This window comes from Lissotriton vulgaris, chromosome 2_2, assembly GCF_964263255.1.
Source record: "Lissotriton vulgaris chromosome 2_2, aLisVul1.2, whole genome shotgun sequence".
Taxonomy (NCBI): Eukaryota; Metazoa; Chordata; class Amphibia; order Caudata; family Salamandridae; genus Lissotriton; species Lissotriton vulgaris.
Window position 1 is genome coordinate 246,077,321 of NC_141688.1, and position 1,153,433 is coordinate 247,230,753.

The window sequence follows — 1,153,433 nt, forward strand, 5'->3', positions numbered from 1 at the left end:
GAGGGCCTTGTGTGCGTGGGTGAGCATCTTAAAGGTGATTCTCGCCTCGACAGGGAGCCAGTGGAGTGTGCACAGGTGCTGGGAGATGTGGCAGTGTTTTGGCAGGTTGAGGACCAGTCTTGCGGCGGCGTTCTGGATGTTCTGTAGCTTGCGGATGAGGTTTTTGTTTATTCCGGCGTAGAGTGCGTTGCCGTAGTCGAGTCTGCTGGTGACCAGGGCGTGAGTGACTGTCTTTCGGTGTTCGAGGGGGATCCATTTGAAGGTCTTACGAAGGAGGCGGAGGGTGTGGAAGCAGGAAGATGAGACAGAGTTGATCTGGCGGTCCATTTTGAGCTCAGAGTCCAGGATGATTCCCAGGTTGCGTGCGTGGTGTGTGGGGCTTGGCGGGTTTCCGAGGGCGGTGGGCCACCAGGTGTCGCTCCAGGCGTCGGGGTTTGGACCCATGATGAGTACTTCTGTTTTGTCGGTGTTTAGTTGTAGGCAGCTGTTTTTCGTCCATTTGGCGACGGCTTCCATGCCTTCTCGAAAGTTGCGTCTGGCGGTGTTGGGCTCGTTGTATAGGGAGAGGATGAGCTGGGTGTCGTCTGCGTATGACACGATGTTGAGTCCGTAGGTTCTGACGATGGGGGCAAGTGGAGCCATGTAGACGTTGAAGAGCGTCGGGCTGAGGGAGGAGCCCTGGGGGACTCCGCAGGTGGTAGGTGTGGGGTCCGAGAGGAAAGGGGGGAGTCTGACCGGCTGCGTCACCCGGAGAGGAAGGAGCAGATCCAGTCGAGGACCTTGTCCTGGATTCCTGCATCGTAGAGTCTGCATATTATGGTGCAGTGGGAGACTGTGTCGAACGCCGCTGATAGGTCGAGGAGGATGAGGGCTACTGTTTCTCCTTTGTCCAGTAAGGTGCGGATGTCGTCTGTTGCGGCGAGGAGGGCGGTTTCCGTACTGTGTTTTTTTCTGAAGCCGCATCATTAGTGTCGCAAGGAGTGCGCAGTGAAAAGTGACGCATCGCTGTTTTCACGCAGTGATGCGTCACTTTTCATAAATGAGGCCCCAGGCGTTCAGAGATGGGCTCAAGGCCTGACTGTTTGAATGAACAGACCACTACGAAGCAGCTAGCAACACCAGCACTCTGAGACCCTCCAGGGTGAATTGCAGTGCTTTATAAATCCTGATTGATTGATTAATATCAAATCAAATAAAGCTTTATTCGATTACTTACATGAAATAATCATACAAGCACATAAAAATGAAATTACATTATATTTTTACTTCATCAGAAATTTCTTAAACTCTAAATAAGAAGACAGTATAAAACCCTAAAACATCAGTTTAGTCACAGGTAGTAATCCATTCACAATGGTTTTTCTACATTTAAAACACGTTTTTTTAAAACACTATAATAGAGGCAATAACAAAATCATTCTCTTGCAATTGTTGGTACATTGTTTAAAACCAAGGGATCTTAGTATCGGAACTCCTTCTCTACACAAAATACAATTTACAAAAGAAAAATACACAAAGTGTCGACTGTGAGGATAGATCATCACACGGACATTTACTGAACAATCTGGACCAATCATTATGTTCAGGAAAGCTGATTATTCTATGTATAAGACTTAATCTAAAGCGCATTAACAGAAATCTATCATAGTCTCCTGCAATAATCCTTAAGTATGGCTGAATACTGGATGTGGTAAGGGTATGTAGGTGCACTTGAACAGTTGATTTTTTCATAATGGTACTGTTTCTGTTTGCTTCCAGTAAATGCAAACAGCTATTTTTAAGGTATTTTCTAAGTACACTAATCATGGTGTTGGGGTTTCATAATACTCTGGGTGACCATGGTTACATGTAACTTTTTTTATATAATTTAGCCACCGAATATGCTTGGCCCCATCTAACCCACAACTATAAACCATAATTTGACAAATAAGTAATGTTTCCTCATTGGCCATATCCTATGCCAGAGTAAGACTGGCTGTATTTTTATGATGTCTGCCAAATATGGCATGCCTAGTTCTTTGTGGCAAATGTGTGTGGAAGTGCTGGCAGGGACAGCCAACAGGAACGTGAGCAAAGAGCTCTCAGCGATCTGTAAGGGATTGATATAGACATGCCCCCAAACGCAAGCGCCATACGTAGCAATCGAGACACACTTTGCTTTATATATTTGTATCAATTCTGCTGGTGGCCATCTATTCAGTTTCCTGATAACAATTTTAAAGGGCTACAAGTGCCTTCATAAATAGTAGTCTCCTGGTTTTAACGGCCTGAATCCAAGTCCCCCTTGGTCTACTAAAATCCCCAGATATGAAAAGATTTTAATGCATTCAATCTTTTTTGTGTCAATATAAAAATCTCTGCTCTTATTGCTACCTGCCCCACACTTCATTATAAATGTTTTGGAGGTATTAATAGAGAGACCCAGATCACTCATGAACTTTTCAAAGCTGGAAACTACCTGCTGGAGAACAATCGTGGTACATGCCATGAGGACAGCGTCTTCTGCGTACATTAATGCGGGTATGGGGCATTTGTCCACTAGTGGTAGGCCCTGGCACTCCTTCTCTAGTACCCATCCTAAATCATTTATCTATACTACTATTATAAAGAGAGAACACAAACCTATTAGCCAGGTAAACTCAAAAAGTACTGCACCAATCACTACACCCAATACACCATTTGAAAGGGGAGATGTAGCAGAAGGACATAGGCTATAGATGTGGACACCATATACATTAAAAAAGCAAAGACGCCAAAAGTGGGAAAGTAGTCCCTTGTGGGCGTTAGTGTGGGCGTGTCAAAGAAAAGATGTGGGCGTTTAGAGGGGCGTGTCAAACAAAAGATGTGGGCGTTTACAGGGGCATGGCCCAAAGTACAAACAATAAACATATGCCAAACGATTTCACTGATTTTACTGTGCAAGGCACACACTTCACCACACACTTCAATGTGCATAGCGCGAATGCGATTTTAATGATTTCACTGTGCAAGGCACACACTTAACTGTGCATCCCGCGCATTTGCAAAGGGCCGCCTATCACTCGCCTCGATATTCGCGCATTCGTCGGCGTTACCCTTCAAACATTAACGCCTTCGTGGGATGACATCCAAAAAGGGGCGCGCCTTACATAATAATACAGTGTCACAGGGGGCAGGCTTACAAAAAGGGCTGTCTATCATTCGCGTTACTACACACAGCCCACCAATCACGACACACAATGATCAACACACACACGAGTTGCGATACAAAAATATAACAAATGTTTAACCATTTGACAAATGACAACGTTGTCACAGGGGGAGGAACGTAAACAAATAGGTGCCCATTTCTTAGACAAGAAAGCCAATCGACGGAACATGAACGAGACTTTACTCACAAGGCTCCGAATAATTACGTATGCTACGAACAAAATTTAAAACTTACACAAACACTTTCGAATTTCAAATGCTCTGCGTTATCAGTGGAACACTGCCAGTACTTGCGCCGATAAAAACAAAAAAAAACATTAGTAAAGGGATCGAAAACGTAAACAAGGAAAGCCCCTTTCACAAACAAGCAATTTCAGGCTAAAACATCTGAGCGACCACTGTAACACTGGCTGCACTTGCGGCGCAAATTACAACATTTGGGAAACAACAACATTCGCGCACAGGGGGAACACTCTCAACAAGGACAGCAAAACAAAATTAGGTGTGGCTCAATGAAAACCTGCGGATGAATTAAAAACACATTACTACGCAAACAAAAAGTAAAGGCAACACTGAACATCGGCCATCCCCGGACAACGTCGGGACGGGCTGCTAGTATACAAGGTAAAGAGGAAGGGTGCCAGGAAACAACCTTGCCTCAAACCTCTCTTTTTACTAAATAATTTTGTACACTCCCCCCTACTACGGAGCTTTCGCCTCTGAGTAAAGCTGTGCAAAAGAGTAAAAGTGACTTGTCCACGCCCATTTCCTGTAAAATCTGCCATAGCTTCTCGTGAATGACGCAGTCAAAGGCAGCGGTTAAATCTACGAGTGCTAAAAATAAACTGCCCTTTTTGGCCTCTGTGTACTTGTCTAAAAGAATGGATAGATTAAGACCCTCTTTCACCGTGCCCATTCCCTTGCGAAAACCATATTGAAGGTCGCTAATAATATTGTTATTGTTGGTCCATTCTTGTAATCTGTTTAAAATAACTCGCCCCACTATTTTGACTGGGGAATCGAGTAGTGAGATAGTCTGTTACAGACCGATTCTTCCTGTCCCATTTTTTAAATGCAGGTACCAGTTTCGACTCTGCCCAGGTTGATAGAAAACGGGTCGAGCAGCTTGCATTAATAACTTTTTCTAAAAACGGTCCCCCATAGCACCATGTTAGACTTAAAAAGATCCACAGGGATACCGTCTGGTCCTGGGGCCTTCCCTCCCATACTAAACATAATGGTCGGATTAACCTAAAAAAAAAAAACGAAGTGGATATCAGGTCTACTTGACAGTAATTCCAGCTCATCATCTAAGGCAAATTTTTCTGGTGAATCACTAGATGGGTCGTTATACAGTTTAAGTAAATGATCCACCCATTCACCCTCACTAATATCTTTCTCTATTGATGCCATGTCTTTATTGGCCAAAAAGGGTGTATTTACTGCTTTCCAGAAAGCAGTTGTGTCTCATGAATCATAAGGTGTGTGTAAAGCAACCAAGCCTCAACTTTTAGTGCCTCTTTCCTTTCTTTTAATGCGCACTTCTACTCCCTTCTGGCCTCTTTAATATCATCTTGATTTTTGTTTGAGTTAGGTAAAGTATGGTTTAGTTTGCAGTAGGCCTTAGTACATTTGGAGTCAAACCACCCTTTATTCTGTATAGCTTTATTATTGGCCGTAACAAAAAGAGCTTTTTTAATGTATTCTGATAGTACATGAAAGGCTTTTATAACGTCGTTATAGGGAATCCTCGGGGCAGGCGCGGAGGGCATCTCTACAGTTTACTGCAACCTCTCTTGTAAACTTATCAGGATTCACTTTTTACCAACGAAGAGCGCACCCGTTTAGCGTACTTATATTTTCAACGGTGTGAATTTGTCTATCTCTTGTGCTTATCGCGTAACTATGTACTATTAAACCTAGCCACAGAGGAAAGTGATCACTCAGAGGGATCGAGTGGATGACAAAGTCCTGAACTCTAGGGGAGTGTCTACTAGACAATAATATAACTTATGGGGTACACTAATCCTGGTGTCAGCAGTTTCTAAGTAGGACTAAAAGGAATTGATGAGACACAGATTTGTACTGGATGCTCCTAGACTCTCCTCCGCCACGGCTGCCAGGAAGATCCTGCATTGGCTTCCTATTAAGTCCAGGATTGTCTTTAAGACTCTTTGTTTGACCTATGAGGCGCTTGCTGGCAAAGGGGCTGATGGCGTGAAGAAATTGTTGCGCCCATATGCACCGGATAGAGTCCTCCGCTCCTCAACTAAGAGCCTGTTGGTGGTGCCTCGTGTTCGAAGAAGTAAATGGGGCGGGAGGGCGTTTTCAACAGTAGCCCCCAAGTTGTGGAATAGCCTTCCCATAGAAATTAAATCCCAACCGTCAGTCCTGAATTTTCGGAAAGCTGTTAAAACGTGGCTATTCTCAAAGGCGTACCCGTAGTGCTGGTTATCTGGTCATTCTGATTTCTTTTATGGTAGGCACCTTGATGCCTCCGGGCTTAGTAGCGCATTATAAGACTTATTTCATTTCATTTCATTTCACATAAATTGTTGGCGAATCATAGGTCCATAGTGAAAATAATTTCATTTTAAAGATCCCCACAAGTAGTATAAGGGAAATGTGGTAGGCAGGTACCTTCCTCAATCGAAATGCCACGTAACTCTTTTTCCACATGCTGACATAGGGCAGAGTTAAAATCCCCTCCCCAAATAGTAATTACTTCCTTTGTTGAAGAAGGCTGTAGATTTTGTAGGTAACAACACAGTTTCCTGAGTACCTTCTCAATCCTATTGTGGGGAATATTATTATAGAAATTTAGCAGAGCAATACTAAGTGAACTATCAACATCTATAGTGATAAATTGGAAGTACCTATTTACAGCTTTCGATACAATCTTACTTGAGTTTATAAAGTTGGACACATATGTACATAACCCCCCCATGGCTCTCTCATGATTAGAAGTGACTGCAGCAGTCTGAAAAGTTTTGTAACCATTAATGTGCATAGGCTCTACCACCCATGTTTCCTGGAGGCTAATAATATCGAATTTACCAACAAAATCAAGACATATCTGGTTGTTCACCTTGGTTTTTAAGCCTGCCACGTTCCAAAACAAAACCTGATAAGTGCCCTGCCTCTTACACCTTTTATTCATCTCCATCTTATCTCTCGTAAATGGTGTATTGGGGGCGGCATCTAGTGTTAAAGATGGAAGATGACCGCTATCTGGCTCTATATCTACATGCACGATTGGAATGTCCAAGGCTTCTCTAGTATATACTGACAGGCTGCATTTAGAGTGTTTGTTATCAACAGAGGAGCTTAATGTTTTTAACAAAATGGGTTGTCTGAGTGTGTTATTTGAGTGGAGTTCTGCCTTTTCTCTCCATCACAGCCAACCTGGTGTCTTCTAAATGCAGTCAATCCACTTCATCTAGGGTTGGGAGAATAGCAAAACAGTTGAAGCCTGGGATATAATATACAGGTCCATAACTAGATATAAGATGCCTACTAGCTGCTTTCACGTAGTTGGTATTAGCAGGCTGATAAAAGTATCCCAGAGTTACAAAATTAATGCCCACACTGAAATAGTGTGGTTGCCTGCTCTAGATAGCAAAGTTTGTGCACGCTGCGGAGTTTTAAAAGTCTGAACCACACAATCTCCATGGAGATTCTTGTGTCCTCTCCCTATCCAACTCACTCTTCTGGCCATTTTAAACTCAGAGAAGAGCCTCTCTGTTAAGCCAGCTTTTGTTCCCAACCAAAATATTGACTTATTTTACAGAGTGTCCCATGACTCGACGCCCCCAGGGGGTAGCCTAGGGACGTTGGCAAGCACTACAGTATACGGAGTAACAGGAGGAGGGAGGTCCAGAAAGTCATATAGGCCTCCTAGCTATACAGGGGTATGGATGAATTCAAGGTATTTACACCTGTGTGCGGTAGGGAGTACTCTCCCTGAATTATTTGCTACCCTGTCTGAACGCTGGTATTTTCAGAGAGAAAGTTAATATGTAGAAGCTCAGCTGATGCTGTCTTTACTACGGGATAAATAGGAGGTTGATTAAAGACCTGTGTCGCCCCAGTATTTGAGATATTACATGGTACTGTAGAAGGTGCTTGGGTATAAACCCGATCGATAACAGCATGCTCATATCTACCATCCTGTTTTTTAAGTATGAGCCAACGGAGCTTGCTGAATGTTTCCTTTATTTTCCCCTCAGTCTCTATTCTTTTTATGCATGGGGCACAAGACGAATGAATGTCAACTCGGCCCGTGAGCTCCTTAAAAGTCTGATGAAGGTATGGGATGCTTCATTTTTACGAGGGATTTTTACGAGGGATGTGGCAAGCAACATATAAATCAACAGGAGAGGGGAGGTTAAGAACACAAAAAACATTTTTTGACATTATAGTGAAACATGAGTAAGGTGGGGAAGTTGTGCCCCCTTCCTGAAGAAGGAGCTTTGCCCCCGAAACATGTCGACGCACACCTGAGGTACTGTCCATAATCACAACAGGTTTACCTCGCACTTCACTTCTTTTAATAGTACCAGCCCGCGGTCATGAATGAATTTTTTTTCAAGTACGCCCACGAGCCAGGTGCTTTTTAATTTTTTCACCTCAACCCACCACTCACATATAAAATATACCCAATCACATGCACCACATATAGTCAAAACTATAAGTGCTCCCGCGTAGTCGTAGGTCGCAGCACGCCGCATCCCATTAGAATGGTGTTAGAAGGGTGCGAAGACCCCTATGACGAAGCATGACACCAAGGGGCCTTTTGGTGTGTGAGGGGTATTTTACAAAACACTAAGTGCTCCCATACCACTGTTGCGAACACTTCCCCAATACCCAAGTAGGATTCCTTTTGTTTATGCGAGCAACATATAGCCTGTTCTCTAGTCTATATTGAATCGCACCCAGGTGGCAATGATAGATAAATGCTCATGTGAAAAAGATGGTGAGGCTCTTAAAAGCGTAGGGAACTCTATTATATTCAGGGCTTTTTGTGGACGGTTTGATTTTCTATATAGCGCAAGTCCCCCCTTTCTATATGTCACTAGACTAGAGGATAAACATTCAGGACTAGATGATATGCATAATACAGGAAAGTATGGTTTATATCCACGCACTAAAAATAGTTATATTTGCTCCTTTTATCCCTGACCTTGACCCGAATAGGAAAGAAAGTAGGATCCTCTTTTCGGCTGACAAGAGACCCCTGTGAAGGACATGAAAGCTTTGGATCGTCTGAAGCCCTAAACCGGTTGGAAATCCTTTTCCACTCCAGGTATTTCTTCCATTTTAGAAATGTACTAAAATGCATCCTGCAGTGGATAGAGGGAATTTAGCGACTGGAATTGACCCCTATGTCTCCCCCCTTGATCTTTATCCAGAACCTGGAGACGACAAAAAATCATTTGGAAACATCTGACTCTCTATTTAACCCCATGCCCGGTTGATTGATCCTATGTAAGTATCCTTACCACTACCAGGATCCATAGCTGTGATGGAGTATACACTATAACATTACCTTAATTGACAGATCTTGAATTGAATGGGCAAGGTTGGCATTCTAACACCTTGAGCCCGATGATGCTGTCCTACCTTGAGCCACCTAGGAATTAAAAATGCTCCAAGCGAAGAGTATGAAGAAATCTTGAAGGAATGTATGAATGAGTGTTGAAAAGGTAAAATGGTGATTCCTCCACCTTCTCCTAGGTCCATTCTTTCAGACCTTTGGCTTCCCGATTGTGGGGAGAAACACTTTGGGAGTGTTCATATGATATCAGAGCCATGACATATATATTTAACAGATTTAATCAAGAGAATAAACCAACTCTGTCTATAGTGTTGCTATAGGAAGTATGTATCAGAATATATAGTCACTTGACACTAAGAAATGTTTTTTATTCACAGCGTGTGTGTTCCCCTCCCTGGCTGTACCTGCTCGCCCTGACGAAGGTGCCCAATACCGAAACGCGCATTGGCGTTACCCATAAGAACGGCAATACCCTAGTCCTTGTGGACAATGGTTTTTCATCTGTCCTGCCCTCCTATTTTGCACTTACGTCCATGCAACCATAATTTTATCTCCTTGTTGCAGGCCATGCTGTACATATATGATAGAAGTGCATGAATGTATGTGAATGTGATTGATCCCCTGAGTATAGGTGTGCTTGTGAAGTCCCCAGATCTGTCCAGGAGTGTGTGGAACACTGATAATCACTGAAAATAATTTTTCTCCCCCCAAACACCATTTGAAATATCCCTTCCTGTTTTATCAATAGAATCTGTTGTATTTATATATTGAATGTATCTCAGAAATGTCAGATCCCAAAAAAATAAACAAATATATATTTTCAAAAAAAAAATGGACTGATTTAAATTTCCTTGATGTCACTGGCTCTGAAACATAACTAATGTCGCCCCTTCTATAATTGCTGAGGATCCTCTAGGGGACCTTCTGTGACATACCTTGGCAGGGTCTTGCTTTTTCTATTTATTGGTGCTTGGGTATATGTCCGGATACTAGCTTCTGGATAGGCCAAGCCAGTATGACAAGTAATGTCTGTGTTTTCAATATTTGGCTGGCAGTTGTTCATACGCCTGTTTAGTAAGTCTTCTATCCCTTAGATTTGACTTTTTTAAGTGCCTATTTGTGGGGTTTAGGGGATATCTACCTTGGCTTTAGCAGTAGTACGTCTGTTTTTTTAGCAGTGGCATCTGGGTTTCTAGAACGCTTTGTAGGTGGTCGAGAGTCGCTCTCCTGGTCACTCGCTGAAATATGGTCAGACACATTCATTATACAACCATTTGCAATTATCTTACTGCTGTGTGCTTCTTTATTGGGTGTATGTTTGTCCTCCACTACCTTATCAGTTGTTTGGTCTAAAGCTGTACCAGTTTTTATCAGGTTCATCGCTTCTTCTACACAAATAATCTGCTGTTCAATAGCCACCATAGTCCCGCTAGGTAATTCAACAGGGTCTGACGTATCCTCCCCCTACTTTTGGCTGTAATTTGGCCTAGGAGGTTATTGCTTTTCAATTACCCATCCTGCGAAGGCGAGACACAGTATTGCACTTTGGATTCTTTGAACAAACTCAGGCTATTAGCAAAACTATAACATACTAGCAGCCCGTCCCAACGTTGTCTGGGTATGAATTGCTGCCGGCCAGTAGTATATTGTTTTGTAGGATTTCGTTTTGATAGCATTTCTAATCTGTGACAGGCCTTTGAAACTCTCCGATTCACAGTGCACCGCTGATGCACTTAAGAGCACGCGTTCAGTAGTGTGTGAACTTGAGTTTCCCTACTTTATTTTTCCTTGCAATATTATATAGCGCGAACTCAACAACATGGCATGAGCACAATTTACATTACAGAAGAACACATTCATTTGTGGTAGGTACGGGGAGACAAAGCAATTTGCCTGGAATCACAGGATGTTGAGCTGATGCCGAGATTCGAACGTAGCTCTCCAGCTCTAAAGTTCGCAATTCTAGAACGTATGGCGGGAGGTCTGTCTAAAAGTGTATGTTGGTGCTGGCCATCAATGAGAGAGACCTGTGCATTTTTCAAATCGGTGGTGAAAAAATGAGTATGTTACTGTAAATGTGGGCCGCTGTGCCCCCAATGTACTTACCGGGGGAGGGTAAACACCCATTATTCCGCAACTTTCTTTCCACATACCATCACTCCGCATACTTTCATTACGAAAGTACCATGGCTCCGCAATGCCATTATAACGCATGGCATTACATTTTACATGCTTTTACCACGCATACATTCACAACGAAATTCGTTGTAAATGCATGAATGGTAAAAGCATGTTTTTTTTATGTTTGTATAAGGTAAGTATGGGTATAGGGGTATATGTTTTGGGGTACTGAGGTATATGTTTTGATGTGTTTGGGTATTTTAAGGGTTCAGATATAGTTTTGGGTTATGGGGTACAGGGGTAGTTTTAGGGTTTAGGGATAGGTATGGGTTTTGGGGTACAGGGGTATTTTTAGGGTTCAGGGCTAGGTTTGGGTTTTGGGGTATATGGGTATTTTTAGGGTTCAGGGGTAGGTTTGGGTTTTGAGGTACAGGGGTATTTTTAGGGTTCAGGGTTAGGTTTGGGTTTTGGGGTACAGGGGTATTTTAGGGTTCAGGGGTATGTTTGGGTTTTGGGGTACAGGGTTATGTTTCTGGTTCAGGGCAATGGTTAGGGTATTGGGGTACAGGGTTATTTTTAGGAGTTAGGGGTAGGTTTGGGTTTTGGGGTATTGGGGTACAGGGGTACAGGGGTATTTTAAGGGTTCAGGGCTAGGTTCGGGTTTTTGGGTACATGGGTATTATAGGGTTCGGGGTAGGTTTGGGTTTTGGGGTACAGGGGTATTTTTAGGGTTCAGAGCTAGGTTTGGGTTTTGGGGTACAGGGTATTTTTAGGGTTCAGGGGTAGGTATGGATTTTGAGTTACAGGGGTATTTATAGGGTTCAGGGCTAGGTTTGGGTTTTGGGGTACAGGGGTATTTTTAGGGTTTAGGGATAGGTTTGGGTTTTGGGGTACAGGGTATATTTAAAGGGTTAAGATGGGTTAGTGTTTAAGGGTGTTGGGGTATTTTAAGGAGTAAGGGTGGGTTATGATTATGGGGCGCAGGGGTATTTAAAGGGAGCAGGGAGGACACCCGGAGCTGGAATGTACTGAACCTGGGAAGAAAAAACAATGAAATATTGGGCACAACGCTCGCTTTTTTTTCCGTAATCCTGCGACCGCATACGCCCACGCCCCCAGCACACGCCCACAGCATACGATATGAGATATGCATGAAGGGCAGAACGTACCACATGCCCCCAGCGTTTGTCATGCCCCTAGAACACGCCCACAGCACAACGCAGACACGCCCACAATGGACTACTTTGCTGGCACGGTTCTTTTACCTTTTAAATGTATATGGTGGGCGTCTGCACAGCCTATGTCCTTCTGCTGCAACTGCCCTTTCCAACACTGTATTGGGTGTTGTGATTGGTGCTGTGGTTCCTGAGATTACCCGCCTCAAAGGTTTGGGCTCTCTCTTTATTATATTAGTATAGACATTTTGATGTCCACTTGAGGTAATCAAGCAGCCAGCCAATGGGCTAAAAAAGTAGGTTAAGTCCAGTAAACATGTGTAGTCCCATAAAATAGATACACAGAGGTTGTCCTATGTCTATAAAGGCCAATATCCCGGCCCCCAAGGTGGTGAGAAACAAAATAACAAGGAAGACTCACCCGGCTGTTGTACTGAGTCTATCTGCGGTTCGCAGCACTCCTAAAAACAGGCCAAAGAGAGTGGGTTCAGCCCAGCCTAGTCCGGTCTAGGAAGCGCCCGTCTTGGTCCAGGTGCGGCCCTCGATGCGGGATCGGCTCTGTGCTTTTATCTGGTCCACCCACCTCCACGCACCGTAGAAAAGTGCTTGGTGCAGGTCATTATGAGGGGCAGTCTACTTTTAATTGCTCTACTGTTTTTGTTGATGAAGTAAATATCATGTGCCTTATACCAAGTTTATAGTCGTCGCAAGTGGGCCTTACACTGAACAGGTAGGACATGTGCCCAAGCCATGCTAACTTCAATCACATTCAGAACAAACACCGCCTGTTCAGCAGCACTGCAAATGTCATGCACACACAGGTCAGCCATAGCCTGGAAAGCCTCTCTGTAAACTTTGTTTACACGCAGACACAATTCCAAAATGTTAGTGTGTGCGTATCACAAAGACTTGAGTTGTCCCTCAGTTCACAAAAGGTGTTGTTTACATTTAAGAGCTACTATTAATATTATCTGCTCAAAGAGTAAATGCATTGCTGTTATTGCCTTCTCTTAAAGTGAAGTGACAGAGCTGATGAGAAATACCTGGCCTCTCTTGCACTCGTCAACATTATCTGGTTAACGCTTTACAGATTGTGATGACTTCCCACTTAAACTGACTCAGTGGGACATTTCCTTTTTAGGTCTTGCCTGGGCGTGGCAGTGCAAAGCACTGCTCCGCCTCTGCGAGAGATCTTGTAAATACAAGATTTGTAAAAGGGACTCTAAGCCCCGCCCCTCTTTTCCATTGAGTAGCGTCAGCATTTATGGTAAACTCGGGCTACCCATTGGAAAAGAGGGTTTTTGGTTGACACCCTGTCCGTTTTTTGGAAGGCCCCTGTGGACACCATCTCCTACTTTGCGGCTGCAGTGAAGACTTTTCTTATCTGCTTGTTTATTTAAACAAGCAGATAAGAAAAGGCTTCAGTACAGCCGTGAAGCAGATAAGCTGTTCCTAGCACTTCCCCCTCCTCTCCCACTTGTAATTGCTCGATTACAGCACCCACCTCTGGAATTCCATCTCCAGCACAGACAAGCGTCGCCTGCGGCCTCCCAGGCCGCCCCCTCCCCTAGCCCGCTCAGCTGGTTTAAAGAAGTAATGTTTGTTCCTACACGGGAACGTGTGTGTCCGCACCACTCACAGGGTTGCATTTTTTTCGTTTGTAATCAAGCACCAGGCGGAATTTCGCTCTTTCTTTGTGGGAATTCAAGAACCTTTACTGCCACCGTTTCTCTGAGTACTCTATGCAACCTTTAGGAATTCGAGATTTTCATCAGTCTGCGTCCTAGGCTTTGTTTAAATGTTAGGTTGGTGGGAGTGGGGCCTCTGTGCCTTGCACTGTGGGGGCATGTGTGTGTGTATATTCATCAACCTTTGTATTGCCCAGCATCTGCCATCCTCTGCTGACCACCTGTGTCCTTCTCTTTTCTCCCACGCTTGGCAAAGAACAGGGGGCTACTGGGCTTTCGGTGGTTTTTTTCAGTTTAAAGTTTACAATGTTATTTTGATATTATGGAACTCAAAGTGCTCATAGGCACACACGTTTGACAAAAAAAATATCGCCACATCATCTATACTGCACTAGGGTTCACAGACATATATTAGTAGAATAACTAAGGATTAAGAGACTAAAGAGGTTGCGGGGTGAAGGCGGTGTGGGATGAAACGGTGCAGGATGATGGCAGTGCAGGATGAAACGGTGCAGGGTGAAAGATTGTGCGAGGGAAAGGAGGTGCAGGTGTAGGTGGTACGGAATGAAGAGGCGGTGCTGGATAGAAGGGGTGCAGGATGAAACAGTGTGGGGCGAAGGTAGTGCGGGATGAATCAGTTAGGGATGAAGCCGATAGGGGATGAAAACAGTGCAGAGTATAAGGTGGTGTGAGGAGAAGGTAGAGCAGGATGAAGGCAGTGGGGGTGAAGGCAATGCTGGGTGGAAGGCGGTGTGAGGTGAAGGCGGTGCAGGATGTAGGTGGTGCTGGCTGAGGTTGGTGCTTGATGAAACAGTGCGGGTCAAGGCTGTGCGGGATAAAAAGCAGTGTGAGGTAAAGGCAGTGCGCGGCAAAGGCAGTGAAGGATGAAGATTGTGCGGGGTGAAGGTGATGCGGGATGAAAAGTGGTGTGAGGTGCAGATGGTGTGGGGTGAATGAAGTGCGGGGTGAAGGCTGTGAGGGGTGAAAAATGGTGCGGGGTGAAAAATGGTTCTGAGTGAAAAACGGTGCGGGATGAAGGCGGTGTGGGGTGAAGGCGCTGCGGTCTGAAGGCTGTGCGGGATGAAGGTGTGTGTGGTGAAGGCGGTGCAGGTATAGAGAATTTCTGGGCACAGCATCTAATGAAACAGAGGCTATAATAGGGGTCCCACTGTAAAGAGAGGTACAACTTGTACTACTGAGGATATGGGACACACAGGAAGTCACGGGCTACCATAAAGCATTTCTAAATCTAGGCCTTATTGTAGCAAAGATAAAAAATGCAGTGGACAGAAATGGGGCATGAGTGGAAATGCAGTATGGACGGGTGACAAGATTTCGGGGCATGCATGGAGCTTTGTGGGAGAGGGGAAACTGTGGAGAAGGCAATGTGCGCATATACACCTTCTGGTCGTCATGGTTGAGGACTGTGAAAGATTAGTGAATTGTAGGTACTCTGCACAAGAGCAATGATCATTCTGGGTGTTGTCCATGTTATATTGTAAAACAAGCTTTGGAAATGCAATACGTCTCACATTTGCTTGTGTAAGAGCTATTTGCGTTGTAAATGGCGATGTAAATGCCAATGTTATGTTTTGATTTTTCAAACATATAAAAAAGATATTCAGATAGATTCATCATTGAAAAATGGGCTCGCAAAGGGCCAGATTCTGAGAATCTGGCCCTTTGCGAGCGCAATTTTTGCATTTGGGATTCATCATCCCAAATGCAAAAATCGGTAATTGCGAATTCGCTAAATTGCGAGGAATTGCATTTAAGGAATCTCTATTTGAGATTCCTTAAATGCAATTCATTAACCATTTTTAAATTGCGAAATCGCAATTTCGGGCCGCTATTTACCGCGAGGTCAAACCTCGTGGTAAATAGCGAAAACTTAGAAAAATGCTTTTAAATGCCTTTTTCTAAGTTGCATGTTGCACACACACATGTCCTTTGGACATGTGTGTGCGCAACACCAATGTAGATTACATTTCAGGGGTGTTACAGGGAGTCCTTTGGACACCCCTGCACCCTTGAAATCGCATCCTTATTTGCGATTAGCAAATTGCTAATCGCAAATAAGGAATAACAGGCCCATAGGAATGAATGGGGAGTTATTTCATATTTGCGATTAGCAATTTGCTAATCGCAAATAAGGAATGTGTAGGAATCGCAATTTATTTAGCGATTCCTACATGAATCCCGTTTTGCAAGTCCTTAATAGCGATTCCTTAATAATCGCTATTAAGGACTTGCAAAACGGGACAATGACGAATCTAGCTGATTGTCATTTACAATGCCAATAGCTTAAACTCTTGCAAAAACCTATTGCATTGCAAATGCTTGTTGTTTCAGTGAACGCCTTAACTGGGGAATGATATGCTTTTATATGTGCACCCCGGTGTCATTCATGAATTGATGTGACAATGGTGCTTCTTGTTGCTGTTACAATATGATCACTATGGCTGTCGCGAGCCTCGGCCTATAGGATTGCTGTAACCTGCCTCCGTGCCTTCTCCCACTCATCCTTTCACCCAGCCTCTCAGCCATTCTTCACTCATACATTCATACATGCACTCACCTAGCCTGCATTGTCACTCACTTCTTCATCCAACCACCAGTGCACTGACTCATCCCTACAAACGTTGACTCATTCTCATATTCACTCACTCATTCTTTCACCCAGCCTCTCAGCCATTCTTCACTCATACATTCATGCATGCACTCACCTAGCCTGCAATGTCACTCACTTCTACATTCAACCACCAGTGCACTGACTCATCCCTACAAACGTTGACTCATTCTCATATTCACTCACTCATCCTTTCACCCAGCCTCTCAGCCATTCTTCACTCATACATTCATGCGTGCACTCACCTAGCCTGCAATGACACTCACTTCTACATTCAACCACCAGTTCACTGACTCATCCCTACAAACGTTGACTCATTCTCATATTCTCTCACTCATCCTTTCACCCAGCCTCTCAGCCATTCTTCACTCATACATTCATGCATGCACTCACCTAGCCTGCAATGACACTCACTTCTACATTCAACCACCAGTGCACTGACTCATCCCTACAAACGTTGACTCATTCTCATATTCTCTCACTCATCCTTTCACCCAGCCTCTCAGCCATTCTTCACTCATACATTCATGCATGCACTCACCTAGCCTGCAATGACACTCACTTCTACATTCAACCACCAGTGCACTGACTCATCCCTACAAACGTTGACTCATTCTCATATTCACTCACTCATCCTTTCACCCAGCCTCCCAGCCATTCTTCACTCATACATTCATGCATGCACTCACCTAGCCTGCAATGTCACTCACTTCTTCATCCAACCATCAGTGCACTGACTCATCTTTACAAACGTTGACTCATTTTCATATTCACTACTCAGCCTCACACAAAAACTCTTTAATCAATGAACAAGTACTTTGACTATTTAAAATGGCCAAACCCAATGGAGGTGGCCATGCTTGTTTTCTCTTTCTGCCATTCAACCTGGGACACGAAGGTCGAGTGGAGGGTAATACCTGTCCTGATTAGAGAAGGTGAGTGATGTAAGCGTTCCCACAGTTTTTTGAGGTCCCTGTTGCCCGGCACTTGATTTTACCCATTATGGGCACACGTCAAGACTGCACCTTGGATGAAAGATAAGGATAACGGGAAGGGGCAAAAAGCCATCTACTCCTACTGGACCTAAGTACCACGAAGCAAACAACTTATACGAACAAAACATGGTAAAAGACTGGGACAAACAGTAATAGGGAAGAAAATCATTGCATGGGGAGCAAGGAGCCGATGTAGAAAAGCAAGTCATCCAGTCACGAGCAAAGTACAAACACAGCCCACTGTATGTGTTTGGTTGCAATGCTGCATGCGATAGACAGATAACGCTCAAAAGACCCCTATTAAAGACAGACTGAAGCTGAAAAGACCCTTATCCCTAAAAGATCTGCCTCGGATCCCTGTAGAGACTGGGGAATGCTTTGAAGATATAAAAACAAAGTCATGTGTAAGCAGCTCATCAACCCCCCCCCCCCCCCCCTCTCCCAGCAGACGCTGTACGAAGCCTCACTATACTGCTTGTAGGTCGTTCTTGCTTTGTCAATTTCCTAGGGTGTACCTACTAACGGTGCAGCAGGTGCAGTGGTGCCGGGGCTCATTTCTGCGGCCCTTCCTCCATTGCTTTCTAGCTAGCTGTGTGCGTTATATTTACACATACATAAATACGTCATGCCTTCTTTAACCGTTCATGGGCGAAACATGACTCTAGTGGTCAAGGACATGCTTTTTTGGGCAGCAAGCAGTGTCTACTGAGTGCATTTCTTTGGTAATAAATACACCCCTCTGAAGCCCACTGTTAGTGGCTATCAGAGCAGATGGGGACGCCACAAAGGGTCCTGGCTTAACACGTTGCTCTTCAAAGTTCCACTGTCAACACCATTGTGGCACTTAGTCTGGTGCAGTGACACTCTTGTTAGTCCTCTGACTGTTCAAACAAAAGCGGCGCTGCTCTTATCTTGTATGTTATTTCGTTTGTAGAGCATGACAAACACTCCGAAAGGTGTCCTGGCACTAAAACAATATATATTTTGTAGATTTATACAGAACAAACTCGACCCGAAGGTATTGTAGCACTTTATATGAGCCCCAATTACGTTACACAAAGAAACATTAATTTTTGGTAGGCACAGGGAGATTACATACTTTGCCCTGAGTCACAGGCTGTTGAGCCAAAGCGTAGAGTCGAACCTGGTTCCCCAGCTCAGAAGTCGCCAGCGCAGGCCTTAAGGCCACATTGATTCCTAACAAAAACATGGCTGCAAGCAAAACCTGGAGCACCTAAAAGTTGTTGTCACAACAGATACTTATTATCAAAAAAGGCACAATGCAAACTACTAGACGCCTAGAGCCAAGTCTCTAGAGCTTTCCTGAACTGAAGTAAAGAGGGAACTTTCCAGGGGTGATAGGAAGCTCACTACACACTTTTGCTGCGCAGCAGCAAAAAGCCTTGCCTCCTTCACGGTATCGAGTGACCCACAATACAGCCAAAAGATGTGCATCAGAGGAGGGGTTGTCACATACAACTTACATTTAGTGGCACCTTGGCCGTCAGTCATGCTTGTAAAGCATCAGCGTGCTGTGATTTCTCTGCTGCGGAAGCCGTGGTTAGTGGGGTAAGAGTATGGCATGGTGTTCACATAAAGCGATGATGCTCTAAATCAGCAGTGGTGAACATCTGCATCCTATGTTGCAGGCAGCCAACCAGACACCTGAGGACGAGCTACTTGTGGGGATTCGACCCAGACAGGTCAGGACAATATCCTATAGACGAAATTTGAACAATAACAAATTATATCATTGAGCCTTGAGTAAGCCCCAGGCTCAATACCCACAGGGGGCGAAACACGTGTCAGCTGTTTGTATATTAAGTGGTACACTTCATTAATGTTGGAATAAAGAATAATCCATTGAAATATAAAGGAACACATGAAAAACAACTAAAGGAATACACTCTTATTTTGAATCAGAGGACACTCCTAATCCATTTTCTATATCGGCCAACCAGACAATTACCTGTTTAGGTTAATGGGCAGTCCATCCCTGGTGAATGATCCAAGATATTCCTCAAGAATTCATTCAAAACAATCAAAGCTAGTAACTGTCCATCCAGACAATCACCGAAATGCACCCAACTTTGTGGCCTACAATCAACCGGTCAGTTTCTCCAAAAAACAGAACCGTAACGATTGGTGGTAGGGCAAAGCCTTCTCAGTTGCAGCAGCTGCAAGAAAATGGCACCTTCCCTCCTGCACCTAATTGCAGTCATCTTCCAGGAACACATTAATGACTTTTCTTTCTAACTATTCCTGTTAAATGTGCTTAGTCTATCTGTAAATTTAATGTTATGCACTTTTCAGCTATTGTGCGTTTTATAAATTATAGTAACAAAATACAAAGTCGGTAAATCCTTCCTTACCTGTAACAGGTTTAAATCGAGAGGCGTCTGGATTGCCGGCAGGTTACATAGGTGCTACATCTAGCAAAGAGTATAATTGCAGAAGGGGCACAAAAGTAATGGGACAATACAACTAAACAAAAGGAGAAATGCAAAACAATGTGTATGTGTGGGTGTATGGGGGTGAATTAATAAAACAAAAATTCAGCTCAAACACTGAAAAAGAGTACCAACTTTGGACCAGTGATTATAGCCTGGGCCATTAGAATTATACGGTAGGGGAGTGCCAAATTATTTGGCAGGTTTGAGAAAATTAAGCGTAATGAAAAGGCAAATTATGCGGTGTAATGCGGCACATTTTGTAATAGTATTTCTTCATCTCCGTGTAATTTTTAGGTCTTCCCTAGGCGGCGCATGCGCTGTCTCTCCGAGACATAAAGTAATCTATATGTTGAGTATAACCCCGCCTATTGGCAGCTAATATGTCATGCTGCTTGCCATTTGTTTAACGTTGGCATACCTTTTGCTAGCTTGGTTTTTACTGGCTGTTGATTGGATAGTGACTACCGGTTTAGTCCAGAAGCAGCAGCGCCTAATTTCTGTTTTCATCCGTTTTTCTGTTTGATGTGTGTTTCAGGGGAACTTTGGGGCATATTATCAAGACAGGCAATAAAATTATCCCCGCTTTATCGGCAGAAAACTGCTGATAAAGCGGCGATAATGGGCTTGATAATATACTCTAAGGAATTCCAATCGTAGCCCATATTAGACGTCTTCACATCTAACATGGGCTTCGATTGGAATTCGATAGTGCATATTATCAAGCGCATTCTCGATGCTTTAACCGCAGTTTTCTGCCGATAAAGCGGCGATAATTTAATCACCTGTCTTGATAATATGCCCCTGAGTTTTACGTTTTTGGCAGCCCAGCATGCTGGGTTGCAGTTAAAGGTTTCGTTTGTTTAACATAGATTCCTTCCTGTGCACTCTTTTTTGCATATCCCACTAATTGCCACGAGAACTAGACACATAAACAGCACTGACGTTGAAGTCAAGTGAAATACACGCTTGCTCTGGGACCACCCAATACTACAGCTGTCAGTTGTGAACTACAGCACTCCCTCTTAAAGCAGCACATTAGCATGGCTACCACCCACCCCCATTGCAAACATTCTTTGCACCTCATCTGTGTACGATCACACTGAGCACCGAGTGGCGCTGCGATGTACTTGTTTAAGTAGCAAACTGAAGTTTTGCTTCGGTAATGTAAATGTAATGTAAATGTAATTTGTACTTGTAAAGCGCACTAATGCCCCAACTGAGGTGTCCGGTCGCTGTAACGCATACCGCTGTGGAACCCTTCCTGGCTTTTCCCTGTGAAATGTCCACTCCTAGGCACCCCTGGGTGAAGCCAGGCATCGCAGCGCTGTTGGGGCCATCCGTTCATCCCAAATAGACTGCTACCTGGAATGCAGAGTTCTGTGCGGTGGGGACAGATACAGAGCTCCAGTGTGCTTTTGATATTTTGTATATTATTTCGCTGGAAACATGTTCGGTTCATGCCTGGCCCCTGGTTGCCTCCGTAAGCATGCGTGTAAAATAATTTCAAATGATGGCAGCTGTTGCATTGCTGCATCCCCCAAGCCTTGAAAATTCGCCAATCAAAATAATATCATTTTGGCAATCTTTATAATTCCTTTAAAGTGTCTGTGCTCTGCGGTCATGAGTTGCAAGCTTATGACACAACTGTATTTTTGTCTATTCATGGTTTAATCTTTATCAATTATTTTATTTAATTACACATTTTCACTTTTTTGAACATGAATTTCTTTATAACTAAATGCACATTTCATTACTATTGATAGTGTGTTCTCGTTTTTCTTTGTGGCACTTTTATAATCTGTTTTTCCCACTCTCCAGTTCGTCATTTTCTTTTTGAAGTGGTTTGTCTTTTATCAAAAGATGTTGTGGCCTCCAAGACCTCAGATTATATTTTACATATTGTTTTTATCAGTTGCCTCAGTTTTATCATTTTATCAGTTGAAACATTTTCCTTTTGTACCGTTTTTATAATGCACAAATATTTTTCCATGTGGGGAGAGTCCAGCAGGTTCTGCGTTCATTGCGGAGAACTGACGCCGCGTGCATTTTGCACAGTAACATTAAGGCTCGCCCTGCCCTGTTTTTCAGTCTCGAGGCTTGTTCTTCAAGAGGGTTAGATGATCAATGGCGCGGTTTGTTTGTGTTTGTACGTGTGGGAGGCAGATGCTCTCTGGTGGTGGGGAAGGACATCGTCTATGAATAGCAAACAGATACAATGTTTCAGAAGAGGGTCATTCACAGTATCAGCAGATCACTATGACCTTTCATACAGGAAGGAAACGTGTTCAGCGAGCACTTTGGTAAAGTCAGGGTACAGGACAGCTGAAGGATCCGTTTATTGAAATCTCTCTTTACAGCAGAGATACAGAGACCTCTCTGATGTGTAGTGAGACTATTGGAAAACAGATTTTCAGGCACCCTTCACATGAAAGTGCAATATTAACAATAAACAAGCTTTTGCAATGCAACAGGTCTCACAAGTATGCTAGTTTGAGCTATTGGCAATGTAAATGACCATGCTTTTTATTTATTGTTTTGGTTTTTTAAACCTAAATAGAAAGCATTGTCATTTACAGTGCCAATAGCTGAAACTCGTGTAAATGCGAGACCTATTGCATTGCAAATGCTTGTTACACTTGTTAAACACTAGTACATGTTTAACAACATGCTATAGAAATAAGCAGAAGAAAGATGACCAGTCAACCTTTGCAAAGGGCCGTCAACTGGACAGCAACTCGTGTCACTGTGTTTTTAATAACTTTTGAACCATATGAGCTAGAAACCACATTTTTTTGTTAAAATTAGCCGATTATGCAGCAACAGCTGGATTATACGGCAAATGCAGCACATCTATAATAATTATGCCACAATCGCTGTGGCCAGACAATAACATAATTTTGGTGTCCCTGATTATGACAAAAGTTGCACACAGGCATGGGATGTCTGGATATATGCAAATCCAGCATGCTGATACACACTAATAAATAGGAATAGCATTTCAAAATATGATACCTTTGCAGAAAAGTTGAACAAAAAAACTGAAAGTAATTTGGACAAAACATTATACACGTGTCAAACACTTCTGTTATAAAATACACAATGCACTTAGGAGAAAAGGGCATATGTAGTGTAGTGCAGCAAATTTCGCACATAGCTGCATCTAGGCAAAAGATTGTTCCTGTAGTTGTGGAAATCAGCAGTACAGATCAGTGGAGGATACCTTACCTGCCCCAAGGCAAAACGTATACATTGTTCTATTCATACTTTGGTATAACAATATGTATATTGACAAAGAAAAACAAAACCATGCAAAATAGGAGTAAGAATTTGGGAGAAATTAGGAAAAGAGACGGAAAGATATGTGAAAGGACGTGACATATTTCCCAGTTGCTTGTAATCACTGGCAGGTTTGAGCATCATGACGCAGATGCGGAATTCTTCTATGACGTCACCTCCCAATGGTTTTGTGATTTCAGTGTAATTACCTCTTCTTTGTACATTTGTACACGTGGTGTTTTTCAAACAGAAAATATACACTTTTTATGCCTCATATTTTGTTATTGATCCCAATCTTTCCAGTCGGTGTGGTGCCACAATATCATAGTCATAAGGACAAATATTGTGTCCTAATATAACCTGAAAAAATACAAAAAACGTGCCCCTTTGGATTTCATGATAGAAAATAGATACACAATAGGATTTTATTAATGTAAGATATTTAGGGAACACTATTTATGTCAATTATTCTATATACAATACTCGGACATGCAACCTTCCACTCATACCCTTGTTCTACCGGTCCCTGAAAGTGTGGGTTAGGAAGCTACAGATTCATTTGACGTTTTAACATGTTGGTGGTACTAACTGCGAAGTGTATGAGAAATCCCACTGAATGAGCGGCTAACCTCCTAATTTAAAGGTACCTGTGGAATTTATGACTGTCAGTTCTGCATGGCGCAGAATGTGCCAGAATTGTGCGCCTTCACTTGCTGCAGGGCGATGCAGTCAGCTCCGCGGCCTCTGTGTGGCCGCTCACTCAAATAGCTTTAGTCATTTAAAGGCCAGAAGAGCCTTAACGCTGAGCAGCGGTGCGCTCCATCCCGTCGCCAGGTTGCATGGAGGCAAAGCAAGCTTGGCCTGTATGTTAAGTGCATATTCAAAGGTAGATCCCATACCAGGAACTGGGGGTTAAATATTGCTTCCTGCTTATGTAAGGATCAACCAGGATGCAGCACCATAAAGGCAACATTGTGGTGATTTTGTGCGTCAGTAAGTAATTCAGTGGACCTCATTTATGAAAAGTGATGCATTGCGGCTTGAAAACAGCGATGCGTCACTTTTAATTGCGCCCTCCTTTGGGCATGCTGGATGCATCATATTTACAGTATGACGCATCATGTCGCAAGGAGTTACAGGTACGTCAGTATTTCTGACATTTCTGTATGCGCAAAAAAGATGCATTGCTGAGTGTGTCACAAAAGTGACACAACTCCATCAATGGGTCATTTCACATGGGCAAGTCCCATTTCAAATGTACCTGCTTAAGTCTTACACCTGCTGTGAGGCAGGCGTAAGATATTGACGCATCTGCGTCCTAGAAGTGGCGCACTGAAATCTCATAGATTTCACTTCATCACTTCTAGGAGGCTTACTAGCGTCAGAACGTCCACTCTGCATACATTATACCTGGCGCAGGTCTAATATGGCGCAGGGGTTTACAAAGTGACGTACCTACCTAGATGAGTCACTTTGTAAATATGATGCAACACAACGCATTTTTTACCCTGCTGGTGCGTCACAAAAAGTGACGCACCGGCGGTGCAAAAGTAACGCAAGGGCCCATAAACAAGCCCCAGAGTACCTTGTAGTGTTAACAACTGTCCAGTGCTGTATAACAATATTACTCATTAAACTACTCCTTCGTAGGTGGGACCTTTCTTAATCTCATGTTACTTTGAATGTTATTGTGCAAAACTGAGATTTTCACCATAACACATGAACGCACTATTTTTGCGATAATAAAGATATTGTCTTATCGATTCTAATGAATTGTCTGCTGTTAAAATTCCTATTAACATTACTGTTTATGGACAGCATTGAAATAAAACAAGTTTAGAATGTCTAGAAAAAAATGTCTCTTCAATACAAAAAAAGAATCTTTTCTGTAAACTTCGTATGGTCAGCAAAAGCAGCAATACAACAGGAGTACCCATCCAATCAGATATGATAGACAACTTCTTAGGATGAACGTTTTGGAGGCAGAAACATGTTTTCAATGTGGTTAATTATTAGCAAACATCAGTCTGGTAACAGCGCATTGCTTTCACATAGAACATGCCTAATTTACATGAAGATGTTGTGCGTAGGGGGAATTGCATTTCACGCGTCATTCGTGAGAAAATTGTACGCCAGACGGTTCCTTGTGTACACTGCTCATGTTAAACACATTAGTTTAACAGTTTCTTCAAGATATTTTCTATTCAAATAAGTCTCCTGCAGGTGAAATGCACACGGAAAGCGCGGAAGTGTCGGAGACGAAAAATCTGAGGTATAGTTACATTGGTAGGGGACGTGGAGTTACCTATGCGACTAACTGATTCACCCACAGTCAGGATTCTGTAGTTCACAGCCAATGCCTGTTTTTATATAGTGTTTTGAACTGCAATTCTATCATTTCTAAGGGCTGTAAATAATAACTGCTATTTAATGTTGCTTCCTTTGAGAAACTTAGAAGGGTAGAAGGTTGAGAGTGGCAAAGTTACAGGTTTCTGAACTGCACATCACTGCAGTTGTCAGCGGAGAGAGTTTAACTTTTACTGACTGCTTATATGGCCAACCGTTAATAATTCATCCATTTGTATCTGCCCTGTTTTCTGTTTTTCTAATGTATATTTGGCATGTTTTATTTTGCCTGTATTCTGAGCTTGTGCCTAAAATTAATGAAGCTAAAAAAATTGGTTATTGATAGTTTAAAATATATTTATTTATACAGAAAAATATAGAAACAAAGATTACTTAGGGCCCGATGTAGGTGGCCCAAATACCGGTCGGTAAGGGCTGGTCGGTAAGGGTGAAAGTCGGTAAATTTCACCATTACCGTCCGATATTTTGGCATTCGTGATGTAGGGAAGGATTCGGTATTAAGGAATTGGTAAATACCGATTCCTAATTGGCCGAGCAATTAAAGAATCGGTAATACCGATTCCTTACATGCAATGTAGAGAGCACATAAAAGAGTGCTTTTGGACATTAAGGAATTGGTAATTACCACCAACTTCAAGTTGGTGGTAATTATCAAATTCCTTTAAAAAAGCACTTTCTTTTTTTTAATGTGCCATTTGGCACAAATCCATGCCCTTAGGGCATGCATGTGTGCCACATGTGCACACATGCACATTTCAGGGGTGCAAAAGGGTGTCCCTTCAAATACCTCCCGGTATTAGCGATTCGCTAATACTGAATCGGTAATACCGAATGTCTTCACATTCATTCCTATGGGCTACCAAGCCCATAGGAATGCATGGGTAGGTATTTGTTATTACCGAATCTCAATTACCGATTCGGTAATTACGAATATTAAGAATTCGGCATTTTATACTGAATTCTTACCTACATCTGAAATACCGATTTCTAAATACCGAATCGGTAAAATTTGGTATTTAGAATTCGGTATTTCGCCATTACCTACATCGGGCCCTTAGTCCTGGGGTGGGAACTAGTGGCATCAACAAGGAGAGACTATATGTATTCCCTCTGGCCTCAAACTCATTATATTATTGGTACTTTTGTAACAGCTTGATAACGAGAACTTAGGAAAGCATCGGAAAATTCACTTGCATTTCATACACCCTCTGTGTAAACTAAATAGAGGGAGAGCAGTTTACTTCAAGGTGTGGCTATTTCCCTTTCATTTGAAGTCAACGCTTTGTACAGTGTCTGTAGGAAGGTGGCTACCTGACTATGGTTACCCCAGATTTTTTGCCCTGTGTTTAGCTGGTTTTCGACTTAGTTGGCCTGGTTCCCTGCTAATCAGGGCCCCAGGCTATCTGCTCTCGCTGTAAAATGGATTCCATGTACCCTAGGTGCATAACTAGATTGGCTTGGGTCACCTTATCAGCCCCTGTACAGAGCACTATAGGTGCCCAGGGCATAGGTGCATCCAAGGCCTACCAGGGGCTGCAGCATATCTTTTGCCACCCCTGGCTGGCTATCTAAATTGACACAACTGGCTGATCACTCAGCTGGGGCAAGTGGGTGTAATCACCCCTTGCTTAGATATAGTATACCTATATCTAAACCTATATCTGGACACATATATAGCCTGTAAGCCACTCCTATGGAAGGCCTCATCAATCCTGGAGGCAGAGTGCGTGGTTTTATGTGAGATGGTGCTCTGGCATGAGCTGAGCCTGTCTGCAGCTGTCGGGAACAACTCCCTAAGCTGATCCGGGATAATGCCATACCATATACTCTTAAGCGCATTATAATCCTCGCGGTTATATAGCAACTTTGGTTTGGCTTTATCAAAACATGTCGTGTAAGGTGTCATACGAATTGGAATACTACCCCCTCGCCAGTTCTGGTGACGGGGGTAGCATTCCACCCTTCTAGAGGGAGAAGACATGTTACTTTACTGAAACGCGGTTGATTTAAAATGAGCCTCAGATCCACAAAATGGATGCCCCTGCCACAGACACGGGTCTGGCCTCCTGCTGCTGACCGAAACCCGGCAGAGGAGGCCTGGACAAAGAGTTTCCTGTCACAGGGCGGTGTCAAACCACCCCAGACAGGAGATAGTGGATTGGAGTAGGGAGGTTTCAAAGAAACCAGACACTGCCTGGGGAGCACAAGGCTGCCCCTTGCAGGATCCGGCCAAACCGGTTCTGGGGCCTCCCAGCCCCTGTCCCAGCGCGGCCAGGATCAAAGGAGAGGGGTGTAACCACCCCCTTCCTGGGTCCCACCCATAGGAGGGGACCTAGCAGGATGTCCAACCCCCCAGATTCGAATAAGAGGGGGAGCAGTCCCAACGGACCTGAGATCATCCTGAAGAAACATAAGAAACGAAATCTGGACCCTTCGACTTTCTACACGACGTGAGAAGACTGAAGAATCTCCCTTGTGGTCAAGGAGTGACCACCCTGTGCAAACAGGCACCATCCAGCCCTCGACCCTTGCTTTGTTGCAGTTCCCGCCGGAACTCGAGCGACAGAGATCGACGAGATCAAGCTTGCCTGCCTTCTACCTGCCCGATCCACAGTCCCTGCAGAGCTGAGACCCGTGGAGGCGACCGGAAGCGTGGGGCACGCCATCTTGAAAAGGCCACGAGACGCTGACCGTGCGGCCCACGAGTGACCCTCGAAGCTGTACACCGGGGTTTGAGAAGCCCCAGCCCCGAGCTCCACTTGCACCAAAGCTCACCCCTCCACACTCGACGAGTGCTGCGTGGGGCCCTTCTGCTTGTGTGCGCTCGACGCGTTGGCCCGGTCACTTGCCAGCTGGCTTGTGGCCCCTGTGCCGACGAACTTTGAAATACGACTTGCTTTTCTGGTTGCTCCAGATCTGCACCAGCTCCTGTGAAAAGGAGCACCCACTCTGACCCTCCTGGTTTGAGTGATAAGCAATCTCCCGGTTCCGCGTGGATTGCTTTTGCCAAGTGCTGTTTGCTGCAATCTTGAAGCCGACGGTGCTGACGGCGAGAGCCTACGTGGGACAGATCGTGACCTGCTCCTGGACGTCGCAGATGCCCCAGAGCCCACGTGACAGCGGAGAGAAGCCTATCGACAACCGCCTGATTGCGCCCGACATTGCCTGGTTCCGTCCTGGTTCCACCCTGGTCACTGCTGAGTGACCCAGACTCTGTCCCCTCTGCTTTCAGGTACTTTTCTACTTCGATCCACCCTTGGATCGCACCGGACACTTCTGCTTCACAGCGCCTGCAGCTGCAACAGCTTCAAGCACCAAGAACCTGCGTGACAGAACCCGACGCCACTTCGACCCTGTGCACCCACGGCCTGTGGGTGAGGTAACTTTGCAACGCCGGTGTCTATACACTGGTACACACCTCTAGGGTCTGTGTCTAAAGTTTTGTGTTCCTAGGTTCAGCGGAAGTATCTTTTAATTCACTTTAACTGACTTTTACGCACCATTGACAGTGCATTGGTGCGCGCCGCACTTTCCGTGCTGCACCCGTCTCCTGTGGGCTACTCCCGACTTCTTCATTGCTTGTCCTGACTGCTCCCAGCGAATCTCTAGGCCCTAGGCCTAACCATTGTTTGATAAGTGTTACTTATACCACTTTTTTAATATATGGTCTGAGTGGCCACCCGCCCTCATCCATAAACGTGCAACTTTATATGTGTAACAGTGCTTTTGATTTAACGCTTGTGCCCCTTTCCTCATAAAGAGTACTGGGGAGTAATTTAGAAATAAATACATATATTTTTATAATATATACTTGTGTGGTGTCCTTTCATTTGATTACAGGATTGTATGTGGTAAAACAGCTCGCTTAACACGACCTCTTAAGTTAAGCCTTTAAGGCTGCTTAGTCCATGCTACCACTAGGATAGCTTGTCTAACAAGGTTGACTTACAACCAGACATCTTTGGGGTTTGTTTGGACTGATACCCAGTGGTTCCAGAATTGGAAACACTATATATCAGGCCAACTTCTCACAGTGTCAGACAGCGGGCCCTTAATTTCGGGAGGGGGTGCAGCAAAACGCAATAAACAAAAAGGCATCCAATTGCTTAAAATCAGATAAGGGAATAGTTTTAAGGCAACTTGGTCAAAAAATCGCCATAGGAATAAAGAAACTCTAAAGGCTGCATTTGCCACCCCCAAAATGGACATCGGGTACCTTTCTTGAACCTGAAATAAAAAAATAAATCTAATGTAATGTATGTGGTCTTGTAAAGCGCACTGCTGCCCTGAGGCGTCGTGGCGCTGTAGACCGCTGGGGAACCCGTCCTAGCTATCCCTGTGAGATGGCCTCTACTGGGTATCTCCAAGGTGAAACCAGGCATCCCCGGCGAAAGTGGGGGGCCATTGTAGAGATGAGGCAAGCTAATGCCCAGAGTTGCTGAGTGTGATCCCTGGTTAGAGTAGGCACCGAGGCGAGAATTATCAAGTCCGCTGACCCTGGTCCACGACCCTGCCGCATCGGGAATTGAACCCTGGTCCCGGGCCGTTCTCTGCTTCTGGATCTGCCGCCTCTAACCAGTGACAGTACAAAAAGACAATTTGCTAGCCCTCCCACTTATTTCGTCTCGCTTACAGCTCATGAGACTCACAAACAAAAGGCCAGATCAATTTGTTTGTATGGGTAATATTATTTAACCCTTTTACTCATATTTTTTATTGAAATTTATCAATTTCATGGGCAAGAAGAACACTTCATAAACACTTACAAAAACATTTACAAAAAAATACAAAAACATTTACACATATTTACACCAACTAGACACGTATCACATATACTATGCATCAACCAATAAGCAACAAACTTCTCATGCGAATGGTATTTGTCTTCTGATTACTGCCGTAGACATTTCTTGTATACCTTTTCTGGTTAACAGTGGTTCGACTAGCTCTCAAAAATCAATTATTATTTTTTTCTTCATAGAGTTGAGAAATACCATTCGCATGAGAAGTTTGTTGCTTATTGGTTGATGCATAGTATATGTGATACATGTCTAGTTGGTGTAAATATGTGTAAATGTTTTTGTATTTTTTTGTAAATGTTTTTGTAAGTGTTTATGAAGTGTTCTTCTTGCCCATAAAATTGATAAATTTCAATAAAAAATATGAGCAAAAGGGTTAAATAATATTACCCATACAAACAAATTGATCTGGCCTTTTGTTTGTGAGTCTCATGAGCTGTAAGCGAGACGAAATAAGTGGGAGGGCTAGCAAATTGTCTTTTTGTACTGTTATATTGGGTCCAGCTGCCCCCCGTCCAAGGACCAAACTCCATTCTCTTACCAGCCTCTAACCAGTGAGCCACACCACTCCACATTATCAGGACATTGTTTTACCTCAGAAGCTGGGCTGTCAGGGGCTATCATCTTTCACACTGATGTACTTCAGTGCTTGTAGTCATCCTGTTGTTCTTCTGGGAGATTCCATTCATTGCTCAAGGGAGGGGGGCAGGCAGCTCTGTTTCTGACTAATGCTACAAGCAATGGACCTAAAAGATTCTTGATTTTTGTAGTCACTACTTTTGTCTCTTCATTGCCCCTCAGATACTTGGGCTGGCTACCAGGCAACATTCCATTCTCTAGCTAGGGCTCTGATAGGCTTCAGCCCCAAGTAGCCACCTCATTCTTTTTCAAAGCACCCATTTTGTTCCCTGCAGTAGACACAGGAGGTCAACTACTTGGATAGCATTTAAGCCCCTGGGTCCCAGCAGGAGTAAGACGTCCTTCAGTTTTAGTTCACCAGCAGTCAGCCTTCCTAGGTCTAGAAACATTCTGGGGAGGTAGTGTTGAGCTGTCAGTCTTATTCTGTGCATCCTAACTTTCTTTCTCACAGAATGTCTAGCTCCTGTAATTAGCACTTCTTCACTTGGTTTACTGCAAACCCACCCAGAGTTTCTTAAACAGGATGGCTCCAACCATCTTTCATCTGGAAGCGATCTAGCACTAGCAGGGATGAGGTGCACGTCCCTCTTACAGGGCCAGAACTGAGCCTGAATGTCTAGGGTAGCTTTGAGAACTAAAGTTTGCAGTACTTAACAGACCCATTAGGTATTACTTATTCAAAGAAAGCTCTGAAAGCTGCAATTTGTTCAGCGAGCTGTTCCTGTCCCCTCATTCAGTTTCGGTTCAGAATGAGAAACCCTAATTCGAGATGGGTAATCCCTCTTGAGTGACTGCTTGTTAGCATTACAATTGCCTTTCTGTTGCCAGAGGCCAAGTGTTTCTTGCACGCCAGGCAGCTATGTGTATTTGTATTCGCAAATATAGCTGAGAGGTCAACCAGTTCAAACTGGTTTTCTTTCAGACACAGAAAGTACATTTTCTTAAAATTACTTTTCCATTTAAGTTATCATAAATTTGCATTAACCTTTGATACCATTTGTGTGGAAAAACATCTAATCCTCTCTCTTGCATTTTGCTATACTTAAATAAGTAAAAATACTTCATACAGGCTTGTTTCTGGAAAATGCAACTTTACCTACTCAGTGAAAACAACTTCTTGACAATTTTCCACTTTGAGGGAATATAATTGCCAGTTTCTAGCATACAAGATGTTCTTATTTCAAGAACCCAGTTTTGTGAGTTCATAAGGCACACTGAAGGTTTATTTTAGTCAATCATACAAATAGTTTTTTTCTACAAGACACAGGCTGTTTTCCTTTCTGCATTTTACTGAATTGCTATTAAACTCCAGCAAAATAAAAGCACAATGGGCCACGCTAAAATCATATACTTCGACATATTTTTGGATGGTGTAAATAAACATTTGAGCCCACATGTGATGTTTTACTTCTGCGCTATTAGTGTATTTCGTCTGCCCTGGTCTTATAGGAGAGTTAAATGAACTAATAAACACAAACCAACACACAGTACATGCTTTAGCGGGAAAGCACATATGTTGGTGTTCTTGATAAAAAAAACTGATTAAGTTTAATCACAAATAATGGATCGATACTTAATAAAACATTTATATAATACTATGCAAGGCCTAAGTCTTGCAAAGTATTATAGTAGAAGAACATAGTTTGTTAACAAATTAGTGAGTTCAGATTGTTAATATAATGTGTGTTTCAAGATAACTAAATATGTCTACTAAAAAACCATTAACTGTGTGGCGCACACTAGGGGGCATATGTAAAAGCCCCTATCGCCAGGGGAACTTCACTTTCTGTGATGTTTCCCTGTCGAAAGGGGCTTCTCCGCTATTTACAGGACAGCATTATCGCTGCCCTGTGAATAAGGCACCCTTTTACGCTTGCTTAGCATGAAAGGGGTGGGCAGTGGGTGTTGTGGTACTTTCAATCCCGGGAACCCCTTGAGGCAAGATGACCGTAAAGTACCTACCGGTTAGACACAAGACCAGCAGTGGCTGAAATTAAAGGTTGAAACACCAGCGCAACAGACATAGCCAATCAGCCGTCAGCAGATTGTAGCTGTCACCCATATGTATCTTTAACTGTAGTTAGCATAAACCTTATTTCCATTTCATTGGTGAAGCCGTGAGATGAGTACACAAACGGAGACATTCTGTATATTCTTGCAGTGAAGCGTCTGTTCTATTCAGAAGTTTGGAATGTACTCGCTAGTTTAGCAAAAATGACAATAACCATATATTTACCACAATGTGGAAAATGGGTCCCTCTAAATTCACTAAGGACTCGGTGCGGATCTTTCTGGTCATACAGGTTGGACAGAAGATTGTGCCCTTGGCTCGTGAAAGAGTTCCTGAGATCAGGTCCAATAGCTTAGGGTCCAATAGCTGATAGGGTCAGTCAGGTGATAGGTGTGACTCTGACACGCCCACTGGCCAGGAGGTATGGCCATTCACATGTCAGGCAAAAGTTTGTGTAGGGGAGTGCTGCAGAGAAAGAGTCGGTTACATTTCACTGGGGACCCCTCAAAACGCAGAAGGACAGGAGCAAACTCAGACACCACCCTGGCACACCTCTGAAATGTCACAGGGCTGGGACAGCTCAATCATAGGCCAGAGTTAGCCCCTAGGGCAGAGTCTGTCACATATAAGGAGTTTAACTGAAAGGCCAGTAGAGCTGGGACAAATGCTGTTACATGCCAGGCAGGCAAAGGGAAGGTCAGGTCAGAGTCAATCAAGCCTTTTTGTGAGGCCAGCTGGCGAATGTCCATCATGTGTCACGTGCCCCTGTGACACCTCAGCAGGGCTAGGATCATTATGTCTCTTTCTAGCAGGTTGACCGGTGGAAATGGGAGAATGATAACCACATATCATGTCCACTTCTGTCAAGGAGGAGAGTCATTCACTTGTCATGTGCACATCCGACAGCCAGTAGGGTCTGGAGCAGAGTCAGCCCCAAGTCAGGGGCCACATGCATTCCTGAAAGGCTTCTAAAGATATGGAAAAAATCTACTGAATACAACTCATGGCCTGCCTTTCAGTGCTGCCATGTCATAATAAGCATTACCAAATCAAATAGGTTTGCTTTTTGGCTGCAGAGGGGCACGTGCACACGTCAAATGAGTAAGATAGTCACAGGCTTCCACGTGCATACACAGAACAACAAATGTAAAGATATCTAAGCACTCATGGAAAATATAAATGAGCACTCATGAATACAGAAGTCACATTTTGCAGTGATGATGCTCATTTGGTCCCGGGTCCCTCCCTGTGCAGGAGAAGCTTGCGCAGCGGGTGTCCATGATATCTTTCTGTTGCGTGAGTGTTTGCCATTGTGGGACGTGATCTTGTGTATGTAAGGGCAAAGATGAAGACATGTGTGGCGACAGTCAGACTTGCTCTGATAATGCTCATTTTGTACATGGTCTCTCTCTCTCTGTGCAAGGGAAGCTTGTGATGGAGAAAGGTGTAGAAACAAAATGTTGTATATTCCTTGCAAAATCACACTTCCATAGCTATTACTTGAACTAATGGAGTGATATGCTTAATCAATCAACTTAGAATAAGAAATGCACCGACACGAATACACGTGGGAACTAATTTTGCCGATGTTGCAATCATAATTAACTAAGTATGTGATTCTGTCATGTCATAAACTAATTAGCAGCTTTTGAGATAACTGAATGCGGCATAAATGTGCTTATGTTTTTGTATTTTGTGGAAAAATGTGGAAATAGGTGAGTATATTATGCCTGAATGTTGCTAATCTGCTAGGTAATTACTAATAGGGAAAACCTTAGTTAGGGGGGAGGTAAACAGAAAGGTTAAAATTCTAAAATTAACGTTTGTTTGTGTTTATTTCTATGATAGTTCCCATTCTGGCCTGTGAGGCCTAAAATAAGATGGCTGACTTGTTGAACTGCAAATAGAAAATGAACTGAGCATGCACAAGCCCAAGTCCGAGTTCGAATGCGAGCTGCTGGTGCCTGGAGTCAATGCGGTTCAAGGACGACGTGGCCTGGAAGTCTAGATGGCTGTCAAAAGGATGAGCACAATGGTTCTAAACGTGAGAAAATCTTGAGAAGTCGCTAGTTGAGAACAGGACTAGGCCGGACATGGCCCACAACAATGACCCATTTAAAATCTAGCTGACGGAAGAAGAACAAATATTGTAATGATGAGGTGATGGTCATTCACCCCAAATTGTCTAATCAGAACTCAAATTTATGCTGAAAGTTACTTTTAGATAGATAGAGCTAGTGAAAAAGGTATAAATTCCTAGTTTTAGTGAAGAAAAAAATCCTTTTCGATTTCCTCCCGAGATGCTGTCTGTATGTTGATTTTTCCTGAGATGTAAGACTTTGAATAATTTTTCTATTTCTTCTGAATGAGATCTGAACTTTAGGTGAGGTTATTAGTCAGGGAAGGCAGAAGAAAGGATGCATTTTGGGAACTATCTGTCTTTTGCTAATACTTGCATTTCTAAAATCTAAATAAAATGTCTATTTCTGAATTTTCTAAAAATAAATGAAATTAACTGTTTTAAAATAAAATCCATTTCAGTTATAGTTTAGACACTCCACTATGATGCAGCAGCTCTCCTTTGAATCTCACCGATCCATGAAGTAGGGTGTAAGTGTTTTGTGAGTAACTCGCGGTGTCATGGGCCCCACTGTCGAGTATATGTATGATTTTATACTTCAGGGAAAGGTGTCGTGGTTTTTGAAATTATTCCTGGAGAACCGCTGCATCACTTGCACTGCTGATGTCCATGCTATATTTCTTTGGCTTGAGTGTGTGGCATTGTGGGACACAGTCTCTGTGTCTGTAATAGTAAAGATAAAGACACATGTAGGGAGAGTCAGACCTGCTTTGATGATGGGACTTGGCCTCTCTGTGTGCAGGGGAAGCTTGCACTACTGAGGTCTGTACTGTATTTCGTATGCGTGAATGTGTGCCATTCTGTGACACGGTCTCTGTGTATGTAAGAGTAAAGATGAAGACACATGTGGCGGCAGTCAGGCTTGCTCTGATGATGCTCATTTGGTACCTGGTTGCTCTCTCTATGCAGGGGAAGCTTGCACTTTTATTGTCAATGCGATATTTCTTTTGCGTGAGTGTGTGCCATTCTGGGAAATAATCTTGTGTACGTAAGAGTAAAGATGAAGACACATGTGGCGACAGTCAGACTTGCTCTGAATAAGCTCATTTGGTACCTGGTCTCTTTCTGTACAGGGGAAACTTGTGCTGCTAATGTGCATGCTAGATTTTGTTTGTGTGAGTGTGAGGCATTGTGGGAAACGGTCTCCATGTTTGTAAGGATAAAGAGGAAGACACATGTGGCGACAGTCAGACTTGCTCTGACGATGCTCATTTGGTATCTGGTCGCTCTCTCTGTGCAGTAGAAGCTTGCGCTGTTTATGTCCATGCGATATTTCTTTGGCTTGAGTGTGTGGCATTGTGGGACACGGTCTATGTGTATGTAAAGATGAAGACACATGTGGTGACAGGCGAGGGACCCCGGCGCGGTCAACGTAAGCAGGTCAGGCGCGACCTCGTTGGCCCCAACGTCCTCCTCTCTGGATCTCGGCGCGGTCAGCAGAAGCAGGTCGGGCGCGTCCTCGCTGGCCCCAACTTCTCTTTCTACAGGTATAGGTGGGGTTGGCAGAAGCGGACCAGGCGCGTCCTCGCTGGCCCCATTGTCAGGTTCTTTGGATGTCGGAGGGGTTGGCAGAAGCAGGACCGGCGCGTCCTCGCTGGCCCCCAGTGTTTCTTCTCATCAACGAAGGGATTCATCGTTGGTTAAACTGTCTAAAACTGGTCAAAGTCTGGGGGAGTACAGGCGGGTTCAGTCGGCTCCCCCGTCTGAGGTGTCCGTAAGGGCTGGTAAGGCCCAGGTTGGTTTCAGGAGTCCGTCAAAAGTGGTGGCCCCTCCTAGGTTGGAGGAATCTTTGGTTTTGGATTACGATGAGGAGAGCCCTGAGGAGGGCGAGATACGTGCTGAGGGTGCAAGGGGGGGGCTTTTTCACGCTTCTGATGATGTTTTGCAGGCACCGGTGGTGGTGCGTCCGAGAACTACAGTCTCCAGACCAACCCGGGAGAGCGGCCCCGCGGTGAGGGTTCCTCGGTCAGGCGACGATGTTGGACAGATGACATGGAGAGAGAGGCCGGCCCAACTGCCCTTATTGAATCCAGGTGAGCTTGCTGGCACACGGGACAAGCCGTTGATGGTTTCTGTTGGCACGGGGGGGGATCCTTCTGCAGAGGGTGTGGATCTTAAACTCCACAAGGGTCGTTATGTTAAGGATCAGGGAGTGGGCACGGGTGACGGGGGTGCGGGTTCTAAGGTGGATTCCGGGACTGTTACGGAGCCCGTGGAGGTAGGTAAGGATCCACCACAAAGCAAGGAGCTTAAAATAAAGAAATTGCCTTACATGGGCGTCACAAAACCGTTGGGCGCTCATTTAATGCTGTCCACTAAGGAGAGGATTTGGAAAGGGGAGTACGTGGAATTATTGAAGCTCTTACATAGGGAAGTTAGGTCTAAGGAGGGGTCTAAGGAGGAGGAGTACGAGTTGGCCAAGCGCCCTAAGGTTCCTCTGAATATCGAAAATTGGACTGCGGCATTTCTTATATATGCTAGCGTGTACTGTGAGAAATTCCCGGAGCGCTGTGTGGCCCTGTTTAAGTATATGGACGTGATTAGAAAGGCACAGATTACTGGCAGTGGTTATGCCTGGTCTCAGTACGATGAGGAATTCCGGGCTCGGATGGCTTGGGATCCTGAGGCGAAATGGGGGGAGTTAGATAATGACCTGTGGCAACACACTATGGGGGCATCAGCGGGTGGTAATACTGTTTTCACAGCTAGTGGTTATCCATTACCTTCACGGCCCTTTCAGGGTAAGCCCACTCGGGGAGGGGTGGGTGCAGCTGCGTCAGTTCAACCTGCCGATGGGACCTGTTGGGATTTTAACAGAGGATATTGCCCGAGAGAGTACTGCAAATTTCGACACGAATGCTCCCAATGTGGTAGAACACACCCACTGTCCAAGTGTTGGGGGCCTCGGGGTACAAGGGGCAGGCAGTGGTCACATCAGTCAGCCAATGCCCCTGCTCCTGCGCAGCAGCCTCAACCTAACAGGGGGGGGGAAAACACTTCTGGGACTGGGCCCAAGGGCTCATACGCCAGTTAATCCTTTTCACTTGGCTGTGGCTCTGAAGGGTTATGGGAATGTTGAGGCTGCTAAGTTGTTGTTGAGTGGTTTTCAGGAGGGTTTTCGTCTTGGTTACACCGGGCCGCGGTTGCGGAGGTGGTCAAAGAATCTTTTGTCAGCAAGTGAACATCCGGAGGTGGTACAAGCCAAATTGGATAAGGAATTGCATGAGGGACGGATGGCGGGTCCTTTTGATGACTGGCCCTTGGAAAATCTTATTGTCTCCCCAATTGGTGTGGTTCCTAAAAAAGAGCCTGGGCAGTTTCGTTTGATACAACATTTGTCATGGCCGGAGGGCTCATCAGTTAACGATTTCATTGATGGTGAGGCCGCTTCTGTGTCTTATTCTTCAGTGGATGTGGCCATGGCCTTGGTTGTATCTGCCGGCACTGGTGCGGCAATGGCAAAGTGTGACATCAAATCTGCATTTCGTTTATTGCCTGTACATCCTGAGGATTGGGATCTCTTGGGGATTCAATTTCAAGGCAAGTGGTATGTTGATAAGGCTCTTCCAATGGGTTGTTCCATTTCCTGTGCGCTATTTGAGACCTTTAGCACATTTCTCCAATGGTTTTTCACGGACACGTCAGGACACCAGCTTGTGACCCATTACCTAGATGATTTCTTTTTTGTAGGCGCTCCCAACTCCTCGGCATGCCGGAATGCCTTGCGTACATTTCAAACTCTGATGGAATTTTTAGGTGTGCCCTTGGCACCCGAAAAGACAATGGGCCCCTGCGCGACCATGTCCTTTTTGGGGATTGAAATTGACTCTAACATGATGGAGGCACGCTTACCGGTGGATAAAAAAGCAAAAATGTTGGACCTCTTACATGTGATGTTGAACAAGGCAAAGGTGACAGTGAGGGAAATTCAGGTACTGCTAGGCCATCTTAATTTTGCTTGTAGGGTGGTCAGGGCGGGTCGGACTTTTTGCAGGCGTTTGGGTAGAGCTCTGTCGGGTCAGTTTTTACCTCACCATCATGTCCGCTTGTCTGCAGGTGTTAAGGAAGATCTGCGGATGTGGGTAGCCTTTTTACACTCTTTCAATGGCATTCCTTTGTACAGAGAAGAGAATTGGATTTGGGACGTCCAGGTTTTTTCAGATGCTGCAGGCAGTGATGGTTTCGGTCTTTACTGGCAGGGCAGATGGTGTGCTGAACAGTGGCCTGCTGCGTGGAAGAACGGAGGCAGGAGTATTGCCTTCCTTGAGCTTTTCCCGGTGGTGGTGGCGTTGACTCTGTGGGGTCAGGAGCTGGCTCACAAAAAAGTGCTGTTTCGCATTGATAACAAGGCTGTAGTGGACGTTATCAATCGGCAGTCGGCCAGGGATGCTCACATCTTGAAGCTTTTGCGAGTCTTTGTGTTGGGGTGCTTGACGTATGACATCAGTTTTAAGGCCTTACACATTCCTGGAGTGGACAATGACATTGCGGATGCTTTGTCTCGTTCACAGTGGGAGAGATTCCATGGGCTAGCCTCGGATGCGGACAGGACGCCGACCTGCATGCCAGAACATCTGTGGACTGTAGGCGAGACAGGGTTTTGCAGTTGGTGGTAGGTTCGCTCGCACTTTCCACTAGGACAGCGTATGAATTGGCATGGAAGGAGTTTTTGGACTCTGGGGCCGACTGGCGTGCTCCGGGCTGGAGACGATCTGAAGATGTGGTACAGTTCATTCTTCGCTTGATAGACAGGGGCCTGACACGTGTGACGATTGCTGGAAAATTGGCTGGTATTGCGTTCATGGGCAAATTACTGTGGGGCTATTCTCCTTCGGCTGGGGAGGTGGGTAAGCGCATGCTGGAAGGCTGGTCTAGGGAGAGGGGTAGGGAACGTATGGTTCGCCGACCTTTGTCTTGGCAGACGTTAGCCCGAGTTTTGCAGGTTTTGTCCTCAGTTTGTTTGAATGAGTTTGAGGTTTGTCTGTTTTCTACTCTTATGGTTTGGATGTTTTTTGGGGCTTTCAGGGTTTCTGAGTTGCTGGGGTCGAAAGTTGCTCTTGGGGTGGGGTGGGAGAATGTTCGATTTTTGGAGACGGGGTTGCACGTCTGGTTGGCTCGGTCAAAAACTGATCAACACAGCAACGGGAGGGGCATTTGGCTGGAAGCTTCTTCCCCTTCTGAGACGTGTCCTTTTAGGTGGGCCAGGCGTTTGAGGGACTGTTCGGGGGCCGCCTTAGAGGGCCTTGTTTTCCGACATAGGGATGGTTCCAGGGTGACTGAGTACCAACTGCGCATGGTTTTGCGTAAAGCGCTGCGATTCTTGGGGTTGGATGAGACACAGTATGGTACGCATTCCTTCAGGATTGGAGCAGCAACAGAAGCTCATAACAGGGGTTGGTCGCAGCAGGACATTATGTCTTTAGGGCGTTGGTCCTCCAACTGTTTTAGGCGCTATGTGCGGACTGATCCTGTTGTGGCGCCTGCGGTTGATAATTTTTCTTGAATTTGATGCTGCTTTTCTTTTTCAGGTTCAGTGGCCGGCCCCCGTTCTACTGTCATGACGATCTGGATAGTGGGACATTCCTTCATTAGGCGCGCGGAAGATCAAGCTATAAGAAGCTACTTTGGTTCCACTCTTGGTTTTAATTCTCGCCTTTTTAATGTTGTGTGGAAGGGGAAGGGAGGTATGATTTGGAGGGAGCTTATCCCAGCCTTGAATTCTTGGTTGGTGGGAGGTGTTTGTCCTGACGTGTTGCTCTTGCACCTTGGGGAGAATGACCTTTGTGGAGTGAAGGGAGTGGTTTTATTGCGAGCAATGAAGAGGGATCTTTCTCTTATTCGTCAGCAATGGGCAGGTTGCCATGTTTTGTGGACAGAATTGGTCCCTAGAAGAACCAGGAGGGGTGCGATCAAGCCTAGGGCGGTTGATAAGGCGCGACGGAAGTTGAATCTGGAGGTTTCCCGTTTTTGTAGGGATTTAGGTTTCGGGCGGGTGTCCCATAAGGACATCCGGTATGACAATGTGGAATTCTTTCGCGGCGATGGTGTTCACTTATCTCGTATAGGCATGAATTTATATCTATTGGAATTGCGAGAGGTGCTCTCCAGGTGTTTGAAGATTAAAAATTTCTTAGGTTGAGGTTCTGGTTCGTTGGTTGGTTGGTCTTGGGGGGCAGAAAGAGAGGAGGGTAATTCCTTTCCCCCTCTTTTCTGGGTGGCGGAATTTGGGCGTTCTTGGTCAGCTGGGACATGAAGGTTGTTGGGTTTTGATAAAGTTGGGCTATGGCTGTAAAGTTTAAATAGTTGTTTCGTGGGGTGGTTACAAGGTTTTGGGCAATGTACGTTGTTGGTGGGTAAATTTTGCAATGTGATGTTTGGCGGTGGGTTGGGATGATATGTAAATGATTATCAGGTTTTGGTATTGTTTGAATTGTAATTATGTTGTGCTGGGTGGGGGCGGGGTTTGTGACGTGTTAGGGGCGGGCCTGACGTTTGGGGCTGTAAGGTAACATCTTATTTAGTGAGGACTAGTTTTGTTAGGCGGTTGCCAGGTTTGTATTGTTGTAAATATGCACCTGTTTCAATAAAAGCGGCCTTTTGCACACTCTCAATTTGGTTTGGTGTCTGCTCACCCCCCCTCACCCCTCCCTCCCAAGGGGGGCTTGGGGGGGGGCAGCCGACCGCAGGGAGGTCCCCACCCCCGGGCTGATTGGGAGGGGCCAGTGGGGGGGGGGTTGTGCCAGAGCGCCAGCCTTGGGCTGGTTTTGGGCTGGTTTTGGGCTCCCTCGGTTCCTACTGAGGGAGCCCAGCTATATATCCCCTTGGCTCCGCCTCCCGGCCACCATTTTAGGTTGAATGACCTGGTGGCCAGGAGCTCATAGTTTAATTGAAAATTTTCCCTCCCTCCCCCCCCCTTTTTTATCGGTTAGCGCTCTAATTCTTTCAGGTTTTTATTTATTTATCTATTTGCGTTATTTATTTATTTATATTCATAATTTTGGGTTCTTTTGTCGGAACAGGTGGATATGGGGTAACTCAGAATGTTGTTCATTGTCGCTTGGAACAGGTGCTGTGCGGAATTTGGGCGTTCTTGGTCAGCTGGGACATGAAGGTTGTTGGGTTTTGATAAAGTTGGGCTATGGCTGTAAAGTTTAAATAGTTGTTTCGTGGGGTGGTTACAAGGTTTTGGGCAATGTACGTTGTTGGTGGGTAAATTTTGCAATGTGATGTTTGGCGGTGGGTTGGGATGATATGTAAATGATTATCAGGTTTTGGTATTGTTTGAATTGTAATTATGTTGTGCTGGGTGGGGGCGGGGTTTGTGACGTGTTAGGGGCGGGCCTGACGTTTGGGGCTGTAAGGTAACATCTTATTTAGTGAGGACTAGTTTTGTTAGGCGGTTGCCAGGTTTGTATTGTTGTAAATATGCACCTGTTTCAATAAAAGCGGCCTTTTGCACACTCTCAATTTGGTTTGGTGTCTGCTCACCCCCCCTCACCCCTCCCTCCCAATCCCATCCTGTCGCAACACCATCACCAGGAAAAACTCCTAGGAAAAACGCATCCAAATCCCACGTATCTCCCCAAAGACCCCTCAGTAGGATGACCAGAATTTTAAAGCTAGAAACCGGGACATTTCAGGAAAATAGAAGAAGGACTACAGTTTTATTTCAAGCGAGCGCTGCTCAGCAGTGAAATACATAACAGGAAGCTAGAAAGTACATAAAATGCAGTTTTTAAACCCAGAAGCGTGCCTGTTAATAAAATTGCTGTCCTGAAATAACTGATAACTATCCCTGCTTTGAAAAATATAAAAAAGAACCTCCCACAGTTTTCAGTTGACCCTCTCTAAAAACCAGGACAAGAGTCACATTTCCTGAAATCTGCCCGGACAGCAGGTGAAATACCGGGACCATCCGGGCAAATCAGGGACGCCTGGTCACCCCTACCCCCCACCTCCCTCAGGCAGCGAGACAGTGACAAGAATCCAACCAGCTGACACCTCCGTCCAGCTGAAAAGTCAGCCAGCTAACACCGCAGCCAACAAGATGCCCAAGACCCACAGGAGCACCCATAATCCTGTGCTCAGCATTATGTCACCTCTAGAATAACAAGGGTGAAAATTTAAAAGCCAAATTATGTTTGTGTGTAAACGCAGCTATTCATTATACTCTCTGACCAGTCTATTAACCTGGCAGGCATTATTACGCCAGAACTCAACTGTAATAACTTATTACAGTTGACTAGTTACGTTCATTACAGGTGACTTGGTGCCTCACAAGTTTACTGTAATTAAGCTAATCAGAGACGGGGGAATACACGGATTTCTGGTTAAAATAATGCAGATTTTTTCTTAAAAGTACGTTTCTTGCATTCAAAAACCTGCAGGTGAAACAACGGGCCAATTTTAGTCATGATTTTATTCTAATTGAATTTAGGATTTTTATATATGTAGTGCTTATTTCATACAAAATAAAAGGAAAATATTGCAAAGAAGTCAAAAATATACAAATGAAAAATGCGTGACCTCGTGTTAACCGAGGTGGGCTTCGTGCTAAAGAGGAGGAGAACAAGCATCCCTCGTACCAGACGCATTATAAATAGATGAGGAACATTCTGATGTTTAGGACCGTTGAGAGAGAAGGAAAACGGGAGAACGAAAGAGAATGATGTGTAGATTTAGTATGACTATCGAAATGTTTAGGGACAGAGAGCCACAAATAAATTATGGAAAAACATACGGATGCTGAGGTTTGAGGGACAGCACACAAGAGCCCACTGGCCGCGTCCTGGCTGAACTTTCAGACCACAGAGGACAGCCGAGGACGGGCCGTGTCACGCACAGTGACTTTTAGAAGAAGGGAGGAGGGCCAGCATTAATGGGTGCTGGGTTTGCAAAAGAAATAAGTGTAGGGTTTCGGAGCCGTCAAAGGAGTCGAATGCCAGGCTCGCTGAATACCAAAAGCAGCCTTGTTTTCAGTCCTACTCGTGCCTCTTTCTTCCACCACATCTTGGGCCTCATTTATGAGGCCTTGCGTCAGTTTTGCGCTGCGGATGCGTCACTTTTTGTGACGCATCTGCGGCGTAAAACATGCGCCTTGTTGCTCCATATTTAAAAAGTGACGCATCTAGGTAGATGCGTCACTTTTTAAACCCCTGCGCCACATTATACCTGCGTCAGGTATAATGTATGCAGAGGGGGCGTTCCCCCGCAAAAAGCCTCATAATAGTGACGCAGTGAAATCTATGAGATTTCACTACGTCACTTTTAGGATGCTGTTGCGTCAAAATCTTGCGCCTGCCTCACAGCAGGCGTAAGACTGACGCAAGCCCTTTCACATGGGGCTTTCCCCATGTGAAAGGACGCATTGCTGGAGATGCGTCACTTTTGTGACACACTCCAGCAATGCGTCACTTTTGCGCTTACAGATGCGTCAGAAATACTGACGTATCTGTAAGTCCTTGCGACATGATGCGTCATACATTAAATATGACGCATCATTGGTGTCGCAAGGAGTGCGCAGTGAAAAGTGACGCATCGCTGTTTTCACGCAGCGATGCGTCACTTTTTATAAATGAGGCCCCTTGTGTTTTTACTGCAGGCTGGCTCCCTTTGTCACTTTATGTTATCTTTCTCTTTCTTTTTCTCTCTTTCTCTTTCCCTACCTACTCCTTTCACTTTCGCGTTCTCTTTATCTTCTTCTTTCTCCTTGGTTCTCCCTTTTGCTCTAGGTCAAAGTGTGATGATGAAAAATAATTCTGGGTTTCAAAAAATGACTGCCGGTGCCCACCATGTGTAACGACGGTAAAGAACGGGAATATCGTTGCAAAAATATCGACTTACCTAAATATCGCTGTAAAAATATCTACAGGAAGAAATATCGATGACAAAAATATAGTCTGACCAGAATATCGACAGACAGGTAAGTAATATCGATAACATTAATATAGTTGTAATAAATATCGTTTACAAAAACATAGTTTACAAAAATATCGTTTTTTAAATAATTATAAGTAATGTAGTGTTTTTAATGATTATTTGTAGTCAAAGTAGTATTTTTTGTAGTATTTTATTAGTTAATAATGTATTTTATGTTGAATTTAGTATTAATAGTTCTGTAGCGGGTTGTGGGTTTATAGGGGAGTAGGGTGGGAAGTAATTTAAATATAATAAAATATTAGAATAATTAATGTTTTAAATGAATATAAATAGTGTAATAAATAATAGTTAATTAATTTCAATTAGTTAATTGATTAATAATTAAGTAATTAATTATGTAAATTTGTTAATTAATTTTAGGTGTGTGTACTGGAATTTTTTAGTGAAAATGTAGTAAATTAATTACATTTTAATTGATTAATTATTTAATTAATGATTAAATAAATATTTTTTATTTTATAAATGACTAAATACATTTAGTAATATTTACCCCTACGCTATCCAACGCTTTCTCTACTGTTGCACTCCCTGGAGTGGGAATAGTAATTTTTACCCCTACGCTATCCAACGCTTTCCCTACTGTTGCACCCTCTGGAGTGGGAATAGTAATTTTTACCCCTACGCTATCCAACGCTTTCCCTACTGTTGCACCCTCTGGAGTGGGAATAGTAATTTTTACCCCTATGCTATCCAACGCTTTCCCTACTGTTGCAACCTCTGGAGTGGGAATAGTAATTTTTACCCCTATGCTATCCAACGCTTTCCCTACTGTTGCACCCTTTGGAGTGGGAATAGTAATTTTTACCCCTACGCTATCCAATGCTTTCCCTAATGTTGCACCCTCTGGAGTGGGAATAGTCATTTTTACCCCTACGCTATCCAACACTTTCCCTACTGTTGCACCCTCTGGAGTGGGAATAGTAATGTTTACTCCTACGCTATCCAACGCTTTCCCTACTGTTGCACCCCCTGAAGTGGGAATAGTAATTTTTATTCCTACACTATCCAACGCTTTCCCTACTGTTGCACCCTCTGGAGTGGGAATTGTAATTTTTACCCCTACGCTATCCAACGCTTTCCCTACTGTTGCACCCTCTGGAATAGGAATAGTAATTTTTACTCCTACGCTATCCAACGCTTTCCCTATTGTTGCACCCCCTGGAGTGGGAATAGTAATTTTTACCCCTACGCTATCCAACGCTTTCCCTACTGTTGCAACATCTGGAGTGGGAATAGTAATTTTTACCCCTATGCTATCCAACGCTTTCCCTACTGTTGCAACCTCTGGAGTGGGAATAGTAATTTTTACCCCTATGCTATCCAACGCTTTCCCTACTGTTGCAACCTCTGGAGTGGGAATAGTAATTTTTACCCCTATGCTATCCAACGCTTTCCCTACTGTTGCAACCTCTGGAGTGGGAATAGTAATTTTTACCCCTATGCTATCCAACGCTTTCCCTACTATTGCACCCTCTGGAATAGGAATAGTAATTTTTACTCCTACGCTATCCAACGCTTTCCCTACTGTTGCACCCCCTGGAGTGGGAATAGTAATTTTTACCCCTACGCTATCCAACGCTTTCCCCACTGTTGCAACCTCTGGAGTGGGAATAGTAATTTTTACCCCTATGCTATCCAACGCTTTCCCTACTGTTGCAACCTCTGGAGTGGGAATAGTAATTTTTACCCCTACGCTATCCAACGCTTTCCCTACTGTTGCACCCTCTGGAGTGGGAATAGTAATTTTTACCCCTATGCTATCCAACGCTTTCCCTACTGTTGCAACCTCTGGAGTGGGAATAGTAATTTTTACCCCTATGCTATCCAACGCTTTCCCTACTGTTGCAACCTCTGGAGTGGGAATAGTAATTTTTACCCCTATGCTATCCAACGCTTTCCCTACTGTTGCAACCTCTGGAGTGGGAATAGTAATTTTTACCCCTATGCTATCCAACGCTTTCCCTACTGTTGCAACCTCTGGAGTGGGAATAGTAATTTTTACCCCTACGCTATCCAACGCTTTCCCTACTGTTGCACCCTCTGGAGTGGGAATAGTAATTTTTACCCCTATGCTATCCAACGCTTTCCCTACTGTTGCAACCTCTGGAGTGGGAATAGTAATTTTTACCCCTATGCTATCCAACGCTTTCCCTACTGTTGCAACCTCTGGAGTGGGAATAGTAATTTTTACCCCTATGCTATCCAACGCTTTCCCTACTGTTGCAACCTTTGGATTGGGAATAGTAATTTTTACCCCTATGCTATCCAACGCTTTCCCTACTGTTGCAACCTCTGGAGTGGGAATAGTAATTTTTACCCCTACGCTATCCAACGCTTTCCCTACTGTTGCACCCTCTGGAGTGGGAATAGTAATTTTTACCCCTATGCTATCCAACGCTTTCCCTACTGTTGCAACCTCTGGAGTGGGAATAGTAATTTTTACCCCTATGCTATCCAACGCTATCCCTACTGTTGCACCCTCAGGAGTGGGAATAGTAATTTTTACACCTACGCTATCAAATGTTTTAACTAATAATATATTGTATTTTTTAATTATATGTATGTATTATTGTTGTTATATAAAGAAATGTGTTAACCCTTTTGATGCTCATGACGAGCTCAGCTCGTCATGAGGCACAGTTGAGCTGTGCTGATGACGAGCTGAGCTCGTCATGAACAATGGGGCTCATAAATAATCAGCACAGGAGGGGAAAATGCACAGCAGCCATGGTGTTAAATAAATGTATATGTACACATTTATTAAGTTTATAATGAAAAAGTGTAGTTAATTTGTTTTAAATATTTAAAAAATAAAAGTAATGTAATGTATTTTGTTAATAGTACTTATATTTATTTATTATTTAATGTAATTTTAATTAATTTAAAAAGTCGATATTTTTTACATCTATATTAATTACAACGATATTTTTGAGTAGATATTTATGTACTTACCTGTTTAAGTATAGGGTGTCGATATTTTTGTAAACGATATTTTTACAACTATATTTATGTCAGCTATATTTTTGTAATCGATATTTTAACACCCTATCATAGGTGCATTATAGTACTGCATTGATAAGTACTTAAAGTATTTTTTTGTACAACTTGTAGTCTGAACTCACATATCTGAAAGTGCTGTCATATGCGATAATGAAGAAGAAATATTATTAGTGGAATAAATATTTTGCTTGCTTGCTTGTGGAAGACAATGTGTCCATGTAGCGAAGAAGACACAGTTTTTCTAGTTTAACTTTGTACAATTCAGCTAATAAATGGGTATCAATGAGACGTAATTGCTGAATTCTGGCCCTAGAAGTCAGTGCAATGAGCACTGATCTGTGATTCTACAAACGCAGTCTGAAAGTATGGCTTTACATGCGAGGTAGTGGGAGTCGCTGGGGTGCTTCGAGGTAGCTTCTGCTCCAGAGTGTGAAGTTGCTCCAGGGTTCACTGCTGCTTCAAGGGGAGAGGATTGTGGGATTTGTTTTTCTTCTAGGTTGGGCTGGTGATAGGGGAGAAAAGGCAAACATTCTGCTGCTATCTAGAGTGGGTGCGGAGGGGTACATAGAGAGGTCAGGGGAATAGAGACATACAAGGGGCGAAAAGCGAGACAAACAAGGTGGTACGGAAATGAAAGCAAGGAGACAGACAAGAGCAAAGCTCGTGAAAGAGGCAATAGCACGGAGGGAGGCCAAAAAATCAAGACAGAAGAAAAGAGACAGACAGCGTGTCAGAGTTAGATAAAGGAATGAAGAGGGGCGACTGCAAGCATGGCAGGAGGGAGGGTACCAGTAAGCAATGAAGAGGGACAGGATCGGGCAAAAACAATCTTTTTTCCCCACAGAAGTTACCCGGAGGAGTTCTGTGCGGAGCACCAATAAACTTTGCCACTTCATTCAGCTCACCTACGTTCATAATAGTGCCAGCAGAATGTGTCTCCATGTTTCGCTCAGCAAGCACAGACACACCAGCGAGAGGAAAAACAAACAAGCGAGGAGTAATCGGAGTCTGAGCTGCTTACATTGGACTACCTATGTAATACTGAAAGCGACGTCACTGGAGGGACAGGGTGTGGCCCGGAAGCGGCAGCCGAATGCACCATGGGATATGAAAAACAGAGGGCAAGACTTTTTTGCGGTGCATATGACTGGTTTCCTGGCTTTCGCGTTCTCCTGTATTTTCAAATGATTATTACCAAAATCTACACCCATTTCTGCGACAAACTTGCGTGCTGTTCTTAACAGCCTGAATTACGGTGAGAACAAAAAAAGTTGGATTGGGGACCTTTTATGATGCTACAGCATTTAGAGAATAACCGCTCAGCAGTTTGTACACAATCAGTCAGTGCAGGACGTAAATATCAGGTTCCCTGAGAGAGTGCTTGCCATAAAACCGCAGATAGGAGTAAAGTGAAAAGACTTACTTCTCTAGATGGCTGCGCGGAGGGACAGCTGGGCTTCCTGGCTGCAAACAAATGAGGCTGCAAACTTTCACGAAAGTGAAAGCTAATAAGACAAGCGCAGCCAAGTGGCCTCAAAAGTGAAAGCAGCTGCAACAGATGGCACACTGCATGCCGCTGCTCGTAACCGCAAGTTGTAGGCCTTTTCACAAGCATGAGCGTCAGAGTGATTCCAAGAGGTCGTTTTCCTAGTGCAGCGCATGCGCGTTGCACTAGGCTCAAAATAAAAAGATCTTTAATAGGCGATGGTCGAGCATTTATACATTTAGAAACATTATAGGATGAAAACTAGAGAGAAAACAAGAATCCTGACAACAATAGGGGAGAGGATTCCAATGGTGAGGAGTTATGGAATGTTGTTAAGGTTGTTTAGAGCCTGCATCCCCTTTTAAAAATATTGGCCTAGGGTAATTGAATCCCTGGGGCCTTAAGAGACTTTGGGAGGGAATCCCCTTAAAAAAAAATCCTGCGATCTCAATAAAGTACAGCCGGATTACAGCAAATATTATTTAACTATCTTCAGACCCCTGAGTTCTGTAATAGCTGGTATAACATTTTTGTTCAAGATGTGGTCAGCCAATCATAGTGCTTTGGTCCAAGGGGAAAAAAAGCCCTGTCTGCATATAAAAAATTCGCAGATCTCTCACAAGAGTCCCTCAAACCCAGCCATCCAGAAATACAAATATTTTTTAGCCATAATTTCTCATTAACTACTGAACGGATTTACAGCAAATCACAAAAAGCAGCTTACTGAACTAAGAACTAGTTTTTTTCCCAAATCTGGTGAAATTCTGTTGCACAGTTTTTTTTGCGGTTTTACGTGGTGAAGGTTTATGGAAAATAAATGGGGAAATTTAGTTTTGGGACTCTGTATTTTTTCTCGGTTGCCCTTGATGGCACCGAAGTACTTAGCAAACCCAAAAATACTCTTCGTATGGAAACACAATCTTAGCTATATTTACCCATTGGCGACAGGTGTACATATATTCTATTTATTTATTTATTTATTTGTGTATTTTGTATAGCGTGCAGCTACCCCAACGGTGTGTCCCGGCGCTTTTACTCAGAATACTAGATCTTGTCAGAGGGAATGGTTACCAGAAGAGAAAAGTTTTGAGCGCTTTACGGAACGGCAGTTCTTCTTGAATCTTGTGAAGGTAGAACGGAAGTTTGTTCTACTGGGAAGAAACGCACGCTTGAAAAGTTCTGCCCCCAGAGCGTACTTTGTTTAATCTGGGAGTGACTAGTAATAGTTTGGAATTAGAACGAAGATTTCTAATATTACTGTAGGGACGGAGGCAAGATGAAAGTTAAGCAGAGCCACGTCCTTTTGTGGCCCGATGAGCCAGTGTCAGTGCTTTAAACTCAGCCCTTTTATGGACTGGCAGCCAATGCAGCTTACGCCGATGAGGTGTAATATGTTCACGAAGAGAAATGCCACATACTAGCAGAACAGCGGCGTTTTGGACAATTTGCAGTCTATGGCACAGGCCCGTGGGTAATCCTAGGAATAAACCATTAGCATAATCCAGGTGGGATGTGATTAGGGCCTGAACAATTGTTTTCTTGGTGTCACTGGGTAAGTAGTTGATATATTTTTTGATCATCCTGATTTTTGAGAAACAGGCAGCAGAAACTGAGTGAACCTGGCTAAGGAGGGAAAGACACGTGTCCCATCTGACACTTGTTGTGTTCGATTGGACAAGAAAGAAGCAATCCAGGTGAGTGCTGTATCCTGAATGCCCATGGTTTGGAGACGGCTAAGCAGGACAGGGTGAGAGACGGTGTCGAATGCTGCGGAAAGATCCAGCAGCACCAGCACCACCCTTGAACCCCTGCCCAGCGTCCATCGCACGGATTCGGCCATCTCTATTAGGGCCGACTCGGTACAATATCCAGATCGAAACCCGTGTTGGTAATTATGAAATAGGCCATTAGATTCAATGGAGCCGGTGAGCTGTTGATGCGCAATTTTTTGAAGAATCTCGGCCGGGGAAGAAAGTAAGGAAATTGGCCTGTAGTTAGCCTGGTTGTTGGGGTCGGCATTGACCTTCTTCAGGATGGGAACCAGAAGGGCATGTTTCCATGACTCAGGATATACACCAGTGCGCAACGAGGCATTCCAGATGCTGTTAAGATGGGGATTGAGAAATGTTGCAAGGGTTTTGTATTGCTTAGTGGGCCATAAATCGTTGGGTGACCTTGACTTACACTTGAGTAATTCTTGGAGAGACCATTCTCTAGTGACTTCCTGGAATTCTGAGAAGACTGGGGTCTGGACAAGGGGGGGCCGGTGACATTTCCCTGATGCCTTGACTATCGGTTGTTGGAAAAGAGTCATAGATTAAGGCTATTTTCTCTTCAAAGTAATCAGAGAGTCATGTACAACGAGTTTGCGACACTGGAGGTCGACGGTTGAGGGCCTGCGGGTCGGTAAAAGTTTTGACCGTGCTAAAAATCTCCCTGGTGGAGGCATGCATCTTATTGATCTTCTCCATGAGATAGCATCGTTTGTGACTTATTATCATTTTCCGGTAAACTTTTAGAGCGGCTCTGTATTTGAATTTGCTATCTGCGGAATAAGATTGTCTCCAGCACCGTTCAAGGGATTTGCAGGCAGATTTGCACTTTCAAAGTTCATCAGAATACCAAGGAGCGGCGGGGGCTGAGCAAAAGGTTTTTATAGGCCGAAGAGGGGCAATAGAATCAATAGCATACTTGTGTACACCGGAATCAACAAACATTCTGTGCATCCCTTAGTGGTTATTGACTATAATTTGCCTATGTACAGTAGCTCATTTTTTTAAGCAAGTACCATAACAGTACCACAAGCTCTAGCACTGCAGCAGAAACAACATACAAAGATTTCCAAAGCTGCAGTATAGCATCAAAACACCTGTCTGACGCTAATTAAGATAGACACATTATGGTCAACATCACAGCTGGATAAAAGAGTGTATGTTCGAGTGGGGCGTACATGTATGCATCAGAACTGGAAAATGGCAGGAAGATCAGAGCACTGGAGGAGGGGATATTGTCTGAAAGCGACAGGCTTGTAGACCATGAACCAGACAAGAATGGATGATCAATAGTGTACTCAAAAGAGACCAAGCGGCACATTTACAATGAAAGTGCGGAACGTAAGCCATTTTACTGAGTCACGTTCAAAGCACAGGGATGCAACATATTTACAAGAATATGTCGCATCTCTGTGCTTCCCCCTGTACTGGCGCACAAATTGCAGCCATGCGCGGACACAGGCACACTTACACCATGGTGCTAGGATGCCTGCGTCGTGGGGAGATTGTTTATATGTAGGAAGGGGCACCTTCCTGCACAAAAACAATCACTACAAACATTTTCCTCTTTCTATGTGTGCTGTAGAATGCAGCACGTATTGAAAGAAGAAAAAACAAGGAGAAATGAAAACATTTCTCCTCGTTGCGCCTCCCTACGCCTCCCCTGGGGAGGCGTAGCATTCACACGCATATCCAGATTTACGATTCCTCGTATATCTGGATATTGGTCTAGTTCCATTGGGTGTTGCGTGCAACACCCATAGCAACACCCATGGAACGCCCCTTTCACGCAAAGTGTTGCGTGTAAAGGGGCATATTTACAAGGACAGGAAAAGACACATAGGGTGGGTTTTCCTCTCCTTGTACATATGTAGCAGTAAGATACGCCACCTGTATATCACAAATAGTGACGTATTTGTGGCGCAGGAGGCTTGTAAATCTGCCCCTAAGGGCTTTAGTGGCTTTGAAGGCTAGCAGGATGAATTGTTCAATCAATATGAAGTTAGTCTCTATACAGAGATGTGTTGAAGGGACAGTGTGAGAGGGATCAGATGTAACACCCAAGTGGATGGAAGGACTGGTAAGGGGAAAGATCTCTGCTGAATGTGGTGAGAGCAGAAGACAAGCAAGTAAAGCATCTCACTATTTATTATACATGAATTGGGAGAATTAGGAGGTCAACAACGAAGGTGCAGTGAAATTAGAAATAGTAGAGCAGCACAATTAATTAAAAACTAAAAAACATTAGTAATGAGCTGGCAATTGGATTCGAGTCGACAAGCTATGGCGTCTGTGATCTCCCATTCTCATCACTTCAGTGCTCGTGACGCAGAAATCTGTTGTTGTAAATCGATTTACACATGCCAGGAATCCTAGGGTAGATACCTGGGCAGGCTCAAAAAGGTAAATTATTTTGAAAAACTACACTTGAAAGCAGATTTACCTTTGTGAATAAGGCCCAGTGTGCCCAGTCAAACGCTGTTGTCGCTAGTTCAACGCGGTCTTAAATTTTACATTTTATGATTTCCTAAAGAAGACTGCAGGAATTTCACGAGTTTTACTAGTCCCCTAAATTTCTGTGCCATGTAGATCTTACTGTATGCGGGGTTTAGCTGAAAGGGGATGTGTTAGAGAAAGTGACAGCTTGTTGTGCGAAAACTGGTTGGTTTGTAGAAAGCCATGTTTTCTTGGTGAGTACTGGATTTCCACTTGATGAGCAGGACTGGTTTAGGCATCTGAGGCATCCTGGCATTTCTGCCACAGCCAGATGCATCTTGGGACTTGTAGTATTGTAGTATTTGTATATTATAATTGTCCTTTTAAAAATCAGAGCATGCCACGTGATTTTGAAATAAAAAGTCCTGAGTGGCTTACAGCCTGATGCCTAACATGGCACCACTTGGCAGCTATTGAGGAGGATGTCATAATAACAGCAGTGCATTGTAATATTTTCAAGTGAACCTGGCAACTAGCCATAGAAATGTGGGTCACCAGCAAAGACACAGAAATACGATTAGTTATGCTGCTTGATAACCATTAAGATGGAATCTGTTGTATATTTTAAAGTGTGTCAAGTTACCCATGCCATGGATCACACTGTCAGCCAGTCATCACTTTTTGTCAATAGCTCTTTCCATGCTGGGATTCTTGTTTAGTACTTATAATGTTAACGAGCTCTGGCTAAGCCTGTTGTATGTCTTGCCTGTTCCAATGGTTGTAAACACCGGCTCTCAACAGTACTGTTCACATTAGTTGCCTGCACACAGTGGCATAGCAAGAGGGTGGCGGTCCGCCCTGGACGACATGAGTTTTGGGGCGGCGGCCTCCCCCTCGCTCTTACCTGCCGTCTCGGGCGGCAATCACCAGCACCTGTTCCTCAATGCGGCTAACGCAGGGACCGCCATAGGGCTAGCTTCAGCACTGCCTCCCTGCACAAATAAAGCCAGACCAATCGCTGGGAGAAAGGTGACAAGTAATGGTTGCTTTCTGTATAGATTGCATATAGGAGACAAAGAATTGAAATGACAAATGGTTTGAAGATTGAGTGCACTTATCAGATTGTAAAAAAGTACCTCAAGCATTCCAAAAGGAGCACTTCCTGGAAGGCGTAATGATACACCAAACAGCCAACAGCACGAGGTGAGACAGCTATACTACACTGGGTATAGCCAAAGCACACTACAGGTACATGTTATTGGACTGGTAACATGCATGGCGAAGGCAACTGTGTTTTTCACAGCAGCCCTAAAAATATACAAAACTGCGAATCCAGGATGGAAAGTGGAATAAAAATAGTAAAGCAAGCAAAAATTCTCTTTTTCTGAATGATTTATTCTTCATCTCCTATAAGTACTTCAATGTAGCTAATAATAATAGTATTAAACATAAAAAACTCTAATTTGCATACTCGACGGAGGCTAATAAATCTGATGGCGACAGTATCGAAAATATCAAGAAGGGGTTTACCATGCATGTTAAACTGGAACAAAACTGAATTGCACCTGGGTTCATAAGGCTTTGTGGTGAGGACATGATAGTCCTGTGTCTTAAGGCGCCCGGTGTTACAATCTCTCACAAGGTGAAATGTCCCCTCTTTTCTCTATGAAGATCCAGTAGCTTCTGGGGAGCTGTATTCTAACTGCACGGCTATTGTGACCTGAAGGGGACACAGTGATCCACGGTGGACCACTCAGTCTGTGTGCATACTTCTAACCTGTGCCCAGGCAAAACAGCGACTTTAGCAAGTTGCCATAGCAACAGTCATCACAACCCCCTCAGAATGCTGCTACGGCTTTAGAGCTTGGACCTAGAGGTCTACATCTTTATGAGATGCAAGCGCTGGTTGTGTCTGATGCAGACTGTGTCCTTGCAATCGCGAGGAGATGTTGAAAGCCATCAAACTGCTTAAAAATGTTGTCTCGCTCTTAGAGTGAGATACTGCTTTAGCAGCACAGGTGTGTAGGATTCAGAGGTCCCATAAAGTTCTGCAAAATAAAACATACAAATATTCATTTATAGATTTGGCTGAGTACAATGAGGCCCATCGATTTGGTATCGACAGAAATGCATTATATTATCTGTCCCCTTAAAATTAGGGATCACAGGGCATATTACCAACAATTAGCGATATTTATTGCTAACTAGGCTTAGCGACGATTTTTTTATCGCTAAGCATCGCCGGAAATTATCTCTGAGATAACATGCTATTAGCTACGTTTATCTCCAAAGCGATAATTTTCCGGCGATAGCAAGAATATCGCTGAGAATACAGCGATATTCACGCATTAGCGACTAAATGTTCTTATCCATGTTATCCACCTCCCATTGGATAACATGGCTAAGAACTGGTCTGGGCAGGTGTTAGTTTTTGGCGATATTCGCGCTTAGCGCAAATATTGCCATTGCTAAGCCTGCCTTGCTAATACGGGTTAGCGACGTTAGTGACTGCTTTCAGTCGCTAATGGGTTGGGAACACCCACTTTGCATGTCATTAGCGATAATTATCGCTAACATGCAAAGCAGGCCCCAAACCGCTCGCTATCGCCTACAAATGTAAATGTAAATGTACAGGAATTTATATAGCGCAAATCACCGAGCGGTTTCTAAGCGCTTGCTTAGGGAACCCGTCCTGGTATTCCCCTGTGAGATAACCCTGGCAGGGTATCCGCAAGGTGAAAGCCAGGCATCCCGCCGCGAGGGGCCGTTGTGGAGATTAAGCAAGCTATTGCCCAGAGTCACAGAGTGTGAACCTGTGAATCGAGTAGGCACCGGAGCGAGAATTGTCGAGTCCATGGACATTTTAGGACTCAAGACCCCGCCGAGCCGGAAATTGAACCCTGGTCCCGGGCTGACCTCTGCTTCCAGGTCTGCCTCCTCTAACCAGTGAACCACACTTCTCCAATTCTAACTGCTGTTAGCGACAGCTTGCTAATAGGGCGATAGAATTTTCGCAGCTTAGCGGCCGAAAACGGCCGCTAAAGCGGAGAAAATTGCCTATCGCCCCCCATGATAATATGCTCCCACGTTTCTAATGCTGTGACTTAACAGCCCAGCTGTTACCAGACAATTTTGAGAGAACCCCAGGAGAGGAGATTTGACTCCGCCAACATGCGGGTAGCCAGGAGTACATGTTTTAATTTAGTAGAAGTTGCGTGTTTCCGCAAACAAGTGCTTTCTCTCTACAAAGCAGATATCATTTTTGTTTATTTATCCATCTGACTAGGCGTTTACCTTCAGGAGCCCACACATTACATTGTATGGCTATTAAACTGTCTTACATAACTAGACAATGTATGGTATTTTTCTCTGGAAGTGTCACAAATGAAAGGAGGGCAGTGATTAACCTACTTCCATTTTAGGTCTAGCTTGACTGTGCTACTATCACCTCACATTTTAACCTACACCAAGAATATCCTAGAGTTCTTTGCCTCCACACAAATACATATCCATTCCTGAACTATCTACTTGTGATGCTTCACATTACAATACAGCATTCATTTAAAGCCAGATCTATTGGTATTGCCAATGCTAGTTATTAAAGTAGGGAACCTTTTCTGCATTATATTATCCCATCCCCATTGCAGTATTTTAGCAAAATGTTGAAAATACTAGGCTCACCCTACCTTTCTCCTTCCTTTCCTTGCTTCCTTCCTCCCTTCCTCTCTCTTTTTTACCCCATCCTTCTTTTTTCTCATTTATGCATCCTGTGATTCCCTACTCATGTCTTTCCTCATCCCGTCACTATTTTGTTGCTCCATTGCTGCATTCTTCCTTTCCTTCTTTGTTTGTGTTTCTTTCTTTTTTTGGTTTCTTTCTTAACTACCTTCCTCCTTCCTTAGAACCTTTTGCCATCCTTCCATTCTTCTTTTGTTTCCATTATCTCTTTCCTGCCGCCGTTCTATCATTATTTTTGTGACCCTTTCTTTCTTCCCTAATTCCTTGTATTCTTAATTCCTTCATTATTTTTGTTTTTTACTTTGCTGTTCTCCCATTTTACTTTTCTTGCTTATTTTGTACTCTCTATATCCATCGACTGTTTCCCTTTTTCTTGTATTTCTAATGCCTTCCCACCAAGACGTGCATCTTTTTCTTCACTTTCCTATCATCTCCATCACTTTTGATAATCTTATCCTATTTCCACTTCAAAGGTATCCTTCATTCATCCTATCTCTGTTCAAGTTCTTTCTCAAACTTATTCTTTCACCTTATACATCAACTTTTCTTGTTCACTCTTTCTGCTCCTATTCTTCTTTGCCTTACTTTTCACAACTTTTCGTGTAGTCAAAATCTTCATATTTGTGCTTCTTTTTGTCTTTTGTTTAGTTTCTCCCCGTTCTTCACATTCTCTTTAGACAGAATTTCTTTGACTCATCTTTTGAGCCTCCTCATATTTGACCACCTTTCTTTTGTGCACTTTATCTTTACCCTTTTGATCTCTTTGTTCACTTATCACTCTTGTTCTTATCTTTGTCCCTATTTTACAACCTTGCCTTGAACTCTTCATGTTCTATCTTTTGGTGTTCTTCAACTCGTATTGCTATTCCCTTGCACTCTTACATCTCTTCTCCTTTGCCCATCCTGATCTATTTCATCCCTATGTTTTCTTGCTTCACCGTCTCCTTTTTGATCCTGATTTTTATTGTCCTTCCCTGAATCTCTTTTGCACTAGACTGGAAAAAAGCCACAGGTTCCAGCTGACCGCAATGGAGCAGGGTCCGGTACAAGACTGACTTGTACCTGGTTGTATTTGTGCAGGAAAGGACACCTATCTGCACATAAACAATCATTCATGGCGTTTTGCCCTTTCTATGTGTGCTGCACAATGCAGCATTCTTAGAAGCAGCAACATCTAGGAGAAATAAAGCCATGTTAAGTCCAGGTTTTCTGTGGTCTCCATTTGGCACTGCCTCATATTTTCACTACCCTTGTAAATAAGGGGCAGCATCAAAATCAATGGGTGTTGAGGCGGAATGCACCCCACAGCCCCCATTGCCCACCCCTTTCACCCGAAGTATAGCATGAAAAGCTGTTTTTTTTACAAGGAGGCATTAAGCCAGGTACAAGGCGTAGTCAAACCACATTAAGTAGCTTAATGCTGCCTTGTTAATAAGGTGAAGCCCCTTAGGCCACAGGAATGTTGTTAAAAGTGGTGTTCCTGTGGTGATAGGAAGCTTGTAAATATGTCTCTTAGGGCCATATGTAGGGGGGCAAATTTCGGTCAGTAACGGTGAAATTCAGTAAATTTCACCGTTACCGACCGGTATTTAGGCATTTGAGATGTAGGGAGGATTCAGTATTAAGGAATTGGTAAATACCGATTCCTTAATACCGATTCCTAATTGGCCTTGCATTTAAGGAATCAGTAATACTGATTCCTTAAATGCAAAGTAAGTAGCACTTAAAACAGTGCACCTCAGCCCTAAGGAATCACTATTTACCACCAACTCTAAGTTGGTGGTAAATAGCGATTTCCTTTCAAATAGCACTTTTTCGCTTTTTGAAATGTGCCATGTTGTACACATCCATGCCCTTAGGGCATGCTTGTGTGCCACATGTGCACACATGCACATTACAGGGGTGCAACAGGGTGTCCTTTGGAAACCTTGGCACCCTTGGAATACCTCCCGGTATTACCGATTCGGTAATACCGAATCGGTAATACCGAATTTCTTCACATTTATTCCTATGGGCCTCTACGCCCATAGGAATGAATGGGTAGGTATTCGTTATTACCAAATCTCAATTTCCAATTTGCTAATAACGAATATTAACAATTCAGTAATTTTTTACTGAATTCTTACCTACTTCTGGAATACCGATTTCTAAATACCGAATTGGTCAAATTCAGTATTTAGGAATCGGTATTTTCCTGTTTCCTACATCGGGCCCTTAGTGTCTAGCAAATCCAATCTAAATATAGGATGTAACCTCCGGTGAAGTTCCCACAGTCTTCGCTGCCTGAAAACCCTAAACGATTAGCTGTTGTTCCCTGTGCTTCGAATCAAAGCACCCTGCTCTTTCCCTGACTGGAAAGATCCCGGTGCCTACAAAGGAAACGCATCAGGGCAAGGAGGAGATTCTCAGATATTTATTTAAAAACCCATAGAGCTTTAGGGGAAATGTGGCGTGAAATGACTTTCCCAGACCCCACTGCTCCAAAATATGCTGTATAATAAGTGTAACGGACAGGCTATTTTGTAAAGAATATGATATATGTAATGAGTCCATTTCCTTTCTTTTCTTTGTTTATAGTCCACTCACAAGCACTCTTTTACAGCACCCCATCACACATCACACGCCATACGTGCGTATAATGTATTTACATTGTTGATTTTCAAAAACAGAAAATATTGTACATCTAAGTGTAATTTCTTAGTGTGTGATATAAATTAATATATATATTCTTCCCTATCTTCTGAAATAATATTCACTCTCATTCTCAAGTTAGATGAGTGGGGTTATTTATTTATATAAAAGCAATCAGGATGTTAATTTATTTATTTGTATTTATTTGCTGGATCTCTCCAGTTAGACCACTGTAGTTACATATCCCAAAAACTGGATAGGCAGGAACCCGGGACAAATAAGAGATTAATATAATGTTTACCTAGAAAAACTCACTAGTACAGGAATGTGCCTTTCCTATTTATTCCAAAATGTGGCCTGCTCCTTAGAACATTTCCCGAGATTAGTTATTTCCTTGCTAACTAAAGGTAGGCTTTCTTTTTTCTCTTTTTTTATTCTGTTTATTGAAAAGACAAACAAAAGGATATCACACAAATCAGCAAATACAAATGAAACCGTCATTAAAATACATAAAATAAAATAGATGAAAAGTGTCAGCTAAAATAATTGTGGACATTACAAAAAGCATCTCAGAATGGAGCCTAGGTAAGCCTAAGTGAGGGATTGATATTTGCAAGTAATCCCGACGATGCACAATTACAATAATTCATTATCAACAGGAAATGGAGAAGTGACAGCAAAAGAAGCGCACAGCCAACCTCTGTTCTTGTTCCAGGGGTCCATATTTCCATCTATTTACCTGGGCAACCTCTACTTTCGTGCACCACTCAAAGGTGGGCTTTCTTATTTGTGGACTAGAAATTCTTTTGGAGATGGGAAAAGGCACTTCCTAGACTCTGCCTACAGAACCAATGGGCATTTGCCATTTGCTGATGATGCTGCCTAAGTGTTCTCACATGTGACAAGATGCCACAGAAAGTGGTATGTATAGGGTACAAGGACGGAGAGGATGGATCAGGGCATACCATAGGTGCCACATGGGAACGGAAGTAAACTACTAGAAGAAAGCAACCTTTGGTTCCCAAAGCTGTGTCCAAAACTCTGTAGAATGTGGATTTTTTAATCTAATTGGTTGGTACCAGGCGTGTTTTGCTGGCAAAACGCTTCATGGAGCTGAATCAATAAAACTTAAATATTTTCATATTTATTCTTCAAAATCTCCAGCACAAGATCTGACTTGCGATACTTTAAATTCCTGTCATTAATATTTTAATCCCTGTCAAGTACCTTCACTGTAGGTTCCGGTGAGCTAATCTGAGGCAGTGGCTGTGAAACCACTGTGGGCCTCAACCGTGACCTGCTCTTGCTTGCCCTGCGGATGAATCTTGTATTGTGGAAAACCCACATAAATGAACTAATGTCAGTGAAATTCAAGGCTTGCATCCTCCTCCTGTGCATCCTGGATGCTCCCTATGCTACCTAGGGCCTGATTCACAAAGGTAAGTTTAGACCTGAAGTCCAAGCTTAGACTTCAGGTCTAAAAGTAGACTTCAGGTCTAAGTTTAGCTTTCTGAATCAGGCCTGCCATGAAACATGTTCTGGTCTCCTGCTGGTATCTTGCATTGCTTTTTTTGTTGTTAAAAAGTCACACAATATTCATGCAGGCCATATTTTACGCTGTAAGTGTAATTTTGTGTCAGAAATGTACCCAATTTTGCACACATAACCTGATGGCAACCCTGGCTGCAGTGATATGAGCTTCAAGCATTTTTAAAATTCACAAATCTTCACTGCAGGCCTACTTGTCACAAACTAGAGTTTTGGAAAGTGGAGTATTAGTAGTGATAAGTAGTGACTTACCACTAGTAATAAGGCCACAAACACAATAAAAGGGTCAGTCAAGGTCTCGATATTAGTCCCTTGTGCAACCCTTGGTAGCCGTCAACGAGCAGGCAGGCGTTACATAGGAGACAGGTGTGTAAAGTATTTAAAAACAACAATACATTGAATAAGTAAGATGCAACACACAATAAAAAATCCATGTCCAATTTATAGAAATAGGTTATATTTCCATGAACAACCTGACACAAAAACAACATAAATCCAATGTAGGGTACCAGAGATTTGAATTTTAAAGGAATAAACACTTTCTATTGCTGAAAAACGTATAGTCCAAAATTAGGACATCTGGTTGCAGTTGACCGGGACAAAGTAAAACATACAGCGCGACTTCTTTTCATGCCAGATTCATGTCACGCCATTGGCTTGATTTTCTGTGAAGCCAGCATCAAATCCTGGAAGTCTGGAACTTCAGTGCTTTCAGTGGGACGAACCTGAAATCCATCCCAGTTCGCAGTTGTAGGTCGCGGACATGACTCTTGATGTTGAGTTGGTCACCTTATGGAGGTTTATACTCGGGATGGGCAGTGAATACCACTCCACTGTCTGAGCAGAGTTTTCCAAAGCGGGCGCCTTGTAATCTGTCTTAGCTTGTCATTCATTTTCTGAAGGAAAGATTAAAGACGTGCGAAGTCCTGCTGCAAATCTGTACGTTAGTTTTCTACACTGAATCGGGGGTAGAGAGACACGTCTCTGTGGACACAACTGGGAGTTCTAGTACCCACCACCATCTTTGATATCGCCAAGGCATTTTCGATGGAAACTAAACTGACATCACTCTCTAGGAGCAGTGGGGTGGTGTATTGTTCTCAAGCCTGCCACCTCCCCCTAACACTGTGGCTCCATGGTTCATTTTGACCCAACTGGGGAAGACCTCCTTCCGGCCATTCACTGAACTGCGCACCTGGGTCCGCCGAATGCTCTCCCTACTGAATCCAGGTTGTGGTTGCCCGCTTCCAAAGTAGGTGTGTGAACCTACCTCCCCCACCGGTGACACTTCTACCATGTGCCATGATGCCCATGAGGATCAGCACCCCAACTGCATGGGCATGATAATGTGAGTAACGCTTATATGTGGAGGAGGAAGCTGCACCCTGCATCTGGTGGGGTGTTGTATGAGTAAAGAAACTGTATAGCATTGTCAAGGCTTAATCATTGCAAAGATATTGAGGGGTGAATTATAGTCCTCACCTTCGCCATCATGCATGATACCATTATGAACTGGAAGGGACATTGGCGAGGCTGAGCGAAGGCCTGTGCAGTGCCATGCATGGCAAGGGCTACTCAGACACTGATTTACTTTTTGCACAAAGTAGTAGCTTCCAGGGCACAGCTTCCGTTCAAGCCATTTGTTTCTAAATGTCCTGATTGTACGTGTTTTCCATGCAGTTTTATGAAACGTATGAAACGTATGAAACGTACCATTATCACAAATGTGCATAGCAGCTCAAAACCTGTAAGTAAGATCATGTACTAGGCTGCAGTGTGCCCTCTCAGAGCATGCAGGTCTTGTTGGATCTCCGCAGGCACTGTACCTAATTCCATCATTGGTATTTTTTAGTCATAGTTGATTGGGAACGTCCGACTTTCACAAAGTTAACTTTCTTTTTTTATGTAACAGTTTTATATAGAGTGAACTCCACCCTGCTTGGTTTTCAGAGCGATGGGGTTGCTTCTTAGAACATACAACCATATACAGTTTGATTTAGCTATGCAATAATTAACAGTGCTGTACACTAGAAGCTTGGTTTGCATATCTTTTTATAGTACGTTCTACGACAGAATGGTAGTCATCGCTATTTCCATTCAAGGGCATAACTAACAATAGTGCAGTAGGTGCAGTGGCACCAGGCCTATGGGTTTGAGGGTTCCCTTACACCCATCCATTTTGGCTGTGTTCTACTTTTGGGGAGAAGGGGGGCTTTTCTTCTTTACGTTCTTTGGGAGTCATCCTTGCTACGTCCCTCTTTACACCGCAGCATCCATAGTTCCTGCCCTAAAAGGGCCGGCAAAGCCCCTACGCGTTCACTGTTACTGGCAAAAAAGGGTACCCCTGGATGAACCCAGGTTAAGGCCCTTTTGCACTATACAAAAAGCTTTCCCATTGGTCCAGAGGCAGATGACTGGGGCAACCCAACTCCAGAATGCCTCTGCTGCTGCCAAACCTGTGGAAGTGCCAAGCTTTACTCCATCGTCTCAGGTGACATCTTGCTCCAGCATTGCCCTTGGAGCGTCTATGAACTGTGTCCTCTCCACCGGTGTCCTTACTCTGGTTCTGCCTGTAAGTTCTTATGCATCTCCTGTGCGGGTATGCTAAAGGTAGATTGACATCATCCATGAACTATAAATGTATTCATCAGATGTACTTATATGGGACAGGGGCAGGCGGTGTAGTTCAGGACAATTTTTTGCCCAATTTAATAAACAGAAACGTCATTGAAAGTAAACCTGATGCAGATTCGCTAATCAGTTAAAGTACCCAGCACTGGCACATTGCAGGTACTCAAAACTTTCCAATGAATGTTGTATGGGCGGCACAAAGGGCACGCCATGGGAGTTCAGTACTCAAAAACCCTCCCACATGAGCAGATTGCCCTCTGTATTCACAACACATCTTCAACTAGGAGTGGCCGAGCAATACACAGCCCGCTCGCAGAACAAATCAGAATTCCACTGAGTTTTTCAGTAACTCCACGACCTACGCCCAGGCCTACTTTTTACTAAAAAGTTCCCAAACTTCACCAAACGTATGAGGTTTCAATGTGTCCACAACAATCCAGGGGTCTAGAATCTCTGAGGTGGACCTTGGGATATTGGGACTACAATTCCCACAATGCACCTGGCTAAATCCTTAAAAGTCCACTGTATACATGCAAAGATGGAAACCTCTTGGTGGAGATGATGCAGGTGGGCAGACCAGGTTTCCAGCAGGGCTGTCTTTCTCCTCTGTGTTTTGTCAGGCAGCAGATCTGAGTTGCTTGTTAACTCTTCCATATTTATGCTTTGTTTCTGGCCGTCAAGCAAACGGGCACCCCAACCGTTGGGATACAGGGTGCCACCCAGGTAAATGACCACTTCCACCAAAGTGTGGCATAGTCTTGTCCCAGAAAGTACTATTCTCTCAAATTGCAACATGGAGATATTCTCTCTTTGGAGGTAAGAACAGGCTAAGCTTACCCACTAGCATGGCTAAGATTACCTCCTCTTCCATCCCTCCCCTTAATCTAATTACAAGGGATCATGTGTGGCTGGGATGCCAGCATGTAGGGCTGAGCCTGTGGTATCCTAAAGTGTCATTCTCCCTTTTTGAAGACCAGTTTGGCCTTTCTCCATTGTGCCTTCTGCGTCTGTAGTTTCAGTTTTCATCCCACAGGAAACCCATTGTTTCTCTAGTAGACTCCATCACACCTCATTAAGACTGCTTGGCTCATCCTGGCAGAGGTTTGTCAATCAGGAGAGAGCAGCTGGAAGGCTGGGTTTTGGTTTACAGAAAATAAAGTTGAATAACTTCTATTCTGTGATACGTATGATAAATCCAACAGTGGCAAGTTGTTGGATTTATCATAACTAACACTATGATACCTTGAATGATATTTTCATCTCACCCCTGTCAATAATTACCCTTAAATAAAATATTCCCATGGTAGCTTATGGAGCTAATGATCTACAATGGCAAAAAATGAATTTGACCGTTTTTCCCGCACCAGGCATTATAAAGCATAGTTTATAATGTCCCTGCTTATAGTTACATGGCCCCTTACCCCATGGCACGTAAATGTCAAAATAAGGAAGATTACTACTTTGGAAGTACCTTTAATCGCAAAGTTGCATTTGCATATAATATAAATATGAAGACAGTCTTCAAAGCAGGACAAACATATTATTATTTTGGTAAGGAATTTACCTGTAAAGCAACACCACCGATCAGTGTAAGTAATAACAGCCAGTCACTCCCACCCACTCACTCAACAATAGATATCGGGCATGACCGTATGTAGTGCATTCACAACACACACAATCGCACACAGCACCATAATGTGGTGCACTGCTATCCAGCTGGTCAGTTGATAATACTCATACAGACCTGCGCCCAAGCCCTCCTCCAGCGGTCACTGACCCTGACCACTCTACACCCATGGCTGGAGATAAAGAAAACCTTCCCTCTGATATTAGGCCGATCGCGACTGGTGTCCCAGGAAAGAATGTAATAGGGTGGCACTGGACAAATGTAGGGTTGGGTCCCTACTCAAGAATTTCACCCATGGTTTGCAAAGGAATATCGGGCTGTAGGCAATAGTTGTTTATTCCACACTGTGCCTCCCGTCACCAGCCCAGCTCTGAAAGCACAGGGGATGTCACGTAGTCTCTTGACCCACTTCTGGAAACGTTCCTTAGCCTAGTCAATCACTCTCACCACCCGGCCTGGTCTGAGCAGTGCAACCTGGTAACAGGAAGTCGTCGGGCCAAGTGAGGAGACGGCAGTTGATCCACCCAGTGGCGTAGCAAGGGGAGACGGTGGGTGTGGGCCGCCCTAGGTTTCATCACTTAGGGGGCTAACAAAATGGCAAAAATATGTGTTTTAAGCACATATTTTTGCCATTTTGTCAAGCCGGGGGTGACATGAAATCACTGAGGGGTCTGACAAAATGGCAAAAATATGTGTTTAAACACATATTTTTGCCATTTTGTCAAGCCGGGGGTGACATGAAATCACTGAGGGGTCTGACAAAATGGCAAAAATATGTGTTTAAACACATATTTCTGCCATTTTGTCAAGAAATTTCACTTAACCCGGTACCACCTGACCTTGCTATGCCACTGGGTCTGCTGCACTGAGGACACGAAAGGAATATTCATTGAATGGGGGAATAAAGCGGGAAAGCCTCTCATAAGAAAGCAGCACCCTGTCAGACACATGTTGATCAAAGGTGCACACGGGCAGTACGGGCACATGAAACATGAATCCGCTCCTCTGCACTTTCCCGGAAATTAGGCACATCGTCTGGTGAGCATTGTTCTGAGTCGCATCAGACATTTCCAGTCAGAACACTCAAAGAGTTGCAGATTCCGAACCTCCCTGGAAATGAGCCACAACAACTGGTGTACCTTGTTCTGAGTATCACCTGCCAAATCCATTCACACACACAGGCGCAGTTCAGCAGTTCAGCAGTGCAGCACAAGTTAGAATGAAGCACCACCACCAAGGGTTGCAAACGTTGAATTGGACACCACACACAATGAAACTGCAGTCAACGTGTTGCGCAAGGGAGAATGCTGCAATATCAAAAAAGACACAAGGCACCAACAATTTAGAAGTACTCATCATGGGCCCGCACCCCAATGTCTGGAATGACATTTGGTGGCCCACCGCCCTCAGAAGCCCATCCACCCTCACAGACCACGCATGCAACCTTGGAATTTTCCTGGACTCCGAGCTCAAAATGGACCACCAGATCGACTCCATCTCATCCCTCCTGCTACTACACCCTTTCCCTCCTACGCAAGACCTACAAATGGATCCCCCTCAAGCAGAGAAAGACCGTCACTCAACCCTAGTCACCAGCAGACTCGACTACTGCAAAGAACTCTATGCCGGAATAAACAAAAACGACACCGCAAGCTACAAAACATCCAGAACACCAATGTGAGACTGGTCCTAAATATGCCAAGACACTGCCTCATCTTGCTGCACCTGCACAAACTCCACTGGCTCCCCATCGAGACTAGAATCATCTTCAAGATATTCACCCATGCACACAAAGCCCTCTACAACACCACACCAGCATACCTGAACAGCCAACTCAAATTCTATACACTCCAAAGAACCCTACGATCAGCCCAGCTCTCCTACGCCATGGTCCCAGCGCAAGAAAGACCAGATTAGGAGACCGCTTCTTCTTCTTCCTCGCGGCCAGAACCTGGAACCCCCCACCACTCAACTACAGACAGACAACATTATTCTCTATCTTCACGAGAAACCTCAAAACTTGTCTCTTCGATAGACCCTTCATTGATGGACTGGTACCTGCACTGCCCCTTCTTCCCAGTGCCTTGAGACCCTTGCGGGTGAGTAGTCAAACTTAAAAAACACGTGATTGACTCTGGTCTCCAGGAAAAAAAAAGACTATTTCCATGCTCACGACCACTACCAGTTGGGATACAGCATATGATGTGGACACTTAAGAAGGCACCGCTCTCCAGGAGTCGTGGGTAGATTGTGTGGGTCCCATGCAGGAGGACTTTGATACCAGAGTGTTTCCGTTTGAACCACAGATGTCTCTCCTAAATTTCAGGCCTGCCTGCCATGGGGCCATGGAATGCAGATCTTAACCTTTAGTGGGGCCATGATCTGTCTACAAGAGGCCAAGTGTCAAAACCTCTTCCTCTAATCTATCCAGCCAGACCCTCAAATGCCGGAGGTTTGTTGTTCCAGTTGCATGTCAAATGTTTATAGCTGTCTCTGAGAAATGACCTCATGTGTTCCCTTATCCTCCAGTGTGAACTGGAGTCAAGCTAAAAAGCAAAGAAAGGGCTTTACAGCAATGAAATGCCCACTTTCTAGAAGTGGCATTTCTAAGCTATTAATGACAAGTCCGCCTTTCCCACAGAAGAGGATTGGTCATTGTGAATCAAACAATAATATGAAACATTATGAGTCTGCTTCACTGTAAGCCACTATTGGATCTTACAGTAATTTCTAACAAATTTCCCATGTTAACCAATGGGATGAGCAAACCTCATAGGCAGTAAAAACACACATATGTATTCTTCACTTCCTCAGCAGGGAACACACGTGTGTACCTGCCCTGCCTTACACATACCACTTGCTACACCCCTTAAGACTTGCCCCAGGAGTGCTCTAGTGGTAGTGAATGGTCTCCTCTTAATTGGCCATTGGTGTAGAAAGGCCAACCTGAGCAGAAGTGCAAATGTGCAAACACAAGTCTGCTGTGGCAGGCTTGACACGTGTTTAAAAACCTCATAGGTGCAAGTGTGCACCCATAGGCATGCATGAGACATGTTTTAAAACATCAGGAACGCACCACTTCCTGAGATGTGTAGGAAGGCTGCCTTCACTTTCACACTGCATTTACAGTAGAAAAGTGCCCTGAGCCCAAAGGCCACAAAAAGAGAATCAGCCAAACCCATGTGTTGTCCTAGGGGAAGAGCTGACCACCTAGGTAGAGAAAAATCCAGATGGGGGATCTTCACTACCTGGGCAGGGAACACCCATGTGTACCTGCCCTGACTCTCGTCTATAACTTGCCCCACTCCTCAGGCATACCATTGGGGTGCTCTAGTGGTAGTGGACGACCCACTCAGTGTGGGCTAATGAGTAAAAAATGCTAACCCGAGCTTAAGAGAGTCTGTGCACCCACAGGCCTTCATTGGTATGTTTGATACAAGTTTGAAAGGCTATTCTAGTGGGTGGTGCAATCAGGGATGCGTCCCACCATCGGCTAGTGCAGTACCAGCCCTGTGTATGTGGTGCACCTTTTTACAGAGCATCCACAGGTACAACACCAAAACCAACCAAGTAAGCACCACTTCTTAAGATGTGTTGGAATGGTACACGTGTGTTTGCATTGCATTACAGTGGGAAAGCGCCCAGAGTCCTAAGGACAATGAAAGAGAAGCAGCAAAAACCAGGAGGAGAAAAAGCAAAACATTTATGGTAAATCCCCTAAGAAGAGTCATGTCCAAAAATGTGTTTGATTCCCCCTTGCCTTATTATACACTAGGGACTTTTACGTCTCTGTCATTTCCAATGGTATGACTACGCAAGCTGGAATCACAATTTGAGCTCAAACTCTGGTTGTACCGGTGCCTAATTTAAGCTGGTGGTTTCTGGTGCTCATCAGTGGCACTGAATTGGCAACAACGACACTTATGACAGTCTGCCACAGTCTGCCACATGTCTCATTTAGAGATTAACTAAAAAATAATTGTTTAATTACTTGATTTACATTGAAACAGAACTAATATCTGCAGCACAAGCCATTCTTATAGCTTTGGGGGGCCTGGAATAGCCTGAATTGTCAAACTTGAAGGAAGTGCGATGGTAAGTAGTCATGCTGGTACTGCCATTGCCAGCGCTGGCAGGAGCAATAGGTAACAGTGGGCTCCTGATGCGGGCCTGGGCACTTATTTATTTGGAAATAAAGGACTGGTTTGCACCCAAACAGGTTTTACCACAGCCATTGGAACGAGGACCAGAGAAGACTTCCTAAACTACTTAACACCCACCATTCAGAAACGTTATAATAGTCTCCCATTGCCAGAATCATAAGATTGTGGGTACATCTACTTTTTATTTTTTGTTTCTCAGCTTGACCCCTGTCCTCCTCCTGTTAGTGTGCAGCTGCTTAGAGTATTGTGGAAGGTTGAAAACAGTGTCTATGTCTATTCTGCCAACTCAGTCCCTCAAATGTCTCATCACTTTGTTCCTTTTTTCTGCATTTTATTAGTTTTGTCTGGCACAGCACTCGGCCACAAGCAACATATGTAGACGTCATCATACATCAATAGAGAAATGTATGGATGCTTAAGCAGAGCCAGAGGTAAGTTCGGAAAGGAACTGTGGCTTTTACATTTGTAGTGAAAAGCACAAGATTAAGGAGCCTCTGTCTCAATAGTATACATTCTCAGTCTGTGTCTTAATTTCATATTTTTTTCAAATGAATCTTTCGTTGTCATTGTGTCGAGTTCAGAATCCCAGGTACACTCTTCCATTTATGTTTGGGGGAGGGGCACCGAGGAAGCATTGGTGTCAAAGAATTGTTGAATAATGGACCTGACCACCTGCCCCTCCTGGACCCCAAATTGAAATGAATTCCTGTTAGAAGTCCGAGCTCTGCAAAATGTGGCGGTTATTAATTCGCATTATGCACGGCAAGCATTTTTTTCCCCTCGCTGATCAAATTAAATCCTTATGAAGATAATATAATTCTGCGGCCCCCTCGGAGCTCTATCAGGATGCGAGGCTGCACCCCATAGACACGGCGTCGCTCTGCACCCCACGTGCAGTCTCTGCTGTCGCGTGGCAAACGTCTATTGGTGACGCGCTCATTCCCAATGCATGAAACTAGTCTCTGCGCGTCCCCGTCATAGCAGAGCACCTGAGGACACATCATAAAAACAAAGACAAGGCGCCCTGATGTGTCTCGTGCACTGAAATTCATCTCTCTGCTGCAGAGTGTCGGTAATAAAGATCTGGGTAATTAGAAGGGGGTGGGTGCTCTTTTTAAAGACTCTTTTGATTACCTGGTAAAGCTTGTTTAATTAAAGCGATGTTCAGTTACTTCGAGAGTAATTAAGAAGAGGGGGCTTTTCATGAGACCCTAAAGGGACCAGAAATAGTGCAAAGATATTTGTGCACACAATGCTGTGGCGAATATATTTTTGCAAGCGCTATATACTTATGGCTTACCAATGACTTAGAACACTCTTCTAAGAGCTAGAGATCAGAGTGAGACGTCATTCTAGGCTTCCTTTAAGGATAAGTCAGTGGTATGTCTGGATATCTGAGGAGCGGACGCACAACCCTCTGGTGAGGGACTGATAAAAAATGAACAGCTCCCCGTCTAGTAGGACCTTATTTCCAATGATCTAGCATGAAGGAAGGCAATAGGTTTGATTGCTCGAGATATTTAATTTAAATGAATTTATATCAATTCTCGCATCTTGGAAGGTGTGCTGGTATTTCTTCATACATTCCCAAACCTTGTTTCCTCGAGGGAGCTGAGTTTTAAAAAAACTGATGCAAGCCAGAGACTCTTTCACAGTATGAAGGGAAAATAGGCAAAATCTTTCTGGGACAAGATTGTACACGCGAGGAACTAGACAATAGGGGGCGCATTTACAAGCCCCTTGCGCCACTTTTTCCGTCACTTTTAACATGGGAAAAGTGGCGCAAGGGGCTTGTAAATCTGCCCCTAGATGTTTGGCCCTAAACGTTACATACATAGCCACTTTTCAGAACATGGATGCATTACTCTTTTCTCATCCTGTAAACATGCTGGATTCAATCGGCAGCGGCCATTTTCACTCCTTAAAGTAGTTTTATGATGGCAAATGGTACATTCCCAAAGGGCCTCATTTATAAGAAATGACGCATCGCTGCGAGAAAGCAGCGATGAGTCACTTCTCAGCGCGCACTCCTTGCGACATGATTGATGCGTCATATTTGTAAAATGACGCATCATGTCGCAAGGAGTTACAGATACGTCAGTATTTCTGACGTATCTGTAGACACAAAACTGATGCATTGCTGGAGTGTGTCACAAAAGTGACGCAATTCCAACTATGTGTACTTTCACATGTGCAACTCCCATGTTGTTAGTGCCTGTGTCAGTCTTACGCCTGCCATGAAGCAGGCGTAAGATTTTGACTCATTAGTGGCCACGAAATGGCGCAGTGATATCTTATAGATTTCACTGCGTCACTTCCATGACCCTTTCTTGCGTCAAAACGCCCCCCCCTTGCATACATTATACCTGGCGCAGGTATAATGTGGCACAGGGCTTTACAAAGTGACGCATCTACCTAGATGCGTCACTTTGTAAATATGGCGCAACAAGGAGCATTTTTTGCGCCACTGGTGCGTCACAAAAAGTGACGCACCGGCGGCATAAAAATTACGCACAGCCTCATATATGAAGCCCAAATTGCGATCTTAAAGGCATAAAACCATGTAATACTTTGTAATATCAACAACATTGTTCAGGAGTGAATCATAAGCAATGGGTTGGATCAAGGCCTGGGAAGTTTGTGAAAGCCTACACGAATCCCAGGTTTTGAACATCCACTATTCCTCTCTGACCCTTTCTCACCCTGGAATTGCTCATAGATAAACATCAGTCTCGAGCTGGGGTAATTCCGGTTGCAGTTTTCCAATGGGACTGAAAGACCACCAATCATGGTTGCTGTGTCAGGGATTTTGTTTCACAGAGTAAATGTTTTCTCCACGTAGAATAAAATGAGATACGAAAAAATGCGTTTGCACAGCGCTTTTGTGTGTGCAGTCCTGCAGTGATGAAAAGCCTACACAAAAACGAGTGGCATGACCTCCCTGGGGTGTTCCAATGAAGAGGCTACTCCTGCAAGTTTTTAGAACTACTACTGGGAAGCTCTGTGAATTTGCAAAACACATGAATCTGCAACCAACTGTAGAAAACAGGCGTAAATGTATCACTTTTCTATGGCAATCGGGCATATTAACTAGAAGTTGCGATATTTATGGCAAAAAGTGCTTAGAGCGTTTATTTTAATTTCTGCCTATCACTGGATATTTTAGCTGAGAAAACATGCTATTAGCAACGTTTATCTCCACTGTGATCAAATATCCAGTGATAGTGGCAAAGTGCCTGAATATCACTGGAAATCCAGCGATATTCACGCATTAACGCCATGGTCCATTGAGGATAAAGATGAGTCAGGGTTCCAGCAGGTGTTAAATACTAGCGGTAATCGCGATTAGCGCTACTTTTTTTACCTCTTTGCCTGCGTTGGTAATAGGGGGAAGCAGTGTTAGTAACTGTTTTCAGTCTCTTCTAGTTGGGATCGGCTACCTTGCATGTCATTAGCGATGGTCATCGCTAGCATGCAAGGCGATAGGAAAACCGGCAGCTATCGCCAGAAAGCTGTCGCTAACGCCTGATAGCGACAGCTTGCTGATAGGGCGATAAAAAAATTGCTGCTTTAGCGGCAAAAAGTGCAGCTAAAGCAGCGATAAAGCCCTTGCTAATACGCCCCTCAGTTCGCTTCACACCTGTCATTGACACTGGTACATTTGTGTGCATTTCTGGGATGTCAAAGCATTTGTCCTTCCATACAAATGTCTGCATGCGCTTGTGTTCTCGTAATTTTGTACTCAGGACCTGTGAAATGTCTACAAAACCAATCTCCCGCCTTATATTTGTGACCATGGAAATTCCACCAACCATCATATCGTCTGTATTTGAAAATTACAAAAACGAAGGGGCAGATTTATCATTCTTTCACGCAGCGCAACACAGAAAGACAACTTGCTGCGCTGCGTGAAAGGGGGAGGGCAGGAATGCGCTAAATCTACCAAGGTATGGCACATTCCGGGTCACAATCTGCAGCCTGGTGCCAACGCAGGCACCCTTGCGCCACGGTGCAGGTGTGCCAGCATTACAGGCAGGATTATTTTTGTTCAGAAAGGGACACTTACCTGCTCAAAAACAATCCTTAGAAGCAAAAATATCTTTCTAATTGAGTTGCAGAACGCAGCAGAATTAGAAAGAGAAAACAATGAGGAGAAATAAAGATATTTCTCCTCGTTGCATCTCTGATGGGAAGGCGTACAATTCAGACGCATTACCAGGTTTCCCAGTGTTGGTGAATATGGGAATGTCCCAGAATTGATGATTGGATGTGTGGGAGCACCCCCACTCCTCCCATGTAACACCCCCACCGCGTATAGTATCTCAAGGCAGAAACTTGCGATCCATTGCGTTGCTCCAGATTGCCTCGCAGGCTATGCAAGGTGGCCTTGCATGGCTTGGTAAATCTTATCTAGGTTTTGCGGCGCCCTTGCGCAGTGCAAGGACGATGCAAAACTTTGATACATCTGGCACTAAATCTAAATGAGAGTTTTAACAACTAGCACAAATGCCTTTGAGCCCTGAGGGGCAAATTATCAAGCAGGGCATTAAAAATGATCCCAGTTTTAGCGTCAGAAAACTACTGCTAAAGCGGCGATGATGGGCTTGATAATATGGCCTTGTGAATTTCAATAGAAACCCATATTCTGGTGTGAACATGGGCTTTTATTGGAATTCTCCAGGGCATTTTATCAAGCCCATTATCGCCGATTTAGCGGCAGTTTTCTGCCGCTAAAACGGCGATTATTTTAACGCCCTGCTTGATAATATGCCCCCGAGTACTTTCGTGAAGAAGGTTAAGAACATGAACATGTGAATTTCCTGTGGTCGACTGCAAGATATGGCTGGGTAAAGGAGATTCTTTATTTAACCAGTCAGGGTAGAGATAAGTAGTGCCCGCAGTTGAATTGATGGGGAAATACCTAATTCTGGAGATTGAGCAGTGCTCACAGAGCAATCCTGGTTGAAGCTTTATGTTTTTCGGATAAATGGCCTGTAATCGCTGTACGCATTCACAGACGTTCAGAGGGAAGCCATGTCAAGACTGCTACGGTGTTCAAGTCATAAACTATTTGTCTTTTCTGTAACCATAACCAGGGCCGGACTGGGAATTAAAAGCAGCCCTGGTAATCTAGTCAGATCACGCGAGGCTCACGCAAGTGTAAAGCACTGCTGCTTCTGTTACTAAGCAGTCGATATTACAGCTCCTCCTGCAAAACCGGCCCCCTCCCTCCCAGCCTTTCGGGGAAACGCCCGATGCCCAGTCCGGCCAGTCCGGCCCTGACCACAACCAGGACAATTCCGCAGGGAAAATCAGTGCGAGAATTTACATTAGCCAATGCTGTCTCATGGAAAATGCTCATAATCAGCCTTATAGTTAGGACTATACTGAAAACTGTATTTTAAAGATTATTCGAGATAGTCCCTACTGCTTAATCTGTGCTAGTAGACTACAATCCTGACGGTAAAGGGGTGCTAAACTAATAGCTTTAGCTTCAATAGATTCCACAATAGTAGATTTGACATTCTAAGAAGACAAATGAATTATTGAGAATGAGTAGACCAGTGTTCTATATAACCTTGACACATACTGAGAGAAGATGTTACAAGGTGTTCAGCAGTGCCAAGTATTGTTTATATTCTCCATGTAGTCTGAGAGAGATCTTTTAAGGATCCTCTACTTATGAAGGAGAAGAGAGGTCTTCACTTTGCCGCAAGCCTGCAACAAAAATCCAGGATTTACTCATCACGGTACCTATCATTGGACTCACCAAAAATGGTATTGCTATATACTGATATGGTACAGATCATAAACATTCAAAACCACTCTGGTGTCTTCTTTACACGGGATTACACAGGGTTGAAAGGGTAGGTGCTGCTCTGGGGTACATTTGTTTTACATAAATAGAATTTTTTCATTGGGCCAATTTGAATAGAAAGCCAGGTCAAGAGCTCATCAACGCAAGGCATCAGTCCCTAAGGTAGGCCCAACCTGTCCAAAACTGTTCCGATCCTAAATCCACCCTGTAGCCAGAGCTATGACACACTGAATCAGAGTGATAAAAAACACAGTTTACCGATAGCCTGGAGAGAAGGCACTGAAAAGGTCCAGCTGGTTCATAAACTTCTGAAGAATATCATTGGGAGCAATTGCTTTCATGTTTAGCTATTGATTGGGCACTATCTGAAATTGTAATATGCTTTGAGTTTCTCTGCAACTTGGTCAAGGACAAGCTTACTTTACCCAGGTCATGAACCTCCCTTTGCGAAACTAGTCAGGTGATTCAATTCTAATTGTTCTAAAGTGCATACAGTTCTACTAAAGACATGACAACCAGTTAAATGAGATGATGATCATTTTAGGTCGTATTGTAGGCCCTATACGTTTGCACCAGAAAATGCAAGACTAGATTAGAGCCCTATGAGACCTTCATAGCTGCTAGCAACTTGAAGGACTGCTGGAAATTTTGAGAACTGATACATAATTCTTTATTCAAAGACGGCCCAAAGTAGAGATTGCCTTGGTTGGTAGTTCTGAAAGTTGGGTTGAGCATTTTAGAGATGTTTACTCACTCACATCACCAACTTGCACCAAGTTGGAGAACTAGTGGTCTCTGATATTGGAATTATAACCGAGCTGAACGAAGGTATAGAAGCCATAAGGTGTGGCATATGGTCCTGTCGGGGTTCCAGTCGCTCTTTTTAAAGATAATCACTTTTGGACACCACTTTTAATCAATATTTTGAAACTCATATCTGAGGATGGCCCACCTAAAATCTTGGTATTGCTCGGTTATAGGGTCAATATTCAAGAAAGGGGATAGAGGTAGTCCAAACTGCTACCAGCCCATTTCCTTGATTAATTCAACAGTGAAGATTATGGGCAGTGCCAGTTTGGATTGGCTAGAGGCCTGGACTCAGGATAGTAAAATAGTGTCAGATTTACAATAGGGCTTTTGGGCAGGACTAGGTACTGTGGAACAGTGCCCAAATCTACAGCTAATTGTCAGCAAATATACCATGGCTAAGTTACGGCATGTTTACCTAGTCTTTTGAACCTAAAAACCACCTCTGACCATGTAAACCATGACAAACTTTGGAGCATTATTTTGGGTTTGAGAGTGGAGGTAAATATGATTAACTTTCTCAGAGAGATACATAGGGAAGTGTCTGCAAGTGTTATGGGAATGGAGAACCCAGGAGCAATCTGGTAAATTGATGAATGGACACTGTGCCAAGAAAATATCTCTACGATGAAAAATAAGGGCACTGAGACCCAGGAATGTAGAATCCAGCTAATTCGGTTAAGTTAATGAATGGACACAGTGCCAAGAAACATGAACTAATAATTGCTACTAGGTAGAAACCAGTAGCAATGGGACAGGACTTTCCTGTAAAAATAACTGGGACAATTATATAAACAGAAAAGGATATGTATAAAAAACATATGGAGAAATGATTTGCCAAATGATGATCATACGTGCATACATAGGCAAAATGTGCTAAATAACATCATAGATTGTATTTATGTACCCAAAATACAGTTATGAAAACAGAATACCTTGTAAAAGAAATGTTTTGTACTACCAGACCCAGAATGCACTATAATATGCTGACAGGTATTACTGGTATAAAATGAAGAAATGAATGTAGCACTATTGTTTTACACGGTGACCAAGGCCTGCTGGTCGAAACGCGTAGGTGTGGAGAGAGCTTTCGATGTCAGAAGCCTTTAAAATAAAAAACCTTTGATGAAGTAATCTATCTGCGAGAGTGCGAGCGTATTCTGTTTGGTGGCTAAAAAAAAAAAATATATATATATATATATATATATATATAAATATATATATATATATATATTACCTACTGGCGATAGCCAGTAGGTATATATAGTTAGGATTGTTTTCCATAGGAAATCCGCAACATTCTATTGGGAATAACTTTGGCCCTGGTTGATGAATCTTCGCAAATTTTTCAAAGAAGATGGCTCGCTCCGCTCCGCTCCTTCCCTGAAAATTTGGGGGGGATTCGTCAAGTGGGGGCTGAGAAAAAAGGGGGATCCCAAAACGTGTTTTCCCCATGTTAATTTCCATAGGACCTTTAGACTCGGCTACAGCCCGAACGGCTGAACGGAATTACTTGAAATTTGGCAAAATGGAAGAGACTGGTTCGCAGATTACGCTTTTCTTTAAATGGTGTAAATCCGTCCAGTATTTGCTGAGAAAATTGCATTTAAATTCAATTATATATCTATAAGCGCGCACGCGTGCGCGCACTGTCCCCGCCTGCCTGCCTGAAATTGGGCCGCCGCGCTGCCCGCGGCGACCCGGAAGTGCTGCGCGGCCGGCTGGAAAATGTCCGCCCCCGCCGCGAGGGGGAAGAAGGATGATGGCGGCTGACTCTGCAGGGCTCCCGTGATGGGAGGGAGCCCTGCCATCGGCAAAAGAAGCGGCTAAGTGCCCACCTCGTTTTTGTCTCCGCCTGCCTGCCTAAAATCGGGCCGCCGCGCTGTCCACGGCGACCCGGAAGTGCTGGGGCCGGCCGGCCAATCCCAGCGCGGCCGGCTGGGAATGCCCGCCCCCGCCGCGAGGGGAGAAGAAGGAAGACGGCAGCTGACTCTGCAGGGCTCCCGTGCACGGTACCGAGGCCGGAGCTGCTGAGCCAGTGGCGGTTCGTCCAAACCCTCAGGCACGTTTACTTTTATAATTTTTTATGCTGATAAATTTGTATTCGGGTCGCGGGTGGGAGGGGGCCTCGCAGCTGATGGAGCCCTGAGATGCAGAGCCAGGCTCCTGTTCCCGAGCGCACATCAGACGGAGTCCGCTTCCTGCAGCGCTTTTCTTTGTTCTTTCTTAACTTCTTCCTGTCTCCGCGGGTCTGCTCGCTAAACGGGGGGGTCCGCGCCGGGTGGGAGGGGGCCTCGCAGCTGATGGAGCCCTGAGATGTTCCCGAGCACCCATCAGACGGGGTCTGCGCCTGTATCTGGATCTGGGGGGTCCCCGAGACACTGCTGGACCCTGGGGACAAGGGTGCGCATCGGTACCTGGCAGTGTGGGGCACGGAGCTGCTGTCGCGTGAACTTTTACCTCTGGGGAAGGTACTGAGTGGGCACATAGCTGCTGTTACATGCACTCTGACCTCTGGAAAAGGTACTTAGGGAGCACGGAGCTGCTTCCCTTTAATTCCCGGCGTGGGGTCTGTTCAGCTGCCTGGTACTGTGGGGGCACGGAGTTGCGGCTCTCAGGTATCCGTCCATGGGTCCGAGACTGTCTGTCTTCTCCTACAATGGACGTGCCTAAAATATCATCAGAAACGTGTGATCCTGAACAAACTGTGCACTTCTCTCAGTGACCCACTGCCTGCTTCTGAGAGGACCTCGGAGGTGACCGTGCGCCTGTAACACACAGCGCATCCACCCTTGCCCCCCGTATCTGCTCGCTGCCCCCCTCTTGCTTGTACCACCAGTCCTGACCCTGCGCACCGGTCCCTGTGCCTGCACCCTGCTGCTGCTTTCAGGGTTCCCAGGTCCATGAGAGGAGGTCAGCGTCCTTGCTTTCTAGGTCTCTGATCACACCCTTATTAAATCAGGACTACAAGACAATCAAAGCGATGTAAAGCAGAGCGAGCAAAATAAGAAACTGCACAGAAAAAAAGTTCAGGTAAAGAGTAGTAGGGAAGAGAGAAAGACAGAGGGATTAAGAGTAGAAAGAGAATAGTGCTATAAAGTCAAAAGAGCCTCTACAGAGCAAGAGAGGTGAGGTTTACACAGTGATAGAAAAGTGCGAGAAAAAGAGATGGAGAGCTAGTGAGATCTATAAAGAGAGAGTGTGAGAGAGATAGTTGAGGTGGAGAGGGTGAGTTGAAATGGAGAAGGTAGTCCTATGAGAGATACGTGTATATATATGAGTGAAAAAGAGAGACAGCATTAGAGGAGGTGATGATGGGAAAAAGGTGCATAGGTGGAGAAATAGCGCTAGCCAGATAGGAGTATAACACTCACCCACCATTTACTACGCACAGTCTTCCTGACATTGTGCAGGCAGTCTGATACTGCTCACCCACCACTCACACAGTCCACCATCCAGCCACCCATCCATCCAGCCTCCCATCTAGCCACCCATCCAGCCATCATACATCCATCTATTATTCATTCATTCATGCATGCATGCATCCACCCATCCATCCAGCTATCCACCCAACATGCATCCACCCATGCATCCATCCATCCACCCTGCATCCAACCATCATGCATCCACCCAGCATTCATTCATCCACCCACCCACCCATCATGCATTCACCCATCATGCATCCACCCAACAATCATTCATCCATCATACATCCACCAGCCATCCATCCATCTTCCAGCCAACAATCATGCATCCATCTAACACCCAGCCACCCTCCCACTCACCATTCATGCACCCCATCCATCCACCCACCCATCCATCCATCCTGCATCCATCCATCATTCATGCATCCATTCACCCATCTATCATGCATGCATCCATCCATGCATCCACCCAACAATCATTCATCCATCATGCATCCAACCATCGTTCATGCATCAAAAATCTGATCCCTAGGGCTGCTCAGGTGATCCCACAAGGATATTAACATATTTAAACGTTATCCGCTAATAGAATTAGCATTTTCAAAACCTTGCAAATTCACTGAAAAAACCATAGGTTTCTGGCCTTATATATATATATATATATTAGCTTTTAAAAAAACAATGAAATTCACTGAAAAAACCATAGGTTATACACTATATATAGTTAGGAATTAGCCTTTAAAAAACCAATGAAATTCACTAAAAAAACCATAGGTTTTAGGCCTTATATAGTTAGGAATTAACATATAAAAAACCATTGAAATTCCTCCTATATAGTTAGCTGGACATTTTATTGACATAAAACCCAATGAAATTCCATATATAGTTAGTTGCAATAACTATATATCGCGCACCCGCAATCCACTGCTGATGATGTCACATATTACATCATTCATGACATGGTCAGTGACATCACTGATGACATCACTGATGACATCTCAAATGACATCACTGATGATATAGCTGATGACATCTCAAATGACATCACTGATGACATCATGACACACCAATACCAGTTACTACATATGCACTCACTGATTCCTACGTCTACGCACACATTCACTCATTCACCCATACAATCACTCGTACATACAGTCACTCATTTTTACAACACTGTCATATGCACTCATACACCTATGCAGACACTCACACACTGCCACTCATCCATGGAGTTACTCACACACCTAGTCAGTCCTGTAAAGAATCAATCACACTTCAATTTCCTCATCTATATAGTTAAACACAGAACACCTTACTTTTCCAAACATATACTAACACATACTTACTCTCTTATACAATTACTGATACAAGTACACATTGATCTGCACATAGTCACTCGCCTCCCAGCCAGTTACACACACACTCAGTCTTCCATACAAATACTTGGGCAACCAATCAATAAGCTATATAGCCACTCATATAGCTACTGATCAACACATGCAGCAGCTTGCAGAACAACAGACATATTGATGCACACTTTCAGACAGTTTAGTCATTAACCCATGCATTCAGTAAGACACATTCATTCACTCGCTCAGTCAGTCACGCACCTACTAAATCCTTCATCCACACACTTATACATCCACTCATTCTTCAATATGTAAAACATATTTAAACTTTACAGAAACACACAGTCACTGGATGATGTCATCAGTGATGTCATCAGTGATGTCACTGACCATGTCATGAATGATGTAATATGTGACATCATCAGCAGTGGATTGCGGGTGCGCGATATATAGTTATTGCAACTAACTATATATGGAATTTCATTGGGTTTTATGTCAATAAAATGTCCAGCTAACTATATAGGAGGAATTTCAATGGTTTTTTATATGTTAATTCCTAACTATATAAGGCCTAAAACCTATGGTTTTTTTAGTGAATTTCATTGGTTTTTTAAAGGCTAATTCCTAACTATATATAGTGTATAACCTATGGTTTTTTCAGTGAATATATATATATATATATATAACTCATGCTCGTCTCAAAAGAACCAGCGTAGCCCGTTGTCATCAGGTATCGCCGGTCCAAAAAACGAAAGTTGACCCAGGCTGAGGTGAATAAATATTTTATTTAAATTTGCAGAATCGCCACCAGCATAACGTTTTGGCCTTCTCCGAGGCATTGATCACATGACGTTAAGGGAGGGACACAGGTTTTTTAAAGTGCAAGTGCAAAAAAATGTTAAAACATGATTGGTGGATTTCAATACATGGTAACAGACATAGTAAACAGCCTGAAAGTTCAAAACACGAAAACAGTAAATTCATCACAGAAACACAGGCATTGTTTAAGGGGAAAAGGGGGTTTCATGATTTTTTGTAAACATCAATTATTAACACCTTTAACCTGAATAAAATTAATCCTGAAATAAGAAAACCATCCAGTACTGCAATATATTGCAAACTTCGTGATAAGCTTTCATAGCGTTCCCGCTAATATTGTCAAAACCAGTGCCAGTGTATAGTCAAATGAATAAAACCCAAGTGGGTAACATAATCTAATCGTGTGGGCAGTGTGCCAGTCATCTACCAGTTAATTCTTTCTAATCATATTGGGGAAAAAATCCCCCAATTCTGACCACCAATTCCATGCTGTGCAAATATAGAAAAATGTGTGAGTGACAAGAAAGTGTGATATCAAAAACACAAAGTGTTCTATTAAAAATGAATACCCCTATTCGAAATGAACATGGGGTACATTTTCATAATTGCATATATTTTTCTTGACGACCATGGGAAAGCCGCCACAACGAGCAAGTGTGGAATTTGCAGTCTAAATAACTCAAATTGTGACATGCGTCCTAGCTTTAACAAATCCTTGCTAAAGAGATCTTCTGCATAAGAAAACAGCTACACCCCGTCAGAATATACTAGGGTTAGAGATAACGGACAATAGCTAGACAGGGGGAACATTTGCGAAGGTTAAACTAGAGGTGTGTATAGAAATCAACACTTGTGTTAAGACCCATGGGAGAACTAGTATCCAGATCGAGAATATATCTGGTTTCTAGGGCCCGTTACTTGGCCTCCCTGTTGCCTCCTCTACGCAAAGGTGGAACTGCGTCAATAGCAAAATATCTTGGAAGATGACTTTGTTTGCCATGGTGTTCCTTGAAGTGACGCGCCACCGGGTAAGAGGGGTCCTCGGTGTTTATTGCTCTGATGTGCTGGAGAATCCTTTTGTGCACCTGCAACTTGGAACTACCCACATATTGCAGGGCACACGGACACTCCAGCACATAAACTGTGTACTCTGACTTGCACGTAAGTTGTTTGGTGATTCGCTGGGGGATTTCAGAAAAGGGAGTCATGTATTGAGTTTTGTTGACGCCATGTTGGCAACCCTTACAGGATGAACACTTCTTAAAGCCCTTGATAGCTTTAAACAAAGGCGTCACTATGATCACCTCAGGGCTGGATTTAACCAATGATTCTCTCAATGAGAATGCCCTTTTATATGAAAAATTAGGCTTAGATGGCATCAAATGGCCTATGATAGGATCATTGTTGACAAGATTCCAGTTCTTAAAAACGATTTTATGTAATGCCTGGAACTGTTGGTTAACCCCTTCGCTGCGGGGGATATTCCCCCCTGTGCTGGAGGGAGGGGGGCGCACACAGCGCTCACATGCTCATGACGAGCTGAGCTCATCATGATGCACGGCGCTCCTGTACTCATGACGAGCTCAGCTCGTCACGGCCACACCCGTTCCAGTGGAACGCTCAGCACAGCAGGGGAATTATCCCCGCATGCGAGCATTCCACGGCTCATGACGAGCTCAGTTTGTCATGAGCATTCAAGGGGTTAAAAGTCAACACCAATCTAATTGGTTGATCACTGTTCGCGGTCTCCTGTCTTGTACCCTGCCGGGTTTGCAAGGCATCCTCCCTTGACATGGCATTAACCTTCCTAATTGCTGAATTGATGGTATTTAAGGAGTACCCTCTGGCTACAAATCGTGCTTTGCTGTCATCCTGTGCCTGTCTACAATGTTCCTCCGTGCTGCAAATTCGTCTGATTTGCAGCATCTCCCCGTAGGGGATGCTGCGAATCAGGTGTGCAGGATGATGGCCCCTAGCGTGGAGAACAGTGTTCCCCGCAGTTGGATTACGGAACAGTGTAGTTTGAAGTTTGCTATTTTTAATCAGGACCTGAACATCCAAGAAACACACACCCTCCTGACTCATATGGTGAGTAAATTCCAAATTAAATGCATTGATGTTCAGCTGCCTAATGAAATTCAAGGCTTCCGTTTCGGTACCGCGCCAAATTAAAAAGATATCATCAATGTAACGATACCATTGAACAATCTGTTCCGTCATGACCAGGTGGTGTGTCCCCATGAGGACCTGTCTCTCCCAGTAGCCCATATGTAGACAGGCGTAACTGGGAGAGAAACGGGCCCCCATGGCCACCCCCCTGATCTGTTGGAAATATTGGTTATTAAATTGGAAAAAAATGTTGTTCAAACAGAAGGAAGTCATTGACATCAGCATTTTGTTGTGTTCCGTAAATTGGACTGATCTATTATCCAAGTAAAATTGCAGAGCCCTTAAGCCATCACAGTGTCTGATACTGGTATAAAGTGATGAAACATCAAGTGTAATTAACCAATACCCAGTGTGCAATTCTACAGATTTCAATTGTCTTAAAAAATCACTTGAATCCTGCACGTATGACGGTAGAGCAGTAACAAAATCTTGGAGGAAAAAGTCAATGTACTTAGTGACATTTTCTAGTAGCCCATTAATAGCAGAAATAATAGGTCTGCCTGGGGGGTTATGGGAATCCTTATGTATCTTTGGAATTAAGTAGAACACCGGCATTACTGGAAACTCCTGTTTCAAAAATTTAAATTAATCAAAACTCAAGAGTCCCACACTCTTCCAACTCAAAAGCAGGCTCCGCAATTCATTTTGTGCCTGTCTTATATCAGTGAGTTCGCATCGTTTATAGCATGAGGCATCAAGTAGTTGTAAATATGCCTCTTCCAAGTATAAGGCCCGTGGCCAAAGCACAACATTGCCCCCCTTGTCGGCTTGGCGGACAATGATCGAATTATCGGCTTGTATCTTTCTCACCAGATTATTATACTTGTTGTTATGAATGCTATTTTTGCGTTTCATTTTTAGAGTTGAAACATGTAACTTCTTAATCCCTGCAATAGTAAGGTCATGAAAAATGTCAAGATTGTCATGTACAGTCAGTGGTGAAAACGTAGACCTTGGTTTAAATTTCGTCAGTCCAGGACACTGTGCCAAGAAAATATCTCTACGATGAAAACTCAAAATATTTATATAGCGCACTATATACCCAGAGGGTCTCAGGCGCTTGAAGAGGGGTGGGAAACTACTTGTCGAATATCCAAGTTTTAAGTTGCTTTCTGAATGTAAGGTAGTTCTGAGTGAGACGAAGGTGAGTGGGAAGTGAGTTCCAGGTCTTAGCTGTCAGGTAGGAGAAGGATCTACCTCCCATTGTGGTTTTGTTGATGCGAGGTATGATAGCAAGGGCTTGGTTGGAAGATCGCAGCTGGCGGGGGGGGGTGTAGAAGGAGAGTCGTGTGTTGAGGCATTCGGGTCCAAGGTCGTAAAGTGCTTTGTGAGCGTGGGTCAGGAGGCGGAAAGTAATCTTCTTATTGACGGAGAGCCAGTGGAGGTTTTTCAGGTGACCAGAGATGTGTTCTTTGCGCGCGATGTCTAGTATGAGCCTGGCTGAAGCGTTCTGGATGCGTTGGAGTTTTTTCTGGAGTTTAGCTGAGGTACCGGCGTATAGGGTGTTTCCGTAGTCCAGGCGGCTCGTGACTAGTGCGTGGGTGACCGTTTTTCTAGTTTCGGTGGGGATCCAGCGAAATGTTTTTTTGAGCATTCGAAGAATGTTGAAGCAGGATGATGAAACAGCGTTGACTTGTCTGGTCATCGAGAGTGAGGAGTCCAGGATGACGCCCAGGTTTCGTGCGTGGTTCGTCGGGATGGGTGCTTTTCCAAGGGCCTCTGGCCACCAAGAGTCATCCCAGGCGGAAGGGGAGGTGCCTAGGATGAGGACTTCTGTTTTGTCTGAGTTCAGTTTCAGACGGCTGTGCTTCATCCACTCGGCTACTTCTTTCATTCCTTCGTGTAAGTTGGTTTTGGCGGTGTTAGGGTCTTTGGTGAGTGAGAGGATCAGTTGAGTGTCGTCAGCGTAGGAGATGATGTTGAGATTGTGTTGGCGAGCGATGGCCGCAAGGGGGCTCATGTAAACGTTGAAGAGGGTGGGGCTGAGTGACGATCCTTGTGGCACGCCACAGATGACTTCAGAGTCCTCAGACTTGAATGGTGGGAGGCGGACTCTCTGGGTTCTTCCGGTGAGGAACGAGGTGATCCATTGCAATGCTTTTCCTTGGATTCCGACGTTTCTTAGGCGCTGAAGAAGGGTGTTATGACAGACTGTGTCGAAGGCAGCGGAGAGGTCGAGGAGGATGAGGGCGACTGTCTCTCCATTGTCTAGTAGAGTTCGAATGTGGTCTGTGTGAGAAGTTGGCCCGATATGCAACGTTCGCTATTCTAGCGACCGCTATGTATCGTTCCAACGACCCTTATGGTGTTTGGTTGTAAGTCAACCTATAGACCAGCTATCCTAGTAGCGTGGATACGAGCAGTCTAAGGCTAAAGACTCGAGAGGGCGCGTTAAGCCAGCTGTTTACCACACATGTACCCCTTGAACACCCAGTGAAAGGACACCACACAAGTGTTATGAAAATAAACAGTATATTTATTAAGAATCACAACAGCCCTGTTCTCTTTATGAGGACAGGGTACTAAGCACAAACCAAATCTCTTTAGCAAATACTTCAAGTGCACAGTTTAAAGACAAGTGTCCGAGGACACGGAAAGGTTAAGGCAAGTCGGAAGCGAGGGACTCGGGACCCTAGAGTAAGGAGGCTATGCAGGCACCGAAATGCCGAGTTACCTAGCCACGAGGGCTGCGGCTGCACAAGTCTTACAGGCGTCGGGGTCTTCGCTGACGAGCCAGGAGCCGGAAGAAAAGGAGTTGCTGGCCGGCGACCAGTGGTGTATAGTTCGTAGAGATTGATGAAACCTGAAAGCAGAGGGGACCAAGTTCGTACTACTAGCCAGTAGTCAGAGGGTACCAGGAGGGCACCAGTTGGCCGTCACCTCGACCAGGTGAGTGGGCGACGCTAGGCTCTGCAGTCTCACGGACCAGGAGGCGTTGTCGGCGACCACGGTGGAGGTGCGAGCTGTCCCACGACGGATGTCGCTGTCGGCGTCTTGGGTGGACCAGGAGGGTCCGGGGTGCTTCTCAAAAGATGGAAGCAGGGGCCAGTCTGGAGCAACCAGACCGGCAGTGTTGATTCTTGGTCGTCGTCACAGAAGGGCACAAGCCAGCGGCAAGTGACCAGACAACGTGCTGAGCAGCGAGCAGAAGGGCCCCACGCAGATCGTGGAGATGCTGGGAGACTGCACTTCGGTGCTGGAGCGGCTCAGGGTCGGGGTTTCTCGGACCCCAGAGCACTCACCAGAGAGTTACCTCGATGGTCGTGCTGGTTTTTAAGAGCGTGCAGGTTCTGGTGATGGCCGGTCCCTCGAGGTCTCGTCGCACCCACAGATCACAGCTGAGCTGATGACGTGGGTAGAGGTCAGAGGTGCCAGGGAAGCCGGTTCTCGTCGAGCTGGGCCGTCGGATTCCTTGAGGAAGGACTTGCAGCAAACCGCAGAGTTCTTAGATGGTGCCCGCTGATGCAGGGTGACTACTCCTTAGTCACAAGGGAGAAATCTTAAGAAGAGTCTTGAAGTCCTTTCGTAGAAAGTATTCTTGATTCAAAGATGATCTAATTTGGAAGGGTCCCCGCTCCGGCCTTTATCCTAAAGAAAGGGGTGGGTACATGACTAGGTCCTGCCCTAGGGGTGGGACCAGGAAGGGGGGTAGTTACACCCCTCTCCCCTGCCGGACTTTCCCCAGGCCAGGGCTGTCGCCCCTGGAACTGGTTCTAACCGGCAGATGCGTAGTGAGCACCGGGGTGCCACTCCGCAGTCACCTTCTCGCAAAAGCCCTACCTACCCAGAATACACAAACCCTGTCTGGGACGGTGCGAACACCGCCCTCGACAGGAAACCCTTTGTCCAAGTGCTCCTCGCTGGAAGGACTCCCAGCCGCAGGAGGTCAGACTTGTGTCTGTGGTGGCAGCATCCATTTTGTGGAGCTGAGGCTTTCGTTAACTTTAACCGGGGTTCACAGTTACGTACATGTCGTGTCCCTCTAGAAGGGCGGAATGCTAACCTCGTCGCCAGAGTTGGTGAGAGGGCAGCATCCCGATTCGTATGACACCTTACTCGACATGTCTTGATAACGCGACACCGAAGTTACCGTTATGGTACGCGTTATCATGGAACAGCCATTGGGTCTTGATTCCGCAAGCTGCAACCGGGCTCGGCTCGGGCCAGAGCTTAGTTCACACGAGCCCATGCACTCTGCCTTCAGGATTGTCAAGGCCTGCCATAGGAGTGACTGATAGGGACTCGGGTGTCCATTGGAGGGTTAGATATAGAGCTACTATATCTAAAGCAAAGGGTGATTACACGACTTCGCCCCAGCTGTCATGCAGCCAGTTGTGTCAAATTTAGGAGGCCAGCCAGGTGTGGCATAATACATGCTGCAGCCCCTGGCGGCCCTGGGTACACCTACGCCCTGAGTTACAGGGTCTGATAAGGTGGCCCAGTACCAATTGGTAAATGCACCTAGGGTACATCTCGTAATTTAGAAAGAGAACAGCCAGGCTGTGGGTCTGATTGGCAGGCCCACAGCCAGAGAAAGTCGTAAACCAGTGAAACAAAAGCAAAAAATCTGGGTGATCATAGGATTGCAGACCCTACTCTCCTACATGACCCCCCCCCAAACGTCGGAACAACTAACTAACCTTGACCAGGTAAGTCTTCTTGTTCTAAGTGGAAATATCTGGAGAGCCCATCGGCATTGCCATGATCAGTACCAGGTCTATGTTCCACTGTGAAGTCCATCCCCTGTAGGGAAATGGACCACCTAAGCAGTTTGGGGTTTTCACCCTTCATCTGATTTAGCCACAAGAGGGGCTTATGGTCGGTCTGAATCTTGAAGTGAGTGCCAAACAAGTATGGCCTCAGCTTCTTCAGGGCCCAAACCACAGCAAAGGCCTCCCTCTCAATAGCTGACCAATTCTTCTCTCTAGGGGTCAGCCGTCTGCTTATAAAAGCAATGGGCTGGTCTTGACCATCAAAATTCAGTTGAGAAAGAACAGCTCCCACACCCAACTCAGAAGCATCTGTTTGGACAATGAATGGTTTGGAGTAGTCCGGACTCTTGAGGATAGGTGCCGTGCACATGGCCTGCTTTAGGTCATCGAATGCTTTTTGACAGCTCGCTGTCCACTGAACCTTTTTTGGCATTTTCTTACTTGTCAGTTCGTTTAATGGTGTCACGATGGAACCATAGTTCCTGACAAACTTCCTGTAGTAACCAGTCAGGCCCAAGAAAGCTCGAACCTGAGTCTGGGTGGTTGGAGGAGCCCAGTCCCTGATTGACTGTATCTTGCTCTCCAGTGGCTGAACCTGACCTCCACCGACAAGGTGGCCCAGGTATACAACCTGTGTCTGCCCTATCTGGCACTTGGTGGCCTTGATAGTGAGACCTGCTGCTTGCAGTGCCTCTAACGTCTTCCGCAGGTGGACCAGGTGATCCTCCCAGGTGGAGCTAAAGACAGCAATATCGTCGAGATACGCCGCACAGAAGTCATCCAGCCCAGTAAGGACATGATTCACCAACCGTTGGAAGGTGGCAGGTGCATTTTTCAGACCAAAGGGCATCACCACGAACTGATAATGCCCACCAGGGGTTGAAAATGCTGTCTTAGGCTTGGCGTCCTCAGCTAACCTGATTTGCCAATACCCAGCTGTCAGGTCAAACGTACTTAAGTAGTTGGCTGAAGCCAGCCTATCAATAAGCTCGTCTGCCCTTGGTATTGGGTGGGCGTCAGTCTTAGTGACTGCATTGAGACCCCTGTAGTCTACGCAAAACCTCATCTCTCTCTTACCACCCTGGGTGTGAGGTTTCGGCACTAGAACTACGGGACTAGCCCAAGGGCTATCCGAGGGTTCAATGACTCCCAGCTCCAACATTTTCTGCACTTCACTTTTGATGCAGTCTCTGACGTGATCAGGCTGCCTGTAGATTTTACTCTTTACGGGCAAGCTGTCACCAGTGTCGACCTCATGGGTGCACCAATCAGTCTGACTGGGTGTCAGAGAAAACAGATGTCGGAACGACTGAAGAACCTGTTTACAGTCGCTCTGTTGATGTTCGGAGAGGCTGCCGCAAAAGACAACACCATCTACCGAGCCATCGTCAGGATTCTGAGAGAGCAGGTCGGGGAGAGGGTCACTCTCCTCCTCCTGTCCTTCATCTATGGCCATGAGCAAACTCATGTCCTTCCTGTCGACATATGCTTTTAACCTGTTGACATGAAGCACCCTGTGGGGGCTCCGGGGAGTTCCCAGGTCGACCAGGTAGGTGACCTCTCCCTTTTTCTCCAGGATGGTGTGGGGCCCGGACCATTTGTCCTTGAGTGCTGCTGGGGCCACTGGCTCCAACACCCACACCTTCTGTCCGGGCTGGTAAACAGTCAAGACAGCCTTTTGGTCATGCCAAGCTTTTTGGAGTTCTTGGCTGGCCTTAAGGTTTTCGGATGCCTTTTCCATGTATTCAGCCATCCGCGAGCGGAGACCGAGCACATAGTCCACTATGTTGGTTGCCGGCTTTTTGAGAGGTCTCTCCCATCCTTCCTTCACCAAACACAGGGGTCCTCTTACAGGATGCCCGTACAAAAGTTCAAAAGGGCTGTAGCCAACCCCCTTTTGTGGGACTTCTCTGTAGGCGAACAAGAGGCAGGGGATCAGGACGTCCCATCTACGCCGAAGCTTTTCCGGTAGTCCATGAATCATCCCTTTTAGGGTCCTGTTGAATCTCTCAACAAGCCCATTGCATTGTGGATGATAGGGTGTAGTGAATTTGTAGTTGACACCACATTCCTTCCACATAGCAGTTAAGTAGCTCGACATAAAGTTTGCACCTCTGTCAGAGACGACCTCCTTAGGAAAGCCCACCCTGGAGAACACTCCAACTAGGGCTCTTGCCACGACAGGTGCTGTAGTGGTCCTAAGGGGAATAGCTTCAGGATACCTGGTGGCATGATCCACTACCACCAGTATAAACTTGTGCCCTGATGCTGTCGGTGGTTCCATGGGACCGACGATGTCGATCCCCACCCGTTCAAAGGGCACCCCCACCACAGGCATTGGTATAAGGGGGGCCTTTGTCGTGCCACCTGACTTACCACTGGCTTGGCAAGTGACACAGGAGCGGCAAAACTCCTTGGTATCTTCGTTCATGTGAGGCCAGTGAAAGTGCGAGACAAGCCTGTCCCACGTTTTCGTCTGGCCTAAGTGACCTGCTAAGGGAATCTCGTGGGCCAAGGTAAGTAGGAAACCACGCTGAGACAAGGGGACGACCAGCCTCCTGGTCATGCCAGGCTTGGGGTCTCTTGACTCAGTGTACAGGAGTCCATCTTCCCAGTATACCTTGTGGGTACCTGTGGTGTTCCCAGCAGCCTCAGCAGCAGCCTGCTGTCTGAGGGGTTCAAGAGAAGGGCAGTCTAACTGGTCCTTCCCCAGGTCTTCCCTTGAGGGTCCCCCTGAGCCCAAGAATTCAACTTGATCAAGTTCGAACTCTCTCGGCTCAGTTTCCCTCAATTCCTGTAGGTCAGCCTCCTCTGAGACTTGATCCTCGACCTGGGGCAAGGGGGAAGGCGCAGCCTTAACCCTACTGCTCTTTTTCTTGGGAGGTGTCTGGTCCGTTGTTCCAGGATCCAGCACCTGTTCAGTGGGGCATTTCCTGACCTGTGACCTAGTCACAGCGAACACATGTGCTGGCAAACCTAACATTTCCATGTGAGTCCGGTGCTCCACTTCTGACCATTGTTACGACTCCAAATCATTGCCCAACAAACAATCCACTGGGAGGTCTGGACTAACTACAACCTTCTTTTGGCCAGTTACCCCTCCCCAGGAGAAAGCTACAATTGCCATACTGTGATTGGTAGTGACATTGCTTGCATTGGTCACCAGGAATTCTGTACCTGGCATGATCTGTCCAGGGTCCACAAAGTTAGGCGTCACCATGGTGACGCTGGCACAAGTGTCCCTATAGGCCTGAGCCATCTTTCCATTTATAAAAGGCGTCTGTCTGTATTTGCCCAAAGTATTGGGGCTTACGTCAGGGGACACGTCCACGTCCCCTGTACTGACAAGGACAGCCTGAGTGAGTGTGCCAACTAAGTTGTCACGCCCCTCAGAACCCAGGGTTAACCCTACTAAATCCTTGGGAGGCGCACTACCACTGCTGACTGTACTAGGGGGCACAGGTGCCTTAGGGGCTGCAGTGGCAGGAGTCTGCCCTCCTCCTTTCTTGGTGCACTCACTAAACCAGTGAGACTTACTTTTACAGTACTGGCACCATCGTTTGGATTGGCCTTCTTTCTTCTTTTGGGGAGCCTGACCCCCACCCTCTTTGGGTTGTTGGGGACCTGTCGAAGACTTCTGGTCATTTTGTTCCCCTTTAGAATCTTTACCCTTCTGGTCTGCTTTCTTCTGACCGCCTTGATTCTGGCCCTGGTTCTGTTTAACTCTCGTACGAACCCATTTGTCTGCCTTCTGCCCCAATTCTTGAGGAGAGGTCAGATCCGAGTCGACAAGATGCTGATGCAACAACTGGTTCTGACAATTGTTTAAAATTTGTTCTCTCATCATCAAATTATACAATCCTTTGTAATCAGTAACCTTACTGCCCAGCAACCAGCCCTCAAAAGCCTTAGTGGCACAATCGACGAAATCAGACCAATCTTGAGACTGCGTTTTCTGGGTATCCCTGAACAGCACCCTGTACTGTTCAGTGGTTAGGCCGAACCCTTCAACGAGTGTATTCTTCAAGACTTGGTAATTGTTAGCGTCCTCTACCCTTGTGGTGAGGAGCTTGTCTCTTCCTTTACCTTCAAAGGAGAGCCACAAGATAGCTGCCCACTGACTCTGGGGAACGCCTTGCACAGTGCAGGCCCTCTCCAAAGCAGTAATCCATTTGTGGATGTCGTCCCCTTGTTTAAAGGGGGGCACTATCTTCCCAAGGTGTTTCGTATCGAAACTCTTTTCCCTATTACTAGGTACATTGCTGCCACCAGTGGGGACTACCCCACTTAACTGTTGCTCTCTAGCGAAAGCAAGCTTTTCCTTGGCCAGGGCAAGTTCTTCCCTTTCGATCCGCAGATTAGCTGCGCTTCGCTTCGTACACTCTCCTCTGAGGGGACGTCATCCCTCTTTGAGAAGAGTTGTGAGAGCCGTTGGTACGAAGGGATCTGCCAGAGCCTCTTGATAGAGATCTGGCTCGTCCATTCCCCATGTTAAGCTGACCTGATAGTGGCCCCAGGGGTCCCCCAGTACCGCTATCATGTTTGCTTAAGTTGGACCTGCTTAGTCTGACGACTTCTACCTGTCCCTTATCTGCCTCGTCCCCAGAGAGATCCTCATCCTCATCCTCCTCCACATCCCCGTTCTCGGTTGCGAGGTGAATGAGGTCAGGATCGTCCCGGGTTCCCTCGAGGGGAGGCATGTTGTCTCCTTCTGGATTAGAATGGCTAAGAAGCTTCTCAGCCTTTCTGGCATCATAAGTCTCTAGGAGACCAATCAGAAAGGAGGTGGTGGGGTTAGCCCCTTGCTTAATTTTCCTAGAGGTACATACTTGTCGTAACTCATGGAAGTTAAGCGCAGTATATCTTGACGTGATGACCTGTGGAGGGTCAACTGACACAAGGGGAGACTCAGAGTTTCCTCCTTTGTCCGACATACTGTTTCTAGTGTGGTGTAAGTGATGCACCTACCTACACTATGTGTTTACCTACTTTTCCCTTGCTAAGAGTTGTAGCCAAGGTGTGCTAAGCCTTGAGGAGCTACAACAGCTGGTTCAGTAGAACTCAGAGTATTCTAAGCTTTAGTTATATGTACTAACAGTACTTGTGTGATCTTTCAACAAGATATTCTTAGGATACGTGTGGTAAAACAACAGCAAGCTCAAATCCCAACCGCTGCTCACCAATGTGAGAAGTTGGCCCGATATGCAACGTTCGCTATTCTAGCGACCGCTATGTATCGTTCCAACGACCCTTATGGTGTTTGGTTGTAAGTCAACCTATAGACCAGCTATCCTAGTAGCGTGGATACGAGCAGTCTAAGGCTAAAGACTCGAGAGGGCGCGTTAAGCCAGCTGTTTACCACACATGTACCCCTTGAACACCCAGTGAAAGGACACCACACAAGTGTTATGAAAATAAACAGTATATTTATTAAGAATCACAACAGCCCTGTTCTCTTTATGAGGACAGGGTACTAAGCACAAACCAAATCTCTTTAGCAAATACTTCAAGTGCACAGTTTAAAGACAAGTGTCCGAGGACACGGAAAGGTTAAGGCAAGTCGGAAGCGAGGGACTCGGGACCCTAGAGTAAGGAGGCTATGCAGGCACCGAAATGCCGAGTTACCTAGCCACGAGGGCTGCGGCTGCACAAGTCTTACAGGCGTCGGGGTCTTCGCTGACGAGCCAGGAGCCGGAAGAAAAGGAGTTGCTGGCCGGCGACCAGTGGTGTATAGTTCGTAGAGATTGATGAAACCTGAAAGCAGAGGGGACCAAGTTCGTACTACTAGCCAGTAGTCAGAGGGTACCAGGAGGGCACCAGTTGGCCGTCACCTCGACCAGGTGAGTGGGCGACGCTAGGCTCTGCAGTCTCACGGACCAGGAGGCGTTGTCGGCGACCACGGTGGAGGTGCGAGCTGTCCCACGACGGATGTCGCTGTCGGCGTCTTGGGTGGACCAGGAGGGTCCGGGGTGCTTCTCAAAAGATGGAAGCAGGGGCCAGTCTGGAGCAACCAGACCGGCAGTGTTGATTCTTGGTCGTCGTCACAGAAGGGCACAAGCCAGCGGCAAGTGACCAGACAACGTGCTGAGCAGCGAGCAGAAGGGCCCCACGCAGATCGTGGAGATGCTGGGAGACTGCACTTCGGTGCTGGAGCGGCTCAGGGTCGGGGTTTCTCGGACCCCAGAGCACTCACCAGAGAGTTACCTCGATGGTCGTGCTGGTTTTTAAGAGCGTGCAGGTTCTGGTGATGGCCGGTCCCTCGAGGTCTCGTCGCACCCACAGATCACAGCTGAGCTGATGACGTGGGTAGAGGTCAGAGGTGCCAGGGAAGCCGGTTCTCGTCGAGCTGGGCCGTCGGATTCCTTGAGGAAGGACTTGCAGCAAACCGCAGAGTTCTTAGATGGTGCCCGCTGATGCAGGGTGACTACTCCTTAGTCACAAGGGAGAAATCTTAAGAAGAGTCTTGAAGTCCTTTCGTAGAAAGTATTCTTGATTCAAAGATGATCTAATTTGGAAGGGTCCCCGCTCCGGCCTTTATCCTAAAGAAAGGGGTGGGTACATGACTAGGTCCTGCCCTAGGGGTGGGACCAGGAAGGGGGGTAGTTACACCCCTCTCCCCTGCCGGACTTTCCCCAGGCCAGGGCTGTCGCCCCTGGAACTGGTTCTAACCGGCAGATGCGTAGTGAGCACCGGGGTGCCACTCCGCAGTCACCTTCTCGCAAAAGCCCTACCTACCCAGAATACACAAACCCTGTCTGGGACGGTGCGAACACCGCCCTCGACAGGAAACCCTTTGTCCAAGTGCTCCTCGCTGGAAGGACTCCCAGCCGCAGGAGGTCAGACTTGTGTCTGTGGTGGCAGCATCCATTTTGTGGAGCTGAGGCTTTCGTTAACTTTAACCGGGGTTCACAGTTACGTACATGTCGTGTCCCTCTAGAAGGGCGGAATGCTAACCTCGTCGCCAGAGTTGGTGAGAGGGCAGCATCCCGATTCGTATGACACCTTACTCGACATGTCTTGATAACGCGACACCGAAGTTACCGTTATGGTACGCGTTATCATGGAACAGCCATTGGGTCTTGATTCCGCAAGCTGCAACCGGGCTCGGCTCGGGCCAGAGCTTAGTTCACACGAGCCCATGCACTCTGCCTTCAGGATTGTCAAGGCCTGCCATAGGAGTGACTGATAGGGACTCGGGTGTCCATTGGAGGGTTAGATATAGAGCTACTATATCTAAAGCAAAGGGTGATTACACGACTTCGCCCCAGCTGTCATGCAGCCAGTTGTGTCAAATTTAGGAGGCCAGCCAGGAGTGGCATAATACATGCTGCAGCCCCTGGCGGCCCTGGGTACACCTACGCCCTGAGTTACAGGGTCTGATAAGGTGGCCCAGTACCAATTGGTAAATGCACCTAGGGTACATCTCGTAATTTAGAAAGAGAACAGCCAGGCTGTGGGTCTGATTGGCAGGCCCACAGCCAGAGAAAGTCGTAAACCAGTGAAACAAAAGCAAAAAATCTGGGTGATCATAGGATTGCAGACCCTACTCTCCTACAGTCTGTTGCTGCGATAAGTGCGGTCTCAGTGCTGTGTTTGGCTCGGAAGCCGGACTGTGAAGGGTCGAGGGATTTGTTTGTTTCGAGGAAGGTGGCGAGCTGGTTGTTGACAGCTTTCTCGATGACTTTGGCCGGGAATGGAAGAAGCGAGATGGGGCGGTAGTTTTTGAGTTCGGTGGGGTCAGCTGTGGGTTTTTTCGGAAGGGCGCTGAGTTCCGCGTGTTTCCAGCTCTCCGGGAAGGTGGCGGAGTTGAGGGAGCAATTGATGACATCTCGGAGGTGTGCTGCTATGATGGAGTCTGCTTTGTTGAAGATATGGTGAAGGCATGGGTCAGTTGGGGATCCTGAGTGGATGGAGTTCATCAGGCGGATGGTGTCCTCAGAGGAGATTGGGTTCCAGTTGTTAAGGATGTTCAAGGGGGGTGAAGGTCCTGCAGCAGGTTGGGTGGGTTGGTCTCCGGGTCGGTTGTCGAAGCTGTTGTGGATGTCAGCGATTTTGTTGTGGAAGAAGGAAGCTAGAGAGTCGCAGAGGGCTTGGGAGGGGATGATGTCGTTGGAGTTGGCTGATGGGTTGGTAAATTCTTTGACGATATTGAATAATTCCTTGCTGTTGTGAGCGTTGTTATCTAGTCGGTCTTTGAATGCGGCTTTCTTGGCAGACCGGATTAGTTGGTGGTGTCTGCGGGTGGCGTTTTTGAAGGCGTCTCTGATGCTGGTGTTTGGGTCTTTTTTCCAGGTCTTCTTGAGGGATCGACAGAGTTTCTTCGATTTCTTAAGATCATCGTTGAACCAGGAGGCGATTTTGCTGCCTAGTTTGTTTTGACGTTTTTTCAGTGGTGCTAGGATGTCGGCGCTGTTGGATAGCCATTGGGTGAGGTTAATGGCTGCTTGGTCGGGGTTTGAGGAGTGGGCGGGGGGGTTTAGAAGAAGCGATGAGGAGATCTGGTCGATGGTGATTTTGTTCCAGTTTCTTCGCAGGGTGGGTTGAGGATGGTTGTGGATTGTAGTCTTATTGTAGGTAAAGTGAACGCAGCTGTGGTCCGTCCAATGAAGAGCTGTGGTGTGGCTGAATGAGACATGTTTGCTGGAGGTGAAGATGGGGTCGAGCGTATGACCTGCGATGTGGGTGGGTGTAGTGACAAGTTGTTTGAGTCCGAGGTTGGCGAGATTGTCCAGAAGGGTGGTGGCGTTGCTCTCATTGCTCTTTTCCAGGTGAAAATTGAGGTCTCCCAATAGAATGTAGTCCTCGGAGGGGAGGGCGTGTGGGGTGATAAATTCAGTGATGTCGTCACTGAATTGTGCACGGGGTCCTGGAGGCCGGTAGAGGAGGGTGCCCCTGAGTGTGGTATTGGGGTCGGTGTGGATCTGGAAGTGGAGGTGAGTTAATGAATGGACACAGTGCCAAGAAACATGAACTAATAATTGCTACTAGGTAGAAACCAGTAGCAATGGGACAGGACTTTCCTGTAAAACAACCGGGACAATGATATAAACAGAAAAGGATATGTATAAAAAACATATGGAGAAATGATTTGCCAAATGATGATCATACGTGCATACATAGGCAAAATGTGCTAAATAACATCATAGATTGTATTTATGTACCCAAAATACAGTTATGAAAACAGAATACCTTGTAAAAGAAATGTTTTGCACTACTGGACCCAGAATGCACTATAATATGCTCACAGGTATTACTGGTATAAAATGAAGAAATGAATGTAGGACTAATGTTTTACACGGTGACCAAGGCCTGCTGGTCGAAACGCGTAGGTGTGGAGAGAGCTTTCGATGTCAGAAGCCTTTAAAATAAAAAACCTGTGATGAAGTAATCTATCTGCCAGAGTGCGAGCGTATTCTGTTTGGTGGCTAAATATATATATATATATATATATATATATATATATATATATATATATATATATATATATATATATATATAGTACCTACAGGCTGCTGCAAATTAGATAGTTACTGGGATGTATGTCAGTAGTACGAATGCCATTAGGCTGAAGGCTTTATTAACGAAAGCCTTAGTTCAAAGCTGGCATTAATATGCCAGTTTCTTGACCGAAATTCATCTGCATGTCGTACATAGAATATCAAGGAATGCCCCGATTGCACCAGCATCTGCAGGTGTTGGGTGCAGGTCTGCTTTGTGGGACCGACTTCAGGACAAGCATGGTCCATGTGTCTGCCGCCGCCCAAGTGATGGAAGATGCTTGGCGCTCATGGGTCCCACTGTGTCTCCGGGATGTCGACAAATGTTTTGGGCAATCGCGCTAAACCATTACCCTTAAATCCCCTAATCTCGCATAAAGACAGGAATACTAATGATGTTGGTGTGATGCTATTTTCGTTATAAAGGCTTCATTAAAAAGGATGTTTCCCAGTTATAGTTAGGACCTAGTTTCCATAGGGAGAGCGTTTTTTGTTTTGCAAATATGTTTGCTGCTGTTTGACAAATCATCACAAAATATTCAAAACTAGTTTGCCAGTCACTTCAGCTGCTGTCTGGAAAGTTTTGGAGTGATCAGTCAAGCAGGCGCCAAGAAAAAGGTGTATTTTCCCCATTCGATTTTCCATGGGGATTGTAGACACTACTACAGCCCGTACCACTGAATGGAATGGATCACTGAAATAATATTGAGGGACAAAATATCGACATGCAAAAATATTGTGGACAAAATATTGACAGACAGAATATCGAGTTTGTATCTACAAACAGGTAAGTAAAAAAATATCGAGTACAAAATATCGTTTACAAAAATATAGTTTTAAAAAAAATCGACTTTATTAAAAACAGTGTTAAATTAAATTAATATTAAAATTTAATTACTAAAATATACTTAAAAATACTTAAATTAACTTATAATAATTAAATAATAATTGAAATTAATAAAAATAAATTTTTACAACCATATTTGTTAAAACTATATATATAGTAACATACTATAATTAAATAAGATACTATTATATTACCGTACGATAGCAAAAGTGTAAAAAATACTATTCCCACTCCAAAGAGTGCAAGCGTAGGGAAAGCATTGGATAGCGTAGGGGTTAAAATTACTATTCCCACTCCAGTGGGTGCAACAGTAGGGAAAGCGTTGGATAGCGTAGGGGTTAAAATTACTATTCCCACTCCAGTGAGTGCAACAGTAGGGGAAGTGTTGGATAGCGTAGGGGTTTAAATTACTATTCCCAATCCAGTGGGTGCAACAGTAGGAAACGCGTTGGATAGCGTAGGGGTTAAAATTTCTATTCCCACTCCAGTGAGTGCAACAGTAGGGAAAGGGTTGGATAGCGTAGGGGTTTAAATTACTATTCCCACTCCAGTAGGTGCAACAGTAGGGAAAGCGTTGGATAGCGTAGGGGTTAAAATTACTATTCCCACTCCAAAGAGTGCAACAGTAGGGAAAGCGTTGGATAGCGTAGGGGTAAAAATTATTATTCCCACTCCAGTGGGTGCAACAGTAGGGAAAGCGTTGGATAGCGTAGGGGTTAAAATTACTATTCCCACTCCAAAGAGTGCAACAGTAGGGAAAGCGTTGGATAGCGTAGGGGTAAAAATTACTATTCCCACTCCAGTGGGTGCAACAGTAGGGAAAGCGTTGGATAGCGTAGGGGTAAAAATTACTATTCCCACTCCAGTGGGTGCAACAGTAGGGAAAGCGTTGGATAGCGTAGGGGTTAAAATTACTATTCCCACTCCAGTGGGTGCAACAGTAGGGAAAGTGTTGGATAGCGTAGGGGTTAAAATTACTATTCCCACTCCAGAGAATACAACATTAGGGAAAGTAAATACTTCATAAATAATTAAAAAATGTATTATTGAATATCTATTAATAATTAATTAAAAATAAATAATATTTGTATACAATATAATAATTAATATATTACATTTATTAATTAACAATAATTATTTCTATTGATCACCTATTAATACTAATTAATACAAATATTTACAATTAATTATTTAATAATGAAGAAGTATTTAACAATTATTTGAAATTAAATAAATATAAATAAATGTAATTAAATAATTATTTATAATTTAATCACTTCCCACCCAATTCCCCTATAAACTCACAACCCGCTACAAAAATAATTTGTTAAAATTTACATAATTACCAATTAATCAATTAATAAAAATTAATTACCAATTAAAATTGAATTAATTAACTATTATAAATTAATTAACTATTAATTTAAATTTACTATCAATAAATACATTTAAATATTTAATTAATTATAATTAAAATACTTCCCACCCTTTCCCCTATAAACCCACAACCCGCTACAGAATTAAATTACGCAATAATTATAAAAACAAAAATCATTAATAAAAATTAATTATAACATAAATACAAACTACACACATATTATACCATAAAAATACACTATAAAAAATTAGATATTATTAAAAAATCGATATTTTTTACTATCTATATTTTTAACAGTCGATATTATATCACTTACCTTAAAAACGATATTTTGGTCATCTATATTCTGTCCTGTCGATATTTTGTCCAGTCTATATTTAAAAGTCGATATTTTGTCCAGTCGATATTTTGGAGTCGATATTATGTCTGTGCACCGAATGGAATTACACCAAATTTGACAGAATGCTAGATTTTGACCAGAAAGAGTGCTTTTGTAATTTGGTGTAAATCTGTTCAGTAGTTTTTGAGTTATTAATGTAAAAAGATTTATGCATATCTAGAGATGCAGATCCACCGCGGGGGACCCACGGATCATAGCTCCAACAGCAATCCTGTGACTGTCTGGCCACATTCTGATAGTCCCCATGCACCATTTGGTGCATGGGGACTCGGTTCCCAGGGGGGAAATACAATTTAAAAGTGATAAAAGGTGTCAGGTTAGAGGTACCCTGACCTCGTGGGACTGATGGAGGGTCCTGTTAGGGACCCCTCATGGGCAAGAATTTATCCCAAATTTTTTTAAGCATGCTTGGGTCCATGGATGTACTGTTACACTACATGGCAGATACATGGTTCCAGACCCGAATTGGAAAAACATAAACATGTACTCACAGACCAACACACCGACTCACATACTCACTTACACAACCATACAGCCACTCACATATCAACTCGCAGACCCACAACTCCACAAACACTCAGACCCACACATCCAGTTGCACACCTATTCATACACCCATTAACACAACCACTTATACACTCATACAACCACTCACACAACCATACAGCCACTCACACATGTACTCACAGACCCACACAACCATGCGCATTTCCACTTAAGACCCACACCTCCACTCACACACCCATTTACACACCAACACAGCCCTCACACATCCACTCACACACCTATAGGGTCACTCACTCACCCACCTACTCACAAACCCACAAAACCACTCACATTTCCATATGACCACTCACACCCCCACTCCCACACCCAATTACACACCCACATAATCACTCACACATACAGCCACTCACACACCCACTCCTACACCAACAAAACCACTCACACACCCACTCACACACCAACTCACATACCCACACAACCACTCACACACACATAGTCACTCACTCACACACACCCACAAAACCACTCACACACCCACTTACAGACCTACAAAGCAACTCACACACTCACACCCCCACTTACACATCTACTCACACACCCATACAGCCACTCCCACTCACAAACCCACAAAACCACTCACACACCTACTCACATATCCACTTACATACCCAAAGAGCCACTCACATACCAAATAGCTTTTCACACACCCACACACAGGCAGTGATAAAGTTATAGAAATTTCAATAATGCATGGTTGTATTAATTTTGTTGTTGTTTTAGTATTGAATGTGTTCTTTTAGTTGGGAACGGATCAGCAGATTCATAAAAATAATTTTTTTTAAATGAAAAACTCAGTTTCATTTATAGAAAGACTGCTTTATCTAAAAAAATAGTTTTCAAATATATAACAAGATTCAATGTGTGAAAATAATAATTATTTATTTATTTATGAACTTTTGATAATGTATATTAGTAAATTGAACATATGGGTCAAATTATGGTACAATTTATATTTAAAAAAACAGCGATTGTGAACAAAGAGATTTATAAAAATGGAGAAATTTAAAAAATGATGATGTTACAGTTAGGAAATAGAATGTAGAAAAAACCATAGAAATGTACTGAAAAAAGGTTACAGGGACATTATAGTTACAGATTTTATACAAACAAAACCATAGAAATGTAGCAGTTATAGATACAGTTAGAACACAGGTACGCTGCTCAATCCTGTTTTTCAAGCCTAATTTTGCAGAACAGTACTATCTTATAGTTATTTTTAAATAAGGGTGTTTCAGTTCATTTTACCTGTTGCCTTTTTCTGATTCTCTCCTGATTCCTTCCCTGGTTCACAGCGGTTTTACCATTTGTGTGGAAGGAAGTTGACTTTCTCTCGCCTGCTGTGAGCTACTTCTGGCAGGTCAGCGGGCTTGTTCCTGGAGGGTTCGGACTTTAAAACAAATGGTTGCTCAGATGTGCAGCAGATTGAACATAGTGCTCCTTCCTGTGTTTCAGTCCACTTTGCCAGTTACCTTTTTTTGATGCTCTCCTGATTCCTTCTTCCATCCGCTGTGCTTTTACCTTTTGAGGGGAGGGAAGTTCACTTTCTCTCTTCTGTTGTGAGCTACTACTGGCCGGGTCAGCTAGCTAGTGGCTGGAGGGGGTGGGCTTTAAAACAAATGGTTGCTCAGATGCGCAGCAGAATCACTGAGCGGGTGCGGCACTGTCTTGCCAAAGGAGCACCAAAGGCAAACCCATTGGCGTCAACCAGTGCCAGTCCGCGGCAGGCCAGGGCCAGGAATCCTGGTCCATTACAACCAGAGATCGGATTCTGTACCCCAGATACCTTAAGATCACTATGTTCGAATCGCAAAGAGAACTGTCTGGTATTAAACCCCTAGACTAGTTAAGTTTTTGCTCTTGTTGCAATTTTGCTCACTTTGCAAACCGTGTTAGTAGACAGACCCACAACGTTAGTTGAATAACCTCCCACCTATTGATGTGTACGTCAGCCCCCACAGTGATGGTCCCTTAGATAGTTTGCATTAACGCTCATTGACTAAACAGAAAAAACACCTATTTGATTTTTTAAGCAACCATAATACTGATGCCCTATTTCTTACCGAGAAGTGGCTACACACTGAGTGACTGCATGATATAATTATGGCATATCAAAACCACTCAGTCCCGATCCTTTTCTGGTAATGTACCTGTTAGAACTGGGGTCACCAATTCCGACACGGTAGCGTGGTAGGAAGGCACCCGACGGCATTGTGTAAAGAAGTGGTGCAGCACACACTCACACTGCCTCAAAAATACACACACAAAGAAGAGACACCACACCAGGCTGGTTGATGAAACAAGATTCTTTATCTACTTTTAGTTTAGGCAGGTAACACTTCTTAGGTACCAGGCTAATGTAGTCAACATCGCCTAGGCATTCCTTCACTAAAGATAACACTTCTGATATTCAGTGACATCATAGGCAATATTCCTATAAGCAGAGTCATCAATGTTACACTTCATAGGCATGAATATTACATCAAATTTTTTTCTAGCTATGGGGATCATTCAAGTAACATTTTCTAGGTATGGGGGTCATCTAGGCAACAGGCCCCACATTACCTAGGTTCACATCTAATAAAGGCAAGATTTCCTATGCGGGTGTAGTCTAAGCAGAACTGTCCCTATGCAAGGGTTAACTCAAGGGTAAAGAACATCATTAACCAGGGCAGTCCCACACTCAATTCAGGGAGAGCCCTTAATACCAATGGCAGTTCTATGCTCCAGTCAGGCCCAGCCCCTAGCAGTTCCAACAGGGGTTAAATGGGGCCTTCGTGGCCTGCTTCCAGTCTCCTGAGGTGAGGGGTGGTCACGGGGCTCCCACTCCGATCTGTTAAGGCTCCTCAGCTGAACCGCTAATCCCACTGGTGTCTCCGCCCTCCCCCAGGGGAGTTACCTTTAGGCTTTGTGTGTTCGGGGCCCACGCAGGCTCTGCAGGGCACCGGCGGCTCTCACGCTCCCCCTTCGGGCCTCCACACGATGATAGAACCGGCCAGGAGAGGTGGGGGAGCTCCCGCACTCCTCAGAGGCCCCGCGCTGAGGCCTGGTTGGGCTCCGGGCCTTCCAACTCCTTACCCGGCCCGGGAACCAGTGAGGGCACAGCTCTTGGGGGACTTGGCTGCCGCAGCCAATGGGAGCGTGGCTCACTGGGGGCGCGGCCTGTGACACGGGCGGCGCCCTGGTTGCCCCGCAATGCTCCCAAGGCGCTTATGAGTCCTAGCGCAGCCTTTGCAGCTCCCGCAGTGGCCCTCCCCTTGCATCGGGGGCCGTGGCGATGCAGAGGACTGCACGCTCTTCTCTTCTGGCTTCCCGGGCGGCGGCGGTGATCTGTGGCCGCAGCTACTCTCCCTTCAGTTATACCGGGCCGTGGCGGTGAATATGTCCACAGCGCTTCTCGGGTGCCAGGCACAGGGAGGCAGATGCCTGGTCAGCGGAGGTGACCTGGGGCCCAGGGCGTGCTCTGATATAGAATCCAACAGCAAATTCAGGTACTAGGAATTAGCAACGCCCTACCACAGCGCTTAGAGACACTTACAGGCTTTAGGCTGCCTAGCGCTTTATGATCAGGGCGCTTAGCAGTAGTTGTGAGTTCTGGGCCTGCACCGCACTCGGGGACATTAGCCGGAATCTTGTGGCATAGCGCTTAACAGACACCGTGCTCGTTACCTTGTGATCCCCAGCAGCGGCGCTCGCAGCAGACAGCCAATTCCTTCATTATAACACTTGGTTGGCACAGTGCTTATCTTGGTGGGGTTCCCAGCACTCCCCAGTCCCAGCGCTGGTGATGGAAGGCAGGTCTTAGTTGCAGGTTCTAGGGGGGAAGGATAAGGAGTTTAGTTGGCAGGCATAAGAGGCAGGATGGCCCCCTGCAGCACACTGGAGTTGGTCTACTGGGTTTCCCCCGTACTGGGCAAGGTCAGCAGGCTGGCAGAGTCCGTCAGCTATCTGGGGTACAGCAGGGCCTAAGCTCAGTCAGTCTCAGTAGTGTAGGTTCCCCCCTAGGACCAACCACCTATACTACGGCAGCGGTACCCCCAGGTCCAGTGGTGTCCCAACTGACTAGTCAGGTTTCCCTCCTTTCCCCTTATACCCATAGGTCAGGTGACCCTCCTGAAAAGGCGGCAAAGCATAATTCCTCTCTGGGTGGGAAGGTTCCAGGAGCTTCTACATGCCTGTCCATGGGACAAAAAGGCGGGACGGCAAAGATACAGTAGCAGTCTGTCCCAGCCTGCTCCTAACTACAGGTATGTTCAATGGCCACTCCCCAGTAGCAGGGGCCTGTGGCAGCCATGTTATTAGGAGAGAGCACCTGCACCTCAGCACTGTTTGGCAGTGGTAAGGCGCCCAGAGGCCTCGGACAAACAAAAAGATGGTGGCAAAAATGAGTCGCAAAGGGAAAAAAATGTGGGGAAAGACCACCCTAGGGCTGACAGGTCTAACAGTACCCAAGATATGGAACTCACTCCCGACTGACCTCAGATGCAACCCCTCCTTACCCATGCTTCAAAATTGACCTGAAACTCATTCTCCTCGAGAAATACTTAACCGTCCAACTCAACAAACCTAGATTCCAATAACCTAGCAGACCCCCTGCTTACTTGTCCTTCATGGATAGGCGGCTATTGGACTAGCTCAAACCTCTTCAGTTTACCCCCTACCCTTCACTGTATGCGTAATTAGAATTTGTTGCTTATATCCCCATGCACCCTTATGTCCTGCTATGTAATGTATGTCTAATTATGTTTGGATTTTATATTTATATATCCCTATTTCATTCTATGTAATGCAACTGTGTATGCAAATTGCTTTGATATCTCCGGGTCTAGCTAGCACTATATAAAACTTATAAAATAAATAAATAAATAAGTAATTTACCTGCCAATGTTTCCATAGTAATGAGACATAAGCAAGACCTGGTGGGTGGAGGCATTTTAGTTATTTTTAAGAAGCAGTACAACTGTAAAGTTGAAGAGTTTTTGATCTAATTGTGAAGCCTTGATCTTTTTTCTTGCTCTCACTCCCAAATGTGGGTTCTCTGGGTCTCTGATTTACTGCCCCGGGGTACATTGGCAAATTGTGCTTCTCTCTATCTGACTTATTGGCACCTCATATTTTGCAAACGGCAAACTTTGCGTTACTTAGGGACCTAAATCTTAATTGAGATGACTCAAAGAGTACTTTAAGTGCTTCTTTTATTGACGACCTAAAGGCACTTTACTTGGGACTTACTACTCATTACCCACTCATGTGGCTGGGCATCTTTTAGATCCTATTTTTTCAAATATAAAGGCCTTGAAGGCACAGCCTCCTCTTCCACTTTGTTGGTCTGACCACTGCGCTGTGCCATTTGAGGTCAAAGTCCCTTCTCTCCTGCCAACAGCTTAGCTAAAATAGCACTCAGAATCTAAGAATTGGTCTTTACTCAATATTGCAACACTGAATGAACAAACTGCTTTATACTTAACCTACCCTACAACAAAAGATCGATTTAGACCAAGATGCAATTCATCACTGGCTCACTGAGTAAGAAGGGAAGTGGTGGTAGTTGCAGTAGGAAACAGATCATGGATTTCTGAGTGTTGTGAGTGGCGGGGTTAATCAGCCATGTAAGTGAGAATGGGCAAGGTGTATGGGTGGAGTTGTGCCGGTGGGTTCCCATAGTGTGGGGGATGCTCCTTTTGCGTCAAAAGGGGATGTCGGAGGTAGTTTGGAGTAGATAAAATGGGGTCATGAGAAGAACAGGACAGTATGTGTATGTAATGGGTGGACGGTCGGGGTAGGGAGGTGGCAGTCCGGGTTGGGAGGGCAGTATCAGAGGTTTCCCAGGATTTGGGTTTGGGGTGGGATAACAGTGCAGGCTCATAGAGGTGCACTGTTAGGGAAAATAGGGGGTATATGGGTTATAGAAGTTTGTGGGAATGTTTAGGAAGGATGTTGAGTAATTAATCTAGTGTCGGTTGGCGTTTTAGGAGGAGAGGCAGGGTGGCCTCATCTTAAGGCATGGAGAAGGGAAGGAAAATGGTTGTCAATTAATAATAGACAGAAGTCATTGGACTTATTGTTTGATATGGAGATGGTTGTGGATCTGTTGAAGTGGAGGGAGGCAGGTCTCTTGTGCCTACACCCGTGTGGGGTGTTACATGATGATGACATTTAGGGCATATTTAGAATAAAATAGCACAGTGCCACAAGCTATTTTGCTGCACCAAGCAGCGTCATTTTCTAAGTGACAGCTTTACAACAATACGGCACATCCCTGAATTCACATTTGGACCAGTGCAAAAAAGCAGTCTAGTGCCAGAGCAGGCAACCTTGTACCATGGCCTCAGGGTGCCCTCTTTGCAGGGATGATTGTTGTTGTACAGGAAGGGATACCTTCCTGCAACAAAACAATCATCAATGGTGTTTTACACTTTCTATTTGTGCTGCCAAATGGAGCACACACAGAAAGAGCAAAAAACAAAGAGAAATAAAAGTATTTCTCCTTGTTGCACGACTATTTACACCACCTCTGAGGAGGTGTACATTTTTGGTGCGGCCTCAGATTTACAGATTCTTGTAATTCCAGAGCAGTGTCAAAAATCAATGGGTGTGGGGTGCAAACATCCACAGCAACACCCATTGCATGCCCCTTTGCCACAGAAAACTGCACCAAGGAGGACCATATTTACAAGGTGGCAGTAAGCCTTGCACACGCCTTGTAAATAAGGAGCGGGGCACAGCACCACTGGAGTGTTGCAAAAAGTGGCGCTCCAGTGGCAGAATGCCCTTGTAAATATGCCCCTTAGTGTCTTATGGAAGATATCAGTCCTGGATGAGGTGTTACAGAAGAAGACTATCGGGACAGTTTTGAGTGTTCCGTGCTGGCCACCGTGTTAGTCACCAAACATAGTATCTGGTAATTTTCCAGGCATTGTGTGGCAACTGAAAATAAATATTAGTTATTCCAAAAGCTAAACAATAGGACAGCAAAAGCAATGATCAAGGATGAAAAGGTGTCTAACAACTGTATTATACATGTAAAATTTTGATTTTCCTAGCCTTGGTGTTAGAAAGGCTAGATTTTATTAAAGATACGTATGCAATATTATGCTGTATTTTCTTGCTTTATTTTAACAGCAGCCAACTAAGAACTATGGGGCATATTACCAACAACTAGCGATAATTATCGCTATGTTGGCTTAGCGGCAATATTATTACCGCCGAGCTCCGCCGATTTTATCCGCAGATAAACCTTGCTATTATCATGGTTTATCTCAAAAGCGATAAAAATCTGCCGAAATGCATGAATATCGCTGAAAAGTCCGCGATATTCATGCATTACCGAGCTAATGCTCTTAGCCATGTTATCCACCTCCCATTGGATAACATGGCTAAGAACTGCTCAGGGCAGGTGTTAGCTTTTGGAGATATTCGCGCTTAGCGCAAATATTTCCAAAAGTTGGTAATAGGAGATAGCGATGTTAGCGACTGTTTCCAGTCACTAACTTCTTGGCACGCCCACTTTGCATGTCATTAGCGATAAATATCGCTGACATGCAGAGTGGGCCCCAAGATGATCGCTATCTCCTACTAGCTGTCGCTAACTGGTGTTAGCGACAGCTAAGTAATAGGACGATAAAATTATCGCCGCTTTAGCTGGAAAAATTCCCGATAAAGCGGCGATAAGACCCTTGGTAATATGCCCCTATATTTCCCAGAAGAACAATAACAAACTAAGAGGAAGCCACCCAGGAAGGTGTTGGTACTGCATGAAAAGAAACCAGGGAGGGTTAATAAAAACAGTGGTGGGATAATATTTACCTCTGTGACTTTAATAAAGTGCAGCCTTTCTAACACCAAGACAAGGAAAATCTCAATTTTATTACAAGACTAAAGGCCCTTATAACGCATGTTCAAATTATTGCAATAACAATATCAGAGACGTGTGAAATTGGTTTACAATAAAGAGGTCTAAAGTTATTTACGTTGGACCAATCTGCAGATATAGAGATGTTGTGCAAAACTAGCACCTGCCCAGAAAGCGAGAGAGGCTATGGCTCCTCTAGCTAAATGGGCACCAAAACAGTCAATGTTAATTCCAGCTAAGGACATGGTACATTTTACCCAAGGAGCTAAGGTGGTAGAGGAAACAAGTTTATGGTTTTTTTGGATAGAGATGAGTAACTGATTAGAAGAGGCCTCAAACCTGAAGTGTGAGAAACATACGTTTTTAGACAATTACCAACATATAATTCGGTTCAGAAGGAAAAAAAGGATAATGAATTGTAGATTAGTTGGTTTTGGTACGTCTGTGAACCTGAGAGGATACAACAAGCGGAGACACATGGAAAGAAGACACATCTAATGCTCTCATAAGTGAAACACGTTTCAATGAAATTAAGCATATTAACATTCTTAATTTTACAGAAGGTTGCTTGAGAGAGAGAGAGATATATTGTCATGCCATGCATAAACAATTTAAACACCAAATTGATATCCCACATTGTATTATATTTAGAAACTGGAGGTTTAACATATCTTACTCCCTTTAAAAGTCATCAAATCAAAGGATGTTCACCAATGGGTCTTCCATCCACTCAATAATATTTGGCTGAAATGGCTGACGTATAATTATTAATAGTACAATAAGCTTTGCCTGAGAAGCAAAAGAGGCTAGGAAATTAACTAATAGATTTACATCCACTGAAAAATGATCTGTATTCCTATCTATACATCAAGCAAGCCTAGACGATCTGTAGATTTTGTTAGTGCCCAAGATAGTTGAATGAGCTTGATAGCCTCTTCTGAAATTCCTGGTGTTCTACAGGATGATCCAATATCCTCTATGTGATCAGAAAAAGAGAGCCTTCTAGAATCATGTTATGCCGATGACATAGATGGTTGAGAAATAAATTGAAAACATAAGAAATCCAAATGGGGAAGTCTATAGCCATCTCCAACAGAGTTGGATACCAAGGTTGTTCTTGCCAAAACTGAGTTCTTGATACCAGAGAAGAGCGCTGTCTTTCAGTGTGCACTAGGACTGTTTTTATTAGTAATGTAATTGCAAAGTTGACTTTAGTGATAGGGGCACTTAAAAAGTTACAATCTACATTATTTTTACATATTACATATCCCCAAGGTCTTCCTGAGAAATCCCAGAGGTAGGGGGTCATGTAACTATATTCAGGACCCTTATAAAAGATGTTCTATATGCCCTGGTGATGGAGAACTTGCACATTTCAGTTTCGCCATTGTAGATGTCTACCCACTGAGGATAACATTGAAATACGTTATGAATGCATAAATATTGCTAGGAATTGAATGAATATCATTCAAAGACTAAGGAGACTGGTATTGATACATCCAAAAATATGCTATTGTTGAATTTTATCTACCTTGTATAGAGAATAAGTTACAAGTCTTTCTTGTCTGTCAGCCAAAATTAAGACTGCTGGCAGTCTTCTCTGTTTGGTCAAAGTTACGTAGAATAGCCAGGCTGCTCTGATGAAGTGATAAGTATAAATTTGTCTTGATCACTTACTCTAAGGTCATCTAAATTAAGCTGGGGCTTTAAATTATGTAATTGGGAGTTCAGATCTGCTATCTTCAGTTTTTTCCAGCTTCTTAAATAAGAGTCCTTGGGCCTACTCATAGCTTTCTTATCTGTTAGCCTGATATAAAAAGTGGTCATATAATGATCGGTCCAAATGACAGGTAATGCAGGCTCGCAAATAAGACCCTCAAAGTTTGCAAAGATCGGGTCTAATTGATGGCCCGCTGAGTGAGAGGAGCCAAAATTACATAAATGTACATTCAGGGATTCCAAGTCCGTTAGGAAATTCTGTACCAATGGGCATGTATTGTCCTCGAAGTGTAAATTCAAATCTCCTATAATCGTAAAGATGGATGCTTCTAATAGCAAGGGGGTAATGAATTCTGGGAAGGCTGCCACCCACTCTCTGGCGGCTCCGGAGGGCGATATACCAGGATTCCGGAAAAAGTGGATTGCGGAGATAAAGCACGTTTAAAAAGTCCGACTTCACAGTTAGCAAGTGATAACTCTTCCCATTTGCACGTATATTCTTTTTTAAAAATAATGCCTATGCCTCCCCCAGTATGATTTAATCTATCTCTTCTGACTAGGAGATAGTTTGATGGTAGGGCTATAGCAATATCAGGACCCGAACTGGCGTTAAGCCATGTTTCGGTTAAAAACAAAGCGTCTGGTTTAATATCCAATAAAAGATTAAATATATCCTCCTAATGTTTCGAGAGGGATCTACAGTTAATGGTAATAAATATAAATTGTCTGGTTAACTCCTTATTAATCTGAATCGTCCATTTCCTAGCTCAGGCGTTTTCGCCGGTTATTCCTAGTGCCGAATGGGAAAAGGCGAAGTAGCAGCCGTTACATCGAGGCATGCAGTGTTCCATATTTAGGAGAATGCAGTATTGAGATCCCATGGGTCTTAGGGCTAACAGCTTACTCCGTGAATATGTGACTAAAATTGCATTTGGGGCAGTGGGGGTGGCCCCTGGTCCCGGGTGGTCGTGTACGGGCGCAGACGGGCTTGCCTTAGGCGTGCCTTTGGCGCGCCGCTGGCGCGCCCTCTGCGCGAACAGCATATTGCCTGTTTATGTGTTAATTAGGCAGCCTCCCGCCCCCGACCTCTCCCCCGGAAGAATGTCCCTGTCCCGCCTTACTCCCTCCACATCAAGCGGGAAGACCCGTGGTGGACCGGGGAGCGGGCGGACCGGACTGCGGGTGACTGGAGAATCAAGGCAGCAGTGAGTACAATTTTAAAAACAACTTAAAAATAGTACGGCTACAATCAGCGTATCCTTAAAGTGCAGGCAAATTCATTCCAACTGTGCAAAGAGCAAATGTCACAATCACACCACTATTATGGCACCTGAGGAGTGAAAGATCCAGCGAGTGCTTCCTTCCTTCTCGCTTTTAACCTGATGATTGGCAGCCCTCCCGCCCCCCGACCTCTCCCCCGGAAGAATGTCCCTGTCCCGCCTTACTCCCTCCACATCAAGCAGGAAGACCCGTGGTGGACCGGGGAGCGGGCGGACTAGACTGCGGGTGACTGGAGAATCAAGGCAGCAGTGAGTACAATTTTAAAAACAACTTAAAAATAGTACGGCTAAAGTGCAGGCAAATTCATTCCAACTGTGCAAATAGCAAATGTCACAATCACACCACTATTATGGCACCTGCGGAGTGAAAGTTAAACATTATTACGGAAGGTAAGTCAATTACGCATTACATCCATGGGTGCAAGACGTGTAGAAGGGTAGGGGGATAATGTAAAAGGGCGACCGGGAGGGAGAGTGAGCGGACCATAGGCACAAGGATTAACAAAGCAGGCAGGGGGAAAGAGATTCAGGGGAAAGAGGAAAGGAATAGGGGAGGCAATCAAAAAATGAAGGAGGGAAGAGGTGGGGGAGAGGGTAGGAGACACAGCGAGGAGGCGAGGAAATCCAGGCTAGACCCAGAGGTATCAGAGCGCTTTACATGAGAATTAAGACGTGTTACAGCGTTACAATAATTACAGTTACATTACAGTAGATCCGTTGCTAAAGCATTCAATAAACATAGAAAAACAAGATGAGGAAGAAAACAATGTCTGATGTCCAGCTGGCCCCTCTGTTCACCTTTGGGGATGAGACAGGGCGTAGACCTGAAATCACCTGACCAGCGCCCTTTTCAAGATGGGTTCTGTGGCCCAACTCCTGACACGGCTCTAGAGTGGCTGATTAGCAATCTAAGGGCAGGCCCCACTGCCACCGACCTCTGGTATGGAGTCTTTATTGTAGCGTCTCGTGCATCAGCAGCAGCCGTCTTTCTGAGGCAGGCGGCGCCACCCCGGGGATAAATATTTGGGGTATGAAACAGGCTCAAAATGGGCCCCATGGACTTTCTTGTCACACGGCACACTCCACACGAAGGACGGGCGGAGGAAAGGAGTCACCCCAATGCACCACGCTAAGTCCTCAGGCAGGGGTCTAGGGCCTCAGCACCTCCTCTCTCACAGGCCTTCACAGCACACGCGGGGGATCTAGGATCTAGGTAAAAAAGAGGGTCCAGAGATTCTTTTCCTGGATGATATTGCCAATTTGTGGTAGGAGGTAGCAAACTTTAGGTACTGGACCTTGCTGTCCTCTTAATATAGGAAGTTATAAGAACAAGTGAGAGCATACTCCTCCCTAGTAAATATTAACATACTTCTGGTCTGTAAAAATTCAAAGGTCCAATCAGTTTTCGTTTTATGCTTTTATTCTTCACATTTGGATCCTGGTTTATAGATTGTCAGGCTAGAGACCTGAAAGGAAAATGAGAAAAATGTTAAACAATAACGGATCTCCTTTAATTTATGAGCGCTGTTTGCTGCTTTGCCTATTTTATCTGCTGAATTTGCCGATCTGCCCACTCGCAGTGTGTTACTGCCAGCGTGACTCTGCGGTTTAATTTATTTATATATCGCCGCTTTTGCTAATTTGCATTCTGTTGACCAGCGCGACCCTGTAGCAGTACTTGCGTTTCCCCCCCAAGCTCTCCTGCCGCCCTGACCCCTCCACCTCCATTTTGTTGTTGTTGTCGTCCCCCTTAGCCCGCCCCGCCTCCCAGCTGAAGCGCCCTCCCACAGACAACAAACAGCGCTCACACACCTAGAAGCGCCGTGACTCGCTCTACGCTTCCGAGCTGAGTGGTCGCTCCCCTGCTGCTAAGGTATCGTCTGTGCAGCGCTTTTGCTCTATTCTAGACTGGAAATAATTGCGTGTTGGAACTGCCGCTCTGCCCATTCTGTTTGCTGCTCTGCCTATTTTATCTGCTGAATTTGCCGATCTGCCCACTCGCAGTGTGTTACTGCCAGCGTGACTCTGCGGTTTAATTTATTTATATATCGCCGCTTTTGCTAATTTGCATTCTGTTGACCAGCGCGACCCTGTAGCAGTACTTGCGTTTCCCCCCCAAGCTCTCCTGCCGCCCTGACCCCTCCACCTCCATTTTGTTGTTGTTGTCGTCCCCCTTAGCCCGCCCCGCCTCCCAGCTGAAGCGCCCTCCCACAGACAACAAACAGCGCTCACACACCTAGAAGCGCCGTGACTCGCTCTACGCTTCCGAGCTGAGTGGTCGCTCCCCTGCTGCTAAGGTATCGTCTGTGCAGCGCTTTTGCTCTATTCTAGACTGGAAATAATTGCGTGTTGGAACTGCCGCTCTGCCCATTCTGTTTGCTGCTTTGCCTATTTTATCTGCTGAATTTGCCGATCTGCCCACTCGCAGTGTGTTACTGCCAGCGTGACTCTGCGGTTTAATTTATTTATATATCGCCGCTTTTGCTAATTTGCATTCTGTTGACCAGCGCGACCCTGTAGCAGTACTTGCGTTTCCCCCCCAAGCTCTCCTGCCGCCCTGACCCCTCCACCTCCATTTTGTTGTTGTTGTCGTCCCCCTTAGCCCGCCCCGCCTCCCAGCTGAAGCGCCCTCGCCCCTCCCCCTCCACCATCCATTTATGACAGGAGTTCCCGCGCGCAGCGTCCACGCGCAGCGACCGCGCCCAACCCGCGCCGAAGGTGCGCCAAAGGTAAGCCCGTCTACGCCCGTCCGCGCCTGGACCGCGCCCAGCGCCAGACCCCCTGCCCCTCGCGCTGCCCAGCCCCCCCGCGTTACCTACGATGCCGCCACCCTCCTAGCCCTTAACCCCGGTCGCGCCCCCAACTGCGTCCAAGCCGCTCCTGGTCGCACCCATGGACCGTTCTCCTGCTTCGCCTGCAAATTTAGCGGCACCGACAACATCTCCGCCACGACCACACCACAGATTCCCGACCCCAATCTCCTACAATGCATCCTTCTTAACACCCGCTCGATCCACAGACACGCCATTGACCTATGGAATCTACTAGACACCATCTCTCCAGACGTCGCCTTCCTAACGGAAACTTGGATGAACGCTTCCTCCGCCCCTGACATCGCCATCGCTATCCCTGATGACTATAAGATCACACGCAAGGACCGCACCGACCATACAGGAGGAGGAATCGCTATCGTCCATAAGAAATCCATCCGCATCTCTACCAGCTCCGACGCCAACCTCGCTAACTCCGAACACCTTCACTTCCAGATCCACATCGACCCCAAGACAACCCTTAGAGGCACCCTCCTCTACAGACCACCAGGACCCCGCGCAAAATTCAGTGAAGACATTACGGACTTCATCACTCCACACGCACTCCCCTCCAAAGACTACATCCTTCTGGGAGACCTCAACTTTCACCTTGAAAAGATCAACGACCGCAACACCGCCACCCTCTTAGACAACCTCGCCAACCTCGGACTTAAACAACTGGTCACTTCCCCCACCCACATCGCAGGTCACACACTCGACCCCATCTTCACCTCCAGCAACCATGTCTCCTTCAGCCACACTACGGATCTCCTCTGGACTGACCATAGCTGCGTTCACTTCACCTACAACAAGCCGAAACCCATCATCCACCCCCAACCAACTCTACAAAGAAACTGGAACAAAATCACCACGGATCAGATCTCCACATCGCTCCTTCGAACGTCCCCAGCCCTCTCTTCTAACGCCAACGAAGCAGCCTCAAACCTCACCCTTTGGTTATCCAACACCGCCGACACCTTAGCACCACTGAAAAAACGTCAACACAAACTTGGCAACAAGAAGGCCTCATGGTTCAACGATGATCTCAAGAAGTCCAAGAAACTGTGCCGCTCCCTTGAAAAGGCCTGGAAAAAAGACCCATCCACCAGCAACAAGGACGCCTTCAAAAGTGCCACCCGTACTCACCACCAACTGATCCGAAAAGCCAAGAAAACAGCATTCAAGGATCGACTTGACAACAACGCCCACAACAGCAAGGAACTTTTCAACATCGTCAAGGAATTTTCCAACCCCTCGGCCAACTCCAACGACATCACCCCCTCTCAAACCCTCTGCGACTCCCTAGCCTCTTTTTTCCACAACAAGATTGCTGACATCCACAACAGCTTTGACAACCAACCCGGAAGCCAACCCACCCTACCATCTGCTGACCATCTTCCCCCCGTAAACACCCTTAACGCCTGGAACCCAATCTCCACTGAGGACACCATCCGCCTGATGAATTCCATCCACTCTGGATCCCCCACGGACCCATGCCCTCACCACATCTTCAACAAAGCAGACTCCGTCATAGCACCGCACCTCCGAGACGTCATCAACTGCTCCTTCAACTCCGCTACCTTCCCAGAAGACTGGAAACCCGCTGAACTCACCGCCCTTCTGAAAAAACCAACAGCAGACCCCACCGAACTCAAAAACTACCGCCCCATCTCGCTTCTTCCATTCCCGGCCAAAGTCATCGAGAAAGCCGTCAACAACCAGCTCGCCGCCTTCCTCGAAGCCAACAAATCACTCGACCCCTCACAATCTGGCTTCCGAGCCAAACACAGCACTGAGACCGCCCTCATCGCAGCAACAGACGACATTCGAACTCTACTGGACAATGGAGACACAGTCGCCCTCATCCTCCTCGACCTCTCCGCAGCCTTCGACACAGTCTGCCACAGCACCCTTTTACAACGCCTCAGAAACATCGGAATCCAAGGAAAAGCACTGGAATGGATCACCTCATTCCTCACCGGAAGAACCCAGAGAGTCCGCCTCCCACCATTCAAGTCCGAGGCCTCTGAAATCATCTGCGGCGTACCTCAAGGATCCTCACTCAGTCCCACCCTCTTCAACGTATACATGAGCCCCCTCGCGGCCATCGCCCGCCAACACAACCTCAACATCATCTCTTACGCGGATGACACTCAACTGATCCTCTCTCTCACCAAGGACCCCAGCACCGCCAAAACTAACCTACACGAAGGAATGAAAGAAGTCGCCGAATGGATGAAACAAAGCCGTCTGAAACTGAACTCAGACAAAACAGAAGTCCTCATCTTAGGTACATCCCCCTCTGCATGGGACGACTCCTGGTGGCCGGAAGCCCTCGGAAAAGCACCCATCCCGACAGACCACGCACGGAACCTTGGCGTCATCCTGGACTCTTCACTCTCAATGAACAGACAAGTCAGCGCCGTATCCTCTTCCTGCTTCAACATTCTTCGCATGCTCAGAAAAACATTTCGCTGGATCCCCTCCGAAACAAGGAAAACAGTCACCCACGCTCTAGTCACGAGCCGACTGGACTACGGAAACACCCTCTACGCAGGTACCACCGCTAAACTCCAGAAGAAACTACAACGAATCCAAAATGCCTCAGCAAGGCTCATATTGGACATCCCACGCAACGAACACATCTCTGGTCACCTTAAAGACCTCCACTGGCTACCCGTCAATAAGAGGATCACTTTCCGACTGCTTACCCACGCACACAAATCACTCTACGACATCGGACCAGATTGCCTCAACTCTCGTCTGTCCTTCTACACCCCCTCCCGCCAACTTCGCTCTTCCAGCCAAGCCTTTGCCACTGTACCTCGCATCAACAAGACCACCATGGGAGGCAGATCCTTTTCATACCTGGCTGCCAAAACATGGAACTCACTCCCCGCTTACCTTCGCCTCACCCAGAATCACCTAGCGTTCAGAAAGCAGCTTAAAACGTGGATATTTGACAAATAATCATCCTCCCCTCCCTAAGCGCCTTGAAACCCTCTGGGTATGTAGTGCGCTATACAAATTTTATGACTTGACTTGACTTGACTTGACTGATAAGAAAACCTAAACAAAGTAGATCTTGGCAAAGATGCAAATGAGAAAGGAGAAGAAGCCTATCCTGGGCCATGATAAGAAAGTCATTTAGGTAAATCATTGGTCCTACTCCTTCTGCTCTGAGAAAGGTTACAATTGGTTTGAGAATCTTGGTGAAGCACCAAGGAGCTGTAGACAGACCGAAGGGAAGATATATTTTCTGTGAGAGGGAGGAATTTGAACATTGTGTAAAGCATCTTGAACGTCTAGTCTGACCAAGCAATCGTTTTGAAGGAGAATATATCTTAGATGGAGAATAGCTTACATTTTGAAATGATGATACACTACGAAGTTATTGAAGGTTTTAAGATTAAGGACAAGTTGAAACTTTTGTTCTTTTTCTGAACCAGGAAAATGGTGCTGAGAACCTGAGGGATTGAAAATGAGTGGCTCTATGGCTTGTTTAGAAAGAAGAGACTGATTCTCGTTGTGGATGAGGAGATTTTAATCCTGAGAAAAAAGGAGAGGATGAGGAGATAAAATTCAACTGGACTTTTGTAAAACTCTATGAGATACCCTTGAACTGATTAAATTACCCAGCTATCTGTAGAGAGAGAAAACCATACATTTAGAAATAGAGATAATCAGACTACTGCAGGAGGTAGGCCAGAATTAGAAACTCTTACCTAAGTATTGGTTTCCTTTGTTTCTATGGTCCCTGGAGAGGTAACCTCTGGATTGACAGGGAAAGTATTGTGTCTTAAATCCGGAATAGGTATCAACTGGAGATTGCTAGCTGAAGGAGCCTCTATTGGGATATTGACTCCTGGAATAATGGCCGTCAAAGCGACTCCTAACTTTGCCGGCCCAAGCAAAAACCCAAGAGGAGAACATTTTCTTTGGGGAAATTTTGGCTTGGTCAACTGGAGGAAAAACAGAGACATATTTCCCCAATTCCTTGATAAAGGAGTTGCCAAACAATAGTCTCTTCGCCAAGGAACCCTCCTCCTTAGAAGCATGAGAGACAAGTTTGTGGTCAATTTTGAGCACTAAACCTTTCCTTCTCTCCTGTGAAATATGAGGATTTGTGTTACCCAGAATATAAGTAGCCCGTTGGGCCCAATTAGAAAGAGTCTCAGGATCAATCATAGTGCCTTCCATCTTAGCTTCATCAGCTAGATCCAAATTATGGTGAGAGGACTCAACAAATTCTGCATTCTGTCCTGACAAGAGGACCAAGCTCTGTCCACACCTTTTTTGTGATCTTTACCAAATTTTGTAAAGAACATCAACAGATTAGGGTCAATGATAGGGGTGGCAGTCACGTTGTTGGGTAGGGTAGAATAGGGAGACTCAGATTTCAATTTGTTTCTAGTGGTTTTATCTAAAAGGTTGCACAAATAAGAGGGACCGTAATCTGCTACATGATCTGTAGGCTATCATTCATCAGAGTTGGGGTGGTGGATATAAGAGGGGTTAAGCGTAGGTTAATCAAGGGGATCTACATGTTCTAAAGACACTGGGCATAATGCACCACTGTCATCAAAAGAATTTTTCCACCTTTTCTACGGAGGCCCATCCATCTATATCATATGTGTCACCCAACACATCGTCATTATCAGCAGCAGTGTCTTGTAATCGGGATATGTGTAAATAGGAAGAATGGGGCTCCAACATAGAAATCTCTCATGTGGGAGGACCAACTTTACTCAAACGCCTTTCGAAGACCCAGCCAAGGTAGCTGCACCTTTCATGCACTTCACAGGGCATTCATTGGAGGAAGGAAACATTTTGAAAATGGAGGCGTCTAGATTTTTGGAAACATCCAGCATGGATAATAAAAGTCTGCTGAACAGAGTCCGAGATAAAGGATTTCAAATTGTCCTTAAAAAGTTATATATACTATCTTCAGACATTGTGGACAAACATTTAAAGAAAGAGATAAAAACGGAGGGGTCGATTCACGGAACTAATCTCAGACAAAATCCTAAACTTACTATTTTTAGTATTCACAGAAGAAATTTAGTACTAGTAAAGTTAGGATTTTGTCTTAAATTAGGATTTTGTCAAAATCCTAATTTAAAACAAAATCCTAACTATACTACTACTAAATGTCTTCTGTGAATACCATAAGTAGGTAGTTTAGGATTTTGTCTCAGATTAGTTCTGTGAATCAGCCCCAAAATAATTAACATTTGAGAAAAAATGGAAGGAAAGAGTTATATTCTGTGAAAACCAGTAATGCGCCTTTAAATTGTAAAACCTCTGTAAGGTAAGTGGAGATGAGGGAAAAGAGGGGTAGAACCCAAGGTAAAGGGGAGTTGACCAAAGAACACACTGCTTACTAACTGAGGCGAGGGGCAGAAAAATAACAGGCCACACCACAGAGCAGGGCACAGCAACAATACTGTGCTTCGGAAATAAAGACTGAAGCAGTGGAGATGCATGGTGCAGGAGTGGCTAAAAACGGGACAATAGTGGCCTGAAGGGTAGAGAGCGTATGATGCATTCTGTAACGGCAGACTAGAAAATCGTTACAGGGATGTGAGCATATTATAACCGCAATGTAGTGCAAGGCAAGAGTGCCCGAGGACAATAAAAGTGAATCTACCAAAACCAAGTAAGGGTAATACATTGCCAATAATAAACATACACAGTCATAATAAATATTGAATAAAAACACTGAATAGAATTCATAAGTAAGTATTTTGACTGCAAACAGCAAGAAAAGAGGAATTGCTGTTCTCAGTCAAGTTAGTTATCTGGTTTCTCGACATCCTATTAGATGTTCCCATTGTAATGTCATCCAGTAGTTCTGTTGTTGTTTTTTATGGGAAATGCAGTTCTTGCTTGGCAGCTGTTAAAATAAAGCACAGAAAGAATGCATAATAAGTGTCTTCAGTCTTGTAAAAAAATGTCGTCTGTCATGCGTCTTACTCAACTTTCTTCAACCACTCCTCGAAATCTTAAGACACTCATCTGCATTCTCTCCATCCCTGTATCTCGAGGTGTAAAGATGTGACCTAATAGCTAGAGCTGCCGACTTTGGCAGCTCAGAAACCAAAGTTCGATCCTACTTCGATTTCCTTTGAACCAGACAACCGCATAAACACGAGGGAGATAAGAATCCCATATTCTTACATCGGGAGGGCAACGTACAGTGCGTCTTGGGGATGCGTGGCTCTTTGTCTCTAGAACTGATAATGATATATGACTCTAAATAAAAGACAATTTATTCATTTACTGTTTTTTTGATCCAAACATTTATATAAGAATTGCAATTTACGGAAAATTACGGACTTTTTAAGCCCTGAAGAAGTCCCCTGAGGGACAAAACGTGTCGGCAGTCTTGTCCATTGTGCGTCTGGATTTTAAAGACAGTGTTTATGGATTAAAAGAACAAAGACAGCGTTTTCTACAATCAAAAATACGATCCTTTTGCTCTTTTACTTGGGAAGATATCCATCTATACTACTCAATAATTCAAACTATGGACAATAATTTCCTTCAAAAACTGTTTACTTGTGATTTTCAAGTGCAGAGCCATTTGTGTTGAATTGTTTGTGGTGGTTTGTACACCGCCTTTTTTGGGACGCATGTAGGTCACATCCCAGGCCCAGTGCACTGAGTTATTATCAAAATACTGAAGCCATGATACGTTGTAAGGACTGGTGCTGGATTTCTTTGCTCTGACCTTCAATTTTGTGCCCAGCTGTTCCCATTGTGATGTCATCCAGTAGTTCTGTTGTTGTTTTCGATGGGAAATGCAGTTCTTGCTTGGCAGCTGTTAAAATAAAGCAAGAAAAGACTGCATAGTAAGTGCCTCCAGTTTTGTGAAAAAAGGTCATCATGCATCCTACTCAACTTTCTTCAACTTTCTTCAACCACTCCTCGAAATCTTAAAACACTCATCTGCATTCTACCCATCCCAGCAGTTCCAGGTGTAAAGATGTGGCATCATGGCTAGAGCTGCCGACTTTGGAGCTGGGAAACCAAGGTTCTATCCTTGGGGTCATCTTCACATCCTGTAATTCTGGGCAAATCACTTGGCTATCAAAAAAAAAAATGAATGTGTCCTTGTGTAAAGTGCTCCAATACCTTCGGGTCGAGTTTGTGCTATATAAATCTGCAAAAAAAAAAATTACTTAGTCAACCGCACAGATCAACCGAGCTAGCAAATTCTTCTCTTGGGCAATGCAGGATAGAGTAGTAACTGTGAGAGATATAGTTAAGTGATAAATATATCAGGACTATGTACAACATGTTTATTGTTCATTGATATGCCCTTTTCATACCCCCTTTTCTTTAGAAATCTTCTTCACCCGAAGGAAGCCACCAAATAGATATTACAATCCAAATATCACATTTCAGTGTAACTCTCTCTGGCGTCAATTGATGTGCTCTGCGCTATAAAAAAACAATAATATCAAATAATTATGAATAATAAAGGTAAGAATAAAGTAAGAAAAAAGAAACAAAAAAAGCGAAAGATAGGAAAGAACGAAAATATGCTGCAGGGACTTGTTGTCGATTATAAAGCTGGTGCGTCATGATTGATCAAAACTTCTAAGCCTCTCTATCCAACTATCGAAGGGAGACAGACATATTCCGATAAATGCAGTGACGCAAGCTGCTTGTGGCATCTCTGCAAATACCGACACAAAAGTGAAAGATATCTATGTATAATGAAAGTTTGATCGATCAGGTTGATGACGGGAGTGTAGACGAAGGAGACAGCACCATGGCTGCAACTTCAGGGCAGCTTTCAGACCCTGCAGGAGCCCGGGCAATTAAAATGGCGCAGCGAGCATGGAAATGAAAAGAGGCTTCTGGATAGAATATGGCGCGGAGCTGCACAGTGTTACTGCAGGGTATTCTAGACTGACGAGTGGAAAGCAATCATCCGCACAGCCGGGGGAAGCTGCCTTTGCGACCAGAGATTAGAAAAACTGCGGAGGCTCCAGCGGCAATTCAAGCTAAACTCAGACGAGGGGCTGGCAGAATTATGGCCTTTCACAAAAGCGCCATGTGGACTTTGGATTATAGCAGAGTCGAACCTCATCCTAGTGAGTTATAGAGTTTAAGGACTAATGATGCTGGAGGTGGGCGGGGACTGGAGCAGCATGCACAGGGGGGCGTCTTCTGCAGAGAGACCTGGTGCCAGTGGTAAGTGACCCCATGAGCTGGGTCACTAAGCACTGACTTCACAGCGCTGCATGGGAGCAGCATTACTCCACTGATTATACGTCAAGGGGCCCTACTGCTGCTGCAGGAGAGTCAGCAGTCAATCGTAGAGGCAGATTATGGCAAAGAACGCATGGCTTCTAGTTCACAAGCCGGCCAAATGCATTCTTTAAACAAGTATTGACAAAGACAAGAGACTACAATGTATAAACCCAGCATGTAATTCCTACATCAACTGATTTGCAAATGTGTGTTTTTCTGATGCGACCCGATATAGTCATAGTAATATTAGCACCGTAAATTGCGCATTAATAGTCAGCGACAGATCACACAAAGAATACAATTATAATAACATAAGATTCTTATCATTTTAATTTTACGTACTCGCCCAGTTTTGTTAAAGGGGCTCAGCCAGCAGGGGTAGGAGTGGTATGTACACTTAACTGTCTCGGGCTGCCCAAGCTGTCATGCGTACTTTGCACGTTCTCCACCCTGGCTGTAATACCGCTTGGAGAACATGCCCAAGCTCCCACCCCTTCACGGGGAAGCCGAACTACAGCGCTCAGACCAATCACAGTGCTGCTATCAGCAGCGCGTGATTGACTGGGAGAGACTGTATGCCTGGATGCTACCTGTTCTGACGGAAGTCGAAGAGAAGAGAGGCAACGGCCAGGTAAGTGCGAATTTCTTTCATATTTTTTTACACCACCCCCACCCGCACCACCAGCACGCCCCCATTGCAGCCGCCAATGTTCATGTGGTCAAAAACTTGCCTGTTTAATGAGTATCAATTAGGCACGCTGCAATTTGGGGTCCTTGATAACAGATGCAAAAGCATGGATGGTTGCCTAAAAGGGACAACAGAATATATATTTTTTTAAATATCCCGGTTCCATTAAAGCAGCAGTAGGTGTTTTTAGGGATTTTTTTTCATTTGGAAACACATTAATGGAAATATGCATTCTTCTACATCACTGAATGGTCCCCCTAAGAGAGCACAATTTGTTTTCCAAAGGGGAAACTGCCCCTTTGAGACAGCATCCCAATTGCAAATCAGTTTGTACTCCCTTTGAGGTATTGATATCTTTGCAATGATTTGCAACCACAACTACAGCTGCAAACCATTCATAAAAACTATTCTTTGTGATTTACAGTTGGGAGGGTATGCCCCTTTTATGTCCCTTCCAAACTGCGTATCGGAATAAGCCTCAATATCCCATCGGCAAGTAAGAAATGTGTTTTCTGCCCCAAAAAGTGGTTTAGTATAACTTTGTGTTTGCAGCGGGTGAGTATGTGAATCTCGCGGTTTGCACTCACAGAATGGGTCAGTAAACCTACCCTATATCTGCTGTAGGGTGGTCACTACAGCCTGGATGCTGAGTAGTGCATTGATAGAGCGTTTCCACGCAAACGTACTGGTAGTTTCTCGTATATATGGGTACAAAGTTAGCACCAGGTGTTATGTTATCATGAATAGAATTATTCCATTTTAAAAATCAATTAACTCTACTGCATGACTCAAAATCAGTCAGATGTGATTGATGTAATGCAATAATGCCACATGTATAGCATTTTGGGCACTTTAGCTGAGGGCCTTGGATGATCGGCGAAGAAGTTCAATATTCAGTCTAGAAGATCTCTTTTATTTAAGTGTATAATGTCTACTTTCAACAAAGACCCCAACAAAGTTACAACTTCCTGTATCTTTTCCTACTCCCCCAGTTAATATCCCAAACATTCTACATTCTTCTGATGTCAACGTTATACCTAGTGGGGTAATCATCCCTAACTCCGCATGGGGCTATTGGGATCGGTCCTTTACTGGTTCACCTCCTACTTCCGTAACAGGGCTCAAAGAATTAAGGTTAATGAATCACTATCGCAGACCACTCTGGCTACATTAGGTGTCCCTCAGGGCTCCTCACTCGCGCCCACTCTTTCCAACCTGTTTATGGAGCCCTAACGTCATCCAACATCCACTGCCATATTTACGCTGATGATACCCAACTATACTTAAAAGTCTCCGCCCCTGAAGACATCAGCACCCTCAAACAGCGCTACAGATACCGCAGAAGTGGTCAGCATCTGATCACCTCATACTAACCACTCAAAAAAAGAATTCTCTCAAAACTACCCACCCAACCAGTCTCCTGTCATTGAAGATTGGTTGAAACACCTTACAGCACTCTACTGCATTCCTCTGGTCATTGACTTAGCAAGATCACTGAGACTAATTCTCTACAAGAACCTCAATTTGTAGAAGCACATCAATGCTTCCGCCAAAGGAGCCAACCACCAAATGAACATTCAGAAAACTAAAACCGTTCCTGCCCCACCAATGATTTCAAACATGCACTGCAAGCCATAGTGATTCCTAGGTTGGACTATGAAAGTGCTACCCTCGCTGGCTTGCCCAGATCCAAACTGGCTCAACTAAGTACCTCACACAACGCTACTGCAAGACTCATCACTGAGTCAAAAAGAAACAACCACATCATCCCTGATCTGAAACCCTTCAACTGGATACCATACTAAGCATGAATTCAGCTAAGAATTGCCTGCATGACTATTAGAGCCCTCCACTGCAAAACCCCCAGGTATCTTGCTAAAAAGCTCTTGCTCTCCGGTGCTCCAGATCCTTCAATAGCTCCAAAAACCCTTTCTTCAAACCACAGAGATTCCTCAAGAAGAACACCTACAACTGTACCATCTCTGGCTTGAGTCCAAAAATTTATAACACCTTGCCCTATGAGGTCAGGATGAATCCCTTAGCTATTTCCTTCAAGAAAGGAGTCAAAGTACTCCTTATGAACAAATTCCTTCTCTAAATTCCAGGATACCCTTTTTCCCTTAATCACGCTCTTGACTATCCTTCCGTTTACTGAAATTGCCTGTTTCTGTAGTTCTTACTTAACGCTACTTATGGCCTTTGTTGATATCCCCTCTACTCCATGAACCTGTAAAGCATTCCCTCCATTCCTGACACCAATACATTGATATTGATTGTATTACATTCACTGTGCAGCACTATTGTCAAGTCAAGATTGCACTATAAAAACTATCTGAATACACCAAATAAAAAAAATAAAAGGAGAAAATAACACATCTTCTCCCCTTAATGGTACATAAAGAATTACAAATATTTTATTGCATTATATTGATGGCAAAGAAAATCAGTAACTATCACACCAATGAACATTTACTTTGTATAATGAAGAAACTACTTGGGCACTCACTTCCATCCTTGACACACCACAGTGGCTGGTACTCTTTCCTGGAACAGAACAAATGGAGGCTCATTCATAGTTGAATGAGGGTAGTTCTTTTTCTCCATAATATACTCTTCAGTTCATGGTTCTATATCAAAAAATATCTGTTGCAAATGTGTTCCATCAGTTTAGGACCCCCAGATTTTTTGCTTTGGTACACTCATTTTATGGACCTTTATGGTGGGTGAAGCGCACTACTTGAGTCTCACTCCCACTAATGTACTGGCGAATTTGACTGTGCATGTTTACCACCAGTGTCTGCCTTTTAAGAGAAGGATGCTGCAACAAATCACGGGAAAGAGATAGTGGACTGGTTACGTGTGAACAAATGTGCACTCTTGTGTGTACACAGGTGCAGGCTGCAGGTAAAAACTATAGCTGTGCTAAATCTAGTAGCTGCACACAAGTCAACTGCCTGTGGCAGTTTTAAAACACAAATTTAACCTGTTAAGATACGCCTTTTGACAGGCCAAAATCTTTCTTATAAATTTTAATACATCACTCCTATTTAAGGAAATTGTCCATAAATCCAGGGTGAAGATATTTAAAAGTAGGACATGTAGAAATTAATGTTGAACAAGTCATTACAGTAAAATATCCCAGAAAAGAATTTCACTGTGGGAAGGCTGGCTGCTGCCATAGGGGTTCATTGGGTTCTATTGGTGCACTTGTTCAAAGCTAGATTTGGATTGGTAGCAGCAAGTAAAATACTTCTCCCTCTCTTTCGAATTGTAACGTAAAACCCAGTCTCTTTCTAGCGATGTAGCAGTAACGACGAGCGCGTGGCAAAATTTCCTACAGCTCAAGGTGTATAAAAGCACATTTTGTTAAGGCCACCATTTAACCAGTTTGGTTTAATTCTGCCACGATGTATCATTGATTGGTCTATATTGAGTCATAAGAGATTGTTCAAGGCTCCAAAAAACGCATTCATTAAGAGTTTATTGACTATTGGCTGGTAGATAGATGACTATGTCCTGTGGAGACCCTTGCATTAAAACAGTGTCGTAATATCGACACTACCTCCGTTTTGGTGGACTCTTGTGATTTGTTCCTTAAGGGATGCTATATCAAATTATGCACCTTTATGTTTATGTTTGAATATTGTAGACATCCATTGGAAATTGACCAGTTCTTTGTGTATATATGTTGTAAATAAAATCACTTTTGAGCACTGCGTTGGCTGCACTATGATCACTAATGTTTTTGCAATGTATGATCGTATTTAATGCATATCAAATCGAAATTTCTCTTTGTGTCCTGTACTTTTCAAATAAGATTTGATTTATGTTTAATATTGAAATAAGGGAATCCCTGGTAGGTGATCACAACGTTCCCAATCCTAAATGTGTTCCACTGGATAATTGTTCTTATTAATACATACTTACCCATATCCACATAGGCTTATAGGGTTGTTTTTGTACTTTTATAAACTTTTAGAAAGTTGGCATTTTCCTGCCTAAATTTTTTAGGACAATCCAGCTGCCTGGGCTAGTGCCCTGCAAGATGGTAGGAGTCCAAAGGGCCTGGGAAGGATACTACAGAGGAGAAGACTGGTGCAGGAAGACAGTGAAACTAGCTCCCTGCAGACCATACCCCTTATGATGGCATGAGGCCTACTGAAATGTCCTTGGTGGCTAGAAATCACCAGGAGTAACACAAGCCCATGATCATTGAAACTGGCCCAATTGCCCCGAAGTAATACATCTTTAAAGCTATGTGGCTATGTGTGAAGTAGTGTGGCTCACTGGTTAGAGGCGGCAGACCCGAGAGCAGAGGACGGCCCGGGACCAGGGTTCGATTCCCGGCGCGGCAGGTTTCTGGACCAGGGTCAGCGGACTTGATAATTCTCTCGCCTCGGTGCCCACTCTGATCAGCGATCACACTCGCAACTCTGGGCATTAGCTTGCCTTATCTTCACTAACGGCCCCACCAGACCGCCGGGGATGCCTGGTCTCACCCTGGAGATACCCATTAAGGGACCATCTCTCAGGGAAGCCAGGAAGGGTTTCGCAGCGGTCGAAGCGCCTTGGGACCCTACGGGTAAGTAGTGCGCTATATAAATGCCTATACATTTACATTTACATTTACATGTGGCCTTTAAACTGTTTGGTACACCAAGCAATTGGCACTCAACCTCTCTCTTGCAGATGGCTTCTGGGAAGGGCTAAACCTTGACAAAGCTAATTGGCTTGCCTTATGGTATTATTGCAGAGGTCTTCATACTTTTTCCCCTGAGGCACCCCAAACCAAAATATTTTAAAGTTGGCCCCCGCCCTTCAGAACTCTATGACAATGACTGGTGAGTTGAGTGGCGGAAATGAGCGCAGGGGGTAGGGGCTTATGAGATAATTACATGGATACATTTTCAGTAGCCCATAATCCACAATACATCTGAAACCTACAAAGAGCAAATTCAGCAAACCAAAACAGAAATTGGACAACAAATTCTGCTCCCCATAATCAGTGTGTTGTGATCACCTTGCACATCTGGCGCCAATGCAACTGCACCTGTTGCACTAGTGATAGATAGCAGCGGCCATGAGTAAAAGGATATCTCCTCTGTCTCTTTCACCTGTCTCCCATCAATGGCTAATAATCACTACAGTCTTGAAACAGGCTCTGTACCATTTGTTTTTTGGGTGTTCTATTCAGCTCAAACTCGACCCAAAGGTATTGAAGTGCTACATGATCACCAGTTACATTACTCAGGGTCAGATTACTTGTTTTGTTTTTAGGCACATGGAGATTAAGTGATTTGCCAATGGGACGTTGAGTCAACATCAGGAGCCAACATAGGCTTGAACTAATGAAGCCACTTGTAGCTCTAGGAATGTTTCTTAATATTGAGAGGTAATGTGAGGGTGTCTGAAAAGTTTCAGCGCTCTGTCCATCAACTTATTGTCTTTGCTTTGTTTGCCCTAAATTGACAGGGGTAGCCCAGACGTGGGTCCTTTGCTCACTTTGCCACTGGATTCATGCTATCCTGGCTAATGAGGGGTGTTACCCCAAAACCAGTCCCAGGATGCTTGTTTCCGGTGCAGGGAAGACCTGGCTTGGCAGTTCGGGCTGGACTGTTCCCATGAGGAACAGGGTCAACACTGATTTGCGTATAACTGGGTCTGACCTGGGATTACAAAGTGAGCAAAAGAACAATGATGGATTCAACACAGATCTAATGTGACTGGGGCAGAGTGTCTGAAAAGTTTCAGCACTCTGTCCTTCATCTTATTTTGTTTGCACTGTTAGGGTGTCACCAGTTGAGTTCCTGAGTGCATCTTTTTAACAAACTCTCATCGAAATGTTTCCAGATGTAGTCTAATTACTGTTTACTAAAATATATAGGTGAAAATGATGACTTACATATTTTCTGTGTTTTCGGTCACTGGGTTTGATGTTTTAACACTAGATATACACATGCCACTATTTCCCACTGCGTCAACTAGGATTCAGCATTGTTTTTTTCTGGTAGAACCACTGAAATTATGCTATTCTGCATCATTTTCTGCATAGTTAGGGATTTTGCTGCATTTGTCACTTTATCAGTCATCTGCTGCATAATCTGTGAATGTTAACGAACAAAATATGTTACCAGCTCAAACGGATTAAAAGTTATTAAAAATGTAGTGACATGTTGCCACGCAGTGGACAGCCCTTCGCAAAAGGTGATTAGGCACCTTTCAGTTGCGCGTTGGTGTATTTCGGGGGTAAACTGGTAATATTGAAGTGAAATCTTTGCCCAGACAGTATTCACATGTGTACAAATGGAAACATAGTGAAATACTATAATATAATGTGCCACATTAGGTCGTATTATTTGCATTTTCTTAAAACATAATTTATTTATCCCTGACGCATTACTTTGGTCCTTTTCTGCTGCATACACCTATTGGTGCTGCTTTCTGGCCACAAACAGACATTTGCTTTGATTGCAGTAGGCTACTGAGGTTTTGTAGTAAAATTGCTTAGTTTAACTTGCGTTTATTTTCCATTTGAAGTGTGCCCACGTTTTTGTATGCCTTTACCAGGAGGTTAGAAAAATAAACCTGGTACAGAATAATTTGCCCTTTTTTGCCACATCCTTGACTCTGCCACGCCAATCACTGCCCTTTCCCCAACATCCAGCCACAGGGCATCCAGAATCACTGTTTATACTCCCTGGTAAAGCCCTTCAGCTGCTGTATGTAACTCTAGATTGCCTGGAAACGCGTCAAAGGCAAGTGAATAACTTCGCTCCTCCAGGCCTTCCATTTGCAAATACTACAAGAGCCATTTGCGCCCCCCTGGGAATGCAGCCACGGACCCTCAAGGGGGCGCACCCACCTGTTTGAAGAACTCTGTATTATTGTGATCACCCTTAGATAAAATCAATAGGCTTGCCTAATATTTTGAGGTGGTGATCTTTGACAAAGCCTCTAGGCCTGTTTTTTTAAAACTGATACTCCCCTTTTTTTTGTAATGTTCTCTCAGGTATAGGTCGTGGGGGTACTATGATTTTGGGTGTCATGAGACATTAGTGGTCAAATGTGATTTCAGAATGTCACAATAGATATTTCCGTCTTCCAAATGTACATATTTGTGAATTAAGGAATAGTATTTAGTGGTATGTTTGTAATAAATAACATTTTCTTTTTTGAAGAAATAGCACTGAGTCAGTAATCATTTATTGATTGTTATTATTGCGTGATTACTAGCCCACACCCCCTCCCCATGGACTGCTCTGCTTGGCTACTCTGAGAGAATCAAGTGCTACAAAGGGATGCTTGGTACCCAGTGAGGAGACAATTGTGGACCTAATACTTAAAGAGGCCTCAGATCCTGCACTACTAATAATCCAACTTCTAACAACATCTTAATGCCTTTGGTACACTATTTCAAAGAACCCTACTAATTGCAACTATTAAACTATTCTCCTTAGGATGCTATGAGACATTCCTGTGCTACACAATTCCATGTTTCTTCAAGAATCAAGGGCCATATTTACCAATCTTTCATGCAATGGAGTGCAGCAAGTCAACTTGCAGCACTGCGTGAAAGGGAGAACGCAGCAATGAGATATATTTACAAACATATGGTGCTATCCTGCTCTCTGCCTGCACTGGTGCACAATCTGGTGCCCAGCACCAATGCAGGCAACCTTGTACCGTGGTGCAAGTGTGCCTACATTGCAAGCAGGATTATTTTTGTGCAAGAAGGGACACTTTCCATTAGAAAAACAATATTCTGAGGTTTTTTTCCTCTTTTTAAGAGTGCAGTAGAATGCATTGCAATACAGCACAATGCAAGGTAATGCGAAATGCAGTACACTTAGAAAGAAGACACAACCAGGAGAAATAAAGATATTTCTTCTCTTTGCGAGTACCCTGGGAAAGCATTGCATTTTGACGCATTACAAGGTTTAGCAGTCTTGGTAAGTCTGGGAATGTGTAAAAACCTGGTGCACGCCACACCCATGGAATGCCTTCCCAGGGCAAAAAACACACGGCAGGGCCATGCGATGCCTTGTGTTACTCCAGATTTAGTCAACAATGCAGGGTCACGCCAGGTGGCCTTGAGTTGCTTAGTAAATCTGGCTTTAGTATTGTGTTTCCTTGTCGATACCGTGTGTGATGCAACGGCAGGATTATACTATGATAAATCTGTCCCCAACTTCTTGGATGGAACAAATTGAGGACTACTATCAGTAACAATTGCCTCATTATGCCTTCTCTACAGGAGACATCATCAGGCTTTATCTCATTCACTATTCTTACTTTAGGCCATTTTTTAACAAAAAAGTGCCAGTTATACAATTACATATTTGTTTATTAGCTCTCCAAAATGGTCCACAAATATCCAAAAATGTTCTTTCCACAGAGCAACAGTAGCTTTCAAAGGTACTGTAGGAGGAGATTTGTTTACCGCATAAGACACTGCATAGAATCAATAAAATTCTTGTTGGACCTGGCCCATTTTGCAGGGTTATCCCCATACCTTTGTACCGTCTTCCTCCTGTTTTTCTGACCTTCTGTTTCTTGACTTTAGGGCTCTGAGCACTTTCACACTGCTAACCACTGCTAAAGCACATGTGCTCTCTCCATAAAATGTAATGGTAAGTGGTTTCTCCATTATTGGCATATTTGATTTACTAGTAAGTCCCTAGTACAGTGCGAGATGTGTCCCCAGGGCTGGTAAATCAGATGCTACTAGTGGCCATGCATCACTGATTGTGCCACTCACATGAGTAACCCTGCAAACATGTGTCAGGCCTGCCAATGCAGTGTCTGTGTTTTCAGTTTTAAACTGCCTTTTTAACATGTCTGGGTTAGGATGATAGTTGGGCTGTTTGTGCATTCACTATAAACAGTCACAGAAAGGGAACTGAGGTGTGCCCTGCATATCCTAATGGCCCGTCATCAGGCTGATGGTCCTTCCTGAACTAGAGTGGTGGGAGGAGTTGACACAGATACCAGAATAGGACTGAGCTTATGCTCACACAAAGTCATCTCCAGCCCCCTGTAGCGTGTCTGCAGCAAAGGCAGGGTCTTGTGCACTAACAAGACTTTCTGTTGTAGTCTGCCTACTTCAAAGGCTGAAATGGGTATAAGTACCAGACCTCTGACAGCATATTTACAGAACACTTCTGAATATAGCTGTCAGGAGGGACTGCCACTTTGCTGTTTGCTTTGGTGTGTTGGCCTGCTACTTTACTACTTCTGTCCTGTGCGTGAAGTGGACTAAGCTTTCTAGATTCTACTATTAAAGTTCTCCAGGGGTTTGAGTTGAGTTGGCCTCCTGTTGAGAAGTCTCAGGGCCATCAAAGACTTCACCTTGTCTTGCTAACAGCACTTGAGAACTACTGCTGAGGATCTTGTCTAGCCAAGTGGTGCCAAATCCAGTTTCTGGGCCCTTGGAGTCAAATAGTTTGTGCTGCAACTCAACAAAAGCCACCCTGACGCTGTCATCAATGCTGCTGGCTGCAACTGAGCCGAGGGAACTGCTGGTGAAGAGCACAATGCACTGCCCCTCCTTACACTGCAATCCCCGTTGCCAATGACAACAACTTATTGACTCTGGCGCCGTTGAGGCCGCTACATCATGAACACAATGGGCTCCCACACAAGACCTGTACTAAGGCAGGCAACACGCTGAATCAAGGACACAGTTTGCCACATATAAAGTGGAGTAACATACAGGAACCATACTCTAAAATAGAGATGGACTGCATTTCATTCTTCCGGACTCCAAAACAAATAAAGCAGCAACTGAAATTTCCATGCCAGAGGCGCGAAGGAATGCGTCTGGCATTGTTGACCCTGCCAATAATCTATGAAGGGTTAGCACCCCCAGGTTTGCAAATGGAGCTCACACGTACAGTTCCTGCCCTGAGGAAGACCTTCGCCAGAATTATCCAAACCCCATATGAAGGACGAAACAAATCGGCATAAGCACTGTTGTGGCCAGGAGACAGTCATTCCCTAGAAAAAGGAACAAACAGGAGAAGACAAAGAAAGTACTGATACCTCTATGACCATTAGATTGAACTTTGACTACAAAGTGCCTCATGGTACTTTTATGACCCTGACTCTGAGGGATATAAATTGTCCCCAGCTGATGGAAATGTGTAACTTTCTATGGTAATTATTGTTGGACACTTCTTTGCAATTAATACAAAAATTGTGTGTATATATATATATCATAAAGTTCCTTCACGTTTGCAGAATAATGTGTTGCGGGGAATATGTGTATGCACAGAGCTGTGCACCATGAAACCAGGACCTCAGCGACTTGTGGTTTACCAGAAACTCACCTGAGTACCCAGAACCCCTATCCGACTAGCATCCTTAGCTATCCGTCCTACAGCAAGCTACCAATAATTAGACAACCCAGAATATGCAACTTAGGGTACTCCCAGGAATGGTGGGAATCAAGAACACTCTTTCGTTTTTATTCTCATACCAGTCCACAACGTGAGTAATCAGAGACACGGAAAAGTTTTAAATATTTATTTTAACGACGTGCTCTAAGATGCAGTATTTTGGCTAACATAAGCAGGCACATGATTAGAAATAATACGATCAGCATTGTTACAATTCCATAAAATTCAAAGGGAGAAATCATGTTATAATGATAGTGGAAACAGGTCATATAGCGCCTTGTGAATCACCCTCCCCTGCTGGGAACTAGGTTTTATATTAATAAAAGAAGGTCTCTTAGGCTTGAATGGGGAACCCCATACCTCCAAGATCAGCAGTGGTGTGTCACATCACAGGATCAGCAAAAGGTCCCTCACTGGAAAAGGTTTTCTTCTGAGGGCCCAAATCATGAAGGTAGTGCAATATTCAAGGCACTAGAATTTCTGTTAGCTGCAGCCGTGTTTATGTTGTGTTTAGAGCATGGGCTGATCAACCTGAATAATAGCATACATTGGTATGGTGACCTTGAAGGCTTCTGCACACACTGTACAGACTAAGGTCGCAATGTAAGTCTAGGGTTGTTAAAAACAAGCCGTTCTCATGTGAGGAAAATCAAGCAGTTTAACTTAAAACAACAGTTACATGTAGTGTTGTGTGCAAAAGCAGCAAAGTGGCAAATTGGCGTTTAAACTTCTAATAAGCTTATGCTAACATAGCAATGGGTGCAAGCAGGGCCCTGTCTTCACTACACCCTCCCTTGATTAGAACACGTGTAAGAAGGGAGCCAATTAAGGAAAGCATGGGCATATTAGCAAGGGCGATATCGCTGCTTTAGCTGGACTTTTTCCCGCTAAAGCGGCGATATTTTTAACGACTTATTAGCAAGCTGTCGCTAACAGCAGATAGCGACAGCTTTTAGGCGATAGCTACAGGTTTGGGGCCCGCTTTGCATGTCAGCGCTATTTATCGCTAATGACATGCAAAGTGGGCGTACCCAAACTGTTAGTAACTGAAAACAGTCGGTAACACAGCTATCACCTATTAGCAAGGCAGGTGTAGCGATAAAAAAAATCGCAAGAATTAATGCCTGCTAAAAAGTTGACTTACCTGGATAGTCAATGGGGGTGGATTATCACATTAAGCCCCATTGGCGTTAATGCCAGAATATCGCTGGATTTCCAGCGATATTCTCATATTTCGCCACTATCGCTGAATATTTTACCACAATGGAGAAAAACGTTGCTAATAGCAGGTTTTCTCCGCTAAAATATCCAGCAATAGGCAGCGATAAAAAAAATGTGCTAAGCGCATTTAGCGATAATTATCACTACTCCTTGCTAATATGCCCCACACATTTCAAGTACGAGTGAGACACAGTCAAGTTAAAAATTTACCAAACTGGAGAATTGGAAGTAATAAGTTCGAAATAGTAAGGAAAAAGTAAAAAAATCAAGTATACTGCCCAACAAGGACATTGAAAAAACTGTAAAAAATTGTTCAAGCACAGGACGCGGTGAAGATGAACAAATGCTAAATTAATTCATCAGCGTGTAGGCATAGTATGTTGCTACCACCTCCAAAAGGAAGTCATTGTTCTCGTCTGCAAACGATTCAGCCATCCAATTTAATAAAGATAATGAACATGCATGCTCTTCAATAGTCAGAGCTTCTAACACCATCAAAGGACAACTAATGTGTACTTCCAGGTAACTTTGTGCCAGGAATTCATGGGCTGCAGTCCATATGTCCCAATTACCCAGAAACAATATTATCTAATGTGTAAATCCGGTATGAAAGCGTATTAATGCTATTATCAACGACTGCAAGCACTTTTTCAAATTAGTCTGGTCAATTGCTCTCAATCTACAAGCAGCTTCAATTTGCAACAATTTCCAAACTTAGTTGTAAATAGAGTATACTCATCTTTTGAACCTACCTTCTACAGGCCTTTAACAAATTTATTCAAATCAACATTGTCAGTCAATTTGGACAAATGAAGTTTAACTGACTCTAAAGTGGAATTTTGAGCCAATTCTGACAAAATTTGCCTACTGAATAGGTAGGAACAGAATGGGCATTATCAAAATGGGGATCCACCCTAACCTGCGTATAGCCAGGGACCAGACCCAGAAAATTATAATGGCATGAATCTGTACTTCTCTGCCATAATCACTAACCTTCAGGATCAAAAGTTGAAATTTTAAAGGAGGAATTTGTAATTAGGGACTGCAATTCATCAATGGACCTATCGGTGTGACTGTACCATGTAGTGTATTCCCCCAAATCAGGAATTGAAGGGGCATTTAATTTTTTAGATGTAGCCAATCCAAAGCAAGTAGTTTGTGAAATAGTCGAGTTAAAAAAAATATAAGGTTCGTATGAGACATAACAATGCAAAGCTTCAGTGCCTTGCACTTGCCAACTTTTAGAACTCCAAACAGATTTAAGATCAATAGTATCTTTCCACAGCTCATAGCCCCCTATAGCTGATTGATCTATAAAGGACTTCAAATACAGTATTTTAGTGTGGGTGAGTTTAACTTTGGAAGAGGACGTAGCAGTCATCTTAAAATAAAAGGTGTCAGGATTGGATTGATTAAAATCAGTAAAATAAATAAACTTTTTCACAAAAGTTATCGAGCTGCCTTCAACGGGAGCTGGACAATGTTCCCATCGATTATAATAGACCATATTTCTAAATGTATTGGCTTTATGCAGAAAATTATTGCCATAGCTGTTGTTAGCAGAATAAGTCTGCATAAATAGCCGAGTCTAAGTAGAAATCTTAAGCATCAAAAGCAACATAATATTTCAAATGAGAAAAAAGAGCTTCTACTGCTTGTACATCCCAATCGTCAGATCATATGTTTTGTTTTACAACATCTGTAGTGTAGTTACTATTTTCCCAATAGGCCCTGCACATTGAAATAACATAAACAGTAGTATGGAGGTAGAAGTGTGGATCTTCCAGGTCTCCACTGACTATGCTAAACTTAATTGGGTTTGTTACCAACTAGCTCAGAGGTCACTGGAAACTTTCTTGACTGAATAGGAAGTGATCAGCTTCTCTGGTACAGACAAGAAGGGATTCAGTTTTCCAACAACCGCAGAAACATGAGTACTTTGCTCCTTATAATAAGAGTCAATCTCTAGAGTTGTGTGAAACAATAGACAGTTATTTTACTCAGTCACTTTTGTGCAGATTACTTTCACCAAAGTGCAGAGAATAGAGAGACGGGCGTTTTCAATAAAAAGGTATTATTTATTGAACAGTCTTTCTTCTCGTACAAGAGAAATGTATTGCCACAATTGCAAGACTTGCTATTATAAAAAGTGCATACAGTAAAATGAGTATTGCAAAATAATACTGTAAAAGCATTGATATGGTTTCTTAGCCATACAATGGTTTAAAATGAATAAAACATATATACATTCATATATACATTAGGCTAACATACTCAACTGGTGCTTCTAACTAAGCCTACCCCAGTGTACCTGACCTAAGCCTAATACTTGGGAGGGGAGTAAGTAAGTAGCTTTAGTTAAGTTGGTTTTGTCAAGGTTTGCTTCAAGAATTCTCTCTAAGGGTTTAGTCAACACTATACCTCTGAAATAGAATGTTGGAGGTCTTGTATCTCCTTCCAGGGACTCGATATCCCAGGCACTCGCAAGAGTAGGCTGGAAACGCTGGAGCTGGATTTCTCGGCAGGAGAAAAGACAGCGTCTCTCTCAGCGCGTCGAGGAAGAGGAGGGGCAGCGTCCGCGGGCAGCTTGCATCTGCTGGGCTCTTCAGGGGACAGCTGTTCTGCTCCTATGTGCACCACACCATCGTTCGCTCGTTAGCAGCGATAGCAGTTGCGATAGTAGCAGCCGTTTTAGGGTCAGCTGCATCAGCGATGGTATCATCAGCATTTGCTTAAGGCAATGTTGGTAATATTTATACCTGAAAGGTGCCTGGTTTGACGTAAGTTTTTGGATATAAGACGTCAATAAAGATGTCACTAGGAAGTGATCGTCTCTCAGTGCTCATTAGAGTTCTATTACTAATCAAAACATAGCAAGCGGGGCTGTTCCCAGGTTGCTGAGTTTTTATCTTGTTGAAGAACTCGGAATGTAATCTAGGAATCTTATATAGTGGCTTCTGCTGTGTCATTTGCACTAATGAGCTGCAAAGGAAGTTGCAGAGGAAGCAATTCTGAAATGTGGCTCTGTTCGTGTGAAGCCAGAGACGAGTTTCTGAATATTGCATTTGATCGGTTATGCCAATATAGGGGTACAAAGGGATTATAGCCATATAGGGGCATAAGGTCACAGTATCGATCAGGGTCCTAGATTAGAACGCTACACCCACTCCACGAATTTATGTCCATCAATTTACTAAAACTATAGCAAAAGATGCATGTGTAACATTACCCACCCCAAAATACATATATGCATTTGAAATGGCGTAGCTGAAATACGTGTTAATTTTGGTACTGTACGTCTTTAAGCACAGAAATCATTCAAAATTATAGCATATGTAATCAATGTTCGATTTTGCGAAAAAATTACACATGAAATATCTCTGAATACAGAAAAGAAGGGCGAGATAATTTCATCACATAGAAATGCATTGCAGTAAAATGTGCTAGAGGCTGGTGTAACGTTATTATGTCTCTAGATGTATATAAAAAATAGAAGTAGAAGCTTCTGTTCTTTATGAATAGGTCTACTTTAAGCAAAGAATTTTCGTGCCAGAAAATGGTGAATATTTTTTTTAAAGTGTTCAATTCAAAAAAAATTCTTGTTGAACGTGGGAATAGAGTTCCAACGCTTTTTAGCAGTTTTTGCTGTTCAAAACTGAAGGCCGAATTCAGAGTTCATGGGAATGCTGTGTGTCGGAATGCTTCTCTAAAGTTATTGTTTCTGTTCGGGTGAGAACATCATATCAGACAGGCTCTCAAAGAATTGGTCTACAAAATCAGGTGACAGTTCGACCAAGTTTGATAGTGCTGTAACTTGGCAGGTGTGAGAATGATTGCTGTCATCAAAGTCTGCATCGGCAATGCTCACAGAAGGTCGTACCTGGGTGATGTTGCTTATATTTCTCGCTCCACTGTTACCACCTAGTCGTAGCACAGGAGTCTCAACAAATGCCGTCATCAGGATTGGTAGCCGCTGGTGACAACACAATGCGTGAGCCGTTATCGGACTTAGCAAAGTATCGATATCCATTGGTACTGCTGATGGAAGTGCAAGACAGATGTCCAACACGCACTCATCTCCGCTTCGCATACATCGAAGCACAGGTAAGATGCAGGATTGACATATCGGTCTGAATGAAAGAAACCACGTCATGTTTAGATCTCTCAGCCTGGCCAATCCAAGGACTCTAGTTATTCTGTCCCGGTAGCGGATTGCTAGGATCGTTTCATCCATCCTTGTAGGAGTCATGTCTGAGCTTTGGCTTGCCAAATCGGAGCAGGAGGGTCAAAAATAAAATGCCTGCTACAAGTCCCAAAAATAGGGGTATGCCGCCAAAGACTGAATGGACAAACTTAGGAATGATTCCCAGAATTGCTTTGAATGGTGTTAGCAATCCCGTAAAAATCGTCTTAAATATGCCTGGGATGCCTGTGGCACTAAACATGTTAAGGAGTTGGCTAAGCATTTCTGTGAAATGCACGGGGCAATTTGTTGATAAAAGGTCATGAATCTCTCTAGCCTTCCTTGCAACTAGGAGATCATACGTCTCTTTTGATGACGTGATGGGCACTGTTGTCTGCAAAAGCACAGACTTCATTCTGCTTAAAGTATCAATTCGTATAGAAGAGATATTCAAACGAGGCCAGATGGGAGTCTCAATGTCTCCAGGGCCGTTTGGAAACAATGCTTGCATACAGCATTTGACCATGGATGTTACGCTTACGAGATAGGCTTTTCGTGGCAAAAGGCCACAACATCTGTGATCCGTTATTAGAATGTAAATCCCGTTTGCAAGTTGCATAAAGAAAGGCTCTATCTGCGTTGCAGGTGTGACATGCTGGTGGCATTAAAGGTTGTTCGAATTACCTTCACAGGCTTCGTAAATTAATACCCTGGCACAAAAGTATACCGCATAGTGAACGTTTACAGTTTTCACCACTAAGAAATACATTTTTGTTGCTGTCACTGTAGCATGTGTGTGTGTATGGTAATTTCCATGTTGACTTAATGTATCCTTTACCCAATTGTTCATACTGGCCAGTAGGTATGTATTCAAGGCATTTTTTGAATTGGAAAGTTGTTATCCGAATTGTGATAATCCTGTGTATTATCCATTCAATGACAGGACTTTCTGACATTGTCAAAGGTAATCTCTCAAGTTTTTCGATGCTCAGGATTGTATAGTCTGCTCCTTTCTGTGCAATGCTGATTTGTTTATCAGTAAGTTTAAAGATGGAAAACAATGACGTTGTATGATATGAATGATATGATATGATATGATATGAATTGGCTTTCATAGAGCGCAGCTTACACTCCATGGAGCATATTGGCGCTAGTCATTACGTGTCACAGATGAGAAAGGAGGGAGAACTGCCAAAAACAAACTAGGGGAAGAGAAAAAGTATGTGAGTCGGAGAAGGGGAGTTAAATTAGATTAACGCTAGACATAGTGTGTCAGTGGCCTTGAAGATCCATGTTTTAAGGGCTTTCCGAAACAGGATCTCTGAATGGATCAGACGCATCTGGGGTGGGAGTTTATTCCAGGCTCTGGCTCCTAGCACTCCGATGGATTTTCCACCTTTTGTGGCTAGTCTGAATTTGGGGACGGCTAATAGGTTTAAATTGGATGATCTGAGTGACCTGGAGGGAGTGTATCTTCCAAACCTTTGAGACAGATATGTGGGGCCCAACTGGTGATAAGCTCTGAAAGTGATGAGTAGGATTTTGAATAGTACTCTCTTGTGGATGGGTAACCAATGTAGTATTTTAAGTGCTGAGGAGGCAGATGATTTCCTGGGTAGTCTTAGCACTAGACGGGCAGCAGAATTCTGCACCATCTGTAATTTGTGCAGTACAGCTTTGTTGGAACCTGCGTAGATGCTGTTGCAGTAATCTAGCCGGGATGTGATGAGGGCCACTGCTACCGTTTTTCTGGCTGTCAGGGGAAGGAGGTCAAAGAACCTTCTGAGGCCTCTAATAATGTTGAAGCAGGACCCTGCCACAGTACCTGCTTGTTTTTTGAAGGATAGGGCTTCATCAAATCTTATCCCGAGGTTGCGGGCCGACGTGATGGTGTTAGGTGGGACTTCGGCGTCTTTGGGCCACCAGTTGTTAGGGGAAAAAAGGTTATTCTGGCCAAAAGGGAGGATTGAATAAACGCCAAGGCACATAGCCTGAACGAAGATTCTGCAGCGTCCAGCCTAATTGTACAATAGAACGTAATTGCGACTGGCCATGCTGTAACATTAGCAAGTCTTGGTCTATTATATCTATGGCAGATGATACAATATTGTCCAACGAATATATTCTGGAGGACAGAGTCATTAACTCATTGTCCACTACAGAAAGTGATTTTTCCAAATTAATACGATCAATTTCTCGTATTTTTTCAGCTGTTTCAATTTGCGTAACTTTCCAAGCCTCGTTGTATGTAGCATAGATGCTGGCCGCTATGAAGCGTTTCTGATGCTGTTTGCGTGGTCCCATAATGAAATCGCGCAAATCAACACCATCTTTAAGTAAAGACAAGTGTTGCTTAATTTCAGCCAGTGTGGATGATCCTAGCCATTCAAGGCACAGCTTCCCTACACTGTATGTTGTTACTATCCCTGGATGTTGTCTCTGGGAGTATCTATGGTCTTGTCTGGAGTGGACATTGTTAACCCCTGTGTTTTATTCAGGAATCTATCTTGACAATTGTTTGTGTCAGTAGGCCAGATTAACCACTTTTTCCAATCAGGATGTGTTCTGTTTAAATGTAAAATTTTAGTTACGTCTATCTCAATATCTGTTGTTGCATTATCAGGTATTGGCTTTGGAATAGACGGTTTGTTTAGGTCTTTAATCTTAGCTAGGCCAAAACAAGTTGTTTGATGAATTGTTTCATTTAAAAACATATTTGTTCTGGGATCATGCAGGCTCGAAATAATGCTTCTTGGCCTTGTACCTGCCACTCTTTTGTACCTCAGATGGTTTATGTTTCAATGTTATTTTTCCAATAATCAAAACCAAATGTCATCATTTTTTCATAAAATGCTTCTGAATATATCAATTTAGTATTTGTCAGCATTGTTTTCAATCCTGTTTCATCTAACAATTTATAATAAAACGTTTCTGCATCACTGGTGTTAAACCCTGAGAAGTACTGACATTTCTCATAGAATGTTTTAGAATTGCTTTTAGGTGGTGTAGCACAATGTTCCCATTGGTTATATTTAAAAACATTTCTAGGCTGTGCAGATTTATGCAAATAATGATCACCATAGTGTGTGAAGCAGAACATCTGTTCATAACTAGACGAACCTTGTAAATAATCATGATCTGTGAATCTAGCTGACATTACTAAATCAGACATCATATTATTAATACTTTCAAAGTCCCAATCATCAGAGAATATCCTAGGTTTTACAAAGTCACTTAAGGAAAACTTGAATTGATGAGGATACTTCAGGATCTCGACCGGACCATAGATTCCATAGTCAGTTTTCTCCCATACTACCCCACCGGGTATTTGAATGGCTGTGACATTTACTGTTGACAGTTCTCTTTTCTTCACGTGGGATGATCTGTGTGGTTTGAGGACTAAGTTGATGTTCTGACTTGCTGTGTCCATTGTATTGTAATAAACGTTCCTAAAATTAAAACTAAAATTAGGCATAGTAGGAGTATAAATACCCCCGAAATAATCCAATGCTCAATTAATGGTGCATCCAGATATACTTCTTTGATTTGTTGAAAGAGTTCTGTTGCTTTTTCTTTAAAAGTCTTTTTTGTTTCTGGCATCACTTCGGGGTCGTTTTGATCCTCAGAAAAGTTGTCGAAGTTGATGAAATAGCCAGAGGCAGTTCTGTCAATTGTTGGGATTGTTCTTTCAATTTGTCTTTCGGTAGCACATTCTGATGCCACATCATTGTAGACTGGTGTTTCTTGACGAACTGTTTCAATCTGTGTTTCAAGAGGCACGAGTTCCATGGCATTATTGCATAGTCCCTCTCTGTGCACTACAGGCTGATCGAATGTGATTAGTCTTTCAGTTTGAACCTCTTGAATTGTTGCAAGTTTGGGTATTCTGTTGTATCTCGGGAGTCCACTGGGCCTACTGTTGATTATAGGCCACATGCGTGTGGTTTTACCAGGTCAATTGATACAACTCTGTTCTCCTTTTTACCAGCAAGGGGTGGTAGTACTACTGATCTTGTTCCGTTGACTGCCAAGACAGGTGCTGCTTTTCTGTAAGAAGGCCCAAATTCCTTCTTCACCGCAATTTTTTCTCTGACTAGATCCCCAATATTTGGAATCCAGACAGGCCTTGCTGGGGCTGGTGGTGCCTCATCAGTGGTAGCTGGCTGTTGCTTTAACTTTATGTTGCTTAAGGATTTTCTTGTTTCGTTCAAGTCCTGTAAAACAGCCAAACGATCTTTGATGTCAAAGTCTGTTTTCTTATCTTGTACCACTGATACCTGACTATCTAAGTCCTGAATTCGCATTCTAGTTCCGAACAATAGTTGGTATGGGCTGAAACCTTTTAGAGAATTTCTTGGCAAGTTATTTAGGCTTAACTGGACACTTATTAAATGTTTGACCTACCCATCACCCGAACCTAATACCTTTGCTGGTATAGATTGCTTTATGTCGCGTTTTTTTTCTTTCTACCACACTGTTCCCTTCGGGGTGTGACGGACAAGAATACCGCAAGCCAACGCCCATGCTGGCCATGGCCTCCTTATAAGCTCAAGAGCTAAAAGCAGGACCCTGGTCAGAATGGAACATGGAAATTGCGTATGTGCCGATAAAGATTTGCAGATCTTTTATAACCGTTCTGGCGTCAGTCGATCGCTGGGGCCACATTTTTTAAGTGGGTTTAGCCTTCATCATTAATAGGACGCTGGATGGAAGGTAGATAGCATTATGCCTACCATGGCATTAATGCGCTTGACTCATTGCTGCGATCCCTGTCGCAGTCCGGGCAGTTCTTTACATATTTGTAGTGGTGTAGGCTCATTCCTGGCCACCAGAATACTGACTGTAATTCGGTCAGAGATTCCCTCATTGCATTGTGCCTTGGACCTTCACCCATGTGTGCGTCTGCTATTAATAATTTTCTCCGGTTCATGTTTGGAATTACTCTATCCCCCACTCCAGGGATTTGAGCAAAAGGAACGGAGTTTGCATCAATTACGTATGCATAATTGAGTGGATAGTTCACGAGTAGTGCTGCACAGTCGCCTTTTACGGACGTTTTGACTGCCAGCATGGTTTCCCCGTCTATGTATTTTTCTAAACGCTTTGTTGTGGCTAAGGAAGCCGGTTTAGTTGCTTCCACTGTGGCTGTATTAGCCAATGAAATCCCTGCAACGTGAACGCCATCACGTTGATGACTCAGAGTGTGTATCACGTGAGTCTTTTGTAGTTCTTTCTGTAAAAGAGCTACCTGTTTCCAGAGCAATTTATGCTTTATTGTGGCACCTGTGTCATCTTTGTAATCATTTTCAATCCAGCTCTGCAACTTATTATTGTAAGAGTTGACGCATAAATGAGAGTCGCACACGATTAGTGTCAGGAATTCACGTTCTGCATTTTTAAGCACCATCTTTAAACATCTGATTTCAGCTCTCTGAGCCGCACAGTACTTCACTGATTCAGTTTTTGTTATTTTCGGTCTGAATTTACCGCACAGCCAACGACCTTTAACAATCGCACAGGCTGCATCGTAGGATTTGTTCTCTACGTTGAAATGCTGTACAAATCTATCTGTATAGATTATACAGGCGTACTGTGGGAGAGGCAGAAGTTCGATTGGCAGAGGATATTCTTCTTCATATTCTAAATCATTCAGTTTTTCGAATTGCGGGGCGAAATAGTATTTTACATCTTCCGCTCCTAGAGAATCTACACACTGTATCCATTTCGGATTCAGTGGCACTGTGGGTAGATTTACTGGGCTGCATAGCGCCTAGAAGGCAGATTCCGCTGTGAGGATATTAATCCTTTTACCATGTGCTAGATCTTGTTTATTCACTAATGCAGTTTCTACTGCTTTCACTGTATTTACTGTGGGACTGAATGTTTTTTCTGCTTGTGTGTACAAGTGAGATTTAATTGAAATTGGTACCTTTTCTCCCTCATTAGAGGTCAGGTACGTGAATCTGCATCTTCCTGGGATGACTCGGATTATAAGATTGCGTGTGTTGTCACGTGTATCTAATTTTGTTTTTGCTAACATGTCTGTTTGCAGTGATCTCAAAATTTCTGTGTGTTTTTGAGTCCAATTGTTTTGTTTAAAATCAGGTTTAATTAGTTCGTAGAGAGGTTTAACCCTCTCTGCGTAATTTAGAATGTAAGTTCTACCGAAATTCAGAAAACCTAGAATCGATTGTAAATTATTCCGCGTTTTTGGAGCTTGGAGTACAGCGCATTTCTCTAAGAAGTTGTCCGCTAGGCTTTTTCCTTCACTTGATAATTCGTATCCTAAAAATAATACTGTCAGATGGGCAATTCGAGACTTTTTAAAGTTGAATTTGTAACCCTCTGCGCGAACCCAAGTATAATGGTGTTCACTCTTTTCAAGTGATCATCCAAGTCGTCGTCTGTGAGATAGATATCATCTACGTAAGATAATGTCTCATCATCATATATTTGTAGTATCTCTGTTACTCTAGCTGAGAATAGTCCTGGGCTGTTCTTGAACCCCTGTGGGAGCCTACAGAAAGTTTTCTGAGACCCCATTACTGAGAAAGCGGTCAAATATCTGCTTTCTGGTGCAATGTTTTGACAAAAGAAACCATTAGATATGTCTAATGTCGTTTTATATTTTTTCCTAACTATATTATTCATTAGTGCAGCACTATGCGAATTTTGTACTGCAAATGTTTTGCAACATGCATTAAGGTGTCTGTAGTCCAAAACTAGAGGATATGAATTGTCTGGTTTGGAGACAGGAAACAAAGGATTGTTCATTTGAGAGGTGCATGTTTCAATCACCCCCTGGTATTCGAGTTGATCTAAAATCTCCCTGACTTGTTTTTTAGCTTCTTGCTTAATTGGATACTGCCTTTGTGCAGTTGGTTCACTTTTTAACTGGATTTTGTGAGGAGGAGAGTCCTCATCCCATCCTACATGATTTTTATATAATGCCGGTGCCTGGGCCACTGCCCATTTCCTTGCATAAGTATATTTTTTGTGAATCGGAATGTGATTCAAGAAGGCAGGCATAATCATTTCTTCGCCACGAGGGCACTCCCTGACAAACTCTGGGGGCCAATCTTTTTCAGCTAACAGAATGTCATAGCATTTTCAGAGTTTATCCCAAAATAGACCCCTTATTTTGCTAGTCTTATCACCCTCTATACGCAATGTTATTTCGTATATCTTATGGGGCTCGCTAACTCTGGTGTCGGCAGTTTCAACCTGAATGTATTCATTCGTGTCCACTGTCTCCAGATAACTCATCAGGATCTTGCGTGCTATACTGATTTCTGCTGCACTGTCTAGCATTGTCTGTGCCCACTCCCCGTTTTTTAACTGTGTCCTCAGTATTCTCGGCATGTTCGATTACTCTAATACTGGCTACCTTCTTTTTCGGAAATTGTAACTTTTTCCTCTGATCAGGTTTCTTGTCTTTGGACTTGGTGTGCTCTCCTGGGTCTGACCGTCCTCTTCTTTCCGATTTCTGCGAAAAAGATCGAGAGGGACGTGTATCAATACTTTGATATCTATCAGGCTTCTTCAAATTATCCCTATTTCTAAGGTTATATCTTTTCTCAGAGGGCTCCCTCTGGGGAGACTGGTGTTCTCGAGTCAGAGTTCTTTCCCTCCGTCGAGGAGACCTTCCTCTGGACTGGAAAACTTTTTCCTTGGGAGTGGATTGTTTATTTCCATCCCAGCTCTTTTTAGGAGTGTTTGAATTATTTTTAATAAATCATTTTTCTAACTCTCTATATGCTTTTGTTAATTCTCTTATGTTAACTAAGAGTTCTTCACTTGACATTTTATCAATGTCCGGATGTGGTGTGTAGCTGGCTAGAACCGGCATCGTTGCTCCTGGTCTACCTAGTGGACCGAGCCTGGTAATATGATCATTATGTTTTAGGGCGCCATCAAACCAGAGCAGGTACTCTTGGAATTTTAATGGGATTTCAATCTCCTCGAAAGGAGCGTACTCTCCCGGTGAATCCTCTATTTTATAATAGTGGAACTCATGTGTTGCAGCGTTTGCCGCTGGAAATTTTATCCATGAATATAATACCTCTGTCTGCCGATATTCGCGTACCTCTATCATGAAGACGACTGTGCCACCTTGTGTGGTCAGTCCATTGTCTATAAGTTTTGACGTTATAGATTTTCTTAAATGTGCCGGGATGATTATCGCACCCGGTTCAGTAGTCCCGTCGGGACCCTGCTGAGTCGCATTTACTGCGGCATCAGCTCTGTTGTTTTCTACTGATATTTTATAAATGCAGGTTTTGCAGAGCAGGTCTCCAAGGAGACAAAGATTAGGTGCACAATATTTTGGAACACTGTATCCTTCAACGTTGAATAAACCAGAGCTTTACATAGGAATCTCTTCCTACTGAGTTCGGGCGGATTTTAACCTTTCACCCACTCCAGACGTCTATTGGAGTATTTACGGGAGAAAGGGCTTGTGTGAAAAATGCACAACTGAGTTACTCTAACGTCTTGCGTTAGTTTATCACCTTACCAAACGTTGGGCGCCATGTAGTGTAGTTCCTATTTTCCCAATAGGCCCTGCGCATTGGAATAACATAAACAGTAGTATGGACGTAGAAGTGCGGAACTTCCAGGTCTCCACTGACTATGCTAAACTTAATTGGGTTTGTTACCAACTAGCTCAGAGGTCACTGGAAACTTTCTTGACTGAATAGGAAGTGATCAGCTTCCCTGGTACAGACAAGAAGGGATTCAGTTTTCCAACAACCGCATACACATGACAACTTTGCTCCTTAGAATAAGAGTCAATCTCTAGAGTCGTGTGAAACAATAGACAGTTATTTTACTCAGTTTTGTGCAGATTACTTTCACCAAAGTGCAGAGAATAGAGAGACGGGCGTTTTCAATAAAAAGGTATTATTTATTGAACAGTCTTTCTTCTCGTACAAGAGAAATGTATTGCCACAATTGTAAGACTTGTTATTATAAAAAGTGCGTACAGTAAAATGAGTATTGCGAAATAATACTGTAAAAGCATTGATATGGTTTCCTAGCCATACAATGGTTTAAAATGAATAAAACATATATACATTCATATATACATTAGGCCAACGTACTCAACTGGTGCTTCTAACTACGCCTACCCCAGTGTACCTGACCTAAGCCTAATACTTGGGAGGGGAGTAAGTAAGTAGCTTTAGTTAAGTTGGTTTTGCCAAGGTTTGCTTCAAGAATTCTCTCTAAGGGTTTAGTCAACACCATACCTCTGAAATAGAATGTTGGAGGTCTGGTATCTCCTACCAGGGGCTCGATATCCCAGTCACTCGCAAGAGTAGGCTGGAAATGCTGGAGCTGGATTTCTCGGCAGGAGAAAAGACAGTGTCTCTCTCAGCGCGTCGAGGAAGAGGAGGGGCAGCGTCCGCGGGCAGCTTGCATCTGCTGGGCTCTTCAGGGGACAGCTGTTCTGCTCCTATGTGCACCACGCCATCGTTCGCTCGTTAGCAGCGATAGCAGTTGCGATAGTAACAGCCGTTTTAGGGTCAGATGCATCAGCGATGGTATCATCAGCATTTGCTTAAGGCAATGTTGGTAATATTTATACCTGAAAGGTGCCTGGTTTGACGTAAGTTTTTGGATATAAGACGTCAATAAAGATGTCACTAGGAAGTGATCGTCTCTCAGTGCTCATTAGAGTTCTATTACTAATCAAAACATAGCAAGCGGGGCTGTTCCCAGGTTGCTGAGTTTTTATCTTGTTGAAGAACTCGGAATGTAATCTAGGAATCTTATATAGTGGCTTCTGCTGTGTCATTTGCACTAATGAGCTGCAAAGGAAGTTGCAGAGGAAGCAATTCTGAAATGTGGCTCTGTTCGTGTGAAGCCAGAGACGAGTTTCTGAATATTGCATTTGATCGGTTATGCCAATATAGGGGTACAAAGGGATTATAGCCATATAGGGGCATAAGGTCACAGTATCGATCAGGGTCCTAGATTAGAACGCTACACCCACTCCACGAATTTATGTCCATCAATTTACTAAAACTATAGCAAAAGATGCATGTGTAACATTACCCACCCCAAAATACATATATGCATTTGAAATGGCGTATCTGAAATACGTGGTAATTTTGGTACTGTACGTCTTTAAGCACAGAAATCATTCAAAATTATAGCATATGTAATCAATGATCGATTTTGCGAAAAAATTACACATGAAATATCTCTGAATACAGAAAAGAAGGGCGAGATAATTTCATCACATAGAAATGCATTGCAGTAAAATGTGCTAGAGGCTGGTGTAACGTTATTATGTCTCTAGATGTATATAAAAAATAGAAGTAGAAGCTTCTGTTCTTTATGAATAGGTCTACTTTAAGCAAAGAATTTTCGTGCCAGAAAATGGTGAATATTTTTTTTAAAGTGTTCAATTCAAAAAAAATTCTTGTTGAACGTGGGAATAGAGTTCCAACGCTTTTTAGCAGTTTTTGCTGTTCAAAACTGAATGCCGAATTCAGAGTTCATGGGAATGCTGTGTGTCGGAATGCTTCTCTAAAGTTATTGTTTCTGTTCGGGTGAGAACATCATATCAGACAGGCTCTCAAAGAATTGGTCTACAAAATCAGGTGACAGTTCGACCAAGTTTGATAGTGCTGTAACTTGGCAGGTGTGAGAATGATTGCTGTCATCAAAGTCTGCATCGGCAATGCTCACAGAAGGTCGTACCTGGGTGATGTTGCTTATATTTCTCGCTCCACTGTTACCACCTAGTCGTAGCACAGGAGTCTCAACAAATGCCGTCATCAGGATTGGTAGCCGCTGGTGACAACACAATGCGTGAGCCGTTATCGGACTTAGCAAAGTATCGATATCCATTGGTACTGCTGATGGAAGTGCAAGACAGATGTCCAACACGCACTCATCTCCGCTTCGCATACATCGAAGCACAGGTAAGATGCAGGATTGACATATCGGTCTGAATGAAAGAAACCACGTCATGTTTAGATCTCTCAGCCTAGCCAATCCAAGGACTCTAGTTATTCTGTCCCGGTAGCGGATTGCTAGGATCGTTTCATCCATCCTTGTAGGAGTCATGTCTGAGCTTTGGCTTGCCAAATCGGAGCAGGAGGGTCAAAAATAAAATGCCTGCTACAAGTCCCAAAAATAGGGGTATGCCGCCAAAGACTGAATGGACAAACTTAGGAATGATTCCCAGAATTGCTTTGAATGGTGTTAGCAATCCCGTAAAAATCGTCTTAAATATGCCTGGGATGCCTGTGGCACTAGACATGTTAAGGAGTTGGCTAAGCATTTCTGTGAAATGCACGGGGCAATTTGTTGATAAAAGGTCATGAATCTCTCTAGCCATCCTTGCAACTAGGAGATCATACGTCTCTTTTGATGACGTGATGGGCACTGTTGTCTGCAAAAGCACAGACTTCATTCTGCTTAAAGTATCAATTCGTATAGAAGAGATATTCAAACGAGGCCAGATGGGAGTCTCAATGTCTCCAGGGCCGTTTGGAAACAATGCTTGCATACAGCATTTGACCATGGATGTTACGCTTACGAGATAGGCTTTTCGTGGCAAAAGGCCACAACATCTGTGATCCGTTATTAGAATGTAAATCCCGTTTGCAAGTTGCATAAAGAAAGGCTCTATCTGCGTTGCAGGTGTGACATGCTGGTGGCATTAAAGGTTGTTCGAATTACCTTCACAGGCTCCGTGTAAATTAATACCCTGGCACAAAAGTATACCGCATAGTGAACGTTTACAGTTTTCACCACTAAGAAATACATTCTTGTTGCTGTCACTGTAGCATGTGTGTGTGTATGGTAATTTCCATGTTGACTTAATGTATCCTTTACCCAATTGTTCATACTGGCCAGTAGGTATGTATTCAAGGCATTTTTTGAATTGGAAAGTTGTTATCCGAATTGTGATAATCCTGTGTATTATCCATTCAATGACAGGACTTTCTGACATTGTCAAAGGTAATCTCTCAAGTTTTTCGATGCTCAGGATTGTATAGTCTGCTCCTTTCTGTGCCATGCTGATTTGTTTATCAGTAAGTTTAAAGATGGAAAACAATGACGTTGTATGATATGAATGATATGATATGATATGATATGAATTGGCTTTCATAGAGCGCAGCTTACACTCCATGGAGCATATTGGCGCTAGTCATTACGTGTCACAGATGAGAAAGGAGGGAGAACTGCCAAAAACAAACTAGGGGAAGAGAAAAAGTATGTGAGTCGGAGAAGGGGAGTTAAATTAGATTAACGCTAGACATAGTGTGTCAGTGGCCTTGAAGATCCATGTTTTAAGGGCTTTCCGAAACAGGATCTCTGAATGGATCAGACGCATCTGGGGTGGGAGTTTATTCCAGGCTCTGGCTCCTAGCACTCCGATGGATTTTCCACCTTTTGTGGCTAGTCTGAATTTGGGGACGGCTAATAGGTTTAAATTGGATGATCTGAGTGACCTGGAGGGAGTGTATCTTCCAAACCTTTGAGACAGATATGTGGGGCCCAACTGGTGATAAGCTCTGAAAGTGATGAGTAGGATTTTGAATAGTACTCTCTTGTGGATGGGTAACCAATGTAGTATTTTAAGTGCTGAGGAGGCAGATGATTTCCTGGGTAGTCTTAGCACTAGACGGGCAGCAGCATTCTGCACCATCTGTAATTTGTGCAGTACAGCTTTGTTGGAACCTGCGTAGATGCTGTTGCAGTAATCTAGCCGGGATGTGATGAGGGCCACTGCTACCGTTTTTCTGGCTGTCAGGGGAAGGAGGTCAAAGAACCTTCTGAGGCCTCTAATAATGTTGAAGCAGGACCGTGCCACAGTACCTGCTTGTTTTTTGAAGGATAGGGCTTCATCAAATCTTATCCCGAGGTTGCGGGCCGACGTGATGGTGTTAGGTGGGACTTTGGCGTCTTTGGGCCACCAGTTGTTAGGGGAAAAAAGGTTATTCTGGCCAAAAGGGAGGATTGAATAAACGCCAAGGCACATAGCCTGAACGAAGATTTTGCAGCGTCCAGCCTAATTGTACAATAGAACGTAATTGCGACTGGCCATGCTGTAACATTAGCAAGTCTTGGTCTATTATATCTATGGCAGATGATACAATATTGTCCAACGAATATATTCTGGAGGACAGAGTCATTAACTCATTGTCCACTACAGAAAGTGATTTTTCCAAATTAATACGATCAATTTCTCGTATTTTTTCAGCTGTTTCAATTTGCGTAACTTTCCAAGCCTCGTAGTATGTAGCATAGATGCTGGCCGCTATGAAGCGTTTCTGATGCTGTTTGCGTGGTCCCATAATGAAATCGCGCAAATCAGCACCATCTTTAAGTAAAGACAAGTGTTGCTTAATTTCAGCCAGTGTGGATGATCCTAGCCATTCAAGGCACAGCTTCCCTACACTGTATGTTGTTACTATCCCTGGATGTTGTCTCTGGGAGTATCTATGGTCTTGTCTGGACATTGTTAACCCCTGTGTTTTATTCAGGAATCTATCTTGACAATTGTTTGTGTCAGTAGGCCAGATTAACCACTTTTTCCAATCAGGATGTGTTCTGTTTAAATGTAAAATTTTAGTTACGTCTATCTCAATATCTGTTGTTGCATTATCAGGTATTGGCTTTGGAATAGACGGTTTGTTTAGGTCTTTAATCTTAGCTAGGCCAAGACAAGTTGTTTGATGAATTGTTTCATTTAAAAACATATTTGTTCTGGGATCATGCAGGCTCGAAATAATGCTTCTTGGCCTTGTACCTGCCACTCTTTTGTACCTCAGATGGTTTATGTTTCAATGTTATTTTTCCAATAATCAAAACCAAATGTCATCATTGTTTCATAAAATGCTTCTGAATATATCAATTTAGTATTTGTCAGCATTGTTTTCAATCCTGTTTCATCTAACAATTTATAATAAAACGTTTCTGCATCACTGGTGTTAAACCCTGAGAAGTACTGACATTTCTCATAGAATGTTTTAGAATTGCTTTTAGGTGGTGTAGCACAATGTTCCCATTGGTTATATTTAAAAACATTTCTAGGCTGTGCAGATTTATGCAAATAATGATCACCATAGTGTGTGAAGCAGAACATCTGTTCATAACTAGACGAACCTTGTAAATAATCATGATCTGTGAATCTAGCTGACATTACTAAATCAGACATCATATTATTAATACTTTCAAAGTCCCAATCATCAGAGAATATCCTAGGTTTTACAAAGTCACTCAAGGAAAACTTGAATTGGTGAGGATACTTCAGGATCTCGACCGGACCATAGATTCCATAGTCAGTTTTCTCCCATACTACCCCACCGGGTATTTGAATGGCTGTGACATTTACAGTTGACAGTTCTCTTTTCTTCACGTGGGATGATCTGTGTGGTTTGAGGACTAAGTTGATGTTCTGACTTGCTGTGTCCATTGTATTGTAAAAAACGTTCCTAAAATTAAAACTAAAATTAGGCATAGTAGGAGTATAAATACCCCCGAAATAATCCAATGCTCAATTAATGGTGCATCCAGATATACTTCTTTGATTTGTTGAAAGAGTTCTGTTGCTTTTTCTTTAAAAGTCTTTTTTGTTTCTGGCATCACTTCGGGGTCGTTTTGATCCTCAGAAAAGTTGTCGAAGTTGATGAAATAGCCAGAGGCAGTTCTGTCAATTGTTGGGATTGTTCTTTCAATTTGTCTTTCGGTAGCACATTCTGATGCCACATCATTGTAGACTGGTGTTTCTTGACGAACTGTTTCAATCTGTGTTTCAAGAGCCACGAGTTCCATGGCATTATTGCATAGTCCCTCTCTGTGCACTACAGGCTGATCGAATGTGATTAGTCTTTCAGTTTGAACCTCTTGAATTTTTGCAAGTTTGGGTATTCTGTTGTATCTCGGGAGTCCACTGGGCCTACTGTTGATTATAGGCCACATGCGTGTGGTTTTACCAGGTCAATTGATACAACTCTGTTCTCCTTTTTACCAGCAAGAGGTGGTAGTACTACTGATCTTGTTCCGTTGACTGCCAAGACAGGTGCTGCTTTTCTGTAAGAAGGCCCAAATTCCTTCTTCACCGCAATTTTTTCTCTGACTAGATCCCCAATATTTGGAATCCAGACAGGCCTTGCTGGGGCTGGTGGTGCCTCATCAGTGGTAGCTGGCTGTTGCTTTAACTTTATGTTGCTTAAGGATTTTCTTGTTTCGTTCAAGTCCTGTAAAACAGCCAAACGATCTTTGATGTCAAAGTCTGTTTTCTTATCTTGTACCACTGATACCTGACTATCTAAGTCCTGAATTCGCATTCTAGTTCCGAACAATAGTTGGTATGGGCTGAAACCTTTTAGAGAATTTCTTGGCAAGTTATTTAGGCTTAACTGGACACTTATTAAATGTTTGACCTACCCATCACCCGAACCTAATACCTTCGCTGGTATAGATTGCTTTATGTCCCGTTTTTTTTCTTTCTACCACACTGTTCCCTTCGGGGTGTGACGGACAAGAATACCGCAAGCCAACGCCCATGCTGGCCATGGCCTCCTTATAAGCTCAAGAGCTAAAAGCAGGACCCTGGTCAGAATGGAACATGGAAATTGCGTATGTGCCGATAAAGATTTGCAGATCTTTTATAACCGTTCTGGCGTCAGTCGATCGCTGGGGCCACATTTTTTAAGTGGGTTTAGCCTTCATCATTAATAGGACGCTGGATGGCAGGTAGATAGCATTATGCCTACCATGGCATTAATGTGCTTGACTCATTGCTGCGATCCCTGTCGCAGTCCGGGCAGTTCTTTACATATTTGTAGTGGTGTAGGCTCATTCCTGGCCACCAGAATACTGACTGTAATTCGGTCAGAGATTCCCTCATTGCATTGTGCCTTGGACCTTCACCCATGTGTGCGTCTGCTATTAATAATTTTCTCCGGTTCATGTTTGGAATTACTCTATCCCCCACTCCAGGGATTTGAGCAAAAGGAACGGAGTTTGCATCAATTACGTATGCATAATTGAGTGGATAGTTCACGGGTAGTGCTGCACAGTCGCCTTTTACGGACGTTTTAACTGCCAGCATGGTTTCCCCGTCTATGTATTTTTCTAAACGCTTTGTTGTGGCTACGGAAGCCGGTTTAGTTGCTTCCACTGTGGCTGTATTAGCCAATGAAATCCCTGCAACGTGAACGCCATCACGTTGATGACTCAGAGTGTGTATCACGTGAGTCTTTTGTAGTTCTTTCTGTAAAAGAGCTACCTGTTTCCAGAGCAATTTATGCTTTATTGTGGCACCTGTGTCATCTTTGTAATCATTTTCAATCCAGCTCTGCAACTTATTATTGTAAGAGTTGACGCATGAATGAGAGTCGCACACGATTAGTGTCAGGAATTCACGTTCTGCATTTTCAAGCACCATCTTTAAACATCTGATTTCAGCTCTCTGAGCCGCACAGTACTTCACTGATTCAGTTTTTGTTATTTTCGGTCTGAATTTACCGCACAGCCAACGACCTTTAACAATCGCACAGGCTGCATCGTAGGATTTGTTCTCTACGTTGAAATGCTGTACAAATCTATCTGTATAGATTATACAGGTGTACTGTGGGAGAGGCAGAAGTTCGATTGGCAGAGGATATTCTTCTTCATATTCTAAATCATTCAGTTTTTCGAATTGCGGGGCGAAATAGTATTTTACATCTTCCGCTCCTAGAGAATCTACACACTGTATCCATTTCGGATTCAGTGGCACTGTGGGTAGATTTACTGGGCTGCATAGCGCCTAGAAGGCAGATTCCGCTGTGAGGATATTAATCCTTTTACCATGTGCTAGATCTTGTTTATTCACTAATGCAGTTTCTACTGCTTTCACTGTATTTACTGTGGGACTGAATGTTTTTTCTGCTTGTGTGTACAAGTGAGATTTAATTGACATTGGTACCTTTTCTCCCTCATTAGAGGTCAGGTACGTGAATCTGCATCTTCCTGGGATGACTCGGATTATAAGATTGCGTGTGTTGTCACGTGTATCTAATTTTGTTTTTGCTAACATGTCTGTTTGCAGTGATCTCAAAATTTCTGTGTGTTTTTGAGTCCAATTGTTTTGTTTAAAATCAGGTTTAATTAGTTCGTAGAGAGGTTTAACCCTCTCTGCGTAATTTAGAATGTAAGTTCTACCGAAATTCAGAAAACCTAGAATCGATTGTAAATTATTCCGCGTTTTTGGAGCTTGGAGTACAGCGCATTTCTCTAAGAAGTTGTCCGCTAGGCTTTTTCCTTCACTTGATAATTCGTATCCTAAAAATAATACTGTCAGATGGGCAATTCGAGACTTTTTAAAGTTGAATTTGTAACCCTCTGCGCAAACCCAAGTATAATGGTGTTCACTCTTTTCAAGTGATCATCCAAGTCGTCGTCTGTGAGATAGATATCATCTACGTAAGATAATGTCTCATCATCATATATTTGTAGTATCTCTGTTACTCTAGCTGAGAATAGTCCTGGGCTGTTCTTGAACCCCTGTGGGAGCCTACAGAAAGTTTTCTGAGACCCCATTACTGAGAAAGCGGTCAAGTATCTGCTTTCTGGTGCAATGTTTTGACAAAAGAAACCATTAGATATGTCTAATGTCGTTTTATATTTTTTCCTAACTATATTATTCATTAGTGCAGCACTATGCGAATTTTGTACTGCAAATGTTTTGCAACATGCATTAAGGTGTCTGTAGTCCAAAACTAGAGGATATGAATTGTCTGGTTTGGAGACAGGAAACAAAGGATTGTTCATTTGAGAGGTGCATGTTTCAATCACCCCCTGGTATTCGAGTTGATCTAAAATCTCCCTGACTTGTTTTTTAGCTTCTTGCTTAATTGGATACTGCCTTTGTGCACTTGGTTCACTTTTTAACTGGATTTTGTGAGGAGGAGAGTCCTCATCCCATCCTACATGATTTTTATATAATGCCGGTGCCTGGGCCACTGCCCATTTCCTTGCATAAGTATATTTTTTGTGAATCGGAATGTGATTCAAGAAGGCAGGCATAATCATTTCTTCGCCACAAGGGCACTCCCTGACAAACTCTGGGGGCCAATCTTTTTCAGCTAACAGAATGTCATAGCATTTTCAGAGTTTATCCCAAAATAGACCCCTTATTTTGCTAGTCTTATCACCCTCTATACGCAATGTTATTTCGTATATCTTATGGGGCTGGCTAACTCTGGTGTCGGCAGTTTCAACCTGAATGTATTCATTCGTGTCCACTGTCTCCAGATAACTCATCAGGATCTTGCGTGCTATACTGATTTCTGCTGCACTGTCTAGCATTGTCTGTGCCCACTCCCCGTTTTTTAACTGTGTCCTCAGTATTCTCGGCATGTTCGATTACTCTAATACTGGCTACCTTCTTTTTCGGAAATTGTAACTTTTTCCTCTGATCAGGTTTCTTGTCTTTGGACTTGGTGTGCTCTCCTGGGTCTGACCGTCCTCTTCTTTCCGATTTCTGCGAAAAAGATCGAGAGGGACGTGTATCAATACTTTGATATCTATCAGGCTTCTTCAAATTATCCCTATTTCTAAGGTTATATCTTTTCTCAGAGGGCTCCCTCTGGGGAGACTGGTGTTCTCGAGTCAGAGTTCTTTCCCTCCGTCGAGGAGACCTTCCTCTGGACTGGAGAACTTTTTCCTTGGGAGTGGATTGTTTATTTCCATCCCAGCTCTTTTTAGGAGTGTTTGAATTATTTTTAATAAATCATTTTTCTAACTCTCTATATGCTTTTGTTAATTCTCTTATGTTAACTAAGAGTTCTTCACTTGACATTTTATCAATGTCCGGATGTGGTGTGTAGCTGGCTAGAACCGGCATCGTTGCTCCTGGTCTACCTAGTGGACCGAGCCTGGTAATATGATCATTATGTTTTAGGGCGCCATCAAACCAGAGCAGGTACTCTTGGAATTTTAATGGGATTTCAATCTCCTCGAAAGGAGCGTACTCTCCCGGTGAATCCCCTATTTTATAATAGTGGAACTCATGTGTTGCAGCGTTTGCCGCTGGAAATTTTATCCATGAATATAATACCTCTGTCTGCCGATATTCGCGTACCTCTATCATGAAGACGACTGTGCCACCTTGTGTGGTCAGTCCATTGTCTATAAGTTTTGACGTTATAGATTTTCTTAAATGTGCCGGGATGATTATCGCACCCGGTTCAGTAGTCCCGTCGGGACCCTGCTGAGTCGCATTTACTGCGGCATCAGCTCCGTTGTTTTCTACTGATATTTTATAAATGCAGGTTTTGCAGAGCAGGTCTCCAAGGAGTCAAAGATTAGGTGCACAATATTTTGGAACACTGTATCCTTCAACGTTGAATAAACCAGAGCTTTACATAGGAATCTCTTCCTACTGAGTTCGGGCGGATTTTAACCTTTCACCCACTCCAGACGTGTATTGGAGTATTTACGGGAGAAAGGGCTTGTGTGAAAAATGCACAACTGAATTACTCTAACGTCTTGCGTTAGTTTATCACCTTACCAAACGTTGGGCGCCATGTAGTGTAGTTCCTATTTTCCCAATAAGCCCTGCGCATTGGAATAACATAAACAGTAGTATGGACGTAGAAGTGCGGAACTTCCAGGTCTCCACTGACTATGCTAAACTTAATTGGGTTTTTTACCAACTAGCTCAGAGGTCACTGGAAACTTTCTAGACTGAATAGGAAGTGATCAGCTTCCCTGGTACAGACAAGAAGGGATTCAGTTTTCCAACAACCGCATACACATGACAACTTTGCTCCTTAGAATAAGAGTCAATCTCTAGAGTCGTGTGAAACAATAGACAGTTATTTTACTCAGTTTTGTGCAGATTACTTTCACCAAAGTGCAGAGAATAGAGAGACAGGCGTTTTCAATAAAAAGGTATTATTTATTGAACAGTCTTTCTTCTCGTACAAGAGAAATGTATTGCCACAATTGTAAGACTTGTTATTATAAAAAGTGCGTACAGTAAAATGAGTATTGCGAAATAATACTGTAAAAGCATTGATATGGTTTCCTAGCCATACAATGGTTTAAAATGAATAAAACATATATACATTCATATATACATTAGGCCAACGTACTCAACTGGTGCTTCTAACTACGCCTACCCCAGTGTACCTGACCTAAGCCTAATACTTGGGAGGGGAGTAAGTAAGTTGCTTTAGTTAAGTTGGTTTTGCCAAGGTTTGCTTCAAGAATTCTCTCTAAGGGTTTAGTCAACACCATACCTCTGAAATAGAATGTTGGAGGTCTGGTATCTCCTACCAGGGGCTCGATATCCCAGTCACTCGCAAGAGTAGGCTGGAAATGCTGGAGCTGGATTTCTCGGCAGGAGAAAAGACAGTGTCTCTCTCAGCGCGTCGAGGAAGAGGAGGGGCAGCGTCCGCGGGCAGCTTGCATCTGCTGGGCTCTTCAGGGGACAGCTGTTCTGCTCCTATGTGCACCACACCAGCGTTCGCTCGTTAGCAGCGATAGCAGTAGCGATAGTAGCAGCCGTGTTAGGGTCAGCTGCATCAGCGATGGTATCATCAGCATTTGCTTAAGGCAATGTTGGTAATATTTATACCTGAAAGGTGCCTGGTTTGACGTAAGTTTTTAGACATAATACGTCAATAAAGATGTCACTAGGAAGTGATCGTCTCTCAGTGCTCATTAGAGTTCTATTACTAATCAAAACATAGCAAGCAGGGCTTTACCAGGTTGCTGAGTTTTTATCTTGTTGAAGAAATCGGAGTGTAATCTAGGAATCTTAGATAGTGGCTTCTGCTGTGTCATTTGCACTAATGAGCTGCAAAGGAAGTTGCAGAGGAAGCGATTCTGAAATGTGGCTCTGTTCGTGTGAGGCCAGAGACGAGTTTCTGAATATTGCATTTGATCGGTTATGCCAATATAGGGGTACAAAGGGAATATAGCCGTATAGGGGCATAAGGTCACAGTATCGATCAGGGTCCTAGATTAGAACGCGACCAATCCACCATAGAAACACGCAGTACATTGGGGACATTTATAACCTATGTAGGGCCATGAATATAAAATTTGACTGCATCCCATACATCCCATCGAACACAGGCCAAGCTGTGATGTTGACAAAAGTCTGGTCCCTCTTCATGATGTGGGAAGAGGAGTAGGATGCCAAGGTTCCCTTATTAACCTAATTGTAGATCTTTCTTCAACATATTTTGCTACTGCTGTCCTCGCTGCTTCGTCAGCAAGACAGTTACCAACAGCGTGTACTCCTACGCGCTGGTGACCAAGAGTATGAATTACAAACACGAGTGGCAGACGTTCTTTAAGCTCTGCCACTCGAACCCATAGCATTTTATGTTTAATTGTGCCACCTGTGGAATCAAGATCTTCATTCTGAGTCCAAAAGAATACATTTTATTGTAAGACTGTACACAATAGTAAGAGTCACTTACAATAAGAGTAGTCACACAAGGATCAGCATACTCTAGTGCAAGCACCAGAGTTCGTAGCTCTGCCAACTGGGTGGTACAGTACCCTAATGTCTGAGTATGGATGACATCGGACTTGAACTGTCCATTCACCATGGTACCCACCACAATCATGCAGGCTGCTGATAAAGCGTGCTGTTACTCCATCGCTGGTTCCACCGTACTGTCAGTGCAAATGATACAATGGAAATCCTCCAGCGGGCGCAAAGACAAAGGAGCAAGATGAACAAATTCCTACTGCAGGTACTCCTACGTATGCAAAGAGGAGTCAGAGATAAATGTGACATACGTAGACGTCAATGATGTGGCCCATTGTATCCAACGTGGATGCAAAGCTTTTGAATTTGGTACACTGGCTTTCGTCACTGCCTCCAGGGCAGGATACGGTGTAACACCCAACATGTGTTTCCCCTGCTACAGCGCTCTCTCCTTCAGAATTGTCATCTGCACTGCAGTCAAAACTTTTTCAACAGAGAAAAATCGCATTTCAGCTGACTTGTAAGCAATAGGAACTCTGTCTCCTTCATTAAACGTCAAGTACGCGAAACCCACCGCGTCTTGCACAATTCTTATTAATAGGTTTGTGTGGTTGTCACGAGTCAGTAGGTATTTAAATTCAAAAAGATCAGTCTGCAAAGATAGCAGAATAGCCAAATGTACTGGCAGCCAGCAAGATTCGGTAAAAGTAGGTTGTATCAAGGCATATAGCGGCTTCATATGCTGTGCATAATCAGAAATATAAGTATGCCCAAAATAAAAAAAACAGCAATGATTGTAGTTTTTTCATGGTTGTAGGAGCGCGCAACTGTGCACATTTCTCCAGGCAGTGAGGTGCTCAACCTCAACCCACATAGCCCGGGAACAACACTGTGTACTCTAAAATGTGTGATTTTGCAAAGTTACAATTGCAACTGAAGTCCGTAAACATAACAATGATGCGGTCAACGCAACAACGCAACACAGATTCGGCCATAATTCGTCTGTGAGATAAATATTATCAACATACGAGCATGCATCAGGGTCGAGTCTCTCTAAAAGAGAGACAATACTAGCGGCAAAGACGCCTGGGCTATTTTGGTAGCTCATGGCCAATCTTTCAAACAGTTTTTGTTTGCCATTTGAAGTAAAGGCTGTCCATTGACTACTAAGAGAGGACATGTTATGGCTAAAAAATCCATTAGATATGTCAAGTGTGGTCTAAAACCGTTTTCTCATAGACTATTCACAAGGGCAGAACTTTGAGTATTTTGTACCACGCAGGTCTGACAATAAGAGCTCAATTGGCGGTAATCCAATACTAAGCGGTACGACCCATCAGGTTTGGTCACAGTAAAAAGAGGTCTACTCATTAGGGACACACATGTTTCAATCACACCTTGATATTCCAATTGTTCAAGGATTTCCGCAACGGGAGCTTTCGCTTCACATAGCATGGGCTATTGGGGTTGAGGCTGTGGCATTGACTGCAATGGAATCTCATGCCTGGGCGAAAGTTTGTCCTATCCACATTGAGTGCGGTACAAAGGCGGTGCAAGCACCAGAGTCCACTCTTTTGCAAAATTGTGCGTCTATTCCTTCTGCACTGTGGGAGCAAAACTGAGGAGGATTACCTCCTCCCCTCTCGGAGCGGCCAAAACTAAAGGTGTGTGTGCCTCCGCTACCAAAATGTCATAAGTTGGGGTCCGATTTTCCCCAAAAATCCCTTTTATTGTACGTTTTATGTCACCTTCAATTAAAAGGACTATATCATATAATCTATCAGGGGGAGCTACCCTAGTGTCAGCTGTCTCAACAGTAATGAACTTGTAATTTTCTGTCACCTACAGATACAGACGCAGTGCTTGCCACACTACTGTAACCTCCGCTGCGCTGTCCAGCAGCGTTAGCACCCATGTCAGGTTCCGTAGCTGTGTTCTCACTATCCGTGGCATACCTTGCTGTTAAAGGAGCAAATTTTTTTTTCTGACACTGAGGGTGTTGATGTTGAAAGTCGGCCTGTTAGCCTTTACCATTCGTCTGGCAGGGCTGCTCACGACCTTGTGGGAAATACCGACCTCTGCCACGGTCTCCTCCACCGGTTTGCGAGACCGTTGTTTCCTGCAAAGAAAGAGGAGAACGTTGATCAGGAACCTGAAACGATCAGGTGACTAAATACTTGCGTGGTCGCGCAAATCATAAGTGCACTCAGTAGACACAGATATCGGCGATGCAGGACGCGACCCTTGTTTCTTTTGCTGCTTTCCCTACTTCTTAAATTTCCAATTTTTTAGCCGTCTGAGTTTGTGGTTGAGCTGTTACCTTAGCAAAAGCCTTGACCACCCAAACGATTGCGGCCAATGGTCTTATAAGCCTCCGCAATGATTTTCGGTAACTGCCGGGATTTATCAGCCTTGGGGATATTGCGCAAGGCATTAGACACCTGAAAGCTGACCTAATTCCCCTTAACATTAGCAAGGATGAGATCGGAAACTACGTCAAACACTCCGACAAGCCTTATTCCAAATTCTGCAGCTGCCTCCGGACCGTGTTGATCCTGAACACGCTTGATCACAGAGGCCAGAACAGTCATAGACGGCATGCCGTAGAACTTTGCATAGACTGCCGCAAATACTTTACCCCATGTCTCACAATCAGTCACCACTGGTACTAAGTCATTCTGCAAACTAATTGTCAGAATCCTGTGTTTCTCAACAGAAGTCATATTAGAAAACACTGCTACCAGTTGGTTAAATTTCTCGTCAAGCCAATAAGGCATCTCGTCCTTATCTTGGGGGCACTTTCCCATTACTGAATTAACCATGACAGGACTAATTTTAATCCCGGCCGGTCCAACTGGTTGCGCTGTAGCTCCAGGTGCCCCCACCTGGATATTGCAGGAAACGTATTGCACTAAAGCCCTATAAACCCCAACAATGGAGGCATAGAGTAAACGTAGCTTAGCTATAGGGACTATCAAATAACGCTGATGCGGTGTGAACCCGGCCAAAATGGGCCAAGTGGCCCCTGGAATAGATAAGGGATATAACCAAACCGCAGATATGGTGTGGAGGAGGGTGGCATTAAACCAAACTCGATGCTGCTTGGCAGAAAGCGGAACCACCTGTGTCCGATTTGGTACAGAGTCCGCAGACACCGCCGTGGGTGTATAGATATCGTATGTACCATTATCCGCATTCACAGCAGGAAACGTAACCCAAGAGTAGAAAAGCTCAAATGAGTAAGCCGCTTCTGCACTAACCACAAAGACGACCGCCATCCCTTCAGCAGACAAGCCATACTGATGTAAGTGATTTTGGAGTGGCACGCGACTATGCTGAGCTATGTCAACGTCAGCCTTAAGGACACAGTAAGGAAATATTAATCTAAAAATCGTAGCACAAAAAGGGTAGTAACTCAAAACAGGAACCTTTTTATAAATCTCAAGCTTGAATGAACCAGTAGCACATTCGTATAGGCAGGTTAATCCGTCATTACTGTCAACCGGAAACAGGAGTGGGGGTGTCATGGACTGTTATAAGCGCTACTCGAGAGTCTTAAATATAAGACCAAGCGTTAGGTGCGCCATGTTGTGGGGATTCTGTGTATGCACAGAAATGTGTGCAGGAAACCAGGAACTCAGTGACTTGTGGTGTACCAGAAACTCACCTCAGTACCCAGAACCCCTTTCCGACTAGCATCAGTGTCTCATTAGCTCTCTGTCCTACAGCAAAGCTACCAATGATTAGACAACCCAGAACATACAACTTAAGGTACACTCAGGAATGGTGGGAATCAAGAACACTCTTTCGTTTTTATTCTCATACCAGTCCACAACGTGAGTAATCAGAGACACGGAAAAGTGTAAAATATTTATTTCAACAACGTGCTCTAAGATGCAGTATTTTGGCTAACATAAGCAGGCATATGATTAGAAATATTACGATCAGCATTGTTTTTTTTTTTTTCCTCATATTGCGATTTTATGTATTCTGGAAATGTCAAGGTTCAGCCTCTGCATTAACTGTACCAGCACTGCCCCTAAATACGAGTGTGTATGGGGAGTTTCCCAAACTAAGGATTTTGCAGAGGAGTCCCTTTTGGAACCATCACATAAATAACTTTTCTGTTTTTTCGTTTGTGGGTGAGAGATAGCCACCTTGACTACTCGATGAGTATTATACCCATCAACAGAAGTTACCATCGCTTAATCATAGGACCATCTTTCCTTCTCGGCCACTGAGTTGGAGTTAAAATTATTTTCCCATAGTGCCCAGAAGTTATTTCTATTGGTATGCTTTCCCCTCCTATCTAGTTTGTTGATTTTCAAGACTAAATTCATCCATTCCCCGAGCGTAGGGGGTACTGGGCCAACCCACTTAATACATATCTCCCTTCTTGCAAGGAGGATTAAAACAAAAACCAAGTTTTCTTGCACTTTTTTTAGCTTACCCGCTCCTATATTGCTGTCGATCCCAAAGAGTACAAAGTTTGTACTTACAGTTAGTTGCTGTTGTAGGATCGAGCTTAAGGTCTTACCCACTTCAAACCAAAACCCGTCAAGGTATGGGCACTCTTTAAAGATGTGAATGTCATCTGCCCTCTCCTCTCTGCATTTCGGGCATTTCATGATTTGGGCACCTTTAAATTTGGACACTTTTTTTGGGGTCCAATAAGCCCCATGGATCGTGAAGAGGTGATTTCTTTTTAAAGCTGCTGATTTTAATGTAGCCCAGCATTTCTCAATTGACTGCAGCCACACTCCCTCTAGGTCTGAGGTTTGTAAGTCTTTCCCCCAGATTAGCTCTGCAGTCTGGGGATCTTCATCACCTGATGTTATTAGGGCCCAGTACCATCTGGCTATCTCTTTCTTTATGGGTAGAACTTTCTGCATTTCTTTCTCCTGCTCTTCGGTATCCTTTTCATGATCTGTAAGTAAGCGATAGTATTTAAATTTGGAGATGGTAGAGTTAGTGATGGTATAAAGATCATCCCATGATATCAGAGTTGACCCACTTATGATTTGACCCCAGTACTTAATGTCGGCTGTTTTCAGAGGGTTTGCCATGCTGTCTTTTAGGCAGTCTGGGGTGCACGGGGAGTCCCATATAGGGGCCAGAGGGCTGTAGTATGGAATGTTTAAGGTCCCTCTTATCTGAATCCATAGCCTGGCCGCATCCTTCAGGTCCTTCAGTTTTATTTTCTTGAAGAATTTTGGATGGCCGAATTTATATAGGAAGTGGTCAGCTCTCTAGGTCATTGCTTTAAGATATTCTGAATAATATTGGTAAACCCTCAACAGTGGTCTCATATTCTTAAAATGAAAAGCTCTATAGTATTCACACAGGTCAGGGCTGGCTATCCCTCCGTGCTCTTTTCTTCTCCTGATTTTCTTCCATGATATTCTGGTTCCCTTGGATGCCCAGATAAAGCTCGCAAATTCTCCCTGTAGTTTTTTCAGTGAGTTCCTTTTGAATTCTAAGGGAATTGTATTAAACAGGTAGGTATACTTGGGCCTACACATTTCTAAAAATTGCAAAATTGCACTGCCACGAACAACAATAACGACAACAATAGGAGGCGTGCATTTGGAAAACATGAAATGATAACCTACCTTTTGAGTAAGAACGGACGCTGGCCGCATCAAGGCCGGGAGACGCGGGACGCTGCTGGGCTGTATCTCGGGATCTGGACTGCAGCAGCACTAGCAAGGAAGAGCCTCCGGAGCGTTGCCGGGGGACTCGGCTTCCACTTCCGGGGCGAGAGTGGCAGAGCCCGCTGGGGGTGCGCGGAACAAGCAGCACAAGTAGAGTGCTCCTTGGCCCTGGCGGAGGTGATACTTGTTTCGGCAAACACGCACAAACAACAAAATACCTCCAGTGGGGATTCAAAACAGCGGAGGCAAGCGTCTCAGTGCCGGTGCAGAAAGAAATACTTAATTGGCACAAATTTAAAGGAAAGGAATACCTCCACGCGCCGGAACGAGCAAAGCTCATGGAGGAGAGGGACACAGGCTGGCAAGAAGTCCATCGAGGAACCCTGCAAGAAAACAGCAAGTATCAACGCATGAGCAAGGTACTGGGTGGGGGGGGGGGGGGCGGAGAAGGGGTTTCCAGTGGAATTGGCATTTACACTGACACTGTCAATGAGGACATTGAGGATCCCAGAGAAGAGATTGGTAGTAGGAAGAAGAAGGTCACCGATATATCTGATACACCTTTAGCTACATACACTCTGTGGGGGCCGAAGGGGGAAGGTAGAACCTCAGGCAGAGCAGAGCAAACTTATAAGATCTTGCTATAGCCTTAAGAACAGACAGTATCTCAAGAAGGACTACAACCCCCTGCACTCAAGGGCATCACACCGAAGAAGTCCGGTAAAAAGCCCGAGAAGGTACGTCCTACACCTAAGTCCAGAGCAGAGAAGGTAAGCCCAGAGGGAAGGGACAGTAAATGAGTAAAGATCACTCCCTCATTAAGAACCTTTTTAAAGTTCAACACTTCACACAAAACGGCAGTGACCCATCCAGTAAGAAAAAGGGAGAACAGCCGTCCCCACAGGAATCAAGGGGCACCCTTTTCACGGCCTCAGGACCGCAATTCTTAAACCTAAAGACTCAAGACAGGGGGAAATACCTTGTGAACTTCGAAGGTATAGACATGGCAGATATGGCAGGAGTAGACCGCACAGGAGAAGCACACCCATCGAGCAGTGAGGGGAACTTAGTAGAAGAAGCAGAAATAACCATAACTGGTTCCGAGCTTCAGGTTAACCCTACAGAGAGATTCCTGGAGAGAATACTAAGTGAAATGAGAGACAAATTTGCGATCTCAGAGGCCAACCAAGTTAGAATTCAAGATGCATGCGATGCATTGGACTGCAAGCTAAATGCGCTTGGTGACAGAGTGACAGCAGTGGAAGAGGAGGTGGGAGCCCTTAGTAAGAAGGTAGATGTCAACCAAAGAGAGATTAGATCCTTAAGACAAGAGGGCAAAAACATGAGTGAGAAACTCTAGTCACTGAAAAACCAGGCAAGAAAAACCAATATAAGAATTTTGAATGTCCCGGAGAATCAAGAAGGGGGCGATGTCAAAAAAGTTGTAGTAACACTTCTCGCAGAACACTTCCCATGGGCAAGTAAGGAACTGCTCGAAGAGGACATACAAAGGGTTCACCTAGACCCATTCGGAAAAGCCAAAGAAAGGAAAACACCCAGGGAAATGCTTGTCAATTTTAACACTTATACGTTGAAGGAAAGAATTCTTGGTGAAGCACTAAAAAAGGGAATCTTCAGTAAGGACAACTGGTCCTTCAGGATCGGATCAGATATGTCCAAAGCCTCGCAAGACAGACAATGGGAACTGGGACAATTCATTGATGAGCTAAAGTCTCTCGGGGCTATAGTACAAATGAAGTTCCCTCCATCACTCAGAATCATGTGGAGGAATAAAATGCGCAACATAAGAGACCCTGAGGAGGTTAAAGAATTTCTTGAGCTGCTCCAAGACAACGTCAGGTCTTAAAACCCCATGAACCTCTAGAAAATGAGATTACGGAAAAGGCAGGAAAGAGCAAAGTATAGGCGCAAAATAGAAAATATAAGAGTTAAGGAGCCTGAAAAGGGCAAGGAGAATAGCCCTAAGAAAAGAAGAAGGAGGCTTCCCCAGAGAGGGTAAACAAGATGTACATAAAGTAAAAACAAAATATATGAAACAGAACACGGGTGGGGAGCAAATTAGGGAAAAAAAAACAAAAAAATCCTCTATAATTCAGATAAATTGGGAAATCAAGGTTTCGGCCAGTAAAATCATGATGACTGCCATTATACAGTATACAATTTAAGTAATAGATGGGGTCAAACAGTAGAGTGTTCAATATACTCTCATGGAACGTAAATGGACTCAGGATGAAAAACAGAAGAAACAGGATTCTAGAGTATTTAAAGACATCAGACAGTGAGGTCATTATATTACAAGAAACGCACCTCCTGAAAAAAGAATGGAGCCAAATAATGAAAAATCTAGGGTGGGTGGATATATATGTATGCACGAATCAGGAATGTAACGTAAAAGAGATAGCTATAATCTTCAAGAAAACTCTTAAAATCAAGCTTGAATACTCCAAAGTAGACAGTAAAGGTAGATGGGCAATAGTTAGGGCAAGAATTGGAAATAACCTCTATACAATAGTAGGTTACTATGGTCCGAACACAGACGACTCGGGGCCTCTACAAAAGTTGTACACCCATCTGTTGTCAGCTACCTCCCCAATAATACTAGGAGGTGATTTCAATATAATTATGGACCCTAGAGTAGACAGATCACCCCCGGGAAGAAAAACAAATCTCCCAAAAATGAGAGAGTGGCTTGGAAATTATAGGAGGGACCTAGACCTACTGGATATCTGGGAAATGAAAGGGGATAAAAGACAACCTTTCACCCTACATAATAAGAAACTTCGACATAGGTCAAGAATTGATTATTTTTTAATTAATAGAAGCCTCACAGAAGATGTAACAAACCTGGAACACCTTCCAGATCACCTGTCAGATCATTCTGCAGTCCGGCTTACGTTGCAAAGGACGAAAATTAAAACACAAAGTAGACTAACAAACGAACGGGCTATTCTGCTGGACCAGCATTGCATACAGGAGCTCAGGTCAGAAACAGATCACTTTTTTGAAAATAACAGGGTAGGTACAACAAGACAAATTACCTGGGATACCTATAAGGCAGTCATCAGGGGGAAACTACTAGGCCAAGGGGCATTTAGATCAAAGACAATAAAACACAAGATAAGGGATTTGGAAAATTCTATAAACCTTCTGAACGCACAAATACTGGTTGAACAAATAACAAACAAAAGGGAAGAGATGGAGAAAGAAAGACAAAGACAAAAAGAATGCCTTGCTGACATCCTTGAAGACAGAGTAAGGACGTAGTGGGAAGCGAGCAAACTAGCAAACCACGAATATGGGGAAGGCTGTGGGAAACTACTGGCCTGGAAACTAAAGTCAGACCTAGCAAGGAATAAGGTATTAAGTATACAACAAGACAGCCAACCAACACCATCATCAGAGGAAACAATAATCAGGCAGGAATTTTCAAAATTCTTCGCTGAGTTATACTCCGAAGATGTTAACCCATCTGAAGAACAAATAGAAGGTTACTTGAATACTCTACCCACCCTAGCCCTAACAGAGGAAGAGAAAAAAGACTTAAATGAAGAACTTTCCAGAGAAGAAGTAGAAGAAGCAATAAAAGGATTGAAAAAAGGGAAAGCCGCGGGTCCGGGCGCTCTTCCAAATGAGCTATACATGGCGCTTAGAGAAACTCTGTCACCACAAATCACAGACTTACTCAATCTGGTCAATAAAAAACACGAAAAGATCCCTGACTCTTGGAATGACGCCATCATAACCATAATCCTAAAACCTGGAAAGAAGCCCACAAGATATGAATCATACCGGCCAATATCATTACTCAACTGTGACTATAAGTTCTGCACAAAAATCTTGGCAAAAAGGCTGGGGAGAGTGATGAACCAGCTGGTTCATATTGACCAGAAAGGCTTCATCAGAGGAAGACAACTTCAGGACCTGACCCACGAGCTATTTGGGGCAATAGACGTTGCTACTTCCGAAAAAACCCCTCTCACAATACTCAACTTTGATGCCGCAAAGGCGTTTGACCGGGTTAACTGGGTTTTTCTAAATAGGGTAATGAGAAGAAATAACCTGGGGGGATCTTTATTACGCATGGTGAAAGAGATTTATAAGACTCACAGATCCAAGATTCTGGTGAATGGGGATCTTACGAATAACATAAGTATAGAAAGAGGCACTTGGCAAGGTTGCCCCCTCTCGCCATTACTTTTCAACTTGTACATTGAGCCATTGGCAAACTTCCTAAGGGAAAACGAAAAAATACTACCATTCATATACCAGGGGTGGTCTAAAAAAGTTGCTCTGTATGCTGATGACTTAATGCTTTTCACAAATGACTACCAGTCCTCCATACCCGAAATTAAAATTACCCTAGAGATTTTTGGGAAAGTCTCAGGTTATCTGGTTAATCACTCCAAAACCGAGATTATGACTTGGAATACAAATCTCACCAATCCCAGTATCAAGAAGGAGATAAAATATTTAGGAATCACATTAGTCCACGACCTGGAGAAAATCCCGCAGATAAATCTAAACAGAGTGGCAGGCGAAGTAAGAAAACTTTTAAAGGTCTGGACTAGCCTCCCCTTAAGCTTCCTAGGTAGATCAAACATCATAAAAATGTCTATCTTACCCAAGTATACCTACCTGTTTAATCAGTTATATAGTGCCTTGTGAACCACCCTCCTCTGCTAGGAACTAGGTTTTATAATAATAATAGAATGTCTCTTAAGCTTGAATGGGGAACCCCATACCTCAAATATCAGCAGTGGTGTGTGACATCACAGGATCAGCAAAAGGTCTCTCACTGGACAAGGCTTTCTTCCAAGTGCCCAAATCATAAATACAGTGCAATATTAAGGGCAGTAGAATTTCAGTTAGCTGCATCTCTGTTCATGTTGTGTCTTGAGCGTGAGCCGATCAACCTGAATACCAGCATACATTGTTATGGGAACCTTGAAGGCTTCTGCTCACACTATACAGACTTAGGTTGCGATGTAAGTCTAGGGATGTTAAAAACAAGCCCTACTCATGTGAAGAAAATCAAGCAGTTTAACGAACAACAACAGTTACATGTAGTGTCATGTGCAAAAACAGCAAAGTGGCAAAATGGTGTTTAAACTTCTAATAAGCTTATGCTAACATAGCAATGTGTGCAAGCAGGGCCCTGTCTACACTACAAATGCACTCTCAGGACACACATCAAATTGTGGCTTTAATCTTAATGAAGAGTTAGGAATATATTTGCATGTAGCTTGAGTTGCTCTTAGCTCCTTTCTAACCCCCTTTTGCTTCTAGGAAATGCAATAATGTTTAGTACATTTGTTTTTAATCACTGTGCAAATATAATGCTATCAAGCATATCGGGGTTTAACCTAGCTTTTACCCCCTTTTTTTCACTGTAGGAGGAAAGGAAGGGACCTACACTACTTCGGTAGTTCACATTCATGGGCACCCTTTTGTTCCAAGACCGACCGCAGAGACTGAATACTGTCCAACTAGAGAATCACCAATTTACCTGCCTAGATAACCAGATTCTGCCTTGAAAAAGCCTGAGGCCAATAGGACACTAGGGCGAAACACGTGTCAGCTGTCTTTTTCATATATGGAACAACACTTTGTAAGCCCCTGCGCCACATTATTCCTACGTCAGGTGTAATGTATGCAAAAGGGACGTATTGACGCAAGTAAGGGTCGTAGAGGTGACACAGTGAATAAACTGGGGGCCTCATTTATGAAAAGTGATGCATCGCTGCGTGAAAACAGCGATGCGTCACTTTTCAGTGCGCACTCCTTACGACATTCCTGATAAGTCATATTTAATGTATGACGAATCATGTCGCAAGGAGTTACAGATACGTCAGTATTTCTGACGTATCTTTAAGCGCTAAAGGGACGCATTGCTGGAGTGTATCACAAAAGTAACGCAACTCCAGTAATGCGTCCTTTCACATGGGGAAAGCCCCATGTGAAAGGGCTTGCTACAGTCTTACGCCTGCTGTGAGTCAGGCGCAAGATTTTGACGCAACAGTGTCCTAAAAGTGATGCAGTGAAATCTCAGAGATTTGACTGCGTCACTATTACGAGGCTTTTTGCGGGGGAACGCCCCCTCTGCATACATTATACCTGACGCAGGTATAATGTGGCGCAGGGGTTTAAAAAGTGACCCATCTACCTAGATGCGTCACTTTTTAAATATGGCGCAACGAGGCGCATTTTTTACACCACTGGTGCGTCACAAAAAGTGACGCACCGGCGGCGCAAAACTGTCGCAAGGCCTTCATAAATAAGACCCTGGATTTTCCCCATGCTTCGCTCCCCGGTCTGCTTCCCGGTGCGCGTACCGGGCGCTCCCCCCGCGCAAATCGAATTTTTTTTTTAAATGCCCCGCGGGACCCTATTTTAGCCATCACATCAAACCTAAGGGGTCGGGGGGGTCTACCCTGCCCCCTTATAGTCATTTCCCCCTTTTTTTAATGCCACCTCTTGTGTCTCGATTCTACCGAGACACTAGATGGCGGCCGCTCCGGACTGTTTCGAATGTTTACAGACACCCGTGAGCCAATCAGCTTTCCATGCGCAAGTAGTGTAGCACGCCCGGTTCGCTCCCCGGTGCGCGTACCGGGGCGCGCCTGTAGATAGACTGGAGCACATATCTTGAGACATAGCAAAGGCACATCGGGCTACCAGTCCCTACAATTTTGCCAAGTTTGATGTAAATCCATTCAGCCGTTCGGGCTAAAAGTGAGGTCGACCGCCCTATGGAAATTAACATGGGGAAAACGCGTTATGGGACCCCCCTTTTATCTCGGCCCCCGGTTGACGCATCACCCCAAAACTTTCAGGGAAGGACCGGAGCTGGACGAGGCCATTCTGAGGAAATTTTCAGGCAGATTCGTAAACCGGCGCCAAAGTTATTCCAAATAGAATTTTGAGATTTAACATTGAAAAAAATCCTAACTATAACAACCTACTGGTGACTGCAAAAATACATAGGTTTCAGCCACGTTATAGTTAGGAATTAGCTTCTAAAAAAACTTAGAAATTTACTGAAAAAAACATAGGTTTCAGCCACGTTATTGTTAGGAATTAGTATTTAAAAAAAACCTTGGAAATTCAATAAAAAAGCCATAGGTTTCCTACATGTTAGAGTTAGCTGGACATTTCACTCACACAAAACCATTGAAATTCCCTCGTTATAGTTAGTTCAGCTAACTATAACTCGCGCGCCCGATATGCACTGCTGATGACATCACGTATTACATCACTCATGACATAGTCAGTAACATCACTCATGACATCGCTGATGACATCTCAGATGACATTACTGATGACATCACTGATGACATCATCCTATGGATTTTTTCAGTGAATTTCAAAGGTTTTGTAAATGATCATTTTTAAATGTATTGTTATATTTTTTTATACAGATTTACTACATTATTTTAAATTATTTATTTTTAGATATTTTATTTTTTGAATTATAATACATATTTTTTAAATAAATTGAAAAATAAATGTTTTTAAAAATATTGAAATTGTAATATATATATCTTTAAAAATATTTTTTAATTTATATATATTTTATATAGCAGTCAATGATATCCTATGGAAGGAAATTCAAGTTACTGTAACTACGATTAGAATTACTTTTCAGGAGCAGTAGTGGGCTGAAAGATGCAGCACCGAGGTCTCGCCTGATAACAGGTGAGTAAATCAGAATTCGTAGTTCGGCTGATTTTAGAGGAATTTTTTAAAGTTCCAAAACTCCACACTTGGAAAAATTTCCAAGTGAAACCAGTCAATGTTAACCTATGGGTGGAAATTCAAGTTACTGTAAGTATGGTTAGAATTACTTTTCAGGATCAGTAGTGTGCTCAAAGATGCAGCACTGACATCTCTTGTGATAACAGGTGAGTAAATCAGAAATCAGGAATATTTTGCTTAATAGTGAGGGATGGAGGCGGGGCCTGAGGTAACATGTGTGCAAACACGCCCTATGGCACGTTTTAGGCTGGGGAATTAATTCATCTTCAATCACGAGGTCGCCTGTGAGCCAACTAGCACACCAGGTACCTCCAGTATGCTATCATAATTACTTTGCCCCGGGGCGTGGCGGTCCCGCTGGGGCAGTGTTAGGGAATTGGGCCCCCCACACATTTTTGCATTATGCCCCCGGGATTTGATCCCCCGGGTGCTAATTTGAAAAAAGCAGACCATTTTTTATTTTCACGGGGTACGCGTACCTACGCCTACCCCGCGATTAAAAAAACTATATATATATATTTGGCCTTGGGGGGTCCTTGTGGAACCCCCTGAGCAGGCCTAGGGGGTCAGGGTGTCTGTACTCTGCCGGCTTTTTGCGTTCTGCATGTTTGTTTTTCTGCTTTCGAGGCACAAGATAGCTGCCAACACTTTCTCATTTGGAGTGTTGACAGCCAATTAGCATTCAGCTAATTCAGCTTGTGCTCGGGAAGGTACGCGTACTGTAAGCTTATGGTAAGCGCCTCAAGATATATCTAAGATTTTACTTTTGATTTTCTCAGGAACTGCTGAACGGATTTACACCATTTGACAAAAAGGATGATCTGCAAACCGAACTCTACCTTTTTGCCAAATTAGGTGTAATTCCGTTCAGCCTTTTTCTTTTTTTAAATTGCGGGATACGCGTAGGTACGTGCATCCCGTTTAAAAACAAAAAAAACCAAAGCTGATTTTTTGTTAATTTTTTGGCATTTTTATTTATTTTAATGGGGGGCCGAGACGGGCCCCCAGCCCAGGGGACTGCCACCCCCATGGGCTTGCACGTTATATATGCGGGGGGCTCACATCCCCCCCGCTGCCATAGGGACCGGCTACCCCCTGGGCTTCTTTTTTTTATGATAATGGGGGACCCAGAGGGACTCACAAGCTCCGGGGACCGCCCCCCCAGGCTTTATTATTATGTATGCGGGGGCTCACGACCCCCCCACAGCCCAGGGGACCTCCACCCCGGGGTTTCTTTCTTTTAAAATAAATTTTTTTAAAAATCTATGTGGGGGGTCAAGTACCCCCATACGCCCTGGGGACTGCCACATCCCCAGGGCACTAATATTTAAAATAGGGGGGTCCGTGATGGACCCCCCACCATCCCCCGGGGCTTTTAACTGGTAGGAGGGGGGGTCGCGCAGCCCCTCTCCCGGAGCCCCTGATGGCCCTGGGGACCGCCACCCTCCCAGGGGCGGCTCCTGTAGTGTCCTGCAGGGTGCCTACCCCAGGGCACTACTGTTTGCTATGGTAGGGTGGGAGCCGTGAATAGCAAACTACTTTGGTTTTTGAAAGAGAGAGCAGGAAACCTGATCTCTCTTTCAAAAAACGAAACGGATTGCTTTTCTGCATGGGGAGCAGCATGTTAGCTGCTCCTCATGCAGAGAAGCAATGCCGGCTCCCACAGGAACGGAGAGGGCAAGCCCCGGGGATGGGGTCACCGGGGCAGGAGGGGGGCCAGGCGGTCCCCCTCTACCATTAAAGATTTAAAAAATATATATTGGCAGGCCCCGGGGGATGGGGTACACGGGGCCTTAAGTGGGCATAGCAGGGGGGTTATGCAGCCCACTCCACAAAAATAATATAAAAGTTGACCATGCCCCGGGGGATTGGGTCCCCGGGGCAAAAATTGGCCAAGGGAGGGGGCCATTCGGCTTCCTTCCGGTAAAAAGGGTCAGGGTCTCATTACAACTTTCTGCAATGCAGCCCCCTGGTGCATACTAGAGGTTCCTGGTGGGCTAGTTGGCCCCCAGGGACCCCCATTATGCAAAGGGAATTAATTCCTCCTCTGCAAATGCGCCAGGGGGCTGCATTGCAGAGAGGTGTAAAAAGGTGCGTGGCCTCATTACACCTTTCTGCAACGCAGCCTCCTGGCACATACTAGAGGTTCCTGGTGGGCTAGTTGGCCCCCAGGGACCCCCAGTATGCAAGGAGAATTAGTAAACCCTCTGCAAACGCGCCCAGAGGCTGTGTTGCAGAGAGTTGTAATGAGGCCACACCCCTTTTTACACCTCTCTGCAGCGCCGCCCCCTGGCGCATACTGGAGGTTCCTGGTGGGCTAGTTAGCCCCCAGGGACCCCCAGTATGCAAGGGAATTTAACCCCCCACTTAGAACACGCTATGGGGCGTGTTTGCACAGTGGTGAAGGCAGGGGGCAGGGCTTGAGGTGATATGAGTGCAAACATGCCCTGAGGCGCTTTTTAAGTTGAGGAATTAATTCCTCTTCAATCTAGAGGTCCCCTGGGGACCAACTAGTCCAACAGGTACCACCACTAAGCGCCATGGAGCTGCGTTGCAGAGTGTTGTAAAAAGGGGGTGTGCCCTCTGAACACCTCTCTGCAACAGAGATCCCTGGCGCATACTGGAGGTACCTGGTGGGCTAGTTTTCTCACAGGGGACCTCAGGATTGCAGAGGAATTCATTCCCCAACCTAAAATGCACCACAGGGCTTGTTTGCACACATGTCAACACAGGCCCCGCCCTGTTCCTTCACTATTGAGCAAAATATTCCTCTAAAGCAGCCGAACTACGAATTCCAATTTACTCACCTGTTATCAGGAGATACCTCAGTGCTGCATCTTTCAGCCCACTACTGATCCTAAAAAGTGATTCTAACCATACTTACAGTAACTTGAATTTCCTTCCATAGGCTAACATTGGCTGGTTTCACTTGGAAATACTTCTTAGTATTGATTTTGGTACTTTGAAAAATTCCTCTAAAATCAGCCAAACTACGAATTCCGATTTACTCACCTGTTATCAGCAGAGACCTCAGTGCTGCATCTTTCATTCCACTACTGATCCTGAAAAGTAATACTAATCGTAGTTACAGTAACTTGAATTTCCTTCCATAGGCTAAAATTGACTGCTTTCACTTGGAAATTCTTCTAAGTGTGGATTTTTGGAACTTTAATATATTCTAAGTATGGGTGAAATTTGCAAATTCGCGTTCCGCGAATTCGCGCGAAATCGAATTCGCAATCCACAAAATCCACGAATTCGTGCGAATTTGGTGATTTTAGTTTTTTTTGCTTGTTCGCGGGGTTTTTTGCATGTTCGCGGGGTTTTTTACGTGTTTGGGGGACTTTTTGCGTGTTCACGGGCTGCTTGCATTACCCATGCGGTTGTGTATGGGCACAGCTCCCTCTGTTTCACCACTGCCACCCTCTGATTCAACACTGCCACCCTCTGGTTCACCCCTGCCACCCTCTGGTTCACCCCTGCCACCCTCTGGTTCACGACTGCCACCCTCTTGTACATCACTGCCACCCTCTGGTTCATCACATCACCCTCTGGTTCATCCCTGCCACCCTTTGGTTCAGCACTGTCACTCTCTGGTTCAACACTGCCACCCTCTGGTTCACGACTGCCACCCTCTGGTTCATCACAGCACCTCTTGTTCACCCCTGCCACCCTCTGGTACAGCACTATCACCCTCTGGTTCACCACTGCCACCCACTGGTTCACGACTGCCACCCTCTGGTTCATCACAGCACCTCTGGTTCACCACTGCCACCCTCTGGTTAACCACTGTCACCCTCTGGTTCAGCACTGCCACCCTCTGGTTCACCACTGCCACCCTCTGGTTCACCCCAGCCACCCTCTGGTTCACCACTCTCACCCTCTGGTTCATCACAGCACCCTCTGGTTCACCCCGCCACCCTCTGCTACAGCACTGTCACCCTCTGGTTCACCACTGCCACCCTCTGGCTCATGACTGCCACCCTCTGGTTCATCACAGCACCTCTGGTTCACCACCGCCACCCACTGGTTAACCACTGTCACCCTCTGGTTCAGCACTGCCACCCTCTGGTTCACCACTGTGACACTCTGGTTCACCACTGCCACCCTCTGGTTCACCCATGCCACCCTCTGGTTCACCACTGCCACCCTCTGGTTCACCCCTGCCACCATCTGGTTCATCACTGCCACCCTCTGGTTCACCCCTGCCACCCTCTGGTTCAGCACTGCCACCCTCTGGTTCAGAACTGTCACCCTCTGGTTCACCCCTGCCAACCACTGGTTCATCACTGTCACCCTCTGGTTCATCACTGCCACCCTCTGGTTCACCACTTCCACCCTCTACCGAGACCTTTTGTGACGCAGCGGCAGCACAAACGATGTGCCATGGTGCTGGGTATTGACAACGTGATGCATCTGAGAGATGCGTCACGTTGTAAAGCCCTGCGCCATCAGGAGGCGTTCCGGCACAGGGGAGGGCGTTCCTGCGCAGGAACGCCTCCTTAAAGTGGCTGAGTGAAATCTACAAGAATTCACTCAGTCACTTTTAGGCCAATGCTGCGTCAAAACCCTGCGCCTGCTTGAAGCAGGTGCAAGGCTTGATGCAGCATTGGGGAGATAGGGCCCCCATGAGCATTGCTGGAGCTGCTTCGCAAGCTCGACGCAGCTCCAGCAATATGCTGCTTTTACGGCACAGATGCGTGACACATCTGTGCCGTTTTTGCCACATGGTGCGCCGCATTGTAAATGCGGCGCATCATGGGTGGAGGAGCTGCGGCGCACAATAACTGGCGCATCCCTGGGGATGCGCCAGTTATTGTAAATCTGTCCCTATACATTTAGCCAACGAGGGAGCACTTACTGATTAGATAGTAGAAAGTACTCCAGTTGAGTAGAGGTATTGCACAAAAAGGTGGCAACTTCGTGGACAAACACGCAGGGCGGGATTCATTCTGCCCCCTGTTAGACTCGTTTTTTGTGCCCTTCTGCCCTCTGTTAGACTCGTTTTTCCTTTGTTTTTCTGCCCTTCTGCCCTCTGTTAGACTCGTTTTCCCTTCTTTTTCTGCCCTCTGTTAGACTCGTTTTTTGTGCCCTTCTGCCACTGTTATTCCCTTGTTTTTGTGCCCTTCTGCCCTCTGTTAGACTCGTTTTTTGTTCTCTTCTGCCCTGTGTTAGACTCGTTTTTGTGCCTTTCTGCCCCGTTAGACTAGTATTTTGTGCCCTTCTGCCCTCTGTTAGACTCGTTTTTCCCTTGTTTTTCTGCCCTTCTGTCCTCTGTTAGACTGGTTTTTTGTGCCCTTCTGCCCTCTGTTACACTTGTTTTTCCCTTGTTTTTCTGCCCTTATGCCCTTTGTTGGACTTCTTTTTGTGCCTTTCTGCCCTCTGTATCACCACATCATCACTTAGCGCTACCCCAGCATCACTCAGCACAACCACATTATCACTCAGCACCACCACATTATCACTCAGCACCACCACACCACCACTCAGTGCCACTACAGCATCACTCAGCGCCACTACAGCATCACTCAGTGCCACCACATTATCACTCAGAACCACCACATTATCACTCAGCACCACCACACACCACTCAACACCACTACAGCACCAGTCAGCGCCACCACAGCATCACTCAGCACCACCACAGCACCAATCAGCACCACCACAGCACCAGTCAGCGCCACCACAGCATCACTCAGCACCACCACAGCACCACTCAGCGCCACCACAGCATCACTCAGCGTCGCCACAGCATCACTCAGTGCCACCACATTATCACTCAGAACCACCACATTATCACCCAGCACCACCACACACCACTCAGTACCACCACAGCATCACTCAGCACCACCACAGCATCACTCAGCACCACCACAGCACCAATCAGCACCCCCACAGCATCACTCAGTGTCACCACATTATCACTCAGTACCACCACATTATCACTCAGCACCACCACACACCACTCAGTACCACCACATCATCACTCAGCACCACCACAGCACCAATCAGCACCACCACAGCACAAGTCAGCGACACCACAGCATCACTCAGCACCACCACAGCATCACACAGCACCACCACATTATCACCCAGCACCACCACAGCACCACTCAGCACCACCACAGCATCACTCAGCATCACCACAGCATTACTCAGCACCACTACAGCACCACTCAGCGCCACCCCAGCATCAATCTGCGCAACCATTCAAATATGTTCTCTCATTGTTTCAAACTTTATTACAAATGTCACAAAAAGATGTTTATATTTCACTTCTGTTCTTGGATTTTCGTCAGAATAAAATACACTGAACATAATCTTCACAAAAGCTATTTATTTAAAAAAACTTAAAAGCCATTGTAATTTTGAATATCAATACAGCTAAGTCACGTAAATACAAAACATGTTGCATTATAAATGCTATAGGTGTCACATTTGCGAAAGTTATTACTATTGGCATTGTAAATGACAAAGCTATTAATTTAGCTATTTTCAAAACCAACACATAAATATAAAAAATTGTCATTTACAAGACAAATAGCTCAAACTTTCCTAATGCGAGACATATTGCAATGCAAATGCTTGTTTTTATATCTGTCAGTGCTTCCTATTGAGGTTTAATTTTCGTGACAGGTGCCTCATTGCCTACTTGTAACTATTCTCTGACCCTGCTTCAAGGGTCAGAGCAGGGTCAGAGAATAGTTGCAAGTAGGCAAGGAGGCGCCAGGAAGCGCTTACAGGCTTACAGCAGCAGCTGCCCAAGTTAAAGTTAATTTCTTTGTAACCCTTTTTGTAAAAGGTTACAAAAAATTTGCTTCAACTTTTGCACCTGCTGCTGTAACCCTGTAAGAGCTTGGCTGAAAATTCGTCCCCGCTGATTTGCGGATTTTATTGCGATTTCGCGAGATTCGCGGATCTCGAAATCGCGGAAAATCCGCAAATTCCGCGAGCGGAACAAATTTTCAGCCCATGCTTAAAATATTCCTCTAAAATCAGTCGAACTAAGAAATCCGATTTACTCACCTGTTATCAGGAGAGACCTCAGTGCTGCATCTTTCAGCTGACTACTGTTCCTGAAAAATAATTTTAACCGTACTTACCAGTAACTTGAATTTCCTTCTATAGGATATCATTGCCTGCTACATGAAATATATATAAATTAAAAAAATAGAAAATGGAAAAATTAAATATTACATTTTCAATATTTTAAAAACATTTTTTTCAATTTATATTAACCCCTTCCATGCTGATGACGAACCCCAGCCGTCATGCACTACGGTGCTCGTGTGCTGATGACGGCTGGGGTTCGTCACGGCCCGCCCCTGTTCGTGTTGTTTACAGCACACCAGTGGAATCGCGGCCGCATGGAAGGGGTTAAAAATATGTAATGTAATCTAAAAAATAAAATATCTAAAAATAAATACTTTAAACAATGCATTAAATCAGTATAAAAAATATAACAATCAATACATTTAAAAATTATCATTTACAAAACCTTTGAAATTCACTGAAAAAAAACATTGGTTTCAGCCACATTATAGTTAGGAATTAGCATTTAAACAAATCTTAGAAATTCACTGAAAAAACCAAAGGTTTCACACATGTTATAGTCAGCTGGACATTTCAATCATACAAAACCATTGAAATTCCCCCATTATAGTTAGTTATTCACTGAAAAAACCATAGGTTTCACACATGTTATAGTTAGCTGGACATTTCACTCATACAAAACCATTGAAATTCCCCCATTATAGTTAGTTCAGCTAACTATAACTTGCGCGCCCGCAATGCATTGCTGATGACGTCACATATTACATCACACATGACATGGTCAGTGACATAACTCATGCCATCACTGATGACATCTCAAATGACATCACTGATGACGTCATCCAGTGAATGTGTTTTTTATTTTAAAATAATTTTTTTAAATATATGTATATCTAAAGGTCGATATAATATAACACACAATCAAAAATAGAAACAAAAATGTTAAAAAAAATTAAGATACCAATATCAGTGTTCTCATCCGTGATGTTATTTGAGAGGTCATTAGTGATGTCATGTCACTGATGACACCATCCTTGTGATAGAGTGACTGACCTCCTTTCACTGTAAAGTAACTCTTGAAACACATATTCAAGAATAGAAACTAACATTTTCAAAAAAATGGAGATACCTATACCAGTTACAACAACCAATTCAGTAATTCCACCATTTATATACACATGCACTCATTCACCAACAGTTCTATATAGTCATTCATACATATACTCACTCATCATATGTAGTGAGACACCTATACATCCGTTAACACACCGACAGACTTCCAAAAGTTGCTCACACACATACTCACACATGCAAATAAACTATTGAACATCCATTTTTTTGCATGTACAGCTATACACACACTACCACCTTACTTCTAAGGAAACTTACACATACTTACTCTCTTAAACAATCACTTATAGAAACACATACTTATTAAAACAAGAACTCTTTCAATCTCTCACTCTCACATATACTCACTTATATACATCAATACTCACATATACTAGATTAAAATATATGTAGTTACTGATAAAGACACTAGTAAGATAGTCATTCACTTACTAACACATACATATACACACTCATTCACCCATACAGTCCGGCACATATGCTGTCTTCAAAACACATACAAACAGTGAGTCAGTCATTGATGCATCTTTGTGCTAAGTAACACCCCCACCAAACCAAACAGACAATTATAAAGATACTAAAAAAAATATGATAACCCATATACACACACATGTAGCTACTCACCAACCAATGCAGCCACTTATACACAAAGTGAAACACTGATACAAACATTTAAATATTTAAACAATACTCGCTAATATATGTATTCACTATGATACACTTAATAAGCCAGTTAACCAATCAATTTTTTTTTCAAAAAAGCATCCATTAAGACACTTATTGAAACATTTATTCTTCCATCGACCTTTACATATACATATATAAAACATGTTTATTTTTCAGAAAGACACACATTCACTGGATGGTGTCATCAGTGATGTCATGAGTGATGTAACTGACCATGTCATGAGTGATGTAATATGTGATGCCATCAGTAGTGCATTACACGCGCAAGTTATAGTGAGTCCAACTAACTATAACGTGGGAATTTCAATGGTTTTATGTCAGTAAAATTTCCAGTTAACTATAACTGGTGTGAAACCTATGGTTTTTTCAGTGAATTTAATAGGTTTTTTAAATGCTAATTCCTAACTATAACTAGTGTGAAACCTATGGTTTTTTCAGTGAATATATATATATATATATATATATATATATATATATATATATATATATATATATATATATATATATATATATATATATATATATATTGGATACTTATGAATGTAAAGTTATTGAGGCCGATTCAAAAAGGTAATCTGAGCCAAAAGTCTAACTTTCCAACTTTTGGTATTCACAGAAGTCATTAATGAATTTTGGTATTCACCAAAGTCATTTTCGACTCCTATCTTTACGTCCACACTTGTGGCAGAATTTCCACACCCGGGACGGAATTTCTGGACCCGGGCCAGATTCTCAGTAATTGGGCTGGATGATCATGGTCTTCAATGCTAAACACCTGTGCAAGTTCTTACCATCCCCCACCATGCTCCAGCTAAAACACTGCAGCCCAACAGTCAATCCCAGCCCTACAGCACATATAAAATTAGAGCTGACACACACAAATCTTCCAACAAATCGCTGAATGTGTTTGTTGCTCGCCCCTTGCCATGCAGCATGAAAACTTAAGGAGGAGGAGGAGGAGAGTGGCAAGGATATTTAGACAAAGTATTAACCTATTTGGGATGCCCAGCCAAGATGTCAGGGCCCAATACCGTTTCCCTCCAGATGTCATCTTGGAGATGGTATGTGAGTGGGGGCAGGAACTTGACTCTGAACTGTTGCTCGCATGCCATCCCAGCCTATCTCAAGATACTTTCTTCTCTCCATTTCTTCACTACGGGGTCATTCCAAAGGGTCTCCAGTGACCTTGTGGACATTTCTCAGGCAAGCCATTCGAGGTGCTTGCATTAGGTACTGAGCTGCATCAATACAAGAGTCCACCTTTCACATTCAAATGCCCCATACACTTGACAGAAGACAAAGAGCAGCTAGGGATTTCTATCTCATTTCCCACTTCCCACATGTGCTGGGTGCCCTTGATTGTACCCATGTGGCTCTACAGCCACCCCATCGCATTGCACACATCTTCTGCAACAGACACCAATGGCATTCCATCAATGTGCAGGCTGTCTGTGATGCCAGTGGTAGATTCATTGATATGCAAGCATTGTTTCCAGGCAGTACCCATGACAGCTTTGTTTTCTGCATGTCAGCTCTTTACCAGTGGATGGCTGCAGGATAATTTGGCAACATGTGGCTACTGGGTAAGTACCAAGCACAAAACATGTGGAATATGTATAAATAAAATATATGAATGCCATCTCACGTTAACAACCATTGTACAATACAAATCATCATGCCACATACATGTCCTCAACTGACACTGCTTGTAACAAAGTATAGATATGTTCTGTTCAAATTTAAGTGGACAATGTAACCTATTGCTCTATCTACCTTCCTCATGTGATGCTGGGTATGTACTCTCCCCTCAACTCCTCACACCATACAGACATGCAACCACTGTCCTTTAAAGTAGGTACAATAGGGCACACATACAAACTCGAGCGGTCATAGTGCGCACTTTTGGTCTACTGCAGCCGTCATTCAGATGTCTTGACCGTACAGGGTGTGTGCTGATGTACTACCCTGCAGTGGTGCACAAGATCATATTAGTCTGTTGTGTTTTGCACAACATAGCTTTAAGTCATGGCTTTAATTCATGGCTTACCCATACCTCTTGTACCTCAGCTGGCTCTGAATCGGGGCAACCAGGCAATTGCACATAACAAAGTCCATGATCAGCTGGTTGCCACTTGTATCACCTGAGCAAACTTTTATGTTAATGATAAAATATGGTTTGCAGTCTGTAATCAATGATGAAAGTTGGATAATTTCGACTCAGTCCAAGATTTTTTCCTGAGACTACTCTGCTAGCCACACTAAATGTATGTAACCCACAGCTGTTGATAGGAGTCATACCACTGCCCATGCATCAGATCATGTGCAAATTTCAGCAATCAATGTTGTTGATCTCCCTAAGGAACCCATTGACTCAGAGGATTAGATGTATGTGCATATGAGAGACCTCCCAGGATCTTTTGAGAACGGGTGTCTGAATCACAAAGGGGCCTAACTATTGCATCGTGGAGTATTTGCCCCCAACAGATTCGAATCTCCCACAACTGAGGGGCCCCCAACATAAGTGTTGATGATCTTGGTGAATCAGGCACTATGTATCTGGGATACACAGCACTGCTTCCCCTGAATTTACTGTAACACAACATTCAACTCTTGAGTAAAGTACAAATTATGGACCGCATGTACCGTAATGCAAAGGAGCAAACTCTCCTGTGATGTGATGAGGTGTCTGACCACCCCCTTGTCCCAGGCCAAACATTATTTAACGGTCTGTTCTAGATTTAGTTTCATGTGTCTGATGTTCTCTTACTGTGTCATTTTAGGGGTCTCCGCTACAGGATGGCAGAGGATATGATCTGTGATGGAGTATGACTCAGAATGAATAGTAAATGGCTGTCAGCAACTTCCTGTGAGGTATTACTTGCCTAAAACTTCCTGTATGTAATTTACTGTATGAAAGAATGGGTTCTGGTCCGTTTCCAACATATCCGGCAAGAATGCGTACTCTCCGTATCCTGAGCTTAGGCCTCGTATGCATAGCCGATGCGCCGCAATGGAGAGTACACATTCATATGGCCAGGGACTGCCGGAAGACCCCCACCCTTCCGTTAACCAACATTATTAACCAGGACATGAGAGGGATTTCTTTGGAGGCGGGGGGTCATACAACCCCCCTGCCGTGTTTATTAAAAAATACAAATAAATCAAAAATTAAGACCTCCCCGGTTACCCCCTTATGCCCTATTAACCACGCTCTTCTGTCCAAGTGTGCATGCACAGAGGGCCGCCTACCGTGAGGGTACTTCCGCCCCCCCCCGGGTACCTCTGTACGCTCTATAAACTCTATTAAAGGGGGCCCTTGCAACTCTGCGCTGTTTACTGGTGTCATTGTGTACGTGCGGGGTGGCCAACCAGCCTAGAGAAAGCGTGACTCTCCCCTCCCCCGCACACATGAAGCCAACAGGCTGTAACTGCGCCAGGAGTCCTAGGAAAGACCACTTGTCCCTCCCTTTGCGTGACCCCATTTGAGAATGGCGCCGCCCCCTAAGGACCTTGAAGTAACTGCTCACCAATAATGACCTAACCGCCTGACCAAGGAATAGCAATAAATACGACGATTGATGACCTGTAAATGGGAGAAAGTTCTAACGAACTCTTGTCATCCCTAAACATTTGTAACAAAATGTGAAAACCTTCATAACACACAATAACAGTCATCTGCTTCTGGGGATGGTGGGCGGAGAAAAGAATGACAGCCTCCTAGAGGCTAGTAGGGCAGGCTGTCATGCGCAGGAGTGAAAGAGGCAGACTCTCACGCTCCACGGCCTTTTAACCCCTCATCTGCCAGGTCAGATCTAACCTGCCTGGCCTTTGTTCCCTAGTGACCCGGAAGTGACTCAATCACTTCCGGGTCATCAGGAGACCTGGGGTGCAATACAGGCTGAGATGACCCTGTCGCGTCATGGTGACGAGATGGGGGAGCGCCCCAAAAGCCAGTGGGAGTAGCGGGTGGGGACCGGTGCGCCCCGCCATAACTGTGGCGGGGCCGATGTCAGCCCCGCCTTTCCCTGACGGAAGTTGCAGAAACGGACCGGAACCCATTCTTTTATTCATACAGGAAATGACATTCAGGAAGTGGTAGACAGGAAATACATCACAGGAAGTGGTTGACAGCCATTTTCTGTTCAATCTGGGTCATCCCATCCCACAGATCAGATCCTCTGCCATCCTGCTGCTCAGTACAACACAGGTACCCCCAGCAAGGCAGAGGGATATGCGGAGAAAGCACCCTCTTTCACTGAAAGAGAATTAGACATTCTAGCAGAGGGGATGATATCAAATTTTCCTCAGATGTATGGGGGTCCTGAGGACCAGTTGAACAATTCAACGTATACCAGACTATCTGCCACCATTGGTGAGCACTGCAGTGCACTGGGTGTCATACCCGGAAGGCCAGGGCATGCCGCCAAGCGCTGGGAGGACCAAAAACGCCGGCAGAGGAGATATTGAACCATTCCTTCCAGTGCCATGTGCAACTGCCCTGCCTAATGCCACTGTACAAGAAGGTCCTACGGGCAGCCTGGCCGACCCTCCATGCTCAGCTGGAGCAGCATGAGCAGTGGATAGCTGGTAAGTGCATTTACTACAATATGTGCCTGAAAGTATGATATGAGGGAAGACAGAGCTGTACCATTTGTATGTCCCATGCCTATATAAACCCATTCTGTGTAAATGCGTCTGATGCGTCTGATGCGAGAGGAAAATGCAAGAGCCATGGCCATCCTTACTGCTGGTGTCACTTCCTTGGGTGCAGCCATGTTGTGTGTCCTAGTCCAACGTCCCTCCAACACCACCCTCAATGTTTCCCTCTGTATGTTTCCCCACACTGTTTCCCTCATACTCCTCGTGTAGCCAAACCCCGTATGGTGCCTGGGCCTGCACCCGCCAGCCAGGTACCAGCTTCAGATTCTGAGGATCTGGACTTTGTGTAGCTAGAGGATGACCAGAAGGACAGTTGACCTGTTGGACTCTGATATTGTTTTAGACACTTACTTACCTTGCCCCTTGTATATAGCCTGGTGTCCCTGATGCTTCCTGGTGTGTTTCATTTATGTTGCCCCCCTCCAAGTTCCCTAGTCCGTTCTGTGTAAAGAACATTATTTGTTTTCCTTTCTCCTTCCCAAACAGACTGTTATTTGTTTTTCTTCTCAAAAATATTTGATTTAAATAAACTTATATTTTGATTCATATTTTCCCTATCTTGTTTAACTTCATTGTGAATGTCTTGTTCAAAGTATGAACATATATCTTGTGATTTATTATTTGCTCTGCACATGATAGCTTTTTGCACTGATGGGGTTACACCTTTATATTTGTCACTCACACACATTCATCCTCATAGATCTAGGACACTACAAGGGTAAACATTTGCCCATCAGTCCATAATACACAAGTTAGTCTTGACTTGTGAGTAGATTTGGACTTTATTTACACATATTCACGCTAGAAGATGTATTTGAGATGTGATCAAGAGGGATCATGCTTACAACTTCGCAAATTTGTAGGTGAGGATCGCTGTGAGTGAGAATGTTTGAGTTGTTAGCCAAGGTGAAGCTTGGTGTGGTGCCTCTATGTCTATACAGGGGGAAGGTCATGGACAGGGTCTGATGGTTTTAACATCTTTGTGACTCCATTGGCGGTACTGGCGGAGTCTTTTGGAGCCCAGATCATATCATACGCTGATTACACCCAGCTTCTCCTCACCGGTAAAAAGGGTGTTGAGTTTGACGGAAGAGCATCCGTGGCTGCCTTGGGGCTGTCTTCGACTGGTTTCAGCGAAGCAGCCTCAAGTGCAACCCTGATAAATCGGAGGTGCTCTTCTTTGGTTGTCAGGCAGACCCGCCTTGGCAGGACTGGTGGCCGGTGAATATGTTTCCTCCGTCATCTTCCTCCTCGGTGGCTAAAAATCTCGGGGTTAAAATTGATAACAATCTATCATTGAAGTCCCAGATAACAGGCCTTACCGGCACATGCTTCGGTCTCCTGAAAATGTTGCGAAAGTTCCTCCCTTTGCTTCCTTTGGTCCATAGGAGGCTGACGGTACAGGCCTTAATTTGTTCCAGGCTTGACTATTCTAACGTTCTTTATTTGGGTCTTCCGGACTACCTTCTGCAAAAACTTCAAGTGGTCCAAAACTCTGCGGCGAGGGCCATTTTTGGCCTTCCCCAACATGCTAGATCATCGGAGCTGTTACTCTCCCTTCACTGGCTTCCTGTCAGGAAGCGGATTGTCTTCAAGGCACTTACATTGGCCCACAAGGCACTCCATGCGTTTGGGGCCAACTACATTCAGAAACGGCTTACTTTTTATAAGCCTACAAGATCCCTTAGATCTGAATCCCTTGGTCTGGCAACTGTCCCAATCATTAGAAAAGCTAGGATAGGTGGCTGCTCTTTTAAACATCTTGCTCCCAAGTTGTGGAACTCCCTCCCCTTGGAACTCCGTTGCACTCCAAATCTGTTGGCCTTTAGAAAGGGTCTGAAAACTTGGCTCTATAGTCAATAACTGGTCTGTTTCTTGTTTCTTATATTCTCTGTTTTCAGCTATGGGTCAGAAAGCGCGGGACACTCCTTGGAGTAGCTGAGCGCTATATAAGACACCCATAACATAACATAACATAACAGAGGGGATGATATCAAATTTTCCTCAACTGTATGGGGGTCCTGAGGACCAGTTGAACAATTCAACGTATGCCAGACTATGTGCCACCATTGGTGAGCGCTGCAGTGCACTGGGTGTCATACCCGGAAGGCCAGGGCATGCTGCCAAGCGCTGGGAGGACCAAAAACGCTGGCAGAGGAGATATTGCACCATTCCTCCCAGTGCCATGTGCAACTGCCCTGCCTAATGCCACTGCACAGGAAGGTCCTACGGGCAGCCTGGCCGACCCTCCATGCTCAGCTGGAGCAGCATGAACAGTGGATAGCTGGTAAGTGCATTTATTACAATATGTGCCTGAAAGTATTGTTGTAAATTAGCATAAATGGGTTAGCGTTAGCAGAAGCCATTTCGCATTTAGAAGTTATCTTACCCGTTTTTTAGAAGCCATTTTAGTTTCTGGAGGCCATCTTGGCTACCATGTGCTGCCATGTGCTCACTTTGTGCATTGTCCTACCTTCCTTTTAACTGCACTTGAAGTCTGCCTAGTAACAGGATATATTTAGCCTCCTCCACTTCCACGCATGCTCAGAAATGCCTGGTAGAGTCTGCATCTGTTACTGATTAAGTTTTACATAGGAATGTGTTCACTACGTTCTGAAACTGTTAGCTCCTCCCACTTGGTTCCATATGTCCTTAAATGGTATTCTTTGTGTGCTTGCAGGAGCTAAGACTGCCCCCTTTTATGTATGCTTACTGTGTAAGTCTGAAATGTATATAAGGCATCAGCCTTCTGACTTCCTCAGACTGCCTCATTCATTTGCCATGGCTTTTGGGCGACGCAGCCTCACCTCACATGAGTGTAATAAACTGTCCTTTGATATTTCAGAGTTCTGTGCCAGCCTCTTATTGCTTTTAAAGGACTCCAAGGTTTTTGAATTCCAGAATTGGCACCCCAGATGGGACTCATCAGAGAGGTGACAATCTGGAGGGGTGATCAACTTGCCAGGAGGCAGAAAACTGCTGAGCAGCATGGGACTGGGTTCTGCAAGAAGGTAGCTGTGCACGGCGTGCCTCTGGTGATTCCTTGTGTCTGCAGCTCGTGTGTGTTTTCTGCCTCTCCTGATCTTTGGTCCTCCCAAGGATGTCACCCTCCTGACTGAGAACACTTTTGGCGTGAGTATTAAAATGTAACATAAAAAGATAGACTGTTAGATAAGACCTGGCAGTTAGAATTTGGACAGCTTATGTTTGGTAAAAGTAATTTTGCGGCGCCTGTTCTAAGTTTTGAATGCCTTTGTAACGCTTACTGTGGCATATTTTGAATTTGAGATAGACTTGTCTACTTTGAACTACGTTTGATCTTCGAAGAATATGATATGAATATGATTTGATGTGATTTGATTTGATATGTATGTGTTGCAACTCATATAGGCAGGTAATGCGAGGATATTTCCTCCACCTTTGATAGTAGTGTATACGCTGCACTATTTTTTGGCATGCCTGTTGTCCTTGGTTAAGCTCACATGTTAAAATGTGTTGCTTTTGTGAACGGTACCATAATGTGATTTGAAGTAAATGAGCCGGCTTCCCTTAGAAGGGATACCTAAATAGGTTTAGGTGTGAAAACATATTTCTTCCTTGGTGATATTGTATCCTCAGGGAATTAAATATGGCCATAATACATGTAAGGATCCTTTTGTTCTGTGCACTTTTATGAATGGGGAATGCAGAGCGATTCTTTGGTGCTCTGCCAGTTAAAACTTGTGAATTGAAACATCATTGCCAAACATTCCTTGTAAATATGACGTACAACTAGCATTTACAAATTGGTTTGGTTTACGATTTGTTTGTGGCTTGTTTTTTGTTTCAGTCCTATGTATTGGTCTGTGGGTTCAATGTGTGTTTAAATGTGGGGTTTCTGTTCTTGTTAGTGTAATTTCTGCTTGTGAATAGCGTTGGCGCGAATTTATGAAACACACGCCTTAAGCGCCGTATTGTGTGTCCTGTATGTTTGAAATACTTCTGTTTCTGTGTGAAATGAGCTCAATGCGTGAATGTGGATTTCTTGATGTTTTCAGTATGTTAAGGAAAATGTTGCATTAATTGATATTAGGTGAAAATTAAATAAGAATGCAGTAATTTGTCATGTTACCTGCAAAAATCGCTATATGTTGCTTTTTAAATTATAGACTAAACAAAGGCACATATGTGCAAACTGTTGAAATGCTTAAATTAGATAAAGTTAAAATTTACATTTACTGGGAATATGAAAGGCCTGAAAATTAAATTGTGGGTTCTGTGGGGAAAAACGAATTTGAAGCCTTCCTTTACTTACATGCATTTTCATACATGTAAAATGTTAAAGTTTCAGCTACAAGTGAATTTTTGCTAAGTTTAAATGTATTTTGTGGCACACAGGTTTCTAAAAATGTCTGTTTCCTGAAAGCTCTAGGGTCAGCTTCGTGCAGGTCATTTCCTGCCTTCCTGCCTTGAGACCGGCAGATGGTGTTTTTTTTACAGGCCATAAAACATTGGAATGTTGATTCAGCCAGAGATTAGAAGGTAGTTTAACACGGGCTGAATTTAGCAACTCAGAATAAGTGTTTTAAAGGGTTACAAAAGTAAGTTGCATTATTTTGTATCACAGGAAGGCATTTCAATTGGGGTTTTTGATCATTTCCTAAAAGGAGTAAAACAAGTAAAAAGAAATAGGGGTATATTTCTGGGTTTGTGGCTCAAATGTTCTCTTTTAAATTCTGGCGCGAAAATATGTCTTGTTCTCACTTAGGCTTTTTGCGCATAGGCTCATACATGATTACATCTACACTGTTAGGCAAAAGATGCAGTTTGGTTTTTAAATGCGGTTTTAGTAATTCAGAATGGGTTTGAAAAAAATAAACAATAAATAAATTATTAAACATGAAAAAATTATTTGAAAAAAAATATGTGTTTTTCAAAATCGTTTTTAGATATTTAGAAAGCTTAATACTCATACTATGACCTCCTAAAATTAAAACTTGATTAAATTAATGTGTGACTGACTAATTAGGATATTTACATGTTAGGGTTTTACTTGACGCAGGCGTAAAGGCTCATTTTTCTAAGGCATTACATGCCTATGCCTCATGTTTGCTCCTTGCAACATGTAAAGCACATTCTAAGGATGATTAATATGTAATGCAAGTGTAGGATTTTCAATTTTAAGTGCCCCAAACTCAAAAGTCGAAAATAGGTTAAACTGGACCTTTTAAAAAGCATTCTAGTCATTTACCATAGCCTTGCAGTGTTTCTGGCTTTCAGAGAATGCATGTTTGTATCTATTACAAAACGTGTGGGTTGTTATTATTTGAGGTTGTTCTTCATAGCTCAGTGAGCTACTGTGCCCGGTGTAGAGGTTTATGTTTAATATCAGGATTGATAATTCAAATTTCGGCAGGGCCTACTCTGTCTTTTATCTTTGTGGAGCTGATAACTGAGTGCAATTGTATAGGCTGGTAGCAAACATTTAAGATAATGCTGGTATGCTATGTTGTTATGTTCTGCAAATTGTTCACAGTAAATGTTTTACTAAATGCATTTTATTCCTGAAAGAAGTCATTTATATAACATGTGTTTTTCAACAGGGTTGATCTTGTAGCTTAGAATGAGTGGGGAATGGTTTCTGGTCTTGTAAGTTTAAGGGAGGAAATAGGATATAGGGCCCACACGGTAGGCCTGGCAGAATTTGACCTTAAGGTCAGTGAGACGGGGGTTTAGGAGTAAGTAAGTGAACAGATGGAGCAAGGACTGCTTGGTGAAAAAGCTTCTCTGATTAGCAGAATTTCAAGCTTGCACATTAGATGGGTTACATGAAGGTTTTTGTTTTTGAGTAGTGCATTCTTGACCAGCCCTAAAGAAAGAAAAAAAGCAGGCCCTCAGGGGCTTTGGAGAGGGGGGGGACCATGTGGGGCTCGCAGGCTCCCAGGGCTGTGAAGGGGCGCAGGCTCCCAGGGCCATGAGGGGCCGCAGGCTCTCAGGGCCTTGAGGGCAGGGGGTCTGAAGGGGCCACATGGAAAGGCTGGTGCAAGGAATGCAGTGTGTCTGTGAAAAAGTTTTACAGTCACTATGAAAGCGGGTTAGCATGTTTTACAATGAGGATGGTTGGTTAACAGTTGAGATTTACTCTGTTATGCGCTATGTTAGTAGTATCTTGCAAAGAGATGGGTTTTATTATGACTTCTTTGAAATGAAATGTTTGTGTGTTTTTTTCATGATTTTGCATTTTTCCCTTATGAATGGTTCTTGCTCATCCTATGGGTCACAAACGGCACTGTAAGTTGTATTTGCCAGTTTTGATAACCAGCAACTGGTGATAACCTGGCAAAAAGCGGGGTGTGAGTAAAATGAAAGCGTAATTTTGATGTAATTTTTGATTTTGACAAATTAAGCTGGCCTGGATTCTGGGTTTTGGGTTGCATGCATGCACGCGTTTCTGCTTGATTACAAGTACCATTGTGCTTTGTTTATGCTTTTTGTGCCTACTATATATGCATGTATATTTGATGATAGCGTAATGACATGTTGTTTTGTTTTATTAGCTGCTTTTTGATATTATTACAAATTTGCCTGTGTTGTGAAGAGACATGTATGACGGTATGTGTCGCTTTACACCACGTGGTTAATATTCTCGTTTATACTAAATTTCACAGATATGATATTTGCATACTGTGATCACAAAAATACATTCGCCTCACCAGTGGATGTTAAAATTTGACCATAATAGTATTGAAGTAAAATAAAAGAGATATACAGGAAGCCACAATACAGATACTGCCCTTCTCCCTTAAGGAACAGGCAGGCCTAGATTTATATACATATCCTTGATTGGACCTAAGGATGCAATTATAGATTCGTGGCTCTTGTTAAAAGGTGACCTAACTTTTTCATTTTTTCTACATTTTCATTTTTTCCCTTTAAGGAGGAACTGGACAATTAACTGAGATTACTGTCTATGGTGTAGCGCTTCTCCCCAGATGTTGCATTGTGTCCAGACTGCAGAGATGTAATAGGAACAACAACATTATGCATAATTCCCTTTAGTATGACCTGACCAGACTGTTTCTTTCTCTTTAGACTTTTTCTTTAGGCCTATATTAAATGTAATGCCCATTCTAATTAGGTTCTCAGTTCTTTCAGCTTCTGTTTTAATGTTTGATGGACCACATGTGTTCTAATAATGGAAACATTAGGAGTTTGTACTCTTGTTTTTTCTCTGTTTTCACATTTTTGATAAATTAGCCATTGTCTGAATGTCCCTGACCATCTCTTATGTGATTTCGTTTTTGAAATGTTTTAGGTGAGGGATTTAGGAACACTTAGATTTTCTCATTTAGGAAAATGTTTACCCATTAGATGATGCCCCTATATGTAAGGACTTCCACTCAGATAAAATGTTTATGTAATTGCCTACCCCTAGATGATAGAAGACATGCTCTCATATGGAAACACAATTGAAGAGGCTAGAGTCATTGTTTTGCCCTCTATGAGAATGATAGTGTATTTTAGATTATGATAGTCTCATGGTGTATGACCCCTCTCTTGAACATTGTAGGGTAACTGATTGCAATCCCCTTGTTAAATATTGAATTGTTTTTGTACAACAATTGAAGGAAACTAACAATTGTGTCATATCTTCTACATTGATAGGTTCTGCAGGATTCTCCAGAGTCAAAGGGAGAGTGACACCTGCAGAACGAATGACAAAGATGAATTCGAATTCCTATCCTTGACAGCCATAGATAAAAGCAGGAAGTTTTGGTCTATAGTCCCAGCACCCAGTAAGGAATCTGCACGCCATCAATGGTATACCCTAGTTCTTTGTTCACACTACTGCCCAGCGTTCCACGACAGAAGAAAAGGAGTCCCTTTGGTTTTGCAACAGAATTTGAATTGGAAAAAAAAAGCGCAAAAAGGTACCTGTTATGTACTGGCAACCTCTGACAGTGTACAGCCCCTTGAGCCCTTGGCCTAAGTTTTGGCCTGAAGCCCTTGAGTCCTTTGGTCTGTGTCTTGGCCTGAGCCTTGGTCTAAGTAGGCCACACCGTTCCCTTTTTCACCTTTGCTCCGACGAAAAAGAAATGAAATGGAGAATTCGAGATTGGCGAGAGGCACTATCTTATGGTGCCCATGAACGAGCAGCTTGAGCGTCCTCTGACACCGAACAAGGAGTGTTGGAGTTTGAAAGTGCTGCTGATTTGCTAAAGGAGTTTCCTTGACAGTGCTTGGATCTGCACGAGATGCTTTGTGCCCTTGATCACGAAGAGCACGTCATTTGTAGTGTCTGCCGTAGTGTCTGCCGCAGATGAGAGACACTGGTGCACTGCCCTTATGACATGGAGACTTTTGACTGAACTATGAGTGTTTGCCAAAAGGGGCACTCCAACGGATGCTGAGATACATTTCTATGGAAGGCCTGAAATGATGAGGCCCTTGCAGCGATGGATGAAGAGATTCGATGAGCAATAATAGTCCGCCAGAGGGACTTGGAATTGGACTCTGGGCATAAGTTGTGGTTATAAAAGTGATTCCTTAAAGGTTAAAAATACTGGGTGTTGTGGAATTAATTTTTATTGTCTTGCCTGCAATATTCTAGAGTAGTGTTCTGTTTAGGTTAGGTAGAATAAAAGTTCATTCTCTGTGGAATAGTATCTCTACCCAACTTGAGAGCATTGAAGGATTGCATTGATACTGTTTTATATGAGTATATAGTGTTTTCTGAAAGATTTTAGGATTTGCTATTGCTTAGGGTTGTGAAAATGCTAATTTTTCTGTAATAGTGGTCATTATTTCTTCCTACTGTTTGTATGTATGCTTATGACCTAATGTCCCGTTCTTTAGTATTCCTGGTCATACCCTTGCTGAAATGTTTAGAATGGAAATGGTTATCCAGCAATGAATTAGAAAATTGACGAAATTATGTTCAAATTAATGAGCACCTGTTTTCCATGTTCCTACTGAGTAATACGAATGTCTTCAGCAAACGCTAAAAGGGCCATCTGTTGTAAATTAGCATAAATGGGTTAGCGTTAGCAGAAGCCATTTCGCATTTAGAAGTTATCTTACCCGTTTTTTAGAAGCCATTTTAGTTTCTGGAGGCCATCTTGGCTACCATGTGCTGCCATGTGCTCACTTTGTGCATTGTCCTACCTTCCTTTTAACTGCACTTGAAGTCTGCCTAGTAACAGGATATATTTAGCCTCCTCCACTTCCACGCATGCTCAGAAATGCCTGGTAGAGTCTGCATCTGTTACTGATTAAGTTTTACATAGGAATGTGTTCACTACGTTCTGAAACTGTTAGCTCCTCCCACTTGGTTCCATATGTCCTTAAATGGTATTCTTTGTGTGCTTGCAGGAGCTAAGACTGCCCCCTTTTATGTATGCTTACTGTGTAAGTCTGAAATGTATATAAGGCATCAGCCTTCTGACTTCCTCAGACTGCCTCATTCATTTGCCATGGCTTTTGGGCGACGCAGCCTCACCTCACATGAGTGTAATAAACTGTCCTTTGATATTTCAGAGTTCTGTGCCAGCCTCTTATTGCTTTTAAAGGACTCCAAGGTTTTTGAATTCCAGAGTATGATATGAGGGAAGACAGAGGTATACCATTGTATGTCCCATGCCTATATTTACCCATTCTGTGTAAATGCGTCTGATACGTCTGATGCGAGAGGAAAATGCAAGAGCCATGGCCATCCTTACTGCTGGTGTCACTTCCTTGGGTGCAGCCATGTTGTCTGTCTTAGTCCAACGTCCCTCCAACACCACTCTCAATGTTACCCTCTGTATGTTTCCCCACACTGTTTCCCTCATACTCCTCGTGTAGCCAAACCCCGTATGGTGCCTGGGCCTGCACCCGCCAGCCAGGTACCAGCTTCAGATTCTGAGGATCTGGACTTTGTGGAGCTAGAGGATGACCAGAAGGACAGTTGACCTGTTGGACTCTGATATTGTTTTAGACACTTACTTACCTTGCCCCTTGTATATAGCCTGGTGTCCCTGATGCTTCCTGATGTGTTTCATTTATGTTGCCCCCCTCCAAGTTCCCTAGTCCGTTCTGTGTAAAGAACATTATTTGTTTTCCTTTCTCCCTCCCAAACAGACTGTTATTTGTTTTTCTTCTCAAAAATATTTGATTTAAATAAACTTATATTTTGATTCATATTTTCCCTATCTTGTGAATGTCTTGTTCAAAGTATGAACATATATCTTGTGATTTATTATTTGCTCTGCACATGATAGCTTTTTGCACTGATGGGGTTACACCTTTATATTTGTCACTCACACACATTCATCCTCATAGATCTAGGACACTACAAGGGTAAACATTTGCCCATCAGCCCATAATACACAAGTTAGTCTTGACTTGTGAGGAGATTTAGACTTTATTTACACATATTCACGCTAGAAGATGTATTTGAGATGTGATCAAGAGGGATCATGCTTGCAACTTCGCAAATTTGTAGGTGAGGATCACTGTGAGTGAGTATGTTTGAGTTGTTAGCCAAGGTGAAGCTTGGTGTGGTGCCTCTATGTCCATACAGGGGGTAGGTCATGGACAGGTTCTGATGGTGTCTGTACAGTTGGTGGTGGTGCCTGGATAGGGGCTGGTGATGGCTGTGCAGGTGGGGGGAGTGCCTGGACAGGGGGTGGTGGTAGATGTGCAGGTGGGGGGAATGCCTGGGCAGGGGCAGTGGTGGGTGTGTGCTCTTGCTGTGATCTTGTGCAGTTTGTGGTACAGGTGTGTGGGTGTGATGTACTGCAGGCAGATGTGATGTCTCCCATCCCTGCGTTGACCTTGAAGGTAGACTTTGGACTAGTTTCAGCATGCCTTCCACCATCTTCATGGCCAAGGCATGGTGTCTTACACTCTCTTCCCTTTGGATGGATATAATGTTGTTGATATTCTTGGACATGTTTGCCAAGATCTATCCATCCTGGCCAACACCTGGGTCAATCTCTCCACCACCTTAGGGATTTGCTACATGTCCTGCTGGGCGTCAGACATGTCTGACAGGGTAGCTCCTATGGCACGAATGTCCTGCCTCAGATCAGCCTGCTGCTGGAAGACGTCCTCCTCCACTGGCTACCTTGGCCATCTGCTGGCCCTCTCTGCAGGGGACAGCCATGGATGAGACCACCAGGTTCACCAACAAGGGGAGGGTGGCAGGTGGTAGTCTCTGCACACCTGCACCACAACAGGGTTGGTACCTCCCTCAGATGGTGGAGATAACGCCTGGGTGGTGCTGTATAGGGAGGAGTGTGTAGGGGAGCCACCACCTCTGTCCAGGATGTGATGGCTGTGAAGCAGTGATGTCTGTGTTGGGGCGTGTGTGAGGTATGGCTTGTTAGCTCTATGCTGAGGACAGGCAATCTTGGGTTTTGGAGGAGGATGCACTTTGTTGGGTGGAGGGTGTGTGGCCTTGTCAAGTTTGTCCAATGTGATAAATGTTCTGGCCAGGGCATCTAAATACTCATCCTCTGTGAGGAGGGTCAGATAGTCTCCCTCATCCTCACATTCAGCAGCCTCCTCAGGTACTTTATCCTCCTCCTCTTGGGCAGTACTTTGCTGCTAGCAAAAGAAGTGGATTCTCCACTTTGATTGTCCGTCGCCCCCCACTGGTGAAAGGTCCATCCTCTTCTTTGTAATCATCACCTGTAAAATAGAGGTTGCAACAGGATAAGTAATTGACCAAGTATAAGATGTGGTGCAACAAAAGGATTGATTCTACCGTACTTTGCATCAACAGATGAAGCACATGTGACCTGGTTTGGGTACACCTACACGTAACAGCTGACACCATAGAAATGAGGTATTAAATAGAGATATACAATGCACAAGCATACTCACCAGCTCCAGCCACATCTTTGTTTCCCTTGTGATCCCCCCTTATGTCAACTGCTGAACCTTTCTCCTCATAGGTGTAGCTGAGGAAGCGGTCCCCAATCCAGCAGCTGGAGAGGGAAGTGACAGCGTACTCAATTATCTGCATTACTAATTTACAAACAGGCACGTGTGACATTCACATTTATCAATTGGTATGTATGTTACTTTGGAAACACCAACTGCAGATACTATTCATAAGGGGATTTTCCTCTTTGTAATGATTTTGGAATCCGTAATAGGGAAACACTTCATGGCACACTTACCTGATAGACAGATGCGAGTGGGTACACATCTGCAGCCAGGATGTCTTGCATACCCCGGGATGGTGTTGTCCAATGCACTGATTGGCTCCTGTCAGCAACTGTTATGACCGGTGAAAACAAGAATCATTGAACACCGGAGCAACTTTCGTTGCAAAAAAACGCATACGAAGATGTGCAAACATTTTGTGGAACAAAACCATGACGAAGACTCCCTTAAGTGGGTGGTACTTGAAGCCAGCCCAAACTGCCCAAGTAATGCCCTGTTCCGGAAGGAACAAAGATGGATCCATCGATTGTCCACAGACAAACGGGGCCTCAACGAGGATATCCCATGGCACTCGCTGTAAGAGACCTGCCGCCCACCCCCTTTCTGTTCTAACACATGAAGCACTGGCCCTACACACGGACCATACACGTGACCTTTTCCCATCTGTGTCACTCGAACACAAGTCCCAGTTGCCACTGTCACACTTGATACGTCGCTAAGTCACATTCTAAGCAACGTGTCCCACGTGTTTTTGAGCAATCTATCACCTTTGTCCCCATACGACTAAAATGCACTGCACTGTGGCCCCCATGCACATCTAGCACCATACATACTAGTTGACCTACCCAAGATGGCCGCCGTATTGAGCTCCTCAACCACGTGACCGCATTGTAGTACGAGTAACTACACACGCCCACCAAATGGGTCACGTAACATCATAATAAATCTGGCATCTAGCCATTTACTTTGTCCGTACCATAATAGTCCTATATGTAAATATTAATTTTTATTCGCGATGGGTGCATTGTGCCATCACGATGTTTGCATTGTGCCAAGCGTGATATAACGCCACTCCAAGATGGCCGCCCCAATATGCGCCTCGATCACGTGACTTTACCGAGAGGGCGGAGACGCGCCAGCTCGCTGATCGGGTTAACGCGCTTTAAATTCCCCCGCCGCCGAGCTCCCACATCTACTCGAGCTCGGCGGTGAAGGGTAGGTCACACTACACGGACACGGAAGGATAGAGGTAAGCCCTACGAGACTAGGATTTGACCATGGGTGACATCGGGGCAGCTCCATGCTGCTTGCAAATACCATGCATTAACTCCAACCGATTTCCAATCCCTGGCACTTTGTTGTTTGTTTTTTGTTACACCTAGCATACTCCTTGGGCTCTCCCCCGATGTCTAGTCCCGCCGACCCCTCATGTGGCAGGTAGTCCTCGACCTTTAGGTGAGTGGGCCATGTGTGCTAGTCGATTATTGTACCATGTTGAGACACAGTGTGTGCTTTGGTTTGTTTCTAGATGCACGTCTTTATAAAGGGTGTGACAGTTAACATACCTGCTCGCTCTCCCAACACTAGAGCAGCCAAACCCTCAGAAAATGCTGCAATAAGAACCAATAATTTTAAAAGGCTGTAAGTTCATTCTGAAAAATTGGTTTTAATTCTAATCATTGTTTTTAGCCCACATTTCTTCACCTCCCTCCTCACAGACTCAATAGCTACTGTGTGTGCTTGTCACTGTGCACTTTACACACAAACTTGGTTGCAAAGCATGCTTGCTCGCAATGTAGAGGCATGCTTTATTATTATATAAATATTCTGGCATTTGACTGCAACTACCAACATGCATAAAACGACAATTAATATGTTTTCCTTTTTTCTCCCTAAATGTCTAGGCATAGGAGTTCCCACAGAGGTAACACAAGACACACGTGACACTTGCATGTGTGCCACTGCACTCTTACACGGTCCTGATGAATCGCGGGTGAATAGACCCATAGCGTGAAACATGTCGACCCCCATCACCTTTAGCCTCAACTAGGGTCACTTGACCTAACCTGCTGACTACCTAGTGAGCCTAACCCCCTTTTAACTGTAACCAGGGGACCCCCAGAATAAATAGAATTCAGGTACCCCTTGCTACATTTTAATACCCCACACACCACCACTTCTAGTCCAGTCCACACACCCCCACCTCACCAAAAGGCAGTTGGAAAAAGATCTCCGCTAAAGAGCCCCTCTTTGAGGTGAGCCCGTCGGGGATTGCACCGCCTCCCCGACGAGGAGCAACTGCCGATGATGAAGCATGACATCCTTCGGGGTGTGTGAGGCCATTCCATCCAACAAAATGGATGCCCCAGGATGTTACTCTAACATCCGCGGTCATGCCAGATAACATACTTCCTACACTCCCCATTAGGAACAGTACAGCGATCCCTCTTGTTTCCTCAGTGCTTAACACGGACACAGCTGCTACTGGACCTTCCTCCCATACCCCCCCTGGGAGGTAAACAGTGTCCGTTGATCTATTGATCACCTCTCCTACTCCCTCCTTTCTGATAGAGCAACTGTTATGAGACATACATTGCCATATTTAAGTACACATGATGATAGCTATGTGCTAATATTTTTGTGTCATTCTCAATGACCATTGATTCCTAGCCATTGTGCAGCATATTTACCTTCTGAACTTACATGTGGGCTCATGGTCACCAGCAGCATTTGCCAGCTGTTACATCCACACAGCACTGACATCTACGAGATGACACATCAACAAACGTGTATGAGAAGATAACTGATTATTGAAGGAAGGAGATAAATATTCTGGACGACTCCCCCTCACTAGGATTACACATTGTTATGACTAGCATGCATCATGAGTATAATGTTGTCTGTTGACAAGTCTGCCTTTCGTTGCCATTATCCATTTACAACATCATGATAGAACTTAGCTGACAATGAATGATGTCTTGTACAGCACACATCTTAACCTCATACACTATCCTCTCACCTATATATGAGAATACGGTAGAAGAGGAGGTAATCTGAATTCAACATTTGACTAGGATCCCACATTGTGAGAAAGTGTAGAAACTTGGATAGTTGCCGCCTACATTGGATTTGTGTAGTGCTTTTCAGCCACCAGATATGAATATTTCACATCCTCAACATCCCCCTTAGCAGCCCATACACCCATCCCAAAAGAACACAACTGGCATCAAGCGACCCTCGTTCACACCAATATCAATACATTTTGTCCATTGTGATTTTGCTAGAGCGTTTTTATATCATTGAATTACAATCCAGATGTGGCTACTCCACAACTTATGACACAATATAGTATTTGTTGTACAATATGCACTTACTTGCCATATATATAGTGTCATCCTTTCACTAGCTACCATGGTGTGATATGGTATGTGGTTAAATGGCATATGTAGGCATATTGTGATGAGGGATAACAGTGATGTAGGACACATACAGCATATTGCTGACATTAAAGCCAAATTTCATGAACATTCAGGTACATCATTCTTGGGTTTACTTACCAGGGTCCTGCATCTGCCCAGTGTGTGGTTCCTAACCAGATGTCACAGCCAATCTCGTCGCAGATGTCACTGGGGTACTGGAATCTGGGATGACATAATAGGACCTACAATGATAGGTGTGTCTGCCACTCAACATTACAGCCACTGCATGTGATCCACTCAATTTTAGACACAAAAGATAATCACAAGCAGTGTGTGTCCTACTGTTGCCAAGTGTGTTGCACTCAATATCATCAGTGATCCCACCCTCAATTTTAATGGCCCCATTGGCTAGAAGCAACAACTATTACATTTAGACCACAATAACCCCAAAAGGATGTTCCACTATATTGTTTTGTTTATGGCCCAATATCATGCCATCCGATGTTAACAAATATAACCAGCTGGGTTGGCTGGACAATTTCATGTATTGAAAAAACAATATATGTTAGATACTGGACGCATACTCCTGACAACTGAATATCACTTCTTGTTCATCATTGTTATATTTGTTAACATTGGATTTCCAGACTTTGGGACGGAAACAAAACAACATAGTGGACGCCTCTATTTGACTTGTGGCACCCGATTACAGAGTTGAGTTCATAGTACTGGAAATGTTGATGGAATTCTTGTAATGTGCCCGAATCACAAAGGAATACTAAGGCAAAATATCTTACATTTCGACGTTTTTGCTAAACGTAAATGTCCTAAATGAATACCAAAAGTGATAATGGTAGACTCTGGTTACCTTTGAGAATCGGGCCCTATATGTGTCTTTGATGTCAGCTGTAATGTATGCATTTTGACCCTCTCTTGACCAGTTTGACCTACAAGTTTGTGAGGGGGGTATGCCTTGCACTGGATGATGTTGTTTCCTCCCAGCAGTTGCAGGGACCGCTGCTACTTTGGTAGACTGTACTATGACTGAATGTGTCAATCGGGGAGAACAAAGAAAAGACACCAAATCAAAAATTGTAAAAGTACAACTTGACAGAACTTTCTTCAGTGCTTCTACATGCTAACAGTAAGGCCAAGTGCAGCCGTGCCCGGTGCATGTAGGAGCAGTAGGGCATTGGGGGGGGGGGGGGGGGGCATGGCGGAGCAGGCCAGGAAGTAGACAGATGACGGAATAGGGAAAATAAATGTCTTGAAATAAGCATTCACTTGGTGATGTGGCAAGCACAAGGTAAGTTGTTTTGTTTGTTAATTTTGTTTTATTTTCCCTATTACGTTATTACGTTGTCTGTTGATTTCCCCTGTCCCGCTCTACCCCCCCTGATGTTACTGACTGCTCCGGCCCGCTAAGTGGAAGGGGCACTTTGTCAATTGCTCCTTAACAGTGTTAGGTATATACGGCAGCAGTACTTGGCCCATGTTTTCGATAATGGGAATGGTATTTGCAATTTCTAACTGAAAGAATATTGGGACTTGTGGTGCATCATACGGAAGGAGACACATGAGCCTCTGACTCACTAAACTTTCTATACATAATTTGGACAACTTCCTTAATCATAATTGGGTGCAACTCAGACAGTCATTTTATATACTTGTTCTCGTCATCACATTTACCTGGTGCCACTTTGCGGCCATCACTCACAGGCAGCCCATGGAGCATGTAGAGGTGGATTGTATTGAGGACATCTTCCTCAAGAATGGTGAAATGGAGGCAGGGCGTGGATTATGCATAGGGCTTCTTTTTTATGGTATTTATTTTTTGGGCATTTCCTTCTGTATTTATCCATCTTTATTCATTTTTTGTCAATTTAATCTGTATTTATCCATATTTATTTTGGGTGTTGTAAATAATATAGCTGAAAGTAGTACATTTCCAACTTTATTTAGCTGATAAATTAATGCTCTCAGTTGAATGCCTGATGGGATTTAATGATACCAACACCCACAGACTAGAACTCAATAAACTTATATGAAAACGTAGACATTTTAGTATCTACCATGGGCATATCTCCTGCTGTTTAAACCTCATTACAAAAATATCTTTCTTTTTTAATTCCTTTACCTCTCAATCTACGCAGCTATTGGCCTGGTAGTCAGTTAGAATCGCTTTAAAACAACAGAATGTCCTTTTATATCCATATTTAAAATTAAATACAGGCATGAAAAGGAATGTTTTTATGTCTGTATTTATATGTGAAAATATGTGAAAACGGAAAACAGGGAGCCTTAAGTATATACCAGGGAGAATTCTGGCCATCTCAATCCTGGCATTCTTCTCCTTCAACGCCTCTTTTCGTCCTACCACTTGTTCTTTATGTTATAGACAGTCAGCACATCCTCCCCTAATACTATGACTACAGTGGCTAAATGCTGCCATAGAGATGTCTACAGTGTGCCACTGGTCCAGTAAGGGGGAAAACCATGGAGCTGTTTGTGGTGCCTCAAAGTGAACTCCAAGATCATTAGACATTTATAAAGTGCAACAATTGCCCAAAGGGCATCATGGCTCTAGTGGCAGAACTGCCAGAGTCACCAAAGCAAAAGGAAGGAAAATATTAGCAAGGGGAGGTGAAGAGTCAAGTTTTTAGCTGTGTTCTAAAACTAACCGGGTTTGACTTCTGAATCAACACTGCAGAGCTGAGATCTTGCAGCCTGATCATCGATGTTGCCTCAACAAAGCTCCACAGTAAGGAACCTGGGTACCACATCTGTCACTGTAACCTCACCTTCCCTGTAGCAGTAAGGTACCAACGATTCATCACCCCTGCCGGCAATAAGCACCCTACGCATCATCTTCCCAGCAGCAGTAAGAAACCGACGCATCACCCGCCTCCGCACAGCCCATTTTCCCCCATGTTTTGCTTTGTCTTTGTTTTTCTCAGCATCCTCAAGATACTGTACTGGGGTCTGCCCAACTCCATAACTAGCACTCGTTCCACTGAGGTCGGACTGTCTTTTTGGAGTCGTCGACATTGACCATTACCGCTGTATAGGATAAAGATCTTAAGCCATCTATTCAGTTTGGCTGCCAAAATGCAGCACGCATTGCATTGCCTTCAATGGCAATGCGTGCACGTTGGCAATTCCCTTGCTAGAGAGAGCTTTGACATATGGTACCTGCTCGCTCCCACAAGGGAATCTAGCGCAGGCCCCCTTCTCCATTTCCCTCCCCCTGCTGCCTCCTCCTCTCCTCGTCAGTGCGAGGTATACTCTTGTCTTTTTTGGATCCATTTCACAGGGTAGCAACTGAATGAAAGAAGGAAAGAGTGGCAGTGTGTGTTCTTCTGGTATCTGGTTTCTAATTTCTTCTGTTCGGTTACTCTCTGCCATATATCTGTCAGGCACCCACTCTAAAATTCAAATCACAACATGTGATACTAGCAGTTTAGGCTGGATTATCTCATTATGTCTTTGACCTAGACTGACCTAGATATATATTTGGTGCCTGCATATCATAAATAGCTAGTAATGGCATAACCAAGGGAAAAAAACAATATTATTATTATTATTATTATTATATCTAATTTTGTAAAGCGCTCAGCTACCCGAAGGTTTCCCGGCGCTAAGAGAACAGAAGTAAGAGGGCAGACGGAAGTTAAGGAATCGATTACAGAGAAAACAGCCAGGTTTTCACATCTTTGCGGAATTTGATATAGGATGTTTCAGACCGCAGAGGGATGGGAAGCGAATTCCAGAGCGCAGGTGCCAGGTGGGAGAACGAGCGTCCGCCGACTCTGGCACGCTTAAAGCGAGGAACAGAGAATCTACAGTGAGTGGAAGACCTAAGGGTGCGGGAGGGACAGTATTGTTGGACTAAGGTGGAGAGATAGTGGGGGGCTTTTCCAGCTTTGATACAGTGCATGAAGCAAAGTGCTTTAAATTTGGTCCTAGATTCTATGCGCAGCCAGTGAAGGCTACGCAGGGAAGAAGCAACAGAGGTTGTTCTCGGTAGGTTACAAAGTAGACGGGCAGCCATGTTCTGGACTACCTGAAACTTCCGGGTGACCTCCTTACAGGCACCCAGAAGGAGTACATTACCGTAGTCCAGCCGCGATGTCACTAGGGCCTGGACCACTGACTTCTGGGTATCTGGAGGCAACATCTATGTGATCTTCCTCAGCCACCTGATGATGGTGGTACATGTGGCCGAGACCTTGACCACATGTTGTCTCATGGATAACTGATTATCAAAGAGGACCCCCAGATTACGTGCTGAAGTTGCTGGGACCGGTAAAGGTCCCATTTGCTGAGGCCAATGTTGCGGGCCCCAGAGAGCGGAATCCGGCCCAAACAGAAGAAGCTCTGTTTTATCGCCGTTCAGTTTTAGCTTGTTAGTCCGCATCCAGTTGGCGATGTCAGTGAGTCCAGAACAGAGAGAAGAAGAAGGGGAGTGTTGATTGGAAGAGAGAGAGAAAATAATCTGGGTGTCATCAGCATAAGAAAAAATAGAAAGTCCCGCTTGTTCAGCAAGAGAGGCAAGAGGTCTAACATAAAGATTAAAAAATAAAGGACTAAGAATAGAACCCTGAGGAACACCATACGGGGAGTTGTGAACAGTGGACACAGAAGAGGGGGAGAAAACCTGGAAAGTGCGATGAGAAAGAAAATCAGAGATCCAGGCAAGGGCGGAGCCGCAGATACCAGCAGACTTCAAGGCAGACAAAAGGATACTGTGGGAGACGGTGTCAAAAGCGGCACTCAAATCCAAAAGGATGAGTGCCACTGTCTCCCCTTTGTCTACCTGGCGCCTGACTGTCTCCGAGACTCCCAGAAGGGTGGACTCAGTGAAAATCTTCTCAAAGTCAAATTAGCAGTTGTTCAGGATTGATTTCAAACACTGCCATCCATCGCTTGTTTTGCCACTTTTGAAATACAACACAACCTGTACAAAATTAGTGTCTCAACTTCATTTAATTATGATTATAATAAACTGGTTGGATCGATCCTCCAGGGCCACTTCTAATAGTGGAAAACTCAGATATTTTATTCAGAACAGCAGAGCTGTTCCAGAACCATACACAGCTGTCGCCAGACAATTATTTGCAATCACCTGGAGACGGGCCTTGTCTCTGCCCACATGTTGGGGGGTACCGAGAGTACATGTTTTGATTGGGCAGATAATGTGTGCTTCTACAACAAGCATTGGCACTGCATAGGAAAAAGACCTTAACCCCTTCCTTGCTGATGACGGCCCCCAGCCGTCATGCATCATGGTGGGCGTGTGCTGCTGACGGCTGGGGGCCGTAATGAATCCGCCCACTCTTTAACGCGGCCTCACAGGCGCAGAATCGCGCCCGCGCCCAAGGGGTTAAGCCATCGATTCAGTTTGGCTACCAAAAATGTGCACGCATTGCATTGCTTCAATGGCAATGCATGCACGTTTGGCGATTCCCTTGCGGGAGCGAGCTTTGACATATGGTTCCTGCTCCTTCCTGCTAGGGAATCCGGCGCAGGCCCCCTCCTCTCTTCCCCTCCCCCTGCTGCCTCCTCCTCTCCTTGTCTCTCTTATCTTTTTTGAATCCATTTCACAGGGAAGCAACTAAATGAAAGAAGGAAAGAGTGGCAGTGTGTGTTCTACTGGTATCTGGTTTCTAGTTTCTTCTGTTCGGTTACTCTCAGCTATATATCTGTCAGGCACCCACTTTAAAATGCAAATCAGAACATGTGCTACTAGCAGTTTAGGCTGGATTACCTCATTATGTCTTGGACCTAGACTGATCTAGAAATATATTTGGGGCCTGCATATAATAAATAGCTAGTAATGGCATAACCGAGGAAAAAAACCACAATACAGTGAAAATCTTCTCAAAGTCAAATTAGCAGCGTTCAGGTTTGATTTCAAACACTACCATCCATCACTTGTTTTGCTATTCTTTAAATACAACACAACCTACACAAAATCGGTATCTCAACTTCATTTAATTATGATAAAATAATCTGGTAGGATCAATCCTCCAGAGCCACACATTAATAATGGAAAACTCATATATTTTATTCAGAAAGACAGAGCTGTTCCAGAACTATACGTAGCTGTCACCAGACAATTATTTGCAATCACCTGCAGAGGGGCCTTGTCTCCGCCAACATGTTGGGGGGTACAGAGAATGCATGTTTTGATTGTGCAGATAATGTGTGCTTCTACAACAAGCATTGGCATAGCCAATAGGTCTTGCCTTTGGGACCTGATAAGTGTTTAGCCATGCAACAGTTGATGCTGTTACACCATGAATATTGTGCTGGATAACTAAACACATATAAGGTCCCAAACTCGAGACCTATTGGCTATGCCAATGCTTGTTGAATTTCTAAATGCTATACATGAGGTAATCTTTCAAAAGTGATATCTTGACTTGTCTATGTTGAATGTTTGTCATTTTATCTTGTTTTATTCAGATACATATTGACTATTTTAGTAAACTCATGTGGAGCCCTCTTGTAGTGATTGCAGTGGATTAGTGTGTGTGTGTGTGTGTGTGTGTACAAATACTTTACACATTGCTTCTGGGATAAGCCTGACTGCTCTGTTGCAAGATATCAAGGGGGCAAGGGTTATTTTAGGTGTATAGCTTAATGACCAACGGCCCGATTCACAGAATCGCACTTACTACTTCTGGCATTCACAGAATGAACTTACTACTTTTGGTATTCACAGAAGTTAGGAGACAAACAAACAGAGTAGGAGACAAACTTAAGACAGACTTAAGACAGACTTAAAACAGAAGTAAGACAAACTTAAGACAGACTTAAGACAGACTTAAGACAAACTTAAGACAAAATCCTAACTTCTGTGAATACCAAAAGTAGTAAGTTAATTCTGTGAATACCAAAAGTAGTAAATGCATTCTGTGAATGCGAAAAGTACTAAGTGCATTCTGTGAATACCAAAATAGTAGTAAGTTTAGGATTGAGTCTTTAGTTCATTCTGTAAATCGGGCCCCAAGACTAGAGTGGTGGGTCCTGACTTGCTACGGTGCATAACCTAGTCAACCAGAAACCCAATTTTTAACAAGTACAGTTTGAGTGCTGCATAAAAACCTTTCACACTGCCTCTTAGTTAAATCTACCAGGCTACCAGAGGGTTAAGCACATGTTTATTGAGTGACTTTTATTTTTTATTCCAACCATGACTGTGTTTATTACTCGAGCAGGGGTCTCACCCCTCACAACTAATAACCCAGGGGCATATTTACAAGGGCTTTATCTCCACTTTTTTGGCTTACAAAGCCAAAAAAACGGAGATAAAACCAGCACCCTATTAACACAACGGTGCTAACATGCAGAATCGCATGTTAGCACCCGTTTTCCCAATGCCTCCCTTTGCATCTCCAAAGAGATACAAAGTGGGCGTTACTGGGCATATCCCAGATGGACTACCTTGCAAATATCGCTGATGTTCACATCGCAATATTTACAAGGCAGCCCACATGATTTTAGAAAACATTCGATTTTGGCGAAAACTGCAGTTTTTTCCAAAATCTAACGTCTGCTAAAATCCTGATTTAGCCATCCCTAACATAGCTTATGCTGAAACGACCCTGTGGGTCGTATCATCAATGTTATCGCCCTTTTGCAGGGAACATCGCTGGAAAACCAGCGAAGTTCCCAGCAAAAGGGAGATTACTTTGCTATCTCTGGAATGTTTATCGTCCTGGAGTAACGCGTTGTTAATTATGCGCTAACAGGGCGATAAATACCAGAGATAGCCTGCGATAATATAATTATCACTTAGGGGGTCATTAGGATGGTGGACGGACCTGCGTCCGTCCAACACCCCCGAGGAAGAGGGACCGTCCGCATGGGTAGCGGCGGTCCCTCCATGCAAATTAGGATGTGACCGCCACCCTGGCGGTCACATCCTGTTCCTTTAACCTTACGGCGGGTGCTGCTTGAAGCAGCACCCGCCGCAATTTTAAAAATGCATGTTTTAACATTTACATGCACAAAGCGGCAGGCACCGCGCGGTGCCTGCCGCTTTGTGTATGTAAATGCTGGGGGGTACCATAGGTACCCCCATGTGCACCCCCCACCCCCTGACACCCTGGGGGCCCGCAACAGGCCCCCAAACACCAAAGACCACATGCTATTCCACAGCGGAAAATCCGCCGTGGAAAAGCATGTTCCAGCATTAATCCTAATATGGCTGGCGGTGTCTGATAGACACCGCCACCATATTAGAGCTTTTCCGACGCGTGACGCGAAGTCCGCAGATGACCCCCCTGCCATCCTAATCTGGCGGGGGGTCTTTGCAATCACCGCAGCGGTGAATCCACATCCTCCGGGCCGGCGCAATCCTAATCGGCCCCTAAGCACGGCCAGCAATGATTATCGCTGGCTGTTGTTAATATGCACATCAATTTCTTACAGCTGTACATCCTGAATTTAGTAGAAAATTTGGAGGCAATATAAAGGCTGTGAAACTGCTACCTCTAGACAAAATAATTAATTAATATAATAAAAGTCACCACTGTAATTTATGAGAAATTGGAATTATAGATAAACAATTGACTAACCCTAAAATTAGACAGAATAAGCCTGATAGTAATTCTTGTAGACATTTTCTGATGTTAAAATGGTTAGTTCTATTGACGTTCTACTTCAGTGTCGTTTTCCTAGAACAACAGTTCTATTTTCATATTTATTACTAAACCCTTCTTCCTTTTTTGCTGCTGCAGCTCCAAAGAATCAGGGACGATAAATCTGTACTGCATGTTTTTTAGCACAGTATAAATTCCACGTTCTGCTTATGAGGAATCCTTTGAAGGTGTTCAGCACATTTCTCTTAGTCACACTAATGCGTGGATCAATTTTGAACACTGTTTCAAACAACTCTCTTTTCCTCAGCACTATTTGGCTAAAATGTACAAAAGTTGTACGTCGGGTTTGCATGACTGTTTTTGATGCAAACCTCATGCAAATCTTTTTGGAAATGTACATACCTATGCAAATTGCATAGGTATGTAATGCAATTGCAGTCACCCATGCTTTCTGATGCAAAATCCTATCTGCTAACATTAGTGACCAGGGGCTTGCACTAAAAATAATGCTGCTGGATTGTGGGCATTTAAAGCAGACATTTCTTTCATTTCTCCTTTCTCTAACGACTTTGCAGGTATGCTGCACTGTACAGCACATATACATAGTAGGACAAGTTTTACAACTTGCCTAGTCATCGTATTCTGTACTAGAAAAGTACTAACCTATGCTAGACTCACGCACACACCTTGCGATATGGTGTAAATGTGTGTATTTGGTGCTTGGCTGCAAAATTCTGCACTGGCGCTATGGTGAGGGCAGGAGAGGAGAGTGCTATATATCTCTAGATATGGCTCTCTCCTGCTCTCTGCTGATCATGCAACGCAGCACAAAACAGAATATTTGAGTGCTGGGCTGCGTTGTCTGGCATCTTTGTCAATCTGTCCATCATTGTGATTATACTTCTCACGCTGAACCGTGCATATCGCCAATTAACAGGGTCTCATACCCATGCTTCTTTGATGGAAATACATAGTATATTCCTCTTTAACCCCTTGCGTGCTCATGGCGGCTGATAGCCGTCACGTGTCACGGTGTGCGGAGGACGGCCCCCGGCCGTCCGTATCCCGCCCACTTATTTAAAACCCCACACAGCATGAAAATACGCGATGCATGACAAGGGTTAGAGCATGTGGCTCACTCCTTCACTCTGGCAGCAACTGGTGCTTACCTTTAGTAAACAACTGTCTTGAGCTCTTCTTGTATGGTGTTTCAACACACACTCATCACCTGTATTCAGTCTTGGAGTTCTCTTTTTATTTGGATAAATAAAGTACACTTCCAGCGATGACCCCAGCAAATGAACAGCCTCCAGCATCTCTTTTGATTCCTCCAGTTCATATCCTAACATTCTACTTTCTTCTGATGTTAACATTGATATAATAATCACTAGGAGGACCAAATACTCATCTAAATTCAACACCTCCATCAGACAATACAATAATACAGAATATGCTAAGTGCTTTGCTGAAGATAGTGAAATCAATAATATCTCATTAGGATTGGTTTGACAACGCAGTTGTCTGTAAGACCTATTGTTTCTAAAGAAAGAGTGGACTTTGGATCCGCCCAGCAGAGTATTACCTCTCAACACATACTATTAGCTATTTCATGTGTCCTTCCAGCTTCTAGGGAGTTGTTAGAAATTGGGTTTCTGGTTGGTAGAGGTATGCACCCTGTCCAAGCAGGAGCCACAATCCTAGTCAAGGTAAATTAGATACACACCATAAATTAACTGGTGCTCACCATCTGGTAGCTTAACACAGAGCAGTCAGGCTTAGCTTGAGTGGCTATGTGTAAACTAGTTGTGCAACACATCAAACGGTAACACAATGAAAACAGCATGGAAAGACTCCACATTAGTTTAGATAAATAGATTATGATTTTATAAATAAAACATCCCAAAACAACAAAAATCCAATAAAAAGTATTCAAGAAATTTATCTTTAAAGATAAAATGCAAAAATAGTGCTTAGAAGCTGTAAGCACCTAAAGAGTGAATTGGTTACGCTGAGCCAGGACAAAGTCAAGGGTCCAGGCCAACCACAATAGAGCACTGTCTGGATAACGGACCCACGGAACCCCGGTGAGCAAAAGTACCTTAATTCTGGTTGCAAATAAACTGATGAGGGATGCAACCTAGTAATACGCTGTTGTCAATCCCTCAGTCGAAGAGATGCACTAGTTTTCTCCACGTGATAATGATGTTGCGCCGATTCCGAAGATGAAGTGGAGGTTCCGAGATGCCCTTGTTCCGAAGGGGATGCACCGGGTTTCTCAACGCATTCAAAGGGATGCATTGATCATACTTCTGCAGTAGCAGAAATTATGATGAGTCAGTTCCGATGGCGATGCGCTGGTTCGAAGTGCAATGGGCCACTTCTGTTCCTGCAACGGTGACGATGCATCAATTCTACTCTCGTAGTAGAGGATGTGCGAATTATGCTGGAGCATCCACATGGGTCCGCTTCCACTGAACCAGGCACAGGAATAGGATGGAAGACTTTGATGTCCCTGATTCTTCTAAGAGCAGAAGGCTGGTAGGTTAGCCCTTGACGTCATTCGCGGTCAAGAGATGAAGGTCCAGTGAGAGAGATCAGCAGGCAGCAAGGCAGCACAGTAAGCCATTAGTCTACAGGAGCAGAAAACCAACAGAGTGGCAGTCCTTAGCAGAGCCGTTCTTCTTCATGGCAAGTTAGTTTCAGGTATACAGCTCCAGAAGTTTACTGAGTTGGTAGGATCATCGGTCCAGTACTTATACCCAGTTGTGCCTTTGAAGTGGGGGTGACTTCAAAGAAGGGTCTTTGTAGTGCACAGTGGTCCTTTCTTCCTGCCCTGGCTCCAGACTCGCTGCAGTTGTAGCCCTTTGTGTGTCGACAAAACCCAGACTCTTTAGCTGTAGGTATGAGGCTATGCCCAGATATTCCCTTCCAGGAAGATGCATGAAGTCACACCCAACATTTCTGTGGGTGTGGCTGTCTAGAGGGAATACACAAAGTGAACTGTCACACAGCCCAGCCAGTGATTGGATACAGGCAGCAGACACCAAATGGCTAAGACCAGAACAAAGCATAACTTTCTAAAATTGGCATTTTCAAAATAGTAATGACAAATCCAACTTTACCATTAAAGAGGATTTATCATTACCATTGCATAGGTACCAATCATGTCAACTCTACCTTCTTTCAGTTAGGAATTCCAGCTTATAGAGGAAATGCTTTTGGGGCAAGATGGCTGCCGTGGCGAGGGCTGTGTGAGCAGCTAAACTCTCTGCTCTGAGTGCCTGGGAGAAAGACTGTTTGAATCCTGCATTTCAGCCTGCACGAACCGCAGTAACAACCGATTCTACTACTGGTTACCACCTGGGGAACTTATCCGAGCTACGGCGAGTGGTTTCTGTACTAATTCAGCATCAATCTCAAACAAGGAGGAAATGGCATATATTGGGTGCCAAACTGGTTCATAGAGCCTCCCAACGCTTCCTCCCTTAAAACCTGTACTGAAAAGGATTTTTTTCCCGGAGGCAGGCTCACCTGTTACCTGTTAAGTGCACCTGGTCTGCGGCTCTGGGTCCGTGAATGTTGGCCGATTTACTGCTCCGTTGTGGCGCTTCCCAGTAATAGTGCTCAGTTATCGGAGCTCTGTGTTGCGAGGTCAAGGAGGTTCTTGCAAAAAAATGCAGCCAAAGGTACTAGCGAAAGCCTCTACTCGCAGCAACAAGACAAAGGCTGTTGAAGTTGGAAGCGCTGAGAGCGCCGAATATACTCAAGGTGAGAGAGATACAGCTTGTACGGGACTAAATGCCGATATTACTGCTGTCAATGGCACGGGGAGAGGGAGCAAATTATCTAGGAGTTATGCTATGACCCTGGGCAGTTTGAAGCAGGGGACTCTCACTTTACCGGCTTTATTCAAGAAACAATCTGTAAAAAAAAGAAATGCGATTCAAGCAGAGTTAACTAAGCAAGGAAAGAGTTCTACTGTGGTGATGCAAGACACTGGGACTGGTGATATAGCTAACTCTGCCTTAAGGGGATCGATACTCGGACATAGTGGCATTGTGGGAGATGGAGTTTCTAAAGTTTTACATCAATACCTGGTTGCGAATAATAATCCCGATATACTGATCCAAGAACCTAGTGCACCAATGTTATTGGGGGCTACGTCGGTATCAGAACCGTTAGAGTTTCCAGGGATGCAAGAATCAGTGGAGTACTTTTTCTCTCTATCCGACCCCTCGTCGGACGAAAGCACGAATGTTAGTAAGGAATGGGTTGAATATAGTGAAGGAAGCAGCTCAGTCGAGGGGGAGTACGAGGGGCTGAGTCCTTGTTCAGTTTCGCCAAACACAAGTGTGTCCACGGTTAAAAGGCAAAGAAAAAGAGGCCCACAACGCATTACCCTTAAGGATACTGAACTAAGCTCAGAAGTACATGAAGTGGCTAGTATAAGGAAATTATAGCTAGCAAAGGTGACAACGGAACTTATTAATAAAAATACCTCTCTATATGTGAAATATTTAAATATATTTAAAGAGGACCCTTTTACAATGTGTACATATAGAAACATTCTTCTCATGATAAATGTATTTATTTATTTTTTGTATAATTCATAAGTTATTGAATATTACAGAAATTCAATTGTGCATATAGGATTCAAAGATAAACATTTCAGAAAAAATAATTAAATTAAACAGCCAACATAAGTATATACAGATCCAGAAGATAGACGAAACGTTGATTCAGGCAGTGCGGCAGATATCTACTAGAAGTGGCTAACCTGGAACCATTGGATGGAGCGGGATTAACTATAACTGTAACTGGAACTGAACGTGGGGAGAGTGAGAATACCTCTAAGAACCCCACAGAGATTACCTTAACTACTATTTACAACACCATGATGACCCATCGTGCGGAAAATATAACTGAGAATCAGCGTACTCAGGCAACATGCTCCAAAGTGAAAAATGCTGTTCGGAGAGCAATTAAATTCTGTACTGAAACGGCTGAAACGGCTGACAGAGTCACAGAAGCCGAGGCGAGGATTATGGCGTTGGAGGAAGAGACAATGGCTCAAAGCACAAACTTGAGAATGTTAAAGCTCATTAGGATAATATTGCATATAAACTATCAGGTCTGGAGAACCAGGTGCGCAGAAATAATTTACGCTTTCTTGGGATACCCGAGAAAAAAGAGGGGGCCGATGCAAGAAAGGTTAATATTGAGCTATTAACTGAAGCATTCCCTGAACGAATATCTTGGGATTGGTCCAAAGAGATATAAAGAGCACACCGATTTCCGTTTTTTGTAAGGAAACCTTGTCAGGGGGAAGAAGAATATCCCAGGGCAATATTAGTCTGTTTCAATAATTTTCTTGCTAGAGGAGAAATGTATATGTTAGCTAGACCTGACAAAAAAGCAGTGGCCAAGAACTGTTCGTTTTTCGTAAGACCAGACTTTTGTCAGGCCACAGTGTCTCAGCGCTGGCACCCGCGCCAGTTGATACCTGAGTTTCAAAAGAAGGGAGCCACTGTATTTCAGCAGAATCAGAAATTAACTATTCCGCCACAGTGCTAAGGGGCGGGGGGGAAATGAGGCGGGCGGGCGCATGCTGGTGACGGAACCGCTCCGTCACCAGCGTCGGTTGCCCTGTGCTTATGACGGAGCGGTTCCGTCATTGCCCCGCCCGCTCAATAGAATGCTCAGTGCAGGCGCGGAATTCGCACCGCGCAGGAGCGTCGGACGGACCATGACGGAACTGCTCCGTCATCAGCACAGCGCCACCGCGGCTGATGACGGAGCGGTTCCGTCATTAGCAGGGGAGGGGTTAAAGCCAAGGAATACCTAGAATCCTTATGAGCTATAGAGTGTTTAGATGACTATATGATTACAAGGGATCTTGGCTTAGTAATTCTTTCTCGCCGCCAGCATAGTTGCATAGTTGAATATTGGTAGAGCTAATACTATTCTGATGTTTTTTTTCTCTTTATAACATGGCTCTTTCTTTCAGGTTCCCGGAGGCGGGTGGACACGGCACACCATACTTTACAGGAACTGGTAGTTCATGTGCCTCATGTCTTGGGGAGGGGGGAGGGGGGTTGGTCATTGGGTAGGGGTTGGGGGTTTTGGTGGGGGTTTAAGGCAGTGGCAGTTGTTATGGCTCACACAGAAAGGCAGATCTACTCATTATGTTTATCCAGTTTAAATTCAGTTAGAGAAGTAACAATTTTGTTATGTTTGGGGTCAGTTTTGTGCTGCAATGGATAAAAAGATTAAATTATGTACGCTGAATATCAACGGTTTGAATGATACAAAAAAATAGGGATCTTATGCAAATTAATTCAGTTATTATGAGTCGATATTCTGTGTCTACAAGAGACTCACATCTCTTGGGATAAACGAAATGTTCTAAGAAGTTAGGGTCTCGAACTTTCCGTTTGTTCAAGGCAGTCCGGGGTCAAAAGAGGAATTGCTATATTTATGAAACAAGGAGCTGGAAAGTGTGTTAGAACGCTAGCGGGCAAATGGGAGAGATGGGGATTAGCTGAAATAATTGTGGAGGGCAAAAAGCTGACAGTTTGTTGTTTATATGGCCCGAACTTGGACGACAACGAGGTGTTTTATTTGGTTAATCTAGAAATAGCTGCCTGGTGTCAACCTATAATCCTTTGTGGAGATTTGAATATTCATATTGATTCTGATTGTAATATCAGGGCCATTGGGAATTATAAAGGTCGTAAGATCAAGACCTATAGAGCTCTAAGGGAACTAGCATTAGGAAACGGGCTGTTTGATGTTTGGAACAAATTACAACATACTGACCCTGGTTATACTTTTTTTTCGATTCCACACCGAAAGTTTGTTCAACTAGATTATTTTTTTATTTCCTCATTTTTTATGAAGAATGCGAAAGTCGAAGTTTTGCTGCAATTGGTCTCAGACCATAATCCTGTTATATTGGAAGTATTGCTGCCCTCCCATAGTGTTAATCTAAACAATCAATGGTCGTTCCAAAGGAGTCTGCTGTTGGATGAACACTATCTTTTACATATGGCTAAAATCATCCAAGATTTCTTCTCCCGTAATAACGGGACAGCCTCAGTTCAAACCGTGTGGGATACTTTTAAATTAGTTGTAAGAGGGGAAACTATTAGTTATTCTAACTTTCAACAGAAGAAAATACAAGAGGAATTTAAGAATAAACTTGACAATGTGAGGAAGGCAGAGTTAAAACTTGTGGCTCATATTAAAAATGGCCAGGGTATTGATGAACGCAGCATTCCTTAACAACCAAACGGGCTGTTTCATACTCGTATTTAGCTGACCAGGTTGCTGTTAAATATAAGCTACATAAGGCGGAATGTTATGAACTAAACGAGCAAACAGGTAAAATCGTAGCTCAAAGGTTAAGGCAAAAGGCAGCTCTGAATGACATAACTAAAGTTGTTGATCTAGAAGGAGTTACTCAAGAATCTACAGCTGGGATACTTAACAAATGGCTTTTAAAAATTACTATACAATAAGCCTAATAAAGGAGACAGCGAAGTGAGGGATCCAACTGATTATTTGGAAAATATTGACAACACTGTGATTACCAAAGCAGATACTGCAGTATTAGCCGCTTTTATCACTTGGGATGAGATAGAGACAGCAATTTTAGATCTAGCTTCGGGTAAAGCGATGGGGCCAGATAAAATCCCTTTGGAATTTTATCGTGCTTTCCGTAATATCCTTAAACCCGAGCTGCTCGAAGATCTTTCAGCATGTTTTTCAAGGACACCGCCTATTTCTTGGTCTTTGGCTACCATAGTAGTATTTAAGAAGAAAGGAAAAGATGGCACTGAATTAGGATCCTACAGGCCGATATCTCTTATAACATCAGACAGCATTAATATTTTCAAAAATATTAGCTAATAGACTAAATGACATAATGCCGGCTTTGGTCTCTAAGATTCAACACAGTTTTATTAAAAAAAGGGATACTACGGATCATATTAGATGGATTATCACTCTGTTGGATTGGCGCAGGCCACAGGATCCCCGGTTGGCGTTGTCCTGTTGGATGCCGAAAAAGTTTCCGACAGGTTCGACTGGGGGTTCCTTTGGTCTGTGCTGGTATGGAAGGGATTCCCTAAAGAATACATTCATGCTGTCCAGGCATTATACACCAATCCTAAAGTTGCAATCAGGTTAGCTACGGACACGTCTGAATTTTTTTTCGATTACAAGGGATACAAGGCAAGGGTGCCCTTGTTCCCCCTTGTTGTTCATGCTGTATATAAAGCCCTACCTGAATAGATTAATAAAAGAAAATGAAATCCCCCCGGTAATACTACATTAAATAGAATATAAAGTCTTTGCATACGCGGACGACGTTGCGATCGTCACCTCCAACGTCGGGTCGTCTTTGCCTAAAATCATCGTACTTGCTCAAGAGTTTGGTGAGTTATCTGGATACAAGTTAAATATCTCGAAGACTTAGTTAATTCACTCAGCTGAAGGGAAACCAGAAGTTGTAGTATTCACACATACAGCTTCATATCTCGGTGTGACAATTTCTGCCAAAGTGGAGGACATTGTAAGGCTTAATTCAGACCCTTTATTATTTTGTGTTAACAGGACCCTTGAGCGATTGAATAATTTACATTTGTCTTTATATGGCCGCACCAATGCAATCAAAATGATCATATTTCCTAAATTTCTTTACTTATTTCGCACCATATCGTTATTGTTCCCCTCTGTTTTCTTTAACAAATTGGATAGAATTATCTCAAGGTTCTTATGGGGCTATCGTAGAGCTAGAAGATCTCTCAAATGGTGTACCTTACCAAAATTGAAAGGAGGATGGGGGTTCCGAATTTCCGATTATACTATTGGGCAGTTTCATTAAGATTAATGGGTATTTTAATTTTTTTAGATTTTAGTCTGGATAAAGCATTTATGCCTTCAATCTATGAGATGCTGTTGGGAACAGAAGTCCGACAATGTTTGCTTATGTTGATAGAGCCGAGTTATTATAAAAAAACAAAGTTCAAAGTCATGATATCGGCCTCACAAGTTTGGAAACAATTTAAATAAGCAATTCAGTTTCTGTATAAACTTGAATTATTTAACACGATTTTTTAAGAATCCTTTGCTTCCCGAAATTTTTAGAGATCCCATTATGCAGAGATGGAATGATCTCAAAATATGTTCATTTGGAGACTTGTATCAGGATGAACAATTTGTATCATATTTTTATTTACAGTGTAAATACAACCTGACAAGAAGAGATTTCTTTAAATATCTTCAAATTCAGAGTTTTCTTGAGATTAATAAATACTAGCTCTATGAGTAAAATAGATGTATTAGAAAGCTGTAGGAAAAAAAATAGAATTGGTGTGATATACCAAATGATGTAAAATAGAATGCAAGACAATTTAGATGTGTATATAGAGAAATGGCAAAGAAATCTCGGTATTGAAAAGGTTGATATATCCAGGTCCTTAGAAATGGCTAGTAAGGTTATATTCAATGGGTCTCTTAAAAGCTAGCATTTTATGGCAATTTTTGATTTGTAATATACACCGTTAGAACTGATGAAATGGAAGGCTAAGAAAAGTATCAATTGTAGTCGCTGTGGATATTCAGCAGCTGACTCTATCCATATGTTTTTTAGTTGTCCGAATTTAATACAAATTATTATAGATATACAAGGCATTTTGAATAGTATTTTAGAGTCATCATGTGTACTGTCACCAGAATTAGTCATATTTGGAATTAAACTGATCACATTAGTCATAAAACTACTGAAGAAGAAGGCTTTCTATTTATAGCCATGTCCGTATATAGATATTGTATAACTTCACGCTGGCTAGACTTCGATCCCCCGGTCTTTTATTTTTGGCAATCCAAATTGATAGGTATTTATCAGCTTGAGAATGCGGTATATAAACTTAAGGGCCGGAGAAAAAGAAGCATTTGGCCAAAAACTATGGTTACCGATTAGTAATTGGATTTAATCTGCCTGCTGTGTATTTACTTTAACCTTTCTGTTAATTGGATGACGTACATTTATTATGTATGTATATTTTATTTATTCTCTGAGACGTATTATTTTGTTTTGTTAGAAAAGTATATTCTATATGTGTATTTTCTGTATCATGCAACTAAAAATTAATAAAATAAAAAAGGAATTCCAGCTTATTAAATATATTAAGGAATCCCCAATATTAATCTATGAAGGATAGGTCACATAGTAGTGAAAAACTAATTTGGGAGTTTATCACTATCAAGGCATGTAAAACTTGAAAGCACATTTCTTACCTTTTGAGTATACAGCACCCTGCCCTATGGGCTACCTTGTGACTTATATATAATAATATAGCAGTATAAGGCTTGGCAAGAGGTTTTAAATGCCAAGTCAACATGACAGTCTAAACTGTACACAGAGGGCCAGCAGTGGCAGACCTGAAACATGTTTAATGGCTATTTGAGTGAGTGGCACAAACAGTGCTACAGTCCCATTAGTTAAAAAAATTGAGGGGATTTGGACCCACAGGACAAGGGATAGACAGGGCCATTAAATTCTAAAGCAACCAGGAATAAGCCTATACCTCGGATTTTTAAGCTTAAACAATTTTTAGTTTAGCTTAAAGGATTAACACTTTTTATATCGATTAATACGGTATATTTATTCATATCTTTTACTTTATATTTCAAATTTTCTTAAACATCAATACATGGAGTACAAAAACATTGTGACTTCAAAGCTGCATTCAAGACCGATTCACATAAAAATATGAAACAGATCGTGCTCAACAATACATTATCAAAAGGGTAACTTGTGCTTTACCATAAACAGTGTCACAAAACAAATTAAATAACAATTATGAATAACCAGTATTCCAAAATAAGCCATATGGACAACAACAATTTCTAGCTTATTGCCCTAAAACTAGTTTTCTAATAGGTATCCTACTTTATTTCGAACGAAAAGTCAATCTTAATGTATTATTTTTAAAGAAATATTCAGTCCTTATTCTCAAAGTGGGATTGAACCAGCACTCCTCAACATTTGGAGAATATGTGGGGCAAGCCCGCCTGCGCCGTCTGCGCCTGGACCGCGACCAGCACCAGGACCCCTGGACCCGCGCACCCCATCGCACCAGACCCAGACTCAACTACGACGCCGACTCCCTCCACAATCTCAAAACCGGCCGAGACCAACGCTGCATCCAGGCCAACCCGAAACTCACCCACGGATCCTTCTCCTGCCGCAGCTGCAATTTCACCTGCGACAGAACCACCAAACCATCGAGGACCAGACCCAACCACCTCCGCTGCATACTTCTCAAAACCCGCTCCGCACGCAGACACACCATCGTACTCTGGGACCTGCTCAACACCACTGCCCCGGACGTAGCCTTGCGGACCGAAACGTGGTGGAACGACTCCTCTGCACCAGACATCGCCATTGCCATTCCAGACGGCTACAAGATCACCCGGAGAGACTGTGCCAACGGCATCGTAGGAGAAATTGCTATCATCCACAAGTTCACCCTCAAGGTCACCATCCACGCAGATGACACCCTCAACACCGCCGAACACATGCACTTCCGGATCCACACTGAGCCCAACACCACCCTCAGAGGAACGCTCATCTACAGACCCCCCGGACCCCGGGCCCAGTTTAGTGACTCCATCGCTGACCTCGCCAGCACCCACGCACTCGCCTCCACGGACTACATCCTCCTCGGGGATCTAAACTTCCACCTCGAGAACAACAACGACGCCAACTCCACCACGCTGATCGACAACCTCGCCAACCTCAGCCTCAGACAACTCGTCATGACACCCACCCACACCGCGGGCCACACGCTAGACGCCGTCTTCTCCACAAGCACCCACTTCACCTTCGACCACACCATCGAACCCCAGCAAGAGAGCCACCTGGTTCACCGACGAGCTCCTGGCCTCCAAGAGTACATGCCGGAAACTGGATGACAAATGGCTCCACGATCGTACACTGGACACCACGCAGCCCACAAGGATGCCACCCGCAGACACCACCACCTCATCAGATCAACCAAGAGGTCCTCCTTCAAAGATCGCCTGGATAACAATGCACACGACAGCAAAGAGCTCTTCCGCATCGTTAAAGAACCTTCCAACCCCGGCGCCTACGCCAACGACATCCCACCCTCACAGGAACTCTGCGACTCCCTGGCCATCTTCTTCTACCGCAAGATCGCTGACATCAACCACAGCTTCAACACCACGACCAACCAGACCTCGCCAGACTTCACCCCTACTCCGTACACCAATAGCACCACCCGCCTGACCTTCTGGTCCAGCGTCAGCGACGATGAGATGAGCAAGGTCATGAACTCCATCCATTCAGGCGCTCCGACAGACCCGTGCCCACACCACATATTCAACAAGGCAGACCCAGCCATCGCACCCCAACTACGGAAGTTCATCAACATCTCCTTCGAACCAGCGACATTCACGCAAAGCTGGAAGCGGGCCGTAATCAACGCCCTCCTGAAAAAGCCCAAGGCGGATCCCAACGACCTCAAAAACTTCAGACCCATCTCCCTGCTCCCGTTCCCGACGAAGGTCATCGAGAAAATCGTTAACATACAACTGACCCACCACCTCGAAGACAACAACATCCTGGACCCATCCCAATCCATATTCAGACGAAACCACAGCACCGAAACAGCCCTCATCGCCGCCACAGACAACATCAGGCGCCAACTAGAGAACAGCGAGACATCAACCCTCATCCTCTTGGACCTATCGGCTGCCTTACGACACGGTCTGCCAAACACTCTAAAAACACTCCTCCAAGAAGCCGGTATCCAAGAGAAGGCCCTCGACTGTACCACATCCTTCCTCTCTGGCAGATCCCAGAGCGTCCGCCTCCCACCTTTTCGATCCGAAGCAACCAGCATCTTCTGCAGTGTCCCCCAGCGCTCCTCCCTCAGCCCGACGCTGTTCAACATCTACAAGGCCCCCCTCGCACAAGTGGCCCGCCACCAGAACCTCAACATCATCACCTATGCCCACGACACTCAGCTCATCCTCTCCCTCACCAAGGACCCACACACCGCCAAAACCAACATCCACAACGGAATGAAGGCGATCACCGACTGGATGAGGAGCAGCTGTCTGAAATTGAACTCAGACAAGGCGAAGGTCCTCATCCTTGGACCCAAACCCACTGCCTGGGACAACTCCTGGTGGCCGACTACTCTGGGAACAGCACCGACACCCACTGACCACGCACGCTTCCTAGGATTCATCCTCGACTCCATGTCCAAGCAGGTCAATGCTGTCTCCTCCTTCTGCTACAACACCCTCCGCATGCTCCACAGGATCTACAAGTGGATTCCGACCGAAACAAGAAGATCGTGGCACAGGCCCTCGTCAGCAGCAGACTGGACTATGGCAACGCACTCTATGCCAGAATCCTAGCCAAACACCTACAACGACTACAGCGCATCCGAAATGCCTTTGCCCGACTGATCATCAACGTCCCTCTCCGGAGCCACATCACCCCCCCACCTAAGAGACCTACACTGGCTCCCTGTCGACAAGAGGATCACCTTCAAACTCCTCACCCACGCTCACAAAGCACTCAACAACGCCGGGCCTGCCTACCTGAACAGCAGACTCAGCTTCCACACCCCCACCCGCTAGCTCCACTCCGCCAGTCTCGTCCTCGCAGCTGTCCCCCGCATCCAACGAACGACCTCGGGCGGCAGATCCTTCTCCTACCTCGCCACCAAGACCTGGAACATCCTCCCTACCCACATATGGCAGACCCAAGACCTTCTCGCCTTCAGAAGACTCCTTAAGACCTTTCTCTTCGAGCAGTAGGAGCATTCCCCCCCTCCCCTCAGCGCCTTGGGACCCTTACGGGTAAGTAGTGCACTTTACAAGTACGCTGATTGATTGATTGATTCCTCCCGTCCATCTGTAACCAGCAAAATGGTGACCTCAGAGCTCCCGAAGTGTGGTATGAGATGGTTGATATGAAGCACAGTCCACCTCCCTGACGGTCTTTATGCTGCATGATGATGGGTGGTGTTGAGTGCAAAAAAATGATGGATTTAGGCCCAGATCTCTGTACTGGGGTAAACGTATGACATTGTTCTGCATTCTGTCCATCAACTGTGGTTTTTGCATTTGTCACCCCGAGTGGGATGGGTATGCTCAGACGTGAGTCCCATGCTCTCCACACCACTGGATTCAAGCAAGCCGGGCTGAAGACGGCTGGAATGCCAGAAACCGGTCCTCGGAAGCTTGTTTCCGGTCCAGGGAAGGCATGGCTTGGCAGTTCGGGCTGGACTGTTCCCAAGAGGCACAGGGTCAGACTGATTTGCTTATGGCCATGTCTGAACTGGGGTGGTATTGAGTGCAAAGAATATGATGGATTTAGGCCCAGATCTCTGTACTGGGGTGAATGTATGACATTGTTCTGCATTCTGTCCATCAACTGTGGTTTTTGCATGATGATTTACAGCATTTTGAGAAATGCCCCTTCCTGCCGCAATTCTTATAAATTGTCTTTCAGCCGGACACTCGTTGTGATTTTGTCATTTGACCTCTATTGCCACACTGAAACCAAACATCAATGTGTACCCACTCTGGTAATCAATCAATCAGGTTGCATTTGTAGAGCACAACTTGTCAGCAGAGAGGGTATCCAGGTTCTCGCTGCATGTTTCAGTCTAAGAGCCAGGTCTTGAGCCCTTCCTGAAGTCATTCAATGAGAGCGTGGTGCGGAGGAAGAAGGTGCTCCAGGCTTTAGCAGCGAGATGGAAGAAGGAGCTTCCTCTGGCGTGGCGTAAGCATGGAATCTGTAAGAGGGTGAGATGTGCGTATTTCACGGAGAGTTCGCTGTTGAGGATGATGCCGAGGTTCCGGGCATGATGTTTCGGTGTGGGGTGGTTCAGAGTTCTGATGGCCACCAGGAGTCATTACAAAGGGTGTTGTGATTGCCAAAGATCAGGACTTCAGTCTTGTCAGAGTTGAGCTTCAGGCAGTTGTCCTCCTTCCAGGCTGAGACGTTCTTCATACAGTTGTTGAAGTTGGTCTTAGTCAAGGTGGTGTAGGCTGAGAGAGTGAGGACAAGCTGGGTGTCATCAGCGTATGAGATGATGTTGATGCTGAGCAATCTGAGGGATCTGGCGATGTATGAAAGTAAAGTCATGTAGATGTTGAAGAGGTTTGAGCTGAGGGATGAGCTTTGGTGGAATGCTGCAAATGACTTTTTTGGCTTGTGATGTGAAGGGTGGGAGACGGACTCTCTGGGTGCATTTTATGAGAAAGGATGCCATTGATCTGAGCACATCATTTGTGATACCAATCTGGTGTAGGCTGTCTTGGTGCTTTGGTCGATTCTAAAGCCTGTTTGGGAGGGGTCCAGTAGGTTTTTTTCTCTCAAGGTGTATGGTGAGTTGGAGGTTTATGGCCTTCTCCAGGACTTTGGCGGGGAGCCGGAGCAGTGAGTTGGAACATTAGTTTTGGAGTTTGCTAGGGTATGCCGAGGGTTCTTAAAGAGGGGTCTGACCTCAGCATGTTTCCAGGTGTCGAGGTATTGTGGATGGTGGTGAGTTAGTGGCTGTTCTCGTATCTTCCGTGGTTGTAGAGTCGGCGGGGCAGGGGTCGGTGGGTGGTCCTGGCTGGATGGAGTTAATAGAGCGGTTGTGTGCAGTGTGCTGAGTTGTTTCCTTGCAGTGAAATGAAGGTCATCTGGGGTGGTCAGTCGGAGGCTGAGGAGGTTGGTGTGTTGGGGAACAAACATTTTGTAGATGGTTACTATCTTGTTGTGGAAGTGGTGGGCAAGGGCGTTGCACAGTTCTTGTGGAGAGGGGTTGGTGTATTCGGTGGCTGACGGGCAGGCGAACTCTCTGACGATGGTTAAGAGTTCCTAGGCATGGTTGGCACTGGTCTCGATCTGGTGGGTCAGGGGTTCCGTTTTTGGGCTTTGATCTGTTGATGGTAGTCGTTGAGGGCTGATTTGAATGTGACTCGGTCGATGTGGTTCCTGCTGGTGCACCATCTTCTTTCCAGTTGTTTGCCCCTGTGTTTTACCATACTGAGTTCAGGGGTGTACCAGCTGACTTGTTTAGAGGGTCAGTGTGTTTTAGCTGGTTTGGTCAGTGTGACTCCTTCGGCGGCACTGGTGATTCACTCGAAGTTCTGTACTGCCTGATCCAGGTTGATTTTATCTTTGGTCTGTGTGGTGCTGAGGGCTTCGGTCCATTGTTCCTGGTTGACCTTGGACCAGCTGCGGAAGGGGATGCTATGTCTGTTGGGGCGGTGAGAGCTTGTGAGGCAGGCGTCACATACAGTGTGATCAAATACTTTACTTTGCAACATCCTTGTACAACTTATAAAGGTCATGTGCGGGAATTGACAGACTGATGCCTGATCCCAGGTTGACCTAACCGTGATCGAGCTTGATGACAAGCCTTGCAGCAAATCCCCATGATGTGACCATCCCGGGAGCAGAGCTAAAACAGAAAGGCTACTAGTATGCCACCCTTCATTTCTGCCCATCCCAAAACCCACATCAGAGTCCTTTTCAGGAGTTTCAAATTGACCAAAGATGCATATGTTTGTTCGTCATATTTATTATTTTAGTCTTTATTGACTGCACCTTTAACATTCCTTAACTTAAGGGGTTTGACATATAAATAATTGCAACTATGAGGAGACAAGGGAGGGGGACGATCAGAGTGGATCGATAGGGCTTGCTATACAGCCTCCAGGCTTTTAAACCCCACACTCCCTGACTCGTGCCTTCCCATAAATGAACGAGGGTATGCAAAGACCCCTGACTCTCACAGGAGCCCCTACATATGGCAGCAAACAATAGGTGTAGAGAGGGTGAGAGCTTCTGGAGAGCTGTTTCCCAGTCAATGGATATGAAAGAGAAGCTGTGTGTAGGATCTCTCTTGTGGACGTTTAAAACCCTTTCCATGTTCTAATGTGGAGGGCCATCACAATGGTAGGGTAGAGGAGGTAGTATGCCCCAGGTCTGTGATCTTTCAGGGCCCCATGCTGATGGAAGGATGGATAGCTAAATGAAAGAGGGATGGAGAGAGAAAGGGAGCATGGATGACTGAACGGGTGAATGGGTGGATGGATGAGTGACTGGGTGGATGAATGAGTAAGTGAAAGGATGGCTGGATGGGTGAAAGGGTAGATGGCTGGACAGATGAGTGAATGGATGGATGAGTGGAAGAGTGGATGGATGAGTGCACGGATGGATAAGGTGAAAGGATGATTGGAGGGATAGATGATTGAAAGGGTGAATGTGTGGAAGGATGAGTGACTGGGTGGATGAATGAGTAAGTGAAAGAATGGCTGGATAGTTGAAAGGGTAGATGGCTGGATGGTTGAGTGAAAGAGTGGATGGATGAGTGTACGGATGGATAGGGTGAAAGGATGGATGGAGGGATGGATGAGTGAAAGGGTGGATGGAGGGATAGATCAATGGAATGATGGATGGATGGAAGGATAGATGATGGATAGGTTTGCAAATGGTTGAAAATTGATATGGATGGGCACCCAGATGGAAGGACAGAGTGAATGGTGAAAGACTGAATGATGGATGAAAGAATGATTACACTTTGTAACCCCCATCATCTTAAGTACATTTCCTATAGATTGACATTCACATTTATATGAGTCATTGTTTCTATATAATATATGTGTGATGTAACTCGGTCCGACACCCTGTCCTTCTTACTTGGGATGAATAGCACTATGAAAGAAATTAAATAAACATGAGAGAGGGTCTATGTGAAGAGGAGGGTCACCATTGGAGGGTGGTAGCAAGGCCAGACTGGCCGGACCGGGCATCGGGCGTTTCCCTGGGAGGCTGGAAAGAGCCGGGGCACCTCCTAGGAGGTAGCTGTTGGCGCTCTAAAAATCACAGTATTATTATTATAATTATAGGTGGTGGTGGGGGGGGGGGTTTGTTAACGCAAAAATACTTGCACATTTATTCAAAGCTGCGCGCATACTGAAAAACCATGAAGTGCACAATTATCTCAACCTTAAATATACTTTTTTTCACTTGTACTTAAGTGGTTGTTTATTTACTTACTTAAAAACTATGGCGCAACCTCTTCTGATGTGTCTGTAAAACGTTACTTTTGTCCTGAATTTTGACCTCCTGTCCGGAATTTTTGTCCTGAATTTTGACAGTTTGTCCTGAATTTTTACACTCACCGTCCTGAATTTGCACCCATACCAGTTGGTCCCCCTAAGTACATCCAATGTGTGCGTATCACAGTGACATAACCAATGATGCGCATGTTTTCGTAAGAAGGCCTTTCAACGTTTCTACCGACCTTGCGATGTGATGAACCACAAAGTTCCTATTACCAAAAATGTGCGCGCTTCACAGTGATGCACCACGCTCCCAAAGATGCAGACGTCTTTATATAAAGTGGGTGCGTACCAGAGAGAGATACGCCTTTCAAGGGGATGATAACCAATGAGAGTGTGTCACCGTGACACGCCATGAAGCCACTGACGCACACTCTATTATGTAAGAAATCAGTGTATCCAAGTAATAATACTCCCAATGAGATACACAGTTGAAATGAAATAATGCGTCCCAAAATTCACTTATTGTACGAAAGTAGCCCAATTCAAAATGGCTCCACCACGTCCTAGTGATGCATGTGCTCATGTCAGACGTGCCTGGCACACGCTTTAATAGTGAGTGCAAAAGATGGCTGGAATGTCCAGTAGCAAGAAAATGCACACCTAACAGCCGCAAGCACGAAACTAGGCTGAATGACGAGGACGACCCAACGGGGGCGTTCAGGATTAGGGCGGCACTGAAAGGGTGGGCACCGGACGAGGTCAGGAGCCCTGATAAGAGAGCTGGAATAGAGTTCCCTGCCCTGAAGTGCATGGTGGACACAGTGCCTGCTGTGGCTAACTCGGCATTTGAGGCTCAACTCTTTGCAACAGCCTTCTGCCTGGCCTTCTTCGGAGCCTTTCGGACCAGCGAGTTGGTGGTGAGGTCTAAAAATGATAGGTCTGGGAGAGCACTGGACATGTTAGACGTGTGTGCCAGGGATTCACTGGTTCTGTGGCTGCGCAAATCTAAAACTGATCAGGCCGGGAAAGGAGTGGCCATAACATTGCATGCGTTCGAGGACCCCAGATACTGCCCGGTAACCTTGGTAAGGGAATACCTAAAAATCAGACCCCTGCTGGCGGGCCCCTTCCTGATCCACGCGGACGGCATGCCATTGACAAAATTTCAATTTGAACGAGTAATGGAGAGGGTTTTGGCAAAGGCAGGCTTGTCAGTTGCCGGGGAAGGCAAGACATTTTCCAGTCATTCTTTTAGAATAGGGGCAGCTACTGCAGCTTATAGGGCGGGGCTGGGTGAAGAAGGGGTCAAAAGAGTGGGGAGATGGTCGTCCTCCTGTTATCATAGATATGTCCGCCCGTGAATAAGAATATGGCACAATGGAGATGAGCTATTTGCGTGTTTATGTAACGCCACATTGGTATGGCTATTACTGTTGATTTTCGTTTGCAGTGCAGGGTGTTCTGAATAAAGGGGATGAGCCATTTGCGTGTTCTATGCAATGCCAATTCTGGATCGCTTTTACCGTCTGAATTTTCGTTTGCTGTGCAGTGTGTTTTGAATAAAACAATAATGCCAACGGTGTCTTTTCTTGCAGTTGACTGTTGCGTGTGGGTGATGGGCCATTCGTATGTTACCAGACTCGAACAGTGGGCGTCATACAGGAAGTGGGAGTTGGCCTTTGCAAGGACACGAATAGTGTGGATGGGCTCACCGGGAATGAGATGGGGTCAGCTGAGGCGCAGACTGGACCAATGTGTGTCAGCCCGTGGGGGGCCTCCCAACATCCTCGTGATACACCTGGGTGGGAATGATCTGGTGACAATGGGGAGGCGAGCATTAGTGGATGCCATGCAGCGGGATGTCACCGCGATAACTAACGAACTGGGGCTACTGAATTTGTATGGTCAGAGATTGTCCCCCGCAGGACCTGGAGGGGAGCGCGGTCACCCCTTGCCATCGAGCAAGGCAGGAGGAGGGTGAACAGGGCCATGCAAAAATTCATGGAGAAGAGGGGCCTGGGGTTTATTAGGCACGTGCTGATACAGGACAGGACAGTGGGCTACTATGAAAGAGATGGGGTTCACTTGTCTGGGATTGGGATGGATGTTTTTCTCCTTGACTTACAGGAAGCTCTGGTGCCTATGATCGGAGGGTGCCAGGTAAAAAGGTGGCTAGGTGGTGGGGGGCTCTGTCATCGACGGGGGCCTCCTCCAGAGCTGTGGCGGAGTACAGGGTGGAAGCAGATGGACAGTAAGGGTACCTCTGCGGCAGAAGGAGACAGTCAAAACCTCTGCCTGGCACAGTAGGGGTGCCTGAGCCAAGAACCTGGAGCCGAGGGGGTTCCAGGAAACAGCGTCGGCGCCCCGTTAGTCCTTCGGGCGGTCGGGGGGCCTGAACCGACCGGGGGTGTGCCTCATCGCTCCGCCCTGACAGGGGGGGCGGGAGTAAACGAAATAAAGTATTAACGTATTGCACCCTCAAGAGCATCGACTTACCGTGCAAGATGGCTAATTAGGCATGCGGGTCAGCGAGGGGCTGCCGCATTGGATCGCCTGTAAGATGACCCACCTTATCTGCTACTTGTTATGCAAAATAAACCTGCACCACCGTTTTCCACAATTATGTCTCATGAGTCTCCTTGGTATGTAAGTGTATGGGGCGCAAGGTGGAGCGAGCGCTGGCGGTGTGGGCACTATGCCGCTGGCCGCGCGACGCGAAGGGGAGATAACGCGAGACAGCGTCTTAGTGCCACATGCCGCGCGAGTAAAACGATAGCGCGCCGGCCCGGGTGCCGCCCCCTTTATGAACGGCCAATGAATGGTGAGCTTGAAGAGCGGGAGGCAGACCCACGGGCCTTTATCTAGAACAGCTTGGCTTTGCTCGGTCTTTTCTCGCCGCGTTTCCTGACTGCTCTGCGCTGTTCCCACCCTGGCCCTGACCCAGCAGCGGAGCAGCAGGCGAGTGTGAACAACTAATGGTCTGTTTTGTGTTGCAGGCGGAGTCACAGGGCGATCTGGAAGCAGATGGACAGTAAGGGTACCTCTGCGGCAGAAGGAGACAGTTAATACCTCTGCCTGGCACAGTAGGGGTGCCTGAGCCAAGAACCTGGAGCCGAGGGGGTTCCAGGAAACAGCGTCGGCGCCCCGTTAGTCCTTCGGGCGGTCGGGGGGCCTGAACCGACCGGGGGTGTGCCTCATCGCTCCGCCCTGACAGGGGGGGCGGGAGTAAACGAAATAAATTATTAACATATTGCACCGTCAAGAGCATCGACTTACCGTGCAAGATGGCTAATTAGGCATGCGGGTCAGCGAGGGGCTGCCGCATTGGATCGCCTGTAAGATGACCCACCTTATCTGCTACTTGTTATGCAAAATAAACCTGCACCACCGTTTTCCACAATTATGTCTCATGAGTCTCCTTGGTATGTAAGTGTATGGGGCGCAAGGTGGAGCGAGCGCTGGCGGTGTGGGCACTATCAGTGTATCCAAGTAATAATACTCCAAATGAGATACACAGTTGAAATGAAATAATACGTCCCAAAATTCGCTTATTGTACGAAAGTAGCCCAATTCAAAATGGCTGCACCACGTCCTAGTGATGCATGTGCTCACGTCAGACGTGCCTGGCACACGCTTTAATAGTGAGTGCAAAAGATGGCTGGAATGTCCAGTAGCAAGAAAATGCACACCTAACAGTCGCATACAATTCAATCCTCTACATTCTAGTGATGACTGATGACGTGTTGGTTACAGACAACAAGTCACCACTTAATTACGAAACACTTTAGCTGCACAGTGGCCTAAAATGCAGAATACCACAATGCTCCCACAGCATTCTGAAGCAGCACAGCGCCTGGATTAGCAGTTGCTAGATGCGACAACCCAGATGTGACAAACGCAGTGGACGACAACCCACATGCGACGACCGCAGTGGCCCTAGGTTAGAGCTGCCACACAACAGTTTATCATTCCTACATCAGCTATTGGACGCTACAAGAGGGATTGCCACCGACACTGGGTATTAATAACACCTCGTCTGACACTCTCTGTTCGAATCGCGCGAAGATAAATGTTAAAAATATCAGACAATTTCTGGTTCATTAAAACACTCTGCGCTCCCTCAAAAAGCCTGTTCTCTGCTGACATCTCCTCTTCACATTAGCGCCATGACGCCACCATGAATACGAGTGCTTTCTGAAAGAAAGAAATAAATATGAAATCCAACTGCAATTGACTTTGGGTTGTATTTTGTAACGTGCGCAGTTTGCTTCACCTCTGTACTATTTGTTACAGGCGACCCCTGTTCCATCCTGGAGCTCATGATGTCACTCCGATTCCAGAGAAGTAGTGAGAACTGGCAGCCTCCAGGGCCGGGCTTGTATGAAGCTTCATCCTGCTCATGGGAAATCCATACATCACTTATGGCAGGCAGTCTTGATCTCAGATCAAATCCTTTTCAAGGAGGCCTTTGCTGCAAGCATCAGATTCCCACATCTGAAATCAGTTCACAACTTAAAGTGCAAACCACGTAAGCTGCCCTTCGGAAACATACCGAGCAGAGCTCGTGAATTATAACTGAGGATCTCTCAATGTATATAAGATTAACGTTAAAGGGCATGATTCTAGGGGGCATTGACAGGACGGTTTAGACCAAAGGCACTTCGATGTGGGGGGGTGAAGAGCATTGGAGAGTTGTGTAGCAGACTATATTGAAAGGGCCGACCTCTAGTCAGGCTCCACCTCAATGCTTAATTTGTAAAGTCATTACTGCCGGGGCCCTCATCAGGAGGCCACTTCCACTTGCACCACCCATTGCCTTCGCCGGGGTTGCCAATTACAGAAAAAACATAACTTCACATTACTACAAGTGTGGAAGTTTTGACTATTCCAGGTCCCCAGAACTATGGCTTTGGCAGCAGGTATGAGTCATGTATTTACATTTATATGCATTTGCTGGTTGGTACTAATTGTGTCATACTGTCAATAATGTTCAAAGATCTTAATTACCCGTTGTTTTGTGAACCGTGCACGTGTTACACCTTATAACCCATAACAACATTAAAGCGCGTGTTACACTAACCTTAAATGCTTCACTTACACTTTCAACACTGTGAGAAGGAAAAAAGGAACTTTCAGTAAGTTTCTCACTTGATCAAAGTATGGCGCGTATAAACACACGATGTTAAAAAGCCTAAGGCTTTTTAACATCACGCGCTTTAATGTTGTTATGGGTTATAAGGTGTAACACGTGCACGGTTCACAAAACAACGGGTACTTAACATCTTTGAACATTATTGACAGTATGACACAATTAGTACCAACCAGCAAATGTATATAAATGTAAATACATATGATTTAGCTCCAGGTGGAGCGTATGTGACAATGGATCCCAGTACTTAATAAGATGCATTATATTTTCAGAAAAGTTATCCCCTGATGAGGAGCGGAATGCTTGAAATGAATTGGGACTTAATAAAATGATGTAAAATATATCATGAATGAAATATGAAACATATTGATTGAAAAACTCGCTCCAGAGTAAAATTTTGAAAATGAAAATAAAATTTACAAACAAGGATTTGAACTCATGGAGTAAAAATTGAATGAAAGAGAATGGAGTGCAAGGAAGGAGTGTGTCCTACGTATACAGAGCACACATGTCAAGATTGTTTATGCATACCCTAAGAGCTCAGTAGGGTACCGACCTATGCACCAACGACACATATGAAAATATCGTATTTGAAATTTACAACCAGTTGAACTACGAGTGCATTACCACACCCCAGACATTGAGACATTTTCTTGCTTAACCATATTATGGACCTCTGCTAGGTTCTGTATTGACTGTCTGTTTTTGAAATTACAGGAGCTGGGGGTTTGCATTCACTAAAGACAGCAACGGGGGGCGGCGGTGGGGAGTGTGAAGTGTGTCCTGTCTTTCCTGGATGCCTCAGAGCTGAGCTGAATAGACCTGGGCTGAATTCAGAGTTCTGGGATGAGTTCTCCTTGCACCTTAATAGCCCCTGTATCCTGTGCATAATGCTGTCTCCATCTTCTGCCAAGAAGCTGGACCAGAGAGGACAGAACTGGTTTGGACGGTATACATCCTTTACCACGCGGATTTTACTACGCGTGGCCTTTACAACGTGTCCATTACAACGCAAGTCGTTACCACGACTTGCGCTGGAGGGCGCTAAAGGATTAAAAATAGTAAATTTACTATCCCAACACCTTCCCTAGGGTCCACGGGGACTGGTGTTAGAATAGTAAATTATACTATTCGAAATCCGCGCCCTCAACGCAAGTCGTGGTAACGACTTGCATTGTAAGGGACGCGGTGTAAAGGGATGCGTTGTGACGGTACGCGTTGTACCGTCATACATCCGGTTTGGACTGAGCAGAGAGACTTTCTGAGACAAGAGATCAAAGGCAATTGTGGTATATATATTAGGGCCCAGCCTTAATACTTGGGCTGCATTTAGAATAGTGGGATGAGTTTTCCTTGCACCTATATAGGCCAGGTCCCCCTGTGCACAATGCTGTCGCCACCTCCTGTCAAGAAGCTAGACCAGAGAGAACTGGTTTTGACTGAGCTGAGAGACTTTTTGCCACAAGAGAACAAAGGAAAATGTGGTTTAAATATTGGGGGCCAGACCCCAGACATTTAGAATACTTCTAGACTCAAGAGGACCCTCTGCCAAGTAGTAGAGCTGGAGAAGCTGTAATGAGTAGTGCTTCCCCATTGCTGTGTGGTGGCTTTGTTGGTCTGGCCTGCAGTGGCTGTTTGTAAATGTAAATGTAAATGTATAGGCATTTATATAGCGCACTACTTACCCGTAGGGTCCCAAGGCGCTTCGACCGCTGCGAAACCCTTCCTGGCTTCCCTGAGAGATGGTCCCTTAATGGGTATCTCCAGGGTGAGACCAGGCATCCCCGGTAGTCTGGTGGGGCCGTTAGTGAAGATGAGGCAAGCTAATGCCCAGAGTTGCCGAGTGTGATTGCTGATCAGAGTGGGCACCGAGGCGAGAGAATTATCGAGTCCGCTGACCCTGGTCCAGAAACCTGCCACGCCGGGAATCGAACCCTGGTCCCGGGCCGTCCTCTGCTCTCGGGTCTGCCGCCTCTAACCAGTGAGCCACACTACTTCACTAGCTGCCAAGGAAGCTTCACTTCACTGTTTCTGCCAAGGAGAGGACATTGGGTTTCTTGCTGACAGAGGTATGCACCCTGTCCAAGCAGGAACCTCAATCCTAGTCGGGGTAATTCAGATACACACCATAAATTAACCTGTGCTCTCCATCTGGTAGCTAGCACAGAGCAGTCAGGCTTAACTTAAGAGGCAATATATAAAGTATTTGTGCTACACATCAAACTTTCACCCAGCGAAAACGCCACAAAAGGATTCTATGTTAGTTTGGAAAAATAGACTATGATTTTATACATTAAAAAAGACCAAAACAATAAAAACCTAATATGTAGATGTCAAGAAATGAATCTTTAAAGACTAAATGCCAAAATAGCGCTTTGAAGGAGTAAGCGCCCAAAGAGTTAATTGGTCGGGCTGAACCTTGACAAAGTCATAAATTCAGGCCAACCGTGATGTAGTGAGGGCGGATACAGGCACAAGGCGCTGGAGGGCGCTAAAGGATTAAAAATAGTAAATTTACTATCCCAACACCTTCCCTAGGGTCCACGGGGACTGGTGTTAGAATAGTAAATTATACTATTCGAAATCCGCGCCCTCAACGCAAGTCGTGGTAACGACTTGCGTTGTAAGGGACGCGGTGTAAAGGGATGCGTTGTGACGGTACGCGTTGTACCGTCATACATCCGGTTTGGACTGAGCAGAGAGACTTTCTGAGACAAGAGATCAAAGGCAATTGTGGTATATATATTAGGGTCCAGCCTTAATACTTGGGCTGCATTTAGAATAGTGGGATGAGTTTTCCTTGCACCTATATTGGCCAGGTCCCCCTGTGCACAATGCTGTCGCCACCTCCTGTCAAGAAGCTAGACCAGAGAGAACTGGTTTCGACTGAGCTGAGAGACTTTTTGCCACAAGAGAACAAAGGAAAATGTGGTTTAAATATTGGGGGCCAGACCCCAGACATTTAGAATACTTCTAGACTCAAGAGGACACTCTGCCAAGTAGTAGAGCTGGAGAAGCTGTAATTAGTAGTGCTTCCCCATTGCTGTGTGGTGGCTTTGTTGGTCTGGCCTGCAGTGGCTGTTTGTAAATGTAAATGTATAGGCATTTATATAGCGCACTACTTACCCGTAGGGTCCCAAGGCGCTTCAACCGCTGCGAAACCCTTCCTGGCTTCCCTGAGAGATGGTCCCTTAATGGGTATCTCCAGGGTGAGACCAGGCATCCCCGGCAGTCTGGTGGGGCCGTTAGTGAAGATGAGGCAAGCTAATGCCCAGAGTTGCCGAGTGTGATTGCTGATCAGAGTGGGCACCGAGGCGAGAGAATTATCGAGTCCGCTGACCCTGGTCCAGAAACCTGCCGCGCTGGGAATCGAACCCTGGTCCCGGGCCGTCCTCTGCTCTCGGGTCTGCCGCCTCTAACCAGTGAGCCACACTACTTCACTAGCTGCCAAGGAAGCTTCACTTCACTGTTTCTGCCAAGGAGAGGACATTGGGTTTCTTGCTGACAGAGGTATGCACCCTGTCCAAGCAGGAACCTCAATCCTAGTCGGGGTAATTCAGATACACACCATAAATTAACCTGTGCTCTCCATCTGGTAGCTAGCGCAGAGCAGTCAGGCTTAACTTAAGAGGCAATATATAAAGTATTTGTGCTACACATCAAACTTTCACCCAGCGAAAACGCCACAAAAGGATTCTATGTTAGTTTGGAAAAATAGACTATGATTTTATACATTAAAAAAGACCAAAACAATAAAAACCTAATATGTAGATGTCAAGAAATGAATCTTTAAAGACTAAATGCCAAAATAGCGCTTTGAAGGAGTAAGCGCCCAAAGAGTTAATTGGTCGGGCTGAACCTTGACAAAGTCATAAATTCAGGCCAACCGTGATGTAGTGAGGGCGGATACAGGCACAAGGCGCTGGAGGGCGCTAAAGGATTAAAAATAGTAAATTTACTATCCCAACACCTTCCCTAGGGTCCACGGGGACTGGTGTTAGAATAGTAAATTATACTATTCGAAATCCGCGCCCTCAACGCAAGTCGTGGTAACGACTTGCGTTGTAAGGGACGCGGTGTAAAGGGATGCGTTGTGACGGTACGCGTTGTACCGTCATACATCCGGTTTGGACTGAGCAGAGAGACTTTCTGAGACAAGAGATCAAAGGCAATTGTGGTATATATATTAGGGTCCAGCCTTAATACTTGGGCTGCATTTAGAATAGTGGGATGAGTTTTCCTTGCACCTATATTGGCCAGGTCCCCCTGTGCACAATGCTGTCGCCACCTCCTGTCAAGAAGCTAGACCAGAGAGAACTGGTTTCGACTGAGCTGAGAGACTTTTTGCCACAAGAGAACAAAGGAAAATGTGGTTTAAATATTGGGGGCCAGACCCCAGACATTTAGAATACTTCTAGACTCAAGAGGACCCTCTGCCAAGTAGTAGAGCTGGAGAAGCTGTAATGAGTAGTGCTTCCCCATTGCTGTGTGGTGGCTTTGTTGGTCTGGCCTGCAGTGGCTGTTTGTAAATGTAAATGTATAGGCATTTATATAGCGCACTACTTACCCGTAGGGTCCAAAGGCGCTTCAACCGCTGCGAAACCCTTCCTGGCTTCCCTGAGAGATGGTCCCTTAATGGGTATCTCCAGGGTGAGACCAGGCATCCCCGGCGGTCTGGTGGGGCCGTTAGTGAAGATGAGGCAAGCTAATGCCCAGAGTTGCCGAGTGTGATTGCTGATCAGAGTGGGCACCGAGGCGAGAGAATTATCGAGTCCGCTGACCCTGGTCCAGAAACCTGCCGCGCCGGGAATCGAACCCTGGTCCCGGGCCGTCCTCTGCTCTCGGGTCTGCCGCCTCTAACCAGTGAGCCACACTACTTCACTAGCTGCCAAGGAAGCTTCACTTCACTGTTTCTGCCAAGGAGAGGACATTGGGTTTCTTGCTGACAGAGGTATGCACCCTGTCCAAGCAGGAACCTCAATCCTAGTCGGGGTAATTCAGATACACACCATAAATTAACCTGTGCTCTCCATCTGGTAGCTAGCACAGAGCAGTCAGGCTTAACTTAAGAGGCAATATATAAAGTATTTGTGCTACACATCAAACTTTCACCCAGCGAAAACGCCACAAAAGGATTCTATGTTAGTTTGGAAAAATAGACTATGATTTTATACATTAAAAAAGACCAAAACAATAAAAACCTAATATGTAGATGTCAAGAAATGAATCTTTAAAGACTAAATGCCAAAATAGCGCTTTGAAGGAGTAAGCGCCCAAAGAGTTAATTGGTCGGGCTGAACCTTGACAAAGTCATAAATTCAGGCCAACCGTGATGTAGTGAGGGCGGATACAGGCACAAAGCCCCACTAAGCAAATATACATTAATCCTGGATGCAAATACGAGATGAGAGATGCAGCCTAGAGATACATCATTGTCGATCCTTCAGTCGATGAGATGTGCTGGTTTTGTCCACGTATCAATTGCATTGCAGCGGTTACAAAGAAGAAGCACCGGTTCTGAGAGACGCTGGTTCCGAAGCCGATGTGCTGGTTTTCTACATGCAGTCTAAGGGGCGCATCAATCTACCTTCACCAGTGGCAGTGATGACGATGCAGTGGTTCCAATGGGAAAATAACACCCGCTCCTCCGATACTCCCCTCCAATGTGGGGTGCCTCAGGGCTCCTCCCTGAGCCCCACATTATTTAACATCTATATGTCCACATTGGAGGAGGTCGTCATCCCGTTCGGAGTGAGCATTGTCAGTTATGCGGATGACACACAGCTAGTTGTCTCCCTCTCCCACCCTAGTCAACAGCCAGCGGATCTATTCAACTGCTTAACACAGATCCAAGGGTGGATGAATAACTCAGCCTTAAAGCTGAATGGTTCGAAAACTGACATTCTCCTTCTGGGTCAGAAAGGATGCACCTTCCCTCTGAACACCTGGCCACCCTGTCTGGGCCCCCCCCCCTGCTCCCAAACAGGAAGTAAAAAGCCTGGGAGTATGGATTGAAACAGATCTCTCTTTTACTAAACAGGCCAAGAGAGTAGCAGGCACATGCTTCGGCCTACTTAAAGCGATGAGAAAGATTCTGCCCCTCCTTCCACCCACATCGCAAAGACTTCTCATTCAAGGCCTCATTCTGTCCAGGCTTGACTATAGCAATGCTATATACCTGGGCGCACCCGAAGCAACCTTAAATAAACTGCAGAAAATCCAAAATGCTGCCGCCCGGATCCTCACACATACTCCTGCCAGAGCTTCAGCCAAACCTGCTCTGAAGCTCCTTCACTGGCTTCCAGTGAGAGAACGAATAACATTCAAAGCCTTAAGCTTGGCTCATAGGCTAGTGCAGAATCAGGGCCCCCCCATTCTGAGGAAATTCATACAACCCTATAAAGCCCCTAGATCTCTCCGATCGGACAGGGAGTCCCTCATCATCGTGCCCAGGTTCAAAAAAGCCCGCACAGGTGGAAGACGTTTCTCGATCCACACAGCGCGCCTATGGAACGCTCTTCCTCGAGACCTGAGGAAAGAATCAAACTATTTACGATTCAGGAAACGACTCAAAACCCACTTGTTTCCTTAAAACTGCTTTTAATCTCTTCTTTTTTTTGCTCTGTTTAAAATTGCTTCTGTCTAAAATTGCTGTACCCCCCTCCCCCCCCCCCCCCCCCCCCCTCTCACTGGTTAGGGTTTTGTTTCAGCGCTGGGATACCTACGGGTGACTACGCGCTCTATAAAAAATTTTAATAATAATAATAATAATAATGATGATGCACTGGTTCAGAGTGCGATGTGCCGGTTCTGTTCCTGTAACAGCGGTGATGCATCAATTCTGCTCTCGTAGCAGAGGACACATCAGTTTTGTTGGAGCAAGTACCTGGTTCCTCTTCCATTGAACCAGACACAGGAACAGGATGGAAGAATTAGATGTCCCTGAGTCTACCACGAGCAGGAGGCTGGTCAGCTAAACCTTGGAGTCACTTTGGGTCAAGGGATGAAGGCCTAGTGAGAGAGAGCAGCATGCAGCAGGGCAGCACAGTAAGGCAGCAGTCTAGCAGAGCAGCAGTCCTTAGCACAGCAGTTCTTCTTTGTGGCAAATTTGGTTTGAGGTTTTCAGGTCCAGAAGTGTACTGAGTTGGTGGGGTCAGAGGTCAAGTTCTTATACGCAGTTGTACTTTTGAAGTGGAGGTGACTTCAAAGAAGGGTCTCTGAAGTTCACAGATGTCCTTTCTTCCTGCCCTGGCTCTAGGCTCACTACAGGGGGTTTGCAGCCCTTTGTGTGTGGACAGGACACAGCCTTTTCAGGTGTAAGTGTGAGGCTGTGCCCAGCTCCTTCCTCCCTTTCTCCCAGGAAGATGCATAAAGTCACACCCCACCTTCCTTTGTGTGTGGTTGTCTGCACAATGTCAACTGTTACCCACCCAAGCCAGTGATCCTAACTTACTTCAGCGGACAGACGGTACCATGGCCCCTATGCCCAAACCCTCTTTACTGATTTGCTTCATTACGCAGAGCAATACCCGCTTGGACCCGACATTGAAATTTCCTAGAGTGTTCCTTGTCCTTGGCTGAGCTGCGTCCGGCCTCCCTAGGGCTGTCACCATCCTTCCCAGAAATATTGTCCTGATGAAGACCCGTTGTGACCACCAACCGGGGCACATTTACGGTTAGAACATTGACGCTTGTCCAAGGCCCAGACCTACCAAGACTCCACATAACGAAAGAAAGGAGTCGCTGGTGTGAAAACATTATCTGGCCTATCCCCCACCTGTATATAGAAACCGTAACCACCCTGTATTTACAGTACACTTGTAGAGCACTGAGCACTTCTGTCACATAATCACCCCATATCCATGTAATCATTTGATGTTGACAGCTTCTGTTTACTGTGATTATCTATGAATGAATCAATTCTGATCAAAAGAAACAGTACAAAGCATTTATATTTCTGTTTCAATTTCTTCAAAGAGAAGTGTTTTTTAGCCCACAGGCATGATCTATAGGTTGCTTCCGTTTTTTTTAATGCTTGATGAGCAGCATTAAGTAACGTACTTTCTACCCGACAGAACCACTTGTTGTTTAAGTGATAAGAGACAGGCAGCAGACACCAAATGGCTACGAGCAGGAATGTGCCTAACTTTCTAAAAGTTTTATGAAAAATGGAATTACCTGGCCTCCAATACACAATACTGTTTTATTCAGCATATTTTAGATACAATGTATTTAGTTATTATACCTTACTTTATCAATTGTAATATATTTAAATAATCTTCAAACAACATCTTTTTTCTTTAATGCATTCAAAGGATACATATTTCACTGTTCAGATAGTTACTTTCTGAAAAATTTAATATGTATCCCTTGAATGCATTAAAGAAAAATGATGTTGTTTGAAGATTATTTAAATATATTACGAATGATAAAGTAAAGTATAATACCTGAATGTATTGTACCTAAATCTGCTGAATATAAAAGCAGTATTGTGAACTGGAGGCCAGGAAATTTCCTTTTTTATAAATCTATTACGTCCTACAAGGCCCCCGTAATGGACGTGACCCCTTTGTTTTGAAGCTAATTTTCTAAAAGTGGCCTTTTCAGAATAGTAATGACACATCCATCTTTACCATTAAAGTGGTTTTATCATTGCCATTGCATATGTACTAAACATGTCAACTCTATCTTCTACTAATTAAGAATTATAGCTTATTACATATAATAAGGAACCTCCAATGTTTACCTATGAGGAGTAGGCATCTCAGTACTGAAAAGCAAATTTGGGAGTTTATCACTACCAGGATATGCAAAACTAAAAAGCACATGTCCTATCTTTTGATTACACAGAACCCTGTCCTATGGGCTCCTTAAGGCCTACCTTAGGGGAGACTTATATGTAATAATAGGGGAGTGTGAGGCTTGGCAAGAGGTTTTAAATGCCAAGTCTATATGGCAGTGTAAACTGCACACACAGGGCCTGCAGAGGCAAGCCTGAGGCATGTTTAATGGCTACTTGAGTGGGTGTTCCAGCAGTAATGCAGTCCCACTAGTATATATGTATGTATATATATTATTTATAAAGTGCAACTATCACTCCGCAGGAGTGTCTTGGTGCAATAGAAAAACAGTGTGCCCAGATTGATGCTGCTATCCCAACTATGGGTAAAGTTAATAAGGGACAAGCAGAGCAAATCCGTGGCTCCAAAGATCCGGGTTTTTTCAATGACTCTCTGAAGCAGGGTTCTGAGTGACTAAAACAGAATGACAAGGGAAAGTATTCCATGCTTTTACCTTAAGAACAGCTACTGATCTCCCACCCTTTCTTTTACATCTAAACAGTGTGGATTTTAGAAGATTTGCTGATGGAGAACCGTGCGTCAGACATTCTGCGTTCAAACACTCATCCTCATTGAGTGCAAAAGAAGCCTGGACTGTGAAGGAGAAGGAGCATGTGCACTTAACAGCCCCTGCAATTTAAAAGGTAACAAAAGGGATTATATTGATAGCAGTTTCTCACATAAAAATGATTGTCATTTCTTTGTTGTGAAGTCCCACTAGTCTGTCAAACACCTCCTCATTACCATTGTTTGCGCTTGGGTCTCACCATCTTATCCATAACACAGTTCTTGCCGGTTGTCGCTAGTGACACGTCAGAAGGCTCGCTATGGTTTGTGGAAGAGTCGCTCGTCTCCACTGTTAAGACCTGCCCACCTGTAACATAAATACTTCCTGTCATCTTGCCTTGACCCTTTGTACTATTCCTGAACATTCATTTCAATATCATACTTGGAAGAATATTTCTTCTTTGTATTCTCAGAATCCTTAGATACAATATGCACTTCATTTTTCTTGTACAAATGTTTCTGAATGCTCTGTGTACTTTGCAATGTCAATAGCAGCACTTAAAAACCTGTCAGATGATATACAAGTCTTTCTTGAATTTCATTATTATTTGCTCTCATTAAAATTCAATCCCTTAGTACTTGTTAATAGAAAATGTGTTAAAAATCACAATGACTGCCAAGGATCTTAAAACCGAGACAAACTTGTCAATAGATTCCTCTGAATGTTGTGTCCTTGAATAAAATATGAATCTCTCCATAACAGATTTGGTTTTCTTACCATATCTCAAGGTCAATTATTTGGATGCATGTTGATAAACATTAGTGCCCCCTAGATTAATAAGAGGAGGTACGTTTTTAAATTCTTTTAACTCCCATTCCTCCTAAACAGTGCTTTAAAAAAGATAGTTTTCTTTAAGGTACATATTCCTTTCCCCTCTAATACTGCAACATATGCTAAAAATACAGGTACCCATATGTCACAGTTAATAGGTGGTTCCCCTGGCACAGCAAGGAAGGCTGGAGGTGGCACATTTCCAGACATGTTATAAATAAATAAGATGAGAAAAACCTGTAAACTAAAATTGGTTATTGAAAAATAACAAAAGTAGTCACTGTTGTCTAAAAGATGAAAGTACTTCAGATGTGTATATCACCGTGAGGACATACACACTTGTTATATAGGAATAAACAATGGTTCCTGTGAGTTAATAAACTGTATAATTATGACACAGAAGCACAATCGCAATATAGAGGGGTTAGTAATGGCAGGGGGCGAAGAAACCACTAACACAATATATTCAGTGTATCATATTGTATAGATTTTCAAACAAAAATAAATATATACATTAGGCCTGGGCGGTAAATTCCGTTCCGCAAGCGGAATTTGGGTAATTTCGCGTTCCGCGGAGAACGCAAAATTGCCAAAAATTCTGCATTCCACGACTTCACGAAATGTTTTGCTTGTTCGCGTTCTCAAAATGCGTGTTCGTGAGATATTTCCCCCCGCACGCAAACAGCAATTGCGAACAGGAAAAAGCATCACGAACAAGCAATTCCACGTGTTCGTGGAATTTCTGCGTGTTCGCAGAGATTTTTTACCGTTTCGTGGAGATTTGCGTACCGAGATTACGCAAATTTTGCCCACCCCTAATATAAATTGTTGTAAATCAAAAAAACATTTGTGCATTGTGTCCCAAGAGAAAACGGGAACCACATTTATACAAGTTGACCATTATCAAAACGACTTTATGTGAACAGCAACTATATATAGTGATACGCGCTGGGAAATGGTTAGCTTCTTCTGTTTGTCAACAGCGTTTTGACCCTCTAATCAATGTGGGTTCTCTTCAGGGCTATTGATGAAGGGGCATCTGAAAATATAACTGTGCAGCCTCGTGAAAATGTAGTGTCACACGTGAAGAATAAAGGAAAAGCGGTTACTCACATGAGGACCCATCCGGGTACTCAATGTGAGGGAAGGCTGCCAATTCGATATTTTAGGTCGGCCAGGGAGGCTCTATGAATATAACGCTACAGCCTTAGTGGTGGGAAATCCGTTTGTAGGTGATCAGTGGCAATGAACTGGGTGTTTCAGGAAAGTTGATGGGGACCGCGTCTGTAATCTGCAAAGCCACCACAGTCAGCTTTGATGGGTACAATAACTTGTGGCATAAATTCCAAAGTAGTTGGAATTGGTATAGATACTTCAGTAGAAGGTGCAGTGTGATACTTAGCTGACTGATGCAGACACAGCGTCCACAGGACTGCTCCTCAGGGACATACGCAATGCCAAATCAACTTCAGGAACAAAAACAGGAACCATTCCATGAGCAAACGGACCAATAGTGAACCCATCCGTTTCCTCCACAGTTGTAAAATGCTCCAATCCAAGCGAAGAGATGGGAACCAATACAACCATTCTGGTTCCTACACAGCTAACAGACACAAATGCAGAAATGAGAATAGAAGCGACCAATCTGGTGCAGCAGAAGACGAAAATGAAAATGTAAAAAAATAAATCTTCACACGCATAACATCGCCCACTCGCTGCCAGTGTAGTAAATCCGCAATATGGAATAAAACTCCAGGTAACAGTGAGTGGCTTGAAAGGCGATCTTTATTCTGGGTCACAAGAATGTAACATCACGTCGAAGGTCCCAGCACAGAATGCTGGTAACCGACGGTCACACAGCATATATACCCGCAAGCCTTTCAAACCCCGCAAGATATCGCGGCTCTCCCCAGAGCCAGCCGTTCCCCACAGTGCCACATACAAAACATACCCATCCCCTGGCAACGCCGCTAACACAATGGGACCGACACGAATAACACGAGTGGCATAATATGCTGCTCATGTCACACTCATAGCAAGAGCAAACTACAAAGACAGGCAGCGCTATTCAAAAGGCACACCTACATAAGATATGCACACTCGCATGTAATAGGTCTCGCCATCTTATCCATCAAAACAGTTCTTGCCGTTGTCGCTAGTAACACGTCAGAAGGCTCGCTATGCCTTTCTGAGGGGGGCCGATAACATCACCGCAAATCACCACTCAGAGAATAACACTGCCAGAGGGGGAATTTGAGCAGCCCTAGACGCCCACCTGGAACGATAATCCCCCCCCTCTTCTTTTTCTCCTTCTTTCTCTTTCTCTTTCTTTCTCCACAGTCAAGCAGCGTCTGTAATACTGCCAAGAATTTTCTTTCGACATTGCATTGCATTATACTGTAAATTTATTTTCAATAAAATACTTTGAAATAGAAAAAAAAAAAAGAAGGCTCGCTATGGTACGTAGAGGAGTCGCTCGTCACCACTGTTAAGATTCAAATGTAGAGATCAGACAGTGCTAGATAAAGGAGCAAAATATTCTTAATTGAGTCCAAGTAATACAGAAACCCCTTTGACAGCAGCAGCTCTGCCTGCGTGCTCTCTCTATCTGCTTCTTATACAAATATATCCTCTACATTCTAGTGATGATATATTGGTAACAGATAAACACATCATCATCACTAAGTTACAGAACACTTGAGCTGCACATGGTTACAGTGGCATAAAATACAGAATACCACAATGCCCCTACGCCATTCTGAAGCAGTGCAGTGGCTGGAGTAGTAATATCTCTCAGACGTGACAACCGCAGAGATCCTAGGTTGGGCAGACCCTACAGGATTTTGCGGTTTGCAAAACAAATCTCGTAATCTGAGGTTTTGTAAAAAGGCTGCTATTTTTATAAAACTGTCAGCGAAATTTGGAAAATGTGATTATTTTTTTTTGATGAGTCTGGCAAATAGCTGTGAAAACACAACAGGTATTTTCACCTCTCAAATCCCAACTTTTGAGAAACATCTAATGATATCCACAATATTAGTAGTTTTTGTTTGTGTGATAATGTTTCATCACCAACCCTATGTGCTGTTGTAGTGATGGAGCGGTAATTTCTTCTGGTAATTTCTCAATGCAAAACCCTCATGCTACCTCTAATTTACCGCTCAAACAAGTTGTCCTTTGTGTGGTCACCGGCTCTGAATTGTCTGAAATATAGATTTTATGTTTCCAGTAGGATGTATAGAGCAGTCTTTGCACTTTCCATGAAGGACTTTTTTATTTAATGAGATTTGAGAGCTGCTGTATTTTTTATTGACCCTACCATACTGATCTTTGTTACAATATATTAACATTAAATATACTTTTATACCTTGTTTACAAAACAAATGTTCATTCTCCCATGGGCTTTTAGTTTTATTTAGCCCACAGGGAAGCAGCTTCTTAGTTTGAAACAGTGACAGACATGTCTATGAATAGTCAATTTCTACATTTTGCATATCATTAAAGTTTAATTTACATGCCTGACACAGATAAAATACAGAAGGTATCAGTGGGAAAAAACTCGCCAAGTAGGGAAATATATTTAGAAATGTAACCTGTCGGATTAATGTGTGCACCACATTCATAAAGTTTTTTTTTTAATGGTAGTTGTGTCCAACAGACACAAACTTAAATGCATTTATACACCCGTACCCACTCTTACGCGTGCACACACTAATTTAAAGAAAAACATTTGTGAACAGTTCCTTACACCTGTCAAGAGTATTGTGAGACATATCTAAATCAATGAGATTTGGTTTAATTGACGCACCCAGGCTGTTTGTGTCTCTCTCTCGCTCTACCTCATACCCAGACACACGTACTGGGCTACAATATACAGTCCTTTTGTGCACCCAGAAACATAGACTGTAAAAACGGCACTCTCTTCACTAGGAACCTGTAAAAAGAAAGGGAGTTTTGAGAGACTAGGCACATAGACAGACTTTGGACATAATTCTATTTGGACCATGTACTTGTAGCGGTAGACAGAGAAGTCTAATGCTGTACTACCTGGGCCAAGCATTGTGTCGTACTCAAACAATACATTATTTGTTTGCATGGCTGGTGAAGGCAGGAACAAAGTCTATGAAAGCTTTATTATTTGTCTCATATGTAGTTATCAATTCATTTCCATGGTTTATGAAGTACCCATCTGGCACATATTGCGGATCTCCACAGCAAAATAGACAAAAAGTTGGAGATTTTGTATCTTTGATTTTAAATGTGATACCTATAATTTTGACTTGGGGCTTAGTGTAGGCAAAGAAACGGATATAAATGCTCATCAAGCGGACACACATACTTTATAAAATATATATCAAGCAATTTTGTGTTAGGTTCCATATTGCTTGCTTTGCAGCTCACTTTTCTGCAGATCTTTCAGTGCACTCCTCTAGTGCTTTTGCTCTGTGGTTGATGGTGTGCCTTATAAAGATACTTCCAAGCCGCACCCCCTCTGAAGGCTGTCATGACAGACGAATGCGGGCAGTACGGTTCTAGGAGGTTTTAGCCAGTCCTGAGTGGTAGCTGGTAAGAAATACAGTTCCCTCCCAAGAGGTTTGGACTGGAGCTGTGCTTCCGTAGAGCTCAAGACACTTTAAACATGCCTATTTCAAAGTGGAATACTCTGCTACAACAGTTTACATTGATTTCAGGCTGAAAATGAACGATTATGTGTAAAATAAAGTGGGTGGTCTTGTTAGAGCCACCACACATCAGTTTATCAGCTTAACATCAGCTATAGGACCCTACAGGAGGGACTGCCACCGACACCAGGTATTAATAACACGTCTTCTGTCAGATATGCACCACTCTATGTTTAACAAAGAATTATGTGAAAACGCTTTGTGCAGTGCACAAGGCCCAACAAGATCTTGGGCCAGTTCTGTTAGACAATTGTTTAAAGTCTGACCATTTCTTGTTATTAAGGCACTCTGCGCTCCCTCGAAAAGCCTGTTCTCTGCTGTTATCCCCTATTCAGGGAAACATCCTTTACGACATAACTTTTACCACGCAGTGCCAGGTTTTTCAACGCAAGTCATTACAACGACTTGCGCTGGGGGGCGCTCTAGGATAGGTAATAGTTTAATTTACTAACACCTTCCCTACTATCCACGGGGACTGGAGTTCGAATAGTAAATTAAACAATTCACTTTCCAGCACCCCCAAACGCAAGTCCTTGTAACGAATTGCGTTGAAAAGCCTGCGTTTTAAAGGCGTGCGTGGTAAAAGCATGCGTTGTAACAACGTACATCCCCCTATACACATAGCGCCAAGAGGCCACAATGAATACGAGTGCTTTCTAAAATAAGTATATAAATCAGGGCACAAGTCGGGGGTCCACGCGGGTGGAAGGCGTCCCCCCTACTTCTTTCATAGGGTGGATGCCGTCCACCCTGCCAAGGAGTTGGGCCCCACTAAAAAAGATGCTGAATTTTTCCTGATGTAATTTCCAAACACCGGGAAACATTCAGCAGCGCCTGCACGTTGTTGTCTGCTTTCGACCACAACAACGTGCAGGCGGGACAGGGCTCTCTTATTTCTGACTCCTGCTGGGATACTCGGCCATAACAAAGGCTGAGTCCCAGGGGTCATCAGGTCTCCTTTTCTTTCCTGGCTGGCAGCAGTCAGGAGCCTTACACCTGATGCAAATGTAGCAGAGTCGAAACAAAGGCTTGCCCCTTGTTAGCACTTCCCACATACTTAGGAGAGGCAGCTTTTCACTTTGTTCAGGCTCTGTTTAGGAGATTTGCATGCACTGTTAGAACGTCATATGTGTTGATCTTTCCCAGTATTTGCACAAAATAAATTGCATTTATATACGCTTATTACCCTTGAGGAGGCGTTGTAATAATTTAAATAACACTATTTCTTTTAAAGCACTATGGGCCATATGTATCAAGCCTTTTTCGATTCGCAAAGGCCGGAATTCAGCGAATTCCGGCCTTTGCGAATCGCAAAAGGCTGTTTTGCATTTTTTGATACGTATTAAAAAATCGCATCATAAGGAATTGCATAAATTTGCGATTCCTTATTTTGCTATAGCATTTAAGGAATCGCAATTTTGCTATTCCTTAAATGCTATGTATGAAGCATTTTTCTATAGCGAATTAAGCTTAAGAAATAGCAATTTACCACCAACTTTCAATTGGTGGTAATTTGCGATTTCTTGTAAAAATGCACAAATTGGCATTTTTTAATGTGACATGTGACGCACATGCATGCCCATAGGGCATGTATGTACGCCATATGCACACACATGCTGATTTCAGGGGTGCAGCAGGGTGTCCTTGAGACACCCCAGCTCCCTTGAAATCAATATCATTTTGCGATTAGCAAATTGCGAATCCCAAAATGAAATGCATTTCACAATCATTCCTATAGGCCTCCTGGCCCATAGGAATGAATGGGAAATTATTATATTATTTCCAAATTCGCAACTTGGAATTTGCAAATAAGGAAGATTAAGGAATTGCAAAAAAAATGTGATTTTTTACATACATACCGTTTTGCAATTTCTAAATAGCGATTCCTTAAAAATCTCTATTTAGAAATCGCAAAACGGAACTATGATACATATGGCCCTATGGCTATAAAAAGCTTATGCTGACAAAAGGTAACATTGCTTTATATGTAGCGTACAAAAGTGGGAATCTTCTGCCTAAGTCAGAAGGGTTTGCAAGTATACTTGAAATGTGCTCAAATGTACTCATGATACACCTGCTAAGCATATATGTGAGGGCTTAAGATCTGATATCACTTCTTGTGATGCCAGTTCCTGTGATGTCACACGCTGTGATGTCATGCGCCGTGATGTGACACACTTCAATGCCAAGCACTGCGATGCCACTTGCATACTGATTTACTGGGTTTGTCCCCCCACTTCTATTTTTAGGACTTGTGCCCTGATATAAATATGAAATCCAACAATTGTCTACGACAGACTTTGGGTTGCATTTTGTAACGTGCTCTTTGGGCTTGACCTCTGAACGAACTCTCTGTTACAGGCGACCCCTGTTCCTTCCTGGAGCTCATGACGTCACTCCGATTCCAGAGAAGTAGTGAGAACTGGCTGCCTCCAGGGCCGGGCTTGTATGAAGCTTCATCCTGCTCATGGGAAATCCATACATCACTTATGGCAGGCAGTCTTGATCTCAGATCAAATCCTTTTCAAGGAGGCCTTTGCTGCAAGCATCAGATTCCCACATCTGAAATCAGTTCACAACTTAAAGTGCAAACCACGTAAGCTGCCCTTCAGAAACATACCGAGCAGTGCTCATGAATTATAAATGAGGATCTCAAAATATATATAAAGGTTGACGTTAAAGGGCATGATTCTAGGAGGCATTTACTAGAAGGTCCAGACCGAAGGCACTTCTGGGTGTGGGGGGGGGGGTGAGAACACTGGATAGTTGTAAAACTGACTATAGTGACAGCGCTGGCCAGTAGCCAGGCTTTTCTCCTTTGTTACCAGAGTGTCTGTGTATGCCTGAAAGCAAGCACACCTGTGCTTGAATTCCTTCATTGGCAAGTTTCTTTTCTCATTCCTGTTATTTGTGTGCATATATTTATCATTGTGCATCTACATGTTTCTGTACCTGTCTATGTACCCGTGTTTTGTATGTTAGCATTCTATTTATATGTCTGTTGATGTGTTTTTGCCTGTTTGTTGTGTAAGTGTGTGTGTGTGCACAGTAGTTTGCATTTATGAGTGTGTATGTGTGAATATTAGTAATGCTTACGTCTAAGCATGCACCTGGCTCCAGGCTTTTGTGCAGGTCTCTGTATCTGTTTGTATTTTTGTTTTCATTTGCGTGAGGAAGTCACTTCTAAAATAGGAATGGCGAATAATAAAATAACCATAAATATTCCAGAATTGAAATCGTGAATAGAAAAATTAAAGACTGGGTCATGCTTTAGGTACCGGTTGGGCAAGGCTGAAACAACAAAGGAAAGGGCTATTGTGGCCCAAGTCCTGCACTTTTCAGGGGCCCACACTCCTTCAAGAAAGTTAATTCATAGATTATTAAAGCAAACCCTTGAACATTATTTATAATGCAGCAACTTACACACTGATATCATTAGATTGCTTTTTGGAAAGATGAGGTTCCCAGGAATCATTAAAAGTAGAAGTTTGGGCGTGGCTAGCGCCCGATGAAGATGGCAGCGTCTCCGTGACCCCCTTCAAGACGGAGGAGAAACCGGGAGGTTTTTGTGATTCAATCCGAAACGGAATTCCCTCAAACTGAAGGAACAGCCGTTGGTACCTCCAAAGATGACGTGGATGTAAGCTTCATGAGAAAGTCCGCAGGTTTAATGTCACCGCGTTCAATTACGCGGATGACATTCAACTGGTTTTTACTATCGATTCCTCTGACGAATCTATCACCACTTTCCAAAATACGCTCTGCTTCATCAGTAATTGGATGAGCTCAAACCACCTAAAGCTCAACCCCGACAAGACCGAGCTGGTTTTTGTCGGGGGACCCTCCAATCCCTGGCACCCCTCTTTCTGGCCTGCAAGCCTAGGCAGTTCTCCCTGCCCTGTCAATTCAGCCAAAAGCCTGGGAGTCGTCATTAGCAGTGACCTCTCTATGACGCCCCAGATAAGCGCAGTAGTATCCTCAAGCCACTTCCAACTCAGGAAAATACGTAAAATCTCCCGCCTACTTACTACTGAGGCCCTTACTTTGGCCCTGCTTGCGTTAGTCATGTCTAGGCTTGACTACAGAAATGCACTGTATGTAGGCATTCCTGCTTACCAACTCAAGAGACTTCAGTTGATCCAAAATCAGGCCGCTCGCTTCATTTATCACCAACCCAGAGATCAACATGTTCGCCCCCTTTTAAAAAGTCTCCATTGGCTCCCGGTATCTGCCCGCTGTAAATTCAAGCTTGGCTGCATTATCTCCAAATCTCTTGCAGGTCACATCCCCCTTTTTATTTCCTCCCTTCTTCACCCATATGTTCCTCCTCGCACTCTTCGGTCATCTCAGATGGCCTTGTTATCAGTTCCCAGATTCAAGAGGAAGAAACATGGTGGCCTCAGGTTCTCATTCTTAGCCCCTTCCTTCTGGAATTCCCTACCCCTTCCTCTTAGGCTGTCTTCTCCTTACTCCAGGTTCAGATCCTCTCTTAAAACCTTCCTCTTCACTGAGTCTTACAATTAGTTGCTATCTCACGTTTCTCTTCCCTGCTCCCTCAGCAAAGCGCCAAGAAACCTAATGGTGTTAGTCGCGCTTAATAAATTTATTTAACATAACATAACATAACACAGTTTTTACAGACTAGGCTTCACTAATCTTCCTGTGATGGAGATGGGGCCCGCCATTTTGTATTCTGTATCGGAGCGGTGAGGAAAATTACGTCTCATCAATAACTTGCCTCACGCTTGTCTTCTGTCTTCAGACACAGCATATCTACTTCATTGTTCACAAAGCACAGACTTTTTGTGAATATTACAGAAGAAATAGATACTCCTGTAATTCAATGCACATTTTATACCCTATTGGAGCGGTGATGAAAACGATATTGCCTAAATAACTTAGCCCACGTTTATCTTCAGATACGGCGTATTTTTACTCACCGCTTGCATGGTACAATTTGATTGTGAATAATACAGAGGTAATAGGTAACACCATTTTACCCTCTTTCCTCAAGACATTTCTGACAATCTGCAACTCGCTGCACATTTACCTACTGCTTAGGCTACGACTTATAAGACCATCTTTCACATTCTGAGGTGAATTTCTTCTTGCACATACATGAAATGTGGGACTCTGTGGTATAGTCACCTCTTGCTTTATTTCCTGAGGAACATTATCCTTCTTTCTGCTTAACACACCGCAAAGCAGCATTTTTCCTCAGGTTTTTTTTTTGCTCTTTTCCCCCAAACGTATGTACTTTCTGTGACTTTTATGACTTCTCTTTTTGGATCATAATACTATATTTTGACTGAGCCTCATCCAACGAATTGCACTAAGCTACCACTGGATAGGCTCAACACTTTTAATGAGGTGAATACTGCTTAAACAAGACTACTTTCTTGAAATTCTATGCAACTTTTAAAGCATTCATATCTGTCATAATGTTGTGTGGGCAGACTGAAGAAAGCACAATCGGTGCTGGGTTCCACCTGTCGCACTTTCATTATTTGTTCAAAGTTGCACACTCCTCCCATTCAAATGGAAGAATCTGCGACCCCATCTCCCAAATTGGCTTCTTCATCCTTTACATCCTCCTTAAGTGTTTCTTCTGCAGCTAATAAAGCAACATCCAAAAGACTGAAAAAAGAGCCTCCTTCCCCACCAAAGCAAGCCTCTTCTGTATCCATGGTTCTGCTCTTAGAGGAAATCCGAGCTCTGCGCCCATTTGTAGAAGAAACAAATTCTTAATTGCAACTCTTGATGGAAAATTGGTCAAAAATGGAAGAACAAATCTCCAACATAGAACACAATGTGGAAGCTATGGGCCCATCCATAGCCAAAGTTGAAACTGTCCATTCACAGATCACTGCCTTACAGAAGCAGGCTGAAAACCTTTAAAATAGTACCAGTAAAATAATCTTTGTATTTATGGTCTACCGGAGGGTTCTGAAGGTACGGACGGTATCACTTTGTTCAAGACATTCTTGCCAACAGTCTTACATCTGCCTGAGGATACCCCTCTCAATATGCAATGTGTGCATCAATTAGGTCATTAGGTTCTCAGCATTCATCGACCTTTGGTGTGAGGAATCCGAGAGGAATTACATTATATTTCCTTGAATGCACAGATCTATCAGCGGTTGGATCAAACAAGAGTATCTCCTGTATGGATCCCTGCTCTACTTCCCTCAAGACTATGCGAAAAGTACAGCAGACAGGTGTTAAAGAGTTCTTAGCATTGAGACCTGCCCTTCGATCAATTGGAACTAGGTGTTGGTTATTTCATGCATGACCCTTTAGAGTCATTCAACAATAAAACTGTTACGTACGAAGATCCAGTGAAGCTACACAGTTTTCTCAATGCGTACTGCCTGGAAAAAATGGATATCTGCAGCGCACGCTTCAAATGACTCTATCTTAGAATCGTTGTTTGATCTTTTCCCTTTTCTTGACTCTATATGTTTACTATAAGCTTTTCGTTTAAGCATTAGCATATTATACTCAGTCACTTGCCTTGCAGTATCTTAACCCTTATTCTTTTTCAGGTTACGTCTCTCTAGTTTCTATTTTAAGGTTTTAAGGATTGTTTTTGTTAAGCAATGTTTTTTTGATGAGTATTAACATATCTTTTCTTTACAGGTCCCTTTACAGGTTCCCATTCCCGTTTGTTTGATGTATCCGTCTACCTTGTCATTTCCTCCTAGAATCTCCTAACCGGACCCTGCGGAGTCTGGACGTGTCATCCTACCATGTGGCCTCCTCCCTCCCCTTTCATTACATGTTTTGGATTTTATGTAGGTATAGTCTTTCTTTTGCTATGGATTCTCATTCTATGCAGTCTCTACTGTTCAATTATTTTGTCTCTTCTCTCTAAATATATCTTCTATCTTGTTTTCTTTTATCATCTCTACCTTCCTTTCTTCCTCTATCTTTTCACTTCAATTTACATAGATTTGTTACTTCATATCTCCGTCCTTTATATAAAAATGCTCGACTGGTTTTACGGGTCGCTATTATTCTTGTTCTGTACATCCCATTTGTTCGTACTTAATGTAAAATTGTTCGAAAGGTTCTACTGATTGATGTTATCTTTGAATACTTACTTATAATATATATACTAAAGTTTTTACAGTCCTTATTTTTGTATTTATTATTTGTTTTATATGATGTACATACACTCATAAAATGTTCTTTCATAATGTTTAACTTTGTACTTTCCTATATTTTCTATTTGGAAATATTTTTTGTAATTCATGGTTCAATTGAACTTTTACTTTATCAGATTTATAAATGTTCCTAAAAGTCATCACTTGGAATGTCAGAGGCTTAATTTCCCCTATTAACCCCTTCCCTGCTCATGACGAGCTCAGCTCGTCATGCAGTACACTGGTCGTGTACTCATGACGAGCTGAGCTCGTCATGAACAATGAGAATCAAGAGAGGTCAGCATCCAGGACGATAAGCTGTAGCATTCAAGGTGTTAAACAACAGAGAGTCCTTTTCCACTTAGCTAAAATGGATGTTCATATAGCAATGTTACAGGAGACACATCTTATTGAAAGCAAATCGCTAAAACTAAAGAGGAATTGGGTTGGTGAAATCTTTTTCTCACCAGGTGATGGTAAAATAAATCGTGTCATAAACTTATATCATTAGGCACTTAATGTCAAACTCCTCTCACAAGACTCTGACAATGAAGGTAGATGGGTATTTACCAATCTCTTGATAGGGAAATCCCACATATCCTTACTTAACATTTATGTGCCAACCCCAAAAACGCAGTTATTGGCGGATATTTTTATCCTTTAACCCACTCCAGACGTCTATTGGAGTATTTTATGGGAAAAAGGGGTCTTTGTGAAAAGCACGACTGAGTTACTCCGGAATCTAGCGTTAAATTAGTGCCTTACCAAAAGTTGGGCACCATGTAGTGTAGTTCCTATATTCCCAATAGGCTCTGCGATTTGGAATAATATATCCTATAGATTATACTTAGGACTGAGGTCGACTAGGTCTCTATCGAATATATTAAACTTAATTGTGAGTGCCAGCTAGCTCAGAGGTCACTAGAAACTTTCTCGAATAAACAAGAAGGGATTCGTTTCTGACAACTGCATAAACATGGCAACTTTGTTTCCCCACGAATAAACTGTACTTCAGAGTCGTGGAAACAATCAACCGATATTTTACTCAGTAAATCGTGCATGCTTCGTTTTACCAGAGGTGCCGAGAAAATAGGTAGAGGGGCGTTTTCAATAAAATAATTTATTGAACAGTCTTCTTCCTCAAGCATAAGTAATGTTCTGCTACAATTGTAAAACTGGTTTCAAAATATAATGCATACAGTAAAAGAGTAGAATAAAATAATACTGTAAGAGCATTGTATGGTTCCTAAACCATAAATAAATACATACATAAATAACAGAGGCTAGAAGTACTTAACTGGTGCTTCTAAGATACGCCTACCCCGATGCACCTAACCTAAGCTTAGTACGAGAGAAGAATTAAGTGAGGTGTAGAAGAAATATTTATTTATTTATTTATTTATTTGCAACATTTATAAAGTGCACTGTTACCAGCCGGTGTCCTGGCGCTGATTTACCAATCCGAAGACTTATTGCCTAAAGAACCGTGTTTTCAGGAGCTTCCGAAAGGACATTAGATCTGGTGCCTGTCTGAGGTCCGCTGGCAAGGCATTCCAAGCCTTTGCTGCTCCCAAGGAAAAGATTCTGCCTCCCCATCGAGCTTTCTTAATTCTTGGGACCACTATCAGCCCCTGATCGGTTGACCTAAGGGATCTAGCAGGTTTGTACAACCGAAAGTACTGGGTCATGCACTGAGGGCCCAACCCTTTAAGTGCCTTAAAGACTATGTATAATGCTTTGAATTCAGTCCACTTACGCACAGGCAACCAGTGTAATTTCACCAGCTCTTGGGCGACAGAGGCAAATTTGGGAGTACCAGTGATCAAGCGGGCCTCTGCATTTTGCAGAACTTGTAATTTATTGAGCAGCCCCCGTTGAGCATTGAGCAGTAGGCCGTTGCAATAATCCTGCTGGGACAGGATTAATCCCGACACCACTGTTTTCCTGTACTCATCTGGAAGAAAGGGCAGAATCTTGCGTAATGTCTTTAGAACAAAAAAGGTGGCTGAGGACAGCAAATTTACTTGAGGCCTAAAGGACAGTTTATGGTCCATCAGAATCCCAAGGTTCTTGACCTTGGCAACAGGTGAGGGAGGGACGCCTAACTCTTCCGGCCACCAACTTGGGGACCAGAAATTCTCTCTAGTTCCAAAGAGGAGAACTTCGGTCTTAGCCTAGTTCAGTTTTAGGCAGTTCCCTGCCATCCAGTCGCTGACTGCAAGCATGCAATCTTTAAACCTGCTGGCCGTGCCTTCCTCTCCCCCCGGTAGCGGCGACACCACAATATGCTCGTCGTTTGCATACAATGTTAAATTAAAACCGTAGGATCTAATGACTGGTGCTAGGGTGGAAACATACACATTAAAAAGAGTCGGACTCAGAGATGAGCCCTGGGGAACCCCACACGGGAGAACGAACGGACTTGATTCTTGATTATCCAAGGCCACCACCTGACTCCTGTTGGAAAGGAAATATAGTATTCTTTTGCCAAGAATCGGTCTTTTCTTTTAGGGTTTAATCAGCTCCGTACCTTGGTAAGAATGTAGAAGGTCTGGCTCAGGACTCGATTTCCCAACAACCCGCAATGGTAGCTTGGAAACACTGGAGCTGGATTTCCCGGCAAGAGAAAAGACAGCGTCTCTCTCAGTGCGTCTGCTGGAGGGTTGGTTTCCTTCGGCACTTGCCATAGCAGGATGCGTTGGGCAAGTAGATAGTGGAAATGCTCCAAACCACTGTGTGTTTGCTAAGGCAAGTTTGGGCATACTTATATCTTGAAGTTGCTGAGTTTGACGTAAAGTTGGACATAATAACGTCATAAAAGAGTCTTAGTTCTTTGAAAACTCCATGAGTTCTTGGACAAGTCAGTTCTCGAGCAAGGGGCAGTCCCTGGCTGCTGAAGCTGAGTTTTCCAAGAAATCGTTTTAGATTTTCGGAACTAGTGGAAGTATCCCTGCCGTATTTGGACTGCATGAGCTAAGGCCAAATATGGTTATGATTTCTATGTCTATATGAGGATATGGTGTTTTATACCTATATAAGGGCATGAATCGGGAAAATAACAATAGGGTCCTAACATGGTACACAGCAATTCCTCCTACAAAATCCCACAGAAAACCTCATTTTCGCAGGTGACTGCAACCAAGTAATGGATCCCTTCCTTGATCGTAATTCAAAGGTTTCCTTTATCCCAAACAAATCCCATAAAGCTTTTTTACGAACCATAGAACAGAGAAATCTGATTGATGCCTGGAGACTTTGCAATCCAACTTTAAGAGAATACTCTTTTTTTTCTCCACCACATCAGACACTATCCCGAATTGATCATATCTTCATCACACGTAATGTCTCCGGATCTTTGCTCTCAGCAGATATAGGGCCCATCCTCATTTCTGATGGCATTTCAAGAACTTCCTACTTCTTGATCCCAACTGTAATGCCTCTTTTACTACTTTTGTTTATGAATTCTTTCAAAAAAATCAAACTGGAGAGCTTCCATTTTCTACAACCTGGGATGCCTTTAAGCTACCGCCAAAGAATTCATCATGAGGTACTCATCCAATAAACGAAAATCTTTTGAAATAATTTACAATACCCTTCCCACTAAAAGCAAATCATTAGAACACACATTTTATATCTTTAAAACAAAGACCTGTTTGGAAGATGTTATAAATGCAAAGATTGCTTTTAATAAATCCTCAACTGAGAGCGCTTCTTTATTTTTATTGAAGACGAGCGCAAAATACTGTGCTGGTCAAAATAAATCGGGAAAATTATTAGCCAATTATATTAAGATTAAGCAAAACAGGCTTCACATTTATTCCATTATAGATCATAATCAAACACCAAAGTATAAAGATTCCAAAAGTCTTCATAAATTTGTCCATTTCTACGAATCCCTCTAAACACCAGAAACCATATCTTCGGATGCAGCTATTCTTCAATACTTTTCCACTATCCAGAAACATAATAATCCCTTTCCTCATATGGATACTTTGGAATCTGCCATTACACAAGATGTATTAAATGCGGCACTTAGGACTCACAAAAAGGATAAAGCCCCAGGTCCCGATGGTTTTACAGTGGAATTTTTCTTATACTTCACCCAATTACTTATTTCACACTTACACTCTCTCATCTCCTCTTTCACTTCCTCTTGCAATTCATCAGGTTCCTTTCTAGAGGCATTCATATGTTTAATACCGAAAGAGGGCAAGGACTCTAGATATTGCAAAAATTATAGACCCATCTCGTTAGTTAATGTGGGTTATAAGATTTCTTTGGAAAGCACAAGCAATATGGTTAGAACCGTTTCTTCCTTCACTGCTCGGCAAGGAGCAATCAGGCTTTGTTACAAGATTGAAGCATCACAGATAATACAAGATTGTTCTTCAGCATGTACTCTAGTATGTCCCAACACTCAGATTCACAAGCAGCAATTGCCCTTGATGCGGAGAAAGCCTTCGATAGAGTCTCATGGCCATATATTTTCCAGGCTCTTAAATGGTTTGGCTTTGGCCCAAAAATGATATCCCTGAGTGCTTTATTATATTCTGAGCCTAAAGCTGCCATTACTGCCAATGGTCTTGTATCTCCTTATTTCACTCTTCACAGAGGTGTACGGCAAGTCTTTCCTTTAGCTCCTTTTCTTTTTAATCTAGCATTAGCATCTTTTCTTTCTTGTTTGCGACAGAATCAATACATCACAGGTTTTTGGTCCGAATCCCAATACATAAAATTAGAAGCCTATGCTGACGATATTTTAGTCTTCCTCTCTAATACACAATCCTCCCTCCCTGCTTTTCTAAAAGAGGTCGACGCCTATGGTTTAGTATCAGGGTATAAATTAAATACAGACAAGTGTGAGATCATGCCCTTTACTAAATATACGTTTAAGGAAGATTTTCAGATCTTCAATTTTACATGGAACTCCAAAACATATAAAATATCTTAGCCTTTGTTTCTCTTCTCCATAGCCACATCTTTTTCTCCCAACTTAGACAAATGTATAGATATACTCACTGCAAGGTGGCATCCACTTCATCCTTCCTGGTGGGGTCATTTAGACACCAATAAAATGATGCTCACCCCTATAGTTCTCTATATCATTTCCAATATACCATTACCTAGTCCAACCAAACACTTTCATAAGATTAATTCTTTATTGACAACATTGTTATGGAAAAATAAGAAACCAAGGATGGCATTACAAAAACTAACAAGACCAAAATCGGAAGGAGGCGTTAATTTTTCCCACTTTTCCAATTATCATAAAGCATTTCAACTGAAGCAGTGATCACATTGGCTATCTGACCGTACATCTAACAGACCATTGTGGGTCAACCTTGAAGCTTCATTTATAGAACCATTCTCATTTCAAGAAAATTTTTCTTTTACTCGCAAGCCTCAAAACAGCCTCACACCTGTAATCAAACCTAAATTACTGCAGGCCACTCTTCCACAAATCCCACATGATCTTTACACTTTTATTAACTCTACAATTTGGCACAACAATCGGGTATTAATCAAAAATGAACCGATATATTGGAAAACTTGGAGAAACGAAGGCCAAATATGACCAAGGCATACCCGTCCACTTTTCGTAAGCACAGAAGTTGTACCATTTTACCGACTTCCTTAAAACACAAATTGTTGACCTTGTAAATTGCGAAATCCGATGCATATGCTCAACTTTCACATACACCCTCTTAACCTTCCACTTCTCACTACACTTGGAACAGCTTTCTCTGATTACATCCAAAGGCCTCTACTATTTACTCTCGCTTAACACAACTACCCATGAACAGAGATAAGTCTAAAATAGAACTCTCTTGGGAGACTGACCTGGGAGTTGTTTGGCCCAGTTCTTTTTGGAACAAAATATGGCTAAAAATAAAATCCTCTAGAGCAGCAAACACTACTCAGACTATTTTTTTCATCTATAACAAACTGCTTTTTACTCCAGTGCATCTTCATAGGATACATGCCAAAACTCCTAGTACATGTTGGTCATGCTTTCAGGATTCTGCTGACCTGAATCACATGCTATTTTACATGCCCGAATGTTTTCAAGTTTTTGGAACAGGCTTATCTCAAATTACTCCTATTTTTAAAACCAAAACTCCCCTATCCATCATTAATATTTTCTTAGGTAGTTTGTCTCCTGCTTGGCAGTACAGTCACTATCGAGCCCAAATCCCCGATCTATTACTAGCTGTTGCTTTTCAGCAGATATCAAAGAATTGTAAAGACATCACCAAAATATCGTTCCTCGCCTGGTGGTATGCTGTCTGAAATAATCATACATTATTCATGACTCTTGTTCATCCAATTTCACTTGCCACAAAACGATTGCATCTATGGGCCTCTGTCACACACTTTTTAGACGATAGTGCAAAAAAATCTTTTACTCCCCAGCCTTCAATCCAAGAAGTTGCTAAGCCTCCTTGACTTCCTTTATTTCATACTAGAATTGTTTAATATCCTACCTTAACATTATGTATATGGTATCATATAGAGATAAAATTACAGTTTCCTTTTTTTCTTTATCACTGTTTAATATGAACCAGATTTTATCCGCCTTTCGCTTTATTTAGCTTCCAATATGTTTTTCTTATCCATTCCAATGTAACTATATATTATTAATACCCTTCATTTATCTATTTATTTATTTATTTACCTATCCTTTAATTGCTTATATGTACGAGGTAATGCTGATTAACTGGTTTTCTTCAATAAACTTATTTTTGGTACATAAAAAAAAGTAGAAGTTTATTCAGCAAGTACAAATGACCCCTGATTAGACTAATACCCCAGCCGCTGTGTGCTCCAACCTTCCAAGACTCTCACTCCAGATTTCAGGGCAGAAACATACTGGTGCCAGAGGACAGCAATACCATTTTAGGGAGGATACTCATAACATACATGTTAATGCCAGTAATGTTATAACAGGCTATAGATGCTTGAGCTCCTGTGCTATCTCTTTCACTGGTGAGCAGATGTGTTTATACTTCGAATTAAGTGCTCATAACACCTGGTAACAATTAGAGTAGCACTCAGTGGGCTCCTCATCAAGTTTTTGACCCAAGCACTACAAATATGTTTCACAGGCCTTGTATGTGAGCAGAAGCTACTCATAGATACCACTTGACATTGGTACTTGTCAGTTTATGTAAACTAAACTGTGTGCTCTGTCACTAATAAGGTCCTTTCAACTTGGTCCCCTTAAGTCCTAGGGGCTCAGTTATGAAAAGTGACGCATTGCTGCTTGAAAACAGCGATGCGTCCCTTTTCATTGCGCCCTCCTTGCTACATGCTGGATGCGTCATATTTAGAGTATGATGCATCAGGTCGCAAGGAGTTACAGATATGTCAGAATTTTTGACGTATCTGTAGGTGCAAAAATTATGTTTTGCTGGAGTGTGTCATGATAGTGATGCTACTCCATCAATGGATCATTTCACATGGGCAAGTCTCATTTCAAATGTGCCTGCGTCAGTCTTGCACCTTCTGTGAGGCAGGCATAAGATATTGATGTATTTGCATCCGTCTAGTGGCACAGTGAAATCTCACAAATTTCACTGTATCACATCTATGAAGATTTGTTGTGAGCTCTGAGTGAATTTTCCTGATTCATGCCCTTATATAGGTACAATTCACATTGCCCTTATATAGGCATAGAAATCCATCCATTATTTAGACATAGCCCATGCAGACCAAATACAGGCATGGCTACTTCCACCCGCACCAAACGTCACAACGATTTCTTGTAGTTCTTGCTCGAATATTGTCCAAGAACTCTTGTACTTTGCAAAGAACAACTATTCCCTACGGTTTCTTTCCTGATGTTATTATGCCCGACTTTACGTCAAGCTCTGGCATTCCTAAACACCTTCAATGTATAAATATACCTTCACTTGCTATAGCAAACTAGGGTGGTTCAGAGCAGTTCCACTATCTACTTGCCCGACGCAGCTCGCTACATCAAGTGCCGAAGGCAGCCGACCCTCCAGCTGAAGCACTGATCAATAGGCTGCCTTTCTCTCACCAAGAATCCATCTCTGATGTTTCCAAGCTCCCCTTGCGGGCTGTTGGGAAATCGTGTCCTGAGACAGAGATGCCAGACCTCCTTCATTCTAAACTAAGGTATGGAGCTGATAAGAACCTAGAGAAACCTTTGGTAGATTCTTGGCAAAAGCAACTAAACCTATGCTACGTAAAACTTACTTCTTCCCGCATACTAGACTTAGTTTAGACTTAGGTTAGGTACATTGGGGTAGGCGTATTTAGAAGCACCAGTTGAGTATTTTTAGTCAATGGGATTTATGTATGTATTTTTATATGGCTTAGAAACCATACAATGCTTTTACAGTATTATTTTATAAGACTATTCTCGCTGTATGCATTATACTTTGCAGTCTGCTTAAATATTGTAGCAGTTCACTTCTCTTGTATGAGAAAGAAGACTGTTCAATAAACCTTTTTTTTTAAAAAGCCTGTCTCTCTATTTCTTTACAAACTCTGTTGAAACGAAGCATGCACGATTGACTGAGTGAAATACTTATCTATTGTTTCCGCGACTCTAGAGATATATTTCTTATTCTTGGGAAACAAAGTTGTCATGTTTATGCTGTTGTAAGAAACGAATCGCTTCTTGTGAATTTGAGAAAGTTTCTAGTGACCTCTGAGCTAGCTGGCACTCCCTATTAAGTTTAGTATATTCGATAGAGACCTAGTTGACCTCAGTCCTACATCTAATATATAGGATATATTATTCTAATGCACAGAACATATTGGGAATATAGGAACTACAATATATGGCGCCCAATGTTTGGTAAGGTACTAATTTAACGCTAGATACTGAAGTAACTCAGTCGTGCTTTTCTCAGTGACCCCTTTTTTCCGTAATACTCCAATAGACGTGTGGAGTGTGTAAAGGGATAAAATATCCGCCATAGCTGAGTAGGACAAAAATCCTATGTATTAATTTCTGGTTTGTTCAACATTGTAGGACATATTGTTCCAAAATATTGTGCACCTTATATTTGTTTCCTTGAAACTTGCTCTGCAAACTTTCATTAAACAAAAATGGCCGACGATGATAATACCAACTACAGGCAACAAGGCCATACAAGCTTTAAACTTACAGGTCTCCAAGAGACCGACGAGGATGCTATAATCATCCCAGCACCTTTAAGAAAAGCCATCACTATGAAACTTATAAGAAATGGCCTATCAGCAAGAGATGGTAGTGTAGTTTCTGTAATTGAGGCACACAAATGTCATCAGACAAAGATATTCTATTCATGGATAATCTTCTCTGAAGCAAATCCAATATCAATAGTGTTTAACTTCTACAAAGAAGATGAAGCTCCAGAGGAATACATTCCTTTCGAGGATGTTGAAATTCCACTAACATACCAAGAGCATGTGCTCTGGTTTAAAGGCGCCCTAAAACATACACATCACATTGCCAGGCTTGGTCCACTAGGTAGACCAGGAGAAACACAGCTAGCTTTAGCTAACTACACCCCTGACCCAGACATTGAAGCAATGTCAGACGATGAATTACTAAATAATATACAGAATTGCGTAGAATTATATAGTTAAAGGTCTTTATTAAAAACACTCATACTCCTCAGTAAAAGAAGTGGGAGAATACTAAACAAACTTCTAAAGAGAAGCGTTCTCAATCCCGAGGAAGGTCTCCTCAAAAGGACCCCTCTGAAAAGAGGTACAACCTCAGCAATCGGGATAATTTGAGAAAACCTAATAAATATCAAGTTACTTATCTACGTTCCTCTCGTACCTTTCAGACTTCCTCACAGAAATTGGAAAGAAGAATAAGATCAGAACAAAAAGTCCGAAGACAATTAACACGTTCCAAAAAATTAGAAAAATCAAATCCACCAAAAATAAGGTAGCAGGTATAAAAATCAGACATGCGAGGATCTTGAGGACACAACTCAAGAACGGGGAATGAGCTCAGACGATGTTGGACAGCGCAGCAGATATTACCATAGCTCGCAAGAACTTGTAGGATCATCTGGAGACATTCAACTTGAATGAGTACATCAACTTTGAAACTGCAGATAACAGGGTTACCGACCCACATAAGTTATATGAAGTAATACTCAGGATGGAGGGGGACAAAACTTGAAATATAAGAGCACTCTTTTGGGAGAAGTTCTCTAAGGGTTATGACATAATTTTAGCTGAACAAGACTGGCCACCTGAATTCGTCACGGAGTGCTCACATGGCGAAGACATCATTATGCCAGCTATCTCCAATCATATTCCAATTCAAAAAAATATACCTAAGCCAGGAAATGAGCAGTAGCCCAGGCTCCTGCATTATATAAAAATCATGTAGGATGGGATGAGGATTCTCCTCAACATAAAATCCTGTTAAAAAATCAACCTTCTGCACCAAGGCAGTATCCAGTTAAGCAAGAAGCTAAAAAACAGGTCAGGGAGATATTAGATCAACTTGAATACCAAGCGGGGATTGAAACATGCACCTCGTCCATCAAAAATCCTTTGTTTCCTGTCTCCAAACCAGACAATACATATTGTCTAATTTTGGATTACAGACATTTAAACTCTTGTTGCAAAACCTTTGTGGTACAAAATGCACACAGTGAAGCACTAATGAATAACATTGTGCGTAAAAAATACAAAACCACATTATATATTTCTAACGGTTTCTTCTGTTAAAACATTGCACATGAAAGTAGGTATTTGACTGATTTCTCAATTATGGGGATACAGGGTTAATTCTGTCGTCTCCCCCAGGGATTCAAGAATAGTCCAGGGTTATTTTCAGCCAGAGTAACAGAGTTTCTAAAAACCTATGATGATGAGGCATTATCATATGTCGATGACATCTATCTAACAGACGATGACTTGGATAGGCGCTTGAACAGGGTGAACACCATAATATTAAGATTCACCTCTGAAATGTACAAATTCAATTAAAAAATTTTTTGAATTGCCCACCTTAATGTTCTTTTCCTAGGATACGAGTTATCAAGTGAAGGCAACAGCCTGGTAGCAAACTTTCTAGAGAAATGTGCACTGCTCTAACTTCTAAAAACGCTGAAAAACTTAGTCGATTCTAGGTTCCCTGAATTTCTGAAGAACTTACATCCTAAATTACACAGAAAGGGTTATACCTCTCTACGAATTAATCAAACCAGATTTCAAACAAATTAATTGTATTCAAAAACAAACATACATTTTGCGTTCAGTCCAAATGGACATGTTGGCAACAAAACATTTGCAAACACATGTAAATAAATATGCAACTTAGTGATCTGAATCATTCCAGGAAGTTGTGTATTCACGTACTTAACCTTTAATGAAGGGGAAAAGGTACCAATAGCTAATAAATCACACTTGTACACACAAACAGCAATGACATTCACTTCTACAGAGAAAATTCTGACAGCGGTTCAAACTGCAGAAGCAAAAGAGAAAGCCCTCGTACAGGGTCAGCGCATAATGGTCGTTACTCCTGTACCTGCCTTATAGGCAGTGGCGAAAGGAAGCATTCTGAATGCAAAGGCTACACATCCGAGATGGATACAATGTGATAATTCTCTCGCTGCAACAGACTTTGATTACGTTTTTGACCCTTATTTGAAAACATAAGAATTTCTACAATATGAACATAATTGTCCTCTGCCTACTGAGATTCTGCCTCTACAGCAGTATGAATGTATAATTTATACTGACGGATCAGCACAGACCGCTATTGGGGGTAAACAAGCTCATAGTGCAGCATGCACGATCGTTAAAGGTCGCGGGTAAGATGGAAATTTCTGACCGATGGTCACTAAAACTCAATCTCTAGGAGACTGTACAGCTCAGCAAGCTGAACTGCAAGCATTCAATAATGGCGCTTGAAAATATTGATCGCAAATTCCCCACACTCATAGTATGCGATTCATATTATTGCGTTCAATCTTACAATGAATACTCGCAGAACTGGTTTGAAAACGGTTTCAAAGATACAAAAGGTGGCACAATCAAGCATAAGTTGCTTTGGGAACCAGTTGTTCAGTTGCAACAAGAACTACAAAACACTAATGTGATACATACACTGAGTCATCAACGTGATGCCGTTCACGTTGCAGGGAATTCATTGGCTGATGAAGCTGCGAAGGCAGCTATGCAAACGGCTTCCATAGCTGCAATCACTCGTTCAAAAATAAATATAGACAGCAAAATAATGCAAGCTGTCAATGTTTCTAGCATAGATTGTGGTAAAACATTACCAAAAGGCTTTCCACTCAAATACTATTACATAACTGATGCAAATAATGTTCAGTTTGCTTGAATCCCTGGAGTGGGGATAGAGTAATTCAGAACATGGAACATAGATTAGGACTAATCTTAGCAACACATGAAGGGCTTGCCTGTGCACATGCAGATATTTCCGTCACAGTGTCATCATTAAAACAGCAATACTGGTGTCCGCGCATGAGGAAACAGACCAGAAACAATGTTCTGGAATGTGAAATCTGCCAAAAGTGAAAGCCTCTACAGTGAAACGTCCTGCGCAGACACCCCTATTGATTTCAGACTAACAATTTGCTTGCGTTTACCTGGATCACTGCGGTCCCTTGCAGAGGGATGGTAGCTATAAATATATCATGGTCGCAGTGGATTGGTGCTCAAGATTCATTTGATGGTGGCCTCAGCACTCGGCTGACGCCCAAACTGTTATAAATGATTTGAGAGTCTTTATGGCACAAACGCAGTCGGCACGCTACATTCTGTCCAGGGTCCTGCGTTTAGCTCTCGAGTGTACAAAGAGGCCATGGCCAACATGGGCGTTGCATTGCAGTATTGTAGTTCATTCCATCCTGAATGAAATTCGGTATTGGAGAGAAAAAAACGGGACATAAAGTAATCTATAACAGCTAGGGTACTAGGATCGGATGACGGGTGGGCAAACATCTAATAAGTGTCCAAAGTAGTATTAACAATCTGCCAAGAAGTTCTCTAAGGAGTATCACTCTATATGAAATCCTTTTTGGAACTAGAATGATTGTGCAGGACCTCGATTGTCACACTTCAGTGGTGGAACAAAAACCCTTTGGTATCAAAGATCATTTGACTGTTTTGTAGGATTAAAATTAAATAAGATCCAGACAAAGTAATGTCCTAGAGAAGCCAACAACCACTGAAGAGAAACCATCTGTCAAAGCAAGACCTATCTGGATTTCAAAAATTGGGGATCTGGTCAGAGAAAAGATCGCGTACAAGAAGGAATTTGGGCCTTCTTACAGACAACCAGTACTTGTCCTAGCCATCCACGGACACGGATCGAGAACAGTGTTACTGCCGCCCCTTGCTGGAAGAAAGGAGAGCAGGTTTGTGTCTGTTGACCTGGTCAAACCACATCAAGTGGCCGATCATAAGTAGTAGGCTAAGTGGACTCCAAAGATGTAGCAAATGCCCGTATCTGGCTACTATCCAAGAGGTTCAAACTGAGAGACTTATCACCTTTGAAGAATCTGCAGTGCGAAAAGAAGGACTATGCACCAAAGCCATGGAACTTGTACATCTTGAGACCTAAATAACAGTTCGTCAAGAAACGCCTGTCTACAATGAAATAGCAACTGACTATACAAATGTAACAAGTGATCAAGTGGTTCCAGCGATTGCACCAAATCCTGATGCAATCCCTACAATCGACATAACTGCCTGTGGCGATTTCATTAACTTTGATACGTTTTCTGAGGATTCCAGTGAACCTGAAACAACTCCAGCGAAAATAACTTTTAAGGAACAAGCGACAGAACCTTTTCAGCAATTTCAAAAAGACTTAACTGATTTCACCATGGATTGAACTTTGGATTGTGTTGGGTGTACTTTTACTTCTAATATGGTTGACTCTTGCATTTTCTTTGGGAATGCTGATAAATGGAAGACATGTTAAAAAGGACACAGCAAGTAAGGACATCAACTTACTCCTCAAACCACACAAATTCATCTCATCGTGAACAAAGAGACTTTTCATCAGTGAACATCACAGCTATTCCTATACCAGGTGGTATAGCTTGGGACAGAACTGAATATGACATTCTTGGTCTGGCGGTGCTGTTGAAGATTCCATACCAATTGAAGATTTCCTAGAGTGACTTTGTTTAATCTAGTACCTTTTCTGATGATTGGGACTTCAAGACTGTTAATAATATGATGTGATGTCAGATTTAGTAATGTCTGCATAGTTTACAAATCATGAATACTTAGAAGGTTCATCAGATTATGAACAAATGTATTGTTATAAGCACTATGGTCATCATTTCTTGCATAAATCTGCAAATCCTAGAAATGTATTTACTTATAACCAATGGGAACATTGTACTACGCCACCAAAGGGTAGCTCAAAAACATTTTTGGGCAAATTTCCATATTTTTCAGGGTAGAATGTTTCAAATCCAGAATCATTTTACTTTAAAAATGTTAATAGGACAGGAATGAAAAGTATGTTGATGAATACAAAGCAAATTTACTCAGCTGCCTTTTATGCTCAGCTGTCTACATTAGGTATTGACTTTTGGAAAGACACAATTGAGACAAAAACTGTCTGGGGCACAAAAGACTAGCAAGTGCAGGGATTAGAAGCTTTATTCAGAGCATGCATCATCCCAGAGCAAATAATGTTATTGAATGAGGCTGTTCAAGAGACATCTTGTCTTGGGTTAGCCAAGATAAAGGATTTAAATAAACCGTCCATACCTACACCAACACCTGATAGCAGTAACACTTCAGAGGGGGAGGTCGACGTGCATACTACTTTGCTTCACAACAGAACAGATCCTGAATAGAAAAAATGGTTTATCTGGCCCACAGACACAAGCAAAAGTCAAGATAGATTCCTGAATAAAATACAAGGGTTCAAATACACTAGGCCAGATCCAAGATATGTTCAAAGACAGCATCCAGTTATGGTAACATCATACAGTGTAGGGAAACGGTGCCTTGAGTGGCTACACAAGTCTACACTGAAGCAAGTAAAACAACACTTATCTTTACTAAAAAATAACGCTGGCCTTAGGGACTTCTTACAAGGACCAAAGAAGCTGCGTCATAAACGTTTTATATACGCCGGTATCTATGCTCTTTACAATGAAGCGTGGAAGATTACGCAAGCAGAGACTGCAGAACGAATACGAGAAATTGATCATATTAATTTAGAGAAATCTCTCTCTGTAGTTGACAACGGGTGAACGACTCTGTCAGCCAGAATATATTCTTTGGACAGCATAGTATCCTCTGCCATAGACATAATGGAACATGACTTGGTCATGTTGCAACATGGTCAGTCGCAATTGCGTTCTATAATGCTATTACGACTTGCGTTGGAGGGCGCTGGACTGAGGAGTAGTATCATTTACTATTCCAACTCAAGTCTACATACAGTAGGGAAGGTGTTGGATAGTAAATTATACTATTCCTTGTCCTAGAGCGCCATCCAGCACAAGTCGTTGTAACGACTTGCGTTCTGAAAACCGCCATGTAATGGCATTGCAATGTAACAACCGCATTGTAAAAAATGTTTCCCGATAATACATGGTACAATCACTCTGCCTGTTACAATTTTCCAATTTCAGTATTGCTTAGAACGTATACCAGCAGGCTTATATGAAAGGTTGGGTAAGGAATACATAAAGACATCCTGGGAATTACCTTATACACACAGATGTTGGAGTGGGGGAAAAGAAGTGTTTCTTAGTGGCAATAATTGTGAAAATGTATGTATGTGGTCTTGTAAAACGCACTGCTGCCCTGAGGCGTCGTGGCGCTGTAGACCGCTGGGGAACCCGTCCTGGCTATCCCTGTGAGATGGTCCCTACTGGGTATCTGCAAGGTAAACCAGGCATCCCCGGAGAATGTGGGTGGCCGTTGTAGAGATGAGGCAAGCTAATGCCCAGAGTTGCCGATTGTGATCTCTGGTTATCTTAGGCACCTAGGCGAGAATTATTGAGTCCGCTGACCCTGGTCCACGACCCTGACGCATCGGGATTGAACCCTGGTCCCGGGCCGTTCTCTGCTTCCAGGTCTGCCGCCTCTAACCAGTGAGCCTCACCACTCCAAAATGCACTAAGTGGTTCTTTCCTATGTCAGGGTTTAAACTTACACGTTTCCTGTGATTGTTCTTCTAACAATGTATCCTGCCAACTGCAAGGTTCACCAGCTGCAGTGATTTATCCAATTTTTAGGCAGCTTTCTAATGGTAGTTACATTATGTTGAATGATCACAGCTGCTGTGACATGTTGCCAGATTTAGCCTATCTTGTAACTGTGTCAGCCAGGGTCACTTGCTGTATGCAAGTATTGTATCCAAAAACTAAGACAGACCGGGAGTCGCCGTTATGGTCTTCACTGAACATCTCTTCTATACGAATTGATAGTTTGAGCAGAATGAAAGCCATTCTTTTACAAAAAACTGTGCCATTGACCTCGGCCAAAGAAACATATGATCTGCAAGTCGCAAGGACTTCTGCGGAGATACACACTACCCTGTACATTTCTCAGAAATTTTAGGTTGTATCTTAAACATTTCTGATACGAGTGGTATTGAACATGTATTTAAGATGATTTTTTCGGGACTGTTAGCACCCTTAGAAGCAGTCCTAGGAATTTTTCCAAACTTTGTGCATTCTGTGTTTGGTGGACTGCCTTTCATTTTTGGTACTCGCAGCAGGGATACTATTTTTGCTATAGCAAACTAGGGTGGTTCGGAGCAGTTTGACTATCTACTTGCCCGACGTAGCTTGCTACAGCAAGTGCCGAAGGCAGCCGACCCTCCAGCTGGTGCATAGATCAAGAGGCTGCCTTTCTCTCGCCGAGAATCCAGCTCCGGTGTTTCCAAGCTCCCCTTGCGGGGATTTGGGAAATCGAGTCCTGAGACAGAGATACCAGACCTCCTTCATTCTAAACCAAGGTATGAAGCTGATTAGAACCTAGAGAAACCTTTGGTAGATTCTTGGCAAAAACAACTAAACCTATGCTACACAAAACGTAATTCTTCCCGCGTTCTAGACTTAGGTTAGGTACATTGGGGTAGGCGTATTTAGAAGCACCAGTTGAGTATTTTTAGTCAATGTTATTTATGTTTGTATTTTTATATGGCTTACAAACCATACTATGCTTTTACAGTATTATTTTATAATACTATTCTCGCTGTATGCAGCATACTTTGCAGTCTACTTAACGATTGTAGCAGTCCACTGCTCTTGTATGAGAACGAAGAATGTTCAATAAACCTTTTTATTGAAAACACTTGTCTCTCTATTTCTCTACAAACTCTGTTAAAACGAAGCATGCACGATTGACTGAGTGAAATACTTATCTATTGTTTCCGAGACTCTGGAGATATATTTCTTATTTTTGGGAACAAAGTTGTCATATTTATGTGGTTGTCAGAAACTAATCCCTTCTTGTGAATTTGTGAAAGTATCTAGTGACCTCTGAGCTAGCTGGCACTCACTTTTAAGTTTAGAATATTCAATTGAGACCTAGTCAACGTCAGTCCTACGTCTAATCTATAGGATATATTATTCCAATGCGCAGAGCCTATTGGGAATATAGGGACTACACCACAGCTTACTTGGGTCGGAAAGCCCACCCTGCAAACATTATACCTGGTGCACCTATATTGTGGTGCAGGGGTTTCCAAAGTGTTGCATATAACTAGATGTCCCACTTTTTAAAAATGATGCAACATTGCACATTTTTCACACCGCTGGTGCATCACAAAAAGTGACGCACCAGCAGTGCAAAAGTGACGGAAGGGCTCATAAATAAGCCCCTAGGTTTGGCGCTACATTTTCTTTGCTCAATCTGCTTACCATTAGTATTAGTCTGGCAGAGCACCATGAGAGTACTCTTCTAAATGGGAGCTTTCAGGTGATTAAACATTCACTTATTCTCCTCCTAGAAATACCTTCCTAAAACATATCAGAATATTCTAAAGAATTGGGGTCAGATTTACAAGCCCCATACATCACTTTTACGATGTCATAGCGTCACTTTTGTTACGCAATGGCGTCATAAAAAATGTGGCAAATTTACAACGTGACGCCTCTAGGGTCACGTTGTAAAGGCCTGCATGACATTATACCTGTGTCAGGAAGAATGTATGCAGGGTAGGTGTTCCCACACAAGAAAGCATCGTAAAAGTGGCGCAGTAAAATCCACAAGATTTAATTGCGTAATTTTTAGGATGCCACTGTGTCAAAACCTTATAACTGCTTGCAGCAGGCGCAAGGAGTGACGCAGTTAATTGGATAAAGGTCACAACATGCATTGCTGGAGTTGTGTGACTTTTCCACCAACAGATGCATTAGAATTTCTGACGCACCTCTCAATACTTGCCCCATAGTGGGCCGTATTGTAAATACGGGGCATCTATGGTGGCACAAGGGTTTTCCATTCATGCGCAGGGAAAATGACGCATCTATATAGATGCATTAGTTTCTTGTAAATCTGTCACGTAGAATCTTAGATATGTAATCAGAAAAAGAACTAGACTGATCACAAAGATACATAAAATGTTGGAAGTTAATAAGTCTCATAATTCCTCAACCAGGACGCTATGTTTTTTTACCCTTATGACTTGTGCACATCCTCCTGCTTCTCCCTTCTTCTGCACCTTGCCCACCTCATGTGAATATACACATTCAACTTTACATACACCACTGTTCAATTATCAACCCGATCATCAAGAACAGACAGCACAGTTTTTCATTTCAAACATTTCTCCACCTGGCAATGTCACAACATGTGAACCTACTCTAACCATTTGCAATGACGACTAAATATGGCCAAATATTACTACACCTTTTGTCCCATATACCTAATCACTCACCTTAAAATGACCACTACAACCTACTCTTTACCAATCTTTTCTATGACCACTTTGACAATGCATATAGTCACAGCCTTCACCTTTCTTTGAGTACTGAGCAAAAGTCTCTTCCATGCTTCATGCTAATTAGGAATATAATGATAAACCTTTCACCAATTGTCCGGCACAATTTACATTTATTGTTTCTACACCATTGTTATAATATGCGGTCCGTAGTTTGCAGTTGCATGTACCCTGTTCAAGTAGGGTTCCTTCTTTCTAGTTAGGGTAACGGAGTTACAGACGCAAGATAACCTCTGCTCAACCGCTTGGAAGCTTGGCATGAGCAGTCAGGCTTATCTCAGAGGTAATGTTTAAAGCATTTGTATGAAACAACCACAGTAACATAGAGAAAACACTACAAATGGGCACCACACAGTTTAGAAAAATAACCACTCTTTATCTAAACCAAACTACATCAAAACAACAAATATCCAACATACATAAATCAAGATATCACTTTTAGGATGATTTACTGTAAAGATATAAGCTCTTAGATAACAATAGCTCCAATTGGAGCTTTCTTTACGTCATGACAGGTACGAATCCACAGTTTGCCGCTGACTACCAGGTGAGCAGGCTGGCCACAGAGTCACACGGAGCCCAAGTTACAGTACATTTGAAAATGATGAAGTCAAAAAATGCCGCACAGAGGTGAGACGTCAATAGAATGTGGCGGCTTAGGTTCCATACTGACTGAGAAGGTGAGTCTTAGAGTCCTTGTTGTACAGGGGAGGTAAGGTGGCATTAGCGTGAGGCATAAATTCCTAACTATGCTACGGTGTTGATGAGTTCAGGAAGTTATACACGTCAGTTATCGACACTGTAATTATGCACTGGAGAATCTGGCCTCAACAGGCGTTGGTGCAAAGCAATGGGGTCAGATAGGTTGGGGCTGCGGTACAGGTTGGGCGGTGTGCTGTGCACTCCACAAGTGGTGCCCTCAGCTCTGATGCAGGCAGCTGCCACTATGTCGACGTTGGAGTTGGTAAGGTTAATCGCATAGGCAACACCAGGGCTGCAGTGCGAGTCAGGCGGTATGTCATGCACTTCACGACTGGTGCCCTTCATGTTGTTTTTCTTGTGTTTCAGCACCAGGAACTGAAATTTGGATCACTTGGCATTCTGGAATCCCAGCAGAGAAGTTCAGGTGCTGCAGATTAAGTCTTTGATGGGCCTGAGAATTCCAAAGACCATGGAGAAACCTGGCAAGCAAGATTAAAAGAGCAAAATCCAGTTCTTTTTACTGCCCACAGAAAGAAGCAGCAACTGCAGGCCAACGCAGCAAAGCAACACAACAAAGGGGCAGTATTCCTGACAGCTCTTCTTCTTAACACAGTCCTAAGTCCATAAGTGTTCTAAAAATGTGGGATTACAAATGCAAAACGTATACCACTTTCTGCCTTTCAAGTACGCATACTACAAAGGCTAGATCCTGTATTACCCTGTCCTGGCTTCAGACACACAACAGTGTGGTGGAAACAGCATTGAAAGAGGACACTCATAACGCTATTCAGGTGTTAATGACAACTCCTCCAAACCACTCTAGCTCAGGAAGACCCATCAGCCTGGTGATGGGCCATCAGGATATGCAGGGCCACCTCTGCTCCCTGCCCTGCCCAACTGCCAGTCTAAACCAGATGTGGATTCCACAGGCAGGCAGAGACACAAGATGGCAAAGCAGGAAAATGCCCACTTTCTAAAAGTAAACATTTCTGGAACCAATAGTGTAGACACAGTATCTTTGGCACCAGCGTATGGGAAAACACAGCTGTATTGTTGCAAATATGGTGCTTTCCTGTGTTTTTTAAATGAAGCAGTGTGGTGCTGCAAAATTTGTTACGGTGCCATATCCTTGTAGATATGCCCCTAAGATACTGATGGGCGAGAGTGGAATCTGCCACTTGACCCTATCCTTGATAAACCGGGTAGACCAGATACCAAGCAGTCAAAAGACATATTAATTTTAGATAGCATAATCGAAGACAGTGCTCTAATAAAACACTAGAGACTACTACATCCATGCAAAAGAAATTACACTTTCACCTCATGTACTCATGGCGCACAATCCTGAATACACTACTTTATTATCGCAGCTATGAAACCATGTAATTTAGTAACAACTTCTATAATGCCAAATAACATATCATATCACAATTTAATCAAATTAGATCTACATCTTTCTTGTAAGAAATTGGGTTAAGGGTACTACTCAAGCAGCAACCACATCCTTGTCAGGGTGAAGTCAAAAGAAAACCCCCAAATTTACCTGTGCTCCACCCTTTGGTAGTTTGGCACAGAGCAGTCAGGCTTCACTTAGAGGCAATGTGTAAAGTACTAATGCAGCACTATAAACAGTAATAAAGTCAAAATACCCCACAAGAAAAATCCCACACCAATGCAGAAAAATTGAGTAAATTTTAATACATGAACCAAAACTGAAATTACAAAACTGCAATCAGTAGAACTGGAGATATATACGTTTAAAGATTTCAGTGATATTAGTGCCAAAAAGCAGAACTGTGGTTATCTGACTGTGCCGGGCAAGGATGAAGTCACAAGTTCCGGCTGCTCGATAGAACACTGGTCAGCTACAAGGGTCTGTAAATGTAAATGAATTGCGACTTATATAGCGCATGTATCACCTGAAGGCATCAAGGCGCTTGCCTTGGGAACCCGTCCTGGCTTTTTCCCTGTGAGATAACCCCTACTGGGCATCCCCAAGGTGAAAGCCAGGCATCCCGCAGCGGGTGGGCCGCCGTAGTGGAGATTAAGCAAGCTATTGCCCAGAGTTGCAGCGTGGGACCCCATGATTAGAGTAGGCACCGAGGCGAGAATTATCGAGTCCACGGACATTTTTGGGCTCAGGACCCTGCCGCGTCTGGAATTGAACCCTGGTCCCAGGCCAGACATCTGCATCAGGGTCTGCCGCTCTAATCAGTGAACCACACTCCTCCTCGCTGAACACAGTACCGTAATACTGGTTGCGAAGAGATGCAGAGTTCCGTATCAAGGATGCGTTGTGTTAAGCAGAGGCAATGCAAGGTCAGGATGTGGATATGCCTCATGCTGCTGTGGTTCCAGGGAGCTGTGAAGTGCAATGTCCTTTTGTGGTGATGCTTCGCACAGCAGCATTTCCAAAGGGCTGCGTGGGGGGAGGTAAGGTCCTTCCTTGGAAACGTGTTGTGCAGCGGCAGTACCCATAGGCTGTGAAGGCAATGCAGAGTCCTTAATTCGGGGATACCCATGCAGCAGGTGTTGCGTTGGTTCCAAGGAGATGTGTTGAGCAGCAAAGGCAATGTACCAGTTCTGCAAGAGATTTGCTGTAGAGGGGATGCATGAATTCTGTTGGATCTACAGATGGGCTGGCAGGGCACCTTCAGGCAGACTTCCAAAGGTCCAGGGCTAGGGTGGCACCACTTGGGAGGGCAGGACTCACACATGGCAACATTCAGTTTCTGGGTTCAAGGTTATTGGAAGCCTGTTATGTCCCTGAGGCGTCTCAGCAGGAGGCCTGCAAACTAGCCCTTGGAGTCATTCTGGGGTGCAGTGTTTAGAGATACGGGTTCAGGCCTTCTTCCCTAGGCAAGAGGGCAGCATAGTAGCAGGTCAGCATGGCAGGCCAGCAGTCCTTCAGGACAGCCGTCCAGAAGATTGGCAGTTCTTACAGCAGCAAAGCAGTCCTTTCTCTTGGCAGAGTCCTAAGGTCCAGAACTGTACTTTATCTGGGCTAAAAAAAAGACCAATGACACCCCTTTGTGGGAGTGCTCAGGCACTGTGGTGTGCAAGTGTGGTAGATGAAGGCTCTTCCCCCTCGTAAACTCGTAGCCCATTCTGCTGACAATTAGCTGCCCTTTGTCTCACTGTCTGGGAGCAAAACACAAAGTCCAACTGCCAACTTACACTAGTCATGTAAAACAGGAACTGGCTGCAGGCACCAATTGGTTAGTACAAGAAAATACCAATTTTCTAAAATGTTATATTCAGAATTCTTATTAAAAATCTGACTTTTTTTTACCATTAAAGAGGGCTTTTAAGTACAATTCTTTGGACACCAAACTCAACCTGTCTACCTGATCCCCATTGGAAAATACAGACTATCAAATTTATAGGAGAGGTAGGCCTTGCAGTAGTGAAAAACGATTTTAGGAGTTTTTTTCTACCAGGACGTATAAATCTTATTAACTGCACCCAGTCCTCTGGGCTGTTGCAGGCCTACCATATGGCTGACTAACATGTATTAAAGGAAGGGTTGAGCCTGGCAAAAGGTTTATTTTGCCAGGACAAATTATAGTTTTAAAACTGCACACACGTGTGCAATGGCAGACCAGATACATGCTTAATGGGCTGCTTAAAGTGATAGCACTATCAGTACTGCAAGCCCACTAATAGCATTTAATTTACAGGCCATGGGCACATGTAGTGTCACTTTATTAAGGTAAATTAAATAAAGCAACTGGGTGTAAGCCAATTCCACCATCTTTAAAGACGACAGCACAAGCACTTTAGTACTGGTTAGCAGTGGTAAAGTGTGCAGAGTCCTAGACTCAGTAAAAACAAAGTCATCAATGCAGGAGGGTTGAAGGCAAAATGTTAGGGAAGAACCACGCCATGAGTGCCATCTCTAGCATTACTTTATAGAACCCACCTGCTTGCTACGAATGGATATGAATATTGCCAGGTACAGACACCTCAAAGATAAGAATCGATTACTTTCCTATTTACTGATCTTTATTTAGATGAAAACGAAGATACAATATCATCAGCAAAAGTGCTCTGGGCTGCTGTGAAAGTGTATCTTGATGGGAGAATCAGCGATTTTTAAAAGGCGCCATGAACAAGAAAACACAGATTAGATGTATTTACTCAACAACTTACAAAGGCCTATAATTCATCACCAACACAGACATTACTTAGAAAACATATCAAGGCAAATCATTACTTGAATTTTCTGTCCACTCTCAGACTGAAGTGATTCTTTTTACGCTTAAGCAACACCATTATGGAAAAGGCTAGAAAACTAGTAAGATTCTTGCAGCCCAATTGTAGCAAGCCGGCTCTTAAGAAAAAAAAGAGAATGTACTATCAACAGACCCACAAGATATCCTGTAGGAATTCACTACAATCTATAAACACTTATACAAAGCAGAGGAGTCTACTGGACACCTTAAGGAAAGCAAGTTTATGGGAACGTTAGATCTATGCCATCTGCTCCTCTAGGGATTGATTTCATGCTCGAGGAGATTGCGAAAGCAATGGTTGCAAGGCAACTAGCAACTGCTAGTATTCCCTTTGTTAGGAGAAGTCTTCCTGGAAGCCCCTAGCACTCAAGGCCTTCTAGACAAATTCAACAGGACCCATAATTTCAAAACCACCAATGCCTGCAAGAGACCCATTGCAATGTATAAATTGTAGGCCAACATCTCTCATCAACGCTGATGTAAATATACTGAGGAAGGTTCTAGATAATAAGTTGAAGCATTTCATTTGGCCATTGATCTACCTCCTGAGGTAGGGTTTGAGCCAGGATGATTACGGGAAAGTACCTACAGGTACTCTCCTACTTACAATAGTAGATTAATGATGATAAGTCTGAATAAGTCTTGATATTGCTGGATTCCAAAAACAAATTTGACTGAGTGGAATGAGCATACCTGTTTCGAGTAATGGAAAAATGATTCTGACATTGACAAGGTCCTCTAGCTATATACCACCCGTAGAGCCTAAGCGAACTGCAGCAATGTACCTTGTCATGAGAAGAGGTACCAGACAATGTTGCACTCTCTTGCCTTAGAAATTTCCTGACCGCAATTAAACATTTGTATATTACCATTCCTGACCCCCAAAAAGTACTTGGCATGAAAACACTTGTAGGATAATGAAATGAAGTGGAATTGACACAGTAGTGGATTTCCATATAAATAATTTATTATAGGAGCACAGAGAGCCGTGCCAGCTGGCACAGCGAAGGCACAAGCAGTAACTGCCACAGAGAGAACACTCATGGCAGCATGCTCGTCACATTCCAGCTGACATCACACAATTCCACCAGCATCACATTACCACACCTCCCACTTTTTGAAATAAAACAACATGAGAATAGATGGAAAGAATAGAAAGGTTACAGGAGGAGAAAAAATAAATAGATGTGAAATGGAACAAACAGTAATAAGGGTACATAATATAATAGACTTCAAAGTCTGGCATAAACGAAACATAGTCTCGTAGTTTTCGTGGTCTGATATGGACTGTGGTACTCTTCCTAACACCATCCTCCCCTAAAACATTGTTATTAACCTCAACAGATTCAGAGGGAGGACACCGATCTCTGGCAATACGAGAGGTACTCCGCCAGTTACCATTGGACAATTTGACAGCATTTTTACGAACATCTAAAATTTGCTGTGAATCTAAAAACTTGGAGAGACCTTTCCTTACTGATACAGGATTTTTAACTCTAACCCAATCCCCAACTCAGAGTCTGTGGGTTTCTTTCATGATGGAAGTCTCATGAGCTTTAGAACACGCTTCAGTAGATTTTTATATTGGCAGATTCCCACATGCACCTTGTTAGATTTGGGGGTCTCTAGTTGGCACAGGTAGATACTTGTGACAAATAGGGACCCTCTCCTCTAGTCAGGACAAGGGGATTACACACCGAAAATAACCCCTGCTCACCCTCTTGGTTGGGTGGCGTGAGCAGTCAAGAATTATTTCAGAGGCGTTGTAAGTTAAGCAGTTGTGACCACATACAGTAACCCAGTGACAACACTACAAATGGACACCACCCAGGTTTTATATAAAAAATAAGTAGACTTTATATAGAGTTACCACAAGACCATATACAACAAAAATACACACTAAGATTACTTTAACCACTTCTGTGCTGCGCGAATTTTGCTGCGGTGCTGAACGTTCCATTGGGCCTATGGAACCATGACGGAACGGTTCCGTCATAAGCACAGGCCAACCAACGCTCATGACGGAACCGTTCCGTCATGAGCATGGAAGGGGTTAAGATGGTAGATTTAAGCTAAGTTCAGTTCAGTTCCTAGATGCGACACTCTGCGTCAATGTACCTTAAGTTGCATTGCGCTTCCACGACAAGCAATGTTCGACAAGCAATGTTGCAGCAATGGGAAATACGGCAAAGTCAGGTGCAAAGAAATAAAGACATGAAGATATTCCAGATGCGGCACGCTTCTCGGAGATGCAAGAAATCCTCGGTTCGATGCATGGACTGCAGAGGCGACAACCTTACGATTCGACGGCAACAGCTCCAGCGGTGACCCCCTTCTCCACGATGCATGAAGCTTCCGCTCGATGCGACAACTACAGCGGCGACATCCAAGATGCGATGGCAGCAGCTCCAATGGTGGCGCGCTTCTCGGGGATGCGAGGTGCTCTTGTTCGATGCGGTGCAATGCGACAGTTCCAGCTGCAACACCCTTCTGCTTTGGAGTTGCGACAGTAGGCACAGCGACGGCGACACGCTCCGACCACACTGCGAGATTCTTCTCCTGATGCGGTGCAGTGCGACAGCTCCAGCGGTGACACACTCCTTCTTCGGAGCTGCGACAGCAGGCACAGCAACGGATACACGCTTCTTCTCGTTGAGTGGCGCTACCAGCTACTTGCGACACGCAGTTCCTCAAAAGGCCCAAAACAACAGCAGGCACTTCCACAAGACCTCTGGGGAGCTGGGGGGTGAAGTCTGTTGTCCCTGAGACTTCAGCAGGACACTAGCTCTTTTCCAGGCCCTTGGAGATCCTTCACAAGTTGAAAGCAAAGTACACAAAGTTCCTATCTCCTTCCTTTGGCAGTAAGGCAACCACTGCAGGCCAATCCCCCAAGCAGCACTTCAGCTTGGGAATAGTCTCTCCTCAGTTTCTTCAGGTTCCTTTCCTCAGTAAAGGTTTCTTCTTGTAGTCCAAAGTGATCTAATCTCTTGGGAGCAGGGTCCCAATATTTATACCTCAAAATCCTTTGTTCTCTGAGGGGAGAGAGACCTGTGCCTAGTCCAAACAAGTTCCTGAGCACTTTGTTGACCAGACCTCTCCTTTCCTTTCACAGTGCAGGGCAGAAACATCAGACACTCCACAGGAGGTGGAGCCAGCATTGTGGAAGGCAAGTACAGTCCTGGAGCACTTTCTTGACAGGACTCCTGCTCTTCTTTTAGTGTGCAGGGTAGAGACATCAGCCGTTCCCCAGGGGGCGGAGCCAGGAATGTGGCAGGCAGGCACAGCCTTATTCAGAGTTTAGGTTCACTCCGCACTCCCATCTAAATACAGATCTCTCAATTCACCATTGGGTGACTCAGCCTGTCTCCTGGAATTCCCCAGCCCAGTCAGTCACTAGAAACCAGTCCAGACATAGGAATACACAAAATAGCAGAGGCAGGTTTGAATGGTTAGACAAGCAAATACCTACTTTCTAAAAGTGGTATTTGCAAACACAGAATATTAAAATAAACTTTACTAAAAGATGTATTTTATTATTCTGAGTTCATGCATACTAAACTCGAATTTCTACCATGTTCTCTGAGCCTGTTAGGATTATAAAATGTAACAATTCTAACAGCCCATTCTGGCCTATAGAGATCAGGTAGCCTTGCAATAGTGAAAAACAAAAATGGCTGGAATTCACTATTAGGATTTGCCACACACATCAGGGCTTGTCCTACCTTATACTTACAATGCAACCTGCCCTTGAGCCTACCATAGGGGTGACTGATATGAAGAAAAAAGGGAATGTTTAGGGACTGGGAAGTGGGTGCACTTGCCCACTCAGCATGACAATACCAGACTGCACGCAGGCTCTACAAAGGCAGACCTTAGGCACATTTTACACGGCTGCTTCTGTGGGTGGCACAACCAGTACTCAGGCCCACCAGCAGTATTTGGATTACACGCACTTGCACACTGAGTGCACTAGACTAGGGTCTGACAAGTAAACCAAAGTAGCCAAACATGGAATTACTAATCCATACATCAATTTACAATAGGGAGCACTAGCACTGTCACACTGAATAGCAGTGGCACAGTGCACAAAGCATCTAACACCAGCAAAAACACATGAGGCAACAGCAAAAATGGAAGGGAGACCCACGCCAATGGTGCCAAGTCTAACACATGTCCCTTCCAGCTGAAAAGTGGGGAGAACTATCCTAACTCCTGGGAGTTCTCTTCACTAGGGCGGAAAAATCCGGACAGACCATCAGCGTTGACGTGTTCTGTACCAGGGCGGTGTTCCACCGTAAAGTCCATACCCTGTAGGGAGATGGACCACCTCAACAGCTTGGGATTATCACCCCTCATCTGCATCAACCATCTGAGGGGCCCGTGGTCTGTCTGAACCCGGAAGTGAGTCCCATACAGGTATGGTCTCAGCTTCTTAAGAGCTCAGACCACAGCAAATGCCTCATGCTCAATAACAATCCACCTCTGTTCCTGTGGCAGTAACCTTCTACTGATAAAGGCAACAGGTTGATCTAGCCTCTGTCTGGACAATGAACTCTTTTCAGAAGTTTGGTACCAGGAGCATGGGCGCCATGCACATGGCTGCCATGCACATGGCTGCTTTCAGGGCCTCAAAGGCTTTCTGGCAGGTGTCAGTCCAAATCACTTCCTTTTTTTTGCATTCTCTTTTTTTTTTAAATTCTTTTTATTAAACAAAGTGCCAGCAAAAATCACATTACAGAGGTGATATCATAATATCAATAGTTCATCGGGGGATAAAAGAAGAATACAGGAACACATGATGAGGGACGTTATGGGGTAGTGGGAACATTGCATTCAACAGTTCAGGGTGGCACACAAATCTCTCCTCTGTAAAGATTCCAGGGTCCCCATACCAATGACCATTTCCGAGGGCGTCCCCTCGCGAGATAGACAGTTTTTTCTCCAAACATACACTAGTCCAAGTTGTTCTCCCATACTTCCACTGTGGGTGGTTGTGATGCTCCCCATAGCTGGGCAATATTTATTTTTGTAATCATGAATCCCAGAGTAGCCCACTGTGTCTGTGCAGAGTTTAGATCAGTAGGCTCCCATATATTCAGGAGGCATATCCTTGCCTCCGGGATCAAAGAGATCCCCAACACCTTATGTATTGAATCATGAATTTTGTGTCAGTATTCGGAGATATATGTATATTCCCAAATGATATGGAGAAAGGAGCCAGTCAGCCCACAATGACTTCTACACTGATCAGATTCCGACAAGCCCATATGTACCAGTCGGGGTCCCGTGATATAGACCCGATGCAAAACCTTCAATTGAACCAGTCTCAGCCGAGCCAGAATAGCAACCTCTTTTGGGGAGGACACTGCCTTCTGCCAGTCTTCATCGTCCAATTCTACATCATCTAAGCACTAAGCCCTTCGAGGGGGTCCGCCCTGTGGTTAATGATTTTTTTATAGAAGCGAGTGCCAGACTTGTGCATATCGAAAATATTCAGAGCTTGACAATCTATATTCCGTCTGCATCTCTGCTAATGACTTGATCCTACACTTTCTTCAGACATCTCCGATGGTCGAGATCCCAATTAGATCCCACTTATTGAACTCTTTTGTCCTCCAAAGGTTACCAAGTTTCTCAGAGTTAAAGAGTGGGGTGGCCAAAGTCAGTCTATTTCTCCAACCCGAGTAGCTGTTAGCATCAAGACAGATCCGAACAGCATGTTTGGTTGGCCCCGTTAGTCCAGGTTTCGCCGTCTTCGAGTACAGCGCCCTGCTATACCCCCCAGGAAGAAGCCATTTATCCATAGCGTACGCCGGATCACCCACCGGACCTTACATGCAGTGGTTGATCGCGGCCAGTTGGGAGACCCAGTAATACCTAGCGATGTCCGGGAGGGCAATGCCTCCATCATACTAGGGAGTATTAAGCCTAGCTAAAGCAATCCGAGGTCTACCCTTCCATAATAGGCTACGCTGCAGTCGTTCAACGTCGTGGAAATAGCTAGCTAGTACAGCATCTAAAGTATTCTGGAGGGCATATAGAAAGTGAGGCAACGCCATCATTTTGAAGACAGCTGCCCGACCCAACAGAGAGAGTGGAAGTTTCCTACAATTAGCGATGTTACAACCTCAGCCTCTGCATAGGGGGAAGAAGGTTGCAGGTATACCTCACCGCGGTGTCTAAGGAAATATAAATACACAAGTATTTGAAACCATCTGCATTGATATGAATTGGACAGTTGTGAGGAGGAACCGGAGGTTCACTTTTCATTACAAACAATACGGACTTCCCCCAGTTAATGGAAAGGCCCACATTTTTGCTAAAGGAGGCCAAGACATCAAAAAAGACAATCAGAGACTTCCGGGGCGAGGTCAAATAAAGCAGTATATGATCCGTGTATAGGGATATCCGGTGCTCCCAGTCCGAGGACCATCGCAACACCCGGATAGATGAATCCCAATGCATCCAAGGCGTAAGCGGTTTCAGGGCAAGTGCAAATAGGAGGGGGTACAGGGGGCATCCCTGCTGGGTGCCCATCCAAGCTGAAATGGTGCCAAAACCCTGTTGTTCACAACTATGTGGGCCATCACAACTATTTGGGCCATTTGGGCTAGTGTATAGCAGCCAAACCCACCTAATAAACTCGGGCAGGAACCCAAATTTAGTCAGGACTGCCCACAAGTAGGGCCATTCGACAGTGTTGAAGGCCATGGTGGCGTCAAGTGAAGCGATCATGGCTGGCTTATTTAGAGTATGGGCTCTAGCCAGTACCCCATGAAGCCTGCGCAAATTAGGAGCTGTGTTTCTTTGGGGCATGAAGCCTGACTGATCCGGGTGAATCAAGCCGGTCACCACTTTTACCAATCTGTTAGACAGAAGCTTGGCTAAAATCTTAGGTTCGGCGCTGAGTAATGAAATAGGCCTATACGAGGCACAATTAGTTTTGATTTTACACTCCTTATGGATTACCACCACCGATGCCACCCTTTGGTCCCTAGGCAAAATCCCCTTGTCCCTTGGAGATGTAGTTTGGCCTGTGTAACTCCCACCTCCAATTCCCCTTCAAGCAAACCTATCTCAGTCTCAAGATCCACCAACTCCCTGTTCCTTTATTTCTTTGAGCCTGCTTTAAGTGAAAGGGCCTGACCCCTAATAACTGTTTTAAAGGCCTCCCAGAGGGACAGCGAGGAGGATACCGACCCTACATAAAGGAGGAAGTAGTCATCTAATGCTTTGATGAGGTCATTACATATTTTGGTGTTGTGTAAATACCAAGGATTAATAGGGATGACCTTGCCAGTCGTTCCCCGAGTGATATTCATGTGGACCCACAGTGGTGGGTGAGTTATCTGAAATCCCTCTAGCCAAGTGTGTGGCAGCAGTTGAATAGAAAGCTTGTGAAGCCGGGACCAACCAGTAATCAAGTCTAGAAAGGCTATTGTGCGCCTGAAGGACTGGGCTATTCTAAGGCCCAGCGGTGCCAGGGGACAACACCTGAAACCTTCGTGGGTTACCTGTTCCGGCGTACAAATCACAGAGACACGGGACACTTCCTTTGGCGTCAAAGACCAGCGTTTATTTACTGCAGGAATACAGAGATCGCTAGAAGTACAACAAAGTGTAGGTTCTGAGAGTCTGCTTCGAATTACAAAAGTGGATCGCTCCTTTTATACACATTTTCGTAATTGCACAACATAGCGAACAAAAGGTTACAACTCAGTTCCCACAGTAAACTTCAAAAGGATTGCATTCATGTTTTCAGAAGCCCGGAACATAATTACAGTAACATCGCCGGTTCCCAACTGTAAAAACACGTTATCCCACCATTAAGCACATTCCACTCTAGTTGTAAACGAACTAAGAGAAGAGACAGAAACAGGTGCAGGGAAGACAAAGACAGACAACTGATTGAAAAGAGTGAGGGGGCAATATCAGAAGCGTGATCACAGGATCAAAGGATTCGAGCCTAACGCATGCAAGGCTGAAACAATAGACCGGTACGGCAAGATGAGCCTCGAGCGGAGCCATCTGCCTTTTCCGTATCATCCCGCTAGTCATAAAGACACACTCAAAGGAACATGCGTCTTCCGCAAGGTTTTGGGAATCCCAGGGTCACGAAGCGGACACTGTCCGTTCGCCAGCTACGTGAGGGCAAGAAACAAAATGGATGCCGTATCTAAAATGGAACCCAAGGGTTCAGATGAAGAAACCCACAAATAGGACGAACCCTTCCAAGTAGTGTAGCGAAAACGCGTACACCTACTAAACTCGTCATTTGCAGTTCATAGATACCAGACTCGTCCATATCCGAACATGCCCAAATCGTCGTTGCGATTCTCACGGAACCTTAGATGCTCCTTTTGCCCTTATGTAGGCAAGCACTAGTCGATATCAGAATCGATTTCGATATTCATCAAATCGTTCAGTCGTTGCTGCAACATTATTCTATCCATCAATGTCTCTTTGGTAACAGATGGCCTTCTTATACACGTTGTAGCACAGAGGCCACATAAGGCAGGACCACACTGCACGCAAAGACCACACGTGAACAGACACATCACAACAACCCCTACGATCATCAGAATCTTCCAACCCCAAGTCGACATCAAACCCCAAAACCATGCTAGAAGCGTCCAATCACCTTCGTCCACGTTATGCAACTTCGAGATGGCTTGATAAACAGTTGGAGCGTTATCAGGTATGAAAATACAGCAGCTCGAACGGATCACCTTGCACACACCACCTCTATCTGCGAGTACAACGTCTAGAACCATGCGGTTCTGTAACGTCATAAGTCTATCCGCCTGAAGCTCTGCTGTCAGATTACCAAGAGCACTTGCAGCTATGTTAGCAGTCGATTCCACCACACGAGTCAACTGTCTCAGGTTCCTACTATTAATCATAGGTCCCCAAAACGGCAGAAAACCCTTAAAGAAGTCTCCTGCTTCTTGACCGGCAGTGTCCTCTTTGCTAATAACGCCTCTCACAACTCTAGTCTTGTGATAGTCCGAGGCAACTGTAAAAGTCGGTGGCAAAAGATTCGCGATATAACAGGTACCCGAGAAGTCACGAGGCAACCACGTATAAGCGCGATCATAACATACAAAATAGGTACCCTTGGCAGTCAAAAAGACAGGGGAAGAGAGCATCGGTAGAACGTACGTCTCAGTACAAGCACTCTTCCCAAGCTGAGCTCTCGGATTATGACCAAGACCTTGCAGGCGACCAAGGTGGGGTACGATCCAAATCGGAGACGAGCTTTTAAGCTGTCTATCACCCACTAACATACTATACTCAGCCTCACTCAGATCCTTGTATGCTCGCACCTCTTCCTCTGGAATAAGCGATGCATCAAAAATATCCCTATCTAGATCAGCAATCGCTATTGCCAAAGACTTGTGGTACGGGCCGGGACCAAGGTCTGTGGAGCGTGGCTCTCGACGGGGGTAGGAATCTAGTGCACTACGGAACATGGTTTGGAATGCTCGGGCTGACCCTTGGGAGCTGTAAGGAAGGACCAAATACGGAATACCCTTATCCATGGTATGTGGCATTAACCCACACACCCAACAGTTAGTAGTATTCATCACCAACTGATGCTGATGTAGAAGTTGGACAAAGGAGTTGTTCATAAATTCCGCACGTTTAAACTGTTCATGTTGGGGCAGAAGATGAAAGGAATGTGGAGAAATAGTGGGAGCAGAATTCAGTTCATGAGAAGGAGAAGTAGGCGAAGTGGAATTCCAAAATACACTCCACCCACCAGTAGCATAGAAACAGTTAGGAATATCATGAAAACCTGAAACAAAAAACATTTTGTTCGCAAAATCTTATGCAATTTGGATCTTTGGGCCGACATCCTCTCTATTTCCGACAGCTTAGAGAACTCCATCCTCTAAAGACCGTCCGTAACGTTCTTGACGCACCTCGTTCTGAGTAGCGATTATCAATTCCCGGGAGTTCCCAGAAATCGACAAAAGTAACCGACCTAGTGTCAGAAACCTGCTAAACAGAAGTAGGTACCCGCACGGCCCTACGGCCAACCCAGATGGTAGGTTTCAATCAATTTGACATTCAGTTCAATATAAATCTCCTAGCTGCACAGAAAAGGAACATACGTGATATATAAAAAGAATTCAAAAATCAGAAGAAAAAAAATGCAGATGTTCACAATGCTCATAGCAACAGTGAGGGGGTAATGTGAATTCAAAAACAAAAAAAAGGAATTTTTTTATTAGTCTTTGTCACGCGATCTAAGAAAAAATCGACTTTTTCCAGGTCGAGTTTGCTCTTCAAACAATGATTCAGATGGCAAAGCAGTGTTTGATCGTTCAGATGACAGTTCAGAACTTGAATTCTCCAATGCTGAAGACAAAGGTACAGTTCCAGATGGTTCAACAGGTGTATCTGACTGAACTAAATCGTTCTCTACAAGTTGAGCATCACTGAATGGCACGTAGCGTGGAAGGGCCTCTGTCTCCGTTGGGGCAACTCCTGTTTTTGCCCAGTTATCTGCTGGCAAAGGAAGTGGAACCTTCTTTGTATGGGTGGCGTGCACCCAGTGCTTCCTGCCTTCCAACCAAACTGCAGTCCTTGTTGCCAGCAGGACTTGGTAGGGTCCCACAAACCTTGGCTCGAGATTACGTTTTCTCCCAAAGTTCCGGGTGACAACCCAGTCACCAGGTTGGAGCTGATGTCCAGGACCCTCTGTTTGTGCCGGTAGAGCTTCAAAAACCTGTTCATGAATCAAACTCAATTTAGAAGTCAGATCGTAAAGATAGTCAATCAACATTGGATATTCGAGACTGTCAAATTGTTTAGGCCTCGGGACTCCCATAATGTTCGCAGGACGGCAGAACACAATCTCATATGGGCTAAGCCCTACTCGAGAGTGCACAGTCGCCCTGGTCGATAAGAGAGCTAGAGGCAATGCATCAGGCCATGACAGACCAGTCGTCGCTTGGATCTTGGCAAGTTTCAGTTTCAGAGTACCATTGTACCCTTCCACTAAACCCGCCGACTGGGGATGGTTAGCACTATGAAATTTTTGACATATTCCCAGGCCCTTAAACACACTCTTCATCACACTCCCCACAAACTCACTTCCATTATCCGACCATACGATCCGTGGCATTCCATACCGGGGAAAATATTCCTTGAGTAGGACTTTTGCTGTGGACAGGGCAGTATTATCCTTAAGAGGGTAGGCCTCAATCCATCTGGAGAACGCACAAACCACAACCAAAACATATTTTAGGTTATTGCATCTCTCCATATGGATGAAGTCCAACTGGATAACTTCAAAGGGACATGTAGGAGGTGCAAAATGACCAGGTGGAGTGGGGGTGCCCTTGCCAGGATTATACATCAAGCATACCATACAATTCTTAACCACCCTCTCAGCACACTTAGCAATCCCATCATTCTTCCATACAGGAGACAACAACTTACATATACCTTTCGCGCTAATGTGTGACAAGCCGTGGGCCATAGTAACAACGGCAAGCACATATGCATCCGGTAACATCCACCTCTGATATTCTGCCAAATCAACCCAACATCCATGCGTGTCTAACTTTCCCGTGCTCTCTTTCCACTTAGTCTTTTCAGTCTCGGTAGCCTCATTCTGAATCGCTTTCACACTCTCAACTGTGTCTTCACACATACCAGTCTCCGCCGGCCATCTCACTGAACTCGTAACATACATTCGACTCATCAAATTCTTGGCCGTTTCCTTAGCAATCTCGTCTGCAAACGCGTTACAACGACCCACATCATCCGTAACCTTTTGATGCGCGCTGCATTTAATGATTGCCACCTGCTTAGGCAATGTAAGTGCATCCAAAAGATCGTTCACGAACTGTCCGTGTTGGATCTTCGTGCCATGCGACGTCATAAATCCTCTTTCTCTCCAAAACCGACCAAAGCTATGCGCTAAGCCAAATGCATACTGACTGTCAGTAAACACATTCACTTGCTTCCCTTTAGACAAAACACACGCTCTCGTTAACGCAATCAACTCTGCCGCTTGCGCTGAATTCTGACTCAATCTCGCAGTTTCCACAACCGTACTCAACGTCACTACAGCATACGCAGTCGTCACATCACCATTCGACAACTGGAAGCATGAACCATCAACATACAGAGTACTATCGGGATCTACCAATGGAGTGTTTTTCAGGTCAATACGACCCTTCGTCTCTTCTTCAGTTCTTAAATAACAGTCATGTGGTACTACATTACCTGATTCCACATTAATCAGCAACAATGTCGCTGGATTCAGCACATTACAACGCTTTATCTGTATATGACTTGCCAAAAGCGTCAACTCATAACCGGACAACCTTGCGCTCGTCAAGTGTTGAGTCTTTGTTCGATTCAAGAGAGTGTCAACTGCATGAGGAACCATCACTGTAAGCATATTATCCATGACCAGGCCCGCGGATTGTCAAATGGACACCGCAGCTGCTGCTGGCGCTCTTAGACAACTTGGCAATGCTCTAGCTACTGGGTCTAAGGTCGAGGAAAAATATGCACATGGACGCTGTTTGCCACCAAATTGTTGCGTCAAAACACTCAACGCACTACTTCTCTCTCGTGAACGTATAGTGTAAACGGCTTGCTGTAATCAGGAGTACCTAACACAGGAGCCGAACACAACGCATCACGCAATTCAGAAAAACTTTTCTGACACTCTTCAGTCCAAAGGAGTCGGAACATCCTTGCACGTGAGAGCTAACAATGGCTTCGCTAACAATGAAAAGTTTGGAATCCATTGTCTGCAGTATGACGTGATACCTAGAAAGGCACGCACATCTCTCTGAGTTGTTGGCACAGTCATTCGAGCAATCGCTGCAATTCTTTCACGGGTCAACCTTCTTCCCTCCTTTGACAATAAGTGACCTAAGTAGGTTACTTCTTGACAACAATACTGCAGCTTAGAAGGTGACACCTTGTGATGTAAGTCACATAGATGCTTTAACAGCGATACTGTAGCAGTTTTGCAGATTTGCTCAGTGTCAGCAGCCACTAACAGGTCATCAACGTATTGCATCAAGGCCGCACCAGCCGGTAATACAAACGCATCTAGTTGGCTCTTAAGGGCTTGGCTGTAGATCGATGGACTCTCACAGTAGCCCTGTGGTGCGCGTTTAAACCTGAAACTGCGACCACCTAATGAGAAGCCGAAAAGATCTCTGCTTTCCTCAGCAATCGGAATGCTAAAGAAAGCATTCTTTAGGTCGATCACCGAGAACCAAGAGGCAGAGGCTGGAATCAGGGTCAACAAAGCTGTAATGGTAGGGACCACGGGAAACTGTGGGATCACGATTTTATTGACTTCTCTCAAATCAATGACAAAACGGTACACAGGAGGCTTGGATGGGTCAGTTCGTTTCAAAATAGGTAACACAGGACCATTACACACATTTCCCCGAGTTTCTTCAATAACATCCTTGTTGATCAAATCATAAATGATCGCTAGTAGCGCTCGCTCGCCATCAAGAGAGATACGATACTGGAGGATACGTGGTAATCGCACATTTGATTTCAATTGGACGACATAAGGTGATATGTCCAGCAGGCCCACATCATTGGGACCTGTCGCCCACAAAGACGCAGGAAGAGAACTCAATTCCGGTGGGAGCTTATCAGTTGACAAGTACATAGGAGAGATCACTCTCTGACGTAATGTAAGCTCCACTCCCGTAGGAGAGCAGTACAGAGTCGCATATAACTGTTTCAGCAAATCCAGACCCAAGAGATTCTCACCACAACCAGTAGTCAAAATCAAAGGAGCCTCTAGCTCACATGGCCCAGTCGTAAGGGACCAAGGGCTAGAAACTGGATTGCTAACCGGGGCGCCAGAGAATCCAACGGAAACATTCGTTAAGCCAGACAAAGGTGCGCTAGGGAGTTTCGAATGCATGATGGAACTTTTTGCTGCACCAGTGTCCAACAGAAAAGGCTCAACTACGCCCGATGTGGCAACTGCGACGTAAGGCCCTCTCTGATCAACCGGAACTGATACTACTCCCTCTCTTTGTCTATGGCTGTCCTAGTAATTGCCATCCGCACCAATCTCATGCTCAACATAATAGTCATCCACATGATATTGTGCAGATCTGTCAGACGATGTATTTCGCTGATCAAAACAATTGTTCGAGTCCGATGAAGAAGTAAAACGCTCATTCTGATTTTGAGAGGTACCACGACCTCTACCTCGAGATGCCTGCTGAGGACCACTACGACCTCCTTGGGCCGAAACACCATTATTTCGGGCACGTAAAACCGGACAATTAAACTTCAAATGGCCCTCACCCCTACAATATGCACATTGATTATACCCAAGCATAGACCTGGATGCAGAAGAGTCAGAGCGTGGCTGCATCCTAGAAGACTGCGCTTGCGGTCAATATTGCTGTTGTGAATCATTTTGATTCGAGCGCGGAGGATATGCTTGCTGCAACAAAACCTTAGTTTTAAGCTCCTTCGTTTTCTTGTCTGCACGATCATTTTCTTCTTTTTCCCTATTCTCATAGTATTGAGCCGTTGCTAAGATTTGAGCCGTGGTTGAAACAGCTCATGAACTTTCCAAATTTTTCAATTTGTTGCATAACTCAGGCAACAAATTTAACACAAACTTATCAACAAACAATCGCTGACCTCCCTCGGTGCTCATATCCTGACCACTATGATCGATAAATGCCTCCTCAAATCTAGTGAAGAAATCGGAGACACTCTCGTCTTTCTTTTGTTTGCAAGCAGACAATTTATCCCAGTTCACCCTCATCGCTGGCATAAGTGTTTTCATGAGCGTAATGATTCTTTGGGGCAGATCCGTGATTAACTGTTCAGGCTTAGCCCCACCAACTTGCCGTCCATCAGCCGCCGCAAGAGCAGCCCAATCACCACCCAACTCAGCTGCATGATTCTCCTGACGAATTTTTGCCCAAATCGGTTGCGGTACGACATTACCAAACAGCATGTCAATGTCAGCAAGGTTCATAATAGAAGCATCCACTAATTGGGATAACTCCTTATAATAACCTGCCGGATTCTTCCGCGGGTCAGGCAAGGATTGTTTCACCTGCAAAACTTCCGATCGCTTCCATGGGAGATGTATCCAAACTCTCTGGAAGTGCGGCAAAATTGGAGGATTGGCAGCAGCATTACCTGGCATCCACACTGGGGGAACTTCTCGCATGGGATACTGACCAGGTTGTGCTTTCGAATCATCGAGTCGTCATCAAACGACACTCGAGGAGGCACTGTAGATCTAAAAGCTAACAATCGGTCTAATGCACGTCGTACATCATCACCGACAATCATGCCATTCGAAAACTGATTTTGAAGTTCAGTCATATCGGTCGGTACGTTATCTAACTCATCATCTTCCCACTCTTCTCTCAATGATTTGCACATCTCCTCAAACACGAATCTCTGCGTGGGCTCATTAAACTGAGAGAACGTATCAAAAACTCTGCGCGAAGTGTACTTAGCAGGGTGTCTAATCCACCTGCGCGCCATAGTTGCTAACGTCGCACTCTCTCGTCCACCTGGAATTTGACTCCGTCTCTGAGAGACGTCAGAGACATCGGACCCAAGTATCGGTCCGAAAAGTGGAGAATAGAGATTAGCAACAGTACTAGGTATACGACTACAAACAGAAGGAGGAGAGGAGAGAAATACAGGGGCAACAACATGAGAACTGAACGTAGGAGCAGTAGGAGTAGCCAAAATAGCAGAAGTGGTAGGAACAATAGATTGAGAAGGTACAGGCAAAGGAGCAGTAGGAATAGGAGCAGGTAAAGGAGCAGGGCCCACTTGAGGAACAAGAGGATTCAGAGGAATAGGACCAACGACAGGCTGACCAGCAGCCGCCGGAACAACAGGTTGAGGGACAGGAGGAACAACAGAGGCTGTACGTAAGGAGGTGGAGATTTTAATAAATAGGATAACAAAGGATCCTCTTTCGATTCTTCTTCCTTTTTATCAGAACTTGACGGTAAAACCGGATAACATTTATCCACCGCCATGCGATGCAGTCTGGTAGAAACTTCCTTTTCTTTCTCTGCTTTATCTCGCTGATACTGCTCTGCTTCTTGCATCATCGTAATGATACCCTCTCTCTTTTTTTTCTTAATCTGTTTGATTTCTTTCTGTTTGGCCTCTTTGCGCCATAACCGAAAGGAATCAAACATTGCTGGCCTAGCTTTCTTTTTAAACAATTTTGCTTCGAGATTATCTAAAATCTCAGTTTCAAAACTACCATGGTGTGGCCAACTGAGGACACCATCATTTTTCGTATAGCGGATCCAACATTCATTATAAGCAATAGGGCCCACTCCGTGTCAACTATAGAGCTCATAAACCGGAGTTCCAACTGGAGGTATCGGACATGAGTCCTCCAACCGGGAATCCGCGCTGCAACATTTAAAGAAACCAAACGAAATACTACGGCCAGGCATCGTGCACACTAACCGAGCTTCAAACTTCAAGGGTTATCGAATTATGATATCCTCGCAAAAATACGAGCCCCTCGGTTTTTGGCAATTGCAATCGTCAAATAAAAACCCAACAACTAAGAACCAACAGCTAAGAACCACAAATGCAATGGAACCATGCAAACAACCAAGTTTCAACAACAACAACCAAGGTTTCTGGGAGCGACCCACAAATACTTAACTAAAAGAACAATGGCGTCACCAGGAAGGCCCGTCTATCGTCTCGCCGTACGAAGGACTACGCCAGGCGCCAAAACAGGTCGACAGTCAGGGCATCAGTCCGTCGCAGCCGTCAGGAGGCGGGAATCTTCGCGGGAAAAATCTTCGGACCACTTATTTCGACAACAGGATCGATGAAGTGGGGTGCACCTTCCCTCGGAGATTTCACACGAAGTTCCTCACGATCGCCAGGCTTTGGACCGGTACCGCTGATGTCGCCCCACGTTGGGCGCCAACTGAAGGACTGGGCTATTCTAAGGCCCAGCGGTGCCAGGGGACAACACCTGAAACCTTCGTATGTTACCTGTTCCAGCGTATAAATCACAGAGACACGGGACACTTCCTTTGGCGTCAAAGATCAGCGTTTATTTACTGCAGGGATACAGAGATCGCTAGAAGTACAACAAAGTGTAGGTTCTGAGAGTCTGCTTCGAATTACAAAAGTGGATCGCTCCTTTTATACACATTTTCGTCATTGCACAACAAAGCAAACAAAAGGTTACAACTCAGTTCCCACAGTAAACTTCAAAAGGATTGCATTCATGTTTTCAGAAGCCCGGAACATAATTACAGTAACATCGCCGGTTCCCAACTGTAAAAACACGTTATCCCACCATTAAGCACATTCCACTCTAGTTGTAAACGAACTAAGAGAAGAGACAGAAACAGGTGCAGGGAAGACAAAGACAGACAACAGATTGAAAAGAGTGAGGGGGCAATATCGGAAGCGTGATCACAGGATCAAAGGATTCGAGCCTAACGTATGCAAGGCTGAAACAATAGACCGGCACGGCAAGATGAGCCTCGAGCGGAGCCATCTGCCTTTTCCGTATGATCCCCCTAGTCATAAAGACACACTCAAAGGAACATGCGTCTTCCGCAAGGTTTTGGGAATCCCAGGGTCACGAAGCGGACACTGTCCGTTTGCCGGCTACGTGAGGGCAAGAAACAAAATGGACGCCGTATCTAAAATGGAACCCAAGGGTTCAGATGAAGAAACCCACAAATAGGACGAACCCTTCCAAGTAGTGTAGCGAAAACGCGTACACCTACTAAACTTGTCATTTGCGGTTCATAGATACCAGACTCGTCCATATCCGAACATGCCCAAAACGTCGTTGCGATTCTCACGGAACCTCACGCCCCGAGTGAAAGGTGTACTGGTGTTGAGTAGGATGAAGTAGTCTCCAGCCATCGACCAGACCCAATTCTTCTATAAAATCGGCAACCACATCTAAGTTCTACTCGTGCTCAGTGGAGGATGTCTATAAAGCAGTCCAGAGACAACCGCATTAAAGTCACCCCCTAAAAACAGACGTTCCTCCGGGAGTGTAAGCAATAGCTTCCTCAGATCTGCAAGTGTGGTACCTTGGAGCCCTGGTGGGACATAAATCGACAGGAGGGTAATGTCTTGTCCTTCCCACTTGCCTGTGATCTCAGCATATCTACCTCTGTCATCCTCCCAAATGGAAGTAACCGCCAAGGGAAACATCCTGCGAATAAGGATACCCACCCCTCTGGAGCCCAATGTGAAGCCTGAGTGCACCATTAGCTCACACCCCATTCTATGGAGTGCTTTGCATGAGTTACCCACCAAATGCATCTCCTGGAGTAATGCCACGTCTGGCAAGTGCCTCTTAAGGTACTGAAGGACCACACCACGCTTAATCTTCACCCCAACCCATTCTCGTTCCAACTCAAAAGCTTGATTTCCCTACCCCCCATCATCTTCGTAGAACATTCGACAATCCTCTGTAATCTGCATGACAATCAAATGCAATGTGATGACTAAATTAACCACCCAACAAATGAGACAAGTTGTCACTCCTAAGACCCCCCACCCAGCTGCCCTGCCCATTAGGCTTAAAATTGCCCATTGCAAACTGCAGAGTGCCTGTCGCCCTAAACATTCAAAAGAAAGAGCAAAAAACCTTACTTAGGGGGTTAAAGTCCATGAGTCCCAGTCAGTGCCCTATCTAATATCATAAAATGTCCGGAGGTCTGTCCACTCGTGCAAATATACAATCTTCGGCACCTATTACTCATATCAGTGACTAGTCCCCCCACCAACCCGCCACCCCCCGGAAATCATCCAAACACCTAACTGGCCGTTTGTTCAAGAAGGCTGAGCGTCCGCTCCACCACCGTTTCCTCCATCTGTTGGGGCCCTAGAGTCCCGGTAATCGAGCCACTCCATCACCGCCTCCGGCTGTTCGAAAAACCACGCTTGGCCCTCCGCCTCAACCCTGAGATGGCCAGAGAACAGCATCGAGTACTTCATGCCCCTCTCTCGTAGGTCTCGCTTTACTGACAAAAAGGTTTTCCTTTGCTTCTGCACTCGTTGAGTAAAGTCAGGGTAGAAAGAGATGGTGGCGTTCTCGTATCTGAGAGGGGCGCTGGTTCTCAAGCTCTGGAGTACAGCAACACTGTCTCGGTAGTTAAGGACCCGGGCCAACATAGGCCGTGGGGGAGCGCCCGGTGTAGGATGGCCGCCCGGGACCCTGTGTGCCCGTTCAACCACAAAGAACTTAGTGAGGCCCTTCGGTTTCAGATGGTTCAGGATAATACCCTACATAAAGAGGTCAGGGGCCTGACCCTCCGACTTTTCCGGCACACCAAAAATGCGTAGATTGTTGTGGCGGAGGCGGCCTTCATAATCATCCAGCTTGAGGCTGACATACCCCCGGATATCTCGCAATTCCTTGACCTCTCTTTGGAACTGGGAGACATCATCTATAAGGCTGGAAGTAGTGAGTTCCACTTGCTTCACCTTTTCATTAAGTTTCCCCATGTCCGCACGAATCAAAGTGATATCAATAGCCATGTAGTCCATCTTGTGTTCAAGTGAGGCTTTGACCCCCGTTATCGCGTCCATGATATCTTTTAGAGAGAGCTCGGGTTCTTCACCAGGCAGGATCTCCTTCACCGACTCCTCAGAGAGCCTCCCCTTTGGCGTGCCCTTAGATATCGTGTATCGATCAAATTTATTTGACTGGACCGATTTCAAGCCCCTGGCTCCAGCACCTTTTACCCGCTCCATCCTTCCAGCTGCAGCACACAGACAGGGGCCAGTCACAGGAGCCAAACCACTTGGCCTCCCAGCACACACCCCAAAATTCGGGCTACCAAAGAACGTCCAGGAACACCAAAGGCACAGTTCCTCGCCACGGGCAGCTATTCAGGAAGGGGGTCTCCACCTGCAAATATGCAAAGACTCACATGTCTCCAATCCCAGAAGAAGCAGCGGTCAACCTCATTATTCACACACAGCAGTCAACAGGGCACGCCTCCGGCCAAGGAACTTCAGTGCATATCCTATGCCTTCAGTGCTCTCCCTTGGGCCAGAGGTAAGGAATATAGTGGGGAGGTGTGGGGCCCATCACCACTCTATCTCAGGGCAGGTTTGAAGGTCGCGATCCTCTGCCTCAGCGCTGTGGAGAGCTGCGAGCCTTCATTTAGGTTTCCAAACACTGGAGGCCTCACTTTCTCAAAGGCGATTCCTGCCCTTCAATACAGCCTCCTCTTTGTCCATTGTGATATATGATGGTTCTAATCACAAACAAGCCGATTTTACCGGGGCCGATGAGGGTGGGGGGGTGGCCATCGGAGGGAGCTACAATCAAGAGGCGCCGCTGACCACCTCTCCGGGTCCCGCAGCTCCGAACTCAGCTGCCGTCCGCCGCCACCGGAGCCACCAGGGGTCCTTAAAACCTGCCGCCTTGCATCACCCTCACTCCCCCATGACAGCGGAGCGCAGGTCCCCCCACCTGCGAGAGGAGTCCCGCATCAGCCGTACTCAAGCCACCACCGCGGCTGTGGCCTCCGCGAATCTGATGGCTGGAAGTGTGTACCACTGGACACCACCATTCACTGTGAGCCCGCTGCAGATCAAACCTAGGCCCACCTCCAGGGTCAGTCTCCACACCACAATGGCGGCCGCCAAAGACTACGGGGCCGGCGGACACGGTAACGCTTTCCTACCGCCACCCGAGGAGCCACACTGGAGGACAGGATGATAGGGCAGGATTATCGAGTGGGCTCACTGACTCCGGAGCTCACTTGCTATGCAGCCATCTCTCTCTGCGCTTGGCCATGCCCCCCCCAAATCACTTTCTTGGGCTGCTTCCTGGAAGTCAGCTCTGTCAAGGGTGCACCAATATTGCCATATCCATTGACAAACCTCCTGTAATACTCTGTGAGACCTAAGAAGGCTCTCACCTCTGCCTGGGTTTTGGGTGGCTCCCAAGCCAGGTTGGTTTCAATCTTGGGTTGTAGGGGCACCACCTGGCCGCTCCCAACTTGGTGCCCCAAGTACACCACAGAACCCTGCCCGATCTGGCACTTACTTGCCTTAATCATGAGGCCTGCCTTTCGCAGTGCCATCAACACTTCCCAGAGGTGGTGCAGATGTTCCTCCAAACTGACACTGAACACTGCAATGTCATCAAGGTAGGCAGTACTGAAATCCTCGAAAACCAACACCTGGATGACCAACCTCTGAAAGGTGGCAGGGGCCTTCTTCATCCCAAAGGGCATAACACAGAACTGAAAATGCCCATCTAGTGTGGAGAATGCTGACCTCTGCTTTGCCCCATCAGTCAAGGCGATCTGCCAGTACCTAGACGTCAAATCAAACGTGCTGAGGTACCGTGCAGAATCTAGCTGATCAATGAGCTCATCAGCTCTGGGGTTGGGGAGCGTGTCAGTCTTCATGACTGAATTGAGCCCTCTGTAGTCCACACAGAACCGAAATCGGCTGTGGCACCCGGCGCTGCAGCCTTCGGGAGCAAGACCACTGGGCTGGCCCAAGGACTGCTAGATGACTCAATCACCCCAAGTGCAAGCATCTTTGAGACCTCCTCTTAATGCAAGCCCTCACCCTGCCAGTGACCCTGTAAGACTTGTGTTTTACAGGTAAGCTGTCTCCTGTGTCCATATCATGGACGCACCAATCTGTGACACCAGGAACCAGGGAGAACAGATCAGGAAACTGTCCCAGCAACTGGCGGCAGTTATTCTGTTGCTCAGGGGCCAGGGTGGAAGAGAGTTTAACACCATCCACTGACCCATCTTGCTCTGAGGCTGACAGGAGGTCAGGAAGAGGCTCAGTCTCCTCCTCCATCCCAGCATCTGTTGCCGAGTCATGCCCACTTCAGACCTCTCTAAGTGGGGCTTAAGGCGGTTGACATGTAGGACCCTCAAGGGGTTTATAGGAGACCGCAAGTCCACCAAGTAGGTAACTGGACTCTTGCGCTCCACAACCTCAAAAGGTCCGGTCCACTTATCTTGGAGCGCACAGAGCTCCACTGGGGCCATGACCCACAACTTCTGTCCAGGCTGGAGCTCTACCAGAGTGGCAATCTGGTCATACCAGTGTTTCATATCCTCCTGGCTGACCTCCAGATTCGCCTGAGCGAGTTCACTGAAGTGCCTGGTCTGGTTCCTGAAGGCCAGCATGAAGTTATATACATCCTGGGCAGGTTTCCTGGGAGATTGCTCCCAGCCTTCTTTAGCCAGACTCAGAGGTCCTGTGACCGGGTGTCCATAGAGTAGCTCAAAGGGACTAAACCCTAGAGATTTCAGTGGCACCTCCAGGTATGAAAACAGTAAGCACGGTAAGAGGACCTCCCACTCATTGGCTCCTCATTGGCTCCTCAAGACCCATTATCATGCCTGTCAGGGTCCGGTTGAACCTTTTAACCAACCCGTTCCTAGGGGGTGGTAAGGAGTGGTAAACTTCTAAGTTACACCACACTCCTGCCACAGGGACTTCATATACTTGGAAATGAAGTTGGGACCCCGGTCAGACACTACATCGCGAGGGAATCCCTCTCAGGAGAAAATTCCCATCAGTGCTCGTCCCACCACGGGGGCCGTCAGATGTATGGCTTCTGGGTACCGGGTGGGATAGTCCACCAAGAACAGGATGAACCTGATGCCCATGGCTGTCTTGGGGTCCAGTGGCCCCACAACGTCAATTCCTACCCGCTCAAAGTGGGTACTGACCACAGGGAATGGCTGGAGAGGAGCCTTGTGCTTCCTCCCACTCTTTCCACTTGCCTGGCACGTCTGACATGTCCTGCAATTAGTGGCAGAACTCTTGCACATTTGAGGCCAATAAAAATGGGTGACAAGCCTTTCAAAGGTATTGTCCTGCCCCAAATGTCTTGCTAATGGCAGATCATGATCTAGCCCCAGTAGGAAGGCTCTGAACTTCTGGGGTACCACCAGCACACAGGCCGACCCAGGTTCAGCAACCTTAGGCTCAGTATACAGGAGACCATTCTCCCAGTCGATCCGGTGTGAATCTGACTGATCACCTGCTACCTGGTTTACAGCCTGATGCCGCCAGCCCATGAGAAAAGGGCATTCTTTCTGTTTCTTGCAAAAGTATTCCCTGGAGGGACCTCCTTCTTGCTGCCAATGGGTCAGCTCAGGCAGGTCTCCCAGTTCAGTCCCGGTAGGCTCCAGGGCATCCCCCTCAAGGTCTACCTCCTCCTGGGCCGTAGGAACTTCAGGGGCCGGTTTCCCGTGCCCCTTGCCACTTCTCTCTTCAGCAGGTTCCTGGGCCTCCCTCTCAGGCTCCAGGTCCTCTTGAGAACCCCACCTGGCTGACATTGACCGGGTGGTCACGCACGCCCAGTCAGGCAGTCCAACCATCTTCAAGTGAGTTGTTTTCTCCACTTTTTCCCAAGGGGAGCTCTCCAAATCATTTCCCAACAAACAGTCAACAGGCATGGCGGCCCTCACAGCTACCTGAAGAGTACCAAAGACCCCACCCCCCACTCAAAGGGAACCTGAGCCATTGGACAATGACTCTCTGTGTTGTGGACATTAACAACTCGGCAAAATGCACAAGGGACAATCTGCTCTTGAGTCATCAGGTGAAACCTGACAGCTGTCACACTGTTCCTGTATCTCTAAGATCCTCCACCTTGTGGCCATTGACAGTCACTCGCTGCCCATATTTCTTAGTGTTCCTGGGCAGCTGAAATTCTGAGACCATCTCACTTTGTCCTAAGGAGACTAAGGTCATCTGTGCGGGACCCCCCCACCTTGGACATTAATCTCCTCCCCCAAGGCTACACTAGCCATCTGCCGGTGTGGAGCACCAGTGGGTGCTTGTTTACCAGACAGGCGGCACCTGGTATCATTCGGCCTTATGACCCAGATCACCACACTTGTAACATTTCAGGGCCCCCTGGGGAACAGGACTACCTGTCGGGCCCCTTGCTTTCTCTCAGGGGGAGGCAGGGAACCTTTCATGGGGTTCCCTTGGGGACTACTTTGGGGCCCTTTGCGGAACTCCTTCTGTTTACCCTTCTGCCCCCTACTCTCCTGCTGGGGACCTTGCCCACCTTTGACTGAGTCTCCCATGTGACCCTTGTGGACCCGGGTGCTACTGCTAACCCAGCGGTCCGCCTCCTCAGCAAGCTTCCTAGGGTTAGTCAGCTAGTCATGCTGGCACAGCTCTGGAAAACAATGATCAGACAAGTGCTCCCATGCAATCAAATCAAAGAGACCTTGAAAATCATTAACTTTGCTGCCCTTTACCCAACCATCCAATGCTCTGCAAAAGACAGTGACATATTCAACCCAAGTACTTTTTGCATTTCCTGAACCTCTGCCTATAGATCTCTGGTGTCAACCCATATCTAGACATCAATGCATCTTTCATGTGTCTGTATGAATTGTGGACATCAGACATCAGAAGGAAAGTCTAACAATGTATCCCGCCCCTCACTAAAGAACCTTCCCCACAACCCCTCTCCCCAATCTCTCTCAGGGACCCAAGGGGAAGGCATGGCTACCTCATAGGCTCTGAACCACTGACCAATATCATCATTGTGAGGAGGGTAGGGTACTGGAGATCGGTATGGGGCAGAAGAGAGAGAGAGACAGTATCGACGTCTGGAGGGTGGCTGTGAGGGTTTCGTGAGAGGAAAGGGGGGGATAACTAACAGTGGAATATACAGGTAGTGAAAATCCAAGGGGTGCTATACAGTAATTTATAGTGCACAACTAGAACCGTCAGTGACAAGAAGTATTTACAATGCACCAAGTATGCTTTAATGGCTACTCTTGAGGTTTTCGTAAAACTCTTTCACCACATCCTTGGGAATATACACTCTACTTTCTGTATGTACTGATGGTACACTGCCACCGGAGGTAGCAACTTCTAAACATTTGGTTTTAAATTCCAACTCCCTCAAAACTTTTTCATGCTTCAAACTGCATTTCCTTTTCCTCAAGATCTAGTCTCCTATTTTCTTTTTCCAGTTGCCTATTCATGTTGAAGTTGGTCAATTCCATTTCATGCCTCCTTGATCTCTCTCTGTCCTCCAACTCTTCTTGAGACAGACTTTTGCTAGAGCCAATTCTATCTGCATGGGAAGGTACCTTCCTTCCCCCTAAGCCAAATGGCTCTTCCTGTTGCACAATTGCAGGGTCATCCTCCTCAAACACAGGAGTTTTCCTTGCTTCTACTCAGGCCCTCAGCACCTTGTAGAACTCTTCCTTTACTCTGAATCCAGAGGTGGAAATATTGAACTTTTTGCAAAAGTACTTCAGGTGTGCAACTTTGTAGCTTTCCAATTCCCATTCAAGATCAACAGAGGCTACTGATTATGCTCTCTCTACTGAATTAGGCATCTTTCAAAAATAGGCAATCCAAAAAATTCAAGAAGGAATCTACCAAAAAGTATGTGGTATCGTTATGGTCTGCACTTACTAAGTAGTGTTCACCAGTCACTGTACATGAGTCACAAATGCAAATCCAGAATCCCTTCCGCTGCCTACCAATCTTAGATTTGGGAGTCTCTAGTTGGCACAGGTAGATACTTGTGACAAATAGGGACCCTCTCCTCTAGTTAGGACAAGGGGATTACACACCTAAAATAACCTCTGCTCACCCTCTAGGTTGTGTGGCGCAAGCAGTCCAGGCTTATTTCAGAGGCGTTGTTAGTTAAGCAGTTGTGACCACATATAGTAACCCAGTGACAACACTACAAATGGACACCACACAGGTTTTATATCAAAAATAAGTAGACTTATATAGAGTTACCACAAGACCATAAACAACAAAAATACACACTAGGACTACTTTAGGATGGTAGATTTAAGCTTTGTTCTGTTCAGTTCTTAGATGCGACAATCTGCGTCAATGTACCTTAAGTTGCTTCCACCACTAGCAATGTCGCAGCGATGGGAAATACGGCAAAGTCAGGTGCAAAGAAATAAAGACGTGAAGATCTTCCAGATGCGGCACACTTCTCGGGGATGCGAGAAGTCCTCGGTTCGATGCGTGGACTGCAGCTGCGACAACCTTACGATGCGACGGCAACAGCTCCAGCGATGACGCTCTTCTCCACGATGCTTGATGCTTCCGCTCGATGCGACAACTACAGCGGCTCCATCCAAAATGTGATGACAGCAGCTCAGACGGCAGGGCGCTTCTCGGGGATACGAGGTGCTCTTGGTCGATGCGATGCAAAGTGACAGTTCCAGTGGCGACACCTTCCAGCTTTGGGGGTGAAGTCTGTTGTCCCTGAGACTTCAGCAGGAGGCAAGCTCTTTTCCAAACCCTTGGAGAATTTTCACAAGTAGAAAGCAAAGTACACAACGTTCCTTTCTCCTTCTTTTGGCAGTAAGGCAACCACTGCAGGCCAATCCCCCAAGCAGCACTTCAGCTTGGGAATAGTCTCTCCACAGTTTCTTCAGGTTCCTTTCCTCAGTAAAGGTTTCTTCTTGTAGTCCAAATGGATTTAATCTCTTGGGAGCAGGGTCCCAATATTATACCCCAAAATCCTTTGTTCTCTGAGGGGAGAGAGGCCTGTGCCTAGTCCAAACCAGTTCCTGACCACTTTGTTGACCAGATCTCTCCTTTCCTTTAACAGTGCAGGAAAGAAACATCAGACGCCCCACAGGAGGTGGAGCCAGCATTGTGGAAGGCAAGTACAGTCCTGGAGCACTTTGTTGACAGGACTCCTTCTCTTCTTTGTGCAGGACAGAGACATCAGCCGCTCCCAAGGGGGTGGAGCCAGCATTGGGGAAGGCAGGCACAGATCTATTCAGAGTTCAGGTGCACTCCTCCCTCCCATCTAGATGAAGATCTCTCTATTCACCACTGGGTAACTCAGCCTGTCTCCTAGAATTCCCCGGCCCTGTCACTCACAGAAACCAGACATAGGAATACACAAACTAGCAGAGGCAGGTTTGACAAGCCAATACCTACTTTCTAAAAGTGGTATTTGCAAAAACAGAATATTAAAATAAACTTTACTAAAAGATGTATTTTATTATTCTGAGTTCAGGCATACTCAAATTTCTACCATGTTCTCTGAGCCTGTTAAGATTATAAAACATAACAATTCTAACAGCCCATTCTGGCCTATGGAGAACAGTTAGACTTGCAATAGTGAAAAACGAAAAAGGCTGTAAGTCACTATTAGGACATGCCACACACATCAGAGCTTGTCCTACCTTATAGTAACAATGCACCCTGCCCTTGGGCCTACCAGATGGGTGACTGATATGAAGTAAAAGGGAAGGTTTAGTGAGTGGGAAGTGGGTGCACTTGCCCAGTCAGCATGACAGTACCAGACTGCACTCAAGCTCTGTAATGGCAGACCTTAGACACATTTTACACGGCTGCTCCTGTGGGTGGCACAGCCAGTGCTGCAGGGCCACCAGCAGTATTTGGATTAGGCGCCCTGGCACACTCAGTGCACTAGACTAGGGTCTGACAAGTAAACCAAAGTAGCCAAACATTTCATCACTAATCCATACATCAACTTACAATAGGGAGCACTTGCACTGTGGCACTGAATAGCAGTGACACAGTGCCCAAAGCATCTAACACCAGCAAAAACACATGAGGTAACAGCAAAAATGGAAGGGAGACCCACGTCAATGGTGCCAGGTCTAACACACCTCAACCTTGATGAAATGATTTAATCATCCAAGAAGTTGAATACGATTGGTTTCAATAATAACCTCAACATCAGGATCAGGAATGTTTGGTATGTCAAACCTCAGATTGCAGTCCTTGACCACTACAAAATTTTCTTGAAATGTGACATTGTCATTATAGAGATCATCAGACTCATTGAGAACACATCGTACATTATTTCTCCTGCCACTCATGCAAACTCTTGAAAAATCGCCCATTTTGCCACATTGACCACACTGTTGATTAATAGCAGGGCAATCTTTAAAAGATAAAACATGCAAAGATGAACCACATCTATAACAGCTGATTCTAGAATTAAACTGTCTACTCCTCCCACCCCTAGGTAAAATAAGTCTTCTTGTATAATCTTGTGTAAAAACAGGAGGTTTTGCGGTGTTATCACTTTCGATAACAGGAGGTTTGGTGGAAACAGCACCTGAAATAGTGGAATTTGACAAGGCAGTCTGTAATTGTTTGGCATCAACCATAGAGCTCTCAATGCTTTTGGCAATGTCTACTGCTTTGTCCAGAGAAGGATCCTCGCACGTAAGTAATCTTTCTTGAATTTCCTTACAGTAACACCTTGCTACCAGTTGCTCTCTTATAAGTTGCGACTTTAAATTCTCAAATTCACACTTAGAAGCAAGGACTTGTAGTGCTGTGATAAATGTATCAATATTCTCAAATGGTTACTACATCCTTGCAAAAAATGTATACCTGTGTACCACAATGTTTTTAGTTCTTGTGAAATATTTATAAAGTTGAGCAACAGCAATTTCAAATTCATCAGGATCTACACCTTCAGGTGATTCATAAGGGGGTAAATGATCGAACACATTCTGACCTTCAATCCCTAGGTGATCATACATTGCATTTTTCTTCCTCTCATGTCAGTACCTTTGACCATCAATAGCTCCCTAATAAGCTTTGAATGATCTGAACCACAACTTCCATTCAAGTGGTGGTTCTCCTGGAACTTGCAGAAATGGAACTGGAGCTGTAACACTCTGCATATTAATTGCACAGTTGCAAAATGGAACCTGCGTAACAGAAGAATGAAGAAAAAGAAATACAACATCACAAGAAAAGTAGAGTATGACTTTATAAAAAATAATAATAATTTTGAGAAGAAAACAAGAAGAGAAAAGAGTATAAAGAAAAAAAATTGTTATTCGCAGTTCAACTCTTTTGTATATGTGACCAAAGTGTATACAAGACTTGTCTTGTCTTGTCTAAGGAATGTGAGTGTATCACAGGAGTAGTACACTTTCTTTTTAACTGTTGAATTTGATGCTTGTCCACTAGATGGCAGGTAAAAATAATGTATTTCTCTGAATCTTGCTCAGACAATGAGTAAACCGCAGGAAGTAGAGGACGGGACATCCAAACGAAAAACGCTCTTGAACTGCAGCACAATTCCCTCTTAGTCCTCTCTGCTCAATATGGATCACCACTGGTGTGGACGCCACCGCAATCGATATGATGAAGACACGCAAAAGTAAGTGCTGTGCTGTGCATGTCAGCGTTACTTAAGAAGAAAAAGTTGGTTGCCAAGCAACAGAATGTTCGTTACCTGTACTGAGGCCCGAGAGTATACACGTAGATGCTGGCTTTGATACTCAGATGAGTGCGGGCATGACAGACACTTGTGATCCTCGTGAAGATGAGAGTGTGACTCTCAGAGTGAAGTCGGGTGAATTGCTGTTGACACGCACAATGGATAAAGTCTGTCTTAAGTCTGTCTTAAGTCTGTCTTAAGTTTTCTTAAGTTTGTCTTAAGTTTGTCTTAAGTCAAACTTGAGACAAAATCCTAAATTTACTACCACTAGATGCCTTCTGTGAATACCAACAGTGGTAAGTTGAGGAGTTTGTCTTTAGTAAGTTCTGTTAATCGGTCCCTCTGTTCCAAAAGTGGAATATGTTTAGCCTCTACACTGGGAAATCATTGCACATGTCAGGCCAAAGTGGAATACCTGTTACCTGAGACAAAATTAGGAAGCTTCATCTGGTTTAGGGTAGACTGGAGGTTCATAATTCTGCCCAACTTCCAGAGAGAAGTTTTAATTTAACTCACTAGTAATTTAAAAATACTTCATAGATAGTTTGGTGCATATCCATCAAGGGCTTTTTGGGAAAATAGTAGCGAACAGTGTGTTTAAAATATTTTAGGTCTGCAACAGTGATAAAGACTAAAAAGAATTTAAAGGAAACTTTACTGGGTGAGTTTGGAAGGTTCCACAATGAATTTCACTAGAAAGTTTAGCCAAAAATTGGATAGTTTGATTACGCTTGATCAAAAGCACCAGTCAAAACTGCATGTACTTTAGGTAGTGTCAGACATTGCCATGCACCTCTCATATTTATAGGCATGTTGTGCTAAAGCTGCTGTAAAGCAGTAGACCTTCTTCAGATATTCACCAGCAAGTCATGTAGGCATGGTAAAGGAGAGGTAGTTATTTATGCCTGGGAGGGGTCCATTTGATCCATTTTATGGGTCTATTTGGAACCCGGAGCAGAGGTGTAAATGGGCAGGCAACAGCAATGATTGGGGGTTTCACGGTTTGCATCTAGGAACCTGCTTTGTGATTACCTCTCTCTTGGGTCCTTCTGGCATGGTACTACCAATTTGGATGCTCTAGAGTTCTCATCTTCAAGAATTATGGGAGTTCTCCTCTGTTTCACATGCAATAGAATCAGTAGTTAGTTTGTAAAAGAATAACTGCCTGGACCCACAGTTTTGCTGAAAAGTCAGTAGATGACAACTGTCTAGTCTTGAATCCCAAGAAAAACTACTATTTACAAAGGGTCTCAGGGAGAAGTTTAAAGACCTAGTTTGAATATACTCCCCAACAATATATGCTGTTAGGTCATAGTCTTGAATCCCATCATTCCTATTTTATCAACCTTACAACATTTCCTGCCACTTTATCTCATTCTTCAAGGTTCTTTTTTAAACCTCCTTCTCTCTTTGTCACTGTTTTTCCATCTTTCTCTTTTTTTCAGTCTTTCTCTTTCAACTTCTGCATCCAAGTCTGTTGATAACTAAAGAAGTCCCAGTCCCCAGAAATGAGTGCAGATGGGTCCCACCTGCAACCACTTGCTCAAATTAAGTTCTGGGTAGACTGCTTGCATAGAATCTTCAAGGTGACACTCTCTAAGTGCCCTAAAATTGTGTGGACAAGCATGTACCTTACTGAGCGGTAAACATACAAAGCACAAAATCCTGAAGTGTACCTAGAAATGGAAAATATTCACTTGAAGAGGGAATATTTAGCATTACTACAGATGCAGATATAAGTCAGGCTTAATGGTATTATAAGAAATTGGGAGTGTCAGTTGAGGGGCAGGAACCTGCCTCAAATATTAATCCCAAATCTTGTCACCGTGAACCATATAGTCACTAAATAAACCAGTGCTTAACCCTCTGGTAGGTTGACATAAAGCAATCAGGCATAACTCATAGTCAGTGTAAAATATTTATGCAGTACTCAAACTGTAATAAAGTGAAAACCCAAATTAAGAAAAAAGTTAAACCAATTGTTGAAAAATAGAGTAATTTAAATAAATAAAATGACAATAAAACTACCAACATCCAAAAAGTGGAAAAGGAGATATGGGGATTTAAAGTTTTCTGTAAAAATAACGCCAACAGGTGCAAAGTGGCTATTATGGTTATTGGTCATGCGGTACCGGAACAATGTCACATATTCAGGCCAACCGAGATGGAGTAAGGTCTGGCTACAAGACCGGGTGAGTCCTACTGGAAGTTTACTTTCTGACTTTAGTGTGGGGACTGCGCGACGCTACTCTGAAGAGCTCTGCATCACTCTGAGTCAGTTCAGTGAAGTTTTCAGCTGGGAGCTGTATGGCGCAACTTAGCATGGCCTTATGTAGGGTCTGGTGAATCTTTCAGTTGGGATCTGCGTGGCTCTGTGTCGCTCTGTGTCAGATCCAGTGTACTTTCAGTAAAACAGGACGAAATACACTCTGGCTCTAGTCAAGGGTCCAGGACCTTGGGAACAGCACTTGAAGCAAACTCTGCAAAATTGTTAAATCCTTGTAGTTCCCTCAAGAGAACAGCAAACTGACCTTTGGAGTCCAATAGATTTGTTCTGGATTCAAGGCAAGCAGGTCTAGTCTTTCTTCAGCCTTCAGAAAGCAGGTCAGTGCTCTTGTTGAATCTTCACAGGTACAGGAGTGTTCTCATATCAGGTTCTAGAGTTGCCAGTATTAATCCTAGTGCAGCCTGTGAGTGGGTACCAATCCTTAGTCTACCTCCGAAAACTGGTTCTGGTAATTTCCCCCCATTTTCACTAGTGAAACAAAGTCAAGTTCTCCTGTGTGTTCTTGGGAAGGCCCTTTTGATGTGTATTCAGCACAGGTCCATAGCTCTTCCCCCAACCAACATGTCAAGAAGTCCCACACCTCCCCAAACCCAGGCCTTCGGTCCGCTAACTTGGAGCAATACACATCTCATTTCAGGGAGTAAACAGGACTCCTGGACACTGGCAGTAAAGGTATTCAGTCAACATGTTGAGTTTGAAATGTTGACTTACACTAATATTGCGTTTTAAAAATCGTTACACCGATATATCGACTGCATGAATATTGTGGTCAAGAATATCGACTTAGAAGGTAAGAAGTATCAATTTTAACCACTTGCGTGCCGCAGGATTTCCAGCCCTGTGCTGGACATTCCAATCGCGGGCATGGTCGTTCCGTCATCAGCACAGCCCAACCATGACTCGTGACGGAATGGTTCCGTCACGAGCATGGAAGGAGTTAAAAATGAAGAAGTCATTCATATCATTTGGGAAAAATATAGGTTTTTAAAATATTTATTTTTATCATTAGTGTTATGTATTTTAGTATATATTTTAAATGTGTTATGTATTTCTTTATATAAGTATTGATTGTGTTTTTTTATATATGTGTTACATTTTTAGCAGTAGTCAAGTCAAGACAAGAAACTTTATTCGGTTGTTCTTGTTGACAACCATAAAAGCATTTACATTATACATTTATTAACACGAGTATTCATTAAAAAGAAGAAATCAAGTAAAAATAGAGACATGAACAAGACAAATATACATTAGACATTCTGATTATTTAAAAGAGACCTTAAAAAAAAGAAGTAGCATTTCATGTATCAATACTATTATCCTTCCATACTATTTCTGAATTTCATTGCCAGTTTTAAAAAACTACATATATACAGGGTGTATTCACTTCTTAGCAGCTGAAGGAAATAAAGTGCTGGACGATATTGTGGAAAGTTCAGTTTTTTCAAGCAGGGTTTTAAATATAACTTCCTCGGTATAACATAATAGGGACAAAAGAACAAAAAGTGTGCCAGGTCTTGTGGAGACTTATCATCGCAGCCGCAAGCCAGCAACACTTGCCCACGATGAGATCCCCTAGGTACAGCCAACAGTAAATGAAACAGGTTAAACCTGAACCTTGTCAATAAAAAACGGTCATAACTAGATATTTGCCATGTTAGGTACGGTTCCAAGAACAGTGTACTTTTTATTAGTACATGATTTCGTACGCTGTCTTTTTTTAATTCACATGACTCCCTATCTTGATATCTAGAAGCAATAAAAGCCTTCTTGACCGCAAAAACATCCAGTTTAGTAATGGAATCAGGGAATAAGAAAAGTTCAGGACGACCTAAATCAATAAAACACTTAATCCAAGTACTTTATCCAGGGAATCTTCATCCTATTATCCCATATAAGTGCTTCTCTTAGTATAAGCTGGGTGAGTGGTATGTTATCATTTAGCCAGCAATTCATCCAGCATAATAGGGGATTTACTGCAGTTTTGTCACATACGAAGGGAACCCCCAATTCCTCATGCACAGAGAAGTTTGCCGTGCCCCTGGGAACCCTTAGTAATTGTTTTAAAAAATTATTTTCAACTATCTCTAGGGCTTCCAGAGGAACATATCCCCACATTTCACTACCGTAGCATGCTGTAGTAACACTTTTGGCCTGGTAAAGTTGGAGTAATGCAGCAACTGGACTATTTCCCATTTTCCTGGAAAAGTCTAATATAGCCGCATTTGCCCTGATTACCTCTCCCTTCTTTTTTTGAATCACGGGTCCCCAATTTAATTGACTGTCAAATAGGACCCCAAGGTAAGAGAATGTGTTTGTTCCAGGGATTTGTACTCCATTTACATTTAAGCGATTTAGTTTTTTATTTCCTTGGCCAACCTTCATTATGTAGGATTTTGAATTATTAATGCTTAAATCTCTGGATTTCATAAAAGTCAAGAAGGAATCTAGTAAAATTTGAAGTCGATTGGCGGTCCTAGATAAAAGGACTGCGTCATCCGCATAAAGCAGAACCGGCAGTCCCTTTCGGCCAATGTACGGGTAGTCTGTATTAGGGCTTAAAAGGTGCCCCTCCAATTCATTTATGTAGAGATTAAAGAGGAACGGGGCCAGAATGCATCCTTGTCGAACACCCCGATACACTCCAAAGTCTTTTGTCACATTTAGATCTTGTGTGTATCTAACATTAGCTTTGGTGTCAGAATGCATATCTTCTAACAAATTAACTAGATTCTGGTCCACACCCATTTTTGCCATGGCGCCCCAGAGCTTCCCGCGACTCACACAATCGAAAGCCGAGGAAAGGTCCATGAACGCCATGTGGATTGTTCCTTGTCGGGCCTTAGTGTACTTCCCTATGATGAGGTATAAATTTAAACATTGAGAAATCATGGAATGACCAGGCCTAAATCCATATTGAATTGGAGATATTATTTTGTTTTCCTCTGACCATGTGACCAATCTATTCAAAATTACTCCTCCCACAACTTTGGCGACGGAGTTTATTAATGATATTGGTCTATAGCAGAGAGGGCTGTTACGGTCTCCTTTCTTGAACACGGGCACAATGGTAGATACCCCCCATGATTTTGGACATCCACAGGACACAGCCGCATTAAGTACTGCTGTAAGGACCGGTGCCCAAAGTACTATAGGAGATTTAAAAAGGTCAGGAGGAAGACCTTCTGGCCCTGGGGCCTTGTTATTTGATAGCCCTTCAATTCCCTTTATTACCTCATCAATTGAGGAGAGTAACAAATTTTCTCTACGTTCATTTAGAATGTGTTCTGCCTGCGACTCATTACTTTTAAAAATAGAGCTGAAGTGGTTAATCCATTCTTCCTCTGGGATGTTAGTGCCCACATTGGAATTGCTAGATTGGTCAAATAAAGGCTTATTAATAATCTCCCAGAACTTCGAGCTGTTTTTCAGTGTCTCAGGCTCTAACAAAGACTCCCATATACTTTTTTTTTACCGCTCGCTTGCGGTTGGCAAGTGACTTCTTATACCTAGACCGCAGGTCCCTGATAAGCATTAGGTCTTTAGGTTTTATTTTTAGAGCTTTCTTAAGCTCACGACTGGCCTTGGAGCAATCACTGTCAAACCATTTTGGATTACTATTTGGATTGACTTTCCCTTTAGTAGGTACCGTTAATATTGACTCCACCTTTTTGGCAATCTCCTTGAAAGATGCTAAGATTTGTTGTGGCGCTGATACAGGAGATGTACATACTGATAACTCATGGTTACACACATTATTAGTAGAGGAGTAAAAATGTTCACAATCCACCATTGACCATTTTAAGCGTCGCTTACCGTTAATACATTTTATAGAGCCTCGATCCTCACGAGGATTGCGTTTTTCAAATGTGTTCTCACCCATTTTAATGCATAAGGGGTTATGGTCGCTATAAATGCTCAATTGAATGGAGAAATCCTCAACAATATTAACAAAATCTGCCGATAGTAAAATATGATCTATGTATGTTCCTGTTGCGTGACCTTTAAATGTGGCAATTGGGAAAACGGTTCGATCCGATACTATGGACATTGCTATGAAGAAATTATTTTCATTCAATAATACATTTAGTTCTGTTCCCCTCCGCGAGTGATCAAAATGAATTCCTTCCATACTATTACAACCCATTTGACCAACAGTTATCATACTAGGGTTCCCACATAAATGTGTGTTAAAATCACCTACTATTATTTTTTGGCGAGGCAAAGATCCAACATTTTCCCTTAGGCATTCACGCAAAGACTGAATATTACAATCACCAGACTGATTCACTGCAGTGTAAAAGTTGATCAATACAAGTTTTGTTTTACCCCTCTTGAGCTCTAAAACCTGAATATTTCTGTTACCAGAATAGTGTTCAACTTTATGGCATACAAGTGTCAAGTTAACAAAAATTGCCAAACCCCCTTTTGCTCTTCCGCTAGCTGATGGGACTGCAGGAATTAAAAAACTTTGGTAGCCTTCAATATGTACATTTTTTTCCACCACCCAAGTTTCTTGGAGACATATTATCAGATATTCTTTGACAAAAGACAACCATCCATTATCACTCAATTTGTCAAGGAGTCCGGCTATGTTCCACGATAATAAGCTCTCCTTGCATTTTTGAGGTTCACATTGTGTTGTATCAGCATTCTCGTATACATCTGATCTAGGGGGTATTGGACCTATGCTGCAGCATACCCGTTCTTCTGCAGAATTGGCCCTAGTATGAGCTGGAGAGGGGACAGAATTTATATCATTTTGTGAGCTAGTTATATCAGTTAACTGATTCGCAGCACCGAACATCACCGCATTACTACCTTGCATTTCTTGGATTTGGACGTCGTTTCCTAAACCTACGTCTTCTAGCAGACGATCATTGTGGGCTGGGTTAAGAAATGTGTCAGGTAGTCATTCCACCCCTTCCAACCCACCCTCATCAAAAAAGACATCATACCTATTGGAAGTGGGGATGTTAAATCGGTTATTGAAGTGGCTAGGGTATTGATGATCTTGTTGGTGTATCCGTTTGGACATTCCCATCTGTCCAAACTATAACCCCAGTTATTAGTTGGTGCACCAAAGCCAAAGCCCCAGCCATTTGTTGTTTCTGGCCATATTGGCCTGGTGTGGGTATGATTTGGCTTGGGGTATGTCATACTTCGTTGTTTTTTGCCAAAAAATTCTAAAGTGAGAGGGATGATGGTACCTCTCCTGCGCTGTGGCGGCAGGATGTTTGGTAGAATGTTTGGTAAAACAGCGGAGTTTACAAAGTTTATAATTATACAGTCACCTTTAAATTTTTGGGGATTTTGCCCTATCCACGATACCCTTCTGGCTGACTTAATGTCTCCAGCTAGCTGTTGTTTCCCCCATGGGGCCAACTGCATATTGCCAGATAACCAATGCAGGGCCTTACTTGTCAGTGCCGTGGGGGATTCTAATTGATCTGTTGCTAGTGGGGGGGCGTTTGCCAGTACCAGCACTAATGGTGCCGCATCTTCTATAAAGTGTAGTGTATCTTCTTCTACACCTGGTACGGACATTACAGGAGGGTTTAGGGGCTGAACCTCTCTTGTCAATGAATGATTAGACGCAGTATTTGGGGTCTGTTCCAATGAATTTGCTTGTGTAGTATTAGAGTTTGTGCCTCCCTCTATTCCAAGTCCAAGGGCCTCTTTTGCAGGTGCAGCCAAATTTGTGACTGTTACTGATAAGTTTAACACCTCTTCTACTATCTTTTTCTGGTCTGCGCCTAGTTTCTTTACGTCTGCAGATAGCTTATCCAGTTTGGCCACTACTGGTTAAATTAAAGCTTTAAATTTGAAATCAATTAATTCTGCTATCCTGGATAAAAGCTCTTCATCCACATTTAGCTTCTCGGCATCTTCTCCTTTCCCCCTATTTTTTTTCTTTCTTCTCACAGGTGACACAGCCCTCTTCCTCCCAAAGTGAGCTCCACCACGATGTATTTGTGGTTTTCTACACTTTCTGATAGCTCGAGTAACAGGGACTTGAACAGGGGGGTCTACATCAATATTGCTCTGTTCACCCTCCTGCACTGTTAGATCTTGTTCAGTATCAACTATCTGGGAATCAGAGTCATTATCCTGGGCTGAGTCTTGTATATGTACTATATGAACACTCTGGTTTAAAGTCCCATTATCGTGTGTATCAGTATCTGGAATTACACTTCCCTCATCCTGAGATGGTATATCTATCCACGGTGAGTTTGGTGGTGGACTTAGGGGGGATAGATTGGGGGATTGACTTAGGCCTAAGGATTGTCTCCTTTCATTATTAATCTTTGACACTACATGTACCATATAATTGTCCATAGTATTACCCCCCGCCACTGGAATCTTTTTTGGCATCCTCGTTTGTACTAATAAAAATTTAGCTTTCAGGAAATATGAAAGGGCACACAAAATACAATACAAGTATAACCAGGATGAAATTATATTCAGGGGTAGATAGTATTACTGCAACCAGGCAAATCAGGTTCAGCAGGGCAGTATGGCGTGCCCAGTCCAGTCTCAGCCTGTCTCGGACTGTCTAAGACTGTCCGCCCTTAGTCCGGGCTTCGTCCGGCGTCCCGCACACGCGTCCCGCTGTGCGTCAATGGTACGTTTTTGTAGGAGGAGCAGGGGGCGGGAAGAGACTCCAGGTGCGCTACGGTGATCCTGCGCGGAACCCTGGGTCTCGCAGTCCCAGCCCCTGTTGCAGCAGCCTCTCACACTCCCTAAAATGAAGTTCGCCTCTCCACACGCTTCAGCAGGTGGGCAGGAAGGTTGAAAAGCAGAGTCACGGTCTCTCAGTACAGCTACGAGCGGCTCCCGCGAAGCGGGGGCCGCGAGCTGTTTAAAGGGCAGGCCAGGCAATCAGGGAGGAGCAGGGGCGGGAAGAGACTCCAGGTGCGCTACGGTGATCCTGCGCAGAACCCTGGGTCTCGCAGTCCCAGCCCCTGTTGCAGCAGCCTCTCACACTCCTTAAAATGAAGTTCGCCTCTCCACACGCTTCAGCAGGCGGGCAGGAAGGTTGAAAAGCAGAGTCACGGTCTCTCAGTACAGCTACGAGCAGTACTAAGTTTGTTTTAATTACATTTTACATTTTTTAGTTACATAGTGGGTTGTGGGTTTATAGGGGAATGGGATAGGAAGTAATTAATATAATTATTTCTTAATATTATGTAATTGAGACTTTATAATGTTAATTGTGTTTTTAATTTTTGGGAGTAAATATAGGTGAAGGCTGTCGGATTTATAGGGGTAAAGGGTGGGTAGTAATTTATTTTTAATTAATTAATAAACAATTGTTAATTAACATTAAATAAATAATTAATTAATTGACAATTATGGCAATTGTGTAATATATTTTAGGTGGCGGTTGTGAGGTTTATACTTAGGGGTAAACGGGTGGAAAGTAATTCATTTTTATATAATTATAATTAGTTGTTAATATTAGTTAATCAAATGACAATGAATTATGGTAATTGTGTGTGATAGGCTGGCCTGATACATGATGTCCACTAATGTAACAGGGCTCCTTGCACCTGTCCAGACAACCCTTATGGTGATTTAAGAGGTCTTAGACAACCTCAGAAGGCTCTCTAAGTGGCAGCTGTGGAGAGCACCAATCATGCTTAGTTCATAAGGAGTGTAAAGCAGCTTGTTTTACCAGAATGCAATCTTATAGTATAGATCAAGTGAAAAAAAACACAAAAAGTATTTATAAATATGTGTATTTATTATATAATACTCTCTAGAATGTCCAAGTATCTCCTACAAGGAGATAAACACAATGCACACAATACTTATAAATAGCAGGAAATACACATTAGCCTCGGGGGGACCAAACCATATACTAAGAAAATGGAATAAGAACCACGACTCAAGTCAAGTCACGACGATGTCAAGAGGAAATGACTTGCTGGGGACCCACAGAACTACCCAAGGTAAGTAAATAGGGACCCCACAGAGAGCGTGTGCAGTGTGGGAACACAAACGCGTGCTCCGTACATGTCTATGTGCAAGTCGCGGTTAGATTTTTACAAATTAAGGACGCTTCCCAGTGGACCCTGAAGAAACCCAGTGGAATACAGAAGGTTGGAGAGCCACCCCACCCGTGGACACCCTAGAACTCACATTACCTACACCATGGTAGCCGGGTGCATACGTTTGAAGTGGTGTCAGAAACCGCCGTCAAACCCAATTGAGGACTTCAGGAAAGTGCCGCCACTGGAAGAGGAGAAAGGATCCAAATGTGGATTCCTGAAAAGGAGTACCGGAAAGCAGAGGGGCAGAGTCTATGTCTCTCAGGAGTGACCTGGAGAAGACGAATGCCCTCCGATATCAGGTGCTTCAGAAAAGATTTTGATGACCTTGACGCTGCAGCTGGGAGGACCAGGCGTTACTGAGAAAGACCATGATATGAGCTGCCCCACAAAGGATGTCGAGTGCTGAGGAGTTGGTGTCCAGCGGGAGCACCAACTAGCCTTGGCAAATGCTGCCCACGGAGGAAGTCAAGTAGGTGCAAGGTTAGAACCAGCAAGGTCCAGGGCACTAAATATAAGCAGACGAGTCAGGGCGGGCCACAGGCAATCAGGGGAGCCAAAGAGAACCAAAGGTTAACCTCAAATGGATCCACAGGCTGGAGTCGCTAGAGGACCTCAAGCAGCTCCCCAAAGGAGCAGGCCGTGGGGCCCACGAGGCGATGTGGCAGAAGATCTTGGTAGAAGAAGTTTCTGGAGGTTGGGGCTACTGGGAGCCCAATGCACTTGTTTCAAAGTTGCCAAAAAGCAGTTGCACTTGCAAAAGTACGCGGTGCACAGAGGTTCAGTTAATGCATCCACCGTGAGAGATTCTGGCCTCAAACTCAGTGAGAGGACAGCTTGGGCCTCAGCAAATGTAGGTAACTACACCCTGTGTTGTTGAACTCTTCCGAGTCCACAGGAGTTCAGGATCAGTAGACCGGTCAGCAGTGTTGAGATGTCTGCGAATGCAGGGAAGGGACTCCGGCACTTCAAGGGAGATTCTTCAAGTGTCTTTAATGCTCCACAAGTCCTGCATGGATCCTGTATGGTGCACAGGCACAGACGAGTGAACAGATTGAAAGGGAGATTAAGTCAGGTACAAATGTAGTCTAGCAAAGTCCAGAGTGCCCAGACTGTAGAAATGCAGTGGAGTCAGTTCCATATCTTATCCCAAGACGACTCTAGGGACCTAGACCCAGGAAAGCCCTTAATTACCCTAGGGAAAGGGTTTGGAAGATTCAGTAGACCCGCCCAGGGGATGGTCTGGACAGAGGGGAAGGTTACTTCCATGTCCTTTGTCCAGTTTCACGCTAGAGCAGCAGCCAACAGCTCCCAGAACTGGTTTGAACTGGACTCAAGCAGACTTTCAGGTGTTGGCAAGTGCACCCACCCTGTCCCTATACACTAAATCCTGCCTGGGAGGTGGTCACACAAGAAAGTGACTGACAAGAAAGGACAAGGTAATGCTTTTGCTGATCGCGTAGCTCGTGAGACTGCAATGCAATGAAGCACTACTTCCATGTAAGTAGTGAAGTCTCAAGCTGATCGATTGCATGATGCTAGACAGGAAGTGTTAGATGTACAGAGAACTGTTTCTGTAGCAGAACTTGAGCAATGGGCTAAAGAAGGAATATTGGACGATGAGGGTTGTTGGCGCAACAAAGACATGGATGAATGGAAATTGCCTGCAGCCTATTTAAAAGCTATGGTTCAAATGGCACATGGGCTGGCACATGTTGGAGCTCTAGCAATAACTAAATTGCTTACGCAAATTTGGGAGCATCATGAAATTGCCAGCACAGCTAAAAGAGTAGTATAGTCTTGTTTGATCTGTTAGCAGTATAATCCTGGCAAAGGGACACGAACTCCTACAGGAGGGTTTGCTACACCAACCGCACCTTTTGAAGTTTTGCAGATGGATTACATCCAACTTGAACGCTGCAATAATCTGAAATATGTCCTAGTGGTGGTATGTGTCTTCAGTAAATGGATAGAGGCATACCATACAAAGGATAATACTGCTCTCACCACAGCAAAGCTACTTCTAAAGGAGTTTTTCCCTAGATAGGGTGTTTGTAAACTTTTGTGGAGTGACAACGGACCTCATTTTATTGGGTAAGTTGATGAGCATGTCCTGAAAGGATTAGGGATCAAGCAGAAATTCCATGGAGTCTTCTACCCGCAATCAGCAAGATTAGGGGGAGTTACAACGCTACTTTGAAATTGAAATTGGCGAAAATACTGGCCTCCACGTCTTTGAAGTGGCCAGATGCACTACCCTTGGCATTGTTGTCCATAAGATCGGTGCCACATTCACGATCTGGCCTTACCCCATATGAAGTGGTCTTTGGGAGACCAATGACCATTTGCGGAGTTCCTAAGCCACCCCCCATACACGATGTTCCATGTGTTCTGATGAATGATTATTTGGCACAATTAACCAACAGTTTGATCTCTATTCATCAACAGGTACGAGAAGCTCTTTCTGACATGTCTACGGATGAGGCTCATGAACTCTGTCCTGGCGACCACGTGATGGTCAAGGTCTTCGACAGATCGAACCGCTTGGAGCTGAGGTGGCGAGGACCAGAGAGAGTGCTGCTTTTGAATACTACCAACTATTGGGTGTGCAGGATGACACCTGCTCACCAAAAAAATCGAGGAACACCTTTTATTCCTCTGCTGTTTTCCCATAATGGTTTATGTCAAGCTTCCAGAAAGCCTTCAGTAGGTGGGGTTAACTTTCGTCTGAAAAAAGTATGCTATCAAGATAAAGATGGTTATCCTCAAACTAAAGGGACTAAATGGGAATGAGAAATATCAAAAACAATGGACCTTTTGTAATTTCTGTGACGATTTGTGTATTAGTAGTGTTGGGAGAATTCCAATAGGAAGGAGTGAGTGTACAGTAGTTCTGCCCATTGAAGGTGCTAATAACTGCAGTTTTACAGCCTCACATAATATTTATTTTGTGAGCGGAAATAAGGGATTTAATCAACTATCTGTTGGGTGATCTGGCGTGTGCTATGTATCCTTTCTATTGCCCGCTGTGTTTCTGGCACCTGCATCTTATCACAGAGACTATAAACTTTATAATGACATCTCTAAGAACCAAAATTAGAGAACAATAAGTATGGACGAAGTCGATAAAACTGACACTACTCTACAACAATATGTCTATTTTAACTTAGGATTGTTCTTCTTTGTGGGTGCTGCATTGAATAGCAGAAAAATAAAGTGCTTCATTTGTGTTGTGGAAGCTATCACCAATCAAACAGCTATGGCACTAGGGAACATTACAGAAGAACTACAAATTGCAAGGATTGTAGCACTCCAAAACAGAATGGTGCTTGATGTGAATTTGGCTGATCGAGGTGGTGCATGTTGCATCATCGGTAGCAGTTGCTGTGTATTTATATCAGATCACTCACCTTCAGTATACAACGCAATATCAAAACTGCATAAGATTGCTGCAGAGATTCACCCAGAGACTGGTACATGGACCTTTTCGACCTGGTTCTGGACACTATTTGCTACTTGGGGCTGGAAACTTCTGACTAATTTAGGTATACTGTTGGCGATATTATTTACATAATGTACTTGTATACAATGTGGTCCTATGCTTTGCTCCATGTGCATCACTGCTTGTACACCTGCCAAGAGAAATATTGCAGAAATGAAAGCACAACACATGCTAAATAAAGAGATGATTGACATTATGAGCATTAAAGTACAGGATGCATATCTAGATTACCCCAGATAATCGAATGTCTTCAGCTAATGCTAAAAGGGTCATCTGTTGTAATTTGGCAGCGATTAGGTTAGCATTAGCAGAAGCCATCATGTATTTAGAGACTATCCTGTCCGTTTTGTGGAATCCATTTTGTAATTCTGTCAGCCATTTTGTTTGCCATTTTCTACCATGTGCTCGCCATGTGCTCTGTCCTACCTTTCTGTTAACTGCTCTTGAAATCTGCCTAGAGACGAAATATATTTAGCATCTTCCAACTTTGCACATGCTCAGTTGAGCTTGCAGCTGTCCATGCAGCTGCTGTTAGTCTGTAACTGTCAGGATGTGTTCACCAGACATAGCAACTGTTAGCTCTTCCCACTTGTTGACTGTGCATTTTCCGTATGACCTTATATGTACCTAAAACCAGCATTTTGTACTTGTACTGCCTTCATTTGAGCCCCTGTGTAGGTTTAAAAAGACCAAGCTCCTTCCATTCAGGGTGCTACTTCATACATTACAGAAGGGTGTTGTGTGAATGTAGTTCCACCTCATGAGGTTTAATAAACTCTGTATTTTCTATTCCAGTTTCTGCGCCATCTTCTTCCTATTGGTCTGCGCACTCTGTGCAGAGAAGGGCAAATACCTTGCACTGGTAGGCCTTGCTGAGGCTCACCACCACTCTGCCTTCAGGAGGGCAAAGGCCTGCTAGAGGGTGACCTATTGATTTTAAGTGCAGTAATCCCAAGATATAGTAAACGGATATCTTAAATAAGTGGTACAAGCACCAACTTACACAGGCTAGAATGGAAGGCCTGTAGATCCATTTTGTGTGGTTTCTGATGGGTGGCATAATACATGCTTCAGCCCACGGGAGACCTCTGGGGTAGCTATGCCCTTGGAACATGGTTACCATATACTAGGGACAGACAAGTGTACCCTTGGACCCAATCTGGGATCCCCACGATGCAATATGCCCACAATGCCAAAGTACCGAAGTGGACACAATACACATGTTTGCCTCCTGTCCAAACTTGGACCCATTCAAAAAACACTAGAACAATTTTTGAACAGAACGTTATGGATTTCAGTTAGTTTAACCAATGAAGCAATGGTATTGGGCGTAGTAAAAGAGGGTGTATCTCTAGATTATCAAGAATTTATTTTTTTAGCGATGGCGATAAGCAGGATATGCATAGCTGGTTTATGGAAAGATCCAAACCTTCCATCATTTCAACAATGGATTTCACGACTATTAGCTATATATTACTATGATAAAGCACTATATGATAAAAAGGGTCAAAAAGTTAAACAACTGGGGAAATGCACCTGGTCTCCAATGGCAGAATGGAAAGAGAGGATGGAAGGAAGTAAATGTTGTATTAGGAGCATGGAATGTAATTGTTGGTCAAGAGGCTTCAGATTGTTTAGTAATTTTCATTTAATGTTGTAAATATTGATCCCTCGTTTCCCCTATGTTTCTTCCTCTGTTTATTTTCCTTTATCAAGAAGGTTTGACTGAAAGTACTCACTCTGTGTAACAATGAAATGATGAAATTAAGTACTGATGATGATCAATAAAAATCTTTTTTTTAAAAATAGAATACACCCCCACAAAAAACATACCACATGCATAAAATTAAACAGAAAATTATGCACGCAATTAACATAAATCATTTTCAATTTGATAATTAATATCAAATAAAAAAATTAGTATTAATTACTTAGAATGTATTTATTTCCAACCCTATACTGCTATAAAAGCGACAACCCACATCTAAAATCCACCCAAAAATGCATTTGCACTATTATCATAATTAATTATCAATTAAACAAATATTATGAATTAAAAAGTAAGGGTATCATTACGACACCTGTCCCACTGGCACCGTAGCAGAAGCTGGACCGCCCAACAAGAGTTGGCGGTCCCACTGCCCTTATTACAATGCAACCACCTTTCCGCAGCCTCAAAGTGTATATTTTGCATGACGGCTTGTGCTGTGTGCTGCAGCGCATGCTGCAATAGGAAATGTACACGTTAAAAAATCCCTGCACCATGAAAATGGGTCGGTCGGAAAGGAATCCGAATTGGACATTCCAATGCGGTCGGAATGGCTCCGACCGAGGGTCAGAGCCGTTTCCTACTGCATTGGAATCGGCCCCTATGTTGTTGATGTCCTTGTTGGACCAGGAGAAAAATGATGATACCACAGGCTGGAACAGAGGGTAAAAAAAATTACGGAATTAGTCCAAATACTGCTTTACATCCTGTCACCAGACCAGATCAAATGTTTTTAAAAAGATGCACAACATTGGTTGTCACAGACAAATTAAATATATTTTGTACAATATCTGCAAAATGTGTTGGTTATTGTGCGTGTAACAACCTCTGAATTTCTCTAGCAGTTTTGGCTCTCTGCAGATTATAAACTTCAACCGTTGACGTTAAAGGGACTATTTTTTGTAACAGAACAGTCAATAGTTTGTTTAAATCATCAAAATGCATAGATTTCATAAATATACTAGGCCAAGGGATGTTCCTAATGTTATTGTGAGGCAGGGGATACAAGGTCCTTCCATAGCACTGTATAGTTTCTGAAACAGTTATCAGGTGTGGTTTCCTACCCACAGCAAGTAGCATTTGTTCTCAAGAAATGAGAACGGTCATTCAGAAGTTCATGATGTGCGGGAACAAAAACAATGGGGTAAACAGAAATAACAAAACTTAACCCTGGCATCCTAGCCCTACACAGTCTGTGAAATGAAATGGTGTCACACAGAAGGTAGTGTCCGAAGTGATGTCTACAATGTCCTGTACTGATATACACAGGGTAGTCTTCATGATCATTTAAACAGATGGGTGAACAGAACATTTTCATAAATGGAACAATTGTGAAGTGTGCCTGGTTTCATACCAGCCAGTGGATTTATATTTTTAACAGTCATGAAAGGAAAGGCTGTAATAGGCAATTAAACATTACTGTGTATTAACCAGGTGCTAGGTGGAGTGTCACTGACTGTAAATGCTGTATCTTCAACTTGTTCTACGTTTAACAGAGTAGGTTCTTTCTTGGCCATTGTTCTTAGTGTGAGAAGCAAATTATATGGTACAAACAGGGCTGTTTCATTGAGAAGTTGCAAAGGTACAATACATGATCTAAGTGTTTGTAATGCCAAATCTAGCTGTATAATTGCTTTTAACTGAGCCTTTACTGTAATAAATTCAGGTCTCCTTTCAAGAGGAGTAAGGCTTAGGACAGCATGTGATGTAATCACTACACTCTTTTAGGAAGTCTGTGCATTCCATTGTCTATAACTTTAAAAACTGTTTCTATGATCTAGTCGCCTCATTCTTTCTGCTTCTTCTTTCATTTCATTGCAGATGTCTCTTTGGCTGAACCCTCAGTTTCATTTTTAGTTTTTAAGTGTGGCCGAATGGGTCAAGTATCTGTGATTATTTTGGTAGATCCTTTTCACGATCTTGAACTGGAACTACTTTCAGACTCTGATGTATAGCCTGAACTGAATCCAATCCCTTAATATTGCTTAGGTTTATAGAGGACACTGTAGAGAATTTCCCCATTATCTTAAAGTCCAGAGGTGGTGCAGCTGTGTATTCATTTTGTACCAGTCTTAGTACATGAGGGAGGGCTGCCAATGATGACATAACATGCGTACTGGCGTTCATGCATGCTTTGATTCTTCCTCAGGTGTTACAATCCTCTATGAGAGGGATCATTTCAAGAGGGAGACACCTAGTCAGTAGTCTGTGTTTGTCTTTGGGGTAGTGTATGGAAACACTGCTTTTTACTGATTGGTCTTATGAGTAATTCAGAAAGCTATTTCATTGCGCCTCATGAGTGCTTTTCCCATGATAGTGTTCATAGTCTGTGGACTAATAGTCGGTACCTGTAGGGAGCGGCAGATGATGCTATGACAACAGTTTTGAGCTCAACGTGCATTGTATAAACTATTCGAATCTCTTGTATAAGGCAACTGTTTACTTTACACCCCTACCACCTCCCCATTTGTTAAAGTGCCGAGGCAAGGGCCAGGAGTGTAGCCAGCCAAAACCGCCCATGTAGCCCCTACATTGCTTAGAGGTCCCAAGCAGACACAGCAGACAACTGCTCAACAAACCAATTCTACTGTTCTTGATCATTTGAAGGGATTTCCAGACCTTGGTAAGACCTATAGTGTGCAGCGTGTCAACTGCTGTATATTCTTGAGACTGCCTGAGGCAGCATAAGTAGGCTCTTTCTCCAGCAATGAGTAAAATGTTTCAAAGGTATGCTGAGTGCACTGCCATTAGAAAAGTAACTGCCCAACCTTTTATTGGGGACACCCCGAGCTTTGAGATGCTGTGTGACTGCTGACCTGCAATTGACCCCTGTCACAATAGGAGCTGTCATTGTGAATGGATTCAATTGAAAATGGGAATCAAAGATTTAGAAAATCCATAGAATGGAGAATACCTTTTATTTATTCGTTAGTGCACCAGGCAGCACTCTCCCCGACAGCTCCACCAGCTGATTGCTCACCCACAGTCCCTCTCGAGCAGAGTTCGAGCCTTGCACCCGACTCTGCCTCAGGTCTTGTGTTATTGGGATTGCATTTTGTGTGCATTGCGGGTTTCACATGCTAGGGCATTACTTTTAGCTTACTGTTGTCAGCGCCTTAGGTCTTGTGTTCTTGGGTTTATAATTGTGTGCCTTGCGTTTTCACATTCAGGGCCATTACTTTGGCTATACTGTTGTTAGTGCCTTAGCGCTTCCCGCATTTTCCTCCAATCCTGTTCCCACACGCCCCGCCCCCTGACCCAGCCCCACTCCCGCATCCACCTCTACTCCCGCCCCCTCCCCTACATAATGGCGACCGATGCGCAGTCGCGCCGCTAGCATGCCAAAGGCGTACCTAAGGTAGCCCGTCAGCGCCCGTCCGTGCCTGGACCGCGCCTAGTGCCAGACCTCCTGGCCACCGCGAGTGCTAAGACACCCGATTCCGCTATGATTCCAACACTCTCCATGCACTCAACGCCGGCCGACCCTCCACCTGCTTCAAGCCACCCCGAAGCTCACCCACGGTCCCTTCACCTGCCGAAACTGCAAATACACCATCCAGTGCACACCTGCATGCCCGGCCCATCACACCACCGCCGACCACAACAAACTCAGCTTCATACTACTCAACACCCGCTCAGTCCACAAACACGCCGTCGCACTCGTACCCCTCCACCCAAGCCCTCTGAGACCGACGCAGCAGCCCACAACTTCAGAGAATGGATTGACGACTGCGCAAACACCCTACCCCTCCAACAAGCACACCAACACGAGAGCCATCTGGTTCAGCCCAGACCTCCAGATCTCCAAGCACACCTGCCAAAAACTACAGAAGCAGTGGTGCAACGACCAGACACAACTCATCCGGTCCGCCAAAAGAACCGCCTTCTAGGAACTCATAAACAACAACGGCCACTACAGCAAATAGCTCTACGACATCGTGAAAGAACTCACCTCCCCCAGCTCCAGCTCCTAAGACATCACACCGTCACACGAACTCTGCGACTCCCTGGGCACCTACTACCACCACAAGATCACAGACATCCACAGCAGCTACGACACCCTCATTGCTGCCACTGACGACATCAGAACCATACTGGACAATGGCAAAACTGCAGTCCCCATCCTCCAGGACCTGCCTCCCGCCTTCGACACTGTCTGCCACCACACCCTGCGCTGACGCCTCCGTGACTCAGGGATCCAAGACAAAACCCTGGACTGGATCACCTCTTCCCTCACCAGCAGAACCCAGAGAGTCCGCCTCCCCCCTTCTGATCCGAAGCCACCATGATCACCTATGGCGTACCCCAAGGATCATCCCTCAGCCGACCCTTTTCAACATCTACATGGCACCGCTCGCCAACACCGTCCGAGCACACCACCTCAGCATCGTCTCCTACGCCAACGATACCTAGCTGATCTTCTCCTTCACCATGTACCCGGTAAACGCCAAATCCAGCCTCCATGAGGGTATGAAAGCCGTCGCAGAATGGATGAAGACTAGCGGCTAAAGCTGAACTCAGACAAGACAAAGGTCCTCATCCTCGGGTCCACCCCCTACATATGGGACGACTCCTGGTGGCCGGCCACGCTGGAAGCTGCCCCGACACCCACTAACCAACCACGCAACCTGAGCTTCATCATGGACTCCATGCTCTCTATGACCCGGCAAATTAATGCCATCTTCTCCTCCTCCTGCTTCAACAGCCTCCGCATTCTCGGAAAGGTCTACAGATGGATCCCTACTGAAACCAGAAGGACTGTCACCCAGGCACTCATCAGCAGCAGCAGGCCCGATTACGGCAATACCCTCTACGCAGGAACCACTGCCACACTCCAGAACAGACTCCAACGCATACAACTCGCCTCCGCACGCCTCATCCTCGAACTCCCTCACCACAGCCACATAACCACCCACCTGAGATACCTGCACTGGCTCCTGGTCAACAAGAGGAACACCTTCAAGCTCCTTACCCACGCCCACAAAGCACTCCACAACACCGGACCAACATACCTTAACTAACAACTATAATTCTACACCCGAAACCGCTAGCTTCACTCCACCGACCTCGTCCTCGCCACCGTCCCACGCATCCACCGAAAGACCACCGGTAGCAGATCATTCTCCCACCTAGCCGCCAAGACATGGAACATCCTCCCCGCCTACCTACGGCAGACCGAAGACGTGCTGACCTTCAGGAGACTCCTCAAGACCTGGCTGTTCCTGCAGTAGCTGCACCCCCTCCCCCTCAGCTCCTTGAGAATCTCACAGGTGAGTAGTGGGCTTTACAAATGATTGATTGATTGAATGTGAGAAGTTGGCCTGATACATGATGTTTCCAATTCTGGAACCACCTTGTATCAGTCCAAACAATCCCTTATGGTGTCTGGTTGTAAGTCAACCTTGTTAGACAAGCTATCCTAGGGGTAGCATGGACTAAGCACTCTTAAAGGCTTAACTTAAGAGGTCGTGTTAAGCAAGCTGTTTTACCACACACAATCCTGTAATACCAAATGAAAGGACACCACACAAGTATATATTATAAAAATATATGTGTTTATGTCTAAATTAATCCCCAGTACTCTTTATGAGCAAAGGGGCACAAGCGTAAAATCAAAAGCACAGTATATTATACAAAGTAGCACAATTATGGATGAGGGCGGGTGGCCAATCAAACCATATATTAAAAAAGTGGTATAAGGGATACCAATCGAACAGTGGTTAGGCCTAGGGCCTAGGGAATCGCTAGGAGCAGTCTGGACTAGCAATGCTGAAGTCGGGAAAAGCCTGCGGGATTCGGGTGCAGCACGTAAAGTGCGGCTTGTACCAATGCAATGTAAAAGTTACACAAAGTTAGTTTAAAGATACTTCCGCTGAACCTAGAGGAACAAAACTTAAGACACAGACCCTAGAGGTGTGTACCAATGTGGGCACACCGGCGTTGCAATGTTACCTCACCCACAGGGAGCGGGTGCATAGGGTCGAAGTGGCGTCGGGTTTTGACAGGCAGGCTCTTGGTGCTTGGAGCTGAAGATGCTGCAGGCGTTGGGAAGCAGAAGTGTCCGGTGTGATCCAAGGGTGGATCGCGGTCGAGAAGTATCTGAAAGCAGAGGGGACAGAGTCTGGGTCATTCAGCAGTGACCAGGGTGGAACCAGGACGGAACAAGACAATGTCGGGCGCAATCAGATGGTTGTCGAGAGGCTTCTCTCCGCTGTCACGTGGGCTCTGGGGCATCTGCGATGTCCAGGAGCAGGTCACGATCTGTCCCACGCAGGCTCTCACCGTCAGCGCCGTCGGCTTCAAGATTGGAGCAAACAGCACTTGGCAAAAGCAATCCACGCGGAACCGGGAGATTGCTTCTCACTAAGACCAGGAGGGTCAGAGCGGGGGCTCCTTTTCACAGTAGCTGGTGCAAATCTGGAGCAACCAGAAAGCAGGTCGGTTTAAGGTTTTCGTTGGCACAGGGGCCCCAAGCCAGCTGGCAAGTGACCGGGCCAACGCGTCGAGCCAACACAAGCAGAAGGGCCCCACGCAGCACTCGCCGAGTGTGGAGGGGTGAGCTTCGGTGCAAGAGCAGCTCAGGGTTGGGGCTTCTCAAACCTCGGTGTACAGCTTCGAGGGTTACTCGTGGGCTGCACGGTCAGCGTCTCGTGTCCTTTTCAAGATGGCATGCCCCATGCTTCCGGTCACCTCCACAGGTCTCAGCTTTGCAGGGACTGTGGATCGGGCTGGAGGAAGGCAGGCAAGCTTGATCTCCTCGATCTCTATTGCTCGAGTTCCGGCGGGAACTGCAACACAGCAAGGGTCGAGGTTCTGGATGGTGCCTGTTTGCACAGGGTGGTCACTCCTTGACCACAAGGGAGATTCTTCAGTCTTCTACGTTGATTAGGATGTCGGAGGGTCCACAGTTTCGTTTCTTATGTTTCTTCAGGATAATCTGAGTTGCATTGGCACTGCTCCCACTCTTATTCGAATCTGGTGGGCTGGATTACCTGCAAGGTCCCCTCCTATGGGTGGGACCCAGGAAGGGGGTGGATACACCCCTTTCCTTTGATCCAGGCCGCGCTGGGACTGGGGCTGGTGTGCCCCAGAACCGGTTTGGCCGGATTATGCAAGGGGCAGCCTTGTGCTCCCCAGGCAGTGTCTGGTTTCTTTGAAACCTCCCTGCTACAATCCACTATCTCTTGTCTGGGGTGGTGTAACACCGCCCTGCGACAGGAAACCCTTTGTCCAGGCCACCATCTGCTGAGTTTCGGTCAGCAGCAGGAGGCCAGACCTGTGTCTGTGGTAGAGGCATCCATTTTGTGGATCTGAGGCTCTTTTAAAATCAATCGCGTTTCAGTAAAGTAACATGTCTTCTCCTTCTAGAAGGGTGGAATGCTACCCCCGTCGGCAGAACTGGCGAGGGGGTAGTATTCCAATTCGTATGACACCTTACACGACATGTTTTGATAAAGCCAAACCAAAGCTGCTATATAAACGCGAGGATAATAAGGCACTTAATAGTATATGGTACGGCATTATCCCGGAACAGCTTAGGGAGTTGTTCCCGACAGCTGCAGACAGGCTCAGCTCATGCCAGAGCTCCATCTCACATCAAACCACGCACTCTGCCTCCAGGATTGATAAGGCCTTCCATAGGAGTGACTCACAGGTTTATATGTGTTCATATAGGTTTAGATATAGGCATACTATATCTAAGCAAGGGGTGACTACACCACCTTGCCCCAGCTGAGTGATCAGCCAGTTGTGTCAATTTTGGATAGCCAGCCAGGGGTGGCAAAAGAGATGCTGCAGCCCCTGGTAGGCCTTGGGTGGCACCTATGCCCTGGGCACCTATAGTGCACTATACAGGGGCTGATAAGGTGACCCAAGCCAATTTAGTTATGCACCTAGGGTACATGGAATCCATTTTACAGAGAGAGCAGATAGCCTGGGGCCCTGATTAGCAGGGAACCAGGCCAACTAAGTCGAAAACCAGCTAAACACAGGCAATAAAAATCTGGGGTAACCATAGTCAGGTAGCCACCTTCCTACACAACCCCCCACCCCGCTCAAACGAAAGGAGATAAGGCTATCCTTGTCCAGGTAAGCCTTTATTGCCTGAGTGGCCATATAAGGAAGTACCTGCACTAGCATGGGTACCCCCTGTCTCATGGTCCACTAAGCAGTTCCTCACCCTAGCGGTATTAGAGGGTCTCCACCATAGGGAATCACTACCTTGGGTGTGTTTATGCAAAGTTAAAGGCTGGTTTGGATATGGAGTATTGAAGTGAGGATCCACTCATTTTGGGCTCAACTTCCTCCAATCATCTTCCACCATGTGTGCCTTTCTTCCTTCAACTGAGTTGCACTGAGCTCTCAGGGTCAACCTCTGGCTACCTAAAGCTGGAGGCTGGGTCCCTCTGTTTGGCTTGCTGGAGGGACAGTTCAGGTTTGGGCCCTTTGGGTCCCAGGTTTGGCTGTGCCCAACAGAATCCATCTGTGGGAGGTCCCTAACTACTTTTAAAGGGGCTCCCTCAGGAGTTTTTAAAGTTTTCACCTTACTAGGGCTACTAGTTTTGGTGCCCCTAATCTGTTGATGGGGGTGCTTTATTTGACAGGGGACCATCTGGGTCTCACTGTCCTTCTTGTCCTCTGCAGCCCTGGGCTGACTAAGGCAAGGTAGAGAGGGGCAGGTCACCTGCTCCAGACTGGGTCCCACCTGAGAAGGGTCCACTGCCACCAGAGGCTCTGTCAGGCCAGGCCTAACACCCTCTGGGGCAGTTCCTTCAATAGGGGTAAGATCAGTTCCCTGAGGAGGCTGATCCTGTCCTAATGTCTGCTGAGGGTAAGATTTCTCTTCCCCCTCCATGCTCTCAGTTTGGGTGGAGTGATCCATCATTTCAGGCTTCACAACAACCGTATCTGTTTGAGTTTGGGCTGTGGCCATCACAGCCCCACCCTTTTCAGGAGGAGACTCAGTTTGGTTTATGCTGTTATCATAACAGCTTTGCTATTCTGTTTTGGAAGAGCTTCTTTTAAAGATGGGGCAGAGAGTTGCTCAGCCCTACCAACCTTTTCAGGAAGGACATCTTGGGTTGGGGCTGTAGGCATTACAGCCCCACTAACCTTTCCATTGGAGTTTACCATTCTAGAATGGATTTCCTGTTCAACCTCAGCCCAGGCTGAGATTTCTAAATCATTACCCAGTAGACAGTCTACAGGCAAGTTTGGTGGCACTGCCACTCTCTTTGGGCCAATGACACCTCCCCAGCTGAGACTTACTACTGCCATGGGATGATTTGTCTGGATGCCATCAATGTTTGTTACCTGGTATGTGGCACCTGGTAAAAGTTGCTTAGAGGGGACTATACAGTTAGCGACCATGGTGATGCTAGCCCCTGTGTCTCTAAAGGCTTCAACTTTCAAACCATTGATGATGGGTTCTTGTCTATATTTGCTCAAGGTATTTGGGCAATCAGAGAAGTTGGCAAACCCCATGCCAGTCTCATAAACAAGATCATTGGGGGATCAGGGCCTTGATAGGCCAGGGTCCACCTGGGCTACAAAAGTAAACCCACCCAGATTCCTGGGTGTGCTCCCACTTCCTGGGGGATTACTGCTGACAGTAACAGGAGGTGCTGGAGCTGGCTTTGGAGGTATATTCTCTTTATTGGCATTCTTGGGACAACAGCTGTCTGTTTTGTAATGCCCAACCTGTTTACAGGCATGACAATAAGGCTTTTTCTCAGTTGATGAAGTGTCTTGGGACCCACCCCCATTCTTGGAGTTTTGGGGCCCTGGGGAGGTCTTTTCTTTACTTTTATCCCCACCCTTATCTTGAAGCTTGGTAGACTCCTTCTTCTGGTTACTGTCCTGATTCTTAGGCCTAATCCTGGTTCTGACCCATTTATCCGCCCTCTTTCCCAATTCTTGGGGAGAGGTCAAATCTGAGTCCACCAGGTGCTGGTGTAAGAGCTGGTTCTGACGATTACTTAGGATCTGATCCCTCATAATCAAATTATACAATCCTGTGAAGTCATGTACTTTGCTGCCATTTAGCCAACCCTCCAGAGCCTTAGTTGCACAATCAACAAAATCAGTCCAGTCCTGAGTCTGTGTCTTCTGGGTATCTCTGAACTTTAACCTGTACTGTTCAGTGGTTAAGCCAAACCCATCTATTAGAACACTCTTCAGGACTTTGTAATTCTTGGCATCCTCATGTCTGCCAGTGAGGAGCCTATCTCTCCCTTTCTCTGAAAAGGAGTACCATAAGAATGCTGCCCACTGTTCCTCAGGAACCTGCTGTACCATGCAGGCTCTCTCCAGAGCAGTCATCCATTTGTGGATGTCATCCCCTTCCTTGTAGGGGGGCACAATCTTTGTCAGGTTTCTACTATCATAGGACCTGGGTTTCTCTTTAGTAATTTTGCTGCCACCAGTGGCATCTAAGCCACTCAACTTTTGTTCTCTTGCTAAAGCAAGTTTAGCTTGAGCCAAGGCTATCTCTTCCCTCTCTATCTGGAGTTGGACAGCCCTCATCCTGGCCCTATGCTCTTTCCTCTGGGGGGAAGTGATTCCCCTTTGAGATTCTCTTGAGACACTAGAAACATGAGAGTCCCCTGAGGGAGATCTCACCCTTCTGTTGCCTGGGAGAATTAGGTTTTGGGATCTGGGGAGGTGTTGGCCCTCTCCATTCCCTAGTAGGTCCAAGTTGGCTTGGCTAATCCTCCCCACTGGGACCTGGGTACGTCTCTGACTCTGAGCAGGCTCATCTACCTCTGAGCCTTCTTCCTCCTCTTCCTCCTCTCCTTCTTCCTCTTCTGGAGTTATCTCATGCTCAAGGGGGTTCACTCCATCTCCTAAATCTAAGGGAGCCTGACTCTCCTTATCTAAGTCATCCTTTTCCAGGATGGCTATCAGGGAAGGGATGGTAGGGCCTCTGCCCTTCTTTAGCCCCCTTGCAGTGCACAAGGCACCCAAGTCTTTGTGGCTAAGGTTGTCATATCTGGAAGTTGCCTTGGTAGGGTCAACTGTCACAGGGACAGAGCCTGAAGCTCCACCTGTGTCAGACATGACTGCTAGTGAGGTGTAAGTGGTGCACTTACCTACTACACTAAGTGTTTTCCTACTGTACCTTGCTAGTGAGTTGTAATCAGGGTGTGCTAATCCCTTTAATCTACAACTACTAAGTTCAGTAGAACTTAATATGCTAAGCTTTTGATTTATATGTACCTAAGGTACTTGATGTGATCTTTCAATTTGAAAAAAAGATTTCAATGGTAAAACAACAGCAAGCTCAAATCTGCACCGCTGCGCACCAATGTGAGTAGTTGGCCTGATATATGATGTTTCCAATTCTGGAACCACCTTGTATCAGTCCAAACAATCCCTTATGGTGTCTGGTTGTGAGTCAATCTTGTTAGACAAGCTCTCCTAGCAGTAGCATGGACTAAGCAGCCTTAAAGGCTTAACTTAAGAGGTCGTGTTAAGCAAGCTGTTTTACCACATACAATCCTGTAATACCAAATGAAAGGATACCACACAAGTATATATTATAAAAATATATGTGTTTATTTCTAAATTAATCCCCAGTACTCTTTATGAGCAAAGGGGCACAAGCGTTAAATCAAAAGCACAGTATAACATACAAAGTAGCACAATTATGGATGAGGGCGGGTGGCCACTCAAACCATATATTAAAAAAGTGGTATAAGGGATACCAATCAAACAGTGGTTAGGCCTAGGGCCTAGGGAATCGCTGGGATCAGTCTGGACTAGCAATGCTGAAGTCGGGAAAAGCCAGAGGGATTCGGGTGCAGCACGTAAAGTGCGGCTTGCACCAATGCAATGTCAATGGTGCGTAAAAGTTACACAAAGTTAGTTTAAAGACACTTTCGCCGAACCTAGAGGAACAAAACGTAAGACACAGACCCTAGAGTTTTTTTTAGGCCAGTCGTTTGTTCATTCCTGTATCATTCTTTAGTTCATGCAGTTTATGTCTTCCCTTATTTCGGCGTTCGGTGTCAGCGTATCGGCAAGCCTGGAACCAGCCATGCCGATACGCTGACACCGAACGCCGAATATTACAGTATCGCAATGACCTTGCACTAATACGGACAGGGATGGGAAAACAGTGGACCACCTGAATCGACTTATGGGCAAGAACTATCAAGTTTTGAAAACGTGAAAAAATAAGGGAAGACAGAAACTGCATGAACTAAAGAATGATACAGGAATGAACAAACGACTGGCCTAAAAATACTAGCTTGAAAACAGGGGAAGTACCTGAACGTAACACACCAGAAAGAATTGCAGTGCCCTGAAGAAACTCCTTGGTAGGGAGTGAAACGCGTTGGTTGAACTCTCAGACCAGGAGGGTCAGAGCGGGGGCTCCTTTTCACAGGAGCTGGTGCAAATCTGGAGCAACCCGAAAAGCAGGCCAGTTTAAGGTTTTCGTCGGCACAGGGGCCACAAGCCAGCTGGCAAATGACCGGGCCAACACGTCAAGCCAACACAAGCAGAAGGGCCCCACGCAGTACTCGTCAAGTGTGGAGGGGTGAGCTTCGGTGCAAGAGCAGCTCAGGGTTGGGGCTTCTCAAACCCTGGTGTACAGCTTCGAGGGTCACTCGTGGGCTGCACGGTAATAGTCTCGTGGCCTTTTCAAGATGGCGTGCCCCACGCTTCCGGTCGCCTCCACGGGTCTCAGCTCTGCAGGGACTGTGGATCGGGCTGGAGGAAGGCAGGCAAGCTTGATCTCGTTGATCTCTGTCGCTCGAGTTCCGGCGGGAACTGCAACAAAACAAGGGTCGAGGTGCTGGATGGTGCCTGTTTGCACAGGGTGGTCACTCCTTGACCACAAGGGAGATTCTACAGTCTTCTACGTTGAGTAGGATGTCGAAGGGTGCAGAGTTTTGTTTCTTATGTTTCTTCAGGATAATCTGAGTTGCATTGGCACTGCTCCCACTCTTATTCGAAGCTGGTGGGATGGATTACCTGCTAGGTCCCCTCCTATGGGTGGGACCCAGGAAGGGGGTGGATACACCGCTTTCCTTTGATCCAGGCTGCGCTGGGACTGGGGCTGGTGTGCCCCAGAACCGGTTTGGCCGGATTATGCAAGGGGCTGCCTTGTGCTCCCCAGGCAGTGTCTGGTTTCTTTGAAACCTCCCTGCTACAATCCACTATCTCCTGTCTGGGGTGGTGTAACACCGCCCTGCGACAGGAAACCCTTTGTCCAGGCCACCATCTGCTGAGTTTCGGTCAGCAGCAGGAGGCCAGACCCGTGTCTGTGGCAGAGGCATCCATTTTGTGGATCTGAGGCACTTTTAAAATCAACCGCGTTTCAGTAAAGTAACATGTCTTCTCCCTCTAGAAGGGTGGAATGCTACCCCGTCGCCAGAACTGGCGAGGGGGTAGTATTCCACTTCGTATGACACCTTACACGACATGTTTTGAAAAAGCCAAACCAAAGTTGCTATATAACCGCGAGGATGATAAGGCACTTAATAGTATATGGTATGGCATTATCCCGGAACAGCTTAGGGAATTGTTCCTGACAGCTGCAGACAGGCTCAGCTCATGCCAGAGCTCCATCTCACATCAAACCACGCACTCTGCCTCCAGGATTGATAAGGCCTTCCATAGGAGTGACTCACAGGTTTATATGTGTCCAGATAGGTTTAGATATAGGCATACTATATCTAAGCAAGGGGTGATTACACCACCTTGCCCCAGCTGAGTGATCAGCAAGTTGTGTCAATTTTGGATAGCCAGCCAGGGGTGGCAAAAGAGATGCTGCAGCCCCTGGTAGGCCTTGGGTGGCACCTATCCCCTGGACACCTATAGTGCACTATACAGGGGCTGATAAGGTGACCCAAGCCAATTTAGTTATGCACCTAGGGTACATGGAATCCATTTTACAGAGAGAGCAGATAGCCTGGGGCCCTGATTAGCAGGGAACCAGGCCAACTAAGTCGAAAACCAGCTAAACACAGGCAAAAAAAATCTGGGGTAACCATAGTCAGGTAGCTACCTTCCTACATTGATCAATTGATTGAATCAAAAATGACAAGGCCCTATATACCAATAATCCCTAAAGGGGAAATAGCCAAGTCTTCAACTCTTCCTAAACTTGACGAGGGCAGAGATAACACGAATATGAATAGGCAGAGAGATTCACTGAGTGGCTGCTAGATGGCTGAAAGAGCCTCCCCTGGGAGGTGTAGGTTTTTGGCGCGGCCTTAGAGTTACAATTTCTAGTAAATCTGGGGCAGTGCTAAAAAGCAATGGACCAACGCCAGCGACACCCATTGCACACCCCTATTTAAATGCAGAAAAACTGCATTAAAGGGTACAATATTTACAAGGCGGCAATAAGCCAAAAAAGTGGCTTAGTGCTGCCTGCTAATTATGAAGCCGGCTTCTGTGCCAACAGAGCGTCACAAAAGGTGACTCACCGGCGGAGCATGGGCTATTAAATAAGACCCCTAATATTTTTTTTGAGTCACAAGAGCGACGCAAAGGTGCTGGTTGGTAAATATGGGATGTATGAAGTTACAACACATACTTTTACAACGCATACCTTTACAATGCATTTTTTAACAACGCAAAATCCATTACAACGCATGCCATTACAACGAATTTTTAAAAACTAACTTTACAACGCATTCCATTACAACACATAATACCTTTAAAACGCATACCATTACAATGCATAACATTACATTGCATGTATGGTAAGTATTGGAGAGTGTAGGGATAAAAATTACTATTCTAACTCCAAGGGGTTGTAACAGTAGGGTAAGTGTTGGATAGCGTAGGAGTAAAAATTGCTATTCTAACTGCAGGTGGTGCAACAGTAGGGTAAGTGTTGGATAGTGTAAGGGTACTATGCGTTGTAATGATATGTGTTGTAATGGTATGCATTGTTAAGACTGTGTTGTAATGACATGCGTTGTAGTGTCATGCGTTGTAATGGTTGCGTTGTAATGGAATGTAATGGATGCTGTGTTGTAAAAGTTTCGTTGTAATGGTAGAGCATTGTACAAGTTGCGTTGTAAAGGTTGTTTCCCGTAAATATGCCCCTGGACCTTCTCCCCTTGCAAAATCTCAGCATATTTCACTTGCCTAAATTTAAGTCAGGTTGCCAACTTTATTGCACCTGGTCATTATCGGCAGACACCTCACATCATTTTCAACTGCAAATCCCTTCAGAATTTTGTATTTAATAAGGAATTGCAGTTTAACAGATCACCTGTAATTGGGGCCTAGTGGAATAAATTGTGTTTTGACCTTGCTGCACAGCGGTTTTCGTCTGTAGTAAGCCTCTTTGGGAAGACAGAATAAAAAGCGAAGACGGGAGATGGCGCTGCCACTTGTCCAAAAGTGTCAGCACTTCAAAGAGCCCAGAAAGTAGGATAATGGGCTCATTAGTGCTAAAAACCTGGTCAAACGAGGTCTTGTACACAATTAAAACATGCCAGGCGCCTTGATCTTCTCTTGCAAAGCCACTAATTACCAGGGACCTTAGCATTTTGGACATTAAAATGAATGAGAAAGTTTTGGAATGAAGCCATGTGGGAAGTGGTCATGTGGGCGTGTGCTGGGTGGAGGAGGCCACCAGGGCAGGAACAGGCCGCCAGCTTCAAAGGGCTTCTTTCAGAAGGACCAAGCGTCTGAAGGAGCCGCCTTTGATCAGGCTGAGCCGGCGGGCGTTCAAAGAACAGGTGGGAGAGGTGAGGCAGTGCCAGGCGGAGGCAGTGGATTGGGCAGAGGCCGCCACAAGGAAGGCAGGCAGCCTGGGGAGCTGAACAGAGGCAAGAACTGCGCCAGGCTCCAGGGCCAGGTGGAGGCAGTAGAGAGGGCAGAGGCCGCCCACAAGGAAGGCAGGCAGCCCGGTGAGCTGAACAGAGGCGAGAACTGCGCCAGGCTCCAGTGCCAGGCGGAGGCAGTGGATTGGGCAGAGGCCGCCACAAGGAAGGCAGGCAGCCTGGTGAGGTGAACAGAGGCAAGAACTGCGCCAGGCACCAGTGCCAGCCCCGTGCCCGCCGCCTGGGTCCTAATGTGTGCTGGTAATCCTTGCCACGCGCACTCAGTCTACTGAAATTTGTCAATTACCTCACATCAAGGACACAGTATTTACGATAAGACCTTCCCATCGATTCAAGGTCATGCCCTGTGTTCTACTTTTACGATGTATATATAGAAAAAGAGTTCTCCCAGATACTTTAAGGCCCAGAGGAGGGAGGTAAGTCAAAACAGAGAAAAAAAATACCTCTGTGAAGGCCTATATTTCTTTTAGCACGGAGTATATCCAAACACTTTGTAGAAAGATGCCATTGAGAAAGTGTAAATTATTATTCAAACATGGTATATTTATTTAACTTATTTTTTGATTTTCAACATTTATCAACATTTATAAACATTTGTGCAAAGGTACATTACAATATCATTATGCAAAAACGACTTATTATATAAATTTTTTAGAAAAGGTCATTCTGTCAATCAAAGAGATGCCCTCCAATAACAGTTAATCCTAGTGATTATGCAGCACACACTCATACATCAGTCATACTGTTGCTAAAGAGTAAAAAATACAAATCTAACAAACTAAGCACAGAGACATGTATTTACAAGACATTGGACTAACACAAATGCTGGCTCAGAGGTGTATTTAACGTGGAACGCATGGGAACCTAGATGGTATGGTTCTACTGGTAATGGTGGAATTAACCAGATCGTATCCTGGACAGTAGGTGGTAGGCCGACGTACGTTTCGGTGAGTGTCACCTTCCTCAGGGCCAAAGACAGCAAACACACAATTATCAAATGTATTCTAGTTAAAAATATGAGGGCTTGGTACAGAGATTTCTATGATGAAAGAAGGATCTAAGCGAGTATCCGAAAGGGATTCCTGACCAGAACCCCCGGATACGAAATCGGCGCTCGAGTAAACGAGGCTGCAGCTATTTACATCAAAATCTACCCTTACGTAAAGCCATATTGTTGGGAGGTACTTTCTGTGCTGCAAGGAAACAAAAACCTTCAGATATAATGGTTACACAGAAGTCCCCCAAATGGCTCATTTTCTAAAAATAACTAACATGAGCTCTCTCTGGACACTGAGCTAATGCCTACAAAAATCTAAAAGTCCCTTTCGGATACTCGCTTAGATCCTTCTTTCATCATAGAAATCTCTGTACCAAGCTCTGCATCTTCTTGATTGACAGAATGACCTTTTCTAAAAAATGTATATAATAAGTCGTTTTTGCATAATGATATTGTAATGTACCTTTGCACAAATGTTTATAAATGTTGATAAATGTTGAAAATCAAAAAATAAGTTAAATAAATATACCATGTTTGAATAATAATTTACACTTTCTCATTGGCATCTTTCTACAAAGTGTTTGGATATACTCCGTGCTAAAAGAAATATAGGCCTTCACAGAGGTATTTTTTTTCTCTGTTTTGTACTTTTACGATGTAAACATGTCATTGTGTGCGTAAACATGTAAGCATATGTTTAATTAAAATGATAAAAAAATAACATTTGAAAATAAAGGGTGGTCATCAACAGGTTGTGTGATGTGACCACACTGCACACAGACACACATATACACCACACACACACCCATGCATTCCACAAAGACACACGTGCATCAAGTACAGGTTGGGCTCTACAGTTACCAAACAGAAGAAATGCCCTTCCTTGTGCTTCATGTCACTGCAAATGTATGACGCTGTACAGTACACAGGTACAGAGCGCAGGGTGAACCCACCCGTGGCTGTGGCATGGGCACTTCTGGACTTTAGAGGGATCCGAGAGGGCAACGCCATGGCGTTTGTTGTCCAAGGCACAGTTCACTGCCGCGGGGGTCGGCTTTGCAGGGGACACGCTGTGACGGGTCTTCCTTGGAAGGGGGGCCAGATCCTCATTTAGGGGAGACATATCATTCAAACTACTCGACCCAGCTCATCTCCTCCAAACCAACACGCAAATCTCCGCTCCTGCTGCTAAATCACAAGATGTATTATTTAAAGTCTGCTGTCAGCTAAGAGTTTCGATTTTACTAAAATGATATGTATAATTCACTGCTGCGACCCCTGACTTGCCCCCTTGCGAACCCATGCACTGTCTCTGTGACCCAGGCTTCAAAGGTGGAAAATCAGTGTCAGGAACACAGTGGCAGCCAAGGCTTAATTTGAGCCGATGGTTTCCGGTGCTCAGCTCCAGCAGTTAATTGTCTACACCAGCCCTTGTGACAGTCTGCCACAAGGTGGCACTGTCTGGCTGACTTAGAGATGACCACAACAGCAGTCTATTTTTTATTTTGAAAACTGTTTTTCATTTTAAACATTATCCAGAATATCAGTAGGTGAACCTTGTACATTGTAGATTTTACATTATTACAGTCAGTAGTTATTGTCAGGGAGACAAAGATTACAATTAGGGAGTTCATTCTACAATACCCCTCCTATTCCCTGGATCAAACGTGGCCCTTCCCCATGACATATTATTAACCCCTTCCGTGCTCATGACGAGGTCAGCTCCTCATGAGGCACGATGACTGTGTGCTCATGACAAGCTGAGCTCGTTATGATACGCGCGGCACTCACATGCGGGGCTAATTTCACCGCTGTGCTGAACGTTCTTAAAAACGGGCGTGGCCAGGACGTTCTCAGCTCGTCATGAGCACAGCGCCACTGTGCAGCGTGACGAGCCGAGCTCATCACGAGCTCTGTGGCGCTGCGCACGCCCCCCTCTCCCCAGCACCGCAGAGGAATTAGCCCTGCAGCGAAGGTGTTAAAAAGTGAAGAAATCCGCCTACTTGCTAACCCTGTGTGCTAGGGTGTGTATTATCAATCTCAGCCCCCTCGATTTCTAGGCTGTAATATCTCAGCCATGGCTGTCATATTTTGGTAAACCTTTTAGGGCATCCTCTGGCCGTGTACGTTGTCTTCTCGGCCCCAAAATACGGGTCCATACTAGCTCGACATTCCGCTAGCTTGAGCAGGCCCTTAGCTCCCCAGTGCTTGGCAATGTCTCTTTTTGCAACTATCACCCTAGGCTGCTCAATAGGAGTTTGTGCCTAGGGAGATCTACATCTGTAGGGATGCGATTATAACATATTTGGGATCCATAGGTATATATCTTTACGTTCCTTTACTATTCGTGACCAGTAGCTTTGTATTTGCTGACAGTCCCAAACGTGTGTATGTAGGTTCCCCAGTCTGTTTTACAGCGTAGACAGTTGGGCGTTTCTGCTCTTCCCATAGTGTGTAATCGAGCCCTGTCATAGTATACTCTGTGCAGGACTTTAAATTGAATCAGCCTTAAACGGAGCTTAATCGTCACATCTCTTAGGTTCAACAACACGGCCTCCCAGTTGATGTCATCGCGTGGACCCGTGGTTTTCTTCCATTTAGCCCTGAGGGATATCAGTCTGTCAGGAATATTGTTAATTAGAGTTTTATATGTCCAGGAAAGCGCCTTTGAGGGTACTTCCTCTTACAGTAGTCTACCTTCCAATGGTGCATCTTCAGGGATACCTCTAGTGGCTATTTTTTGTGCCCTCCAAGCACGTTGTCGTTGTAAGTATTTGTATTTTTGAGTGTGTGGCCAATGATATTCATTTTGAAGAGCCGCATTAAGTCCCCATCTTTGAGTATGACACCCACTGTAGCAATCCGAACCGTGTCTCCTAATACCCTGCAGTTTTGACATTTCTGGAAATATCCTACCCTCCCATTGTGGCGTTGCTTTTGTCAATTTCTTTTCCCATCCCATCTGTCTCTCCGCCCATTTCCAGGCCTCAACCGTCCTCTGTGTGCAACTGAGTCACGGTGTTCCCCAGGGATCATCACTCAGCCCCACGTTGTTTAACATTTACATGAGACCTTTGGCTGTGGTGGTGCTTCCCTGGGGAATCCAGCTTATCACCTATGTGAGAAGTTGTCCTGATATATGATGTTTCCAATTCTGGAACCACCTTGAATCAGTCCAAACAACCCTTATGGTGTCTGGTTGTAAGTCAACCTTATTAGACAAGCTATCTTAATGGTAGCATAGACTAAGCAGCCTTAAAGGCTAAACTCAAGAGGTCGTGTTAAGCGAGCTGTTTAACCAATCACAGTCCTGTAATATCAAATTAAAGGGCCCCACACAAGTATATATTATACAAATATATGTATTTATTTCTAAAATAATCCCCAGTACTCTTTATGAGCAAAGGGGCACAAGCGTTAAATCAAAAGCACAGTATATCATACAAAGTTGCACAATTATGGATGAGGGCGGGTGGCCACTCAAACCATATATTAAGAAAGTGGTATAAGGGATACCAATCGAACAGTGGTTAGGCCTAGGGCCTAGGTAATCGCTGGGAGCAGTCGGGACAAGCAATGCTGAAGTCGGGAAAAGCCCGCGGGATTCGGGTGCAGCGCTTAAAGCACACGCAAGCACCAATGTTAAGTCAATGGTGCGTAAAAGTTACACAGATAGAGTTTTAGGATACTTCCGCTGAACCTAGATGGACAAAACTTTAGACACAGACCCTAGTTGTGTGTACCAGTGTGGGAACACCGGCGTTGCAATGTTACCTCACCCACAGGAAGCGGGTGCATAGGGCGAAGTGGCGTCGGGTTTCGTCACGCAGGTTCTTGGTGCTTGAAGCTGAAGATGCTGCAGGCGATGTGAAGGAGAAGTGTCCGGTGTGATCCAAGGGTGGATCAGAGTAGAAAAGTACCTGAAAGCAGAGGGGACAGAGTCTGGGTCACTCAGCAGTGACCAGGGTGGTACCAGGACGGAACCAGGCAATGTTGGGCACAATCAGGTGGTTGTCAAGGAGCTTCTCTCCGCTGCCACGTGGGCTCTGGAGCATCTGCGACGTCCAGGAGCGGGTCACGAGCTGTCCCACACAGGCTCTCACCGTCGGCGCTGTTGGCTTCAAGATCAGAGCAAACAACACTTGGCTAGAGCAATCCATGCAGGACTGGAAGATTGCTTCTCACTCAGACCAGGAGGGTCAGAGTGGGTGCTCCTTTTCAGAGGAGCTGGTGCAAGTCTGGAGCAACCAGAATCGCAAGTCGTATTTAGGTTTTTGCCGGCACAGGGCCCACAAGCCAGCTGGCAAGTGACCGGGTCAACGCATTGATCCAAAGAAAGCAGAAGGGCCCCACGCAGCACTCGTTGAGTGTAGAGGGGTGAGCTTCGGTGCAAGAGTTGCTCAGGGTTGGGGCTTCTCAGACCCCGGTGTACAGCTTCGAGGGTCACTTGTGGGCTACACGGTCAGCGTCTCGTGGTCTTTTCAAGATAGCGTGCTCCACGCTTCCGGTCGCCTCCACAGGTCCCAGCTCTGCAGGGACTGTGGATCGGGCTGTAAAAAGGCAGGCAAGCTTGATCTCGTTGATCTCTGTTGCTCGAGTTCCGGCGGGAACTGCAACAAAGCAGACATCGAGGTGCTGGATGGTGCCTGTTTGCACAGGGTGGTCACTCCTTGACCACAAGGGAGATTCTTCAGTCTTCTACGTTTAGTAGGATGTCGAAGGGTCCAGAGTTGTCGTTTCAAATGTTTCATCAGGATAATCTGAGCACTGGCACTGCTCCAATTCTTATACCAATCTAGGGGGCTGGATTACCTGCTAGGTCCCCTCCTATGGGTGGGACCCAGGAAGGGGGTGGATACACCCCTTTCCTTTGATCCAGGCCACGCTGGGACAGGGGCTGGTGTGCCCCAGAACCGGTTTGGCCAGATTATGCAAGGGGACGCCTTGTGCTCCCCAAGCAGTGTCTGGTTTCTTTCACACCTCCCTGCTACAATCCACTATCTCCTGTCTGGGGTGGTGTCACACCTCCCTGTGACAGGAAACCCTTTGTCCGGGCCTTCTTGGCTGAGTTTTGGTCAGCTGCAGGAGGTCAGACTCGTGTCTGTGGCAGAAGCATCCATTTTATGAATCTGAGGCTCTTTTTAAAATCAACCGCGTTTTAGCAAAGTAACATGTCGTCTCCCTCTAGAGGGGTGAATGCTACCCCCGTCGCCTGGACTGGCGAGGGGGTAGTATTCCAAATCGTATGACACCTTACACAACATGTTTTGATAAAGCCAAACCAAAGTTAACATATAACTGCGAGGATTATAATGCACTTACTAGTATATGGTATGGCATTATCCCAGAACAGCTTAGGGAATTGGTACCGACAGCTGCAGATAGGATCAGCTCATGCTAGAGCACCTAAAACATAAAACCAAGCACTCTGCCTCCAGGATTGTTAAGGCATGCCATAGGAGTGACTGATAGGTATATATGTGTCCAGTTAGGTTTAGATATAGGCATACTATATCTAAGCAAGGGGTGATTACGCCACCTTGCCCCAGCTGAGGGATCAGCCAGTTGTGTCAATTTTCGATAGATAGATAGATAAAGATATGCTGCAGCCCCTGGTAGGCCTTGGATTCACCTATTCCCTGAGCACCTATAGTGCTTTGTACAGGGGCTGATAAGGTGACCCAAGCCAATCTAGTTATGCACCTAGGGTACATGGAATCCATTTTACAGAGCGAGCAGATAGCCTGGGGCCCTGATTAGCAGGGAACCAGGCCAACTAAGTCGAAAACCAGCTAAACACAAGGCAAAAAATCTGGGGTAACCATAGTCAGGTAGCCACCTACCTACATAACCCCCTCCCCCTCCCCCCCCCAAACGAAAGGAGATAAGGCTATCCTTGGCCAGGTAAACCTATATTGCCTGAGTGGCCATATAAGGAAGTACCTGCACTAGCATGGGTTCCCCTGTCTCATGGTCCACTAAGCAGTCTCTCACCCTTGGGGTATTAGAGGGTCTCCACCATAGGGAATCATTACCTTGGGTGTGTTTATGCGAGGAAAAAGGCTGGTTGTGATATGGAGTATTGAAGTGAGGCTCCACTAACTTAGGGCTCAGCTTCCTCCAATTATCTTTCACCATGTGTGCCTTTCTTTCTTCAACTGAGTTGCACTGTGCTCTCAGGGTCAGCCTCTGGCTACCTAAAGCTGGAGGCTGGGTCCCTCTGTTTGGCTTGCTGGAGGGACAGTTCAGGTTTGGGCCCTTTGGGTCCCAGGTTTGGCTGTGCCCAACAGAATCCATCTGTGGGAGGTCCCTAACTACTTTTAAGAGGGCTCCCTCAGGAGTTTTTTAAAGTTTTCACCTTACTAGGGCTACTAGTTTTGGTGCCCCTAATCTGTTGATGGGGGTGCTTTATTTGACAGGGGGCCCTCTAGGTCTCGCTGTCCTTCTTGTCCTCTGCAGCCCTGGGCTGACTAAGGCAATGTGAGAAGTTGGCCTGATATGTAGTGTTTCCAATTCTGGAACCACTTGGTATCAGTCCAAACAAACCCCAAAGATGTCAGGTTGTAAGTCAACCTTGTTAGACAAGCTATCCTAGAGGTAGCATGGACTAAGCAGCCTTAAAGGCTTAACTTAAGAGGTCGTGTTAAGCGAGCTCTTTTACCACATACAATCCTGTAATCAAATGAAAGGACACCACACAAGTATATATTACAAAAATATATGTATTTATTTCTAAATTACTCCCCAGTACTCTTTATGAGGAAAGGGGCACAAGCGTTAAATCAAAAGCACAGTATAACATACAAAGTTGCACAATTTTGGATAAGGGCCGGTGGCCACTTAAACCATATACTAAAAAAATGGTATAAGAGATACCAATCGAACAGTGGTTAGGCCTAGGGCCTAGAGATTCGCTGGGAGCAGTCAGGACTAGCAATGCTGAAGTCGGGAGTAGCCCACAGGAGACGGGTGCAGCACGGAAAGTGCGGCTTGCACCAATGCAATGTCAATGGTGCGTAAAAGTTACACAAAGTGAGTTAAAAGATACTTCCGCTGAACCTAGAGGAACAAAACTTTAGACACAGACCCTAGAGGTGGGTACCAGTGTGGGAACACCGGCGTTGCAATGTTACCTCACCCACAGGCCGTGGGTGCACAGGGTCGAAGTGGCGTCGGGTTTTGACACGCAGGCTCTTGGTGCTTGAAGCTGTTGCAGCTGCAGGCGATGTGAAGCAGAAGTGTCCGGTGCGATCCAAGGGTGGATCGAAGTAGAAAAGTACCTGAAAGCAGAGGGGACAGAGTCTGGGTCACTCAGCAGTGACCAGGGTGGAACCAGGACGGAACCAGGCAGTGTCGGGCGCAATCAGGTGGTTGTTGATAGGCTTCTCTCCGCTGTCACGTGGGCTCTGGGGCATCTGCGACGTCCAGGAGCAGGTCACGATCTGTCCCACGTAGGCTCTCGCCGTCAGCACCGTCGGCTTCAAGATTGCAGCAAACAGCACTTGGCAAAAGCAATCCACGCGGAACCGGGAGATTGCTTATCACTCAAACCAGGAGGGTCAGAGTGGGGGCTCCTTTTTACAGGAGCTGGTGCAGATCTGGAGCAACCAGAAAAGCGAGTCGTATTTAAGGTTTCGTCGGTACAGGGGCCACAAGCCAGCGGGCAAGTGACCGGGCCAATGCGTCGAGCCAAAACAAGCAGAAGGGCCCCACGCAGCACTCGTCGAGTGTGGAGGGGGTAGCTTTGGTGCAAGTGTAGCTCGGGGTGGGGGCTTCTCAAACCCCGGTGCACAGCTTCGAGGATCACTCGTGGGCTGCACGGTCAGCGTCTTGTGGCCTTTTCAAGATGGCGTGCCCCACGCTTCCGGTCGCCTCCACTGGTCTCAGCTCTGCAGGGACTGTGGATCGGGCAGGGCGAAGGCAGGCAAGCTTGATCTCGTCAATCTCTGTCGCTCGAGTTCCGGCGGGAACTGCAACAAAGCAAGGGTCGAGGGCTGGATGTTGCCTGTTTGCACAGGGTGGTCACTCCTTGACCACAAGGGAGATTCTTCCATCTTCTATGCTGAGTAGAAAGTCGAAGGGTTCAGAATTCATTTCTTATGTTTCTTCAGGATTATCTGAGTTGCATTGGCACTGCTCCCACTCTTATTCGAATCTGGTGGGCTGGACATCCTGCTAGGTCCCCTCCTATGGGTGGGACCCAGGAAGGGGGTGGTTACACCCCTTTCCTTTGATCCAGGCCGCGCTGGGACAGGGGCTGGGAGGCCCCAGAACCGGTTTGGCCGGATTATGCAAGGGGCAGCCTTGTGCTCCCCAGGCAGTGTCTGGTTTCTTTGAAACCTCCCTACTACAATCCACTATCTCCTGTCTGGGGTGGTTTAACACCGCCCTGCGACAGGAAACCCTTTGTCCAGGCCACCATTTGCTGAGTTTCGGTCAGCAGCAGGAGGCCAGACCCGTGTCTGTGGCAGGGGCATCCATTTTGTGGATCTGAGGCTCATTTTAAATCAACCGCGTTTCAGTAAAGTAACATGTCTTATCCCTCTAAAAGGGTGGAATGCTACCCCCGTCGCCAGAACTGGCGAGGGGGTAGTATTCCAATTCGTATGACACCTTACACGACATGTTTTGATAAAGCCAAACCAAAGTTGCTATATAACCGCGAGGATTATAAGGCGCTTAAGAGTATATGGTATGGCATTATCCCGGATCAGCTTAGGGAGTTGTTCCCGACAGCTGCAGACAGGCTCAGCTCATGCCAGAGCTCCATCTCACATAAAACCACTCACTCTGCCCCCAGGATTGATGAGGCCTTCCATAGGAGTGGCTTACAGGCTATATATGTGTCCAGATATAGGTTTAGATATAGGTATACTATATCTAAGCAAGGGGTGATTACACCCACTTGCCCCAGCTGAGTGATCAGCCAGTTGTGTCAATTTAAGAACCAGCCAGGGGTGGCAAAAGCTATGCTTCAGCCCCTGGTAGGCCTTGGTGGCACCTATGCCCTGAGCACCTATAGTGCCTAGTACAGGGGCTGACAAGGAGTCCATTTCCAATTGTGGTATGTGCCTATAGCACATGTATTATAAATTTAGAGAGAGAACAGCAGGCTGGGGGTCTGATTAGCAGGCCCACAGCCTCAGTAAGTCGAAAACCAGTGAAGCAAAAAGCAAAAATTGGGGTGACCATAGGATAGCAGACCCTACTCTCCTACACAACCCCCCCCCCCCAAACGCAGGGACATTAAACTTAACCTTGACCAGATAAGTCTTCATGTTCTAAGTGGAAGTACCTGGAGAGACCATCTGCATTTCCATGGTCAGTCCCTGGGCGGTGCTCCACTGTAAAGTCCATCCCCTGTAGGGAAATGGACCACCTGAGCAGTTTGGGATTTTCACCCTTCATCTGATTTAGCCACAAGAGGGGCTTATGGTCTGTCTGAATTAGGAAGTGAGTACCAAACAAGTATGGCCTCAACTTCTTCAGGGCCCAAACCACAGCAAAGGCCTCCCTCTCAATAGCTGACCAACGTTTCTCCCTGGGGGTCAGCCTTCTGCTAATGAAAGCAATGGGCTGGTCTTGACCATCTTGATTAAGTTGTGAAAGCACAGCTCCCACCCCCAACTCAAAAGCATCTGTCTGTACAGTGAACTGTTTGGAGTAGTCAGGACTCTTCAGGATAGGTGCAGAGCACATGGCCTTCTTCAGGTCATCAAATGCCTTTTGACAGCTAACTGTCCACTGAACCTTTTTGGGCATCTTCTTGGATGTCAAGTCATTCAATGGTGTCACAATGGACCCATAGTTCTTTACAAATTTTCCGTAATACCCAGTCAGGCCCAAGAAGGCTCTGACTTGTGTCTGGGTAGTTGGAGGAGCCCAGTCCTGTATGGTCTGGATCTTGCTCTCCAGTGGTTGAACTTGACCCCCACCTACTAGGTGGCCCAAGTACACAACCTTGCTCTGCCCTATCTGGCACTTAGTAGCCTTGATAGTCAGGCCTGCCTTTTGCAGGGCCTCCAGAACCTTCTTCGGGTGGATCAGGTGATCCTCCCAGGTGGAGCTAAAGACAGCAATATCATCTAGATATGCTGCACAAAAGTCATCCAACCCAGCAAGGACTTGATTCACCAACCTTTGGAAGGTGGCAGGTGCATTCTTCAAACCAAAGGGCATTACCACAAATTGATAATGTCCACTAGGGGTAGAGAATGCTGTTTTGGCTTTTGACTCTTCAGCTAGTCTGATTTTCCAGTAGCCAGCTGTCAAATCAAATGTGCTCAGAAACTTGGCAGAAGCCAATTTATCAATGAGCTCATCTGCTCTTGGAATGGGATGAGCATCTGTCCTAGTGACAGCATTGAGACCTCTGTAGTCCACACAAAACCTCATTTCTCTCTTCCCATCTTTGGTATGAGGTTTTGGCACAAGGACCACTGGGCTAGCCCATGGGCTCTCTGATGGCTCAATCACTCCAAGCTCCAACATCTTTTGCACCTCAGCCTTTATACAATCCCTGACATGGTCAGGTTGCCTGTAGATCTTATTCTTCACAGGCAGACTGTCACCAGCGTCCACCTCATGGGTGCACCAGTTAGTCTGGCTGGGTGTGAGTGAAAACATATGTCTGTGGGCCTGCAACACCTGTCTGCAGTCCACCTGTTGCTGCTCAGTGAGGCTGCCTGCCAAGGCTACTCCATCAACTGAACCATCATCAGGGTTCTGGGAAAGCAGGTCTGGGAGAGGGTCACTCTCTTCCTCCTGACCCCCATCTGTGGCCATGAGGAGACTCATGTCCTCCCTGTCAACAAATGCTTTCAAACGGTTTACATGGAGCACCCTGTGGGGGCTCCTAGGGGTGCCAAAGTCAACCACATAGGTGACTTCTCCCTTTTTCTCTATGATAGGGTAGGGTCCAGTAGATTTGTCCTGGAGAGCTGCTGGCCCCACTGGGTCCAACACCCACACCTTCTGCCCTGGCTGGAACTCAACCAGAACAGCCTTTTGGTCATGCCAAGCTTTCTGTAATTCTTGACTTGCCTCAAGGTTTTTGGATGCTCTCTCCATGTATTCAGCCATCCTGGAGCGGAGACCAAGTACATAGTCCACAATGTCTAGTTTAGGCTTTTTGAGAGGTAACTCCCATCCTTCCTTCACCAAACTCAATGGACCTCTTACAGGGTGGCCAAACAAAAGTTCAAAAGGGCTGTAGCCAACCCCCTTCTGTGGGACCTCTCTATAAGCAAAGAGCAAGCAGGGTAAAAGGATGCCCCATTTCCGCCTAAGCTTCTCTGGTAAACCTTTTATCATTCCCTTTAGGGTCTTGTTGAACCTTTCAACAAGCCCATTGCACTGTGGATGGTAGGGTGTGGTAAACTTATAGTTTACTCCACACTCTTTCCACATTGCTTTTAAGTATCCAGACATAAAGTTTGTACCTCTGTCTGAAAGAACCTCCTTTGGAAAGCCCACTCTTGAGAAAACTGCAATGAGGGCTTTTGCCACCACAGGAGCTGTGGTGGTCCTCAGGGGAATTGCCTCTGGGTACCTGGTGGCATGATCCACTACCACCAGTATAAATCTGTGCCCAGATGCTGTTTGAGAATCCATGGGACCCACAATGTCTATTCCAACTCTTTCAAAGGGTACCCCCACCACAGGTAGTGGTATCAGGGGGGCCTTTGTTGTGCCACCTGACTTACCACTGGCTTGGCAAGTGACACAGGAGCGACAAAACTCCTTGACATTTTCTGACATGTGAGGCCAGTGAAAGTGTGGAACAAGCCTGTCCCAAGTCTTATTCTGGCCTAAGTGTCCTGCAAGTGTGGTAAATATTTGATTTACCGTCCTAATTTCTATGCAGGTAAGTACTTAATCAATAATAACTCAATCGGAAAGAAAGAGGCAGAGTCCGTGGTGTTAGAGTTCTTAGGGGTTTTATTCCTTAAAAAGGAATGGTCATGACCGGATATCTTGTTCCTGCCACCACTGGGGTGCAGGAAGGGATAGAGACATATTTTATTGACAATACATAGTTTATATACTTAAGTCACATTATAGAAACCAATACAGTAGGCGTAACAGCTGAGAGAAACAAGATAAAACACACACGTGGTAGTGATACGTAATTAGAAGGCGTGAACTAGGCGTGAGCATAGAGGTGTGTGCTAGAAACGTCACAGGTAGGTGTCACAAGTGGGTGGCAACAAAGCAGAATCTTGTAATGTCAGCAGAAATCTGAGGCCTGGATGCGCGCGCAGCTGCATGACGTGTGATTGACGTGAAACTGGAGGGTGCAGGGGACTTGACATTTACACTGGCGGAAAGAGACAGAAGTCTGGCATGTCAGATCAACTCGTACCTCTATCATATCTGATATCTGATGTTTGGGAACCATATTATCTAAACGGAAAAGGTCTCTGGGGCAGAAGCTATTCTATACTGACTGTGAGTGCGTGTATAAGCGCCTAAGTGTCTACATGAGAATGCGAGGGGCATGGGCCTACCATGGTAACAGAGGCTATGAATTACTTGCACGGAGACAGTGAGGCCGGGCCCTTTGCTCTGCAGCTGGGGGGATGTTTACTTAAACTAGTAGGCAGGAATGCATTTTCGAGGAGCGGAACAGATAATTCGAAGGTTGAATACAGTCTTGGCAGGCAGCAGGCTGAGCTAAGCGCCGTGAGCCGCACAGGGAGTAAGGCAGAGGTCACGGGTACAGAGACAGCCTGGGCTGAGGCTTTCGGAGTCAGAAAGCAGGAAAAAAGGCTCGATGGCAGAATTCAGGGCCTACTTCACCAGAGCTGAGAAACATGTAAAGTACACCACAAAAAGACGTTGGCATAGCATACTTAGAAACGGAATATTCAACCCATTCAGGGTGGGTCTGAAAGAGGACATGTTAACGTTGGACGCAAATGTATTTGCGTCTTCATAGCTGGCACAGGAGGGAAGTTACATGCACTTTAAGCTGGTACATGGAGACGGTGGGGTACACGTTAGGGAACATTACTTGACCATAAAATTTATATTTCCTCATTCCCTCCTTGTTCCCTACGGACCCTTCATGATATATCGATCCTCATGAATCGATCAGTCTGTTCTTGTAACATCATTTGTTCTTCTTTCTTCCTTTCACGTTTTGAGAGAAAACTGGAATGTTCAATGCACGATGTGGCACACAGTCCACAAATCGCTGGCCCACACTGTAGGCACAGGCAGCAACTGAATACTATGATAAGGGCAATGCCTAGGAAGGATAGGATCTTCCATCCCCAAGCGGTTAATGTTGTCCAGAACCAACCGGACCAAGTCCAGGTGCCTGGATTCTGATGTATCTGATTTGCAATTTTATGAAGACGTGTAATAGCTTGGTATACCGTTGGCGCGTTTTCTGGAATGAAAACACAGCAACTTGACCCGATGACCTTACAAGCTCCGCCTCTGTCTGCCAAGATGACGTCAATAACAAGACGATTCTGAAGAACAACAACCCGCATGGCGGACTGCTCCTCTGTTAAGTTACCTAGGGCGGAGGCAGTTTCATTCACTACTGCTTCAAGTGTTCTAGTTAATCTGCGTATTAGTTTACTATTTTGGACGGGACCTGTGAAGAAAAAGAATCCTTTATTGAAATCTGTGTATTGCTCCCATGCCGTTTCAGTGTAGTCGACAATCGGGAGATCTCTTCGGAGTCTATTCTTTACTAGATTTGTATTTCTGTGATAATCAGGAGGGGCTAGAAAGAGAGGGGGCAGAAGGAATGCAATGTAACAGGTACCATCCCAATCTGGAGGCAAGCGTATGTATGCGGTATGGCCACAAACAAAGTAGGAATGACGAGTAGCTCTAAAGGAAGATTTGCCTTGGTCACTGAATTCGACCACAGTAGTACATTTACTATGACCTAAGTGTACAGAACCCTTCTTACTGACACATAAATCACCAGTGACTGGTAATACTGACATAGCAGGGAGAACTGGTGCGGCTTCGGATTCAACAGTAAGAATCATAAGGTTAATTGTATAATTACCTAATCCATATACTTCATTTTCTAAATCAGTTCCTACTCTAGTGGGGAGTCCCTTCTTGTCAGGGTAACAGGCATTAAGCAGAACTAAGTTCAAGTTTCCCCAAACCCAGCTCCCTTTAAAAACAGCGACATCAGGATCTAAGGAATTGATTATTCTAAACCATGCACCACAGGAGCCATTGTGAGTGAACGGGTACCGAAACAGGGGCAGAACTCCCTTGTATTTCTGATAGGGAGGGAGTCGGCCACATATCCAGCAGTTTGTAGCGTTGTTAGTCTGATGGGAATGATGTAACATACTAATGAATGTGTTGTTGCGCAGCGCGAGTCTGTAAGAAAGTTTGTGGGGAGGTAATTCACTAAAAGAATGTTCAGCAGTGACATTGTAAGCAGATTGTTCACGTTTGAAGATAGGGTAGTATATGGGAAGCAATATACTAGCAACAATAATCAGAAGACTTAGAAAAAACATAATCAATAATGTCACTATACAGTGACTACGGAGTGATTTGCAATATGTACGTTTCTTGAGTTGTCTCTCTCTCTCTCTATCTCGATCTAGGTGATACATGTCAGAAACTATTTAACCGATTCACCTAGGGGAGGACTTAAACAATTAAACTGTCTGACTTGCTAGATCGAAGTTTCAATCTGTACTCCTCTTGGGGAGTGTTCTCTTGTTTGGTAACTTTAAAGTCTCTAGGTTCGATGCAGTCTTTGGAGGGGGTGGACGAGTCTGTTTCTGGCATCAGTTTGTTACATTTTTTTATATGACTCGTATGGATCCACCCCTTTCGGCCTTCCACCTTGATAGCGGTCCGTGTCGTAAGAAGGACGGTCTTCAGCTCTTTCCAGCGGGGCTCCAGCGGACTTTTCCTGTCGAAGTTCCTAATTAGGACTGTGTCACCGGGACGGACATCATGCGGCTTTACATCAGTGTTGTCAGGAAAGGCTGCGGCAACGTGTGAACGACATGATTGGAGTGCAGACATCAAGGAGGCAAGGTAATCTGTCAGCATATTACAATCAACATCGGTAATTTTCTTAGGTATGGGCGTCCCCCACATATTCGGTGGTCTGCCAAAGACCACTTCATACGGGGATAGTCCTGATCTCGAATGGGCGACCATTCTCATATAGAACAATGCAACTGGCAGGGCGACTATCCAGTCGACCCCTTTCTCTTTACAGATTTTAGCAAGGCGGGTCTTTAGTGTCTGGTTATGCCTCTCTACAAGACCAGCGGCTTCGGGATGTCGGACACAATGGAATCTCCACTGATATCCTAACAGCAGGGAAACCTGTTTCATGAGTTCGGATGAGAATGGCTGTCCGTTATCTGAGTACACGACACGAGGCAAGCCGTATCGTGGGAAGAATTCTCGAACCAGCTGCCTGGCAGTGGTCGGAGCAGTGTAATCTGGGACTGGATATGCTTCGGTCCAACGGGAAAGTGCACAAACAATTACGAGGACATATTTGAATCCTCGACAACGGTCCATCTGGATATAATCCATCTGGAGGACTTCAAAAGGGTGATCGGGAGGATGAAATCCACCTTGCTCTACAGGGACGCTTTTACCTGGATTGAACTGACAACAGATCATGCAAGTACGCACTTTCTGTTTTGCTGCTGCTCGTAAGTGTTTGTTGTACCAGAGATTCTGTAAACTGTCTAACATCGCTTTCTCTCCTAGATGTGCTGGGCTATGTGCTGTATTGATTATGACTTGAACCATAGAGTCGGGGAGAAACCATGTAGATTTTCCCTTCGTCATCCAACCTTGATCTGTCTGGATCCCTCCTAGTTCAGTCCATTTCTTTATTTCATCTGTAGTAGCATGTGTCTGAATATCGATTACATCTAGTGTGGGATCCCTGACTGTCATACAATGTGTCGGTACTATTGTCTTTGTCACGTCAGTTGTCTCGGTGTGAGTCAATGCTGTATGTTTTGCTGTCTGGTCTGCTAGGTCGTTACCCTGGGAAACAGAATCTGTAACTTTAGTATGTGCTTTACACTTCATGACGGATATGCCTGAAGGCAGATGTATTGCTTCTAACAGTGCTTGAATGAGGGGACCGTGTTGGATCTTGGCACCGTGAGAGGTCAAGAAACCTCGTTCTTGCCATAACATTCCGAAGTCGTGTACAACTCCGAACGAATAACGGGAATCAGTGTATATGTTAACATTTCTGTTCTTGGCTAGTATACAGGCTCGGGTCAGAGCAATGAGCTCTGCCGCTTGAGCAGACAGTGTGTCAATACGATATGTTTCTTTAACTTCAGTTTCAGTGGTCACTGCATATGCGGCCACTAATTCTCCTGTACTTGTTCTCATACATGAACCATCCACGTAAAGTGTCAGGTCTGGATTTGTCAATGGAACATCGGTTAAGTCTCGTCGGGGCTTTGTTACTGCATTAATGATTTCTATACAATCATGCGGGGCTGGATCTGTTATAATTGAAGGTAACAATGTTGCGGGGTTTAGAATGCTGCAGCGTCTGATTTCTATGTGTGGCTGGAATAGCGTTAATTCATAACCTGTCAGTCGTGCTATAGTCAAGTGTTGAGTCTGAGTTCTGTTTAAAAGAACCTCTACAGAATGTGGAACTTGTACTGTTAATTGATGTCCTAAAACAATTGAGTCGCTCTGTCTTATTGCTAGTGCTGTTGCTGCTACTGACTTTAAGCACGCAGGGAGTGCCTGGGCTACTGAATCCAATGTACTTGAAAAATAAGCGCAAGGCTTGTGTGAACCTGCTTGGTCTTGAGTGAGGACAGACAATGCTGTACCATCACGTTCTGTAACAAAAAGTGTAAAAGGTTTGTTGTAACATGGTGTTGCTAAAACTGGTGCTTGGCATAAAGCTTTCTTCAATTCCTCAAAGGCTTGTGTGTGTTCCTGAGTCCAAGGAAGGACAGTCGAAGTCGCTGCCTCCTGTGTTGTCAACTGAATGAGTGGTTTAGCTAGAAATGCATACTGAGGGATCCATTGTCTGCAGTACGAGGTGAGGCCTATAAAGGCTCGCACTTCCTTTTGTGTCTGGGGTTGTGGCATATTTACAATTAACTGGATGCGATCAGGAGTGAGCTGTCTCCCCACTTTGGACAGCAAGTGACCCAAGTACACAACTTGCTGAACACAGAATTGTAGCTTCGAAGGGGACACCTTGTGTCCCTTGTCGGCCAGAAAATGTAAAACTGTCAGTGATGCTTGTTCACATTCGGGTTCACTTCGTGCGGTGATCAACAGATCATCGACGTATTGCAGTAAGGCGGTGTTAACTGGCATTTGAATACAATCTAGTTGTCTTTTCAGTGCTTGACTATAGATGCTGGGGCTTTCTGTGAATCCTTGAGGTGCGCGTGAAAATTTGAAACTTCGTCCATTTAAACTGAATCCGAAGAGGTATTGGCTTTCTGGGTCAATAGGCACACTGAAGAAGGCGTTCTTGAGGTCAATTACAGTAAAGAACGTTGCTTATGAATCAATGGCAGTCAATAGGGAAGAGATGTCGGGAACCACAGGGTACTGTGGTACAATGCATTTATTCAGTTCTCGTAAATCAATCACCAGCCGATATACTGGCGGTGCATTGGGATCAGTACGTTTAAGAATCGGAATGATAGGGGAATTACAGATATTGGAGTCGGTCTCTACGACCACTCCTTGGGCAATGAGCTCTTCAATGATTTCCAGTAAAGCCACTACAGCATCGGGTGGTAACTTGTATTGTCTGATTCGTGGTAAAACAACACCTGGTTTCAGTGTAACACGGTATGGTGTAATGTGCATGCAGCCTACATCGGTTGGGCCTTGTGCCCACAAGTGATCCGGTACATTTTTCAATCTGACATCAAACTCTCGTAATACATAGTGACCCTTGAAATCTCGCAAAAAGAGTCTTACTCCCTCCGGAGAACAACATATCACTGCTCCTAGAGCCTTCAATGTTTTGATACCTAACAGATTTTCTGGACATGATTTTGTAAGTAACAAGTCTGTAACACGTGATAATGGACCCACAGCCAGGGGGACGGGTTTCGATACCTCATTTACAATAGGTTGTCCTGAAAAACCAAGGGAAACATTCTGTGAGCCTGAGAGGGGTGCCCCTGGGACTTCGTCATGGCTGATAGTTGTGCGGCTTGCCCCTGTGTCAATTAAAAACTTTCTGTCTTTTCCCAATACTTGACTGTGTACATAAGGACCCTCTTGATCTACAGGAATCTCAACAAGAGGCAAGCCAAAACCCCTCTCTAGGCTGTTTCATGTGTATCGTGGATAATTGGGGTAATCAGATTGGGCATACTGGTACATCTGTTGTGAAACTTGCTGAGTTGCAGCAATGGGCTGTGGCTGTGGTACCGCTACCGTCTGTGCTGTATGTGATGAAACATGCATAGGCTGTGTATTCTGCATAGGCTGTATATTCTGCGAAGTCTGTTGCTGGACCTGGTCTTGTCTAAGTGGACGCGGTCTTTCTTTAGTTTTCCCTGTTGATATATTATGTTTCAAGACTGGGCATTCATGTACGTAGTGGCCTGGCTGCTTGCAATAGTTGCATGTCCCTTTAACGGGAGCTGCTGAATTCTGGGTCTGGGTCGTACCCTTTCTCTGGCCGTCGGCTGCAACCGACTGGGCCACTAACATTTTCATTTTCGTGTCTTTCATACGTTTCTGTTCATGATCCTGTTCTTCTCTGATTATATTCTGATGGTATTGTAACATTTGTAACATCTGGGATGGCGTATTTGCTTGCCATGTACTTTCAACCTTGTATACACGAGTTTTAACTGCTGCCAGGGAATTCTCGACTAACTTTGATACAAAAAGGTGCGGGTACGATTCGCTACTTAGTTTAAGGCCGCTATTAATAAGGAAACATTTCTCGAATCTTGAATAGAAGTCACTAGTATCTTCATCGTGTTTCTGTTTACAGGCTGAGATAGCGTCCCAGTCTTCCTTTCTAGTTGTCAGTAATCTTGGCAGAACCTGTACTATCAAACCTGGTAGTGCTTTAGTTTTCTCCCCAAGGCCTAGCCCTGGGGTACGAAGTTTTTCCTCGTCTTCTATTTCTGCCCATGCAATCTTTTTGTCTCCTACCTCCCATTCTCTTTCCTTTAGTTTCTCGTAGATGCCTGTGGGCAACAATACCTTTAACATTTTCATGATATCTGCATATGTGTAATCTCCCATCAGTAACATGTCTTTAAGTTCTCTATGAAAACCTGCAGGGTCTTTATCGTGACAGGGTACTAGTTTCTTCATTTCCAATAGTTCTAACTTGGTCAGAGGTGTGTGTACATACACACGTTTCAAGGTATTATCGGTACCCATAACTGGATGTACTTCTCGTAAGGGGTTCTGACTTTCAATACCATGCAGACGCTCCATATGGTACATTTTTCTTTCTGGGGGCGGAGCGGGAACATATTCGGAGCTTAAGAAAGTGTTGTATCTGTGCCGTTGTTCCAGAATTATTTGTATTAACTTAGTACTTAGACCTCTCCATCTGTCCATGAGTAGTGCTTCCAATGTATCGTGTAAGGGACCTGGATCAGAATGTTGGTTTCTGTATAACGTGAGGAGGTGCTGAATCATGTATACACCTGCTAATTTCTGCTCGTCTGGGGAAAGGTTCAGAAATGTCTGCGCTACTGTGTCATCATTGTATATGTTCGGATTGTCAGCCCATAGTACTGCTGACCGGGCTAGTTCTTGTTCATCCATAGAATTGAGTACATGGTACCCCATTCGTTCTCGAAGCATTTTATCAGTCTCTTGGAACTGATGTTCAGGAGAATTCGGTTTTGATATGCCAGAGAGAAAAACTCTCTTGCTTTCTGGACGAATGCCTTTCCTAAGGTAAGTTCCCTTACCTACATACGCTATCGTATCTGTAGTCTTTTCTGGTTCTTCAGGTTCTTCCTCCTCCTCGGAGGAAGCATTTTCTTTCTCTTTTTCGTGTATTTCTATCACTGCTTTTCTTATTTTCCTGTACATACTGGCTATGCAACCCCCTTTATCATGTTTTCCTTCGGATATATTTTGACCCCACTTGTTTAGTGCCTCTAATTCATCCTGTTCTGTCTCAGGCCTGTCTCGTTCTCTTATTAAACAATTTATGAAAAAACGTGGTATATATGCTTGAGTGTCAACTTTCTGATGTGCCATGGCCTCCTTAATACTTTCAGGGTCTTCCCCAGTCTGGACAAAATGATATATTCTATCTAGGTGCTCTTTCATTCCTGAGAATAATATTAGGTAATCTGTAGCTTGTCGTAAGCGTAGCGATGCTATCAACATTCTATCGTCTTTGCCGGGTACTGGATCATATCTGCAAACTGAAAGCGGTCCTTTGAGTCTGTCGAGACGGGGTGATTGGGGCGTAAGGTGGTTCTGCATGTCCCTAAGGTGTAATCTGTGTGTTGCTGGCGGGGTCTGGTAACCCCCGGTCGCACCTCCTGAGGCAGAGGCTTGGGCATTATCCCTCTGTGGAGTCTGTATGTGTACTTGAACTTGTCTTTTAGTAGGATCAGGTAGAAGCGGATTTGGTATATTAATTTTAGGTGCGGGAAGTGGTGGAGGTGGAGGAACGACGGGCTGTCGAACGGGGAAACCTTGTTGCGGTAATGGCGGGATATGGTCTGGAGGCGGGTTGCCATCTCCGTCACCGTCAGTAGGCGGGACGTGGGCATGTGGGTTGGTGTAAGCGGGTGCTACATCGTTTAGATAGGAATTCAGAAATATGTCTTTAGTAGTCCTGTGATTTACTTTAGTTGGAACCAATGGTGGCGGCAGGTCCTTCGGTATTTCTGAAGTGGCTTCAGGCGAACCCTCGGCCACAAGATACATACCATTTACAAGGTTGTTTCGTGCGCGGTCTACTTGTTCTGATTTTACTCGAATCCCTTCAGTAACTAATTCGTTTTCTCGGGCTTTATCTGATTCTTCTCTATGTCTGTCTTCTCTACGGAGTGCTTTTTCAGCACGTTTATGTGATTCTTTACGCCAAAATTCTATGGCGTCTTTCTGAGATTGTCTGGCTTTCTTTTTCCACAGTGCTTCTTCTACCTTCATGATGCACTCGGCATCCCATGTTCCGGTAACAGGCCACCTGTGTCTCTCGTCTAGATGCTTAGTATAATCGGCCCATAAATCTAGATACAATATGGCGTCTATGCCATGTTTCTGATACATGAAATTTCCAGGAGTGTCCCTAGGGGGGATAGGAATTTCTTCCTCTAGTATCCCTTTCCTAGTTCCTATCTGCTTTAACTTATTGAAAAACGGCATCTTGTTTACTTAGTACTGAATGCTCAATCCTTGCTACTTAATTCTGAACACAACTAGTCACACAAAAACACAATAATGCACTTTAAAAACAGTCACTCATACCACGACATTAATCACATGAAAGACATTTGAGACATATATGACTACCACCCTATACTGGATGTACTGCTAAACAGCACAGATACACTGCTGAGAACAGTGCAAGAACTAGAATAACTGATATACTGCTAAACAGTACAGATACACTGTCTAAAACAGTGCAGACCGAATTTGTGTACCCAAACCCGTCTTTACCGGATACATAATAATGCACCCGTCTAGATACGTCCCAGCAATGGTACTCACCGGGAAGCACGGAAACAGAAGGCCTCGGAAAACTCGACTGGACTGGACCGGACTCGACTCGACTCGACACGTGGATACTTCGGAAACTGGTGGGCCTCTTGACACCTCGGACCTTGCTTCTATCGGCTAGGCTCTGGTCGGGATCCTCCGCACTCCTCACCGCCTCGTCTGGGTGCTGATCGCAGTCTTCGTCACCTCCGTGGGCCAGAGGGAGATACAGGAAATCCTGCCAGTACGCGTAGTTCCGTCTAACTGATGGCAGGGGACAGAGCTTGCAACGCACCAACCGGCGCGTGGGGTGGGGGAGGGGTCCCTGTTCGGGCGCCAGAATAATGTGGTAAATATTTGATTTACCGTCCTAATTTCTATGCAGGTAAGTACTTAATCAATAATAACTCAATCGGAAAGAAAGAGGCAGAGTCCGTGGTGTTAGAGTTCTTAGGGGTTTTATTCCTTAAAAAGGAATGGTCATGACCGGATATCTTGTTCCTGCCACCACTGGGGTGCAGGAAGGGATAGAGACATATTTTATTGACAATACATAGTTTATATACTTAAGTCACATTATAGAAACCAATACAGTAGGCGTAACAGCTGAGAGAAACAAGATAAAACACACACGTGGTAGTGATACGTAATTAGAAGGCGTGAACTAGGCGTGAGCATAGAGGTGTGTGCTAGAAACGTCACAGGTAGGTGTCACAAGTGGGTGGCAACAAAGCAGAATCTTGTAATGTCAGCAGAAATCTGAGGCCTGGATGTGCGCGCAGCTGCATGACGTGTGATTGACGTGAAACTGGAGGGTGCAGGGGACTTGACATTTACACTGGCGGAAAGAGACAGAAGTCTGGCATGTCAGATCAACTCGTACCTCTATCATATCTGATATCTGATGTTTGGGAACCATATTATCTAAACGGAAAAGGTCTCTGGGGCAGAAGCTATTCTATACTGACTGTGAGTGCGTGTATAAGCGCCTAAGTGTCTACATGAGAATGCGAGGGGCATGGGCCTACCATGGTAACAGAGGCTATGAATTACTTGCACGGAGACAGTGAGGCCGGGCCCTTTGCTTTGCAGCTGGGGGGATGTTTACTTAAACTAGTAGGCAGGAATGCATTTTCGAGGAGCGGAACAGATAATTCGAAGGTTGAATACAGTCTTGGCAGGCAGCAGGCTGAGCTAAGCGCCGTGAGCCGCACAGGGAGTAAGGCAGAGGTCACGGGTACAGAGACAGCCTGGGCTGAGGCTTTCGGAGTCAGAAAGCAGGAAAAAAGGCTTGATGGCAGAATTCAGGGCCTACTTCACCAGAGCTGAGAAACATGTAAAGTACACCACAAAAAGACGTTGGCATAGCATACTTAGAAACGGAATATTCAACCCATTCAGGGTGGGTCTGAAAGAGGACATGTTAACGTTGGACGCAAATGTATTTGCGTCTTCATAGCTGGCACAGGAGGGAAGTTACATGCACTTTAAGCTGGTACATGGAGACGGTGGGGTACACGTTAGGGAACATTACTTGACCATAAAATTTATATTTCCTCACAAGGGGAATATCATGGGCCAAGGTAAGAAGGAAACCCCTAAACTTCAAAGGTATGACCAACCTCCTGGTTGTGCCAGGCTTGGGGTCTCTAGCCTCTGAATAAAGGAGTCCTTCATCCCAATACACTCTATGGGTACCTTGAGCATTCCCTGCAGCCTCAGCAGCTGCTTGCTGTCTAAGGGGTTCAAGTGAAGGGCAATCTAATTGGGCCTGCCCCAGGTCTGCCCTTGAGGGTCCCCCTGTCCCCAGAAACTCAACCTGATCAGGTTCAAGCTCCTCTGAGACAGTCTCCTCTTGGACTGCAGAATCAGTTTCCTGTGAAACTTGATCCTCAACCTGGGGCAAGTGGGAAGGCACAGCCTTAACCCTCTTGCTCCTTCTCTTGGGTTGTGGTTGGTCTATTGTTTCAAGATCCGCCACTGGTTCAGGAAGGCACTTCTTAGCCTGAGACCTTGTCACTGCAAGGACATGAGCTGAAATCCCTAGCATTTCTGCATGAGTCCTGTACTCCACTTCTGACCAAACTGAGTTTTCAAGATCATTGCCTAACAGACAGTCTACTGGGAGGTCTGCACTCACAACAACTTTCTTTAAGCCATCTACCCCTCCCCAGGAGAAGTTCACAACAGCCACACTATGTGAAGTAGTGGAGTTGCTTGCATTGGTCACTAGGTAACTTTCACCTAGTACAATCTGACCAGGGTCCACAAAGTCAGGTGTCACCATAGTGACACTGGCACCAGTGTCCCTGTAGGCCTGAGCCGGTTTCTCATTGATTAAGGGAGTCTGCCTATATTTGCCCAGGTTACTGGGGCTTACTGCAGTGGTCAAAGATAAGTCCACATCATATAGGAGAACTGCCTGTGTGGGGATTCTGACTAGGCCAGATTCCACCTCAGTACCCAGGGTCAACCCTACTAAACCCTTTGGTTGTGTACCACCACTGCTAACTGTACTAGGGGGTGCAGGTGTTTTAGGAGCTGCAGTGGTGGGGACTGGATTTTTCTTAGTGCATTTACTGCCCCAGTGTGAAACTGATTTGCAGGTATTACACCAAGGTTTCTTTGGGCCATCATTCTTCTTTTTCTTGTTTCCATTTTGGGAACCCCCCTCCTTATTGCTAGTTTGGGGGCCTGAAGACTTCTGGTCCTTTTTTATCTTTCTGATTCCCACCCTTCTGGTCTGTTTTCTTCTGGTCACCTTGGTTCTGGTTTTTCTGCTTAATCCTTGTTCTGACCCATTTGTCTGCCTTCTTTCCCAATTCTTGGGGAGAGGTCAAATCAGAGTCAACAAGGTATTGATGCAACAGCTGGTTCTGACAGTTATTAAGGATCTGCTCTCTCATCATAAGATTGTATAATCCTGTATAGTCTGAAACTTTACTTCCCTGCAGCCAACCCTCCAGAGCCTTAGTTGCACAATCAACAAAATCAGTCCAGTCCTGAGTCTGTGCTTTTTGGGTGTCTCTGAACAACAACCTGTATTGCTCAGTGGTTAGGCCAAACCCTTCAATAAGAGCACTCTTCAGAAAAGAGTAGTTTTTGGCATCCTCAGGTCTAACAGTGAGGAGCCTGTCCCTCCCTTTCTCAGAAAAGGAGTACCATAAAATTGCTGCCCACTGATCCTCAGGGACCTGCTGTACCATGCAGGCCCTCTCAAGAGCAGTCATCCATTTGTGGATGTCATCCCCTTCCTTGTAGGGGGGCACAATTTCTGTCAGGTTTCTATTGTCATAGGCCCTGTCTTTTTCTTTAGGAACTTTGCTGCCACCAGTGGCATCTAAGCCACACAATGTTCTTTCTCTTGCTAAAGCAAGTTTAGCTTGAGCCAAGGCTACCTCTTCCCTTTCTATCTGGAGTTGGACAGCCCTCATTCTGGCCCTATGCTCTTTCCTCTGGGAGGGAGTCATCCCTCTTTGAGATTCTCTTGAGGCACTAGAAAGATGAGAATCCCCTGATTGAGATCTCACCCTCCTGTTACCTGGGAGAATTTGGTTATGAGATCTGGAGTGGTGCTGGCCCTCTCCATTCCCATGTAGGTCTAGGTTGGCCTGGTTAAGCCTGGCAACCTGTACCTGGTTTCCCCTCTGATCCTGATCTTCAGGCTCTTCTACATCTGAGCCTTCCTCTTCCTCTTCCTCCTCCTCTTCTTCTTCATCTGGAAGATCCTCATTCTCAGGGGAGTTTATCCCTTCACCTGATTCTAAGGGAGCCTGACTCACCTTATCTAAGTCATCCTTTTCTAGGAGAGCTATTAGGGAAGGAATGGTAGGGCCTCTGCCCTTTTTTAGCCCCCTGGCTGTGCACAAGGCACTCAGGTCTTTGTGGCTAAGGTTGTCATATCTGGATGTTGCCCCTATAGGGTCAACTGTTACAGGAGCAGAACCTGAGGCTCTACCTGTATCAGACATGACTGCTAGTGAGGTGTAAGTGATGCACTTACCTACACTGAGTGTTTTCCTACTGTACCTTGCTAGTGAGTTGTAGTCAGGGTGTGCTAATCCCTTTAATCTACAACTACTAAGTTCAGTAGAACTTAATATGCTAAGCTTTTGATTTATATGTACCTAAGGTACTTGATGTGATCTTTCATTTTGATGTAAAGATTGCAATGGTAAAACAAACAGCAAGCTCAAATCCGCACCGCTGCACACCAATGTGAGAAGTTGGCCTGATATGTAGTGTTTCCAATTCTGGAACCACTTGGTATCAGTCCAAACAAACCCCAAAGATGTCAGGTTGTAAGTCAACCTTGTTAGACAAGCTATCCTAGAGGTAGCATGGACTAAGCAGCCTTAAAGGCTTAACTTAAGAGGTCGTGTTAAGCGAGCTGTTTTACTACATACAATCCTGTAATCAAATGAAAGGACACCACACAAGTATATATTATAAAAATATATGTATTTATTTCTAAATTACTCCCCAGTACTCTTTATGAGGAAAGGGGCACAAGCGTTAAATCAAAAGCACAGTATAACATACAAAGTTGCACAATTTTGGATAAGGGCCGGTGGCCAGTTAAACCATATACTAAAAAAATGGTATAAGAGATACCAATCGAACAGTGGTTAGGCCTAGGGCCTAGAGATTCGCTGGGAGCAGTCAGGACTAGCAATGCTGAAGTCGGGAGTAGCCCACAGGAGACGGGTGCAGCACGGAAAGTGCGGCTTGCACCAATGCAATGTCAATGGTGCGTAAAAGTTACACAAAGTGAGTTAGAAGATACTTCCGCTGAACCTAGAGGAACAAAACTTTAGACACAGACCCTAGAGGTGGGTACCAGTGTGGGAACACCGGCGTTGCAATGTTACCTCACCCACACGCCGTGGGTGCACAGGGTCGAAGTGGCGTCGGGTTTTGACACGCAGGCTCTTGGTGCTTGAAGCTGTTGCAGCTGCAGGCGATGTGAAGCAGAAGTGTCCGGTGCGATCCAAGGGTGGATCGAAGTAGAAAAGTACCTGAAAGCAGAGGGGACAGAGTCTGGGTCACTCAGCAGTGACCAGGGTGGAACCAGGACGGAACCAGGCAGTGTCGGGCGCAATCAGGTGGTTGTCGATAGGCTTCTCTCCACTGTCACGTGGGCTCTGGGGCATCTGCGACGTCCAGGAGCAGGTCACGATCTGTCCCACGTAGGCTCTCGCCGTCAGCACCGTCGGCTTCAAGATTGCAGCAAACAGCACTTGGCAAAAGCAATCCACGCGGAACCGGGAGATTGCTTATCACTCGAACCAGGAGGGTCAGAGTGGGGGCTCCTTTTTACAGGAGCTGGTGCAGATCTGGAGCAACCAGAAAAGCGAGTCGTATTTAAGGTTTCGTCGGTACAGGGGCCACAAGCCAGCGGGCAAGTGACCGGGCCAATGCGTCGAGCCAAAACAAGCAGAAGGGCCCCACGCAGCACTCGTCGAGTGTGGAGGGGGTAGCTTTGGTGCAAGTGTAGCTCGGGGTGGGGGCTTCTCAAACCCCGGTGCACAGCTTCGAGGATCACTCGTGGGCTGCACGGTCAGCGTCTTGTGGCCTTTTCAAGATGGCGTGCCCCACGCTTCCGGTCGCCTCCACTGGTCTCAGCTCTGCAGGGACTGTGGATCGGGCAGGGCGAAGGCAGGCAAGCTTGATCTCGTCAATCTCTGTCGCTCGAGTTCCGGCGGGAACTGCAACAAAGCAAGGGTCGAGGGCTGGATGTTGCCTGTTTGCACAGGGTGGTCACTCCTTGACCACAAGGGAGATTCTTCCATCTTCTATGCTGAGTAGAAAGTCGAAGGGTCCAGAATTCATTTCTTATGTTTCTTCAGGATTATCTGAGTTGCATTGGCACTGCTCCCACTCTTATTCGAATCTGGTGGGCTGGACATCCTGCTAGGTCCCCTCCTATGGGTGGGACCCAGGAAGGGGGTGGTTACACCCCTTTCCTTTGATCCAGGCCGCGCTGGGACAGGGGCTGGGAGGCCCCAGAACCGGTTTGGCCGGATTATGCAAGGGGCAGCCTTGTGCTCCCCAGGCAGTGTCTGGTTTCTTTGAAACCTCCCTACTACAATCCACTATCTCCTGTCTGGGGTGGTTTAACACCGCCCTGCGACAGGAAACCCTTTGTCCAGGCCACCATTTGCTGAGTTTCGGTCAGCAGCAGGAGGCCAGACCCGTGTCTGTGGCAGGGGCATCCATTTTGTGGATCTGAGGCTCATTTTAAATCAACCGCGTTTCAGTAAAGTAACATGTCTTATCCCTCTAAAAGGGTGGAATGCTACCCCCGTCGCCAGAACTGGCGAGGGGGTAGTATTCCAATTCGTATGACACCTTACACGACATGTTTTGATAAAGCCAAACCAAAGTTGCTATATAACCGCGAGGATTATAAGGCGCTTAAGAGTATATGGTATGGCATTATCCCGGATCAGCTTAGGGAGTTGTTCCCGACAGCTGCAGACAGGCTCAGCTCATGCCAGAGCTCCATCTCACATAAAACCACGCACTCTGCCCCCAGGATTGATGAGGCCTTCCATAGGAGTGGCTTACAGGCTATATATGTGTCCAGATATAGGTTTAGATATAGGTATACTATATCTAAGCAAGGGGTGATTACACCCACTTGCCCCAGCTGAGTGATCAGCCAGTTGTGTCAATTTAAGAACCAGCCAGGGGTGGCAAAAGCTATGCTTCAGCCCCTGGTAGGCCTTGGTGGCACCTATGCCCTGAGCACCTATAGTGCCTAGTACAGGGGCTGACAAGGAGTCCATTTCCAATTGTGGTATGTGCCTATAGCACATGTATTATAAATTTAGAGAGAGAACAGCAGGCTGGGGGTCTGATTAGCAGGCCCACAGCCTCAGTAAGTCGAAAACCAGTGAAGCAAAAAGCAAAAATTGGGGTGACCATAGGATAGCAGACCCTACTCTCCTACACAACCCCCCCCCACCCCCCAAACGCAGGGACATTAAACTTAACCTTGACCAGATAAGTCTTCATGTTCTAAGTGGAAGTACCTGGAGAGACCATCTGCATTTCCATGGTCAGTCCCTGGGCGGTGCTCCACTGTAAAGTCCATCCCCTGTAGGGAAATGGACCACCTGAGCAGTTTGGGATTTTCACCCTTCATCTGATTTAGCCACAAGAGGGGCTTATGGTCTGTCTGAATTAGGAAGTGAGTACCAAACAAGTATGGCCTCAACTTCTTCAGGGCCCAAACCACAGCAAAGGCCTCCCTCTCAATAGCTGACCAACGTTTCTCCCTGGGGGTCAGCCTTCTGCTAATGAAAGCAATGGGCTGGTCTTGACCATCTTGATTAAGTTGTGAAAGCACAGCTCCCACCCCCAACTCAAAAGCATCTGTCTGTACAGTGAACTGTTTGGAGTAGTCAGGACTCTTCAGGATAGGTGCAGAGCACATGGCCTTCTTCAGGTCATCAAATGCCTTTTGACAGCTAACTGTCCACTGAACCTTTTTGGGCATCTTCTTGGATGTCAAGTCATTCAATGGTGTCACAATGGACCCATAGTTCTTTACAAATTTTCTGTAATACCCAGTCAGGCCCAAGAAGGCTCTGACTTGTGTCTGGGTAGTTGGAGGAGCCCAGTCCTGTATGGTCTGGATCTTGCTCTCCAGTGGTTGAACTTGACCCCCACCTACTAGGTGGCCCAAGTACACAACCTTGCTCTGCCCTATCTGGCACTTAGTAGCCTTGATAGTCAGGCCTGCCTTTTGCAGGGCCTCCAGAACCTTCTTCGGGTGGATCAGGTGATCCTCCCAGGTGGAGCTAAAGACAGCAATATCATCTAGATATGCTGCACAAAAGTCATCCAACCCAGCAAGGACTTGATTCACCAACCTTTGGAAGGTGGCAGGTACATTCTTCAAACCAAAGGGCATTACCACAAATTGATAATGTCCACTAGGGGTAGAGAATGCTGTTTTGGCTTTTGACTCTTCAGCTAGTCTGATTTTCCAGTAGCCAGCTGTCAAATCAAATGTGCTCAGAAACTTGGCAGAAGCCAATTTATCAATGAGCTCATCTGCTCTTGGAATGGGATGAGCATCTGTCCTAGTGACAGCATTGAGACCTCTGTAGTCCACACAAAACCTCATTTCTCTCTTCCCATCTTTGGTATGAGGTTTTGGCACAAGGACCACTGGGCTAGCCCATGGGCTCTCTGATGGCTCAATCACTCCAAGCTCCAACATCTTTTGCACCTCAGCCTTTATACAATCCCTGACATGGTCAGGTTGCCTGTAGATCTTATTCTTCACTGGCAGACTGTCACCAGCGTCCACCTCATGGGTGCACCAGTTAGTCTGGCTGGGTGTGAGTGAAAACATATGTCTGTGGGCCTGCAACACCTGTCTGCAGTCCACCTGTTGCTGCTCAGTGAGGCTGCCTGCCAAGGCTACTCCATCAACTGAACCATCATCAGGGTTCTGGGAAAGCAGGTCTGGGAGAGGGTCACTCTCTTCCTCCTGACCCCCATCTGTGGCCATGAGGAGACTCATGTCCTCCCTGTCAACAAATGCTTTCAAACGGTTTACATGGAGCACCCTGTGGGGGCTCCTAGGGGTGCCAAAGTCAACCACATAGGTGACTTCTCCCTTTTTCTCTATGATAGGGTAGGGTCCAGTAGATTTGTCCTGGAGAGCTGCTGGCCCCACTGGGTCCAACACCCACACCTTCTGCCCTGGCTGGAACTCAACCAGAACAGCCTTTTGGTCATGCCAAGCTTTCTGTAATTCTTGACTTGCCTCAAGGTTTTTGGATGCTCTCTCCATGTATTCAGCCATCCTGGAGCGGAGACCAAGTACATAGTCCACAATGTCTAGTTTAGGCTTTTTGAGAGGTAACTCCCATCCTTCCTTCACCAAACTCAATGGACCTCTTACAGGGTGGCCAAACAAAAGTTCAAAAGGGCTGTAGCCAACCCCCTTCTGTGGGACCTCTCTATAAGCAAAGAGCAAGCAGGGTAAAAGGATGCCCCATTTCCGCCTAAGCTTCTCTGGTAAACCTTTTATCATTCCCTTTAGGGTCTTGTTGAACCTTTCAACAAGCCCATTGCACTGTGGATGGTAGGGTGTGGTAAACTTATAGTTTACTCCACACTCTTTCCACATTGCTTTTAAGTATCCAGACATAAAGTTTGTACCTCTGTCTGAAAGAACCTCCTTTGGAAAGCCCACTCTTGAGAAAACTGCAATGAGGGCTTTTGCCACCACAGGAGCTGTGGTGGTCCTCAGGGGAATTGCCTCTGGGTACCTGGTGGCATGATCCACTACCACCAGTATAAATCTGTGCCCAGATGCTGTTTGAGAATCCATGGGACCCACAATGTCTATTCCAACTCTTTCAAAGGGTACCCCCACCACAGGTAGTGGTATCAGGGGGGCCTTTGTTGTGCCACCTGACTTACCACTGGCTTGGCAAGTGACACAGGAGCGACAAAACTCCTTGACATTTTCTGACATGTGAGGCCAGTGAAAGTGTGGAACAAGCCTGTCCCAAGTCTTATTCTGGCCTAAGTGTCCTGCAAGTGTGGTAAATATTTGATTTACCGTCCTAATTTCTATGCAGGTAAGTACTTAATCAATAATAACTCAATCGGAAAGAAAGAGGCAGAGTCCGTGGTGTTAGAGTTCTTAGGGGTTTTATTCCTTAAAAAGGAATGGTCATGACCGGATATCTTGTTCCTGCCACCACTGGGGTGCAGGAAGGGATAGAGACATATTTTATTGACAATACATAGTTTATATACTTAAGTCACATTATAGAAACCAATACAGTAGGCGTAACAGCTGAGAGAAACAAGATAAAACACACACGTGGTAGTGATACGTAATTAGAAGGCGTGAACTAGGCGTGAGCATAGAGGTGTGTGCTAGAAACGTCACAGGTAGGTGTCACAAGTGGGTGGCAACAAAGCAGAATCTTGTAATGTCAGCAGAAATCTGAGGCCTGGATGCGCGCGCAGCTGCATGACGTGTGATTGACGTGAAACTGGAGGGTGCAGGGGACTTGACATTTACACTGGCGGAAAGAGACAGAAGTCTGGCATGTCAGATCAACTCGTACCTCTATCATATCTGATATCTGATGTTTGGGAACCATATTATCTAAACGGAAAAGGTCTCTGGGGCAGAAGCTATTCTATACTGACTGTGAGTGCGTGTATAAGCGCCTAAGTGTCTACATGAGAATGCGAGGGGCATGGGCCTACCATGGTAACAGAGGCTATGAATTACTTGCACGGAGACAGTGAGGCCGGGCCCTTTGCTCTGCAGCTGGGGGGATGTTTACTTAAACTAGTAGGCAGGAATGCATTTTCGAGGAGCGGAACAGATAATTCGAAGGTTGAATACAGTCTTGGCAGGCAGCAGGCTGAGCTAAGCGCCGTGAGCCGCACAGGGAGTAAGGCAGAGGTCACGGGTACAGAGACAGCCTGGGCTGAGGCTTTCGGAGTCAGAAAGCAGGAAAAAAGGCTCGATGGCAGAATTCAGGGCCTACTTCACCAGAGCTGAGAAACATGTAAAGTACACCACAAAAAGACGTTGGCATAGCATACTTAGAAACGGAATATTCAACCCATTCAGGGTGGGTCTGAAAGAGGACATGTTAACGTTGGACGCAAATGTATTTGCGTCTTCATAGCTGGCACAGGAGGGAAGTTACATGCACTTTAAGCTGGTACATGGAGACGGTGGGGTACACGTTAGGGAACATTACTTGACCATAAAATTTATATTTCCTCATTCCCTCCTTGTTCCCTACGGACCCTTCATGATATATCGATCCTCATGAATCGATCAGTCTGTTCTTGTAACATCATTTGTTCTTCTTTCTTCCTTTCACGTTTTGAGAGAAAACTGGAATGTTCAATGCACGATGTGGCACACAGTCCACAAATCGCTGGCCCACACTGTAGGCACAGGCAGCAACTGAATACTATGATAAGGGCAATGCCTAGGAAGGATAGGATCTTCCATCCCCAAGCGGTTAATGTTGTCCAGAACCAACCGGACCAAGTCCAGGTGCCTGGATTCTGATGTATCTGATTTGCAATTTTATGAAGACGTGTAATAGCTTGGTATACCGTTGGCGCGTTTTCTGGAATGAAAACACAGCAACTTGACCCGATGACCTTACAAGCTCCGCCTCTGTCTGCCAAGATGACGTCAATAACAAGACGATTCTGAAGAACAACAACCCGCATGGCGGACTGCTCCTCTGTTAAGTTACCTAGGGCGGAGGCAGTTTCATTCACTACTGCTTCAAGTGTTCTAGTTAATCTGCGTATTAGTTTACTATTTTGGACGGGACCTGTGAAGAAAAAGAATCCTTTATTGAAATCTGTGTATTGCTCCCATGCCGTTTCAGTGTAGTCGACAATCGGGAGATCTCTTCGGAGTCTATTCTTTACTAGATTTGTATTTCTGTGATAATCAGGAGGGGCTAGAAAGAGAGGGGGCAGAAGGAATGCAATGTAACAGGTACCATCCCAATCTGGAGGCAAGCGTATGTATGCGGTATGGCCACAAACAAAGTAGGAATGACGAGTAGCTCTAAAGGAAGATTTGCCTTGGTCACTGAATTCGACCACAGTAGTACATTTACTATGACCTAAGTGTACAGAACCCTTCTTACTGACACATAAATCACCAGTGACTGGTAATACTGACATAGCAGGGAGAACTGGTGCGGCTTCGGATTCAACAGTAAGAATCATAAGGTTAATTGTATAATTACCTAATCCATATACTTCATTTTCTAAATCAGTTCCTACTCTAGTGGGGAGTCCCTTCTTGTCAGGGTAACAGGCATTAAGCAGAACTAAGTTCAAGTTTCCCCAAACCCAGCTCCCTTTAAAAACAGCGACATCAGGATCTAAGGAATTGATTATTCTAAACCATGCACCACAGGAGCCATTGTGAGTGAACGGGTACCGAAACAGGGGCAGAACTCCCTTGTATTTCTGATAGGGAGGGAGTCGGCCACATATCCAGCAGTTTGTAGCGTTGTTAGTCTGATGGGAATGATGTAACATACTAATGAATGTGTTGTTGCGCAGCGCGAGTCTGTAAGAAAGTTTGTGGGGAGGTAATTCACTAAAAGAATGTTCAGCAGTGACATTGTAAGCAGATTGTTCACGTTTGAAGATAGGGTAGTATATGGGAAGCAATATACTAGCAACAATAATCAGAAGACTTAGAAAAAACATAATCAATAATGTCACTATACAGTGACTACGGAGTGATTTGCAATATGTACGTTTCTTGAGTTGTCTCTCTCTCTCTCTATCTCGATCTAGGTGATACATGTCAGAAACTATTTAACCGATTCACCTAGGGGAGGACTTAAACAATTAAACTGTCTGACTTGCTAGATCGAAGTTTCAATCTGTACTCCTCTTGGGGAGTGTTCTCTTGTTTGGTAACTTTAAAGTCTCTAGGTTCGATGCAGTCTTTGGAGGGGGTGGACGAGTCTGTTTCTGGCATCAGTTCGTTACATTTTTTTATATGACTCGTATGGATCCACCCCTTTCGGCCTTCCACCTTGATAGCGGTCCGTGTCGTAAGAAGGACGGTCTTCGGCTCTTTCCAGCGGGGCTCCAGCGGACTTTTCCTGTCGAAGTTCCTAATTAGGACTGTGTCACCGGGACGGACATCATGCGGCTTTACATCAGTGTTGTCAGGAAAGGCTGCGGCAACCTGTGAACGACATGATTGGAGTGCAGACATCAAGGAGGCAAGGTAATCTGTCAGCATATTACAATCAACATCGGTAATTTTCTTAGGTATGGGCGTCCCCCACATATTCGGTGGTCTGCCAAAGACCACTTCATACGGGGATAGTCCTGATCTCGAATGGGCGACCATTCTCATATAGAACAATGCAACTGGCAGGGCGACTATCCAGTCGACCCCTTTCTCTTTACAGATTTTAGCAAGGCGGGTCTTTAGTGTCTGGTTATGCCTCTCTACAAGACCAGCGGCTTCGGGATGTCGGACACAATGGAAGCTCCACTGATATCCTAACAGCAGGGAAACCTGTTTCATGAGTTCGGATGAGAATGGCTGTCCGTTATCTGAGTACACGACACGAGGCAAGCCGTATCGTGGGAAGAATTCTCGAACCAGCTGCCTGGCAGTGGTCGGAGCAGTGTAATCTGGGACTGGATATGCTTCGGTCCAACGGGAAAGTGCACAAACAATTACGAGGACATATTTGAATCCTCGACAACGGTCCATCTGGATATAATCCATCTGGAGGACTTCAAAAGGGTGATCGGGAGGATGAAATCCACCTTGCTCTACAGGGACGCTTTTACCTGGATTGAACTGACAACAGATCATGCAAGTACGCACTTTCTGTTTTGCTGCTGCTCGTAAGTGTTTGTTGTACCAGAGATTCTGTAAACTGTCTAACATCGCTTTCTCTCCTAGATGTGCTGGGCTATGTGCTGTATTGATTATGACTTGAACCATAGAGTCGGGGAGAAACCATGTAGATTTTCCCTTCGTCATCCAACCTTGATCTGTCTGGATCCCTCCTAGTTCAGTCCATTTCTTTATTTCATCTGTAGTAGCATGTGTCTGAATATCGATTACATCTAGTGTGGGATCCCTGACTGTCATACAATGTGTCGGTACTATTGTCTTTGTCACGTCAGTTGTCTCGGTGTGAGTCAATGCTGTATGTTTTGCTGTCTGGTCTGCTAGGTCGTTACCCTGGGAAACAGAATCTGTAACTTTAGTATGTGCTTTACACTTCATGACGGATATGCCTGAAGGCAGATGTATTGCTTCTAACAGTGCTTGAATGAGGGGACCGTGTTGGATCTTGGCACCGTGAGAGGTCAAGAAACCTCGTTCTTGCCATAACATTCCGAAGTCGTGTACAACTCCGAACGAATAACGGGAATCAGTGTATATGTTAACATTTCTGTTCTTGGCTAGTATACAGGCTCGGGTCAGAGCAATGAGCTCTGCCGCTTGAGCAGACAGTGTGTCAATACGATATGTTTCTTTAACTTCAGTTTCAGTGGTCACTGCATATGCGGCCACTAATTCTCCTGTACTTGTTCTCATACATGAACCATCCACGTAAAGTGTCAGGTCTGGATTTGTCAATGGAACATCGGTTAAGTCTCGTCGGGGCTTTGTTACTGCATTAATGATTTCTATACAATCATGCGGGGCTGGATCTGTCATAATTGAAGGTAACAATGTTGCGGGGTTTAGAATGCTGCAGCGTCTGATTTCTATGTGTGGCTGGAATAGCGTTAATTCATAACCTGTCAGTCGTGCTATAGTCAAGTGTTGAGTCTGAGTTCTGTTTAAAAGAACCTCTACAGAATGTGGAATTTGTACTGTTAATTGATGTCCTAAAACAATTGAGTCGCTCTGTCTTATTGCTAGTGCTGTTGCTGCTACTGACTTTAAGCACGCAGGGAGTGCCTGGGCTACTGAATCCAATGTACTTGAAAAATAAGCGCAAGGCTTGTGTGAACCTGCTTGGTCTTGAGTGAGGACAGACAATGCTGTACCATCACGTTCTGTAACAAAAAGTGTAAAAGGTTTGTTGTAACATGGTGTTGCTAAAACTGGTGCTTGGCATAAAGCTTTCTTCAATTCCTCAAAGGCTTGTGTGTGTTCCTGAGTCCAAGGAAGGACAGTCGAAGTCGCTGCCTCCTGTGTTGTCAACTGAATGAGTGGTTTAGCTAGAAATGCATACTGAGGGATCCATTGTCTGCAGTACGAGGTGAGGCCTATAAAGGCTCGCACTTCCTTTTGTGTCTGGGGTTGTGGCATATTTACAATTAACTGGATGCGATCAGGAGTGAGCTGTCTCCCCACTTTGGACAGCAAGTGACCCAAGTACACAACTTGCTGAACACAGAATTGTAGCTTCGAAGGGGACACCTTGTGTCCCTTGTCGGCCAGAAAATGTAAAACTGTCAGTGATGCTTGTTCACATTCGGGTTCACTTCGTGCGGTGATCAACAGATCATCGACGTATTGCAGTAAGGCGGTGTTAACTGGCATTTGAATACAATCTAGTTGTCTTTTCAGTGCTTGACTATAGATGCTGGGGCTTTCTGTGAATCCTTGAGGTGCGCGTGAAAATTTGAAACTTCGTCCATTTAAACTGAATCCGAAGAGGTATTGGCTTTCTGGGTCAATAGGCACACTGAAGAAGGCGTTCTTGAGGTCAATTACAGTAAAGAACGTTGCTTATGAATCAATGGCAGTCAATAGGGAAGAGATGTCGGGAACCACAGGGTACTGTGGTACAATGCATTTATTCAGTTCTCGTAAATCAATCACCAGCCGATATACTGGCGGTGCATTGGGATCAGTACGTTTAAGAATCGGAATGATAGGGGAATTACAGATATTGGAGTCGGTCTCTACGACCACTCCTTGGGCAATGAGCTCTTCAATGATTTCCAGTAAAGCCACTACAGCATCGGGTGGTAACTTGTATTGTCTGATTCGTGGTAAAACAACACCTGGTTTCAGTGTAACACGGTATGGTGTAATGTGCATGCAGCCTACATCGGTTGGGCCTTGTGCCCACAAGTGATCCGGTACATTTTTCAATCTGACATCAAACTCTCGTAATACATAGTGACCCTTGAAATCTCGCAAAAAGAGTCTTACTCCCTCCGGAGAACAACATATCACTGCTCCTAGAGCCTTCAATGTTTTGATACCTAACAGATTTTCTGGACATGATTTTGTAAGTAACAAGTCTGTAACACGTGATAATGGACCCACAGCCAGGGGGACGGGTTTCGATACCTCATTTACAATAGGTTGTCCTGAAAAACCAAGGGAAACATTCTGTGAGCCTGAGAGGGGTGCCCCTGGGACTTCGTCATGGCTGATAGTTGTGCGGCTTGCCCCTGTGTCAATTAAAAACTTTCTGTCTTTTCCCAATACTTGACTGTGTACATAAGGACCCTCTTGATCTACAGGAATCTCAACAAGAGGCAAGCCAAAACCCCTCTCTAGGCTGTTTCATGTGTATCGTGGATAATTGGGGTAATCAGATTGGGCATACTGGTACATCTGTTGTGAAACTTGCTGAGTTGCAGCAATGGGCTGTGGCTGTGGTACCGCTACCGTCTGTGCTGTATGTGATGAAACATGCATAGGCTGTGTATTCTGCATAGGCTGTATATTCTGCGAAGTCTGTTGCTGGACCTGGTCTTGTCTAAGTGGACGCGGTCTTTCTTTAGTTTTCCCTGTTGATATATTATGTTTCAAGACTGGGCATTCATGTACGTAGTGGCCTGGCTGCTTGCAATAGTTGCATGTCCCTTTAACGGGAGCTGCTGAATTCTGGGTCTGGGTCGTACCCTTTCTCTGGCCGTCGGCTGCAACCGACTGGGCCACTAACATTTTCATTTTCGTGTCTTTCATACGTTTCTGTTCATGATCCTGTTCTTCTCTGATTCTATTCTGATGGTATTGTAACATTTGTAACATCTGGGATGGCGTATTTGCTTGCCATGTACTTTCAACCTTGTATACACGAGTTTTAACTGCTGCCAGGGAATTCTCGACTAACTTTGATACAAAAAGGTGCGGGTACGATTCGCTACTTGGTTTAAGGCCGCTATTAATAAGGAAACATTTCTCGAATCTTGAATAGAAGTCACTAGTATCTTCATCGTGTTTCTGTTTACAGGCTGAGATAGCGTCCCAGTCTTCCTTTCTAGTTGTCAGTAATCTTGGCAGAACCTGTACTATCAAACCTGGTAGTGCTTTAGTTTTCTCCCCAAGGCCTAGCCCTGGGGTACGAAGTTTTTCCTCGTCTTCTATTTCTGCCCATGCAATCTTTTTGTCTCCTACCTCCCATTCTCTTTCCTTTAGTTTCTCGTAGATGCCTGTGGGCAACAATACCTTTAACATTTTCATGATATCTGCATATGTGTAATCTCCCATCAGTAACATGTCTTTAAGTTCTCTATGAAAACCTGCAGGGTCTTTATCGTGACAGGGTACTAGTTTCTTCATTTCCAATAGTTCTAACTTGGTCAGAGGTGTGTGTACATACACACGTTTCAAGGTATTATCGGTACCCATAACTGGATGTACTTCTCGTAAGGGGTTCTGACTTTCAATACCATGCAGACGCTCCATATGGTACATTTTTCTTTCTGGGGGCGGAGCGGGAACATATTCGGAGCTTAAGAAAGTGTTGTATCTGTGCCGTTGTTCCAGAATTATTTGTATTAACTTAGTACTTAGACCTCTCCATCTGTCCATGAGTAGTGCTTCCAATGTATCGTGTAAGGGACCTGGATCAGAATGTTGGTTTCTGTATAACGTGAGGAGGTGCTGAATCATGTATACACCTGCTAATTTCTGCTCGTCTGGGGAAAGGTTCAGAAATGTCTGCGCTACTGTGTCATCATTGTATATGTTCGGATTGTCAGCCCATAGTACTGCTGACCGGGCTAGTTCTTGTTCATCCATAGAATTGAGTACATGGTACCCCATTCGTTCTCGAAGCATTTTATCAGTCTCTTGGAACTGATGTTCAGGAGAATTCGGTTTTGATATGCCAGAGAGAAAAACTCTCTTGCTTTCTGGACGAATGCCTTTCCTAAGGTAGGTTCCCTTCCCTACATACGCTATCGTATCTGTAGTCTTTTCTGGTTCTTCAGGTTCTTCCTCCTCCTCGGAGGAAGCATTTTCTTTCTCTTTTTCGTGTATTTCTATCACTGCTTTTCTTATTTTCCTGTACATACTGGCTATGCAACCCCCTTTATCATGTTTTCCTTCGGATATATTTTGACCCCACTTGTTTAGTGCCTCTAATTCATCCTGTTCTGTCTCAGGCCTGTCTCGTTCTCTTATTAAACAATTTATGAAAAAACGTGGTATATATGCTTGAGTGTCAACTTTCTGATGTGCCATGGCCTCCTTAATACTTTCAGGGTCTTCCCCAGTCTGGACAAAATGATATATTCTATCTAGGTGCTCTTTCATTCCTGAGAATAATATTAGGTAATCTGTAGCTTGTCGTAAGCGTAGCGATGCTATCAACATTCTATCGTCTTTGCCGGGTACTGGATCATATCTGCAAACTGAAAGCGGTCCTTTGAGTCTGTCGAGACGGGGTGATTGGGGCGTAAGGTGGTTCTGCATGTCCCTAAGGTGTAATCTGTGTGTTGCTGGCGGGGTCTGGTAACCCCCGGTCGCACCTCCTGAGGCAGAGGCTTGGGCATTATCCCTCTGTGGAGTCTGTATGTGTACTTGAACTTGTCTTTTAGTAGGATCAGGTAGAAGCGGATTTGGTATATTAATTTTAGGTGCGGGAAGTGGTGGAGGTGGAGGAACGACGGGCTGTCGAACGGGGAAACCTTGTTGCGGTAATGGCGGGATATGGTCTGGAGGCGGGTTGCCATCTCCGTCACCGTCAGTAGGCGGGACGTGGGCATGTGGGTTGGTGTAAGCGGGTGCTACATCGTTTAGATAGGAATTCAGAAATATGTCTTTAGTAGTCCTGTGATTTACTTTAGTTGGAACCAATGGTGGCGGCAGGTCCTTCGGTATTTCTGAAGTGGCTTCAGGCGAACCCTCGGCCACAAGATACATACCATTTACAAGGTTGTTTCGTGCGCGGTCTACTTGTTCTGATTTTACTCGAATCCCTTCAGTAACTAATTCGTTTTCTCGGGCTTTATCTGATTCTTCTCTATGTCTGTCTTCTCTACGGAGTGCTTTTTCAGCACGTTTATGTGATTCTTTACGCCAAAATTCTATGGCGTCTTTCTGAGATTGTCTGACTTTCTTTTTCCACAGTGCTTCTTCTACCTTCATGATGCACTCGGCATCCCATGTTCCGGTAACAGGCCACCTGTGTCTCTCGTCTAGATGCTTAGTATAATCGGCCCATAAATCTAGATACAATATGGCGTCTATGCCATGTTTCTGATACATGAAATTTCCAGGAGTGTCCCTAGGGGGGATAGGAATTTCTTCCTCTAGTATCCCTTTCCTAGTTCCTATCTGCTTTAACTTATTGAAAAACGGCATCTTGTTTACTTAGTACTGAATGCTCAATCCTTGCTACTTAATTCTGAACACAACTAGTCACACAAAAACACAATAATGCACTTTAAAAACAGTCACTCATACCACGACATTAATCACATGAAAGACATTTGAGACATATATGACTACCCCCCTATACTGGATGTACTGCTAAACAGCACAGATACACTGCTGAGAACAGTGCAAGAACTAGAATAACTGATATACTGCTAAACAGTACAGATACACTGTCTAAAACAGTGCAGACCGAATTTGTGTACCCAAACCCGTCTTTACCGGATACATAATAATGCACCCGTCTAGATACGTCCCAGCAATGGTACTCACCGGGAAGCACGGAAACAGAAGGCCTCGGAAAACTCGACTGGACTGGACCGGACTCGACTCGACTCGACACGTGGATACTTCGGAAACTGGTGGGCCTCTTGACACCTCGGACCTTACTTCTATCGGCTAGGCTCTGGTCGGGATCCTCCGCACTCCTCACCGCCTCGTCTGGGTGCTGATCGCAGTCTTCGTCACCTCCGTGGGCCAGAGGGAGATACAGGAAATCCTGCCAGTACGCGTAGTTCCGTCTAACTGATGGCAGGGGACAGAGCTTGCAACGCACCAACCGGCGCGTGGGGTGGGGGAGGGGTCCCTGTTCGGGCGCCAGAATAATGTGGTAAATATTTGATTTACCGTCCTAATTTCTATGCAGGTAAGTACTTAATCAATAATAACTCAATCGGAAAGAAAGAGGCAGAGTCCGTGGTGTTAGAGTTCTTAGGGGTTTTATTCCTTAAAAAGGAATGGTCATGACCGGATATCTTGTTCCTGCCACCACTGGGGTGCAGGAAGGGATAGAGACATATTTTATTGACAATACATAGTTTATATACTTAAGTCACATTATAGAAACCAATACAGTAGGCGTAACAGCTGAGAGAAACAAGATAAAACACACACGTGGTAGTGATACGTAATTAGAAGGCGTGAACTAGGCGTGAGCATAGAGGTGTGTGCTAGAAACGTCACAGGTAGGTGTCACAAGTGGGTGGCAACAAAGCAGAATCTTGTAATGTCAGCAGAAATCTGAGGCCTGGATGTGCGCGCAGCTGCATGACATGTGATTGAGTGAAACTGGAGGGTGCAGGGGACTTGACATTTACACTGGCGGAAAGAGACAGAAGTCTGGCATGTCAGATCAATTCGTACCTCTATCATATCTGATATCTGATGTTTGGGAACCATATTATCTAAACGGAAAAGGTCTCTGGGGCAGAAGCTATTCTATACTGACTGTGAGTGCGTGTATAAGCGCCTAAGTGTCTACATGAGAATGCGAGGGGCATGGGCCTACCATGGTAACAGAGGCTATGAATTACTTGCACGGAGACAGTGAGGCCGGGCCCTTTGCTCTGCAGCTGGGGGGATGTTTACTTAAACTAGTAGGCAGGAATGCATTTTCGAGGAGCGGAACAGATAATTCGAAGGTTGAATACAGTCTTGGCAGGCAGCAGGCTGAGCTAAGCGCCGTGAGCCGCACAGGGAGTAAGGCAGAGGTCACGGGTACAGAGACAGCCTGGGCTGAGGCTTTCGGAGTCAGAAAGCAGGAAAAAAGGCTTGATGGCAGAATTCAGGGCCTACTTCACCAGAGCTGAGAAACATGTAAAGTACACCACAAAAAGACGTTGGCATAGCATACTTAGAAACGGAATATTCAACCCATTCAGGGTGGGTCTGAAAGAGGACATGTTAACGTTGGACGCAAATGTATTTGCGTCTTCATAGCTGGCACAGGAGGGAAGTTACATGCACTTTAAGCTGGTACATGGAGACGGTGGGGTACACGTTAGGGAACATTACTTGACCATAAAATTTATATTTCCTCACAAGGGGAATATCATGGGCCAAGGTAAGAAGGAAACCCCTAAACTTCAAAGGTATGACCAACCTCCTGGTTGTGCCAGGCTTGGGGTCTCTAGCCTCTGAATAAAGGAGTCCTTCATCCCAATACACTCTATGGGTACCTTGAGCATTCCCTGCAGCCTCAGCAGCTGCTTGCTGTCTGAGGGGTTCAAGTGAAGGGCAATCTAATTGGGCCTGCCCCAGGTCTGCCCTTGAGGGTCCCCCTGTCCCCAGAAACTCAACCTGATCAGGTTCAAGCTCCTCTGAGACAGTCTCCTCTTGGACTGCAGAATCAGTTTCCTGTGAAACTTGATCCTCAACCTGGGGCAAGTGGGAAGGCACAGCCTTAACCCTCTTGCTCCTTCTCTTGGGTTGTGGTTGGTCTATTGTTTCAAGATCCGCCACTGGTTCAGGAAGGCACTTCTTAGCCTGAGACCTTGTCACTGCAAGGACATGAGCTGAAATCCCTAGCATTTCTGCATGAGTCCTGTACTCCACTTCTGACCAAACTGAGTTTTCAAGATCATTGCCTAACAGACAGTCTACTGGGAGGTCTGCACTCACAACAACTTTCTTTAAGCCATCTACCCCTCCCCAGGAGAAGTTCACAACAGCCACACTATGTGAAGTAGTGGAGTTGCTTGCATTGGTCACTAGGTAACTTTCACCTAGTACAATCTGACCAGGGTCCACAAAGTCAGGTGTCACCATAGTGACACTGGCACCAGTGTCCCTGTAGGCCTGAGCCGGTTTCTCATTGATTAAGGGAGTCTGCCTATATTTGCCCAGGTTACTGGGGCTTACTGCAGTGGTCAAAGATAAGTCCACATCATATAGGAGAACTGCCTGTGTGGGGATTCTGACTAGGCCAGATTCCACCTCAGTACCCAGGGTCAACCCTACTAAACCCTTTGGCTGTGTACCACCACTGCTAACTGTACTAGGGGGTGCAGGTGTTTTAGGAGCTGCAGTGGTGGGGACTGGATTTTTCTTAGTGCATTTACTGCCCCAGTGTGAAACTGATTTGCAGGTATTACACCAAGGTTTCTTTGGGCCATCATTCTTCTTTTTCTTGTTTCCATTTTGGGAACCCCCCTCCTTATTGCTAGTTTGGGGGCCTGAAGACTTCTGGTCCTTTTTTATCTTTCTGATTCCCACCCTTCTGGTCTGTTTTCTTCTGGTCACCTTGGTTCTGGTTTTTCTGCTTAATCCTTGTTCTGACCCATTTGTCTGCCTTCTTTCCCAATTCTTGGGGAGAGGTCAAATCAGAGTCAACAAGGTATTGATGCAACAGCTGGTTCTGACAGTTATTAAGGATCTGCTCTCTCATCATAAGATTGTATAATCCTGTATAGTCTGAAACTTTACTTCCCTGCAGCCAACCCTCCAGAGCCTTAGTTGCACAATCAACAAAATCAGTCCAGTCCTGAGTCTGTGCTTTTTGGGTGTCTCTGAACAACAACCTGTATTGCTCAGTGGTTAGGCCAAACCCTTCAATAAGAGCACTCTTCAGAAAAGAGTAGTTTTTGGCATCCTCAGGTCTAACAGTGAGGAGCCTGTCCCTCCCTTTCTCAGAAAAGGAGTACCATAAAATTGCTGCCCACTGATCCTCAGGGACCTGCTGTACCATGCAGGCCCTCTCAAGAGCAGTCATCCATTTGTGGATGTCATCCCCTTCCTTGTAGGGGGGCACAATTTTTGTCAGGTTTCTATTGTCATAGGCCCTGTCTTTTTCTTTAGGAACTTTGCTGCCACCAGTGGCATCTAAGCCACACAATGTTCTTTCTCTTGCTAAAGCAAGTTTAGCTTGAGCCAAGGCTACCTCTTCCCTTTCTATCTGGAGTTGGACAGCCCTCATTCTGGCCCTATGCTCTTTCCTCTGGGAGGGAGTCATCCCTCTTTGAGATTCTCTTGAGGCACTAGAAAGATGAGAATCCCCTGATTGAGATCTCACCCTCCTGTTACCTGGGAGAATTTGGTTATGAGATCTGGAGTGGTGCTGGCCCTCTCCATTCCCATGTAGGTCTAGGTTGGCCTGGTTAAGCCTGGCAACCTGTACCTGGTTTCCCCTCTGATCCTGATCTTCAGGCTCTTCTACATCTGAGCCTTCCTCTTCCTCTTCCTCCTCCTCTTCTTCTTCATCTGGAAGATCCTCATTCTCAGGGGAGTTTATCCCTTCACCTGATTCTAAGGGAGCCTGACTCACCTTATCTAAGTCATCCTTTTCTAGGAGAGCTATTAGGGAAGGAATGGTAGGGCCTCTGCCCTTTTTTAGCCCCCTGGCTGTGCACAAGGCACTCAGGTCTTTGTGGCTAAGGTTGTCATATCTGGATGTTGCCCCTATAGGGTCAACTGTTACAGGAGCAGAACCTGAGGCTCTACCTGTATCAGACATGACTGCTAGTGAGGTGTAAGTGATGCACTTACCTACACTGAGTGTTTTCCTACTGTACCTTGCTAGTGAGTTGTAGTCAGGGTGTGCTAATCCCTTTAATCTACAACTACTAAGTTCAGTAGAACTTAATATGCTAAGCTTTTGATTTATATGTACCTAAGGTACTTGATGTGATCTTTCATTTTGATGTAAAGATTGCAATGGTAAAACAAACAGCAAGCTCAAATCCGCACCGCTGCACACCAATGTGAGAAGTTGGCCTGATATGTAGTGTTTCCAATTCTGGAACCACTTGGTATCAGTCCAAACAAACCCCAAAGATGTCAGGTTGTAAGTCAACCTTGTTAGACAAGCTATCCTAGAGGTAGCATGGACTAAGCAGCCTTAAAGGCTTAACTTAAGAGGTCGTGTTAAGCGAGCTGTTTTACCACATACAATCCTGTAATCAAATGAAAGGACACCACACAAGTATATATTATAAAAATATATGTATTTATTTCTAAATTACTCCCCAGTACTCTTTATGAGGAAAGGGGCACAAGCGTTAAATCAAAAGCACAGTATAACATACAAAGTTGCACAATTTTGGATAAGGGCCGGTGGCCAGTTAAACCATATACTAAAAAAATGGTATAAGAGATACCAATCGAACAGTGGTTAGGCCTAGGGCCTAGAGATTCGCTGGGAGCAGTCAGGACTAGCAATGCTGAAGTCGGGAGTAGCCCACAGGAGACGGGTGCAGCACGGAAAGTGCGGCTTGCACCAATGCAATGTCAATGGTGCATAAAAGTTACACAAAGTGAGTTAGAAGATACTTCCGCTGAACCTAGAGGAACAAAACTTTAGACACAGACCCTAGAGGTGGGTACCAGTGTGGGAACACCGGCGTTGCAATGTTACCTCACCCACACGCCGTGGGTGCACAGGGTCGAAGTGGCGTCGGGTTTTGACACGCAGGCTCTTGGTGCTTGAAGCTGTTGCAGCTGCAGGCGATGTGAAGCAGAAGTGTCCGGTGCGATCCAAGGGTGGATCGAAGTAGAAAAGTACCTGAAAGCAGAGGGGACAGAGTCTGGGTCACTCAGCAGTGACCAGGGTGGAACCAGGACGGAACCAGGCAGTGTCGGGCGCAATCAGGTGGTTGTCGATAGGCTTCTCTCCACTGTCACGTGGGCTCTGGGGCATCTGCGACGTCCAGGAGCAGGTCACGATCTGTCCCACGTAGGCTCTCGCCGTCAGCACCGTCGGCTTCAAGATTGCAGCAAACAGCACTGGGCAAAAGCAATCCACGCGGAACCAGGAGATTGCTTATCACTCGAACCAGGAGGGTCAGAGTGGGGGCTCCTTTTTACAGGAGCTGGTGCAGATCTGGAGCAACCAGAAAAGCGAGTCGTATTTAAGGTTTCATCGGCACAGGGGCCACAAGCCAGCGGGCAAGTGACCGGGCCAACGCGTCGAGCCAAAACAAGCAGAAGGGCCCCACGCAGCACTCGTCGAGTGTGGAGGGGGTAGCTTTGGTGCAAGTGGAGCTCGGGGTGGGGGCTTCTCAAACTCCGGTGCACAGCTTCGAGGATCACTCGTGGGCTGCACGGTCAGCGTCTCGTGGCCTTTTCAAGATGGCGTGCCCCACGCTTCCGGTCGCCTCCACTGGTCTCAGCTCTGCAGGGACTGTGGATCGGGCAGGGAGAAGGCAGGAAAGCTTGATCTCGTCGATCTCTGTTGCTCGAGTTCCGGCGGGAACTGCAACAAAGCAAGGGTCGAGGGCTGGATGTTGCCTGTTTGCACAGGGTGGTCACTCCTTGACCACAAGGGAGATTCTTCCGTCTTCTATGTTGAGTAGAAAGTCGAAGGGTCCAGAATTCGTTTCTTATGTTTCTTCAGGATTATCTGAGTTGCATTGGCACTGCTCCCACTCTTTTTCGAATCTGGTGGGCTGGACATCCTGCTAGGTCCCCTCCTATGGGTGGGACCCAGGAAGGGGGTGGTTACACCCCTTTCCTTTGATCCAGGCCGCGCTGGGACAGGGGCATGGGAGGCCTCAGAACCGGTTTGGCCGGATTATGCAAGGGGCAGCCTTGTGCTCCCCAGGCAGTGTCTGGTTTCTTTGAAACCTCCCTACTACAATCCACTATCTCCTGTCTGGGGTGGTTTAACACCGCCCTGCGACAAGAAACCCTTTGTCCAGGCCACCATTTGCTGAGTTTCGGTCAGCAGCAGGAGGCCAGACCCGTGTCTGTGGCAGGGGCATCCATTTTGTGGATCTGAGGCTCATTTTAAATCAACCGCGTTTCAGTAAAGTAACATGTCTTATCCCTCTAGAAGGGTGGAATGCTACCCCCGTCGCCAGAACTGGCGAGGGGGTAGTATTCCAATTCAAATGACACCTTACACGACATGTTTTGATAAAGCCAAACCAAAGTTGCTATATAACCGCGAGGATTATAAGGCGCTTAAGAGTATATGGTATGGCATTATCCCGGATCAGCTTAGGGAGTTGTTCCCGACAGCTGCAGACAGGCTCAGCTCATGCCAGAGCTCCATCTCACATAAAACCACGCACTCTGCCCCCAGGATTGATGAGGCCTTCCATAGGAGTGGCTTACAGGCTATATATGTGTCCAGATATAGGTTTAGATAGAGGTATACTATATCTAAGCAAGGGGTGATTACACCCACTTGCCCCAGCTGAGTGATCAGCCAGTTGTGTCAATTTAAGAACCAGCCAGGGGTGGCAAAAGCTATGCTTCAGCCCCTGGTAGGCCTTGGTGGCACCTATGCCCTGAGCACCTATAGTGCCTAGTACAGGGGCTGACAAGGAGTCCATTTCCAATTGTGGTATGTGCCTATAGCACATGTATTATAAATTTAGAGAGAGAACAGCAGGCTGGGAGTCTGATTAGCAGGCCCACAGCCTCAGTAAGTCGAAAACCAGTGAAGCAAAAAGCAAAAATTGGGGTGACCATAGGATAGCAGACCCTACTCTCCTACAGGCAAGGTAGAGAGGGGCAGGTTACCTGCTCCAGACTGGGTCCCACCTAAGAAGGGTCCACTGCCATCAGAGGTTCTGTCAGGCCAGGCCCAACAACCTCTGGGGCAGTTCCTTCATCAGGGGTAAGATCAGTTCCCTGGGGAGGCTGATCCTGTCCTAATGTCTGGTGAGGGGGGGATTTCTCTTCCTCCTCCATGATCTCAGTTTGGGTGGAGTGATCCATCATTTCAGGCTTCACAACACGCATATCTGTTTGAGTTTGGGCTGTGGCCATCACAGCCCCACCAACCTTTTCAGGAGGAGACTCAGTTTGGGTTTCTGATGTTATCATAACAGCTTTGCTATTCTGTTTAGGAAGAGCTTATGCTAAAGATGGGGCAGAGAGTTGTTCAGCCCTACCAACCTTTTCAGGAAGGACATCTTGGGTTGGGGCTGTAGCCATGACAGCCCCACTAACCTTTCCATTGGAGTTTACCATTCTAGAATGGATTTCCTGTTCAACCTCAGCCCAGGCTGAGATTTCTAAATCATTACCAAGTAGGTAGTCTACAGGCAAGTTTGGTGACACTGCCACCCTCTTTGGGCCAGTGACACCTCCCCAGCTGAGACTTACTACTGCCATGGGATGATTTGTCTGGACTCCATCAATGTTTGTTACCTGGTATTTGGCACCTGGTAAAAGTTGCTTAGAGGGGACTATACAGTCAGCCACAATGGGGATGCTAGCCCCTGTGTCTCTAAAGGCTACAACTTTCAAACCGTTGATGATGGGTTCTTGTCTATATTTGCTCAAGGTATTTGGGCAATCAGAGAAGTTGGCAAACCCCATGCCAGTCTCATAAACAAGATCATTTGGGGATGGGGACCTGGATAGGCCAGGGTCCACCTGTGCTCCAAAAGTAAACCCACACAGATTCCTGGGTGTGCTCCCACTTCCTGGGGGATTACTGCTGACAGTAACAGGAGGTGTTGGAGCTGGCTTTGGAGGTATATTCTATTTATTGCCATTCTTGGAACAACAGCTGTCTGTTTTGTAATGCCCAACCTGTTTACAGGCATGACAATAAGGCTTTTTCTGATTTGAAGATGTGTCTTGGGACCCATCCCCATCCTTGGAGTTTTGGGGCCCTGGACAAGTCTTTTCTTTATTTTTATCCCCACCCTTTTCTTGAGGCTTGGTAGACTCCTTCTTCTGGTTACTGTCCTGATTCTTAGGCCTAATCCTGGTTCTGACCCATTTATCTGCCCTCTTTCCCAATTCTTGGGGAGAGGTCAAATCTGAGTCCGCCAGGTGCTGGTGTAAGAGCTGGTTCTGACAATTACTTAGGATCTGCACCCTCATAATCAAATTATACAATCCTGTGAAGTCATGTACTTTGCTGCCATGTAGCCAACCCTCCCGAGCTTTAGTAGCACAATCTACAAAATCAGTCCAGTCCTGTGTCTGTGTCTTCTGGGTGTCTCTGAACTAAGCATGGGCGGAAAATCCGTTTCGCTCGCGGATTTTGCGGATTTTCGGGAAATTCGCAATCCGGGAGATTCGCGAATCTCCCGCAAAATCCGCAAATCCGCGAGCAGCGGATTTTGCTCGCACTGCTCGCACTGTTCGCGTGAGTTCGCGGCTTCCCAGTACAACTTCGCGCCCCGCGAATAAGTGCTAAATTGCAGAAATACGATCTTAGCAAAACTGAAACTACTTACCAGGTTCAAAAGTTCAGGCTCATCATTAGTAGCCATTTCCTGTAGTGCTTCCTGAGGGGCCCCTCCAGAGTTCAGTTGCCAGTTGCAACTATTATGTGACCCTGCTCTGAACCTCAGAATAGTTACACGTATGCCACAAAGGTCCTGAATTACAGCTAAGGGAGACAAGCAGGAGCCAGGCTGGAAGTTAAAATCCATTAATCAGCCCCTAATTCATTATTGTCAGTTGGTGCAGGGCAGGTGTTGTAACTAATTTTGCAACAATGAAAGCACTTAGCAAGTGCAAAAGATCACTAATCAGGGCGCACTAAGGAAGCAGGTGCCAGCTAAAAAAATATTCTGTGACACATTAACCAGCCCCAAATTAATTCAGGTCACTTGAGGCAGGGAAGGTGTGCTTTGCTTTGCCGAAAATAATGTACACTGGACAACCAGAGGGTGTGGTGATGAAACAGAGGGTGGCATGGGTGGGCCAGAGGGTGGCATGAGTAGTCAGAGAGTGGCAGTGGTGACAGAGAGTGGCAGTGATGAAGAAGAGTGTCCCAAACAGGCTGGACACGTAGAAACAACAAGTTCGCGAAACTTGCGACCCGACAGGTAAGTTCGCAATTTGCGAAAGTGTACAAAACCCTCGCGAACTGGCAGAAACCTGCGCAAACACAAAAAAAAAAAATCCGCAAATTCGCGAGAATTCGCGGATTTTGCGGATTGCGAGTTCGCAAATCCGCAAAATTCGCGAACGCGAGATTCGCAAAATTCGCCCATGCTTACTCTGAACTTCAACCTGTACAGTTCAGTGGTTAAGCCAAACCCATCTATTAGAGAACTCTTCAGGACTTTGTAGTTTTTGGCATCCTCATGTCTGACAGTGAGGAGCTTATCCCTCCCTTTCTCTGAAAAGGAGTACCATAAGATTGCTGCCCACTGTTCCTCAGGACCCTGCTGTACCATGCAGGCTCTCTCAAGAGCAGTTATCCTCTTGTGGATGTCATCCCCTTCTGTGTAGGGGGCACAATCTTTGTCAGGTTTCTAGTATTATAGGACCTGTCTTTCTCTCTAGGATTATTGTTGCTGCCACCAGTGGCATCTAAGCCACACATTTTCTGTTCCCTTGCTAAAGCAAGTTTAGCTTGGGCCAGAGCTAACTCTTCCCTCTCTATCTGGAGTTCTACAGCTCTCATCCTAGCCTTATGCTCTCTTCTCTGGGGGGAAGTCATTCCCCTTTGAGAGTTTCTGGAAACACTAGAAATGTGAGAATCCACTGAGGGCGATCTCCCCCTTCTATTGCCTGTGGGAACTAGGTTATAGGATCTGGGGAGGTGCTGGCCCGCTCCATTCCCTAGTAGGTCCAAGTTGGCTTGGCTAAGCCTCCCCACTGGGACCTGGTTACTCCTCTGACTCTGAGCAGGCTCATCTACCTCTGAGCCTTCTTCCTCCTCTTCTTCTTCGGGAGTGGTCTCATTCTCAGGGTGGGTCACTCCATCTCCTAAATCTAATTGGGCTGCACTCGCCTTATCTAAGTCATCCTTCTCCAGGATAGCTATCAGGGTACGAATGGTGGGGTGTCTGCCCCTTTTTAGCCCTCTTGCAATGCACAAGGCACTCAAGTCTTTGTGGCTAAGTTTGTCATAGCTGGAAGTTGCCTTAGTAAGGTCAACTGTCGCAGGGACAGAGCCTGAGGCTCCACATGTGTCAGACATGACTGCTAGTGAGGTGCAAGTGGTGCCCTTACCTACACTAAGTGTTTTCCTACTGTACCTCGCTAGTGAGTTGTAGTCAGGGTGTGCTAATTCCTGTAATCTACAACTACTAAATTCAGTAGAACTTAATATGCTAAGCTTTTGATTTATATGTACCTAATGTACTTGATGTGATCTTTCAATTTGATAAAAAGATTGGAATGGTAAAACAACAGCAAGCTCAAATCCGCACCGCTGCACACCAATGTGAGAAGTTGGCCTGATATATGATGTTTCCAATTCTGGAACCACCTTGTATCAGTCCAAACAACCCTTATGGTGTCTGGTTGTAAGTCTACCTTATTAGACAAGCTATCTTGATGGTAGCATAGACTAAGCAGCCTTAAAGGCTAAACTCAAGAGGTCGTGTTAAGCGAGCTGTTTTACCAATCACAGTCCTGTAAAATCAAATGAAAGGACACCACACAAGTATATATTATAAAAATATATGTATTTATTTCTAAAATAATCCCCAGTACTCTTTATGAACAAAGGGGCACAAGCGTTAAATCAAAAGCACAGTATAACATACAAAGTTGCACAATTATCGATGAGGGCGGGTGGCAACTCAAACCATATATTAAGAAAGTGGTATAAGAGATACCAATTGAACAGTGGTTAGGCCTAGGGCCTAGGGAATCGCTGGGAGCAGTGGGGACAAGCAATGCTGAAGTCGGGAAAAGCCGGCGGGATTCGGGTGCAGCGCTTAAAGCACACGCATGCACCAATGTTAAGTCAATGGTGCGTAAAAGTTACACAGTTAGAGTTTTCGGATACTTCCGCTGAACCTAGATGGACAAAACTTTAGACACAGACCCTAGAGGTGTGTACCAGTGTGGGAACACCGGCGGTGCAATGTTATCTCACCCACAGGAAGCGGGTGCATAGGGTTGAAGTAGCGTCGGGTTTCTTCACGCAGGTTCTTGGTGCTTGAAGCTGAAGATGCTGCAGGTGATGTGAAGGAGAAGTGTCCGGTGTGATCCAAGGGTGGATCAGAGTAGAAAAGTACCTGAAAGCAGAGGGGACAGAGTCTGGGTCACTCAGCAGTGACTAGGGTGGAACCAGGACGGAACCAGGCAATGTCGGGCGCAATCAGGTGGTTGTTGAGGAGTTCTCTCCGCTGCCACGTGGGCTCTGGGGCATCTGCGATGTCCAGGAGCGGGTCACGAGTTGTCCCACGCAGGCTCTCACAGTCAGCTCTGCCGGCTTCAAGATCGGCGCAAACAACACTTGGCAAGAGCAATCCACGCAGGACTGGAAGATTGCTTCTCACTCGGACCAGGAGGGTCAGAGTGGGTGCTCCTTTTCAGAGGAGCTGATGCAAGTCTGGAGCAACCAGAATCGCAAGTCGTATTTAGGTTTTCGCTGGCACAGGGGTCACAAGCCAGCTGGAAATTGACCAGGCCAACGCGTCGAGCCAAAGAAAGCAGAAGGGCCCCACGCAGCACTCGTCGAGTGTAGAGGGGTGAGCTTCGGTGCAAGAGTGGCTCAGAGTTGGTGCTTCTCAGACCCTGGTGTACAGCTTCGAGGGTCACTCATGGGCTGCACGGTCAGCATCTTGTGGTCTTTTCAAGATGGCGTGCTCCACGCTTCCGGTCACCTCCACGGGTCTCAACTTTGCAGGGACTGTGGATCGGGCTGTAAGAAGGCAGGCAAGCTTGATCTCGTCGATCTCTGTCACTCGAGTTCCGGCGGGAACTGCAACATAGCAGACGTCGAGGTGCTGGATGGTGCCTGTTTACACAGGGTGGTCACTCCTTGACCACAAGGGAGATTCTTCAGTCTTCTACATTGAGTAGGATGTCAAAGGGTCCAGAGTTTCATTTCAAATGTTTCATCAGGATAATCTGAGAGCGTTGGCACTGCTCCCATTCTTATACCAATCTAAGGGGCTGGATTACCTGCTAGGTCCCCTCCTATAGGTGGGACCGAGGAAGCGGGTGGATACACCCCTTTCCTTTGATCCAGTCCATGCTGGGACAGGGGCTGGTGTGCCCCAGAACCGGTTTGGCCGGATTATGCAAGGAGAAGCCTTGTGCTCCCCAGGCAGTGTCTGGTTTCTTTCAAACCTCCCTGCTACAATCCACTATCTCCTGTCTGGGGTGGTGTGACACCTCCCTGTGACAGGAAACCCTTTGTCCAGGCCTCCTTGGCTGAGTTTCGGTCAGCTGCAGGAGGTCAGACTCGTGTCTGTGGCAGAAGCATCCATTTTGTGGATCTGAGTCTCTTTTTAAAATCAACCGCGTTTTAGCAAAGTAACATGTCATCTCCCTCTAGAGGGGTGGAATGCTACCCCCGTCGCCAGGACTGGCGTGGGAGTAGTATTCCAAATCGTATGACACCTTACACGACATGTTTTGATAAAGCCAAACCAAAGTTAACATATAACTGCGAGGATTATATTGCACTTACTAGTATATGGTATGGCATTATCCCGGAACAGTTCAGGGAATTGGTCCCGACAGCTGCAGACAGGCTCAGCTCATGCTAGAGCACCATCTCACATAACTCTGCCTCCAGGATTGTTAAGGCCTGCCATAGGAGTGACTGATATGTATATATGTGTCCAGTTAGGTTTAGATATAGGCATACTATATCTAAGCAAGGGGTGATTACGCCACCATGCCCCAGCTGAGGGATCAGCCAGTTGTGCCAATTTTAGATAGCCAGCCAGGGGTGGAAAAAGATACGCTGCAGCCCCTGGTAGCCCTTGGATTCACCTATGCCCTGGGCACCTATGTACAGGGGCTGATAAGGTGACCCAAGCCAATCTAGTTATGCACCTAGGGTACATGGAATCCATTTTACAGAGAGAGCAGATAGCCTGGGGCCCTGATTAGCAGGGAACCAGGCCAACTAAGTCGAAAGCCAGCTAACACAAGGCAAAAAATCTGGGGTAACCATAGTCAGGTAGCCACCTTCCTACAACCTACGCCGATGACACGCAGCTGGTTGTTTCTTAGGTGAGGGACGATGCCTTGCATCAGGGGATCAACAACCTGACCCCGTGTCTCACCAAAGTCCTTGAATGGATGACCTCGTCTTTTTTAAAGCTAAATGGGGCCAAAACGGACATTATGCTGCTGGGCTACAAAGCCCCAATTAACCTGGACCCCTGGTGGCCGCATTGTTTGGGACCTCCTCAGGTGTCCAAGACCAAAATGAAAAGCTTGGGGGTCTGGCTGGACTCCGCCCTGAATTTCCAACATCAGGCTTAGAAGGTGGCCGCGATTGATGCGAGTTCTAAAAAAAGTCCTAGATCTTCTTCCATTTGAAGCCAGATGCGTATTGGTACAGTCGCTGATTCTTTTGCGACTGGACTATGCAAATGCTATTTATATGGGGGCACCAGCAGCTACCATAAAAACGCTGCAATCTGTGCAGAATTGTGCAGCTCGCTTGCTTATGAAAGTCCCCAAACGATGTTCAGCGAAGGCCTCAATTCGGTTGCTTCATTGGCTACCAATTCAGGAAAGGATTGTGTTCAAGACTATGTGTTTGGCACATAAGTCCATCCACAATGTTGGCCCGTCCATTCTGGATCCCCTGTTTCATTGCCATCAATCGGTTAGATCTCTTAGATCCAACCAACGAAATCTGCTTGTAGTTCCCAGGGTGAAGTTGGCCCGGATGGGCGGCCGCCTGCTGTCTGTTCAGTCGGCCAAAGGATGGAATAAACTCCCCGACAACATCAGGCATTTATCTAATCATCTGGCTTTCAGGAAGCGACTAAAGACATTTTTATTTCAATAATGTCTTTTAACGTCCTCTGGTCTTACAGCGCTGGGATGCTCTAGGGTAGCCATGCGCTATACAAGAAAGTACTCACTCACTCACTCACTCTGTGTGGCAGGTAAACAGCAGTTTATTATTAATTATTATTAATTCAAAATACATTAAAAATGACTATTACCTCCCGCCCAAGCCATTCTTATAGCTTTGAGGCCTGAAATAGTACGAATTGTCACACTTGTAAGGGTACGATAGTTATTAGTTGTTTTGTTACTATCATTTGACAGCATAGCAGGAGCAATTTGTGGTGCAAGCTGATGAGAGTCCAGGCGCTTGTGTTTTTTTACAAATTACGCACCGGTGGCAACTTGTCCTTATGGACGTAGATCGGGGCACCACTCACAATTTGTGCATTACTCTAATAGTGAATAATATTACATTATTCACTATTAGTTTAATACAAAATAGAGTAGAATTAACTGGAATATGGCCGTCTCTGGCAGCTGAAGTAAGTAAAACAAGCATTTGCAATGCAATCGTTCTCGCCTTTGGGACCTTGTAAGTATTTAGCTATGCAGCACATTAGCCTGGGTGCTGAAATATCTGCTATTCTTTAAAATGGAGAGCAAGTAAGCACCAAATTGTGTGACACGCCAGGTATGGGAACACATGGAGAGAAATATCGCTTTCAATATTTTAATATAAAATCAGGGCCTTTGGCGGTCATATCACGTAAAATACAAGATTTGAAAAAAATATTATCGTCTTCGTGTACTCGTGAAACAAAATTTCGATGGACTGGAATCTAGAGGATGCTAAAGTGCTTCTGGAATTTTACTGACCTCCGCTGGTCGTTTTCAATCAAGAAAGTGAAATAGTATGACACTATTTAGATCGATTGTATGCACCTGGTGGTTCAGGAGTATGTTAGGCTGCCCCTGCCTCACTGTACCTTTACAAAGCAAACAGTGATTCACCACGCTACCAGCTTGAACTTTTTAACGTGGAACATTCGGGTATTGAATGACGGTAGGAAATCCAGGCTAGTGCATACCTATTTGCTGAGGCACAACATCGACGTTTCTGTGTTACAACAGATGCACCTAAATGCTGTACCATCCCCCAGGCTGAAACATAATTGTTGGGGCTCAGTGTACCATCTACTCCCAGGGGGTTGCTATGCTGATCAGGCAAGGTTTGGACTGGAGGGAACGCGAACTTCACTTTGACATGGAAGGTAGGTTCATTGTCCTTCTGGGCACTTTGGATGGCATCCCAGTAGTTATAGTTGCTTTATATGGCCCTAACGTGGACTCTCCTAGTTTCTTTCAAGTCATTTGAGCCTGGGTTAAGACGACGGTTTGTGCCACTATTATCTGGGGTGGCGACTTTAATGCAATCTTAGATTATGATTTTGATACAAAATGGACTTCCCGCACATTTCACACGTCAACCTGTGCCGCTTTGAACACCATAGTTTCAGATGGGAACCTAGTTGACATTTGGAGGTGTAGACATCCTACGATCACAGCGCGTAGTCTAGGATAGACTTTTGGTTGGTTTTGCGTGATGTTCACACTTGGAACAAGAAGGTCTTGCACCTCCCTCGGTCTCTATCAGATCACGCCCCTTGTCATCTGCAATTTACACTCCCTGATTCACCCGCACATATATTCATGTGGCAGCTGCCACGCACTCTCTTTTGGATGAGGCTTTCAAGGAAGAAATTAGGACTGACATTACTGACTATTTCACCCTGAACTCCGGTTCGGTGGATACGGAGGCCTCTCCTTGGGAGACATTCAAGGTGGTAATTCAAAGTAAATGCATTGCCCATCAGGCTGGGGTGCTAAAGGCAATTCGGGGCTCGCTCGTTTCTCTAGAGGCTCAAATCAGAAGTCTGGAAACACAATATTACTCCTTTGATGATCCCCAGGCGTTGGCCCTTCTAAAAGAAATCTGCTGGAGTTCGAGTAGGAAGCATAGTGGAAGGTCAAGTTCTTGTGGAAATACGCAGAGGCGCGGAGGTATGGGAGGGCGATAGGGCATGGAGGACTTTGGCTTTAATGATCCGCGCCCCACGCTCCTCACCCTACATTCTTGAATTGATCAGTGAGAATCAAACTGTCATTAGAGGCCAAACTGGCATATTAGATGAATTCTCGACTTTCTACTCAAACCTATACACTGCGACTCAAGAGTCCAGTCCGGAACGACTACTGCCCTTTCTTGACTCGTTAGAACTGCTTTGGTTTAGTTAAAGACATAGGGGTTATATGGATTTCCCATTTACAGCAGAGGACATCTCCAAGGTTCCGAGTGATAGGTCTCATGTCAGCACCCTTTTCTATTTCGCGGGGCACGAGGCAGGGTTAGCCCCATGTCCTCGCTGCTTTTCGTGATAGCGATGGAACCGCTGGCGGTGCGTATATGGCAGCATCACACAGTCAGGGGTATTTCCTTCAGCACAAGATGCCTCCTCATAGCGTTAAAAAAAATGTTTAATTTGTTTATTGGCATTTCAACAATTTACAATCAAATAATGCGAACTTGGCACATGTGAGGCGATAGTAATTTTGTGACATGTACACATTGTTCAAAGGCAACAGTACCATCCCAACCCCAGACAGTATTATCAACACATATACAGTAAAAAGCCAACTCATATCATTATATGCCGATGATGTTACTCTTTATGTGACCAACCCCGCCAGCAACCTAAATCCCCTCCTCTTGACGGATTCTACTGCCCCGTCATCTCTGAATACCCCCTAAAATGGGCAGATGAGCCTGTAAAATATCTGGGCATATGGCTTGGCAGAAATCTGTAAGATATATGGAACATGAACTATGGCAGTGTCATAGTCTGGCTGAAAGAGAAGGTCACAGCGTGGGCAAAGCTCCCGCTTTCTTTACCTGGGAAAATTCCACTAGCTAAAATGGTGGTACTGCCAAAATTTGTCTATTTATTTGTAAATATACTGAGTCTTCTTTAAGTCCTTCAAGTCCCTGTTAGTCTCGCTGGTGTGGGCAGGAGGGCAAGCTCGGGTGTCCTGGGATTTGCTGACACTCCCACTTTGTCAGGGCGGTTTGGGAGCCCCGGACATGCAACTTTATGCTTGGTGTGCTCAAGCTAAGTTTCTCCACCACTGGATCCACTCAACCCCTTTGCAACCACATGTGGCAGCGGACACTGACGCAACAGCTCCAATCCCCCTCCGAGTGGCTCTTTATCAGCCGTACCGTAGTCCCACAGATGGCATCGACATCGTGGAGACAATGTGGTGGGAGTTGAATTAACTGGGGAAGAGATTTGGTGCTCCCATACTGTATGCCCCTTCCATACCAATGGCGCACAACCCCATGCTACCCACCATAAGTGAAGCAATGAGTAAGTCTGCGGCACAAAAGATGTACTGAGCGTTTGCTCAGGGTGGTGGCAGCACCTTGCAAGAGCGCTTGGGATCGGTGTGGCAGACTGCGAGGGAATCTCTTCTGTCACTCGCTTCACGCTGGACTTTTCTCCTGACCTTTTTAAATATTTTTAAGAACACTCCCAATTGATTGCTAAATTGTACTGTATGTGTTTTTAAACCCCTACCTGGTGTACCGCTGTGTGCGTGTGCTTTTCACCGGTCCCCCTGGGCCCCGGTCCACCGCGGCTTGCCTGTGCCGATTGAAGTGGAGGGCCAGGTCGGGCGCCATTTTGGTAGTCCCGGTTCCCGGCTGGACTCGAGTTAGCGGTCCAGCTCGGGGAGGGGCTTGGGCTTTAAATAGAATAGCTGCTGGCGTGACTGCGCGTTTGCTCAGGGTGGTGGCAGCACCTTGCAAGAGCGCTTGGGATCGGTGTGGCAGACTGCGAGGGAATCTCTTCTGTCACTCGCTTCACGCTGGACTTTTCTCCTGATCTTTTTAAATATTTTTAAGAACACTCCCAATTGATTGCTAAATTGTACTGTATGTGTTTTTAAACCCCTACCTGGTGTACCGCTGTGTGCGTGTGCTTTTCACCGGTCCCCCTGGGCCCCGGTCCACCGCGGCTTGCCTGTGCCGATTGAAGTGGAGGGCCAGGTCGGGCGCCATTTTGGTAGTCCCGGTTCCCGGCTGGACTCGAGTTAGCGGTCCAGCTCGGGGAGGGGCTTGGGCTTTAAATAGAATAGCTGCTGGCGTGACTGCGCGTTTGCTCAGGGTGGTGGCAGCTCCTAGCAAGAGCGCTTGGGATCGGTGTGGCAGACTGCGAGGGAATCTCTTCTGTCACTCGCTTCACGCTGTACTTTTCTCCTGACCTTTTTAAATATTTTTAAGAACACTCCCAATTGATTGCTAAATTGTACTGTATGTGTTTTTAAACCCCTACCTGGTGTACCGCTGTGTGCGTGTGCTTTTCACCGGTCCCCCTGGGCCCCGGTCCACCGCGGCTTGCCTGTGCCGATTGAAGTGGAGGGCCAGTTCGGGCGCCATTTTGGTAGTCCCGGTTCCCGGCTGGACTCGAGTTAGCGGTCCAGCTCGGGGAGGGGCTTGGGCTTTAAATAGAATAGCTGCTGGCGTGACTGCGCGTTTGCTCAGGGTGGTGGCAGCACCTTGCAAGAGCGCTTGGGATCGGTGTAGCAGACTGCGAGGGAATCTCTTCTGTCACTCGCTTCACACTGGACTTTTCTCCTGACCTTTTTAAATATTTTTAAGAACACTCCCAATTGATTGCTAAATTGTACTGTATGTGTTTTTAAACCCCTACCTGGTGTACCGCTGTGTGCGTGTGCTTTTCACCGGTCCCCCTGGGCCCCGGTCCACCGCGGCTTGCCTGTGCCGATTGAAGTGGAGGGCCAGGTCGGGCGCCATTTTGGTAGTCCCGGTTCCCGGCTGGACTCAAGTTAGCGGTCCAGGTCGGGGAGGGGCTTGGGTTTTAAATAGCGATGTGCCCTCGAGCGCGCAGCGGTCGCGTGCAGCGGGCACGCCGTCTGCGCGCCGAAGGAGCGCCAAAGGAGGGCCCGTCTGTGCCCGTCCGTGCCTCGGACGGGCCCAGGGCCTGTCACCCTGCCCGGCCTCCTTTGGTGCCAACTAGCTCAGCGACGCGGCAATACTCGTGCGCTGATCTTCTGAGACTTGGCCCTCACAGCAAGGGCCTGCCTTGCACGCGTGCTAACCTAGCCAATGCTCTGGGCAGATGTACTACGTGTGCATTTCAGCCACAACCCTTTCCCCCCCCACGTTCAGTCAGCAACGCCACCACTACTAACATCAGGGCGGGACTGATTAATGCAAAATCGGCGGTTAAGCATGCGGCCGATATTTTTGAACTACTCTCGGACGGCCAACTGGAGCTGCTGTTCCTCACGGAGACTTGGATGACTTGTACCTCCGCTCCTAGTGTCGAACTTGCGGTCCCCATGGGGTTCAAGATAGCTAGAGTGGATCGCCCCCTGGGTAGAGGGGGCGGACTAGCAGTGGTGTTCAAGGAGGGATGGAGTTTCGAAACTGAGCCTCTGACTGAGAGTCTAGGGGGTGAGGCTCTCCACTTCTCCATTAAAACCTCTCCCCACTTTACCTTAGGTGGATCTTTGATTTACAGGCCCCCGGGCCCAGCCACCCAATTCCTAAATTCCTTAGAGGAATATTTAGTGCCACGGGCCTTAGGTTTTCCTAAGTTTCTTTTGGTCGGTGACCTAAATGTTCACATGGAGGCCCCTGATTCCTCTGAAGCTCGCAGGCTTGGGGAAATTCTTGAGCTTGCCCAGTTAGTACAATGGGTCTCGGGTCCTACGCACGCGGGTGGCCATCTACTTGACCTGGTGTGCACGAATTTCCCCATCCAGTCAGTGCTTGTGGAAAAAACATCCTGGTCTGACCATGACTTGGTCAGGTTCAGCTGGGAGTTGGCAGAGCCCAGCCCCCCGCCCCCTACATGTCATCGTCAAAAAATTAATCTACCCGCGTTTAGACTTGCCCTGTCTAACACTCGTCCACAACTTAAGGGATGTTTGGACGAAGCGGTGGGGGAGTTTAATGAATGGATAAGGCAGGCGGCGACTGCCTCTACTAAACAAACTATGCTGACTAGAGCGAGACGCGCGCCCTCCCAACCCTGGTTTTCCCCTGAATTAAGAGAGATGAAACAGGGCTGCAAAAAATTAGAATGTTTATGGAGGAGAGAGTACAGCCCCGAGGCTAAATCCGCCCTACGACTTGCTCAAAAAGACTACTATGCAGCCATTAGGGATGCGAAAGGTAACTATTATGCTGGGCGCATTAACAAGGCCAATAACAACAGCAGAGAGATCTTTGCGATTGTCAAAAGCTTTGTGTCCCCTGTTGCGGAAGCTATGCCCCTCCCGTCCTCTGCGCAATGGTGCGAGGAGTTGTCCTCTTTTTTTATAACCAAAATAGCGAAGATTCAGCAGGGCCTTTTAGAGGCACTTCCTGCCGACCGCTCTGTAGCTGGCCCCTGTTCACCCTCTCCCTCATCCCCTGGGCACCAATTTACCACCTTCGCACAAGTTGCGGAGGGTGATGTTCTCCATCTTCTCCAGTCCCTTAAATCGGGCTCTCCTGCCGACCCATGCCCCGCCCGAGTGCTCTCGGAGGTGGCGGATACAGTCTGCAGTGAGATCACGCAGATGGTGAACCTCTCCCTGGCCGCAGGCGCGGTTCCCCAGGTTTGGAAACACGCCAAACTCCTTCCACTCTTGAAGAAACCAGGACTGGATGTGTCGGCCCCGGGAAACTACCGACCCATCTCCCTTCTGCCTGCTCTCACGAAAATCTGTGAGAAGGCAGTTCTTCAACAAGTGGAGAGCTTTGTCGAAACATCTAATGCCCTCCGCCCTGCCCAATCGGGCTTTAGGGCTGCTTATAGCACCGAGACGGCCCTGGTGGAGATGACCGAGGCTATTCGGGAGTGTCTAGACGGAGGTGGCAGTGCTGTCCTAATTTTATTGGACCTCTCTGCCGCTTTCGATACTGTCCCTTATGATCTCCTTCTTGGTCGGCTGTCTGACATTGGTATTGGGGGAGTGGTGCTGGAATGGCTGTCCTCTTTTTTTATCTGATAGGACCCAGCAGGTCTGGATGCCTCCGCATGCCTCGGAGCAAAAGCCTTTGCTTACAGGGGTCCCGCAGGGGTCCACACTTAGCCCCTTACTGTTCAATGTGTACATTACACCTTTGGTTTACCTAGCTGAACAGTTTGGGGCTAAAATCTTAGGGTATGCTGATGACACCCAATTGTTGTTTACCTGGCCAGACGACAATCTGGACACGTCTACAGTTCACCTATGTCTGTCCTCAGTATTTCGCTGGTTAACACAGGCCCAGTTGAAGTGCAATGAGGACAAGTCCGAAGTGCTCTTTTATGGCTCTTTCCCCCCCTCATTTAAGAGCACACTTTGGCCTTCTAACATTCCTTGCCCAACAGAGATGGGGAGACCAGCAAAAAATCTGGGCATTTGGTTTACGGAGGATCTCAGATTTGAGCATCACATCAAAAAACTCACAGGCACCTGCTTTGCCACTCTGAAAATGCTCCGCAAATTTTTCCCCTTGCTCCCTAGGGAGGCCAGAGAGTCGGTGGCCAGAGCGCTCATACTGGCTCGCCTCGATTACGCGAATGCACTGTTCAGTGGCATTCCGGCATACCTGGTCAAACGCCTCCAAATTATTCAGAATGCGGCTGTACGCTTATTATTTAACATCCCCAGGTGGAAGAGCGTTCGCACGGAGCTGCGCTCGCTTCACTGGCTTCCCGTAGCGCAACGTATTCTGTTTAAATCTTTGGTGTTGGCGTTTCGTGCAATTCATGACCAAGGCCCCTCGTACTTGAGAAAGAGATTCACAAGGTACATTCCGGCACGCACCCTGAGATCTGCCTCTCTGTTTAAACTGTCCCTTCCCCGTTTTAAACGTGCCAGACTGGGCGGTCAGTCACTGTCTGCTCTGGTGGCTCTGGCCTGGAATGCCCTCCCTCTCGATCTACGCTCCACGCCGACAGTGACTGCTTTCAAAAAACACCTGAAAACTCACCTATTCACGAGTGTAGGCTAGGAGGATCCCCCGATGTCTTGTTCTCTGCCGATTTGTCCCTTTCCCCGCGCCAGGATACTCACCAGTAACAGAGCGCGCTACAAAACGGTTTATAACATAACATAACATAACATAACATATTTGCGTACCTTCGCAGACCTATACCCCAGGGACACATTTTGCCCACCTCCGGTCGCAGAAGAGGGTCAAACAGTACCTTTTGCTGACTTATTCCTCTATTACAAGCTGAGGACCGCCTGCCGTTCTTTACATGAGCCTTTCCCAAATCCCCCACCCACTGTCCCTGCATTGGAGAACTCGTTAAAGGTCCCCATACCTCGTAGACTTATTACATGGCTTTATACACATATGCAAACCTCGGCTCCCCTGACACAGCCGTGGGCATTCCAAGCGTGGAATGACAAACTCCCATTCTGTTGACGGTGGACCAGTGGCAGTACTGCTGTCGCAAACTCACAGACTTATCCCCCAACTATAAACTTTGACTAATACACTTCAAGTTCCTTCACCTTTTTTACAGGACACCCGTCAGTTCACATCGTAGTGAGACTGCGTGATGACGACGGCTGTTGGAAGTGTAGTTTCACCCCAGCAACCTTTTTACACATGGCATGGAACTGCCCACGGCTGACATCATTTAGGTCTACAATCTTTATAACAATTCACCAGATAATCGACACACCTGTAGATCCCACTCCTCTACTGGGCCTGTTGAGCTATGTAAAAATCACACCAGTTAGGGTTTGCAGATTGCACGCACTGCTTCTCCTTTTTGCCATACGCCAAATTGCAGTGCACTAGGGGAGGAAGAAGGAGCCTTCAATTAACCACATGACTGCTAAGGCAATTCCCCTCCTGTGCTGACAACTGATTTTCCCCATTGTTCATGACGAGCTGAGCTCGTCATGAGCAGCGAAGGGGTTGGGACGTCATGTACGGGCATTCCCAATTGCCCTCTTTCTGGGAGTTAATTTCCCCTACTTCTAGACCGAGGGACTACTGGGGACCCTTTATGACGTGGGCCAGGGAAAGACAAGGGGCAGACAAGAATGCACCATCTGATGTAGGGGCTATGGGGTAGTATGGGAGGGACAGAGCTGCTAGGTTTAGAACAGGACGTTTGACTGCTTAGGCACTATACGGGGGAACTGTCCTGGATACCGGACCCTGCTGTCATAGGCTCTGTCAGGATAGGATTTGCTGCTATGTGTACATTACTCGTCTGCTAAGTCTGTAGGTGAGACGGGTACGCATGTAAAACCAACTGCAATGTATATGTGGGGCAGTCTTGCTTATGATTATGTAACGATTGTCTACTGGCTAGTACTTTGTTGTGTTTCCTTTTTTTAAAAATGCTAATAAAAAGAATTAAAAAAAAAAAGAAAGTTAAATAGAGGCATTTACCAGAAAAAAAAGAAAGTCCTTCAGCAGAAAGTATTTCTGGTATTCTACGGACCTCTACTTGTCGTTTTCTAACAAGACAGTGAAATAGAGGCAGTTGAACAGGTAAAAAATAATAAATAATTAATAATTAATTTTTAGTACATTATTTTCTGTAGCGGGTTGTGGGTTTATAGGAGAATAGGGTGGGAAGTAATTTTATTATAATTAATTAATTATGTAAATTAATAATAATTGGTAAATAATTATTAATTGGTAATTAATTAAAATATAATTGGTATTTAATTATAAATATTTTAATTGATAAATAATTAATATTTAGTAATTTATTTTCTGTAGTGGGTTGTGAGTTTATTGGGGGATAGGGTGGGAAGTTAATTAATACAAATTTATGAATTATTTACATTAAATAAAATTGTTAATTGTTAATTAATTAATAGTCATTTTAACCCCTACGCTATCCAGCGCTTTCCCTACTGTTGCACCCACTGGAGTGGGAATAGTAATTTTTACCCCTACGCTATCCAACGCTTTCCCTACTGTTGCACCCACTGGAGTGAGAATAGTAATTTTAACCCTTACGCTATCCAATGTTTTCCCTACTGTTGCACCTACTGGAGTGGGAATAGTAATTTTAACCCCTACGCTATCCAACGCTTTCCCTACTGTTGCACCCACTGGAGTGGGAATAGTAATTTTTACCCCTACGCTATCCAACTCTTTCCCTACTGTTGCACCCACTGGAGTGGGAATAGTAATTTTAACCCCTACGCTATCCAACGCTTTCCCTACTGTTGCACCCACTGGAGTGGGAATAGTAATTTTAACCCCTACGCTATCCAACGCTTTCCCTACTGTTGCACCCACTGGAGTGGGAATAGTAATTTTAACCCCTACGCTTTCCAACGCTTTCCCTACTGTTGCACCCACTGGAGTGGGAATAGTAATTTTAACGCTTACGCTATCCAATGTTTTCCCTACTGTTGCACCCACTGGAGTGGGAATAGTAATTTTTACCCCTACGCTATCCAGCGTTTTTCTACTGTTGAATTCACTATAGTTGTTACAATAAATTTTAACCAATTTGCTATGCTACGGTAAAAATATTATATATGTTTAGTTAATAATATGTATTTATATATATATATATATTTTAACTAAGTTTATATTAAATATATTTATTTTTATATTAGTTTTAACTTAATTTAAAGACATATAAAAAAAACGATATTTTGACAGTCTATATTATTTACAGTCGATATTTTAGAGTCGATATTTTTGTACTTACCTGTATAAAGATAGAAACTCGATATTTTGTCCCTCGATATTTTGTCATCAATATTTTTGCAAGTCGATATTAATGGGCTCGATATTATTTCAGTGATCCAGTTGAACAAGCAGAAAGCAATTCTGGTATTTTACAAACCTCTGCTGGTCGTTTTCTATTACGACAGCTAAATAGAGGCAGTTGAACAGAAAAAGTCCTTAAGTAGAAGCAGACAAGTCCTAGGCCTGATCTCCAGGGCCCACAGAGGTACATACGCATATAAGTATATACTAAAGTGCATTCAAGAGGTATCGAATGCTTGACCTAAAAAAATACTTTGAAATTTATGCTGTATGCGCGCTTGTGCCTGAGTATGTGTTAAACGAGTGTGTGTGTGTGTGACTGTGTGTATGTGTAAGCATGTGAGTGGGTACAATTGAAGCTTAAAGGGCATGTGATGTCACAAAGGTCTGTGGTAGGGGTTCCTTTCAAACTGTGATGTGTTAAGTGTAAATTATTTCTACTATACAGATTCACCGGGACAGAGTCAAGGCTTTCCTTTCTTCTGATTCAGAAGCAAGGAGTAGGTATCCTGTAGAACAGAAACAAGTTATAAGCATAAATGCCGAACCAACGCCGCCTGGAAAAAAATCCGAGCTGTGATAAATCACTACCACCCACAGGGCACAACAACTGTTGTAAACATCAGTAAATGGCATTGCACACAACTCAATCGTCGCCCAGTCTAATGGGTTGTGTCAGGCCCGAGCTGACTCAACCTTGACAGAACAGGTTCAAGTGCAGAGAACACAGAGAAAATGCTAAAATCTATCAGGGATAAGTGAAAATGAACTTCAAGGATAAGTAATTATGATTACTTTTCATCTCATTAAAGCTGCTGGTGCTCGGAATTATTCTTTCGATGTGATTCAATTACCGGCGGTAAGGACGGAATACAATATTTACATTTTGGAGTTGATTTTCTAGGAATAACTCACTGTTGTCACCCAGGGTGAATTTCACTCTGCATGTCTCCTTTTCATTGCATGTCACCCTACACCCCCTGACCTCAGTCCTCTTTCCCTGTACATTATTCAGAAGTCTGTTATGCGGTGGCAAGGTCAGGGGCATCATGCTGCGTGACGTACCAATTACCCATTGGTGGATTTTCAAGCAACGGAAACCTTGCGTAAATGCAAGGTGCAAACATTTATTGGGGTCACTTGTACCTATGTGAGTTCAACATGTGAAAAAAAACTATGACCTACCATGATCAACTTGCGCTTTGTGCCCGAGCCATTTGGCACCTACATGAAACTTGAGCAGCATAATTTTGGCTCCACCCTTTAATGTCTCGAATATGCCGCATATACATGCGTATAGTACCATATATTTGTGTGATTTAATATAATTAATGTAAAGTGATGCACTTGACCAGGTACTGAATATTGCTTTGCTGTATATTCCCGAGATTTATATGAGTGTGCATACTAATGCCTTCCTTACAAATGCCTTCCTTACAGTGTCACTGAATTGCATTTGTGTGGGTTGAATAATATTGTTAACTCTTGTATAAACATTGTAGAAAAGTAGGACCGGCTTCTATCGGTACCACGTTTGCCTGGTGCTAAGCTGTATTTGACTAGTTTTACTGGGAACCTGCTAATCAGACGCCAGTCTACCTGCTTTCGCCCTAATTTTTAGAGTTCAGTACTTAGGTACACCCCAGATTGGATACTGGGGTACCCTTATAAGTCCCTAGAATATGGTACTAAGGTACCCAAGGCATGGGTACCCCAGCAGTTCCTCACGGGCTGAGGCATGCATTATGCCAGCCAGGGAAGACCATTCAAAATAGAACTACAGGCCTGCCATTGCAGCCTGTGTAAGCACCACTCACTAAATATATAGGTGTCCTATATCTACGGTGACTGCAATTAAAACTTATAAGTCACCCTTATAGCAGGTCTTTGCAATCCTGAAGGCAGGGTGCTTGGTTCTAAGTAATACGGTGCCCCTGCATGAGCAAGACTACCCTACAGCCTCCAGAGTCCATACTCCCGGGTTGTCAGTGAAGCAGCCATATACTATATAGAGGGAACCGCATAATTATGCAATGACCATCTCGAAAATGGCTGCAGCAAATCTTATCATGTTTGGTATCAAACATGTTGGAATCGTACCCTCACACTGTAAATAGTGTGGGAGGTATGATTCCAAGCACTGGCAGAGCCCTTCGTTAGTCTCTCAGTGTTTCTGGTGCCAACCTTCTTGACCCGGACAGCACAAAATGGGTGCTGTCGTCCAGAGACACTCTTCTGCCTTCCTGCTGCTGATCCAAGCTTGAGAAATAGGCATCCTGTCACAGGGAGGTGTGACCAACTCCCAGACAGGGTTTCCCTCTCACAATATTTCACTGATTCATCAGTTTATGTGCTCTATTTCCATCTATATATATGTCCACTCTTTTGTCTTCCCACTCTTGTCTCTTTCTACTGCACTTACACTCTCGCTCACCTAGTTAAGTTTTTACTCATCTACCCACTCTCTCACTCACTAGTGTTTAGCATGTCATGCACCTACTTAGGTATCCACTCCTAAGCCCACTCACTCTCCCAAATTATTGTTCTTGTCCTGTCACTCGCCTGCACAAGAGTGTATTCCTCTGTCCGCTCACTGTCACTCAATAATGTGTTTGACCGTCAATCACCTACTCATGAGTACACTCCCATTTCCATTCACTCAATAGTGCACTTTCCTTGTCAATCACTTACTCTTGTGTCCACTTCACTACAACTCACTCTCTCATTGACTAGTACACTAATCCTGTTAATCGTCTGCCTACTCACTCTCTCAGTCACTAGTGCACTTGCCCTGCTACTCACATACTGTTGTGCACCCTCTCCTACTCACTCACTCTTACTCACTGGTGTAATTTCCCCTTCAAAACCTACATATGTGTGCACTCACTGGCCCAGTAACTCCACCATGTTAGTGCTTTTTCCTGTCACTCGTCTACTCAAGTGTCCACTCTCTTTCCCACTCACTAATTAGTGCATTTTCCTTATTTATTACCTACTCATGTGTCCACCTCACTGCCACCCACTCTCTCATTCACTAGCATACCTGTCCTGTCAATCCTTTTCCACTCACTTTCCTAGTCACTAGTGCACTTGTACCCAGGGCCGACTCCTCCGCTATGGCGAAGGGGCGTCGCCCCACTGCATTCAAACAGTGTAGAAATAAAAACATAAAATTATAATAACTTTCAGTTATCATTTTATGTTTGCCTGCTTTGCGGGTGGGCGGGGCAGTGGAGGAGTGGTTTGCCCCTCCTAAAAGTGCACAGTGACTGTTTGGTTGGCCCTCTTGGGTCGCCCAAACCAGTCATGCGCACTTTCCCACTCCCACATGCAGGCTGCATTACAGCCGGCATGGAGAGCAGGGCCACCCCTACTGCCCTTGGCTGAGCGACGTGTCACGACGCTCAGACTAATCACAATGCTGTGTTATTATTGGCTTAAGGGAGGGAACCTGGCTGCCTGCTTCCTGAAATCGGTAGCAGGAGAGCAGGAGCAACAACGCAGGACCGGGCGGTGGCAAGGTAAGTGATTTAAAAAAAAAATGTTTTCCCTTCCTCCTGCAATCACCATCTCTCGCGTGACCTCCCTTCCCCCGCAACTCCTACTCTCCTCACCCCCTACCTGTGAGTCATGCCAGCCGCTGCTGCTTGTCCTGCTGCACACCTAATCATGGGTCCACTACTCTGCTCGGTCTCTCTCACTCACTGTTTCTCTGTTACGCACCTAGTAATGGGTCCACCTCTCTCACCACACATCAGTGCGCTATCCCTGTCGCGCACTACTCATGTGTCCACTCTTTCATATACTAGTGCGTTTTCATAGTAATTCACCCCTCAGTGCTAAATTTGAGCTAGTGGTTTCCGGTGTTCATCACCAGCACTTAATTGTCAAAAACAGCACTTGTGACAGTCTGCCACAAGGTGGCACTGTCTGGCTAATGTAGAGATTACCACAGCAACAGTTCATTTTTAATTCAATATATATTAAAAATGACCATTCCCAGGCCATTCTTATAGCTTTGGGGGACTAGCCACACTTGTAGGATTGTGATGGTCAGTAGTAGTTTTGTTACATTCTTTGGCAGCACAGCAGGGGCAATGTGTGGTGCGAGCTGCAGTGGCATCCTGACAAGAGCCCTGTCACTTTATTTTTTATTTTTACAAATTAAGCATTGTCCTGGCCCACTCACACTGCCTTTCCCCTGGCTTTAACTGGCCATGTGCAAGCCCTTCTTGCTGTACATAAGCATAACGCAATCCCTGTGTAGTAGGGGGGAACCCCCAACCCCCCTCAAGGCTCCAACCCATCAAGGGGGCCCTAATTCAGCAAAAGGTCAATTAAAAGTTGTGAGATGTAGAGTACTCCAAGGCCCCTCATCACATTCTGCTGGGGACCCCGGGCAGATTATTGTTCCCTGACGCATCCCTGCAAATCAACAGGGATGCACCAGGAAAGATGCGTGACACAAGTTTACCCTTGCGCCACCTCAGATGCTCCGCATTACAATGCAGCGCATCTTGGCGCAAGGATAAACAGATGCGTGTCGCAATGGCCAGCGTAAAGTTGGCACAGTGCTGTAGTTGTGTCGCGGGTGAGACGCAACTCTAGCATTGTTCCAACCTCGCCTATCCTCAACATGGTGCGTCACGCCCTACGCCTGCTACAGGCAGGCGCAAGGTTTTGATGCAGCGGCGTCGGAAAAGTGACTGAGTGATATCTTGTAGATTTCACTCAGGCACTTTTCCGAGGCATTCATGCGAAGGAACGCCCCCGCGCGGGAACACCCTTATGAAACGGGACGCAGGTGTCATGTGTTGCAGTGCTGTACAACGTGACACATCTACCTAGATGCGTCACGTTGTAAATAGGACTCAACGTGGCGCATGGCTTACAACGCCGCTGCTTCTCAAAAGTGATGCAACGGCGGTGCAAATGTGGCGCACGGGGCTCGTAAATCTGCCCCGAAGTCTTTTTCCCTTGCGCGACTTTACAGAAACTGTTTTACATGGAGATTACTGGAGATTATTTTAACTCTATTTAAGACAATAACCCACATCCGAAAGTTTCTCCTGCACTCCGTAAAAGTAGTACAAATACATCATCAGTACAGCAGAGTTTCTTACCACTAATAGGAACTATATCATCCTTAAAGATTCTGGGGCGACATCAGAGTGTTCCCGCTTCACATTTTCTGTTTCGCAACAACTCTAATGGCTCGAAGATATTTTTATTAATTAAAAGCAAAATCCACTTAGCACTTCGTTTAAACAACATAATAAGGAGCAGTAATGGGGCTGGAAATGGGAAGGAATAAATCATTTAAGTCCCCTGAAGGGCAAACTGTGTTTCTTACCAAGAAATATTAAAGGGATATATTTGTTCATTAAAGCATAAAAATGGCTTATCGCTGAATTTTCAGGCGGACGTGTAAAATGCCCTTTTTTCTAATAGTGTTTGTAATTAAGAGCAGGCTTTGCATCTAATATTTATCAAGCAGATACAGGCGTATCGCGAAGGTCTTTGAAGTTTAAAATGCTTATTTTTTCATTAGCTGGTAATTTCGCTCCGTACATTCAGCCGCCCTGTTGCTTGTTTCGCCCCCAAGAGTCCTATGTTTTTTGCTCCTTTCAAAACCGCATCCTGTTGTCCTGATCCTGGAGAATTTATATTGAAATTTGATGTCTGAGGGAGGCGCATTTTCTTCTTCTGTTAAGCATGTTCTTTTCTTTGTCCTGACAGATTTCTTTTTATTCGCAACTTAGGGGCAGATTTAAAAGCCCTTTCCGCCTCTTTTACGCCGCCATTGTGCCACTTTTGTGACGCAGTGGCGTTGGAAAAGATGCGCCATTGTGCGGGGTATTTACAATGTACAACAGATGCGGCACGTTGTAAAGCGCTGGAGGCGTTCCATCCCAGGGTGGGGCGTTCCGGCAGAGGAACGCCCCACCCTGCGAAATCTTGTAGATTCCACTCAGCCAAAAGTTGCAGAGTGGAATCTACAAGATTTCACTCAGTCTCTTTTGGGCCCATGCTGCGTCAAAACCCTGCACCTGCTTGAAGCAGGCGTAAGGATTGACGCAGCATTGTGGAGATAGAGCCCCCCAGAGCATTGCTGGAGCTGCGTCGCGCTTGCGACGCAACTCCAGCAATACACCGATTTTACGGCACAGATGCGTGACACCTCTGTGCCGTTTTTTCCCCCTGGTGCGCCGCATTATTAATGCGGCGCATCCAGAGTGGCGCAGCTGAGGCGCACAATAACTGGCGTATACCTGCTGATACGTAGGGATGCACCAGTTATTGTAAATCTGCCCCTGAAGGTACATGCCTCAAATTATACGGTCAGTGGCATGCAAGACATGGGGTTATGAAGACGTGAGCCAAAGTGGAGGGCTTTGGACCAGGACGTAATAAGAAAGTTCCCCAGGGGTCCAATGGTTGTTTGCGCCCACTTTGCTCACCCCTGGGGCGCTTTGGTATAACAGAAGGGGCCTCAGTTGCCTGTACGGCCCCTTCTGTAATATTGAAAGTGCAGACGCACATCCAGTGCCAGTGCTTTCTCAACAGGGCATTCCCTTGTTTGTACAGGGCGTGCCTCATGCAAATAAGGGAATCCCTTTGCGTCTGCACCCATGGCGTACTACAGATGCCGGCGCAAAGGCAAAGAAGCCCTCAGTGCACCGCATGATTGCAGCCCTCTGGCAGGGAGTACAGTCCCTTGCAGGCGGGTGCAGTCAATGACTGTAAAGCCAAACCATTGGGACAGAATATGAGTAGGTCTAAGTTAGGTATGGGGACAAGCCAATGATAAAGGTTATAGAGATGACTGTTTCTTCTGATAAAAGCAGTAGGCTCGACTTATTGATTGTGAAAGGATATGTTAAAGTCAATAAACCTTTAAAGGTAGATTGTTTACATGCCATATTAAAACCTTCAGATATGTATTTTGCTACATGAATAGGGGCGACTCCTCTTTTATGGCGGAGGAGCATCGCTCTACTAAGTAGCAGCAAAGTTAAACATCTGAAAAATAAAATGATAATAAACCTATTTTATTATCATTTTATTTTTCTTCTTGCCTGCCCAGAAGCCGTGTCATAGGAGGGGCCATGTGCTCTTTGTGACAGTGGAGGGTTGGGGTGATGGGCACTTTTAACTGCGCATGAGTGTTTGGCCAACCATCTAAGGCCGGCCGAACCGTCATGCACACTTAGCATCTCTCCACCCGGCTGTGTTATACAGCCGGGGGATAAAAGCCAGAGACTCCCAGTCCCTGTATAAGCACCGGGCTACAGTGCTGATAAGGAATTGGCATCTGGGAGCCTGCGCAATTTGACCAGCGCCGGATCGGACAAGAATCGGCAGAGGAGCAATGTGGCATCCGCAGCGGCAGGTAAGTAAAGTTTTATATTCTTATTTTTGTATTATGCCACCCCCACCCTGCCCCATTGCTTCGGATCCCAAGCAGCCGCCACTGTATATGGAATCTCACAGATTCCAATAGTAGGAAAGGATTTTGGTCCTGGTTATCACTCTTTCTGACAATATTTGATAGTAGCAAAACAATGTGTACAAGTGGTATTTATGCCTATTAGTTACGCCCCCGGTGAGTAGAAAAGGTGCTCTGTCTGTTGTATATTTTAATTGGACTCTTGGCTTATGATAAAACAGAGTCAAAAAGCTGCAGTATAAGGTTGACAACCAATTAAAACATATTTGTCATTTACTCTCATTTGCTTTGCAATGAATGAGTTAAAATAAGTCATTGGTGCCGAGGAGTATCTGCACATTTTCCCGCAGGACGCGGAGCTGGGGATAGTTGCGCACTTCCCTCTGAATATCCTGTTATTCTGTCTTTTTCTCCCACTGAGTGATCACAAATGATGAGTCCGAGTTCCTTCCTACCAAGTTACTGTGGTACTCATGGCCGATGGACCTTTGTTACCTGCTGAAAAGTGTAGAGGGGAGAAATAAATCATTTAATTAGACTACAATTTATAAGAACCATGACTCTGAAGAATTACAGATTGGCAATTCCAGGATAGTGGGTTTATTACAAAGCAAAAACAATTGGATGTGCAAGTACTTCATTACGAGTTTGTTGAAATACATGGGAACTAATACAAATCCAAACCTACGGGCTTATTTTATGCAATGAATCATAAACAGAATGACAATTTCCAGAAGCAGAATGCAGGCAATGATTGCCCCCACATCGACATCCTTCTTCATCTGAGGTGAATGAATTAAGCCTATCCCTACACTAACACTATTGTGACATCCTAACTTAGCCTTCCCCAGCTAAGGTTAGGAAAAGGTGTCAGCGCGTGTGACTTCCTAAGAAGTACACTCACGTTGTATGAGTCAAGTGGCCAAAGCTACCGAGCTCATTCTAAGATGCTTTTTTTCTCTCTCCTACGATCTCCTCACCTCATCTCCGAACTCCACCCTGGGGAACTATCCCTAATACAAAACACAAGAATGTAGAACACGCCCATAGATCACCTCATCTCGCTGTACACTTCCCATAGGTGATTTTCCATTTCATGTCAGTGCTTCCAGCTCCTGGTTTGATGACCTTGATTCCCTGGCCTCCCTTAGTGATCAAGAACCCCGTCTCCCAATTATAAGTGCTTCTCACAAATTTGTATTGTATCCTCCTTAGCCTAACTCTCCTAAGACCTAATTCTAACTAAGACGACTTTCTCCACCTGCAACAGAAACGTGAGAACAGGCAGAACAAATTCAACATGCACATGACTTTCACAAACTAGTCCTACTCTAAATTTCAGGACTACAGAAATCGGCCAACATAACAGTGAATCACATAAGCCTTTCAAATACACGCATGGGTGAACATTTCATTTAGACCTTTCTATCTCATTGCATTACAAAAGGACGTCATTTTAAATTTTATTTCAAGCAACTAATGATATCCTACATGTTAAACATAATTATTGACAACTACGTGCAACTTTAATATGAAGCGCTTTTAAATCAAACGCATTACATCACATATGAGCAACTTCGTTAAGCAAATGAAATCAAATACTATAGATTATAATATTAAAATATTAATGCCACTTTGTCTCTTTGCATGGCACAATACTTTTTGTACCATTACTCCTTTATATGTTATTGCTAAATACAACCTAATAACCAATTGTTATCACGACAAATGGATATATTTTTGGATTCAAACTTTCCATGATTATAATGCACCCCCACAAACAAAAGAGCACCATTGTGCTCCATCCGGCCCTCCCACTGTTGACAAGTGTCAACAAAAGAAATCACAACTCCCTGGAGAAAGAACCGACCTAAACAGAAGCTGTAGCTAGTCTTCCTTGACGGAACTTCTGTATGCTCTTGAGATTCTCATAGTGACTGTCCTGCAGTCTCTCCATTCTCCACTCACACTCCCTAAGAGATCTCGCCACCTGACTTGCACTATGCCACCTGTAGGCTTTCACTTTTAACAAGAGGAATCCATTGGGAAGTGGGAAAAAGGTGTCCCTACAGTGGTTGGGAACACACTTGTTGTTTCATCATCGGGGTCCTCGCATCCCTCTACGGGATGCGGCGTGCTCCCGTAGAGGGATGCGAGGACCCCGATGATGAAGCATGACACCAAGGGGCCTGTTGTTGTGTGAGGGGTTCTCAAAAACAACAAGTGTGTTCCCAACCACAGTAGGGACACCTTTTTCCCACTTCACAATGGATTCCTCTTGTTAAAAGTGTATAACTTAGGGAGAATGAATCCATTTCAAAGGAATACTCTCTCTCTCCCTCCTTTTGTTGATATTACCTGTAGGCTTTCACCAATCCCAACAAGATGATCATACAAAGCGCAAACCAACTTCCAACTTTTCTAAAGCCTTTTCCAACCCTGTCCCAAACACACTCTGTAGCCAAATCATGCACTGTATGATGAATCTCAGTGATGTTACCCATATACTTCATAAGATCTTTACTATTATCAGGTATATAAGTACAGCACTGCTGTACCCTCAACATTATATAGGCTCTACCCTCCCTCCAGTTGCTAGTAAGACATTTAAAGCAAGACAGTTCTGCAACACCAGAGCTCTTATCTACACCATCTCTCGATCTACAAGCAACAAAGACTGAGCTGGTTTCGCTGACAACTTATCCACAATAGTTGATAACCTTCTAATTCTAATGTTATTTAGAAACACTCCCAGACTCCCAGGCTCCAAATACATCTCCAATTATCTTACCTGCACTTGTAGCCCGTTTCTCTCTAAGATGTACTCCACCTTCCAAGGGCCTAAATCTCGACATGATAGATTTTCTAAAATACAACAGCCACAAAGCATGTACCACTACCATACCAATTCAATGGCAATCACGCATAGGCATTTTTCCCACATACTAAATAACATTTGGTACAACTTGCACCATATCCTGCAAGTACTTATTCGCAGTTACTTTGATTGTAAAAATGTGGTTTCACACACTCTGTCCTGCATAAATATTATCATAGTATGTTTGTACCTGTCTAATGCAAAGCTTCCCTCTCTGTACAAAATCTAAAACTATTGGACCAGAGCTCCCCCTTGCCTTGTGTGCTAGTTCCTCTTTGGTCCAAGCACGTTTTCCCTCTCTACTAGTAAGCTTTACTGACAACTACCTGTGTCTATCTTCTACTTGATCTACAAATTCATTTTCTATGTCAGTTAATTTGTCAAATTGTGAAGTTGTGCATAAGCTGTACCTAAGGTGACGGTAGGTATGAAGTACTTTCACACTCTATCTTCCTGCTTGTAGTAATCATACTTATTCAGGTGCTTATAAGCTGGTACCTCTGAAAGCACCACATCATAGTTTGAAAAGTAATATTCATATTTACTGTTACCGTAAAACATAATAAGCAACTGACTACACGTAAGACAATATGTTAAAGGAAGATGATGGTAACGAATACATTCCTCCACAGAGGCACACAATTGCATACACACATAGCAATCGCTCACATCCATCGTATTCACATATTTATATTGCAGCTTGGCGTACGCGTTAAGCGTGTAATCACCTTTAGAAAAATCTACATGTAGCATACGACTAGTCTAATCTAGCATAGCCTTTTCAGCTCCTATGATACCCTCTTTTGTGCTAGAAATAACAGGTGTGGCTGTCCCCTTCACTTCCACCCCCTCGACTTATGCAGTATATGAAATTTTTACAGACACAATAATAACTACCGCTCTTACTATTATCACCTCTACTATGAGTGTACCAATTACACACTTAGACCTACGATTCGAATGTCCAGGCACCATATTCAATTGTCGTTTTGGCACAGCTAGTTGATTAGCAAAAAGTCTCTTTCTCTGCCACTATTTGCTTTTATCCAATTTAAATGCAGTTCACTGAAGGTCTGGAAATAAATTCACAGTTCATTCTTCTTCTATTTACACAGTTCAAAATACTTCCCTAGCCCTCTTTCTTCTTCTATTGGAAGATCCCTAAATGTATTCGTCTTCCACTTGGACCTAGGCTATCTTCTTTAAAGAAGCTTATTTACAGTTCACAGTTCATTGAACAGTCTCTTATGAGTTCAGAACCACTTTCAACTATGACGCGTAGCAAAATCTCAAGACGAACAGCTGCAACATCTTGAGCTGGTGGCTGATATCCAAAAGTTGAAAAAGACAAATCTCGCAGAATCAAAAAGCGCACTTTACTCAAAATTGGTGGTCTGGGTACTGTCACCGTCAGTACCCCCAATATTTACAAACCAGGAAATATCAGCTCAATATCAATTTTCCAGTTCGGGGGTCCTGTTGACCACTCGAGAAGACCTTAGCCTCCCGGTCCTCACTGCTCCTGACATCTGTAGCTAGATAAGTCCACTCCAGGGCTTGCTCTTCTTGGACTCCCCTGTGCTTGTTCTGCGTCACTTAACTCTGATTCAGATGTTTAAGACACAAAAGCAATATCTCTTTCAGGTGCAAATCTCAGAAATAACCTCCTTTGTCTCACAGGCCACGAATCCTCTGCAAGCTATGCCCTTCTGCCGGTTGTATGATATAACAACACATGCATTCATCACGCATGCCTTCACCACGCGTCAACTACCATGCATGACCCACTACCACACATCCCATTACCACACATACCATTTCATCACACATGCATCAGGACACTTTGAAAGATCCATTACAATGCTTACACTAACCACACATACCACTTTCATGCACACTTTTATAATGTATTTGTGGTATGTGTAAAACTACCATTAGCGCTGAATCTTTCACTCAGGGCAGCTCTTCGCCTCTGTGCCAAAATTACAGTTTATCTGGAAAACATGCACTCTCATACCCTTACTCCCCTCTCTTGCTGATGCACCTACCACTCACCCTGCACAGTGACATACCCAGCAGCTCCTAGTGTGCTCCTCTTTGTGTGCAGTAAGTGCTGCCACTGAAACAGGCCCAAACATTAGCAGGCAAAAGCCCACCAATGGCGCTAAGTGCAGCTACAGGGTCCAGTGCACCAGCAGGAGGTCACTATCTTGGAGGCACATCATTCACGATATTCCATGCCTCATATCCCATTCAGAGATAGGACTAATAACAGTTTGACGCCAAGCTTCACTCTGCTCTTCTCTCACCTCATCTCTATGTGCCATGGCCACTCCTCTGAGACCGTTTGTTTCCGGTTGAGTTTCAGCACCAGTTGTAGTGTCCACGCATGCGCAGCCTCATTTCTAAGACCACGCTACTCTCATGAATTGCAAGTTCACCAAGCCTCCCTCTCCTCATTGCAGGTAATTTTACTTTTATGACAGGTCGGTGGATCCCCACCGAAACCAGAAAGACGGTCACCCAGGCACTCGTCACCAGCCGACTGGACTACGGAAACACCCTCTATGCCGGAAACACAGGCAAACTTCAGAAACGCATCCAGAACGCCTCCGCGCGACTCGTCCTATACATACCTTGACACAGCCACATCTCCGGCCACCTGAGAAACCTGCACTGACTCGCCGTCAGCAAGAGGATCACGTTCAGACTCCTCACCCACAAGGCTCTCCACAACCTGGGCCCCAAGTACCACAACAACCGACTGACCTTCTACACTCCCACCCGCCAGCTACGATCAACCAGCCTCGCCCTCGCTGCCGTTCCACGCATCTGCAGAGCCACCACAGGAGGAAGATCCTTCTCCTACCTGGCAGCCAAGACATGGAACTCCCTCCCCATCCACCTCCAGCTAACCCAGGAACATCTCTCCTTCAGGAAGCAACTCAAGACCTGGCTTTTTGAGCAGTAACGGACCCCGCTCCCCCAGCGCCTTGAGACCCCTCCGGGTGAGTAGAGCGCTATACAAATGTTATGATTGATTGTTTGATTGCCGCTTTGTTCTCCTGTACAGTGGGGCTCATCCACCACAACACTTGCGATTACTGTAGTCTGCCCTTTGTCTCTAACCAGTTTCAGCCAATATTTGTTATGTTGCTTGGGGCGCCAAACCAGGATTGCATATGGCGACCCTCAGCTTTTAGTAGTTTTCCCCACAGCCATGACAAAGTGTGGCAGCAACCGCGCGTGACCATCACCACAAAGCCATTACCACGCATATGCCTATATCATATGTGGCAAATGCATACTCGTGGTAAAAGCATGCGTGGTAAAGGCATGCGTGGTAAAGACATATTTATGGTAATGGCTTTGTGGTGACGGTCGTGCGTGTTATGACTGTGTTGTAATGGCTATTTTCCCTTCTGCCCTGCACTCGACCACCTTCCACACCAGTTCTTTCAGCTGAGTCTGACTCAATATCACTCACAATGTTATTGTCTCCCTCAGAGTCAATACCTGGGCCTTGTGTAGCACGACCCTCCTCAGCTTGCCCCGGGTGGCAACCAGCTTTGTCAGTAATCCTCACAGCATGGCTTGTCCCTTCCTGTGCATTCGCAACCACAGCTGGAATTTCTTCTTGGAAAGGAGCTGCTTCTTCCAAGGGTTCTGAAACTCCGTAGGTGTGGGAGGCATGTATCCAGTTCGGCAAGCCTCCACACTTAACAGCTGTATTTGTCACCAAGAACACTTGATATGGACCTTTCCAACGGGCGTCAAGGCAACTCTTCCTCATATACTTGCTAACGAGCATCCAGTCACCGGACACAAATCAGGGCACAGGTTCTTCGAAATCGGGGCATTCGCAGCTTCAACCTGGTGAGACACAGAATGGACTACATAAGTCAACCCTTTGCAATAATCAAGGATCAGATCAACTGTATTGTACATCAAGGCTGTAGACAACACTGCAGGCAAGAGCACCGTCCTCTCCATCAATATTTCATAAGGCGAAAGACCTGTCCTCCTGTCGGGAATACTACGAATACTCATAAACACCAAAAGCAATGCAGCAGGCCATTTTAGGGATGTGGATGAACACACTTTTGCATTCTCATCTTGAGAGTTCCATTGATGTGATCCACAGTTCTAGATGCCTCAGACCTGTAGCTATAATACAGTCTCTGATAAACTTGTAAGGCAGCACAAAGATGGAAGTGAGTTCCTCTAACCGAGTCCAATGAGTCTGGAAATCTGAAACATGGTATAAGCTACCTAAGCAATAATTTTGCTACTGTGAGACTATCACACCACCTTGTAGGATAAGAATCCACCCACCGTGAGAAGACACATACCATAACCATGATGTACCTCAATCCATTGCATCTAGGCATTTCAACGAAATCAAGCTGAATCCTATTAATGGGTCCCCCTGATCTTTCTATGTGACTCAATGCAACCAAAGTCTTCTTCCCAGCATTCATTTGCTGACACGTAACGCATCTATGACACACTGCTTCAGCAAACTCACAAATACATGGATTAAACCATGTCTGTCTGAACACACCATGGCATCCCTTCCAATGTGATCCGCTCCATGAATCTGCCTTGCTATAGGGCTCAATAAATCATCTGGCAACGACCATCCTTTGAAATCCAAATACAATCATCTTTTTTTCACAACCTGCTTTGATACAACCAGCTTCTTCCTGTCCTGACACTACTCCCTGCTGGTGCTGTAGCTTGTTAAAAGTGTCTGCTATGGTTAACATAATGCTGTGCTCGGTTCTCTCTGGGCTCTCTCCAGTATATTCTCTTGTACAAATTCACCCTTGTTCAGCACAGAAATGTGCAACTTCATCCACATACCTGTTCCCAAGTGTGACAAAGTCTTCCCCCTTCCTGTGGGTGGCACATGTAACCACTGTAATTTCTTTTAGAGTATGCAAGGCTTCCAACAACTGCCTCACTTACTCCCAATTTCTGATCAGCGATCCTGATGACGTTAAGAATCCCCTGTGTGACCATAGCTAGCCTAAGTAATGAACCACACCGAAACCGTACTGGCTATCAGTGTAGATGGTGACTCGGATTTGATCAGCTACTATGCAGGCATGAGTCAAAACAATGATTTCAGCCACTTGTGGGGAGTATACTCCCTGTAAACAAGCAGCTTCAACACAGCTCCAGAAATGGCGCACACAGCAAATGCTGCACTCAGATGGCCGACATTGTCTCTTAGGCATGAACCTTCTACCAAGAAGTTCTCATTAGATTGGGGTCGACAATGTCAGGTCTCAGTTTCGTGCAAAGTTCAGTCACATCCAGACATTCATGGTCCTCACACTCTTCATCATCAACATTTGACAAAGGCATCAAAGTAGCAGGATTCAATACAGAACATCTTTTCAGGGTCACATTCTCTGCGGCAAGTATGGCCTGCTCATAATGTGTAAGTCTGTTATTTGTCAAATGCTGCATCTTGAAACTGGTCTTGAGAAGTTCAACTAAATGTGGAACATAAACAGTAAGTGGGTGACCCATCACAATGCTTTCACACCTTTCAATGCTGGCACCTGTAGCAGCAACGGATGTGAGACATCCGGGCAGCGCTGAAGATACCGGATCTAGGGTAGCTGAAAAGTAGGCAACTGGTCTACGAAAAGCTCCAAGAGTCTGTGTTAGTACTGACAGTGCCCAATGCTCTCTCTCACTGTTGGTCTATTTCTAAGAATCACTTGAAAGCTCATTTATTATCTACATCTACATACAAGAAGGGAGGCTCTTAATACCAAGTTGTTGACAGTCAAAACATACCTAACAGACCCAAGCAAAATCCAACATATTCATCGTTCGCCACTAGCCTGCAACATAGGTATATCTTGGTGAGATTCTGTTTAAATTATATCCTGTTAATGTTGGGTCTTGCTTGTAATATCTATATATTCTCTGATCTCCCACTTTGTACCTGTGATGAGCGATCTATACGGACTGATATGCACTTTTTTGATTTCTGGAATTTTTATCTCAATGAAAGGAAAAGGTTTCTTATCCCTCTCATACGTAAAATGAATTTCAAACAGTTTTGTGTGGCCCTCTACCATCTGCAGTTAATATCTGACCGTCTTACCTGTTTATCTCTTGCGTCTTTCTTTTTATCTGCCCTGAAAAAGAGACGTTCAATTTCCTGAATTTTTACTCTTAATAGAGGAAGCGATTTACTGTATTGTTCTAATAACTATGAATGCATTTTTTTTTACAATATGAAATTTCTATAAAATCTTTGTATTTTTACTTTATTGTAATGATGTGGAATGTTTTTACATGTAGTATACTTTTTATGCCTTTAATGTTATGGCGAAATAAATTTATTCTGACCGACTAACAAACAAGAAGGACTTATTGTAATCAGGAATTTCCAGAGCCGGAGCGCGACAAAGGCTCTCCCTCAGCTCCAAGAATGTGATCAAACAATCGTTATCCCATGGTACCCGATAACTTACATCCTTGTGTGTTAATGTCTGCAAATTTGTCTTCAATGAGAAGTTGAGAATCCACTGATGGCAATACCCAACCATTCCCAGAAATATCCGAACACCTTTTGTGTTGTAGGCTCAGTCATGTTCATGATCACCTCAACATGATCTGGTAACACCTTCCTCTTGCCCTTTTCAATTCGGTGGCCCATGTACTGAAACTCAGTCAAACAGTACTGTAGTTTCCTCGAGGACACCTTATGTCCATTACCTGCTAGTTGATTTAACAATGCAACAGCATCAATCCTGCAAGCTTCTTTTGTTTCAGACGTGATCAAGGGGTTGTCAATATACTGCACAAGAACTGAATTCTATGGCAGTACGAGACTCTCAAGATTCTTCTTCAGAATCTGATTCAAAATCAATGGATTCTCTGTATACCCTTGTGGGATACAACACCATGTTAACATATGATTTTCCAGATGGAAACCAAATAAAAATTGTCTTTTCTCGTCCAAAGGTATCGAGAAAAAGTCTTGGCATAAATCAATCACTGTGAACCACTCAGCCTCACATGGTATCTAAAATAGGATCACTGATGGATTGGGTACCACAGGACAACATGGAACTACAATCGTGTTCACCTTTCGCAGGGCCTGCATGATTCTAAACTTCCCACTCAGCTTCTGCAGTCCCAGTATAGGAAAAGTACATGGGCTCCCTACTTTCTCCTTCAAAATTCCCTGCTCAATCATGGACTCAATTACAGGCTTGATTCCTGCCACCGTTTCCGGCATTAGATTGTACTGAGGCGTTCTTGAGAATTAAGCATTTGGCTAGACCTGAATCTTAACTGGCTCAATCCCTTTGATCAATCCTATCTCTTTTCCTGTGAAATCCCATACTTCCAAAGAGACAGAGTCCCTCAAATCAAGTGGTAAGTCCTTGATTGCCAACACAGGCAAGATCTCTATGCAGAGATTCTTTTTCACCAATTTGAATGCAATCTCATCATCATTAGTCTGCAACTCCACTCCTTTAGGCATGCAATAGACGGTGCAGTTCAATTCACACAAAAGATCATGAACCAACAAACAGGCTGGACTCGAATCGAACACCACAAATTGGTGTTGATCGTGAAATTTTCCTATTCTTAAAGGTATCTCATCTGTGAATGGATTGGTCATCCTCTTATTTGTAACTCCTACAACTTGGATCAATTGTCCCAAGAGGGGTAGGTTTGAGACTACTGTGGATCTTACAGTAGAACAGGTAGCACCAGTATCAATCAGAAAGGTGATGAAGTGACAGTCAACATCTGCCTCTACATACAGTCCTCTCTGTTCTACCTCCAAGACTGCTCCAAGGGTACAGTCTTCCTCCCCCCCTCAGGCACCGTCATTGTAATGGGTCTGAAGCAAACTCATCGAAAGTCTCAATGAGTGGCATCTGCTGGTAAGTTCTGCATTCTTGTGGGATTCTCGGTGGTTGGGGAACTTGCACTTGTGGTCCCAAACTTCCCCCCTGTATAGACCTGGGTCTTACTGCATATTTACTGTCTCAGGTACCTTTACTATCGTCTCATCTTGGACCTAATTAGTAGGATTTAACCTGCACTCGCGCTTCCAATGCCCAATCTTGTGACAATAATGACATGCAGTAGGCTTCTTCAGAGTACCTACATCCATCCCTGTCTTTGAGTCTACAGGTCTCACTCTCCTTTGACCTGATGAGTTTTGGGAATCTCTTTGGCCGTTCCCCTGCCTTCGTTCCAGTGTTCCTCCGCTCAGCTGTACCTGGTCCACCTTTCTGCATTCCTCATCTGGACCAGCATCAACTTATCCTTGTGCTACTTTTGCTTTGAATTTGCTTCATCACTACAGTATCTGGCATACCGTAGAATCTCATCCACGGATATGTTCTTCCAACAGATCAAATCCTGTTGAAGCTTGAAGCTAATCTCTGGTCTTAACTCTAGGACAAATTTGGAGACGAACTGTCCCATATATTTGGAATCTAGGGTGTCTTGTCTACTGTACTGCTTAAAGGCTTGTAAGAGCCTATCATAATAAGCATGGACTGATTCCTTGGGCTCTTGGGTAGTTTGATCTATCTTAACCCAATCTTGTCGCAACATTTTAGACAGTAACCATGTGATTACCTGCTTAAACTTTTTCATGAACACAGGTGAAGTGTAACAGGATCTCGCTCGGGTGCTGACGTTGGCCCTTCAACTGCAATTTTACAAGCTGACCACAAATCACTTGGTACTACAATGTCAAACACTATATTCAAATCAATCCAAAAAACCTTTGAAATCTTGATAAAGTGATCAATTTGCTTGCACCACTGAACAGTTTTTTCCCTCAGCTGAGGAAAATCATTTGCGAATGCTGCCAGATCACCCTTTCTCCAAGGCACATGCACATACCTTCCGCTCTGTACATCTCGCAATAGGTAAGCCTCTACTTCTGCTGTTCCTCCTCCCGGAGGAGGCACATCTCCTATACCCTTTTTACCGCTTTTCTTCTTGGACCACCTCTCTTCCCACTTATCAACATGCTCCATTCACGTATTCCTATAATCAATTGTAGAATCGTAACAAAACAAATCGTACCACATGGACCGCACATGTTCAGCCCAAAACCAATATCACTTGATTCTCAACCCAATCACACAATCAAATCATCACCGCACTCTAACACATGCATCCCATTCATACTCACTCCACCATGAACTGCTGTTCCTACTGCACCGTCTCTCTCCATCGGTCTCCGCCAAAGTCCATCGTCCTCTGCCTTCATTCCTCTGTGCTTTCATTCTCTGGGCTTTTAGGGCTCTACGACTAGACTTTCCCTAATAATCCTAACTTCTTCCCTTAGTGCAGAGGTAACCGTCCTTCTTCTACCGACTGATTTCCTTCCTACCAAGATAAGTGTGGAACTTATGGGCGATGGGCCTTTGTTACCTGCTGAGAAGTGTAGAGGGGAGAAATACCTCATTTGAGCAGACTACAATTTATAAGAACCATGACTCGGAAGAATCACAGATTGCGAATTCCAAGTTACTGGGTTTATTACAAAGTCAAAAATAATTGGATGTACAAGCACCTCATTACAAGTTGAATAAATACATTAAATCTGGATCTCCATTTGATCCCTGTCTGCCTATGGTTTTGCGGGCTTTGGTTGAGGATATAAACCCAACCGTCAACTGTATTATTAATTCTTCACTGGCCACGGCAGAAATCCCAGACGACTGGAAGCACGCAGCGGTCATGCCACTTCAGAAAAAGCCCTACCAGATCCAACCACTCTGTCCAACCTGCGTCCTATTTCCCTACTCCCTGCGGTGTTTAAGCTGACGGAGAAATTCGTTAATAACCAACTTACGAGTTTCCTTGAGGAGAATAATATCCTGCACATAAATCAATCAGGGTTTCGATCCAAACATTCTACTGAATCTGCCCTTCTGTTTACGGCAGAGACCCTACGAATGGCATTGGACCGAGGGAAGAAGGCCTTCTTGATTTTACTCGATCTATCGGCGGCCTTCGATACGGTCTCACACACTATCTTGGTCAACTGTTTGGGTAACGTAGGTATAGGAGGAGTGGTATTGGCATGGCTTACTAATTTTCTCACCCAGAGACGTCAGGTTACAGTATTAGGCGACTTCAAATCTGAAGAAAAAGTCATCAGCTCAGGGGTCCCACAGGGCTCTAGTTTGAGCCCTGTACTTTTCAATCTTTATAAGGTACCCCTGATTGAACTAATCGCCTCTTACCAGATTAGTCCCATATCATACGCTGACGACACGCTGCTGATCCTGGTGTTGGACAGGGAGCGGCCTGGTTCAGAGGAAAATCTGAAAAACTGTCTCACGGCTACATTTGAGTGGATGAATAACAATCACCTCAAATGTAACTCGGGAAGACAGAAATACTGCCCTTTGGATCTCAAAATCTGTTTTCCCCTAAACAGTGGTGGCCTGAGGATGCTGAAGCTCCTCCTAATACTATTTCCTCTGCGCGAAACCTGGGCATCAAGTTTGATGACCAATTATCATTTAAGCAGCAAGCGGTAGGTGTGGCTAGCACATGCTTCCAGATTATCAAATCACTTGGGAAGTTTTTTGACCTTCTTCCTCTTGCAGCCAGGAAAACAGTGGCAGTAGCATTGATAACATCTAGACAGAACTACTGCAACAGCCTGTATGCAAGTACCAGCAAAGCAGTGCTTGACAGGCTGCAGATAGTCCAGCATGCTGCTGCCCATCTAGCACTTCGCTGGCCGAGAAGGTCATCTGCTTCGGCTGCGCTTAAAACCCTACATTGGTTACCCATCCATAAGCGTATCCTATTTAAGGTCCTTGTTATTACCTTTAGAGCCTTCCAGTTACAAGGACCGAGATATCTGTCTAACGGCTTCAAACGCTACCTGCCAGGACGCTGTTTCTTGGTAACCCCCAGATTTAGATTGGCCACTAAAGGGGGGAAATCTCTTTTTGTATTAGGCTCAAGAGCCTGGAACAAATTGCCAGTTCAGCTTTGGCGTACAGTTAAGGAGAGTCATTTCAGGAAATCTTTGAAGACATGGATCTTCTCCCTCTCCGATGCGGCCTGCAGGGCACTGGTGTAAAGCTTGTAATGTGTTCGAAGTTGCCTTCTGTCCACCAACCTTTTCCAGCTGGGTTGGGTGTCGAGCGGTAGTAGCGCTATATAAGTGTGATCTTACATTACATTACATTATATAGAAACAAATACGAATCCAATCATACAGGCTAATTTTATGCGATGGATCATAAACCGAATGACAATTTCCAGAAGCAGAATGCAGGCAATTATTGTCCCCATGTTGAGATCCTTCTTCATCTGAGATCAATTAATAAAGAGCATTAGCCTATCCCTACACTAACACTATTGTAACATCCCTAATAAGCATTTCCCAGGCAAGATCACGAAAAGGTGTCAGCACGTGAAGACTTCCTAAGAAGTACACTCAATGTATATGGGTCAAGTAGCCAAAGCTACAGAGCTCGTTCTAAGATGCACCTTCTCTCTCCTTTGATCTCTTCACCTCCCTAATACAAAACGCAAAAATGCAAAACACGCCCAGAGATCACCTCATCTAGCTGAACACGTCCCATAGCTGATTTTCCATTTCATGTTGGTGTTCCCAGCTGCTGGCTCGATTACTTTGAATCCCAGGCCTCCCTGAGTGAGAAAGAACTCCGTCTCCCAATGATCAGCGCTCCTCACAAATTTGCATCGCATCCTCCTGAGCCTAACTCTCCTAAACAAAAGACGTTATTCTAACTAACAAAGACAACTTTTTCCACCTGCAACAGAAACTTGAGAACAGAACAAATTCAACATGCACATGAGTATCACTAAATGACCCTACTCGAGAGCCTCCAGGTAAAATACATTTCAGGCCTACAGAAATCGGCCAACATAAGAGTGAAACACATAGGCCTTTCAGATACACACATGGATGTACATTTCATTTAGGCCTTTCGACATGATTGCATTACAAAAGCACATAATTTTTATTTTATTTCAAGCAACTCATGAAATCTTACTTGTTAAACGTAATTAATGACATCTACATGCAACTTTAATATGGTGCATTTTTAAGTAAAATGCACTACATCACATATGAGCAACTTTGTTAAGCAAATTACATCAAATACTATGGATTACAATATTAACATATCAATGCCACTTTGCCTTTTGCATGGCACAATACTTTTTCTCCCATTACACCTTTACATATTATGTCTAAATACAATCTAATAACTAATTGTTATCATGACAAATAAATATATATGTGGTTGCATACTATCCATGATTATAATGCACCCCTACAAACGAAAGAGCACCGTTGCGCTCCATCACAAACTTCTCCTGGAACATGTCGAGCGCAAAATCCTCTTAAAGTACAAAACTCTCAGGGACGTGAAACACAAGACGTGCTTCTTATGGGTGGGATTCGGGGAGGGAGGAGAGATCCATTTGCTGTCTGAGTGAACTAGACATAGTTTTGTGCCTTTCTAATGTACCTTAGCTCGCAATCAATTTTCTTCCCGTCTCCACTGATGGGGATGCGTGACTCGCAGCCAGCTCCACCTGACTCACGGCCATGATCGCTGCAAATATGGAAATTACCATTAGCGGCTGAATATCCGATTAGGAGAAACCTGAAAGGAAAGGAGGGTGGCAGCACACTGAGGCGTCCTCTCTTTCAAGTCACCCCTTTGCTGGCAAGGAGTAGTTTCTGAAATATAAATGAAACTGGAAAACTTAAGCAAGGTGTAAATATGAAAATGATATGCATGAGGTGTTGGGATTTACATCCTCTGCTCCTCATTTACAAGAAACTGACGCATCGGTGCATAAAAGCAGCAATGCACCAGTTTAATTGCTCCTGCAGCAGAAACCCTTGCAGCACCATAGATGCATAGGGGCAGATTTACAAGCCCATTGCACCTCTTTTACGCTGCTGTTGCGTCACTGTGGTGACACAGCGGTGGCACAAGAAATGCGCCATGGTGCGGGGTATTTACAACGTGACGCATCTGGGAGATGCGACACGTTGTAAACGTGACGCACGTTGCGCCATAAGGAGGCATTCCGGCTCAGGGGGGCGTTCCTGCGCAGGAACGCCTCCTAAAAGTGGCTGAGTGAAATCTAAAAGATTTCACTCAGTCACTTTTAGGCCAATGCTGCGTCAAAACCCTGCACCTGCTTGAAGCAGACGTAAGGCTTGACGCAGCATTGGACAGGTAGGGACCCCGGAGCATTGCTGGAGCTGCACTGCGCTTGCGACGCAACTCCAGCAATGCACCACCTTTACGGCACAGGTGTGTGACGCATCTGTGCCGTTTTTGCTGCATGGTGCGCCGCATTGTAAATGCGGTGCACCATGGGTGGTGGAGCTGCAGCGCACAATAACTGGCACATCCCTGGGGATGCGCCAGTTATTGTAAATCTGCCCCATAGTATGTACACAACCGCGCACCATGGCACAGGGTTTTTTGGGGCATTGCTGAAGTTAGTGGGAAAATCAATAGATCTCCAGACATGCGTCACAATACACAGTACAGAGGCGATGCATCAGTTTTCACTGACGCATCGCCTATTGGATGTTTTAAAGCGTGAAAAGGTACCAAACTCACCTTATGCTCAAGCACATTGGTCCTGAATGTGATGCATACAAGTGGGCATAGTGCCGACTTGTATGTGTGACATCAGCACATAATTTCACAAAATGTGACATTATGTGCACATACCTACCTTTTGAAGCCCACTGACCTCGTGGCGTAATTGCACATTGCAATCCCAAAGCCTGGGTTCAGCAGGCATAGGGATTGTAACGCATTGGCAGCACAGCGGTCCGAAACAGGAAAAAAAGTGGTTAATACCACTTCAGCAGTTTATGGTAGGCATTTCCTACGAAACACCTACCTTGCATAAATTAAAATCTAGTTTGGCACAGCAGAATCCGACATAGGTAAAAAACGACGTAACCTTAAAAAAGGGACGCATCTGTGTCCATGTAAATATAGAGCAAATAAAGAGCTGCCGTTGCATCAAAAAAAGTGGCGCAATGGTAGTACAAGGTGGTGCAAAGAGATTTTAAATAAGCCCCTCTATTCCTAGGGAGACGGTTGGATTGGGCGCATCAAAAATGGTTTGACTGTGCACAGTTGGTGGCTAAGCTGTGTCTGATGGCTTAATGTACTAATGTGCCCATTGAAGGTGCCTGTATTTGACCTCATGATCAAAGGTGCACATCCCAGTGGGTCCAATCAGCTCTTTATCCTTCTGAGGTCAACAAAATGAGTACTATTGAGTGGGATAGCTATTGTTATTGTTATTGTTAGTGTCAGTTTATATAGCGCCAAATCACTGGCAGGTCTCAGGGCGCTTTTGACCCCAAAACACAACAACCTAGTCAGCAACAGGAGAACGAGTAGAAACTATACTGGGCTCAATGCTGCTCTGAATAAGATGGTCTTTAGGGCTTTCCTGAAGCGGAGCAGGTTTCCGTCTTTGCGAAGAGCCTCAGGCAATTCATTCCAGATCTTAGGCAGCAAGACCGAGAAAGATCTCCCTTCTTTTGTAGCTAATCTGAACCGGGGGCACACAAGCAGTTGAGCCTCGGAGGACCTTAGGCTTCTTTAAGGCCGATAGATCTCCAACCTTTCTTTAATGTAGGCAGGGGCTTGCCCATAGATGAACTTATGGGCTATGCAGAGACTTTTAAAAACATATCTTTGCGTCACTGGCAACCAGTGAAGGCTCTGCAGCAGCGGGGAGGTATGTGATCTTCTTGGCAGTTTGAAGATGAGTCTTGCCGCATCGGTTATTCAGCGCCAAGATACCTTTCAGGGTGAACATTTGCTTTACAAATACTTATGTTTGGACCGCATCTTACAATCAAAAAATAAATGTATGGAATGTAAGGGCCAGATGTATAAAAGTACCACACGCAAAAAATGGTCGCAATTTTAGTGTTCCTTATCTAATTTACTGACCTGATCAATGTATAAGTCAGGTAGCAAGATTCTGATTCAGAGTGGATAACAGCCGGACCTACCTAACAAATAGACACTAAGCAGGTTGCAAATTGCCACTCAATTCAATTCAATTCAAAGAATCTTTATTCGATGATTAAAAATCACCATAAAAGCACAAACATATTTACATAGATAAAAAGTCATTAAACATTTTCAAGATCCTGATGCTAAAATATTAATGTTAACATAGAGCATATAACAAAGAAAAAAGTGCAACATATTACCGAAAAGGAAATCAAGAACACATCATTCATCCCCCCTAGTTACCCTTAAACGGACCGCCACTTTGATAAAATTCATTATACAACACAGTGTAAAAGGGTCCGACGCTTTTTGTAGGAAAACTAGTGCCTCACTTGCATGTTCCAGTTTGGCTTGTTTTAAAACGTTTACTAGAAATCTGCGCCTTGTCATTGTAAAAAAAGGGCAAAGTAAAACAAAATGAAGGGAATCCTGCGGAGACCTATTGTCGCAGCCGCAGGATCCCTTCTGTTCAATTGATGTTGAAAATCCTGCTGGTGATGCCAATATGAATGGAAGTAGGTTAAGTCTAAAACGGCACATCAAGAATCTGTCCTGTGCATTATGCATAAGGTACAAATATGGCTCCATTCCATCAATGCTCTTGACCAGGTTATGGGCCCTCACTGTCTTTTTGAGCCCTTCAGCCTCAGCTCTACGTTGACATTTCAATTCCATAAAAGCTTTTTTTACTTGCATCTTGTGCTGGGCTACAATTGTTGCAGGGTTAGTGAAGAGATTTCCATAGCCTAGTTCCTCTAGGGTATTCTTTACATAGTTGAGCCATGGTATACGCATGCATTTGTCCCTCTCTAAACAATCCTTTAAGATTTCTCTGCTTAGAGACGCATCAGGATTAACCCAGATTTTTAACCAGGCCACAATTGGCCTGAGTTTTACCAAATCATCTAGGTGCGGCCTCCATAGTTCCATGTGTGCTATGAAGCCAGCAGTACTTGGGGGTACCCTCAGGATGGTTTTTAGGTATTTGTGTTCCTCCCGTTGGATTCTTGTGGTGTTAACAAAGCCCCAAATTTCTGCCCCATAAATTACTTTAGAGCAGGATATGGAGCTATACAGGTTCATCACCTGTTCCGGACTCCATCTACCTAACCTCCTGCCATAACTTGCTATAGCCCCATTAGAAGCGATCATTTTACAGCAACGCTCCTCAACCAGGGAATTAAACTGTAAGGCACCATCAAAAGTTACACCTAGGTAAGGAAACGTTTTAACCTCTTCTACTATGTGACTTCCAATTGTGTAAGTAAATTTAGTAGAGGGTTTTTTACCAGCCAGGAGCACATAGGATTTGCCCAGGTTAACGGAGAGATCTAGGGCACCCATGAACTTAACAAATCCGTCAATCAGAATTTGTAAGCTCCTCGGTGTGCGTGCAAGCAGGACCGCGTCGTCTGCGTAGAGCAGAACGGGAATGTGACGCGACCCCACCCTTGGGCAATCTGCCTTTAAATCTAACAGAAACTGCTCCAGATTATTTATATAAAGGGAGAACAAAAAAGGGGCAAGAATGCAGCCTTGCCAGACTCCGCTCCTACAGGGAAAGGAATCGGTCAGCCCCCCCTTCCTGTTAAATCGAACCCTGGCCGAGGTATCACTATGAAGTTCCTTTAGTATGTTGATTAAGCCACCCTCTATCCCCATACGAGACATCATGTCCCAAAGTGTCTCCCTGTTGACGTGATCAAATGCCGCTGCCAAATCCATGAATCCCATGTAGATGGATTCATCGCTGGCCATGGTGTACTTGGAAGTCAGCATGTAAAGGTTCAGGCATTGATCACTAGTGGACCTCCCCGTCCTAAATCCGTATTGAGTGTCCGAGAAGATGTTATTTTCTTCGGTCCACTTGGACAGTCTATTGAGGATCGCCCTACCCAGGAGTTTAGCCGATACATCAATCAGGGAGATAGGACGATAACACTTGAGGTCGTCCCTATTGCCCTTCTTAAAAATCGGCACAATTATGGCTTTAGACCAGGACGGTGGCAGGCCACAGGTGATGGCAGTGTTTATGACCCTGGTCATTAAGTGGGCCCAGAGTTTTATGCAGCTCAGGAACAGATCGGGGGGATTCTGTCAGGGCCAGGGGCATTATTTTTAGTCAGGCCCTCTATCCCAGCAGTGATCTCCTTAACAGTAAATACAACCGTTGAAACCTGAGTTGGGGTTTCAGGTGGCTCCACGGAAGTACTGGACTCATAATTATACAAACCCCTATAGTGGGTGACCCACTGTTCTGGGAGGATGTTAGACCCTATCTCCGGAGTGTCGTTTTCCTGGAAAGTAGGTTTGTTAATGATTCTCCAGAATCCAGCTATATCCTTTTTTTCCCCTGCTTCTCTCAACTCTGCCCACGCTTCTCCTTGCAGAGCAAGTTTCCTCCTCTTGGTCTCTTTCTTGTATTTCTCTCTACACACCCTGATTTTTTGGGGATCCCTAGGTTTGAATTTAAGGCTGCTTTTGAGCTCCCTCAATGCTTTTGAGCAATCTCTGTCGAACCATCGAGGATTACCATGGTTCCTTGTGGGCGCACTAGTTTTTAATAAGCCATCAATCAAGTTAGCAATCTGATCGAATGCTTCAAGTAGCCTCGGTCCGTGAACTTCTGTGTCTAAACAGACATTAATAGCGGATTTACCAGCATCCGCAAGGGCCTTATAAAACCTTGCCCCGTCTATTTTGGACCACCTTAATCTCCTGCCCTGATCTGTTACCTTCTCCGTGGTTGTGCAATAGTCCCTGCTTTTTGGACCCACCCGGTACATCAGCTCCAACACAAGCGGGTTATGGTCGCTGAAACTGCTCCAATCAATCCCTGCGCTGACAATTCTATTTAGCAGGGATCTTGAGACCAGGATGTAATCTATAACAGATGAGCATCCTCTGCCCTTAAAGGTGGGTGGGAGTGTGCCATCCTTCTGTGTGCCCATCATGTTAATAGTATGCTCGAGGTCATACTTGAGCCGGAGCATACTAAAAGCTAACCCTGTCGGAGTGTGGGAGAAATGCAGCCCCTTCTCCACGGGACATTGAGACCAGTCTGTGTTTGTTGTGACCAGTGCCGGACAGAGGTGGCAATTGAAGTCACCCATGACCAGCAGCGCGTATGACTGCCCCTTTTTCTGGACTATTATTTCCTGGCCCAGCCTATATTCCAATTCTGCTACAAGTGATGTATGGTCTCCCGCAGCCTCGTTGTTATAAATATTCAAAACAGTGAATCTTAACCCCTTCCCGGTGAACCGTACTGCTAGCATCACTTGGGAATTCCAATCAGGGGTAGACCAACTGCCCGGTAGGTCTAAATCTACATAAATGGATAGTCCTCCCATGGCTCTCCCTGATCTAGATTTTTGCGCAGCACTTATACCCCTACAAGTGGAAATTGTTCTCCGGGGCCCATGTCTCCTGCAGGCTGATTACATGGAATTTACTAATGTAATCAAGCCACTATTTGCTATTAAATTTAGCTGCCAAGCCTGCTATATTTCAGGAAATAATTTTCAATGCCTCATAGCTCTGCTCTGTTCCCCCTTGGGATCCCATTTGTGTCTCTGTCTCTAATCCTTGTGTATCCAGCCCATGTCTTCCTCCTATTCTTTTGATTTCTATGACCGTGGACACATCTGACACAGACCTCTCAACCCAGCTAGGTGAAGTTTGCTGTACAGGGGGGCTTAGCTGCACCATCTCCCCTGCTAGGGCCCCTTTTTCCCCGTCTCCTAGAGGGGCAGTACCCGCAGGGTTGGAAAGCCTTCCCATTTGTCAATCAACCCCCTCAAGGCAATTCAGGCAACTGAACAGGTTGAAAGTATGAAAGGGTAGCTCTGGGCGGCTGGGTAGTGACCAGGGGTTAAATTCATGATGTCTTCCCCTCCTACCAACCCTCGTCCAGCTGTCATGGGTTTGAGTCGGGTGCATAGGGGTGGGAATAGGGGGAAAAAAGAAAGACACATGCAGGGTTTGAATAGATGATTCCCGTGATCTATTCTTTCCTTGACATATATGGGAAACAGTTCCAGCATCCCTGAAACTCACCAATATGCAATCCCCTATTATGGATTTATATGTTTTGCCCACCCAAGGCACCCTTCTGACCATTATGATTTCATTATTTAGATGTACCGGGAGGGGTCTATTCACGTTCAGCCACATGATTACCCTACTTTTTAGTGAGCAAAAGTCCTCAGCTTCACCCGCTTCAAGTGGGGGTACGCCCGCCATGACTACCTTGTAATCATTTGCCTCTGGAGGTAGAATAGGCCTACGAGGCCTGGGGGGAAGCTTCATTAAAGGTGTTGGGGCAATGCTGTCTGCGGGTTGTGATAAAGGGCCTGGGGCTTCAGTGGGAAATGACCTATTGGAATTGAGTGGCTTGGCTGGTACAGGGTTAGTCCTGGGAGGTTGTGGGGGGGCCTCGGCATTCACAGCCTGTGGGGGGGCAGAGGTCACTGCTCTATTTGGGGGCTGCTGGGAAGCCGTAGAAGTGGGAATGAGCACAGGAGATCTTCCCTGGAGAACAGCCGAGGTTTTCATGCTGTTTAATGTAGCCTCCAGGATAGTAAGTCTGATCTCGACCTTTTTGATGCTCTCGCTGATTGGTAATAATAGCGACCTGAGCAAAAATTCCAAATTACCTAACGGGACAACAGAAAGGGGGACACTAGCAATATTATTTCTTGTGTCATTTAACAAAGCGGGAGCAGTGGCAGCCTGTGCAGTGGATTTAGGGTGTAATTTGTCCGTTAATCTCTCAGTAGGTAGGGGGAGTTTTGATGTCTTCCCAAACTCAGAGTGAGGGATTTTTGATTTATTTTTACCCTGAGCACCCCTCGACTTCCTCCTACGTTTGTTTGGAGGGGGCCCAAATACTCCTTGCACCGAGGCTAGCTTGGGTTTGGCTTTCCTAGCTTTAGGGACTGGAGGGGGTTGGGAAATTAAGTCAATGGTCACCCTACTTGGGCTTGGGCTCTTGGCGGGGGTTGAGCTCGTGCTTGGGACCGGTGTAATATTAGTACAATCCCTCAGCAGGAGGGGGACATCATCTATAGAAGTTGGCTCCTCGCTAAGTGAGGTAGAGTTTTCGCCAAGGGGCCTATGTTTCAGGTTGTCTATAGAGCGTCTCTGCTCCGCCCTGAGCCTGATCAAAGTGCTCTCCTTATCCCCATCTCCCGCAGCCCGGGGGAAGTAGTTGTCTAGGGTTCTATTTTTTGCCCCTCCCTGCTTCATGGGGGTGCCCTCCCTTGCCGGTGAAGGCATTTGTGCTTGAGGTGGCTAATGGGCTATGGGTAGCTATATCAGATGATGAGACCAAGGTTCAGGTATCTAACGCAAGAGGGTAGGCCCAGCCCAGCCTACTCCGGCCTATGACGGCCGTAGACAGTCCCGCCCTTGTCCCGGGCTTCTCCCGGCGCGCTCCCGCGAAGCGGTAGCACTGGACACCTTTAAACACAAAAACAACGGGCTCATAGGCTATTGGGTGGGTGGGCGTGGCCGGCGGGGAGAGCAGCCCAGGTGTTGCAGATTGGGCGCTCAGGGACTCCTGGACACTGGAGTCACTGCCTGTATACTCGCAGCCCCGCCGACACTCTCGCCTGCCCCGCGCTCCCCTCTGTGGTGTTCCCAGCAGTCAGCAGTCAGCGGTTGCCAATGTCCTCAAGCGCTGCGGGACCCGCGAAGCGGGTCCGGCGAGGCGCTAGACGAATCCTCGGTAGACAGCACTCAGAAATCCAGTTAGGAGCCAAGGGTCAGATACGTGATTGCCAAAAGGGTCCCAGTGGGCCGTGGGCAGGAACCGCTTTTACTCCACAAGCGGGGGGCGTGGCCAGCGGGGAGAGCAGCCCAGGTGTTGCAGATTGGGCGCGCAGGGACTCCTGGACACTGGAGTCCCTGCCTGTATACTCGCAGCCCCGCCAACACTCTCGCCTGCCCCGCGCTCCCCTCTGTGGTGTTCCCAGCAGTCAGCAGTCAGCGGTTGCCAATGTCCTCAAGCGCTGCGGGACCCGCGAAGCGGGTCCGGCGAGGCGCTAGACGAATCCTCGGTAGACAGCACGCAGAAATCCAGTAAGGAGCCAAGGGTCAGTTACGTGATTGCCAAAAGGGTCCCAGTGGGCCGTGGGCAGGAACCGCTTTTACTCCACAAGCGGGGGGCATGGCCGGCGGGGAGAGCAGCCCAGGTGTTGCAGATTGGGCGCGCAGGGACTCCTGGACACTGGAGTCCCTGCCTGTATACTCCCAGCCCCGCCGACACTCTCGCCTGCCCCGCGCTGCCCTCTGTGGTGTTCCCAGCAGTCAGCAGTCAGCGGTTGCCAATGTCCTCAAGCGCTGCGGGACCCGCGAAGCGGGTCCGGCGAGGCGCTAGACGAATCCTCGGTAGACAGCACGCAGAAATCCAGTAAGAAGCCAAGGGTCAGTTACGAGATTGCCAAAAGGGTCCCAGTAGGCCGTGGGCAGGAACGGCTTTTACTCCACAAGCGGGGGGCGTGGCCGGCGGGGAGAGCAGCCCAGGTGTTGTCAGATTAGGCGCGCAGGGACTCCTGGACACTGGAGTCCATGCCTGTATACTCGCAGCCCCGCCGACACTCTCGCCTGCCCCGCGCTCCCCTCTGTGGTGTTCCCAGCAGTCAGCAGTCAGCGGTTGCCAATGTCCTCAAGCGCTGCGGGACCCGCGAAGCAGGTCCGGCGAGGCGCTAGACGAATCCTCGGTAGACAGCACGCAGAAATCCAGTAAGGAGCCAAGGGTCAGTTACGTGATTGCCAAAAGGGTCCCAGTGGGCCGTGGGAAGGAACCGCTTTTACTCGACAAGCGGGGGGCGTGGCCAGCGGGGAGAGCAGCCCAGGTGTTGCAGATTGGGCGCGCAGGGACTCCTGGACACTGGAGTCCCTGCCTGTATACTCGCAGCCCCGCCGACACTCTCGCCTGCCCCGTGCTCCCCTCTGTGGTGTTCCCAGCAGTCAGCAGTCAGCGGTTGCCAATGTACTCAAGCGCTGCAGGACCCGCAAAGCGGGTCCGTCGAGGCGCTAGACGAATCCTCGGTAGACAGCACGCAGAAATCCAGTAAGGAGCCAAGGGTCAGTTACGTGATTGCCAAAAGGGTCCCAGTGGGCCGTGGGCAGGAACCGCATTTACTCCACAAGCGAGGGGCGTGGCCGGCGGGGAGAGCAGCCCAGGTGTTGCAGATTGGGCGCGCAGGGACTCCTGGACACTGGAGTCCCTGCCTGTATACTCGCAGCCCCGCCGACACTCTCGCCTGCCCAGCGCTCCCCTCTGTGGTGTTCCCAGCAGTCAGCAGTCAGCGGTTGCCAATGTCCTCAAGCGCTGCGGGACCCGCGAAGCGGGTCCGGCGAGGCGCTAGACGAATCCTCGGTAGACAGCACGCAGAAATCCAGTAAGGAGCCAAGGGTCAGTTACGTGATTGCCAAAAGGGTCCCAGTGGGCCGTGGGCAGGAACCGCTTTTACTCCACAAGCGGGGGGCGTGGCCGGCGGGGAGAGCAGCCCAGGTGTTGCAGATTGGGCACGCAGGGACTCCTGGACACTGGAGTCCCTGCCTGTATACTCGCAGCCCCGCCGACACTCTCGCCTGTCCCGCGCTCCCCTCTGCGGTGTTCCCAGCAGTCAGCAGTCAGCGGTTGCCAATGTCCTCAAGCGCTGCGGGACCCGCGCTGCGGGACCCGCGAAGCGGGTCCGGCGAGGCGCTAGACGAATCCTCAGTAGACAGCACGCAGAAATCCAGTAAGGAGCCAAGGGTCAGTTACGTGATTGCCAAAAGGGTCTCACTCATTCTGGATGGTCACAGTCAAAGGGCTGGTGTCCTTTAAGAGTTAGGAAACCACCATTCCTGTGTTTGGTTATCTGCAAAAGAAATAGAACTGCTTTTAAAAAAAAGAATTCTTGTTTGAAAAGTTTCAGTGATAGTTTGCAGGGGTCCCCTAGACCAGTGTCTACTCTCTCTGAAAGATGTACTCACATTGTTCACGGCAAGGGTTCTAAAATGACATAATTTCCTTTTTTGCAGAGACTTTAGCACCCCAAATTGGTAGTCAGTAATTTATTAATAGTTTGTGATTTTAATTCCGGTCACATGACATGGTTACAATGATTACTGAATCAATATTTGGAGGGATGCTTACAACACGTCCCTTCCAAACAACGATTCATAAACCATTTTAAATCCCATCTTTTAGAACAAAGGAAACGACTTTCTAGCAGTCACATATCCACAAATGTAGTTAATCCTAGGCATTGCTACCATTAAAACATTTTGTGCATCTGGGCCCTTACTTTGCATAATGATTATGAGTTGGATGACTTACTGGTAGTTGATTAAAATAATTCTTATGTAAGGATGCATCATCTATCAATTCATTGCTTGCCTGTGAAGTTGAGTTGGGAGTTGTATACCAGTTCACAATGGCCACTGAATAAATACAAAGATGCAAGTTTAGTAAGATTGGGGAACTAAGGATAACCAGGGATACCACAGCCTACAAAAGAATAAATATGAATGAGTCTTCAAGTCCTTTAGTATTTTGAAAAGGTTAGACTATTAAAATGTGCTACTGGCAGGCTCTTTTGCACTAGGATTATGGTACACTGAGCAACAGCACATCAAGTTTAGCATCCTTGTCCCAGTCCAATGCGCATGCACCACCGCCAGACCAGCCCACAGAAACTAGAACAGCATCACTTACAAGGGCTGGAACACCACTCGCAATACCCACTGACCAGAACACAACACAGCAATAGCTTCTTTAAAGCCATCAAGAACTACAACATTTGGATCACTTCCTGCGCCGATTTGATGGTGCCCTCAAACACGGCAACATAACAAGATCTAGACCGTAAGCCAGCTGCTGATGAAATGCTACTGCTAACAATGGGAACGCAAATGGAGAGTAAACCAGAACAATTTTGACAGGAGCACGTACATATACACCCTCAGACACTACCACCAAAAGATCCGGACCACCATAGACGCCACCCTGGCAGACCAAATCTATCCCAGGACCAACAGAGGCAAATAAATATTTTCTATTGCGAAGGATTTCACCTCAAAAGTGGCCAACTTCATCTCGATCACCCCCTCGCATGACCTCCGCAACAATCTCTCTCGATTCTCCAGCAACAAAAACAATGTCATTTACAGCTACTTTAACCCACAACCTGACCTGGCCGACCTAGCCAAATGCTTCCTGAACCAAAGAACCAATGCTAACCACATGGCCTATCAAAACCCCAGAAAACTACAGTCACCATGAAGTCCATCCACTCAGGGGCCCCACCAAACCCCTGCTCCCTCCACGCCTACTCCAGAGGACTGCAACCCACCAGCGCCATGATCACCTCCATTCCGAATGCCTTCACCTCTTTCCTAACCTTCCCAGATGCTTGGAAACATACAACTGTCCTCCCATTGCTAACCCTCCACGGACCCTTCAATACCCACCAGCTACAGGCTGATTTCCCTGCTACCATTCCTGGCCATGGTTTGAGTGAAAATCATCAACAGATGCCTCAACAAATACCTCAGAAGGTGGCGAGATCCCGCTTTTTTTTTTTACAGAGTTTTATATAGCGTGAACTTGACTCAAATTGGGTATCAGAGCGCCATACATAACACCAGCTGCTTTACATGAGGACAGATTAACTTTTGTTAGGCACAGGGTGATTACGTGATTTGCCAAGAATCACAGGATGTTTAGCTGCCATTGCAGAGACTCGAACCCAGTTCCCCGGGTTCGAGGGCGGCAGTCATAGCCGTTAGGCCAACTCCTCTCCACATTGAGGATGCATCGCGCAGCAACAGTTCTGAGGAGCAATGGGCTGCTATGCAGCGTCCTGCGTCATCATCCAGGACACCATCAATGAGGGGCTAGCTATGTGAAGTCCGGCATAGAAGATGTGCCTTTCACCGATGGGCAGAGCTGCAATGCGAAGTCCTAAGTCGTCAAGTCAGCTGTCAATGGACTTGTGATGTGCAGGCCTGCTTTGAGGATGCGTAGTGCAGCAGAGGTTCAGAGGAAGCTGTAGACTGTGATACAAGATCCTGCTTCTGGGATGTGTCACGCAGAGGTGGTTCTAAAATGGCTGAGAGGAAATTCATACATCAGTCCTACTGAGTCATCCACAGGTAGCGGTGTACTGAAAGGTTGGATCCGAGGGTTCACTATTTAAACTAGTATATTATGCTATTTATATCTGGTGCCCACTTTGAAGCAGGTGAGGATTCTAGAGGTTCTTAGACTTTCTTGCCTCCCTGCCCTGGCCCCAGCCTGCCTGGGTACACAAGAGACTAGTGTCAAGCCCTTTGTGAATGTGCTGGGGCAGAGCCTTTGTGATGTGCAAGTGTGGCAGGTGACAGGCCCTGTCATCAGATCAGTGTCAGCCCATTCTACCAGTTACTATTCGTCTTTGTCTCACTGTCTGGGAGCAATAAACAACCAAATGCCAGCTACAACTAGCCATGTGACCCAGGATAGAGCCTGCTGGCACCAAATAGTTGGTACAAGAAAATGGCAACTTCTAAAATGCCATTTTAAGAATTTTGATTTTAAATTCAAATTTACCATTAAAGAGGGTTTTAAATTATAATGATTCAGACACCAAACTCAACATTCCTTGCTGCTCTCAATTCTCAGCTGTCTCTTATTAAATGTAATAAGTTAATACAATATTGTACTATGGGAGAGGCAGGCCATGCAGTACTGAAAAATGGATGCAAGACTTTTTCACTAACAAGACATGTAAAAGTTAAAAGTACATGTTTTAAATACACTACACTCTGCCCTTTGGGCTGTTTAGTGCCTACCTTAGGGATCATTTATATGTGTTAAAAAGGAAGGTTTCAACCCGACAAAAAGTTTATTTTGCCAGGTTTAAATGACAGCTTGAACCTACACACACAGGTGGCTATGGCAGCCCTAAGACATGTTTAAAAGGCTACTTAAGTGAGTGGCAGAATGAGTGCAGCAGGCCCACTAGTAGCATTTAATTTACAGGCTCTGGGTACATGCCGTATCACTTTACTAGGGGCTTCCAAGTAAATTAAATGAACCAACTGGGTGGGAGCCACTTTTACCATGTTAAGAAGAGAGAGCAAAAGCACTTTCGCACTGGTTAGCAGTGGTAAAGTGTGTAGAGTCCTAAAAACAGGTTCAGAGAATAGGAGGGGGAAGGCAAAAATTAGAGGATGACCCGACAGAGAGTGGTAAATCAAACACTGCCCTGCGTTACTCTGCACTGGTAAGCCATTCACTGGGTGGAATGTGCACATTCCCATGCATTCACCCGTGGATTTTGGCACATTCTAAGATTTACTAAGAATAGTAAACTTGGGAATGTCAAAAGCTGCGCCATCCCAACAACGGTGTAATGAGAGGAAATATGCATATTCCTCTTTGTTATTTCCTCTTTCCAAGCGCATTGCATTCTGCAGCACAGATAGAAGGAAGAAAATGCCTCTTAGGATTTTATTTGTGCAAGAAGGAGACCCTTCCTGCACATAAAATATCCAGCTCATAAAGCAGGCACCCTTGCACCTCGGTTCAAGGTTACCTGCATTGGCGCTAGGCCTTTGAATCATATCTTAGTAAATATGGCACATTCTTGCTCTGTTCATTTGAAACAGCACAGCTTGCTGAGTTGCGTTGCGCCAAATGTTGATAGCTTGGGCTCAACAGTCTGCCCTGAATACAGACAAGACCAAAGTTGTGATCTTTGGGAAGATAACTTCACTGCGTGACTCCATCTGATGGAAACAGAGATTGGACCAGGACCTACCCTTATCACCTAGCCAAGAACCTCTACATTGTCATCTACAGCATACTCAACATGACCTCTCAAGTGAACACCATCAACTCATCATACTTCCATACCATGTAGGGAACCGGGGATATGCAATTTTAAAAATGTAGTACTTAATAGTGAATAAAAACTAAAAGCGTCAACTTGGGACATCTGATCGCACCTGACCAGGAAAAAGGCAAACTATGAGGCCAGTCGCGAGGGAGCGCCAGCCGTATACACTAAACAGTAGGCCCGGTTCAATTTTTACCTTTCGAACTCAGTTGATTTTCTGGAGCTTTTTCTCTCAACAGTAAGCGAGGCACCTCGTCGGTCTAGGTTTTCTGTCAATAATAGTGGCTTGGTGCAGAGTGAGAACTCAGTGAAATCTGAAATTCTCGTGATCCGGAGTTTTCACTGTAATGAACCTGAAACCCAGGCTGGTTTGCGGTTTGGCGAGGGTAGCTTGACTCTCAACGTCAGGTCAGTGTACTTATGATGCATTTTCCAGAAATTCTTCAAAGCTCTCCAAACATCTGAAACTTCTTTCAGAGGGTTCCTGTAGGATTCCAAACTGTCCACAATACCAACGCAAGGTTCCAGAACCTTTTAGTTGCTCCTTGGAATGTTGGGACTATGTCTCCCACAATGCACCTGGTCAAATCCTTTAAAGGCCAGCTGAAGGTGGTCAGCTGGTTTCTTCCTGCTGGTGAAGGTGCAGTTGGAGCTGAATTTACCTGTTGCTTTCAGGGAGTCCACTCCTTCACTTTTCAAAGCAAGCTAAAGTTCTTTAGGGCTGCAGTACCAGAGTATGCAGCAGGTGCAGTCCTTCAGAGTGCAGTTCTCTTGGTGCAGGCCAAAGTTCCAGCAGGGCAGTCCTTCTTTATGTAGTTTCAGGCAGACATCTGACTTAATGGGCAGCTCTCCCATATTTATCCAGTGTGCTTGGGTGATAAGCAGGGGGGCACCTTTGACCAATGTGGTGCGGCATGTCACCCTCATGTATGACCACATCCTCCAATGTGTGGCCTATGTTGTCCAAGGAAAAAACTGTACTATATAACCCAAAATGGAGAAACTCTCTCCTAGAGCTTAAGATCTGGCTAGGTCAACCCACTCAAGTGGCTAGGTTTCCCTAACACTCCCCTTCCAGCTTCTCTGCTAATTCAATTACAGGGGCTCCTGTCTGGCCTAGGATGTAGGATGTAGGGGTGCTCCTATGCCCTGTCCTTACTCATTCCCTGTTTGAGGACCAGTTTGGCTACTCCACCCCCATCCTTCCTCTTACTCTGCAGTAGCCGATCTCCTCTGACCATTGCCTCTACGCAGGCCACTTCACACCTCATCACACCAGTTTGGCTCAGCCTATCAAAGTCTGCTCAATAAGGAGATGCTTCTAGAAGGCTGGACTTTAGTTAATCAGAAAAGCTATACCTTATTTTCTGTAATAGTTATGATAAATCTAACATTAGTAGTTGTATGATTTGTCATAACTATTTTCTTAACTCTTTGAATTATATTTAGCTCACTCCTGTCAATAGGCATACTTTATCGACTTATTTTCATGTTAGCCTATGGAGCCAATGTTCTACAATGGTGAAAACATTTTTTCCCTCACCAAGGCATATAAAACATATTTTAAAATGTCCCTACAAAGCACCCCATCCCTGCGCACGTAGGGGTGACTTATATATAAAAAATAGGTAGTTCAGGACTTTTGACTTACCTTTAATTCCAAAGTCGTATTTGCATATATTTAATTTTAAAAGCAGTCTGCAAAACAGGACTGCCTTTAAAATTACAGCATGAAACACAGCAGTGCCCACTTGAGTGCATTAATCTGCTGAGCTTCTAAACCTACCTGCCCTACCATATACAGAGCACTTGCCCTGGGCCTGGTTAGCACAGCCCCGTGCACAATCAGAGTCAGGAACCACCAATTTCAATAAAAAAATGGGGATGACCAGAGAAAAAGGATGACTCTCTCACATACCTAATCATGACAATGTTAAGCTCAAATTGTCTAATTAAAGTTTATAGAAACATGTGGTTCATTCAGTTACTATTCTGAAAATGCAAATTCTAGAAAGTTGGCATTTTTCTCTATAAACCAAACTGGATTTCTGCCAGTGTCCATGGTTGCGTGATTGTATCTCCTGTTTGTGTATTCCTTCCATAAATGGAGACAAAGGAAGCCTAGTTGTGGAGCGAGAGGGTCTTCCTCACAGGATGGCTAGGGAGTATTCATGCCCTTCCCTGTTTACACTTTAGTTGGACCTGCCTTCAGCACACTCATAGGAAACTGACATCAGGCCTGCCCTTTCCTTTGCCATCCTAAACAGTTTGGAGCTAAGGCAAGTGGAAGGGGAAGAACTGACCAGAATCAGTTTTGGGTATAGGCCAGGGTATTCCCCACAGAAAGGTTGGCAGCAGGAATAAAGGTAGCACCTTCACAAAATCTCTTCAGAACACTCCTGGACCTGTGGAAGATTCAGAAGAAGAGCTGCTCTGCTGTCAGAAGAAGGAAAATTGAACATGCTTGCATTGAACTCAGGTTCAGCGGAAATGACTCCATGGGTCAGATGGCTAGCCATCTGTTTGAGCTACAGGGATACAAAAAGCTTCCAGAGGCCTTCCTACCCAGCTGACCAGCACTAACTAGAACTGCCTGTAACTGACTGAGCCCTCCTGTTGACCTCTACTGGAGTGAGCACTTAACCCCAGGAGGTGCCGTCCCTGGACCCTTGGCAGGCATGAGTGTACTCCTCCTGAGGAAAAGATGAAGATACAAATGTTTTGACATTCTCACAAATGTAAGTGACCTTTTGTGCTAAAAGTCAACTGCCAGTGGGATCTGTTCCTTTCTCTGACAACAACTGTTCGCGACAACCTCCATTGTTAAGCTCTAGCGAGACCTGCTCTTCATGCCTACAGCAACTGTCCATGAAGGCCACTAATGTGAGACTCCAGCAAGCCCTGATCAACGAACTCCACGCGGTTCTCATTAATGCGAATAGCAGCTATTGACACAAACTTGAGAAGGTAACTCTTTAGCAGGATGAACCTGGTCCCTGAATTTGACCTGTGCTCCAGTACGGTTGCTGTGAACTTGAACTTCCTTCTGGTGCAGTGTGACCACATAACTGCAAGTGGCGCTTTGTGCTTTTTGGGGCTATTTTCACCTAATACTTTAAAATATCATGTCACTGGTTCTACTAATTGGATTGTTGTGTTTTTGGCATCAGTTTATTTGTTACATTTTACTCTTTTTCTTAATTAGTTTGGGATTTTCTTTGTGGTATGTTTTCACTTTATTACTGTTTGAGTGCTGCATAAATACTTCATACATGCCCTCAAATTAAGCCTAACAGCTTTTGTGCCAGGTTACCAGAGGTTAAAGTACAGGTTTATTATGTGACATTTGTCATTCACCACAAGGATTGTGCTTATTATTTAAGTGAGGCTTTCCCCAACTATAACTAACAGTCCAGTTTCTTACAATTAGTGACAGTGATGACATGCAGTCGTCATTTCGAAAAGTGGATTAAAGGCACTGATATGCTGAAACACGTATACTAATTTATTCTATGTGAATGAATCCAAAGTAGCCACACTTACTACAATGTTTGCTAATCAGGTCCATTTCAACAATATTTTTAAGCAACTGTAAGAGGTTTTTTTAAATGTCATATGTTGCTAAGTATTGTCATTAAGTACAAATATTCAATAAATGTTTAGGTAGGCAGATCGAGGTATAATTCTTTGCAATCTTAATAGACTGTTTTCATGCTTTTTATATGTTAGTACAACTGTTAAGTGAAAACTAATGCTAAAAATAAGTTTGAGGGGAACATGCCTAGGCAAAAGACATTTTATACTTGGAAACTCTGTCCTTGAAATTTTACAAATAATTTTTTTATTGCAAAATGTTTCGTTTACCTGTGCGAACATCATCTGCAGCTACAATTTTAAGTAGTAGACAATGTTTGCAAACTTTATGAAATGCAGAGTTCCACAAGGCTTCAAAAGTGGAATTTGATTTTTTTCCAACCATAGTTTAATGATTACATTAGATAATAGTGTAGGTTTTGTCTTGCGATACGAATTTAAGGTTGTATGATGGAACAACGCATGCCTGAACAACGCATACCTGGACGACGCATGCCTGAAAAATGCATGCCTTTACCATGAAATGTAATGGTAAAAACATGAATAGTAAAGGGACGTGTGCCCCCAGCGCTAATAGCGGTATCTTTTGCCCTTCCTTGCCCTGAGCCCTAAAAATGAACCCCATGCCCAAAAAACTACCTTGATCCCAGCCCCCTTCCCTGAGCCCTAAAAACTGTCCCCTACACTAGTAAAGTACCCCTGACCCAGCCCACCCGCCCTAGGGCCTGAAATTGCCCCAGCCCTGACAACTGTCCATTGCCCTGCCCCGCCCTGAGCCCTACAAACCACACACCCTAAAAATGACCCTGAATGAGACCTGAGAACTGTCTCGAACACCTGTAAAGTACCCCAACCCAGTCCCCCCCCCCTGCGCCAAGTCCTAAATTTCTCTATAAACAAGCCTGAAATCCCAAGCCCTAAAAACTGCCCCCACGCGGCCAAGACAAGGCCCCAGCCCCACTTCCCTCAGCACATCCTCTCCTGTTCCTTCCTCTTCCTGTGCTGGCCATCCACTCTGCATCTAGACCCCGCATTGACTTAACCACGCATATGCATTTTTAAAGCATATGTGTTATTAAGGCAAGCGTGGTTCGGCTTGTGGGGAAATGGCGCGCGAGGTTGAACCCAAGTTGTTACGTTAATTTCCCCAAATTTTATGATATTTAAAGTTAAGACGACCATAATCGTTGAACAGGAGAGAAATTCCAACATGAAATTAGCTTACAGTCTTTTTAAAAGCAAAGCGGGCAGCCCGGGCTCTGTCGACCTGCATAGTTATCACTATGGGGGGTTAACTCAGATGAGGAAGGTAGAGTTGCTGTTTAAAGGAACGAAAAGGATAAAGAAGATATTGAGGATAAAACAATATTCCATACATAGAAGGGAAGCTTGGAGACCAACTATTTCCCTTTTACCAATATAGATTCTATTTTTGACACCTTTCCCTATAAAGGGAATGTTAAACAAGATAGCTTGGATATTCAAAACGTAATTGGCTATTTAAGGGGAATATTCTTTTATTGATATACTGACTTTCTATGAGAACTGTAGTAAATATGGTATTTCTTACTGGCAACTCCAGTTCTCTCGTAGGGGTATTTCCATGATATTCATAATCTTTGAATAGTCCTGTCTATCTGCGGGACCCCAGTGCACTTTATTCAATATACCTTCTTAAGTGCTGAAGTTCGCCTTTCTTCGAGAAGGCCTTGAAAAGTCAATAAAGAAAGATAAAGATCGAGGGCCTCATTTATGAGAAATGGCGCATCGCTGCGTGAAAGCAGCGATGCGTCACTTCTCAGTGCGTACTCCTTGCGACATACCTGATGCATCATATTTAATGTATGACGCGTCATGTTGCAAAGAGTTACAGATACGTCCGTATTTCTGATGTATCTGTAAGCGCAAAAGTGGCGCATTGCTGGAGTGTGTCACAAAAGTGACGCAACTCCAGCAATACGTCCTTTCACATGGGGCAAGCCCCATGTGAAAGGGCCTGCGTCAGTCTTACGCCTGCTGTGAGTCAGGCGCAAGATTTTGACGCAACGGCGTTCGAGAAGTGACGCAGTGAAATCTCATAGATTTCACTGCGTCACTTCCACAAGGCTTTTTGCGTGGGAACGCCCTCCCTGCATACATTATACCTGACGCAGGTGTAATGTAGCGCAGGGGTTTACAAAGTGACGCATGTGCTTAGATGCGTCACTTTGTAAATAGTGCGCAACAGGAGACATGTTTTACGCCGCCAATGCGTCATAAAAAGTGATGCATCGGAAGTGCAAAACTGACGCAAGGCTTCATAAATGAGGCCCAAAGTGCTCTGGGGTCCCTGCCGAAGGGCGGGACTATTCAATGTTATGATTATACATGGAAGTCCCCTACGAGAGAACCGCAGATCCCAAGTGTAGCAATGTGAAGGGAAATCTATTCTACTATCCAAAGCAGAAAGACATTTATCTTTGGAAGGCAATATTGTCTCCTAAAGGATCAATAATTTAGAAGGCATCACTCGAGTAACTTTCTTTTCCAGAGAATACATCATAATCGAGATCCTGACAATGAGAGCTCCGAGGAGAATATGGGAAAACTGGGAAATTTCATATCATGACAAATGCCTGAGAGCTGTTGGGGCCACAGAAGAGTCAGTCACATGCTAAGACCTCTCAATAAGAGAGAGCTTCCCCACGGATCAAGGGAGAGCTCACAAAAAGCTCCCAAAACACAACAAAAATCTCATGCTCTTCTCCTGTTTGAAATCTTCCCTGGATCTCCCCCAAACTAACAGATTTAAAAGGCGAATCTAGGATATTGAACAGAAAATGTGCAGATTTCATAAAGAAAGAAATGCAAAAGTACATTTTTGTTCACGACGGCCTAAAAAACATAAAGAACTGCCTCTAAGGCACTTCTTTTGCCCTTTTCTCTGTCACTGTCACTCTCAGCTGCTGTGGCACTTCATCTGTGACTCTTTGTTTTTGCTTTCAGAAAATAAATTCATCATCCAACAGTGTGCATCTATGTGTGTTTACACCGTTTCTTATCTGCCATGTTGCCCCCCGTGACACCATCATTTTGTCAAGTACTTTCAGTCAACAGTACTTTCTATTATTGAACTTGTGGTTTCTAATGATAGGTGTAGGCTTATAAGCCCCAGAGTGGGGAATGTTGTTACTTAAAATGCTGGATGTAGCTGAGGCTTCTGCCAAATCACTTGGCAGCCATGTCTTTCAGTGGGAATGACAGTTTCCAAGAAGTCTCCCCATTGTGATATTACACACCTCACTGGAACTCTTTAGAGCATCCTAAGAAGGATTAGACCTCATCATGAATGCATGACTTGAGGCTCACTCTATCACAGACCTAGAGAAGTGCAATTCTTATCATGAAATACCACAATTACTAACTTCAACAGTACTTTTTTTTAATCAACTTTAAAAGAAAGATTGAAGAGAAGCTAGCCTCTGCCTTATTTGAACTAGTGAAGTGCAGACCGCTACAGCTTATTTTTCCATTTAGAGGGAACCAGGTCTAGCAGTTAGGGCTCGACTGTTCCTACTGGAGGAGGCCCAGGTCGATACACAGCAGCGGGCGGACAACCCCCAAGAGCGGTGGAGCAGTAAATGGGTGGTGGATGGGTGTAATCACACAGGGTAAATCAATGAGCATTTGTATGGCGCAGAACAGTAACCCTAGGGGTATATGGGCCCTGTGTATGTGACGTCACTGCAGAGGATCCAGGACAGAGACGACCAGAAAGAGGAAAAATAAAGAACAGAAATGAGCAGAAAGTGAGAAAATGATGGTCGGAAACCAGCTGAAAGAGGAAAAATGAAGGTCAGAAACGAGCTGAAAGAGGATAAATAATGGGCAGAAAAAAGCAGAAAGAGGCAAAATAATGGCCAGAAATTGGCAGACTGATGCAAAAAGTGGACAGAAGGAAAAAAAAGGTCAGAAAGTAGAAGAAAGAGGCAACTTGTCTGGTGGGCCATCGCACAAAAGCCAGCCAAAGTGACATGCACAGTGTAAACTGTTGGAGTGAGCACCACTCCCTTGCTCCCAGTCAGCAGCAGTGGCCCCACCCCTAAACAATGACTCATTATGCGGAAAGGGAAAAATAAAATGGTACTAAATTGAACTTATCAACATTTTATTTTTCACCTTTGCGGCGCTGGCAGGATTGGCGTTGATGCCCCTTTGCCCCAATGAGTGGCCGCAGCTACCACTATATATTTGGTTGGTTGTCTGATGTGGCCTGGTGCGAAAAAATCATTGGACTGGCTTGAAGCCGTGAATGAATACCATTGGCTGAGATTGATTCTCCCATCATGCTTTTGTTGATCTCCACAGGAGGAACACTAACCTAACAAGCAGTGGCAGCTACTACATTAAGGCGAATGAGCATCATATCACTGCTCTCAGAGCACTGGAATAAGGAAAAATAAAATGATAATAATACAACGTTATTATAATTTTATTTTTCACACAGGTTATGGGACAGATTAGGGCAGGGCTGGGGTCATAGGGAGGAGGGGTGGTGGGTAACCATAAATGAGCAGGACAGTTTGACTGGCCGTATTGGGCAAGGCAGTCATGCCCACTAAGCATTTCGCCACCTGGCTATGTTGCACAGCTGGGTGGGGAACAGTCCCAAGGCTTCCAGGCACTGTCTGAGTGGCCAAACTGGCCACTCAGACCAAACAACGCACTGCTGTCATGCTGGTGACAACAGCGCCGTAATTGGCGTAGGGAGGCTGTCAGCTGCCAGGAGCTGGGAAGGGTAGAGAATACAGGGGTAGCTGCAGCTGTAATCAGGTAAGTGATCTTTTTATTTTTTTATCCTCCCCCCAACCACCAACCACCACCCACCGCCCCGTTCCATAGCAGCCACCACCTCTAACAAGATATCATGCAGCAAAGCTTAATGTGCTGTCCTATCTGGATACTGTACACAGTGGCACAGTGCTCTTTTTTCATCTTGCAGGTCCAAACCAAACCTTATTCCACATCTTTCACTTCCTCCACTGTTCTCTCTGTTCCTGCAGATTTTATTTAGTTTCAATTTAATGAGTTTCAATTGAAAATCTCTCCAGTCTACTTTTTTGCATGGTCCGCCCCATTGTTTGTGTACTGATGCTGTTGCTTTTTTAACTGTCCTCACTGGGGCACTGCTGTGCAGACTCCTCTCCAGTGTGTGTGCTCTGACCACTCAACAATGGAAAAATTGGGTAATCCACTCTTTGAATATTCACCTTTCCGGTAAGGACATAGGGGCAGATTTATGTTAACTGGCGCATCCCCAGGGATGCGCCAGTTAACGTGCGCCACAGTTCCGCCACCCATGGTGCGCCGCATTTATAATGCGGCGCACCATGGTGCAAAAACGGCACAGATGCATGACGCATCTGTGCCGGAAATATGGCGCATTGCTGGAGTTGCGTCGCAAGCGCGACGCAGCTCCAGCAAGGCTCGGGGGTACACCATGTGCACAATGCTGCGTCAAGACCTACGCCTGCTTCAAGCAGGAGCAGTGTTTTGACGCAGCATTGCCCTGAAAGTGACTGAGTGAAATCTCATAGATTTCACTCAGCCACTTTCAGGAGGCGTTCCTGCGCAGGAACGCCCCCCCTGCGCAGTAACGCCTCCTTATGGCGCAGTGCTTTACAACGTGACGCATCTCCTAGATGCGCCACGTTGTAAATAGGGTGCATTGTTTGCGCCGCAGTTGCGTCAAATAAAGTGTCGCAATTGAGATGCAAAGAGGCGCAACGGCCTCATGAATCTGCCCCAATGTTTATGATGCAAGAAAACACATCAATGGCATAGCAAGTTAAATGCCACCCGTGGGCTGCAGCATTAGTTGTGCCATCTACTAGGCTGACAAAGAAAACATGACTGGCTTCTTGCCTATCTGTGTATCTTGGCTGCTGCAATGTTTACATATGCAGGGGAATCTACCAATATAACCCATTTTAACAGGCATGCACCCTACTTCATTATATATAAAACGTCACCCATAGCAGGCCTTGTAGTCCACAAGGTAGGGTGCCTAATATTTAAAAGAATTGAATGCAAGAATTTGGTGTTCACATCTTTTTTACAGAGACTAGCCCCCAAAAGATATTTTCACTCTAAAGAGCTGTAGCAGCTCTTACGTGAAAATACAGTTTCTGTTAACTCTGTTTTGTGGTAAGCAACAGAAATGAATTCCTTTAATTTAGGAAAAGTAACTTTTAAAAAGTCAGACTTTGTCTGCCTGAACCTCCAGAAGGTTAATTAGCATTAACCTTTCCATGGCTGCCCTTAATGAGGTGTGAAACTGCTTCCAGAGTAGAAACAATGGCCTAGGCTTAGTGAAAGAAAGATCTTAGGCTGAGGTATGTAATTCTACTCAGATAGTGTAAGGAGTTGGTTTACTGGCTGAGGTGATGAAACCCTACTCAAGTAGCAACCACAGTCCTTGTCAGGGTAAGGCAAAATCTAAATCCCAAATTAACCTGTGCTTAACCTCTGGTAGCTTGGCAAAGAACTGTCAGGCTTGAGTTAGAGTCCGTATGGGTCCAACGGGAGCTCATGTTCCACCAGCTATCAGAAGTCGACTGATGGCGGGGTGCAACAATTCAGGTTGACCACAATGGAGCGCCGGCTGGCTACTAGGACCCAGTTAGGCCGGCTGAGCAAGAGTATCTGAAATCCTTATTGATGACGCATGAAGCAGCTGAGACGATGCATCAGGTATAAGAAGTTGCAAGGCTACAGTGGGAGGTATGCGTTATCATCAAGGATCCCATCGTAGAGCGCTTACGATGCGAAGTCCAGCAAAGAGGATGCATTGTGCAGTCTAGGCAATGCAAAGCTGTGATGCGAGAACTTGTGTTGTTCATGAAGCTGCGATGCGAGGGCCTGCGTTGTGGAGGAATAATGCTGCTTCTATTTCTTTGTGGGCTGTGAGGTTGATGTGGAGTCCATGCGCTAGGAGAATCCTTGCAACAGAAGAGGTGTGTCAGTTCTGTTTGAGGATACGCTGCGCAACAGAGAGATGTATTTGGGTCTACGGGACCCACAGATGCGCTGGTGCAGCACCTTTAGGCGCATTTCCAAGGGTCCAGGACTGACGTTGTACCACTTAGCAGGATAGGGTTCACAGATGGCAGAGTCCGGGTGCTGGGGTCAAGGTTGTTGTAGCCTTCTGTCCTCGTGGCTCTAGTTAGTATGCCAGCCAACTTACCTTAGGAGTCACTATGGGGTCCTGGGTTCAACAGATTCAGGTTTAGTATTTCCCACCTAGGCAAGAGGGCAGCAAACAGCAGCTTAGCGCAGTAGGGCAGTAGTCCTGAGCAGCAATCTAGCATAGTGGCAGTCCTTTTAGTTGCACAGCCGTCCACAAGTTTACTGAAGAGTTGGTCTCTGATAACCAATATTTATACCTTGACCTTCCTATGAAGTGGAAGGAGTTTCTAAAGATGTGCCTGAACTGCACAGATGTCCTGCCTTCCCTACCCTAGCTCCAAACTAACTACAGGGGGGTATGCATTGCTTTGTGTGGAGGCAAGCCTAGTTTAGTGTAAGTGGGGTGTGTCCAGCTCTGCCCTCCCATTCTGCCAATGGTGGCCCATCCAGGCACACCAAAGCTCTTGATTCTGCATGGCTGTCTAGGGTGAATACACAAAGAACAAATGTGAATCAGAAACAGGCTACTAGCACTAAATTGATAGGGCAGGAAAATACCAACTTTCTAAAAGAGGCATTTTCAAAATTGTAATTGAAAATTCGACCTCACCATGAGAGAGGAATTTTCAGTGCAATTCCATAGACACTTAACCTGAACTGATTACTTGATCCCATTTGTAAATTATCCCTTATTAGAGGTAATAGGTTAACTCTAATGTTGGCCGATTGGAGAGGTAGACTTTACAGTAGTGAAAAACATATTTATGGGTTTTTTATTACCAGGACATGTAAAACATAAAAGTAAATGTCGTACTTTTTAAATTTACTGCAACCTGCACTCTGGGCAGTCAAGTGCCAACCGGATGGGTGACATATATATATATTAAAAAGGAGGGTTTAGGCATGACAAAAGGTTTCTTTTGGTAAGTACAAATTGCGGTTTAAAACTGCACACACAGCAAGCAATGCCAGACCTAAGATATGTCTAACAGGCTTTTAAAGTAGTGTTACTAAAGTGGGTGGCACAATCAGTGCTGCAGGTGATGGATTAAACCCAGATCCGTTGACTGGGTGTGAGAGTTCCTTCCATCACCACCCCCTTTTGTACTGCTTTGTTCGCCATAAGTTGGCAGGGTATGCTCAGTCGTGAGTCCCTTGCTCACTTTGCCACTGGATTCAAGCAAGCCTGGCTGAAGACAGCTGTAATGCCAGAAACCGGTCCTCGGAAGCTTGTTTCCGGTCCAGGGAAGGCATGGCTTGGCAGTTCGGGCTGGACTATTCCCATGAGGCACAGGGTCAGACTGATTTGCATATGGCCATGTCTGAACTGGGGTGGCAGAGTGGGCTAAAGAACGGGGTGGATTAAACCCAGATCTGTTGCCTGGGTGTGAGTGTTTGATTGGTTCAGATGCTCCTTCCATCACCCCACCCCCCTTTTGTGCCGCCGGCACACTAGTGGAATTTTATACCGGTCAGTGCAACAGATAGTACCACTTTAATTGAGGCATTCAAGCAAGTTAAATATGCATTCGGGTATGAGCCAATTCTACCATGTTTTAAGGTTAAGAGGACAAGCCTTTACCCACTGGTTAGCAGTGGTAAAGTGAGCAGAATTCTAAAACTAGCAATAAGAAAGTCAGTAAAACAGGAGAGTTGAAGGTAAAATGTTAGGGGGTAAACCACACCAGGGATGCCAGGTCTAACACATGTCGCTTCAGCTGAAAGTGAGGTGAACTACCCAACCCCTTGGGAGTTCTCATCACTAAATAAGAAAATCCTGGAGAGACCATCAGCATTGGTGTGATCTTTTCCAGGACTGTGTTGTACCATGAAGTCTATTCCCTGAAGGGGGTTTGGACAGAATATCGTTTTCAAAAATTGTGTGAACAGAATATAGGATCAAGAATTTTGAGGAGAAAAATATTGCGTTTGTTAGTTTCTGTGGGTATGCAAAGCTTGACTAAACGTAACTCTACATATCTGTACCTTGATGATAGGTATGTTAGGTGTGGAGTGCAAAAAAACAATGGATTTAGGCCCAGATCTCTGTACTGGGGTGAATGTTTGACATTGTTCTGCATTCTGTCCATCAACTGTTGTTTTTGCATTTGTCACCCCGAGTGGGATGGTTATGCTCAGACGTGAGTCCCATGCTCTCCACGCCACTGGAGTCAAGCTATCCTGGCTGAAGACGGCTGATAGCCAGAAACCGGTACTAGGATGCTTGATTCCGGTCCAGGAAAGACATGGCTTGGCAGTTCAGGCTGGACTTTTCCCATGAGGCACAGGTTCAAGGCTGATTTGCATATGGCCATGTCTAAACTGGGGTGGTGTGGAGTGCAAAAAAACGATGGATTTAGGCCCAGATCTCTGTACTGGGGTGAATGTATGAAATTGTTCTGCATTCTGTCCATCAACTGTTGTCTTTGCGGTTATATTTTTGAAGGCACACAGAAGTGATGTCATTTGATATGTCATCAGTGATGTCATGAGTGATGTCACTGACCATGTCATGAGTGATGTAATATGTGACGTCATCAGCAGTGCATTGCACGCGCAAGTTATAGTGAGTCCAACTAACTATAACGTGGGAAATTCAATGGTTTTATGCGAGTAAAATTTCAACCTAACTATAACTGGTGTGAAAGCTATGGTTTTTTCAGTGAATATATATATATATATATATATATATATATATATATATATATATATATATGATATGGGCCCATTCTACCATATTTTTGCAGAATTGTAAAACCAGCAAAAACGAAGACAGTAAAACAGGAGAGTTGAAGGCAAACCGTTATGGGGAAAACCACACTAAGGATGCCAGGTCTAACACATGTCTCTTCAGCTGAAAGTGGGGTGAATTACCCAACTCCTTGACTAAAGGGGTTGGGTAATCACTAAAGAAGAAAAACTTGGAGAGACTATCTGCAATGGTGTTATCTTTTCCAGTATGGTGTCCTATCATAAGGTCTATTCTCTAAAGGGTATTCAGACAGAATATCGTTTCCAAAAGTCGTGTGGATAGAATATAGTGTCAAGAATTTTGAGGACAAAAATATGGTGATGGTAAGTTTCTATGGGTATGCAAAGTTTTACTAAATGAAACTCTACATATATGTACCTTGATGATATGTATATTTTCAAAGCACATAGATGTGAAGTTAGGAATAGTAAATCTGTACTTACCGATGTGAACTTATCTTCTTGATATTGTGGTCCTCAATATTTTTGACACAATAGTCTGTCTATACGATCTTTTTAGCATTGAAATTCTATCAGACAACCCCCTGTAGGGAGATGGGTCACCTCAACTGTTTGGGATTCTCAATCCTCATCTGCAGTAGCCAACAGAGGGGTCAGAGGTCTGTCTGACCCCATAAGTGACCACCAAACAGGTATGATCTCAACCTCTTCAATGTCCAGCCCACTTCAAAGGCTACCCTTTCTTTTGCACTACCCTTGGAAGTATCCTCCTACTGATGAAGGCTGGAATTTGATCCAGGCTCTCTTTATTTAGCTGTGAGTGCACGGCCCCTATGCCATGCTCTGAGCGTCTGTCTGCACCATGAACTCTCTGGAGAGAAAGGGTGCTATACACATGGCCCTTTTCAGAATGTAAAAAGCATTCTGGCACGCCTTTGTCCAGATCACTAGTCTGGCCTACTTTTAGACATCAGTTGTGCCAAGGAAGTAGCAATAGGGCCACCCTCCTTGATGCATTTCCTGTAGCATCCGATGAGGCCTAGAAAGGCCTACACCTCTGTCTGGTTTTTGGGGGGTCCCGTGCCAGAATTGTTTGGATCATGGGTTGGAGGGGCTGCACCTTTCCTCCTCACACTTAGTGTACCAGGCCTACCCTCTACAGAGCCCTAAAGCACTTCCCAGATTTGGTATAAATGCTGGAACAAAAGACCTCAGTGCCATCAAGGTAGGCAACCTTAAGTTCTCCAACCATGCCAGGACCTGATTGATCAACCTCTGGAAGGTGGGAGAGACTTTCTTCAACCCAAAGAGTATTACCTGGAACTGGAACTGTACTTCTGAGGTAGAGAACGCAGACCTCTCTTTAGCCCACTTGGTCAAGGCATTCTGCCAGGACCCAAACGTTAAATCAAATTTGCTGAGGAACTTGGCAGCTGTAAACCGATCTATAAGCTAATCAGCTCAGGGGATTGGGTGTCTGTCAGTATTGGTGACAACACTGTGCCTCCAGCAATCCACTCAGGACCTAAGTCCTGCAGTGGTACCTGGAGGAGCAGCCACAAGACTACATCACTTGGCTGGACCACGGACTATTCAAGGGCTTAATTATCCTTAATTCTAGCATTTTAGAGACTTCGCCCTTTATTCTCGCTCTCACCTTATCAGGTAACCTGTAGATGTTATGTTTCATAGGCATGCTGTCCCTAGTATCAATATCATGGTTGCTCCATGTAGTGAGTTATGGGGTAAGGGAGCCAAGAGAGTCACACAGCCCCAGCAACTGGCAGTAGTCTCTCTGTTACTCTCCGGTCAGCATAGGAGAGAGATTAACACCCTCACTGAGCCAACCTGCTCCATGAAAGGAGAGGGTCACTTTCCACCCCACTCTTTCATCCATGACCAAGAGCATGGTTAACTAGACCTCTCGAAGTGGGTTTTATGCCATTGACATGCAAAACTCTTAAATGGTTCCTCAGAGTCTTGAGTTCCACCTTACAGGAGACCTCGCTCTTGTGTTTCTTCACCTCCTACTGCCCGGGCCATCAGTCTTGTAGGGCCCTGGGCTCCACAGGCTCCATCACCCACACGTTTTGGTCAGACTGAAACTTGACCAGAGTGGCCTTCTGATTATATCACCATTTCATGATCCCCTGTTGGCTACCAGATTCTCTTTGGCTTTCTTCCAGAAGCCCTTCATTTGGGTTCGGAGTGCCCATCATGGGTGGGTTTCTTGGGACATTGCCTCCACCCCATCTTCATCAGGCTGAGAGGCCCTCTCATAGAGTGCCCATACATAAGTTTAAAAGGGCTGAATTTAACTCCATTCTGCAGTGCCTCCCTGTATGCAAACAACAGGCAAAAGGATGTCCCACTTCCACTTCAAGGGCTCTCAGAGACCAATGATAATGCCCTACAGGATCTTGTTGAGCCTCTTAACAAGTCCATTAGTTTGGGGGTGGTACGGGTGGATAACTTATAGGTTACCCCCTCACTCCTTCCACAAACCTTTATTTTACGGACAGATGAATCAGAAATTGGAATTGGTACTGTGATATCCCAACTTAATGACTCTGGTGATGAATGTGTGTCCTCTTTATTAGTCGCAAACTATTTTCCTGAGAATTGCACATCCCTATTATAGAAAAGGAATGCTTAGCAATCAAGTGGGCTATTGAGTAATTACATACTATCTAGAGGGTAGGCCCTTTATTCTTTACACCGATCATGCTCCTCTTACCTGGTGAGCAGCAATAGGGGTACCATTGAGAGAGTACTCTGCTTGTACCTCTTGTTACAGCATTTTTAGTTTGAGGTTCGTCATTGTCAGGGTAGATATCAAGGTAACGATATCCTGATGACCTATTTTCCCATCTGAGGGATGAGTTATGTAAGGCAGACTTTAAACCACTAAGTAGAGAGAAGGATGACTTACCTAAAATCCCTCTACGGAAGGTCATCGCTCCATAATCTGAAACAGAAATATCAATAATCAACAAGGGTAAAGTACATAGAGGAGATACCAAAATCAAAACCAGACTTCTATTAGAGCCATATGAGAATTCAGCACACATGTACGAAAAATGCCAAGGGGCTGTCTAGCAAGGAGGAGGAGAGAAGGACTTGGAGAAATTCTAGGTGCGGGGCGCTAATAGAGCAACGAAAGATGCCAAGGAGGGAGGAGGAAATGGACACGATGCTACCCGAAGGCATTTGGCGGGGAGCCAAGCAGCTCCTTTGATTCAGGAGGCAAACGTACAACTCAAAGAGCCTCTTGTCATAGGAACCTCTGTAGAGTCCCTTGGTCCCACCGTGCTCCAGGAGGAGCATGGCTTTCCCACATGAGTGCCCGAATTCGGTGGTGGCTGGTACATGATCTTAAAAGAAACTGGAACTAACTGAGCATTAAACTTCCTGCACCAAACAGTGAAATTGTTTATGTTCTAGCCCTCCACACAACTCTATAATTACAAAAGACAAGAAAAAGAAACCTAGCATCTAAAATAGAGAGGAAACCCAAGGTTTCAAGAGGGACTCCAAGGAAAAGGGTTTTCTGGAGATATAAACAAAGAAGTACATAAAACCACAATAGTAGGAATTTTGTTTTGTTGTTGTTTTTTTATTTGGACATTTTGCTTAACAAACCAAAATACTTGAAATACCTATATAAACTTCATAGAATTTTGCAATTAATGCTTGTGGATATAGTGACAAGCAAGAGAAAAGTTGAGAATATTCCTTCTCAGAAAAGGTTAATCCCTCTTAGACAGAAGCAGGAATGGATAGAAAGCTGCTACAACCACTCTTGCGCTGTTTAACTCCAGGTGAAGGCGGTAGCCTTTGAACACTATGAGGGCAATGCTTTGGGAGCCTCTCCTAGTCCAACTAGTCAGCTTCCGGGAGATATGCCTATGTTATGATGCACACATGATCCGTGTTTGCCAATGACAAAAAATCAACAACAGGAATCCTGGTAACAATATAGTTGGGCACTATTGCCAGGGGTACACATCTCTCACGGTGCGAGGAAGACTTTTCTGACCCAACACCTGGTGTGTGTTACACAGTGGTTGTTCTGATGGGGCTGCTGGCTGTTATGCGCAGCCCTTGCGTCACAAAAGTCCACACAGCAGTGTTGATGCATTGGTTCTGCTCCGAGTTAAACTATGTAGCATAGTTCTTCTGGATCCACAGACGGTCTGGCAGTTCCCCTTCAGACCCACTTTCAAGGTTCCAGTACTTGGGGGACACCACTAGGCAGTGTAGGGCTCACAGATGGCAGATCACAGGTGCTGGGTTCAATATTGTTTGAGCCCTCTGTCCCTGAGGCTGTAGTACAGCCAACTAAACCTCAGACTCACTCTGGAGTACTGGGTCCAACTGATGCAGGCTCAGTTTTTCTCAACCAGGCGAGAGGGCAAGAGATCAGCAGAGCAGGGCAACAGTCCTGCAGATCAGCAGTCCTTTCAGCAGCACAGCATTCCTTCTTTCTGGCAGAGTCCAGAGGTCAAGACAATTACTGAAGAGTTGGGGGTTTGAGGTCCTGTATTTATACCTGGTGTCCACTTTGACGTAAAGGAAGCTTCTAGACTTTCCACACCCCTGAGGTATCAGGCATCCTCTTCATCTGTGTCGCAGCCCCAACTTGTCGTGGTCACAATAGAGTAGTGTCAAACCCTTTCTGAGAGTGTTCAGGCAGAGCCTTTGTGATGTGCAAGTGTGGTAGGTGACAGGTCCTCCACCTCATTAATTGGCCCACCCTGCCAACACCTAACTTTCCTTTGTCTCACTGTATGGGAGCCATACACAAAGACTAACTGCCAGCAACACCTGGTCAAGGGACCTAGGATCAGGCGCCAAATGGTCAGGGCAAAACAATTTCAACTTTCTAAATGTAGTACGCTGCTACAACCACTCTTGCGCTGTTTAACTCCAGGTGAAGGTGTTAGCCTTCGAACACTATGAGGGCAGTGCTTTAGGAGCCTCTCCTAGTCCAACTAGTCAGCAGTCCGCACTATTAAAAAGACCTGTCAGTTACAATTTTTTAGACCACAAACTCGAACTGTCATCCTGCTCCCAAATAGAAGTTACAGATTAATAAATGCAATTAGGTAACTCCAATGCTATCCTATGGGAGAGGTTGACCTGGTAATAGCGAAATACAACTGTAGGAGATTTTTACTACCAAGACATGTAAAACTAAAAGTACATGTCCTACTTCTTAAATACACTACACCCTGCCTTCTGGGATGTGTAGGGCCTACCCTAGTGGTGATTTATATCTATTAAAAAGGTAGGTTTAGATCTGGCAAAAAAGTTATTTTACCAGGTCAAAATAGCAGTATAAACTGCACATGCAAGCTGTAATGGCAGTCCTGAGACATGCTTAAAAGGCTACTTTTCTTAATTTGTTAGAAGCATCAATGCTGCAAGCCTACTAGTAGTAGTTAGGGTCATATTTATGTATGGGTTACTTCACTTTAGCACCACACAATGGGGTGCATGCACGAAGCAACCCTAAAATGTGATTTATTAAGCTATGCAAGACCACCTTGAGTGTCCTTGTCATGATCTGCCAGGCAGGGTGTTTGAGGACTCGTAATCCGTGATTCCACGGTATCAGAATAACAACAAACTACAACTCCTATCATGCCGAGGGGCTGTCACGCAAGGTACGCACAGGCCGTGCGCGACGAGTCATCAAATGAGCCGCGAGGAAGAAGCTGTTGCCAATAATTCTGGATGCATTTTGTAGAACGGTCGGTGATAAACCGAGGAGGCGGTAAGAAAGCGGATTCTTCCCGCACCAGTTATACTTTGTTGACAATCCAGCAAGAAGTTGGAGTTCAAGCAGGGACGCGTAACTCTCATGGTACTTTGGTTTTCCTTTCGGCGAAGGGGAAGCAACAGAGCTGGGTGTGTGCACATTACCCGGCTTCTAAATACTTTGACGTTTGGATAACTCAGCGCAAGGGCGCTAACTATTGTTCCTTTACGATCTTTGTTCTCTCGGCTGAGGGGAAGGATTACCCGGACACCTTTGTTTATCGAGTGAGGGGATTACTAAGGAGTTTCTCCGAGTGTGGGAGAAAACTAAAGTACCAGTACGAGACATTGTGTGCCCCACAAGGGGACCAAGACTTAACAACCACGGACGTGGTTGTTTTCCAGTGTCTGGTGTGATCTTAACACCAGATTTTTGAAATATCCCTTTCCCTTTCTGTTGTTCGTTACATTGCTATTTCTTTCCATTGTACTGCACTTGTTTCTTATGTTTTGCTTATGTAGGAGACTCCAAGCGGGGTATAGTCAGAAGGAATTAACTCCCCCATTGAGGATTATAGATGGTGCACATTTGGTAGGTGTAGCAGATATACCAGTGTAAGAATAGCCCTTCGAGTTAGTGTCTTTTTCCTGAAAACGTGTTTGTGCTTTGTCATCCTTGCAGCTGGGTGGAGTGCCTGGTACCCCCTCCTTGAGAGTCTACTACAGAACCACTCACGTATTTTTCTTTACCGGTACGAGCGGGAGGTTTTGTTGTTCCTACCGGTGAGGTAAAGAGAGTGAGAGAGAAGTGGGAGGGCTAGAAGTATCTAAACCAGTTGTTCTTTGTCGTTTCAGGTCTCCCTCCCTGCTGTCCCCTACCTTTCCATCCCCGGTTGGACACACTTAATAGTCTGTGTAATCTACTTCAGACTCTGAGGCAGTTCAGACGGGGAGGTTATAGATCCAGCAACACAGCCCCGAAGAGGCCAGAACGCAGAGCCTGACAGTCCCTCAGGGGAAACAACCTTTACAGCGCAACTTTTACAACGCACTACCATTACAACCAAACTTTTACAAGGCAACATCCATTACAACGCATGCCATTACAAAGCAACCATTACAACGCATGACACTACAACGCATACCACTACAACGCATGTCATTACAAGGCAGTCATTACAACGCATACCATAACAACGCATACCATTACAACGCATAGTACCCTTACACTATCCAACACTTACCCTACTGTTGCACCCCCTGGAGTTAGAATAGTAATTTTTACCCCTACAATATCCAACACTTGTCCTACAGTTGCACCCCCTGGAGTTAGAATAGTAATTTTTTCCCCTGCACTATCCAACACTTACCCTACTGTTGCACCCCCTGTAGTTAGAATAGTCATTTTTACCCCTACACTATCCAACACTTACCCTACTGTTGCACCCGCCTGGAGTTAGAATAGTAATTCTTACCCCTACACTATCCAATATTTACAATACAATCAATGTAATGGTATGGATTGTAATGGTATGCGTTGTATAGGTAGTATGCGTTGTAATGGAATGCGTTGTAAAGATAGTTTTTTAAAATTCGTTGTAATGGCATGCGTTGTAATGGGATGCATTGTAATGGACGTTGCGTTGTTAAAAATGTGTTGTAATAGTATGCGTTGTAAAAGTATGCGTTGTAACGTCATACATCTGGCCCTGAGTGGCTTAATAAACCCAGAGTAAGGCAACACATCACAAATGTGATGTGTGTTACTCTGCTCCAAGGAGGCGTTCCATGGGTGACGCATGGGTGTCCCACGCAACACCCATGGATTTTGATGCATTCCCAGAATAACCATTACTGGTAGATTTGGGATTGCGACAAAATGCAATGCCTCCCGAGGCGAGGTGTAACTAGGTAAAATATATTTATATCTCCTTGATTTTTTTCTCTTTCTACTATGCAGCACACATAGAAAGAGGAAAATGCCTCAGCGAATTGTTATTGTGCAGGAAGGTGTCACTTCCTGCACAGAAACTGTCCCTCTTACAATGCTGGCACCCTTGCACCATGGTACAAGAGTGTCTGCGTTGGCGATAGGCGACAGATTGCGTTGCCAGCACTGGCAAAAGGCAGGAATGTATTTGGTTAAACCAGCGCATTCCATACTTTTCCCTGTCACGCAGCACAGCTAAGTGACTTGCTGCATCACTTCTACATAAATATGCCCCTAAATTTACAAGCCCTCGGTACAGATAGTACCTCTTTACTAAGGAGTTACAGGTAAATGAGGTAGGCCAATTGAGAGTGAGCCATCTTTCACCATGTTTTTAGGAGACAGCGCAATCACTTTAGCAGTGGTTAGTAGTCGTAATGGACGCAAAGTCCTAAAAGACAAAAAAAACAGGTTCAGAAGACAGGAGGGTGCAGGCAAAAAGTCCGGAGACGACCCTGCAGAAAGGGCTAAGTCCATCACCTGGTATAATGAATGAGATCTTTGAAATAGCATCCTTACAGAGTAACATAGCGATACTTCAGGAAACAAATTTGCATTAAATGTATATTAGAGCTGTACGAGGTTTGAAGAGTATTTCTTCTAAATGTCACACAACAGTACTGGAATGTCACACATAAGCTCCATTAAATCTTTGGAATTGTGACCCATGGGTGAACTGGAAACCTAGGGGGCATATCATCAACGATGCAGTAAAAAAATTTCGGCGCTTTTGAGTCCGTTTTTTGACAAAAAGCGGCAATAATTTTATCGCCTAATCAGCAAGGCCACGTTATCGCGTGAAACCTTGCATTAGCATCTGTTTTATGAACGCCCAGCTTTGCATCTCTAATGAAATGCAAAGTGGGCGTTCCTGCCCTGACATAACTGGAGAAATGTCGCTAAGCGACATTTCTCCAATTATCAATGGGCACGCTTACATGCAGAGCGACAAGTGCAGTAGCGATAACGTCTGTTATCGCTACTTTCCTTACGCCTGCTTCAAGACTGACTTAGCAATGATATCCTATATAAGGTGTGAGAGAGCGCAAACTGAACAAAATGTATGAGTGCACCCGAATTGCAAGTAGTATGCACAATTCATAAAGAGAAATGCTATGAGTGCTGAAAATATATTCACCTATACCTTGAAATGTGTAGCTAGTCTAGAGATTTTATATAGAAGTAGAACTAATGCAGAAATGTGTGAAAATGTATAACCTTATTAGACGTGATTAATCAGGATCCATGTTATGTAGCTGCTAATGGAAGAAATCACGCTGTAAGGCATAGAAGGGAACGGGCCTTATGGCTAGGCCAGAAGGGTTCGGAAACGAAGATTGCTTTTCATATACATGGATTGCACTAATGTTACACTGATTTGTTTATTCATTGAATTTATATTCCATAGATGTGTTTTCTTATTATGCTAAGAGAAGGAAGCTAACATGTTATTTTAGTTAACTTGCGAAAGGGTTGTAGGCCTGAAATGATGAAAGGATTTTTGATTTGCACGTACTGGTACAGGCCGAACTGTGTCAGGGGAAAATGTTGCAAGCTTCTGTTAGAAGTCTATGAGAAATGAAGATTCAGCTACGGATGTCTGTCTGCAAATGTGAGGGGGATCCAATTAATAATTGGATGAATAGAACGTTGTTCAAGGGATTGATGTAGACATGGAGGAGGGTTCAGGAATGTTTTAGGGGGTATCGGCGGGCCGGAGAAGAGTCTGAGAAGCAAGGTCAACGCTAACGCACGAGGCACAAGAGAAGAACATCATGGAAAAAGCCAGAAGAGACACCACGTGAGGGGCGTCTCACAAGGGGCGTCTCAAATGTTGTTGTGTTTTGTATTAGGGTCAGCACCCCGGGGTGGAGTGAGAGCAGATGCCTGAGGACCCTTTAGAGAGCGGATGGGTAGGCAGAGAGGGGTCATGACTGGCGATCATAGGGTTTCATCTAGAGACTAAGTGTGGGTGATCTCCTTAGGGAGCCATTCACAGCTGACACCTTTGGTAGGTTGGGGTTCTGTTAAGTAGGGATACCATCCAGAGCAGGGTAGGGACAGCCTAACCTGAACCTTTCACTCCTGCTGTAAATGACGGAGAGATCACAATACGTGTCTATGCTTGCAGCCCTTTTGATTTTAGAACTGGTACTCGTAGTGTTCTTTGCTCGCTTAAGGGCCTTTCGAGAGCACATGTATGTAGTGGTGCCTGTATATCTTTTGAATCTCATTCTGAGATGCCTGTACTTGCAGTTAACCTTAACCTTGTAATAAATCTTTAAAAGCTAGAAGTAGTTTGTGGTTTTTCCGAGCGAGTCCATTATTGATTGAGTTAACCTGGTATTGGATGCACTTTCTTTCCTCAAAGACAGGCAATAAAGGTTCAGTTGACCAGAACGGGGTTTAGATCTAGAGTGATAAGATAGAGATCTACAATCTCGCCCTCGCAGTTGGTAGCTATAGAGGATGGTTGCCTTCTTGAGGAAGGTGATCTAGGCCAGGTTAGATTACCCCAAGGCCCCTAGAGATCGATGATCGGAAGAACCGCCCGCCGAAGAAGGTCCGGATGACGTGAGACAGAAAAGCAGCAGTATCGGTCGAGAGTGAGTATAAAGGGTCATGCGTGTTAGATTGCGGTGTTTTGTGTTGTATCTATGCTGTAATGTCTGGCGGAGATGAAAGCCTGTAGAGTGACTGTGGAACAGGTTGTGAGCGCGCGCAACCGGTGAAAATCTTAAGTTCAAGGAGAGCTTAAGTGGTTCGGGTGTATCGGACATCCAGAGTAATTGTCAACCAGTGTGAAGGGGGTCATGAGGTACCATTGATCGCCCGCAGGACCGTGATAGGGGGAACGTAAGTGTGAGTGCGTGAGTAACGGACGCTGGTCGGAAGTTACTGTGTGTAAGCAACCTATCAGAGAGACGGAGGACGTTTCGTCAGTTGTGGTGACAATTACAGATAGACTGTGGACGTACAGTCAAGAGAAGTGACGGCTTGGTTGGAAGTAGTCATTTTTCGGTGTATGAATGGGACGCATGCATGACCGGGAGACTAGCTGAGAAAGGAGGGGTGCTGCTGCGAAGCGGAGGCGAGTGACGTCAGAAAGTGCCGCGCTGGGATTGGCCGGCCAGAGCAAGACCGCGCTGTGATAGGCCAGTTACCAAAGCCGTGCTAGGATTGGTGGATTGTCATCAGGAAGTAAACAGCATAGCGAGGTCGGAAATTGTACGTTTAATCATGAAATGTTTTAAATGGTTAAGAGCGGCGTTTAAAAGAGAGAGACGAAGATCTTATGATGGGGAAGAAGCCCCGCCGGAGGGTACACCAGCTTATTATATGGCAGCAAATGTTGGGCTACACACGATAATGTGGATTTCAGAGTGGAGTAAGATTACAGAAGGAAATGAGGAACTAACGTTCCCAAAGTACGGGACGTTCAGATTAGAGGTGCTACACCGATTAAAAGCAGTCATGACCTCAATGAGACCTATGCCTAGACCGACCCAGTTTGAAGCTCTCAATGCGTGGATTAGGGCAGCGCACGAGAGGAACCTGAATAGACGACAAGAAAGGGTGAAACGATCGGTAAGAGCAGTGCAGGATGCCAAATGGGATGCGGATGCTAAAAGATGGAGAGTGCATAACATTGAAGTAAACAAATTGTACCCAGTATTAGAGGTGACCGGAAACAAGAGCCCATTTGAGGAAGATGAGGAGAGCGAGACAGAAGACAGCCTGATAAATAGGTTACTAACAGATAGGCCACCCCCGTACAATAAAGAGACAGGAAATGTCGAGCCATGCAGGGAAGGGGGGCCTAGCAAAGGGGAGTATGGACCGCTTCCCACTACAGATTGGGATCCCACGGCAAGTAAATAGTCGTCTCAACCTAGTCCGGTGCAGAAGGTAGTCGGAAGATTTGTGGTACAAAGGGTGCCAGAAACGGAGTGTGCCACTTCCTACGCACTGCCAGATGCCCTGCAAGTACCTGTTACTATAGGCCCTATAGTATCGATCTATGACCCAGGGAGAGAAAAAGGGGAGGAACAGGTACGACTGGACAGGGAGAGAGCAGAAATGACAAGGAGGAATGATACAATCAATTCACCAAGTCAGTTGACAAGACCGAGAGATTGGAGCACCCCAGTTCAAACAGCAGTAGATCCAAAAGGGGATCCGGGGGGCCCGAGATGGCCGGAGGATCTGAGGGGATCAGGACGGAAATCCTTCCAGGAGCTAAGTGAGTACATGAGGAAATGGGATGAGGCAGTGGAGGCTCACAAGAGCATCATAGCAGCGGAAGCTGGAAGGGAAAGCCAGGATAGCAGGACCCGGACTCACTGTGGGGCTGACGAAAGCAGTCCAGAGTGGGACGGGAAGGGTCGGGACAGTAGAGGAGACACTTGTCCTACCAGGAGAAGAGGGAGACCAGACCTGGAAGACAGGAGCCCCGAGTGTGGGGGGGTGTCTCGCCCAATTCACAGCGAAGGGGATAGGAGAACGCAGGAGTACAGGAACAGTTTTAAGTGCACCCACTATGCGTCTGACAATAGTGGGCAGAACGAGAGTTGCGAGAGGTCTCGCCATAACCCCTGTGACTACGGACAGGAACGCAGTCCTGGGGAGATGGGGAGCCGAGAAGGAACCTACCGTATCTTGAGTGACACTAGGCAACGGGAAGATAGCCACAGAAGAGAGAACAGCAGGGAATCCTATCAGGGAGTAAGAGAGGGCAGAGGGAATGAGATCGGGGGAAACAGGCCCGTGTTTCATCACCTTCCAAGGCCGGATGGCAGAGCATGGGACTTAGAGAGATGGGAACAAGGGAGGACACTCCTTAACTCCCCTGAGCCCAAGCGTAGGACTCGGAGTTGGGATGGTAGAGAGACCAGTGAACCCCCTAAGAAAGAGATATTGCGAGCCGAGATAAAAGCCAAGAGACTCGATGTCGCCAGCCTAAAATCAGATCTGGATGACATGGTGGATGGTACCTTGCCTCTAGAGAGAATGGAGATGTATGAACAGGATGAGATACTGTTCATGGCAAAGGACATCACTCGGAAAGCGAGAGCGGCACATGAGAAATTAGTCGAACTAGCAGGAAAATATATGGTAGACTTGTCAAGGACCAAAGCATTACAGGGTAACCATAGGCTCCATTATTCCGATCAGGACCTAGAAGAGAGAAGAACAATAGGATTAAAAACACACATAAGGGAACTGATCACGGGAATAAGGACATGGAGAGCGCTTGATAAATGGGAAGAAAGGTGGTCCAAGAAAGGGACCGTCAGGAGAAGCATGCTTGGGATGACCCCGGAGGGAGGACTACAGAGAATAGAGGCATACCCTTTGCGTGAGGTTGCAAATGGGAATTATGTGCATGTGCCATGGAGTAGAGGAGACTTAGCAGCTTTTACCAACTCCTTCCCTAAATTGAGGGAGAACCCAGTCGAGTGGTATAAACAGGTGGAGAGGTTCGTGAAAATCTCCAAGGTACTGTGGATAGATCTGAATACACTGTTTGATATAGTGGTACCAGGGGACTTGTGGACAGCATGTAAGGTTAGTGCTGAGTGGCCCACATCAGAGCCAGAGAGAGATGCACGGACCAATGGGCCGTCCGAGACAGTAATGGTAAAATACGAGAGAGTGATAACTTGGCTGAAAGACAAGGTGCCCATGCAGGACATAGATTGGGTCAAAATAGATCGAACTAGGCAAGAACCCAAAGAGACAGTTCATGAATATTATGAGAGATTGCTGAAGGCGTTTAAACAATATAGCGGGTTGGATGTAATGGACCCGAAAGACATAGGGCAGTTTGTGTCTAAATTTGTCTTAGGGTTGAGACCGGATATTAGTTTAATGATTCAGCAACACTTGATTTGTTGGCAAAATAAACCTTTGGATGAAATTCTGAGATATGCTAGGTACTGTTGTGATGAGATAGACTCAAAGGCAAAGAAGCTAAAGGAAAAACTGATGGTGGTGCAGATGCAGTCAGCTGGCAAGGGTGGACAACAGCCACAGCAGCAGGGGACAGGGACTGGGGGTAAGAAACAGTATAGTCAGAACAAGGGCAATGAGGAGAACTCCACCTTCAGACCTAGGGTGGACATTGCGGCATTGAAAAAGACGACCCGGTGCCATCAGTGTAACGAGGTGGGGCATTGGAAACGCGAGTGTCCCTACAACATTGAAATTGGAGAACAAGAGGTAGAGGAGGAAGAGATTCAAAGCACTCCAGGAAAAGGGGTAACACCGTACCAAGGGAAGGTGGTCAAAGGGGGGACCCCAGCTCCGCGAGCCCAGTTCCCTCAACCACCCAGAATAGGAACAACTGGAAAGACCTATAGACAAATGCCTCTTTTTGTAGGAGGAGAGGAGTGCTATTACGTTGATCCCTTAACCGGACAGAGAGTAGAGAGAGAAGACTGTACCCTCGGGGCAGCCTTAGACGTCGATCAAAGGGGACCCTATGTTGAGGCAGAAGTGGCAGGGTGCCCCACGACATTCTTAGTGGACACAGGAGCCACCAGATCCACGATAAGATCAGCTGCAGTTCCAGGCTTGCCTATGTCTGGAGAGACAATCCAAGTGGTGGGGGTCGCAAACAGGAGAATAACGAGCTCATTGACGGAACCGGTACAGGTGAAAATAGGGAAGTACAGCGATGAGCATCAGTTTGTGGTTTGCGATTCTAGTCCTGTATGTTTATTGGGAAGAGACCTATTGTGTAAGTTAAATTGTACCATATATTGCACCCCGCAGGGAGTGGAGGTATTAACCAATGATGATGACGCTGACTTCAAAGTCGCAAATTCAAGAATATGTGTGGAGCTGTATCCCACTTTGACAGTGGATGAGCTCCCCTGGGATCTAAGGGAGACAGTGGCACCAGAAGTGTGGGATTTCACTGGGGAAGAGATTGGACTAGTCAAGGGAGTAGACCCAGTGAAAATAATAGTGAAACCACATGCTGAGTTTCCAAGAACACCCCAATATAAATTGACTCCAGAAACGATTGCAGGTATAAAACCCGTGATCGAGTCCATGATTAAGCAGGGAATACTGAAAGAGATCGTGGGTAGTCCGTGTAACTCCCCGATCATGGGTTTGCAGAAACCCAACGGAAAATTCAGGATAGTGCAGGATCTTCGAAAGATTAATAACATAGTTGTCTCATGTTGTCCAGTGGTACCGAATCCATCAGTGATATTGTTTCAGATACCGTTCAAAGCTGAATGGTTCACTGTGATAGATCTTTGCCAGGCTTTCTTTTCGATCCCTCTGGACGAGGAGAGCCATTTTCTTTTCGCATTTAAGCTGGAAGGTCGCGTCCTAACATGGTGTCGTATTCCTCAGGGGTATACAGAAAGCCCATCGATCTTTAACCAGCTGTTGAAGAAAAATCTTGAAAGTCTAGTGCTGCCCCAGAAGTCAGATCTGGTCCAGTACATAGACGACCTGCTTGTAGCGTCAGAATCGGAAGAGGCTTGCAGGGAAGACTCCATCGCTTTGCTAAATCACTTAGCTGCAAATGGGCACAAGGTGTCCCCGGGAAAATTGCAGTACTGCCTGACAGAGGTGCAGTACTTGGGGCACAGAATAGAGAAGGGGAAACGGAAGGTCTCCCCAGACAGAATAGAGGCGATCATGAAGATGAATGCGCCCAAAACTCAGAGAGAGGTCAGGATGTTCCTAGGGATGGTGGGGTATTGCCGACAGTGGATAGCGAACTTTTCACTGAAAGCAAAACCCTTGCAAAAACTGACGCACAAGGAGGTGAGTGATCCGGTACCATGGGACAAAGACTGTTTGATGGCGTTCCTGCAGCTGAGAGAGGACCTGTGTCGTGCTCCTGCTCTGGGAATGCCTGATTACGATAAAATATTCTTGCTCTACTGCTGTGAAAGAGAGGGTTGTGCTTTGTCTGTCTTGGTCCAAATCCATGGCCAGATGGCCATGGACCAGTTGCCTACTTTTCGGCTACATTAGACCCAGTAGCCGCAGCGTTGCCCGGATGTCTCAAATCCGTTGCTGCAACAGGTGTCAGTATCGAGCGTAGTGAGAACATCGTCATGGGACACCCGTTAGAGGTGTACGTGCCGCATTCTGTTGAATTGTTAATGACCAGGACCAAAACACAGCATCTGACCAATAGCAGGCTCACGCGATATGAGCAAGTCATTCTTGCTGCAGAGAACGTGACTCTCAAGAGATGCTCTGTTTTGAACCCTGCCACCTTGATGCCACTTCCAGGTGACATTGATGATGATGTATGTACAGACCATGATTGCCTTGATGTGACTGAACTATGCACCAAACCGAGACCCGACATCGTGGATGAGCCACCTGCAGCTGGGAATGCCTGACCCTGATGAAATATTCTTTGTCGATGGCTCGTGTATAAGAGACGAAGTTGGGCAGTTGAGAGCAGCTTATGCTGTTTGTACAATTACTGGAGTTGTGGAAGCCGGATGCCTGGAAGGAGTACACTCCGCTCAGGTAGCTGAAATTATTGCCTTGACGCGTGCCTGTTTGGCAAGCAACCAAATTCGAGTCACCATATACACCGATATGGTTTCGGGGTAGTTCATGATTACGGGCAATTGTGGTCTCAAAGAGGTTACATGACTTCTTCAGGCTCTCCCATTCGTAATGGAGAGTTTGTACGTTTACTGTTAGAAGCTTTGCAATGTCCAGCAGGTATTGCAGTTGTAAAATGTACCGCCCACACCAGAAATATGGACTTCGTGTCACAAGGCAATAGATATGCCGACGAAGTCGCGAGATATTGCGCGGAACAAGGGTACTCTTTCACAGAGGTGGAAGTGGGCGGAATAAATGTAAGAACTGAATTAGCCATGATATTGGAGACTGTAGACACTTGGGATGAGTTAAAATGCATGCAAGAGAATGCACCCAATTTTGAAAAACAAACCTGGAGGACAGCAGGATGTGTGATAGGTGAAGCCCATTTCTGGGTTTCAGCAGATGGAAGAGCAGTGTTGCCCAATGAGATGGTGAGCCCAATGGCCAGGCAGATACATGGTCCAGTACATTTAGGGAGAGACGCTATGTTGAGAGTATTCAGACAAACCTGGTACAATCCTAAGTTCAGAGTAGCAGCAGAAGCCGTGTGCCAGCGTTGTGTGACCTGTCAGCAGTTGAATGTCGGAAAAAGAACACCAGTTACATTGAGTCACATAGGGAGGTCTGGATGTCCATTTAATAGGATGCAGATAGATTTTATTGAAATGCCAAGGTGCCTTCGTTATGTCCTGGTGGTTGTTTGCATATTTTCCAGATGGGTCGAGGCATACCCTACACGCAGGTGTGACACCCTCACAGTAGCCAAGTTATTGCTTAGGGAACTCATTCCACGCTTCGGGGTACCGGCCTCTTTGGAATCAGATAGGGGAACTCATTTCAACAGTGAGCTTGTGAAGATGATTTGTGCGGCCCTGAACATAGATCAGAAATTGCATTGCAGTTACCGACCAGAAGCTTCAGGAATTGTGGAGCATATAAACAGCACCATCAAAAATCGAATTGCCAAAATGTGTTCATCAACGTCCCTGAGTTGGCCTGATGCTCTGCCATTGGTCCTTATGAGTATCCGTAGTACCCCAGACAGAAGAACGGGACTGTCACCGCACGAGGTGTTAATGGGGAGGGCAATGAGATTGCCATCAGTACCACCTGCTGCACTGTTAAACATTACAGATGATATGATCCTGGACTATTGTAAGGGGCTGTCTGACGCCATTCATTCTGTGTCCCTTCAGGTGCAGGCTGCCGAGATTCCATCGTGCCAAGACCTGTGCCATGACCTGTACCCTGGAGATTGGGTGCTTGTGAAGAAACACGTAAGGAGAAGCTGCCTAGATGTTCGTTGGCGTGGACCCTACCAGATCATCCTGATCACGAACACCGCAGTGAAGGTGGGAGGCCTGCCCAATTGGATCCACGCGTCTCATACGCGGAGGGTTCCAGCACCTCTGGAAGAAACAGCTCCTCTCTCGGATGGAAGTCCAGCTGTGGACCGAGAAGCCATAGAGGGGGCTAGCCAAGCTGTAGAGGTGCAAGAAGAAGCAGGGAACGAGTCTGACCAAGCTGAGGACGGTCAGTACAACAGCGAAACGGACGACGCTACAGAAGGAGGAAGTAGCTGGGAATACGAATCAGACACCGACCAGTCTGAAAGAGAGCGTGAACAGACCAGAAGGAGAAGGAGCAGAAGGGTACGTGGAGAAGCCAGTTGGCCACAAAGAAGGAGTTCTAGCCTAAGGTCAACTCCAGAGAGAACCCTTGCTCCAATATCGGAGGATTCAGACCCGGAGGAAGGTGCGCAGGGCGCTGAAGCACCAGATCTAAGAAGGTCAAGAAGAGTACGTGTGCCCAGCAGAAGATACGCCACTCCTGAGTGGACATATCTGGCGACAAATGTCTTTGGAGCGGGAGACAGGGAGGATACGAGCGGTGGTGGTGTCCAGCTCTGAGCCCATCATCACTGTGGAAGTACAGCTGTTAGTGCCCGGAGTCGAAGCAGAAGGGTCACTAACGTTCACACTCCCCAACCCTCCCCGCCTGAGCAAGTTAAAGCACATGTTTTTCACCGAATTGCAATTCCCTGACTTTGGAACCAAGATAACAAGCCATGAAGAGCACACTCTTCGCCTGGAAATATTGAACTATGCTATTCAAGCCGCAGGCTCGAAACTCATTGTAGATGCTTAAAGACTTTTTGTAAATAAGCAAGAAAAAGAAGATTACCTAGCGCCTAGGAAGCAGAGAATCTTAGGGACTTCCTATTAGTTGACGGAGAAGGGCTAGGGCTGTCTGTGTTAAAGCTTCAAAAGGACTTTTGCAAAAAGAGACTGCCCGCTTCCAATTGTGTGATTCTAAAGACTGGTTGATCCAAAGAGACTGTAAAGGAATAAAGAAGAAAAGAACTTTTGGGTTGAAAGGAGAGAATCATACTGTCTGAAGAAATGGAGGCCGGTAGTCCGAACCGTAGGGCCAAATGTATAATAGGCACACTAATAGTAGGAGTGATACTTCTAATAGCTTTGGTAGTTACTGTATCATATGTAGTGGGACGTGAGAGAGAGGCAAGGGTATCAGACGAGAAGTCTGTAGTGACACCAAGACCCACTGTTGCTGGTAAGACAGGAGAAAGCATACATGAGAAAGCGTTATTAGCAGCAGAAGCCCGTAGGTTACACATGGATGAGTCCCAAGGCGACTTTAGGTCAAATGCTTATGCTAAACTTTTGTATGAATACGTGGATGCAATGGAGGTCAAGGATTGCTACGTCTGCATGCAACTGCCTGCATCTGTAGACGAAGGCATTAGATATCTTCACCTCCCGTTGACATATGGCATTACATGTAGCTTATTGCTTAGCATATTTTATGGGAGAGATAGTTTTGAATACTATTTCTCTAATTATGACTCAGTGTTACCAGAAGTCCCAAATTACAAGCAAATGAATAAATGGGACTACTGGAAGAGTGAAGACAGATTGGCCAAGTTCTTCATTCCTTGGGATACCTTAGATACTTCACATGCCCGCAGAAATAATCTGACATGCAAGGTGTCAGAAGTCGAAAAGAAGTTTATAGGGCAGGTGGATGATCGGTATAGAAGGCAAAAGATTTTGAAGAAATCAGGACAATGGAAAACAGATTGGACCGAGGAAGAGAAGGCACACAAGAGAAAGGGTAGTAGTGGTCCAATAGCTTTGGATAAGACACAGAGAGGGAAGTTATGTCTTCACAGAAGCAAAACGTATTACGAAAATGTATTCGTAGGAGAAGTCAGTTGTGAACATGCTTTCAATTTAGAATATTACACAAAGGATTTCTTGAAAGGAATGCAAGTGATTCCAAATGTATATTTTGTATGTGGAAGAAATGCCTACGTGAGACTACCTGATAACTGGTATGGATCATGTTACTTGGCAATTGTCTTTCCCAAAATATACCATGCTCAAGACTTAGAGATCATCGAGGGCAAGGCCTCGAAGAGAGGGAGAAGAGACGTGGGAGATGCAGAATTAGTTGGAGATGTATTTGGAGCTGCATTTCCTATTTTAGGACTGATCCTCAATGATGTCAAAATTAGGCGACTGGCAACAGTCGTAGACAGGTTGTCTGCCAGCACTGCTAGATCCTTAATGCTGGTGGAAGGAGAGATGCAATCGATAAGGGCCATGGTGCTTCAAAACCGTCTTGCATTAGACGTCCTGCTAGCAAAGGAGGGCGGAATCTGTAAGGCTTTGAAGGTCCAGGAATGTTGCACTTACATTCCAGACAATTCAAAACCTCTTGAGAAGGTCATTATGAATATAACTAATATTCATAAGGAGATCGAAGACCTAACCAAAGTAAATGTTTGGGAAAAGGTGGGTCATGGAATGGGCGAAGTTGGAGGTTGGTTCGCCAATCTAGGGAAGAGCTTTGTATGGTATGTGCTGAAACCTATCATCATAATAGTGATCTGTATGATCCTGTTGTGGGGATTGGTAAGGTCATACCAATGGTATAGATCGAAGAGATTGGAGAGATCCAGGAGAGAGCAGTTACAGAGATTGGCTGCAATACAAGATAATCAGTATCGGAGTCTGAGGGCTCTAGAAACGCAGAAACGAGGAGCATTAGCCATTAGTTCAGTTTAAATGTTGGTGATGACCCCTAGAGGTCATCAAAGGGGGGAACTGAGAGAGCGCAAACCGAACAAAATGTATGAGTGCACCCGAATTGCAAGTAGTATGCACAATTCATAAAGAGAAATGCTATGAGTGCTGAAAATATATTCACCTATACCTTGAAATGTGTAGCTAGTCTAGAGATTTTATATAGAAGTAGAACTAATGCAGAAATGTGTGAAAATGTATAACCTTATTAGACGTGATTAATCAGGATCCATGTTATGTAGCTGCTAATGGAAGAAATCACGCTGTAAGGCATAGAAGGGAACGGGCCTTATGGCTAGGCCAGAAGGGTTCAGAAACGAAGATTGCTTTTCATATACATGGATTGCACTAATGTTACACTGATTTGTTTATTCATTGAATTTATATTCCATAGATGTGTTTTCTTATTATGCTAAGAGAAAGAAGCTAACATGTTATTTTAGTTAACTTGCGAAAGGGTTGTAGGCCTGAAATGATGAAAGGATTTTTGATTTGCACGTACTGGTACAGGCCGAACTGCCGCAAGTCAAAAAGAAATTCCCTTTGGGCGAATTTGCAAAAGTACATAAATACTCACAGAACATACATAAACTATTGACATGGAAGCAATGTAAACATTTGAAAATTACAATGTATGTGAAAACACTCTGGCAAAGAAATGAAGTATAAAACAATTTATTATGCAAGCATTACATCAATTAAAAATTAAAAATTAAAAATTAAAAATTAAAAATTGGGAAACATATATAGGACGGTACACTTAACAATAAAAAACAACATTCCAATTAAAAAGGAGTGCACAGGGAAAAGGATTAAACCCAAACACAAAAGTTAATTTTGAATTTCTCCTTGACTTATAGTCCCTGATTAGCTCCTAGGGCGTCGACGCGTTTCGGCGGTACATTCAATCAGATCCGCCTTCATCAGGACATTAAACAGATAATGTTTCCCAAACAAATTCTGAAATTTAAACAAGATCAGCTTTAGGCATAGAAAATAGGCAAAGTAGATCCAATTGAAATAACAGAAATGTAGTCAAAGAATATTTTAACCAATATTTAAAAAAATGTAATGTTACAAGCTTTACAGAAAAACACATCTTAACATTGCTTCCAATACAAAAGAGAAACATATACATCATTATCACACACAAATATATCACATTATCAGAAAAAGCCTTATATAATCACATTAGTGCTTGGCACCCAGACATGGTGCATAATCCCATAATCTCATAGTGCATCAATCATCTTCCTACACACTATTTCTGAGGAACCATCTGTTAATAACAAGATTAGGAACCAGGCACAGATTGTTTGCCATTAACTGGCAATGACACCAAATTTGGTTAGGGGAGAGGTGGCGACAAAACCAACGAGCAGTGATACTTCACCTACCTCGAAATAGATGATAGATATAGCAGTGTGTCAAAAAAGGGGTATTCCGCCTCCTTATTTATACGTTGAGGTTTTTCGTCCAGCCAATTTTCCTCTGTTTGTATTCAAAATATCTATTTATAATAGGAATAGACAATGTATTTAACTAGTTCGAAGGACAATTGTTCATGTAATCCAATCATAGCTAGTAATCTTCACAATATGGCTTCGTGGCAAGTATACAAGCTAGCATGTATCAGCTGTTCCTAATACATCCCTCCTGGATGTGTGAAAAGTAGCCTAAGTTGCCTCTAAACCGGCTTGTTGTATTTATTATACATTTTATTTAAAGAGAGTCATTTTATACTATTTTCAGACTCATATATGTTAGAACAACAAGAGACATTCTTGTGCTCATATATATAAAAGGGCAGAAACAACATTGTATGTTTCCTAATTCAATAAACCCAAAAACAGACAAGCGCCAAACAACTAATAGAATGGCGCAAGACAGGGCGCAGATTATTTTGCCCTATACTTACTTAAAAACTTTTCAACGAGTCAGCTTATTTAATTCACATTGGGATGTCGAAAACGCATCCAGCTAAATTTCTGGAAGCTGAAAAAATAATAAAAGGCAAGCCATTACTAATCAGTTACCCTTCCCTTGGCGATAGTTAGTGTTTATATCTTAGTTCCGTATACTTACACAGCAAATAATGCAGCTGCCTCATAAACACGCGGTAGTTCTAGATACGGTTCCAGATACGGTTCCAATTACCGCTTAAACAACCACCTTTTTCAAATATTAGTGGCCACACACAGAGGGGTTAGAGTTTCAGTCTCTGCTTACTCGTATGTTTACCGAAGAGATTCACTCTCTGGAAGCCCTGCAAACAATGACAAATCAGAACGATTCTGTCACGAAATTTCCTTTCTAATAATGGCGCGAGGCACTAAAAGCCTCTCGTTCAGGTACAGTTCACTCACCTTCTGAGTCTTGTTGGTGTGCGTCCCGCGTGTAATTCTACTCGTGATCCCGGCTAACAATCTTGCTGGAAAACGGGAGGTTTTTTATATACCAGCAAAGCGCGGGTCCGAGATAGTGACGATTACGGAAGTGCTAGAACGGGAGGAAAGACTACCCGTTTTGCTTGGTTTGTCCGCGGTATGCTTCGATAATAATTGCTCGAAAACTAATATTCGTAATTTAAGCGGAACATCAGAATAAAGACTAGAAGAAGAATAATGAGCTCCTATACGGATATAGTAATATAATTATTCAAGTAATGTTAATGAGTATGCATTGATCACACAGGAAAGCAATATACAATGCTAACGTCAAAGAATCGAAAACAATCCTCCTGAGACTATTTCGAGTGCTTATATCGGAAGACACTATATGAGTATTTAAAAGATTTCAATGCTAGGCGCTTTATCACAAACGCAAGCATCTAGATATTTAAGATTTTACAAACTCAGCATGTTTCTTTTGTTACCTAGGCTATTTAGGCTGGATTCAGACAGTGAGCGCATCCTGATAACCTATTATTCGAAGCTCGTGTTGTATAATACAGCGACCTAATACAGGTATTCACGGTAGTGCATTTCCTTACGGCAAGAAGGCCCCTATATGTAGGAAGATACTGAAACGTGTATATCCTATATGGCTCCAATAATGCGGTCCCATTCCTCTCTCGAGTTTAGGCCCCTCTTGACTGTATCGAGGTAGGAAATGTACCACTGCTCTCTCTCCTTTCTTTTTGAAACCAAGTTGCCACCTCTCTTACCTATTTTGATTTTTTCCATAACGAACCAGCCAAATTTAGTTTCTTTATGGCCCTTTTCTAAGAAATGGGCCACAATCGGAGCAGTAACTTTCTTAGTCTTAATAGCTGATCGGTGTTCCTGGAGTCTGGTTCGAACCTCTCTCCCAGTTTCTCCGACATAACAAAGGCCGCAAGGGCACTGAAGCAAATAAATGACATTCTTACTCTTACAATTATTGTGGGTCTTGCAGGTTATTTTCTTAGAATTGCATATAAACTCTGACCCCACCATACATTGTGTACAAATATTGCAATTACCACATTTAGTTGTTCCAGTAATTTTAATGCCATCTATTATCCGTTGGCTGTTAGTTGAATCATCTTTGTAAGTCTGAACCAGCAGATCACGAAGATTCTTGTTTTTTTTGAAGGCAAATAGAGGTTTCTCTAGTGCTAATTCCTCTTCGTGATTTAAGATGTGCCAGTGCCTGTTCACAATGTTTTTTATTTGATTACTGACATTTGAGAATTTGCTGACAAAAACAACTTTGTTGAGGGGCTCCTTACTTTTAGGTGTGTTGCGGATAAGAGCATCCCGGTCAAAAAACCGAGCTCTTTTCATAGAATTTGAGAGCAATTTTTTAGGGTATCCCCTCTCTTTAAATTTAGCTCTGAGGTCTTCAGCATGTTTGTAGTAATCATTCAGGTTAGAACAGTTCCTTCGGAGACGAAGAAACTGGCTAAAGGGAATGCTTTCCCTCTGTGATTTTGGATGGAAACTAGAAAATTCTAACAGAGTGTTTTTAGCCATTGGCTTGGTAAATAATTCCACTGCCAGGGCTCCGCCACAATTCTTAATGCAGATATCCAGGAATTCAACCTTGCTGGTACTGTAGGATGAAGTAAATTTCAGATTAGAGTCTCCTAGATTTATCCACAGTAGGAATTCATGAAGCAATTCGGTTGGCCCTTCCCAGATAAAAAAAATGTCGTCTATGTAGCGGTACCAGCCCGCTACATTTTCAAAAAAAGGAGTCAATTCGTTATAAATGTGAATGTTTTCAAAGTTGCCCACATACAGACAGGCCAGACTGGGGGCACAGGTGGCGCCCATGCTGGTCCCCTTGAGCTGTTTATAGTAGTTATTTTTAAAAAGAAACACATTGTTGGTCAAGATGAGCTTAACACATTCTACTATAAAGTCTTTGTTTGCCCCACCAAGATCTTCTCCGGACAAAATGTCATCAATCACTTCTATAGTAGCTGTCTGCGGAATGTTGGTGTACAGAGACTCAATGTCTAGGGTTACCAGACACTGAGTCTCTTCATTGAAGGGAATACCTTCGACCAACGAGATGATATGTGATGAGTCACGTACATATGATTTTAAACTGCAAACAATGGGTTTCAAGAAGTGGTCCACATATTTGCTAACAGGTTCCAATAGTGAGTCAATACTGCTCACTATTGGGCGTAGGGGTGGATTCAATTTATCTTTATGCACTTTAGGCAAGCCATAAATGGCTGGTGTTTTAGGCTCAAGGTTATTCAGAAAACAGAATTCTTCCTCACAAATGAAGCCAGCCTCCTTTGCTTCTGTGAGTAAAGCCAAGCATTCATTGGCGACTTTTTTGAGACTTGCCTCAGTGGTTCGAACATAGTGTTCGCCGATCCCTAACAACTGTAGCATACGTTGCTCATAGTCTGCAGTGTCAAAGACCACCACTCCACCCCCCTTATCAGCTGGCTTAATAGTTAGGGAGTTGTTATCTCTTAGACAATTAAGGGCCTCTCTTTCTCTAGCTGAAATATTGTGAATGAAGCGCCGGTTCTCCTTTTCAAAAAGTTTATGAATTCCACTTTCCACGGCTGTTTCAAAGGCTTCAATGTTCTTGTTCACCATACTAAGGGTGGGAGTAAACTTAGACTTGGGTTTAAAGCCAGAAATGTTTGTTTTTGCTCTATATTCCCTATTTTCGAAAAATCTTTTTAATCTAATCTTCCTAAAAAAGGAACGTAAGTCCTTTTCAAATTGGAATTTGTCCAAATGAGTGGAGGGAACAAAGCTAAAGCCCTTACTAAGGATCCCTATCTCTACGTTGTTAAGGGTCTTACTAGATAGGTTAATCACTGGTAGTTTGGTTGTTTCCAGTATTTTTTGTTCCGGGTGCTTAAGTACTCCTGTTGAGGAGGTGCTTGGTTGTAACTCTGCTGGGGAGGTCCCTGGTTGTAGTTCTGTTGGGGCAGTCCCTGATTGTAATTTTGTTGGTGATGTCCCTGATTCTGGTACTGTTGTCTTCCTCGACTGAAGTGACCCTGACCTCGGTTCCCATTGTAGGTTTGCCCCCTCCTTGGGCGTGGTTCTAAAAAAAACCCTTGATCATAGCCATTTCTGCCGGCCTCAGGGATCTCTTCTTCCTCTGAGCCAGAACATGAAGAATTAGAAAAGGTTACACGCTTGTTACCCCCTCTGGAATATATTTGTCTATTAGGCGGACGTTCCCAGCTCCCATTGTATTTGTTTTGGAAATAGTCTTCTTTCAGAAAGGGGTAGGTTTTATCTTCTGCATATAACTCAATATCTTTCTTCAGTTTGTTAGTTTTTTTGTTTATCAAATAGGTACTATATCCCTCTACATCTCTATTTATATCTGCCAGCTTTTTCTTGGCTTCTTCAAGTGCCGGGCAATTCTTAAGTTCATCTTCCAACTTATCAATCTCCTCTTTTTCTAAGATGAGTAGACCCTGTGCCGTTTCGATGATTAAAAGCATCCAGTCTCTACTACATCTATTCGAGATTAGCGCCCAGGTTTCAAGGAACTTTCTGTTCTCTGTGAAGACACCCGGTTCATTCCGAACCTGTAGCCCAATGGGGATAATGCCGGATGTTAGGTATTCCACTAGAAAATCGGCATGGGCTTCAGTCCGGATTAGTTTTTTCTTAAGATTAACAAGTTTGCCCCAGTTTTCCCCTTTACCGGAAGCAACTGTAATCCGATTACCGCTCTTGGTGCTTATGATGCGGTGAAGCTGGTCTTCACTAAAACCAAATGTTTTTATTTTATCCATCAGAGATAATAATCCCTATGACAAACAATTGTAAGCTCAAAGGCCAGTACAACTCTCCAGTCCAAAGGACCGTTCACAGAATCTCTAATAAAAGAGAGAGGGACCCCAAAACCAAAGGGATAGGGTTCCACGAATGACGCAAGTCAAAAAGAAATTCCCTTTGGGCGAATTTGCAAAAGTACATAAATACTCACAGAACATACATAAACTATTGACATGGAAGCAATGTAAACATTTGAAAATTACAATGTATGTGAAAACACTCTGGCAAAGAAATGAAGTATAAAACAATTTATTATGCAAGCATTACATCAATTAAAAATTAAAAATTAAAAATTAAAAATTGGGAAACATATATAGGACGGTACACTTAACAATAAAAAACAACATTCCAATTAAAAAGGAGTGCACAGGGAAAAGGATTAAACCCAAACACAAAAGTTAATTTGGAATTTCTCCTTGACTTATAGTCCCTGATTAGCTCCTAGGGCGTCGACGCGTTTCGGCGGTACATTCAATCAGATCCGCCTTCATCAGGACATTAAACAGATAATGTTTCCCAAACAAATTCTGAAATTTAAACAAGATCAGCTTTAGGCATAGAAAATAGGCAAAGTAGATCCAATTGAAATAACAGAAATGTAGTCAAAGAATATTTTAACCAATATTTAAAAAAATGTAATGTTACAAGCTTTACAGAAAAACACATCTTAACATTGCTTCCAATACAAAAGAGAAACATATACATCATTATCACACACAAATATATCACATTATCAGAAAAAGCCTTATATAATCACATTAGTGCTTGGCACCCAGACATGGTGCATAATCCCATAATCTCATAGTGCATCAATCATCTTCCTACACACTATTTCTGAGGAACCATCTGTTAATAACAAGATTAGGAACCAGGCACAGATTGTTTGCCATTAACTGGCAATGACACCAAATTTGGTTAGGGGAGAGGTGGCGACAAAACCAACGAGCAGTGATACTTCACCTACCTCGAAATAGATGATAGATATAGCAGTGTGTCAAAAAAGGGGTATTCCGCCTCCTTATTTATACGTTGAGGTGTCAGGGGAAAATGTTGCAAGCTTCTGTTAGAAGTCTATGAGAAATGAAGATTCAGCTACGGATGTCTGTCTGCAAATGTGAGGGGGATCCAATTAATAATTGGATGAATAGAACGTTGTTCAAGGGATTGATGTAGACATGGAGGAGGGTTCAGGAATGTTTTAGGGGATATCGGCGGGCCGGAGAAGAGTCTGAGAAGCAAGGTCAACGCTAACGCACGAGGCACAAGAGAAGAACATCATGGAAAAAGCCAGAAGAGACACCACGTGAGGGGCGTCTCACAAGGGGCGTCTCAAATGTTGTTGTGTTTTGTATTAGGGTCAGCACCCCGGGGTGGAGTGAGAGCAGATGCCTGAGGACCCTTTAGAGAGCGGATGGGTAGGCAGAGAGGGGTCATGACTGGCGATCATAGGGTTTCATCTAGAGACTAAGTGTGGGTGATCTCCTTAGGGAGCCATTCACAGCTGACACCTTTGGTAGGTTGGGGTTCTGTTAAGTAGGGATACCATCCAGAGCAGGGTAGGGACAGCCTAACCTGAACCTTTCACTCCTGCTGTAAATGACGGAGAGATCACAATACGTGTCTATGCTTGCAGCCCTTTTGATTTTAGAACTGGTACTCGTAGTGTTCTTTGCTCGCTTAAGGGCCTTTCGAGAGCACATGTATGTAGTGGTGCCTGTATATCTTTTGAATCTCATTCTGAGATGCCTGTACTTGCAGTTAACCATAACCTTGTAATAAATCTTTAAAAGCTAGAAGTAGTTTGTTGTTTTTCCGAGCGAGTCCATTATTGATTGAGTTAACCTGGTATTGGATGCACTTTCTTTCCTCAAAGACAGGCAATAAAGGTTCAGTTGACCAGAACGGGGTTTAGATCTAGAGTGATAAGATAGAGATCTACAATCTCGCCCTCGCAGGTGGATATCATCGCTAAGAATGCCTTGTCCTATCTTCAAGGTATCGTCAAACATTGTGAAATTATCGCTGGATTTCCAGCGATAATCTCACATTTCACAGTTGGCACTTGGAATTTTATTGCTTTTGAGATAAGTGTTGCTAATAGCATGCTATCTCAGCGATTAAATTCCATGTTACCCGTGGATAATTATTCTAGCGCTAAATGCGCTGATTGATAATTATCGCCGGTAACTTGATGATATGCCCCCTAGTAACCTGCCCATTCCTCACCTCTTTTGTTTCCCTCTTTACTTTCTCTGTCTCTCTAAAAACATTACTTCCACTTTCTCTATCCATCAGCCTGATATTTCCCTATCTGTATCATCCTTTGCTCTCAGCAGCACCTTCTGTTGTCTGTTTGCTTTCCCTCTCCATTTGTTATTTTCCCTACCGTCCTTCTCCTGGTTGCTTGTCATTCGTTTTCCTAATCCGACCCATTCTCCGCATCGCTTTAACTTCTCTCTTGGCTCTCATTACTTTCCGTACTCCTTCTGCTGTTCACTTCCTTCTTACTGTATTGGTCCGTCATCGCTTTCAACTTTCCAGCCATTGTTGTCTTTCATCATTTTCCTTTCTCTGGCCACATTGCCCGCCGTTGTCTGTTGTTGGACTTGGCCCTCTCTGCAGGGTCATCCCTAAACGTTTTGCCTTCCTCCTATATTCTCTCTGACCTGTTTTTGTTGGTATAATGACTCTGGGCACTTTAACACTGCTAACCAGTGCTAAAGAGCATATGCTCTCCCTACTGTAAAAATGTATACATTGATTGGTTTCCATGATTGGCCTATTTGGTTTACTATAAGACCGCAGTAAAGTGCACCAGGAGTGCCAGGGCTTGTAAATACAAATGCTTCTGCTGGGCCTGCAGCACTGGTTGTGCCACCCACATAAGCGGCCTAGTAAAATATGTCTAAGGTCTGCCATTGCAGAACCTGCGTGCAGTCTGGTACTGTCATGCTGGCTTCGCAAGTGTACACACTTGCCAGCCTCTATACCTTCCCTTTACTTCATGTGAGTCACCCCTATGGTAGGCCCAGGGGCAGGGTGCATTGTAAGCATAAGGTAGGACAAGCCCTAATGTGTGTGGCATGTCCTAATAGTGAATTACAGCCATTTCCATTTTTTACTATTGTAAGGCTACCTGTTCTCATAGGCCAGAATGGGCTGCAGGAATTATTACACTCTATAATCCTAGTAGGCTCAGGGAGCATGGTAAAAAGTCAAGTTTAGTATACCTGAACTCAGAATATTAAAATACATCTTTTAGTAAAGTTTATTTTAATATCCTGTGTTTGCAAATACTACTTTTAGAAAGTTAGTATTTGATTGCCTGACCATTTCAGCCCGCCTCTGCTAGGATGTGTATCTGCTGTCTGGTTTCTGTGGGTGACAGGGCTGGGGCTGACAGGTGGTGAATAGAGGGATTATACCAGGATGGGTGGGGGGAGTGCCCCTTGACTCTGAATAGGGCTGTGGTCTACCACCTCAATACTGGCTCCGCCCCCTGTGACGCGACTGATGACTCTGCCCTGCACTTTGTGAAGAGGGAGGGGAAGTCTGTCAACAGAGTGCTCCTGGACTGTACTTGTCACCACAATGCTGGCTCCACCTCCTGCAGAGTGTCTGAGGTCCCTGCCCTGCTCCCTGAAAGGAGAAACCAGAGTCTGCAAAACAAAGTGCTTCAGATCTGAATTGGACTATGCAAAGGCCCCCCTGGCCTGAAAGAACAAAAGGAACTATGTATAAAAATGAGGAGCTCTGCTCCTAACAAATCAGATCCTGTTTTGACCACGACGAACCTCTGCCTGACTAGAAGGACCACGAAAAGCTGAAAGAGGAAGGACTGTCCCTGACCTGCTGGACTGGACTGCAGTTGGTGCCTTACTACACGGAAGGAGAGAAAAAGACCAGAAGGGACTATGAAAACTTGTGCCTGAAATTGATTTCCAAGGGCTTGAACCAGAGCTAGCCCCCTGAACTGAGCCCCGGGACCATTGGGCTCATCCTGCCTTCCCTGACGAGTTGCCGAGATCTGCCTGACCTCTCCGTGCCGCTGGGGCCTCGCCTGAAGTGCGCCTCAACCCCTTCTCTGCAGCCCGTGCCTGGCCGCCCCCGCCTTGAGTCGCACCGCTCCCCTCTGAGCCGTGCCTCGCTCCGCTGGGCCGCCCACACCCTGCCCCCTCGTCCCTCCGAGCCGCACTGCTCTTGCCCGCCCCCGCCGCTGGAAACCACCTGGATCCTTTGTGAGGCGAAGCCCAACCTGTACGCTTGAAGCGTACAGGCCGCCTCCTGCACCGCTTCGGCTTTATGAGTAGTCACCCGCATCGATCTCCTGCTACTCTGACAGAAGGTACGACTCATACCTAGAGGCGTCCACACCGCACCAGAACGAGCCGCCGGTACTGTCCGTACCCGCCGCTAGGTGCCACCACGGTACGCCTCCACTTTGCCCCCAAGTCTACGACTTGTCTCTGCTATCCCCGTACACCGCGTACTAAGGAGAGTACGCCAAGCATCTTCCAGCGTACGAAGTTGAGTATGCCTTTCATCATTTTCTTTTCTCTGGCCACATTGCCCGCTGTTGTCTGTCTTTTGGTATTTCTTTCCCAGTCTGTCCTTGCTCACTTTCCCTTTTTGACTAACAGTGATGTCTACTCTAACTATGCACCGTTAGCAAAATACATTCCAGAAATCAGAAAATGAACTGTTGATGCTAAATAGTGGCAAAGTTGTCTACATACATATAACTGCTTAATATTACCAGTGTATGGTTCTTTTTTCCAGAAGTAACTAGAGATGCACTCTGCCTTTATGATGACTATCACCTTCATAACCCAACATTGCAATTTTTGCCTCTGAAATAAAAAAACATTCATAGACACCTGAAATGTAGTAGTGGCCTTAGGTCCTGAAGCCTACCATGGCTAGGACTTGTGTCGGACTTGAGAGAGCTGGAGTAGTAGCCTAAGGTACCGCAGCCCACTAGCTAGGACGTGTGTCAGACTCGAGAGATCTGTAATAGCAGCATAAGGTGCGGAAGCCTCCTCTAGCTAGGATTTGGGTTTGATTCGAGAGACCTATAGTAGCGGGTGAAGGTACTGAAGCTTGCTATTGCGAGGACTTTCATCTGACTTGCAGACCTGTAGTAGCAGCCTAAGGTACCACTACTTTCTAAAGCTAGGACTGCTGTCGGACTTGAGAGACCTGTAGAAGTATCCTCAGATACTGCAGCCTACTAGCTAGGACTTGTGTCGGACTACAGAGACCTGTAGTAGTGACCAAAGATAGTGCAGCCTACTATCTAGGACTTGTTTCGGACTCCAGAGGCCTGTAGTAGTGTCCTAAGTTACTGAAACCTACTATCTAGGACTTGTGTCGGACTCCAGAGACCTGTAGTAGTGACCAAAGATAGTGCAGCCTACTATCTAGGACTTGTTTCGGACTCCAGAGGCCTGTAGTAGTGTCCTAAGGTACTGAAGCATACTATCTAGGACTTGTGTCGGACTCCAGAGACCTGTAGTAGTGGCATAAGATACTACAGTCTTCATGCTAGGACTTGAGTCGGACTCCAGAGACCTGTAGTAGTGTCCTAAAATACTGCAGCCTACTATATAGGACTTGTGTCGGACTCCAAAGACCTGTAGTAGTGGCCTAAGATACTGCCGCATTCATGCTAGGACTTGTGTCGGACTCCAGAGGCCTGTAGTAGTGTCCTAAGTTACTGCAGCCTACTATCTAGGACTTGTGTCGGACTCCAAAGACCTGTAGTAGTGGCCTAAGATACTGCAGCATTCATGCTAGGACTTGTGTTGGACTGCAGAGGCCTGTAGTAGTGTCCTAAATTACTGCAGCCTACTATCTAGGACTTGTGCCGGACTCCAGAGGCCTGTATTAGTGGCCTAAGATACTGCAGCCTTCTAGTTAGGACTTGTGTCGTACTCGAGAGAGATGGAGTAGAGGCCTAAGGTACTGCAGACTGCTATACTTAGGACTTGTATTGGACTTGAGAGACCTGTATTAGTGGTATAAAATTCTGCAGCCTACTATTGCTGGGACGTGGGTCGGACTCGCGAGACCTACATCCATAGCGTACGTTACTGCAGCTTGCTATAGCTAGGACTTGTGTCTGACTCAAGTCACCTGTAGTAGCAACCTAAGATACTGCAGCCTGCTATAGCTAGGACTTGTATTGGATTTGAGAAACCTGCAGTAGCAGCCTCAGATACTGCAGCCCGCGGTAGCAAGGACCTGAGTCTGACTCGAGTAGCCTGCAGTAGCAGCCCAAGGAGCTGCAGCCTGCTATAGCTAGGATTTGCATCTGCTTGAGAGAACTGCAGTAGCAGCATAATGTACTGCAGCCTGCTTTAGCTAGGACTTGTGTCTGACTCTCGCAAACTGTAGTAGTGACCTATAGTACTGCAGCCTACTAGCAAGGGCTTATATCGAACACGAGAGACCTGCAGTCGATGCCTAAGGTTCTGCAGCCTGCTATATCTAGGACTTGCATCTGACTCGAGAGACCAGTAGCAGCGGCGGAAAGAACTAAAGCCTTCAGTAGCAGACTCATGCCTGACTAGAGACATCTCGAGTAAGTACTTCCAACAGCTACAACAAGGACCTGGGTCTATCTGTCTTTGTTAATAGCCGTAGTAGTTGTTCCTTGCATGATGGGTATTTAAACATACCGTGGAGATTGTTTCTTCCCTTTTCTAATTTGCCTATTACTCATACCCGTATATCCCTCCCACCCTCCCTTGGTGCTGTGACTGCGTCCCCCCTCCAACCCCACTTAATGGAACTCAGCTTTTCTCTATATAGAGATAACTCTAATCACTAGTATATGCAGTAGACCTTTGTACTCTCTACCATTCCTATGTGACTCTTAGAGTATATCCATTTGTATACATTCCTTATGTATGTAGAGATAACTCTAATCACTTGTATATGCAGAAGACCTTTGTACTCTCTACCATTCCTATGTGACTCTTAGAGTATATCCATTCGTATCCCTTCCCTATGTATGTAGAGATAACTCTAATCACTCGTATATGCAGTAGACCTTTGTACTCTCTACCATTCCTATGTGACTCTTAGAGTATATCCATTCATATCCCTTCCCTATGTATAGGATATCTGGTTTTAGGTTTAAACCTATAATAATTGATAAAACCCCACCGAAAGGAAAATAGCCATCACCGGTGTAAACATATAAAAACTGAAAAAACACCTTTACAACCACAAACTAAGTGGCATTCAAAGAAAGGAAAAGATGAGTGAAAGGCCTTTTTATTTCTTCCTGAATGGGCCAATACAATGTAACATTGTTATACAAGGTAGCATCAACAAAGACTGGGCTAACATTCTTCTTCTTGAGTTTTGTTGTTTAGGGTTGTCACTAAAACATTGTCTCTTCTTCCTTCTGCTTTTTTCAGTTTTGTGGTCTTTGGTCTAAAGATGCAGTCTTTAGAAGCATGTTTTAGTCTTATTTAGTTATTTTATAAACTGTAGAGAATTGGGAAATATCAAAATAATATTTGATATTTTGACTAAATTTGATTTCACTGATAGGTAAAATGGCTGGTTTCATAAGAATCTCTCCTAATATGTACTATCACATTTACCCACAGACAGAGAATGGGTGAAATCCTTTGATACATCAGCCTCCTTTTCTAGTGAGTGAGTATTGATTGCAAGTCAATTGCCAAACACCCCAAGCTTTAAACATTCAATGCAAGATGTAGTGACAGGTATATGTGAAAAGAATGTTCTCACCAAGCATCTGAGACAGTGGTGAAAACATGACACCAGACGTTTGTTAAAAATGGAACGCATCATCACTTGGGATGCTGCTGAAAAAAATTCCTACCAAGTTCAGTAAAGATTGGAGTGATATTGTTTGTATTTGCAGTAATTCAGCTACGTATGGGAAACAGTTGTATGATGTTCTGTCAAAAATCGATACCTGAGCTGAACTCCTTCCCTGTAAGAGATCCTTGTCACTTGCTAGATGGTATGCTGAAAGCATTTTTACAATCTTCAGAGTTAATGAAGAATGCTATTGACTTTGTAGTTCATTCTGATGCAGTAAAAATGTATTTGGACCTCAAATACTCTAACTATACACATGTGCTATCACTGCAAAAAGCAAGCAATAATTTTTTATTACAATTCCATAAACACCGGAAAAACACTGTTACTGTAGTTTGTAATGGTGCAAAAATGTGTAACCCTTGATAACCACTGTTTTTCAAGGTATTGAAAAAACTGAAAAAACCCCACCAGAATTTACCAAAAATAGAAACTGAAAACAGGAAAGCCTACCTATGTATATAGAGATAACTCTAATCACTCGTATATGCAGTAGACCTTTGTACTCTCTACCATTCCTATGTGACTCTTAGAGTATATCCATTTGTATCCCTTCCCTATGTATATAGCGATAACTTTAATCACTAGTATATGCAGTAGATCTTTGTACTCTCTACCATTCCTATGTGACTCTTAGAGTATATCCATTCGTATCCCTTCCCTATGTATGTAGAGATAACTCTAATCACTTGTATATGCAGTAGACCTTTGTACTCTCTACCATTCCTATGTGACTCTTAGAGTATATCCATTCGTATCCCTTCCCTATGTATGTAGAGATAACTCTAATCACTCGTATATGCAGTAGACCTTTGTACTCTCTACCATTCCTATGTGACTCTTAGAGTATATCCATTTGTATCCCTTCCCTATGTATATAGCAATAACTTTAATCACTAGTATATGCAGTAGACCTTTGTACTCTCTACCATTCCTATGTGACTCTTAGAGTATATCCATTCGTATCCCTTCCCTATGTATATAGAGATAAATCTAATGACTAGTCTCTTCTTTGTATGACTTTACAGCTTGTACATTTGCAATTTTTCTGTTTGTATCTTTTTTGTAACGCATGTAATCCTTAGTCCTTATGTTTTGCAACTGGTTCTTATGTAAAGCGCTCTGACACCTTCGGGTAAAGTTTGCGCTATATAAAATCGCATAAAATAAAATAAATAAAATAAAAAATAATGTGACAATCTCCCAGTCGAGAAAATAGACACCCTACAGGCCAGGCACCATGTCTGCAGTTGGCAAAAACAGTTCTGGGTAAACAAACATAGAATCCCATGACACAAGCCTCGGAATTCTATAACATGGTAACCATTGTTATGCGTGAGATTACAACACAATGCCACATTTTATTGAGGGTGTTTTGTATCTCCTGCTTAGTTAAGCCACGTGTTTTTGGCAGGCACAACAAATTGTCATTAGTGGGACTGTGAATGCAGGATCAACGAATGTTGCCAAAGTGAATAGGTGGGGCCTGTGTTTTCAGTTTTAAGCCAGACCCTCTGGCATAGGCGATGCATGTTGTTTGTGACTATCTACCTCCAATGGCTCCATACCAGAAACTAAAGTTGAATTTCACTTTAGCAAACAGTAAAAGAGGTTCTCAAATGTAACATACCAGAGGCATTGAGGTACAGTAGCTGCATGTCATGTCCATAATCCCCTCTCTTGGACACTAGAGACTGGACCAGAAGAAGGCAGACCGAATAAAAGAAAAATGTGGCTTTTTGAAAATCCCATTTCCCACTCTCCTATCTGAATGTTATATCAATCAGAGGAAAACTAGTAGCCAGCAATGAGATAGAAGTATATTTGAAAAAAAAAAACACATTTTAGAAAACGCCATACAAGCCAAGCATCTTCTATCACTAAGGGGCATATTTACTAGAAACTGGCGGCACACCAAAATAGGTAACTCCGCACTCCGTCAGTTTCAAAATGCAGGGATGCGCCATCTATATACAAGAATGCAGTGCACCCATGTGTTTCCCCTAGCGCTGGTGCAGAAGAGTCTGCCTAGCGTGAGCGCATTCACCCTCACGCCATGTTGCAAGGGTGCCTGTGCTGCATGGGTGATTGTTTATGTGCAGGAAGGGAAACCTTTCTTCACATAAACAATCTTTATAGACTGTTTGCTATTTCTGTCTGTGCTGCAGAATACAAGGTATCCTCCGCTTAAAACTTGGTGTTCCCTGGCGATACTTTTGGCATTGCCCCAAACCTTGTAAATATGGTGCAGCATCAAAAAGCAATGGGAGTGTGGTGGAACGCCATTCCTTATATTTACAAGAAGGGACTAAGGGGCATATTACAAAAAACTAGCGATGATTATCGCTATGTTGGTTTAGCGGCAATATTAATATCGCCGAGCTCCGCCGATTTTTATCACTTAGGAGCCTTGCTATTATCAAGGTTTAACTCCTAAGCGATAGAAATCGGCCGAAATGCATGAATATCGCTGTAAAGTCAGCGATATTCATGCATTACCGAGCTAATGCTCTTAGCCATGTTATCCACCTCCCATTGGATAACATGGCTAAGAACTGCTCAGGGGCAGGCGTTAGCTTTTGAAGATAATCGCGCTTAGCGCCATTATTTCCAAATTTTGGTAATAGGAGATAGCGATGTTAGCGACTGTTTCCAGTCGCTAACATCTTGGCACACCCACTTTGCATGTCATTAGTGGAGAAGTGTGGCTCAATGGTTAGAGCAGGCAGACCCTGAAGCAGAGGTCAGACCCGGGACCAGGGTTCAATTCCCGACGCGGCAGGGTCTTGAGCTCAAATGTCCATGGACTCGATAATTCTGGCTTCGGTGCCTGACCTAATCATGGGTTCACACTCTGCAACTCTGGGCATTAAGCTTGCTTAATCTCCACAACGGCCCCCCGCGGCGGGATGCCTGGCTTTCACCTTGGGGATGCCCTGTAGGGGCTATCTCACAGGGAAAAGCCAGGACGGGTTCCCAAGGCAAGCGCGGAGATACCCCTTCGGGGGTCGAATCTGGCGCTATATAAGAATATAATAATAATAATAATAATAATAATTAGCGATAAATATCGCTGACATGCAAAGTGGGCCCCAAGATGATCGCTATATCCTACTAGCTGTCGCTAACTGGTGTTAGCGACAGCTAGATAATAGAGTGATACAATTATCGCCGCTTTAGCGAGAAAAATTCCAGCTAAAGCAGCGATAAGGCCCTTGGTAATATGCCTCTAAGTCACTTAACGTTAATGCAATGGGTGTTGCAGGGGGCGTGCCCACAACGCTCATTGCCTTTTGATGCTCCTATAGATTTACAAATTTGTGCCAGCGCCTACAACTAAGGCCAGGTAATACCTGGCCTTAGAATGGTGATACGAAGAGAAATAATTTCTCGTTTTTTGCTCATTCTGTGTGCGCTGCATTCTGCAGCATACACAGAAAGAGCAAATTGCCATGAATGATTGTTTATGAGCAGAAAGGGACAAAAACAATCACCACTGCAGTGCAGGCCCCCTCGCACCATGACTCAAGGGTGCCTGCTATGGTGCTATGTAGCTTTTTTAGTACAAGAGCTAGGGGTGTGCAGTATCCTTTTGCTATGGCACATTCCTGCATTTTAAAAATATTGGGTGCGCGTTGCCAAATTTTGCGTAACACTGTGAGCCAACATTTGTTAGTGAATATGCCCCCATGTATTTGCAATGGCACTTCAACCCCAGATATGTAAATAGTTTAACTGGGATTTAATGTCCATTGTAAGCACAATGTAAACCACGTTGAGCCTACTTAGGATGGCATTACTTTTCATTCACTCATTTTGTCTGATAACCATCACCTTCATTTGGATACAGGGCTGGATGTATTTACGCACACATTTATCCAGGGACTGTTTCTCTATATGTCAGCATCAATAAGCGTCTTGAACGGAATATGTCCGGCTGATTCTCATTGACTGTTGTTCTGCTTGCTGTGCCTGTTTTAGTGACAACCACAGAAAAGGTACAACAGCAAGACATCCTTTCTTCAGAAATTGCAGATATGAGAGTGGGATATGCATCTCCTGTAGCGCTCCCTCCATTTGCTGCCAATGGAATGATGCTGCAATTGAAGACCAAAAGATGCGAATTGGTGTACCAGATTATGGGGCAAAAAAGGCAAAGAAAAGTGGCACAATGCAGCACATTATAGAAATATGATTTTGCTTTTTTGCACCTTATCTCAGGGGCGTTCTCCTGTGTTGCGGGGAGGGCAGCCTTCAGGGGGACTCTCATTCAGTCTAAGGGCCTTATTACACCTAAAGCGGTCCCATGATCCAACCACCGCCCCACTGCTGGACCTTCTGCAGTAGTACAAGTGTGGAAGTGGGACTGCCACTGAACCACTGCTACCGTCACGGATCAAGGATCCTGCTGCTGTCTGGCATAGGTTTCAGGCCAAAATATGCAGGCGGTGCTGCAGCGGCACCACCGAGCATCTTTTGAGTTGCCTTAGCGCCACCCTTTTCATGGCCCTCTTTTGCCTCTGCGTTTGGGTTTACATGCAGGTGGGCATATGTAGTGCTCTCCTGTAATTCTGCACCCCCAGTACCTGCACAGTGTGGCATCTATGCCACACTGTGCAGGAAAGTGCAGGCAACACTTTGATAGGTGTGGTCTACCTGTTAGGATCTTTGATGAGCCTGACAGACCGTAGCTCTCAGCCCGCCGCTGGACCACCCCCCAGACCAGGAGATCAGGAAACTCCTCATCTGGCGGGCAGTCCAACCACGGCTTTGGCAGACCCAGAGTCGAAGGTGCAATGCACCGACGGCTGTGGGACTGGCAGACTTGTAATAAGGTCCTTGGGTATACATAATTCATGAGATATGGGAGCCTTAGGGGCTCATCGCCGTATTATGCAGAGAGGCCCATCAAATTGCGTTGGGCCATTGCCTCATTTGTAACACGTTATCACCTGTGGTTACTAATGCCTTAAATTACTGCAGCCTGCTATACAAAAGGATTTGACCGAGTCCAGAGACCTGCATTATTGACCTAGGGTACTGCAGCTTACTTGAGGCATGAAAATATGTCACACTCCAGGGCCCTTTATGCATAACCTAAAGAACTTGCGTCTGCAACAAAACACATGTGTGTCCTACTCCTGGGACCTCTATTAATAAACTGTGGTACTGCAGCTTGCTATATAAAAGATTTGTGTTTTACTCCAGTGGCCTGAGCTATCAAAAGTACTGCAGAGTGTTATAGAAAAAGACTTGTGTCTGAGTCCATGGACCTCTGGTATCATCCTAGGGCAGTCCAGTGGTTCAAACAAAAACCATCAGGCCCCCTCTCAGAATTTTTCACAATTATTTTATTAAATTGGAAATGTTTAAATATGCCAACACTTATTTAAACATAGTAGTTACTTTCTGCTAATGTTTTAAAATACTTCATTGCCAAACATCTATTCTGGCCAGGCAGGCACCTTACTAACATGCACTAGTATCCACAGTGTGACTATTAGAAGTAGGGGTGGATGGTTTGAAGAATATTTGAAGCCCCTTACCTTTTGACAGCTAGGCGAGAAATGACAAAAGTTAATGATGAAAAAATCATGGGGGAAGGATCACTTGTCCTGCATAACCAGGGTATGCAGGTAGGTACGTAGTGTCTCACAATTTAAAAGACCCTCATGCACGTGTATTATGAGTGCTCGCAGCGGTGAATGTCTGACATAATATCGACAGACAGAATATCGAAATGCAAAAATATCGGAGCAAAAATATCGACATCAAAAATATCGGAATCCTATCTTCATAAAGGTAAGTACAAAAATATCGAAAAAATAATATTGTAGTACAAAAATATCGGAATCAAAAATATCGTTTTTTTAAATGTATTAATAATAATGTAAAAATTATTTTAAAATACATATAATTTTACAAATATTAAATAAAAATATTAAAACAAAATTAAAACTAATACATATACATTTAAAATAAATAAAACACGTAATAATTTAATGTACATTTTTTTTAATGTTATTTATTTGATTTATGTAATATTTTTTTGTTTTTACCCTGTACGCCTGTACCCCAAAAACCCAAATCTGACCCTGAACCCTAAAAATATCCCTGTACTCCAAATACCCAAAACTGACCCTGAACCCTAAAAATACCCCTTTACCCAAAAACTGAAAACTGACCCTTATCCCTAAAAATACCCCTTTACCCAAAAACTGAAAACTGACCCTGAACCCTAAAAATACCCCTTTACCCAAAAACTGAAAACTGACCCTGAACCCTAAAAATACCCCTTTACCCAAAAACTGAAAACTGACCCTGAACCCTAAAATACCCCTTTACCCATGAACTGAAAACTGACCCTGAACCCTAAAAATACCCCTTTACCCAAAAACTGAAAACTGACCCAGAACCCTAAAAATACCCCTTTACCCAAAAACTGAAAACTGACCCTGAACCCTAAAAATACTCCTTTACCCAAAATTAATTAATATTATTTATTTATCAATTAATTATTAATTAACAATAACAATAAAGTAAATATATTAGCACATTAGCTGTAATTAATTTAGTTTAATAATTAATAATATTTTTCCAAATTAATTAATTAAGAATAACAAAAAATTATATATAAAAAAATTACTATAATTAATGTAATTAAATAATTAATATTAATTATTTACCAACTAATTAACAATTATAAATATGTACAAAATTATATTAATTAATTAACTAATTAATATAAATTAATTACCAATTAATTATTAATTAAAATATGTACAAACATATATCAATTAATTAATTATTATTAAATTACTTCCCACCCTATTCCCCTATAAACCCATAACCCGCTACAGAACATATTTATCAATTAATCAATTAATTAAAATTAATTAAAAATGATTTCTCAATTAATTAATTAATAATTCCTACTAATTAATAATTTATTTAACATAATTAAATTACTTCCCACCCTATTCCCCTATAAACCCACAACCCGCTACAGTAGTAAAAGACAATATTTAATTAAATGACATTAAAAATAAATAATAAAACATAATAAATACAATATAATATACACTAAATTTATTTAAAAATTGATATTAGTAACATCGGTTATTTATTTCGATATTATTGACATCGATATTTAAAACTTCGATATTACTGATATCATACTAATATCGATATTAAGACTGTCGATATTACTTACCTTCGATATTTTGTCCCATCGATATTTAAACTTCGATATTTTTGTATATCGATATTTAAAAATCGATATTTTGTCCGTGTACCCGCAGCGGTATATGTTGTCTCCCTGCTCTTTTATACACATGTGTGCATAATCCTTGGGGCAGTATTTATGCACCCTCCGCCTGGAGGATTTACCCTTGGTTAAAACAGTAGTGATCGTGGATGGCGAGGTGCTAGGGAAGTGAGTTAAAATACCCGGACAGCCAGAAACATGAAAGTTAATGATGGCCCATTCCACAGCGGCTTGGTGTCGCACATTTAAAACAGAGCACAGTTATCAGCACAAGGCGTCTTTTGGCCGGAGCCATGCACCCCCCCTGGGATGACTTGAGCCTCCTTTGGGGGCATCGCTCCCCAGTTTGAAGACCCTTGTCCTATGGTAATGTTGCAGGATTACAACAAGGACATATGCCTGACCAGTAACAATGTGAGATGTTGCTCCTTTGCACAGAAAGGATTTCTGTCTGACTCCATTGATGTCTAGTAACAGCCTAAGGTGCTGCATTACTGCAGCGCTCTTCAGAAAAGATCTGTTTCTGACTCCAGGGACCTCTAGTAATGAACTATGGTATACAGCAGCCTGCTAAAGCACGCAGGTTTGTCTTTATTAGGGAATTTAAGCAGCAGTCGTTAGCAATGGTGATAGGCTTGCCTTGCATTTTTAATTACAAGACATACCTACAGCATTGCTTACTTAGTGACATTTTAGTTGTCTCAGCTACAAATTATATATTTTTAGAAGTCTAAAAGTTATGCAGCACGTGGTGAATTATGTGGCAAGTACAATAGATCCAAAAACTCAACAGCCACAGAATCATATAATTCTGGTGGCCCCATCTATAAAGATATTGCAAGTAGCCATGGGGTGCAAGGTAAATAGAGAAATTAGGCCAAGGTCATATTCCTTCTTGCTATGGCGTAGCTTCGTTGGGGAGTGGTGTTTGAGGTTTTACATCCCACCTAATAAATGTATTTTCTGATAAATAGTTGGGTTGGGGTGCTTTCAGACAGATATTGTCATGCCATGAAACCGCGTGGTATAAGCGCGCTATACAAATGTTTTTAAATTCAAATTTAAATTCAAATGCCTGTCAGATTTCACCAGGGATGTATAAGGTTTTTATACCATGCATCTACCCTGTTTCTCTGCCTCTGCTGCTCAGCCTGTGTGAATGTGTTGGGTGGGATGTTGTTGTGGATGGGGATGTCATTGGAATGTGTCAATTGCTGTGAGGTAGTGTGTCAGTTGGATCCTGGGCTGAGCAGCAGGGAGGCTGCTCCTGGTCGGGCCTTATTTACAACCCTACTGGAAAACCCACTTAACATCTGAGAAAAATAAACGTATTTATCTGTAACCTTACTAAGTCTACTGGAACTCTTTCCTATGATACATCAAGTAGTTTATCATAAACAGCTGGTTAATGTGGATTTTCAGGACAGAAAAGTGAAAGGAAAGAGGTCTGATAAGCTAGTCTTCACGTCGTAGGGGCAGTCAAGTGTTCTCGTCAGGACGCTGCCTTTTAAGATCTGTTGGCTCTGGTAGAGGCATTAAAAGGTCACAATGGGTATAATAACCTTTTATGGTCGAGGCAGGGGGCCCGATTCACAGAATGAACTTAAGACTCAATCCTAAACTTACTACTATTTTGGTATTTACAGAATGCACTTACTACTTTTGGCATTCACAGAATGAACTCACTACTTTTGGTATTCACAGAAGTTAGGATTTTGTCTTAAGACAAACATAAGACAGACTTAAGTTAGGATATTGTCTTAAGTCTGTCTTAAGTCTGTTTTAAGTTTGTCTTAAGTTTGTCTTAAGTCTGTCTTAAGTCTGTCTTAAGTTTGTCTTAAGACAAACTTAAGACAAAATCCTAACTTCTGTGAATAACAAAAGTAGTTAGTACATTCTGTGAATGCCAAAAGTAGTAACTACATTCTGTAAATACCAAAATAGAAGTAAGTTTAGGATTGAGTCTTAAGTTCATTCTGTGAATCGGGCCCATGGTCTCTTGTGCTAGTGAAGTAGCGAGGCTAGCTGCAAAGGCCGTCCCGACCCTTAAAGGGATATACGCCATATACAATCAGGGGCTCGTGATTACAGAATCTATCAATAAAGCTGGCGACAAGGAGCCCTAGGGCCCAACCAAAACCAGCAGTATTCGTGGTAAGCATTTCCTACTTCTTGAGCTGAAGAACAGTGCAAGTCCCTGAACTCAAAAGAATGAGTGGACAGTTCCACCCAGCACAGTAGCACAGGCAGCCTGTTGTCACCACATACTGCCACCTTTCCTTTGCACTTTCCTGTGACTGAAGGTTACCTCAAACTACCAGCGCATTTCTAGAGGGCCAGACACCAAAAAGATGTCACCAGCACAGTAGGTTGGGTCCTCACTGGCCCAGCACAACCTTACTACCTCTCCTTCCAAGGAAAGTGTTGAGGTGCTCTTCTGTGACTTTGAATTAAGTACAAGAATAACTTTAACTTAGGTACAAAAAACAAAACTTGAAGTGTTACTAAAACGGGTCTGCCAGTAAAAGTCCTGAGAAGACCAGGTGGAGACCGGTACACTGCGCGGAGCGGGAGGGCTGCCGGCGCGATCCCAGAGGGGGGAGGGCTCTGGAGCTGAGGCTATGTGTTGTGTTGCTGCAAGTGGAGCTGCTATGGAGAGTGCTGGCCTGGACCGGAGCTTAGGAGCAAATAGCGCTCACAGTGTTAAAAAAAGGATATGGGGTGAATCTGTGTCCTGTGCTTACTATCATTCCCTATTTGAAGACCAGTTTGGCTACTCCACCACCATCCTGCACCTTGCTTGGCAGCTACAGATCTCTTCCCACTATAAGGTATTTATCTCTTTGCAGGCCACTACACACCTATTCAGAGCAGTTTGACTCAGTTCTATAACTTCGTCTTTGTAAAAGTTGAAATAAATCCAACCTTAGCAAGTAGTTGGATTTCTTCGATTTCTTCTATCATTTTAACACTTTGAAGTATATTTTTAGGTCACTCCTATTGAAGGTAGTGGCCGGATTCGGGTCACTCGGCTCGCTTATGACCATCTGTCAGCCTTCCATATGAAGAGTCGGTCAGACAGTAGAGAATACAAACCGATAATTGTTTATTCTTAGCTCAGTCGCTAAGAATACTTTAGAGGTAATGAAATCGACAAGTATAGAGATACATTAAGTAAATTTCGTAACTGGGCTAAAACAAGCCCATAGTGGATTTTTCCAGGCAGGCACAGCAAAGCAATGGAATACAAGAGAAAAAACAATCTCAGTGCTCATATCTCATACAAACGTACAAAGTCCAAGGCTACTCCAGTCGGCCCCGTCACCAGACAAGTAGGAGAAGACCTCTAGCTAGAGGGAAAGGTGTGTGCTAATAAGAACAGTCTATTCATTAGTGAAGCAAAACCCAACCTTGGAGAAACTACACTTAGCAGAGACCTTTTCTCAGAAATAGTGAAGGATTACTTTTGCTCCTGATTAAATATGGCGTCTGAATAGAATATGGTGTCACAAATGCTTATTACATAAAATAATGCACAAGCTGACTCATTTCTATTCCTACATTATCAGTACTTATACTGCATTAAAGTATTTCCTTGTTCACCTATTCAACCAATGTGCTACAATGGGGATAAACGGAATTGGCAGTTTTCTCTCACCACGGTATATACACATATTTTATAAAGTTCCGGCTTATAGTTACAAGGCATTCTTTCTATGGGGCACTTAGGGGTGTCCTAAGGGGTGACTTACATGTACAAATACGTTAGTTTAGGACTTTGGCAGAACCTTTAATTCCAAGGTCAAAATTTCATAGAATTTACTTTTCAAAGCAGCCTGAGAAGCAGGGCTGCCTTTAAAATGACGGAAGGCCACATATCAGTGCACACTCAAGTGCATTACATCTACTGGGGCTCTACACCTACATTCCCTACTATATACTAGGGACTTACAGGTAGGTTACCAGTACCAATTGTAATTATATCTAATTACCATGTGCTCTAATCACAGCACATTCCATGGGTCTGGTTAGAAGAACCCAGAGCACAATTAAGGAAAAAATAACATATTGTAGTAAACATAGTGGACACTGCAAAAAGCATCATCCCAGCTGAGCGACACATCCTCAATGCCACACTTTTCATTGTATTCCTGTGTCGACCAGATCCTCAACACCAAATTCAAGAACTTGCACCACAGACTCGCAGTATCTTGGAACCTGCGCATCCACTTCAGCTGCGTGTTGCAACTTTAACTCGGTTGTTCGATATGCTCCACAAACTAGGACTACAGGGAATCTGCTCAGTGGTCCTGAGTCCCTGTAGTCGACCCACACTCCATCGTGTCTGGCCTGAACTTGCGACTTTGTACCAATCTGGTGTGACCCGGTATCCACAGTTGGCTCCTTCTGCTTTTTGGCGCTGAGCTGAAAGGAGCTTCACTGGTCCTTTGCCATGCTTGTAGTCAATAGGAAATTAAGTGTATGTTTCACAAATGTTAAGTACTTTGCCGGTCCTTCTTTCTGTCCTGTATTCTAGTGGGAAAATGAGGTATGTTTTACAAGTGGAGTGAGCTTAGAGGCATTTCACTGCGGACATTGGTAGTCTCCTACATTCAGGGAAGACTCCAGAAGGACTTCAGAAGTTCCCCTTAATTAAAGATTTAATAAACCAGCTGGAGTCAAGTGGACCCTCAGATGGCACTGCTCAAGAGATGGGAATGAGTGTGCAATGTTGTGTTCCATTGGGACCTTCGAGATGGGTTATTGTCAGGCAATGGGGTCTCAACACTGGATCCGTTGAGACCAGGGTTTCGGTTGTAGGGTTCGCGGCCAGTGGCAGGCCTTCTATATCTGGGGTTTCTAGTCAGGCCTGTCCTAGTAGGGGTTCAAGTTCCAGCAGTCGGCCCAGGGATACAATTTCACAGGCCTGGGAAGCAGCAGGACTGTAAGTGGCTGGTTCAGATCTGGGTCACAGGTTTAGAGCCTGGTAGGTCCACTTACCATGTCACACTCCTGAGGTCAATAAAATAAGTACTATGGAGTTTTAGTAACAATAAACATGGGGGCTGCGCCTTGATCACATGAGGGGACCGTGTCCCAATTACAGTCAGAACAGAAATTGTTGATGTATTCGGTGTATACAGTGGGCTCACCCATTAGGGTAGTAAGCGAGAGTCCAGCACAATTTCAATGGGGCTGGTGGGTGGTGGAGGCAACAAAGCTGACACCCAAATCAACAAAGTTTTCATTAGCACCAAAAGTGCAGTGGCATGTGGCCTCAGGAGAATACCTTCCCACTGCATCCATTGTATATACTGTGCAACCCAACTTGATGGGTAGGGGTTAGTTTACTTGTGCATTAGTAGCCAGGTAACCAAGTATACATAGTGGGGCTCTGCAAAAACCCCTAAGTTTTTGGGTCAAACTGGGTTAGAGCAGTGAGTCAAAGGTAAAACCCAAAAAGGTATCAGTGTATTAGAGTACATTTGGTATTCCTAGTATTATAAAGGGTGGGGTCTGATACATATGGTCCCCTCCTGCGCCCACTGCCTTGACAGCCCCCGGGTTTAGTAGCAGAAGTTTAGGAGGGGCAAGACTTTCCCAAGGTGGTGCCGGGCTTAATTCAATGAACAAATCCAAAATGTTTCGCATTGACTAACAAATTTTCAGCTACAGGTGCATAGTTTTATTCATATGCACAGCATTATGAGTTTGAATAATTGAGGGATGGGGCTCGCAAACTCGTACCGTCTTGTCGAGGCAGCGAAAAGATGTCCTTTGCATACACAGGCAGGTTACAGGTTGCAGTTAAGTAATTCACCCGCGTTTTAGCCAGGGCAGTAGGCGAGGGGTCGTAGTTGTAGGTAATAGGTGTGCTGGTGTGCAAAAAGTCTGGTACACACTGAGTTAAAGCCATGGGGCGACAGGGTATTTTAGACCATTGGGCATATCCAATATCCAGGAAACTGAAGGTAGTTGCACATAAGGTTTTCCTCAGGTCCCATAACACTTGTCTGCCCCCTCTGAGTGATCCTACCATGGGCTTGAACCGAGAGTGTAAGTGGGCTGCTGTCCCTTAGATGTCGGGCACAGGTGTGCAAGACACACGGTGCTAGTTGGACGGCAGCCAGGTGAGACCAGCAACTTCAGGGGGCCATGTGTGCCATCTGTTTGAATCAACCCCGCCCAGAGCTGGCACGGGGCAGAGTCATGTGAAGCAATGGAATTTTCCCATAGGAGGATCAGTTCTTGGCACAAGTTTACAGGCCACAAGGACGTTTGGTCACGAGGCACTGGCGGTCTAACGTCAAGGGCTATTGGGATATAGATGGGGTCTCATTCCTGTGGACTGGCAGGGGACCTGTAAATGAGATGTTGCAAGTGAGAAAGGAGCTGTTTTGGTGGGGGGCTCGGTCAGCGACAGTGGCCGCCGTCAGAGCTGTGGCGGAGTTTAAGGGCCATCTGGAAGCAAATGGGTACTGAAGGGTACTTCTGCATGGCACATAGGGGTGAAAGAGCCCATGAGCCTCATGGGAGGTTCCTGGAAACCATGTTGGTGCCCCAATAATCCTTCGGGCGGTTGTGGGCCTGAATAACCGGGGGCTTGCCTTGCTACGCTCCGCCGTGAAAGGGGCGTGTGTATTAAGGGACCAGGTGTTACGTGATCCACGAGGAGGATCACCAGAAGGGGCAGCACAGATGTGGGTTCACCTCAGTGCTACTTGGCTCATTAGGCGGGCAGGTGGCGATAATGCTGCATGCCCTTGGATCACCCGTAAGATATTTTTTACATTGTATGTAATAAACCTGCAGAGGTTTTTCCCAATAACAAAATCTGTATTGTGTGTACCTATTTTCATGCATGCTATGTGCTTGGGGTGGGGAGTGTTGCCTTGATGGTACTATACGGCCGCCCGAGGTCACCGCAGGAGGCCACTCAAGAGGCTGTCCCTCTAGTGGCATCGGGCACCCTACAACACCCTCCTCCTGAGGAGGTAGGGACCCTGGCGTAGACCCCTTCCTGGGTGGTGCCACGTCAAGTCAGGTGCGCAAGGCGGGGTCAGGGGTATATAGGTCCCCCTCACCACGCTAACTACCTCTTCGTCGTCGCACCGAACACGGGCGGCCGCTGCCTCGCGGGACATGCCGTCTCTTGCCCGGCATGGATGGTGGTAGGAAGAATGGTGAATGTTGTAATCTTGTACTTTTTTCATTGCTAGTGGAGTTACAGGGCGATCTGGAAGCAAATGGGCACAGAAGGGTACCTCTGCACGGCACATAGGGGTGCCAGAGCCAAAGCCCAGGAGGCTCATGGGAGGTTCCTGGAAACAGTGCCGGCGCCCCGTTAGTCCTTCGGGCGGTTGTGGGCCTGAAGAACCGGGGGCTTGCCTTGCTACGCTCCGTCCTGAAAGGGGCCTAAGTAATAAGGGACCAGGTGTCACGTGATCCGGGAAGAGGATCACCAGAAGGGGCAGCACAGATGGGGTTGCCCCAGTGCTGCTTGGCTCATCAGGCGGGCAGGTGCCGAGAATGCTGCCTGCCCTTGGATTGCCCATAAGATAACCCACCATATTACATAACGTTGTATGTAATAAACCTGCAGCAGTTTTTCCCAATAACAAAATCTGTGTGGTGTGTACTTATTTTCATGCAAGCTATGTGCTTGGGGCTGGGGAGTGTTGCCATGATGGTACTAGAGACATCAGTCTGTGTCCACTTCGCAAAGTTTACTTCCGCCATTGCTCAGTCAGTTCTCCACATTCTTCCATCCATGAAGGTGTTACTACATTTCTTATAGCCCTTCTAATAGCAAGGGTCTACCTTTCACCTGAAAGTATGAGGTTAAATAGCTTAAAGTATGCATTTGAGGAGGGTTTGGTTGAAGTACAATTTTCCCCAACAGCAGCTGGAATTCTCTAAAAGAGAATAGTAAGAAATTGGGGGTCATATTACCAAGCATAAGCGATATTTATCGCTATGCTTGGTTAGCCGCTATTATTTTAAAGCCGTGCATCGCCTATTTTTATCGCTTAGGAGCCTTGCTATTATCAAGGTTTATCTCCTAAGCGATAGAAATCGGCCGAAATGCATGAATATCGCTGAAAAGTCAGCGATATTCATGCATTACCGAGCTAATGCTCTTAGCCATGTTATCCACCTACCATTGGATAACATGGCTAAGAACTGCTCTGGCCAGGCGTTAGCTTTTGGAGATATTCGCGCTTAGCGCCAATATTTCCAAAAGTTGGTAATAGAATATAGCGTTGTTAGCAACTGTTTACAGTCGCTAAGATCTTGGCACGCCCACTTTGCATGTCATTAGCGATAATTATCGCTGACATGCAAAGTGGGCCCCAAGATGATCGCTATCTCCTACTAGCTGTCGCTAACTGGTGTTAGCGACAGCTAGGTAATAGGGCGATAAAATTCTCGCCGCTTTAGCGGTAAAAATTACCGCTAAAGCGGCGATAAGGCCTTTGGTAATATGCCCCTGGGTTAATAGTTAAGAGCGGTGAGAACACAACTCAAGTAATAAAGACAATCCGAGAAGCACATGGTTTTTTAAGCGGATTTTGGAAGATGTAATTTTATACAAAAATGGTCAATGAGTTATATTGACCTTCTATCCTAGTTGCACATTTTACTCTAGTTTCATTTTACCACAAAGTAAATTCTGAGTTTTTTTAAATAATTTTTTTATTTTTTGTATTATATTTATTCATGGTATGTTTTAGAAATTTGGCCAAGTAGCACGAGGGAAACAGGAACTGGTGAGTCACCCTGCAGTGGTTGTCGCTATAGATGTGCCAGGGAGGGTTTATAAGCACACTTGCAGAGCGACGCTGTGCCTTAATAAAATCACATGTTTTTAATGTTTTGTGTAGCTGATTTTAGGAGAAGTGACTGTGTGCACTTTAAGTATTTTTGTGAAATTGTCAATGAGTTATATTGATCTTCTACCCTACTTGCTCATTTTACTCTAGTTTTGTTTTACCACAAAGTGAATTCTGAGTTTTTAATGAGGGAAACAGGAAATGCAGAGCCCTCTTTCAGTGGTTAGCGTTCAAGATGCGCCAGGGAGGGTTTGCAACCACACAGTTGCGAACAGTGCGCGCGCCGTGCTCTACGCACGTGGCCGGGTCCGGGTACCAGCAAAAAAAAACAGTCTACAGGTATAGTTGTATTTCGTCCAGTCATAGGGGTAGGCCTAAGGCAGTTTACACCCTTTGGGCAGTGTCTGTGTAGATTCTTGTAGTCATTTCATTAAGTTCAGGGGGACAGTTTTACAATAAACTAAAGCAGGGCAGTGTAGCAAGTCATTTTGCTGTGCCATGCTACGTTTGTTTGGAAAGCGCACTGATGCGACATGTTTACACCAATATGTCGCATCTCTGTGGTTCCCCCTGCGCTGGCGCTACCATGTGCCGGCGCAGGCACCCTTGCATCATGGTGCAAGGCTGCCTGCGTCGAGGGAAGATTGTTTTTGTTCAGGAAGGGTTCCCTTCCTGCACAAAAACAATCTGAAATGCCGTTTTTCAACTCATATGTGTGCTGCATTACAAAAACAGCATTCTTTCAATGAATATTAATGTGCAAAAAGGGAACCCTTCCTCCACAAAAACAATCATTAAAAGTGATTTCCTCTTCCAATGTGTGTTGCAGAATGCAACGCGCATAGAATCAGCAAACAAAAACGAGGAGAAATAAATAAATTTCTCTTTGTTGCGCCTATCTACGCGTCCTCTGGGGAGGCGTAGCATTCACATGCATTTCCAGGTTTATGAGTCCTCGTAAATCTCAAAATGTGTCACCCACAGCAACATCAGTACAGGCTCTACAGGAGGAGGGTAGACAAGATTGAATACAAAAAGGAGTTGTAGACAGTAGCGGTCGGTGGTGGGAGTGCTGCCAGGCGGTGACATGGGGCGGGGAAGGGGCAGGGTGGGGGGTAGTAAACTACGGAGCATGGCCAGATGCAGGTAAGTAAACATATAAATAAACAAAACAAATATAGGTTGCGCGCACTGCATCGCCAAATGCGATGCAATGCAAAGGGGCAGGGTGGGGGGGTAGTTTACTACCACCCCACCCTGCCCATCCCCCGCCCCACATCACCACCCGGCAGCACTCCCACCACCGACCTCTACTGGTTTTAAAACAAGTGTGGGTCAGTTTAAAATGACTGAAGAGGGTGTCTTCTGAAGGTGTCGCTGCAGAGGTTTTAGCTTCTTTTCCAATGCAGCAAAAGTCATCAAAATGTAAGATGAACATTTTGAAGAGGTCGGCAGGTGGTAATGTGGTAGTGCAATGAACTTCATATTTGCTTGAGGTGCCTTTGCCTATTAATGCAGCTGCCTCTTCTCTTGGGTTCCGAACTCCAGTTCAAGGAGGTCACAAGTTGGGGGAGCGCTTTGTGGGGCGGGGTTACGTTTTTCAGGCCAAAGCTGAGATGCAGTGTCTATTGAACAGCAACAGAGGGCGTCCAGCGCATTTTTACCCAAATGACACACTGGGCGAAGTAGAAAAAAGACCATCAGGCTTCCTATAGGGCCAATCAAAGAGGACAGCACCCGTAATTGTATCACAGAATCCAATAGTTATAGAGGATTCTGATAGTAAGGTGGGTTTTTCATCTGGAAATGGTCAGCTTTTCCTATTTGGGCATATTGGAAAACAGTTACAGTTACAGTTACAAGTTACAAGTGCTTTGGGGAGGGTCCCTTTAGTGTCTAGACGTTTGTCCCCAATAGTTAATAAAGTTCAGAAGTGGCATGTTGAGGATCGGGGCATTGTTTCTAATGCCTTAATGGATCCTGGTCTGCATAGGGAGGGTCAGCAGGTTAAGCATATTGTCAGTTTTAGTGGCCATATAGCAGAGGCGCTGGGTGGTCAGTGGGTGTGGTTTCAAGGGGGTTTGAATATTTCTGAGGAAGAGCAGTCTTGGGGGTCTAAAGGAACCCCTGGTTGAGGTGGTCCATGAGGCCTGGTGGCTCAGATGGTTCGGCTGCTCAAAGCTGGCAGGTAAGGCCAGTGTTGGCATCCCGCTCTCGGCCAAACACAGAGTGGTTTGCAGATGCCAGGCTGAAGCAATGGTTAAGTCCGGAGCGACTGTCCTGACATCGGATCAAGATTGTTTGAATGATTTACGTGCTTATGGTGGAGTTGTGAGGGAGAGTTGCCAGCAACAGCTCCAGGGCGAATGTGGTGCTTGATGTGATGACAGGTGTGGGTGAGCATTGTGATACCTCAGAGGAAGGGAAGATTTTTGATGATTCGATGTCGACTGGACCATCTAAGACCTTGACAAGGGAAAAGGGAGGATTGATGTGTTTGAGTTGTTGTTTAGCAGGATCAAGTGCCTCAGCTGGACTTATCCATTCATGTAGGACAACAATCCAGGAAGGACAAAGAGCAGTACTACTTTTTGATGCCAGGTTAGTCAAGACGGAACGTTACTGAGAGGGAGGAGGTATGTGGTAGTAACAGATTTTTGAGATTGGTCTTTGTTGCAGTAGGCAATAGTGTGGTGGGGCGTGATACCATGAAGCAGTGCCTGAAAAGTTTTGACTTACTACTTTTCGATCAGCCTGGCATTCTCTTAGTGGTCGAAATGTAGTTAACAGACGGTCTCACACCCTCGCTTTTGGCAGTTGTACATGAGGGTTATTTCTTATTGCATGTGAACCACCCCGAAGTAGAGTTGGGGGAGGAGTAGTAGAAATAGTAAAACAACAATTAGTGGCCACTAAGTTGCAAATTGAGTCAATCAAGAACACCTATCTTCTCTTGTTTAACCTAATATCACATAATATGACCTACACTTTCCTTGTTGTTTACCCACCTCCATATTATATGAATATTTTTCCAACACTATTTTATAACTTGATGTGTTTTGATCTTATCAATCATAACAATCCCATTGTTAGGGATTTTAATTACCAGGCAGATGAATTTGATTCAACATTATACATGGCAAGAATTTACGGAGCTATTGAATTTCATCTAATTAAAGCAAAATATTTAAAAAATCTACCCATTGTAAGGGTCATATGTTCGATCTTGTCTGGTCCTTTGACTGCTTATTGGAGAATTTCATTATAGAGCATTGTACTTGTCTGATCACTACACCATTTACATGGAATTATTAACCCCTCATAAAAATAGTGAGCAAATGTTAGACGCAGGATGCCTGGTTGGTTGTGGTAGGTACCTAAGGCCAAGTAGGGACCCACGTTCCAACGTCAGAGAAAGGAAGGTCACATTCTTAGATAGTCCCGCTCACCCCCTTGGAAGCTTGGCACGAGCAGCCACACTCATCTTCAAGGCAAATGTGTAAAGTATTCACAACCACGCTCACAATAAAAAAATTATGATGACACCACAAATAGACTCCACACGAGTTTTACAAAATGAGTATAAACTTTATGTAAAAAGATATACGATAACACCACACAATAAAAAACCAACGTATGAGGTTGTGTATTATTTCTCCTGGCTGGTTGTTAGGCCAATCAGCCCTTGTAAGTTCTGGCGATGTCAATGAGCACTTATATTCATTCTCCTGTACTCCTAATATCATGTGATACAGTTCGTAATGCTACAATCAGGCACTTATGCAATGTAAAAATACTGTAATGCGTTACGTAGCAAGCAGACACTGCAATGAATAGAATGCAATGCGTAGTGCAACAATCGGGCACTTTGCAAGGTAAAATAATGCAATGCGTAATACAACCACCAGACATGTCGTACTGCAAAATAAGGCAATGCGTATACCCTATCAACAAACAAAAAAGTGGCCTGGTCAAAAACCTGTATGTGTGCCGCAACTGAACTAGTGCCCCAAAACCATTAGTAGCACTAGAAGTGATAGCCCGGGCCTGTTAGAAAAATTCCCATCAGCCCACCCATTTGGTGGAATGTCGTCATGTGGGAGATGTCACCAATCCAATTCTCAAACAGTGCACCTAGTCATGGCGCAGAGATGGATGGATTAACATGGTGTAAATACAGACCACTGGGTTTCACTGGTGATGCTAATGGGGTGCAGTGCAAAAAATTAAAGTGATAAACGTGAAGGTAAAATTGACTCCAAGGGCCAAAATCAATTTTAATCAGTATGGCGCTCGGGTCAAGATTAAAATTCTGCCAAAATAGTTTAAAATAATAACTATATATGGGCAGAGTAAGTGGAGGTCGACATGTTTCAGCTGTACTGACTATTGGTCTCAGCTTTCTTCAGGACCATTAAAGAAACTGCGACTGCAAATCAAAAATTGAAAGATCAGTGATGCACGCTAATGTACATTGGATAAGTCCTACCAGTTCCTCTGAGCCCAGATGAATACTGTAGGAAGTCCGGAACTATATGTATCTCCTAAAAAGAGATATAAGCGTGAATCAGAAACCATGTAGTGCACAACAGATTTCAGGAAAACAAGCACAAGATACTCAGCACACAAACAGGGCGATGGAGACAGTCTCTCCCCGCTAAACATGTTACTATGTTTTAATCCGTGTATAAAAATCACATAAATGAGAATGAGTGTGGTAACTTACCCAGCATTATGTGGGAGTACGCCTCACCTTACCCGGAACCCACTCGGGAAAAAGGGAGGCCCCGCTCTAGTTAAGGAGGGAAATGGACAGGAAAGTACCTTTGAAAAATAGCAGAGGGACTAACAACAATAATAGCTGCCATTTCCAAAATTGTTCTTAACAAAACCTAGTTTTAACCAAAAAAGAGACTCAACCAAATATAAGAAAATTGACTATAAGACTATGCAGAGAGTTAATCAACCACAGTTGGAGGGCAAGGGCACTCCTTGGAGGACTGTTTCTAGCGATAAAATGACTATAAGAGGCTATCAGTAACCTTGGAGGACTGTGTCTATCAATAAAGTAACTGCAAGAGGCTATCAGTAACCAAGTACTGGGCAAGGGACTGGAGACTCCAGGTGGGTAAAGCCACTCCTTAAGGGAACTCTCACTAGTATTAAATTGGCTCGCCCTATTGAGATAGCAAGGTGAAGGTCTGGTACCCTACCTGTCCGTCGGTACCTCGGCGCCGACGTCCGAGAAGGAACGGAGGTATCGACGCACAGGGCGCATGTGTATTTATACCCTAGTTGATTGGATACCTGGCTGCAGCTGTTACTGCTTGTAATTCGTCCGGGTTGTTAATCGGATACCCGCGCTAAAATGCGCATGCGCTAGGCATCCCGATAGTGCGGCGAGTGAGTAGCGTACTTTAAACGCGCATGCGCACGGCGCATGGACCGCAGAACGCATGCGCGGGCTCTGAGCCATATGCATCAATCAGCGCGTGTGCCAGAGTGTACTGCGCATGCGCTGGTGTTCAAACACAACCGATAGCGATGTGTGCCACCGCAAGGAGAAACAGAGCAATATTAGCGTCTACCAGACAGCCGTATCACGGGCAAGAGATATAATTAATGAAAGATGTCAGGGGATCTTATGTACTTATTTGTAATTCTTATCTGGGAAAAAGTAAATATATATGCCATAATATATATATATATACACACAGTACATAGAATGAGCCATGATGGAAGCAGCTATACATATACTCCTAATGACAATAAGTATTAACAGTGTGTACTAAGAATAAGCAGTTGCATGTGTGGAGTAGTGTATCAGGCTCAAATTGGCTAAATATGGTCTGGGATAAAGTCTTAAATGACCTCAAAGAAGCTAACAGGATGGGTCAACTAAGACAACAGATGCCGAAGACTCTGGACTAGTTGGATTTACAACGATGTCCACGGTATGTCATCATTCAAACCTTGCATGTGACTTTTCAAGAGAAAAATCCATTTCTGCTCCTTCCTGAAAAGAAATTTGGCCACGTCACTGATGTGTGACGGAATAAATGGCCTTTCTAAAATGACCCATTTCATTTCATCAGCAGTGTGTCCTTGTTCCAGAAAGTGGTTTGTTAGTTTAGTAGCCTGTTTGCGACACCTGATGGTGCTTTTGTGCTCCCCTATTCTTATTTTGATCTTGCGGGTGGTATTGCCAACATACTTGAGGGAACAGGGACACGTTATCATGTAGATAGCGTTGTCGGTGTTGCAATTAGTATGCTTTTTGAGCAGCCATGTCCTTCCAGTCCCTATATCAACTATAGTGTTTTTTTCAGTCTGGGGACAGACACTGCACGACCCACAGGGGTAGTGACCCGAGACTGGAGGAAGGTTCCATAGGGTTGTTGAGCCGTCAGTCTTGGTAGTCCTGGATCTTGTGTGGACAAGAGTGTCTCGAAGACTAGGTGCCCTTTTAAATGAAAACAATGGTAATGGAAGGTTGGCCCCAGTACTATTCAAAATCGTCCATCTAGAGGAACGCTATTACCCCAAGCATCTTGTGAACAAAGCATGGAAACGTGCCTCTAACAACAACCGTGAGGCACTGATTGAAAAACGCCCATCTAAACCACCAATGGAGCGCCTGACATTTGTTAGTACGTTCAGTACAATGTCTAACTCTGTCCAGAAAATGGTTCGCAAACACTGGACGATTTTGAATAGTACTGGGGCCAACCTTCCATTACCATTGTTTTCATTTAAAAGGGCACCTAGTCTTCGAGACACTCTTGTCCACACAAGATCCAGGACTACCAAGACTGACGGCTCAACAACCCTATGGAACCTTCCTCCAGTCTCGGGTCACTACCCCTGTGGGTCGTGCAGTGTCTGTCCCCAGACTGAAAAAACCACTATAGTTGATATAGGGACTGGAAGGACATGGCTGCTCAAAAAGCATACTAATTGCAACACCGACAACGCTATCTACATGATAACGTGTCCCTGTTCCCTCAAGTATGTTGGCTATACCACCCGCAAGATCAAAATAAGAATAGGGGAGCACAAAAGCACCATCAGGTGTCGCACACCGCTACTAAACTAACAAACCACTTTCTGGAACAAGGACACACTGCTGATGAAATGAAATGGGTCATTTTAGAAAGGCCATTTATTCCGTCACACATCAGTGACGTGGCCAAATTTCTTTTCAGGAAGGAGCAGAAATGGATTTTTCTCTTGAAAAGTCACATGCAAGGTTTGAATGATGACATACCGTGGACATCGTTGTAAATCCAACTAGTCCAGAGTCTTCGGCATCTGTTGTCTTAGTTGACCCATCCTGTTAGCTTCTTTGAGGTCATTTAAGACTTTATCCCAGACCATATTTAGCCAATTTGAGCCTGATACACTACTCCACACATGCAACTGCTTATTCTTAGTACACACTGTTAATACTTATTGTCATAAGGGGTATATGTATAGCTGCTTCCATCATGGCTCATTCTATGTACTGTGTGTATATATATATATATATTATGGCATATATATTTACTTTTTCCCAGATAAGAATTACAAATAAGTACATAAGATCCCCTGACATCTTTCATTAATTATATCTCTTGCCCGTGATACGGCTGTCTGGTAGACGCTAATATTGCTCTGTTTCTCCTTGCGGTGGCACACATCGCTATCGGTTGTGTTTGAACACCAGCGCATGCGCAGTACACTCTGGCACACGCGCTGATTGATGCATATGGCTTAGAGCCCGCGCATGCGTTCTGCGGTCCATGCGCCGTGCGCATGCGCGTTTAAAGTACGCTACTCACTCGCCGCACTATCGGGATGCCTAGCGCATGCGCATTTTAGCGCGGGTATCCGATTAACGACCCGGACGAATTACAAGCAGTAACAGCTGCAGCCAGGTACCCAATCAACTAGGGTATAAATACACATGCGCCCTGTGCGTCGATACCTCCGTTCCTTCTCGGACGTCGGCGCCGAGGTACCGACGGACAGGTAGGGTACCAGACCTTCACCTTGCTATCTCAATAGGGCGAGCCAATTTAATACTAGTGAGAGTTCCCTTAAGGAGTGGCTTTACCCACCTGGAGTCTCCAGTCACTTGCCCAGTACTTGGTTACTGATAGCCTCTTGCAGTTACTTTATTGATAGACACAGTCCTCCAAGGTTACTGATAGCCTCTTATAGTCATTTTATCGCTAGAAACAGTCCTCCAAGGAGTGCCCTTGCCCTCCAACTGTGGTTGATTAACTCTCTGCATAGTCTTATAGTCAATTTTCTTATATTTGGTTGAGTCTCTTTTTTGGTTAAAACTAGGTTTTGTTAAGAACAATTTTGGAAATGGCAGCTATTATTGTTGTTAGTCCCTCTGCTATTTTTCAAAGGTACTTTCCTGTCCATTTCCCTCCTTAACTAGAGCGGGGCCTCCCTTTTTCCCGAGTGGGTTCCGGGTAAGGTGAGGCGTACTCCCACATAATGCTGGGTAAGTTACCACACTCATTCTCATTTATGTGATTTTTATACACGGATTAAAACATAGTAACATGTTTAGCGGGGAGAGACTGTCTCCATCGCCCTGTTTGTGTGCTGAGTATCTTGTGCTTGTTTTCCTGAAATCTGTTGTGCACTACATGGTTTCTGATTCACGCTTATATCTCTTTTTAGGAGATACATATAGTTCCGGACTTCCTACAGTATTCATCTGGGCTCAGAGGAACTGGTAGGACTTATCCAATGTACATTAGCGTGCATCACTGATCTTTCAATTTTTGATTTGCAGTCGCAGTTTCTTTAATGGTCCTGAAGAAAGCTGAGACCAATAGTCAGTACAGCTGAAACATGTCGACCTCCACTTACTCTGCCCATATATAGTTATTATTTTAAACTATTTTGGCAGAATTTTAATCTTGACCCGAGCGCCATACTGATTAAAATTGATTTTGGCCCTTGGAGTCAATTTTACCTTCACGTTTATCACTTTAATTTTTTGCACTGCACCCCATTAGCATCACCAGTGAAACCCAGTGGTCTGTATTTACACCATGTTAATCCATCCATCTCTGCGCCATGACTAGGTGCACTGTTTGAGAATTGGATTGGTGACATCTCCCACATGACGACATTCCACCAAATGGGTGGGCTGATGGGAATTTTTCTAACAGGCCCGGGCTATCACTTCTAGTGCTACTAATGGTTTTGGGGCACTAGTTCAGTTGCGGCACACATACAGGTTTTTGACCAGGCCACTTTTTTGTTTGTTGATAGTTTCTCTTAGGGCATGAGTGGTTCTGGTCGTTAAATATAGCCCTATTTGACCCTCCCTACGTCTATTTTCTAATGCGTATACCCTAATCAGGAAATTCATTATGCATGAATAATGCAATGCGCATTACTCTTATCAAGTAGTTTGTTACGCATAAACAAGACAATGCACCATACAACAATCAGGTAGTTTGTTATACAGAAATGATGCAATGTGTAATACGTCAGTCAGGTGCTCCGTTCTGTAGAAATGGAATACTACGTAGTACACTCAGGCCACGATCACTGGGCCTTAGGCGGCCCTCCGCCTCTACTTCTTATCTTCAGTCAGCCTCTCACAGTTGCCCTCAACACAGTATGATGTAATCCCGAAGTGCAGCTTAGCACTACGGCCCTTGTAACGCCACTCCCTTGGTAATAAGGGCCGTGTTTGAAGCCGAAGCAGAGACTTGCGCTGCCAACATGAGAGAGAGGCCAAGAGTGCCTCCCTCTGAGCCCGCGCATTACCCAAGTAAGCGACACATGTTACCTTGGGGTGCGCGGACCCACTCTCCTCTCTGCGCCCAGCAACTGGGCCTTCAATACAGCTTTATGAAATAGAAATGGTGGCTCATGCCGGCAACTCAGCTCCTCCTGGACTGGCAGTCCGGCCCGCCTCACATACGAAGATCTCAGTGTGCCACAAAGCACACGCACACAGTAACGCTGAGACTCATCTTAATGAGGTGCACACGATAACACACAAAAGTCTCCCATTGCACAACGCACCTGCATACAGCAGCAATGAGACTGACTTGGAGACCGGTGCACACGATAACAAGGCAAATACTCACGAAGGTCTCGCAGTGCACAACGCACATGCTCACAGCGTTGATGAGATTCACTAGGATTCCAGTGCACATGATCACTGGACAATCTTCACAACGGGGTTCAGGCTGCACAAAGCACGAGCACACAGCGTAGCTGATCCTTGCTTGGATTCCAGATGCCCACAATCACAGGCCGATCCTCATGAAGGTCTCAGACTGTGCAAAGCACACCCACACAGCTTTGCTGAGACTCACTTGGACACCAGGCATCCACGATCACAGGGCAGTTCTTACGAGGGTCACAGACTGCAACAGGTGTGCTCACATAGCGCTGATGAGACTCTCCTGGAAACAATTGTGTTCCTGTGTTCCCTAACAGGGAGCCAGCTCCACCTCAGGCCCTTGGGGATAAGTTACTTCAAGACACAGCACACTTCAAAGTACTTCAAAGCAGGGGGATACAGCACACACCAAAGTCCCTTTAGCCTTTCCTTGATTAAAAAAGCAAATTGCAGGCCAGCACCAGAACACACAGCAAGGGTCAGTCCTATCCTTCAGTCTCTTCAGTTGTTTCTTCCTTGGCAAATGTCTCTTGACCACGTAGTATCTCCAGTCTTGTTCACACTTGATCAAGCCATTCTCCAAAGTTCAGCAGCTTCAGCTCTCATAGTTATACCCCTCAATGGCTTTGAAATCTTTAAGCTGCAGGGGGAACTGACCCCTGTCCAAACCAGTTCTGGTTGCCTCCAAGAAGTGACACCTTTCTTCCTTTGATAAGTGGGGGCCTGGATTGTCAATCACTGAGCAGGAGAGGAACCAATTGTTTTATAGCAGCAGCCTAGGCCTCTTCACCTCTAGGGGCTTCTTCTCCCCCTATACTACAGATGCAGGTCAACCTGATGCTGTCTCACTTCCTCCCCTGGGTCAAGACATTCCCCAGATCCTATCACGTTCAAATCAGAAAGTCAATCCAAAGCCAAGCAGAGACACACAGAAATGTTAGAGCACAAAACTCAGCCACTTCTAAAAGAGTGGCTTCTGAACACACATAAAATGTTGTGTATTACATTGTGAGTACAGGCATACTAAACCTGGCCTTTCAACAGTGAAAAACAAAAATGGAGATTATATCACTGTCAGGACATGGCACACACCTCAATACATGTCCTACCTTTCACATGCACTGCACCCTGCCCATTGTGGGTGTAGACCATATCTCAGCATTTATCCTGCTTATTTTGCCTGTATCTTTTAACACAGTGGACCATAACATTGTGCCACGCTGTTCAAAGGCTACTGGCATTTCTGAGATGGCACATAAATGGATAGCTTCATTTTTAAATAACAGAACTCAGGCAGTCCATTTGACCTAATTTGGGCAACAGAAGATAACATTGTTTGTGGGCTCCCATAAGTCTCAGTTCTCTCACCTCATACGTTCAACATTTACATGGGAAAGGAACAGCCTAGTAGAGGGTGTCTGATTTTGAGTTTGCTGACTACTCTCAGATTTATTATGTCGTGATAGAAGAGCTGCATCCCTGTCCCTATTTCAAGATATGCTGCGCTGTATTAGTGGCTGGATGATGAGTCATTATTTAAAGGTAAATGCAGAGAAAACTGAAGTAGTGGTTTTTACTGACAATCCTGCATCTGGTCCAATCTTTACTGCGCCGGTAAAATGGGACGTTACTGATTCCCAAGCCAACAAAAAGGAATTTAGGAATAGTAGTTGACTAAGCAGTTGACTAGTTGACTAATAGCTTTCTTTAAGACCACAAGATATTGCTGTGGTCTAAAACATGTTTTTATTTTATGCAGCATTAACTTACACCCTTTTTCTCTTGTTGAAGCGATGAAGACTATTAAGGCATCAGGGGAGAATTGATTATAGAAATAGCTATGACCTTGGCTTGCCAAATTGTAATATTGCAAGGTTACAACTGCTGCAAAATGTAGTGGCCAGGTTCGTATTCAAGTTGCCTCAGAGATCACACACCTTACCTATCCTGAAACAGTTTCACTGGTTACTAGTGTAGCCATGTATTCAGTTTAAAATATTCTGCTTAGTCTTTAAGGCTTTGCATGGTTGACCCCAGCTTTCTTGACCAGTCGAGTGAGATATGCTTCAAAGACTGAACTACACTCTTCTAAAGCAAATCTCCTGATGCTGCAGAGATTCTGCAAATCAAGAGCTAGAGCAGCAGGTTCTTTTTTTTGGCTCCAACCCACATGGAACAACCTCCCACTGCACATTTGATCCCTTACTGAATTAAAAACCTTCACAACTGCTTTAAAAACATAGCTCTAAGAGAATGCATTTCAGTTGTAATCATTAGATTAGCCTCATGTTTAAGTAAATTCATATCTCTTTCAGGGGTAGCGTCATGATATCCTCGGGTGAACGAGCACTTTATTAAAATCGCATAACATAACCCTCTGGTAGCCTGGCACAAAAGCAGTCAGGTTTAATTTGGAGACAATGTGTAAAGTACTTATACACTACTCAACAGTATTAAGGTAAAAACACAACACAAGAAAAATCCCAAATAAAATTAGAAAAATAGAGAACATTTTATTAAATAAAATGATACTGACACGAAAAAAATCCAATAAGAAGATCCAAAGATATCATCTTTTAAAGTTAAAGCTAAAATAGCACAAAGAAGCACAAAGCTGTAGTAATCTGATTGTGCTGTAACTGGGTCAAATTCAAAAGTATAGGCTGACCGCGATAGAGTGTGGGTCAGGTACAGCGACCAGGCTCTCCTCTGTGGAAAGTTTACTTCCTAACTTAGTGCAGTTTTTGCATGGGAAGCTCTCGTTGACGAGTGCATCGGCGGTTAGGTTACAGGCTGGATCCAGTGATGGGCTAATGACAATCGGTTGCCGAACTCTCAGGCCTTGGTCGGACACTTGCATTAGTATGGTCGTCATCAGTACAACAGTGGCAGGACATGACAAGGACGCGCAACATCCTGTGATTCTTGGCAAATCGCTTAATCTCCTCGTTCCTAACACAAAAATCAATGTGTCGTCATGTAACGCAACTGGTGCTTGTGGAAAGCACTCTGATACCCGATACCTTCAGGTCCTGTGCGCACTACAAAGAAACCCTGTAAAAAAAAAATTTAATAACATATAGACGGTTGTTGTCTATCTATAGAGCATCAGGCAGTGAAGTCTGGTGTGTGTCTCAAGGGTTTCTTAGGTAATCAGCTACTAGACTGTCCTTCTTCTGAGTCTACAGAAGTCCAGGAGTGTTCTGATGAGAGGCTCTGAGAGTGTCACTTTTATACCCACTGCCAGCCTTTGTGTGGTGGACACCCCCTTAGTTTGAAGCTGAGGAAGGTCTGGAAACAACCTCCCAAGTATTGCTGCTCAGGAAGGGAACACCCTTCCCCACACCCAAGACCCTTTTGTCCCCTCCCCGGAAAAATTATACAACACACCACAAGAAACTGACTGAAAGGCACTTATGGTTTTGGCACAATAATGCCAACTTTCCAAAGTGGCATTTTTAAAAAAGTAACTAAAAATCCGACTTTACAATTAAAGGGGGATCCTTCTGCATGGTTACTCCCCCTTTTTTCCTGGTGCTAAGCTATATTTTGACTAGTCTGACTGGGATTCCCCATGCATAGTCCAGTTCACACCAGTTCTGGCGGCCGTTGGCTCCAGCTTGGGCGCGAAACCGAACAAAGGAGAAGGGAGTAACCTCCCCATTGTCCCCTGGGGGGGTCCCATTATTCTTCCCAACCCTTTCCCTAGGGTACTTAACGGCTTACCTGGGTGAAGGGCCCTAGAATCATCGTGGGATAAGATTCAGATCAGACACAACTGCACTTCTACCGTCTGGGCACTCTGTACTTCGCTGGACTTCGTTTGGGCCTGACTACATCTCCCTTCCAGTCTGCTGCATTGTCTTTGCCTGTGCATCATACAGGAACATTCCAAGACCTGTCAAGCATCAAAGACAACTGAAGTAATCTCCCTTGGAGTGAAGGAGTCACCCCCCTGCTTTTTCAGGGACCGCAACTGAGTGAACCAGTCTGCGGATCCTGAGCTCCTCCGTACTCTATGGGCTCTGAAAAAGAGGTGGCGGTTTTCCACAACTCATTAAGTGTGATGCCAGTATCCCTAGTGGGGGCTGCAATAACCGAAAACCCTGTTCACCATGTCCAACTTGCAGGTGCAAAGGCTTGTTGACTTCTTTGCAAGAAGAACTTCGGGCTTTAAGTAGCCCCAACATCTCACATCTCGTGTGACCAGAATCTTCAGCCACACCACATTGTGTGCATCGTGGCCTTTAACTTTTGGGGAGCTGCTTGAGGTTCTCTCGTGACTTCAGTGCCTCCGGCCTGTGGGTCCACTTGAGAGTCACACTTGTTTCTTTTGGGCTCCCCTGATTGCTCGGGCCTGCTCTGACTCCGATGCCTTTGAAGAGTCCCCTGGACTGTGCTCATCCCAACATTTCTCCTTCCTTGATTCCTGCGTTACTTGCCTTTGCCTAGGCTTGTATGTGCTCCCTCCAGACACCGACCCCTCCACACTCAACATCCTTTGTGGGACAGCTCGTATTTGGGCCCTGGTCTTTCTCAGTGTTGCCTGGTCCTCACAGCTGCAGAGTCAAGGTCATTGTCATCTTCCCTGTTGCACCCGACATCGGTGGGCATTCGTCTTTCAATTCTCCTGGTTACTCCTGAGTGGCATAGACTCTGTCCCCTCTGCTTTCAGGTACCCCGCTTCAAGATTCCACATTTGGATTCCCACGGACATTTTCTCCTCTTCCAGCTGCGCACTTTCCTGAAGTCCTCCATTGGGTTTGATGGCGGTTTCCAAGACCACTACACACGTATGCACCCTGCTTGCCTGTTGTAGGTAAAGTGGGTACTAGAGTATCCACGGGTGGGATGGCTCTCCAACCTTCTACGGGGTTTATTCAGAGTCCATTTCAGGGTCCTATGGTCACTAATTTTTAAAAATCCAACTGTGACTTGCATAGAGTTGTATGCAGCACGTGGTCGTGTTTCCACACTGCACACCCTGCCCGTGGGGTCCCAATCTACTCACCTTGTGTGGTTCCTTGTGATCCCAGCACTTCTACGTCCTCTCAACCCTGTCTTGACTCGGGTGGTGGTTCTTATACCACTTTTTTAATATGTTGTTTGGTTCCCCCTGGGGCCATAGTATATTTTGTGTTATTTACTGTGTTTCTTTGCTAAAGTATTGTGTGCATTGTGTTTATCTCAGTGTTGGACATATTGGAATATACTAGAGAGTATTATATAATAAATACATATTTTTATAAATATTTGGTGTGTCTTTTTCACTTAATTCATACTATTACATTGCATTCTAGTAAAACAAGCTGCTTTACACTACTTCTGTACTATGCCTGAAGGCTGCTCTAAGGTTGTGTAAGACCTCTTAAATCACCATGAGGGTCATCTGGACAGGTGCAAGGTGACCACTTCCATTAATGGACATCATATACCAGGCCAGTGTCTCACACAGTGTTTTTTAAATTGCAATTCAAATCAGCGGAAGAAGAATTTTTATAGTTGTTCCCAAACTGAAGTTATCACTTTTTAAATGTAATGAGGTAACCCAGTGTAATTTTTGGGAGAGCTAGCTTTGCTGGAGTGAAGAACGACTTGGAGGGGTTTTCACTGCCAGGATATGTAAAACCTAAGTAGACACGACCTACTTTTAAATACTATGCACCCTGTTCTATGAGGCCTCATTAGGGGTGACTTATAAGTATTAAAATAGAAGGTTGAGGCCTCAAAAAAGGTTTATTTTGTCAGATTAAAATAGCGGTTTATATTTAAAACTGCACGACAGGCTGCAGTGACCGTCCTGAGACACGTTTTACTAAGCTAACTTAGTGGGCGGCACCATGAAGCATTAAATTACCAGACCTTGGATACAAGTAGCACCATACACTAGGGGCTAATAAGTCAATTTAATGGACAAGTCAGGGCTGTACCAATTTTACCATGTTCAGATGGGAGAGCACAAGCACTTTACCGCTGGTTAGCCGGAGTAAATTGTGCATACTCCAAAAAGTCTACAAAAATGGGCAAAGGAAGGCAGAACTCTGGGTTGATCCTGCAGAAAGGGTCAAGTCCACCAGAAATTCTGCACACGATGTCTGGCTTGGTTAGTGTAACACCCATTACATTCCTGCTGAAAACAGATTCCCCAGTTTGCTCTATAAACAGGCTTTCTTTTGGCCTTCACTTGTAGCTGACACATTCCCTAGTGACCTGAAATCGAAATAAATACTGGACCTCAGAGACCTGTGAGTTGTGGAGACGACCTCAAGGGCACATTACACGTGAAAAACAAGAGCTGCCGTCTCCCTGTTTTCTCGTAGTAAGAGCAAACTGAGGGACATACAGCCTGATCTCTGACGTCACTTTCTTGCTTGTCAGTATCCTACAGCCTTAGGAGGATATGGCCTACCGAGATCCGGTACCTGCACGACAGCCTTGATCCGATGATCATGACACCAGTTCAAGAAAAGACCAGTAAAGATTTTGATCCAGTGAACTGGACTGGTGAGAAAGAATGGCAGGTGAGCAGCCTGGTGTAGTGCCTGATTAGCAAACATCCCATATTAATGAGAGATGTTGAACGACACCCTTTAATAGCACCTACTTCACAGCACATACAATTTCCCTGGTTTACAATGAGTTGGTGCCAGGGAACACACTACTGATGTGCTCTTAGAGTATCCCAGGTCACAGAAGAACCTTTAAACACACAGCTCAGCGGTTGTATTATCAAAGATAACAAGGTGGCGACGATGCTGTGCAAAGGACTAAACAAAAATAATCCTTGTGCCGTCTGTGGTACACATTGCACAATTGCAAAGATATCTCCTATCCATTGCAAAGTAATGCTAGCCTCACCTTAAAAGTGGCATTCCAATGCACGGTGGTCCCTGCCTCACCGAGGAGAAGGCAATTAAATGCCTTCTCCCATATACCTGTGCTATTTTCAGGACACAGGTATACAAAAAAATACTGAAGGGTTGCACTAATTATGACCATCCATTTGGTGGCACACATTTAGGGCCAAATGATGGGTGCTACAGAGGAGGTCAAAGATTGTCCAATGGGTGACCAATCACATATTGCACAACTACCCCTTCTACCTTCACCTGGGTATAACCTGGTCAACTCCAAAGGAAGGTCCATGGTGATTATGCAGACAATGACATTGCAGCAGCACTTAAACTGTCAGTGGGAGAAACATCCATTATAACGCAGTCATTATAACGACCTACCTTTACAACGCAACAGTTATAATACAACTGCCTTTACAACGCATGCCATTACAATGTATGCTGTTACAACACATGTTACTACAAACCATGCCATTACAACGCATACCATTACAACTCATGCCATTACAACGCATTATCAGGTGAGTAATGGAGATGTTTTTAGTATTAGTGTGGGTATGGGTTTTGGGGTACATAGGAATAGTAATTTTTACCCCTACACTATCTAACACTTTCCCCATTTTTGCACTCACTGGAGTGAGAATAGTAATTTATACCCCTGCACTATCCAACACTTACACTACTGTTGCTCTAAAAGTATTACGCTTTGTAATGGCATGCCTTGTAATGGAATGCGTTGTAATGGTAGTTTAAAAAAATGGGTTGTATTGGCATGCATTGTAAAATCATGCAATGTAATGGTAGTTGCGATATAAAGACTGCGTTGTAAGAGCAGGCATTGTAATTGCAGGCGTTGTAATATCATATGTTCATCATTGACAATCCTGAAACACCGTTTACCACTGAGCAAGGTCCCTGAAAGGTGCGTCTATTGTGTGTGATTACAGGACACTTCTCAAGAGCTGGATGGCTCCTGCAGGGAAGCATGTCACTGGTTCATGAACAGGCTTTCAGAATGATCAGCCCCCTGCAGATAAGTCCTTAAGTGTACCATTACGAAACTACATTGCTTCTACACATAATGCTAATCTCTACTTTCAAATTTCTATATATGTCAGCTTTGTCAACCCGTGTACATGTAGAGACCTTAAACCCTCAATTGCTATCAGCTGCAAACAAAAGCTAGTTAGTACACCTATACATCATTAAAGTCATTAAGACTGAGGTAAAGCCAGGTCACCATAGTACATAGCATTAAGCTCTTTCATTTTATTATCCAACATTTTATAAATTGGGGGACAGCGTCTCCCCCAATTCATGTGTACTCACATGAATATGAATACTAATGCTAACATTTCGAATGCCCTTATCTGCTTTCATTTAAGAAGCTCTTAGTGAGCTACAATATGGCCGTTAGGACTATACCGACACTTCGGGGAGTTTATTAACTTAAATTTGTACATGTCACAAGGGGTGAGAAAAAGTCTGTTATTAAAATAATATAAGGTTTGCGTGGTGCTGGCGGAACGTAAGGAGGTGTGAATTTTTGTCCACAGGGAATCCCATGTGCCTAAAGGGATAACTAGGGCTAGATCCTTTTCCCATATGTGCTCTAATTTGGTTTTGGTCCTAATTTTCGAAGAATGGTATCATATATTGTATATATAGTAGAAGCTTTGAATTGTGTAGAGAAATCAATAGAGGCAGGGACATTTTGATCAGAAGTACTTGTGGGAAAAACCAGAAAAGAAAGACAAGTGAGAGATACCTTGAGTAGAGGATAGTGAAGGGCATGAGAAGAGGAAACATTGTAGGAAGTTTGGAGATCTGAAAAATCCATAAAAGATCCATCTTTCATTATATGTTGAGGTGTAAAATACCCCTGTCAACCCATTCTTTCCAAAATAAAGAACGTTCGTTATTCTAAATGGATTTATGATACCAAATTGGGGTGCGTATAAAAGGGTCAGCAGAAGGTAAGTGAGAGTGAAGCAGAGAGGTAGTTATTGCTTTGGAGTGAACAAAAATAGGAGACGAGAAATGTTTAGGAAGTTGGGGCAAGCAGACAGCAGATATAAAAGAAAAAAGAAGAATACTGAGCTTGTTCCAACAAGCTCTATGCTGTTAGTAGCAGATCTGAAGTCTCAGATAAAGTAGTCCAGATTTGCTTTAGAGTGAAAGCAGAATGGTAACAGCAAATATTAGGAAAATTGACACCTCCCAATTCCTTAGACGACTGAAGGCGAGCCAATGAGATTCTGGGTTTGCGGTTGTTCCAGAGAAACTTAGAGAGAGAACTATTGATAACACGAAAAAAAAGAATTGGAAAGAGAAATAAGAAGCATGGATGAGTAAAAATGTATAATAGGAAGAAGCATAAATTTGATGGTAGCTAATCTACCCCGCCATGAGAGAAATAGCGGAGACCAACCATCAATCAGAGCGGACATTTTCTTAAGGATATCTACTGGATTAATTTTAATAGTTTCCTTGATGGTGTTAGCATAAAGGATACCGATACATTTGATATGTTTAGAAGTCCATTCAAAACCCTTATTAGAAAACATAGAAGGAAGACAGAATTTATTAAGAGGTTGGATCTCAGACTTATCAACATCCAGTTTATGGCCTGAGACTCTTGAGTATTCCTGTAAAAGGAATTCCTGGCAAGGAAGTGGATGGGTTAGATTAGAAATATATAAAAGAATATCGTCTGCATATGCAGTAAACGTAATATTAAGTGACTTGCATCGAAAACCCGTATAGTGAGGAGAGAGTCTGATTGTTTCTAAAAAGGGTTCCAATGCTAGGATAACAAGAAGGGGAGAAAGAGGGCATCCCTGTCGAGTCCCTCTAAGAAGAGGGAAATAACGAGGGAAATAACGAGACTGACAACCACTTCTGTTTACCCAAACAGAAGTGGTCGGGGTTGAGTAAATTAGTTGAATGTATTCAAGGGTTGGAGGACCGAAACCATGCCATTTAAGGGCCCCGAAAATGAACTCCCAGTTAACCCTGTCCAAAGCCTTTTCAGCATCTAATGTTATGGCGGCTAAAGGAGAATCTAATCTAGCAGCCAAATGGATGATATTAAGAAAAGTGTGTGAGTAATCGATAATGGAACAACATTTGACAAATCCGGATTGCTACATATTAACAAGATCAGGGATAACTATTAATACATATGGCGAGTAATTTTGCAAAGATTTTACAATCTGTGTTAATCAAAGAGATGGGCCTGTAGTTTTTACAAAAGGACGGGTCTTTATCTTTTTTAGGTATCAGGCAAAGCATAGCCTGAGTAAAAGTACCATGCGCTGCACCAGTGGTAAGGAAGTGATTAATTAAAGAGAAAAGGTGAGGAATCAAAAGTGATTTAAATTGGAGAAAGAATAGAACGGAAAAACCATCTGGGCCCGGTGTCATATCTTTAGGCAAGAGGGAGATAGCATCAATGATTTCTTGTTCAGAGATGGGGGAATTCAAAGAAGAGAGGTCAACCTGATTCTCAGGAGACTTAGGAATTCATTGAAAGGGGGAATCAATAAGAGCAGTAGAGAGGAAAGATTCTGTGGTGTACAGCGAGGTGTAATAATCAGTAAAGCAGTCGAGAATCTTGGCATCTGAGAGATGTAAAACTCCTGAAGGATCCTTAATAGCAGCAGTTTTAGTTTTTTGCCTTTTAATTTTTAGATAATTGGCTAGAGATCTGCCGGCTTTATTCATTCCACCATACATTTTTTCATTGAATTTAAGAAGGTTATTACAGGACGAGTCCCAAGACTATTTGTTGCATTGCATTTTTGCTGAAATAAGTTTTGATAGTGAGTCAGGGCAATTAGCGAAAAATATTGATGTTCCAACATTTTAATTTGTTTAAGGAGAGATATAGACTTGGAGAGTGTCTTCTTTTTTTTCCGGGAGACAAACCTCTGGCAGAGGCAATAAAGGCGTCCTAGATTAAATGAAATTGAGAGACAAAAGAGATATATGGAGAAAGAAATCATGAGCACAGAGCGTACACTTTTCCACAAATTGAGAGTCCAAGAGAAGAGAGTTGTTAAAGCGCCAGCACCGAGATGAGAGTGTAGTAGAAGGATTTCTATATCTAAAATTATGGAGGCATGGTCGGAGATAAGAATGGAACCAATCTCAATATTATTCATGAATTGTAGGGTATGTTGAGTAAGGAAAATATAATCTATCCAGGAGTGGGATCTGTGAGAAAATTCTAAAACCTCCGGGTGTGAGGTCCTCCATGCATCAACTAATCCTCTTGCCATAATTGCTTTATGGAAGGTTTTTGGGATCTTGTTGGGGACATATTTAGCTTGAGATTTTTGGTCCAGAAAGGGATCCATAAGTTGGTTGCAGTCTCCACCCACAATCAAATTGTCAGCAGCATGTGATGAGAGAAGAGTGGAAAAATCAGACCAAAAGGATGAGTCAATACCATTTGGGCCAAATACATTGCAAACATTGAGAGGAGTGCTATTAACTGTGACATCTTTGAAAAGCCATCCACCATTAGTGTCTTTAGATTCATTTTGTCAATAAACAGACAATGATTTATCGAACAGAATAACAACACCATTCTTTTTACTGTCAGCTGGCAAGCAAAAAATTTCACCCACTCAGTGTTTACGTAATGAAGGCAAATCTTGTAACCTGAGGTGTGATTCTTATAACAAAGCAATATGACATTTCAATTTAGCTAGGTGGGACTACACTCTCTGTTTCTTGACAGGGTTACGCATACCTTTTAACATCCATAAAATTATACGGAGACTTGTCATAGGTAAGGTTCGTATAAAGGTAAACAACTACTAAATATAACATTTGCAGGAAAGATATTAATCAAAGTATGAAAATTCACTACAAAAGAGAATGTAAGACACAAAAGAAGATACAAGTATGAAAAAAGGAAGGAATGAGAAAAAGAGAATAGCAAAAAGGAAGAAGAGTATGTAAAATTGCTTAGGTTAACAAAAGACTTAACAGAAAATAGAAATATAGAAACACCGTTATGAAAGAGCAAAAAAAGAACAAAATACTCAGTGCAGAAAAAGATCCAGGAAGATCAAGAGGAAAAAGAAAAGAAAGATAAAGTAAAGGATGTTGGGAGAGAAAGCATATTCGCCAATTAGGAGATGATGAGAGGAAGATGACTAGCGAGGAAGAAAATGAGGGAAAAAGAGAAAGCGAGAGAGGAGGACATAATCTCCCAAGATGAGATAGCAGAAAGAAGATGACAAAAAGCCAGAAGGCTTTGGTTATAACTAACACTGTGAAGAAGAGCACTGATGTGTGAGGGGCAGCGAGAAACAAGACAACCAAAGAAATAAAGAGACACAGAGGAAAGCACAAGATTACCTTTTTAAAAAAAAATAGAAATAGAAGTGGGAAAAATTCCAAAGACAAAGGTAACTAGTGGAACAAAAGAAGGGAACTTACCAAACAGTAGAAAGAAAGTGCAGTAGAAAGAGTCGCACATTACACACAAGGGAGGCAACAGAGGTGAGGAACATCAATGTCAATTCCATGGAGGGGAGACCTGTGAAATGTGGGAGATAACAAACAAATACATAGTTAAAGATTGCAAACTACATATTAAGCACAATAAAAAAGACCAAAAAAAGAAAAAAACAAAATAAGGCAATTAAGGCTTGCTCAGTTCCATATGGTAGGCAGGATCTTCAAAACTCAAAGTTCTTTCTTTATAGGTTACTTTGAAGAAGCAAGGATGTATTAGACCATAGCGAGCATTCATGGATCTTAAGGCGGGCCTAAGGTCAAGGAATTCCTTCCGCCGGGTAGCAGTTGGCTTGGAGACATCTTGACTGAAGAAAACTTTATGGCCAGACCAAAGCATCTGCTTATGTTGCTTAGCTGCATTCAGATTTGCCATGAGATCCGAGTAGAGAAGAAAGTAAGCAATTATACCTCTTGGTTTGAATGAGGAGGATGCACTCCGTGGTCCCAACCGATGACCTCTTTGGATATTAAAGTCCATGGATTTTGGGAGACCATCTATCTGACGGACTTGAGTTTTCCAAAATACAATCATATCTGATCCTTCGGAACCTTCTGGAATACCATACATGCGAAGATTGTTACACCTATGTCGATTTTCTAAGTCCTCTGTAGATTTTTTGTGCAAACTGACTTCTTTGGTGAGGCAATCAACTCTAGCAAGAACATCTAGAGTATCACTAACTTCTTTTTCTACATCTGAAAGCCTCGAATCAAGGACAGACAACTTCTCATCTAACATTTGAAGGGTAGCAGCGGTGTCATGAAAGGATGAATGAGGCATAATTCCTCCATTGTATCTTCCAACGTGAGAGGGAGCTGTGATTTAGAAGGAGAGGTTTTTTTTAACGTATTTACCAGGACAAGTAGCTGCATCTTTTCGTCCACCGGAAGAAGCCCCCTGTGGTTTATTTGGATGATGAGAATCCCAAATGGCGACAGAGAGGAAGAAAAAGCAGCCGTAGAGTATGCAAAAAGAAGCCAAAGAGAAAGCGTTGTTGGTATGGTGAGGAGGAGCCAAAAAGAGTGGTAAGTAGGAAGCAGAGTGCAACCATAATGTACAGTCCAAAGTTACTCAGAGATAAGTGTGCATTCCAAATTTTGTTATATAAAAAACACCTGCACAGCTTCACTAGATAGGTGATAGTACCGCCAAAATTGTACGTAGAAGCAGGTCACAACTGCAATATTAATGAAGGAGCATTCATCAAGCTAAATACCAGACTATCCTCACAACATGAAAGACACTACATCAGGCTGGTCTGTCTCTTTTAAATATGAAGCGCAACATAGGCAGCCTTGAAGAAAAGAAAAAAGTCTGCAGTATTTATGGGGAAACCATATTCGTCACGGTTGGAAGGACGGTGCTCTTCAAGTGGCGGCCATCTTGCATTGCCGCTGTGGCGCGCATCAACCCTCTCCCATTTCTTTGCAGTCAATATAGGTTTCCCAAATCTCATCGGGACTTCAGGCTATATAGCTAGTCCCTGGTACTGTCGGGATAGGTTTCAGAATCCATGTTACTAGCCGTCAGCCTGCCCGCAAGGGGAAGAGAGCGTGTGTCAGTCCGTGTGTGACAGGTTTGTGGACGCATCTCCCCAGAGGCGCTCTACCTCAGCTGGCATGCACCTGTACTTCAAATACTATCTCCATGGTAATCATTTTGTTCAGCCAATGGCTCAAATAGGATCGGATTATGGTTTTAGAAAAGAGCTCAGGGTGTACCCACCCTGGTAGATTCCGACGTTGTCATGCCCTCTATGCCCTGTGATAGGCTGCCAGGGAGCTCAATGGCACATCAGGTATGAATGGAAGCGTGTTGGGAGTCAATGTCAGGGTGCCTATCAGCAGCTCAGAAGAGCCAGTTGGCTGTTTGGGCATTGGTGGCTGTGGGAGGAACGTCAGTTTCCCGAACTTTATTTATGATATCATGATCAAACACCGCTGTCACTTCTGTTAAACCCCGCAAGCCATCAGCCAGGCCTTTGGGGCAGAAGACAGTAATGTTGGTAGTTAGGGCACCCAGGCCTCCAGCCTCTGAGCGTAATTGTGATCTTGCTAGTGAAATTCTGCATCTCCCCACCAGAATTACTTCTAGCAGAGGAAACACCAACAGCAGAATGGGGATTGGTAGATTTACAAAGTAATAAAGCAACATTGGCAGCATTATCACCTTTGATAACATTTCCTGTCTCTGTACAGTAATGGGAGATTTCTCCAAAATGTAGTTTAAGGCCGTGGTGCGGAGTAGGCTTTCATCAGGTTGCTCTGAAAGAGGTTGCCAGAGGAGTAGTATATGTTGATGCCTAATAACTAAATGTATGAGCTGCCCATTGAATGAGGTGGGCATCCACAATGTTTGCTTTCGTGTGGGCATTTATGGTGTATCAGGGACAAGCATGTCCTCACTCAGTTGACTATGATACAACCCTAAAAGCTGATAAATCTCATGCAATGTCAGCCACTCCCTCTTGTATGTCTTACACATATACAAGCATGTCATACCCGTATAGGGAAACTGCATGTGTTTCACCCTGTAGAGGGACACCTCTGTCGTTGCGTAAGGACCAGGGAGAACAGAAGTGGTGACAGTGGGCACCCAGGCATCCTGCTGCGATGCACTGGGTGTGCATGTGGCAGATATCAGTGGACTAATGTTGTTGGTTCTGTATACAGAAGTTTGACCAAAACGTGTAGCTGTCCCCCAATACCCATTCCCACTTTCCACAACACTGCAAACATGTACTCCCAGTGTAGCGTGTTGAACACTTTTTGGAGGTCTAGACCAAGCATGCTGAGTAGGGATGTTGTGACGAAGCTTCCTCAAGGGTTTCATGGAGATGACGCAGTTTTAAAGATGTGGACCTACTGGGAATAAACTGGTTCTGATCTGCATAAATCAATTGGGGCATGCAGTCCAGGAAGCGCATGGCAAGGACTTTGCTGAGCATCTTGTAATCGCATCCCATCATAGACAATGACAGGTAGGACATCACATCCAGTGAATCCCTGCCTGGTTTAGGGAGTGAGTCTAGTATTGCTACTTGCATAAAGCGTGATAAAATGCAGGCGCCCAGCGCAGTTGAATACATCTCAAACAATTTTGAGATAAGTAGGTCAGCTTAGGATACAGGTCAATAGGCAAAATGTCCAGCCCTGTGGTTTTCAATGTGAGGAAGTCACTTATGGCGGGCTCGATCTCCTAATCAGTTATGCAGCTGTTTAAAGCCTGCTTTTATTTCTTCATCACTCTAGGGAGTGTGATAGTGAAAAGGAATGCCTCTGACCCCAGGAGGCGTGCCTGTAGCTGCATAATGTTTGGTAGCATGTATAAAATACCCTGTGAATGCCATCTTGAAAATATACAACATTGGCGTGACATGTGTATAAAGCCGTCACTGGCCCAGCTGCTGCTTAATCTTTAAGGAGCCACACCAGATGGTATCTCAGATTATCACCTTCCATGTGAGTTCTGGCTTGGTGTGTAGTGCAAGGATTCATGGATTCATGGATGCTGGCATTGTTTTCTTGCGCCATAGGGAGGTGACTCAATCCGCATTGGGCTACCTCTCTGCATTTTCTAGGACAACTCTCTGTTTAACATCCTTCTAGCACCTATTATCGCATGTATGAAGTGCCCCATACTACAGAGTTGTGTTTTGACTGTGATTGCATGTTCTGCTACATAGTTCACTAGGATGTCATGAATAGTTGCCCGGAAGGCTTGGTCTTCCAGTGACTTGACTGCAATTTCCACATTGGTACTGGAGGTGTGTGGTGCTCCCAAAAGGGGGATGGGGAAGAGCAATCACACGTATGCTTTGAACGAAGACACCCAGTTCCATACACCCTATGAAAGGCTCATCAACATAAACATCCCAACTCCGAAACCCAGGGCAGCAGAGAAACATCTAACTGTGGAGAAGTGTGGCTTAAGGGTTAGAGCGGCAGACCCTGATGCAGAGGTCTAGCCCGGGACCAGGGTTCAATTCCTCGGCGGGTCTTGGGCTCAAAATTCCACGGATCTGATAATTCTCGCCTCAGTGCCTATTTCAATCATGGAGTCCCACTCTGCAACTCTGGGCCATAACTTGCTTAATCTCCACAACTGCCCCCACACCGCTAAGGATGCCTGGCCTCCACCTTGGGGGTGCCTAGGAGTGGACGCCTCACAGGGAAAGCCAGGATGGGTTCCACAGCGGTAGTCGTACAAGCGCCTTGAGACCCTTGCGGGTGAGTAGTGCGCTATACAAGTATCAATTTACATTTTATCAATTTACATTAACTGCCCTCACCTGTGTAACAATAACAACAGGTCTAGTCAATAAAAGAGTCCATTGGATGTCCTTCAGGCCTAGAAGACCCCAGTGCCGCAATGTGAAGGGCACATGCATGCCCATCAGTGATAGCTGTGTGCCTACTGTATCCGGTTGAGTTGGTGGTAGGGAGGGCCCAACTTCAGGATGTAGGGGCTTTCCCCCTGGCCCATGAGCAGGGGTTATCGTATGGTCAGTAGGGATGCCTGATGGGAAATCCACATGGCTGAGGCCACCGCATCAGGGTAGTAGCCAACTAAAGCATCTCTTCAGCCATATGTGGCATCACCACAGGAGATGGGGCGGCTGTGCTGAGACTGGAGTCCGCAGGAGGCATTGTCTGATCCGTGTTTCTGAAGTTTAGCAGTTTGTCTCCCATAGGTCTTGGGAGAGTACCAGATGGGGAGAGTACCAGATGGAGAGAGTACCAGATGGGCACAATAGCTACCCTGTGTGCACTGTGTAGTGAGGGGAAAGTACCTTGGGCGCACCCTGCTAAGAGTGCTAGATCTCAAATAAGGCATTAAGATCCTCTCCTTCCGCCTCCTCCGGTAAGCTGAGGATGCAGAAATGATTTCACCTGAACCTGACTTAAAGATCATCCAGCTAGCCCACTAGGAGTCTGACCTTGTCCTCAACTTGCTTTTTGAGGGTCTGCTTTTGAGCTTGGAGGTTGTATATGTGTGTTCTGTGCACCTTACTCTGTTTGGGAGCTTCCATTGGTGTACATGCAGAAGTCAGAGTTCCAGTGCTACCACAACTACTCTTCCTCCAGATACAGTCTGGTTTCCATGATGGCTTTAAGGATCGTATTCAACTTCGCATCATGGGGTCCATTTCATGCACTAATGGGGCTGCAAGGTGACCAGGGTGAGTCTCAACCTCCGTATGTGGCTTTGTCAAGTTTGAGGCTTACTGCATTTTGGTGCACATTCTTCAATCACCCACCGGGTGCCAGCTCTCCGTCTCCACAGGACAGGACTGCAGTACCTAGAGAAAATTGCCCACTTGTCTGTACCAGGCTCACCATCCTCCAGGCCTATTTACGCTAAGGAGGCACAAGCAACCTAGTGCCCCTATCCTGAGGCTACCTCCTTCAGATGCTCTCTTCGTGGAATAATCAATGGTAGCAATTAGCTACTGTGTGTGGCTCTCCTCCAGACCCAGGGTTTCCATTACAGGTAAGGCAGGGCTAAGCCAGCACAGGCCTCATTGTTCCTTAGAGCAGTCTCTTGAAGGTCACCCTGATTGGAGTCGACTGCAAAGGGAAGTGGGTGGCACTGGTTTTATTGGCAACAACCCCAGCCTCTGCGGATCAAAACTGTGAGAAGTTGGCCTGATAGGTAGTGTTTCCAATTCTGGAACCACTGGTTATCAGTCCAAACAAACCCCAAAGATGTCAGGTTGTAAGTCAACCTTGTAGACAAGCTATCCTAGTGGTAGCATGGACTAAGCAGCCTTAAAGGCTTAACTTAAGAGGTCGTGTTAAGCGAGCTGTTTTACCACATACAATCCTGTAATCAAATGAAAGGACACCACACAAGTATATATTATAAAAATATATGTATTTATTTCTAAATTACTCCCCAGTACTCTTTATGAGGAAAGGGGCACAAGCGTTAAATCAAAAGCACTGTTACACATATAAAGTTGCACGTTTATGGATGAGGGCGGGTGGCCACTCAGACCATATATCAAAAAAGTGGTATAAGTAACACTTTACGAACAATGGTTAGGCCTAGGGCCTAGAGATTCGCTGGGAGCAGTCAGGACAAGCAATGAAGAAGTCGGGAGTAGCCCACAGGAGACGGGTGCAGCACGGAAAGTGCGGCGCGCACCAATGCACTGTCAATGGTGCGTAAAAGTCAATAAAAGTGAATAAAAAGATACTTCCGCTGAACCTAGGAACACAAAACTTTAGACACAGACCCTAGAGGTGTGTACCAGTGTAAAGACACCGGCGTTGCAAAGTTACCTCACCCACAGGCCGTGGGTGCACAGGGTCGAAGTGGCGTCGGGTTCTGTCACGCAGGTTCTGGGTGCTTGGAGCTGTTGCAGCGGCAGGCGCTGTGAAGCAGAAGTGTCCGGTGCGATCCAAGGGTGGATCGATGTAGAAAAGTACCTGAAAGCAGAGGGGACAGAGTCTGGGTCACTCAGCAGTGACCAGGGTGGAACCAGGACGGAACCAGGCAATGTCGGGCGCAATCAGGCGGTTGTCGATAGGCTTCTCTCCGCTGTCACGTGGGCTCTGGGGCATCTGCGATGTCCAGGAGCAGGTCACGATCTGTCCCACGTAGGCTCTCGCCGTCAGCACCGTCGGCTTGAAGATTGTAGCAAACAGCACTTGGCAAAAGCAATCCACGCGGAACCGGGAGATTGCTTATCACTCGAACCAGGAGGGTCAGAGTGGATGCTCCTTTTCACAGGAGCTGGTGCAGATCTGGAGCAACCAGAAAAGCAAGTCGGATTTCAAAGTTCGTCGGCACAGGGGCCACAAGCCAGCTGGCAAGTGACCGGGCCAACGCGTCGAGCGCACACAAGCAGAAGGGCCCCACGCAGCACTCAGCGAGTGTGGAGGGGTGAGCTTTGGTGCAAGTGGAGCTCGGGGCTGGGGCTTCTCAAACCCCGGTGTACAGCTTCGAGGGTCACTCGGGGGCCGCACGGTCAGCGTCTCGTGGCCTTTTCAAGATGGCGTGCCCCACGCTTCCGGTCGCCTCCACGGGTCTCAGCTCTGCAGGGACTGTGGATCGGGCAGGTAGAAGGCAGGCAAGCTTGATCTCGTCGATCTCTGTCGCTCGAGTTCCGGCGGGAACTGCAACAAAGCAAGGGTCGAGGGCTGGATGGTGCCTGTTTGCACAGGGTGGTCACTCCTTGACCACAAGGGAGATTCTTCAGTCTTCTCACGTCGTGTAGAAAGTCGAAGGGTCCAGATTTCGTTTCTTATGTTTCTTCAGGATGATCTGAGGTCCGTTGGGACTGCTCCCCCTCTTATTCGAATCTAGGGGGTTGGACATCCTGCTAGGTCCCCTCCTATGGGTGGGACCCAGGAAGGGGGTGGTTACACCCCTCTCCTTTGATCCTGGCCGCGCTGGGACAGGGGCTGGGAGGCCCCAGAACCGGTTTGGCCGGATCCTGCAAGGGGCAGCCTTGTGCTCCCCAGGCAGTGTCTGGTTTCATTGAAACCTCCCTACTCCAATCCACTATCTCCTGTCTGGGGTGGTTTGACACCGCCCTGTGACAGGAAACTCTTTGTCCAGGCCTCCTCTGCCGGGTTTCGGTCAGCAGCAGGAGGTCAGACCCGTGTCTGTGGCAGGGGCATCCATTTTGTGGATCTGAGGCTCATTTTAAATCAACCGCGTTTCAGTAAAGTAACATGTCTTCTCCCTCTAGAAGGGTGGAATGCTACCCCCGTCGCCAGAACTGGCGAGGGGGTAGTATTCCAATTCGTATGACACCTTACACGACATGTTTTGATAAAGCCAAACCAAAGTTGCTATATAACCGCGAGGATTATAATGCGCTTAAGAGTATATGGTATGGCATTATCCCGGATCAGCTTAGGGAGTTGTTCCCGACAGCTGCAGACAGGCTCAGCTCACGCCAGAGCACCATCTCACATAAAACCACGCACTCTGCCTCCAGGATTGATGAGGCCTTCCATAGGAGTGGCTTACAGGCTATATATGTGTCCAGATATAGGTTTAGATATAGGTATACTATATCTAAGCAAGGGGTGATTACACCCACTTGCCCCAGCTGAGTGATCAGCCAGTTGTGTCAATTTAGATAGCCAGCCAGGGGTGGCAAAAGATATGCTGCAGCCCCTGGTAGGCCTTGGATGCACCTATGCCCTGGGCACCTATAGTGCTCTGTACAGGGGCTGATAAGGTGACCCAAGCCAATCTAGTTATGCACCTAGGGTACATGGAATCCATTTTACAGAGAGAGCAGATAGCCTGGGGCCCTGATTAGCAGGGAACCAGGCCAACTAAGTCGAAAACCAGCTAAACACAAGGCAAAAAAATCTGGGGTAACCATAGTCAGGTAGCCACCTTCCTACATAACCCCCCCCCAAACGAAAGGAGATGAGGCTATCCTTGGCCAGGTAAGCCTTTATTGCCTGAGTGGCCATATAAGGAAGTACCTGCACTAGCATGGGTACCCCCTGTCTCATGGTCCACTAAGCAGTCCCTCACCCTAGGGGTATTAGAGGGTCTCCACCATAGGGAATCACTACCTTGGGTGTGTTTATGCAAAGTTAAAGGCTGGTTTGGATATGGAGTATTGAAGTGAGGCTCCACTATTTTTGGGCTCAACTTCCTCCAATTATCTTCCACCATATGTGCCTTTCTTTCTTCAACTGAGTTGCACTGAGCTCTCAGGGTCAACCTCTGGCTACCTAAAGCTGGAGGCTGGGTCCCTCTGTTTGGCTTGCTGGAGGGACAGTTCAGGTTTGGGCCCTTTGGGTCCCAGGTTTGGCTGTGCCCAACAGAATCCATCTGTGGGAGGTCCCTAACTGTTTTTAAGGGGGCTCCCTCAGGAGTTTTTAAAGTTTTCACCTTACTAGGCCTACTAGTTTTGGTGCCCCTAATCTGTTGATGGGGGTGCTTTATTTGACAGGGGGCCCTCTGGGTCTCACTGTCCTTCTTGTCCTCTGCAGCCCTGGGCTGACTGAGGCAAGGTAGAGAGGGGCAGGTTACCTGCTCCAGACTGGATCCCACCTGAGAAGGGTCCACTGCCATCAGAGGCCCTGTCAGGCCAGGCCTAACAACCTCTGGGGCCGTTCCTTCATCAGGGGTAAGATCAGTTCCCTGAGGAGGCTGATCCTGTCCTACTGTCTGGTGAGGGGGAGATTTCTCTTCCTCCTCCATGCTCTCAGTTTGGGTGGAGTGATCCATCATTTCAGGCTTCACAACACACATATCTGTTTGAGTTTGGGCTGTGGCCATCACAGCCCCACCAACCTTTTCAGGAGGAGACTCAGTTTGGGTTTCTGCTGTTATCATAACAGCTTTGCTATTCTGTCTGGGAAGAGCTTCTGGTAAAGATGGGGCAGAGAGTTGCTCAGCCCTACCAACCTTTTCAGGAAGGACATCTTGAATTGGGGCCATAGCCAGTACAGCCCCACTAACCTTTCCCTTGGAATTTACCATTCTAGAATGGATTTCCTGTTCAACCTCAGCCCAGGCTGAGATTTCCAAATCATTACCCAGTAGACAGTCTACAGGCAAGTTTGGTGACACTGCCACTCTCTTTGGGCCAATGACACCTCCCCAGCTGAGACTTACTACTGCCATAGGATGATTTGTTTGGATACCATCAATGTTTGTTACCTGGTATGTGGCACCTGGTAAAAGTTGCTTAGAGGGGACTATACAGTCAGCCACCATGGTGATGCTAGCCCCTGTGTCTCTAAAAGCTTCAACCTTCAAACCATTGATGATTGGTTCCTGTCTATATTTGCTCAAGGTATTTGGGCAAACAGAGAAGTTGGCAAACCCCATGCCAGTCTCATAGACAAGATCATTTGGGGATGGAGACCTGGATAGGCCAGGGTCCCCTTGGGCTCCAAAAGTAAACCCACCCAGATTCCTGGGTGTGCTCCCACTTCCTGGGGGATTACTGCTGACAGTAACAGGAGGTGTTGGAGCTGGCTTTGGAGGTATGTTTTCTTTATTGCCATTCTTGGGACAACAGCTGTCTGTTTTGTAATGCCCAACCTGTTTACAGGCATGGCAATAAGGCTTTTTCTCTGTTGAAGAAGTGTCTTGGGACCCACCCCCCTTCTTGGAGTTTTGGGGCCCTGGGGAAGTGTTTCTTTACTTTTATCCCCACCCTTATCTTGAGGCTTGGTAGACTCCTTCTTCTGGTTATTGTCCTGATTCTTAGGCCTAATCCTGGTTCTGACCCATTTATCTGCCCTCTTTCCCAATTCTTGGGGAGAGGTCAAATCTGAGTCCACCAGGTGCTGGTGTAAGAGCTGGTTCTGACAATTACTAAGGATCTGCTCCCTCATAATCAAATTATACAATCCTGTAAAGTCATGTACTTTGCTGCCATTCAGCCAACCCTCCAGAGCCTTAGTTGCACAATCAACAAAATCAGTCCAGTCCTGAGTCTGTGTCTTCTGGGTATCTCTGAACTTTAACCTGTACTGTTCAGTGGTTAAGCCAAACCCATCTATCAGAACACTCTTCAGGATTTTGTAATTGCTGGCATCCTCATGTCTGACAGTGAGGAGCCTATCCCTCCCTTTCTCTGAAAAGGAGTACCATAAGATTGCTGCCCACTGTTCCTCAGGAACCTGCTGTACCATGCAGGCTCTCTCCAGAGCAGTCATCCATTTGTGGATGTCATCCCCTTCCTGATAGGGGGGCACAATCTTTGTCAGGTTTCTACTATCATAGGACCTGGGTTTCTCTTTAGGAACTTTGCTGCCACCAGTGGCATCTAAGCCACTTAATTTCTGTTCCCTAGCCAAGGTAAGTTTAGCTTGAGCCAAGGTAAGTTTAGCTTGAGCCAGAGCTACCTCCTCCCTCTCTATCTGGAGTTGGACAGCCCTCATTCTGGCCCTATGCTCTTTTCTCTGGGAGGAAGTCATCCCTCTTTGAGATTCTCTTGAGGCACTAGAAAGATGAGAATCCCTTGATAGAGATCTCACCCTCCTGTTACCTGGGAGAATGTGGTTATGAGATCTGGAGTGGTGCTGGCCCTCTCCATTCCCATGTAGGTCCAAGTTGGCCTGGTTAAGCCTGGCAACCTGTACCTGGTTTCCCCCCTGATCCTGATCTTCAGGCTCTTCTAAATCAGAGCCTTCCTCTGGGTCTTCCTCCTCCTCCTCTACTTCTTCTTGAAGATCCTCATTCTCAGGGGAGTTTATCCCTTCCTCTGTTTCTAAGGGAGTCTGACTCACCTTGTCTAGGTCATCCTTTTCTAGGAGAGCTACTAGGGAAGGAATGGTAGGGCCTCTGCCCTTTTTTAGCCCCCTGGCTGTGCACAAGGCACTCAGGTCTTTGTGGCTAAGGTTGTCATATCTGGATGTTGTCCCTATAGGATCAACTATTACAGGAGCAGAGCCTGAGGCTCTATCTGTATCAGACATGACTGCTAGTGAGGTGTAAGTGGTGCACTTACCTACACTAAGTGGTTTCCTACTGTACCTTGCTAGTGAGTTGTAGTCAGGGTGTGCTAATCCCTTTAATCTACAACTACTAAGTTCAGTAGAACTTAATATGCTAAGCTTTTGATTTATATGTACCTAGAGGTACTTGATGTGATCTTTCAATTTGATAAAGATTGCAATGGTAAAACAAACAGCAAGCTCAAATCCGCACCGCTGCACACCAATGTGAGAAGTTGGCCTGATAGGTAGTGTTTCCAATTCTGGAACCACTGGTTATCAGTCCAAACAAACCCCAAAGATGTCAGGTTGTAAGTCAACCTTGTAGACAAGCTATCCTAGTGGTAGCATGGACTAAGCAGCCTTAAAGGCTTAACTTAAGAGGTCGTGTTAAGCGAGCTGTTTTACCACATACAATCCTGTAATCAAATGAAAGGACACCACACAAGTATATATTATAAAAATATATGTATTTATTTCTAAATTACTCCCCAGTACTCTTTATGAGGAAAGGGGCACAAGCGTTAAATCAAAAGCACTGTTACACATATAAAGTTGCACGTTTATGGATGAGGGCGGGTGGCCACTCAGACCATATATCAAAAAAGTGGTATAAGTAACACTTTACGAACAATGGTTAGGCCTAGGGCCTAGAGATTCGCTGGGAGCAGTCAGGACAAGCAATGAAGAAGTCGGGAGTAGCCCACAGGAGACGGGTGCAGCACGGAAAGTGCGGCGCGCACCAATGCACTGTCAATGGTGCGTAAAAGTCAATAAAAGTGAATAAAAAGATACTTCCGCTGAACCTAGGAACACAAAACTTTAGACACAGACCCTAGAGGTGTGTACCAGTGTAAAGACACCGGCGTTGCAAAGTTACCTCACCCACAGGCCGTGGGTGCACAGGGTCGAAGTGGCGTCGGGTTCTGTCACGCAGGTTCTGGGTGCTTGGAGCTGTTGCAGCGGCAGGCGCTGTGAAGCAGAAGTGTCCGGTGCGATCCAAGGGTGGATCGATGTAGAAAAGTACCTGAAAGCAGAGGGGACAGAGTCTGGGTCACTCAGCAGTGACCAGGGTGGAACCAGGACGGAACCAGGCAATGTCGGGCGCAATCAGGCGGTTGTCGATAGGCTTCTCTCCGCTGTCACGTGGGCTCTGGGGCATCTGCGACGTCCAGGAGCAGGTCACGATCTGTCCCACGTAGGCTCTCGCCGTCAGCACCGTCGGCTTGAAGATTGTAGCAAACAGCACTTGGCAAAAGCAATCCACGCGGAACCGGGAGATTGCTTATCACTCGAACCAGGAGGGTCAGAGTGGGTGCTCCTTTTCACAGGAGCTGGTGCAGATCTGGAGCAACCAGAAAAGCAAGTCGGATTTCAAAGTTCGTCGGCACAGGGGCCACAAGCCAGCTGGCAAGTGACCGGGCCAACGCGTCGAGCGCACACAAGCAGAAGGGCCCCACGCAGCACTCAGCGAGTGTGGAGGGGTGAGCTTTGGTGCAAGTGGAGCTCGGGGCTGGGGCTTCTCAAACCCCGGTGTACAGCTTCGAGGGTCACTCGGGGGCCGCACGGTCAGCGTCTCGTGGCCTTTTCAAGATGGCGTGCCCCACGCTTCCGGTCGCCTCCACGGGTCTCAGCTCTGCAGGGACTGTGGATCGGGCAGGTAGAAGGCAGGCAAGCTTGATCTCGTCGATCTCTGTCGCTCGAGTTCCGGCGGGAACTGCAACAAAGCAAGGGTCGAGGGCTGGATGGTGCCTGTTTGCACAGGGTGGTCACTCCTTGACCACAAGGGAGATTCTTCAGTCTTCTCACGTCGTGTAGAAAGTCGAAGGGTCCAGATTTCGTTTCTTATGTTTCTTCAGGATGATCTGAGGTCCGTTGGGACTGCTCCCCCTCTTATTCGAATCTAGGGGGTTGGACATCCTGCTAGGTCCCCTCCTATGGGTGGGACCCAGGAAGGGGGTGGTTACACCCCTCTCCTTTGATCCTGGCCGCGCTGGGACAGGGGCTGGGAGGCCCCAGAACCGGTTTGGCCGGATCCTGCAAGGGGCAGCCTTGTGCTCCCCAGGCAGTGTCTGGTTTCATTGAAACCTCCCTACTCCAATCCACTATCTCCTGTCTGGGGTGGTTTGACACCGCCCTGTGACAGGAAACTCTTTGTCCAGGCCTCCTCTGCCGGGTTTCGGTCAGCAGCAGGAGGTCAGACCCGTGTCTGTGGCAGGGGCATCCATTTTGTGGATCTGAGGCTCATTTTAAATCAACCGCGTTTCAGTAAAGTAACATGTCTTCTCCCTCTAGAAGGGTGGAATGCTACCCCCGTCGCCAGAACTGGCGAGGGGGTAGTATTCCAATTCGTATGACACCTTACACGACATGTTTTGATAAAGCCAAACCAAAGTTGCTATATAACCGCGAGGATTATAATGCGCTTAAGAGTATATGGTATGGCATTATCCCGGATCAGCTTAGGGAGTTGTTCCCGACAGCTGCAGACAGGCTCAGCTCACGCCAGAGCACCATCTCACATAAAACCACGCACTCTGCCTCCAGGATTGATGAGGCCTTCCATAGGAGTGGCTTACAGGCTATATATGTGTCCAGATATAGGTTTAGATATAGGTATACTATATCTAAGCAAGGGGTGATTACACCCACTTGCCCCAGCTGAGTGATCAGCCAGTTGTGTCAATTTAGATAGCCAGCCAGGGGTGGCAAAAGATATGCTGCAGCCCCTGGTAGGCCTTGGATGCACCTATGCCCTGGGCACCTATAGTGCTCTGTACAGGGGCTGATAAGGTGACCCAAGCCAATCTAGTTATGCACCTAGGGTACATGGAATCCATTTTACAGAGAGAGCAGATAGCCTGGGGCCCTGATTAGCAGGGAACCAGGCCAACTAAGTCGAAAACCAGCTAAACACAGGGCAAAAAAATCTGGGGTAACCATAGTCAGGTAGCCACCTTCCTACAAAAACCTTCTCTCCTGTCATGGACAGTGAGAGGGGAAACCCCAGTCGCAGGCAGAAGATGACCCCTTCAGCTACCAGCACTGTCCGAGACCTCCATATGCCTCGCAACTCTTATGAGACATCTTGTGGAGGTTGGCCACACCATCCAACTTAAGTCATAACTGTAAAGCTGTAACTATAACTTTAGAATTTCTAAAGTTTGTGTAGTTGATTTTGCATTGAAATATTAAATCCTTTTTTTATTTCAAAAGGTACTGTGGTACTTTCTAGGTAGTATTGTGGTTCTCATTTATCTTTTTTTTGTTATACATAGAATAATATAAATAAACATTTCCCTAAGTATTACCAGTTTTATAAAGTGACTTAGGTCTCCCTATAGGTGTAAAACATAGTGCTAATGTATATCAGAGGTCCTAACTCAGAACACAGCCAATATGTGGTAAAAGCAATATGGCTGCCTTTTATTTTTGTAAGGGCAGTCACTAGCCAATAATATTATTTTTTGTCAAATCATGTATACCATGGCCATATATATCATTACGTTTTTGTCTCTTATTACTGCAAAACTACTAAACGAATTTCATGAGTTGCCAAAAAGAGCCTTTCCACACCATGATCGATATTCCTGCGACATTTTATGAAAATCCGTTCAGCCGTTTTGTCACTGCGTCTGTGTAAAAAGTCAATAGATGGCTTTGTTGTAAAAACATGTTTTGGACCCCCATTTTTTCTCTGCACTCCCTTAACTAATCACCACAAAGCTTTGCATCTTCAGTCAATTTAGAAAAAGAAAAAGGTCTGCAAAATTTAGAAAAAGGAATAGTCTCCAAAGCATGGTGGAGATTCGTCAAATGGTGGCAAAGTTATTACCAATCAAACATCAGAGGAATTGCAAACTCTATATATGCTGTTTCTTTATAATATTATTTTCATTGACATGAAATTATTGTATAGCCTACTCTCTGTTTTTTGGATTCTCAACAATTCATTCAAGTGGCAGGTTCTAGCAACAAAATAAAATATAGATCACAATGTCATCAGCATGAAGAATACATTGTACTTTGTTTACTCTCATTCGAATTTGAAGTTTACTGTATTTAACATTGTCTCAATATTTTGTTAATCTTCTACCCTGTTATCTTTAAAGAAACTTTAAATGTTCAGTTTGATGTTGACTCTATTTGTTGGAATGGATGATGTCAAGAGCGAGAAATGCAGCCTCTGAGTAGGCAAAGCACAGATAGTTCTAACAGCATCCGCCTCTTGCCTGAGAATAGGTACTGTATGGAGTATGGCATCTCTCATCCCAGGGGTTTAGTGTGGCAGGTACAGTCAATGATGGGAGCCACCTGGGTATCTGACAGAACGATCGTGCAGATGGATAACTAAGGAGGCCATATGATACCTTGCCTCCATTTTCTCTTCCACATTCCCACTGGACAGTGCCATGCACAATATTGACAATAGGTAAAAAAGGGTTACTATTTTCTACTTTCATTCTTTGTGGTGGCTGAAAGGCGTGGTGATGGGTTGCAGGTGGTCATTATGCATTTCCTCTTCAAATCAGTGAGTGCTGATCATCTTGTTCAGGAGAAATGCTCCCTTCTGAACATGCAATAAGGTTATGTGAGTGCCTTGCCCGTGGTCAGGTCTTGGCATGAACAGTGGCAGTTCTTGCCACATTCCCCCATAGGGTGGGTGGGATTTTTTTTGCAGTGGGGGTACCACACACTGCTGATAGCGATGCAACTGGGGATTCAGGCCTAGGAACTACAAAGTGTGGCAGTGCTGGGATAGGCAGCAACTCATCGCAGTCCTCGGAAGCACATCAGCGCTGCCACCAAAGGCGATTACCTCCAAAAGAAAATATCAAGAAAATTAAAACCCTTCCACCACCCCAATGTCTTCAAATCTGCAGTGCAAGCCCTCATGATTCCCAGGCTGCACTATGAAAGTGAAATCCTCTGCAGCTTGCCCAGATCAAAAACGGCTCCCTTAAGGGCATCCCTTAACTCTGGTACAAGGCTCATCAGCAGATCAAAAAGAAACAAGCACATCCGCCCTGATTTGAAATCCCTCTAATGGCTCCTTTATGAAGCAAGAATACAGATACAAAATACCTCCATTACCCAGAAAGCCCTACACTGTAATACCAGAGATACCTTGCTCAGACGTTGGAGCTGTCAGGTGGTTGCAGATCCTCCAGAAGCTCAAGCACTCTTCTGTGAAACCATAGAGATTTCGTAAAAACATTACCTACAATTTAGCTTTCTCTGGGATCGCCCCGTGAATTTGGAACTCCTTGGCCCATGTCAGACTGAACCCCTTAACCACATCTTTCAGGAAAGAAGTTAAAGCACTACTTGTGAACACAGTTTTGCCCTAGTTCCTAGGATCTTATGTATCAGCACCTCTCGTGACACCTCAACAACACACTTGTCTTTTGCTCGCTTGTTATGTTATTGCGTTTGCTCTATCAATCCTGACATTGTGTTGATCCCTCCATCAGCTGGGTTTGTTCTTTATCCTGTAATGCAGTTAATTATGATATTTTGGTAGTATTTTTCTGCTCTCTGAACACCTGTAAAGCACTCTGCTATCCACAAGGGTCATGTTTGTGCTATCAAAAAACTTTGAAAATAAATAAATATATAGAAGAGTAAACATAACATCCAAGGACAGTGGGAGAAAAGTCAAGTTTGTTGGGACAATTGGATCTAGCAAGGGCAAGCTGAATGGCGTAGACTGCCGTCAGGCAGTGGGCATGGAGGCGTCTGTATGAGTTGCCCAGATGTCATATCTCAAGTAGGCACAGGAGGCAAAGAATGGTGAGGGCATCCCTGTGATGGTGGAGGGAGTGTGTTGTGGTAGGGGCGAGGAGTAGTGGTGGGGAGAAACTCATGAATGAGGAGCATGGAGAATGTTTCCATCCAGTGGGTATTTGGAGGTCTACTGAAAGGACAATTTCCATTTTACTTTACCAGTGGAATAGCAATAAATTGGATCTAAGTGCAGCCAGTATGCAGTCTCGGGTAAGGCAATGGAGAGAGGGGCCTGAGGTGGGTATCCACAATGCTGTACTTTAAGTAGTTGCCTTAGTAAAAAATGTTGACAATGCCTCGCTCCACCAGGCAGAGGAGCTAGAATAGAAGGGGATGGCGCCACTAGCAAGTCAGTTTGGGAAGAGGGGGCTGAGTGGGGAACAGGACAGCCTTCATGGCAGTGATGGCCTTGCCAACAGCAAAATGAAGAGAAAGAGATGAAAGAGCTAGAAGTTGTCCCCTCACTTATGTATGCCGAACAAAGGATAGCACAGTGGTTTAGGCAATGGATGGTCCACCTGATGTAGAATGCCACAGTACGACACATATGACCTACACAGCAGGGGGCAGGAAACTACATATCATTCTTAAGAGCTGGACTCAAGAAGCAGGTGGTAGAACAGCATCCTAATCACAGTGGTCAATGAAAACGTTTAACCAGGGTGATATTGAAGATGGTGCAGAATTTTTAAGGTACTTTGCTCAAAATGATAGAACGGGAGGAGAAGAAAGACATGTTTAGAGTGAGAGCAGGGCTATCAATGCGCGATAGATGCAAATGAGAGAAGGAGTAGCTGGGATGAGGCAATGTACAAGTTGAGGTAAGAGATAGAGTTGCAAGGGAGGTCTGGATAAAGCAAATAGGTTGATGTAAAGGGGGCAGCAGCAAAGCCTGGGGTAAAAAATGGGGCTACAAGGGCAATGCTAGTGGAACAGAGATGGAAGTATTGACTGTGGTGGGGACTGGAGGGCGAGTGGTAACTAGATAGGAAATTAGTATGGAGTGGGGTGGTATTTAAAGAGAGCCAGACCTTAGAGTAGAGATTGGCATGGAAGACTGAATGTATGTCCATAGGAGCAGGAATCTGTAGAAGAGCAATAAATGGGGGAGACTGTAAGAAAGGTTCCCACAGTTAGCATGCCCGTCTGCCGTTGGTATTTTATTTCCTACCCTGTAACACCACAATAATAAAAAAATAAGTCATCATTTGTATTTAGATGTATTTCCATTGTTGACATAATTAATAAAGAATTTAAAAAATGTATTAAAAAAACAAACAATAAACATTCGTTGAATATACATTCTTTAACACTATAATATGCACAGCGCACCTAAAATGAGTTACATAATTACCATAATTGAATAGTAATTAATTAATTTAAATTAATTAACAACTATTTATTAATTCATCAATTAAAAATAAATTACTTCCCACCATTTACACCTATAACTACCACAACACACACCTACAATTAATTACACAGATAACTTATTAAATAATAATCAGTTAATTTAAATTAATTAACAACTAATTATTCATCAATTAAAAAGAAATGACTTTCCACCATTTACACCTATAAATACCACAACACACACACTGTGACAGCCTCCCGGCAGCAAAAAGGTATGGGAAAACACGTTGTTAGTAAAAAAATGGACAATAGGAGTCTCTGTGGTTTAGAAGATGGTCTTTTACTTTAGAAGAGTCAAAGAGGGATAAAGGGTGGTAACATGTGTGTGTGTTTTTGTGTATGAGAGAGAGGTGGCAGGAACAAAGTTGGTCATACGCTTAGAGAACCATGTTGAGTGCATGGATGGCATTATGACAAAACAAGGGTGCAGAGACAAAATATTGAGTAAAAAATATCGAATTGCACAAATATTGTGTAAAACATATTGTGGGTGAAGAATATTGACAGACAAATTCTCGTTGTGAAGAATATCTTTTTTAGGTAAGTCATATCAATGTAAAAAATATTGAAGTGTTTGACATAATTAGCAAAAATATAGATGTGAAAAATATCGAATTTTTTAAAATGTATGTGATGTATTTTAGTATCTATGTTATATGTGTGTGATGTATGTATTTTTTGTAAAAGAATTGTTTGTATTTTTAATATATGTGTTAAAATTTTAGTAGTTATTAATTTGTTCAAATTCGAATTTTGCGTTTTTAATTTGGTAGCTGGTTGTGGGTTTATAGGGGAATAGGATGGGATGTAATTTATTTATAGCAAATGTATTGATTATTTTAAGCAATTATTATATATATTTTTTTAATTTTGCATTTTTAGTGCTGTAGCCGGTTGTGGGTTTATAGGGGAATAGGGTGGGAAGTAATTTAATTATATTAAATGTATTGAATACTCTTTATTTATTAATATTTGTTGTATTGAGATGTTATAGTGTTAAATGTGTAAATTAATGTATTATTAATTATTTAATAATTAGTTGTTAATTATTTTAATTTAGTAATTGGCAATTAATGCTTTTAATTGTGTAAATATTTTAGGCATGTGTTGTGGTGTTTAGAGGTGAAAATGTAGAGAAGGGTGGGATGTAATCTATTTTTAATTGATGTATTAATAATTATTTGTGAATTAATTTTAATTAATTAATTATTATTTAATTATGTTATCTGTGTAATTATTTTAGGTGTGTGCTGTGGTATTTATAGTTATAAATGGTGGGTAGTCATTTATTTTTAATTGATGAATTATTAATTAGTTGTTAATTAATTTACATTAATTCATTACTATTCAATTATGTTAATTATGTAATTCATTTTAGGTGTGTCTTGTGCATATTATAGTGTTAAAGAATGTGTATTTAATGAATGTTTATTGTTTATTTTTATTAATAGATTTATTTAAATTATTTATTAATTATGTTAACTATGAAAATACATCTAAATACACATGATGAAGTTTTTTTGTAATCTTGTGGTGTTACAGGGTAGGAAATAAAATAAATACATTTATGTTTTAAGTTTTTTTTGTTTGTTAATATTTGTTCCATTTAAATAAATAGTATTTATAAATGTATTTGTTAATTTATTTTAGATAATATTTGTATCTTTTTGTCATATGTGATTAATATATTTAATGTTAATGTTTATTATATTTAATCCGATAATTTTAAAATATTAAGACAAACTTAAGACAGACTTAAGACAGACTTAAGACAGGCTTAAGTCAAAATCCTAACTTTACTACTACTAAATGCCTTCTGTGAATACCGAAAGTAGTAAGTTTAGGATTTTGTCTTAAATTAGTTCTGTGAATCGGGCCTAGTAATTCCAGGGAAAGGTGATAGATGTAAAATTTGAAGTCAGACAAAGCTGTGCTAGCCACAGTGAAGAGTATATCGAGTAAGAAAGCAAGGTAAAATTGAATGGCGGGTTTGTTCAGTACATGACCATTAAGTGACTTAGCAGTATATGCTTTAGGGTGTCATGCTGAAAAGGCGGAGTGAAGCCATTAAATTACTATATCAGCCAAGAGGAGTGGTCAGCCACTTACAGGAGTTTGTATGTGGAGGGCTGAAAAAGACTGCAAAGTGTGTCATAAAATTTGTGGGTAGTCTGCTTCAGTTTTAGCTGCCAGATTTGAAATAACTCGACACGCACTGTGAAATGCAGATATATATGTAAAGGCTTTCCTCATTAGCTAGTTTTGTCATGTGCATTTATTGAGATTCCTAACTTGTTTGCAGTGAATTTTGATCATGTCTGGATTGGATGAGATGATAGAAGAGAGTATAACAAGGGTAGCAGAATGTTTTGAGCAGTTGGCAGGCCCTTTTATATCCCATTAACATCAGTGCAGTGACGTGGCCCCCAGCGAGACTGCCATACTTGTTATCAGGCCCTAAATGTACATGTTGTGGACTGGCTTAGGGTGAGAATTGATCTCCTTTACGTGTAATGGAGAGAAGTCTAAAAGTGCCGGTACATTTACATGCATTCTCCGGCTACGGAATTGGACACACCAGTGCAGAAGCAACCCTAGATGTGGAAATCTAAGATTTTGTCTGGACTCAGTTGCCAAACTCAAGAGTCTGAAATCGAGTATAACTTTATATTCACATCAGTTAGACCCGAATTGGTCTAGATGTGACCCTCCCTTAATTATCACATGCATGAATAAACAGAGTATAGCAATCCACTATGGAGAAAAGCTCAGATTTAGCATTCCTTGTGGGTTATATGGCCTGGATATAGAAGTGTTGCGCTTCGAATATCATATGCATGAATGTTCTGTACTGTTACAGTTGGTTCTTTGACCATGCATTCCCATGATTTGGAAGGGGTGTTGTTGGACCTACGTCTTTGGCGTAGTTTCTCCTGACTTTTTAACTTCAGACCTCCTGTTTTTGCTGACTTCGTTTTTGACGGCCTTATGATTCTGGGCCCTTTACCACTAGTGACCAGTGGTGAAGTGCATGTGCTCTTTGCTTATACATGGAAGCATTGGTTTATCCACAATTGGCATATTTAAAGTCCTAGTAAAGTTCACTACATGTTCCCAGGGCATGTTAATTAAATGGTATTAGTGTGTCTGCAGCACTGATTGTGACATCCACTACAACATCCCTTTAAATATGTCTCAGGCCTGCCATTGTAGATCCTTTGTATTCAGTTTTAAACTGCCATGTAGAACTGGCAACTTAATCCTCTTGCCAGGCCCAAACCTTCCTCTTTAATGCATATAAGTCACCCCTAACGTAGGCCCTGGACAGCCAGAGGGCAGGGTGCAGTGTATTTAAAAAGTAGGACACATACTTTTAAGTTTTTCATGTCCTGATAGTAAAAAACTCTTAAATTCGTTTTTCACTACTGAGATGACTAAATTCCCCTTAGGATAACATTGGGATTACTTATTACATTTTAAAGGTGCATTTTCCAATTGGGAAGAGATTGGACCCACAAGTTTGGTGTCTCTGGAATCACAATTAAAAATCACAATGTATGGCCTTTTTTATTACTTTAGCCATTTCTGTCTTCTGCCTGTCTCTGAATACACATTTTGGGTGTGTGACAGTTGGGCTTTGTGCATTCCCTCTAGACAGCCAGATGCAAAGAGACTTTTTATTGGCCTCAAATGAGGCAGCCTTCGATGTGTTACATAGGTCCTCTCTTATCTGCCAGGTGAGTAGCCAGTCTGGGGGAAGTGAAAGACCACCTGCAATATTTTCCTGTCATTAGCACCCCTTTGGAAGAGTGGATACAGACACAATTGGGCCTCTGGACCCCAAGCCAAGGGCTACAGATTCATTCTGATCCTGCTGGACCATGCCATCGGATCCCAGAAGCTATTCGTCTAAGGACTGTGCCCAATGTGGCTAGGGCACTAATGGGGTTCTTTACCTGAGTGGGTTTCTCCAAGGAGATGGTATCTGACCGGAGTACCAACTTCATGTCAGAGTATATGAAGGCCATGAGGTAGGAGTGTGGGGTAACCTGCAGGTTCTCCACTCCTTACCACCCCGAAAGCAATGGGCTTGTTGAAAGGTTCAAAAGGACACTGAAAGGCATGATTATGGGCCTGTCAGAGCCCAAGTGGCGGAAGAAGGAGGCCCTCCTACCATGCCTTTTTTTGGGCTACAGGGAGGTACCACAGAAGGGGTTGGACTTAGCCGCTTTGAGCTTCTACATGAGCATCTTATTTTTTTTAAATTCCAGTAGATGCAGAATGGTCCACAGTATTGATTTGTGCTCTTCATTCCTCTTTAAGAGGATAGACAGTATCTTTTTGTTTTTGAATTTCAAAATACAGTCCTGATTTGGTCAGAAAAACATTCAATTTGTTTCCAAATATTAAACAAATATATAGAATCTTTAAAATTGTCTTGTGACTCAGTGTTAGTGCAATGCATTGATGATTTGATGATTGCAGCAAAAACAAAAGAGGGTTGTAAGTTGGTTACCATTGCATTATTGAATCAATTGGATGAAAATAGGAATAAAGTTTACCATACAAAGATGCAAAATTGTCAAAAAGAAGTTATTTATTTGGGAGTCGGGACATCAAATTCAGAAGGGAATGAGGAAAGCGCCTAAAGAGCACATCTCTACAATTTTGAAAATGAATCCACTAGCACTGCAGAGATGAGAGAAGATATTTCTAGAAATGGTCGGCTACTGTCACCAGTGAATTACAAACTTTTCCTTTATTGCGCAGCCTCCAAAGAGACTAATGCACAGTGATATCTCTGATCCGGTGCCTGGGGATTAAGAATATATGCAGCCTTACTGGAACTAAAGCATGCTTTGTGTTCAGCTCCAGCTATAAGGAGGCCTTACTATGAGAAATATTTTTATATATTCTGTCATGAAAATGAAGTATGCTCACATTCTGTTCTCACACGACAGCATGGCAATTCACAGAAAACCAATTGCATATTTTTCTGCCACATTATATCCATGTGCAGCAGCACTGTCTGGTTATAGGAAAAATATAGCAGCGACTGACATTGCCATATTAAAAAGTGAAACAATACTCATGGATTACATGCTTATTGTGTAAGTGCGTCATTCAGTGGAGAAACTGTTAATTCAGTACAGCACACAGCATTTAAATCCTTCGCTGCCAGGCCTTTCCCTCGTGCCACGCTTTTTTTGGCTAATTGGGTTAGTACACGCTTAAGTCCCCATACCTTTTTGTCCACATAAGGTATCCATGCCAAATTTGCTTCCTTTTTTTCCAACAACATGAGGATTTTAAGGGTACCCAGGGTTAGTCGATTCCCCTGGAGGGGTTCGAGAATTTAGGCAAAGTACAGCAAAATTGTTTTTTTTGGGAAACAGGGAAGATCATGGGGTGTACGAACCGTACCGGGGGCCTGTATTGCATGCATTTTGAGTCGAATTCTGCTTTTCCAGACGTTTTGAGCTCTTCTAAAAAAAGAGTCGTACGGAGTGTTGACTGGACGAATCGTACTTGCTGGGTCGGAAAATTATGCTCGATCCGTACGGACATCACATACTGTGCGTTCCGAATGCAATTTGTACGGATTATTGAGTCTTATGGGCTTTGGCACGATTCAGACGGAGAACTGCTTTGGGTACGCATTGTACTACATCGTACGTACGGGGACATTCGAGGATAAGATTCGTACAGGAAAAATGCTCTGTACGGCTATTCGTACAGTATTTTACCGAATCAGAATCGGCTCCTGTATTTTTACAAACAATATTTAACACTTAGATACTTTTTACATCGATATTACTTACCTAAAATCAATATTCTTGACCACAATATTTTTCTGTTGATATTTCTGACACACAATATTTTTACCTAGATATTTGTGCAAATCGATATTTTTACATCGATATTTGGTCTTATCACCTCATGCTACATGAGAGCAGTGCGGAAATTGCACAGGGAGTCTCTGATGCTCTCCCAGGGACTGCTGGTACCAGGAAGCACAGAAGTACTATTCTGATGTGAAAATTACAAGGAGTGTAAATGGAATCTGACACCAGAACTGATGGGTGACACTGGAGTTTGACTGAGAATGTCTGCAAGGAAGGTGGACAAAGGAGGATCCGGACCAGCAGCAGGGATGCAGCAACAGCAACATGAATACTGCTAGGAATAACACTGAGATGATTGACAACTGACATGTACTAGAGAGGAGGGTGGATTGAGGTGAAGAATGTTGAGGATGACTTGCTTTTGGGACAAGGCCAACCTGGAATAAGATGAGGCGTACACCGATGGTAAATAAGACCATACTAACGCCTAATAACTATCCTAGCCAACACAGGCCAAGTTGGAGGCAACATGGTCTACAGCTCTCCGACCCCCAGACTAGCGAGAATGACAGAGCACTGATAGGGCAGGCATCAGTGTGGCAGGACATCCCTTACCTTCCTTTTCCACACTGGTCTTCCTCCTTGAGATGCATCACTAAAATAATCAGGTCCCACTGAACCCCACAGTCTACAGTTAACTTGTGCTACCTTTTCTGTTGCTTTCCGTCAGCAGCGAGTTCATCACATGTATCACGTCAACCTTTAAGTAGAGAAGAGTTGGACATGGACACCATCATTAAGCCCAACAATTGCCCTCTGGTGGTAAAACTTACAGCTCAGTTAGGGGTTTCCATCACTATCTTTTCCCGCTTCCAGAAGTCTTTTCACAGTGTCATGATAACCTCGCAGGTGATAGTGCGCTTTACAAATACACATAACATAACATTTGAGCACTCCCGCATCCACTAAAACCAATGGTCTCTTTCCAAGATTGTGCAACTGTTGATAGTGACTCTGAAATGATGTCCTGGGCTCTGAATGGCAGACTATGTTCAGTGCAGCCCGCAACAATTCCTAAAGTCATAGGCTCTTCATGGCAGAAAAATGAGTACCAAAAGCCTTGGAGAGTGATATTAAACTAATTCCAGGAAACAGATGGTAACCGAAAAATGTTTGTGATCTTGAATGGTCTACAAACCACAATTACTGGGAACAATGTCAACATTTAAAATCCATTGTTTCGTAATTTAAAAGGTTTGTCTATCTCATTTAGCAGGAACTGCTTGCTCTTTGCCATGGTGAAGGGACGCAACACCAGTGCTGCTAGCTGCGTTTAAGCTTGAGGGAGAAAAACTGCTACTGAGGCATATTGTTGTTTTTAAAACTTGCACGAAAACTGTTTTTACCTTCACTTTGTTCTTAGCAAGCCCCAGACCCCGTTCGACACGGCAAGTGCCGATTGATCGGAGGGTCAGAAAGGAGCATTGCAACTTCCGGTACTTCTTCCCACTCGCAAGGTCAGCGCTCTAGCCGTCTGCCTGAGAATACTATTTAGGCAGACACTAATGCGCATATGCAGTGGGAGCGCCAAAGGCAAGCCCGTCTGTGCCCGTCTGTGCCTGGCCCGGGCCGAGGGCCTGAACCCCTGCCCCACAACGCCTAGGACATATAACTTACTCTAAAGCGTACCTATATAATCCGTATCTAAGTTCTGCCCCTCTATGCTGCCGTAAACTTGATCCATCACTAGAACCTAAAGAATGTGAACACTGCAAACTGCAGTTCATTTTCAAACCAATACTATCTTCAACCAATTTGAAACAGGTAGTGATGGGAGGCGAAATAAAGGCTATGCTAATTAATGCACGTTCTCTAATTAAACATAATGTAGAGATGGCCGAGATGATAGTTAGTCATGGCCTGGATCTAGCTTTTGTTACGGAGACATGGGCTAATGATTCATGTGATCCCTACCAAATACAAGCAATCCCCACTGATTTCCAGATTATTAGAGCAGACAGAAACAACAAAAGAGGAGGTGAACTAGCAATCATGGCTAAATATGACATAGTGTAACAACATCCTCATTAGGGACCACACAGGACTGTGAATTGTTATCTTTCCAGATACAACTCAGTCCAAACGACTCTTGGAACGGCCTATTAATCTATTACCCACCGAGAGCTCGTACACCCCTGGTGGGCAAACTTACCCTGTATCTAGAAACCAGTATTAATCATGCAAACTACATTATACTAGGCGTTTTAACCACCACTAAGAGAACTTATTTGATGCTGAAAATGCTGAGCTCTTCGATACTATGTCAAGCGTAGAGATGGAGCAAATAGTTAAGGAGAGTACCATAATTGCCGGTCACACATTGGATGGCCTTTTCACTTCCAATCCTAGTATCAAAATTAGGGCGATCCTACCAGTGGTGTGGTCAGACCATAGAGCTATATTGTTCTCTATTACAGCCTCCCCGCAGCCTAAGACAGAAACCATTCCAACAACAACACACACCTACAGGGCTTGGGCAGGAATTGACACGGACCGCCTTCAGGCAACCTTACTAACAAACAAACCTAACTTACAGGTTAAAACTGATCTGGGAGTTCAGAATATGAATTCCTGGATTACTAACGCTACTAACATAGTAGCTCCTCTAAAGACCATTTTCTCAAGGAGGAATAAACCTTCTGAACCTTGGTTTTCTGATTGAGTTTGAGTTTGAGTTTAAAAATACTTTTAAAGCGCACGTATACCGGCGGTTTCTTGGCGCTGAAGCTAGTGGGGACTGAGGGTTAAAAGCAGGGAGAGAGGAGTGGGCATTTATTCAAAGGATTTTGTGAATAGGTAGGTTTTGAGACTTTTGCGGAATTGGGGATAGAGGGTGATGGCCCGGAGATGAAGGGGGAGGGCATTCCAAAGGGTTGGTGCTAGAGTGGCAAATTTGGAGCCGCCCCACTTCTTTCTTCGGAAGCGAGGGATGGTGAGGAGAGACTGAGAAGAAGAGCGCAGGTCCCTGGAGGGGACATAGGGAACAATCTCAGAGGAGATGAAGGCCGGTGCAAGGTCCAATCGAGCCAGGAAAGTGATGGACGCGAGCTTGAATTGGATTCTAGCCTGCACAGGAAGCCAGTGGAGAGATTTCAGAAGTGGGGTGGAGTGGTGGAATTTAGGAAGGTTGAAGGCTAGGCGGGCCGCCTGGTTTTGGATCTGTTGTAGGCGGCGCAAGCTGTATGCAGGAATACCGGCATACAGAGCGTTCCCGTAGTCCAGGCGGGACACCACCATGGCCAAAATGATAAGTTTGAGAGCGGAAAAAGTAAAAAAGCGGGACACCTTGCGAATGGTACGCAGTGAGAGAAAAGAAGAAGAAACCACAGAGCTAACCTGGGAGTGGAGGGTGAGTTGGGAATTGAGCTTAATGCCTAGTGTTTTAACTGAGGAGGAGGGGACAGGGGGAGAACCAAGAGAGGGAGGCCAGAAAAGGGGGGACCAGGGGCTGGATGAACCACCCGTCAATACCAACTCGGTTTTGTCTGGGTTAAGTTTGAGGTGATTGTGGCTCATCCAGTCCCTGATGTGAAACATGACAGTTTGAAAGTTGAGGACAGCAGAAGGAGAGGAAAGATCAAAGACCAGCTGGAGGTCATCCGCATAATTAAATACGGCGACCTCCATCTGTTGGAGAGAGAAGATAAGGGGGGCGATATATAGATTAAACAAAAGAGGGGAAAGAGATGAACCTTGAGGAACCCCGCACTGGACTTTCCGGAAGTCCGCTGTGAAGTCACCCAGGCGAACAGCCTGGGTGCGGTCGCTCAGGAAGGAGGACAACCAGACCAGGGCAGTCCCCTCGATCCCCGCCGCCCTGACACGGGAGAGTAAGATGTTGTGGTCCACCGTGTCGAAGGCGGCTGAGAGGTCGAGGAGCACAAGGGCCTGGTGATGATTGGTGTCCATACCCTCCCTGAGGGTGTCTAGGACCGACATGACCACGGACTCCGTGGAGTGTGCGGGGCGGAAACCAGCTTGGCGGGGGGCAAGGGCTCCATGTTTCTCCACAAAGGAGCTCAGAGCGCAGGTGACGTGGCGCTCGAGCACCTTAGCTAGAAATGGCAGGAGGGAGATGGGGCGGAAGTTGGCGGGGACAGAAGGATCTGCCCCAGGTTTTTTTAAGATAGGCACGATTACCGCAGACTTCAAGGAACTAGGAACAATGCCTTGCGCAAGGGAACTGTTGAGGAGGTGAAGGGGGGGATCTGGGCAGGAGACAAAGATGTGGCGGAGGATAAGGGCAGGACAAGGGTCAAGAGGGGAGCCAGATTTGATCAAAGGCACCAGTGAAGTCAGGTTTTCCCGAGTGATAGGGGGAAAGGTGGTTAGTTTGCCTTTGGGAGGGGGACATTGGGGGTCCACAAAAGAAGGGGGAGGTGGGGGGATGTTGGCCTTGATGGTGATGATTTTCTGGATGAAATAATTGTTAAGAGAAAGACAGAGATCATTAGACGGGGCAGGTTTAAGCGTAGTTCTGTCCGAGAATGCCAGGTTGTGGACGATGGAGAAGATCTCTTTAGACTGGTTCTCCGCTGCTAAGATTTTAGAGGAGAAATAAGCTGTTTTGGCCTCCAGGATGCTTTTTTTGTACTGGTTAAGGATATTGATATATTCCAGCTTCAAGGTGGGGCAGTAGTTTCTCCTCCAGGCCCGCTCTGCGCGGCGAACTGTGAGTTTGGTGGCTTTAAGCTCTTGGTTAAACCACCGGTTGGCATCTTTGTCGCGTTTTGAGGTAATGCGCTTGAGCGGGGCGACGGAGTCGCAGCTGCGGGAGAGCCAGTGGTCTATAGCGTCAGCCTGGGAGACGGTGGTGAGGCCCTGGAGAGGCGGGAGAGAACCAGCGAGGAGAGAGGAGAGGTTCTCAAGATTGACCCGGCCCCATGATCGGACCCAGGTGTTTTTGGGTCGGGGGGGCATAGCAGGGGGGAGAATGGGAAGGAAAAATGAAATCAAATGATGGTCGGACCAGGTGCAAGGGGAGATAGATAAGGATTCCACAGGGCAGTTCAGGGACCAGATTTGGTCAAGCTGGTGACCCTTGATGTGAGTGGGGGAGTGAACATGGGGTGTGAAGTTAAGGGAGTGGAGGGTTTCGGAGAAATCCTTAGATGACGGACATTCGGCAGGATCGGAAGGCCAGAAATTAAAATCGCCGAGGAGCAGGATGGAGGAGTTGTTGATAGCAATAGTAGCCAAGACTTCCAGAAAATCTGGAAGAAACTGCAGGGGGGACTGAGGAGGACGATAGGTAAGGAAACAGGTAAGAGGAGGGGAGGTGGATACTGTGCGAATCACCAGGAATTCGGTGGTAGCAATGTTGGGAAAAGGCAGAATTTGGAAGGGGAAATCGGTACGTGCGATGACTGCCACGCCGCCCCCGGCTCTGCCCGAAGGGCGGTCAGCCCTGAGGGCGTAGTAGGAGGCTGGGAGGGTGGATAGGAGTGCAGGGAGGGAGTCATCGCAGAACCAGGTTTCGGTTAAGAAGAGAAGATCTGGGGCCTGTAAGTCCAGCAAGACCGAGAGTTCGTGCGAGTGAGCGACAGCAGAGCGGGTATTGAGGTAGAAAGCTGTGATGGGTTTGGGGTTTGGCGGAGAGGCAGGCCTACAGGCCGTAGGCGAGGTATCCAGAATGGGAGGAGGGTGAGGGAGGGGAGAGAGGGGGGCTATGCCAAGAGCAGAAATGCGAGAGCTGGTACTGGTCGTGATGGGCCAGGGGCCCTGGTAGCTGCGAAGTAGGTCCGGGCTATAGGTGATAAGTGGGGCAGAGTGTAGGGCCCCTAGTCCCGGCCGGTCGCGGACGGGCGCAGACGGGCTTGCCTTAGGCGCGCCTTCGGCGCGCAATCGTCGCGCCCGCTGCGCTCGTCCGCTGCGCTTCCTACCAAGACACATATTTATGGTCGTGAGGCGGGGAGTTGAAAGGAGCGTGGCCAACAGAGTGGGCGTGTCTGTGGCGCGCCTCGCGCTCGAGAATGGCGTCTGGAGGTGAGGGGTCGTTGCAGCGTGGAGCGCTGTTTAAGTGAAGCCAACAAGTGCAGGTAGGAGGGGAGGTGATTGAACAAGTTATCACAGATTAAAAGTTTTTAAAAAATACAGGTTATGCGTTCTCCCGGCTTCCGCCTCAGGAGTCCATAGTCCATAGTCTGATAGACTATGGAAACATAAACAGCTCTGCAGGAGAATAGAAAAATGATGGAGACAAAACTATAATAAAGATCTGAAAAAGCTCTATGCACAGGCCTTATCTACCTTTAAAAATCTTATCATGGAGGAAAAAAGTAACTATTTTACTACGAAAATCTTGGCTGCTAAAAACTCGAGCAAAGAGCTTGTTGCGACTGTCAGAAAATTAACAAAACTATTGTCTAATACCAAATCTGACAATAATCCAGACTTTTGTAATACCCTTGGTCAGTCGTTCGTGGACAAGGTGGAGCTGGTATATAGAACCTTTACCAACCCTCCCAAGGATTCACACTTCTCCAATGATCTACCATCTAATAAGGACGATTCCGTTCCAAATACATCTGGTTTCTTTTTTACCCCCCTACTAGAGAACAGATTACTGAAATTATATCAGTCACTAAATCAGGGGCACCTTCTGACCCGTGTCCCCCTAAAATGTTTAATCTTTTCTCTGACATTCTCGGCGAACAGCTATTTGAACTGTTCTCTGGAATCATACTGCAGGAGCAGTTTCCTGCTGCATGGTAGATAGCTTATGTACTACCCCTGTTGAAAAAACCCCACTTGGACCCTGCCGAACCCAATAACTATCGTCCCATTTCCAAAATTCCATTTGTCTCCAAGATCCTAGAAAAATTACTGAACACCCAGCTTTCGGCTTATATATCCAGCAACAACCTTCTCGACCACTCACCATTTGGTAGTGTGGCTCACTGGTTAGAGGCGGCAGACCCGAGAGCAGAGGACGGCCCGGGACCTGGGTTCGAATCCCGGCGCGGCAGGTTTCTGGACCAGGGTCAGCGGACTCGATAACTCTCTCGCCTCGGTGCCCACTTTGATCAGCGATCACACTCGGCAACTCTGGGCATTAGCTTGCCTCATCTTCACTAACGGCCCCACCAGACCGCCGGGGATGCCTGGTCTCACCCTGGAGATACCCATTAAGGGACCATCTCTCAGGGAAGCCAGGAAGGGTTTCGCAGCGGTCGAAGCGCCTTGGGACCCTCCGGGTAAGTAGTGCGCTATATAAATGCCTATACATTTACATTTACATTTGGCTTTAGAGAAGGTCATGGAATCGAAACTGCCATGATCACCACCTGCGAGGAGCTCAGGAAAACGTTGGATGAAGGCGGGAAGGCCGCCTTGATATTATTAGATCTATCGGCGGCCTTCGACACCGTCAACCACCACTTCCTAATTTCCAGAATGTCTGATTTGGGCGTTCAAGACTCTGCCACGACTCTTTTAACATCTTACCTCTCTGAGAGATCCTCTAGAGTCGAATTTAACTAAGCTAGCTCTCAAACCTTCAAGCTGCAATGTGGAGTACAGTAGGGCTCTTCTTTAAGCCCTACGCTATTCAACATTTATGTGACACCTTTGGCAGCAGTGATAAGACAGTATGGATTCTCGGTAGTGTCTTACGCGGATGAAATACAGGTAGTTATCTCAGTCACCAACAACGTGGAGGAAACTGCCGCCCGCTTCAATAACTGCATGCGCCATGTGAATTTGTGGATGCAATCCAACTGCCTTAAACTTAATGGCAGTAAGACCGAAGTATTGATGCTGGGCGCTAATCCCATTGCTTAGTCCGCAAACTAGTGGCCCTCAGAACTTGATGAGTGCCCTACACCCGTCTCAAAGGTCAAAAACCTCGGGGTGACCCTTGACGGTAGATTGACATTTGACAGCCAAATTAACTGCCTTTCTTCCAGCTTCTGTTTTTTTCTTAGAATGATCAAGTAGTTTCATGCCTTTATACCTTTTAAGGCACTAAAAACAGTGGTAATTGTGCTGGCCATTTCCAGGTTTGACCATGGCAATGCCCTTTATTTGGGGATCCAAACTCAATTCTTGAAAAAGTTACTACGACTGCAGAATGCAGCAGCCAGATTGATTCTGGATATACCTAAATATGAGTCTGTTTCTCAACAGCTGGAGGGATTGCCCTGGCTGCCAGTCAATAAAAGAAAAGTTTTAAAGCTTTGTGCAACACCTTCAAAGCACTACAGGGGAAAGGCCCCTTGTACTAAAATACTACGCACCATCCAGGAACCTCAGATCTACCCCAAAAAACTTTTGCAATTCCAGAGATTCAAGCAAGTACGATGGGGAGGAAGGAGTTTCCCGCCAAATCCTGAAATCTCCTACTATTAGCAGTTAAAAATAGCGCTGATTTGAAAACATTCAGGAAAGCAGTAAAAACTTGGCTATTTCAATCTGACCTCTAAACGTTTATTCACATGCCTAGTTCACTCTTGTCCTAGTCCTTAAGGTCCAAGACGCCCCCGGGCATTCGTTGTGCTCTATAAATACAAAAATCTAATCAAATCAAATCAAAAAGCCTCATGTGGCAAACATCAGGAAAAAACTGTGTAACTGCACATACCATTGATATTTATGCCCACTGAGTGCGTGTTATACCTAAGTTTATCCTAAGTTTATCTTCATTGGCGTTAAACATTTGCCACCAGCACAACCCGAGAAAGAGCAACATTTGCTCTCCGTTCTACATGAGCGTTAGTTTTAAAACGCTTTACAACTATGGACAGGGTCTGCATAGCCTTTGCATATTTTTCACTAACTAAATGTGGAATAAAGTCTGCACATTCATGCTATTTCTCCAGTAAATAAAATATGGTTATGTACTCGAGTCAAAACGATCTGGGGCGGTTGGCACCTAGGCTACTTTTGTCTGGCAAGCAAAGTCTCACCAGTTAGCCTGAGGGCCAGTCAGCTCACATAGTAATTTACAGTACTTTGCAAAAGTAGGAGGGAGGCGAGCCATCGTCCTCCTTCCACCGCCGGGTCTGGTGGCTTAGTGAACTAATGCATCCACTGCAGGTTTCTGGTTTTGACCTCATGGTTGCAGGTTCAAATCCCAGCGGGTCCACTCAGCCTTTCCTCCATCTGAGTTTGATAAAATGAGTACCATTGAGTTGGGTAACAATAAACATTTGTTATTCAGTGCCTTGAGACCCACGGGTGATAAGTGTGCTTTACAAATACATATTTTATGTTACATGCATTGTGCATGCAAACATTCCCTGCAGATTTTCCTAAATAAATTGTGGTGCCTGAACCAGCCCAGGCTCAGAAATCGTCCTTCCCCAAAGTCTTCCTTGTTAAATAATTGGCAGACGTGACAGGCTCTTAGGTAAATAAGTAGATATTGATAATTACACTTTACCGCGTTCCCCACTACTGTTCTTTCCTCATCACACTGTTCATCCACTTGTAGTTGAATACAGGAGGTCCAACAAAAACCGATGGATTGAGTGGTTTAATAAAAGCCTGCAGGTAACAGAGAATGTGTGTCTGAGTATGTGAGTGTATGCATGCGTGTGCTTGTGGGGGTAAGGGTTGGTGGTGGGGACTCACAGGCAGTTGATATCTGACATAGTGGGTATTCTTGACAGCATTATAGAATGTAAGAAGCACATCCTTGACATACAGTGAGATTCCGGCTATCTCTGACATAAGAAAGGCCGCTTTATAACCTATAGTGGGCATTCTTTAAATCATTTTGGCTATCTGACATAATTCATTGCGGTTTGTGGCAGGTAGCTCCTTGTGTCAAGAGGATCAAAAATACCATAATGGAATTCCTACACAGGGAACTCTGGGATGTGGGAATATTGTCAAAGTCTGGGATCTGTAGTAATTGAAACAGTCCACAGTCTTCTTGATTGAAAGAAGGAGTTTATTTCAAACAAGTTCACCCACGAATAACGTGTTCTCTCAGACCGGAGCTCACTCAGTAACTGCAGTCACTGAGCGAACCACGAGCCCGGAACACTCACATACATCAAAGGAACACAAGTCTTAAAGGGGCACATAGAATAATACTCATGAGCAACTAATAACATAACAATCTATTACATCACCTTCCCCCTTATCAGAAAAAATAAATAAAATAAAAAATATATATATATATATATACCCTAATATCTAACAAAGGGGCATAATATCAAGGGGGTTTATCTCTGCTTTTTTGGCTTTAAAAGCCAAGAAAGCGGAGATAATTTTATCTCCCTATTACCTAGCTGTCGCTAACACAAGTTAGCGACAGCTAGTAGGAGATAACGACCATCTTGGCCCCCGCTTTGCATGTCAGTGACATTTATCACTAATAACATGCAAAGTGGGCGTGCCAAGATGTAAGCGACTGGAAACAGTCGCTAAAATCGCTATCTCCTATTACCAACTTTTGAAGATATTTGCGCTAAGCGCAAATATCTCCAAAAGCTAACACCTGCCCCTGAGCAGTTCTTAGCCAGGTTATCCAATGGTAGGTGGATAACATGGCTAAGAGAATTTGCTTGATAATGCATGAATATTGCTGACTTTACAGCGATATTCATGCATTTCCGCCGATTTTTATCGCTTAGGAGATAAACCTTGATAATATCAAGGCTGCTAGGCGATAAAAATCGGCGATGCTCGGCGATATAATTTCGGGCGCTAACCAAGCAGAGCGATATTTTTCGCTCATACTTGGTAGTATGCCCCAAAATCATTAAACCTAACAGGGGCTTTTATTACCCTACCATTTCTATTGAAAGAAACAGAAGTAGAAGGTCGAATGGCAGAAGCAGCATGTGAGCTCAAGGAATTTTAGGTATCAGAGATGGAAGTATTCACAATTCTTCCGCCAGTACTTGATGTTAACCAGTGAGACCAACCACAGTTATCCTCGACCCCTCTGTCCTTATGCCTGTAAACCACTAATGCCTGATTTTCAGACATCTTAACTAGCTGTCTGACACTTCTCTCCCATGAAAACTGCCCCTTTACTAATTTCCTTCCTTGAGCTGCTTGGGCCTTACAAACGTGATCTCTCAGTCAAGTCACTGAAGAGTGAAGTCAATAGATTGAACCTTTGTAGGTGACATGAAGCATTGAAAGGGAGAAAACATCAACAATACAATTTAACTTGTGAAGCCTATGCGACTCCACAGTGAGGACCAGGAACTAATGAATATGATTAAAAGGGTTTAATTGGATTACCAATCAATCCAGTCAATATGCAAGCAATATGAAGATTCAAGATTCAAAAAGTGCATTAGTACAATAGGCAAAGAAAATATCCCAGTTGGTTGAGGCGCAATAACATGGATACACAATTGTGACCACCACAAACATATAATATCTAATAAAGGTGAACAGGTTTTCATATAAAAAACGCCCTTCTCTAAATTGGTCAATTATAGAATCATCTATCATGGGTTTTTAATTAAGGAGCAATAAAGGTAGGTGTCAGCATGATCAGACTTCAGTAGGAGTCTACTAGAAAAGGAATTAAGGGGAACATGCATCAACATTGTAAATTGCAAATACCTAATTGTGAATTCCAGAGAATCGCAATTAGGTCATCGCAATTTACAAAGCATGAAACACAAAGAGTAGGTCAGCCTTTGCGACCCCCTAAAAATCGCAAAAATCACAAGGATGGTAGCTTACTGAGGTCAGCAGGCCACCAAGTCGGTGATTGTGTTTATATAAGAAATCTTTTTGTGTTTTTTTAAAGCAGCCCGTTTTCCTTAAAGGAAAATGAGATGCTTTACAAAAAGTGAAATGAAAAGTTTTCTTTTTATTTTTAAGAGCAGGCAGTGGTCCATGGGTCCACTGCCTTCTCTTAAATATGCTATTACAAATATTCACAAAGGGAAAGGGGTCCCTCAGGGAGCTTTTCCCATTTACGAATGGGTTACCTCCTACTTGAAGTAGGTGGTAATATGCAAATGTTTCGCGAATGCATTCACGGTCACAAAACATTCCTGCATACTGTTAGGATTTGGTATTTGGAAGGGACACCCTTCCAAATACTGAATTTCGATACCCATTTTGGGATTCGGTAACAGGCAACTGAATCGCAATTTGGGTTTGATGCATGTGAACAGCATTTTTTGTATTCGCAAACGGGCCATTTCTGAGAATCAGCCCGTTTGCGAATACAAAAATGCTTCATGCATGTGCCCCTAAGTGTTTAGCATGTAGGTTCACATTTGCAAGAATAGGGCAAGCGGAGTGGTCGGAACCTCTCAAAGTCTAATAGAGATCTCTCCTACAGCCTAGCTCCAACAGAACAAACGTACAGCTGTGATATCCCCAATATAAGAGAAACATGATATTTAAACATATTATTTCTGTTCATACAACCACCAACCAATCAGAGCTCTATTCACATGTTCCTGGAACATGGCTCTGAATTCCTAACGCATCAAACTGAGGCTTCAACGTTCTCAGCCTTGAGCATCTTGCCTTTATGGTACACAGTGAACAGAAAGCTTCTATTGATCAATGTTCCTCCATGTTTGCTACAAGCCCTCTTATTTAGACAATGAACCTTTCACTAGCTAATGCAAATCATGATAATGAACCTAAAAGTGGAAAATGAAAACATTCTGATGAAACAAACAGCATTTCAACTAAGGCCTGCAGTCAGGCTAACATAGAAGAGCATTTGATGTGCTTTTCAGCCTACATGATCATACATGCACACGTGTAACTTTAAATGAACTGCAGACATGAGAAAAAGAATACATGTGTACATATGCAATATAATTTGAAGTGTAAGCACAAAACGTATTTAATAATACATAATTTATGTTTAAACTAAACATTATTGCTCACATGTATATAAATCTCTAGTTTCTACAGTGAATGCATTTGCGTTTGCGTTTTCGAAAACAATTGAAAACTTTCCTCTTCTGCTAATCTTCTTTGCCTCTGCTCTGTTCGTAGTAATACTCTGTTTGGCAAAGCGCTGGGATGCTCCAGGGTAACCGTGCGCTGTACAAAACCGATTTAATAATAATAATAATAGTAATGCGTTTAAATGTTTCACTGATGTTAATACAATTTAAGGCACGCAGTGAATATAATGTTAGGTGCACATACATAATTGCACTCCTGTGACGTGTAAGTGTGAAGTCTTCTTTGTGTTGATCCACCATTAAAATGGGGAATTGCCTCAATAATCAGAGGTAAAGCACCCAATGTCACAGGAAATTTCCCAGGTTTTGACTATGTAGCAGCAGGAAATGTCATCTGCGGATGAAAGCTCTGCAATGATGGTTTAACTATTGTAATTTCTGATTTGTCTGGAAGTTGTATTTCTGAACAAATCGTAAAATTGCTACAAATTTGCAATGGAGCTAACATAGGACATTGTTTATATAATTCTAGCTATTGATAAAGCAACAGAGCCCCACCCTTGTCATATACAGACTATTCCTAGCAACAATTTTGATACCCCATGAAAAACGGTGTCTCATGCTGCCAAAGTGTGACAAATTCAATTTAATTAATTTTTTTGGGGTACAAAAAGTATCCACAAAAGTTCAGACAAACGAAATAAAAATACATAAAAAGTATGCAATAAAACTTACAATTAATTAATACAGTTCTTAAAATACGTTATTAATTACCATGTCATGCCAACCATACCAGAAATAATTCTGATATATATTCAGATTTAGTCACTATTCATCAAAATACAGACTTGGACAGGCTTTCTTAAAAAAGCACCCATATGAGCGATTGACTCATCATCATTGAGTTGTAGCAGCACACTAAATCCTGCCCTAAAGTCTGTAATATTGCGCCTCTTTATCAGGGAGAACTTTGTGTACATAGAATAAAAACGAAAAAACAATAGAAAATGCCATGTGGATTGACCTGAGCTCCCATTACTTGGGCAGGGCAAGGAGTCAAGGAGGGGAAGCATAGCAAATAGTTGACGGTGCCAGCCCTATAGTGGAACAGTGTACTGTGCTCCCAATGGCCCAAAGTTTTAGTTGGGTACCCTGCAAATTAAGCTGTCCGTTCTAACGTTCCAATATGCCGCCGCATTCGTCTTTCTAATCTCTGTGGCTAATCTTCCATCACAATACAAATGTAGGCAGAGGTAGCTGTAACTGATTTATACTGGTAGCATGATTGCCCTCAGGGTTCTTAAAAAGATGCTGGTAACCAATCTTGCACGAACAAGATTAAATCCTGGCTAGACATGGGATAGTCATGCCATTATCACATCTAATGCAATCAGTAATAATATATCTTTTAAGGCTCGCCTCCTTTTTTTTCCATACTGCTAACCATAGCAGTGGAGGACGGGCACAAATATAAACTTTTAAAAAGGGTAAATTCAATTTACGGTAACAGATAAAACTGGGGAGAGGACATGGAGCCAGCCAAAACCCTACGGCAAAATTTGTTTTCTTCTGCCTTAATAGTATTGCATTTGGTAATGCCCTATACCATGGCCCTATATGTAGCCATTCGAAGGCATTGCATTGTGACAATTTACAAGAGGGGCATGAGACCCCCCCCCCCCCCCGCTGCGGTAGGCTAAACAATGAGCTTATCGCCTAAGAAAATGTTTTTGCAAAGAGCAATATGCGCTGTCCAAGCTCCGGGGGGCGGTGAAATCTAGACCCAGGTAAGAGAAAGTGCTAGTGCATTTTAAACTTTGGTTGAGCCATTCAAGCTGACCCTGAAATAATACAGGTGCATCCTTAACAAACAGCAGACATTCTTTTTCCTAACATTCCTTGTAGTCAGGATATAACAGCGGATCATCTTTCATACACCGTGGTCATTCTTTTTGACATCCTGACAGTCACTGGCAAAGTAGTGATTTACATATTACATATCGAGGATGCGTTTAGGAAGTTTTCTAATCCCCCCTGTGTGGCGTGATCATCACAACGGTGGTAAAACCCTACACACTGGGAATTCGTGGTCATATCTGACTATTCTGGGCATAACTATGCCCCATGCTTGATAGATTGTAGCTTCCTGTGTCATAATGGTAGCCCATCCTTAAAAAGGTGTATGTGTTCTTGACATAAATGTGGCTAACTATTCTGTAACGCCAGCACGGTACCCACAGTGCCTTTCATTGACATGTTAAGGACAGTCATATAAAAAAATGGTAAAAGATCTTCAGGTGCTTTGGTGAGGCTGCATCTCCACATATGTCCAGTATGTAAAATGTGGGATTTAGGGTTCCCTTTGGACAGTAGGCCCCCCCTCCACTGACCCCCAAAAGGGTACCAGGCGAGGACACTGCTAGAGAGTGGCAGCCGGTAATTCAAGCAGGATGGGAGCATGCGGGCCACACACATACACTGACCCATTCACATGAATACTCACAAACAACCCCCATTCACAAGCACACACACTTACATCTGCACATACATTTATACATACACACACGTACCACACATAAAAAAACATAACACTTACTTCTCGTGGAAGGAACCCTCAGTGATTCCAGAAGCATTGAGATGGCTGCCTCTTCTCATTGGCTGACCTTAAGTCAGTACACTGACCCCACTCCACTCCGTGACGAGCCATCAATGATAGACACTTAGCTCTGTGCACTTCAGAGCTAAAAACCAAAGTGATCAGGTCCAAGTTTATCAGTGATACTCCCCTTTTCCAGGAGGGGAAGGACCTCGAGGCACTTTGCCAGGTTGAAGATGTCACACCCACAGGGCTGTGTCATATTCAGCTCAGCAAAGTTCAGCTCAGTCAGCCAGGCACCTGTGCAATTAGCTCTTGTCTGAAAAAAAGAATGTTTGTCAGGCTGACCTTTGATCAGGCTGACAGACACTGTTTATGTCAGCAATAGGGTGGGTGGGTGACCCTTCCGCCCTTAACCCCTTCCAGGCTATTGACGGAACCGCTCCGTCACGGCTCACGGGTGGGGCCGTGACGGAACCGTTCCGTCATGAGCACAGCTCACCCGCGAGCCGTGATGGAACGGTTCTGTCACCCGCGGAGCTCACCCGCGTGCCCCCCGTGACCGTTAGCGCTGCGGCGGAATAGCTGCCGCAGCGAAAGTGTTAAGGACAGTCCTCTCCTGCTGCCAGAATGCATGTTATTCTTAGAATGGTTACCTTAGAATTATTGAGGCAATGCTATCCGGGAATGGAAGAGAAGAGGAGAAGTAGGTGAGTCGATAGAAATGAGAAAGGAGTGGACCCACGTTGAAATGGGAGGGACAAAGATAGACAGGAGAAGAGCACAAGGTCACTCTTGTGTGCATTGGGTGTGAGGTGGCATTAGGGAGTTGATTCAGGTGTGTTTATTTTCTCCCTCTCATATAAACCTTTCACATCTTGGCACCCAGAAGGAGAGTCCTGCAAGCAGAAATCATCAATAGAAAAAATGTATGTGTATGTATTGAATTTACAGCTTAAATGGGAAGTCTTGGCCCCTTGAGAGTAAATTTAATGAAACAGTAAGCAACGCATATGTTTGTTAACCAACTAAAAGGGGCCATCTCTCTCTTCTCTTTGCTAAATGTTTTTGTTGCCGTCAGGAAGCAATAAATGGCCTTGCAAGTGAAAAGGGAAGCCAGAGACAATTGGCGTCCATATAATAAAACCGTTACTGAAGCTGTGCAACAATTCCCTGAAGCCAGTTTTACAGCCTTGACAAACTATTCGACAGTGTGGTTACCTGTAAATAGAAAACACATTTATATTTCCAATTATACCCATTAAAAGTGCTATTATTTTTGTACACTATGAGTCATTACTGTAGTGGTGCCCCTAATCAGTGACTTAATGCTACTGTAGATCCCCTTCATGGCTGATGATACAAGATACATATCATATCTCTGGCTGAATAGAGTTTCTAGAGTATTAGGTGTGTTACTGTATGTATGTAAGTATGTATGGTGTATTTCCATTGTGTCAAGTCCTTTAGGCTAGCCCTGTCATGTATACCCCTATTATATACATTTGTCCCATCCACATGCCAATAACGATTCTAAACCGGTGACCTTTTACCTAGTAGTTTTCCCCTGTTTCTACGACACCAGGCTTTCAGTATTCTATCATAATCCCTGTACCTGACACACATAAACATGTCCTGAGGCACGGTATAATTATTCTGTGTAAGGGTCACCACTTTTTTCATCCTTGGCCGACAGCCAGCTGTGCATGATCACATTTGTTTGGCAAAACATTTATGATGGTTTTCAAAACATGTATGCTACAGTTGTTTTTTATGAAGAATTGTTTCAACAAAGAACTAAAAGAAACTGGAACCTGCTGAATTGATGTGCTTCTCTTTACTTTGCCTGATCTAGTGAAACGTATTAATGTTTATACATGTGGAGTGCTGAATCAGTGTTGCTGTTGCAAAAACATGTTTAACGTTCGGTGTGGCTCTTCAACTAAGTGCAGCATGGTTGTAGTGGTACGTTTACCTATGTCTGTATACCCCTTTGACCACTCAAGACATCACCTCAAACATACAAAATCTGATGGGAGGAATGCCTCCAAACAATGCTAGCACTGCCAAAAGCTAAACACTGGTAATTGCTCAGCAGGGCAGCTTAAAGCAGTGATCCAGCGGGTCTAAAGAAATTCAGTGTCATATGTAAATTCTACACCAGGATACTTACCAATATTTATAAATCTATCACTAGGCCCATATTTAACACATAACTGTATTTTTTGACCTACTGAATCATATGACCTAATTATTTTAATCTAACACATTCATTAATTAAGTCATATATAAAGGCAATGGATTAACTAATGGTAACACAATGAAACGATCAAGACCAGCTTGTCATTTCAAAAATCCATTTTATTAAATTTTATTTCTTAAAGAAGCCTTAAACTTTATTAGCAATTCTATTTCTCAAACATTAATCATTATTAGCACAAAAGGTCATGTAAATTCAATGAACCATCATCAGCATGAGGAAAACTCAAACAGTTATTTATTTATTTCTTCATAGCCTATTTCCCTATCTTAACTAAGAGTTGAAACCTAAAGAAAAGCAAAAATAATAAAGTCTCATTGGCTGTCAGGTGTCATACGATGCGGTCATCATCCGTTTCTCACATAGCCAAAGTCACTTTCAAAAGTACTATTGTTCATGAGTATGACACCAGCAGCTTCCAAAGAAAGTAACATTTAACGAAAGCAAAGGCTTCCTTCGTCCGCTAATGTTTTTTCCTCTTTCCGCTGCCGAACGACAAGTACGGCCTTGACCAAGGAACAAATTGAACCAAATGTCCTAAACTTCCACACAGCCTTTGTTTGCAAGCCTCTCTCCAAGAATTAATGTAGAAACAATATAATTTTCCATTCCTGTGTAGCTGTGCAAGGCTCTTTCTCTGGTCAAACCTTTCTGTCCACTTTAGAAGTAGGCCTCAAGCCTTTTGCATGCAATGCAATGAGGGTGTCTAGTATGCAAAGAAACACAAGACAATAATTAATCCAAGAAATAATAATTATTCTGTTACCCACCCTTACCCACTAAGTTTAATCCATTAGCTATGTTACCTACCTAGTTTTGCATTACAAACAAATAAAACAAACACATACACATGAGACGTTAATACATAAACAAAAGCACATTTAAAGAATGCACATGCTATTATTTAAAAAACGGCTGCAGTTAGTAAATGACAAACAAAAGACAAAGTGAATGTATTATTTAAAGCAAAACGACAAACATATCAAGAGCACAAATGATTAAACCCATATGTTCATGATAGTGCATTTTAATCTAAGTTGAATCAGTAAACATATAAATGATGCAACACACATTAGTAAAAATAAAAATCACGAGATTTTCATTTGTCACGAACTTTTTAGAAATAAATCTGAAAGTCCGCTCCATCAGCAGCAAAAGAGTCCTGGTACAGCAACAGCAGGCCTTGGGAAGAAAAGCAGTCCTTGTTCAGCAAGCATGTCAACAGGAAATATTTCTCAGCTGGGCAGTCCTACTTCCTGGCAGAGTCCACAGGTTTAGAGTGACTTGAAGAGTTGAGTCTGACGGTCCACTACTTTTGCCTGCTGCCCATTTTGAAGTGGGAGAAGCTTATAAAGTCCTCCACCTATAGAGGTATCCGGAACTTCCTTTCTCCATACCCAGCTTGTCTGGCGGCACAAAACACTAGTGTGAAACCCGTTGTTAGTGTGCTGAGACAGAGTCTTTGTGATGTGGAAGATGACAACTCCTCCCCCTCATCCTGCCAAAGATGGCTCATCCTGACTCACCTATTCCCCCTTTGTCTTACTGTCTGGGAGTAATGCACAAAGATCAACTCCCAGCTACACCTAGTCATGTAACCCAGGGTACCGGGTGCACTCGTCAAATGGTTGGGACAAGAAAACACCAACTTTCTAATAGTGGCTAATTGACAATTGTAATTTAAAATCTGACTTTAAAAATTAAAAAGGGTTTCAAATTACAATCTTTAAAGACCAAACTCGACTTTCCTATAGGGGTAGGAGTCTATTAAGACAGATAAAACATGTCTTTGTTAAACTAAAAATGTATGCAGCTGACATTGATTCATGAAAGTAGCAAAAGGAGAGTAGTCTCCCAATAAACGTTCTGGGTTTGCTAGAGGAACAGGAGTAGGGGTAACCACAGTAACATGCAGATTAGAATTGACCTGTTGTGCTCTTGGGTTTGCCCGGGAGAGGTCGAGTTACCAAACTTAGGTGGCGACAAGACCGGACGTTTCTCAGGGACTTTTGGATCTCTCCATTGCATAAACCTAATTTTAATTTTAGATAATTCTTCTCTAAACAAATAGTTCTCCTGCTTTAGTTGTTGCATTTCTATTTGGAGGGTTCTAACTACCTCAGACAAATCTGAAGAGGTATCTAATACATCTATTTCGTTAATCGCTCAAAGAAGAGTTTTTGTAAAATGGCTTGATCTTCTGTCATGCAAACCACTCACCTGAACTCTCAGTACGACTTTAAATACTACTGTCTGATTGTTATCACGATTTCCTAAACAGTAACCATACATTAGAATCATTTCAAGATGTACATCTACTCAAGATTTGTTCGTAAACAGTCTTTCCTTAAAATCTGAATAATTACCTATTAACTATTAGCTTTTCCTCTAACAGGTACGTTCTTTAAATGTTTATTAATTATTCTCTTGTCCTGAAAAATGAGAAAATAGCAATAACAATCATACACTCTTTCCTGAAGTTAAAAATGTATAACTGAATTCTTTCTTAATCCTAAATATTGGTACCTTTGATTTGTGGTAATTCTTCTTACCACAATTAACTCAATAAAGTCCAAATATCGAATAGTCTTAGTAATTAAATAACCAATGTTTGTTATTCAATTGAAATAGTTCTTCAGCAAATGCAAAAGCTCCTGTTTGTAGATTCAGAAAAGTCTTGTGCTTTAAAATGTCAAAAAAAGACTCACCAAGGTAATTTAGTATTGTGAGCCACTAATCTGTTGTTTGTTTTCTTTTTTCCAGAGTCTGTGGTCTGGAAGCGGAAGGGAGATCTAGGGGTCAGGATAATGGGCTTGATAATACGCTCTTGTTAATTCCCATGGAAGCCCATGTTAACACCAGAACATGGGCTTCTATGGGAATTAACAAGAGCGTATTATCAAGCCCATTATCAAGCCCATTATGGCCGTTTTATCGGCAGTTTCCAGCCGATAAAACGGCAATAATTTTAACACCGGTCCTTGATAATATGCCCCTCAGGCCTTAACTGCATTCAAGAACACAGTGGGAGCTAAAAAGAATTCTTTATAATTCAGTTTTGGTACCATGTTAACTATTTAATTTTTGAATTGCAGCAGACAAGCATGGTCTATTTACACTGCACACAACAACCATTGCAGCTTGAAAATACCAGCCATGTCTAGCGTGAGGCTGAGCCGCTCTTCACCCCACCTTTTATTTCCGACTGATGTCTTTTGACGTGCATGTCAGTGGAGCGATAGTTGAATGGCAATGTTTGAGGCATCCAGTTATCTCAGGCCTACCCTAAGTTTGAGACTACAATTGGAACTATAAAGAATTCTTTACGATTTTCCCTGCACCATTCAAACATTAGCCAAGCGTAGTTTAGGCTCCAGCAATATCTAGGCGGGGATCCTCTATATTCTCCCCACATTCCTCTTCAGGGTAACCCCTCAGCACCCACTCACTCTCGAATGCCAGGTATAGCGTAGTCTTTGATGCGCATGGGTTGCGAGTTGAGGATGACTTGTTTCAAGAGAGACTTCTTAGGGCTAGTCCCATGTTGGCTAAAAGCGATCAATTGTTTCTCATGGACAGAAATACATTCCATCATTTGCACAGTACACTTTGTGCAGTGTTACCTACCTGCCCGCCTGAACCCAGGGATTTTGCTCACTGACTATGTCATTCGAGAACAGCCACTTGGTTTCCAAACTATACCATGTTTCCATTCGACTGAAGCCTACAGGGATGGATAGAGCCTGGGTGGCCTGGGAGCATGATTTGGCATTTCACTCTCAGATATGGTTTGGTGTTATTGTTGTATGCAAACTAAGCTTCTGTGGGTGTATCATAGACATATAATGTTACACAAATATGTAGAGCTTACACCACCCCAAAGTTAGACCCTGCTAGATCACATCAGTGCCAGAAGTGTTGAGCCGATTATGCACACTTCTACCATTTGACTTAGACATGTGAGTTGATACCCATCTTTTTTAGAGCGATTTTTGTACTTTGTCACTTATGATCGAGCAGCCACTTTCACCTAATCCTCTACTGGCATTATGGGATACGCCACGTCATTACCAATGGAGAAACATTGTTTGACTGCCAAAGCCCTTCTTTTCGCCAAGAGACAGGGCTCGCTTCATTAGGGCGTACGCACCCTCCCATGGTGGAGACTTGGCTGAAAGTCCTGTCTAACTGTGACACTATTTCCGAACTCTACGCTACACTCCAGCCAATTAAATCTAGGCTCAAAGGCATTTGGGAATCTTTGCATAACTATTTGCAGTCCATGGTGAATTCTACCGGCAATGCATCAACTGATGATGATCAACTGAAACATTATTGTATGAATATTGGGATGCCTCCATTCTTTCTTCCTGTATGACATGCTATGTTATTTTACATATTTTCTTCTTGGCTGTGTCTCTCTGCTATAGATTTCCTTTCCCTTTTTTCTGGATAACTGATTGTACCTTATGTGAATTATTTTTATTTACTGTGATTACAGTAACTGGCTTCACTGTTTTGTTAAGAAATTATAAATAAGGTTCACCCAAAAAATAATAATAATGTTTACGATTCAGTTTTGGTGCAGTGTAAACTATTTGATTATTGAATTGTAGCAGACATTGTGAGCCTTATTTACACTTCACAAAACAACCATTACAGCCTGAAAATGCCAGCCATATCTAGAGCGAGCATGCTCCCCTCTTCCCACCACCTTTAATTTCTGACTAATGTCCTCTCAAGACAAGTTGTCTCCGTACATTCTGGGACTAACTCACCGGCATATAGCCATGCCCAGACTGCTCAAAACTGGGCGGCAATGCACACTTTAGGAGCAGAACTTCTCTGAAAAAGACAAGTGCGAACTAAAGAACCAGTCAGCACTTTAGAAATTATGGGTGGCGCACTATAATTGTCTGATGTATATGTAGTGCTCCAATCACATGTCGTCTTATATCTTACCAGTACCTCTGGACCCAGCCAAGTCTATGTTGTACCACTGGACTGGACGTCGGATGTGCCCAAATCATGGACAAACAACATTGGTGAAAGATCAACAACAGGATAGAAACTAGATGATTACATGCAGCAGCGGACAAGTGGACTGATGGATCCTCTCTGCTGCATACTCGGAAACAAACACCTGTCGACCCGTCACAAGAATATAGGTAAAGTGTAAATGCTTTACCTACTGAAATTTCTTGCTAGAGTACAACTGAGGGTCTTCATTCAGCTACTCTGTTAAGCCATTTTTTAGCTTACGGGTGATTAGACACTCCAGAAAACAACAATCCCAAATCTCTCAGGAATCAGGGTTGTAAGTGACAGCCTTTTGCTTGCACTGTTGTACTTGACCGCAGTAAGATTTGACAGATATTTATTTATTTTACCTGGCATGCTCTAATATGCAGTATATGTGCCACAACAAGCAGAAAAATGCATAATACAAAGATGGTCAGCATAGCAGTTAGTCCATAAATCATGAACGGAAATGTCATTGTGGAAAGACAGTATAGCCTAACCTATCTCCCCTTGCATAGAAGCAGAATGATTATAAATTAGAAGATCTTTGGACTTTGTCCGCCAACCCCATACTGTAGCCAATAGATGGTTATTATAGGTGCTATTTTGCTCTTCTCAATGGAAAGGTCCCTCTCCAAGGTGCTATGGCCTGGCCAGAACAAAATAACAATGGACATTGTTGTTCGACCTTGCTTTCAATGCTCATATAAAATCCCAGAAACCTTCAGCCTGTGAACACAGCGATGGGTTCTTTTGTGAAAACGGCAATAGAGACAGTTGCAATTTCCTTGCACCTGAATACACCTGGTCTGCCTTGGACAATGCTGTCTCCACCTCCTGCAAGTAAGCTGGGCAGCGAGAACAGAACTGGTATGGACTGAGCACAGACACTCTCTGCCACATGAGAACAAAGGGAAATGTGGTATAAATATTGGGGCCCAGACCCCCAGGATTTTAGAACTCTTTTGGACTCAGAAACTTGCCAAGAGGAAGAGCTGGAGAAGCTGTGAGGAGGAACTGCCACCTGGCTGTGTACTGTGCTGTGTTGGCCTGTAGTAGCTGCTTCTGTCTTGAGCAGAGAAAGGACTGAATAGAACTTTCTGCAACTTCCGTGTTTGAGTTTCTACAAGGGCTTGAGGAAGAGCTTGCCCTCTGTTCAAGAAGTCTCAGCAATAACCAAGATATAGCCATTGGCAGTAGCCAAAACCACAAGTTTATTTGCTACCGTCACTAGGCACTGTATTTTTTGTGCTGTAACAGAAGAAAAAGCTACCCAACGCCCAACCCAACCGATGCTGCTGCTGGCTCTGTGTCCTGAAGGCACCACAGAGGGCACTGCTGCACTTAGAATCGCGATTCTGGTCTCACCGTCAACGCCTTTTGATGCCACCACCGAGCCTGCTACTTGCACTGCTGCCTATTGGCACCGCACTTCGCACCGCCTCACTTCACGATGCCACCCTGGTAACCGCGCCAGCTATGCTCCACGCTGACATCAACACTACTGCATGCACCAAGGTTCGAGGACACCGCTCGTAAGTTACACGATGCACTGTCCTCATCCCGCACCGCAGCCTTACTCTCCCAACGCTGGCGCCGTTGACTCTGGTACATCAGCCAAAGATAGCACTTCTGCAACAATGACACCAATTCTTGCACTGTGAACTGCCAGCACTGTGATGAGCATTGCAACACTTCGCACCGCAGCCCCGGTCTCACTGACACCACTGGACAACCCTCACCGAGCAACTGCCTGCACCGCAAGCCGCACCTCGCACTGCAGCTCTGAGACCTGCAGGCAAACGGCGCTCTCAACTTCAACCGAGAAGAGTTCAATCTGCAACGCATGTGACTTCAAGGGCCCGAGAACTCCTGCACTGACCTCTGGAACCGGCACCCGCCCTTCAGAGCTCAACAAGAGGTCGCCGATTCCCTGCGTTTTCTAAAGGTACTGTTTTGTAGGTCTTCCCAACACCGTAGCTGGCCAGCGATGACAAAGTAAGCCAGAACTGTTTGGATTTGGTATTCACGGCACTGTGATAGCCCCAGACAGAGCTATTGACTTCAAGGAACTGCATTTTAAGTAAATTTTTGCTTATTGATATTTCTAAGAACTGTATGGTGGATTGTTATTGTTTTTGATCTTGTTTGCTCAGATAAAATTTTGGATATTTTTCTAAAACTGGTGTGGTGTCCTTTTGTTGTGTTTTCACTGTATTACTGTTGGTTATGTGCAAATGCTTCAAACACTGCCTCAGAGATAAGCCTGACTGCTCGTGCATAGCTACCAAGGGTGTGAGCAGGAGTTATTTCAGCAGTGTATCCCCCTTATCCTAACTAGGTAGAAGGGTCCCTACTTGGCCAGGGTAACAACCTTCCAACTAGAGACCTCCATTTCTAGCACATGCTCTGATTTAGTGCAAAACGGAAAAAGTATATTTGTTTTGGAGAGTATGGCCTCTGGCTTCAGTGTCCGTGAAAGAGAAGCAGAAGTTACAGCAGGGCAGCAGACGGATGTAAGGCTTTCTTCAATCAGAGTCTGTTTCAAGGCACTTTAAGGTCTCTGTACTGAGGGAAACTGGACAGTTGTGGGCACACAACTTCTCACGGTGGAGAGGTAGTTGATTCAAAGAGAACTAGGCCTGCGCCTCTTCCCTCACATGTCTGTACCGGGCCCTCTTCCAGATGTAAACTATGTCCAGAGGTGAGGCAGCCCATGGGAGGAGAGCCCACACTCTCATTGTCTGATGAATTAAACTGAAGAAATGAAAAATCCCCTAAAACAGCCAGAAATCCATATTTCTGAAAGTATATCCTGCAGAGCTCTCCGCAATGGTGAGATATCAGGTATAAGACCCTATGACGAACACACTGGTAATAGCCAACCTATTGTTAACAAAGGAGAGGGTTGCCGATCTTATTAATATTATTCAAAAGTTGATGGATAGAGTGTGTTCCATATTTATGGGTAGTTATAGTTAGATCTGCATTCCCACAGGAAATGTGTTTCTTTGTGATGCTGATAACTTTGGCACCGATTGACAAATCGCCACAAAACTTTCTCAAAACTTTCTTCTTTTTTGACTAGTTTGTGTATGTAAAGTTTCGGGGTGAAACATAAAGCGGGGTTGAGAAAAGAATGGGTGCCAAAGAGCAAAAGCACCATGCATTTTCCATTGACCTTTTCAGAAGAGCTTCCTCAAAAAATGCTGAACATAATTACTCGAAATTTAGAAGAGCTAGATCTTAGTCCACACCATGTGCTTTTTGTCATTTCATGTAAATCCGTTTAGTAGTTTGTGAGAAATTAAGGTTTACAAATATTTGTATATCTGGACTGTTCTCACGAGAGTCCCTCAAATCCAATTTTAGAAAATAGAGCTTTATGATTGGTCGAGGTAGCTTTTTTTTCCCCTAGGGCAAATATGCTCCAACAGGATTCAGAATCCTGAGGGAGCAAGCTCCCTGAGTGGCTGTCAGCAACATGAGAAAATTGTAGCTGGTAGCCATTACAGGTCTTGGAACCTTAGTCCCCTGTCCTAACTGCTCACAATTATATTATAATTTAATTATGTCCTGCAACCCTTTACCTGGGCTGCAGCACAAGCTAAAACTGAAAGGAAAATTTCCAACCTCCACTCCATCAGTCCTATCATAATTTGGCGGTCAGAATAACAATCTGCATGTAGCGCTGTATTCCAACTGGCATGCCGGGCTGTGGTCCCGCTGCCCGGTATTATAATCAGGCCCTTTGTTTCCTGCTAAATGGGAATTACAAGACATGCATGAAAATCACAAATCCTGTAATCTCCCAGACATTTAATCAGCTGGCCTAATTTGGGTAAGGGGGGTACTATGCCCCCTCCCTTTATTAAGCACTTGGCTAAGGAATATGGGGTCCACAGGTCCTAATATGCTTCAGTAGAGTGGGGTCTCACGGTCACTCTCCCCTTTGTAATGTAATGCGGCCCAAGTAATGTGGTCGAGGGGACAGGCAGTAGTCAGCCCCTCCTGTTAATATAAGTGTTTTATCCCCTGGGGAAGGGTTCCCTGGGCCCGGAGGCCAACCCTATGCTGCGCACGCCAAAGGATGTGCATGGTGTGGGATTAGCGACCTGCTGAGGTTTGGCCACAATGCCTGATGGCAGGCCAAGCCCTGTGGCCAACATCCAAAGCGCATGTCCAAATGCTGTTTGCAGTGTGGGGTTGAACAACTGCGGGGAGCTGGAAGCAGGGCCTGGCTGCAAATAGGTACTGCAGCATATCCCACGCCAAGCACATCCAAAAGCCATGCACTGCGTAGGGTTGGCTGCCTTTGGGTGGCTGTCTCTGGGGAGTTGGATGCAGGGCCTAGCTGATAGCCAGGCCCTGTAGCCAACCCCTCCACGTCTTGCACGGCGAAAGGCCTTGTGCAACGTGGGGTTGGCTGCCTATGGGGGGGGTTGGTTGCCTGCAGCCAGGTCCTATTTCTATCCCCCTGCTGTCCATGGCCATAGGCAGTGCACAGCATGAGGTTGGCTGCCTGTAGCGGGTTTGCTGCAGGGCCAGCCCCTGTTGCAAACCCTCTACCATGCACATCCAAAGGCCATGCACAACTAAGGGTTGGCTTTATATATGGTAAAAAAGTATTACTTTACTTGAAAAAAAACCTACAAATTCACTGAAAAAACATAGGTTATAGTGACGCTGTAGCTAAGTGGAATAAAAAGATCCATTTTTGTTTTAAAAAGCTTAGAAATGTTATCAAAAGCAGTAGAAATTCACTGAAAAAAACAAAGGTTAAAGAAAATATGTTGTCAGTTAAACAAAAAATCCGAATTTCACTCAAAAACCTAGAGGTTAGAGTTACGTTATAGTAAGGTGTATATGACAGTGACAACGTATTGAACTACAAAAAACACAGAAATGCATCAGTTAAAGTTAGTGGTTAAACTGCATTTTGTAGTATTTTCAGTGGTACTACTGTGGCACTGCTACAGTACTACAAAATCATATTTACAATCCCAAGGAGATTGTTCACAAAGTGCCTGTTGTAATATGTTTAGTAGTACTACAGTAGTACTGCTAAAGTACTGTAAAATTCTGCTCACAAAGGTGGAGCATAAATCTCCACCTCCACATCTCCCATTTTTTTCATGAGAGGATTCTCACACATGTAGCTTAACTACTTAGTAGTAGATGTGGGTGAAACCAAGGGGAGTTGGAGGAACAAGGGGGCATATTATCAATTGGGTTTATCTCCGCTTTTTTGGCTTTAAAAGCCAAGAAAGCGGAGATAAAATTATCTCCCTATTACCTAGCTGCCGCTAACACCAGTTAGCAACAGCTAGTAGGAGATAGCGACCATCTTGGGCCCCACTTTTCATTCATATCAGTGATATTTATCACTAATGAGATGCAAAGTGGGCGTGCCAAGATGTTAGAGACTGAAAACAGTCGCTAACATCGCTATCTCCTATTACCAACTTTTGGAGATATTCACGCTAAGCGGGAATATCTCCAAAAGCTAACACCTGCCCTGAGCAGTTCTTAGCCATGTTATCCAATGGGAGGTGGATAACATGGCTAAGAGCATTAGCTCGGTAATGCATGAATATCGCGGACTTTTCAGCGATATTCATGCTTTGCGGCGATTTTTACCGCATTTGCGTTAAACCTTGGTAATACCAAGGTTTATTTGCGGTAAAAATCGCCGCAGCGCTCCGGTAAATTTTCGTCTCTAACCAAGCAATAGCGATAATTATCGCTATTGCTTGGTAATATGCCCCAAGGGGTTTAACGTACTACTAAATGTGAGGGGTTTAGGGAGGGACATCCACCCACAAAGAGTAAGACTTTTGTATGTCTTTTTTTTATTGAAATTTTGATACACAGAAAAAACAAAGAATACATCTTATACCATACATATTGAATACCATTACCCTATCCTGTGCAACTCCATAGTCATCCAATGGTTACATTGTCACAGAGAACAGGAGCTGTCATAAGAGGATTGAGGTTTGCATGTAACACGAAAAAACAAAAGCAGACATAAAGAACAGAAAGAAAAGCATTAACTACAAAAAAGAAACCCCAACTGTTTTGGGATAAACAAAAAACAGCAACCCGTTATATCACAATTTGGTAAAAATGAAAAGTCAGAGCATCTTACTCTTTAACAGCAGTACACTAATTAGAGGAAGAGTATACATTAGTGATAGAGAATATGATGATCACCCGCCACTGACCACCCAGTGGCAACAGGAACAACAGTTCTGTATCCATTCCTGGTCCCTCCCTATACATCTGAGAGTCATTGCTCTAGGGCACATCTGCACCATCCTCTGTCATGGCCCGAACTTTAACCAAATCATGAAATGGGCCCCAGATTTCCTTGGGTCTGGATGCTGCCAGCATTAGTTTCCAAAATGTATTTAGCTGTTCTGGACAGAGTGTGGAGTCTGCTATCCAGCATTTCGTTTGTAGGACCCCGGGTAGCCTCCAAGACATGGCCACTCGTCTCTTTGCCATGAGTAGCAGCATGGCTAATAAGCGTCTGGATTCTACAGGCATGTCTTTAGTGTACCCCAAGAGGCCCAGTATGGGCGATGGCTCCAGCCTTAGGTCAAGTATCTCATTTATGAAAGCAAAAATCCCCACCCAATATTGCACTATCTTGGGACAATGCCAGGCCAAATGGAAAAAGGGAGCCTGCGGGGCGTTACATCTCCAGCAACTGCATCCCCCTGTAGACCCATACGCATGGGTTGAGCAGGTGTTCTATAGTATCTATGCAGGAATTTAAAGTGGATCAGGCATAGCTTATAGTTCGGGAGAGCAAGTCTAGCTGCTCACAACAGTACTTCACTGTTCTTCAGTCAGGGGTATGGGCAATTCCTCGTTCCAGCCCTCTTTCTATCTGTGTGCATGTATTGTCAAATTTGTCATGCAATAGATGATTGGACAGTGGCCGTCGTGCAATTTTTTGGAATTTTCAATTTGCAGAAAGTATTCCACTCTGTAACAGCGATCAGAGAAGCACAGCAGTCAATCTTGGCGTCGGCGTCTGAGGTCAACTCAGACGACGACGCCGAGATTGACTGCTGTCCAATCATCTATTGCGTGACAAATTTGACAATACATGCAAACAGATAAAAAGTACGCCGAGTTTAGTGGAGGACTAACTCACGCAGTCCTGTTTGTGTTTTTTCAAGGGTCACAACTGCTGATCTACTGTTTTTTCCTGAGGAAGGTCTCATTGATTTATTCTACTGGAGACCAAAACGTCGACTAATGAGTCCCATTCCTGTGATTACAATTAAAACAAACAGATGATGCATTTATGATACTGTGATAATACTCATCTTTACTGTATTTTAATGGACTGGACTCTTTTCATAAATGAAATATAGGCTGATTTTACAATTCTTTATTTCATTTATTTTGTTCTGTGTATATGACCTGAAATTGTTGATCTGTACCCTGTTTTTTTAATAGAATAAGCAAATATATAAATCAACCATTTTTATCAAAAAGTTCTCTTTCTCCGTGTCTCTTTCTAGTCTCACAGGTCCGGCACTGGGACCGCACCAGCCCAGCCGGCTTAGCAGGACCATCCAGCGAGTCCCTCTTGCTGCTCACCTGCCGACCGGCGCACCCCCTTCTTTCAAGAGCCGGCCTCTGTATCCCAGTCCAACCCTTGGGCACAGCATCTCGCACCTCGTCTGGGCAAAGGCAGATCATGCTCTCAAGCCACCAGGGCCAATGCCAATGCTGCATGTCGATGTACACGCCGATGCACTCCGGGTCTGCAGCTCACACACGTAGTCCTGAGCACGGCGCGGATCAGCCTGCAGATGTTACCTAGTACAGCCTCTTGAACAGTTCAATCAACTCCCCAGTGGACGGAGAGTCATTTGCAGGTGAGTTACAGTAGTCACGCGCGCAATTGCAGACAGATCGTACCCAGATATTGACCCAGCCGGCGGAGCCCTCTCAGAGAGCGGCCATTTCGCAGCTTGGCTAGACCACGCCCCTCATGACTGTTGTATGTCTAAAGTTATTACAGCCAAAAAAGGACCAAGAACAGTAGTAAATCACTCTATCACAGTGCTGTAGTAAGTCCAGCACCACAGATGGCCAATCACTGTTACTGGAACAGCCTTCCATAGAAGATAATGGAGGTATAGACCACTCTATCTTCTTTTTTTCTGTGCCTCTGTATTGTATGAATGTATGCATGTATATAATAATTGCCATTAATGTAGCACAAACCAAGCTGAACAGAAGGATAACATTGTAAATGAATCAGGACTGCTGAGGGAAACTTAGGGCCAGATAAACTCGGAATTGGTCACTGAATACTGGTCACAATTTGTTACCCGTATTTGTTGACCAGTGTAGGAATTTGCCAACCGACCTACATACTAATAGGTTGATTCACAAATTCCCAATTCCTAGTGGCTTTTAATTTTAAATATTACAGATTAATCGCAGCCACCACAAGGGTGGTGAACTGCTTGAGGTTAGCATCATAGGCTCACCGCCTATTCTTATAAAAATGTTTTTGTCGTCATTCACAAAGGGGGAAATGGTCCTTTGTTGACCCCTTTTCATTTGCAAATGGCTTACCACCACCTTTGAGGACGTGGTAAAAGAGTAATGTTTTTCCAACGGAATTCAGAAATAAACCATTAATATGTACTAATCTGATCTGGCATTTGAAAGGGGCATCTAACCATGCCCCTTCCATAATACCAAATCATTATTTGGTCACAGACCTAAATTGTGATTCAGTAACATGTTACTGAATTGCAATTTAGCTTTATACATTGAAAAACAATTGCCTTATTTAAAAGTAATCACAGACATGGTGGTCTGCTGACCTGAGCAAGCTACAATCCCTATAATGGCTGCGATCCATAGTAGGTTGTAATTTGTGGCCTGCCTCATTAAAATTCATGAGATAAGTGAAATTACGATTTACTAGGAATCAGGAATATGGAAACCAACCTATGAGTACATAGGTCGGTTCAGAAATAATCATCCTGGGTTATTATTATTATTATATTTCTTATATAGCGCCTGAATCGACCCCCGAAGGGGTATCTCCGCACTTGCCTTGGGAACCCGTCCTGGTTTTTCCCTGTGAGATAGCCCCTGCAGGGCATCCCCAAGGTGAAAGCCAGGCATCCTGCCGCAGGGGGCCGTTGTGGAGATTAAGCAAGCTTAATGCCCAGAGTTGCAGAGTGTGAACCCATGATTAGGTCAGGCACTGAAGCGAGAATTATCGAGTCCGTGGACATTTGAGCTCAACACCCTGCCGCGTCGGGAATCGAATCCTGGTCCCAGGTCTGACCTCTGCTTCAGGGTCTGCCTGCTCTAACCAGTGAGCCACACTTCTCCACTTCTCCACACTTCTTCTCGCTAAACTGCAATTAGTATTTTGCAACCAGTGCTCCTTACATCTAGCCCCAAAAACTTTTAATGTGAAAATTAGTCCAAGCTGAGACCAAATCTTACCAGAAACAGCTGTGAAGAATTTTTTGTGATTCTGGAACAAGTTTGAACTGGCCTGAGTGTTAATGTCTCACGCTTGCCTATGTGCGTGTTCAGGCAGCGCCCCTACGCGATTTTACGTTTGTTACTCTGCCGTTCTTAACGTGAAGTTGTGCATCTTCAATGCGCTCTTCAAGTGGTAGGAAACAATTGGTCTCTCGCATAAAGCCGTTTGTTTGTTCGTTCAGAGAGCAGATGTACAACTCTGTCAGGTCAGCCATAATATTGCAGTTCTGTACATCTGTCTTGAAACACCAATGGTAGGAGCTGAGTGGTACATGCAGTCTGATTGATCGAGAAGGGTAAAATCAGTATTTATGTTACTATTCAGACTGTACATGTGAGTTGTGACTCAGGGCAAGCCCTGACATGGGCACAGTTCTCAGGAATGACTGGAGCGAGCGGTACATGGACCAGGAGATAGATCAGCTGATGATCAGGATATAGATCAGCTGATCAATCTCCCGGTCTTGTTTGACATATCATGAATGCAATGTTCTATTTCTTGATTACCACTTCAGCAAAAATTGATTGGATTACAAATTTATATTAAACTTCCAACAAAATACAAGTCTAACTTGGGTTTAATACAAAAATAGCAAGCAGCACAGCAAGTGATCAAAAAACAATTGTCATTTCAACTGATCAGAGATCTTGCCCTAAATGGCCAGTTGAAGCATATAATGCCAAAAAATATATTAGTACAGTTTATATGTTTTCTCTCAATATAATTCAATAAGACTTATTGACGTGATAGAAACTTGTAACTCTCAGTAAAACTATCTAATGAACAGCTGAAGCTATCACTTGTGAATACAATACTGAGTTCAATACTCTCCTAAAATCCCTCTTCTAGTTGGCAACCTTGAAACTAAGGTTATACTTTGCAGAAATGTGCAATAGTACTAAATACAATGGGATCTGGGCCCGCTAGAATCATGAAAACTCAGGGGCAGATTTAATAGCCCCTTGCTCCAACTTTATTCCGCCGTTGCATCACTTCTGTGACGCAGCTGCGTCATAAACAATGCGCTACGTTGCGACATATTTACCACGTGATGCATCTAGGGAGATGCGTCACTTTGTAAAGCCCTGCGTGACATTATACCTGCATCAGGTATAATGTATGCAGAGATGGCGTTCTACAGGGCCAGACTGGGAGCTGAAAGCAGCCCTGACAAATTTTAGCCCGAACGCTACTAGGGATGTTTCCCCCCAGGAAAATTTTGGAAAAAGACAGACCGAAATGGTGAATTTTAAAGCACATTTTTCATTACACATTCTATTGTATCAACTTTCAAAGCACAGTAAATAGTAGATGATGACCTTAAAGAGCACCAGGTTACCCACCAAGTCAAATGTACCCATAGACATCCGAAACTGACCTGCTGCTTCAGGAGCCGTGAGGGGAACGGCGGCGCTGCAGAACGCGCCACACAATCGCCGGGAGGCAGCGCCCAGCGGACCACAATCCCCAGCAGCCCCTGGGGCGGGTGCACGCGAGTGACGACGAAGGAGCGCCCGGAGGCGCCTGTAAAAGGCTGACCCCCCGGGAGCACAGTGGGGGAACATCCGAAACTGACCTGCTGCTTCAGGAGCCGTGAGGGGAACGGCGGCGCTGCAGAACGCGCCACACAAACGCCGGGAGGCAGCGCCCAGCGGACCACAATCCCCAGCAGCCCCTGGGGCGGGTGCACGCGAGTGACGACGAAGGAGCGCCCGGAGGCGCCTGTAAAAGGCTGACCCCCCGGGAGCACAGTGGGGGAACATCCGAAACTGACCTGCTGCTTCAGGAGCCGTGAGGGGAACGGCGGCGCTGCAGAACGCGCCACACAAACGCCGGGAGGCAGCGCCCAGCGGACCACAATCCCCAGCAGCCCCTGGGGCGGGTGCACGCGAGTGACGACGAAGGAGCGCCCGGAGGCGCCTGTAAAAGGCTGACCCCCCGGGAGCACAGTGGGGGAACATCCGAAACTGACCTGCTGCTTCAGGAGCCGTGAGGGGAACGGCGGTGCTGCAGAACGCGCCACACAAACGCCGGGAGGCAGCGCCCAGCGGACCACATTCCCCAGCAGCCCCTGGGGTGGGTGCACGCGAGTGACGACGAAGGAGCGCCCGGAGGCGCCTGTAAAAGGCTGACCCCCCGGGAGCACAGTGGGGGAACATCCGAAACTGACCTGCTGCTTCAGGAGCCGTGAGGGGAACGGCGGCGCTGCAGAACGCGCCACACAAACGCCGGGAGGCAGCGCCCAGCGGACCACAATCCCCAGCAGCCCCTGGGGCGGGTGCACGCGAGTGACGACGAAGGAGCGCCCGGAGGCGCCTGTAAAAGGCTGACCCCCCGGGAGCACAGTGGGGGAACATCCGAAACTGACCTGCTGCTTCAGGAGCCGTGAGGGGAACGGCGGCGCTGCAGAACGCGCCACACAAACGCCGGGAGGCAGCGCCCAGCGGACCACAATCCCCAGCAGCCCCTGGGGCGGGTGCACGCGAGTGACGACGAAGGAGCGCCCGGAGGCGCCTGTAAAAGGCTGACCCCCCGGGAGCACAGTGGGGGAACATCCGAAACTGACCTGCTGCTTCAGGAGCCGTGAGGGGAACGGCGGCGCTGCAGAACGCGCCACACAAACGCCGGGAGGCAGCGCCCAGCGGACCACATTCCCCAGCAGCCCCTGGGGCGGGTGCACGCGAGTGACGACGAAGGAGCGCCCGGAGGCGCCTGTAAAAGGCTGACCCCCCGGGAGCACAGTGGGGGAACATCCGAAACTGACCTGCTGCTTCAGGAGCCGTGAGGGGAACGGCGGCGCTGCAGAACGCGCCACACAAACGCCGGGAGGCAGCGCCCAGCGGACCACAATCCCCAGCAGCCCCTGGGGCGGGTGCACGCGAGTGACGACGAAGGAGCGCCCGGAGGCGCCTGTAAAAGGCTGACCCCCCGGGAGCACAGTGGGGGAACATCCGAAACTGACCTGCTGCTTCAGGAGCCGTGAGGGGAACGGCGGCGCTGCAGAACGCGCCACACAAACGCCGGGAGGCAGCGCCCAGCGGACCACAATCCCCAGCAGCCCCTGGGGCGGGTGCACGCGAGTGACGACGAAGGAGCGCCCGGAGGCGCCTGTAAAAGGCTGACACCCCCTCTCGCCCCGCGAGTCGCGCGCGGGAGCGACCGGGAGAAGCCCGGGACAAGGGCGGGACAGTCTACGGCAGTCCACGGCAAGACCAGGCAGGGCTGGGCCACCTATCGTACATCTCTGGGCAAACATGGGTAAGCGGAAGAATGGTGCTACTGCAGATGATGGTGGTAAAAAGGCTAAAATGGCTAAACAATCAGATTCCATTCTGTCCTATCTCACTTCTGCGGTGGGGGCTTTAACCAAAGAAATTGCCACAGCACAGCAAGAACTGGGTTTAATAGCTAAGTCCCCCTCCTCAGCTATATCACCTGAGACACAAGCCATTCCTTTAGAGCCTGATATCATCATAACAAAACCCACAACTGCTACTGTCTCCACTTTACCTCAAGCTTGCGCTTCCCAAACACTGCTCCCTACAGCAAATCCAGACCCTTTGGGAACTTTAAAAACACCCCCGAAAAAACGTAAGAAGAGGGAGGCCCCCCCTCGAGTCACTCATGGGACGGAGGAGTCACTGAAGGACCTTATTGAGGCTCTATTTGAGGAACGAATTGAACCCCTTCTAGTGGGAATTGCAAAGGACATAGTAGACACTATGACCACATGTCTTGAAGGCTTACTAAAAAAATGTGTACTAATTGATGATATAGCGAAAAAATTGGACAGCTTGCATCTTGGTGATAAAAAAGTTGCAGATCGTCATAGAGTACAACTCCTACCTTTACCATCAGCTGAGGCTATTCTTGAGCCTATGGAATCAGATATAGTAGGTATACAGGTTGCCCAATCACCCATACCTATTACCCCACAGGAGATCCCCTCGACATCAGGGGCATCCAATTTCCTGGAAAGCAAGATCCATCTAAATCTGCCCCCTGCAGTAGTACCCTACGTAGCCGTTTTCCTAGGGGTGACCCCGCTAAGGGAAGGCGAGGAGGAGTCAACTCCCGTACTTATTGGAAAAGCAAAAAAATGGTGTGATGATTTAAGTAGCGGTGACTCAAATACATCCTCTAGTATCATAGCTGCTAGAAGGGTAGGATGGGTGGGAAAACGGGCTAAAAATGTGAAAGGTGATTGTGTGGTGATAAACTTCAACAACGACCATTGCCCAAGCACTTTGTTTTGGGATGGATCAGATATTAAGGAAAGTGATAGCCTCAGAGCAGTCCCTTTAGGTTTCTTTTATCCCCCACAGTCCCATTATAATTCACATAGGATGCCCCCCCAACTACGGCCCCCTCAGTGTATGACTGGCAAACCGTAACTAGGAACGTGAGACGATACCGACAAATGCCCCATAACTCAGCCCCTATTATGGACTTGGTCAATCGTTTTAATCCTTTACGTGATCTGGACACCAACGATTGACTACCTTCACCCCTAACATCACCCACAATAGCAATGCCTGAGAGGGTAATCTCCCTACCATGTACATTTATGACTTGGAACGTGGCAGGAACAAGAGCTAAAAGATCAGACCCAACTTGGACCCAATACATTTCTAAACACAAGGTCATAGCTCTGCAAGAAACGTGGGACACTTCACTTTCCTTTTACTTAGATGGATTCTTAAGTTATACAACACCCGCTAGTACTAGTACTGCGGGGAGAGCAAAAGGGGGGCTTATTACACTTTTTTCTTTAGATCTAGTAGGATCTTTTAACCCATTGAATTCAGGTTCCCCAAACATCCTAGCAATAGAATGGACAGTCTCCCCAAGCTGTATTATACTAGTAATTAATTTCTACAATGCCTGGGGTGGACCAAACGAATTTGAACACGTGCATTGTTTGGCGAACTTGTTAAATACATACAGTCAAAACTCACATACTCCATTCGAAATTCTTTTAATGGGCGATTTTAATAGCCACAAATGTCATTTGCCTTGCCAATCATTAGATGCAGATTCTCCCGATGGAGCCTGCATTCCTCACTTTGAACACACCAAAATGGGGGAGTCACTTGACTTATTGTGTGCCAATTTTAATTTATATGAACCTGTCAAAACTGCTATTAATGAGAATGTCCCCACGTATAAAGGTACAACTAAAGGGACGATAATTGATTACATATTTATGTCCGTAGGCCTAAATTCAAAGGCAAGTGACTATAAAGTTACTGTCTCACACCATAGTGACCATAACCCTCTGTCAACTGCAATACACTGGAGTGACTTATGGCGCAGACAGGTGGATCAGCCCCGGGTTTGCGCCTTGACGGTGCCCAGTGATCAGGGCAGACGACTTAGATGGGGTATGGCCATGGAGGAACGGTTTATGGAAACCCACTTCCCAAAATTGAGGGACAGATAGAAACTTGTCTGGATCAAACTGCCTCGAACCCCCAGGTTGTTGCAGCTTTTAATTGCATCTGTGCACAAACCGTCAGGGATCTTACAAAACCTAAATCTAAGTACCCCACAAAGCCCCACAAATGGTTTGATAGCAAATGTTCAAGGGCTCACAAAGAACTGAAAACGGCTCTTAAGGCCAAGAAAAGGGATAAAGAACTAATCTCTAACTTAAGATGGGCCTACAAAACCAATGTGAGGGCAAGGAAAAATGAGATTAAGAATAATGCTTGGACCGATCTTCTCAATGTAGATGTCCTAAAAAACAGCAAACAGTTTTGGGAAATTATCAATCATCCCTTTTTTTCAGGGGAGAACAACCTGAACACAGATTGTGTAATCCCCGATGAGAGATGGGTACAGCATTTTAGCAAGATTTACGGGGGTGAACCATCAGGCTGCCCAAGTACTACTGAGGTGACCTTATGTGCAGACACAGTGGTAGTCACGGAAGAGCAGGTCCTTAAAGCCATTGCGGATACCACAAAAAATAAGGCCCCAGGTCCGGATGGTGTCCCGGCAGACTTTTTTAAATATTGCCCAGTACTCTGGAGTAAAGTCTTGACCAGAGTGTTCAAAGCAGCGGCCGAAGGATGCCTACCTCAAACATGGGCAACATCCATAATAGTTCCCATTTTTAAGAAGGGAAATCGGGAGGACCCTGGGTGTTATCGCCCTATTTCCCTCATCGACTCTACTTTTAAAATCTTAGGTAGAGTCCTTTTGAATCAGCTAAGGGAAAATTTAGAACTGAATGGGGGACTCTCGAATATCCAATATGGCTTTCGAGAGAATAGGGGGACATTGGAACAATGTTCTAACCTCCACCTTCTAGTCTCCAGGTATACGGTGGCCGGGGAGGGGACAGTTTATCTGGCCTTTATGGACCTCTCCTCGGCCTTCGACCTGGTGAACAGAAGTAAGCTATGGACTACCCTACTAGAGTTAGGCATAGAGGAGCCCTTGGTGGCCTTTATGGCAAGGCTACATCAAGATCTTAAGGCAAAAATAAGAGTCACCAGGGACGGTAGGTGCACAGAAAGTTTTAATTCTGAAAAAGGGGTGCGCCAGGGTTGCATCCTGGCCCCCCTTCTTTTTACTATTTATATAAATGGTCTCGGGAAACACTTAGAAACAGGATCGGCGGATGTTCCACGTGTAGGAGGTGCTCAGATCCCAGCCCTCCTATACGCGGACGACGCCGTCCTGTTAGCACGTACAGGGATTAGCTTACAGATTCTTCTGGACCGTTTTGGTTCCTTTATGGAGAACCTGGACTTGAAAATCAATGTCTCCAAGTCTCACACCATGATCATTGGTCGTAAAGTCAATACGTTGCAGAAAAAAACTTTTATTTGTAAAGGGGAGATCCTTTCTAGGGTCCCAGTCTTTCCTTATCTGGGAGTCCTTTTTGATCAAAGAGGGTCCTGGGTTCCCCAGGTCAATGCTAAAAGTCTTAGCTTAGCACGATCCTCATCAGCTTTGCTGGCCTTTACAAAACGTTTGGGAGCAAAACCAATGGAGGCCGTGGTCAAAATATATAATAGTAAGTGCGTTCCAATCGCTATGTATGGTTCTGCGATTTGGGGTTACGCAGAGACGGCAAAAATCCAGAGGGTAGAAAACGGTATTATCAGGAATATTCTATCTGTTCCAGATTCCACACCTACCTTCTCTATTCATGAGGAAATAGGCTTACCATACATTTCTGATAAACTTAAACTAGCACCCCTCCTCTTCTGGGTCAAAACGTGGTTGAATCCCGAGCTGACGTTAAACCATGCCATCCTTAAGGACGTCATTACAAGGGATAACGCCATGAGAATCCCCTGGCTAAAATTTATTAAATCTACCTTTTTAATGCTGGGGAGACCGGAACTTTTTAATGACCCATCGAATATAAGGAGGGGGGACGTTGGGTGGATTAAGCAGATGTTTATGGAGAGGTCCCGTATGGATAGAGAAGATTTAGAATTAAGGAAACCCATGGTGAGGGCACATATTGTTTTAACTACTTCACCCACCATGGAACCCTATTTAAAAACCGTAACTAATCCTCTTCATAGACTCCTACTGACCAAATTCAGGATGAATTTAATTCATTACTCCTTAGGAAATTTCCCGGTTTGGTCAAAACCTGAGGATGGCCCGCCATGCGGCTGTGATAACTTCTCACCGCAAGATACCCTTCATTTCATATTTTTTTGCGACTTTTATAGCAGTGAAAGGAAGAAATATCTATTCCCTGTTCTGAAGGCAGCGGGCTTTACTCAAATAAGGCCAGCCTTAATCTTCCTTCAAATGTTAGCAGATACTTACACCATGTTTAGCGTTGCTTGCTTTTTAACTGCGGCATTTAGAACAAGGAGAAAAAGACTATCCCAGACTAACTTGTTTTAACTCAAACTTGTTTTTAAAGGAAAATTTTTTACATTTGTAAATAGATTTGTATTTTTGCATGCAACAATTTGATGAAATGTAATCATTATGCAGAAAACCATTCTTTTTTTAACGTGATTTAGTGATGTTTTTAAATACTGTATTGTGTTTGTCCTATACCTTTTATGATTTTAACAAAAATCGAATAAAGAGTATTTTGACTGACTGACTACCCATAGACCTTCTTTCAGAGAGCACCAAAAATACACATGAGCACGCATGCCACTGAGGCCAGAAACCGTGGAAATGTCACACATAAGCACCTGGGCACTGAGGGCAGAAACTGTGAAAATGTCACACATAAGCATCTGATAACTAGCACCTAGGGCAAAGGAGGCAAGAAACTATGGAAATGGCACACCAGGCCAGAAAACATGGAAACTTCACACATAAGCACCCAGGCCGGAATAGCCACACATGGCACCCTGGCCAGAAAGCAGGAACAATTCACACAAAGGCACCCAGGCCAGTGGCACAGGAACACTTTTCAGAGTGTGGGTGCTGCCATCAATGTTGCCTGTACATTACTAAAGTCAACTCATGGGAGTTTGAAAAAATCAAGAATCACACAATGAAGAAGGGTAGCAGTTCAGCCTCGCCTATTCTGGGACATATTTAACTTAAAAGTATATAGCAAACCATTTAAATACACTGCACTCTGCATACTGCCCCCTTACTTATGGGAAGGGCTTGCGCTAGAGGTGACATCCTGGTGACATATGTAGTAAAAGGGAACATTTTTAGGTCTGGCAAAAGGTTCCTTTGCCAGGTCAAAATGGCAGTTTTTCAACTGCACAGGCGGACTGCAATGGCAGGCCTTGGCCTTGACACGTTTAAATAGGCTACTTAAGTGCGTGGCACAATAAATGTTGCAGGCCCAGTAGCACCCACGGCTGGTAGTAGGTGTTACTGCAGGGCGGTGACGTAGGGAGGGGGAGGGGCAGGGAGGGGGGTTGTAATGTATGGATTACGGACTTTAACAGGTAAGTAAACATATAAATTAATAAAACAAATTTTGTTGTGCATTGCATCATCAAATGCGATGCAGTGCGCGCAACGAAATTCGTTTTATTTATTTATATGTTTACTTACCTGTTAAATTCCGTAATCCATACATTACAACCCCCCACCCTGCCCCTCCCCCTCCCTGCGTCACCGCCCTGCAGTAACACCTACTACAGGCCATGGCTGCCCAGTAGCAGCATTTATTTTGAAGTCCCTGGGTACATGTAGAACCATGTTTCTTGGGACTTACAAGTGAATTAAATTTTCCAATTAAGTGTAAGCCAATTTTACCATGTTTAAAGGAAAGAGCGCAGGCACTTTAGCTCTGATTAGCGATATTCATAGCGTTAATGCATGTCCAGTATAAGCAATCTTACAAAAACAAACTGGCAGAGCACAGTATTGAATGTCTTTATAGCGCTTGTCTTAATGAAGAAAACCATTTGACTATTAACACTATGCTATGCATTGTTATTGTAAAGGGCACCTTAGCTGCAAAGTGTGTAAGGGTGAAACACATCACTGAGTGAGACATGGTAAGAAGAGATTAGAACTTTCCCATAATACATTTCCAGTTGGAGAAGTGTAACAATGTCTGCAAACATATTGTGTTTGCATATTCCGCCCTAAGTGCGCTGGGGATGCCCAGACGTGGGTCCCAGGCACTCCACACCACTGGAGTCAAGTTAGCCGGGCTGATGAGAGGTGTTACCTCGAAACCGGTCCGGTCCTCGGATGCTTGATTCCGTTCTGGGAAGGACATGGCTTTTGTAGTTCGGACTGGACTGTTCCCATGGGGCACAGGGTCAGAGCTGATTTGCATATCGCCATTGTCTAACCCAGGGTGGTGTGGAGTGCAAAAAAACGATGGATTTGGGCCCAGATCTTTGGACTGGGGTGAGTGTGTGACATTGATCCACATTCGGTCCATCACCTGTTGTGTTTGCATATTCCGCCCTAAGTGCGCTGGGGATGCCCAGACGTGGGTCCCAGGCACTCCACACCACTGGAGTCAAGCTAGCCGGGCTGATGAGAGGTGTTACCTCGAAACCGGTCCGGTCCTCGGATGCTTGATTCCGTTCTGGGAAGGACATGGCTTTTGTAGTTCAGACTGGACTGTTCCCATGGGGCACAGGGTCAGAGCTGATTTGCATATCGCCATTGTCTAACCCAGGGTGGTGTGGAGTGCAAAAAAACGATGGATTTGGGCCCAGATCTTTGGACTGGGGTGAGTGTGTGACATTGATCCACATTCGGTCCATCACCTGTTGTGTTTGCATATTCCGCCCTAAGTGCGCTGGGGATGCCCAGACGTGGGTCCCAGGCACTCCACACCACTGGAGTCAAGCTAGCCGGGCTGATGAGAGGTGTTACCTCGAAACCGGTCCGGTCCTCGATGCTTGATTCCGTTCTGGGAAGGACATGGCTTTTGTAGTTCGGACTGGACTGTTCCCATGGGGCACAGGGTCAGAGCTGATTTGCATATCGCCATTGTCTAACCCAGGGTGGTGTGGAGTGCAAAAAAACGATGGATTTGGGCCCAGATCTTTGGACTGGGGTGAGTGTGTGACATTGATCCACATTCGGTCCATCACCTGTTGTGTTAACATATTGGATACATGCACAAAGTATTTGAATGATTTAGATACTAGACCTCATTGATTGCTTATACTGTGTGGCTTAACCTTATTTCTCCACAGGTCTCCCTCCCTGAAGTACACTCTGTGACATTCTCGTGTTTCGCGGGTCTCGGCTGAGACCCGGAAGCAAACCCACACATTGTAACACCTTCTGGCCAGGCTTGGCCAGAAGGCTACAAATAAATGGACGGAGGTTGCTCGAGGTTTCCGGTCCACACTACCATCCAAACTGTGTGGTGTCAGTTATTATTGTGTGCCGCTGTTGTCCGAAGTGCCCAGAGTGCAGAAACCCCCTCTTACTCCCTTACACCCTCTCCAAACCCTTTTCACTGTCTGGCCTCTCCGACCTTCTTGTTACTAACGAGCACAGAATTGGTGCTGCCAGAAGCTGAGCATTTTGAGGGTACTGCTCCTGAGGAATCAATAGCCCAGACATAAGTTGACTGAATGTTATCCTACCAAAGGATATTCCCTTTTATACCTCTGAGTCGATTTACTTTTCAGGCGTTTCTGGTTCTTTCCCCTTCTCCCTGTGGTCGCGCACCACTCTCTTTTATTGAGTGTATTTCATGCGTTTTCAAATGTAAACACAGTGTACCGCCCCTGCGCGCTCACGTGTTCTGTTAAAGAGTTGTCTGTTCACAGTGACTCATAAGCCCTCCTGACTCAGCAGACAGGAGCTGGGAGCAGTAACCAGGTGTCTCTTTGTTAGGGGAACAGTGGACGGGACATCCATAACAGCCCTCTCATCCACGGGCATGACACAGAATCCGAGCAACATTCTCACCTCATTAAATGCCTGATTACAAGTCAGCAGCTGAACAGTGATCTGTTACCTTTTACAAAGCGCTAGGCCCATGTGTGTCAATTTAATGACTGTTTATCCATCTGATCTAGAAACATTTTTTGTTAAAATCTTTAAAATTATGCGTATACGGATTATGTGGCGAGTGCAGCAAATCCATATTAATGAAGTAAAAGCCATGGCTGTGGAATTGTGTATTTTCATGGGCAATGCCTCCAGCTGATTTAATGTGACTGTCAATCTAGCAAAAATACAGTGGTTGCAGGAGTTCCAGCTGGTACTACATACTACCTCCACCTTGACGGATAGCGAGCATCATATATCCAGCCTACCCCCAATTTTATATAAAAGAAAGATTCCCCTTCAATGCTAATTTGTTGAAACCATTATTTATTGCACTAAGTTATATATTTCACATCTAAAACCACTGACTTTGCAGGAAAAAAAGAGCAATGTGTGCCATGAAAATGGTGCCGAAATAAAAAATGCTGGGGCATATTACCAACAACTAGCGATAATTATAGCTATGTTGGTTTAGCGTCGATATTTTCATCGCCAAGCTGTGGCAATATGTATCGCTTAGGAACCTTGCTATTATCAAGGTATATCTCCTAAGCGATAAAAATCAGCCGAAATGCATGAATATCCATGAAAAATTAGCGATATTCATGCATTACCGAGCTAATGCTCTTAGCCAAGTTATCCATCTCCCATTGGATGACATGCCTAAGAACTGCTCAGGGCAGGTGTTAGCTTTCGGAGATATTCGCGCTTAGCGCGAATATCTCCAAAAGTTGGTAATAGGAGATAGCGATGTTAGCGACTGTTTCCAGTCGCTAACATCTTGGCACGCCCACTTTGCATGTCATTAGTGATAAATATCACTGACATGCAAAGCGGGGCCCAAGATGGTCGCTATCTCCAACTAGCTGTCGCTAACTGGTGTTAGCGACAGCTAGGTAATAGGGAGATAATTTTATCTCCGCTTTCTTGACTTTTAAAGCCAAAAAAGAGGAGATAAACCCCCTTGATAATATGCCCCGCTGTTTGTAATAGTCTCAATCAAAGCCCTCACACACTTTCACAGCTTTACATAGGTGCAATATTGTGTGCATCATTCAGGGTGGCTTTGTCACTCACTATACAGTGCATGGAAAAGAACAGCCTCAAGTGTGTTGATATATGACAGGGACTTTTCTGAGCAATACAGAGACATACGAGGCTGGAGATGTTCTATACGATTTGAATCAAAACTTAGGGGGCAAGAAAATATTCCTCGTCAAAATGCTGCAAACATTTGCCCCCCCAGTGCCCATTGAGGGTCTCAAGAAGAAGGCTGTGTTCAAGTCACCCAAGATGCAGCAAGACTTTTCTGAGGTTCACGAGGTTCCCACCTCACAGAAATGTAAAAATGCTACGGAAGACGAGTGCGGTTGAGGTATATAGAGTGCACTGCACAGGGCTTTGGTTGCTCATTTATCGCAGACTTACATTGCTGCCTAATTCTACAACATATAAATTAATGGATAGCAATGAATAACCAGACATATATGTCCATACGTTCGCATGAAACCTGTAGCATCTTACCTGGACTCTCTCCCAAGCTTGGCTGGCCTCTTTATCGCCTTCGCACCCTTTAAGACTTTGGCCACGTTCCTCACCCTGTAGAGTTTCTGATACATGGCTTCTTTTATCGGTTTCGTTTCTTTCTCAGCTTACTGATCATCCTCCTTTTTTTATCACATTTTGTTTTGGGTTTTTTTCTTTGCGTGTTTCTTTCTCTTTATTTTTTCCTGCTATTTGTCTCCTTTATTTCTTTCTGCCCCTTCGCTTCCACCCCTTTCTGTGGCCCTCCACCCTCTGCTCAACCTGCCTTCCTCCCTGCCGATTACTTGCAAATCTATCACTATGTGTCTTTCTGTGCTTGTCCCCTTCTATCCATTCATTACCTTTCTATTTACCACCCACACCTCCAGGGCCGGCTTTAACGCTGTTGGCGCCAGGTGCGACAATGTTTGTTGATGCCCCCCCATCCCCCATGACCACCTCTGCCACGGCTCAACACCACCCTTTAACAGTGCCCCTCAAGTCTCCAAAACTACTCTTTCTCAGATGCATTTATTAGTTTTATAGCGCAACACATACCAGTGTAACTTATCAGAACACTTTACATCACACACATTACCCAGAGACAATCAATCATACATTTGTAAATCAGTTTATAGGAAACGTTACATAGGACAGAGGACTACAAGGTGTTGTAGTCGACTATATAGTTTGAGTACTTGGTCTGGAGAAGCACAAACTCAGAATTGAAAATGGAACACCTTGGTTGGGGGTTCACTTTAATAATAAGAATTGATTTCTACCCAAATAAACACATTTTGCAACATTAGGATAATGAAAGGCTTGGGGAAAAGCATAAAGCTTCTGCCTATACCTTGCAGTTTTCATGAAGCTCTTTCATAACAGTTAATCACTAGTTATTCTGACATTTTTATTGTTGTCTGAAAATTGCTGGAGATGAGGAACGCAGCAGCAGGTGTTTTTAAAACCATATTGTTAGGCGCCCCCACCCAAAGTCAGCACCCAGTAGGGTGGCACCAGTCGCACCACCGTAGAGCCGACCATGCCCTTGATAGTACCTCTCATCACACAGTTACCCAGCGAGGAGTCGATATCGCACCCTGGCATTGAAAAAGAGCTGAAAACCACTGTAAATAGTGAATTTCTATCTCTTTTATCAAGTCGTCCATTAAGGGGTGTGAGAACATCCTGGGCCATAGGCACCAGCCTCTTCAAACATTGGAGGCAGAGTGGGGGAAAAAAATGCCTCTGAGGTACTTCTTGGCACACGGCTCTGCCCCCTCCAAGGCCCCGCCCGGTCTCACACAGTGAGATTTGTTGTTCAAGTTGGCAGCTTTGAGGACTACCTATCCTTCCCACTCTGTACAAGGCCCCTTGCACATGGCTTCTTTCCATGCAGACCATTTTAGAACAATAACAGCAATTTAATAACAGCCTGGAATACTTGTTTTTTACTGTGTAAAAATTAGGCTTAGGTATTATTACTCAGATTAATTACACTCATTTTATTACCCTCAAAAACAATACAAACGTTGAGTTCAAACCACTGAACTATCTCCTTTCACCTCACGCACATTGGCTGACCTACTTGGCTGGTCAAAACAAGAAAAGAACATACAAAATAGGGTACCCGGACAGCAAACAGGCCAAGGACGCAAAAGGAACAGAGGAAGCATCCCAACACCAAAGACGGATGCTCATATGGAAGTATTCAAAAGGGTACACAGTCAAAATATTGAGTAGGAAATATCGACCTACCATAATATCGAGTATGAAATATCGAAGGAGCATAATATCGAAGTCAAGAATATCGTAGGACAGAATATCGACCCTAAGGTAAGTAATATTGAAATTCTTTATATCGATGTTAGTAATATCGAAGTTAGTAATATCGATAGCATATATATCGATGTTACTAATTTCGAAGACACTAATATCGATATTTGTATTATTTTATAGTTTTTTATTATGTATGTGTTATATGTTTAACTTAAGTATTTAAAATAATTATTATTATATGTGTATTAATTTTATATAATAATAAATTAATTTATAAGAAAATTGTATGTTTTAGTACCGGAGCGGGTTGTGGGTTTATAGGGGAATAGGGTGGGAAATAATTTAATTATGGTAAATTGATTATTAATTAGTAGGATTTATTAATAAATTATAATTAATTGGTAATTATTTGTTAATAATTGGAAAATCATTTTAATTAATGTATTAATTGATATATATGTTCTGTAGCGGGTTGTGGGTTTATAGGGGAATAGGGTGGGAAGTAATTTAATTATGGTAAGTTGATTAATAATTAGTAGGATTTATTAATTAATTATAATTAATTGCTAATTATTTTTAATTAATTGGAAAAAAAATTAAATTAATTGATTAATTGATATATATGTTCTGTAGCGGGATGTGGGTTTATAGGGGAATAGGGTGGGAAGTAATTTAATTATGGTTAATTAATTAATAATTAGTAGGAATTATAACATAAATTTAATTAATTGTTAATTAATTTTAATTAATAGTTAATTAATTTTAATTATTTGCTAATTAATTTTCATTAATTCATAAATGGATAAATGTGTTATGTTGTGGGTAGTGGTTTTATGGGGAAATTTGGTGGGAAGTAATATAAATTTAATTCATTAATAATGTATTAAAAATAATTGTATTGTTAATAAAATAATTGTTAATTAATTATTAATTGGTAATAAAATATTATTAAATGGTATTAATTAAAAATTATTTTAGGTTAAATATATTTCGCTAAGCATGTATTTTATAATTATGTATAGGTATTGTATATGGTTTATATTTATTTAATAGTTTATATTTTTATAATTACAAAAAACTTTTATTTATAAGTATGTTATTTTAACCCTTATACTATCCAACACTTTCCCTACTGTTGCACTCTCTGGAGTTGGAATAGTATTTTTTACCCCTACGCTATCCAACGCTTTCCCTACTGTTGCACTCTCTGGAGAGGGAATAGTTATTTTTACCCCTACGCTATCCAATGCTTTCCCTACTGTTGCACTCTCTGGAGTGGGAATAGTAAATTTTACCCCTACGCTATCCAACACTTTCCCTACTGTTGCACTCTCTGGAGTGGGAATAGTAATTTTTACCCCTACACTATCCAATGCTTTCCCTACTGTTGCACTCTCTGGAGTGGAAATAGTAATTTTTACCCCTACGCTATCCAACGCTTTCCCTACTGTTGCACTCTCTGGAGTGGGAATAGTAATTTTTACTCCTACTCTATCCCACGCTTTCCCTACTGTTGCACTCTCTGGAGTGGGAATAGTAATTTATACTACTACGCTATCCAACGCTTTCCCTACTGTTGCACTCTCTGGAGTGGGAATAGTAATTTTTACCCCTACGCTATCCAACGCTTTCCCTACTGTTCAACTCTCTGGAGTGGGAATAGTAATTTTTACCCCTACGCTATCCAACGCGTTCCCTACTGTTGCACTCTCTGGAGTGGGAATATTAATTTTTACCCCTACGCTATCCAATGCTTTCCCTACTGTTGCACTCTCTGGAGTGGGAATAGTAATTTTTACCCCTACGCTATCCAACGCTTTCCCTACTGTTGCACTCTCTGGAGTGGGAATAGTAATTTTTACCCCTACGCTATCCAATGCTTTCCCTACTGTTGCACTCTCTGGAGTGGGAATAGTAATTTTTACCCCTGCGCTATCCAACGCTTTCCCTACTGTTGCACTCTCTGGAGTGGGAAAAGTAATTTTTACCCCTACGCTATCCAATGCTTTCCCTACTGTTGCACTCTCTGGAGTGGGAATAGTAATTTTTACTCCTACGCTATCCATCGCTTTCCCTACTGTTGCACTCTCTGGAGTGGGAATAGTAATTTTTACCCCTATGCTATCCAACGCTTTCCCTACTGTTGCACTCTCTGGAGTGGGAATAGTAATATTTACCCCTACGCTATCCAACGCTTTCCCTACTGTTGCACTCTCTGGAGTGGGAATAGTAATTTATACTACTACACTATCCAACGCTTTCCCTACTGTTGCACTCTCCGGAGTGGGAATAGTAATTTTTACCCCTACGCTATCCAACGCTTTCCCTACTGTTGCACTCTCTGGAGTGGGAATAGTAAATTTTACCCCTACGCTATCCAACGCTTTCCCTACTGTTGCACTCTCTGGAGTGGGAATAGTAATTTTTACCCCTACGCTATCCAACGCTTTCCCTACTGTTGCACTCTCTGGAGTGGGAATAGTAATTTTTACCCCTACGCTATCCAACGCTTTCCCTACTGGTGCACTCTCTGGAGTGGGAATAGTAATTTTTACCCCTACGCTATCCAACGCTTTCCCTACTGTTGCACTCTCTGGAGTGGGAATAGTAATTTTTACCCTTACGCTATCCAACGTTTTATATAATTAATTGTAAAAAATTAAATGTTTATTTTATTTTTTATATTAGTTACATTTTATTTATGTTATTGTTTTATGTTTGTAAATGTATTAGTAATTTAGAATATATTTTATTAATTTATAAATTAGTAAAATAATTATTAATACTTATTGTTCAGTACATATATATTATATATTTACTGTAAATATTTAATTAATGTATTATTAATATATATGTATTATTTATTAATTTTAAACATTATTAGATACTTTTAACTATGTAGATTTTATTTATTAGTGTTATATACTTAATTTTACATTTATATATCAAAAGAAAAAAAACGATATTTTTAACATCGATATTTTTTACATCTATATTATTTTTTCGATATTTTTGTACTTACCATGTTGTAGATAGGATGTCGATATTCTTGCCATCGATATTGTTGACTCGATATTCCTGTAGGTCGATATTTAGGAGGTCGAAATTCTGTCAGTGATCCATTCAAAAGACCACACTGCCACGTGTTTGCAATATTCAATTGGCCACACTACCATGTCTGAGAGCTCTTCACGATCCCCTGATCTTATGTGACAAAGCACCTACCAGGAGATGCGGGTGATGGAGGAGAGGGGTAGTATCTGTTACATATAACTTTGCAGGTTCGTCTTCTCCCCAGGGTGGATTTCAGTAGGGTAGGCAAGAGCATAAGCAGAGCGAGAAAGTGGAAAATAGAAACTGAGGCAGGACTATAAGTGGGCTGGGTCCTGCTGGTGCGCATGACCGGCAGTTCTAAAAAGCAGGTGCTCAAATGGGTCCCTATCGGGCTCTCCGTCATTGCCCTCACCCTCAGGATAATAAAGCAAATCTTAACTATGCAACAGCGTCAACCTTCACTGACTTTGATGCAACTTCAAAGAGACTCGTTGTAGGTCTTTCAGAGTCTCATAATGTCTGAATTGAAGCAATGGCATTTTTAATATTCTATACAACAAAGTCATAGTTGCTGCTTATGTATCTTATGCAACTAACAACCATTAGCAAAGCCAATAGTCCTGGCATGTTGTAGGTGTATTATATATCTGGATGCAAATTGTTAGTCAGGCAGCACCCTATGCTAAACACTTACTTGTAAAACCACGCCCTAATTACATTCTCCCTGGCTCCCCCCCTCCGTTTTTTTCAACCTACTTCAAGCCCTGAACAGAGCTGATTTACAGAAAGGGGAACGATTGGGAGAGAGGAAGAGAAAGACTTTTTTTTCAGGCTGGCCTGCTTTCAGCTCACAGTTGGCTCTGTTAATGTTACGTGGAGAAGTGTGGCTCAATGGTTAGAGCGGCAGACCCTGATGCAGAGGTCTAGCCTGGGACCAAGGTTCAATTCCCCGCCTCGGCGGGTCTTGGGTTCAAAATTCCGCGGACCTGATAATTCTCACCTCGGTGCCTATTCCAATCATGGAGTCCCACTCTGCAACTCTGGGCAATAGCTGGCTTAATCTCCACAACGGCCCCCACAACGCTAAGGATGCCTGGTCTCCACCTTGGGGGTGCCCAGGAGTGGACGCCTCACAGGGAAAGCCAGGATGAGTTCCACAGCGGTATTTGTACAAGTGCCTTGAGACCCTTGCGGTGAGTAGTGTGCTATACAAGTATCAATTTACATTTTTCTTATAAAAGGCACCCAAGCACTTGGGAAAGAAAGGAGGGGTGAGTGATACCGGCAGAGGAAAGGCAGATGCCTTCGATAGTAATGAGATATCAGAATATATATCAGAATATATATTTCCGATTTCAAGCACTAGTAAAATACCTTCTTACTGTATCCAACAGTAGTACTGCAAATGGGTACTTCAATGAGGGCCACCATGTGTGTTTCACCAAGGGACATTAGGTAGCTGAGTAGTGGGTGCCACCCTTTGGGCATGCAATAGGGGATGGCAATTTTTGCCTGGATGGGTGGCACATATTCTGCCCTGTCAAAGTGGAAGTGGTGCATAGGAAGAGAGAGAGAAGGAGAAACAGAGCAGCAGGTTGTTCCGCACCAAAGAAGCTGTCACCAACTGCTCGAGGATCACACCCACACGGCCTTCATATATCACATCGTAATCGTGCAGCTTGAGAGGCCTCATTTTTGATAATTTATTAAAGTTGACCTAACTCACCTTTATGCTGCAGAGAGTGCCAAAAATCCTGGAGAGCGCGTGCCAGTAATTTTAGCCGCGGAAGTATCTGTTGGCTTTTCCAGGGTCCGCCCCGCCTGCGTCCCGCGTTGTAGTTTAAGTTACAGGAAGGCGGCAGCTAATCAAAAAAACTTGCCTGGGCACCTCCTCCATATACACAGGCCTGTTAAAAAATTCCTGGTGGTGGCAGCCTCAGGCTGCAAAGTGCATAGTCTGTCTACAGCACCAGACCCCTTAAATTTTCCACGGAGCGGAGGCACTGACGGAGCAGAGTACGCAACTCTCAGGTCACAGCGGCTGGATGGGGGGGGGGGGGGGCGGTTTTCTCACAGGAGGCCGGTTTTGTTGTTGGGATGATTTTCGGTCCGTGTCTGGCCGAAAATCATCCCAACAACAAAACTGGCACAAGCGTCAAAACCTTGTGTCTGCTTGAAGCAGGCATAAGGAGTGATGCAGCATGATAGGAATAGACATTCCTGACCATTGTTGAAGTTGCGGTCGTGCTAGCGACATGACTCCAGCACTGCGCTGCCTTTATGCCAAAAGATGTGTCACGCCTCTGTCTATCCTTGAGCCACGGCACGCTGCATTGTAAATGCGACGTATCCATGGTGGCGCAAGTTTTTTTTTACGTGACACAAATTAACTGGCACATCTCTGCTAATATGCAGAGATGCCCCAGCTCTTGTAAATCTGCCCCTTAGTAAGCATACTAGAAACAAAGGAAACTTTACGCATATCTCATTATACATTATATCAGTACACAGAGTGAAATACAAATTTATATATATAAAAATAATAAAGTACATAAGAATATGTAATTACGTTTTCGCAACTCTTATCTGATTTAAGATAAAAAGTACTCAATGGCCCCTAGGTCATTTGCGTACCATGCATCGCATGCAACAGGCCAGTGATTGTCTCAGTTAGAGACAAATGTGGACTTTTCCTCATCTCATACTTTAAAAGGTGTGCAGTACCTTGAAATGTTTTTAAACTCTGTCCATTTGTGATGTTGCTGTGCGCCCTCTAAGTGGGATGGGTTTGCCCAAACGTGAGTCTCTTGATCGCTGCACCACTGGATTCAAGCTAGCCTCACTGATGAGGGGTTACACTCCAAAATCGGTCCCAGGATGCTTGTTTCTGATCTAGTGAGGACCAGGCCTGGCAGTTCAGGCTGGACTGTTTCCATTGGTAGCCGGATCAAGACTGATATTCATATGGCTGGATCCATGCTGGGGTGACGTGGCGAGCGAAATAACAATGGATTAAACCCAGATCGGTGACTGGTAGTGAGTGTTTGAAATGTTTCAACACTCCGTCCATTATTTTATTTTGTGATGTTTCTGTGCGCCCTCTAAGTGGTATGGGTATGCCCAAACGTGAGTCCCTTCATCGCTGCACCACTGGATTCAAGCTAGCCTCGCTGAAAAATTATTTCCTAAACAAAACATCAACTTAGCCTTTATCCAAAGCCACACACTGAGCCACATAGAGGTACTGTAGCAAAAGCCATGAACTCTCAACTTCAACGACTATGACGTCATTGAGGGTCACATACAACACTTACAAACTGCAGTCTTAAAGTTGCATGAAATGCCATTCTGATGTGGCTTGTTGTAAACATTTTAAAGACACCTTAGGATCTGCTTAAATGGCCCCAGGAGAAATTGAGGAAGATGGATACAGTTTGAGCAATTTGGAGCAGTTCACTCTGAAAATAGTGAATGTCGAGACATAGCAAAAACAAAAAATCACCCCTTCCAAGCAAACGAAACTATTCAGATAATTGTATTAGTTAATTTACTTTCTGTCTGATGTTTCACACATTAGAATGATATTCGAATGTGCATTGAGGCAGTACTCACCTGCATGGCTGCTGTATCTTCAGTATGCTGTCCCAGCAGCTAAGACACCATAGAACTGAAAAAAAACTACGTAGCCAAGGGAGTTACCTTATTTATTTACTAAAATGGTAACATACCATTAATGTAAAAAAAAGCAACCTAACAAAGCTGTTATTACAACTTAGTTAATGAGTGAGTGAGTGAGTGAGTCAGTTCATGGTAATGTGAGTGAGAGAATTTGAGCAAATGACGGAGTAATTGAATGAGGAATTGAGCAAATTTATACCTCGCAGCACTTCAGAAGAAACCCATTTATTGCAGATTTCAGGGTTGACATTAGAGATAGAAACAGTGTAAGTATAGCAAAATGCTTTAACACACTGAGCTATTTCAGACTTTCACTTGTGGCTAGGTCTCTGTCACTGTGGATCACATGAAGGCATTTCATTTTTAGTTTCTATTTGTTTTGAATACTGGTGGGTTTGCTCAGTGTTTTGCAATGTTTTCAGAATGTGTTAAAATCAATGGTTATTAATGTTTTTTTGCTCCATGTATATCGGATATGTGTTTTTTACAATGCTTATCAAGAAATGTGTTTATTTCCTTACTTTCTTCTTCATTTGTGCTGACAGTTATTTCTCTTCTTTCGCGCTTTCCTTTTTGTACCTTATTCCTTCAAATTGCACTTTCAAGTACGTTTTAATTTTTTTTCCTCACTTGCCTGTATAACTTCTCTATACTTAACTCCCTCTTATCAGCAGCCCTAGCCCACCATATGTCATGGAAGGGCATAGGGATATGTCTGTAGCTCATTAAAATTTAATTGCAACAGATTAAATGTTAATAGTGGGCATTTAATATACTTCCATGCTGTGCTGTCCTTTAGATAAATGTTGTAGTTCAGCTGAATAAAGATTTTCCACTTACAGCCTGATATATATTGTGGTGTGCTTGCTGCTCTGCTCGGTGCTCTGTTGTTGCTAACCAGTATCACACTGACCTTTTTCTTCAGATACTGAGAAATAATTGGCTAATAAATGTACTATTGCTGGCTGTTCTGCGTCTATTCTTTAGGGGAGAAACCTGCTAAGGAATTAATATGCATACTGTTAAGTACAGAGGCATTGCTGACTGCAAACTGCATGAAGCAGTGGCTTAGTTTCTAAAAACACTTTATGTCTTTCAGGAAGCTTTGGAGTCTTTCTTGTGCAGTTCACATCTGAATGAAGTTCATTGTTATTGTGCTGTGACTTCGGGACTGTGTGTTATTTGAAAGGCAACATAGGGACATGTACTTTGTATGTACAGCGTCCACTTTTCTAGAGCATTTCCGTTCTTGGGGGACAATAAAAGTACAGGTCAATATGTTGTATATGAGCCACAGGGGTTTGTAAAAATGACGTTTTCTACGAACCAAGCCTTGTAGACGTCCTGAGTTAATATATGTGCTAATAGCAGTGCAGTTGCTGCAGACCTGACACACGCCCCCTGCTAGGCCTGTGCATGGTCACTGAAGCTGTAAATGATTTGGGGCCATATGTATCAAAATCCTCTTTTGCGATTCTCAAATAGCGATAATTTGCAATTGCTATTTGAGAATCACAAAATGCTTTGTATGTGGGATTTGCAACAAATTTTGCGAATCCTACATATTCCTTAATTGCGAATCTCAAATTGCGATTTGCAATTAAGAAAATACCTCCCCATTCACTCCTATCAGCCTAGTTGCCCATAGGAATGAATGGGAAGACATTTTCACTTTGCGATTAGCAATTAGAGAATCGCCAATTGAGAATGCAAGTTTAAGGGTGCAAGTGTGTCAAAAGGACACCCTGTTGCACCCCTGAAATAAGCATGGGTGTACATTTGGCGAACATACATGTCATAAGAGCATGTATGTGCTTCACATTGCACTGTGAAAAATGCAAAAAAGTGCATTTCCATGGTCCATGCTGTGCTGGAACTTGAGGTGCATGCAAACATGGGGGCATGGGAGCCCTCTTTGTTTCCCCACCATCTGCCTTTTCATGGTAGACTCACTGCCATGAAAAGCCTGGCAGTAGTGAAGCACTCGAAATATGCTACATGGGCCGTGGTGTTTCCGCCTTGCATATTGGATTCCACTGTCCGCTGTGCAGCCGGCGCAGTGGGGGATGGTCTAAATGATTGCCTGGGAATAGGGCAGCTGCAGGACCACCACCACAAGACTGGTGGTCAAAGACCGCCAGATCCTAAATCGGCTCACAAGATCCTGCTCATAGTATATCTATGAACCTGCTGGCCACTATATACGCCAAATGAGGTGAGCCAGGTGTCCAAAACAGAACTGAGCTAGGTCCTGGGGTTGCAGGGACCTTGAGGGATGAACACATGGCCATATTAGTTGGTTTACCCTGGCCTGTGTCTCAGTAGGAGCATCTATCAAAGTAGAGAGTTTAAGGTAGGAACCGCAGTAGGAACTGCATTATACTGTTTGACAACAGAGGAGGGGGAATATCTACAACCCTCTAATGCCACAGCAGCATCACTTCAAGGTGCCTGCTACAAGGTGCAGAGATTAAAATTTGGGACAACATAGGTGCCCAAACCACCTCCATCTGGAGGCTGAAAACAGAACGGGCCCCCAAACACACTTTTTGACAGGCTTTCCATGTCGGAAAGCCATGCATGGAAAGACTGCCAGAAACCGTGCATTGTAATCCAGATAGCCTAAAACGCTGCCTGTATGAATTACGGGCAAAATCCAATTGACCCGTCGGAATCCAGCCGGAAAGACCAGCCGGTTTCAATTTCGACTGGCTGTCTTGTAATCAGTCAGTCAGAATTGAAACCGACAATGTCGGTCGGAGGCTTTCTGACCGACAACATAATCGGCCTATTAGTGTATAGGAATCGGCACTGCATGCTGACCAGGTAGAATATAGGTGAAGAGTATGTTTCGAGGCAGACAAAATACTGCTATTTGGGTACTTGGTTTTATGACATAGGTTCACTCAGAAAGTACCATGATCAATTAATGAGGTGATTTGATAATAACGTAGAAGACTCGTCCTTAGCCCCTCTATTTACAGGTATTCATGCAAAATATTTGCCCTTCTTGGTACAGGGCTTGTCTGCATTCTGGTGATAGTCAATAGGTGGCTTAATTGTTCTCTTACATCTTTCTACTCCCCAGCTCTAAAACCCATTCTCATATCAGGCTAAGATTGAACCGGGTACAGCTATCTGAGGTGAGCCAGGTGTCCAAAACAGAACTGAGCTAGGTCCTGGGGTTGCAGGGACCTTGAGGGATGGACACATGGCCATATTAGTTGGTTTACCCTGGCCTGTTTGTGTCTTAGTAGGAGCATCTATCAAAGTAGACAGTTTAAGGTAGGAACCGCAGTAGGAACTGCATTATACTGTTTGACAACAGAGGAGGGGGAGTATCTACAACCCTCTAATGCCACAGCAGCATCACTTCAAGGTGCCTGCTACAAGGTGCAGAGATTAAAATTTGGGACAACATAGGTGCCCCAACTGCCTCCATCTGGAGGCTGAAAACAGATCGGGACCCTTTAGGGCCCCCAAACACACTTTTTGACAGGCTTTCCATGTCGGAAAGCCATACATGGAAAGACTGCCAGAAACCGTGCATTGTAATCCAGATAGCATAAAACTCTACCTGTATGAATTACGGGCAAAATCCAATTGACCCGTCGGAATCCAGCCGGAAAGACCAGCCGGTTTCAATTACGACTGGCTGTCTTGTAATCAGTCAGTCAGAATTGAAACCGACAATGTCGGTCGGAGGCTTTCTGACCGACAACATAATCGGCCTATTAGTGTATAGGAATCGGCACTGCATGCTGACCAGGTAGAATGTAGGTGTAGAGTATGTTTCGAGGCAGACAAAATACTGCTATTTGGGTACTTGGTTTTATGACATAGGTTCACTCAGAAAGTACCATGATCAATTAATGAGGTGATTTGATAATAACGTAGAAGACTCGTCCTTAGCCCCTCTATTTACAGGTATTCATGCAAAATATTTGCCCTTCTTGGTACAGGGCTTGTCTGCATTCTGGGGATAGTCAATAGGTGGCTTAATTGTTCTCTTACATCTTTCCACTCCCCAGCTCTATAAGCCATTCTCATATCAGGCTAAGATTGAACCGGGTACAGCTATCTCTAACACTAATGCTACAGTTCCTAGTCTTCTGTCACAGACTGACACACGCCGCAGCCACCTCCCTGAAGGTGGCAATCTGGTCTGCAATTTCATGGGATTCAGCCTGTTTGCTTCCTGGAAAAATTATTTTATTATTAATGCAATAAACACTCTGCAGGCAGAAGCTATTTCCAGCCCACCCTTGTCAGTGGCACATTTTAGGAAGGTGCTAAGAAGCAAATGAAAATGATTTCACACAGAGCAGACCTGATTCTTTTACTCGTAAAGAGCACTCACCTTACATGGCCCCTTCCTACAAAGGGAATGAAAGCAACCACAGTTTATTTGGCTTCTAGTATGTCTAAACCTGTGAGGTATTCCTTCATTCGTGTGCGGCCCTCTTTAATACCCATACTGGAATTCCTTTAAGTGTTGGCAATTACAACCACTCCAAATATTGTTGCCGTTTATTATGGTACACAATTGCATCCCTGGCACAAATGTGCCCTCAATTATTAGGGGAAGAATACCATATTTAAGACTTCCTTTTTGAAAGATGGCTGCTGTGAGGTGAACGAAGTTTAGTGCCCCTTAAATGGGGTAAAGGTGCAAATGTTGCATGCTCTGGGTACATTGATGAATGTAGCCAAATTATTAACTGCAAAGAAAGAAGATCCTTTTTCTAAACATAGATACTACTAAGAGAACAGCTTTTAAGGGAGGATGATTGGCAACATATGTGGTATTCAGACATTTATTTTAAAATAAATGTATTTATTCTGGATTCTTTCCTTTTTAGAATAAGTACTCTTTATTTAAAGGCTAACTTTAAGGTCTAACTATCTTACCGTGAAGTTGCTCCAAAAATTTGAAGTCGTACATCGATACGTAAGAATGTTTAAACTCTCTTACGAAGTCAGGGGCAGATTTACAAGCCCCTTGCGCCTCTTTTAAGCCGCTGTTGCGTCACTTTTGTGACGCAGCGGTGGCGCAAAAGATGCGCCATGGTGCGGGGTATTTATAATGTAATGCATCTTCGAGATGCGTCACGTTGTAAATCCCTGCGCCATAAGGAAGCGTTCCGGCGCAGGGGGGGCGTTCCGGTGCAGGAACGCCTCCCAAAAGTGGCTGAGTGAAATCTACAAGATTTCACTCAGTCACTTTTGGGTCCATGCTGCGTCAAAACCCTGCGCATGCTTGAAGCAGGCGTAAGGATTGACGCAGCATTGTGCAGAAAGGGCCCCCCAGAGCATTGCTGGAGCTGCGTTGCGCTTGCGACGCAACTCCAGCAATGCGCCACTTTTACGGCACAGATGCGTCACGCATCTCTGCCGTTTTTAACCCATGGAGCGCCGCATTGTAAATGCGGCGCATCCATGGTAGCGGAGCTGTGGCGTACAATAACTGGCGCATCCCTGCTGAAATGCTGGGATGCACCAGTTATTGTAAATATGCCCCTTAGTATTTACATTATTTTCTCGTAACCTGTATTTATATGTCCTATTTTATTGTATCCTTTGGATTTAATTTACTAAATAAAGGTTATTCAAAGTGAACAAGTCTTGATGTATTGCTCTCCCGAGAAGTGTGATGCTAGGTTAGTAATAATGAGGAATTTGCGAAATCACACGATTTCCATGTGAAATATGTGCAACTTGCCTAACAATGATGCAAACATGCAATTCACACCTGGGCGGTGTCAGCGAGGAACTTGTGTAGAAGGTATCACCATGAGCACCAAAGTAAAGTAAGAGTCTGCGAAGACGAGTTTTCATACAGACCGACTAATGACAACATTAAAGGAACAGGCAATTAAATCAGGTACTTGAGCTACATTTGCATCCGACCTCTTTTGGCTAAATAATGTCACTGATGTTGTGCTACGAATTTCGAGATCCTTCTGCGGTATTTTCCTAGCCTTGTCATTGGTCACTTCTTATTCACTTTAACCTGATGTACTCAGAAACGTTTTAAGGAATGGGCATGGAGAGCTCTGGCTGGGGGCCCCTGCCTTTGAGGGGGGCCCTGTTAGAGCCAGCTCTGTTCTGCAGAGTCTTGCCCTGACGACCTAGAACAATTCTTAAAACAGAGGGGCATATTACCAAGCAAAAGCGATAATTATCGCTATTGCTTGGTTAGCGTGAATAGATTATCGCCAAGCTGCGGCGATTTTGTATCGCAGATAAACCTTGTTATTACCAAGGTTTATCGCAAATGCAATAACAACTCGGCCGCAATGCATGAATATTGCTAAAAAGTCAGCGATATTCATGTATTAGCGAGTTAATGCTCTTAGCCATGTTATCCACCTCCCATTGGATAACATGGCTAAGAACTGCTCAGGTGTTAGCTTTTGGAGATATTAGCGCGAATATCTCCAAAAGTTGGTAATAGGAGATAGCGATGTTAGCGACTGTTTCCAGTCGCTAACATCTTGGCACGCCCACTTTGCATGTCATTAGTGATAAATATCACTGACATGCAAAGTGGGGCCCAAGATGGTCGCTATCTCCTACTAGCTGTCGCTAGCTAGTGTTAGAGACAGCTAGGTAATAGGGAGATAATTTTATCTCCGCTCTCTTGGCTTTTAAAGCCAAAAAAGCAGAGATAAACGCCCTTGATAATATGCCCCAGAGTTTTTAAATACCCTTTTCTTTAAAATAATTTAAAATTTGATTGTTGTGTGAGTTTATGACAGACCTTTTCCATATCCAAGTTTAGTTTACGTTTTCGAAAGATCCATAAAATTGTGCATTTTAGTTCAAAACAGTGCCTCGCATATGAGAAACAGGATGTCTCATGAAATCATTTGCAGTAATATTAGTGAGCTGCTGCTGCTGTGTTACAATATTGAGTCAAACACCTCAGTATCCCTTAATATTCGATGTCAAAACATGTAGAACTTGGAGGACTTTTCATGCACACTGTTAGTGACCTGGCCAAAGAAGGCATGTGAGAGGTGAAGACTGATAATAAATTCAAAGCTGTTCCGAACAGGGGGGCATATTATCAAGCCTGGGCGATAAAATTATCGCCGCTTTATTAGCAGGAAATAGCCGATAAAGTGGCGATAATGGGCTTGATAATATGCTCTATGGATCAGTTGGATGAGCAACTCCCATTTAAAGCTCAATGGGGAAAAAACGGAGCTAATGGTACTAGGCAACCAGTCCCTTTTTCGCCCGGAGTCTCTATGGCCGCCCAGCATGGGCCCACCACCTATCCCCAAAACCGATATCAAAAGCTTGGGGATCTGGTTGGACGATAAACTCACTCTCAGCACCCAGGCCAAAAAAACTGCAGGAACTTGCTTTGGCTTGCTCCGCTCCATCCGCAAAATTCTTCCACTCCTACCATTCCAGTCTAGAAAACTGGTCATCCAGGGCCTCATACTGTCCAGATTGGACTACGGCAATGCCTTATATCTTGGATCCCCAAAAAAAGTCATCTCTAAGCTTCAGGTGGTGCAAAACGCCGCGGCCAGAATTCTCACTGGCACCAAAAAACGCTGCTCTGCCAAGCCCGCACTCAAAGAACTGCATTGGCTCCCGGTGGAACAAAGGGTGCATTTCAAGGCCATGTGCCTAACCCACAAAATCCTGCACGGAAAAGCCCCCCCGGTTCTGAAAAATATCGTAACCCCCTACACGACAACCAGAACCCTACGCTCTACCAATGCCCACCTGACCAAAATACCCAAAATCAAAAAATCACGTTTCGGAGGTCGACAATTCTCTTTCCAAGCATCCAAGATGTGGAACACTCTTCCACCGGCCCTCAGGGCCCAACCTAATCTCTTAACATTCCGCAAATCCCTGAAGACATGGCTGTTCCCTTGATCCCTTGCTTTCCCCCCCGGCCCCTTCCTTGGAGACCTTAGTGGATTCTGTCAGCGCTGGGACGCTCCCGGGCAGCCATGCGCTCTACAAATCTCCTAAATAAATAAATAAATAAATCGAAGCTCATGTTAAATGTCCTTCACATCTAACAAGAGTTTCGATTGGCATTCCATAGAGCATATTATCAAGCCCATTATCGCCACTTTATTGGCAGTTTCCTGCCGATAAAGCAGCGACAATTTTATCGCCCAGGCTTGATAATATGCCCTCAGGTTCCCCAAAATCCTTAAGATGTCCCTGAATGTGCTGTATTTTGCTTTTCATTTCGAGAGCAATTTAAGCTCATACTTCCAATGTGTTCAAAATGGTGCAGGACATTCTCTTCTATCCTCATGAAATCCCACAATTAAGGGTGGGGTATATCTGCCCTTTTGCCTCAAATTTTCAGTGTTCGACTACTGCTCATGATCAAACTAATTTGTTTATTTCCGTGCCTGTACCCGGAAGGGTCAGGATGAAAACATTGAATTACGTGGCAGAAATAAGTAAAGAAATGTGATATTAACATTTAAACTGCCTGTAAAGTTTCTTGTTTTTTACCAGTTTTTATGGGCATTCTGTTGAAAATGGTTCCATTGGGCCACACATTTAGTTAACTTTTCTTGATCAGAGTGAAGCTCTAAACCAATGTCTCCATGGATTTAAGAGTTTCACTTTCACAAGAGAGACTATCTTAAAAGTATGAACATATTTAATGAATGCCCTTAGAGAACCTCTGGCCCTAAGCCTGTTCATGTGACATTGGTCTTGAAAGTACAGAATTTGAGCTACTAAGTCTGGGCGGTGAACTCTGATCCGCTCGGGAAGTTTAGAGAGTTTTCCCGCACTCCCTGTTATGCGTGTTTCTTAAAAAACTTCTCTCCAAGTTATATATGTTATGTTACATGCTGTTTTGTAACGCGCACAATTACTACTGGAGTATCCTGGCGCGGTATACCGCTGGGGAACCCGTCCTGGCTTTCACTGTGGGATGGTCCCTACTGGAAGTCCCCAAGGTGGAGCCAAGTGGCAGAGATTTTTCCTTGCTTGTGCTCGTCAACATCAAGTTCGCGAGCACGCATGAGGGGAATCCACCTCCCAGCAAGATTTTTTCTCATTTGCGATCGTCAACGTCAAATTGGCAAGTGTGAGAATGGAAGATCAACCTGCCGGAGAGATTTCTCAATGCAGGTGTTCGGATTTCTCAATGCGAGTGGTCGCGTATGCTCGTGACCGCTTGTGTTGAGAAACCATCCGTTCGCGTTGATAAAGCTGCTGCTCGAGAACAAAATCTACTCTAGCGGCAGAAAGGAAGCAGTGACTGCTTGCGCAGTGTAAGGTGCTGTTTGCATTGATTGCTCCATACAGACAAACACCTGGCACTGAATATCATGGTAAAGAGCATTTATCTATTGCACTCCACTGCTTGCGGATCGCCGCGTTGCACGGTGAAGTTTTTTTGTACTGCGAACTCCACCCAGCCTTACAAATCATGTTTGAGACAAAGACACATGCTAGTTGAGAAGGCTTACCTTTTTATTTGCTATTTTATAAGCATTAAACTACTTCCTAATTTCCGTTCCACACCCGCAACAGGTACCTCTCCGAAAACATTGGGCCAGACGAAAACAAAAAAATACCAGGCTCATAACCACTCATTGTTAGAAATCAGAGGGTTTGCAACCGGTAAAAAAACTTTTTCTAATATACTAAATAAATGTTATGATTCAGCAAGCTTTTTGTAAAATGCAAAAATTAGTTTTGAAATAATTACTTATTCAGTATTTGAAAGAAGCATGTTTTCGGGTTCTGTTCCAAATGCTGAATGGTTTGCGACCATAATTCCAGTTGCAAACTATCAATAAATTACACTCCCAAATTATGTAATAACTGATTTGCAAAAGACAAAGGGTTTCCTTTGGACCCCATCCCCTTTGACAAATGTTGTAGCAGCTTTAAGGAGAGTGGGCCTGATTCACTAAAGTGATCTGAGACAAAATCCTAACTTTACGACTTTCGGTATTCACAAAAGGCATTTAGGAGTAGTAAAGTTAGGATTTTGTCTTAAATTTGTCTTACGTTTTGGCTGAAAGACAGAATCCTAACTCAAGTTAAACTTAACTTAAGTGTCACTTAAGTTAGGATTTTGTCTTAAGACCAAAACTTATGACAAAATCCTAACTTTACTACTCTTAAATGGCTTTAGTAAATACCAAAAGTCGTAAAATTAGGAGTTTGTCTTAGATTACTTTTGTGAATCGGGCCCAGTATGCTTTGGTCCAGAAGATTACTGCCAACTCTCACTGAAGGTATTCTAAATTGACAACTTTTTTTAAAGCAGGTCAGTTTCTCTAAGGAAGTCAGTCTGTTTTAAAAAAGGAAATCTTAGCAGTTTTGAAATGCAATAACAGGGATGGTGATCCGCTGTCCCAAGGAGTCCACCAACTCTTTTATGGTAACCTGTAATTGGGGATCTCAAATGTCTACTCTTTAAGCAGGTAATTCTGTACCACCCTAGTATTCCTCATTTTGAGAAAAGGTCTAACCTTATGAAGGTTGGTTGGCGAAATTAGATACTCGTCTGTTAGAAGGTGGTTTACTAGTAGGTGTAGGTAGGTACCTAACACTAGTAATAAGGCTGCAATCTTCATATAAGGTCCGGTCTAGGTCTCAATATTTTATTCCCTTGCTCAAACCCTTGGTAGCTGGCTGCGAGCAGGCCAGCTTAACATATGAGACATGTGTGTAAAACATTTAAAAACACCAAGACATTACCTAAGTAAGACACAACACACAATAAAAATCCAAAACCAATTTATAAAAATAGGAAATATTTGTATGATTAAAATATCACCAAACCAACAAAAATCCAATGTGATTTTTTAAAGAATAAAAAATGTATAGCGCTTAAAAGCCAAAAGTGCCAACTTGGGACATATGGTCGTGCTAGACCTGGAAAAAGTCAAAGTTTCCGGCTGACCATGATGAATCGCGAATCGGATACAATGAGTGGTAGGGCAGGTTTAAATTTTTATCTTCTGACGTAGTCGCTTTTTCTCTCAACATTGAGTGGTTCTCCTCGGCAGGCTGGGTTTGTGTTTAATGAAGGCAGCTTGATCCAACGGGACGACTCTGTAAACGTCTGGAAATCTTATCTGGAGTGTCAGCACAACAAACCTGAATTTTAGGCCCAATAACGGTTCAACTTTGGCAGCTTGATTCTCGAAGACGGGTTTGTCAACTTAGGGTGCATTTTGGTTAAAATACTCCAGATGGCCTCCAACTTTTAGAAAAGCCTCCAGAAGGCAAAGTCCTTTTTAGGCTGAAGACCAAAATGGGCAGAACATATATTCCTTATGAGTGCAGTCCTCTCTAGTGCAGGCCAAGCAAGGGTCAAGCGGGGCATTCTGTTTTCTTCTTGTAATTTCAAGGCAGGGATCTGAGTTTCTAGTTAGCTCTCCCACATTTATCCCTGCTTCGAGGGTGAAAAGCAGGGGAGCACCGTTGACCAATGGGGTAGAGGGTGTCACCCCCAGATATGACAACTTCCTCCATAGTGTGGCATATTTTTATCCCAGAATCCAAAATGGAGAACATCTCACCTGGAGCTTAAAGTCTGGCTGACCCAACATGAAGTTGTGACTAACTGTCCATTAACACTCCTTCTCACTCCTCTGCTAATTCAATTACTGGGGCTCCCATCTGACTGGGGGTGTAGCATATGGGGGTTTGCCTGGGTCCTGTCCTTAGTGCCTTTCCCTCTTTGAAGATCAGTTTGGCTAACCTTCCCTCTTTATGCCTTTAGCTCTGTAGTTGCAGATCTACTGCCAACAGATATTTCATTGTTTCCTTTCAGGCCACTACACATCTCATCAGAGAAGTGTGGCTCAGCCTGTCAAAGGCTGACCAATCAGGAAAGGCTGCTAGAAGGCAGGGTTATGGCACAACAGAATAACAAGTTACTTAACTTCTTTTCTGTCATAGTTATAATAAAGCCAACCTTAGCAAGTTGTTGGATTCATTTTACTATTATTTTGACACTATAAAGTATCATTTATGCTCATTTTTGTCAATAGTTAGACTGTATTAAAGTGTAATATAGCCTTTCCATGTAGTCTTTATAAATAATGTACTACAGCGGGGCAATAGGAAATTGGCAGTTTTCCCCTCACCAAGGCACATAAAACGTGTTTTATGATGTCTATGATTACAGTTACAAGGCACCCTACACCTGGAGCACCTAAGGGATACCTTAGGGGTGACTTATTTGTAACACTAAGGTTGCGTAAGATGTTGGTAGTACCTTCAATTCAAAAGTCGAATTTGCATACCATTTTATTTAATAAGCAGCTTGCAAAGCAGGGTTTACTTTTACAATGACAGCAGACATCACAGTAGTGTACACTTCAGTGCATTATTCTACTGTGCCTTTAGACCTACATGCCTTGAACTACACTAGGGATCTATAGATAGGTTGTCAGTACCAATTGTAATTATACCTAATTATCATGTACCTTTTATACTGAGCATGGTTAGCAGAGCCCAGGGCACAATCAGAGTCATTAGCCAGCATCTAGCAGTCAAAATGGGGGCCATTGCAAAAAGCCCTAGTTTCTCACATGGTCACAAACGTTGTAATCACAATTTCCAATTACTGTTTGTAACTAGAATCTTAGTACAGCTGACACATTATTATATATTTGCACTCCAATGGTATTCTATATCACAAGCCTCTTTACAAACATCACTTTGACGCTCATGTAATGGTAAATGCCCACCATTCATATTTACTTTATTTTTATTTTTGGCTAAACCACCTCTAGTTATTGAGGTAACTCTTCAGCTAATTTGCTAAGATCCCTTTGGAAGTTGCTATGAACTGTATTATTTTCCTAGGGATCCTTGCACCTGTATATATCCCTTGCTGCCAATCTTAATTAGCCACTATCATAGACAATCCATCTTATCTGAGCCATCAGTGGCGACCTGTTCTCAAGCAGTGCAACTGCCCATGCATCAATGCAGTGGGTCAGGTTATCCCCTGAGTTCTCCTCAACCATCCTTTTTTTCATTATTCAAATGATGCCCCTTCACTGTCTAATCCTCCACTCAGTGTGCGTTTCCAGAAGGGATTCATTCATTCCGGATTGCCCTTTCCACAATCTACCCAAATCCTGCAATCAGCACTAAGAACTTTACTGAATGTACTGGGCCCTTGCTTTAACACCTTAGCAGCTATGGAACGTCCAGCTCCAGTGCTGGACGTTCCATTGCGCAGGTGCAGTTTGAACGTTCAACGGCCGACGGCAGCACTCCCGAGGTAGTGGTGCCGTCGGCCGCCGAACGTTCGAAGCACTTAAGGGGTTAATGGGCCAGACCCTGTTATTCTAATTATGTGCTCTGTTTACGTGACAGTTCGCCCTATGACTCCTGCCGCTTAGAGCTTATGTGGTAGTGGGTGCCTTGTAACTCATGGCTGGCTGGTCATGTTCTACCTCATCTGGGACACTTTTGGGAGTCTCTGTGGGCCCGATTCGCGGAACTAACTTAAGACAAAGTAATACACAAACTATCATTTACTAATTTTGGTATTCACAGAAGGCACTTACTCATTTTGGTATTCACAGAAGTGCACTTACTCACTTTGGTATTCACAGACAGCACTTACTCATCAATTAGTAAGTGCCTTCTGTGATTAACAAAATGGTAGTAAGTTTAGGATTTTGTCTTAAGTTAGTTCTGTGAATTGGGCCCTGAGTTTTCATGTTCTTGTGGTTTCACTGTGGGCCTATGCACCTAGACTCATTGTATTTTACCAATGGTGGTCTCTTATGACCTCATGTTTGCTTGCTGGTACTTATCCTTGAAGCACCCTCAATCTAGGATGAGTTTTGCATTCCCACCATGCACATGTGGGAATAATTGTTTCCTTGTGGCACTTGAATGAATGTATATATATATATATGTATATATATATATATATATATATATATATATATAAGCTCATAGTTCCCCACAGGTTCGGGAAGCACTCAAGCCACGGTGTACGTCCACACACCAACAATCACGTCTCAGGCAGCCCACGCGTTTCGAAATGATTCCTTCTTCAAAGACTTAATTCCACAAAGTACACAGTGTTTGTAAAGACCACACCTTTATTCCATACCATTCCTTGCCTCCTGATAGGCTGCCATTAGTTGCCTCCTGACAGGCTGTAGGTATTCTGGGATACGTAGTCCACCATGTACAAAGAGTTTGCAGAATTATATTAAAAGACCCTCCAAATGGCCCCGAGGCATGCATGGTCAATTATAGGTGCCTTGGCTCCATTCGGAATTCTGAATTGGACATGATTTCCAGCTCGCTGGCCCGCTGTCTTTGTGCGATGGTGCCTCCCCTTACGGCTGGGTTGCCGCGTGTCAATGAAAGCTCCTAGTTCCCCACAGGTTCGGGAAGCACTCAAGCCACGGTGTACATCCACACACCAACAATCACGTCTCAGGCAGCCGACACGTTTCGAAATGATTCCTTCTTTAAAGGCTTAATTCCACTAAGTACACAGTGTTTGTTATGACCACACCTTTATTCCATACCATTCCTTGCCTCCTGATAGGCTGCCATTAGTTGCCTCCTGATAGGCTGTAGGTATTCTGGGATACATAGTCCACCATGTACAAAGAGTTAGCGGAATTATATTAAAAGACCCTCCAATGGGCCCGAGACGTGCATGGTCAATTATAGGTGCCTTGGCTCCATTCTGAACTGGACATGATTTCCAGCTCGCTGGCCCGCTGTCTTCGTGCGGTGGTGCCTCCCCTTACGGCTGGGTTGCCGCGTGTCAATGAAAGCTCCTAGTTCCCCACAGGTTCGGGAAGCACTCAAGCCACAGTGTACATCCACACACCAACAATCACGTCTCAGGCAGCCGACGCATTTCAAAATGATTCCTTCTTCAAAGGCTTAATTCCACAAAGTACACAGGGTTTGTTTAGACCACACCTTTATTCCATACCATTCCTTGCCTCCTGATAGGCTGCCAATGGTTGCCTCCTGATAGGCTGTAGGTATTCTGGGATACGTAGTCCACCATGTACAAAGAGTTTGTGGAATCATATTAAAAGACCCTCCAATGGGCCCCGAGGCGTGCGTGGTCAATTATAGGGCCTTGGCTCCATTCTGAACTGGACATGATTTCCAGCTCGCTAGCCCACTGTCTTCGTGGGATGGTGCCTCCCCTTACGGCTGGGTTGCCGCCTGTCAATGAAAGCTCCTAGTTCCCCACAGGTTCGGGAAGCACTCAAGCCACGGTGTACATCCACACACCAACAATCACCTCTCAGGCAGTCGACGTGTTTCAAAATGATTCCTTCTTCAAAGGCTTTAATTCCACAAAGTACACAGTGTTTGTCTTCGTGGCTTGAGTGCTTCCCGTACCTGTGGGAAACTAGGAGTTTTCATATATATAAATATATATATATATATATATATATATATATATATATATATATATATATATATATATATATATATATATATATATATATATATATATATATATATATATATATATTCAATGAAAAAACCATAGGTTATAGACCATATATAGTTAGGAATTAGCATTTTCTAAACCATATTTTACTCACACAAAACCATTGAAATTCCATATATAGTTAGTTGCCCTAACTATATATCGCGCACCCGCAATCCACTGCTGATGATGTCACATATTACATCATTCATGACATGGTCAGTGACATCACTGATGACATCACTGATGACATCTCAAATGACATCACTGATGACATCACTGATGACATCTCAAATGACATCACTGATGACATCACTGATGGCATCATTCATGTGGTAATACGATGAACCTCTTCAGACTCTAATGTAACCTTAGATACACTCAGTGTAAACAGACACTCACAGATTGTCACTCATCCATGGAGTTACTCATGCACCTACTCAGTCATGCAAAGAATCAATCACACCTCCATTTCCTCAACTATACAGTTATACACACCTTACTAATTCAAACATATTCTCTTATACAATCACTGATACAAGTTTTCAATGATCCATGCAGCCACTCACACATTCACTGGCTCTTCTGCACAGTTATTTATATATGTCTACTCTCACATGTACTGTGTTTTACATGGAAAGGGGCGACCACTCGGTCCCCCCGAACGTATGGCGGAGTACCACGATCCCCCCGGGAAGCCATCTTGGGCGGGAGGCGAGTCTCGGCTGGTATGCCCGAAGCGGCGTAGCCGGGGCGCGCCTTTTCCCGCCCTAGAGTGGGTTGGCCTAGACACCAACGCGGCTGGCCACGCCCTTGGGGCAGGCAGGGGCGGGTTTACGCCCGCCCTGAAGACGGATAAAAGGAGAAGCAAGATCAGAAGGCATCCTCTTGTTCCTGTGCTCTGAAGCTGCACCTCCTCGCTGCACGTGAGCTCGAGACGGAACGAAGAGCCAATTTTGGGCGTTGTAATCGTTCTTGTTTGTTTTTCAGATACTCTGTTGGAGAATGCCGAAGAAGGCGGGAAAGCGCATGACTACTGACCAGATGCTGCGCGTTCTCATGAAAGAGATGACCGAACTAAAGAGGCGAATGGATGAAAACGAGGAAGGGGGACTGAAACGTCCTTTGGGGGGAGCGGCCCCGGGAGGGAAAAACAAGAGGCCCAGGAGAGGAACAGCTGGGAAAGACATCCCGGGTCCCAGTACCCCGCTCGAGGCACCCACTCCCGTGCCGGAGGAAGGGAATCCGATTCCCGTTGTGGTCACCCCCGTGTCCGGGGAAGATATGCCGCCCGAGCTGGCAGCACAATTAGCAGCGTGGTTGAGTAAAGGTAGCGAGGGCGCCACGGCTGTCGACGCACAGGTGCTGATGAATCAACTGCGTGAGTCACGGGAAGCAGCGAAGGTGTCCACGCCGGCTGCAGCTGTAGAGAAGCCACAGGGGACGGGTTCAGTAGCAGAGGCAGCGTCCGGTTCAGGTAAGCGGCCATTGCCGATTGCGAGGGATGAGTCAGCACCCTCTCGTAGGGAAAAGTTGGGTCAGCATGTTCCTTTGGCTATTAAAGAAAAGATATGGGCAGGGGAGTACGTAAACATCTTCTCGTTGCTTACTGATCACTATGAGATGGAGCATGTTAAGGGCCAGAAGGATCTCATGCATCCGAGTGTTTGGCGCGCAAAAATGGCCGCCTTTAAGGTAAATGAAAACATTGGCAATTGGGGCAAAGCGTGGGGGGTTTTTACATCGATCTTGGGGGAACGAAGGCCCGATCTGTTACCCGAATTGCCGATTTATCACTCACGAATCATGGGGTACTCAGTATCACACGAGGGTAATCATTGGTTCTGCTATGATAACCTGTTTAGGAAGGCTAAAGAACATGATAAAAACTTAACGTGGGATTGTTATGATTCTGTGTCATGGTCCAAAATGGAGGATACTGGTATGTTAAAATTGCCATTAGTAGGGAGTAACGTTGGCGAATCCTCCCGCCAGTATGCGGGGACGCCTTTTCGATCAGGTGCGGGTACCGACAATTACTCGAGGCCTGCCGGCAATACAGGAAAAAGGGGGGTTTGTTGGAACTTCAACAGGGGTAAATGTACTAGGCCCCAGGGATCGTGCAAATTTAGACACGAATGTAGTGGGTGTGGGCAATCATCCCATCCTGAGTCCACGTGCAGAGCCAAAACGGGTGATAACGGGGGTAGAGGAGGCGCCAAACAGGTCTAACATAGTCCGAGGGGCGCCTTTACCTACCCCGATTGATACGTTGGCAATGATTCCTTGGCTCAGTGAATACCCGGATCGTACTTCTGCTGGGGTGTTGCGGAACGGGTTTTCTTATGGTTTCCGCATCCCAGTGGGGGACTTTCAAGGTGTAGAGAAGTGTAAAAATCAGCTATCGGTCTTCCAGCATACGACCGTGGTACAGGATAAGATCAGGAAGGAGGTTACTCGAGGTCGAGTCGCCGGTCCGTTTAGTGTACCACCGGTTCTTAACTTTGTTTGTTCCCCTTTAGGTGTGGTCCCAAAGAAGGACCCGGGTGAGTTTCGGCTGATACATAATTTATCAGCCCCACGTGGTCTTTCCGTAAATGAAGCGATAGACCCGGAAGTGTGTTCGGTGCGGTACGCATCCTTCGATGAGGCCGTAGCCATTTTGAATCGCCTGGGGCCCGGGGCGCTGATGGCAAAATCTGATATCGAGTCAGCGTTCCGGTTGCTCCCGGTACATCCAGACGATCAGCGTCTCCTAGGTTTCATGTTTCAGGGTCATTATTACATGGATAGGTGTATGCCGATGGGGTGCTCTATATCTTGTGCCTATTTCGAAAAATTCAGTAGTTTTCTACAATGGGTTTTCACAAGGAAGACGGGTTTCCAACATGTGATGCATTACCTTGATGATTTTTTGTTCCTGGGGGCAGCCGGGGATCCGGAATGTGGGCAGGCTTTGGCGCAGTTTTGTGTCTTGATGAATCAGTTTGGCGTGCCATTGGCACCAGGTAAGACTGTGGGGCCTTCCACTTGCCTCGAGTTTCTGGGGATCGAGTTAGATTCCGGAGAAGGTTGTTTTCGTTTACCAGCTGACAAAGTGTCAAAGTTCAGGACATCCCTGCAAATGTGTATAAGTGGACCTAAGGTTAAGCTGCATCAATTACAGCAGTTAGTTGGCCAGTTGAATTTTGCCCTGAGGGTTATACCAATGGCCCGCCCTTTTTCCCGTTCGATTGCTCAAGCCATGGTCGGCCTGAAGGAGGGCCATCATCGCACAAGGCTCTCGGCAGAGGTCCGCCAGGACATGCGCATTTGGTTGGCATTTCTGGCGGATTTCAATGGTCGAGTCGTCTGGAATAAACCGGCCGTGTCCTCTGAGGAGCTGGGGCTGTGAACAGATTCGGCAGGGAGCATAGGTTTCGGTGCCATCTTTGGCACGAGATGGTCTGCACAAAAGTGGCCGACATGGTGGCATGACAGTGGACTGACAAATAACATTGCTTTCCTGGAACTTTTCCCCATTTTAGTGGCCCTGAGAACTTGGCCCGAGGGGTTCAAAGATCACTCTGTGGTATTTTGGTCTGACAATATGACCGTGGTCGAGTGTATCAATAGTCAGGCAGCACGATGCAAGTGGATTTTGATACTGCTCAAGGAAATTGTTTTACTGTGTATGCAATTGAATGTGCTATTCAGAGCAAGACATGTCCCAGGGGTAATGAACCAGGCGGCTGATGCACTGTCTCGTTTTCGTATGCAGGCTTTCTGGGGTTTTCTTCCCACAGCGGACCCGGAGCCGGCACCCTTTCCCGAAGCTCTCTGGTCTCTCGGTGCCCCGAACTTCGTAACCTCGTGGGAGAGAGCTTAGCACCCAGGACGAGGAAGGCATATGAAGGGGCGTTCCGGTCCTATTTAGCCTTTTTGGGGACTGATAGAGAGGAGCTTTGGGGCCAGGAGGAGTAGGTGGTAAATTTCCTGATGTCCTTACATTTGGTCGGGAAATCGGTGGCCACGGCTCAGAGGCATCGGGCTGCCATTTCCTTTGTTGCTAGGGCTCATGGTATCCATGACCCGACAGCGTCTTTCGTTGTACAGAAAGCGCTACGTGGTTGGCAACGCCTTGAGGGTCGCAGAGTAGATGAGAGGCGCCCGATAGGTTTGGATAGGCTGGCCCAGTTATTATCCAGACTCCCTGCTACGTGTTCATCTCAGTTTGAGACAGTGTTATTCCGAGCCGCTTTTACGCTGGCATTCCATGGGGCTATGCGGGTAAGCGAACTAGTGGCGAGGAACAAGCAGGATGTGACAGGAGGATTGTGCCAGGAGCACGTCCAGATCAGAGGGGAGACAATAACGGTCTCATTTGTCAGGTCCAAGACCGATCAAAGTGGGATGGGTGACTGCGTAATCATACGCAGGATTCCCGGGTCCTCCATGTGCCCGGTAAAGTGTTTAGAAGATTATTTAGCACGAAGGGTGGCATCATGGGGGGGGACCTTGTTGAGACACGCTGACGCCACCCCACTGACAAAGTTTCAGTTTCAGCGGGTGCTTGCGATGTCGATTGCCGCTGCGGGCTTGAACCCGGGCGAGTTTGGGACCCATTCCTTTCGGATAGGGGCTGCTACAGAAGCTACAGCCAGGGGTCTGAATGTGAAACAAGTTAAACGGGTGGGGCGTTGGTCCTCCAATTGTTATAAAAGGTATGTGCGGTTGCACATGTTGTGAAGCTGTAACAATGTACTCACGCTTCTTGTTTTTGTTTGGTTTTCAGTTGCGCAAGCCTACGAGGCGGGGCGGACTTTGCAGTCGACCCAACACCGGGCCAGCGGTCAGACATCACCGGCTGTGAAAAAGGAGGTGTGGGTCGTGGGCCACTCATACGTGAGACGTGCCGCAGACGTATTCAAGGCAGGTGACATGATTCACGTAGCTGGGGAATACGGGTACAGTGTGTCCTTCTACGGAAGAGGCGGTCTCTGTATTGACCAGTTTCAATCATTTTTTGAGGGTTTGCTAGGGCGGACGAGGTCACCGCCGTCTGTAGTCATAGTACATCTTGGGGGTAATGATTTGGTCACCACTGGTAGACGACTTCTTCTTGAGGCGATGCTTTCCACGGTAAGTTGGTTAGCGAGGAGAGTTCCAGGGTGCACAATTGCGTGGTCCCATATGATCCCACGAAAAGTGTGGCGGGGGGGTATTTCTGTTCCTGCTTTAAATCATTCTGTTAGAAAGCTTAATAACAAAGTGAGTAGGTTGTTCCGTTCCAAGACACTGCATTCTATTTCGCATGGGTGTATTAATGATGACAGTATGTATTTGGGGGATGGAGTGCATTTGTCTCGGGTGGGGAATGAGTTACTCATAGGAGACTTCTTAGCATGGCTAAAAACGTTATACCATGACCTTTAGGTAGGAGTGTTGTGGGGGGTCCGGATAGCCGGTCAACTATCCGGCCTGTGGCGGTAAGGTCATGATCGGTGAGCACTAATTGGAAGATCCCTATGAGTGGGCGTCACCCAGCACGGATGGGAGCGCTCGGGGGAGGTGGCCATTGGCCCCTCAACGGGGAGGCGGTCCCTTCTAAGGATGGGTCGCCGAAAGAAAAGGAAAGGCGGTCAAGGCCCCTTCCTGGGTAGGAGGGGTTACAGCCCCCTCCTGGGGAATTTCCCGGGGCCAGGACGTCTGCGACGGCAGATGTGGTAAGTTGTGTGGGGTTTGGGGGGGGGTCTACGCTACCTTCTAGATACCTCACACGAGTCCTCGTACGACCTCTAAGTGGCGTCGAGTTTTATTGGGGCCCCCGTCAAGTCAAGGGAAATTGGTAATTGCACTTGAGGTACGCCTCTGGGCCGCCCCTCACAAGTGAGGGCGATATTTATGGGTTAGGGATCTTGACACCGGTTACGACCTTGCCGTTGGCCCTTAAACGTTAGGATGTACAATTTCAAAATTTCAAGTAAATGTTTTGTAGGATGTTAGTTCGGCTAGGAGAACCTTTGTATTAGAGAATCTGTTAAGGTTAGCCAAACATCGCAATGTGGTAATGAAATTGTACATAATATGAAACTGTTTATTTAATGTTTTAATTTTGTTTCATATTTTAATAAATACGGCCGGGAGGGTTACTCCCTCCCGTCTTCCAAAAACTTCAGGACTGTTTCCGGTTTCCCATCCTTGGGGATTGTGTTGAGAGGGGGTGGCGGGTATCTCAGCCATATGGAAAGGGGCGACCACTCGGTCCCCCCGAACGTATGGCGGAGTACCACGATCCCCCCGGGAAGCCATCTTGGGCGGGAGGCGAGTCTCGGCTGGTATGCCCGAAGCGGCGTAGCCGGGGCGCGCCTTTTCCCGCCCTAGAGTGGGTTGGCCTAGACACCAACGCGGCTGGCCACGCCCTTGGGGCAGGCAGGGGCGGGTTTACGCCCGCCCTGAAGACGGATAAAAGGAGAAGCAAGATCAGAAGGCATCCTCTTGTTCCTGTGCTCTGAAGCTGCACCTCCTCGCTGCACGTGAGCTCGAGACGGAACGAAGAGCCAATTTTGACCCACCCACCAGCCCCTGAGGACAGCAAGTGGTTTTTTGAATAAAGTTGATGGATAACTCTGATTTTCGTTTACAGGTTGTGGTATTATCGTGATGATTTTGAGTATGTAATAAAGAATGGTTGATTTGTGTTACGTTTCGCAAATAAAGAAATTCTGCTGTAGTGTCCATTGGTAAGCATGCTTTTAATAAAATTGTAGTTGCTACTGTCTTTTTAGTTAGTCATTTAGTTAGCATTGTCGTATTTATTTTGGTCGGGCGGTAAGGTCATGATCGGTGAGCACTAATTGGAAGATCCCTATGAGTGGGCGTCACCCAGCACGGATGGGAGCGCTCGGGGGAGGTGGCCATTGGCCCCTCAACGGGGAGGCGGTCCCTTCTAAGGATGGGTCGCCGAAAGAAAAGGAAAGGCGGTCAAGGCCCCTTCCTGGGTAGGAGGGGTTACAGCCCCCTCCTGGGGAATTTCCCGGGGCCAGGACGTCTGCGACGGCAGATGTGGTAAGTTGTGTGGGGTTTGGGGGGGGTCTACGCTACCTTCTAGATACCTCACACGAGTCCTCGTACGACCTCTAAGTGGCGTCGAGTTTTATTGGGGCCCCCGTCAAGTCAAGGGAAATTGGTAATTGCACTTGAGGTACGCCTCTGGGCCGCCCCTCACAAGTGAGGGCGATATTTATGGGTTAGGGATCTTGACACCGGTTACGACCTTGCCGTTGGCCCTTAAACGTTAGGATGTACAATTTCAAAATTTCAAGTAAATGTTTTGTAGGATGTTAGTTCGGCTAGGAGAACCTTTGTATTAGAGAATCTGTTAAGGTTAGCCAAACATCGCAATGTGGTAATGAAATTGTACATAATATGAAACTGTTTATTTAATGTTTTAATTTTGTTTCATATTTTAATAAATACGGCCGGGAGGGTTACTCCCTCCCGTCTTCCAAAAACTTCAGGACTGTTTCCGGTTTCCCATCCTTGGGGATTGTGTTGAGAGGGGGTGGCGGGTATCTCAGCCATATATGTACTTACTTTGACATGTAGCACTGAGATATCCATTCACTCAGCAATACACTCATGCACACAGTCAACTGTCCATGCAGCTGTTTCCACATGCACTTTTGAACCCATACATATAGTGAATCAACTGCTCACACATCTATGCACAGAGTCATACACCTTCCATCAACTCACACACATACTCAGTCTCCCATACAAATACTTGGGCAAACAATCAATAACCCATATAGTTACTCATGTAGCTACTGATCAACACATGCAGCAGTATACAGAACAACAGATATAATGATGCACAAAATAAGACAGTTTAGTCACTAACCCATGCACTCAGTGACACACATTTAATCACTCTCTCATACAGTCAGTCATGCACCTACTAAATCCTTCATCCAGACACTTATACATCCACTCATTCTTCAATATGTAAGACATATCTTAACTTTACAGAAACATAGTCACTGGGTGATGTCATCAGTGATGTCATCAGTGATGTCACTGACCATGTCATGAATGATGTAATATATGACATCATCAGCAGTGGATTGCGGGTGCGCGATATATAGTTAGGGCAACTAACTATATATGGAATTTCAATGGTTTTGTGTGAGTAAAATATGGTTTAGAAAATGCTAATTCCTAACTATATATTGTCTATAACCTATGGTTTTTTCATTGAATTTCAATGGTTTTTTAAAAGCTAATATCTGTAGCTGTAAAATGTCTTTTTCTTTATATCCCAAATTATATTTTATCTGTTTATGATTATTTTTTTTAAAAATATTTTTGGGGTTCGCTCCTTTTTTGCGTACCGGGAAGCTTTCTGTTAGCTCAATTTGATGCCGCGACCCGGTCCGCTAACCGGTAAACGTTCCGTTCACGCAACTACCGCATCAGAAATCAACATCGTGACGCGTCGCGGAAACGCGACATATCACGTTGTCGCGTAATACGTCTTATGACGCGTCGCGTTAGCGCTCCCGGAAGTGCTCCGGAACGCGAACCGGAAGCGATTCGTAGCGCGGCGCGCTCCGCGTAACGTGAGCGGAACAGGTCATGTGACTTGTTCATTAAAGTTTTCATTGGTTCATTTCACTTTTGGTGTCCTAATGATGTAACACTAGGTCATGTGACCTAAAAATAACACTTTTCATTGGTTTAGAACTATTTCTTTTCCCAAATGATGAAAGCCCCCACCTTTTTTCTCACTCTGACTTTCAACTTTGAGAAAGGAAGACCTGAACATTTTCTCTGATGGCTTCAATAGTAGCTTCAGCTTCTGCACCCCCACCACCACCACCACCACCATCTCCTAATAGGAAGAGAGGACCCCCTGCACAATTTATTGGAAACATAGAGGAGGAAGAGGAAGAAGAAGACGGAGAGGAAAAAGAGGGACCACAATTTGTCCAAGAGTTACTCCGGGTATCTCATCGGAAAGAAAGCTTTATCTGGCAATTTTTTAGCATTCCTCCTGGAGAAAAAAAAGTCAATGCACGCCATGCTACGTGCCTTATCTGCAAAGAAAAGTTATCCAGGGGAACTAATAAAAAATACAGCTTTGGAAATCACACGATGCACCGACATATGCAGAGGTGGCATCCAATCAACTATAGTCGTGCAGAGATGCGTGAACTACAACAGAACCCCCCAACTTCGGTGGCTAGAACATCTTCTGATCTCTCTCTCTCAGTGGCAGAGGCGAACGAAACAGTGCCAAACATACAAAAAAATTTAGTGCATCTGAAGCTGACATGCTTGTATTGTGGAACACTAATTTCATGCGCTAACATGAGTGTGAAATTGATTAATCTGGCTTTCGAGAAACACCAATGTTCCAAACGCAAGAAGTTTAAATTTTTTTTTTTGCTCCTGTTGAGCCATTTTCAATGCCTCTTTCTGTTCTTTCCCTTTGAAAAAAAACAAAAAAAAACAAAAAAGTGTTCAAAAAATACAAAAAAATGAAATAATGTTCAAAAAAGAAAAAAAATATAAAAGAAAAAAAAAAAGTTCTTTTTAGAACTACCTCCCCTTTTTACAAAAATTGCTAGAAAGTGTAACACTCTGGCAAGCTGTTTTTTTTTAGTTCGCTTTCCGGTTCGCTCGCCGATACGCGAACCGGGAGCTAACCCCAAATTTAAAAAAAAATAATAATAAAGGAGTAAGTACAAGAGAAGAAAACAGAGAGTGATGTAAAAAGAAAGACAGCTATAGGGTTTAAACCAGAAATGGTGTTTAATAGATTTATTTACCTAAGAAGAGAAGTAAGAGGATATATTTGTGGAAAACAAAATACATAAGGAAGTGAAAGAATCAAGCATTGAAAATGCAATAGGTTTCACAATAGAAGAGTTTGTTCGTTTGGTTTTGCAAATGGATGAGTGGCATTGTGTGGATGAGAGGCATTGCGTGGATAATTGGCGTTGTGTGGATTATTGGTATTGCGTGGATGAGTGGTATTGCGTGGATTAGTGGCATTGCGTGGATGAATTGCGTGTGTGAATGGCATAGTGTGTGTGAGTGACGTTGTATGTGTGAGTGGCGTTGTGTGTGTGAGTGGCGTTGCGTGTGTGAATGGTGTTGCGTGTGTGAATGGCGTTGCGTGTGTGTGTGACGTTAGTGTGAGGGGGGGGGAGAGGAGAAATGCACACGGCAGACAGGAGAGGGGACGAAGCGAGGACAGTAGAATGAGAAGGTAAAGATATATATATATTAAACAAACAGTATCTTGATGCTGATGAAGTGAGGCCTATTTTGGAACATGGTGCATCTTTTGCACTGCTGATGTCTCACAATAGTGATGCAATAGCAGCGCAACAGAGATGTAAAGCCATCATAAAATTGTGTCTAACATTTTAAATGATTGTTTCAGGATGCAAATAAGATGTGTCCTTTCAAGAGGTTTCTTTGAGGTGAGGCCTATTCAGTTTTCAAAAAAAACAGTACCCAGAAGTGCAGCACTGTAAGCATTAACTTTGACACTTACAGAAGCCTCAGTTTCTCCATATCTACCTCACATTTCTAAATGTATATCATAAGTACAAAAAGTAGAACATTAATTATACATGTTAAATGGTTTATTTTTGCTGTTCTCAGAATCTATCAAATTTCACTTAAATCAGTGACTTGAAGGTATTCATCATGTAACAGCGGGGAAAAAAAAACACAATCAAAATGATTGTGTTTAAAAAACCCATACAACATAAGAAATCTGAATTCAAAACTCCTTAAAATTAACTTACTTTCCATAACGTCGAAGGATGTCCTATGAACAGCGTACACTCTGTTGTGCTATAAATATTTTCAGCCCGCCACTTTCTGAAAGAAAACTTCCATCGTTTTGAAAAATATGTTACATACAATAAAAGACTTCTCACATTCTACCACATGTTTCCACTTGGCCAAATCATGTTGCAGCGATTTACAACTCTTGTAATTCTTGTAATCAAATCCCGTCATTTTCTATTTTCGCAACTTTTAAAAAGAAAACATTTAAGATTACTTTCACAATCCTGGACTACTAATATCTTATCCTTCTTGCTCACTCATGTTCTACTTTTCCTATGACACTGATACTGCTTACTATGAAGCAGACTTACTTGCATCAGGTTTATATAGTTGGATTTTTAAAATGACATTATAATTAAAAGTTTTGGACCAATAATCTAGACAGCATTGCAGACTTACATTCCCTCTACTTCATGAACCTTTTGCAATTCCTCAGAGGAAATCCCGAGATTCTTTCCTTAAAATTTTGGTTTTAAAAACACCAGGTAAGAATTTTTAAGGTCAAACGGCAATTTTTTTTTTAAAGTTACAACTGAATCGTTGCAGAATGACCAGCCGTTTCTAGACTTTAAATAAGCTGTGTAATGTCCTGATGTTGTTGAAGGACCATCGTGATAGATAATTGCTACAGTTACAAAAGTCCTTCCTGATATTGACAGCTGACAGCTGAGAAGCAACAATTTTTTTTATTAAAGTTGACAATTTTGATCCATCAGGCCTACATCGTTGGATCATTAAAATGACATACTGGCCATATCTTCGTATAAATAATGTTGACATCATTTCAGATTTACATTGGCTACACTCCATGTTGTGATCAGCTGCATTTACTAGCTTATTAAAGGAGACTGATTTACTGTCTGGCAAAGTTAAATATATAAATCTTTCTGAGTCTACACTAGTAGTACTTGATACCATACAGTTCTCGCAGTCATGCTGCCATTGATAAGAAAGCCCAAACAGGTGATCTACATCTACACCCTCATCTTGCAATACATCAAGCATATACATTAAAAACTCCTGACAATCCTGCTGATTATTTTCAGAGAAGTCTGTTTGACCTGAACATCCATCTAACAGATAACGAACTTCAGACACACTTTCTACTTTTGTTCGATCAGTGCTACATTTCTCTAACACAGAATTCAACAAACAGCATAAACTTTGTTCCGAATTGAACACAATCTGTTCTTTTAAAGTCTCTAGTGAAAAGAGAACATTAACCACTACATTTGCATAGCAGTTGACACCAGAACTGTTTTCAAATTGAAAACCGACAACATCTTCAACAGAATCCGTTTTCTTTCTGCTTACAATTTTCGGTTTATCGACTTTTCGGCTTTTTGCTACAACCTCCCTACTATTAGTCATATTTCTTCGTTTACGGCCTACCACACGTTTCTCAAACAAAGGATATTGAGGCAAATGTGGCGCATACTCTCTTCTTAACCTATTGTATTCCTTAACACAATCTAGATCCGCACAAATGTTTGTGACATCACAATCAATCAAGTACAATCCCGATAAAGTTCTGACTCGTGACAATGCCACATATGCCATACCCTCTTTGAACACAGAACTGCCAATATTCACCAATGCACTATCTACACTTAAACCTTGCGATTTATGGATTGTCACCGCATATGCCAAGCAAACAGGAAACTGTTTACGGCGAACATATAAGTCTTTAACAAGCAAAAACCTAGCAGAACAACGACCAATTAGCTGTACTTCCTCAATGCCATCAAATTTAATTTTTAAAAATTCAATACCATCTCTACTTCTGTATTTCTCAAAATCAACAACATTACCCATTGATCCATTTACCAGACCTCTCTCAACATGTAAATTCCTTCTCAAAATGATTCGGCAATTTAAACACACATTCAAAGTCTTTTCAAAACCCGCTGTTTTAGATATAGTCTTCTCTAATGAATCCAATTTTGATTTCAAATTCTCAGACAAAATAATTGTTGATCCCATATGCTCTATTCTGTCAATAGCTTCAAGTTTCACAATCTCTTGCTTTTCTAAATTCAACATTTTGTTGTTGAAGCTGGCACATTCTGCAAGAGTTGGCATCAAACATCTTCCGGATTTTGTCTCAGTAATTTTCTGAAAAATATTCTCTGGCACAACGTCTTGTTCTGGATATAAATTTGACAGTAATCGTGCATTTAAAGCTTCTTTCCCATGCTCGGTCACTTTTCCAATTCTAATATCTTGTAGAATATTCTTGTAATCTTCATCCTTTGCCTGACGCATATTTTCATGCAGTTCAGCATAATTGAAGTTTAACCATATATTGACGTTGCCAATGCTCCCTCGGCACTTCCTGGTATCTTCATGCGTGAGTATTTTGAACACAGGTTGTCCTTTTACTGGTGTCAGCTGCAGAAGATCTCCGAAAACAATGATGTGTTTGCCACCAAATAACACATCATACTCAGTTTTAAGAACTTCTTGCATTCTCAAATGCACAAAGGCAAGCATGACATTGGAAACCATGCTTACTTCGTCAATGATAAGAAGTTTCATTTTCCTCAAGACTCTTGAAACTTCACAACAAGCATCCCCAGATAACTTGTGGTATTGTAATTTGTTGTCATGCTCCACTGGCAGCATCAGTAGACGATGCAAAGTAATACCTTTAATGTTATGTGCTGCCAGTCCAGTAGGAGCGGTAACAACACAAGACAGCGATGACTCAGTCCTTTCCTGCAAATAACAAGAAATTGCTTTAATAAGGAAACTTTTTCCAGTTCCCGCTTCTCCACTCACGTACAGTCGGACAGGCTTCAACGACGTACATGAGCACTCTTTCTTCTCATGACTTAATCCATGATCAATTTGCTTGGTAACTTCATCATATATTTTCCTCTGCTCAACGTTGAGTTGTTTTTCCAAGTCTTCTAAGTTAACCGCATCCTCCTGAGCATGTGCCATGGCTCTTTCCACTTCATTCATAGCAGTGGCAGCTTCATTTTCGATAATAGGTCCTCCTAGTGGATCCTGACTCAATGAAACGGAACTCTGACTGTCCTGAGAACTGTCTCTGGCAATCTCGGCTGCAATCGTTGCTTCCTGCTCAATTTCCAAAGTCAACATTTCTTGATATTTGGGAAAAGCAGGACATTCTATGGTCTCCTTAGCAGCAGTGAAAGAGTCTTCGTAACAGAGGAAATCTCCAAGCAGTTCCTCTTCTGCACGCCAAGGCTTGAAAAGTTGCAAAAGTGCTAAATTGAAAAACTCCTTTTTTTCTGGAGATTCGCCACTCAATTTTCGATGGTTTACTAATTGGCATTTTCTTTGCTTGACCAGACATCCCTCACTTCCAATTACAGCATACACTCCTTTCTCAATATCTTCTTTGATGTTCCTCTTGAATATATAATTTTGTAGAACCTCATATAGACAAACATTCTCAAGGTGACTGCTTCGATTTGGATAATATGTATCCAACATGTTGGTCTTCAAAATGTCGGTACTGTTTGGTTCCTTTTCCGCCAAATACTCAATTTCCCGGACAGGTTTTAGAACTCGATTTCGCGTTGCAGCAAGACCAAGACTCGCCCAAACGATACTCCTGGATTTGCCATAGAGACTTGCTGAAGACAACCGGTCAGAACATTCGTAAGCTCCGATTTCTCGATGCGACAACATCTTCAGACTGAAACTGTACAACTTCTTGCTGAGGCTCTTTTCATGGGAAATGTCCTCCCACATATCCTTCAATTCTGTCTTTTCTTTTTTGGTGATGTAAGATGTCACATACCGAGCCACAGCCATACAGTTGTCAGCCACAAACTGTATATCCATGTTAGCATTCCACATGGACAAAATCACTGGGTTGTAGTCGTTGATGTACTTGGACTCTTCGTTCCTTTTCAAATTGTATGTATTTTTGGGTGATTTCCTCGTCACATTAGCTCGCAGAGAAGACATCAAACTGTTCACTCTTCCTTTAGAAATCACCGGTCGTGGAAAGTTGAAACGACATTTGGTGTAGAACTTGTCCTTGTTTCTGAATTTACGACGACAGTACTTTCCACAATGATGGCTTTGGAAACGTAGAACTTGTTCTCTTAGGCTTTTCTTCTCCGTTGCGTTTGGAACAGCACACGTAGAATACTGTTCTATCAAATTCATCACTAAGTCATCCGGATCTGTTCCAAATGTAGGTGCATCCTTGATCCACAGCAACATATGTATATGAGGAGCACCTCTTGCTTGGTACTCCTTTCTCCAGAAGAAATCCAACACCTCTCCAAGAGGTGGATTCTTCTTATTTGTGATGAAAGACATCATAGCTTCAAATCTATGATTGAAGTACCTGCATACATTCACTGGATCCACAGAACACAGTTCTCCAGGTGTCTTGAATTCAATGTTTTCAATATTTCCATTTGCCTCTCGTAGAAATTCAAGTAAGTCTTCCCAGCCATACTCGGCACAGCTCAGAGTGAGGAACCATGTCCGAGTTCCTAAGTTCCTCAGCATACATTTTAAATCACCATGACGACGGTACCAGTACTCATTAGTACCACGCTGACACGCCATGAGATTAATTAGGTGAGAATCCAAAATACTGTCTTGGACATTGACTTTATGCATAAAGTCACTTGCCGAGATGTTTCGCATCTGTATACCACTTTTTAAGATGTGGTTCACTGCATATGACAGTCCAGACAGATCGCTTTCAAACAGGAGATGAAACAAATAGGGAATTCATTGACGAAACCTAGGATCTTCTGCATACAATCGTAAAGTCCGGTATTCAGACGCAGGAATTTGATGAGGTCGCTCATCATATCTTCCTCCTTGACCTGTTGGAAATAGCTGTGGGAAACACTGAGCTTCCAAACTTTCCTCCCAAACACTAATGGGACTCCCTTTGGCTTGTTTCATTTGAAACAACTCAATAGCATTCCCCATGACTTCCTTGGAATGCAAAGGATGAACACTATAATGTTCATATATTTCTTCACTTTTAGAGGCCTCTACTTTCTCAATTTGGCCAGCACACAAATCGCTATCCTCTTCATCACTTACTTCCTCTTCTGCAACATATACATTCTTATAGTACTTATTATTTTTCTTCAAATACAATGTTGCCTTTTTGACTTTCCTAACATCCACTAAATATTGCCATATTTTCTTATTCTTTGTCGGAACCCCATTAACCAAGATAACCAGAGGTTCCTCTTCCACTTTTCTACTCCAATTGTGTTAATGTTTTTGTTCAAATCTAGAGGCAAATAAACAACTCTTCCCTTTAAACCTCTCTGTAAATCTGATGGAGGCAATTTCCCTGTCTTTGGCTCCATTCTTACAATAGCCTGAAAGAGATGGATACTTTGAATCAAAATAGATTCATAAGTATTTAAATCCTTCAATTCAGAAGGAATCTCAACCAATTCCAGATTATTATGAACCGCCCTAGCAGGCATCTGGTTTTGTGTTAATTTGTTACAAAATAAGTACACACACGTTGATCCGATCCCAAATCAAAATAATTTTCTACCATCAAGTATGTGGCAAAATCCTTCCATTCACTATTATTTTCCCTTTCACTTTTTGCATATAAATCCACTAACTTAATCTGATTCTTGTAATAAGTGCGTCGACAACACACACAAGTGAAATTAGGCCTCTCACTTGATTTCATCTGAAACGTGGCAATTTCCTTCTGAAATTTATCTGTACTAGAAACCTGTACATTATCTGCAACATTACCCTCTACTTCTGGGTCAATTTGAACATTCTCATCTTTACTTCCAAAGTAACAAAACTCAATTTCTTCACAAATATTCTTGACATCTATTTCAGAACCATGCAAAAGAGCAGCACATAATTGTTTAAGCATAATTGCTGGACTCTTAGCATGATACAACATTCTCACTAATTTCCTCACTTTATTATGATGCACTGCTAGCATCCTGAAATGATGAAAAACACTCTGGCATACTCTCCTGGAAAGACAAGCCAGCGAATGACCACGCAAACCTGTCATTTGTCTCACTCTGCAAGGATCTAATTCTTGCAACAACTTCATTTTCTGCTTCAAACTTTTCTTATTAAATGTCCGTACAAAATCACAAAGCAAATTGATGGAATCCTGTCGCACACTGCAAATAGAACTACACTTCCAAATGTACACAGGACCCTTAGGACGTCTTCCTAAAACCTCCTTACCTAACACCTCGTCTGCCTCTGTTGTCACAAGTTTTTCTTTTTCAACTGGACAACCATCCTTCACTTCATAAGCTCGACCACTGGTGTCAACTGCAAACACCAAATCATTATCCTGAAAATAACTCTCCTCATTAAAAAATGCCTCACAACTTGAACTATGCATCCATTGTCCGGAAAAAACTTCACAAAAGTTAGTACGATTTACTACTCTCTTCCATCTACTATTTGATTTGAAATCAGAAATTACCTTGTTTAGTTTCCTAATTCTATTGATTACCAAAATAAATAACTTTCGCTTAATTTCGAAAGCATGATCAATAATTTTCTCTACATTTTTCTTTTTCTTATAAAATGCCACTTTCTGTTGGCCTTTCTTAATATTTTTTAATAAATTAACTATTATCCTGTTGCGGAACATTCGTTTTCGAATGTCCCTAAACTGTTGTTTCCTTCTACTATCATGCACAGAGTTATCTCTTGCTCTAGCAGTAACATTTTTGATTGGTCTTTCCTTTCCATTTAAATTGCTTCTCTTTTTCTGGACTGAAACATTTTTTGTTGAAATACTTTTTTTACTACAAATATGTCTTATGAATGATTTCGTGGTCTTACCCGGAGCTTTCTTGGTGATTTCACAAGTTTTTTGGGGAGAGTACTGCTGAAATACTAGATGATCCTGCTGTCTTTGACGTTTTCTAGCCTTTCTAATTCGATTCTTAGTTGGCATTTTTCAAATTTTGAAATGATCTGCAGTTGAATCTGTGGAAAAATATAATAAAAAATGTTATTAACCACTATTACCAAACAGTAAATGAATAACAGTCATCAAAAACTTAACACCCTACTTATTATTTAACATAGCAAATCTTTTGCACCACCACTGCGTCACAAAAGTGACACACAGTGGTACAAAACAGGCATACACCTATCATAAATCTCTCCCTAACATTTTAAATGATTAATTCAGGATGACGATAAGGTGTGGCCTATCTAGAGGTTTGTTTGGGCCCAGATCTTTGGACTGGGGTGAATGTGTGTCATTGATCCACATTCGGTCCATCACCTGTTTTGTTTGTTTGAGGTGAGGCCAACACACGGTTGCAGATGAGATTTTCGCTTGTTGAAGAAAACAAAGGAGATAATACATGTGAAGGCCTACCAATGAAGTAAGTCATGTCCACTTCACTCTTGAACAAAGGGCAGACCTCTTTTGAATCTGTGGTCAGACCTAAACTTCATCTGCACAATGTCATTCATAAATTTAGGAAACACTAGTGATGTAATTGAAAAATGTGGAGTTTCTTTTCCTCATTTCAGAATTACATCACCTGTGTTTCCTCATTTACTTAAAATGTCCTTAATACACATGAAAGCGTTTTTTTGATTGCCCTTGCACCATTTTTGGGTCATTTTTAACATGGCTATGTAACTCCCATAATCAAAATCTAAATTTGCCAGGCACAGGTGGGAGCATATTTACAAGAAACTTGCCCCATGCAGAAAGCTCTTCAATTTAAATGGGAAAAATAACATCATAGACACTCAAATGCCTTTTAAATATGCTCCAAACAACCTATGAAGTTCTAGCAGTACATATCCAGAAATGTAATTGATTTCAAAAAATCGTTTTTAAACACAGCATATAAATCAATTGTATACCTACATTCAAGAGGAAATGACTGAAAATGTCCTTGAGACACATGAAAGCGTTTTTTTGAATGCCCTTGCACCATTTTTGGAACATTTTTAACATGGCTATGTAACTCCCATAATCAAAATCTAAATTTGCCAAGCACAGGTGGGAGCGTATTTACAAGAAACTTGCCCTATGAAGAACGCTTTCCATTTGAAAAGGGAAAAATAACATCATAGACACTCAAATGCCTTATAAATATGACCCAAACAACCTATGAAGCTCTAGCAGTACATATCCAGAAATGTAATTGATTTCAAAAAATCGTTTTTAAACACAGCATATAAATCAATTGTATACCTATAACTTTGCTGAAACTCGTAAAAACTTTACCCTGAGGCGGAAGCCGGGGCTCTCAGCGCTCTCTTGCGCACTCTGCTTACTTTTACTTTATAATTGAATTCGAACGGAGCACTGTTGATCACAAACAGGAGCACTGGTACATCTGGGCAGTTTCGCCGCGAGTACCCGCTAGTTTGGAGCCGAAATATTTTAAAAATTGTATATATTTTAAATAGCAGTTTTTAGGCTCTGCTTGTCCCTTACCTGCAGCGAGATTGTTTCGCCAGGTAGCGTCTTCGCGATAGGCGCTGTTGAATCGCCTCACGAACGGACCCGCCATCTTGGGTAGGGAAGGTCGACGGTCCAGTTGATCGCCCCTCCCGCCCTCCCAGGATACTTAAGGGCGGTCCCCTACTCACGCTCTAACTTTGCTGAAACTCGTAAAAACTTTACCCTGAGGTGGAAGCCGGGGCTCTCAGCGCTCTCTTGCGCACTCTGCTTACTTTTACTTTATAATTGAATTCGAACAAACAGGAGCACTGGTACATCTGGGCAGTTTCGCCGCGAGTACCCGCTAGTTTGGAGCCGAAATATTTTAAAAATTGTATATATTTTAAATAGCAGTTTTTAGGCTCTGCTTGTCCCTTACCTGCAGCGAGATTGTTTCGCCAGGTAGCGTCTTCGTGATAGGTGCTGTTGAATCGCCTCACCGAACGGACCCGCCATCTTGGGTAGGGAAGGTCGACGGTCCAGTTGATCGCACCTCCCACCCTCCTCCCACCCATTCAGCCATGAATAAAAATAACGGACATGCACGTCCGCGCAGCGGGCGGGCGCAGCGGGCGCGCCGGCGGCGCGCCGAAGGCGCGCCAAAGGCAAGCCCGTCTGTGCCCGTCCGGGCCAGGCCGGGCACAGGGCCACCCACTATGCCCGTTTTGCACGGGCACCGAATCAGACATTCACGGGACTACCTTCTACAATTCTGCTCGGCAAACTCACCCCCAACTCCTATCCCTCCAATCATTTTCCGTGACGAATCTCCTGAGACACTCACCCACCAGACAACTAACAGCCTCAGTCTGGCTTTACTGAACTGCCGATCGGCTGTCAAGCATGCGTTAGAGATTCAAACACTTATCCAAGATCTACAATTAGATATTTTATTTCTCACGGAAACTTGGCTGACGCCTCACTCAGAAGCTGACATTGTGAGTATGCTACCCAAGGATTACCTCATACATCACCAGAACAGAATAAAGGGTATAGGAGGCGGCCTAGCGATTATCTACAGGAATTCCTTCACATGCAGGTTACAAGAAGGAGGAATTGAGGACTGTGAAAGTGCTCATTTTTCACTCCAATTAACCCCCAACAAATCCCTTTCAGGTATTTTGATATACCGTCCTCCGGGGACCATAGGTAACTTTGTTAGCTCACTACTGGAAACCACCACCTCATCTTCTACCTTGACCCCTAATTTCATCCTGCTTGGTGATTTAAATCTACATTTCGAGGACAGTACTAATAAAACTGCTGGGGATCTTATCTCAGATCTAAAAGCACTTGACCTTCACCTGATTAACTGAGAGGCAACCCATACTAAGGGTCACCTTCTGGACCCTCTCTTTGCCAATTTTACAATAATTGAAGCCCGCCCCCTTCTTCCTCTCCCTTGGTCCGATTACTTTCTCATCCCTTTTATGTGGCAAACCATCATAAATACCGGCCACATGCCAATTCCAAGAGAACGTGACAGACTATGGTCCAGAATATCTTTTGAAGGCTGGACACAGGAGTTAACACGCTCTACTCCTCTTGCAGACCCTGACCCCGTGATAGCCAACGATAACTTTACCAATTGGCTCACCTCCACCTTGGATATAGTCGCTCCCAAGATAGACCTAAAGAAAAAAAGTACCACCTTTAAATCTCCATGGTATTTACAGGAACTTAGGAACCTAAGGAAAATCTGCAAAATTCATGAGCGCAAATGGAGGAAAAAATGGGACCCTACCATCAAGGAAGAATACAAATTAGCGATGAGGACATATAAAGCTGCGCGAAAAGCAGCACAAGCCTCCTTCTTTGATAAAAAAATCAAAGCTCCCTCCAATTCTTCTCGTGAGACTTATAAAATAGTCAAAGAGCTCCTCACAATACCCAACCCCCCCTCAAACCAACAACCCACAGTTGCCAGATGCAATCAAGTAGCTTGTTTTTTTCAAAATAAAATCACTAATATTTTACAGTCACTTCCACCTTTAAACGATGATAATCCCCCGGCCGCTCCATCAGCCTTCGTCACTAGTCCAACTCTAGACAGCTTCAACCAACTGTCTAATGACGACTTTCTGAAAGTCCTCTCAGACTTGAAAAGTGGCTCCCCTAACGATCCAGCACCTATTCGCATCCTTAAACAAGTCGGACCCACCATCTCGCATCTGGCCACCAACCTCATCAATGCCTCTCTTAACCAAGGAGTGGTCCCCCCCAATTGGAAACATGCCATTGTCAAAGCTTTACAGAAAAAACCAGGTATGGACCCCGCGGATCTGACCAACCTCCGCCCAATTTCCCTCCTACCAGGCCTAAGTAAGATTGCAGAGAAGGTGGTCAACCAGCAATTGTCTGCCTTCCTTGAAACCAACAATCTTCTTCGTCCCACACAGACAGGCTTCCGTCCAGGTCAAGGGACTGAGACAGCCCTTCTGAAAGTGGTTGAAGAGGCCAGATGCATCTTGGATTCGGGAGGATCAGTGTTACTGATCCTCCTGGATCTAAGCGCTGCATTCAGTTTGGGAGTAAGGGGTACAGCCCTTGGCTGGCTCTCTTCGTTTCTAAAAGACAGAACATTTCAGGTCTGCGAAGGGAATGTGCGATCCGACATCCTCCCTCTCCAGTGTGGGGTCCCCCAGGGCTCTTCATTGAGCCCTACATTTTTTAATACATACATGGCCCCCCTGGAAGATGTGGTCTCCCCTTTTGGGATAAAAGCCGTCACATATGCTGACGACACCCAAATGATCGTATCATTCTCACTGGAAGAGGACAAGCTCAAAAATCTCCATGACTGTTTAGAAGGAATTCATGCTTGGATGTCCACCTCAAGGCTCAAGCTCAATGGCTCGAAAACTGAGCTCATGCTGCTGGGAAACAAAATACCTTCTATTCCCTCTGCCATGTGGCCAGCATGCTTAGGCCCCCTCCCACAACCCAAGACTGAATTAAAAAGTCTGGGTTTTTGGCTTGAACAGGACCTATCCCTGAAAACGCAAGCAAAAAAAAACAGCTGGTACATGTGTGGGGCTACTGCGTTCCACCAGAAAGATCCTCCCATTACTTCCGGGACCCTCACAGAAATTGCTTGTCCAAGGTCTAGTCGTATCAAGACTGGACTATTGCAATGCTCTCTTTCTGGCTGCCCCAGAATCCACGATCAACATTCTTCAAAGAACACAGAATGCTGCGGCAAGGATCCTTACAGGGACCTCCCGTAGAGCCTCAGCCAAACCCGCCCTTAAGGCACTACATTGGCTGCCGATCCGCGAAAGGGTCAAATTTAAGGCCCTTTGTACCACTCATAAAGCTATGCAAAATCAAGGGCCCCCAATGCTAAAAGCTATGATCTTCCCATATAGACCCAACAGGCCCCTTCGCTCAGCCCAAGGTCATCTGGCCACAGTCCACAGAACCAGAAAAGCCCGAACTGGAGGACGTCGCTTCTCCGTTACAGCGGCTACCACCTGGAACGCTTTGCCATTTCATCTTCGTTCCGAGACCAATCATATGAAATTTCGGAAGCTTCTTAAAACGCATCTCTTTCCGCAATAACTTTCCTCCCTACCTCCGGCTTTCACCCCCAGAGGTTCTGCAATCTCAGCGCTGGGACGCTCACGGGCAGCCATGCGCTATATAAAACCTAAATTTCATTTCATTTAATTTCAAGAGGATATGACTGAAAATGTCCTTGAGACACATGAAAGCGTTTTTTTGAATGCCCTTGCACCATTTTTGGGACATTTTTAACATGGCTATGTAACTCCCATAATCAAAATCTAAATTTACCAAGCACAGGTGGGAGCGTATTTACAAGAAACTAGCCCCATGAAGAACGCTTTCCATTTGAAAAGGGAAAAATAACATCATAGACACTCAAATGCCTTATAAATATGACCCAAACAACCTATGAAGCTCTAGCAGTACATATCCAGAAATGTAATTGATTTCAAAAAATCGTTTTTAAACACAGCATATAAATCAATTGTATACCTACATTCAAGAGGATATGACTGAAAATGTCCTTGAGACACATGAAAGCGTTTTTTTGAATGCCCTTGCACCATTTTTGGGACATTTTTAACATGGCTATGTAACTCCCATAATCAAAATCTAAATTTACCAAGCACAGGTGGGAGCGTATTTACAAGAAACTAGCCCCATGAAGAAAGCTCTTCAATTAAAATGGGAACAATAACATCAGAGACACTCAAATGCCTTATAAATATGGCACAAACAACCTATGAAACTCTAGCAGAACATATCCAGAAATGTAATTGTTTTCAAAAATCGTTTTTAAACACAACATATCTGTTTCAGCTTACATGAGAGACCATGGAATGGGCTCCATGTACAACAATAACTTGTGTTACTGCATGCCAGAATGCTACACCGAATATGCAATTACAATTTCTCAAAGAAACAAAATCTATTTGTATATCACTTGAGACAAAGCCACATTTTAAAAACACAGCTTTCTTCATCATTTTCTCCTTAAATCATACTATTCTCTATCTAAATTAAATAAATCTTTTCTCACCTTAGCAAATACTTTTTGAGTTTCAAAACAGTCTCAGAAATACTCCAAATTGTCTTCAGCAGAACAAAGAGGATGCACTCCAGAGGCTGCAGCTATAGAAAGCACAGAAATGCTGATATTCATTACACATATCTCTCATATTAGCCAATCATAACTCTTCCCTCACTTTTTTCAAATCAAAACCCTTCCCCCCTCTGCCCTCTCTGCCTTTTGTGCTTAGCAACCACCTCCTGAAAGACCTCTCATGTTTGCAAGTTCACACAACAATGTTTCAATTGAACTCTGAACTCTCAGTGCACCTGCGTATCCAGTGCAATCTTTCATTAAATGTTTTTTCCTTGACCATTCAAATTACATCTTTCAAAGAACACATCCATGCACCCTAACTTTCTGTTTTCAGAAATGGAAATGCACCAATCACTGCTAATGAATCATTAGCACTGGAAATCCACAGTTTTTTTTCTTTACAAACTCCTACTGTTTCAACTGCCCTTTCATTGCCACACTTCATCTGACTGCAGCCCAACCTTCTCTCACCATGTTTAATGTCTGGATTGTTGGACATAGTTACATCTACTCGGCTCAAAGGTATGCTGAGAACAGAAATGTACCTAACCTCAATTTACAAGATGTGGAAATTAAGTGGTTGGGCCAAAGAGGATTAAAATGTCACCAATTGATACCATTGGTGAAAACCTTTATGTATTTGCCAAAACCTGACCTGTTAATTGTGCACTGTGGAGGTAATGATTTGGTCACTTTGACTGGGGTAGGTCTGGAAATGCTTTTAAAGGACACCTTTGAGCAATTAATGGCACTTTTTCCTCAAACTGCCTTGGTATATTCCAATATATGCCAAAGACAGAAATGGAGGTGGTCCAACCAATTTTGTCCACAAATTGAGAAGTCGAGGAAGCATGTAAACAAATCTGTTTCAGCTTACATGAGAGACCATGGAATGGGCTCAATGTACAACAATAACTTGCGTTACTACATGCAAGATATCTACAGAGGAGATGGAGTTCACTTCTCAGATGAGGGCAACAGAATTTTCATTTTGAATTTAAGACTGTGCATTGGTACCTACTTATAAGTACCAAAATGTACCATAAACCCAAAAGCTCTTCTCAGAGCTACCCTACATCTGATCACTCACAATTATTATTTTTCTCTAACTTTTTTCTCTAATTTTCAACAAACTACGCTCCCCGGAGCGCTAACCGGTACGCGAACTGGAAGCTAACCGCGCAAAATTTCAAAACAAAATGTTTTTTTCCCGCACATATGGTCCTCCTCAGCCACCCTCAGAAAACCTAGGGGGTCAAGATAAATCTACCGTGCCCCCTTCTACCCATTCTGAACATTATTTGCCCTCCATCTTGTATCTTAATTCGAACGAAACACAATATGGTGGACTCCCGTTACGCTGCTGGTTCGCGGACCGGGACGCATACGTGGAAGCGGTCCAATAAAAAGGTGGGAAAGTAATTCACAGAAAAACGACTGGAGACACTCTCACCAAATATACATTAGCTCAAACTACATAACAATCCCTTTCATTTTCACAAATTTGATTGAAATTCCATTTAGCCATTAAGCCTGTAGACCTCTCTAAATACCGTGAGGTAAATTACTTCACAAAACACATCTGAAGTGTTGGAATTGACAACCAATGAAAATGTTACTTTCATTTTCTACTTTTATTACCTGACATTTGATTGGTTAAATACCTGAATATATATAAAGGAAGAGAAGAAAACACAGCCATTTTGACTGCTACTTCTTGTTGTACATTACATTTGAATTGTTAGTAAACACTTCAACTTGTTTGTGAAGGTAAGTTATTATTTTTAAAACTGAAGTATATTGTGCACTATAACTTAATATGGTAAACTTTTTCTGATAGTTATATACTATCCCTCTGTAGTAGTTATAGATTTAGATAGACTTCTCTGTTATAGTTATGGATGGAGTTAGGCTTCTCTTGGTTAAATCACATACACTTTTTTATAGTCCTACTTCCACTCTGATACTATACACTGCCAAAAGATAAATTTACTGATAAAAACTGCCTATCTAAAATTAATCCCAACAGTGCCCTATCTCTAGTAATATATATTTTTTTAATCCAAATTTCAGGCAAAATGGAAGACGAGCAGCAAGTTCAATTTAAAATTGTACTGGAAGAGAGCAGCCAAGGATATCGCGCCAGGATACTCTGTAGTAGCAGAGCGCGTAATAAAATATTTTATACATACATACATACATACATACATGAAGTAGGGACCAGGAACTACTTCAATGTGTGGAAGCAGTGGATAACCTGCTTGAAAATGAGGACATTTTACACCCTCATAGACTTCAAAATATATTCAATGACAATTTTGAAATTTCTGACAATGAAATGTTAGAAAGTTTAATGAATTATGAAACACAATCAAATAAAAAAAAATGCTTAAAAAATAAAGAAAACAAAAACAACAAACAATTAACATACAGTATTTGAAAAGTCTATCATTCTTTTATCCTTATAGTACGCTGCCCAGAACGCTTTCCGGTTCGCGGACTAGGCGCTCACCACGCAAAAAAAAAAAATTTTTTTTTTGCCCTGCTGGGCCCTTTTAAAACCGCCACATAAAACCTAGGGGGTCAACGAGGATCTACTATGCCCCCTTATGGTAATTTCCCCCTTTGTTTTGGCCTCCTCTTGTCTCTCGATCCTACCGAGAGACAAGATGGCGGCCGCTCCGGACTGTTTAGAATGTTGACAGACACCAGAGAGCCAATCAGCTTCGCATCGCAAAGTTCCGTTACGCGAAAAGTACGCGAACCGGAGCGCTACCCGGAGCGCTGTTACAGATATATATCTTTTTTTGAACGTTAATTTCTCAAAATCCACTGGAGCACATATATTGAGACCTAGCAAAGGCACATCGGGCTAACAGTCCCTACAATTTTGCCAAGTTTCGTGCAAATCCATTCAGCCGTTCGGGCTAAAAGTGAGGCCAACCGCCCTATGGAAATTAACATGGGAAAAACGCATTTTGGGACCCCCCTTTTTTCTCGGCCCCCCCTTGCCGAACCCCCCCAAATTTTCAGGGGCTGCTCAGAAACAAAATGTGCCATTTTCCTGAAAATTTCAGCCAATTCCGTCCACAAACGCCAAAGTTATTAGACATAGAATTTTCAGAAATCCCATAGGGAAAAAATCCTAACTATATATACCTACTGGCGACCGCCAGTAGGTAATATATATATATATATATATATATATATATATATATATATATATATATATATATATATATATATATATATATATATATATATATATATATATATATATATATATATATATATATATATATATATATATATATATATATATATATATATATATATATATATATATATATATATATATGTATATATATATATATTATATATATTATTTTGAATTTAGAATTAATTGTAGAATTATTTAAAATTATTAAAATAACCCATAACAAATGTGTAAAAAGTGAGCATACACATACATATACACCTGATGATTACATTTGAGACTTGACCTAAGTATAAACAATGGCACTTTAATGAGTTTTGCCTATCTCCTTTAAAAGTTAGCAATCCTCACTACCAGATGGACTGTCAGACAGGCCAACATCACCAGCATGCTGGACTATGGGAACACACTCTATGTAAGAATCACTGCACGCCTCCTGAAGAGACTACAGACAATACAGAACAAAATGGCCAGACTCATCTGCGACCTCTCCAGACGAACTCATATCACACCCCACCTCAAGAATCTACACTGTCTTCTGATCCATAAGAGATCAGCTTACATCGATAAATGCATGATCTTCAACCAACCAACCAGAAACCTACGATTTGCCTGCCTCTTCCTCGCAGACACCCCCAGATCAGTCGAAGTGACAGAGGAGGTCACTCATTCGCACACCTGGTGGTCGAAGCTTGGAATGACCTTCCGCTACAACTCAGGACCATCCCAGCGCTCCAGCAATTTTGAAAAGGACTCAAGGCCTAGCTGTCTGAATGAACAGATCACCACGAGGCAAGCAGCAACCCTACCATCTTAAGACCCTTACTGGTGGTGTGCCGTGCTTTACAAATGCTTGATGGATTGATTTTTTTACAAGCAAACGCAAATTTCAATTTCTAATAGGTTATAAAAACCAAAAAAGAATTTACATCGGGTGTACGTTCAAAAGTATCACAAACCCAATGCTAAACCTATGCAATAATATTCATTGAAAACATTCTACAACATTCTTCAACACAAGTGCAGCCAACACGTGTATCGTCTGGTCTAATCTGACCAAATACTTCCTCAGGGCTGCAACCCTGGCGCGATACTAGGACGCCGATACGGAGAAACGCGTTCCGAGGCACAGGATATTTGATACGAGGTGAGGTCCCCCTGACTAATATAGATAAGAATATGACATTATTTATGCATTGGAAGGAATAGTGTAATCTAATACGTGCCCCCGGTTTTTTAGGTGACAGACAGCGGCACCTTGATCTTACATGAATAACACATAATGCGAGAGCCCGATTCGTTTGGGAGATTCTGCTAAGGCAGAGGTAAGAGAGTTATTATGTTTATCAATAGCGAATATTAACTTAGTTATTTGGAATGTAGACTGTGAATGAGAGACTAATTAGAACAGATCAATAACGATCATAAGTATTATTAGACACGCGAAGTGCAATACCAGTATAGGATTATCTTTGGGTAGTTGAATTGAGCAACGTGGAGAGATATAGGTAGGAAGCTTCGTAGCATGGTCGCATCTTTTTACCTTATATTAACCTACTGTATATAACTACATTTATTTATCTGATATAGAACTAACAATTAAGTGGAGGCTACATATCCCACTTAATATGAGCATTTTACTTGGGTGTGTCAAGCTTGAACTTGGTGGTGAGCAGAAGAACTGTGACCTATTTTCTTACTTTTGAACACTGGTGTGTTCAGGGATGTGTCCCTGTGATATTTGGTTACATTTTATACTGTCCTTGTCATACAGAGTGCAAAATAAGGATGTAATGGTGATGTTGTACTCTGTTTGGGTTGCAGCCCTGAGGAAGTCTTTGGTCCGATTAGACCAGACGAAACACGTGTTGGCTGCACTTGTGTTGAAGAATGTTGAAGAATGTTTTCAATGAAGATGGAAACTGAAACATACCAAGATTAAAGACAAACTTCTTTACTTGAAAAAAAGACTTTGTGGACTCTGAGTGCTCGATGAATATTATTGCATTGCTTGAGCTATCTCGATAGCACTTCTGATCTTGTCGTGGTAACCGACTTGCTTCATCTGGAGCACCATATTTGAACATTGTATCTGTATACATTCCTTTACCTGCTGTGCGCTCAAACTTAAAACAGTTACCGTGCTCTTATTGGCCAATGCTAAACCTATCTAAATCTGGCGCAGAATTTTCTATCAACTTAAAAATGGCAGACTAGCTGCTTTTTTTCAATGTCCTTTCCTATTATTGTTGATGATTCCAGGGTATTCTGAGCCAATTGGAAATAAGGGCCTTCCTGTGCATGTATTTTCTCACTGACAAAGATGCCTCTCCTTCCTTACTAAAAATGATTTAAAAAAAGAATCTTAGCGCAGATCACCCAGAAGAAGATCAGTGCATCCCGTGGTGGTATGAACCTGAACCCAAGCAATGAAACCAAAGCGGGGAAAAAAGATGTAAAGCAACAAGCAGCGCTGCTCACAGCGGACCCAGTGACGCGCGAGCGAGCAGGTAAGTGTCCCTGACTGCTCTGTCACAACAAGAGAATTCGTTTTGGTAACATTTCGAATTAAGTGTTTGAAAGACATGCTTCATTTTAATTTAATCAGTCATTTAACGCATGTTAATTAAATGCGGCATGATTATGAGGAAAACATATTTATTGAGGTGTAACAGCCATGAAAGATGAGCACTTGATGCAGTGTAATAAAATGGAAAATCTGCATGCTTTCGATGTCTGCTTATGACTAGATGCAAGCGTTTAATTTAAATAAAAGAAGGCGAGGCAGTGAGATGGAGTCACCAGATGCTGCTACGCTGCGGTAAGGGCGCTTTCTAAAATGGATGCGGTGGTAATCTGGTGGCCGTCGTGTATAGGAATATTCTCCACAAGGAAGGTCAACAGAAACAATTCAACCCATTTTATTCTCGTCTTTTGTTAAATGTTACTTTAGTAATCTTTCCCTACTCTTGACACCACAGTGGCCTGATCAATGAACACACTCATAAATTCACAGCGGGTGCAGTTTTCAGGTGTAGTGTAGCAGGGATGGCAAGGGTCCTGGCGCATGCAAGAGAAATGGTTCCTTTCATTGCTGTTACAGTAGTGAAATACAGCAATTCTTAGGGTACAATGCGCCCCTCTGGGTTCTGGACCCTGGTGTCACTGCACCTGCTGCACCAATTGTAGATATAACCCCTGCTTTACAGCTAAGCATGGTGGGATCCATCAGGGAGTTCTAGGTTGAAATCACCTCCATCACTTGCTGAGTGTAAGAATTAATGAATGAAAGAATTAATATTTAATTTATAAAGCGCTAACTTAGCCCAAGGGCGTCAAGGCGCTACAGAGGACTGTTGTACAACCGGATAAAATGCTCATACTGAAGTCTGTGTAAAAATCCAGGTTTTCAAAGCCTTGCGGAAAAGAGAATGAGACCCAAGAACAGATAAACCAACCGGGAGAGAGATCTACAACCTAGCAGCAGCAGTGGAAAAAGCCATGCCTCCCTACCTGACCCTTTTATACCTGGGGACTACTAGTAAATTCTTGCTAGCAGACCTGAGTTGCTTGGTCGGGGTAAAGCGCTGGAACATCGCTTTAATGGCATCAGGGCCTAGGCCGTACTAGGCATTCCGGGTCAAGCATAAAGTCTTGAAAAGGTTTTCTTTGTGTCAATGAGATCGGCCCTAGTGACTCCTTTATTATCTACGCAGCAGATATCCTGAGAGCCGACAACAACAGACACAATATGCATGTGGAGGACACCTCCAGGTACCTCAGTCTTGCGGCAGCATGTGAGGAGCATTCACTCACCCAGAAATAGTTACATGTCTCTGTGCAACCACATTAGCTGCGGCTCCACACGCAGAACTCAGAAGCCTTGTGCATGGTACCTTTGCACTTCTCATCATGGCCTGCATCTCATGGTCTGTCTTGAATAGAACTGCCTCAAATTCAAATTGAGTCTATTGATGTCTGGTTGTTCTGTTTGTTAGTGACCACTCATTCACCTCCTACATAAATGCCACCTAAGAGCACCCTTGACAGCTTCATGTAATCCCCCCTCTTCTGTTTCCCTCAAAGTCTATGTTGTCACTAATGTCATCTCCTGGTTGGACTTCTGACAAACAGCCATCACTAAAGACTACAACGCATCCCGCTGACAGGGTCCAGAAGACATTACAGGTGACAGGGAAAGTACCAATGAAGGTCCTATACCACGCATCATCAGCTTGTCAAAACTCTCCCTCCACTGCTAGGAAGGTAGAGTACTGAAATAGCCTTCCTTGTGCCTACAGGCCATATGCCAAGGAGGTCGGAGGAGGGATGAGTTGCATTCACACTGCAGCTGCTTGGTGCACAAAAGAGCACCTTTGTTGCAGGGACTCTGGTTACAATTAGGCTACACAAATGCCTTTAAATACTCCTAAAACCGCATTCTGTCTCTCTGGTCGTTTACAGGATAGCTTTTTGCCCTTCCACTCCTTGCAAGAGATTCCACCCCCTGTTGCTACCATTCACCACTCAGATCCAGTATGAAGCTGTTTACTTGTTGATATCCCAGCTCTGCCTGCTGTACCACTACCTAAACTCTCAGAGTCCTTGCCAAATCTGGTGCTTACGCTCTGGAACAGGTTTCCACCACATCAAACACTTAAAGATGGTCTACTCAGGTTTTGGAGTAGTCCTAAGATACGCATTTTCTTACCTGCATTTGATTAGGTACTGTTTTTGACCTGGTGCTGAGTCAAGTATGCTCAGTTATGCTAAGATGATTCCAGCATCCTGAAGTGTGGACTCCTACCTTCTCGTTCCACTCTCCTCCTGTGAGTCGTTCATCGAAGTCTGGGGTTGGCTCACATCTAACACCGTAGCAAGGATACCTTGAACCTTGGTGCGAGAAAGGACAATGGCCAGTGTGACTGCTGCTGGAGAAGTTCAATCAGATATTATCAGAGCTCAATGGGCCCTCCTGGGGTCTGGGCCCCGTTTCCACATCTCCTGCTGCACCAGCGCAGTGCTGTTAGATCTTCATATTAAGGCGCTTGTCTTAGACATTCATCCTTATACAGAAATACCCTTCTGTATCTTATTTTAAAACTGTTCAATACCCCCAAACCGATCTGGTGTAACTCAACAATTTTGTAAAGCACTTTAATAAATAATTTTTTAATAAGTGCCGCGATTGCTCGAAGAGCCAGGTCTTGAGGTGTTTCCTGAATGTGAGGTGGTCCTGAGTTCCACATCTTGACCGCCAGGTAGGAGAATGATCTTCCTCCGCTGTGGGTTCTGCGGATCCATGGGACGGTGGCGAGGGCGAGGCTGGCGGAGCGGAGTTTGCGTTTTGGAGTGTAGAACGTGAGGCGGTTGTTGAGGTATTTGGGGCTTATGTCGTGGAGCGCTTTGTGTGCGTGGGTGAGAAGCCTGAACGTGATCCTTTTGCTGACGCGAGCCAGTGCAGGTCTCTCAGGTGGGCTGATATGTGACTGCGGCGAGGGATGTCGAGGATGAGTCGTGCGGATGCGTTCTGTATGCGTTGGAGTCTTTTCTGAAGTTTGACTGTGGTTCCCGTACTCTAGTCGGCTGGTGACGAGGGCCTGGGTGACCGTCTTTCTAGTTCCGGTAGGGATCCACCAGAAGATCTTACGGAGCATGCGCAGGTTGTTGAAGCATGAAGATGAGATGACGTTGATTTACTGGGTAATCGTGAGAGAGGAGTCCAGGATGAATCCCAGGTTGCTTGCATGGTCAGTGGGTGTCGGTGTGGTGCCCAGTTCTGTGAGCGACCCGGAGTCGTCCCAGGCAGATGTGGATGGTCCGAGGATGAGGACCTCCATCTTGTCCGCGTTCAGTTTCAGACGGCTGAGTTTCATCCTTCGGCGACGTTTTTCCTTCCTTCCTGGAGGTTGAGTTTGGTGGTGGCTGGGTCTTTGGTGAGGGAGAGTATCAGCCGGGTGTCGTCGGCGTATGAGATGATGTTGATGTTGTGTTTGCGTGCGATGGTGGTGAGGGGGCTCATGTAGATATTGAATAGGGTTGGGCTGAGCGAAGAGCCTTGGGGTACGCCGCAGATTAACAATATTTTGCCCTTACTTGACACTCTTCCTTACAGTCAAGCTGTGAATGGCACCCAATTTGGTTCACTGTTCCACATGTAGCCATGAATCCTCTAGGTGTAAGGAAAATTTGATGCCTGAAGGTACTGGATTACAAAATATTTGTGAAAATGTACAAAGTTACTATTGTCACGGTTTTCACTTCATTTCCTTAAAATTTCACTGGCTTTCCAGCTAGAAGCTCTCATTGGAACACTGCCTGATCTAAACTCAGTTAAAATATGTATATTGTACTTTAATTTACCAAAACTTGCAGTTATATATTTACCTATGGACATCGTTAGGTGTCACCAGTGGTCGGACCGGACCTAGCTTGCCTCTTGTGACCCCTGTCATCTTCATAGTGACCACTGGCCTCAGATTGCAAGGGAAGCAATATGAATAGAGGAAAGCTGCATTTTCCATTTCTCTCTTGCTATAATTACAGATTGTGGTATCCCGTGTACAGCATTACGACAGTATTTAGAATGTGTTAGGTCACTTTGATATTCTCTATTCTGTATGATGATATAGGTTCCATGGGGGATACGGAGTTGGTGGTTGACTACGGAGCAGTGCGGGTTTGCGTGGGTGTTTAAGCTGTTCTTTTATCTACTGGAATAAAATCCACTTCAAGAACTTTCTCAAGAATACTGTGATTTCTTACATCACGTTTGGCGACAAGTGGGAGTAACCCTAGGACAACGTTTGAGGACAGCGTTCACCTATTTACATATTTAAGGTACCAGTTTAACTTTTATCATAGTGCCTGAATGCACCAGCGCCAGATTTAAACTTTGGCTTGCTGTGATTGCACTAGCAGCTGTATATATGCTTGTATGTGTTATTAAATGGAACTACTTTTGGTTAATAAATCTCCAGTTAAAACTAAATTCTCTTGTTTTGATAGCAACAGCGGCTGTTTCTAAATAATTTATTGTGTGGTGAAGGCACCTGCGGCTGACAATTTCACCGATATTTTGGAGATTTGTTTACACGATCTTTCCGCACTTTAGTACGCTCGAGATACATTTATTTTTGAAAATAGAAAATTTGACTGTACCTTAACGGCCACTCTCGCATCTTATTGCGAAGAGTTTGGAACAGATTGTACTACATAGTTGGTGTCTGTGTAACATCGTAAAGGATTGTGGGATTCCAGAAACACAGTGCATTCTGGGATTAATGACATCAGAATAACAGTGCACGGTGTCGGCCATTTTGAGTCGGCAGAATTGCAATTTTCTTAGTGAATTTCAACATACTCAATAATCTGCTTATTTTATCTCGCTTGCGGACTACAGTGATTCGCACACTTTCTTTCAACCAAGAAGCAGTTTTAGACTATATGCCACAGTAATTCTTTCTATTCTTTTAATATTTTTTTTTCTCAAGTAAGAAGTATTTTTATATTGTCTAACAAGCATGTATTTCTAGTGTTTTGTCCCAGTGATTCTATTAGGCTTACTCAGGGACATTACATATTACTAATTGTTGTTGTGTGAATTATATTGAAACATTTATTGAAATCTCATTTTCACTATGTCAAATATAATAGCTCCACCACATTTTTTACCTACTGCTGGTGAGCCGAAAATGAAATGGGATTTATGGTATCCCATGTTCTTAGCATATGTTGAAGTTCTAGTAGAAGATGGTTGTTCATCTAAAAGAAAACTTGACTTGTTACGACATTGTTTAGGAGGACAGGGTATTAAAGAATTTTCAAATTTACCTCCACTAGAAGGATCTGAAGAAACCAACATTTTTTAAATTGCTGTTAAACAATTAAGTACCAGATTTGGAAAAAAAATTAAAACAGTAATAGAGCAATTTAAATGTTATTCACAGGCACAGAGAGAAGATGAATCCATTGAAAACTATGTGTCTGCTTTACGTGCTTTAGATGGGTCTTGTGCTTTCGACTATTAAGTATGAACAAGTACTAAGAGACCAAGGGCCAGATGTAGGAGCCAAAATACCGGTCGTAACGGCCGATTTCGGCCGTTACCGACCGGCATTCAGTATTCGGCATGTAGGGCCCTATTTTACTGATTCAGTAAATTTACCGAATCTGTAAGTTTACTGAATCGGTAAAATACCGATTCGGTATTTTAACCGATTCGGTAATTTTGAGATGTAGGTGGGACTCTTCTGAGTCCCACAGGCCTTACCGAATCGGTATTTTACCACCCAATCCAATTGGGTGGTAAAATACCGATTCCAGGTATGCATGCACATGTGTGCATGCACACCTATGGCATGTGACAGACAGACATGCCCTTAGGGCATGTCTGTGTGCCACATGTCACACATGCCTGAAATCGGGGTGCTAGAGGGTGTCAAAGTGACACCCCCTGCACCCTTACAAGATTCGGTATTTACCGAATCGGTAAATACCGATTCGGTAATGCCCATTGATTCCTATGGGCTTCAATGTCCATAGGAATCAATGGGCATTACCGAATCGGTGGTTACCGATTCAGTAAATACCGATTCTTACAGAATCGGTAATTCAATTACTGATTCTTCCTAAATCTCCCCCCTTCTATTTTACCGATTCATAAATACCGAATCGGTAAAATTCGGTATTTATGAATAGGTAAAATTTACTTACCTACATCTGGCCCCAAATAATGATAAAGACTAAAAGTAAGAAAATCCAAGAAAGGCTATGGCTAGGCACTGAGTCTTCTCTTAAGGCTGTTGTCAACATTGCTAAAGGGATTGTACAGTCTGAAAAATGTGTTAATGAAAGTAGAGGCCAAGCTCAACATTTAACTGTCAAAGTTCAAGATTCTGTACCGGAAGTATCAATTGTGAAAAGTCAAGTGGTTCAAAAGATGACGGCTTTTCCTTATAAAAAAGAAGGCGTTTTTAAAGAAAACAAATTTGGAAACAAACGCAATTTCATAATTTGCTATAGATGCGGCAGTTTTGATCACGTTGGAAATTTTAAGAATTGTCCAGCGTTGAACAAAATTTGCGTCAAATGTTAAAAAACTAGTCACTTTGGAAAAATGTGTTGGTCTTCTCAAAAAGCGAATTGTGTTACTCTTGATAAAGAGAAAATTTCTAAAGAATTCAGTGAATTTAATTGCATTATGTGCGTATCCAGTGATAATTGTAAAGGTTTTCCATCTTTTATTATATTTATCGATGGAAAAGATGTGTCTATGATGGTTGAGTCTTGTGCTTGGTATTCTATAATTGGTAAAGATGTTTATGAGAAATTGTGGGGCAATAGGAAATGTTAAATGCCAGATATTAGGCCATGAGGTTATTCAGGACATAAAATTGATTTAGAAGGATTTATTTGGGCTGAACTGGATTTCAAAGGAAGAAGAACTAATGGAAAAGTGTATATAGCTAGGAAAGTTGTTTCTGTATTGGGCTGGTCCCAGCAAAAGGAAATGGGTATAAAACTCGATCCTAATGCTTCTCCTCCAGTGTATATAGTGTCATCTAACAATGAGGATTTGGTTTCTGATATCAAGGAAATGTTTCCAAGAGTATTTGAAGAGAAACTTGGAAAATATGTTGACTTTAAATATAAAATTATACTTAAAGATTCTGCAACACCGGTAAGACATAAAGTGCCTAACATACCTTTAGCATACCGTGATAAGTTAAAGGATATGTTAAACAATTTAGTAAGGTCGAATATTATTGAGCCCATTGAATCCTCGCCTTGGGTTTCTCCGGTAGTTCTTTCTCTTAAAAGCAATGGTGATCTCCGTCTGTGTGTTGATCTTCGCAGTTTGAACCAGGAGATTTGGACAGACAGACATCCATTGACTAAAATTCATGAGCTCATTTCCACACTTTCGGGTGCTTGTGTTTTTTCAACTTTAGATCTTGCAAGTGCCTATCATCAGGTAGTGTTACATGATGAATCTAAAAGTCTGACTGCCTTCATAACACCAGAGGGGATGTATCATTTTTTACGTATGCCATTTGGCTTGGCTAGGGCCACATCTGTTTTTCAAAGACTGATGAAAGAAATGTTAGAAGGTTGTAGTGGGGCGAATGCATTTCAGGATGATATTTTAGTTTTTGGAAAAAATTGTGAAGAACATGATAACAATTTGAGGGCTGAATAATATACAGATGAAAGGACTTACACTTAGATTCGCAAAATGTAAATTTAGACAGGACAAAGTAGAATATGTAGGGCTTCAGATATCCAGTGAAGGCATTAAACCGAAATTTGACCATATTTCCAGCATTTCAAAAGCACCCGCACCTATTAACAAGGAGAAATAGTTTTCCTTTTTGGGGTTAACGGAATATTATAGTAAGTTTGTTCAGAATTATGCATCTAAAGTGTTTTCGCTACGAATGTTGCTTAAGAAAAATGAACAATTTGAGTGGGGTAATAACCAACAGAGGGCATTTGAAATATTGAAACTGGAAATTTGTTTTGCTCCTTTTCTAAAACCCTTTACTATTAGAAAAGAATGCATCGTGGCTGTTGAGCCAGCAACACACAGTTGGGCGCTGTGTTATTGCAAAAGAATTTAGGTGAGGAACACATTGTGTCTTATGCTGCATCTAGGACATTACGAGGCGCTGAGAACAATTATTCAACCAACGAATGGGAACTGTTAGCTTGCACTTGGGCTGCTCAACATTTTCGGCAGTTTTTATGGGGCACGAAGTTTCATCATCATCATTGATAACTTTATTTCGACCACTGTGGGTCATAAAAGTATATATAATAATAAAAGTGAACAATAAAATACTTTTAGTACATAGGTTAACAACATAGTTCATATATATACACATATTTTACAGTAAAAATTAGTCATGATTAAAAAATAAGAATTAAACCGACTAAGTAGTTATCAAGTGATAGGAAAAGGTGTAAGCGGACACTCTATTGATTCAAACACACATGGCCCATCCAAAAGGGGATATGAGTTAATAGAGCACCTAACGAACTCAAGCCTTCTAAACGTGATGGATATCGCCCTAATCTACACTAACAGTAATCCAATGCCCACTTATAGAGGATTGTGACGAGCTTCAGTTATTGATTATGTCTTTCTATCTCCCTCGTTACAAGATCATCTCTTCGGGGCAGAGGTAAAGCCGTCCACATTTGGAGATCACAACCCTAAAATTGTCCTGTTAAAGGTTGCACGACGCGCCAATTTCAAGAAAGAATTGGGAGCTTGTAATCTACATCTCTCTACCCACACCCTAAGAGTCAAATGGAAAGGTCTAGACTATAAGGAAATTTTTGCAAGAATGGTAATAGCATATCCCACCCTATGTGAGACATGTCTGGTTTTGACAGACCCTAACCCTGAGGCCGTCATTTCATTTAACGAATTATGTGCAGGTATAAAAAATTTGATCTCCAAACCAGTGGGCAGACGTAATCCTGACCCTAAATGGTTTGATGACATTTGTTCCAGAGCTAATAGGGAAATGAGACTGGCTTTGTCGGCACACCCTAGAGATCCCACCCTTATCCGTGCAGTAAGGTCCAACTACAAAAGGGAACTAAGAATCAGGCGCAACACTGTCCTGAAAGAACACTGGGACAACTTAGCACGTGCCGCCAATACTAAAAGTACAACTGTCTTTTGGTCTGCCACCAAATCCCTAAGAGCTCGTGGGAACCAGTCTACTCCTCTCAAATGTAACATCTCGAGCGAAGTATGGGTTGCCCACTTTTCTAAGATATATGTACCCCCATTATACTGTGACAATTCCCTGTCTAATATGTGTCCCACCAAAAATAAAAAAACCATAGGTGAGGTTGAAGAGGCAATATCCCAGAGTGCGGGCAATAAAGCTCCAGGCCCGGACGGCCCACCTATAGACCTCATAAAATCAGAACCGGAATTTTGGGCCCCGCTGCTATTAAATGTTTTTAATAATTTAACCACAACTGATATCCCTAGTACATGGTCAACCTCTGTTATTATACCAATTTTTAAAAAAGGTTCAAGATCTGAATCAGCTGCTTATAGGCCCAATTCATTAATTGATAACACCCTTAAAATATTGGGCAGAGTTTTAGTTAATAAAATCTTGGCATGGGCAGAGGAAGAACACATTTTAAATAAATGGCAGTTGGGATTCCGGAGTCACCTTGGTACAGTGGAACAGTGCCTGAATCTTAATATAATAATAGGAAAATATACCATAGCCCAACATAGTCCACTGTACCTGGCCTTTATGGACCTCTCGTCCGCCTTTGATTTTGTTATTAGATCAAGGCTCAGGCAACGTCTCTTGGACTATGGCCTGGATAATAACCTGGTATACTTTCTGGCCTACCTCCATAGAGATTTAAAAGCAAGAGTAAGGATTAGTATGGATGGAGCGGTGTCAGGTGACATAACGGTTCGTAAAGGTGTTAGACAAGGGTGCGTCCTTGCCCCTCTTTCATTCATTTTATACATTAACGAACTCCATAATGTTTTGTCTAACCTAACCCCGGATGTCCCTATAATAAATGGCACTAAACTCCCCGCCCTACTCTACGCAGACGATGCGTTTTTAATGGGTCGTACACCGAATGCCCTGAGGATTTTAGTGAGGGGATTTGTGGATTTTATGTATAGTCTTGACCTTTGTACTAATTTAAAAAAATCGTTTTTAATGTGTTGTGGCCCTAAAAAACGTCATATTAATAGGATTATTCTGGACCATGAATCGCTGCTATGCACTCGCACTTTCCCCTACCTGGGTTTACAATTCTCAGATAACGGCTCTTGGACCCAACACCTGGCCTACGAAGGTCTAAGTTTACTAAAGCTATAGACTCAGTATTGACCCTCCCTTAGCCTAAAAGATTTTAGGTGGTACTGTCTTTAATAAAAATCTATAGAACACAATGTGTCCCAATCATGACATATGGGGCCGAAATCTGGGGATATTGAGGAAATAGAAATTTTCAGGTAGTCAGTGTGTCCCTCCCCTCGCACCCTATCCATGTACCTATGTCCCATGTATGTCCATGTTATCATGTAATTCCTTTTCCGTGCCAGTTTTAATAATGCCCCTGCATTTCCGTCAAATGTTAACATGTTAGTTATTAGGCCCTCCATGGTTCTAATGTCAATTCCGCATCCAGGCCTACGTTTCCAATGCATTTACATGGTGCACTTTTAAATAACGCGAAGCACACGTTTTTGTGGCTCAATCCAGCCAGACCCTTAATTCAGGCTCTGAGCCTCTTCTGTCTCAGAAAACTGCAGTTTAGGTATGCATCCCTGACCTCTACCTTACTTCCTGCCCAGCGAAGCGGTTCCCGGCTCGGCCTGGCCTGCCTGCCAAGACGGTATTTTGCCTACAGTTATCTGCTCAGCCTCCGCAAAAACACATTCCAGTCTAGTGAAATAGGTAAACATATTCCAGCCTGCAGAGCAAAGGGCCCGGCCTTCCTGTCTCCTTACAAGTAATTTACTGCACCCTTTGCCATAGTAGGCCCATTGCCCCGCGCATTGCACGAAGACACGTATGCACCCACTGGCATTCAGTGATGAACGGCCTCTGCCCGAGAGACCTTTCACTTCAGACAACATATCCTCCAAACACAAGATATCAGATATGCTATAGGTGCAGGTCGTTCTGACATCCCAGACACCAGACTCCTCTACTAGTGCTAAAAGTCAAGCCCCCAGCTCTCCCCAGTTACACGTCCATATACGTCATGTTCAGTTGCGCACGCATCCATGGTAAAGGTTTCTGCTGACCCTGCAGAATTTCTCTATGCATCCACCCACCTATGACACTTCTGTGACGCTTCCAGCACACACCTCCGTGTATGCCCCTGTACACGCCTTCTTTTACGCCCATGTGTTCTTATCTCTCTCTTTTTCACTTGTTACGCCTACTGTATTCAATGCAACTGTTCAGTTTTACTATATATAATGTGTGATGTTAATAAATCATTAGATATCCCTTCCTGAACCATAGTGGTGATGGAACCCAATTCTCGGTGACTCGCGTCATCTTAATTAAAGCCCGTATGACTCAGATACCACGGACTCTGCCTCTCATTTTTTATGAGCTATCCTTATTGTCATTTAATGTATAGAAAAATAGTCCCGGTAATTTTTATTTACCACAATATAACAAACTTAAAAAATGCACAGGGTGGGGAAAACAGATTTTGCAGAAGGCTATTGGGTTTACCAATTTCATCATCTACTTATATAAGCCACACTGAATTTAAATTGTCTTATTGGGAGGACTACGTAAAGGCTCACCCCGTGGTCAGGGTATTAAAATCCCATGGCTGGCCCAAGTACGGGCGAGCCTGGCAGCAGTCAATCTTGAGCATATATGAAGACTATCCGTAACATTCTTTATAAACATTATGGGGAGACCAGACATTATGTAGAACTGGCCAAAACAACTGTGAAGCAGTATATTCAAATAGTAGGTGACATCGAATCTACTTCGCCTACACCAGCTGGTTACCTTCTTAAAGAGATCACTTATTGGGAGCGTAGTCTTCTGTCTCGTCTCAGAGCAGGATCCATAAAGTTTTTATTGTGTTTCCCCATGGGCTACCATCCTAAGGGAATCTGGTTTGCCCATGTCAGAACCCAGGTAAACAAAAACTAATGCATTTTTTGTTCTTCTGCTCTTACTATCAAAGATATTGTAAGTTCCTCCTGATACAGTTTTTTAGAGCTAAAGGCATAAAGGATTTTAAAGTGGCATATAAGACTCACCTTAGACATGATGAATTAATATACTGTGTGTGTGCTTTTTTAAAAAATGGCTACCCGATCCCGTTCCTCTATGAATTAATATTCATTCAACTAGACCAACGTGATTAATATGCACTTGGAAGAGGCCTATTTGCACTTTGCACTTTGCACATCCACATTCTAATTGACACTGCTATCTGTAAATATATGAATCAAAATAATTCGAGAACTAATGCCTATCTGGCCAAAATGTTTTATTGGTATCCAAAGTTGTTATTTATTTTCTACTTGCATATATTGAGTTGTAGAATTCTGTCTACTTTTAATGATCATCGGTTGACATTGTACTTTTCACTTTATCAAGATGGTCTAGCAACCAGGATTTATGCTCTAAGCACTTTACAAAACCTGCACCTTAAATAATGCTGCTAAATGACCTAGCAAGCTCTCGCTCTAATTGATGCACGAAACATGTGTTCTGTATATATATTGTCCTTTAAAGGGCAATTCTTGCATATGCACTTTATTTTTTGATAATGCGAAAGAAAAAGACATGAATTGGAGGATCTGAATAATAATGACACCTTGCACTTTTTTGCGGTTATCGTTTTTAATAAGGAAATATTCAGCAATGCTACTCCATTTTAATGTGTTTTTTTTTATCTTGACCATGTATGTAATTATGTGTGTACTTTTATGGATAATGTACTATCCGAGTAAACATTATTGACTTGACTTGACTAGTTATCAAGTGATTCAGCAATACTGTTAAAAGAATACTGGGATCTAAAATTAGGTCATCATAAAAGTTCTACGCTTGATCCACATACTGTTTAAAAAGCGGAACACAGCAAAAACAATCAGTGGGTGGGTATCATATTTAAGTATTCTAAGCGTGAGTTCACATTCACGAAAGCACTGATTCCTACAAATGGGTTTAATCCACCTCATTCGGGGCAACACATACGCTAGGCAAAAGAAGAATAAATGGCTTTCATTTTCTATTGGATCTTCACATGCCGGGCACTGTGGACATTTATTCACATCCTATTTACAAGTCAGCGACCTTAGTGGCAAACTACCCATTCTTAGTTGTAGGTACAGCTTCTTGGCTTGGACTGGGCGGATCTTGTCAAGGAATTCCTCCTACTTATATTCCATTTTTACATTGAGGAATTCAACAGTCAGCCTCACTGCTGCCATGTTAGCGTGCATTGGCAGCAAGTTATTAGACCTAAACCTTCTTTCCAGGTCAAGTCTAGCTATAGTAGGAGAGACTACCTCAGGGGATTCCCATAGACCAGAAAGACCAAGTTGTTCGCAGAGGTCCTTAATGTGTAATAACAAGGACACTTTCTTTGACCTCAAGGTCACCCAAACCGCCTTAAACTCTGCACGGTACGGGGCTAGTTCTTAGACAGACCAGAGTCTTCTCCAGTAGGTTAAAGGTCTCATGGAGGCCTCCTCTTTCATTGGTAGCAAACCTAGGTCAAATCTGAGTGGGACTAATGGGGTGCTAACAGGTAGGGCAAACAGCTCTCTCATAAATGTGTTTTCAACCTTTACCAAACTTTTCGGTCAACAGTGACCCCCATAGTTCTGCCCTGTATAGTGCTGCAGCTCTAGCTTGGACTGTATATATATCAGTAACAGGGGCAGACGGCTTAAATATAGATGTTCTAAAACTTTTTGTTAACCCACCGCTTTGAAATGAACACATACTGTTGTATGTATTAATTTCAAAGCGGATTTAGTTATGTGCATCCCAGCCCAGGTCTTCCTTGAGAGTAATACCTAAATAGACAAACTTTTTAACTCTCTCCAGAGGTATGCCATTCAGAGTAGGATTAGGTCGCGTATGCCTTGGTGGATTGAAAATCATGTATTTGGTTTTTGCCATATTGATTTCCAGTCCACTTAAGGCATGGAAATCAGCAAATCCATCAAGGACACGCTGGTTGCCAGTAGCTGTTCGTGACAGTAGTAGAGTGCCGTTCGTAAACATTAATGCGGTCACTCTTCCAGTAAATAACTTTGGGGCATCCATGTCCTTTATGGCTAAGAGATGTTTAACAAGCCCATTCATATACAGGAAAAAGAGGGTAGGAGCCAGCACGCACCCCTGGCGTACCCCCCTTTGCTCTGGGAACCGTGCTGACAATTCTCCCATTTTTCCACATCTGACCTGAGCAAAGTTAAATGAATGGAGCCTGATCAATGCATCCAATAGATAGTTGGGCATCCCAAGATCCTGGAGGACTTTCCAGAGCTTATCCCTGGGGACCAGATCGAACGCTGCCTGCAAGTCCACAAAAATGAGGTAAAGACTCCCACCCTCCACACACAATGTTTTCCAGAAGAGGACTTGCAACCGGAAGATCTGATCAATGGTGGAAATACCAGATCTAAAGCCAGCTTGTAGATTGATTAAGATTTGGTTTTCCTTTTCCCATAGCTGGATCCTGTCCAGTAATATCCTCCCAAAAACTTTCTGCGGAATATCTATTAAGCTGATAGGCCTGTAATTTGAAGGTTGCAGGGGGCAACCTTTTTTCAAAATGGGCACTATCTCAGCCCCCCTCAAAGTCTCGGGGGGACTTGTACTCATTAGTATTACGTTGAATAAAACGCAGAGATAAGGGGCCCAAATTCTAGGTTCAGACCGGAACAGGTCACCAGGGATATTGTCAAGCCCCGGTGCTTTATTGGGTAGTAACCTAGAAATGGCAGCCTCAACCTCCCGGATCGATATCTCCTGAGCCCCCTCCAGTCGATACTCATGGAGGAGGCTCAGAGATTCCAACCCGGAATCGCCAGTGCCCGGTTGAGCATAAATGGCACTAAAATGTTCTTCCCATAATGTTGGGGCTAAGTTAGGACATACGGCGGGTCACACAACCCTGCCCTCCGAATTAACAATTGCCCAGAACGATTTAAGATCTCTGCATTGTAGTGCCTCCCTCACATCTTCCCATTGGCCCTCCTCCCACGTCCTTCTTGCCCTCTCTAAGACATGCTTGTACAGCACCCTTAACAACTTAATTTCGGGTCTATCTTTTGCTTTGACTGCTTTGACCAGCTTTCCTTTTTTTTGCGGCATTCAGCGGTGTACCAGGGATGGGTCTTGGGAAATTTTCCTAGAATACCTGAAGTGGAAAAAAGACCTCTAACAATATTGAGGTTAACTGTTGGTGAATTTCTACCGGCCTACTGTCCCTTCCAACTACAGCCCCCTCAAGTCCCACATCAGCCATCTTGCTGAGGTAGGGCAAGATTTGGCAATATATTTCAGACTGCCTTGTTGGGAACCTGTAATATACTGCCATTTAACTCTCCTCCTATTGTTATTTAAAAGTAGAGGATAAGGGGGCGGGTTGGTCTCAGGTACAGAATTTCTCACACCCCAACTCCCAGGCTTCAAAGACATGACCAGTGCGTTATGGTCACTGTCCGTCCGATAATACATCTTGAAGTCCTGGACCTTGTCCCATGACCTACATTCGATCATGATATAGTCAATGATCGACGATTGGCCCACTCTATTAAAGGTCACATTTCCGGGCCTCTCCGATTTTAGTCGGCCATTACAAGGCCTTACTGATAGGGTCCATGAAAGGGAGAGAATTTGCAATACCAACGGTGTCCATGCTTTTACAGTAGTGATTGCAGGCTCCGGAATGTTCCAATGTAAATTTTCCTCGTCGGGATCCTCTGTACTTAAGTTATTGAGGGGTTCAAATTGACAATTGAAATCCCCCCCAATAATGATACCAGCCTCTGGATCTAAGGACTTAATGAATCCCCTTAGCTGTTCAATGACTAGGGACTCCTGGCCACCCTGCGTTGGCCTGGAGTAGATGTTGATTATTCCCCTGTGATGTTAGTAGGACACACAAAATGTCTGGGGAATTAGTTGATACTTGCTTGGCCATGACTCCAAGGTGAGTCGATACCCATGTACTGAGCCCCCCCGAGGGTCTCCCTCTATCCCCTTTTGATGCAGGGACATTGAATGTAGCAACCCACTTTGCTGCTAGTCGTCCATGGCCGACGTCTCCTGCATAAGGCAGATGTCGTGTGTATCCATGAATAGACCCCAGTCGTCTGAGCTTAATTTATTTTTCAACCCAGCCACATTCCAAGAACTTATGTTGACACTCCCCTTATCCTCTCTTTGGGCTAGATTTTTACTTGCACTATAATTCGAAGCTCTATGGGCCCAACAATTAGGTTGTAATGGTCCCCTCTTATCGCCCACTTCGCTTTCTCCTCTAGTCTCTACAACTTTAGCCTTGATACCACTGTTTCTCTTATTACCTCCTGTCCTACTCAATGGGTAACCACTAGTTATACACTTTCCATCCTCTGGTGGACAATCTTCTGCCATGGTTCCATACACGTCAAAAAGATATTTCATATTCAGGAAGTAAGCCTTCACATCTGTCATGTTATTACACTCTGCTATTTTGGAGTGAGACTTACATGGGCTCAGTAGTCAGTCGACAGAGTCCAGATCATTGAATCTGTTGGGATGATGAAACATGTCAAAAGACATAGGGCTGTGTATTGACCTGTCCCAGTTTGGGTTACCTAGTATAGGATTATCTCTTCGCTTATCCTCACCCATCCAGTTTGTTCTAACCATCTTGAACTCAGGGCATTTCTTGCCATATGTACCTGGGTGAAAGTAAGTCAATGGCAGGTTTTTAATGCATGTGTCTGGACTGCTTGAATTCTGCTGACAAATATGCCTGACTGTCCAACTGTCCCTAAAGTTAATCACGATGCAATTCCCATTTATATTCTTTTCCCTAGCCCCAACCCTGTCTGTTCGTCTAGCGAATAGAATTTCACTGGCACCCCCCTCGGGAAGAGGTCTATGGCGATTCAACCAATAAATAAACTTATTTTTCAGGTCCCTATAATCCTCTACCTTACCAGCACTCAGGGAGGGGACCCCAGCAAGGACCACCACATATGGTACTGACTCTGGGGGCAAGTCTAGGCAGAGCAGCTGGTGATTGCTGCGATCCTGTACTCCTGCTCCCATGCCCAGATTTTTTCGGTTGCTTAGGTCCTTGTGCATGGTTTCCTCCAACAGTCATGCACCTTCCCCCCGTATTTCCCATATTATGTGGGGATAATCATTGCATTATCGATAGCTGTGGAGTTGGGTGTGTAACCACTATATCAGACTGAGCAACTGGTACCCTCTCCCCAAAAATTTCTCCCGTAGTTAAGTTTTTGGACCCCTTTTGCATTGGCTCAGATGTGCTTGGGCCATTACAGGACAACTCCAAGTTCTCCCTGCCCGCCCCTCCTTCTTTTGGGATACATATTAATTCAAGACGAGAAAGTCTTTTTTCAATAGAGTCCAGTCTCTTGTGAATTGGAAGGCATGACTGTGTAAATATCTGTTCCATCTTTTCCCAGAAATCCCCGCCTTTCTCTATGAGTACCGAAGCTTCTTCAACTAATGACAGTGACTTGTCTGTTGCAGGAGGTTTTCCGACTAAATCAACCGCAGGCAGTTAGACATCCTTTCTAGAGCATTTTTGCCTTTTAGTGTTCTTTTTGGTTAGAGCAATTCCCCCACACTTCCTTTTAGCAGCTTGTTCCGGGGTTTTACTTATTGCACCAGAGTTCATGTCTGCCACCGGCCTCGTGGACTGACCAGATCTAGTGCAGCGGGAGTTTTGGGGAGTTGTTCCTGATGTGGACTCCGGAGGTGGCATATTAGCTGGTGGGCTATACAGCATAACTACTATCTGCTCCGGGGTATTTTTACCATTCTCTAGTGTACCCGGTGCAATTCTGGGCCCAGGGTGGACTGCTAGCAGTGACTGTATAAGTGATGCATCTGAAACTGGCAGAGGGGATAGGGCTGTAGCAATCGTTCCCAGGGAGGATTTTTTATTGAATATTTGATTCATGGATAAACGTTTCTCAGTGAATTCGATTTCCCTTTGTATGACTGATGATGCCCTGATTAAAAATTGATCTATCATTCTAACAACGCCTCCAATGGTAGCCGCCCGGCCCCTCCCGACTCCATTAGTGGCCATGCCCCTGTAGCGACAGAACTTAGCGATCACTGCAACACTGACCTTATTTATTATTATTATTATTATTATTAACGAGTTTTATATAGCGCCTGGTTACCCTTGGGCATCCCCGCGCTCATCCAGAAAGAGACACTACCACAATAGGCACCAGACCTAGACAGGGAATAGGTAAGTTTTTAAAAGTTTGCGGAGCCGTAGAAGGCTTGTTTCCGAGCGTAAGTGCAGAGGGAGAGAATTCCACAGGGTGGCCACGTTTATGGAGAATCTTCTACCACCGGTTCTTGCCTTCCTCACCCTCATGACCTGCAGCAGGTGTTGATGGTCAGAACGGAGAGAGCGGGAGGCCTTGTAAGGCTGAACCATATCCCCTAGGATAGGTGGGCCTTTCCCCTGCAGAATTTTGTGGGCCATACAGAGTGCCTTAAATTTCACCCTCTCTCTGACAGGGAGCCAGTGTAGCGCCTTCAACGCAGGGCGGTTGCAAACAAAACAGGTGATGGACCGAATGTGGATCAATGTCACATATTCAACCCAGTCAAAAGATCTGGGCCCAAATCGATCGTTTTTTTGCACTCCACACCACCCTGGGTTAGACAATGGCGATATGCAAATCAGCTCTGACCCTGTGCCCCATGGGAACAGTCCAGTCCGAACTACAAAAGCCATGTCCTTCCCAGAACGGAATCAAGCATCCGAGGACCGGACCGGTTTCGAGGTAACACCTCTCATCAGCCTGGCTAGCTTGACTCCAGTGGTGTGGAGTGCCTGGGACCCACGTCTGGGCATCCCCAGCACACTTATGGCGGCAGTTGCAAACAAAACAGGTGATGGACCGAATGTGGATCAATGTCACACATTCAACCCAGTCAAAAGATCTGGGCCCAAATCCATCGTTTTTCTGCACTCCACACCACCCTGGGTTAGACAATGGCGATATGCAAATCAGCTCTGACCCTGTGCCCCATGGGAACAGTCCAGTCCGAACTACAAAAGCCATGTCCTTCCCAGAACGGAATCAAGCATCCGAGGACCGGACCGGTTTCGAGGTAACACCTCTCATCAGCCCGGCTAGCTTGACTCCAGTGGTGTGGAGTGCCTGGGACCCACGTCTGGGCATCCCCAGCACACTTATGGCGGCAGTTGCAAACAAAACAGGTGATGGACCGAATGTGGATCAATGTCACACATTCAACCCAGTCAAAAGATCTGGGCCCAAATCCATCGTTTTTTTGCACTCCACACCACCCTGGGTTAGACAATGGCGATATGCAAATCAGCTCTGACCCTGCGCCCCATGGGAACAGTCCAGTCCGAACTACAAAAGCCATGTCCTTCCCAGAACGGAATCAAGCATCCGAGGACCGGACCGGTTTCGAGGTAACACCTCTCATCAGCCCGGCTAGCTTGACTCCAGTGGTGTGGAGTGCCTGGGACCCACGTCTGGGCATCCCCAGCACACTTATGGCGGCAGTTGCAAACAAAACAGGTGATGGACCGAATGTGGATCAATGTCACACATTCAACCCAGTCAAAAGATCTGGGCCCAAATCCATCGTTTTTTTGCACTCCACACCACCCTGGGTTAGACAATGGCGATATGCAAATCAGCTCTGACCCTGCGCCCCATGGGAATGTCCAGTCCGAACTACAAAAGCCATGTCCTTCCCAGAACGGAATCAAGCATCCGAGGACCGGACCGGTTTGAGGTAACACCTCTCATCAGCCCGGCTAGCTTGACTCCAGTGGTGTGGAGTGCCTGGGACCCACGTCTGGGCATCCCCAGCACACTTATGGCGGCAGTTGCAAACAAAACAGGTGATGGACCGAATGTGGATCAATGTCACACATTCAACCCAGTCAAAAGATCTGGGCCCAAATCCATCGTTTTTTTGCACTCCACACCACCCTGGGTTAGACAATGGCGATATGCAAATCAGCTCTGACCCTGTGCCCCATGGGAACAGTCCAGTCCGAACTACAAAAGCCATGTCCTTCCCAGAACGGAATCAAGCATCCGAGGACCGGACCGGTTTCGAGGTAACACCTCTCATCAGCCCGGCTAGCTTGACTCCAGTGGTGTGGAGTGCCTGGGACCCACGTCTGGGCATCCCCAGCACACTTATGGCGGCAGTTGCAAACAAAACAGGTGATGGACCGAATGTGGATCAATGTCACACATTCAACCCAGTCAAAAGATCTGGGCCCAAATCCATCGTTTTTTTGCACTCCACACCACCCTGGGTTAGACAATGGCGACATGCAAATCAGCTCTGACCCTGTGCCCCATGGGAACAGTCCAGTCCGAACTACAAAAGCCATGTCCTTCCCAGAACGGAATCAAGCATCCGAGAACCGGACCGGTTTCGAGGTAACACCTCTCATCAGCCCGGCTAGCTTGACTCCAGTGGTGTGGAGTGCCTGGGACCCACGTCTGGGCATCCCCAGCACACTTATGGCGGCAGTTGCAAACAAAACAGGTGATGGACCGAATGTGGATCAATGTCACACATTCAACCCAGTCAAAAGATCTGGGCCCAAATCCATCGTTTTTTTGCACTCCACACCACCCTGGGTTAGACAATGGCGATATGCAAATCAGCTCTGACCCTGTGCCCCATGGGAACAGTCCAGTCCGAACTACAAAAGCCATGTCCTTCCCAGAACGGAATCAAGCATCCGAGGACCGGACCGGTTTCAAGGTAACACCTCTCATCAGCCCGGCTAGCTTGACTCCAGTGGTGTGGAGTGCCTGGGACCCACGTCTGGGCAATTGCCGCCCTAAGTGCGCTGGGGATGCCCAGACGTGGGTCCCAGGCACTCCACACCACTTGGAGTCAAGCTAGTTGGGCTGATGAGAGGTGTTACCTCGAAACCGGTCCGGTCCTCGGATGCTTGATTCCGTTCTGGGAAGGACATGGCTTTTGTAGTTCGGACTGGACTGTTCCCATGGGGCAACAGGGTCAGAGCTGATTTGCATATCGCCATTGTCTAACCCAGGGTGGTGTGGAGTGCAAAAAAACGATGGATTTAGGCCCAGATCTTTTGACTGGGGGAGTGTGTGACATTGATCCACATTCAGTCCATCACTTGTTGTTTTTGCAATTGCCGCCCTAAGTGCGCTGGGGATGCCCAGACGTGGGTCCCAGGCACTCCACACCACTTGGAGTCAAGCTAGTCGGGCTGATGAGAGGTGTTACCTCGAAACCGGTCCGGTCCTCGGATGCTTGATTCCGTTCTGGGAAGGACATGGCTTTTGTAGTTCGGACTGGACTGTTCCCATGGGGCAACAGGGTCAGAGCTGATTTGCATATCGCCATTGTCTAACCCAGGGTGGTGTGGAGTGCAAAAAAACGATGGATTTGGGCCCAGATCTTTTGACTGGGGGAGTGTGTGACATTGATCCACATTCAGTCCATCACTTGTTGTTTTTGCAATTGCCGCCCTAAGTGCGCTGGGGATGCCCAGACGTGGGTCCCAGGCACTCCACACACTTGGAGTCAAGCTAGTCGGGCTGATGAGAGGTGTTACCTCGAAACCGGTCCGGTGCTCGGATGCTTGATTCCGTTCTGGGAAGGACATGGCTTTTGTAGTTCGGACTGGACTGTTCCCATGGGGCAACAGGGTCAGAGCTGATTTGCATATCGCCATTGTCTAACCCAGGATGGTGTGGAGTGCAAAAAAACGATGGATTTGGGCCCAGATCTTTTGACTGGGGGAGTGTGTGACATTGATCCACATTCAGTCCATCACTTGTTGTTTTTGCAATTGCCGCCCTAAGTGCGCTGGGGATGCCCAGACGTGGGTCCCAGGCACTCCACACCACTTGGAGTCAAGCTAGTCGGGCTGATGAGAGGTGTTACCTCGAAACCGGTCCGGTCCTCGGATGCTTGATTCCGTTCTGGGAAGGACATGGCTTTTGTAGTTCGGACTGGACTGTTCCCATGGGGCAACAGGGTCAGAGCTGATTTGCATATCGCCATTGTCTAACCCAGGGTGGTGTGGAGTGCAAAAAAACGATGGATTTGGGCCTAGATCTTTTGACTGGGGGAGTGTGTGACATTGATCCACATTCAGTCCATCACTTGTTGTTTTTGCAATTGCCGCCCTAAGTGCGCTGGGGATGCCCAGACGTGGGTCCCAGGCACTCCACACCACTTGGAGTCAAGCTAGTCGGGCTGATGAGAGGTGTTACCTCGAAACCGGTCCCGTCCTCGGATGCTTGATTCCGTTCTGGGAAGGACATGGCTTTTGTAGTTCGGACTGGACTGTTCCCATGGGGCAACAGGGTCAGAGCTGATTTGCATATCGCCATTGTCTAACCCAGGGTGGTGTGGAGTGCAAAAAAACGATGGATTTGGGCCCAGATCTTTTGACTGGGGGAGTGTGTGACTTTGATCCACATTCAGTCCATCACTTGTTGTTTTTGCAATTCAACGCAGGGCGAGCAGACTGACGCCTAGGAAGGCCCGTCAGGAGCCTGGCGGCCGCGTTCTGCACTTGCTGCAGTTTGTTCAGGGTGAATTCTGGAGCACCCAGAAACAACGCGTTGCTGAAGTCCAGCCGCGAGATGATAAGCCCCTGAATAAGTAACCTCCTGGAGGCCACTGGGAGGAGAGGTAAAATCTTCCGGGCTGATCAGAGCAGGCCAAAACACACGCCAGCGGTCTTTTTTGCGTGTGTTTTAAAGGAAAGGTCCTGCTCAATTTAGATGTCTGGATCACATTCCCAGGGTCACAGCAAAAGAGATGGGCCCCGTCCCATCTTCTTTCATCCTCGGACTGCCACTGATGGCTCGCCCTTTGCCCGGTCTTCGCCTAGGTCTGCCCGCGCGCGTCCCGCGATGCGGGAGGCGTTCCGGTCTTTTACAAGCGCCTCCGGGCGCTTGCGGTGGTGTCACAGGTTCGCCCTGACTCCCGGGGCACCTTGGTATTGTAGTCCTCCTGTGGTCCTCGGCCGTTGCCCTCACGGTGCTAGGAGGATGCGGAGCTTGAAAAGCCGTTGGCCTCACAGCTGGAGCTGTGCCAAGGTGTGGTGAGCGAAGGCCTATTGCAAGGCGAGATAAATGTTCCCGCACGAAGTTTCAACTTAGAACAGATCATAAACCTTTGACCAATATGTTGGCTGCAGGAGGTGGAAGAACATTGGCAGTTTGTTTGGCTAAATTAGCAGCTAAGTTACAAGAATATCAGTGTAGCATGTAGTATATGCCGAGACGATTAAATGTACATGCAGATTGTATGTCTCATTTATTTGTACCCCAGTCACAGGCTCATGATTTAGGTGACATTATGGAAGAATGTGATGTAGCTTATACTATGGAAGATGTTAATGGTGGTGTAGCTATTGATGTTGAGGTCATTTTGGAGGAAATATGGTTGAAAGGCATGACTGAAGATGATGTTTTGTGTGCTGTTGAGAAATGTTTAAAAAATGGTTGGCCAGAGGAAAGGGAATTGAATGAGGAATTAAGCTCATTTTTAAAAATTAAGGATAAACTCATGTGTTCACAAAACATTATTACCCGAGGTGATAAAATTGTTCCTCCGCGCAGAGTCAGAGAACAATTGATAATGATTGCTCATGCAGGACATATGGGTATGCCAGTACCGTGAGGCATTTGAGAGAATTTTATTGGTGGCCCTGTATTGACAGTATGGTCGATAGATGGGTTAGGGAATGTATTCCATGTTCAGGAAGTGATAAATCGGTCAAATCATTATCTGTGGAAGTTTGTCCTGTTGAAAATTCTCAAGGACCCTGGAGAAAGCTTGGAATTGATATAATTGGTCCATTTCTTTACAAGTCTTACTCCTTGTAAAGAAGTCTTTGGATTGGTCCTGGTAGACTATTTTTCGAAATGGCCTGAAATCAAAATAGTTGACAAAATTAATTCCAATCAAGTAATAGAGTTCCTTAATAATGTATTTAGCGGTGAGGAATTACCTTCAGAAGTAATTTCTGATAATGGTACGCAATACACAAGAAGAGAAATGGAGTTCTTTTTTAAGAAACAGGGCATAATTCACAAGAGAGTTTCCAATTATAATCCCCAGGTCAATAGTCAAGTTGAGCGCTTCAATAAGGTTATAAAGGAATTTATTCAGTTGGCTGTAAAAAGTGGTATTGACTGGAGAAAAGCTTTGCGTGCTACATTACTTACTTATCGTACATCTCCTAATTCTGTCACTGGTTGTTCACCTTTTGAAATGTTAAGAGGTAGGAAACCAGGATCTAAAATGTAGCCACGGTGTTAGAAGTCTAATGATTCTGATGAGTTTGGATTGGATTTTGCTATGGTAAGGGAACGAGTTAAGAGATACCAAGAGAAAATGTTGACGAATTGAAATAAACATCGGTTTGGTAGTCAAAGAGTTCGTATTGGTGACTTAGTACGAGTTCCACCTCCAAAAGATGGTCTAAATGGTCTGATCCTTGAGAGTTATTGAAGTTTTCAGTAAAGCTGTCTGAGTGGAAGGTGGCAAAGTATGGAATTTTAGACGAGTATCAATGTATAGATCTGGGAGCTGTTCTATTATCTACTGGAATAAAATCCACTTCAAGAACTTTCTCAAGGATACTGTGATTACTTACATCACAGAACCTGTAGGATTTTGGGCGCAGAGCACAGCAGATACGTACAAGCGTTTGAACTTGTCCTAAGAGCTAAGTAACATAGCAACAGACTTCCAGGGGCCAAGACCCCAGTTTCCACCAAGTAGCAGCAGGCGTGGATCTTGAAGTGTTTACTTCCCAGTGTTGCGCGACCCTACATTTTCTTCTGGTATGTGAGCTGTACTGCTCCAGGCTAAAGAATTATTATAACCTGACAGCCATCACAGCATTACAGTCACTGTCAGCGGTACCTTATACTTTTTGCATGTGATCTTGTGTGTGCTTATGTATCCCTTCAGCATTATACCTGGCTAGTGTTCTGCTTCCTTAATTGTTCAAATAGGTTAAATTCCAATGCCCTATTTATGACACTTTACACCAATTGTGAGTTGCTGAACACTTGGGTGGTGCACACTGTGCACCCGTAATTACTGGTACCCTGCAGTACTGTGCAATCATAATTTAAACACCTTGGAATGGGGAATAACTGTGCAGACCCAGAATAATCAGTCAGAACTGTGCACAGTATTTCCTATTCTGAGTTTATTTGCACACACATATAGCACCTGCTTGCTATTTGGTAAGTGAGTGCTGGGGTTCTGTGAAGGATGGTCAAATGGGAAGGGCTGGTGGGCAGGATATTGCACACTTCCCCCGTGGCATGCTTTAAAGTCAGATGGGGTCCAGGAAATGGGTACAGCCTGCAAAGCATTCTTTCCTATTGAAATTTTACCGCCTGGGTTTTTTCATCTACTAAGATATGGTCTGCTCCAGTGTATTGTAAAGTTAGTTGTGGAGAAAAATAGGCAACTAAAAACCAGGGCCTTTCAATGGTACTTTATAACTGGCAGGTGTGGAGGGAAAGCTGTGCCGATGAGGGTCTAATAACTTCATAAAATTGTTTTTAAAATTAGCGTTAACAATCACCCGTAAGGGTCTCCAGGCGCTGGAGGCCGTAAACAGGTTAAACAAGCAATTGCCCAGAGTCACATAGGGGCATATTATCAAGGGATTTATCTCCGCTTTTTTAGCTTTAAAAGCCAAAAAAGCGGAGATAAAATTATCTCCCTATCAGCAACAGGGTGCTAACGCGCAAATTCACATGTTAGCACCCTTTTTCTCTACGCTTCCCCTTGCATCTCTAATGAGATGCAAAGGGGGCGTTCCAGAGAAAAATAATAGGAGAAATGTTGTTAAGCGAAATTTCTCCTATTATCAAGGATTTCGCCAACCCTATTAATGATAAAAAAAGCAGCGCTAACCGCGGTTAGCACTGCTTTTTTTACACCTGGTATTTTCCTGACTTAGCCATGATATCCTATGGAAGGTGGATATCATGGCTAAGTATGTGAGCCCCTATCATCAAGCTAACGCCAAAATTCAAGAGATTATGTTGGTTTTCCAGCGATAATCTCTCAATTGGCAGTTAGCGAGAGGATTTTTATCAATTCTGAGATAAACCTTGCTAATAGCAAGTTATCTCTGCGATAATTTCTGGCGATGCTTAGCGTTAAAAAATTAGTTGCTAAGCATCGTTAGCGATAAATATCGCTAAACGTTGGTAATATGCCCATAGTGCTGGGCTAATTCAGGAACGGCACTGGGAATCGAACCGTGATCCCCCAGATTCCAGCGCCAGTCGCACTCGCCACGGCGCCACACCTCTCCCCGTAAAGAGCATAGATTCATGCTCCGTCACTGGCCCCTACACAATTCAGCTACATCTGGCGCTGTGAGCCTGCCTGTAGGGGTTGAGAGATGACTTTGCTGATTTATGTTGTATCAGAAGATAACTTGAAATAAAACTCGTAGATGACGTAACTCGAAGGAAATGTTTTATTTCTTGAAATAATATAAATAGATAAAACCCACGAAGAGCAGGCTAGAGTCGAAGGGAACACTGCTGCCCAGTAGGGAATCCAGGAAAGAATGTCCCACTGGTCAACAGTCAAAACCAGGGAAACAGAACTAGAACTTTAGAGACATTCCTTAACAAAAAAACAAAACTCAAGGGGATACAACATCTCCCTTTATTATGCAAATAAAATAAAGTGTTCTCCTGAATATGGATAAAGTAAAACAATCTAAAATAAATAATAATCTTCATACTTAACAGGCATAGCGATTTTCCTTTTTCCAGGTTTAGATGATGACCCATAAGTAGAAGAATTGTCACCAATGTTACTACAATTTAACATTTCATAATTTGAACATTCTTCAGTAGTGTCATCTCTATAATTAATATTATCATCAGATGCATTGTCTTTAATGACATTTCCAGAAGAGTTTTGTGAAATTTCGTTATCAAATTCCTGAATGGTACAAACAGGAATATCACGTTTAAGAAATAAAATGCAATTTTTTGTTTCTGATATGGTTTTATACTAACAATTGTACCCTTATTCCACCAACATGGATAGGATAGGATATATGTTTGTAGAGCGCTCGATTGTGGAGGCGTCTTGGTGCTAGTGTGTGTGGAAAGAAAATATGGCCTGTGTTACCGGTGGACTATGTGGAAGTAAACAGCCATGTTTCCAAGTCCTTCCTAAAGAGCTGCCGATTAGATTGAAATTTCATGGTCAAAGGCATTTTGTTCCATATCTTTGTCGCACAATTCAATAAAGTCCTGCCACCCCATCTTGCCTGTCTGATCTTAGTAATCTTCATAAGGCCCAAATTAGCAGATCTAAGGGCACGTGAGGGGGTATAAGGTAGTACATTCTTTGGATATCCTCAGCACCGCCACCATAGAGTGCTTTGTGCACCAGGCATAAGGCCTTAAATTCCACCCGCTGCTGGATAGGAGGCCAGTGCAGTGATTTAATTCCTGCTGAGGTTGATGTCCTTTGGGTATGTTTAGAAGTAATCTTGCTGCAGCATTCTGTAAAGACTGCAGTTTTCTCACCTGGGACTTATCAATGCCCAAAAAAAGGGCATTACAATAGTCCAGTTTGGACAGGAAGAATGTCACCACCAGCGTCTTTTGCAATTCTTGTGAGATAAACGGGAAGATTTTTTTCAAAGTTTTTAGTAAAAAGAAGCAGGGGGAAGTGAGACTGTTTACCTGGGCAGAAAAAATCAATTGGTCATCGAAGATGACGCCGAGGTTCCTGTGCTTAGGGACAGGACACAGGCATTCCCAGCATCAACCGGCCACCAGGAGTCATTCTACAGAGGCAGACCAGGACCAAACTCTATCACCTGGTTTTGTCAGTTTTAATTTTCAGGAAGCTATGGTTCAACCAGGTCATGATCTCAGTGAGACAAGCATGAAACCTAGCTGCTGTGGTCTCAGGCTGATTGATAATAGAAATAACAAGCTAGGAGTCATCGGCATAAGAGACCAGGGCAAATCCATGCCTCCTGATAAGTCTGTCCAACGGAGTGACGTAGATGTTAAACATTGTCGGGGATAGGATCGATCCCTGGGGACACCACATGGAAGATGAAAATATCTGATTGCAGACCATCCCAGTGCATCCTCTGCTCCCTCACCTCCAAAAAAGGAGGAGAAGAGGGCCAGGGCAGTGTTGTTGACATCCACAGTCTTCAGCCGCTGCACTAACACCGCGAGATTCACGGTGTCAAATGCAGCCGACAAATCGAGGAGTACGAAGAACGCCCTGGCCCCCCCATCAACTATTATGTGGATCTCTTTAGTTGCAGTAATCAGGGCTGATTCGGTAGAGTGACAAGCATGAAAACTATGCTGTGTGGCGTCCAGTAGATTATTAGCATCTAGGTATTCATTCAACAACTTATTTACTGACATCTCCAGTATTTTTGCTATCTGTAGGTCTGCAATTGGGCGATAGTGCTTTGGTTCGTTCGGGTTCAGGGTCGGCGTTTTAGAATTGGCCTAATAGATACCTTTTTCCAGGTTACTGGGTAGTTATCCAATTCCAGGACTTGGTTAACAAGAGGGGTGAGCTTGTTGCAGCTCTTCCTAGTGGCTAGGTGCATAATGGCAGGAGGACAAGGGTCTGTGGGTGAGCCGGATTTTATAGAGAGGAGAAGTTTTTGTACCTCATCATTAGTGACTGTCTGGAAGCAGGATAGTCTGCAATGGTAGATCGAACCTCACCGGGCAAGTAAGCAACCAAGCGGGCGGCTTGAGAGGTCCTGAGTCTAAGGTCGGTGGTCTACGGTTTGAACCCGAGGTTTGTGCCCAAGGCCAACGGACTACAGGACTTCGGGAGCGTGCTATCGGGAGGAAGAGCCGCGGAGTGTGAAGAGGAAAAGCTGCGCTGAGAGAAGCACCAGACCATCGCCTAGCAACATGTGGGGGGCATCTGCAGGGAGCCATGCTCACGCCAGAGCATGAGGTGGCCTAAAGAATCCTCGTAGCTGATTGAGAAAACTCCAGCAAGACGCCAGCCCCAGCCCCAGCCCAGCCCAAGCCAAGGGAGAACCACGTTCCAGAGCGAGCCGCTGTGCCAGCTCGACCCGATCAAGGTAACTCTCCAAACCGCTCTGCTGCACCACCGCACCACCGGGAGCGGGTTGAGAGCGAGCACGTGTGTTCGTGTGTGGGGGAGTTGCGGGGGAATTGTGCCCACACCTGTCATACCTGCCCATACCTGTCAAGACCGGAGAACCGTGGCATCTGCGCCCGTCTTTGTTATTACATTTCCAACCCTTGCGCTAGTAGAGAACTGTGAGCTTGTAGACTGCGTAGCGCAAACTTTACTTGGCAATCAACAGTTGGGAACAGTATTGTTATATGCAACAGTAAAGGACAACTCTGTTATAACCTCTGTGTTACGTGTGCAGCAGGGGGAATTGTTAAAGAGTGCCTCACTTGCACTTGCGTTTCCTGAGGTAACTTTCTCAAACTCACACCTACGCCCACACCATACCAGTTTTTCTAGGCCTGTCTGCCAAGTCTGCTGCATCTTTATCTTCATTTTATTTCATTTCCTCAATGGCAGAGAGGGGACTACATCCCCCACGCTGCAACACAAGCCGCCACACCATCACCCGCGCCCGGAGGCGCCTAAATTGTTCAAACCGTGGACAGGGCAGTGCTGCCAGCTTGTGTACCTGTTCTCAGGGAGGGCCAAAGGGAAACAAGGGCTGAGTTACGCAACAAAACCGTGGACTGGTTAACAAACCAAAAAAGATTCCATCCATCTGCTACTAGAGAGATCTTAATGGTTCGTAGAGCTGGGTGGGTGGGTCCATCACCCAAGAGTATTTGATGGCGATTGTATTGTAGTTAATTTTCGCCGGCCACAGATGGTTCGCTACTTACCAAACAACTGCAAGCCACTACATATCCAGAGTAGTGATATATGTGCTCTTCCTCTGGGATATGTTTACAAACCGCCACTTGGTCCTCTAATAAATAATCCCTTCCCACCCCCGCTGTTCAACAAGTTTCATGCCCTGTCAGATTTAGATGCTCAAGACTGACAATTATTTGCAACACAATATGCACCACATCTAGCCGATGGGTATAAGACCTTAACATTTGCATCCTCAACTAAAATTCAAAATAGTCAGTTAGTCCCACATAGGGATCAAGACTGGACAGGTTTTTATAGACAAACAAGTAGTTGTTAGGCCTCATGGTATATTGGATGCAGTACCAGTGCCTGTGCCTAGTGATAGTAGGTTTACTGTCGAGGTCAACCATCCGTTGCATTGTAATGGAATGGACTGTCTTAATTATAATTGCCACGTTGATAAAAGGGGCGATGGAAGTTTAGAACTCAGGAATGAAACGAAAATAGTAACCAATCAGCAAATAAGGACGAAAGGGCAACCAGAAATATGATTAACCTCCTGGAATATAGCAGGCATGACAAGAAAACAAGTGGAGGTAGAGTGGCAGGAGTACATCAGGCTATGTGAAATAATACTATTACAAGAAACTTGGGCTTTGGAAATTCCTTATAAAGTAGGATTCAAAACATATAGCGTTAATGCTATTCCTTCAGTTAGAGAGAAGCCATCGGGAGGTCTTGTTATATGGATAAAGATTACCTTATGTATTGATATAGTTCTAGAGAAATTTTCCCACACGGGATATAGTTGGTGTGCAGATCCAAACGCAGGACCAAACTGACATATATATAGTAAATATTTATACCAGACCGAGCATAGCCAGCAAATAATCACCTGTAATAGAACATATAGACCAATTTCTAAGTTCAATTAACCCAAGGGCAAGAATAATTGTGGGGGGAGATCTTAACCATAAATTTGAACCTGTTGCTAGGTTTGAAAATATTTTTAAAGTGGAAGACAAGGCAAATCATATTCCCCCATTAGAAAGTAGCCCGGTAGTACTCTGCTTAGGTGCTGTAGCAAAACTAATGAGATTAGTGTCACGATAAAGACTTCGAGCTTGTAATGGTTGATTGCCCTCTGACAGCCTGAATGTAGCTACATTTAGTAGGAATAATTGCAGGAGTTGTATTGATTATATATTGGTATCTATTAATCTTTGTCCAACTATACACAATTTGGTTATTGAGGGATAGAACCAACAGTGACCATTATCTCCTATGATTGACACTAATATCCTCTATTTTTCACCCAATTCCCCTGAACAATAGAGACATTACCTTTAGTATCACCGAACCATTGTTAATTAATCACCACATAGCCTTAAAGTGGCCTCCTATAGGGGGAAATGACGAAGCAATGAAGCAGATATATGATATCTTTGCAGATAATATTGAACCATATGTTGACCTCCCTGTTGTAGATTTCCCAATTATAGATATCCATCACTCATTGGTAGATGCCTTGACACCAATCCTAAGTACGATTCCAAAGGATTGTAAAAAGGGGAAGGCTAATATAACAAATCTAGAAAATCCCTGGTATAATAAAGAATGCTGTGAGGCAAAGAGGGAACTTATCTTAGCAAGAAAAGAAAAGAATATAGCTGCCTTTAGAGAGAAAAAGGACAAGAAATTGCTAGCGCAAACAAACAAAAAATTGGGATGATAGAATATGGTCTGAATTAATCTATGCACCGAAAGCGAAGGACCACTTTGGCTTTTGGCGATTGATATCCAAAGAAAATATGGCAGGGAGATGTAACAAAGACCTTTTTTAGATGCGAAAACATGGGTCAGCCACTTATCCTGCCTATACTCAACATCTATGAGTGACACTTAATTTGAAATGCAACATTATGTCACACTCCCAATTACTGCCCTTCTAAACTTTAGTTTGGAAGACACTCTGTCAGCTATGTAGGCGGTAAAACCTGGAAAAGCTCCAGGTCCAGATAAAATACCAGGAGATTTATTGAAGCATTATAAAGCGATCTACGGCCCTATATTAACTTTTTATGTAATTCAGACGCTGCAGGTTCAGCTATACCAGAATCATGCAAACAATTTTTAAAAAAGGTAATCGCCAAGACCCATCAAATTATCGTCCAATTCGTTAAATAAACTTTTTACAAAAAATATATGCCCGACAAATTTTAACAAAAATAAATAGTTGGATTGAGGAGAATAGTATTTTATCTATTTGTCAAGCTGGTTTTAGAGGTAAAACAAGCACGATTCACCAGGTTTTTAGATTCTTTTGTATGAGTTGGAAATATGCAGTGCTTAAGAAGGGTCACCTGTACATCGTATTAGTTGACCTGAAGGCTGCCTTCGATCTGATCCCTAGAAATCTCCTCTGGAAATCCTTAAAAACCAAGGGGTACCTGGGGAAATACTCATACAACTCATAAGACTACATGAGGAGAATTTTGCAAGGGTCAGATGGGGTCCAAATGGTGAACTTACCGAGCAAATCAAAGTAAACAGGGGTGTAGGTGGGGTGCCAGAGCCTGCCCTCTTATTTGCAGACAACACCATTCTAAGATCACAAACTCCCAAAGGTTTACAGCGTTTAATAGATAACTTTGATGCATATTGGGAGACTAAGGGCCTGGAAATAAATTCTAGTAGGACGAAATTAATGACAGTTAATCCGCCCATATCTTTTAAAAACAACTTCACTGTCAAGGGACAGAAGATAAAATATGTGCAACATTTTAATTATCTAGGTATAACCTTGGATACTAAAATGTCTTGGAAACTGCAATTGGAGAAAAGCAAGAGCATCTTACTCCAGAACTCTTTACCTATAGTAAAGAAACATGGGAGTAGCACGTCTAAAGCAGTTTCCCCAGCCGTTGAAGTATACAAGCATAAGGCGAAGTCTGCTTCTTTCTATGGGGCGGAGCTATGGGGACCTTCAAGTAATATTACTTTTATGGGGGGAGAAAATAAGTTCTTTAGGAACATTTTGTGCCTTCCTATACGTACACCACTAATACCCATTGTAATGCATATTAATGTTAGCCGCATGGCTCACCGGGCAATTTTGAGACCATTATTGTTTTGGGTGCGATTATGGTCGACAGAGGAGTTAAAGCACTACAAAGAAGGGCTGGAAGAAATTTTATAGTTCACCCACGGAAGAGGTTTGCCGTGGCTTAAGCATGTCCGGTACTTGTTTACTAAACTAGGGCTAACGCATTTCTGGGAAGAGCCTACACAATTGTCTTTGGGCTCCAAGAAAATACTAAAATCAACCTTCTGGGCCTATATTCAAAAAATTGTGCTACATAGTTCAACCATTGGTACTCTAACAAAGCAAATCTGGTGTTTGAGTCCTTTATGGACGAGGTGCAGCCCCAACTAGCAAAGTCATTATATCTGAAATTTCGATATGGAATTCTACAAATAAACTCGAACATATCGAAATGGGCTTGCAAGCAAGGGGAAGAAAACATTGAGTGTTGTGCCCTATGTCAACCAGGTGCAAGAGAAGACGAGCTTCATGTATTATTCTTCTGCCCAGCTTATATAAAATATAGACAGAAGTGGATGCAACCTATTTGCCGGTTAATGGGTATAAGATCCTGCCGCGAGGCAGTAAGAATACTGAAAACTGACCCATCCCCAAAAAAATGTTTTTAGTTTAAGTAGGTACCTGTTTGATGTAGGTTCAAAGGGGCAAAGGAAGGATTGAAATTTTAGCACACGGTCTTAGAAATATTGTTATTTTAGATCTGAACCTGTACTTCGGTTTTTACCATTTGAACTAATAGTGTTACTTTGATTGACTATATTTGCACTTTACGACTCAATAAGATGATTGGTAGATTAATGCCCTAATTGCATATATTGCATTAAAGCACTTGCACTTTCTCTATTGATCCTCTAAGTTAAGCAACTTATTAAAGAGACAATTGTATTTCCTGTTCTCCTCAGTATGCTTTTTATATAATTAGTGTTAACCTAATTTGTTTTATTTCTTGGCCTGGCAGAATCTTCTGAAATGTATTAATATTGTGATGTTTAAAATGTTATTGTATATCTTTTATGGTTTTATAAACCGAAAATAAAGATTGAATGAGTTAGTCCCCCAAGTGCTCAAGAAGTCATTATAGATCACTTGCACCTTATTCTGAAAGTATGGGACAAATTTGTTACACATGGCTTGGTCTGGTTTAAAAGCGTTGTTCTGCTGTGGTTTAGCCAGATTTAAAAAGTTCCTTAGTGGAGTTACCAGCTTCCTCTATCTTAATGGTAAAAAAACTTTTTTTTGTGGCAATAATTGCTTTCTTGCACTGTTATATAGCTAGATTATAGGTTGTTTTTTTCATTGCTATAGTCTTGTCTCCAAAGACGCTCAGCTCACCTACACTTGACTTTTAGGCACTTGATCTCCGGGCTGTACCAAGGTGACGATAACTTGGATCTTTATATCGCCACACGCTCGGCGGTTTCCAGTAGTCAGCCATTAAACATGGGAGGCTGCTCTGTTATTATCCTTTGCTAGCGGGGTGGGGAGGTGGCCAAGGGCTTAGAGATGGCCAAGGGCTTAGAACTTTGTTCGAGCGTCAAATTTTTACCTTGGTTGGCTTAGTTTGAATGTAGTGGCTAGGCAGCATGACCTTGATGTTAAAATAGACAGCCTTATAGTCTGTCCATTGGAGGATTATTTTTTTAGTCAGGTTAATATCCAGATTACTAGTAAAAACGCCATCCAGAGTGTGGGTTCGATTACTAGTTGACTTAAGCTAAAAGCTGCTAGGTTATCCAGCAATCTAACTGTATCCAAATTATTTGTTAATTCCAGATGATAGTAAAAATCACCCAGAATTGTGAGGGAGTAGGAGTCCAAAGGCATCAAAAGTACCTGGGAGAAAGCCTCTCTGGGCCCAGGTGGATGGTATACGAGTAGCCCCTGAAAGGTCGAGAGATTGTTTAATTTTATACAGAAATGCAGCGCCTCCGCTGGTAGAACTGAGATGGCTTCCACCCTCACCTATAGGTGATCTTGGTAAATAATGGCTATACCCCCCCCTCTGCCTTCCTCTCTATCTTGCGAGGTGACAGCATAGCCCTCTGGTAATGCGATGTTCCAGTCTGGGCATGATGTATTGTCAGTCCAGGTTTCTGTCACGAAAACTATATCAGGGGTAGATATCTGAATCAGGTCTTCCAGCGGGCCCGCTGCGTCCGGTCGCTCCAGCAAGTTTTAAATAGTGGAGGGAAGAAAGAAGTAGAGCGTCAACCCCAGTGCAATCCTGGCACATTTAATATCCCGGTGCCACAGGGGTCGAACAGGAAGCAGAATTACAACACCCAATGATATAAAGTTTTTATTTAAACGTCTAAAGAGTCAGGGGCAGATTTATGTTAAGCGGCGCATCCCCAGGGATCCGGCAGTTAACATGCGCCACAGTGCGCCACAGCTCCGCCACCCATGGTGCGCCGCATTCATAATGCGGCGCACCATGGTGCAAAAACGGAACAGATGCGTGACGCATCTGTGCCGGAAATCTGGCGCATTGCTGGAGTTGCGTCGCTAGCGCGACGCAGCTCCAGCAAGGCTCGGGGGTACACCATGTGCACAATGCTGCGTCAAGACCTACGCCTGCTTCAATCAGGCGCAGGGTTTTGACGCAGCATTGCCCTGAAAGTGACTGAGTGAAATCTCATAGATTTCACTCAGCCACTTTCAGGAGGTGTTTCTGCGCAGGAACGCAGTGCTTTACCACGTGACGCATCTCCTAGATGCGTCACGTTTTAAATAGGGCACATTGTTTGCGCCGCAGTTGCGTCATATAAAGTGACGCAATTGCGGCGCAAAGTGGCGCAACGGACTCATAAATCTGCTCCTAAGTCTTTATAATTTTACATTTGTGAATCTAATTTGTGCAAAACACAGTTAGCTTAGATGTGATGAGCAGCAACTCAACACAATATATCTGGCACAATATCCTACCGCATACTCACTGCGTGGTCGCTCCAGCATGATTTAAATAGTGGAGGGAAGAAAGAACTAGAGCGTCAACCCCTGTGCAATGCGGCCTGTTTAACATCCTGGTGCCGCAGGGGTCGAACAGGTAGCAGAATTACAACACCCAATGATAAAAAGTTTTTATTTAAATGTCTAAAAAGTAGGCCTTTTATAATATTACGTTTGTGAATCTAATGTGTGCAAAACGCAGTTAGCTTAGAAGGGATAAGCAGCAACACAACACAGTATATCAGACACAATATCCTACCGCATATACCAATATGCTCCACATGGTGCGTGTTACTCCCACAATTTACGCAGGTCATGTAAAATTAGATTTTCTTTTTCTTAGATGTGAAATGTGTCCCATTGTTGGATACCAGTATCTGAGGGAATCCCTTCTGTACAAAAATCGCTTTCTAAAAAATCAATAACAGACTCAGTGGTGGGTGCAGGCACAAACTCATAAGATACCCTTTTTGAATAGTAATACGTGAGCACAATTAAAAATCTCATACCATGTTGTAAAACATTGTATGGTTCTGAAAATTAATAGCTAACTTAACCCAAGGTTGTTACTCCTGTTTTCAATTTACAATGCTTGTCAGATAACAAACATTCTGGGCATTTGTTAATATATTGCTCAACATAGGTATCTATGCCCGGCCTCCAAAAAATGCTCACGTAATAACTTCTTTGTAACAGATATACCTGGATGTCCGTTATGTGCTGAATTTACTAGTTTCCCAAACATTCCATGCCTTGCAATTACATTATTTTTTACAGATAACTCAGAGGAGACTGTTAATATGGCACTACACACCTATGCACACTTTGTATAGGTGGCCAACCATTTATAATATAGCTATTAATTTTTATTGACCCTGGCTGCGAAGGGAGGCAGGGTGAGGGGCCTGAAGTTTTTGAGGTCTATTGGTTCTGAGGAGAGTTTCTTCAAGAGGGGGTTGACCGTGGTGTGTTTCCAGTCATCAGGGAAGGTGGCGGTTTCAAAGGAGCTGTTGATCGTCTGATGTAGTTCGGGTGCGATGGCAGAGGAGGCTCTGTAGAAGATGTGGTGTGTTCAGGGGTCTGATGGTGCTCCGGAGTGGATGCTTTTCATGGTCTTCACTGTATCTTCTCTCGTGAGCAGGATCCATTTGAGCATGGGTGACGTTGCATAAGGGGGGATCTGGAGCGGTGAGGTGGTTTTGGTTGCCAAATTTGTCCTAGATCTTCGTCATCTTCTGGTGGTAAAGGTGCTGAGTCATTTTGGGCATGGTCTGGATCTGGAAGTGGAGGTGCTGCATGAGGTCCGTTGTATTGTCCGGGAGGGTGGTCATATGGAGGGCGTTTTTGTGAATGATGTTGATGCCTCTTCCTGGGTAGATGGGGCAAACCAGAAAAATATTCAAGACAACATTTAAGAAAATCCTAGAAGATGTGTAGATAAATGTACAAAATTAGACACCGCACATCCTGCCCCTCTATACATTTCATAAAATATAGCTTTAAATGTGGCATGAGAAACAACATGTAAGCTGAACTACATATTCTCACCAATGAATTACCCCCACCACACCCACTGGCCAAACAGGCATGAGAGGAGGCACAACACAGCATAACAGGAATTAGCCTCAGGTATGACTTACACACATGTAAAAACATAGAATTGTCTCGGACACCCAAACAAATGTCCCCAAAAAACTAGAGTGACTGGGCTAACCTGAAGCAACCGGAAACACTCACTCTCTACAAACATCATTTGAGTAAGGAAGCCTGAAGAAAAATAATGAAAATAGGTGACTCCTACTCAGACAACCGCTCCTATACTAAGGGCAGCGAACAACATATGAAGCACAGGGTGACTAACACACCATCAACTAAAATGCGTAGCACAGGGTGACTTACACACCATCATTAAAAACCATATAGCACAGGATGACTTACACACCGTCAACCAAAACGTGTAGCACAGGGTAACTTACACACTGTCAACCAAAACATGTGGCAAAGGTGATTTAAACACCATCATCCAAAATGTGTAGCATAGGGTGACTTGCACACCGCCAACCAGCACTTGGTGAATTACACACCGTAAAACAAAATCATGTAGCACATGTTGACTCCGTAAAAACGTAAACAGTAGAAATGGTTCTTGCACCCATTCTGAAATCCGTCATGTAAGGGCATGTTGTAAAACATAGAAATGAGCGACTATCACCCACTTAGCTCTTCCTGGTGTAGGGGCATAGAGGCTGTACTAAAGAAATGTGCAAAAACAGGCTGTTATCCCATGTCTAAGGGATTAGTAAAGTTGACTGTAAAAATTCCAAAACGTAAGAAAAAAAAGGCTGAATACAGTGATACAGTGATTCTCACATGAATATCATGGCCAAACACTCTCTCCACACACAAGGAAATAAACAACTCTGTACACAAAATTCTTTTTTGAAACCAAACAAAGATGTTGGTCGCACCAAAGCAATGCAAGAGAACATAATCCGACATGCACAAGAAATAAGCACTCACACACTTAGGCCTAGATGTACAATGATTTTTGCATGCTTCAACAGGTTTGTGAACCGGTTTGCTCATGCAAAAATAGCATAGGGTATGTACAGACCCTATTTTGTAACTCACAACTCGCAAAATAGGGTTTTGCGACTCGCTATCAGGAAAGGGCGTTCCCTTCCTAATAGCATGGCAACCCTATGTACAGATGTTTTGTGTCCGCAATTGCGGGAGCAAAGCACTCCTAAATTACCATCCTCTTCAAGTGTGTGGTAATGGGATTGCAAAAGCGGAGGGATCCCCAGGGTACCCCTTCCCCTTTGCAAACACAGTGGAAAATATTTTTTAAGGGCAGGCAATGGTCCCAGGGACCCCTGCCTGCCCTTAAAAAATGAATTGAAAACGTTTTGTTTTTTTAAAAATGCATCCTGTTTTCCTTTAAGGAAGTAAGAAACGCGTTCGACAGGAAACTGAAAGCACCAATTAAAAAAACAAGCCTAGTCAAGCACACAAATGCTTGAAAAGAGCTGACCAATTTCTAAAGGTCATCTCCTAGAAAAGCGCATGCGCACTGCCTAGGCAAAACCTAAAAAGGGACACATCCCTACAGTTATGTAATATTAAAACTAAAATAAAGACAAAATATAAGGTGAACTAACGTGTCAAAATTAGCTGCACAATACTGCGTTGCTGAATGGGAAAAGCGTGTGCAGAGCTAGATTTATATAGAGTTACAGAGCAAAGAGGTCACTAAGCTTTTTCAGTCTAAGGCGAAGCGATGCACTTGGCCACAAAAAGAAAACAGAGCAGCATTGCTTGAGGGAAACACAGATATTCTGCGAGAACAAAAGGACAAAATAGGTGACATCGGTTAAATTAAATATTTGGTGTGGCGTGTTTCTGTCAATTATGACCAAAGTGGGACGTAAGTGCTGCTCCAACTTTACATGCTGTAGCTGGGTGATAGCAGACAGAGTCATTTCTGCTAGCTTCATTTCTTTATAGAAACTAGAAGCAAATATTGAATCAAGTTAAAATATTTGGATGTTTAAACAAAATATTTCAGCTCTAATGAGTTTGTAGCGTGGTTGATAACAAGCATGTGCACCTCCTGCTGAAAGAGGAGGAGGCAGAAGGGGGAGGGAAGAGAGCAGGGGGTCTGCATCTGTTTCCCTTGCGGGAGAAGCTATGAAACCATCTGTTAATTACAAACAGATGGTTTCAAATCTCGCTTCCGCGAAGGAATCGCCAAACGTGCACACGTTGCCATTCAAAGCATTGCAATGCCTCAGAACCAAATCGATTTCCTAAGGTCTCCTCCTATTCAGCGCATGCGCGCTGCATAGGTGAGACCTAAAAAATATTGTACCTTCTTCTCACTGATCGCCGCTCGTCTCCTTTCTGTTGAGGCTCCCAGACTCCCCTGTTGCCAATCCCAGCGCATCTCTTATGCATTAGAAAAGATATAGGATCGAACTGTGCGCGCTTGTTTTCTGCTCCAAAGGGGACTGGAGACTACACCTGCTTTTCTCTCCACCCAGCGGTGCAGCTGGGGTTGAACAGATGTCAGTGCACATCGCGGTTTGACCATCCTAAGACAGCCAGCTAAACCGGTCAAGCGAACTGAGTGTAGTGGCACCACTCCTCCTGTGACTGCACACCCCCAACCCCGCGATGGCCCCCTCCCCACAAGATTTAGAAGAAAAAAAATAATAGTATCCATGTAGGAGAGTAGGGTCTGCTATCCTATGGTCACCCCAATTTTTGCTTTTTGCTTCACTGGTTTTCGACTTACTGAGGCTGTGGGCCTGCCAATCAGACCCCCAGCCTGCTGTTCTCTCTCTAAATTCATAATACATGTGCTATAGGTACATACCACAATTGTAAATGGACTCCTTGTCAGCCCCTGTACCATGCACTATAGGTGCCCAGGGCATAGGTGCCACCAAGGCCTACCAGGGGCTGAAGCATAGCTTTTGCCACCCCTGGCTGGTTCTTAAATTGACACAACTGGCTGATCACTCAGCTGGGGCAAGTGGGTGTAATCACCCCTTGCTTAGATATAGTATACCTATATCTAAACCTATATCTGGACACATATATAGCCTGTAAGCCACTCCTATGGAAGGCCTCATCAATCCTGGAGGCAGAGTGCGTGGTTTTATGTGAGATGGTGCTCTGGCATGAGCTGAGCCTGTCTGCAGCTGTCGGGAACAACTCCCTAAGCTGATCCGGGATAACGCCATACCATATACTCTTAAGCGCCTTATAATCCTCGCGGTTACATAGCAACTTTGGTTTGGCTTTATCAAAACATGTCGTGTAAGGTGTCATACGAATTGGAATACTACCCCCTCGCCAGTTCTGGCGACGGGGGTAGCATTCCACCCTTCTAGAGGGAGAAGACATGTTACTTTACTGAAACGCGGTTGATTTAAAATGAGCCTCAGATCCACAAAATGGATGCCCCTGCCACAGACACGGGTCTGACCTCCTGCTGCTGACCGAAACCCGGCAGAGGAGGCCTGGACAAAGAGTTTCCTGTCACAGGGCGGTGTCAAACCACCCCAGACAGGAGATAGTGGATTGGAGTAGGGAGGTTTCAATGAAACCAGACACTGCCTGGGGAGCACAAGGCTGCCCCTTGCAGGATCCGGCCAAACCGGTTCTGGGGCCTCCCAGCCCCTGTCCCAGCGCGGCCAGGATCAAAGGAGAGGGGTGTAACCACCCCCTTCCTGGGTCCCACCCATAGGAGGGGACCTAGCAGGATGTCCAACCCCCGAGATTCGAATAAGAGGGGGAGCAGTCCCAACGGACCTCAGATCATCCTGAAGAAACATAAGAAACGAAATCTGGACCCTTCGACTTTCTACACGACGTGAGAAGACTGAAGAATCTCCCTTGTGGTCAAGGAGTGACCACCCTGTGCAAACAGGCACCATCCAGCCCTCGACCCTTGCTTTGTTGCAGTTCCCGCCGGAACTCGAGCGACAGAGATCGACGAGATCAAGCTTGCCTGCCTTCTACCTGCCCGATCCACAGTCCCTGCAGAGCTGAGACCCGTGGAGGCGACCGGAAGCGTGGGGCACGCCATCTTGAAAAGGCCACGAGACGCTGACCGTGCGGCCCACGAGTGACCCTCGAAGCTGTACACCGGGGTTTGAGAAGCCCCAGCCCCGAGCTCCACTTGCACCAAAGCTCACCCCTCCACACTCGCTGAGTGCTGCGTGGGGCCCTTCTGCTTGTGTGCGCTTGACGCGTTGGCCCAGTCACTTGCCAGCTGGCTTGTGGCCCCTGTGCCGACGAACTTTGAAAACCGACTTGCTTTTCTGGTTGCTCCAGATCTGCACCAGCTCCTGTGAAAAGGAGCACCCACTCTGACCCTCCTGGTTCGAGTGATAAGCAATCTCCCGGTTCCGCGTGGATTGCTTTTGCCAAGTGCTGTTTGCTACAATCTTCAAGCCGACGGTGCTGACGGCGAGAGCCTACGTGGGACAGATCGTGACCTGCTCCTGGACGTCGCAGATGCCCCAGAGCCCACGTGACAGCGGAGAGAAGCCTATCGACAACCGCCTGATTGCGCCCGACATTGCCTGGTTCCGTCCTGGTTCCACCCTGGTCACTGCTGAGTGACCCAGACTCTGTCCCCTCTGCTTTCAGGTACTTTTCTACTTCGATCCACCCTTGGATCGCACCGGACACTTCTGCTTCACAGCGCCTGCAGCTGCAACAGCTCCAAGCACCCAGAACCTGCGTGACAGAACCCGACGCCACTTCGACCCTGTGCACCCACGGCCTGTGGGTGAGGTAACTTTGCAACGCCGGTGTCTTTACACTGGTACACACCTCTAGGGTCTGTGTCTAAAGTTTTGTGTTCCTAGGTTCAGCGGAAGTATCTTTTAATTCACTTTAATTGACTTTTACGCACCATTGACAGTGCATTGGTGCGCGCCGCACTTTCCGTGCTGCACCCGTCTCCTGTGGGCTACTCCCGACTTCTTCATTGCTTGTCCTGACTGCTCCCAGCGAATCTCTAGGCCCTAGGCCTAACCATTGTTCGTAAGGTGTTACTTATACCACTTTTTTGATATATGGTCTGAGTGGCCACCCGCCCTCATCCATAAACGTGCAACTTTATATGTGTAACAGTGCTTTTGATTTAACGCTTGTGCCCCTTTCCTCATAAAGAGTACTGGGGAGTAATTTAGAAATAAATACATATATTTTTATAATATATACTTGTGTGGTGTCCTTTCATTTGATTACAGGATTGTATGTGGTAAAACAGCTCGCTTAACACGACCTCTTAAGTTAAGCCTTTAAGGCTGCTTAGTCCATGCTACCACTAGGATAGCTTGTCTACAAGGTTGACTTACAACCTGACATCTTTGGGGTTTGTTTGGACTGATACCCAGTGGTTCCAGAATTGGAAACACTACATATCAGGCCAACTTCTCACATTGGTGTGCAGCGGTGCGGATTTGAGCTTGCTGTTTGTTTTACCATTGCAATCTTTATCAAATTGAAAGATCACATCAAGTACCTCTAGGTACATATAAATCAAAAGCTTAGCATATTAAGTTCTACTGAACTTAGTAGTTGTAGATTAAAGGGATTAGCACACCCTGACTACAACTCACTAGCAAGGTACAGTAGGAAACCACTTAGTGTAGGTAAGTGCACCACTTACACCTCACTAGCAGTCATGTCTGATACAGGTAGAGCTTCAGGCTCTGCTCCTGTAATAGTTGATCCTATAGGGACAACATCCAGATATGACAACCTTAGCCACAAAGACCTGAGTGCCTTGTGCACAGCCAGGGGGCTAAAAAAGGGCAGAGGCCCTACCATTCCTTCCCTAGTAGCTCTCCTAGAAAAGGATGACCTAGATAAGGTGAGTCAGACTCCCTTAGAAACAGAGGAAGGGATAAACTCCCCTGAGAATGAGGATCTTCAAGATGATGTAGTAGAGGAGGAAGAAGACGAAGAAGGCTCTGATGTAGATGAGCCTGAAGATCAGGATCAGGGGGGAAACCAGGTACAGGTTGCCAGGCTTAACCAGGCCAACTTGGACCTACATGGGAATGGAGGGGGCCAGCACCACTCCAGATCTCATAACCAAATTCTCCCAGGTAATAGAAGGGAGAGATCTCTGTCAAGGGACTCTCACCTTTCTAGTGCCTCAAGAGAATCTCAAAGAGGAATGACTTCCTCCCAGAGAAAAGAGCATAGGGCCAGGATGAGGGCTGTCCAACTCCAAATAGAAAGGGAAGAGGTAGCCTTGGCTCAAGCTAAACTTGCTTTAGCAAGAGAGAGAAAATTGTGTGGCTTAGATGCCACTGGTGGCAGCAAAGTTCCTAAAGAAAAAGACAGGGCCTATGACAATAGAAACCTGACAAAAATTGTGCCCCCCTACAAGGAAGGGGATGATATCCACAAATGGATGACTGCTCTTGAGAGGGCCTGCATGGTACAGCAGGTCCCTGAGGATCAGTGGGCAGCAATTTTATGGTACTCCTTTTCTGAGAAAGGGAGGGACAGGCTCCTCACTGTTAGACCTGAGGATGCCAAAAACTACTCTGTTCTGAAGAGTGCTCTTATTGAAGGGTTTGGCCTAACCACTGAGCAATACAGGTTGTTGTTCAGAGACACCCAAAAAGCACAGACTCAGGACTGGACTGATTTTGTAGATTGTGCCACTAAGGCTCTGGAGGGTTGGCTGCAGGGAAGTAAAGTTTCAGACTATACAGGATTGTACAATCTTATGATGAGAGAACAGATCCTTAATAACTGTCAGAACCAGCTGTTGCATCAATACCTTGTTGACTCTGATTTGACCTCTCCCCAAGAATTGGGAAAGAAGGCAGACAAATGGGTCAGAACAAGGATTAAGCAGAAAAACCAGAACCAAGGTGACCAGAAGAAAACAGACCAGAAGGGTGGGAATCAGAAAGATAAAGAAAAGGACCAGAAGTCTTCAGGCCCCCAAACTAGCAATAAGGAGGGGGGTTCCCAAAATGGAAACAAGAAAAAGAAGAATGATGGCCCAAAGAAACCTTGGTGTAATACCTGCAAATCAGTTTCACACTGGGGCAGTGAATGCACTAAGAAAAATCCAGTCCCCACCACTGCAGCTCCTAAAGCAACTGCACCCCCTAGTACAGTCAGCAGTGGTGGTACACAGCCAAAGGGTTTAGTAGGGTTGACCCTGGGTACTGAGGTGGAATCTGGCCTAGTCAGAATCCCCACACAGGCAGTTCTCCTATATGATGTGGACATATCTTTGCCCACTGCAGTAAGCCCCAGTAACCTGGGCAAATATAGGCAGACTCCCTTAATTAATGAGAAACTGGCTCAGGCCTACAGGGACACTTGTGCCAGTGTCACAATGGTGACACCTGGCTTTGTGGACCCTGGACAAATTGTACTAGGTGAAAGTTACCTAGTGACCAATGCAAGCAACTCCACTACTTCCCATAGTGTGGCTGTTGTGAACTTCTCCTGGGGAGGGGTAGATGGCCTAAAGAAAGTTGTTGTGAGTGCAGACCTCCCAGTAGACTGTCTGTTAGGCAATGATCTTGAAAGCTCAGTTTGGTCAGAAGTGGAGTACAGGACTCATGCAGAAATGCTAGGGATTTCAGCTCATGTCCTTGCAGTGACAAGGTCTCAGGCTAAGAAGTGCCTTCCTGAACCAGTGGTGGATCTTGAAACAATAGACCAACCACAACCCAAGAGAAGGAGCAAGAGGGTTAAGGCTGTGCCTTCCCACTTGCCCCAGGTTGAGGATCAGGTTTCACAGGAAACTGATTCTGCAGTCCAAGAGGAGACTGTCTCAGAGGAGCTTGAACCTGATCAGGTTGAGTTTCTGGGGACAGGGGGACCCTCAAGGGCAGACCTGGGGCAGGCCCAATTAGATTGCCCTTCACTTGAACCCCTCAGACAGCAAGCTGCTGCTGAGGCTGCAGGGAATGCTCAAGGTACCCATAGAGTGTATTGGGATGAAGGACTCCTTTATTCAGAGGCTAGAGACCCCAAGCCTGGCACAACCAGGAGGTTGGTTATACCTTTGAAGTTTAGGGGCTTCCTTCTTACCTTGGCCCATGATATTCCCCTTGCAGGACACTTAGGCCAGAATAAGACTTGGGACAGGCTTGTTCCACACTTTCACTGGCCTCACATGTCAGAAAATGTCAAGGAGTTTTGTCGCTCCTGTGTCACTTGCCAAGCCAGTGGTAAGTCAGGTGGCACAACAAAGGCCCCCCTGATACCACTACCTGTGGTGGGGGTACCCTTTGAAAGAGTTGGAATAGACATTGTGGGTCCCATGGATCCTCAAACAGCATCTGGGCACAGATTTATACTGGTGGTAGTGGATCATGCCACCAGGTACCCAGAAGCAATTCCCCTGAGGACCACCACAGCTCCTGTGGTGGCAAAAGCCCTCATTGCAGTTTTCTCAAGAGTGGGCTTTCCAAAGGAGGTTCTTTCAGACAGAGGTACTAACTTCATGTCTGGATACTTAAAAGCAATGTGGAAAGAGTGTGGAGTAAACTATAAGTTTACCACACCCTACCATCCACAGTGCAATGGGCTTGTGGAAAGGTTCAACAAGACCCTAAAGGGAATGATAAAAGGTTTACCAGAGAAGCTTAGGCGGAAATGGGACATCCTTTTACCCTGCTTGCTCTTTGCTTACAGAGAGGTCCCACAGAAGGGGGTTGGCTACAGCCCTTTTGAACTTTTGTTTGGCCACCCTGTAAGAGGTCCATTGAGTTTGGTGAAGGAAGGATGGGAGTTACCTCTCAAAAAGCCTAAACTAGACATTGTGGACTATGTACTTGGTCTCCGCTCCAGGATGGCTGAATACATGGAGAGAGCATCCAAAAACCTTGAGGCAAGTCAGGAATTACAGAAAGCCTGGCATGACCAAAAGGCTGTTCTGGTTGAGTACCAGCCAGGGCAGAAGGTGTGGGTGTTGGACCCAGTGGGGCCAGCAGCTCTCCAGGACAAATGGACTGGACCCTACCCTATCATTGAGAAAAAGGGAGAAGTCACCTATGTGGTTGACTTTGGCACCCCTAGGAGCCCCCACAGGGTGCTCCATGTCAATCGTTTGAAAGCATTTGTTGACAGGGAGGACATGAGTCTCCTCATGGCCACAGATGGGGAACAGGAGGAAGAGAGTGACCCTCTCCCAGACCTGCTTTCCCAGAACCCTGATGATGGTTCAGTTGATGGAGTAGCCTTGGCAGGCAGCCTCACTGAGCAGCAACAGGTGGACTGCAGACAGGTGTTGCAGGCCCACAGACATTTGTTTTCACTCACACCCAGTCAGACTAACTGGTGCACCCATGAGGTGGATACTGGTGACAATCTGCCTGTGAAGAATAAGATCTACAGGCAACCTGACCATGTCAGGGATTGTATAAAGGCTGAGGTGCAAAAGATGTTGGAGCTTGGAGTGATTGAGCCATCAGAGAGCCCATGGGCTAGCCCAGTGGTCCTTGTGCCAAAACCTCATACCAAAGATGGGAAGAGAGAAATGAGGTTTTGTGTGGACTACAGAGGTCTCAATGCTGTCACTAGGACAGATGCTCATCCCATTCCAAGAGCAGATGAGCTCATTGATAAATTGGCTTCTGCCAAGTTTCTGAGCACATTTGATTTGACAGCTGGCTACTGGCAAATCAGACTAGCTGAAGAGTCAAAAGCCAAAACAGCATTCTCTACCCCTAGTGGGCATTATCAGTTTGTGGTAATGCCCTTTGGTTTGAAGAATGCACCTGCCACTTTCCAAAGGTTGGTGAACCAAGTCCTTGCTGGGCTGGATGACTTTTGTGCAGCATATCTAGATGATATTGCTGTCTTTAGCTCCACCTGGGAGGATCACCTGATCCACCTGAAGAAGGTTCTGGAGGCCCTGCAAAAGGCAGGCCTGACTATCAAGGCTACTAAGTGCCAGATAGGGCAGAGCAAGGTTGTGTACTTGGGCCACCTAGTAGGTGGGGGTCAAGTTCAACCACTGGAGAGCAAGATCCAGACCATACAGGACTGGGCTCCTCCAACTACCCAGACACAAGTCAGAGCCTTCTTGGGCCTGACTGGGTATTACAGAAAATTTGTAAAGAACTATGGGTCCATTGTGACACCATTGAATGACTTGACATCCAAGAAGATGCCCAAAAAGGTTCAGTGGACAGTTAGCTGTCAAAAGGCATTTGATGACCTGAAGAAGGCCATGTGCTCTGCACCTATCCTGAAGAGTCCTGACTACTCCAAACAGTTCATTGTACAGACAGATGCTTCTGAGTTGGGGGTGGGAGCTGTGCTTTCACAACTTAATCAAGATGGTCAAGACCAGCCCATTGCTTTTATTAGCAGAAGGCTGACCCCCAGGGAGAAACGTTGGTCAGCTATTGAGAGGGAGGCCTTTGCTGTGGTTTGGGCCCTGAAGAAGTTGAGGCCATACTTGTTTGGTACTCACTTCCTAATTCAGACAGACCATAAGCCCCTCTTGTGGCTAAATCAGATGAAGGGTGAAAATCCCAAACTGCTCAGGTGGTCCATTTCCCTACAGGGGATGGACTTTACAGTGGAGCACCGCCCAGGGACTGACCATGGTAATGCAGATGGTCTCTCCAGGTACTTCCACTTAGAACATGAAGACTTATCTGGTCAAGGTTAAGTTTAATGTCCCTGCGTTTGGGGGGGGTTATGTAGGAGAGTAGGGTCTGCTATCCTATGGTCACCCCAATTTTTGCTTTTTGCTTCACTGGTTTTCGACTTACTGAGGCTGTGGGCCTGCCAATCAGACCCCCAGCCTGCTGTTCTCTCTCTAAATTCATAATACATGTGCTATAGGTACATACCACAATTGGAAATGGACTCCTTGTCAGCCCCTGTACCATGCACTATAGGTGCCCAGGGCATAGGTGCCACCAAGGCCTACCAGGGGCTGAAGCATAGCTTTTGCCACCCCTGGCTGGTTCTTAAATTGACACAACTGGCTGATCACTCAGCTGGGGCAAGTGGGTGTAATCACCCCTTGCTTAGATATAGTATACCTATATCTAAACCTATATCTGGACACATATATAGCCTGTAAGCCACTCCTATGGAAGGCCTCATCAATCCTGGAGGCAGAGTGCGTGGTTTTATGTGAGATGGTGCTCTGGCATGAGCTGAGCCTGTCTGCAGCTGTCGGGAACAACTCCCTAAGCTGATCCGGGATAACGCCATACCATATACTCTTAAGCGCCTTATAATCCTCGCGGTTACATAGCAACTTTGGTTTGGCTTTATCAAAACATGTCGTGTAAGGTGTCATACGAATTGGAATACTACCCCCTCGCCAGTTCTGGCGACGGGGGTAGCATTCCACCCTTCTAGAGGGAGAAGACATGTTACTTTACTGAAACGCGGTTGATTTAAAATGAGCCTCAGATCCACAAAATGGATGCCCCTGCCACAGACACGGGTCTGACCTCCTGCTGCTGACCGAAACTCGGCAGAGGAGGCCTGGACAAAGAGTTTCCTGTCACAGGGCGGTGTCAAACCACCCCAGACAGGAGATAGTGGATTGGAGTAGGGAGGTTTCAATGAAACCAGACACTGCCTGGGGAGCACAAGGCTGCCCCTTGCAGGATCCGGCCAAACCGGTTCTGGGGCCTCCCAGCCCCTGTCCCAGCGCGGCCAGGATCAAAGGAGAGGGGTGTAACCACCCCCTTCCTGGGTCCCACCCATAGGAGGGGACCTAGCAGGATGTCCAACCCCCGAGATTCGAATAAGAGGGGGAGCAGTCCCAACGGACCTCAGATCATCCTGAAGAAACATAAGAAACGAAATCTGGACCCTTCGACTTTCTACACGACGTGAGAAGACTGAAGAATCTCCCTTGTGGTCAAGGAGTGACCACCCTGTGCAAACAGGCACCATCCAGCCCTCGACCCTTGCTTTGTTGCAGTTCCCGCCGGAACTCGAGCGACAGAGATCGACGAGATCAAGCTTGCCTGCCTTCTACCTGCCCGATCCACAGTCCCTGCAGAGCTGAGACCCGTGGAGGCGACCGGAAGCGTGGGGCACGCCATCTTGAAAAGGCCACGAGACGCTGACCATGCGGCCCACGAGTGACCCTCGAAGCTGTACACCGGGGTTTGAGAAGCCCCAGCCCCGAGCTCCACTTGCACCAAAGCTCACCCCTCCACACTCGCTGAGTGCTGCGTGGGGCCCTTCTGCTTGTGTGCGCTCGACGCGTTGGCCCGGTCACTTGCCAGCTGGCTTGTGGCCCCTGTGCCGACGAACTTTGAAAACCGACTTGCTTTTCTGGTTGCTCCAGATCTGCACCAGCTCCTGTGAAAAGGAGCACCCACTCTGACCCTCCTGGTTCGAGTGATAAGCAATCTCCCGGTTCCGCGTGGATTGCTTTTGCCAAGTGCTGTTTGCTACAATCTTCAAGCCGACGGTGCTGACGGCGAGAGCCTACGTGGGACAGATCGTGACCTGCTCCTGGACGTCGCAGATGCCCCAGAGCCCACGTGACAGCGGAGAGAAGCCTATCGACAACCGCCTGATTGCGCCCGACATTGCCTGGTTCCGTCCTGGTTCCACCCTGGTCACTGCTGAGTGACCCAGACTCTGTCCCCTCTGCTTTCAGGTACTTTTCTACTTCGATCCACCCTTGGATCGCACCGGACACTTCTGCTTCACAGCGCCTGCAGCTGCAACAGCTCCAAGCACCCAGAACCTGCGTGACAGAACCCGACGCCACTTCGACCCTGTGCACCCACGGCCTGTGGGTGAGGTAACTTTGCAACGCCGGTGTCTTTACACTGGTACACACCTCTAGGGTCTGTGTCTAAAGTTTTGTGTTCCTAGGTTCAGCGGAAGTATCTTTTTATTCACTTTAATTGACTTTTACGCACCATTGACAGTGCATTGGTGCGCGCCGCACTTTCCGTGCTGCACCCGTCTCCTGTGGGCTACTCCCGACTTCTTCATTGCTTGTCCTGACTGCTCCCAGCGAATCTCTAGGCCCTAGGCCTAACCATTGTTCGTAAGGTGTTACTTATACCACTTTTTTGATATATGGTCTGAGTGGCCACCCGCCCTCATCCATAAACGTGCAACTTTATATGTGTAACAGTGCTTTTGATTTAACGCTTGTGCCCCTTTCCTCATAAAGAGTACTGGGGAGTAATTTAGAAATAAATACATATATTTTTATAATATATACTTGTGTGGTGTCCTTTCATTTGATTACAGGATTGTATGTGGTAAAACAGCTCGCTTAACACGACCTCTTAAGTTAAGCCTTTAAGGCTGCTTAGTCCATGCTACCACTAGGATAGCTTGTCTACAAGGTTGACTTACAACCTGACATCTTTGGGGTTTGTTTGGACTGATACCCAGTGGTTCCAGAATTGGAAACACTACATATCAGGCCAACTTCTCACAATCCATGTTTTATTTTTTTACTTTTTAGGCGGCTGGCAGTGTGGGTGTCAGTCCTCCCCATAGCGGAGGAGCCACCACTGAGTACCAGGAACAGTTGAAAATAGGAATGCAATGAGCCCTGTTTACTTTCTGTTGGTCCTCTACAACTGGAATATTTAAATATATTACACTTTGCAACACACTTCAAAATGTATTTATTTTTATAGTGGTTATGGAACTATGCTACCAAGAGCTAAAGTTGGATGGAAAATGATTATAGTGCTATGCTTAAGAGGTAAACTGGGAAAAAGGTGAACGCATCACAGCGTGATGTCGAATGAGTATGGGAGGAAAAGGTAATGTTAAAGGAAGATGGGCAGGAAGGTGCCAAAGAAGAGAGTACCTATAGAAGTTAAAGGGATACTTAAGCAGAACTGTGAGTGGTAGAGATGATGGATGAAAGAGACGTGATTATATAATAACAGTATGAATGGTTTGTCTAGTTCATTACATTTCCCTAATTGTAGGTTTTATAACTTTAGAGCTGTTGTGATGCTACCAGGGTCAAAGGTCAGGTGGCATCACTTCCAGGAAGACATCAAAGGTCATATTAAGTTACTTCCTGTGACGTTATTGTGGTCAAAGGATGTGTGATGTCACTACCGCGACTTCTGGCATGTTGGTGAATCAACCCCCATGTGTGCACCTAGAGACGTGCCCATTATATCCAGTTACAAAAATGAACATGAAGAATGTAATCAAAGAAGCATCATTCTATTACAATATTAAAAATTTGTAGTGTCTATGCGTGTCTAGCTCACATTCTTTCTCTAAAAACTACCAGACCACAACCTCGACTGTAATATTAAAAATAAATAACAATGTCCCTCTCATATTAGGTGCTCTCCATTGATGAATGCTGGTCCTGTATCATGACCAAAAGATGTTCTAACACTATTTACTACTTTTAAGGTGATGCCACACATCTGCTGAACTCATGATGGCCTAGAAACCATTATTGAGAAACTGTTCTTCATCTAAAAGCGCCTGAGAACCATCAACATGCAGCTGGAACTGGAGTTGATACTTTGTGGTTGCTCAGCACTGTATCCCATGTAGATGTTAAAGAACAAAGGTGAAACTGAGGAGCCAAGGGTTGAGCCACAAAGACAAGTTTTATCTATGACATGTTTGTACCAAGCATTGACATTAATCAATCAATCAGGATTTGTTTAGCACAGCTAATCAGCTGGTGGAGTGTCCAGATGCTTGCCGGTCCTGGAGACTCATTCCAACAGTCAGGTCTTGAGGGTCCTACAGAATTCTGTAAGTGAGTTGATGGTCCGGAGCTGCGAGGGAAGGCTGTTTCAGGTCTTTGCTGTGATGTAGGAGAAGAAGCGTCCTCCACATGTGTAGACCGATCCAGTAAGAACAATCAAGAGATGCTAAGAACCATGCCTGTGTGGCCTGGCTTATGACTCCTTTAGGGACATTACATGGACCACCTTCTCTAGATTCATGGTAAAGCTGAAAAGAAAGGTCAGAATTTCTGATTAACCAGGGACAGATGAGGGAACCTGAGTTCCCTTATGTTGACTAGGACAGATGCTGAGGCCCTCAGCAGGTTGAAGTACCGCTGACGATTCCTGTGCGGTATTTTTTCACATATTAGTAAGGAGCAGCCAGTGAGGGTGGAAGCTACCTGTGGTGTTTCTCTTGTCTCCCCTTCTTCCTGCTACCTCTAACGCCACATCACAAAAACATCACCGTTAACTTTATAGAGTAAGCACTCCTTACTTTCCCTAGTCACTGAGCAGGAAATAGACTACTTTTGAGTAGCTAGGAGTGGAATAAGGAATCAAGGCCCAGATGTAGGTAATAGCAAATTACTGAATGGTAAATACCAAATTTTACCGATTCGGTATTTACTATTCGGTAATTGCTATGTAGGTAAAATATTCGGTAAAAATACCGAATCGGTAAGATTCGGTAATTACCGATTCGGTAATTACCGAATCTGTATTTGCCATTGATTCCTATGGGCCTTGAAGCCCATAGGATTCCACAGCAAATACTGATTCGGTAATTACCGAATCGGTAAATTTACCGATTTTACAAGGGGGACAGGGTGTCACTTTGACACCCTGTTTCACCCCTGTTTCTGGCTTGTGTGCCATGTGACACACATACATGCCCTTAGGGCATGTCTGTGTGCCACATGGCACAGGTGTACATGCATAGATGTGCATGTACACTGGAATTCCTTATTTCCCATGGAATAGTATACCATGGTAAATAACGATTCGGTAAGGACCTGTGGCACTGATTACAGTGCCACCTACATAAGGATTTACAGAATCGGTTTATTTACCGATTCAGTATTTTACCGATTCTGTAAATTTACCGAATCGGTAAATATACCGATTCTTTAAATATGTGGCCCTCTACATATCAAATCCCAAATACCGGTCGGTATCGGTCGGTATCGGCCGAAATCGCTCGTTACCGACCGGTATTTGGCAACCTACATCTGGCCCTAAGCTGTTTAAATCATTGATGTCAGAGCATCTGTCATGTGTCTCCCGCTACCCCAAGCATTTTGCTAAATTGACATCTAGGCATTGTTCGTTCCTGCTGCTCTTAGAGCTGGCACGCTTTCAAAACCCATGGGATGTGCTACTAAAGATAAACAGCCAGATTCATCAATGTCAAATTCTGCGATTTCTAAATTGCAAAAAAAAGCGAATCGCAATTTAGAAATCGCGGAATGGCATTCATGAAATCTTGCGAGAAAAAAAAATGCGAATCGCAATCGCCCACAATCGGCGATTGCGAGTTTCCAAAAATCAGTAAAAGATCGCAGAATCGGCTGATCCCCGCGTTTAAATTGTGATCTCGCAATTACCGAAATCGCAAATTGCGATCTCGCTAATAGCAAGATCGCAAAAACGGGAAGTCGCATTCTGAGCACAGTGATGACATCACAACCAGGATGTAGTCAGGTTCCACCCTCATTCAGCAGTGAGAGCCTGAAGTGGAAGCCACATTGCTAGAGCCTCCCTCCAGAGTGCCTACAGGAGAAAACCAGGAGACACCCCAGTGCACAGCATGTCACAGGAAGCTGCAGGTGAAGCTTCCACTGGAAGAAAAAGGAAAATTAAATTTTCAGAGCAAGAGCTCGAATATTTGATAGAGGGTGTCTGCAAGGACCACATTCGCCTCTTTGGAAAAGACTCCAGAAGGGTGCCTGAGGCCGATAAGAGGAGGATATGGGTGCGCATCCGCGCAAAAGTGAACTCTGTGGGGGTGACCCAGCGCTCAGTGGATGAGCTGAAAAAGCGTTGGTACGACCTCAGAGGGCGGGCAAAGGAGAAGAATACAGAGAATCTGGGAGAGTGTGTTGCGACAGGTGGAGGGGAGCCCACTGTCCCACCAAACACACCACTCGAGGACACCATCAATCCGCAGGCATGCGTGGGGGTGATCCAGCTTGACTCCTTCCGACCCACCCAAGACACACAAGGTAAGTGCCATGCGACTGCGACCCCCTGTCCCCTAACAATGTCCATGACTCCACACCATCCCATTTCAAATCCCAGTCATGCAGCCAAAGTACACCACAAAAGCACTATTGCATTGTGGGACATGTAGTCTGACCACAATTACCATCTAGCCCCATAAAGCCAGACCTGTTTAGTGAGAGTCAATCCTGCAGGGAGTCAGGGAATGGTAGCCTGCATGCATGTAGGAAGCTTAAATGTGGAAGAAACATGTCACTAATCAACGTCCACTTTACATCACAGGTGGCGCTGAAGTCCCCAGTACAGACAGCGATGCCCTTCAAATTGAGGACATCACAGAGGACACAGAGGGAGACCTACATCTATTCCCACAGCCAGGACCATCAGGGCAAGCTGCTGCACCAGCGTTCATTCCACCACCTGCCCCTGTGGACAGTGCCACCTCTGCGCCAACAGGCGCAGCAGTACCTCAGCGCGTCACTCAACCACTAGTGGAGCTGACAACACCAGCAGCAGTACGCCGAAAAAGCACACTGCCCTGCGGCTGTGAGGAGCCAGTCAAGCGGACTGGTGAGGGAGCAGCGCAATAACATTTCCCGCGCTGCCAGGTGGGCTCTCCATTGAGCGCCGTATGCTCCATGTCCATCAAACACAAGCCCGTCATCTCGCGGCTATCCACCTCCAGCTAAACAAGACCACCAGGAATGTTGGTGAAATGTCTGACCTCATGGAGAGGATGACGGCTGCTATGGAGGCCAACACACAGGCCATTTACAGCCAGCGGGACCTAAACCGGCGCAGACACCGGCAGCTGCTGACCCACCTGCCAGCTACACGTGGTCCAATTACATTATTGGCAATGCGACCTCCCAGCTCTCGCGACGCTCCTTGGCCATGCAGGTCCAAATGGTCCAGTGCTGTCAGGACGTCGCAAGAGCTCTAGAGCAGGTGACAACAGCTGTACAGGGCATGCAGGCAACCGGCCATGGCCAGGCGGGGGGTGACGACACTAGTGAGGCTACTTCCAGCCATAGTAGCCAGTCTGTGCCACCGGTGGTAGCACCCCGCCGCAGCAGCAGGCCCTCTGCTGCCTCACGGCCGAATCAGGAGGAGGATGTGGAAAGGAGGTTGGGAGCATCTGCTCGGAGGCGGCATTGAACATTTGAACATTAACATGAGGGGCCGTTGTGCTGCTACAAGCATGCCCGCCTGAAGAACATGGGACATATGAGGCAATATGTCATTCATGTAACAGTTTGGGGAATCCCCACTTTATTGTGCTGTAACAATAACAAATATTCTGTCAAACTTAATCTGACTCATGTCATTATTAATGTTGTCATGCATGAGTAAAGTAATGGGTGTGGGGAGTGGGTTCACTAGAAATAGTTCATGCTGATTTGGTTACGGCGCCTGTGTCCTTCTGCAGGATTCTCCCCACATGCGTGACGCACATGTGCAGGTGGTCGGTTGTCCCCTTCAACTCATTGCCAGAGATGTCTACAGGTATCCTGCGCTTGGTAGCAATGTTGTGGAGGATTGCACACACGGCCACGATGCGGCAGCAGACCTCTGGCTCGTATTTGATGGCCCCACCAGTCTTGTGCAGTATGCGAAATCTGCTCTTCAAAAGGCCAAATGTCCTCTTAATGCAATTTCTGGTGCATATGTGTGCAGCATTGTAACGCCGTTGCTGTGGTGTTGCATTGTTGAGGTATGGGGTGAGGAGGTACTCACGGAGAGCGTACCCGCTGTTACCTGAATGATAGGCGCAGAGGGTGAGTGCCTGTTCTGCGCAGCTACATTATCAAAGTGTAATATTGTGGGGCATGTGTACTTACCTAGTAGGTGTTCTTCACCAAAGTCTCCCCTGGCCAGTCGTGTGTGAATGCCCCTGTGCCGGAATATGAAGGAGTCATGTGTGCTCCCCGGGTACTGTGCCACTATGTCCGTGATGATTGTCTTTGCATTGCAAACCATCTGGATATTGAGAGAGTGGTAGGACTTGCGGTTGCGATACATGTATTCCGTTTGTGCTGGTGGACAGATGTGGATGTGGGTACTGTGGGTGCATCCTATTATATGTGGAAATTGTGCTACGTTGTAAAATTGTAGCTTGGTGTCATTCAAGTCCTGTTGGCTGGTGGGGAATGAGATGTAGTGGTGTAGCCGGGTCAGCATAGCCTCCAGGAAACTCCTTAGGCAGCGGGACATGGTGGGCTGGGATATCCCCCCTGCAACAACGACTATCCCCTGGAAGCTTCTGGAGGCCAGAAGGTGCAGGCTGCATAATACCTGTACATGTGTGGGCACGGCATTGGTCCTCCTTGTTGGGTGCTGCATCAGGGGGTCTAGGTCCCGGATCAGCTTGATGATCATTGCCCCATTCAGGCGGTACTTTTAGTAAATTTGCTCCCTGGTTTGGCCCAGAAGGGTGACCCGCTGGCAGAATATCCGCTCCTGGATCCTACGTCTGTTCCATGCTGCTCGCTGTAGCCTTCGCCGCCTGACCACCATGTAGAGTCCTGGCATTGTGAGAGTCATCATGCTCCAGCTGCATATCCTTAAGTGTGTTTGGTCAGGCCTGCACCTGTTTTTTTCCTTACTGGTTACCACCTGGTTTGGGTTCTCCTTAAATTGCACGTCGCAAATAGCGATTTTCAGGTTTTTTGCATTCTGCGATTTTTCATGAATAGCGATTGCGATTGGTTTGCGATTTCGCAGATTAATTCGCAGATTCCATGGTTTCTCGTAATTTCAGAATCGCTAATGGGCTTCTACCAGGATTATGCGAATTTATTTGCGAAATCGCATTTATTTTTTTGCGAATTTGCTTTTTTAGGGATTACACTGTCATGAATTCCTTTTCATCAAATTGCGATCGCAATTGCATATTCGCAGCTATTGCGATCGCAATTTGGCTTCATGAATCTAGCTGAAAACTATTTCTAAACTTATTGCAGAAACACAGACCAATAACCCTCCCTGTTGGTAACGGGACTCTCCACCTTTCCTTTTAACTCTGACGATGTGAGCACAGGTTCCATGTGATTACATCAGTTGTAGTGATTAAATATCAATAATAGTTTATTAACCTAGAGCTGAATAATATTGGGAGTCAAACTTTAATATTTATTCACGAGAAAGAATGTATTCAATATTTTTTCCAAAACAAGTTTCTCTTTAATGAATTTTTGTATCCGTGTTTTATCTGCTGAGTAGACCCCATGTATCTGATTAATTGCTATTTTTTTAATTTATTTCTTTTGTGGGAGGCTTTCCCTCGCACCTTCTTCATTTCCCAACTTTCAATTTATATATACCCTTACACAGACACATTCATTAACTGAATGTTTTTATGTAATGTATATTAAAGTATTTATCTATAAGTAAGCCCTAATACTCAATTAACCCCTTTTCAGGTGGATTTGTTTTTTAATTTCTTTGTGTTATTTGTGTATATATCTGTTTTTTGTGTTTAGAATTTTTGGTATTTTCATTTGCTAATGTTGTTATATTTACTATGCAAACACAACAAGTGATGGACCGAATCTGGATCAATGTCACACACTCACGCCAGTCCAAAGATCTGGGCCCAAATCCATCGTTTTTTTGCACTCCACACCACCCTGGGTTAGACAATGGCGATATGCAAATCAGCTCTGACCCTGTGCCCCATGGGAACAGTCCAGTCCGAACTACAAAAGCCATGTCCTTCCCAGAACGGAATCAAGCATCCGAGGACCGGACCGGTTTCGAGGTAACACCTCTCATCAGCCCGGCTAGCTTGACTCCAAGTGGCCAGAAACCGGTCCTTGGATGCTTGATTCCGGTCTGGGAAAGACATGGCTTGGTAGTTCGGACTGGACTGTTCACATGGGGCACAGGGTCAGAGCTGATTTGCATAAAGCCAGTGTCTAACCCAGGGTGGTGTGGAGTGCAAAAAAACGATGGATTTAGGCCCAGATCCTTGTACTGGGGTGAATGTATGACATTGTTCTACATTCTGTCCATCAACTGTGTTTTTTGCAGTTATATTTACTATGTCGCTTCTAGTTGGTGGCCTAGGTGTGGCTAGTGTTGGGGAGCTGGTATCATGGACATCAAATTCATTATAATGTTAGGGGTAGCGGAAGTGATTACATGTCCCTTGACCTTTACTTTTACTAACACATATACCTATACATACACAAGCAGTCACACATACACATACATACGGGGGTGGCTCCTCCATGTGGGCAGGGGAGCATCGTCCCACTGCTTTCTGGCAGTGCGAGAAGCAGAAACATAAACTGGTATTATAAATACTATTTTACGTTTCTGCTTCTCGCACTGTGTGAAAGCAGAAGGGTTTGGTTGGGGGCACATTGGGTGGGCGGTCGTGGTCTAGGCAAGGGGAAGAGTGGCTTGCCCACTCTGAGGACACTGACTGTTTGGTCAGCCCCAGAGCCATCCAAACCAGTCCTACGCACTCTTCCTTTTCTCCATGTAAGCTGCATGCAGCCTACATGGAGAAAATGGCCTCCCGATAGACGCCTGTGTGGTCAGCGTCCCAGCCAATCACAACTCTGCCTTTGCAGCATTGTGAATGGCTAAGGGGAGAGAGGCTGTCTGCTTCCTGTGAGGAGCAGAGACGATGCAGGACGACGCTGGACTGGACCGGGCCAGCGAAGGAAAGTTTACAATTTTTTTTACATTTCAAATTAACCCAGCTCCCCCAGGTGACCGCCGCACCACTAGCTGAATGTCTTGCTAGCTGTAACTGAACATGTACACACACTCTGCCTACACATGTACACACATTCACACAATCTCTCAGGGCCGGCTTTAGCGCTTGTGCCACCCAGTGAGACAATCCGTTTTGGCGCCGCCTCATTGACCTCCTCCTCGGATTTCTTTTTATTGGTTTTAAAGCACTGGTATAGGCTGGCTTTATAAATAAGAATTTATATCTCCCTAAACTAACCCTTTTTAGCAACATTAGGAATGGATAATAAAAAAACGGGGGATCCCATAAAGTCCTAACTTTTGCCAATAGTTTGCATTTAGATCCTTGTTGACAGTACATCACAGTCACTGTTCAATATGAGGGGTGTATCTCATGTACTGCGGTAACACAAGGTTCTCTGTGACAAAAGTAGTACTCCACTCGGCTATCCATACAAAATACAGATTTGTGATCTGCACGGTACGTTGTTCTTTGCAGCAGGCATATTAAGCCTCTGTGCTACTTTATGCCACTAGACTAAACTCCATTTCTCTTTCTAACTAGAGCATTAACCACAGGAGTTATCTCTTGACATTTTTATTGCTGCTTGACAGCTAGAGGCTCATGTAACTCTGCAAAAGGTGTTTTGAAATCTTAAGTTATTGCTTAACTCTGCCTCCCCCCCCCTCCCGAGGTCAGTGTCCCCTCCCCAGGTCAGCACCCAGTGTGGCCGCACCAATTGTACTGCCCTAACCTCTTCGGTGGCTCGTCATGAGGCACAGTGGAGCTGTGCTCATGACGAGCTGAGCTCGTCATAACGGCCATGGAACGCCCCCGCAGGGCTAATTCCCCTCCTGTGCGTGGCGTTCCATGGGAGTGGGCGGAGTCGTGATGAGTTCAGCTCGTCATGAGCACAGCTCCACTGTGCAGCATAACGCGCTGGGCTCGTCACGAGCACCGCGGGGCCGCTCACGCTCCCCCTCCCCCCGCACCACAGGGGAATTAGCCCGGCGTGTAAGGGGCTAAAGCTGGCCCTGCACTCTCTGCTATATAAACACACTCTACACTGCAAGCGCGCACACAATATACATGCATTTAAAAGTATTTTGTTTAACGTACCTCAGCTGCCAGGGAAAGTCACATTCCAGCTATTTGCACTCCATTTTTTAATAAACTAATTGCGAATAGTGCAATATTATTCACTATTACTATAAAATGACAAAAAACGAGGTGAGGGAATTCCCCACCGATGTCCAGAAGAACGAGCTGTTTGGGGTTGCAAAGTCAGTGCCACGAGTCACAAGGGGCAAGCCAGGGGTCGCAGCTGCGACCCTTAAATGATGACAATGGCTGGTATGAGTTTAGTAACTAAACTGAACTGTAGCTGCACCCTGCCTGTGCTTCCAGAAGCCTCACTGCCTAGAAACCATGCTCTACATTGTTTATTGACACAGCATGTAAGGGCATCAAAAAGAATATAACCTGAATATTTAGCTAGATAGTAAATGTTTACTGGAAGGGAGCTCGGTCTAACGAGACCCAACAGCAGTAGATCAACTTAATAGGAAATGGACAAACAAGATGCTAATCACCATATTTATTAGATATTACTGAAGGAATAGATGCACTCTGCCAAAAACTGCTATCATGCCCCACATTTCATGCCAATGTGACTGATTAAATACTCCCTGCCAGTGAAACGAGAAGCCATTAATTGCTTCTGGAAACATCATTTTCGTATAATCAGATAAATGTAGCAGTCAAATTAGAATTTGCTAATTGCTTCTATAATTATGTTGAAAAGATTACAATATGAGGTACATTTTAATGCAAAATAGTACTTACAGTATTTTGTAAACGTTCAGGAAGTGTTCACAAAAAGGCGTGATTGATAAAAACAAAATCTGAATATTGGCTTTCTGTTTAAAAATGCATATGAGTTATCAGGGCAAAAGAAAATTATTTACTAGACAGAAAAAAAATTGCCTCTTGTACATTATGACGCTTGGATTCCTATCAACCAATGAGGAAGGGGCATTATGTAAAATGGCTTTTCATTGCTTGTAATGCAAGGGGAAATAAGATTGGTTGACTGGGCACAAGGCAGGGATGTGTGAAATTCTCATCTACTGGCCTGTTTATTTCATGGTCTTACAATGTTTTTATAACAGGTAACAATAACATTAATCAGAGTCACATACATTGTTTATCTTATCTGTTTGTGCCCCATACACAACCTCAGAATCTTCAGCAAGGTGGGATTGGCCTATAGGGCAGCAGCCAGGTAGTGCCTGGTGTGCTGGTTTGACAGGTCAGTCTGTAGGCCGTTTTATTGGCTGTTTGTGGGCCTGTTTTATGATCTCCTAGGCTGTTTTTAAAGTTGATTTCCTTAAATATAAGACAAACATTGTCTGCGGCAAACTAAAATCTATGTAGTCTTCCATGCATTGCAAAACCTTTATCGAGAGTGCCTTTACAGGTTGAAAACTTCCCTAATTTGAAAACATGAGCCACCTCTATTATTATTTAAATTCACTAATTGGGGCTAATTTTATTTTGGTGCATAGGCCTATTCTCTGTCCCTGCCCGACACTGTTCTTCAGTGCTTCTTAATCTGGTATGCAGCCCATAAGAATGATGAAGCATTGCTTAGCTCAGTGGGTTCATGATTTGACAGTGGAACGTTTCCTGAATGAATGCACACTTTTTGGGTTACTATTGTTTCACGTAGTATGAGTTATTATGCTTACCTGAATGTGCAATGTTGTCTCACATATGTTTGGGTTCTCCTGGAAACAGTCTTGTGGGAACTCCCTGCTGCAACCGCATGCACTGCACTAGCAGCATTATTTGTGTGACTCACAGACATTGTACAGACGTGTGTCTTGAGAGTCTTTTTGTCACAAAGGTGTACTTTGCTTACATTTGTCATGTAGCTGGTCAGTGGATGGTTGCAGGCGAAAGCACATGGAGGTAGCCTGTCAAATGTCCAGATTTGTAAATGGATATCCTCAATTGCGTCATATGCGTAAAAACCCTTAATTCTCACCATATTTATATGAAATACTTAGGAGGGAAAACCATAGCCCAATAATTTAGGACACCACAACATTTTAAAACCTCAAAATTCCACCTCATACAATTCTCTCAAGGAAAATATTTGCATAAACAAGCAATGCAGCATATAGGGTTACTGGTTGAGTGAGGTGAAACCCTTCTTAAGCAGCAACCAAAACTCCTGTGACTGTGAAGTCACACGCAATCCTCAAATATACTTGTGATTTAACCCTCAGGTAGCTTGGCACAAAGCAGTCAGGCTTAACTTGGAGCCAATGTGTAAAGTATTTTTACAGCACTACCAAGAGTTTTTGAGTGAAAACACAATACAAGAAATATCACACAGCAATTTAGAATAATAATGCAAAATGCAATCAATTTGAGACCAAACGACAGAAATCTAATTCATAGAACTGGAGGTATGAAATTTAAAGCATTATTTATAGCATCTAATAGTACAAAGTGCCTCGGTCTGTTAACTTGTCGTGCAAGTCAGAGTGTAAGTCATAGCTTCAGATGATGAAGCGCAGGGCCAGATAATGGGTCCAAGTTAGTCTTGCTGAATGAGTTACCTTCGAAAGTCCAGCACGAACAGTTCAATTCATGGTGGAGGGGTATAGGAGCAGGGAAACCATTGCGGATGGTTGCCACTGTAACGAAAAGAGGTACCAAGATATCACAGACAGTCATTGCTGTAGTGTGACAATCATGTTGGATATCACATATGGTCTTTGCTGTAGATTCACATTGACGGTCACAGCGGGCTGGCGCGGCTGTGGCACGAAATGCAGATCTTGCTTTGCCCTTGATCACTGGGGTTCACTGTAGCGTGAAGAGTCGGGTACACCTGAGTTTTGCATTAGGGGTCAATGCGGGTGGCAAGATCTTGGAGCTTGTGGTCATGAAGAACTGAAAACTTCTGGATTTCTCTTTTTCTTATCGGGGAATCTCAACTGATGCCACACCAAGGTTCCAGTACCTGAGGGACACCTCTTGGGGGTCGGGTACTCACTCCATCAGAGGACAGCAGGGCTCAGGGGGTCGCAGTTGCAGGTCTAGGCAGTAGGTCAGCTGAGCAGATGGAGGGTGGCCTCTGGAGCTTGTTATGTCCTTTTGCTCAGAATAGGAGGTCAGTCCGCTGAACCTTGGAGTCACTTCAGCCTGGGATGAATGGTGCAAGTACAGTCTTCTTTCTCAGCCAGTAGGGCAGCAGGGATGCAGAGTAGCAAGGCAGAAGAGTGAGAGCCTCTTTGCAGGAGAGCAGCGCAGCGATCCTTCTGAGTCTTCCACAGGTCTAGAGGTGTCCAAGGGTACAATATTTATCATTGAAGCAAGTTTTCAAATAGGAGATGTTCTAGAGGGTTCCACCCCCAGGGTGCTGGTGCTTGGAGTTTCCTTCCTTTGTGCCCTAGGCTGGCCCCTGCTTGTTTGAAGGCAAAAAAATTCTGGTGTCAAACCCTTTGTGAGTGTGCTGAGGCGGAGGCTTTGTGATGTGCAAGTTTGGTATAGGACAGCTTCGCCCCCTAATAAAGTCAGAGGAGGCCCATCCAGTCAAAACCTATTCAACCCTTTATCGCACTGTCTGGGAGCAATAAACAAAGATCAACTACCAGCTGCACCTAGCCATGTGACCCAGCATACAGTCTGCAGGCAGCAAATGGTTGGAGCAAGAAAACGCTTACTTTCTAAAAGTGACATTTTCCGAATTGTAACTTAAAATCCCACTTTGTTTTAAAAGAGGTTTTTAAATTGCAATTCTTTAGAAACCGAACTGAACATTCATACCTGCCCCCAATTGAAAGTTACTGATTGAATATATAATGTAATAAGCTAACCCACTGTTATCCTGTTGGAGAGTCATGCCTTGCAGTAGTGAAAAAACAAATGTAAGAATTTTTCAATACAAGGACATGCTAAATGTAAAGTACATGTCCAATTTTGTAAATACACTGCATACTGCCCTGTAGGCTGTTTAGGGCCTACTGTAGGGGTGCTTTATATGTATTAAAAAATAAGGTATGGGATTGGCAAAAGGTTTATTTTGCCAGGTGAAAATGGCAGTTTAAAACATTTAACATAGCCTGCAATAGTAGGCCTGCGACATGTTTAAACGGCTATTCAGGTGGATGGCACAAGGAGTGCTACTAGTAGCATTTAATTAACTGGCTCTAGATACATGTAGTACCACTGTACTATGGACTTACAAGTAAATTATATCCTTCAATCAGGTGTCAGCCAATGTTACAATGTTTTCAAGGAATAAGCACACATACTTTAGCACTGGTCAGCAGTGGAGAAGTGCCCAGAGTCCAAAGACCAACATAAACAGGTTAAGAAAATAGGAGAGTGAAGGCAGAGAGTTTGAGGGTAGACCCTGAAGAAAGAGTCAAGTACAACAGACACCATCTCCAACATCAATCAATAAATCAATCAAGAGTATTTGTAAAGTGCCCTACTCACCCGCTAGGGTCTCAAGGCGCTGTGGGGGGGGGGGGGGCTGCTACTGGTCTTGAGTTGCTACCTGAAGGAGAGATGGTGCTGGGTGAGTCGTAGGTGGGTGGGGAGGGTGTTTCAGGTCTTGGCCGCCAGGTAGGTGAAGGATCTTCCTCCGGTGGTGGTTCTGCGGATCCGTGGGACGGTGGCGAAGGCAAGGCTGGTGGAGTGGAGCTGGCGGGTTGGAGTGTAGAACGTGAGGCGGTTGTTGAGGAATTCAGGGCCCAATTCGTGGAGAGCCTTGTGTGCGTGGGTGAGGAGTCTGAACGTGATTCTTTTGCTGACGGGGAGCCAGTACAGTTCCCTCAGGTGGGCGGAGATGTACCTGTGTCGGGGGATGTCCAAGACGAGTCGTGCTGAGGTGTTCTGGATGTGCTGGAGTCTTTTGTGTAGTTTGGCGGTGGTCCCAGCGTAGAGGGTGTTCCCGTTCTCCAGACGGCTGGTGACGAGGGCCTGGGTGACCATTTTCCTGTTTCCAGTGGGGATCCAGTGGAAGATCTTACGGAGCATGCAGAGAGTGTTGTAGCAGGAGGAGGTAACGGCATTGACTTGCTTGGCCATCGTGAGGGAGGAGTCAAGGATGAAGCCCAGGTTGCATGCGTGGTCCGTGGGCTTGGGTGGGGGGCCCAGAGCATGGGGCCACCAGGAGCCGTCCCAGACGGAGATGGATGGAACGAGGATGAGGACTTCCGTCTTGTCTGAGTTCAGTTTCAGGCGGCTGAGCTTCATCAAGTCTGTGATGTTTTTCATTCCGTCCTGGAAGCTGGCTCTGGCGGAGGTGGGGTCGTTGGTGAGGGAGAGGATCAGCTGGGTATTGTCGGCGTAGGAGAGGATGTTGAGGTTGTGCTTGCGTGCGATGGCTGTGAAGGGACTCATGTAGACGTTGAAGAGGGTGGGGCTGAGCGAGGAGCCTTGAGGTACACCGCAGATGATCTTGGTGGCTTCTGCGAGGAAGGGCGGGAGAAGGACTCTTTGGGTTCTGTCTGAGAGCAAGGAGGTGATCCATTCCAGGGCCTTTCCTTGGATCCCGGCGTGGCGGAGGCGGAATGTCAGGGTGCGGTGGCAGACCATGTCGAACGCAGCCGAAAGGTCAAGCAGGATGAGGGCGGCGGTTTCTCCGTTGTCCAGCAGGGTCCGGATGTCGTCGGTGGCCGCGATGAGGGCGGTCTCGGTGCTGTGGTTCAATCGGAATCCAGACTGCGATGGGTCAAGGGAGCCGTACGTCTCCAGGAAGGCTGTCAGCTGTTTGTTGACGGTTTTCTCTATGACTTTTGCAGGGAAGGGGAGGAGCGAGATGGGGCGGAAGTTCTTGAGGTCTGAGGTGGGTTTCTTCAGGAGGGCGCTGATCTCTGCGTGCTTCCAGCTCTCCGGGAAGGTGGCGGATATGAAGGAGTTGTTGATGATGTCCCGAAGTTTGGGTGCGATGATGGAGTCAGCTTTGTTGAAGATATGGTGTGGGCAAGGATCGGCTGGGGAGCCCGAGTGGATGGTGTTCATCGTGTGGGTGCATGGGCGTCCGCAGGGGGGAGCAAGGAGGGGCACTTGCCCCCCCCTGGAGCGCCCCTCCTTGCCCTCCCTCCGGAGACCAATGAAAACCGTGACTTCCAGACGGGGTTCTCACTCTCTTTCCTCTCCTTTCATTTATTTGCTTCCCTGTGAAATGGATCCAAAAAAGAAAGATGCTTTTGCTGGAAATGTCGTATTTTTCTGAAATTTTAATTCCATAGTGCAGCATTGGGAACAAAAGGCTAAAAATACGAAAAATAGATAAATAACTAAATAAAATAAGACAGAGTGGTAGCAAACTGCCCAAACTGATTTTATTCACACCAAAACACATTAGCGCCACTTTTACAGAGTTTGCCAGTGAAGCGCTATTTTTGTTTTCTTGTCTTTGTTTTCCCTGGACTAGGTACTAGTGGACCAATCCTGGAGGTACTGCAATGTGTGGATCGGCAAACAAAATGTGTGCTGCGGGCGGCGGCTCTGCGTCCAGGGATGTGGTCTTTTTACCATACTGCTTACGTTTTGTAAGGATATAAGCAATGGACATTGAAATGGGTCCATTCAGGGCCCTGTAGTGTGTCCTTAACTTTTCAGGCAAAAGCACTCACTGATTTCTGAATAGTGAGTGTAAAAGCATTAAGGGTAACCATGTTGTTCCTACTTACATTTTCCATGGTTTGCAAAATTTTGCATTCCCTATAAGTGTTTGCTTTTTCCAGGATGTTATTACTTTTTTTTTTTGTAGGCCGCATATTGCTCTTGTCTAGTGAGTAATTTAAATTGAGCCGCATCCAGGTATTTATAGCGGGCAACAATTGGGTTGCAGTTGAAGACAGTGGGATTTTTTCTCAGTGGGGCAGTATGGTGTTCAGTAGGGTGAGAGGATGTGGCACTATGGTCAGAGCTGCTGAATTTGGAACTGGGAACCAGGTTCAGCCTTAATAACCAGCCCACCATACCACTCTCCTGCAAGATCACAATCACATGCTTAGACCTTAGAAGCCCTGGTGTCTTCGCACCAGCAGGTGGACCCTAGCATGACAAGTGTAGGTTAACCTTCAAGGCTTGTCCACCATTATCCATACTGAAGTTCACCTTCAGTCTTGCAGGCAGGCCTGGAAGCAGCACACCCTAGAACAACAGTCACTGAGGTTACAGGACCCTTGTGAATGGCCAGCTCTAGGGCAGTGCAACCAGTGTGACCGCACCTGGTGCTGACTTTAGGTGGAGGCATCATGTTTGCAAGTACGTTTTAAAAACGCTTGCTACCTCCTTCCTGGCCTCCAGCAATTTTCGGCAACAATAAAAATGTCATGATGACTCTGGTGATTAATGTTCTTCCCAGAGAGAGATCAGAATTTTGTTTAGTGGAAGTTTTGATCATTGAAAGGTAGCTCAGAGGGTTAATGTACCGGCTGCAAAGAACATGTGCCATGCAGATCACAAAGTGCACATAATGTAAATAGGTCAGTTGGCTACTGCTTTTGTAAGAGAGATCCTTTTGTTATTTGCAGTTTATAAGTAAAAATCCTTACTTAGAACGGTGAGCTATTAACTGTCATCTAAGAGCTGCATACAAACTGCATGGTATAAATTAGAGCGTTATATTCTCCCCACCTCAGTCTTTGTTCATCCTAATGTCCCAAAAAGTGTTCTTTTGGACAGAAATCAATTCTGATTATCAAGTAGAACTCCCAACCATGGTATTACGTTTTAAATTCGGGGTATTGTGTTTCTCCGGACCAATCACTATAAAACTATATAGGCTACTAGTATGGTTGTCATGTGACTCCTACACCTTGTAGTCCTTAGTCTTATGTAACATTTCCTATACCGTGATTTACACATGTATACATTGATTGTCTCTGTGTAATGTGTGTAATGTAAAGTGCTCTGACACCCTACAATGGTATGATTGGTGCTGTAAATCAAATTAAATGCATGTGAGAGAGAGTTGTTATGGCGACTTGGGGGGCACAGTTAAAGGGTGGTAGTGAGAGAATCCATGGCAGAGGTGGTCATTGGGGGGCACTAACAAACATTAATGCACAGGACACCACCAGTGCTATGGCTGGCCCTGCCCTTGAGGCCAGTCTGCCTCACTCATAGGTACCTTCGTTGGCCTTGTTTCAGCAGTAGTAGCTGCAACTCACCAGGGATTGGCAATGCAGGATTTGCACGCACACCAAACTAAGTTTGCAAACTTCACAGTCTCCCTGCTTCATTTACAAGCACTTTTAACATGTGCTGCCTGCTGTGGGGCTACTGGATTGAATTATGCAGCAAAGGATGACAAAAGTATGCTGTAGTGTTGACTAACTTATGCTTTAATAAAAAGGCTGCAACGTAATGCAGTATATTGTCAGATATTTTATTATTTTGACGTGTGTACACATGCTAACAGTCTCTGGAAAGATGTTGCCTTATTAGTACCCGTCTAACATACAAGCGCAGCAGTGAGAAAGGTGACCAGTCAACCTTTTCAATAGGCCATCCACTCCGCAGCAACACAAGTCACCTTTTTTATTAACTTTTTATGTGTTTGAGCTACAAACAATGTATTAGTTTAAATGGTCAGATCATGCAGCAGATCTTGCATTATGAGGCAAACATGGCAGAACCATAATTTTAGAGAAAACATTTGCAAATTAGGATATTTTGCTTTCATGTTTGAACTGCTGTTGTGGAGAAAGGGAGAAGTACTGATGACAGAAACTCCATGGCTCAGAGACAAATGGCTTGTGTTTCCACATTTTATCGCATTTAGTACATTCTGTGATTAGAAGCATACTTTGAAAAATATATTTCAATCTCAATAACTCATTATTACCTTAAATAATCATGTGTATCCATTGGTTGATTAAACTGGGCAGTGAAATGCCAAACAAATACAAAAAATTGGGCTCCACCCACACATCCAATCCTTGGATTATTCTGGCCCTCTGATTCTCTGCCCACTGTTCTCCTACTTTTTTTACCCCACTCGACCACTGTGTAAGACTCAGCATCCCTAGACTTGTGATGTGCCGCCGCTGTGGGCTCCGTAGTGCCACACTTTTATGGTGCAGGGCTTCCGTATAAGGGAGCTGGCCATTATTGTATCCCTAAATGTGCGCACGTTGACAGTTTGACATTGACTACAAGTAGAGGGAGTCTAGGTTTCTTTTAAAAAAAATTGCTAAAATTTGGACCCATACATTTTATTTTGTATCAATTAATTGAATGTGTGTAAAATTAGCAATGCCCGGGGAATTCTAGTAAAGGGAGCACTCCTTGGCGAATCACCAGCGTGTGTGATTGCTGCATTATTTTTTACTGACTGATGTTGTGCTTTAACTTTGGGTAAAAGTTATCATGAATTCTAACGCCAAGAAGCCAACATTGGCAAATATGTGCGCTACAAATAATCCCTAACATACACTGTGCATACAGTATATTTAATCTGGTGCTTTAATCATAGTCTGTTTTAAATTATTGAGTGCTGAAGACAGCCTTATTTGGTGTTGGATCGAGGACCCTGAAGGGTGCTCACCTAGGAGACCGAGATAAAGCAACTTGTCAGAATGTTTAGCGTTTTCCCTACAGGCGGTGTTTGTTGGCCTGTGGCAGGGTCATTCACATGTCCTGGATTCCTGGCATTTAATTGAGTCTATCCCAGTTCTGCGCACCAGTGTTTCTTGTGCCCCACCTGGCACACATCATGTCGGAGAATGGTGACGATGTTACCGTTTTGCTCCCCCCCTGGAAAAATGTCTGCGGATGCCCATGTGTGGGTGGTATCTTCCGTGCTGACCTAAGTCCAGGCACACATGGTGGTGGTGGGGGGTGTAGGCTTCCATGGTGGGGTACGTGTTCTGAGCGCCGAAGCTGTCGTGTATGTCGACAATCTTACGGTGAAAAAAGGTGGCCAGAGAGTTGCAGAGGTCTTGAGAAGGCGTGATGTCGTTGTTGCTGTCGTTGGGGTTGGAGAGCTCTTTTAGGACATTGTAGAGTTCCTTGCTGTTGTGGGTGTTATTGTCCAGTCGTTCTCTGAAGGATGACATCAGTATAGTAGAGTATCAAAAAACGTAACTGCCACCACTCAATAACTTAGTTCTAGATCACAAAATCACGTGGAACACTTTAAATTCAATTATGGCTCACATGAGGAGTTATTACAGAGTATTAAAAAATCTGAAATCATTCTAATTGAAAATTGAGCAGCAAAATCAGAAAAAGTGTTGAAGAATATTCCCAATAAATCAAGAATGTATCGGAAAAATCTGGCCCACCACCAGAATCAAGATTTTTTTATAACACCATTCTTCCATAACAAATTAGATAAACTCCAGATTCGTCATAGCACGATCACATTAATCAATTCTTTAGCAAATCAGAAGTAATCATGACAACATCTTTATACATTAGCACTATCCCTTTCGATAAAAGCACCCAGCATCTTCAGTGCTATTTCCATGCAGAGATGTTCGAACACAATATGATACATTTTAATTGGAAAGGGGCGACCACTCGGTCCCCCCGCACGTATGGCAGAGTACCACGATCCCCCCGGGAAGCCATCTTGGGCGGGAGGCGTGTCTCGGCTGGTATGCCCGAAGCGGCGTAGCCGGGGCGCGCTTTTTCCCGCCCTAGAGTGGGCTGGCCTAGACACTGACGCGGCTGGCCACGCCCTCGGGGCAGGCAGGGGCGGGTTTACGCCCGCCCTGAAGACGGATAAAAGGGGACGCAAGACCCGAAGGCATCCTCTTGTTCCTGTGCTCTGAAGCTGCACCTCCTCGCTGCACGTGAGCTCGAGACGGAACGAAGAGCCAATTTTGAGCGTTGTAATCTTTCTTTTGTCTTACAGATACTCTGTCGGAGAAATGCCCAAGAAAGGCGGGAAGAGAATGACGACCGAACAGATGGTTCGGGTCCTCATGAAGGAGATGACCGAGCTAAAGAAGCGGGTGGCGGAGAGAGACGGGGAAGGGGGGCCGGAACGTCCGTCGGCTGGAGCAGCTCCAGGAGGGAGAGCCAAGAGGCCAAGGAGGGGACCAGCTGGGGGAGACGTCCCGGTTCCCTGTACCCCGCTCGAAGCGCCAACCCCAGTACCGGCGGAGGGGAATCCGATTCCCGTGGTGGTCACCCCGGTGTCCAATGAAGATATGCCGCCCGAGCTGGCAGCACAACTTGCAGCGTGGTTGGGCGAAAGTAGTGAGGGCGCCACGGCTGCCGAGGCGCAGGCGCTGATGAAGCAATTGCGCGAGAAACGGGAAGCAGCCAAGGTGTCCGCGCCGGTTGCAGTAGTTGACAAGCCACAAGGGACGATTGCGACCGCAGAGGCAGCGTCCGGTGCAGGTAAGCGGCCATTGCCGATTGCGAGGGATGAGTCAGCACCCTCTCGTAGAGAAAGGTTGGGTCAACATGTGCCTTTGGCAATTAAGGAGAAGATTTGGGCAGGGGAATATGTGAACATCTTCTCGTTGCTTGTTGATCATTATGAAGTGGAGCATGTTAAGGGTCAGAAAGACCTCATGCATCCGAGTGTTTGGCGCGCAAAAATGGCCGCCTTTAAAGTGAATGAAAATATTGGCAATTGGGGCAATGCATGGGGAATCTTTACGTCGATATTGGGGGAACGTAGGCCCGAGTTGCTTTCCGAGTTGCCGACCTATCAGTCGCGAATCATGGGGTACTCGACATCATACCAGGGTAACCATTGGTTTTGCTACGATAATCTTTTTAGAAAGGCTAAAGAGCATAATAAAAGCTTGACCTGGGATTGTTATGATTCTTTGACATGGGATAAAATGAAGGAGACAGGTATGTTGAAAATGCCATTGGTAGGAAGTAATGTTGGCGAATCCTCCCGCCAATATGGGGGGACGCCCTTTCGTTCAGGTACGGGTACCGACGATCAGTCGAGACCTGCCGGCAATACAGGAAAAAGGGGGTTGTGCTTTAATTTCAACAGAGGTAAATGTACTAGGCCCCAGGGATCGTGTAAATTTAAACATGAATGTAGTGGGTGCGGGTCGCCCCATCCTGAGTCCACGTGCAGAGCCAAAACGGGTGATAACGGGGGGAGAGGAGGCGCCAAACAGGTCTAACATAGTCCGAGGGGCGCCTTTACCTACCCCGATTGATACCTTGGCGATGATTCCCTGGCTCAGTGAATACCCGGATCGTACTTCTGCTGGGGTGCTGCGGAACGGATTTTCGTATGGTTTCCGCATCCCGGTAGGGGACTTTCAGGGTGTGGAGAAGTGTAAAAATCAACTTTCGGTCCTGCAGCATACGACCGTGGTACAGGATAAGATCCGGAAAGAGGTTACTCGAGGTCGGGTCGCCGGCCCGTTTAGTGTACCCCCGGTGCAAGATTTTGTTTGTTCTCCTTTAGGGGTGGTCCCCAAGAAGGACCCGGGTGAGTTCCGATTGATTCATAATTTATCAGCTCCACGTGGTCTTTCTGTTAACGATGCAATAGATCCGGAAGTATGTTCGGTGCGGTACGCATCCTTCGATGAGGCCGTAGCCATTTTGAATCGCCTGGGGCCCGGGGCGCTGATGGCGAAGTCAGATATCGAGTCAGCGTTCCGATTGCTCCCGGTACACCCAGACGACCAGCGTCTCCTGGGTTTCATGTTTCAGGGTTGTTATTACATGGATAAGTGTATGCCGATGGGGTGCTCTATATCTTGTGCCTATTTCGAGAAATTCAGTAGTTTTCTACAATGGGTCTTCACAAAGAAGACGGGTTTCCACCATGTAATGCATTACCTTGATGATTTTCTGTTCCTTGGGGCAGCCGGGGATCTCGAATGTGGCCGGGCCTTGGCCGAATTTTGTATGTTAATGAAGCAGTTTGGTGTGCCATTGGCACCAGGTAAGACGGTGGGTCCTACGACTTGCCTTGAGTTTCTGGGGATCGAGTTAGACTCCAGTGAGGGTTGTTTTCGTTTGCCAGCTGACAAAGTGTTAAAGTTCAGGGCAGCCCTCCGAGTGTGTATAAATGGATCTAAAGTTACGCTGCATCAATTACAGCAGTTGGTGCGACAGTTGAATTTTGCCCTGAGGGTAATACCAATGGCCCGCCCCTTCTCCCGTTCAATTGCCCAAGCTATGGTCGGCCTAAAGGAGGGCCATCATCGCACGAGACTATCGGCTGAGGTCCGCCAGGACATGCGCATTTGGTTAGCATTCCTGGCGGACTTTAATGGTCGAGTCGTCTGGAACAAACCAGCCGTGTCCTCGGAAGAGCTGGGGCTATGGACCGATTCAGCAGGTAGCATAGGTTTTGGTGCCATCTTCGGCACAAAATGGTCGGCACAAAGGTGGCCGACATGGTGGCATGACAATGGTCTGACAAGTAATATTGCTTTCCTTGAACTTTTCCCCATTTTGGTGGCCCTGAGAACCTGGCCCGAAGGGTTCAAAGATCACTCTGTGATCTTTTGGTCTGACAATATGACCGTGGTCGAGTGCATCAATAGCCAGGCTGCACGATGTAAAATGATTTTAAGACTGCTCAAAGAAATTGTTTTACTGTGTATGCAACTGAATGTGCTATTCAGAGCAAAACATGTCCCGGGGGTAATGAATCAGGCGGCTGATGCACTGTCTCGTTTTCATATGCAGGCTTTCTCGGGTTTCCTTCCCACAGCGGACCCAGAGCCGGCACCCTTTCCCGAAGCTCTCTGGTCTCTCGGTGCCCCGAACTTCGTCACCTCGTGGGAGAGAGTCTAGCACCAAGGACGAGGAAGGCATATGAAGGGGCGTTTCGGTCCTATTTAGCCTTTTTGGGGCCCGATAGAGAGGGGCTGTGGGGCCACGAGGAATGGGTAGTGAATTTTCTGATGTCCTTACGTAGGGCTGGGAAATCGGTGGCTACGGCCCAGAGGCATCGTGCTGCCATTTCCTTTGTTGCCAGGGCTCATGGTATCCAGGACCCGACAGCGTCTTTCGTGGTACAGAAAGCGCTGCGTGGGTGGCAACGCCTTGAAGGTCGCAGAGTAGATGAGAGGCGCCCGATAGGTTTGGATAGGTTGGCCCAGTTGTTGGCCACACTCCCTTCCACATGTTCATCTCAGTTTGAGACAGTGTTGTTCCGAGCCGCTTTTACGCTGGCATTTCATGGGGCGATGCGGGTAAGCGGACTGGTGGCAAGGAACAAACAGGATGTGACAGGGGGTTTGTGCCAGGAACATGTTCAGATCAGAGGTGAGACAATGACTGTCTCCTTTGTCAGGTCCAAGACCGATCAAGGTGGGATGGGTGACTGCATAATCATACGCAGGATTCCCGGGTCCTCCATGTGTCCGGTAAAGTGTTTAGAAGAATACCTAGCACGAAGGGTGGCATCATGGGGGGGGACCTTGTTGAGACACGCGGACGCCACCCCACTGACGAAATTTCAGTTTCAGCGGGTGCTTGCGATGTCAATTGCCGCTGCGGGCTTGAACCCGGGCGAGTTTGGGACCCATTCCTTTCGGATAGGGGCTGCTACAGAAGCTACAGCTAGGGGTCTTAATGTTGAACAAGTGAAACGAGTGGGGCGTTGGTCCTCCAATTGTTATAAGAGGTATGTGCGGTTACACATGTTGTGAAGCTGTAATGATGTACTCACGCCTCTTGTTTTTGTTTGGTTTTCAGTTGCGCAAGCCTACGAGGCGGGGCGGACTATGCAGTCGACCCAACACCGGGCCAGCGGTCAGACATCACCGGCTGTGAAAAAGGAGGTGTGGGTCGTGGGCCACTCACACGTGAGGCGTGCCGCGGACGTATTCAAAGCAGGTGACATGATTCACGTAGCTGGGGAATACGGGTACAGGGTGTCCTTCTACGGAAGAGGCGGTCTCTGTATTGACCAGTTTCAAACATTTTTCGAGGGTTTGTTAGGGCGGACGAGGTCACCGCCGTCTATAGTCATAGTACATCTAGGGGGCAATGATTTGGTCACCACCGGTAGACGACTTCTCCTGGAGGCAATGCTTTCCACTGTAAGTTGGTTGGCGAGGAGAGTTCCGGGGTGCATAATTGCGTGGTCCCATATGATCCCACGAAAGGTGTGGTGAGGGGCTATTTCTATTCATGCTTTGAATCATTCTGTTAGAAAGCTTAATAACAAAGTGAGTAGGTTGTTCCGTTCCAGGACATTGCATTCTATTTCGCATGGCTGTATTAGTGATGACAGTATGTATTTGGGGGATGGTGTGCATTTGTCTCGGGTGGGGAATGAGTTACTCATAGGAGACTTCTTAGCATGGTTAAAAACGTTAAAACATGACCTTTAGGTAGGAGCTTTGTGGGGGGCCGGATAGCCGGTCAACTATCCGGCCTGTGGCGGTAAGGTCATGATCGGTGAGCACTAATTGGAAGATCCCTATGAGTGGGCGTCACCCAACACGGATGGGAGCGCTCGGGAGAGGTGGCCATTGGCCCCTCAACGGGGAGGCGGTCCCTTCTAAGGATGGGTCGCCGAAAGAAAAGGAAAGGCGGTCAAGGCCCCTTCCTGTGTAGGAGGGGTTACAGCCCCCTCCTGGGGAATTTCCCAGGGCCAGTGACGTCTGCGACGGCAGATGTGGTAAGTTGTGTGGGGTTTGGGGGGAGGTCTACGCTACCTTCTAGATACCTCACACGAGTCCTCGAACGACCTTTAAATGGCGTCGAGTTTATTGGTGCCCCCGTCAAGTCAAGGGAAATTGGTAGTTGCACTGGAGGTACGCCTCAGTCCTGTCGCCCCTCCCAAGTGGGGGGGGTATTTCTGGTTAGGGATCTTGACACCGGTTACGACCTTGCCGTTGGCCCTTAAACGTTAGGATGTACAATTTCAAAATTTCAAGTCAATGTTTTGTAGGATGTTAGTTCGGCTAGGAGAACCTCTGTATTAGAGAATCTGTTAAGGTTAGCCAAACATCGCAATGTGGTAATGAAATTGTACATTAATATAATGTTTTAATTTTTGTTTTAATAAATACGGCCGGGAGGGTCACTCCCTCCCTCTTCCAAAAAACTTCAAGAACTGTTTCCGGTTTCCCTCCTTTGGGGATTGTGTTGAGAGGGGGTGGCGGGTATCTCAGCCATATGGAAAGGGGCGACCACTCGGTCCCCCCGCACGTATGGCAGAGTACCACGATCCCCCCGGGAAGCCATCTTGGGCGGGAGGCGTGTCTCGGCTGGTATGCCCGAAGCGGCGTAGCCGGGGCGCGCTTTTTCCCGCCCTAGAGTGGGCTGGCCTAGACACTGACGCGGCTGGCCACGCCCTCGGGGCAGGCAGGGGCGGGTTTACGCCCGCCCTGAAGACGGATAAAAGGGGACGCAAGACCCGAAGGCATCCTCTTGTTCCTGTGCTCTGAAGCTGCACCTCCTCGCTGCACGTGAGCTCGAGACGGAACGAAGAGCCAATTTTGACCCACCCACCAGCCCCTGAAGACAGCAAGTGGTTTTAATAATGTCTGAATAAAAATTTGATGGATAACTCTGATTTTCGTTTACAGGTTATGGTGATTATCGTGATGACTTTGAGTATGCAATAAAGTCTGGTCAATTTGTGTTATGTTTTGCAAATAAAGTATTTCTGCTTTTGTGTTTATCAGTAAGCATGCTTTTAATAAAGTGGTTTTTGCTACTGTCTTTTCATAGTTAGTCATTTAGTAATTTAGTTAGCATTGTCGTATTTATTTTGGTCGGGCGGTAAGGTCATGATCGGTGAGCACTAATTGGAAGATCCCTATGAGTGGGCGTCACCCAACACGGATGGGAGCGCTCGGGAGAGGTGGCCATTGGCCCCTCAACGGGGAGGCGGTCCCTTCTAAGGATGGGTCGCCGAAAGAAAAGGAAAGGCGGTCAAGGCCCCTTCCTGTGTAGGAGGGGTTACAGCCCCCTCCTGGGGAATTTCCCGGGGCCAGTGACGTCTGCGACGGCAGATGTGGTAAGTTGTGTGGGGTTTGGGGGGAGGTCTACGCTACCTTCTAGATACCTCACACGAGTCCTCGAACGACCTTTAAATGGCGTCGAGTTTATTGGTGCCCCCGTCAAGTCAAGGGAAATTGGTAGTTGCACTGGAGGTACGCCTCAGTCCTGTCGCCCCTCCCAAGTGGGGGGGGTATTTCTGGTTAGGGATCTTGACACCGGTTACGACCTTGCCGTTGGCCCTTAAACGTTAGGATGTACAATTTCAAAATTTCAAGTCAATGTTTTGTAGGATGTTAGTTCGGCTAGGAGAACCTCTGTATTAGAGAATCTGTTAAGGTTAGCCAAACATCGCAATGTGGTAATGAAATTGTACATTAATATAATGTTTTAATTTTTGTTTTAATAAATACGGCCGGGAGGGTCACTCCCTCCCTCTTCCAAAAAACTTCAAGAACTGTTTCCGGTTTCCCTCCTTTGGGGATTGTGTTGAGAGGGGGTGGCGGGTATCTCAGCCATAATTATCAGTTCACCCAATTGAATAGGACTCATTTATCCAATGGCACCCCAGTTTAAACCTGGCCATATGCAAATCTGTCTTGACCCTATGCCTCATGGGAACAGTCCAGCCCGAACTGCCAAGCCAGGTCTATCCTGTGTCACATTAAACCAACAAAAAAAGCACTCTGTCATTCTCTACACGCACATCCACCCCCAAACACTCCTGAGCCACTTCCCTTCAATCTCTTCTGTGGAGACCTGGGAACGCCTCCATATTCACCATCAGCAATGGGGACACTGCTGGACAGGCCACCGAGGAAACACTCCGCGCCATCCAGGGAGGCGCTCCAACTCAAACAAATGCGAGGCCAATTGCATTTCCAATACCCGCCCTGCTCACCCTCCAATGCCTCCCAGCCGAGCCCCAGTTCTGTTCCTGGAGCTGCCACCCAACTGACCTGAAGGCTGCACCCCCAGAGAGGTAGTTGAGGCGGGCCCACCGGGCAGGCAGCAAAAAGCAAGGCAGGGGCAGGGCAAGACTAGCCAGCCAAGGACAAGGGGGGGCCAATTTGAGAAGTTGGCCTGATATGTGGTGTTTCCAATTCTGGAACCACCTTGAATCAGTCCAAACAATCCCTTATGGTGTCTGGTTGTAAGTCAACCTTGTAGACAAGCTATCCTAGGGGTAGCATGGACTAAGTAGCCTTAAAGGCTTAACTTAAGAGGTCGTGTTAAGCAAACTGTTTTACCACATACAATCCTGTAATACCAAATGAAAGGACACCACACACGTATGTATTATAAAAACATATGTGTTTATTTCTAAATTAATCCCCAGTACTCTTTATGAGCAAAGGGGCACAAGCGTTAACTCAAAAGCACAGTATAACATACAAAGTTGCACAATTATGGATGAGGGCGGGTGGCCACTCAAACTATATACTAAAAAAATGGTATAAGAGATACCAATCGAACAGTGGTTAGGCCTAGGGCCTAGAGAATCGCTGGGAGCAGTCAGGACTAGCAATGCTGAAGTCAGGAGAAACCCGCAGGACTCGGGTGCAGTACGTAAAGTGCGGCTTGCACCAATACAATGTCAATGGTGCGTAAAAGTTACACAAAGTTAGTTTAAAGATACTTCCGCTGAACCTAGAGGAACAAAACTTAAGACACAGACCCTAGAGGTGTGTACCAGTGTAGGAACACCGGCGTTGCAATGTTACCTCACCCACAGGAATTGGGTGCACAGGGTCGAAGTGGCGTCGGGTTTTGACACGCAGGTTCTTGGTGCTTGGAGCTGGAGAAGCTGCAGGCGATGGGAAGCAGAAGTGTCCGGTGTGATCCAAGGGTGGATCGAAGTCGAGATGAATCTGAAAGCAGAGGGGACAGAGTCTGGGTCACTCAGTAGTGACCAGGGTGGAACCAGGACGGAACCAGGCAATGTCGGGCGCAATCAGATGGTTGTTGAGAGGCTTCTCTCCGCTGTCACGTGGGCTCTGGGGCATCTGCGACGTCCAGGTGCAGGTCACAATCTGTCCCACGCAGGCCCTCGCCGTCAGCACTGTCGGCTTCAAGATTGCAGCAAACAGCACTTGACAAAAGCAATCCACGCGGAACCGGGAGATTGCTTCTCACTCAGACCAGGAGGGTCAGAGTGGGGGCTCCTTTTTACAGGAGCTGGTGCACATCTGGGGCAACCAGAAAAGCAAGTCGTTTTCAAGTTTTTGTTGGCAAATGGGCCACAAGCCAGCTGGCAAGTGACCGGGCCAACGCATCGAGCCAACACAAGCAGAAGGACCCCACGCAGCACTCGTCGAGTGTGGAGGGGGTAGCTTTGGTGCAAATGTAGCTCAGGGTTGGGGCTTCTCAAACCCCGGTGTACAGCTTCGAGGGTCACTCGTGGGCTGAACGGTCAGCATCTTGTGGCCTTTTCAATATGGCGTGCCCCACGCTTCAGGTCGCCTCCACGGGTCTCAGCTCTGCAGGGACTGTGGATCGGGCTGTGAGAAAGCAGGCAAGCTTAGTCTCGTTGATCTCTGTCGCTCGAGTTCCGGCGGGAACTGCAACAAAGCAAGGGTCTAGGGCTGGATGGTGCCTGTTTGCACAGGGTGGTCACTCCTTGACCACAAGGGAGATTCTTCAGTCTTCTAAGTTGAGTAGGATGTCGAAGGGTCCAGAATTCGTTTCTTATGTTTCTTCAGGATGATCTGAGTTGCATTGGCACTGCTCCCACTCTTATTCGAATCTGGTGGGCTGGACATCCTGCTAGGTCCCCTCCTATGGGAGGGACCCAGGAAGGGGGTGGTTACACCCCTTTCCTTTGATCCAGGCCACGCTGGGACTGGGGCTGGTGTGCCCCAGAACCGGTTTGGCCGGATTATGCAAGGGCAGCCTTGTGCTCCCCAGGCAGTGTCTGGTTTCTTTGAAACCTCCCTGCTACAATCCACTATCTCCTGTCTGGGGTGGTTTGACACCGCCCTGCGACAGGAAACCCTTTGTCCAGGCCACCATTTGCTGAGTTTCGGTCAGCAGCAGGAGGCCAGACCCGTGTCTGTGGCAGAGGCATCCATTTTGTGGATCTGAGGCTCATTTTAAATCAACCGCGTTTCAGTAAAGTAACATGTCTTCTCCCTCTAGAAGGGTGGAATGCAAGCCCCCGTCGCCAGAACTGGCGAGGGGGTAGTATTCCAATTCGTATGACACCTTACACAACATGTTTTGATAAAGCCAAACCAAAGTTGCTATATAGCCGCGAGGATTATAAGGCACTTAAGAGTATATGGTATGGCATTATCCCGGATCAGCTTAGGGAGTTGTTCCCGACAGCAGCTGACTGTATTGTAGTGCTTTGGGCGCTGCTTCGCCTCGCTTCTGCTGCAACTGTATTGTATATTTAAAAGTGTGTCCGTATTGTATTGCTCTGGGCGCTGCTTCGCCTCGCTTCTGCTGCAACTGTATAGTATTTTTAAAATAAGTTTGTCTGTATTGTATAGTTCTGGGCGCTGATCCGCCTCGCTTCCGCTGCCATTAAATCAACTTTAGTGCGCGTTTACCCCCGGCGCTGTGCTCTGCCCTCCCCCCACTGCCATCTTGTTTATTTGGTTGTTGTCCTCGGTCTGCGTCCTCGTGAGCCCGCCCCGCCTCCCAGCTGAATCGCCCTCCCACTGTGTATTTACAGCGCTCCCGTACCTGGAAGCGCTGTGATCCCCTCATTGCTGCTTGGTGAGAGGTCGCTCCCCAGTCTCCCTGGCGAGACCTGGTATCGTAAAAGCTGACTGTATTGTAGTGCTTTGGGCGCTGCTTCGCCTCGCTTCTGCTGCAACTGTATTGTATATTTAAAAGTGTGTCCGTATTGTATTGCTCTGGGCGCTGCTTCGCCTCGCTTCTGCTGCAACTGTATAGTATTTTTAAAATAAGTTTGTCTGTATTGTATAGCTCTGGGCGCTGATCCGCCTCGCTTCCGCTGCCATTATATCAACTTTAGTGCGCGATTACCCCCGGCGCTGTGCTCTGCCCTCCCCCCACTGCCATCTTGTTTATTTGGTTGTTGTCCTTGGTCTGCGTCCTCGTGAGCCCGCCCCGCCTCCCAGCTGAACCGCCCTCGCCCCTCCCCCTTTCCACCATTCATATATGACAGATGACCTTCCGCGCAGCATTCGCGCCCCAGTCGCGCCGAAGGTGCGCCAAAGGTAAGCCCGTCTACGCCCGTCCGCGCCTGGACCGCACCCAGCGCCATTCCCCCTGGTCCTCGCAATGCCCTCCCCTCACGCATTACTTACGATGCCACCACCCTCCTAGCCCTTAACCCCGGCCGCTCCCCCAACTGCGTCCAAGCCGCTCCTGGACACACCCACGGACCTTTCTCATGCAACTCCTGCAAATTCAACGGCACCGACAACAACTCCGCTACGATCACACAACAGATATCCGACCCCAACCACCTACAATGCATCTTGCTCAACACCCGATCGGTCCACAGGCACGCCATTGACCTCTGGAATCTACTAGACACCATCTCTCCGGACGTCGCCTTCCTAACAGAAACATGGATAACCGCCTCTTCTGCCCCAGACATCACCATTGCCATCCCAGAAGACTATAAGATCACACGCAAGGACAGTACCGGCCACACAGGAAGAGGTATCGCTGTCGTCCATAAGAAATCCATCCGCATCTCTACCAGTCCAGACGTCAACCTCGCCAACTCTGAACACCTTCACTTCCAGATCCACATCGACCCCAAAACCACACTCAGAGGCACCCTCCTTTACAGGCCACCAGGACCCCGCGCAAAGTTTAGTGAAGACATCACAGACTTCATCACTCCACACGCGCTCCCCTCCGAGGATTACATCCTTTTGGGCGACCTCAACTTTCACCTTGAAAAAAACAACGACCGCAACACCACCACCCTTTTGGACAACCTCGCCAACCTCGGACTTAAACAACTTGTCACCACCTCCACCCACATCGCAGGTCACACACTCGACCCTATCTTCACCTCCCGCAAACATGTCTCCTTCAGCCACACCACAGCTCTCCTTTGGACTGACCACAGCTGCGTTCACTTCACCTACAACAAACCCACTTCCAACAACCACCCCCAACCCACTCTGCAAAGAAACTGGAACAAAATCACCATCGACCAGATCTCCTCATCGCTTCTTCTAAACCCCCCAGCCCACTCTGCAAACCCAGACCAAGCAGCCACCAACCTCACACAATGGTTATCCAACAGCGCCGACATCTTAGCACCACTGAAAAAACGACAAATCAAACTAGGCAGCAAGAAGGCCTCCTGGTTCAACGATGATCTTAAGAAATCCAAGAAACTCTGCCGCTCCCTTGAGAAGGCCTGGAAAAAAGACCCAACCACCAGCACCAAGGACACCTTTAAAAACGCCACCCGCATACACCACCAACTGATCCGGACCGCCAAAAAAGCCGCTTTCAAGGACAGACTAGATAACAACGCCCACAACAGTAAGGAATTATTCAACATCGTCAAGGAATTTACCAACCCCTCGGCCAACGCCAACGACATCACCCCCTCACAAGCCCTCTGCGACTCCCTAGCCTCATTCTTCCACAACAAAATTGCAGACATCCACAACAGCTTCGACAACTGACCCGAAGACCAACCCTCCCAACCCCCTTCAGGACCCCCACCCCCCCTGAACATCCTCAACGACTGGAAGCCTATCTCCACTGAGGACACCATCCGTCTGATGAACTCTATCCACTCTGGATCCCCCACAGACCCATGCCCTCATCACATCTTTAACAAAGCAGACTCCATTATAGCACCGCACCTCCGAGACGTCATCAACTGCTCCCTCAACTCCGCAACCTTCCCGGAAAGCTGGAAACATGCCGAACTCAGCGCCCTTCTGAAGAAACCCACAGCTGACCCCACCGAACTCAAAAACTACTGCCCTATCTCACTCCTTCCATTCCCTGCCAAAGTCATCGAGAAAGCGGTCAACAACCAGCTCGCCGCATTCCTCGAAACCAACAAATCCCTCGACTCCTCACAGTCCGTCTTCCGAGCCAAACACAGCACTGAGACCGCTCTCATCGCTGCAACTGACGACATTCGATCTCTACTGGACAACGGAGACACAGTCGCCCTCATCCTCCTCGACCTCTCCGCAGCCTTCGACACAGTCTGTCATAGCACCCTTTTACAGCGCCTCAGAAACGTCGGAATCCAAGGAAAAGCACTGGAATGGATCACTTCGTTCCTCACCGGAAGAACCCAGAGAGTCCGCCTCCCACCATTCAAATCAGAGTCCACTGAAGTCATTTGTGGCGTGCCACAAGGATCTTCTCTCAGCCCCACCCTCTTCAACGTATACATGAGCCCCCTTGCGACCATCGTTCGCCAACACAACCTCAACATCATCTCCTACGCTGACGACACTCAACTGATCCTCTCACTCACCAAAGACCCTAACACCGCCAAAACCAACTTACACGAAGGAATGAAAGAAGTAGCCGAGTGGATGAAGCACAGCCATCTGAAACTGAACTCCGACAAAACAGAAGTCCTCATCTTAGGCACCTCCCCCTCCGCCTGGGATGACTCTTGGTGGCCAGAGGCCCTTGGAAAGGCACCCATCCCGACAGACCACGCACGGAACCTGGGCATCATCCTGGACTCCTCACTCTCGATGACCAGACAAGTCAACGCCGTTTCTTCGTCTTGTTTCAACATTCTTCGCATGCTCAAAAAAACATTTCGATGGATCCCCACCGAAACTCGTAAAACGGTCACCCACGCACTGGTCACTAGCCGCCTGGACTACGGAAACACCCTCTACGCCGGTACCACCGCAAAACTCCAGAAAAAACTCCAACGCATCCAGAACGCCTCTGCCAGGCTCATACTAGACATCCCGCGTAAAGAACACATCTCTGGTCATCTAAAAACCCTCCACTGGCTCCCCGTAAATAAGAGGATTACTTTCCGCCTCCTAACCTACGCACACAAAGCACTCTACGAACTTGGACCTGATTGCCTCAACACACGACTGTCCTTCTACACCCCCTCCCGTCAGCTACGTTCCTCCAACCAAGCTCTTGCCACTGTACCTCGCATCAACAAAACAACCATGGGAGGCAGATCCTTCTCCTACCTGGCAGCTAAAACTTGGAACTCCCTTCCCACTCACCTTCGCCTTACTCAGAACCACTTAGCATTCAGAAAGCAACTTAAAACTTGGATATTCGACAAGTAATTCCCCACCCCTCCATAAGCGCCTTGAGACCCTCTGGGTATGTAGCGCGCTATATAAATCTTTTTGACTTGACTTGACTTGACTTAACTCTGCCTCCAGGATTGATAAAGCCTTCCATAGGAGTGACTCACAGGTTTATATGTGTACAGATATAGGTTTAGATATAGGTATACTATATCTAAGCAAGGGGTGATTACACCCACTTGCCCCAGCTGAGTGATCAGCCAGTTGTGTCAATTTAAGAACCAGCCAGGGGTGGCAAAAGCTATGCTTCAGCCCCTGGTAGGCCTTGGTGGCACCTATGCCCTGAGCACCTATAGTGCATGGTACAGGGGCTGACAAGGAGTCCATTTCCAATTGTGGTATATACCTATAGCACATGTATTACAAATTTAGAGAGAGAACAGCAGGCTGGGGGTCTGATTAGCAGGCCCACAGCCTCAGTAAGTCAAAAACCAGTGAAGCACAAAGCAAAAATTGGGGTGACCATAGGATAGCAGACCCTACTCTCCTACACAACCCCCCCCCACCCCCAAACGCAGGGACATTAAACTTAACCTTGACCAGATAAGTCTTCATGTTCTAAGTGGAAGTACTTGGAGAGACCATCTGCATTACCATGGTCAGTCCCTGGGCGGTGCTCCACTGTAAAGTCCATCCCCTGTAGGGAAATGGACCACCTGAGCAGTTTGGGATTTTCACCCTTCATCTGATTTAGCCACAAGAGGGGCTTATGGTCTGTCTGAATTAGGAAGTGAGTACCAAACAAGTATGGCCTCAACTTCTTCAGGGCCCAAACCACAGCAAAGGCCTCCCTCTCAATAGCTGACCAACGTTTCTCCCTGGGGGTCAGCCTTCTGCTAATAAAAGCAATGGGCTAGTCTTGACCATCTTGATTAAGTTGTGATAGCACAGCTCCTACCCCCAACTCAGAAGCATCTGTCTGTACAATGAACTGTTTGGAGTAGTCAGGACTCTTCAGGATAGGTGCAGAGCACATGGCCTTCTTCAGGTCATCAAATGCCTTTTGACAGCTAACTGTCCACTGAACCTTTTTGGGCATCTTCTTGGATGTCAAGTCATTCAATGGTGTCACAATGGACCCATAGTTCTTTACAAATGTTCTGTAATACCCAGTCAGGCCCAAGAAGGCTCTGACTTGTGTCTGGGTAGTTGGAGGAGCCCAGTCCTGTATGGTCTGGATCTTGCTCTCCAGTGGTTGAACCTGACCCCCACCTACTAGGTGGCCCAGGTACACTATCTCGCTCTGCCCTATCTGGCACTTAGTAGCCTTGATAGTCAGGCCTTCCTTTTGCAGGGCCTCCAGAACCTTCTTCAGGTGGATCAGGTGATCCTCCCAGGTGGAGCTAAAGACAGCAATATCATCTAGATATGCTGTGCAAAAGTCATCCAACCAGCAAGGACTTGATTCACCAACCTTTGGAAGGTGGCAGGTGCATTCTTCAAACCAAAGGGCATTACCACAAATTGATAATGTCCACTAGGGGTAGAGAATGCTGTTTTGGCTTTTGACTCTTCAGCTAGTCTGATTTGCCAGTAGCCAGCTGTCAAATCAAATGTGCTCAGAAACTTTGCAGAAGCCAATTTATCAATGAGCTCATCTGCTCTTGGAATGGGATGTGCATCTGTCCTAGTGACAGCATTGAGACCTCTGTAGTCCACACAAAACCTAATTTCTCTCTTTCCATCTTTGATATGAGGTTTTGGCACAAGGACCACTGGGCTAGCCCATGGGCTCTCTGATGGCTCAATCACTCCAAGCTCCAACATCTTTTGCACCTCAGCCTTTATACAATCCCTGACATGGTCAGGTTGCCTGTAGATCTTATTCTTCACAAGCAGACTGTCACCAGTGTCCACCTCATGGGTGCACCAATTAGTCTGGCTGGGTGTGAGTGAAAACATATGCCTGTGGGCCTGCAACACCTGTCTGCAGTCCACCTGTTGCTGCTCAGTGAGGCTGCCTGCCAAGGCTACTCCATCAACTGAACCATCATCAGGGTTCTGGGAAAGCAGGTCTGGGAGAGGGTACTCTCTTCCTCCTGATCCCCATCTGTGGCCATGAGGAGACTCATGTCCTCCCTGTCACCAAATGCTTTCAAACGGTTTACATGGAGCACCTTGTGGGGGCTCCTAGGGGTGCCAAAGTCAACCACATAGGTGACTTCTCCCTTTTTCTCAATGATAGGGTAGGGTCCAGTCCATTTGTCCTAGAGTGCTGCTGGGCCCACTGGGTCCAACACCCACACTTTCTGCCCTGGCTGGAACTCAACCAGAACAGCCAAAAGGCCAAGCTTTCTGTAATTCTTGACTGGCCTCAAGGTTTTTGGATGCTCTCTCCATGTATTCAGCCATCCTGGAGCGGAGACCAAGTACATAGTCCACAATATCTAGCTTAGGCTTTTTGAGAGGTAACTCCCATCTTTCCTTCACCAAACACAATGGACCCCTCACAGGGTGGCCAAACAAAAGTTCAAAAGGGCTGTAGCCAACCCCCTTCTGTGGGACCTCTCTGTAAGCAAAGAGCAAGCAGGGTAAAAGGATGTCCCATTTCCACCTAAGCTTCTCTGGTAAACCTTTTATCATTCCCTTTAGGGTCTTGTTGAACCTTTCAACAAGCCCATTGCACTGTGGATGGTAGGGTGTGGTAAACTTATAGCTTACTCCACACTCTTTCCACATTGCTTTTAAGTATCCAGACATAAAGTTGGTACCTCTGTCTGAAAGAACCTCCTTTGGAAAGCCCACTCTTGAGAAAACTGCAATGAGGGCTTTTGCCACCACAGGTGCTGTGGTGGACCTCCGGGGAATTGCTTCTGGGTACCTGGTGGCATGATCCACTACCACCAGTATAAATCTGTGCCCAAATGCTGTTCGAGGATCCATGGGACCCACAATATCATATCTATTCCAACTCTTTCAAAGGGTACCCCCACCACAGGTAGTGGTATCAGGGGGGCCTTTGTTGTGCCACCTGACTTACCACTGGCTTGGCAAGTGACACAGGAGCGACAACACTCCTTGACATTTTCTGACATGTGAGGCCAGTGAAAGTGTGGAACAAGCCTGTCTTAAGTCTTATTCTGGCCTAAGTGTCCTGCAAGGGGAATATCATGGGCCAAGGTGAGAAGGAAACCCCTAAACTTCAAAGGTATAACCAACCTCCTGGTGGCACCAGGCTTGGGGTCTCTAGCCTCTGAATAAAGGAGTCCTTCATCCAAATAAACTTTATGGGCACCTTGAGCATTCCCTGCAGCCTCAGCAGCAGCTTGCTGTCTGAGGGGTTCAAGTGAAGGGCAATCTAATTGGGCCTGTCCCAGGTCTGCCCTTGAGGGTCCCCCAGTCCCCAGAAACTCATCCTGGTCAGGTTCAAGCTCCTCAGAGACAGTCTCCTCTTGGACTGCAGAATCAGTTTCCTATGAAACTTGATCCTCAACCTGGGCAAGTGGGAAGGCACAGCCTTAACCCTCTTGCTCCTTCTCTTGGGTTGTGGTTGATCTAATGTTTCAAGATCCTACACTGGTTCAGGAAGGCACTTCTTAGCCTGAGACCTTGGACACTGCAAGGACATGAGCTGAAATCCCTAGCATTTCTGCATGAGTCCTGTACTCCACTTCTGACCAAACTGAGCTTTCAAGATCATTGCCTAACAGACAGTCTACTGGGAGGTCTGCACTCACAACAACTTTCTTTAGGCTATTCACCCCTCCCCAGGAGAAGTTCATAACAGCCACACTATGTGAAGTAGTGGAGTTGCTTGCATAGGTCACTAGGTAACTTTCACCTAGTACAATCTGACCAGGGTCCACAAAGTCTGGTTTCACCATAGTGACACTGGCACAAGTGTCCCTGTAGGCCTGAGCCAGTTTCTCATTGATTAAGGGAGTCTGCCTATATTTGCCCAGGTTACTGGGGCTTACTGCAGTGGTCAAAGATAAGTCCACATCATATAGGAGAACTGCCTGAGTGGGGATTCTGACTAGGCCAGATTCCACCTCAGTACCCAGGGTTAACCCTACTATCCCCTTAGGTTGTGCACTACCACTGATGACTGTACTAGGGGGTGCAGTTGCTTTAGGAGCTGCAGTGGCAGGAACTGGATTTTTCTTAGTGCATTCACTGCCCCAGTGTGAAACTGATTTGCAGGTATTACACCAAGGTTTCTTTGGGCCATCATTCTTCTTTTTCTTTTTGTCATTTTGGGAACCACCCTCCTTATTACTAGTTTGGGGGCCTGAAGACTTCTGGTCCTTTACTTTATCTTTCTGATTCCCACCCTTCTGGTCTGTTTTCTTCTGGTCACCATGGTTCTGGGGTTTCTGCTTAATCCTTATTCTGACCGATTTGTCTGCCTTCTTTCCCAATTATTGGGGAGAGGTCAAATCAGAGTCAATAAAGTATTGATGCAACAGCTGGTTCTGACAGTTATTAAGGATCTGCTCTCTCATTATAAGATTGCACAATCCTGTATAGTCTGAGAGTTTACTTCCCTGCAGCCAACCCTCCCGAGTCTTAGTGGCACAATCAACAAAATCAGTCCAGTCCTGAGTCTGTGCTTTTTGGGTGTCTCTGAACAACAACCTGTATTGCTCAGTGGTTAGGCCAAACCCTTCAATAAGAGCACTCTTCAGGACAGAGTAGTTTTTGGCATCCTCAGGTCTAACTGTGAGGAGCCTATCCCTCCCTTTCTCAGAAAAGGAGTACCATAAAATTGCTGCCCAACGATCCTCAGGGACCTGCTGTACCATGCAGGCCCTCTCAAGAGCAGTCATCCATTTGTGGATGTCATCCCCTTCCTTGTAGGGGGGCACACTTTTTGTCAGGTTTCTATTATCATAGGCCCTGTCTTTCTCTTTAGGAACTTTGCTGCCACCAGTGGCATCTAAGCCACACAATGTTCTTTCTCTTGCTAAAGCAAGTTTAGCTTGAGCCAAGGCTATCTCTTCCCTCTCTATCTGGAGTTGGACAGCCCTCATCCTGGCTCTATGCTCTTTCCTCTGGGGGGAAGTCATTCCCCTTTGAGATTCTCTTGAGACACTAGAAACATGAGAGTCTCCTGATCGAGATCTCACCCTCCTGTTGCCTGGGAGAATTAAGTTATGGGATCTGGGGAGGTGCTGGCCCTCTCCACCCCCATGTAGATCTAGATTGGCCTGGTTAAGCCTACCAATCTGTACCTGGGTCACCCTCTGATCCTGATCTTCAGGCTCCTCTATCTCTGAGCCTTCCTCTTCCTCTTCCTCCTCCTCTTCTTCTTCTGGAAGATCCTCATTCTCAGGGGAGTTCACCCCCTCACCTGAATCTAAGGGAGCCTGACTCGCCTTATCTAAGTCATCTTTTTCCAGGATAGCTATCAGGGAAGGAATGGTAGGGCCTCTGCCCTTTTTTAGCCCCCTTGCTGTGCACAAGGCACCCAAGTCTTTGTGGCTAAGGTTGTCATATCTGGAAGTTGCCTTGGTAGGGTCAACTGCTACAGGAGCAGAGCCTGAGGCTCCACCTGTATAAGACATGACTGCTAGTGAGGTGTAAGTGGTGCACTTACCTAAACTAAGTGTTTTCCTACTGTACCTTGTTAGTGAGTTGTAGTTAGGGTGTGCTAATCCCTTTAATCTACAACTACTAAGTTCAGTAGAACTTAATATGCTAAGCTTTTGATTTTATATGTACCTAAGGTACTTGATGTGATCTTTCAATTTGATATAAAGATTGCAATGGTAAAACAAACAGCAAGCTCAAATCCGCACTGCTGCGCACCAATGTGAGAAGTTGGCCTGATATGTGGTGTTTCCAATTCTGGAACCACCTTGTATCAGTCCAAACAATCCCTTATGTACCACATACACTCCTGTAATACCAAATGAAAGGACACCACACAAGTATATATTATAAAAATATATGTGTTTATTTCTAAATTAATCCCCTGTACTCTTTATGAGCAAAGGGGCACAAGCGTTAAATCAAAGCATAGTATAACATACAAAGTTGCTCAATTATGGATGAGGGCGGGTGGCCACTCAAACCATATACTAAAAAAATGGTATAAGAGATACCAATCGAACAGTGGTTAGGCCTAGGGCCTAGAGAATCGTTGGGAGCAGTCAGGACTAGCAATGTGAAGTCGGAAGAAGCCCGCAGGACTCGGGTGCAGCACATAAAGTGCGGCTTGCACCAATGCAATGTCAATGGGGCATAAAAGTTACACAAAGTTAGTTTAAAGATACTTCCGCTGAACCTAGAGGAACAAAACTTAAGACACAGACCCTAGAGGTGTATACCAGTGTAGGAACACCGGCGCTGCAAGGTTACCTCACCCACAGGAAGTGGGTGCACAGGGTCGAAGTGGCGTCAGGTTTTGACATGCAGGTTCTTGGTGCTTGGAGCTGGAGAAGCTGCAGGCGATGGGAAGCAGAAGTGTCCGGTGTGATCCAAGGGTGGATCGAAGTCGAGATGAATCTGAAAGCAGAGGGGACAGAGTCTGGGTCACTCAGTAGTGACCAGGGTGGAACCAGGACGGAACCAGGCAATATTGGGCAATCAGATGTTTGTCGAGAGGCTTCTCTCAGCTGTCACGTGGGCTCTGGGGCATCTGTGATGTCCAGGAGCAGGTGGCGATCTGTCCCACGCAGGCTCTCACCGTCAGCACTGTCGGCTTCAAGATTGCAGCAAACAGCACTTGGCAAGAGCAATCCACGCGGAACCGGGAGATTGCTGCTCACTCGGACCAGGAGGGTCAGAGTGGGGGCTCCTTTTCACAGGAGCTGGTGCAGATCTGGAGCAACCAGAAAAGCAAGTCGTTTTCAAGTTTTCGTCGGCACAGGGGCCACAAGCCAGCTGGCAAGTGACCGGGCCAACGTGTCGAGCCAACACAAGCAGAAGGGCCCCACGCAGCACTTGTCGAGTGTGGAGGGGGTAGCTTTGGTGCAAGTGTAGATCAGGATTGGGGCTTCTCAAACCCCAGTGTACAGCTTCGAGGGTCACTCGTGGGCTGCACGGTCAGCGTCTCGTGGCCTTTTCAAGATGGCGTGCCCCACGCTTCCGGTCGCCTCCACGGGTCCCAGCTCTGCAGGGACTGTGGATCGGGCTGGGAGAAGGCAGGCAAGCTTAATCTCGTCGATCTCTGTCGCTCGAGTTCCGGCGGGAACTGCAACAAAGCAAGGGTCGAGGGCTGGATGGTGCCTGTTTGCACAGGGTGGTCACTCCTTGACCACAAGGGAGATTCTTCAATCTTCTAATTTGAGTAGGATGTCAAAGGGTCCAGAATTCGTTTCTTATGTTTCTTCAGGATGATCTGAGTTGCATTGGCACTTCTCCCACTCATATTCGAATCTGGTGGGCTGGACATCCTGCTAGGTCCCCTCCTATGGGTGGGACCCAGGAAGGGGGTGGTTACACCCCTTTCCTTTGATCCAGGCCGCGCTGGGACTGGGGCTGGTGTGCCCCAGAACCGGTTTGGCCGGATTATGCAAGGGGCAGCCTTGTGCTCCCCAGGCAGTGTCTGGTTTCTTTGAAACCTCCCTGCTACAATCCACTATCTCCTGTCTGGGGTGGTTTGACACCGCCCTGCGACAGGAAACCCTTTGTCCAGGCCACCATTTGCTGAGTTTCGGTCAGCAGCAGGAGGCCAGACCCGTGTCTGTGGCAGAGGCATCCATTTTGTGGATCTGAGGCTCATTTTAAATCAACCGCATTTCAGTAAAGTAACATGTCTTCTCCCTCTAGAAGGGTGGAATGCTACCCCAGTCGCAAGAACTGGTGAGGGGGTAGTATTCCAATTCGTATGACACCTTACACAACATGTTTTGATAAAGCCAAACCAAAGTTGCTATATAGCCGCGAGGATTATAAGGCACTTAAGAGTATATGGTATGGCATTATCCCGGATCAGCTTAGGGAGTTGTTCCCGACAGCTGCAGACAGGCTCAGCTCATGCCAGAGCTCCATCTCACATAAAACCACGCACTCTGCCTCCAGGATTGATTAGGCCTTCCATAGGAGTGACTCACAGGTTTATATGTGTCCAGATATAGGTTTAGATATAGGTATACTATATCTAAGCAAGGGGTGATTACACCCACTTGCCCCAGCTGAGTGATCAGCCAGTTGTGTCAATTTAAGAACCAGCCAGGGGTGGCAAAAGCTATGCTTCAGCCCCTGGTAGGCCTTGGTGGCACCTATGCCCTGAGCATCTATAGTGCATGGTGCAGGGGCTAACAAGGAGTCCATTTCCAATTCTGGTATGTACTAATAGCACATGTATTACACATTTAGAGAGAGAACAGCAGGCTGGGGGTCTGATTAGCAGGCCCACAGCCTCAGTAAGTCGAAAACCAGTGAAGCAAAAAGCAAAAATTGGGGTGACCATAGGATAGCAGACCCTACTCTCCTACAGCCAGCAACAAATCGATTCACATTATTTATGGCCGGTGACGGACCTCATTCTTCGGACAGTCCTATGTAGTGGGATGCCACACCTCAGTCTGCCTCACGCACACTTTTGCACGCGTGCTCAATGCACATGTCATCATCATGGCAAATGCAATTAGGGCATTGGTCACCTGACCATCCCTGCTCGCCCCCACCCCTTACGTGCAGTAGCGTTGTGGAAACAACTGCGCACCGCGCATACCCACCCTGACCCACCATTCAATTATAAAAAGCCTCAAAGGCAATCCAGGCCGGTCCCGTGCACCACCCAATCAAGAGGCTCAGAGGCCCGTCTGGAGTCCCCCACACTGTCGCGTACACAGAAGTTGTTGCGCACCACCATCTCATTAATAAAGAGCGCGGGCCGGCTCGTCTCTCAGGATCATTCTACTCCAGCCCCCACGCCAAACTGTACCCGTCCCCTACCCCAACAAAAAAAAAAGCCTATGTAGCGCTGCCTGCCGCTTTATGCCCTCGCAGTGCGTCAACAGTAGGCATCGTTAGGTCTGCGTGAATCCCTCCCCTCCATGTGACAGGTCTTGCTGACCTGCACTCCAGATGCTACACCTGTCTCCCTCTTACCTCATGATGTGTTGGCATTGATACTACATGTAGGAGAGTAGGGTCTGCTATCCTATGGTCACCCCTATTTTTGCTTTTTGCTTCACTGGTTTTCGACTTACTGAGGCTGTGGGCCTGCTAATCAGACCCCCAGCCTGCTGTTCTCTCTCTAAATTAACATACATGTACTATAGGTACATAACCCAATTGGAAAATAGACTCCTTGTCAGCCCCTGTACCATGCACTATAGGTGCTCAGGGCATAGGTGCCACCAAGGCCTACCAGGGGCTGAAGCATAGCTTTTGCCACCCCCGGCTGGTTCTTAAATTGACACAACTGGCTGATCACTCAGCTGGGGCAAGTTGGTGTAATCACCCCTTGCTTAGATATAGTATACCTATATCTAAACCTATATCTGGACACATATAAACCTGTGAACCACTCCTATGGAAGGCCTTATCAATCCTGGAGGCAGAGTACGTGGTTTAATGTGAGATGGAGCTCTGGCATGAGCTGAGCCTGTCTGCAGCTGTCGGGAACAACTCCCTAAGCTGTTCCGGGATAATGCCAAACCATATACTATTAAGTGCATTATAATCCTCACGGTTATATAGCAACTTTGGTTTTGCTCTATCAAAACATGTCGTGTAAGGTGTCATACGATTTGGAATACTATCCCCTCGACAGGTCTGTCGACGGGGAAAGCATTCCACTCCTCTAGAGGGAGAAGACATGTTACTTTACTGAAACGCGGTTGATTTTTATAAGAGCCTCAGATCCACAAAATGGATGCTTCTGCCACAGACACGAGTCTGACCTCCTGCTGCTGACCGAAACTCAGCAGAAGAGGCCTGGACAAAGGCTTTCCTGTTGCAGGGCGGTGTTACACCACCCCAGACAGGAGATAGTGGATTGTAGCAGGGAGGTTTGAAAGAAACCAGACACTGCCTGGGGAGCACAAGGCTTCCCCTTGCATAATCCGGCCAAACCGGTTCTGGGGCACACCAGCCCCTGTCCCAGCGCAGCCTGGATCAAAGGAAAGGGGTGTATTCACTCCCTTCCTGGGTCCCACCCATAGGAGGGGACCTAGCAGGTAATCCAGCTCCTTAGATTGGTATAAGAATGGGAGCAGTGCCAACGCACTCAGTTTATCCTGATGAAACATTTGAAACGAAACTCTGTACCCTTCAACATCCTACTCAACGTAGAAGACTGAAGAATCTCCCTTGTGGTCAAGGAGTGACCACCCTGTGCAAACAGGCACCATCCAGCACCTCGACATCTGCTTTGTTGCAGTTCCCGCCGGAACTCGAGCAACAGAGATCGATGAGAGCAAGCTTGTCTGCCTTCTTACAGCCCGATCCACAGTCCCTGCAGAGCTGAGACCCGTGGAGGCGACCGGAAGCGTGGGGCACGCCATCTTGAAAAGACCAAGAGACGCTGACCGTGCAGCCCACGAGTGACCCTCGAACCTGTATACCGGGTTTGAGAAGCCCAACCCTGAGCCACTATTCTTGTTGTGCAACTGTGCACAATAATACAACCACACTTCTGTAGAGTATTCTTTTTGTCTATGCATAGGTACAAAAGGGTATTATTAAAAGTAACTTTTACATTTCCTGTGGGCGATATAATATGCCTCTGCAGATATGGCACATTAACACCATTTGTATTTTCACAGTATGCACAATTATTGATACGGTGAGCAATTTGTGAACGAAACAAGCATAATGTTCAGCGATGATCCCTTTTTAGTAAGGAAACTGGAGAATCGTGAGGGCAACAGAAATGTTGCCTCACTGCAAGTTAGTATAAGGAGTGATACAGAGTGAAGAGACAGGGTAATGTGCCATTGAAAGTAGCATAGTACATTGCCAGCTGTTTTGAAGGTTGAAGCTGTGGAACAGTTATTGGTGAGAATCCAACTCTCAGAAAAAAGTGTTTTCCATTTGGAGCAGATTTTATATTTGCATTTATATCTTTTCTATTTGTTTATAGATCAGCATTCAAATAGTAGCAGCAAAGCATACAATGCTTCTATATTAGAATGGATTGCTTGAACCCCTACAAAATTCTAGCAGGACTCCTATTTAAATACTGAACCACTAAAATGTTATGTTAGAGTAGCCAGATGACTAAGTAAAAAAAATACAGAGCATTTCCTAGAGTCTCCCTTCCTGATGCATTGCTACATGATCTCCGTCATACCCTGCTGCAGGAGTTTATTTTCTGAGCTAGAATGAGGCTGGCTAGTTTGTGGGCAGCGCTGCCTATAATGGCCAGAGGTAGCGAGGGTAGCAGGCCGCAGGCTCGCACCGGCCCGGGCCACCGCATGCTTTGTTATTACCTTCCCTCTCCCGTTGAATTCAATATTTTACTGCAGCGTCTAAATAAATAGCATAGTCTGTGTCCGGTATTCATGGCGTCCAATTAAATGGCACAGATTACTTTTGATATATTAGGGCGTCTTAAAATGCAGTGAATTTCTTCAACGATTTAAACTAAAGGAAACGGCCAGTGCAAACATAGCTGAACAGTTCTATGAGTAAAGTGTGGTTCATATCAACCAGGTGCCTTCCCAGACACCTGCTAACAAATGCGCCACATCCTAGCTTTATTCTGAGTTTGCCTGCGCCCCCGTCATTCATGCAGTGGGGCAGATTTAAAAGCCCCTTGCGTCTCTTTTGAGCCGCCGTTGCGTCACTTTTGTGACACAGCGGCGGCGCAAAAGATGCGCCATGGTGCGGGCTATCTACAACGTGATGCATCTGGGAGATGCGTCACGTTGTAAAGCCCTGGGCCTTAAGGAGGCATTTCGGTGCAGGGGGGGCGTTCCGGCACAGGAACACCTCCTAAAAGTAAAATCTACAAGATTTCACTCAGTCACTTTTTGGCCAATGCTACGTCAAAACCCTGCGCCTGCTTGAAGCAGGCGTAAGGCTTGACGCAGCATTAGTAGAATGGGCCCCCCAGAGCATTGCTGGAGCTGCATCGCGCATGCAACGCAACTCCAGCAATGCGACACCTTTACGGCACAGATGCGTGACGCATCTGTGCCGTTTTTGCCCCATGGTGCGCCACATTGTACATGCGGCGCATCATGGTTGGCAGAGGCATGGCGCTCAATTACTGGCGCATCCCTGCTAATTTGCAGGGATGCGCCAGTAATTGTAAATATGCCCCAGTATGTTTCTGCTTTGTTTTTCATTTGTGTTACTGCGCATGTCACTGGCGGCAGTTGAGTGAGTCTGCAAGTCACTCAGCTGAATATAATGAGCTGCATTACCTATTTCCTGAAATTTTAGCTGGAGTCTGGTAAATGGAAGTCGTTTATATTACTTATGATTTGTAGCAGTTCACTAGTTTTCTCGCTACTCAATTCAATTCAATTGCTTTATTCGATTTTCACCAAGTAATAAAAAATCATAAAATCAGTTCATACAAGCAAAAATCACATTGCAAATACATATAATAAATAGTTATAAAAACAGTATTAAATCAAGTTTAGGTGATTAATCGATACTTAATAAATTCATGATAGGTTCCTTAATTTTACAACACTTTTTAAAAACATTGACATGGAACTAAGACAAAAAGGGTTTCCTAATTGTTGGAGATTTAAATAAGCCGGCCTACATTGCCTCCAAGCCCCAACTCTTAGATAGGGTTTCAGCCATCTCACGCGCTCTTTTTTATACAGTTTACAAAAAAGTACAAGATGGAAGGTCGACTGGGTGGATAAATTGTCACATGGGCATGGGGCCAAAGTTCTTTTCCAGTCATTTTTATCCGGATATGAGACCAGTCGGTGAAAAATATTAAACCTGAATCTAGTCAGGACAAAGCGCTCAAAACCCAAAGTGATGAGAGTTAAGTACGGTTGCATTTTGTAGGTAGTCAGCAGCGGCTGGTGGTCGAGCACAGTTCTTTTGCTGACTTCGTTCCCAAGCCTTAAGGTATTAAAATGTTCCATACATAGGTTTTTTAAGGCTTTCTTAGGGATTTTCCCAATTAGTTCAGGTTTATGATACCATTCTGGCCTTTCCATGTCCGTCAGGGCTTTCCTCACATACTCAAGCCATTTGATTCTTTTAACATTGGCTAATGACTTGACATCAATGATTATTTCTCGGTTTAGGCCCAGTTCTTGCGTCGCCCAAATTCTCCTCCATAGGAGAATTGGCTGGGTTTTAATCAAATCTGTCAGATAATCCATACCTAGTTCTGCATGGGAATTATAATTTGACATGCTTTTTGGGAGAGACAAAAGATATCGAAAAAAATTATTTTCGATAATCTGGAGCATTGTCACATCATGGTACCCCCATATCCCTGCCCCATACAGGGCAATGCTTCTGCATTTGGCGACATATATATTGAGCATTATGCCAGGTTGTTTTCTGCCCAATTTGCTAGCAAAATGTTTTATAGCCGCAACTGAACGTTTAAATACTAGCGCTCTATTTTTTACCTCGGGACCCTAACCCCCTGTTGCCTCAATAGCAACTCCTAAATATGGAAATGTTTTTGTGGCTTGTAGTAGGGTGCCTGCCGCTTTCAGTTGTTTAAATCTGGCTCCACCTTTGCCAGATGCCATCACAAAGGACTTTTTTGCGTTCAGTTTGAGGCCCCTCTCTTCCATGTATGCTATGTATCTATTCAACACTTTTTGTGCGCCAACCTTTGTTCTTGCCATCAACACAGCGTCATCCGCATACAAAAGGGAGCTGATCTGCGTGTTCCCGGCCTTAGGAGAGTCTATATTGCTGGCACCCAGTTCCTTCTCCAAGCTGTTAGTATATAAAGAAAAAAGAAATGGGGCCAGCACACATCCCTGCCTCACCCCCTTCTGTATGCAAAAAGACCCTGTGCATTCCCCTCCCAAACCGTATCTAACTCTGGCAGAGGCATTCAAGTATAGTTGTCTTAGAAAGAGGACTATCGAAGAATCAACTTTCATCTCCTCTAATGTTGACCAAAGTTTATCGTGTATAACACAATCAAACGCCGACAAAGGGCGACGAAGATTGCGTAAAAACACCCCTCTTTTGCGCTGGTGTATTTCCCTTGCAAAAGAACAAAATTTAGCACTTGTTCCACAGTACCCATCCCTAGCCGGAATCCATATTGTACTGGGGTCAAGATATTCTGTTCTTCTGCCCAGTCCTGGAGCCTAGTCAGGACTACTCTACCTGCTATTTTTACTAGCGAGTCTAAAAGTGATATCGGTCTATAATTTGATGGGCTTTCCCTATCCCCCTTTTTGTATATTGGGATAATCAATGATTCTGCCCAGGTTTTAATGAAGCCTATATCACAACAAGCCCCCATTACTCGTAAGCAGATAGGTGCCCAAAGATCTATGTTCATTTTGTAAAGATCACTTGGGATCCCATCTGGGCCCGGGGCTTTGTTATTCTGAGAGGACTTAATAGCTACCTTGACCTCCTCAAGTTCGAACTCTAGTGGGATCCGGTGATGTTTACTCGGTAATTGTTGCTCTGTCAGAGTGTTACAGTACAGTTTAGAGAAAAACTCCACCCAGGCGTTTTCATCAATAGTAATTTCTATTTTCGCTGTCACCTTGTTGTTAATGAATGGTGAATTAACTACCTGCCAAAATGACTTGGGGTCTCTGCTTTCCGCTGCCACCAGTAAGTCTTGCCAAGCCTTTTCCTTAATTGCTTTCTTTCTTTGGTCTCTTGCTACTTTATATGCTTTCCTTAATGCTCGAATCGTCTCAAGATCCCTTACTGGGTCTTTTAGGGCCTTTTTTAGCACATTGTGTGCCTTGGTACATTGGGTGTCAAACCAGCCCTTGGGGGTGTTGTTCTTTTTTGGACACTTCCTGGTCAGAACACCCTTTATGGTCTCCGTGATGTTATTAAAGGCCTCCAATATTTCTCCACTTGTGGGATTGTCCTCTAAACATACAAGTAGTGAAGGGAGAGCATCATGCACAATTCTTTGTAAAGTTTTTTCAGGATCGGCCATGCTCCATTTTAACGCAATACCGTTTTGGCGTGCTACCGCTAAATTTTGGGTCCATGATAAAGTCTCAGTTAGTGAGGTTGTTTTAACACCCGGTATATTAAGGACAATCTTTAATGGTAGGTGGTCGCTCAGGCCCATAGCAAGAGTTTCAAAGTTCGTAACCCTACTACTAAACCTATTCGGTAGAATTATAAAGTCAATGATTGACTGTAGTCCTCTTGCCATGAAGGTGGAGGTAAATTCGACCTTGGGGTGGCATAACCTATTTGCAAACCCTAGGTCAAACTTGGCCATGATATCATTTAAGATTTCCCCTTTAGTATGGTGTGCAAAGTGACTGCTATCCCCATGTTCCCCCACCCCATATTCCTCGAAACCACATGTGTCGCTAGAACATATGTTCACGTTAAAATCGCCAACCCAAATCCAGATTAATTCCCTCCCTTTTAAGGGTTTTACCTCCCTCATTTCTTTGGAGACTTTCAATAGTTCTTCCCTAAAATGTGCGTTCTCAATGTTATCATAAAAATTTACAACTATCAGCACATTTCTACTATTTAAATTAATCGTGACCAATTGAAAGTAGGGTGTCGTGGATCTACCTACACTGGTACTGGTGTTAAGACGGTTGGACACATAGACACATAGACCCCCTTTATTCCTGCCATGATTGGAGGTGACTGCGGGAACATGGAAGGTTTTAAAACCATCCATGTGCACCTCCTTTAAAGCCCATGTCTCCTGGACACAGAGTATGTCCACATTGGTAACAAACTCAACCCAAAGAGTTTCTGTCACTTTGTTGGCAATCCCACACACATTCCATGTTACTACACTTATAAGCTGTTCTTTTGGTCTAGTTAACAGATTCGCTTTCTCTACAGCATTCTTCCTTATTGCCCTCTCTGTTATAATTTCATCGCCCTTATCCTTTATCCTATTTACCTTTTTAATTTTGTTCATCATCCCTATTTCATAGACTAGGGTCGTATTTCTCTTACTTCCTACTCTTTGGTCAGATGAAAGACTCTTATACACACTTTCCTTTCCCCTCACCTGGTTATATTTTGACTTATTTTTTGGTTTATCGAGTCAATCGTTTAGGTCTAGACCCGAGAGTGGTTCATAGAGATTATGGAGTGGAATATTCCAAAAAGGATTTGGGTTTATATGTTGATAGTTGTTATCTAGGCCATGATCAAATCTATTGGGATAATGCGGCAAGGAGATAGCTGGCAGATCATTGTACCTGTGCCTACTTAGGCTATGGTCAAATCTATTAGAATAGTGCGGCAAGATGCCAGGTGGCTGCTCATGGTACCTATGCCTAACTAGGCTGGGTTGTTGTCTATAGTTAGATGATGCCCGTGAATTGCGGTGACCCCACTTTGAGGGATGGATACGGGGCCTCATCAAACCTTCTGGATAAAAATAACTCAAATTTCGAGTGGTTACAGTCCCCTCCTGCCTTCCTGAAAACCAGTCAGAGATATGGTTAACTACCCTATAATCCCTGAAGTTTATGATGATCACATCGTCATCTATATCTTTTGGTCTTACTCCCACCCAGTCGCAGCGTCTAACAAATACTATCTCCCCATTTAGGTGTGGTGGGAGAGGTCTGTTAGCCCGCAGCCAATGATTTACTTTATTTTTTAGGCTTGTGTCTGGCTCTATACTGCCCTCTGGTATCTTGGGGACCCCGGTTAATATGATGACATAGTTTAGTGACCCTGGGGGTAGATTTACATTTCTTTTCTGATTTGTTGTGAACTGGTTTTGTGGCGGGTTATTTGTTTTTGTCGCCTCTACCGCTACTGGCACCTTTTTAGTCATGATCTTAGCTTTTCCCTCCTGAGGTACCAGAATTCCCTTTGGTGTCACCTTTTTGTCCTTATAGGTAGGGTTTTTTTTTGGCTGGTCATTAGTATGAATCAAGGTGTTCTGTGGGGGGTGTGTATCTACTTGGCCATTATCATTCCCTTTACTTTGTCCCGTTACCTTGGATGTTTGTATTTCCAGAATACGCTCCACAGTTTCTCCCAACCTTTTCACCCTCTCTAAAATAGGAAGCATGAAGGATCTGAGGAGGTGTTCAATGTCCTCTACAAGTCCCCAGTTCGTCGTGCTAGATAGAGGCGCCCTCAGTTCTGCTTGTGGCTTACTTGGTACTTCTTTCGCAGTGGCCTTATTAGTTTTATCGGTAAAGATTTTTGCTAGCGGTGTTACTTTTGTAGTTGTGGGCCTTTTTCTACTCCCTGCCTTTCTCGCCTTTTTCCTTGGCAGGGAATGGCAAGCTTCATGACTTCTCTTACTCTGTGTCTTTCCAACTGGTGGATTATCTATGTGTTTTCCTCCTTGTGTCCCTTCTTCTATGATAGAGATAACTACGGCAAGGGGTGGCATGACACGTCTAGATCCTGAGTTATTGGTGAGTTCAATGCAATAACCTCAGGAGGTTGCAATAGTTTTTGGGTGGTGTTAATGGGGCTAGCAAGCTCCTTGTGAATTGTTTCAGGTAGACCTTCTTTAAAAATCAAGGGGATGTCATTTGTATTAAATAGGTCTATATCTGTCTCTCCCTCTATAGAGTTATTTGGCGTTGAAGTAACCTCAATTATGGCGGGTATTAAGGGTTTCTGTTTTAGCAGTTCAATAGAGAGGCAACGCTCTGCTCTCCGCTCAGCCAACTCTATCTCTCTGTCTATGTCCCTTTTTGCCCGTGCAAAAAATTTATCAAGAGGGCCCAGTATACTCACTCCAATAGTTGCAGGTAACGAGGAGTTCAGTTCAAGGCCAGCCATTATGCCAGCCCTACGTGGGTATTTCAATGTAGTTGGAAATGCTGAGCAGACCTATGTAACCCCTATACAACGATGGAATTAGACCAATGATCAGCAAATTTCCTGCACGAACATGACTCAATAACCGGTACCTTGAATGAATACCTGGAGAGTGTAACTAATCCACCGTTAAAGGGGGAGCCCAGCCCGGCCGCCGTCGGCCCCGGACGGCCACAGACGGCCCGCCCTTTGCCCGGGCCTCGCCCCGGGCGCTCCCGCGCGCTCCCGCGACGCTGGGGTAACGCCTCTTTAAAGCGCCGCCTGGCGCGCTCTCACCGCGGTATTCTCGCCGCTGGGGCTGGCGGGAGTTGCAGTCTTTGATCCCTGCAGTCTTCCGGTGCCAGACGCCCCCCTCCGCTCGGCGGCCGCTAGGTGGGTAATGCGGCGGCGGGAGGGGGACAGAAGCGGACCCAGCTGCTGTTCCCTTATCTCGCCCTCAGCAGGTACGGATGCCAAAGTGTTCTGCAATGCTCCAAAAGGTTCTAGAGGTTCCCCCGCTCCTCCGGGGTGATGCCTCTTTAAAGCGCCGCCTGGTGCGCTCTCACCGCGGTATTCTCGCCGCTGGGGCTGGCGGGAGTTGCAGTCTTTGATCCCTGCAGTCCTCTGGTGCCAGACGCCCCCCTCCGCTCGGCGGCCGCTAGGTGGTTAATGCGGCGGCGGGAGGGGGACAGAAGCGGACCCAGCTGCTGTTGCCTTATCTCGCCCTCAGCAGGTACGGATGCCAAAGTGTACTGCAATGCTCCAAAAGGTTCTAGAGGTTCCCCTGCTCCTCCGGGGTGACGCCTCTTTAAAGCGCCACCTGGCGCGCTCTCACCGCGGTATTCTCGCGGCTGGGGCTGGCGGGAGTTGCAGTCTTTGATCCCTGCAGTCCTCCGGTGCCAGACGCCCCCCTCCGCTCGGCGGCCGCTAGGTGGTTAATGCGGCGGCGGGAGGGGACAGAAGCGGACCCAGCTGCTGTTGCCTTATCTCGCCCTCAGCAGGTACGGATGCCAAAGTGTTCTGCAATGCTCCAAAAGGTTCTAGAGGTTCCCCCGCTCCTCCGGGGTGACGCCTCTTTAAAGCGCCACCTGGCGCGCTCTCACCGCGGTATTCTCGCCGCTGGGGCTGGCGGGAGTTGCAGTCTTTGATCCCTGCAGTCCTCTGGTGCCAGACGCCCCCCTCCGCTCGGCGGCCGCTAGGTGGTTAATGCGGCGGCGGGAGGGGACAGAAGCGGACCCAGCTGCTGTTGCCTTATCTCGCCCTCAGCAGGTACGGATGTCAAAGTGTTCTGCAATGCTCCAAAAGGTTCTAGAGGTTCCCCCGCTCCTCCGGGGTGACGCCTCTTTAAAGCGCCGCCTGGCGCGCTCTCACCGCGGTATTCTCGCTACTCAAATGTGTGTAATTTCTGATATTGTTTCCCTCATCTTCATTGCTTGATTTTGCTCGCAAGACAGTGTCACTCATAGTCGTTGAAATGTCGCTCATAATTACTGAGAAATTATTAAAACGGCACACATGGCAAATATGACACCTTGGCAGCTATGTCACATGGATACAAGCTTTTTGTCACAGATACTCACCATCCAGTACTGGAATTCCATGAAATCTATGGATGATGATATGCGTATAATGCAATAGAAGGAGAATACTATTAAATGATGTTCACCCTACTGAGTTGAAATCTACTGTTTGTTTCTAAAGACTTTCTGGCGATCCTGCAGATATGACTCAGTCATTTTTCCTATAGATTTTATTTTGTAAGACATTAAAAGAATTATGTAATTCCGGTCGTATAGGGTCCCTCAACCCCTGACTCTTTTTGTGTTTGGGTGACTATTGGGTAATATAGGGGAGTTCTAGTTGTAGGGACATTCTGGTTCTCGATTTACCCACCATCCTGTCATTATTTTGTTCTTCCAGGTTTTATATTGCATTCTTAGGGCCCGATTCACAGAACTAACTTAAACAAAATCCTAAACTTACTACTTTTGGTATTCACAGAAGTTAGGACTTTGTCTTAAGTTTGTCTTAAGACAGACTTAAGACAGACTTAAGAAACAATCCTAACTTGAGTCTGTCTTAAGTCTGTCTTAAGACAAACTTAAGACAAAATCCTTACTTCTGTGAGTACCAAAAGTAGTAAGTTTAGGATTTTGTCTTAAAGTAGTTCTGTTATTCGGGCCCCCCAGGGTTCTAGCCCATGGGAAGTGGGAAAGTGGGAGTTAATAGGCAAGGGCATACACTTAACAGTTTATAGTTTATGTTTGTTTTCATGCTTAAGAGGAAAAGATTCTATGAAAAAAAGCTCATAATATTCTTGTCGATGCATTTTATACTGAACCTACAGTACTGAGAATTGACGCAATCAGCTTGAAGGCGCCCTTGGACGACAGCTTTTGTGTTTTCTCTACTTCCGTTTTCCCCGGGTGCTGTTAACACCTGGAGTTCTGTCAATGTCTCGTGGTTACAGGGCTCTTGGTGGCATAGGGATTCAGTTTGTGGTATTTGTGTCTCGCTCCCACAAGATTGTACAGGCAACTACTCAACTGCTTGCACCTAGATGTAACAAGGACAGTATAGAACAAGTTCTTAACCTGTGATCTAGGGTCCCTTGGGGTCCGTGAGGCTTATTCAGGCAGTCTGCATTAGTTTAATAAAATAAATAAAACACAATTAATACATTAAAATTCATAAATATATATACAAATAAAGAACAAAACTGAACATTTTGAAAACTTTTCCAAATTTGTTTGTGAATTGAAATAAATATTCCAATATTTGGGCACTTTTTTGGTGTATACATGATGTTTGTATTATTGCATTTTTGTGTATTGTTTTGAGGTTCAAATCATAGAAACTGCTCAGGCTGGGGGCTTCCAATAATGACTCACTAATGCTTCCTGGATTCCTATAATGATTCAGTGAGGGACTATAGCAGTCAATAGATTAAGAACCGCTGGTATAGACTAACAAAAAGACTACCCATATGGAATAACTAATCATTATTAATTCACCCACTTCATACTTCACTAAACCCTTTACTTTCTTCTTCACACATTAACCAATTCACTCGCTCATCTTCAGACTCAGTAACATGATCATTCCTGAGCTTGGTCTCACGTGCTTCACTCACTTTACGTGTGCCTTTACTCACTCATCAATCTGGGCACTGAATGACACTAATTTGGGTGGTAATGGAAGCACTCAGATTTCTAAAAGTAGGCAAAGTCTCTGGGTGAAATGCAAGGGAAACATTTGCAGAATCACTGGGGCCGATTCACAGAACTAACTGCAGACCAAATCCTAAACTTACTACTTTTGGTATTCACAGAAGTTAGGATTTTGTCTTAAAACAGACTTAAGACAGACTGAAGACAGACTTAAGACAAAATCCTAACCTTAGTCTGTCTTAAGTCTGTTTTAAGACAAACTTAAGACAAAATCCTAACTTCTGTGAATACCAAAAGTAGTAAGTTTAGGATTTTGTCTTAAGTTAGTTCTGTGAATCAGGCCCAATGATTCCAACAGCGACAGCGACAGCCTCTTCAACCCTGGCTGTCTCTATACCGAGTCACAGCTATTTTTCTCCCTTCATGCTGGACCATTAACTTGATTGGACGCAAATCGGCTGATTGGGCTTGTGTTTTTGTGTGAACATGGACGCTGTAAAGCGTTCTGATATCCCAGGGCATGCTAGCGCTATAAAAAAACTCTTAAATAAATAAATAACTTAACCAAAAGCGTGTACTGTAGAGCAATTCCGCCCTCCCTGATAGTTCCTCATGCTCATAGGTTGAGGGGATCCAAGGCCATTTTCCCACCCACATACATGCAATTACACAGCTTATCTCTAAAATAAATATTACTTGTGTGAAATGAACTGTGCAGCTCAAATTGACAACAAATATTTGGCCCACAGTCAATTGCTTCTGTCATCTTGGAAAGAACAGGCTCCAGACTGGAGATTGCACGTTTCTCGCCTCATCCTTTGGATGCCAGCGGCCATGTTGGACTCCCGTTCTTGTCACAACAGCCCCTGGACAACCAGATGCAGCCAAATGACAGCAGTTGTCCAGCAGCAGCCAATCAGACAGCCAAGAGCGAGACCCAGCGCAGATTGGTGTACACAGATGGGGTTCACACATTGCAGGCAGCCCCCAAGCAGGGATAAAACATGTTTATAAATCTTACAGAGAGGTGCCAGGCACAGATGGCAGGACTGGACAGTGCCCTGAAGACCTTTCAGGACTGAAGGACAGCTGTGCAGATCTTAACAACTGCAGTGCTCTTAGAATATGACAAAAGAAACAATCTTCATTTTAGAGGCGATGTAGCAGCGGCCAGCATATATAATTGGTTAGAATGGACGAATAGGGAGTCCAAGGAAAGATTATGTTATATGCACCTTTCTAACTCCACTGTTCATACCAGCGAAGACACTATACGGACAAACAAAGGGGCATATTAGCAACAACTTGCGATAATTATCGCAAACCGCGCTTAGCACAATTTTTTTTATCGCCTCCTATCACTGGATTTTATCGATTAGATAAAGCAGTATTACCAACGTTTATCTCCACAGCGATAAAAAATCCATCGATAGAGGCGTATCCCATGTTTAACGTCAGATTTCCAGCAATCAAAATCCTATTGCTAAGGAAAATCTCGCTAATAGGCAGGTGGAGACTTAGCTGTAGATTCCACCTCCCATTGACTAATATGGCTAAATCAGGTTTTTAGCAGGTGTAAAATCCTGGCGCTAATCGCGTTTAGGGCGCGTTTTTTTATCGCGTTGTGGGTATTGCTAATAGGCGATAGCTGTGTTAGCGACTACCTTCAGTCACTACCAGTTTGGGTACGCCCACTTTGCATGTCATTAGCGATAAATATCGCTGACATGCAAAGTGGGCTCCAAACCGGTTGCTATCGCCTGGATGCTGTCGCTAACTGCTGTTAGCGACAGCTTGGTAATTGGGCGATAAAAAAAACGCCGCTTTATCGGCAAAAGGTGCCGCTAAAGTGGTGATAACACCCTTGTTCATATGCCCTCTAAATACTTTCCCAAATTTATCTTGAAAAAACAAAACAGGAGAAATGAACTGCAGAAGGAAGAATGCTGATTATTGCATAAATTACTAAATTGTATCAAAACCACCCCCGCTTTGGCTGCTCCTCTGCTTCTAAAATTCTGATTTACCGCTTCCCTCATTTTTCTGCTCACGAGAACCATTTTCTTGCTCATTCGCCATGCTGGCTGGCTGTGGTCTGGAGCGCCCTTGGAGAGCACATGGGGAGTTCACAAACAGCACACACAAATGCCATGTACCTGTTGAAAGCGAATTGAGCTGAAAATTACAGCACAGCGAGTATAATAAGAGAGCCTTTCTAGCTCCATGCCTTCCTCTGTGGCCATTATTATGTCTTGTAAACAAACTGTCTCATAGCAGCTCTGGAGCTGCCTTTGTTTTGTTCTAGAAGAGTGTGCTCTGTTCCCCTCCACAACTGTGGCTCCATCCCCAACACTGGCAATCCCGCCTCCATCACCCTGGATTGTGAGTGAGCACCGGGCAGAGAACGGTGGTAAGAGGGGCAGAAGAAGACTGATCATTACTACGGATCGCAAAGGCATGTGGGAAGGGGCCTTCTTAGTATCAGGCCTGGTCAAGGCCCATCAAAGTGGGAAAGGCCTTGGGCACAAAACTGCTGGCTACAATGGTTGTTTTAATATGGTATTTTTATGTAGTGCGCCATACAGAATCTCGAGGCAGATTTACAAGCCCCTTACCACATTTGAGTCACTTCTGTGAAGCAGCGGCATTGCAAACAATGCGTCACGTTGCAACATATTTTCAGTTTGATGCATCTAGGGAGATGTGTCACATTGTAAAGCCCTGCGCTACATTATACCTGCGTCAGGTATAATGTATGCAGGGTGGGCGTTCCCATGCAGGAAAGCCTCTTAAAAGTGACGCAGTGAAATCTACAAGATTTCACGGAGTCATTTTTACAACGCCACTGTGTCAAAACCTGCGCCTGCTTGAACCAGGCGTAATAAGTGACACAGCATGTTAGCAATAGGCCGCCCCTGAGCATTGCTGGAGTTGCGTCCCGCTTGCGACAAGACTCCAACAATGCGCTACCCTTACGACAAAAGATGGGACATGCATCTGTCTATCCTTGCGCCACGGTGCGCCGCATTGAAAAAGCGAAGCACCTTTGGTGGAGCAAGGGTATTTTTGCATGTTGCACCTTTACTGGCGCATCCCGGCTAATTTGCAGAGATGTGCCAGTCCCTGTAAATCTGCTCCTTGGTTTCTAAGCGCTATAAATACCGTATTTACATTAACCGATTTAATGGTACATTATTTACCTACGGGAACGGATTGCAGGCTAAGGTGACTTTGTTGAGATGTACATTTTTTACCTTCTTCCTGCTACGCTGAGGAATCATGCCTACAGTTGTGCATCTAGAACAAAAGGAGTGGATGTCCCTGTACATGGGTGCAGAGTATGGCCAAGCAGGTTGGTTGAAGGTGATTTCCTGCTCCCATAATTGAGGTGAACAGAGTGACCACCATCGAAACGCATTCCCTGGCGGTGGTGCGGCAGTCCAAAGCTCACGATATGCTGGGGGTATGTTCATTACTTGTTTACTGACCACTAGTGGTGTCCTGGAGGTTCTTTACACCATGAAACTGCTGGCTGTCAGGAAATAAAGGGAGCCCTACAAGGCCCATCTTGTCCCACAGGTATTGTTGCATGCAGGGGGGCACATGTTGAGTCTCCCAAATGCATGCACCCCCATCATGGTATGGTCACCGCTGACATGCCGTGGTGGAACGTGCTATGGCACTACTGCAGCGATACAGCATTAAGGCTTACATTGAGCCTTTTTATTGCCCCGCCACGTGACTGCCATGCCGCCCACATGTGAGATGGTAGAACCAGGAGACTGGAGTTCTAATATGGCTTCCTCACTGAACAGAATTGTGTGCTACTGGTCAAATCCATTTAACTCCTAGAACGGACTTCACTTCCTTCATCTGTAATAATGAGGAATATTTTGTAAAATGCAGGACATAATGTAGATTAATTTTGTTGCGTGGCATGCCTGACCCTCGGCCTATGCTGGACTCGTACTTTTGCCCAGACAAAGCGGAAGCAGGCTGCTGGTTTTAGGCAGTGGTTTCTTCATGCCAACAGGGGCCCCCAGCCTGGAGACAGTGGACCCAGATCTAGGTCAAGTGAAACTAGAGATGACAGTGAGGTCACAAAGATAGAAAAGATCCTGTCTGTTTCTGTAGCAGATGTGGCTGTGACTGTAGAACCATACCAGGATCACAGGATGCTCACTAGACCCAGTTGTGTGATCTTAGGAAACTGACTTTATTTTCTAGACAGGTGAATCTGTTTGTGCCGTGGTGCTGTTTGTTTAGTAAGACACAACTGCCAAGTGGCCTTGTCAAGAGCACAGGAGACGTCTGCCTGCGGTCCTAGGGTGGCTGTTTTATGAGTAGTCATACAGAAGAATAGCTGGCTGCTGTTGCTCTGTCATGCCAGGCTGGTTTTGAAATATCCAGTGGGCGGTGCTGGTAAGTTTTTACACCTACACGTGCCTTCTGAGAAGTGTGGCTCAATGATTATAGCGGCAGACCCTAATGCAGAGGTCTAGCCCGGGACCAGGGTTCAATTCCCCGCCTCGGCGGTTCTTGGGCTCAAAATTCCATGGACCTGATAATTCTCGCCTCGGTGCCTATTCCAATCATGGAGTCCCACTCTGCAACTCTGGGCAATAGCTTGCTTAATCTCCACAACGCTAAGGATGCCTGGCCTCCACCTTGGGGGTGCCCAGGAGTGGATGCCTCACAGGGAAAGCCAGGATGGGTTCCACAGCGGTATTCGTACAAGCGCCTTGAGACCCTTGCGGGTGAGTAGTGCGCTATACAAGTATCAATTTACATTTTTCTGTCTCTTGTGGAGTTTCTGCAGCTGCACACTGGTTTTCATTGACATTACTCTAAAGTTTACATGTAGTCAAGAGGCCTGAGGCAGCAAAGTGCCTGAGAGGGTCTTGATGCCTCTGAAAAGCAGGAGAGATGAACCTGCATAAAAAGCGAACCGTGAATAGTACTTAAACATCCAGTAGTTCCTGAGCTAAAAATGTGATGTTTTTAATCATGTCAATTCCTTGTGCATTTACAACACCCTTATGACTGTATTTTGACAGTTGTACGTATTGTTTGCACTGGCTTGGGGTCTCTGGAGTTAATGTGGGATGAGAAATGGAAGGAGGCAGTCGCCTAATGTCTGTGTGTGATAATTCTTGGAAGACAAATCAACCATGAACACATACCATGTGACTACAAAGAAATAGGTTGTCTCGGTCGTGCATTTTCTGATTGCATGTTTTGAATGTAAAATGTAAATTCTTTTGCAAGTACTTCAGCTAGAGGCTACAAGCAATTATCTAGGCATTAAGGGGCATATTTTACAAGGGCATTGCGCCACAGGAATGTCACTTTTAATGACATTGCTGTGGAACAATGCCCTGCTCCATATGTACAAGGTGGCATTAGGATTACTGACATAATATCAACACTACTAATATCCAGCTACAAAATTATTGCCACACTAATATCGATGACAAAAATATTGCCATCTCTGGGTGAGAAATTCCTGCCTCCATACCTTCTTGATGGGTAACACTCAGTGCGGGTAGCTCGATAGAATTTGGCTCGTCTTGAACAGATTTTATATCAGAGTCACTTTCATCTTTATACAACCCTTCGAAATAGGCATGAAAGATCTTTCCTATCTCATCCTCTTTACTTGTTAATAGCTTGGAGCCTTCATCATCTATTTCTTTAATATGGTTCTTGACTCTGTCAGTTCTGGCTTTCCAGGCCAACAACTTTCCCGCCCCCTTCCGTATTCAAAGTGGGCGAGCTTGCTCACCTACCATCTATCGGAAATTCTCGTTTGGATTGTATTTTCCAACTCACCCTTTAAGGCCTCTAATTCTGCCTCTAATTCCGCCATTAGTGTCTCTTGGAGGTCTTGTTCCTGCTCAGATACCCGATTGATTTTTTCCTTCACTGACTTCATTTGGGACTCCACAGAAGTGATCTATTGCCTCTATTGTCTATTTTTATAGTCAGTTTTATTTATAATCAGGCCTCTCACAAAAGATTTTAATGCGTAAGGAAGGCTCTTCTGGACAGTAGGAAGGGCAAGGTGGCAGGGCCGGAAGGCCTTCCTGCAGAATTATACAGGGATTTGACTGAGGTAGTTACCCCACTTTTGGCCGAGGTTTTTAATTAAAATCCTACGAGAAGGAGCCCGACCACCGGCGACCTGGAGGGAAGCAAATATCATCCTAATCCTTAAACCAGGTAAGCCTTCTATAAATTGTAGCTCATATAGGCCAATTTTCTTTTAAAAAATTCCGACTACAAAATCTTTTCAAAAATCTTGGGGTATAGACTAGGGAATATAGCAGGGGAAGTGCTCCATTCTGACCAGAAGGGATTCATCAATGGGAGAAATCTCTTTGATCTCACACATGATTTTATTGGCGCTATAGATTTTGCATCCACCTTTTCTTTACCCCTAGCAGCAATGACTTTGGACGCTACCAAAGCTTTTGATAGGGTGGATTGGAAGTTTTTGGGGGCAGTTTTGGAAAAATTTAAATTTGGGCCAAAATTTTGCCGTACTATCCGCCTTATCTATAGCGAACCATCTGCCAGACTGGTGCTAAATGGTAAAACCACCAGACCATTTAAAATTGAAAGGTGCACGAGACAGGGCTGCCCCCTCTCCCCCCTCCTTTTCAGTCGTTATATTGAGCCGTTTGCTCAGCGACTTAGAGAGGAGCTGGCTATTATACCATTTAAGAACGGTTCATGGGAGAGGAAGGTAGCCCCGTACGTCGATGACATCCTTATTTTGGCATCAGATCTGAATTCTTCTTTCCCCAGGGCGATTGAACTCACTATGGATTTCGGCCGGCTGTCGGGGTACGAGGTGAATAAAGATAAAACTGAGATAATGACTTGGAACTTGCCAGTGTCCCGATACCAAACCAAGAAGGAGCTACGTTACCAAGGAATAAAGATTGTTCAAGAGATAGACAAAATTCCTAAAATTAATTTCAATAAAATTCTGAAGGAATCTCAAGATCTTATGAAAACTTGGCAACATCTACCTCTGTCTATATTGGGCAGAGAAACCTTATAAAGATGTCTATCTTGCCAAAAATCACATTCCTGTTTAATACCATTCCTTTGAACTTTGACAAAATATTAATAGATAAAATTCAGAAATACATCAATTCTTTTGTTTGGGCATCCAAAGCAGTGAGAATATCATGGAAGAAGCTGAGACAGAAGAGGGAAAAGGAGGTCTGGCTCTTCCAGATATTCAATATTATGCTTGTGCCTTTCAGCTGTCATATTCTAAAATGCTGCTAAAAAACCCCAATTCATCAGGTAGAGGTAAAATGTTTTTGGCCATGTAAGAACAACTGGGGCTTCCTCGAGAAGGTTATATGTTTAAATATGGGGAACAAAGCGAAACAAAAGGGGATGATGGATGGAGCATTTGAGCAAATCAAACACTCACCCCCAGTCAACTGATCTGGGTTTAATCCATCACCATTCTTTAGCCCACTCAGCCACCCCAGTTTAGACATAGCCATATGCAAATCAGTCTGACCCTGTGCCTCATGGGAACAGTCCAGCCCGAACTGCCAAGCCATGTCTTCCCTGGACCGGAAACAAGCATCCTGGGACCGGTTTCGGATTCATAATCCTCATCAGCCAGGCTATCTTGAATCCAGTGGCCAAGTGAGCAAGGGACTCACGTCTGAGCATACCCTGCCAACTTAGGGCGAATAAAGTGAAACAAAAGGGGATGGTGGATGGAGCATTTGAGCAAATCAAACACTCACCCCCTGTCAACTGATCTGGGTTTAATCCATCACCATTCTTTAGCTCACTCAGCCACCCCAGTTCAGACGTGGCCATATGCAAATCAGTCTGACCCAGTGCCGCTTGGGAACAGTCCAGCCCGAACTGCCAAGCCATGTCTTCCCTGGACCGGAAACAAGCATCCTAGGACCGGTTTCGGATTCATAATCCTCATCAGCCAGGCTATCTTGAATCCAGTGGCCAAGTGAGCAACGACTCACGTCTGAGCATACCTTGCCAACTTAGGGCGAACAAAGCGAAACAAAATATGGGGACAACAGTTTTTTTAAGAAGGTCAGACTGAAGGTCCTAAGTGGTTTGGCCCAAAATTGAGCAAAGATGAAACAATTAATTGGCCTTGAATACTATTCGAGGCTTGCACCTATGTGGGACAGCCTGGAAACCCCTAGCTGCCTAAAAGATCAGTTGGCAGCCCCTTTAAAAACATCCGGAGTGGAAGTACAGGAGGACCTCGCGGTCGGTGGATCGCTATTGCCTTGGGCAACTCTAAACGATAAGCTGGTGGGAGGTCTGTCAAGGTTCAAATATCTGCAGCTATTGAGCTGGTCTCAGAATTTGAAGACCCCACTAGGGTAGGGGTATCACCGGGAAGACCATCTAGTTAACAAACCAGTAGGGAAGAAAGAAATATCCTACTATTATTGGGCAATCGAAGAGGCTATTGACGGGGAATTCAAGCTGGCCGACCAATTATGGGGCGAGGCTATTCCAGATACAGATTGTGAGTCCCTTTGGCTAGCTTCATTTAACATCCTTTTCTCGACTGTAAAGCCAGCGTGGTTGAGGAGAAACCACAATTTTACAATACACAGGGCTTACTTCTCCCCGGAAAGGCTCTCTAAAATCTCCAAAGGCCCCCCGGCCAAGTGTAAAACATGCAATCTGGAGAGGGCTCCGGATACGCATATGTTCTGGGCCTGTCCTACATTTGTGGAATTCTAGACCAAAATTGAAGTCTCATTAACATCAATCCTGGGGTACAAAATACATATTTCCCTTGAAACCAATATTTTTGGCATCTGGAGGGATATCAGTGGCCGAGATAGAGATTTCCTATTCTTTGCAATGCTTTTAGCCAGACGTGAAATCTGTAAGAGATGGGCTGAAGTAACAAGGAGACTTGGCAGGTAACATCTCCTCCCGTATTTATTATTTTTTCAGATTGTGTCCTTTGGCGTCCCCCTCACCGGACACCAGTTCGAGTCTGTAATTTATATGAACTCGGTAAGTGAACCATACATTATATAACATCATGAGTGGGGGCACGCAAACAGCAAGAGTTAGAGATTGTAGTACAAGGATGGTCCCTCGGTTATTGAATGGAGCTAGGTACGAGGTACGGGTGATTACGCTAATACAGAGACATGGTTAAGTATAAGGAACGGTGTCTTGTATATATTTGATTACACAGGGACAAGTGATTAGTTGAGCAGGAGTCCATGCATAACTTGCGTATGGGGTCTTTGACTCAACATTAAACAATGGATCTTAATGTCCAAAGACATGGATGACATGTAATAATTTGAAAAAAAGAGACATGGATGACATGTACAAAATTTGAAAGAAAGAGTAGGGATTATATCACCTTCTCTCTACTCTCTCTCTTTGCTATAGTGAATGTTCTCCCATATTTGAGGGAACACTCTTCACATACAATACAGGAGAGGTACGGATCGATTTGACCTGCCCCCCTGTTGGGATAATATTTCTCCGAAGTACGGGGGAACCCAGAGTGACACCGAATGCGACGGTCCTGAAGAAGACCGGAGTGACCTTACAGGCGCATACAGAGCGGTAGAAACATGTTGACTCTGGCAGTGGTAGGAGGGATGCCTTGAGGTTCCTAATTACTTCTTAGAGGCTTTTCCCCATCCTTTTCTTCTATTTTTTAACCCTGGTAGGGGTGTCAAGGAAAGTTTAATAAAGGTTGTATTCTGGTTGACACCTTTAATCAGTTTTAATCACTCCTCATACTGCAGTTTTTTGTCGCACTCCTCGGTTGAGATCACTTGGTGTTTGCACGATTCTCACCAATTTATATGTTGAGTGTTGTCTATGTCTATTTTTCCTGACTATATGTCGTGTTAAGAGAAATTTATTATTTTTTTCCCCTCCCTTATGCTCCGTCCTGTGTGGGGTACACCAGGGCTTATTGTAAGCAGGCCCGATGATGAAGCATGTCACATACCTTGGTATGTGAGTGAGGGCAGTTTTTTCAAATAGAGTGATTTGCCCTATTGGGGCCCTCTCTGTATGTTGTGTATACATGTATTTTTATGTTACCTACTCTATCCACCCCTTTTGTGTGTACAATTGAGGTCTTTGGGGGTCTGGGGCGGTAGAGTTTAAACTAAGTTGACCCTCGCCCCTCTTTTGTGATTGAATACTGAAGTAACATCCCCCACATATTCGGAGTGGTTGTCTTCTTTATATAAAACCTCTAAAATGGATTTGATTCGGTTGAAAAATTCAAAGAAAAATTTGGAAAAAACTACGAAACCGGACAGCAGTTTGATTGTGTCCCTTTTTTTTTGTTTTGTTTTAATCCAATGATTAAGCCTCAAGGAAGCTCTCAGCTAGTGTCTTAGCTTGTGACGACCAGCGACATTGGCCCGGGTTCAGCCCTGAAGAGAGTACAACTACCCTCCCCTGTAACAACGGGAGGACAGCAACTAGGATGTAGTGGGTTTGTTGCTGGTAGTGCTGAGGGGCAAGATCGAACTGTGAGGCCTACCTCTCTTTCTGGAGTAGCAGCTGTAGCCCATGGATTTCAGGTTAGCTGGGGTTGGAGGTGAATGAGAAAAAAAAATATCGCCATCCTATGTTTATTTAAGAAAATACCCAAATTTAAAAAAAATCTTGCCAGTAAAAATACAGATACATCTAATCTCAAAAACACAAATATCAGAAACAAAAATATCATAATTATTAAATAAATATACAAAACAACAAAAATATAGACCATAATATTATCATACACACACAAATATTAACATCTTAAAAATAATAAAAATACCACAACATATTATATTAATTATATAGACAATAGTCCACACAGAAACAAAATAATTAACTAATTAAAAATTATTTTAATACGGAAATAAAACATCACTACACAATATTTAACCTCACTCACATCTTCACATAAATAAATTTAACAAAGTAAATAAATTAAAATAAATATTATATATAATTGACCACATTATTACATTATAAAAAATACATATTACTAAATATACACATAATATTACAAAATAAACCATAATTTAACATCAATGAGCATTTGCCAAATAAGGAAACAACTGCCAAAACAATTAAACCCACACTTTAAAAACCATTGAAAAATAACTACAGACCAAATAAACCAACAAAAATGACACTGCAATAAAATATACACCATATAAACAAATCAAAAGTTTACATAAATCTGTATTATACCAGCAAAGACCAAAAGAAGCAAAAACCTCTGCCATATTTCTTCAAGAACATCACACTACCACATCTAAAACTTCTAATTCAACTTTCAAAGTAAGGAAATTTCATAATGAAGCAAAACAAAAAGAAACTAATCATAAACAAACTAAAAAAATAACCTAATCTTCCTATTGACTATATCTCCTCTACAGAATATCCAACCTACACAGAACTAACTACAAATAACATCCAAGAAACTCCTCCAAAGAAAGTAAGTATAAATTATAAAAATACTTATCCAATAACTAAAACTCCCAACCAGAAAACACAACTAACTACCCACAACCCCAATATGAAAAATATTGCTAAACAACAGAGAAAACCCCAAGCACTGCCTCCAAAGAGCAACAGAAAACTTTACAAAGTACATATTTCTTTTAACTGTTTTAGCACAATAAATAAATGTAAAATATATTTTCCATTTTCTAAATAATATTTCTCATCACAGTTCAAATATCACAATAACTGAAGGTGTAAAATTCTTAACATTGCACAAACTGAACTTTTACTATGCTACATGGGATATGTCTACTATTTGAATGCATGTTAAGGGAGGACAAGAAGGGAAACTACTGTAATAATATGAAAGAGCATAACCACCTCCTAACATAGCAGAACTAGAAGTCAGGTATGTTTTAGAAAATCTTAAAGAAGCTAGTACTAGGTCTCAGAAATCCACAACAGAAACTCTTAAGGATATCCTAACCAGAGTTCCTGAACATGTAACAGGACAATTACCCTCAATCTCGACTTTAAAACGATTAATTTCTAGAACTAATAAAGCTACTACTGACCCCCTCAACTCCCCAAACATTCGGGCCTGATTACAATGTTGGTCAGAAAGCCTCCGACCAGCAGTTTTATTCTCCTAGACTGCGTCGGAAGCCATCTGCTCAACTCAGGGGGCGATTGCGATATTGTCAGGAAAGTCCCTGAATGGGATTCGGCTTCTGCGAATCCAATTCAGTACCTCTGTTCCCGACCAAATCAGTCACCGTTCCTGACAACCGAGTATGATCCAAGGACACTGTCTGGGATGTCCGACTATGTTCCGAACGGGTAACAGGCAGCGGAGTCATCCGGAGCTAAATCGTACAGCCCAATAGAGACGGTTTCTGAACGAGCGAGTACGATGACCGATTCGGAAAGGCGTTAGCACACAATTTGCCTGAGTCAAAACAGGTTCCGGGAGTGGTCTTTGGGGGCAAGTTGCAGGCCCCCCTTCACCAGGAGTGGCCCGGTGGGATAGCCAAGGCACACCTCTTTCTAACCGTGCACAATGTGGCAGGCACCATGGAGTGCCTGCCACAGGGTTCTAGGTTTTACACGCCCACCCCTTTTTTCCAATGGGAGCCTATGTTCTCGTTCTGAACACAGGCTCGTGTTGAAGTCAATGGGAGTCGGACTGAACCCAAGGGCAGATTTACAGGCCCCTTGCGCCACGGGTGCGTAACTTTTTGTGTCGTACAGTTGCGCATTTTACTGCTCCCTATTTACAAGGACAGGAAAAGCCACCCTGCATGACTTTCCTGTCCTTGTATACGTGGCCCTTTTGCACTGAGCACTTTGCGTGTAAGGGGCGGTCCATGGGTGTTGCTGTGGGTGTTTCGATGCAACACGCTTGGCACCAGACACATTAAAAAAATTACTAGGAATTGTAAATCTGGAAATGCGTGTTAATGCTATGCCTTCCCAGGAGAGGCATAGGGAGGCACAACAAGGAGAAATGTATTCATTGCTCCTCGTTTTCTTTTCCTCTTTCTATGAGTGCTGCATTCTGCAGCACACATAGAAAGAGGAAATCACCTCAAATGATTGTTTTTCTTCAGGAAGGGTTCCCTTCCGGCATATAAACAATCATTGAAACAATGACATTTTTCTACTTCTATGTGTGCTAAGGTGCTATGTGGTGCAATGGTGCCTGCGCTGGCGCATGGCAGCAGTTTGTGCTGCAGAGCAGGGGGAAGCACAGAGATGCCACATATTGTTGTAAATGTGTTGCATGCTTGTGCTTTAAAAAAGTGACTCAGTGCGGTGTAGCCAAATGGCTCTTTCTTGCAAATCTGCCCCCAAGTCTGTAAGCATCCCGAGAAATCATAATTAGTCGGTAGGACCTCCCCGAATATGAATTGTTTGGAAAGCATTTCTAATCGGATTCGGTGGGAATGCTTCCCCATTACATTGTAATCGACCCCCAAATAGTAATTGATACAGTGAGAGTCTATCGCCCTTCAAATCAAATTAGGAGAGGATGAAAACGATGTTTGAGCCTTTGGATGGTAGGTAGGTACATGATAGCATACTCCAAACAGCGTATTCTTCCAAGCTCCCTCTATGCGAATGTATTTTTTTTTTTAAGTTTGATTTATTGAGGAATAAAAAGGGGGAAATGAAGGGAAAGGGAGGGAAAAAGAAGAGTTACAATAAGCAAATGGCAGAAATAAACATTAAAATAAAAACATCATAAAAATAAGCATTACAAGCATGAGAAAGCATGAACATATCATAAAGACAGGAATACTTTAAGCAAAAATATAATATATACGAATATAATAATAACAGTAATCAAATGCAAGTATGAATAAACAAATAATGAGGAAATCATGGGGGTTTACGGACTTCAACTGTGTCCGGAGCAGGAGAGGGAGGAACAGGAGCAGAGGGAGAGAGATATGTTACCAAAGGGAGCCAAAGTAGGTCCCGTTTAATAGCTAAGGATATGGGAGATATGTAATTGGTATCTAAACGGTGATTAAAACAAATTGCATTCCACCAGGATTGATAGGTAACATTCGCAGCTTGTTTCCAATTAGAAGTAATGATATGAAAAGCTATGGCAAGGAAGAGATCAAGTAAAGAGTAATGGCTGGAAGGGTGTGGAAGTTCTGACGAGAGGGAACCTAGAAAAACTAGTAAAGGCGAAAAGGGGATCTGGAATTGAAAAATGTTTTGAATTTGCTTCCAGACCAACTGCCAGAACTAGGAAATAGGGGGGCATTCGAACAACATATGTTTGAGATCAGCAGAGGGGGATGGACAGGACCAACATGAGGAGGGAGTGTCTGGTGTGAAACGGGGTAGGGCGAGTGGAGTAAATAAAATTCTATGGTAAATAAAAAATAAAGTCTGGGTAGTGTTAGCAGCTCTGGAGGTCTTATGGAGTTTAGTCCAAATTTTGTCCCAAAGAGGAACCGGCCATGTCTGAGAAAAGTCCAGTTCCCAAGGGAGTTCAGTATGAGATTTTAATCTATCATTAGTAAGACGAAAAGAATTATATAAGGCGGAAGCAGAAGGAGACGTGTCCAATAAAAGGGAAGTGGGTCTGTAAGTTGCCGGAATTTCGTTAGAGGAAGGAAGAGCTTGAAGATATGAAAGTAAGGCTGGATAAAGGGCGTCGTATTGAGTTTGGGCAGAAACGTGTAAAGAGAAAAGAGATTGAAGGTGTTGAAATGAAAGAGGTTTACCTTGAGACACTAATTGAGATATCCAGGAAAGACCTCGAGAATGCCAAGTTTTCCAATATATGGTATGGTTTTTTATTTTAAGAAGAGCATTATTCCAAATCGGTTGTTCATGAAGAGAAAGAAGAGATGAATAAGAGGACGAGACGTAAGGGGAAAGGAGATTACGAGAATGTGAAAGAATAGGGGAGCGAAGACGAGTTAAGGAGGATGTAAAAGAACAGAATTGTTGAAAGGTGAAAGGGGAGATGAAAGAGGATTCCATGCGTAACCAGACAGGGGGATGATGAGGTAGGTCAGATGATAACCAGCGAGTCGTTTGCTTCAGAGAAAAAGCGCGGTGATAAAGTTTGAAGTCAGGAAAGCGGACTCCAGAGTTAGCTTTGTCTTTACGTAATGAAGCAAGGGCTATTCGGGATCTTTTACCGTTCCAGAGGAATTTCAGCAGTAGGGAATCAATTTTCTTAAAGAAAGAGAGAGGGATGTGTAAAGGGAGCATGGAAATAGTATAAAGAAGTAGGGGAGATAGCATCATTTTTATAGAATGGAGGCGACCCCACCAGGACAAAAAGAGTGGATGCCAACGAGTGATAGCTGTATCCATTTTCTTATAAATTACAAAACAGGGGGAGGTAGAGGGAGAGTTCAGCCAGGTTCGCCCTCCACAGCAATACTTATTCAACAAAAGATCTGAAAAATTCAGATCCAGAGAACCTGGCTAACTGCTGGAACATGACACCTTTAGGTCTGTTTCAGAAAACAGGGAAAGAAAACTTTTTCTTTATAGTCCCCTCACTCACCGGAGTTTCCTCACGGTGACATGCTTCATCATTGGGGCTTCTCAACCCGCTGTGGGTTGAGGCGTGCTGCGACTATCGCGATTGCGAAGGAGCACTTTTATATGAAGACTATGTGTCGTGTAATGTGTGAGAAAGTTGAATTCTGCAGCACTATCGCTCCACCCTTATCAGCTGGCTTTATTGTAATTTCCTTTTGGGATGACAATTTCTTTAGAGCTTCATGTTCTACTTTGCTCAGGTTGTGGAAAACTTTAATAATTTTGGGGTCAATTTCTGATGTTTACAAAAACTTTAAACAAACCTCCAACTAACCTACCCACTACTGATACCGGTCTTCATAAAAAGTCTACGTTTACCCCTCCAAGTGCTAACCTCCCAGTGGAGGTTTTAACATTCGAAAAGGCTGTTATGAAGGAAATTACAGAAATTGACCCCAAAATTATTAAAGTTTTCCACAACCTGAGCAAAGTAGAACATGAAGCTCTGAAGAAATTGTCATCCCAAAAGGAAATTACAATAAAGCCAGCTGATAAGGGTGGAGCGATAGTGCTGCAGGCCGTAGAGGCGTAAGTTATTTCTGCGATTTCTGTTTTCCAAATCCTCTGTCTGTCTCTTTAGCAGTAGGATCTCCGCTTCCATGGATGATATACGAGAACATGAAGATTGCAAGGAGTCTGCAGACTGTTCCAGGGTAAGAACTCGTGCATCCAGAGACAACCATTTCTCCTGCATTGCCTGCATGTTTTTGGTGGTAGCTTCCATGAAAGGCTTGAGAGCGCGGAGTTCCTCTAGTATGAGATCCATAGAGGAAGAGGAGGATGAACTCCCAGGTGAAGGTGGATCTTTTTTGAGACGCTTAGAAGAAACCAAAGAAGAAGGCGTCTTACCCACGTTGGAAGTCTTTGGAATGGCTCCGTGCGGCGTCTCTGATTTTGATGGACGATTTTCCTCCATGTCTGGGAGTGGAGAGTCAGAATCCGATCCGACCGGGATCTTAGAAATTGATGTGAGCTTCAAGTTGCGAAGTTTTCCCATGAGAACTCAAGAATAAAATTGTAAGAAGTCAATAAGTCCAATGAAAGGACGCAAATGGCCAGGCACCGCAAAAGAGGAGCAGCAAATTGCAGTCAAGCTAGTATCATAACAAAAAAGTTCTGGATTAAGCTCTGAAGATCCTGAGAACAACGAAGGCGTTGTTATGTGGTATTCTCAAAGCGAAATTGCCAAAACCGGGAGGACAATGCAGAGGAAATCACTCCAACGAAGAAGATGTTATGCGAAAATTTGCATTAAATAAAAGGAGTGGAATGCAAATAGTGGCACAGACACAATTTGCGAAAATGGCAGAAACAACATGCTGTAGTAGTCAATCATGTCTTGCAGGTAGAAGAGAAGTTCCACAAAGTAAAGTGTAAAATGCAGCAAAATACGACATTAGGAACAAATTCAGGGAGTGTCAGAAGTATAGTAATCTGCAAGCCATAACTAACCGCTGTTGTGGTAGTACTATGTTGAGGAGTTGTAAATAACCACCTTGCTGTGCAATAATTCATAGAATAGAAAAGCCTCTGAAGAGAAGCAGAAATGCAGGAAATGGCGGCTGTTGAATTTAAGGCACTCCAAGCGAGGATACACTGAGCGTCATGAGGGACTTCAAAAAGTAAATAAAGAGGCTCACCTTGTGGAAAAATGCCGCATTGGGAGATGAATTGAAGTAAAAGCGGCACCAGCAGAAGTAAATAGCACCTTCCCGCCGGCCGCTGTGAGGAAAACGCGGCCGGCGCACAAAATGGCGGCCGCTATTGTGGTGAGAGCAATCCTTCCTGAAAAGCAGTCAAAATGAGCCCGGAGCCGGAAAACAGAGGCGGCTGCCAACGGGCCTCACATTCCGGTTTCGGAAACGGCGCTCTGCGTAGGAAGCAGGTCCCTCTGTGCCGCCGAGAGATGCGATGCTCCGAGGCTCGATGCGGAGCTCCAAGACTACGCCGCCATCTTGGCCGGCGCGCAATATGCGAATGTATTAAAAAAAATGAAACTTGATTATTCTTGAAAAATAATTGTATTGAATATTTTAATCCCTAATGTAATTGCAAAGACATTTTAAATAATTACTATTACTGTATACCAAATAAAAAACAATATTACACCACATTAATGAAATGAGAATTCTTTATTTATATAGAAATATGCTTATTTCATTTTTAAATAATATTTAAACAATCACTATCTTCACTAAAATGTGTATTTTGTTTAATGTGTTGGAAATCTTGTTAAAATGTATGCGTTGAAATTATTGTAATTACCAATAATGTTTTAATAACTGTTTAAAAGTATAATTAATTTTTAAAATTAAGTTTATTACATTTTAAAACAATAAAATAATGAGTATGTTTTAATACTGTGAGTGTTTGTATTTTCAATTATGTTTATTTTTAATAACACATTTAGGACCTGATTACGATGTCGGTTGGAAAGCCCATGACTGAAAATCGGACTCTCCAAGACCGTCTCATAACTCATCCGCCCAACTCGAAGCAGGTACACTGTTCTTTTATTCAGAAACGGTTACGACCAGCATAAGGAGAGTCCGAGTCGGTATGAGCAGATTCATACAGCTCTACTAACCTTGTTTCCAACCGACAGATTACTAAGTCAGATTCTGACAGCCTTTCTGACTCGGTCTGTCCAACAAGAAAATGTTGTCAGAAACTAACTCAGGGAGACCCTAGCATGCACCCCTTCATCCTAAGTCCTCCGACTTTCCGATTGGTGGTCAAGGGGGTACCTAAGGGACCCCCTTGTAAAACCATGCACAGTGTGCAGGCACCCTGGGGTGCCCGCCACAGACTGTAAGTTTTTCCGCAGACACCTATTTTCTCCATTAAAACCTGTATTGTTGATTGGAACACAGGCTCCCATTGAAGTCAATAGGACTCCTTCCGAAATGTGTACGGAAGCATCATAATCGGTCGGTCGGAACCGCCGACTTCGAGTTGGTCGGAACCTAATCCGACAATGAGTGTGTCTGTTTGGTTTCCAACCAACATTGTAATCAGGCCCATAATGTAGGCTGGAGCGGATATAGTAAATTATATATGTTTATTAAAACAATAATTTAAAACAGGTTTAGATTTCATAAAATTATGCTTTTTTCAAATTATAATATATGACAATTGAAATAGATACTCAAATGAAAAGATTTACATTTAATTCATCAATTTATCTTGATGGGGAACATTAAAAGAAACATTTAGTAACTTTGATTTTATGTACAATATTTTGTGTGAAATTGTCAGAAAGTAAAACTAAAACACATTTGTTTTCTAACGTAACCTACTTTGTTATATTTAAAAAAAACTTTTTTAACACAGTAACTAATTAACATTTGTATAGTATATAATGCAAAGGTTTGGAAAGATATATATTTTTTTCAACTGTAAAAATATTTAATTGAGTTTTGTTCATACATATATCCTTTTCATTCTTATTTTGTAACAGTTATACAATTTTTCAGATTTGTTTAATATATATTAAATATTTAAATACAGTGTACATTATCATTTAATATATGTTTTCTGAACATGTATGTGCTAATAATTTTTTTTGACTTATACCTAATATTTTTGATATTAATAATATTATATTCCTACATTATATTATTTAATGAATAGGAAAACCTAATACATAGATGGGAAAGCATTGTGTAAAAATACAGTACAACGTTTTCATATTTTTATAAACAGTAAATAGTTATTTGTAATGATTAAAAGGTATGATATATTTTTTATTGTATAGCAAAAAATATTATGTATGTTGTAATATTTATTAATATATATTGTGCAATTTCTAACAAGATAAAAAATATGTTTTCAATTTATAACACTGATATGTATTTCTAATATATTTTTATATTGAAGCTTTTCCTTTTACTTTGAGGTCAATGCAGAATAGTATTTTTTTTTGTTAAATAGGCGGCTCTTTTTCTTTTCACTTGTATTTTTTAGTCCATCAGTGTTCTTTTTTGGTTGTTTCTGAAAGGAGAAGCTCGCAATTGGCAGCTGTGTCGCATCGTTTAAGGCAAGATTATTTTAATTACTTGGTATGTAAAGAGTAGGGGAAGGTAGTTAGGTACTGTTTAGGGTGTCTACATTGTGTTTTTGGTTGTTGTCGTGTAGTGTACTAGTTAGGGTATTTTATTTGAAGTACAGTAAGTACGTCATAAGCCTAGTGTTATGGTGTCCTGTAGAGTGTTAGCGCCTGATTAAAATGACTGAAAGACCGCCACCGACAGCCTGTCAGTGGCGGTCTTACCGCCATCGTAAGCATGTTTTCCACCCTTCCATAGGTGAGGGGTGGTGGGCGGATCGAGCGACCGCTGCGGATCTGAAAAGCTCTGTCAGAGGGCACTCCGATCCTTTCAATGGTGGTGGTGACTCCCTGGCACCGGTGAAGTGATTATGATCTCCCTCCCAGCCAGCCGCTTCATAGCGGGTTACCGCCATGAAAAGGCTGATGGAAAGGGTCATTGGGGGTTCGTAGAAGGCCCCTATTTCCCCGCAGCCCTTAATGTTGGGTTTTGGGGGCCATAAATATCCCTGTACCAAGTAACATGCACCGCATGATGCCTGCCACATAGTTCAGGCATGTGCACGATGTGCATTTTTTTTTACTGCGTCATGTGCTGCAGCCAGCAGCACATACGCAATACAAGAAATACACTGTGTGCCTTGATGGCGGACGAATTGTAATTTGGGGTGGGGGACCGCGGACAGCTTGTTGGGCGGTGCTATCCCGATGCGATGCAGTCGGGCGAAAGTCCAACGGTCATCGTAATCAGCCCCTTAATTATATCTTGACTAGTATTTTTTATGGAATTGTAAGTATGTTTCTGTTTGTTTTGTAGTATTATTACTGTATATTTGTGTGGGAGGGAGTTTTTCGTTCCAGACTTGGCGTTGGAAGAAGGTTTTGTTTTATTTCATTTTTCAAGAAAAGAATAAGGTTTTTATTGTTCTACACTTCGGAGAATTGGTTTGAGGATCTTTCTTTAGACAGTTTTATTTTTTTCATTTTTGGGGGAAATTATTTACATTTAACTGTTGGATTTTACACAACTCTGGATTTTTAAACTGCTCTGTGGATGAAATTCTTCAGCTACAAAATAATAAGATGTTTTCAATTATTTATAGTCAATGGGAAATGTTATGCATGCATTTTTATTTCTATTTATTTTAATGATATGTTTCTATTTGTTTTTAATTTAGAAAGGATTATTATATATTTTGTTGTTTGTTGTGCTTTTAAATGAAATCTATGTTTTTTATATTTTCTAAGATAAATATTATTTTTATCTCAAATAATTATTTTTTTATGTAAAATATTTTTTGACATTATATTTATATTTTATATCTTCAAAATAATTTTAAGGCTTAGTTAGGAATTTAATTTTCAGATTGGTGCTTTTTATGTAGTAGTGGGAATTTTTTAGACTGTGGATTTTGCTATGGTTTCTAAGTGCTCTAATCCGATAGTGTTTGGGTAGAGCCTTACTTTGATTTGTAAGTGCTCATACACTGCTTTAGTTAGTTTTGTTAATTTACGACATAGTTGTGTTACAGATTGCTCTAGTCTTAATTGTTGGTAACATTGTTTTTTTTGGATAGTTTCTAGTAATTTATGTATGGTAGGTAGGGTTTTTCCCATTGTGGATTAGAAGGCATAACTCCATTCTTCCACTGCGGTATTTGTTTTTGCTTCCTGAGCTGGGGTACTGTTGTATACATTTCACCATGGTGTCCTCAAAATAGTCCAGTAGGGGACTTAGTTTATGTTTATTGGTTTTGTAATAGGGGCTTTCAATTATTAAACTGTAGTGTTCCGGAACTTCTGATTTTGTGACGTTGGCTATTGCCATATTTGTTTTATTTTTCATTTGCAAAGTTGCTGCTAGTTACTTATTCTACACTTAGAAGGCTGATTACAATGGCGGACGGACTTCAGTCTGTCCGCCATAGTTTCGTATTTGGGACCAATTGCCTAGAAGGTGGCAGTCCCACAATATGCCTACAATGCGACCGCCACCGAAGCGGTGGCATTGCCTATGTTTTGCTGCTGACTGCAGCACCCGCCGCAAAGCATGGTGCAGGGACATGTTGGGGGAACAATAGGTGCCCCCCAGGTCCTGTGGGTGGTTTACTGGCATGTACTGGCAGGTGGAAAGGGACAACCGATCCCTACGGCAGTGCCTGTTAGGCACCACCACCATTGTAGGAACTACGAGCCCCACCACCGCACCGGCGGGCTCAAGGAGCCCATCGGATGCATGGTGGTTGGTCTTCACGACTGCCACACGTCCACCCGCCATCAAAATATGGCAGGAGGTGTAGTTGTTTACGATGGTGGGGAGACCGCCACGACAGCCTATCAGTCGCGGTCTCCCCACCATCCTAATCGGGCCCTTAGAGTAGACTTTTGAAGGTTTCTCCATATGCCTTCATTAAAATGGTAATAACAATTTTGTATTGCTGTGTGAGGATAATTTTTCAGGATGGCTTGTATCATTGACTGTTCAAAGTTAATAATTTTTGTGGGTAGTAGTTATTATTTTTTACTTTATTTTTGTTGGGAGTTTTAAATAGGTTGTTGTTTGTTTGTTAGGTAATAGTGGCTAAATGAAGGAGATGTTGCTAGTCTGGGTCTGTCCATGTATTGTGTATAATTGAAAAATAGTTTGGGACATATTTTAAATGTACCATCCATCATCCATGTTTCATATGATTGAAGTTTTAGTAGGTTTGTGGGAATTGCAAACATTAAAATTCTTTTTACATTAGATTTATTATCATAGAGAAGGAACTGTTCTTCGTTATGAGTTAGAGTCAGTTCAGGTGGTATTTAAACTTCACTGAGGGTCTGATTACGATGTTAGTCGGAAACTAAACTGCCCGACTCCTTGTCGGATTTGGTTTCGACCGACTCGCGGTCGTCGCTTCTGCCCAACAAATGATGATGCTTCTGAACACTATTCGGAAGGACTCCCATTGACTCTAATGAGAGCCTGTGTTCAAAACACTGTGCATGGTTTTACAGGAGGGGTCCCTTTGGTATCCCCTCAACCCCAAACCAGAGGACTCAGGATGAAGGGGGGCCTTCAAAGTCAGTTTCTGACAGTTTTTTTGCAGAAGCTTCATCTGGTTTTTCAAATCTGAGGTCTCTGAAGTATTCATAATTGTTAATATACAAAGGACAGCAATCGCTTTAGGGGATCACCTGCATGATGATTATTCATTTAATTGTACTGAGGTAAATTGTGGATAAGTAAGCATGGGATTTTCCAATAATCGTAAATCTACACTTATTAGGAGACTGGTTCGGAATTGAACAACCACTATTTTCATACCAAGTGAATGCATAGAATACATTGATGTAGGGAAATTGTTTTGACCTTGTGATGTTTGTGCCTTGAGAACATTTTGTTATAGAAAACTTTTCAGCAATAAGTGCCTTGAGAACCAACAGAAGACTGTAAGCTACCTGCCAGCCGATCCATTGAAGGTGCATGACCAGTTTGCCTGACTTCACAGTAGCTCCCTCAATGTTCTTCTCTGCAGCATCTCATCAGACAAGCATATGGAACCAGCCTGACCATCAAATTAATACATACATAATTTACACATGAAAGCACATTGTTCGACCCCCCAAATCAGAACACCACCACCATGGAAAGTTGTTAGCACCAACAATTAAACTGGAGTCAGGGCAAGATCATTTAGCCGCTGGATATTAATAAAGTAGCTGTGAAATAGATGCCAAATGTTGTAAGGCTGGCTGGATTGGGGCAGCATTGAATATTAGCATTCTATAAATCATATCTGTTAACCAGTGTTTAGCTGTTGGTGTTTGGTTCCTGCCCCACACACAAACCAACCTACTTTCAGCCAACAGGGGAGACACGTTTGCCAGGCAGCCCACGCCCATAGGAAAGGTATAGGGTACAACCTAGCAAAGCCACAAGATGACAAGGTTTTACAGGTACCTCAAAAATTAAGGTCAATTGACTGAAGCTTCTTACCCATCACTATGCCTGGCGCACAAAGTCAGCATTGGGACTCTGTCATCTCATACAGACCGCCTCAGTCATTAAGCTTCTCCCCTTATGGAGTATTGAACAACCGATGGAGGAACTTAAAGTAAATTAGGCACAGTAAATTGTTATAGGAGATAGGCCCTATTTGTGCACAACAAAATACCCATCAGTGAGGGTCTGCTTGTGGGGTTTGATGGACAGGAGTGGTGATATTGTTTGCCCAAGTTATGGGTCCTATGGAAATGTTGGAAATGCTGACCTACAGATTGCCCACAGTCTGAGGTGGTCAGCTTTTGTTGGTCAGCTTTTGTTGGACCCAAGGAGGTAATCTTTGAATGTTAATGTTAATGTTAATGTTAATTTGTACAGTGCATGAATAACCTCAGGCGTCTTGGCGCTAAAAGTAGGTCTGTCCATGATGAGGGTGAAGCTGTAGCATCGACAGTTCAGGAGAGTAAAAAATTGGATTAGCCGTTCTTTGTATTCCATACAAGCTGAAAACAAGCATTTTTGGAGTCGCAAACGGTGCGATTCCTTAAAATCGGCCGTTTGCGATTCCAAAAATGCTTTTTGAGATGCATCATTTGTTTTTGTTGAAAATCGCCAATTTTGCGATTTTCAAAAATGCGATTGCATTTAAGGAATCGCAATTTTGCGATTCCTTCAATGCAATGCATCATTCTTTTAAAAATTGCGAATTGAAAGATTGCAAGTGCAAATTACCACGAGGTTCAACCTCGTGGTAATTTGCGAAAAATGTTTAAAATGCTCAAATTAGCATTTTAAACACTGTCATGTTACAGACACACATGTCCTTAGGACATGTGTGTGTGTGTGAAACATCCATTGTAAAATACATTTCAGGGGTGCAGGGGGGGGTCCTTTGGACCCCCCCTGCACCCATGGAATGCATCAACAATTTGCGAATTCCAATTTGCGAATTCGCAATTCCCATTGATTCCTATGGGCCTTTTGGCCCATAGGAATCAATGGGAATTGCGAAATCGCAAATTGGAATTCGCATAATATTTGCGATTCGGTAAAAATTGCGATTTTGGAATCGCAAAACGGGAGTTTGATGCATGTGGGCAAGAGTCTATTGCAAGAAGGTTATAAGATGGGCAAAAGCATATAGTGGCTGGTATCAGTATGGCATCTACTATATCTTTCATGATTGCGATAAGGGTTATAAAGAGAGGGGGTGCAGCCAATAATAGCCAAATTGCTTCTGAGCACAGATATAGTATCACTCAAAATCAGGCAGAGATTGTCCCCTCTGATCATAAGCAAAATCAGCACCTCCTACAAAAGACTAGGAGGTTGTAAGGAAATGCCTCTTTGTGTATGGTCAAGCCCACATTTTTGGACGGATGCTGCTAGTTATTCAACTCTTAAAGTTCACTGAGGCCTTCTAACCTGTCCTCATTGCCTGTGCTCATATCCTTAAACTGGTATGTCAAATTGGATCATTTCCAATTGGCTGAGCTAACTTGCCTGTACGTCCCTAATAAATGTTACTCTGGGCAAGTAAGTCAAAGCGTCATACCAGGGCCTGCAGCACTGGTTGTGCCACCCTGATGATACAAGTAGGAAGAGACTTCCAGCCCGTAGACTGCAGGCTGCAAGATCCGTTTGCATTGCTAGCCTGACTTTGCCATTTAAAGTGATGACAAAAGACAGACTTCCCCCTGGTATATATGTAAGTCACCCCTGTGGCAGGCCTATCAAGTCCTCAGGCATGGTGTAGCATACCTCACGGGCAGAATATACATTTTACATTTTCTGGTAGTAAAAACGCAAAACGGTTGTTTTTACTATGGAAAGACATGGTCACCCGATTGGCAAGTACAAGCTTACATGCTGAGACCTCAGATGTGCTAACTCTGGAGGGGTGCACCCAAGGTATCGAACAAGTTGCTACATGAAGCATGACTTGATTCTCAGGTCTCAATTATTGTAACAATTTGCAGCGGGCAACTTTAACAAAATTGCCCCTTTGTTGCCTTTAGTCACTGATTGCACACATGTGCTTGTCAATGAGACAGATTTCTGCCCTCCTGAGGAGACGTGCTATTTACTCACAGGAAAGCATACAACAGAGGCTTGCTCTGAAAGGAGGTGTCACCTTCCTCATGCAGTAACCCACATGGGTGTGGGCCCATAAGGCGAGCTTCAAGTGAAAAGCCACCTTTGAAGGTAATATAGGAGAGGGACTACTGCATTGTTCAGGCAGACAGGCTCTCACTAGTGACAGGAAACGGGAAACAAGTTAGTGTAGACCCCTTGGTAGCTACACGTTTGGGTAGGACTAGGGAGCTCCACACACCGGGCGAGGGGTCCTGCCATATTGTAAGTGGGCAGAAAGGTGCATCCCTGAATGCCCAAATGCCACACTTCACAGGAGGTGGTCACCAGGTGGGAGGGAATCTGATAGTCCATTGGCTAGCACCCGCTTCCTGCCCTTAGGGGATTTTCTGACCATAACTTGGGCACCCCTGTCACATCAAACTCAGGTCTCAACGGGACTTGAAGAAGGACCGTGGAACCATCAAAAACAGACTGCAGTGTCGTAGAGTGCGGCACCTGGTGGCTAGCAAAGGAGAGGGACTGGGCCTGTCCTGCTTAAGGGGAAGTTGTCTACAAAGCCCAGTCAAAGTCAAGCGAATCCAAGGGCCAGCTGGCTGCCCTCCTGTTCGCAGCACAGAGACACAACAGCTGAAGAAGCCTGCTGGGGCAAAGTTGTTAACCCAAAATGTTCAACCCCCTGCCAAACGCTGCCCTGCAGCACCAGGGACCAGAACCAAAAGCACAAAATTTTACTCAAGTTTGCTGAGCCCAGGAGTGTCCTCTGAGTCTAGCGGGACATCCATAGGATGACCAGCAACTGCGATACTGGGTGACCGTTAGTCAAACTGCACTGGATTTCAGCAAGCAGGGAGAGGACCTTGTGGAATGTCAACCTTGCGGATTAGTTCACTCCATTCGTGGACAGAAGAGTCATCTCAGCAAGGCCCCCATCAACCACACCACACTCACAGCATCTTTTGAGCATCTTCAGTATTCTTCATCCTTTCATTCATGACAACCTCCATAGGAAAGCCATGCCTGAAACTGACTAAAGACTGCTTCTCCAGCTCAGGTAACTGTTTCTGAGGAGATTGCTGGTCCCCCTGATAGGCTCCATACTGGAGTTATTCACCTAAAATGACTGCAAGTGCCTGCACTTTTAGTGAAAAAGTTTCTCAGTGTCACATTTGGTGAATTGGTAAATTCTCTACGGTACCCTCCGGTGTATCCTTTTTGTTGTGGTATCTAAACATGCTTAACAAATCAACCCTTTTAAATAAATTAGTATCATTTTTTCATGTATTCTTAATTTCTTCTTCAATTGTTTTTGTGATGTTTAAATTCTCTACACTTGTACCTTTGTATAAGCCTTGTTGCTCCGAGCGACAGCTAACCGGGGTTGAGCTGAAGGTGTGACAAACAAAACCAAAAGGTCCAAAAAGAGTTGGTAATTGTATTACAGGGTGAGGTTGCACAACCACACAACATAATGCACCCCATTATCTCTCAGGGGAGTACCTGCCCAGGCCAAATCAACCGCACTATAGATCATTTGATTAAAGAATTGCTGATTCAGTGTAATTGGGATTTTGAGAAAAAGGTATAGAAGTTGAGGCAAGAACGCCATCTTTATGAGGGTGATTCTGCAAAATAATGACTAAGGCAGGATATGCCAATGTTGTACCTTATCCTCAGTTTTGGACATCAGTTTTTAGAAACGGTGGTGCTCACATTTTGTGTTATTCATATCCCCAGGTACCTGAATGAGATTGTGCACCATTGGAAGGGGAAATCTAGGAAACAAGAAAGTGCTATGGTAGAATGGGATCATAGTGGATTTGTTCCAATTTATGGAGATGCCAGAAAGTTGGATTATGATCATGATCACAGAGATATAGTATGATATAATCACATATACCAAAATAATGAGGTTGCAGGCGGTGACATTAAGGCCACTAGCACCATGACATTTTCTGACGATACAGGGCACGGGCTAGAGTGTGAGCGCAAATAAAATGGGTGAATTGGACACCCCTGATAAGTGCCCATTTTGATTGCAACGTGATCTGAATGAAGACCAATAAGGCGGAATCTAGTTGTCGGTTCTATGTACAGAAGAAAAACAGAGCCCCTTAAAGTAGAAGGAATTCCCATTTGGGGCATCACCCCAAACAAAAATTGCGATTATAAGGATTTGATTGTCTTGATGCCATCTAAAAAGACTGTCACTGCTTGATAGTCCAGCTCTAACTGAAGCAATAAGACATTAAGATATCTTAAGTTATGCGAGATGGACAAGCAGGGGACAAAATCCTGACTGATCAGGACAGACACTAGCACTCAATTAGCAACAGTCTATTCACCAGATGCTTGGCAGGTATTTTAGTCTTAGTGTTAAGGCAGACAGAGAGAGGTTGATACGATTCACACATGTGGGATGGCTTTCCAGGTTTTAAGAGTGTGATCAAGATAGTCTACCGCATTGACTTCAGGAGAATACCTTGAGTCTGAGCATCCTCGTATACCTTTAGCAAGCGGGTGCCAGGAAGTCAGTGTACGCCCCGTTTCCTTACATGTAGGCATACCCGAGATGACCACCCTGATCTTCTCAAGACTCAAAGGGAATCAGAAACTAGCTCTTGGCCCCCTTCAACCAAATGAAAGCAATTCTATTATGGAAGGCATTATGTGCCTCAGAAGAGGGAGGCTCCTGCAACATCTACGGCTCTTAATAGTTTGCACAGAATTATGGAAATATATTCTCTGCTCCATATAACAATTTCCCAGCATAATTTTGGAGGTGGTTAATATTGTGGGAGGGATTAGCTGGGCATGTAAGAGCTGCTAATGTCCTATCCAGTCCCTCAACCTTGTTGTATACTCTGGCTCTGAATTGACCTCCTAAGGGTTTGATGTCACGGTCAGCCATCTCAGAAAGTAATATCATTTCGGCTTTAGTATCGCCAAGTATACAGGCATCATTGCTACATGTGTTTTAACATAACATAACATGTGTATTTGTAAAGCGCACTTTCGCCCCAGCGACGGGGCATCTTGGCGCTGAAATAACAGATGCATATTGTTACCCAACTCAATGGTACTCATTTTATTGACCTCAAATGGATGAAAGGCTGAGTGGACCCGTCGGGATATGAACCCTTGACCATGAGGTCGAACACAGGCCCCTGCAGTGGATGCATTAGTCCACTGAGCCACCAGACTCGGCTTGCCTTTAAAGCAAAAGGATTTCCCTTTTTAACCTATCAAGATGGTCATCAAGATACCATGCTGCTTATAAGTACATATTGCACGGATATATGCCTTAAGATCCCACGGCGAACTGTTTTTACTGACCGAGCGGCAGTTCAGGAAGATGTAGTTGGCAATTTCAGCTTTAACCTCCTAGCAGAACGCAATACCATGCAGAGACATTAGGAATAGTCTCCACAAAAAGACTTGTTGTTGGTTAGTGAGCAAATTGGGAGTAGGAATATAACCTCAGATAAAGACCAAATACCCCGCGTTTCAAGAGAGAATGCCAACCTGAACCAGGAGCCATGAACAGAAAAGTTATGTGTGCCCTCTATTGATATAGGGTGTGGAACACACTAGATGTCAAACAGATGGTGATCAATTGCAGTTGCGTGTGAGTGATAAATATTGTGGAAGATATCGACTGCTAAGACTTAGACTACATTAAAGTCTTCCACCTCCCACAGCATAGAAGATGAGGAGAATTGCTGGCAACAATTTCATACTCGTTGAATAAACATCGGATCATCCATGTTTGATATCTTAGCGTTCCAGGAATGTTGGGACCTGACACCTATAAACCTGGACGGCTACAGCACACATTTCACTCCATCCACCCAGTCACGCAGAGGTAGGCCTTCGGGAGGTCTTTGCTTGTACGTCTCAAACAGACTAAACGTATCATTAGAACGCGTTGAGCTCCCTCCAACTGATTCCAGCCCAAAGTCCTTTGATCGCTCACTACAGGCCTTCAAAATATCTGGGAAAGAGGTAGTCAGTTCTCTTATTATAAATCTATATAACAGCGTACAGAGAGACGACCAATCAAAATTTATAGAGTTTCTCTCTAAACTCATAAAGAAGGGTATGGGAGGGTCCTGCTCAGACAGACGCTTGATCATATTAGGCGATTTTAATTGTCACCTATGCCCATACAGTGGAACCAGGGTTTGTGACCAAAGAGCCCCTAATGGAGAACATACCACCCATTTTGAACATTCAACCATGGGATCCCAACTGAACAACCTATTACATGAATGGGATCTGGGCTTTTTCAACGATTTAACAGTGCCCCCGACCGACTTTCTACCCACATTTCATGGCAGGGGATCGCTCACGACAATAGATTTTTTCCTCTTATCTCACAGTCATCATGGCGATGCCCTAGAAATTAACAGAGAGGAGTTGGTTCTGAGCGATCACTACCCCATCAGCGCCAAAATATATTCCCCCTCCAGCGGAACTAAGCCTAGGAGTAATATAGAAAACCTTTTTTCACATACCATTTCTCTCTCATCAAGAAATGGATACACAATAAAATGGGCCAAAATTGATACCTCGAAATTTCTTGAAAACCTGATCAAAACTGTCCCTGATCTTTTTCGGTCTTGCTTAGAACATCCTCCCAATCCACAAGAAATCATTCTCGCCTTCGACCAAATCGCTTCGCAAATTAGAAAAAACTTGACTAGAACTTATAACAAAAGCAATGTTTCTAAGAACCGCGGTTGGTTTGACCAAGAGTGTTCAAACACCCATAACATCCTGAAGGCCACCCTTAACAAAACTCCAAAAAACCGGGATGAAATTAGATCCGCCCGTGCCGCCTATAAACAGGCAATTAAAGTCAGAAAAACGGAACTGAAAACTGCGGCCTGGGAAGCTCTGTTGAAATCTAGCACCTTAAGAGACAATACGGCTTTCTGGAGGGAGGTCAACGCCCCCTTCTTTAGCGACAGGTCAACAGACTGCATAGAAATTGCCATCACGGAAGAAGTTTGGATAAATCATTTTACTGAACTGTACAAACTAGATGATCGGATTGAACCACTTAATCTCGTAACCCAACCAATGGAGAGCAATGAGTCGCAAATCAACAACTCAGAGCCGTTCCCACTATCCATCTACTTTAATTATTCAGAAGTGGAACTGGCCATCCTTGAAAGCTCTAATGCCAAAGCTCCCGGTCGAGATGGAATCCCTATAGACCTATTTAAAGACAACATCCAACTATGGGCACCTATTCTTACAAACGTTCTCAACTCTTATGCCCGCAAAGGATTCCCTGCTACATGGCAAGAGGCGATCATAATACCCATCTTTAAAAAAGGTGAAAGAACGGACCCAAAATGTTACAGACCTATTTCCTTACTGGACTCCATGATGAAGGTGGCTGGGAGAGTCCTGTTGAACCAATTACAAACATGGGCCCAGAAAAATAACATTTTGTCTAAATTTCAATATGGGTTCGTTTCCGGTCTCGGGACAGTGGAACAATGCTTAAATTTAGCTCTGATCATCGACAAATACGTGCTGGCAAAAAGGGGCAATATATACATGACTTTCGTGGACTTAAGCTCTGCTTTTGATTGCCTTAACCACAGCTTACTCTGGTCTACCCTTATCAATATGGGCGTTGACCCTAACATCTTGGCCTTCATAAAAGAACTATATCGAGGAGCAGGGGCCAAGGTTCGCTACGGAAAGGATGGAGCCTGCACGAGCAAGTTCCCTATCAAAAAGGGGGTCAGGCAGGGCTGCATCCTCGCCCCCTTTCTTTTTAATTTGTACATCAATAGCGTCGCCGACTGCCTGGCCAATCTAGATGTTGACTATCCAAAAATAAATGGCCTTGCGGTCCCAATTCTTTTATATGCGGATGACGCTGTTATCATGTCCAGGACCCAATTAGGGCTTCAAAAAGCGTTGACTGCCTTTTCTACCTTCATGGGCTCGAGAGGCCTTAAGATCAATGTAAGTAAAACTTTTACAATGTGTTGCAGTAACAAAAAGAACATTTCCTGCAATACGTTCATTGACGCAACTAAGATCAGCCTCACGAAAACTTTCACTTACCTGGGTATACTTTTCAGCAGCACAGGTACATGGAAAAATGCCGTACACACCCGAAATCTGGCTTTTATCAGACAAATTGGAGCCTTGAAGAAATTTGCTATTAAACTAGGTGGGAAACCAGTTAGGATTTTGTTGGATATATTTGCTGCTAAATGCGTCTCTACCGCAACATATGGAGCAGGTATCTGGGGCCTGGCGGACAGTGGAGAGATCCAAACCAGCGAGAATGCATTTTTAAGATTTTTGCTGGCTGTTCCTCGATCCATCTCAACCACAGTCTGCCATAATGAGCTGGCACGTGTATATATCTCGGACACAATCAAAATCGCACCAATTCTGCTATGGCATAAAGTATGGTCCTCGGAAAAAACGGTGTTAAACCAGGACGTAATTAAGGATTGTATGGCCTTAACTAACTCAAGAAAAATACCCTGGCTCGCCTACGTACAGAAATTTCTAACCTCATTGGATCTAGCAGATATGTATATTAATCCCACAATGTGTCAAACGATTTCTAAAAAGGACCTCAAGGCTCGCTGTTTAGGCTTACTGTCAGACAGACGTTCTTATCTTGAAGGTAACAAATCATCGATCGCTTATCACAACCTCTTACTTTATGATGCCGGCATCCCACCTTATCTTTCCCCGATTCTTACAATCTATACGAGAATGTTGCTAACAAGGATGAGGACGGATTGTTTTTTCCGTCTACTAACATTTCCCACTGTAAATGACTGGTCGACTACCCTGGTGGCCTGTCCTTGTGACAATGTTTCCAAGCAATCCAACATTCACGTTATTTTATTCTGCAAATTTTATGACTGGGGTAGAAGGAAACATCTTCTCCCACTCTTAAAACTTTGGGGCTTAAGACAGTGCAGGCCAGCCTTACTCAAGCTATACATGCTCGAAGATGAACTTACAATCATTGCAGCTACTAGCTTTTTGAAATTTGCAGTAAGGTGTAGAGCGTCCATGAATTAACTGTCTTCTGTTCCCCGTCAGCCATAATTTGCACAAACTTAAATTTTAAACTTTTTTTCTAAAAAATGTATATGTTGCTGTTTTATGACTGAGCTTCGTACTCATTTTATGCTGTACTATATGTGCTTTTATGATTTTCTTTGCAAAAATCGAATAAAGCTTTATTTGATGATGATGATGCATAAGGAAACAGTAAAGGAATAAGTGAAAATAATCAACAGCATATAAAGGCAAATCATCAAGAACATATAAATATATAATCCGTCCAAGGAAGGGACGGGTGGGATAATGTTAGCCTCCGTGTCTTTAATTAAAACCAGATTCTCTGGTCATGTTAATAGGAGAATCGCAATTTCATTACAAGACACGAGGCTACATTATGCATTTTGGTAACTTTGAAGGACAACATCGGACATATGTTCAATAGGTTTACCATAATGACGAGGAAAAGTGGAGGCATTGGACCAATCGGCAGCTTTAAGGATATCATCTAACTTACCACCAGACCAGAAAGATTTGCTAGCCATAGCACCTCTGAGAGAGTGGGCTTCGAATTTAGAAAGGTCAATACCAGAGAGGTTCATTGCTAGTTTGACACATCTAGCAATGAAACAGGAAGAGACTGGCTTAAATGGTTTAACAAAAGAAATAGGAAGTTGATTAGCATCCTGAGGGCAAAGGTCCCTTATTCTGGAATGGTATTCTTTCATACAATCAACAGCACAGTTTTTTGAGGAAATCAAAACAAGGGTAAAAAATAGAATCTGACATAGTTTTAGTTCTCAGAAGGATTTCAAACTTAACACTGTACATGTCATAACATCTATTAGAAATATCAAGTGATTTAACATCAGATACCCTACGACAAGAAATCAAACATTAGAGAGTAACAAGTTTAATGGAAAGACCTTTCCTATTAAGAAAAGGATTATCAGGCCATGAAGAAAAAAGGTCTAGGATTAGTGTAACATCCCACAAGGATTGGTATTTGGGTCTAGGAGGTCTTCTTAGTATAATATTTTTCAGGACTCTACAAATGATAACATTCTTACCTACTGTCTTACCGTTGACGAGAGAATGTCCAGCAGAGATCGCTGATCTGTAACAATTAATGGATCTATACGAGAGGCCATTGTTGAATATTTCAACAAGGAAGTTAACTTTGCTGACGATTGGAGCCTCCACGGGATCCAAGTTCCTCTCCATGCACCAACGAAACCATTTTCTCCAAATGCTATTGTATCTGAAATGTGTCCTTGGTGCCCAGGACTCTCTGAGGAGAGTGAGAGCTGATGACGAAAGTCCAGACAACTCGTTAGATTGCCTGACACTTTCCAAGCAAGAAGGTTCAAATTCCCTGTAAGGATTAGGTGGTGGTCTTCTCCGTTTGCGTTTCAAACAAGACCCTTTGTTGCAGGAATTAGGATGGGGATGTCGCTAGACAGTTCCAAGGTTGTCGGGAACCAAGCCTGAGAAGGCCAGAGGAAGTTATCAGGACCAAGAAGCACTGGTCTTGTCTCACTTTCTGTAGAACCCTCTGGCTCATGGCAAAGGGAGGGAAGGCATAAGGCTCAAGATGAGACCAGGACTGGAGAAAGGCATTGACTGCAAGAGCGCCCGGGTCTGGCATCCAGCTACAGTATTTCGGCAGTTGGAAAGTCAATCTGCTCGCGAATGAGTCTACATCGAAGGGCCCCAAATATGAAACACAGAGTTGAAAACGCTGACATTGAGTTTCCAATTGCTGAAGTCTAAAAGGAACCTCAAATTCCAATCTGAGAAAGATTCGACTTTCCAGGGAGATATTCTGCCTTCAGGGAAATTTTGTGTTCTAAACAAAAAATCCAGAGATTCCTGGCTAAATCGGAGAGGTCTGCTGACCTGGTCCCGCCAAGGTGGTTGATATAGGAGACTGAAGAGATGTTGTCCATTTTCAGGACAACAGATCTGCCCTGAAGTGAGTGTTTGAAGCTCATTAGGATGTATAAACCAGCCGTTAGTTCTAAAAAGTTTAAATGGTGGGAGGACTCAGCCTGAGACCAAACAGGCACCCCAACCATGTAGGCTGGAGTCTGACTCCAGGACAAAATCTGTAGTTGAGCCGAAGTTGGCTCTCCCGTTCCATGCATCCAAATGTCCAGCCACCAGGAGAGTCCTTTCTTGGCCTGCTGATCTAGGGTTACAAGGTCTCCGTACCAAAGACCCGACCTGAGGGCTTGGGCTTTTACTCTCTGGAGGACACAGTAATTCAGTGGTCCCATAAAGATGGCTTGAATAGAGGAAGAAAGTAAGCCCAGAAGCCTGGCTATTTCCTGAAGAGTAAGAGATTGTTGTTTTAGAACAAATCTGATCTCTTTGTGAATCTTGGCGATCTTCTTGTTCATCTACGGTGAACCCGAGGAATTTTAGAGATTTTGAGGGGGTAAGAATGGATGTTTCCCGATTTAAAATGAGTCCGAGACTCTCTATGAGATTCCTGGTGGTCTTGAGGTCTTCCGAAAGTTGAGAATGAAGTTGGGACATGATAAGGATATCGTCTAGATAGATAATTAAAAGAATGCCTCTTTCTCTCAGGAGAGAGACAATAGTTCTCATGATCTTGGTGAAGCACCAAGGGGCGAGTGACAGCCCGAATGGGAGGGCCTGAAATTGAAAGAGATGATTGTCCCAGATGAACGAAGTAAGGGCTGGTGTTCTTCGGCCACAGGGATGGTAAAATAGGCGTCTTTTAGATCTAACTTGACCAGCCAGTCTCCTTGCAGAAGGAGGTCTCTGAGGAGGAGAATGCCCTCCATTTTGAAGTGTCTGTAGACCAGATACTTCTTTACTTCTCATAGGTTTATAACCGGTCTCCAACCTTTTTCCTTTTTTTGAACCAAGAAGAGAGTGCTGACGAATTTCCATAGAGACCATGCCACTTCTACAATAGCAGCTTTTTTAAGCATAGAGGAGATTTCCTCCTTGACAATCTCTTGATATTCTACTGAAAGAATCAAAGGTTTGGGCGTGTGTGTTTGGGAGGGAAGATCTATAAAGTCTATTTTAAACCCTGAACAGTCTCGAGAACCCACGGATCTTGAGTTAAAGATTTCCAAACGTGGCAAAAGTGTGTGAGTCTTCCCCCGACCTTGGGAGGGGAAGAAGAGAGAGGAAGACTTACTTGGAGAGGGGAAGAGGTAAATGTCACAAGGTTGATTATTTAAGCCCCTGGCATTCCATGTGAAGCAGTGTATGGTGGTCAGTGTTTAATGTGTCATATTGCTGAATGTTCAAGTTGGAATTGTAAGGATTACAATCAATGTAGTATGTGTCCCAAGCTGAACCAAGTTATTGATAAAATTACTAACACCCACACTGGCCACCCCAACTTGCCACTGAGAAAAACCTCTCTAAACCACCTCCACTGCAGAGCCATAAGGTCTACAAACCAACAAATAACAGAAGGACGTGCCTGCCAGGGTAAAGAGAAATACGCAGCCAAGCATAGACACCAGATAAATGACAGTAACCCCAGGTGAAGAGGCATGAATAAACAACACATCCCACCAGCCCCTGTAAAAGAAGCCAAGTGGCATCCAGACAAACTTTCCAAAGAATATACTCAGACTTCATCAGCATGCACGCCCTGACCTCCACCGACTATATCCTCCTCAGTGACCTGAACTTTCACCTTGAGAACAACAACGACAGCAACTCCACCACCCTGGTCGACAACCTCTCCAACCTCGGACTGAGGCAGCTCGTCACTACGCCTACCCATTCCTCCGGCCACATGCTCGACCCAGTCTCCTCCTCAAGCTCCCACGTCTCCTTCAGCCACACCACCGAACTCCTCTGGACTGACCACCGCTGCATCCACTTCACCTCCCAGAAACCCACCACACACAAACGCATCCAACAGATCCCTCGCCGCTGCTGAAGCAAAGTCACCGAAGACCAACTACGAGCAAACCTCACTCTCGGCCCACCCACCGACACCTCCAACATCGACAACGCCACCTGCAACCTCAGAAACTGGATCAACGACTGCGCCAACACCCTCACCCCACTGAAGAAACCCACCCACAGAGCCACAGAACTCTTAGCCTCCAAGCGAACCTGCCAGAAACTAGAGAAGAAACGGCACAATGAAAAGACACTGGACAGCCTCGCAGTCCATAAATACGCCATCCGCAAACACCAACACCTCATCAGGGCTGCCAAGAGTACCTCCTTCAAAGACCGACTCGACAACAACGCACACAATAGCAAGGAGCTCTTCAACATCGTAAAGGAATTCTCCAACCCCAGCTCCAACACCAACGACATCCCGCCGTCGCAAGCCCTGTGCGACTCCCTCGCCACCTTCCTCCACCGCAAGATCGTTGACATCCAGGACAGCTTTAATGCCCAGACAGCCCCAAAAACAGACCCTCCCGCACACCACCGACCACGTCTTCCTGCCAGCAAGGGCCAACGTGAACATAGATGACACCATCAGGACCATGAGCACAACCCACTCCGGCTCCCTGTCATACCCTCTCCCGCACCAGATTGTCAACAAAGCCAGCAGCTTCATCGCACCCCACCCGCGCAACGTCATCAATCTCTCCTTTGAGACCGCGACCGTCCCAGAGAACTGGAAACACGCCGAGATCAACACCCTACTCAAAAAACCCAAGGCGGACCCGAGAGACCTCAAGAACTTCCGGCCCATCTCCTTGCTTCCGTTCCCAGCCAAGTCATCGAGAACATTGTCAACAGACAGCTAACCCGATACCTCGAAGAAAACAGCATCCTGGACCCATCCCATTCAGGGTTCCACAGCAACCACAGCACAGAGACTTCCCTCATCGCTGCCACCGACAACATCAGGACCCTGCTAGACAACGGTGAGACAGCGGCCCTCATCCGTCTGGACCTCTCCGCCGCCTTGGAAACCGTCTGCCACTGCACACTATGCACACGCTTCCACGAGACAGGGATCCGAGACAAGGCCCTGGAATGGAACACCTCCTTCCAATCCGGCAGAACCCAGAGCATCCGCCACCCCCATTCTGATCTGAAGCCTCCAAGAACACCTGCAGCATATCCCAGGGATCATCCCTCAGCCCAACACTGTTCAACATCTACATGGCCCCACTCGCACAAGTCGCCTGACAGCCCGACCTCAACATACTCTCCTACGCTGACGACACTCAACTGATCCTCTCCCTAACTAAGGACCCCCTCACTGCCAAATCCGACCTCCACAAAGGAATGAAGGCCGTCGCCGGCTGGATGAAGATCAGCCGACTGAAGCTGAACTCAGACAAGATGGAGGTCCTCATTCTCGGCTCCAACCCTTCAGCCTGGGATGACTCCTGGTGGCCTACTGCACTGGGAGCAGCCCCGACACCCACCGACCACGCACGCAACTTGGGAGTCATCCTCGACTCATCACTCTCCATGACCAAGCAAGTCAACGCAGTCTCCTCCTCCTGCTTTAACACCCTCCGCATGCTCCGCAAGATCTACAGGTGGATCCTGACAGATACAAGAAGAACAGTCACCTAGGCCCTCGTCAGTAACAGACTCGACCATGGTAACGTCCTCTACGCGGGAGCCCCAGCCAAGCTTATCAAACCACTGCAACACATTCAAAACGCCTCTGCACGCCTGATCCTCAACGTACCACGGCACAGCCACATCACCCCCACCTGAGAAACCTGCACTGGCTCCCCGTCAACAAGAGGATTTCCTTCCAGCTCCTCATCCACGCACACAAGGCACTCCAGAAGACCGGCCCAGCCCACCCCAGATGACTCTTCTGCTACATCCCCAACTGCCAGCTCCATTCCGCTGACCTTGCCCTTCGCATCCGAAGAACAACCACCGGCCGCAGATCCTTCTCCCAACACACCACCAAAACCTGGAACACCTTTCAACTGAGCCTGCGACAGACCCAAGTCCTGCTGACCTTCAGGAGGCTACTCAAGACTGGCTGTTCGACCAGTAGTGCCCCCCCTTTTTCGCCCAGCGCCTTGACACCCTCACTGGTAAGTAGTGAGCTCTACAAATTCTTGATTGATTGATTGATTGAGAGGTAACCTGTGTCTGACATCCAGCCTCGTCTGGGGTCAGTAGACCCATGTATAGATGCCACAGCATGGCCACAGACCACATGGGTCATAAGCAGCATCACAGTAACTCAGTGCAGGTCCCCCCGGACCTCCACTCTGTACATACAACATAAGTAACAAATAAGGTAGGGACCCTCTAAATGAATGTTAGGTATCAAGGACAACCACATTTGGAGAGCCATTTGGAGTAAACAGGGAAAGCACACCCTTCCCCACACAACAAGAGTTATCAGTAAATAATGCATATTCCATCATTGTCACTTAAGTTGGATGTCATTATGGCCAAGGCGCCGACTGGAAATACAGGTCTCAACAGGACTGAAGATAGTCTTGCACCTCAGCAAGCTCACTATTCCTGTAGCAGATGCTGGCAGGTAGAGGTAAGGGCATTGGGGGTTTGGATACACAGAAGAGTGTCTGGATTCTCTCTTGGATTCTTATGATGTGTGCATCTCAATAATAATAGGCTCTGGTTGCTCTCTTACGCTCTCTCTTTCTCTGAGATTTTAAAAGGGACATTTGGATAACTTTTAGGAATACCTTGTTTTCTACCAATACAATGAAAAGTGTCAATGCATTCTTTTAACGTCATCTGATTACTTTGACCTGGCCAACTGCAGCACCATATTATGATCTCTGTGACTGAGCAGTCTAGCAATGAATGGAAGTAGTACAGAACTGGGTGGCAGCTAAAGGGTTCAGAGATTGGTGAGCCCTCTCGAACACAAAGACCTGTGAGCATTGATCTTTCCCAAACAAGGTGGCGAGGAGTTTTTCTACATAGATGGTCCCCTGTATTCGTAGACTTTAGGATTCCAACTAGAGCAGATTATTGCAGTGGGAGCTTGCATAAAGGTACTCGCTTTTTATCAGAAACCTCCATAATACTTTCTTTCTGTTGAGAAATTTCTCCCATGTCTGTACTGAGTGATGCTCTTATTTTTTTTAAAATATTTATTTTACATATCCATCACATACATTAAACTTATAATAAGTACATTTATACAGTTTACATTTCAATATGTATGTAGTAGATGTTGATTATTTGTCTTTACACCCTCCCACCCTTCCAGCTACAACCTCCACCCCCTTAACCTACCCACACCCCATCCACCCCCTCGAACTGTACTGCAGGTGGCTCCTTATCTAACCATGCTGTAGCCAGGCATAGCCTAAACACTGCCATAGCGGTGAAAAGCAAAACTCGATTTGATTCTCTCATTGCTTGGTTACTTACACTCAGCACGATTACTAGCTGTGTGAGATCAACCCTAAACCCCAACATAAGATTGATGTAGTTTCCCACTTCGTTGATCAAAATTGATAATCGCGGGCAAGTTGCAAACATGTGTACACTATCTGAAACAAAGCAACCACAATGAGAACAGTGTGTACCTGTAGAGCCTCCCCATTTGTAGATCCGCGCTGGGGTAATATACAAATTGTGCCAGGTCTTACAACATTGTACTTGCAAATTAGCCGAGAAAAATGCAGTCTGGCTAAGCGGTAGAGAATCCTCGCAATCCCCTACCTCTGCTTGTACCAGATCCTGCTAGCGGTTAGTGTGTTTAGTAGGATGTACGTTGTTACAACGCATGCTTTTACTACGCATGCCTTTACAACGCAGGTTTTTCAACGCAAGTCCTTACAACGACTTGCGTTGGGGGGTTCTGGATAGTGAATAGTTTAATTTACTATTCCAACTCCAGTCCCCGTGGATAGTAGGGAAGGTGTTGGATAGTAAATTAAACTATTACCTATCCTAGAGCGCCCCCTAGCGCAAATCGTTGTAATGACTTGCGTTGAAAAACCTGTGTTGTAAAGGTACTGCGTGGTAAAAGTTGCGTCGTAAAGGACGTTTCCGGTTTAGTAAGATCGTCCTCCAGTATATTACTAAGTATTTTTCAGAGTTTAGCTATAGGTGACGGGGCACCTAATATCATATCTAGTAAGGGAATTCTAAGCCCGTTAATTGGCCTTTTAGATAAGTATTCCCTCACTTGTAAGAATTTAAAGAAATACATATTGCCAAACCCAAATTTCTACTTAATTATATCAAAAGGGTGTATCAAATTATCCCTCAGCAGATCACCAATATATGTCACTCCTTTGTCCTGCCAGATTTTCATATATCCAACTCGGTAGATCTCCGGCAATAAGTAATTATCTGACAAAGGAGTATATCTGTGTATCCTATCTATTTTAAATTTCTTCCTAACTGCCGTCCAGACCTTAAATGCTCCCAGTATAATCTTAAATTTTACTCTTTTAAAATAAGCAAAATCAATGTGACCCATAAGACAGCCATAGGCCTGTGCCCCAAGTACTAACCTATATATAGAATTGTATGATGCTTCCTCTGTTACCACCATCTCTTTCCCATTAACTCAGCCATCTGTTGTAGGGCTAATGCCCAGTAGCAAATCTGGAGGTTGGGGAAAGACCACCCCCCACGGTGTCTAGATAGGGTCATGTATTTTAGTGCTGTATGGGGGCTTTTCCCAGCCCACAAAAATCTTGAGATTATTTGGTTAAAAGCCAAGAACGACACCTTATTTATCTCAACTGGAATGGCTCTAAACAAATACAAAATTTTGGGCAAAAATAACATCTTAATAACATTGCACCTTCTTAAAAGTGTAATATGTAAACAAGTCATTCTATTAAGGTGTGCTTTAGTTCTTTGTAATAGCGGCTAAATGTTGATTTGCACAATTTCATCAACATTAGCAGAAATATCGACCCCAAGATACCTAGCATTCTCCACTACTCATACATAATTCAGGACTGTTTTAGAATTTTTAACAATTATCGTTTTATTTTTATTAAGATAATTTCCTGAGATTTTGCAACAATCTTTAGACTCCTTTTCTACCTCAATAATCGCGTCCAGTGGGTTAGCCGTTATTACAGCGAGATCGTCAGCATATGCTAGAATCTTGGGGTCTCCTCCAATAGATTGAATGGCCTGTATCTTATTATTCTTCCCTATTTTTCTAATTAAAGACTCAATATATAATGCAAATAATATTGGGGAACCAGGGGCATCCTTAGTGTGTTCCACAAGTAATTTTGATTGTATCGGAAATAAGACCCATCAACGCTATTCTAGCCTTGAGATCCTGATACATTCATCTGATTGCACCAATAAACCCTTTCCCAAGGCCATTCTTTCTCATAATTGCCCAAAGAAGGGCTAGGAGACCCTATCAAACACTTTTTCGGTGTCAAATACTATTGCAGCCAAAGGGTCTCCTGTTATCTTTGTATAGTCAAACAGCGAAATTATGCGGCGAATATGATCAGTCGTGCCCATTCCAGGTACTAACCCATGTTGAAAAGGAGAGACTAGCTTTTTAATAACTCCAGATAATCTATTCGCCAAAATCTTAGAATAGATTTTTGCATCACTATTAACCAACGTGATTGGCCCGTACGAACCCAGTTGTTTTATGGATTTGCCTTTTTTAGGGAAAACTCTAATATTAGCATTTTTCCAAGACTTGGGGCTAACAAGTCACTTTGAGCTCTGTGAAATATCTCCAGCATACGTGTCAACAACTGTGTCTTAAATGTCTTGTAAAACTTCCAAGGTATTAGATCGGATCCCACAGCTTTAACTAGTGGTAGGGAGTCAATAGCCTCGGTTATTTTTACTATTGTAAATGGCTTATCTAAATTATCTCTTTCCTCCGGAAATAGCTGTTCGAAAATGTGCCCCCTTAAGTAAGCTTCAATTTCTTGGTCCCCAGCTCGAACATCTCCAGTGTATAATCTTTGATATACATTTTTTAATGTGGTAAAGATAGCATCAGGCTCGCTTACCATGCCCGCACTGGGATTCCTAATTTTGCTAATCTGTGTTTGTATCGTCCTTTCCCTAGTCCGAACTGCCAATAAATGACCCACCCTCTCACTGCTTTCTTAAACCTTGTTCCGCCAGGGCTATATTTACCGGCCAATTTCTTAAGCGGTATCTCAGTCATATCAGATCTAGCAATAGCAATCTTTACTTGGGCTGCCACTGCATCAGCCCCTGCAGACAATACCTCTATCAGTCCAGCTTCGGCCTTCCCCAAATCCTACCGTATCTTGATGTTTCTCCCCTGACCCCTGCTTTTAATGTATCCCACACGGTACTGGTATCAGTGCTCCCCAAATTCTCAGCAATAAACATCAGAATCCACTCCCCGATTTGCTGAAGATAACACTCCTCACTTAATAGAGCTCTATTAAATGTGCAACATGTCTGGTGTATTTAAATCCCAATGTTTATTTCAATCACCAGAGGATTATGGTCAGAATAATATAGGATCATCGAGGACTGACCCATATACAGAGCAAAGAGTAAGCATTTTGTTCCCAAAACAACACTGCAATATTACCCATCTGCCCATCTTATCTACCAGTGAACGCCGAAAGTTGCCCATTCCCTTTCGTGCCAGTACCACCACCCCTCTTGTCTGAGTTTCCTGTGTAGTAGTAGCAATGAGTTGGTATCCCGCCATCTCTAAAACCCCCTTCCTACACCTTTCAATGTGTGTCTCTTGAAGATATAAAATATCTACCCTCAAAAATTGAACATCGAGATTAACTCTCCTTCTTTTTTGGGGGTCATTTAACCAACAAATATTAATGGATGCAATCCTAAATTTCTTCATAACAAAAATAAAATATAATTCCAAAACATGTGGCAGCGCCAAACAAGACATACAAACTCATGTATCCGATAATCAACCCAGTGCATTGAACTCTCCCCTTTTCCCCTTGGCTTCTACCAACCCCTCTTCAACCCCATCCCCTCCTCTTCAAAAGGGGGAAATAGGTCCAAGGACCCTTGTGATGCCTCCTGCGTGTGCTATGCCCCCTAGCCGTTCCCCACCAAAAACCACATATGTAGAGAGTGAGAAAAAACATAGGGAGAACAGTAATTCCACAATAACAATTTCCCACCCTTATTTCTTCGAGAGTTCATTAACAAATTCCTGGGCTTGAATCTCCGACATGAATACCCTTTTTGTGCCTTTACAGGATTCAATAAAAAGACTTCACAACCCAGTTTCTGAAATGGTGTAATAAGCAATGGGAGCTGCCATCTCCTCACCACTGTTGTTTGGCAAAAGTCAGGTCGAACATCAATGTAATGTCTCTCACCCACCCTCTGTGCGTTAGGCCTGGCCTTTTCAAAAATAGCTTGACGAAGAAGAAAATTGCCAAACAAAATAAGGATGGCGCTTGGTTTTCCATCTTTCCCAGGTCTCTTTTTGAGCATCAGGGGGACTCGGTGCACCCTCTGCACCTCAAACTCCCAATTCCAATGAGCAAGTTCGGGGATGGCTTCCTTAAGTAACTTTAGGACAAACCACGAATATCATCCCCTTCTGCATTTTCTTCAATCCCAAGTAATCGGAGGTTATAGAGGAGTTGTCTATTTTCAAAGTCCTCCAACTTCCATAACACATTGGTCATCCTGCTTTCATTAGTCAAAGTTTGTTGTCCGGAAATTTCCGTACTGGCCTCTAGCTGTACAATCATTTCTTCTAAGGCCGAGTTACGCTCAGTTATTTCTATGTAGGATTTATTAACTTTGCGTATGACTCCTTGCAAGTTTTTAGTTGCCAGGTGGGCCCTCTTATGTTCCTGACGAGCCTCGGTTTGCATTGTTTTCAGAGTTGCGTATATTAGCTCCATAGAGTGGTGTGGAGTTGTAGCATTATTAGTACCAATTGAACATTCTAAAGCGTTTGCTTGGTCTCTGACCTCATCTTCAATCCCCTTTTCAAATTGGGTTACAGAATAGTCCCATTTGAGCTGGCTTTATTTGACTTTAATCTGATGTAAAACCTTTCTCTTTATCTGACCCTCTTGCGTTCCTTTTCTTTGTGCGAACAGGTAGGCGTTCTTGTGTATCAAATTTCATCAGAGGGCTCCCGCTCTCCCCCCCCCAGTTATGTCTTCATCTGTCCATCCTTCTTGCTATTATTAGATAGGTCAGATTCATCTGTCAGGGAATAAAATGTATTGCTAGGATTTCACTATCTCCCTGAATATTGGCCCCATATTTCCCTGTTACAGCCTGTGAGCGCGGGGCTTCCACAATATTGACAGTATTCATGGATTCTTGTTAAGCATTTGTCTATTTTTTTAGTGTCTCCTCCTCTATACCAAATGAATTTCTATCTAAACGTTCTGCAGGAGGAGGAGATTTAGCTGGCTCTACCGCCTCTGGGGGGGATCTCTCTTGTACTGGAGCCATTGTTATCAAGCACCCCACACAATACAGCCAATTTAGTAGAACAGTTCACATTTACTTTTGGTGTAGAATTGTTTTCACCTTTATTAGTCTTTTTTTTAAGGGAATTACCTAAACCCCGGCCGGAAAACATTCCTGGTACAATAGACTGCTTGACTCTAGTGGGCATCTTATCGGGGCGCAGTTCCCCTACCGGTTTTTTGCTGCAGGCTCTGTCTTCTTTCTGCTCTGCATGACCCTATCACTCTAAGATGAATTCAGGCCTGTACCTTCTGCAAGCGCACGCCGAGTTGTGGATGTTCCCTTAGCTCCTGCAACAGATTTCGTCTTCACCTTCATGTTACAGTATTCGCGGCCCAGCAACCTCAACTCTGTGGCTACAATGTTGCATCCGGCCACTGCTATTTTAGTCTTCAGCAATCTTCCCGGTGAAAGAAAGTAGCGATTATTTCCCCGAGCCTCCGAAGCACCTCTCGCATGAAACCAGCTGCCGCCGAGAAAAGCGTCGACACGGGATGAACTGTCAGGAGCACGACACTCGACAACCTCATCCGTTCTCAAATCAGCGGAGAGCCAGGAAACCAGGAAATCCAGAAATATGTCTACGGGTTTGTTACAGCGCTTTCCCCGTCTTCCCTAACGTTCTCCTAATCATGGCAGAATGCACATTAACACCACGGCAGGGAGAGCGGCTTTGTACGGCACTCACGCAGCCACCATCTTACCTCTGCACTCTGTACTGAGTGATCCTCGATGGTGGAGTTGCAGGACTCAGCCATCATGAGCCGTCTCTAATATCTGTCCAAGGTGTTTTTCATTTGATCTACCCTGTCCATCAGTGAATACAGCTTGGCATCAGTGGAAAGGTTTTTTGCATGATGAAAAGAAGCAATTTGACGTTCTTATCCCAGGTTCGCAGTCGATTCCTTCAAGGATGTCTTGTCGCCCAGTGAGAACATCAATTTTGGGTTGCACTTGAGTCAACCATGATTTATTCCCTTTTGAGTTTCTTTATTATTTCGCCCCAAATAACAGTCAAGTCTACAGAGGAAATAAAGGAGACAAAAATGGCATACCCCGTAAGCAAGATTCGGTTGATCTGGCACCAGGTTGAACCTGGTATACTCAGTCCAAATATCATCCACAAGTGGTCTGTGTAAATGCCACATCACGCCAATCCTATGGAATGGCACATATACACACCCTAGTGTCACAGTCACATCTGGGGTACTCGTATAGTACCAATATCCTCCTGAGCCACTGCCATAGATACCAAGGGGCCCATTAGGATTGCGGGCGGTCCCTGGTACTGTGAGAATGGCGGGCGGGCAAACTACGCCCGCCATCCTAATGGGGGCCTAAGAGTCATAGAAATGCATGAGATAAATCAACCCGAAGGGGGCCTAGGAAGAAATGCAATGATCACACTTACCTATCTCTCAGCCAATGTAGGTATGATCCAGCTGGCCGCTCCATTAGTCCTCCATCTGCGAAGCAGGATGTCAGAACACATATCCGGCTCAGCAGACGTCCATTACAATGCAGGCATTAAATTGTAATGCCTTTGCAACTCATTCTTTACAATGCAGGAACCATTAAATTGCAGGCTATTATAATGCATTTGCCACTGCAACGTATGCCATTACACCGCATACCTTTACAACGTATGCTATTACAACACATTTGTAAGTATAGGTAGGTAAGTATATGTGATGATATATTAATTTTACATGTATTGGTATTTTTGTTATTTAGTTATTAATGGATAAGTTACAAAAACAGGTATTTTTTCAAACGTAATTTGTTAATATTAACAGCGATGATTTATAGTTAAAAAAATGGTAGTGGTAGTTCATTTTAATGCTAAGGTATTAACATTAATACTATAGTGAATGGTTAAAAACACTCAGATATTTTCAATATTAAATGTTTGTGAAAAGTTAATATTAACAGGGATAATTTATAATGCATTTTTTAGTGCTATTTCATTTTAATACTCAGGTTTTGGGGTGAAGAATTAATTACAATGTTTTTTTAAAAACAATTAATATACAAAGATTAATTAAAAAAGAAAAACAAAAATAAAGTTATAAAAAACTAGATTTCTAAAATGTATACAGCTGTATTAATTATGTAAAATAGATCAAGATAATGCAAAATGTATATATTAATTTGATACAATTTGAAATGATGAGGAACGTCCCTCCACGGATCAAATTCAAGGGAGAGCTCCGTCAAGGTAACACAAATTAAAATTTTAAAAAACATAGAATAGTGGTAATGTTTATTGTATGAAGGGAGGAGGGTGGTAGTTAGATGTAGTAATGTAATGTTGGTGTAGTTTTTGGTACTTTTATTGTGTGTTAACCAGCAATTTCATTCCATAACACGGTGCAGTAGTAGGTGCAGGTCTCATTCTTTCGTAACACATATTGTTTAATAAAGTTTATAAAAGTATATAGATTATACATTTTAATAAACAAAAGTGTTTTGAAAGATATCTTTTTTTTATTTCGCAACTTTAAAAAGAAAGAAGAATAGATTAGGCGTTGTCGCAGTATGATTTTTTTTATATGGATTTCATCGATGTATTTTTGGATGTAGATTGGAGTTGGAATTCATTTAACTTTTTGGGGATTTTGTTTTGTGTGTGATTTATTTAGGGATGAACATATATATTTTTTATAACAAACTTCCCAATTTAACTTTGAACCACACGATTATAAAAGACTGTATGGGGCGGGATCGTGTGGTTGAGATCGAGTGGCTTTCTTATATCAAGAAAATAGCACAATATCTGGGCCGCCCTGAGCTGTATACCAACCCTGAAGGCCTACAAAAAGATGATATCAGTTGGGCAAAATTGGAATATATAAAGAAAAGAGAAGCCGATAGAGAAACTCGCGAGATTATGAAGCCAACCGTGAGGTCCCATTTTTTGACAATAACATCTTTAGCTATCGAACCATACCTGGCGGTAGTAAATAAACCTTTCCACCGGTGGCTTCTCACTAAATTTCGCTTTGATCAGTCTCACTTCTTGCTGGGTGAATACAATAAATGGTGTAAACCACATGAGAACGCCCCCTGTAAGTGTGACGATTTCTCAGACCAGGATCCTCTTCACTTTTTCTTTTTTTGTCCTTTTTTCAGAATTGCAAGAGAGAAATACATTAAGCCCATATTAAATGATCACAAGTTTACCCAAGTGAAACCGGCCTTTCTGTTTTTACAGTTAATGGAAACACCCCTAATCATGTACGGGGTGGCAAACTTTCTCACTATGTCCATCAGGTCGCGTCGAAACAGAGCGAAGGCATCGATCAACTGTCCTAGCCTTTGTTAAAAACTGTACGCCCAGTAGGGGTAGCACTGTTAATATGATTGTATTATAGGCTTGTAAATAGTATTGTAAATATATTATTGAACAAACTCCATTCCACAAATGTATAAATGAAATTGTGTAGTAAACCACAGACAGTGCAGTACGAGGATAAACATTTTAATTTTCCTACAACTTTTGTAAAAAGGAAATTTGTAAATAGGAAATTTTGTATTTGTATATAATGTGTCTTGTTTTTAAGCTATTTTTTAAAAAAAATTTCTCTATATACTCCAATAATCAACTATGAATGTATAGCATACTTTTGTGATTTTAATTTAATCGAATAAAGTGTTTTTGACTCTGACTCTGACTCTTATAACAACTGCACATTTTCAAAGTTTAAATAGGGTCATGGGCTTTAAAAAGGATTGTGGATTTTGTGTAATAGATTACACGAATATAAAGGATTTTGATTCTACGTAATTCCAAGTGTAGAAAAAAGAAGACAGCTGAAGGTATGGAGACCGCCCCGGTTGGTAAATGATGATATGGCCAAGAAATGGAACAGAGCTGGTATAAGCACAATATCGGATTTATGCGAGAATTCTACAGACCTTCATTTTTCTTATATTCAGGAGAAATACAATATTCCCAATAATCACCAATTCAAATTTTATCAGATTAAAGCGATCTTGAAAGCAAAAATTCCGGAGATATCATTTGATACAATACCTATTTTGAATATATTGACTATTAAAACAGTAAGAATAGGGATAATATATGATTTACTCTTAGAAAAAATAAAAGATGATATAGAACATACGGAATCATCATGGGCATCTAGACTAAACGATCCAAATGTTGATATTGACCATAGTTTACTATTAACATCTAAAATAATTATGTCTTCAAACTTAAAAGCTCAGACTTATAAAACGATTTTCAATTTATATTTTACTCCAGCAAAATTGTTTAAATGGGGTAAAAGATCTGATGATCTCTGTCCAAGATGCGCGCAGGGCCCCGCTGACTTAATTCATATGTTTTACGGCTGCCGGGTGTTAATTCCACTTAAAAATGATTTGATTAAATTTTGGGAAGAATTATTTGGACAACAGCTCCCGGTGTCAGCTATGCTATTTATGTTGGGCTCCGATAATACATTGGGATTGAATAAAGTTCAAGAATCATGTTTATGTATTGGGGTAACTGTATATAAAATTTTATTAGCAGCCAGTTGGAAGGATGCAAATCCCCCAACCTACCAAATGTGGCTGGCAAGATTTTTGGCTATTTATAATCAAGAAACAGCAATATATGCAGCTAAAGGATTGCGGTCTCGAATGCGGGGTCTGAAAATTTGGGAACCGGTTGAAAGATGGATGCATGGGTCTAAGGGGTAATTACTTAATCGTTAGTTAAATAGTTTAGGAAAAAATGTTTTACCTAACCAAGTTGAACACATAAGAAAAATTGTCAAGCATAGAAGATGTGTATTAACAGCCTTCTGAAGAGTTTCTTTTCTTTTCTTTATTTTTTCTTTTTTTTATTTTTTATTATTTTATTCCTTTACGCTTTCTGTTCTCTATAAACATTGAAACGCTTATATGGATGATTAAGTGATAATATTTTCATGACTGTGAATTTATATGTGATGCTGTTTAATAAATACATTTAAAAAAAAAAAATGACGGTATGGAGACCGACTTTGAAAATTATTATTATTATTTTTTTTTAATGCCAATTGAATTAGGGAGTATATTTGGGCAAAACAGCAATTAAGGAGATAGTGTAGGTTAGAAATAGAGGATGTGTGCAATATTATCCAGGTAGTCCAAAGCCAACATCAATGAAAATTGTTGAATTAAACCCAATAATCTCTCCTACATTTCTTTTATTCTTTAATGTTGGTGGGTTCAGACTACCTGTTAATCATTACGACATTCTGTTAATCATTGCGACATTCTCATTTCTTGGAAACTTTGCTCCTTCCTCCAAATTTTCAAGAAATTATAGAAATTACGATGAGATTTGGCAATTGATTTATTGAAAGAGTTGTGCCATCCCTCTATTGCATTGTTTGTTTTTGGTCCCCCTCTAACCAGGTCGAGTAGGAGTTCCACCACTTCACATGGAAACATGGTTTCCTCCTACGACTTAACCTGCTCAGATGGCCAATCCATGTGTCTTCAACATAATTTAGAAGGGGTGCCAATTTTTCTTTGTTTGATGTAAAGTATTCCGATTCTGTAATTGAAGTGTAGTATTCGTCTACACTGTCAGGAGGATAAAAGCAAAGCGCTGATAGTTTTTTTAATTCAAATTGAATTTTGCTATCTGATATACAATCCTCAACTAAGGATGTTTTTTTAATTTTTCGCCAATACGCTTGGGAAAACTGAAAAAAAACAACCTTGTATTTGGGTATCCATGTACAAATTTTGGTAATAGTGTTAATCATTGGTACTTCAAAGTAAATTAATACTTTTCTAGGACTTTTGTTTCCTGTTTTTGCTTTATTCACTGACAAAAATTCAGTGTATATTGAGGATTGTTTATCAGGGAAAACTGTATACTAAGGGTACAACTGTATTATTAATATTTGTGTGAATAGTGTCTATTTGGGTGAATGGACGAGGTGTGGATTTAAAGTCCCATCCATCATCTAAATATCACTGCTCTCCAACTTAACAAGGTTATGGGTGTACGAAAGATCAGTATTCTTTTTTTAGGGTTTTGGCTGTCATGTAAAAGAAATGGGTCATTAGTAACTGTAAAAGAAAGTTCAAGAGGAATTTTGATGTCAGAAAAGGTTTAGGGTGTTACTCTTTGTGGATTACTTGCCTATTTTTTACGTTGAATAATTCTTCTTAGGTTTGGTATTGTGGGCATACTACTAGCAACATAAGACTGAATGTGTTAAGCTACCTCCCTCAAAATTGCGCCACAGGGGTCATTGGAGGTGGATGCAATAGCTTATATTTCATTAATATTTTCTCTAACTTCAATCTCTATTGCATAGGCAGAGTGGTTATGCTCTGTGGTTCTTAATACAGAGTCACCAAGAGTCACCACTCTCCCTGTGCAATGGGATGAGTAGTATTGCACACACCTCCAATTATACCTGGGCACAGTTAGTCTCTCCTTACAATAAATATACTCACTATGTTTAAGAAAACGGTTTCCTCGGCTAGGGGAGATGTATTCAGCTACTTGATGTGAAGACATTTCTGTTATGGATTGAAACAGGAAAAAAGGGTTAATTTATTTTTAATTGATGGTGTTTACCTGTTTTGAGAAAAAACGTTACAGAACAATTTATGCATTTTTTTTACTGTTTTAAGATGATGCTGTAAGAAGTTAGAAAAATTGCTTAACCATGTTGTATTTGTATTTTTGCTATTTTTTTAAAAAAAGGTTTCCTTGAAGAGAAAAATGGTTACGTTGTTATACAGTTTATGTATTGTTGTATCTTACCTTTTTTCTTGCTCTTTCTTGATGCTTTTGACATTACTGATGTTTACTGCATTTGGTGTTTTTGTAAACTGTGAGTTTAATTTTTAGTTGGGTCTGGAAGAGAAAAAAATAATGAGATTTTTTTGGAGTTTAAGATATTTGGACTGAATTTACCTGCAATAGAATAGAATAGCTATTTGTTATGGTATAATAGTTGCAAGTCTGGTTTTTTTACAATTTTTTTTGCTTCTGTTTTAATTTTTAATCATGATTTATTTGTACTTTACGTATGAGAACATTAGGTATTTTGTTGAATAGATGTTTTTGTGAGAAAAGCTTCTGATGGAAGGGAATTGTACAATTATTTTTCTGTTACTAAACGTTATTGACAAATATCATTCGTGTAAATTTTACCTTGGTATGCTGGGTTTTTTCTGTTTGGAGTATTTAAATCCAAAATTATTTTTTGGACGTGACCTCTGGAAGTAAAAGAAGATGAAAATTGTTTAAAAAGTGAAAGAGAATTTAATCCTGTTTTGCAAAGTGAATTCAACTGTGCATTACATTGCTTGACTTGTACTTTTTCTAAAATATTGATTTATATTTACCTTTTTTTATATCTTGTTTGTCTTTAATACATTGTTTTTTATACAGAATATGTCCTGTGTCCTTTGGAACTTATTTTGGGTGCTGATGTTGTTATCTCTTGACAAAAATGAATGTGTTAAAAATGTTTTAAATTTTTTTTAAATTGTTTTATACATGAAACCCATCCACCTCTTTCACTGGGGCAAGCACAGGTCGGAGTAGGATTACTAATTTTGCCCCACCACCATCCAGCACTTACCCTGAGGCAAGTACTTGTTGAAGTAAGAATAGTAATTTTGCACCCACCACTATCCTACACTTTCCCTGAGGCAAGCACAGTTCAGAGTAGGAATATTAATGTTCCCCCCACTACTATCCTCCACGTTCACTGAGGCAAACACATTTTGGAGAAGGAATAGTAATTTTGTCCCCACCACTATCCTACACATTCTCTATGTGAAGCACCTGTCGGAGTAGGAATAGTAATCTTGCCTCCACCACTATCCTACACTTTCCCTGAGTCAAGCACCAGTTGTAGTAAGAATAGTAAATTTGCCCTACCACCAGCCAGCATTTTCCCTGATGCAAGCACAGCTCAGAGTAGGAATAGTAAATTTGCCACCACCACAATCCAGAAATTTTCCTGAGGCAAGCACTGCTCGGTGTAGGGTTAGTAATTTTTCCCTGAAGACTATCCTACACTTTCTGAGTTTAGCACAGTGCGGAGTTGAGATAGTAATTTTGCGAACACCACCATCCAGCACTTTCCTTGAGGCAAGCATAGTTCAGAGTTGTAATAGTAGTTTTGCCCCCAACACCACCCAGCACTTTCCCTGAGGTCAAGCATGTTTTAGTGTTGGAATAGTATTATTGCCCCCGCCAATATTCTACACTTTCTTGAGGCAAGCTACTATTGAAGTAGGAATAGTAATTTGGCCCCTCACCACCATCCTGCATTTTCTCTGAGGCAAGTACTTTGTTATAAAAACAATTTGCAGTATGGCTTTTACATTTGTACAGTCTTTTAACATTTTTTACAGTTTACATCAATTTAAAAAAAGTTTGTTTTGCATACAGAGGGGCAGATTTATGTTGGACCTGCGCCACGTTTGCGTCACGCAACGGCGGCGTAAACATGGCGCATCCCTGCGAACCATTTACAACGTGACGCATCTAGGCAGATGCGTCACGTTGTAAAGCCCTGCGCCACATGTGGGCGTTCCGGCGCAGGGTGGGCGTTCCGGGGCAGGTGCGCCTCGCAAAAGTGGCTGAGTGAAATCTATGAGATTTCACTCAGTCACTTTTAGGCCAATGCTGCGTCAACACCCTGCGCCTGCTTGAAGCAGGCCTAAGGATTGACGCAGCATTGGACAGATAGGGCACCCCCGAGCCTTGCTGGAGCTGCATCGCTCTTGCGATGCAACTCCAGCAATGCGCCACCTTTACGGCACAGATGCGTCACGCATCTGTGCCGTTTTTGCCCCATGGTGCGCCGTATTGTAAATGCGGCGCACCATGGGTGGCGGAGCTGCAGCGCACAATAACTGGCACATCCCTGGGGATGTGCCAGTTATTGTAAATCTGCCCCAGAGTTTTTTGGATTTAATGACTGTCATGAAGTGTGTTACTATCCCTTTTTTTTTAAATTCCAAAAATGCTGAACATTTTTTTGAATGGTAATTGTTATTTAATTTAAGGTTATATTCTACTTCTAATATATTTTAATGGGTTCACTTACTTGATGATGGCATTGTTTGAGTTGGAGATTTTGTAGGCTGGCAAAACATGTGTGGTCTTTGTGGAAGTCAGTTTACAACTTTTTTCAAAATGGTGGTCGGCTGCTTTGATACGTTTTTTTAAGGTGAATGATCATTTTTAGTTGAAAATATGTGATGCTGACAAAATGTGTAATTATTTTTATCTTTTTATAAATATCCGTTATATATTTTTAGATGTATTGTTCGACATTTTTATGAATTGCGTGTGAAGATAGATCCATAGAAAATGTTGTAGGACTTTTATGTTAGTGCAGAGTAAAATGGTGGTGTATTATTGCCGTTCATTGGTGTATAATTATATTTAATAATTTAGTTTTTTCATTTGTAGTTAATTTCTTATATTTAATTGTGTTCATGCTCTTTTGTTTGGGTGTACTCTTTTATAAAATATGTTTGGTATATTTTAATGATGTGTATTTTATCAAATTGATAGTGTTTTGATTGTATGGTGTTGCAATAAGTCATATTTCAATGCATTTTAATTTTAATTATTTGAATATTAAAAATACAAAATTATCTTTTTATTTGCTCCATATTAATATTTATTGGTGAATTTGTATATGTGTATTTATTTAAATAATTGAGTACATATATTAATACTCTGGTATTAATTTTTATGCTCTGATGTTAATTTTAAATACCCGAGTATTGATACACTTGCCCACCCAAAACCCCTATTTTCTTTGTATCCTGTCCCAGTGGTAAGTTATTCTTTTTCTAAAAATATAAACATGAAAATGCATGTGAGTATTACTTTTAATACACAAGTATTAATTGTAATACTTAGGTATTTCTTTTAAATACACATGTAATAATACACTACCACACCCAAAGCCCTATTTTCCTTGCATCCCATCCCAGGACTTTATTATAATTTTTTTTAAATGCGTTGTGGTATGTTGTTATGGTATGCTTTGTACAAGTATGCATTGTAAATGTCTGTGTTGTAATCATTTTTTTACGCTTTCAAATAATTTTTTGTTGTAATGGTATGCGTTGTAAAAACATGCAATAGTAATGGTAGCTGTGATGAAAAATCCTTGTTGTAAAAGCATGCATAGTAATGGTTTGCATAGTAACATCATATATTCATCCGGCTCAGGGTCCTCCTGATCGTGTGATGATGTCTGCTGGCAGACCAACATGGGCACAGGACCCCACCTGGCCTCGAATCAGCAATGTCGACTGACAGGTCACACCATAGGCCCTCAGGATTAGTGTTGCTCGGTGAAGTAAAATTGTGACCAAAAAATTTATAAGATTCAAAATTATTGTTTTTTAATGATTCTTATTATATATTCACGTCTGCTGTTGATTTTGAACAGAGTGCTTTTCTCTTGTCTCCTTTTCAGGTTTTGTCCAGGGTGGTTGCCGGCTGGCACCCTTGGGAACAAAAAAGTCACATAAAAGGGCTTTTGTTATCTTATAGGGCTTTCACTTCTATACTTCAGCTATCCTTTAATATTAACAACTTTATATCTCTAAGGTTCTTTTCCCAACCTTCTTTCTGTCTATTGTATCACTTTTGAAATCCTACTTCCTTCTCTTAACAGGATCCTTAAAAATAATTAAATAATCATGCTCAACAAAAACAGAAACCTTTCCTCAGGCCTGCTATTGATAAGAAGTTGAAAACAATGTAAGCTGCACAGGAGTTGAAAATAATAGGAGGTGCACAGGGGTTAAAATACTGGTAGGTGCATTACAAACTTAAGGGGAGTGTAGAAATAATGTTGTCTTTGTAACCTCAGTATGATGTCCCTCATCCTCCCTTTCACCCTGTGAAGTGCTTCCGCACCTGAGTGAGCCACACATCTCCTAGAATCTGGTGGGATGACGCAGCTTACCGACCTGTTGCTTAGATTTCTTCCCGCGGTGTGTAGTCTATGCTGGCCTCCTTTACAGCCAGCCGGGGTCTGTGCAGGTAACCATGGTGGGGCAGCATGAGGGGGGATTTCGAGGGACGATGAAGAGGGAAATTAATATAAATAATTAGAGTCTGCACAACCGCTGTAAATTACAGTAGTGGTGCAGATTCTGCTCTCTTGTTGACACCTGCGTCTGTCAGCGGTGTTGCTGTTCTAGTCCTCCTCCACGCTGATCAATGTTCTGTCTACTCTTCCCACGCCAGAAAGAGATAACGATTCCCGCCCTTATATTCACCTTCTCGGGTGCCGCTACCATTCATGGTATCTTGTAAATACCGTCTGTACTTCCGGGAGTGGATTTACTGCCTTCCGCTTCTGGTGGTGTAGTTAAAAAGACTAAACCCCTTCTGCTATTCCTGCCAAACAACCTATAATCTGTATCTTCTTGTCCTTCTTCTGTCACTGTCTACTGCAAGAAAAAGAGGGCGTGTTCTGTTTTGCCGAAAACAGAGTTAATTATAGCATCTACAGCTGGGCCAATATGGGAGAATATCCCCAACCTGCAGGTAACAGAGCACAATCACGTGTCAAAAAAGAACGCAGCAAAACATGTGTTTAATCTTGAAATGAGACAGTTTTGGTCCCTCATAGGTGAAGGGTGTGGATCAAGAATCAGACCGCTTCCAATCCCCATTGAAGAACAATCATGGGTGGATTGTGTCACATCTCTCTATGCAAATAATGGAGTAGGGGTCTCCCCTATAGGTTTTAAAGAGAGCGATCAGCCTTTGGCCCCCTTATCTGAAAAGGACATTGAAATAGCTATAAAGGAAATGCGCTCATCCGGGGCAATGGGGCCGGATGAACTTCCCATCTCCGTTCTAAAGCAAAATGGCATGAAATGGAGTAAATTGTTATGCCCTGTGTTTAACACCTGTTTCACTAGCGGAAAGATCCTCCTGTCGTGGAAAGGGAGTATCTTAGTGCCCTTTTTTAAAAAGGGAGACCGACTATCTCCCCAAATCTATCGCCAAATTGCCCTCTTGGATGCAATTGGCAAAGTGTTTGCAAGATGTCTCTTGAAACAAATTAATGATTGGGTGGACCAAGCAAATGTACTTCCCCTAGAACAGACGGGATTCCGAAAGAACCACGGTACCTTGGATAACTTAACCGCTCTCCAAGTAATAACTGATAAATATATCAGGGTCCGAGGAGGGGGGGTCTATGCAGCATTTATCGATTTCTCCACGGCCTTCGACAAAGTTGATCGTCCCTTGCTGTGGAAGAAACTACTCACTTTGGGTATGCCAGCTAGGATGTTAAATCTAATTCAGGAACTCCACTCTGATACCTGGTGTAGAGTATTGCTGGGTGGAGAGAGAGGACTATCCCAAGCAATTCCCACAGCTAATGGTCTAAAACAGGGTTGTTTATTGGCTCCTTTGTTGTTTTCTCTTTATGTTTGTGACTTACCCCAGTTTTTATCCCTAAGCAAAGGAATTGCTCCCACTTTAGGGGACAAACCGGTCGTATGCCTAATGTATGCAGACGATATCCTTCTCTTGGACCTTACTCCAAAAGGACTAAATAATCGTCTGCATGCATTACACCGATTCGCTGAGTCCCATCATTTGAAAATTAACATGTCCAAAAGTAAGGTAATGTGTATTACAGGGAAAAGAAAAACGAAATCCGGAAACTTTAGTTGGTTTTTGGGTAACGAGAAACTTGAAATTGTAAAATCTTATGTTTTCCCTGGGAAAATAGTATGTAGCAACTTAAGTACCAAGCCACACATAGACAATAACATTAGGAAAGCCAAGACCCAGGGAAATGGACTGAGTGCCCTTTATAAGGCTACTGGCAGAAGACATTTTTTACATCTGTTGGAGGCCTTTCGAGCAAAAATTCCAGCTTCCCTGCTCTATGGCATCAAGCTAAATGATTTGAGTCAATGGGGTTTCCTAGATACTATCGAGGGTAGTTTATTGTGACATTTATTGTCGGTCAATAATGCCTGTAGAGTGGAATCCCTCAGGCTTGAACTCGGCATTCGAAGTACCTGGGTACAGGCCCTGGCAGGAGTTATACGTTGGGTTTTTAACCTAGCCAAGGGCAAATCAGCTACTTTAGGATCTCTGATTAAAAAGGAATTACTGGGTCCCATGAATGAATATTCCTTACTTCTAAAGAATTTTAGAAGGGCTGTCACTTTTTTAGAATTGGAGGAATCCACTCTTTTCTCATTAACGCCATATCAGCTAAAGCTGTCATTAAAACGGGCAACTTGGGAGTTAAGTTTTAGGAGGGATAGAGATATCCTTATTGCAAAGAAAGGTGTCACTGAGGTTGTCAACTCTTACTCATTTAAACATATACAACCTTATGCATCCTGGACCCTTCCTCACGGCTTACGCCGTTTTTGGTTCCTCCTGAGACATGATCTCCTCCCTCTAAACAAATTACTAGCCAGAGGCAGGGTGGTTCCGACAAATGTAATTTATGCAGCAATGACAATTCAATTCAGGATATTGCCCATGTCCTTTTTATATGCCCCGCTCTAATGGCCCACCGTCGTAAGTGGGTAAGACCAATTTGTTTACAGTTAAGCATTTCCTCTGCTAAACCTTTACGTGATGCCACTTTCAACCCTCCCAATGAAATGTTCTGTTTCAGAATTTTTAACTTTTTTAAATGTTTTCTAGAATTATATTAATAGAAGTGATTCTTATATTTTGTTTTTTGTATAAATGGAAGGTAATTTGTGGATTTTATGCTTTTAGAATTTTTGTTGCTAAATATGTTATTATATGTGGATCTCAATCGAGTTCCAAATCATATTCAAATAAAATTGAATTGAAATTGTGTTCAATCTTGGTCGTGCCACTCTCCCCACCACAGGCTTGCCACAGCATAGGCACGGTACCCCCAGCTCCCACCAAGAGGCTCAGTCATTGTGTGTGCAGCATTGTTAGATCCAGAGCTGCGCCGGCCAAAGGTGATGCTGGGATCAACGATTCTACTGTACAGGAGGGGGGACAGGCAGGCGCTCGCACAGTACTGTGTCTGTTCCACAGCCCCACCAAATCAGCCAAAGGGAATGCTCAACACCACCTTACCATAGACCCTGAGGCACAGTAGTCCATCTCAGGGGGGATGAAGCATAGTAACCATAAGGGCTCACCTAAGCCACAGCATAGCTGGATCAATAACTTGCCTCTGCTCCCCCCTAATACCAGGAAGACATGGTCTGCCAGTCATAACTATCCACACAAGTCTGCCGCCACTCAGGACGCTGCCCTAAACAGTCAGAAAGTCAGTTTGTTGTTGATGGTGACCGATTATGAGCCTTTGTATAAGGAGCCTAATTGGAGTTCAGCCATTCTGAAGCCCGGCTATCTGGCGTTACGCCTGCTGAATGCTGACCATGGTGACTCAGGTCAACTCCATCTCCTCCTCCTCCTGCTTACTCATCTTCAGCATGCTTCGCAAGATATTCAAACGGCTACCCCAAAGCATCATACAGGCCCTCATTTCTAGCCGACTGGACTACAGCAATGCTCTCGATGCAGGGATCAGTGCTCTCCTTCTCGACTACAGACCATAAACATTGCCACAGCCAGACTCATCCTGGATCTCCTTAGATAAAACCACATCACCTCTACGCTCCCGGTTCAGAAAAGATGCCAGTTCAAGGCCCTACACAACTGTGGACCTGCCTACTTGTACCACTGCCTGAACTGCCATCAGCTCACCATACACCTCTGCTCCATGTATCTTTCACGAACACTCACCCCCCACATCAGACATAGCAGATGCGGAGGTCGCTCCTTCTCCTATCTAGTAGCAAAGACATGGAACACGGTACCCTTTCATCCATAGACCTCCCCTACCCTTCTAGAGTTCTGAAAGTCCATGAAGACCTGACTATTTGGCTAATCAACCTTGTCAGGGCCTGGATACCCTCATGAGTGACAAGAAGCACTCTACAAATCTACTGATGGATTGACGTTGTTTTTGAAGTTGAGAAGCATCCTAAAGTGTGTGTCAAAGAGTTTAGGGTTAGCATCTGAAGCTTGTACAATGATATTGCCATTCTAATAGATTGACACGTTCACTTCAGCTTTGAGACATTAGGATGCTGAGGTAGTGAGTTTCTTTCCATGTGGGATATGAGTGTTATTGATACCTTGACTGTTCAAGAAATGTAACTGAGCCAGATTGTTGTGGACCAAATGGGTGGGTAAATAATTAACCTTTTTGTATCAGTGAAAGTGGTCTGCTATGAGAGTCTCTGGGTTTTCTTTCAGGGCTTTACTTTTGAAAATCTTCCTTTCGTTTGGTGAGAGATTCAGGGGTAAGAGAGTTTGAGGGAGTAAGGGCCTACTAGAGAGATTGGTTTTCACTGAAGGGTTGTTTTGTGTTTGTTGGTAGATGGACTTGCCATGACTCTTGGGTAGTTTGTCATCCTGTGTGCGTCTCCGGGCCGGTCACCCCACGCACCGCACTCCCTCCTCCTGTGTGAGCCCAGGCTGCCCCCGAGTGCCGCCGCTGCCCGCAGATGTGCCCCTGGTTCCCCCTGAGGGCCGCCGCTGCCTGCAGCTGTGCTCCTGGCCCCCGACCGCTGCTGCTTGCGCTGCCTTGCTCTGTAATCCTCCGTTTTTCGTTCCAATTTGTGCGCTGATTGTGGTTTCATTTTATTTCGTTTCTCTGTGATTGTATCCCCTCCCTGTGGCTTATAGTTGTATTTGTTTGTCGCCTTTGTCCCCTGTTGCCCCTGTTGTGCTCAGCCCCAGCCGCATTTTCCCGCCCCTCCCCGCCGCTGCCCCCCTGCGGCCCCACCCCCTTCCCTCGACCGCCCTTCCCATTCGCCGCCCCGCTCCCGCCTCCCAGCTGCTCCTCCCTCCTACTGGACCATATAGGACAGAGGGGGCACGGTGGTGAGCAGTGACCTCTGACCCTCCGGGCCGGTCACCCCAAGCACCGCGCTCGCTCCTCCTGTGTGAGCCCAGGCTGCCCCCGAGTGCCGCCGCTGCCCGCAGCTGTGCCCCTGGTTCCCGCCGAGGGCCGCCGCTGCCTGCAGCTGTGCTCCTGGCCCCCGACCGCTGCTGCTTGCGCTGCCTTGCTCTGTAATCCTCCGTTTATCGTTCCAATTTGTGCGCTGATTGTGGTTTCATTTTATTTCGTCTCTCTGTGATTGTATCCCCTCCCTGTGGCTTATAGTTGTATTTGTTCGTCGCCTTTGTCCCCTGTTGCCCCTGTTGTGCTCAGCCCCAGCCGCGTTTTTCCGCCCCTCCCCGCTCCCCGCCGCTGCCCCCCTGCCGGCTCGACCGCCCTTCCCATTCGCCGCCCCGCTCCCGCCTCCCAGCTGCTCCTCCCTCCCACTGGACCATATGGGGCAGAGGGGGCACAGTGGTGAGCAGTGACCTCTGACCCTCCGGGCCGGTCACCCCACGCACCGCGCTCGCTCCTCCTGTGTGAGCCCAGGCTGCCCCCGAGTGCCGCCGCTGCCCGCAGCTGTGCCCCTGGTTCCCGCCGAGGGCCGCCGCTGCCTACAGCTGTGCTCCTGGCCCCCGACCGCTGCTGCTTGCGCTGCCTTGCTCTGTAATCCTCCGTTTTTCGTTCCAATTTGTGCGCTGATTGTGGTTTCATTTTATTTCGTCTCTCTGTGATTGTATCCCCTCCCTGTGGCTTATAGTTGTATTTGTTCGTCGCCTTTGTCCCCTGTTGCCCCTGTTGTGCTCAGCCCCAGCCGCGTTTTCCCTCCCCTCCCCGCTGCTGCCCCCCTGCGGCCCCGCCCCCTTCCCTCGACCGCCCTTCCCATTTGCCGCCCCGATCCCGCCTCCCAGCTGCTCCTCCCTCGCTCCGCCCACCCCCCTACTCTCCACTTATGGCAGAGTGGCAAACGTGCAGCGTTGACGCGCAGCAGGCGCGCCAAAGGTAAGCCCGTCTGCGCCCGTCCGTGCCAGGACCGCGCCCAGCGCCAGGACCCCTGGCCCCCGCAGACACCAGCCCACCCGCCGGAGCTACGACGCCACCGAACTCTACGTACTCAACAGCGGCCGAATCCCCGGATGCTACCGAGCCACTCCGAGACGCACCCACGGACCCTTCAGCTGCCACTACTGCAAGTTCACCTGCAACCGGACCTGCACTACACCAGCACCCAACAAACCGAACACCAGCAGCAACCACCTGAAGTGCATCCTGCTCAACACCCGCTCCGTCCACAGACACACCATCGACCTCTGGAACCTCCTCGACACCACATCTCCAGACGTTGCCTTCCGCATGGAAACCTGGATGAACGCCTCCTCAGCACCCGACATTGCCATCGCCATCCCGGACGGATACAAGATCTCCCGGAGGGACTGCACCAAACAGACGGGAGGAGGCATCGCCATCATCCACAGGAACACCATCCGCATCACGACCAACACCGACGACACCCTCACAACCGCCGAACACCTGCACTTCCAGATCCACACCGACCCCAAGACCACCCTCAGAGGCACCCTCATCTACAGACCCCCGGGACCTCGCACACAATTCAGCGAAGACATCGCCGACTTCATCAGCCCGCACGCCCTCCCCTCCGCTGACTACATCCTCCTCGGGGACCTCAACTTCCACCTGGAGAACAACAACGACCGCAACACCACCACCCTGCTGGACAACCTCGCCAACCTCGGTCTCAAGCAGCTGGTGACCACCCCCACCCACTACGCCGGACACACACTCGACGCCGTCTTCTCATCCAGCAAGGACATCGTCTTCAGCCACGCCACCGGACTCCATTGGACGGACCACAGCTGCGTCCACTTCAGCTTCAGAAGAACCACGACCCACCACCACCAACAACAGGTTGCATGCAGAAGCTGGAACAAGATCACAGCCGACCAGCTCGCCGCATCCCTGAGCCAGCACCCACCCACCAGCTCAGCGAACCCTAGCCAGGCCTCCAACAACCTCACGAAGTGGATCAGCAACTGCGCAGACGACCTCGCCCCACTGAGGACCCCTCCCAGCAGACCCGGCAGCAAGAAAGCATCCTGGTTCACTGACGAACTCAAGAGCTCCAAGAAGAACTGCCGAGCCCTCGAGAAAGCATGACGCAAAGACCCGACACCAGACCACATGACCACCCTCAAGCTTGCAACCCGAAAACACCACCAATTGATCCACGCCACCAAGAAAACTGCATTCAAGGCACGACTGGACAACAACGCACACAACAGCAAGGAACTCTTCAACATCGTCAAAGAGCTCTCCAACCCCAACGCCGGAATCAACGACATCACCCCATCTCAAGACCTCTATAACTCCCTCGCCTCCTACTTCCACAACAAGATCGCAGACATACACAACAGCTTCAACACACAACCGATGCACCCCATGACTGCACCAACGCCCCCCACCACCACCGTCCGCACCTGGACCCCGACCACCACCGAAGACACCATCCGTACGATGAACTCCATCCACTCCGGATCTCCAACCGACCCCTGCCCTCACCACGTCTTCAACAAAGCCGACGCTGTCATCGCACCCTATCTGCGGGACATCATCAACACCTCCTTTGACACCGCCACCTTCCCGGAGAGCTGGAAGCACGCCGAACTCAGCGCTCTACTGAAGAAAGCATCAGCGGACCCCACCGAACTCAAAAACTACCGTCCCATCTCGCTCCTCCCGTTCCCGGCCAAAGTCATCGAGAAGACCGTCAACAAGCAGCTGGACGCCTTCCTCGAGACGAACGGATCCCTCGACCACTCGCAGTCTGGCTTCCGGGCCAACCACAGCACAGAGACCGCTCTCATCGCTGCCACGGACGACATCCGAGCCCTGCTGGACAATGGGGAAACAGCGGCCCTCATCCTCCTAGACCTCTCCGCGGCGTTCGACACTGTCTGCCACCGCACCCTAGTGCAGCGCCTCAGCAACGTCGGAATCCAGGAGAAGGCACTAGAATGGATCATCTCCTTCCTCGCCGGAAGGACACAGAGAGTCCGCCTACCCCCGTTCAGATCAGAAGCCACCGAAGTCATCTGCGGCGTTCCTCAAGGCTCCTCGCTCAGCCCCACCCTCTTCAATGTCTACATGAGCCCCCTTGCGGCCATCGCACGCCAACGCAACCTCAACATCATCTCCTACGCCGACGACACCCAGCTGATCCTCTCCCTCACCAACGACCCCGCCACCGCCAGAACCAACCTACACGAAGGGATGAAAGACGTAGCCGAGTGGATGATGAACAGCCGCCTGAAACTGAACTCAGACAAGACGGAAGTTCTCATCCTGGGCTCCTCGCCCTCCGCCTGGGACGACTCCTGGTGGCCCCCCGCCCTGGGCAGCGCACCCAAACCAACAGACCATGCACGCAACCTGGGCTTCATCCTGGACTCCTCCCTCTCCATGTCCAGACAAGTCAACGCCGTCTCCTCGTCCTGCTTCAACATCCTACGCATGCTACGTAAGATCTTCCGGTGGATCCCCACCGAGACCAGGAAGACGGTCACCCAGGCCCTCGTCACAAGCCGACTGGACTACTGCAACGCCCTCTACGCCGGAACCACCGCCAAGCTCCAGAAGAGACTCCAGCGGATCCAGAACGCCTCAGCAAGACTCATCCTCGACATCCCCCGACACAGCCACATCTCCGAACACCTGAGAGACCTGCACTGGCTCCCGGTCAACAAGAGAATCACCTTCCGCCTCCTCACCCACGCACACAAAGCCCTACACAACCAAGGCCCAAGATACCTCAACAGCCGCCTCAACTTCTACACTCCCACTTGCCAGCTTCGATCGACCAGCCACGCCCTCGCCGCCGTACCCCGCATCCGAAGAGCCACCACAGGAGGAAGATCCTTCTCCTACCTGGCCGCCAAGACCTGGAACTCCCTCCCGACCCACCTCCGCCTGACCCAAGACCACCTCGCCTTCATGAAGCAGCTCAAGACATGGCTGTTCGAGCAGTAGCGGACCCCCCTCCCCCAAGCGCTTTGAGACCCTCCGGGTGAGTAGTGCACTATATAAATGTCTTTGATTGATTGATTGATGGGTCCTTCTTCATTTAGGGAGCGCTTTAGGGCAAAGCAACTTGATAGTGAGTGAGGCGGAGGTCTTGGACAACTGGCAGCCCTCCTGGGGTCCTGTACCTACTTAGCTTGGATTGGCATGATATGATAGACATTGGGTGGCTCATGTGAGTCATGGGGCTCTTGGGAGCCGTTTGGTTGATGCTAGAGAAGAGACCCCACACAGGACAGTGAGGTGATCAGCCCCCCTTTCGGTTGAATTTATTCCAGATTGAGTTATTTCTCGGTAGAGGAAAATGTGTAAACAGGTTATCACTTGGTTGTTTGTAACAGGGAAAGAAGGGGTTTGAAGTATTGCATCTACATGGAGGTGCTTGTTAAAACCGCTTCCTGTTATTGGAAGGTGCTTTTCTAGAGAACAGTTCAAGTAGTAACAAGTTGAAAAAAGTTGATCTTTCATAAAAGTGGGCGAAGTACTACGCTACGATTGCGTAGTTTGCGAAGTTTGCGAAGTTTGCTCTACTTCGCACTACGCGAATTGCACGAAGCAGAATGCAAACACGCGTAGCATAGCAGTCAATTTTTGCTTTTTCGCGGTCCTCAATGTCAAGTTGGTGACCGTGAACGAGCAAAATGACATCCCGGCGAGACTTTCTACTCGTTCGCGATCAGCAACATCAAGTTGCTGATCGCGAGCGTGGGAAAAAATACTCCCGCAAGATTCTCAACGCAGGGAGGTCAGGTTTCTCATTGTGAGTGGTCACGTATGCTCGTGACCTCTCGTGCTGAGAAAACGACCAGTCCGCGTTTAGAAAGCTGCCGCTTGAGTAAATATCTACTTGAGCGGCAGAAAACGACCGCTTGCACTGTGCAAGATGCAGTTTGCCCTGATTGCACAGTGCGTACAAGCATCCAGCACTGTGCAATCAGTGAGCACAGCAGTTTGCACAGTGCACTACGCAGTACACGTAGCTCGCGTAGTGTGAAGTGCACTTCGTGTAGCTACGCGTAGCGCTACTACGTGCACTACGCGCAGGGTTAATCAGATACGGGCTCTTAGTATATGGAGGCGCTAGGGGTTTCTACATATCCAAACTGTAGGCTCAGGCATTTTTCCGCCAACTGTATTCATTGTCAGATTTTTTGGGTTTTATATGTTTTCAAAATTTTACTGTGTTTCAGGTTTTTTGTCATGGAACAATGGGTCTTGTAGCCTGGGCACTTGAGCAGGCATTCATTAATGAGTACTTTCGAGGCTGGCCTGTGTGCAGAAAGCTGTGACTTTTAGAAGGGTTTTCTAAAGTCTAAATTGAAGCAACCTTTCGCTGATTTCTGAAAATGTTTTAAGACAGATGCTAGGAATGAGACTTATAGCTGGCGGGGAGGTGTGTGTGAATCAGGAGCCTCTTTGTGGCCTGATAAGTTCTGTGGGGCTGCTGTAGACCCCTTGCGGTACAATGGTGTGCTGAGTTGCCTCTAGGACCTTGCCATGGGTCCTCTCTCTCAGCTAAGGGTCCACTTGTAGGAAAGTAGGATATGCTTTTATGGTTACCCCCACTTTTTTCCTGGTGCTAAGCTGTTCTTGACTATTCTGACTGGGATCTTGCTAATCAGGACCCCAGTCTCTCTGCTTTCTCCCTTAAATTGTTGTGGTCAGTACTTAGGTACATCCCTGATTGCATACTGGGGTACCCTTATCAGTCCCTAGTATATGGTACTAAGGTACACAGGGGAAAGGTACCACAGAGGTCCCCCATGGGCTGCAGCATGCATTATGCCGTCCATGGGAGACCATTCAATATGCAACTACAGGCTTGTTACTGCATCCTGTGTAAGTTGGTGCTTACATCACTTACAAAAGATATAGATTTCCTATATCTAGGGTCACTCAACTTAAAACTGATAAGTCACTCCTATAGCAGGCCTTATCAATCCTGAAGGCAGGGTGCTTTGTTCTAAGTGTGAGGGTGCCCCTGCATGAGCAGGACACCCTGCAGCCTAAAGAGTCAATCAATTCATGAAGCTTTATTCAGCACATACAAAATGACCATAAAAGCACAAAACATATAAAATACAAATATTGCGAAATTCAGAACAAAGAAAAAGGATATCATAAAAATACAGGCACTATTCCTAAAATAGCATACTTTTACGTGCCTTTATAGAACAATTTAAAAAGGTGGCAGTATAAAAACAAATATCAGCAGACTCCATGTTAAATAACAAGCTCATCGCCTGATTAACTGTACATGCACCATATTTAACAAACATGGGTTTCAAATAGACTAATCGAAAATTCATGTACAGTGTACAAATCAATAAAAAGTGCAAAGTGCTTTGTTTGGTAACGCCATCACACAGACACGGCCCAATTGGATGTTTCTTAAGGTTTGGCAGGGCCACTAAAGGATGTGCTACGCCGAACCTCAACCCAGTTAGCACAAACTTATGGGATGGCCTAGTTACCATGGCTAAGTAACATGGAAAACCTTCATTCATGTTGTATTTACTGTAAAACATGACTGTGAACAGAGATCCATAAGCTGAAACCCGTTTCCCTGCTTTTTGGGCCAGGAATGTAGCTTTCAGCTCTACTGTGGATATCTTAGATGCGGCACTAGGGTCAATCAATACATTTATATTAAATATTTCTAAGTAACAGTCAGCAACATATTTTAACCAAGGGATATTGCGAAATGTATCCAATGATAAACAATCCTCTATAGTAGATCTATTAAAAGCCTTTTCGTCATGACGCCATATCGATCGCCATAGCATGAGCTATGGCGTCATGGATAATAGGTCATCTAAAAAATTGATATCCAATTCCCGATGGATCAACTCAGTCGGAGAGGAGGTAGGTAAACATAAAAGTTTTTTTTTTTAAAGTTCTCCTCCAATTGCAGGTTATGGGAGCATGTGTGACCCCAAACCCCTGCTCCGTACATTGCGATGGTGACACATCTGGCTTGATAAATATGGAGCATATCCCTTGTGCATCTGTTACCAACTTTTGCCGCGAATCTCAAAACACCATGTGCATTTTTGGCCATTTTGATACTGATATTGTTGAATTCATTAGTCCACTTTCTGTTTTTCGAGAAGGTTATACCGAGATAGCAGAATTTATCTACTTCTTGCACCTTTTCACCCTCGATAAAAAAGGTATTAGAGGTTTTGCTTCTAGCCCCACAAGTCATTGTATGCGTTTTTCCCTTGTTGATAGACCGTTTTCTATCCTTGATAAAGTTAGAAAATCTATCGATCAGACGCTGTAGTCCGGGGGGTGTTCTTGAAAGCAGAACAGCGTCGTCAGCATATAGTAACACTGGTACAGAAACGCCTTTAATTTTAGGGGCATCAGCATTTACGTCTTTTAAAATGGAGTCAATTTCATTAATGAACAGTATGAAAAGCAGGGAGGCTAATACGCAGCCCTGCCTAATCCCTCGTTTAACCCTGAATTTTGGGGTGCATTCACCTTTTGTTCCATAGCGCACACAGGTTTCTAACTTTTCGTATAATCTAGCAAGAAAGAAGATTATACCCTCTGTTGCTCCTAGCTGTAACAAGGTCGGCCACAATATAGTATGGTCGACCATATCGAAGGCACTACTTAGATCTGCAAAGCAGAGGTATAATGAGCCCTGCTTATCTTCAGTGTTTTTACCTATCAATAAATCAAGATTAATACACTGGTCGAGTGTTCCCCGACCCTTCCTAAACCCGAACTGACTGTCGGCCAGGACGCCCTCTTGCTCAACCCAATCTTCTAGTCTAACCAACATAACTCTACTCATGATCTTAACTGAGGAGTCTAGAAGAGAGATGGGGCAATAATTTACTACGTCAGATCTAATACCCTTTTTGTGAATTGGGATTATGATGGATTCCCCCCAGGTTTTTGGTGCCACTGTACATACTGCTGCATTAAAAACGATGGCAAAAAGAGGGCTACACAACTCTGGGGCTGCTTTATAAACATCTATAGGGACCCCATTAGGTCCCTGTGCTTTACCCCCCTTGCTAGCACCAATGCCAAGCTCGACCTCGTTAGCAGTTATGCCCAATGGAATAGTGGGCGATCTACTCGGGTTATTATCGACAAAGTTAGATGAACCAAAAAATTGGGAGAAATGCGAGACCCAGTCATCGCTAGATACGTTGGATGTTAGCTTAGGTATGTTTTCCTCCTTAAGAAAAGCGGAGTTAACTGTTGCCCAAAACAGTGTGTTATTAGATAACTCTGCGGCTTCATTAAGTGAATCCCAAGCCTGCTGCTGAATCTCACCCATCCTCCTCTTCAGTGCTTGCTTGTACTCTAGTCTTAATTTGACGATTGGGGCGGGGACCCTAGTCTTTTTTGCAAGAGCGTGTTTTAGCTTTATTAATAAACTGGTACACATATGGTCGAACCAACCCGGGCCATTTCTGCATTGTGTTTTTTTAGGTCTAGTGAACCTGGCATCGATGGATTTATTAATGCCGTTAAAAGCAGTTAAAACCTATTCGTGATCTGTATCATTATCAAGAATAAGGGTAATGTCAATCAAACTTTCTTTGACAATAGAACTTAACAATTCTTTAGCCTTCTCCCCAACCCATCTTATTCTTACACCATTGGGTCTGTGTGGCTCCACATTAGTAAAATGAAGTACCCTCTTCCACAGTGCTTCTCCCCCACAAGGTACATTCCAAAATTATACAATTGTGGTCACTTAGAGAAGTGACCTCGATCCTGGGGGGGGGGGGCACAGTATGGGGTAATATTTGGCGAGACAATCACATGGTCGATAACTGAACTGCTCTGCTTGTTCTTAAAGGTAGGGATAGTCAGACCCTGATCATCTTTAGCAAAATCTAAGATTTCCAGGTCATGGCAGCCCATAAACTTGTGTAATGATTCGCCATAGCTGTTATGTCTAAAATGCAAGTCATCTAAACCAACATTATTGATAACCCCACAGACCTTTTTGGGTTGACAGTTCACACAGCGGTAGGTTAAAATCGCCCACCCAGATAAAATCATTTAAAACATTTAATTCTGTGCTAAAATTATCAATTACATTAGCCAAATCATTGACTACTGTCGTCCTGGAATTATCAAACACATTGATGTAGTAATTAACTAGTAATATATTGCGCCCTTGGTCCGCAATAAGCCAAAGAATCTGTACGTGCGCACCCACGCTCAAGTACCTTTTTACTACAATATGTCGCTTAATGGAAACCAAGATCAAAAGGCCACCTTTAGCTCTCCCTGAGGTTGAACCTTGTGCCACCAAACTATAAGAAGCAAACCCCTTGTAATTTACAACTTCCCTACAACATGTTTCCTGGAAGCTAAGAATATCATGACTATTAATAAAGTTCTTCCAGCCCTGAACATTCCCCTTAGATTTTAGTCCAGCGATATTCCAACTAACAATTGTGATACCGTTAGCATGCATAGTACTTATAGCATCCGATGCAACAATAGTATGTGTACCATCCTCCGCCTTTGAGTTACCATTTGATGAATCCCCACAGTCATTGATCGCTATTGGACCACCCGTCAAGAGTTGCTCTGAGGCTGTATGCAGGACGTTTGGCTCAATTGCCTGACTGTTTATGATCGCCCTTACAGGTGACCCTCAGCCCTGTAAATGTCAGTCGTTTGTGTCCAAGGAACTTAGAGCTTGGAACCTATTTTGCATTGTTAATTCAAAGATAGGGCGATGAATAGGTATAAAGGGTCTGCTTCTGCTGGTATCGGGAGGTGCTGCAGTAAGATGACTATAGAAATAGCCAAGTGGGCGCACATGTACACTATTCGCATCATATACTAGGGAGGCTGCTCTTAACAAGGCTGTAGCAACGTGTTGGGGGTGTTTAAAATTAATAATTACGCAGTCCCCCCTAAAGGTAATTCTAGACGGGCCAATCCAATTTACCCTTCTGGTAGATAATATTTGATATTTTTGAGTGACTAGTGAGATTCCTGGTGAGATTGGGTGATATGAGGATCGTTAGGCAGAACATTGGTCAGGACGACCACATAGGGAGCACAGTCAGGGGGCAGATTAATAAAACGACTTTTCTTTAATTCTCTAAAATCCATTTTTCTCTCTGGTGCTGCTATAGCCTGTTTGTTCTGACAATTAATTGGTATTGGATCAGGCATAGCAGTTTCAATTACGCTTATTCTCTCCTCAGGAGGGTTTGATGTGCTTTTACTGGTTCCATAACCCTCTTCGGCAGAACCGTTAGCGGCAACCTTAGATCTTTCGGCCAAGGCCAGATGTGTTTCCAGAAGACCTCCTAGTCTTTTAACTTCTAAGGAAACAATATCCAATTTGAGCACTAGGGGTTGATTAATCTCTTCCATCTTGGCCTCAATAACACTAACTAGAAGAACAAGTTGCTCAGAATTAATTTTAACTGCGCCTTTTCTTTCCAATAGTTTCCTACATGCCCTCACCGCCCTAGGGGCCGGTGGGCACTGCTCCGTTGCCTCATTAGATACATCCAGGGTGTCCTGATTAAAATCAGATTGAACCTGGGTTTCGGTCGTAACAACTACCCTATTGCCCAGTTCAGCACTGTCATCGTTAACAAAAGCAGCCGGTGGGGTGGGAGTGGCTGGGGGTAGGGCAGGAGGACTCCCCCGTCCTAGCAAAGCTCTCCGGTCATTATTGATTTTATTAACGACTTTCACTAGCTAGTTATCTATAGTAGCTAACACAGGTGTGGTTTTATCACGTTTCTGTTTAGACATGGTCAAATCTGGCGACAAACCCTTAAATGTTTGAATAAGTTTAAAAGAACAAAGACTTTCATGAATATCAAAATATACTGATACCAAAATCAGCTCACAAACCTAAGGCCAAATATGGTAGCTAAAACTGGACAATGTCCTAAAGTCAATAAAATAAAAGTCTCACTTGGGGGGAATGGATAGCCTCAGCTGCAAGACCAAAATCTGTGGCCCAGCCCAGCCTCGTCCTGCCGTGGACTGCCACAGACTGTCCCGCCCTTGTCCCGGGCTTCTCCCGGGATACTCCCGCACGCTCCCGCGACGCGGGGAAAGAGGCTGTTTTTAAAGCGCCTCCTGGTGCGTTTGTAGCATTGGCGGCTTCCGGCCACGTTGCAGGCAGGAGCCTGTAGTCCTCACTGCCTGACCTCTCCCCCTCACAGCAGCCGCAGAGAAGGATGGAGGCGTGCTGCGGCGGCGAGAGAAGAGCAGAGCCGGTAGGCGCCGTCCAGCACAGCGGACCCAGAGCAGGGAGAGGGTGAGAGCTCCGGTCTAGCCCCCCCGCTAAGCAAGGTAGGCAAGGATCAACAATGCAACCTACGTTGCCGACAAGGTCCTACGGAGTCTATTCTCACTGGAAGAGCCCTCCGTTATGCTCTCAGTGCTCCCAGTATCTTCTCGACCCGGAAAGCACAACATTCTGCCCTCCTGCTGCTGATCTAAGCTCGAGCAGGGGAATGCAGAACAATAGCTTTCCTGTCACAGGGAGGTCTGACCATCTCCCAGATAGGATTTAGTGTATTGGGGTTGGGTGGGTGCCCTTACCAGCACCACTCAGTCTTCATGAGGGGCAGCACATTTGGTGCCTCCTTGCATAGTCCATTTCAAACCAGCTCTTGGAGCCATTGGGTCTCGCTCTGGCGCGAAACTGGACAAAAGACATTGGAGTATACTCCATACTGTCCAAACTCTTCCCTGTGAGGGAATCCTGAATCGTCCCCAAGCTTTCCTTAAAGTACCTAAGGACTTACCTGGGTGTAGGTCCATAGATTTGTCGTGGAACACAAATCAATTCAGAGACTACTTAAACTTCTACCATCTGGGCACTATGGACTTCACTTAACTTTGTTTGGGCACAACTTTGTCCTCCTTTTAGTCCGCTGCTTCGTCTGTGTCTGTGCACCATACAGGAACCTTCCAATGCCTGTGGGCATCCAAGACACTTGCGGTAGTCACTTCCCTGCATCTGCAGGTACTACAAACAAGCTGACTGGCCTGCTGATCCTAAGCTCCTACTGACTCCAAAAGGCTCAGCAACACTCATTGAGCACAGCTCGTGAGGCTAGCCCTGCCCACTCACCGAGTTTGTGGTCAGTTTCCCTCGTGGGATCCACAGGAACCGAACTCCTGTGCACAGTATTGGCTTGCCGTTGCAAAGGCTTGTTGGCTTCCTTCGACCACGATCTCCAAGTAGTCCCAACCTCAATCATCCCCAGTGACCAGAATATTCGCCACACCTCATCGTTTGCACCGTGACTTGCGTCTTTTTGATGAGCTGCACAAGGTACATTTGCAACTCCAGTGCCTCTGGCCTGTGGGTCCTGTTGAGGGTCACCTCTGTTTCTTTTGTGCTCCCCGTATTGCTTGGGGGCTGCCCTGACTCGCCTGCTTGTGGTGAGTCCCCTGGAGGTTGCTGATACTGACATTGTACCTACTTCATCTTCTATGTTGTTTAAGGTTGCCAAGGCTTGTTTTTGCTCCTGAGAGACACCTACCCCTCAACTTTCCACATCCAATGAGGGACAGCTTGTGCATGGCACCTGGTCTTCTTCAGCATTGCCTGGTCCTCACAGCTGCAGAGTCAAGGTCAACTCTCGTACAACTACCAAAATTGGTGGGCATTCGTCTTCCAGGTCTCTGTGCTTTGAGTATATGAAACAAGTTTATAACAGTATAAGAACATTCTTGATCGTTGCTTGATCATGCAACTCAGTTTGTTGTTCTTCTCGTGGGCAAAATCAAAGCCTTAGCCAACATGGGTTTCGTTGCGGTCTACTGCAGTGAGCAGTGACTTTTTCAGGGCTAAAAAACATATGAGTATACATTGAGAGAATAATAGGTATCCAAAAGTTACACCTCATAACATACTCCTACTGAGACATTGCATCAGAAAGAGTGTGGTTGCCAACTTGAACCTGTGGAAACCCATGCTGTTGTGAAATTACCACCATAGTGTTCTATTAAAAACTAGTATGATAGACGTACCTAAATAATATATACAGGTCTTATATTGAGGCAATAGTTATCAGCTGATTTATCAGATGTGTGACTTCTTAAAAAAAGGGAAAACATAGGCGCTAGGAAATCATAGTGTAACATTTGTAGACCATTAAATGGGGACTCTGCTACAGTTAAACAAATGAGAGACACCCCCTTAATGTTACTATCAATATGTTTAACAAATGAAAGAAAAAATACCTATAATCTCATAGTGCAGACCCTAGAGATAACAATAAACAAGGACACAGAGAAATTAGTACTGCAATTGAGTACCCAGCGAGGGACTTACAAAATGTGCTAGTGGAAACTAAAAGGAAACCGACCTTCATTTCTGTTGTACTTCCGTCCCGAAAGGTATTGAAAAAGTCAGAGTTTTAGGACACAGGGACCATTCGTAAAGTTCCTAAAGCCTGATATGAGTCATTCCTTCTTCATGTGTATGTGCACCCTTAAGGTAGTAGTCTTAAATAGGCTCCTGGGGCCAAGTAAAGTGCACAGATTTACATGTGAAGCCACACCCATATCTAAAATGAGCATATGCCAGCCTACAAAACAGTGAGGTAAAATCAACCTGTGTACCTTGTTTGTGGACTACCAGCGTTTGTAATAATTCAAAATATTAAGATAGGTGGAATTAGTGCAGCAACCCTTCCTAGTAATGTTTAGAAATCAAGTGGACCAGCATCCATATCACTACTGACGGTTGCCCAATCCTGGAAAGATATGGCGACAAAAAGGCAAGTCATAATTAAGTAACTTATTGACTCAACAGTAAATGCACTCGTGCAGCACTCCCATAAGGGGAAGCCCGCTCCCTACACACATCAGGTGTGGGATTACAACTCTAAGTGTCTCCATATGAGCGCTAACCTGTTAGTAATGTGGTTCTCTCTGCGGCGTGTACGGTGGGTATCTACATAGACCCGCTGGGGATCCCACGTTAAATAGTATGAGGGCAGACATAGTCAAAGGACTATGGCCAGTACGACTAGATATGGACGACCCAGTATAATGGGTGAGAGGACGTCGGCCATCTTGGAGCATCCAATATTACCATCCTGTAATGTAAACAAGCATTTACAATGCAATGGTCTCGGCATTATTAAAAGTAGAGCTATTGGCATTGCTCATGACATTTTTTTTTTAAAATCATAAATAAATGCCATTGTCATTTACATTGCCAATAGCTTAAACGTTAAATAAATGGCATTGTCATTTACAATGCCAATAGCTTAATCGCTCGCAAATGCATGACCTATTGCATTTACACCCACACAGAGCCACCCACACAAAGCCACCCTCACACACATACAGAGCCACCACACAGAGCCGCCCACAGTCATTCACATAGAGCCACATACACAGAGCCACCCTCACACAGACAGAGCCACCCACACATAGAGCCACCTACAAAAAAAGCTATCCACACACAGAGCCACACACTAAAAAAGCTATCTACACAGAGCCACACACACAGAGGCACACACACACATAGAGCCACACACAAACACACACACTGAGCCCCACACACACACAGAGTGACACACACACACACACAGAGCCCCCCCCCGACACACACACACAGAGCCCCACACACACAGAGTCTCACACACACACACAGATCCCCCCCCACACACACAGAGCCCCACACACACACACAGAGCCCCACAAACACACATAGACCCCCCCACACACACTCAGAGCCCCACACACACACATGGCCCCACACACACACAGAGGTCCCCACACACACAGAGCCCCACACACACACAGAGCCCCACACACACACAGAGCCCCACACACACACCCAGAGCCACATACACACCCAGAGCCACATACACACCCAGAGCCACACACACAGGAGAGCAAGCACAGTGAGGGGGCAGGAGAGCAAGCACAGCGAGGGGGCAGGAGAGCAAGCACAGCCAGTGGGCAGGAGAATAAGCACAGCGAGGGGGCAGGAGAATAAGCACAGCTTGTCTTAACACCACCAATGCAGTGTTTCAATTGTGTTCACGGAATGGCAGCAGACATGCTTTCCAAGACACCAACACTCAATACAGGGAGCACATTTATTATGTGTGTCGAGGCTGATTGTTTAGTAATGTGGCTCCATAGACATTTTCTCCAAGGTAAGGAGACCATCAACTGATGCCTGGCCTGTCATCCTTCCTCCATCCTGCATGCAGCACATGAATGGGCTGATGCTAGGAATGCATGGCTGGACATCTCGGCCCCACTGCATGCAGCACGCCATCAGATGGGTATGCTTGTGTAGATGGTGCTTCTAAACAATCTGCTGTACCATAACAGGGAAAATAAGGAGAGAAAGGAAACATAAAAGATTAAACATGTCAGTAAATCAGACCCTTATTACAACTGCGTATACAGTGCAAGACTCATACCATGCCAAGGTGTCAGCGGCAACGGAGTGTGATGCATGCTGAATACAGGCGGTGTGTTGGAAAAACGGAGCGAGGTGGGAGGCACGGCGTCCAATTGGTGACACAGACTTGCTCATGCTTAAAAAAGGGGGGGAAAAAAGTGAAGTGAATCGTTGTTGCGCAAATCGACAGGTGGACTGTGTCAAGATTCATGACCAGAGTGACGGAATTACAGGGAGAGTGGCGGGGAACAACGGTATTCAGGGAATGTGGTGATGATGTGAACCGCTTAGAGGCTTACCGGTGGAGTGAGGCTGAATGGAATTTCAACACAGACCTCAAATTAGGGCTGTCTTCTAAAGTGGGGAGGGCGGGGGGAAAAAAAGGGGGTGGAGGTCACTAAATGGTCTGCTTACCATTGAATTGGAAACCGAAATTAGCGGCAAAAACCTTACCGATTAGGTGAGTCGAATTCTACATACCACAGACCTATGGGGAAAAGGAGAGGGTAAATGGGGCTGTTCGTGAGCACGCAAACAAAGAACCATGAGTGCTCTAGTGATTGGGCTCACCGGTGGGATAGATACCCTCGTTTGGAATTCTGTTAAAAAATAAAATGAAATAACTGACATTAATGATGGCAAGTGTGGGATCATATGGGTAATCCAGCCAGGTATCTACGCGGTCTTATCGAGAAATAGAAGGACCAGGTCCGCAATGGGGGTCCTTGCCGGCGTGCAAAATGAACACGACTCGTACTAAGGAAAGTGAAGGCGTTATGGGTGTCATTCGCAATCACGTGGGTCCGTAGGACCAATAGGGATGTCCTGAGGATGAACCGATATTGTTTAAGGTTCGAAACGTCGTCGACCTGAAATGCACTAAATGCATAGCTGACACGAATCTTACATGCATATGTGTATAATGTGGATTATCTGTTTTATGATTTACAATATCCAGATGACCTGTTGTTGCCTACTATTTTTCCCCTTGTTTGTGTTTTCTTAGTGTGTTAGTCTGACATCGGCTGGTGTCCTGCTACTATCACACTCTGTGTTTTATTGTTTCGTGAATTTTTATATTAAGATAATAAATTGTCCGGCTAGACATTTCTTATAAAAATATAGTTCCATTTGGCCTATATTTATTTTCTTAAAATCTTCTTCCTGTCTAAGGACCACTGTCTTTAAAAATTAAGTACCTACCCAAGGTCCTTAGCATATTGCGCCCTGGGTTCCCTTGTTTTGTTTAAATAATAATCTAAACAATCTAGCATCACAAGTGCAGGGCTCAACATCTGCATTACACCTAAACAGCCCAATAACACAGGCAGCTGGCTCCACACGCCTGTTCCAATGGATGGGCAGGTATGACACATATCTGATCAAATGTAAAGAGCCCAGTGTGGTTACTTTTAGAAATATGAGTTTTAATACTAGGGATCATGAGAACATCTCTGGGGTCCAGTGTGCTTCGCCAGACGCCCCATGTCAAATGCATGGCGCATGTTAGACTGGTTGGTGTGAGTGATGCTCGGTTAGGCACTCTTCCCTCACACTAATCAGTAATACCCGGCTCAAATGCAGTACACAAGTCAACACAACAGTTTGAAGGGTGAGCGACCGCAAACAGCACAGCTCCGACCCAGTGAGCATATTAACGGGGCGATAAGAGGAATGCATTGCTCTGGATGGGATTTATAGGGTAGATCGTTGCATCCCATTGCACAAGTCATGTTATCCGGGTTACTGGCTGAAACCGGCCTAGCTTCCTGGGAGAAAAAAGCTTAGCATAGTTGCCTACGCGTGCAAAGAAACCCCTGCCTAACACATGCAACCTTTAGTGCTAAGAAGCCCAAGCAAGCAGCACCTGGAACTGCTGGTATTCAAAACATACGGGCAATCAACGCTGCCCTACGGCTGGAAGGAGAAGCGGACGTATGCATTCTTCCGAGCTAGGAATGCGGCGCTGCATGGCAGCCTCAGCGTAGGCTGTACCAGCACATGCATGCCGTCTTTAAAGCCGGGAATGCAGCCGCTGCACGTCTCCTACAGTTCACCATGTTAGCAACCCATGCATGCAGACTTCTGGAATGAACGTTAACCCCTTCCATGCCCCAGTGCATGCGTCCCTCCGGGCAGGACGTACTCCACACATGCGGCGCTGTCACAAAACAAACCCACCACTATTGATGCTTCTTTAAAACAACGGTCTGGCTATGAAATGCTTCCCGGGGCAGGAGGAGGCATCGTACTACACCCACACCACACATGTACCGCCGCCCCCACCTGAACCCCCGCCCCCTCCAAAATACCCTGCTGAATGTGGCACTTACTCTTTGGTGGAAGGCGCCATCTCCTCGCTCATTTTTCTCTCACCGGGATCCGGCAGCAGAGCGTGGGAGGCCCCACCCGCCCGAAAACCCACCGTGGAGCGAAGAAAAATAATGCAAAAGAAAACACAGCAGGCCAAGCCCCCCTCCAGGGGAAACGGCAATCCCAATCAACAGGCTGCACGGCGGGCGGCGGCAGGGCCCCTCCTGCACTCTCGGCCGGCATCCCCTGCAGCCAGAGCCCGGCTCTCTAGGGCGAGGAGGGGGCAAGGCTCAGACTGCCTCCTCCTTCTGCAGGGGGCTTCCAGTCCTGCATCTCTCCAGGCTCTGGGGAGGAGGCACGCTCCGAGCGGAGATCCCGACAGAGCAGGGAGAGGCCCAAACCCCAAGCCGAGCCGGAGCAGGAGGAGGGACAGAGCAGGCAGAGCCCACCAGGCTGAGGGGGCACGTCACCACTGGAGTGGGGAGGGAGGGAGGCAGAGAGAGCGGGGGAGAGAGAGGAAGAGGGGAGAGAGAGAGGAAAGGGGAAGTGGGAGGAACGGATGTGGGGCCGGCGGAGGAAAGAACACAGGGAGAGGAGGAAGCGGAAGGAAGGAAGCAGAGGCAGGATGACGAGAGGGGACTCTGAGATTACTAATGGTAGGAAAATACAGCAGCGGGACAACGGAGGGAGAGAGCAGGGGCAGGGAAACGGTCTGTCGTGTCAGGTGGTCGGGCAGAAATGGCGCCGCAAACATCCGAAAATTTTCGGATTCGGGGCGTGTTCTTGGCTTCTGAGTGACGGATGACGTCACAGGTGGAAAGAACGCAAAAAACACGCCCCCGACTCCGAAAGAGACAGGGCTTGATTGGAGTGACGCCCCTCTCCTCCAATGACTGGCCTCCATTTAGGAAGCCAGCCAATGGAGGAGAGATGTAGGAGAGAGGGAGGTTCAAGCCCCGTACTCAAAAACATTAAATCTCCGACCAAAGACTGCGCAAGCTCAGCCTTTAGGTCCTCGACCTAAAAAGGACGATTGAGACGTGGGGTCAGTCCCAAAGTCAAAGTGTGCACCCATTGGCGCTGTCATACTTCTTACTGTGTACAACAGTCTACCTGTGATTTATTTACAACTAAGAGGTGAGTGCATAATGGAATGAGTGCATAACGGAATGATATGGTAAGTAATAACTACTGGAAATGCTTATAATCATAGGCAATGTTGCCCATTATAAGTAATGAAAGTAATGAGGTACGTAAATCCTGCCTCTTGCTAGTGTAAGTTAAAAACAAGTGTCAGTCTTACCCTATTTACAAAACAGGTAAGTCTAAGAGAACGGGTGTTGGCCATCTTAGAATGGGGTAAATATAAAACAAATGGTGGCCAACATCCTCTAGGATCAGTAGCGTGTAAAGATGAACGGGGCCAGCGTGTCAATCAACGGAACCCCACACAGCAAATTTAATCCACTAACCTAGCTGAGGTTGAATGGCAACATTGAGGAGAAGTTGAGGGAATAGACTTCACTACTCAGAGAGTGTACAAAAGGTACGTGAAGACAATGAACCTGATGACTGACAACATATGTCAAACAACACATATCACGTGTTCACAGGACCTACAGACACAGTCCTTTAAATCGCTCAGTACAATATAGAGTATAGAAAGTTCATCTGTCCATTCTATTGTGAAACAAAGGCTGTTAGATGTTATTTCCAGATCATGGTGGATAGGTGTGTAGAGAGCATGAGAGAATAGTGGTAAGCATTCTAACTCTCTATTTTACTCAACATGGTATCAGGATAAGATAACAATCAGAGACATAAAGTCCCAGATAATAAGGCACATCTACTGTATGTGCAGAGTTAGATGCTCCAAATAAACAGCCAAGATTGAACAACATGGTTATAGTTACTAGTCACATCAGGGGGTGTATGTCAAGTGCCAAAGCATGTAGGTACAGAAGACCACAAGGATGTGGCAGATCTGAAATACTTTCAGTGTATGGTACTCATGTCAATAACCCTCATGTTGGGTACAAGAAATCAGTCCCCCAAAAAGTAATGTAATTCCTGGTCAGCATTGAGGCCCGTTTCTACACTTTTGAGGCACATGATCCAGGTCGCCTCTCTACTTCTCTGTGACAGTACTCTGTTCCCACAACTCATGTCCCTGGGTATGGTGTCAAATCCATAAAAGAAGAAGGTGATGTGGTCATCCTGAGCAGGACAGTCCGCTATGTGCATAGCTATATGATTGAAATAACCCACTAACAATCCGGGGGTACGTTTCAGCTTGACAAGCTCAGCAACACTAACAGTACAGTAAAAGTTTTCAAACACCTCCAAGATCATAGAGGAGTCCTTTATAGGGGATGGAATCCCATCACCATCCCCTCTGAAGAGGCATGCTTCATCATTTAGTTGCAAGACCTGGTGCAACTAAGGGCTACGATACCCTCCCTGGGAGGGAGGTGCTCAGGGATGTTTTAGGTGGTCAAAACTGGGATTTACTAAAACCACTCGAGATGTAGCAAGATAGATGTTTTTAGTGATGGTTGCAGTGCGTGTAGTGATGGAGTGAAAAGTGATATAAAATTGGCTACCATGAAGAAACACACATTTATTCTGATCTAACCTAGTGTCAAAACTAAAACAAGTGAGTATGCAGCTTAAACCAAATAACTACATTTGTCCGAAAAAAAACAGGTCTACATGTTTCAGCCTTGTTGATCAAACTGTGATATTGACATTCCTCAGGAACTAGATGATTTCTCGCTACTGCAAACAAAAGGAAATGTTTACAAGATTCTCAAATTATGCGGTTGGATACAATAGAACCTCCGCTTCATGCTCGTGTCCGGTCCGGGGTACCGACGGATAGAGCGGTGCCTCACACCCTGAGCAGTGGCCAGGTGAGGTGTGGAGTGCACCCATACAACAACGGGTTCTGGTTAAATTCTGTGACATCTTAAAATAAGAATGATGCTACAGGATAATATAGGTTGTATAGTATCAAACCGCATAATTTGAGAAACTTGTATACATTTTCTTGGGAATTAAGTATGCGTTCTAACACCGTAAGCACAAATCATGTTGGATGCTCGTATAAAGAGCAGTACCATCTAAAGATACCAGTGTCATGGTTTCTTCCCAGGTAATGCCAGCCAACGTGCTGAGTATGTGTTCAGTGTCTTTAATGTATGATGGTAGGTTGACTACCATCGGCTGAAGAAATATGTCCACATACTCCAATAGCTTCTCTGAAGGCCCACCTATGCCAGACACTATAGGTCAGCCCTGTTGAAAGGGATCATTTTTATGCACTGTCAGCAGTGTGTACAAACATGGGTGTCTAAAACAATCAACTTTAAGATAGGTGTATTTGTTAAAATCTAAAAGGCTTATATTTGGTTAATGTGATTGTTCAGTGTCCAGATGGGATTCGAGGTCTGCTTCTCATAGCAATCTGTATCATTAAGTTGTGAGAGGACTCCCCTCTCATAGTCGACATGATTCACAAGCACCACATTGTCACCCTTTTCAGCCTCACGTATTATATTATTGTCATCCACCTTCAGTAGATGTAGTGATTCAAATTCTGCCTTGGTGAGGTTGTCTGTCCACCCATGATGTGAATGATGTGAGTCAGCATGTTTGTCCAAGTCTGACATAACTAGTTCATAAAAAATGCCTATGTTTTTGCCAACCCGCATTGGGGGAGTCCATCTTGGTTTGGCCTTGAGTCCGTTGCTAATATTCAAGTCCATTTGGACATCAAGATCACAAAGACGTCTGTCCATAGTCATTGGGTCCCTTCCACATTCAGAAATCAACATTAGTAACCTTGTATCCAACACATCCTGGATGGTCAAATTATCACATGAAAAAATATGTTGCTGTGTGACCTACTTTTATTAACACAGGGAAAAAGTGCAAAGTGTTTTTTCAGTGTGAGACTTCTGATAGATTTAAACCAGTCAATTTTAGCCTTGCATATAGGTCCTTTATTCATGGGAAAAAAGCTCAAACCCTTCTGTAGTAGGGATGTAGCAGCTTAGCTAATAACTCTAGCTGTAAGGTTAATCACTGCCGGGTCCCTACTTCTTCTTGCTCCAGAACCTGGTTCTCATCCTGTCTTCCTGCCATGCCTCCTCTCTTTCCCCGCCTTGTCCACCTGTGATGGGAGTGCACCGATTCTGCTCTAAGTTCCCCTTTTTTATCTTTAGTACCTCCCGTAAAAAAAGTTTGTTGAGATGCACTCTACCTCCAGTCCCCACCTGTTCACTCTCACTAGTTACTGGCATGTCCAGTGAAGTAGAGCTGGAACTAATAGATGTGGCTGGCTCCTTTCTATCTGTCTGTTGTTTAGGGATTACATGATCATATCTCTTGGTAAAGGTAAAGACCCTCACACTGTCATAGTCCTTTTCATCCCTCTTTAGTTTATTGACCTTCGTCTGTTTAACCTCGTTTTGATTTGTCAGAATTACGCCAACAAGGATTGCGTAACTCTTCTCTGTTTCCTCCGGTAGATTGAGATCTTTAATCTCTGCTTCAAGGATATCTATTTCTTGCAGTAATTTGCTAACCTTCCTCTCTGAATTTTCGATCAATATACAGATTAGTCTGTTATAGTTTGCTTTCAATTCCCTCTCCCAAGCCACTAGTAAGTCATCTTCTAAATCGTTGTACGTGGAGATAATTTGCGACCTGATGCCCACCTTGATTCTCCCCAGTTTAATGTATTGTTCTAAGGTATCCCCATCCCACAATTTGGATAACTTACTCTTTTTCAGTATCTCTAGCCTAATGAATTTACTTTTCAGACCCTTGTTGGTTGGTGGGTTTCCACATTTGGTGGTTTAATAAGGTAATGGCGCTCCTAGGCAGTACGCAGAAAGTGTTTAGAAATAGCGTAATGTGCATGCGGAGCAAAGGGGTAGGGAGAACCACCCCTCTCCCTGAAAACCACTGACAGAAAAACACAACAATCCCCTGCACACGCTTAGAGCATATAAAACAAGTTGATAACAGTATAAGACCATTCTTGATCCGTTGCTTGATCATGTACCTCAATTTATTGATCCTCGCACATTAATATATACAAAGAAACCTTTATAGGATAGTCTAACCCTTAGCTGAGGTGTTTATATACACTTCCAGCCTGTTTGGCGGTAGAACAGTAAGCACAAAAACATAAAAGGTTAGATTGTTCAAATATAGCACAATCCTTACATTGCTTTTATGCTGGATCTCGATGTTCCATGATATACAATATTTTGCTACCACATTTCCTGTAAGCTATTTTGAGTTAATTGATATTAATCGAATTTCGGCCACAAATATTAATATCTTTACTATGTCTATTACTTACTGTGTGGACAAACAATGCAATTTACTTTTTCCTGGCAAAACACAACTCACCTCTGTAGAAAGAAACACCAAAAATGTTTAATGAAATAGCAGCTCCTTACAATATATCACTACTGATGTAGTTAATGTAAACTGCTCCCTGGCTACAATACAATCAACACATGACTAACACAAATGACACAAGTAACACTGAATAACACTACACATTTTTACAGAACACTCTAGACTGTACATTCAAAGAAAATCCATTCTTTATTTCATGGAAGTCATACTGACATTTCTAAGCCATCAAAATTTAATGTGTTCTGCAGGGCATGTAAAACAGAAGAAATCTCTCATGGTCCCAATGTGATGGACGTTGCTTTTCATGCGGTCAGTCAACCCAGACTCTCCTGTTTCTAGGAATGTCCCCCAGTGAGATGTGTTTTACAGACAACTTTGTTCACTAGAGAATCTCGCATCATTCGATCGAAGAAACATGGAAATTAAAGTGTGAGTGGACAGTTCAGTCATACAGACATAATGAAAAATATGGGTACCAGTGCCTGCAGATATGTCTCCACAAAGTGGGACTGATTTGAACATTTCCAACAGACTCTTTCTGTAATATTTTGAAAAAATACCATAGATTTGGGGTATAAAAGTCAGGAAATATTGTTTCTACGATACGTTGTCCAATACTTACCCAGCAACAAAAGGCTGAAGTTCTCCATAGAATGTAACTAAAGGGGTCCGTTATTACTGGCAGTGGTGTAACATAAAATTATGCCCCCCCGCCCGGCAGAACGAGTAGCCCCCAGAATGAGTAGCCCCCAATTCTCCCATGTTTCACCGATATTAATTTGTTTTGGGATTGATGTAAAAAATATCGATATCCTACATGTATAATGGTAAATACAAAAATATCGGGGAAAAAATATTGATGTCTAAAATACAGTTGTACAAAATATTGTTTTATATATACATATACATATACACACACACACATATATATATATATATAATAATAATAATAAAAACAATTTTTATAAAATAATTAAATGTAATATAAATTTTAACAAGTTTACTTTTTTAAGTTTAACACATATATAATGATTTATATATGTAGATGTATATATATATATATATATCCACCAAACTCCTCACAAAGAAAGAGCAGAAGCCCGTGGGGAACAAAGAAAACTTCCTTTATTTCATGCTGTGTGGCAAATGCATTTCGGCCTCCTTCGGCCTTCGTCAGTGCCAGGGAATTTTCTGCAAGCTGTTCCAAAGTGCGGTTTAAATGTCATCTAGCGCCACTGCGATTGGTGATTGTCCGCTCCACCCCTCGTGATGTCATGTGCACCTGTTGTAGTCCACGCCGTCCCGGTGGACCACAACTCCCAGGAAGCCACTGGAGCCCTCCAGGTGAGTGGTGCACGGAGTGTGCTGCACAATGTCAGCAATGTAGAGCGGATGGCAGGATGACTCATACAGCCTGAAAAGCAGTTTCCCCTGCAGCTCGAAACTCCGGTTGCTTCCTCGGGTCCCCACATGACTGACTCAGCCTGCACGCACAATCCACAAATAGGCAGGGGCATGAAAACAATGTCTCTCGCCCTACCGAGGCTAATAGCCTCAATGTACCGCCAAATGTGTCCAGGAAGTGCAGGCGGACTTGAGACCTTCAATTAACATTGAAGAGGGAAGGGTTTTGCCGTAGCAGATGCCAGGTTAGTCCAAGCCCATTTAGGAGTCAGGGGCTTCTGTAACGCGTCTCTGGCCGGCGCGTATGTAGATCCACCAAACTCCTCACAAAGAAAGAGCAGAAGCCCGTGGGGAACAAAGAAAACTTCCTTTATTTCATGCTGTGTGGCAAATGCATTTCGGCCTCCTTCGGCCTTCGTCAGTGCCAGGGAATTTTCTGCAAGCTGTTCCAAAGTGCGGTTTAAATGTCATCTAGCGCCACTGCGATTGGTGATTGTCCGCTCCACCCCTCGTGATGTCATGTGCACCTGTTGTAGTCCACGCCGTCCCGGTGGACCACAACTCCCAGGAAGCCACTGGAGCCCTCCAGGTGAGTGGTGCACGGAGTGTGCTGCACAATGTCAGCAATGTAGAGCGGATGGCAGGATGACTCATACAGCCTGAAAAGCAGTTTCCCCTGCAGCTCGAAACTCCGGTTGCTTCCTCGGGTCCCCACATGACTGACTCAGCCTGCACGCACAATCCACAAATAGGCAGGGGCATGAAAACAATGTCTCTCGCCCTACCGAGGCTAATAGCCTCAATGTACCGCCAAATGTGTCCAGGAAGTGCAGGCGGACTTGAGACCTTCAATTAACATTGAAGAGGGAAGGGTTTTGCCGTAGCAGATGCCAGGTTAGTCCAAGCCCATTTAGGAGTCAGGGGCTTCTGTAACGCGTCTCTGGCCGGCGCGTATGTAGATCCACCAAACTCCTCACAAAGAAAGAGCAGAAGCCCGTGGGGAACAAAGAAAACTTCCTTTATTTCATGCTGTGTGGCAAATGCATTTCGGCCTCCTTCGGCCTTCGTCAGTGCCAGGGAATTTTCTGCAAGCTGTTCCAAAGTGCGGTTTAAATGTCATCTAGCGCCACTGCGATTGGTGATTGTCCGCTCCACCCCTCGTGATGTCATGTGCACCTGTTGTAGTCCACGCCGTCCCGGTGGACCACAACTCCCAGGAAGCCACTGGAGCCCTCCAGGTGAGTGGTGCACGGAGTGTGCTGCACAATGTCAGCAATGTAGAGCGGATGGCAGGATGACTCATACAGCCTGAAAAGCAGTTTCCCCTGCAGCTCGAAACTCCGGTTGCTTCCTCGGGTCCCCACATGACTGACTCAGCCTGCACGCACAATCCACAAATAGGCAGGGGCATGAAAACAATGTCTCTCGCCCTACCGAGGCTAATAGCCTCAATGTACCGCCAAATGTGTCCAGGAAGTGCAGGCGGACTTGAGACCTTCAATTAACATTGAAGAGGGAAGGGTTTTGCCGTAGCAGATGCCAGGTTAGTCCAAGCCCATTTAGGAGTCAGGGGCTTCTGTAACGCGTCTCTGGCCGGCGCGTATGTAGATCCACCAAACTCCTCACAAAGAAAGAGCAGAAGCCCGTGGGGAACAAAGAAAACTTCCTTTATTTCATGCTGTGTGGCAAATGCATTTCGGCCTCCTTCGGCCTTCGTCAGTGCCAGGGAATTTTCTGCAAGCTGTTCCAAAGTGCGGTTTAAATGTCATCTAGCGCCACTGCGATTGGTGATTGTCCGCTCCACCCCTCGTGATGTCATGTGCACCTGTTGTAGTCCACGCCGTCCCGGTGGACCACAACTCCCAGGAAGCCACTGGAGCCCTCCAGGTGAGTGGTGCACGGAGTGTGCTGCACAATGTCAGCAATGTAGAGCGGATGGCAGGATGACTCATACAGCCTGAAAAGCAGTTTCCCCTGCAGCTCGAAACTCCGGTTGCTTCCTCGGGTCCCCACATGACTGACTCAGCCTGCACGCACAATCCACAAATAGGCAGGGGCATGAAAACAATGTCTCTCGCCCTACCGAGGCTAATAGCCTCAATGTACCGCCAAATGTGTCCAGGAAGTGCAGGCGGACTTGAGACCTTCAATTAACATTGAAGAGGGAAGGGTTTTGCCGTAGCAGATGCCAGGTTAGTCCAAGCCCATTTAGGAGTCAGGGGCTTCTGTAACGCGTCTCTGGCCGGCGCGTATGTAGATCCACCAAACTCCTCACAAAGAAAGAGCAGAAGCCCGTGGGGAACAAAGAAAACTTCCTTTATTTCATGCTGTGTGGCAAATGCATTTCGGCCTCCTTCGGCCTTCGTCAGTGCCAGGGAATTTTCTGCAAGCTGTTCCAAAGTGCGGTTTAAATGTCATCTAGCGCCACTGCGATTGGTGATTGTCCGCTCCACCCCTCGTGATGTCATGTGCACCTGTTGTAGTCCACGCCGTCCCGGTGGACCACAACTCCCAGGAAGCCACTGGAGCCCTCCAGGTGAGTGGTGCACGGAGTGTGCTGCACAATGTCAGCAATGTAGAGCGGATGGCAGGATGACTCATACAGCCTGAAAAGCAGTTTCCCCTGCAGCTCGAAACTCCGGTTGCTTCCTCGGGTCCCCACATGACTGACTCAGCCTGCACGCACAATCCACAAATAGGCAGGGGCATGAAAACAATGTCTCTCGCCCTACCGAGGCTAATAGCCTCAATGTACCGCCAAATGTGTCCAGGAAGTGCAGGCGGACTTGAGACCTTCAATTAACATTGAAGAGGGAAGGGTTTTGCCGTAGCAGATGCCAGGTTAGTCCAAGCCCATTTAGGAGTCAGGGGCTTCTGTAACGCGTCTCTGGCCGGCGCGTATGTAGATCCACCAAACTCCTCACAAAGAAAGAGTCCGCCTGCACTTCCTGGACACATTTGGCGGTACATTGAGGCTATTAGCCTCAGTAGGGCGAGAGACATTGTTTTCATGCCCCTGCCTATTTGTGGATTGTGCGTGCAGGCTGAGTCAGTCATGTGGGGACCCGAGGAAGCAACCGGAGTTTCGAGCTGCAGGGGAAACTGCTTTTCAGGCTGTATGAGTCATCCTGCCATCCGCTCTACATTGCTGACATTGTGCAGCACACTCCGTGCACCACTCACCTGGAGGGCTCCAGTGGCTTCCTGGGAGTTGTGGTCCACCGGGACGGCTACAACAGGTGCACATGACATCACGAGGGGTGGAGCGGACAATCACCAATCGCAGTGGTGCTAGATGACATATATATATATATATAGATATATTTACTATAAGAAAATAAACTATACATTTTCATTTAGTTTATAATTTTAAAATTATATAAATATTTAACACATATATATATATACATATATATATATATATATATATATATATATATATATATATATATATATATATAGATATATATATATATATATATATATATATATATATATATATATATATATATATAGATATATATATAGATATATAGATAGATACATGAGAAGTAGTTTTAACCCAGGCTGGTGTCGGCGCTCTGTTGATGGTGTGGTGCAGTTTTCTACGACTGGGTTAGTCGTTGCAATATCGCTCAGGGTTTCCAGCAGGGAAATGAAAACGCACTCTCTCGTCTCAGTTTAATTACTGCGATTTATTTCAGCAACCAGTACCCAGCGCGTTTCGCTTCTTACAAAGCTTGCTCACAGATACATACATATATCAATAACATAAAAGCAATTAAAAAAATATTCTATTATAAATTAAAACATGAAGCTATTTAAAAATCTTTGAACTTAAATTTCCTACTTTAGTCACTGCTACAGTTGGGAAAGTGTTAGATAGGGGAAGGATACATTTACTATTCTCTCTCCAATGAGTGTAACAGTAGAGAATGTGTTGGATAGCAGAGGGGTAAAGATTACTATTCCCGCTCCACTGAGTACAACAGTGGGGAAAGTTTTGTACAGCAAAGGGGTAAAAATTACTTTTCCCACTCCAGTGAGTGCAAAAGTACGGAAAGTGTTGGATAGCGGATGGTTAAAATGTACTATTCCCACTACATTGATTGCAATAGTTTGGAAAATGTTGGATAGTGGAGGGGTAAAAATGACTATTCCCACTCCAATTAGTGCAACAGTAGGGAAAGTGTTAGATAGCGGAGGGTTAAAATTTACAATTCCCACTCCAGTGAGTGCAACAGTAGTAAAAGTGTTGGATAGCGGAGGGGTAAAACTTAATAGTCCTACTCCAGTAAGTGTAGCTGTAGGGAAAGTGTTGGATAGCGGAGGGTAAACATTATCATTCCTACTCCAGTGAGCTCAACAGTAGGGAAAGTGTTGGATAGAGGAGGGATACAATTTACTATTCCCACTCCTGTCAGTGCAACAGTAGGAAAAATGTTGGATTGCAGAGGGGTATAAATTAGTATTCCCATTCCAGCCAGTTCAAAATTAAATGCAAACAAAATAAGAACAACTAAGAATATAATTTTTTTACAAAAAATATATAGGTATATTAGAAATTAAAATTTAAATATACTTAATATTAAAAAAAGGCATATTATAATGTTAAATACATATGACAAATACCGATAAATATCATATGAATTAAAGAAAATGATTTTCAAACAAGCACACATAGAAACAGCTAAAACATGAAGAAATTAAACATTTCTGCCTGGTTTCATTGATGTTAATTTTGGCTCCCTCCTATTTACACCTCCCTTATAAATAGGGGGCAATGTGAAAATCAATGGGTGTTGCGGTGGAAAGCCAACAGCAACACTCATTGCCCTCCCCTTTCACCCTAAGTATAGCGTAAAAGAGTGCCTTATTTAGAAGCCAGTGTTAAACCACCTTAAGTGGCTTAACGCTGCCTTGTCAATTAGGCGAATCCTTGATGGCCAACACAACGTCCTGAAAAGTGACGTTGTGATGGCAACAGGGGCTATAAATATGCCTCTGAGTTGGTGTTTGAGTGGGGTGTGAGCCCTTCTCTGGCAAACACACAATCTTTGTCAGGGTGAACCACAAACCGTCACTAAAGTAACCTGGGCTACCTTCTGGTAGCTTGGCTCAAAAACAGTCAGGCTTAATTTAGAGGCAATGTGTAAAGTATTTATGCCTCACTTAAACAGTAATAACTTAAAAACACAGCACAAGTAAAATCCCTGACCAATTTAGAACAATAGAGCAAAATGTAGCACATTCAAATCAGTAGAACCAGAGATGTGCAATTTCAAAGTTATAAGGTTAGTGGAGCAGCCAACAGTGCAAATCGCCACTTGCATTTATCTGGTTGTGTGAGGCCAGGTGAAAGTCACAAGTTCAGGCAGCCTGCGATGGAGCAGAGGCTGGACACAGGGACCATGCTAGTCCCGCTGAAAAAGTTACCTTATAAATTCTAGCACAAAGAGTTCCGTTCATGATGTAGGAGGCCGTGAAGAGTAGGGAGAGGCTTGTGGATGGTCACCGCTTGTAAGAAATGGGGTATACTGACTAGGTCAGACTTGCGTCAAAGCGAGGTAGAAACCACCACTCTAGTCAGGATAAGGGTGTTACACTTCTAAAATAACCCCTGGTCACCCCATTGGTAGCTTGGCACAAGCAGCCAGGCTTATTTTAGACGCAGTGTGTAAAGTATTTGCACATAGCCAACAGTAAAACAGTGTACGCACTACAGAAGGACACCACACCAGTTAAAAAAAATATCCAATTTTTATATACTGAAGACAAGACCAAATACGATAAAAATCCACAATACTATACTTCAAATTTGTCACTTATCAAAATATGCTTTAAAAATAGTTCCTTGATGTCGATAGCTCCATCCAGGGCTATCACGACATTGTGAACAACAAATCCAAAAACAGTTCTGGCTGACCGCAGGGTTGCAGGCCAACTACGGGTTCGGGAAGACCTGCAAACAGTACCTTTCAGAGATGCAGGGCAATGGGGCACTTGAAGTCACAACTGGGAGGGCAAAAACTCGGGGGAAACACGCCAAAAGATGCCAAGTCTAACACACGTCCCCTCCAGCTAAAAGTAAGGGTAACTACCCACACTCCTGGAAGTTTTCCTCACTAAGGCGAAAGAACCGGGACAGGGCATCAGCGTTGGCGTGTTCTGTCCCAGGACGGTGTTCCACCGTGAAGTCCATTTCCCTGTAGGGAGATGAACCACCTCAGCAGTTTTGGATTCTCCCCCCTCTTCTGCATTAACAACCTGAGGGGCCTGTGGTCGGTCTAAACCTGGAAGTGAGTCCCAAACAGATAGGGCCTCAGCTTCTTCAGTGCCCAGACCACTGCAAAAGCGTCCCTTTCTATAGCACTCCTCCTTTGCGTCCCTGGAGAGTAGTCTCCTGCTAATGAAGACTATTGGCTGGTATAGGCCCTCTTCATTCAGTTGTGAGAGCACCACTTCCACACCATGCTATGACGTGTTGGTCTGAACAACAAATTCTTTGGAGAAGTCAGGGGCCTTGAGCACGGGCCATGCATGTGTATGTGGCGGCCTTCAGTGTATCAAATGCCTTGAGGCAGGACTCAGTCCAGATCACTTTTTTCGGCTGCTTCTTGGAAGTCAGCACAGTTAAGGGGCCCACGATGGTGCCATATCCCTTAACACACTTCCAGTAGTATCTGGTGAGTCCTAAGAAGGCCCTCACCTCGGTCTGGGTCTTGGGGGCTCCCAAGCCAGAATTGTGTCGCTCTTGGGCTGTAGGGGGTGCCACCTGGCCGCTCTCTACCTGGTCTCCCAAGTATACCACCGATCCCTACCCAATTTGCCACTTACTGGCTTTAATTGTGTGGCCTGCCGTCTGCAGCGCCCTCAACACTTCCCCGAGGTTTTGCAGATGTTCGTCCCAACTGGAACTGAACACCTCGATGTTGTCCAGGTATGCGGCGCTGAATTCCTCCAGCCCGGCCAGCACCTGGTTGACCAACTTTTGAAATGTGGCAGGGGCATTCTTCAAGCCAAAGGGCATCACACAGAACTGGTAATGCCCATCTGGAGTCGAGAATGCAGATCTTTCTTTGGCCCCCTCGGTTAGGGCCATCTGCCAGTACCCTGATGTTAAATCGAACGTACTCAGAAATCTGGACACTACCAACCGGTCGAGGAGCTCATCGACTCGGGGGATGGGGTGTGCATCAGTCTGCGTGACCGCATTGAGCCCCTGATAGTCCACGCAGAAACGCAGTTCCGGGGCGGCACTGGGTGCCGTGGCCTTCGGGACCATTGTTTGCAATTGCCGCCATAAGTGCGCTGGGGATGCCCAGACGTGGGTCCCAGGCACTCCACACCACTGGAGTCAAGCTAGCCGGGCTGATGAGAGGTGTTACCTCGAAACCGGTCCGGTCCTCGGATGCTTGATTCCGTTCTGGGAAGGACATGGCTTTTGTAGTTTGGACTGGACTGTTCCCATGGGGCACAGGGTCAGAGCTGATTTGCATATCGCCATTGTCTAACCCAGGGTGGTGTGGAGTGCAAAAAAACGATGGATTTGGGCCCAGATCTTTGGACTGGGATGAATGTGTGACATTGATCCACATTCGGTCCATCACCTGTTTTGTTTGCAATTGCCGCCATAAGTGCGCTGGGGATGCCCAGACGTGGGTCCCAGGCACTCCACACCACTGGAGTCAAGCTAGCCGGGCTGATGAGAGGTGTTACCTCGAAACCGGTCCGGTCCTCGGATGCTTGATTCCGTTCTGGGAAGGACATGGCTTTTGTAGTTCGGACTGGACTGTTCCCATGGGGCACAGGGTCAGAGCTGATTTGCATATCGCCATTGTCTAACCCAGGATGGTGTGGAGTGCAAAAAAACGATGGATTTGGGCCCAGATCTTTGGACTGGGATGAATGTGTGACATTGATCCACATTCGGTCCATCACCTGTTTTGTTTGCAATTGCCGCCATAAGTGCGCTGGGGATGCCCAGACGTGGGTCCCAGGCACTCCACACCACTGGAGTCAAGCTAGCCGGGCTGATGAGAGGTGTTACCTCGAAACCGGTCCGGTCCTCGGATGCTTGATTCCGTTCTGGGAAGGACATGGCTTTTGTAGTTCGGACTTGACTGTTCCCATGGGGCACAGGGTCAGATCTGATTTGCATATCGCCATTGTCTAACCCAGGGTGGTGTGGAGTGCAAAAAAACGATGGATTTGGGCCCAGATCTTTGGACTGGGATGAATGTGTGACATTGATCCACATTCGGTCCATCACCTGTTTTGTTTGCAGTGGCCTTCGGGACCAAGGCCACGGGGCTGGCCCAGGAACTGCTGGACGGCTCAACCACCCCTAATGCCAACATCTTCGAGACCTCCTCTTTGATGCTCGCCTTGACCCGGTCAGCCAACCAGTAAATCTTATATTTCACCAGGGGGCTGTCACCGTTATCCACGTCGTGGGTACACCGGTGAGTAATACCAGGGGACAAGGAGAACAGGGGGGCAAACTGCTCCAACAACTGGTGACATTCGCTCTGTTGCTCCGTGGTTAGGGCCGGGGAGAGGGTCACACCATCCACCGATCCATCCCTCTCTTGGGCGGACAGGTGGTCCGGTAAAGGTTCACTCTCCACTTCCTCCTCATCTGTCGCCAAGAGCATGCTCACTTTGGACCATTCGAAGTGGGGCTTGAAGCGGTTAACGTGGAGGACCCGCAACAGGTTCCAAGGAGCCTGCAAATGCACCAGGCAGGTGACCTCACTTTTGCGCTCCACTGTTGTAAATGAATCTCGGACCCTAGTATAAATTTCCCAATTCATTCCCTTATATAGATATACTCTATAATTTCCTTATATAGGGATAGAAATCATTACCATATTTGGGTTTAACCATACAGCCCAAATACGGCATGGATACTTCCACTAAGCTCCAAGAATTAACAACGTTTTCTTGGAAACACCCGTCTTCAGCAGCCTGGGACTTCCCCTGCTTGAAAATTAAGTTCTCCTAGAACTCCCGGCGTTTTCCAGGAAATGAGCCTTTGAGTGACGTTAATAAGTCCAAACATGCATCAAACTCCACACCTTCAAAGTATAAATATGCCTTGATTTGCCTATACAAACACACAGTGGTTTGGAGCAGATCGACTATCTACTTGCCCGACGCCCGATAGCAGCAAGTGCCGAAGGAAGCCGACCATCCAGCAGACGCACTGCGAGACTCTGTCATTTCTCTTGCCGAGAAATCCAGCTCCTGTGTTTCCAGGCTACCCTTGCGGGTGTCTGGGAAGTCGAGTCCCGAGAACGAGATACAAGACCTCCTTCATTCCAGAACCAAAGGTACGGAGCTGATTAGACCTCTTAGAGAATTTTTGGAATCAGATTCCTGGCAGAGAACTTCTAAAACTTAAGCTCCTCCTCTTCTACTTTCCCCCTCGTACTAGACATGGGTTAGGTACATCGGGGTAGGTGTATTTTAGAAGCACCAGTTGAGTACCTTTTAGTCTTCCTTTTATCACTGTATGTATTTCATGTATTTTATACATTTTATGCACTTTATGGCTTAGAAACCATATCGTGATTTTACAGTACTACTTTATAATACTGTCCGTATTATATGAATTGTTCTTCATAGTAAGCTTTACTATTGTAGCAGTTCATTTTCAATGCTTGAGAACGAAGACTGTTCAATAAATACCTTTTTTATTGAAAACGTCTGTCTCTCTATTTCTCTTGCACCTCTGGTGAAACTAATCATGCACGATTGACTGAGTGAAATAGTTATCTATTGTTTCCGTGACACTAGAGATTTGATTTCTTTTTCTTGGGAAACAAAGCTGTCATGTTTTATGCGGTTGTCAGAAACTAATCCCTTCTTGTTTATTCGAGAAAGTTTCTAGTGACCTCTGAGCTAGCTGGCACTCACAATTAAGTCTAATATACCCGGTAGAGACCTAGTAGACCTCAGTCCTATGTCTAAGCTACAGGATATATTATTCCAATGCGCAGAGCCTATTGGGAATATAGGAACTACACTACACCTCAAAGGGCCCCGCCCACTTGTCCTGCAAGGCACAAGCTTCCACAGGGGCCATAACCCACACTTTCTGTCCAGGTTGAAACTACCAGAGTTGTATTCTGGTCATACCACTTCTTCATTTCTTCCTGGCTGGCCTCGAGGTTCGTCTGAGCGAGTTTCCTGTAGTGGACCATTTGGTTGCAGAAGGCCAGCATGTAGCTGAACACATCCTTTGGTGTCTTCTTGGGAGCAGCCTCCCAGCCCTTCTTTACCAAGCTGAGTGGTCCTCGCATGAGGTGACCGTACAAAAGCTTGAAGGGGCTGAACTCGAAAGACTTCTGGGGTACCTCCCTGTATGCAAAGAGCAGGCATGGTAAGAGGATGTACAACTTACGCCTCATGGGTTCAGGGAGACCCTTGATCATGCCCTTTAAGGTCCGATTGAACCTTTCCACCAGACCGTTACCTTGAGGGTGGTAAGGAGTGGTGAACTTGTACGTAACACCACACTCCTTCCACAGGGATGTCATATACTTTGATATGAAATTGGTCCCCCTGTCTCAAATCACCTCTCTCGGGAACCCCAAATGGGAAAAGATCCCCATTAGCACCCTGCTCACCACAACATTGTCCTGAGAGGGATTGCCTCTGGGTACCGGGTGGCATGGTCCACCAAGACCAGGATGTACCTGTTGCCCACGGATCCAGTGGCCCCACAATGTACATCCCTACCCTGTCAAAGGGTGTACCCACCACGAGGAATGGTTGGAGAGGTGCTTTGACCTTCCTCCCACTCTTACCACTCGCCTGGCAAGTTTGGCAAGACCGACAAATCACATCCTACTGCCTTCGCATTTGAGGCCAGAAAAAGTGGGTGACAAGCCGGTCAAAGGTCAAGACCTTTGACTGGCTTGTCACCCTCTTTTTCTGGCCTCAAATGCGAAGGCAGTCGGATGTGGGGTTCTGCCCCAAATGTCCTGCCAAAGGCACGTCGTGAGCCAGACGCAGTAGGAAGGTCCGGAAGCACTGAGGTATCATGAGCACACGGGTTGATCCAGGTTCTGCTACATTAGGCTCGCTGTACAGGAGATCATGCTCTCAATAGATCCAATGTGATCTGGACTGATCACTAGTCGCCAGGGCTGCGGCCTGCCGCCGCAGACCCTCCTGAGAAGGGCACTCTTTCTGCTCCTGTCAGAACTACTCCCAGGTGGGACACCCTTCTTGCTGCCAATTGGTCAGCTCAGAGATGTCTCCCAGTTTGGCTACCTGCTCTCCTGTAGGCACCGGGGCCTCCCCCTCGAGGTCCACCTCCTCCCAGGCCATGAGAACCTCAGTGGGCGGTTTCCCACACCCATTGCCCTTTCTTTTGGTAGGGACCCGGGCCACTGTCTCAGGCTCTGGATCACTCTGTTCACCCTCTCGGGCTGCCATCGACCGAGTGGACATGCAACCCCAACATCACCAAGTGCGACCTGAGCTCAACATCCTTCCAAAAGGACTGCTCCAAGACGTTACCGAGCAGACAATCAATAGGCATGGAAGGGCTCACAACTACCCTCAAGGGAACTGAGACCCCCCCAACACGAAGGGAACCTGCGCCACCTGACACTGGCGCTCTAAATTGTCGAATGCGATAACCTGGTGGAATGCCCCGGGGACTACCTGCGTCTTAGGGACCAGTTGACACCGGACTGAGGTCACACTGGTTCCAGTATCCCTGAGAGCTTCTACCCTTTTCCCGTTGATGTCAACCAGGTGCTGTATTTCTTTGTGTTAGGGGCACCTGGGCTCCTGGGACCATCTCACTGTCCCCTAGTGAAACAAGGGTAATTTCTGCGGGGTCCTCCCTCTTCCCCCATCACAACCCAGGTCTATTTATCCCTTTCCTGACCTACCTAGAATATCGGGAGCCATCCTGCTACCTAGCCATCTGTCGTCCAAATACCAGACAGGCAATCCACATTCCAGCAGCGGCACACAGGTTGACAGAGCAAAACAATACCCACTTTCTAAAAGTGGCCTTTATGAACTCAGAATGAAAAGGGCACCCTTGCTAAAGGCTGCATCTTTAGACGCTGAGTTCAGGCCTACCAAACTTCCTTCACTTCTACCTTTCTCGGGCTACGTACGTGGGTGGCACAATCCATGCTGCAGGCCCATAAGTAGCGGTGGACTCACAAGCCCCGGCACCTGCAGTGCTTATTACTTGGGACTGACAAGTAAGTCACACATCAAATCATAACACAATTTACCACAGGAGCACCAGCGCTTTACCACTGATCAGCAGTGCGTAAAGCACGCATAAACGTTATACCAGCAAAAACAGAGTGAAAACCAGGAGGGCAGAAAGCAAAAACTCGGGGGAAACACGCCCAAAGATACCAAGTTTAACACCGCTCTAGTCTGAAATGCAGGCCACGTCTCTAAGACGACCGTCACTGTAGCTGCAATGGCAGGCCTGAGTCATATTTTAAAAGGCTACTTAAGCGGTTGGCACAATAAGTGCCACAGGCCCATTAGTTTTATTTAATTTACAAGCCCTGGGCATATGGTATACAACTTTACTGCTGTCCTACCAATAAATTAAGTGTAAATAGTACCATGTTTACAAGAGTAAGCACTATAGCACTGGTTAGGAGTGGAGAAGTGCGCAGAGTCTTAGAGCCAACGAAAATAAGGGGAAATAAGGGAAATGATTGAGGGAAAACCACACCGAGTATCTCATGTTTAACACACACCCACCCGAAAAGCAACCCAAAAATTCACCTGACAGGCTGTCCCTTCTGACACTTCCAGATTGCCCTTTAGGAGAGTCCGACCCGTAGCTGAGGTGAGTAAATAGGCTTCCAGCCTGTTTGAGGTAGAACAGGAAGCACGAAATATAAACGATCAGATTGTTCAAAGATAGCCCAATCCTTGCATTGCTTTTTTGCTGAATTTCAATGTTTCATGATATATAATATTTTACTAGGGCATTTCCTTTAAGCTGTTTTGACTTAATTAATATTAGTTGCAAACATTCATATCCACCGCATAATCAACACATGACTAACACAAATGACACAAGTAACACTAAATAACACTTCACATTTGTACAATACACTCTCCATTGTACATTCAAAAAACGCATGCTTTATTTCATGGAAGTCATGCTGACATTTCTGAGCCATCAAAATTTAATGTGTTCTGCAGGGCTTGTCAAACAGAATAAATCACGCATAGTCCCAATGTGATGGACGTTGCTTTTCATGCGGTCAATCACTCCGGCCTCTCGTGTTTCTAGGAATGACCCCCTGCGAGATTTCGTTTTTTAAGGATAACTTATTTCACCAGAGAAGCTTGTGTTATTCGATTGAAGAAAAATGAAAATTAAAGTGTGTGTGGGCAGTTCGGTGATACAGAGATAATGGAAAATATGGGCCCCAGTGCATAAGTGCCTGAGGATATGTCTCCACAAAGTGGAAATTATATTAACATTAATTACAAACATTTTCTGTCATGTTTTGAAGGAATAGCAGAAATGTTGGAGATAAAAATGTGGAACTATTAGGGCATATTTAGAAGCCCTTAGCGCCATGGCAGTTCACTTTTTTGATGCTTTGGTGGTGCAGTGCCATTTTCCATATTTACAAGATGGCGCTAAGACACTTAACGCCACCATGTAAATATGCCCCTTTTAGCTGCAGTCCTCTGTGGCAAAGGGGCTTGTAATGGGTGTTGCTGTGACCATTCCACCAAAACACCCAATGCTTTTTGCTGCTGCCCCATATTTACAAAGCTGAGGCAGTGCCAAAAACGAATGCCATGGAATACCAGACAATAAAATGGCACAACAGAGAGAAATTCATTTCTCCTTGTTTTTTGCTCTTTCCATGTGTGCTGCATTCTTCAGCACACATAGAAGGTGCAAATTGTCATTATTGATTGTTTATGTGCACTTAGTTGTCCCTTCCAGCACATAAACAATCATCCCAGCAGCGCAGGCACTCTTGCAACATAGTGACAGGGTGCCTGTGCGGGCGCTTTGCAGATTTTTTTGCACCAGCCCTAGGGGAAGCACATTTTCAAAATGTCGGAGTACACTGCTGCAAAATTACGCACAGCTCCACGCTCCGACATATTTTTGTGAACATGGCCCATTGTTTCTACGATTTGATGCCTGAAACTTACCCAGTAAAAGCAGGCTGAAGTTCTCTCTAAAATGTAACTAAAGACCTGCGTTATTACTGGTATTGGGGTAACAAAAAATGATGCCCCACCCCCCACAGAATGTGACAAGGAGCTTACAATTCGCACATGTTTCACAGATATTCATTTGTTTTGGGCTGAATGGGGGGTCATCTGAAGAGCAGAGCTCCCCCGGCTCCACAGGGGCTGGAGGGGCCTACTTTTTGTTCCTGATTACTAATAAGCTTCACACAATTTTTTGTTCTTGTTTTTAGGTCCAGCTTTCAACAGTGCATTGACTGCATACTCCCTCCTCCATTGTTTTGTTTCTGTATACCCCCCTAATCCCGCTGACCGTTATTGCTGCTTCCTCCTCCTCCACCCTTGTGTTCCTTCCCCCTCTTATTTAGTTTAACATATTGCACAATAGCGTGGGCTGCTGTGCAACACAGTGGAAACAAAAAATCAAAGCTGGCATTGTCATAGTGGTTTTTGGGGGAATTTAAGGCCATGTTCCACAGCAGTTTGCGCTGTTAATTATGAGGAATAGTAAAACTATCTGTTAACTTGCTTTCTTTTCTGCGTCAATATTGCCATGTTGACTCACTGTTGTCTGAGGATATGCTGTGAGCCTTTTTTCAAAGATGCCAACATTGACTGGTCGATAATTAATCACAGTACTAGGAATTCGGGGTCCTCATAGAAGCTGAGGACCCATGTCTGTAGCCTAAGGTCTATGGTTTGCGGTGGTAGTGCTAGTCAGTGAGAGATTTCCATTCTTGACCCATCTCACACTGAGGTAGACAGTGTTGACTGGCCAATCTCATACATGTCTCTATTGACCTGAACTGCATTCTCTTAACCACAGTTAAAGTTGCATTTCCATTTGCAACTAGCAGAAATTTCTGTGGTGGGAGGGAGATAATGTGTAGGATGTGTCTTAGATGCTGGGACTGAGAGGTGTGTGGTGTTTAATAAACAATTAATCAGAAACAGTGTTCTTCCTATTGTTGTTAGGTCTCTGATTGTCACTTTTCAGACTATGCATCAACACGGCGGCAGCGTTTATTCTGGCTGATGCTTATTTCTTTAAACAAAAACAAACATGATCCTAAGAAAACCCGCCCTAATGCACCCCTGGTAGCGAATAATCATCATGGTCCTTCAAAGATCTGAGAATAAACTAGTAGGTAGTGTCTTTTTGGCACCCCTATCTTTGGTACTCAGCTTTTATTCTGAATTGTACAGTTCATCTCTTCAAGACAGAAGATATTACAATCTATAGCAACTAAACCTAAACCTTAAAGAGCTCACACAATCCCTTGTCCTGTTTCTACTCCTTAAACCACAGTTGTTGGTAGTATTGGTGGTGGTATTGTTGGTATTGGTAGTGGTATTGGTGGTGGTGGCATTGCTGGTACTGGTGGCATTGGTGGTGCTGGTATTGGTGGTGTTATTGTCAATAAAACAGGCTTTTGAAAACAACCAGTCCGATGGCTTTAGTGTAGATGACATGTAACACAGATGTGCTGTTGTCTGCTTCAGCCCATTAGCACATGATTATGTGCTACCTGGAATTCACATTACTTAATTCCCTTATCATTTCTAAATCCATTTTACTTGAGGGTTAAAACTGACATGAGATAATGCTGGGTTAAAGTGATTGAAAGTGGGCGCCTGTGTAAAGAGGACGGGGGTGCTGTTTGAAAAAACACAATCGGTTTCAGCTCAAGCAGCATGTCCGTCCTGCAGTAAGATAAACTCAATAAAGTAAATGGTACTTAGAAACTAAATAGCAGGTCCCATGTAACATCCAAAGTAAAGGGGCTAGTAGCCATGGGAGGTTACAAATGAAGTAAAGGCTGTACTAAGGAAGGACTGACAAGCCTATTAAAGGATCCAAAGGCAGTATTTACGAACAACAATGACACAAGCCAATATGGGTGGAGTGTGGGCATTGCTTATCTCCCATATTATTCTACTGCAGTCTCCCAGAGCATGCGTGCTCCCTCTAGGGTTGACCTAAAACACAATAGATGTCAAAGTCTGTGAGTCAGCGAAAGCCTATGAACAATCAAGTGATCGCGCTACAAGTTTGTATGACGAAAGGCATTAAGAATAGTTTGCGCTGCAGAGATTGCTCCAGACAGACACTGTCAGCATTTCCAAGCAAAAGTTATTCACAAAGTTATAATTTTGGATCGCTTAGGGCGGTCAGGGTACCCACAAAACCATCAGCGCTCAATCTGCTAAAGGAACTAAGCAGTTTCTCAGCAGGACGTTGAGGTGAATCACTGAGGTTTTCATGGGTTGCTTCTGCACGCTGCTAGTGTATGAAAGTACAGGTGTAGGAAGTAGATTGATTACAGATGAACTTTATTCTCAGGAAGTAGATATCACCCCATCCAGCTCCTTCATCCTCTTCCAGAAGTCTACTTTCAAACACCAACATTCTCAGAACCCACAGGTCCCATGGAGAAACTACTGTGTGCCTGGATAGAATTCCCTATGCATGCACAGAATCCCATAGCAAGATACCACAGCCATCGTTGCAGGTCATCATCCTCCCTTGTCCTCTTTCTACTCCCCAAACCACAGTTTAAATCCCACTTCCTGATCAGTTGTGTCCTATTTCAGCTCCCTCCTTGAGTGGCAGGATCTGCTTGTGATGCTTAGATGTACATAATTGTTCCCAGCTACATGGTTGCTTAATTTGGGTCCATATAACAATTCTGCCTATTGCCTTGCTCTACTTTGGAGCACACTAATGCTTTGTCGGATGAGTGTGCTCTATAAAAATGCATAAATAAATAAATAACAAGACACTCTAAGAAAGTAGATTCTCCAAGTTCGTGCTATAGGAGTCTGGATTAGAAACGTGTTTTATGGTTAATTCTCTGCATATGAGTGTAGATAAGTTATCCACGCTTTTTGCTGGAAAATAATTTCAGAAGTGCCTAAAATGCTATAAAGCAGCATGAGTCATTCCCATTTGGCAATCATTTGCTAAGGCTAAGGTAAATAAAGGAGCGGTGAAAATTCCAAGGAGTAGATCGATATCACAGCTCACACCACAAGGAGATCTCTTGCATGTATAGCAAAAGACTGCCACATAAAGCTGTTTTTAAGAGTTATCTGATCTTGGAGGTCGAGGGTCGTAGGCGTACACAGGCGTTTATAGCGGCTTCTGTAAGTACCCCCCAACTCATTTCAAATTACATGCCACACACAGTGCACGCCTTTAATCCTCAGAGTGCAACCGTTACTTCTGTTTATTTTTCCAAACAACCTTAGGGGGGCTTTTTGCTTGTAAGAGTAGCTGAGCAACCTTGTAATAGACCTTTATCCATGCACAGCTTCCACACAAACATTTACTAACTATTTCCAGCTTGTGTTACCCATGTGACATCAGCTCTTCATCTGGTGACCCTGTGAAGACTGCCCATGGAGTATGAGCTGACTGGTCTGGAAAATGGTGAAAATAAGCGCTGTAGTTCAGTCCAGCGCACTGAAGATCTATATGTTGCTAAAATTCATGTGCAGATTGCACCCTATTCAGCCGACATCGCCCTGTCAGACGCCTGCTTTTTCTTGCTACTGTTTCCTTATGATCCATTTCCCCCTAAAATTAGGCAAGTTCTGCACAGGTGCGGCTGTTTGGATAAACAGGCCTTCCCCAGCTGTCAGCCTGCTTTGTGACATCTGAACTATACAGTAATAACCTTAGAGCAATAGAGGGGCATATTATCAAGATAAGCAATACAATTATCGCCGTTTTAGGGGCAGAAAACTGCCGCTAAAGCGGCGATAATGGGTTTGATAATATGCTCTATGGAATTCCAATCGAAGCTCAGGTTAGATGTCCTTCACATCTAACATGGGCTTCAATTGTAATTCCATAGAGCATATTATCAAGCCCATTATCGCCGTTTTAGCGGCAGTTTTCTGCCCCTAAAACAGCGATAATTTTATCACCTGTCTTGATAATATGCACCACAGTTCTGAAGTTTTTGCTTCATAATCAGCGACTCGCTTTGTCGGCAGTCACAAATTTCGATAGAATCGCATATAGAAATTAGTGACTGCTGTTTATACAGGGATTACAGAATGCCATGTATTATATAGTCATCGGCGGGCGGCGAGCGAGATAATGGGGTCTCGAACATAGCTCCCATAGTTTGGGAGACGCATTTTAGGTCACTCTATACCGGTCCTGAGTCAGGGATATCTGATCGCCAAGGGCAGGATAACTCGCCTAGGGCGATTTTACCCCCCCAGATTTGTATGGCCCTGGTCCCCCCGCATGAGCATGGACTGTCGGGGGCCTGGGGGCCAGGGGGTTCCCTCTGTAATAACCGGGACACTATGTTGGCTCCTGTGGTTGCCACGGCCCCAGACCCCCCGCACGAGTATAAACTGCCGGGGGTCTGGGCTACCGGGGCCCCCCCTAGCAAAGATCAAGATACTACCCTCGTCCTTGGGATTTCTATGACCCCATACTCCCCGCACGAGCTCCGACTGTCGGGGGTCTTGGGTCCTGGCGATCCAGGGACTCAGGATACCCAGCCAGCCCCTGGGATTCCTACGACCCCATACTCCCAGCACGAGTACCGACTGCCGGGGGTCTTGGGTCCTGGGGATCCAGGGACCAAGGATTACCAGCCAGCCCCTGGGGCTCCTGTGGCCCTAGACTCCCTGCATGAGCATAGACTGCCGGGGGTCTCGGGCCCCGGTGATAGGATGGGACAAGTGGGTGCCCCAGAGAAGACTACTACATGTAATCCCGATACTATTTCCCTTAAAGAAGTGGAGTCGGCAATTGAGAGGCTGCCCCCAAGCAAAGCTCCTGGTCTTGATAGGCTCCCGGGAGATCTTTTACGTCCCCAACCTAAAATCTGGGCCCCATACCTGATGGTCTTGTTCAATGTGGTCCTACAAGGCTCGGCATTGCCTGAGACCTGGCTTGGAGCCGAGATTGTTCCAATTTTTAAAAAGGGATGTCCGCTTTACCCCTCTAACTATAGACCAATTAGCTTAATTGACACCACCCAGAAGCTGATGGGGTGAATCCTACTCGATAGATTATTGGGTTGGATGGAGGAGAATAAAATCTTAACCACCCTTCAAGCCGGATTTAGATCAGGGGTCTCGACCACGGACCAGATCTTTCGACTCCAGGTCCTATACTGGAGGGTGGCAGCCTCTACCTTGTTTTTGTGGACCTGCGGGCCGCATTTGATCTGGTTCCCAGGGAGAGGCTCTGGACGGTTTTGGAGGAGCTTGGTCTCCCTCCCTATTTGTTAGAAGCCCTCATCAGACTCCATACAGGGAATTATGCACAGGTGAGATGTGGAAGGAACGGGGAACTATCAGCTCGTTTCCCCGTTACCCGGGGTGTACGCCAGGGCTGCGTACTAGCCCCCACCCTCTTCAGCCTGTATGTTAATGGTCTGATAGATGTACTTTCTGGCATCAAGGACAACGATGCTCCCCGTCTGGCCACTGGTAGGGTGCCCGCCTTGATGTTCGCGGATGACATCTTGTTGTTATCGCGGACATCAACGGGCATCCAGCGGGTCCTGGACGGGTTTGTGTCTTTTTGTGCCTCACGGGGGCTGGAGGTCAACTTGAAGAAGACTAAGTTCATGATCTTCAATCCCCCGAGGCATACCCGCCCAAACCCTACGCTAAATGGAACCTCCCTGGAGCGTGTCAAGACTTTTGTATACCTGGGGGTCACATTGACTGAACATTTCACATGGGATCACCAAATTTCTAAATCATCTTTGAGACTGTCCCAGATTATGGGAGGTATAGGCAGATTCCACAGTGCTTTGACCTTTAAACCTGTCTCTCCTGCCCTTGAGATTTACAAAATGCAGGTCAGGCCAGCAGCCTTGTATGCAGCAGAACTCTGGGGACACATGAAAGTACATGAGCTATCGAAGGTCGAACATGCCTTCATGCGCCACCTGGTTGCTCTTCCACAAAGCACTCCCCTCATACCACTACGCCTAGACCTAGGCTTGGAATCCATTGACGAGCTGGCAGCTGCACGACCTCTGCTCTATTGGAGAAGGCTTTGGTCCATGCCGGAGCTTGCATCCTTTAGGGCAGAGTTCACTGCAATCTGGGGCCAGCTACAGCACAAGAACATACCTTGGCTGGTCCATGTCAAGGTTTTTTTCCATCAAATTGGTATGTCACAACTTTGGGATGCACCGGAAGACTGCTGTGTGAGGACGCAAAGGTCCCAAATAGTGGCGGCTGTAAAGTCATACAACCTTAAAACCCTACACTGCTCGACCTCCTTGGGAAGGCTGACCACAGAGTTTTTTTTTATGAAAGTTAGCCCCAGGACGGAGGTGTTTCTGGACTTGGTGCAGCCCCCATTCGCAAGAAAACTGTATACTCAATTGAGGCATGGCTCCTTACCGATAGGGGAACTTACATGCAGATGGTCACGCTTGTTGGAGGCCAATTGCCCTGCTTGCAACTACTGGAGGGAAGACATTGTACATATATTTTTCTTCTGCCCCGCATACAGTGGAATTCGGAAATGCTGGATCCTTCCACTGTGTAAAAATTTGGGTTTCAGACAATGCGCCCAAGCTTCAAGAGTTTTAACCTATGATACTGCCCCTCCCATTGTTTTTGCTGTTTTCCGCTTTTTATATGGCATGTGGCGGAGAAGAACTCTTTTTTCTAGTACGAAACAATGCCCCACACTCACCCATACTCTCATTCTTTGATAACTCATTGTTTAATATGTTTTTAATTTAACTGTATTTGTGGTTTTTATTACTGTGCTTGTACATATTTTATTGCACTTTTATGGTCTTTCGACCGAAATAAAGTTATCAAATGAATATATAGTCATTTATTTTTGTCGTAAACTCTTAAACTGGTTTGAAGTGAGTTCCTCATGTTTTTTATTTCAAGTGGATCTTAATCTGGACGGTGAGAGTGGCCACGTGCCTGCTTCTGCTGACCATATGCAGCAAAAATAAAAATAAAAATGTATGGAATAAAATAATTGAATGTTGCTTCTAATTTACCTAACCATGAACTACAAACTATCAAAAACATATTCTGACATTATAAAATCAAACTCTTGAATTGATGAATGATGAACATAATCTTTTGCCTTCTCATAGTTTTTTACTGTAATATCAGACACTAATGTAACCAGCCACAGTACCCAGTATAACCCAAATAATACCTGTAACAATTTGGCCCTATGACTTGTCTCTTTTTCACATCCCTTTCATCAACAGCATCCACAGTCATAATCAAATGACTAACTGTTTGTGACATTTTCCTCACAATTTCATAATTTACTGGCATCATGTACATTGTTAATGTATAATGTTGGAATTACTGATACTCAGGGCCTCATTTATGAAAAGTGCTGCATCGCTGTGTGAAAACAGCGATGTAACACTTTTCAGAGTGCCCTCCTGTGTGCTGCATTTTGCAGTACACATAGACAGAGGAAAATGCCTCAGAGATTGCATTTGTGCAGGAAGGTATGACCTCTTGCACAAAAATATTTCTGCTTACAATGCAGTAACCCTTGTACCATGGTGCAAGAGTGCCTGCATATTTAACATGGATATAATTCCCTGGCAGAATGCTATACACAAGGATAAGTCGTCAACAACTAATGAGATAGTTTGCTACCATCAAAGCATGAGAACAAAAAGACCACAGTGCCCATCATTTTGACTGCACGCTCACAAAATGATAAAGGCGCTCAGTAAACAGACTCCATCAAACGTGCGACGAATACAAGTCATCATCAAGCACTTTACACTTAGTGTACTGTGTTATGTGCTCCTGTGCATTCCAAGACATGTTGCGTCTTGATGTTCCTATGCCAGTAATCCATATTTAAACTGCAAAATCCATATTCAAACACACAGGACACTTGCTGAATTTTTTAGAAAGCACACAATGGGGTTCTCTCGAGGTACTTCCAAGGTGCACACTTTTGGGTATCTAGTTATGAGAATTTGCTGAAAACTGCTCTCAAGTCAAAAGTACTGCGTAGATGAGCTGCTTTACTTGGAAAGTGCAGGAATGCTCCATATTCATTACAATAAGGTGCATTCCTGTCATTTTCCCAGCGCAGACGCACAAAAGGCAGCCCAGCTTCCGTCACCGCAGGTACCTTTGTACAATAGTGCAAGGATGCCTGCATTGCACGCAGGATTGTTTTTATGCAGGAAGGGGCTTCTTCCTGCACAAAAAGAGCCCCCTGAGGCATATTTCTCTTTCTATGTGTGGTTCAGAATTTCAGCAAACATAGAAAGCGGAAGTAACAAGGAGACATAAAGATATTTTAAAGATATTTCTCCTCGTTACGCCTCCCCTAGAAAGTCAGAGCATTTTGTTGCATTCCCATGTTTACCAGTTCTGGTAAATCTGTGAATGTTTCAAACTCCATGGGAAGTGCATGGGAACCCCCACGCAATGACCATAGAATGCTTACTCAGGTTAGAGTAAAGCAAAGTAGCGATTTGCTCTGCGTTGCATTACTCCAGAGTTCCGATGCCACTCAGGGGCCTTGCATGGCTTCATGAATCTCATTTTTGAGTTGTGTCGATCAAGCATCACGTTGCGTGGTGCAAGTGTGACACAACTGGCCTCATAAATAAGCCCAAGTATTATTAGGTCCTGTTACAAAACCTTCAATCACAGGAGGCTGCAGAACAACCTGCCTAATGAATATTAGTTATCCATGTTGCTATTTGCGACCCCTTGAATTTGGTTACAAACACAAAGATGTTGGCCTGCAAGGGATTTCAGATCACCATCCCTACGTTTGCAGTTCTTGAATGGAACTTGTGTCCCATTTAAAAAAAAAAGTTTCTCGTTTCGAAAGACAACACGGGGAGCAGGCAGTGGAACCCGGACCACTCTCTTCTCTCTCTGATGACACCAGACAATATTCGAAAAGAGACCCATTCCCCTTTGCCAATAAGTTAACACCTTCTTTGGATGTCTTTAACTGATCAGTTGCTTTTAACTGCATTTGCTACTGCAATGCATTGGCACAAACCATAGCAAATTACAAACTGGAATGTACATCCCATTTACACCCCTTCTGAATTGCAACTCGGTATTAGTACTAACAGTGGCGGCCGGCATTATTAGCGGGTGGCGGAGCAGGGGGCAGGTGTGCGTACCGGGGGTAGGGCCGAACAGTCACTGTGTACTTAGGAGTGAGCAAACCACTCCTCTCCTGCTCTGAGAGCAGAGCAGCCCCAACTATGCAGCAGGAGTTATTATCATTTTATCTTTCCTTTACTTTACAGTGCACTGCTTAAAAGCACAGTGGAACCTGCAAGCTTGCTTGTCAAGCAAAACGCGTAACCTGGAATAAACAACTACTGGCGTCAGCAAAACTCTGTGTGATCGCTTTACTCGCATTTGAAAAAAAAAATATATATATATATATTTTTTTATATATTATTTAAATTTTTAATACTCTTAATAAATTACTACAAAAATATTTATGATTAAAATACAAAACTATATTACAAGTACAGTGGTCATATCAGATATCACATGACTGAATCATTGTTACCAAGTTATAGTAATTTCCCTTCCTATAACTAATGTTCCTTCCTACGCCTGCCAATCTCCCAATACCTTTTCACATTTGCTTGGGAACCCTCAATTCATATATTGTGTATGTTCATACTCGCCAGCACCAATACAGATCTGTTTTCCTGTCTCCCACTCTCAGAGGAGGGACCGGACTGAGCACCTCGCTATATTAATCTTTGCCACCACCAAGGCCAGTGCCACCCATAGCTATTTGTATCTAGGCCAAGCCTCTTACCCAGGGCAAATTAACAGAGATTCGAGATGGACTTCCAACCCCAATAACCTCCCATGCTCGGCCTAGTATTTTCGAATTAACAAACATTACCGCAGCAAGTGATAAAAGGTCCCCTCCTGTCCACAGCCCTTCTGGCAGAGTGTGCTTTTAGCTCATCCCAGTTCATTTAGCAGTGGTCTGAAGTAGTAAAGTCTATGGAAAATCTTCAGCTGGAAGCGGGAACGTACAGCCACCTCCATCAGGCCCTGAGTAGCTATTAGCCAGACTTGGTCATCAATTGAACCAAGATTGAATAAATTCAACCGTATTAATATTTCAAAATCACAACATAAATAACACATACTATAATAAATAATATAATTATAAAGCATTAATTAACTATTTTTTTAATGTGTTATTACTAACTAGTTCAATTAAATTACTTTATTGGATTTATGCAGTATTAAAAATTAAAGTTCATATAGACATCACAAATATGCATACTGTAAAAAATATTTAATTTTTTTTTAAAAAACAATAATAAAAGCAGAACAACCAGTTTAGATCTAGTTCATATTAGCAAATGTGCAATTTCCTAGTATTCAGTGTTAGACACAAAAAGGAGGCGACACATAAAACAGGTTAAGGGGTCTGGCAGCATTCGTTAAAAGTATAAAGCAGGTCGGCATTGCCTGAAATTTAATTTACGCAAAAATGGAATTAAACATTTCACACGCTGATTGCAATAGCATTTACAAAAAAATTTGCAAATCATTTGAGGTGATGACCCATTACATGGGCAACATGGGAGATCGTTAATAGAATGTATGTAATCACTGACATAATATTGAAGTAAAAAATGTCTATGTAAAAACTATCGATAGTCAAAATATCGACATCCTATATTTAAAATGTAAATGACAAAAAAATTGGAATAAAAATATAGGTGTATAAAATATCGATGTCCAAAATATCGTTGTTTTTAATATATAACAATAATGTTAAAAGAATTATATTAGAAATTAACTAAAATATTATTATAAAAAAATATAATTAAAACAAAATAAACCTACATATATAAAATGTAATATATACATGTACATTTACTTTAAATAATTAATAAACAAATAACTTTTATTTATTTAAAAATATTATAAATATATAAAAATTACCTATAAAATCTATGTATATACATACACATATAACATAAAATATAATAATATAAACATTGTATCATTAAATAAAATACTAAAATATTTATACATTTTTAAACTTACATTTTGCACTCCATTGAGTGCAACCGTAGGGAAAGTGTTGGATAGCGAAGGGGAAAAAAATACTATTCACACTCCATTAAGTACAACAGTAGGGAAGGTGTTGGATATTGGAGGGGAAATAATTACTATTCCCACTCCAGATAATGCAACAGTAGAGAAAGTATTGGATAGCGTAGGTGTAAAAATTACTATTGCCACTGCAGAGAGTGCAACAGTAGAGAAAGTGTTGGATGGCGGAGGGGTAAAAATTACTATTCCCAATCCAGTGAGTGCAACAGTAGGGAAAGTGTTTGATAGCAAAGGGAAACAATTAATATTCCCACTCCAGAGAGTGCAACAGTAGGGAAAGTGTTGGATAGTGCAGGGATAACATTTCTATTCCCACTCCAGAGAGTGCAACAGTATGGAAAGTGTTGGATTGCGGAGGTGTAAAAATTACTATTCCCACTCCAGGGAGTGCAAGAGTAAAGAAAGTGTTGGATAGCGTAGTGGAAAAAAATATTATTTCAACTCCAGTGAGTGCAACACTAGGGAAAGTGTTGGAGAGCAGAGTGTTAAAAATTACAATTCCCACTCCAGAGAGTGCAACAGTAGGGAAAGTGTTAGATAACGGAGGGGAAAAAATTACTATTCCCACTCCAGTGAGTGCAACAGTAGGGAAAGTGTTGGAGAGCAGGTTGTTAAAAATTACAATTCCCACTCCAGTGAGCGCAACAGTAGGTAAAGTGTTGGATTGCGGAGGGGTAAAAATTACCATTCCCACTTAGAGAGTGCAACAGTAGGGAAAGTGTTAGATAATGGAGGGAAAAAATTACTATTCCCACTCCAGTGAGTGCACCAGTAGTGAAAGTGTTGGATAGTGGAGGGAAAAACATTACTATTCCTACTCCAGAGAGTGCAACAGTAGGGAAAGTGTTGGATTGTGGAGGGGTAAAAATTACTATTCCCACACCAGTGAGTGCAACAGTAGGGAAATTGTTGGATAGCGAAGGAGAAAAAAATACTATTCCAACTCCAGTGAGTTCAACAGTAGGGAAAGTGTTGGATAGTAGAGGGGAAAAAATTACTATTCCCACTACAGAGAGTTCAACAGTATGGAAAGTGTTGGATAGCGGAGGGATAAACATTACTATTGCCACTCCAGAGAATGCAACAGTAGGGAAAGTGTTCGATTGCGGAGGGGTAAAAATTACTATTCCCACTCCAGTGAGTGCAACAGTAGGGAAAGTGTTGGATAGCGGAGGGGAAGAAATTACTATTCCCACTCCAGTGCGTGCAACAGTAGGGAAAGTGTTGGATAGCAGAGGGGTTAGAATTACTATACCCACTCCAGTGAGTGCAACAGTACGTAAAGGGTTGGATAGCGTACGCTTAACAATTACTATTCCCACTCCAGAGAGTGCAACAGTAGGGAAAGTGTTGGATAGCGTAGAGGAAAAAATTACTGTTCCCACTCCAGTGAATGCAGCAGTAGTGAAGGTGTTGGATAGCGTAGGTGTAAAAATTACTATTCCTACTCCGGAGAGTGCAACAGTAGGGAAAGTGTTGCATAGCAGTGGCGGAAAAAATTACTATTCCAACTCCAGTGAGTGCAACAGTAGGGAAAGTGTTGGATAGCAAAGGGTAAAAATTACTATTCTCACTCCAGTGAGTGCAACAGTAGGGAAAGTGTTGGATAGCAAAGGGTAAAAATTACTTCCTACCAAAAAGTGCTGACCTAACAAAATGAGGGGATCTTCTATTTGCACTCAAGCAAGAAAAAATACTCTAGTTGATCACTCTCTGTACATTTATTCTTAATGAGCTTTATTGAGATTATAAATTCTTCATCAACATTGAAATTCCTAATTCATTCATTACCATGATCCTCATTAGGTTGTATAGTTGACATTCACATGCGCCCTATCCATTTTGGGAGATTTGCCCTTCATCAGGGACTTGATTCTGAAATATAGAGGAAACTCAGGTTCAATACAAGGGCAGCAAACATGCCTTAATTTAAATGAATGGTGCTCTGATGAAAAAAACGTGAGGAAGAAAAGGTGCTCGCTCGTGACTGCACACAATAGTAGCAGACATGCCTCAATTCTTATTGAGTGGTGCTCTAATTCTAAAAAATGCTGGTGATGGAAAAATGCTTACCCGTGACTAAGGTGCCTTACCCTTTCACCGCGCAGGACATTCCGCCACAGTGCGGGCGTTCCATGCAGTTGGCGGGGCTACGTCGGCCGTTAGTCGTGCGCAGCACCCCAGAGGTAGTGCTCACGTCAGCCAACGGTCGAGGCGAGCACGCAACGCGTTAAAGTAATAAGAGAACCGTGTTCTAAAGCACAGGGTTTAGCAATACATAGGACAATGTTAAATACCCAATAAAGTGATCCTGGAAACAATAAGGACTCACAGGAATAGTAGAGGAGTGAGCGAAGAAGCACGTGTGTATGACGAAAGAACAGTAATCCCGTGAATGAAAAATCGCAGTGCATAAATATACTACTGTGGAATTAAGTGAAAAAAAGATCCTAAAGATCCTAAATCAAATAGAAATGCCAAAGTGCTCTGAGCAGCGCTAACAAAACATGCAGAGGCAAGTACACTTATATATAAAATGTGAATTAGTTCTATGGTGGCATGTCAAAGCGTAGTGGAAGAAGCTACACATAAACAAAACGCTTAGAAACTGCTCGATGAGTGTTTACGCAATGTATTATAGTTCATGAAAGAGATTACGAATTTTTTTTACTCCTTACCTTCCCTACTGAATTCAAATCAGATGGTCTTTGCCTGCTAAAGTGTTTGAGGGGAATAAAACAATTTAAAGTCCTACTTTCAATTTGGTTATTCTTTTAAAGGATTACAGACTCCGACTTTCAATTTTGTGGATTTATTATAAGGCCAAAAATAATTGTATATAAACACACCTCAATATCAGAGTATACAGATACATAAAAATCAATACAGAACCAAATCTAGGAATATAATTCACTCGGCACAAAAGGCATAGTAGGAGGACCTATTTAATTTAAAAGAGAGAGACCCCTTAGACCAGGGGAATAAGGTACTTGTTCAAAGTGGAATAGAGTGTTTCCCTTGGCACAGTTTATTCGTTAAGCCCACATGTTAACTTTGGATATTTAAACATTTAAACACTATAAAACAAACCAATACGTATATAAAAAGGCTGATATAAATTTATTTTTCTTAAAAACAATGACAGTCACAAATTTAAAAAATATGGTGTAACCATATTACACATGATAAAAACAAAGGGAAGAAAGCAAAAAACCTTTTCTTCTAACAATTTATAATGCAACTGAACACAATATCAGAAGGAAAATCAATGACGAGTTCAATGGACAGTACAGGATAAATAAATCCAATTCTACTACACCACAACAAAGAGAGACACATAAAGACAATACAATTTTGTCATTCCAGCTATGGCACACCGAGTGTATCAATCTCAGACTAGCAATAAGAACGCTACGGGAAACCAGACGTAGGATTGCAACGGACCGGGAGTGGAGAGACAAGTGCTGCCGTTTTGCAAGGTAAGAAGGCTAGAATGTAGCGTTTGGAAGGTGTGAGAGGGAGGAAGAATAGACATTAACTTCTGCTCCTGCTATCCTCTCTTTGCCTCTCAGATTAAAAGACTGACCCGGCCAAGTATCCGCTCCGTACCAAACACTGCGACTGAATGAGCAAGGTGGGTCGTGTTGAAAAGGCCTAAGAAGGCATCCTAGGAATATGGGGTGGTAAAATAAAATAAAATTTAACAAATATGCATTATCTATCACCAGAGACAAGCAAATTTTAAATAAGGCGGGACGTGCCCTTCCAGCAGACGCGACCAGGGGGTTACCGCCAACTAGATAATAATAAATAAAGGTAAATCCGGGTTAGAAGTCCTAATGATTAAGATAAATTAAAATGTTTAATGATAAGCGGCAGTGAAGGACCAATATATACTTTTTTACAGATAACCCCTGCGCAGGACTGTTGACTTGATTTTATCACGTGGAAAGAATAAGCAGCAAGGAAATCCCTAGCAGGTATAAAATGTAAAAAGCAAGCCAACTCTAGGAGATCTAAGTAATGGATCTACAATAATGTAAAATGCGGAGCTGTAAATATCTCCTTATCTTTCAGACTAGCCCTGCCCTATAATATGCCTATGCAGGACAAACAGAGAAATTCTTCCTAAATATGACATAAAAGGTTAAAACTGACCCTAACCCGTGTGTATTTAATTCAGTCCAAGTATAAGTCTATACTGCCAATATGCGGGTGGGTGACATTGAATTGTAGTAGCACACATGATAAGATTGGATAACTGTAGGTACTAAGTTGGCTACTAATGATGAGACATTGGTATAACCTGATGCAGTCGCTAAGGGTGGTTAGAAAAATGGTTCTAACACAGCAAATGAGAAATGAAATTGAGAGGTTTTTTTAAACAAGATGTACACTACCTTGGATGTATAAAGTTTGATTGCACTAGGGATAGGTGCGGTAATGTAATGATTAAAATGGCAATATAAAATAGATACTGATGGCCATATGTTTGCTCATAGGAACTTCTAATTTAAGGCAACCATCCAGTGCCGCTGATAAAGGGAGACGAAAATACAACAGTCTTGAAAAAGATGGCAAGAATATGAAATAAGCCATCGAAACGCGTCGACGCAAAACGAATTGCACAACTGAGTAACCGTGTCAATTTTGCAAAGTACAATAAGTATATGTACCCGAGATTGCTAGTCTGAGATTGATACACTCGGTGTGCCATAGCTGGAATGACAAAATTGTATTGTCTTTATGTGTCTCTCTTTGTTGTGGTGTAGTAGAATTGGATTTATTTATCCTGTACTGTCCATTGAACTCGTCATTGATTTTCCTTCTGATATTGTGTTCAGTTGCATTATAAATTGTTAGAAGAAAAGGTTTTTTGCTTTCTTCCCTTTGTTTTTATCATGTGTAATATGGTTACACCATATTTTTAAAATTTGTGACTGTCATTGTTTTTAAGAAAAATAAATTTATATCAGCCTTTTTATATACGTATTGGTTTGTTTTATAGTGTTTAAATGTTTAAATATCCAAAGTTAACATGTGGGCTTAACGAATAAACTGTGCCAAGGGAAACACTCTATTCCACATAGTAGGAGGACCTCCAAAATCTGAATACAACAAAGAATAGTAGCAGAGTCCAAATCATTTTTCATTTGAGAGAAGAAACAGAAGTATCTTTCCCTACTCTACTCTAGATAAGAGTCCGACCTATTTTCCCATTATCCTATCCCAAAGGTGTCATCACGTGTTGACTTCCTAAGAAGTACTCACGTCAAAATGGGTCTGATATGTTAATGCTATGGAGCTCACTCTAAGATGCTCCTTCTCCTCCGAAAAGTAGAAGTTTCCCAATCTGTACCTGCGCATCATACAAAAAGGTAATGTTCAACCCACAATACGTCCCATGATAAACCTTTGCATGTACGCCATCTTTCAGTGAGTTTCAACAGAAGCTTTTATATAGCCAACTTTTCTTCCAGTGGTATTGGTACTCAGATAGGCCAGGCACGGAAGGTGTCCTCTCTTTTCTCCTTTCAAACTTCTTCAAAAAGACATTCCGGGTTTCTCCTTAAATCTAAGAATAGTGAGGTGAAATTCCTGCACCTGCAGTAGGATGAGAACACACTGTCTTCGAGCACAAATTTGATTTATTTAATTACAATTCTTGAGCAATCAAGGAGAAATGAAACTCAAAACAACTTACAGTTTAGGCCTTCAATCCAGGCAACTTAAACTAAACAGAAATTACATTGCAAGAGTAATATTTTATCCTGGACATTACATGTACAGGAATTCTAAGTTTCTTCAATACATACAAAGTCCTACTTAAATGTTTACTCTACATTGCAATGATAATATAACTTTGAATAAAGGCATTTTAATAATCCTGAAACAATGCAAATGATAACAAATACATGTGAGTGTGTTTAAACCATGAGTATAGTAGTGCTGTAGGCGCTCTATCAGTTCCCCCCTCTTATGTCTAGTACCATAACACCAATACCTTACCCTCTAACAGTTCTTCTCCTGCTATGGCAAGCTACACACATAAGTTGTAGCTTGCCGTCCCTGTCTAAATCGTTCTAACACTTTTACGTGCTGATAATGACGGTCCTGCAGTCTTTCCAATTTCCGCTCTTGTTTTTTTCAATGAATTTTCATTACAACGTGGTCTTTGCCGTTTGTAAGCCTTAATGACTCCTAATAGTGCAAATATACAAATGACAGCTATTATGATAGGTTTCAAAATGCATCCCATTATTCCTTGTCTCAGACTTCCAAACCAGTTCCCAACCTTTTCAAATCCCTTTCCAATTTGCTTCCACAGTCCCTCAGCAGCCAGATCACGTAAATCTTGATGAATCTCTGAAATGTTACTAATGTACTTCCTTATATCCTGACTATTGTCAGGAATATAAGTACAGTACTGTTGAACTTTTAATAATTTACAGACTACTCTGGCTTTTGCTAATAACACTTCTAATGCAAGACAATTTTTTAGAATCATAGCCCTCATCGAAACAATCTCTCCATCAACAATAGAAGTTGAGCAGTATTCACAGAAAGCTTATCTACCAGCGTCGCTAATTATCTAATTTTCCCATCATTCAAAATCACACCCAAGCTAGGCATCATAGTACCAAATACATCCCTAACAATTTCTCCTGCACTTACACCACATTTTCCTCTGTGAGATCTTTTCCCTTCCAAAGGCCATAACTCATCTACATGGAAGATTTTTGTGAATACCTGTCAGGATCCAGCCTCTTGAAACAATACTGTAGCAATGCTTGTTGGAACAGCTACTGTAACTATGCTTTGTTGTACTGTAGCAATGCTTGTTGGAACAACTACTGTAATCATTCCCATTCCTGAATCATGGCTTTCGCCAATGCTTGTTTTCTATGTCTATATCCTTGTGTCTAAGCAACGTTTGTTTTCCATTTGCGCTCTACCAATGCTTGTTGGCATTTTGGGGTTCTCTCAAGCTTCTAGAACGTTTTGGGTTTGCTGCCGAAGTCTTTTTTCCCTCTGCAGCTCCTGTACCTGTAACCGGGACTATAAAAGATGCCACGCCCTGGACGCCGTGCGGATTATTCTTGCCGGTTCCCGAGTTCGGAGGTCTTCTGTTTCCTGCCCGGTCTTCGCTTCGTTTCCTGTGCGCGGAGGAGCCCCGCAGCTGTTCCTGATTCCTGATTCCTGTTTATGGTAGTAATCTACCACGAATATCCGCTTGCAGATAACGCAGGTAGGATTTATCCTTTTCTTTTCTTCGTGTCAAGTCCTAGATTTCCCGGCTGGAGATTTCTGCAAGACGCTCGTTAAGGTTTACGCGAGAGGCAATTCTTGGCAGTTTAAAGTACTTTTGCTTTCGGAAAGTTACCGCTTAAACACCTGCTCCTTTATTCAGAATTTACTTGGTTGACACTCACTCCCAGCTCAACTCTAGACGCCAAAAACAGTATTTAGAAGGCGAAGGACCTTGGTTCAAACTAATGCTTCATTTTTGGGTTCAATTGACTGTGCTGTGAAATTAACAGGACGGCTACCTGATTGCATACAATTGTTATGACTATTTCAAACTGTATAATAGCTATGCTATAAAAATAACAGTGCTTAAATTGTATACTTAGCTATGCTGTGAGAATAACAGTGCTTAGCCTTTCATGGACATTTAATGAGAATTGAGAATCACAAGTATTCTGTTATAGACTAATACATTGACCTTTTAATCTCCAAATGGGGCTAGTGTTATAGTCCATGTTATTATCCTGATACCTACGCATATCTGATTTATGAATATTACATATTGGAATATTAACCATTCTTTGTCGTCTAAGACCTAGCTATTATTTAAATTCACAATGTTTGGTCTAATCTAACTTTCCTTCCTAGGTACAGGAATATAGTCCATTTTAGTTTCTTAGTAAGAAAGCGCAGAAGTTCGAGCGTTCCAGTGTTTTCTTCTCGTTCCAGATCTCCCTCCCCGCAGTACCCTCCCTTACCTCCCCTCGTCTAGCCACTTCGATCCTCTGCGGAACTTTCTAAGTGCAGAGTCGGAGCTGCTGGAAGGTGGGCTTTGGGTACTGCTCCTGAGGATCTCGAGAGGACTTAAACAAACTAAGGTCCTGACAATACCACAGCCAAATAACATGCACCATACCAATTCTTGGGCAATTTCACATAAGCACTTTTTCCACACACAAAATACACATTTGGCACTATGGTTAATATATCCAAGAGCACCTTTCTTATTGATTCCTCAACTAAGAGAATGTGCTCACAATCACTCTCACCCACAAATATCTTGTCATAATATGTTGAAGGATGTCTAATGCACAGTTTCATTTTTTTACAGGACATCTAATTCTTCCTGAGTCCATGGAATAACATTGTGCTTTGGATCTGGTCTAAATGAAGTCTGCCTATGCCCATCTTCTATCTGATCTACAAACTTCTTCTCGATGTCAGATAAGATACAGATTAGATTGTGTCTATGGGCATAAGATGTATCTAAAGTAACCGGAGGCACGAAATACGTAGACATCCTCTCTACTTCCTTATAATAATCATACGTATTCATGTATTTGAGAACTGGAACCTCTGAGAGTACCACATCAAAATTAGAGAAGTAGTACTAAAAATATGCCTTACTATAAAACATGCTCAACACACTACATGTGATGCCATACATCAAGGGTAAATGTTGGTATTGTATGCCTTCTCCTACTGATTCTGGCAATTGCATACACACATAGCAGTCTTTCGCTTCCATTTTATCAACATATTCTAACAACAAATGAGCATATGCATTCAACGTGAAATCACCTTGTGACAAATCTACATGTAACATTCAACTAGTTTCCCTGATCATATCTCTATCTATTGTGGATGCACCCTCTTCAACATCTGAGGCAGGTGGGGTAGATGTCGCCTGTTCCCCATTCTTTTCAGTATTGTGAGACCCAACCAAAGATGTAACAATCCCCACAGTTATGACAATAAGCACCACAACATTAAGGGTACCGATTATGCACTTCTGCCTGTGACCTGAACTTCCAGGCTCCATCTTGAACCACTGTTGGATTTCTTGAGGCGCAAACAAAATCAATGTTCCTACAATATAATATAATTCCTACAAATTCTCTCAACCTCGTTTGTTAACTGTACCTTACTACGCTATTGTAACTGATGCAACTTGTAACAAAATGTTCCTCTGGTATAGCGCTTTGATACCTCCGGGTCTAGCCAGCGCTATATAAACCTTTTTTTGATGTACCTTGTAATGCAACGATCCTCTGGTTTAGTGCTCTGATACATCCGGGTCTAGCCAGCGCTATATAAACTGCTCAAATCAAATACACTCCAAACTGGTATTCCTGAACGCTGAGACCTGAGCAACATGGTTGATGCTTGGTGGAGCTGCTAGACTGCTAATGAGGAGATTGGCCCTGGTTTCCCCCTTGACCGTCACCTACCCAGCCTGACATTGGGCACAGTTCCTCCTTATCTCCCTGCTATTACTCCTTCCTCCCCTCCCTCCTACGAATTCTTGCAAAATTGTTTATGTGTCCTATACCTTACCATGCTCTTGTAACTGATGTAACTTCAAACGCAACGATCCTAAATGTAAAGCGCTCTGATACCCTCTTGGGTCAAGTTCGCAATATATAAAACTTTATAAATAAATAAAAATAAATAAATAAAGTCTCTTTTCTTCTTTCTGTGCCTTATCCTGTTATTTACAACGCCTTTTTATTTTTCTGTTTTCCATTTGATTATTGAAATTGTCAATCCAATAAAACTCACCTATTGAAGAGATGTTGTCAGCCTTAGACCTTAATGCTTCTTCTATTGAAAGTTCCTAATTTACATCTTCTTCCACTCGGGCTGAAGTTTATCTGCTTTCTAAAGGCTAATAAATTCTCCTTTCTTAGTTCACGCTTTATCGTTAATGATATTCGATCCAAACATAGTAAGAACAAGCTGAAGAATTTCTGCACAAATCTCTCCCATTTCCTGTATGGTGGGTTGTCGACCAAAGGTAGGAAAAGTAACTTGGTTAAGCATCAAAAATCGCAAACCACTCAGCCTTGGTGGATCGGGGACTGTCAGAGTCAGGATTTCAAAAGCATCAACTTCGGGGACCAGTAACTGGATATCAATCGTCAAGGTGCTCCTTCCGTGGCTCACGGTACCAGTCTCCAGCTTCCCGAAGCTCTCCGGTCTCTGTATCTATTTCTACTGGGGAGATGCGTATTTTTGAGACGGTACTCTCTCTCTCCTGGATCGTCTTAGACCATCCATTCTCTCTTCGATTTCACTTTCATCGGATACAGATGTTTCAGGAACAGGAGTGAGGTTCAGCCTCTCTTTTCTTTCTGGCCATGTTTCTGCTTCAGCACCTGGTCTCCTCTATTCCTCTTGATCTGATCATTCTTTACTAGGTTGTTTACTCTGATTTGGTTCAAAGTTCACCTCGGCAATCTCATCTATCATAGAATCTGAACTCAACTCTGGAGCAGTTTGATCTCTTCTTCCCCTCTGTTGATTGACCAGCTTCACCAAGAGTTCTTATGGCTTGATCTGTTTCTTCATTTACTGTTGCATTTTCAGTTGCGCTTCTCGGTACAAAGGGAATCGTTTCCTTCACAGGCTCTGGAATTCAGCAGGTATGCGAAGCCTGTATCAAGTTTGGAAATTCTCCACACTTCACAGCTGTATTTGTGACCAAAATCACCTGGTATGGTCTTGGCCAGCGAGCATCCAGGCAGCTCTTCCACACATGCTTTCGGACAACCACCTAATCTCCAGGGTTAAGGTCATGCAGCCGATCTCCCAAGTTAGGTGCAGTCGCAGCCTCGACCTGATGGGACACAGAATTAACCAAGTCAGCCAGTCCCCTACAATAATCCAAAACCAAATCAACTGTGATGCTTATCAATGCTGTAGCTGGCACTGTAGGCAATCACATAGCTCTACCCATCAATATCTATCAGGAGTACTATGCAGATTCATCAGTACCAATGGCACTGTATCTAGCCAGTTCAAAGAAGTCGATGAACAAACAGTTGATACCTTGATCTTGATTGTGCCATTTATCTGCTCCAGTAGACCAGAAGCCTCGGGCCTATAGCTACAGTGCAATCTCTGATCAATTCTCAAAGCTGTTCACTACAACTTCATGATTTCGCTATGGAAATATGTACCCCTATCCGTTTCCACTAAGGTCAGAAATCCAAATCCAAATGTATAGTTACATTCTTTATTCTTTTGTCTCAAAATTTGTATCGTGTAAATTCGCATGCAAAGTGTTAATGCACCTCCACCATTTCTCCAAGTTCAAGGTGATCCACCCATTCCATGGCGCTCATGGTACAGAGCTTTACAAAATATCTTGGTGCTATTGGTGGGAACAGATATTGTCCAAAAAGAAAAAAGTTCTTATTGGAGCACAGTTTGGATTTTGAAGGACAGTCAGTTTATGAGCCTTTACCACCTTACGAGGTGAGAGATGAAAAGGAAGATATTGATGAATATCAACTAGCTGTAAAGAAAATTAGAGAAACAGTTTGATGTACTCTCTAGTCTAATTGTGAATAGACACAAGTTCTTCACCAGGGAGCAGCAGCAGGATGAATCCATTGTTACTTATGTGGCTGCTCTGCGCACAATAGTGGCCGAGTATGAATTAGAAAATGTCACATCTCAACTTATAAGAGATCAGATAGTGGTGAGATGTTGGGATAAGAAATTTCAAGAGAAGTTGCTAATGTTAAAAAACCATACTCTCTCAAAAACTATAGATATATATAGAACTTTCACGTAAATAGTCTAAAGAGTTACATCGTTAAACTGATAGCAGTGTTTCAGTTGTTAAAGATAATCCAAAAGAGAATAAAAGTCAGACACAAAGGGGGCTCAGTAAATATATCTCCAAGAAAAATTAGGGAAGGTTCGTTTTTTATTCAAAAGTATATCTTCTTTATATGTGGTAAGGCAAGACACAGTTTCAATGGGTGTCCCTGTCCTGCAATGAATGTAAAGTGCAGGTTATGTAATAAAATGGGACATTTTACAAAGGTTTGTCAATCTCCTAAAGAATAAATCAAAGTTAACTCCGTTATTGACAGAGAAGTGAGCGATGATTCTCGTAATGAACAATTTGAGATATAATTTATTGCAGTTGTACAAGGTGGTGAAGTGGATTGTATCGACCCATATGAAGATATCATTGTAGATGGAAAAACTGTTAACTTGTTGATTGATTCAGGGGCTGGAATGACAATGGTCACGGATGATTTGTTAAAAAAAAACAAGAATGATAAACATTTACTTTCCCCTGACAGAAATCTCTTCACATATGATGGGAGAAAGATTGGGCTGACATGGTATTCTGAGGGTCATTTTATGTTTAACCCCATGCATGCTTATGACAAGCCCAGCTCATCATGAGGCACATTGGAACATTCACAGAAAACAACTGTTTACTCCACTCCTCTCAGTCCGGATTTAGGGCAGGGTACTCCACAGAAACTGCCCTTCTTGGAGTAACAGAGAAGATCAGGGAACTCTTAGACGATGGCCAAACTGTTGCACTTATCTTGCTGGACTTAAGTGCGGCCTTCAATACCATTTCTCACTCCAGACTGCTAGCCAGGCTGGGGGAAAATGGTATCGGTGGTGCAGCGCTGGAATGGATAAGGTCATATCTGTCCCATCGCACCTTCCAGATTTCTTCCTCCCAGGCCTGTTCTGACACATTTAACTCCCCCCATGGTGTGCCACAGGGCTCAATTTTGAGTCCGCTGTTTTTTAATCTTTATCTCCGTCCAGTTACCGATCTAGCGAGAGATACGGTCTTGCCTTAATGACCTACGCAGATGATTCACAGATTATTTTTTCACTTTCAAAGTCTGACCCTCTAGCTCCATCTGTGCTCAATCAAGGTGTTCAGGAAATCTTCAGCTGGATGTCAAACAACCAGCTGAAGGTTAATGGGGAGAAAACGGAGATCCTCCTACTAGGAAAGAATAAGGACCTCTGGAGTGCCCTCCACTGGCCACCGTCTTTGGGCACTCTTCCTACACCAGCTACCCAGGTCAGAAACCTTGGGGTCTCCATTGACAACTCACTATCCATGAAGCAGCAGGCCAATAAATTGGCGGGCATTTGTTTTACCATCCTCAAATGGTTGCGTAAAATCTTATGGATGCTGCCTCCTGCCACCCAGAAGACCGTAGTCAATGCTCTTATTACATCTCGGCCTGACTACGGTAACATCCTCTACCTGGGATCAAACCAAGCAGTGTTAAGACGACTCCAACTTGTCCAAAATTCCGCTGCTAGGTTGCTGTGCAAATTCCCCAGAACAGCAAGGATCTCAAAGCACCTCAGGGACCTGCATTGGCTCAGGGTGGAGAACCGAGTTAGGTTCAAAACCCTGAGCTACATGTTTAAAATTAAAGCCGGCACTGCTCCCAAATATTTACAAGATCTTGCCAGTCCCTACCTTCCTAAACGCAGCCTGCGATCTTTAACTGCAGCGAACTTTGCAGTGCCCAGGTTCAAATTGGCTAGAATTGGAGGAAGATCCTTTTCTTATTTGGGGCCTACCGTTTGGAATTCTCTTCCCCCCCATATCCGCAAGGAAAACAATTTCTCCAGCTTCAGGAAAAGCATTAAGACCTGGCTTTTTGACAAATAAATGTCAGTTTGTCCTCCACTCTTCAAAGGTGCAGCTCAGTATCACAGTCTCGGCGCCGGGAAACCCTTTGTGGGTATCTGTGCGCCTTACAAATGTAAAAAATAAATAAATAAATAAAATTGGAGCTGTGCTCATGACGAGCTGGGCTTGTCATAACGGCCGCGGCACTCCCACGGGTAATTGATTTCCCACCTGTGTGGGAGAATCAATTAGGGGGTGGAGTCGTGACGATCCCAACTTGTCATGAGCACAGCTCCACTGTGCCTCATAAAGAGCTGGGCTCGTCACGAGCACTGCGTCCCCCCTTCCCCTGTGCCGTGTGGGAATTACCCCTACAGCGAAGGGGTTAAGGAGAGGGAGATTTTTGTAAAGATATACGTGTCAAAGAAAGGTTTAAATATCCTTGGGTGGTATCATCAAGGATTATTCGGAATGACCCCTAGACCAGGGAAAAAAGTTCAGGTGTCATTAGTTCTAGATCATCCCATCCTCTGCGCCAAATTTGTGGAAGCAAATATGGGCAGGAAAGCGGTTGATGTAAGGAGACGACATCTTTATTGCTCAACCCTCTTCAGCTTCAGGGCAGTAACTGTCTTACAAAGAACATTGGAAATTTGATCTCTGTGCATTCCTCATTCTAAGGTTGAACAGCTTGGAATTCAGAATGCCCAACATCACCACACTTTCTCTCTCACAACTATGACTTCTCCAATGGCTACCCTCACACAAACACTGTGATTTGAACAATACCCTGGGTACTTCTCGTGTCCTCCTCATCTCTTCTGTCCCTATCATTGACTCCCTTACCGGAGGAGCCCACATTCTAATGTCTGACCTAGAGTTTGCCTAAGTACCTGTTTGTCTTGGTCTAAGTTCCTCTTGGTTCCGACCCACTGTCCATTCTCAACGGATCAGCCATAACCGGCAGTGGAGTGCTAGCTTCCACTGGTATCTGCGCTAGACCTATTCCACTCATTGTTTGACGTCCTCCAGATATATTCTCTTCCCCTTCTCCTGTTTTCTGTTGACTTTCCCTTGTTCTCTCTCTGGGGTTATATATTGAAACCACAGGCCCAATAGTAATGTGTACTGTAAGTGCTTCTGGTAACCTCATGTTACATGCATTTTCTCCTGGCTCCGTATCTACATATCCTGATCCTCCAGACCCTCCTGGGATTCTTACTCCCACTGAAATCCTCCGTTACTCCTGCTGTCAGATCCTCTGAACTCAATCGTTCCACCCCTGAAGTGCCCTCTGGTTGTTGCGTCCTCCCCGTCTCCAGCCTATAGTCACAAGGTGGAGGACGTCTGCCAACAATCTATCAAGAAAGCTGTGATCTGTATCAGTTTACTCCTCTGTCTTACTCTTTCCTCCAGACCCTCCTTCTAGTAACCACTGGATAAAATTGTTCTTTCTCTATAGTGTCTACTCTCCATCTCTTCAGCTGTGCATCCCACCCGGCATCTTGATATGCCTTCATTGCTTTCTTCATTCTTCCCTGTGAAGCTTCTCTTCTTTTTGCCATTGCTGCTCCCATCCATGCATCTAATGCCTCAAAATGTGTTGGTCTGGGCGGAGGCTTCAGAGAAGACATCACTCCCCTCAGCTGGTACAGCACCTCCAACCGGTGACCCATAGCGAGGTAAAGCCAATTCTCCCTCTTTCTCTGTAATTTGATGCCAATTTTGAAGCCCCACCTGGGTATGAAGTCCTACATTTGTTGCCAAATAATGTGCCTGGGTATCTTCTGGCGGAGCTTCTTCTCCTATCAGTCACTTCTGTGTCGCCTCTACATAAATCTCGCAACACCTTAAAACATATCATTGTTAAAATCAATTATTTGCAACTCAATTTTCGGACATCCTGTCCATTTATTTATACCACTCAGAAGGTTTCTCCCTCAGCATCAGACGAACTTCCACCAATCTTAGCGCGGCGTTACACCAACCGACCTGTAGTGTTCTGCAAAGGACACAGTCTAGTTGTTCTAGCCCTGTACTACACTGATCACCCACCCACCACAGACGTCACTGGGTCAGGTGACGCTGCTAATAAAAGGGGCCGAGCGCACGTGCTCGTGGCCATAGTTATACTATCTAACTGGTGTCTGCGTCAGTCCTTTACCCCACCATGTGGGCCTAAGGCCCCTACCACCACATTGGCGACGAGGCGGTAACGCAATGCCACGCGTGCCGAAGCTGAACAATCCCCGGGGGAAAAGAAGGGAAGTGCCCATGTGCAGGGCACCCCTCTGGGAAAGCGGCGCCGGCCGCCGAGAGGCCCGCGGGGCGTGTACTGTGCCCCGGACCTGAAGATCCATGGTGAGGTGTCCGGGAGTCCACCTCGCACCTCTGTGCCCAGCGTGAGCCTCCCTGCGCGAGGCGAGAGTGGAGCGGACCGACCGGAGCCTACCCGCGTCGGCCGCGACTGAGCCCCTGCCTGGGGGCGAAGAAGGACAGCGAAGCCGAGTGCCCACCTCGACCCCGCAGCTGAGGAGCCGACCCGTGGCGGGTCCAGCGCAGGAGGTGAGCCCGCAGCAAAAGGCGAGGTGCCCGCAGCGTGAGAAGAGCTGCCAGGCACTGTCCCTGCAAGCGGAGCCAACCCGCGAAGCGAAGAAGGCCCGGAGGCGAGCCTGGGGGGCCGCGCATGCAAGGAGCGCCCCCCGTGTGACCATCATCATACGCGGTGCCCACCCGCATGGCCGTGGCGCCCTGCCGAGCGCCGACAATAAACTGTGCAAACAAGCAAGGCCAGCGGAGCCCACCCGCGGCCTGCCTGCAGCGCCCTTCCCCCGCCGCGTGTGTGAAGTGCGGCGGAGGGGTGAAAGACTGCCGGAAAGCGCCCGCAGCGCGAGGGGAGCTGCCAGGCGCTTAGTAACCGAAGCAAAGCCCACCCGCATGCCCAGCGCGCCTCGCCGGGCGTGAGCGTGCCCTCAATGAACTTCCAATAAAGCACGACTCGCGGAGCCCACCCGCGGCCTGCCTGCGATGCCTCCTGTCCCCCGCTGCGAGGGTGAATGAACCTTGATTAAGCAGAGCCGGCGGAGCCCACCCGCGGCCTGCCTGCCGTGTCTCCCGCCGTTTGTATGAAGTACGGCAAGGGTGGATAAACATTTGAGGCAAGACTCACCCACGGCCTGCCGTCAGCGCATGCTGTCTCCCGCACTGCAACACTGACTCCTGCCCCTCTCCGCAGCGCGAGTAAGGTGGAGCACCTTAGTGGGGCAGAGACTCCAGGGACAGCGCTCGAAGGAGAGCAGCAGGAGCAGCCAGGACACGCAGCACTACGAGGCCGACACTGCAAGGCCGACGCTCCTCCCCCACCGGGCCGCGTGTGGAATGCGAGGCTACTGGGGGGAGGAAGGAGAAACTCACCGCAAAGGAGACAGAGTGACATGCTGCAGCACCAAACCCCCTGAGCAGCCTGGGAAGACTGAGGCCAGCTGCGAGGGGCACCGATGGAACAAGGTCCCCCCCCCAACTCCTTCCTCACAAAGCAACCCCTTCCTCACAAAGCCCCTGCCAAATAAGGACCTTACCTGTAGTCCATGGAGATTGCACCTCTCTACCCCAGCGGCAGCGAAACCTAGCACCGGTCAGAGAGAGAGGGAACACACTGAGGAGAGGACTGCCGGTGTCTGAAAAGTCACTCCAATGCCATCTAGTGGCCATCCAGCACCACTGCACACACACACCACAAGGAACTGCAACAAGCATTGCACAAAGCAGTCACCACAGGACTGTAGCTACACAGTGCCAAGAGCCACCAGCATTCTGCCACAGAAGCAATCTCAGGCTGCGGCGACCCACAGCAAGAGAATCAGGGCACCTCCACTGAAGCACAGTAGTGCACCCAGAAAACAGACGCACAAAGTAACCACACACCAGCAAGGAGTCAGCGGCTGCCACGTCCGGCGCGACGTGGGAAGAGGCACGAACGCATCACTAAGCATCCAAGCACTGGAAGAACGTCCAGGGTAACGACTGCCAAGATCAGACGACGGAGAGAGCAGCGACGCCTTGTGGCCACGGGTGTTCACCGCAGCATCAACTACTCCCGCCAACGGTCCAAAGCAGCAAGTGCCTGACGACAGTCAAAGCAGCAAGTGCCTGACGACAGCCAAAGCAGCAAGTGCCTGACGACAGCCAAAGCAGCAAGTACCGAACGACTCGCAACATGCGTCCAAGAGCCCTGAACAGTAAGCACGCATAACGCGCCACATGGCGCAAGAACTCCACACCCGCACGACAGGACCGCGCAGCATTGCGCCAGAACGTGCCAGGAGTGCCAGAGTGACGCTGCACAGCGACACACCGACGCCACGGGACAGCGCACAAAGGTCCCCAAGAAAGCCAACAACATCTTGCAGCAACCAGAACGTCATCGTCAGCACGCATGGCGGCATGCACCAGAGATGCACCAGGAGCGGTGACGCAACCCTCCATCGCGCAGACAAAGCGCGCCAACGCCAAATCACCGTGACGGTGAACAGCGACCACTAAGCAAATAGCACAGCATGACAACTCATGCCCAAGCTGAAAGCCGACCACCCAGTCTGGTCGCCAAGAAAAGAAAAGCAACAACAGAAAAGATCGCGACAAACGGTCCAGTCAGTGAAGGGAAGGACACCATGCCGGAGAGCTATGCCCAGACTAGAAAGAAACAGGTGGAGTGCACGCCGCCTGGGGAAGACTGGTCGGGAAGGCCAACGACAGCAAGAGGACCAGATCACGTCGCAAGAAGGAACATGGAAAGGAAGGGCGCGACGCCAGAAAGAAAAGGAAGGAGGAACAGTAGAGCCAAAGGAACCCGACGAGACAGGAGGGTCAGGATGGAATTGACCAAAGAAGGGTATCCTGATTGAAGACAACAGAAGTGATCAAGTACCAGGAAGATACGACGACAGGTCTAGTCAACAAGAAAGGGGAAGACAGTGTCCTACCACATGGACAAGACCACGGGGACGACATGTAGAGGGCCCGCTACATGGAGAAGCCTGGTTAGCACGAGCAAGCAAGAAAGAAGACTTGACCGCGTCGAGGAAGAGAATGAAGAGGAAGAATGGAGTAACACCACATCACTCCACAGAAGAAGAGAGAGAACAACAGTCAGCACACAGGAACATCGGTGCTGTCCAAGGAGCATTGCAACAGTCAGCACACACGAACATCGGTGCTGTCCGAAGAACACCGCAACATCCGTGTGGATCCCAGTAATCCCGACAACTCGCACCTGAGGAGACCAACCACCGAAGAACCGCATGGGTGCCCCGTGAACCTGAAGCTTGCCGAAGCAGAGCATACCCGAGCACTAGACAATCAACCCTTGTGGACTACACAAGACTCGACTGTGGCCATGTCCGAAGTTCCGCAGCGACCCGCACAGCCCACGCGATCTAGTGGCAGTCCAGGGGACAAGGGCCTCGGCCGCATGTCCTTTGAGAGAGGAATCCGGATGGGAGAGGTGCAGCAGCGGCAGCTCCACGACAGGCAACAGGAAGCATGAAGGCCCCAGGTAAACACCTGGCACCGAGAAACGGTCTGGCGAAGACACTGAACCCATGTCCCAACGGCAAGAACATCCTGGCGGATGACATCAACACCCCGAGGACATCATGAAAGACTTGGCGGTGAGTCCGTTGGCAGTTCCTCAGCGACGCCTTTGCGCGGCTCATGCGAAGCCCCGCACGGTCCACCCGGTCCCATCGTGTCCGGCAAGAGGATCCTCCCAGCGTCTCTAGTGAGAGAAGAGCCCAAGCAGGAGAGGCCAATCTTCAAGGCTCCAGTGAGAGAGGAGTCCGGCTAGACAGGCAAGCCGGAAGTTACTTGGCCGGCAGGAGGTGTGAAAGCATCAAGATCAGCAGATCCAAAGAAAGACCTCTCGTGCCGCAGTCACCTCCATCAACCAACAAGCGTTGTCATCCACTGGACTAGGAACACCTGCGAGACCCCTCAAGGGTCAAATCCTATTCTGCTCCAGACAACCCCAAGTGGTGAACAATGTACATAAGCGCAGCAAGACAAGGATGATCTGAAGTACACCGCTGAGGTGAAGCTCATCTGACTGACTTTGTAATCCAGGAACTGTCTTCAACATTCTCTCAGCCGATAGTCTGAAGAAAACCTGTTGGGGATGTAATTTGGTATTATTCTATTTTCGTGCAGGTTGGACATTTTGTTTTCTTTCCCCCGAACTTTGGGAGGGATGTAGTGTTCTGCAAAGGACACAGTCTAGTTGTTCTAGCCCTGTACTACACTGATCACCCACCCACCACAGACGTCACTGGGTCAGGTGACGCTGCTAATAAAAGGGGCCGAGCGCACGTGCTCGTGGCCATAGTTATACTATCTAACTGGTGTCTGCGTCAGTCCTTTACCCCACCATGTGGGCCTAAGGCCCCTACCACCACACGACCCATCTCAGCGCGGCGCACACTGACGTCACTACTACCTCTTTTCAGCGGCTCACTCTCCCAAATAATTCCAATCAGGTGGCAACACAAGTTCCCGAATTCTCCCAAGACTTGCCCTCAGTTTACAGTGAAGACACTGCTCCAGTGGCAAATCCCGAGGGGGAGGTAGGGATGGAGAGAGTGTGTAGAGTCAAAGATGCTTTGGCTTGTCTACTCAACAGCAACACTGCAGCAGTTATTCACAGCAGTCTGATGAATGATACCAGCAAATATAGTACCTGTAAACAAACAAATTATAAGGCTTTAGTGTGTCATTATTGCTATCTCTTAAGGTATCACCTCACGAATGCTTTTCAAATCTCTGCCAACCTTTAGTTTTGTTGTTGTTTTTTCATTTAGACTATCTGTTGAGGCTCCTTTATAAAAGTTTTCAAAACTGTTGGGTATGATTTTCATCATCAAACCCACAAGCAAATTTGGACGGGGTTGTATTCACCCAAGTCTTCCGTGGCAGAGCCCTGCCAACAGTATCTATCAGTTGAACAAAAACACTGGGTAGCTCTGTTTGCAGCATGATGTAGTGACTAAGGGCATATGTATCAAAATCTTTGTTTGCGATTCTTAAATAGCGATTTTTTGAGAATTGCTATTTGGAAATTGCAAAACGGGATGTAGTTAAAAATTCGCAATTTCTTTGAGATTTCTTAGTATTACAAATTGCAAAATTGCAATTAAGTAATACCTTCTCATTCATTCTCATGGGCCAGGAGGCCCATAGGAATTAATGTGAAGTCATTCTCAATTTGCGATTCACAAATTGCTAATTGCAAATTAAGAATAATTTCAAGGGTGCATGGTGTCATAAGGACACCCTGATGCACCCCTGAAATGAGCATGTGTGCGCATATGGCACACATACATGCCCTTAAGGTATGTTTGTGCGTCACATGGCACCTTCAAAAATGCCCAAAAGTGCATTTTTGAAAGAAATCGTAAATTACCACCAACTTGTAGTTGGTGGTAATTTGCGATCTCTTAAGGTGAAATCGCACAACTTGGGTGCATGTTGCATAGCATTTAAGTAATCATAATTTGCGATTCCTTAAATGTTTACGCAAAATTAGGGAATCACAAATTTTGCGATTCCTTAATTTTGCAATGCGATTTTCCTAATATATCCTGAATTGCAAATATTTTGTTGCAAAATCCTTTCATGCATATGCCCCTAAGTTTAGTAAGTAGTAATCGCAAGTCTGTTAAAGTGTCTCTCCTTTTCTTCTCATTATTTTTTCCATCTTGGTGCGAGACTAATTCCGGATGTTCTTTGCGGTGAGGTCAAAGCAGGAGGATCAAGGGAGCTGGAAAGACTGAGTTCTGGCATCTGGGAAACAGGTAAGAGGCAGGTGAAGAGGCTAAGCAAAGGGTAGGAGTATAGATGGTTTTAAATGAGACTGCTTTAGAACATTCATAAAGGTTACATTCTAAATGTTTTTAATAAGAAATAGGTGCAAATAATTAACTTGATGAAGCTGTTTTCTATAAGGTGTTTTAGAATGTTTACAAAGGTTGCATTCTAATTGCTTAAACCAAGGAATAGGTGCAGGTGATTGTTTTGATGAGACTGTCTTCTAGATGTTCACAAAGGTCATATTCTATAATATCCCTGGGACCTTTTTTTTTCAGTCAATTTCTATGGGTTTTTAAATTTAATTTCCTAACTATAACATCCATGTAACCTTGGTGTTTTTCAGTAAATTTCAAAGGTTTTTTAAATTCTATTTCCTAATTATAACGTCCCGATAACCTTCTTTTTTTCAGCAAATTTCTCAGTTTTTTAAATTTTATTTCCTGACTATAACATCCATGAAACCTTTGTTTTTTCACTGTATTTCAATGTTTTTTTAATTTTATTTCCAAACTGTAACCTGTTCAATCAATCATCGTATTTATATAGCGCACTACTTACCCAGAGGGTCTCAAGGCGCTGGGGGGGGGGGGGATCTGCTACTGCACGAACAACCAGGTCTTGAGTTGCTTCCTGAAGGCGAGGTGGTCCTGGGTCAGGCGGAGGTGGGTGGGAAGGGAGTTCCATGTCTTGGCGGCGAGGTAGGAGAAGGACCGTCCCCCTGTGGTGGCTCTGCGGATGCGGGGGACGGCAGCGAGAACTGTAACCTGTTGAGGTATAATTTCTGTGAAATGAGGATAGTGTCAGAATGAATCCGGCACTTCGTATTTATCCAAGAAGATGTCACAGTTTAGTGCAACACCTCTATTTTCTACTGGCTAATTATTAAGTGCTATCCTGTTAGGTAAATGTACAGTGCATGTCCTACACCACAGCTGTGTATAGAACGCAGAGGAAATATCTCCACTGACCTTGTGTGTTTGTCAGTGTGATTGTTGCTTATAACTTTAAAGGTGGAACTGCAGAGAAAACACACTCGGATGATTTGTAGTCTCCAAATTCATTGGGAAACTAGGTTGCGGAGCCTTTTAATAAGCTATCCATCTTTCTGGGGAAAGGGCGGGAAGACGTTGCATACCACTAATGTATATGAGGTGGGACCAATTGGGCTGGGCTTCTCAGTACGTTTACAAACTTCTAGTTTTCTAAAGTTTAGACCACGATTTCTGGTCTCAGCAGCAGCTGACAAGAAAGAACCCCCTCTTCCCTGACACTATGTGAAATATTGGGCTCAAGAAAAGCAAGGATGCAAACACCTCATACACAGATTATAGATAACTTTTTAGTCGATATGCAGAGAAAATACACTTGCTTTGAATGCATGCGAAGTTAGGATGATTAGTTCTTTAAGAAGTGGAGCTTCAACGTGGGCACCTGCTTTGGTTAAATTTGTAAGTTCTTCCCATTGAGGTGTCATTTCTATGAAATGAGCATCGTACCAGAATGAACCCTACCCTGTGTATTTATCCAAGAAGACACCGCTGTTTTGTGCAACATTTTCACCAAATTAGAGTACTTCCTACTAGCTAATTAGTAAGTGCCACCTAATTGGGCAAATGTAAAGTGCATTTCCCACACTAGAGCTGCGTAAAGTACGCCGAGGAAATGTCTCCAGTAAGCTTGTCTGTATCGATTGGTACTTTACAGTAGTAAGTGCTTCTTTGTTTGGTAGAAATGCAATTGTATTCTTAGGCAACAAGATTCTGTTTCAAAAATGCTCTGGACTGGGGCATTTTTTTTAATGGGGAAGGCCCACCCCCAGGGCCCGGCCATATTATTATGTGGAGGGAGCTGCCTAGTACCACTCCATGGGCCAATTTCAGCCTCAAGCACCCCATCTCCATGGCCTGGTCATGCACCTGGGTGCAATAAAGAATAATCCTCTGTAGTCAGGTAACATTGATTTGATGATGAAATTCATTAGGAGATAATAGTTTCAGTTTATTGATGTCATATAAATGCCAATCAACGCCCCACCAGAAGAGGCCTCCTGCTGCTCAGCCCATTCTCTCCAACTGCACCCTCAGGCATATATAAAGTTACTATGACATCACACTCAGAGGCAGAGCAGCAGGTATAATGGCAACAAGATAGAGAATTCATTATATTAACAAAGAACAAAGCAGTGCCCCTACGGCATCCAGTGTGAAATAGGACCACGGGAGCCTTAAAGCTCCCGTGGCCCCAGCTGGCGCCCCGCCTCCTCAGGGAGCTGGCTTTGCACTTGCACTCAGGGAGCTGCTGGAAATGCAGCTTTCTGTGCGTGGGAGCAATATTTGCATCTTTTCCCCTGCACTATGATACTTTTATGGGCAAATATTTTGTAGCTTCATTAAACGGTGCCAAAGATATAGGCAAGAGAAAACAATGCTTATCCTACATATAATTCAATTCAAGGTAATGTGCCTCTTTTATAAATATTATATGATGGCAGTGAAAGCAATTATGGGTAATGTACCCCTGGTATATAACTTGCCATAAGAATATCTTAATTCAAGGTAATGTACCTCTTTTATGAATGGTATGTAATCACGGCGAAAACACTTATGGGTAATGTACCTAAAATAACTTGCCATAAGTTTCATCTAATATCACCAGTAGATTTCTGAAATTCACTTTCTTTTCACCTAACTACACACTCTCAGAGGCAACACTCCCTTAGTTAGAATTAAATGAGTCAATATATATTTAAGTACATGAGACGTGTCTCCTCATGGCAAGTTATTTAAGGTACATTATCCATAATTATTTTACATACCATCATATATTATTTATAAAAGAGGTATATTACCTTGAATCAGGATGGCAGCAAGGAATAGTTGCATTTCAATCGGAATGGACATGTTATCCAATACGATTCATAATTTAACAATTTATAATTGATTGGGGTAAACTTGCAACATTTGAATGAGGTATGTTCAACTTTTGCCCGGAATGTCTGCAATGACTGCGCTGGAAGGAGTCAGCAGCGCTAATGGTGTACAGCCATTTTTGGTAAAATTTGATTACAACTTTATTGTGCATGACATACAGATTCATGCGTGCAGTGTTTTTTAATTAAGGAAATTGTTGGTGCGGCTTAATCATGCTCTGCTGATCATTTACAAACGATGTATTGTAATTATTGATTGTTTCAAATACTGTGGCGGAACACGGGCAATACAAAGGGGCAGATTTATGTTAACTGGCGCATCCCCAGGGATGCGCCAGTTAACGTGCACCACAGTGCGCCACAGCTCCGCCACCCATGGCGCAAAAACGGCACAGATGCGTGACGCATCTGTGCCGGAAATGTGGCGCATTGCTGGAGTTGCGTCGCAAGCGCGACGCAGCTCCAGCAAGGCTCAGGAGTGCCCAATCTACACAATGCTGCGTCAAGACCTACGCCTGCTTCAAGCAGGCGCAGGGTTTTGACCAGCATTGCTCTGAAAGTGACTGAGTGAAATCTCATAGATTTCACTCAGCCACTTTCAGGAGGCGTTCCTGCGCAGGAACGCCCCCCCCCTGCGCAGGAACGCCTCCTTATGGCGCAGTGCTTTACAACGTGATGCATCTCCTAGATGCATCACGTTGTAAATAGGGCACATTGTTTGAGCCGCAGTTGCGTCAAATAAAGTGACGCAATTGCGGCGCAAAGAGGCGCAACGGCCTCATAAATCTGCCCCAAAATGTGAGGAAATATCCTCATAGTATTTTTTCCATGTCTATAAACATTGACTTCTATTTCTATGGGAATTTGCAAATGAAAAAAATCACTTGAAAAAGGCTAAACGCCAAATTGCGTTGTCTTGCTCTATGGTGCACAATAAAGTAATTGTTCAATCTCCGGGTGTTCCGCTTTTTGCTTTGCTATCTCCAGTTGGAGTGCTACTAAGGTCTTTGTGTATATATATATATATGTGTATGTGTGTGTGTGTGTGTGTGTGTGTGGCTGTATCTATTGCATAGACTAACCTTTCATGTTACATATCTCATCAATGCCAAGTGGATTTGCCACACTTTATGAAATAACGAGTGGAAGCTCCGAAACAGTACGAAGCATAATATGTCTATCTGGCATGCCAGCCTCTCTTCGACATTGACCTCTTACTTTGAAAAGATGATTTTTTTTCTAGTCACTATGAAATGAACGTTTTATGAGAGCATGAGCCTAGTCAGACCATCTAAAACCAGTATTATTCATCCTCGTTTAATGGTATATTTCTACAGCTCCTAAAGCTGACATTTGGTTCCTCTGTTTCTCAGTAAGAAGCAATAATCAAGCTTAGGAGAATAAGAACGCCCTTAGCCAGGCGACTGGTTCGAAAATCCACATCAAAATTGAGTTTTCCTTGAACTCTACGACATTAAGACTCTCCTTGACCTCAATTCTTCTGAGCGGGTGGATAGGGCTTACTTGAAGCTACCAGAGCCTCAGACTTATTGCCTTGTTTTTCATTTGACTTGGAAGGCCACTCTTCTCAGAACTGTGAACAGAAGGTCGAGTTGTAATGATTCAAAAAAGTCTGACTGAGCAATTCTTGGCCATAACAAAGCCTCCTACTGTCTCAGCCTGGTTCTCTATGATAGTTTGTTTGTCAAAACCTGTGTAATGTCAACGCAGCTGATAAAAATATCACCCATTCACTTTACCTGCAATGTTACTCTCTCAGAGGCAGCAAATGTGTCTCAATGCGCTGTTTAAAGGCCTAAGGACACGGCCTCTGTCATTGAGGAGCAATAGCGCGGACGAGGGGAGAGAGAGAGAGAGAGAGAGAGAGAGAGACTTAGAGGGGCATATTTACCCACCCCTGATCATCACTTTTACATGGCTTAGCGCCACCTTCTAAATAAGGTACCCTTTCATGCTATACTTAGCGTAAAAGAGGTGGCCAGTGGGTGTTGCGGTGGGCGTTTTTGAAGTAACACCCATTGATTTTGATGTCGTCCCTATATACAGAAATAGCGTAAATAGGAGGCAGCACCAAAATTAAGACCAAGGAAAATCTGGTCTTAACATGGCGAAACGTGGAGAAATACCTAATATTTCCTAGTTTTCATTGTTTCTATATGTGCTGCATTGTGGGTAACACATAAGAACAGGAAAGAGCCAAGAATTATTGTTTTTGTGCAGGAAGGTGTCCCTTCCTGCACATAACCAATCATTTAAAAAATTACGATTTGCAACTTCTTTGTGTGCTGCACAATGCAGCACACATAGAAATGACAAATCTCCATTCTGGATTGTTTCTGTGCAGGAAGGGACATAAACAATCATTATCTCAACGCAGGCACTGTGTGTTGATTCTAGGTAGCTGAGTTCAGCGCCTGTGCTAGGCAAAGTGCAGGGATGCACTGTATTGTTGTAAACACAATGCATCACTGCGTTTTCAGAATGGGGGAACGCAGTGTTAGCTATTTTGGCTTAACGCCTCGCTCCAACATTCTTTTGTAAATTTGCCCTAAAGAGCGAGAGGGTGGGAGAAGAACATAAGCAAGGCTGCTTTGACGATTTTTGCCAGGGCTTCTAATGGTGGACAGACTGATATTGCCTAATCTGAGCTGGTGGTTTCCGGTGCTCTGCACCTGCACTTAATTTTCCGGACCGGCACTTAAGACATGGTGGCACTGTTTGACTAGTTTAAAGATGTGCACAACAACACTTGATCAATGTACTTTAAAATGATTAAGACATGCCACCCAAGCAATTCTTTTAGCTTTGGGGGCCTTTAATAGTGCAAATTGTTACACTTACAGGGTGCAATGGTTAATAGTTGTGTTGGTACTATTATTGGCAGTGCTCTCAGGGGCAATGGGTGGTCCAAACAGCAGTGGCCCCTTAATGAAAGCCCCTTCACTATTTGTTTTACAAATTAAGCACTGCATACTTCCGTGCCTTGCAGAGGCCTGGGTCAAATCGAGTTACAAGGATGCGACATCACTAGTGGAAGAAGTGAGCCACTGAGACTGCTGGGCTTGGGAGCCACTAGACCTGCTGCTTCAGAACTGTATACAGGTTCATAGCCCCCAGCATATTTTTTTATGCAAGATTTTTTGTAGAGTTATCCAGGTAACAGATTAGTATGTGTAAAGAATTTCTGTAAAATGTATATAATGTATATAATATGAACCTAGGTACCCCGCTACCCAGCAGCGCTCCTTCTTTGTCAATGATTCCGGAGTAAATGTGTGTGTGAGTGTGAAAGAGTATTACAGTGTTATGGGCCCCACTGATGAGTAAAGTAATTGCTCCTGTGATTTAATGAGATAAGTATTGAGGGTTGTTGGAGAGCCGCGCTGGATCAGAATTCTTGGTAGCTGAGTTATGGTTTCTATAAGATAGTTTGGAGATTTATTAATTATTGATGTTTGACGTTCTAACTCTATGGGGGTCATTATGATGACGGGCGGACTTAGTCCGCCCGCCATCCTATCGGATAATGGGACAGCCCGCTATAAGGGCGGGGGTACCGTGGGGGTATAAGGATGCGCCCGCCACAGTGGCGGGCGCATCCTGCATTTTTAACATTGCGGCGGGCGGTGCTCTCAGCACCGCCCGCCACAATGCTAAAAATGCATGTATGCATTTGCATACACAAAGTGGCAGGTACCGTGCGGTGCCTGCCGCATTGCATATGCAAATGCAGGGGAGTACCTTAGGTACCCCCCATGTGCACCCCCCACCTAGCCTTCACCATGGGGGCCCGCGGGGGCCCACAGGGGCCCCCGAAGTGAAGACCACCTGCTTTTCCCCGGTGGCAATGCCGCCACGGAAAGGCATCTCCCAAAGCCCATACTAATATGGCTGGCAGTGTCTGATAGACACCGCCACCATATTACACCTTTTCCGACACGGTCGCAACGCGACCGGGGCTGAAAAGCGGTGGATGGTCTTTCCCTCCACCGCGGTCCCCCCGCTATAGTAATATGGCGGGGGAAAATAGGCGGCGGGTGGGTAAGTATGTCTGGTGGATTGCCACCACCCGCATGGCAGTGGTATCCTGCCAGACATCCTAATGGGTCCCTATATCTTGAGTTTGTATTATGTTATATGTAGTCAGCCTTTGGAGTCTTCAGGGATGTAGGAAGTTGGTCACTCCGTCTACAGGCAGACGAACGTGTGGCAAGTGAAGTCACACATTACATAGTCTGGTTTCAAAGCAGTAACATAGTTGTGAGTTACAGTTAGGGACTTTTCCGTGAGAAAGTGGTAAATGTGTAGCGAAGGCAACCTATGAATTCTTGGCCTTAAGCACAGGAATCAATTAGGTATTCCAACTAAAACTTATCCCTGGGAAAGTAATAGGTTTTCCCCTAGGCTTGAAAGAAGGGTAAGGTGAGGAAGTGCTACTTTATTGGCAAAATAAAACTCTGTAGTAAAGAATAGGTAAGCGCTGTCTACTGGAAATGCAGAATACTTGTGAGTTTGGATAAACTATCATTTTGGTTTTAGCGTAACAGACGAATCGAACTGTTTCATGTCGTTACTAACTGATTTTAGTTGTATAAAGTATAAATATATTTGCCGAACTTTTTTGTAAAGGAGGGGTCAGCAGAAGACGGAGTAAAAGCTGATGTAAGAAGAATCGCGCTGGGATTGGTCCATGAGACTGTGACATTTGAATGTCTAATTGCTGCATTAGCACGAAGAAGCACTGGGCAATCTCAGTGTATTCTTCGTACTAATGCCCCAATTAGAACCAGAATTAGGTCAGAATTTGTGTGATGAAGATTGCACCGATTGGTGCGTTGGTGTGAGATGCGCTGGGATTGGACAGAGAATAGTGGTACAGAGCGAGAGAAAACAAACGATCGTATTTTGAGACAGAATTCGTAAAAATGGCTTACTATTATGAAGAGGATAGGGAAAAATCTTCATGGTTTAAGAAAATAAAGAACCGCCCAACCCCCTTACCCTGTGGGCCTGCTGCGGCCCTCAGTTTGAGGCTTTAATGGAATGGGAGGATGAAATGCATGCTAAAGAGGAAGAAAGGTTTAGAAATATGGATGTCAGATGCGGACATTTTAAAGAATATGGGGATATATGCATGAGAGTAGAATGAAAATATGGAGAATGGTTGATATGTGGGATAGAATGTATCCGGTACGGACAGTGGATGGGACTGTGGGAAAAAAATGTACGGAGAAAAGAAATAGTCAGGTTTCAGAAAACTGTATGTATGGAATGAGTGACATAGAGGATGAGGTGTTAGAAAGTATTTTGAATAAAGGACCTCCACCGTATCAATCAATGTCTGCTGTGGTAACTCGGAATGCACCCCAAAAAGGCATTTAGAAGAAAACCATATTTTTGAAAGGTCAGAATGTCCACAAGGTGAAAAAAATAAATACCTCAGAGTTAGAGAAGTCAACAAAAGAATTGGCAGAGACAATTAAGGAATTAACTAAACATGTAGAAGCTGTGACAGTACCTGCAACGATAGGTCCTGTAATACTAGTTTTTGAAAATCAGAAAATAAATGAGAATTCATTGATTGTTCCTTTAAATTCAAGTATGCAACAAGGTAGGGAAAAGATTTATCCAGATCTGAATGAAACTTGGAATACTGTGAGGACATCACCACCTAATCTGACAATGTATCAGAGTCCAATATATAATATTCCTATGGGAGCAGAATCAGCAACTGTTACTCCGAGATAGGCTTAATTGTTTTAGATATAATTAAAACTCTGGTAGGTCCATCAGTTGAAGAATTAAATGATTGGTTTAAGACACTACAGCAGAAAGATACAGAACCTAAACTTTTAGATGTGGCTAAGTTAAAAATAGATATGGAAACATTAATATTAGGTACAATTGGAACAGAAAAAATAAAAACATACCAAGACGAAGAGCTGATTTTCATGAGTAAAAGTATAACATGGAGAGCTAAAAATCTTCATGGAAAAATTGGAGGAACTTGCAAATGAATTAGGTATAGAGTTTGCAAAGATAAAAATGTTGCAGAAACAGTACACAGTAGATTTCACTTAAAATATATTGACAATATGAATACTGCAGGGAGATTGACCCAAATAAAAGAATTAATTGTAGTACTGAGGAAATGGGGAGATGTAGATCGATGGAGAATTAAATGGACGAAAAAGAAGGAAGATTCTAGTAGCAAAACCTCGTTAGCATTTCCTGTTAGGGAGAAAGAACCGATTGTAGCAAAAGAATATCCTATGAGAGAAATACCAGGAGGAGGTTATGTTCATGTACCTTGGAGTAGACAGGATACATTGCCATTTACAAATGATTTTCATGACTAAGGGCCAGATGTAGGAGCCCTAATACCGGTCGGTAACGGCCGAATTCGGCCGTTACCGACCGGTATTAGGGTTTTCAGATGTAGGGGGCCAATATTTTACCGATTCTGTAAATTTACCGAATCGGTAAATTTATAGAATCGGTAAAATACCGAATCGGTATATGTACCGATTCGGTAAATCCACAAGAAGGTGGCACTCCTAAGAATGCCACAGGCCCTTAAGATTCGGTATTTACCACCCAATCCTATTGGGTGGTAAAATACCGAATTCAAGTGTGCATGCACATCAGTGCATGCACACCTGTGCAATGTGACACACAGACATGCCCTTAGGGCATGTCTGTGTGCCACATGGCACACAAGTCCGGAATTGGGGTGCTAGAGGGTGTCAAAGTGACACCCCCTGCATCCTTGCAGGAATCGGTATTTACCGATTCGGTAAATACCGAATCGGTATTGCCCATTGATTCCTATGGGCTTCATGGCCCATAGGAATCAATGGGCAATACCGATTCAGTATTTAACGAATCGGTAAATACTGAATCCTGCCGATTCGGTAATTCTTAAATTAGAATTACCTACATCTCCCCCCTTCCTATTTATCGACTCTTAAATACCGAATCGGTAAAATTCGGTATTTCAGAGTCGGTAAATAGGAATTACCTACATCTGGCCTCTAAGAGAGAAACCAGAAGAATGGTTCAGATAAGTAGACAGATTTGTGAAGGTATCAAAAGTGTTGTGGGAAGATTTAGATGGGTTATTTTACATAGTTGTACCAGCAGATTTACGGACAGAATGTAAAATTACAATTGATTAGCCAAAGCAAGAGTATCCGAGAGATGCAAAATCAGGTGCTCCAGCTCCAGAGGTAATTAGAAAATATAATCAAGTTATTACATTTTTTAAAAATAAAATTCCACCAAAAGAACCTGATTGGTTATAGATTGATAGAACTATTCATTAGTCAAAAGAATCTGTACATGAATATTATGAAGGGTTGTTGCTAGTTTTCAAACAGTATAATGGGTATGAAAACCTAAGTGTAAAAGAAATGAGTCATTTTGTATATACATTTGTGTTTGGGTTGATACCTGAAATAGATGACACGATAAGGCATCATATGATGTGCTGGCAATCCAGCTCAGTAGATGAGGTCCTGAGATATGCAAAATACTGTAGTGATGATATTGAAGCAAGGCAGCTTAAGTTGAAAGAAAAAGCAATGTGGGCACAAGTGAAAGTTGCAGAACAACAAGAGGCACAAATTATTAATAATCAAAGCCAAACGAAATTTAAAAATAATTTGAATAAAGGTAAGATACAAATGAATATTGATAAGGCTAAAAAGGAATGACCATGTCATAATTGCTGGAAAATGGGGCATTGGAGGAACAAGTGTAAATTACCAGCAAGGGTAGATTTGGAAAGTAAATCATTAAATCCGCAGGTGCAAAGTGAGGTAAATCAACAATCTCCACCACAGCAGCAGGTAGTCACTCAACAGAATCAGGTGCCATTGCCACCTCTTCCACAGAGTTTTAATCTTTAGAAATACAGTGCAGAGACAGGATTCTATGGAGGAGAACATGTAAAAAGATCACCACGTGTGACTGCTGTACCACAGTTTTGGTTAAGATCGGGTGGAAATTAATTAGATGAGAGTTTTTGACGGTGCCTAGGAGTGGAAGTGGAGTGCGTACTAGGCAAAACTCTGGAGGTAGATCAATCTGGTCCTTTTGTGAATGGAAAGGTGAATGGTGTGAATGTTGCTTTCCTAGTGGACACAGGTGCTACCCATTCTACAGTTGGATCAGTAGAAATTCAAAACCTTACTCTCTCTCTGGTGTAGTAATCCAAGTTGTAGGTGTGACGAATAGACAAATTAAATCTCCTTTAACACAACCCGTAGTAGTAGAAATTGGTAACTTCAAAGAAATGCATTGTTTTGTAGCATGTGACAGTAGGCCTGTAAATCTGCTTGGACGAGAAATACTGTGTAAAATGAACTGAGCCATTTACTGCTCACCTGATGGCATAGCTTTTCAAACAGCAGATGATGACAGTATGTATAAAATGACCAAGTCAATAATTGATTCAGAAATGAGTGAAACATTTCCTGTATTTGACAGAGAAAATATCCCAAATGAATTGAAAGAAACAGTTAAAGAAGGGGTGTGGGATTTCACTGGAGAAGAAATAAGGCTGATAAAAGGAGGAAGTCCTGTAAAAGTCACTATAAAAGAAGATGGTGTATATCCAAATATTCCACAATATAAATTGACACCAGAAATAAATGAAGGGGTAACTCCAGTGATTAACAAAATGATTGAACAGGGAATTTTGAGAGACGTCATGAGTAGTCCATGTAATTCACCTATTATGGGATTGAAAAAGCCAAATGGTACATTTAAAATTGTACAGGATTTGAGAAAGGTAAACAAAATAGTTTTTCCATGTTGTCCAATTGTGCCAAATCCAGCAGTGATATTAGATCAGATTCCACATGATGCAGAATGGTATAGTGTTATTGATTTACGCAATGCAGTCTTTACAGTTCCTTTACATCCAGATAGCCAGCCTATTTTCGTACCTGACAATCAACAATTGCAAGAAGAAGAGACTAGTTCAGACTCTGATGCAGAGGAATCAGTTGATAAAGTTTCACATAAGAAAGATCGACCTGTGAGGCGACATCTGGAAATATCAGATGCAAGTTTAGCATCAGAAGCAGAGACTGAAATATTTGAAATTCCAGATCTTGAAGATCGACCTGTAAGTCGACATCTGGAAAAAGGAGAAACCAGTTTGGACACTGAATAATGAACAGAATAAGACTGGTAAAAGAGGAGATTCTAAAAGTCAAACAGAAAGTTCTAAGAAAAGGAATATTGATCTTGAAACTGGAGAAAAGGAAGTAACTCACGATGAGGATGAGACTCCATGTACTAGTTATAAAAAGATTCCTTGTCAAAGAACTGAATTGTCTGAAAAAGGACAAGACTCAGAAGTTGAATTTGAAACAATAAAATTCAAAATTCAAGGAAGTTAAGACAAATCTGAAACTGAGTGTGATAAAAGTGATGGAGAAACTACTTTGAGAAAGTGTTCCAGAAAAAGGGCTTGGAAAGTCGAACGTGAATCAATTGAACCGGTGATTAAAAAGCACAAAATGGAAGATAATTGGCATGTAGAAATTAAAGGACTCAAATTCAAATTGATAAATATAAATGGAGTACCACAAGAACAAGTAAATGAAATAACCAGTTAAGAAAGTCATAAGGAGAAGTATAAAGACATTTTGGAAAAACCCAAGAGAGTAAGGACACCAAATCAAAAGTATAAATCACCTGAGTGGGTATATATTTCGGATCACTGACATAATATAGAATGACAAAATATAGACTTACCAAAATATAGTCACCAAAATATAGAATGCCAAAATATCGAATTCCTATCTACAAACAGGTAAGTACAAAAATATGGAATCCAAAATATAGTCTGTAAAAAATATAGTCAGTCAAAATATCGAATTTTTTTTAATGTCTTAAAAGTAATTTAAAATTAATGAAATAATAAATATAATTAACTAAAACATACTTAAAAATACTCAAATAACCTTAAAATGAAGATATAATTAATTTAAGTTATTAATAAAAAACGTACAATATTTTACCGTAGGATAGCAGGAGGGTAACATTTAATATTACCACTCCAGTGAGTGTAACAGTAGGGAAAGCGTTGGATAGCGTAGGGGTAAAAAATACTATTCCCACTCCAGTGAGTGCAACAGTAGGGAAAGCGTTGGATAGCGTAAGGGTAATAATTACTATTCCCACTCCAGAGAGTGCAACAGTAGGGAAAGCGTTGGATAGCGGGAGGGTAAAAAATACTATTCCCACTCCAGTGAGTGCAACAGTGGGGAAAGCGTTGGATAGCGTAGGGGTAAAAAATACTATTCCCACTCCAGAGAGTGCAACAGTAGGGAAGGCGTTGGATAGCATAGGGGTAAAAATTACTATTCCCACTCCAGAGAGTGCAACAGTAGGGAAAGCGTTGGATAGCATAAGGATAAAAATTACTATTCCCACTCCAGAGAGTGCAACAGTAGGGAAAGCGTTGGATAGCGGGAGGGTAAAAATTACTATTCCAACTCCAGAGCGTGCAACAGTAGGGAAAGCGTTGGATAGCGTAGGGGTAAGAATTACTATTCCCACTCCAGAGAGTGCAACAGTAGGCAAAGCGTTGGACATTGGAAGGGTATAAATTACTATTTCCACTCCAGAGAGTACAACAGTAGGGAAAGCATTGGATAGCGTAGGGGTAAAAATTACTATTCCCACTCCAGAGAGTGCAACAGTAGGAAAAGCGTTGGATAGCGTAGGGGTAAAAAATACTATTCCCACTCCAGAGAGTGCAACAGTAGGGAAAGCGTTGGATAGCGGGAGTGTGAAAATTACTATTCCCACTCCAGATAGTGCAACAGTAGGGAAAGCTTTGGATAGCGTAGGGGTAAAAATTACTATTCCCACTCCAGAGAGTGCAACAGTAGGGAAAGCGTTGGATAGCGTAGGGGTAAAAAATGCTATTCCCACTCCAGAGAGTGCAACAGTAGGGAAAGCGTTGGATAGCGGGAGGGTGAAAATTACTATTCCCACTCCAGTGAGTTTAACAGTAGGAAAAGTAATGATTTAATATATTATTAAAAATAAATTAAATATCAATACCAATAACACATTAATTGAAATTAATAACCAATTTAATATTATGTAATAATTAATTAGAAATACAACTACATATTAGTTATTAAAAATTAATAACCTATTCATAATTATTCAACAACGAATTAATTTTAAATATCAAAAAGTAATTAATAATAAAAATGAATACCAATTAAAAATTAACAGTAAATTAATTATCAATACACAAAAAGTATTTTTAATATGTAATTAATTACAATTACATTACTTCCCACCCTATTCCCCTATAAAACCACATCCCACTACAGAAAATACATTAATACAATTATCATAATTATCAAATATTTAATTAATACAAAATAATTACCAATTAATAAAAAATTATTGCCAATTAATAGAAATTAATTACCAATTAAAAATTAATTAACAATAAATTTCAAATCAATACGAATAAATGAAAAAAAAAATTACTTTATTACAATTCAATTACTTCCCATCCTATTCCTCTATAAACCCACAACCCGCTACAGAAAATACATTTCGAAAATTAACATAATTAACAATTAATCAATTAATACAAATTAAATGGCAATTAATAAAAATTAATTACCAATTACAAAATAACAATAAATTCAAAATGAATACCAATAAATAAATAAAAATATTTAATTAATTACAATTAAATTACTTCCCACCCTATTCCCCTATAAACCCACAACCCGCTACAGAATTAAATTACGCAAAAATTAAATAACATAAAATTCATTACTTAAAATACATTAAACATACATTACAAAAATTAATATACACTTTTCACACATATACTAACATACAAAACACTTTAAAAAAATTGATATTATTAAAAAATAGATATATTTAATGCCTATATTGTATATTTCGATATTTTGACTTCTATATTTTGAAAATCGATATTACTTACCTTAAATTCGATATTTTTAACCACTACATTGTGTCCATTCGATATTTTGTCCATTCTATATTTTTACTTCGATATTATGTCCATTCTATATTTTGGAATAGATATTATGACTGTTTACCATATATTTCTTTACCTGACATACCAGAAGCTTAAAGTAATCAAGAAAATAAACGTGACTCTGGTGAGTGAGAAAATACAATGATACAGGATAAGAATTTATGATTTCAAAATTAAGAAAGTAAAAGTGCCAAATGAAAGGTAAAGGTCAAAGAAAATAAAAGGAAAAGACGTAATTGAATATACAGATTATTAAATGGACACATATTTTTGTGTGGAAAGGTAGCAAAGAGACAATGTAAGCGTTAAAGAGACATTGTAAAAAAATAAATAAAAAAATAAAGAATATGCCTGCAAGAAATTCATCCACATGTGAAATAATACGCAGATGGTGCAGAATGTGTCTAATATGTACTGCCTTAATAATGCTTATATGGATTATTTTAGCAATATTGGTTCCATTTCATTCACTTACAGGAATATTGGGGGATGGCGATTTTAAAGGGGGAAAAGATCCTGTATTTCCTGGATTGTATTTTATTTGTGGTAACAAGGCTTATTATAGATTGCCAGACCACTGGTATGGGACCTGTTATGTAGGCCTGGTCTTTCCTACAACTGTTACAACTTTTCATGTAGATAGAGGTAATAATGGAATTCATGAAATAGGTAGGAGAATGGAAAGTTTTCTAGAAATTGTAGGTGATGTCTTTGGTGCACTGGTACCAGCAGTGGGTATATTTTTTAATGCAAACAAAATTAAAATATTGTCAACGATAGTAGATCGTTTGTCAACAAGTACAGCTGGAGGATTTTTAATGGTAAATACAGAAATTGTTGCCATGAGAGCTATGGTAATGCAAAATAGACTTGTCGTGATATTTTATTGGCAAAAGAAGGCGGTGTCTGTGGAATATTGAAAGTGCAACATGGTTGTACTTATATTCCTGACAAAAGTCAGAATATACAAACGTATATTAAAAATATTACTGAATTGCATGAAGAAAGTATCCCACTGGAGGTGGATGGTGTTTTAGAAAAACTTGGTAAGAGTTTTTCCAATGTAAAAAATTAGTTTGCTGAAATAAGTAGTTCACTAATCGGAAAAATACTAATACCGGCAACAATAATAGTAATGATGGTAGTAATGATAAGATTAGGGTACATTTGTGTTAGACGATAAAGACCTGAAAAAAGTTGAGAAAGAATATAGAAAAGAGAATTCAAAGAGAACATGAAATGGGTGAAATTGAGCTTGAAGAGTTAAATGATAAAATGATTGAGAATTCAAGAGGGCAAATAATGAAATATACTAAGGTTTAAAACTGAAGAGCCTGAAACATGTTCTTGAAGAAAATGTTGTGGGATGATTGTGTGGTGATAAAATCACCAAAGAGGGGAATTGATGGAGCAGGGGAGAGACAAACAAATTTGTGCACCCCCTGTGAAGTTAATGTTGTATAACAATAACTGAATTAATCGTGTGATGCATGAAAATGAATCAACAAAATGCATTTTACCTGTGGGAAACTAATTGCTATTTGCGAAAATTATTCTACTAACAATTGTGAACGAGGGGTCTGATTGCGGGGAAGATGGCGGCCGAGTGAGACGCCCGGTCGGAGAGCTCCTCATGAGAGACCTGGAGGGCGAAATGTGAGGTACGGCGGTATCAGCGCAAACATAATGACGGCGCCTAACAGAAAGCATTAAGTCGCCCTATAAGCATATTTTATCGCGGGGCATGAAGCGAAAGTAATTGGACACAAAAAAGGAAATTTTCCCTCGGAACTCTTTTGGTACCCGTTTCTGACCCTCGAGCGAGCGAGCAAAGCAAAGGAGCGATCGAGCAAAGAAAATAGTCAAAAGTAAGGGGATGGTCGGCTACCTGATTTTCGAAAAATTGAGGTGGAGAACGGAGCCCAGTGAGACTGCTGACCTGTCGGTGAAAGTGACGAGACACGCATCGAACTGCAACGCGAACCTCCTCGGTGTCTGGGCAGAGGCTGGGAAAGCGAAAGCAGTTCACAGGAAGGTGTTTGCAAGGCTTGGCTTCCTGTTCCGAGGGATCAGCGGCAGCGGCAGAAACAGCAGCGAAGGTGATCAGAGCGTGATTTCGTGCTGCTCTGGGATTCAGGGCAGAGTCCCTCGGGAGGTGTGGACTAACAGCAACAGAGGAGCTCAGAGTAAAAATGCGTGTAAAGAAGGAGCAAATAGAGAGGTGAATAGAGAAGTGAATACAGCAAGCACAGTGAGAACAGCGATAATAAACATCAACACAAACACAGACTGCTTAATAAAAAAGGAGCCTCACATGAATAAGAAAGTACAGGAGGAGGAGGGTAATTTTAATATAACTGGGTTGAGAAGCGAAAAAGACACATATAATGAGACAGACACTCTTGAAAAGTGGGTAGGTTAAAAAAAACCAGACAACCTGAAAGGTATAGAGGAAAAAAAAAGTGCAGTAGCTGTGGTCTCAAACTACAGCCTTAGGAACAGGAATTTCCTCAAACAAGAGCAATACCCTAAAAATATTACCCCTAGAGAAGTAAAGAGAAGGAAGGCAAAAAACCATCTCTACAACTTTCAAAGAAACTCTTAAAATTACCTGAGGACAAAGCGGACATAAGTCAGAAAATTAAGATCACACCCTCCTTAAGAACTTTTTTTAAAGTCCAGGTACAGAAAACAAAAGATGATATAAAACGACCTGTACTATTACCTGAAAAATTTGAATTAAACCCACTACAAAAAAAAAAAGAAGAAGAAAATCACCTCTCACAAAAGGAGTCTCTCAATATCCCACAATTCAAAAATCCATATCTCTTTTTAAAAACTGTGACTAAAGTTGGGTCAGAAAACGAAATTAGATCTCATCTTGATCATCAAGAAATGGCCGAAGGAGGCGCAACAATAGTCAAAGCTACTACGCTTACGACACATGAAACAGATGAAACAGAAGAAATAGAAGAAACAGATACAGCAGGAAAAACTCAGATCAGTAATAACGAAGTTACGGAAAAAAATAAAGAGAAAGAAAATGGGGAAGAGCGTCAACTAACTGAGAAGGAAGGGCCAGCGGGTCCCAAAAGTCCCAGAAGTCAAACCAATGATTTTCTTGAGAAAATATGGATTGAGATGAGAGACAAATTCGCCGTATCTGAGGCAAAACAAGATAAGATTCAAGAAGTTTGTGAAAAGCTGGATTGCAAATTAAACGCTCTAGGGGAGAGAGTCACGGCAATAGAAGGAGAAGTGAGCAAATTGAACAGTAGGGTGGAAAGTAACAGAAAAGAAATATACACGCTGAGACAAGAGGGAAAGTCTATAAGCGAAAAAATGGAGTCTCTTGAAAATCAGGCAAGGAAAAATAATATAAGAATCTTGAATGTTCCTGAAAATAAAGAGGGTAGCGACATTAAAAAATTCATTGTGGAACTATTAGTGGAACATTTCCCGTGGTGTGAAGCTGAGACACTAGGAGAAGATATACAAAGAGTCCATAGAGACCCCTACGGAAAGCCCAAAGATAGGAAAACACCCAGGAAAATTCTTATAAATTTCAAGACATATACATTAAAAGAAAGAATCTTGGGTGAAGCCCTGAAAAAGGGAAATTTCAGTAAAGACTCATGGTCTTTCAGAATTAGATCTGATATGTCCAAAGCGTCTCAAGATAGACAATGGGAACTGGGGAAATTCATGCCGGAGCTACAAGCTCTAGGAGCTACAGTACAGATGAAATTCCCACCCTCTTTAAGAATTATGTGGCGCAACAAAATGAGGAACATTAGAGATCCTGAAGAGGTGAAAAATCTGCTCTGCTTAATGAAGGACACTGTCCAAATGGAAAACTCCACGATCTGAAAAAAGGACTCCAAATGTATACAAATGTAGAATAAGTGGAAAAAAAAGTGATAAAGAGAGCGAAAGCGCTAGATCCCTTAATACATACTCCAGGTCCAAAGAAGAGGAGCGAAAAGGGGGTAAGATGAAAACCCCAAGGAAGGAAGAAGAAGGAGGCTTCCCCAGGGAGGGTAAGAACAAAACATTAAAACAGAAAAACGTAAAAAAAATACAAGATAAAAAATGGGTGGGGAGCAAAGTGGGGGAAAAAAACCAAAAAAATAAATCCTCGATATTGAAAAGAAAAATGGAGAAAAAAAAGAACAGAACAACAAAAAAGCACTACGTCACCGAAACTTGCCAGGAAAAAAAAAAAAGACTATAAAGGAGAATGGGAGACACCGGTAGAACCATAAAAATTCTATGTTGGAACGTAAATGGTATGAGAACTAAAAGTAGAAGGAATAAAATCTTGGAATATCTCAAAACATCTGAAAGCGAAATTATTATTCTTCAGGAAACACACCTAGTGAAAGAGGAATGGGATCAGATAATGAAAAACATAGGATGGGCGGATGCTTATATCTGCACGAACCAAAGATGCAACATTAAAGGCGTAATAATTATTCTAAAGAAATCCTTAAAGGCAACTATAGAATCCTCAGAAGTTGACAGGAAAGGGAGATGGGCACTAGCAAAAGTAAAACTAGGGAACATGGCATACACAATAGCAGGTTATTACGGCCCCAATCTAGATGACCCAGAACCCTTACAGAATCTGTACACACAATTACTAACAGCTAACACCCCAGTAATTTTAGGAGGAGACTTCAATCTTATCTTAGATCCTAAAATTGACAGGTCTTCCCCAGGAAGAAACTCCAATTCACCTAATCTACCTAAAATGAGGGAGTGGATTGGCATATACAAGAGAGATTTAGAATTAATCGACATATGGAGAGATAAAGGGGATAAGGGCCAACCCTTCACTTTACATAATAAGAGATTGGGACATAGGTCTAGAATAGACTTCTTTCTAGTTGATAGAAGCTTACTGACAAATGTAACAAGCTTAAATCACATTCCAGCCCATCTATCGGACCACTCAGCTGTACAGCTAACATTACAAACCAAGACAACCCATACACATAAAAGATTCACGGTGGAAAGAGCCATGTTTTCAGATCAAGAAATAGTACAAGCACTCAGGGAAGAAACAGAAGCCTTTTTTGAAAATAATAAAACAGGAACATCCAAACAAATAGTATGGGACACGTATAAGGCAGTAATCAGGGGTAAGCTACTCAGTCTAGGAACATATAGATCAAAGAAACTAAAACAAGAATTACTAGATATCGAAAAAAGTATAGATGTGCTAGATACACAAATACTAACAGAAAGGGATCCGGTTAAGAAAGAAAATCTGCAAAAAGATAGGCAAAAACAGAAAGACTGTTTAAGTGATATTCTAGAAGAAAGAATAAAAACTAAATGGGAAGCAAGCAAGATGGCAAAGCATGAATTCGGAGAAGGATGTGGGAAATGGCTCGCGTGGAAGTTAAAGACCGACTTAGTAAGAAACAAAATAAAAATCATAGGAAAACAAGACCAATCAAGTTTGACTACAGAAGAAGATGAAATCAGAAAAGAATTTGAGTCCTTCTTCTCGGAGTTATATGCTGAAGATATAAACCCATCTGAGGAACAAATAGAAGAATACCTAAAAGACATGCCAATGTTAAAACTATCTGAGGAGGAGAAAAATGAGCTTAATAAGGAAATCACTCCTACTGAGGTCAAAAATATAATAAAAACATTGAAAAAAGGGAAAGCCGCAGGCCCTGATGCACTACCGAGCGAACTATACCAGGTTTTAACAGACACACTAGTCCCACAAATAACAGAATTAGTGAATTTGATACTTAAACAAAAAGGAATGTTACCAGATACCTGGAATGACGCAACAATAACAATCATTTTAAAGTCAGGAAAGGATCCTAAAAAATGCAAATCATACCGGCCGATATCTCTGCTCAATGCAGATTATAACATTTTTACTAAAATTTTGTCAACAAGACTAGGAAAGCTTATACCCCAACTTATACACTCAGACCAAAAAGGTTTCACAAAAGGACGACAATTGCATGAATTGACACATGAACTTATAAGTACAATAGATATAGCCACATCAAAAAACATTCCTCTCACAATACTAACTGTTGATGCTGCTAAGGCATTCGATAGAGTGAACTGGGCTTTCTTGAACAGAATAATGATTAAAAATCATCTGGGGGAATCCTTCCTTTATGCAATAGGAGAAATTTATAAAAACCCTAGATCAAGAATCCTGGTTAATGGCAACCTTACGAATAATATAAAAATTGGTAGAGGCACGAGACAAGGGTGTCCTCTCTCTCCTCTGCTTTTTAACTTATATATAGAACCCCTAGCAAACAAATTCAGAAACTGTAAAGATATAATTCCATTTAAATATCAGAGATGGGAGAAAAAACTATCACTCTACGCAGATGATCTGATGCTATTCACAGAGGAATATGAGAGATCCAAACCAGCTATAGAAAAAATCATTTCTCAATTCGGCCAAGTTTCAGGATACTCAGTAAATCATACCAAAACAGAAATAATGACATGGAATACCCATTTTCACAGTCCAAACATAAAAAAAGAGATAAGATACTTGGGCATCTTGATAAACCAAAATATAGATAAAATACCACAAAACAATCTAAATAGAGTAGCCCGAGATGTAAGAAAACTACTTAAAGTATGGTCTAGCCTGCCTTTGAGTTTTATAGGGTAGTCTAACATTATAAAAATGAATATACTTCCAAAATTCACCTTTCTGTTCAATAATATTCCATTGCAATTCAAAAAAGCTGAACTGAAAAAACTACAGGGAGAGATTGCAAGCTTTATATGGGCCTCCAAGGGAACCAGAATATCATGGAGAAAGCTAAGGAGAAAGAAAGAGAAAGGAGGTATCGCAAGTCCGGATTTGACAGAATACTGCAGGGCTTTCCAGTTTAAAAACATAAGGAACCTTCTGGGAATACACCAATACTATCCGGAATACTTGCAAGCGATTACAGAAGCAGAGGACCATTATCTCTTCAAATTTGGACATCCAAAATACTTTAAAAAAGTCAAATTAAAGGTTCTTAAGGAAGCAGCAAAACTTTGGATACAATTGAGAACGATTTTAAAAATTCCCTACTATAGTGCAATGGCACCAATATGGAACTCTCCCGGAACCCCGAACTGTCTAAAAGATGCCATGGCCACCCCTTTAAAGCAAAACAATATTAACTATTGGGGTCAATTACTAAATGGGTCAACATTGATATCCTGGGAAGAAATGAATAAAATCACTAATGGAACAATATCAAAATTTAAGTTTTATCAACTGAATAGTTGGGCAAAAACAATACCATCGCAGGATAAAGATAGTAAAACCTTGAAAAAAGAAATGACAAAAATCTTACCCATAAACAAGGAGGTAGCAAAATGGTACTGGACTTTAATAATGGAGGAAGAGGAAAGCTACCAAATAGCAGAACAAACGTGGGGGAAAGACCTAGATACAGAAGAACTAACAAACCTATGGGATGACTCAATAGAGAAATGTTGGTCAACCCTAAAATCTGTGAGACTGAAAAGAAATCACCTGTACACCCTGCACAGAGCCTACTGGACTCCGAAAAAACTTTCAAAATTTAAGAATGCAGGAATTAAAAAATGCCCAAAGTGCGGGGAAGAAAGGGCAGATGATATTCATATGTTTTGGAGCTGCCCATCCCTGAGAACTTTCTGGGAAGAAGTTGGTAAGACGTTGAGTTTGATATTCCGAAAACATCTAAAAGTAAGTGAAACTCTTATTCTTTTTGGGATTGGTAACACAACGGAACAAGCAAAATTAACAGTAATGGAAACAAAGCTACTTTTTGTGTTAATGGTGATAGCGAGGAGGGAAATATGCATCAAGTGGATTGGGCCAACATCCCCATCACATGGGGAATGGATGAACTCCGCTATAAAGATAAATAAATTAGACAGACGGGGTAATTGCAGTAAAAGGTTTAATTATTGGGAAATTATGGAGAAACATCTAAATCCATAAAGAAGGCTAGAACACACTATCCTATGATTAAAGCGAAAGCACAGTCTGGAATATGAGTATGATACTCATAGAGTAGCCAAGGTGGCTAGCTCCCTCTCTCTTCGATTACAGACTTGTGAATATGTAATGGCAAGGGGTCTCCTCTGTTTAAACATGGAAAGGGAAAACTCCCATGACAAGAGAGAAATGGGCAGTGACGGTACATAAAAGTTTCAGAGGTAGAAACCAAATTTTCCATACACATAGAATTTTTGCAATATGAGGATTAAAAAAAAATTAAAAAAAAAAAAAAAACAATTGTGAACGAGTCATATTAATATAGTGCTATAATATGAAAATAAGCATGTATGTTTATACTTCATTTAAATGTATGTATTTATTGTGGTAAGAAAAGATGAAATGCACTTGGTAAGTAAAAAGAGGGCTATATGTTATGCTTTTGCTAGGTAATTGCTAATAAGGAACATTAGAATGGTGGGAGGTAAACAGAAAAACTATAATTCTAAATGTAACATTTGCTGTGTTTGTTTTCGCACTAGTTCTCATTGAGGCCTTCACCGCCTGGTTGTTGAAAATGGCTGCTGACTGCAGGCTTAACATTGGCCTAAGTGAAAGAGGCTCTACGCATGCGCCGAAATGAAAAAGCCAAATAAGCAGAATGACTGGTGTACAGCACGAAGTGAAGTCAAGGTCAGCTTGGCCTAAAGTGCAAAAGTGTGCCAAAAGTTGTTTGCATCTGAGACTGTGGGAACAAAAGATCATGTAACAAAATTTTGAATGACAAGCATAAGCGGATTTGACAACTATGGGAACATGTTGAGGATGACTGAGCATTTTGGAAAAGTGGTCAGGCAAGGATGGGATGAGGTGATCATAGTCACCCCTCTAATGGACCAATCAGAATAACTGTGGACCCTAATAGTTTCAATTATAAGTTAGATAGTTAGGGAAAAAGGTATAGAAGAGCTTCTTCGAAAAGGTGAAAAAAACTTGCTACTTGGATTTATTTTGCACCATGAGATGCTGTTGGTTTGAACTATTTTATGGTGCTAGAGACTTTGAAATATTTTTGGACTTTAATTTTGGAGCAATGAAGATGATTGAATGCAGAGATTTTGTTTTGGGAAGAGGATTTGAGGAGAGTAGAGAGGCAGATTGAGACTCGTGCAACCCTGTTATTTCTATATAACAGGACTTGGTATTATGATTTCTACATTTCATTTTCTTTTAACATGTAATAATAATCCACATTTGTAAAGCGCACAATCACCCGTAAGGGTCTCTAGGGAAGAAAAAGCAAGCTATTGCCCAGAGTCACATTGTGCTGGGCTAATCTGCCTCCAGGGCCGGGGATCGAACCGTGATCCCAAAATTCCAGAGTCAGTCACCCGAGCCGCAGCGCCACACCTCTTCTTGATACTAAATAAGATGTTTAATTCTTGCTTGTCTAGATAAACTAAAGTTCTGTTTTCCTCAAACAAAGTAGAAAAATTCAAAGTATAAAATTTAAACTTGAGTTGTGATATTTTGTTATGATAGAATAAAATTTGCTAAAGTTATAGGATTACTATGATTAAGCTGGTCTTAGTTTCCATCAACTAACTTTTATTAGATTATCTATTTAACAAATAGTGGAGTACCTTGGTGTAGAGTTATCCAGGTAACGTCTTAGTATGTGTAAAGAATTTCTGTAAAATGTATATAGTGTATATAAAATGAACCTAGGTACCCCGCTATCCTGTAGCTCGCCTTCTTTGTCACTGATTCAGGAGTAAATGTTTGTGTGAGTGTGAAAGAGTATATGACTAGCAGTATTATGGGCCCCACTGATGAGTAAAGTAAATGCTCCTGGGACTTAGTGAGATAAGTATTGAGGGTTGTTGGTCCAACACGGCTCACTGGCTACAAATTCCAGACCATGCTACTAGGAAGACCAGCAGACAGTGGTCAGCTTCAAGAATTCCTTGCTCACGATCAGTACCTAATATATTTTAGGGTCAGAATCCAAATCTTTACTCCTCCAATATTCATTTTCTCTCAACTACTCTTCAATCCTAATGACTTGCGGAATTTTGTGACCGAATCATTTAGTTTAACAAATCAGGCCAGGTCAGGTCCTATCTTTTATATAAGAACCTTGCACTTCCTTCACCTGCTGTCTGATCCTATGCTTACAACTGAAAATCTGGCTTATATTATCTTCATTCTGCAGCCCACATAGAAAGAGGAAACACCTCTTGTGATTGTTTCTGTGCAGGAAGGTGTCCTCACAATGCAGACATCCTTGCATCAGGTGCAACGGTGCCTGCGTTGGCGCATGGAAGATCCATTGTCCGCCAGCGCAGGGGAAAAGGACAGGAATGCGCCGCATCTAAGAAATTGTTATTAATGGTGTATTCTTTATATGTACAAAAATAAAAAATTTGCAACAGTTTTATTTTGGGGGAAAGGATAAAATGGCCTTGGGAATGGCCAAAATGAACTAAAATGGAGTCTTAAAGCAGAGGGAAAATGATAACTTAGAGAGGGTGGGCAAATAGAAACAAGTCAGGAACCATCAAGGGAAGCAGTCTATAGACGAAGGTAAAAGCCACACGTCAATACTCAATAATCCATATATGGGTCAAGAAAAAGAGTTCCCTGTCCCTAATGATATTTAAAATAAGTTATTTCCTCAAGCCAAAGGGGCAGCCAAATTGATGTATGTGTATTGTGGGCAAAAGTCCTTGGCCATCTGTGTTCTCTGTCTTTACCACCACAATGTTGAAGTCTTCATCTGATACAGATGTCAGAAGAAGAAGTAAAAACAAGTTCACATGGGAACTAAGTATCACAGGCTAACAGGGAGATGGGCAAGAGTGGGTGGATAGGTTTGGGAAGGCAGCCATGATAGGACCTACTACCTTGAGGCCACATAAGGTGTGCAGCAGCTTAGTGATAATCTTCTTGGGGTAGCCAGGCTCTCCAACCTAGTCCCAGATATCCAATAGACATCACTCCCTAAACCTTTCTAAATCACTACAGGTCATCCTCCAGAGCAGGCAAGGACACATATTCAAGGAAAAGGAATAGGATGCACAATAGAACCGTGGGATATTGAGACTCTAGTGTCTCTCGATTGTTGGTGTTCTTCTGGGTAGGCACTGGGAGGGGAAGTTGAAGCCTGTGCAAATGGTACAGTTCTCGTTCTTGATAGAAGGGCTGCTTTCGGAGTTAAGGAGAGGCTGGGTATGTCCCAGAATGGTGGTGGGGCCTGCTTTTCAGACACCATAGGTAATTGGTGCTCAAGGCCAGGTGCTTCCCCAAGAACTGCCGTTTCTGCAGGTAGTGACCACAACCTCCTCCCCACCCGAAGTTATAGACTAAAAGAGTCTAACCCCATAAATGAAGAAGCTAAACTAGCATCTCAATGTACAAACGATTTAACTAGCCATTCTCATACCTGAAGGCCCTGACCTCTTTTTTGTACCCCAACCCTGGTACCTGGTTGTGGATTAGCATCAATATGTACACCCCATCACATGGTCCAATCGTGCAACATTCAATTGGCTACAACAATATTGCCCACATCTCATGGGTAGTACACGAGCATCCCACAGTCCAGACAAGATACCTAAAACACAATTTAAAGATCCCAAGCGTTCAATAATGGCTCATGTGCATGTGTGTTTCCTATTGCACCTCTGTTGAGGCAGTGTGGTTGGATGTATGTAGGTGAGATGAGTAGAGAGAGCATTTCTGGCATCAAATGCAACAGACACGTGAAATATTTACTAAGGAACCTTCGTTCTAAATCTAATACATCATGCCTCCAGGCCTGTTGTGGGTGTGAGTGTAATGTGGGTGTTTTGTGTTGCAGTTCTTATTGAGTATGTTCTAGATGCCACTAGAAATACAGATGTAGGCACAGTGTGAGGCATTGGTACTTACCAATGAGCCACATGTCACAGAAATTAACCGCAACCAAGTGACATGCAGAAAGTGACTTCAGAAGATGTAGTTGTTCATTGTGCTTCCAGGAAAAGCAATTTGTACATCAGTGAAGATAACCCTGGCATCACACACAACTTGAACGTTTATGGAGTGCCTGCAGTGTATGTTGTAGAAAAGGTGTGCTGTGTGGTGAGGTGGTGGAAATGCAACTTGGCACTTACTGCATGAGAGAATTATGCACACACATACAACTCCCTTGCCTCCATTTGGATTTCTATCAGTGACAGTAGCATGGCAATAAACTGGTACATTCTACTGTTGATACCTTATTACAAGCATCACAACTGTTTTACCTTTGAGATGCCTCTGTTGTCAGAGCTGACCCTCTGGAAAGGTCCAGTGGCCATGAAAAGGGGTTGGAGCTAGTATGTTAGCATAGACAGTGATAGCCTTGGAGCATGCTGTAGGTGAATCAAGCTCCTGCTTCCAGCCTGCAACCATGTCAAAGTACACTTCAGGTGTGTAGCAGTATCTAGCAATAGCAGATTGCCTGAAAATACCAACGATATTGCTCCTTTTAAACACTCTCTGTTTCCACTACCTCAAAAGTACATTGCCTCGAAGGAGGGGCAAACTAACAAGCACAGCCACTCACGTATTAAAAGTAGAAAAGTTGTTTGGTGTAAGAGTTCATTTCATATGAGGTCAGCCTGGCTACGATCGATTGGTGTTAAAATGTGCTTGAGCTAGGTGGTGGAGTTGAGAACAATTACTCCTTTCATTTGCTTCTAAGAGAAAATTAAGGATCTTAAATAATCAATAATTAACCCATTTCCTAACATTAAACATGATGTACATTTAAAAAAACTAATTGCAAAAAGTCTTTATGTAATACAGGAATTGATTAAAAAACTGTAAATAGACTGAACAATGGGAAAAAAACTTTACACAGGATTTCAGGTTACTTTGTTTTCCTACATATTTCTTTAGATATTTGTTGGCTTCATTATTTTCAATTAGTCTATTCAGTAGTACCAATGGTTGGCCATGCGTGGTGCTGGACTTTCTCAAAGTTAGAGCTAGAGTATGCTTTCTAGTGCTTGCATCATTTGTGGCTGTAGTAACTGTAGAAGTGTAGTTTGTGGATAGCAAGGGTCTAACTCTTTGGTGGGTGGGTGCAAGTCCCACCTTAAATCCCTCCCAACATCTCACTTAACTCCTTTCTATTCACCTCAGAGCCCATCCCATTTGATAGGAGGTGTTTGCTGTTTTCCAGCCTTTATCCCCTGTCACTCCTCATGTGCTACAAAAATATCTGTGTACATTTTTGTAGTTTTCCACAGTCAGGGTTGAGATCCCAGCACCTGAGGATAGGATGCGGAGACCTCTGTATATAGTAGTACTATTGTAGTTATGCTAAACAAACTGCGAAGTGCACTTTGCACCTGTTTATGCATATCTGATTATACTCACAACTGAACAATGTGAACTTGTTATCTCTTAATATCATCCAACAGCTCGTTCAACATGCATTGACAAAGCCAATAGGGACTGACTCTCTAATCTGACCCTAAAAAGAAATATGCGGGTCAGCATTGCGAATGGACACTGTTCCGGATCTCCCCTTAACAGTTCCTTGCAGATTCCATAAGATGGTCAGAAAGAAGGTATAGAGAGCGTCTATCGTATTGTTGGGTCATATTCTAAACAGAATGATAAAAGGGTATCAATATCAGCAAATTGTATAGACCTGCGTTACCAGAAACAACAGTCACGTAGTCAGAAGTCAGAAGTACATTTTCTTGGTTGTAAATGTACTTCTGCCTTTATTTCCCCGTGCACCTGTTATATTTCTTGTCCTATCTCTCTACCTTGTACTTGGATCGCTGTTTTCTGTCTTACCCCTCTCTTGCGGGGCCATAGTTAGCGTCCCAGGTATATACCTGAAGAAAACGTATAGAATGTGAATCTATATATGCTATAATGTGACTATTGTCTTGCAAATATGGTATACCTGGTTTGATCAAAACAATTGCTTTCTATTCAGTGACTTACCGCATTGTGCTACGACCAACAGAAAGAAAGTATATATATTTTTCGATTTGATGATACCGAGTCCTGATCATGTGTACATACTATTGCATACATTAGTTTTCGTTTGCCCTCTCTGTCTTATTATCTTTATTTTTCTCTCACTCTACCACTCCTTAACTTGGTTTTATGGAATAATTTATTTATCATGTCTTGCTGTCCTACCTTTTGGTAGATCACTGGGGTATTTATTGACCCGCTTTTAACATTGTCTTGTGTTTTTATTCATGATGTATTGTATCATCTTTTGAATGTAGTTAATGTATATATATATATATATATATATATATATATATATATATATATATATTACCTACTGGCGGTCGCCAGTACGTATATATAGTTAGGATTTTTTCTCTATGGAACTTTTGAAAATTCTATGTCTAATAACTTTGGCGTTTGTGGACGGAGTTGGCTGAAATTTTCAGGAAAATGGCGCATCTTGTTTCTGAGCAGCCCCTGAAAATTTGGGGGGTTTCGTCAAGGGGGGGCCGAGAAAAAAGGGGGGTCCCAAAACGCGTTTTTCCCATTCATTTTTCCATAGGGCGTTTGGCCTCACTTTTAGCTCGAACGGCTGAATGGATTTACACGAAACTTGGCAAAATTGTAGGGACTGTTAGCCTGATGTGCCTTTGCTGGGTCTCAATATATGTGCTCCGGTGGATTTTGAGAAATTAGCGTTTAAAAAAACAGATATATCTGTGACAGCGTCCCGGATAGCGCTCCAGATCGCGTACTTTTCGCGTAACGGAGCTTTGCGAAGCGAAGCTGATTGGCTCTCCGGTGTCTGTCAACATTCTAAACAGTCCGGTGCGGCCGCCATCTTGTCTCTCGGTAGGATCGAGAGACAAGAGGAGGAGAAAAACGAAGGGGGAATTTAATGAAAGGGGGCAAGGTAGACTCCTCTTGACCCCTTAGGAATGATGTTGGGGTTATTAAAGGGTCCCGTGGGGCAAATAAAAAAAAAATGATTTTTCGCGGTAGAAGCGCTTCTCGGTTCGCGAATCGGGTCGCAAACTGGTAGCGAAACGTGAATTCGCCATTTTGTGTTTCGATTTAATTAAATTACTAGATGGAGGAAAAGCAATGTGAGTATTGGGTATAAGGGGGTATGGGAGACGTATCCTGACCCCCTATGTTTTCTGAGGGTGGTTGAGGAGGCTCATATATGTTGATATTTGTCTTCCACCGGTTGCACGTGAGCGTTTCTTTTTTTTTTTTGCCGCTTGACTTCTGTTAGCGTTCGATTCGAAGGAAATCAGGAAGTGTTGACCGCCATTTTGACACTGCGAGTAAATATATTGTTAAAAATAATTGTTATAAATTAATCCTTATTGATAAACATTGTCTGCGCCATCTTGCTTTTTTTCCAATGCCATACTTTTGTCGTGCACGGCAGCCATTTTAGATGCCTTGACCAGACCCACTCTCTGCACGCCGCCGATCCTCAGCATGGCTCCCCACCCTCGCAAGCATCTCCCCCACGCACTAGTCACCCCTGCTCTCTCTCTCATGCATAGGCCATAAACCTCCCCCCATCTGCGCTGCTCTTCCCTGAGTATCACACCCTGTGCCCGCCCGACACCTCCCTTTCACCCTATTCACTACCGCACCCTCTGACACTCCTCTTCCTCTGTGTCTGATTGTCCAGGCCGGTCCCAGGCTATCACCTAGCCCTGCGGATGTAGTTTATGGCCCCAACTGTAAAGAAACCTCCTCCCATATGCGCTGCTCTTCCCTGAGAATCACACCCCGTGCTGAGGAAAATTCAGCCCAGATTACAACTGATGCCCAGGCTGCTGGCACAAGACGCCACTTAGTTCCCATCTTGAACGGTTACCAAATAAAGAGACGGGCGCTGGAATCAGGAACACAAGAACAGAGTTTTATTTCTCATGAGGAGAGCTTGTCATTTCACTCTACATATCATACAAGTACCACTCAGCCCCCCGGCCCCCTAATCCTGAGGCAGAATTGCCACTGCAACAAAGGACTTAAACTCCTGCAAAGAACACCATGTAACATTTAATATCATTTACCACCAATGTTTTCATATATCAGTGTTGCTGAACTCACTCAGTGAAATGTCACTCATTTCATTAAATCACTTTTAAAGCATGCCTTATAACAATGCACCCAATCCTATGTGGAAGTGCTTATATTAAACATGACATTGCTTTAACCAGGATAGACAAAGAAATGACACAGTGATGTAAAAGTTTCTGAAAGAAATGCCAAGAACGTCCCATGTGAAAGTGAATTTTATCTGGCAACTTTTTTCTTTTCCTTCTCATGGAAAGAAAGTTAATGCCAGGTGCGTTACCTGCCTCATCTGCAAAAAAAAAACTCTCGAGAGGGACCGAAAAAAAATATAGCTATGGTAATTATACCATGCATCGGCACATGGAGAGGTGGCACCCTCTTAATTATTATAAAGCACAACTTCGAGATTTGGTGGATAACCCCCGACCGGCAAAAACATCTACCAATGACTTAGCAATAAGTGAGTCAGAGGCAAGGGAAACGGTCCCAAATCTGCAAAAGAACTTTGGGCAGATGAGATTGACTTGTGTAGCATGTGGAAAATTAATTTCATGCGGAGAGATGAGTATTACTTTAATAAATAGATCATATGAAAATCATCAATGTCCAAAACGTCCTAGAAAGTAATTTTTGTCATTTTTGAGGAAGAGAGATAACCTACAGTGGTACGGGGTTGTTTTCGTTCGTACTAGGGGGGCGAGGTGACATTCCTTCGGGGTGGCTTAGGGGCATTTAAAACAACTTCCCTGATACAGGTAGCATATAAAGTAGAGGCTAAATACCAGGATCTTTATCGATTGCTTTATGCTGTACAAAAATGAAAAACACATACAACAAACCTGGACCATTCATATTTTCAATGTTTCTGCAAACTATACTTTTTAACCCTTAACTAATTGAGCTGCTTCATTTCACCTGCTTTTTAAAAAAAAAAAAAAAAAATCGGAAACAGTGGCCATTTATTCGAAACTTACCAATCTACGCGTTACAACTACGTTTGCTCGTGGGCCGGCCACGGAGCAGGCTGGAACTGTAAATGGGGGGGGGGTATTTATTTGTGGAAAACATAACAGAGTCAGTGGTCGTTGATTTCATAGTAAAAAGTGCGACAAGTGCAACAAAATCATATCGATAATTCATTGTGAGCAAGTACCAAAAGTGTCGACAATTCGAACCTTCAATAATAAATACAGTAATCAATGATGCATTAGAACTTAATATCAATTCATTGTTCGAACGTGTAATCAGTACCCGTCCCATGTCAATTCATTGTCCGAACATATAATCAGTCTTATCCCATATCAATTCATGTGCTAAAAACCTGCATACATATCTCATGATATCAAGGCTGAGCAATCGGGGCACAACAAGGAGTTGAGAGTTTCATTTGTACCGGCGCCATTTTGGGTGAGGTCAGGAAGGTCCAAGTATAGTCAAAATGTCTCCACCAACTCGTGGTTGGACCGGGACCACTTTCGGCAGTCCAAAAGTTTTCGTTGAAGGGTAGCAGAGGGGACTGGCGACATGAACCATCAGTCAAAGTGGGGTGGGAGGCAACAATCTCTCCTACCGGGTCATACTGGTGTCCCACCAGAATTGATCAAGTTGGTAGTCTTGCAGGATTTTGATCATTTCAAGACTGAGGCCGGCGCCGGCATGAGCGCGCCGACGTCCCGCGGCTACGTCGTGGTCGTTCCGTGGGTGATCATGGCAGTCATTCCCCATCGGGGGTCGGGGTCCCCCGTGGCTCTTATAGAATCTTCAAAGTTGAGGAGAACGTTTCTGGACGCAGGACTCATTTTCTAGCTGAACTCAAAAGCGTTGTTGTACCGCAAAAGTAAACGAGACCCCCGCTGGGTGAGCGGAGCATCATTGCCTCACAATAGTGGACGAGACCTTTTGTCGGGTGAGTGCAGCGCCGCTGCATCGCAAGAGTGGAGGAACCCTTTTGTTGGGTGAGTGGAGCGTTGGGGGTGCAGCTGAGGGGCCCCCACCTGGGGGTGTGGGAGAGGCTCGTTCGCGCCGCTTCTCCCTCCCAGCGCACCCCACGCTGACACCTGGCGTTGATATCCGTGATGTCCGGACCAGGCGATAAGAGGGGGGGGGGTCGGAGGCAGAGGCAAGACATCCTCCCCCGTGGCCTGCAGGGCGCCACTTCAGGACCTTTTATTGGGTGAGTGGAGCGTTGGGGGTGCAGCTGAGGGGCCCCCACCTGGGGGGGTGGGAGAGGCTCATTCACGCCGCCTCTCCCTCCCAGCGCACCCCACGCCGACACCTGGCGTTGATATCCGTGATGTCCGGACCAGGCGATAAGAGGGGGGGGGTCGGAGGCAGAGGCAAGACATCCCCCCGTGGCCTGCAGGTAGTCGCTTCAGGACCGAACGGGTTGGCCAGACCAGGAGATAGTAGGGGGGGGGGGTCGGTGGCATGTGCAAGACATCCCCCCCCCAGTGTTGTAGCAGCCATTATTGAGGAAATAAGAAGATCCCGTCTGCCTCGGCTCCTATCATGGCCCAGGGGGGGGGGGGGTCGGTGGCATGTGCAAGACATCCCCCCCCAGTGTTGTCGCAGCCATTATTGAAAAAAGAAGAGGGATCCCGTCGGCCTCGGCTCCTCTCCTGGCCCACCTTAGGCGACGACGTCCCCCGCCGACGGCTGCCAGCAGGACTCGCCCTACACGTGCCGAAGGCCTTGTCTTCCGGATGGGCGTAGCCGCAAACCTGTTGTACTTCGGGAGTTTCCGGAATGGGGGTAGGTATCTGCTGATTTGTATCTATTTCATGTTACCGTTGTTGGGCGTGGCGGGCGGTGGGACAGACATGCTTGGAGCAGTGGGGGGGGTGGCGGAGCCTAGCTACCTCGTGGCTGCCGTAACGTCAAGCTTGGCTTCTTTCACCACTTCCATGTTTCTTATTTCTAGCAAAGTCAAAAACTCATCAGTGGCCTACTGATTTAGTTCGATTTCTTTCCCTTCCTTTTCAAGTGTGTTTCATGCTAAAGTTTCTGTTTAACAGGATACAGTGATTACTTCGTATTTTACATATGTCTTCTTTATTAGGGGTACCCTCCGGTTGAGCCAGATGATGTACCTCTAATAAATGGTCCGGGTGGAACTAGTTTCTCAATCAGTGGGGAGTAGATGGGCATGATAGATTACAACGGGGGACAAAGGTCCGCATTACCCACCCTTCACTACTTGCAAAGACTAGACAGAATATTTCTATTCCACGTTATTTGCAAACAGAGAATACCTCGAAAGAACTAATCCTTGAACAATAAATGTCCAGCCAATCAATCAATCAGTGGGGAGAAAAACAGGCATGACGGATTACAACGGGGGACAAAAGTCTGCATTACCTATCCTTCACTATCTGCAAAGGGAGACAGAATATTCCTATTCTTCTCTGTTTGTAGACAGGGAATATTTCAAAGAGGAATAATCGATAAAAAATTAGTAGGATTATAACACTTTAATAACTTATAAATATATACATCGCAACAAAAACAGTAAACACCTTAAAACATTTTTTATTAAAACAGAAGCAACAATGACAACTAACAGTAGTGATATCCTGGGCGGGTGATGGAACTGGGATTGTTAATGGAAAAAGATCTACAGAGAAAGCTATTGATGAATTATACTTCTCCGGAAATTTAAAACTCACAAATGTTTTATTTGTGTAATCGTTTCAGGTCAAACGGATTGTGGAAAAATGTTCAAAATGGAAGAGTCACCAAAAGGCAAAAAGTATACTCATGTATGAAAATCTTACTATTAATGCTTGACTGAGGCCAAGGAGATCAGAGTGCATGAGCTAGCCGGATCGGGCAACAAAAAGTATAAAATAGTTATGTAAATAGTTATTTAATAAAATGTTTTACCCTGTTACTTTGCTGGTGTGTTGTATATATTTATAATATTTGCATAGGGTTTGTCGTTATTTTGGGTGGGGTGGGTGGCGGTGCCGAGCTGTCTTGCAGCCATCATGGTGTGGAGCTTAGTTCATCTCACTAGTTTCGTATTTCTCATGAGGGGTTGTTCTTAATGTTTCTATTTTAGCGAGGTCAAAAACAGATCCCATTAGTGGCCTACTGATTTTGCTCGATTCCTTTTGTTTTTTTAAACGATTTTTCACTTTCTGCAAAGACTAAACAGAGTATTGCGACTCTGTGCTTGTTTGTAAATAGAGAATGTACCAAAGAGAACCAATTCTAAAACAGTAAATGCTTGGATATCAATCAATCAAATAGAGAGAGAAGCAGGCACGATGGATTACAACGGGGGCAAAGGCCTGCGTTAACTACCCTTCACTATCTGCAAAGAGAGAGTACTCCTAAGAGAAAAGAGGGGGGGCAGCGTTCAAAGCACATCAGCGTGCATAAACACGAAAATGTTTTTACCTACCACGTACTTCACATTTGACAGCTTTTGATATTTGCTATTAAAAAACCATTGAAATTCACTGAAAAAACCATAGGTTATAGACCATATATAGTTAGGAATTAGCATTTACAAAACCTTGAAAATTCACTGAAAAAACCAATGGTTATAGACCAGTGATGTCATTTGAGATGTCATCAGTGATGTCATCAGTGATGTCATTTGAGATGTCATCAGTGATGTCATCAGTGATGTCACTGACCATGTCATGAATGATGTAATATATGACATCTTCAGCAGTGGATTGCGGGTGCGCGATATATAGTTATTGCAAATAACTATATATGCAAATTTCTATGGTTTTGTGCGAGTAAATTAAGGTTTTGTAAATGCTAATTCCTAACTATATATGGTCTATAACCAATGGTTTTTCAGTGAATTTTCAAGGTTTTGTAAATGCTAATTCCTAACTATATATGGTTTATAACCTATGGTTTTTTCAGTGAAGATATATATATGTATATTTATGTGCTGTATGTCTGTGTACTTAGTGTTGTTTTTTATCTTGTGCTTTTTCAGCCTTGATAAAGTTCCGCAAGGAACGAAACGCGTTGGATGAGGCCTTTTAAAGAGTAAACTAATAAAGGATTTTTTCACATTACTGCAAATCTTTGGACTTCTAATTTTGGTACACCATCCTTATCTTCAACATACTGGTATCTGTCACAAAAGTGGAGCCTCCGTGTGGCTAGCTCCGGATGTTTTGTGCACAAACTTAATACTGATAAACCAATTCAAGAGACTGAAGTGCTTAACCGTGGTCAGCCACATTTTCTGTGTTTTGCAATTGAATTACTTGATATTTGGGAGTCTGCATTAACTGATATATTTTGCCTTCCTTTCTAACATATCTGATTATGATGTATCACTGTAAATGCACCTGAATTTGTTTTCTTGCCTTGCCTTAAGAGAGTGCTGGTTCTTGTTTTATCGCCTCGTCTTTTGGGACTGCTGTTTATTGTGTGTTGTTTAAAGGCGCAGTAGCACATTTGTCTCCTCTTGGGAGTGCAGCGTCTAGGTGTGTCCTATTGTATCAAATTACAAGCACTACATTTTTGGTGTCACTTGTCAGGATACGACAAGAAAAGGGTAAAGAAAAATATTTTTCAGAAAACCAAATGCAGATTCCCAGATACCAATTGAAATACCGGCATGGGAGGCAGTCCGATATGGTATGCTTGCCCATGAGTGGGCTCATTGAGCTGGGCTGAGTGATAATTGGAAGGTGAGCCAGCACAAGTGGTTGCGTGTTTGCAAAAAGTGCCTGTTGAGAAATAAAAAGAGCTTAGCAGGTTGGGCGAAGAGGCTGGATCCTCTTGTGCGCTTATCGTGAAATGCATGAAAATTTTGTTCAGCTGCAGCACTAACATGAAAAAATAGAAAAATTGTTTGTTGAAGCCAAAAATACCTCTACGGTGTTAACTTGTCAGAATAAGTTAGTACAAGATAATTTGGAAACTTGCCAGATAGTTGCAGAAAAGGTTGCAGTACGAATCGCACAATACAAGTACAAGAAAAGGAGGGCAAGGGTTAACAAGAGAAAAGTACGATTAGCTATTGCAAAGGTAGGAATTGACTTGGACCCTGAAACGTAGGATGGAAATATTTGGGATTCTTCAGAGTTTTCAGACTGTAGAAGAGAGTGTGATCAAGCCAGTAGTCAGGGTGAGTCATTAGAAAGCATAGTAGTTCAGGAGCAGGCCGTACATCGTAGGAAAATACAGAGTGGTCCGACTTTTCCACAGGGGGGTGCAATTGATTCTATGGAGGATTTTACTCAGCAGGAGATTAATAACATTTTGGATATATTCTGACAAAGACCTGAAGAATCTCTGCTTACATGGATGCCGCGGTTGTGAGATATGGGCACCTCTGGGGTAGTGTTGGATCACGGAGTTGCAATGTAATTCTGCACACTCAGTACTGATCCCACAGTGCAGGAGCAGTTTAGGAATTACGGGTGAAATAATCAAACTAACCTGTAACAATTGGCAGTGGTTGGATGCAATCAGAAATACCCGACAGAGTCAGACTGGCCAGTGAATGATAAACCCTGGTATACATTGAGAGATGCTATACAGAGGCTTGAGGAGGAAGTGATGAAAATTGCTATTTTTCCGGATAATGCACATAAGTTGATGGATGGACTGTTAACTGTGTAAGTGCGAAACAAAATAATCTGTTTGGCTCCCCCTACTTACAAACAGGTGATGATGACTTAGCTAATTAATCCGACTGGTAATACTTTGGCGCAGGTGATTGAGGCAGTCCGTGAGTTGGGAGAGCTGTGGACTGGATAAAGACTGAAAGAGCATCCAGGTCTGAGACTAGTACATACAATAACAGGATGTCTAGGAGAGACATGTTTTTGGCTCTGTTGAATGATGGGGTGAAGAAAGAGCAGATAGATGGAATAGAGACTAAAAGTATGTGGTAGATGTATTGGAAAAGAGGGTTGGACTAAAAGGAAGGAAGCAGGAGAGTGAATAAACATAATAAAACGTGAAGAAATCTAGAGGTGGATGAGGAGGAAAAGGAGGGCGAGAGAGCTGCTCATTTGAGTTCAAAGAATGGGAGAGATTCAGAGAGTGATTGGCTCAGTGAGAACCAGTGGGGGATGAGTTCCCCCGAGAGTATGACAGGTTATACCCGGATTTGACCTGGGCAAAGGTAGACAGATGTGAAGCAGTTTAGGAAATAGGTCAAGCTCTGGTACAGAGATGGGCACGCAAAGATAATAGGCCTTATGTTGACATAGATATTCATTTGAAACATCGTAATGTTCAGATGGCCCGAGTCCTAGTACTTACCGCTGTGGAGGCCACTTTGATATATGGAAATCCCAAAAAGTTTAAAGGACAGTATTTCACAATCACATGCTTAGGCGGAAAATAGACACCAGCAGTGCAGACAGAGGCCCAAATGAAAATAAGGAGAATACCAAAAAGAGAGTACACTGTATTGATCATAACCTTCTCTGAATATATTATTGAAAATGATATCTTGAAGGGAATGACTCTGCATTTGGAGGATGGGTACTATCAATTTGGATCAAAAAAGTACATTTCAGTTGGCGCCATTCGAGTGGCTTACTTGAAGATTCCTCCAGTGAAGGTGCCCCAGGCTACTAAAGTAATTCATTTTGTTACAGTACAGTAATCCAGGAGGGCATGAGATCAGTGCAACCATACAGGACTTGATAGAGGCAGGGGTGATGAGTCCAATCACTGCCGCCTGGAATAACCCTGTGTGGCCTGTGCGTAAAAGTAAAAATACTTATGATGACAGTTAATTATCATGAATTGAACAAGCACACAACTCCTTTGACTGCCACTGTCCCAGATACTGTTACCTTAGTTGAGAAAATACAGAAGTATCCTGGGACTTGGTATGCAACAATTGATATTACCAATGCTTTCTTTTCTATACCAATAGCCCCTGAATGCCAAGAGTAATTCTCTTTCTCATAGAATGGTAGACAACTTACATTCAAGAGTCTCCCAATGAGGTAATGGGGTACTTACACAGTCTTACTATCTTACTGGCTGGCGGCAGAGCATTTAGATGAGGTACCAGTTATTACTGGAGTACAGCTTTGCCATCACATTGATGACGTAATGATACAGGGAGAGACACAAGAGCAAGTGCAGATTCAGTTGGACAGGATTATGGAGCATTTGCAGAGTAAAGGGTGGGAGATTAATCCAGCAAACGTACAAGTCAAGTCAAGTCAATAAATTTATATAGCGCGCTACATACCCAGAGGGTCTCAAGGCGCTTGAATAAGGTTGGGGAATTACTTGTCAAATATCCACGTTTTAAGTTGCTTTCTGAATGCTAGGTGGTTCTGAGTAAGGCGAAGGTGAGTGGGAAGTGAGTTCCAGGTTTTAGCTGCCAGGTAGGAGAAGGATCTACCTCCCATGGTGGTTTTGTTGATGCGAGGTACAGTGGCAAGGGCTTGGTTGGATGATCGTACCTGGCGGGAGGGGGTGTAGAAGGACAGTCGTGTGTTGAGGCATTCGGGTCCAATTTCGTAGAGTGCTTTGTGTGCGTGGGTTAGGAGGCGGAAAGCAATCCTCTTATTGACGGGGAGCCAGTGGAGGTTTTTCAGATGACCAGAGATGTGTTCTTTACGCGGGATGTCCAATATGAGCCTGGCTGAGGCGTTCTGGATGCGTTGGAGTTTTTTCTGGAGTTTGGCGGTGGTACCGGCGTAGAGGGTGTTTCCGTAGTCCAGTCGGCTCGTGACCAGAGCGTGGGTGACTGTTTTTCTAGTTTCAGTGGGGATCCAGCAAAATGTTTTTTTGAGCATGCGAAGAATGTTGAAGCAAGATGAAGAAACGGCGTTGACTTGTCTGTTCATCGAGAGTGATGAATCCAGGATGACGCCCAGGTTCCGTGCGTGGTCCGTCGGGATGGGTGCTTTTCCAAGGGCCTCTGGCCACCAAGAGTCATCCCAGGCGGAGGGGGAGGTGCCTAGGATGAGGACTTCTGTTTTGTCTGAGTTCAGTTTCAGACGGCTGTGCTTCATCCATTCGGCCACTTCTTTCATTCCTTCGTGTAAGTTGGTTTTGGCAGTGTTAGGGTCTCTGGTGAGTGATAGGATCAGTTGAGTGTCGTCGGCGTAGGAGATGATGTTGAGGTTGTGTCGGCGTGCGATGACCGTGAGGGGGCTCATGTATACGTTGAAGAGGGTGGGGCTGAGAGAGGATCCTTGTGGTACGCCGCAGATGACTTCAGTGGCCTCTGACTTGAATGGTGGAAGGCGGACTCTCTGGGTTCTTCCGGTGAGGAACGAGGTGATCCATTCCAGTGCTTTTCCCTGGATTCCGACGTTTCTGAGGCGTTGTAAAAGGGTGCCATGACAGACCGTGTCGAAGGCTGCGGAGAGGTCGAGGAGGATGAGGGCGACTGTGTCTCCATTGTCCAGTAGAGTTCGAATGTCGTCTGTTGCTGCGATGAGGGCGGTTTCAGTACTGTGCTTGGCTCGGAAGCCGGATTGTGAGGAGTCGAGGGATTTGTTGGTTTCGAGGAATGCGGCGAGCTGGTTGTTGACCGCTTTCTCGATGACTTTGGCCGGGAATGGAAGGAGTGAGATAGGGCGGTAGTTTTTGAGTTCGGTGGGGTCAGCTGTGGGTTTCTTCAGGAGGGCGCTGAGTTCGGCATGTTTCCAGCTTTCTGGGAAGGTTGCGGAGTTGAGGGAGCAGTTGATGACGTCTCGGAGGTGCGGTGCTATAATGGAGTCTGCTTTGTTAAAGATGTGGTGAGGGCATGGGTCTGTGGGGGATCCTGAGTGGATAGAGTTCATCAGACGGATGGTGTCCTCCGTGGAGATTGGCTTCCAGTCATTGAGGATGTTCAGGGGGGAGGGGGTCCTACAGGGCGTTGGGTGGGTTGGTCTATGGGACGGTTGTCGAAGCTGTTGTGGATGTCTGCAATTTTGTTGTGGAAGAAAGAGGCTAGGGAGTCGCAGAGGGCTTGAGAGGGGGTGATGTCATTGGAGTTGGCTGAGGGGTTGGAAAATTCCTTGACGATGTTGAATAATTCCTTGCTGTTGTGGGCGTTGTAATCTAGTCGGTCCTTGAAAGCGGCTTTCTTGGCATTCCGGATAAGTTGGTGGTGTATGCGGGTGGCGTTTATGAAGGCGTCCTTGGTGATGGTGGTTGGGTCTTTTTTCCAGGCCTTCTCAAGGGAGCGACAGAGTTTCTTGGATTTCTTAAGATCATCGTGGAACCATGAGGCCTTCTTGCTGCCTAGTTTGATTTGTCATTTTTTCAATGGTGCTAGGATGTCGGCGCTGTTGGATAACCATTGGGTGAGGTTAGTGGCTGCTTGGTCTGGATTAGAGGAGTGGGCTGGGGGGTTTTGAAGAAGCGATGAGGAGATCTGGTTGATGGTGATTTTGTTCCAGTTTCTTTGCAGAGTGGGTTGGGGGTGGTTGTTGGATGTGGGTTTGTTGTAGGTAAAGTGAACGCAGCTGTGGTCAGTCCAGAGGAGAGCTGTGGTGTGGCTGAAGGAGACATGTTTGCTGGAGGTGAAGATAGGGTCGAGTGTGTGACCTGCGATGTGGGTGGGGGTAGTGACAAGTTGTTTAAGTCTGAGGTTGGTGAGGTTGTCCAAAAGGGTGGTGGTGTTGCGGTCGTTGTTCTTTTCAAGGTGAAAGTTGAGGTCTCCCAGAAGGATGTAATCCTCGGAGGGGAGCGCGTGTGGAGTGATGAAGTCCGTGATGTCTTCACTAAATTGTGCGCGGGGTCCTGGTGGCCTGTAAAGGAGGGTGCCTCTGAGTGTGGTCTTGGGGTCGGTGTGGATCTGGAAGTGAAGGTGTTCAGAGTTGGCGAGATTGACGTCTGAGCTGGTTGAGATGCGGATGGAATTCTTATGGACGATAGCGATGCCTCCTCCTGTGTGGCCGGTACGGTCCTTGCGAATGATCTTATAGCCTTCCGGGATGGCAATGGTGATGTCTGGGCTGATGTGGCGTTCATCCATGTTTCTGTTAGGAAGGCGACGTCCGGAGAGATGGTGTCTAGTAGATTCCAGAGGTCAATGGCGTGCCTGTGGACCGAGCGGGTGTTGAGCAGGATGCATTGTAGGTGGTTGGGGTCGGATATCTGTTGTGAGTTCGTAGATGAGGAGTTGTTCTTGGTGCCGTCGAACTTGCAGGAGTTGCAGGAAAAGGGTCCATGGGTGTGCAAAGAATGTGCTGTGCCACAAAATAGGAAGGTAGCCCAGAGGTTCATTGGATTGTTTGGTTTTTGGAGACAACAAATCCCTTACTTGAGTCAGATTTTGGCCCCTTTGTACAAACTTATGCGAAAGAAAAATACATTTGAATGGGGAGAGCAACAGAAAATTGTGTTTGAATCAGCAAAATAGACTATAAAGCGTGATTTAGATTTGTGGCCAGTGCAGGAGGGGGAGCTGCAGCTGAATGTGACAGTGCGAGTACTGTATGCTAATTGGAGTCTGTAGCAGATGCAAGGAAAAAAAACAAGGACGCTTTAGGATTTTGGACAAAGAGATTGCCAGATGCTGGAGAGCGGTACACTCCCTTTGAAAAACAGTTGCTTGTATGTTATTGGGCACTGGTGGATACTGAGCAATTGACCCTAGGGCACAATGTGATTTTGAGACCAGAGATTCTTATTATACAATGGGTGATGAGTTACCCCAAGACTCACCGCATAGGACATGTGCTAGAGACCAGCATAATCAAATGGAAGTGATACATACAGGATAGGGCCCCAGTAGATCCCAAAGGCACTGCGGTGTTGCATGAGCTGGTGGCGCAAGCCCCAATGGGAGATGCAGAGGTGTTTTTTTTTTTTGTTTTTGTTTTTTTTATATCCTCATTTGCCGTCTTGCCGCCCATTCTTCTCTCTAATCCACCATTGGGCTGTTGTTATCTCTTATGCTGGATTTAGAGTGATGGGGCATAGACAACACATATTTTTGGGCCTGGCCTTCCTCTAACTTATCTTTCTTCCCCTCCTGACCCAAGATGTATGTCCTCCACCATCTTTCTTTACCGTCCTGGGATAGCTCAAATACCAGCGAGACAGGCACGGGCTTAATCATTGGACTTAACATAAACTTAACTTTAACCAAAATTTAGCAGGAAGGGTATCCAAAATCCTCTATTTCTTTTAGATCGGTCTAATAAATCAAGCTTAGCCATATACCTCATGGCTAAAACCCAGTCTAATAAAGTGGGGCTAAGTGGTGAGACCCACAGTTTACAAATCTCTCGACGTGCCAACAACATAGCATAAAAAATAAGTCTAACATTATCATTCAGAATTCTATTTCGTAAATCCAATCTCCCAGTAATAATTAATTCAGGGCTTACCTCAATGGGTTGATTCAAAGATTTGGAGAGAGAATTACTCACGTCAAACCAGAATTTCTTGATAATTGGGCAAGACACAAACATGTGTAGATCATCAACATTTGGAGCTTTACATTTTGGACATCCAACAATCCCTCCATCTTTAAATTTAGAAAGCCTGTATGGAGACCAATATGCCCTGTGGATAGTAAACAAAAGATTTCGCCTTAGGTTTGCCGGTTTAATAATTCTATATAGCATGCACATAGTATGCACACATGCAGAGGTGTTGCATGATGTACCTGAGATATAGGAATCTCCTGTGAAGTGGGGTTGGCCATTTGAATAATTGTCCTTAGAGGACAGAAAGCATGTGTGGATTACTGATGGTTTCAGCCAGGTAGGTAGGGGCTAAACGGCATTGGAAGGCAGTGTCATACAATCCTATGACCAAAAAGTTGTTGAACACTACTGGAGAGGGAAAGAGTAGACAGTTTGCAGACCTATATGCTGTGTAATAAAGCTTTGAAACAAGAAATGTCAGGAAAATGTCATAGATACATTGACTTGTGGTCCACTGCCAATGGGTTAGTCACTTGGCTTCCCACCTGGCAGGCCCATAGCTGGATAATATATTCAAAGGAAATGTGGGGTAAGGAACTGTGGAAAGAGATCTGGACCATGTTGCCACAAACCACAGCTCCGCCGACTCACTCGATAGCTCGTTTAATTCTGTCACAGATGAAAAAGCTACGATTTCGGAGGCCAAGGTGGCAACGCAAGATTCTGATGTGGTTGGGATTGCAAAATGGGCACAGAAAATATTACTAGCAGTTGGGCAGGGAATAGAGGGATACACATTACCCTAGATCTTATTAAAATTGCTATCTCACAATGTCCTATTTGACAGCATACTCAACATAGACCAGTGCGACAGATAGTGAGAGGCCAACTAGGCAGAGGAAAATTACCAGCACAGTTCTGGCAGATTGATTACATTGGGCCCCTGTCAACTAGTCATGGATGTCAATATGTGTGCACGGCTGCAGACACATACTCTGGATATTTGATAGCATTTCCATGTAAACCATTTGAATGAGGCTTGGAGAGATCATTTGAATGAGGCATTACAAATACTGAACAATAGACCCTTGGCAAATGCAGAACTCTCTTTGTTGCAGATGCTAACCCCAGCCTTGCAGATTCAGCCTCATGTAGCCACCAATACCATTTTCTACTGGGATACAGCTCCTGGAGCTTTGGCTCCGTACCTGGCGACACCGAGGGCTGCAGGTCTTGATCTGCATGCTTTGAAACTGTACAGACTTAAACCAAGAGATTTAACACTCATTGAGTCAGGAGTGAGAATCCAGATTCCCCCAGAGCACTTTGCTTCATTGCCCCTCAATCTGGATTGGCTCTAAAGGGCATTTAAGTGCTGGGTGTGGGTCATTGATGCAGACTATCAAGGTGAAATCAAGGTCATTCAACTAAATAGTGGAGGCACTGATTTGATAATACAACCTGGAGACAGAGTCGCTCAAATAGTGATCATGCCAGTATACGGAGGGATAGTCAAGAAGGGGACTGCCCCAGCGCTTCTTACTATGCGTGTGGAAGGAGGGTTTGGCTCTACTAACAAGAATCCAGGAGACAAGGTGTGAGTAGAATCCTCAAATAGTCCCCCCAAACAGGCAGAGGTTATTGCAACAGGAAAGGACAACGTCCTGTTAATCATGAAAGCAGGGCAGGAAAGATGAGAACATGTGCCTGCTGATAAATGTTACTTGTGAGAATGAATAAAGGCGCGAGGCAGAGATAGCCGGATAGCGCCATAACTACACAGATATGGCACTCTCCTCCGGTCTCCCTAGTGTCGGTACAGAGTTTAGCTGCTGAGTGCTACGCACACACCTTTGCGCCATAGTGCAAGGGTATGTGCATGAGCCTAGAATAGGTTTCGTAGTGTAAAAGGTTCCTTTCCAGTAAAAAATACTACTCCTAGGCAACTTCTACAACTTTTCCTACTTTGTAGTGTGCTATACAGTGCAGTACACCTGCAATTGTGAAAAAGAAAGAAAGGAGGAATGAAAACATTTCTTCTTTTAAAGCCTACATTGAAGTGACATTCATTATTGATGCAAAACCTTGTCTCAGATTTTTGGTAGATGGGTTTTGCGTCAAAAATCATGAGTGATTGAATGGGAGCGACCATGTACCATCCAAGTAACACTCCCTTGATGCTTTGCACTGCTTTGCGTTTCTTTTAGGCAACTTTCCAGTGGAAAGTAAATTTAAAAAAATTATTGTGCTGGTTTGTGTCACACAACGCAAAATGCTTGTAAATTTGGCCCATTGCCGAATCTGACAATTATGTCATGGGAGCTTAGAACCAAAAAACAGGGATGTATGCTCTAATACGCCCAAGTGCCCGTTCCCCATTTAGTGCTGCCTTGATGAAAAGTGCCACAAAGAAGTGCCAGTCATAGTGAATCTGCGCCAGTGTTTCATGCTGTGATGCTGACGCCCTTTATCTAGTTGACCACTAACACTGCCATTCAGATGGGGGTTTTGCCATGGGGGAGCCACGGTTGTGCACATGCGCCATAGGCCTTTAGAATTTCTTCTTGTAAAGCACTGCAAAAGCAAGTACATTGAACAACGCCATCCATCATTTGCTATTTGCACAGCACAAGTAGGCTGTAAATAACTGCCTATGCGTCTGTCACCACATGACTTTTAGACAAGTGGAACAGAGGTACGAAGTCAAAACTGCAATAAAAACTACAAATATGGGGGCATATTACAATGTCTGGTGCATCTCCGCAAATCAGCAGGGTGCGGCAGAACAGATGCGACACACAAGTCTCACCTTACGCCACCACAAATGTGTTGCATTTACAATGCGGAACCAAGGCGCAAGTATAGGCAAATGCGTGTCGCATCTTGTGGCGTAAGGGCAGCGCATTGTTAGCAAGACGCAACTCCAGCAATGCACATGGTCCGCCCATACTTAACGTGGTGCGCCACTTCTTACTCCTGCTTCAAGCAGGTGTAAGGTTTTGTTGCAGCGCCCTTGGAAAAGTGACTCAGTGAAATCTTGTAGATTTCACTGCGTCACTTTTACAAGCCGTGCCTGCGACGGAACACCCGCCCTGCGACGGAACGCCCACATGATTCCTCAGCAGGTTTCATGTGGCGCAGGACTATACAATGTGACGCATCCCCCTAGATACGTCACGTTGTAAATAAGGCGCAGCGTGGCGCATGATTAACGCCGCCACTGCGTCACAGAAGTGACGCAGCTGCTGCGTAAATGTGTCGCAAGGGGCTTGTAAATCTGCCTCATGGAACCTATGAGGGGTTCACGCTTTGTGTTGGGACGTCTTTTCTGTACAGTTCTGAATCCCTTTTCAAAGTTGAAATTTAGGATGTTCGCTTTTTACTGTTGCTGATACAACTAAAAATGTATTTGTGGGAGAACAGCCCTACGCAGACCCCCACTCACTATTAACAGGGAAGGGCTGCCTCCTGCGCACGGACCTGTGGGGGTCTGGATGAACATGTGTTCCTGTCTTGATTTTGGCTCCCAGACCTCCTCTGATTTGAAAGCTCTTCCACAGGCTCTTTAAATTTCCTTCCTGACGTTTTATTTTACTGACTGAGCAGAGTGTCCATAAATCATGTGGGGATGATTAGCATGCTCTTTGAAGATGTAATCACAGTGGGTTGCATATTGATGGTGTGCGAAATGTAAGTAATTTGCTTTTGAATAATTAAGTGGCATTTTCATAGAATTTCAATGAAATAATGTATTATTAAATATGGCATTTCACATTATATTTTAATACCAAAATCATAAGCACCACGTACAACTTCCAGTCTCGCGCGCACAGCAATATTACGCCATGTGGCACAACAACCCAATGGCGTTGGTTTCGTGTAACATGCGAAATCCCCGAAATTACGCGGCTTGCGTTAGCGTGAATGGGTTTTTGCCCGGGGCTACTTTGGATTTGAGTTTGTTATGAAAACGTAATCATCAGGAAATTGTGAATTATAGTGATCTTTGCATGTACCTCGCACAGTCTTTGCCACCTGCTCTTGGCTCAATTAACGAGAGTGGCGCCCCCATATGGGGCCCCCACCAAAAACTTCATAAATGCAGCACACCAGGCAGGACGTGTATTATTCAGATGCCCACCCCGGCTGCTGAGTTCTGAGGCGATTTCACTTCCGGTACCAACAGCTCCCGACTTCCTAAAGCCCAACCGTGCATTTAACTTCCGTTTTAAATACCAGCATTAGGACAAAGCTGCGTCACTTGATAGATGGGTCATCGCCTGCCAACTATTATTATTTTCTTTAATAGCTGGACTGATTGAATCCTGACGGCATTGCCCACCAGGGACCCTCGTCTAGCCAGAACTTGGTCAATAGCATGGGCAGAGCGGCAAACTTTTCATTTATAAGTGACCTTTAACAGGAGATTGCAGGTATTAACTTACAATATCCACTCATTTATTACAGGCCTTGGCTGTTGAATCCCTGCGCCTTTAAGTCTCAGAAATATAGATCCATGGCTTGCAAATGGAGAAATATGATTTAACTATGATAATGGCCCCCGAGCACTCCAACCTAATTCAATTTTTCTCTCATTACGAGGCATTTTTAAGATGACGGTGGAGACCAGAGCAGGCAGTTCGGTGGAGTGTATATCTTATTGCTAAATTAGTCATAAACGTTTGTCTTTATTCCACTTTCTTGAGTTCATTATAGAGACGGAGCAGTAATATGTGCAGGAGCTGTCGCAGATCTGACATGGGCGGCTCTGCAGAACCGCAAAGAACCAAATCCCTTCTGAAATACACCTAGTGTGACATCCCAAATTAATGTCAAATCTCCTTTTATTAGTTGTACTGCTTCTGAGATTAGCTCAGTGAGATGCTCTATATGTCAAGTCAAGTCAAGTCGGGATTTATATAGCGCGCTACATACCCATAGGGTCTCAAGGCGCTTGAAGAAGGGGGGGGGGGGGAGTTACTTGTCGAATATCCAAGTTTTAAGTTGCTTTCTGAAAGCTAGGTGGTTCTGAGTAAGGCGGAGGTGAGTGGGAAGAGAGTTCCAGGTTTTAGCTGCCAGGTAGGAGAAGGATCTACCTCCCATGGTGGCTTTGTTGATGCGAGGTACAGTGGCAAGGGCTTGGTTGGAGGATCGTAGCTGACGGGAGGGGGTGTAGAAAGACAGTCGTGTGTTGAGGCATTCGGGTCCAAGTTCGTAAAGTGCTTTGTGTGCGTGGGTTAAGAGGCGGAAAGTAATCCTCTTATTTACGGGGAGCCAGTGGAGGTTTTTCAGGTGACCAGAGATGTGTTCTTTACGCGGGATGTCTAGTATGAGCCTGGCTGAAGCGTTCTGGATGCGTTGGAGTTTTTTCTGGAGTTTTGCGGAGGTTCCGGCGTATAGGGTGTTTCCATAGTCCAGGCGGCTCGTGACCAGTGCGTGGGTGACCGTTTTTCTAGTTTCGGTGGGGATCCAGTGAAATGTTTTTTTGAGCATGCGAAGAATGTTGAAGCAAGATGATGAGACGGCGTTGACTCGTCTGGTCATCGAGAGTGAGGAGTCCAGGATGACGCCCAGGTTCCGTGCGTGGTCCGTTGGGATGGGTGCTTTTCCAAGGGCCTCTGGCCACCAAGAGTCATCCCAGGCGGAGGGGGAGGTGCCTAAGATGAGGACTTCTGTTTTGTCTGAGTTAAGTTTCAGACGGCTGTGCTTCATCCACTCGGCAACTTCTTTCATACCTTCGTGTAAGTTGTTTTTGGCGGTGTTAGGGTCTTTGGTGAGTGAGAGGATCAGTTGAGTGTCGTCAGCGTAGGAGATGATGTTGAGGTTGTGTTGGCGAGCGATAGTTGCAAGGGGGCTCATGTACACGTTGAAGAGGGTGGGGCTGAGTGACGATCCTTGCGGCACGCCGCAGATGACTTCCGAGGCCTCTGACTTGAATGGAGGGAGCCGGACTCTCTGAGTTCTTCCGGTGAGGAACGAGGTGATCCATTCCAGTGCTTTTCCTTGGATTCCGATGTTTCTGAGGCGCTGTAGCAGGGTGCTATGGCAGACTGTGTCGAAGGCTGCGGAGAGGTCAAGGAGGATGAGGGCGACTGTGTCTCCATTGTCCAATAGAGTTCGGATGTCGTCAGTTGCAGCGATGAGTGCGGTCTCAGTGCTGTGTTTGGCTCGGAATCCGGACTGTGAGGGGTCGAGGGATTTGTTGCTTTCGAGGAAGGTGGCAAGCTGGTTGTTGACAGCTTTCTCGATGACTTTGGCCGGGAAAGGAAGAAGCGAGATGGGGCGGTAGTTTTTGAGTTCGGTGGGGTCCGCTGAGGGTTTTTTCAGAAGGGCGCTGAGTTCTGCGTGTTTCCAGCTTTCCGGGAAGGTGGCGGTGTTGAGGGAGCAGTTGATGACATCTCGGAGGTGTGGAGCTATGATGGAGTCTACTTTGTTGAAGATGTGGTGAGGGCATGGGTCAGTTAGGGATCCTGAGTGGATGGAGTTCATCAGGCGGATGGTGTCCTCAGTGGAGATTCGGTTCCAGTCATTAAGGATGTTCAAGGGGGGTGAAGGTCCTGCAGTAGGTTGAGTGGGTTGGTCTCCGGGTCGGTTGTCGAAGCTGTTGTGGATGTCTGCGATTTTGTTGTGGAAGAACAAAGCCAGGGAGTCGCAGAGGGCTTGAGAGGGGGTGGTGTCGTTCGAGTTGGCTGATGGGTTGGTAAATTCTTTGACGATGTTGAATAATTCCTTGCTGTTGTGGGCGTTGTTATCTAGTCGGTCTTTGAAAGCGGCTTTCTTGGCAGACCGGATTAGTTGGTGGTGTATGCCGGTGGCGTTTTTGAAGGCGTCCTTGGTGCTGGTGTTTGGGTCTTTTTTCCAGGCCTTCTCGAGGGTGCGACAGAGTTTCTTGGATTTCTTAAGGTCATCGTTGAACCAGGGGGCGTGGTTGCTGCCTAGTTTGATTTGACGTTTTTGTAATGGTGCTAGGATGTCGGCGCTGTTGGATAGCCATTGGGTGAAGTTAATGGCTGCTTGGTCGGGGTTTGAAGAGTGGACAGGAGGATATAGAAGGAGCGATGAGGAGATCTGGTCGATGGTGAGTTTGTTCCAATTTCTACGCAGGGTGGGTTGAGGGTGGTTGTGGATTGTGGTCTTATTGTAGGTAAAGTGAACGCATCTGTGGTCCGTCCAGTGAGGAGCTGTGGTGTGGCTGAATGAGACATATTTGCTGGAGGTGAAGATAGGGTCAAGTGTGTGACCTGCAATGTGGGTGGGGGAAGTGACAAGTTGTTTGAGTCCGAGGTTGGCGAGGTTGTCCAGAAGGGTGGTGGCGCTGTTGTCATTGTTCTTTTCCAGGTGAAAATTGAGGTCTCCCAATAGGATGTAGTCCTCGGAGGGGAGGGCGTGTGGGGTGACAAAGTCAGTGATGGCGTCACTGAATTGTGCACGGGGTCCTGGAGGCCGGTAGAGGAGGGTGCCTCGGAGTGTGGTCTTGGGATCGGTGTGGATCTGGAAGTGGAGGTGTTCGGCGCTGGCAAGGTTGACGTCTGAGCTGGTTGAGATGCGGATGGAGTTCTTATGGACGATAGCGATGCCTCCTCCTGTTTGGTCGGTGCGGTCCTTATGGATGATCTTGTATCCTTCCGGGATGGCAATGGTGATGTCTGGGGCTGAAGAGGCATTCATCCAAGTTTCTGTTAGGAAGGCGACGTCTGGTGAGATGGTGTCTAGTAGGTTCCAAAGGTCGATGGCGTGTCTGTGGACTGAGCGGGTGTTGAGCAGGGTGCAATTTAGGTGGTTGGTGTCAGGTCTCTGTATGGCGTTGGTGGATGAGGAGTTGGTTTTAGTGCCATCGAACTTGCAGGAGTTGCATGTGAAGGGTCCATGGGTGTGTCCAGGGGCGGCTTGGACGCAGTTGGGGGAGCGGCCGGGGTTAAGGGCTAGGAGGGTGGAGGCGGCGTATGTAATGCGGGTGGGGTGGGTGGGGCGGGGGCCAGGGGGTCTGGCGCTGGGCGCGGTCCAGGCGCGGACGGGCGTAGACGGGCTTACCTTTGGCGCACCTTCGGCGCGGCCGCAGCGCGTGGACGCTGCGCGTTGGGACATCAGTCATAAATGGAGAGTGGAGGGGGGCGGAGCGTGGGAGGGTCAGCTGGGGGGCGGGATCGAGGTGGGGGAGGTGGTGTGGGACGTCACAGCAGACAAAATGGCAGCAACAATAACAACAAATGCTGCGAGGGGCACGTCGAAATTGGCTAAGATGGAGCGTTCTGGGGACAAATAATGCACAGAATTCTAGCGGTACAAAGCGCTAAGGTAACGTTGGGGGCGCTATGGAATGTGCCAGCAAATAACATAAAACACAAAGCCCAAAGCGAGGAAATTATAATGGCAGGAAGCGAGGTAAAGCCCACAGCAATCAATACACAGACAGTAAGGTGACCCAAAGCCCCGCAGTGCGCTACGTGGTTAAGTTTGTGAAGCGCAAAATACACTCGGCAGTTAAAAATACAGTGTGGCAGCACCAAGCCCCGCAGTGCGCTACGTAGTTGCAAAAGCGCCAAATACACTCAGCAGTTTAAAATGCAAAGAGGCCCACAACGCCTAGCAGTGCGCAACGATACAAAGGAAGGTAGCGGTAGTAGAGGTACTTAGCAGAGTAGAAGCGCTATGTCATGGACTCGAGTGACCACCGAGTCCCTCAGCGGTTGTGGTATGCGTCCCGGGTAAGGATAGTCACCCCGGGGCAGAGGCGGGAGTCGGGGCACAGGGGATGAAACCCACACATGTTTGTGGTGATCCTCAAGGTACCTATGTTCTCTTCCAGGGGATACTCATCAATAGTCAGAAGCACTGAATAATCCCCGCCCATGTGCGGATCTGTCTCAACCTTCATGACAGTTTTTGTCTTCAGAGGAACCGGTGCCTTCAGGAGCTTAAAGTCCATGTAAAGCAGTGAGATAGGGCTGTGGATTGGGCACGTCAGGGGGTCGCCCCCTGGTGTTGGTGCCTATAAACTTTAGTCAGAGAGAATTTCTTGCATCGGCATTCCCGAACGCTGAGCCACCATCTACCTGATACTTTCCAACTCGCAGGTGATGGTGAATAGTAGGGAAGACAGACAATTTTCTTAATTAGAATATCATCAAGAACATCCATTGTCGCCGCTAGGACATATTCTATGCTGGCATGCAAAGCACTTTTGGGTAGTCTGGTAGTGTGGCAATTGCTGATCGGCTACCTTGAAAGGGCCAGAACAAGATGGACCCACATACACACTGTGCCTTTCTATCTGGCACATCCGGCAGTGCCAGGCTGCCAGAAAGGCCAGTCTTCACTTCAGTTTTTTCTACGTACTTGACGTCTGTGTGACAAATGTGTTGTAAGTACTGAATGATGTCTGGGCTCTGGTTGCTGAGTCCTCTCTGGATTGCAACTTACAGCTAGTGTGGCACTTCAGTGAATGCTTGTAATGTTACAGTTTACATTTAATAAAATGTAATATTATGCAGACATGGCACAACAAACGTTAAAATATTTTACACAATTAATAATATTTCATTAACTTATATAAAAAGATAGAAATAGGCTAAAAATAATTTATCAACAATCCCACCCCACTAAGATAAACAGACTACTTCTAATACAAATATTTTAGCAATTAGGCAGCTGGATATGCTAAAAGTGCCCAACTTTTCCATTATTAGCCTTGAACGAATGCTTAATAATGTCTACTGTATACAGCAATTTAAAAGTTTATTTTAAACGTTTGTGTCTACCACCTTCCTGCCCAAAACATATCTAGGACTTTTACTCGGGATGATATCTTATCAACGAAGCAATAAATATCATAAAGGTCATTACATTCCTAGAAAATATTTATATGCAGTACATCACATTTTTTTTATATATATATGAGATTTTTCAGTGTCTTATCAGAAAACATAAACTTATAGACCACAATCAGTACTATAGTTCAGTTTCCAAGCCCAGCCGGGCGAGGAATGTTTAATTTAGACTTAAAAAGGAATTGGATTGACCTAAAGAGGGTCACATACAAACATTTAGATAGAGCACAATCCTGTACCTATCCCAAGAATTAGAAAGACTGTAGGATAAGGAAAGTAAGTGAGTCAAGAGGAAAGTTTTTTACAGGCAAAAAGAGTTTTGGAGCCAACTGTCGCTTGCGAATTAAAAATCAATCACAGCAAGTTTCGACATACAGCGTGTACAGATTAATATACAAATGGATTTCATGCAACACTGTTTTAAAACAGTGTTGCATGAAATCCATTTGTATATTAATCTGTACACACTGTATGTCGAAACTTGCTGTGATTGATTATTAATTCGCAAGCCGTATCTAAATGTTTGTATGTGACCCTCTTTAGGTCAATCCAATTCCTTTTTAAGTCTAAATTAAACATTCCTCGCCCGGCTGGGCTTGGAAACTGAACTATAGTACTGATTGTGGTTTATAAGTTTATTTTTCTGTTTATTGAATACCTTGAGGACCCTTGTTCTCTTTAATAAGCATATTACCCATGGTCCAAAGGTATTTCTCTGGGTTCCCTTGTTTTCATAAAAAATTATCAGAAAACATTGCACGATATTGTAAATATTATAAAATGCACTGAGTACAAAGCAGCAAATAATTATGCTTTACAATCTTTTGTATAAAAAACTGAAAAATTAAGCCTTGAATCTTTCAAAGTTTTAGCAGGAAACACAGGCTAACATTGAAAAGAAATGTGTTCAAAATCCCACGTAGTGGCCCCTGAATGGATACAAGCTAATGTACCTTCAACAGCACAAATGTCTACCATCCGTGTACTAACGTTATAAAAAAATGACATAGTATAAAACACAAATTTACATTATCACATTTCATAGCAATGGTCAACAAAACATCAATTGTCTTGATCTTCAGTGCTCTAAACACAGTAGGTGAGGGACTCATTTGTTGAAGAAAAACTGTACAGAATACAGAAGAATCATTTTGCAAAGTCCATTCATGCAAAATGGAAATGTTTCTAGTACCTTAACTATATGACCAATTTCGATTTTAGCCAGCTTCCAATTGATACACTGATGTACGTGCCCTATTCTCAGTTTCAGCATCCATCGTGTAACACCCTCAATTTTTTTAAAGATATGACCAGTAGCGGTCAGTGGTGGGAGTAGCTGCCAGGCGGTGACGTGGGGAGTGGGTAGTAATCTATGGATTACGGAGGATTACAGGTAAGTAAACATTGAAATAAATAAAACGAATTTTGTTGTGCGCACTACATCCCCAAATGTGATGCGGTGTACAAAACAAAATAATTTTTTTTAATTTATATGGTTACTTACCTGTAATCCTCCGTAATCCATAGATTACTACCCCCACCCTGCCCCTCCCCCTCCCCACCGCCCGGCAGCTACTCCGACCACTGACTACTACTGAGTATGGCTGTATATTTCTAATCATCTCTGTTTCCTGCATATGAGAAAGATGTGTTCAAAGTCTTCAAGATCATTTGCTTTGGCTAATGCTTTACAAGATGCTTGATCTTTCTCTTCTTAGTTGCAATCAGTCGAACTCCTTGTTTCAGTATCCCACTTGGATAGACTGCCCTTATAATTTTTTTGGGATTATCTAACCATGTTAGGCATGGAAATCACAAAAGTACAAGCGCTGTTTCGCCCAGTTCATATATGGTCACAGGTACAAACATTAATTAGGGGGGGCTTTTAGTCAGCATACTCAATTAAGGCGTCAGTATACTCAATTAAGGTGGTGAAACAAAGTCACACGTTCTCTGCTATTTGCTGCTTCAGATGAAACACTGTACTATTGAAAGCCTTTTTTAAGGCCCAGTCTCATTTGGTTTCTTGGTGATTGCTTTTCCTTGGCACAGGATTTAGCCAGGAATACCCAGGCCCTTTTCTCTGAAAGATGCTCCAAATCCATAAATGCAGCTGGTGGATTCTTCAAATAAAGCCTTCTAACCAAATATTAGTCAGAAAGATATCTAAACCCAAATCCCTCAATTAGATATATCAGGATCATTAATTGTTTGTCTTGCTGCTTGTTCAGAGAGAGATATACCTTCACTATAATTCTTTCTTTTTAACAATTATTTCCATTGACCCTTACAAAATCCTTTCTTCCAAAGGCAACTATTGATAGTAAGCCAGAATATTCTATAAGCACTCTATTGCTTTTGATGTCCTTCTGCACTGTGACTAATGTTATGATGCCACCTACTAGTCGACTAAAAATACCTTTCTGAGACTTTTTATTATATACTCTTTAAGACTTGTTTTCATTGTGTAGCCAGTTTCTTGTGAGCCCTGCTATGTAGGTGAGGAGGAAGAAAACTGTTAGCATAGTGTCTGATAGAGTATCTCAATTCACATGCATTTCTGCAAAGCATGGTGTTCAACCTTAAAGATAAAGGGCCAGATGTAGGACACCTAATACCGGTCGGTAACGGCCGATTTCGGCCGTTACAGACCGGTATTTGGTGTTTGACATATAGGGGGCCATATATTTACAGAATCGGTATATTTACCGATTCGGTAAATTTACCGATTCTGTAAAATGCCGAATCGGTAAAATGACCGAATTGGGAAATCCAGATGTAGGTGGCACTTCAAACAGTGCCACAGGCCATTACTGATTCGTCATTTAACCCTTTCGATGCTGATGACGAGCTCAGCTCGTCATCACCCACGGGTGTCGTGTGCTGATGACGAGCTCAGCTCGTCATGGTGCCACTAAAATGGCATTTTCCAGCACAGGGGGGGGGAAACGCCCAGCAGCCATGTGGTTAACATGTAATACTATTGCATGGTAAAAAAAGAATTCCTGTGTACACTTGTGCCATGTGGCACACATACATGCCCTAAGGGCGTGTATGTGTGTCACATGGAACACAAGCCAAAATCAGGAGTGCAACACGGTGTCAAAGTGACACCCTGTTCCCCTTGACATTTCGGTATTTTTACCGAATCGGTATTTACCCATTCGGTAATTGACATTGATTCCTATGGGTCACAAGACCCGTAGGAATCAATGGCAATTACCAAATCTGTAAATACCAATTCGGTAATTACTGAATCCTACCGATTCGGTAAAAAATACTGAATTTTTAGCTACATCTCATTTACCGAATCTAGAATACCGAATCAGTAAAATGAGGATAACCTACATCGGGCCCTAAATCTGCTGCATCCGCATACTTTCACTCTCAATGCAAGAGGGAAAAAGAGCAAGTTAACCAGCATTTAAATCAATATTTCTGGTGCTTTTTATAAGAGATCTCAAAGATTTTTGTGGAAATGATTTAGCGATATAAGATGGAGAAAAGGAAAGCTGTGATACTTGCTCTCATGGCTTGATAACAGAACAGAAAATACGTTGTAGGAACCAACGTCAATGATTTATACCCCTTCATTAAGTAGGCAATGTCATGTACAGCATCCTAAAGAGTACTGGACATAGCTGTGTGATGGGCTTAGAGAGGGGGAGATGTCATGTTTGGACTCTCTGGCAATTCTGTAGAAATGGAAACTACCTGCTTAGCAGCTGTTGTCGAGCTCACACTTCCAAACTGATAGTAAAAATGCAGTTCTGCTTACTGAAGAGAAGCATACAACGAAATCAATGGTAATGAGAACAGTCTAGTATTGCTGCATGAGATTATTAGCTTCTCAAGGCTACCATAGCCATCTTGTTTTCCACCACTAGAAATAGGACAACGCCATTAGTGCATTGATGATTATTGTGGCCCGAAGAAAGAAATCGTTGCAGTTCCTGTTAAGTAGTGGTTTTCCCAATTGAAGATGTGATTGCAAAGACCTTTGTGAAGATGATATAAGTGCCTGGAACATAGTAAAGAAGATGTATTAATTGGTTTCTAGGGAACATTATAAGTTATATGATCATGAATCTTCAAGGTAAAGAAACATATAAGTGTATGAAGAAAGTGGAAAAAAGAAAATAGAATTTCAAGGAGGAAACTATTAACCTATGAGAATTTTTGGGTTGCACAGAAACTGAAGTGAGTATGGACATTTAGAGGTGGGGACCCCATGGCAGCTCCTGAGGAAAGAAGTCTTCATGCAGATAACGTTCATTTGAAAGCAAAGAGTTCATTTTCTTTTGACATTCTCTGTTTATATTGAACAAAGGAACGAAAATAGAAAGATCTGACACAACTGAGATGTGCAGATTGTGAGTACACTTGTGGACATTCCTTTTAGAGACATTGGAGCCAGTGTATTTTAATCAAGAGAGTGTCTATTAGTCATGATATTTCTGCTTTCCTGGTCATGATGCATGAAACAATATAAGCTAGAGTGAATATTAAGGAAGAGAGATTCCCCTGCCATATGGTAACTGTGATTGATGATAATGAAGTCATTCTATGGTAGTGGTTGCTGGTGCTAGACCTTCCTCCCACCATCTGTCTCTCTCATTCCAGATATCATGTCCGGGAGTACCATCACAAACTCCATTCTCTTCACCCAGCCACTTTGAACCCTTTTGGAATCTTAGGGACAGATTTTTTGATGTTGGCGGTCGAACTATTGTTATACCAGGGTGATGGAGTAAATTCTTTAATCACCCTGGCGGAGATCCCGGACTTCTAATCTGGAAGTCATTCATAAAGCATTGGCCGGTTCCTGTCAATGCATTTCACTGTTTCGGCCAGGGCTCTACCAACATATCACAGTCTTGTACCACACAGTTTTCTTTTACTTTTCCTAATGGAAAATCCCAAAACAGGATTTTCTTTTGTAAAATAAAAATGGTAATGCTCCCCTCGCCATGGGAGTCATCATCCATGGCAAGGGGACACACCGTGAGGGGTCAATATTTCTTTTTTACTGTCTCTCACTGCCAGGATTTTGCCTGATACTGACGAACAATTAAAAAAAAAGCTGATAGCCAGAAACCGGTCCTTGGATGCTTCATTCCGGTCCGGGAAAGACATGGCTTGGTATTTCGGACTGGACTGTTTCCATGAGGCACAGGGTCAGAGCTAATTTGCATATAGCCAGTGTCTAACCCAGGGTGGTGTGGAGTGCAAAAAACGATGGATTTTGGCCCAGATCCTTGTACTGGGGTGAATGTATGACATTGTTCTACATTCTGTCCATCAACTGTGTTTTTTGCAATTTTCACCCCTAGTGTGCTGGGTATACTCAGACGCGAGTCCCAGGCTCTCCACACCACTGGAGTCAAGCTATCCAGGCTGATGAAGGCTGATAGCCAGAAACCGGTCCTTGGATGCTTGATTCCGGTCTGGGAAAGACATGGCTTGGTAGTTCGGACTGGACTGTTCCCATGAGGCACAGGGTCAGAGCTGATTTGCATATAACCAGTGTCTAACCCAGGGTGGTGTGGAGTGCAAAAAAACGATGGATTTAGGCCCAGATCCTTGTACTGGGGTGAATGTATGACATTGTTCTACATTCTGTCCATCAACTGTATTTTTTGCAATTCCCATCCTATTTGGGCAGGCGAACATATAGTCAATTACCTGACAGCCCTTATGCCTTCCGACATGTGAGAAGATTGACTAAGGTGGTGATGGAGTAGTCACAGTCGTTGCCAACCTTAAGCCCTGGCCGCATCTAAATTGAGTGGGTAGACCACTTTGCTAGTAGGGAAGAGTCAGCAAACTATTACGCACTTTATAGTTTTCTGCGAATACTATATCAAATATTTTAACAGTTTTTATGCTCTTATTTCAACAAAAAAAGACCAATCTGTCTGGAGGTAGCATATCGATCAATGATAGAATTAGATGATGTTGATCTTATTTTTCGCACTAGTACTTTTTTTAAATCCGTAGTAATGGCGGGAAGTTCCATGATGGACCCTTGACATTGTTACAAAAATATCCTGTAAATGGTTCTTCTTTTATATGTATTGACGCGCTGTATAGCTGTGCACAAGTCACTTTAGCATCTGTATATTGGATATTTTAATTATTTTAAACTAATTTTTGGTTACCTGCTGTGATGTATTTATTTTGTGTGCTTTCATGGGTACTATTGTATCCGAATAAAGTTGAACTGACTGACTGAGTAGGGAAAGAACCCTCTCTGCCGACATATGAATCAGGTCCTTAGTCACAGAGTGGAGGCTGTTCTAAGGCAGGCTTCAAAAGGAATGGCAAACTGACCAGTGGCTCAGCTGTGTCACTAGACGCCGCGCCTGGAATATTCGTGAGATACGAATCCAACTGCACACAGTTGTGGGAATTGACCAACCCAGACGTGGGTTTGCGATTCAAGGATATTAATTTCGTTTTGCCACTTCATTGGACTGGACAGTCCTTTTAAGATTTTATGAGTGACAGTGAAATTGCTTATGGGAGAAATCTAACCAAAATACAGATCTAGCTTTAACAGACAGACAGCCCTGACGAAGTCTATCAGCATAAACTGCTGTAGACGAAACACGTGTTGGCTAAAGATCTGAAGAAATTTCATTTTGAGAACATTAAAAGAAGAAGAGTGACACTGAAAGACTTTTGCTTCTTCTTTTTTGCTTTTCCTAACGCGGATTGCAACTGCTCGGGATATATTGTTTACGAATGTTTCATATGTAGTTTTCTACATTGTTTATGACGCTGGATAGACGTCACTATTGTCCCTTGTAGCAACATTGAGAATTGTTTTTACTTAAATATTAGACATTGGTGCGCAAGTCGAAGAACCTTCTATCCTGTTCTTTTCCAAAAAAAAAAAAAAATAAATTTGTGTCACTTTGTGGCCCTTACCTGCAGCCAACCATATAAATAGTGGCAGCATGGTTTCGGAAATCAGATGAATGCAACAGAGCTTGCCTCTGGAAAAATGATCTAAGATTTGGAAGTCAGTGAAGTTTACAGAAGACTTCGGTCCTTGTTTAAGCTTTGATGACAGAGAGACAGCAATGTGGGCGGTCAAGGATCCATCTCTGCGTGTCCTGTGGCCAGCCGCCCATCAAAAATACTTCTCTGCTGCTCTGGAGAGGGGTGTTTCTAACAGTGCGCCTGAGACTATTGAAATTAAAAAAATTCTGTTCAGGCCTTCACGTCATGATGATCTTACTGTTTCAAGGCTAGATAGCAATGGAACTCTTACCATCACTGGGGGTCATTGTTTATATTTCTGGTGAGTAGGTCAGAAACAGTCAATATAAAAGAGCATTGGAAGGGTTCCATGCAATAAGCTGTGCCTTCTGATGGTGTAAAGCCGGTGGACCAGTAGCAGAAGAGATTTTCAATGGTGGAGCCGGCTGAGGCTTTATTGCTGGAAAGTAAAGGGTTCCTCATCACTAAAAAAGGGTGCGTAACCCTGAAAGGGATGAACTGGGCATTCACCAGTTTTTGGCAGAAGTATTACTTATGTTCTCTGACGAGACCTACCATCTTGTTAGTTTACAAGGTAGTGCTTTATTGTTGAATATTAGTTTGAGAATTGATGTTATAGGTAAGAATGTTATGGAGATCTGTTGGAAATATCTCATCCAGTACCGCCGACGAGTTTCTCACATTCTTAGCGTTTTCGGACACTGTAGTAAACACCTGATGGAAGGTATGTATGTATGTATGGGCCTTCTTGTATAGCGCTAACACTGTCACCCAATGGGCATCCTGGCGCTTAGACTATGATGACACAGAACATGATTTTACCAGCTACCACTCTGTTACATTGCTCTGGGGAACAAGTAAGTCTTTAACGCTTTTTTAAAGCTGATTAAATCTTCCAGGCCCCTTAAACCTAGTGGTAAAGAATTCCACAGCCGTGCTGCGGTGATCCTAAAGGACCGTCCTCCCATCCGGGATCTTATGAACTTAGGTACTACCACTAAGTGAGCCGAAGCTGACCGGAGTGTTCTGGATGGGAGATACCATGAGAAATGTTCTTGCAAAGGGGCCGGGTCTTGATTGTGTAACGCTCTAAAGACCAGACATAGGGCCTTGAAGTTCACCCGTTGAGAAATAGGGAGCCAATGGAGGTCTCTGAGTGCCTTGGTAGAAGAATCCAAGCGCCGTCGCGACAGTGCCAGTTTGGCAGCGAAATTCTGTATGCGCTGGAGTTTTCCTAATACAGTCGTCGGGGCCCCCAGCAGTAATGCGTTGCAGTAGTCGAGACGACTTAATATTATGCTCTGCACTACCTCTGGTCTTGCCTGTGTCGGGAGCAGGGGTAAAATCTTTCTCAGAGAGCCAAGTAGCGCCATACATGTAGCCACCGTATTATTTACCATTATGTCCAGCTGTAGGTCAGGGCTGAACATAACCCCCAGGTTCCGAACCGAGTCAGCAGGCAAACTAGTGCCTTGGAAGTCGGGGGGCCAGAAACCCTGTGGTAGAGGTCTGGGAATCCGGTCCATGGAGCAGTGTAGTACCTCAGTTTTTGAGCTGTTAAATTGGAGAGAGTTATTACCCAACCATTCTGCCGTAGTACACATGCACCGATGGAAAACCTCCTGTGGCACCCCTCCCTTACCTTCAAACGAGAAGATAAGTTGGGTGTCATCGGCATAGTTGGTGACTGTTATACCGAACGACCTAATCGACCCGATCAGGGGACGCAGGTACAAATTGAAGAGGATAGGGCTAATGGCTGAGCCCTGGGGCACTCCTTGGCCAACCCTCTTGATGTTCGATTGAAAGGGTGGCAGAGCAACTACCTGGTGCCTTTGATCGAGATATGACATCAGCCATTCAAGGGCCAAGCCCGACACTCCAGCCTCTCTCAATCTCCTGATCAGGATTCCATGGCTGACCGTGGTAAACGAGGCCGACATGTCAAGCAGCACTAGAAAGGCTGCTTGACCCTGGTCGGCACGCGTCCGGAGGTCATCGAGAACAGTCACCAAGGCCGACTCTGTCCCGTGTGCCGGTCGAAACCCAAACTGAGCCACATCCAAACAATGATTTACTTCCAGAAAGTTGGAAAGGTGTTTTGTGGCCAGTTTTTCTAAAATTTTAATGGGAAATGGCAGGAGGGAGATGGGCCTAAAATTGGCTGGACATGTGGGGTCTAGGTTCTCCTTTTTGAGCAATGGGGAAACCACCACCAGTTTCCAACATTCTGGTACCCGCACTGACGTGAGAGACTGGCAACAGATGGAAAATAGTGGGGAGAACAGCTCTTCACGACAGAATTTCCAGAGGGGGTAAAGGATCAAGAGGTGAACCAGAGGTCACCCCGTCTGCCAAAGAGCAAAACTCCGCAAGAGATGGTAAAGGAAAGTTACTTAGCTCCCCTGATTCAGCCCTCTCCTTCCCCTTCTCTGGTGACATAGAAGCGTATACAATACCACTAGTAGAGGGGGGGAGATTGTTTAATATGTTAGCTATCTTATCCTCAAAAGCATGAGCTAGCGAATCGCAGAGAGCTTGTGAAGCCGGGATGGCATTTTTTGTGCAGTCAGGGTGAGCCAGGTCCTTAACCATCTTGAATAAGGCCTGAGATTTGTTTACAGCTGTCAGCAGAGAGTCTTCTAAGAATCTGGCTTTGGCCTGCTTGATCTGGGTCTTATAAGATGCAAGTACTTGGCTAAAGGGACTTTGTGTGATTCCAGGTACTGTTTCCTCCAGGTCCGCTCAGCTTGTTTGCATTGAAGCTTAAGCTGCCGGAGTACCATGGCATGGCAAGAGTAGTCCTATCTTTCATTTTCCGCAGCGGAGCCAAAGAGTCCAGAGAAGTAGAGATTTGCTGACAGAAAGTCTCATAACTCTCCTCAACATTCGCTCCCAATGCAAAGCCCCCAGGCAGCAGGGAAGGCGGAATGATTTGTTTGAGGAGTTTGGACCATTGTCTCCCCATTCTAGTGCCCGCTCCACTCGCCTTCTTTATGAAGGCGTTAGTACACGAGAGGGAAAACTGAACAAGAGCGTGGTCCGTCCAGCACTGAGGCAGGATGCCAAGTATTGAAGTGCGACCCGCATCCGAAAAAAGCAAATCAAGAATGTGGCCTTTTGAATGGGTTTTGGAAAGTACAAGTTGTTCAAGGTCGATATTGCGACATGCTTGTACCAGCTCTTCGTGGGTCGACTTAGTTGGTCCGTCCGGCCACAGATTAAAATCTCCCAACACCATTAACTTTGAATGGGAATGTGAGAGCTCATATATTAAATCTATGAGCTCAGGAACGGCCGATAATGGACTGGCTGGAGGTCTATAACATAATAGACCCGTAAGAAGTACACCTACAACGTCCTTGATGGAGAAACCCAGTGTTTCACACCCGGGGATTGTCTTGACGATGAACTGAGTGAGGTGTAAAGTTTGTCGAAAGATTATACCAGTTCCACCTCCTCTGCCTCCCACCCTAGGAATATGCATTATTTTAAAACCCAGGGGGCAGGCAGTTCCAAGATCCACTGAACTGGACGATGTAGTCCACGTCTCTGTCATAAAGAGAACGTCAAGATGATGGGACTCGATGAGTAACGCGATCTCATCACAATGCTTGACGAGTGAGCGCACGTTCAACAGCCCACAGGACAAGGGAGCTGGATGTTTTCTAGGGGAATTACACTTTAGATTACTGGCAGAACCCGGGTTGAGACGCAAAAGGTCTTGAGGGGAGTAAGAAATCAGAGGAACATCTGGGTCCTGAGTGGTAAGATGTTTGGCGCCTGGCGCGTCCCGTGCGCGAATGGGCGCAAACGGGCTTACCTCTGGCGCACCTCCGGCGCTCCACCGATGCTGCCACTGCGCACCTACGCTGCGCGCTTTAGGGATGGCCATTATTTATAGCCGTAGGTGCAGGATTCCTCTCCAGCGATCACTATACCCCCCAACCAAGATGGCACCAGCAATTCGGCACTTCCTGGTTCCCTCACTTACCCAAGGTGGTGGCTACCAAACCGCTACGCGATGTCCGCGAGAGCCCTGATTGTCCTAGCACGGTTAAATTCCTGCAAAGTGCGGAATGAGGACACAATTTATAGTGCAGGTAAGAGGGGGAGAATGGTGCTGAAATGAGCGCTAAAGCGAAAGATCGCCGAGAACAACAGCGCGAGCGCGCATTAAAGAGGTTAAGTTTTTTTAAAATAGTTAAAATCTGCAGCAATGCAGCAATGAGTACAGCAGCGTGCTATGGCCAAAGTAGTCTGACCTGACAAAAAGGAAGTTCAGCTGTTATTCACTTCCAGGCGCAGGATTCCAATCCAGCGATCACTATACCCCCCAAGCAAGATGGCGCCAGCAATTCGGCACTTCCTGGTTCCCTCACTCACCCAAGATGGTGGCTAACAAACCGCTACGCGATGTCCCCGAGAGCCCTGATTGTCCTAGCACGGTTTCAATTCCCGCAAAGTGCGGAATGAGGACACAATTTATAGTGCAGGTAAGAGGGGGAGAATGGTGCTGAAATGAGCGCTAAAGCGAAAGATCGCCGAGAACAACAGCGCGAGCGCGCATTATAAAGAGGTTACGTTTTTTTTAAATAGTTAAAATCTGCAGCAATGCAGCAATGAGTACAGCAGCGTGCTATGGTCAAAGTAGTCTGACCTGAAAATAAGGAAGTTCAGCTTTTATACACTTCCAGGCGCAGGATTTCTCTCCAGCAATCACTATACCCCCCAACGAAGATGACGCCAGCAATTCGGCACTTCCTGGTTCCCTCACTCACCCAAGATGGCGGCTACCAAACCGCTACGCGTTGTCCCCGAGAGCCCTGATTGTCCTAGCACGGTTAAATTCCCGCAAAGTGCGGAATGAGGACACAATTTATAGTGCAGGTAAGAGGGGGAGAATGGTGCTGAAATGAGCGCTAAAGCGAAAGATCGCCGAGAACAACAGCGCGAGCGCGCATTAAAGAGGTTACGTTTTTTTTAAATAGTTAAAATCTGCAGCAATGCAGCAATGAGTACAGCAGCGTGCTATGGTCAAAGTAGTTTATGGTGTACAGTATTATCAACACTCAGTCAATATCCAGAAAGGTTTGTGATGATATAAGTGTAAAAAATGCATGTTAATGCATGACAACAGCCAGCCAACTCAGGAATTTCCCTGTGGCACTAGACTCACAGAAATATCCTGTGGGACTCTAGGGCTGGGAAAACAGTCAGGAGTCTCCTTGTCTGTTTTAAGGGGGGGGGTCATTATGGAGTCTGTTCAAACCTGCTAGAGACCATAACAGGGTTGTTAAGGGTGTAGTCCCAGCAGAGTCCTAAATTGATTTCTACCAATCTATGCATACGTCATCTGACTGGGATACATGCAGACTCTGATATGTTCACTGTCCAAACATCTGTCGTCCAAAGGTCCTTTCAGCTTTATATTTTACTCTCTGCCAGCAACTAAAACAGGTGCTATTTCTTGGACATCAATTCACCAAAATGCCAGTAGTAGCAGAAGTGAAATCACATGCCCTTTGACCTTCAGTTTCACTAACATTCACACATACTTACCCTTTCTTTCATGTAAACACGCTCTCACCTGCGAGCACTCACGCAATAGACATTTAGAAGCATATTGTTACTAACCTCTTCTCTCCCTCGGAATGCCATATTCCACAACATTGTACTCCATGTTTTATTTCACTAATAGTGACTAATGTAATATTATTCACTATTAGTGTTATAGTGCATGACTGAAAATAAAGCGAATGGACCCCCAACTTGGGGGCATATCAGCTAGGGCCTGCAATAATTATCGCACAGCGCTTTTAGCGCGAGGATAATTATCGCAGGCTAACGCTGGATTCTAACGCAGAGATATCATGCTATCAGCAACGCTTATCTCCCAAGCGATAGGAATCCATGTGTTAGCTGGAAAACATTGTGAGTATCGCTGGAAATCCAGCGATAATCACACTGCGACTAGCGATAATTTGTCGATAGGGCAGGGTGGTCTTGGCCATATCCCATTGGATTACATGGCTAAATCAGATTACAAACAGGCGTAAGGAAAATAGCGATAACTGTGGTTAGCGCTTCTTTTCTTATTGCTCTGCTTGTTTACGTGCAGCTTGATAATTGCGACATTTCTCCAGTTATTTTGGCACAGAACGCCACTTTGCATCTTTGTAATGGGCGTTAAATCAACAAAACACGCGATAGCGTGTCTTTGCTGATAAGGCGTTGAAATTATCGCCGCTTTTCACCCGAAAACGGACGCAAAAGCGGTGATAATTTCATGACGCCGCCTTGCTGATTTGCGCCAAGTCTGTAAGAGCAAACTTTCACTGTATTTCTAACGGTATTTCTGACACTGATTTTGCCACCTCTGAGGGCAGGGGTCGCAAAGGTAGTGCCAAGGGTCACAAGGAGCAAGGCAGGGGTCTCAGATGCCAGAGCCCCTAAATGATGTCCATGTGCTACTTATACTATTTTGCAATTGGCAAAAAAGTGCATTGGCAGAAAAAATAAGTTTTGTTTCTCAGGTTGTTCATGGGAAAATATTTGTGGGGTTTGAAAACATCTGCGAAACACTAACAATGAGAACTCTGTTTTCCAAACGGAACACACGTCATCTTAGGGAACAGAAGGCATTGTCTGTAATGTGAAATTTATATATTCATAGAGAATACATAACTGATAACCGTGTAATATGATCCAATATTGCCAATTAGTAGTTTTGCTGAAATCAAAAACCACGAGGACGAAGGCCAAGTGGTTTAAATGTCACCACAATCCTGATATCACTTGAGCTTCCTGTGCCTCAAATAAAGTCAGCTGTGTTGTGAAAATCATCTGTGCAGCGTTCTATTAATGTAAGCACAAGTGCTCAGCACTTCTTCTGACCACACTAGTCCTGTTTCAGCTGGAGCCGCCACACAGGGCTTCAGTTGTAAATAAACAAGTGCCAGGACCCTCGTCAGGATGACACTGAAGCTGGCACCACACCTTGCCCTTGCCAGCGCTGACAACGACAATACCAACCCAACTACCAACCATCACAAACCTACAAGGGTGGCACTTTAGACTGTTCGAGGTTCTTTAAGGCGTGGGCAGCAGGTAATAGTCATTTCTTATTGTATATTGAATTATTTTTAAACTACTGCTGTTATGTTCATCTCTGAGTTAGACAAACAGCAGACTGTCAGAAGGGCAGTGTTGGTAATTAAATGCTGGGGCTGAGCACCAGAAAACACTTCCTCAAATGAAGCCCTCCCACCATACAAGCTGTTTTTTTTGTACAATAGATCTAGATGACGTGTTCCTGTTTCAATACTGGACATGTAAAATGTTTTACTGCTACTCAGACCCAAGCCTGTGCTAAATCAGACTCGTAGGGCCAGATTTTCAAAAAAGGGTGATACACTATCGGCGCTTTTATCGGCAGAAAACTGCAGCCAAAGTGGCGATAATGGGCTTGATAATATGACCTTGTGAATTCTCATAGAAGCCCCGGTTCACACAAGAACCAGGGTTTCTATGGGAATCCACAAGGGCATATTATCAAACCCATTATCGCCGCTTTAGCAGCAGTTTACTACCGATAAAAGCAGCGATAATGTATCGCCCTTTCTTGATAATATGGCCCGTAGAAACATAAATTTTAGAAGCTTCATAGCTTCCAAATGTGAACTCCACTTCTCAGCTCAGCATGTGAGCTTCAGAGGACCTGGCAGTAGTCAAGTCAAGTCAAGTCATGTAATTTGTATAGCGCACTACCTACCCAGAGGGTCTCAAGGCGCTTAGAAAGGGGAGGGGGATTACTTGTCGAATATCCACGTTTTAAGTTGCTTTCTGAATGCTAGGTGGTTCTGGGTGAGGCGAAGGTGAGCGGGGAGTGAGTAAATTCCGAGCATTTACATTTTCAGGGCACATTTCCTAAAACTATCAGTTGTAGGATGTTGCAAAATATCATGCTATCATACAAATGATACAGAGAGAGGACAATGCCTCACATCGAAATATTTTATTAGTATTAAGGGAACAGATTTACTAATATTTTGTGTTGGGGTTGGGTCACCCTGACACAAAATCGTTTTTAGTTCTTGCAAAGCATGATTTGCATGGCTTTGATGGGCTTTGCAAAAAAAAAAAAAGAAAAAAGTAACTTGAGTTAGCTCATAGCACTGCCTTGCATTACATTGCATCGGGGAGGTATTACATGAGTGGAGCATTGTTGTTACCCCCAAGGTCCCTCCTGTGCAGGAAGGTGCCCCAACCAGCACAAAAACAATCCTGCATGCAACGCAGACACCTTTGCACAAAGGTGCAAGGGTGCCTGCATTTGCACTAGGCAGCAAAAAGTGCACTAGTGCAGGGGAAAGACAGGAATACACTGTATTTCATAAATAAAGGTAATCCCTGGCCTTGCTGTGGTGACTTATGCCAATTTCCCATAAATAGGGCCATATCATCTAAATTCAATGAACATGGGTTTGCACAAGAATGTTGCACCTACCGTATACTGACATAATGAGGACGAAAATATTTATTTTGCTTCCTTTCTTCGGCCACGATTTACCAACATTTTGCATTTGTGGTTGAGCCACCCTTTTAGCGCAGCCAAGACAAATGTTAGTTGGTATTTACTAAGCCAAGCAAGGACTGACTTGCATTGCTTTGCATGTCTTGGGAAAGAAATTATAATGCAACGCAGATCCTTGAGAAGGGCTGCACCTGGAAGGCCTTCCATGGTTGGAGCACCAATGTTCCCATGCATCCACCCATGGCTTTGGCGCAGTCCTAGATTTACTGAAGCTGGTTAACCTGGGAAAGCGTGAAAATGCTACGCCTTCCCCAGTGAGGCATAACAAGGAGGAATATCTTTATTTCTCCTTGTTACTTCCTCTTTCTATGGGTGATTCATTCTGCATCATGCATTGAAGGAGGAAATTGCCATACAAAATAAAAACAAACCCATCTTTAACTCAGGGACTCATGGGGAATTAGTGCCTATGTTGGCCCTAGGAAGCCACACGTGTGCCGGTGAAATGAGAGAGAGCTCAAAAGTGGCATGTCTTAGTAGAAATGGTGCTTTTTGCTCTCTCCCATTCATGCTGCGCTGCACAGCAACTTCACCTGCTGCCCTGCGTTGTGTGTACCTTTGAAAAATATGCACCCACCTCTTTACATGTTTGCTGGTTTCTGCAGCACAGACACAAAGAGGATTAAGCCACTAAGAATAGTTTTTATGTCAGAAAGAATCTCTCCCTTCAGAAAACTATTCTGACCACAACGCAGGCACAGTTACCCCATGCCGCAATGATGCCTGCATCGGTGCTAGGCTGCCTGTGGCACCAGTGGCGTAACAAACCTTAATTGGGCCGCCCTGCAAAGTTCATAAAGGCAGTAGCAGGCCATGGAGGGAGGTCCGCGGGGCGGGGTGGGGGAGGGGCATGCTGGGGGGTAGTAAACTCAGGCTCATGGCCGACCGGAGTAATGTAAATAAATAAATAAATAAAACTAATTTCATTGCCCGCACTGAAACGCCAAATGCTTTTCAGTGTCGCCAGGTTAAAAGGTGCGACAAATTTTGAAGAGAAAAAAATGATTTACCATTTGGATTGAAAGAAAAAAAGGGACGATTACAGGCGACGTGTACAGAGCCTCAGCTGCAGAAGGACTGTAAAGCCTGCTAATGTAAGGACAGAAGTAAGGCAAACTGGCTGACTGGACTTCAGGCATTTTACATGAAGCACAGCTAATCAACCTCCTCCGTCCCTATTAAACGCAGCTGCAAATGAGGGACATTTAATGAAACTTCTCTTTCAGGGCTAGCCAAAGTTCAATAAATTGTGTTTTAATCTATTTGATGCGGCCCGGAACTTGCGCCGTCTGTTGACCTCTTAATTAAGATCTGCAGCGACAACTTTCTGGAGATGACTTTTGTCCCCTTTTGTCAAATTGTGCGAGAAAATTGAAATCACTGTACACATTCCGCCTCTGCCGCCTAATTCCATTTTAGACCACACTTCCCCGCTCAGAACACAAAATGTTCATTTTTTACGTATAAACTGAAAATCGCTTCCAAAGCGCTGCCCAAGACTGCAAAAGAATATATGTAGGATCATTGATTTTAAGCTAGCAGACAAAAATGTCACCACTGCAAAAAATAAAGCAGCTATAACATGTATGTAGATACAATTCTAAGGCATGATCATTTCCTATGTAACCGTAGCTGCTATCTAAATGACCTAATAAAGACAACCTATTTTTATACAGTGTTTACTTTTATACGTTCACCATTGCGTTGCACTACAAACACACAGGGGCATATTATCAAGGGCCTATCGCCGCTTTAGCAGCACTTTTTTGCCGCTAAAGGGGTGATAATTGTATCACCCTATTAGCAAGCTGCAGCTACCAGTAGTTTTTTGGCGATAGCGGCCCGTTTTTTTCATCTCAAAGCATGTTAGCAATATTTATCGCTAATGACAAGCAAAGTTGGTGTTCCCGTGCAAAAAGGTATGCAAATACCAATACTCCATATGATCAAGGGGCTCCATAACATTCTGAAGTGCCAAAAAACTGGCTCTAACTGCAGTTAGAGCCAGTTACTTAAGACCGGAAAATAGCTGATCTTAAAAATGGTGAAAAAACGTGGGGGTATATTATCAAGCCCCAGCGATAATTATCGCTGAGCGGGCTTAGTGTGCTTTAGATTATAGCAGCCTATCATTGGAATATATCGCCATGCTAGCGCTATATTATCAACGCTTAGCACTATGGCGATAAATATTCTAGAGATAGTGGGGTTTTCAATGGAACATGGCTGGTTTTCCAGCGATCTTCCATGGAAAACGGCGATAACTTGATGATAAGGCCCTGTGGCCTTCGTCCCACAATCCACCTCCCATGTTAGGTATGACTCAGTCAGGAATTGAACAGACGTTAAATTCCTGCATTAAGGCATAGTTAACGCAATTTCAAATATTGCTACCCCTAGTTAATAAAATCGCGAAGCTGGATTAGAAATATTTTCCCATGGAATTTTGTCAGGCACGCTTCCTTTGCATCTCATTTACGATGCGAAACAATGCTCTCAGACAATGGGCGCTGAGGCAAGGAAACACCGCTAGTGTCTCCGTGTTAATAAAACATTATTATCGCTGTTTTTGCCTAAAAACGGACGCAAAAGCGGTGATAATGTTATCGCCAGCCCTTGATAATTTGCCTCTTGTGCCATATCGCTGCAGGTTTTTGCGCTGGCTAGCGCTGCAAGCAATGTTGCAGCACTGCCCTGTGACAAAATTACAGTGCAGGAGTGCACACAATCAGTAAGATAGTGTGCATTTCTGTGCTACGGTCATGAAATGTGTTGCTGCACTGTGACAATACAACGTTACAAAACTTCTCACTACGCCCTTCTTGTGACAGCATTGATGCGCTGTAATCACTGGACAGCGCTCCATCACGTAAGAAATTAAAGATACGTCAAGAATCCTGACGTATCTGCGTGAGCTAAAGTCACGCATTGCTGCCGTTGTGTCACAACCATAAAGCAACTCCAGCAATGCATAGGACCAGCCTATCCACGTGGCATTGCCTTACCCTCATGCCTGTCATCAGGCAGGGCGAAGGTAGTGACGCAGTGCTGTTCAGGAGCGCTGTTGGAGATCCATTGGTGGTGTTTGCGCACTGTGGTGTCATCGTTTGGAAGCATTGGTGGAGTATTGGTGAGGAGAGAGTACACAAGATGTTCTGCGCTGGCCTTGATCCAGCTGTGAGGGGGTGTAATAATGGTGATGGCGTCCATTGGGCAAGGTGAAGACATAATGTTACCAATGATGGTCGGTCTAGGAGAGTCCGGTGTTGTGGCTGTAGTTGAAGTACTCGCTGGCGGAGTTGACGTGCTCGACTGTGTGTCCTGCTGTGTGGCCTGTTGCGGTGACTTGCTGCTTGCGTCTGATGTCGGTGACCCTCCCAAGGAGGGGGTGTTGCTCTTGTCACTGGGGTTGACCAGGTGGAACTTGAGTTCCCCAAGTTGGATGTCGTCGGTGGATGTGAGACCCTGGGGTGCAATGAGGTCTTCAATGGTATTTGAGAATGGCGGGCCATGGCCCGAGGGGACTCTACATGAGGGTGCGCAGAGGATCTTCTTGGGCTTGGTCCAGATCTGGGAATTGACGTGGTCCATGGTCACCCATGGAAAATTACAGTGCGTTGTTCAATCGGGTGTGTGCCTCTGTAGATGACGGAAATGCCTCCTCCTTGAGGGTCGGGGTGCTCCTTGCTGGTGATACTGCAGCCGTCAGTGATGGCGAAGGCGATGTCTGGCATGGAACAGAGGTTGGTCCTGGCAGGAGAGTTGGCGTCCAGGGTTGATGGCGAGGAGGGCGTTGGGATTGTAGCGGTGGAGCATCCAAGATGCATGGTACTTGGTGCTGAGCGAGGTCCAGGGGCAGACGGACGCAAACAGCGTAGCCTATGGATTGCTTTTTGCATGGGAGAAGACCATTTTAACTTGTGATCTGTATTTTTTTGGTTTCTTAGAGGCGCACTTCCCGCTTCCTGCTGCTGCTGCCCCTGTGGTCCGGCACCCCTGTCCTCGCCCATTGCAGCCTCCCAGCTGATCATTCCTCCCCCTCCTAAATGGCGGTTGCTGTGCGGTTGCGCAGTGGACGTACGCCGCTGGCACGCAGAAGGTGCACCTGTGCCATGCCCGTCTGCGCCCGTCCCTTACCCGATCGCGACCAGCTCCAGGAACCCTGGATCTCGAGCCAACTACTGCTACAGCTCAGCCACCCTCCAAGCACTCAACCACGGAAAACTCAGAGACTGACAACAGGCCTCGCCAAACACGACCCACAGCCAGTTCTCCTGCCTACACTGCCATAGACCTTAACCACCACCCCAGCCTTCAACACACCGACACCAGCATCACAGCCAGAGAACTCCCCACATCGATCTCCAACTGCGATAAGCATGGAACCTGCTGCCACCTCAAGATCAAAAAATTCCACAACAACTTTGCCGACCATCCACCAGATACCACAGCCGGCACAACGCCGCCCCAACACACCAGCCAGCCCACCATCTCCACCTAGATGCCGGTCACAACCGAATACACTGCTTGATCATGAACGGCATCCACTCTGGTGCCTCCACCGACCCCATCTCTCCTCACATCTACCACAGCACCGAGATCGCTCTACTCGCCGCCACAGATGACATCCGCACCCTCCTGGACCAAGGCCATTCCACAGCCCTCATCCTACTCAACCTTTCAGTGGCCTTTGACACCGTTTCGCACCACACACTAGTCACCAGACCACACGACGCCGGCATACAAGGTACAGCCCTAGACTGAATCCGATCATTCCTCACTAGAAGAAGCCAAAGGATGAGACTGCCACCCTTCCTCTGCAATCCCACGTAAATTACCTGCGGAGTCCCACTGGGGTCATCTCGGAGCCCGACCCTCTTCAACATTTACATGGCCCCCCTCGCCACCATTGACCGACAACACGACCACAACATCGTATCCTACGCTGATGACACCCATCTCATCCTGTCCCTCACTCAACTTCCAGAAAGGAATGTATGACGATGAAGTCTGGATGACCAACAGCTGCCTGTAGCTCCACGCTGAGAAGACAGTTGTCCTCGTCTTTGGAATCAACCCTTCAGCATGGGACAACAACTGGTGTCTGCCGTCCTCGGAAGCCCACGCACCCCCTCAAACCACAACAAAAACCTCAGCATCGTACTCAACTCATTCCTTACAATGAACCGACAGGTCTACACCGTCATCTCCAGCTGCTTCTACACCCTCCGCATCCTCCTAATGGCCTGCAAATGGAGCCCCCTGGAGTGGAAGACTGTCAACCATACACTCATCACCAGCCGACTGGACTAATGAAACACATACTACGCCAGCATTTATATGTACCTGTAGGAAGGTAGATACCTGACTATGGTTACCCCCGACTTTTTGCCTGGTGTTTTGCTGGTTTTCCGACTTAGTTGACCTGGGGCCCTGCCAATCAGGACCCCAGGCCTACTGCTCTCTCTCCAAATTGATGCGTGTACCTTAGGTGCATTACCCAATTGGAACTGGGCCACCCTGTCAGACCCTGTAACTCAGGGCATCGGTGTACCCAGGGCCTACCAGGGGCTGAAGCATGTATTATGCCACCCCTGGATGGCCATCTAAATCTGACACAACTGGCTGCACGACAGCTGGGGCAACGTAGCGTACCCGCTCGTTGCTTTAGGTATAGTAGCCCTATATCTAACCACACAATGGACACCCGAGTTCCTATCAGACACTCCTATGGCAGGGCTTGACAATCCTGAAGGCAGAGTGCTTGGAATCATGTGAATTGGGTTCTTGCCCGAGCCGAGCCCGGTTGCAGCTGGCGGAACCAAGACCCAATGGCTGTTCCATGATAACGCGTGCCATATCGGTAACTTCGGTATTGCGTTATCCAGACATGTCGAGTAAGGTGTCATACGAATCGGGATGCTACCCCCTCACCAATTCTGGCGACGAGGTTAGCATTCCGCCCTTCTAGAGGGACACGACATGTATGTAACTGTGAACCCCGGTTAAAGTTAACTAAAGCCTCAGCTCCACAAAATGGATGCCGCCACCACAGACACGAGTCTGACCTCCTGCTGCTGGGAGTCCTTCCAAGCGAGGAGAGCTTGGACAAAGGGTTTCCTGTCAAGGGCAGTGTTCGCACCGTCCCAGACAGGGTTTGTGTATTCTGGGTAGGTAGGGCTTTGCGAGAAGGTGACTGCGGAGTGGCACCCCGGTGCTCACTACGCATCTGCTGGTCAGAACCAGTTCCAGGGGCGCCAGCCCCTGACCTGGGGACAGTCCGGCAGGGGAGAGGGGTGTAACTACCCCCCTTCCTGGTCCCACCCTTAGGGCAGGACCTAGTCATGTACCCACCCCTTTCTTGAGGATAAAGGCCGGAGCGGGGACCCTTCCAGATTAGATCATCTTTGAATCAAGAATACTTTCTACGAAAGGACTTCGAGACTCTTCTCAAGATTTCTCCCTTGTGGCTAAGGAGTAGTCACCCTGCACCAGCGGGCACCATCTAAGAACTCTGCGGTTTGCTGCAAGTCCTTCCTCAAGGAATCCAACAGCCCAGCTCGACGAGAACCGGCTTCCCTGGCACCTCTGACCTCTACCCACGTCATCAGCTCAGCTGTGATCTGTGGGTGCGACGAGACCTCGAGGGACCGGCCATCATCAAAACCTGCACGCTTTCTTAATCAGCACGACCATCGAAGTAATTCGCTGGTGAGTGCTCTGGGGTCCGAGAAGCCCCGACCCTGAACTGCTCCAGCACCGAAGCGCAGTCTCCCAGCATCTCCACGATCTGCGTGGGGCCCTTCTGCTCGCCGCTCAGTACGTTGTCTGGTCACTAGCCGCTGGCTGGTGCCCTTCTTTGACGACATCCGACAACCAACGCTGCTGGTCTGGTTGCTCCAGACTGGCCTTTGCTTCCATCTTTGAGAGAAGCACCCCGGACCCTCCTGGTCCACTCAAGACGCCATTTTAGGCCCACCACGTGGCCCTGAAATCTGCCAAGGCTTGTTGCCCCAATCCTGGGCCCAGCGACGCCGACAGCATCAACCTTCGTGGGACAGCTCGCACCTCCATCCTGGTCGCCGACAACGCCTCCTGGTCCGTGAGACTGCAGAGCCTAGCGTCGCCCACTCACCTAGTCGAGGTGACGGCCAACCGGTGCCTTCCTGGTACCCTCTGACTACTGGCTAGTAGTACGAACTTGGTCCCCTCTGCTTTCAGGTATCAACGATCTCTGATCCAGGCTTGGATCTCTACGAACTATTCAGCACTGGTCGCCGGCCAGCAACACCTTTTCTTCCGGCTCCTGGCTCGTCAGCGAAGACCCCGACGCCTGTAAGACTTGTGCAGCCGCAGCCCTCGTGGCTAGGTAACTTCGGCATTTCGGTGCCTGCATAGCCTCCTTACTCTAGGGTCCCGAGTCCCTCGCTTCCGACTTGCCTTATCGGGTCCGCCCGAGACCACTAAACTTCCCGTGTCCCCGGACACTTGTTTAAATTGTGCACTTGAAGTATTCTCCTAAGAGTTTTGGTTTGTGCTTAGTACCCTGTCCTCATAAAGAGTCCAGGGCTGTTGTGATTCTTAATAAATATTCTGTTTATTTTCATAACACTTGTGTGGTGTCCTTTCACTTGGGGTTCAAGGGGTATTTGATGGTATAACAGCTGGCTTAACACGCCCTCTAGAGTTTAGCCCGAAGACTGCTCGTATCCACGCTACTAGGATAGCTGGTCTAAGGTTGACTTACAACCAATCACCATAAGGGTCGTTGGAACGATACATAGCGGTCGCTAGAATAGCGAACGCTGCATATCGGGCCAACTTCTCACAGTACCCACTCCACAAACTCCAGACATTACAGAACCGCGCCGCCAGACTCACCCTTGGCATCCCCCAGCACAAACACATCAGCCAACACCTATGTAGACTCCACTGGCTCCCCATGGAGAAAAGAGTCACCTTTAAAATTCTCACTCACACAAACAAAGGCCTACAAAACAATGGACCCAAATACCTCAATGACAAAATCAACTTCCAAGTACCCAAAAGACACATTCGATCTTCCAAACTCACACTGGCCAAAACCCTACACAGCCACAGAGCCAGATTAGCTGGCAGATCCTTCTCCCACATTGCATCCAAGACCTGGAATGAGCTGCCTGCCGACATCAGATGTGCCTCCTACCTGAACACCTTCAGGAAGACCCTCAAGATCTGGTTCTTTGGCTAACAGTACGGCAAAGCGCCTTGATACCCTCACGGGTGAGTACAATTCCCCAGATTAATTCATTAATTGAGTTATCATCATTTGATGCTTGTTCCTCCTCTGCACTGCTTGAGGTGATGAGTCAACGCTCCTCCACCATAGCGGGAAGGCCGTCACTGGGGGTGTGTCATCTACGTGTGTTATGAATGAACGACTCACCCCCGGCCCTCTTGCGCTATGCGTCCGACCTTCTTACCTGGACATTGACACTGTGGTGCAAACCACTGTACTCTCTCCAAATCTGTGACTCAGCCAGCAGGAGCCTCAGCCGGGTGTGATTTCACTCTGCAAGGTACAGCAGTTGCCGCCTAGTTTGCTGGTAGACCTGCCAATGCAGCAGGGTCCCTTTAGCGGTGAAGTCGCAGCGCTCACACCACACAAGTTCACTGTAGCACAGGGACCTCAGCCTCCACATCGTACGGCCGGCCCAACATCATTTGGCCTGTGATGCAGGGAGACGGCACACACCGTTGGTAATCCCCTACGTGCCCCCAATGTAGTGGTGGATTGTATTATGCGATGCGTACCTCACTATGTTGGTGTGGAGGAGCACCTCTACCATTAACTGCTCCAAGGGTCGCAAGGAGGTCTTCTCACATAGGTCAGCTATGTGTCTCCATGTGACCTGCCAGACTTCACCACCAGGTACTGGCGATCGTCGTGCATCAATGTCTCCCATCACGGCTCATCGACTCCACAGCTCCTCCACATCCCACTCCAGGCTCCAGACGTGGGTCCAGTGAGGCATCCAGGCTCCAGACGCAGGTTCAGGGAGGTATCCAGGCTCAAGACACAGGTCCAGCAGGGCATCCAGGTTCCAGGCTCAAGTCCAGGGAGACATCCAGGCTCCAGATACAGGTCCAGGGAGGCATCCAGGCTCAAGACGCAGGTCCAGCGGGCATCGAGGATGTTGGGTAGCTTGAGGGTGTTGTTGATGTGTGCTGTATTTGGCCCAAGCAGTCCCAATCTGAATTAAACTTTTTTTGGACATCTTTTCTATGGGAGGTGGATTGTTAGTCTATTTTCTGAGTTAGAGGGAAAAATCACTCATGTTGGGCTGCATTTTTTTATCACTAATGGGCTTATCACCACTTTTTTAACGTTAGCATGAGGTTTTTTATCGCCTTCCTGCCTATTTTATCGCCCAATATTTCAGCCGGTAAGAGAAGCTATCACCTATTAGGGGCGTGTTGTTAATACGCCGCTAACACGGCGATAATTTCACGCAGTAGACGGAGATAAAAAAAGTCACCCTAATGGCGGTTAGCGATATTTAACGCCACTTCTTGATAATATCCCCCACAGTGTTCTCTTTACTGTAAGAAACCCATCATGCTGACAGTAGGCAAATCTATATGGGTGATGTGCTCAGTGATTTATCTCCCTCACATTTAAGATGTGATCACATCATAGGGCATGGCCTCTCAACGAATGAAACTAATTGTTTCCCAAAATATATAGGGGCTTATTTATGAGAGCCCTACATCACTTTTGCACCACATTAGGATATATGAAGTCACGCAAAGCCACCCGGCGTGGCTTTGAGTGGCCTCATAGATCATGAGTAAGGCGACGCAGTGCAAATCGGTGCGTTGCATTCCATGGGAGTTGCATTTGGTTTTCCCACCCATGGAATTTGATGCTGCCTCTTATTTACAAAGGTGATGTAAAACTGTGTACATGACAAATCCATACGCCTCACGATGTGAGGCATAGCGAGAACACATATGTTTATTTCTCCTCGTTTTTTCCTCTTTCCAAGTACACAGCATTCTACAGCACACATCAAAAGAGAAAAACACCTCATAGGATTTTTTTGTGTAGGAAAGTGCACTTCCTAGCACAAAAACGATCCTGCCTGCAACGGAGGCACCCTTGCAAGGGGCCCAAGTTGACGCTAGGCTACCAAAAACAGCGCTAGCACAGGCAGAAAAGACAGGAATGCACCATATTGCTTAAATACTGTGGATTCATGCCCTTTCACTTTGGCGTAGGGCTACCCTGCCCTATGCTAAAATGACCTATAACCTTTCACACTTATTAGGAATATGAGTGAGTGCCAGCTCCCCTTTTGAGATATCTGAGAGTTGTGGGGGGTAACAGCACTTCAAACAATAAGACAATTAAGATTAAGGACTCACTTAGACTTTATGAGGCAGCACCCATCTGCCAGGGGAGCAGAGGTAGAGATCTGCCACAGCACTGCCAGACATCTCTGCCCTCAGAGGTGCTGCACATTTTTTTGTTTTACAGAAACAAACGGTCAAAGAGGGATTTTGTTCTTATAAAAATAAAAAATATTGTGTGTTTGAGCTCTGGAAGCCTTCCTGTAGGGCAGTGATACCTGTGTTCCGAGGACCCCTGGAGGTCAGTGAGACCAGCTCAGGGGGTCCGCAAGTGTTTTACAAGATTTAATAATAGCATTAATTAATCAATTAAAATGAGTAAGGCATATATAAAATAAAGAAGCAAAATTGACAATTTTCAAAACTTTTTCTATATTTGATTATGAATTACACAAAAGAAATCACTATTTTAGCATTTGTTTGCTGGATACTTGTTTTTGCATATTTGTGTATTGTTTGGCAGTCCAAATCATACAAATTACTTGCGGGTAGGTGGGTCCCCAGCTTCTAATAATGACTCTGTGATAATGACAATGATTTACAGTAGGTTCACAGAAGTCAAAAGGTGAAGTACTGCTGTTCTCAGGTGTGGGTGAATGTTTTCTATTTTTGTGTTTGGGAACTCCGGGATTTTCCCAACAGCTCCGGACAGAAAATAAATATGGCAGGGTATCCGTTTATTATGGAATGGATGGTGTGAGGTACTTCAATGGATGGTAAAAGTCCGTTGTTTCACTGGTCTGTGGTTTCCGGTGGCAAACCTGTGGAGGCGCCACTGGTGGAAACCTCACATGAGTAAGTAAGATCACATGAAATAAATTTAACTTGAGGATAAAAAGAACAATTCATTTAAATTGTGATTGAAGAACTGCCCTGGCCATTACTTACCCACTTTTCAAATACACTGCTGAATGCATAATTGCTAAGTGGCTTCAGGTCATGGGTGACGCTTTCTTTGAGTATTTAAAGTATGCCTGGCTAGTGCCACCGGATGAGAAGTCAGGAGTAGCCGAAGCTGTGACACTGTGATGTGGCCACTTGGGAGCAGTGTGGGAGAAACAGCTTCAGCTGCACCTCCATTTCCTTTCCTTCTGCCCAGGCTAATCCCTTGCCCTCCTGACCTTCACCTGAGCTCCATAGCTTTGCTCTCCCTTGATCCATCACAGCCAGAAGTTAAAAACACGAGGAAAGACATGGGGGCATATAATCAAGTACAGCGTTAAAATTATCGCCGCTTTAGCAGCAGGTAACTGCCGCTAAAGTGGCGATAATGGGCTTGATAATATGCCCTTGTGAATTCCCACAGAAGCCCACGTTCACATCAGAACATGGGCTTCTAAGGGAATTCTCTAGGGCATATTATCAAGCCCATTAGCACCACCTTTGCTGTAAAGTGTCAGTATTGTTTGGCAAGTGCTACACTTTGATATGATGAATGAGCTTGATTGACAACAAGTTGTTACCATAGCTACTGGTCTGTGTACGCTCATTGGCTCTTTTACTGTTCAGCACTATCTCCTCCCTGTACATTAACTACTCTCCTCCTCTGGGAAGCTTCCTGATAAGTGCAAATAATAGGACTTTAAATAAATTTAAAAAATCTTCATGAGAGACCACCATGTTGTGTTTATATGTTTATGTTGCTTGACAACTACATCAGGTTCTCTGGTGATGGTAGGCTTTGCCTTCTGGAACCCGGTGTGGGGATTCTCAATAGCTGTGAAGCAGATGCTTACTCAGATCAGGCACTGACCAGGGCAATTTCTAGTAACTGGAAAAAAGAAGATATTCTTTTTGATAGCAGCAGCCTGTCTGAAAAGTGGTGCCACAGTATGGGATCCAGAAATGGATCATGCAGGACGAGGTACTACAAAAAGGATTTTGTGAAATCTTGAATATAGTGTGAGACAACCGTCCATGCGAGCAACGGAGAAATAAGGGTACTATGGCCTCTGGTTTAACTGGGCCCAAGAGCTGAGCATGATAGGGTCTACACAGATTACAGGAGACCGAAGCGTGTGGATCTCAATTGTGTCTAGAGCTTTAATTGGTAGTATCGCCAGATATATACGTGTACCAGTTTCCTCGGAAAATTGAGGTGAATGGGATCGACACAGTATAAGTGTTATTGCTCTATGATGGTGTAGGAGAGTAGGGTCTGCTATCATATGGTCACACCAATTTTTGCTTTTTGCTTCACTGGTTTTCGACTTACTGAGGCTGTGGGCCTGCTAATCAGACCCCCAGCCTGCTGTTCCCTCTCTAAATTTGTAATACATGTGCTATAGGTACATACCACAATTGGGAAATGGACTCCTTGTCAGCCCCTGTACCATGCACTCTAGGTGCTCAGGACATAGGTGCCACCAAGGCCTACCAGGGGCTGAAGCATAGCTTTTGCCACCCCTGGCTGGTTCTTAAATTGACACAACTGGCTGATCACTCAGCTGGGGCAAGTGGGTGTAATCACCCCTTGCTTAGATATAGTATACCTATATCTAAACATATATCTGGACACATTTGACCCTGTGAGTCACTCCTATGGAAGGCCTTATCAATCCTGGAGGCAGAGTGCGTGGTTTTATGTGAGATGGAGCGTTGCGTGAGCTGAGCCTGTCTGCAGCTGTTAGGAACAACTCCCTAAGCTGATCCGGGATAATGCCATACCATATACTATTAAGTGCCTTATAATCCTCGCGGTTATATAGCAACTTTGGTTTGGCTTTATCAAAACATGTCGTGTAAGGTGTCATACGAATTGGAATACTACCCCCTCACCAGTTCTGGCGACGGGGGTAGCATTCCACCCTTCTAGAGGGAGTAGACATGTTACTTTACTGAAATGCGGTTGATTTAAAATGAGCCTCAGATCCACAAGATGGATGCCTCTGGCACAGACACGAGTCTGGCCTCCTGCTGCTGACCGAAACTCGGCAGATGGTGGCCTGGACAAAGGGTTTCCTGTCGCAGGGCGGTGTCAAACCACCCCAGACAGGAGATAGTGGATTGTAGCAGGGAGATTTCAAAGAAACCAGACACTGCCTGGGGAGCACAAGGCTGCCCCTTGCATAATCCGGCCAAACCGGTTCTGGGGCACACCAGCCCCAGTCCCAGCGTGGCCTGGATCAAAGGAAAGGGGTGTATCCACCCCCTTCCTGGGTCCCACCCATAGGAGGGGACCTAGCAGGTAATCCAGCCCACCATATTTGAATAAGAGTGGGAGCAGTGCCAATGCAACTCAGATTATCCTGACGAAACATAAGAAACAAAACTCTGGACCCTTCGACATGCTACTCAATGTAGAAGACTGAAGAATCTCCCTTGTGGTCAAGGAGTGACCACCCTGTGCAAACAGGCACCATCCAGCACCTCGACCCTTGCTTTGTTGCAGTTCCCGCCGGAACTCGAGTGACAGAGATCGACGAGATCAAGCTTGCCTGCCTCCCTCCAGCCCGATCCACAGTCCCTGCAGAGCTGAGACCCATGGAGGCGACCGGAAGCGTGGGGCACGCTATCTTGAAAAGGCCACGAGACGCTGACTGCGCAGCCCACGAGTGACCCTCAAAGCTGTGCACCGGGGTTTGAGAAGCCCCAACCCTGAGCTACACTTGCACCAAAGCTACCCTCTCCACACTCGACGAGTGCTGCGTGGGGCCCTTCTGCTCGTGTTGGCTTAACGCGTTGGCCCGGTCACTTGCCATCTGGGTTGTGGCCCCTGTGCCAACAAAAACCTTAAACCGACCTGCTTTTCTGGTTGCTCCAGATTTGCACCAGCTCCTGTGAAAAGGAGCCCCGCTCTGACCCTCCTGGTCTGAGTGAGAAGCAATCTCCCGGTTCCGCGTGGAATGCTTTTGCCAAGTGCTGTTTGCTCCAATCTTGAAGCCAATGGTGCGTGGGACAGATCGTGACCTGCTCCTGGACGTCGCAGATGCCCCAGAGCCCACGTGACAGCGGAGAGAAGCCTCTCGACAACCATCTGATTGCGCCCGTCATTGCCTGGTTCCGTCCTGGTTCCACCCTGGTCACTGCTGAGTGACCCAGACTCTGTCCCCTCTGCTTTCAGATTCTTCTCAACTTCGATCCACCCTTGGATCACACCGGACACTTCTGCTTCCCATCGCCTGCAGCATCTTCAGCTCCAAGCACCAAGAGCCTGCGTGTCAAAAACCGACGCCACTACGGCCCTCTGCACCCACTTCCTGTGGGTGAGGTAACATTGCAACGCCGGTGTGCCCACATTGGTACACACCTCTAGGGTCTGTGTCTTAAGTTTTGTTCCTCTAGGTTCAGCGGAAGTATCTTTGAACTAACTTTGTGTAACTTTTACGCACCATTGACATTGCATTGGTGCAAGCTGCACTTTACGTGCTGCACCCGAATCCTGCGGGCTTCTCCCGACTTCAGCATTGCTAGTCTTGACTGCTCCCAGCGATTCCCTAGGCCCTAGGCCTAACCACTGTTCGATTGGTATCTCTTATACCACTTTTTTAATATATGGTTTGAGTGGCCACCCGCCCTCATCCATAATTGTTATGTTATGTTATACTATATTTTGTATAGCGTACGGCTACTCAGAGAGTGTCCCGACGCTTTGATTTGCACACCAATCTTTATAACATAACAAGAAAAAACAGAAAAAGACAGAAAAGGAACCAATAGAGCCCGGGAAACTAAGAAGTAAAAAGCCAGGTTTTGAGCCCCTTCCTAAAAGCCAACAAGTTAGAAGTGCTGCGCAGGGTCACTGGTAGCTTATTCCACAACTGGGGCGCCAACAGTTTAAAGGAACGGCCTCCAATGCGTGCCCTCTTAACACGGGGCACTACGGCAAGAAACAAGGCTTCAGACCTCAGCGACCTAGCTGGATGGTAAAAGGTCAGCCTTTTTTGGAGGTATTTCGCTCCGGAGGCGTGCAGGGCTTTATGTGCCAGAGTCAAGGTCTTAAACATTATCCGCTTCCGGACAGGAAGCCAGTGCAGTGCCTCCAAGAGGCCCGAGGCTCTAGCACGGCAAGATAGTCCAAAGATGGCCCGTGCTGCCGAATTCTGGACCACCTGTAACCGTTGAAGCAGATATTCTGGCAGGCCGAGATACAGAACGTTGGAGTAGTCAATTCTCGAGCCAATTATCGCCTGCACTGTGATCTTCCTGTGTTCCTCTGATAACAAAGGGAGGAACTTACGCAGCATCCGGAGCAAGCCAAAGCAGGTGCCCGTGAGGCCGATTATCTGTGAGCGCAGTGAGAGGCCGTTGTCGATCTTAATCCCAAGGTTTTTTGCCACCTGGGACGAACTTGCTGGTGGAAACATGTTCTCAGGCCACCACACTTTCCAGTCCGGATCCGAACTGCACCCGAAAAAGAGGACCTCGGATTTGTCCGAGTTGCACTTGAGGCTGTTATGTTGGAACCACTGAAATACAGCCTCAAGGCAACCCTGGATCCTACCTCCATCGAAATCCGCACCCCTCTCACAGGTGAAGAGGAGCTGGGTGTCATCGGCGTAGGAAACGATCTGGGCCCCGAAAGACTCCGCCAGAGGGGTCATGAAGATGTTAAATAGAGTTGGGCTCAATACTGAGCCCTGGGGAACTCCGACACCCAATGGCGACATCTCAGCGGAGCAGGCAGAAGCCCAGACCGTTTGTCGACGGCCTGCCAGGAAAGAACGAAACCACTGGAGCACCGTCCCCCTGAGACCAATCTCTGAGAGTCTTGCAAGAAGACCCTCATGGGGGACGGTGTCGAAGGCCGCCGACAGATCTAACATCACCAGCATCGCCCTGCCTCCCAAATCCAGCACCTCCTTAATCGCCTCCGAGACTTCCAGGAGAGCTGTTTCGGTGCTAAGATTGGCGCGAAAACCCGATTGAGTGGGGTGCAGTAGGTCATGGGACTCCAGGTAGTCGGCAAGCACCCTGTGGACATTCTTTTCAATGATCTTGGCGAAAGCAGGCAGGAGCGAGATAGGCCTGTAATTCGCCAGCACCTCCGCATCCAAACCAGGCTTTTTGAGCAGGGGGATAATCATCGCCTGCTTCCAAGACTGGGGAACCACACCCTGTACTAAAGCACAGTTCAGCAAGGGGTTCACATAAGGATTAATAATAGCTGCCATTTTTGCCAAAAACTTGGCGGGGCAGGCATCCTGAGGAGAACCTGATTTAAGACCAGCCATCAGATCGAATGAAGCGGTCATAGAAAGAGGCGGAAAGACTGCCAAGGACGCACCTGCACTAGGCAAGGTAACAGCGGCATTCTCTACCCGACAGGGCGCCTCAGGCTGCTGCACAGGGAAAGAGTCCTGGATCAATTGGATCTTAGAAGTAAAGAAGTCCGCGATCGCCCTGACCCAAGGCTCAGGAGGGGGAGTCTGAGTCGACGCAGCGCGTGAGGTCGTAAACTCCCGCACAATAGCAAAGAGCTCCTTGCAGGAATTAGAGGCAGCTTCGATTTTTCTCGCGAAATAAGCCTTCTTCTCAGAAAGGATATCACGATGGTAAACTTTCGCCAAGGATCTATAAGCAAGTTTCGCTGTCGGGTCATATTTCACGCGCCATGCTCTTTCTGCTATCTTGCATTGTCGGCGAGAAGCCGCTAACGCTTCCGTAAACCAAGGGGCGGATGCACCTTTGTCAGGTTTGCGCGGAGGCCTCACAGGAACAAGCTCATTTAACCTCTCTAGGAGCCAGGCCTGCAGCCGCTCAACATCCTCATCCAGATCCCCAGTCAAAGCGCAAGGATGATCCGCACAAGACTGTGCCAACAGTTCCGGAGTAACCCGGTGGAATGCCCTAAATCCCTGGAAGACTTCCTGACTTCCGAAAGAAAGAATTTAATCAGCCTGTGATCAGACAAAAGCACCTGAATAGGAGCATGCATTTCTATAGGGGTTGTAGAAAAAGTCAAGTCCAGGGTGTGTCCCTTCTCATGGGTCGGCCCAACGTGATAGGGTACCAGGCCCAGAGGGGCTGTGACGTCCAGCATTTTAATCGTGTCGGCGTCCATTTCAACGTCCATATGGACATTAAAGTCCCCGGCGACTATACAGTGCTCTGACGTAAGTAACAGAGATGAGGTAACCGACTGGAACTCTTCAAAGAAAGAGCCTGTGGGCCCAGGAGGTCGGTAAACGAGGAGGGCTTTCACAGATTGGTGTGGTGATAGAACCATAGAAAATGCAAGGGATTCGCAATCCTTAATCACCTCAGAGGGAATGATAGTACAGGTGACACTTTTATCTACTATCAATGCCACCCCGCCTCCACGCCCCTTCAGTCTATCCTGCCTGTAGATGTTATAATCAGGCGGGATGGCTGTGGCAATATCTGGGTTGGATGACTCGCCGAGCCACGTCTCGGTGAGCATCAGAAACAGTGGTTTTTCTGACTCCAACAGGTCAAAAATATCCAGAGCATGCCGGCCAAGAGATCTGGTGTTCAGCAGTAAGCCCAGATGTTTGACGCTGACAGCCGCCTTCAGCGGTGCATCAGCCAGATGCTTCTGCGGGCGCCAACCACACTCAGGGCAGCGACTCTTACCCTTGTAACGCGCAGGGAATAGCGTACAGCAGGAGCCATTGATCTGTTGCCAAGAGCGTAACTCCGAACCCGAGTAATTAAGCATGATGCTCAAATGCACAAACAGGGTGCAAACAAAAGCCCAGTCCTGCCCGTCGCCTCGGAAGCCTCCGGGACGCTGACGGGCGCAGACGGGCAGGACTCTGGCACGACTCCGGCACAGCGAGGCACTACCGCTGCGCGATACCGCTGCGCTCCCGAGGGAGCTTTAAGTAGGCGTCCCTCTGGCAGTCCAGAGCGCTAGAGCGCTCGCAGCTGGCGTCCCCTCCGCCTCGGCACCACTCCAATATGGCGCCCAAAGTCCCCTCCACCACCTGTGAACCAAATCCGCCCAACCGGCGGTGCGGGAGCCAATTAGTGTGCAAGTAAGGGGCCAGCGTTAAGAACAAGGGCTAAGAGAACACAAACAAAACTAAATATCAAAAGGTAGCGTTTAAAATAAGCAGCGTGATGTCAGCGCGATATGGTGTGCAAAATGAAATAAACACACCCACTGGAAAGATCGCCTTAAGTAGGCGTCCCTCTGGCAGTCCAGAGCGCTAGAGCGCTCGCAGCTGGCGTCCCCTCCGCCTCGGCACCACTCCAATATGGCGCCCAAAGTCCCCTCCACCACCCGTGAACCAAATCCGCCCAACCGGCGGTGCGGGAGCCAATTAGTGTGCAAGTAAGGGGCCAGCGTTAAGAACAAGGGCTAAGAGAACACAAACAAAACTAAATATCAAAAGGTAGCGTTTAAAATAAGCAGCGCGATGTCAGTGCGATGTTCAGCGCGATATGGTGTGCAAAATGAAATCAACACACCCACTGGAAAGATCGCCTTAAGTAGGCGTCCCTCTGGCAGTCCAGAGCGCTAGAGCGCTCGCAGCTGGCGTCCCCTCCGCCTCGGCACCACTCCAATATGGCGCCCAAAGTCCCCTCCACCACCTGTGAACCAAATCCGCCCAACCGGCGGTGCGGGAGCCAATTAGTGTGCAAGTAATTGTGCTACTTTTTATGTTATACTGTGCTTTTGAGTTAACGCCCGTGCCCCTTTGCTCATAAAGAGTACTGGGGATTAATTTAGAAATAAACACATATATTTTTATAATATATACTTGTGTGGTGTCCTTTCATTTGATATTACAGGATTGTATGTGGTAAAACAGCTCGCTTAACACGACCTCTTAAGTTAAGCCTTGAAGGCTGCTTAGTCCATGCTACCCTTAGGATAGCTTGTCTATAAAGGTTGACTTACAACCAGACACCATAAGGGATTGTTATGTTATGTTATGTTACATACATTTGTAATGCGCACTGCTGCCCCAGCTATGGGGCGTCCAGGCGCATGGCAGGTAAAAAATGCAACACCACAGGAAACACAACAGAAAGGAGGAAAGTGAATTTATTAAAACAAAAAGGTTTGTTTGGACTGATACAAGGTGGTTCCAGAATTGGTAAACACCACATATCAGGCCAACTTCTCACAGATGGGCACATGGCATATCATTTTCCTGTATAGTCTTCTACTCTGCACCAGTGATAGGCACGCTTCCTGTGCAACTACAATTTCCTTCCTCGGCATTAGCAATAGGCATTTTACTGCAATGGCATTGCAAAACATACCAGTGCCTTCAGCATTTTTTGAAAATCCTGGTCATTCCAGTATGGTATGGGAGGACTGGAAAGACAGATTTCAGACATACATGGAGGCCATTACCGTGTGGGGGCTGGGGGGGTTTATGTGTTGATGTGTATGTTACAAAACGTTACATAGACATAGTGTTACGTTACAAAGCGGAAGCTAGCTACATGAATGCACTGTCGTGTGGTAGAGGGCAGAAAAGTATTACAAGCTCTACTTAGGCAGTCAGTAGAGGAAAGGAATGCGGATTCAGAGTCAGACAATGATAAAGAAGATGTCTACGTAATTGCTCTGACCACTTTGGATTAAAATTATTGGGAAAAAGTGAGCCTTGTGTTTGAGCAACATTATTTTTTTTTTACCAGAGCCCAAGTTCAGGGTGATTCTATTGTTCGATATGCGGCAGAACTAAGAAAATTAGCTGTTACTTGAAATTTCAAAGACCTCAGAGATGAGATTATTAGAGATCAGATGATCAATAGAACATTTACCATGAAAGTTCAAGAAAATTTGCTAGGTTTAAGGGACCCCAAAACTATAGAGGTAGCAAAGCATATGGAAAGAACCTTCTGATATGTAAAAGAGTTAGGTGGAGCAGCAGCCAAAGATAATGGGAATGCAGGAAAAGTTAATTAGGCATGTGTGGTGAATAAGGTCATGCAGAATTCTAAAGTAGAAGGCATCAAAAGCTAAAACAGGTGGACAGAGAAAGGACAAGTTTTAGGTGTGACAGTAACAGACATACAGCAGAGGCAAAGAGCTGTCCATCTTCCAATAGTGGATGCTCCAAATGTAAAAAGCTAGGACATAGTTCGAGGGCCTGCAGATTTGCTAATGAATCCAGGTATTTGAAGTATGTTAATTGGGTAAGCAATGATCGACAAGTACATCGCATGAATGAGTCTACTGGGAGTGAGGAGGCTGACATAGAGGTACTAGTAGTGAATGTGCCAGTGTTTGAGGAGAACGATTATCATCCTCCAAAATGAGTTGTTAACATGAATGGGAAAGAGATACAAGTGTGTGCGGTTTCATGTTCACCGTTTACGTTGGTTGATAGAGCTGCATGGCAGGAATTGGAACTAGGGAATTTGATTTCCACTGACGTAGAGACCTGAGAGTACTGTGGGAGCAAATTACCTGTTATAGGACATGTGGTGTCAGATTTGAGTTTTCAAGGCAGATCTGCTTGAGGGAAAGTGTATGTGGTGCAAAAAGGAAGATCCTTGCTAGGATGGAGATAGCAGCATGCGCTGGGTATGTCAATGAATCCCAATTATTACCAAAGAGTGCAGTATACTATTCCAGAGAACGCAGATACATGTTCAGTAAGAAATTAGGATGCTTGAAGAAGTTCAAACACTGGATTGTGTTGGAGTAAGGGGTTATACAAGAGAGCATAACGTGATACAAGTTCTGTAGGCTTTAAGAGGATTGTTGAAGGAAGAGTTGACAAGGCTGTTTGGTGACGGTGTGATAGAGCCGATTGTAGCATCAGAGTGGCTGAGTCCAATTGTTATTGCAAGGATGCCTATGGAAGACTTTGCGTGTGTGGACCTCGGAGACTAAAATGATAGCATTCGGATAGATCGCCATCACTTTCCCTGCACAGGTAAAATGTTTGCTAGTGTGAGAGGGGGGAGGTATTTCACTAGACTGGAACTGTCCAATGGTTATCATCGGGTGTGGTTACAGGAGAGTTACAGGTATCTGATGTATTTTGTCACACCTAAGGGGGCATTCCAGGTCATCCGTATGCCTTTCTGGTTAGCTACCGCAATAGTGGTCTTTCAGAGTTATGCAGGGAGTGTCACAAGATATGGTGAAGGTGTTGATATTTCAGGAAAATGCACTGGAATGGCGCCAGAGTAAAAAACAAAAAGATGTGATTTTGATGGAAGGGTTACAAAGTTGTAGCATGCAGGCCTCACAACATCTGGAAAAATGCAATTTTGGCACACAAAAGGTGAACTATTTAGGTCACACTTTTGATGCAAGAGCATGATGGGAAAGAAAGAGTGGCGCTTTACATCACACACCTTAAAGGGTGCTTAAGACACGTATTCTGTTGTGGAGAAAGATGCATTGGTCCGCTGGTGGGGGGTTCAACGTTTCCGTATATTGCGGGGAGGTAATTTTGAGTTACGAATGGATCGTAGACCATTGCTTGATTTTTATACTGTGGCAGGGGCAGGTAAGTCCATACCTTGGATCGCAAAATGGTTGCACCACCGTCAAAAGTTTATATTTTTGGTGAGGTACGTGCCAGGAGTGAAGAAAGTCAACGTGGATTGTTTGTCTAGGTTGTCTATTGAATGTGGGAGTGAAAATGATGTTGACGAATGGTGGTGTAAATATAAGAATTCTGTGTAGCCATAGGAAAAATAGAATAGGAAGAAGCTGTGTCAAAATATCCCATGTTGGTTAAATTAGTTCAAGTTCTGCCGAGTACACAATTGTGGAGGTGTGATGAGAAATTGGAATAATTTAAACATGTTTCGGAGTAGTCTTCCGTTGTGGAGGGTACTGTTAGAAGAAATGAAAGACTGGTGGTATCTATTAACTTTGATGTAGTTTGCTGGTGTTGCTCCATGAGGATCATGGTGGCATGTCAGCAATGATAGGGAAAGCCTGGGTTATTTCTGGTGACCTGGCATGGACAAACAGATTGAACGACATACCCAAAATTGTATTCTGTATGCCTACTTTAATAAGTCACATGTAATGCAGGAGACTCAGATTAGCCCAATGGCTTTGCCCAAATATCCTTGGGAAAGAGGGGAGAAGGATATATGTGGACCCTTCGAGGGTTTGGGTGGATGAGAGAAGTATGTTATGGTAATGAAGGATTATTTTTTTAAGTGGCCCGAGGTGGCATTTGTCAACGAAATAATATCTAGTGATGTATTTACGTTCTGTGAGGACATCTTTAGAAGGGAGGAATGCCCGGCAGACATTCTAACGGATAATGGTCCTCAGTTTGCAGCAGCTGAGTCCAGTTCTTTTCTAAAAAAAATGGGGATTTGGCCATGTGAAGACTCCAGTTTACCACCCATGGGGGAATGGTCTTTAGACACATTTCAACCGTGTGCTTAGGGGAAAGCATTCAACCAGCCATCACCAGAAACAAATGCTGGAGAATTTAAGTAAGGAATATTGTATCTCTATCTCACTACTCCACATTCATCAACAGGTGAGACTCAGTTTTGTCTACTAAAGGGCAGAGTACCATGTACTATATTAGTGCCTGTCTGAATGACAAGGGCTGTCCCTTACTATGTGGACTACGAAGGGTTGCACAAAAGAGTATCAGACTAAGTACACTACGAGACACAATGAGAAAATTGTGAAGAGCATCGAGGTGTTTACAAGTGAAATGATGGTGAGGATTATTGTTGGCAAAGTGAAAACAAAGGGATGTTCCAAATTTGCGGCTAAAAAAAAGTAGTTGAAGTGAAAGGAAATAATGTCAAATTGTCTGATGGAAAGCGGTGGCATACCAGGAAAGTTGCTTTGTGCAGTAAGGCTGAGGAAATGGAGTGGGTGAGAACATGTGAGAATAGTAGAAGAATAGAGCCACAAGGTGGAAGGAAGCCGAGCGCTCGTATTAAATGTGAATGTAGGGCACTGGATGATTGCGTTAGCACATAATCAGGAAATGTATCATTAATGAGTGCATAAAATTCACTGTTATTGAACGTTACATTTTTGTAATAGTTAGGGAAAGGAGATATGTTATGTTTATATGTTAATGTCACTTCTTTGCAACTACAACAGGTTCTCTATTGACGATTGGCTTCCACTTTTAAATTCTGGGGCCTCATTTATGAGGCCTTGCGTCAGTTTTGCGCCGCCGGTGCGTCACTTTTTGTGACGCACCAGCGGTGTAAAAAATTGCGCCTTGTTGCGCCATATTTAAAAAGTGACGCATCTAGGTAGATGCGTCACTTTTTAAACCCCTGCGCCACATTATACCTGCGTCAGGTATAATGTATGCAGAGGGGGCGTTCCCGCGCAAAAAGCCTCATAATAGTGACGCAGTGAAATCTATGAGATTTCACTGCGTCACTTTTAGGACGCTGTTGCGTCAAAATCTTGCGCCTGCCTCACAGCAGGCGTAAGACTGACGCAAGCCCTTTCACATGGAGCTTTCCCCATGTGAAAGGACGCATTGCTGGAGTTGCGTCACTTTTGTGACACACTCCAGCAATGCGTCACTTTTACGCCATACAGATGCGTCAGAAATACTGACGTATCTGTTACTCCTTGCGACATGATGCATCATACATTAAATATGACGCATCAAGAATGTCGCAAGGAGTGCGCAGTGAAAAGTGACGCATAGCTGTTTTTACGCAGCGATGCGTCACTTTTCATAAATGAGGCCCATGGTGTGGGGATTCTCAGAAGCTGTGAAGCAGACGGTTACTGAGATCAGGCACGGACCAGGGGCCGTTACTTATAACAGGAATAAAGAAAATATTCCTCTTGACTACAGCATCTTGTCTTCTTAAAACATCTATTGTTATTAAGCTAGCCCGTGATATTTTGTTATGTAAGACACAGTGATGAACAATTCACTGAAAAAGGTTTGCACTCTTTGGTACACTTCACAACAAGTTGTCTTTCCTGCCATATCTGTATTGCTTCTTTTGTGTCTGTACTACTCCTTATTTTGTTGTTTTGTTTTATATAGCGCATAGAGATTAGTGCTCTTTAGAGGAGATCCTGAATAAATCAGACTATGTTATGCATTTGGACATGAAATGATTGCCCAGGATTACAGGGCATTTAGCAGAGGTCTAGACTCAAACCTGTTTATTTCAGTTCCACAGTCAGCAGCTCTGCTTTGGCTTCGTAGAGGGACCATGTGTTACTCTACATAGGGAAAGGGTTTTCTGGAAGGAGTATGGGTTCCCACACATCCACCCCTGGTTTTTGGTGCATTCACAAATTCACTAAACCCAGTAAAGCTGAGATTGCGTCAAAATGCTATTCCTTCCCAAGTGAGGCACAATGAGGAGGAATATTCTTCAAATCACATAGGAAGAGGAAAATGCATCAGGAGAGTGTTTCTGTAAAAGAAGGTGCCCTTCCTGCACAAAAACAATCTTGGCTGTAACACTGACACCAAGTATGCCAGTGCAGAGAGAGAGAGAGAGAGTGGGTAATTTGCCATATCTTAGTAAATATGGGACTTTCCTGCTCTCTCTATTGACCCAATGCAGCAAGTTGTCTTGCTGTGTTGCGCCAAATGATGTGATCTGCCCCAGTAGTCCCAGCGAGAAGTTTCATCTTAGGACTCTGGAATGGAAATCACACTTAGAGTGTAAAACTGAAGAATACAAAAAATTAAAAGCAAGAATGCCCATAATCTCAGCCACTAGTAATTACTCTAGTTCCTATCGGAGCAGGGCTGAGACTGATCGGCAAATGCCTGTGTCAAAACTGAGCTGGCACGGTGGGCAAAAGAATGCTGGGTTGAATGCTATCCCGGGCAATGGGCAGTGTTTAGACTGATTGCATGCATTCCTCCAATCACCTTATTTGTGTTTGATTTATCATTCTAAATATAATTTTCAAAATACAAATCTAAAATCCCACTTTCCCATTATGTTGGATATTAAATTACAATTAAAAATAAGTCCTTTGATATTATTTCTACCTGCACCTAAATTGAACTCAAGAAGGTGTTGTAATACATTATGCCCAGTGTTTTCCTATGTGAGAGCCGACCTTAACACTGAGAAAAACGACTTTGGAGTTTTTCACTGCCAAGACATGAAACATAAGGAACTATGCCCTACTTCATAAATACCATGCCCACTGCCCTGTGGGCATTTAGAGCTGACTTTATGAGTTACATGTAAGTATTAAAGAGGAAGGTTTAGGCCTAGCAAATGGCGTATTTGGTAAGCATGGGCGGAAAATCCGTTACCCTCGTGGATTTTCCGGATTTTCGGCAAAATTCGCAATCCGCGAACGCTCGCGAATTTACCGAAAATCCGCAAATTCGCACGCAGCGGATTTTTTTTTCTTGGTGATACAATTTTGCGCCACGCGGCGTTTACTTACCGTCATTCATCGTTTGCCGAGTTGTTTTTCTTGATATTTTGCGAGTGCTGCGCCATTTTGGATCTTGTTGCGGGATCCCGCGGGAATTTGGCGAGTGCGATTACGTAATCGCGGCTTGCCAACTTGCACAGCGAGAGTTTGTCAACGCGAGTACGCCGTGATCACGTATCGCGGTACTTCGCAATTGCGAGCTTGTAGACGCGGCGAGCAGCAACAATCTCGCACTCGCAAAAATACAAAATTTGCAATTCTTCACAAGAAATCCACCAGCAAGCAGAATAAACCTTCTGGAAATGATGATTTTTATCTGAATAACTCCTCAGGTTGACATTTGCCTGCACTTTTTTTGCGAGGAGTCCATTTTGGGGAGGGGGGAGGTGGGAGGAAGGAAGTGCCCCACAGTCTTCAACTTCCTGTTCCTGTCCAGCAGGCTCCTCCCAGTGCTTTGTCCATCTCCTGGTCACTTTTCATTTGGATCTGGAGCTGGAAGGATTACTTTTTGTGGATGCTGCTGGATATTTGGATTTTGAGGCCTTTTTGACTTTCTTTTGATCACTTTTGGATTAGAGTTTGATTGGGGCATTACAGTTGCTGCAACTACAATTTTGGAATTTTTGATTTTTGGGCTGTTTTGGGGCCTTTTGCCCAGGGGTACTCAGTGGTGGGTGCACTGAGTCTTTCTGTGGGGTGTTTTGAATTTAAACATCATGGAGGGGCTGGATGGCTTGGGATTGTGCTGATTTTTCTGTGATTTTCGTTTTTTTGGCCTGTTGTGGCCTTTTCACCAGGGGTAGTGAGTGTTGCATGGGCCTAGTCTTTCTGTGGGTTTTCTTGAATTTAAACATCACAGAGGGGCTGGATGGCTTGGGATTGTGCTGATTTTTCTGTGATTTTCGTTTTTTTGGCCTGTTGTGGCCTTTTCACCAGGGGTAGTGAGTGTTGCATGGGCCTAGTCTTTCTGTGGGTTTTCTTGAATTTAAACATCATGGAGGGGCTGGATGGCTTGGGATTATGCTGATTTTTCTGTGATTTTCATTTTTTTGGCCTGTTGTGGACAGGGCATGTGGTTGGGGGCCATTTTGAGTGCTGCTACAGGCCCTGGCCATGTGCTGGGAGGGAGGGGGCCATTTTGAATGCAGGCAGTGTTCTCAGGCCTGCACCCATTTTGCCTAGCTTTCATCCATTATGCCCAGGGGTAGTGAGTGGTGCATGGGCCTAGTCTTTCTGTGGGTTGTCTTGAATTTAAACATCATGGAGGGGCTGGATGGCTTGGGATTGTGCTGATTTTTCTGTGATTTTCGTTTTTTTGGCCTGTTGTGGCCTTTTCACCAAGGGTAGTGAGTGTTGCATGGGCCTAGTCTTTCTGTGGGCTGTCTTGAATTTAAACATCATGGAGGGGCTGGATGGCTTGGGATTGTGCTGATTTTTCTGTGATTTTCGTTGTTTTGGCCTGTTGTGGACAGGCCATGTGGTTGGGGGCCATTTTGAGTGCTGCTACAGGCCCTGGCCATGTGCTGGGAGGGAGGGGGCCATTTTGAATGCAGGCAGTGTTCTCAGGCCTGCACCAATTTTGCCTAGCTTTCATCCATTATGCCCAGGGATAGTGAGTGGTGCATGGGCCTAGTCTTTCTGTGGGGTGTCTTGAATTTAAACATCATGGAGGGGCTGGATGGCTTGGGATTGTGCTGATTTTTCTGTGATTTTCGTTTTTTTGGCCTGTTGTGGCCTTTTCACCAGGGGTAGTGAGTGGTGCATGGGCCTAGTCTTTCTGTAGGTTGTCTTGAATTCAAACATCATGGAGCGGCTGGATGGCTTGGGATTGTGCTGATTTTTCTGTGATTTTCGTTTTTTTGGCCTGTTGTGGACAGGACATGTGGTTGGGGGCCATTTTGAGTGCTGCTACAGGTCCTGGCCATGTGCTGGGAGGGAGGGGTCCATTTTGAATGCAGGCAGTGTTCTCAGGCCTGCACCCATTTTGCCTAGCTTTCATCCATTATGCCCAGGGGTAGAGTGAGTGGTGCATGGGCCTAGTCTTTCTGTGGGTTGTCTTGAATTTAAACATCATGGAGGGGCTGGATGGTTTGGGATTGTGCTGATTTTTCTGTGATGTTCGTTTTTTTGGCCTGTTGTGGACAGGACATGTGGTTGGGGGCCATTTTGAGTGCTGCTACAGGTCCTGGCCATGTGCTGGGAGGGAGGGGTCCATTTTGAATGCAGGCAGTGTTCTCAGGCCTGCACCCATTTTGCCTAGCTTTCATCCATTATGCCCAGGGGTAGTGAGTGGTGCATGGGCCTAGTCTTTCTGTGGGGTGTCTTGAATTTAAACATCATGGAGGGGCTGGATGGCTTGGGATTGTGCTGATTTTTCTGTTTTTTTCGATTTTTTTGGGGTGTATATCTGAACTGATGTTCCTCTGTCTTCCATTGCTTTTAGGTGCACAAGACTCAAGAGAACCACCAGTGCCAGGAAGAAGTCCTGCAGCGGTGTGTGTGTGCAGCATAACGTCATGCGGCGTCACGTCTGGCCACAGACAACTCTGCAACTCGTGCAACTGCGGCCTGCTGTTCTGACCTGCTCTGAAGAAGATGGCCCCAAAAAGAGTTCCCCGTAGCTCCTCTAGCAGGAAAGTTGCCAGTAAGGAGCAGAAGAAGCGAGTTACCAAGGAGGCTGGTGTGCCGGCCGCCACGTTTTTTGGGAGTAAAAAAAAAAGTACGCCTGCAGCAGCAGCGGGATCTGCTGGGGACCAAGCTGGGAGCAGCACCCCCGCTCCATTGGGCTCAGTGCCGCCACCACCACCGCGCCAACTTAAGTCCAAGCCCTTGAGTGCTGCAGAGGCAGTCAGTGTACTTCTTCAAATACCATCGACCAGTGATGTTGGCTCATCGCAAGAAAGTAGCAGCATTGTCCCTGAATCAACACAGGTTGTTGTAACTAATCTGACAAGTGTTGAACAACCACAGCCGCAACAACAACCACATGTGCAAGTACAAGCCCAAGTACATGTGGAAGGAGAGGCAGCGCAAGGAGATGCGCAAGCAGAGGTGCATGGAGGGTCACAAGTGCCCACAATAGTTGTTCCTCCCGAAGTAGGGGCACATCAGGAAATTGACAATCAAACCGAGGTATCATTTGAGGAAGCCACTCCTCCTGATGATCATTCATTGTCTTCCACATCCCTAGCAAGGAAAAGATCAAGGGGGGTGTCTACATCTTCTTCAAGCCCACCTCCTTCTGATTATCTGGATGAAGATTGGGAACCATCACGGCCGCCTGAGAGTGAGGCACACCATGATCTGACAAAGGTACTTAAGCGTAAAAGGAAGGTCATCGAAAAACTCATAGTTATGGAGTGTGATGAGGCTCAACAAGAAGTGGCGGATACTGCTGCTGATGAAGCCTCTCACGATGACGAGCCAGTCATCATAAAGGTCACTGCAGCCCCAGCGGGCATGCAGCAAAGAGACATTTTGACCCTAGCCCGAGAAGCTGCTGAGCGTGATGATGATGTCTACGAGGAGGCAATGGAAACACAACAATCATTGGAGTTAACTAGTACACCAACACCTACCACTTCCATATTTCTTCCTCGCAAGAAGGGACCTCCATCCACCTTGACCTCATTTAGTGGTGGTGAAAGTGCACAACGTACTAAAGTTCGGCAATCCACATCCTCCACTTCATCTGGCATTAGCAGCAAGACCACCGCCACCAGTATCGCCGCCTCCTCCGGCCCCCACAGACAATTCAAGTCCCCAGCTTGGGACTTCTTTAGTGTTTGCCCAAAAAGGGAAAACTTCACCATTTGTAGCATTTGTAAGGTTGCAGTTAGTCATGGTAAGTTTGGTACCAACTATGGTACCGGAGGCCAGAGAGGTCATCTTAAGAGACAGCACCCTGTCCAATGGTTTGCGCACCTACAGGCGATCAAGGAATCCCTAATTGCACGTAATGAAAACGTTGATTTTTCATCTGATGATGACGAGGAGGAAGAAGACGTGTCAAACACTTCTCTTACACCCAGTACCCCTGTCAGCAGCACACCCCATGTGAGCCACACTAAGAGTGTGGGAGAGAGTGAGACACCAATGCGAAAAAGTTCATCACCAAGAGAAACTGGGTCGAAGATATCATCATCATCATCATTATCCCATAAATGCTTGGTCCAGGGCAACATTAAAAAGATGTTGTTTACAGAAGCGCAAAATGAACGCAACCACCCACTGACACGTCTGTATAACACTAAGCTGGCTAAAATGCTAGCTCTGGACATTCTCCCTTTTTCTTTTGTAGAAGGGGTTGGTTTTCTAGAATTAGTGGCAGCGCTCTGCCCTAAATGGAAGGTTCCTAGCCGGTTCTATTTTGCCCGAGTTGCGGTTCCAGCACTACATGAAGATGTTCTGGAGGTGATTGGGGCAGCTTTGCAGAAGAGTGCTGTTCACACTATACATCTGACAACAGACATGTGGACCAGTGGCGCAGGCGCTGATTACATGTGCATCACTGCACACTGGGTCTCTTTTTCAGGGGTTAAAGTGAAGCTAAATGCAGGTGTTGACCCGGACCAAGTTTTTAAAGCTGCTCGGAAACATGCAACACTAGCCATGTTTGGTTTGGAGAAACGTCACACAGCAGAAAACATTTTGGATGAGTTTAACACAAAGGTCCTTGACTGGCTGTCCCCAAAAAAATGCCAGATTGGTTATGTTTCCACGGATAATGGCGCCAATGTAGTTAAGGCCATGGAGCTGGGTGACTATTTCAGAGTGCCGTGTTTGGCGCACTGTATAAACCTGGTTGTCAAAAAATTCTTGAGTGATAAAGACAGTGCAGCGTACAGGGTAGTGAACACCTGCCGAAAAATGTGCAACCATTTCAGCCATTCTTTTAAGGCCCGGAAGCATCTGAGGAGCCTGCTATATGAACGTCGAATGCCAGTGAAAGCACTCATCCAGGAGGTGGCAACACATTGGAACTCAACCTTCTACATGCTTGAGCGTCTGTATGAGCAGTATACGGTACTCGATCACTATTTCTTAACACAGGGTACAGCTCAGAAGGAGGACCTGAGGATGGGTGTGGCGCAATGGGACTTAGTTAAAAGCCTGACACGCATGCTTCGTCCTTTTGAGTTCTTCACACGTGCCGTCAGCAAGGAGGACTGTAATTTGGGAAAAGCTATCCCATTGTTGTACATGCTGGAGCACCAACTGAAGGAGGTGTGTTCTGTGTTTCAAAAAGATGAAAAAAACCAAGACCCTTTTGTTTTGGCGGAGAAATTATTAGAGCGCCTACAAGGTGATGAACGTCTTAAAATGATCCACTCAAACCAGCATTACATTTGTGCTACTATTCTGGATCCACGCTACAAAAAGGCGCTGGCAGGCCAAGCATTCTTTCCTTTTGCTGATGAAGATGTTACAAAGTACAAACAGTGGCTAGCCTCCTCAGCCAAGAGGTTTGAAAGAGAACGGCAGAAAATTGAAGGAAAAGGCAGTACATCGGCATCAGCAGGCCATCCCCAGTCAAAACAATCCATTTCTGCACCTGTGGCTGCGGCACAAGTGACCTCTCAGCCGTTAAAGACACCGGCAACCGGATCATCTGCACCACCAGACACAACAGTAACATTGGAGGCTGAAGAGGATTGGCTAGCTCGGCTTGGGTTTGGTTCTCAAAAGGTCACAGCAACAGCTAAGCAAAGTGGAGGAACCTTGGAGGAGCACCTTGAGTCGATGGTGAAGGACTATCTCAATGACTCAACAGAGGTCTATGTTAATGCTGACCCATTGGCGTATTGGCATGGGAAAAAAGAATTGTGGCCACAGCTCTCCAACCTGGCCTTAAACTACTTGTCTTACCCACTCGCAAGTGTGTCTTCTGAACATGTTTTCAGTGCTGCTGGTGGCATTGTAACTTCCAAACGGAGCCGCCTCTCGTCCAAAAATGTGGAGAGGTTAACAATGATCAAGATGAATCAGTACCTCATACCACCAGATTACAGAGTACGAGAAAGCACGCCGGATGAAGACGAGGTGGACAGCAACATAGATGAGGGAATTTCTTCTCTGTCAGGTGACACTGAGCTCACCCTGCCTGAATTCGCAGAGTATGGTGACGAAGCCTTATTCTTATTCGTGGACCGTGACACCGAGCCCTGAAAATGAGACAATGAATCAATAACTATCTTTTTCGTCCTAATTCACTTTTATTCCTGTGTGTCTGTCTTTCTTTGTTGTGCACAGTTAATATAATTCAAACTTTAATCACCTAATCACAAAAACAAGCCCATCAGCAGAACTGTCTTCACTTGTTTGCTTATTGATTTGAAGGTGCCGCAGTCTGCATTCCTCAGGTTCACAAGTTCAGAAGAACATGCTCCTCTATCCTTCTCCTCCAGACTCCTATTTCCATCAAAGCAGAGGGCTGGTTTACGCCCAATGAAGAAAGACTCAGCACTTTTGGGGGTGTTCTACTTCTTTGCGGGTGAGTTGACGGCTCTGGGGCCATTGCTGGGAAGCTCTAATACCGGATAAAAGTGGTTTGGACCAAATCGGAGGCGGAATTCTTTTGTGTTTTTGCTGACTTGCTTGCCTTTGAGGTGCTCTTTGGGGGGGTTCCGGCTGTTTGTGGGTGAGTTTCGGGGTCTGGGAGCACTGCTGGGACACTCTAATCTTGATTGCATTTGCTTTTCAGGAAATCCGTGGTGGTAAACTGGAGTTATGGCCTAGCTAAACAGCGCGTTTGGACCGAAGGCCGAGAAATATTGTAAGTATGAGATTTTGCTTTTGGGCTGTTTGGGGGTGTTGTGCTTTTTGGCGGGGGGGGGGTTGGCGGGTCTTGGGGCATTCCTGGGAAGGTCTAATACTGGATAGAAGTGGTTGGGACAAAATCCACGCTGATTTTTTTTGTTGCTATTTCTGACATTTTGCTCAATGTAGCGTTTTCGCGGGCCTGTTTGGGGGGCTTCCTGGTGTTTGTGGGTGGGTTTCGGGGTCTGGGAGCACTGCTGGGACACTCTAATCTTGATTGCATTTGCTTTTCAGGAAATCCGTGGTGGTAAACTGGAGTTATGGCCTAGCTACACAGCGCGTTTGGACCGAAGGCCGAGAAATATTGTAAGTATGAGATTTTGCTTTTGGGCTGTTTGGGGGTGTTGTGCTTTTTGGCGGGGGGGGTGTTGGCGGGTCTTGGGGCATTCCTGGGAAGGTCTAATACTGGATAGAAGTGGTTGGGACAAAATCCACGCTGATTTTTTGTTGTTGCTATTTCTGACATTTTGCTCAATGTAGCGTTTTCGGGGGCCTGTTTGGGGGGCTTCCTGGTGTTTGTGGGTGGGTTTCGGGGTCTGGGAGCACTGCTGGGACACTCTAATCTTGATTGCTTTTGCTTTTCAGGAAATCCGTGGTGGTAAACTGGAGTTATGGCCTAGCTACACAGCGCGTTTGGACCGAAGGCCGAGAAATAGTGTAAGTATGAGATTTTGCTTTTGGGCTGTTTGGGGGTGTTGTGCTTTTTGGCGGGGGGGGGTTGGCGGGTCTTGGGGCATTCCTGGGAAGGTCTAATACTGGATAGAAGTGGTTGGGACAAAATCCACGCAGATTTTTTTTTGTTGCTATTTTTGACATTTTGTACAATGTAGCATTTTCGGGGGCCTGTTTGGGCGGCTTCCTGGTGTTTGTGGGTGGGTTTCGGGGTCTGGGAGCACTGCTGGGACACTCTAATCTTGATTGCATTTGCTTTTCAGGAAATCCGTGGTGGTAAACTGGAGTTATGGCCTAGCTACACAGCGCGTTTGGACCGAAGGCCGAGAAATATTGTAAGTATGAGATTTTGCCTTTGGGCTGTTTGGGGGTGTTGTGCTTTTTGGCGGATGGGTTGGTGGGTCTTGGGGCATTCCTGGGAAGGTCTAATACCGGATAGAAGTGGTTGGGACAAAATCCACGCTGATTTTTTTTTTGCTATTTCTGACATTTTGCTCAATGTAGCGTTTTCGGGAGCCTGTTTGGGGGGCTTCCTGGTGTTTGTGGGTGGGTTTCGGGGTCTGGGAGCACTGCTGGCTATGGATACTTTACTTTGCAAGAGGTTTGAAGCAAATCCATGGTGGCAGAGGGGAGTTAGGGCCTAGCTGCAGAGCGCGCGCGGAGTGATTTGGGAAATTGGCAAAAAAATGACTAAGTCCCCATTTTTGTACTTTTGCTCTTTGGCTGTTTGGGGGTCTTCTACTCGTTTTCTCCGGGGTTGACGGCTCTGGGGCCATTGCTGGAAAGCTCTAATACCGGATAAAAGTGGTTTGGACCAAATCGGATGCAGAATTTTTTGGGTGTTTCGGGGTCTGGGAGCACTGCTGGGACACTCAAATCTTGATTGCATTTGCTTTTCAGGAAATCCGTGGTGGTAAACTGGAGTTATGGCCTAGCTACACAGCACGTTTGGACCGAAGGCCGAGAAATATTGTAAGTATGAGATTTTGCTTTTGGGCTGTTTGGGGGTGTTGTGCTTTTTGGCGGGTGGGTTGGCGGGTCTTGGGGCATTCCTGGGAAGGTCTAATACCGGATAGAAGTGGTTGGGACAAAATCCACGCAGGTTTTTCTTTTTGCTATTTCTGACATTTAGCTCAATGTAGCATTTTCGGGGGCCTGTTTGGGGGGCTTCCTGGTGTTTTTGGGTGGGTTTCGGGGTCTGGGAGCACTGCTGGGACACTCTAATCTTGATTGGATTTGCTTTTCAGGAAATCCGTGGTGGTAAACTGGAGTTATGGCCTAGCTACACAGCGCGTTTGGACCGAAGGCAGAGAAATATTGTAAGTATAAGATTTTGCTTTTGGGCTGTTTGGGGGTGTTGTGCTTTTTGGCGGGTGGGTTGGCGGGTCTTGGGGCATTCCTGGGAAGGTCTAATACCGAATAGAAGTGGTTGCGACAAAATCCATAAGGAAAAGCCTTTTGGCACTTTTTGTAACTTAGGGTTCGTTAGGGTTAGCTCTAGCAGCAGGATTGCACGTGTTTTGGGGTTTTCTAGATTTTTGCAACTGAGTTCTGGGGTCTTGGAGTACTCGTGAGAATGTGTAATTTTGGTTGCAAGTCATTTGAAGAAAATCCATGGTGGGAAATGGGGGATTTGGCATAGTTAAAGAAAGCCTCTGCCACTATTCTTAACTTATGGCTCGTTAGGGTTAGCAGTATTTCTATTGCATGTGTTTGGGTGGGGGGGTTTTCGAGTCTTGGAGCGATGCTGGCTATGGATACTTTTGCTTGCTTGCAAGTGGTTTGAATACAATCCACGGTGGGTAAGGGGGTATTTGGGCCTACTTTTACTTTCGAAGTACGTTTTGTCACCAGTTTTCTGCTAGGCCTCGTTTTTTGAGATCTGATTGGGGGTCTTCTACATTTTTGCAACTGGCTTTAGTAAGGGTCTGGGTGGAAGCACTGCTGGGAAGGTCTAATTTTGTTCTAAAACACAGTTTACAGTACACCTAGCTTGAGGGGAAAGATCCGCTAAATTAATTCGCCCATACTTATTTATCCTTGAAAAGGTGACTCAGACAGAGTACGCACTTTCAAAAATGTTGTACTGTTTATTAGGAAAATCAAAGTGTGACTTTTTGCACTACACAGCGTACATACCTTATATTTATTTATCAGTGCTGTTTTTCGTTCAAAAATTACAGGCCGGGTTTCAGTCTGCAATGGGGAAAAAAGGATGGAGTCAGGCTTCACATTAGCGAGCTGCAATTCAGCATTCGCCAGGCAGGCAGTGTACAGGGTGTCTTCTGGTTACCAACATTGATGGACGAAACGTCAGCTGGAATGTAGGAGTGCCGCTAATAAGAGGAATTGTTTGCTGCATGCAACTTACTTACCAAATTCAACAGGACAACTACAACAATACAGATACAGTATCCATTCTTTTATTCAATGAGTGTGTGTGACTCCATTTCTTGGATCTCTCTCTGCTTTAAAATTGATCCCTACAGCCATTCTATAGGTTTTACTTCGGCTATTTTTTTAACCTAATTTAATGTAGCCCTGTACTGTCGCATTCTGGCATTCACGGTTGTCGAAAGTACTACTTACTTTTCTGTAACAATGCATTCAGTAGTGCATGCACTTCCTTTATGTCACGTAAAAGATTTAAGGTTAGCTTTGTACCCAAAAATTTCTTTATGTTCAATTATTGTTTGTCCATGCTGAGCTTTTTTTTCTCTCAACAAAACCTACCCAAAAAGAAACCCCCATTCCTATCCATTTTACAAACCCTAACCCTCTTCCCCCGGGTTGTGTGGTTTTGCTCGGTGTGTGACTAACTGACATCAATAATTCCACACACTTGCTGGGGAGGATAAGGTCATAGCAACAGGCTGGTGAAGGAATCCGAGGATATATTCTAGACTTACTCAGCTTCAGTACTATTTCTTGTAGTATTAGCCAATGTCAAAGAAATCCTACGCAAGTACAAGTTATACTATAAATACTTTACCATTTCGTAGGCTACATTGTGGCACTGTTGTAGTCTAGTGTACTGTCACCTGCTATATTCTCTATCGTACCGTTGTAATGCTACAGTAAGGACAAACTAGGTTTAATTTTCTTTTTTTCCATAGCCATGCAACTGCTACTGTGTCACACCACTAGTACCACCACAAGGAGGAGGAAATTTCAGCCGCCCTGGATTGCAACCTTAATCGCCATTTCCCATGGAGTCAGCCCTGGGCCTAGCCCTACTTTCAAACAGAAATTACAGGTAAGATAAGCGTTTGGTTGGAGGTAGTATAATGGAGTATTAGGAGAGACGAGAGATTGACGGTAGTACTACTAAAGTCCTAGGACTATTCAGGAAAACAAACTTACTGTTAAACCCCCACCCACCAGACTCAAAAGCAGTAAAAAACAGATATGGTCAGATAAAGTTTCAAAACGTATATCTTTATAGCCCTAACAAAATAATCTCATGCAAGACCCTCCCTAACCCCAACGATTGTCCTTCAAAAGTCCCCAAAAACCCAACTCCCAATTCCCACCCCCCAAAAGTCTCTAAAAAAGGGGCAAGAGACACTATGGCAGGGTGCTGTTGACTTTAGCAGCCAGGGCATCATGCTCCTTGCGGAGGGTGGCATGTTCGAAGCGGAGGCCCACCACCAAGTTCTTATAGTTCAGGACCTCCTGCTCCAGGTAGGATAGTCTGAGGGATAAGCGGCGCCGGCGTGCCTTGCAAATCCTGTGGGGGGCAGCTGCTGTCTTTGCTGCTCGGCGGTGGCGTTTGGCTTTGGTAGCCCGGCTGTGTACCGCTGGAGCACTGCGCTGGCTGGCAGCCCGCACGGAGGAGGATGCAGCTGTCCCAGTGGACGTTGTTGTATTACCAGACTGCGTCTCCTCCTCCTCCAGGGCCACGAGCCACCGATATTCAGTGACAGTGGCATCCAGCCTCCGTTGCCGGGCCATTCGAGCCAGCTCCTTCCTCCTTGATGGTCTCTTGGATGTGGAAGGAGCAACTACATGAAGAAAGAAAGACATAGTCTGTAACCAATGCTCCTTAAGATTAACACAAAATGATTGAGCAGAAAGTTGTCACAGTACAAGTAGCAAATTGAAAGCACAGTACATAACTATTGAGGACAGTATCTATGTAACCTCCGACTTCTTCATCCTTGCTCTAACATTAGTGGGAGTTTAAGGAACAAATTCTACGAGCACTATGACTTCCATTACAGTTGACTATGACAGTACACCAGTCTTATTCTTCTTGTTCTCTCTTGTTTAGGAAAATTGGTACGTTATCTTATGCAAGCCGGCATAATGCCAGCGCAGTGAACTTGCACCCGAGAAAAACAGACGCACACCATGGTGAGTGAGACAGCCTTGCATTACTGTACTGGTCCAGTACATGCAGGTGGTGAAGCTCTTACTTTTCTATTACGGGTGGCACTGAGAATACTCTGTTAAAAGGGCTACTGCTTAATTAATTTAGCTTTCACCCTACAGTGCAAATGAGTATTAGAAAAGGAAAATGAAGAAGCTAAATAATCTGATTATCTATCACTTCACATGGGATGTAATTGATGACATATGGGATGACTTTAGGTGCTTTGCTTATTATTGAGTGAACAGTGATACACCCACACATGAATGACGTACTACTACTAAACTAAAGTTATTAAGAGATGTAGGGAGTGTCCACCGTAATAACCGGATATATGCTGTGCTTGCAGTTGCAATACAAACTACTGCTACTATTCATGGTAGTATTTGGACAAAATTACAACTTCTTTTCCTTGCCTTTCCTACACTGGAAAGGACGTGCGGGTGCGGTGTTACATGCTCTTCAAAGTAACACTTAGTTCATCCAGTGACCGTCTACTCTCTCTAGATACACATATGCTATCTAAGAGTCAGATAGTAGCATGAATGATCCAGGCATCCATCCATTCAAAGTATATGCACACATACAGTTTCTGTTTTACCCACCCAGGCTGTTCTCCTTCCACCCATCCTTGCTTCATCATTCACCCAGCCATGCACCATACCATATTCTTTCCTTCCCAGCCACCTCGGGGACCAAGCAAACACATATCATTCTCCTTTGCCAGTCATCATTACATTTCTCGTACTTCCACACTTACTTACACCCTTCTTTCGCTTTTCGTTCATCCCATCCATCAAGTTCATCTCAGATCTGAGTGGGATTCTTCTCGCCAAAAATTTCACAGCTATGTCGAAGTACATTTAGAGGAGGGAGGCTACTACCTGGTTTATTTAAAATACACCCGTGCATAAAGCACACTCTGCAGTCTTCAATCTCAATAAGTAAGGAATATATAGCTTACCTCTGCCTGCCACCACCGTGTCATCCCCCACAGAATTGTCCGGCACTTCCACTGCCTCCTCCCCAGAGTTGTCCTCGTCCAATGCCACCGTCACCTCCGCGCTGGTCCCGCCTCCAGATGTTCCACCTACAAAGTACATTTAATAATGTTAGAATACACCACTCACTACTATATAATATTTGGTCTAGGAGGAAGAAAGAAATGTGAAAAAAACAGTATACAATGTAATAATTTGTGACTGTCTACTATAAAGTAAAAATGTCCCTTTTTCCAAGGAAGGCTGTTGTCTTGCTGCACTTTTTGGCACAACTGATAAATGCTTGCTATTATTTAACACTCACCACTTTTTCTCCTAACAGACAGAAGTATGACTTCTAAGAACACAAGCAGGATCAAGTTCAAACCAGGTGAGAGCTCGGCTCGACCACAAGAAATGTGTCCAATTAATCGTCAGCACTAAGCACTTTTCCATTTTCAGTTAAACGTTTACTTTTATGACAAACTTGATTTTAATAAATGTGTTTACTTTTAATAAAGCTTTTAAACTTAAATAGACTCTGTGGTTTTTGGTCCTCCAGACTAGAGTGGATGAGCTAAAGGTTTTGCAATTTTTACAAGCATGAGTCCGTGCCTCTGACATCATTGGGGAATAATCATAATCATCAGTGACTTTGGGAGCTAAATGACTCTGCCACACTATCTAGTCAGTAAGGAGATTGGGGGTTCAACTACAAAGTCTGTTATCACTGAGGTATGTGGAAAGTCTAACAGCACCTATTATAATTGATAAGCTAAGCAATGCATTATTTAGTGTCCATAGTTCTGTTTGTGCAGATTTGTCCCTGCAACAGTAGTAGAATGGAGTGTCCTCCTATCCAAACCAAAAGTAAAGTAGTATCTTATTCTTTCTTGGTGGTCATTCCCCTTTTTATTGTTGGTAATTGTCAAAGCATAAACATTTAGAAGACTTGAAAAGACATTATGGACAATCCCAGAGGACTGCACTCTGTGCATAGAGCTATTGCTGACTAGAATGGGAGTCCAATGGAATTGCCAAATGTGCAATCTTAGTTAGCTACACAGACAGACTAATAGGAATAATCTAGTAATACCACACAGAGTCATAGTCGAGGCAGGATAAGAATTTAGATCCAGTCTACAAGAATATCAAAGACAATTTAGAAAAAATCGAATGAGGAACGCTGGGAAAAAATAAGTACTCTATATTAAAATTTAAACTTACTGGAGCCAGCAAAGGAGCCCTCGCCTGCATGATCCTGGCCTGCATCCTCAACAGCACCCTCCTCCTCCTCCTGTGTCCTCCTCTTGCCCCTGGGGGAAGCTGATGTACAACACGAAAGAAAGAAAAACAGAAAACATGGATGATATTTGTCAACCAAATCAAACATTTCAAAAGAACTAACAAAATGGCGATATGCCACACCACTGGAGTCAAGCTAGCCGGGCTGATGAGAGGTGTTACCTCGAAACCGGTCCGGTCCTCGGATGCTTGATTCCATTCTGGGAAGGACATGGCTTTTGTAGTTCGGACTGGACTGTTCCCATGGGGCACAGGGTCAGAGCTGATTTGCATATCGCCATTGTCTAACCCAGGGTGGTGTGGAGTGCAAAAAAACGATGGATAAGGGCCCAGATCCTTGGACTGGGGTGAATGTGTGACATTGATCCACATTCTGTCCATCACCTGTTTTGTTTGCATATGGGAGATGCATCACGTTGTAAAGCCCTGCGCCATCAGGGGGCGTTCCGGCGCAAGGGAGGGCGTTCCTGCGCAGGAACGCATCCTAAAAGTGGCTGAGGGAAATCTACAAGATTTCAATCACTCACTTTAACGACAATGATGTGTGACTCAAACCCTGCGCCTGCTTGAAGCAGATGTACGGCTTGACGCAGCTTTGGGGAGATAGGGCACCCCAGAGCATTGATGGAGCTGCGCCATGGTTGCGACGCAACTCCAGCAATGCGTTGCCCTTACGGCACAGATGCGTAACGCTTTGGTGACATTTTGGGCCCATGGTGCGCCGCATTGTAAATACGGCGCACCATGGGTGATAGTGGCATGGCGCACAATTACTGGCGCTTCCCTGCTACTTTGCAGGGATGTGCCGGTAATTAAACATCTGAACCTTAGTGTGTAGCACTACGCAGTTCTTTAAACTACACTCATACATAATTTCACAGGCCAATGAAATGAACACAAAATCGGAAACAAATAGGCATAGTAGCAACACTACTGAGAAGGAGAAGGAGAGCAGTGCACCTGAAATGCACAGACGATTTTGAAATATAATATGCCTACAATGTAATGAGCAGCATTATTGCTCTTGGTAAAAAAAAAAAATTGCAATATAATAACACAGCAGGAGAAAACAGAGTAGTAAAGAAATAGCTACTACTACTACTCACCAAGCCCGGGGATCTCGAGGCCAAGCAGGTCGAGCAGATCTCGTTCACGGGTCAGGACATCCGTTCAGCGGTGGGTGGCCTGGTTGTAGGTGCGCCGGACACGAGAGTGGTGGTACATGGCCCGGCACACTTTATCCCACCTCTTCCGGCGATCCCGCATCCCGTAACCGCCTCCGATCTTGCCGCCTGCCATTATGGTCCTGGGGAGGTGGCGCTGTACAGAGAACACTAGTGCGCCCACCTCCTCCGGGCTGAAAATCTCCCGGGGTGCGACTGTCTCCCCCCTCAAACGCCCGCACGGGAGCCGGGCACGGGGTGCGGGACCCTTCCCCTTCTCGGGATGCTTCCCGGCTCCCTTCACCATGGTCTGGGCAGAAAGGAATAAAGAAAATAGAATAGGGAAGAGAAGAAAAGAAAAGAGTTTAAAAAAGTAGTTTAAAATTAACAAAAAGTAGCAGTAAACACAAAAATATACGGCTAGAAAAATAGAGGGATAGATAATAAGTAAAATAGATTAAAAAAAACTTCAAACAAGCAAAGGATGGCACAGATTTAGAGAGGATACAAGAAGCATGCCCAGAACCATAGCAATAAATGAGAAACAAGATGGCCGCGCTTAATTTTTAGGTCTGGCTTAAAGACAGCATCAGCTATATGCCAGCCTCATGTTTTTAAAAAAAATCATACAAATCATACAAAGTCAATACATATATAGAGGGAATTTCAAGCAACACTCTTTTGTCAAGTATATATTCAAATGTCACTCAATATTGCTCCCTCCCCCCCACAGCACAAACTATAGGACAAGGGACTGCATTTAGCCCTACACATATATGCATACACCTAAAAATTGCTCCCTAAGAATAAAACTTCTTTGACACTTATACTTCCCAGTGACTGGTAATCCATATGCATAGTATAGTGTCATCAACTAATTGTTTAATGCTCAAGACATTTATCTGAGGTTGCGCTGTTGACTCATCACTATCAACCAGCTTTGGTATATTCATTTATCCTTTAGAAAAACAAGCCCAAGGTCATTAGATTGGCCCAAGTCCATATGGAAGTCTGCAGGGTAAAGCCACACCCCCTTAGCTTTGTGATTGACATTTCAAGCAATTGTATCTTGAGAGGGACCTTTAGTAATGACTGAGGAACTGTAGCAGTTTTACGGATCTTGCACTTCTTTCGAGTGAACCGATGTTACAGTTACATGTATACATTGGTTCAAAAACGCTAGGATGTCAGCGCCATTCTAGAATAGTTGTGTAGTTGTCGTTCTCCATTGGGGTGCACATCTTAATTCCTAAAAAGAGGAGAAATATTTAATTTGTTTACTACACTTGTTCGAGGAAAACTTGTACCTGTGTACAAACCAGTTCTCTATGTATTTTCTTATGATGTCAGCGTTGTGCATTCCTGCTCTTCCAGAGTGTAAGCATACACCCAGGAAGGACACCATTGTACTCTTCTGTGAGGACCTTTATTGGTATAGCTACTGGTACTTTCTTTCTCCATCTTCCCTGCATTCTTCTGCGAGGGCTTATGTGGTAGTAAAGGGCAGCAGGTTTCTGATCTAGATTGTGCTCTACTTTGAGGACCTCTGTTGGTCACATAGTGCAACTGTAGCTTTCTATTTACAATGCAGTCTTCTCTGAAGAACTCTATTGCTATTAAATTGCAACTTCAGCTTTCAAACGCTCTTGGTTTCTCGTCTGAAGACAGCTAATTGCAGTAGAGTGCAACAAACTTTTCATCTTTAGGCTGCATAGTGGCAATACACCTTTCCCTCACTTGTCTGATGTAGTGGAACATTTGCACGTAGATGCTAGGCAGTGCTGTATGCATTTTCTAAAGCTGTTGACACATCATTCCTATGTTTTGTATCTTATAAGTATGGTTTCGAGTTTATGCAGTATAAACACAGAGGTTGCATAATTCACTCTCGGTAGCATATACATGATTCCTTGCAATGAAGGGCAGATGTATATTCTTTTTGTCTGGTAGTTATGTCCCTGTGTATAGCTATTAATAAAATAATGCAAATAGCTGACTGCATGGGAAACGTTTAAATTATCAACCATTAAGTCTTAATGGAGAAGGAGCTTTGACACTAAGTAAGTGCTACCAAACCCTGAGGGTCATATGTATTAGCCCCCTGAATTATATGCCCCTCCTGCCCTCTTTCAGAATTATAATTTTTTTTATAAAAGACTGTTCAGTGCAGCTCCAGTTCTCTCTCTCCCCCCTACATACATTGCAATTGTAGGTGAGCGTACCAGTTTTGCCTTTAGTACAACTGCAGTGCGCCATCCTCTGTGAGGACAAAAGGTGTCCCTTCCTGCACATAAACAAACCATTAAGAAAAATGCCATTTTGTAACTTTCATGTGTGCTGAATGAAGCAGCACCTATGAAAGTGACAGAATGGCATTTTAGGATTGTGTATGTGCAGGAAGGGACACCTTCCTAGACATAAACAATCCTCCCCTGCATGCAGACACCCTAGTACTATGTTGCTAGCGTGCCTACATTGGTGCTAAGTTGATACACTTAGTGCCATCGCAGGGGAAATGCAAGGCTCCACAACATACTTGTCAATATGGTGCAACCTTATGTTTCAGAAGTGGCGGAGTGCAGCATTAAGCCAATGAGTCTAATGTCGCGCTCCGCCACATGCTTGTACATATCCCCCTGAATTCTATGTCCCCTCAAACCCTCTTTCAGCATTATTCTTTTTTGGGATAAAATACTGTTTAGTGCAGCTCCAGTTCTCTCTCTCCTCCATACATTGCAATTTTAGGTGAGCATACCTGTTTTGCCTTTAGTACAACTGCAGTCCGCCATCTTCTGTGAGGACATCAGTTGATAGTATAGCACTCCTGCAGTTTCCATCTCTGTTATACTCTTCTGTGAAGACATCTATTGGCTATATAGAGCCACTTCAGCTTTCAACCAAGTATCTGATAAAGTGGGGACCTTTTTTGGGTTTTGCCGAGACTCAGGTTTTCCAGTCCACCATTGATAAAAGTCTATAAAAGATTCCGGATGCAGTGCCAAACAAATAACTGTTTTCTATCTACAATCCACGCGTAATATGAAGCACCAAATATGTGATGATAAGGCCTTCTTTTCAGATATAAAGTAGTTCCTCATGCATTCCATAAAAAGCAAAAGATCCCGTCTAAGCTGATGTGTGTAGGGAGTATTCTTTTACCACAAATTGTGTTCTGTATCAAAAATTGGTGCACTAATGCATTTCAAAGCGTAAATATAGCACAAAATGATGGATTGGCATTTCGCAGATATTTCGCATAATTGTGCTAAAGCAAATTGCAGGAATTTCGAGCACCCCTAACAGGGGGTACTTAACAGCATACTGGAGTGCTGCCATATCCCACTGGTTTCATGGTAAACTAGAGGCATTGGATAGGCATGGGCAGTGGTAAAGAAACAGTTTAAACCCCAACTTTGATAACAGTGTTGTTCTTTCCGCATTTGTAAGAAATGTACTGCCAGTAGGAAGTGAGTACCTACAAATAGATGCACTGCTATTTCAGTGGCGAAGAGCAAGGTGCAACATTGCACGCATCCTAGTTTGGGTCAACAGCAAAGTAATTGACAGTAGGCAATTGCATTCAGCTAACACATAAATGTGTTCAGCACAAACTTGTATACTAGTGTTTGACCTGTTTCTAAGATCTTCCAATTATGTTTGTCAATTCTAAAATTAATTTAAGCGTGGGTACAAATTCTTTGTATACAATTGTGCCATAGGACTGCTGCTTAATGTAACAGCTGTATTAATACTATTGTAGAAGACTGGTATATTGCGGCTATGCTCTGGTATATAAATGCTAATGTGTGACCAAACCCCAACAAACACATTAGTTGAGTTTAAAGGTTAATGATCTTATTTACTTTTACTTTCACAGTTTACACAAGTTGTTCCAGGAATTTCTTAAGGAATGATCAGACAGGGGCCCCGCAGATGGCAGAAAACACTCCAGACTTTGCATCTTGGATTTAGTCTCCTGAGGGATGGTATTGGATAGTTGGTTATTCAGTGCGAAGCAGTCCAGCCTTCACTTGCTCACTTGGAATAGCCCCCTTAGGAGAGATGTTTTTAACTAAGATTACCCGCTTATTTAAGTGCTCTTCTGAACTAGGATGGGATATTAGGCTGTACTCCAATTGGCTCCTTTCCACTTCTATTTGCTACTGGTTGCTGTGGCTGAGGCAGGCATTTTGTTTGCTTGCAGCTTAAATTGCTATTTATCCATACCTTTGGGGAGTATGTGTAATTGAATGGAAGCTTTTCTGCACTTCCAGTATTTTGAGTTGCCAATTGTTATAATGGGTTAGGAGGGGCGGTGAGCACCTGAATGACTGAGGCCAGGATGATAGAGGCAACAGCAGGCCACAGGAGGTGGTTTTCCAAACAACCATGCAAGTCACTCATCTAGACACTCACTCATTTATACACTCAATGACTAAGGTACTCACTCTTCCTTCACCCAAGCACTCAGTCAATCACCTATTCTTGCATCTATGCATTCAATCATTCCTGCACCTATCCACTAATGTTCCCAGTTACCTACTCATATACACATACACTCTACAATCAATGAAGGTGAATTTTCAAATACAATAAGGGATGATCTATTGGCTTCACCTCTCCCACATGGCTCCATATATTTAAAACCTGTATGTGTATAAAAAAAAGAAATACACGCAAAATACACATATATGCATACAAGGCATTTCAGTCAGTCCTCTTCATTGGTTGTTCTGTTGTAGCGGATGTATGTCAGTACAACGCAATCTTTAAGAACGCGGTACTTGACATCGCGGGCATTACAACGCAAGTCATTACAATGACTTGCGTTGGAGGGTGGGGATTTTGGAATATTATAATTTTACCTGTCCACGTAACAGTAGGGAAGGTGTTGGAATATGAAATTACAACATTCCCTGTCCAACAGCACCATCCAGCACAAGTCGTAGTAACGACTTGCGTTGTAATGGCATCTTGTAAAGGCACTGCGGTGTAAACACCGCGTTGTAAACGATGCTCCCCCTGTCGCGGCATTCATTTTTTGCATCAGCCCACCTCAGTATTCAGCGCTGAACAGTGGGTCCGCTCACTTCAGTCATTGAGTCTCCTCACTGTGAATAATCCCATTTTACCTGCCTCTCAAATTAAAAATGTGTTAAGCAGTCATTCTAAACACAATCAGCAATATTTAAAGACAAAAGTATCTCTCATTAAATCACACGTTGTATTATTTAGTAAAAGTTATAAACCTAAATCAAAATGAATACCGTTTTATAAAAAACATGACTTTGAGTGTTTTTTTTTACCATTTTCAAGCTACAAAATGCATCCATAGAATCAGATAAAAGAAGTATCTGCATTCTAGATGATGAGCTGAGATCTCTAGCTAGAAATGCTTTACAACGGATGGTTCGCTTTCCTGGGGTCATGCATTTTAAAGCCCAGGAGACTTACAGTTTTTTATGTTGCTGGGGGGCTGCTGCACTTACTGTAACCACCCACTACATCAAGAACCTGCCTGGTGTACCCCTGTCCCTGCTAAGGTCACTACCAGGATCTATAAAAAAGCAAATAGGAAGCCGCACTGGTCATTATGGGGCGCTCCATTCTAGAAGATGCAAGAATTAGGGAGCACCTCCTGCTGCTCATTTATTATTCATTTTTATGTATTTGGTAAACTATTGTGGGTGTCCTGGTGTCCACATGGGACACCCACATCTTTACTCTTTGTTTTGGGCCACAGAGGTGCCCTACTGGCTACCTTCTAGCAGCCACAGGCAGTGCAGGCTCTGTCAAAACATTTTTTAAAATTGATATGTAAAATAATCTGGGCCAACAATCATTTTTGTTGGAGCCGGAGGGGGTGCCCCAGGGCCCACGGGGCACTGACAACTCCCCGCTACTGCAGGGTAATTGAAATCACGCTGGGCCTACTTGGAACTCAGGCCGCTCCATCGTTGCTGCTCCTAAGTGTCCCCTTTCCTTTTCGGTGCAGGCTTTACCATTGGACTTGAAACATTTCTCAAATTGTGCTTCCTTACTTCATAACTCTTCCTGCCTGCTCTTCTGAGCTGTCAGTATCTTCACTGCAGAGTCTTCATTCTGGCTCCAGCCTCTGTGCTCCCAACCTACAATTTTCTCTCTTGCATTTACGCATTTATTGATGCTCCATTTTTTTTAGCTCGAGTCCTGACCACTTCTGCATGAACATTCTAGATCTGCAATTCTACCCCATCTCTTGCACGCCTAAATTTTCAACTACAAAACTGTTTTTAAAGTCAAGGGGGTATATTATCTAGGGGGTTTAACTCCGCTTTTTTGGCTTTAAAAGCCAAGAAAGCAGAGATAAAATTATCTCCCTATTACCTAGCTGTCGCTTGCACCAGTTAGCGACAGCTAGTAGGAGATAGCGACCATCTTGGGCCCCGCTTTGCATGTCAGAAACACTAATGATATGCAAAGTGGGCATGCCAAGATGTCAGCGACTGGAAACAGTCGCTAACATCGCTATCTCCTATTACCAACTTTTGGAGTTATTCGCGCTAAGCGCGAATATCTTCAAAACCTAAAACCTGCCCCTGAGCAGTTCTTAGCCATGTTATCCAATGGGAGGTGGATAACATGGCTAAAAGCATTAGCTCGGTAAAGCCTGAATATCGCTGACTTTTCAGCGATATTCATCCATTATTGTCGCATTTGTGATAAACCTTGGTAATACCAAGGTTTATCTGCGATAAAAATCGCCGCAGCTCGCTGATAATTTTTTCATGCTAACCAAGCAATATCGCTTGGTAATATGCCCCAAGGTTTTGTTGTTTTCTTCTGCAGGTTCTCATTTTCATTGGAGAGGCCCTCCATCTGGAAATCATGTAACCCATGGAATCAGAAGGGTGAGGTTTGGATGAGACTGACCTTACTACTAGAAGGCTAACAAAAGGAACACTGCCAAACACTGCAGTTCTTTGAGAGCCATGACCCCTCTTCACACTCAAATGTGATTAATTACATACATCACAATAAAAATATATTGTGCACGTGTGTGAATCTTCATCAGCAGTAATGTTTGGGCATCAGCAGAATTTCTTTTCTCACCAGACTTTGACACAAAGCACAGGAGAAGAAAAAAAAAGGAAAAGAATGAGGATAAAAGGGTGGAAAATCAGGGACAAAAGGAGAAAGCAGGAATTAAAAATAACCTGCAACAGAGAGATAAAGAGGCAAGCCTGGTATGGTGCTGGGTGAAAGTGTCAGGAGGCGAAATCAAGACTGCACAGCTTTGTTCATTGACCAACAAGGGTACGTGTATTGCTGCACTACTGCGCATTTCTCTGACCTGATTGCGGGGGGCACGACCTATGTGCTAGCACCGCGCTGCTTAATTACTCTGTGGGGGGCACGATTTAGGTGCTCTGACCACGCTATTTTTAACTTCATTTGCTATCGTTTATTTTGGTGCATTATGGTTCCGGGGTGTGAGACGATGCTGTGAGAGAGCAAAGGGTCACATTTTCGGCTGCCTGCACTCGTGTATTTTTTAAAAGTGCTTACATTTTAATAACGTGTGTGTCGATTACTGACAGTCACCTATCTGTGCTCTAACACTCCCCGGTCCTCCCCGAGCCCAGCTCGTGGTGTGGAGGGAGGTCTTCCTATCCCTAATCACTTCCGGCGGAAGCAGGGGTGTGCGGTCTAGTCATCCGACCGCCGCCTTCCTACTTAACCGATGTGCTGGACGACGCGCAGCGGACGTGCGCAGCGGGCGCGACGGTGGCGCGCCGGAGTCTTGCCAGAGTCCTGCCCGTCTGCGCCCGTCCGCGCCTGTACACGGCCCAGGGCCAGTCCTTATGCTTCAATTAATACTGACTCCAGGCGAACCTACTCTAAACATACTCTCCTGTCCCTTAGGACTCCACATTGCACTAATGATACCTCCTTCTCTCCTCAGCACACGCCCCTGATCTGTCCAGAGTGTTTGTTATCTCTTACTGCTCTTCCATCAACACTAGACATTTCGGCGTCCGATTTCTTATGCAAATCACAACCTAAACTCTCCTCACAAATTTTTAACTTTATTAGTCTGAATTGCAGGTCCCTCCCTAAGCATAGTAGAGATGTTTTTGACCTTCTCTGTTCCTCCCAACCTGATGCCCTGTTCATCACGGAGACCTGGCTAACGGACCACTCTGGCCCTGATATTGCAATCGCTCTTCCAGATAATTACACCCTCTTGGCCAGTAACAGAAAGGGCAAGGAGGGAGGGGGAATAGCCATTATTTTTAAAAGAACTCTCTCCTGTAAATGGGAGGATATCGCGATCTCTAATTGTGAGGCTGGGTTGTTTAAGTTGCTGCTATCCCCCAATCTCACACTTACAGGCGTTTTGATTTACCGCCCCCCTGGCAATGCCTCTTCATGGGCTACATCTTTACCAGAATGTTTAGCTCCTTTACTACTGATGTCAACCAATTTCCTCATTGTTGGTGATCTAAACATTCATTTTAATGATGCTACATGCCCAATTAGCACCAACTTACTGTCTGACTTAGCGGCCATGAATATTACCCTACACAACTCAGACCCTACCCACAAGGCGGGCAATCTGCTCGACCCTATTCTATCTAATTTGGATGCAGTATCCTGTAAGCTCCCCTTACCTGTCCCGTGGTCTGACCACTTTGTACTAGAATTTTCCATTTCATTTGCGCACTCCTTTAATGACCTAGCTATCGCCCCTAAACCTAGAATGACCCGCAACTGGAAGAAATTAGATTCCAGTAAATTCAACTTTGCTTTGTCTGACTCTATACCACTCACTGAGATCAGTAGCATTGATCAAGTGGACGTCATACATCACTGGCTTACATCTGCTGTAGACATCTGTCTCCCACTTCGTAAGCAGACATTTAATATACATCACCCTCCGGCCCCTTGGTTCAATGATCAACTAAAAAAAGAAAAAACCAGCTGCAAACATCTTGAGCGGAAATGGCGCTCAGATTACGACCCTCAAGCTAAACTACACTATAAAGCTGCTCTAACTAAATACCATTCTCTCTGCAAAACTGCCAGAACTGAATATGTTAATTCATCCATCCTGAACGCTCAAAATCGTCCTAAAGCCTTGTTCAAGGTAGTGCAGGAAATCTCGGGTGCCACCAGTCAACCCAAGGCCCCTTGTTTGGATAAATCACAATGTGATTCCTTAGCAGATTTCTTTGTCTCTAAAATCGAGAGTATATACTCCAATTTTGGTCCATCTAATACTTGTCCAGTTTCTGAACCTTCTGCTTCTATTGCCGCAGACTTCTCTCAGCTGGAAGGGGCGGAGATTAAGGTCTGGGATCCACTTACTCCTTCCATACTACTTAATTTAGTGAAAAGCATTAAATCTGGTTCCCCTCTTGATCCCTTCCCCCCTCAAATCTTGCTTACCCTTGACCCACCCTCCCTAAAACTCATAGTGGATCTATTAAATACTTCTCTTAGGGAGGCTAAGGTCCCCAGTTCCTGGAAACATGCGATGGTTGTACCATTGCTCAAAAAGGCCAATGCTGATCCTAGTATTTCTGCCAATTTCCGACCAATTTCCCTGCTTCCAGTTTATTCCAAGATCCTGGAAAAACATATAAATAAGCAACTTACCAGCCATATTGAATCTCACAACATTCTACATCCCTCACAATCTGGTTTTCGTTCTGGTTTTTCCACAGAATCCACTTTGCTGGGAGTCTCTGAAACCATTCGTCACCTGGTTGACAGAGGGGAGACCGTGGCACTTATTCTATTAGATTTAAGTGCCGCATTTGATACGGTCTCCCATCCCATTCTGATTAACACTTTAAAAACATCTGGCATCTCTCACTCTGCCCTTGAATGGCTCATTAGTTTTTTGTCCGATCGGACATTTCAAGTCTTTTCGGCTACATCTATGTCAAAAATTCACACATCTGCATATGGTGTCCCACAAGGCTCCATCCTAAGCCCCCTTCTCTTTAATTTATATGTTCGACCCTTAGCGGATATTGCAGAGCAGGCAGGGCTCTCTATATTCTCATATGCAGATGACACACAGATTATTTTTTCCCTCTCCACCAGTCATCTTTCCACTACATCGTCCCTCTGTCACGGACTTAATAATATTGCCTCTTGGATGTACAATAATAAGTTAAAACTGAATGGAGGGAAAACGGAACTCCTCCTATTTGGCAACAATCCTGCCTTATGGGGACCCTCCCACTGGCCTGTTCAAATGGGCACTTCTCCCAACCCTTCGAAAACTGCTCGTAACCTGGGGATAATATTCGATGATCAGCTGTCCATGAGACAACATGCCGTGAGAGTCTCCTCCATTTGTACAACCATCCTCAAATGGTTGAGGAAAATCACCTGGATGCTCCCTCTTGAAACCCAGAAAACCGTAGTCCAGGCGCTAATAACATCTCGCCTCGACTATGGCAATGTTCTCTTTCTGGGTGCGGGCAAAGAGGTCATTCGGAAACTACAAATGGTTCAGAACATGGCAGTCCGTCTCCTATGTAACCTACCCTACAAATCTTCCACTTCCTTGCACCGTCGTAGTCTTCACTGGCTAAACATTGACAATCGATGCAAATTCAAGGCTCTTTGTTTTGTACACAAAATTAACACTGGCAAAGCCCCCCAGTATTTGAAATCTCTTATTCATCCGTACCTTCCTTCCCGCACTCTCCGTTCATCTAGCCAACATAAACTTCTGATCCCCAGGACGAAAAGAGCTAGAATGGGAGGTCGATCTTTTGCTTTTCTGGCACCATCCCTGTGGAATTCTCTTCCTCTATCCCAGGGGTCTCCAAACCGGTCCTGGAGGGCCGGATCCATGCCAGATTTTTTGGATATCCCCATTGAGATACATGTAGTTATTTTAAAAATCTGGCATGGATCCGGCCCTCCAGGACCGGTTTGGAGACCCCTGCTCTATCCATTCGGATGGAATCCAACTATCTAAAATTCAGAAAGGATGTCAAAACGTGGCTCTTTGATCTTTAGTTTCTGCCGGGAAACCTCAGGGTAGCTGTGCGCTCTATAAAATTAAATATAATAATAATAATAATAATTGACTGTGATTCTGAAGGGCAGGCATCTGAGAAAAACTTTGGGAACTTAACATTTTAGAAAGTAAGCACTGGTACCTCGCCTGTCCAAGGCCTACGGAGGAGTCCTAACGGACATACTCTTGGCAACTCCTAATCAGTAATATATTTTGTTAACTAAAAGGACCACTGGAAAGAAAGGGGGGTTTGGCAGCCATTATTAAGAAAAATAATCGATATGTAAAAGGACTCCCCTAGATTTACCCTTGGTGGAGAACTCGGTCATCTACGTGGAGTCCCCAACTGTGTCTCTTACATTGGTACTGTACATAGAACTCCTAAGTATATGCAGGAATTATCCCAGGCCCTTGCAGAATCAATTGCACCTCTAATCGTAGATAAGGCCAATGTCATTTTGATAGGAGATTTTAATTACTGATATAATGAGAAAAAGGGGTCCACAAGCTAAGGATCTTACTGCTGCTCTCAGCGATACAAACCTAGAACAACTAGTAAACCTCCCAACTCACATCAAGAGACACATCCTGGCTCAGATGTGGATCACTAGATTCCCCGGGAGGGATTTGTGCATAGCTCCCTGTGGATGGTCGGATCATCATTTGATTTCCTATTCTGTGCTCCTGCCTAACTGCAATAGCCCGCCCCCGAGGTCGGACATCATTACATTACATTGGGCTCGGTTAATTTTATTTTTTATTTATTTATTCATTAAAACATTTAGTATAGCGCGAACATGACCCCAGTGTGTATCAGAGCGCTTTACATGAGGGTTGAAGTGGATACAGGTCGATAGCGGCGGGAGAATAGGTCATTTAAGGCATACACATCAGGAGCAACAGTGACATGAGTACGGGCGACAGTGGGCCATGACAGAGGCCAGGTAGCAGTTACGACAAGTTACATTGGGAATGGCAATAACACAGTAGCGGGCGATACAGGGCCGTAGCAGAGGCCAGTTGGTAACACATAACGCTAAAACAGGTCGGGCAGTGATGGAGAGAGGCTACTAGTTCAGGGAATTGTTCATCAGTAGAGTCTTCACTTTCTTTTTGAAGGCAAAAGATGATGGAATCAGTCTTGTTTCAACAGGTAGGGAGTTCCAGATTCTTGGGGCAGTGCCGGAGGAAGTGCGTTTGTAGATTTTCAGATTTTAAAATGTATTTGGCTTAAGGAGCAGAGTGTTGGTGCTCTTGAGGTCTGAGCACTACCAGATAGTTTGAGCTTATTTTTCAGGTATAGAGGGGTGTTAAAGTGCTCTGTGGGTAATATATGCAATTTTTAATTGTACCCTTGCTTCGAATGGAAGCCAGTTGAGTGATTTCAGGTCCGGCGAGATGTGGTTGGAATTCTTGGAGCCAGTGACAAATCTAGTAGCAGCATTAGGAGATGATCTAAGTGGGGCTAGGCTGAGTTTAGCGGGACCGCATAGAGTGGCACTGCTGTATTCGAGTCTTGAAATGACAAGTGCTTGCACTGCCGATTTGAAGTCATCTTGTGGGAGGTAAGGTATGAGTTTTCTTAGGATGCTTAGATGGTAGTACAATCCTGTAGTCGATGCTCTAATGTAGTCTTGCATGTTTAGATTCTTATCTAGAACAACACCCAATGATTTAGTGGAGTGAATGATGTGTGGTGTGCAGTTGAGAGCAGTGAGATTTGTGAGGAAGTTCACTACAGTGGCGGCTAGCATAGAGGGTGAAATGAGGAGGAATTAGGTTTTATGGGTGTTTAGTTAGAGGTGGTTGGAGGTTAACCAGTTTATGGTTTTGTGCAGGGTTCCGTTGAGAGACTGGATATCTTCTGGTGAAGATAGCTTTATGTACAGTTGGGTATCATCCGTATACATGTGGTATTGGATGTTGAAATGTTTGAGGATTACAGTCAGTGGTTCCATGAAGAGTGTGTGGGAGAGTGAGAAACCTTGTGGGACACCAATTGTGCAGGGACTGGGGTTGGATAGAGTTTGATTGGATTTGACTCTTTGTATCCTGTTATTGAGGAAGGAGGCAGACCTTTTTAGGACAGTGCCTGAGAGTCCCATCCTACATTCCAAGAGGTTAAGAAGGTTGTCATGTTTGACTGTGTCAACTGCAGATTAGAGATCAAGTAGTAATAGTAGGCATGCTTCATTCTGGTTAAGCATGGAGAGGGCATCATCCACTATATGAGTGAATTCCGTCTCCGTGATGTGGCCAGTGCGGAAGCCCAATTGGTATTGGTCGAGGAGTTGGAATTGGTCAATGTGTTTGCGCAATTGTTCATGTACACATTTCTTGAGGAATTTAGACAGGGTAGGGATGTTTGTGATAGTTCAATAGTAATTCAGGTCTTCAGGGTCAGCTGTGGGTTAAGAGAATAGGGAGAACTAGGCCTGCTTTCAGGCAGTCCAGGATCTCCCCATGGAGAAGCAAAGCTATGATGATCTTAGACCAGAGCGGGGCTAGTGTTCCAAATATTTCTTCAAAGAAGTTAGGGGGGGCCATTAAGGGGATTGGAGGGATACAGGGTCGATAGAATGCTGAGGATGGCAGTCTCGTTGAGGGGGCTGAATTGGTTCCAAGAGAAGTTGTTTTTAAAAGAGAGGAAAGACAGCGTAGGTGGGGGGGGGGGGGTAGGGAGATGTCAGGATAGCCCTGAGAGGGAGTGAGTTTGATGAGAGCCGATTTGAGGTCAGATTCGATTTTATTCACCTTAGCGAGGAAGAAGTCAGCAACTGCGGCACAGTTTGATTCAGGCCACGGAGTGAGGTGATAGTCCAGAAGTATTATTAGTCTGTGACTTAATCAGTTCAAAGAGTCTTTTTGGATGATTTTGGGCCTTGTCCAGTTGGGTTTTGAAGTAATTTGCTTTAGCTGTTCTGATGAGTTTAGTGTATCTGCTCCTTTTTAGTGTAAGAGTTTTTAGTAGCTCAGTTGATGGAGCTGATCTCTATGAACATTCTGCTATTCCAAGGCTGCGTTTGTCCGAATTAAGGCTGTCATTACACCATGGTATGGAGTCTTTAATGAGTATCCTTTTTAGCTGCATTGAGGACAGACAACATGGAGTTGTTATAGTGGTCAGTGAGGTTGTGAGTGTTGTCAGTGATAGCAGGAGGCCGAAGGGAGATATTGCAGTGAGAAATTAGTTCATTTTTGTTGGTATTATGTAGAGATCTTTTCCACAGTTATGTTTAAGTGGTTGTGCTCTTTAGGAGTTCCAGCTTACAAGGATTCGGAGGGTGATATAGTGATAGTCAGAGAGTCACAGGGGAGAATATAGTCGAGTTGAATAGAATTGGGGTTGGCGATGATTAGGTCTAGGGTTGGGCCTAGTTTGTGAGTGGGTGTGTCACAGGTTTGAGACAGGGAGAGATCACTTAGGAAGTTTTTGAGACTGTTAACTGCCTGATCATGTGGATCATTCCAGGGGAGGTTGAAGTCTCCAAGGAAGATCTGGGGGGAATGTCGTCCCAGGTTGGAGAAGATAGTTTCCATAGTTTGTTCAATTAATGGGAGGTTGTCTCCCGGCATTCTGCCATGCACTCGGAGGATCCTTGCCTGGACCTAAGGAGGATATTGAGATTTTTGAGCATGATATCAGGAGCTGGCTGAGAAAAGCCAGCAATGATCATACCCACTCCATAGAACTAGACCATCAAGAACACATGAGGCTAACACATGGTTTTTGGATGATCTAAAACTATCCTAACTTAAGCTCCGACAAGCAGAAAGAAAATGATGGTCTAAGTACTCACCTGACTTTAAAATTAAGTACATTCAACATCTGAATAGTTATAAAACTCATCTAAGGCAAACCAAAGTGAGTTTTGTTTACAAACATCATGAATGCCTCTAATAAATCTAAAGAGATATTTCAGATTGTCTCAGATGTATCCAACCCACACAGAGTTACTTTCTCAGTCACTCCTACCCAAAATCTGTGTGACTCCCTCGACGTATTCTCTGTGAATAAAATAAGGATTATAAAAAATAGCATTCCACCTGGCTTCTCACACAACAACTTACCATAAGGTGATGGGAATATCTACATGATCTCCTGCTTCCCTCACATATCGCAAAAAGATCTGGTGAATTTACTGACAAAAGTCAAGTCAGGCCCACAAAATTATATCTGCCCCTCAAAGGTCCTGGGGGCAGTTCGTACCCGCTTTGCTCCTTGAGTAATGCTACTACTTAACCAGTCCATAGATTCTGGGCTGGTTCCCAGAGCGTTTAAGAGAGCGATGATTGTCCTTATCCTAAAGAAACCGAGATCAGATCCTACGGATCTGAAAAACTACTGCCCGGTCTCCCTCTTGCCATATCTGGCAAAATTACTTAAGGCTCATGCAGCCTGCAATCATTGCTCTTTCATAGAAGAGTCATAGTTCCTGGACTCAAGTCAGGCAGGATTTAGGCCAGCACACTCCATAGAGGCAGTGATTACATCAGTCGTAGATGACATGTGGAAAGTAGATGACAATGGCAATACTCAAGTCTTGGTGCTTTTGGACCTGTCTTTAGCTTTTGACATGGCCGACCATACCATTCAGGCTGACAGGGTCAGGGCCGCAGGTTTGCAAGACTCAGCCTTCAGCTAGATCATCTCTTTCCTGAGTGAGAGATCACAATACGTTAGGGTACCTCCCTTTGTTTAATCTGAGGTACAAGTGAATTGCGAGGTACTACAGGGTTCTTCCCTTTTTCATCTTTTTAACATCTATATCCTCCCCTTGGTCAATCAGCTTTAGAACAAGAGAATAAAAATGTTTTATTATGCTGATGAAATGCAATTACTATTCGCGAATAATGATAGCCCCACGTCTTAACAACAATTTCAGGACACCATGCTGTTCATCGAGATTGGATGAACGGTAATCAGTTGCAATTGAACTCAGACAAACCAGAGATTGTTATCACAAAAAGTAAGGTAGACAATTGGACCTCCTGATTTTGGCCCACCAACATGGGTCCCCTGCATCTCCTAAAAAGATGTTAAAAACCTCGGGGTCATCATCTATGAGGTACGATCATTTTAGCAGCAGGTAGGAGCGGTTCCCTAGGCAAGATTCTGCCAATTAGTGCGCATAAAAAAGAAATAGAAATTCTTCACTAGGGAAGCTATGGCCCAAGTAATAATAGCCCTAGTCATGTCTAGAATTGACTATGTCATTTCTCTTTACCTGGTTCTTCCTAAAGTCCTATTGGGAAGGCTCCAGCTAATCCAGAACCAGGCCGCTTGATTGATATATTATATGCCCAAATATGGCCACATCACCCACGTGACGAAGGACCTTCACTGGCTACCAGTCACACAGAGAACAATATTTAAGGTGTGCTGTATGGCCGTTAAGGCTTTATGTATGAATTGCCCTTAGTTCGTTAAAGCATGGATAATCAAACATTACCTCGCCAGTGAATTGAGATCCAGCCACCTATATTATTTGGCGGTGCGCTCCTGCAAAAAACTTATGATGGGAGGGCGTAGGTTCTCTGTCACGGCCCCTCGAGGATGGCATGCCCTGTAATTGAAGCTTAGGTCGACTTATAATTACACGCGATTTAGGCAACTTTTGAAGACTTGGCTATTCAAACAGGCTTACCAATGAAATGGAAGAAGGCCCTATCAGCAACCCAGTGCTGAGAGACCATCTGGTGAATGTGCGCTCTATAAATTGCTTTTCACATAACATAACAAAGAGAGTGGCGTTTAGCTTTTAATTGTCCACTGTGCAACTTCCAGGGAAATTTTCATTGAAGGTATGACTGCTAAACTACTGAGATGGACAGGATAGACAAAATGGAAGTGTGGTGTCATACAGTGCTTAATTTGAGCTGATGGTTTCGGTGCTCAGCATGGGCACTTAATTGTCAACACCGGCACTTATGACAGCTGTCACATGGTGGCGCTGTTTGTTGCATGTATGTAATTAGCATAAGTACACTTGTTTATTAATTATATTTACATTTAAAAATGACTAATACCTTCCACCAAAGTTATTCTCATAGCTTTGGAGGCTGAAATTGTCAAATAATTAGGAATCTGATGGTTAGTGGTTGTTTTTCTACTGTCATTGGTAGCAGTGGCCCTGGCAATGGGTGGTGAAAGCTGCAGGGGCCTCCTGGCGATGGCCAAGGCACTTATTTATTTTACAAATTAAGCACGGGTGTAATAGGTTATTGAAAATGCGTTCTCAGGTCATGGCTTTACAGTAATGCCAACACTGCATTGTGGAGAGAGACCCGCCAAATTCCCTCCTCGTCCACTCTGGTGAAGACTGGAATTGTGAAAAGGAGCAGCAAGTGAACAGGAAACCTTATTCTTCAAGTGCACCAGACACGCCCTGCAGGTGTCAAAATCCTTGTTAACTGCCTGCAACTTTGAAAATTCTACATCCATTCCCCTCCATCAGAAACATTACATCACAGTGCCGAGGAGACATCAAGACCCTACACATTCCTTGATGCATAATGTTGGTATTGTTCTGTTTTCTGAGTGTCTCTTTGGAACCTATGTCACAGTAGGTAAAGACTATGATGTAAAATGCACTCTTTAGCTGTCACCTTTCATCCACCACCACTGTTGACAGCTGCCCTTTGTCACCCCCACATAGAAGCGACTGTACATCAGGGGCGGCTCGTCCGTTATGGCGGAGGAGCGTCAACCCCCTGCTGAAAGGCGGCAGAGGCAAACGATAAAATTAAAAAATGTTATTATCATTTTATTTTTCACCCTGTAGACTGAGAGATGAGGGAGGGGCGGAGTCATCCATACTGACACTGCAGCTGCAGCACTAGGGAGGATCAGGGGAGTGGTGGGCACTGCTGTCTGCAATTGATGGTTTGGCCGGACCTCAGGGGATGGTCAAACTGTCATGCGCACTTCTCTTTTCTCCTACCTGAGCTGTGTTGTATAGCTGGGTGGAGAGCCAACACAAGCGCCCAGTCCATCTCTGAGCACCGAAAGGGTGCTCAGACCATCCCAGTGTTGTTCTCATGCTGGGAATAGTGTGGGATTGACATCTGGGACCTGCTCAGTGTGCAATAGTTCCTGGACATTGGGGAGGCGAGGATTGGGAGCAACGCGGCGGCCGTCGGAGCAGGTAAGTGCAATTTAATATATTCATGATTTTGTCTTTTTTCGTTTGTATTCCCCCTGCCCCCGCATCATCATTTCATAATATGAGTGGCCGCTACTGCTGTATGAGGCTCCTCTGTAGGAGCTATACGCCTTATACCTCAACCACAAAACAACTGCCTAGCCACTGTATAAAAGCTGGGATACTCTTGCATCTCTGTATTATTTCCATATCTGAAAGGCTTGTCATTTTCTGCTCGCCCATGGGAGAAATAAAATGACCTCTTCTGCTAAGTATCTCACTGTTGGAGGGCTCTTGGCAGAGTCCTCTTGCAGACATCTTTTCTTTAAAGATTCCCAGAACGTTTGCATAATTGTCGCTGGGAGCATGTATCCAGTTAATTTAAACCCCATTAGACTCATTATGGGTCTGTGCAGTTTTCAGCTCAATCAATGACACACAAGGTTTCATTTTCGAACTATGATAAAGGGCCAGAGGAGCCCATCCTTAGCAGTGGATGCAGAGCCTGTGCCAAGGCTCTTACTGCTGAAATGTAGATGAATTTAAAGCCAGTTTATACTTTGCTGTGTTTAGAACTTTAACAAATTTCGCAGTGTAAGCAGTACAACGGCTTTAATTTAGTCAGGAGGTAACTGCACCTTGTGCCACTCGTTAGCCCCTGGAAGTCCTGCCGACGATAGTAACAACATAACTCCTAACCATCACATTTCTGCAAGAGTGAGCATTTGGACTGTTTCAGGCCCCCAAAGCTGTATGAATGGCATGGTTGACAGGTAATATTAATTTTTAATTTATATTGAGTTAATAATTAACTGTTGTTGTGGTCATCTCTAAAATAGCTAGACAGTGCCAACTTGTGCTGACAATTAAAGGCTGGTGCTGAGCACCGGAAACCACCGGCTCAAATTAAGCACTGGAAAAAACAAAGAATTGATTATTATAAATAAGCCATATTAGTCAGATTTGTAATAAAGCTGCAGCATCTACAGACATGGGTTTGACTACTGATGTAGGCTAGTCTGGGAATGCCCCTTTCAGCTATTTGCTCATTGGGATCACGGTTAAATTTTAGATCAGATGACAGCATATCATGGATGATTACAGTGGGTGACTAGGACATTAGGTAATCCTTCTTAGTAGAGCTTTTTATGTTTATAGGTATAAAAAATTAGCAAAGGCAATTTATTTTTTGCTGGCTGCAAGGCCTTGTCATCTACTGCCAAAGTTAGTACTTAATTTGTGACCATGGGTACAGGTGGGCCTCACGGGCCTTATTTATGAGGGACCTGTGCTTTTTCAAGGTCTCATGGGGTAGCTGTCCTGTCTTTCAAAAGCCAACATAAAATGTCCAAGGCCATGGTTCCGGCTGCCTGTTTAACATATCTGTGGTCCACACAAGCCGAAGTATTTCTTTGTAATCTGCGATGTATCACACTCAGGACCTCATTTATGGGATTTTGGCACAGGGCAGCGTTGCAAGTCTTGTTGCTGCACTGACCTGTGCCAAACTGAAAGCACAGGAATGCACAGTATTTATGCAATACAGTGAATTCCTGTCATTTCTCCCTGTGCTTGCATTGTTCCAGAAGCCTAGCAACAACGTAGGCACTGCTGCAACAAGGTGCAGGATGCTTGCGTTGCATGCAGCGTTGTATTTGTGTTGGTAGGGGCAAAATGCAGCACACAGGGAAAGAGGATAAAAGAGGAGAAATTAACATATTTCTCCTTGTTACTCCTCACCTCAGAAGGCGTACGATTTGGCACTTCCCCGATTTGGCATGGGTCTTACGTGGAAACACCACCGCAGCGCCCACGGAATGCCTCCTGAGCGCAAAGTAAGGCAATTCGGAGATTTGCGCTACCTCGCCTTACTCAAGATTTATGATGCACTCAAAGTCAAGCAGGGGGGCTTTGAGTGGCTTCATGAACCTGATTCTGAACCCTGAATCATGCACGTACCATTTTATGTGGTGCAAATGTGATGCAAGGCTCTCATAAAAACAAACCTTAGTGGTGATGGCACGTCATCTTGGTAGTGTCACCCACATGCCAACAGGCCTGGGTCCTGAACAGAGCAACTTGATGTGCACATACTGCACTGTTCCTTTGAATACAGGTGGGGTTTATTGAAGATACCACCCATGTAAGGACTGAGCCCCAGGGCCCTGAATGCCCTAGTGGGAAACAACCTTTACACCGCAAATTCTACAATGCATGCTTTTACCCTGCATGTGGTTACTACGCAAATAGCTATCTGTAGGGGACATAAGGTGTTGGATTTTAGTCCAACAACTTCCCTACAGTTGTACAGATTGGAATTGGAATAGTAAATTATACTATTCCAAACTCCAGTGCACCCTCAACAGCTATTTGGGGTAAAAAATTGCGTTGTAATGGCATGCGGGGTTAAACAAGCATGCATTGGAATGTCATACAACCTTCCCTTGTATTTCTATTTGCTCTCCCTGAGCACACACTCTGCATACTCGTAGTGAAGTTAGAGCACACAGCTAGAACAGAGCTGCAGAAAAGGAGAGAAATTAAGGAAAGAGATCCATGCACAGAGCATTGGAAGAATTACTGAGAAAGGTGCAATATGGGGGTACAATCATTTGTGTATATCGTACAAGGGGGAGGGCTTACATAGACCAGATGGCGAGTATATGGCTGTGTGAGAATATGTGTGGTCATGCCCAATTTTTTGTGGACTGATGCAGCAAGTGTATGTGTTCTGACTACTAAAAGAGATTGAATAGGCTAACACCTAATTGGCACATTTTACTACCCTAATTGTTCATAGCATATGGCGTACAAAATACACCAATGGCATGGAAAGTTAAATGTCACTTATGAACTACAGTATTATAGGTAAACATGACTCTGGGCCAGCCACTACAGCCTGGCAGTTGCAGTTTTAAACTTTAACCCAAAATATCTAAACACACCCCTTTTGACAGTTTTGAATTGTTAATAAGTCAGCCCTATGTACAACTTGTAGCCCACTAGAGAGGGTGCATGGTTTTAATATAGGAAAATTAGAAATTCAAAGTTACCATGTATTTACAGTGACTAGCACTTAAATGCTACTGCACTGTAGGAAGGCTGGCTGACCAAAGAGGAACACTGGGAAGAAATATTAAATATGAACTTTGTTATCTCAGAGTAGGGGCCAGCTAGAAACATAATAGAATGACTATAATACTTAATAAAAATACCAATTCAGTGGTGAAGAAAATGTTTAATAAATATTGAAGAAAAGTGACTTTTAGAAAGTTAATTTTTTTCCTGCATAAGATCCTGGGGCCCGATTCACAGAACTAACTTAAGACAAAATCCTAAACTTACTACCATTTTCGTATTCACAGAAGGTACTTATTCATTTTGGTATTCATAGAAGACACTTACTCATTTTGGTATTCACTCATAACTTTAGGACTCCTAAATGCCTTCTGTGAATGCCTTCTGTGAATACCTAAAGTCTTCAAATTGGGATTTTTCTCAGTTTAGTAGTAGTAAAGTAAGGACCCTTAACTTTAGGAATCCTAAATGCCTTCTGTGAATACCGAAAGTCTTACAATTAGGATTTTTCTCAAATTAGTAGTAGTAAAGTTAGGACTCCTAACTTTAGGACTCCTAAATCCCTCCTGTCAATACTTCTGTTAATACTGAGAGTCGTAAAATTATGATTTTTCTCAGTTTAGGAGTCCTAAAGTCCCAATTTTAAGGCTTTCGGTATTCACAGAAGGCATTTAGGAGTTCTAAAGTTAGGACTCCTAACTTCTGTGAATACCGAAATGAGTTTGATTGCAAGTGTTTCAAATGGAACTCTCAGCACGAAAAAGACTAGAACATCACCCTTCATGAGCAGCGACAGGCCCTGTGACACGCTTCTCCAGTGATGCGACGGCGACTTCTGCGGCGGCATGCTTCTCCGGTGATGCAACACGCTTTGTCTGCGTTGCGACTGCGAATAGCTATGGCGGCGGCACGCTTCTACGGCGATGCAACGGTAACTGCTGCGGTGATAGGCATCTACTTGTTGCATTGCGCTTCCATCTCCCAGCGACACGCAGTCTCTCAGAGGGCCCAAACAACAGCAGGCACCTCACTGCTGGTAGAATTCCCAACAATGGAATTCAGGGGGAGCTGGTGGTGAAGTCTTTGTGTCCCTGAGGCGTCAGAACTGGAGGCAAGCTCAGCTACAAACCCTGGGAGATCTTCCTCAAGATAGTAAAAGTTCTCACAAAGTACCTTTTCTCCTTTCCGTGGTAATAAAGTAACCACTGCAAGCCAACTCCAAACAGCAACAGCAAAGGGGCAGTAATCTTCCTACAGCTTCTCCAGTTCTTCTCCTTGGCAAAGGTATGTAATCTTCATTCCGAGAAGTGATCTAAAGTTCTGGGGGTCTGGGCCCCAATATTTATACCACAAAAGGCAGAACGTGCCAACCAGTTCTGTCCTCCTGTGTGCAGCTTCCTGGCAGGCGTTAGAGACAGCATTGTTTGTGAGCAGACCTGGTTCAGGTAGCTGAAAGGAAATCTTCTCCCCCTACTCTCTGTTCTATGAGGGCTCAGGCCAGTGAAAGGAAATCTCCAGCCCCTACTCTCTATTCAATGCAGGTCCTATTCAGCCCAGTCCTAACCCATCAGACTGCTGGAGTCAAGGCCCTCTGCAGCCCCTTTTCACCCACAATCCAGGCATGGAATATACAAACCCAGCAGAGATATGCTGGATGGTTGGGCAAGAAAATACCTACTTTCTAAAAGTGGTATTTTCAAACACAGAATGTAAAAAGCACCCTCACTAAAAGATGTATTTTAACATTCTGATATCATGCATACTAAACTCGAATTCATACCTTGTTCCCTGGGTCAGTTAGGATTATAAGATGTTATAATCAAACTGCCCATTCCAACCTATGGGAACAGGTAGCCTTGCAATAGTGAAAAACAAAATTGGCTGTAATTCATTATCAGGACATGCCGCACACATCAGGGAATGTCCTACCTTTTACATACAATACACCTGGCCCTTGGGCCTACCTTAGGGGTGACTAATATGTACAAAAGGAAAGGTTTAGGGACTGGCAAATGGGTGCACTTGCCAAGTCAACATGGCAGTCCCAGACTGCACACAGGCTCTGCAATTGCAGGCCTGAGCCATATTTTACAAGCTGCTTCTGTGGGTGGCACAATCAGTGCTGCAAGCCCACAAGCAGTAATTGATTTACAGGCCCTGGGCACACATGGTGCACTGTACTAGGGTCTGACAAGTAAATCAAATAAGCCAATCATGGAGTCACTAATCCATTACAACAATATACAATAGGGAGTACTTGCACTTTGGCACTGAATAGCAGTGGCACTGTGCCCAAAGTATCTAAACCAGCAAATAAATAGCAAAAACATGGAAGGCAACAGCAAAAAAGGGAGGGGAGACCCAAGCCAATAGTGCCAGGTCTAACATTCACCCTGAGAGGACAAAAAGTTCTAATATTCTTATAGCCCTTCTGCCTTTGGCAATACTCATTGTTAAAGGCCCTCACCCTCGGTATAGGCCCTCACCTGCAGCTCATGACTATAACTTGAATTCAGGGCCTTTAGCAACTGGTTTAAGTGGGCTATCGGATTATATTGGAACAATGGAATGTTTGGCACTTCACTGAAGACAACGAAGTGGCTCGAGGCTAATAATGGCTGATATAGGCCTTCTGTTCAAACATTCCAAATTTTGTCTTTATGTTTCTCTCTTTTTATTTTAGAAGATTCTATCTTCAACAATTTTGGCTGGGGAATATAACTTGGAACCAGGCCCTTTAAAACTGATATAGCTCTGATAGTGGACTATAAGGCTATATTAGAGATTAAAATGCATACAACCTACCAATCTACATAAGTCATATAATTCTTACATGGACAGGGCTACGATACCAGTAATCTCTCAAGTAACAAATACCTGTTATGAAAATGTGAATATATTGGCTCTTTTATATGTTGAGAGTTCATATATCTGGGTTCTACCCATTGGCAGGCCACTCTCCTTTTTATGGTAAGTCATCTATCACTATCAAAAAAAGTTTGTGATGTGGGTCAAATATTTTGACAGACACACAAACAACTGTAGATGGTCAGCAGTGAACCGCCACAATTGCACCCTAACATGCATTATCCCTATGCTCCCATAAAACTACTTTCAACCAATATCTATGCTGTTTAGCAAACACCGGGCAACTAAAAAGAATGCTATGCCAAAAACACAGGTTACACTCTTCCATCTGTACAGCAAATATTGACTATTTATTCCTGAACTTAAAGTTCGAGACTGCCAAAAATCTTAGAGGAAAATTGGGGTTTCAGGTAGATTTAGCAAGTGATGTCAAAGATAACTTTCTGAGTCCTTCTTATATTTTAAGTCCTCCCGGTTTTTGCATTGCGATAAAACCACAAGATGTTCTCTACACTGATGCCTATTATGAGTTGCAATGTATTGAGGCCATGGTAAAATCTGTTACCATCCAGTAAAGTTGCCCAAGTACCTGGCAATTAAAATCTGTACCACATGGAATGGGGAATTTTTGTGTGGAATCAATTTGCCTGGACACAAAATCGCACAGAGGGCCATATTATCAAGAACGGTGATAACATTATCGCCGCTTTAGCGGCAGGAAACTGCAGCTAAAGCGGCGATAAGGGGCTTAATAATATGCCCTTGTAAATTTCCATAGAAGCCCAGGTTTGATGTCCTGCACACCAGAACCTGGGATTCACACCAGAACCTCATCATGAGCCACGGTGTTCCGGTGCTCATGACGAGCTGAGCTCGTCACGACCACGCCTATTTAATGAAACGCTCAGCACAGCCGGGGAATTAGCCCAGCGTGCGAGCTTTCGACGGGCCATGACGAGCTCATCTTGTCATGAGCACCGGAGCACTGTGGTTCATGACGAGCTGAGCTCGTCATGGGCATGGGAGGGGTTAATGCAATTGCTAACGTCAGTCTACAGTAGTCTGGTTCAAGGTAAGGTGGATGGCCCACATCCCTCAGTGTGGCAGAGGTATTTCCTCCACCATCCTGGCCAGACTACCACCTATCATTACAGATCTCTGCTGGTCCAGCCGAGATCTCTGTGCCATCAGAGGATCTGCTGTCAAGGTGGCCCTCTGAGAGCACTGAAAGTGTGATGATCAGCCGCCATGTTTCGACAGCCATTCACCAAACTTTTTAACTTTTTTCTGAATGTTAGTTTTTGAAAGCAAAAATTAAATAAACCTGCAAACATTTCTCTTGGGATGTTCGGGTGATTTTTCTATTCTCAACCACCAGGGTGTCACTAACGGTTTGAAACAGAAAAGAAAATGTATCAGACCATCCACTCTAAATAAGACAGATAGTGCCTGGTTACAAGTAAATGTGCTATTTATCTCACCTGGTAAATAAGGATGCCCAAGAGCTCGTTACATATAGGGTGCTATAAATAGCACCTATGGTGAGTTATTGGGGAATAATATGTAGATTTTAGTGTTTAACCCACCAAAATCCGCATGGTACAGTAAATACAGTATATATTTCTGCTGTTAAATTTTGGTAGGTCTGACCTGCCCTACTTTAACGTATTTGGGTTATTTAATGCATCTGATGATTGTTGGATGTGTTACATAAAACTAAACTAATATTTCTGTCCCGTACGTAAACAGGAGTTTCGAACAGGATGGAATGAACTGCCCAACTTTGGCATCGGGCCATAGTCTGATGTTCCTACACTGATGGCCCCAGCTCCATCAGGCTATCAGTGTCATGTTTCTGACAGTAATGCCAGTGGGGCACCACCACCAAAATTGTAATGGTCTGCCTGATTCTGAATAGGGTTGGTGGACCGTTGGTTTGATGAACAGGGTATTTGCGGTGCAGTACTCTGCCTACCAAACACTAAACTCACATGGGCTTATTTATGAGAGGCTTACACAGCTGGAGCATAATTTTCCTTTACTCTCCAGCGGCGCACGCCTCACACTGACATCTTTGAGGTGATGCAAAGCCGCTCAGTGCCACTTTGCATGGCCTCATAGATATAGGGTAAGACCAAGGAGCGCAAGTCGCTGCCTCACTGTACTCTGCGTCTTTCAACTCTTCCTCACCATGCCTGACCATCACTCCAATATTGGAAGAGGCCCTCTATCCCTTTCAGGAAAAAAGAGCTCCCACATGTTGTATCCCTATTATCTATAAGTGATCCCCTGTCCTAATGCTAGAAAGGAAAATTAGTTCCATGCCCCTTTTTTAAAGTGAGACAGTCATAATAGTGATGCAATTACCCACCCAGACCCCTGGGCCCCAGTGCTGCTGCATCTGCTTCATTCATGATAACTACTGCCTTTCAAAGAGGGAAGCTTCCTCTGACCTTTGTTAAAAACATGTACCCTCCTCTTGCCATGGCCCTCTCTCTGCCATCTCTCTAAGCCCAAACAAGGGTGCCACCTCTGCTTTCATTTTCCCCTTCATTGGGCCATTACTCGGAGGCCCACATCAACAACAGTCATTAATTCATTGTCTCACTTAAAGCCAATCCATTGGAATTATGCATTTCTGCAGTTGCCCTGTTTCCATCCTAATTATGGCTTTACCGCATTTGCAACATAATCCATCACCAGCTGCATAATCTGCAGATTTTAACACAAAAGATTAGATTTTTGGTCAAACTGAAAAAAGTTAGTTAAAACTGGAAACGTGTTATGGAGCAGTGGGAGACCCACTGACAAGACTGACTGTTAATGTTATTGTTGCTAATTGCTTAATTTCGGTGTTAAACTGGTACTCATGAGGTGAAATATTTCACCTGACTGGGTTACCAGGAGTTAAAATGACAAATTATTGAAGTACTGCTAACCATAACATTTGCAGCATTGTGCTGCATAATATACCTTTCTCGCTGCATAAATTCATCAAGCCAGCCACATGATTTAGTTCTCTCCTGTCACATAATTCCAGTGGCTCTGCTTAAAATGTCATAGTGGCAAAGATTTTTTTTTTAAATGTAATATAGGGGTGTTATCACCTGGGTTCTGGAATAATGGAGGCACATAAAAGTGTCCGAATACTTATTACTATCCTATATAAACCCTATATTTTGGAAGAACTTGTTTTATCTCAAACACTAAGGGGCATATTACCGAGATGTACGTTGCAAAACGCACAACGCACATATCCGTATCGCCGGATTTCATCGCCTAATTAGCGCGCAATTATCAATGCACATCAGGCAGGCGATCAGAAATCCAACGATATGGCACATTAGCGCATGAAAACAAACATTGTTTTCATGCGCTAATGTGGGCCTTGTTAATATGGGGGGTGGATTCAGCTTTATGATCCACACCCCCATGCTAACAATGCCTAACGCCTGGTTGAAGCAGGCGTTGGGAGACCTGCAATAAACTCATTTATCGCAGGTTTTTGTCTCCCAACGCCTGCCTTGGTAATAGGGTGTTCCCACCTCCAACCACATTTTACATGTGGTTGGACGTGGGAACGCCCACTTTGCATGTCATTAGCGATGTTAACGCTGACATGCAAAGTGGGCTCGGGCCAGGCTTTAAAGTGCCCTTGGCAATAGGGCTTTAGCAGTATCGCCACTTTCTCGGCACAATTCGCCGAGAAAGCGGCGATACAAGCCCTTGGTAATATGCCCCTAAATCCTTTTGCAGAAGCATAGTTTATACTGTGTTAAATACATTTTTAAAAATAATGCCTTACATAAAATAATGCCTTTCTGCGAGGCAAGGACCTTAAAGCACAATAAACAGGCCAGCGAAAATGATGTGGCAAAAGGCAAAACTATAGGGCAGGGTTGACTAAATTATGTGGCAAAAGAAGGTAAATCATGAGGCATGATGCGGTTCATTTTGTGATAGTATTACTGTATTATTTTGACATTTTTAAGTCGGGCTTGCGAGAAGTGTTGTATATACTTTACTATATACTTCTATATGGGATTAAAGCCCGTCCCTGCTTTTCATGTGTCTGTATTGTCTTTTTTAAGTTCCTTGCTTGCTTGTGGTCAATCCTGCCTCTTTGTCCCTCTTTTTTAGGAGCACTTGCAAAGTAATGTATCCTTACGCTTTGGCTTTTTATCTAGTATTTTGTGGGACTACTTTTTTCTTTCATTCCTGCATCTCCCGCTCAGTTGCTTGCTTTCATTGTTTTTCCATAGCGGCCACTCCGTCCCCTGATTTCGTTTTCCCCGTCATTGCTGGCTTGTTGGTGATTACCCCTGTTTTTCGGTGTTGCCTTTAGCTCCTTCCTTACCTCCCCATGCTCTCCACGTTCTAAAGTCTCTGCTCCAGCCCCCTCCTGTCGCCCCTTCCCATGTTGTCCATGTAGCCTTTAGCCCCTTATCTCCTCCCTAGGCTGTTCGTGTTCTAAATTCCTGTTTGTCGTGCTCTGGCAGCGCTTGCGCCTGAGTGTACATTGGCAGCGGGGCTGGTCTGAACACCATCATGTCATACTGTGCCGAGGGGCAGAGTCTGAAGCCGGATGTCTACATTCATCTGCAGGAGCTCACTGTGGTCTGAGACTTAACTTGTAGCAATACTTTGCCCCCTGCCTGAGAGTAATCCTCTTTACTGATAATGCTGCTGCAAAGCACACGTTTTCTAGTGGGCACACAGTTGGTTGCCTGTTGTACAAACATCCTGCTACGCTCATGCCTTCCCGCATGGTGAGCTGGCTCGTTGTGCCTCTTCCTTGCTAATCAAGGCCAGTTACTCCTTCCCGGTCTGAGAATTACTCTCTGCAGTGCCCTTTCCTTCTCAGTATGAACACGCGCCACCCCCCCCCCCAGAAGCTGGGGCCCCCACTTATCCGTCTGAACAGCTTTTACTATTGCTGTGTCCCCACTTCCCAGTATGTGTAGCCTGCCTCTGTGGTACTGCCCTCCATCTGCCCCATATCTCCCAGTGTGTACATGTTGCTGCTTGGCTCATGGCCCCCTCTCTGCTGTTTCTAAAGCACTCTACCCACTTGTCCTCTGTGAGTTCGTAGCTTCTGGGAAGTCACTTTGTGGCAGATTTACAAGCCCCTTGTGACACTTTTACGCCGCCGTTGCGTCACTTTTGTGACGCAGCGGCAGCGTAAACAATGCACCACGTTGCGACTTATTTACAACGTGACGCATCTAGATGCATCACGTTGTAAAGCCCTGCGCCACATGGAACCTGCATCAGGTTTCATGTGTGCGTTCTGTCGCAGAGTGGGCGTTCCCTCGCAGGAAATCCCCGTAAAACTGATGCAGTAAAATCTACAAGATTTCACTGAGTCAGTTTTACGATGCAGCTGCAGGTAGTGTGGCTCACTGGTTAGAGGCGGCAGACCCGAGAGCAGAGGACGGCCCGGGACCAGGGTTCGATTCCCGGCGCGGCAGGTTTCTGTACCAGGGTCAGCGGACTCGATAATTCTCTCGCCTCGGTGCCCACTCTGATCAGCGATCACACCCGGCAACTCTGGGCATTAGCTTGCCTCATCTTCACTAACGGCCCCACCAGACCGCCGGGGATGCCTGGTCTCACCCTGGAGATACCCTTTAAGGGACCATCTCTCAGGGAAGCCAGGAAGGGTTTCGCAGCGGTCGAAGCGCCTTGGGACCCTCCGGGTAAGTAGTGCGCTATATAAATGCCTATACATTACATACATTACATTACAAATCCTTACGCCTGCTTGAAGCAGGCAGAAGGAGTGACGCACCACGGTGAGTATGGGTGGCCCCTGTGCATTGCAGGAGTTGTGCCACGCTTGCAACGCGACTCCAGCAATGCGCCGCCCGTACGCCACAAGATGCGCAACGCATCTTCGCTTCCTTGGACCATGGTGTGCCGCATTGTAAATACGGAGCATCTGTGGTGGCGGAAGGAGGGGATTGCGTGACGCATCTGTTCTGGCGCATCCCTGCTGATTTGCAGAGATGCGCCAGACATTGTAAATATGCCCCTCTGTGTCCATGTTTGCCTCATTTATTTCAGTTTTATTGCAGGTCTCCCATCCAACCTTCCTCTGCCCAAGAGCCTATCCTGCCTTTCAACTCTGCCACCTTTGCATTGTATTAGAATGTGTCTTTCGGGTGTGGCTATGACGTCCTACCCTTTTCCAGATAAATACACAGGGCAGATTTACAAGCCCCTTGCGCCACTCTTGCCTCACTTTTCCCATGTTAAAAATGACGCAAAAGTGGCGCAACGAGCTTGTAAATCTGCCCCACTATATACAACCCTTTCGTGCTTAGAATGGCAACCGAATCAGGAGGCAGCACCCCTTTCTTTTAATGTGGATGCTAACTTGTTTCTCCGTCTTGTCGCGGCGGCATCGACTCCAGGATTGTAGGGCTAATGGATCGGTGCTGCTCAAGAGGGGCTTTACAGTGTGGAACACATGCCACGTGCTCAGTTACGGTGGAGCTTCTATTTTGCCATGTCAACAACATGCTGTCATTGGAGCAGCACCACAGCTCGCTGGGCCAGCACGGTAAGTACAGACAACAACTCAGCAGCTGTTCTTGTTTATGGTGGTCTCAGAGGTGGTCTATTGCGTCAAGGTTGCGTGAGTGCAGACCCGCCTTTAACTGAACACCCGGTATAATCCACATTCCTTCCAGGTGAGGAATGCAGGATTCTTTCCTCTAGTGCGTCTGACCTGAGGTCCCTGTCTTTCTCTTTGTTTTGCCAGCAGCATCTCCTCTGTTAGTGTCGTTTGTAGTTTTCCAGCCAGAAAATTGTAGTTTTGCTTCAAAGAATTCAGCAAGAGCCGAGCGAGGCTTCACAGCTGTTTTTGTGTAAATACGCAGCAATTAGTACTGGGGATGTGGCACGTAGGAACCCAGCTAATTCTCACTGTGGCAGCAGGTGAGTGCTCTGACCATGAAAAGAAAGAATGTTTAATTATCAATTGCCATATGATCTCCCATACTCGTGGTCTTACCGCATGCATGGTCTGATTTCATGCAGTATTTCTGTGGGCTTCCCCATTGCCGCAGGGATATCTCCCCCCCTCCCCAGCTGTGTGAGCATCTCATGGGCCCTCCCGCCGTCGTTCCATCTTTCCCATTAATTAGTTACACCAAGACCTTTGTGTCGTTAGCACAGCCTCAGTTTATTCATATCATAAGTTGGTACACACTTACGATGATGGTATAGGTAATCAATATGCTCATTTCTTGCTTATTTTGGATTAGACTACAAGTCATCCTATAACAGGTTATAGAGTGTACCTTCTATACTTTATTCCATACTAGCCTACCCGTCGTGCGTTTCTGCGATCTCAGAAGAAAGGAAATTTAAGGAAACTTGTTATGATAACATTTAATTTACATTGTGTCATTTTTATTGAAACTTATTCATTTTAATATGGAAAACATTTTAAAGTGCTGTTTTAATTCTGTTTATTTATTCGAGTGCTTGTAGATACACGGTATTTTATGTGTTTTTCCGTCTGTCGCGTACACGAATAAATCAGAAGGTTTTCCAACGCGTGAGCTGGCCACATACAGTTGTCCATGTGAGAAGCACGGATTCTCCAAGTCTAGTCCACACACTTGCAGCGATTGTGCGCTTGTGCTTTGTTAATGGTCATTGCAAAAGTGAGTCGCACCGGAAACTGTAAAGGTTCAGTATTGAAAAGATTATAAGGGCCCTGGGGTGCCGGGGGCCGATATTTAACAATTTTTTTTTTGTCAGAAACCTTCGCGGGAGTGAACTCAACAACTTTTAACATTTTTTAAACATTTTTTTCACCATTAAACCTTCTTGGGAGTGTACTCAACAACTTCCCAAAGTTTCATGGCGATATAATGAATGATGCAGTAATGCATAAAGGACAAACAGACATACTTTTGTTTTTGTATATATAGATTAATAACCATAATTTGCCTATTCCTGCAATGTATCAACCTTACAGTTATGATGTTTCTTACAGGTTGTCATAAATCGTTTCCAACTGCTGTGACAGCTCTACTTCTGTCACTTGGTCAGTGGGTTGCGGCTTTGAGGCTTCAACTTGTTACGGAATGTGTGGCTTGCATGGCTCTGTGTCCATGGCTGCAAGTGATGTGTCTGCCCAGCACTGACCATTTGTACCTTTGTCTGCTCTCAAGTATCCCTGCCGTGAGGCATCCCAATTAACTTGTCCGGGCCCTTGTCTCAAGAGTCCCTGCCATAAGGCATCCCAAGAACGTTATTCAGGCAATTGCATTTGTCTCAAGAGTCCCTGCCGTTAAGGCATCCCAAGGACTTTGTTCTGGCAATTGCCCATTAACATCCTCATGTGAAGATATTTACTGTTAAAACGTGTGGCTCCCTGCCACATGGAGAGTGATGTTACAACATTCAGGAGTAGCATTTCGTTCACTCCACTGGACATATGAACTTTGTCATCTGTGTATGCTCTGGTTTCACCATCTGAGTAGAAGGCACCTGGCTTTTGTTGGAGTAGTCGTGGCAAAGTCCTTTTGACCTTGTTGCACATCGAAGGAGTGGGGGGGGGTGCGCCTTGCCGAATGATCTCTTCAAACCATGCTGATCAATCAGCATTTACCAATGTTTTGCCACCCCTGCTCATCCCCTGTCCGGCTGCGCCTCCATGACCCATGTGCTATCTAACTTGTTGGAAAAAGTAACCAATCTTCACAAAACAATGCAGGAAACAGTAATCTGTAGAATTGCGTCTTTATTAGGAAAGACATCCGTTCAGATAGAAGTCCAAGTCAGTGATGACAAACTCCCACTACATAACCCAACTGCCACCCACAACACATTAGAACATCAACATTAATACAGCAGATTGCGAGAAAGCCAAGAGCATCGACAAGGGTGCCATGCTCGTGACTACCTTGCGGTACACATACTGATAAGAGAGGAGCGTGCACCCGACACACCTCCCCCCTCAAAAAAACAACAAAAAAAACATGAACTCATAACAAAATCACAAAATCTCACAGGTAGACGGTGAAACCTTGCATACTTGCCAGAATCACAGGGCGGTGAAGTGTTCTGATTCACTATATAACTCTGTCCACTAATACCAAAAAAAACATTAGAGGTAGAGTCCTCCAAACTGCTTTTACCATCATTAAATAGAGAAATTCAATTTAAATTTGAAATACTTCCGCCATCCACCCGGACTGCATTTCTGAAGGTCTATACAACTTTTTTAGGAGATGACCAATTTGGAAAACTTTTGGGAACACCTTTCTTTTTGATGCGAACCAAATCAACAATCTCAACTACACGTTTACTAACAACACCTTGTCTTCTTTTCATATCTACAAGGCTGCCCCCATAACAAAGTCGAGCTCTAGAAGAAATAGGATCTCCGAACCCTGGTTCTCGGAGAAACTAAGACTACTAAAACAGACCTGTAGGAGGGCTGAAAGGCAATGGAGGGCCAATTACAGAGAGGGGGCTAAAGAAAATTATCAGAGGGCTCTGACCCGCTATAAAAAATTGATCCTGGAAGAAAAATCTTCCTTCTATGTAAAGAAAATCAATGAGGCCAAAAATTCCTGTAAAGAGCTGGTTTCTACAGTTAAGAAACTGACCAAATCTGAGGCTAACATCCAAATCGAGGAGAGTACAGTATTCTGCAACACTTTGTGACAATTCTTCGTTAATAAAGTAAAGTAAATATACGAATCCGTTAGCTCCGCCAATCTCGGCATTGCGTCACAATCATGGACCCACCCCTACCACTGTGGGTTAAGAGAAACCGTAGATTCAGGGTTCAGATTTATGATTCCATCAGTAGATAAGATACAACAAATAATTCTGGAAACTAGGTCGGGGGTATCACAGACCCGTGTCCACCAAAGATCTTCCATCTGTTCCCAGAGCTTCTCAGCAAACAACTCCAGACACTTTTTGATAAGATTATGCAGGCAAGCATCTTCCCCGATGTATGGAAAACGGCATCTGTTACACCACTTTTGAAAAAGCCTGATCTGGATCCTTCAGATCCAGCCAATTATTGGCCAACATCAAAAATACAATTTCTGGCAAAAGTGCTGAAAAAGATTCTAAATTCTCAGCTGACAGAGTTCCTCAGGTCCACTCACGCCCTAGACCACTCGTAGTATGGGTTTAGGGAAGAACACAGGACCAAGACAGCACTGATCATGGCAGTAGAAGAGCTCAGGAGTGTGCTGGACGCAGGCGGGAAGGCTGCCTTGATTTTATTAGATATATCGGCAGCCTTCGACACCGTTAACCACAACACACTCATGGATAGCCTCGCTGATCTGGGGGTTCATATTTCTACCCTGGCTCTTACTGCATCCTTCCTCAGAGATACTACCTTTACTGTCAAACAGGGGAATGTACCTCCAAATCCTTTAAATCTCCATAGGGAGTGCCACAGTGTGGTTCTGTGAAAACGGGCCTTATCTCGTAAGGTCATGGTTTCGTCACGATTTTGGTGATGTTGAACCGTATTTAGTAAGTTTGGCTAATATGGAGTGAATTCGTCACGTTAAATTAGCGAGTTCATTACGTGTTTAGAGATTTCGTCTCGAACATGGGTTCCATTTTGTTTTGGAGTCTCCATTTTGTGTTGCCATCACGCAGGCTGACGAGTGTGGTCGAACGAACGTAGCGGCCTGGCCTTCATGTGTTGGTATACATTCACAGGTCTTTCTTGACTTCGAGGTGAATTGTAAGGATCTGATTCCTTCACCTGAAACTGACCCTGCTGAGTCAATTACCCTGGTTTGATCATTGTCTGAGATTGCCAATCACTGTTCAGGACATCGTTAACTTTTAGTCTCCTTACACATGCCTTATCTTGCTCGTTATCAGTCATTGTTTCCTTTTCTATGCTCTTTACTACATGCATTGTGCTATTCAATTATGGGTTTGTCCGGCTTTTGCGCAATGTGTGTGCATGTTCGAAATGTAAATATGGTGTATAAAAGGAGATGTCTTGCTCTACAAATTTGAGCAGTCTCCAGAAATACTCCATGCTGTATTTTTAGGATCACTGTTACTGGCTGCAGCTAATAAATTTGGTCTCTGACGCCACCCAGAAGTATTCTGTGTCTCTGTATACCAAGGCAGGTGAATCCGAAGACTTTGGGCGTGCCCATGGCGCCACTGGCTTCTAAAAGTCCGGTTCTTCAACTGGCGCCCAATGTGGGGCAACTTCAGCGGTACCGGTCCAAGCCCGAAGATTGTGAGGAGCTTCGTGAGGAAATTTCTGGAAGAGGGCCCCCACTTCATCGACCCCGGCATGTTGAATGTGGACTGTAGGTTTTTGCAGCGAGGCTTCCCCTTTCCAACGGCTACGAAGGACTGCTGCCCTGACTTTCGCGCTGCCTTGGACCCTTTTGTGATGATTTGTAGAGCGAGACGATAGACGGTCTTCTGACAAGACATTTTGGTTAAGTATAAGTGGGTCACTCCCACGACTTGGTTTTGTTTCTTGGGTTCTTTGATTTGGTTTTTGCAAATACCAAAGCCGAGAGGCTCGTACATTTGCGAGTATATCGTTTTTTAGATAGCCCCTTGAAGTTTGAAGCTATATTAGTGAGCGAAGATGCCTGGTCTTAGCAAACTTAGAAAATGGTTTTGTTGTAGTTGTAACAGGGATTCCCGATTGGAGAACTCGTGTCTGATACCTCGAGTTGGAACTCCGACTTATGAGCTCTATTCAAAGCATGGAGTGGGTCCCATTACGTATAATGAAGTATGGGTCCGCTATACACGAAAAGATGGTGTCTTTAGATGGCCACAACATGGTAGTTTCGAATCAGATGTTTTTGATAATTTGGAAGTTGCGCTATTCAGGAAGAAAGCCTGGCCGGCGATGTTTGACTCCTTCCGCCTCTGGCATAAGGAAGCCAAACAGCGAGAAATTAAGCAAGCTAAAAGAGAAAGGAAAGAAAAGAATATGTCAATAATGCAAGCTGCTAGGTACTTTAAAGAAGACGAAGAAGATCGTGCCATTGAGGTGTCGGATAGACAACATTGTATGGCCATTGATAAATGTTATCCGGCCTTGCCACCACTTTTTTCCAAATGTGACTAAGGACCCTGAAAAGGATCCTTTGATGTCGCATTTGTTGAGATTACCATCCCCTTATGTGCAAAGTGCTACGGCACCTCCACAACCTCCAGTTGTTCAGCCCCCTACTGTTGTTCAGCCACCCGTTCTACAACAGTTGGTTCTCCCACCTCTGGCGCAGCCTTCCTAAGGGCCGCCAGTTTTGCCTACAGCTTTGCCTCAAACTCCTTTGCCTTCGACTTCTTTTTCTACTGACCCTATGTCTTTGTTGCCTCAAAATACTTTGTCTCCTGTCCTCATGTCGACTTCTTCTCCTTCTGCTCGACAATGAATGACTGAGACTGTTACTAGCCTTTTGTCTCCTCTTTTCGGGTCACTGACCCTAATTTCTGTAAGGAAACAAAACGCGTAGTCAGCTCCCGAGTTCCGAGGAGCGGACAGTGTTAGATCTCCTTGCTCGTAGATGGGTTTTGAATACCTCCAGATAGGATTTGCGAACGGTTATGGATGTTTTCCAACAGTGAGAAGCACCAAAACAAAGGTATGTTTTTGATGTTTGATGTTATGTGTACTTTCCTCAGTGAGGAATGGGATGATACTGAATTGGGTCCGATTCCATCGGAATTACTTAATGTTCAGTCTGAATTTTCTAAAGGGACGATAGTGGGTCCCGATGTTGAGGAAGCGGTAGAGACGCTTCTTGCGTTTAGGTGTAGACTTCCTTCTCAGCCATGGTTTGAACCTGATACTTCTGTTAGGAGAAAAGTGAAGCAGTACCCAATGAGAGAGGTTCCCCCTGTATGGAGAGAGGCAGTTTTGGCTGATGTTAATCAAGGTATTGTGGCTGCACCGGCTCATTTTCAGCGAGTTTGGGTACATGTTCCTTGGAAGAGAGCTGAAGTTCAGGCTCTTAAGCAGACTTTGCCTGACCCCCGCAAAAATTCTGCTGTTTATTATAAGGAGTTGTCCCAGACAGTTGATGCGTGTGTTATGAATTTGGCTGACATAGATATGTTGTTGGGGAATGTAGTCCCTCAACCTTTGTGGGCGAAGATCCGTGACGAGGATCATGCAATAGAATTGGGAAATACGTGGGCTAATATTACTGCTGCAGATGGTCGACAGGTAGGAGGTGCTAAACCTGAGCCTTTAATTGCAGAACTCCCTAGTAGTATCATTACTTTAATGAAGACTTTGATGCCTCCTATGCGAGTGAATTGGGATAAGTTAGCAGCATGTAAGAAGAAGAAAGACGAGAGTGTGTCTGATTTCTTCACTAGGTTTGAGGAAACATAATCGATCATAGTGGTCAGGATATGAGTAACGAAGGTGGTCAGCGGTTGTTTGTGGATAAGTTTGTTTATAATTTGCTCCCGAGCTTGGCAATAAGCCAAAGGACTCTGAGAGTTCATGGTCTGTTTCTTCAGTGGCCCAGATATTGGCTACTGCACAATATTATGAGAATCGAGATAAAGATGAGAAAGATAAAGCAGAGAAGAAGACTAAAGAATTAAAGACGAAGGTTCTTTTACAGCAGGCGTATCCGCCTCGCCCTAATCAGCGTCAGTTCCAGCAACCTTCCCAGTTTCAGTAACCTCCACAGTTTCCGAGATTGTTGCAGAAGCCCGAGTCTTTTTCTCAGCAACTTCCGGTAGGCCCTAATCAGTGCGCTTATTCTAGAGAGGAAGGTCACTTCAAGCATAGTTGTACGATTTTACTACAACGTGCGAATGGTATGTCTGGTGTGAGTTGTCGTGGTGTTCAGCAAGTGCCTAGGGGTAGTGGACGTGGTGTGTTCTCCCAGAATGGACGTTCCTTTCCCCCTCAGCATTCAATGAATTGTTTTGATCAACAGAATGTTTTGTCTGGTCAGTTTGCTCAATATTATGCTGATGATTATTATGTTGAAAGTGAGAGTGCTGATTTTCATGATAACTAGGACAGCCAAAGACAAAGAGAGGGAGTAGTGTCAGTCAAGTAGACCAGAGTGGACCTTATGTTGAAGTGGTTACATCAGGTGTGTCAGAACCTATTCTTTTGGATACTGGTGTGGCAAAGAGTTCTTTCATGCACTCTAAACTCCCTGGCGCACCTTTGTCTGGCTTGACGAATGTTTTGGTAGGATTTTCTGGCGCCCCAGTTCGTAACCCGGTTTCTTGTCCTTTGTCTCTTTTTGTTGGGCCATGTGAATTGGAAGCACCTCTTATTCTAACGACAGGTTGTGGTGAGAATCTGTTGGGTTTGGACTTGTTGAAGAGATTGCATGCAACATTGTATTGTTCTCCTTTGGGAGTACATCTTACGTTGGGTGAGAAAGTGATTTCTCCAACGTATTTGTCTAAACATCGGCTACCACTGGAATTGCGTTCGCTCCCTGATACGCTTTGGGCTACGGGTCCAAACGATGTTGGTCTGTTGCAGATGCCACCCTACGTTGTTACCCACAAGGCGAAAGCTAAGTTACCTCGCATTCCTCAATATCGAATATCTAGGGATGATAAGAAAGCCCATTTAGCGATTATCTATGGTTTGGTAGAGAAAGATGTGATTGAAGAAACAAGAGGTAATGTGTGTAACAGTCCTGTTTTGCCTGTTCTTAAACGTACTGACTCTTGTCAGCCACCTGTGTATCGGTTTGTTATTGATCTTCATGAGGTTAATAAGATTGTGGTGCCACAGTTTCCTGTTGTTCCGGACATTACTGCTTTATTGACTATGATCCCTGCTGAAGCTGCTTCGTTTTCTGTTATCGATCTGAAGAATGCTTTCTTTAGTATTCCGATTGCTGAAGAGAGTAGAGATATTTTTGGCTTCTCTTTAGGAGGTCGAAGCTTCCGGTTTAAGCGTGCTCCTCAAGGTTATTGTGAGAGTCCATCCATCTATAGTCAAGCGTTGAAAACTCAGCTTGATTCTTTTGTTTTACCTTCTGGTGCGACTCTTATCCAGTACGTGGATGATCTGTTGGTCGCTGCTGATGATGAAGAGATTTGCAAAGAAGCCACTCTTTCTTTGTTGCGACATTTGTATGACCTCCATTATAAAGTGTCACTTTCGAAGTTGCAATATTGCCGCCAAGAAGTGACCTACTTAGGTCATTTCTTGTCGAAGGAGGGAAGACGATTGACCCCAGAACGTATACAAGGGATTGCGCAAATGACTGTACCATGCGCACAGAGAGAAGTGTGTGCTTTCTTGGGTATCACTACGTATTGTAGACAGTGGATTTCCGAATTTTTCTATGTTGGCGAAACCTCTGTTGGCACTTACTCTTAAGGATACACCGAATCCTCTTCCTTGGTCTGACGAATGTCAGAGAAGTTTTTCTGAATTGCGTGATGCGTTGTGTTCTGCTCCGGTGTTGGGTACCCCTGACTACAGTAAGCCTTTTACGCTTTACATGAACGAAAGAGAGGGTTGTGCATTATCAGTGTTGACACAACAGTTTGGAGACAAGCAACGCCCATGTGCATATTTCTCAGCTACTCTAGATCCAGTAGCTAAAGCGTTGCCAAGTTGTCTGAGAGCTAGAGCGGCAGCGGCTGTTTCTATTCAAAAGTCTGCTGGTCTGGTATTAGATAATACTTTGATTGTGATGGTCCCACATGCAGTGGATACCTTATTGAATAAGACGAAGACTCAACATCTTACTATTGTACGTTTGTCAGGTTATGAGTTGACGCTTTTGGCGAGTCATGTGTATATAAAGCGGTGCAACACATTGAATACAGCTACGTTGTTGCCGATTTCTGTAGAGACAGATGTTCAGGAGCAGCATGATTGTCTTCTCCGGACAGAGGTGGAAACGAAGGGTAGAATTGATCTCAAAGATACTCCTCTTTCAAATGCAGATGGTACCTTATGGGTAGATGGTTCATGCTTTAAGCTTCCGAATGGCAATACGACTGCAGCGTATGCGGTCACGAATTTGCACACGATTGTTGAAACTGCACGTATTACACAGAATTCAGCTCAAGCAGCAGAGTTGATTGCACTGACGAGAGCATGTGTGTTGCCGAAAGGAAAGAGAGTGACTGTGCATACCGATAGCCAATATGCATTTGGTGTTGCTCATAGTTTTGGACCTTTGTGGAGAGAGAGAGGACTTCTTACTTCTCATGGTGCGAAGATTCAGCATGGACAATTGGTGAATGAACTTCTTGAGTCACTTACTTTGCCGATGCAAGTTGCGATTGTGAAATGCAGTGCACATAAGAAGGTTACGGATGATGATGGTCATGGTAATGTGTTTGCGGATGAAGTAGCGAGAGAAACGACGAAAGATGTGACAAGTCGAATGTATGTTGCAGGCCCTGCTAGATGGGTTCCGGAAGGAACAATGTGTGAAGATACAATAGAGAGTGTGAAATCGATTCAGGCTGAAGCTACTGAGAAAGAATTGAGTGTGTGGAGAGAGACTACGGGAATGTTGGATTCGACTGGCTGTTGGATTGAGTTGTCAGAACACCAGCGATGGTTGTTGCCTGATGCGTATGTGCTTCCAGTGGTTACGATGGCACATAGTTTGGCTCACATCAGTTCAAAAGGGATATGTAAGTTGTTGGCTCCAGTATGGCAGAATACTGGAATTCCTAAATGTGCTGAGAATCTGGTTAAAAACTGTACGATTTGCTTGGAGCAAAATCCTGGTAAGGGAACTCCAACTCTAGCAGGTCATTTTGCTCCTCCAACGTATCCGTTTGAGGTTCTACATTTGGACTCTATTCATATGGAGAGATGCAACAACCTGAAATATGTCCTTGTGGTTGTTTGCGCCTTTTCAAGATGGATAGAGGCTTAAACCCTTAAGGATATTACTGCCTTATTTACAGCCAAGGTGTTGTTGTAGGAGTTTTTTCCCTAGGTTTGGATTGCCGAGAATGGTATGGAGTGACAACGGAAGTGAATTTGTGGGTCAGATTATGAAGAAAGTGTGTGCAGGTTTGAGAACAAGGCAGAAAGTACTTGCTGCGAATCACCCCCAGTCAGCTAGTTTGGTTGAATGCTACAATGGCACTCTTAAACTTAAGTTGGCTAAGATACAAGCGAGCTCTGGCCTTGCATGGCCTGATGACTTGCCATTGGCACTTTTGTCAACGAGGACGACAGTACATTCTCGTGTGGGACTTAGCCCATACAAGATTGTTTGGAGTGTGCCGAGGCCAACTAAATACAGGGACATCGAGTACCCTATGTTGGTTGATTATTTACATGATTTGACTGCTAAATTGCGTGTTCTTCACCAACAGGTGCACAATACCTTACCTTCAGCTACTGTGGATGCAGGTCATTTGATTCAACCTGGCGATTGGACCCTAATCAAGAACTTCCAAAGGACGAAGAACCTCGAGCCGAGGTAGATTGGTCCTTTCCAGGTTCTGCTGACGACTCGAACAGCTGTCAAAGTTGTCGGCAAGAAAACTGGGTGCATGCCACCCATTGTAAAAAACTTTCACTTCCTCTGCCATATGACCGATGGATTGCAGATGGTCTTGTCGATTCAGAAAGCGAGAGATTTTTGAAGTTTGTCCCCTTTAGTGATGCGCATTTGAAATGGACTCAGTCGGAACGTGCGGATGATGAAGTTTTGCAAGAAGCTGTGCCGTCCCGTTTGAGACTTGACACTACCAATCCAGAAACACTTTTTCAGGATCAGACTGTGTCTGGTAAAGAACGCTACAATCTGCAAAATAAAATGGACAAATAAAGATCACACATTTTTTGGTGAACTATACTCTTTCAGACAGAAGATTTTTTTTTGTCTTTTTCTATTTCGAACCACCATCCGGGTTCAGCTGCAGGGTCACGTTCTTAAGGGGTGACCTGCTTATTGACAAAAGGTCTGCGGTTCTGGGAGTGTCTAGGGCGCCTTGACGCACACTTAAATGAAGAGGGAAAATTGCCGTGAGCAGCACATTAGAGGATGGAGTCTTTTGTTTAAGATGAGATTATGTGGGGGAGGAGCCAAGATGGCGACCGGAGCAGACGTGTAGTCACCCGGCTCCACCAGCCCTTGAGCTCCGCAACGGTATCCTGCTGTCCATCCTGATTGATCCCGGCGGCGGAACGTGTGTGATGATGCGCTGAATATTTCAGTGCTTCCCCGACATTTCAGCCTGCTCAGATGCCGGAGATAATCGTGATGGTGTCACCCGCCCTAGACCCTCGCCTGCACTGCCGCTCGTCACCGGATCTTGGAGGCTCAGTAATGGCCGGACCAGCCGCGTAGCGCCGAGGACTTGGAGGCGGTGCCTTTCCCGAGACGCGGTCATTACCACACTGACTGCCGAGGTCTACCGCAAGCTGTGCCTGGAACGTGATGGCTGAGTGGGGAAGCCCCGAGGGAGCGGATTCCCTGGTCTGAGTTGGAGGTGCGCGGCGTGAGGTGCTCAGCAATCCGGTTCAACGTAGGCTGCCGGCTCCTTCTCCCGGCGTCCAGCCTGATGCGCAGTGGCCCTAAGGGACGGACGCTCGACTGCTTTCGACCCTGGTGGCATCGGAGTCCTGGAGTGGTGTTTGATCGTGCTACACCCACCCCGGCTACTATACCGTACTACCGGCACCATGGCCCCGTTTGATTACTCGTGGCTTGGGGGAATTCACCCATCCCTGCCCGTAGACTGTTTCACCCTGCCTGCGTTGTGCACCAGTTTGCAAGCACCGGTTCGGGTAATTGATACGAAGGGGCTGCAGCCTCCACCATCTTGTGGATCCATTCTGGCCGTTCTGCGTGACTTCCACTCGGAGATGCGCAATGGCCTCCAAGCACTGGGTGAGCAATTTGATAAAATGATGTCTGATGTGGGTCGCGAGCGCAACGTCTGCTTCCAGCAAGGTGTGGATCTGCCTTTACCGATTTGTGGAGATACAGTGTTTATTTGTGACTATGGTGACTCTGTGCCTGCTGCTGACTCTATCGGCGCCGACGGCCGACTGCCCTCCAACCCCGCGTCTGATACATTGTTTCCCCCTCCTTCGGAGCCTGACTCATTGTTGCCTGCAACATCGCACCTGACTACGGATCCGGCTGCGCAACTTCTGGCCCCCTTGTTGGCTTCTTTATTGTGGCCTTTGCCTTTTCCCCTGCGGAACCTTTATTTTCCAGATGCCCTGTTGGAACTATGTAAGGTGGACAAAGGACTTTATAACGATTGTCGGCGGCCATTTTGTGCTCCTGCTTTGCCTCCTTCTCCTAAGTGGCCATACTGTCCTTTTGTGCACCGGGGGATGGGCTTTCATGGGGGAGTATGCTCAGGGCTACATCCGCGATCGGGTCAGAGCTAGGCTGTTTTTTGTCGCTACTGCTTTGCGGGCTGGCGGGGATGGGGTTGGAACTGTTTATATATGTCATGGGCACACATCGCAAGATGATTTCTTCCAACTGCATTAATATTGCTATTTGTTATTGTACTGGCGGCTTCGGGACGGAAGATATATATGGAGTGGATGTTGTGGATGGCCGGGGACTCCGGGTGACTTGTTACCGAGTGGGCTCCTCCCCACCTTCTTCTTTTTGGGAGTTTAGATTAGATTATTCTTTTCTCACTCCCTATATTACAAGTGTTAAGGTTATTCTTTCTTCCTCTTCTCATTCTCCTCTTTCTTCTTCTTTTGTCTATATTTCGGGTTCTTTGAAGGGCGACAGGCACTCTGTTGGGGGGGGGTAGGCCGTAGCCTCCACATTGGTGCAGGGTGGGGGGTTAATTTAGTATTCTTATTAGTTTCTATGGGCCTTATTTTTTTTCTGTTTTCTGCGCTTTCTTATTCTGGTTCGATTCTGGGTCCGGGTTTGGGGTTGGCAGGGAGGGGGCGGCGCTGAATGGGGTGCGTGAATGCTGGATGACGACTTGCCGTTTGTTTTGCACCGCCATATTGCCTGTGGTGTTAACTTCCACTGTTGTTTTCAGCTATAACGCCGCTTGCCCATGTCGTGAAGCTATTGTGCGGACTCGAATCTTCTTAGTTCTTATTCTTCACTGATTTATCTTATGATGAAAACACATAAAAAACTTTAAAAATTAACCTTCATTTCTCCTCCTCCCCGGCGACGTGATTCTTTTCAGTGTAAAGCTCATTGATTGTTGATATTTTACCTGTTGCTGCTGGGGTACTGTAATGCTTGCACCTGTGCTGACAAAGTATCGTGGCCGGCCTGACGGTTGTAGGCCCGTATTTGTTCTTTTATTCATGCACAATAAAGGTTTTAAAAAAATTAAAAAAAAAAAAAAAAGATGAGATTATGTACATTGGTTCATAACAAATGTTTTATTATATTGTGTTCTTTTGTGTTTTTAACTATCACATTGGCTTGTGTGGGTTGGATTGTATATCCTACATCACTGATATCTGCACCCACCACTCAACCTATGCTTCCTTCTACTACTGTTTCTTTGCACCAATTTTATACGTTGCCTGAACATGAACAGATAAGGAGATCAGAATTTGTAAACAACTCATTTATACAGCTGTTGCATCAGCATCAGTTGGTAGTCAATGCTACAAATTGTTGGGTATGTGGTCTTATGCCTCATACAACAGATAGTGGTATGCCATTTCTGGTTTTGCCTTTTTCTTCCAATGGGTCTGTATGGGCTTTTCAGACTATGTTCATCTATGCGAATGAGGTATATCCTTTGCGTTCCATGAGAGAGAATCCGAGCAATAGTGCCTTGATAAAGGGAATAGTAGATAGGATCCAAGATATTGATGCATACAATGCTATCCCTAAGGATGAGGCACAGGCTTATATTGGTTGGAATGTCACTGGATAGAGCACTATTTTGACAGAGAAGGAGAGACGGAAAAGGTCTCCCCCGATTTGGATCGTACCCTATCGAGGCCACTTTTGTTTACGAGGTATTGGTCGAAATCCGAGAGCTCAGCTAGGTGAGAGTGTATGTGCTCACACCTACGTTTTTGCATCCCAGACTTCTCCTCCGTTTGTGTCAGATAAAGGTACATATTTTGTATGTTACGATAGAGCCTATACATGGTTGCCACCTGATTTTTCAGGCACATGTTATGTGGCATTTTTGCTTCCCCCTACATACACGGCTGATATGGATTATCACAGAACAAGATATGTTAGAGGTGTCTTCGATCAGGAAGATACCGCAGCACAGGAAGTAGGAGATTTTTTCAAGGGTTTCCTACCCTTTTGAGGTCCTATGGCAGATAGCAGGAATATACGACAGCTTACGAAAGTGGTTGAGGCCACCATAAATGAGACTGCGGTGCTCTCAGTAATATTACAGCGGAAGTTCAAGCTGATCGTGTTATGACATTGCAGAATCGTATTGCGTTAGATGTCATACTTGTAGATAGAGGAGGGGTATGCAAATTGATCCAATCTAGTTGCTGTGTTTACATACCAGATAATGCCCCAACGGTATACCAAGCCATATCTAAATTGCATACGTTTTCTGAGTCTATTCATGTAGACAAAGGAAACTGGTCGTTGAAAGGATGGTTTTGGGGACTGCTGTCCAAATGGGGATGAAAAGTTCTGATTTTCCTTGGTATGGTTTTAGCTATTCTCTTCTCTTGTTGTCTTTGCATCCTGTGTGCTCCAGCCGTTTGTAGTCTTTGTGCTACTACATGTTTGCGGAGACCTGTCTTGAGAGAAGTAGAAAGTAATAGGATGATGCTCCAAAAACACCTTGATGGTCTGATGAAGATTGATATAGACCTAGATTCAGACTAACGTGAGTTTAGGTTATTGCCTACGTAATGACAAAAGGAGGGTCTGTGGTTCTGTGAAAACGGGCCTTGTCTCGTAAGGTCATGATTTCGTCACGATTTTGGTGATGTTGAACCGTATTTAGTAAGTTCGGCTAATATGGAGTGAATTTGTCACGTTAAATTAGCGAGTTCATTACGTGTTTGGAGATTTCGTCTCGAACATGGGTTCCATTTTATTTTTGATTCTCCATTTTGTGTTGCCATCACGCCGGCCGATGAGTATGGTCGAACGAACGAAGCGGCCTGGCCTTCATGTTTTGGTATCCATTAACAGGGTCTTTCTTGACTTCGAGGTGTACTGTAAGGATCTGATTCCTTCACCTGAAACTGACCCTGCCGTGTCAATTTCCCTGGTTTGATCGTTGTCTGAGATTGCCAATCACTGTTCAGGACATCGTTAACTTTTAGTCTCCTTACACATGCCTCATCTTACTCGCTATCAGTCATTGTTTCCTTTTCTGTGCTCTTTACTACATGCATTGAACAAATACAAGGCGTGTGTTCTGATGCTCTTTTGGGACAACGCCTTAATACAGTGTGATTCGTGGCTCAAACATCGTTGTTGATACAGTATTACCACATATGTACATTACGTTGTCCCAAAAGAGCATCAGAACACACGCCTTGTATTGTACAAATCATATGTCTTACTGTTTTTCTGTCTGTTCCTAGCAATATTGCGGGTCAATATTGTTCATGTACTGTTATTTTATAATTCCTATTTTAACCTGTGTTAAGCAGTTTATTATATTTTCTGCTTTTTTAACTTTACTGTATACAATACATTTTGCTAAATTTTTTACTCCAGATCTAATTGTCATAGTTTCTTCAAAAAATGTTTTTCTAATTTATAGTGTTTATGTCTATGACTTTGTTCAAGGGAATTGCTTTTTTATACTGGTTGGTGAACCCTATTTCCCTTGACTCTCGTTAAGGGGTACCTCTCCTATTTTAACCTACATGCATGGAGCCATTCAATTATGGGTTCGTCCGGCTTGTGGAGATTGGATTTGGGACATTCCCAATGACTAACTTTGGGTCGGGATATTGCAAACTGAGCTTTTCGTCATGTGATACTTTGTTTGAAAATGTACCCTATTGGTTAGAATTTTGCGCAATGGGTGTGTATGTTCGAAATGTAAATATGGTGTATAAAAGGAGATGTCTTGCTCTACAAATTTGAGCAGTCTCCTGAAATACTCCATGCTGTATTTTTAGGATCACTGTTACTGGCTGCAGCTAATGCATTTGGTCTCTGATGCCACCCAGAAGTATTCTGTGTCTCTGTATACCAAGACAGGTGAATCCGAAGACTTTGGGCGTGCCTCTGGCGCCGCTGGGTTCTAAAAGCCCGGTTCTTCAACAGGGCTCCTCCTTAAGCCCCACCCTTTTTAACATATACATAGCCCCATTAGCCTCCATTATCAGAAACTGTAGGTTCCTTCCAGTCTCCTATGCCGACGACACCCAAATAGTGCTGTCCATCACCAATAACACTGATGAAATGGCGGACAGGTTCAGGAAATGCATGGAACTAGTCAGCGATTTGATGCAACAAAACTGTTTAAAAGTAAATGCCGATAAATCTGAGGTATTGCTATTTGGCATATTACAGCTGGTCGCAGAAATGGTGGCCAGACAGCCTGGGCGCTTGCCCACTACCAGTAGATAAAGTCAAGAATCTGGGCTTCATGCTTGACGATAAACTTAAATTTCTAGCCCAGACAAACAAACTGACTTCAGCAGTGTGGTACACCTTACAGATGATAAAAAAGCTATTACCGTTCATTCCCGTAGACACTGGCAAAACCTTGGTAACCATACTAGCCCTCTCAAGGCTGGATTACGGGAACGCCCTGTTTGCTGGGATGCAAAAGTAGTTAATGCTAAAACTACAACGACTACAAAATACAGCTGCTAGGCTGATTTTGGACATTCCCAAATATGAACCAGTAGCCCACAGACTGAGTAGTGCATTACTGGCTCACAGTCGAGTAAAGGGTGCTTTTCAAATCAGCGTGCCTGGCATATAAGGCTCTTCATGGGACAGGTTCCCATTTTTTAAAACAGAACCTAAAACAATATGAACCTATAAGGAATCGCAGATCTAGCAATGCAAAACTAATCAAAATCCCCAGATTTAAAAAATTGAGATGGGGGGAGAAGCCTCTTGCTGCACGCAGCTAAGACCTGGAATCAGCTGCCTCTTTTTGTAAAGAATAGTCCTTCACTTCTAGCGTTCAGAAAAGCCGTAAAAACCTGGCTCTTCTCGGATTAGCCTCCCTTTCCAGCTTGGCAGGCCTAGACCTTGTACATCTGACCCAGCGCCAAGATGCCTCAGGGCATTCGCGCTCTCTACAAGTCCTTAAATCAAATCAAATCATATCATATCTTGTCTCATTTTTTCCTTACATGCTTCAACTCTGTGGCTCACCTTCTCATAATCCACTTGGAAAAATCAGAACCCTTACCTATACTTTTTTTTAACTACCAAGGCACCAACTTAGTGGTATGCTGGCGTCCTCTCAAAAGTTCGAAAGGACTGACTAAAGTTACAAAATTGTGTGAGGTTCTGAATGCCAGTAACATGGATTGTAAAGCATTACGCAAATTCAAACCTCCATTCAGTGATAATTGGATAGCTACTTTAACAACGCAGTTAAATCTCTCAACCTGACCATTTGCCTCAGGGTGGAATACTACAATTCTTCTGTGTGCAACATCACATTTCTCAAAGAAACCCTCCACCTCTTTGCTAATAGATTGGGGCCCATTATCAGTTACAATCTCTTGAGGAATACCTTCCCTGCAGAAAACTTCATCCAAGAATTCAATCACTTTTTCTGAAGTAACATCCCTTACCATTTTAACTTTCGGCCACTTTGAATAGTAGTCAACTGATACAAGCCAAAAGCCTCTTGTTTGGTAAGACAGCAAAAGGTTCAATGATATCCAAGCCTAATTTCCGCCACGGACCTACAGGAAAATCAACAGGCTGTGGTTCAGTATGAAAAGCTACAGAAGACTTATCACTGGATTCACAATTTGCGCAAGATCTAACAAAATGTTCCACACATTAGTCAATGCCTGGCCACCAAAAAGACTATCTGACACGTCTTCCCGAACTAGAAATACCTAAATGTACTTCATGGGCTATCGCTACAACAGTGTTCCTTAAACCATGAGAGGAATAATTTCATCATCTCTCACAACAATATTATTTTCAATGGCCAACTCATCTTTAACTTTGGAATAGCTCATCATGACACCAGATATTTTTCTTTCTTCTGGCCATCCTTTCAAAATATAATCTTTCACTTTGTTTAATGCAGAATCCTTCTCTATTTCAAGTAGCCATACATCCTCTTTTAAACTGGCCTGTACATTACATACCAAATTAATATCAGACAAAGTAGAAGCAACTTCACAATCTTCTTTCTCAAAGTCTTCCAAATTAGACGCAGGAGGAGGATCCCTAGACATATAATCAGCATGTACATTCGCTTTACCTTTTACATATTCCAATTGATATTGGAAGCTTTGCAGCCTAGAAGCTAATCTTGCTAAACATGTAAACATAGTACTACCACCACTTGGTGCCATCATATAAACAAGGGTCTTGTGGTCAGTTTTTCATAATGAATTTGGTGCCCCAGAAAGTTGCTAAAATGTTCAGCACCCCAAACGCATCCTAGGAGCTCCCTCCCTAGGACAGAATAATGTTTCTCAGCATCTCTCAAGGCTCTCGATGCATAGGCCACAATCCATTGTCTTCCGCTGTCCCTTTGGATAAATACTCCCCCTAAACCATTGCTGCTAGCATCAACCATGATACACTGTTTACCACATACAAAACGTTTTAAACAATGAGCATTCACAAGAAACAGTTGACATATCATTTGACCAAATATATTTCACATTTTTCTTGAGAAGGCACCTGAATGGATCTACTGCGGGTGCATAATTTGGAATGAACTTGGCATACAATTCTGTAAGACCTAGGAACGCCACAAGTTGTTCCTTTGAAATAGGAATGGCGGCATGAACAATATTTCTTATGTGATTAGGTTTGTGTTTAATGCCTAAACCACTGAGAGTATGTCCCCTGTATTCCACTTCAGTTGACTTAAATTTGCAGTTATCAAGACTAAGGGTAAGACCCTTATTAGACAAGGCAGTAAATATTTGTTTTAAATTATTATCATGTTCATCAACATTCTTACCATAAACAAGTATATCATCCTGAAAAGTTATTGCACCTGTTAACCCCTCCAATGTTTCTTCATCAACCTCTGAACACAGCTGCAGCAATAGCAAGACCAAATTTTATGCAGGAATATATGAATAGACCTTCTGGTGTTATAAAAGCGGTAGGATTTTTAGATTCCTGATCCAAAATAACCTGGTGGTAAGCACTGGCCAAATCAAATGCAATAAATCACTTGGATTGCAGCCAACATCAACACCATCTCATGCAGGTCGGGTTATGAATCGGAATCTACCCAAATTGTTTTATTTAAACTGCGTAAGTCTACACATAACCGGAGTTCGCCAGAAGATTTAACTGAAATTACTGACGTAAATAAATAATTTACTCTTAATTTCTATGCAGGTAAGTACTTAATCAATAATAACTCAATCGGAAATAAAAGAAAACAGAGTCCGTGGTGTTAGAGTCTAAGGGGTTTTATTCCTTGAAAGGAATGGTTATGGCCAAGATATCATGTTCTGAACACCACACAGGATGTCAGAAGGGATAGAGCGCGCTGGCATTTTATTAACAGTACATAGCTTATATACTTATTTCATTCCATAAGTAACAGTGCAAGAGGCGTAACAGCTGAGAGAAGACAAGATAACAATATACACGTGGTATAAGTGCGTAATCAAGAGGCGTGAACTAGAGGTGTGTGCTAGAAACGTCACAGGTAGGTGTCACGAATGGGTGGCACTAACAGAAAATGTTGCAATGTCAGCAGAAATCGGAAGCTTGGATGCGCGCGCAGCTGCATGACGTGTAATTGGAGGGGTGCAGGGGACTTGACATTTACACTGACGGAAAGAGACAGAAGTCTGGCATGTCAGATCAACTTGTGCTTCTATCATATCTGATATCTGATGTTTAGGAACTAAGCTATCTGGGCAGAAAGGTCTCTAGAGCAGAAGCTATTCTGTACTAACTGTGAGTGCGTGTATAAGCGCCTGAGTGTCTGTATGAAAAGCGTGGGGGCATGGGGCCTTCCATGGAAGCATGGCAACAGAAGCTATGAATTACTTGCATAGAGACAGGTCGGCCTTTAGCCCTGTAGCTGAGGAAGGATGTTTACTGAAGCTAGCAGGCTGGAATGTATTTTCGGGAGGGAAACAGATAACTCGAAGGTTATAGTCAATCTTGGCAGGCAACAGGCTGAGCCGAGCACGGAGGGCCGCGCTAGAAGTAAGTCAGAGTTCATGGGTACGGGGGCTGCCTGGGCAGAGGTTCTCGGAGTCAGAAGCCAGAAAAGAGGCTCGGTTGGCAGAGATTCAGGGCCTACTTCAGCCGGGGCTGAAAAACGTAGGAGTACACTTCAAAAAGACGTTGGCATAGCATACTTAGGAACGGACCATTCAACCCATTCATGGTGGGTCTGAAAGAGGACATGTTAACGTTGGACGCAAATGTATTTGCGTCTTCATAGCTGGTACAGGAGGGAAGTTACATGCACTTTAACTCGTACATGGAGTCGGTGGGGTACGCGCTAGGGAACATAACTTGACCATAAAATTTATATTACCTCATTCCCTCCTTGTTCCCTACGGACCCTTCATGATATATCGATCCTCATGAATCTATCAGTCTGTTCTTGTAACATTATATGTTCATCTTTCTTTCTTTGACTGTTTGAGAGACAACTGGAATGCTCAATGCAGGATGTGGCACACAGTCCACATATCGCTGGCCCACACTGTAGGCACAGGCAGCAACTGAATACTATAACAAGGCCAATGCCTAGGAAGGATAGGATCTTCCATCCCCAAGCGGATAACGTTGTCCAGAACCAACCGGACCAAGTCCAGGTGCCTGGATTCTGATGTATCTGATTTGCAATTTTATGCAGACGGGTAATAGCTTGATAGACAGATGGTGCGTTTTGTGGAATGAAAACACAGCAACTTGACCCGATGACCTTACAGGCTCCACCTCTATCTGCCAAGATGACGTCAATTACAAGACGATTTTGAAGGACAACAACCCGTATAGCAGATTGCTCCTCTGTTAAGTTACCTAAGGCGGAGGCAGTTTCATGTACTACTGCTTCAAGTGTTCTGGTTAATCTGCGTATTAATTTACTGTTTTGGACAGGTCCTAAAAAGAAAAAGAATCCTTTATTGAAATCAGTGTACTGTTCCCATGCTGTTTCTGTGTAGTCGACAAGTGGAATATCTCTTTTGGGTCTATTCTGTACTAGATTCGTGTTTCTATGGTAGTCAGGGGGAGCTAGAAAAACAGGTGGCAGAAGGAATGCAATATAACAGGTACCATCCCAATCTGGAGGCAGACGTATGTATGCGGTTTGGTCTGCCAGGTCGTTACCCTGGGAAACGGAATCTGTAACTTTAGTATGTGCTTTACACTTCATGACTGATATGCCCGAGGGCAAATGTATTGCTTCTAACAGTGCTTGAATGAGGGGACCATGCTGAATCTTGGCCCCATGAGAAGTCAGAAAACCTCGTTCTTGCCAGAGGACTCCGAAGTCGTGTACAACTCCGAAGGCATAACGGGAATCAGTATATATGTTAACATTTCTGTTCTTGGCAAGAATACAAGCTCGGGTCAGAGCGATGAGCTCTGCTGCTTGAGCAGACAGTGTGTCAATACGATGTGTTTCTTTAACTTCAGTGTCAGTGGTCACGGCGTACGCGGCCACTAATTCTCCTGTACTTGTTCTCATGCATGAACCGTCCACATAAAGTGTCAGGTCTGGATTTGTCAATGGAACATCTGTTAAGTCTCGTCTAGGCTTTGTTACTGCATTAATCATTTCTATACAATCATGTGAGGCTGGGTCTGTCATACTGGTGGGTAACAGTGTTGCTGGATTCAGGGTGCTGCAACGTCTGATTTCTATGTGTGGCTGGAATAGTGTTAATTCATAACCTGTCAGTCGTGCTATAGTTAAGTGTTGAGTCTGGGTTCTGTTTAACAAAACCTCTACCGAATGTGGAACTTGAACTGTCAACTGATGACCTAAAACAATTGAATCACTTTGTCTTATTGCTAACGCTGTTGCTGCTACTGATTTTAAGCACGCAGGGAGTGCCTGGGCTACTGAATCCAATGTACTAGAGAAATAAGCGCAAGGCTTATGTGAACCTGCTTGGTCTTGAGTGAGGACAGACAGTGCTGTACCATCACGTTCTGTAACGAAAAGTGTAAACGGTTTGCTGTAACATGGTGTTGCTAAAACTGGTGCTTGGCATAATGCTTTCTTTAATTCTTCAAAAGCTTGTGTGTGTTCCTGAGTCCAAGGGAGGGCAGCCGAAGTCGCTGCCTCCTGTGTCGTTAACTGGATGAGTGGCTTAGCTAGAAATGCATACTGGGGAATCCATTGTCTGCAGTACGAGGTGAGGCCTATGAAGGCCCGCACTTCCTTTTGTGTCTGGGGTTGCGGCATATTTGCAATTAACTGAATGCGATCGGGAGTGAGCTGTCTCCCCACTTTGGACAGCAAGTGACCCAAGTACACAACTTGCTGAACACAGAATTGTAGCTTCGAAGGAGACACCTTGTGTCCCTTGTCGGCCAGGAAATGTAAAACTGTCAGTGATGCTTTTTCACATTCGGGCTCACTTCGTGCGGTGATCAATAGATCATCGACGTATTGCAGTAAAACGGTGTTAACTGGCATTTGAATACAATCTAGTTGTCTTTTCAGTGCTTGACTATAGATGCTGGGGCTTTCTGTGAATCCTTGAGGTGCGCGTGAAAATTTGAAGCTGCGTCCATTTAAACAGAATCCGAAGAGATATTGGCTCTCTGGATCAATAGGCACGCTGAAGAAGGCGTTCTTGAGATCAATTACAGTGAAGAACGTTGCTTCTGAATCAATGGCAGTCAATAAGGATGAGATATCGGGGACCACAGGATACTGTGGGATAATGCATTTGTTTAATTCTCGAAGATCAATCACCAGCCGATATACTGGCGGTGCATTGGGATCAGTACGTTTAAGAATCGGAATGATGGGTGAATTACAGATGTTGGAGTCGGTCTCGACGACCACTCCTTGGGCAATGAGCTCTTCAATGATTTTCAGTAAAGCCACTACAGCATCGGGTGGTAACTTGTATTGTCTGATTCTGGGTAATACAACACCTGCCTTGAGTGTAACGCGGTATGGTGTAATGTGCATACATCCTACGTCAGTTGGGCCTTTTGCCCACAAGTAATCTGGTACATTTCTCAATCTGACATCAAATTCACGAAGAACATAGTGACCCTTGAAATCCCGCAGAAAGAGTCTAACTCCCTCTGGGGAACAGCATATTATAGCTCCTAGAGCCTTCAATGTTTTAATTCCTAACAGATTTTCTGGACATGATTTTGTAAGTAACAAGTCTGTAACACGTGATAATGGACCTACAGCCAGGGGAACTGGTTGCGATACCTCATTTACAATAGGCTGTCCTGAAAAACCAAGGGAAACATTTTGTGAGCCTGAGAGGGGTGCCCCTGGGACTTCATCATGGCTGATTGTAGTGCGACTTGCCCCTGTGTCAATTAAAAACTTTCTGTCTTTTCCCAATACTTGACTATGTACATAAGGACCGTCTTGATCTACAGGAATCTCAATAAGAGGCAAGCCACCTTCCCTCTCTAGGCTGTTTCATGTATATCGGGAATATTCGGGATAAGCTGACTGGGCATACTGGTACATCTGCTGTGATACTTGTTGAGTTGCAGCAATGGGCTGTGGCTGTGGTACCGCTACTGTCTGTGCTGTCTGTGCGGATGCATGCATAGGCTGTGTATTCTGCATATGTTGTTCGCTCTGCGAAGACTGATGCTGGTTATGGTCTTGTCTAGGTGGATGCGGTCTTTCTTTAGTTTTACCTGTCGCTATGTTATGTTTCAGAACTGGGCATTCGTGTACGTAGTGACCTGGCTGTTTGCAGTAATTACATATCCCTTTAACGGGAGCTGTAGTGTGACTTGTCTGGGTCGTACCCTTTCTGTGACCATCGGCTGGAACCGTTTGCGCTACTAGCATTTTCATTTTCGTGTCTTTCATACGTTTCTGTTCCTGATCTTGTTCTTCTCTAATTCTGTTCTGGTGGTATTGTAACATTTGTAACATCTGTGATGGCGTATTTGCTTGCCATGTACTCTCGACTTTATACACTCGATTTTTAACTAACGGTAGGGAATTCTCGACTAACTTTGATACAAAAAGGTGTGGGTACGACTCACTACTCGGCTGGAGGCCACTATTGATAATAAAACATTTCTCGAATCTTGAATAGAAGTCACTAGTATCTTCATCATGTTTCTGTTTACAGGACGATATGGCGTCCCAATCTTCTTTTCTAGTTGCCAATAATCTGGGCAGAACCTGTACTATCAAACCTGGTAATGCTTTGGTTCTGTCCCCAAGGCCTAACCCCGGGATCCGTTTCTTTTCTTCGTCCTCTATTTCTGCCCACGCAATCTTTGTGTCTCCCACCTCCCATTCCTTTTCCTTTAATTTCTCGAATATGCCCGTGGGCAATAGTACTTTTAACATTTTCATGATATCATCATACGTGTAGTCTCCCATCAGTAACATGTCTTTAAGCTCTCTATGGAAACCTGCAGGGTCTTTATCATGGCACGGGACTAATTTTTTCATTTCTAATAGTTCTAATTTAGTCAGAGGCGTGTGTACATACACGCGTTTCAAGACTTTATCCTCACCCATAACCGGGTGCACTTCTCGTAAGGGGTTCTGACTTTCAATACCACCCCCGCATTGCATGTGGTACATTTTCCTTTCTGGAGGTGGGGCGGGAACGTATTCAGAGCTTACAAAGGTATTATATCTGTGTCGCTGTTCTAGGATTATTTGAATTAATTTGGTGCTTAAACCTCTCCATCTCTCCATGAGTAGTGCTTCTAGTGTCTCGTGTAAGGGACCTGGATCAGAATAGTGTTTTCTGTATTTGATGAGGAGGTGCTGAATCATGTATACACCTGCTAATTTCTGTTCATCGGGGGAAAGGTTCAGAAATGTCTGTGCTACGGTATCATCATCATATATATCTGCATTCTCGGCCCATGATACAGCCGATCGGGCTAGTTCTTGTTCGTCCATAGAATTGAGTACAATTGTACCCAACTCGATCTCGAAGCCGTTTATCAGTTTCCTGGAACTGATGCTCAGCAGAATTCGGGTTTGTTAAGGCAGAGAAGAAAACTCTCTTGCTCTCTGGACGGATACCCTTCCTTAGGTAAGTTCCTTTACCTACATATGCTATGGTGCCTATATTTCTTTCGTGTTCTTCAGATTCTTCTTCCTCCTCGGAGGAAGCCTTTTCTTTCTCTTTCTGGTGTACTGCTATCACTGCTTTCCTAATTTTCTTGTACATAGAGTCTATGCAATTCTGTCTGTCATGTTTTCCCTCAGCTATATTTTGACCCCACTTGTTCAATGCATCTAATTCACTCTGATCGGTTCCGGGCCTGTCTCGTTCTCTTATCAGACAATTTATGAAAAATCGTAGTATCAGCGCTTGTATGGCAACTTTCTGTTTCTCCATGGCATCCTTAATGCTGTCAGGGTCCTTTCCTGTCTGAACAAACTCATATATCTTATCTAGACGCTCCTTCATTCCTACATAGCATAACAAGCTATCCGTAGCAGACCTTAACCGTAATGATGCCAATATCATTAAATCGTCCTTTCCGGGTACTGGATCATATCTACAGACTGACATGTTTTCTTGTAATGCGTCAAGGCGGGATGAATTAGAGGAGTGGGGGGATCTGTACGTGAGAGGACTCTGCATGTCTCTGATATTGAGTCTATGAGTTGGTGGCGGGGTCTGAGGACCCGCGGTCGCACCTCCTGAAGCGGAAGCTTGTGCATTACCTCCCTGTGGAGGCTGTAACTGTACGTGAATTTGTCGTTTAGGTGGGTCAGGCAAACGTGGTTTCGGTAGGTCAGTTTTGAGTGCGGGAAGTGGCGGGGCTGGCGGAACAGGAGAAGTCTGTTGTGGTACCGGCGGAACATGACCTGGGGGTGGAGTGCCACCCCCGTCCCTGTCAGTAGGCAGGGCACGAACAGGCAGATTGGTGTAAGCTGGTGCTACATCTTCTAAGTAAGAATTTAGGAATATGTCTTTAGTAGTCTTGTGCATTACTTTAGTTGGAACTAATGGTGACGGCAGATTTTTCGGTATTTCTGAAATGGCGTCAGGTGTACCCTCGGCCAAAAGATACATGTTGTTCACTTGACTATTTCGGATGCGATCTATTTGTTCTGATTTTACTCGTATTCCTTCGATAACTAATTCATTTTCCTGGGCCTTTTCTGATTCTCTAAGTCTGTCTTCTCTACGAAGTGCTCTTTCAGCACGTTTATGTGATTCCTTACGCCAAAATTCTATGGCGTCCTTTTGGGATTGTCTGGCTTTCTTCTTCCGTAATGCCTCTTCTACCTTAATGATGCACTCGGCATCCCATGTTCCGTTAACTGGCCATCGGTATCTTTCTTCTAGGTGCTTTGTATACTCGGTCCATAATTCTAGATACAGGATGGCGTCTATGCCATGCTTATTATACATAAAATTGCCTGGAGTGTCCCTAGGGGGGATAGGGATTTCTTCCTCTAACATCCCTTTCCTAGTTCCTATCTGCTTTAACTTGTTGAAAAACGGCATTGTGCCTACTTGATACTGAAATGCTCGATCCTGGATACTTAATTCTGGATTTTAACTAGTTATACAAGAAGACACAATAACGCACAAAAACAGTCACATTCATACCACGACATTAATCACAAAAACATTAAAAACATAGATGACTACCCCACTATACTAGATGTACTGCTCAACAGTACAGATACACTGTGGTAACAGTGCAGAAATTCAGAAATTCGGAATACTAGATATACTGCTAAACAGTACAGATACACTGCCTAAAAACAGTGCAGACCGGACTTGCGTACCCAAACCCGTCTAGATACGACCCAGCAATGGTACTCACCGGGAAGCACGGAAAACAGAAGGCCTCGGAAAACTCGACTGGACTCGACTCGGGACTTCGGAAAACTTCGGAAAACTTCGGAAAACTTCGGAAACCTGGTGGGCCTCTTGACACCTCGGACCTTGCTTCTTTCGGCTAGGCTCTGGTCGGGATCCTCCGCACTCCTCACCGCCTCGTCTGGGCACTGATCGCAGTCTTCGTCACCTCCGTGGGTCAGAGGGAGATGCAGGAAATCCTGCCGGTACGCGTATGTTCCTTCCAACTGATGGCAGGGGACAGAGCTTGCAATGCGCCAACCGGCGCGTGAGGTGGGGGAGGGGTCCCTATTCGGGCGCCAAAATGACGTAAATAAATAATTTACTCTTAATTTCTATGCAGGTAAGTACTTAATCAATAATAACTCAATCGGAAATAAAAGAAAACAGAGTCCGTGGTGTTAGAGTCTAAGGGGTTTTATTCCTTGAAAGGAATGGTTATGGCCAAGATATCATGTTCTGAACACCACACAGGATGTCAGAAGGGATAGAGCGCGCTGGCATTTTATTAACAGTACATAGCTTATATACTTATTTCATTCCATAAGTAACAGTGCAAGAGGCGTAACAGCTGAGAGAAGACAAGATAACAATATACACGTGGTATAAGTGCGTAATCAAGAGGCGTGAACTAGAGGTGTGTGCTAGAAACGTCACAGGTAGGTGTCACGAATGGGTGGCACTAACAGAAAATGTTGCAATGTCAGCAGAAATCGGAAGCTTGGATGCGCGCGCAGCTGCATGACGTGTAATTGGAGGGGTGCAGGGGACTTGACATTTACACTGACGGAAAGAGACAGAAGTCTGGCATGTCAGATCAACTTGTGCTTCTATCATATCTGATATCTGATGTTTAGGAACTAAGCTATCTGGGCAGAAAGGTCTCTAGAGCAGAAGCTATTCTGTACTAACTGTGAGTGCGTGTATAAGCGCCTGAGTGTCTGTATGAAAAGCGTGGGGGCATGGGGCCTTCCATGGAAGCATGGCAACAGAAGCTATGAATTACTTGCATAGAGACAGGTCGGCCTTTAGCCCTGTAGCTGAGGAAGGATGTTTACTGAAGCTAGCAGGCTGGAATGTATTTTCGGGAGGGAAACAGATAACTCGAAGGTTATAGTCAATCTTGGCAGGCAACAGGCTGAGCCGAGCACGGAGGGCCGCGCTAGAAGTAAGTCAGAGTTCATGGGTACGGGGGCTGCCTGGGCAGAGGTTCTCGGAGTCAGAAGCCAGAAAAGAGGCTCGGTTGGCAGAGATTCAGGGCCTACTTCAGCCGGGGCTGAAAAACGTAGGAGTACACTTCAAAAAGACGTTGGCATAGCATACTTAGGAACGGACCATTCAACCCATTCATGGTGGGTCTGAAAGAGGACATGTTAACGTTGGACGCAAATGTATTTGCGTCTTCATAGCTGGTACAGGAGGGAAGTTACATGCACTTTAACTCGTACATGGAGTCGGTGGGGTACGCGCTAGGGAACATAACTTGACCATAAAATTTATATTACCTCATTACAACCAGAGAAACCCACAGTGATGGTTCTATGGGTTTTATAATGTTTTCGTCACATAAATCCTTAAGCATATATTTGATTTGCTTCTGTAAGAAAGGGGTAGATTTCTTGCCCTGTGATGGACAGGTACACCATTTCCATGAAGTCTAATAGTGTGTTTAAAACCCTGATTTTCTACTAGTTTACAGCTAAAAACACTTGAAAATTATGTTTTAAATTTGACATGTTTAAAACTGCCATTATTAAATGTTTTTAAAGTTTCTACAACAAAAAGAGGAGGATTAGCCCTAGGATCAAGTCTAATTCCCATCTGGTCTTGGTGAGGCAACCCTAGAAGAGATTGTACAGACATTGCGACATACACTTTTCCGAAATTGTGACGTCCAATAAATTCCAAATATACCCCAAAAATCCTACAAGATCAATTTTGTGTCCAGTGCAACCTCCTGATGTGACATCAGGAGCAATTACCTTCTTATTGGGCCATTTGTGGTTTACAATTTCTAATGCAATAATGGTATACCATGCAAGTGAATCAATAAGAAATTATAAACTGGCGCCGTCAACAAAAATCTCACAGGAAATAAATTTGCTGACCCCCCTCACTTCCACAAATATTGATAACAGTGTTGATATCCTTGTCATAATTCTCATAGATGCTGTCATCTGTATCTTGTCTCATCGTTACCCTTCTATCTATGGGTTGACCTACACGCTTTGCTGAAATAGCCCTTTTTACCGCATTTTGAACACATTTTATCAATAGATGGACACACTTTAGAATTAGCAAAATGTCCATTACTACCACATCTGTAACAAACAAAAACGCTCTTCTTGTCCTCTCTCCTCACCCCGTTGGTCCTTATATCATTTTTTTAATTATATCCACTCTTTTGTGAAAGAAATTGCTTTGGTCTCTCAGTTTCTTTAGGAACGCTAAGGACAACACCTTTCTCATTGCCTCTTATCTCTTTGACAAACTTTTCAGAGTATTCAATAGACTTAGCTATATCAATAGCAGCACTTAACCACATGACTGCTGGCCATTTCCCCCCCCTGTGCTGGAAAATGCCATTTTGCTGTTTCCATGACGAGCTCAGCTCGTCATCAGCACACGACACCCGTCGTCATCAGCATCGAAAGGGTTAAGGACAAATTGGACGTAGTCCATCACATTTCTTACACTTTTTTGTTGTTTGTTCTCATTACTATTTGATCACTAAGTACTTGATCATAAGAAATATGCTCAAAATCGCATGTTACTGCAAGAGACCTAAGGGATGACAAAAAAAATCTTAAATCGACTCGTCAGGTTGTTGTTTCCTTGAACAGAAAATGAATCTTTCCATGACAATGTTTTTCTTTTTCTCATATCTCTGAATAAGTTGCAGAGAAGCATACTCGTACACATTAACATTTCCAGTATTCACTAATGGAGGTACATTTTTAAATTCTTTTAAACCTATTCCCCCCCCAAACAGTAGTTCAATAAAGCTAATTTTCTTTCAGGTTCACATTCCTCTCCCTCTTGTACTTCAACATAAGCTAGGAATACAGGTTCCCAAATTTACCGGTCCGTTAATGGTTCTCCAGGGGATGGTAGAAAGGAAAGAGGTGGAACAATGCCAGACATAGTTGTTACAAAATACTAAAGAAACACAAGGCAACACAGAAATATGTAGTAATTGAGACAAAACAATAAATGTAATCACTGTGGTCATTAACTTTTCAGCGAAATATGTACATATCACAGGATGCTGTGTATGCAGATATTTTGTTGATTCTCACAATGCGACAATAAAAAAATGTATCCAGATACAGTTGTTGGCTTGCTTAATATAAATCCAAAGTATGGTGCAATAGCAGTCCAAAGGCTGGTTTCCTCAAACAATACAGAAAGCCACGAAAAAAATATAAATAATACTATTTCCTCACTTAATCCCAATCTTAAAAAGAAATGGAAATAGACACTAGGTAGTATGTCGACTTACTGTGCCGCAGCTAGAACAAAATACGAGCTCACAAAATGCGCGATACTGCTCCGAAACAGAAGATAAATGCTAGTGGTGAAATTGACAGGAGACCTCGCTTGATGACGTGACACGCTTCGTGTCTCCCGGCGTGCTTTGTTAAATTCCAAGCACATTCGTAGGAGAGTAGAACACGTAACCCAAGAAGTTCCCGAACATTCCACCACCTGGAAAATGCAGATGGTCGACGGTTCCCAATGGCTCCAAACTAACAACTAAGCTTCCTGCTGCTGACTTGCAAAAGTTGATAAACTTGAATCCTCAAACTGTATCAATAAAGTAAACCGTGGAGTAGTTACAATACAAAAAAAAATAATAATAACAAAGTCATACTCCAATTATTCAATTACGAATAATGCAGAAAGTGAATTACAATCCACTAATGAGGTCTTATCCCCGCTCGTCGCCAATGTTGGAAAAAGTAACCAATCTTAAAAAATAAGTGCAGAAAACAGCAATCTGTAGAATTGCGTCTTTAATTCAAAAGAAATCCTTCCAGATAGAAGTCCAAGTCAGTAATGACAAACTCCCACTACATAACCGTACTCCCACCCGCAACACATTTGAACATCAACAATAATACAGGATATCGCGAGGAAGCCATGAGCATCTACAAGGGCGCCATGCTCGCGACTACCTGGCGGAACACTTACTGATAAGAAAGGAGCGTGCACCTGACACCACTGCTATCTAAGGCCCGCTGGACCGACGAAGCCTGTCATTTGTGTAATCCTAGGGAAGGGGGGGGTTGGAACCTCATGCCTGTTAACCTCGTGGCGCACCCCAGGGGCGTCCCCGCCTGGTGGACACTGAAAACCAGCCTGACCTATCTGTACCCGATGTTTCCCCGGGCTGAGCTGCTGTCCACTCTCGTTACTATTTTGTTTCTTCAACCCAAATCCATGACCCAAGTAGTGGGTATCCTAATTCATCAATGGATTGTTTGTGGCCAGGGCTAATTTATGCTATGGCTCTTACCCTGACATACCTTGTTGTGATTCCTGCCCTCTCAACACACTATGCCAATGTGGTCCGGACGGTTGGTGCTGTCTGTTGATGCCAAGGCTTGCTGCTATCCTATTGGGTGTTGTAAGTACCTAGCTTACCGCTCGCATCTGTTCCTTCTGTGCTTTCCTCAAAGAAAGAGCCCCTCCACGCTCCTTTCCACTTGGCCCCTGATCATATGGCTTTGATTGTGCATAACCTTCGTGCCAGCGTATCCCCTTTTACTTCACTGCTGGCTCTTCAGACCTGCAGGGGCTCAGACTACAGACCCAGCCCTTGGATACCGGTCTCCCTGACCTCAACTTGTGTGAAAGCAAAGCCGTTCTGCCGTGATGACGTTTCGGTTCTCAGCCACCCTAAACTCCCTTCATACAATTAAATGCCCCAACTTTCTTTTCGAGCAAGTCGGGGGCTCCACCGACCACATTGCCCCTTCACCTTTTTCGCTAAACGCCCGCTGTCCGTAATATCAAGCAGTATTCTGGTATCCTGTATCATTGAAACAGCAGCAGAGGGATGTATGACGTTAAAACGCATACTTTTACCACGCATACCATTACAACAGAATTTTTACAACGCAGGACCCTTTACAACGCATACCTTTACAACGCATGACATTACATCGCAGATACTATTACAACGCATGCCATTACAACGTAAGTATAGGTAAGTATATTATTTTTAAATATTATTATATTATTTAAAGTGTAATTAATAAATATTTAATTATTTTTATTTATTAAATACATTTTTATTAATGTCATTGTAATTTAAAAAAAATATATACATATACTTTTTTAAATAAATATAAAAATTTCTAAAATAAATGTATTTAATTAAATTTAAGTATTTTTATAAAACTGAACCCTTAAAATACCCCTGTTCCCCAAAACCCAAACCCAGCCCTGAACCCTAAAAATACCCCTGTGCCCCATAACCCAAACCCAGCCCTGATCCCTAAAATTACCCATGTACCCCATAACCCAAACCCAGCCCTGAACCCTAAAAATAACCCTGTACCCCATAACCCATACCCAGCCCTAAACCCTAAAAACCCATACCCAGCCCTGAACCCTAAAAATACCACTGTACCCCAAAACCCAAACCCAGCCCTGAACCCTAAAAATACCCCTGTACCCCAAAACCCAAACCCAGTCCTGAACCCTAAAAATACCCCTGTATCCCATAACCCAAACCCAGCCTGAACCCTAAAAATACCCCTGTACCCCATAACCCAAACCCAGCCCTGAACCCTAAAAATACCCCTGTACCCCAAAACCCAAACCCAGCCCTGAACCCTAAAAATACCCCTGTACCCCATAACCCATACCCAGCCCTGAACCCTAAAAATACCACTGTACCCCATAACCCAAACCCAGCCCTGAACCCTAAAATTACCCCTGTACTCCAAAACCCAAACTATATATAGCATTACTTTAATTAATTCATTTAATTTATTTTTACTTACCTATACTTACGTTGTAATGGCATGCGTTGTAATAGTATCTGCGATGTAATGTCATGCGTTGTAAAGGTATGCGTTGTAAAGGGTCCTGCGTTGTAATGGTATGCGTGGTAACAGTATGCGTGGTAAAAATTGCGTTGTAACAGTTACATACCACAGCAGAGGGCCGAAATGAATTCCGCTGGCCATAGCACTCCAGTCGGATATGGTGAACTGCGACTGTCATGTTCAACAGCATGGCTCCGTAGGAAATATTGAACTAGACTCCAATTTCCACTAGTGTGCCCTCTGTCGAACTAAAGGTGCGCTTGGGTAATCATTAGGAATGACCCGTTAATTTGTCACGGTGTCATTGGTGACCCTTATGGCTAGGTGAGCACCAATAATTTGTCAGTTAACCCTGGTGCGGGTGCACAGGAGCCATGCTGCACTACTGAAAAAACGCCAAAGCAAACCTCGCAGCAAGAAGGCCTCATGGTTCAACGATGATCTTAAGAAGTCTAAGAAACTCTGCCGCTCCCTTGAGAAGGCCTGGAAAAAAGACCCAACCACTAGCACCAAGAACGCCTTCAAAAACGCCACCCGCACACACCACCAACTGATCCGAAAAGCCAAGAAAACAGCATTCAAGAACCGACTAGACAACAACACCCACAACAGCAAGGAACTTTTCAACATCGTCAAGGAATTCACCAACCCCTCGGCCAACTCCAACGACATCACCCCCTCTCAAGCCCTCTGCGACTCCCTGGCTCTATTCTTCCACAACAAAATCGCAGACATCCACAACAGCTTCGACAACCAACCCGGAGACCAACCCACCCAACCATATGCTGGACACTCTCCCCCCTTGAACACCCTCAACGAATGGATTCCAATCTCCACTGAGGACACCATCCGCCTGATGAACTCCATCCACTCAGGATCCCCCACAGACCCATGTCCTCACCACATCTTCAACAAAGCTGACTCCGTCATAGCACCGCACCTCCGAGACGTCATCAACTGCTCCTTCAACTCCGCCACCTTCCCGGAGAGCTGGAAACACGCTGAACTCACCGCCCTTCTGAAAAAACCCACAGCGGATCCCAACGAACTCAAAAGCTACCGCCCCATATCGCTCCTTCCTTTCCCGGCCAAAGTCATCGAGAAAGCTGTCAACAACCAACTCGCCGCTTTCCTCGAAGCCAACAGTTCCCTCGACTCCTCACAATCTGGATTCCGAGCAAAACACAGCACGGAGACCGCCCTCATCGCAGCAACAGACGACATTCGAACTCTACTGGACAATGGAGACACAGTCGCCCTCATCCTCCTCGACCTCTCTGCAGCCTTCGACACAGTCTGCCACAGCACCCTTTTACAACGCCTCAAAAACATCGGAATACAAGGAAAAGCATTGGAATGGATCACCTCGTTCCTCACCGGAAGAACCCAGAGAGTCCGCCTTCCACCATTCAAGTCCGAGGCCACTGAAGTCATCTGTGGTGTTCCACAAGGATCCTCACTCAGTCCCACCCTTTTCAACGTATACATGAGCCCCCTTGCGGCCATCGCTCGCCAACACAATCTCAACATCATCTCCTACGCAGATGACACTCAACTGATCCTTTCTCTCACCAATGACCCCAGCACCGCCAAAACCAACCTACACGAAGGAATGAAAGAAGTTGCCGAATGGATGAAACATAGCCGTCTGAAACTGAACTCAGATAAAACAGAAGTCCTCATCTTAGGCTCATCCCCCTCTGCCTGGGACGACTCTTGGTGGCCGGAAGCCCTCGGAAAAGCACCCATCCTGACAGACCACGCACGGAACCTAGGCGTTATCCTGGACTCTTCACTCTCAATGAACAGACAAGTCAGTGCCGTATCCTCATCCTGCTTCAACATTCTTCGCATGCTCAAAAAAACATTTCGCTGGATCCCCACCGAAACAAGGAAAACAGTCACCCATGCCCTGGTCACGAGCCGACTGGACTACGGAAACACCCTCTACGCAGGCACTACCGCTAAACTCCAGAAGAAACTCCAACGAATCCAAAACGCCTCAGCCAGGATCATACTAGACATCCCGCGTAATGAACACATCTCTGGCCACCTGAAAGACCTCCACTGGCTGCCCATCGATAAGAGGATCACTTTCCGTCTGCTGACCCACGCACACAAATCACTCTACGACATTGGACCAGAATGCCTCAACTCTCGACTGTCCTTCTACACCCCCTCCCGCCAACTACGCTCTTCCAGCCAAGCCCTCGCCACTGTACCCCGCATCAACAAGACCACTATGGGAGGAAGATCCTTCTCATACCTTGCGGCTAAAACATGGAACTCACTCCCCACTTACCTTCGCCTTACCCAGAACCACCTAGCATTCAGAAAGCAACTTAAAACTTGGATATTTGACAAGTAATCCCCCTCCTTTCCCTAAGCGCCTTGAAACCCTCCGGGTATGTAGTGCGCTATACAAATTCTTTGACTTGACTTGACTTGACTACCCATCGATTCTGTCCTTGTGCTATTTGGCGCATCTTCAACGCCTTGCAAGAGCAGTAAGTGCTGACTATCGGCTGTGACCGCAGCAGAAGCCACGAAGCCCTATAGCTTCTCCTACCAGATTCACTAGCCCTGGATTGAAGTAGACCATTTCCTGCTAGAGCGTGTGCAGGGATGAAAAAAACCCGGAACCCATATCTTACTTAATAATGCCAGGTTCCGGCATCACAATGAATGCACTAGTGTGATTGCTGACAGTTGTTGAAGAATACAACGCGTGCTCCCAATAGTGGAAAGTGGTGGGATTTGAACTTGAGAATGCGAACTACTGATTCAACTATTACTAGCCAGCACCAAGCGGGCAGCCATTAGGTGTTAGTTTTACAAGAGGCAGCCTTAAACTGACAGAATCAATCCCCTGTGTGTCAAGCAGCGTACAGACAATGATGTCTAAGATAGCCGGCTACAAGTACCTGGTATAGAAAGAAACCCAGAATGTAAAGATGGTAGCACCATGGTTTCTACCCAAATGAACCCTTCTTGCAGGCTTAGGGTGATAAAAGACTGAGGAAATCGTAACGCTCTGCTCTATACCTTGCAGTTGATGCTAGTCCCTGCTAACCAATAATGGCTCGCTGGTATAATTAAGCTTAAAACATACTACAGGATCTTGACAAAGGCACTAGCCCACTGACCCATTTCCGGCAACAAACTTATTGATATGTCTGGTACCATTCTTGCTGCAGGCTTGATCATCTTACCTACTGCCTCTCGATCAGACAACAACTTCCATCCAACACAACTCAGATCTCTCCCCTGGCAGGACATTAATAACTGAGGTTATTTTGACTTTTCTTTTCTGAAATTGTGGAGGGCGAGGGAAGGGCACGGGTGGGCTGGTCAGGGTTTCATCCTTGTGATCCGGCCCCCGTTTAAGACCTACAATTTTCAGCTTAACTCACAGCCCCTTTCATGCGCACAGGTGAAATGCTCTCTGATTCTTTTAAATCTACTGTGTATATTGCATGCCGCCTTGTTTGTCCTGTATTGTATTAAGTGGAACATGCTGTAGTTTTCTACTCAAGACAACATACATAGGCCTAATTTTTGAGTCCTTGCTTCACTTTTACGTCAGCGGTGCGTCATATTTTGTGACTCACCGGCTGTGTAAAAAATGTTGCGTCATATTTACAAAGTGACACATCTAGGAAGAAGCGTCACTTTGTAAACCCCTGCGCTACAATATACATGCGCCAGGCATAATGTATACAAGGGACGTTCCAACGCAAGAAAGGGTCGTAGAATTGACACCGTGAAATCTATGAGATTTCACTGCGCACCTTCTAGGACTCAAATGCATCAATATCTTAATCCTGCCTCATGACAGGTGTAAGACTGACATAGGCGCATTTAACATGGGATTGCCCATGTGTAATGACCCATTGCTGGAGTTGCGTCACTTTTGTGACACAGTCCAGCAAAGCATCATTTTTGTGCCTACAGATACATCAGAAATACTGACGTATCTGTAACTCCTAGGGACATGATGCGTAATACTGTTAATATGACGCATCCAGCATGTAGCAAGGAGGGCGCAATTGAAAGTGACGCATCGCTGTTTTCTCACATGATGCGTCACTTTTCATAAATGATGCCCCATGTTGGCAAAGTAACCTTGTAGCTGCAGGCAGACTTTCACAGTGGGTAAACACTACTAAGCATAGCTGTAACCTGGTCTTGCTAATCCACACTCCCTTAGCAGGGCCCCCTCTGCTAGACTTGAGATCTTTTGAATGTGTTTAGTTGGACAGCCCCAATGGGTAGGGTGGCCAGAATTTTAAAGACAAAATCTAGGATATTTCCCAAAATTGGAAGAAGGACTACAATTTTACTTGCACCCGGGGCACAGCATGACCGCGCTCCTCAGCAGAGAATTGCAGAAGAAGAAGCAAGAACATACATAAAATGCCATTTTTAAAGCCAGTTGCATGCCTGTTAATTAACTTGCTTTCTTATAACAGCTGCTAACTATCCCTGCTTTGCATAACCTTAAAAGATACTACCCCTGTTTTCAGTCGACCCTCTCCAAAAACAGGGTCATGAGCTTAATTTCGTGAAATCGGCCAGGACGGCTGGCGAAAAAACAGGACTGTCCAGGCAAATCCAGGATACCCGGTCACTTTAACAACGGGTGTTGTCTATACCTTGTGTTTTCCGCATATACATTTGTGATTTTTCACTAGTACTTGCAGATATCGAGCTAGCCATATCCTGCTTCAGCCCACCCAGCCAGTTATGTGAAATGAGCCTGTTTGAGTCAAATCTGCAGCAGAGCTGTACAAATATGTCAACTGAAGCGAACAGCTTAGCCAAAGTCGTGCATGCGCCTTGGAGTTGCCTGACACTTTGTTGGTTGTGCATTCCTGATGTGTTATGGGAGGGAAACTACCTGTACCAGGATGCCACTGGGAAACTTGCAATTAGACCCTACGCACGAGAAAGCTTGATTCTCACTACCTTTTGCACTATTTTTAGTGTCACGAACTCATAGGACTAAAAAAGATGGTCTTTGTGGTTACAGACAGAGAATCAGAGCTGGGCTGGCAGATGATCGATATTTTTTTGCTAAGAGAGGCGAACAATTGAGGCTACCCGCGGCACACGCAGTGTGCCCATTCAGGAGGGCAGCCCAACTTCCGCGGGGGTCATCGAAGCTTCCTACAGAAAGTTCAATGGTTCTATGATAAAATTATCTCATCAGGGCACCAGGCCCGATCGCTGCATCACACCACTTGCCAGAATGCATAAACACTCAATTATTGGAGATCTTTCCCCCACTGACCTTTGCAGATGTGGAAGCACTCCTACACTCAGTAAAGTCCGGCTCTCCTCTTGACATCATGCCGGCGAAAATTACTGCCTCCCTGTCCCATTAATTGTCCCCACCTATAGGGGCTCGGCTCAACTTTTTTCCAAGTGAGGGTCATCTACCCTGGAATGGAAATCGACTCAGGTGATACCTATTCGGAAAAACTCTAAAGCCCCTATGACAGACCTCTCTAATCTCCGGCCCATCTCGCTCCTCCCCCTTCTGAACAAGCTACTTGAAAAACATGTAAATAAACATCTGTCTGACCATGTAGAGTGCACAGGCAACCTGGACCCCTCACACTCGGGCTTTAGGCCCAATTACAGCACAGAATCTGCCCTGCTAGTGGTCACGGACAACATCAGGATGACTCTAGACCGGGGCCACTCTATGATTCTGGTGCGGTGGGACCTATCTGCCGCGTACGACATGGTCTCACATCAGATCCTGCTCAGGAGACTGGTGGAGATCGGACGTAGAGACTACACTCTCCGGTGGATGATGAGTTTTCTCTCTTCCCGTTCCCAAGCCATTAACTTGGGTCCGTACCGCTCGGCAACTATGACACTGACCAAGGGAGTTCCACAGGGCTCCTGTCTGAGCACTTCCTTATTTAATATCTATGTTGCCCTCTTGGCCAAGCTCCATAGAACATGTGGTTTTATTCCCATATCCTATGCCGACGATAAGCAGCTTTTACTTCATTTCACCAATTCCACTCCTTCTGTTTAGATGGCTTTCTCCGAGGGTATGAGGCCCATTACCAAGTGGATGAGAGGTAACATTCTCCAATTTAACGTCGGAAAGTCCTAAATCATGCTTTTTGGTGAGGCCCCATTGCTATGGACCCCGGATTGGTGGCCGGCAGACCTCAGCACCCCTCCATACCCTAAGTCCCTTGTCAAGAACTTGGGCATACGTGTAGACCAGTCACTCACCTTGAAAGAAAATGATGCGCAGACTGCTGGTGCCTGCTATTACATGCTGGGTCTCATACGCCGGGTCTTCCCCTTGCTCCTGGACTCTACCCGTAAAACTCTGATGCAAACCCTTATACTGAGCTGCCTGGACTACTGAAAGGCATTGCTGGTCTCAGCCAATGCGTCCTTGTTATGCAGATTGCAGGTGGTCCAGAATACTGCAGCACGCCTGGTCCTAAATGCCCCCCGCCAAAAACCTCTTCCCTTCCTCTCCTTCGCCACCTGCAGTGGCTTCGAGTTCAGAAGAGGGTAACCTTTAAAATCTGCTGCACGGTGCATAGAGGTGGGGACCTACAAAGTTACACTTGGACTTTAATGTGACGTAAGCCATTTAACATACGTGCATTTTTTTGGGGACCTACAACGTCACACTTGGACTTTATTGTGAAGTAAGCCATTTAGCATACATGCATTTTTTCAATTGTAAGTTACAAGTGATTTAGACTTGGTAATAACTGTGATACAGTTGTGATGTAGTGACAGTTTGTAACTCTTGCTTTTCCACAATTGTTTTGCTTATAAAGAGCTTTAGAGATGTAAGATATTTGTTTTTGACATGGTAAATTTATGAGGATTCAAATAGTTTTCTGAATTGAGAAACAAATGATTGTGATATATTAGTACTTTTTTGTATTTATGTTTTTAGGGGGTCTTAACTGTTTATGTACTTTACTGTCCTGAAGAAGGTCTCAAGGATTAAGTCAACTGGAGACTGAAACATCGACCATACAGTCCTTTTCCCTATCTATGATTGATTTGTAATGATGATGATCTTATTGTGAAGGAATAGATATCATCCCCTGCGATTAATTTAGGATTGGACTTTTTCTACAAATGAATTATAGTTTGATTTTACAATTTCTTATTTCATTTGTATAGTGCTGTGTTTCCACCAGAATTTGTTGATCTGTACCCTGTTGATAAGAAAAAGTAATATATAAACTTAAGTAATTTTTATAATAAAATCCATTACATCCGTTTTTTTTCATCTCTATTTGTAATTGATTAAATTTTCAAGTTGGTTGAATGCTTTGCTCTCTATATTGAATGTAAAGACAAAGTCCTGCAGTCTCTGAATATACAGATAGGATTCTAGGATTACTATAACATAGAACCCTAAACTGGAAAGAAATTATTTGAAACAGAGTCCCTTGCTGGCACCTTTGATTGCATACTGCACAGTGCATAAGGCCTTATATAATATTGACCTTCATAACTTGCAGAGAAATTCACTCCTTATGTGCCCTCCAGATCCCTCCGCTCGGGAACTAAATCGCTGCTCATAGTCCCCCGAGTCAGAAGAGCCAGGCTAGGTGGCAAAGCCTTCTCCCACCTGGCCCCTCTCTACTGGAACCAGCTTCCCATTGATGTGAGACTGTGTTTGGATCATCTTCAGTTCAGGAAGCACCTTAAGACTATTCTGTTTTGATCAGACTCTTTCGCTAACCCTGCAGCTGAGTCCGTAGGCCAGAGATACCCCTTTGGGGGTCAATTCAGGCGCGACTTAAATGAATAAATGAATAAATAACTAAATAAGGGTAAAATAAGCCAAAGTACAAGCCCACCGAACAGGAGACACCAAACAATGTACCTAAAAGGGCGTGGTAAATTAGGCATGGACGCTTTGAACTGTGGTCAAAGAGGAGAACAGTAGTTCCCAACATACAGGGAGGCCATCAAACCTTCCTACAGATGGGTAAAATAAGCGTAGTATAAGCCCAACAAGCAGGAGGGCTTGGTTCAATCCAAATTCAAAATCAAATAAAAGAAGAAGGGCTTGGTAAATTAGGCATTACCTCTTTAGCGCAAACACAACATGGTACCCCGATAGGTACGGGACAAACCTGCCAGAGGTTGATAGGGAACTGGTCCAGCTAGAAGGACTGGTATTTTCAGGTAGCAGGAGGTTATGGAGCCTGTCAAGGTGGGAGGGCCCTGGATATGACAGTGACCACATTTAGGGCTTTGGTGGAGTTACAGGGCGATCCAGAGGCTGAATGTTACATAGGGGTACCCTCTTCAGGAGCACAATAGTGGTTATGCCAACCACCCCCAGGAATCTTCAGGGCAGGACCCTGGAGAAAAACTACGGCGCCCCACTAGTCCTATGGGCAGTTCTAAGCCTGAGCAACCGGTAGCTTGCCTGGACATTGCTCTGCCACCAAAAGGGGCATGAGTAAGGGATGGACTGGTAGTCCACGGTATTTAAGGGAGATAATCCCTACTAAATTGTATCTCTTATTAGGTTGGCCACTGTGCAGTTGGCTCATCGGGTTGGCTGAGCAACTTAGGTTAGTCACCACTGCCTGATCTTGGATCGCACGTAAGTGGACCCACCACGTTGGCATATTTCTTGTATGAAATAGACCAGCTGCAATATGATTCCCAACAAACAAGTCTTGTGTGTTTTTTTGTTGATGTCCATTCTATATTCTTCATGTTGGATGACTTGCCTATATTGGCTCAATGGCCCGTAGCTAAGACCGCTTTCCCCTTCTGTGAGCTTATTCTTAACCCTGGGTCTTGAATCCTCGTGTTAATTTGTGAAGAGCTTAGTGGCGTTTCCATGCACGCTGATACCTTTGAGAACTGGCCCGTCAAACAAGGTACATCAGGCCGCTGACTGAGCCATGTTATGTTTAAGTATTATTGTTTCCTGCACTGGCTTGCATTTCTAGGTGCTATGCAGCCTAGACTGCCCTGCACCTTAACAAAAGGGAAGTGGCGGTAGGAGGGGGCAGAGAATTTGCCGAACGGGCTCCGCTGCTTTTGGTCATGTAGGAAAAAGGCAATTTCAGTGCCAAATTCAGCCTATAGCACTTAAGACGCCATACCACAAGGTCCGCTTCGTGCTATGAACCGAGAAAGCTCTTTCATTTTCGCTCTCTGCCCTACCGAAATGGACACTCTGCCCACGGTCAACACACTGCAGCTTCTAGGCCCGCACCCGTTCTTACCTGACTTGGCAGCAGTAGCGGCTCCTCGATGGAGTGCTGAAGGACAGTGGGGCAGGGAGGGAAAAGGTGGGGGTAGTAAACTCCAGCATACAGCAGAAGGGAGTTAAGTAAAGAAATAAATAAATAAACTAAGTTACGCGCGCTGTATCGCCACTCTACAGAGGTAGAAGAAAAGGAGTGGAGAGATAGGAGAGCACTTATCCTATCCCAGGAAAGCAGATGACAACAGGTGCGCAGGAGAAGTCAACAAAAGGGGACCAGAACGAGTACACGCGTATCACGACTGCAAAGGTTTGCCAGTCACCCCTACTCACTTCCAGTCATCACCACCTGTTGCACAAGTCGTCTCGTGGCAGCCACTAGGTCATTTGTCACGTGCATCACTACCATCCCTGGAGCATCAAGTACCACGACTGAAGTCCTGCACCATTGCTATACAGAGTGACGATCTGAAGACACAGTAACCATGTTTTTTACCTGGCGTACATCCTGATCCTGGTAGTGAGACCAGGACACATCCACCTCTGTAGTTGTACGAGTGACTAGGCAGTGACTCTGAGATGGTCTTGCGGCTGTCTAGCTGCAGACACGTGCAAACCCAGTACAACCCATATACAGTCCTGTGGCAACTCAACCAAGGGGCTTCCCCAAGTGCGAGATATGAACTTTATTTTGACCCACCAATCGATTCCAGGAGTTAGCCAGGCCATACAACCAAGACTGCAACATGTCACTGAACGCCAAGACTGTTGTCAAGGGACCAGGCGACATCATCATCAGGTGCTTACAATGGACTCCACCTACGCTCCTGATGCACCTATTTTGAACTACAAGACACGAATTGCCTCACAGCAAGTGTACGCTGGTCCGACGAACATCACATAGCTAGACTATCACACAACTGATGCCAAGCTGAAAGTACTGTACTTCATCAGCACAGTATTTGTGTCCAGATATGCCTGGTTAAAGCATGGGCATGTACCAAGAAGGCTAAAGACACACTTTAGCTGTCACTTTAGAAACGCAGGGCTGCACCATATTTACTAGAATATGGTGCTAAATTTAGCTGCCTAGCGTCAACGCACGCACCCTTGCACTGTAGTGCAAGGGTGCCTGTGTTGAGGGAAAGATTGTTTCTGTACAGGTAGGTCCCACTTCCTACACATAAACAATCTTTAAATGCCGCTTAGTAACTTCTATGTGTGCTGTTTGATGCAGCACACATAGAAGTAGGAAAACTGCATTTTTTTAAATGATTGTTTATGTGCATGAACTGTCACCTTCCTACACTTAAACAAGTATTGCCGTTTTGCTGTTTCTATGTGTGTTGCAAAACGCAGCACACATGAAAACAGCAAAAACGATGAGAAATACAGCATTTGTCCTTGTTTTGCCTGTTTAAGACGAGGTTTTCCCTTGTCTCAATTTAGGCGCTACCTCCTATTCACACTGCACTTGTTAATAGGGGACAGTGTCAACATAAATGGGTGTTGTGGGGTTACGTCCACTGCAACATCCATTGTCCTCCCCTTTCACCCTAAGCATTTCTCTTGTAACTTGCACACATGTCACCATGTCACTTTTTCCTCCTGTAAAGCACCGTTTGCTACCTCATGTATTTTGTTTGCTCACAATTGTCACTTTTGCCTCATGTAACTTAACGTTTGCTTTTGTAATTTGTTCACTTGTAATTTTCTACTCATGAATCATTACTGTTCCTATTGTGAAGCGCTCTGATGCCTTCGGGTAAAGTCTGCGCTATATAAAAACGCATAAATAAAATAAATAAAATAAATAGATAAGCATAGCATGAAAGGAGGCCTTAATTACAAGGCTGCGTTAAGCTACGTTAAGAGGCTTTATGCTGCCTTGTAAATAAACGTCTTAACATCACCCATAGAATTAATCCAAAAGCAATTAGAGATAAATATGGTACATTTATTCAGATCGACACAGATTCTTATATCCAGGTAAGAATACAACAAAAGTTATTATTCAAATAATTATCAAAAAGGTGCCCCATTGGGAGAGGAAAGGTAACTGCAGCGTGATGTGAAAGTGAAGGTAAGTGGTAAAAGGAGGGCAATGAGCAATATATACATCTAAATGATCTAGAGTGCCAATCCGGCCTCAGGTACATGTCAAACTATTTACAAAACCATAGTATGAGGACACATGAGAAACCTATCACAGTTGTCCACAGTGGTGAATGCTACGTGTAGCCATCGACGTTTCAACCCTGGGTCGTAAGTAGATAGAAGATAGACCCTCAGGATCCGATGTCAGGAAAGGACATAAAATTGTGGTTGGTTGTGGAGAGCACTAATTATCCTAGGTTTGAATAGATCTATTGTCCGTCTTCACTTCAGCGAGACGGAGCCTCAGGGCCTATCTGCTATCTACTTACAACCATATACCTCTGGTGGTTGCAGGGTGTCCGCATAGTTGGTCCTGATGAAGACCCATCTGTAAGATCTTAAGCTATCTGCATTCTTACCCTAGGGTCGAAACGTTGACTGCTACACGTATATGATTTAGATGTGTATATTGCTCACTGCCCTCCCTTTCCCACTAACCTCCACTTACGCACCACGCTGCACTTACCTTCCCTCTCACAACTATACCAACACTCTAAAGGACTAAATAGTTTGCTCCACTCTCACAACCTACTCCATTAAACACTACAGCCTTGCTGTAGGAAGGGGGAGTCTCTAGTTGGCGCAGTGCGGCACTGGCGACAAGCAGGGACTCTCTCTTCCTCGTCAGGGCTGAGGGTTACCGTCAAGACAACCTCTGCTTACCCTCTAGGTAGTGTGGCTTAAGCAGTCTCATGCTAATCTCTGGGGCACATAGGGTTAAACATTTGCAATATTACACCATCACAACCAACCCACCACACAATGACACCAAACTGTATTTTGTAAAAATATATATCTTTATATAGATTTCAAGCAGGCTTGTAAATACAGTTGTCAAACTTTCAATAGCGGTTCCAGTTTACTTAGTTTCAAGTTGCCACAGTTCTTTCTAGTAATTCAGCAATCTTTCGGGCCTTCTGCCCAGGTTCAACAAGGTTCAGTGTCTCGTAGCGCCTCAATGCGCGTTCAGCTGTCTCCGCTCGCTTCAGAGAGGAGATCGGGCCCGGCCGGCCAAAGCTCACGCTTCCCGCGTGGGCCTCGAGGACCAGGAGCAGTGCGAGCCTCGGTTTCAGAGGCGGCTCGCGTTGAGGAACAGGCAGCGCGGTGCGAGCTCAGGTCGCAGGACGCTCGCACCGGGAGGAAAAAGAACACAGTACCTTGGGGGGGGGACTTGGTGAGGCGCAAGTCAATGCGGCAGTCCGCGTCGCGTTGTCTTCCGTCCGGCTTGGAGCGAGCGGCGGCTCGGCTCTGGCTCTTGGGTCGACGTTGCTGTGCGGGCCAGGTTGCACGGGGCCAGCGCCTTGGGGTTCCTGATCAGGGGGGCGCACTCAGGGGACAGCGCTCCTCGGCGCAGGCCTCTATCACTCCAGGCGACGTTCAGGCACCCCACGCAACAGCTGTTTCTCGGACAGTGGCAGCGCGTTCAGGGTCACACGACACGAAGGGGGCAAGCAGGCACCGGGCGCCCCTTCTCTTCACGTTGCAAGCTGCGGCTCGGGGTCAGTCACTGTGCTCGGATCAGCTGGGCTGATCTTTACGATGCTTCTGGACCAGACAGGCGGCGGTCACTTTATTTAGAGAGAGGGCAGCTCCCAGAGCGTTGCTGAAGAGCGCGATGGTCACAGCGCGCTCCGCTTCCTTGGAGAGGCTTGCAGAGGGGAGACAGCATCTCGCAGTGGTTCCTCTGTCAGAGAGTAGCGCCCACTGTTCCTGGGGCGCTGGTCAGGGGGCAAGTTCACAGGCAAGCCCTTGGAGATCTCTCAGCAAAGTTTGGCACAAAGTTTCACAAAGCAAAAGTCTTCTTGTAGTCTTTTCTTTTCTCTCCTTCTGCAGCAAGGCACCAGACACAGGCCAGAGACAGCACTCCTCCTTGTCCTTCCAGGTCCTTCTCTTCGGGCAGAGTTTCTTCTGTAGCACAAACCGGATCTAATTTACAAGGAGCAGGGCTCCTACTTTTATACCCAGTTTCTTTTGTTCTCGCAGGCCAGGGGGGCCCTTGCATAGCCACTTTCAGTCTCTGAGTACTTTGTTGGGTGCAATCCGGCTTCTGCTTTCAGTGTGAGGGGCAGGCACATCAGACGCTCCACAGGAGGTGGAGCCAGCATTGTGTGGACAGGGGCAGCCAGAAGTACCTTGTTGATGGGGCTGCGCCCTTCCTGGGCCAGGTGTCGGCTGAGTCATCAGTCGCTCCCCAGGAGGGTGGAGCCAGCATTGTGGTGGCAGAGCACTGCTAGATTCAGAGTCAAGAGCCACTCCTACCTCCCACTAAGGTGTAATCTTCGCATTCACCACCTGTCATCCCCCAGCCCTGTCACTCACACATCCCAGACAGTCAGATACACATACCAGCAGAGGCGGGCTGAAATGGTTAGGCAAGCAAATGCTAACTTTCTAAAAGTAGCATTTGCAAACACAGGATATTAAAATAAACTTTACTAAAAGAAATATTTTATTATTCTGAGTTCAGGCATACTAAACATGACTCTCCACCATGCTCCCTGAGCCTGCTGGGATTATAGAGTGTAATAATTCCAGCAGCCCATTCTGGCCTAAGGGAAGCAGGTAGCCTTACAATAGTGAAATACGAATTTGGTTGTAATTCACTACTAGGACAGGCCACACACATCAGGGCTTGTCCTACCTTACACTTACAATGCACCCTGCCCTCTGGTCTACCATAGGGGTGACTACTATGAAGTTAAGGGAAGGTTCAGGGCGTGGCAAGTGGGTGCACTTGCCCCGCCATCGTGACAGTACGAGACTGCACGCAGGTTCTGCAATGGCAGTTCCTAGACACATCTTACGGCTGCTTCTGTGGGTGGCGCAACCAGCGCTGCAGGCCCACTAGCAGTATTGGCAGTTACAAGCCCTGGCACTCCTGGTGCACTTTACTAGGGACTAACAGTAAATCCAATGAACCAATCATGGACATCAATCACATGTACAATTTACAATAGGGAGCACTTGCACTGCGGCACGGGTTAGCCATGGCACAGTGCCCTGAGTAGCGGAAAACCAGCAAAACATCGGAGGCACACCAGCAAAAAGTGGAAGGGAAACTCACGCCAAGGTGCCAGGTCTAACATGTGTCCCCTCCAGCTGAAATGTGGGGGGAACTACCCTTCCCCAGGGAGTTCCACATCACTAAGGCTGAAAAATCTGGACAGACCGTCAGCATTGGCGTGATCTGTGCCAGGGCGGTGTTCCACCGTAAAGTCCATACTCTGTAGAGAAATGGACCACCTCAACAGTTTCGGGTTCTCACCCCTCATTTGCATCAACCATCTGAGGGGCCTGTGGTCCGTCTGAACTCGGAAGTGAGACCCAAACAAGTAGGGTCTTAGCTTCTTCAGCGCCCAGACCACAGCAAATGCTTCTCGCTCTATTGCACTCCACCTACTTTCCCGTGGAAGTAACCTCCTACTGATGAAGGCTACGGGTTGGTCAAAGCCCTCCTCAGTCATCTGTGAAAGAACAGCCCCTACACCATGCTCTGAAGCGTCTGTTTGCACTATGAATTCCTTGGAGAAATCAGGAGCCAGGAGCACGGGCGCCGTGCACATGGCAGTCTTCAGGGTGTCAAAAGCCTTCTGACAGGTGTCAGTCCAAATCACATTCCTGGGCTGCTTCTTCGAAGTCAGCTCTGTCAAGGGGGTCACAATCGTGCCATAGCCCTTGACAAACCTCCTGTAATACCCAGTGAGCCCCAGGAAGGCTCTCACTGCAGTCTGGGTCTTGGGGGGTTCCCAAGCCAGGAGGGTCTCAATTTTGGGTTGCAAGGGTGCCACCTTGCCACTCCCCACTTGGTGTCCTAAGTACACCACGGAACCCTGCCCTATCTCGCACTTGCTTGCCTTGATTGTGAGGCCTGCTCTGCGCAGGGCCATCAACACTTCCCAGAGGTGTCGCAGGTGTTCGGGCCAGCTGCCACTGAACACCGCGATGTCATCCAGGTAGGCGGCACTGAACTCATCCAGCCCAGCCAACACCTGGTTGACCAATCTCTGAAAGGTGGCAGGGGCATTCTTCATTCCAAATGACATAACCCGGAACTGGAAATGCCCATCTGGTGTAGAGAATGCTGACCTCTCCTTTGCCCCATCGGTCAAGGCGATCTGCCAGTACCCAGACGTTAAATCAAACGTGCTGAGGAACTGGGCAGCCCCTAGCCGATCAATGAGCTCATCAGCTCTGGGGATGGGGTGCGCGTCAGTCTTGGTGACTGAATTGAGTCCTCTGTAGTCCACACAGAACCGGAGTTCAGGTGTGGCTCCCGGCGCAGCAGCCTTTGGGACCAAGACCACGGGGCTGGACCAAGGACTGCTGGAAGACTCAACCACCCCAAGAGCAAGCATCTTGGAGACCTCCTCCTTGATGCAGGCCCTGACCCTGTCAGTCACTCTGTAAGCCTTATGCTTCACAGGTAAGCTGTCTCCGGTGTCCACATCATGGACGCACCAGTCTGTGACACTAGGAACCAGGGAGAACAGATCTGGAAACTGCCCCAGCAACTGGCGGCAGTCTTCCTGTTGTTCGGGGGTCAGGGTGGGTGAGAGGTTAACTCCATCCACTGACCCATCTTTCTCACAGGCCACTAAGAGGTCAGGAAGAGGCTCCGACTCCTCCTCCATTCCATCATCAGTTGCCAACAACATGCCCACTTCGGACCTTCTTAAGTGGGGCTTGAGGTGGTTGACATGTAGGACCCTCAAAGGGTTCCTGGGCGTATTCATGTCCACCAAGTATGTCACGGGGCTCTTGCGCTCCACAACCTCAAATGGACCTGTCCACTTATCCTGAAGGGCACAGGGCTCCACTGGGGCCAGGACATACACCTCTTGTCCAGGCTGAAGCTCGACCAGAGTGGCATTCTGGTCGTACCACCGCTTCATCTCCTCCTGGCTGGCTTCCAGATTTGCCTCGGCAAGTTGTCCGAAGCGCCTGGTTTGGTTTCTGAAGGCCAGCATGTAGCTATATTCATTCTGGGGAGGTTTCCTGGGAGATAGCTCCCTGCCTTCCTTTACCAAACTCAGTGGTCCTCTCACGGGGTGACCGTACAGCAGTTCAAAGGGGCTGAACCCTAGGGACTTCTGTGGTACCTCGCAATATGCAAAGAGCAGGCATGGTAAGAGGACGTCCCACTTACGCCTCATTGGACCTTCCAGGCCCATGATCATGCCCTTCAGGGTTCGGTTGAATCTCTCAACCAACCCGTTTCCTTGGGGATGGTAAGGCGTGGTGAACTTGTAGGTTACACCACACTCTTGCCAAAGGGACTTCATATACTTGGATATGAAGTTGGTCCCCCTGTCGCTCACCACCTCTAGAGGGAATCCTACTCGTGAGAAAATTCCCATCAGTGCACATCCCACCACGGGGGCCGTCACTGTCCTCAGAGGGATGGCTTCAGGGTACCGGGTGGCATGATCCACCAAGACCAGGATGAACCTATTGCCCATGGCTGTCTTGGGGTCCAGAGGCCCAACGATGTCAATACCCACTCGCTGGAATGGCGTACCGACCACAGGCAAGGGTTGGAGGGGAGCCTTGTTCTTCCCTCCGCTCTTCCCACTTGCCTGGCAAGTCGGACAGGTCCTACAATGTGCATCTGAGCTCTTGTGCATTTGGGGCCAGTAAAAGTGGGTGACAAGCCTGTCATAGGTCTTGTCCATCCCCAAATGTCCTGCTAAAGGCACATCATGAGCCAGCCCCAGTAGGAAGGCTCTGAACTTCTGGGGTACCACCAGCACACAGGCTGACCCAAGTTCAGCAGCCTTAGGCTCTGAATACAGGAGGTCGTTCTCCCAGTACACATAATGTGTTTTGGCCTGAACACCATTGGCCTGGTCTGCAGCCTGCTGCCGCATACCCACGAGAGAAGGGCATTCTTTCTGCTCCCTGCAGAATTCCTCCCTGGAGGGTCCTCCTTCTTGCTGCCAATGGGTCAGCTCAGGCAGGTCCCCCAGCTCGGCAATCTGTTCCCCAGTAGGCTCCAGGGCATCCCCCTCAAGGTCTGCTTCCTCCTGGACCGTGGGAACTTCAGAGGCCGGTTTCCCGCGCCCCCTGCGCCTTCTCCCTAAGGCCGGTTCCTGGGCCTCTCCTTCAGGCCCCAGGACCTCTTGATCACCCCTACTGGCTGCCATCGACCGGGTGGTCACGCACGCCCAGTCAGGTAGACCCACCATCTTCAGGTGAGTCGTCTTCTCCACCTTTTCCCAAGGGGAGTGCTCCAAGTCATTCCCTAGCAAACAGTCAACAGGCATGGTTTTCCTCACACAGACCTGCAGAGTACCAGAGACCCCCCCCCACTCGAAGGGAACTTGAGCCATCGGACACTGACTCTCTGAATTATCAGCGTTGATAACCCTACAGTAGGCATGGGGTACAACCTGCTCTTGAGACACCAGGTGCTGCCTCACTGCAGTCACACTGGCTTCTGTATCTCTAAGAGCCTCAGCTTCCTTACCATTGATGATCACCACCTGCCCATATTTCTTAGTGTTAGAGGGCAGGTAGTTTGTAGGGACCATCTCACTGTCTCCTAACGAGACTAGGGTCATCTGAACGGGATCTCCACCCCCCGGGAACATCACTTCTTCTCCTAAGTGAACACTAGTCACTTGACGGGGCGGAGCACCAGTGGGTGCTGGTTTTCCAAACAGGCGACACTTGGGGTCACTGGATATGTGCCCCGGCTCACCACATTTGAAACAATTGAAGGGCCCCTTTGGAACAGGTCTACCTGTCGGGGCCCCATTCTGCTTTGGGGGTGGGGGAGGCTGAGGACCTTTCTGCTGGTCCCCTTGGGGATTACTTTGGGGGCCTTTTTGGAACCCTTTCTGTTTTCCCTTGTCCCCCCCCACTCTTCTGCTGGGGACCCTGCCCACCCTTGGCGGAGTCTCCCACTGGACCCTTGTGGACCCTGGTGCTGAGCCAGCGGTCCGCCTCCTCAGCAAGCTTCCTCGGGTTGGACAGCTTGCTATCGATCAGGTGCTGGCGTAACTCAGGAAAACAATGATCAGACAAGTGCTCCCATGCAATCAAATCAAAGAGACCTTGAAAATCATCCACCTTGCTACCCTTCACCCAACCATCCAGTGCTCTGCAAAAAAAAGTCACATACTCCACATACGTATTCCCAGGCCGCTTAGTACACCCCCTAAACTTCTGTCTATACATTTCATGGGTAAGCCCGTACCTGTTCATTAAAGCTTCTTTCATGTGGGAATAGGATCTTTGGTTTTCAACAGGCAAATCTAGCAGGGTGTCTCGCCCTTCGCAAAGGAACCTTCCCCACAACCCCGCTCCCCAATCCTTGTCAGGGACCCGGTGGGAGGACATGGCTACCTCATATGCCCTAAACCACTGTCTTATGTCATCCCCCTTAAAGAACTCTTTAACTACATCTTTGGGGATGTGCACTCTTGACTCTACCTGCACCGGCGTTGTGCTGCCACCAGAGGGAGGATTCTCCAAGCTTCTCTCCTTTAGAGTCATCTCCCTAATTTTCAATTCATAATCCATTTGGTGCTTTCGCTCTTCCAGCGCCATTCTTTTGGTCTCAAGCTCCAGTTGGATTTTTAATTCTGCCAGCTTTCTTTCATGATCCCTGGTTTCCTTCCTGTCTGCCAGCTCCTCTGGCGACAGGCCTCTGCCAAAGCTGTGCACGCTGTCTGGTTTTTCGAGATCCACCAGATCCACAGGTGCATTCTGATCCTCAGGTGCATTCTGATCCTCAGGTGCATTCTGATCCTCAGGGGCCTTTCTAGACTCTATCCAGGCCTTCAGGGCTTTGTAGAGTTCTGGTTTGTTTCTACACCCTGCGTGTGGAACCTTGAGCTTCTTGCAAAAAAACTTCAATTCACCTCTTGTGTAATTATCCAGTTTCGCTGCATCCCATTCCACCTCCAACATCTCAGAGGTCGTGGATTCCGCTCCATCAAGGCTCTTCGCGCCCGGCATGGTTTCTGTACTAGGGATCTTCTCTTGGCAAGATTAAAAACAAAGTCTGTGGCTAAGTTACTGGACTGTAATCACTGTGCAATGGTCAGAAGTTAAGGTATAAACACTGCAAATGTAAATTCGAAAATCCTCACCGCTGCGTCCAATGTAGGAAGGGGGAGTCTCTAGTTGGCGCAGTGCGGCACTGGCGACAAGCAGGGACTCTCTCTTCCTCGTCAGGGCTGAGGGTTACCGTCAAGACAACCTCTGCTTACCCTCTAGGTAGTGTGGCTTAAGCAGTCTCAGGCTAATCTCTGGGGCACATAGGGTTAAACATTTGCAATATTACACCATCACAACCAACCCACCACACAATGACACCAAACTGTATTTTTTTTAAATATATATCTTTATATAGATTTCAAGCAGGCTTGTAAATACAGTTGTCAAACTTTCAATAGCGGTTCCAGTTTACTTAGTTTCAAGTTGCCACAGTTCTTTCTAGCAATTCAGCAATCTTTCGGGCCTTCTGCCCAGGTTCAACAAGGTTCAGTGTCTCGTAGCGCCTCAATGCGCGTTCCGCTGTCTCCGCTCGCTTCAGAGAGGAGATCGGGCCCGGCCGGCCAAAGCTCACGCTTCCCGCGTGGGCCCCGAGGACCAGGAGCAGTGCGAGCCTCGGTTTCAGAGGCGGCTCGCGTTGAGGAACAGGCAGCGCGGTGCGAGCTCAGGTCGCAGGACGCTCGCACCGGGAGGACAAAGAACACAGTACCTTGGGGGGGGACTTGGTGAGGCGCAGGTCAATGCGGCAGTCCGCGTCGCGTTGTCTTCCGTCCGGCTTGGAGCGAGCGGCGGCTCGGCTCTGGCTCTTGGGTCGACGTTGCTGTGCGGGCCGGGTTGCAAGGGGCCAGCGCCTCGGGGTTCCTGATCAGGGGGGCGCACTCAGGGGACAGCGCTCCTCGGCGCAGGTCTCTATCACTCCAGGCGACGTTCAGGCACCCCACGCAACAGCTGTTTCTCGGACAGTGGCGGCGCGTTCAGGGGCACACGACACGAAGGGGGCAAGCAGGCACCGGGCGCCCCTTCTCTTCACGTTGCAAGCTGCGGCTCGGGGTCAGTCACTGTGCTCGGATCAGCTGGGCTGATCTTTACAATGCTTCTGGACCAGGCAGGCGGCAGTCACTTTGTTTAGAGAGAGGGCAGCTCCCAGAGCGTTGCTGAAGAGCACGATGGTCACAGCGCGCTCCGCTTCCTTGGAGAGGCTTGCAGAGGGGAGACAGCGTCTCGCAGTGGTTCCTCTGTCAGGGGGTAGCGCCCACTGTTCCTGGGGCACTGGTCAGGGGGCAAGTTCACAGGCAAGCCCTTGGAGATCTCTCAGCAAAGTTTGGCACAAAGTTTCACAAAGCAAAAGTCTTCTTGTAGTCTTTTCTTTTCTCTCCTTCTGCAGCAAGGCACCAGACACAGGCCAGAGACAGCACTCCTCCTTGTCCTTCCAGGTCCTTCTCTTCGGGCAGAGTTTCTTCTGTAGCACAAACCGGATCTAATTTACAAGGAGCAGGGCTCCTACTTTTATACCCAGTTTCTTTTGTTCTCGCAGGCCAGGGGGGCCCTTGCATAGCCACTTTCAGTCTCTGAGTACTTTGTTGGGTGCAATCCGGCTTCTGCTTTCAGTGTGAGGGGCAGGCACATCAGACGCTCCACAGGAGGTGGAGCCAGCATTGTGTGGACAGGGGCAGCCAGAAGTACCTTGTTGATGGGGCTGCGCCCTTCCTGGGCCAGGTGTCGGCTGAGTCATCAGTCGCTCCCCAGGAGGGTGGAGCCAGCATTGTGGTGGCAGAGCACTGCTAGATTCAGAGTCAAGAGCCACTCCTACCTCCCACTAAAGTGTAATCTTCGCATTCACCACCTGTCATCCCCCAGCCCTGTCACTCACACATCCCAGACAGTCAGATACACATACCAGCAGAGGCGGGCTGAAATGGTTAGGCAAGCAAATGCTAACTTTCTAAAAGTAGCATTTGCAAACACAGGATATTAAAATAAACTTTACTAAAAGAAATATTTTATTATTCTGAGTTCAGGCATACTAAACATGACTCTCCACCATGCTCCCTGAGCCTGCTGGGATTATAGAGTGTAATAATAATTCCAGCAGCCCATTCTGGCCTAAGGGAAGCAGGTAGCCTTACAATAGTGAAATACGAATTTGGTTGTAATTCACTACTAGGACAGGCCACACACATCAGGGCTTGTCCTACCTAACACTTACAACGCACCCTGTCCTCAGGCCTACCATAGGGGTGACTAATATGAAGTTAAGGGAAGGTTCAGGGGCTGGCAAGTGGGTGCACTTGCCCCGCCATCGTGACAGTACGAGACTGCACGCAGGTTCTGCAATGGCAGTTCCTAGACACATCTTACGGCTGCTTCTGTGGGTGGCGCAACCAGTGCTGCAGGCCCACTAGCAGTATTGGCAGTTACAAGCCCTGGCACTCCTGGTGCACTTTACTAGGGACTAACAGTAAATCCAATGAACCAATCATGGACATCAATCACATGTACAATTTACAATAGGGAGCACTTGCACTGCGGCACGGGTTAGCCGTGGCGCAGTGCCCTGAGTAGCGGAAAACCAGCAAAACATCGGAGGCACACCAGCAAAAAGTGGAAGGGAAACTCACGCCAAGGTGCCAGGTCTAACACTTGCACTATAAAACACTATACTCCACAGATTACACTACATGCCACTCCATAACACACCGTACAACTTACCTCAAATCGGCACCACTATACTACACACCACTCCATAACTCTACTCTAATCTATAAACCTTCACACAGCACTCTTTTGCACCATAAACAGTTAGCCATACTACATTACAACAACACAAATATACAAAAAAACTAAAAAGCAATTATCAACGCCATCCACGAGATCATTGGCTATGCCAATGCTTGTTACACTTGTTTACAATGTCCTGGCATATATTGTATTGTTCCTCATACGTACCAGTTTAACACCCACATATAGCAATGCACAAAAGGCCATTGACCAGTCAACATTTGCAATGGGCCTTCCACTGCACAGCACTTTTGAACCGTTTGAGCTAGAAACAATTTTTTTATTAAATTCTGCTAGTTCTGCAGCAGATGATGGATTATGTGACAAATGAGGCAAATTCATAACAATGCAAAAAATACTGTGGCTGTAAAATCTCATAATAATAGTGGCCCTGACCATAAAATATAAAGGGCACTTTTCCTAAATTCACTAACTAGGGTTCAATTATGTGGTGCTCACCTTTGACACATACAGACTTCTACAGTAATGGTATTTACTAACTAAGGTTTCATAACCCAAAAGAGTATATTGACACCCAGTTGGTTTAACTTGCATTTATTTTTCAATTAAAATGAAGCTGTCAGTACATTATTTTAAACATAGTTACCTGATGGTGAAAAAAACGAAAACAACTAATTTGCTCTTTTTTTGTAGCTACCTCTTTGTCGCTGCTACCACACTCGCTGACTCCCGCCCCATTGCAATCTGATCACAGTTCTCATCATTTTCAATGCACGTCAAGCACTCTGTGAAAATGAAGATAGCCTTGAAATGCAATAATTAAACAAGGCCATGGGTGCCCCCACTGTCCTGCTTGCGAGTCCAACACCGATTTGAAACGGATCGGTAAGGGTGATCCGGGGAGCATGCCTGACCTTGACTTTGCTGGCTCCATTCTGGATTGGAACGGAGCTGTGAGTTTGTTACTGGGAGTCTGCTCAATTCTGACTCCAGGCTTCTGGGATTCTTGCTCCCCATTCAGCTGGGGAGATGACCTTGGTGTTGATACCTGCACCTGACCCACTCGCCCCTGCCGATTGTTCGTTGCTTGGTACCCACAGGAGAGCGTTTGAGCAACACCGAGGCATGGTGGTGCTCTCCTCTCCACTAGAGCAAGACAGATGATTTGAGTTATTTTCTGTCCGCTCCTGCTCACCCTGCCATAATGGCCTTTGTGCACACTTGCTGGTTCTACAGAGTGGGGGGCAGGAGCTTCTGAGGCGGCAGACTGCTACCTTCACTGCGAATTGATCCACGAAGGGGAGAAAACCTGAGAAGTTGGTACGTTTGTTTTCTGCATGGGTCCGGGGTTGGTGACACCCTCGATCCCCTGGAGTTAATTAATTTATTTTTGTTGATTTTCCTGTCTGACTGACCCTGATCAGCCGGTCCTCAGGGCCCTCAATGCCTATACCACCATTTTACAACCCACTTCAGCTCATTCTCAGAAAATGGCGCCTGCTCGTCAGAAGTGCACCAAAGTTAAAACAGGACTAGCAACATCCTATATATAACCATACTAAAGAAGGGCAGATGTGATAAGACAATGGACAAGTAGGAAGAAATCTAAAAGCGACATGACAAATGGAAGGATATAACTAGGATGAGAGAGTTTTATATATTTTAAGAAAACCTTAAGAATAAATCTATCCCTCCCTCTCCTACACTCTCACTTTCTCCTGTGCACTTACTCCCTCCCCAGTGACACCTTCCCCATTCACATAATGGAATCAAATAGAGTGTCCACTGGTCTCCGTGCCTACGCTATTAACTTTCCTACTAATCTATCAAAAAATGTTGCTAAAAAGCACAAACATCAGCTACTAAAAACCTACCCTGAAACACTTTTCTCAGATATAAACTTTTGCTCCATCAAGGATAAACTAACCAATGACCTTATCTTATACTCCAGAAAACGTGCGAGATGGAGGATTGTCTTTCACACCACGCTTCGTATCACTGGCACCAAGAAAGTTCCATATGACCTCTAACTTTCTGCTTCACCTTCGCCCTTCTTCAATGCATCCGACACCCTATCCCTCTACAACAATGGAAATAACTTAATCTATATCACAAATGAAAATGTAACTATAATGGATAAAATCTTCCCTATCCTCAAGAAAGCTGTGAATAATAAGAGCTCTCATGCCCTCTCCTTTCACCCTGATCACCTTGATCTCACTCTCACACCTCAACCTACGTCCTAGGTGTCTTCAACACCACCTAGCCATCCCAGACCTTATATGATCTCTACCCCAACCAGTCCCCTGTCCTCGCATCCCCAGAGTCTTCACCCACAACAGGCCCTGCAAACCGAACGGTTAGTTGCCCTACACTGACACCCTCTCCCCTGGCCCCTATGCTGTTATACCACAGATCTAACACCGCTGTAACTGATCCCACTCACCCTCTCTATCTTCCTCCCAAGTAACTACCCTGTAAGTCTCATCCAAGTGGCCATCAGCCTATACCGAGTTCAAGAATCCACCAGCCTTGGTTCCTATACCACAAAACTATCTGCATCCCTCATGCCCCCCTATTCAATGAATCAATCAATCATTTGTAAAGCACACTACATACCTGCGAGGGTCTCAAGGCGCTGGGGGGGGATGATATTGATCGAACAGCCAGGTCTTGAGTATCCTCCTGAAGGTCAGCAGGTCTTGAGTCTGTCGTAGGCTCAGTGGGAGGGTGTTCCATGTCTTGGCGGCGTGGTGGGAGAAGGATCTCCCTCCAGTGGTTGTACTTCAGATGCGCGGGATGGTGGCGAGTGAGAGGTCAGCAGAGCCTAGCTGGCAGTTGGGGATGTAAAAGGAGAGCCGTTTGTTCAGGTAGGATGGACCGGTCTTGTGGAGTGCCTTGTGTGCCTGGGTGAGGAGCTTGAAGGATATCCTCTTGTTGACAGAGAGCCAGTGTAGGTTTCTCAGGTGGGGGGTGATGTGGCCGTGGTGTGGTACGTCGAGTATCAGTCGTGCCGAGGCATTTTGGATGCGTTGTAGTCGTTTGATGAGCTTGGTCGGGGCTCCCACGTAGAGGGCGTTTCTGTAGTCAAGTCTGCTGCTGACGAGGGCCTGGGTGACTGTCTTTCTTGTATCTGTCGGGATCCATCTGTACATCTTGCAGAGCGTGCGGAGCGTGTTGAAGCAGGAGGAACAGACGGCGTTGACTTGCTTGGTCATTGAGAGCATTGAGTCGAGAATGATTCCCAGGCTGCGTGCGTGGTCGGTGGGTGTTGGGCTGCCCCCAGTGCTGTCGGCCACCAGGAGTCGTCCCAGCCTGAAGGGTTGGAGCCTGAGGATGAGGACCACCGTCTTGTCCAAGTTCATCTTTAGACGGCTAGTCTTCATCCTGTCGGCGACAGCCTTCATTCCTTCGTGGAGGTTGTATTTGGTGGTGATCGGGTCCTTGGTGAGGGATAGGATCAGCTGAGTGTCGTCGGCATAGGAGATTATGATGAGGTCGTGCTGTCGGGCTACGTGTGCGAGCGAGGCCATGTAAATGTTGAACAGCGTCGGGCTGAGGGAGGATCCCTGGGGTACGCCACAGATGATCTCGGAGGCTTTGGAACGGAATGGGGGAGGCGGACGCTCTGGGTTCTGCCGGAGAGGAAGGAGGTGGCCCAATCCAGACCCTTGTCTTGGATCCCTGCGGCGTGGAGGCGTGCGCATAGTGTGCTGTGGCAGACGGTGTCAAAGGCGGCAGAGAGGTCTAGGAGGACGAGTGCTGCGGTCTCGCCGTTGTTCATCAGGGTCCTTATGTCGTCAGTGGCGGCAATGAGGGCAGTCTCGGTGCTGTGGTTGCTGCGGAACCCTGACTGGGAAGGGTCCAGGATTTTGTTTTCTTTGTGGTATCGGGCTAGCTGTCTGTTTACAGTTTTCTCTTGGGTCTGCCTTAGTTTTTTTGGCAGGGCGTTGATCTCCACGTGTTTCCAGATCTCTGGGAAGGTTGCAGTCTCGAGGGAGAGATTTATGACGTTCAGCAGGTGGGGTGCGATGATACTGCTTGCTCTGTTGAAGACGTGGTGCGGGAATGGGTCTGACGGATAGGCGGAGTGGATTGCGCGCATGGTCTTCATGGTGTCATCGATGCTCACGCTGGCCCAGGCTAGCAGGCGGTCATGGTCGATGGTGTGCAGAGGGTCTGTTGTGTTGCTGTCTGTTGGGGCTGTCTAGGTGTAGCAGCTGTCGTGGATGTCTGCTATCTTGCTGTGGAAGAAGGTGGCGAGGGAGTCACACAGGGCTTGCGACGGCGGAATGTCGTTGGTGTTGGAGCTGGGGTTGGAGTTCCAACACGATGATGATGAGCTCTTTGCTATTGTGAGCGTTGTTGTCGAGGCGGTCTTCGAAGGAGGTCCTCTTGGCCAGACCTGATGAAGTGTTGGTGGTTGCGAATGGTGTCCTTGTGTGCTGCGTGGCTGTCCGAAGTTTGTTCACTCTGACATTTTTTTCTATAGTTTCCGGCAGGATTGCTTAGAGGCTAGAAGTTCTGGGGTGAACCCGCTGGCCCTCTTGCTGGTGTCTCTGTGAGGGGGTTTCTTCAGCGGGTTGAGGATGTTGGCGCAGTCCTCGATCCAGCGTCTGAGGCTGTGGGCAGTGTCGCCGGTGTTGGAGGGTTCGGTGGGTGGGCTGAGAGCGAGGTTTGCGTGTAGTTGGTCTTCGGTGATTTTGCTCCAGCTGTGGTGGGGGATCTGTTGGGTGTGGTGGCGTGTGGTGGGTTTCTGGAAGGCAAAGTGGATGCAGCAGTGGTCGGTCCAGAGGTGTTCAGTGGTGTGGCTGACGGAGACGTGCAGGCTTGAGGAGAAGACGGGGTCGAGTGTGTGGCCGGCGGAGTGAGTGGGCGTTGTGACAAGTTGCTTCAGTCCGAGGTTAGCGAGGTTATCGATCAGGGTTGTGGAGTTGTTGTTGTTGTTGTTCTCAAGGTGAAAGTTCAGGTCTCCCAGGAGGATGTAGTCGGTGGAGGTCAGGGCGTGCGTGCTGAACAAGTCGGCGATGGAGTCGCTGAACTGAGTGCAGGGTCTGGGGGGTCGGTAGGCGAGGGTGCCTCTGAGGGTGGAGTTAGGGTATGTGTGGATTTAGAAATGCATATGTTCGGCCGTGTTGAGCACATCGTCGGTGCTAGTCGAGACCCTGATGCTGTTCTTGTGGACAATGGCCATTCCTCCTCCGACTCCGTTGGTGCGGTCTCTGAGGTTGATCTTGTAGCTGTCTGGGATGGCTATGGCAATGTCGGGGGAGGAGGAATTGTTAAACAAGGTCTCTGTCAGGAAGGCAACGTCCGGGGATGTTGTGTCGAGCAGGTCCCAGAGCTCGACGGCATGCTTGCGTGCGGAGCGGTTTTTCAGTAGTATGCATTGGAGGTGTTTGGGGTCTTTCTTGGCAGGAGGTTCATTGGCTATGTGGCTGGTGTAGCTGCAGTACCGGCAGGTGAAGGGGCTGTGTGTGCATTTTGGGCATCCTTGAAGCAGGTGTGGCTCTGTCCGGAGTTGAGAGCGTGCAGAGTGCTGGAGTGCTGGTGTCGTAGTGGCGGTGGTCGTCGTGGAGGGTTTGGGGGCCAGGGGTTCTGGCGCTGGACACGGTCCAGGCGCGGAGGGGCGCCGACGGGCTTGCCTTAGGCATGCCTTCAGCACGCCAGCAGCACGACCGGGCAGTGGCCGGCATATATGGGGAGGTGGGAGGTAGGAGCAGCTGGGAGGCGGGAGGCAGGGCAGCGAATGGGCAGTGGGCAGTCAGGGGGGCGGAGCCTTAGGGTTCGCAGCGGCGAGTGCGGTGAAGGACAACAAAGGTAACAGAAGGAAAAAGGGGCACAGAAACGAGAGAAAAACGAATGGCACAGAGGGCAGGAGGGCACCAAAAAACGAGTGGAACAGAGGGCAGAAGGGCACAAAAACGAGTGGAATAGAAGGCAGAAGGGCACAAAAAATGAGGGAAAAACAAGTGGCACCAAGGGCACCAAAAAATAAGTGGAAAAGAGGGCAGCAGGGCACAAAAAACGAGTGGAACAGAAGGCAGAAGGGCACAAAAAATGAGGGGAAAACAAGTGGCACAGAGGGCAGAAGGGCACAAAAAACGAGTGGAATAGAGGGCATAAGGGCACAAAAAATGAGTGAAACAAAAGGCAAAAGGGGCACTTTAGTGGTACAGAGGGCAGAAGGACACAAAAAATGAGTGGAACAGAAGGCAAAAGGGGGACAAAAATGAGGGAAAAACGAGTGGCACAGAAGGCAAAAAGGGCACAGAAATACCGGAAAGCGAGTGGCACAGAGGCAAAATACAGAATACAGAAATACAGAGGCAGCTGAGAACAGAAGGCAGAACGGGTAGAGAGGCACGGGGGCAGCGAGGGGTACAGAAGGAAAGACCGGGCAGAGAGAGCACAGGGACAGCGAGAGGAACAGAGGGAAGTAAAAGGGGCAAGGACCACATACAGGCAGCGGGGGAAGATAGACAACAGCAGTCACAGACACAACAATGAAAATATAGGCATTACAATAAAAGCAATAAAGCGGAGGATGAGCAAACCTACCTACGGCCTACCACTGGCCAGGGATGAGGCACAGGTGGTAGCCTGCGGGTGGTGGAGGACCTCGTACATCCTCAGCAGCGGCAGCTGGGGCAGGGAGACACTGGAGGGGCTGTTCTTAGGGGGAGCGACCTACCTGGAGTCCCCAACCTTGACTCCCTTTCCACTGGGATTAGACCCTCTCAAGACCGCTATGTTTCATTCACTCTCTCTGACCATAATAACACTTATCAGATCAACCTGCTCTCTCACGAGAACACTTCCCCAGACGGAAACTCACACCACAAACCTTATCCAACTGTTACCACACTGATTTGGACTTTCGCCTCAATGAGATCTCGACCTATCTGTGCCTCCTCACGAATAACCTCTAGAAACTGACGTACATCATTATCGAGTATCTACCCATGCTCAGACACACTAGTACCCTAGGGTACTTGTCCAAGTCCCAAACAGGCTCATCTCTTGCCCCAGTACCCTTCACTGCGCATCTTAAATCAAAAACCAAAAACCTAAAAATTCTTAGATCAGTTAGGAATTCTTCCAACAGAAAAATAAGAGATGCAAAAGCGGATTTCTTTAGAACCCAACCTAAACAAGTCAAAACCGGCCCAAAAAACTGTTTGAAATTGTTAAACAATAATCGCTCTACGCACCTAACCAGCATAACCATGGTCACATAATTTCTCCAACTAGTGAGGAATTGGCCACTTTCTTCTTGGAGAAAACAAAAATCATTGAAATTGGTCTAGAATGAAAGAGGACTCTTCTTCCAAACACAAGGATTGCTTCTCCTCTCTCCTCCTGGGGCCTTGACCGGTTCAGTGCCTCTAAAAATGTTCCTAAGAACAATACCTCCTCGCACTCCTTCACTCCACTCAGTGAAAGTGACATCTATAACATTCTTCTAACGATCAACCCATCTAACCACTTCAGCTACCCACTACCACCTTCAATCTTCAAAGACATAAAAATCTGCCATTTTCCCACTATTGCCTATGATTGTTACCACCTCCCTGCTGCAAGCCACTATCCCCAACTGCCTTAAAGTTGGGCAGGTTACCCCCATTCTAACAAAAGCCAAAGCAGACAGTTCAGACCGTAACAACTTTTGTCCCATCTCCAACATCCCCACTATAGCGAAACGTCTGGAAAAATATGTACAAATTCAACTCTACACCCACATTGAGACCATTTAACTCTTGGACTAAATTCAATCTGTCTTTCGTCAAGGTCACAGCACCAAATCTGTTCTCACTCACATCATGGATTTCATACTAAAAATGCTAGACCATACTGAAACATGTCTTTGGATTCTCCTTGGTCTATCCTCTGCGTTTGATACTGTTAAATACGACAGCTTACTATCCACACTAGAATGAAGGATGGGGCTTTCAGGGCCTGTACTGCAATGGATTACATCATTCCTACACAATCGAGCAAAAAGAGTCAAGGAAAATCAATCACTCTCTCAGTCATTTCGTTGTCAATATGGGAGTACCTCAGAGGTCCGCTCATTCCACCATTCTCTTTCATTTATTTCACTACTTGCAAATGCTCTGGACTCTTTGAACATCCTTTATCACATCTATGCAGATGACACCCAACTACATCTGAAAATATCCCCCCAGAACACTTCATCTCCTTCAACTCTACCTTGTTGAACATGCAAAACTAGCTCACGGATTACCATCTTAAGCTCAACACTGCCAAAATGGAATTCCTCCTCATATCACTCCCCAAACACACTCCCAAGATTGACCCCTGGATGAAGCATCGAACAGCCTTCAACTGCACACCTCACATTATTGAGTCCATTAAATCCCTTGGAGTCACTCTAGACACGTAAATATGCAGAATCATATCAGCAATGCCAACAAGGGAGCTAATCACTCAATGAGTATTTAAAGGAAACTCAAACCCTTTCTACCACATTATGATTTTAAACTGGCAGTCCAAGCTCTTACATTGCCTACACTACACTACGGAAGCTCCACCTTTGCATACTTTCTAAATCTAATACAGCCCCACTGAGGGTCTTCCTTTACCCTGTCCATGCTCATGATGGAATGGTTCCGTCATGAGCACAAGTTCTAGTATGCTCATCACGGAACCATACCCTGGGGGGCAAATTGGGGCAATTAGCACCAAATCTGCCCCCCTCGGGGGGCAGAAAGCCCACTAGAAGCCAGGGATTTTTTTTATTGAGTGTTGGGGTGGGGGCTGGCCAAAAAGGGCATGGCAAAGCCCTCACTGCCATCTAAAGAAATGTCAGTCTTTCTGCCCCCACTGGGGGCAGATGGGGCAGTAGCTCCCAATCTTCCCCCCCAGGAGAGCAGAAAGCCCACTAGAAACCAGGAAATATTTTTTGTTATTGATGTTGGGGTGGGGGCTGCCTAAATAGGGGCATGGTAATGCCCCCGCCATCCCAGAGAAATGTCAGTCTTTCTGTCCCCATGGGGGGCAGTAGCCCCTAATCTGCCCCCCAGGTGGCAGAAAGCCCACCAGGAACCAGGGATTTATTTTTATTTTTTGTAGAAGTTGGGGTGGGGGCTGCCCAAAATGCCCTCCCATTGAAATGTCATTCTTCATGCCCCCCAGTGGGAAGATGGGGGCAATATCCCCAAATCTGCCCTGCCGGGGGGGCACAAAGCTGGACTGGGAACAGAAACCGGCCCTGGCAAACTGCTCAGCTGCCTCCCCATGGGGTGAAGGGGAGTGCAACCGAGCAGTTTGCGAGGGCCATTTTCAGCTGATTTTGTTACCAGGGGCCGATATTACTGACCCCCTGTACCCAAAGCAACACCCCTTGGGCCCAAAACTGGCCCCCACCCTAGCGGCCTACCGGGGAAACACCCAGTGCCCGTTATGGCCAGTCCGGCCCTGCACAAAGCCCACTGGGAACCAGGGATTTTTTTTATTGATGTTGGAGTGGGGGCTGCACATAAAAGGGCACAGCAATGCCCCCAACCCCCTAGAGAAAGGTAAGTCTTTCTGCCCCCCTGGGGGTAAGATGTGGGCAGTAGGTCCAAATCTGTCCCCCGGGGGGTAGAAACCCAACTGGGTGCCAGCGATTACGCTGGCTCTTTTATGCGAGGGGGCTGCCCAGAATGGGCATACCAATTCCTTCACCCCCAAAAAACATAGACAAACTATTTCTGCCTCCCTTGGGGCATAATGGGGCAACACCCCCCTCCCCAATTCACCCCAGGGCGGCAGAAAGCCCAATAAGCAAATACTTGTTTTTAGCAATGCGCCTACCTCTGGATTTTGGGCCCTAGCGCAGCCGGCATATATGGAAACCTACCAAACCTGTAAAAATGTTTAAACTAGACACCAAGATTTGGTGACTTGTGTGCCTCACACCAGATCTGTTACCCAGAATCCCTTGCAAACCTCAAACTTAGTTTAAAAAAACACATTTTCATCACATTTCTGTGACGGAAAGTTCTGGGATCTACGTGGATCCACACAATTCTACCCACCCTGCATTCCCCAAAGTCTTCCGAGAAAAATAGTGCCTCACTTGTGTGGCTAGACCTAGTGCCAGCGACAGGAAAGGGCCCAAAAGGCAACATGGACACAACACATTTTCACAGTCAAAATTGACCCTTTTTTGGCAAAGTACCTAGCTGTAGATTTTGAACCCTAGCTCTGCCGGCACGTAGGGATACGTAGCAAACCTATACATTTCTGAAAAGTAGACACCCAGGGAAATCCAGAATGGTGTGACTTGTCTGGCTCTCACCGGGTTCTGTTGCCAAGAATCCCCTGCAAACGTCAAAATTTGGAAAAAAATACACATTTTACTCACATTTTTCTGGTGTAAAGTTCAGGAATCTGTGTGGATCCACAAACTTCCACCCAGCACACATTCCCCAAAGTCTTCCGAGAAAAATGGTACCTCGCTCGTGTGGGTGGCTCAAGTACCCGCGACAGGCAAGGGCCCAAAACCTATTGAGGCAACTTCAAAATTACCTATCACAAAACAATCTGGTTTTGTAAGGGTGGTCCCAGGAGTTTGTGGCCTGGAGCTCTGCAGCAATCTAGAGAAACCTACCAAACCCACACATTTCTGAAAACTAGAGACCCAGAGGAGTCCAGGAAGGTATGGCTTGCTTAGGTACCCCAACGTTTCCATACCCAGAATACCCTGCAAACTTCAGATTTTGATGAGAAAAAGCACTTTTTTTCTTCTAATTTCTGTGTTGTAATGTTCTGGGGCCTCATTTATGAGGCAGTGCGTCACTATTATGCCACCGGTGCACACCAGCAGCGTAAATAAGGTGCCTTATTGCACCATATTTAATAATTGACGCATCTAGGTAGATGCGTCACTTTGTAAACCCCTGCACTACATTATACCTGCACCAGATATGGTACACAGATTCCAGAACTTTCCACCACAGAAATGTGAGGAAAATGTGGGTTTTTTGACAATTTATTAGGTTTCAAGGGATTCTGGGTGACAGAAACTGGTGAGAGCCATTCTAGTCAGTATACCTGCAGCTCATTTATGGAACAACCTCCCTACTGAAATCAGAAAGACAAACAAACTGATGGCCTTTCGGAAAATGGTTAAAACATGGCTCTTCCCAAAAATCTAACTGATTAGAACCTTGACCACTGTCCTCTTCTGTTCTACAGGTTTCTCAGCTATATGGACTCAGCGCGAGGATGCCCGTAGGGTTGCAGAGCGCTCTACAAATGCCATAAATAAATAATAAATAAATAAATAAAAAGTCATCCCATCCTGGATTCCCCTGTGTGTCTAGTTTTAAAAAATGTATAGGCTTACTAGGGTTCCCTAGGTGCCGGCAGAGCTAGGGTTCAAAAACTCCAGCTAGGCACTTTGCAAAAAAGGGTAATTTTTCATTGTGAAAACGTGGTGTGTTCACGTTGTGTTTTGAGACATTTCCTGTCATGAACACTAAGCCTATTCACACAAGTGAGGTACCATTTTTATTGGGAGACGTAGGGTAACACACATTTGTAGAGCAACTGTTATTACCTAATAACTTTCGATGCATTTCTGCCTTCCAAATGAAAGACAATGTGTAAAAAATAAGTCATTTTGGAATATGACCTATAATTCTCATGCTAGTATGGGTATTCCCAATTTCGGAAATATGCAAATATCTACTGTTTCTAAACTCTATATTTTGTTCCCATTTCAGAAATATATAGGTGTCTTTCATACCGATTTTTCCATGTATACATTTTACCCGAATAATTGCTATATAACTGGTACATAATAAAAAACCATTGCAAGTCGCTGCTCAGTTTTTGGCTCTGGGTTCGTCGGGTTCTTGGTGAATCAACAAGTCCTAAATATCCCCACAACCAGAAAGGTCCATCAAATGTAACGGTATATTGCTTTCAAAAATCTGTGATAATTAAAATAAGTTACAGGTGAAAATGGTGACACAAATGGCTGTTTTTTTCAACTAATTTTCAAATTTTCCTATATTTACCTGTTAGTTTCTATAAAGAAAACTTGAACGATCTACACAAATGACCCCTTTGCTGAATTTAGAATATTGTCTACTTTTCTAAAATGTATAGCTTTCCAGGATCTATTATTGCTTTCATAGCCATTTCTACCATAAACTGAAAAGAGGTTGAAAGCACAAAAAATAGCAAAAATTGGATATGTCCCAGGAAAATGCCAAAACTGTGTAAAAAATGTTGGTTTTATGACAAATGTCTGTCATTACCCGAAAGCTGTGAAAATGGTGACTTCAGCCCCACAAACCCTTTTTTGATACCATTTGCAGGGGAAAAACCAGATGCTTTCATTTGCAGCACTTTTTCTCCCTAAAAAGAAACTTTAGCTGTATTTTGGCTAATTTCTGTGTCCTCTCCAGGGCAATCCACAAACCCTGGGTACCATGATGTTGGAAGAAAAGGATGCACATTTGGCGTGGACACCTTATGTGGTCAAAAAGTTACGGGGGCCTAAGCACATACTACCCCAATTAGCCAAAAAAGGCTTAGCACGGGGGAGGCCTAGCAGCAAAGGTGTTAATCCGAGGGCCAGATTGATAACCTGTACTAAAAGAAAGGGTCACATAACTCGAGCCCTAAAATCTCTAAAATGGTTTCCGTACGAAGCTAGAATTCTGCAAAAGATTGAGTGCATGACTCATAAAGTCCTAAATCTCAAGACCCCCATACAGCTAGTGTATAAGCTTGAGTTATCAGGGGAATGCAGCCATTCAAGAAGCGCAAACTCTTTACTACTGAAACTAGAGATCTTCCAAAAAAGAGAATGAGCTACAGAGCCTTCTCAGGCAGCGCCCCAAAGATTTGGAACCCTCTGCCACCAGACGTTCGTTGAATCTCATCGAGCTCCTCATTCAAATATGAAGTGAAAACTAGACTAATGATTTAGTTTTTGCCTGAAGACACAATATTTTTTTATTGTTTATTTATCTGCCTGTTACTCCGATGCTCTGACTATTCACTACTCATATGTGCACCTATAGACTCCAGCGTTAGCATGCTACTAGCACATATTGGAGGAGTGTTTGATCCTACTATTGTATCCCTCATACCCTATCATGCGAAGCGCTCTGATACCCTCTTGGGTCTTGTTTGCGCTATACAAAACTCTATAAATAAAATAAAAAATAAATAAAAGGCTGCAGTTCCAGGCCATTTTCATTTACATGCACTTGCAGAGGCCCATGCGACCCCCTGGGAACCCCTACATGGCCCCCCAGGTATGCGGGCCCACAGTACAAAAACATACGCATTAAATGGTTATGTAGTAAATGTTAAGTCTGATTCAGAGTGGCTATTTACTTTGCTGAATAAGTATAAGTGATTTTGAGGGTGTTTTATTATAAAATTCTAAGATTAAAATGTGTCTCATTTCTCAAATTTCTTATTTTCCTTTATTTGTATCATTTAATGCCTGACCCTTGAGACTGTGTAATGCTTTTCCCTTTCTTTGCACCGTCTTTCCTTTTGCCTTTCCCAGTGGGTTTGAGATCATGCTTAAATCTCAATGTCTATTCTTAGCCTAGCTGAAAAGCGTGGGAATTGAGGGTGGTGCTTAAATAGTAAAATATTGGACAAACAATCTAATGTTCTAGATCTCGAAAAAGAGATTGATTTTTTTTTCAACAAAAACGAAAATTCTGTTAACTCTCTGATAGTCCTATGGGATGTCTTTCTTGAGTATCCAAGCCTGGATGTTGGCCGGCAGACAGCGACAGAAGACTTCTTGAAGACTGTTGAAAACATGGCGGCCGCAGGCTAGCGCGGCTCGCACGCCCAGAGTCGGCTCTTCAGAATCTCACCCTACTCTGCCCAAGCGAGACCATGCCGCGGGACGGCGTTTCTAGTCAGACTGCAATCTAGAGGACACGCTTCGTAAGGCGGGGGAATAAATGCGAGAAACGAAGAAACTGGGCAGCAGCGAAGTGTTAACTGACCCCCGGTCTTGATCGATGTGCCTGCCTGCTGCGACCCGCCCTCTCCTGCCCGCGTTCCTGCCTCGGTGGAGACAAGCAGCCGTGGAGCTTCGGCGCGGCCGCACGGCGGCTGCCCGGGTGCTCCGAGGAGCCGTGGTGGCGGAGCGGAGGAGGGGGGGGGCCAAGCTGAGAACTGCGTCGCAACAGTAAATCCGGAAACGGGCTCCAAGGTGAGCGGGGGTATACCAGCGCGTTTAAAGGACACGGTAGACTTCAGTGTAACGGACTGTAAGGCAGTCAGAGACTCCAGCAGGGAAACTGACTCTGAAGGGAGAAATAAGCCCGTAGCTCTAAGGAATACTAGGAGTGGGAATAAGAGTTCAGAGAAAGGGCGCAGGGGATCGAAAAAAAAAAGACAACCTCAGGGGTGCTCCACAAGTGCCACTAGCGAGTTGGTTAAAGACATTAAGCAGAAGGGGGGAAAAAGTCAACCCCTAAAGAGACTCAGCGGCATCACCCCTTCTCTACGCACATTTTTTAAAGTATTACCCCAAGTACTGGACATTACATCAGAGATGGCGCCTGCTGGGACAGGGAGTTCAGAGGCACAGACAGCTTCAACATTAGTAGTCGCATCAACACCTACACCTATACCCAAGTTTGATGGTGGGTCGAAGGAGACAACAGCGCCTGTAGTACTACCACTCCCAATAGCCATCCCCGTTCCCGGTACAGTAAATGGGTTAGCGGAGCCCCCCACGCCTATAAATGAAACAGAGGTCACAGCTGTAAGCAACCAGCAATCCCATGAAGGATACCAAGGGCCCCAAAAGGGGGTTGCATCTAACAAAGCAGCAGCACCAGACGGAGGTGGAGGTGAGGGCGATTTGGAAGGCCCAGGGGTTGGGAATACACTGGAGGCTTTAGTAAAGTCAATAGCCGCAATGAGGGAGGAAATCCGTGCTGATTTCGCAGTTTCTAAGGTGAATCAGAACGAAATTAGAGCATCCTGTGACATGCTGGACCAAAAAGTGGACGGCTTATGCGCAAGGACAGAGGTTTTGGAAGGTTCTGTGGGATTATTGTCATCTAATCTCGAAATAGCTAGATCCAAAATTCAAGCACTGCAGAAGGATGGTGAAAGTATGCGAGAGCGAGTTGAGAGTTTGGAGAATTATTCCCGGAGAAATAACCTGCGACTCTTAAAGATCCCCGAAGGAAAAGAGGGCACAAATCTTAAAAGCTTTGTGATCAAGATCCTAAAAGATTCTCTTAACTTGGAGGAGTCAACTGACAAGCTTGACAACGACATCCAGCGAGTTCACCGTGATCCATTCCGCCTAAAGCCAGGGAGAGATAAACCTAGAAAGGTTTTGATTAACTTCCTAACGTTCTCACTTAAAGATAAGATCTTGAACCTCGCACTGAAAGCTAGATCATTACAGGGCCCGGACTTCTCTTTTGAGGTGCAATCAGACCTATCTAAGACCACGCTCGACAGGCAATGGGAGTTGGGGCAGCGCATGGAAAAATTCAGAGCTGTAGGCGCCACTGTCTAGATGAGGTTCCCGCCATTTTTGCGTATTATGTACAACAATAAAATGTATAATATCCGTTCACCCTCGGAAGCAGATGAGTTACTAGAATCTATTAGAGACCATGCCTAGGCTCAGGCTCAGGCTCAGAGTAAAGGATAGTGGGTTATTTGGGTCTGATATAGGTTAACCGACATTATAAATTATGTCTGGGCTATATTAGTTCTGTTAAAGATTATATAGCCCTGAAATCACAATGGGTAAAAATCATGGTAGGAAGGGAAATGAATAATAAAAAAAAAATAAAAAAATAAAAAGAATTCATAAAAAAAAAAGGGGGGGGTGAGTAGGAATGAGTTACAATAAATAAACAAATGCATAAAAAATAAATAAATAAATAACTACACCTGATATTAGTAAAAATATAAAAATAAATTCCTTCTTTATTTTTTTCTCCTAATTTATTTTAGGACAAGAGAGAGTGTAGGGGAAACACAAGTTAAATTAAAATCTAATAAGGTTTGTGTGTATACGAGTGTGCATACATATATATATACATGTATGAATCTTTGTATAATCAAAGGTGTAGGTAAATAGGAATGGAAACAATAATAATAGCAAGAATGACCCACTCTCTGCATTCCCTTCACCTTATAAGAGTCCTCTGATATCACAAATTAAGTTTCCTCTCAACAGCCATATTGGTTTTGAGTCTGTCTACAGACTATACTAATAGGGTGGAGGTGAGGTTGGAGAGCCGTTGTGGGTGTAAATCTGGCCATCTACCAGGTCAGAGTAAGTAGGGGAGGGTTTTCCTGGGGAGGGGGAATAAAGCAAAAAATCCTCATAAGTCTGCCTATTATTTTGCGGAATGGTTATTTCTGACATCTGTCCAACATCAAAAATGGAAAATAGTAAGGTTCCCGCAAGAGCTGTTGGGAAAGGTTGATACGAGGGGGGTAGCGGTGGTACCATGACAGCTCTCCACTATATGTCCTGGAATGTCAATGGCTTGCGAGGGAGAAGTAGGCGGGAGCGTATAATGCAGTATCTGAGGGACTCCCCGGCGCAAATCATTGCAATTCAAGAGTCACACCTTCTTAAATCAGAGGCAGTGGAGATACTCAAAAAACAGAAATGGGTCGATAAATTCTGCTCTACCGACCACAATGCTAATATTAGGGGGGTTATATTTATTTTTAAAAGAGCTGCGAAAGCTCAAATCTTGGAGTGTATAGAGGACCACACAGGGAGATGGCTGATATTGAGAGTTAAGTTGGCGGGTCAACGGTACACCTTGGTGGGCTATTATGGCCCAAATTCGGATGATCCATCGCATTTGGACGCCGTCAGAAATCACCTGCTACTTTTTCAGGATCCGGTGATTTGGATGGGCGATTTTAATATTGTGCTGAATCCTAAATTAGATAAATCAGCAAATTCGCGGGCCTGTAGTTCACCAAAGTCTAGGCGAACTCTAATAGCTATCATGGTTCAGCTAGGCCTGGCGGACCCTTGGCGGGAAAGAGCAGGCAGTAAATTGGGGGTTTCCTATCGGAATAGTCGTTTCAAGCATTCATCCAGAATCGACTATGCTCTGTTTACTTATAATTTGAAAGACGCTTTAATAGCGATTGATTATCTCCCATCTCACCTGTCAGACCATTCAGCTCTTGTTTTTTCAATTAGATCCGACAGTAGGAGGCAACATCCTTCTTGGTCTTTTGACCGGACACTCCTACTTGAAGAAGGTGAAGTGAATTTCCTGGCCGAGAGACAACTGCTTTTTTTGAAATTAATATGGAGTCCTCCTCTCCAGAAGTGGTTTGGGAGGCCTTTAAGGCCTTTATGAGGGGCTGCATCACAAGTAGGTCCTCATATCGGAGTAAAAAATACAAAGACATGATAGATAGTCTGGAACAGGAAATGAAGGGCATTGAGTTCAATCTATGTCAGTCTCTAGGTTCTCCTGAGGAGCAGTTAAAATTGGCTGAGTTAAAGCACCAACTAGAAAATATCCTACAAGAGAGGGTTAATAAAAGATGGAATGCAAGTAAGATTTCCCATTTTGAGTTTGGAGAGGCCGCGGGTAGAGTACTGGCGTGGAAAATTAAATCGGACCAAGCTCAGAAATATATCAGAGAAATTAAGGTGGAAGGGAGGCGGCACCAAGGACAGCTAGTCATGAGATAGGTAAAGCCTTTTATGAATTCTTTGAGACTATCTATAGGGAAGAATTACCAGATGATCAGATGGCACGAGACACGTGGCTGAATGGAATATTGCTCCCAACCTTATCAATAACACAGAGCAATAGTTTAGAGATTGCAATAACAGAGGTAGAGGTAAAGGAAGCAATAAGGCAGGTAAAAAAAGGGAAAGCATCTGGCCCAGACGGTCTCCCTGGGGAGATCTATAAAGTCTTGGGGGAGAATATCGTCCAAGTAATGACAACCCTTTTTAATGGTATCCTTAGGGAAGGAAAGCCACCGCCAAAATCTTGGGGTGAGGCCACAATTGTTCTTATACCCAAACCAGAGAAGGACGTATCAGAGTGTGGGTCCTATAGACCAATATCTTTGCTGAACAGCGACTATAAGATTTTTGCCGCAATACTTTCAGCAAGACTGGGTAATGTAATAGGCACCATTATTCATCATGACCAGAAAGGCTTTATTAAGGGGCGCCATCTTTCAGATCTTACACATGATTTGGTAGGGGCTATAGATATTGCCTCTGCTTTTTCCCTTCCACTGGCCACCTTAACCCTTGACGCAGCTAAGGCCTTTGATAGGGTCAATTGGCCCTACCTAAATGATGTGTTAAAAAGGTTTACCTTTGGGGAGGGCTTTCGCAGAACTATTGCCTTGCTCTATCGAGCCCCCTCGGCTAGGCTGCTGATTAATGAGATTTTGACAGAACCCTTTAAGATTACTAGAGATACGAGGCAGGGTTGTCCGCTTTCTCCCCTCCTTTTTAATTTATACATTGAGCCGTTTGCCCAGGCTTTGCGAGCAGACGAAAATATACCATCATTCAAGTTTAAGGAGTGGGAGAGGCGGGCGGCATTATATGCCGATGATATCTTAATCTTTACCTCGGATCCGGTGTTGTCCTTCCCTGCCGTGATTCAGAAGGCTGTAGAGTTCGGCAAGATCTTGGGCTACAATATCAATTCAAGTAAGACCGAGGTCATGGTCTGGAATATTCCGGACCCACGGTTAGGCATAAACATCACCACCTCTATGCGCTATCTCGGGATCCGAATCACCCAAGACATCGGAACCATTGCCCAAACTAACTTAGATCAAGTCTCCAGGGAATGTAAGGGCCTATTGAAATCTTGGACTCACTTGCCACTTTCTATAATGGGTAGGGTCAACTTAATAAAAATGTCTATCCTTCCCAAGTTTATATTTATCTTTGGTGCCATTCCTTTGGGGTTTGATGTGAAGATGTTGGACAGATGTCAGCGAGAGCTTAACTCCTTTATTTGGAATTATAAGTCAACTAGAATTGCGTGGAAGAAGTTGAGGAGGAGAAGGGAGAAGGGGGGTCTCGCCCTACCGGATTTAGTGTATTACGCTTGGGCCTTTCAGTTGTCCTACTCCAGGATGTTATTAAAAACACCATCGAGTCTTCTGGAGGTGACAATGTATAAAGCCATGTTAACCGGAGCAAACCTACCAGCTGACGGATTTCTATATAAATTTGGGAGCCAGAAATATTTTAAGAAAATAAGACTGAAAATCATACAGTCATGGGCTAAGGGCTGGCTAGCCATTAGAAGAAGATTGGGGCTGTCTTACTACTCCAATTACGCTCCCATATGGGACTCCCCGGGTTTACCGGAGTGTCTTAGGGACAGTTTATCTTCTCCACTAGAGGAAGCTGGAATTGCTAGATGGGGAGAGCTATTGGTGGACGGATCGATACTTCCTTGGGATGAACTACATGAGCGTATAGGTCCAGCATTTTCTAGATTTAAATTCATCCAGCTGGAAAGCTGGGGGAGAGCCCAGCGGTGCAAAGATGTATTATTTGGGAAATCAAGCTCCCTGGAGCAGCTGCTACTAGAAAGACCTAGGGGTGGTAAGGAGGTGGCCTTCTGGTATTGGCAGCTTCTGGAGGAAACCGATGGGGATGTCACCCTTCCAGATGAATTGTGGGGAGAGACAATGGGCTTTCAATGTGAGGAGACATGGTTAAGATCTTTTGCGCTCCTCTATAAAGTGGTGAAGCCATCATGGCTGAGGCGCAACCATTTGTTCACAGCAAATCGGGCTTATATAACACCACTGAGACTTTCCAAATTTCTCCCAGACAAGAAGTGTAATAAATGTAATTTACCAGAAGCTTCAGATATTCACATGTTCATGGAATGCCCCAACATCGGTCAGTTTTGGGAGGAAGTGCTGTCTACCTTAAATTCCATTATGAACACATCATTAGTAATTTCATTGCCACTAATCATCTTTGGAACAGAGGACAGTATATCTGGCAAAGCAAGATCTTTTCTGTTTTATGCTATTCTGTTGGCTAGGAGGCAGATTTGCATACGGTGGGTGGAAAAATCTGCTCCAATATATTCGGACTGGCTCACGTCTTTATATGAAACATCAAAGGTGGACATGGCTAGAGCCTGCAATAACCGTAATCTGGCCTTTTGGGATCTGTTGATACAGTGGAGATAGTGTTCCGGGTTTTTTTTTTTTTTTTTTTTTTTTTTCCCCGGGTCCTATGATTATGCCACCAACACTCCTTGGACCGGGTCTGGCCTCGATACGGTTTTTTGGTCCTTCAGGTTGAGATATACCTAGATGGAGTCAGCGTAAGAACTTAAAATCCCCTTCTTCTTGGGACTTCTCTGCCACCAGTAAAATATCTCGGAGTCCAGCTCCAGAGATGGGTATCATATTCTTGGTTCCCTCTCTTGGTCGGGGACACGCAAGGTGGTTGGCATTTCCTAAGCGGGGGGTAAGGCAAATGAGGACAAAAAAAAAAAAAAACATACGCATTAAATGGTTATGTAGTAAATGTTAAGTCTGATTCAGAGTCGCTATTTACTTTTCTGAAAAAGTATAAGTGATTTTGAGGGTGTTTTATTATAAAATTCTAAGATTAAAATGTGTCTCATTTCTCAAATTTCTTATTTTCCTTTATTTGTATCATTTAATGCCTGACCCTTGAGACTGTGTAATGCTTTTCCCTTTCTTTGCATCGTCTTTCCTTTTGCCTTTCCCAGTGGGTTTGAAATCATGCTTTAAATCTCAATGTCTATTCTTAGCCTAGCCGAAAAGCGTGGGAATTGAGCGTGGTGCTTAAATAGTAAAATATTGGACAAACAATCTAATGTTCTAGATCTCGAAAAAGAGATTGATTTTTTTTTCAACAAAAACGAAAATTCTGTTAACTCTCTGATAGTCCTATGGGATGTGTTTAATTGTGCTATGAGAGTTCATATCATCAATAAAAGGTCCAGAGGAAACAGTGAAATTAAGAATACACTTCAACCCCTTGGGAATGAAATCAAACGGAAAGAGGATCTATATAGACATTCCAGTAATAAGTCCCTTTTGCATGATAATAAATACCAAAAATACTCCTTTAATTGCATTGTTAGTAAGAGAGCCACCTTGGTGTTCATGCTAAAAAATCCAGCATCAGCTACTACATAATGGAGTAGTAAACTATTAGCTCTACCATTAAATGTACCAATCTCAGCATCCAGACTACCCATATCACAGACAAAAATGTCTCTCAAAATGTTCTTGATTATGATATTCTTGAGGTATTTCGAGACTTCTATGAAAGGTTGTACACCCCCTCCTTTTGTGCAATAAATCAACATGTCTAGAGTTCTTTCCCCCCTTTTTCTTGTCCACAGTGTCTTATGCAGAAAGGTTGCACTTGAATAAACCAATAGAATCTGAGGAAATAGTCAAACCTATTAAGGCAGTGTGGGGTGTGGTCTCGCCGAGCAGAAAGATGGCCGCTCGCTGAAAGGGATCTGTCAGCCTAGGAAAGATCCATCAATAATCCTGACTGAAGGAACATGTTAAGTAACTCCAACTTGAGGCAATACAAACCAGTTTGCAGCAACCATCCGGTTGATACCCTGAGACTATTCCACGGCCCCTGGCCTGCTCGCTGAGGGCAAGACTACACTGGAAAATTCAGGAAACTCGGGCCTGACCCGGGACAACGGAGGCATTCGAGCTGTGGTAAGTAGGGGGCCGAGCACATGCGGCGCTAGTTCCGAAGAGAACCTGAAGCAGAATCAGCACTCCAGGTGGGCCTTAAGGTGAGAGCAGTGGCTGGTGTGTGGGGACGGCCGAATGACACAGGTCCCTACAGTGGGCTTGAGGCAGTAGGTTACCTCCAGGTGCTCCCATGGTATTGCAGGCCAGCCTTCCTCACCGGCCACCCCATACCGGAGTGCCCCATTTGCAGGGGGCAAAGGGTCTGGTGGCTGGGAATACGCATTGGCAGCTCCGGTTACGGAGCTGAGGAAGATACGTGGACCCTGCAAAGCCTTGTGGGAAGAGCCGCACAGTGGACTGAAGATAGGCCAGGTAGGCCTTGCCGGATCGAGGATCGTGTGACAGCAAACATATATGCGCTGACATTTATCCGGGCCAGCTGGATTTTAAAACTAGAACGCCTTGATCCAGAGTGCCCTGTTCATGGAGCCAGCTTGGCAGGAGAGCAGGTTATCGGTGGTGCGCGGAAAGGCCCACTAGGGCGGCACCGGTCAGATGATTCAGGGCCCTCTGGTCCACGCTGGGGTTTCTTGGGTCCACCGGCCTGCCAATCAGGCTGCGACTAAATCGGTGCTGTAGCATCAGACACCAGAGTCGGACAGTGGGAGGATAAATGTGGCGTTGACCGCTGGCGTGAAACCAACAATAAATCCGACTGACCTCTGCTGCCAATGTGGGGCACCGCTGGGCGCGGAGCGACAACCGAAGGTCGCGGGACATGTGTGTCTGTGGCCGACAACATACCTGTGCTGTCTGGGCACTGCGGTGGACAGTCATGACCTTCTTGCTCATGATCAGGAGACTCCAGACGCCCAACACTCCTGAAACACAAGAAGAAGGCAGCGGACGTCATGAACCTCGCAGGGTTGTAAAATAACATAAAACAAAAAGGGAGTGCGCCTACACTCCAAGAGACAGGGTACCAAATACAATCAATGTAAAAAAATATTTCTCTTGGGTGATAGATTACCAATGTCTAACTGTACTACATTCAACCATACACAATTCCTAAACACACTCAACTTATTCAATATATTTTACATTTCAGGGCCCATAAATCAATTACAAACACATAGACCAAAACTAATTCAACAATTACAGACATTTCTTTTATTAAAATCTCAAATTCCTAAAATCACATATAGACCAGATACAAAAAATATGTTTTAACAAATTTATACATAAAACAAACATAATACTTAAGCTACATGAGAGACAAAAAGCAAGTGAAACATTAAAAAAACATCATGGGTCGGTTAGTTTGTTTGAATCAATTCTGATGGGGTTTACCAGAACTCATATGATTAGACTCAAATGTTCCTCGAATTTGACCATGTGAAAAGGGGCGTCAACTCATTTCGATTGGCTCAATCTAGTTATAAACCACCTACTGCAAGACATTTATAATTATTGTCTCTCCGTGTTTTGGCAGAATGCCATATATGCCTCTAGTATTGATCGCGGATGATGAACCACAAGCTTAGTTCGATGTACACAAGCTGTGGGATTAAATCTTTCCCAGATGATGGCAGGATATGGTGATCCTCTAGTTATGGTGGGATTCTTGTGGGAGGCTAAAACATCCTCCAACCTATTTCGGGGGCGATGTCTTCCTCGATCTATCACCAATGATACTTCCCTATGGCACTCGAAAGATATGCTGAACCTCTAATTACATACATTTTCAGATTATTCCCACAAACAGAAATAAAATGGTACTCCGGTTCTTTTAAAAGAAGGAGAGTCGATGTCTACCTTGGACATCGAGGGAAACTCCCTCTGTGTTTTGTATATGTGCCTTATTTGCCAGTAATCTGTAGCGTAGTTCATCGTGCGATTCTCTTCCATAATGGGTAGCATTGTGAAGTTGCATAGAGACATGGACAACAGACACTACACTAGACACCTACCTAGCACTCTGTAAGATCACGCCCCTGTTCTACACACTCTCACCGTTAACTCAACAGGAATTTAGTTGGACACTCCCACCTCAAGCACTTAGACCAGGCCTTTGGAAAGGAAATACGGAAAGACATGGTGAACTATTTTGCCCTAAATGAAGGATCGGTCTCTTCTCACTCCACGCTCTGGGAAGCCTTCAAAGTGGTAATCAGGGGTCATACATTTCTAGACAAGCAGGTGTATTGCAAGTCATCTGGCAAACCCTGGGAAAACTAGAATCTTCGATCAGGGAGAACAAAGTACAATTTTATGACACTAAATAACAAACACACATCGCGACACTCAGGGAACATATATCGCAATACGAGAAAGAATGCTGGTGGGAATCGAATTTCCTAGGGAAATACTTACCACCAGAAGATATGGAGAGAGTGACAGACTGTGAAAAACCTTAGCCCCCATCCTTAGACCTGCGTGTAGTGCTTCCTTCATAACAGATATATTAGACTATGATTCAAATTTCATGAGAGAGACCCAAAATATACTTAGCTGCTGCATTAGCTTTTACTCTTCACTATGCTCCTCTACCATCCCCAAAGCCCACTAAGAACTCACTACGTACTTAGACTCACTTGAATTACTATGGTTAAGCAATGCACACAAGGCTTACCTCGATGAGCCCATCAGTACTGATGACATAATTCAAGTCATAATTAATCTCTTTTGCAGCAAGACACCCGGATCAGATGGTCTCGTTTTATAAAAACTATGCATCATTTTTGGCAACACACCATCCTAAAGGGGTACCAAGAATCAATTCCACTAGGAATCCTCCCCCCTACTATGTGCGAGGCAGTCATATTGATACTGCTTTAGCCAGGAAAACCCCCAATCTCCGAGACTCTTGTCGCCCACCATAGCTCATAAATATAGAGAGCAATACTTATGCTACATTGTTCGCAAATAGATTGTAGCCCCTAATGCACTCATTGCTAGACCTCGCAAATCTGGTTTCATACCCGGACGTTCAATGGCGCTCAACCTGTGTACGTTATCTGCGGTCCTAGACTACCAAGACCCCCAGGTCCCCGCCCTGGCGGCTCTACTGGATGCTACAGGCATCTGACTCTCTTGAATGAACGTATTTCTTTCCTATCCTTACCAGACTCGGGCTCAGCACATTATATATACAACAGTTTCATCTTTTGTACACTAAACCTACTGCTAGACTGTGGTATGAACTCTATCCCTTTCCCCATAATGCGGAGTACACAGCAAAGCTGCCCTCTTTCGCCCCTCTGCGTCACCAAGCGATGAAACCACTGATGGCAAAACTGCAACAGCATCATGCTGCCAGGGTACTGGGTTTCACCTACAGAGGGCTCAACATTTCCCTTTAGGCAGACGACATTACTCTATAAATACATGGCTTAAAAGTAAATCTAAATACAATACTACAGGAAATAACATTTGGGGGACTATCCGGGATGCAGATAAATTGGACCAAATCCACATTATTTCTCCTTACTGACCACACATTCCCCTTCATTCTAGATTATCCATTTATTGGGCCGAACCCCAGTTAAATATCTGGGGATCTGGTTGAGCCATGACACACAAGAACTCTGAACTATGAACTACGAGCATACCATAACATGGTTGGAGCTTGATCCTAGCTGCCACTGTCTCTAGCAGGCTGAATAGCAGCAAGAAAAATTATAATTGTCCCTAAGCTATTATACCGATTCGTCAACATCCCCCTGCTATTAATTAGATAATATTTCAAAAGCTGCCATCTCTTTTGATATCGCTTGCATTGGCAGGCAAACATGCCCGAGTTCCCTGGGAACTCCTCACGCTTCCCCTCAAGCAAGGCAGTTCGGGAGCTCCATACACATCACTATGGGCCCGATGTAGGTAAATTCCATTTACCGATTTTGAAATACCGAATCCTACCGATTCGGTATTTCAAAATCGGTAAATGGTATGTAGGTCCCAACATCTGGATTCGTTACCGAATCCTTAGCAATTCTTTAATTACCGAATCGGTAAATACCGAATCGGTAATGCCCATTCATTCCTATGGGCTTTGAAGCCCATAGGAATGATTAGGCATTACCGATTCGGTATTTACCGAATCGGTAATTAAAGAATTCACAAGGGTGCAGGGGGTGTCACTTTGACACCCTCTGGCACCCCCAAAACAGGCACAGGTGCCATGTGGCAGGCATACCTGCCTTAAGGGCAGGTCTGCCTGTCACGTGACATAGGTGTGCATGCACACATGTGCATGCACACCGGAATCGGTATTTTACCATGGATTTGTATTCCATGGTAAAATACCGATTCTGTAAGCCATGTGCAGAAGGTACATTGCCTACCTACATAGCATTTTCGGTAATTTTACCGAATCGGTAAATATTACCGAATCGGTAATTATTTTACCGATTCGGTACATATTACCGAATCGGTAAATTTACCGATTCGGTAATGATACCGATTCGGTAAAATTACCGAAAATGTGCCCCTACATCTCGGTAGCCCTTTACTGTTCGGAAACGGCCGAAAATCGGTATTTTCGGCCGTTTCGGATCGGTAAAGGGCTACCTACATCGGGCCCTTAATGCCTATTTTTCTCAAGCCCTATTCCGCCAAGACTGGTTAGACCCAACCCCATTACAACCCCCCATCACCATCCAAAAAGACAAAATGGCCCCTATTACACTAAAGTTAGTAACATTTCAAATATTCAAACGCCACAGAAATTAATTGAACACTGTGGAAACATTGCAATGGGCCTGGAAGGGTCTGTGGAACAGAGCTGGAACCACGATCCTCTATGCCTCGTCTATGCCCCTAGGCAGCAACCCACACATACCACCATTAAAAGACAAAGGCAGCATGACAAAGACACCCCAACTCGGCATAAACACGTTTGAGGACCTATACCCTGGAGACACATTTATGTTCCCCCTAACACCAACTGGGAACAATCCACTTGACTTTACAACCCTGTCACTATATAAGACACAGAGTAGGCAGAAAATTCATAAATTCAAAACCTTGTGTGCTCCAGTCAAGTTCTCCATCAAAACATTCTCAAGATTTTGATACTCTGGCTCCACATTATCCAAGCCTATAAATCATATGCTACTTATTTCAGAGGATCCTCATTAAGTGGGATTTCCGTGCATTGCCATGTCTCCCTTTTGGAAATTACCTTGGTACGATAGGGGAAGAGCACTGCCACGTGCAGGATAGATTGCTAAGAAAGTCAATCAAGTGGTCGCTTTCACTCTTGAAGCTTATTGTCCTGATGATGACCCTTAAAGAAATTTTGGGTTGAAATGCTGTTGACGCCTTTAACAATTACTTAAATCCGAGATGATATTAATCTTTTTGATTGTGGACAGTGATTACTGTTAATTGTTTATCTCTCTCTGCCACTGTTTTGTTGATCTCACACATGTTTATGTTTTTTGAATGTATAGTATGAGTGGAATTGTTTGAGTACCCTTTTTGTTTTCATCAATTTCATTAAATGTATTCATGTAATTATTTATGTACTTAGGGGCATATTATCAAGGGGGTTTATCTCCACTTTTTTGGCTTTAAAAGCCAAGAAAGTGGAGATAAAATGATCTCCCTATTACCTAGCTGTCGCTAACACCAGTTAGCGACAGCTAGTAGGAGATAGCGATCATCTTGGGCCCCGCTTTGCATGTCAGTGATATTTATCACTAATGACATGCAAAGTGGGCGTGCCAAGATGTTAGCGACTGGAAACAGTCACTAACATCACTATCTCCTATTACCAACCAAAAGATAACACCTCCCCTGAGCAGTTCTTAGCCATGTTATCCAATGGGAGGTGGATAACATGGCTAAGAGCATTTGCTCGGTAATGCATGAATATCGCGTACTTTTCAGCGATATTCATGCATTTCGACCGATTTTTATCGCTTAGGAGATAAACCTTGTTAATAGCAAGGCTCCTAAGCGATAAAAATCTCCGCAGCTCGGCGATAAAAATATCGCCGCTAAACCAACATAGCGATAATTATCCCTAGTTGTTGGTAATATGCCCCACTATTTTTAGTTGCGTGCGTGTGTGCACTTACTTTTGCCTCTTGTAGTTTGCTCATAGTTGTAGTTTATTATTACAGAATAATGTCTTATCACATCAATGTACGTTTTGTTGCTCTTGTGTGGAAGGACACCCCCTTCAGAATTCATAAAAGTGTTAGGTGCGTTTTATATCTGCAAAAGAGGCACCTTCCAAGAAGAGTGGTGTCACAGATGTTGGCATCTGTCCTGGATACACATAGTTGGGCTTTGATTTCTGTTTTGTGGTGCTCTCGGGGGTCTGCATATTTCCACCTTGTGCGATTCGAAGCTCCAATGGGCCGCATATAGCCAGGGAAGAAAGGATTTTCTCTGTTTTTAACATCTCACACACGCCATCGCCCCCGCATCCACATGCCCTCATACAAATGAAGACACCTTAAAGCCCTGGGATTGAGCAGTTTTACAGAAAGTGCTCCTAAAGATGATCCAGAAAGCAATTAAGCGAGAAATATTCAGGTTACTGCTGCACTCAGGGTCACAATGACCCCAATTCTGAATACTTGTAATGTTTGACTACTTTAACTATAGAATTTCATTTAGCAAACGCTCTCGTCAGCAGGCTGCTAAGGAAGGAAAAAAAGAACTCATTTTATGTTTCACTGAATGCTGAAAGTTGAAATAATTTTCAACTAATGAAATCCAAAGAGCTACCAAGCCAGTAGTATTGACCTTAACCTGTTATTTCATCGAAATATTGGCATGCGAAGATGTGCACAGACAATTTGCGCTGGGTCACTTTGTAAATCACAATCATCAGGGGAAGGCAGAGTTGTACAGGCAGAGGCACATCTCATAGGCACACACTTTTGCATGTGCGAGTTTACCTACATTAACACAATAAAGCCAGACAAACTGACTTTACCAGTGCTTGTTTGGTTTCCGCACCGAGATGCCTTAAGTGGAAAAACTAAATGGACACATGAATGATCTGCCTGCTGTGCCATGCGACTCAAGCTGTACCTCCATGGTGCCCAACAGGCCCAACATGCTTGCCCGAGTTCCTATTCAGAGGGGGCGCTGCTCAGCAGTTCGGGCTGGACTGGCCTATTGGAGCAAGACTGGACCAAGGGTGATTTGCAGACAGTTAGTCCCTGTCTTTAATGGCACAGTGAACAAATAAACTAATTACCATTTGTAAAGAATAACTAAGCATTCCCCTCATCACTTTTATGTTTTTCTCGTCGTCAAAACTGTGCTCGCTGATGTTGTCCCTACTTTGCTAAGTTGTTGTTGCACTTTTCCCACACATTTAGTAACAGCTGGTGTTCCTGATATTGTGATTGGTGTTTTTGCTTCTGTGATTTCAACTGTGGTAACAGTCGTGGTCAATATTGTTGTCCCTTGTAGAAAAGTACCCTTTTCGCATGGTTACCCCCCCAACACACACACACTTTTTGCCTGATTCATGTTTGACTGAGTGTGCACTAGGTTCCTGCTGACCAGGTACCCAGTGCCTGTGTTCTTTCCCACAAATGTACCTCAGTTTCCATAATTGGCACCCCTCTGGCTCACATATAAGTCCCTTGTAAAAGGTATCAGTGGTTCCAAGGGTCTTGTGACCAGACGGGGTCTCAAAGGCTGCAGCATGTTTTGTGCCACCTACAGAGACACCCTCACCAAACACTTGCACACTGCAACCTGCGTTTTGCGGTGCAGATAAAAGTGAAGAGTCGAACTGGCACACATCCCTGTTTCTCAAAAAAGTAGAGCTGCCCCAATACTCCAAGAGACAGGGTAACTTGTACAGTCAATGTATCTTTTTCTGATAATACACATTCCTGTGTGCCATGCCTACCAACACTGCCTGTGGCATAGGTAAGTCACCCCCTACAGCAGGCCTTACAGCCATAAGGCAGGGTACACTATACCTCATGTGAGGGCATAACTTCATGAGTAGATCTGCATGAGAAGATATGTCCCTAAAGTGTCTGAGTCCATTCTTATATTTTACCAATGGGCCTATATATTTCCGGCCGTCTACAACATGCTGTGTTTTTAATCTTTGTGCAGACTCATAGTTCGAAATAAAAGTGACAAGGCTGTATGTGAGTATAGCCCAAATTTAATAGAGATTTCTTTAGTCTCATCTGTTTCATGGGGTCTTGATTTCTGCTTTTTACACGCTGTTTTCTTTCACTGAACACATCACATTTGCTTTTGGAGAAAGTGATCGATGATGATAAAAACGCGGGCAAGCTGGTGAGAACCAACCAGTAGCTGCTCTGGTGGTACGCACGGCGTCTGGGCGCTGTGGGCTGCGGCTGCGTCCTGCTTCCTCCGAGTTGGGTGGGTTGGCGTGGTGGCGAGGTGGTAGGCGGAAGAGCGGAAGAGCCGGGAGCACCAAGCATCCAAGCATCTTAGCATTTGGGGAGCACGGGGAGCTACGGAGTCGCAGAGCCGTGATAACTGCGGGTGCTTCCCCCCCCGCCTGAGCCAGTGGTCGTTGCTGCCCACAGCAGTACCGCTTTTGGCCGCCATAAGTGTGGCAGGGTATGCTCAGACGTGAGTCCCTTGCTCACTTTGCCACTGGATTCAAGCAAGCCAGGCTGAAGACGGCTGGAATGCCTGAAACCGGTCCTCGGAAGCTTGTTTCCGGTCCAGGGAAGACATGGCTTGGCAGTTCGGACTGGACTATTCCCATGAGGCACAGGGTCAGACTGATTTGCATATAGCCATGTCTCAACTGGGGTGGCAGAGTGGGCTAAAGAACGGTGATGGAGTAAACCCAGATCTTTTGACTGGGTGTGAGTGTTTGATTGATTCAGATGCTCCGTCCATTACCACCCCCTTTTGTACCACAGCAGTAGTCAGCCATCTGCCGGTCCGTCAACCGGCCCCGGTGGGTTTCTTCACTCACCAGTCACCAGGCTCCCAGGCTGCCAGAAAACCAGAGCTAGTTCAAGAAACTAAAAACTCCAACCTCCAAAAGGTGAGAGCGCTCTGGGGGGGGTCCAAGCTCTGTGCTCTGCTTTGTGTACCTTAAGCTCAGGAGGTGATTTGGCTAGAATCCGGTAAGGTCAGCATCTTGGGAAGTATAGAGTTAAGGAAGCACCAGGAGTAGTGGTCACTCTTCCCCCCACCCCAACCTTCAATTACCTACAACAATTAACAACAAATAACCAACAACGGTTAATCAACGGTTAATCTAATTCCATTGAGATTTGGCAAAGAAAGATGTTCTATCTCAAAAGTGATTACCAGCAGGATAAAGAAAAGTGCGATCTCAAAGGAATCGATTAGAATTCAAGCCAACACTACAACAACAACAACACCGAGCATTGAAAAGACTCAAACCCACAAGGATTCTGATATATTGGTGGACATTGGGGATGAACTAAGTACATCATCATCAAACCAAAAATGTCAACAAAAGTTTTACTCTCAACCCAAAATATATTCTACATTTTCCTTTGTTAAAGATGCTGGAGCAGTGCTAAATCTCAGCATTAGCAATCAGTTGGGCCTTCCATCACCTCTGCATCCGTCAATAGACACAGTGTCAGCCTCACAAATGAACACCTCACCCTCTACTTCACCTTCAGCAATCATAACTCCTGCGGAAACAACGGGTGGTGCTATCCCCGGACTCAATACTCATCTTGGCAACAAAACCATTGACAACAAAGGTATAGTTCAAGGGCCTGAATGTGACGACCGGAAAATCGGAAAAAGCTCTTCAACCAACTGCGGGAAATAGAACAAAGAAATTACCATCTCTCCCCTTTCCGAAAGGAGCATCCACAAAACTCCGACATCAATTCCATTGGAGCCGGAAATCAAAATACGGCCCGGCCTATGTCAAGGTTTTTTCCCACCCAGAGCTTCCGCATCATCCACTGGATCACAAACTGATCAAGATAACACCGAGAACCACAAGAACTACTGTTTTAGACCCTTGCTCAACTAACTCAGCCGAGGTCTCCTATTCACAACCAAACCTGGGATCCTCGCATGACCCCCAAGGCATTGTAATCGCAAGTCCCACTAGAGTCTTCAAGGACAAAGGGACCCCGGACTCAGCTCCAGATTCCATCAGCTCTAACGGTTCCACCGACAAGAACACCCGAACACAAACCGGAATTGTCAACATCATCGATCTGTAGCCCATTCCCGGGGGCTCCAGCAGCCGTAGGCAGGCCAGGGGATGCCTGGGGAACCGAAGCAGAGGATCTAGCTCTCGCATCAGACAATGCACCTGTTCTCTCCAGCGTCGAATGGGAAAATCTCGTCACCGCATACACTTATGTGATCAAAGGCGAAACAGGGGACCAAGACCCATCTTATCCCACAGGGACGTCGAAAGAGGAACCTCTAACAACCGAGAACGCACTTTGGGCCCCCCTGCTCAACACAATGCAACTCCTAACAAAAGCTATGGAGTACCACTCCGACTAGATGGATATACAGCTAACACTACTTAACTGCCTAGCCCTTCATGTTACAAGCATTGAAAGAAAGCTATCTGACTTGAACAATTTCATCTCAAAAGTTCAAGCTGAAACATCGATAATTCCACCAAGCTGCCTGTGTTACCTAATCATTGACAAACTTTCATCACTACCCACGGTGATGGGCGACCTTTTAATGAATTTTTAAAAAAACAGCAACACAACATAACCAACTATTCTAGACAAACCAATTTTTAATCAAACAAGATCTCCTAAAAGTACTAGTGTCCCAATCTCCGAAGGAAATGATAAGCTACCTCCATCAGATACGAATGGCTCATTCCAGGCTTCTTTTCCAGCTGTGCCCAGAATCAAACCTCATTCGAGAAAAGCCAGTTATAATCAACCAAGCTATTCAAGACGACCTAGGCAGCCATTGAGGGGGTAGAATGAGTATCCAATCAAGTCCCATCTGTATCAGCAACGCAAACTTTCCAGAACTATCTCGAGCGGTACAGGGTTGCAACATCTATAAAAAACTGCCAAGTCAACCAATCGAAGGAGACTTCCCGCCAATCAAACCCCAAAACTCTAAACAAAGGAGAAAACAGAGGAGGAAAGGGAGGAATAACACTCCCCCAATCAACACCTTCTTCTACCCCGTTAATGAAGTTCAGAGTGAACTGAAACTCGAGCAAAGAGTACCGAGCGACCCACCAACTCCCCAGTCTAAGGCTACCACCACCCCATCATCGGTTTCAACAGTTCAAGATAAGGCAGGAACAATACATTTAACGGAACTGGAACAATCCGCGACCTCCAACACTGCAGATTTGGCAGCAAAAGCTCTGTCTCCACCAACTAAAGGAGAATTTCCCACTGCCTCAGACGCAGCCTCAATGACTGCTGGCATGCTAGGAGGTCCGGTAGAGCCAAAATTAATAATGGAAATAGCAACTGCTGGCAAGCTAGGAGGTCCGGTAAAGCCAAAATTAACAATGGAAATCGCAACAAGGGGAGCCTCAGCTGGCCCAACTACGAACAATACAGCACGGTGGAACAAAGGGCCAAGTGACGACTCAGGAAACAGAGACGGTCCCGTAATAGAGTCATTCTGCTCCCCAGATTTGATAAAAGCACTCTCTCACCTCGTCATCTCCTCAGATAGCCTATGACGGGCTCCTACCCAGTCACTACTCTTCATCCCTGAATACAAATCTAAAGGTCGGGGCGACATCCTCAACAGAGGGAACATTCTTCGTATATTAACTGCCATCAGTAATCTGACAGGGATTTGATCACAAGACAATTTGAAACCTTCAAAAACCTCTCGGATCAGGAAGCAACCAAACCTATCTGGGAAAACCAGGAAATAGCAGCGAAAATTCTTAAAGAGCGACACCCTCATCACGAAGTGGGATATCCAGAATCCCCTTCTTGGACAAGTACATAAACTTCCAATCACTGCAGACTGTGCAGAAATTTAAACGAAGATATAATGCATCTACTATGCATCTGCAACGGCTTGAGAGCGGAAAGGAGACAGTTCCTAAAACAGCTCCTGATTGTAAGTCAGGTTTGATCTTGTAGGGAGGCGGTAAAGGCCTGTTTCGAGGGCAGCAACATCCGCCTGTCTGGCAGCCTTGTACGATTTATGAGGGAAGCAAATGTTAAGTCGGAATGACCCTCAAGTTATTGGTCTTTATCCTACCCCAGCGTGCTTATGAGTCAAGGTCAACAAATGTCTCTACTAGTGCTGTGACTAAATCCTATGAACTCCTCCTTGGCTGCCAAGTACGTAGTAGTCAGCACGACCTGGCTCCGAGCTCATTGACTTGTATTCTCCACTAACATCCTTTTTTGGGGTGTATTCACCCACGAAAATAAGCCTTATGCTGATTTATGGTTTTATCCATGAAGAACTATTTTACCTACAAGTTTTTTATTACTTTGTAATTTTATTGAACCACAACATATTCATACTCTTTTAGCATCTTTTAAAGGAGAAGCTGCATTCTGTGAACTAATCTTTTACTTGTTTGCGAAGGTTTTAATTAATCATGCAATAAAGTCATTACCTTACAACAGGCTAAATGCCATGTTTGCACACTGTATCATTCAGTGCAATGGTGATGGTTGTGGCTAACTGTATATGGTCGATGTGTTTTGGAACCCTATTTTTATTTGGGGGTTCTCCTTGGGACCAGGACTTGGTCGGACTCTATAATATATAATAGAATGTGAAAATATTATAAGTATGGATTCTGACTTATACTTGTCCTACTTATCATTGCCCCGCTTATGAGTCTAATCTTACCTTTCATGTAAAAAAGGTAAGTACAAGAGATGTTAGGCATTCAACAGCGGGAAGAGCTGCAACGTTTAATGAAATTTCTGAAAAAAGTAATTTAAATGGCTGTATTTTTACGGTGCATTCTAAAGAGAAATTACCGCAGAGAAACTTTGTTAAAGAATATTGCACGTCTGTTTACTGAGTACATGGGCTGGGGGCTTGTCATTAGAAGCTTCAAAGGCCCATGATGACTTCACTGAATTCCAAGATGTTTGGCACCAAACATCTCACCTTAATAAACCCACACTGATGCCGGTGTTGGATTTATTAGGAAAAGCAACTACCCTCAAAACCTACCAACTTGCTAGTTTGTGCCTGGCTGGGTCCCACCAAACCTCTCAACATGTTTCCATGCCCCTGAGGTGGTGCCTTTTGCTCTTGTGAGTCATAAATAAATCGTTGTGGATTTTCGGAACTAGTGGAAGTTGCCATGCCGTATTTGGACTGCATAGGCTAAGTCTAAATATAGTTATGATTTCTATGCCTATATAGGGATAGGGTGATTTATACCTATATATGGGCATGAATCGGGAAAATTACACTAGCGTCCCAAATTCATATACAACACCCACTCCACTTTATTGTGTTTACCATTAGTAAATTATAAGCACTAAAACATATCTAAAGCATGTGTTTAAAATCCCACCGAAAATACACAAAATGAATTTGATAAGGTTGCATACGATAAAGGAGCATTTGACTGTACGCATTTAAGAATAGTGTTTTCATACGAAGTATATAGCATCAAAGTTTTAATACTAACTAAAGGAATAGTGAAATGTACATTTATGAAATGGTTCTTGTTACAGAAAGAACATTTTTTTTCGTGACCATCCCATAACAGGAGTAATATATTGTTTTGCTTTAGAGGATAAGGTCAAATATTGTCTCTAGGAAGTATTCAAAGACTTCTTGTTCTCTATAAATAGTTCTACTTTAAGCAGATTACTTAGTGCCAAAAAGAAGTTCAATTTTGGAAAAATAATCATATCAAAAATAGTAGAGAAAATAGAGTTCCAGAATTAGTAGTTTTGTTTGGACGAGCAAAGGTCGAATTCAGAGTTCATGGAACGCCGTGTCCTTATTTCAAAAGTTATTCCCGGTGTCAGGAGAAAACATCTAATCGTCTCACTGGCAAAGAAATTGTCTACCACAGTAGGTGAAAGTGGAACTACTTCATTAAGTAGATCAATTGTGCACAAAGGAGAAGCATCACCGTCAGCGTCATTTGCATTAACAATGTTCGCAGTAGATGGTACCTGTGTGCCTGTTATTCCACATACTTCATTTAGCTAGTAGTTGCTGGTGAGATCTCTATGAATGCCGCCATCAGGATTGGTAGCCGTTGGGGGCAACACGATGCATGAGCCGTTACCGGACCTAGCAATGCGTCAACATCCGTTGGCAGTGCTGATGGAAGTATAAGACAAACGTCCAACACGCATTCTTCTCCACAAAGCAGGCATCCTAGAACAGGTAAGTTCCAATCTTGCTAGATTGGTCTGAACAAAAGAAACCATGTGGTATTCAGATCTCTTAAATGAGCCAAGCCAAGAATCTGTGTCATTCTGTCATGGTACCGCATGGCTAGGAGAGTGTTCTCCGTGGTAGTCTGGGTATCGTTGGTGACTGGATTTGCCATATCGGAGCAGAAGAAACAAAAATTGAATTCTTGCTACGAGGCCCAAAATGAGAGGCAGGCCGCCAAACACAGAGTATATGAAATTTGGAAAAATGCCCAGGACTACTTCAAAGGGTGCTAACAGTCCCGAAAAAACTGTCTTAAATACATATACAATACCACTCGATTCAGACATGTTTAAGATTCGACCTAACATTTCTGCGAAATGTATTGGACAGTTTGTTGATAATAGGGCATGTATCTTCGCAGAAGTCCTTGCGACTTGCAGATCATACATTTCTCTGGATGAGGTCAGTGGCACAGTTTTTTGCAAAAGAATGGCTTTCATTCTGCTTAAAGTATCAATTCGTATAGAAGAGATATTCAGTGAAGGCCATAGCGGCGGCCCCCCGTCTGTCTTGCTTTTAGGAAACAATACTTGCATACAACAAGTGACCCTGGCTGACACACTAACTAGATAGGCTATACCTGGCATCATTCCACAACAGCTGTGATCACTCAACATTATATAGCTACCATTGGATAGCTGCCTAAAAATTGGGTCTGTTACTGCTGCAGAGAACAATGCAGGTGGCAAGAAAGGTTATTTGAAGAACCCTCACATGCTGCGTGTAAATTAATACCTTGACATAAAAGCGTACCGCTTAGCGAGTTCTCACAATTTTTTCCACTAAGAAATACCTCCTTTCTCCCACTCTAACATTTGTGTGTGTATGGTAAATTCCAGGTCGACTTAATGTACTCTTTACCCAACCTTTCATACAGGCACGCTGGTATGTGTCTTAAGCAATACTGTAACTGAAAAATCGTCTCTGGTATCGTGATGGGGCCATGTATTATCCATTCCACGACTGGCTTCTCAGAAATAGTTAATGGTAATCTTTCAGTTTTTCTATGCTCAGCACCGTATAGTCTGCTCCTCTTTGTGCCAAAGAGATTTGTTTATATGTAAGGTTAAATACATTAAACAACGACGTGGTGTTGATTAGACGCCATGGCACGTAGCCTGAACGGAGATTTTGTAACGTCCAGCCTAGCAACATTATAGAACGAAATTAGGACTGACCATGTTGTAACATTAGCAAGTCCTGCTCTATTATGTCAATGGCAGAGGATACAATGCTGTCCAAAGAAAAGATTCTGGAGGACAGAGTCGTTTACCCGTTGTCCACTGCAGAGAGAGCTTTCTCTAAATTAATATGATCAATTTCTCGTATTCTTTCTGCAGTTTCCATTTGGGTGATTTTCCATGCTTCATTGTAAGCAGAGTATATACCGGCGTGTATGAATTGTTTTTGACGTGGTTTACGAGGTCCAAGTAAGAAGTCTCGTAAATCTACGCCTACTTTTAGTAAAGTCAAGTTTTGTTTAATTTCTGGAAGTGTGGATTTCTGTAGCCACTCAAGGCATAGTTTTCGTACACTGTATGTTTTAACTATCCCTGGATGTTGTCTCTGGGAATATCTTGGATCTGTCCTAGTTACTGTGAACCCTTGTGTTTTGTTCAGGAATCTTTCCTGACAGTTATTTGTGTCTGTGTTGCCATATTAACCATTTTTTCCAATCAGGATTAGTTCTGTTCTGTTGTAAATATAGTTTACGTCTACCTCCTCATCTGTAGTTCAGTTGCTATCAGGTATGGGTTTAGGTATGGACGGTTTGTTTAAATCTTTTATCTTAGCCAAGCCAAGACAAGATGTTTGTTGAACAGTGTCATTTAAAAACATTATTTGTTCTGGGATAATGCAGGCTCTGAATAAGTCTTCTAAACCTTGCACCTGACAGTCTTTTGTGCCCCAGACAGTTTTCGTCTCAATGTTGTCTTTCCAAAAGTTAAAACCTAATGTAGACAGCAGAGCATAAATGTTCGCAGAATACATTTGTTTAGCATTATTCAACATGTTTTTCATTAGTGTCTTAATCATATTTTTGAAATAAAACATTTCTGGATTTGTGACACTAAACCCTGAGAAGTATGGGAACGTTTCATAAAATGTTTTTGAGCTGCCTTTTGGCGGTGTTGGACAATGTTCCCATTGAATATAAGTAAAAACATTTCTAGGGTTTGCAGATTTGTGCAAATAATGGTGACCATAATGATTAAAACAATACATTTGTTCATAATCTGATGAACCTTCTAAGTATTCATGTTTTGTGAATTTAGCTGACATTTCTAAATCTGTTATCATGTAAATAACATTCTCAAAGTCCCAATCATCAGAAAATGTGCTGGGTGTAACAAAGTCAATCAAAGAAACCTTAAATTGGTGTGGAATTTTCAACAATTCCACCGGGCCATGAATGTCATAATCAATTGTGTTCCATGCTATACCATCAGGTTTAGGAACGGCTGTGTTGTTCACTGATGACAGGTCTCTTTGCTCACGATGAGATGATTTGTGAGGTTTTAGGAGCAAGTTGATATTCTTACTTGCTGTGTCCATTGCACTGTATTTTTTCAATCTATCATCTTTCCCAAACTTAAAATAAGAATGAGCCAAAGTAGAAGAAATAGTACACCTTGCACAATCCAAAATTCAACCTATGATGAAACCAGGGGCCTCATTTATGAGATTGTGCGTCACTTTTACGCCGCTGGTGCGTCACTTTTTTTGACGCACCAGTGGCGTAAAAAATGCGCCTTGTTGCGCCATATTTACATAGTGATGCATCTAGGTAGATGCGTCACTTTGTAAACCCCTGCGCCACATTATACCTGCGCCATGTATAATGTATGCAAAGGGGGCGTATTGACGCAAGGAAGGGCCATAGTAGTGATGCAGTGAAATCTATGAGATTTCACTGCGTCACTTTTAGGACACCGTTGTGTCAAAATCTTGCGCCTGCCTCACAGCAGGCATAAGACTGACGCAGGCCCTTTCACATGGGGCTTGCTTCATGTGAAAGGACGCATTGCTGGAGTTGCGTCACTTTTGTGACACACTCCAGCAATGCGTCACTTTTGCGCTTACATATCCGTCAGAAATACTGACGTATCTGTAACTCCTTGCAACATGATGTGTCATACATTAAATATGACTCATCAGGAATGTCGCAAGGAGTGCGCACTGAGAAGTAACGCATCGCTGATTTCACCCAGCAATGCGTCATTTCTCAAAAACGAGGCCCCAGGTATGTTTTTCCAAGTTGATGAAAGAGTTCTGTTATATTTTCTTTGAAAGCTTTATTAGCTGGCATGGTTTCAGGTTCACTGGGATCTTCAGAAAATGTATCAAAGTTGATGAAATATCCAGAGGCAGTTCTGTCAATTGTTGGAATTCCATCAGGATTGTTTAGAATTGCTGGAGCGGTTTCTTCCTTTGTCATATTAGTATAGTCAGGCGCTATTGCATTGTAGGCAGGTGTTTCTTCACTAACTGTTATTTGGGTCTCAAGAGGTACAAGTTCTATTGCTTTGTTGCATAGTCCTTCTTTTCTCACTGCAGGTTTATCAAAGGTGATAAGTCTTTCAGTTTGAACCTCTTGGATTGTAGCAAGATCTGGTCGTCTAATACATCTTGGTAGTCCATTAGGCCTACTACTTATTATCGGCCCCATGATGTGGTTTTGAAAAAGTTGATGGACACAACTCTCTTTTTCCAGCAAGTGGCAGTAGTAACAATGATCTTGTTCCTTGGATTGCTAAGACAGGTACTGGTTTTCTGTAAGAAGGCCCAAATTCCTACTTCACAGCAATCTTTTCCCTGACATGATCCCCAATCTTTGGAATCCAGACAAGTTTTGCTGGGACAGGTGGTTTTTCTTCAGTGGTCGTTAGCTTTTGTGTTGTGTTGCTCAGACTTCTTTTTATTTCATTTAAGTCCTGTAAAACAGCCAAACGGTCTTTGATATCAAAAGGTTTTTGTTCCACCACTGAAGTGTGACGATCAAGATCCTGGATGATCATTCTAGTACCAAACAGTAATTCATAAGGAGTGATTCCACCCAGAGAATTTCTTGACAGATTACTAAGACTACATTGGACACTTATTAGATGTTTGACCCACCCGTCACCCTAGCCTAATACCCTAGCTGTTATAGATTGCTTTATGTCACGGTTTTTTCTTTCCAATACCGCATTTCCCTCAGGATGGAATGGACTTGAGTACCGCAATGCAACGCCCAAGCTGGCCATGGCCTCTTTGTAGGCTTGAGAGCTAAACGCAGGACCCTGGTCAGAATTTAGTGTGCCAATTGCGTATTTACCGATAAAGACTCGCAAATCTTTTATAACAGTTCGGGCGTCAGCCGAGCGCTGAGGCCACATCCAAATCTCGTGCATGAATCCATTGCGACCAGATATATTGATAGTTGCCATCCCTCTGTAAGGGACCACCGTGGTCCAGGTAAACAGACGCGAACGGTTCATCTGAAATTAGAAGGGTTATCTGTGCAGGTTGTTTTACAGATGAAACTTTCATTTTTTGGCACATTTCACATTCTAGAACACTGGGGCATATTATCAAGGGATTTATCTCTGCTTTTTTGGCTGTAAAAGCCAAGAAAGCAGAGATAAAATGATCTCCCTATCAGCAACAGGGTGCTAACACGCAAATTCGCATGTTAGCACCCTTTTTCTCTACGCTTCCCCTTGCATCTCTAAAGAGATGCAAAGGGGGCGTTTCAGAGAAAAATAATAGGAGAAATGTTGTTAAGCGACATTTCTCCTATTATGAAGGATTTCGCTAACCCTGTTAGTGATAAAAAAAAAGCAGCGCTAATCCCGGTTAACACTGCTTTTTTTCACCTGGTATTTTTCTGACTTAGCCATGATATCCTATGGAAGGTGGATATCATCACTAAGTTTGTGAGCCCCTATCATCAAGCTAACGCCAAACTTTGGTTTATCGTTGGTTTTCCAGCAATAATCTCTCAATTGGCAGTTAGCACGTGGATTTTTATCACTACTCAGATAAACCTTGCTAATAGCAAGTTATCTCTGCGATAATTTCCGGTGATGCTTAGTGTTAAAAAATGTGTTGCTAAGCATCATTAGCGGTAAATATCGCTAAACGTTGGTAATATGCCCCATAGTTCCTAGTTTGTTTCCTCAAGCGTGGCCACCAATATCTCTGTTTTAATAATGATACTGTGGCTGAAACTCCTGCGTGTGCAGATGCTAACCCCTCATGTGCTGCTAAGATTAGTCCTTACCTATGTTCCATGTTTGGAATTGCCTTATCCCCCACTCCAGGGATTCTAGCAAACGGAACATTATTTGCATCCATTATATATGAGTACTTTATTGGAAAGTCTTTTGGTTTTGTCTTACCACTGTGTTTTACTGAAGTGGTGAGAGCTTGCATTATTTCGCTATTTTTGTTTTTGAACGAGTGATTGCAGCTAGTGAAGCTGTTTGCACAGCAGCCTTCGTGGCTTCATCAGCCAATGAATTCCCTGCAACTTGAACGCCATCACGCTGATGACTCAGTGTATGGATCACGTGAGTCTTTTGTAGTTCTTTCTGTAATAGAACTACTTGTACCCAAAGCAGTTAATGCTTAATTGTGCCACCTTTTGCGTCTTTGAAACCGTTTTGCAACCAGTTCTGCAGATATTCATTGTAAGACTGGGCGCAGTAATATGAATCGCACACTATGAGTGTGGGGAATTGGTGATCAGTATTTTCAAGCGCCATCTTGAAAGCCTGTAGTGCAGCTTACTGAGCTGTCAAGTCTCCGAGTGATTGAGTTTTTGTGACCATAGGTCGAAATTTCCCTTTGCGGCAGCGACCTTTAACAATCGCGCAGGCATAATCTCAGTGGGCAGAGATCATTCATGTTCGTATTGTAGATATTCTTGTGTTTTTAAGTAGGGGTTAAAAACGTATTCAACGTCTGTTGCAGCAAGATAATTAACCCATTGTATCCATCTCGGATGTAAAGCCTTAGCATTTGGAATGCTCGCTTTTGTCACAGCCTCTAAGGCAGGTACAGGTGTAACGATCATTATGAGTTTACCCTGCGCGAGGGCTCTCTCTTTTGCTACTGCAGTTTGAACCGCTGTCAGAATCTTTTCTGTTGAAGTGAATTTCATTTCAGCTTTTGTGTACAAGTTTGATTTGTAAGCTATTGGTACCTTTTCATCGTCATTAAAGATTAGGTATGTGAATCCGGATCTCCCTGGACTGATTCGGATCACAAAAATGCGCATGTAGTCCTGTGTCTGTAACTTTGTTTTTGCTAACATGTCTGTTTGAACTGAACGCAAAGTTTCTGTGTTTTTTGAGTCCAATTAGTTGGTTTGAAATCAGGTTTTATTAGTTCGTAGAGAGGTTTAACACTTTCTTTGTAATTTAGAACATCAGTTCTTCAAAATTCAAGGAAACCTAGAATTGACTGTAAGTTTTTCAGCGTTTTTGGAGGTTGGAGCAGCGCACATTTCTCTAGAAAGTTTGCTGCTAGGCATTTGCCTTCACTTGAAAGTTCGTATCCTAAAAATAGGACATTGAGGTCGGCAATTCGTGATTTCTTAAAATTGAATTTGTACCCCTCAGAGGCGAACCCAAGTATTATGGTATTCACTCTTTTCAAGTGCACGTCCAAATCATCGTCTGTAAGATAGATGTCATTGACATAAGATAATTCCTCATCATCATACATTTGTAGTAACTCTGTTACTCTGGCTGGAAATAACCCTGGACTATTCTTGAATCCCTGGGGGAGACGGCAAAATTGTCACTGTGTACCCATGATTGAGAAAGCGGTCAAATTCCTGCTTTCTGGTGAAATGTTTTGACAAAAGAAACCGTTAGAAATATCTAATGTGGTTTTATATTTTTTCCGCACAATGTTATTGATCAATCCTGCACTGTGTGTATTTTGTACTGCAAAAGTTTTGCAACAAGAGTTTAAGTGTTTGTAGTACAAAACTAGACAATATGTATTGTCTGGCTTGGAGACAGGAAACAAGGGATTGTTCATAGATGAGGTGCATGTTTCAATCAACTCTTGGTATTCAAGTTGATTTAAAATCTCCCTGGCCTGTTTTTTAGCTTCCTGTTTAACAGGATATTGCCTTGGCATTGTCGGTTGAGTTTTTAACTGGATTTTTTGTTGAGGAGAATCCTCATCCCATCCTACATGATTGTTGTATAATGCTGGAGCCTGGGCTACAGCCCATTTTCTGGCATAGGTGTATTTTTTATGAATTGGAATGTGATTAGAAAAGGCTGGCATAATTATCTCTTCGCCATGTGGGCCCTCCCTGACATATTCGGGTGGCCAGTCTTGTTCAGCTAGAAGAATGTCATAACCCTTAGATAGCTTCTCCCAAAAGAGTGCTTTAATTTCTCTAGTTATGTCCCCCTCCATCCAGAGTGTTACTTCATATAACTTATGGGTTACACTAACCCTGGTGTCGGCAGTTTCAACTTGAATACATTCATTCAAGTCCACTGTCTCCAGATGATCCTTCAGGACCTTGCGAGGTATGGTGACTTCTGCTGCACTGTCTAGCATTGTCTGGGCCCAAACCCCATTCTTGAATTCTCAAGCTCCTCGGCATGTCTGGTCTTTAGACTTGCAACCTTCTACTTGGTGAATTGAGTTTTCTTATTTTTTGGAACGTGCTATTTGTCTTTGGACTTCACGCGTTATTCCTTTTGTTCTGATCGTCCTCTTCTTTCGGATTTCTGCGAGGAAGTCTAAAAGGTACGGGAGGAACATGTATCATTATCTTGATATCTATCAGGTTTTCTCAAATTATCCCTATTTCTGAGATTATAACTCTTTTCAGAGGGCTCCTTTTGAGGAGACATACCTCTGGAATTAGAGCGTTTCTTGTTAGGAAGCGTCTGTTTACTATTTTCCCACTTCTTTTTAGGATTAGTGAGAATATTTTTAATAAAAACCTTTTCAGGATCTTCCGTTAGTTCTGGTTTTACTGGTTCCCCCCCAAACTATCACTTCCTCATAGGCTTTTTCAATAATTCTTGCAAGTTCATATGGTTGCTCTGTTATATCAGTTTCTTTTAGTTTTTGGCGGATTGCCACGGATGCTGCTACACCTTTGGTGTTAACTAATAGTATAGCCAAGACCTGTGTGAAATCTTTTAGTAACTTCATATCAAGATTTAAGGCAGTTTCTGGTCCGTATTCATTTTGAATCTGTTTTAGGACGCCATAAACAGAACACCACATGTTTTTGTGTAGATTGAAGCGTGTGGTGCGATTCCCATTGGCAAACAGATTGTTAAAATCCTGTGTTTCTCACGAGGTGTACTATTGGGAAATACTGCCTCTATTTGAGTAATTTTGTTAGCTAACCAGAACGGAATTTGCTCCTGTTTTGCGGGTAATTTACCAATAACTGATTGTATAGTCTGTGGTGTATTATTGTTTGTGTTCCCCTTATGAGGGGTGTGTTGTGGAATCTTTATAGGAGGTTGGACTGTTAAAGTCCACATGACGTATTGAACCAACTGTCTATGTATTTAAATTAATTGTTTTAGCTGAGCTAATAGTTCTGGATCTGTCATCTGTTCAATGGCAGGATGCGGTGTATAGCTGGCTAATACCGGCCATGTGGCTCCTGGTCTACCTAGTGGACCGAGCCTGGTAATGTGATTTTGATGTTGTAGGGCGCCTTTAAAACAGAGCTGATGCTCTTGGTAAGTTAGTGGAATTTCAACGTCCCCAAAAGGAACCTATTCCACAGGAGGATCCTTTACTTTGTAGTAGTGGAACTTATGTGTTACTGGATTTGCTGCAGGAAACAGGATCCATGAATAGAATACCTCTGTCTGCCGATATTCATGTGCTTCTATAACAAATATTACTTTACCACCTCTCGATGATACTCCTTTATTTATAGGCTTTATAGTGATTGTTTTCCTTATATTTACTGGAATGAGTATAGCATCTGGGTAATTTTGTTGGAGATTTGTGTTGTCTAAAACTGCCTGAAATGCTGCTGCAGCTCTCTTCATTTCGTTGTCACTCTCTGACATTTAGTTGAGTGAAAGTGTGCAGAGCAAGTTTCAAGGAAACAAAGATAAGGTGCACAATATTTTTCGCACACTGTATCCTTCAACGTTGAACAAACTAACAACTAACACATAGGATTTTCGTTCTACTCAGTTTTGGTGGATATTATCCTTTTACCCACTCCAGACGTCTATTGGAGTATTTTACGGGAAAAAGGGGTCTGTGTGAAAAGCACAACTGAGTTACTCTAGTATCTAGTGTTAAATTATTGCCTTACCAAATGTTGGGCGCCATGTAGTGTAGTTCCTACATTCCCAATAGGTTCTGCGCATTGGAATAGCATATACTATAGATTAGACGTAGGTCTGAAGTCGACTAGGTCTGTATCGAATATATTAGACTTAATTGTGAGTCCCAGCTAGCTCAGAGGTCACTAGAAACTTTCTTGAATGAACAAGAAGGGATTAGTTTCTGACAACCGCTTAAAACATGACAACTTTGTTTCCTGAGATAAAAATGTATCTTCAGAGTCACAGAAACATTAGATAGTTATTTTACTCAGTCAATCGTGCATGCTTCATTTCACGAGAGGTGCAGAGAAATAGAGAGACGGATTGTTAGAACCGCTGTCTCTAGTTGGCAGAGGTATACACTTCTGACAAATAGGGACACTCCTTTTCTAGTCAGGGCAAGGGGATCACACCCTTCGATAACCCCTGCTCACCCCCTTGGTAGCTTGGCAGAGCAGAACAGGCTTATCTCAGAGGCTGTGTGTTAAGCAATTATGACCACATACAGTAATACAGTGAATACACTACAAATGGACACGACACAGTAGTATTATAAAAATACGTATTTTTATATAAGACTTAGCACAAGACCAAATAACGGCAAAACTGTACACAATCGGAATAAATACGTTTAGGAAGGAAAAAGGATAGTTCAAAGGTAGTTTCTTCTTTAGCACAAAAGTCTTTAGTATCAAGCAATTCTTCTTCTTGGAAACACAGTTCTTAGCAACAGGGTAACTCACACGGGAGCTACACAACGCCGGGGCAAAGATAATCCACAGGTTCGGCGTCGACCGCGAGGAGCGCTGCGCCGGGCCTGGAGTCACACGGACCCCCAACAACACAGTACCTTAGGAAAATGGAGCACACGATGATCAGCGGCGTCGAGCAATCCGGCGTCGCGTCTTCGGTGTTGATCAGGCCTCAGCAGGCGTTGTCGATGATGCAGTTGCACAGAGTGAGCAGCGCTCACGGCGTCGAAGGGCACACGGTTGATGCGATCAGCAGCGGGGCAGACACGAGGTCCTCTGGAGTTAGAGCCGTACTCCTACTCACTGGCGTTGCTGCTGGCGTCGGTCGGGCCCAGCGTCCGATCGTCGTGATTGCTGGTTCTTTCAGAGGTGCTGGATTCACACTTCCAGCAAATAGCACTTTCAGCAGATGAAGTCCTTTAGCCCTGTGACTTCAGCAGGAGACTGGCACTCTTCCAGTCCTTGGAGATTTTCTTAGCAAGCGTGAGAGTACACACACAGTTCCTCTCTCCTGGTTCCTTGGCAAAAATAAAGAAGCACTGCAGGATTCCCCCAACAACAGCACACTGGCAGAAGGGGTAGGCAGTCCTTTAGATCAGCAGGCTTCTTGTCCTTGGTTACAGGGTTCCTTGTCAGAAGTGATCTGATCTCCTAGTTCAGGGGTCCTTCTCTTATACCCCTTTTCGTCTTTGATCCCTTTGTCTATGCCGGGGGTTTCCCAACACCCTGGGTCTGAGGTGGGTGGAGCTAGGTAGTTGCACCTGGCCTATTCATTGAGCCGGCCGGGTCCTCAGACGCCCCGCAGGAGGTGGAGCCAGCATTGATACTGGCAGGAGCAGAGCTATCGCCCTCCTGGCAGGAGGTGGGGCTAGGATCGTCCATGGCAGGCACAGAGCCATCAGTCGCTTGGCAGGAGGTGGAGCCAGCATTGTATCCGGCAAGGCAGGCTATCAACAGCTACTCTCCCCCTACTCTCAACGTAAATGTCCCACTCATCCCACACTGACTCATCCAGACCTCTTGGAGCCACCCAGCTCCTGTCACACACACGCAAGACCAGCAGAAACCAGATATGGTTAGGCAAGAAAATAGACACTTTCTAAAAGTACTACTTTCGAACCCAGAGTCCAAAAACCATCCACACCAACGGATGCGTAATTAAACCCCGAGTTCAGGGATACCAAACTCGACATTGCACCATGCTCCCCGAGCCAGCTAGGATCATAGCATTAATAATCCCGGCGGCCCATTCTATCCAACGGAGAGCAGGCTACCTCGCAATAGTGAAGCACTAAGATGGCGGCACTTCACTATCAGGACATGCCAACTTGGTCAGGCTTGTCCTACCTTACACTTACAATGCACCCTGCCCATGGGCCTACCATAGGGGTGACTAACATGAAGTTAAGGGAAGGTTGGAGGGGCTGGCAAGTAGGTATACCTGCGCAGCCGACGTGACAGTGCAAGACTGCACGTGGGTCTCGCAATGACCGACCCGTAGACATTCTTTTACAAGGCCGCTCCTGTGGGTGGCACAACACGTGCTGCAAGCCCACGAGCGGCATTTGTATTTACAAGCCCCGGCACTCCTGGTGCACTAGACTAGGGACTGACAGTAAACCAAATAAGCCAAACATGGATACAATAGATACATCATTTTAACATAGGGAGCACTTGCGCTATGGCACTGATCAGCAGTGACACGGCGCCCAAAGCATATACCAGCAAAACATCGTAAAACAGTAGAGGCAAACAGAAAAATGGAGGAGAGACTCAAGCCAATGATGTCAGGTCTAACACGTGTCCCCTCCAGCTGAAATGTGGGGAGAACTACCCTTAACCTAGGGAGTCCTCATCACTAAGGCGGAAAAATCTGGACAGACCATCAGCATTGGCGTGATCTGTACCAGGGCGGTGTTCCACCGTAAAGTCCATCCCCTGTAGAGCAATGGACCATCTCAACAGTTTTGGATTCTCACCCCTCATTTGCATCAACCATCTGAGGGGCCTGTGGTCTGTCTGAACCCGGAAGTGAGTCCCAAACAGGTAGGGTCTTAACTTCTTCAGCGCCCAGACCACAGCAAATGCTTCTCTCTCTATCGCACTCCACCTCGTTTCCCTGGGAAGTAACCTCCTACTGATGAAGGCTACCGGCAAGTCTCAGCCCTCTTCATTCACCTGAGCTAGAACAGCCCCCACGCCATGCTCTGAAGCGTCCGTCTGAACAATGAATTATTTCGAAAAATCGGGTGCTTGGAGTATAGGTGCTGTGCACATTGCAGTTTTCAGGGTGTCAAAGGCCGTTTGACAGGCATCAGTCCAGATCACGTTTCGTGGCTGCTTCCTGGAAGTCAGCGAAGTCAAGGGGTGCACAATGTTGCCGTAATCCTTGACAAACCTCCTGTAATAACCCATGAGTCCTAAGAAGGCTCTCACCTGTGTTTGGGTTTTGGGCGGTGCCCAAGCCAGGATGGTATCAATCTTGGGTTGCAGGGGGGCCACCTTACCACTCCCTACTTGGTTCCCCAAGTACACCACAGAACCCTGCCCAATCTGGCACTTACTGGCTTTGATTGTGAGGCCTGCTCCGCCCAGGGCCAACAACACTTCCTGGAGGTGGCGCAAGTGTTCCTCCCAGCTGGCGCTGAACACTGTGATGTCGTCCAGGTAGGCGGCACTGAAATCCTCCAGTCCAGCCAAGACCTGGTTGACCAACCTCTGGAAGGTGGCAGGGGCATTCTTCATCCCAAAGGGCATCACCCGGAACTGGTATAGCCCATCTGGTGTGGAGAACGCTGACCTCTCTTAGGCCCCATCAGTCAAGGCGATCTGCCAGTACCCAGACGTTAAGTCAAACGTACTAAGGTACCGGGCAGCCCCCAACCGATCGATGAGCTCATCAGCTCTGGGGATGGGGTGCGCGTCAGTCTTCGTGACTGAATTGAGCCCTCGGTAGTCCACGCAGAACCGGAGTTCCGGTGAAGCACCAGGCGCTGCAGCCTTCGGGACCAAGACCACTGGGCTGGCCCAAGGACTGCTAGAGGACTCAATCACCCCTAACGCGAACATTTTGGAGACCTCCTCCTTAATGTACGCTCGGACCTTGTCAGTCACCCTGTAAGCCTTGTGCTTCACAGGAGGGCTGTCTCCGGTGTCAACGTCATGGACGCACCAATGTGTGACACCCGGAACCAAGGAAAACAGATCCGGGAATTGCCCCAACAGTTGGCGACAATCCTGTTTCTGCTCAAGGGTCAGTGTGTCAGAGAGGACCACACCATACACCGACCCATCTTGCTCTTTAGCATACAGGAGGTCAGGAAGAGGCTCACTCTCCTCCTCCGTTCCATCATCTGTAGCTAGGAGCATGCCCACTTCGGACGTTTCTAAGTGGGGCTTCAAACGGTTGACATGCAGGACCCGCAAGGGGTTCCTGGGAGATTTCAAGTCCACCAGGTAGGTGACATCGCTCTTCTTCTCCACAACCTTAAACGGTCCAGTCCACCTGTCCTTGAGCGCACAAGGTTCCACAGGGGACATGACCCACACTTCCTGACCAGGCTGAAGCTCTACCAGAGTGGCATTCCGGTCGTACCATTGCTTCATCTCCTCCTGGCTGGCCTCCAGATTTGCCTGAGCAAGTTCCCTGAAGCGCCGAGTCTGGTTCCTAAAGGCCAGCATGTAGCTGTATACATCCTGGGGAGGTTTCCTGGGAGATTGCTCCCAGCCTTCCTTGACCAGACTCAAAGGTCCTCTTACCGGGTGACCGTATAAGAGCTCAAAGGGGCTGAACCCTAGAGCCTTCTGCGGCACCTCACGGTAAGCAAACAACAGGCATGGCAAGAGGACGTCCCATTTCCGCCTCATTGGTTCTTCAAGACCCATAATCATGCCTTTCAGGGTCCGGTTGAATCTTTCAACCAGCCCATTTCCTTGAGGGTGGTAAGGAGTGGTGAACTTGTAGGTTACCCCACACTCCTTCCACAGAGACTTCATATAGTTCGAAATGAAGTTGGTGCCTCGGTCGGACACCACCTCTCTGGGGAACCCCATCCGGGAGAAAACACCCATCAGTGCCCGTCCCACCACGGGGGCCGTCACTGTCCTGAGAGGGATGGCTTCCGGGTACCTTGTGGCATGGTCCACCAAGACCAGGATGAAACTGTTGCCCAGGGCTGTCTTGGGGTCCAGGGGCCCAACAATGTCAATACCCACCCGGTCAAAGGGGGTGCTGACCACCGGAAAAGGTTGGAGGGGAGCCTTCTGCTTCCTTCCGCTTTTCCCACTTGCCTGGCAAGTGCGACAAGTCTTGCAATGGATGTCTACATCCCTACGCATCTGAGGCCAATAAAAATGGGTGACAAGCCTGTCATAGGTCTTGTCCTGCCCCAGATGTCCAGCTAACGGTACGTCATGAGCCAAACCCAGTAGGAAGGCTCTGAAGCGCTGGGGTACCACCAGCACACGGGCTGACCCAGGCTCAGCAGCCTTAGGCTCGCTATACAGGAGGTCGTTCTCCCAGTACACAAAATGTGACCCTGACTGATCACCTGAGGATTGGGCTGAGGCCTGCTGCCTCATGCCCACAAGAGAAGGGCACACTTTCTGTTCCGCACAGAATTCCTCCCTGGAGGGACCACCATCCTGCTGCCAGTGGGTCAGCTCGGGCAGATCTCCCAGTTCGGCAATTTGTTCCCCTGTGGGCTCCAGGGCATCCCCCTCAGGGTCTACCTCCTTCTGGATCACGGGAACAACGGGGGCCGGTTTCCCGCGCCTCCTGCCTCTTCTCTTCACAGCTGGGTCCTGGGCCGTACTTTCAGGCTCCGGGACCCCATCAACACCCTTACTCGCTGTCACGGATCGAGTGGTTGCACACACCCACTCCGGTACACCCAACATTTTCAAGTGCGCCGCTCGCTCCACCTTAGCCCAAGGGGAGTCTTCCAAATCATTGCCCAGGAGACAGTCGACAGGCATGGCGGGCCTCACAGCAACCTGAAGAGTACCTGAAACTCCCCCCAATTCAAAGGAAACCTGAGCCACCTCACACTCTTTCTGGGAGTTATCGGCAGCTATCACGGGGTAGAATGCGTGGGGAACCACCTGCTCTCTGGACACCAAGTGACACTTGACAGCTGTCACACTCGCTCCGGTGTCTCTGAGAGCTTCCACTCTATGGCCATTAATGGTCACCCACTGCCTATATTTACTAGTGTTACTAGGCAGAGGGGGTGGAGGGACCATTTGCATGTCTCCTAGCGAGACCAGGGACATTTCTGCGGGACCCCTCCCACCATGGACAACCATCTCCTCCCCTCCCAAGGCTACACTTGCCAACTGACGAGGGGGTGCACGCGGCGGTGCATTTGAATCCTTCTTGGGACACTGGGGGTCATAAAACCGGTGTCCCACCTGCCCTCAACCGTAGCAGGTTAGGGGGCCCCTATGAACAGGTTTACCCGTCGGGGCCCCTGGCTTCTTCTCCGGGGGAGGCTGGGAACCTTTCCCTTGGTTCCCTTGGGGATTACTTTGGGGCCCTTTCTGAGACTCCTTCTGTTTACCCTTGTCCCCCCCCACTCTTCTGCTGGGGACCCTGCCCACCTTTGGCTGAGTCTCCCACTGGACCCTTGTGGACCCTGGTACTGACCCAGCGGTCCGCCTCTTCAGCAAGTTTTCTAGGGTTAGATATCTTGCTATCAATCAGGTGCTGGCGCAGCTCTGGAAAACAGTTATTAGACAAGTGCTCCCACGCAAACAAATCATAGAGAGCTTCATAACTTTCCACTTTGCTGCCCTTTACCCAACCATCCATGGCTCTGCAAAAATAAGACACATATTCAACCCACGTCGTACCAGGCAACTTCTTACATTCTCTAAAAGCTTGTCTGTACTGCTCGGGGGTTAAACCATATCGCAACATTAATGCATCTTTCATATGAGCATACGACATCCTATCCGCAACAGGCATGTCTAACAGGGTATCTCTTCCCTCATTCACAAAGCGACCCCACAACCCCGCTCCCCAATTCTTCTCAGGGACCTGGTGGGCCAACAATGCTAACTCTTTTGCTTTAAACCATTGACCAATATCTTCATTCTTATTGTAATCTTTGATCACATCTTTCGGGAAGTAAAACTTACTTTCTGCAGGCTCGGATGGCATGCTGCCACCAGAGGGATTCAACTCTAACTTTTTAGCTTGGATATCCAGTTCCCTCAACCTGGCTTCACGCTCCAAAGCTAACTTCTCTCGTTCAAACTCCAACTTTTTGATCTCTAAATCAGCTTCCCTTCTACCTCTTGCATTTTCTAACTCCAACTGCCCATTTATCTTTAGCCTTGCCATCTCCATGTTGTAAGCTCGCTCTTTCGCCCTTTCTTCTCTTTCTTCAGGGGAAAGACCTTTGGAGGAAACACTGCTTCCGGGAGAGGGCACAGGTCCATTCACTGGCACCTCCTCATCCCCTTCCTCTGTGGGTACCACCACCACATCAGAGGGATTTCTGGACTCCCACCAGGCCTGTAATGCTTTATAAAAATCATCTTTTCTCGAGAGGCCGGTGGTAGGAACTTCAAACTGGTTGCAAAAGTGTTTTAGCTCATCTTTCTTGTATTTCTTTAGCTTACTCCTCTCGAACTCTTCTACAACAACGATAGCAGGGGCAGTGACTCCGTTGTCACTCATGGTTAAAACTGGCAGTGTTCAGAAAATCAAGTTTCAGGAAAGCGGAGAACAAAAATAGGATCCTTCCGAATCAGATTGTGACTGCGTTATGGTCTGCTTTCACTACGTAGCGCACACTAATCACTGTACATGGGTCATAAATGCAAGGTCCAAATCCTCACCGCTGCATCCAATGTTAGAACCGGCTGTCTCTAGTTGGCAGAGGTATACACTTCTGACAAATAGGGACACTCCTTTTCTAGTCAGGGCAAGGGGATCACACCCTTCGATAACCCCTGCTCACCCCTTTGGTAGCTTGGCAGAGCAGAACAGGCTTATCTCAGAGGCTGTGTGTTAAGCAATTATGACCACATACAGTAATACAGTGAATACACTACAAATGGACACGACACAGTAGTATTATAAAAATAAGTATTTTTATATAAGACTTAGCACAAGACCAAATAACGGCAAAACTGTACACAATCGGAATAAATACGTTTAGGAAGGAAAAAGGATAGTTCAAAGGTAGTTTCTTCTTTAGCACAAAAGTCTTTAGTATCAAGCAATTCTTCTTCTTGGAAACACAGTTCTTAGCAACAGGGTAACTCACACGGGAGCTACACAACGCCGGGGCAAAGATAATCCACAGGTTCGGCGTCGACCGCGAGGAGCGCTGCGCCGGGCCTGGAGTCACACGGACCCCCAACAACACAGTACCTTAGGAAAATGGAGCACACGATGATCAGCGGCGTCGAGCAATCCGGCGTCGCGTCGTCGGTGTTGATCAGGCCTCAGCAGGCGTTGTCGATGATGCAGTTGCACAGAGTGAGCAGCGCTCACGGCGTCGAAGGGCACACGGTTGATGCGATCAGCAGCGGGGCAGACACGAGGTCCTCTGGAGTTAGAGCCGTACTCCTACTCACTGGCGTTGCTGCTGGCGTCGGTCGGGCCCAGCGTCCGATCGTCGTGATTGCTGGTTCTTTCAGAGGTGCTGGATTCACACTTCCAGCAAATAGCACTTTCAGCAGATGAAGTCCTTTAGCCCTGTGACTTCAGCAGGAGACTGGCACTCTTCCAGTCCTTGGAGATTTTCTTAGCAAGCGTGAGAGTACACACACAGTTCCTCTCTCCTGGTTCCTTGGCAAAAATAAAGAAGCACTGCAGGATTCCCCCAACAACAGCACACTGGCAGAAGGGGTAGGCAGTCCTTTAGATCAGCAGGCTTCTTGTCCTTGGTTACAGGGTTCCTTGTCAGAAGTGATCTGATCTCCTAGTTCAGGGGTCCTTCTCTTATACCCCTTTTCGTCTTTGATCCCTTTGTCTATGCCGGGGGTTTCCCAACACCCTGGGTCTGCGGTGGGTGGAGCTAGGTAGTCGCACCTGGCCTATTCATTGAGCCGGGCCGGGTCCTCAGACGCCCCGCAGGAGGTGGAGCCAGCATTGATACTGGCAGGAGCAGAGCTATCACCCTCCTGGCAGGAGGTGGGGCTAGGATCGTCCATGGCAGGCACAGAGCCATCAGTCGCTTGGCAGGAGGTGGAGCCAGCATTGTATCCGGCAAGGCAGGCTATCAACAACTACTCTCCCCCTACTCTCAACGTAAATGTCCCACTCATCCCACACTGACTCATCCAGACCTCTTGGAGCCACCCAGCTCCTGTCACACACACGCAAGACCAGCAGAAACCAGATATGGTTAGGCAAGAAAATAGACACTTTCTAAAAGTACTACTTTCGAACCCAGAGTCCAAAAACCATCCACACCAACGGATGCGTAATTAAACCCCGAGTTCAGGGATACCAAACTCGACATTGCACCATGCTCCCCGAGCCAGCTAGGATCATAGCATTAATAATCCCGGCGGCCCATTCTATCCAACGGAGAGCAGGCTACCTCGCAATAGTGAAGCACTAAGATGGCGGCACTTCACTATCAGGACATGCCAACTTGGTCAGGCTTGTCCTACCTTACACTTACAATGCACCCTGCCCATGGGCCTACCATAGGGGTGACTAACATGAAGTTAAGGGAAGGTTGGAGGGGCTGGCAAGTAGGTATACCTGCGCAGCCGACGTGACAGTGCAAGACTGCACGTGGGTCTCGCAATGACCGACCCGTAGACATTCTTTTACAAGGCCGCTCCTGTGGGTGGCACAACACGTGCTGCAAGCCCACGAGCGGCATTTGTATTTACAAGCCCCGGCACTCCTGGTGCACTAGACTAGGGACTGACAGTAAACCAAATAAGCCAAACATGGATACAATAGATACATCATTTTAACGTAGGGAGCACTTGCGCTATGGCACTGATCAGCAGTGACACGGCGCCCAAAGCATATACCAGCAAAACATCGTAAAACAGTAGAGGCAAACAGAAAAATGGAGGAGAGACTCAAGCCAATGATGTCAGGTCTAACACGGATGTTTTCAATAAAAGTGTTTATTGAACAGTCTTCTTTCTCATGCAGAGGAAATGAACTGCTACAATCGTAATACTGGTTGCAAAGTACAATGCGTACAGTACAAAGAGTATTATAAAATAATACTGCAAAAGCATGATATGGTTTTTAAACCATAAGATACATAGAATACATACATTAATGAATAAAGACTAATAAGTACTCAACTGGTGCTTCTAAAATACGCCTACCCCGGTGTACCTGACCTAGGTCTAGTACAAGGAAAGAAGTAAGTGAGGTGTAGCTTAATTTCAGTATTCTTTTGCCAAGAACCTATCCAAGATTTCTATAAGGGTCTAATGAGCTCTGTACCTTGGTTTTAGAATGAAGGAGGTCTGGTATCTCTCTCTCTCAGGACTCGATTTCCCAACAACCCGCAAGGGTAGCTTGGAAACACTGGAGCTGGATTACTCAGCAAGAGAAAAGACTGTCTCTCTCAGTGCGTCTGCTGGATGGTCGGCTTCCTTTCGGCACTTGCTGCGGCGAGATGTGCCGTGTAGGTAGATAGTCGAACTGCTCGACACCAATGTGTGTTTGACTGGGCAAGTGTGGGCATATTTATACCTTGAAGGTGCCTAGTTTGACGTAAGGTCGTACATAATAACGTCATCAAAGACTCAGTTCTTTGAAAACTCCATGAGTTCTTAGATAAATCAATATTCAAGCAAGGGGAAGTCCCTGTCTGCTGTAGGCGGGTTTTTCCATGAAATCGTTGTGGAATTTCGGAACTAGTGGAAGTAGCGATGCCGTATTTGGACTGCATAGGCTAAGTCTAAATAGGGTTATGATTTCTATGCCTATATAGTGATAGGGTGATTTATACCTATATATGGGCATGAATCGGAAAAATTACACTAGGGTCCCAAATTCATATACTCCACCGTCAGCTACCTCCAGAAACCAGGGAGGACTGTTTGGCATCCACAAAGACTCCAAATCTTCCATAGACAGTGGACCTGTCCAGAAGAAATCATCTTTAAAGACCACAAGCTTTGGCCTGAGGAATGGGGAAACAGCCTGAGTCCAAGTGGCCCAGCAGTTCTGCGAACGTTCCCCAGCGATTCTTAGCTAGAGTCTATCATAGGTTGACCCCTGCCAGACCCCACATAGAAGCCTGCAGCCTCTGCACAATTGTCTACCTACAACCGCGACCTGAACAGGTAAGCCGTTACCCACGCAAAAGGACAATACTGCACCAGGAGCACCTGAGCCTTGGGTAGATCAGTTTACCAGTTTATCTGTAGGTTTTCTTTGCCCAGCCTCCTGGTCTGAGCATGCAGCTTTTTTCCAAAACCGAGGTTTCACATTGGTTTACATTGGGTACGTTACACTGTGTTGGCATTCTGCACATGGCCATCCCAGTGCCACTGAGGTTTGGTGATGCCTTGTGGCCAACCCTGTGTTCACCTTAAGCCCCGGAGACTGGGTTACCAAACCTTGTTACTAACCTGTAAGCAAAAAGAACAATTTATCGACAGAATGCAGAACAATGTCATGCAGTCACCCCAGTACAGAGATCTGGGCCTAATTTTATCGGTTTTTTTTGCTCACCAGGCCATTCCAGTTTGAACCCACCCATATCCAAATCAGTCTTGACCCTGTGCCCCATGGAAACAGTCCAGCCCAAACTGCCAAGCCAGGTCCTCGCTGGACTGGAAACAAGCATCCTAGGACCAGTTTGTGGGTTTTACCCATCATCAGCCAGAATAGCTTGACTCCAGTGGTATGGAGAGCACGGGACCCACGTCTGTGCACACCTCTGCCACTCTGGGTGACAAATCCAAAAAGAACAATTGATGGACAGAATGCAGAACAATGCATGATAACAGAATAGTCGACAATGTCAACATTGCACAACAAACCCAATTGTGCACAAAAACTAAAGACAAATACGAACCTACCAACATCTCGAAGCTCCAACACAGCATTGAACGTCACATTGAAAAAGGTAGAAGGGAAGGAGCTCCGGGACCTAATGGAATCCCCCCAATCCTCTTCAAGCAAGATGCGGGTTACTGGGCAGCAGCTCTTTAACCCCTTTTTTTAGAAATCAGGTGCTCGAACATCTTGCCAGATTCCTGGAAGAACTCTATTATAACCCCAATATATGAAGCAGGGGACAGGGCTCTTCCTCAAAACTACCGACTAGTGGCCCTAATAGACAACGAGGCAAAGTACTTCACAGGATTACTGCTGGAGGAACTACAGGAATGGGCTGCAAAGAAATCGCTGATACCGGTTTATCATACAGGCTTTGTTAAAACAGTGGGCACGATGACTAATATCCTAACCATGTGCCTACTAATAGATGAGGCAGAGACGAAAAAACTGCCACTACATCTCTGCTACATAGATTATAAAGCGGCTTTCGACAACATCAATCGGAATCTCCTGTGGTATAAACCAAAGAATTGGGGGGATCTCAAAACCGCTGCTGGACCTGCTAATAAACCTGCAGACGAAAACCTGGATACGGATAAAGGTGGGGTATGGCTCACTGCTGTCCAGGCGCATACTGACAAACAACGGCCTTAAGCAGGGCTGCGTCCTGGCCCCAACATTGTTTAATCTGTTTTTGGGCGACCTGGCGCCAAATCTGATTGACTGCAACTCACATGCCCCTAAACTAGGAGGGCTTAATTTACCATGCCTCTGATATGCGGACGACAATGTTCTTATAAGCCACACTAAAGTAGGGCTTCAAAGAATCCTGAACATCACTCAGAGCTATTCCGAGGCAAATGATCTAAAAGTTAACCTCGAGAAAACCCAAACTATGACCATCAGCAAAAGAAAAAGAAAGACCTTCACGTGGCTCTGGAACAAATCTCGCATTAAAGACACGTCAATATATAAAAATGTAGACGTAAAAAATGACAACGACGGCCGATTCAGTGCTCAAAGGTCTTGCATCAAAGGCAAAGGGATAGCTCTGACAATTGCTTTAAAAACCATGAATAATAAGCTATCTGGTCCATCATTAACACCATTGGTACAAGTTATCCGAGCTAAACTACTGCCTACAATCACTTATGGAAGTGAGGTTCTACGAGGCAGAGATGCAACAATACTTGACAGCACAATCATAGCCGCATACAGAATCATCTTTAGTCTTCCTAAGTGGTCCTCCCCATCACAGATCGGCTGGAGTTTGGCATTCAACAACAGCTCCTGGCACGCCAGGGGGCCTACATCTGTGTATGGGACAAAGTGAGGAAATCTGCACAGGGAACATTGAACGAACATCTATGGAGGGAGATAGAGCAGTCTTCGACTTCGCCTGCAGCCAAAAATCTTGCAAAAAGTCTTGTAAACACCGGGCTGGAACAGCTTTGGACATCCTCCTTAGATCATAAAACCTTCAATAAACTGGCAAAGAAATCTATCAAACACCAGTCGTGTGTAGAAGATAAAACAGTTTTTTCAAAAAGAACGCATGCTTGGATGACTTTGAATTCTTACTCGGCAAACGCTCCTCAGAACTATTTGGGCTTGGGCTATGCCAAAAAGACAAAAATGTGCTTCTTAAAATACAGACTAGGGTTGCTGCCCTGCACCCAGCATTTCCCGCACTGGTAAAAAAAAGAAAGCAGGATTGTCATGCCGGCTATGCGGTCATATACAAGAAGATATGATTCACTTACTATCCTCTTGCGAGAAAATGCAAGAGGAGAGGAGAGGAAACTTCTTTTAAAACAACACTTTATTCGGTTTGGGTTATGTACACAAAGGAGTGCAGTACTAACCTGTTTTTCATCTCAGGACCCTCAATTGAGCTGCGGCCTTGTAAAATTTTTAAAGGCTGTGGAGGAGAAAATGCCAGGGCCTGAATCTTGAATTGACTTGGTTCCAACTTGTCTTGTAACACAAATCATGTTTAATTTCAAATACTGAGTGATAACTGAAAGGCTGGTATGATTTTATAATTATGAAGAACCGAACATAAATGTTCATACTATGATGGTTTTAAACATATGTGATTTTATATTGTGATTTTATTTTTTATATTTTGTATCGTATTGCATTGGTTTTAATTAACTGTGCAAATAAAATTACCTTAATTTATGTCATGCATTCACCCCAGTACAGTGATCTGGGCCTAAATCCATCCTTTTTTTTGCTCACCATGCCATTCCAGTTTCAACCCAGACATTTGCAAATCAGTCTTGAACCTGTGCCCCATGGGAACAGTCCAGCCCGAACTGCCAAACAAAGGTCCTCCCTGGACTGGAAACAAGCATCCTAGGACAGGTTTCGGGGTTTCACCCCTCATCAGCCAGGATAGCTTGACTTCAGTGGCATGGAGAGCACAGGACCCACGTCTGGGCATACCCGTCCCACTCGGGGTAACAAATGCAAAAAGAAAATTTTTATGAGCAGCATCTCTTCGATTAATTATCATCTCTCTGGTTAACATTGGTGTCATAGTATGAATTCAAACTAGGGCTGGGCGGGGCTCCCGGAGTTTTGCTTCGTGGAATTCCGCACAGTTACCGTAAAACTCAGTCAAATTCTGCAGAGTTCCTCGAATTTGCAGAGTGTCTAATTAATGCCATATTTAAGTTGCTGCAAATACTGCCATCCATATGCGTAGTTAAAAATGCGTTTGCCTATAGCAGGAAATCCGTTAAGCCATTTGCGAATCTTAGTATAGGAAACTGGCTCTATATACTATACCAAAGCAAGGTATAGTGTGCATAGAGTCCAGGTAGTACCTAGAGGTATAGTAGAGGCTAAATTAGGTAAGTACTAACAGCTCTCTTTGTGGTAGTGTGGGTGAGCAGTTAGGCATATCCAGCAGCTGTGTTACGCATTTATTGTATTCACTCAATTAAGGACTGATTACACACATTTAGAGACAGAATACAGACCAATTAGGAAAGTATAAAAAAGCTATGAATATGTTTTATTTTAGAACCTAGCAGGACTTGGCACAGGTAAGTAAAATATCCTCTCAAGTGCAAGACTGTTTAAGGAAATTCAGTTTTGATTGAAATTGACATTCTTACAGGTTTGTATATGCTTTGGACACAGTTCAAATTACACAGTAATTACTTTCAGATTACTTTTTAGTTACTTTGGGATTACTTTGAGTACCAGGGTGGTATGCCTAGATACCACACCTTAGGATCTCACAATATATGGTAAGTAAGACTTTTTATACGTTTGCAGTTTAGTTCTCTTTTCCCCATACAAACATCAGTTCAACACAACATTTTAGGCCCCAAAATCTCTTAACATAGGTTCCTGTAGGAGGAAAGTGTTAGTGGCTTCTCGGACACGACTTATGAGTGGTAGTTTTGGGGGTTAGGACCAAGGTTCCCCGAGGTGTAAATGGGCACTCAAGTTGCACTACCAGCATCACTGGAGTAGCTGGAAGTAGAATGCAGGGGTCTAATATTAGTCAATGTGGCTAATGGGGCCTTCAGTTAGGGACTGCTGATGAGCAGGCCACTCACTTGTGAGACCAAAGCTCCTGGGGCTGAGTTCACCACTGCAGGGACCAACGACCAACACATGAGCTGCACCACCAGTGGAACTGGGGTGGCCGGATGCAAAAAGGACGTCGGGACCCTGTGCATTTCATGGAGAGCTTTGGTTGTGCTACGTTGTTGTAGGCTTGGGTAGAGAGACTTCCTGAAGGCGGCCAGAGCTGGAGAGGTAAGTTGGACACCATTGGTTGCGCTAAGCAAAACCGTGGAGTGTCAGGTGCAGGGGTGTCTTCTGGCATCGCTTTCTTTTTATCCCCTCCGGGGGGACACTTCAATTTGAGGCTGGAGGCGTTGTTTCAAAGCTTGAGGGAGGTCAGGGATCACTAGATCCCAGATCAGGATTGCTGGGGAGACCTACTAGTGGTGTTGGGCCACTCAACTCGGGCGTGTGCGTTGGGTGCAGAGTGGTACAGATTTACAGAGTCGCTGGAATCCGGATTCTGGTGCTCACAGGAGACATTGGGGCAGATTTACAAGCACCATGTGCCGCCGGTGCACCACCTTGCGTGACGCACCGGTGGAGCAGCCTGCTAAGAGATATTTACAAGCACAGATGAAGTCACCCTGCATGACTTGACCTGTGCTTGTAAATATCCCCCCTATTCACGCAGCACTTAGCGTTTTAGGGCTGGTACATGGGTGTTGGTGTGGGTATTCCCACGCAACACCCATGTACACTGATGCAGTTCCAGATTTACGAGAAATCGTAAATCTGGGATTGCGTCAGTTTGCTATGCCACCATAGGGGTGTCGTAGCCAAGCGAAACAAGGAGAAATGTTTTCATTACTCCTCGTTTTTTCATCTTTCAATGCGTGCTGCATTCTACAGCTCGCATTAAACGAGGAAAATGCCTGCAGTGATTGCTTTCGTGCAGGAAGGGGACCCTTCCTTCTCAAAAGCAATGTCCCCATGGCGCAGGTATCCTTGCACCATGGTGCAAACGTGCCTGCGCCGGGGCAGTGCAGATGTTTCTGCACCAGCGCTGGGGAGAAGAAAGGAATGTAACATATCATTGTAGATATGTCGCATTCCTGTAATCTGAAAGTGCTGCAGCGTGGCGCAGCCAAAGGGCTTGCGGTGCCACGCTGCAGCACTTTCTTGTAGATCTGCCCTAGAATCTGTAAGATTATTTGAGGGCAAGTCATCCGGGCTCTGGGGGTTTCTGGCTGCTGGACTTGCCATGGTTCTTGCTGTAGGCAGGTCATAGATGGGATAAGCCGGTAGGGCTCGGGCAAAAGTAGTTGGTGTCCTCTACTTCTTCCTGACCCAGCACGGTTTTTCGGTCCTTCTTCTTTCTTCCTCAAATCTGAGATGCCAAGGTTCAGAGTTGCCCCTAAATACTAAATTTAGGAGTGTTTAAGGGGTGTGCAGGTCAGGTCCAATGGGTCCCTTCCTTGGGGATGGGGATACCCCCTATTATGCTACCCTAAGTGGGAGGGGGCATGAGCCAGTAGTACCTAATTGGCTGAGTCCCCCGATCTTCGAGATGGAGAGGTCTAGGAT